This window comes from Rana temporaria, chromosome 3, assembly GCF_905171775.1.
Source record: "Rana temporaria chromosome 3, aRanTem1.1, whole genome shotgun sequence".
Classification (NCBI taxonomy): domain Eukaryota; kingdom Metazoa; phylum Chordata; class Amphibia; order Anura; family Ranidae; genus Rana; species Rana temporaria.
Window position 1 is genome coordinate 148,105,653 of NC_053491.1, and position 1,153,433 is coordinate 149,259,085.

The window sequence follows — 1,153,433 nt, forward strand, 5'->3', positions numbered from 1 at the left end:
AAAAATGTTTTTTGGCATGACACTATAAAAGCAATCTTGTAACGGGTAGCATTTGTATCCTTTGCTTATTGATACATTGTGTTCTTTTATTGTACACTTTCACTTATTGTTATTTCGTACAGTCATAAAATGCCCACAGCAAATATTTACCATGTTTGCAGTAAATATTTTACTTTAATGAACCAGCTCTGTTATTATCAAATGCAGTATTTCAAAGAAACACGAATATCGCATGCAATAATCATTAGTGAATTGATCCCAGGGTGATGCTGATTTACTAAAGGAGTTGAGAATCTTCACATAAAAAATGTGTGAATATTCACTTTAATTATTCAATCTTGTGAAAAGCAAATTCCTGTTTACTTACAACGTATTTTATCAGCACAAAATTCAATAATCGCCCAATTTCTTTAGTGAAGATTTCAAACTCTTTTAGTAAATCAGCCTTATTACTTGCCAAGTAAACTCAGAGGTGTCAATGTCTCCACCACACAATCCTCAGTTTTCATTAAGGGCTTATTTACACTTGTTTCAGCTTCAACACACATTAAAGCACCTGTTGCCTCAACATGCTTTTTTGATTTGTTTTTGATACTTCAGTGGTGCTTCGATGATGCTTCCAGTGGTGCTTCGATGATGCTTCCAGTGGTGCTTCGATGATGCTTCGGTGGTGCTTTTTTGAAGCTTTAATGAAACTTGGCAGATGCCCTGTGTGTGTGCTGATATCTCATACCTGCAATTTCCCCAAAACATAGCAAATTAAATCCTCTCAAAAGCTGCAGGTGCTTCAAGTGAGCATTGTCATACAGTTCTATGGAGGCTTTGAAGACGCTTTGAAGCACCACTAAAGCAACATAACATTTTTGAAGCAAATCAAAGCAAATGCAAGGTGTTAACAGGACTGTAAGTTAACCATTTTATTTTGTGACAGGAGCTTTGACTGGCATTCAGAGAGCTTTAACAAAGCGTGTCTGAAGCCTTGTTTTGAAGAAGGTGTAAACTAGCCCTAATGCTGCATACACATGATCGGAAAATCCGACAACAAATGTTCGATGTGAGCTTTTTGTCGGAAATTCCGATTGTGTGTAGGCTCCATCGGACATTTGTGTCAGAATTTCAGAGAAGAAAAATTTGAGAGCTGTTTCTCAATTTTTCCGACAGCAAAAGTTCTTGTCAGAAATTCTGATCATCTGTAATTCCGACACACAAAAATCCTACGCATGCTCTGAATCAATTCGAATCATTGAAGTGAATTTTTCTCGGCTCATCGTAATGTTGTAAGTCACCGCGTTCTTGACGTTCTGAATTTCCGACAACATTTGTGTGACCGTGTGCATGCAACATAAGTATGAGCCAAAATTCCATCTGAAAAAAATGCACGGTTTTGTTGTCGGAATTTCCGATCGTGTGTACGCGGCACAAGAGTGACATAAATACGCTTTAGAAATCTGTCTCACAGTAGTGTGACAAATGGCAGAACTTGCAACAGATTTATATACATGTACTTTTCAGTAAGGTTTACAGATATGTCATGTGCATCTCTTCTGCAAAGTGGTAGTATTTTACAGGCTGAGAAGCTATTTGGAAAAGTTGGGAGAGTAATGGAAATGCATCTAATATAAGTAACTTAAAGCCTGTGTCCATCTTTGCACATGTAGGGGCAGATCCACAAAGAAAGTACGCCGGCGTATCTACTGGTACGCCGGCGTATCTACTGATACGCCGGCGTACTTTCAAATTTCCCGCGTCGTATCTTTGTTTTGAATCCTCAAAACAAGATACAACGGCATCTGGGTTAGATCCGACAGGCGTACGTCTTCTTGCGCCTTCGGATCTTAGATGCAATTCTTCGGCGTCCGCTGGGTGGCGTTCCCGTCGTATTTCGCGTCGAGTATGCAAATAAGCTATTTCCGACGATCCACGAACGTACGAGCGGCCGTCGCATTCGTTTACGTCGTTTCCGTTCGGCTTTTTTCGGCGTATAGTTAAAGCTGCTATTTGGTGGCGTACACAATGTTAAGTATGGCCGTCGTTCCCGAGTCGAATTTGAAAATATTTTATTTTGTTTGCGTAAGTCGTCCGTGAATGGGGCTGGACGTAATTTTTACGACCACGTCAAAACAATGACGTCCTTGCGACGTCATTTAGCGCAATGCACGGCGGGAAATTTAGGGACGGCGCATGCGCAGTTCTTTCAGCGCGGGGACGCGTTTCATTTAAATGAAACACGCCCCCTACTCGCCGATTTGAATTATACACTACGCCGCCGTAACTTACGGCGCAAATTCTTTCTGGATTCAAAGCTTTGAAAAGTAAGTTACAGCGGCGTAGCGTATCTCACATACGCTGCGCCCATGCAATTGTACGTGAATCTGCCCCAATATGTATGTTTTCAATGTAACGTGTGTGTATGACAGAGGGTCAGTGTTTGTCCACTTACCTTTAGACACATTTCTGCTGCTGGTCACACATTTTCTGCCAGTCCAATAAATTTGAATTTGATGGTTCAAACAGTCCCTGCCTTTACACTGAAGATGAATAGCCTTGGTGATGCCAATAGGCTTGCACTATTTAATGAAAAAATCTTGCAAAATATCTTGTGAGATTTTAGGCATTAGGGCAAAGAATGGGGGAGTGCACCCTCAGTTTTCCCTTTTACCAGTGTCCACAAGGTCTCATGCTTTGCCCAGTCGGTGCCTGGGATTGTGGAAAATGTACATAGAACTACAATGTAGTGCCATGTAAAAGCCTTCAGGGGAAGCCTGCAGAGAAGCAACACATTTTTATTTCAACAAAACAGAAGAGGAGCCACAGAGTACACATAAAAAGGTAACATTCACAATCTTTTTTTTTTAAACATATGTATGGTATAAATACGCTATTTAAATATATATATATATATATATATATATACAGACGTGTTTTTTTAAACAAAGATGGACAAATTTTGTCACATTGGCTCAGTTATGCCACACAATAGTTTCACGCGTGACTATTTACTCCAACATGGAGGTCTTATTTACCTCCACTTTTCTTGCAACCAAAACTGCCTTTTTTCTTTATTTATTGGAACAAATACATACAGTACAGTAAAAGTGTTTACAAACAATAACTACTTGAATTTGCTGCACACATCAGTACTAACCATGAAAATATTGCAGAGCTTTAATAAAGTTGTGCAAGTCTCCTGACTACATCCAAATGCCATATTAATTTGACTGCATTCAAATGACTTTTAGAATCAACCGGATTGTTCCTTTAACTGTATGCTTAGTGTTGTACTGCTTTCCTCAGTGTCTGTGGTAACTTCAATGGCATTTCCTCCACCCTGTCTTCAATAGCCCCACTGATAGTGCTATGTTCTCTGACAGCTCTTCCCCCCGCTGTTTGCAGTACATTCTCTGGCAACTTCTCTCTCCTGACAGCACTATGGGGGGAAGTTATCAAAACTGCAGCAACTGTGCATGGCAACTAATCAGGTTCTATATTATTATTATTATTATTATACAGGATTTATATAGCGCCAACAGTTTACGCAGCGCTTTACAACATCAGGGAAGACATTATAGTTACAATACAATTTAATACAGGAATGATCAGAGGGCCCTGCTCGTTAGAGCTCACAATCTAGAAGATTTAGTTTGTTCAGTGAAGCTTCGAAAAAGAAAGATAGAAGACGATTATTTGCTATGCACAACTGCTCCACATTCTGGCTGCTCCAGTTTAGATAAATTATTTAGCCAACTTATCCTCAAATCTATACCAAATCCTATGAAGCCTATCCTCACTGTCCAGACTACATTCTCTGGCTGCTTTCCCCAACTTTGTTTTTAGGCAGCTGCCCTCCTTCACCATACATCCTTAATTTCTTTACCCTGTTGCCTGTATTATATCCTCTGAAGCTCTCCCCTCACAGTCCACAGTATCTTCTCACCCCACTTTCCTCACTAAAGGCCTGTGCCTGGTGCCCAGTCAGTCTTCGCTGGACTGCTGGCCAGCCAGTCTCCTAAAATACCCCAAAAATATATAAGGCATGCCAAGACCCAATAAACTTGTGAGATGTCTTCAAACTATAACCATGTTCCAAGAAACAAAAGCGGATATGACACCAACTGTTGGCTAATATAAATTACATTTATTCAATATATAAAAAAACTTTTTCCAATCCTCAAGATTTTTGTAGTCCCCCTCCTTCCCTCCCAATTCGAATGAAAGTGTACCCCCCCCCCCCAGGACCCTACTCACACACCTACAAATCCCCTCCCCAAATCCCCTCTCTCCAAAAATGTCCCCCAAGATGGATATAGGGTCCAGACAACCTACTTAGGCCCCGTACACACGGTCGGACAAAACCGATGAGAATGGACCGAGGTTCAGTTTCATCGGTCCAAACCGACAGTGTGTATAGCCCATCGGTCTGTTTTCCTTCGGTCCAAAATTTTAAAACATGCTTCAAAACCGAACCGATGGACCGCTGCCCGATCGCTCCAAACCGATGGTTAGTACAGAAAAGCATCGGTTCAAAACCCGCGCATGCTCAGAATCAAGTCGACACATGCTTGGAAGCATTGAAATTCGTTTTATTCAGCACGTCGTGTGTTTGACGTCACCGCGTTCTGACCCGATCGGTTTTTGGAACGATGGTGTGTACACACATCAGGCCACTTCAGCGGTGAACCGATGAAAATGGTCCGTCGGACCATTCTCAACGGTTTTGTCCGACCGTGTGTACGGGGCCTTAGATACAGTTTTTCCAATATGCACAGTACTTGCAGGTGTGAAAATGAGCAAGGTAATCCTCCTAAGGAAAAGACACTGATGCATGTATTGTCAAAATATGTATAGCTTCTGTACTGTGGACCGCTAAATGGAATGGAAAGTCCTTAGTGTAATCCAAATGTCTCTGTGTATAGTGCTCAGCACTCTGTAGGCAGTAGCGGTGCATACATAGATGGCGCAGGAGCGCCGCCCCCTCTCGCTCCTGCACCGCCACTGAATACAATACATAGATTCATGCATTGCATGATTCTATGTTTTGACGCTGCCGCCCACTATTCAGATGGCCGGCCCCCTGGTGAGCGCGGGCCATCTGAATAATGGCAGCTGTTTGGCTTTGGAAGTGCCTATCAGAGCCAGCAGCAACAATTAATGGCACAGTGGCTGTGTTTGATGGCATGGCACAGTGGCTGCGTTTGATGGCACAGTGGCTGCGTTTGGCATGGCACAGTGGTGACAATTGATGGGCACAGTGGTGACAATTGATGGGCACAGTGGTGACAATTGATGGCACGGTGGCAACAATTGATGGCGCAGTGGTGACAATGGGCACAGTGGCGATAAATGATGGCACAGTGGCTGCGTTTGATGGCATGGCACAGTGGCTGCATTTGATGGCATGGCACAGTGGCAACAATTGATGGCACAGTGGCGACAATTGATGACATGGCACAGTGGTGACAATTGATGGCACAGTGGCTGCATTTGATGGGCACGGTGGCTGCCTTTGATGGGCACAGTAGCTGCCTTTGGGCACAGTGACTGCGTTTGATGGGCACAGTGGCTGCGTTTGATGGGCACAGTAGCTTCGTTTGATGGGCACATTGAGGCTGCAAATTTTTTTTTTCGTTTGTTTGCGCCCCCCCAAAGATTTTGAGCACCAGCCGCCACTGTCTGTAGGTAATAGGTCCAGTCTAGGTATCAGTGGCAGATAATATTTTCTGTAATGCCAGGTATGCCTTAAAGGAAGCTTTCACTAGGAGAAATAAAAAGGTTACCGTTGTGGTCTGCCTTTAGAAAATGTTAAATGGCTGGCTTTCTGTGGTTTCAATACTTTTTGAGAAACTGACCTGGAACAAATGAGCAGATCAGAAAAATATGAATGAAGTCATAACTCCTGCTCTGCATACTTTTTCAGGTCAGTGAACTAAAAAGTATTCCAGGCATTAAATCAGAATGACAGCAAGAGATCAAAAGGTGGGGTCATCAATGGTAGCCTCTAAATCCCCTTACTATAAGTTTCCTTTAATACCTACTTAATTGTCCAGAATCGCAAGTTCAGGCTTGTTTGAATACTAGTCCGAACCGATCTGAGATATCTTACCAGAAAGCTGTCACTGAGGACCGCCAATCAAAGTGACGGAGGCATTCTTCACCCTGCAGCCACATGTATACAAGGGTCATGAACAGAAGATACAAAGTTATTCACGCCACAAGTTTATGAAGTCATTTTGACATATTGCATAATGTCAATCACTAAGCCTCTCATCATGACAGAGAGCGGAGCGTGTGTGTCTCACAGCAGTCCAGCTACACTATCAGAATTTATAAAGCTGTCAGCCAGATGAGCCTTGTGTGGTGAACTGTTGGAAAAGCACACTCTAAATTTGTTCACAGAGAAGGCTACATTGTTTGATTTTAATGTAAGTGCAGATTTTAATAAATATTTATTGTTTTTTGAGAAGCAGTGCGCACTATGTGTATTTTATATCTTTTAATGTATGGTAATGAGGTATTTGGTCCTCCAGTGGATCCGTATGAGTAGATTTTCAACCATCCAGTGCAGTTGATCCTAATTGTTTAAAGGGGAACCAGCCTGATTTGACCTTTTATAATTTAAAGGTCTAGCAAAGGAGGTGGTAATCTGTCCTTTTACATCCAGTTTGGAGGAAAATTACATATTTTTTCACAGGTTGGTTGTTCACGGTTTTTTGGAAAAATTTACTCAGTATTGAATCTTGTTTGATTTTATTTGGCACCAATTATTGACTTCGTTTTCTGCATCTTTAGGTGTTTTATTACATCATATTTTACGTTATATACTGCAATTTGTTTCATTTTTGTATGCAATATTTATTGTGATTTGTTAACCCCTGGTAACATGGTTATTAGTCTCAGAGCTATACCAGATTTAAACATTGATTTAAAACTGAAAATACTTGGCACGCCTAGTTGTTTGGTGCTAGCAGGGCCGGAATTACCATTGGGCTTGACTGGGCCCAATAGGGGGCCCCTTACATTTACATTTTTTTCAATAATATGCCAGTCAATAAAGTGGATGTAATATAAACCCTCAGACACAACATTGTCTTAAAAAATAGCCCATAACACAGGCAGCTGATCATTTGCATGATGTCGCCGCGCTTGCGCACATTAGCCCCTCTAAACTGGCATTTAAAGCTTGCCGTAATGCAGTCTGTGAGAACTTTCTCTCTGTCCGGCACAGAGAAGTCTTGCAGTGTTTAGCTTCTTCCACTCTTCCTGATACTCCCCCGTGTGACTAAAGAAGACGTCACGAAAGGGGAGTAAAAGAAAACAGCAGCCGCAGACACAGCAACAAATGGTTATGGCGCAACGGCGCATGCACAAGATTACCGACAGGGACACAATAAGGGCGGAAGCGACGTCATCATTTGAATGACATAACAGCAGTACGAATGGCGCTTGAGATACCAAAAAATACAGAGAACAAAACTATCCTAAAAAAGGTATTTGCAGGCCTTGTTTTTTGGGTATATATATATATATATATATATATATATATATATATATATATATATATATATATATATATATATATATTGTAACGGAATGGCCGTGATACCCATAGACTTTTGAAGGATGCGGGGTACTCCTGTGTCAGCTTCACCAATGACTCTTGGGTCTAGGGTCATCCTATGTCCAATAGGGGCATAAGATGACTGAGAAATGATATCTCGGATTACATGAGATGGGACAGTAATGATAATTCATGTATTGCAGAATATCTTGAAATATTACAGGTGGTTAATTCTGACCCCAACAGGTCAATAGGACAGTATTCATTCATGTGGGGACACATACTGTTGAGGTGTTAATTGAGTCTGGCTCCTAAGATATTTCATTGTGTGAAAGTTTATTGATGATAGATGTGTTGGAGGTTGGCAGTCTGAAAGGTCAGATGGCTGACTTTTCAGCTGTAGTGGATTAGCATGTCAATTACGTCTACAAAGGAATGTGTATTGTGTATCAGGTGAGAATAGCTTATCGTGGAGTCAGAACGTCTGGGTAAATGACTAGTAATTAGTTCATGTAGATTATCTGAATGTCATTATCTAAAGGAATGTGTATTGAGCACCCATTGTGTCATGTTGTGGGTGGAGTTAAGCCATTGTTTCTTGGGGCTTCTAACTGTATATAACAAGCCTGAATTTACCATTAAAGTATTGAATGGCTGTGCAGTGGGGGTGTGTCAGGACAAGTCTGATGTTTGGAGGAGAGCACACTGAGTTCCCAGCATACCTAGAGTACTGACCACAGTGTGCTCTCCTGCTTAATGTGGTCTGTTTTTAATAGGAAAGCAAAGGGACTGCCAGGAACACCAGTGATTTCACACAAAGGAAGCAATACAAAGAGCAGAGGATACTGTTTCATACAAGTACATGGCACAGCAGGCACACTTCAGGAATATGAAATGCTGGGGTAACAAACGCTTGAAGCAATACAACAATTGTGGCAGGGCTAAAACTTAAAAAAAAAAAAAAAACAGTGGGCCAGATTCAGATAGAGATACGACGGCGTATCTCCTGATACGCCGTCGTATCTCTGAGTTCCGTCGGTCGGATCTATGCGCCTGATTCATAGAATCAGGTTCCGCATTGATCTCCCTAAGATCCGACAGGTGTAAGTGACTTACACCGTCGGATCTTAGGCTGCAATCTCACGCTGGCCGCTAGGTGGCGCTTCCGTTTGTATACGCGAGGAATATGCAAATGAGGAGTTACGCCGATTCAAAAATGAACGACCGCCCAGCGCTTTTTTTTTACGTCGTTTGCGTTCGGCTTTTTCCGGCGTATAGTTACCCCTGCTATATGCGGCGTATCCTATGTTAAGTATGGCCATTGTTCCCGGGTCGAATTTTGAATTTTTTACGTCGTTTGCGTAAGTCGTTCGCGAATACGGATGGACGTAATTTACGTTCACGTCGAAACCAATGACGTCCTAGCGACGTCATTTAGAGCAATGCAAGCTGGGAAATTTAGCGGACGGCGCATGCGCAGTTCGTTCGTCGCGGGGACGCCCTTGATTTAAATGTTACACACCCCCTAGCCACGGAATTTAAATTCCGCCGGAGGATTTACGATACGCTGCCGCAACTTTTGAGGCAAGTGCTTTCTGAATAAAGCACTTGCCTCAAAAACTTGCGCCAGCGTAACGTAAATCAGATAGGTTACGCGGATCTAAAGATCCGCTGACCTATCTGAATCTGGCCCAGTGCATTCATAAAGCAAAGACGTCACAATCAGCTATTCTCAGCACAAGCCTATTTTCTAATATTGTATTTTGCCTACTCTTGTCCATTAGAATATTAAAAATCTACATTGTGGATTTTGTGTGTGCTATTTTTTATTTGTTTTAATTTGTGTTATCTGAAATGATACTTTTGCCATTTCTATTAAGTGAACAGTGACAAATACTCCTACTAAGCTTTAAATCATAATAGCTGTGCTATATGTGGAAAGGTCACATGTTGTTTTCAGGGGATTTTTTAATCTGCATAAAGCACAGATATACCGCTGGAGACTTCTTTATTAAAAGTCAAACGTAAGCTAAATTTCCACCTAAATGTGTGCGTTTAGCTTCTAGACGCCTTTTCTATAACTTGATAAATAGCCCCCAAAGTGTCATAATATTCAGCATTATGAATTCACAAGCAGCCCAAGCTCAGCTGCTGTGTGTAAGTCGGAATCAGGTGGCAGGCAGTCTCTCAGCTGCACTGGGGACTTTCTGCTGAATACTAAACAACAAGCGCACTCTAAAAACCTGCACAGCCTCGCAGGATCTAGACAGCACTTGATGATTTTGCTCAGCTTCTTTCAAAATTTCTCTTTTCTCTGAAGAATTTACTGTTAAGCAGTCCTGAATATTTGTAGGAAACAATGTGCAATAAATTTGTCTCTTCTGGCAAACTCTAGCATTTATATTGCACGCTGTGATAATATTACATCTTCTCAGTTTGTCACTAGAGAAATTAAAGAACTTAAGAAACTGTGACTATCTAAATGTTTTTAAATCCATCTTGCAAAACCTCCCGTGGCTCTATTTTCATATTCCAAATACTTTTCTCACTGAACGTGAATTTAGGGCCCAAAGCAAATGTCAACATCTAACAAGTGAAGAATCTAATTATTAATATAAAACAGAGCTGCCAAAAAATTGATGAAGGATTAGAAATACAAAGAGAACTGAAAAGGCTAAACTTTGGGTATTGTGTAGAAACAAGTTTAGGGCAGCCAAGACAAGTTTGACCATTAAATTTCATTTGAACTAATTAGGCATCCTTCACATTCTACAAAAACCTTCAAACTTGTAGTACATCACTGGCATTACTTAGTTTAAGGCAGTACTTTCTACAGTTTTCAGTTTTCCAAAAAAAAAAAAAAAAAACCCACTAAGGGCAAAGCTGCTGAGTGATTTCATGCCTGTTATGCTTTCTGAAGATCTTCTACAAAATTCCTGTATGTATGTCAGGACGAGAGTTGTTTCACATTGACTTGACATACCACTGTTTGCAGTTGGATGCTTCTTCTGATATCTTAAAGCGCCCAAGCGGAATGTAACAATTTTAAAAGTAGTTTCTAGCAGTTTTAAGACTTGGTGCATGGATGTAGGAATGGTTGGTATTGGATTAAACATATTTGTTTGTAATAGATAATTTGTTGTAAAATGCAAAAGCCGGAAGAAGGATGCTGGGCGTTGTTCATCAGTCCATAATAGCACTTAAAGTGGTTGTAAACCCTTAGGACTCTTTCACACGGGCAGACCGTTCAGGTCCGCCTGCCAGTTTTATAGGCGGACCTGAACGGGCACTCCGTGCTCCTCTATGGAGCCACGGATGTCAGCGGTGACATGCCCGCTGACATTCGACTCGCTCCGATCCGCCAAAGTGTGACGGAGGAAAAGTCTACTTTTCCGTCCGTCTGACGGATCAGGTAAACACGGACAGATGGTCCGTGTTCATCCGATCCCCCCATAGGGGAGAGCGGAGAAAATACAGGGCGGTCCCTGCACAGTGTGCGGGGACCGCCCTGTCATCCGCTGGCTCAGCGGGGATCAACGGAGCGATCCCCGCTGAGCAAGCGGAGGTTCACGGGGCGGATCATTACTGATCCGCCACGTGTGAAAGGGGCCATAAAACACACTTTTTTTCTATAGGTGAGCCTATAATAAGGCCTGGATATCTCCTAAACCTCAATGGTTTAGGAGATATCCCCTGTATTTGCATATGTCGACGTAATCGGCACATGCGCACTGAAGCAATGGTGCGTACGTGCCATTGCTTCAGTTAGTGTGCCGTTACCAGCGGCTCGAGCGCATGCACGGGAGTGACATCATCGCGGCTCCAGCCAATCACAGTGCTGGAGCTGCGATACCCGGAAGTAACCACCGGGAATGATGGCGCTGGCCAGTGTTGGCTACAGGCAACGCAGCGAGGGCTTCAATCTCAGGTAAGCATTACATAATGAGCTAGTATGCTATTTATACTAGCTCATTATGCCTTTGTCTTGCAGGTGTTCGTTTTTCTAAGTTTATTTACAACCACTTTAAACCAAGCCAAAGTTGCTGATCAAAATTTTTTTTTTTTACTATATGTTTATGACTAAATTTTGTGTCTTGCAATAAGTGCTTTATCAAATTACCTTAGGTTTTATTTATTTTTTTCATAAAAACTGTATAAAACAAATGCCTTATTAGTGATGAAAAAGTCAAATGTAAAAGTCCTGAGTCAGGTATTTTCAAATTCCTTTATTTTTAAGGCTCAGATGTTCATTAAATGTGCACTTTTTTTTGGTCCTAACAGCTCCAAAATTGTGTATACAGTGGGACTGTCAAGGGATAGCTATGACAGTCAAATGATAATTCATACCAGGAGGTCACCACCCCAAAAAATCCTACAAATTGGAAATATATGTATAAAACATTGAAAGCTTTTTTTATACAAGTTAAATAGAACTAAAAACAAAAAAAATTGCTTTCATTTTCTGCTATTTTTTCAGTGCAATGGAGAGATAGAAATAAATAGCTTAGATACTTAGCAAAGCTTAAAAACAACTTGCTGCCTACCAGTGCTGCAGGGAAGAAGTAGTCTCTTATCGCCAGTACAGCACACATAGAATGCATGAAGGTAAACAAACCTGCAGCCTTTAGAACCACTTTAAACTGAGAAAATTTACCATTTTAAGAAGAAAAAAATATATATATGTGTGTATATATATATTGTTTAAGGGGTTAGCTCGGTAGTGGGGGTGTGTGACCCCCTGGATGGGTTCACTACACACAGAATGATACAGAGAAACAGCCGAAGACTGTTGAAAACAAAGAATTTGGTTTATTCTTCCATCTTGCTGGAAACAAGTACAAGCATCCAAACAGCATAAACAAAATCAAACATAAAATAAACCCTGGCCACTTGGGGCATCTACCTTCACCACACAGGAACCTATCTATGGAGTCTGGCACAGCCTACTGCTGAGCAGACACTGCTGGTCATACAGCAGAAAAACAAATAGTCTTTTTGATTTTTATCACACAGAAAAATCAACAGCACCTCACCTCTTCAGAAGTATTTCTGTTCACTGCTCTCCTTCACTCAAAAAGCCTCAGGATGCAGCAATCAGTAGTAATCCTCTGGATTACTTATAGTGGCCTTAATTGCCTCATTCTGAACAGCTGTAGTTTTCCAACGCCCTTAAACCTTTCTGGCTACTTCTGCAGCTGACGCCTGATAATAATTGGTGTATTGTCTAAACAAGGCATAAATGTATCTCCCATCTGTGACAACACCCACAGATTTACCTGACTTCCTGTCACAATATATATATATATATATATATATATATATATATATATATATATATATTCAGAGGTCAAGTCCTGCGGGAACGTGTGGGAACGGAGTTCCTGCACTTTTTTCACAGCAGGAACGCAGTTCCCTTTGCAGGACTAGAGCAGCCGAGAGCAGCCGAGCCGACCGAGCCAATCCTTCACTAAGCGGCGATGCCCAGCTCGAGTCACTGTCAGGGGCAGGCGAACCTTAGTAATCCTTTGTTACTGGCCGCTTCCTGTATATGGATTCATCGGTAGTGTGCGGGTATTTCTTCACTTCCTCAATGCCGCAATGTCTCCTGGGAGCTTTTGTCATTGTTCCCAGGAGACTTTGCAGAGGTCTGCCGCAAGTTATCGTTGGATTTAGAAAGAACTTGCTTTAAAAAAAAAAACACATGCGGTTTAGTAATTATGCATATGAGGGTATAATTTCTTATTTTTTTTTGGTGGGGGAGTGGATCTTGGGTGGGAGTTCCCACACTTTTTTCCCCAGGACTTGACCCCTGTATATATTCACGAATATATTTACATTTTTGCTTTTTCTGAAGCATTTTGCACACCCATGTGTAAATCAAAGATTTAAAGTAATGCAAAGAAACATATTGAACATTCAAAATGTCCACTATTTCTTGGCTCTTTTTGGCAGTTTAGTTGGGTGAAGAAAAGGTAGAGGATGGCCTACCTTTTTCAGCATCACACAGCACAGTGCAAAGAAAGTGCCAGGACGTGATGACAGAAAGGCTGCTTCAAATTGTATGCTGGAAAGAACAGTGTGCTGAACCGTGTGCAGGTGAACAGCAAGCATGACATCAAGGGAGTGGCTGGATGTGGATGTTCTAATAAATATATAAATATCTAATAACCCTCGTGTAGAATCACCCTGAGCTATATGATCCGATCATTTCCCAGATAGCAAGCAATTGTGCTGCAAGTTTGAAAATTACTTTCTAAGCTATTGCTCTTTGCAAACATTCTGCAAGTCTACTTCAAGTTCTAGTTCAGTTATGTTGTACAATAGTCATTCCACCACAGGGGTCACTGTGGTTGAATTTATATGTTGTAGGCTTGCAGCGCTCTTGCTGTAGACTCACCACTGCAACTTTGCTCTTGGTAGAGACTCGGCATGCAAATTTGCTACAAATTGGAAAAGTGTCAACCAGAACTTGTGCTTCAAGTTCTCTGCAAGTGTACAACTTTCCAGTAAAAATGTGCAGCAAGTTAACAGACTTACAATTCAACACTGCCACAAGTTTTTGGCAAGTTATCCTTTCTTTCTGGGTTATATATGGAAAACAAGAGGAAAACTTAAATCTGGCAGCAAATAGCTGCCCAGCTATACCCAGACTGGGAGAACCTTACGAAGAATAATTAAGCTGCTACCTGTGAGTGATTATATGTTTATTTACTCACTTTTGGTGTGAGCCACACCCCCAATGCAATTTTTTTTAAAGTGATGAAAAAATATATTTTCCCTAGAAATGCTTTTAAATAAACAACAAATCATGGTATAACATAATGAACATCCTAACCTATTATAATTTTTCACACTCATTAATGTAGGCAGCAATGCAAATGATTTTCAGCAATGCAGTACTATGAGGAAAATCTTTCCTGCCTCGGATCCTGCCCCACAGGTAACTTAAAATATTCAGCTATCTGATTAGAAGGGTAAGGGTGCTCACATTTCCCCTGGCAATGCTCCATGAAACATGGTCAAGGTTATCGTTTAAGGTCTCATCAAAGATATAGCCATCCCTCTCCCTCTCATGGTTATGGAGCACACAGGTGGTCTTTATGACATTTGTCACATTCTTTGGGGTTATTTTGCAAGACTTTGTGTAGTATACACCATTTTTTTGCTAGTATACTCAGCCATCCTACTAGTGTGAGTATGCCAATAGGTAAGTATTCACCTTGCAAGTGTTAGACCCCTCTGCGAATATGGCCACATAAGTTGTTCTCCTAGGCCAAATGCCTCATTACTCTCATTAGAATTCTTAAAGATTGCTGAGTCACTACTGCTTTCAAAAGCCAGAACATCATTATAAGTGAAGTAATAATCTACATCTACAACTGCTAGAAGAACCACAGAAAAAACATTTCTTATACAGTAGTTTAAAAATCCGTTTTCAGTACCTGTTGGCTTTTGGATTAGGATATGCTTCCCATCAATTGCACCAGGACAATTAGTAAAATTGCATTGTGGTCAAGTTAATTCCACAATATCCTTCCACATTGCCACTGTAGGTGTTAGCATGACTCTTTACTTCGAGTTTCACTAGATTACATTGCAGGTAGAATGTACTATGTAATAGATGGTAGATTTTCCTAAACAAAACTCCAAATGGATGGAAGTAAATAAATTGCCAGTTGCAAGAAACCTGAAAAAAATACTAATCAATCCCCCTGTTCTTTTTTTGCAGTGCAATCATTGAAACACAGATAGCAAACAACACATGACAATTTTCAGAGAGAGCTACGTAAACAACAGACTGAAAATCATGATGGTTCGAACTCCGCAACCCCTATGCTTATTTTGCACAGCTTGAATTTCGGCGCTCTGCCAGGGAGCTTTGTCCTTAAAGCGGTGGTTCCCCTAAAAATAAAATGTTGACATCGCATTTAGCAAATAAATTACAGTTAGAATCGGGTTGTTTTATTTAAAAAATACCTCCGTACGTATCGTTTCCATTATTCGTTCCCACCGCCACTTCCGGGTACGATGCAGGCGGTGGGCGTTCCTAATTGATTGGCAGGCATCCGAACGACGCATCCATCGCGTCACGAGATGCCGGAAAAAGCCGAACGTCGGTGCGCATGCGCCGTATAGAGCCGCACCGACGTTCGGCTTTTTTCGGCATCTCGTGACGCGATGGATGCGTCGTTCGGATGCCTGTCAATCAATTAGGAACGCCCACCACCTGCATCGTACCCGGAAGTGGCGGTGGGACCGAATAATGGAAACGATACGTACGGAGGTATTTTTTAAATAAAACAACCCGATTCTAACTGTAATTTATTTGCTAAATGCGATGTCAACATTTTATTTTTAGGGGAACCACCGCTTTAAGTACACATAGCTACATAACTGTGATCCATATGTTATCATTTAAAGTTTTTCATCTTTCTTTTCTATCTCTTTGTTACACCGAACTGACAGAAACTTTAATAAAGATGATGATGAGGAGGTGCTGGAGAGGGATGTTGACGAGGACAAGGAGAATGCTGAGGTGGAAGGGGCTCCAGTAGTCATGTTTGGTTCAACCACTGCCACTAATATTGAGGAAGGAACAAAATTTAAGGGGTTTGGTATACTGACGTGGAGGATTGCTGATGGAAGCGTTATAAACAAGCAACGTCTTCCACTGAGTGCGTGTGACCTCTTTATGTATATGTGGTCTCATCTTTTAGTGAGCAGTTTTTTGTAATGCGTGTGGAGCTGGACAGGGTGGATTGCAAATCTTGGAGGTAGCTAATCTATTGGTAATTTTATTTGGACCTTATACATATTATAGTGTATTTTTTACATGTTTATATGGTTTTTCATTAGGTATAAGAGCATAGTTTATTATTCACAATTGTAGTGGAGCTCTGCATATATATATTTTCTATATAATATTGAGGGAGGGCTGGGACCTTTGAGTCAGGCAAAAGGTGCAGTTCTCTCACCAGTTTTCAGTACATTCCCAAGGCAAGCCACAAGCAGTACAGTGGCTTCTAGTCGCAGATCTTGATAAACTCATGGATGCACTGACAGAGTTTTTCATAGAGCAATGCAATGACCTTTACCCCCTTATGGAGGAAGTGCCCCGTCACAGGTGGGTGGATATGTGTAACATGATAAACCTACTTTGGTCTTACAGAGGGGACTCCCTGCAAAGGTTCAGTGGATCATGTCTAGCCCTCCCCCCACCAGCACCACCAACAACAACAACTTCTCATTACCATCCACAGCTTGGATGCCCACCCTACCCACATGCCTACTCACAGCTTTCAATCTCATCTTCTGTCGGTCCCCCACCAACTCAGTCATCAATGGGAAGCCAAGCCTATGAACAGTAGAGTAGCTTGCAGCAGGCCCAGGAAAACAATGCACCCAACCTATTTTTATCTTTACTCTTATACTGGTTTATTGCTGTTGTTATTGATCTAGGTGATCTTTACCAATCATTTTATACAAATATTTTTTGCAAGAATAAAATGTAACCTTACAAAAAATTAAAGACAACAAAAAAGGGCTAATTAAAATATAACCTGTGACACAATGAGTTTTTGCTTAAAATAAGTTGTTGCCTTGTTCAGTTTTTTGTATTTTATTATTTTTCTCACTGAGTTTTTTCCAGCGGATTCATTCAACAGAAGCTGATTGGTTTCCATCGAACAGGGAGGGCTATACACACAGATCAAAATCTGCTGATTTAACCAATTTTCAATCCCTGTGTACCCAGCTTTAACAAACCAGATGATATTTGCTCAGTGTTGGGGCAGCATTACAAAATGAAAAAATAAGGTATAAATTAATAGAAACTTACCAGAGATAAAGTATTACAAACTTACCAGAGATAATGTATTTGACTCTTAGGCCCCCTACACACGACCGGATCTATCCGCTGGGATTTATCCGCGGATCAATTCCAGCGGATAGATCCGGTCGTGTGTAGGCCCGAGTGTGTTGGCATGCTAAGAAATCTATCCGCTGGAATCCTGTCCCTCGGACTTATCCGGTCGTCTGTACAGACTCACCAGATAAGTCCGTCCGATCCCCATCCCTCGCATGCGTCGGAATGATTCGATGCATGCATGGAAAAATTTACCTTCCAGCGTCGCGCACGTCACCATGTCATTGTCGCAGCGACGGCGCGGACACATCGCGACACGTGACCGCGGATGTTTTCCGCGTGGATTTTGATCTGATGGTGTGTACAAGCCATCAGATCAAAAACCGGAGGAGGAATCCTCTCATCTGTACGAGGCCTTAGTTGGATTGAAGGGAAAAAAATTGCTTCATTCCCCCATAAACATAGTTAGTGTTGATGAGGGAATCCCTCCCGCTGTGCCATTGTATTTTGACAGTGGGAGGTTTCCCCGCTGTCAGAATACAATGATCACTGCTATAGCCGCCGTCAGTGACCATCCGAAAAAACCAGACAGGCTGGATGCACTGAAGTCGACCAATAGCTGGAAACCGGCTGAATTTCGATCTTTCTATGGATGACTTTACCTTAGTGTTACCAGAAGATATTCAGTGGGTGACACAGCCCACCTGTAATTTGTGTCCTGCGGTTGAAGATCAAGTGTCGGAATTTCAAGAAGACAGTCAAAGCTATCATGGAAAGGAAGTAGTAAATGATAATAATTGCTCAGTAGGAATCATACCCACACACACCACATTAGATGATACATGTTATATGAAATTACATTGATATTGCTTACTATTAAAATATATTTCAAGCATTATCTTACCTTTCAATTGACATGCAAGTAAATTCATTCAAATTTTCTAGATGTGACTGCAGATAATGGTAAAAGGTCCAAAACTGACCCCTCTTTCCTCTCTCTATCAAAGGATGATGGACCTAAAAATGCTGTCTTTGATGTCTACATCATAGGATGGTGATCATTTTGACTGCAATTATGTTTGTCAGAGGTGACATTGGCCAAACAATTGAACTTATGCACTAGGAATGCACTCAGGTACAGACTCCAAGATGCATTCCTATGAGGATTATTGAGAATTCTGAGCAACAAGAAAGAACTATCAACGCACCTGCATTTATGTGAGCTCTGACAGACAAAGTGTTGCGTGAATGGACCTTTTATTATATTTTAATCCAATTTCCATGTTTTTATTGTATTTTATTGTTGTGTTTTCAACCTCATACGTATCTGTTGTAGTAATATGGCTTAGACGTTAAATGGAATAAGTGGGAGAGTGAGGAGTTTCTGCTTTATAGATGCTATACGAAGAGTGAACTTTAAAAACATACACTCACATATTGAATTGTTACAGTAATGGAAATACTTCAAGAGTTCCCCTTGATCTTGTTTTTGCCGTTTATGCACTATCCTCTTTTAAAATCATATTTTTATCTGATATGCTTTATCTTCTTTTTAACCTTCACATGCCTTTCCTCTTTCATTTAAGGTTCTTGACATTTTAAAGATAATACAATTTAATCCTCCAAATTGTTAAAAAGAAGCAATTGTGTGTGAATACATCCCACCTTTTTATTGAGTTTGCTAAATTTAACATGTAATTTTTCAACAATAAATGCTATTGTTCCAAGAACACGCTGATTGAAATATTTATCTCATTTGTTATATACATTTTCTCCATTATTCTCATTATTCAACTGTAAATTCTACCTTAAGCAGGGAGTTATCAAACATAGCAATATAGAGAAGCGACAGAAGAAAAAAGTTCTGACGAAGTTCCTAGTTCTAAAGGAACGAAACATGTAAACTCTTGGGGTACAGGGACCCCCCGATGCACATTTTGAAACTCAGTGCTTTTTTTTTTCTTTTGAAGCTCGGTAACATAGTTACCTTGAGCCACTAAGCAGCTTAAGGAAAAGTATCACATGGAGACATGAACAGTGCAATCTGAACATTACTTGCACGCTCAAATTGGAGAGACTGACCCCATGGAGACCTAATACATTCTTTATTCTCAACTTTGGAGATTGGTATTTGCCTAACATCATTGAAGACACTGTATAATTGCAGTTTTATACTGGACATTACTATATCATTCACCTATCATTACTGCACTGATGAGGAGTGCTTCAGGCTCTGTGTGCTACACATGGATGGATGGCTCGGCTGCAAATCTCTCTGGCAGCATGTGAGTACAGATTTGATGTGGTAGCTACAACTCTGAGCTACACATAACAGCCCAACAGTGAGTACAACTTCAACCGTTTATTTTCTGTGGAATGCTGATCAATTATCTGCTCACCAACAGTGTATATATCAACACATCCAATATTCGTGTAAGCCTAATTGCCATTAGCAGTTCAACAAGATTTCAATATCTGATGGACATATCTACTTGATATATTAGAATGGACACTACCCATAAGTAATGGGAACCCGTCAATCAACTGTGGCTACATTGTTGCATAGTCCTCTCAAGTGCAGCATAGGTGAACTCTGATACTTAATGATCACTACTACAGTGTCTCAAATATATATTTTTGTTGAATGCCTCCTTATCAGTTACTATCTGATGGAAATTGAATAACTGTTTACGCCAGATGCGGCGACCCATCTGAAGAGCAGAGACATATATATATATACCACTTTTTTTCTCCAGCCTAGTAGAATTGTCTGTGGTCCCTGGGACTATATCTCTCTCATCTGATTTATCACTTGCCATTTATCTCCAATTGAGCAGTATTACTATACCACTATATAGTGGATCCCTCTCATGTCCCCATTTTTGAGCTTTTTCTTTTTTGCAACTTTTCCCACTTAGACGGTGGTATTTTCACCTGTAGTTACAGGGAACCACCGCATGGTGTGGAAATCTTTAGGATTATTGATAGCAGTGGGGGTTTTATATGTGCTTGGGGTGGGGGGTCTCTTTGTGTTGTGTGGAGGGTGAATGGGTGAGTTATGGACTTAGATCTCCTTATTGGATGATCAAGCTCCAGTTTTCAATTTGTCACTGATTTTTGCCGTCTCGCTTTTGTGAGTGTATTCTCAGGTCACTTCTAGGGTACTATACCATTATTGGTTACCTGTGTGTTTTTAATGCCTTTTATGCTCTATTTTCTGATATTTAATAAAACGTAGTAATAACTCTTAAGGGTGTGCAGCAGTCATTTTTCTTTTTTGTTTTTTTTCTCTCTTAGAAGAAAAAAGGCGGAGTGGTCCAGTGAGTCTGCCTGGGTTTTTTTTTTATATACACGTTTGGTATTTTTTTCATTAACTTTTTTGTCTGAGTATAGATCTATGTTTGTCCCAAGCATGTTTGAAGCCATTACCAAAGCCATTACTCTGAAAGTGCACTTTTGCAGACTAAATTATTTTTCTTATATGATATTGATCTAGAATTACTATCCTATGGGGTTATATCAAGTATAATAACTTGGTTTACAAAAATGCACTTGCCCAAAGTTTGCTGCTTTAATATCAACCCACAACTGCCAGCTCAAATGTGTGCTGCAAATTTAAATGTTTGTTTGTTTTTGTAGCAAGTGGAAAAATTTCTTTGAGAATTTGAAAATCTCAATTACAGTGGACCTAAATTCTCAGAATGAACCTTGATCATTTTAAACCCATTCCACAAGCTAAATTCTAAGCTACAGTACAAACCTATCTAAATTTCAGTTTATCTGTGGGTCCTCTCTGTGGCTAGAGGTAGTAACATAAGCACCAACCAGTGGTTCTTCCTTAACACAATTTTTGGTTAATTTTTGATTAATGGCATTGCTCCAGCCCAAATCAACAACTGGACTGAGGCAGGATCAAGTAAATTATGGAACTTGATTTTTTTCAATTTACATATTACCAGGAGTTGTTAAAGAGGAACTTACCCTAACTATCTAAAATTAAATTGCCTACATCTAGTAACTTTCCTTGAATGAGAATAAAAAAAAAAAAAGCATATTTACCAATCCATGAAGTTGTCTACTTTGTAGCTGAAGTTTACCTTGTGCCTTTATACTCCCATGCCGCCAGTTTGGGACTCCTCTTAGTCAAGGCTTGCTTGAATATGCATGCTGCTAGATTCTATGAATGTGCAGATGTGCTGCAAGTCTCCAAGTATTTTGGACCTTACCGGGACCTGTAGTATATAAACGCATGTGGAGGTGGAAAGAAAAAAACAGTACACTAAAGCACAGGCAAGTAATGGTTCTTGGTTAGGTCCAGAATCCTTGAATGTGATCTGTGGTATGTCTGTGCATATACAGACTCTCGTGGCATGCATGTGACACTCACTAAAACACTATCTTATGGGATGTGTGATGTGGACATCCCAACATACAGGGGTGGAGAGCCTTTGCTATCCTCAGCTAGGTGAGAACTCAGGAAGTGGTGGGCAGCACCACCACTCAAAAAGGTCCTTTAAAAAAAAAATCAACAATCAATGGTTATGGGAAAAGGTCCTTTCTTGATCACACATCACGGGACACAGAGCCTTAATTACTTAATGGGTTGTGTAGTCAACACAGGTGATTTGACACTGGAAAACCCAATTAAAATTGAGTTCCTCCCCTATATAACCCCTCTCAAATGGAGAGTACCTCAGTTTTTTTTGCCAGTGTTTAAGGTGGTTGGTCACGTTCAACATGTGCTAAGAAGAAAAATGCTCTTTTGATGGTCTGGCTGCGGAGACCTAGGATCTATAACCAGGTCCATTCCTTACGCCGATATCAAAAGCCTAAGATGGTTGGTACCCGGGCCTTGTGTAAAGAATAAACAAGGTTTGCCTGTAATGTCTCTATGCAGAGGTCTGGGCTCTGGGATCCAGACTTTGGTGTACTAATGCATCTGTGGCACAAAAAGTTTCTGGCAGAGTCTTCTACAGGTCTAGGTATGAGGTTTTCTCTAATAAAACCCTTGATAAACCTGAAGGTTGGCACAACTTGCCCGCCGTGATGGGTGAAAGCTGGAACTACTTTTAGTATCTTTCCTGCGGCGTGGATAAGGTAAGAAGAGGATCATTTTATTTGTGTATTATCTTCTTTGAGTAGGATGTCTTTCCTGGTTCTCACCACTGGAGGGAGTAAGTACAAACCTGGTGTTTTCTTACATAGCCATACAGGATACATGGTCAGTGAAGTCGGTCAAATTTAACACTACTCACCTCCTTCCGCTGCAGGTTCTGCCACAATACGCATACATGGGTCCATAATGATGCCCCCCAGTAATCTATCCCCCCTCTTCCTCTTCTCCTGGGCGCCGCGTGCGGGAGCGCGCTTTTTGCTGTCAGAATGAGACATGGATAGGGGAGGGCCAAGTGGTTGCTAGTGATCTATGCGCAACGCGGGACACCTGTGTGCAGGAGCGAAGAGGCTGGTTCAAAAGCCCAGCATACCAGAGCCTTCTGTAAGCTGGATGGACAGCTGTGGGCTGTAAGTATCCCTGTGGATTCAAACAGGCAAACCTAAGACTCCTACTTATCAGGTTGTGCAGTGAGCTGATATTTTGTGTATTGTAAGACTATGGCACAACAGTGATTGCATTTCTATTTGTAGATAGTACCTTTGCTTTGCAGTAAGGACTATATGTCCACGAGAAGAGGGTCAAGGGCTAGTAAAAGGGGCACCAGAAAATCCCTGCATACAGCTAAGGATTCTGAGCTTGCCTGCAGTTTACCATCCCCTCTGTCAGCCTGATAGCAGCCTCACAATATGAGCCCCTGTCTGGTTTTGCAACTTTTCCTATGGCAGCTCCTCTATACGTCACTGAGGACGCCTTAAAAGTTGCTTTAGATGGCTTAGAAGGAAGGATTGCTAATAGTCTGAGGACTCCTGCAACTTCTCAGTCGCTAAAGAGGCAGGTGCAATATTATGCAGAGATGGTGCATGCCACTTACAAATTGCCTCCTGTTGAAGCTTCTAGGCCCTCTGTTTCCTCTTTGGGATCTCGGAAATCCCTGCAGGTTGCATGCGCATTTCTAGTTCATCCCTTGCTGGATAAACTGATGTATGATGACTGTGTACACCCAGATAAACAGTTTTCTCCTCCTAGGCACTAGGCAGTTTTCCCTCCTTTATCCTATGGAGGAAGGTTTCACTAAGAAATGCGATTGATGCGATTATGAGTCTCCTGCAGGTACACATGCGCAGGTCCCTTTGGTTAAAACATTGGGATGCCGAGGTTTCTTGCAAGAAATACTTGGCAGCGTTCCCCTTTGGGGGAGAACACCTGTTTGGGGATGAGCTGGATAAATACAACCAAAAGATTACTGGAGGCAAGTCTACTCTATTGCCGGTTAAAAAGAAGAGTAAGTGTCCCTCATTTAAACGTACTCTTTCTCCAGCCCCTGGAAACTCAGTCTCCAGGCAGTTGCGACGGCCTCCCCAGTCTAACGCTAGAGGAAAAGCCCAGAGCCAAGGGCAGAAAATAACTAAACAGACCCCCAAATCTTCGATATGAAGGGATGCCCCCGCTCGACCGAGTGGGGGGAAGGCTGCTGCATTTTGCAAACGCCTGGCGGAACGAAGTTCAGGACAAGTGTGTCATTGCCACAGTGTCCTCAGGCTACAAGCTAGAATTCAGAGAACCTCCGCCACCCCATTTTCTGAGATCAAGACTGCTGGCCTTGGAACACCTGTTGTCCCAAGGGGTAATCTTGGAGTTAGCCCTAGAGGATCAGGGGTCAGGATTCTATTCAAACCTGTTTACGGTTCCAAAACCAAACGGAGATGTGAGACCTATCCTAGATCTAAAAAATGTCTGAATCAGTTCCTGAACATTCGCTCCTTCCGCATGGAGTCTGTCCGTTCAGTTGTGTCCACCCTTCAGGGAGGGGAATTCCTGGCATCAATAGACATCAGAGATGCATATCTACATAAAGTGAAAATATCTACATGTGCCAATATTTCCCGCTCACCAAAGGTTTCTGAGGTTTGCGGTGGATCAGCGCCACTTTCAGTTTGTGGCCCTTCCTTTCGGTCTGGCTACAGCACCTCGAGTGTTCACAAAAATACTGACCCCGGCCCTAGCAAGGCTAAGGGCACGAGGCATAGCAGTAACAGCCAACCTGGACGATCTGTTGATCATAGATCAGTCCGCCGCACGCTTGGGCCACAATGTGCACAGCACAGTGGAATATTTAGAGTACCTAGGCTGGGTCCTCAATCTGAAGAAATCTTTATTGCAGCCTCAAAAAAGTCTAGAGTACTTGGGCATGATTATAGACATGTCCCTAAGCAAGGTATTACTTCCCAAGCCGAAGGCAAAAGCCATAGGAGACTTGGTCCGAGTGGTAAAGGCAAAAATAAGGCCTTCCATCTGTCTATGCATGAGATTATTGGGAAAGATGGTAGCCTCATCTGTCATAGTAGCCTCATCTGTCCTTTACACCCAGTTCCACTCAAGACAGGGTGGAATTCTGTCCGCTTGGAACAAAGATGTTCTGGCCCTGGATCTTCCCATCATTTTAGCTCCAGGGGTTCGCCAGAGGCTCAATTGGTGGTTGCTCCCCCAAAATCTGTCAGAAGGAAAATCCTTCACTCCAGTTACCTGAAAAGTGGTGACCACAGACACCAGCCTTCTGGGCTGGGGGGCAGTGCTAGAAGAAACATCTGCCCAGGGGAAGTGGTCCTGGGCCGAAAAGCTCCTACCCATCAACATTCTTGAGATTCGGGCAGATCATTTGGCCCTCAAAGTTTGGTCTTACAGACTGCAAGGCTGGCCTGTTCCGGTTCAGTCTTACAACGCTATGGCCATGGCCTATATCAATCACCAAGGAGACACCAGAAATTTGGATGCCCAATAATAGCTGAATCACATCTTGGCCTGGGCAGAATAGTATATTCCTCGCCTATCTGCGGTCTTCATTCCAGGGGTAGAAAATTGCCAGGCGGATTTTTTAAGTCGCCAGCAACTGAGTCCAGGAAAATGGTCTCTACACCCTGACATGTTTCAAATCATATGTCAGAAAGGGGAAACCCCAGATGTGGACCTGTTGGCTTCCAGGTTCAATGCAAAGCTGGACAGCTTTGTGTCAAGAACAAGAGATCCCTGTGCTCAAGGGTGATATGCCCTGACAATCTCATGGGATCAGTATTCCCTGACTTATGCGTTCCCTCCAGTTCCACTTCTCCCACAATTCCTTTAGAGAGTCAAGAAGGAAGGAAAGTCTGTGATTTTGGTTGCCCCGGCTTGGCCCAGGAGACCCTGGTACGCAAAAGTCGTAAGGATGGCAGTAGGAAGACCTTGGGTTTTTCCATTACGCCCAGACCTACTATCGCAGGGTCCAATATTCCATCTATTATAACACAATATTCCATCCTGCCTTACAAAGTCTAAATTTGACGGTTTGGCTGTTGAGACCCACGTTCTGAGGAAACGTGGGCTCTCAGGGCCAGTCCTATCCACTCTGGTTAATGCTAGGTAGCCAGCCTCCAGGTTCATCTACTACAGAATCTGGAAGGCATATGTTTCCTGGTGTGAGCCCACAAAGTGGCATACTAGGAAATTTGCCATTAATAGAATTCTTGGTCTTTCTTGATAAATATATAAAGTGAAAAGGGAAATAATTGTGCGCTCTTTTTGCTTTTGGTCATACTGAATATAACAAACCAATGTTCTGTCCCAGAATTTTGGATTTCCAAAAGACTTCTAGCCTATACATAATGGCCCGGATTCACAGACAGCGGCGTACATTTATGCCGCCGTAGCACATCTCCTGTACGCTACGCCAATGCAGCGAAGAGAGGCAAGCACTGAATTCACAAAGCCATTGCCCCTAAAACTGCGCTGGGTTTCCTAGGCGTAAGCCGGCGTAGGTGGAAGTGGGCGTGAGCCATTCAAATAAGGCGTGACCCCATGCAAATGATGGGCCGAGCGCCAGACAGATATGTATAACGAACGGCGCATGCGCCGTCCCGTGGACGCATCCCAGTGCGCATGCTCTGAATCTCATCGGAACTACTCCCTAAGATACGTTGGATCACTGCCTACGGCGTGAACGTAACCTACGCTCAGCCATATTCACGTCCAACGTAAACTATGTAAAATACGCCGGCTTGTGTTCCCTGGTGCAGCCCTTTGCATGGATGCTGCTGAGTTACACCTCCTTTATGGGGCATAACTTTACGACGTACGACGCACGTACGTTCGTGAATCGCCATATCTCCCTCATTTGCATGGAAAATCAATGGGAGCGCCAAATGCGTCCAGCGGAAATATGCGCCCATTCTACCCCGGCGTAGGCAAGTTACGTCGGTGGGATGAAGCCTGTTTTTAGGCGTATCTTAGTATGTGGGTCCGGTGCACAGATACGACGGCGCATATTTGCACTTACGCGGAGTATCTGGAGATACGTCGGCGCAAGTGCTTTGTGAATCCGGGCCTATGGGTATTGATCCAGGGAAAAACTTTTCCTATGACAGATAGAAAAATACCCTCAAAAGATCATGCCAAATATATCGATTGTGGCCTTCAGTATACAGATACTGCACTGTAAAAATAAAAAAATAAAATATGCTTTGCCTGACATTAGATTTTTTTGTTTTTTGGAAATTCTAATGGAGTGGGGGGTAGGGTACTCCGTGGGGTTCATATTTTCCTGAATAAACTAAGTCAAAATGTTTAAATTTGTGTATATTTTGTTGCAACTAGAAATCTACTAGATATAAATTACTTCACAGCTTTATTCCAAACTTTTAAAATAGCATATCCAGTTACACACACCCACATCCTATTTTTGATGTCGTCATTTACTGTATGTTTTCAACGATGGTTAGAAGGTTTAGTTGTAACCTTTATAACAATGCACAATACAATTTCTAAGGAATAATAAGTAAAATAGTTGTCACAGTTTCCATTTCCTTCCAGGTCCATAGTGAGCATAGCACATGCACGTTATCAGAAATACCTAGTTGGTGCCCTATTGAGCAGATAAAACAGCAGAATTTCAGTGCTGTTGAAATGATCATATATTTATGGCTCATTATAAGATTCTGATGTCCTACTGTTCTTTCTTTCTCTTGAAGCCAAGAGTGTAATAAATTATTCCTATTTGCGGTGCAATATATCATGTGGAGATGCAGGCACATAGTACTGGAATGGAAAATGGATCTGTTTAATTAATATTTCAACTTACAACAATATTTTTTATAATGTCCTTACAGTGTACGCATCTGTATATAGAAAGACAATGCTGACACTGGGATGCAAAGAGAACAAATGTGTCCCAAATTTATGTACTGATATACAGTATGTTTATAGCATATGTCATCCATATAAATACACAATCTGTTATGTTAGCATGGATAAGGATTTAAGAAAAGCCTTTACAGCAAAAACATAATGTTGGGTTATTTATTAGGGTATGTGAGTGATTTATACCTGGTCACATTTTCTTCTCACAAATTGCAGATACAGACATACATGTAGCTATGTTTAATATTAGGGAAAAAAAATAGTTTGCTGACTAAGTACTTATATTGAAAAGAATACAATATGAGTAAGTCATTACCGCCATTACAAAAACATATCTATTTGTATCTTATTGACTTTTTAACCAAAATTGTAATTCCAGGTTCTTTATCAGTTATTACTTCAACCTTATTAAGAGTTAGCCTAAAGCCTCATACACACGATCGGCCGTCATACAAACTTTTCAGTGGATTTTTGCTCAAAGGGCGTTGGCCGTGAACTTGGTATGCATACACACGGCAGGACTTTTTCAACAAACTTTCCCAAAAAATCACATGGTTTTTCAGCTCTTTTCTGCTCTTTACCGCCACCATTTGGTCAACTTCTGCTATTGTTGGTTGATTTTAACATTGGTTCTAAGCATGCGTGTTTGTACTTTGGACTAAAGTCCAATGGACTTCTGTACTCACTATAGGACTTTGCACCATAGGACTTTTTTTGTCGAAAAATTTGTCCATTTGCAGAGCGAACTTTTGTCCGATAAAAGCCGAAAAAGTTTGTCCGATGGAGCGTATACACCAGGGATATGCAATTAGCAGACCTCCAGCTGTTGCAAAACTACAAGTCCCATCATGCTTCTGCCTCTGAGTGTTATGCTTGTGGCTGTCAGAGTCTTGCTATGCCTAATGGGATTTGTAGTTCTGCAACATCTGGAGGTCCGCTAATTGCATATCCCTGGTATACACGGTCATATTTTTTTGAAAATCTGCTCATTTTGAAGTTTGTTGTCAAAAAGTCAGATCGTGTGTATGGGCCTTTAGATGGCCATGTGAAACATCTCAAGCTTTGCCTCACCCACCAGCAATCCATACACTGTTTTCTATATTGAGTGGTTGGCCTGAGGTGTTTTTGTCACTAGGCAATGGTGGATTGTAATCTAGAATCCCTACAAATGGTTGTAATGTATTTTTTCGTGTGTAGTATGCAGTATTCTGTAAGCCTATTAGTTCTAGTTTTAAATATAATTGGACTTTTTGATTTAGTGGCACTATTCACATATCTACATTTTTACACAGTGTGTTTTTTTAAATCCTGCAGGCAGTATTTTTGCCTAATTTGGATAAAATCACATCTGTCATATAATCATTGAAATAAAACATCCACATACAACACACATATACTGTACATGCATTTAAATAAAGCCGGCATAGCAAAAGGTCAGCATTACGGACTCCTTTTATAAAATGGCAGCTTTATTATCTTCTTCAAATAAAAGCATCAAGCTGCTTAGTCCATTTCAAACAACAAGTTCTTCTTCAAAGTAATAAAATGAGGCTACAGAAATTCTTACATACAACATATGTCTAGTGAACATCTGATAATGCAAAATTGATAAAGGGAATTTTGCTACCTAAAAATCTAGACCGACCATAAGAAAACAATGTGGCTAAACTGTATAATAGACAATATGACTGGGCTTTATGAATGTTCGTAATGAAATGTTTTTGAAATACAATCAAAGCTATAATAGTATAACTAAAATAATAATAAAAATGAATACCTAAGTACATAAGGCTCAGTTTTACACTGATGTGACATGGGATCCGTCTTGTGAGACCCCAAGTAGGATGACATGTGAAATTCAATGTTTCCCTATGAGAGTTGTCTTAACTAATACTACACAAGTCTGTCTGACTTTAGAAAAGGTTCCTGCACTACTTTGGTTCGACTTTGATAAGAGTTCGATGCCACAGTGTGTAAAAAGTCACATAAAAGTCGTATCAAAGTCAGACTCCAAAGTTGCCCTAAAATCGCGACTTTGGATTTGAGCTAGTCTGAACCGAGCCTAATACATGTAATCTAAATAGCAAAAATGTAATTTGTAAAATTACTCAAATTCTACATGTAATTATCATCCAATGTTTCTAGGTGAAATCATTAAATAAATCAGGTAACAAGTATATGGACCATTCTTTTATGGCTAGATCTTTTAAACACTATGTTAAAAATTTGAAATAAACCATCAACCCTTTTCTGTCATATAAAGAACCTTTTCAGTTCCTGCAAACATTGGAAGGATGACCAGCAACTTGATTATTAGAATCCAACAAATGTTTTGAAAATCCATTTTTTCATGAAATGATAGTGCACCCAGCATTCTACAAATGACCATTAAGAGAAAAAGAGGTATAGAATATTGTTGGTTTTGCAATTAATATGCTTCTTAATCCGTCTCTACCAACATACATGTGGCCTCACGGAAGTGGGTCTTTATCCGTAAGGCCGCATATATGTATACCTTTCTTTGTGCAGTGCACCCCCACCCCCGAGACCTGTGTCTTGTACCAACTAGGACCCAGGACTCCCAGTTTCTGGTCATCTGATTGCTGTGATAGCCTCTGATTGGCTACCACAGTGATCAGTTACTAAGCAGCCTGTCCTTGTGTTTTTTATTTTCTCTTCTGAATGGTGAGAAAGATAGATTGTATATTTCTCTCCTTGTAAGGGAAAATATGTAAACAAACAGAAGTGTGTAAAAATAAAATAAAATAAATAAATAGCTAGATCAAGGTTTGCTCAAAATCAGTGCCAGGGTTAGCGTCAAGGTCAATGCAAGGGTCAAAGGTAAGATCAGGATATTTTGTGTAGAAATGTTTTAATTAGTATCGGTGTCATTTACTGTCAGTGTGTTTTAGGTGGAATAAAAAAAAAGCAAAATGCACACTATTGTTTCTGGGCCCTACTACGGGTATAAACAACAAATAACATACACATATGTGGTATCGCTGCGATCATCAGGAGAATTTATTTTGGGTTGTTCTTTGGTATTACGTTTTTGTAAAAGTAAAAAATATACAGCTACATTTTTTTTTTTACTATTTTGGGTCCTGAAAAATACAAGGTATAATCCACCTGGATACACTAATGCCTTGTACGCACGATTGGAATTTCCGATGGAAAAAGTCAGATGGACTTTTTCCATCGGATATTGCGATCGTGTGTAGCCCCATCTGAGTATTTTCATCGGAGTTTAGATATAGATGTTCTAATTTTCTCCAATGGAATTCTATCGCAATTCCAATGTGATTTGGCCGGGCAAAAGCCTGATAGTGTGTACAAGGCATTAGTGTTTGCAATGATATGTACAGTTTTATTAACACATGTCAAAGTGTTAGTGCAAAACCTGGTGCAGCTGTGCATGGTAGCCAATCAGCTTCTAACGTCAGTTTGTTCAATTAAGCTTTGACATAAAAAAACTGGAAGCTGATTGGTTTCTATGCACAGCTGCACCAGATTTTGCATGCTCCAGTTTTAGTAATTCAACCCCACAGTGCTAGTGGTTGAAGTTTGTTGTTGTAGCCCAATGCAATTTTTACATTTTAACTACGGGCCCACTTAATGACAATAAGTTTGTTGTCGCTTATGATACCAAGGTACCATATATACTCGAGTATAAGCCGACCCGAGTATAAGCCGAGGCACCTAATTTTACCACAAAAAACTAGGAAAACGTATTGGCTCGAGTATAAGTCTAGGGTGAGAAATGCAGAAGCTACTGTAAGTGGAAAGGAGGGTCAACAATGCCCATTTGCACACCTCACTGTGCCCACTGCAATCTCACCTCACTGTGCCAATTGCAATCTCACCTCACTGTGCCCATTGCAATCTCACCTCAATGTGCCCATTGCAATCTCACCTCAATGTGCCCATTGCAGCCTTGCCGATTGCCAGACATCATTCTATACTCCTGTATACCTGTGTACCTGATTATGGTGCAGAGTCAGACGGCGGGCGACCATTGTGGAAAAGTCACACCTCCTCCTCATTCTGTTTATCTGATTATGGTGCACTGCAGAGTCAGACGGCGGGTGGCCACTCTTGAAAAGTCACGCCTCCTCCTCGTTCTGTTCCGTCAGACGGTGGAACACGCAGTTTCCCAGCAGACACTGTGTTTAGTGTTCCGCCTATCACGGACATTCTTTCATCCTCTTGTCCGAAACTTGCATGTTCTGCCTATCACAGAACAGAACGAAGAGGAGGCGCGACTTTTCAAGAATGGCCGCCCGCTGTCTGACTATGCAGTGCACCGTAATGAGATAAACAGAACGAGGAGGAGGCACGACTTTTCCACAATGGCCGTCCGCCATCTGACCAGGGCCAATACTAGGCGGGTGTGGGGGGGGCGCTGAGGTGTCAGAGTGCTGCTCCTTTCCTTGTTCTATGCACTCAGAAAAAAAATGTAAGTGGGCGGCCGCGGCTCCAGGCGCCGCCCCCCCTGTGACGTTCCTTTTTGTCGACATGTGTTCACTGGCGAACTGCACCGCCCAACAATAGCGTCGCTTCTGAGTCTCAGTCCCAGAGGTCCACAGCCAGCTCCCAGCAGGACCAACAGATCCGGCAGCCAGCTCCCAGCAGGACCAACAGATCCGCAGCCAGCTCCCAGCAAGACCCACAGGTCCGGCAGCCAGCTCCTAGCAGGACCAACAGACCTGCAGCCAGCTCCCAGCAGGACCCACAGGTCCAGCAGCCAGCTCCCAGCAGGACCAACAGGTCTGCAGCCAGCTTCCAGCAGGACCAACAGGTCCGGCAGCCAGCTCCCAGCAGGACCAACAGCTCTGGCAGCCAGCTCCCAGCAGGACCAACAGATCCGCAGCCAACTCCCAGCAGGACCCACAGGTCCGACAGCCAGCTCCCAGCAGGACCAACAGGTCCCTCAGCCAGCTCCCAGCAGGACCCACAGGTCCGGCAGCCAGCTCCCAGCAGGACCCACAGGTCCGGCAGCCAGCTCCCAGCAGGACCCACAGGTCCGGCAGCCAGCTCCCAGCAGGACCCAGAGGTCCAGCAGCCAGCTCCCAGCAGGACCCAGAGGTCCGCAGCCAGCTCCCAGCAGGACCAACAGATCCTCAGCCAGCTCCCAGCAGGACCCACAGGTCCGGCAGCCAGCTCCCAGCAGGACCAACAGATCCGCAGCCAGCTCCCAGCAGGACCCACAGGTCCAGCAGCCAGCTCCCAGCAGGACCAACAGGTCCGCAGCCAGCTCCCAGCAGGACCAACAGATCCGCAGCCAACTCCCAGCAGGACCCACAGGTCCGACAGCCAGCTCCCAGCAGGACCAACAGGTCCCTCAGCCAGCTCCCAGCAGGACCCACAGGTCCGGCAGCCAGCTCCCAGCAGGACCCACAGGTCCGGCAGCCAGCTCCCAGCAGGACCCACAGGTCCGGCAGCCAGCTCCCAGCAGGACCCAGAGGTCCAGCAGCCAGCTCCCAGCAGGACCCAGAGGTCCGCAGCCAGCTCCCAGCAGGACCAACAGATCCTCAGCCAGCTCCCAGCAGGACCCACAGGTCCGGCAGCCAGCTCCCAGCAGGACCAACAGATCCGCAGCCAGCTCCCAGCAGGACCCACAGGTCCAGCAGCCAGCTCCCAGCAGGACCAACAGGTCCGCAGCCAGCTCCCAGCAGGACCAACAGGTCCGGCAGCCAGCTCCCAGCAGGACCAACAGCTCTGGCAGCCAGCTCCCAGCAAGACCAACAGATCCGCAGTCAGCTCCCAGCAGGACCCACAGGTCCGGCAGCCAGCTCCGAGCAGGACCAACAGGTCCCGCAGCCAGCTCCCAGCAGGACCCACAGGTCCAGCAGCCAGCTCCCAGCAGGACCCACAGGTCTGGCAGCCAGCTCCCAGCAGGACCCACACGTCCGGCAGCCAGCTCCCAGCAGGACCCAGAGGTCCGCAGCCAGCTCCCAGCAGGACCCAGAGGTCCGGCAGCCAGCTCCCAGCAGGACCCAGAGGTCCGCAGCCAGCTCCCAGCAGGATATACAAGCTGTAGGTCCTGCTGGGAACTGGCCACGGACCTATGGATCCTGCTGGCTACTGAAGTGGGCACTAGTAGGCTGCATTTGGTGGGCACTGGTAGGCTGCATTTGATGCATTGATATCTTTATAATATTAATATTAGTATAATTCCCGCTGTCTCTGACCATCTCTTGTATCATGTCTGCAGTCTCTGACCATCTCTGGTATCATGTCTGCAGTCTCTGATCAACCTTTATTGTATTATGTCTACAGGCATTGACCATCTCCTGTAGTATGTTTGCAGTCTCTGGACATCTCCTGTAGTATGTTTGCATTTTTTGGCCATCTCCTGTAGTATGTTTGCAGTCTCTGGCCATCTCCTGTAGTATGTTTGCAGTCTCTGACCATCTCTTGTATCATGTCTGTAGTCGTTGACCATCTCCTGTATCATGTCCACAGTCTCTTACCATCTCTTTTATCATGCCTGCAGTCTCTGACCATCTCCTTGTTTCATGTCTGCAGTCTCTGACCATCTCTGGTATCATGTCTGCAGTCTCTGACCTTCTGACCTTCTCCTGTCTGTAGTATGTCTGGGGGCTCTTTCTACCAGACTCTCTAACAGAAACCCTCTCTGTGTCCATTAGAGACCCCCTCCAGGCTCCATTAGTGTACTCTCTTCCTGTAGTTTGTTTATTGTTAAGAGATCATGGGAGGATCCCAGGGTAATGAAGACTCCTTAGGGGAGCATCTCTATGTTTGAGTTGTTGCCATAGAAAAGTTTGTAATGGGGAGGAGTTAGTAAGATGACCACGCCCATGTGGGGACGCCAGAAATATTTCTGCACCCAGGCGTATACATATTACGTTTAAGGGGGGGGGGGGAGGGGGGGCAAATTGCTTTCTTTTGATTATATTTTCTATATTTAAAAGACAAAAATAAGCATTAAACTGGTGGTAACAACTCATAGATAACTATAGATAAAAAGTGCACATTTTTATTTGTTCCATTATCTGCACTGCTCCACTGGTATATATTATTCCAATTATTTTTTTTTATTATTATATTAGATGAACATTATAGCAATATATTGTGCTTGTGAAGAAGTTTAAAAAGTAAAAGAAAAACATTCTTCTGTTGGCAGCAAAATCTTAGCTCTACTGCTATTCATATTAATGACCAGTTAAAGCCCCTCACTGAGATACTTCCCTCTTTCTCAGCAAATCTTTTGCATTCTCATTAATTAATAATACTCTGAAGAGCCAAGAACCCTCAAGCCCCAAGATCAAACAGGGAAGAGGTGGGAGTTGGTTTAGGAACACTGCCAACTTCAGTCATTATGACATTGCAGCTGTTTGGTCACAGATCAAAATGCATGTAGGTAGGTTTATTTTGTTCAAATAGAGGGCATGTGTAAGGCAAATTTGTGCATTATATTTTTAATATTCTAGTAAATATAATAGTAAATAAAGACAAAAAAGACAGAAAAAATGCTTAAATTGATATTTGTTTAAATGATCTCAGCTCAGCTACCAGCAATCAGCCACATGGGAAACAGATAAAAAAAACAGCATATAATTGCATTTATAAGTATTTACTTTTTTTCAGCTTCAATAAGGATATGTTTTAGGTGAACTCCAGAAATGTATTTGTTTTAGATAGGGCAGTGAAGGAGTAGCACCTTTATCATTTTTTTTTATTGCTGTCTATGTTCCCACTAGGAAGATTTCCCCCTACTTCTTATCCTGACTTCCTATCCCAGTGGACACATTGGAACACAGACGGTGGTAAATACTTGGTAGAGCTTCTAATCCTTTTCATCATGATCTCCTGTACATCTACCATGGTGACAGGCGGTCATCAGTTTAAGATGCAAGACAAAAATCTTCTTAAGAACAATATAAAAAGCAATAGAAACTTGGCTACTGTTCTGTTATGTTAGGCTTATGTAAACCTTGATTTGGACAAAAAAAATTGCTTTTCATTCACTTCAATTTTAACTTGTTATTAAACTAAATCAAACATTGACATTTAAGGGCACATTTATTACTATAGCCATATCACTGCTCTAAAAATGTGCAGCCCATTTCAAAGCACAGCAATTTGCTTAAAGTGTTTGTTACCCCCCCAAAAAATTGGATCCTGTTCCTTTAAAGCGTGTTATACAGCACAGTGCTTGTGCTGTGTAATTTGGCCCCCTGTGTCATCTCAAATACCTGGCTGATCCTGCCTGGTTCTGCCCTCCCCCTGTAAACGGACCACAGTTTATCATGGATGCTGAACCCTGACATTGTGGTCAGTTTACTTGTCTCCGTCATCCTCAGCTCTCTTGTCCTCCTCTGTCCTCCTCTCCCTCCTCCCTCCATGGCTGCTTGTGACCGTGCCCATCCCCTTCTGCTGCTGAAATGACTTTTAATGTGTCATATAATCCTGTGTGTTTCCTAATCCTGTGTGCCCCTGTCTCTGTGTTTTATAAAAAATAGTCGTCCATACCTCATTTCTGAGCGCCTCTCTGCGCTCACATGACCAGCCGCCTCTCTCCTCCCCTCCTCCCGACTGCTGTAAGTGGGGGATTGTTGGACCCTCCTGCTCTAGCTGTCAGATCGAGAGAGGGGAGAGATGGCCGGTCTTACTGCCCTGCGGCCCAGTCTCCAAAGGGAGGGGATCATGCTCTGCTTCAGTATGTCACAGTACATGTTGGCATTTATGGTTCCCTAAAATGAACTGTAGCCCAGTGCTGGCAGCACTCATGCAGCCCCAGACCATGAAATTCCCACCACCATGCTTGTACTCCTTACCTGGTTGCCGCCACACACGCTTGGCACCATCTGAACCTAATGCGTTTTTGTGCTTTTTGGAAATATCCAATTTAACCAACTTCAGCATCAAAATGCATCCAAAAATATAATGTGTTTGGTCTTTTAAGAAGGAATACATGGCCTATATTAGATCATGTTCAATCTAAATACACTTGCTTCTGTATTACCCTGAGTTTTACCTAGGTTCCAAAATGCAGCCTAACACAACCAGTGTAAGAAAACCTTTAGCATAATATCAGAACCACAAAGAAATAGACAGTTGTGCTCTAATGCCCTGTACACACGATCTTCTGATGAAAACTACCCGATGGATTTTTTCATCAGATATCCGATGAAGCTGACTTTCATCAGTCTTGCCTACACACCATCGGTTAAAAATCCGATCGTGTCCAACGCGGTGACGTAAAACACTACGACGTGCTGAGAAAAATTAAAAATTAAGTTCAATGCTTCCGAGCATGCGTCGACTTGATTCTGAGCATGCGTGGATTTTTGACCGATGGATTTCCCCACAGACGATCGGTTTCTTAACCATAAGAACATTTTAAAACAGGTTCTATTTTTTTTCACCGATGGGAAAAAAAACGATGGGGCCCACACATGATCTGTTCGTCCGATGAAAACGGTCCATCGGTCCATTTTCATCAGACAAACTGATCGTGTGTACAGGGCATAAAGAGAATCTGTGCTGCAAGACTGCAAGATGGTTGACCTCTCCTTCTAAAAATGCTAGTTGCCTGGCATTTATGTTGACATTCTGGCTTCAACGAATCTTTTAATCCCCAACAAGTGTGGAGATTTGGGGCCAGATCCACAAAAAGCGGGCGCAACTTAACTTTTCCAAATTAAGTTACACCGCCGCAAATTTCCCAAGTTAGTGCCCGATCCACAAAGCACTTACCTGGAAATTTGCAGCGGTGTAACTTAAATTCGTCCGACGCAAGGCGGGCCCAATCGAATGGGGCGAGTCCCATTTAAATTAGGCGCGCTCCCGCGCCGGACGTACTGCGCATGCTCTGTCGGGTAAATTACCCGACGTGCATTGCGCTAACTGACGTCGCACCGACGTCATTTTCTTAGACGTTAACGTAAATGGCGTCCAGCGCCATTCACGGACGTCTTACGCAAACGACGTTGATTTTTAAATTTCGGCGCGGGAACGACGGCCATACTTAACATGGCTTAAGAGAACTAGGGATCAGCCCTAGTTTTACGCGGCGTAACCCGACGGAAACTACGTAGATTTAGATCGACGGGCCGTTCGGGACGTTCGGGGATCGCCGTAAGTCTTCATTTGCATATTCTACGCCGGCCGCAATGGCCTCGCCACCTAGCGGCCGGCCTAGAATTGCATCCTTAAGATCCGACAGTGTAATTCAATTACACCTGTCGGATCTTCGGGCTAGCTATGTGTAACTGATTCTATGAATCAGTCGCATAGTTAGAAACAGAGATACGATGGCGTATCAGTAGATACGCCGTCGTATCTCGTTTGTGGATCTGGCCCTTGGAGTCCTGACTTTATTGTGACGTTACTTGCTGCATTCTTGTTCCGGGTCAGTGACTTGAAAATGATTAAGTCTACAGGGTCGCTGTGACCACCAAACAACGATTCACTTCATAGGGAGGTCAGAAATGGCAGCCTGAATATTTCTTTCATGACAGCTTTCCTTTAACAATCCAGTTACTAAATGTTTCACTAATGGTTTGAGTTCATCTTGAATGTCAAATGTCTGGATCGGTGTCTATTAATCAGATTGCCCTCCACATACAAAATCTGGACAGCGTGATCTGTGCTAAGACAGTCATCTCTAGACAGTTCTGGATTGCTCAAGTCTCAGCTGCAAAACTAGAGCAATAGCCTAGAATCCGATTAATAATATAAAGGAAGAGGTGTCTGTGAGGAATAGTCTATTTTCTCTTGATAAATCGTTAGCCATTTTTTAACCACGATCTTTCCCTAGTTTGAAGTCTGTAGCTTGATTAATAGTGATCTAGAATTCTTGGGGTAACGTCTTGTGGATCCTGAAGTAGTTCATTTTCTGAGCAGCTTGTTAGCTTATCAGCCTGACAAGTAAGTAAATATGCCTGTCTTTGGGACCTGACAATAGCTTTTTGCTGAGTAGGCAGTCCTGCTTGATCATTAGCTCAATAAATATTGCTTTCAAAGCCTTACATTAACTATGTGTAACACTTTTCTCATCTCTAAGGGTTGGCTTTCTACAGCCATGGGAACCAGCAATGTAAATGTAGAAAAATCTGCTGTAAAATTAATCATTTGAGGATTAAAGTTGCCAGGCTTCAGGCTCATTACAATGTGATGTTTATAAAGTTATGCGCCATTATGCAGATGCTGTTTCCATGCATTTGAAAGGTGGCATGTCTGTCGGGGCAAATTTACTTTCTATATACCACTTGAATAATCAGGGAAGTTTAGAAAGGGGGTGAAGTGAAAAGGAGACAGAGCAGAAGAAGGTCAGATGTGGCATCCAAATACTTTAGTGTTATACATAGAAAATAGAATATATTTTAGCATTCAGCAGGTAACTGAATGCTGATCGCCTTATTGATTTTCACTAAGACTATAATGACATGACTGACATAACCCAGATACCTCAGGCTAAAGTCATAAAACTATTGACGATAGCATCAGTTTGGCCGTTTGCGTCTTTGTTCATATCAGTAGATATGTTTTATGCTTTATCTTATTCAGGATAGATGTTCTCATGGCTTTTTAATTGCTGTTTTAAGGCTGTGACCTCAGATATAGAATAAATACCATAGAAATACAACAGTGTTTTGAGATGATAAAGTTTTCTTACACATTATCTAATTAAATACAGACGTATTACAAGTTTATTTAATGCCTCACTCCAGGCTGCTGTTAAATTTATGCAGTGGGGCCCCCCTTGCACTGCATGGGTTAAATGCTTGGCTAGGGGTAAAATGGTTAAGTAAAAAAAACAAAAAAAAAACTTTACTGATTCTTAGTTCATGGAGGCGTCCTCCTCTCAGTGCAACCTGTTCTCTGAAGCCATCTCACTTTACTGCCCGACCAGATACAGCTCTCTGACATCATACTGTACAATGAAGGACCAACAGTCCTGCAAGGCACATCCTGGGAGCATTAGACAACAGGTGAGAGTGCCAACTGCCAGGGGAACAAGGTATATGGTAGGCACTATATTTGAACTTACAGTAAAACATTGGCTTGAGAGTAACTTGGTTTGAGAGCATTTTGCAAGACAAGCTACATTTTTTATACATTTTGACTTGATATACAAGCAATGTCTTGATATTAGAGTAGCATCATGTCACAACTGAGTATAAAAGATAAGAGAGGTCTATGTGGATCGCTTTACTGTGGATTCCTGCCTCTTTTATTTATCAACCATGTGAGTTGCTAAATGTTGTACCTTCATCAAATGTAACCATATTGCTACACTTAGGCCCCTTACACACGATCGGACCAAACCGATGAGACTGGCCCGTCGGACTGTTTTCATCGGTTCACCTCTGAAGTGGCCGTACGGCCTGATATGTGTACACACCATCAGTCCAAAATCTGATCGGGTCAGAACGCGGTGACGTCAAACACACGGCGTGCTGAATAAAACGAAGTTCAATGCTTCCAAGCATGCGTCGACTTAATTCTGAGCATGCGCGGGTTTTGAACCGATGCTTTTCTGTACTAACCTTTGGTTTGGTCCGATGGCACAGCGGTCCATCGGTTCAGTTTTGAAGCATGTTTAGAAATTTTGGACCGAAGGAAACCAGACCGATAGCCTATACACACGGTCGGTTTGGTCCGATGTAAATGAACTTTCGGTTCATTCTCATCGGACCAAACCAACGGTGTGTACGGGGCCTTAGAGGTCCCTCTGTTTTCTTTTATACTCTGTAGCTCCTGATGGATTTTGCTTCTAATCCCCTTGTTGAGGCTTCAATTTTATGGTTACACAACATTGCTATAATCTTTTTATATGGACTATAAACTGTAATACCTTTGAATAAATGGTTGTGGAACTAATCATCTGAGTTTCCATTATTCCTTATGGGGAAATTTGCTTTGATATGCGCTTTTGTCATTAACGGTTTTCCATATACATTTTTAAGTATTTTGTAGTTTACTGTTCTTACCCAACTATATTGAATTATTTTTAAAATGTAGTCCCAGACAGATATACAATGTACTAAAGCCTTTTGTAAAAAACACATAAAAAAAACATAGTAAAACCTTAGTTTGCATACCTGAATCAGCTGCATCTCTTCCGGGGAAAGAAAGGCTAGCACAAGCTGATTTTCTGTGCAGCCAACCAGTCTTGTTTGCTGCCCCTTACATCGAGATGTCATACCACCAGCACTGTAACCATAGACGACCATGTGATTGACCCTTCTGACCACCAATGTACAGTTTTCATGTCATACGAATGTGACATGTGAGCTTCAAGAAGTACCCTACCAGACTATGGTCAAGAAGAGAGAACAATTGAGATGTAGTGTCATGTACCTGGTAGGAGACTGAATTGACAAGGTTGGCCCCTCTTGTATCTCCAGCCCAGGTCCTCACTATGGGGGCTGAGAGTCCTACTAAAAATCCACTCATGGGACACAGAGCTCTAAAAAGGGATTCATTTTGTCAAAGACTATTGCTATTCCAGAGGAAATACAGTCAAATATCTGATGTTTGCAGTGTGCTAGAGAAGGACGTTGTCCTGATTTTGTTATTTTGGGCATTCCATAACCCCTTTACCCTTACCAATTTGAATTCCCCAATAAATCCTATAAAACCAATGCGTGTTGCCTGGCTGTGCATGGATAGGGAGACCTTAAAATCCAGCGGCCCTAAAGAGGGTAGTGCTACATTTATATAAACTTAAAGAAGAACAAGGGGGTTTGCCCCCTCCCCCCACATAGCCCTAATCTTAACATCATCAAGTCTGTCTGGAATGACATGAAAAGACAGAAGGATCTGAGGCAGTCTCCAACCACAGAAGATCTGTGGTTAGTTCTTTAAGATGTTTGGAACAACCTACCTGCCGAGTTCCTTCAAAAACTGTGTATGTATATCTGAAAAAATGTATGCTGTTTTGAAGGCAAAGGGTGGTCACACCAAATATTCTCTTCTCCTCATTTACTTTCTATTTTGTTAATTGACAAAAATAAACCATTAATACTTCAATTACTGAAAGAATTCTTACTATTACTATTAATTCTTCAATTACTGAAAGAATTTACAGCATTTTTTTCACACTTGCCTAAAACTTTTGCACAGCAATGTATATATATTGTAAGGGATCAGAGGGGTGAAAAGGCCGGCTCAGAGACAGTCCAGTAAAGTAAAAATGCTTTATTTAGCAAACATGGCAAAGTAAACAGCAGAAACACCAGGCTTGTCTTGTAACACAGTTGCACACTCAGGTACAGTTCAAGTTCTGCAGCAGGCAGGCTTATATGCAAAGTCCACAGCTTCAGCCAGAGCTACAGTTCTATATATAGTTTATCTATATATAGTTTATCTCACCCAGCAGGTCACAATCCACAAAATGGAGCCTTCCACAGAGCACACTGATAACTAGGTCTGAAGGAAAGGTACCTGCCCTCCCCAGTTAACCCTTGTAACGGCTACCCAAGTAGTGTGAGGGTCTCAGCCGTTGGAGACGTCCTTTTCCCTGGCAAGCTGCGATATGCAGGTACCGCCGGTATATCCCATCGAACGCCCTTCCAAGAAACGAGACGGGCTACGTTTGCAGAGTCAAGCAGGACTGACTTTTAATGCCACATTTTTCTTCCTTATATCTGGTTACAAACTGTACAGAAACAAATGACACTCCCCCCCCAGGGGGGGACTTCAATACACATACTTTGAAACAATGACATTTCCTTGAGCCAATCAGCCGCTAGACATTTTGGCTCCTACTTAGCTCGATCAGACAATAGAATTCAATTAACCTTTAAAACAATTATCACTCACACATAATCCCCATCAGCATACACCTCACAGGGGGCTGTTAACTACACAAAAGAGAGTTCATTAGCTATGCGAAGGGTACATTAGCATTCAGCCGTGATTCGTGAAAGAGACCATTGTCCAATTAACCCTTTGAGCTCAGAATACAATGTGGTACATCCAATTGTGACAAGCCATGCAGTTCCTTGTAGTCCTCCCTGCATGAAGATTATCGATGTCCCGGCAGCATGCATATGTCCGTTACACTACTCCCCTTTTGTGGAACACTCCGGCAGACCCGGATTGATCCTTTTCTGATCAACTTGGGGATGTCCGGTCTGCTGTTAGGGTAAAAGTTCCGTTTGCCTGGACAGTCCGTCGGCCTTCCCATTGGCTTACCAGGTCGGTAGCTGATGGTGACGGTGAATAATATAATTCAATTCTGGAACAGTCACTTGCATTGCTCTCTCAATGGCTCCCAAAACCTGTTGCTGATGCTCTTGGGACAGATACGGCACCACCTGGATGCAAATCCCATTTAATCTTTTGACAATTTCCGCCTGTTTGTGTATTTCAATGTTCAAGCCACGGGACATCTCATAATACATGACATAGTGTCGGTGCATCTCTGATTTCTCACTGGCCAACTTGTCACATTCCCATTTTAGACTGTGATATTGTGCCGGATCTACAGTACATGTCGGGGAAGGTAGTCTTACCCGGTTCTCAGCAGCAAGTGGGTTGATTCCAGCAACGCGGGTGGTCACGGGACAAGCAGCAGCAGGTGTAGGTAAATAAGCCGAAGTCAGAGGGCCAATGTCGTTGCCCAGCACCACTTTGGCAGGTAGGTTGTCCATGATACCAACTGTGGTCTTTCCTGACCCGGCTCCCCAGTCTAAGTGCACCCGGGCGGTGGGTACGCGAAATACAGCACCCCCTGCGACCCGGACGGCAACTGTGCGAGTGGACACGTTCTCTGGCTTTACCAGATGTTTTTGAATCAGAGTGATAGTAGTCCCGGAATCTCTTAGGCCTTGTGCTACTTGTCCATTCACTCGTACCTCCTGACGGTGATGCTGACGGTTATCCGGAGAGGCCGCTTGTATTGGGTCTGCCTCATACCAAATTCCCAGACATTCCTCCGGGCCCCCCTCGGTCTCCAGGCAGTGGGCCGCAGAGGGACGTGATGGAGTGACCTCTGTGTTGGGTGTTGTGCGTCTCCAATTGTTATTTGTAGCTCTCAAAGGGCAATAACGAGCAATATGTCCCGTGTCGCTGCAGTGATGGCACGTCACCCTAGGCGAATCCCGGGGGTAGTTGCTAGGCCCCTGAGGACGTGGTGGGACTGGAGCCCGAAACTCTGGGCGCGGGGTGACGGTTGGAGTACGCGGTTCTACCTTCTGAGCCAGCCGCATAGTACCCTGGCTTACTTTCCTTGTCTCCGCGTACTCATCTGCTAGCCGAGCCGCCTCGTTTAAGTTAGCGGGACGGCGATCTCGTACCCAGTCTTGTATGTCTGCGGCCAGGTCTTGGAAGAAATGTTCCATTAGGAACAGCTGCAATACTTCCTCCCCGGTGTTGGCCTTGCACCCTTGGACCCAAAGGGATGCCACCCTTTGTAACTGGTTGGCCCATTCCATGTGGGAGTCCACAGCCATCTTCTTGGACTCCCGGAAGCGCCGGCGGTAGGCTTCTGGCGTTACGGCGTATCGGGTTAGCAGCGCCTTTTTAACTTGCTGGTATTGTAAAATATCCTCTGGAGCGAGAGCCCGAAAGGCTTCATTGGCTTTGCCTGACAATTTCCCCGACAAAATAGTGACCCATTGGTCTGGTGGTACCTGGTGTAGTGAGCACTGCCTCTCAAAATCCGCCAAATATCCATCGATTTCCTCCTCACTTTCTACAAAAGCTTTAAATGCAGTGAACGGTATTTTCTTTCCTGTAGCAGCAGGTGGGGGGGGGGGTAGGAACTGCAGGTGTAATGGGCTGTCTCGCTCTTACCAGTTCCAGTTCTTGTCCCCTCTTCGTTTGTATCTCTTCCCTTGCTTCCCGGAACAGCTGGTTTATTAGTTCCACGGACGTTTCTGGATACAAGGATAATCTCCGCTGTACAATCACAGTAATTACATCTTCTTTGCTGACCGGTGCAAGGGGCTCAGTTCCTTCCATGGATCCATCCATTTCGTCCAGCCCCAGCAGTTCAGCTATCAGCTCCCTCCGTGGTCTGTTGCTGGCGCTCCTACCACGATTCTCCAATAGATCTTTTAGTGTGGATCTTTTCAGCCTGGCGTACTGCGACTCCATTCAGCACTTGTTCTTTGGATAAAAGGACCATCCCACCGCTGCCAACCAATGTAACGGCTACCCAAGTAGTGTGAGGGTCTCAGCCGTTGGAGACGTCCTTTTCCTTGGCAAGCTGCGATATGCAGGTACCGCCGGTATATCCCATTGAACGCCCTTCCAAGAAACGAGACGGGCTACGTTTGCAGAGTCAAGCAGGACTGACTTTTAATGCCACATTTTTCTTCCTTATATCTGGTTACAAACTGTACAGAAACAAATGACACTCCCCCCCCCCAGGGGGGGACTTCAATACACATACTTTGAAACAATGACATTTCCTTGAGCCAATCAGCCGCTAGACGTTTTGGCCCCTACTTAGCTCGATCAGACAATATAATTCAATTAACCTTTAAAACAATTATCACTCACACATAATCCCCATCAGCATACACCTCACAGGGGGCTGTTACCTACACAAAAGAGAGTTCATTAGCTATGCGAAGGGTACATTAGCATTCAGCCGTGAAAGAGACCATTGTCCAATTAACCCTTTGAGCTCAGAATACAATGTGGTACATCCAATTGTGACAAGCCATGCAGTTCCTTGTAGTCCTCCCTGCATGAAGATTATCGATGTCCCGGCAGCATGCATATGTCCGTTACAACCCTCTATTCACCTACTCCAGGCTGACTCTCTACAATATATATTTGTTTGTTTTAAATACTGTCACCAGAGCAAGTTCAGTGTCGCAGACAATGGCTTGCTACACTAGCATACAGTGTCAACAGAGTAGCCAACCATTGTACCAGGGACATGCAGTTAGGGCAGGCAGGTGAGGCAGAGCTTCAAGGTTTGTAGCTTAGCGACCTGAGGTCACAGAGTAATAGTGCAGCCAGTCACATTGTGCCCAATCACCTCACCACCAGTCCAAGTTTCACCAAAAGGCCTTGCAGTGCATTTGACAGGCGTGAGGAGGCATTGTATCACCTTCTTACCGACTGCTTTAACATCTTGGAATCCGCACAAGTGCCCCCATTCACTTGAAGTGTGTGGCAGTTGGGTGCGGTAAAACCGTGGCTCCATAGCAGATTTTTACCACTTTTACCTTGTGAACAAGTGTGTTATTGTTGCCCCTAAAATGCCTGAAGGGCCTTTCTATGTAGATATGCTGTAAAAAAAAAGTCTTAAACATGTGGTATCTCTATACTCAGGAGGAGTAGCATAATGTATTGAGAGGTGTAATTCTAAGTTAACCTATGCTGTGTGTAGAAATATCCTATTAATTGACAACTTGTGTAAAAAAAATACATTTTCATTTTCTTTCCTGCATTTTCCCAAAATAGTGTGGCAAAAAATGACATATTCAAAGACTCACTATGCCTTTCATAAAAGACCTTTGGATGTTGGATGCTTCTCCTGTCCTGGCACTTCAGGGACTCAAGATATTTGGTGGGAAGTCAGGAAATTTGATGCTTAATTTATGCTTCTTGAAAACGCAAAGGTGTTCCTTGAATTTTGAACCCCTCTATGTGTCTAGGTTGTGAAAAAAGGCTCACACATGTGGTATACCCATACTTGGAAGAAGTAACAGAATGTTTTTTGGTGTGTAATTGTCAGTATGCTTGTGCTGTGTGAGAGAAATAACTTTTTTTTAAATCAGAAAAGTTTTTATTGCTCACAAAACATACAGGAAAAAAAACAACAATATGACATACCAGTCATAGCATATATAGTACACTTTACACACATCTCTCCATCCAACATCTAGCATATACTAGCAATAACCAATAGCATGCCCTCCAATCCCGCCTCCCCATAACTGGCAAGTCTAATTACCGCCCAGTAGCCTCCCCTGAACAAGTTCCATAGGGCTCAAGCCAGGCGTGGCAAGCCATGCATCCCAAAGCCTGTCAAATTTGCCCGCATTCCCCCTGTGCTGATATATGTACTTCTCCATAACAAGCATCTTGCCCATGTGCATCAACCAAAACTTAAGTGTGGGAGGAGCCTCCAGTTTCCATTTCAGGAGAATGGCCCTCCTGGCCTGGAACAATGCTCTGTTAAAAGCCATTCGAGTCAACTCCCCTGTTACCACTCCCTCCAATACTCCAAGCAGGCATACCGGCTCCAGGGGAACGGTTACCTGGAACACAGAGTTAAGTGTATCCAAGACTCCCCTCCAGAACCTGTGGAGCTTGGGGCAGCGCCAGAGTAGGTGAATCAAATCACCAGACATTACCTTACACCTCTTACACATTGGGTCGGTGACCCCACCCATTTTAAAGAGTTTTACCGGGGTAAAGTGGACCCTCAGCAAAATGTATAGTTGAGATACCTTCTGTGCTACATTAAGTGAACAGCTGTTGACTGCCAGCAGCGCCTCCTCCCACATGTCCCCTGTCATCGGGCCCACATCTGCCTCCCACTGGTCCGCCAGTTTCATGGGATGTGCTTCTAAAAAGGAGTCTAGCAACATGTTGTAACATTGCGAAATAATACCTTTGGTCTCTAATGCGGCCTTTAAGACGCGGAATACTGGAGTGGGGGACTGAGCCCACTCCACCGCGTCCCCTTGGGCTCTAATTGCATGTTGCAGTTGTAAGTAGTAAAAGAACATGGACTGGGGGAGTGCAAACCTGGACCGTAGAGTGTCAAACGGGAGCAGTGCACCACCACGGAATACCTGTTTAAGAAGCATTATGCCTTGAAGGCGCCATCTAGGACCCTGATCTAGTTTGGCCAGTTCAGTGTAAGAATTATTCTCCCAAATCGGACTAAATTCAGTGAACCCTGTGACCCCCTGAAGCTGCCTCGCCTTATTCCAAACCTTCTGGATGAGCGCAAAAGTGGGCATTTTCTTATTAGGTTTCTGAAACCGCTGGGCCTCAAGTCCCTCTGGTATCGACGCAGCCCCCGAGCCAAGCAGTAATGGCCTAGCCGAGGAGCCGACCGGGGACATGGCACCGATCAGGTGCTGTAGCTGAGCAGCCAAGTAGTAGATCCACGGGTTAGGAAGAGCCAGCCCCCCACCCTCCTTGGGGCGTTACAGTTGTTCCAGCTTTATCCTGGGAGCTTTAATGTGCCAGAGCAGTTGTCTAAAAAGCGAGTTGACTACTCTAAAAGTTTTGAGGGTTATGACTACTGGGGAGTTGTGGAGCAGGTACAGTAACTGCGGCATCAGGATCATCTTGATGAGATTGGTCTTACCCGCTAGGGACATTTTTAGCCTATTCCATATGTGGATCTTGTCTCTAAACTGGGTCAGTAAGGGAAAGACGTTCAAGCTGCAGTAGTCGGTCACCTTAGGGGAGACGTGTACCCCCAAGTACTTGAAGGAAGTTACTACGGGGACAGGGCACGTGGGACCCCCAATAAATGGAGGAGGCCCGTCCAGAAACATTAGGGCTGACTTAGTCCAATTGATGGTGAGGCCCGAAAAATGGCCAAACCCCGCCACCAGGGACATTACCCGACTCAAGGAGTTCTCCGCATCCTCCAAAAATAGGAGCATGTCGTCGGCGTAAAGCATGATTTTTTCATGCATGTCACCATACCGGAAGCCCCTGACTGCAGGGCAATCCCGCACCAGGGCCGCCAGTGGCTCAATTGCCAGAGCAAAGAGCAGAGGGGACAGGGGACAACCCTGCCTGGTCCCCCCGCCCAGAGAAAAGGCCTGAGACATCCTGTCCGACAAACGCATGGCCGCTTGTGGTGCGTCATATAGTAGTCTCACCCATCTGAGGAAGTTGGGGCGAAAGCCAAACTTGGCCAACACAGCCCACAGATACCGCCAGCCGACACTGTCGAAAGCCTTGTTGGCATCAAGTGACAACAGTGCCCTACGGCCGGCAGAATCCGAGGGAGTCTGCATGTTGCGGTATAGGCGCCTGAGGTTGGTCGCGGTGGAACTGCGAGGCATAAACCCTGCCTGGTCGGGATGTATTATGGATAGGATGACCTTGTTCACTCTCATGGCTAGCGCTTTCGCAAGGATTTTAACATCGCTTTGCAGCAGGGAAATGGGCCTGTAAGAGCCCGGATCCAGGGGGTCCTTGCCTGGTTACAACAAGAGGATAATATTGGCCCTTGTCATAGATGTAGGGAGCTTCCCCTGGTCAAACGAGGCGTTAAATACCCTCAGTAACCTGGGAAGGATCTCCCCCCCATACTGGGTGTAAACTTCCATGGGAATCCCATCATCTCCCGGGGCCTTGCAGGTAGGGAAGGAGACGGCCACCTCCATTAGCTCAGTAAGGGTTAGAGGAGCGTTAATCTCCGCCCGGGCCCTCCCGCTTAGAGTCGGGAGAGCCACAGCATCCATGTACGCCTGAAACTCACTATCAGAATAATCGTCCCGGGACTTATACAAATCTGAGTAGAAGGTTGCCAGGACGGCAACGATCTGCTCGGGGTCATTCACTAACCGTCCCTGAGAGTCACGGATTGCTCCGATGGCCGGGGACGCCTGTTGGGACCTAGCGATCCTAGCCAAAAGTCGGCCTGTCTTCTCCCCCTCCTCATAGTAGGCCTGCTTCGTAAAAAAAGCGCTTCTTTTCCGCGGTGGAGGCCCCCAACCGGTCCAGAGAGTCCTGGCCCGATATCCACGCCTCCCTCGCGGAGTCCGAGGGGTCTGTCACAAATTGCAGCTCCAGCCTCTGTACCTGGTCCTCCACCTGTTCTAAAAGGGCAGCAGAATTGCGCTTGATAGAGGTGATTTCAGCTATGAAGGTGCCCCTCAGGCACGCCTTAAACGCATCCCATCCCACTACTGTAACACCACCTTGACCATTTTCTGCGAAATATTGCTCTATCTGTAGACCTACCCGTTCATGAGAAGTGAAGAGCTTTAGCCAAAAGGCATTCATTTTCCAGGGAGCCCTGGGCAAGGAGGAGGCTGGGCCGGTGATTAAGTGCGCTGCCAGGGGGGAATGGTCAGACACCCCTCTGGGTAGATATTCTGACTTGGACACCATATGCAGCATTTGAGGGGACCCTACGCACAAGTCAATGCGGGACAGCGACCTGTGGGTCTTAGAGAAACAGGAGAATTGTTTGGTCGTCGGGGTTCTGGCTCTCCACACATCTATCCAGCCCACCTCTGCCAACAGGCGGCTCAAAATGGTACCTCTTCCCCCTAACGGTGGTAAGACCGGTGGGTGCCTATCTAGTCTGGGATCAAGGCAGCCGTTGAAGTCTCCCATGATCATAACAGGCACCTCTGGCTAATTAACTAGGTACGACAAAAGACATTGAACAACCTCTCTAGAAAACGGGGGAGGGATATAAACAAATGCAAGTATCATTGTTACAGTGAAAATTTTGCAGTATAGAAAAACATATCTCCCGTGGGAGTCCACTGCCGAGTCAATTTCCTGGTAAGCCAAGGATTTGTGTACCAGAACACTCACCCCCCGAGAGTAGGAGGTGTGAGTGGAGTGGTAGGCCTTGCCCGCCCAGGAAAAACCCAGGCAGCTTGATGTGTCTTTTGTAAGGTGCGTTTCCTGAAGGCCCACAATGGCCGGGTGAAACTTTTTCAGGCAAGAGCCGATCATAGTGCGTTTCAAAGGATCATGGACTCCACGAACATTCCATGTCACTATTGGTGTGGTAGCCATGGCAAGTTGAAAAAAGCGGCAACGCCGCAGGCTATGTGCCCTGGCGGCATAGTCCTGAGCCAAGTTAATGGTATGGGGCGCCTAGTTTGGGCACAGAAGTCAAAAGTGGGACGTGCAAGCCTGCACGGATCCATCCACACGTGGGGTGGGTGAGGGAACAAAAACATGGGGGGAGGGAGGAGAGAGGCAGCAAAACGTGTACTGAGGTGAGCAAAAAAAATAACAAAAATAAACGAACACAGTCTCTGGGACTCCATGCCAACTGGGCACCGAACAGTCCACCCCTTCAAACGGGATTGATCTCGAACTTGCGCGACACAGTGGGGGAGCCTCCTCCACAGCCGCTCAGAGTACATCATAGGGAAATAATAACTTTCAAAGCTCTGAGCCCGCGCTAACCAAAGAAAAAAAAGGAAGAAAAAATGAACATGTCCCGCTTCACAGGTGGTGAATAAAGACTCCCCCGAGAGAAATAACTTGTTTAAAAAAAAATAGTATTTAATTTCTTCATCCTGCAAAAAATAGTGACAAAAAATACAACTTAAAAAAACTCACCATGCCTCTTACTAAATAAACTGGACCGTCTACTTTGCAAAAAAGGGGTTGTGTTGGGGTTATTTGTACTGTCATGGCATTCTAGGGCCTTACAAAATGAGATAGGCATCCAGTACTTCAGGTTTAAAGGAGTTGTAAAAAAATTTTTTGTTCACCTTAATGCAATCTATGCATTAAGGTGAAAAAACATCTGATGATGCCGCCCCCCCTCTCCAGCCCCTGTTTTACTTACCTTACCCCTCAAAAGTCCCGCGCTCGGTTCCCGAGATCCTCTTCGCCGCTCAGCCTGGCACTGATTGGCTACAGCGGATGGATTGAGAGCAGCGCAGCCATTGGCTGGCGCTGCTGTCAATCACATCCAGTGACGTGGCGCACCGAGGGGCGGGGCCAAGTGATACAGTGAGCCGCTATGGCCGCTCGCTGTATCACGGGAGCGCGCCCGCAAGGACTCATGCGAGCTCTCTCGCATGACTGTGGTGAGTTCTTGCAGGGAGGACCAGAGACAGCTGCCGGGGGACCCCAGAAGACGTGGATCGGGGCCACTCTGTGCAAAACAAATTGCACAGTGGAGGTAAGTATAACATGTTTGTTATTTTAAAGAAAACATTTTTTTTCCTATAGTAACCCTTTAATCAATTTTCAAATGTATACCAGATTTTGTAAACTCTACACTAAAAATATACACCTATTTATTTATTTTCACCAAAGAAATTCGGGCTGAAATCGGACCTGAACCGGTGAACCAGCACGCATCGGACCCCTGCTGTGAGCCACTTGCGGCGCCGGTGTGAACCCGGCCTTAGTGCACATCACCTCACTTCACAGTTTTGCACACTTGTGTATCCTAGACTCAGCATCTAAAGTTTTCTGTAGAGGACTGTTGAACTTAGGTGGATATGATAGAAGAAGCAGCTCTTGCTAAAAAGAAAATTAAGAATGATATTGAAAATGGAAAATGATCTATCTGACATAAGCTATAAAAATATATATTACTTTCAAATAGCATATCATTTTTACAATTATGATTAAGGTTTCCATTTTCATTATTTTTCCGACGACTTTCAAATCTTAAAAATATACTTAGACTGTGCCCTGGGGATTTTCCTTAGACTTTTTAAATATTTGATAAAGTTATAAAAGTGCCTGTGATCTTGTTTGCATCAATGTAGCAAATGTTCTCATCCCCTTTTAGCCTTGTGTGTCACTTTTGATTTAGTAAGTCTCACGCAGGAGGATTTAGGGAGGAGTTAAGAATAATAAAGTATGGTGAAATCTGTCAAATTCACAATCTGTAAAATGAGAACAAAGTCTGTCAACCAAGGATTTCTCAAAATAAGTATTTTGTCTTGCAAAATATTATGTAGGTCAGAACACTTTTTTAATGTAGTAAGATATAAATGCTTTTGCTTTTACATTCATTTACCAAATCAAAGGAAGAGCTGGACTTGCAGCTCAGTAATTCTGGCATTTATTTTTATAGCGATGTATGTGTATTAGTGGGCTTATATTAGCCGTAAACTATATACTCTATATTATGCAAACACTCTATTTAAATATCATTTAACCACTTGCCGTCGCCGCACCGTCGAAATACGTCCACAAGGTGGCTCTCCTAGGCGAGAGCACGTAATATGACGTCCTGCCTATTAGCCGCCACTAGGGGCGCACGCGCGCCGCCGGAGGCGCGCGTGTGCCCCCCGCTCGCCCCCGACTCCCGTGCGTGTGCCCGGCGGGCACGATCGCCGCCGGGCACACGCAATCGCTCGGTACAGAGCGGGGAACGGGAGCTGTGTGTGTAAACACACAGCTCTCGTTCCTGTCAGCAGGGGAAATGCTGATTTTCTGTTCATACAATGTATGAACAGAAGATCAGTGTTTCCCCTAGTGAGGCCACCCCCCCCCCACAGTAAGAACACACCCAGGCATACTTAACCCCTTCCCCGCCCCCTAGTGTTAACCCCTTCACTGCCAGTGGCATTTTTATAGTAATCTAATGCATTTTTATAGCACTAATCGCTATAAAAATGCCAATGGTCCCAAAAATGTGTCAAAAATGTCCGAAGTGTCCGCCATAATGTCGCAATACCGGAAAAAAAATCGCTGATCGCCGCCATTACTAGTAAAAAAAAATATTAATAAAAATGCCATAAAAATACCCCCTATTTTGTAAACGCTATAACTTTTGCGCAAACCAATCAATAAACGCTTATTGCGATTTTTTTTACGAAAAATATGTAGAAGAATACGTATCGGCCTAAACTGAGGAAAAAAAATGTTTTTTTATATATTTTTGGGGGATATTTATTACAGCAAAAAGTAAAAAATATTCATTTTTTTCTAAATTGTCGTTCTATTTTTGTTTATAGCGCAAAAAATAAAAAACGCAGAGGTGATCAAATACCACCAAAAGAAAGCTCTATTTGTGGGAAAAAAAGGACGCCAATTTTGTTTGGGAGCCACGTCGCACGACCGCGCAATTGTCTGTTAAAGCGACGCAGTCCCGAATCGCAAAAAGTACTCTGGTCTTTGGGCAGCAATATGGTCCGGGGGGTAAGTGGTTAAAGCAGTAGTACTAGAGAATTACTGTTTTTGCCCTGTACACACGATTGGTTTTCCCATTGGAAAAAAGTCAGATGAGAGCTTTTGGTCGGGAATCCCAACTGTGTGTATGCTCCATCAGAAAAAAGATAGAGAGCAGGTTCTCTTTTTTCCCGTCAGGAAAAAATCCGATCGGAATTTCCTATTGTGCGTACAGATTCCGATGCGCAAAATTCTGACACATGCTTGGAAACAAAATCGAAGCATGCTCAGAAGCATAGATATTCATTTTGTCGTAGTCTTTTACATCACTGCGTTCTTGGCAGTCAAAAGTTCACCAAACTTTTGTGTGACTATGTATATGCAAGGCAGGGTTGAGCGGAAAAAAACAACCAACCAACTTTGTTCCGACGGGAAAACCGCTCGTGTGTACGGGGCATTAGATTTGGTTTATAACAGATGAAATTGATTGTTGAGATTATTAGTTATACTGCTAGAACACATGTAGCACTTCTCTTCCTAGGGTGGTGTAGAGTAACCCCCAAAGCAGTCTACCAGGCAGACAACTCTGAATGGCCCTGTCGTCTTACTCTCCTGTAGTCCCCTGGCACATCTACTCCCAGGGCAAGGAGCCTTGGTATGTAGTGTGTTGAATATATTCAATGCCAGTCACTTTAGTAGATTTTAATGTTTTTTTTGTTGGGAACCCTTTGGGGTGAGGTTAAAAAAAACAGTATACCCAGCAAATTCCTGATTTTCCAGATAATACAGCAACTTTCATTTCTAGGCCTTAGGCACACACATTGGTTGAATCGCAGTTTACAAACCCAGGATTCTTCTGTCTGCTTCATTCTGTGGACAACTCAATGTCTCTGTGTGAGCAACCACATATGCCTTTATTTATCTGGATAGTGCAGGTCCTTTGACCCTGTATGGGCAGCCACAGGTACCTTACCTAGGATGCAGTGGGTAATTGTTGTCTCTAATCGAGCTGCAGCATCAGTATTGCTCCCTCAGGATAGGATCTCAGCAGACAAAATCTTTTAGCAATAGTCTAGCACATTTTCTCCCAGAGCAAGGGACACAGATCTTGCTGGGCAAAGCCCAGAGGTAGGAAAAATACTCTGGAAGGTTGTTTAAAAACTGTATGACCTTCCCTCTCCTCGTGCCAATGAGTGATTGGCTGGGGAAGAAAACATTTACAACTTGTTTATTAGATTTTCCCACTCACAATACAGGAGTTTCTTCAATACTGATGAGCTTGTGTTTGGATTAAGTTTGAAGCCAAAGTTAGCTGTCATTGCGGGGCCAGTAAGCTGTGGGTGACAGATTACCCCCCTGCATCTGACATTCACAAGGTTGGCCCTATTAGGACAATGATGTCACAAGCATCCCTGTCACTTTGTATGCTTGCAGCAATGGGGTTGCGAATCTCTGGCCTGCAGCTCATTGCCAATAATGGTGGCTTCCAGGTTCAGACCAAATCCAAGCTCATCCATACTACTGAACAGCAGATGGGAGAAGTAACCAATAATAGAAAAAAGGAAATATTGTTGCGCAGACCCAACATATAGTGCAAAAATGTGTTATCAGCCGCGTCTTAAGTGTGCCATACAGCACAAACAAACATAATAAAAAAAGGGAAGTCGCGCTAATTAAATTAATATGAATATAGTGAAGCACCAGTGACTAATGAAATAGAAACAATTCAATATATGGTGGTAAACACCATCAATAAAGTAAGTGCAAATTGTGGATGTCTACTGAATATCATAAATGTCTCTGCAGTTGATATGGACGAATTGACAGTCTAGACAAGCCAAGAGATTATGAAGCAGTCCACAGGTGTAGTGATGAAAGGAATCTTAGGTAGCAGTGATGACAACCACGCTGTGTTCAGAACAAACAGGAGACCTCCACCACAGATAATACTGACTCTTACCAGAATTCAGTGAATAATAAGCATAAAATCAAATCCAGCAGCAGCCCAAATAATTATCTTCAACCAGCGATATCCATACATTAGTAATCACCATTAAAATCCAAGCTCCATAGATATATAAGGAAACACCTCTTTGCAGCAGATCCTCTCACTCAGGCCGTGCGTGTTCTATTGAGCTGCAGCGCTGAGGTCACTTCCTGTGCTTGGAGACTGTGCCAGAAGTAATCAATAACCTGAGCTTTTTTTTCTTATATATTCCCTTGCAGATTAAATTCTAACCAATTAAACACAATGGTGCTAATATTGATTATTTTTCTTTTCTCGTATAGTGTCAACACCATATGCATTTACAAAGCAGATAGCACCAAACACATCATTCCATGGCCATCAAGGAGCTACCAGTCAAATGTCATATCCATACTTATGCATATTCTAGTGACAATTTTATGAAGTGCCTATAAACTTACCAGTATGTTTCTGAAAGAAAACTAGAGCAGCCAAAAGAAACTCAGATAGTTCATGAACAGAACACAACAATTTCATGCAATAGCACCATTGAATTTTATGTTGATACCAAATTATAGGATTTTGGTAGCAGGTGAAAGAAAGTAATGCAGACAGAGTGTGTACCTATACTGTATGTCCCAATGGTTCCTAAATGCAAAATAAAACAGGCGGTAAGCGTCACAAGCAAATCCTCTTTTTATTACTAGTAGAAGCACGTAAACAATAATGAATTATGTTTGCTCTGCTCTGTTCTGTCTTCAGTTTGATGCTCCACAAATTTTAAACTTTATTATAAAATCCTTATAGTCCCAATGCAATTAAAACAACCCATTGTTTTACACTTATACAACACATTGTAAAATAGTCACACCACAGGAAAAATTGTTAACCATAAAATGGTATGCAGACATTTTGCCCAAAGTGGCAATAGTTAGGCCCGTTTCACACTGGGGCGGGAGGTGCGGTGGCGGTAAAGCGCCGCTATTTTTAGCAGCGCTTTACCGTTGGAATTGCGGTGGTATTCGGCCGCTAGCGGTTTTAACCCCCGCTAGCAGCCAAAAAAGGTTAATACTGCCTGCAATGTGCCTCTGCATAGCCGCGGTGTCCAATTGCTTTCAATGGGAAGGAGCAGTGAAGGAGAAGTAAACACACCGCTCCTTCACCGCACCAAAGATGCAGCTAGCAGGACTTTTGGAGCAGTCTTGCTAGCGCACCGTTTCAGTGTGAAAGCCCTTGGGCTTTCACACTGGAGAAACAGCAGCTGCTGTTTTAGGTCGGTTTGCAGGAGCTATTTTTAGCACAATATCACCTGCAAACTGCCCCAGTGTGAAAGGGGTCTTAGTGTTTAAAGCTTGGTAAGGCATATTGTATTATTTTGCCAGGCATGGCATGAATTTCAGCTGATTCCTGCTAAATTAGACAATTCTGAGCCATGGACTGACACTACCCAGCTCGCCACACTTAAATTGAAAAATCTAAGGAGTGAGGTGGAAAATGTTGGCTGTAGTCACTCTACATGCAATCAGATATTCAAGCAGCTGCAAGCATCATGGATGCTTTCATACAATAGCCAGTAGTGGGGATCCCCACATTATTATTGTTTAGTGTATATGGAGAAATCTATGACGTTTTAGATATCTATGCATGCATGTCTAGCCTTAGAACCATATTGATGTAACAGTAAAATGTTAATTACTGTATTTATTGGCGTATAACACTCACATTTTACCCGGAAAATAGAGGGTAAACTGTGCCTGCGTGTTATACGCAGGGGGGCTGTGGAAAGTTTTTTTCCTGAATCTTCCCTCTTAAATTTAGGGGGTGTGTTATACGTGTTATAAGCCAATAAATACGGTAATCAATAGCAATATTGTTCCTAAATATATTTATTAATAGATCATCTATAAAACAATGCTCTAGCCTTGTACTAAGCACAGAAGTTTTTGGTATACCAGTTCATAAACAAATAGTTGTGAGACATTGTAGAATGTACAGTTTAGCAATAAAACAAATATTAATGATGAAGCACCTTACAAAGGAGGAAATTAATGCAGGATATTAAGTAATTCAGCTTTACTGCCTTTAAATTTGACGTGAAGAGCAAATGAAGTGACTTTCTTAGCTCAGACCCCATGGCGAATCTTACATTCTATGGCAAAATGATAAAAAGATAATATATGATATATTTATGTATGAGTATTGAGGAAATGGGAACCAAGTGAACTATTTAAATGGAACATTTGTATCTAGCCGCTTACTAGCTAGTTTGTTAAATGGAGTTTAGCTTCATTTATGCTGTAGAAAAGTATATTGAAATACAAATGACTTGAATGAAGATTAAACTGATGCTAAACTCTGGATTTAAAAAAATATATATTTTCTAGTACCGTAAGTATTCCTAATTTAAAAAAATGATTTATTTGCTCTCATGCCGCATGCCGGTCATTTTATGCGATGTAAAAAAACGACGTTTTTAAAAACGTCAATTTCATTGACCGTGTGTGGGGGAAAACGTCGCTTTATGTCTTGTAAAAAACGACAAAAAAAAATTGAAGCATGCTTCAATTTTATGTGTCGTTTTTCAAAACGTCGTTTTTTGTGTCACAGAAATTGACCGTGTGTAGCAAAAAACGACGTTTAAAACATTTTGCATGCCCAGAAGCTAGTTATGAAGTGAGCTTCAATGGAAAAAATGTGGTGAACGTAACCTCGCTTTGCGAAAAAACGCATTGTGAAAAAACGATGGTGTGTAGGCAACGTCGTTTTTGAAAATTGAAGTTTCAAAAACATCATTAATTCACAGAAAACGTCGTTTTTTTACATCGCATAAAACGACCGTCTGTACGCGGCATCAGTGTTCTTTAAATCTCAGAATTGCATTTCTTTTTTCTTTTTTTCTGCCCTGATCCAACTTCCTGTTAGAAAGTAGCCATGTACAGTTCTTTGGCTCACTTCTGAGATGGACTAGGGTCTATGGACTATAAACTATTGGATTTGAAGTGTGCATAGAGCAATGCATATGCAAATAACATGCACTGTTTGTTCCAAACAATCGAAACTGAGGAATAAACTGATGATAAAAGGAAAGGTTCAGAAGCTCCTGGAGGATATGACAAGGCAGAAAATCCTGCAACATTGGGTGCTGTTTTTTTCTCCCATGCATGTGCACAGCTGGTACAACAGAGCCATCATTACCCAGGTTTGGAACCCCCAAGTCCAATTGAAGATATTCTTGGAGTTTGAATTCACTTATACTGACTGCTTGTTACCAGATACACCCATACTTTAACCTTCTGTTGGTCTGGCTTGTGACACTGATTGTTTAGCGTACAGACTCTTTTGGGCACTCCTTGTATGTGTTCTCAGTCCCCTTGCGTGGAAGAGGTGTCAGATCTTTATGGGAGTCAACAATCTTTGTCTTCTCATGTCAACCTGTCATTTATTAAACATGTTTCATTATATGATGTTTAAATAAAATTAGGATGTATTGAAAAAAGCTTTAATAATATTGTGTATGGGCATTGGTATATTTTCTTGTCAATATAGCCCCTCCCACGTAACTTAATTTTTGTTCTTTGATCTTTAACCTCTTAGCGCTGGTGCCTCACGGCTCTTTAAGAGGTTTATGATGGTTCACGTGACCACCATGATTGCCTGTCGCAACGGTCACGTAGGCTGAAAACTCCAAATCGCAAGGAGCAAGTGGGAGCTTTCGGTAAAGTGGCATTAACTGTGCCAGGAGCATGCAGTGCATGCACTCTTAGCACAGGTGTATTGGGGCAATAATACAAATATTTGGCCCCTCAGTGCTAAGGTCCAGGCACCGCGAGGACGCATATTTGCAAACGGTCGGCACCAAGGGGTTAATGGGATTTTGACACACCTGAATAATGAATGATCCCTCAACTATTTGATAGGCAGAAAAACACAGTGAGAAATTATTTATTAGAAAATAGATTACAGGGCCATTATGAGTAGCAGGGCCAGATTAATGGGGGGCTATTGGAGCTGCAGATCCAGACCCTTACCATAATATAGGCCAGGCTGCCCAAAAAGAACAGGCTGCACATGAAAAGCAATGGGCATATGAGGAGAGATTTGTTCCAGAAACATACTTGTAATCCAAAGTACTTGTATATCAAAGCAAATTTCCCCATAAGAAATAATGAAGACTCAAATCATTCGTTCCACAACCATTTATTCATAGGTCCTTCAGTTTATAGTCCATATAAAAAGATTATAGCAATGTGACCCGGTCATGTAACCATAAAATGTCCATTCACAAATGGCCACCTCCACAAGGTGATTAGAAGCAAAATCCAGCAGGAGCTACAGAGTATAAAAGAGAAGAGAAGAGAGGCGCCTCTAAGTGTAGCAATATGGTTACATTTAATGAAGGTACAACATTTAGCAACTGACATAGTTGATAATTAAAAGAGGCACATCTAAGTATGCAGGCATCCGGGGTAAAGCTGTCCACATAGACCATCTTCCGCACTCCTGGCTCTCACCACTGTCAGTCTGCAATGGTGACTGGGAAGACTACCCTGCAGTAAAGCGATCTGAAAGCGAGGCTTGAAAAGCTTGTGGAGTGCAGTGTGGAAGGGATGACGTCAATGGCGGTGCGGAGGATGGTCTATTTGGACATCTTTACCCCGGATGCCTGCATACTTCGATGCGCCTGTTTTAACCATCAACCACGTGAGTTTGCTAGATGTTGGGTACCTTCATTAAATGTAATATTGCTACAGTTAGAGGCGCATCTCTTTTCTATTATACTCAGTTGTCCCATGAAGCTACTCTTATATCAAGACATTGCTTGTATATCAAGTCGCAATTTATTAACAAATTTTGCTTGTCTTGCAAAACATTCTCAAACCATGTTACTCTCAAACCAAGGTTTTACTGTATAACAGTGATCACTATACACATAATACTATTAACTATATATAACACTGATATTTGTATGCTGAGTGCTTTTACCTATATATAACACTGTATCTGTACACTAGGTACTATCATTAATATAACACTGATCTATATGACACCATTGACCATTACTAGTCCACTTACTGCATGGGATCCTGCACTGATGGTCATAGAATTGTTCTTGCTTACAGTAATGTATTGTCAGTATCTGCAACTATATTTACTGCACACCTTGTTTATTCAACCAGAGACCATCATAGCTTTTAATATATTCACAGGCTTTTGATTATGCCAATTAAACTTGTTTATTATGGTTCTTTTAATATGCCAAAAGTTGCTAGATTATTCTTATTGGCGGTAATAAATGCTGCTCTCTTTTCTGTAACTTCCCTTACCACTTGTCTACCAAGGTGTATTTATAAACAGCATTGGAGACGAGTGGTTAAATCAAGCTCACAGCTGCTGCAGTGAAGTGCTTTCTGATAAAAGTGATCGATTGGATCACTTTTATGGCACTGTCAAAGGGCGCCTCTTCCCACCAGCGGCACCCACAGTGGTTCCCAGGCTCTCCTGATCCACTGAGGAACCCAGGACCACGGAAAACAGATTTGCCAGTGAGAGCAGGAGGAACTCTGGAAATTTATATTCTCTGATCCCTCCTATGATTAATGTCCCCAGAAGCGATACGTATTATGTCACAGTCACAGCAATCATTTATCTGCTACTGTAGCAGAGGATGCAGCTATTCAAACACGATCTGTGTTTACATAGCTGCATTAGAGGGCAGGGGAGATATTAGGGGTCTAAAAGTACCTGTCACCTGCCCATGCTGTCACATAATGGATAACTTGATAAACTTTAAAAAAGTCCATCAAAATCCTCAGCCCCAGGCCTATGATGCTCGTAATCTGGCCCTGAGGAGTGGATGTGTATGGATTCCGACCATGACACTACCTGTCTGGAGTTTTCATGTTCTCCCTGTGCCTGCGTGGGTTTCCTCCGGGTACTTCGGTTTCCACCCACACTTCAAAGACATTCTGGTAGGTTAATTGGCTTCTGCCTAATTGCCTAAATTAGCCCTAGTATATGAATGTGAGTTAGGGACCTTGCATACAGGCAACTTATCCATGGGTTACACTATATCATATACCGGATCTGAACCTGCCAACTCTGCCGTGTCTCGCGATGTCTCTTCTTGCTTAGCCTCCTGGGATGCAAGACAGCTCCCTGGATGCTTCTGCTCACCCAAACCTGCTATATCTGCTACTGGAGCCCAGCTTGTTCACCTCTTGGTGTGGCGATCCCAAAGGACCTTGACTAGGTACTAACACACAGCAAAAAAACATCTCCAACTTCTGGAGCTCTGGTAAGCAACAGTTAGTACTTAGACTGCATACCTCAAGTGAGCCTATGTCATCCGCCAGGGTGACCTACTTCTGAACGTATTCATTGGTCGGTGGGTGCCTCTCTACTACTATACCTACTGGCCTCTGAGCCTGACTCCAAACCATGACAATCCCTCTTACCAAAATTCTTCATCATAACCTTTTTTTTGTCTTTCCTCTTCTTCCTCTCTTTTTCTTGTGCTTCCCAGTTCTCCAACCCAGTCCATTTAACCTACCTTCTGAAGGGATAAGCTTTAGGTTTGGGTAAAATGTGAACCAAGCCTGTTTGTGTTTCCCCAAGTTATCCAAACTAAGTGACCAAATAAGGCCAGGTTGTTTGCCCGAACTGAAATCATTTTGTATTAATCATCTATTCATATATGACCAGAATTGTGGAGATCAGAGTTAGGATTGAAAAAAATGTTGCCTTAAAAAAAAAAGCTCAGTGGCAAAGGTATAGTGGGCTCTTCTATACCTTAAGGGTTCTGGTAATATATATATATATATATATATATATATATAATATATATATATATATATTGGAATAGGTAGTCTGTGTAAAGTGAATGTCATCCTGGTAAATAAAAGTTGATCTTTTATGTAACTTAATGTCTTTCTTTCTACTGTAATAAATCATTTGCTACAGTATCTTGATTAATAGAAAGCTTTGATTGACAAAAATAATCATACCTTAACCTTTCCAAAGTGCTAGATTGCAAGTCCCTTTGCTCTTATGCCCCATACACACAATCGGAAATTTCCAATGGAAAAAGTCAGACAGACATTTTCCATTGGAAATTCCGACCGTGTGTATGCCCCATCGGATTATTTCCATCGGAAATTCCGATGAATTCCATCAGAGTTTAGATAGAGAACATGTTCTCTTTTACTCTGATAGAATTCACTCGGAAGAGTCTACTGGAAAATTACCATATAGGTAACCCCAGTATAAAATTTGGCATTACATACAAAACCATGCCACTTGTGTCCTGGCCCCAATAACAGACAAGGTTGGACATTTTGTACGATTCTGGTCTGCTGGCTCCTTAATAGTTCCACTACTCCTTAGTCCACAACAGCAGGGACTATGGATATTCATGCAAATCAGAAAGGGTATTCTACCCTCTCTCATAAACACATAGCAGTCATTGACCAACAACTTTATTATTTATTAGCTTTGGATATGGTAGAAATAGTTTAACCCCTCTTTTTTTTCCCCCTGTGTTTCCCATTGGGAAGTTTTGTTTAACGCTTGCTGTTCTAGAGACACAAATGTACAGTAAGTGAGAGTAAATCTCTGAAAAGTGAGGGAACAGTTGTCAATAGAATTAGGGTTTGCATTGGATAACTTCCCTCCCCTAATGTTCCAGAAAAATAATATTTTATTTCCTATCACTTTCTTCCCCACTGTCCCGGGGACATAAAAAGAGGGTGAAACTTACCTGTGGGGATAAAAGTAAAAAACTACAGAGATTGTAAAACTTTCCCACAAAATCAAAAACAAAAAAAAAAAGTTTCGAAATCACATATACTTGAAATATTGTAATTTAGTACACCGGCATATGATGGTTATGTTTATATTTTCCATGTAAGCGTTGTAGTGTATATTCCACTTTAGCTCTTTGCATCACGGTCTTTGCATTTCTTTTATCCCCTATTTATTTAGTGTACTGCTTATCCTCTATCCATAGGAAGACTTATGTACAGTGTCCTGCAAGAGAACTAATAGCTAGGCATACGAAGACAAAAGAAGATAAAGAGATGCTGTGTTTAAGCTTGAAGTTCCATAATACAATTTCATGCCCAAAGGGAGTTTTGAAAACTTACATAAGGGAGCGTATTTCATGAGAGAGACAAGTAGCGTGTAGCAGAACTTTCCCCTTGGGAATTATCTGCTATGAGAAAGTCTTTCGTCTTTGACATTGGCATTTCTGCACTACAATGAAACACATTTTTTTCAATCCCCCAAGCCGGTTGCCTGGATACGGCGCTCTTTTGTGAGATTTTAGCTGAAAGAACTACTGCAGCAACTTAGCAACTTGAGTTTAACTAATTAGATATTGCTGGAGTAAGTCATAACTCCTTCTGTCCACTAAAATGTATCTTTTTGAGCTCATAAAAGGTGACATATTAAATTATATCCCTGCAATCTGTCACTCTCTTCCTGTGCCTTAGGCTTATTTTGAAGCTGCTTGGCTGCTTTGTGCCAAATTAGAAGACTATGCTTTAACAAAGTCTAAAGCATACAGATAAAACTAAAGTGTATGTACTCTTCAGCCTTTATGTGAGCTTCTTGCAGTCGTACAAACATGTAACAAAAGCTTTGCTAAATTACTGCAAAGTATTTAATGCCACAAAATCCCGCTTATTGATCTACTGTGCATGTGCATCAAGTTTGCTAACTTTAAATTATGTGTAAAGGCAAATCTCAGCTCCAGGGATGCCACATAAGACTCATGAATATGCATTAGGAGGTTTTTACATTTTTGTCTCTGAACCTGCTTGTTATAATAATATGCTTTTGCATAGGCAAAGCAGTTTAGTTAGACTTTTGCATCAGTGCATGTAGAATACAATAAGGTGAGAGCCCAAACACTTTATAGTTAGCCATCGGCACATCAGTTAGGCTGGCCATACATTATACCATTTTCTTATTCAATTTCCTTTAGATTTACCTTCAACTATGTAGTGAAAGGGCCTGCCTGATTGCATACGAATTGAAAGTTTTTAGATTTGACCTCATATTATATAGTTTTGGTAAATCTAAAGGAAAACTGTAGAAGAAAGTTGTTTAACCGCTTCCCGCCCAGCATATAGCAGAATGACGGCCGGGCAGTGGTTTAGTTCTCCTGACTGGGCATCATATGACGTCCAGCAGGAGAACCTCTGTTCCTCCTGTGTCTACCTGTCCCGCCCACTCTGCTATCCCCAGCGTGCAGCAGTGCCATCTTTCTCCCTCCCCCTCCTGTTCTTTCAAGACCATCAAACTTTCAGTTCCAGTTAGGCTGGCCATAGATAGTACAAATTTCTTTCCTGCCAGCACAGATTGCAGGAAAGAAATTTGGGCCAGATCCACAAAGAGCCGGCGTAACGTAAAATTTCCCATTTAAGTTACACTGCCTTAAAATTTCTACCTAAGTGCCCGATCCACAAAGCACTTACCTAGAAATTTTTGGCTGTGTAACTTAAATTCCGCCGGCGCAAGGCGTTCCTCTTCAAATGGGGGCGATTCCCATTTAAATTAGGCGCGCTCCCGCGCCGGCCATACTGCACATGCTTGTGACGTCATTTTCCCGACGTGCATAGCGCGAAATTACGTTACGCCGAGCTTTGTGGATCGCGTCGGGTCAATAAAGTTGCGTCGGGGAAAAAAAAAGATACGGCGGGAAAAAGAAAATTTAAAACAAAAAAAAAACCGCGTCGCTGGACAGAAGGGTCTAATTTTACAAGGTGTAAACAGTTTACACTTTGTAAAAGCAGCCCTAATTTTACACATGCAACTTAATACTTACGGAGAAAAAACGAAGCGTAAAAGCTTTGTGGATCTCCGTAAGTGCTAATTTGCATACCCGAAGTGGCATTTCGACGCAAAATGCCCCAGCGGCGGATGCGGTACTGCATCCTAAGATCCGGCAGTGTAAGTCTCTTACACATGCCGGATCTTCTGTCTATCTCTTGGAAACTGATTCTGTGGATCAGTTCCAAAGATAGAAACAGGGATACGACGGCGTATCAGTAGATACGCCGGCGTATCCCTTTTGTGGATTACCCCCTTTGATTCCCCCATCAACACAGTCAGTGCTGATAGGGGAGCCCCTTTCGCTGAGCAATTGTATTCTCCCAACAAACAGTGATTATCACTAGCAGCTATAGCAACCACTAGCGATAATCGTAAGAGTATCCAGCAGGCTGGTTGTACCCAAGTTGATCAATCAACTTGGTACATTCAGCATGCCCATTAATGGTTCAAAATCAGCCAGTTCCTGCTGCTGAAATGGTCAAGATTTAAACTGTCTATGGCTGGTCTTAGCTCTTAGGCAGCCCATACATTGATCACTTTTTTCATTCAACTATAAGGACGATGTTCTGCTTTAACTTGCCTAAGATGACCATTATTTCCCTGGGTTGTTTATAGCCCAGCTGGTTTATAGCCCATCTAGTCTTGGGCAGCCAGAACATCTCTTATAGATCTGAATGGTGCATTGCTCTTTTAGTACTTCTATACCCCATTTAAATCTACATGACATTATAGCACACTAGATTTTTACTCATCAGAATATAGACAACAGGAGAGGCTATTGCTGTTAGAGGGGATAAGCAAGTACCTTGGGGGGAAATGGTAAAACTTAGGCTAGTTAAGGGGTTAGAAAGGGGCTGGGGGCTGTAGGGGTTTTATAGAATTAACAAACTTGTCTTTTAATTACATGATCTATTTAATTGTTACCTCTAGTGTTGCTCAAGAATATTCGTATTGCGAATATTCGTTACAAATATTGCATATTCGAGTATTCGCGAATAACTCGAATATCGCGGCCAAAATTCGCTATTACGAATATTCGTATTTTTTCAAATGTATTTTTAAAACAGATCACATCCTAGTGATCTCCATCGACGTCTAAAAGCATTGCTGGTATGATTAGAGACCCTGGGCCGAGTAGCTGAGGCGATCCTTTTATGTTGACGAATATTCGCTTTCGCGAATATTCGCGAATACTTTCTCCGCCCTTCTTTTGCATCAGAGCCAATCAGAGTTCTCCTACGTCAGTTGTCAGAGGTTAGCAACCTCCATAGCAACCAATAGGAACCTGCCTGCACGACCAGTATATAAGATCACTCCCAGCAGTATTTCAGTGCAGATTCACAAGGTGGCTAGAGAGAGTGGAGTGTTTCTGTGCGTTTTTCCAGTGTATTGCGATCTTAGAGCTTAGAGCATTGTACTTCCTATAGTGCTTTCAGTTCTGAGTTTCCTGCTTCTATAACCAACAGTGGCGGCTGGTGCTCCATTTTTTTGGGGGGGTGCAAACAATACCACAACCAACCCCCCCCCCCCGATCACTCGCCCGCAATAGGGCCTACAGACAGACAGGTAGATATATAGATAGATAGATAGATGGATATAGATAGATAAAGACATGTAGATAGAAAAATAGATAACCAGAAATGCAGATAGATAGATAGATAAATAGATATGTAGATAGATAGATAGATAGATAGATAGATAGATAGATAGATAGATAGATAGATAGATAGATAACTAGAGAGACATACATGTAGATAGATAGATATCTATCAATCTATCTATATATCTATCTATCTACATGTATGTCTCTCTAGTTATCTATCAATCTATCTATATATCTATCTATCTACATGTATGTCTATCTAGTTATCTATCTATCTATCTATCTATCTATCTATCTATCTATCTATCTATCTATCTATCTATCTATCTATCTATCTATCTGTATGTCTCTCTAGTTAGATAGATAGATAGATAGATAGATAGATAGATAGATAGATAGATAGATAGATAGATAGATAGATAGATAGAGAGACACACATGTAGATAGATAGATAGATAGATAGATAGATAGATAGATAGATAGATAACTAGAGAGACATACATGTAGATGGATAGATAGATAGATAGATAGATAGATAGATAGATAGATAGATAGATAGATAGATAGATAGATAGATAGATAGATACATAGATAGATGGAGAGACACACATGTAGATAGATAGATAGATAGATAGATAGATAGATAGATAGATAGAGAGACATACATGTAGATAGATAGATAGATAGATAACTAGAGAGACATACATATAGATAGATAGATAGATAGATAGATAGATAGATAGATAGATAGATAGATAGATAGATAGAGAGACATACATGTAGATAGATAGATAGATAGATAGATAGATAGATAGATAGATAGATAGATAGATAGATAGATAGATAGATAGATAGATAGATAGATAGATAGAGAGACATACATGTAGATAGATAGATAGATAGATAGATAGATAGATAGATAGATAGATAGATAGATAGATAGATAGATAACTAGAGAGACATACATATAGATAGATAGATAGATAGATAGATAGATAGATAGATAGATAGATAGATAGATAGATAGATAGATAGATAGATAGATAACTAGAGAGACATACATATAGATAGATAGATAGATAGATAGATAGATAGATAGATAGATAGATAGATAGATAGATAGATAGATAGATAGATAGATAGATAGATAGATAGATAGATAACTAGAGAGACATACATGTAGATAGATGGATAGATGGATAGATAGATAGATAGATAGATAGATAGATAGATAGATAGATAGATAGATAGATAGATAGATAGATAGATAGATAGATAGATAGATAGATAGATGAGAGAAAGAGGGAGATGTATCACTGTCCTTCACCAGGGATTTAGTAATGAATAAGAGAAGCATTAGATCAGTCCCCCATGCCCCCCCCTTCTCTCCCCTCTCCTGCCTGACACATGTCTCTCTGACACAGCAGCACACTGTCAGGTGAATGGCTGATTTTAGGGCAGAGTTGATTCCCGGGACACAGAAGCAGATCTCCCTCCACCTGCAGTCCGATCATCACAGATCACAGTACAAGATGCTGCTGTATGACACTGACAGGATAACACACACTCTGCTAATCACAGATCACAGTACCTCCATCATCCCGCATACCAACCCCCACACTTTCCACTGCACATGATCCTCACCCTTTCCTCTTGCTATGACCCCTCTGGTTGCATGTCACCATTTAATTTATCACTGCACTGATTCCTTCACTAGTACCCTTCTGTATTCAACAAACAGGGACACTTTTGCTAATTACTGAGCCTGCTTCTGTACCTTGTAGAACGGCTGGCTCACGGGGATTTGTTGCTCACGGGGATGTGTGGCTGACGGGGATGCGTCCCTCTGAGATGCAGAGTGCCGACGTCACTTCCTGATGTCGGCACTATGCACAGCAATATACTGGGTACAGTGCACGCGCCCGGCCACAATATAGTTCAATTCGCCGGAAGCAAGTGGCGCGATCGGCTCCGCCACAAATGCATTTTTTTTCTGCCAATGTAGCGCCTCGTCTGCAATCTTGTGATTGCACAGACGTGGCGCTACTCGTACTGAACTGCACCCGGCGCCCGACACAGTGCACATAAGGACCTTTTTTTGCATTTTTTTTTAAAAGGGACATGTTTAAAAAAATTTTTTTTTTTTTTTAATTATTATAATTTTTTAACTGACTTGGGGAGGGGGGGCGGCGCCCGGGCGCCCCCTATGGACGGGCCGCCACTGATAACCAACTGCTTTTTTCAAAGCAAAAGACCCAACAGCTTTTTCTAAAAGCTCAGATTTGTGTTGTTTTGTCCAGGTTAGTGTAGCTTAGTGTTAGATAGATTTCTGTGTAGTTAGTGTAAGTGTACATTTCTTTAAGGTAGCTTAGTTTAGTGTGTGTTTAGTCTCTGTGTTTTGTGTATAAAAAAAAAAAAAATTAGCTTTAGTTTAGTCATATAAGTTTGTGTAAGTAGAGTTAGTGTTTAGTGCATATTAGTTTAGTATTTGTAGTCCTCGTCTTTGTCCTTGTCAGTCAGTGTAAAAAAATTAATAAAAATTTAGCTTTAGTTTGGTCATATACGTTTGTGCAAGTAGAGTTAGTGTTTAGTGCATATTAGTTTAGTATTTGTAGTCCTCGTCCTTGTCTGCATCCTTCAGTCTAAAAAAAAAAAAAAACCCCAAAAAAGTTTTAGCTGTAGTATTTTAGTTCCTGTTTAGTAGCTGTCCGTGTCGTAGTCTACGTCTTTGTCCGTGTAAAAAAAAAAAAAAAAAAGTAGTAGTAGTTTTATTCTAGTTTAGTAGCTGTCTGCGTCTTTGTCTGCGTCTTTGTCTGCGTGCCTGTCTTGCTAAAAAAACAAAAAACACTCCTTTCTCACATTTCCCCCCCCAATAAAGTTTACCCCCCCCCCCACATCAGCAAGTATGAGCAGCATACGTGGCCGTGGCAGCAGGGGTAGGGGAGTTACTCCCAGTGCTGGGTCGCTGCCAACACGGGTACCTCTCGCGCCCCACTAGTGGTAGTGGATCAGGTGGAATGGGAGTCCGCCTCATCCGCGAGTTTTTTCCCTCGGGCAGCCGCCCGATATTGCCTTCTCAGGCTCCAGTAGTGTTGGAGTATATGGGGCACAGTAGTGCCACTGAGTCGTCAGTCCCAACTCCCAGTAGCACCACCAGTACACCGGTGCCTTTAGGACCCGCCCCCAGCCCCCAAGAGTCCAGCCTCTTACTGTTTGACAGCGACAGTGAGAGGGATATCTTGGGGGAGGCCCTGCATCAGGCAGACATCCAGTTCTGTCCTGATGGTCAGGACCTTTTGGAAGGGATGATGGAGGAGGAGGATGGGGTACCTGCTGTCAGTATCCCAGAGACATCCCTTCCAAGTGGTGCTGGTGTTTTTGGGCAGGAAACACCCGCACCTAGTCAGACCCAGGCGTCGGTGAGGAGACAGCGGAGCCAGGCTAGCGGCTCCATGTCAGCTGTTTCCCTCAGACCACCACATTTCAGCCCTGGGTCTGACATATCTGGGGGCGAAGAGGAGGGTGACCCAACATGGGTGCCACCTGCCTTGTCGGTTCACAGCAGCAGTGACGACGAGGAAGGTAGGCACCCTGGGGAAACGGTGCGCCAGGTCACCAGGGAGACCAGCGTCAGGGTCTCCACTGGTGATGGCAGCAGGAGGTGTCAGCAGCAGCAGCAGGCAGCTCCACCTGTGCGCACCGAGTCCCAGCAGGTGCAAGTCAGCGTCACCCCATCTGACAGGAGGGCGGCGCTGAAGTCACCTGTCTGGGCCTACTTCACCCTGGTAGCAGATAACCAGACCATAGCCATCTGCCATATCTGTCGTGCCAGGGTGAAGAGAGGGAAGTGCTTGGCTCGGGTGGGTACCACAGCTCTGAACCAGCATCTGCGAGCCAACCACTGGCGGGAGTATGACCAGATGAAGCGTGGTGGTGGTAGCAGCGCCACCACCACAAGTGTGCAGGGTACAGCAGCCCCTGCCACAGCTTCATCTGTTCCCAGCAGGTCATTCCCCCCCGCTCCCTCTAGTAGAGGTACTGATACCGGCAGCCAGACCTCTACTTCCACAGCACCCTCCTCTTCTGTGTCCTGCACTGCCGTCCGGCGCCAGGCGTCGCTTTCCGACGCCTTCAAATGCACCACTCTCTTCCCCCCTGGAGACCGACGTGTGCATTCCCTCAATGGGCTCCTGGCAAGGGTTATTGCCCAACATCTGCTTCCCTTCAACATTGTTGACTGCAACCCCTTCAGGCAGATGTTGGAGCAGGCCCAACCCCAATGGCGTGTCCCCAGCCGCCATTTCTTTGCCAGGACTGGTGTCCCTGCCCTACACCAGCACATTGTGCAGAATGTAACCCTGTCGCTGGATCACGCTGTCAGCGACAGGGTGCATCTCACAATGGATGGCTGGACCAGCAGGCATGGGCAGGGCCGGTACATCAGCTTCACGGCCCATTGGGTTTCCCTCCGAGGCGCCGGGGAGGGATCGGCGGCATCAGATTTTGTGGTGCCGCCCCGGGGTGTCCAGGGGAGAACTGCTGGTCTCCCTCAGGCCACTGGCTCCGCAGCTGCTGAGCCTCACAGCAAGCGCCCCCGTAGCTACTCAAGTGTGGGGCACGTGCGCTGTCAGGCCGTGCTCCAGCTTGTTAGTTTAGGGGACCGGAGACACACTGGACAAGAAGTGCTGACCGCACTTCAGGCTCAGGTCCAGAAGTGGCTGACACCCCGAAGGCTCCAGGCAGGTATGGTTGTCTGTGACAACGGAAGCAACCTACTCTCCGCCCTCCAGGCTGGCAGTCTGACCCACGTGCCCTGTCTGGCACATGTCCTCAACCTCGTGGTGCAGAAGTTCCTGCGCACCTATCCCGGGTTGAGTGACATTGTGCTAAGGGTACGTAGGATTGCCAGCCACTTCAGGCGCTCCCCAACCGCTACCGCGTCCCTGTCCAAGTTGCAGCGGGACAACAGCCTGCCCCTTCACAGGCTGATTGTGGACAGTGTGACGCGGTGGAACTCCACCCTCCACATGCTGGAGAGGTTGTGGGAGCAGCGAAGGGCGGTGAAGGAATACCTGCTGGAGCAAGGCACTGCCGGGCCATCACAAACACTCCCGTACATCACCAGTGCGGAGTGGGGGCAGATACACCAGGTCTGCCATGTGTTGACCCCTTTCGAGCAGGCGACCAAGATGGTCAGCAGGGAGCATGTCAGCCTCAATGGCGTGCTCCCTATAGTGTTCCTGCTGGACAGGGCACTAGATCGCCTGCTCGAAGCTGGGGAGAGTGCCTTGGTGGAGCAGGAGGAGGCAACACTGCTCCACCAAGACCAGGCCCAGGACGAGGAGGAGGAGGATGATGATGAGGAGGTTACTGGTGACGTCCTGGAGTCAGGGCATGGTCAGGAGGGAGAGCCGGTGTTGGGGGCACCGATAGTCCGGGGGTTGGGCATCTCTGAGCGCGAGCAGCAGCGCCTCCAGCATGAAGAGTCAGACGTCATGGACCCGGGCAGCCATGAGGAGTCACAGCGGGCTGTGCTCTTCCCCATGGCTGCCCACATGCTGAGATGCCTCAGGAGGGACCCCCGGGTTAAGACTATCAAGGAGAGGGATGAATTTTGGATGGCCACCCTTTTAGATCCAAGATGCAAGGGGAAACTGGAGCAGTTCCTCCCAGCCAGCCGGAGGCAGCACCGGATGGAGGAACTGCAGGCACGCATAGTCAGCCGGTTGGAGCAGGCAACTCCCCGGCCTCCAGTTGTCCCCCCTCATCTTACCCAGCAGGTGGCTGCACCCAGCAGCAGCAGCCGAGCAGGGGACCTAATGGGTGAGATGAGGATGTTCTTCCAATCTGAGCGACCCAGTACCAGCAGCAGCAGCAGCAGTCACCACCAGCGGCTGGCCCGCATGGTGGCAGACTACATGGGGTCCGTCGCTGCTTCTGACAGTATGAGCACCGACGACCCCATGGAGTACTGGGTTGCCAGATTGGACACCTGCCGCGAGCTCGCTCAGTATGCGCTGGAGTTATTGTCTTGCCCCCCCTCCAGCATACTATCTGAGCGGACATTCAGCACGGCAGGTGGGGTGGTCACGGACAAGAGGACCCGTCTGTCCACAGACTCCGTGGACAGACTCACATTCATCAAGATGAATGAGTCCTGGATCGGCGGTGACTTTCTGGCACCTGCCGTCGGTTCAGGGCGCTGAAGGGTCCCTTGTCATTCATTCCCTCTCCTTGGCTCTCCCTCCACTCTTGCCCGAGTGATTTGACACTATATTGTCTACTATTACTACTACTGCTGCTGCTCACGACACCTATGTCACAAGTTATTTGCCACTATATACTACTATTACCACTGCTGCTGCTGCTGTTCATGGCACCTCGTGCCCGAGTGATTTGACACTATATTGTCTACTATTACTACTACTGCTGCTGCTCACGACACCTATGTCACGAGTTATTTGCCACTATATACTACTATTACCACTACTGCTGCTGTCAAGTCTTGCCCAAGTGTTTAGATGCTATCTAGTACTATTACCACTACTGCTTGTAAATGTTGCCTGTGTGATAATTACATTATATTTTAATACTACTGCTGCTGCCTTCATGCTGAGTAATGCTTCATGACCTCTCTGGCACAGCGGATCCACCAACAGCCTCCGCTACAAGCTACCAGACCGGATCGTAACAGCAAGTGTGACTAAAACACTGAACTTTATGTTAAACCCTGGTTTGCGGCCTTTATACTGCAACCATTAGTCTGTCTGCAAGAGCAAATCACCACTCTCTCTCTCTCTTTCTCGCTCTCTCTCTCTATATCTATATATATATTGTAGCTTTTGTTATAGTACTTTTTCAACAGTTTAGTTTGTGTTAGTAGTGTCTGTGTCCATGTATTTTAGTTTGTCTTAGGTTTGTGTTAAATAAAATAATAGTATAAAATGTTTTTGGTTATTATGAAGTTAGATGTGTTGATGTTGATGTTGATGTTGATGTGTTAGATGTGAAGTTAGATGTGTTGAAAAACCTAACAATCTCAATAAGAAAGGAAACATTTTAAAAGAATAACATTTTTTATAACAAGAAAAAAAAAATTACATATATTTTTGCATGAGCTTGTCAAGCTCAGCCATCGCGTCCAAATTCTTCCTCTGCTGTTGCTCCAGCTGTTGGTTTTGGAGGTCTAATATCCGCATTTTCCGGCGATTTGAGCGGATTTTGTCATTGGTCCTCTGGATGAGACTGTGGTTTTCTTTCATCTTTTTGAAAACTGTTAGGATATAAGAAAAAAAATTAGGATTAAATGCTGTCCATTTTTATATCTACATCTTATTCTTGAAATGTTATTAATCTTTGTGCACATATTTACCCTCCTGCCTGGGGCTCACAGGAACCGTCTCATCCTCCTGCTCCTCTTCTCCATCACCCGATTCACCAGGAGTTGGGGGGGGGACCAGATTCACCAGGAGTTTGGGGGGGGGTTGCAGCTCCTCCTCTTGCTCCTCAACAGGAGCTGGGGGTGGTAAACACTGGGAGGGCCCTGGCTGCTCCTCATCCCTCTCCTCCTGTGCATCCTCCTCCTGCTCCTCCTGTGCATCCTCCTCCTGCTCCTCCTCTTCATCCTCCTCCTCCTCCTCCTCCTCTGCGGCCTGTCGCCTTGTGCGCTTGGGGCGCACAGATGGTAGAGGAGCTCCTATAATAACACAATGTTCATATATGTAAAAATGATTTCTAATAGCGTATGCAAATTCTGTGTACTCTGCTGTATTGTATATGAATACAAATGTATTTATATAGACAGTTAACCAATGGGATAATGTTATATTAAAGGGTCTTGCTGGCACTACAGGGGACTGAGTGTGAGCTGGGCTGCTACCATGGTAAAATGAGCTGTTTGTGTTTCCTTTGTATTATTCTGACGATCTCATGTTAAAAAAAGGGCCTGATGGAGTACACGGGATTACTATGATAACCCCACGCCTAGCACAGGAATTTAGTGGTAATTGAGTTATAAAATACCACCCCTTCCCCTTTAACCCACCACACCACCACTTTAATTCCATGGTTTAACTTGATGGAATAATGTCTTTTTTCTACAGTACTATGAATACCTTGGGTGGTGATATATGTTACCACAACATGGCGTCTGGGATAACAACATCTGCCCTAAGGTTAATTACATATGACCTTACATAACTGTCACCAATAACTTACCTGGATGAAATTCATCTCGGATCTGTCTGACCCGGGCCATGTGGCGCCTCTTTAGGTCAGACCACTTTTTTAGGATGGCCATGTGGTCATGTGTGCGGCCATGAACTTTACGTAACTCCCGCAATAGGGAGCGGACAATTTTTTTTTGTCCTGTTGGCTCCGGGTTTGATCATATCCCTGTTGCAGGAACCTCTGCAAGATGAAGAACAAAGTATATTATAATACTTTTGTTTAAACCCTTATGGATATATGACGTAAATGTATGGTATTCAACAATTGGAAGCATTCTCGCCTTATTAATCACTGACAGGGGTAACATGACAGATTTTATATCTTGCCATTTTGGTCGCCACCTTTTTTGCATAAATATAGCAGCCATTATCATTTGCATAATTATGTATATATGAGTAACATCACAGGATACACGTATAGGGGAGAAATTAGTTGCTATTCCTCTGACCGCTATAATTATTTTTTGACCCTTATACTGGGCCTGTACAATAGATTATTTTTTTTCATCCCTATCTTTATATATGAACAATAATATGTTTGTTTCTTTTGACTTTTTGATGAATTAATTTTGAATAAATAATGGAGTTGATGTTATTTAAAAACTACAACTACCAGCATGCTCTGATACACCATGTTGCTCACCGTCACCAGCTGTACCACAATTATACTTTAACTCCCAGCATGCCTGGACAGTCAATGGCTGTCCGGTAATACTGGGGAGTTGTTTTGCAACAGCTGTAGGCTCCGTTTAGGAAACAGTGCCGTACCAGACGTTTTTCTTTTTTATTGTGGAGGGGAGGGGGGCTATGTAGGGGTATGTGTATATGTTGTGTTTTTTAATTTTTATTTAGTGTGGTGTAGTGTTTTTAGGGTACAGTCAGAGGGGCGTGGGGTTCACAGTAGTTTCCCGCTGAGGGTTTGAGCTGCAGCGCCAAATTTGCTTCAGCTAGAAGCACACTGTAAGCCCCAGCCCATGTGAATGTACCCTGTACATTCACATTGGGGGAGAGGGGGGGGTTATTGCAGCCAGTTGCATGCAGGGAGTTGTAGTTTTGCAACAGCTGGAGGCACAATGGTTGCAAAACACTGCGAGTTTGTTACCTAACTCAGGGTTTCAAGACCAGTGCGCCTCCAGCTGTTGCAAAACTACTACTCCCATCAGGCATGGTCTGTCAGTGCATGCTAAGAATTTTACTTTTGCTGCATCTAGAGTGCCACAGTTTAGAGACCCGTGTATAGTGGTCTGAAAAATGTGGGCCTGCAGAACTTGCAAAACTAGAAGTCCCAGCATGCCCAGGCATGCTGGAAGTTGTAGTTCTGCAACATCTAGAGGGCAATATGTATTCGAATGTCCTTGGGCCTTAAAGGGTCACTAAAGGAAAAAAAAATTTTAGCTGAAATGACTGTTTACAGGGCATAGAGACATAATAGTTAACTGATTCCTTTTAAAAATGATTAAAAATAGATAAAAAAACAATCATATAATGTGCCTGCAGTGTAGTTTCGTTTTTGCTGTTGTTTGCTGGTTCTCTGATGTACAGAGAGCCACTAGAGGGCAGTCAGCCAATATAGAGCAGTGATACTTTGTCTAAAACTCCTCAGCACCAATCCAGTTTCGTTTTACACACAGCTCCTTGATTAGTGACCACCGTGAGAAATCTCCCAGTACTGTGGTTATCAGGAAAAAGGCAACCAGGAAGTGTCCAGAACAGAGAGGATTTACAGCAACATCAAAGCAAAAACGAGCAATGAGCACATGAAACCAGGACTGCAGCAAGGTAAAGGAAGCTATTTAGCTAAAAAAAAAAATTCCTTTAGTGACCCTTTAAGGACCCTGAAGTCAGGACGTTCGCATACGTCCTATGTCCACAACATGTTAATTATGCTAAATAGCAAGGAAAGTGCCTAAATACACATTTACCAACCAGGGTGTCTGCAGCTGTCCAGGCATGCTGGGAGTTGTAGTTTTGCAACAGCTGGAGACACACTGTTTGGGAAATACTAATATCTGATCTTATATCCTAACTTTTAAACTAGTCTAAAATGCAGTTAAAGATAATGAAATAACAGTGGTGAAATTACTTACACTAATCAGCAGTTTTTCCTCACTGGATGAAAAGTTACTCCCCACCATCTTCGCTTCGCTGGGCAGCACAAAATAGCGATCCGAAAATCGACTGGCAAAGATCCAGGAAATGATCTCCGTTTTCGCGTGTTCTTCGCGCGCATGTGCGGACGAGAATTTCGCAATCAATTTCGCATTCGCATGAGCGAAATTTCGCAAACATTTTTTTTTTTTGATAAAATATCACGAATATTCGATTTTAACGAATATTTCACGAATATTCGTCTATATATTCGTGAAATATTGCGAAATCGAATATGGCGTATTCCGCTTAACACTAGTTACCTCCAGAAATTCTGTAGAAGTCTCACCTTTAAGGCCCCGTACACACGAGAGGATCCATCCGCTGGAATTGATCCGCGGACTGGCTCCAGCGGATAGATCCCCTGGTGTGTACAATCCAGCGGATCTCGTTCCGCGGATTTTTATCCCCTGGGATGGATTTCAAGCGGATAAAAATTTGAAGACATGCTTTCAAATCTATCCGCTTGAATCCATCCCAACGGATTGATCCGCTGGTCTGTACAGACTCACCGGATCAATCCATCCGAATGGATCCCCCGCATGCGTCGTAATGATTCGACGCATGAGTGGAATTCCTTATATGACAGCATCGCACACGTCGCCGCGTCATCATCGCGACGACGGCGCGACACGTCATCGCGAGGGGATTTTGGCGCGGATTTCGATTCGATGGTGAGTACACTCCATCGGATCCAAATCCGTGAAAATCCTCGAGAGGATTTATCCGCGGAAACGGTCCGCGGATAAATCCTCTCGTGTGTACTAGGCCTCAGTGTTGCAAAGGTTCCCATCATATATTCTAGTATAGGTGGTACAGTAGCTATATAAAGAGCATAACATTGGCTAGATTACTGTTGTCAGCAAAAGCATCAGTTAACACAGTTACAGTGCCTTGAAAAAGTATTCACACCCCTTGAATTTTTTCACATATTGTCATGTTACAACCAAAAACGTAAATGTATTTTATTGGGATGTTATCTGATAAACCGACACAAAGTGGCACATAAATGTTAAGTGGAAGGAAAATGATAAATGGTTTTCAATTTTTTTTTTACAAATCAATATCTGAAAAGTGGGGCGTGCATTTGTATTCAGTCCCCTTTACTCTGATACCCCTAACTAAAATCTAGTGGAACCAATTGCCTTCAGAAGTCACCTAGGGCCAGATTCTCGTACCTGCGGCGCAGCGTAACGTAACCCGTTTACGTTACACCGCCGCAAGTTTTCAGTCTAAGTGCCCGATCCACAAAGCACTTACCTGTAAGCTTGCGGCGGTGTATCGTGTATCGTAAACACGTCCGGCGCAAGGCGGCCCAATTCAAATGGGGCGGGTACCATTTAAATTAGGCGCGCTCCCGCGCCGGACGTACTGCGCATGCTCCGTTCGCAAATTTCCCGATGTGCTTTGCGCAAAATTACGACGCTCCGATGTGTTGAGAATCGCGACGTGCGTAACGTACTTACGCCGGGAAAACAAAAAAATTCAAAAGCGACGCGGGAAAGACGGGCATACTTTAACATGGTGGAGTAATTTTACACCATGTTAAAGTACCCCTAACTTTGCGACGGGAAACTAAGTATTCAAGTGGAACTCTTGAATGATTTTTTTTCTAGTTTTGGATAATATGTAGTAGAATCTAAGGGCCAGATTCACAAAGCAGATGCACCGACTTAACTCGAGATGCGCGGCGTAATTTTGCGCCTGATCCTCAAAACGAGTTACGCCTGAAAACCATTTTTTTTCGTCCTACCTAAAAAAATTACACCGGCGCTTCTTCGAGTGCAAAATACGCTAGACACGCCGCTGTTTTGATAGGCAAAGATGCAAATGAGGGAGATAAGGCGATCCACAAAATTAAGTGTGTGCGGCGTAGATTGCGCCTTGTGCGCTTCTGTTAGTTTCATGGTGTAAAATTACACTTTATAAAAGCAGCCCTAACTTTACACCTGCCGTGTAAAGGTCAGCTAAAGCAACACCATTAAGAGCTGAGCACACACACTTGCAGGACAACAATCTGTATGCCAACATGCCAGGGGCATCCATGCGCATAGCTAGACTAGTGACTTTAGTAACCGAGGGTACCCCCTCTTCTGAGGGAACAGCAGTCAGGAGACGCCTCGCAGAATGCATCTTTGCACAGTAAACACACACATTAATTATGTCACATTGAGAATGCATGAATGCACACCCACTGTGGTCCCTAGCACAGACACACCACATGCACATCTAATTGGATTAGATCCAAGTACCCCCCCAATGGTACTTGGGAGCAGTAACGCCTCGCCACGGCTCTAATTATGTCACTGAGCATTCATACACCATTCACATGGACTTGGGATCACTTCTCCCTGGTCCTGGGGATCCCTACTCCACCAAAACTGAGGGTGACACCCTTATTTAATCAGGAATGCCCACCCCCACATTCATACATTATTCACACACATAAAACAAATCATAAGTACAGTATACCAAAAACAACAATAAAAATCAAAAATCAAAAGTACCCTGCAAAATTAACGGCGGTGGCGTGAGCTACGCCTGAGGCGCCCACGGGCACGGGCACGGCCACGGCCAACCAGAGGAGCCTCCTGGGGGGGTGAGCAGGGGAAGGAGGATCATCCTGGGGGGGTGGGTGAGCAGGGGAAGGAGGATCATCCTGGGGGGGTGTGAGCAGGGGAAGGAGGATCATCCTGGGGGGGGGGTTTGAGCAGGGGAAGGAGGAGCCTCCCCTGGTCACTGTCCTCTTGCTGGCCTGCCCTCCAAGGCCACTGCTATCCTGGTCAGACAGATTGTGAGGGCAGCCGTATTGGCCTGGCCAGCCCGGGTATTGTCCTGGACAGCCTGGGTCAGGGCATTCACCTCCTGGGCCACGCCTGTTGTGGCGGTCTGCAGGTCACACAAGCATGTGATGACCGCCAAGGAGTTTGTGGCCACATCAGTGATTGACTCCTTAATTGTCCCCAGGCTGGCCTCCATCTGGCTCAGAGTCACTTTGATCTGAGATAGATTGCGGGTCTGCCGGGCATTGTCCCTCTGCAGATTGCCCGGCAGACGCTCGGCCACCCCCCTGGTCTCATGGGTCGCCATCCTGCCTGCCGCTGAGGTTTGTGGCCTGGGAGGAAGGGAGAGAGAGACCCTTGTGGGTTGAGGCCTGTTGGGGGAGGAGTGGGAGGGGCTACCCCTGATGGTGGCCTGACTGCTGCCAGCCTCAGGGGTAGCCTCAAGGGTCAACATATCCGATGCCAAAAGGACTTGCCTGGCAATGTCCATATCTTCAGCCTCCACCCCCTCATCCTCCTCCTCCTCAACCTCCTCATGAGGGGAGGTGTGGCCACTCCCCTCCCCTGGGGACTTCTGCCCTTCTTGGGACTCCTCAGCAGCCTCTTGTCCTGGGGATGGTGCAGCAGCCTGGCCTGATGGCCCAGCAACCTCCTGGCCTGATGGCCCAGCAATCTCCTGGCCATCTTTGGAGGACACAAAACAATCACAGGTTGGAGGATCCACACACTTGGCACATCTTCCCTTCCCCCACCCACACATGCTAATCACCAGATAGAAAAACCCAAAACGTACCTGTCCTCACAGGAGAATCTGATTGATAGCAAGGCAGGCCCACCACCTGCTGTGGGTGGAAACACCGGGCCACTGCCCATTCCTCTTCACTCAGCCTGATGGGGCAGGGTGCGCCTCCTCCAGTGCCCCTGGAATGGGCATTGATCTTGGCCATCTTCTCACGGACCAGGCTCTTAAGATCGTTGATCTTCTTTTGTATGCCACCGGGGGTCCTCGTCTCCCCCCCCGCCGCATTGATCTGATCCGTAATTTTTTGGATGATCGCCTTCCTCCTGGCCGGGGTTTTTTTTTCCATCTCTCAGGGCCATGTAAAAAACGCCCATATTGGGCGATGCCCCTAGCAAGAATCTGCTTCTCGGTGCTCGAAAAATTGAGCTTCCGGCGCTTCGGTGCCATGATACACACCACTCAGCACCAACAAAAAACAAACACAACAAACAAACACAAATACTCACACAACAAACAAACAAAAATACTCACACAACAAACAAACAAAAATACTCACACAACAAACAAACACAAAAATCAAACCACACAAGCAGACAGCTACTACAAATTCAAAAACAAACTCCCAAAAAACAAACAGAAAAAACACTGAGAAAAAAAACAATCAGCAAAAAACAAACAGAAAATACAATCAGAAAAAACACACAACTACTACACTCTACTACTCCTCCAAATCTTTTAACTAACACGAAACTCACCAACACACACCAACAGACGACAGAGCAGAAGCAACTTGCTCTAGGAAAGGGGAACACAGGGATGTACTTTTGCAAGGGAAGTGTGTTTGTCTGGGGCTTTTTATACACAGGGCGATTCTCAAACTAAGTACACTTGGCCTTTTTCCTATCTCACTGATTGCGCCGAGCCAAGTTCTGCACATGCCTAGTGAGGTGCTGATTTGTGCGCGCATGCGCAGTACGGCCGGCCCTTCATTTGCATGGGGTCACAGCTCATTACAATGGAGCACGCCCACTTCCTTCCCACTTGCAATAACCCCGCCTTACGCCTCGGGATTTAAGTTACGCTTGCGCAATTTGGGCCGCAAATGCGCTGTGGATACGGCACTTACGACAAAAAATTAACAGCGCCGCTGTTTGTGAATCTGGCCCTAATATCTTATGCATTTATTGCTGTCTGTGTCTGGCTTGCAAACTTTCCACACCCTCCTTGTCTCAGTGACCACATAGGAAATTAAGGAAATCTTCCCAAATGGGGACAAATACAGCAATAAAATGTTGACATAATCTCCAAATATTTCCTTCTTTATCCAAACCTACAAAAAGCAAGGCATTTCAAGTTCATCTCTTCAACATTAAAAAAAAATGCAATTTACTGCAATTTTAAATAACTTCTGTGGATATTGCTTAACTATTGCTTAACTATAGACTTTTCTTATTAAAAAACAGCTTACTTCATGAAAATCATTGATGCATGAATATTTAAACACAGCCTGTAGCACTTGCAAGCAGTGACTGTAAGATATTTGTTGAAAATTAGCACAAAATTGCATCTTGTTAGTTTCTAGCTTATTTTAAGAGAAAGGAAAATTTCTTAAATGTGTAAGTGAGCCATAGACGTTTTCTTTTTTGTTAATAAAATCCTTCTAAATTACACTTACATAGCTTATCCTTCAAAATGTAAGCGCTCTTGTATCCTATTAAAGGGGTTGTAAAGGTTTGTTTCTTATTTCTAAGTAGGTTCCTTTAAACTAGTGCATTGTTGGTTCACTTACCCTTTCCTTCGATTTCCCTTATAAATGTTTTTTTTTCTATGTCTGAATTTTTCACTTTCTATTTCAATATTGTGAGAAATTCAGACAAAGAAAAAAAATATTTAAAAGGGAAATCGAAGAAAAAGGTAAGTGAACCAACAATGCACTTGTTTAAAGGATGTTGCTGTAAATCCTCTCTGTTCTGGACACTTCCTGGTTGTCTGTTTCCTGATCACCACAGTACTGGGAGATTTCTCACTGTGGTGACTAATCAAGGAGGTGTGATTACTGTGTCTAAAACTCCTCAGCACCAATCCAGTTTCGTTTTACAAAGCATCACTGCCCTCTATTGGCTCTTTGTCTCTGTACATCAGAGAACCAGGAAACAACAGCAAAAACGAAACTAAACTGTAGGTACATTATATGATTGTTTTTTATCTATTTCAATCATTTTTAAAAGTAATCAGTTAACTATTATGTCTCTATACCCTGTAAACAGTCATTTCAGCTAAAAAAATGTTTTCCTTTAGTGACCCTTTAAGGTTGAGCTTTAGGTTTGGGGGAAACTCATAGTAAAGATTACTTTTTGCAGTTTACTTGAACAGGCAAAATAAATGGCCAGATTTGACTGGTTTGCCCACCCACCTCCTCAAACCTCAGGCTGCTTCAGCCAACGGTCATTCATTTAGTGCTGGTGTTACTTCCAACACTAAATGACAGCTTCCCATGCCAGGCAACATCAAAACCGGGTGGTTTGTTGATATTTTGCAGCTGGCCAGGCACTGTCATTTGAAAATGTAGTACTGATTGGAGAGGGTTTTCACAGCACAGGTCGACAATCAATAATGTACTGCTCACTGTGATTGACCTTGGATCCACATCACTGAAAAATGTGATTGACGTTGGATTTACATTGTGGGGGGCCCTTTTTTTAGATTCTGATAAGTCTGGAATGGATTTTGTGGGGATTCGAGACCCCAGTCAATATTTTGTTTATTTGCATGGGCCACCCTCAAAATCTATACATAGCTACATAGGGCCAGATCCACATAGAAATGGATAGGAGCAGCGTATCAGAGACACGCTACGCCGCCGTACCTGGCGTTCTTTCAAATCCTCAAAGATTTTGCGCCGTAAGTTACGGCGCCGTAGTGTATTTCTGTCGGCGGAATTCAAATCGGCGATTAGGGGGCGTGATTCATTTAAATGAAGCACGTCCCTGCGCCGAATGAACTGCGTATGCTCCGTTTCGAAATTTCCCGCCGTGCATTGCGTGAAATGACGTCGCAACAACGTCATTTTTTAAAATTAGACGTGACTTACGTCCATCCCTATTCACGGACGACTTACGCAAAAAAAATAATTTCAAATTTCGACGCGGGAATGACGGCCATACTTAACATGGCAAGTCTAACTATACGCCGCAAAATACCATCTTTAACTATACGCCGGAAAAAGCCGACTAGAGACGACGTAAGAGAATGCAACGGCCGCGCGTACGTTCGTGGATCGTCGGAAAAAGCTAATTTGCATACCCGACGCGGAAAACTACGCAAACTCCACCCAGCGGACGCCAAAGTATTGCATCTACGATCCGAAGGCGTACGAAGCCGTACGCCTGTCGGATCGAACCCAGATGCCGTCGTATCTTGGTTTGAGGATTCAAACTAAAGATACGACGCGGGAAATTTGAAAGTACGCCGGCGTATCAGTAGATACGCCGGCGTACTCTCTCTCTGGATCTGGCCCATAGTTTATAAGGTTCAAAAAAGACAAAGGTCCACCCAGTTCAACCTGTGTGTGTGTGTGCGGTATGTGTGCAGTATTTGTTCTCTAACAATTCCCATAGCCCTATATATTCTGCTTTCTGTTTCAATGGTTTTTATTAAACATTTCCATAAAGTGTTTAAGAACCGTCAAATAGAGCAGCGAACAATCCTTACGTGCTCTGCACATATTAAGTCGTAAAATAAGGAAAAAATAAATAAAAATAATACGAAGTAAAATAAAAATAGTGAAATTATACTGGTTAACAAGAAAATAAGCATCCAAGCATGGAAGAAGTACAACAATGCAACAAATGAATACTTATGCCAAATATAAAACAAATATGGACCCAACTCAAGGGTTAGGTCCTGAATTGCGGCCCCGCTACATAATATTTCAAATGCTGGAAGCCGAGCAATGTCCAATGTCAAGATATTAGAATACCACGGAATCTAAAGCCTCTTACACACGATAGGTTAAACCTATGAAAACGGTCTGATGGACCATTTTCATCAGTCCAAACCGATCTTGCTTTAAAATTTAACCTATGGATTGGTAACCGATAGGTCAAAACCGATTGTTAGTATGCAAAAGCATCGGTTAAAAACCCGCGCATTCTCAGAATCAAGTCGACGCATGCTTGAAAGCATTGAACTTCGGTTTTTTCAGCACGTCGTTGTGTTTTACGTCACCGCGTTCTGACACGATCGTTTTTTTAACTGATGGTGTGTACGCACGGCGGACCATCAGTCAGCTTCATCGGTTAACCTAGGACAACTGTCCTTTAGACCGTTTTCATCGGATGGACTGATCATGTGTACGAGGCTTAACTGTACTCTTATAGAAAAGTCATTCCAATAGACATCACACATGTTTCAGATATTTAGGATAGCTAGGTCATTACGTAGTGTTCCGGTTCAAGTAACCTCACAGCGAGATAATCTGGGCAGCTTGAATCCATAACAAGTAAAATACTATCAACGATTAATCAACCTAGTTGCCCCCTGTAGGGGAACCTATAATCAACAACATTTCGGAAGAGGTCTAGGTTAACCAAAAAAAAAAAAGGGGGGGGGGATTTAGAAAAATTCTGAGGGCGAGCTACTAGAGGGAGAAAAAAGAAGAAGTAGAAGAGAGAAGAGGGAAAGGTTCTTCTAACCTTAAAATGTCCTCTTCAAAGACCTTAGAGTAAATAGTTAGTTTATGTTACTAAAGTCACCTTTAATATATTTGTACATTGTAATCATACCCCCCACACACACACCCCTAAACACCTGTTTTCCAGTGTGAATCATTTATCTAATCCATGACAGTATTTTGCTAGCGTTAGTAGCTGCAACTTGGCATTTCATACTATAGCTAGATCTGTGACCCCCAAGTACCATTGCACAGAGCAGGTAAGTATGATAAAAATACCTTTACAATTACTTTAAATGTAACTTCTAATCTAAACCCGATAACTTAGACACCTTTCACACTGGTGCCGCCCATAGTGTCAGTGGTAAAATAGCAGTAAAGCACTGCAATTGTCAAGAGTATTTAAGATGTGACCACCCCCTGCCAGCCCAGTTGCTGGGGATTGGTTGGGGCCCTCCTCAATACTCCACCCTCTCCAGGGTTCCATAAAGCAGGGGAAGTTACTAGAGGCACTACTTGATGAATCACCAAGCCTCCCTGAGTCACCAATCCCTGACCCAGACTCAACCCAGGCCTGGCTCTCAGGCAGACCAATTTACCTACTCTAAAAACTATGTACACCTAGCACACTAGAGGGTGCTACATATGTATTAGTATTTACATCTTTTTGATGCGTTATATGTAACACAGTTAAATTGCATATATGAATATTCAACAATTATTTCTGGCTGATTGGGAAAAAGAGAAGCATTAGAACTGTACCAATTCGGTCAGGAATTCAATTAGGAATAATAAATACTGAGGGCCAGATTCAGGTAGAATCGGCTTACTCTGCGGCGGCGTAACGTATTACATTTACGTTACACCGCCGCAAGTTTTACGGGCAAGTGCTTGATTCACAAAGCACTTGCCTGTAAAGTTGCGGCAGCGTAGTGTAAAATCGCCTGGCGCAAGCCCGCCTAATTCAGATGGGGCAGGGACCATTTACATTAGGCGCGTTCCCGCGCCAAACGTACTGCGCATGCTCCGTCCCTAAAATTTCCCGACGTGCATTGCGCTAAATGACGTCGCAAGGACGTCATTGGTTTCGACGTTAACGTAAATGGCGTCCAGCGCCATTCACGGACGACTTACGCAAACGACGTGAAATTTCAAATTTCGACGCAGGAACGACGGCCATACTTAACATTGGCTAGACCACCTAGAGGGCAGGTTTAGTTTTACGCCGCGTATCTCTACGGAAACAACGTAAATTTACAGCGACGGGCAAATCGTACGTTCGTGAATCGGCGTAACTAGTCATTTGCATATTCTACGCCGACCACAATGGAATCGCCACCTAGCGGCCGGCCTAGAATTGCAGCCTAAGATCCGACGGTGTAAGTCACTTACACCTGTCGGATCTTAGGCAGATCTATGCGTAACCTGATTCAATGAATCAGGCGCAAAAATACGACAGTCGTATCTCAGAGATACAACGGCGTATCAGGAGATACACCGTCGTATCTCTTTTATGAATCTGGCCCTTAAAGTCTTATAGGTCTCATTACCAAGTTCAAAATAGATTATGTAGTGTTTTACCTACACCAAATAAACCTTTTTGTTAAAATCTTATAACAAAACTGAAAGATGTTGTTCCAGACTGTAATGCTCGAATGGAGTTTACCAAGCCTTTATAGTAGTTTTCAGTCAAAGACCGTATCATAGCGCCCATAGGACCAAAACATTTAATCATCTATGAACCATGGCTATTTCCCACAGCAGAGTGAAGGCAGCTGTGTTCAATGAGTTTTGAAACCATGGGGGCTATGGTGCAGTATTTGATCTGTAAATCCAAATCTATATGTGCTCAGTGCACAGAGATTAATAGGAGTTGGCTATCAGAGATATTGATATTGCCATATATAAAACTGTAGGGCAGCCACTTTTATTGTTACTACTGTTTTGGAACTTCTGTACAAAAAAAATCTTATTTTTAACCATTTTGATAGTCATTAGTTCACTTGTGGCACTTAATTTATACTTTATATATATATAAAAAAAAGATAAGGACATTTCTGCGCTACTATGTGTAATCTAACGTATATGCATATATAAACCTAAAATTATAAGAGGTTGCTGCTCAACACTAACTGTGAATAACTGTGAATAATAAATAAGTGAAGCGCAGCCTCACGCCCACAGCGTATATAATATCAATAACACGTATAGACATGTGCACTAATTAAATGGACTGGATAGTTTATTGTTTAATATTTATTATCACTTTTCATTGCAAAATGGTTACTATGGACACTTTGGCCCAGATTCACATAGAATCGCGGCGGCGTAACGTATCGTAGATACGTTACACCGCCACAAGTTTTCATCGCAAGTGCCTGATTCTCAAAGCACTTGCATTAAAAATTAAGCTGGCGGCCTCCGGCGTAAGCCCGCGTAATTCAAAGGGGCATGTGCCATTTAAATTAGGCGCGCTCCCGCGCCGGACCTACTGCGCATGCTTCGTTTTGAAATTCCTGTCGGTCTTTGCGCGAAGTGATGTTATTTTTTCTAACGGCGACATGCGTAGCGTACTTTCGTATTCCCGGACGTCTTATGCAAGAACAAAAAAATTTCAAATTTCGACGCGGGAACGAAGGCCATATATTATACAGCACATACGTGGGCTGTGTAAAGTTAGGGCAGCAAAAACGACGACTAACGTTGCGATGGGAAACTAGACTAGCAGCGATGTAGCGAACGCAAAAAAACGCCGTGGATCGCCGTAACTACTAATTTGCATACCCGACGCTGGTTTACGACGCAAACTCCCCCCAGCGGCGGCCGAGGTATTGCATCCTAAGATACGACAGTGTAATTCAATTACACCTGTCGGATCTTAGGGCTAACTATGCGTAACTGATTCTATGAATCAGTCGCATAGTTAGGAAGACCCTAAAACAGAGATACGACGGCGTATCAGGAGATACGCCGTCGTATCTCTTTTGTGAATCTGGGCCCTATGATTGTTAAATTGTTTTGAAAGCATATGTTATCATTTTGATTTACACAGTCATCTGAGAATCCTTCTGGGTCAACATTTATATTGTCACTTATATGTGGGGGTTTAGGCTCCATTAAGCAGCCACTGATTAGTGTGATTTTGATAGTATATACCCTGTGGGGTCAGGACACTTGGTGAGGTAGCGCTTTACTTATTTATTATACACTTATTATACACACAATCAGAAATTCCGACAGCAAAAGTCCGATGTGAGCTTTTGAACGGAAATTCCGACCGTGTGTATGCTCCATCGGATTTTTGCTGTCAAAATTTCCGCCAACAAAAGATTGAGAGCTGGTTCTCAAATTTTCCGACAGAAAAAAATCCTATTGGAAAAAGGGTTGTGGAGCCCATATAATCACCCACCAAACAGGCAGAGATGGTTTTCTACATAAAAGGCTGAACTACATGCTTTAATGTGTTGTATTTGTCTATAAGTACAGAAGTACTTTAATTTTCAAAACCTGGAAAGGCTGGAGACATAATCCTGCTCACCACTGTTTCTCTAGAAATCTTTTGGGACTTAATCATTTGGTTGGTAAAGTTCAGCAACAATGTTTTCCTGTCTTGTTCTACTGTATATGTTTGTTTTTTGTTTGGTTTTATTAAAATGTTAATACTGAGTTTCTGCATATTTCCAGTTTCTCGTATGACAGCAAACAACTTTGGAAGTGATGTAATGGGTTGAATAGTTTTGTAATGTATTCTTTTGTTTCCGAGCATGCATAGTTTTGCTCTTACTTTTATTTTATTTATTTTTTAGATGAAAACTTTACTAATTAAATGACAATCGGACATTCTGTTCACTTACGATAAAAAAAATTCTAGCATGCACCTTCAGGTTTTGGCCTCCGAAAAATTTGGAATCAGCTGTCGAAAGCCCTATACTAATGATCAGCTAACCAGCTGATCATTTGTCGTACTAAATTTTTCTTCTAATCGTGTGTATGGGCCTTAAAGAGGTTGTAAACCCCATTCATGAAATCTAACCTATGCACATATACCTGTAGTGTTTACATATCTCTCTCCAAAGCTCCGAGTCCCGTTTCTTTCTGCTGCTCCATTCCTCTGTTATCAGAATAACTTCTGACAAGTTCTCAGACACAGGAGATAAAAGCAGCTGGAAATTTGTGTCGGGGAGGGCAAAGAGCTTGTCTATTCATAATACAGCTCTGAACGTTTCTTCGTTCCTCTGCCTATGTGGAGGGGGGTGTGCCTTTCCTCCAATCAGCTCTCACACAGTGTATTCCTAGACTCCCCTCCCACTGCTGAAACACAATTTGTAACACAATGTGCACTTTCTAAAGAGTGTAAAAAGCTTAAGACAACAGATATACAGTGGGGCAAAAAAGTATTTAGTTAGCCACCAATTGTGCATATTCTCCCACTTAAAAAGATGAGAGAGGCCTGTAATTGTCATCATAGGTTTACCTCAACTATGAGAGCCAAAATTTGGAAACAAGTCCAGACAATCACATTGTCTGATTTGGAAAGGATTTTTCATCTATTTCTCTAAACCCTTTAATTAAGACACTTCACTAGCAAGCTTTCCACTGCACACTCTAATTCCCCTCTAAGGGACAAAATAATAAAATAAAATAAACTTGTGTTGTGTTGCGTTGATGTGCATTTACACGCATTGCATTAAAATTCATACATATAGCATTTTAATGCAACACACTGCACTGCATATACGACACCAGCATTGTGGTGTGAACAGGACACATAGAAAACAATTGTTTTCTATGTGTCCTTGCGGTGACCTGCATTCTTCCACTGCGGTAAAATGCAGGTCACTGCAGTATGTGTGAACAGGGCCTGAAGAAAGTCTGTGTACAGGTCCAATGCTGCTGATGATTTGTTAAATGTAGTAGGCTGTCGATGAGAGGGATACCTGTTAATATCCTGTTCTTCGACTGCGCCAATCACATGTCTCTGCCTAGTAAACACATTAGAACAGTGATCATCAACCCTGTCCTCAGGACCCACTTACAGGCCAGGTTTTATGTATTACCTTGGGGAGATGCAGACTACAATACTGCAATCACTGAGCAGCAAAGGATATCACTTGTGATATTCATCAGTTATCTTGCAAACCTGGCCTGTTAGTTGGCCCTGATGACAGGGTTGATGACCACTGCATTAGAGTACCATGAGGGTGTTGAGGTGGAGCAATTAGCAGAGGAGCATTTGTACAGTCTCACTGAGGAAAAGATCAGCCCCACTACTTCACACAGCTAGGCAGTTCCTGAAATGTCGAAGTTCCTAGAGGCCAAGCTCAAACCATGAGCTGAATTATAGGAATAGGATGAAAAAAAAACAATTTGTGCACCACTGCTTTCAGGAGTTGAAATCTGGTAATGCAATAAAAAAAATGTCTGAACTTAAAAAAAATGTTGGGAGGAAAGCCCAGTGACATGTCCTGTAATGCCGCGTACACACGGTCGGAATTTCCTATGAAAAAGTCAGACGGAATTTTTTCATCAGATATTCCGATCGTGTGTATGCCTCATTGGACTTTTTCCGTTGGAAATTCCGACGGACTTAGAAAGAGAACATGTTCCGTTCGTCTGTATGGAATTCCAACGGAGAAAAAACATGCATACTTGGAAACAATTCGACACATGCTCGGAAGCATTGAACTTAATTTTTTCTAGGCTCGTCGAAGTGTTGTACATCACTGCGTTTTTGACGGTCGGAATTTGGTGTGACGGTGTGTATGCAAGACAGCTTGGCCCAGATTCACAAAGCACTTACGCCGACGTATCTCGAGATACGCGGCGTAAGTGTAAATATGCACCATCGTATCTGTGCACCGTGCCCACAAAACTACATATGCCTGAAAATAGGCTTCCTACGACCGACGTAACTTGTCTACGCCGGCGTATCGTGGGCGCATATTTACGCTGGGCGCATTTGCCGCTCCCATTGATTTTCTATTCACATATGCAAATGAGGGAGATACGCCGATTCACGAAGGTACGTCCGTCCGTCCGTCCGACGCAGGCTACGACTTGTGCGCGTAAGTCGTAAGTCCAGCGTAAAGTTATTCCCCATATAGGAGGCGCAACTCATGCAAAGGTATGGACCAGGGAACACAGCCGTCGTATTTTACGTCGTTTACGTAGTACGTGAATATGGCTAGGCGTAGGTTACGTTCACGTCGTAGGCAGTGATCCGTCGTATCTTAGGCATCTTAGGTATCTTAGGCATTCGTTCCGACATGATTCTGAGCATGCGCACTGGGATGCGTCCTCGTATCTATCTGGCGCTCGGCCGATCATTTGCATGGGGTCACGCCTCATTAGCATGGCGCACGCCTACTTCCACTTACGACGACTTATGACTAAGAAACCCAGCGCAGATTTGGCAGCACTGGCTTTGTGAATCCAGTGCTTGCCTCTCTGCGCTGCGTCGGCGTAGCGTAAAAAAGATACGCTACGCCGGCATAAATATGCGCCGATGTATGTGAATCTGGGCCCTTGAGCGGAATTCTGTCGGAAAAACACGATCTACTTTCCACATAGATAAAGCATGTAAAAACAATTTGATTGCCTTTTTGGAGCAATGGGGATATTCCACACACACCATCTTTACTGATAAGGCATCTACAAACATTTGATGCAAACTGTTGCTGCACGTGTGAGAATTCAGAGAATTCCATTAATAATTAGCTGGTGTCTCAACACTAGCAGTTATGTGCACTTGTATAGTTTAACAACACAGGCAATTTTTTTTTTTTTTACTTCTATGGTAAATCAGGGCCATTGTTTTGTTGAGAACAGGCGCTTTGGCATTAATGTATTATGCAGTTTGTCTATGTTACAAATTGATTTGAATTGCATATGGTTTGAATAAGCTCTAGGGATCGTCAAGCCACAGAGGCTACTAGTCAACCAATAACATCTTATTTTGAATTCAAATATTGTATTATCTCCTTGTATAAGTAAAGAATGTTTATGTGTCATCAGGGGACACTTCCGCTCTTGCAGAGCATTTGATTGCTGGATATGAACTTACTGTAATAAACCTCTTGTACAAAAAGCTACATTTATTGTCTTTAATGCTCTATGCCACTAATACATTCTGAATTATATTTTATTGCTAAAGGATTTTCACAAAATGAAATATCAGGCTTTTGAACATATTGTCAAGGTCTTCAGCGATTTTAACTATCATTTTTGTAGTTTGCACCCTGACACCTCTCTTTCATTTAAAGAACATAACCGCCAGGTGATCTTCAACAGTTGAGTCATGAATGCCAAACTAAACAAAAAAGTAATAGAATTTGTAGACAATACTGTCACCTATGAGGAGGTAGATTTAGAAGTCTCTAAAACACCAAAAGGCATATGTTTCAGGCCTTAATGGCTATGGGTTACCAACTTCCTACAGTTTTTTTGTCCCTGCATTTTTATGCTTTCAATTCTTTAACTTCAAATGATAATCCTCAGAAGCTGCCTACCAAGGTCCACAAGGCACTTATCTCTGTTATCTCTAAAAGCAGGCAAAAATCTACTTTCCATTATTAGTTACAGGCAAATTTCCCTCCTAAATGAAATGTAAAATTGCTAATATCACCCAACCAGTCTTTTCCTTGTATGCTATCAGATAAAAGGTCATTTTGTATTGAGGAATAAAAGATGGAACTATCAGAATATTAATTTTGCATATAAAATACAGGTCATTGTATGTAAAGAATTGTGACTTTAGATATAAAATTATGTAAATGATCTAAGGTTAAAAGTGTTGTAACCCAGGTTCAGATCTGGGATGGCCACTCTTCAAACCTGAACTCTGGCCATATGTTCAGTCTTGCATAGTTACACTGGCTCCTTTCCTGTACTAAATATTGCCTACTGGTTTTATTGCATGCTGTGAACTGAGTGAACTAACTCACGTTGTGTGTTTGAATTCGCTCATAAATGTTTGTAAGCTCATAAATGAAGTCTAAACAAAAGGGAAAAGTAAATTATCATAAAACCTACATGTACATGAACGTATCTTTTCGTATTTAAATGCATCTATACGTCAGTGTTTTCTTGATCATGAAGCAGGAACTTTTCTCCTAGAAAACACATGAATTAACATTGGTAACTTTTTACAACCATGTAAATGAGGCCTTAGGCAAAGCAATCACTTTATGGTGACCAACCACAGCAGTAAATTAAAAACATGGTGCATTGAAGCCATTATATTATATAATGTATACTTTTGCTCTCAGGGTTATTGTACCATGCATAGGAAAAGAAACCAGCCCTAAATCTGATATCTCCATCTAGTTCTGCTCACTCGAAGACTCTGGGGCAGATCCACAAAAGAATTACGCCGGCGTATCTATTGATACGCCGCGTAATTTTAAATTTCCCGCGTCGTATCTTTGTTTTGTATCTACAAAACAAGATATGACTGCATCTCAGATCGATCCGACAGGTGTACGTCTTAGTACGCCGTCGGATCGTAGATACATTTTTCCGCCGGCCGCTAGGTGGTGCTTCCGTCGAATTCCGCGTAGAGTATGCAAATTAGCTAGTTACAGCGATCCACGAACATACGTCCGGCCGGTGCATTTTTTTACGTCGTTTGTGTTCGGCTTTTTCCGGCGTATAGTTACCCCTGCTATTATGAGGCATACTCAATGTTAAGTATGGCCGTCGTTCCTGCGTCAAATTTTAAATTTTTTACGTCGTTTGCGTAAGTCGTTCGCGAATAGGGATTTGCGTAGAATGACGTCACCGTCGGAAGCATTGGCTTGTTCCGGTTTATTTTCGAGCATGCGCACTGGTATACCCCCACGGACGGCGCATGTGCCTTTAAAAAAAAACTTTGTTTACGTCGGGTCACGACGTATTTACATAAAACACGCCCCCATCACATCTATTTGAATTCCGCGCCCTTATGCCGCCAAAGATACACTACGCCGCTGTAACTTACGGCGCAAATTCTTTGAGGATTCGAAAACAATTTAATAAGTTACGGCGGCGTAGCGTATCTTAGATATGCTACGCCCGGCGGATATATGCGGCGATCTACGTGAATCTGCCCCTCTCATTGTTGGCCAATTCAAAGAGCCTAAAACTGACCCTACCTAAAGCTTACTAACCTGCATGTGTGTGACAGTTGTGATATCAACAAGAAGTAAGAAGACATACAAATTAGCTGTAATGAGAATAGACAGCTAGCAGATGCACTCTGAGTGTGATTAATGATGAGATCATTTATGGCACTTACTGAGAACTATGATAAGTTACTGACAGGACAGCTGTACTGATCACTGCAATTTAACATATGAACCTTAACTGTGATATGGGTATGATAATGAGCGAGAGCATTTCCCCAGTGCACGTTGCAACTATGAAGCATTGTACCATTAGACACTAAGCACCTTTAAGAAGTATTGCATATTTCCACTTTTCAATTCAAATTGGAGAAATCTCCACTATGGCCCGGATTCACAAAGCACTTACGCCGACGTATCTCGAGATACGCCGCGTACGTGCAACTATGCGCCGTCGTATCTGTGCGCCGTACCCACAATCTGAGATATGCCTGAAAATAGGCTTCATCAGACCGACGTAACTTTCCTACGCCGGCGTATCGTGGGCGCATATTTTCGCTGGCCGCAAGTGGCGCTCCCATTGATTTTCTATGCACATAAGCAAATGAGGGAGATACGCTGATTCACGAACGTAGTTGCGCCCGGCGCATAATATACGCGGTCCTGCGTAAAGTTATTCCCCATATAGGAGGCGCACCTCATGCAAAGGTATGGACCAGGGAACACAGCCGTCGTATTTTACGTCGTTTACGTAGTACGTGAATATGGCTAGGCGTAGGTTACGTTCACGTCGTAGGCAGTGATTCGACGTATCTTAGGCAGTTGTTTCAACGTGATTCTGAGCATGCGCACTGGGATGCGGCCACAGGAAGGCGCGTGGGCCGTTCGTTTTAAGTACTTCTATGACGCTTGGCCTATCATTTGCATGGTGTCACGCCTCATTAGCATGACTCACGCCCACTTCCACCTACGACTGCTTACGCCGAGGGAACCCAGCGCAGTTTGGGAGGCAAGTGCTTTGAGAATTCGGTGCTTGCCTCTCTGCGCGACGTCGGCGTAGCGTATATTAGATACGCTACGCCGGCATAAATATGTGCTGATGTATGTGAATCCGGGCCTATATGTTTATGTGTTCCCATTCACACAACATACCTAAAAAATGTTTTTAACTATTTTGTCTTACCTTTAAGATGTTTCTCAGGAGAAGGCCTCATTACAGATTGTTAGTATTTCTAAGGGCCAGCTTTAAATTCTTTAGCTCTTTTGGTAAGACAAACAGTGTTCAGATCTAGTTTACAACTGATAATGAGATCTGTCAACACATTAAAGACAGAAATAATTATGGCAAACACAGCTCCCTGGCCCCTTATAAACAAAGAGACTTAGGTAGGATTTTTCAGTGCTGGAATTATGAGACAAGAGCATCTAAAATGGTGAGCAGCAAGTTATGCTATATGAATAGAAACATAACAAATACAAAAGTAGGGGTTATTCTAATTTGGCTGCAAAAGTGCAAATATACCTAAAGAGTTTCTAAACCCACAACAGTAAAATCAGTCCGTATATGCAGTAAAGCATACCTTTTATACTCAATGTGGAACCTAAGGGGTTATTCCTGCTCATTGTGTAAAAAGGCTTTTTGATTTTGTGTCCTCTTATCCTCCCCTTCTTCCATTGTCCCCAATGAATCTCCTGATAGCACAGAGCCTTGGGGGGCACTCTGCACATGCTCAGTTTGGTGTGTATTGCTAGAGAGTTTTTTTCTTCTTGGGAGGGTGCATGTGATCAGCACATGGCCAATCATTACTGTCCAGACAGAGGATAAGGGGTCCTGCAGCCTCATAAGACAGTCAGAGGAGAATGGAAACTCCTCCTACAAGCTTTAATCAGACCCTGATAGAATTTTCAAGACTGAGAAAAGTTATATAGCAGTTTATATTTACTAAAATAATTGCATTTCTATGTTCTCTGTACTGTGGGAGACCAGATATAGTGAATGCAGGGTCCTGGGTTTAGTAACACTTTAACTGTGCTCAGAGATGGTACCTGCTGTTCTCTTTAATGCTTTTATTGGTTGTGTGCCTAATATTATAACTCCCCTTCTAATAGGCTGTGGTACAGAACCATAGGTGTGCGCAGCCTTTGGCATTAGGGTGTGCACCCCAAAGCTCAAACACACTCTACCTAACGATGTTCATTTAGAAAAGGAAGGGGCCAGTAAATGGCACATTTACTGGCCCCTTCCCCCACTCATCCTAAAACATCCACAGCAACAACAGGTGGGAGAGGAGGGAAGCCGGCAGTGCTGTGGGGGGAAGGTGGGGTAGCCAGGTCAGTAGGGGGATTCTTTTTTGCACAGGGTGATTAGGGTGTGCCTGGGCACACCTGGCACACCCTGTGCGCACGCCTATGTACAGAACACAAGTGGAGGGTATCAAAGACTGCATGGGGTAGGCTGCAGATTATAAAATTGCTATGAACCTTTATAAGGTTTAGACCAGGGGTCTTGAATTAAAATTCAAGGAGGTCCGGTCACTAAAATTTTCTTTGGGCCGAGGTCCGAATCTCAAGTCCCCATCACAGCGCCTTTACATAAGGTGTCCCCATCACAGCGCTCCTTTACATCAGGTGTCCCCATCACAGCGCTCCTTTACATCAGGTGTCCCCATCACAGCACCCCTTTACATCAGGTGTCCCCATCACAGCGCTCCTTTACATCAGGTGTCCCCATCACAGCGCTCCTTTACATCAGGTGTCCCCATCACAGCACCCCTTTACATCAGGTGTCCCCATCACAGCGCTCCTTTACATCAGGTGTCCCCATCACAGCACCCCTTTACATCAGGTGTCCCCATCACAGCGCTCCTTTACATCAGGTGTCCCCATCACAGCACCCCTTTACATCAGGTGTCCCCATCACAGCGCTCCTTTACATCAGGTGTCCCCATCACAGCGCTCCTTTACATCAGGTGTCCCCATCACAGCGCTCCTTTACATCAGGTGTCCCCATCCCAGCGCTTCTTTACTTTAGGTGTCCCCATCACAGCGCTTCTTTACTTTAGGTGTCCCCATCACAGCGCTTCTTTACTTTAGGTGTCCCCATCACAGCGCTTCTTTAAATCAGGGGTCCCCATCACAGTGCTCATTTACATCAGGCATTCCCGTCAGAGTGCCTCCTTACATCAGATGTCCCTATCAGAGTCCCTCTTAACAAAAAATAAGGGTCACGCTGATGGGAAAATTTTATGTTAAGGGGCACCCTGATGGGCACATTTCAGATTAAGTGCCCCTAATTCAAAATGTGCCCATCAGTGTTGCTCTTAAAATAAAATATGCCAATCAGAGTGCCCCTTAACATAAAATGTGCCCATCAGCGTGTCCCTTAACATAAAATGTGCCCATCAGAGTGCCCCTTAACATAAAATGTGCCCATCAGCGTGCCCCTTAACATAAAATAAGGGTCACGCTAATGGGCATCTGTTATTTTAAGGGGCACACTGATGGGCACATTTTATTTTAAGAGGCACGCTGATGGGTATATTTTTAATATGCACGCTGATGGGCACATTTTATGTTAAGGGAAACTCTGATGGGCACAACAAAATGTGTCCATCAGTGTGCCCCTTAACAAAATATGCCCATCAGTGTGCACATTAAAAATATGTCCATCAAAGTGCACCTTAACATAATAAAAAAATGCCCAGCAGTGTGCACAATATAAATATGCCCATTAGTGATCACTAGCTAACATGTGTCCCACATACCTTGAATGTGGGCGTGCAAGCTTTTTAAACTCTGAGACCTGCAGTGCGGCGTCACTGGTTGCTGGGGAAACCCGCGGTCCCAGCAAACAACTGGTTGAGGACATTTATCATTATACTGGCGGCCTGGCGGTCCGGGCAGAAGCTTCACTTGGTCCGGACTCGGACCGCGGGCCGCCATTTAGTGAGGGCTGGTTTAGACCATATTCACCTAATCAAACCTCAAACGAACCATTTAATATCACATTTAGCTTGGGTTCACACATATGTGAGCACAGACATTGCATGTGATTCGCACCCGCATTGCTGTGCCAATCACATGTGATGTCTGTGCAATGCAACAGTTTGTATGGCTGAACTCACATTGGATTCACACAAAAAAGGTGCAGGAACCTTTTTTTCCCACACTGGAATCAGATTGCATGGGTGTTCTCCTCATGCAATCTGATTCCTGTACAAATTCACAGTTTTCACTGCGATCTGTGAACTGATCTTGGGGTGACATTAACTTTGTATTGACACCCGCAGCTGTTTGCAGAGGACAGTGTGAACTGCATGTGAGGGAGATGTGATGCAGGAACCGGCACTGAAATGGCGCTGGTTACCACAACGCATATGTGTTAACCTAAGCTTACTGAGAGTCCTTTGACTTTACAGTGAATCTAGCAGATGTAGCTGCATGGTTTTGGCCTACAGACTTGCAAGGGTCTCATCTCAATTTATCCATCTATCGATCCAGTTACTGTGAACAAATGTTTTTAATTGGGCATTGGTTAAAGGGTTAGTAAAGGTTATTTTTTTCTTTTTTTTTAAGTAACAAACATGTCATACTTACCTCCACTGTGTAGTTTGTTTTTCACAGAGTGGCCCCGATCCTCGTCTTCTGGGATCCCTCGGCGAGCCAATGACTGCGCTGCTATTAAGCATCCAGTGAAGAGCCGAGAACAGCCGAGAAGACCAGGCCGAGAAGCCAGCGTGTTCACGACGCGGGACTTTCGAGGGCTCAGGTAAGTAAACGGGGGGGGGGGGGGCGGGGTCTTGTAAGCATCGGATGCATTAAAGGGTTTGTAAAGTAAATTTTTTTTAAATAACAAACATGTTATACTTACCTCCACTGTGCAGCTCGTTTTGCACAGTGTTCCCGAATCTGGTCTTCTGGGGTCCCTCGACGGCTGTCTCGGCTCCTCCCAGCAAGAACTCAACACCGGGCGCGCTCCTGTGATACAGCCGGCGGCTATTCCAGCTTACTGTATCACTCAGCCCCGCCCCCAGATGCGCCACTTCATTGGATGTGATTGACAGCAGCACGAGCCTATGGCTGCGCTGCTTTCAATCCATCCAATGTAGCCAATCAACTGGCAGGTTTAGAAACGAGGAGGATGACGGGGCGAGCGCAGGACTTTCGAGGGCTCAGGTAAGTTAAATGGGGGCTCGGGGGGGGGCGTTATTGTATAGGATAATAGCATAGAATGCATTAAGGTGAAAAAACATTTACCTTTACAACCCCTTTAGGCTGCATTCACACCTGAGCGTTTTGTCGCCTGAAGCGCGACGCTCAAATACACTAGAGGGGAAAAAATACATTATACCCTATGAAGATGGTTCACATCTGCATGCCGATACGCCTGATGCCGAACGACTGAAGCTCAAACAAGTTCCGGACCCTTTTTCGTCGTGCGTATCGGGCGGTTTGGGCGCATTTGAACATTTCCATTTCCCATAGAAAGTAATGGAAACGCTCGATTCAAGCGACTTGCGCGACAACGAGCGTTTGCTATGGGCGTTTCGTCGCTTTAATCAATAGAACTTTTCACCCAGGCAGAAGATTAAAAAAATCTACCAACATAGCAACAAGTGATGAAAAGATGATCCTTTTTCCTATTGGCTAAAATAAAAAACGTCGATGTACAAAAACGCCGGACGACGCTGTATGCAAACGCGCAAATAAGCATGAAAACGCTGGAAAAAACGACCGACGCTCAGGTGTGAATGCAGCCTAAAGGTGAAAAAACAGGAAGCTTTACAACCTCTTTAAATGAGGGGCCCAAAAAATGTTCCTGCATAGGGCCCATTTGGTAATTTTTAAACCAATTCTGACTTCCTTATTTTTTAAGGCACTGACCCAAAGCTAGCATGCAGTTCACAAAATATGAATTCCTAATCTGCGCACTCACTCTATATCAGTGACAAAAAAGGTTCTGATGCCAATGCATCAGCATGACAGTCATAGAATTAGGATTTTCAAAATGGAAGGTCAGTAATGGCAGCTTTGATGCTAAATAAAGTACTGACTTATTTTAAACAGCGCCTTTGTGTATCTAGATACAGAAAAAAAAATGCGTAACTTTCTTTACCCTTACAATATTTTCTTGTTTTGGCAAAGGGTATGTAATATGTTAGATATGGACAACATAATTCTACACACTGCTATGAATGAGGTCAGGATACATCTATAAATACCATTTTGGTCAACAGAATAGAATGACAGAGTAAACAGGCTTTCTGTAATAAGACTACCAGTACTGTATTTATGGAGAAAATATCAAGATAAATGGATGTCATAAAGGGACCCTTTCAAAGAAAGAATTCATGTATTTTCTCTGGACACAAATTTGATATCTAGGATTTATTTCTATCTTTTGTTGCTCAGAATAATCCACAGATTTTCCAAATGGTCCATACCTCCCTCCAGTGTCCTGTACTTTGTTCAAAATAAATCCCCCCATAGAAAGCCCCCTTTGAAACAGGTGTTTGCAGAATAAAAAGATATTATGGCAACATACTTATGGTGTAACAGACTGCAACGTATATCTACAGAAAACTCTAGCATTTTAAAATACCAAAGCAGTTCGTTAGGAAGAATATATTAACTACTTAAGCCCTGGACCATTTGGCTGGCCAAAGACCAGAGCACTTTTCGCGATTCGGCACTGCGTTGCTTTAACTGACAATTGCGCGGTTCTGCGACATGGCTCCAAAATAAAATTGACGTCCTTTTTTCCCCACAAATAGAGCTTTATTTTGGTGGTATTTGATCCCCTCTGCGGTTTTTATTTTTTGCGCTATAAACAAAAATTGAGCGACAATTTTGAAAAAAAAGCAATATTTTTTACTTTTTGCTATAATAAATATCCCCCCAAAATATACTGTATTTGCTGGCGTATAAGACTACATTTTACACTTAAAAAAACTGGCCAAAAAGCAGGGGTCGTCTTATACGCCGGGTCAGCTGCTCAGATGCCTGCTGGATGTGCGGTAATACTGTATGTAGCTTCGGATACATACAGTATATACCGCTTAGCCAATCCTGGTGAGCGTTGTGTTCAAATGAATACAGAGCCTGCTTGGATTGGCTTTGAGAGTCAGAGAGGCGTGGGATGATAATGTTACAGCCTCTGCCAATCCAAGCAGGCTTTGTATTCATTAATAGAATACATCGCTCGCCGTGATTGGCTCCAGCAAGAATGAAGAAGAATATGGCTTCAAGAAGGAAGAAATATGAAGCGTCGGAAGCCTCGGAAGGAGGGTCGTCTTATACAATGAGTACAGGCAAAAAATCTTAAAAACAATGTAAAATTAGGGGGTCGTCTTATACGCCCGGTCGTCTTATACACCGGCAAATACGGTATATATATATTTTTTTTTTCACAGTTTAGGTTAATACGTATTCTTCTACATATTTTTGGTTCAAAAAATCGCAATAAGCGTTTATAGGGGATAGTTTTATGGCATTTTTATAAAAAAAAATTTATACTAGTAATGGCGGCGATCAGCGATTTTTATCGTAACTGCGACATTATGGCAGACACATCGGACACTTTTGACGCCATTTTGGGACCATTGTCATGCTAAAAAAATGCACCGATTATTGTAAAAATTACACTGGTAGTGAAGGGGTTAACCAGGAGGGGGCGCTTAACCTCCCTGGCAGTATGATTCTTTCAGAAAAAAGGTGCTGAAAGCGGTACCATTATTTGCAAGGAAATTTGGCGTTTTATACTGTAGGCCTGTAATTTTAAGGAATAACTCTTAAATCTGACCAAACAAGAGTATTGTAGGGATCCCGGGTATGAAATTGTTTTAAAAACAAAATTATAAATTATAATATAATACATAATTATAAATAATTATAACAAATAATAATTTAATTCAAATAAAAATTATTCAATAATGTAAGAATTGCAGAATTGTTGCTGTCATTATTATTATTTTTTTTATGACGAATTTCCCCACAAATCGCTATCGCACAATTCTGCAAGTGATTATAATTTATTATCGCTGTTTTCTAGCTGCTCTAAAACCATTTTTGACATAAAAAGACACTTTTGGTTGCTATGGACAATCTACAGTTTGCAGGGAGAAAGAAACGTTTTTATTATATAAAATGACATGTAGGGCACTGGGCAGACCACTAGGGACAAGGGGGTGTGTAATTTTTACATACAGTACTGTAATCTATAAGATTACAGTATACTGTATGTAATGTGTTTGTTTATGTTTTTGAATTTGGCACCATTCTCCGCTCCCGTGCGTCGTAACGTCGCAGGGAACAGAGATCGGCGGCACAGGAGGATGCTGTGTGAATTGAACGAGGTCCCGCTCGCTCACACAGCGCGGTGGCATTGCTGGATCCAGGGACAAGGTAAGAAAACAGTGCCTGTGGATCCAGCGAGGCGAGCCCAAGTCTGACTCGGGGTTACCGATCGCAGCACAGAAATCTAACCCTGAGTCAGACTCGGGAATACCGCCAGGGGTGTTAAGGGTTTAAGTGTGTCCTAGGGAGTGCTTCTAACTGTAGGGAGGATGGGCGGTGTGTGACATGACACTGATCACCGCTCCCCAATACAGGGAGCGGTGATCAGTGTCCTGTCACTGGGAAGAATGGGGAAATGCTTGTTTACATCAGCATTTCTCCATTCTTCCTCTCCGTGAGACGATCGCAGGTATCCACGGTCGGACTCACAGAGCTTACGGCGTCTTAAAGGGGACGTACAGGTACGTCCATCTGTCCACAGGAGCCACTGTGTCAATGTAAATAGTCATACACTGGTCCTTAAGTGGTTAAAGAGAATATTAAAGAAGGGATGTATAGGTAATGAATATGATAAAATATGGATACCAACATCCCATATGACTTAGAAATGAAACAATTTTTCATCTATATATTAAAATAACGCAACATTTTATTTTTTACAATCTGAAGCCAAAGTATAAAAAAAAATGTTATACAAAAGAAAGATCATCTAAGAACAATAAACAGCCAAACCCGTTTTTTCTTTACTTAGGGGCTGAAAATTATGAAGATAAGTGGTGCAAAAGTAGAATTCATGCTAAAAAAAGACAATCAGACTTTATAATCCCAGCTAAACACTTCTATGAGCAACAGTTCCAATGTTTGTTCCAAACGTGACAGTTTCACACCCTCCCACCACTCCAGCCTTTATCTATTGTTTGTATGTGCTTAGAATTACAGGGAGGTGAAGCCTCCATCAGGCTGGGTTCACACTACTACACTACTTTCATCCTACTTTGCTCTGTGTTTAATGTTTCCCTATGAGAGCGTCTTGTAGCGTCCTACACAAGTCGGTCCGACTTTGAAAATGCTCCCTGTACTACTTTTGGTCCTACATTGATCCTACTTCAGGCCCATTGAATATCATTGAAGTCGGACCAAAGTAGTATCCTGTTCATGAAAGTAGGATGGATGTAGGACCAATGTAGGATAAATGTAGGACCAATGTAGCAGAGCAAAGTAGGATGAAAGTAGTGTAGTAGTGTGAACCCAGCCTCAATCAGCATGTAATATCCCACCCTCTTTGCGCTTAGCTATTTAGTGGGCATGTAGGAGGAGGGAGGGAGTGGGTTGTCATTTATCTGGAGTGTATATGCCTGCTTTTGTCAATCTATAATTACATGGGCTGCACAGATAAGAATAAGAATGAAATGAACAGCTTCGAAGGGAACTGAAACTGAAGCATGCTCAGTAGATGTGGCAACAGCAGGTCTCTACAATCTCAGGTTTCAGTGGGGAGACAGACAATGAGGAAGGGACAGTGAACAGTAGGATTAACCAGGTTTTTTTGCAGAATACAGAAAAATGAATCCCATAGTGACGATGAACAGCAAGTAATACAGCATGTACTGACAGTTCTTAATCATAGGGGTTTAATGATACTTTAATCAATGAAATGTTGCCTCTTTTTCACAAGTCTAGATCATGCATTAGGTATTATTAAATAAAAATGTATTATGAATGTATGTTAAGTGAAATTTAAGTACTTATCAATTTAATAATAGTTTTATTTTCTCTGTTTTACATGGATTAAAGCAAACACACTTACCCAAATTGAAATTCATTGAACTAAAAGGCTTGTGTAGCAATTATACTTATATTTATTTACACACGTGGATTTACACTTTAACTATCATATTAACTACTTTCCCTGATTCTCAACGTAGAGTTTAATTTTGCAGGATATACTGTATATTACTTTTACAATTAAATCTTCTTGCACAGATCTTTAAAGTGTAACACTTTTTTTTAAAATTTTGGACAGAGTGGATGGGGATTCGAGTGTTTGTCATGTTTTTATTGCCATCTGTGTTGGACAGAGTACTCTTTGTCCTGTTTACTGTTATCACTGAAATGGGAACACTAGCTCTGGAAAGCCGGGTAATAACCATGGATTCCCTCACTTTGGAGGGATTTCCTCTCACTTCTTGTTTTAACTATGGGGCCAGAAGTAAAGAGAAATCTTCCCCAATTGGACACACGGCAAAAATTCTTGACAAGGGTTATAGCCACCCCTTACTCTTTCAAAAATGAAAAAAAAAAAAAGTTTTGCTATTAGTTCTACCATTGGGCTTCATGCCCACTTGGAATTTGCCTAGCTCTTCTGAATGTCTTTTTTCCTGGCAGCCTAAAGCAGAGCATTTAGGCAAATCAAACATTTGAGTGTTCATTCTTTCCATTGGCCAGAATAGTATTTTATTATGGCCATTGAAATGAAACGCACAAGCACTTGACACGCCCAGTGTTTAGAAACATTTAGTTGCATTAGGAATTTTTCCGGCTCCTCTCCTGAACACCCAAACTATGTTTCTTTTTTTCTTTGTTTTTTGTCTCTAAACAGAACTGGAGAAAGTGCAGAGAAGAGCAACCAAACGTATAAGAGGCATTGAGGAGCTCAGCTATGAGGAAAGATTAGAGGAACTGAATTTATTCTCTCTTGAGAAAAGGAGAATAAGGGGGGATATGATCAACATGTACAAATACATAAGTGGTCCATATAGTGAATTTGGTGTTGAGTTATTTACTTTAACCACTTAAGGACCGGACCAATATGCTGCCTAAAGACCCAAGGTGTTTTTACAATTTGGCACTGCGCTGCTTTAACTGGTAATTGCGCGGTCATGCAATGTTGTACTGAAACGAAATTTGCGTCCTTTTCCTTCCCACAAATAGAGCTTTCTTTTGATGGTATTTGATTGCCTCTGCGATTTTTATTTTTTGCGATATAAACGGAAAAAGATCGAAAATTTTGAAAAAAAATGATTTTTCTTATAACAAAAAGTAAAAAATATCGAGTTAACAAAATTTTAGTCAAACATTTAGGCCAAAATGTATTCAGCCACATCTTTAGTAAAAAAAATCGCAATAAGCGTATATTTATTGGTTTTCGCAAAAATTATAGCGTCTACAAACTAGGGTACATTTTCTGGAATTTACACAGCTTTTATTTTATGACTGCCTATCTCATTTCTTGAGGTGCTAAAATGGCAGGGCAGTACAAAACCCCCCCAAATGACCCCATTTTGAAAAGTAGACACCCCAAGGAAACTGCTGAGAGGCATGTTGAGTCCATTGAATATTTTTTTTTGTCCCAAGTGATTAAATAATGACAAAAAAAAATTTTTTTACAAAAAGTTGTCACTAAATGATATATTGCTCACACATGCCATGGTTATATGTGGAATTGCACCCCAAAATACATTCTGCTGCTTCTTCTGAGTACGGGGATACCACATGTGTGGGACTTTTTGGGAGCCTAGCCACGTACGGGACCCCGAAAACCAAGCACCGCCTTCAGCATTTCTAAGGGCGCAAATTTTTGATTTCACTCCTCACTACCTATCACAGTTTTGAAGGCCATAAAATGCCAAAATAGCACAAAACCCCCCCAAATGACCCCATTTTGGAAAGTAGACACCCCAAGCTATTTGCTGAGAGGCATGTCGAGTCCATGGAATATTTTATATTTTGACACAAGTTGCGGGAATATGACAAACTGATTTTTTTTGCACAAAGTTGTCACTAAATGATATATTTCTCACACATGCCATGGTTATATGTGGAATTGCACCCCAAAATACATTCTGCTGCTTCTCCTGAGTACGGGGATACCACATGTGTGTGACTTTTTGGGAGCCTAGCCGCGTACGGGGCCCCAAAAAGCCTTCAAGATTTCTAAGGGCATACATTTTTGATTTCACTCCTCACTACCTATCATAGTTTTGAAGGCCATAAAATGCCAAGATGGCACACAACCCCCCCAAATGACCAAAAAAAATTCACAGATCTCATTCTTACTAGCCGCAATTGCGGTTTGTTTACTTACGGGTACCCGGGCGTGACGTCATCACATCGCGCCCGGGCCTCTGACGGTCATAGAGATGACCAGTCATCTCTATGCCTCCCATCCGGCACGCGACAATCATCTTTTCGGGCCCCCGATGGCACGGAAGAGCCTGGAGAAGCACCGGATGGCGGCGGGAGGGGACATCCCCCGCCTATAAGAACAATCAATCGGTGGAACCGCCACTATGATCATTCTTATGGTGCGCAGGATCGCCGCCGGAACAAAATGATATCTGAATGATGCCTCTAGGTGCAGGCATCATTCAGATATCACCGCACAAAGTACAGGACGTCATATGACATCCACCCGGGATAAGAGATCCCCTTTTTGGACGTCATATGACGGCGTGCGGTTTTGAAGTGGTTAATGTGAAAGATTTTGTTACACCTAGTAAGCAGATACCTAACATGTCACACTTTAAAATCGCACACGCTTGTAGAATGGCGACAAACTACGGTACTTAAAAGTTTCCATAGGCGATGCTTTAAACGTCTTTACAGGTTACCCATTTAGAGTTACAGAGAGGCCTAGCACTACAAATGTTGCTCTCGCTCTAATGTTCATGGCAATACTTCACACGTGTCGTTCGAATACTGTTTACATATGCGTGTGTGACTTACGTATGCGTTCGCTTCTGTGCACAAGCACGGAGGGATGGGGGGCCCTTTACATTTTTATTTTATTATTATTATTTTACATTTTATTTTTTATTTTTACAATGTCCCGTAATTGTTTTATTTTTTGAACACTTTTACTCCTATTACAAGGAGTGTAAACTTCCCTTATGCCTTGTACACACTATAGGAATTTCTGATGAAAAAAGTCTGATGGAATTTTTTCATCAGAAATTCCTATAGTATGTGGGCCCCATATGATTTTTTTCCATTGGAGTTTGGAAATAGAACATGTTTTATTTTTTCTGATGGAAAAAATCCCATGGGAAATTCCGATCGTCTGTGTGGAACGCCGACGGAGAAAGAACCACGCATGCTCACAATCAAGTTGACGCATGCTCGGAAGCATTGAACTTTTTCTCGGCTCATCATAGTGTTTTTTTGCCACTGCGTTTTGGATGGTCGGAATTTAGTCTGACGGTGTGTATGCAAGACTGATGGAAGACAGCTTGAACGAAATTCTGACAGAAAATTCCATCAGATTTTAGCCCATAGGAAATTCCTATCATGTGTACAGGGCATAAGAAACAACGATGAGTGGTCCTCTTTATGGAGAGATCTGGGGTCAAAAAGACCCCAAATATCTTCTTTACCATTAATAGCAAATGATCAAATAAGTCTGTTTTTCTTCAGCACAGCAATAAATCAAAGCAAAGGCACATACAGTTTTAGGCAGGTCTTCACCCCAGAACTTCCAGTCCTTGCTGACCCTTTATCAGCTTCTCAGAGATACACAGCTTCTTCAGACAGGTGCACTCCCATACTCCTCCACACCCTCTATCAGCACTTCCTGTCTTTTAAGCTGTTTTTCTGGAAGTTCTTAACCCCCTGTGTGCTTGACTGCCAGTGGTCAGGAGAGGAGGCTCTTTCCCTCCCAAACGTTACTTTAGAGCCTTCCGAAATTCCGGTCCTCAAATGACATTCTAACAAGGACAGAGAGGACTGTAGGCCCGTTCTCTCTGGATTAACTTTTATTGCCTGGAATTTCTCGCCCCCTCTGGGTGACCTCCTGAACACTATACCATTGCCTTAAAGGGACCACACTCCAAATATTGGTGCAACATAGCGTCCGTCCAGGGCCCAACCCTGGCATCCTGTACAATATATACAGTATATATGTGTGTGTGTGTGTATTCTGGACCAGCCTGGATAGGAAGTGACTTCATGACAGCGCTCCGGTTCTCCAAGGCCATAAAGTTGATCAAAGAGTGTTACTCGTTGATCACCTATGGGAGCAGCTGGCAGCACCGCTGGATCATTTCTCTGGGAAACCGGAGAAAGGTAAGCCAGAGAAACACAAGTGAGCAGCAGAAGAGGTGGGGCCGTTCCCTCTCACTGCTTCAAAAAACATGAGCCACTGAGACCAGTTTCATAAGAAAGCTGGCCTTCTGCTGAAAAAATGGTACTGGGGTTAGGCTTGATATCTTCAGCCATAATCCTGGTAAACCACTTGCAGACCTTAATACGTATTGCGGTAATCAAGTGGTTATAGATTCATACTAAGAGTCAGCTTTTTTAAACATTATATTATGCATATTTTATTATGCATGTTTTAGGGCAGCCGTCACTAAATGGCGGCCCGCGGTCCGAGTCCGGGCCGAGAGACACTTCTGCCCGAACCGCCAGTATAATTACAAATTGCAGCGCTGGTTTGCTGGGACCACAGGTTTCCCCAGCAACCAGTGACGCTGCCAGTGACTGTGCGCCCGCCTCCTGCTCCTCACCACAGGTCTTGAAAGTTTACAAGCCGTACGGCTGTGAGTAGGGGCATGACGTCACGTTCCTTCCCCCGCCCCCTGCAGCTCGCAGTCCACTCCTTGCACACATTGCGAGTAGGGGCCACGCCTGGCTCTCACGTCACTTGCGTGCCCCGCCCCTGCTGCTCCTGGTTCCCGGGTCCTCTCCTTGCGAGGAGGGGTGTGCTGTCACGTGCGCACCCCGCCCCCTGCTACTCGTTCCCGTCTCCTTATCTTGCAGCATGAGCATCCGCCCCTCCTACATTCTAGGTATGTGGCACGTTCATATAGTTTGCGATCACTATTAATGTCCATGGGCACATTTTATGTTAAGGGGCACGCTGTTGGACATATTTTATGTTAAGGGGCACTGTGATGGGGAAATTTTATGTTAAGGATCAGGTTTTGTTGTGCCCATCAGGGTGCCCCTTAATATAAAATGTGTCCATCAGGGTGCCCCTTATTTTATGTTAAGGGGCACAATGATGAGCACATTTTATGTTAAGGGGCACTGTGATGGGGACAGCTGATGTAAAGGGGCACTGCGATGGGGACATCTGATGTAAAGGGGCACTGTGATGGGGACATCTGATGTAAATGGGCACTGTGATGGGGACACCTGATGTAAAGGGGCACTGTGATGGGGACACCTGATGTAAAGGGGTACTGTGATGGGGACACCTGATGTACAGGGGCACTGTGATGGGGACACCTGATGTAAAGGGGCACTGTGATGGGGACACCTGATGTAAAGGGGTACTGTGATGGGGACACCTGATGTACAGGGGCACTGTGATGGGGACACCTGATGTAAAGGGGTACTGTGATGGGGACACCTGATGTACAGGGGCACTGTGATGGGGACACTTGATTTAAAGGGGAACTGTGATGGAGACATCTGTTGTAAAGGGGCACTGTGATGGGGACACCTGATGTAAAGGGGCACTGTGATGGGGACACCTGATGAAAATTAGTGCTGTGATGAGGACCCCTGATTTAAATGAGCGCTGTGATAAGGACACCTGATGTAAAGGGGCACTGTGATGAGGACACCTGATGTAAAGGGGCGCTGTGATGGGGACACCTGTTGTAAAGGGGCGCTGTGATGGGGACAAATGGGTACTTGAGATTCGGACCTCGGCCCAAAGAAAATTTTAGTGACCGGACCTCCTCGAATTTTAATTCAAGACCCCTGTTTTAGGGTGTATCTACATACTTTCAAGTGTACATTTATCACCCTTTTCCATAGAGAACTTGTAAGCACTGGAAAGATGTCCAATTAAATATGTGCCATATGGACAAATAAGTATACCTTCTTCGAGTCCATATTTTATTACAGAAGGAGTAATAGTTCAACAATGCATAATATTTTCGAATAGATAAAAAATAGCCATTCTATCAAATACAAAACAGAGTCCAGATGGTGATGTTTGGATTATGTGAGAACAGGAAGAAATGTGAAAGCGCCTAAATAAAAAGGAAACAACTGCGGAGGAAGAATAGTAAAACAGCACGCATCAAATTGAATGCAAGAGCAAATGTGTACCAGCAAAAGGAGCACAACAGGAAAGTGGAAATAGTAAAATCAGCTGACAGTGAAAAAAGGGCAACAAAAAGAAATTAATAGTAAAAGACATGGGGATGTCTACACAAACTAATGAGCTGTGTTCAGACAGAAAGCAATGTGTGATATAAAGTGAAGGGGCTGATAAGGAAAGGTAATACAAAGCACCAGTAGCTGAACGCGCACACAAGAGTATTGGATAATTCAAGCTTTCGTTGTTCTTGCTAGGAATAAATCTTTCTGCATCCACATGCTTATATAATGAATTTCCTGCCAGCAGTTAGGTGCTGGTCCAGCTGGATCCTTTACATCAAAAAGGAAAAGTTGACAATACAGAAGGGAAACACTGGGCGCTATAACTTATGAGATCAGTACAGACTATTTCTTGCTTAAAAGAGAGATCAAACAGAGGTAATTCTTATTCTTCACGCTGACACCTAAACTATTAAATGACCGCTTTTATTCATATTCTTATGTTAAGCAAATCTGCTGCACAAATTTGATGTTTTTTTTTTATATCACTTTGAACTATTTTATTCACTTACTACATAAATTATGCTGGGAATTTGTTAGCGACTTTTGTGCTCATAACATATATTTGTGATACTAATGCATCTATTTGCATTTCCCTTCGCTTGAATGTGGTTTTGAACTTCCCTTAGTAAAAAATATGTGACTGTAGCAAAAAAAAATGTCATTGGAATGAAGCATGCCAGACTCATTTCATGCTATGCTATATAGGCACTGAAATGAAAATAGTTTTTTTTATGAGGCACTAGTTCTCAATTTCTGTTGATGAAACTTGAAAATTGAAACTTCAAAGTATAGCAAGCTTATATTATTTTCTTCAGTCTGTATAGCTTTGTCCCTCAAAACATTGGAGAACCATGGTAAAAATCCAATACCTGTAGGAACTAATAGACTGTAAGCTCTTGTACACAAGGTGTTCTTTCCATGCCTTTTGTGTTTTACTGCATATGTGTTTACTTATTTTTCAACATATGCTGGCAAGTTGTAAAAAGGTAATAATATATATAAAAAACTTGTTGTATTATTGCTCAGGGTCGGTTCTCTGTGGGTAAGTTTCTTCTATCCAATTTTGACACTTGTATGGGGAATTCTATGATAGACTGTATGATTTTTGATTGATTTTTTTTACTTGATTCACCGCTGTGGCAGACAGACTGTGGTTCTATATTTTGTCTAAAATCTTTCCAATTATGATCCCTGTATATACAGTATTTGCTCTATTTCACTGTGTTGAAGTGTATTTATTTATATTTATATGCTTATTCATTATAGATATATCCATACATATAAACTTTGAAAATATATTCCTGAAGAAGCGGCCTCACTGCGAAACATGTAGAGCTGCAACTGTCAAGGGACGAACACCTAATTCCCCCTCTACATGGATAATTCCACGTCTGTGTTTACAGTTCCTATTTTAAAAAATATATAATTATGTGTTCTGTATCCTCGCTTTCATAGGTGTGCGCAGCCTATTGCATTAAGGTGTGCACCCCAAAGCTCAAACACACACTACCAATCACTCACAATCTTCATTTAGAAAGGGAAGTGGCCAGTAAATTACATACTTACCGGCTCCTTCCCCCACTCATTTTAAAACATCAGCACAGCAACAGCTGGTGGGAGATGAGGGAAGCCAGAAGGGCTATAGGGAGAAGGGGAGGGGCTTGGGCAGTAGAGGGAATTTGTGCTGCACAGGGTGATTAGGGTGTGCCTGGGCACACCTAGCACACCCTGTGTGCACGCCTATGCTCGCTTTATAGGACTATCTTTTAACTCTGTTTCTTCTTAATATATTTATATATTTTTATACATACTGTTTATGTGAGTCTTTACGGTGCCATGAAAGTCCAAAGTTGCCTCAAAACCTCTGTGTTTTTTTAAATTGAACTTGCTAGGAGTCATGGCCATGTTCCCTTTTTGCTGCTTTACCTAATACATGCTTTGATTTAAAGATACCCTGTCACCACGGATGACTTGTTAGAATGATATCAGTATAATTTTTTTTTAAAGTATGAAAAAACTATAACTATTTACTATTTATGCTGTTACTTTGCCAAAATTGTGTTTCTTAAAGCGGAGTTCCACCCAAAAATTTAACTTCTGCTTTTCGGAACCCTCCACCCCCTCCGGTGTCACATTTGGCACCTTTCAGGGGGGTACAGATACCTGTATAAGGCCCCTTTCACACTGGGGCGGGAGGCGCGGTGGCGGTATAGCGCCGCTAAAAATAGTGGCGCTATACAGTCGGAATTGCCGCGGGATTCGAGCCGCTAGCGGTGCGGGATCAACCTGCGCTAGCGGCTGATAAAGTGTTAATACCGCCCGCAATGCACCTCTGCAGAGGCGCATTGCGGGCGGTATTACCGCGGTTTCCCATTGTTTTAAATGGGAAGGAGCGGTGAAGGAGCTGTATACATACCACTCCTCTCACCGCTCCAAAGATGCTGCTTACAGGAGATTTTTTTCTCTCCTGCCAGCGCATCGCCATAGTGTGAAAGCCCTCGGGCTTTCACATTGAGAAGGCTGGGTCAGGAGTTTTTCAGGCGGTATAGCAGCGCTATTTTTAGCGCTGTAACGCCTGAAAAACTCCTCAGTGTGAAAGGGGCCTTATACGGGTATTTGCACCCACTTCCGGGGAGAGACTCTCACGGGAGTCACTCCACTTCCTGTTCCCCTGGCTGCCTTCTGGGAAACACACTGGTTCCAGGAGACAGCAGGGACCACTGGGAACGTGCCGCGCTACTCGCGCATGCACAGTAGGGAACCGGGCAGTGAAGCCTCAAGGATTCACTTCCTGATTCCCTCACTGAGGATGGCGGTGGGGGCAGCCGAGAGACGAGCGATTGCTCATCTTCTGCTTCCGACATCGCGGGCACCCTGGACAGGTAAGTGTCCATTTATTAAAAGTCAACAGCTGCAGTATTTGTAGCTGCTGGCTTTTAATATATTTTTTTACGCTGGACCTCCACTTTAAAACAGCTAGAGCCTCAGTTTATGCAGAATAAGCACTTCTAGGGATTTTAGAACAAACAGGCTACTTGTGATCACACACCACTCTCTGACATCATGGCTCTCTACTAGAGCTTCAGCGCTGTGAGTTCAAGTCTCTCCATTATCCCTATATAGATTTTTTTTCTTCCCGCTTCCCTAGTATTTTGTATTGTGTATTGTGATTTGCCTGCCATTTTTAGCCTGGATGAATTTTGAATACACAATATGATCCTGGCTGAGAATCATAGAACAAAGAACACATTCCCACGCTGTATTCATCCTAAAATATCTGCAGTAGTGACAAGGTTCCTTTAAATAATTTTTTTAGATAGTATCATAGTACCATAGGTGTGCGCAGCCTGTTGCATTAGGGTGTGCACCTGAAAGCTGAAAAACATGGTACAGATCTCTCACTGTGTTCATTTATAAAGGGAAGGGGCCGGTAAATTACATTACCTCTTCCCCCACTCATCCTGAAATGTCATCTGTGTGCCCACTGCAGTAGCCAATGGGAGAGGAGGCAAGCCAGCCATGATGTGGGAGGGGACACCGGGCAGCAGGGGGAATCTGCACTGCAGGGAGTGATTAGGGTGTGCCTGGGCACACCTGGCACACCCTGTGTGCACGCCTATGCATAGTACTAATACCTGTATGTACCATTTTTCAGACAATAATAACTATTGACATCAGTCCCTTTGAAAAAAAAAAAAATATTCACAATCCAAAGTCTTTGTGACATTTATGCAAGAAATGACACATTAGGAACCACAAGACATTTAGGTAACTTACCATTATAATCAGATAGTGAGAGAAAACAAGAGCAATCCGAGAATATCTACATAAAAGCTATCCTGTCATTAATTTTCTCTTCACGTGCCTGTTACCACATTTCACAGTGCTTAGATGTTTGATACAAAAGAAGAACTACCTTATTATGTAGAGAAAATGGAAGAAAGTCATGTAACTGTACAACGGTTTGGCCTCATTATTAGAAATTAGGTTTAAAACAGGAAAAGTCTTACGAGTAATGGTAAATAGGTACGTAAATGCAAGAGGATTACACATAATCTGCAACACCTCTGCCACTGTGACATCAAAACAGGATGGAGCATTCATAAAGGCTGTAGACTACTAGCTAGCCAAAAGAAAACGTTTTTTGTTTTTTTTACACAAACTGTATTTTATTCCACAAGTTTGAACATGTTTTTTTTTTTTTTTTTAAGGCTTCATGTACACTGCTGCTTGTAAACGGACGTTTAGGAGCAGTTGGGCATTTTTTTTCAGCTGAACTCTCCTCTGTTATCTTATCAGTACATGGACGTTTACAGTAGTTTCTAGGCAGTTGAGTTTAGTAGCATTTTTTGAAACGCAAAATAATGTTTAGGACGGATGTTCAGAGGCATTTGAACCACCAAATGCCTGTAACACTGATCGCTATAAAAATGCCAATGGTCCCAAAAATATGTCAAAAGTGTCCGAAGTGTCCGCCATAAGGTCGCAGTACTGATAAAAATCACTGATCGCCGCCATTACTAGTAAAAAAAAACACATATTACCGTATTTATCGGGGTATTGAGCGCACCCCTAATGTGGACCCGCATTCCTGTAAAAAAAACATTTTAGTACTTACAGTTTTGGTGTCTTGCGCGGCGTCCATCGGCAGCCTCGTCGGGTCCGGCGTCCGTCTGCGGCTTCAGTGGTGTCCTACTCGTCGGGTCCGGCGTCCTTCTGCGGCCATCGTGGTGTCCTCCCCACTCGATCCCCGCTTCCCGCGCCGAGTTTGAACCACTGCGCCAGCATATACCGAGCGCAGTACACTCGGGTATAGTCGGGCAGGCTCGGCTCCTCTCGCGGTCACGTCCTGTGCGTCCTGTACGTCCAGGACGTGACCGCGAGAGGAGCCGAGCCTGCCCGACTATACCCGAGTGTACTGCGCTCGGTATATGCCGGCGCAGTGGTCCAAACTCGGTGCGGGAAGCGGGTATCGGCGTATATCGCGCACTCACGATTTTGCCCTGATTTTCAGGGCAAAAAAGTGCGTGGTATACGCCGATAAATACGGTAATAAAAATGCCATAAAACTATCCCCTATTTTGTAGACGCTATAACTTTTGCGCAAACCAATCAATAAACACTTATTGCGATTTTTTTTACGAAAAATATGTAGAACAATACGTATCGGCCTTAACTGAGGAAAAAAATTATTTTTTTATATATTTTTGGGGGATATTTATTACAGCAAAAAGTAAAAAATATATATATTTTTTTTAAATTGTCGCAATATTTTTGTTTATAGCGCAAAAAATAAAAACCGCAGAGGTGATCAAATACCACAAAAGGAAAGCTATATTTGTGGGAAAAAAAGGACACCAATTTTGTTTGAGGGCCACGTCGCACGACCGCGCAATTGTCAGTTTAAAGCGACACAGTGCCGAATCGCAAAAAGTGGCCTGGTCATTGACCAGCAAAATGATCCGGGGCTGAAGTGATTAAAACGGATCTTAACTGATCGGACGTTGACAGACATTGTCAGTTAACGTCAGTTAACATCAGTTTTCACGGATCTCAACGTAGCCTTGTACATAAAAAAAAACTGATAAAATCAGAAGCGGAGGTTAACGGATGGTAACCGATGCTGATGTGTTTGCCCATAGGAATGCATTGACGTCCGTTGACGGATGGAAGAAAAACAGATAGCCGTCCAAGTTTAATTCCCCTAATAAAAACAAAAGAAAACAAAGTGCAAGAACTTCTTCTTGACTCTGTGTGTTTGGAAATTCGTGTGACTGGCCACCCAGCGATCCCTACCTAGCGTTACATGTATATACAAAGGCACTGTAGATGCGCATAGAAACTATAATAATTAATAAGAGTCCAAAATAAATAAAGGCCACAGTGAAAATCCAAGGATCAAATAGAGAGTAGCAATCCATGAACCATAACATCACTTTATGATTCACCCCAATATGAAAACCATGCACGCTTACGATAGCAAGTGTACTCTCATACACTAGGTTTAGAGTCAAACGGGCTTGTGTGATTCCAAACCACCATCCATTTGGCTAAACTTCAACTCATAAGGTCAGACCCTCGAATGCAGTGTCCAATGATGTATACAGTCAGCATCCCCTTTGATTGTCATATGCGTAGCAAGGTATCACTTTCTATGTGGTTAAAAGACTACCGTTTGCACATATAGAAGGAACTCAGCTCCCTCCGGTGGCCAATTATTGGATAGCCACCTTCTATTTGGTTTTCCACTGGTGCAGTGAGGAATTGTGGGAATCAAAGTACAGGGAGATAAAGACTCCATTGCCCTGGTTTATTGATAGACTACAATACCCAGAGTGCAACTGTGCAATCCCAGAGTACTTTGCACCCCGCACAGCCTGCTGGGGGAAGGAATTTAGAGAGAGAGAGAGAGAGAGACTTGTAAAGCGCAACACATGCGAACTGAATCGCCTCTGGGCGCTGTATCCATTTCATGGGTAAGGAACCCCTTGACCTCAGAAGAGATGGGTTTTAATCTTTTTCCTGAAGGCCAAGTGGTCCGACTCCAGTCGGATGGTGGTTGGTAGTGCATTCCACAGGCGAGGTCCCTGGACTGCAAATCTTCGATCTCCTTTGGACTTGTATCTGGCCTTGGGTATCTGGAGGAGGTTTTGATTGGTGGATCGCAGAATGCGATTGGGGTTATGGGCTTTTATTTTTTCGCATAGATATTGGGGGGCGTTGCCTTGAATACACTTATGTATTAGACAGAGTGCCTTGAAAGTGATTCTGTCTTTTACTGGCAACCAATGAAGGGATCTCAGTGAAGGTGAGATTGATTCCCATGTTTTTTTCCTAGTCACTAGTCGAGCGTCCGTATTTTGAACGACTTGCAGACGACTGATTTGGTACTTGGGGAGTCCTAGATAGAGGGCATTTGCGTAGTCGAGTCTGGAATTGGTGATAGTTCCCACCACGACTGCAATGTCCTCTTTCGGGATAAAGGGCGTGAGTCTGCGTAGTAGGCGCAGCAGATGGTGGGATCCGCTGACTACTGACCCTATTTGTGCATCCATTGTCATGTAGGTATCGAAAATGACTCCGAGACTTTTGACTTTGGTGCTAGGGGTGATAGTTTTACCCAGAATGGGTGGGGGAGTCCATGTTGACGCGGGGTGATTTTTCCGGTTAGCGTGAAACAGGAGAAGTTCTGTTTTCGAACCATTGAGTTTAAGATAACTGTTTGTCATCCAGTTATCTATTAGAGTGAGGCATTTCTCTAGTCCAAGAGAATGATCCTTTTTGTTGCAGATGCGGAAATACAGTTGTGTGTCGTCTGCATAGGAGTGGTAAAGTAACTTCTGGTTACTGATGATTTCAAAGAGAGGGCGAAGATAGATATTAAACAATACGGGCGATAAGGGAGATCCCTGAGGGACTCCGCATGACACCGTACGTTTTTCAGAAGTGAAAGACCCCAGTTTCACTATTTGTGATCGGTTTTCCAAGAAGGAGGAGAACCAGGGTAAAACACATTCAGCGACTCCGGCTACTTCAGCTAGCCTAGCCAGTAGTAGTCCGTGGTCTACAGTGTCAAAAGCCGCGCTTAGGTCCAGCAGTATCAGGAGACAAGATTCTCCTTCGTCTGCGGCCTCTAGAGCGTCATCCCATATTTTAAGCAGCGCCGTTTCTGTTCCGTGACCCGGACGGAAGCCTGATTGAAACGGATCGAGTAATTTATGGGTGTCTAAATGCAGTTGCAGCTGTTGTACAACTATTTTCTCCATTACCTTGGAGAAGACATTTAGAGCTGTTATGGGCCTCCGGTTGTTTGGGTCTTTGGGATCGAGGGTAGTTTTTTTTAGAATTGGTTTTATTGTACCTTGTTTTAGCAAGGTGGGCACCATGCCCTCCTTGAATGATTGGTTAATGAGCTGCGTGATAGCTAGTGCCAGTATATCGGCACTTTCTTTCAGCAGTTTAGTGGGGATGATATCATTGGGTGCTGTGCTATTACGCAGAGTCCCGATGATGTTTTTAGTGGCATCGATGGAAATGGGTTTTAGAGTGAACTTTGGTGGTTGCGACGGATTTATGTGGGTATTAGGTTTGTGATTTGGGGGGGAGTTGGTGACGGTTCCATTTTGCTGAATACTTTCACGGATTTTTTCAATTTTATTAATGAAATAATCCGATAATTCGTTGCAAAATTCTTGTGAATCAGAATTGGGGGCCTCTAAACAAGCTGGATTCATAGTCTGAGTGACCAGCTTGAAGAGTTCTCGGGGGCGGTTAAGGGCATTTGCGATGATGTTGGAGAAATGATTTGTTTTGGCCGTGAAGATTTCTTTGTGATATTTCTTTGTTATTATCTTGTAAATGGTGTGGTTTTTATCTGAAGAGCACCTTTTCCACGCAGCTTCTGCTCTTCTACGCTCTTGCTTTAGCAACGTCAGCTGGTCATTAAATCAGCTGGAGTTGTTTTTCCGGATGCAAGTTTTGCGTTTTGGTGCTACTAAGTCAGCTGACTGTAGTAGCGCCTTGTTGATGGCGTCAAGTGTTTCTGTGGCTGTTTGTTTTTGTTGGGTTGTTTTTATTTTGTTCCCTAGTGTTGTTTTGAAGAGTTCCGAGTGGAGCTTCTTCTGAGATCTAGTGAGTTGTCACCGGTTTTGTCGTTTTTTTTGGGCTGGCGTTTTTGGTGATTGTGAATTTGATGGCATGGTGATCGGTCCATGGTTGCGGCTCATTTCCCAGGACGTCAATTTCCAAATCTTGTTTGAAAATGAGATCGAGCGTATGGCCTGAGGCATGAGTGGGGCCTTGTATTAGTTGCTGCAGACCTAATCCTTCCAGATGGTCGATGTAGGCGTCGGCTACGGGGTCCAGCGTGGAGTTGGCCCAGAGGTTGAAATCCCCAAGCACCAAAAGGTGTTTGATGTTTAGGGTATATGTGGAGATGAATTCAGTCAATGACGTGAGAAGGTGCGTTTTTGGGCCTGGTGGTCTAAAGCAAAGTAGCATATGGACCGTATCTTGGGGATTTGTTTGCAGCTGCAGAGTGAGGGTTTCCATGAATGGAAGCGAGTTTTGAAGGACTGGTTTGGTGATCGAGAGGTGAGTCTTGTGGATCACCGCCAGGCCCCCCCCCCTCTTTGCCCCACTCTGTTTTGCATTTGAATGTGATAATTTGCTGGCACCAATTCTGCTAGAATGGTGTTGCAGTCGGCTGTCAGCCAGCTTTCTGTGATGAAGAGGCAGTCTAGATCGTGTTGAAGGATGAAATCATAGATTTCTTGTCGGTGTTTTACTGCTGATCTTGTGTTGACCAAAGCGCATATTATGCGCTTGGGCTGGGGTACCTGCGCGTAGTTTTTGACTGTTGATCGTCGATTGATTCTCAACAGTCGCTCATTCCTTAGAGCTTTTTTGGTGACAACTGGGAGTATAGAGGCAAATGGTTTTAGTTCCCGGATGGTTTCTGCAGAGTATTTTAGGTAACCCATGGTCGCAGAAAAAAACGCAGGGAAGTAATGTTGATTGGGGGGGTCTTATATGGTGATGGGTGGAAGACTGTCCAAGTGAGCCGTCACTCGTTGATTTAAGGGGGAGAACGTCTTTAGCGTGCTCTCTCTGGACTGCCTCTTCAACCAAGGAGGACGCCTGTGTGAGGCGCCTCTCTGGAAGCCTAGGCTGGAGTCTCGAGGCCTATCCACGCCTGTGCAGATCGTCCATCAGGAAAGAGAGGATCCCTGTAACGGAATGACCCGTGACACCAAGAGACTTTTGAAGGATGGGGGGTACTCCTGTGCCAGCGTCACTAATGACTGTTGGGTCTAGGGTCACCCTGTGCCCCTTTTGGGCATAAGGTGACTGATAACTGATAATTTGTGTATTGCAGGAGATCTGCACATATTACAGGTGATTTCATGCTGGCCCACAACAGGTCAATAGGCTCCTGAAAGACATTCCATTGTCCATTGTGTGATGCTAATACTGTGTTGTGTCTATTGTACTGATTAAGTCTGAAAGGTCAGATGTCTCCTTTCAGGGGTAGGGAATTAGCATGTCAATTATGTTTAGTAAAGAAATGTGTTTTGTGAATAACAGTTGAGAGTCATAACATCTGACTTCTCAGGTGTAGTAATTATGTCATGTTAATTATGTCAGACCGGTGCCAAAAAGTCTGAGGGATGTGTATTGGAGACTCGTTAGCCCCCCATTGTGTGATGTGTGGGTGGAGTGTGTCTTTGTCCCTGTGATTAACTCTAACATGCCTGTAACTGCATAAAAAGCTGAGAGTGTACCATTAAAGATTCATTCATACATTTTGAAACCAGAAAACAGAGCGTATGTTTCGTTTATTCTGGGAAAAGAAATGGGTCGTGTCTGATGTCTGTCGGACTGTCGGGTTAAGCTGTCGTGGGGCGATAGAATGGGAATATCGTAAACGGTGGTGACCGTTACAGTGGTGGCAGCGGTGGGATAATTCCATCGCCGTAGGAACAGCTACAAGGGCACAGGACAATGGAGACACAGTATGAACGGCTGAAGCTCTCTTCCCTCATGGACTTACTGGAGAGCCGGGGCAGACCGGCCAGCAACCGTAAGAAAAGGGACATTATTGCAGAACTTGTCAAAATGGATAGAGCTCAAAGGCCCAGCGTAACAGACAGGACACCCGAGGAAGAAAGTTTTGATCGGGCTGTTAAAAGAGGACTGGCACAGTATGGTCCTAATCCTCCACCGGAGATCATAGACCTGGTTATAGTGGCTGTGGATGCCACTTGGCTATATCAAAAAGGTGCTGCAGCAGCAGAAGTCACAGCAGCACCAACTGAAGAGAGAGGAGAGGTACAGATACCAGTCTCCATGGAAGAGGAATTCAAAAGGAGGTTACAAGAGATGCGGATACAGCACAGAGGACCAGTATTCGAGGAGGCCCTGCTGGGATGGTCGGATGTGATTAGTTGCCAACTCTGGAAGGAAGCGCTAGCTCTTGAGCAGCAACACCAGGGGAAGTTCCTCCCCTCCATCCATGTAAGGTACTGGCCGCAGTATGACGTACGAATGCAGTTATTGGGGGAACAACCGAAGCAGGAGTGGACAGCTGAGTTAAGCAGGCTGTTCCGGGCAGAGATGCGGTTGGACGAAAGTTACAGAGCCCTCCGGTGGTGTGTAGCCCAAGAGTGCCCGTGTAATATATCTTACTGTCATGGTCTTACCTCTCTCCTGTCTCCTTCGTTTGACATGTGCTGGCGGCCATCTTGGTTTCTGGGTCTCTTGTAGCCTCCCACCCTGCGGCTCCTCCTTCCCACTGGGAGGAGCTGGATGCCTGGCTCATATATATAGGAGGTCTGTGGCTTTTGTTCCTTGCTTGGTCCTCCTGTGTTCACATGCTTCTAAGACTGCTGCTGCTTCTGGTTCCGATCCTGGATTCGTCTGACTTCCCTGCTGGTTCCTGATCCTGGCTTCGTCTGACTTCCCTGCTGGTTCCTGATCCTGGCTTCGTCTGACTACCCTTCTGGTTCCTGACCTCTGGCTTCGCAAGACTCTGCTTCGGGTTCACCATCCGTTTGGACTTTTGCTTTAATGCTTGAGATTCAATAAAGCCTTCTTATTTTCACTTATCTCTTGTTGTACGTCTGGTTCATGGTTCCGTAACACTTACTGAAGGATTCCTTTGCTGTGCACTTACACAGGTCCGTATAGTCATTATAATTCAACCTGTATTTATTCATGTACAGTATTTTTGACTCTTGCAGGGCCCTGTAAGTAGTCCACTATCTGTTTTACCTTGGTTCTTTTACTTCTATGTTCCAGCGCCGAACGTACTGCGCATGCTCCGTTTTGAAATTTCCTGCCGTGCTTTGTGCGAAATGACGTCGCACCGACATAATTTTTTGAACGTCGACGTGAGTTACGTCCTTTCCTATTCACGGACGACTTACGCAAAAAAAAAAAATTAAAATTCGACACGGGAACGACGGCCATACTCTAACATGGCAAGTCTAAATGTAGGCCAAGAAATAGCAGCTTTAACTATACGCCGGGAAAAGCCGACTAGCGACGACGTAAGAGAATGCGACGGCCGCGCGTACCTTCGTGGATCGCCGGAAAAAGCTAATTAGCATACCCGACGCGGAAAACGACGCAAACTCCACCCAGCGGGCGCCAAAGTATTGCACCTACGATCCAAAGGCGTACGAAGCCGTACGCCTGTCGGATCGAAGTCAGAAGCCGTCGTATCTTGGTTTGAGGATTCAAACTAAAGATACGACGCGGCAAATTTGAAAGTACGCCGGAGTATCAGTAGATACTCCGGCGTACTTCTTCTGCGAATCTGGCCCTTAGAGCCCATTTAGGGCGGGCAGGCGGGGGAAACCGTCCCCGCCAGGGTAAGACAGTAATTATTGCTAGCGGCTATCGAAAGAGAAATCAGCAGGCTGGTTTCTGCTGAACCAGTCTAGTTTTGAACCATGTATAGCCGGAAAAAAAAAGAAAACTGCGCTGCAACACAATGATCTTAAGGCAGCAGCTAACGTGCGAAGTACACAGTAAACATAAAAAACAAACAAAAAGCTGCGCCAAACTAAAATAAGTAATAAACCCCTACTTAAAAAAAGCAGAGATTAGCAGAAAGTCCAAAAGAGTCCTTATGCTCATAAGCAGAAGCTACTGATGTAATTTTCAAAACATTCAAAGACAATGGTTCCTTAGGGAGTTGCTAGTGCTGAAAAAGTGGATCTTTCAATCACCCGGTGACATGTATACATATCGTGAAGTCCCTCCACCGAGAATAATGAGCCTCTTACCAGATGGCAAGTAACCAGAGCAGTTGGCTATAGCCCAGCCACGGCCTTTGGGTTCCCCAGGGATCACAGGAAAAAAACCAACAGCGTCACGACCGTTTTTGAATCAATCGCTCCAGTGCAGGGAATTATATAAAAGAAAAGGATGCATATAGCGTAATACCGCTGGGTAACAAGTTTTAATAAAAAAGTATTGTACTTACAGCAAGTTGAAATAAAAACAGCATGTGTTTAAAATGTAAATGCCGGCCGGCATACAGGAGCCCTCCTCCCGAGCGTGGTGACGTCACTGGCGTAGCCTCCCGTAGCCGGCCTTAGACTATAATAACATTTACAGCTCTTTTTGTAAGTTAGAAACACAATTACTGGAAAGTTTCTAAGGATAAGATTTGTAACCTTTGTTATATTTCCACTGTTATCTGTATACAGTCCCAGTTGTGATTTTATGGGACAGAACCTGTCCTTGTGTCTTTTAGCTTTAGACCTGCCCAGTGCCGATCCTGACCTCCCTGGGGCCCTAAGCAAAATGACATGTCACATTAAAGTTGAGAAGCTGGGGGGGGCTTTGGGGGGACTGTCGAAAATTACATGTCACATTAAGGTTGAGAAGCAAGGGGGGTGTTCTGCTGTCGGAAATGACATCTTACATTAAAGTGAGAAGCAGGGGGGTGCTGACCTCTTCCCTCTTCTCCCATGAAGCCAGCGAGTTGAGGAGCGGGGTGAGGGGCCGAAAATGACTTCTCACCAGACGGGGCCTCTAGTAATTTGGGGGGTCCTCCGCAGCTTTGCGGGGCCCTAAGAGCCCTCCGGTGGTGTGTAGCCCAAGAGTGCCAATGGAATATATCTTACTGAAGGGATTCCTTTGCTGTGCACTTACACAGGTCCGTATAGTCATTGTAATTCAACCTGTATTTATTCATGTACAGTATTTTTGACTCTTGCAGGGCCCTGTAAGTAGTCCACTATCTGTTTTACCTTGGTTCTTTTACTTCTATGTTTTACCAAGTAAAGTTTCCTTGGTTAAGTGCAAAATCTGTGTCCAGTCTATATATTATCCCGTGTGACCAGTACAACACAAGGTAACCATTTATTTACATATTTACTGTGGTGTGATAAAATCTTGTGCATCCCCAGCAGCCAGTGGGGTCCCCAATTCTCACTGATACCAGTTGTGCCAAGGGAGGGTTCGAGCCAGTTTCAGGGGTTGATAGCCAGAGCGTAGACCCAAAATAAACCAGCAGCTCCTTCGGGGGTATTGCTACATACGTAAGGGAACATCAGACAAGAATAAATAGTGTAAAACCGTCAAATATTATTTATTGAAAGAAGAGATGCTAAGCTGAAGAGTAACAGCTCTTATCAAAAACATCTGTTCCGGGAATCGTGAAGGCTACTTCCTAGGTTTAGGTACGCAATGATGACACGAGCACACGCTCCATGCAAGGGGACCCTGATTAAGTCACGTGTTGGATGCAGTCGTGGACTGGAAGTGATATAAGAGAGTGTTTTGTCCTGGTTTCTTCTACTTTTGTGCCGTAAGTTTGTATATTGTAGGTACAATTTTTATTGAATAAAATTAGCACATAATTATATACTGTGCCATGGGAGGCTTTTTATTTGCTCTTTTCTAACATGCATATGATCGCATGAGTGATCCGGAGTCGCACTGATAGGTGGCACTGATGAGGCGGCACTGGTGGGCACTGATAGGTGGCACTGATGGGCACTGATAGGCGGCAATGATGGGCAATGGTAGGCAGCGGTGATGAGAAGGTACTGATGGGCACAGTTGGGACTGCACTGAAAATCAGGACACCGATAATCAGTGCCCTGGTTATCAGTGCAGATGTCCCTTTAACACAAGCCAGTTATTGGCTCTCTCGCTCTTCCGATAACCAGGTTGTTTTAACACCCATGATCAGCTGTCATTGGACACAGCTGATCACATGGTAAAGGGCTGCTGTGATTGGCCCTTTTACCGATCTGTGATCAGCGAAATCTGAAGGACTCATCGAGCGCGCTACCCGTACACTGCAGGGGGTGAATGGACAGCACATTCAGAGGAGGAAAGCCATGAACACCCTCCCAGGAGAGCCCGCACTGGAGCTGTCTTTCGGCTGTAGTGTGGGCAAAAAGGGGTTAACAGAACTGAATTGCATTTACTTGAAAAAGTATATAAAGGCAGTCCTAATTTGCTATAACAGTCTCAGTTTTTTTTGCAAACTGGCCAGTGAATAATGAAAGAAAAAAAGAAGTTAGCTGACAAAGTTGGAGCCCTTGAAGTAAGCCCAACAATTCCCAGCGGACAACAGATTAACTTACTAGACCCAAGGCACCCTCTTCGCATGCACGATAGAACGGCCCACCGGCGTATTCGGGTGCGCGATATAGCAGACCGGTGAAGGCACATGCGAATTGAAGCGCACATAATGTAATGTCCCTTTGCTGGCCTATAAAAGGCTGCTAAGCCCTATGGTTAATTGCTGGTTTGTCTCTCAGCTACCTGTGTTCCTGCTTCAGTACTTTGCTATCTTGTGATTATCTGTTGTGACCCGGATTGACCCTGTCCTGGTCTGATCCTCTCCAGTACTTTGACCCCGGCTTGCCTAAGGACTTCTCTATGCTGCCTGCCTCCTGTGTTTGACCCCCGGCCTGTTTAAGGACTTTCTCTCATCTCTTCTTCCTGACACCATGTGTGTGATCCTGGCTATCTCCAAGGACTTGCTTTTACTTGATCATCAGTGTTTGACCCCCGGCTTCCCTCAAGGACTTCTCTACAGTCTCTTCTTCCAGATCTGCTGGGTTTGAGCCCCAGCCAGGCTTCTTACTCCAGACTGGTGTCAAGCCAACCACAGCATGGTGTACTAGCTTTCTTAGTGATCGTCACTCAAGTCCTACCTAGCCTGCTGGTGACTCATGCCTCTTTGTGCCCTTTACCCTCTGTATCACCTCCAGGGGAGCCACTCTCAGCATCTCAGCCTTGGTGAGTACCTCCGATACATTTTCACACTGCATAAGGATAATGCAGCAACAACAAAGTACAATTTTCCACAGCAGTTACCACCTACAGTCCAGATTACATAAGAATCAGAGCTTGAACTGGTGTCGGGAGTGTCTAGCATTCTGCCTTTCTCTCTGTCCACCTGCAAGCTGATTAATGTGGTCAGTCTCTGGGTGGACACCACACTGTTATACCAGCCAAACCTTCAGTCTCATGCATGTGGTAGAGAGTGATAATGTGTGTAATATCTGATCAAGCCCCCTGTCTGTGAAAGCAAGAGATATACGCCGCTCCAGCGAGTGAATCCAGGTGAAGTGAATTCAATAATGAGGACTCCTCTTGTGGGTGCATTCCTCGGCTCGCCTGCCATAGATATACATGTGAGAAACGGAATGGCTGCATGCGGAAATATCGAAAGTCCTTTTATTGCATCTTCCCATAAAAGTACAAGACAAACATCTCGTACGTGTGAAACGTGTCAACCTGACCTGCTATTATCTTGTACTGTTTGTCTTGTACTTTTATGGGAAGATGCAATAAAAGGACTTTCAATATTTTCGTGTGCAGCCATTCCTTTTCTCACAGGCCCCATGTATGTCTGCCCTGATAGATTTTTTTTCCCTGTGTATTACCTCCACCAGATAAAGATTATTCTCTGAACACTGCCTGCCTTTTGACTGAACTCTGCCTGTCTACCAGCTGCAAATGCCTGTTTACTTTGCTCAATTCACGCCTGCACTGGCATGGAAGCCAGACACTATAGCATTGTGTATAAGACCTGGGGACAACCGAGTACTGGTAGGCCTACTTGCCTTATGGGAAAGAGGGCTGCTATAGGTGAAGAACACAGTAGCCAGCTATAGTGTCTGACCACCTGCGTTAGGGGTAAGCGTGACACCTGATATTAGCCTTTTGTAATTTTCTGTACAATAGAACTCAGAAAAGGTCAGGGAAGGGCAGTACTATGAGCTAATCAACTGCAAGAAGGTGAAGGCAGAATGAGCCTCATAATTATATTTCTTCCCTTTCACTTTCCAGGCAGTGGGATGGGGGTGGAGAGATGACACCACTCTATTCCTTAAAGCGTTTTTTTTTTGTACTTATCATTTTAGCGATCTTTCTTCTCCGGCACCGAACGGCGTATCCTTCCGGGTATAGGCGTTCCTAAATCAAGCGCAGTTGATTGACGGGCTTGGATAGCGCGTCACGCCTTCCGAAAATAGCCGACGTGACACTCTGCAACTTACGGCGCCTGCGCAGTTAGCTCTACACGGCAGGCGCAGGTGTCGTATAGCGCCGTAAGCAGCCGAGAGTCACTTCGGCTATTTTCGGATGGCGTGACGCGCTATCCAAGCCCATCGATCAACTGCGCTTGATTTAGGAATGCCTACTCCCCGCAGGATTTCCTGCTCGGAGCCGGAGAAGAAAGACCGCTAAAACGATAAGTACAAAAAAAAAATCCAGCATACTGCAGATGTCAGCAGTATGCTGGATCTAGTGACAGAAAGTTGATTTTTGGGTGAACCTCCGCTTTAACTATCATAGATAGTGGTGTCATAAAAGTGGTGTCATCTGCTGGCTGTGCCATGTGATAAGGCTATGTAAATCTCAGAACTGAATAGACAGAAATACAAATAATTTTGTAGGTAAAACAGCTACTAATATGCATTTCATCTTTGTAATTAGATGCTTGCCTGGAGTTCAGCTCAAAAACATATACAGTATGTAATCAGAAAATTTAAGGTTAAATATTGTTTTTAATCCAGTTATTCTAGGTGCTCAACATGTGTCACTATATCAGCATCTCACAGTTCCTACTCTGATAGATGGAGTGCTAGCTGAACTAGTCAGGTTATATTTCAATGCTGTCAGTCTAATATATTTCCAATCACTGGGAGCTTACTTAGAGAAGGTGAGAATACAGGGAGCACCCAATCATTGTCATGATACTTCACTGTTCAGTCATCAGACTAGAGGAAAGTGAGGTCATCCCTATGGCTATGCAGTGTGGTATAGGTGTATGAATTACATGAGTGCCTAATCAAGAATATAAATATTTTGGCAGGTAAAACGATCAAATATTCTGCACTTTTTTTAACTTAAATAAAATATTTTAAAAAAGTGTGGAAATCTTAAAGACCCCTCGTGCATATAAACATTTGGGGCCAGATTCACATAGAATTGCCCTGGTGCAGCGTATCAGAGATACGCTATGCCGCCGTATCTTACCTGGCTCTAAGTCGAATCCAGGAAGATTTTGCACAGTAAGTTACGGCGGCGTAGTGTATCTCTCCGCGCGTATTTCAAATTGGGCGGGTAGGGGGCGTGATTCATTTAAATGAACCGCGTCCCCACACCGAAATTTCCTGCTGTGCTTTGAGCGAAATGACGTCGCACCAACGTCATTTTTTGAACTTAGACGTGAGTTACGTCCTTTCCTATTCACGGACGACTTACGCAAAAAAAAAAAAAAATTTAAATTCGACGCTGGAACGACGGCCATACTTTAACATGGCAAGTCTATCTATCTATACGCCACAAAAAAGCAGCTTTAACTATACGCCGAGAAAAGCTGACTAGCGACGACGTAAGAGAATGCGACGGCCGCGCGTACCTTCGTGGATCGACGGAAAAAGCTAATTAGCATACCCGACGCGGAAAACAACGCGAACTCCACCCAGCGGGCGCCGAAGTATTGCACCTACGATCCGAAGGCGTACGAAGCCGTACGCCTGTCGGATCGAAGCCAAAAGCCGTCGTATCTTGGTTTGAGGATTCAAACTAAAGATACGATGCTACAAATTTGAAAGTACGCCGGTGTATCAGTAGATACTCCGGCGTACTTCTTCTGAGAATCTGGCCCTTAGAGCCCATTTACACCAGATGCAGTACGATGTGATTTTTGAATGCATTCCTACACCATTGAAAGTCCAAAACATGTATGAAGAAAACACAACACAATGCAATGGAACACATTACTAAATATGCAAACACATACAAACTTGCATTAAAATGTAGGGACTGTGGTGTGAACATTCTGTTAATCTAGATATTAAAGTGTAAAATAAAATGTCCAGAGAAATTAGAATATAAAAACATTCTAAATTACAGCTCTTTTTTAATTTAAATCAAATCTTTCTAGGAATGTTTTTCCCGGGAATCTGCAATTGTCTTCTCCCGGTGGGGGGGGGGGGGGGCAGGGGCAGGCAGGGGAAACCATCCCCGCCAGGGTAAGACAGTAATTATTGCTAGCGGCTATAGCAGCCCCTAGTGATAATCGCAAGAGAAATCAGCAGGCTGGTTTCTGCTGAACCAGTCTAGTTTTGAACCATGTATAGCCGGCCTTAGACTATAATAACATTTACAGCTCTTTTTGTAGGTTATAAACACAATTACTGGAAAGTTTCTAAGGATAAGATTTGTAACCTTTGTTATATTTCCACTGTTATCTGTATACAGTCCCAGTTGTGATTTTATGGGACAGAACCCATCTTTGTGTCTTTTAGCTTTAGACCTGCCCAGTGCCGATCCTGACCTCCCTGGGGCCCTAAGCAAAATAACATGTCACATTAAAGTTGAGAAGCTGGGGGGGCTTTGGGGGGACTGTCGAAAATTACATGTCACATTAAGGTTGAGAAGCAAGGGGGGTGTTCTGCTGTCGGAAATGATATCTTACATTAAAGTGAGAAGCAGGGGGGTGCTGACTTCTTCCCTCTTCTCCCATGCAGCCAGCGAGTTGAGGAGCGGGGTGAGGGGGCGAAAATGACTTCTCACCAGATGGGGCCTCTAGTAATTTAGGGGGCCCTCCGCAGCTTTGCGGGGCCCTAAGCGGCTTGCATAGTGAGCCTATGGGGCAGACCTGCCAGTGAACTTGGCCACCCTTTAGTTCTGCATACATACATTCATAAAAGCAAAAAGGACAAACCCTAAAGCTGACATGTCATCACAGAAGATTCCAGAGGTAAAAGCCTGCAGTGTTTATCGGCATAATGCATTTTGCCAGCCACTAAATTTTCTCTTTTACAGTTTTTCAGCATAAAAATAAAAGTTGAATTGTTAAATTGTACATTGGTGCATGACTAACTTTATCTTTCAGAAACTGTTTTATAGCACAATATATACATAAGAAAACAACAAGATGATGTATATATGCATCAGTAAACTGTTTCTGTGTTTTGTAAGTGATATTGTTACTCATTGGAGCTGAAGCGACTGGTTAAGCTGGCTATACATGGATTGAAATTCGAATAGTTTGCCAGGGACCGACCGAATTTCAGTCAATGTTTGGCCATTGTGGTTGAACAAAAGTCAATCTGATCAACTTCATTAGGCAATAGGCTGACATTTTAAACCATGTATTCTGACGACAGGGAAGTCTCTCCACTGTCAGAATACGACAAAGTGTGGATGTGTGGATGGAGGAATGTGTGGATGTGTGGATGTAGGAATTGGGTCCGTTTAGTTCATTCAACCTACTGGTTGAATGAAAGAAACTGACCCATGTATGAAGAGGGTTTAGTGTAGGTAATAGGATGGGGGTGGGTATAACAAGTAGTGGGGCACTTTGACCTAAACCGTTTAAAACCACTTTAATATACTGAGGGCACATGTTTATGACATGTGCCTAAGCATGCAGTCTAAACAATAAAGGGCCAGATTCTGAAAGGACTTACGATGGCGCAGCGCCATGTACGCCGTCGTAAGTCCTAATCCGACCCGTCGTATCTATGCGCCTGATTTTTAGAATCAGTTACGCATAGATATCCATTAGATCCGACAGGCGTAAGTCTCTTACGCCGTCGGATCGTAACTGCATTTTTCCGCTGACCGCTAGGGGCGTGTAAGCTGATTTACGCGTCGAAATATGTAAATCAGCTAGATACGCGAATTCACGAACGTACGCCCGACCGACGCAGTAAAGTTACGAAGTGTACGTTAGGCTTTTCCCGGCATATAGTTGCACCTGCTATATGAGGCATAAGGGCGGCGTACCAATGTTAAGTATGGCCGTCGTTCCCGCGCCGAAATTTTGAAAAAGTTACGTTGTTTGCGTAAGTCGTCTGTGAATGGGGCTGGACGTCATTTACGTTCACGTCGAAACCAATGACGTCCTTGCGGCGTACTTTGGAGCAATGCACACTGGGAAATTCCATGGACGGCGCATGCACCGTTCGGGAAAAACGTCAATCACGTCGGGTCACAGTAGATTTACATAAAACACGCCCCCCTGATCCAAATTTGAATTCGGCGAGCTTACGCCGGCCGATTTACGCTACGCCGCCGCAACTTACGGAGCAAGTGCTTTGAAAATACAGCACTTGCCCGTCTAAGTTGCGAAGGCGTAACGTAAATCAGATACGTTACGCCCGCACAAAATTTCGCGGATGTACGAGAATCTGGCCCAAAGTGTTTAAAACGTGTTTTTTTTTTTATTGATGTCTTTGTCTGAAAAAATGTCCCTCCTTTATTGGTCCAGGTTACCATTGTCTCCAGTACAGATATGGGTAATACAAACTTGTTGGTATGGGAAGGAGAAGGGAAGGGAAGGGAAGGGAAGGGAAGGAGAAATCTTCCAAAAGGGCAAACAGTTCTGGTGATAACTGTCTATGAGGGGATACCCACTCACTTTGAAGAAATCTCCTCTTACTTCGTGCCGTGTCTCTTGGAGATGAAAGGAAGGGAAATTTTCCAGATGGGACACAAATGGTAAAAAAGCTTGACAGGGTTCAGGGATCCCTACAAAAAAAATGGCTTTTCATACAAATTAATGGCATGCACCTGATCATTCATTGCCGTCCATTATATATAAGCATCCTCCTTGTGATCATTAGTTACACATGCATACAGACTTGATGATACTTGATGCCAGCAGGCAGACACTAGTAAATATCAGCATGTACACTGAAAGACAAGAGGTCAGGTAATTCAGATAATGAGAGAAGAAAATCATGAGTGTTTTATAAGAGATCTCTTTAGTACTCTTTAATTAATGTAAAGGAAGAGGAAACATGGAGAGAAAAGCGCTTTTATATAAGCCAGGTCCAACGCACACACAAAGAATGGAGTGCCAATTACCTGTACGCCTTAAGGTAAACTAATAATCCAAGGTAAATATTAGCCAGCATCATATTTTCCTATCGCTGGATTAAAATTTAATTTCCATTGAGGTTTTGAACAATTAATATATTGCTTTATAAGAAAAAATGAATACAAGGAGTATCATGCATCCACTATGCTTTAGAAATCTTAAGATTCTGTGATGTGCTACAAAGTCAGCTTTGTGAAATTGGGGTTTAAACCATTGTGAAAAAATCATTATATTTCAATGTAGTTAGCCAAAAATAAGATGAGTAAATCAGTTTTCAAACAAGGCAAATCAGAGCAGTGTGTTTTTTTCCCTCTCCTGGATATATGCATACAATTTTGTTCACTCTGTACAACGTATATAATCATACAATTCATGCATGCATCATAATTACTTGGATTACTTGGGTGATTGTCTGCCATTATACTTGAGGAACATTAAAAGAATCAAATTCTTTATCTCTCAAAGCCATGTGTTGAGGGCATGTGGCAAGAAGCCAACCATTGAATGAATTTTGCCAGCAATTTTAAACTCCTTTTCCTTTATAAATGTCAGTGCTTCTGTAGCACTTTCTGTACACAGAGGTGTGCCCCTTCACCCCTTCGCAGGCAGGATTAGGGCACCCCCCAGGCATATTATGTAAGGGAATTGGGCATTTTTGATGCATTTTTTTTTAAGCGATTCAAAACCACTGTTTCTGGCTGAATGGAATTTTTAAAAACATTTTTTTTGCAATGGTGCAATTTCCTCAGGGCAGTGACCCCCCAATCCCTCTCCCCATTATTATTTTTTTACATAACTTTGCCTATTAGGCCTCGTACACACGACCTAGGAACTCGTCGTAAATGAAACATCGTTTTCCTCGACGAGTTCCTTGTTAGGCTTGTCGGGAATCTAGACAAGCTTTCTTTGCGTACACACTGTCAAGACAAAATCTCGACATTCTCAAACATTCTCAAACGTAAAACACGTACAACGGCACAATAAAGGGGAAGTTTGATTCCACTGGCGCCACCCTTCTGAGCATGTGCGGGTTTCTAAGCATACACACGAACGTGTTTCTCGTTGAAAACCAGCCCGACAAGGAACACGACGAGGAAATTGAGACTCCCGACGAGGAAAAAGAGAACTTGTTCTCTTTTTTTCTCATCGAGTTCCACGACAGTTTTCTCGATGAAAAAACATACACACGACCATTTTCCTCGGCAGAAAAGCTCTGCCACCAAGTTTCTTGATGGATTCTGTCGAGGAAAACGGTCGCGTGTACAAGGCCGTAGCCCAGAAAATGGATTAAGCTCCCATTGATTTCAATTAGGTTTAGGTTTGGCATCCAAACTTGCTTTAACCACTTAAGACCTGGACCATTATGCAGATTAAGGACCTTGCCGTTTTTTGTGATTCGGCACTGCGTCGCTTTAACTGACAATTGTGCGGTCGTGCGACGTGGCTCCCAAACAAAATTGGCGTCCTTTTTTTTCCCACAAATAGAGCTTTCTTTTGGTGGTATTTGATCACCTCTCCTATTTTTGAGGTGAGGAGAACTGGTACTACAGACAGTAGCAATAATGCAGAGTCATGCAGGTGATCAGGAATCAAGATAGCAAACAGGAGCATAGTCAGACAGACCCATGGGTCAATAACATGTGGGTAACACGAACAAACTCAGAAGGTAGAAGCATAGTTCAGGAATCAAGCTGAGTTTGGCAGTAGGATATCAAAGTAGAAGCATAAATAATCCAGCGTAAGTTAGGAATGAATTGGTTTCTATAGCACTTAGCCATAGATGCACAGGTCAGGTAAGCACAGGTAAGTACAGGTAAAACTGATGATCACCAAGGAATTGTGAGTCTGCAACAGGAAGTATTGTTACTGGTAGGTAAGAAACTTTGCAAGAGATAAAAAAAAAATTGCTTAAAAATACAGTGAAGTTTGATAGCAAGCATACTCTAAAATAGATTTAGAGCTGTGGGCCCTTGAAATCAGTAAAGAATCCCCTACAAATCTGTGGTTTGCTCTACCAAGGGGACCAGGTAAGTGAAGCCTGATATCCAAGTGCAGATGTCTGAATACGTGGCCCGGATTCAGAAAGGACTTACGACGGCGTATCTTCAGATACGCCGTTGTAAGTCCAAATGAGCGCCGTCGTATCTATGCGCTGATTCATAAAGGCAGTTACGCCTGAATCTGGCCAAGATACGACCAACATAAGTCTCCTATGCCATTGTATCTTTGTGCATATTTACGCTGGCCGCTAGGGGCGCTTCCGTAGATTTATGCATCGAATATGCAAATGACCTAGATACGCCGATTCAGAAACGTACTTGCGCCCGTCGGATTCAGCTACACCGTTTACGTAAGGCGTCGGTCCGGTGTAAGTTTACCCCTCATAAAGCAGGGGTAAGTCATGTTAAGGTATGGACGTCGGAAACGTCGGAACAGCGTGGTATTTTACGTTGTTTGCGTAAGTCGTACGTGAATGGGGCTGGGCGTATGTTACGTTCACGTCGACAAAGCATTGAGCCGACGTATCTTAGGGAGTATTTGCGACGTTCGATCGGCCATGCATTTACATGGGGTCACCCCCCGCTCAAAGATGCGACAATGTATCTGAATCGCGGCCAGGGTATATAAGTGAAACAAAAAATACCACCATAGTGATAGAGTCCAAAGAGTCTATGAGACCAAAAATAAAAATGGAATTAAAAAAAAAGTGCCACAAAAATGTGTATAGAAATTCCACAGAAAGGATATTTTTGTATAGAAAGTCTGATCCTCAAATGATCCAGGTAAACTATACAAGTCTTGAATGTTCAAAGGAAGGAGATAACTTAGTGTGGTGTGTGATAGTATGCTATGCTGCTCCATCACCCAGCAGAAAGACTGATAACTGCAAATAAATAAATAGAAAGACAGAGCGCACCGGCTCCTAGTGCAATTGAATAAAGATAAGAAGTAACAAAGTATCACTAAACACTCACATTGTATTCATGTAAACAAGCGCATCAGGCTGGATCCAGGGCAAGCTGACAGTCTGTGTTCCCGATAGATCAGCGTGTAGCCTCCAACAAGATGCACGTGAGCCGCCCGCTCATAGCGAGGATCATAAGAGGACAGGGAGACTCCACACGGATACACGTGCATGTGATCTTCAAGCAAAGCCAGCTGGTGGATGACGCAAAAGGTAGCTATGACAACGCATTTCAGAGGGTGTAGCCTCCTTCTTCAGGTCTACCATGTGTTCTCAAAGGGACCCTTAAGTAGTGTCATTCATGAGGAAGGAACACTTGGCTGATAATTAGCAGGGCAACTTTAATGTATAATCGTAATGCACATTTGATGTTATTAACCCCTTCCACTTTATGTGCTAAAGACGATCATCATGCCATCGACCTAGCCTCTCCATTGACTATATTAAAACAAAACATTAACATAAAATACAGTAAGACCCCTTTTTACACTGAGGGCATTTTGCAGGTGCTATAGCGTTAAAAATAGCACCTGAAATCCGCCCTTAAACAGCTGCTCTATTTATTCCAGTGTGAAAGCCCAAGGGCTTTCACACTGGAGTGGTGCGCTGGCAGGGCGTCATTAAAAGTCCTGCCAGCAGCATCTTTGAAGCGCATTAGGAGCGGTGAACTCAACGCTCCTAATGCACTCCTGCCCATTGAAATCAATGGGCAGCACCGCCAGCAATATGGCGCTATAACGCCGCATTGCGGGCGGTTTTAACACTTTCTCGGCCACTAGCGGGGGTTAAAAGCACCCCGCTAGCAGCCCTAAATGCGCCGCAAATCCGACGGTAAAATAGTGGCGTTTTACCGTCGACGCTATGGGCGGCACTAGTGTGAAAGGGGTCTAAAGAGCATCACTTTATAACCATATTTTAAAAGTATATATCTGTTTTAGAAGGTATCTGTTAAATAATCTGTTTAAAAAAACAAATGCGTTTAAAAACATCTGTTTAAAAACAACAAATGTTGTTAAAACTGTTTAGAAGATGTTTAAAAAAAAAAACTCTTATAAAAAAAAGCATTTTTGAACACCAAACTATATTTTTCTAAAAGGTTTTAATGGAATGTAATTAATGAGCTATATAATAGTAAATATATGTTAGAAAGATATTGGAAAAATATTATTTGAAAAAAAAATATTAAAAAAATTTGTATTTCAAAAGATTAATACTTAAAAAATGAATATGTGACCACATTATTATTACTTAAAAAAATAAATGAATACTTAAAAAAATTATATATAATTGTAATACCCTTTGTAGCCTCTACATTTGAAGTTAAAGCATTACTAGCTAAAATGTTCTAATTTAATTAATTATAAGTAGTTTGAATTCCAACCAGTGAACAACAATTTTATTACGATAAAGGTTATTTCTTAAACAGTAATTAAATTAAACAAATCTCTGTTTAAATATACTCCCAACAAGAAAAATCAAGGTTAGGTTATTAAGCTCTTTCAAATTACTGGGCTTGCAAGCACTGAGCAGCTGATCTCTGCTGAAAACCCAACAGAGAAAGTGGAATGCATTATGCAGCAAGTGCATCCAGCACAGTGCTGTTAATTACTTATTAAAAAAGGATAAGCTATTGCATTTAGCATGTTGTGAATGTGAGTAATAGATTTCATGAACTCATAAAAGTCCACTGACTGCGAAAAAACATAAATGAGCAAGTAAAATCTAAGCCAAAAACCTTGACCTTAAAATGTAAAATTGTAGTGTTGACATTCTGCTCGCTGACTAGATCAGAATATTTTTCGTTTTTAGTTTGGCATTCAAATGAACTCTGCAACACAATTTAGTAGCAAGTGCCAAAATTCCTGAAATAAAACACAAAAACTACCGCTCTGAACAAAATAGGTAAGTAAACTTTTGCCTGTAGCTTTTCATTAAATCTTGCTGAAAAAAAATTAGATTCACACCATTAACATTGTATATTGCAATAAATCAGTTTATCTAATTAACGGTCTTATTGTGTCTCACTTCAGCATTCATTAACCTGCTTTAAAATCAAGATCATGCTTACGTTTTACTCTGGTAAATTTTCACACTATTACCTAACTTTTCTGCAAAATTACCTGTAATTACCTAGTTTATTGCAAAGCTGTGATGAATATTTTGTTCTAATTATAAAATAAAGGTAGATTCTGTTCCTGATGACTTTTGTTGAGCCAGAATCATTTAGTCTAGGTCAGTGATGGCGAACCTTGGCACCCCAGATGTTTTGGAACTACATTTCCCATTATGCTCAACTACACTGCAGAATGCAAGAGCATCATGGGAAATGTAGTTCCAAAACATCTGGGGTGCCAAGGTTCACCATCACTGGTCTAGGTTCACACCTATGCTTTTTTAGTGCATTCTGTGGTTTGCAGAAACACACTACAGTCCATTTAATATGGTTTCCTATGGGACACGTTCACATCTATGCGTTTTTCAGATGCTGTGTTTTTGGAAAGGGTCAGGGACTTTTACTCCCGCAGCAGATTGTGTTTTGCGTGTAATAGACTTTAACCACTTGCCGACCGCCTCCTGTATGAATACGTCGGCAGAATGGCACAGCTGTGCAAAGTAACGTATATTTATGTTACTTTAAATATTGCGCCGTGCGGGTGCGCACACACCCCTGCCGTGAGCTCCGAGACCGTGCCCGTGAGACCCGCGGACTCGATTGTCCGCTGGTCTCCTGCGATTGTGTCACAAAAAAAACAGAATTCTGATACCGGTGGCCTATCTCATTTCTTGAGGTCCTTAAAATACCAGGACAGTACCTATACTGTACCCCCAATATTATACCCCTTTCCCGAAATTAGAAAGTCTGGGGTATTCAGTAAAGAGGCATGGCAAGTTTTTTGAAATTTTAACTTTTTGGGAAAATGAAAAAATTAAAGAACAATGTTATTTTTTCACAGTTTCCCATGATAAGTGAGACAGCTGCTAGCTCATTACATTGAAAAATGTTGGAAAGCCGAAAACTTCCAAATCAGGGGTCTCAAACTGGCAGCCCCCCTGCTGTTGTGAAACTACAAGTCCTATGAGGCATTGCAAGGCTGACAGTTACAAGCATGACTCCCTCAGGCAGAGGCATAATGGGACTTGTAGTTGGTCTCTAACTGGTGGCCCTCCAACAACTGGAAGGCCACCAGTTAGAGACCCCTGCCTTAAACAGCAGTTTCACAGCAGCAACCAATAAAGGTGTAGACATTTTTAGACACATGTGCAGTAGTATAGTTTATGAGCTAAAAATGCCTATAGGTTCTAACCCTTGCCCACGCTATACAAAATGAGGAACAAATGTTTGCTAGAATTCCACTTTAATGGTGTATAAATGGTAAGTGTGAGCTCGCCTGAATCATAGAGTTAAAAGCGGTCTTGGCAAGGGACCCTGTAAAAAGACGGCTGGCTGCATGACACTCACAGCACTCTTTGGGGTTGATTTACTAAGGCCAAATAGGCTGCTCACAGGGAATTTTCACCAGAACATGGTGAATGAGGTGATGCTCTGCTTCCATCATCCAATCATAAGCAAGCAAAAAATGTTTTTCTATTCCCTCACATTATTGGGTATTCATATGCGAGGTGTGTCTAAAAAGTTTGGTGAATGGTCCGATATCTCAACAGCCACATGGGCCAGATGCGGGCACATGCACATGGCTATTCAGAGACACGTTGAGAAGCACCACCTAGCGTGGAGTATACATGACCATCAGGGTAAACACGCTGCGGGCAGTCAAACATAGTCAGTCTGACAGGTAGGGTCACAGTGCAATGGAGCAACGAGTAAATGTCAATTCCTGCTATAAATTGGAAAAATATGCGACAGAGTCGCATGAAATGTTGGTGCAAGTGTATGAGACGTAAGCAGAAAATGCATTTACGACTGGTTTAAGCGCTTTCGCGGCGGGAAGGAAACAACTGAAGATGAGCCATGTTCGGGTTGGCTGCCGACAAGCAGAACCCCAGACGTGATTGAACGAGTGCGACAAATGCTGGCACAAGATCGGTGACTGACTCTACAATTGATCGTGGAGGAATTGGCCATTAGCAAGAACACAGTGCTCACCATCGTCTGTGAAGATATGCGTAAGCGGAAGATCTATTCCTGGTTTGTGCTGCACAAGCTGACAGAAGAACAGAAAGCAAAACAGATGGAAACCTCTGTAAAATTCATTACCATGTGTGGCCAGGATCCATCCTTTCTGCGAACCATCATCACAGAGGATGAGACCTGGTGCTACCACTTCGATCCAAAATCTAAGCGGCATCCACCGTACTCCCCTGGACTGCTTTCTGCTTCCCAGCCTGGAACGCATCATGAAAGGCGCACGTTTTCCAGACCTGGCAGCAATCCAAGGATGAGTGACATGGATCTGTGATCACTTACTAAAGAGGCCTTTGCTGACAGTTTCTAGAAGCTTTATGAACGTTGCCAAAAGTACATTGTGAAGGATGACAATTATTTTGAAGGTAATTTGTTTGTATCTTCTGTTATACCGTTCACCAAAAAATTTTCAACACACCTCGTAAAGGCCTAGACTTGCACCAAGTCCACTGGACTTAAAGTGGACCACATCTCTAGATTCTTTTTTCTGCCAATATAGCTTTTTAGGTTATGGTTGTGCATTTTAGCAACCAACTATTTTATATGACAAAAAAAACATTATGACTTTATATTTTATAGCAGCAGCTCTACTACTATCACTGTAAATAAACGATGGTACTGATACTCAGTAACATGTAAAGGTTCCTTTACAATATGCTTTATATATATTTATGCCTCTTGTGTATTTATTTGCATTTCCTACATGATTTCTTATAATAAGTGTTTTTCTCTAACAGAACTGTTTGTCTGACATATTATAACATCTTTGTTTTTCTTAGGACAAGCTGTTTTGGGCTCTCAAGAAGCTGTGTTTGCTGAATTATTTATGACAAAATCATGGTTCATATGTTGTAAAGTACTGAAAAATTCAACTGGCTGTGTTGGTTCAGAAGAAAACTGGATTACAAGCAAGCTGTTTTCCATTCTTTCAGAGCAGCCAGGGTCCCTTCAATATATGCTGTAATGCTGGCTTGCTGTTTTATTGCTAAGAAACAGATTTGGGGAAGATAAGACAAATGTCACCAAATATTTCTGGACTTCAAAATATTTGCTTGCTTGTATATCTTATAAAAGGATGGGGGAATCCTTAGGAGGTCCTACTTAAACTCCACGAAACCTAATCTTGGCATCGAACCCCACTGAAATCTATAGGGGCAAATCTTGTTAATAAATTCTGGCCATTTTCAGAGCTAAGCCCTCAAGCATGTCAATGTTTACATGCTGACAACACTTAAAGGCTAAATTCACCTTTTCGGGCAGAATTTCACTTTTCATAATAAATAGAAGTGTTTTCTATTTTTATTTCTGACAATGTGCTTACCTCTTACTTACCTTGTTTATTTCAGTGTTTGGAAAATGTTTTTTGCTTCCATCACTTCTTGTAGATCCAGGAAACTTTGAATCCCACAATGCATCACAGAAAAGGGCGTGATAGGGCGTGTTTACCACTCTGGAGCACAACTTCCTCATTACTATACTGTACCACCTTCCACCCATTTTCTGTACAATCTGATTGAACAATCTCCTTTAGATCTATCATCAGCTATGTAGTGCAAGGTCCTGTATAATTTGATACACATTGAATAGATTGTTGAGGTGGGTCCTCCTATTCCATAGTTCTGGTAAATCTAAAGGAAATAAATACAGATTATAATTATGCGTTTGGTTTGCCATTAACAATTAATGGCACCAAAAGCACAACTAGTTAATTTTAGGCGTATTAAGGTGGCCATACACTATACAATTTTTTTGTACAATCACCTTTAGTTTTACCAAAATGATATAATAGGAGTTCATCTATCCAATCAGGCAGGCCCTTGCACTACATAGTTGATGGTAGATTTAAAGTACATTGTACAATCTGATTTTATAGTGCAGCTTTTTTAAACCAGGGTGCCCAGGCACTCTGGGGTGCCTTGAGGCTTCTTCAGAGGGGCCTTGGCAACATGCCTAACAATTGATCAAAAAATGTATACAAGCCAGCAAGTGGATCAAGCCTTCCTTTTAGTTAAACAAAGCCACAGGTTTTCATTATACACCATTACCACTTTCTAGACACTGGCATCCTAACAACCAATGATGTCATCAGTTGAAAAGGAAGATGTCTGTCGCCTCCACAGCATCCTTACAAAAAACAAATGTCACTGCCCCTACCTATGACTGGTCTATACAGTAAGGAGCACCAGAATATCCAAGCTCAAACTTACCGACCAATCAGCAACCAACCATCACAGCCTTGACGGGCCTGCAGCTTACACATGCATGTGCAAATGCGTGCAACTAAACCTCTGTTTTTAACACATACTGTTAGACAGGTGAATTTGGTTGGTTGCTGATTGGTCGGTAAGTTTGAGCTTGGATATTCTATGTTGTTTTCCACAGCATCCTTGTTTGACCCGCCTCTGCCTCTCTCCCTCAGCACTGGGGTCCCATTAGCATACAGATGCAGAGAAATTGAGGTGAAGGGAAAACATTGGAATACTAGTCAGTACCAGTGCGAAAAAGCGTCTTAGCCTCGGAAGAAAAAAAATCATCTCAAACGTTGGGTGTCCTATGTGTGAATGTTGCTGCATTATGCAAAACTATTACAATCGTTTTTTAGATGTTAAAATGGGGTGCCTCAAGACTGTCCATAATTTTAAAAGGTGCCTTGACTGAAAAAAAAAGTTTGAGAAACACTGGTATAGTGTATGGTGAGCTTTACAGAACCCAGGACACATTTCTCCCATTTTCAATACTATAGCTCTGATGCATATAGGCTGTTATCTGATTGCTCAGCTCCTGCACACTCTGCCAAGTAAACGATCTATGCAAGATGAAACTAAGTTAGGAAAAAAAATCAATGGCTGTATGTTTAGTAAAAGCAGTGATCATGTCTGTATTCGAAAACCATGCACCTTAGAAGGTGGGTGGGAGCGATCTCCTGAAAGGGGAAGGGAGCTGCAGGGTGTGTGCTAATAAGGGCAGCTGGTGAACTCCTTCTTGTATCTAAGACCCCTTTCACACTGAGGCAGTTTTCAGGCGTTTTAGTGCTAGAAATAGCGCCATTAAAGCGCCTGAAAACTGCCTCCCATTCATTGCAATAGGTACTTTCACACCCGAGCAGTGCGCTTGCGGGATGTTAAAAAATGTCCTGCAAGCAGCATCTTTGGGGTGGTTTGGGCACTCCCAAATGACCCTATCTATTGCAATACATGGGCAGCCTGAAAAGCGATTCAGAAGCGCCACAGCATGGGAGATTTTGCAGCCTAAAGCATTGCTGAAGCATCACTTAAACAGTGGTAAATCGATGCTAAAACGAGTGCCAACTTTACTGCTTACAGCCAACGCTTTCAGTGAGAAAGCAGCTTTAACATTTTTCACGTCATAAGGTCTGTCCAGGAAGTAATGGAGCCTTTTTTTTTTACAAAAAGCTAGACACTAATGCCTTGTACACACGATCGGTTCGTCTGATGAAAACGGACCGTTTTCATTGGACGAACCAATCGTGTGTGGGCCCCATCAGTTTTTTTTTCCCATCGGTGAAAATAAATAGAACCTGTTAAAAAAACGATAGAAAAAAAACGTATCGTCTGTGGGGAAATCCATCGGTTAAAAATCCACGCATGCTCAGAATCAAGTCGACGCATTCTCGGAAGCATTGAACATTTTTCTCTGCACGTCGTTGTGTTTTACGTCACCGTGTTGGACACAATCGGATTTTTAACCTGGGGTGTTTTGGCAAGACTGATGAAAGTCAGCTTTATCGGATATCTGATGAAAAAATCCATCGGTTCGTTTTCATCAGACGAACCGATTGTGTGTACAGGGCATAAGGGCTGTGTAGGATAAATAGAAAGCTTTTTTATTTTCTGCAAAAAGTACAGAAATGCTTTATTGGTACATAGAATAGCTGGAATCTAGAACAAAAAAGGTGAACTAAAAAATTAAGTTTTTTTTTAATGTCATTAAAAACGATTGTGTGTGGGCTTCAGAGCATTTTTCGGGTTCTAAAAAATGGGCAAATCTTTTTTCGAACATGCTCTGTTTTTTCACAACGTTTTTAACAGTGTCGTTTTTAAGGTTGTAAAAAATGGTCGTGTGTGGGCTTTAACGATGTGAAAAAACTGCGCATGCTCAGAAGCAAGTTATAAGACGGGAGCGCTCATTCTGGTAAAACTACCGTTCGTAATGGAGTAAGCACATTCATCACGCTGTAACAGACAGAAAAGCGCAAATCGTCTTTTACTAACACAAAATCAGCTAAAGCAGCCCAAAGGGTGGCGTCATCCGAATGGAACTTCCCCTTGATAGTGCCGTCATACGTGTTGTATGTCACCACGCTTTGCTAGAGCATTTTTTTTCACCATCGTGTGTAGGCAAGGCAGTTTTAATGATCGGGTTGAAAAAAACTTTGTTTTTTCTAGACCCTTCAAAACTAAATTTTTTAGAACCCGAAAAACGGTCGTGTGTACGTGGCATTAGACTTAGACAAGCGCTTTTCTAAGCCTAGGGAGACACAGGTGCCGGGTACAGCTGCCAATACAAGTGAATGACTGTACATATCTGCATTGGTTGTTACCAGCACAAGTCTGTATGGGAAAGAGGCAGATTTGGGGATTTCGCCATATGAACATGTGGTCATGTACAGCCATTCCAAGTATGGCCGTCCCAAGTATGTGCAAACCAGCTCCATTGAAAGCCGATCCAGTTCAAATGTTACGCGACTTGCATATATCTGAATCAAGCCTAACAGTGGGTAAGTCTTCACCCTGTCAGAATACAAAGATGCAGCAGTGAGGATTCCCCATCCACCTCGAACGTACGGTTGGGGAAATCGAGCATTTTTTTGTTCAGTTGCCGAACAAAAAAAACCTGACTTGTCTATGGCCAGCCTTAGCCTCTGTTTGATCATGTCATCATGTCATGCTGCACATGTCATCATTTATGAGTCCAGCCACTTGGGGGCTTGAAATCAAAAGCAATTGGGACAGCTGTCATTCAGGGAATTCCTCGAATTTGAATGTTTTTGGAAACAGTTAAATCAATGTTTTTTTTTTCAAGCCCCCAAGTGGCTGGACTCATAAATGATGACATGTGCAGCATCATGGGTGGCAACTACAGATCAAACAGAGACTAAGGCTGGCCATAGACAAGTCAGGTTTTTTTTGTTCGGCAACTGAACAAAAAAAATGCTCAATTCCCCCAACTGTACGTTCGAGGTGGATGGGGAATCCCTTACTGCTGCATCTTTGTATTCTGACAGGGTGAAGACTTACCCACTGTTAGGATTGATTCAGATATATGCAAGTCGCGTAACATTTGAACTGGATCGGCTTTCAATGGAGCTGGTTTGCACATACTTGGGACGGCCACGGCCCATTTTTGAAAAGGGTCCTGTACAATTTTAGGTCCAGTTTAAATTGCACCTGAACCAGTGAACAAAGCTATACCAGACTCGGGATTGCAAACCGCAGCAGGACATGTGTGAACCTAGCTTAGAATGCACTGATCAGTGCTATTGCCAGCGGTGCTGATCAAGTGGAAAAATACAGACGGGCGGTTGAACAGAGCTCGATCGTTAGATCAACTTCTGTTCAACAACAGTGGCCACTGTGACAGAGAGAGGCTCTGTCACTATAAGTTTATAGGAAAAGGTGACTCAGGAGTCTAATTAAGGGTTAATGCAAGGTTCAGAACTAGCATCTATCCAGATTCTGTAGTTCTGAATCGGAACATTTAATCCTGGGTCCAGGTTTTGCTGGATGCCTGCAACCTGACTCACTACATAGGTGTGCAGGGTCATTATAAAGTCAGGTCTGAGAATTGGTTATGGCTCTCGTTTTGGAGACAGCTTCCAGTTTGGTGTCTGGAAAGTCTCACCTGGGGTCAGGGGGCCCCAGCCAGAAGCTACGGGACAGAGGTCTCATGAAGGGGTCAGAGGACCTAGCCCCAAGGCAGCGGATCTTGGTCCCAGGAGTCAGGTTGGCTCCTATCAGGGGTGTCAGGAGAACCCCCAATTCCTAGGCCAGGGGTGGGCCATGCAGCAGGGCGCTGCAACTGAAGGCTAGAGAGCCAAGTGTGTAAAAGAGGTGAATGACACAGTCAAGGGACTGGTAAGAGGAGCAGCAGTGCTGCCAACGCGTAAGCCAGGTGGCTTGGTATTTTCATTCATTCTTGTTTTGTGGAAGAAACCCCTACGTGAGCAACTGGTGTATAAGTGAACTTTTCTTTTACTCAATAAAAGTGGGCTGCCACGCCCTAAAACTACAGTTTGGACTGGTGTTGCTCATTGTGAATTCACCTGCTACTTGAGTTTAATTCCCCCAATCTTACACTACACATGGATCGAAATTTGTCCAGTCACTGCTGAGCCGACTGAATTTCAATCCATGTATTGCCAGCCGAAAATGGCAGCTTCCTTGCCTGTAAAATATAGTTCTGCTTTAATAGGTAAAGCTAAATAAAGGGGTCCATGTAACTTTTTATAAACAAGGCTGTGCTTCTAAAATAATTAAACATTGAAGATTAAGATACTTGCATTAGTTCAGTCATGACTGGTTCTCATTACATTGCTTTGTAAATACATTCAGGGTGAACTAAGCACTGAACGAGTAATATGTTGTTAGGCATCATAGGTGTGCGCAGCCTATTGCATTAAGGTGTACACCCCAAAATGCAAACAAACTTGCGTGTGTATAAATATATAGGACAGTAGGGCAATAGACAGCATCGATAGAGCCGTAGACGATGTCAGTGGGGCAGAGGTTGGTGTTAGTTGCTTATTTTTCAATTACATTTTTACAATTGTATTATTTTTTATAATAATATTTTTATACAATAATTTTTATAAAAAAAATAATAATAATTCTTAGGTGTTCCTATGGGGGGCTTTGGTGAAATACCAGGGGTCTAAACAGGCCCCTGATGTCTCACTTTTGAGACAAAGAAAGGGACCGGGGACAGAGATTCCCCGGTCCCTTTTTCTGCAGCCAAGCAGCAGGGCGAATCTTCCCAGCACAGGGTAGGCATGATGCTTGAGCAAACATGTTGTGCTTCATTTTGAAATGTGGTGTGGATATTGAAGTGTGGTTTATGAGAACAGTTAGCAGACTATTAATGCAGACATTTAAACACTCTGAAATTGCAAGTTAAATATAATACATGCAAGCATACTTGCAAAGCTTGTGCCTTGTGACTGTCTCAATGGGATCCCCAGCTACTGTGCAGGCTAGAGGCAGGACCCAGCATCCCCAATGACCTCTTGGACCTGATCTCTGCTGGCTTCCCAGCTCAGAGATCACAACCTTTCCACATCTTCCTCCTCGTATGTGCTTTAAAACCTGGTTAACATGTAATAGCATTTGTGTCCAGCTATGAATGGGTGGGAGATATCAGCTTTAACCTTTAGCAATGGTACAGGCAAAATCAAAAATCACAGTTGCCAATGCCAGCAAAATGTGGGATGGTGGAAAAAAGATTTCAAAGGGAAAAGCAGCATTTTCACTTATTCTGACATCCCTTTAACACATTTCTATTCTTTTCCATCTGAATCCTGGATGAACAACTCACAGTTTGCACTAAATGAATTCCCAGCAGCTTGCTTTGAAACATTTCAATTAAACTATCGGACTGGATACTGGTCAATTCTGGCAGTTTCGACTTCTAAGTCATTTACAGCAGTGAAGTTATATGCATATGGAAGTAGGAAAATTTAACAGGGGTAACCCATCTGCACATAGCAAAGTCTGTACAAATGTAGAGACATAATGAAATTACTAATGGATTTTCATATCCAAGATGCCTAGTTTCAAAAAAAGCCTTAACTTTCCCAATTTAAAAAATAAAGCTGCCGTGACTGCCTTAGGGTGTCTCATTATGACTCCTGCTTCCTCATTTTAATGAATATCTTATATGTAATGAATATTTAATCTTAATTTAGATACTAATTGTAAAGTAAGCCACTGAGGTAAGAACTTTAGCAACCTCATAAATGTTATAGGGAAATGATTTGTTATGTACAGTATGTGCATTATAGTTTTGCATTCATTCATGAATCAAGTTAATAAAGTAATGTCTATCTACAAACTACTTATCCAAAAAGTGGACTCTAGAGTGTAGTAATTACCGGTATAGGCAAAACTCCACAAAATTTACTTGAAAGAAGCATAGCAAAACATAGCATATCAGCTTCCTTAACATAATATATATATACTGTGTGTGTATATATATATATATATATATATATATATATATTGTAAGGGGTTAGCTCGGTAGCGGGGTGTGTGACCCCCTGGATGGGTTCACTACACACTGAATTTATACAGACAGGCAGTCGAAGACGGCTGAAAACAACAATTTTGGTTTATTCTTCCATCTTACTGGAAACAAGTGCAAGCATCCAAACAGCATAAACAAAATCAAACATAAAATAAACCCTGGCCACTTGGGGTGTCTACCTTCACCACACAGGAACCTATCTAGAGAGTCTGGCACAGCCTAGTGCTGGGCAGACACTGCTGGTCATACAGCAGAAAAACAATAGTCTTTTCATTTTTAACACACAGAAAAATCAATCTCCTCCTCACCTCCTCAGAAGACTTTCAGTACACTGCTCTCCTTCTCACAAAGCCTCAGGATGCAACAATTCAGTGGTGATCCTCTGGATTACTTATAGAGGCCTTAATTGCCTCATTCAGAACAGCTTAAGTTTTCTAACGCACTTAGACCGTTTCTGGCTATGTTTGGAGCCGACCCCTAATAACAATTGGTGTATTGTCTAAACAAGGCAGAAATGTATGTCCCACTGTGACAACACCCACAGATTTACCTGACTTCCTGTCACATACCCCCCCTCTTGTTTCAACCCTAGGGTTGTGACACAGGTTGCCAGGCAGGCATGCACTCGGGACAACCCATCTGCATTCCCCATTTTAGCACCGGGGCGATGCGTTACCACAAAACTATATTCCTGGAGGGCCAGGAACCCCCTATTTATTCTCCTATTGGTCTCTTTGTTATGTTCCATCCACTTCAATGGGGCATGATCCATCACCAGTTCAAACTGTCTACCCACGAGGTAGTACCGGAGAGAATCCAAAGCCCATTTCACCGCCAAACATTCTTTCTCAATGGTAGCATAATTCTCCTCATGGGCCTTCAACTTTCGGCTGAGGAACATAACAGGGTGTTCCTCCCCCTTGATAATCTGAGACAGTACAGCTCCTAAGAGACTGGGTGAAACTCCTGCGCTGTCTTGGATAGGTGAATGGGGGAGAGGGGAATGTGGGACGTTAATGGGAACACTGCAGCAGACAAAGAAAGTCTATCCTAATTAGACAATAAAAGATAATTTGCAAAAGGTGATGATGTCTGCGCTGTGAATGATTACCACTGTGGGCAGGGGAGAGAGGAAGGTGAGGGGAAGGTGAGGGGGGGAGAGGGGGGGGAGAATTAAGGTTAAAGGGGGAGGGGGGGTTGAAGTCAAGTGGGTCTCTGGAGCAGTAATGAAATCACAAAAATGGTAGAGGTGCAGTTGCAAAGTGGTGATTAAATCAACATAAACTAGACAAAACTGTGCATATCACTGAAGAGGACTGAGAAAAAACTACAGTACATATATCTGACAGTCCCAAGTTAGATGAAAAAAAGAACCAAAATCAAATTCCAAAAAGTGCTGTTGCAAGAAAGCATACTGAGTAAATAATCAAAAATAAAGTTCCAAAGCCAATGATGAATGAAGATGTGCGGGAAAATCAAATCCAAATGAATGAAGATGTGCGGGAAAATCAAATCCAAACAAGTGCGCCCACACCGTTAGTGATCCAAGCAGCTTACCTCCTGGTTATCATTCAACAACCCCAAAAATGGGTGCTCTGGCCTTTCATTTGGTGGGGATCTTCCTGGTGAGTCTCAGTAGTTGGTCATGTATGGAAAATATATAATAATAAAGATAATGTGGCGTGATGCTGGTATCACATAGATAAAACAAAGGGGGAGCTCTGTATAAGGTGGATGGAAACTCACACAACTTACACGCTGTGTAGAAATGGAGTGCTTGTCTCCACGAGCGCCGAGCTCGTCTCCCTAAATTCTCCTGCACAACTTTTCTTCCCTAGATGTCCGCGGAGCAGATGGCTCATGCGAAGGCAGAGGGGGTGGAGGAAGGAGAAGAAAGGGGCACATCGCGTGATTCCGTATAAAAACAATTTAATTAAAGCATAAAACAATCTTAAAAGACTCACATGTAGCAGTCTGGTATCGGTTACATATCCTACGAGCGCCGCGCTCGTTTACCGTCCGTCAGGTGCTGCTGCCAGGTTTTTTAACCGATACCAGACTGCTACATGTGAGTCTTTTAAGATTGTTTTATGCTTTAATTAAATTGTTTTTATATGGAATCACGCGATGTGCCCCCTTTCTTCTCCTTCCTCCACCCCCTCTGCCTTCGCATGAGCCATCTGCTCCGCGGACATCTAGGGAAGAAAAGTTGTGCAGGAGAATTTAGGGAGACGAGCTCGGCGCTCGTGGAGACAAGCACTCCATTTCTACACAGCGTGTAAGTTGTGTGAGTTTCCATCCACCTTATACAGAGCTCCCCCTTTGTTTTATTTATGTGATACCAGCATCACGCCACATTATCTTTATTATTATATATTTTCCATACATGACCAACTACTGAGACTCACCAGGAAGATCCCCACCAAATGAAAGGCCAGAGCACCCATTTTTGGGGTTGTTGAATGATAACCAGGAGGTAAGCTGCTTGGATCACTAACGGTGTGGGCACACTTGTTTGGATTTGATTTTTCCGCACATCTTCATTCATTTGGATTTCATTTTCCCGCACATCTTCATTCATCATTGGCTTTGGAACTTTATTTTTGATTATTTACTCAGTATGCTTTCTTGCAACAGCACTTTTTGGAATTTGATTTTGGTTCTTTTTTTCATCTAACTTGGGACTGTCAGATATATGTACTGTAGTTTTTTCTCAGTCCTCTTCAGTGATATGCACAGTTTTGTCTAGTTTATGTTGATTTAATCACCACTTTGCAACTGCACCTCTACCATTTTTGTGATTTTATTACTGCTCCAGAGACCCACCTGACTTCAACCCCCCCTCCCTCCTTTAACCTTAATCCTCCCCCCCTCTCTCCCCCCCCCCCTCACCTTCCCCTCACCTTCCTCTCTCCCCTGCCCACAGTGGTAATCATTCACAGCGCAGACATCATCACCTTTTGCAAAGTACAGCTCCTAAGCCCACATTTGACGCATCTGTCTGAACCACAAAGTCCCGTGAAAAATCAGGCGAATTTAAAACTGGCTGACTACATAAGGCCTGTTTTAAAGCCTGAAAAGCTGTTTCTGCTTCCTGAGTCCATTTGGTCATGACAGACTCCTTCCCTTTGGTCAAATTGGTCAAGGGAGCAGCCTGTGAGGCAAAATGGGGGATAAAGCGGCGATAATAGCCCGTGATCCCCAAAAATGCACAAACCTGTTTCTTGTTGGTGGGACATGGCCAATCCTAAATAGCCTCAACTTTGTTTATTTGGGGCTTGATTAGACCTCTTCCAATGGTATACCCCAGATACTTCGCCTCTTCTAGCCCAAGGGTACATTTTTTTGGATTGGCTGTAAACCCGGCTTTCCAGATGGAATCCAACACAGCCTGAACTTTTGGCAAGTGTGATTCCCAATCCTCACTGTGGATGACAACGTCATCGAGGTATGCAGCAACATAGGCTCGATGAGGCCGAAGGGTCTTATCCATGGTGCGTTGAAATGTGGCGGGAGCATTCTGTAACCCAAAAGGCATCCTCCGATATTGGAAAGATCCGTCTGGAGTTACAAATGCTGTTTTTTCGCTGGCCGACTCCGAGAGAGGAATTTGCCAATAACCCTTGGTCAGGTCTAACGTTGTCATAAACCGGGCAGTGCCAAGGAGATCAATCAGTTCATCTATGCGGGGCATAGGATAGGTGTCAAACTTAGTGATTTTATTCAGGCGGCGAAAGTCATTACAAAACCGCCAACTTCCATCTGGTTTGGGCACTAAGACAATGGGACTGGACCAATCACTATTTGACTCTTCTATCACCCCCAGCTCAAGCATTTTTTTTACTTCCTGGCGAATTGCCTCTCGCCGGACTTCTGGAATTCTATAAGGCTTCAACTTGACCTTATCCCCTGGTGTGGTGATAATGTCATGTTCAACTCCGGAGACCCAACCTGGCAGGTCTGAAAACTTCTCCTTATTACGGAGCACAAATTCTTTAACCTCCTGTTTCTGAGTTTTGGATAGAGTCTCCGCTATCCCAACTTCAGGGACAGCCAGGTTAAATGGAGCAGAAAATCGGGTAGTCTAAGTGACCAAGGACTCTCTATCCTTTCATGGTTTCAGCAAGTTCACGTGATAGAGCTACTCAGGTTTTCGTCTTCCCGGTTGGCTAATTTTATAATTCACCACTCCCATTTTTTCCAACACTTCATATGGACCCTGCTATTTGGCTAGGAATTTACTTTCGACCGTGGGGACCAGCACCAACACCCTATCACCAGGTGCAAAGGAACGGACCTGGGCCCCACGATTGTAAATCCTTTGTTAAGCCAATTGGGCTTGGGCTAAATGTTCCTTCACAATCGGCATCACTTGGGCAATTCTATCTTGCATTTGGGCCACATGTTCAATCACACTTCGATGAGGGGAACTCTCACTCTCCCATGTTTCCCTGGCAATGTCCAGTAGGCCCCGGGGTGCCTCCCATACAGTAGCTCAAACGGAGAGAACCCTGTGGAAGATTGGGGAACCTCTCTTATTGCAAACATCAGATAAGGGAGCAGATAATCCCAATTCTTTCCGTCTTTATCCACCATCTTCCTCTACATTTGTTTTAAGGTTTTATTAAACCTTTCCACTAACCCGTCTGTTTGAGGGTGATATACTGATGTACGTAATTGGGTCACTTTCAGGAGTTTACAAAGTTCTTTGGTCACCCTAGACATAAACGGGGTGCCCTTGTCAGTTAGGACTTCCTTAGGAAGACCCACACAACTGAAATTACTCTTTGGCAATGGTTTTAGCAGAGGTGTTTCAGAGAGGAATCGCTTCTGGGTACCGGGTGGCATAGTCCATTATTACCAAGATGTGCTGGTGCCCTCTAGTGGACTTCAGTAAGGGGCCAACCAAGTCCATGGCGATCCTCTCAAAAGGGACCTCGATAATGGGCAGGGGTACCAATGGACTGCGGAAATGTGGCATGGGTGCAGTAATCTGACACACTGGACAGAAAGAGCAGTACAATTCCACTTCTTTAGTGATCCCAGGCCAATAAAACCTCTGGGTGATCCTCTCCCGGGTTTTTTCCGCTCCCAAATGTCCCCCAAGAATGTGCCCATGGGCCAGTTCCAAAACCATCTTGCGGTACGGTTTAGTCCCTATTAGTTGCTCAATGGTGTCCTCTATCCTCTGTGACACTCAATATAACAGGTCCCTTTCAATAATGAAGTGAGGGAGGGCAACCCTCTTGTCAGGGTTATCTAACTCCCCATCTATCTTCACTACATTCTCCCGGGCTCTTAGCAATGTGGGGTCCCTCAATTGCTCAGTGACAACATTTTCTCTGTGCACCTCGAGGTCATCAAACCCTATCGGCCGCTGTTCCTCTTCTGAGATAGCAGGCTCCTCCCTAGGGACTGGTGTTTCCCCTGCTAATACTGAGAATAAAAACTCAGGAGAATCCTCACAGTTATAGGTTTCTGGAGTAGATGGTTCAGACTCAGAAGTACCACCTACTGGAGAATCTGGGCAGTCCCAGAGTTCCCAGAATTTTGGGAAATCCCTTCCCACAATGGCGTCATGTGGCAGTTTGGGTACTAAACCCACCTGGTGACACAAGTTACCGAGGGAGGTTTCAAAGGAAACCGTAGTCACCGGATATTCTCGAGTGTCCCCATGTACATAAACTACAGCCATTTTCCTCGGATGTAAGGTTTTTCCCACCACTAGATCACTTTTCACTAAGGTGACCAGGCTACCTGAATCCAACAATACCACAACATTTTTACCATCTAAGCACATTCTATTTAAAGGTTTCTCATTTTCCTTTACTGCAGTGCATGTGGTTGCAAAAAGGGACTGTCGTCTCTCGGTCAGAAAGTCACACTGCATGGGTTCATCACCCGCTGGGCAAACCGCTGCTACATGTCCCTCTTCCCAGCAACGGTAACAAATCAACCTTCTGGTCCTCTCCTGTGGGATGGGTCTTCCAGGCCGCTCTCGCCAAACATTAGCGGTAGTCCTGATAATTCCTCTAGTTGCTCCTTGGTCCCTCTCTCCACCCCCATCCCTTGATGCAGTCTTACCTATAGGTGGGGAGGGTCTGGTCTTAGGGTGGAAAGTCTGTGCGTCTCTAGTGGAAGAGGACAAATTCTCTGTTGTTAGGTACCTTTCGACCAGGTCTACAAGTTTGTCTGCGGTTTCTGGACCACCATGGTTCACCCATTTCTGCAGGGTGTTAGGAAGAGACCTAAGATATTTGTCCATGACTACTCGCTTCAAAATTTTTGGTTCGGACAGAGTTTCTGGCTGCAGCCATTTCCTAGCCAAATGGATGAGGTCATACATCTGTGATCGAGGTGGCTTCCTCTGCTGATAACTCCAATTGTGGACCCGCTGAGCAAGGACATCCAGGGTTACACCGAAATGTGCTAATATTTCCTCTTTTAATCGATCATAGTTTTTTGCGTCTACAAGCTCCAAATCAAAATATGCCTTTTGAGCTTCTCCAGATAATAGGGGGGCCACTAGTCCAGCCCACTGTTCTTTAGGCCAACTCTCTCTTTCCGCTGCTCTCTCAAACGTGGTCAGAAACATCTCAGGGTCCTCATCTGCAATCATCTTTGGCAATAAGTGTCGTACCCGAAAAGTCGGTATGTTACTGGCCTGACTCCCAGCCTCGGTCTGCTGTCTCTGAAGCTGCTTCACGATGGCCTCCATTTGCTGCTGGTGTCTCTGTTCCAAGCCTGCAATGCTCTCTTGGTGAGCCTGTTGTTGAGCTACAATGCTCCGCTGCAAACCTGCATTCGTCTGCTGTTGATTTGCATTTGCTATAGCCAGCTGTTTCAGTATCTCCTCAATTTTGGGTTTACTTTAATTGCCCGCGGCACTCCACTATATGTAAGGGGTTAGCTCGGTAGCGGGGTGTGTGACCTCTTGGATGGGTTCACCACACACTGAATTTATACAGACTGGCAGTCGAAGACGGTTGAAGACAAAGTTTTTAGTTTATCTTGCTGGAAAACAATTGCAAGCATCCAAACAGCATAAACAAAATCAAAACATAAAATAAACTCTGACCACCGTGGGCGTCTACCTTCCACACAGGAACCTATCTATGGAGTCTGGCTCAGCCTAGTGCCGGCCAGACAGTGCTGGACATATAGCAGAAAATAATAGTCTTTTGATTTTTATAACACAGAAAAGTCCATCCTCTCCTTACCTCCTCAGAAAAACTTTCAATGCTGCTCTCCTTACTCACAAAGCCTCAGGAATGATCCAGCAACCAAGTGGTAATCCTCTGGGCTACTTATAGAGGCCTTAATTGCCTCATTCTGAACAGCTGAAGTTTTTCAATGGCCTTTAGCCTTTCTCTGGCTACGTTTGTAGCCGACGCCCGATAACAATCTGTGTATCGTCTAAACAAGGCAGAAATGTATGTCCCATCAGTGACAACACCCAGAGATTTACCTGACTTCCTGTCACAATATATATATATATATATATATATATATATATATATATATATATATATATATATTGATAGATATATATATATATATATATATATATATATATATATATATATATATATATTTTAAACTGTATTGCTATCACAAGAGGGTAAAACAAAAAAAACTATCCGATAGCATTGTGGATGTCACGGGTCCTTTTTATGGACCCATCGGAATTCCATTAGACCCCAATGTCTCCCCTGCCCTCCACTGCAGCTGATCTAGCACAGATTGTGGTTGATTAGCTGCTACGAAATCCGTGTTGCTTTTGGGTTCATTCATCACAGAGGGGATTGGGGAATGGATGTTTTAAGCCCTCGGTAGACAAGGGCTTAAAACAAGCTGCAATATTTGTAGTGTGACTGGAAAGTAAAACAAGAGGCAGCAGACAAATAAGTTCAGAAATGCGTTGTGGTGCTGTACAGTGCCATGCAAATCTGTACGAATGGAGTTGCAGTATAAATAGGACACACAGGAGAAAAAAAATTCTGTGCATCCTTGTGGTGATAGGTATTTTACAATGCAGTAATACGTCTGTTACCAAACAGTGTGCGAATTAGCCCTTACATTGTGTCACTGTGTAAGAGAGTAAATAACAGTACCATATGTGGTATTCAAGATAAAAATGGTCTCTCGAATTCTAAGGCATGGTCTTTTTAGGAGCGTAGTGGAAGCGGCAGGTGGTAGTGGGGGAGGGGGGTGCAGGTAAACCTTTGCATCCGGGGCCACAAGCTTTTAGCTACAAACGTTTCAGTTAGAGAGTTGAGATAACCACACTGCTGGTAAAGGATTCAATAATGCACATACAGGACATACACAGAGGAAAGAGGCAGTAAAGAGGATAATGTTCAGATGTGCAGGACAAGGGAGGTGAAAAGGTATATGCAAACAGGTCACTAGGGACAGTATTGGAGATAGTATGTGTTGGGGGGAGGAAAATGCAGGAAAGGGTTAGACATGAAGATTTTTGTGTCACAACAACATGATGAATCCATGATCCATTCATTCTGTGCCTATTCACAATTACAGGACCTCTCTTTTTCCCCTTTTGTAAAAAAGAAGGGGAGGGACCAGCACTGTAAATAACACCATACCATCTCTGTGATAACCAGTCATAGCATCCACATGGTACCCAGCCACTCAGAACAGCTTGGTATAGCGTCTCTGTGTACCCAGACATCTAATGATGCAGGCATCTACCAGAGGATCACCTGCCCAAGGGATATTTATTATTCAGTGCCATTTATTAACGGCACTGTGCTCCGCGACTGGTCCCAAAGTCTTCTAGGAACTGTCATATGTCCCAGAAGACTTTGGGAGGGAGAACTTCTGCTTCTGAATGCCTAAGGAGTCTGGAACAGAAGTGGGAGCAGGTACCTTTTAAAAGCAGGTACCTGACCCCCCCCCCCCCAAGCTTAGTTTCCCAAACAGGAGTGGGGGAGGAGGCCTTAAACTGCTTTAATACTACCCTCTTCTCAGATTGACAACACTACTGTCCAAGGGTGACTCTGCTGCTCCTCTGTAGAGTGAAGCCACCCTGGGACAGGAATTGTTAACTGACCGAATCACTATCATCTCTGTAAATTTGATGCGGATTTCAGAACACATGGTGCTGTGGATAATTTACCTGGCCTAAAAGGTGGTGGATCCATTATCAAGGACATTTTTGTGTGGTGAATGAAACACATAAAAAGACTGCAACATTGTATATTATTTGTAGCACATATTTGTTATTTTGTGCTGGTTGTATATGTGGATATGGCATTTTTTGCTATTACAATATTGTTAAGCAGAACAAGTTCATCTGTACTGTGTTTAGTACTTGGTTTCAAGGATTATCATCAACACCACTTGGATATATGGTTTATGTATTGCATTACTGTCAAGGATGATGAACAAGATAGGGGTGACAAAACTAGCAACCTTAAAAAACATATCCATCTATGGTTAAAGAAAAAGTGGCAATGTTGTACAGGATGCCAGGGATGGGTCCTGGGCGGTTGGCATATTTCCCTGTTATTTATGTTGTGGTCCCCTTTTGGGGGAAGAGAAGAGACATTTTGCGTACTCTGGGGTTCTCACCCATGCACTATGAGGGAATTTGTGGATAGTCCAGTTGGAGAGGAGAAGACTGATTGGTAGTTTTCTCAGTATTGGTAAGTCCTTATTTAGGACCTGGAATTTGGAAGTTCAGAGAGACTTTAGGTGGGAGCGAGCCTTTAACCCCTGATTACAGGGACTTTGGTTCCAAATGGGTTAACTTGCCTGCAAGGGAGGCTTGAAGAGGAGCAGGGAGTAGTCAGTACCTATCTGTGAATTTGAGTGGAGTTTCACAAAGCTGTGAGAAAGTGTTAAGCCTCGTACACATGCACGGTTTTCTCAGCAAGAACCAGCAAGAAAACTGCTGGCAGAGTAAACCGTGCATGTGTAAGAGGCTTTGAGGGTTCTCATCAAGAAAACTGCCCAGAATCTAGACGAGAAAAATAGAGAACCTGCTCTCTATTTTCTTGTCGTGATTCTCGGCCGAGAAACCCGAGCATCTGTATACTTGTCGCCGTGGAAACCCGCTCATGCTCGAAATGACTTTGACGCATTGCGCGGTAGCTTCCAAGGCATAGGTAGGGTGAAGCAAGATGGCGGCGACGGCATTGAATGTGACGAGCGCATGCTCGTCATAGTCGATGACGTCACCATGTTCGTGTCATTCAAAAGAACAGCGTTTCTTTTGAATGGAGTGTGTGTACACTCGGCCGGCAAGAGATTCTTGCCAAGAATCTCGTCAGGAAAAACAAAGTTTTTTTTTCCTGACGAGATTCTGGGCCGTGTGTACAGGGCTTAAATGTCTGGCAACTAAGGAAATGTTTTGCTGAGCTTGTCCATACTTTTTGTTACCCTGAAGCCGATAGAACCCCAACCCCTAGTATGGGATTGGTATACTGGTGGTGAGCCAATCTATTGGATTCTTTATACCAGAATGATGGATTGTTTATACTCGTTTTGCTTGTTTTTTAAATAATAAAGCCTAGTAGCTTTTACAAGAGGTTGTTTGGTGATATCGGTCTCTCCATATTAAAATATATATTTGACCCCTTCACACCGACTGTACGCAAATATGCATTCTCGGCTTGAAAGGGTTATAAGGTCCGTGATGCCTGCAGCTGGACGCATCACCCCGGTACGTTTTTTTTTTAAAGCCAGGCTTTTTAGTGATAACAAGCCACATGGCTGTTATCCCAAGGAGCTGGAGGGGACGCTGCCCCCCCCCCCCAGCTTCTGCGGCTCTCCCATCCCACCGGGAGACCCAAACGACCAGCCGTCACATCCACCGGCTGGCCAAAGACTCGAATGAAGCTGAGAACAGCTCCGATCTCCTATCTAGTAACCCGGAAGCGACATCATGGCATCACTTCCGGTTTACTCGGCTGCCAATGGTGCCAATTATAAAAAAAAAAAAACGAATATTCCAAAACGCAGATTTTGGAGTTTTGAATGCTTTTAAGTACAAAGGAGGGATTTGAGGTCTTATAGAAAACCAGATCCCTCTATAAAGAGTACCTGTCACCACCTATTACTGTCACAAGGGATGTTTACATTCCTTGTGACAGCAATACAAATGATAGAAAAATTTGCTTATGCGTGCGAGGGAAAATTATTATTTTTTAAACAACATTTTCTTAAAATTTAAAGCACCCCGTTCCTCCATGAAGGGAACGCATACATAATTCGCGCCCGCAAATGTAAACCACACATGTGAGGTATTGCAGCGATCGTTAGAGCAAGAGCAATAATTCCAGAACTAGACCTTCTCTGTAACTCTAACCTGTAGAAATATTTAAAGCATGGCCTATGGTGATTTTTAAGTAACGTAGTTTGTCACCATTCTACAAGTGTGCGCAATTTCAAAGCATGACATGTTAAGTATCTATTTACTTGGCAAAACATCATCTTTCACATTTTACTGTTTTTTTTTTTAATTCATGAAAGTGTCTTTTTTTCCCCAATAAAATTGCGTTTGAAAGACCACTGCGCAAATACTGTGTGACATAAAAGAATTGCAATAATCGCCATTTTATTCTCTATGGTCTCTGCTAAATATATGTATATGTATGTATATATATATATATATATATATATATATATATATATATATATATATATATATATATATATATATATATATATATATATATATATATATATATATAAAAAAAATGGGGGTTCTAAGTAATTTTCTAGCAAAAAATACAGATTTTAACTTGGAAGAAACAAGTGTCAGAAATAGGCTTAGACATGAAAGGGTTTTATATATATATAAAACTGTGTGTGTGTGTGTGTGTGTGCATATATATATATATATATATATATATATATATATATATATATATATAAATAATATTATTATTATTTCATTTTTATAGATAGATACAGAAGCATTATAAGGAATGCATTTAAAGATAACTCCAAGGAACTTCTTTAGTCCTTCCAGGTTATTATTTTTAAAAATAGTAGTATGGCTTGGGAATACAACAGCATATGGATTAGTGTTTTGAGAACATTTGCAAAAGAAATTGCCACTAGAAACTCAAGGATTTCAATGGCCAAACAAATTGAAGGCTCTTATTTAGTTAAAGCAGATCAAGCACATCCATCTATAGCCTGTATTAGGATGGCAAGAGATACATATTGTACTCTGCTGAGGATTCTATGGCACCATTTCTATTTTCTTCCACATTATACAGCATGTATAGAGTATATACCTCACAAGTACGGTATATAAATATAGAACTAAACATTTATATAAACTTTCTTTCTTTAGATGTCTCAAAGCATTAAAATCACATTTGACAGAAAAAAGCTATCCATGGCACTTAGTAAATTCTCAAAACACAAAATGCCAGAGTTAGATGATTTCCCAGTAGAATGGTAATGTAGATTCTCTGAACTCCTTCTCTGAACTCCTCACGCCTTTTGAAAGGTTTTGAAAGAATAGGATCTTCTCACCTATTATGATAGAGGCCCTAATAGTCAATATTCTAAAACCTAATAGGGACCCATCCCTAGGCATGTTCTATAGGCATATATATACAGACATACTATGGGCTGAAGTTGTGTTCTTAAAATTCAGAAAATTTGCATCTCCTTATACCAGACTAACAATAAAACACAGTGAGCTAAGCTGTATTTTGTAAAATACTTTATCATCATGAAATGTGCATGGGCTATATACAATTTAAATAAACTTTAAGTACGACATTTGTAATGAATTATCTTTCTGTTTTTGGATTCACTGACTGTACAGGTTGACCAAAGTTTGTTGGCTTGTATAAAAAAAAAAAAAAATCTGAAATACAACAAAATGAATTAAAATTATTTTATATAGACGTGAGTGTAAAGGTAACTGAACAGCATAACACATAACAGACAAGTTAATGGTCTAAATGTACAGTTTGCACAGATCTTTGTATTATGTCAAGCATGGACAACCCCTCCAAGCATACAGTATCTCACAAAAGTGAGTACACCCCTCACATTTGTAATTTTTTTTATATATTTTCCTGTTTCAACACTGAAGAAATTACACTTTGCTACAATGTAAAGTAGTGAGTGTACAGCTTGTATAACAGCGTAAATCTGCTGTTGCCTCAAAATAACTCCACACAGTCATTAATGTCTAAACCGCTGGCAACAAAAGTTAGTACATTCCCAAGTGAAAATGTTCAAATTGGGCCCAATTAGCCATTTTCCCTTCCCGGTGTCATGTGACTTGTTAGTGTTACAAGGTCTCAGGAGTGAATGGACGGCAGGTGTGTTAAATTTGGTGTTATCGCTCTCTCTCTCTCATACTGGTCACTGGAAGTTCAACATGGCACCTCATGGCAAAGAACTCTCTGAGGATCTGAAAAAAAGAATTGTTGCTCTACATAAAGATGGCCTAGGCTGTAAGAAGCTTGCCAAGACCCTGAAATTGAGCTGCAGCATGGTGACCAAGACCAGCGGTTTAAAAGGACAGGTTATACTCAGAACAGGCCTCTGCATCAAATTGGTCTATATGGCTGTCGTCCCAGAAGGAAGTCTCTTCTAAAGCTGATGCTCAAGAAAGCCCGGAAACATTTTACTGAAGACAAACAGACTAAGAACATGGATTACTGAATCATGTTCTGTGGTCTGATGAGACAAATATAAACTTATTTGGTTCAGATGGTGTCAAGCGTGTGTGGCAGAAACCGGGTGAGGAGTACAAAGACAAGTGTGTCTTGCCTACAGTCAAGCATGGTGGTGGGAGTGTCATGGTCTGGGGCTGCATGAGTGCTGCCGACACTGGGGAGCTACAGTTCATTGAGGGAACCATGAATGCCAACATGTACTGTGACATATTGAAACAGAGCATGATTCCCTCCTTTCGGAGACTGGGCTGCAGGACAGTATTTCAACATGATACTGACCCCAAACACACCTCCAAGAGGACCACTACCTTGCTAAAGAAGCTGAGGGTAAAAGTGATGGACTGGCCAAGCATGTCTTCAGACCTAAACCCTATTGAGCATCTGTGGGATATCCTCAAACGGAAGGTGGAGGAGCACAAGGTCTCTAACATCCGCCAGCTCCGTGATGTCGACACGGAGGAGTGGAAAAGGAGTCCAGTGGCAACCTGTGAAACTCTGGTGAACTCCATGCCCAGGTGGGTTAAGGCAGTGCTGGAGAATAATGGTGGCCACACAAAATATTGACATTTTGGGTCCAATTTGGACATTTTCACCTAGGTGTGTACTCACTTTTGTTGCCAACGATTTAGACATTAATGGCTGTGTGTTGAGTTATTTTGAGGAGAGAGCAAATTTACACTGTTATACAAGCTGTATACTCACTACTTTACATTGTAGAAAAGTGTAATTTCTTCAGTGTTGTCACATGAAAAAAATATATAATAAAATATTTACAAAAATTTGAGGGGTGTACTTACTTTTGTGAGATACAGTATCTCTGGGGCAGATCCACGTACCTGCACGCAAGAATCCGCCGGGCGCAGCATATCTAAGATACACTACGCCACCGCAACTTATTTTTTTTTCGAATCCTCAACAAATTTGCGCCGTAAGTTACGGCGGCGTAGTGTATCTTTGGCGGCGTAAGGGCGCGGAATTCAAATGGATGTAATGGGGCCGTGTTTTATGTAAATACGTCGTGACCCGACGTAAAAAACATTTTTTTTAACTGCGCATGCGCCGTCCATGGGGGTATCCCAGTGCGCATGCTCCAAATTAAACCGGGAACCAGCCAATGCTTACGACAGTGACGTCATTCTACGCAAATCCCTATTCGCAAACGACTTACGCAAACGACATAAAAAATTCAAAATTGGATGCGGGAATGACGGCCATACTTAACATTGAGTACGCCACCATAAAGCAGCTTTAACTATACGCCGGAAAAAGCCAAACGAAAACAAAGTAAAAAAATGCGCCGGCCGGACGTACGTTCGTGGATCGCCGTAAATAGCTAATTTGCATACTTGACGCGGAATTCTACGGAAACGCCACCTAGCGGTCGCCAAAATATTGCACCTTAAGATCCGACGGCATACTAAGACGCCTGTCGGATCCCCCCGAGATGCCGTCGTATCTTGTTTTGTAGATACAAAACAAAGATACGACGCAGGAATTTTAAAATTACGCCGGCGTATCAATAGATACGCCGGCGTAATCCTTTTGTGGATCTGCCCCTCTGTGTGTAGAGGTTTCTGGCTTCAGTGATACTATTGTGATAGTGACAAATCGGATGTACCCCTGCCCAGGTCTGTTTAGTCCGTGCCAAATAAAATGAAGGGTAGAAACAGGAGTCAGACATTATAATTAAAATAGAGAAAATAATGGGTCAAAATGTCATCGATGATGACGTCATCACGGGTGCGACGAGTTACGCCGATCCAGCTGATCCAACTTATCAACAACCAGGTAGGGGGACATATAAAACGGACACAACACACTTTACAATGTATCGGCGTCATCGCTTTCCTGGGGACACATGCGGTTTTCACCTTGCTGATCAGGCTGCAGGTACACTGAATCGTTGCAGACTCTAATATTAGGGCTGCAATAATACTTTTTACCCATGGTATCTTCCTCTTTGTTTAGGACTTACCCTGGTGTTATTTGTTTCCTTATAGGAACTAGCTCTGGGAATCCTATACAATACCTCTGGGTTTATATACCCAGGATTTTCTGGATTGCCCTATGATATGTTAATATATATCCTGTTCAGCCCAGCTCTGTGAAATTTTGAAATAACCGCATGCTAGCGATCCCTGGATCCGAATTTCTAGTGCCTACCAGCACTTGACTGTCCGAACACTTGTATGCTTACAAATCAGTGTTTTTGGTGAGTAAGCTTTTATCCATGCTGGTGGTGGCTGCTCTTTATCAATTTCTTTCCCTCCCCCCCCCCCCTACTTTTTGGTCAAAACCCTCCCCCTCCTCCCTTCCCCCTCCCTTTCCCCTATTGTGTCCCAGAGAAACAATATACTTATTTATATTTAAAGCACAATTCTTTATCATTTACAGATTATCTCCCCACGTTTGGCTGGCTTGATATAGCTTGTCCGCCCAGCCACTGTGGGGCTAACACGCTATTATCGCTTGGTTACCCCCAATGCGACCTATTTTTGTAAGTCATATCTTGCTGCTACATATTCAATATATTTATATCTCTTCCTTTTTTCTTTTTCCCTTCCCCATTCAATTACAAAATTTCCTATGACACTGCCCCCCTTTTTCCTTTTCTCCCGTTCTCCTCCTGATCTACGTGGGCTTTGGGTGATGCACCACTACTCCCCCTGCTGTACCGCACTCGTACTGATAGACATAAATAATCTTTTTAGTTTTATAAACTGTTTTTGGTTTTCCTTTATTTACTGTATTATGTATATTTTTACTGTATATAAGAAACTCCTTTTTATATATGTATACTTGTGAACTCATTGTTTTCTTGTATATATGTTTCAGTAGATGCAATATCTTATGCTCCTGAGGAAGCGCTAACGCGCGTAACATGTAGAGCAAGCTCTTCACCAAATCTTGGAATACTACACTGGATATGCAACTCAACATTGTACCTGTAACTGTGCTTTCTAAATGAAGCCTATATATGATATGATTGTATAGTGTTGTAATCACAGCTGTGGTATTAGTTGCTGACCTATTCTCTTTTGATTTTATGTCATTCCACTTTTATGATATTTCATACTAAATAAATCTCTAGTTTTCTACATCTTTTGGTACTGTGTGCCCTTAAAGCCCAATTTATTAGTCCTTTCTTCAAGTATCGTTATTTCGGGGCGTTGGCACATTACTCACTAGTGCATTCGCGGTGTCACCACGCGTTGTATGCACATTAAAATAGGTCCCTCTCTTATCAAAATGTCATTTGAACTTTATTCACAATGCAACTGAAGTCACAGTAGAATGAAAAAGACATATGTTGTTTTATCTTCAATCAATTAAACACAGAAAAAAACGATCAATACAAATTGGAAGTGCCTTATATAAACTGCATATTGTATTATAATAGTTACCCTCAGGATTTTCTGTTTGTTCTCCACTGTATTGTCAGGAGCTAAGCCATATGCTTCATCAGTCGCTGTCAGCTCATGCAAGTGGAACTTTAAAAGTCTGTAAGATCAGTGACACTAGAAGGGTATCTGCCAGTGCAGATATTGTTTCCACTGAGTGTAAGTACACTCCCGCATTTTCAGCTTTCAGTCTTTCATGAAGAATCATACAGGTGCCAGTTTGTGATGGCAGATCGTGCCACATACATAGAAATAGTATAGAAAATAGAAAATCGTGCTGTTCTTTTCATGGCAAGGCTGATCTCAGAAGCTTAAAAAAAGACACGTTTCACACAGATTGCTTCTGCACATCTTCTGCAGTAGAGGTGCATTTGCAGTGTACCCACGGTTTTCATGCTGATTAGGTGCACTTTGCCATAGACTTCTATTATGTCATGCAGTTTTGGTGCGCTTTCAGAAAGCACTACAAAATTCCTGCATACAGTCTTAAATTCTATTCCGTTCAGCAGCTGTGGATTCATTTATAAATATTAGATTTTTTTTGCTTGCGAATATTTGTAAAATATACAATGCGGCTTTCAAAGTGAAAAGGTTGGAGAACTACAAGGTACAAAATATTTAGAAAACATTTTTTAGCAATACTTTGTGAATGGGAATGAATAACAAACCTAAAGTGGGGTTTTCTCAAATTAAACTTCAATAGTGGAAATACGCAATTTAAAGTAAAACTAAATAGCAATATGGACTACAATTGCAATGAACATCCTTGCCCTGTCTGTATATCATATTGTCCCTATAGTGCCCAGCGTTACTAGACTGACATCATATTTGTGAGCCCATCCAAAGGGATTGTGGGACTAGTAGTTATTTGCCTGCATGACTATACACCTGGACTACATATCCCAAGGATCCTTACTATCACCAGAGAGATTGCAGGGAGGAAATATAAAAGAGACCAGAGACTAGCCCCACACTTTCTTCCATCTGACCCCCGTGTGTGAAGGATCTCTCCGTGCAAGGGGAGTGAGGACACGGTCTAACGCGCAGTCCACAGTCATCCGACCTGACAAAGAAGGGGTCCAGTGTTGCCTGCTGTTCAGCAGACATCTGATCAGCACCACCTCTACAGTGCAGCAACCCATGCTTCGTGCTCTGCAACTGGTGATCGTCACCATCGGGTCTGCATCCATTCAGGATTCGCTAGCTGGAAGGCATCAAATTGGCCTGGTCACTGGTCAGAGGGCCACAGCCCATCTTTGCAAATTTTTCCTTTGTTGTTTCACTGAGACACTGTGCACAGACAGCTTTACTGTGGGAACACTTCACTGCACCTTTATTTGAACACCGTACATAAGCATCTTTAGCTAAAGTCATCACCAGATATACTACCACTCTGTTACTACAAGTTTTTGGAAACAATTAATGAGCTCCGACTGCCAATGAAGACCATCAGATCTGCAACGGAAACATTCTGTCATAGCTACTTAAAGGGCCCTCATACCACCCATGTTTAGCATTATCTCTCATTAGGATCAAAGGTTAAACAGGTCGGGTTTCTCTTTCTAGAAGTATTGTCAGAATTGATACTTAAAGAAGTTGTAAAGGAACAATTTGTTTTTGCTGAAATGACTGTTTACAGGGTATATAGACATAATAGTTAACTGATTCCTTTTAAAAACGATTAAAAATAGATAAAAATCAATCATATAATGTACCTGTAGTTTTTTAGTTTTGTTTTTGCATCTAGTTTCATTTTTGCATGTTATCCTGCCTCTGTGCTATACAGAGCCATAGAGCAGTGATGGTTTGGAACATGAAACTAGAAACTCCCAGTACTGTGGTCATCAGGAAACAGACACCCAGGAAGTGTCCAGAACAGAGAAGAATTACAGCAACATCAGAGCAAAAACGAACAATGAGGACATGAAACCAGGACTGCAGTAAGGTAAAGGAAGCTATTCAGCCTTTAGTGAACCTTTAACCTCTGCTTATCCTTTCAGGTTATGTTCAAGTGGTACTCCATTGTACATATGTGTATATAATAATCTGTTGTGGCCAACTTTCTTAACTGACATTTTATTAAGGAGTCATTCAACTGGAATTGTGCTGTTATCCCAAGCTCAGTTGAACCATTATTTCCTTTGTGCAACCATATCTTAACAGAAGTATTCCAGTAAACATTAACAGAATATAAACGTATTAAGTGTTGCCTTATTACTTAAAGGTGTTGCAATGATGTCTGAACCCAAAGTCTCAGGTGGGTTGGAAGGTTCACAGGGTCATGGCGATGCAGATAAGCAGGTAAATCTATGCAGTTGCCAATGGGGGCCGTGCTACAATTAGAACACCTGTCTGTTTTTCTGTTTACCATTATCATTGAAAGTGAAAGTAAAAGAAAATCCCACATTTTGAGTTGTCCCTAGTAAAGTAATAGTAAAGTAATAGAGGGGAAATCTTCCCATGGAGACACTAGCTCTGGTGACCTGGGGGTTCGCAAGAGATTCCCTTAATTTACAGGGATTTCGTCACTTCCTGTTTGGCTATGGGACAGGAAGTGAAGGGAAATCAACTTACCGTAATTTTATTTTCCTGGTGCCTATCCATGGCAGCATATGTGTGATAGTAGACCCGCTGATTTCTACCCACAGGACCAGTGCATAGCTATAAAAAGTTAACACCCACAGAACAGCCCAATCCCTGTACATCAATAGGAACGAACTGGGTAGGTTTGTTATGCTACCATGGATAGGCACCAGGAAAATAAAATTACTGTAGGTAGTGTGGCAGAGCGAGGCTCTGTCCCAATAAAAATAGTCTCAAAATGGACACAGGGTATGCACATTGGCTGGGTGCAACTCTACAGAGCGTAGATGTGGACTGGAGAAGACTGCTGGTGCAGCTTTCTCCAGGTTTTTGGTACTTTGTAATGGGGCTCTGTAGTTTGGAGATTCCACAGTGTCTGGGGTGGGACGGAATCTCCAACCCTGTATCCAGACTTTGTGATTACCAGCAGGGTGTGTGCTCAGGTGAGCACAGCCCTTATAATGAGAGTGTGCTAAGACCTCATGGCTCCCAGTTGGAGACAGCTCCTGTAAGAGACAGGAGGTCTGCAGAAATCAGAGAGGCTGTAGGAGACAGCCAGAAAATTGGTAACTGCAAGAGGAAGAGCTATAGACGCTCTAGGGAAGCCGTGTATGTTGAGGAATCTGCTGGTCTGGGTGACCAGGATAACGTGCAGAAGTACTGCTACAGAGAGCCAGGTGGGCTAGCATTTTCTGTTTGCATTTGATGGAGAAGAACCCCCTGCGTGGGAAACCTTTGATTGAACTTTTTATTTTTGCCGTTTTAATAAAAATGGGCTACCATGCCCTTAAAACATAGTTCCTGACTGGTGTGAATCACTGAAAAAACGCATACCACGAGAGTTAACAACCCCCAATCTTACAGTAGGATACAATTTTATGTTTTCCTGGTGCCTCCAGGACAGCATACGTATGATAGACCGATAATTAGCTATCAGGGTGAGAAGCTTCAGCAAATTATATCATACGAAAGCGAGAAAGCTACTGGCTTCCTGCCAAAGACAGTTGTAGTAAGGACTACTAAGCCCATCAGTAATGCTAAAAGAATGTGCCATAATAGAACCGGATTGGCTTCCCTGCCTGCTATGTTGGCTGACATCTCACTATGAGATAGGCAAGCAAATGCCCACAGGTTCTTGATGCCATGATACCATGACAACAGCAATGCTGTCAACTTCCTGCAGCTTGAAGAGCTTCCTCAATAATTCTTATACGAGAAGCTGGCTTCAGACAAGGGTGAATGTCTGTCTGGTAGAAAAAACAAAATTGAGCACCATCTGCGATACCCTCCCCATCTGCACCAACATTCAAATCCCCAGGACAGCCCCCCAGAGCGCACCCCTTCTCAAGGGGACACAACCCCAAAAGACTGCCCCAAAAATTACAGAGCAGATGGAAATAGGACAACAGACAGCACCCAAAGTGCATTAATCCGGCTACCAGGGTATGCACAAGAAGAAGCATGTATTGGCGCATGTGTGAGCGAGCAGGCGCACACATGTGCACGCACTGGCGCCAGTCAGCCTCTTTAAACCAAGCGATGACACACACACAGTGGTCTTTCAGTTTGTTCCTGTTAACCTGTGCCTTGATCTGTTCCAGTTACCTGTGTTTGACCTGGCTTCCCTTGTACATTCCTTTGGACTTCTGCCTGCCTACTTCTGACCTTGGCTTGTGTTTGACTCTGCTCCTGTCTCATGCTCCTGTACCTCACTGCCCGATTGTGTACCGAACCCATCCTGTATCCTTGTCTCTGCTTCAGCCTCATGTTCCTGTACCTGATCTGCCTGGCTGTAGATGACCCCCTGGTTTATGTTCCGGCAACACTTCTACCTGATGATCTAGTGACACAGTGTTCTAGTTTCCAGTACCTGTCCGGTGATCTACGGCCATCGGTTTCCTGCCAAGCCTCAGCTGGTGTCCCCTCCTAAACCCGCCCTCATGTCACTTTGTGCCCTTCACTCCTTGTCATCTCTATCAGGGGCATCGGACAGGAGATGAAAGAGAGGCTTGATCTTCACCAGGTACATGACAGGACCACTGTACCTGAGCCAAAACTGCCTAGCCTTTAGCTTGACCTCAGGGGTCCCGTAGTCAACCTCTGAAGTTGCCTACCTGGGACACAGCTCCAGGAATAACTCCAGGGGAAGAAATCAATCTCACAGGTTTAGGCACTCCTTTCAGATGCAGTCTGCCTACCAAGATGTATACCCATGCCTGACAAGGCTGGAGCCTGACCTTTTTGTCAAGGATACCAATCTAGCTCTTTGCTACTGCAAAACTTTGAATCCACCTGAAAATTGTGGCATTTATGGAATTGTCTGCTTGGACCCAGGATGATGTAAAACAGTCCAGAACTTCTGGATGTTACCTTGGAAAACAAGACACCAAAGACAACCCATCCCCTTGATATCAAGGGTGAATATGCCTCTTCCCCAGAATGGTCCACTGTCTGAGCTGTCTTTCCATTGCGATTCATTAAAACAAGAAGAGAAGACTTCCTTGCTCTAGAGTCAGACCCCTAAGTCTCAGCAATAAGAAAATCACCTGACTAAAGGCTGAGTCCACTTGTCCCTTGAAAAACATAGGCCTGTAAAAGCCTGGGGTGAAACCAGACCAAAATAATTACTTCACTTGAGGTTACCCTCAGTTCTAGGTTTCTCCTACAAAAGTGGAGATCCAGATTGCTCCTGGTACAGACAGCTTGAATCTGAGACTAGAGTGTGTAAAGTTATCAATGAGAAAAGCACTCTGTCCTGAGCCATCCAGACATTCTCCAAGGTGAATCGGTTCCAGCGACGATCTCCGAACCTATCCAAATTACTGGACTATCTGGAGGACCATGTCAGGTTGCTTGATAGAGCCTTCACCAATATATCTCCATCTAAGGATCTCTATATGAAAATATTTCCTAGAAGGCATTGATGCTAGTACTAGGTCCAGCATCCTAATACATAAAGGGCTGACCAAGAGACAAGGAGTAGGATCACAAAATGGTAGTGCATGGGTCCAAAAGCAAGGCACATATATTGGTTAAGGGATGGGAACAAAATAATTGTCTTTGATGCCTACCAAGCCAGAAGGTGTCCCAGGCGAAGGGAGGCAATGCAAAGTATGCATTTTCTATGGAAAACTTGCATCTGAACCCAGCCCCTTAGGGCTACGTTTCCACTATTGTGACCCCAATATCATGCCATTCAGCGTGCAAACCTCAAGTGCAGCCCGATCCAACTTTACAGTCTCTAGATCAAAGTTGAATCAAAGTAGTGCAGGACCCTTTTCAAAGTCGCTGCAACTTTAAATCACATAGATTGGAACGGGTCCCATTGAAATCAATGGACTGTGACTTGTCATGCGACTTTATGTGTCCAAAGTTGCACTACTGGAAATGGAGCCTAAAGGTTTAAGATGCATACCAGATAATGCCACATGGGCTTTTGGATAGTAAACTGTTTGCCACCACAATTGGGACAAAAAAACCTAGACCCAGAAAACCTTCATAGGATATGCAGAGACCACAAGTGTAGAAAAGATGCTTATTAACAATTAGAATGAGAAAAAGACCTTGAAATCTGCACTCTAGCTTTCTTCCACTAGTAATGACAAGTGTTCAACTTCAGCCACATCTCTAATGCTGTTGACCTGGACTGTCTCAAAGATAACCTGTCCCTGGAAGGCCATGCAGGCTACTTCTTCCGACTGAGGAAATGCTGTAGCAAATTTCTTACCTAGAGCCTGCTCTGGTTTATTACCTTGAGCCTGCTCTGGTTTCTTACCTTGTCCCTCTGGTTCTTCTCCACTCATGGTAAACTTACCTACCTTAAATAAAATGGCCAACAGAGGCAAAGCCTTAGGCTGAACATAAAGTACCAGCTTAGACTCTCGTTTTTTCTTTGCCAGCAGTTGGTCTGCTCTCTGCTAAGGGAGGCTTAATGCAGTTGGTAGCAACAGTATTGGAATGCAACTTGAGGTATTCTCAATAACTTGGATATGGCAACTTCACCCAGGCCCACAGATATCCTTTGCAGCTATGATCAGTGGGCATGAGAGCTTCTGTCTACCCCTTTATGGCAATCTTGCCTTTTTAAAGGCGGTCCTGACACACTCTTCTGGCCATAGTGTTGGCGTGAGGGAACACATTTAACTCCTTGATCGCCCCCTAGTGTTAACCCCTTCCCTGCCAGTGACATTTGCACAGTAATCAGTTAATTGTTATAGCACTGATCGCTGTATAAATGTCAGTGGTCCCAAAAAAGTGTCAAAAGTGTCCGATCTGTCCACAGCAATGTCGCAGTCCCACTAAAAATCGCAGATCGCCACCATTACTAGTAAAAAAAATAACAATAATAAATGCCATAAATCTATCCCCTGTTTTGTAGATGCAATAACTTTTGCACAAACCAATCAATATACGATTTTTGCTAATTTTTTTACACAAACATTTGTAGAAGAATATATATCGGCCTAAGCACCAAAATAAAGCTCTATTTGTGGGGAAAAAAGGACATCAATTTTGTTTGGGTACAGCGTCGCACAAAATGGCCTGGCACAAAAAAATGGCCTGGTCATTAACCACTTAATACCCGCACGCCGTCATATGACGTCCAAAACGGGGACCTGTTATCCCGGGTGGACGTCATATGACGTCCTGGGCTTTGCAGGGGGATATTTCAATGATGCCTGCACCCAGAGGCATCATTGAGATATAATTTTTTAGCGGCAGCGATCCTGCGCACCGTAAGAATGATCATAGCGGCGATTCCGCCGCTAGATCGTTCTTACAGACGGCTGGAGGGGACACCCCCCCCTCCCGCCGCCATCCGGTGCTTCTCCGGGCTCTCCCGTGCCATCGGGGGCCCGGAGAGATGATCGCCGTCCGCCGGATGTTTGCCATAGAGATGACTGGTGACCATCTGGTCACCAGTCATCTCTATGACCGTCGGAGGCCCGGGTCCCCGTAAGTAAACAAACCGCAATTGCGGCTAGTTTGAATGAGATCTGTGACTTTTTTTCACGATCTCATTCTTTCCAGCCTGGAGGAGAGATGTGGGGTCTTATTGACCCCGCATCTCTCCTTAAAGAGGACCTGTCACACACATTTCCTATTACAAGGGATGTTTACATTCCTTGTAATAAGAATAAAAACGATTGAAAAAAAAATGTAAAAAAAAAAGTGTAAAAAATAAATAAATAATTAAGTAAAATAAAAAATAAATAATAATAATAAAAAAATTAAAATGCCCCTGTCCTGGTAGCTCACGCTCAGAAGCGTACGCACACGTAAGTCCCACCCACGTATGTAAACGTCGTTTAAACCACACATGTGAGGTGTCGCCGCGTGCGTTAGAGCGTGTGCAACAATTCTAGCACTAGACCTCCTCTGTAACTCTAAACTGGTAACCTGTAAAAATTTTATAGTGTCGCCTATGGAGATTTTCAAGTAACAAAGTTTGGCGCCATTCCATGAGTGTACGCAATGTTAAAGCATGACATGTTAGGTATCTATTTACTTGGCGTAACCTCATCTTTTATATTTTACCAAAAAATTGGGCTAACGTTACTGTTTTGTTATTTTTTTAATTTATGAAACCATTTTTTTACTAAAAAAAGCCGTTTGAAAAATTATTGCGCAAATACGGTGAAAGATAAAAAGTTGCAATGACCACCATTTTATTGCCTAGGGTGTCTGCTAAAAAAAACATATATAATGTTTGGGGGTTCTGAGTAATTTTCTAGCAAAAGAATGATTATTTGTACATGTAGGAAAGAAGTGCCAGAATAGGCCCGGGAAGGAGGTGGGTTTTAAAGCCTGGTATTGAAGTGGTTAAGGGGGGAAATCTTCCGGTCTGTAAGTGGTTAATGTGTACTGTTTTTGTACGAGAAAAATTGGATACGAATGGCTGTGCATGATCAGAAACAATAAACAACAAAAAAAAGCTTTTGTTGTACAAGAATTTTTATACAATTAGCATCATCCTCAGGTTCGACTTGCTGTGAAACATCAGGGAAAACTGGACAATCGTTCATCTGATTTTCATATAGTGTGTACTGGGCTTTGGGAGGAAAAGGTTACTTCCTGATCCCTCAAGGGTAGTCTGATCAATTTTCAGGATCAATATAGTGTATTGCACCACTAGTCATTAGTAATGATAAAAGGATAATGTCCTTTTTTTAAACTCCAGTATTGTATTGCCATCACGACATCATGCAGCAAAGCATTTCACTGCTTAACCACTCATTGCTAAACAAGCCTTCCTAAACATATGTTGCAGAACTGGTTCTTACTTTTAGTGGAATGCTTTTGTTAGCATCCAAACACCCATAAATGCAATGTCTCACTGTCACCATCTAGTTAAACAGCTTGTGCACAGGGCCATATACTGTAGAAACAGACTATTGTTGTTATTTTGTTTTACAGCACCATCCATTTTGCAGCTCTTTTTGAAACACCTAGAAAAAAAAGAGCATATACTGTATGGTGAAGAATAGGGGCTGGGGTGGACAATAGGGGTGGATCGCCCCTATGCCACAGATTGCCATAAAAAAAGTTGTTTTATTGAGTTAATGTTTTATTGATACTGTAAATTTATCGTTAACCATTGTTTGCTTTGCAGGTACAAGGGTTAATTTCGTCAACGAAAACGTTTTTGTCATAATTTTCATCAGCTGCATTTTTACAGTGATAAAAACGAAACGAAAAGTACACCACATTTTTGTCCACTGACAAAAACTATGACAAAAATCAATTCTGTTTTCATTAATGAACGGATACTAAATGAAAATGTCAGGCAGGAACGTGCACCCTCAGAACTTCCAGTTTCCACAAAGCTCCTGATAGAGCCCAACATTTTCTGGAATTCACGTGGCTTTTAGTTTATGACTGCCTATCTTGGCCAAGATTTTCAAAGGGCCTACGACGGCGCAACGCAATCTGGGCCATCGTATCTATGCGACTGATTCTTAGAATCAGTTACGCATAGATATCCATTAAACCTGACAGGCGTAAGGCGTAAGGTGTCGCCTCCGTTGTTTTCCCCGTCGAGTATGCAAATTAGCTAAATACGCAAATTCCCGAACGTACGCGCGGTCGACGCAGTGAAGTTACGACGTTTACGTTAGGTTTGCGCGGCATAAAGTTGCCCCTGCTATATGAGGGGCAACCAATGTTAAGTATGGCCGTCGTTCCCGCGTCGAAATTTTAAAATTAACGTCGTTTGCGTAAGTCGTCCGTGAATGGGGCTGGACGCCATTTACGTTCACGTCGAAACCAATGACGTCCAAACGACGTCATTTGGAGCAATGCACCCTGGGATATTTTCCGGACGGCGCATGCGCAGTACGTTCGGCGCAGGAACGCGCTTAATTTAAATGCTCCACGCCCCCTACCCAGCTAATTTGAATTAGATTTACGCTACGCCGCCGCAACTTTACAGGCAAGTTCTTTGTGAATAAAGCACTTGACTGTTAAACTTGCGGTGGCGTAACGTAAATCAGATACGTTACGCCCGCACCGTTTTACGCCCATCTACGAGAATCTGGGCCCTTATTTCTTGCAATAATGGAAAGGCAGTACAACCCCCCCCAAATGACCCCATTTTGGAAAGTAGACACGCCAAGCTATTTGCTGAGGCATGTTGAGTACATCTAATATTTTTTTATTTTGTCACAAGTTTTGGTAAAATTACAAAAAAATCAAGTTGTCACTAAATGATATATTGCTCAAACATGCCATGAGTATATGAGTATATGTGAAATTACACCCCCAAAATTGTGATTCTCCTAAGTACGGGGATACCACATGTGTGTCTAGCCATGTACAGGACCCCAAAAACCAATCATCGCCTTCAGGGTTTCTAAGGGCGTAAATTGTTGATTTTAATACTCACTACCTATCATAGTTTTGGAGGCAATGAAAACCCCTCCAAATGACCCCTTTTTGGAAAGTAGACACCCCAAGGTATTTGCTAAGAGGCATAGTGAGCACTTGACAGGAGGAAGGGATAAGGAGCAGCAAAGAGGGACCCAAGAAGAGGAGGATCCCGGCTGCCATGTGTAAAACCAATTGCACAGAACAGGTAAATATAACATTTGTTATAAAAAAAATATATAAATAAAGACTTTACCATCACTTTAAGATTGTCAGCTTGTGTCAATTTGTCATGATGTGTCAATTTTCCAGATTGAGGTATTAAAAAAAAATGCATCACAGCCACAAGTTGGAGCTGATAATCATAGGAAATCACCGTAATAAGCAAAAAATGGTGCAAACGTATGATAACTAGGCAAATCCTCGTGACATTCATTCAGCTATTTTGTTTGATAAATAGAACCCTTAGTAAATTCTAATAAAGTCTTTCCTCCCACTTACCCCTTTGCTATTATTTTTCTGTTGCTTTTCTTTTTTCATTTACATTTATAGGGCCAGATTCACTTAGCTCAGCGGATCTATAGATCCGCTCGATCTACGTGAATTAAGATCCGCTCCCGCAAGTTTAGGAGGCAAGTGGCTAATTCACAAACCACTTACCTCCAAACTTGCGACGGCGGATCCTAAATCCCCCAGCGGAATTCAAATTCCGCGGCTAGGGGAGTGTCATATTTAAATCAGGCGCGTTCCCGCGCCGATTTAAATGCGCATGCGTTGTCCGGGGAATTTCCCGGCGTGCATTGCTCCCACTGACATCACTAGGACGTCAGTGGTTGCGACGTGAGCGGGACTTGCGACGCGCGTGTTCGTGAATCGGCGTACGCAAACGACGTAGGAAAATTCAAATTCGACGCGGGAACGCCGGCTATACTTAACATTGGCTGCGCCTGATGAAAGCAGGGGTAAGTATAGGACGGAAAACCGCTACGGAAACGACGTAAGAACACTGCGACGGGTCTGCGTACGTTCGTGAATTTGCGTATCTCGCTGATTTACATATTATTTATCGTAAATCAGCGGGAACGCCCCCGGCGCCATTTTTAAATTGAAAAAAAGATCCGACAGTGTAACACATTGTAACACTGTCGGATCTAGCCCTATCTATGCGTAACTGATTCTATGAATCAGGCGCATAGATAGGACCAGTGTAAGTCAGAGATACGATGGTGTATCTGTAGATACACCGTCGTATCTCTTTGTGAATCTGGCCCTTAAACTGTTAGGCCCGGATTCAGATACATTGGCGCATATTTATGCCGGCGTAGCGTATCTAATATACGCTATGCCGACGTCGCGCAGAGAGGCAAGCACTCAAACCACTTGCCTCCCAAACTGCACTGGGTTCCCTTGGCGTAAGTCGTTGTAGGTGGAAGTGGGCGTGAGCCATACTAATGAGGCGTGACCCCATGCAAATGATGGGCCGAGTGCCATACAAGTACTTAAAACGAACGGCGCATGCACCGTCCCGTGGACGTATCCCAGTGCGCATGCTCAGAATCACATCGGAACTACTCCCTAAGATACGACGGATCACTGCCTACGACGTGAACGTAACCTACGCCGAGCCTTATTCACGTACTATGTAAACTACGTAAAATACGACGGCCGTGTTCCCTGGTCCATACCTTTGCATGGGTTGCGCCTCATATATGGGGAATAACTTTACGCCGGACGTACGACTTACGCAAACCGCGTATATTATGCGCCGGGCGCAAGTACATTCGTGAATCGGTGTATCTCCCTCATTTGCATATGTGCATAGCAAATCAATAGGAGCGGCAAATGCGCCCAGCGTAAATATGCGCCCATGATACGACGACGTAGGCAAGTTACGTCGGTTGTAGGAAGCCTGGGGCAGATCCACAGAGCAAGTACGCCGGCGTATCTACTGATACGCCGGCGTACTTTCAAATTTCCCGCGTCGTATCTTTAGTTTGAATCCTCAAACCAATATACGACGGCATCTGGGTTCGATCCGACAGGCGTACGGCTTTGTACGCCTTCGGATCGCAGATGCAATACTTCGGCGTCCGCTGGGTGGAGTTTGCGTCGTTTTCCGCGTCGGGTATGCAAATGAGCTTTTTCCGACGATCCACGAACGTACGTGCGGCCGTCGCATTCTCTTACGTCGTCTCTAGTCGGCTTTTTCCGGCGTATAGTTAAAGCTGCTATTTTGCAGCGTATAGATAGACTTGCCATGTTAAAGTATGGCCGTCGTTCCCGCGTCGAAATTTGAATTTTCATTTAAATGAAACCCAACCCGCCCAATTTCAAATCCGCTGACAGAAATACACTACGCCGCCGTAACTTACAGCGCGAACTTGCTGAGGATTCGAAAATGCGCCAGGTAAGGTACGGCGGCGTAGTGTATCTCTGATATATTTTAGATTGTGGGCACGGCGCATAGATACGACGGCGCATAGTTACACTTACGCGCCGTATCTCGAGATACGTCGGCGTAAGTGCTTTGTGAATCTGGGCCTTAAGGTCTAATTTTTTTGTCATTCGTTTTGTTATTTTTATTTGTCCTATCAATTGTTCCTTTACCCCCCTCTCAAAACACTTACCTTAGTCCTTTCTCAGTTTAGCACTGTGCCAGTCTGCATCAGTGCTGCTCTTTCTTCTTCTCACAGATGACATAGTCAGCAGTGGGAGTCACTGGCTTCTGGGCACATAAATCCTACCAAATCCTGAGAGGGGGGAGTGCGGAGCATGGCTGAGCAGCGTTGTGTGTATCTATGGACGCACACAACCCGGCTCAAGAGCATGCCCAGGAGAGGCTCCCCTCAGCAATTGAGAAGGGGAAGAGGAGGATTGGAGAGTGCCAGCAGGGGACCCCAAAAGAAGATGCAAGGGACTACTCTGTGCAATACGATTGCACAGAGCAGGTAAGTGTAACATGTTTAATATATAAAAAAAAAACAATTAGCCTTCAGAACCACTTTAACATCATTTAAACTAAAATATTTTTTTTTTTGTATAATTTTAAATTAAACACAATTTAGAATGAAACGTGAGCCTTTTACAAAGTAAAACAACTTTTATTGCCCCTGCCCCCTGCCCCCCCCCCCCCATAGAAAAACAATGTATGTATTACTTTTTTACTTTGTTAAGTAATTACAAAGTTATTGCCAAATAAACAGGCTCATGGTGGAATTATAAAACATTGCTCTGGTCCATAATGGGTATGAAGGTATGAGAAGTGAAGTGGTTAAGCAAATTAAAAGGTTTCCCTACTGCTGATTCATAAGATAGACTAATTGCTTGCTTGACCCTGTGAGATAAATTTCTTTAATTTCCATTGTAAATCACTGGTAAGAATCTGGCAAGAAAGTCAGAAATATTTCTAATCCTTATGGAATTTCAAAATAATCTTGCGAAAAGGGAGGGTAGAAAACGAAAGAATGGCCTGTCTTCCAGGATTCTTTTATATAGAGCTTTAGTAGAAAGGGCTTGCAATTCTCCTGGCTGATGCTATGGCAGAAAGGCCGTGTTTAGAGTAGAACATTTCAGACTAAATTTCAATCAGGGCTCAGAGGCTTTGTTAAAGCTTCAGACAGTTTAAAGGATAACTGTACTTTTACTTGAGTTATCTTTAAAATCCAATTGAACTTTCAGTTTAAGGGCTCCTCCACACAGGCTCAGAGACTGTACAGAGTGGGCTAGATTAATGTACGGCGGCGTATTTTTCTGCCGGCGTAGCGCATACCATTTGCACTACGCCGACGTAAGATAGTGAGGCAAGTACTGTATTCACAAAGCACTTGCCTCCTAAGTTACGTCGGCGTAGCGTAAATGGGACGGCGTAAGCGCGCCTAATTCAAATGAGGAACAGGGGGGCGTGTTTTATGTTAATAAATCGTGACTCGACGTGATTGACGTTTTTAACGAACGGCGCATGCGCCGTCCGTGGACATATCCCAGTGTACATTGCTCCAAAGTACGCCGCAAGGACTTATTGGTTTCGACGTGAACGTAAATTACATCCAGCCCCATTCACGGACGACTTACGCAAACGACGTAAAATTTTCAAAATTCTACGCGGGAACGACGTCCATACTTAACATAGGATACGCCTCATATAGCAGGGGTAACTGTAAGCCTAACGGAAACAACGTAAAAAAATGCGCTGGGCGGACGTACGTTTCTGAATCGGCGTATCTACCTAATTTGCATATTACTCACATAAATCGACGGAAGCGCCACCTAGCGGCCAGCGTAAATATGCAACTAAGATACGACGGCGTAAGAGACTCACGCCAGTCGGATCTTATCTAAATTCCGGCGTATCTTGTTTTCTGAATACAGAAAAAAAGATACGCCGGAGCATCCTAGAAGTTACGCGGCGTATCAATAGATACGCCAGCGTAACTTCTTTCTGAATCTACCCCAGTGTGTTTATGTGCAGAGAAGAGACAGATGTTCCATGCAGCTGCAGTCTGTTAAAGATCAAAGACTGCTGAAAATGCAGTTACTGTATGGATTTTCCCACACATCTTATCTGTCTGTGTCCAGAGCCGTTATCTGTCCCAGTACAGGTGTAAACGATCGGATGCGTGGAAACAAAATCCATACAGCCACTGTGTTTGTCAGCCTGTCTTTGATTTTTAACAGACTGCAGCTGCATGGGTCACTATGACGCTAATGGTGCTGGAACTGCCTTGAGTGGTGTGCCCCACATTAACACAGTAGACAGATCTGTTTTAGGTCTATCTGCTTCTACCATGCCAGTTTCCACTTCAGGGTGGCCTGGTGTATGGAATGTGAACTGTCTGCAAGTAACCTGGTTGACAGTTCACATATTTAGCTCTGCTCGTGCAAGCAACACACTACACGGCAGTGGTGTATTTAGGTTTTGTGCTGCCCTAGGCCTGATTAAACTCCTGCACCCCCAAATTTATATATGACCCACCCACTCCTGTGAAGACTACACCCCTTTCTTTTTAAGACCCGCCCTTTCATCTTCATGGGAGGAGGACAGAGGGACACTGTGGGATGAGGACAGAGGGACGGCGTGGGATGAGGACAGAGGGACACAGTGGGATGAGGACAGAGGGACGCAGTGGGATGAGAACAGAGGGACAAAGTGGGGAGGGGACAGATGGATGCCATTGGGAGGAGACAGAGGGACACAGGGGGGAGGGGACATAGGGACACAGTGGGATGAGGACAGGGGGACACCATGGGAAGGGGACAGAGGCATGCCATGGGGAGGGGACAGAGGGACACAGTGGGGAGGGGACAGAGTGACACAGTGGGATGAGGACAGGGGGATGCCGTGGGGAGGGGACAGAGTGACGCCGTGGGATGAAGACAGAGGGATGCCAAGGGGAGGGGACAGAGGGACGCCATGGGGAGGAGACAGAGGGACACAGTGGGATAAGGACAGAGGGACGCCATGGGGAGGGGACAAAGGGACGCCATAGGGAGAGGACAGGGGGGTGCCATGGGGAGGGGACAGGGGGACACAGTGGGATGAGAAAAGGGGGACGCCATGCTGAGGGGACAGAGGGACGCCATGGGGAAGGGACAGAGGGACACAGTGGGATGAGGACATGGGAACGCCATTTGGAGGGGACAGAGGGATGCCATGGGATGAGGACAGGGGGACGCCATGGGGAGGGGACAGAGGGACACAGTGGGATGTGGACAGGGGGATGCTGTGGGGAGGTAACAGAGGGACGCCGTGGGATGAGGACAGGGGAACGCTATGGGGAGTGGACAGAGGTACACCGTGGGATGGGGACATGGGGATGCCGTGGGGAGGGGACAGAGGGAGACAGTGGGATGAGGACAGGGGAACGCCATTGGGAGGAGACAGAGGGACACAGTGGGATAAGGACAGGGGAACGCCATGGGGAGGGGACAGAGGGACACAGAGGAATGAGGACAGAGAGACAGAGTGGGATGAGGACATAGGGACAGAGTGGGATGAGGACAGAGGGACAGAGTGGGATCAGGATAGAGTGGGATAAGGACAGAGGGACAGAGTGGAATGAGGACAGAGTAGGATGAGGACACAGTGGGTTGAGGACAGCGGGACAGAGTGGGATGAGAACAGAGGGACAGAGTGGGGAGGAGACAGAGGGAAGCTGTGGGGAGGGGACGCGGCATCTTTTAATTTGGGGGGAGAGGGGGGTATGGAGATATGTGCTGGGGAGTGATTTGAGAAAGGAGAGGATATGTGCTAGTGGGGGGTTATCAGACTCTCCCACTAACAGATATTTTCTTCCCCCCCAAATCACTCCCCAGCACATATCCCCATACCCACCACTATCCTCCGATCACTCCATGTGTGCACCTCATATCTGCCCCCCCCCCCTCCTGGTTAATGTGTTCTCTATGACTGTATACAGTGCACATACCAGCAGCACAGCTCTCTCGCTGAAGTTGTGTCTCTCCTCGGCTCCTCCTCCTGGCTGTGTACACAAGAACATTGAAGCCGAGGGGGAGGAGGAGCCGAAGAGTGTGTGCGGATGTCTGTGGAGAGAAAGGGATGGCTACTCTGGAAAGCCGTTCGACACTGCGGGACCCCGGGCTGCGGATGTCTCGGGTGACCACGCTAGCGCATCCTAGACTGGCCAATTACCGAAGCTCAGTGCCAAAACTTGTCGTGGCACTGAGCTCTGGGATTCAGCTGTGCAGGAGGAGGGGGGTTCGCGGGGTGGGGGGGCAGCTTTTTTGCCGCCCCCTGCAAAGTGCCGCCCTAGGCCTTGTTGGCCTACGCCATAATACGGTACTGCTACACGGGCAGAGCCTGCAAAAAAGCAGGGAATACAAATGCAGAACTAGCACTCCTTCTCCTTCTCACTCTCAGCTGACAAGTGGAAGCAGAGGACAACCCCATCTTCTCTAGTCTCAATGCATGTCTGGCTCATAAACAAGATAGAAAACATAGTAGATTGTGACTAATTAGGGTCGAGCTTGGATTTTGGTCTGTTAGGATCTGGAAGGAAGCTGTCAGTGCAAAGTCAGATTTTGCTCAACAGTAAAAGGGCCTAAAAACATTGGCCCAGATTCACGTAGATTGGCGGATCTTTGTGCCGGCGTAGCGCATCTCATATGCGCTACACCGACGTAACTCTGAGAGGCAAGAGCAGTATTCACAAAGCACTCGCTTCTAAACGCGCCGGCGTAACGTAAACGGGCCGGCGTAAGCCCGCCTAATTCAAATTAGGCAGGTAGTGGGCGTGATGTATTACAATGAAGCGTGACCCCATGTAAATGAAGGGCCGAATGAACGGTGCATGCGCGCGCATGCTCAAAATCACGTCGCATATACGCCCTAAGATACAACGGCTCAATGCCTTCGACGTGAACATAACCTACTCCCAGCCCCATTCTTGTAGAACTTACGCAAACGACGTAAAATCCGACGGCTGTTCCCTGGTCCATACCCTAACATGACTTACCCCTGCTTTATGAGGCTTAACTTTATGCCGGACGTACGCCTTACGTAAACGGCGTAGATTACAGCGACGGGCGCAAGTACGTTCGTGAATCGGCGTATCTCGGTCATTTGCATATTTGACGCGTAAATCAATGGAAGCGCCCCTTGCGGCCAGCGTAAATATGAGCCCAAGATACGACAGCGTAGGAGACTTACGTCGGTCGGATGGAGCCAAAATTCAGGCGTATCTAGCTTTAAGAATCAGGCGCATAGATACAACGGCGCATCTGTGCACTTACGCAGCGTATATAAAGATACGTCGGCATAAGTGCTTTCTGAATCCGGGCCATTAAGTACACAGAAGATGGGCCAGATTCACGTACCTGGGCGCATCTTTGTGCGGGCGTAGCGTATCCTATTTACGCTACGCCGCCGCAACTTAGACAGGCAAGTGCGGTATTCACAAAGCACTTGCTGCGTAAGTTGCCGCGGCGTAGCGTAAATTGGCCGGCGTAAGCCCGCCTATCTCAAAGTAGGCTGGTAGGGGGCGTGTTGTATGGAAATGAATCGTGACCCCACGTAAATGACGAGCCTAACGAACGGCACATGCACGCTCATGCTCAGTATCACGTTGAATTTTCTCCCTAAGTTACGCCGGCTCAATGCTTAGTCGACGTGAACGTAACCTACGCCCATGTCCATTCACGTACGACTTACGCAAACGACGTAAAATACGACGCTGTTTCGACGTTTCCGACGTCCATACCTTAACATGACTTACCCCTGCTTTATGAGGGGTAAAGTTACGCCGGTCGTACGACTTATGTAAACAGCGTATTTTAATACGCCGGGCGCAAGTACGTTCTTGAATCGGCGTATCTAGCTCATTTGCATATTCAACACGGAAATATACGGAAGCGCCCCTAGCGGCCAGCGTAAATATGCACCCAAGATACGACAGCGTAGGAGACTTACGTCAGTCGTATCTTGGGGCGAATTCAAGCGTAACTGATTCTAAGAATCAGGAGCATAAATACGACGGCGCTCATTCGGACATACGACGGCGTATCAGTAGATACGCCATCGTAAGTCCTTTGTGAATCTGGCCCTATGTGCCTACAGTAGTTGCTGTATATACTGCACACATATGCCACAGTCATTGTACCCACCAAATGCTGTTCCACAAGTCACAGACACACATAAACCTAGGGAAAAATAATCATTTAATTCTAACTGAGCTTAGCACCAATTTCTCTCCTACATGTAAAAATCTTCTTTTTTTTTTTTGCTAGAAAATTATATAGAACCCCCAAACATTATATGTTTTTTTAGCAGAGAACCTAGAGAATACAATGGCGGTCATTGTAACTTTTTATCTTGCAAGGTATATGACCCTGCGCCCAAGCTGTTTCATGCTTAAAAAAGAAAAACAGTAAAGTTAGCCCAATTTTTTTGCATACTGTGAAATATGATGTTATGCCGAGTAAATAGATACCTAACATGTCATGCTTTAAAATTGCACACGCTCGTGGAAGTAACTTCGGTACTTAAAAATCCCTATAGGCAACGCTTATTTTATTTTTTTACTGGTTACATGTTTTGAGTTACAAAGAAGGTGTAGGAATAGGATTATTACTCTTTAAGTAGCGTTCGTGGCGATACCGCACATGTGTGGTTTTAACACTTTTTTTATATGTGGGCGGGATTTACATATGCGTTCGCTTCTGCGTACGAGCATATGGGGACAGGGGCACTTTTAATGGCTTTTTTTTTTATTGTTAATTTAACTTTTATTTTTGTTTGACACTTTAAAAATATAAATTAAACATCCCTTGTAATAGGAATATGGCAAGACTGGTCCTCTTTACAGTGAGATATGGGGTCAATAAGACCCTGCATTACACCTCTAGACTGGGAAGTCTGAAATAAAAAATATAAAAAGATCTTGGCTCCTCAGCCAAGGCAGCACCATTTGTTTGAATGCAGAGGCCGGGCGTGATGTCATAACATCGCGCCCGGCCCCTGAACGATCATAGAGACTCCAGAGACCATCTGGTCCACCAGAAATCTCTATGGCAAACATCCGGGGCCGGCGGATCCTGTCTACGACTCACCGATGGAAGCGGTGAATCGGTAGAAGCACCAGAGGGCAGCTGGAGAGGGGGAGTCCCCTCTTGCTGCCTGTAAGAGCAATCAAGCACCTGAACAGCCGCTATGATTGTTGTTATGGTGCAGGGAATCGCCGGCTGAAAAAGACGATATCTGAATGATGCCTATACCCCTAAGACATGTGCACACTGAAAATTTCGTTTTCGTCCGAAAAATAAATGTATTTAGTTACTCCCGAAATTCGTTTTTATTCATTTTGTTTTTTGTTAAAAAAATGCATTCGTCCGAAAATCCAAATTAAGGTCGAATCTGTCATTGAAGGCTTATGGTGTCTGTCGAATGTTCTAAGAAAAAAAAATCGACTTTTCATGTCTCTCTATGTCGAATCTTCATGTCTCTCTATGTCGAATCTTTTCTCTCTATGTCAAATTTTTTCTCTCTATGTCGACTCTTCTTCATGTCTCTATAATGTCGAATCTTTTCTCTCTATGTCGAATCTTTTCTCTCTATGTCGACTCTTCTTCATGTCTCTATAATGTCGAATCTTTTCTCTTTATGTAGAATAATATTGGACTAATATAGTTAAGGTTAGGCACATTCGACTGCTACGAAAACGAAAATAAAGCATTTGTTTATGTCGGATCTTTCGGTTTTCGTTTTCTGTGCTTCCATTATCGTTTGTTAAAACGATAACGAAAATACCTGAAATTCGGACGAAAATGCATTCGGACGAAAACGAATGCACATGTCTAATACCCGCACAAAATCAAGGCCGTCATATGACATCGTATGAAGTCATATGACAAACATATGTGTCCATCCGAGCACTAATACACTGCCCAACAAGAAATATCTTGCCTTTGTGGCTGTGTGTGGTGAAGAGAGAAGCTTGTGCGTGTTTTATTTGGATATACCGCATTTATCTTTCACTTTAGATTGAATGCAGCAGCCCCACCATTGCCATGAATGCAGCAGCCCCACCATTGCCATGAATTCAGCAGCCCCACCATTGCCTTGAATGACCCTATTTTGGAAAGCAAACAACCCTTTGAGGCATAATGAGTGTTTTGGACATGTCATTTTTTTCAATACAAGTTTCTGTAAAATTATTTTTATTTTTACACAAAGTTGTCAATTTATAAGCTATTTCTAAAACACAGCAAGAATTACACCTCAAAATACATTCTGCTACCACTACGGCGATACCACGTGTCAGGACCTGGGCTTTAACCTGGGTCCTGTTCTGTGTCTAGCATTGACTCTTCCTACTGAGCTATCTGAGATGCTGGACAGCTCCCTGCCTGATCTGCTGGACAATCCTATCTGATCCATTGGACAACCCTGCCTTTTGATTGCTTGCTTTGATTGCTGTTGAACCTTGAACGCCTTGCTCCTCCCATGAACTTCCTATATAAGCCTTGTCTCAGCACTTCCTCTTTGCCAGGTTATTGTGCCTTCTCAACCAGTGCCTTGCTCTTGTCTTCCCTGCTGCCATCTGTATTGCTACCACCCGTGATTGACCTTTGGCTTGTTCCCCTGACTACTCTACTGCCTGATCCCAACCTGCAACTATTCATTATTGACCTTTTGGCTTGTTTACTGAACACACTGACGTTTGATCCTTAGCTGCTCATCCGCTACTGGACCACGGCTTGCTCACACCTTTGTGGGGCAAACCTGAGGACTGTGACCTGGTACTAGCACGCAGCTAAATCCATCTCCACCATCAGAAGCTCTGGTGAACACCGGCTAGTACATAGACTCTGCACCTCAAGAGAGCCTGTTTCATCTGCCAGAGTGACTGCCTTCGCACCTATCCTGCTGGTAGGTGGTAGTCCTGCAACTGCAATAGCAACTGGTCTTCAAGCCTGATGCCTGATCGTGACACCACGTGTGTGAGACTTTTTCACAGCCTAGCCACATATAGAGACCCAACATCCAGGGAGCACCATCAGGTGTTCTAGGGACATAAATTACACATGTAAATTCCTGAAAAACCTAACACAGGGGTCTCCAAACTTTTCAAACAAAGGGCCACTTTTATTCCCTTTAGACTTTACGAGGGCCAGATTTTGGCCAGCAGGGGAAGAAAATGTCACGGGCCCGGCACCAGTGAGGACAAATATGGCCTCAGGGTTGGTGGTCAATAGGAGGAGGAGTATTCCCCCTATTAGTAGGAGGAATAGTATCCCATCATTGGTATCGGTGGATGATAGAGTGCCCCATTGTTGGTGTCAGTGGGAGGAATAGAGCCTTATATCAGTGGGAGGAATTTTGCCCCAAGGGCCTGATAAAGGCTAGCAAAGGGCCACATGTGGCCCTCGGGCCGCAGTTTGGAGACCCCTGTTCTAACACATAGCATGTCCCTTCCAATTACACACCAAAATACATTCTGCTGAGCAAAGGGTAAACAAAAGATTACCTGTGGTTTAAGTAGTCCACAGAGGAGAGCATTTGTCCAGGCAGGAATGCTGTCCATAGTACAGGCAGAGATATGGTCAGTACAGCCAAAGTATAGGTCCAGGCAACAGGCATATGGTCCATAAAAATCCTGGGTCAAGCAGGCAGAGATATGGTCAGCACAGCCAAAGTATGGATCCAGGCAGCAGGCAGGACCATAAAGCTTAGGGCCTCAGTCAGGAAAGAATGGAGACAGGGGTAGAGGCTTCTCCCACCTAAATCGCTTTGATGCCTCCGGTCTCCAGATCCTGTCCTGGGAATTACAAACCCAGAGAAAACTGTTTTTCTCTACTCAGAACACTATTCTGAAGCCCCTCACATATGTGAGACCCCTGTGTCATCTTGAATCCCACTACTACAGTAGCAGGGCGAAACATCAGTTTAAGTAACAGGCAAAAAACATGGCCGATTAAAAAGGCAGAGGTCAGTGCAGGTAAAAGGCAGAAATGTGGTTGATAATCCAGACGGCAGGCAGAGGCATAGTTGACAAACAGTCTAGGGTAAGTTCAGGTGAAAGGCAGAAACGTAGTGGAAAAACAATGCAGACGGCAGACAGGTAGAGGCATAGTCGATAAACAATAAAAAAGAAAAAGTGCAGCGCTAAATATTCAGTGAAATGAATCAAAAAATATGGTAAATAATCAAAGTTCAGTGAAAAATCAAAGAAATTTAAAAAAACACAAAAGAGGGGGACACACCCCCAAGTAATGTGACAGGTAAATAACCTAAAAGGCAGCTAGAAAGTGAGATCTAGCTGGATAATGTGTAATGTGAACACACCGTGATAAGTGAGGGAACACAAAAATAAATGATAATAAGAACCTCAAATGAAGTCCATGTAATTTAAACGTTTAACTTCAAAATGTAAATGTGATAGTCCAAGGTCAGAATGGCCTATACAGTCCAAAGAAATATATATATGCAATGTATTTCCTTTTTTGGAGTTGGTCAGAAGTTCTTTGTGGAAAAGACCAAATGACTGTAGAGGAATGGAAGATGTTGTGATCTTCTCAGGTATGGAACTCAGATGTTCTTAATAAGCAATTGGAACCTCATCGGCAATCCATAATAGTATCCAAATAAACAAGTATAAAGATGGGTACTCTTACCGGAAAGTGTGGACATACACGTCAGCGACGGTATGTCAAACACGCATGTACGAGCTCCTAGGCAGCCGTGATGTCAGTGGGGAAGCTGTTTGATGTGCCAGCCTTTAATCCGCCAGGACGGGTCCAATCCAATGAGAGGAGACAGCTCGTGCAGGTGTGGTTCTCAGATGAAAGAGTGTAATATGCAGGCCAAACGTAGAAACCATGTAAGGGAAAACGTACTCACATAGTGCGGTTAATCCCAAAACAAGCCTTTATTAGGCATAGAAAATAAAAGCCAAAATAGACAAAAAACTGGATAAAAATATAAAAAATAGATAAAAAAGTACAAGCCCAGTGAAAGACGAGTACAAGTGATCACAAGTAAAATATGGCGTAATGAGCAAGTAGCATATGAGCTATGTACCCGACATGTTTCGAGCGGTAGAGCTCTTCAACTGGGGCATAACCCATACAAGTGCCCAACGCCATCTATTTATAACATAAGAATAAGCAATGATGACAGCGTGCCTGCAAACAGCTGAGGGAAGCCAGAGGAATTAGCCAATCACAATCACTGACTTCAGGTGCCGCCCACTACTGTCAGCAAAGGACGTAGGATAAGCAATGATGTCAGCGTGCCTGCAAACAGCTGAAAGAAGCCAGGGGAATTAACCAATCACAATCACTGACTTCAGGTGCCGCCCACTACTATCAGCAAAGGACGTAGTAAGTGAACAGCCACCTGTTGACTGTGGAACATCCGAGTGTCCATTGGTCCCCAGAGCGTGTCCAGGCGGGGCATACGCAACGTCATAGCCGTCCTCAATACTGCAGCCGGTGCGTCGGTCTACGGCACCTACAACTGCTGCCAATCTGGGGGCTGGGGGCGGTCAGGCTCTTGACATATGCGCAAGCGCAGCCACGGTGGACACGAGGGTCCCTACGGGAGCCGCAGGGACACTGACGTGTAATATACGCGGCGCGCGTGCGTCCCACCCTGGAACGCAAAAGGGCCAATCACAGGGAAGAGTCAGTGTATTGTGAACCCAGGTCAGCGTCATGATGTCATCACGCTGCGCCCTCACAATGCGTTCCAAGTATTCTAATGACTCGCACATACGAATCAGTGAGGAATATGGACACTGACCTGGAATGCAAGGGGAGTAACATTTAGGAATACCCAATGATGGTGTGGACAGTGTATACAGGGCTGTGTGGCATCATTGCTATTGTAAACAAAAAATATACATTGATACATATACAATCAATAAACAAAATACCTGAAAAATAATAATGAATATGCCTGCATATAAAAATAACAATGCTATACTTTGAATACATGTGAGAAATGGAGAAAATGGCCATAATGATATGCTTATAAGAATGCCTAACAAAAATCCCAAATTAAGGAAAGCACAATAAGAGAAGGACATAAACGTCATACAATCGCTAGGATTTGTTAATAAAGGCGTTAATATCCCACTCTATATTGAGTCCATGAGGGAAAAAACAGCGAAGCTGGTATATCCAGAACATCTCAAGTTGGGACACGCCTCTGATCTTGGACTCGCCCCTCCAATGGGGGGTAAATTTGCCAATGATCTGGAAACTTGTCCCCTCTGGATTTTTGTGATGATGTTCCAGGTAGTGTTTGGGCACACTGTGATTAGTTTTACCCAATCTGATCCGAGCTATGTGTTCATTTACCCTGATTGAGAACGTACGTATGGTCCTGCCAACGTATTGTTTTTTGCACGGACAAGTAAGCAAATAGACAACATAACGGGTGTCGCAGGTTACAAAATCCCTCACATGGTAAATACTGGATGTCACTGTAGATGTAAAACTGGTAATCTTTCTGTTGGTAAGCGCGTTTAAAAGACAGACATTACATCTCCTGCATGCATGGAATCCCTTCATCTCAGGAAAGAAAGACGGTTTGGTAGGAGGGTCTGATACGTTAGGGGCAAGCTTATTCCTGAGTGCCATGGCCCCCCTAAATACAACTCCAGGTCTATCAGGGAGTACCGGGCCCAAAAGGGAGTCACTTTTCAAAACGTTCCAATGCTGATTGAGTATGCTTTTGATACGTTTATGCTGGACAGAATACTGAGTAGTAAATGCCCATTTGAATTTTGTATCAGGGGGACGTTTTGGTTTCTCTACAGTAAGGGAATCTCTATCGATCTTGCGAACACGCTCAATATCCTCATCCACTTTTCCCGGTGAGTACCCCTTCTCAACAAATTTGGCCTTGAGGGATTCCGCTTGTATGACAAAATCAGAGGCGTTTGTACAATTCCTTCTAATGCGGAGCAACTGGCTGAAAGGTATAGATTTCAGCCAAGAACTGTAATGACAGCTGTCCGTGGGAATGTACCCGTTTCTGTCTGTTGGCTTAAAAAATGTTCTAGTAACCAACTGATTATTGTCCACTGAAATCTCAAGGTCGAGAAAATGTATAAGGGTGTGGCTGAGATCATAAGTGAGGATAATGCCCATCTCGTTGTCATTCAAAGTGACCATAAAGTCATGGAGAGATTCTTCATCCCCATGCCACAGGAGGAGGATGTCGTCTATGTACCTGGCCCACAGCAAGATCTCTGGACGATGGAGGGCATAGACGACATCCTCCTCCCAATGGGCCATGTAAAGGTTCGCCAGGCTGGGGGCAAACTTGGCCCCCATCGCGACACCCTTTGTTTGAAGAAAAAAACGTTGGTCATACCAAAAATAATTGCCCTGTGTGGCAAATTTGAGCAAGTCCATGATGAATCTCTGTTGTGCAATGGGGAGTGTGCCGTCCCTAGAAAGGGACAGTTCCACAGATTTGAACCCCAATTTGTGTGGTATGCACGTATACAGAGATGTAACATCGGCGGTTACCAATAGACATCCCTCAGGAAGATCCACTGCTTGTAATTTGCGTATCGTGTCACCAGTGTCTTTTAAGAAAGACGGAACAGCCCGCACCAGGGGTTGTAGGAAGAAATCGATGTACCTCCCAATACGAGAGGTCACCGAGTCTATCCCGCTCACGATGGGTCTGCCCGGGGGATTGGTGACACTTTTGTGGATCTTAGGGAGGAAGTACATAACTGGAATGCGAGGGACGGTAGGTATAAGATAATCCTTTTCTTTTTTATCCAGAATTCCGTCAGAAAAACCCCTATTGATCAAACCCAAAAGAGACTTCTTTAGCGTCTTTGTTGGATCAGACGTCAATGGGGCATAGGTGCTTGTGTCATCAAGGATGCGGCACATCTCTAAATGATAATCCGCCTTATCCATGATGACCAAACCACCTCCCTTATCGGCTGGCCGAATTATTAGGTCTTTTCTCTCACACAAAGATTTAAGACCCAATTTGATGTCAGGATGGTCGTAGGTACGTTTTTTGGGTATGGCTTCAAGATCTTTGAGTACCAAGTCTCGAAAGACCTTGATGGATGATGCTGTGGCGGTAGGAGGGTTGAACAATGATGGATTGGACATCCCTGAATGGATTACATCTCCTAAGGAGGCATAAGAAGTTTTGGACTGATAAGGGTTAGACAAAAAATATCTCTGAATATTTAATTTTCGGGTAAACTTATGAATATCGACAAAAGTGTCGAATTTATTCAATTGTTTCGATGGAACGAATTTTAAACCCTTGTCTAAGGTGGTAATCTCAGCCTTGGAAAATTCAACCTTGCTCAGATTGAAAATGCCACTACCTTTTACAGTCTGCCTCTTTTTCCTTGCCCTCCTCCCCCCTCGGGTGCCCCGTTTTGTTCTATGCCCCTTTTGGAACCCGTGCGAGCCCTGGGAAAATCCCCTTCATGGGGGGGCTCATGATGTGAGCGATTATAAGAATAAGGAGACCTATTGTAAGAATCCTGATCACCCTCCGTATAGGGATAGTAACCCCTAGTGTCCCTCAATGGAAGAAACCTATTGTGGGTATGTACCGGGGTATGATCTCCACGAGGTCGATCATAGTGACCACCTCCTCGACTGTCATAAAATTCATGAGGAGATCTATCTCTACCATGAGAGTAGTGGGGTGATCTATCCCTGGTGTATGAATCCCGGGGGGATCTATCCCGACTATGGTAATAGACAGTACTATGGTCATTAGAAACCTGGTGGTTACCCCTTCCTTTACCTCGTCCCCCCCTCCCCCTGGGTTGCCCCTTAATGTGGTTATTGGGGATGGGGAATTTACTTGGAGGATCTGTTGTTTTCATTGAAGGAACTTGGGGGGTGGTCGCGGGAACCAAAATTCTCGAGACATTGGCCAAGGGAGCCGTAGTATCCATTTGTGTGGGAATTACCTCACTGGATGGTATAAGTGACTCTTTTTTTTGCCATTTGTAAACCAGACCCGTTTGATAGTCATTAGTGTCTCGGATATATTTTTTTTGTTTTTTAAAACGTTGGTCTCTTTCTTCCTTTTCCAGTATGCCCTGGAGATTAGAGGAAAGGGAGATATATTCTGGAGATGTTTTATGTGGGAGAAGTTGCTCTCGAAGGGTTTTAATCTCTGAGTCAATAGCCTTTAATTTAGACTTTTTTCTCCCTGTAAGGAATTCGAGAAGACTTAAGCCTGCTTCGTTAAAGTAACGAGACCAAGCCTGTAAATCATCATCCCCTTGTTGTGGGTGGATATCCCACCTTAATCCTCTCGGGACCAGTTTTTCCTTCTGGTATTGTTCCAAAAAGGCTATGTCCCATTGTAGATGGATTTCTGTGGTCATGAGATTTTTCAATCTCATGAAAACACCGCTGATTTCCACGCTGGTACCAGTGACCGTGAAAATACCTTCAGTGTTTAAAGAGCGAGAGGACCTATAGTCAAATACATCCATAATTGATAATGTATAGTAAATGATGAAGGACTATTTAGTGAGCTGCAACAATGGTGTCACGTGGAAAAAGATAAAATGAGGAAAAAAAGTTGCGCTAACTATAAATATTGTAAACCAGTAGCAGCTAGCACCAACAAAAGACAATATTGTGTACAAAGAATAAAAAAGAAAAAGTGCAGCGCTAAATATTCAGTGAAATGAATCAAAAAATATGGTAAATAATCAAAGTTCAGTGAAAAATCAAAGAAATTTAAAAAAACACAAAAGAGGGGGACACACCCCCAAGTAATGTGACAGGTAAATAACCTAAAAGGCAGCTAGAAAGTGAGATCTAGCTGGATAATGTGTAATGTGAACACACCGTGATAAGTGAGGGAACACAAAAATAAATGATAATAAGAACCTCAAATGAAGTCCATGTAATTTAAACGTTTAACTTCAAAATGTAAATGTGATAGTCCAAGGTCAGAATGGCCTATACAGTCCAAAGAAATATATATATGCAATGTATTTCCTTTTTTGGAGTTGGTCAGAAGTTCTTTGTGGAAAAGACCAAATGACTGTAGAGGAATGGAAGATGTTGTGATCTTCTCAGGTATGGAACTCAGATGTTCTTAATAAGCAATTGGAACCTCATCGGCAATCCATAATAGTATCCAAATAAACAAGTATAAAGATGGGTACTCTTACCGGAAAGTGTGGACATACACGTCAGCGACGGTATGTCAAACACGCATGTACGAGCTCCTAGGCAGCCGTGATGTCAGTGGGGAAGCTGTTTGATGTGCCAGCCTTTAATCCGCCAGGACGGGTCCAATCCAATGAGAGGAGACAGCTCGTGCAGGTGTGGTTCTCAGATGAAAGAGTGTAATATGCAGGCCAAACGTAGAAACCATGTAAGGGAAAACGTACTCACATAGTGCGGTTAATCCCAAAACAAGCCTTTATTAGGCATAGAAAATAAAAGCCAAAATAGACAAAAAACTGGATAAAAATATAAAAAATAGATAAAAAAGTACAAGCCCAGTGAAAGACGAGTACAAGTGATCACAAGTAAAATATGGCGTAATGAGCAAGTAGCATATGAGCTATGTACCCGACATGTTTCGAGCGGTAGAGCTCTTCAACTGGGGCATAACCCATACAAGTGCCCAACGCCATCTATTTATAACATAAGAATAAGCAATGATGACAGCGTGCCTGCAAACAGCTGAGGGAAGCCAGAGGAATTAGCCAATCACAATCACTGACTTCAGGTGCCGCCCACTACTGTCAGCAAAGGACGTAGGATAAGCAATGATGTCAGCGTGCCTGCAAACAGCTGAAAGAAGCCAGGGGAATTAACCAATCACAATCACTGACTTCAGGTGCCGCCCACTACTATCAGCAAAGGACGTAGTAAGTGAACAGCCACCTGTTGACTGTGGAACATCCGAGTGTCCATTGGTCCCCAGAGCGTGTCCAGGCGGGGCATACGCAACGTCATAGCCGTCCTCAATACTGCAGCCGGTGCGTCGGTCTACGGCACCTACAACTGCTGCCAATCTGGGGGCTGGGGGCGGTCAGGCTCTTGACATATGCGCAAGCGCAGCCACGGTGGACACGAGGGTCCCTACGGGAGCCGCAGGGACACTGACGTGTAATATACGCGGCGCGCGTGCGTCCCACCCTGGAACGCAAAAGGGCCAATCACAGGGAAGAGTCAGTGTATTGTGAACCCAGGTCAGCGTCATGATGTCATCACGCTGCGCCCTCACAATGCGTTCCAAGTATTCTAATGACTCGCACATACGAATCAGTGAGGAATATGGACACTGACCTGGAATGCAAGGGGAGTAACATTTAGGAATACCCAATGATGGTGTGGACAGTGTATACAGGGCTGTGTGGCATCATTGCTATTGTAAACAAAAAATATACATTGATACATATACAATCAATAAACAAAATACCTGAAAAATAATAATGAATATGCCTGCATATAAAAATAACAATGCTATACTTTGAATACATGTGAGAAATGGAGAAAATGGCCATAATGATATGCTTATAAGAATGCCTAACAAAAATCCCAAATTAAGGAAAGCACAATAAGAGAAGGACATAAACGTCATACAATCGCTAGGATTTGTTAATAAAGGCGTTAATATCCCACTCTATATTGAGTCCATGAGGGAAAAAACAGCGAAGCTGGTATATCCAGAACATCTCAAGTTGGGACACGCCTCTGATCTTGGACTCGCCCCTCCAATGGGGGGTAAATTTGCCAATGATCTGGAAACTTGTCCCCTCTGGATTTTTGTGATGATGTTCCAGGTAGTGTTTGGGCACACTGTGATTAGTTTTACCCAATCTGATCCGAGCTATGTGTTCATTTACCCTGATTGAGAACGTACGTATGGTCCTGCCAACGTATTGTTTTTTGCACGGACAAGTAAGCAAATAGACAACATAACGGGTGTCGCAGGTTAGAAAATCCCTCACATGGTAAATACTGGATGTCACTGTAGATGTAAAACTGGTAATCTTTCTGTTGGTAAGCGCGTTTAAAAGACAGACATTACATCTCCTGCATGCATGGAATCCCTTCATCTCAGGAAAGAAAGACGGTTTGGTAGGAGGGTCTGATACGTTAGGGGCAAGCTTATTCCTGAGTGCCATGGCCCCCCTAAATACAACTCCAGGTCTATCAGGGAGTACCGGGCCCAAAAGGGAGTCACTTTTCAAAACGTTCCAATGCTGATTGAGTATGCTTTTGATACGTTTATGCTGGACAGAATACTGAGTAGTAAATGCCCATTTGAATTTTGTATCAGGGGGACGTTTTGGTTTCTCTACAGTAAGGGAATCTCTATCGATCTTGCGAACACGCTCAATATCCTCATCCACTTTTCCCGGTGAGTACCCCTTCTCAACAAATTTGGCCTTGAGGGATTCCGCTTGTATGACAAAATCAGAGGCGTTTGTACAATTCCTTCTAATGCGGAGCAACTGGCTGAAAGGTATAGATTTCAGCCAAGAACTGTAATGACAGCTGTCCGTGGGAATGTACCCGTTTCTGTCTGTTGGCTTAAAAAATGTTCTAGTAACCAACTGATTATTGTCCACTGAAATCTCAAGGTCGAGAAAATGTATAAGGGTGTGGCTGAGATCATAAGTGAGGATAATGCCCATCTCGTTGTCATTCAAAGTGACCATAAAGTCATGGAGAGATTCTTCATCCCCATGCCACAGGAGGAGGATGTCGTCTATGTACCTGGCCCACAGCAAGATCTCTGGACGATGGAGGGCATAGACGACATCCTCCTCCCAATGGGCCATGTAAAGGTTCGCCAGGCTGGGGGCAAACTTGGCCCCCATCGCGACACCCTTTGTTTGAAGAAAAAAACGTTGGTCATACCAAAAATAATTGCCCTGTGTGGCAAATTTGAGCAAGTCCATGATGAATCTCTGTTGTGCAATGGGGAGTGTGCCGTCCCTAGAAAGGGACAGTTCCACAGATTTGAACCCCAATTTGTGTGGTATGCACGTATACAGAGATGTAACATCGGCGGTTACCAATAGACATCCCTCAGGAAGATCCACTGCTTGTAATTTGCGTATCGTGTCACCAGTGTCTTTTAAGAAAGACGGAACAGCCCGCACCAGGGGTTGTAGGAAGAAATCGATGTACCTCCCAATACGAGAGGTCACCGAGTCTATCCCGCTCACGATGGGTCTGCCCGGGGGATTGGTGACACTTTTGTGGATCTTAGGGAGGAAGTACATAACTGGAATGCGAGGGACGGTAGGTATAAGATAATCCTTTTCTTTTTTATCCAGAATTCCGTCAGAAAAACCCCTATTGATCAAACCCAAAAGAGACTTCTTTAGCGTCTTTGTTGGATCAGACGTCAATGGGGCATAGGTGCTTGTGTCATCAAGGATGCGGCACATCTCTAAATGATAATCCGCCTTATCCATGATGACCAAACCACCTCCCTTATCGGCTGGCCGAATTATTAGGTCTTTTCTCTCACACAAAGATTTAAGACCCAATTTGATGTCAGGATGGTCGTAGGTACGTTTTTTGGGTATGGCTTCAAGATCTTTGAGTACCAAGTCTCGAAAGACCTTGATGGATGATGCTGTGGCGGTAGGAGGGTTGAACAATGATGGATTGGACATCCCTGAATGGATTACATCTCCTAAGGAGGCATAAGAAGTTTTGGACTGATAAGGGTTAGACAAAAAATATCTCTGAATATTTAATTTTCGGGTAAACTTATGAATATCGACAAAAGTGTCGAATTTATTCAATTGTTTCGATGGAACGAATTTTAAACCCTTGTCTAAGGTGGTAATCTCAGCCTTGGAAAATTCAACCTTGCTCAGATTGAAAATGCCACTACCTTTTACAGTCTGCCTCTTTTTCCTTGCCCTCCTCCCCCCTCGGGTGCCCCGTTTTGTTCTATGCCCCTTTTGGAACCCGTGCGAGCCCTGGGAAAATCCCCTTCATGGGGGGGCTCATGATGTGAGCGATTATAAGAATAAGGAGACCTATTGTAAGAATCCTGATCACCCTCCGTATAGGGATAGTAACCCCTAGTGTCCCTCAATGGAAGAAACCTATTGTGGGTATGTACCGGGGTATGATCTCCACGAGGTCGATCATAGTGACCACCTCCTCGACTGTCATAAAATTCATGAGGAGATCTATCTCTACCATGAGAGTAGTGGGGTGATCTATCCCTGGTGTATGAATCCCGGGGGGATCTATCCCGACTATGGTAATAGACAGTACTATGGTCATTAGAAACCTGGTGGTTACCCCTTCCTTTACCTCGTCCCCCCCTCCCCCTGGGTTGCCCCTTAATGTGGTTATTGGGGATGGGGAATTTACTTGGAGGATCTGTTGTTTTCATTGAAGGAACTTGGGGGGTGGTCGCGGGAACCAAAATTCTCGAGACATTGGCCAAGGGAGCCGTAGTATCCATTTGTGTGGGAATTACCTCACTGGATGGTATAAGTGACTCTTTTTTTTGCCATTTGTAAACCAGACCCGTTTGATAGTCATTAGTGTCTCGGATATATTTTTTTTGTTTTTTAAAACGTTGGTCTCTTTCTTCCTTTTCCAGTATGCCCTGGAGATTAGAGGAAAGGGAGATATATTCTGGAGATGTTTTATGTGGGAGAAGTTGCTCTCGAAGGGTTTTAATCTCTGAGTCAATAGCCTTTAATTTAGACTTTTTTCTCCCTGTAAGGAATTCGAGAAGACTTAAGCCTGCTTCGTTAAAGTAACGAGACCAAGCCTGTAAATCATCATCCCCTTGTTGTGGGTGGATATCCCACCTTAATCCTCTCGGGACCAGTTTTTCCTTCTGGTATTGTTCCAAAAAGGCTATGTCCCATTGTAGATGGATTTCTGTGGTCATGAGATTTTTCAATCTCATGAAAACACCGCTGATTTCCACGCTGGTACCAGTGACCGTGAAAATACCTTCAGTGTTTAAAGAGCGAGAGGACCTATAGTCAAATACATCCATAATTGATAATGTATAGTAAATGATGAAGGACTATTTTCAGGTATTTTGTTTATTGATTGTATATGTATCAATGTATATTTTTTGTTTACAATAGCAATGATGCCACACAGCCCTGTATACACTGTCCACACCATCATTGGGTATTCCTAAATGTTACTCCCCTTGCATTCCAGGTCAGTGTCCATATTCCTCACTGATTCGTATGTGCGAGTCATTAGAATACTTGGAACGCATTGTGAGGGCGCAGCGTGATGACATCATGACGCTGACCTGGGTTCACAATACACTGACTCTTCCCTGTGATTGGCCCTTTTGCGTTCCAGGGTGGGACGCACGCGCGCCGCGTATATTACACGTCAGTGTCCCTGCGGCTCCCGTAGGGACCCTCGTGTCCACCGTGGCTGCGCTTGCGCATATGTCAAGAGCCTGACCGCCCCCAGCCCCCAGATTGGCAGCAGTTGTAGGTGCCGTAGACCGACGCACCGGCTGCAGTATTGAGGACGGCTATGACGTTGCGTATGCCCCGCCTGGACACGCTCTGGGGACCAATGGACACTCGGATGTTCCACAGTCAACAGGTGGCTGTTCACTTACTACGTCCTTTGCTGATAGTAGTGGGCGGCACCTGAAGTCAGTGATTGTGATTGGTTAATTCCCCTGGCTTCTTTCAGCTGTTTGCAGGCACGCTGACATCATTGCTTATCCTACGTCCTTTGCTGACAGTAGTGGGCGGCACCTGAAGTCAGTGATTGTGATTGGCTAATTCCTCTGGCTTCCCTCAGCTGTTTGCAGGCACGCTGTCATCATTGCTTATTCTTATGTTATAAATAGATGGCGTTGGGCACTTGTATGGGTTATGCCCCAGTTGAAGAGCTCTACCGCTCGAAACATGTCGGGTACATAGCTCATATGCTACTTGCTCATTACGCCATATTTTACTTGTGATCACTTGTACTCGTCTTTCACTGGGCTTGTACTTTTTTATCTATTTTTTATATTTTTATCCAGTTTTTTGTCTATTTTGGCTTTTATTTTCTATGCCTAATAAAGGCTTGTTTTGGGATTAACCGCACTATGTGAGTACGTTTTCCCTTACATGGTTTCTACGTTTGGCCTGCATATTACACTCTTTCATCTGAGAACCACACCTGCACGAGCTGTCTCCTCTCATTGGATTGGACCCGTCCTGGCGGATTAAAGGCTGGCACATCAAACAGCTTCCCCACTGACATCACGGCTGCCTAGGAGCTCGTACATGCGTGTTTGACATACCGTCGCTGACGTGTATGTCCACACTTTCCGGTAAGAGTACCCATCTTTATACTTGTTTATTTGGATACTATTATGGATTGCCGATGAGGTTCCAATTGCTTATTAAGAACATCTGAGTTCCATACCTGAGAAGATCACAACATCTTCCATTCCTCTACAGTCATTTGGTCTTTTCCACAAAGAACTTCTGACCAACTCCAAAAAAGGAAATACATTGCATATATATATTTCTTTGGACTGTATAGGCCATTCTGACCTTGGACTATCACATTTACATTTTGAAGTTAAACGTTTAAATTACATGGACTTCATTTGAGGTTCTTATTATCATTTATTTTTGTGTTCCCTCACTTATCACGGTGTGTTCACATTACACATTATCCAGCTAGATCTCACTTTCTAGCTGCCTTTTAGGTTATTTACCTGTCACATTACTTGGGGGTGTGTCCCCCTCTTTTGTGTTTTTTTAAATTTCTTTGATTTTTCACTGAACTTTGATTATTTACCATATTTTTTGATTCATTTCACTGAATATTTAGCGCTGCACTTTTTCTTTTTTATTCTTTGTACACAATATTGTCTTTTGTTGGTGCTAGCTGCTACTGGTTTACAATATTTATAGTTAGCGCAACTTTTTTTCCTCATTTTATCTTTTTCCACGTGACACCATTGTTGCAGCTCACTAAATAGTCCTTCATCATTTACTATACATTATCAATTATGGATGTATTTGACTATAGGTCCTCTCGCTCTTTAAACACTGAAGGTATTTTCACGGTCACTGGTACCAGCGTGGAAATCAGCGGTGTTTTCATGAGATTGAAAAATCTCATGACCACAGAAATCCATCTACAATGGGACATAGCCTTTTTGGAACAATACCAGAAGGAAAAACTGGTCCCGAGAGGATTAAGGTGGGATATCCACCCACAACAAGGGGATGATGATTTACAGGCTTGGTCTCGTTACTTTAACGAAGCAGGCTTAAGTCTTCTCGAATTCCTTACAGGGAGAAAAAAGTCTAAATTAAAGGCTATTGACTCAGAGATTAAAACCCTTCGAGAGCAACTTCTCCCACATAAAACATCTCCAGAATATATCTCCCTTTCCTCTAATCTCCAGGGCATACTGGAAAAGGAAGAAAGAGACCAACGTTTTAAAAAACAAAAAAAATATATCCGAGACACTAATGACTATCAAACGGGTCTGGTTTACAAATGGCAAAAAAAAGAGTCACTTATACCATCCAGTGAGGTAATTCCCACACAAATGGATACTACGGCTCCCTTGGCCAATGTCTCGAGAATTTTGGTTCCCGCGACCACCCCCCAAGTTCCTTCAATGAAAACAACAGATCCTCCAAGTAAATTCCCCATCCCCAATAACCACATTAAGGGGCAACCCAGGGGGAGGGGGGGACGAGGTAAAGGAAGGGGTAACCACCAGGTTTCTAATGACCATAGTACTGTCTATTACCATAGTCGGGATAGATCCCCCCGGGATTCATACACCAGGGATAGATCACCCCACTACTCTCATGGTAGAGATAGATCTCCTCATGAATTTTATGACAGTCGAGGAGGTGGTCACTATGATCGACCTCGTGGAGATCATACCCCGGTACATACCCACAATAGGTTTCTTCCATTGAGGGACACTAGGGGTTACTATCCCTATACGGAGGGTGATCAGGATTCTTACAATAGGTCTCCTTATTCTTATAATCGCTCACATCATGAGCCCCCCCATGAAGGGGATTTTCCCAGGGCTCGCACGGGTTCCAAAAGGGGCATAGAACAAAACGGGGCACCCGAGGGGGGAGGAGGGCAAGGAAAAAGAGGCAGACTGTAAAAGGTAGTGGCATTTTCAATCTGAGCAAGGTTGAATTTTCCAAGGCTGAGATTACCACCTTAGACAAGGGTTTAAAATTCGTTCCATCGAAACAATTGAATAAATTCGACACTTTTGTCGATATTCATAAGTTTACCCGAAAATTAAATATTCAGAGATATTTTTTGTCTAACCCTTATCAGTCCAAAACTTCTTATGCCTCCTTAGGAGATGTAATCCATTCAGGGATGTCCAATCCATCATTGTTCAACCCTCCTACCGCCACAGCATCATCCATCAAGGTCTTTCGAGACTTGGTACTCAAAGATCTTGAAGCCATACCCAAAAAACGTACCTACGACCATCCTGACATCAAATTGGGTCTTAAATCTTTGTGTGAGAGAAAAGACCTAATAATTCGGCCAGCCGATAAGGGAGGTGGTTTGGTCATCATGGATAAGGCGGATTATCATTTAGAGATGTGCCGCATCCTTGATGACACAAGCACCTATGCCCCATTGACGTCTGATCCAACAAAGACGCTAAAGAAGTCTCTTTTGGGTTTGATCAATAGGGGTTTTTCTGACGGAATTCTGGATAAAAAAGAAAAGGATTATCTTATACCTACCGTCCCTCGCATTCCAGTTATGTACTTCCTCCCTAAGATCCACAAAAGTGTCACCAATCCCCCGGGCAGACCCATCGTGAGCGGGATAGACTCGGTGACCTCTCGTATTGGGAGGTACATCGATTTCTTCCTACAACCCCTGGTGCGGGCTGTTCCGTCTTTCTTAAAAGACACTGGTGACACGATACGCAAATTACAAGCAGTGGATCTTCCTGAGGGATGTCTATTGGTAACCGCCGATGTTACATCTCTGTATACGTGCATACCACACAAATTGGGGTTCAAATCTGTGGAACTGTCCCTTTCTAGGGACGGCACACTCCCCATTGCACAACAGAGATTCATCATGGACTTGCTCAAATTTGCCACACAGGGCAATTATTTTTGGTATGACCAACGTTTTTTTCTTCAAACAAAGGGTGTCGCGATGGGGGCCAAGTTTGCCCCCAGCCTGGCGAACCTTTACATGGCCCATTGGGAGGAGGATGTCGTCTATGCCCTCCATCGTCCAGAGATCTTGCTGTGGGCCAGGTACATAGACGACATCCTCCTCCTGTGGCATGGGGATGAAGAATCTCTCCATGACTTTATGGTCACTTTGAATGACAACGAGATGGGCATTATCCTCACTTATGATCTCAGCCACACCCTTATACATTTTCTCGACCTTGAGATTTCAGTGGACAATAATCAGTTGGTTACTAGAACATTTTTTAAGCCAACAGACAGAAACGGGTACATTCCCACGGACAGCTGTCATTACAGTTCTTGGCTGAAATCTATACCTTTCAGCCAGTTGCTCCGCATTAGAAGGAATTGTACAAACGCCTCTGATTTTGTCATACAAGCGGAATCCCTCAAGGCCAAATTTGTTGAGAAGGGGTACTCACCGGGAAAAGTGGATGAGGATATTGAGCGTGTTCGCAAGATCGATAGAGATTCCCTTACTGTAGAGAAACCAAAACGTCCCCCTGATACAAAATTCAAATGGGCATTTACTACTCAGTATTCTGTCCAGCATAAACGTATCAAAAGCATACTCAATCAGCATTGGAACGTTTTGAAAAGTGACTCCCTTTTGGGCCCGGTACTCCCTGATAGACCTGGAGTTGTATTTAGGGGGGCCATGGCACTCAGGAATAAGCTTGCCCCTAACGTATCAGACCCTCCTACCAAACCGTCTTTCTTTCCTGAGATGAAGGGATTCCATGCATGCAGGAGATGTAATGTCTGTCTTTTAAACGCGCTTACCAACAGAAAGATTACCAGTTTTACATCTACAGTGACATCCAGTATTTACCATGTGAGGGATTTTGTAACCTGCGACACCCGTTATGTTGTCTATTTGCTTACTTGTCCGTGCAAAAAACAATACGTTGGCAGGACCATACGTACGTTCTCAATCAGGGTAAATGAACACATAGCTCGGATCAGATTGGGTAAAACTAATCACAGTGTGCCCAAACACTACCTGGAACATCATCACAAAAATCCAGAGGGGACAAGTTTCCAGATCATTGGCAAATTTACCCCCCATTGGAGGGGCGAGTCCAAGATCAGAGGCGTGTCCCAACTTGAGATGTTCTGGATATACCAGCTTCGCTGTTTTTTCCCTCATGGACTCAATATAGAGTGGGATATTAACGCCTTTATTAACAAATCCTAGCGATTGTATGACGTTTATGTCCTTCTCTTATTGTGCTTTCCTTAATTTGGGATTTTTGTTAGGCATTCTTATAAGCATATCATTATGGCCATTTTCTCCATTTCTCACATGTATTCAAAGTATAGCATTGTTATTTTTATATGCAGGCATATTCATTATTATTTTTCAGGTATTTTGTTTATTGATTGTATATGTATCAATGTATATTTTTTGTTTACAATAGCAATGATGCCACACAGCCCTGTATACACTGTCCACACCATCATTGGGTATTCCTAAATGTTACTCCCCTTGCATTCCAGGTCAGTGTCCATATTCCTCACTGATTCGTATGTGCGAGTCATTAGAATACTTGGAACGCATTGTGAGGGCGCAGCGTGATGACATCATGACGCTGACCTGGGTTCACAATACACTGACTCTTCCCTGTGATTGGCCCTTTTGCGTTCCAGGGTGGGACGCACGCGCGCCGCGTATATTACACGTCAGTGTCCCTGCGGCTCCCGTAGGGACCCTCGTGTCCACCGTGGCTGCGCTTGCGCATATGTCAAGAGCCTGACCGCCCCCAGCCCCCAGATTGGCAGCAGTTGTAGGTGCCGTAGACCGACGCACCGGCTGCAGTATTGAGGACGGCTATGACGTTGCGTATGCCCCGCCTGGACACGCTCTGGGGACCAATGGACACTCGGATGTTCCACAGTCAACAGGTGGCTGTTCACTTACTACGTCCTTTGCTGATAGTAGTGGGCGGCACCTGAAGTCAGTGATTGTGATTGGTTAATTCCCCTGGCTTCTTTCAGCTGTTTGCAGGCACGCTGACATCATTGCTTATCCTACGTCCTTTGCTGACAGTAGTGGGCGGCACCTGAAGTCAGTGATTGTGATTGGCTAATTCCTCTGGCTTCCCTCAGCTGTTTGCAGGCACGCTGTCATCATTGCTTATTCTTATGTTATAAATAGATGGCGTTGGGCACTTGTATGGGTTATGCCCCAGTTGAAGAGCTCTACCGCTCGAAACATGTCGGGTACATAGCTCATATGCTACTTGCTCATTACGCCATATTTTACTTGTGATCACTTGTACTCGTCTTTCACTGGGCTTGTACTTTTTTATCTATTTTTTATATTTTTATCCAGTTTTTTGTCTATTTTGGCTTTTATTTTCTATGCCTAATAAAGGCTTGTTTTGGGATTAACCGCACTATGTGAGTACGTTTTCCCTTACATGGTTTCTACGTTTGGCCTGCATATTACACTCTTTCATCTGAGAACCACACCTGCACGAGCTGTCTCCTCTCATTGGATTGGACCCGTCCTGGCGGATTAAAGGCTGGCACATCAAACAGCTTCCCCACTGACATCACGGCTGCCTAGGAGCTCGTACATGCGTGTTTGACATACCGTCGCTGACGTGTATGTCCACACTTTCCGGTAAGAGTACCCATCTTTATACTTGTTTATTTGGATACTATTATGGATTGCCGATGAGGTTCCAATTGCTTATTAAGAACATCTGAGTTCCATACCTGAGAAGATCACAACATCTTCCATTCCTCTACAGTCATTTGGTCTTTTCCACAAAGAACTTCTGACCAACTCCAAAAAAGGAAATACATTGCATATATATATTTCTTTGGACTGTATAGGCCATTCTGACCTTGGACTATCACATTTACATTTTGAAGTTAAACGTTTAAATTACATGGACTTCATTTGAGGTTCTTATTATCATTTATTTTTGTGTTCCCTCACTTATCACGGTGTGTTCACATTACACATTATCCAGCTAGATCTCACTTTCTAGCTGCCTTTTAGGTTATTTACCTGTCACATTACTTGGGGGTGTGTCCCCCTCTTTTGTGTTTTTTTAAATTTCTTTGATTTTTCACTGAACTTTGATTATTTACCATATTTTTTGATTCATTTCACTGAATATTTAGCGCTGCACTTTTTCTTTTTTATTCTTTGTACACAATATTGTCTTTTGTTGGTGCTAGCTGCTACTGGTTTACAATATTTATAGTTAGCGCAACTTTTTTTCCTCATTTTATAGTCGATAAACAGGCCAGGGTCAGTTTATATGGAAGGAAGTGGTATGGTTGGTTGAGGCAGCAGGTAAATAATCAGTATAGAAATTTTAAATGGGGAAATGGCAGGCTGTTAGAAATATGGGATAATATTTTAGGGAAGTGTGATAACGTCTAAAGCATTCTTCGATGCCTATTTTGGGATGGACATTGGGGACAATGAAAATTGGTGTCTTTCCTAACCTCCTTTGCCGCACACCCAATTTATTTTAATTTTAAATGTTTTGCGTCTTCTTTCGGTTTCTGATGGTGGAATATTTTCAGGAAAATGGCACTCATCAGGGCAGTAACAATTTATTTGATGAATCTGAGGAAGGTGTTGGGTCTTTCCATTGACTTGTGATTGGTGACATATGTGTTAAAAATCGCTAAATGGAAAAAATAAATAGCAACCTTTGTGTTAATAAATAGGGCTGTAGCATTTGATCGTTTAGTGCATTGCTGTATGATGATTGGCCAAAGCTGGGATTGGCCTGCATGCTTTGGCCAATCCCAGCGCCCTTTGCTAAGAGAGCCATAACTGGCCAAAGTCAGGGTGCTTTTTGGCCAATCATGGCTTAGGCCGCATGGGTGCTCAACCTGTGGCCCTCCAGCTGTTGCGGAACTACAAGTCCCATCATGCCTCTGCCTTTGGGGAACATGATTGTAACTGTCAGCGGCTTGCAATGCCTCATAGGACTTGTAGTTTCACAACAGCTGGAGGGCCACAGGTTGAGCACCCCATGGCTTAGGGGGACTAAGTCCACACCCCACACTATATAAATCTGCCTGCATGGCGGCCCTGTGTAGTGTGTTGTTGGTGTGGATGGAGAGAGAGTGTGATTTAGATTGAGCAGGCAGGTTATTCAGTTAGCTGCAGTGTATTTTATATATATATATATTTACACTCTGCATCCAGTGTAGCCTATATCTACAGTGCATTCCTGGTGTACTTTTTTCTACTACACTTCTGGTGGTGTACACAATACAGTGCACCCGTAGTGCAGTTGCTACTACTTTTGTGTTGGTGTACACAGTAACAATACAGTGCAGCCGTAGTACAGTTGCTACTACATTTCTGGTGATGTACACAGTACACAATACAGTGCAGCTGTAGTGCACTTGCTACTACACTTCTGGTGGTGTACACAGTATCTAATACAGTGTAGTGTGGTGTTGCAAAACAAAATATACATTATGGGACAGATTCTCAAAAGAGTTACGACGGTGTATCTCAGGAAACACCGTCGTATCTCTGTTTTTGGCCCCGGGTATCTATGCGAGTGATTCCTAGAATCATTTTCGCATAGATACGGCCTAGATCCGACAGGTGTAAGTCACTTACACCGTCGGATCTTAGATGTAATTCGACGCTGGCCGCTAGGTGGCGTTTACGGTCAGTTTTCATTTGACTATGCAAATGAGCCTGATACGCCGATTCCCGAACAAATTTGCGCCACGTAGTTGTCATTTACGTCGTTTCCGTAAGCGTAAGGTTACCCCTGCTATATGAGGGGTAACCTTACGCCAGTCCGCCGTATGCCATGTTAAGTATGGCGTCGGGTCAGCGTCGTCTTTTTCCGTCGGTTACGTCGTTTTACTAAGTGGTCCGCGAATACAACTTTACGTCAATGACGCTCACGTCGGCGTCATTGACGTTTTCCGTTGTGAGCTGGAGCATGCACACTGGGCTCTTTTTCCCGCCCGGCGCATGCGCAGTTCGATCGGCGCGGGGGCCGCGCTTAATTTGAATACAAGCCGCCCCCTTTGAATTACGTGGCCATCCCCAGGGCCATTTACACTACGCCGCCGCAAATTACGGAGCAAGTGCTTGGAGAATACGGCACTTGCTCCAGTAAGTTGCGGTGGCGTGTTGTAAATGGCTTACACTACGCCAACGCCGTTTGTTTGAGAATCTGGCCCTTTGTCCGGAAGGCCACCAAGTAGAGGCAGGTGTTCACAGGCCACTAAAAGAGGGCTGGTCGTGGGCATGGTGCATCCTCTGGCTGTGGGGCACGCAGTGCACGCTTCTCTTATTTTTCTGCTGCTGGCCATGTTATTGAGCCACAACATGCAGAAGAGTTGGTGGAGTAGATAACAAACCCGTCCTTATCCTCCTCATCCTCTGTCACCCATGCTCAGGGTAGTTAGCCTTTCAGTGCAGCTGCCAAAGCCTATTCCAACGGCTCCTTCTCCACAGTCAGTCCTTCCGTAGCCCCACCGGAGGAGTCCCCCATGCTGCTGGAGAATGCACAGCGATTTGAAGGCTATGATGTTGGTACCCAGGTTGAGGAAAGGAGTAACGTGAGCCTAGAGAGAGGGGGTTCCCAAGAAGGACAAGAAACTGGCAGTCATGTTCCCCCAGCTGCAGCATACTGCAAAGTTTGCTCCAGTGACGAGCAGGGAGGCGATGATGAGGTCACTGACTCTACTTGGGTGCCTGATAGAAGAAAGGAGGAAGAGGCACATCTCCAAAGAGGCAGGATGCCATTGATTTTGAAAAGTTCTTTGGTGTGGGCCTTTTTGACACATGGGCAGCAGATCGCACCGTTGCTGTTTGCAACGGATCAAGCGTGGCCAAAACAGCAGCCGCATGGGCACCACATGCTTGACCAGACATATGACGACCTCCCATGCAGTCCTATGGCAACAGCACTTGAAAGACCCACATCAAAGAACAAGGTGGACTTCTCCTTGCTCCTCATCTGGGATCTCCAACCCCACTATACCTCCAGTCCTCTCAGAAACCTGCATGGAGAGGAATGAAGGTATAGCCATAGGTGTCCCAAGTATTTGCAACCAATCTGCTAGCGGTACACCACCATCTGATTTTAGCAGGCAACTTTCCCTACCCAAGTTGCTAAACCGTTGAAGGAAATTCGGTCCCAGCCATCCACATGCTCAGTGTCTGATAGCTAGCTTGGCCAAATGTCTAGCACTGTAACTGCTGCCTTTTCAGCTGGTAGACTCTGCACCCCTTTTGTGAACTTGTGGAATGTGCTGTACCTCAGTGGCAGATTGCAAAACACTATTTCTTTTCACAGAAGGCCATTCCGGCTCTCTACCTGCATGTGGAAGGCAATGTCTTGGTCTCGTTGGACAGGGCAGTCAGCAGTAAGGTGCATATTACTGCTGATTCATGGTCCAGCAGGAATGGACAGGGACGTTACCTTTCTTTCACAGCGCACTGGGTAACTCTGCTGGCAGCTGGGAAGGAGGCAGGACAGGGTTCAGTATTGTTGGAGCTTGTTCCGCCACCACGCCTCGAAAATGCTAGTGGTGATTCTGCCACAGCTCTCTCCTCCAACCCCCCCTCTTATTCCTCTATGGCCTCTTCCTCTGCAGATTTGTCCTCTGAACCAGCGGTGCTCCATAGTCGTTCAAGATGCCATGCAGTGCTTGAGTTGGTCTGCTTAGGAGACAGGAGCCACACCGGGGCAGAGACTGTCAGCACTGCAGGGGCAGGCTCAGAGGTGGTTAACGCCATGCCAGCTTCAGCCAGGAATGGTTGTATGCGACAATGGCACCAACCTCCTCTCTGCCCTCTGACAGGACACTTGATCCATGTTCCCTGTTTGGCTCAAGTCCTGAATTTGGTGGTGCAGCGGTTCTCGAGCAGGTACCCAGGGTTACAGGATCTCCTGAGGCAGGCTAGAAAAGTCTGTGGTCATTTCCGCCGGTCATATAATGCCAGTGCTCGGCTGGCTGACATTCAAAGGGAATGCAACCTGCCCACCAACCGGCCTTATTTTTTAAATGCCCACCAGGTGGAACTCAACGTTGGCAATGCGGCAGTGGCTGCACACGCAGCAGAGGGCCATCAATGAGTACCTATGTGAGTATGGCACAAGGACAAGGTCAGGGGAGCTTGGCTTTTCTTTTGCCACGCTAGTGGCTACTGATCAAGGATGCATGCACTGTCCTGTCACCATTTGAGGAGGCCACGAGAATGCCTCTTGTCTTCCTGTTGGAGCACACGCTTCATGGAACAATGGACAGGGCACTTGAGGCAGAACAGCGGGGGGAAGAGGACTTCCTTACCTCTCAAGGCCCCCTTTATCCAGATATTATTCCTGCGTGCCAGCCAAACACACAGAAAGAAGAAGAGGAGGAGGATTGTGTCAGCATGGACGTGGAGAATAACACTCAGCAGCAGTCTTCAAGGGATCATTTTTAGTCCCCAGAAACCCAAGGATATGTACGTGGCTGGGAGGAGGTAGTTGCAGATCATATGATCCTTAGTGACCGAGAGGACTCAGAATCGAATGCCTCTGCAAACTTACGCTCCATGGCCTCCCTGATTCTGCAAAGCCTGCAAAAGGACCCTAGGATTCGTGGTATCAAGGAGAGGGGTCATTACTGGCTGGCAACCCTTCTTGATCGACGTTACAAGGGTAAGGTTGCAGAACTCATCCTGTCTTCGCAGAGGGAGCAGAGGATGAAACATCTTCAGGAGGCCTTGAAGAAAAGTTTGTGCAATGTATTTCCAGACCCTGGGAGGTTACAATTTCCTGGTGCTGGACAACATGTTGCTGAGGCTTCGTTCAGTCAGAGAAAGAACGGTGGAGAAGGTGGCCGGCTGACCGATGCCTTCAAACAATTTTTTAGTCCTCAGCACCAAGGTCTAATCGGTTCAAGCAACCATCGCCAGCGTCTGCATTACATGGTGCAGAAATATCTAGGGGCAGAAGCAGACCTGGAGACCTTTCCAACAGAGCATCTACTGGGTTACTGGGTCTTGAGGATGGACCAAAGGCTCACATTCATAAAAATCAATCAGTCTTGGATCAGCAGCTACCAAGCACCTGATGCTGATATAACTGATTGAATTTCCTATGGATGTGGGATCCCTTGAAGACTGCCTATGCTGAGTGACTATCCAATTCCTCTTCAGTCTTGATGATGCTAACTTCTTAAAATATTTTGGGTTTAGACCACCACCACCACTGCATAAGGCCCAATTTTTCTGACCCTGTTTAACAGGGGCATGTAATTACAATTCTTATCCTGTATCCTGGCCTAGGCCAACAAGGCCCAGGCCAGGATATGCTGTATCCTGGCCTAGGCCAACAAGGCTGTATCCTGGCCTAGGCCAACAAGGCCCAGGCCTAGGGCAGCTCTTTGCAGGGGGGCAGCACGGACAGTGCTTGCGCTACACTGTTAGGCAAATTAGTTTAGCGCCCCCATAAATCCGCCGCACTGCTTCCAGTATGTGGGCGGTTGGCATTCTGCAACTGTGGGGGGGGGGGGGGGGGCGTTGCTTCTAATTTTTTACCATCCCTTTCCCATTGCAGAGATTTCCCTTCACTTCATGTCCCATAGCCAAACAGGAAGTGAGAGTAAATCTATGCAAAATAAGGGAATCCTTTGCCCCCCCCCCCAGGCCATCAGAACTAGTGTCCCAACTTGAAAATTTCAGGGTGGGTCTTAAACCGCAAGGGGTGTGGCCTTGACAGGAAGGGGTGGGTCATATTTAAATTAGGGGGTGCATGAGTTTAGTCAGGCCTAGGGCAGCACAAAACCTAAATACACCCCTGTCTGGCGCCACCAAAACCAAAGGCCCAATTTTTCTGCCCCTGTTTAACAGAGCCACGTAATTACAATTTTTGATCTAATATTTCACGGCAGGGCACGTTCCTGCACTCAATAAGAGTATCTGTGAGGGATTACAGTGTTCTGGTACCACCAACACCTAAGGCTCAATTTTCCGCAGAGTATATAGGGCAGGCCGTATAGTATATATACTGCTGTTCAGAGTATATAGGGCCTGGGGGACCCCCACATCTTTTTTTTAAATTGGGTGCCCAAAGGGCCTGGTAATGGACTGGGGGACAGGGTGACCCATGCTGTTTTTTTCAATGAGTTTTATTTGTATTGTCGAGACCCGACAATTCATTACAGCCGCGATCAGTTTTAAATTATTTTTTTTCCTTTAGAAATGTCATTTTGCTGCGGGACTGTTCTAAACACGGGAAAAACGTGCCACTTTAAAGGCATGCTATAGACACCCCCAGGCATGAAATTTAAAGGAATATTTAATTGTTATTGTTTCACTTTAAGCATTATTAAAATCACTGCTCCCGGAAAAACAGACGTTTTTAAAACTTTTTTTTTGCATTGGCATATGTCCCCTGGGGCAGGACCCGGGTCCCCAAACACTTTTTATGGCAATAACTTGCATATTAGCCTTTAAAATTAGCACTTTTGATTTTTAACGTTCGTGTCCTATATAATTTAACTGTGTTCGCGTGTTCGAACAAACTTTTTTCTGTTCCCATGTTCTGCTGCGAACCGAACTGGGGGGGCGGGGGTGTTCGGCTCATCGCTAACCATGAATGGCGCGCAGGGCCGGTGCTACCACTAGGCAAACTAGGCAGCCACCTAGGGCGCCCTGCTGCCTAGGGCGCCTGGCCTCTGATGTTTCTACTTTCTTCTCTCTGCAGCAAGCAATTAAGTCTCAGCATCAGCAGGCAGCCACCACTCCGTTCGCACATAGTGTCAGGCTCAGTGGCGGTGGAGGACTATGTCTGTGTCCCGACTCCTCAATGAATGGAAGCAAGCAAACATTAATTGATGGCCACTGGCAGGCTGCATTTGATGGGCGCTGGTGAGGCTGCATTTGATGGACGCTGGTGAGGGTGCATTTGATGGGCGCTGGTGAGGCTGCATCTGATGGGCGCTGGTGAGGCTGCATCTGATGGGCACTGGTGAGGCTGCATTTGATTGGCGCTGATAAGGCTGCATCTGATGCGCGCTGGTGAGGCTGCATCTGATGGGCACTGGTGAGGCTGCATTGATGGGCGCTGGTGAGGCTGCACTTGATGGGTGCTGGTAAGGCTGCATTTGATGGGCGCTTCATTAAAAAGGTGGGGTTTACATGGGCAGAGAAAGGGTGGTGGAGTCAAGGGTGGAGCCAATGGGGGGTGGCAAAATTAGATTTTGCCTAGTCTGTCAAAAATCCTTGCACAGCCAATCCGAAGATCAGCTGGGGTGCCGACATAGCGGGAACCCTGGACGGGTACGTGTCCATAAATTAAAAGTCAGCAGCTACAGAATTTGTAGCTGCTGACTTTTAATTTTTTCGTAAGGGGGTGGAACATCAGTTATGAGGTGGTGACAAATTCTCTTTAAGATAAAAAAATAAAAATAATAGTTGTGTACTCATGAAAAGACATTATCACAGAACACCAGAGTCTGAGATCTCATCTGCTGCGCGAATGGAACTATGATCTCTTCATGGAACGTTTGCTTCTTTGCATTCCGTTACATTATAGAACGTGTGTCCCTGCGTCTATCCCTAGGAGATAACCATAAACATGGCGGCGTCCTGCGAGGAGACACATTTGTTACGTAGCTGTCATGCTCATATGACGTGGGTGGGCGGAACACCGGGCTACGAAACGTCAGTACTACATTACAGGGACCTTTAAGTGCTGGCAAAAGTTTGTTGACTTCCGCGATGCTAAGCATCGCCACTTCTGATTGGACGACATCCCTCAGGTTGTCAGCTCGACCAATGGCGGGATTGGTTGTTGCCCGTCCAAACATGGCGACTTCCAGTCACAGTGGATAGGAGGGTTTGGGGAAAAAAATTGAGTAGCCGGGTGCGATCCGTCTATTTCTCCCGGGAGATCGGTGATGTGGAGGGGAAATGGCGAGCGATACGGGGAGAAAGCAGTTCTGGAAGAGGAATGTCTCTAAAGTACCGGGGAGGTAGGTACAGTGGGGACAAATGGCTCATCTCCTGACACTTGTGTCACCAGGACTTCCTTGTCACCATCCACACAGTCTGGGGGGCCCCTAGGAGTCTTTACAGCCGGGGGGGGGCCCTAAAGATCCGTGCTCTGGGGGCATCATGCCTGTGTGATGATTGATGCCATCCTCTGGAGTCAGAAGAAGCAGAATAGAATGTGCATGATATGTATAGGGATCCTCACTGAGTGTTATGTAGATGGCTGCACCATGGGGTGTCATAGGGTTCCCTCCAATAGGAAGCGTTTCTTTATCCTTCCCCTCCCCCACCTACAATGGGGACTCCCATGGTTTGTGATTTATTTCTCTTCTGATATTACACCCATATTTCTGTGAGATCGATAGAGAGAGATATATATATATATATAATAATTTGTAGCTGCTTCTCTTTAGTTACCGCTGCTGAGCGCGTGTACACACAAGTGCCTGCTCAGCGGGGGGCTTTGGTCAGGGGACCCCCCCACCTGTGTGCACACTCCGTGCCAGCGCTGTACACGTCTGTCATCTGTATGGAGAAGAGATGAGCGTGGGCATCCCCTTAACTCCTCTCCAGCTCAACACCAAACTCTTCTCTCAGCCCAATGAGTTATCATTCCGTCACTGCAGACCACCTGTGTTTATATGAGCTGCTGAGTGGGAAAGACCCCACACACAGCTGATTGGATTAAATAAAAGAGAGCAAGTTTAGCGTACGGCTAGAGATGAGCTTAGAGCAGTGGTTCTCAACCATCTAGTGCCGTGACCCCTTGATAACATTCCCCAAGCTGTGGGGACCCCTAACAGTAAAATTATTTTTGTAGCGTAGGTTGTCGGCACCCAAGGCAAGACAAGTAATTTGCGCTCCCTGAGTCCCTTACACTCATACAGTATTCAACCCCCTTATGGTACATTTTAGGATGTACCACTCTCTCTTTGTTCTCCTTTCTTTTCCCTTTATCTCTCTCTGTCCTAATTTCTTTTTTCCCTCTCTCTTACTGTCTTTCTTGTTCTTTCTCCCCTTTTTTCCTCTCCCTTCCATGTATTCTCTATTTTTATTCCTTCTCTTACTCCTTGTTGGGGGGGATGGGATGAGTGGCAGTGCTGGCGGGGAGTTGGGATCACTGGTAGTGCTGGCGGGGAGTTGGGATCACTGGTAGTGCTGGCGGGGAGTTGGGATCACTGGTAGTGCTGGCGGGGAGTTGGGATCAGTGGCAGTGCTGGCGGGGAGTTGGGATCAGTGGCAGTGCTGGCGGGGAGTTGGGATCAGTGGCAGTGCTGGCGGGGAGTATGGGATCAGTGGCAGTGCTGGTGGGGAGTATGGGATCAGTGGCAGTGCTGGTGGGGAGTTGGGATCAGTGGCAGTGCTGGTGGGGAGTATGGGATCAGTGGCAGTGCTGGTGGGGAGTATGGGATCAGTGGCAGTGCTGGTGGGGAGTATGGGATCAGTGGCAGTGCTGGTGGGGAGTTGGGATCAGTGGAAATGCTTGGGGGGAGTTCTGATCAGCCAACTTAGGTGCTCTTGATCAAGGTCATCTGCTGATCTGAGAACTGTAGTGGCGCCTTTTAATGGCAACTCTAATCACAAGTAGTGTTACTCGCTGTGTATCTGACTTTGTGAGTGAGTGAGAAACTTATATAGCGCAACACATGCAAACTGAATTGCCTCTGGGCGCTTGGTATCCGTTCCCTGGGCCCTCAGAAGAGATGGGTCTTGATCTTTCTCCTGAAGGCCAGGTGGTTTACCTCCAATCGGATGGTGGTTGGTAGAGCATTCCATAGTCTAGGTCCTTGGACTGCAAATCTTCGTTCTCCTTTGGACTTGTATCTGGCTTTGGGTATCTGGAGTAGATTTTGGTTGGTGGATCGCAGAATGCAATTGGTGTTGTGAGCTTTTAGTTTCTCGCATAGATATAGGGGGGCATTTCCCAGAATACACTTATGCGTTAGGCAGAGTGCTTTGAAAGTGATTCTGTCTTTCACGGGCAGCCAATGAAGGCATCTCAGCGAAGGTGAGATGGATTCCCGTGTTTTTTTTCCAGTCACAAGTCGAGCGGCCGTATTTTGAACGACTTGCAGACAAGTGATTTGGATTTTGGGAGTCCAAGATAGAGGGCATTTGCGTAGTCAAGTCTGGAGTTGATAAGTGTCCCCACCACGACTGCTATGTGGTGGGGACACTTGTGTCTCGTAGCAGTGACACCTATGTGGAAATCATGATAGGGTCTCCTCCAGCCCCTCCCACCTCACATTCCTCACCAGTCAGCTGATCTTTAGTCTCCGCCCCCCAACCATGCCGTGAACTGAATAGGTGGCTGCGGGCTCCAGGGACAACCCTGCTGGGCGCCCGCAAAAATGCTGGGAGAGCCAGGAACAGCCCAGGATTTGGTGACCCCTGGCAAAAAATCATTTGACTTCCAGGTTGAGAACCACTGGTTTAGAGGATTCCCGAGGTCACCTCCAATCCATGTACAGCAGGGCTAGGCAAACTGGGGCCCTTCAGCTGTTGCAGAACTAAATGTCCCATCATGCCTCTGTGAGTAATTGTAACTGCCAGCCTTGCAAGGCCTCATGGGAAATGTAGTTCCACAACAGCTGGAGGGCCCCAGGTTGCCTACCCCTGATATACAGAAGCTGTGCCCCTACTCACTCCTTCCAGTAATTTGACTGAGGGCAGCAGTCGCTTCTATCTAGGGTTGCCACCCCATCCCTTTAAAAAACGAACACATATTAATTACACAGGTTCTGTAGCTGATTACGGTAGTAATTAAACTTAATTGGTGCCTCATCTGCAGTAAATTGGCCTCAGAACCTGTGTGATTCATATGTGTTTGGGTTTAAACGGACAAGGTGGCAACCCTACTTCTATCACTACCTGCCTCCGGAACCTAGAAGGTTGGGGAAGTGATGAAGATCAGTGGGAACCACCGCTGGTGACTACAGACCGCAGGTAAGTGTGAGGGGCGGGGCACAGAAAGGTACTGGGGCATTTTTATCTTAAAGTGTGAGTAAACTTCCATGCATGATTTTTACCTATAGGTGAGCTTTAAATAAGACCTACCTATAGGTACTATAAAAATATCCTAAATCAGGGGTCGACAATATCCGGGCGCCAGGTCGCAATTGCGACAAGAAATTCTGACCTGGCGCCCGCACCTGCCGGTAATTGAGGCCGCTCTCAGCGGGCTTTAGTCTGCTCTCGGCTATATCTGGGTCACAGAAGTGCAGAAAAAGGGGACCCATCCTGTGACCTAGAAGACAAGTATGGCCCAAAAAGCTTTGGTCATACTCCTAATTCAAAGTTGTTAAGATGGTGCATCCCAGTGCTGCTGATTTTATACAGCCTCATTGCAGCCATTTCCTGTCTATATGCATGTACTCCAGTGATGGCTACATGGCATTTCTCAGAGCAGGTTCACTGATAGTGAGAAATGCTTGTGTAGAAACGCTACTGGTAGTCTCCATTCAAAGTCTGTGTGGCAGGATGACCGCATAGGAGCACAACTGTGTGACGGGCAGAGAGTCGCCATATAACAGGAGGTGCCTTAAAGCAGAGTTCCTTCTAAAAGTGCAACTTCTGCTTTAAGGCTCCCCTGACTCCTGTTTGTGAAACTGAACTTTTGGGGAGCGGGGGGGGAGAGAGAGTGCTTGATTTTGACAGGTACCTACTCCCACTTACGTTCTGGTCGCCTTAGGCGAAAGGGAAGCCCCCCCCCCCCCGAAGTCTTCTGGGACACATGACAGGTCCTAGAAAACTTTGAGACCAGTCACAGAGAGCAGCGCCACATGCGCAGTGCGCACCCGGCGGTAAAGCCGCAAGCTGTCACAGCTGGGTGCCCATAGTAGAGATACCGGCGCCACCATGGGAGGACACGGAGAGAACAAAGTGTGGGTGAATGCACCGCTGGATCGTAAGACAGGTGAGTGGCTGTTTATTAAAAGTCAGCAGCTACACTTTTTGTAGCTGCTGACTTTTAGTAAACTAAAATATGACTGGAACTTCACTTTAAAGAATCATTCCAGGAATCGGCACAATCTACATGATTACACTGGTCCAGCTTGGACCAATGAAATTATGTATATACCATACCTGGCTGATGCCACTGGAGATGGACTCCCTCCAGTGATCTCCACTTGCTTCTGGGTCCTGTGCTGAGCGGCCAACTTGATACATTGTTAATATAGGAGATAAGACATGCAGCAGGGGTGCCAGAAAATGCTTTGTATTTTGTGAATGAACGCAAAGCATTCTCTGATTGGAGGAGGTGGAAGAGTGACATCACCACCCCATCTCTCCACCTTGTTTAGTCAGAAAACACTATTAATTCAGAATATGAAAAGTATTCTCTGATTGGCGCCTGTGTCGAGCAGCCGACCACCTTTTGTTCATGATGCAGATGACCAGCCATTTGGCGTGGAGATCAGTAGAGTAACGGTTCCTACTTCAGGGATTTCCAACTCCCAGCAGTATCGACCCGGAATGGTAAATACATACATAGTTATATTGGTCCAGGGTGGATTGGTTTTATGTCAACATTTTTAAAGAGCAACTGTCATCTCCGTCCGCAGCAGCTCCTCCTCTGTCCCGCAGCAGCTCCTCCTCTGTCCCGCAGCAGCTCCTCCTCTGTCCCGCAGCAGCTCCTCCTCTGTCCCGCAGCAGCTCCTCCTCTGTCCCGCAGCAGCTCCTCCTCTGTCCCTCAGCAGCTCCTCCTCTGTCCCTCAGCAGCTCCTCCTCTGTCCCTCAGCAGCTCCTCCTCTGTCCCTCAGCAGCTCCTCCTCTGTCCCTCAGCAGCTCCTCCTCTGTCCCTCAGCAGCTCCTCCTCTGTCCCTCAGCAGCTCCTCCTCTGTCCCTCAGCAGCTCCTCCTCTGTCCCGCAGCAGCTCCTCCTCTGTCCCTCAGCAGCTCCTCCTCTGTCCCGCAGCAGTGGATCTGAAATGACAGGTGCTCTTTAAATGTAAGGACTTATTCTTGCTGGTAGTGTGAAATTGTGTGAATGCATCAATGCAGTGCATGTTCTCTCAGCTTGCAGAGCTTGGATTCATTGAATGAGTTTATCAAAAATGTAAATGTTGCAGAATATACAGCCTCATGCTCCATTTCATGCTGAATAAACTAAATTATTAATGTATCTTAAATAGAAAACTATCTTTAGATAGATTTTTACTCCAAAAGCATCTTATTAAAATAAATCAGATTTTTAAAATAAAAAAAATCTCTGATTTTATATCAATGTTTTTTTTTTCTTATCCACATTAGGTGATGAGAGTCCAGCGTGTTCCTGCGGCTGGATTCACAGGTGGATGTAGATAGTTGCAGCCACTCAGCCTGTACAAAGCAATGACAGGCTGACAGTGTCTGCAGGTGTTCCAACCAACAAATACCTGCGGTTAGGGACAGATGACTGGCCTTGGACACAAACGGCTAGCATTCAGGGGTGATTATCTGTCTCTAATGACAGGTAATCGCTCCTTGTGCAATTACTTTGTTTTTTTTAGCCGACAGTTGTGGCCGCTATCGGCCTGTCATTGATTTGTACAGGCTCAGCAGTCCCAACTGTCCACTTCCACCCGTGAATCCACAGTAATACGCTGGGTTCTTTCCGCAGCTGGCACTAAAATGCTGTGTGAATGATGCCTAAGGGGTTGTTGGTGGGATTTGCAAATCTCAACCGACTACTCAGGATCCCTCTGATTTTATCAGTCCATTATACACTTTGTTCAACCTTACTAGGCCCTAATAAATGGGGGGGGCCTTTAACCACTTAAGCCCTGGACCATTTTGCAGCTAAATGCCCAGGCCAGGTTTTGTGATTCGGCGCTGCGTCGCTTTAACAGACAATTGCGCGGTCGTGCGACGTGGCTCCCAAACAAAATTGGCGTCCTTTTTTCCCCACAAATAGAGCTTTCTTTTGGTGGTATTTGATCACCTCTGCGGTTTTTATTTTTTGCGCTATAAACAAAAATAGAGCGACAATTTTGAAAAAAATGCAATATTTTTTACTTTTTGCTGTAATAAATATCCCCCAAAAACATATATAACAATTTTTTTTCCTCAGTTTAGGCCGATACGTATTCTTCTACTTATTTTTGGTAAAAAAATCGCAATAAGCGTTTATCGATTGGTTTGCGCAAAATTTATAGCGTTTACAAAATAGGGGATAGTTGTATTGCATTTTTATAAAAAAATTTTTTTTTTACTACTATTGGCGGCGATCAGCGTTTTTTTTTTTTTTTCGTGACTGCGACATTATGGCGGACACTTCGGACAATTTTGACACATTTTTGGGACCATTGTCATTTTCACAGCAAAAAATGCATTTAAATTGCATTGTTTATTGTGAAAATGACAGTTGCAGTTTGGGAGTTAACCACAGGGGGCGCTGTAGGAGTTAGGGTTCACCTAGTGTGTGTTTACAACTGTAGGGGGGTGTGGCTGTAGGACTGACGTCATCGATCGAGTCTCCCTTATAAAAAGGATCACTCGATCGATACGCCGCCACAGTGAAGCACGGGGAAGCCGTGTTTACATACGGCTCTCCCCGTTCTTCAGCTCAGAGGAGCGATCGCGATGGAGCGGCTATAAACGAATAGCCGCGCCGTCGTCCCGGATCGCTCCCCGAGGGAATCCGCATGCAGCGGAGGGGGTCCCGATCGGACCCCCCACCCGCTAGAAGGCAAGGACGTATATATACGCCCATCTGCCTGTCCGTGCCATTTTGCGGACGTAAATAGTCGTGCGGCGGGCGTTAAGGGGTTAAAGTCCAAAAGGCGTTAACCCTTTTCTATACTGTACTTGCTATTATTTCTCTACAGCTCCGATCCTCTTTTCGAGGCCCCCGCTGGTACTCCTCGCTCCTCCCTCTCGATCGGTGCCCCCAAAGAAAGCCACTTGCCTTTGGGGCACCACTGCATGCTCGTTCCCGAGCTGCTGCTCTATGCATCCATAAGACACATAGGGGGTTATTTATAAAAGTTAAATACACTTTGCACTACAAGTGCACTTGGAAGTGCAGTCTCTGTAAATCTGAGGGGAAGTTCTGAAATGAGGGGAAGCTCTGCTGATTTTATCATCCAATCATGTGCAAGATAAAATTATGTTTTTTATTTTACTTGCATGTGCCCCTCAGATTTACAGCTACTGCACTTGAAAGTGTATTTGTAGTGCAAGTATATTTGCCTTTTGTAAATAACCCCCATTGAGCCATGGCTCACCCCCCCCCCTCCCACTCTTTCCTCTTTGGCTCACTGGCTGTGCTTGACAGCAGTGGGAGCCAATGGACTCCTGCTACTGTCTCAGTCAATGAGGTGTGAGAGTCCTGGGACAGCCGAGACTATCGTGAACATCGCTGGATTGGAGGGAGCTCAGGTGAGGATTGGGGGGATTAAAAACCTTCAGTCTGGGACGATGTACAGAGGATTTTATTCATCTTAGATGGTTTTATTATTGCTTTTTGTAAAATTTCTTATTTTGTAATAACATTTATATTTTTTTATATATTCCCGTCTTGCCTCCAAATTTCGACCATCAATTGCCATCTCTTTGAGTAATTGCCCCTTTTTTTTGTCTTCTAAATTTACGCATGTGGAAAATGTGAGTGCCCCCCCCCCCCTTCCCTTTTTTTCGTTTTTTTTTTTTTATCTGGGACTTAACAGGGTTCTGTGAATAGAAAGACTACAAGTTCCATCTGCCACGCGGCAGTGGAACTCATTCAGTTGCGTGCAAGTAGATCATCACCACCCCTGTAGTCCTTTGTTTACTTCTTCTAGTTCAATAGCCACAAATCCATAGAGGAGGACTCGGCAGGAGCCTATGCATTGCACCCATGCACCTTGTTTTCTCCTTTTAGTGAATTTTATTACCTTTTTATGAAAGGTGTAATATGCCTTTAATAATAAGTGTGACGGATCTCCAATACCCCAGGTGGGCACATGCGCCAGACCTGTGTCTCCTGTCCTCCAAACGCACCCGCAGCCTGCAGATTCGCCATAACCAGCCCTTAACCCCTCAATCACGAGACAATCCACACAGGTGTTGAGGGTTAAACATGCAGAGCATAAACTGTTTATTAAATACAAGACATACACTTTTACACACAGTTAGGGACACTCCCCTTAGCTTTGTCATAGAGGGGAGGGGGCAAGGAACAACCAATGGGAACTGAACATTTGTTCATTGAGACTACAGATAAACATAAAGGGATTATGGTAAGCAGGCAGCCCCTTAATACACATCCCCTGCGGAGAGATGTCTCCAGTCAAGAGCCACCACACACAGACGGATCCTTGACATGGGCTTCAAGTGTCGTATTCCTCTTGTCAAGCCACTCCTGAACAACAAACAACGCCAGAAGCATCTTACCTGGGCTAAAGAAAAAAAACATTTGGTCTGTTGCTCAGTGGTCCAAAGTCCTCTTTTCTGATGAGAGCAAATTTTGCATCTCATTTGGAAACCAAGGAGCCGGAGTATGGAGGAAGAATGGAGAGGCACCCTGCAAGATGCTTGAAGTCCAGTGTGAAGTTTCCACAGTCTGTGTTGATTTGGGGAGCCATGTCATCTGCTGGTGTTGGTCCATTGTGCTTCATTAAGTCCAGGGTCACCGCAGCCGTCTACCAGGAGATTTTGGAGCACTTCATGCTTCCTTCTGCAGACGAGCTCTTGCAGCAGGACTTGGCACCTGCCCACACTGCCAAAAGTGCCAAAACCTGGTTCAATGACCACGGGATTACTGTGCTTGATTGGCCAGCAAACTCGCCTGACCTGAACACCATGGAGAATCTATGGGGCATTGCCAAGAGAAAGATGAGAAACATGAAACCGAACAAAGCATAAGAGCTGAAGGCCACTATTGAAACATCGTGGTCTTCTATAACTTCTCAGCAGTGCCACAGGCGATGGCTTCCTTGCCGTATTGAGGCAGTAATTGCTGCAAAAGGGGCCCAAACCAAGTACTGAGTACATATACATGCTTATACTTTTCAGAGGTCCGATATTGTTCTATCTACAATCCTTGTTTTATTGATTGCATGTAATATTCTGAGATTGTGGATTTTCCTGAGCTGTAAGCCCTAATCATCACAATTATGACAAATCATGGCTTGAACTATCTTGCTTTGCATGTAATGAGTCTATCTCGTATATTAGTTTCACCTTTTAAGTTGCATTAGTGAAATAAATGAACTTTTGCACAATGTTAAATTTTTCGAGCTTCACCTGTATTGTCAAATCCTAATTGAACAAGCTAAAGTTGGAAGCTGGTTGGCTACCATGCACAGCTGCACCAGATTTGACACTTTTCAGTTTTAGGCTCAGTTCACACCTAAACCGGCCGCAGATCACACAGGAACGCTGTGCGTCCCTTTTCTCCGTTTCAGGGATGAATCTTTGCCTGAATACGGCCCTAAAATAAAGCGTTTCTGTGCTGTGCGCTCCGCAGCTGCCCCAGAGATATGTGAACCGGATCTATAGAGAGTCAGTCACATTCTCCTGCTATGCGAAGAAAATTTGCATAGGTGTGAACCCAGCCTGAGTAAATGAACCCCTGTGTGTTTACGTGCATTCAATTGAGCTATATTTAGAGAAATTTTAATTTTGTGCATCCAGGGGCAGATTACATCCTGTAAATGTGTTGGCGCAGTTTTATTTTTTTTCAAATAATTCCTTCTTTGTTTAACCACAGTACAGACCAAAAGTTTGGACACACCTTCTCATTCAAAGAGTTTTCTTTATTTTCATGACTATGAAAATTGTAGATTCACACTGAAGGCATCAAAACTATGAATTAACACGTGAAATTATACATAACAAAAAAGTGTGAAACAACTGAAAATATATTTCATATTCTAGGTTCTTCAAAGTAGCCACCTTTTGCTTTGCTTACTGCTTGGCACACTCTTGGCATTCTCTTGATGAGCTTCAAGAGGTAGTCACCTGACGCAGCACCCCATCACTCTCCTTCTTGGTTGAATAGCCCTTACACAGCCTGGAGGTGTGTTTGGGGTCACTGTCCTGTTGAAAAATAAATGATGGTCCAACTAAACGCAAACCGGATGGAATAGCATGCCGCTGCAAGATGCTGTGGTAGCCATGCTGGTTCAGTATGCCTTCAATTTTGAATAAATCCCCAACAGTGTCACCAGCAAAGCACCCCCACACCATCACACCACCTCCTCCATGCTTCACGGTGGGAACCAGGCATGTAGAGTCCATCCGTTCACCTTTTCTGCGTCGCACTAAGACACAGGGGTTGGAACCAAAGATCTCAAGTTTGGACTCATCAGACCAAAGCACAGATTTCCACTGGTCTAATGTCCATTCCTTGTGTTCTTTAGCCCTAACAAGTCTCTTCTGCTTGTTGCCTTTCTTTAGCAGTGGTTTCCTAGCAGATATTCTACCATGAAGGCCTGATTCACACAGTCTCCTCTTAACAGTTCTAGAGATGTGTCTGCTGCAAAAGGTGGCTACTTTGAAGAACCTAGAATATGAAATATATTTTCAGTTGTTTCACACTTTTTTGTTATGTATAATTCCACATGTGTTAATTCATAGTTTTGACGCCTTCAGTGTGAATCTACAATTTTCATAGTCATGAAAATAAAGAATACTCTTTGAATGAGAAGGTGTGTCCAAACTTTTGGTCTGTACTGTCGATATATCATTAACCGGTTAAGCCCTGTACCTTTTGGCAGCTAAATGCCCAAGCCAGGTTTTGCGTTTCGGCACTGCGTCGCTTTAATAGACAATTGCGCGGTCGTGCGACGTGGCTCCCAAACAAAATTGCCGTCCTTTTTTCCCCACAAATAGAGCTTTCTTTTGGTGGTATTTGATCACCTCTGCGGTTTTTATTTTTTGCACTATAAACAAAAATAGAGCGACAATTTTGAAAAAAAATCAATATTTTTTACTTTTTGCTATAATAAATATCCCCCAAAAACATATATAAAACATTTTTTTTCCCTCAGTTTAGGCTGATACGTATTCTTCTATTTTTGGTAAAAAAAAATCGCAATAAGCGTCTATCGATTGGTTTGCGCAAAATTTATAGCGTTTACAAAATAGGGGATATTTTTATTGCATTTCTATTAATTATTTTTTAACTACTAATGGCGGCGATCAGCGATTTTTTTTTTTTTTTTTTTTTTTTTTTTTTTTTTTTTTTTTTTTCTCGTGACTGCGACATTATGGCGGACACTTCGGACGATTTTGACACATTTTTGGGACCATTGTCATTTTCACAGCAAAAAATGCATTTCAATTGCATTCTTTATTGTGAAAATGACAGTTGCAGTTTGGGAGTTAACCACAGGGGGCGCTGAAGGAGTTAGGCTTCACCTAGTGTGTGTTTACAACTGTAGGGGGGTGTGGCTGTAGGTCTGACATCATCGATCGAGTCTCCCTATAAAAGGGATGACTCGATCGATGCAGCTGCCACAGTGAAGCACGGGGAAGCCGTGTTTACATACGGCTCTCCCCGTTATCCAGCTCCGGGGAGCGATCGCGAGGGGGCGGCTAGTAACGAATAGCCGTGCCCTCATCCCGGATCGCTCCCTGCAGGTTTCCGACCGCTGCATGTTACGGGGGGGGGGGGGTCCCGATCGGACCCCCGACCCGCGGAAAGGCAGGGACGTACATGTACGCCCATATGCCTGTACGTGCCATTCTGTGGACGTACATATACATGCGGCAGTCGGCAACCGTTTTTTTTTTTTTTTTACTTTCTGCTGTAAAAAATATCCCATAAAGTAAAAAAAACAACACATTTGGTCATAAATTTAGGCCTTATGGTATTTGACATGTCTTTAGTAAAAACTTGATTAAATGTATATTTAATTGGTTTGCGTAAAAGTTATAGCGTCTACAAGTTAATGTATAGATGCAGGTTTTTTTTATACTACTAATGCCGATGATCAGCAACTTATAGTGGGACTGTGATAGTGTGGTGAGCAATCTGACATGAACTGGCACTGCCGTCTCCCATGACACTAATGCAGTGATCAGTGCTAATAATATACACTGTCACTGTACTAATTACACTGGCTGGGAAGTGGTTAATATTTAGGTACAGTCAAAGAGTTAACTGTGTGCCTAACCATGTGTAATGTGTGCTGTTTTTTACTGGCATATCGCTGCTGTATGTAGAGAGCCCTGTGTTGTTTACCATCATTGGACTCTTTTTCTGTCATTCGCTCAGCTGATCAATGTTTCCCATACATAAATCATTGGTCAGGACCTGCTGATTGGCATGTGCTGGAGCGCATATCCTCACAGCTGGGGTGTGGGGCACGTGTGTGCGTCCCGTACCTGGGGGGAAAAGCCGAATCGTGTACATGTGATCCAGCTCAGTGGGGCCGCTCTGCCGCAGTATAAAGTAGAATTTCAGCTGTCTTCTGATTTTTAGTTTGTTTGGACCTAGTTTGCCCAAACAAACAACTTCCAAGTAGCCACTGTGTGTGCTGTAATACAGAACTTCCCATCTGCTGTCTGCAACGAAAGTCGGGCTGGGCGCTCCTCCACTTTTCAGGAAAAGCCTTTGATATATATTTTTTTTTATTAGTGAATATATGGCTTCCACTGACTGGCCAATTGGGAAATCGTGACATCATCCTCCCACCTCTTCATAAAATATGCAAGGTTCTCCCGAATGTTGACAAAGCACTCAGCCTGACTGTATTTTGTCCTGGCATAAGATGGAAAAGTCGCCCATTCTGCTGAGAAAGACTAGACTACTAAAGTATATGACTGTGACAGTACTTTTTAACCACTTCCATACAGGGCACTTACGCACCTTCCCGCCCAAGCCAATATTCAGCTTTCAGCACTGTCGCACTTTGAATGGCAATTGCGCGGTCATGCTACACTGTACCCAAACAAAATTGGCGTCCTTTTTTCCCCACAAATAGAGCTTTCTTTTGGTGGTATTTGATCACCTCTGCAATTTTTTTTTTTTTTTTTTTTTTTTTTGCGCAACAACTAAAAAAGACTGAAATTTTGAAAAACAATTACGTTTTAATTTTTTTATGTAAATTTTTTTGTAAATAAGTAAGTTTTCTCTTTCAATTACGGGCACTGATATGGCGGCACTGATGGGCACCGATGAGATGGCACTGATGGACATCGATGAAGTAGTACTGACGGGCACAGATGAGGTGGCGCTGGTATGCGCCACTGATGGGCACTCATGGGCGGCACTGATGGGCACTCATGGGCGGCACTGGGCACTCATGGGCGGCACTTATGGGTGGCACTGATGGATACTTATGGGTGGCACAGATGGGCACTGATAGGTGGGCACTGGGCATGGATGGACACTGTGGGGTGGCACTGATGGACACTGTGGGGTTGCACTGATGGACACTGTGGTGGCACTGATTTACCCATGTTGCCAATCAGTGCCCATTTGTGGGCACTGATTGGCATCATTTTTTTTTTTTTTTTTTAATGCTTTTTTTTTTGCCCCTTTTTTTTGCCCTTCCCTGGCAAAAGGGTGGTCCAGGGTGGGCTTCCCTGGTCGTCCAGTGTGGCCATCCGAGGGGGGGCTGCGCTGATAAACAATCAGCGCGAACCCCCCCTGTCAGGAGAGCCGCCGAACGGCTCTCCTCTACTCACGTCTGTCAGACGCGAGTGAGGAAGAGCCATCAACGGCTCTTCCTCTTTACATCGTGATCAGCCGTGGTTGGACACGGCTGATCACGTGGTAAAGAGTCTCCGTGAGAGACTCTTTACCGAGATCGGTGTTGCGGGGTGTCAAACTGACACCCTGCAACAACGATCGCCGCGATGCGCGCCCCCGGGGGCGCGCAGCGGCTCAGTATCCTGAGGACGTCATATGACGTCCAGTCAGGATTCTACAACCACTTTGCCGACGTCAATATGTCATTGGCGGGCGGCAAGTGGTTAAAGTATATGTGAACCCTCACCTTGTAAAATGTGTGTATACATACTGTATTAATAAAAAAAAAAAAAAGTAGCGCAGGAACCTTTTCTAAAGTCGGAGCGATTTGTGTGGCATCAGTTAAGACGACTTGGGTTCTCACAAGTCAGATCCTATGTCGCGGCAGTGTGAACTGAACCTTGGGCATAACCCTGGAACAAGCAAGCAGACGAGGCATTCTGACTTCATTTGTTTCATACATATGTTGAGTCCATGATTTGGGAAATATTCATGCCAGAGGATTAGCATGACGTCTAGAAAACCACACATTTCATAGGGGGTCACCAACGGCAGTCCGTGTTTTTCTAATGGCGCACATGATTTTAGAATGTCGTAAACAGAGCTAGTAGGAATGAAGCTGGAGTTGTCTTGTGATGTGTAGGGAAATAGTTTTGCAGAAGTAAACTGAAATGGATTTCACAATTTCTTCAGAATATGGGCAGATAACGGTAAACTTATATAGCCAGGCATAGACTAAAAGAGGAAGAGGAGATTCCTGGGAAAAATGAAGAGGCAGAATACACTGGAAAAATGTGATTCTGAAAAAAAACATTTTTTTAACTCTCAGACCAAACCTACAGAGATGAACGGATTGCAAAGCCTGAATGTACAAAGCTTCATAATGATCCGATTCCCCCAGAGGTGTTTGTATGTGGGCAACAAATCCTGAATGCATATGGCTCTAAATGTGAGCATGCTCTGTACAGCGTCCAGCTGCTGTGTATATCAGACAGTCATAGATTCCGATAGGCTGTTGGCAGCAGGGCTGGGCACTGCTTCTGTTCCTTCCAGGGAATTGAAAATGCCAGGATATGATGCACATGGGTCACTTGCTCAAATAGACTAAACCTTGTAATGTAACCTGACTAAGGCCATATTCACGCTATTGAGGGGTGGTGCAGCTTGTGTTTGCACCGGTTCAGCAGCCCATTCAAATGACTTGTGGAAAATGGATGGGAAAGGTCCCGGACCCTTTTTGAAAAATGTGGCTATAGGAACATCATGGTGCCTTGTCACCATGCGGTTTTACCCACTAGAAAACCTGCTGCATTTTCCAAAGCATTGGGGTGTCTGCAGGTCTGCTCAAGAGCACCATGTTTTGTCTGCCAGTGCACGCGGGTGTGGCAAATTCATAGCGATTTGTGATATACAGTATGTGATTTATAATAGTGTGAACCTAGCCCGACGAATGGTTTGGATAGGAGGCTTAGGGTGTATGTGTTTATAGATTAGTTTGCCTTAACCCTTATAGGAGAAGTAGAGCCAATGCTTTTTTGGCTACACTTCTCCTATGGATCACAGGCGTGCATTTTAGTTTTGCACTCCTGTGACCTGTTTTCAGCCGACAGCGGGCTAAAGCCTGCTGTCGACTGACATCAGACCTGGTCTAGTCGCTGAAAAGATCCTGACCATATGGTCAGGCTCTGCCCAGAATCCTGGATCAGAAGTGAGCTGCTGAGAGCCTGAGCCAGCTGCTCCCACCCCCTGCACAGCTCAGCGCTCTGCAGGCTGTAGATCAAGAACTGAGCAATCAATGGTGTTTGATCACTCTGTTCTTTGTCTTAGAGGTGAGGATAGCTGCAGATAAGATCAGTGCTGCAGCCGTCTAGGAAGGTATGATTGTTTGTTTGTTTTCTAATCTCGTACTTCTCTTTTAAGGAAATCTAATTGGAGATCATAAGCTCTCAGGCAATGATATAGAGATATATATATATATATATATATATATATATATATATATATATATATATATATATATATCTCACACACACACACACACACACACACATATTATATATATATATATATATATATATATATATATATATATATATATATATATATATATATATATATATATATATACACATATACATATACATTTTTGTTTATGATATTGGTGGCACAATTGTTATGGAAGCACAAAGACTTCTACAGAAAATTATATTATGTGAGTTTAGGAAAAGATCTTTGATGTTTTTAAGTCTTTAAAGCGGGGGTTCACCCTGTTAAAAAAAAAAAAAATGTTTTTTTTTATTAGACCATTACATTCGGCATCGTAGCGCGAGCTACGGTATGCCGGTCTTACATTTTTTATCCCCGTACTCATTGTGCTATCGATGATTGAAGAATCCGGGGAATGGGCGTTCCTATGGTGAGAGAAGGTGATTGACGGCCGGCCCTGGCACGTCACGCTTCTCCGGAAATAGCCGAAATAGGCTTGGCTATTCACGGCGCCTGCGCATAGCCTGTGCGCAGGCGCCGTGAATAGCCGAGACCTACTCCGGCTGTCTTCGGGGAGCGTCAATCATCCTCCCTCTCCATAGGCACGCCCATTCCCCGCGGGAGTCAGAATCTTCAATCATCGATAGCACAGTGAGTACGGGGATTAAAAATTTAAGACCGGCATACCGTAGCTCGCGCTACGCTGCCGAAAGTAATGGTCTAATGCTGTGAAGGAGGGTGAACTACCGCTTTAAATTAGTTTTTGTTTTTGTAGGACAGTGTATTGACAGTGTTTTTGTGTTTTTATTCCCTCTTAAATTAGCATTCAACATGTATATGGTGCCCAGCATCCTCCTTTTGATCCACTGCTTCATGGAGCGTAAGTCAAGTTTTTATCTTTTAGTGCTTTCATCTTCTTTTATATTAAAAATAGAATAAAGCATATGAACAGTCTTTTAGCTTGGTTTTATGCCTTGTGGACAGTTAACCTGTTTGTTTGCTTTTCCCTGTCATAAATATATAGATTGTTGCTTGCCAAGGTTCAACAATTGGTATGAACAGTGTGAAAGTTCGTTCTTTGTGTACTTCTGAGAACTGTACAATAAATTATTCCAATTTATTTACACAGTCCTGAAACATGCTTTGTTTTATAATAGTTTTTTTTGTAATCTATAATGCAAAGAGCACAACCCAAAGGCAAGTGCATTCATATGAGACATACAGTACTTCAATCAAGTAGTAAAGAGGCACTTTAATCAAAAATAAATACATGCCAATTTTTTTTATTTATTTTTTTGCCAAATTTTAATTGTAATTTTGTTTGCGTTTTATGATCCACAATCCTTACCACACAGTGTATGCAGTATTGTGACTCTAATTCTTGCTGCTCTAATGCAGGTTAGTTGCTATCCACAGTTAAGAGGGTTTATTAGACCACTTGCTCTATTTATTTTTGCATAAAGGGGTTGTAAAGGTTTGTTTTTTATTTTCTAAATGGGTTCCTTTAAGCTAGTGCATTGCTGGTTCACTTACCTTTTCCTTCGATTTCCCTTCTAAATGTTTTTTTTTCTTTGTCTGAATGTCTGACCATCGCTCGGATGATGGGGGCAAGTTTACTGAGGAGAAACAGGAAGTGAGAAATTCAGACAAAGAAAAAAAAACATTTAGAAGGGAAATCGAAGGAAAAGGTAAGTGAACCAAACAATGCACTAGCTAAACCGCTTCCCGACCGCTGCATGTAGATATACGTCGGCAGAATGGCACGTACAGGCACATCAACGTACATGTACGTCCCTGCCTTTCCGCGGGTCGGGGGTCCAAACGGGACCCCCCCTCCCGCTACATGCGGCGGTCGGATTCCCTCGGGGAGCGATCCGGGACGAGGGCGCGGCTATTTGTTTATAGCCGCTCCGTCGCGATCGCTCCCCGGAGCTGAAGAACGGGGAGAGCCGTATGTAAACACGGCTTCCCCGTGCTTCACTGTGGCACTGCATCGATCGTGTCATCCCTTTTATAGGGAGACTCGATCGATGACGTCAGTCCTACAGCCACACCACCCTACAGTTGTAAACACACACTAGGTGAACACTAAATCCTACAGCGCCCCCTGTGGTTAACTCCCAAACTGCAACTGTCATTTTCACAATAAACAATGCAATTTAAATGCATTTTTTGCTGTGAAAATGACAATGGTCCCAAAAATGTGTCAAAATTGTCCGAAGTGTCCGCCGTTATTGTCGCAGTCACGAAAAAATCACGAAAAAATCGCTGATCGCCGCCATTAGTAGTAAAAAAAAAAAAAAAAATTCATAAGAATGCAATAAAACTATCCCCTATTTTGTAAACGCTATAAATTTTGCGCAAACCAATCGATAAACGCTTATTGCGATTTTTTTTTTTTTTAGTTTTTTTACCAAAAATAGGTAGAAGAATACGTATCGGCCTAAACTGAGGAAAACATTTTTTATATATGTTTTTGGGGGATATTTATTATAGCAAAAAGTAAAAAATATTGCATTTTTTTCAAAATTGTCGCTCTATTTTTGTTTATAGCGCAAAAAATAAAAACCGCAGAGGTGATCAAATACCACCAAAAGAAAGCTCTATTTGTGGGAAAAAAAGGATGCCAATTTTGTTTGGGAGCCACGTCGCACGACCGCGCAATTGTCTGTTAAAGCAACGCAGTGCCGAATTGTAAAAACCCCTTGGGTCATGTAGCAGCATATTGGTCCGGTCCTTAAGTGGTTAAAGGAACCTATTTCGAAAATAAAAAAACGAACCTTTACAACCCCTTAAGGTAAAGTAAGAACAAAGACAGTCTGCATTATTTTTAACAACTTGAATTCCAGGCACATTTAATTCTCTTCCTGCCCAGGCCATTTTTCAGCACTGTCACAATTTTAATGACAATTGTGCAGTCATGCAACATCTTTCTTTTGCTGGTATTTAATCACCACTGGGTTTTTCTATTGTTTGCTAAATGAAAACGACGTAAAATAAAAATTAAATGTTTTTTTCTTTGTTTCTCTCATAAATGTTTGCAAATAAATATTTTTCCATTAATTTAGGTCAAAATGTATTCTGCTACATTTCTTTGCTAAAAATAACACAAATCAGTGTATATTATTTTGGTCTATAGGAAAGTTTTTATAGAGTCCACCAACTAGTGTGTGTGTGTGTGTGTGTGTGTGTGTGTGTGTGTGTGTGTTAAATATTATATTTTCTACCACACTGTGACCATAGTAACACTGTACTACCCTGGGAAAGTGATCATGGTTTATTAATTTAATTTAGTTGGTTTACGTTAGCATTTTTACAGAATGAAACTAGTGCATTCAGTGTCTCCTTCTTCCTTTTTTTTTTTTTTTTTTTTTAAAGCAGGGGTCCGCCCACCACACAAAAAAAGTTACATTTTTCAGCTCCATAAACGGCAGCTGCTGACTCTTAATATATGGACACTTAACATATCCAGGGAGCCCACGATGTCGGCACACGCCACCATTGCCAGTAAGGGAACCCGACAGTGTTGCCCTAATGCGCGAAGCACGCTGTGCTTTTTTAAATTGGGGTGGCGTAAGGAGGAGGAGGGGGGGCCCGGCCTCGCCGCAGCACCGTCTCCGAAAGTGGGCCTTTCAAAATACGGGTCACCCCACCCCCCAAAAGGTGTCAAATGTGGCACTGGAGGGGGGAGGAGACAAATGAGCAGAAGTTCCACTTTTGGATGGAACTCCGCTTTAATGTGATTTATTGTGATTGGTCAAAGCTAAACACATGGTACAGATGGGCTGTGATTGGCATGTGTTCACTGTGGCCAATCAATTTGTTTGCAACTGTCATGTGATCTGTTGTGACTGATCACATACAGATCAATCATATCTTATCTGCATGTACTGGCCCTCTGTACCAGCGGGTCGGTACAGTGATCAGTCATGACAGATTGCAATTGCTCAGCGGCCCGGCAAGAGGCACATTTTGGTAAGACGTTATGACTTCCTCCCAGAACAACAGTGCTCCTACCCGGAGGGAAGGTATTTAAAGCTGAGTTCCACCTAAAAATGGAACTTCCGCTTAACCTCCCTGGCGGTATGATTCTTTCTGAAAAAAGGTGCTGAAAGCGGTACCATTATTTTGCATGGAAATTTGGCGTTTTAGATTGCAGGCCTGCAATTCTTAGGAATAACTCACCTAAATCTGTCCAAACCAGAGTCTCTAATAGACTATGACAAAGTTTGAAACACAAAATCATAAATTATAATATAATAAATAATAACAAATAATAATTTAATAATAACAATAGTTTTTATTCAATACATTTTAACAAATAATATATTCAGATACTCAGATTTTTTGGGTGGTCAAACAGGGGTGCAAAATCATAATTCAATAAATGTCTCGGGTGTGAAATTCTTTAAAGCACGGTATGGCGCAAAGTCCAACATCACAATCGAGACAACAGTAGCGCGTTTCTTTGCCAATTTTCCTTCCGCTGGCGTCGCGCTTGGAGCAGCAAACCACACACATCCGTGTGGGTGCTGTTTTTTTTGGAGTGGGTGGTACGTGGTCCAAAAAATGACGACCAGTTAGTCGCTCTGGATTTACAACCCCAGAAGCCCGTCGTCCAGAACGGTTTACCGCCGTTGGAGTTTGGTGTTTGAGGAAAATTTGTTCAGCCACCTTCCAAATAAAGTCTGCATGGACCATAGACCTGACATTTTTTTTTTGAGCAGGATGAAAGAGTTCTAAAGACATTGCTCCAAAAGATGTCGGAAAATCTTTTTATAATATTTTTTTTGCTGCTTTCTCATTGCAGGGTAAAAAGTCATGGCCTGGTCAGCCCTGTCCACACCTCCCATCGTGTGGTTGTAGTCCAACACCACCTGTGGCTTTCGAACGTCTTTTCCACCTTTGGTATGGACCATGGCGGTGGAGGTATTATGGACCGTGCTCAAATGGGAAACGTCCTTTTTGTCCCGGCACTTCAGAGCCAACATTTTCCCCTTTTGCCATGCAGCTACTTGTCCTTTCCCGAGCTTTTTATTTGGAAATCCTGACGGCATGTCACGCCGGTTAGGCCTCACAGTCCCAAAAGCGTCTGTCCTATTCAGAAGTAGGAACTCGTATAGTTCTGGGGACGTATAGAAATTGTCCGTAGTGATACAGTAGCCCTGGTTGAGCAAGGGCTCTATCAATGAAAGGACTGAAGCGGTTGACATTCCATAGTCACTGAATCTCCGTGAGAATTTGGTCCCTTTGCCAGTATAAAGTACTGAGTTCCAAATATATCCAGAGCTGGACTCACAAAGCATAAAGGATTTTATCCCAAAGCGAGCGCGCTTAGACGCAATGAATTGAATCCAGCTTAGGCGACCTTTGTAGGCCATGAGACTTTCGTCTATTGTAATGTCCCTCTCAGGTATGTAGGTCTGCTGGAAGTTCTGCAGGACCATTTGGTAAATATCCCAAATTTTTTTAAGCTTTGGAGCTGGATGAGAACGTTCGTCAAATTCCTCGTTATTTGCAAAGTGCAAATATTTCATTATAAGTGAAAACCGATATTCGGACATTACTGTTCCAAAAAAAGGTGTGGCCAATAATTTATTTGTGGTCCAGTACCACTTTTGGAGTGGTTTTCCCACCACTCCCTGTAAAATTAGGAGGCTAAGGAATTTCCATATATCCTCGCTGGTCACAGGCTCCCATTTTCTGCGTCTTGAAAATAACTGCTGGGTAGCAGATTGCTGTTCTTCATACCGATTTGTCTCCAAAACAATTTTGTCGATCATCGGTCAAAAAAAGTCGGAGGTATTCTAAGGGATTTTCATCTTCCATGTCCACTTTTATTCCAGGTGATCCTGTGAACGGAAACCTAGGGGGCGCTACGTGCAACCACATCGCTTTCTGCATCCGACGACGAACTTTCCCACACGTCGCTGTCGCTCAGCTCCTCCGCAATGGATTCGGCATCGCTGTCGCTGTTTGGCAGCAGGTCGCATAATGAGTTTGATGTAGAGGCGCTCTTTGCCATTATTGCTGTGCAGTATACAGACACTGGTACAGTAATTCTGCAGACAGGGCACTGTAAAGCACTGGGGGGGGGCAATCAAAGGTCACTGTATTTTTTTTTTTTTTTTATGTTATCCAATAATATCAGTGTGTTTTACTGTGTTTTACATTGTTGCTACTTTATAGGATTTGAATTTTGCGCCGCCCCCCCTCCTTCCGCCCCCCTGCGTCGCGACGCTCGCAGGGAAGGGAATCAGGGGAACACACAGCATCAGGCGGACATCCGCCCGCCGTACACTGCGAGGATTCAACGCTGGATCGCGGAGAAAAGGTAAGAAAACCTTCTTTCTGCATCCAGCGAGGCAAGCCCGAGTGTGACTCGGGGTTACCGTTCGCAGCCTGAAAATCTCACCCCGAGTCACACTCGGGAATACCGCCAGGCAGGTTAATCCACTCCTCCCCCCCCCCTTTTACATGTAATTTTTTTTGGGGGGGGGGGGGGTCAGGAGGAGTGGGACTTCCTGTCCCACTTCCTCCTTCCGCCAAGGGGCTGGTAAGGCGAATAGCTTAATCGCCTTATTGCAGCCCCTCCTGTAGGTGAGCGCCTGTCCAATCGGACGGCGGCGCTCACGCATGCGCAGTGCCGCTCGCGCATGCGCAGTGGGTGCCCGGCCGTGAAGCCGAAAGCTGTCACTGCCGGGTGCCCACACTAGGAATGAAGAGGGGGAGGAGCGGAGCCCCGGCCGGCGCGTCGCTGGAACCGTGGAGCAGGTAAGTGTCTGTTTATTAAAAGCCAGCAGCTACACTTTTTGTGTAGGAACACCCCTTTAAATATGTTTTTAAAGCGGTTGTTTAACCCACTTGCACCTTTTTAATAAGGCTTACCTGTAGGTAAAATCTTATCTTCTAAACTTGTATGGTTTAGGAGATATTCACCTTGCATGCAGCCGCTGATGTCAGTGGCGCATGAGATCTGAAGGTCCGGCAGATGCTGCCCGACCTTGCCGGAAAGAGGACTCCCGTGCAGGAGTAACGTCATTGCGGATTCGGCCACTCACAGCTGAAGTAACGCAGAGGGAACATGTCGGCTCCCTTAGCAGTGACCGGGAGGCAGTACAGGCGCTTGATTCCAAGGTAAGTATTTCATAATGAGCTAGTATGCGGCGCATACTAGCTCATTATGCCTTATGCTTTACAGGTTTTTTTTTTTCATGGCATACTGCTTTAGGTGCAAAAATGTTTCTTGCATAGTTAGTCTGGCTCAAAAAAAGATGCAAGTCCATCTATCCATCTAGTTCAATTTTTGTTTCAGATACTGAATTCATTTATATATAAAATGCTCCTTCCAGTTTTCCTTTCTGTTGATGTCACAGGTTTTTTTCTCTTGTGGAGAGAGCTTGTCACTCTCTAGAGTTGTTATTCATTCTTTAATATCCCTCCCTGACGTTTTGCTTAAGGCCCCTTTTAACACTGTCACTTACCGCCAGCGGACCTGCCTGCTTAGCGGGCATATCCCTGCTGATCAGGCGGATGGCGGGTCCATGTTGTCTCTGCTTATGCAGAGGGGACACAGACACGGCCTGCTTTCCTGTATGGACCGTCGGATGTTAACGGACCGACTGTCATCCGATGCACCAGATGGATGAACACATCCCATCCCATGTCCATTGACACCCGCAACTCCAAAGAGGGCAATGGATTGTTCTATCGGGTCCACCTAGAAAACTGACAGACCCGATCAGACATACAGTATACCAGCATTTTTCAAACAGTAATTCTTTAACCCCTTAACGCCCGCCGCACGACTATTTACGTCCGCAGAATGGCACAGACAGGCAGAAGGACGTATATATACGTCCTTGCCTTCTATTGGGTGGGGGGTCCGATCGGGACCCCCCCGCTGCATGCGGCGGGCGGGTTCTCTCGGGGAGCGATCCGGGACGACGGCGCGGCTATATTCGTTTATAGCCGCTCCGTCGCGATCGCTCCCCGAGGCTGAAGCACGGGGGGAGCCGTATGTAAACACGCCTTCCCCGTGCTTCACTGTGGCGGCGTATCGATCGAGTGATCCCTTTTATAAGGGAGACTCGATCGATGACGTCAGTCCTACAGCCACACCCCCCTACAGTTGTAAACACACACTAAGTGAACACTAACTCCTACAGCGCCCCCTGTGGTTAACTCCCAAACTGCAACTGTCATTTTCACAATAAACAATGCAATTTAAAAGCATTTTTTGCTGTGAAAATGACAATGGTCCCAAAAATGTGTCAAAATTGTCCGAAGTGTCCGCCATAATGTCGCAATCACGAAAAAAATCGATGATCGCCGCTATTAGTAGTAAAAAAAAAAAAAATTAATAAAAATGCAATAAAACTATCCCCTATTTTGTAAACGCTATAAATTTTGCGCAAACCAATCGATAAACGCTTATTGCGATTTTTTTTTTTTTTTACCAAAAATAGGTAAACGAATACGTATCAGCCTAAACTGAGGAAAAAATTTTTTTTTAGATATGTTTTTGGGGGATATTTATTATAGCAAAAAGTAAAAAATATTGAATTTTTTTCAAAATTGTCGCTCTATTTTTGTTTATAGCGCAAAAAATAAACCGCAGAGGTGATCAAATACCACCAAAAGAAAGCTCTATTTGTGGGGGAAAAAGGACGCCAATTTTGTTTGGGAGCCACTTTGCACGACCGCGCAATTGTCTGTTAAAGCGACGCAGTGCCGAATTGTAAAAACCCCTTGGGTCATTTAGCTGCATATTGGTCTGGTCCTTAAGTGGTTAAAGCCCAACTCCGTAAAAAAAAAAAAATCCATCCTTGCAATGCACCCCCCAGCACTGAGAGTTAATTGCTTGTTTAGTCCTTGGGAAAATGCATGCCTTTATCCTCGCTCCAGCAGGGCACCTTCAAGGCTGCGACTGATCCCCTGCAGCTCCTCTGAGCTGCAACTGGCTTTGGTAGCACTCCAGTCTCCAATACATAGAGTTACAGGGTTAATGTCCCTGCAGTGTAAGCAATGACATTGAGGCTTGAGGATGAGTGGAAATTTGTCCAGAAGTGAGGAGGATTCCCATTTCATCAGAGCATGTCTCCATTTGGATTCATTACCCTCGCATCACCCGGCACATTGGACGCCAGGATCCATTGTAAGGGCAAGTCTCCACAGTGGGGTGCAAACCTGACATTTCAAATTGGAATTGCCTGTAATGTCTGTTCCCAATAAAGAAACTTCACTGTGTTTTTTTTTTTTTTTTTTAATTTAATAACATTTCAAGCTTACATCAGCCATTGACCATCCTGTAATTACAGTAGTTGATGGCTCCTTGAGGGCTTCCTAACAGCGGTTGTTGTACAGTAGAGCTATCCTGACCAGGTATTTGTAGGTTTACAGCAACTATGTTTGGAAATCTGTACGTTCAATAAAGTGAAATCTGTCGTGCTGTTTTCCAAATGTTCTCTCTGTGAAGTCTACCTTCAACACAGCAGTTTTCTGAGCATACAGAGTTCATTTGTTTACAGTATAGCAATTTAATATTGATAAATTGGAATGCACAAGCTTATTCTCCTTTATGGCTCTAGCTAAATAGAAGCGCCAGTGTAAAATGTTTTGTAAACAACGCTTCTGCTTTTTTTAAGAACACTGTGCTAAAATCAATCATTGTACATGGTTTGTCAATTTCCAAACATGTTTTTCAGACTCTTCTGATGCTTTAATCCAGAGGAAAAAAAAAAACCTTAAAGGAGTTGTAAAGTAAAAAATGTTTTCACCTTAATGCAATCTATGCATTAAGGTGAAAAAACATCTGCTACTGCCGCCCCCCGTTATACTTGCCTGACCCCTCGAAAGTCCTGTGCTCGGTCCCGAGATCCTCTTCGCCGCTCAGCCTGGCGCTGCTGTCAATCACATCCAGTGATGCGGCGTGCCGAGGGGCGGGGCCGAGTAATAAAGTGAGCTGATATGGCCGCTCGCTGTATCACGGGAGTGCGCCCGCAATTACTCACCACCATGCGAGCTCTCGCATTAATGTGGTCAGTACTTGCGGGGAAGACCAGAGACAGCCGCCGAGGGACCCCAGAAGACATGGGTCGGGGCCACTCTGTGCAAAACGAACTGCACAATGGAGGTAAGTATAACATGTTTGTTATTTTAAAGGATTTTTTTTTTCCTTTTACTAACCCTTTAAAGTGATTGTAAAGGCAGGCGTTGTATCTTAATGCATTAGGATAAAAAGCAATCTGTGTGCAGCAGCCCCCCCCCCCCCCCCGAAAACTTGGGGCCCTTTCACATGGGCGGATCATTTTTAGACATCAGCTTGCCCAGCGGCGATCGCTTTGTTGATCCCTGCTGAGCAGGTGATGACTAGTCTGTCTCTGCACACTGTACAGAAACAAACCTGTCAGATCTCCGCTTTCCTCTATGGGGGGATCAGATGAAAATGGTCCGTCTGTCTGTTGTTGTTTTTTTTTTTTTTTTCATCCGATCCGCCAGACGGATGGAATCCGTCTGGATTTAGCGGGTCGGATCAGGATGTATTGAGCGTCTGTTCAGGTCCGCCTGAAAAACTGAAGGGCAAATCTAAACGGTCCCATGTGAAAGGGCCCTTACCTGACGTCCTGCTATGTCCACGAGTGTCTCTGCCGTCCTAGATTCTCCCTCCTGATTGGCTGAGACACAGCAGCAGTGCCATTGGCTGCCACTGCTGTCAGTCAGCTGGCCAATCATGGAAGAGATGGACAGGGCTGGGTTGGGGCTCTGTGTCTGAAAAGACGCAGGGAGCTGTGACTCAGCTCAGGGGGGGCCCCCATAGCAAGCTGCTTGCTGTGGGGAAACTGAACAGGATGGAGGGGCCAGGATCACAGAAGAGGGACCTGAGAAGTGAAGAATCCAGGCTGCTGTGTGCAAATCCACTGCAACCGAGCGGGTATGTATAACATGTTTATTTTGGGGGGGAAAAAAGAGACTTTACAATCACTTTAAGCTTTTTACTTGGCAAAATACCAGTATTTTTGGCTGGTAGACCAGATTAGCACATGCCAGATCTTTGTTGAATTCAATGCCGCGTACACACGATCATTTTTCGGCATAAAAAAAAATTCATTTAAAATGATCGTGTGTGGGCTTCACATAATTTTTCGGCTTCTGAAAAACGACAAACATTATTTTCCAGCATGCTGCATTTTGTTTTTCGGGTTGTAAAAAATGATCGTGTGTGGGATATAACGACGTAAAAAAAACCCTGCGCATGCTCAGAAGCAAGAGACGGGAGCGCTTGTTCTGGTAAAACTACGGTTCATAATGGAGTAAGCACATTCATCACGCTGTAACAGACGGAAAAGCGCAAATCGTCTTATTAACACGGAATCAGCTAAAGCAGCCCCAAGGGTGGCGTCATCCGAATGTAACTTCCCCTTTATAGTGCCGTCGTACGTGTTGTACGTCACCGCGCTTTGCTAGAGCATTTTAAAAAAAACGATGGTGTGTGGGCAACGTCGTTTTAATGATGAAGTTGGAAAAACTTTGGCCCAGATTCACAAAGCACTTACGCCGTCGTAAATCACGTTACGCCGACGTAAGGGCAAATGTGCTCCGGCGTATGTGTGCGCCAGAGTCACAAACCAATATACGCATTAAAAACTGGCCACCCTACGCCGGCTTAGCGTGGGCGCAAATATGGGCTGGACGCATGTTGCTTCTCCCAGTGATTAGGCATTCAAATATGCAAATCAGGGGAAATACGGCGATTCACGAACGTGCGTGCGCCCGGCGCATGCTACGCGGAGCGCGCGTAAGTTGTACGTCCGGCGCAAAGTTATTCCCCATAAAGGAGGTGCAACCCGGCAACAGACGTACACAGGTCAGCTGGAGAGCAGCTTCAGCAGCACCGTTACGGACGAGCTGAGCAACCACACTTGCAGGACAACACATCTGTATGCCAACATGCCAGGGGCAGCCATGGTCATAGCACTATTGCGTCCACAGGCACGGAGGAGGGCACAGGAGAGGATATACCGAACGCGCATGAACGTCTTTGGCATGGGGGAATCGGGTGTATCGCATCTTCCGATTCAGCTTTAAAGCCATCATGGAATTAGCCCTGCATGATGAAATCACCAGCCAGACAGAACGCTCACAGTGCAGTCACTAGTCAAGGTACTGGCAACACTGCATTTCCTCGCCAGTGGATCTTTGTGGCACCGTCCACCGTCTCGGAGGGACTGGCAAAAATGGTATCCTCTTCCAGGTAAACGCACTCCTCCTGATGGATGTCCACCTGCTCCTCCTCAACGACCTCAAGACCAGATGTTACGCGGCTTCCCAGGGGGTCAGACTCAGGAAGATGTTTCCCTGGATGGCGTGGGTCGTCCAGCAGCAGAGGATGGCCCAGCTTTCTCCAGCACATCTGTGGATGACACAAAGCATTCACATGTTGGTGAACCCACACACTTGTCACCGGATGGGGGATGAAACACACTTACCTCTCGTCAAGTCCTGTTCGCTGGAGTCAAAACCCTCCAGGCCCTCCACCTGCTCCTGCTCCAGGCAGCTGGCGATCACCTCCTCCTCAGCTGTCAGCTTGACAGTAGTAGCTGGTCCGCCTCCCGTGCCCCTGAGGTGCCTTCTTACCTTGGCCAGCTTCTCCCTGACATATTGTTTATCTTTTTTTGGACCTCCTTCCAGGTCCTGGTTTCATGGCCAAGGGTATTGATCTCTAGGGTCACCTTCTGCGGGATCTCTACCTTCTTGGCCTGGCTGGTACTCCTGCTCTGTGCACCATGGAGGAAGGAATCATATTTGGAGATGGCAGAGGTCAGGATCACCCTCTCTTCAGCAGAAACCTTTTTCATCCTCCTCCTCCCTCTCCCTGTCAAACTCAGCATCTGACATCTTGGCACAGATCACAAAAGTACGTCTGCACCACAGAACAAGCAGGCGTACTTTTGCGCTGGATGGGCGTATGGCTGGGCGTACTTATGTTCTCGGCGTACGCCGATGGGCAGGCGTATCTTAGGCAGTTGCGTCCGGCGTGGTTGTAAGCATGCGCATAGGGGTGCTGTGCATGTGTCCACATCACGGCGCATGCGCTGTTCATGATACGCCGGGCGTAAAACACTGCACCACGCTCGGACCATCATTTGCATGGGGTCACACGCACTTCCACCTACGCCGGCCTGCTCCATTAAAACCTACGCCACGCCAACGCAGTGTTGGGAGCAAGAGCTTGCTAAATGCAGTGCTTGCCTCTCCGCGCTGCGTCGGCATGGCGTTTGCGCTATGGCGGCGCAATGTGCGCCCACACTCTGTGAATCTGGGCCTTTGTTTTTTTTCATGCCGAAAAATGATCGTGTGTACGTGGCATAAGAGTTAATTTGGTTAAAAAAAAAAAAATGCCCATTAGGGTTTACTTCTTCTAGCCACCTTCTCTGTCAAGGGCTTCCTGCCCCTGTTTATTTGATCAGCAAATAAGGCTTCCTGCACAGGGGTAGAAAACATGGTCCAAAAGCAAGTTCCATGAAAAGATTATAAGCCTTCTGGCTAACTGATAGACCTCTCACTGGGTCTGCTCTAGTCCCTCTCTCAGCACCACACTGATTAACCCCAGGTAAGGCAAAATTATACCCCAGATGGCGAGCAAGGCATGGCCAGTGCTTAACCCCTTGCCTACAGACCTCTCACTGCCACTCATTTATTTTAAGAATCTCAAGATTCTATGGGGCAGATATACATCAATAACTGACGGGATAGATTGCTAGACAGATTTAAAACCTCAAAAAGTTCAGGCTAATACAGATCACACCCTTCTTCAAAACCTCATACAATCTTTTATTTTCTGTGCCGTCTCCCCCCACATAGAGATGACCACAAGGGCTTTTGATGTATATGACATGGGAGGATTGGCAGGTATAATGGTATTTTATTGATATATCATAACCTTTTTGGGGATGTGAAAAACTATTGCCTTTAATCATACTAGTACATTGTATACAGCAAAGGCAAGGGAAAGATCCCTTGTTTTTGGGTCCTAAAAGGGTCACACGAGGAGTAGGTGCAAAATATTGGTCAGATTTTACTAATTTATCATAAATAGTCTTCCCATGATGGTAGAGGGGGGTGGTAAAACTATGGGACCGAAGGGTAACTGCTTTTCAGAATTGACCAGTGTTTTTTAATGATATTTATTTTATTAGAAAATGGGTGGAATTGAGACAATTGAGTAATTCTGCGACCTGAAGCATACATTTTAGTAGTATTATGTAAATTGAATCAAGCTTACATACCCATATGGCAAAGGCGTCATCAATGAAACTGTACCAGACTGTACAGTTATCATTGAACAATTTGCAATTATAGATAAATGCCCGTTCCAGCATGTCCATAAACACATTGACATATGGGGGTGCCACATTTGAGCCCATTGCATCTCCGGCGAGCTATAAATAGTGAATATCCTTTAAATGGGGAATAAATTCTCTAGCACTATAACCGTTCCAAAAGGAAAGAAATCTGGGCAGGATTGTAGATTTTGGAATTTGTTTTAATAATCATTGACATGCTTCTATACAAGAGTGTGTGGAATGGCGTATACAGATTGACTATGTCCCATGTGACCAGCACTGCGCCAGGTGGAAATGTCAGATTTTGAATTTTATTCAAAAAGTCCTGAATATATATGAGTGTGGACAGTTAATAGTGTTATACACTTGTCCAGATATTTGGCTAATGACAGTCACTGAATCAGTGCTGGACACGATAGGACGACCAGGGATATTCTTTGGATCTTTGTGTATTTTAGTTAATTCATAAATTATCGGGGTAACAGGATGTTCAGAAATCAAATACGTTTGTGTATTAATGTCAATGTTTTGTCGTACTGCCTGTCCTACAATGTTTTTTTTTTTTTTTTCTTTTTAAAACTCGCAATGTGGCATTAGTCTCCAAACGTGTGTATACATTGGTATCTGCCAATTGTTTGTAAATATATCTCTCAAATTGGTCTGTATTCATTTTCACTATCGAGCTCACCTTATCGGTGGGCTTGACAATGATTTCCTTCCGTGTAGACAAGGCAGCAAGAACTGTAGTTTCCTCCCAACTTACATTGTTTGGTATATGGTCCCTCCTGCATCGATTATGCAAGAAAATATTAATATCCTCCTCGACTTTGCCAATGAACAATTCAGTCGCTAAACAAGATGTAGGTGGAACTAAGCTAAGTTTCGTTTTTTAACTCCTAAACTAGAGATAGATACAGCTAGAGGGCTGGCATTACTCACAGCAGGTCTGGAGGAATAAAACGACTTAAAACGAACATGTCTAAAAAAAAAAAAAAAAAAGATCCAAATCCTGCCTCGGTACCAATGTATCCATCTTAGCTTTAGGACAGAAATTAAGACCTCTGCTCAAAACCTGCAATTCTGTATCACTTAAAGAAATAGACAAAATATTATGTACCACACATGTAGTAGAGTCCTCTATCTGTTCCTGGTCGCAATAGCTCTTGTTACGCTTTCGGTCCTACTTGCTTCCTCTCCTATGTTTGAACTTTTGGGGAGGGGGGCACATTCCAAAAAAAATACCCTCTAGGAGCATTGGTGGAAGACCCTGTAGACACCATAGATGATTTTGAGGTGGATAATTGTTGGTTCTGTCGTGGATTTCTAAATCTGGCTCGGAAGCCCAATTATTCACCCGAATGGTTAATATAATCATCACGGTCCCGATCCATCTTGGCTCGTTTGAGTGCCTCAATGTTCTTCTTATGTAGGAGTAATTTATCAAGAGTTGTTTTGGTTTTAAGAAACTCCTCTTGTCCTGTTAAATCAGATAACTGTGTATAAAAAAAAATATAATGCCTATCCACAGAATCTTTCTTCCATTTAAACCCATCATAATGGGCAAGACCAAAGAGCTGCCAAAAGACATCAGGGACAAGATTGTAGACCTGCACATGGGCTCCAAGACCATCGGCAAGAAGCTTGGTGAGAGAGTCAACTGTTGGAGTGATTATTTGCAAAATGGAAGAAATGCAAAATAACCATCAATCTCCCTCGGTCTGGAGCTCCATGCAATATTTCGCCACATGGGTTAAGGATGATCATGAGAAAAGTGAGGGATCAACCCACAACTACATGGGATGAGCTTGTGAATGACATCAAGGCAGTTGGGACCATAGTCCCCAAACAAACCATTGGTAACGTAATATGCCGCCATGGATTGAAATCCTGCAGCATCTGCAAGGTCCCCCTCCTCAAGGAGGCACATATGTACAGGCCCTGTCTGAAGTTTGCCAGTGGACATCTAAATGATTTATAGAAGTATTGGGAGAAAATGCTGTGGTCAGATGAGACCAAAATTTAGTTTTTTTTTGGCATTCACTCGACTCGCCGTCTTTGGAGGAAGAAACATTCTTACTATGACCCTAAGAACACCATCCCTACAGTTAAGCATGGAGGTGGAAACATTAAGCTTTGGGACTTTTCTCTGCTAAATATACAGGCTAACTTTGCTACATTGAGGGGCGAAAGGATGGGGCCATGTATTGTAAAGTCTTGGACGAGAACTTTTTTTTCCCTCAGTCTCCCTTCACTGAAGATGGGTCATGGATGGGTCTTCAAGCATGACAATGACCAAAAACATGCCGCTAAGGCAACAAAGGAGTGGCTCAAGAAGAAACACATTAAGGTCCTGGAGTGGCCTAGCCAGTTGCCAGACCTTAATCCTATAAAACATTTAGAGGAAGCTAAAACTTTGAGTTGCCAAGTGGCAGCCAAGAAACCTTGAAAATTTGGGGAAGATCTGTAAGGAAGAGTGGACCAAAATCCCTCCTGAGATGTGTGTAAATCTGGTAACCAACTACAAGAAACGTCTTACCTCACTTGTTTCCCGATTTCAACATACTGGAATTTGGTGATATTATTTATCCTTTGAAATGCTAGACCATCTTGCCTGCAAGGTCACCTGACCAGAATACAGTTGGACAGTGCCACAGCATTGACTGAAATCAACCACCGGGGGGGGGGGGGGGGATCAGAAGTCTTTGAAACTCATAGAGGCTAGCTTAGGTGCATGTGCTTGTCCTGGACTCTGAAGAATGGTCTCTTCAACCCAAGGTGTTTCATGACAAAGAAGATATCTCCCTATATTTGCATGTGGCAAAGTCATCGGCACATGCGCACTGAAGCAATGGCATGTCTGATGGCAGTTTCTTCAGTACCGTTGTCCATGGAAAATTTTAAAGGCTGCCATCCAACATTTGTCCGGAAAATCCAACAACAATTGTCCGATGTATCATACATACGCTCGGCTTTTAGGCCATCGGGCTGTCATCACAATTCCCATCGGAAAATCCAATCGTTTATGAGGCTTTAAAATTAAAATTTTAATTAAAATTAAAACTTGGACAGGTATCACAACAGGACAAACCAGAAGAGCCAAGTCAACTGAAGGACGGACATTCCTTACACAGAAGGAACAAAAACTTAGAATGGTTCTCTTTTAAAATTGTTCTAGTCTAGCTTCATTTTAATCATAGACAGCCAGCGATTTCATTACTCTGATCCATTGTGTGCGTTACAATGTAAAATCGAGGTATGTATCCATCTCATTTTCGCTATTTACAATTGTTGTTTCACAGGTGACTCTATTAGGATATGTTTCATGTTGTTCAGGACCGGAAATCATTTCTTTTATGCAGTTGACTTAACTCTGTTTCTCAACTATAAATAAAACATTTTTCTCAAATATCATTGATCCAGGAAATGCTTGTATATACTTTTTAACACATCGCTGTTCATTTTGAGGTTTCCTACAGAGCAATAAGTGCTTTGAGAATTCATTGTACAAACTGCATGGAGTTCAATTAACTTAGTAATGCCCTCCAGGTTATTGATCAGAAGCCAGAAAAATGTAACTTTCTTGAAATTTAAAATTTTAGCAGGCTTTATGCACGAGTAGTAATGATGTTATTGACCAATATGCAGTAGTTCTATGGATTCTTACAAACTCCATGACTTTGTGGCTAATGCGACTGGAAGTGGTTAAATCAGCACTCTTTCCCTATATAGTGACCCTACTAAGTGGCTTATTTTTATAGCATTCATCGAAAAATTGGTTGTATAGACATGTTTTTCAGCATTAGTGTTGCTTTTCATTTATGAAAGCTATTACTTCCTGAATTGCAGTGTGTAAAAAATAAAATAAACACAGGTAAAGTGACTTCTCATTTATTGCTAAATGCTAGGGATTTCTCTTCAGTTATTTATGTTAACTGTATTTGTTTCACTTTTTAAATATCTTCCATCAGACGGCAGAAAGAAAGCAAAGGACTAATCGCCAATATAGCCTGTGGACTTCCAGCAGCTTATCTTTCCCCTTTATGACTTGCAATGCCTTTTTGCACTGTTTTTCTGTGTGGAAGTGGCCATCTTGGTGGAGAGTTTTTTTCCTTCCCCCATGCCAAAGCCTCCAGCAAGTAGAAAAATGAGCATCACAGCAGTGACATACCAAATCTCATGGGGGTAGCAGTAAAAGGCACAGTACAGATACACTATATTACCAAAGGTATTGGGATGTGTGCCTTTAAATGCACATGAACTATAATGGCATCCCAGTCTTGGTCCTTAGGGTTGAAGCTTTAACAAGGTTTAGGAGTGTGTCTATGGTCAAAAATTCCCATTCTTCCAGAAGTGAATTTGTGAGGTCAGGCACGCATGTGGACGAAAAGACCTGGCTCGCAGTCTCTGCTCTTATTCATCCCAAAGGTGTAATACCCAGTTGAGGACAGGCCAGTCAAGTCCCTCCACACCAAACTAGCGCATCCATGTCTTTATGGACTTGTCTTTCCCATAGACACACTCCTGAACCTTGTGGATAGCCTTTTCAGAAGAGTTGAAGCTGTTCTAGCTGCAAAGGGTGGGCCAACTCAATATTGAACCCTACGGACTAAGACTGGGATGCCATTAAAGTGTGTGTGCAAAGGCAGGCTTCCTAATACTTTTGGTAATATAGAATATATACAGTATGAGGTTGTATGCAGAGGAGTGTCTAGGAAGCCTCACATGCACTTTTTTTTTCCAGGAGGAATGCAAGATGAAAGGTACTTTTTTTTCAGGCTACAGCATAGGCACAATTAACTTTTTTTTTTAAAGTCAGGCTTGTATGCATTTTGTTGAAACCATCCTTAAGGCTTATTCACGAGATCCAAAAATCATTAAAAAAATACTGCTTTCGAGGCGATTTGTATGATAATTGGATCGTTGGTACAGAGCATTTGAGAGCTGATCTGTTCCGATTTATTATCCGATCGAACAAGCATGAAAATTATTCTTGTACGATACCAGATCATACAATTTTTGTTTAATCAGTACAGTTGTCGTCCGAAAAAACAATGCAAATACACTGCAACACATGATATCACTTCCTTCTCTCTTTTTTTTTTTTTATCCTGTCGTACAAGAATTTTTGTAAACTCTTCATGTTCGATATGCGACTAGCATGCAAAAAAATAAAATAACGAATGATCTTTTATCCCGTTTTTAGATTGTGTTTTTGTGTGTGTGTGTGTGTGTGTGTGTGTGTGTGTGTGTGTACAGGGCTTTAGTCTGTTCATCCAATATTTGTGTATCCTTATAGGGGTGAAGCATGCTGATCAGTGTATTGCTGACCCATATCTTATGTTTTATCAGGACTCAGTAGTGTTTGGCTAATAAGTACAATGTAATTCGCGCTAAGGTGAGGTATTGGCAGCTGCCCCCTAAAAGGGGTATTGAAACAAACATAGTGTATATATATATATATATATATATATGAGGGGTGGTGGCACTGCCCGATAAGCTGATATATTGTTGAAATCCAATCCAAACTGGGTAAGTTAGCCTGGAACAACTAAATTTGTGTACACAGTGCTGTTAGTGCAGTGAATATATGTCGGGTAACCCCTGGTAGTTATGCTCATATATAAGGAAAGAGCTGCCCTATATGCCGTCAAGAGGTAAACCCTATATCTGGTCAGCCAAAAAAGGTTTCTGTGTTCCCTGTGCTGTGAATAGTAATGGTATAGATGGTGAATGAGTGTTTCACCATAGGAATGTGTGAGAATTGTTTATGGTGAGTGTACTATCCCTCTTGCAAATTTGTTGCCTATGAACTGCCCAAAGTGAGGCTGTGCTCAAGTGATGAGAGATATAGTGCCGTGTCCAAAAAGTGGTTCATGTTCCACTGGGGAATGATAATAGTGTGTAAATAAAATAAATTAAACCAAAATACCCAAAAAAGTCTAAATAAAATGAATGTGCATTTTTCAATTCTGAAAAATGGACGCTTAATAGCCTGAATCTTGTGGTGAAAAATATTGATAACAAAATAACAGTGAGTCCATACACAAATCAATTGAAATGTGGGATGATCTGATGGTATGCCTCGGCTTGTCTCCACTCCACTGTCAATCAGCATCCAACAGGGGTATAATCCTAGAGCAGGACTCAAACTCACATGTGACCAATCAAAAAGACAACGGAGGCCCGCATAGTGTATTAAATTAATACAAACTCTTTAATTGTAAAAATGGGGTTACAAATTAAAGCAAGGTACAATTAAAACAATAAAATAACTGAATAGTGCGTTCCGCATGGGGATTGTGTGTGCCGGCTGTTTGCGTTCCACGGTCACACTCCCCTTACCCGGATATCACTTAAGACTGACGCGTTTCGTCCAATGACGTTCTCACCTTTTGAGAACGTCATTGGACAAAATGCGTCAGACTTCTTACGGCATATACGGGTAAGGGGAGTGTGACCGTGGAACGCAAACAGCTGGCACACACAATCCCCAATGCGCAACGCACTATTCAGTTCCTACCAGGGGCTACCCAACATATTTTCACGGCACTTCCAGCACTGTGTACACTAATTTAGTTGTTCCAGGGTTACACAGTTTGGATTGGATTTCAGTAGTGTTTGGCTGGCCCGACATTTTATAGATGTGTTTTTTTTTTTTGTAAAAATGCGAGAATGGGTTGTATTGTAATGCTTGTAATTAGAGTTGCCACCTCATCCCTTTAAAAAGGAACACATTTGAATTACACAGGTTCTGAGGTTAATTTAATGCAGGTAAGGCACCAAATTAGTCTAATTACCACCTTAATTAGCCACAGAACCTGTGTAATTAATATGTGTTCCTTTTTAAGGCTGGGTTCACACTACTACACTACTTTCATCCTACTTTGCTCTGTGTTCAATGTTTCCCTATGAGAGCGTCTTGTAGCGTCCTACACAAGTCGGTCCGACTTTGAAAATGCTCCCTGTACTACTTTTGGTCCTACATTGATCCTACTTCAGGCCCATTGAATATCATTGAAGTCGGACAAAAGTAGTATCCTGTTCATGAAAGTAGTATGGATGTAGGACCAATGTAGGATAAATGTAGGACCAATGTAGGATAAATGTAGGACCAATGTAGCAGAGCAAAGTAGGATGAAAGTAGTGTAGTAGTGTGAACCCAGCCTTAAGGGATGAGGTGGCAACCCTACTTGTAATTCATGTGCACATTAAAGGTATTCACAGGTCTATTAAAACAATTGACTGCATTTATATCAGTAAAAAATAATAAACTAAAACGCTTAAAAATATGGCGCTTTTTTGTGGGATGCCTGTGTGCAAGAGCCCTCTTTTGAGCTTGTCGTAGCTCAAAACCGAAATAACTTTTTTATTTTTTTTATACAAGTGTATCTTTTAGTTGTTTAAACTGACACAATACACAGAAAAATATGCAGACATACATCCTTGTTTCAATTTCATGCATGCATATTGTGATCTTTACAATGGGGGGGGAAAAAGGCCAGTGGGAGCAGCTTGTTCTTCCTAAAACCCAGCTCTCCTGACATCTTGAAGGTGTTGACTTTTAGCGTGGCATCATTAAGGAGATTTACATTTTGGGCATAAAACTTTATGGTTTTGGTAGATCATAATTTTTTATTTTTATGTTTGTAGATTGCTTAGTTTCATGAACACATAATATAGGTGAATGAAATTTCTGCCCTATTTACTAAAACTGGTAATGTATCACAAAATTTACGTCTTCCAGATTATAGTTTACAATCTTTTAAGCTGCATGTCAGCTTATTTGTTATCTGAAAACTTAAACTAAAATACTTTTACTATTTTCTGGTTAAAAGACATATTTCTTCCCAGAGGCTGTAAATGACCTCTTCTTAAACTCTAATGCTTTTAAAGCTGATTTGTGCTGCTCTAAGCCCTCAAAGGTTAAAGCTTGCAACTTTTTTTTTTTAGTAATGTGCAAGTTGGCAGCGGATGTTGATTTGACTTTTTAGCATCCTGTGTAAAATGTTATTCACGCAGGCCCCCTGCGTTTTTTTTATTAAATGCAGGCAAAATTGATCTGGGAGGTATAGTGTGTGCAGTTTACATGCATTTTAAGCGTTTTATATAGATTTTTCTCTGTAAACTTACCTTTTATTTGCATTTAAATGCATTTTTAACTGTGTTCAGAGTATCTTATCTGCCACTGAATGTACAGATTTAAATTTTTTTTTCTTAAACTAAATGCACCTGAACACAAGTAAACACATACAGTAGCTCACAAAAGTGAGTAAACCCCTCATATTTTTGTGAATATTTTATTATATCTTATCTTTTCATGTGACAACACTGAAGAAATTACACTTTGCTACAATGTAAAGTAGCGAGTGTACAGCTGGTATAACCGTATACATTTGCTGTCCCCTCAAAATAATCAACACACAGCCATTAATGTCTAAACTGCTGGCAACAAAATTGAGCACACCCCTAAGTGAAAATGTCCAAATTAGGCCCAATTAGCCATTTCCCGTCCCCGGTGTCATGTGACTAAGGCCCCGTACAGACGACCGAACATGTCTGCTGAAACTGGTCCGCGGACCAGTTTCAGCATACATGTTCGGTCGTGTGTCGGCCCGAGCGGGCAGGATTCCAGCAAACATTTGCCCGCCGGGCCTTTTCCCAGCGGGCAAGTATTTCCAGGCTTGTTTTAAAACAGCCCGCTGGAATCCTGTCCCCTCGGACATGTTCGGTCGTCTGTACAGACCTACCGTACATGTCCGAGCGCCCGCCATCCCTCGCATGCGTCGAATGACTGACTTCGACGCATGCGTGGAAGCATTTAACTGGCAGGCCCGCCCACGTCGCCGCGGACACGCCCCGCGTATTGTTTACGCGCGGATTTCTGTATGATGGTGAGTACAGCCACCATACAGAAATCCCCGGGCAGACATGTACGGTGAAAACGGTCCGACGGACCTGTTTCATCGTACATGTTTGCTCGTCAGTACCCGGCATTATTGGTGTTACAAGGTCTCAGGTGTAAATGGGGAGAAGGTGTGTTAAATTTGGTGTTCTCGCTCTCACTCTCTCATACTGGTCACTGGAAGTTCAACATGGCACCTAATGGCAAAAAACTCTCTAAGGATCTGAAAAAAATAATGTTGCTCTACATGAAGATGGCCTAGGCTATAAGACGATTGCCAAGACCCTGTAACTGAGCTGCAGCACAGTGGCCAAGACCATACAGCGGTTTAACAGGGTAGGTTCCACTCAGAACAGGCCTCGCCATGGTCGACCAAAAAAAGTTGAGTGCACGTGTTTAGCGTCATATCTGCAGAGGTTGAAGGGGTGGGGGTTGTGGGGGCTCAGCCTGTCAGTGCTCAGCCCATACGCCGCACACTGCATCAAATTGGTCTGCATGGCTGTCATCCCAGAAGGAAGCCTCTTCTAAAGATGATGCACAAGAAAGCCTGCAAACAGTTTGCTGAAGACAAGCAGACTTAGGACATGGATTACTGGAACCATGTCCTGTTTTGATGAGACCAAGATAAACTTCTTTGGTTCAGATGGTGTCAAGTGTGTGTGTGTGTGGCGACAAACAGGTGAGGAGTAAGAAGACAAGCGTGTCTTGCCTACAGTCAAGCATGGTGGTGGGAGTGTCATGGTCTGGGGCTGTATGAGTGCTGCGGGCATTGGGGAGCTACAGTTCATTGAAGGAACCACAAATGCCAACATGTACTGTGACATACTGAAGCAGAGCAAGATCCCCTTTCTTCAGATTATTCCAACATGATAATGACCCCTAATGCACCTACAAAATGACCACTGCCTTGCTAAAGCAGCTGAGAGTAAAGTTGATGGACTGGCCAATAGGGCTGCAACGGATCACAGGTGATCCGTGATCCGACCGCCCCCCCCCCCCCCATTGGATCGGCACACACTGTGATCCACAGATTGCCGCGGCTCCGGAGCTAGGCACAAGCCGCGGTCTTTCCTAATGTTATGGCCGCGGCTCCGGAGCTAGGTCGAAGCCACTAGCCTTTACTAACGTTATGGCCGCGGCTTCGGCCTACCTCCGGAGCCGTGGCCATAACTTATTTTACTCACTGAATTGCAACTCAATTTGTGACATTTGCATCGTGTGTGTGTTTGTTTTTTGTTTTTCTGGATTTTGGTTCATATTCTGCCTTTATCATTTAAAATACACCTATGATAGACCCTTTATTTCTTTGTATTTGGGCAAGCTTACAAAATGGGCAGGAGATCAAATAATTATTTTCCCCACTGTATACTTTAACCTCATTCCTTCTTGCTTATTTAGTGGTCTGAGCAGTTCTATTCTTTACCTTCAGGACCCTTTCACGTGGCCATTCTGATCAGGTGTACCCGTTCAGAAGCTGCATTTATCCCTGTGGATAGGCGGATGCCAACAAACTCATGTTTGTTTACACTCCCCTACCTCTGGGTCCAATCGCGTTCACAAAAGTGTAAAGGGGATCTGCCCTCTTCCGCTTAGGCGGAGTGGATTGGAGGTAGTCGGCTGTATACAGGCAGTGCAGTCCTGGCTGCCCATAGATTAGAGTGTGCTCTGTCCATGTTCGCTCTGCAGAAACTGAGTGGACACAAATGTGTGATCCGATCAGCAGAGGACCTGTGAGCCGAGTCCCTGCTGATCAGAACGGAATCCACCCCATATGAAAGGGGCCATATGCTGCCTACACCCTTTCATCTTTTGCCAGTCGGAGATCTCTTTATTACCATAGTGTTTGCTGGGCACTTGTGGTCACTGTGTGGTGCATCTCACACAGAGTTTTTTTCTTATTGCAGTTTTTGTTTTCTCTAACTTAAAGGGGTTGTAAAGGTACAATTTTTTTTTCTTTCCTAAATAGCTTCCTTTACCTTAGTGCAGTCCTCCTTCACTTACCTCATCCTTCAATTTTGCTTTTAAACGTCCTTATTTCTTCTGAGAAATCCTCACTTCCTGTTCTTCTGTCTGTAACTACACACAGTAATGCAAGGCTTTCTCCCTGGTGTGGAGTGTCGTGCTCGCCCCCTCCCTTGGATTACAGGAGAGTTAGGACGCCCACTAACACACAGCTCCTTTCTCCATCTGCAATGTAGAGAGCGTCCTGACTCTCCTGTAGTTCAAGGGTGGGCGTGAGCACGACACTCCACACCAGGGAGAAAGCATCCCATTACTGTGTGGAGTTACAGACAGAATAACAGGAAGTGATTATTTCTCAGAAGAAATGAGGACATTTAAAAGAAAAATCGAAGGATGAGGTAAGTGGAGGAGGACTGCAATGAGGTAAAGGAAGCTATTTAGGGAAACAAATTGTACCTTTTACAACCCCTTTAACACTCAAACTTAGGGCCTGATCCACAAAAGGGATACGCCGGCGTATCTACTGATACGCCGTCGTATCCCTGTTTCTATCTATGGAACTGATCCACAGAATCAGTTTCTCATAGATAGGCAGAAGATCCGACATGTGTAAGGGACTTACACTGTCGGATCTTAGGATGCAGTACCGCAGCCGCCGCTGGGGGCATTTCTCGTCGAAATCCAGCGTCGGGTATGCAAATTAGCACTTACGGAGATCCACGAAGCTTTTACGCTTCGTTTTTTCTCCGTAAGTATTAGTTTGCCGTCGCAAAATTAGGGCTGCTTTTACAAAGTGTAAAGGTAGTACACCATGTAAAAGTAGACCCTTCTTTCCCGCGACGCTGTCAATTTTTTTTTTTTTACATTTTTTTTTTTTTCCTGCCGCGATTCACAAAACTCGGCGTAACGTAATTTCGCGCAATGCACGTCGGGAAAATCGCGTCGGGAGCATGCGCAGTACGTCCGGCGCGGGAGCGTGCCTAATTTAAATGGGACTCGCCCCATTAGATTAGGAACGCCTTGCGCCGGACGGATTTAAGTTACACCGCTCAAAATTTCTAGGTAAGTGCTTTGTGGATCGGGCACTTAGGTAGAGATTTTGCGGCGGTGTAACTTAAATCCGAATATTTAAGTTAAGCCCGCTCGTTGTGGATCAGGCCCATAATTATTACGATACTGATTATAACATAAGCACCCAAAATGTCCTATTTTATTTCTGTCTGTGGTCATTATTACAAAACTCAGTTGTAGTGTTTTAGCTGTAGGTTATTTGAATTCTTATAAATACATTCACATTTTGTTTTTTTTCATTTCTATTTTGATAGCTTGACGAAAACGATCCAAAAGCCTCCAACAACACCTATAAAGCTAAAAAAGATCACCACTTTCCAAGAGTTTGAAAGCAACACAAGCGATGCATGGGATGTTGGGGAGGACGATGATGAACTGCTAGCCATGGCAGCAGAAAATTTAAATACTGAGGTTGTACTAGAAACTGCAAACAAAGTCATCCAAAACCATACGAAATTACAAGAGCAGAACAAATTCCAAGAGATTAAACAGCTGGGAGACAGACCTGTGGCACCTGAAGAGCTTTCCTCAAATGTGACCAGCGATAACAAGATTGTGAAATCAGCCAGTGAAAGCCAGATACCCAAATCATCTGGTATGTACTCAAATGTGTCATGTTATGTTATTTTCGATTATTACGTAGGGGTGTGACATTGTGGAAACAAATCTCTCTTTCTATTGAGGACTGCTTTCTTTTTCTTTTTATTCTTCTTTTTTTTTTTTTTTCTTTCAAATGAAAAGCCAGACAGATATGTTACATATGCAACTGTAGAGCTGCTGGGTTATTGCTCAGTAACCGTTTGTGTTACATTGTGACAATTCTTATTTAGTAAAGATGAATCCTACACTGGTTTAGGTGCAGAGTATGTAAAATACCTATTAGTGATCATGGTAGTAATATGCTCAGGGTGGACAGTATTATACACACTGCTGAAATGCGTACTTGTGATGCAAACGATGCTAAAATGTTTTTCACGTTTTTAGGAACCCTATTTTCCTATGCTGAGCAGACACAGACCCAGCCCACTGTTCCCTATGGGGCAGTCGGATGGAAACGGACCACTTGTCCATTTCCATCCTACTGTCATGCGATCTGCCGGACGGATGGGGAACATCTGTTTTTATTTAATCGGGTTGGATCAGATGCCAGCGGGTGTCGGCAGACACATGTCCACTGCTCCATAGAGAACAATTCGGAAGTAGTATCATATGTTGTAATGTATTTGTATTGTATTTTCAGGTGACAACTGTACTAATTAACCACTTCAATACAGGGCATTTGCACCCCCTTCCTGCCCAGGCCGATTTTCAGTTTTCAGCGCTTAACACTTTGAATGACAATTGCGCGGTCATGCAACACTGTACCCAAATAAGTTTTTCCCCCACAAATAGAGGTTTGTTTTGGTGGTATTTGATCACATCTGCAGTTTTTAGTTATTGCACTATAAACAAAAGAAGAGTTACACGTTTGGGGAAAAAAACAACATTTTTTATTTTTTGCTATAATAAATATCTTTTTTTTTTTTCTTTTACACGTTTTCTCCTCAGTTTAGGCTGATATGTATTCTTCTGCATATTTTTGGTTAAAAAAATCACAATAAGGCCCCTTTTACACTTTCTTTGAAGCGGTGAGAGGGTCGGTGTGTATACCGCTCCTTCCCATTTAAAACAATGGTAAACCGCGGTAATACCGCCCGCAATGCGCCTCTGAAGAGGCCTGCTGTCACACTGAGGTGCAGTGGGGGGTGAGGAGGGGGACAAAAAACATGTTTCATGTTGCAATATACATACTGGTTTAACATGTTCTAAAAGGTGAACTTATTAAAATTCATTATTTTTTATCATATTAACCTTTTGTTAATATGTCCATTTTCTGTTTTTTGGAAGTGTAATTGTTCTGTGGGAGCTAATGGCATTCATATCTACCAACAAATTGTATAGTGTAGTGCAACTTTAAATTATACATATACAATTCCCTAATGCGCATTTACTTCTGCAAAATAAATGCCCCAAAAGTTGATGCGTTTATGTACTGTTGATTGTATATTTTAAAATTGCACTACACTGTAGTTGTTTTGATATTGATGCCGGGTTCACACTGGTACAACAAACGCTCTGACATTTAGGAGCTCATGTCACATGACGTGTGAAAAACAAATGTTTCCCTATGGGAGTCGTCTTAACTGGTCCGACACATGTCGGTCCGACTTTGAAAATGCTCCCTGTACTACTTTGGTCCGACTTTGATCCTACTTCAGCCCATTGAATATCATTGAAGTCGGACCAAAGTAGGACCCTTGTCCTTACCATCCGACTTGTGACATCCGACATGATGATTACAGCAGGAGTAAAAATAATTTTTTCCCCTAATCGTCTTTCAGGACAGCCACCTGAGAGACCTTGGCTCCTCCCCTCTGTTGGAAACACCGCGCCAGCCCATAAATTTCCTCCTCCCCTGCTGGTCCTCAGTTATTTGTGTTTCCTCCAGAGGGGAGACACCATAGGAACAAGCCAGGAGAGCCAAGGGAGGCTCAGGCAAGACGGTCCTGAAAGGGAGCAGGGGCTCTCTGGACAAAAGAGACAGGTACTAACCTGAAAGACAGCCACCCTCACATCCCTGAGCGCAGGTGTAAGTCGGGGGGGCTCCGGTTTTTGTATGCACCGAGTGCGGTGTGAGGAGGTACAGCCAGCGTCCTAGACCAGCGTGTGTGGCTGCCGGAGGAATGGGGATTCCAGACGCGCAAGCCACCCTGTGTACTAGGACCGCTCGGAGCCGATGGCGGGTGACGTCATTTAGGCACGGGGGCGGGTACTTCCGGGTTCGCGGCTTCCGGTTCCGGGCGCGAAACTCAAAAACGGAGCCAGGCAATGGCTGGAGGGAGCTGCATAGACGCTGTAGAGACAGCACACGCGGCGCTGGTGACACAGACATGTCGGAAGCAGAGGGGAAAGATGTTGCTCCAGCAGAGACCAGCTCCAGCCACAGCAAGGTAAGGGGAACCTAGGGTGGATTTCCCCTCTCCTAAAAAATAGCCTACCATCCCTCTACACCCCCCAGGGTAATAGGGAGGGGGAGGTGGGTTAACCCCTCAGTGTCAGAGGGTGATTCATAGGGCCCCTAGCATGGTAAGCCCATATGAAGACACTGCGCACCTGCCGTGAGCAGGGGGAAGGCTACGGTACTAATCATGGGGTATATATTTTCGCTTGTGTCTTTCAGAAAACTGACAAAGACAAGAATACCCACAGTACAAAGAAAAGATGTCCATCCTGTAAAGTCACACTTAGGGAGTCATGGAAAAAGGCTATTTGTAGCGACTGTATTGATAAGTTAGTACAGGAGCACACTGCGGAACAAAGTGATTTGGCATCATCAGTGAAAGAACTTTCTAATACCTTTGGGTCATTCAAAACATTTTTTGAAAACTTCCAGATCCCGCAGCTTCAGTCAGCTCCTCCTGTACAGGCAACAACATTAGTCCCGGGAGTAAGACCTTCCACTAGTGCAGGCCCTTCAAGAGTTCCTAGTGAGGAGCTAGAAGAGGAACCTGACAGCGCAGTGTCCGGTTCACAGGAATCAGAGGAGGAGGCTCGGGAAGGTGATTCCAGGAAGCCCTCCCGCTACAAGCTCTCTTTGGAGGATGTAGACCACTTATTGGAAGCTATTTATGCCACTCTGGGTATTCAAACAGAGAAAAAACCATTATCATTGCATGACCAAATGTATGAGGGTTTAGGCGACCAGGAAAGTAAAAATTTCCCAGTCCATGATGTCTTGATCGAAGCAATTAAAAAAGAATGGCAGGAACCAGAAAGGAAACCATTCTTTTCCAAAGCTTTGAAAAGACGATTTCCATTTTCGGATGACCCATCCTCAATTTGGAATAAAACGCCAAAGCTGGATGCTGCCTTTTCTCAAGTTTCAAGGCACACAGACCTAGCTTTTGAGGACATGGGCATTCTATCCGAACCAATGGATAAGAAAATGGATTCATTACTAAAAAAGTCCTGGGACTCCACGCTGGGTAGTTTAAAACCAGCAATGGCAGTCACCGTGGTAGCCAGGAACATGGAATTTTGGCTGAACCAGATTCAGGAGCACATTGAGGAGGAGACGGCAAAAGACCAAATCCTAGCCTCATTTCCCACATTGTTGAGAGGCATAGCTTATATTGCAGACGCTTCAGCTGAACTGGTACGGATGGCAGCTAGATCGTCTGCATTAGCTAACTCAACCAGGAGGGCCTTATGGTTAAAGACGTGGCAGGGGGACTGCGCGTCTAAAACCAAATTATGCGGCATCCCATTCACAGGGGACCTGCTCTTTGGGCCGGGATTAGAAAAAGTGCTGGACCGTACAGCGGACAAGAAAAAAGCGTTTCCGCTGAAACGCAAAGCACCCTGGAGTCAGCCACAGCAGACCAAAAAGAGACAGAACAAATTTAATTGGGTCCCTAAGGGCCCCCGCTTCACACCCAAGGTAGACAATCAGAAAAGACCCTGGGCCCAGAGAGGGAAAGGCAAAGCAGGAGCTATTTTTCGTGCTCCTGAACAAGCCTATGATAAGAAATGACAGATTGCTCACAGTGGGAGGAAGACTGGGGGACTTCCTCCCTCAGTGGGAAAAGGTGACTTCCAATCGATTCATATTGAGGATCATAAAGGAAGGTTATCATCTAGAATTCTCCAGAACACCCCCAAAAAAGTTTTATTTAACAAAACTTCCGAAGGACAGAAGAAAGGCCGAAGGGTTAATGAGAGCCCTGGAGGATCTCAAGAAACAAGAGGTAGTAGTGGAGGTCCCCAAAAAAGAAAGGGGACTTGGGTTCTACTCCCACATTTTTGGAGTACTAAAACCCACGGGGAAGGTCAGACCAATCTTAAACCTAAAACCCCTCAACCTATCCATAACCTACAAGAGGTTCAGAATGGACTCAATTTACTCAGTGAAAGCCCTACTACCTCCAAACTGTTTCCTGGTCTCCTTAGATCTAAAGGACGCCTACTTACACGTCCAATACACAGGGACCACCAACAGTTCCTGAGATTGGCGATAGAGACGGGAAACAGAACCTTACATTTACAATTCCAGGCTTTACCCTTCGGCCTCTCTTCCTCACCCAGAATCTTCACCAAGATTCTGGCGGAAGCCCTGGCACCCTTGCGAGTCCAAGGCATTTCCATCATTGCATATCTGGACGATCTGCTGCTGTTCACAGAAACCCCAGAGAGGTTGCAAAAGAACCTCGAGACCACACAGATCTTTTTGAAGGATCTAGGGTGGTTAATAAATGTGGAAAAATCAAATCTAAAGCCCACACAACAGATAACATACTTGGGGTACGTGATAGACTCTGTACAGCAAAGGATTTTTCTACCCAAAGAGAAGATAGAAAAGATCCAAAAAGAAACAAAGGCAATTCAGGTGAATTCACCATGTACCATCAGACAGATCATGTCAACACTGGGACTGCTAACATCGGCAATCCCAGCTGTTCAATGGGCAGCCTTACATTTCCGACCACTGCAAATGTTCCTTCTAGAGGTTTGGGACCGCAGGCAGGAGTCCTTAGACACCCAGGTTCGAATACCGACACAGGTAAAAAGAACCCTTTGGTGGTGGAGGACGGTGGAAAACTTGACCATAGGTCGGCTGTGGACACTTCCCATTTCCCAAATCCTTACCACGGACGCAAGTGGGATAGGATGGGGAGCACATCTAGGCTCCCAAGTAACCCAAGGAATTTGGAAAGGGGAAGAGAGGAGGAGATCCTCCAATTGGAAAGAGTTGAAGGCAGTGGGGCTTGCACTTCAATTCTTCCAGGGACAACTGAAGGGACATCATGTTCAAATAAGATCCGACAATGCTTCAGTTATTGCCTATGTAAACAAGCAGGGTGGAACAAGGAGCGGAACCCTGTGGGTATTAGCGAAAGAAATCCTGACATGGGGAGAAAGGAATATTCTCTCGCTATCAGCAATCCACCTAAAAGGGGATTTAAACACAGTAGCGGATTTCCTCAGCAGAACTCAGCTGAACTAAAGCGACTGGGAACTAAATCAGGAAGTGTTCAGGCAGATCACACTAAAATGGGGAACACCTCAAGTGGATTTATTCGCATCCAAGAAGAACAAAAAGGTCAAGACCTTCTTCTCACTAAACAGAGAGGACGGAGCAATAGGAGTGGATGCTTTAGCACAAAGGTGGACTTTCAGGACATGTTATGCCTTTCCTCCACCCGTATTAATTCCACAAGTGTTACGGAAACTGCGTGCAGAGAACACCAACCTGATTCTCATAGCACCTCACTGGCCCAGGAGACCATGGTTCTCTTTACTGAAAGAGCTAGCTATAGAACCCCCCTGGTTGTTGCCAGTCCAGGAGGATCTACTCTCCCAAGGCCCAGTATACTGCCCCCAAGTGGAAAAGTGGAACTTGGCCGCGTGGTTTCTGAGGAGCAACTGCTGAAAGCAAAGGGTTTCTCAAACCACTTAATTGCGACTCTACTGAAAAGTAGAAAGTTGGAGACACGCAAAATTTATGAAAAGGTATGGAAGTGCTTTGGCAAATGGTGCACAGAAAACTCCTTTAATACACAGAGTTCAGTGGCCGTCCTAGAGTTTTTACAAAAGGGAGTAGAAAAAGGACTAAGCCTTAGTACGCTAAAAGGTCAAGTATCCGCACTGTCAGTGCTCCTAGAGGAAAGGCTAGCATCTGACCCATGGATAGTCAGATTCTTCAGATCCTTGAGCCGACAGAGACCTATTCAAACCTCGGTCTTCCCGAAATGGGACCTGTCCTTGGTACTACAAGCTTTGACAGCCAAACCTTTTGAGCCTTTGGAAGATTGCAATCTAAAGACGCTGACACTAAAAGCAGTCTTTTTGGTGGCAATCACCACTGCAAGACGGGTCTGTGAGTTGGAGGCCCTATCGATCAGACCCCCCTTTTTTCAGATCTTCGCAGATCGTATAATTTTTAGATTGGATCCGGGATTCCTGCCTAAAGTAATCTCAAGGTTCCATAGAGAACAAGAAATTATATTACCTTCATTTTGTCCGAACCCTTCCAGAGAACAGGAAGTGAAATTCCATAGCTTAGACGTCAGGAGATGCGTCTTGCATTATTTAGAAGTGACTAAAACTTTAAGGAAAACGGACTCTTTATTTATTTTGCATTCTGGAGCTAGACAAGGACATAGAGCTACCAGGCGCACTATAGCTAGATGGTTAAAAGAAGCCATTGAAAAAGCTTACAGTTTAGGAGGCATACCGATCCCAGAGGGTATCAAAGCGCACTCCACAAGGTCTATGGTAGCCTCACAGGCAGAGAGAGCTGGAGCAACGCCGGAGCAGATCTGTAAAGCGGCGACATGGTCCAGTTTTGCCACCTTCGTAAGACACTATAGGGTGGATCTTTGGTCAGCTAAGGATCAGACCTTTGGACGTAAGGTCTTACAAGCTGTGGTCCCGCCCTAGGGTAAGTGCTCGGTTATCCTCTCAGGTGGCTGTCCTGAAAGACGATTAGGGGAAAAACGAAGTTACTTACTGGTAACGTTCTTTCCCGTAGTCTTTCAGGACAGCCGGGTAACCCACCCAAAGGTATGTATAAGATTTCCTTACAGGAATTGTGATATGGTTAACGATGTGTATCATGTTTTCTTGTGTCTCCCCAGCAACTGGAGGTGCTCTAAAAGAACTGAGGACCAGCAGGGGAGGAGGAAATTTATGGGCTGGCGCGGTGTTTCCAACAGAGGGGAGGAGCCAAGGTCTCTCAGGTGGCTGTCCTGAAAGACTACGGGAAAGAACGTTACCAGTAAGTAACTTCGTTTATCTCACTCTGGGATTGTTTTGATTGGTCAGACTATTACAAAATCGGATCAAACTAGTATCCTGTTCATGAAAGTCAGATGGATGTAGGACCAATGTACGACTGATGTGGCAGAGCAAAGTAGGATGAAAGTCGTACTACTGTCATGTAGTATAGTGTGAACCCATCCTTAAAGGGTGTGGTGCAATCACCTAATTATTGTTTAGCTGGCAACTTGATTGTTTTATATGGTTGTTAGACATTTGAGGACTGTGCATGTTTTTTATACTTTTTTATTTTGGGCGTTGTATGTCTATTTCATCAGTGGCGGACTGGGACCTGCTGGAGAAAGTCCAGTTTGGAGGCCCACCTCTCCACCTTGTCAACATTTTTAACAGAACTACAGTCTTCATGCAACAATATTGTCTATTTCTGATGACACAATTTAACAAAAAAAAATAGAAAATACTTAAAGCGGATGTGCCACAGGGAAAAAATATTAAAAGCCAGCAGCTACAAATACTGCAGCTGCTGACTTTTAATATTAGGACACTTACCTGTCCTGGAGTCCAGCGCTGATCGCAGCAGAGCACGAGCGATCGCTCGTCTCTCTGCTGCTCCCCCCGCCATCCACGCTGAGGGAACCAGGAAGTGAAGCGCTGCGGCTTCACTGCCCGGTTCCCTACGGCGCATGCGCGAGTCGCGCTGCGCCCGCCGATTGGCTCACGCTGTGTGCTGGGAGCCGAGTGTTCCCAGCACACAACGGTCGACAGACGGGAAGTCAGAAAAACCCGTCTTTTGCCCGTAGCGTGTGGCCGGAAGTGGGTGCAAATACCTGTCTTTAGACAGGTATCTGCACCCCCCTCCCCCCTGAAAGGTGTCAAATGTGACACCGGAGGGGCGAGGGTTCCGATCAGCGGGACTCCACTTTAGGGTGGAGAACCGCTTTAATTTGCTTTGTATTTTTAACACTTTCATGCAATTCTAATCACACAACCGATACATTTTTGCTCAGTGAGCAACCTCTAAATAAAAGTGTAGAAACTATATACAATACTATAACACATACATTATAATTGGTGACACTTGCTTCACCTTTTAATGAGGATGACCAATAATTGGTCACAGTGTCACTAGTAGGATTTTTTTTACAGAGCTGAAATCATTGTTTTAGCAGTCCTGGAGATGTTGACAGTGTGGTATTTTTAACACAATTGTGCGAATATGATAACACAGATGATTCCATCTGATTTCTACATATTTGTGCTCATTGAACAACATCCAAGATCCACGTAACAGCGAAGAAATTGCTGTCAGGAAAGTTAGTTGCACAGTAATTGGTCATGCAAGTGCCAATTAGTATGATGAGGATGACTAGTAATTAATAGCTCAAATAAATGTTGCTAATGCACATATTTTTTTATTTTTTCTATAAAACAGTCCTTTGAATGCTAATGTTATATGCTGATAGTTATATAAACTTTAGAGAATGAGAACTTTAAGAGGGATGGCATCATAAACTAATATTTAGCTGATGTCCCTCTCAGTGTTAATTTCATAAGGAATTCAGACTTTACCTCCTTGACCTCCGGAAGATTTGCCCCCCTCCCTGACCAGGCAATTTTTTTTGCGATACGGCACTGCATTACTTAACTGACAATTGCGCGTCATGCAATGCTGTACCCAAATAAAATGTGTGTCCTTCTTTTTTTCTTCCCACAAGTAGAGCTTTCTTTTGATGGCATTTTGATCACTCCTGCGGTTTTTATTATTTGTGTTCTAATCAAAAAAAAAAGGGGGGAATGCATGGTCTTTTTGTTACTGTTCTATGCTTTATTTTGAAACCTTTAATTGAGACTTTGAAGGTTCATTTTTTAGACACTGGCATACCTGTTTGAAGTATAAATCTGAGCAATAAGAAGTAGCAAATACCTTGATTAGAATCACAAACCGCGGGTTTGACAACCAAGGGGAAATTTAATGTAATGTTTGTTACACCTTTGATATAAACTAGATTATACCTAATCTGAGGGGTTCACAGATTAGCACCTATCTCAGTAGAGAAATCACTAGCACAGAGCACTTTAATTGTTTGATGTTTGAAATCATATTTATTTTATATTGAAATTATTATTTTTACTAAGCATTAGTAACTATACATATGTCTGACGCTGATACAGACAGGAGTCACAAACCACGGATAGTGACATACCACTTCAATAGGGTTGTACGTTGTTGTGTCACATACACACACAATTTTTATGGTTTACTTTCTTTTTTCTTTTTATTTTGAGTGATCATATCTAATGGTTCACATAAGTGGTGAATTTAGGTCTTTAACCAGGCACAGGGCGGACACCTAGAGGCCCAACTGAAATTGACACTTTGATTTGTTTTATCATACACCGTTACTAGGGTACCCAAATATTGACTACCCTTCTTCCACTGCTCTTCTAACATTTTTTATTTTCCACAAACACTTTTTTCATTGCTTTTGTGGAGGACACATAGGGACATCACACTAACATAGGACCAAGCGGTTACATACTGCACATCAATAAAAAGGGGGACCTCATATCCTAATGGTGGCTGTACATATGAGCTAACCACAGGAAGGAACCCAACACTATTTATCGGATCACATACTTGCCCACAACCCAGCGAAATATAGTCTAGTACCAGGCTAGCAGCGCCATTTTTCCTTGAGTATTAATATTATTTACAAAGGGTTAGCTGTGTTCCCTATGTGTGCTTTCTAACTGTATAGGGAGTACTTTGACTAAAGAAAAACAAAGATCCAGATGCCACACTTGGTTCCCTCATGTTATTTCCAGTCCCCCCATAAAGGAAGAACTAATAGTGCCGTTTGACACAAACCATTTATTAAAAGTACTCGCTCAAAAAGGAAGGCGTATATGCACATGTAATCCTCAGACAAAATGGAGTCCTCTCCCCTGCCCAGCATGATGACGTCAACGTTCGTCTGCCTGTTCATCCCTTGTGATGGCAAAAGGTTGCTAAAAAAAAATATTAAGTGGAAACGAATAAATAATAAAAAAAAAAAAGTAAATCACGCTCATCCATTGGTACTCGCATGCAAATGTGAATATAGCTTATAGTGGGTTATAGCAAGAATACCAGTGATGAATAATGCAGGCTGCAGTATCATTATGCCATGACCATATCAAAAAGAAAATGCTCCATGTAGCGTAAAGTATAAACTTCTCGCTTTTATTAATAAATAAATAAATAACAATCTACTAACAAAGCTGGTTATAAGCCCGCCGTGCGTGTGTTGTGACAGCAGATCGTTTTCTCCACTCAATGCTTTTCATCACAAACGCTGTCATCGGAGGCACTTCCATGCTTGGAACTCTCTATCTCTCTATCTTTTTGTATTATTTTTAGGAATAAAACTGAGGAGTTTTTACTTCTTACAGTATGTGGAGCCTTTTCTTTTTGATATGGTCAGGATAACCTGATACTGCGGCTTCCATCTGAACATCAGAGGAGTGTGGCTGGGGGAGTTTTTTCTACGTTGCCATGCTGATTGTCCCATTGTGATTGGGATGCACAGTTGACCTCCTATAGTTAAGGGGTCTTGGCATCTAGTAAGAAGCCTGTGGTCTATGTCGGTGGAGGAGAGTGTCACTGACTGCCCTAAATAACATGGCTTTTGGATTTTGCACAAAAAAAAAAATCACATCAACAGTTGCTGGATTTCTTTTTATTAACTTTTTATTTATATATTTATTTATATATATATATATATATATATATATATATATATATATATATATATATATATATATATATATATATATATATATATATATATATATATATATATATATATATATATATATATATATATAATCTCTCTTATTTTTGAAATTGCAATATTTATTTTTGGACATGTCACTTTTGCACAAATTGGTACTTATTTAAAGGATAAGTTTACCTTTAATAAACAAAACAATAAATGCACATATTATTGCAAGTAAAAATTAAATGTACATTTTTATTTTTTACACTGGAACCTGTAAAAAATTGCACCCACGATCAGCAGATTTCGGGTGCAATGCCAGGATCCTGCAGACTTTTACTACACGGTGTACCCGTACCTCCTATACGGGCAGGCAGTTATTGAATTGCAGGAAAATCAATGAACTATGAGAATGCTCACCAGCGCGCCCTCACAGTTCATTGAGAACTACAACCTGCTGCGGGTATGTGTGGTTGGTTCATACACAGAAATCTGTAAATAAATGACGCAGCCATGCGGGGCTATTTTTAAATTGTGACAGTGGGTGCAGGGAGAAAATTCCCCTGCCCACTGTCACAGGAGTTGGGGGGGGGGGGGGGGGAGAAGTAGCAGCTGGAACATGTAAGGCTTTATGTACACTGTACCTGAACTCTCCTCGGATATCTTACCAGCACATGTACACAGGGTCATTAATAGTCTTTTCTAGGCAGTTGAGTTTAGAGGCATTTTTTGGAACGCAAAAAAAAATGCGTTCAGGACGGATCTCTGAGACACCAAATGCCTGTAACAGCTTGTAAACATGGTAACTCGCATTTAGCCGCATTTCGTGTACAGGCTTTTTTTATTTTTGACTACAGTACTTTGAAAAAAGAAAAGCTTCTAAACGCAAATACGGCATGTAACGTGTTTTGTAAACGGTCGTTTTTAAACATCGGTTGCTATTTTGTCAAGTTAAATCGTTCAGGAGAGGTTGTAAAACTACCCGTGTACATTAAGCCTTAAATGTTCCAACCTAAAGGGCCTGCACAACACTCTCCTTTTTTAATACAATTGTAATAGCTGTGTGTAGATGTTTATTCTTCCTTTATGGTTTTGAATTAAGTATTTACAAAGCACTGGGATCACTATAGTTATTTGAAGTTCCAGTCTGATTTTTATAGGGGAATTTGAGGCCGTGTGTAGCTCTTTTCAGTGAATCATGCATTTAGTTCCCTTGAAGATTTACAGTGTCCCAGATGAGTTGGACCTCTTCCCTAATAGATGTAATAAATAGTAAGCTATGGTAGAGCATTGTAGAGTTAGTACTCTGAAGTTCATAGGAATAAATGGAATTTCAGAGTGCATGCATTATCAGAAAGATTTTTGGCAAGTGACAAGCATTCTAGTGAAGGATTGCACCACTGGATTAGTTACAGTTGAAGTAGAACTGCAGGCAGAACTTTTTATTTTTTTTATTTTGGATAGTGCAAGGAAGGGTTATATAACACCTTTTTTTTTCATCTTTGTCCAGTTGTTGAGATTTACTTTCACTTCCTGTCCCATACCCAAACAGGAAGTGAGAGGATATCCCTGCAAATTAGGGAAATCTCTTGGGACCCCCAGGTCACCAGAATTAGTGTCTCTATTGAAAGATTTCCCCTGTATTACTTTTCTGGGGACATTCTTTTAGGCCCCTTTCACATTTGTGCAACATGAAAGTTGTGCGTTTTTAATTTTTTTTGCATAGTTTTTTTGCAGCGATTTTGACGCGACTTGAAGCAATGCATGTGTAATGTGAAGGTCTATGAACCTCAAGTCGTATCAAAGTCAAACCAAAGTAGTGCAGGGACTGTAAGGTTGGTGGTTCTGTAAGGAGGGGTGGCTTCCCTTCAGTTCACCTGCCCCTGTCTATCCATTAAAATGCATGTGCCTCCACTGTGGGGACGCTTATTGTTTAGTGTTAGGACCACAGATATTACAGGGTGCCTTGGCGCGGCTCTGTGGCTCACGCATGCGTTTGCAAATGCGTGCGGACCGAACCCCTGTTTTTAACGCATACTGTAGACAGGTTAATTGGTTTTCTGCAAGCTGGTCGGTAAGTAGGCTTGGTTTTTCCCTGGGCATTCCCCAGGTTTTTGTTGTTATGGTGGTTCTATTGGACCCGGGCTTTCAGAACTTCTGGATGTATGGAGCTCTCTGATGCATCGGCAAGTCAAAACACCCACACGGAGATATGGGGCCAGATCCACAGACGAAGTACGCCGGCGTATCTACTGATACGCCGGCGTACTTTCAAATTTTCCGGGTAGTATCGTTGTTTTGAATCCTCAAAACAAGATACGACGGCTTCTGGGTTAGATCCGACAGGTGTACGTCTTCGTACGCCTTCGGATCTAAGATGCAATACTTCAGCATCCACTGGGTGGCGTTTTCAGTGTCGGGTATGCAAATTAGCGATTTACGACGATCCACAAACGTACGCGCGGCCGTCGCATTTTCTAACGTCGTCTGTAGTCGGCTTTTTCCGGCGTATAGTTAAAGCTGGTATTTTGCGGCGTATAAATAGAATTGCCATGTTAAGTATGGCCGTCGTTCCCGCGTCGAAATTTGAATTAATTTTTTTGCGTAAGTCGTCCATGAATAGGGATGGACGTAACTCACGTCTAAGTTAAAAAAAATGACGTTGTTGCGACGTCATATAGCGCAATGCACGGCGGGAAATTTAGGAAGGACGCATGCGCATTTCATTTGGCGCGGGGACGCGCTTCATTTAAATGAAACCCGCCCCCAACCTGCCCAATTTGAAATACACCGCCAGAAATACACTACGCCGCCGTAACTTACGGCGCAAACTCGCTGAGGATTCGAAAATGCTCCAGGTAAGGTACGGCGGAGTAGTGTATCTCTGATACGCTGCGCCAATGTATTTCTTTCTGGATCTGGCCCACGGTGTGTAAAAACTAGACTTTATTTCTTGTGCGTACTTGCACTTAATCAAATCATACAATAAAGGAACACCCTTGTCTCAACCAATCATATTTAAGTTATTAGGTTATGCAAGTAACACTTGTCACAATTTGTACAGAGTGTGCAAAATATAGCAATCTATTCTCTGTGTGACCGACTAAACCTTGTTTCCAAAGCACGCCTTATCTTTTGCTATTGTTCTTTGCTCAGTACATAATAATATTTGGCAAGAGAGAGAGAGAGAGAGAGACTTGTAAAGCGCAACACATGCGAACTGAATCGCCTCTGGGCGCTGTATCCATTTCATGGGTAAAGAACCCCTTGACCTCAGAAGAGATGGGTTTTAATCTTTCTCCTGAAGGCCAAGTGGTCCGACTCCAGTCGGATGGTGGTTGGTAGTGCATTCCACAGGCGAGGTCCCTGGACTGCAAATCTTCGATCTCCTTTGGACTTGTATCTGGCCTTGGGTATCTGGAGGAGGTTTTGATTGGTGGATCGCAGAATGCGATTGGGGTTATGGGCTTTTATTTTTTCGCATAGATATTGGGGGGCGTTGCCTTGAATACACTTATGTATTAGACAGAGTGCCTTGAAAGTGATTCTGTCTTTTACTGGCAACCAATGAAGGGATCTCGGTGAAGGTGAGATTGATTCCCATGTTTTTTTCCCAGTCACTAGTCGAGCGGCCGTATTTTGAACGACTTGCAGACGAGTGATTTGGTATTTGGGGAGTCCTAGATAGAGGGCATTTGCGTAGTCGAGTCTGGAATTGATGATTGTTCCCACCACGACTGCAATGTCCTCTTTCGGGAAAAAGGGCGTGAGTCTGCGTAGTAGGCGCAGCAGATGGTGGGATCCGCTGACTACTGACCCTATTTGTGCATCCATTGTCATGTAGGTATCGAAAATGACTCCGAGACTTTTGACTTTGGTGCTAGGGGTGATAGTTTTACCCAGAATGGGTGGGGGAGTCCATGTTGACGCGGGGTGATTTTTCCGGTTAGCGTGAAACAGGAGAAGTTCTGTTTTCGAACCATTGAGTTTAAGATAACTGTTTGTCATCCAGTTATCTATTAGAGTGAGGCATTTCTCTAGTCCAAGAGAATGATCCTTTTTGTTGCAGATGCGGAAATAGTTGTGTGTCGTCTGCATAGGAGTGGTAAAGTAACTTCTGGTTACTGATGATTTCAAAGAGAGGGCGAAGATGGATATTAAACAATACGGGCGATAAAGGAGATCCCTGAGGGACTCCGCATGACACCGTACGTTTTTCAGAAGTGAAAGACCCCAGTTTCACTATTTGTGATCGGTGATCCAAGAAGGAGGAGAACCAGGGTAAAACGCATTCAGCGACTCCGGCTACTTCAGCTAGCCTAGCCAGTAGTAGTCCGTGGTCTACAGTGTCAAAAGCCGCGCTTAGGTCCAGCAGTATCAGGAGACAAGATTCTCCTTTGTCTGCGGCCTCTAGAGCGTCATTCCATATTTTAAGCAGCGCCGTTTCTGTTCCGTGACCCGAACGGAAGCCTGATTGAAACGGATCGAGTAATTTATGGGTGTCTAAATGCAGTTGCAGCTGTTGTACAACTACTTTCTCCATTACCTTGGAGAAGACATTTAGAGCTGTTATGGGCCTTCGGTTGTTTGGGTCTTTGGGGTCAAGGGTAGTTTTTTTTAGAATTGGTTTTATTGTACCTTGTTTTAGCAAGGTGGGCACCATGCCCTCCTTGAATGATTGGTTAATGAGCTGCGTGATAGCTGGTGCCAGTATATCGGCACTTTCTTTCAGCAGTTTAGTGGGGATGATATCATTGGGTGCTGTGCTATTACGCAGAGTCCCGATGATGTTTTTAGTGGCATCGATGGAAATGGGTTTTAGAGTGAACTTTGGTGGTTGCGACGGATTTATGTGGGTATTAGGTTTGTGATTTGGGGGGGAGTTGGTGACGGTTCCATTTTGCTGAATACTTTCACGGATTTTTTCAATTTTATTAATGAAATAATCCGATAATTCGTTGCAAAATTCTTGTGAATCAGAATTGGGGGCCTCTAAACAAGCTGGATTCATAGTCTGAGTGACCAGCTTGAAGAGTTCTCGGGGGCGGTTAAGGGCATTTGGGATGATGTTGGAGAAATTATTATTTTTTTTGGCCGTGAAGATTTCTTTGTGATATTTCTTTGTTATTATTTTGTAAATGGTGTGGTTTTTATCTGAAGAGCACCTTTTCCACGCAGCTTCTGCTCTTCTACGCTCTTGCTTTAGCAACGTCAGCTGGTCATTAAACCAGCTGGAGTTGTTTTTCCGGATGCAAGTTTTGCGTTTTGGTGCTACTAAGTCAGCTGACTGTAGTAGCGCCTTGTTGATGGCGTCAAGTGTTTCTGTGGCTGTTTGTTTTTGTTGGGTTGTTTTTATTTTGTTCCCTAGTGTTGTTTTGAAGAGTTTCGAGTGGAGCTTCTTCTGAGATCTAGTCCAGTGAGTTGTCACCGGTTTTGTCGTTTTTTTTTGGGCTGGCATTTTTGGTGATTGTGAATTTGATGGCATGGTGATCGGTCCATGGTTGCGGCTCATTTCCCAGGACGTCAATTTCCAAATCTTGTTTGAAAATGAGATCGAGCGTATGGCCTGAGGCATGAGTGGGGCCTTGTATTAGTTGCTGCAGACCTAATCCTTCCAGATGGTCGATGCAGGCGTCGGCTACGGGGTCCAGCGAGGAGTTGGCCCAGAGGTTGAAATCCCCAAGCACCAAAAGGTGTTTGTTTAGGGTATATGTGGAGATGAATTCAGTCAATGACGTGAGTAGGTGCGTTTTTGGGCCTGGTGGTCTATAGCAAAGTAGCATATGGACCGTATCTTGGGGATTTGTTTGCAGCTGCAGAGTGAGGGTTTCCATGAATGGAAGCGAGTTTTGAAGGACTGGTTTGGTGATCGAGAGGTGAGTCTTGTGGATCACCGCCAGGCCCCCCCCCTCTTTGCCCCACTCTGTTTTGCATTTGAATGCGATAATTTGCTGGCACCAATTCTGCTAGAATTGTGTTGCAGTCGGCTGTCAGCCAGCTTTCTGTGATGAAGAGGCAGTCTAGATCGTGTTGAAGGATGAAATCATAGATTTCTTGTCAGTGTTTTACTGCCGATCTTGTGTTGACCAAAGCGCAAATTATGCGCTTGGGCAGGGGTACCTGCGCGTAGTTTTTGACTGTTGATCGTCGATTGATTCTCAACAGTCGCTCATTCCTTAGAGCTTTTTTGGTGACAACTGGGAGTATAGAGGCAAATGGTTTTAGTTCCCGGATGGTTTCTGCAGAGTATTTTAGGTAACCCATGGTCGCAGAAAAAAATGCAGGGAAGTAATGTTGATTGGGGGGGTCTTATATGGTGATGGGTGGAAGACTGTCCAAGTGAGCCGTCACTCGTTGAGTCTTCTCTCCCTGATTGGTCCAGAGGTTGTTCTTGGCTTCTATGTAGTTAATCCTAGAGGCTCTGGGTTAAAGGATACATCTCTTATACAAGCATTGATATTATGGGGGAACTCTAGACTTACAGGGACTACCTTGAAGTCGCACAGAATTTTGTTAACGAAGATAAAGACCGCAATAAAAGCTGACAGAGGTTCTAATCCATCTCTACTCTATTGAAAAAGAAAGTTTTTGCATTTAGTTATACTTTAAGTATAAGACTTGGAAGTGAGAAATAAGCACCCCTCTAGTCTCAAGTTACAATTAAGGGATGGGAAGAGAAGGAAACTCTCCCAAATTTAAAAAAAAAAGTATGATAGGGGTTACACCACTCCCTTACTCTAAAATCATAAAATGTTGTGCCTTTAGTACTACCTGAAAAGAGTGCATAACAAAAAACAGAAATTCTTACTCGCCTAGATGGCTGCAACATCGATCTGAGCTGCAGCTGTCCCCCACCAACTCTTCACTGAGAGCTGATCTAAAACCGCGGATTGCTCGGCTCTCCAATCTGCTCTTAGCAGAGAGCAGTCACTGTTGGTGCTCTGCCCTCCGACGTTCACTAAAGCTCCAAAGTATGGAGTGGGCGGGAGCGACTGGCGGTGCACCGAGAGGCTGAGCCAAACGCTGGTCAGGCATTTGAGAGGATTTTAACATTATTGTCTGGATCCATGCAGTGTGGCATGTAGGCTGAATCTGGGTCACAGGAGTACAGAATCAAGTGCACCCCTGTGACCCACAGAAGTATGACCAAAAGACCTTCGGCCATACTTCTCCTTTTTAAAGTGGTTGTTGACCCACTTTCACATTTTATTACAGTGGAACCTTGGTTAACGAGTAACACGGTTAATGAGCGTTTAGAAAGGCAAGCATTTTTTTAAAATCCTGACTTTGTTTGCGAGTGTTGTCTCGTAAAACGTGCAGGATTCAAGCCAATGGGGTGTGCAGTAACGCATTTGGCCAGAGGTGCGGGGGTGCCGGTGACACTCAGAATGGTTTAGAGCTGTTCGGAAATACTCAGAATCACTTGGAATTACTCAGTTTCCGAGCCTTTCCGGGGGTTCCCGAGTTCAACCGAGCTGTCCCTGAATATTTCCGTGGCTCTCGGGCACCCCCCCCACGTCTGGTCACATGAGATATTGCATACAATAGAAGTCAATGCGGAAACAATTATTTCTTTAGCTTTGATATGCGAGTGCTTTGGATTACAAGCCTTCTCCTGGAACGGATTATACTCGTAATCCAAGGTTCCACTGTACTATCTGTTTGTTTCCTAATACTGTGCCACTGTTTGTTTTATTTTAAAAAAAATCAGACACGACCGGTTAGGTGAGCAAAGGGAGCTGCTGTAAGATGCAGTAAGGCATCTTTCACACTGGGGTGTTTTTCAAGCGTTTTTCGAGCGAAGCCTCATCTGCAATCCCAATGTGAAAGCCAGAGTGCTTTCAGAGTCCTTTCACACTGGTAAAGCACCGCTAAGACCCTAAAGTTTTAGGGCATTTTTGCAGTGCCTCCGTGTGAAAGGGCAAGGCGTTTTTACAGCGCTTTCAATTCATATCAATGGAGGGGGCGTTTTTGGAGCATTTTTTTTCAGTGCCCAAAAGCTGCTCCAAAGATGCTGCTTGCAGAACTTGGTGTGAAAGGGTCCATTGAGATGCATGGAGAGCGTTTTATGAGTGTTTTAATAGCGCTATTTTTAACGCTAAAACGCTGTAAAAACGCTTCAGTGTGAAAGGGGTCTAAAGGAGGATTTTTTTTTTTTTTTAAATGGACAGCAGGGCACAGTATTTGGAAACAAAACTGACAGTATTCAAATTATAATGTATATTCCTGCAGTAGGAGACTGCGGCGACGCTGCGCGCAGAGAGGGGAGACAGAGGAGACAGACACAGGAGAGCAGGCTGCGGGTGACGGAGGAACGCAAACGGACCACAGTGTCAAGGGCTCGGCAGCCATGATTATTGTGTGGTCAATTTGCAGGGGAGGAGAGAAATTGGCAGGATTAGTCAGGTTTTTTAGGTGTTGCAGGGTCCAAATTACACGGCACAGGCACTGTGCTGTATAACATGCTTTAAGGGAGCAGGATACATTTTATTTTTTTGGGTTAACAAACGCTTTAAGGCTTGGTGCACCATACTTACATTATGGCTTGGTGAATATGAGGAGCTGACATTGGAACACATAACCATCAGTGAAGGAGCACATCATACTGATGAGATCATCACTTTACTTCATCTTGCTTTGCTCTCTCCTTCTCTCGGCATGCTCTCATCAGATATATACAGTGGCAGATTCTGATTAGCTACAGTATAATTGCTGGTCTACCTTCTCCCATTCAGATTGTGACTATGCTGGAGATTACAGGTTATTCTTATAATTTTATTATTTTTATCAAGGTAAATTGCACTAATTGCATGACCAATGTATTAGTTCTTAATGAATACTTACCTTCTGTCTGGAGTTCAGCTGTAATAATTGATTAATATATCTCAAAATAGTTCAATATTTTAGTGTATAATATACATACTGTATTTACATGGCCATGCTCTTCATTATATGTACCGTATTTACTCAAGTATAAGCCGAGGACCTAATTTTACCCCAAAAAAAGCCAAGGACCTAATTTTACCCCAAAAAACTGGGAAAACATATTGACTCGTGTATAAGCCGAGGACCTAATTTTACCCCAAAAAACTGGGAAAACGTATTGACTCGAATATAAGGCTCAGAATGCAGCAGCCACTGTAAGCGGAAAAGAGGGTCAACCATGCCCATTTACATGTCTCAATGTGCTTATTGCCACCTCACTGTGCCCATTGCCACCTCACTGTGCCCATTGCCACCTTCCTGTGCCCGAGTCAGTGTACCTGACATTTTTGACAGGCTGCAGGCGTCCATTCATTGTTTAAAAGTTGCGGTCTGCTCCTGGTCCCGTTCCGTATATAGGTGTTTCCCAGCAGCCTATTATGGACGTCTTCTCATCCTCTGACTCGTTTTCCCAGCCGACACGGCGTTCAGTGTTCAGCCTATCGCGGACGTTCTCTTGTCCGAGGATGAAAAGATGTCCGTGATTGGCTGAACACACTGCTGGGAAACGCCTATCACGGAAGGTACCAGGGGGAAGCCGCGACTTTTACACAATGGGCGCTCGCAACCCTTCAGGTACACTGACTCGAGTATAAGCCGAGGGGGGTATTTTCTGCCCTAAAAAAAGGGCTGAAAAACTCGGCTTATACGCGAGTATATACGGTATATTGTGTTTATTGCTTAGTCGTACCTTTACAAAGATTGTGCTTAGCATTCACTCGCTCACATATCCTACAGTATTAGTGAGGCCGGGCTGATTAATATTACACCCGAGTAGATAATTGCGCATTCGATTTTTATCTGGGCAATTTTTTTTTTTTTTGGCAAGATTCCTATGTTTTATAGCAGCCATAAAGAACATAAAGGAAACATTGGCGGATCTCTCCTAGAAAAAAAAAAAAGTATTAGAAACCTTATCAAACTGTACAAATATGGAACACTAGCAATTGCTTTTACACGTTCCTTCCAATAATGTAGGATGTGTAATCTAGTTTCCCTTTAGCACATTTTTTTTATAGTTTCTCACATTTTCCTGTTCATGTCAATTTATCATGAATGTCTAGACATTAGCAGAGGGCAGATTAACACGTCTTCAATGGTTCCCAAGTTGAGTCATAAACATGTACAATATGTCTGCAATCTGAAGATCCTTCAATGTTTCTATCAAAACCTATTTTTCTGTTCAGTGCCATGAGACATTCAGCCACATGAACATTTAACATTTGGCTTGTTACTATACTGTATATGGAACTCGCCCCACTCTAGTATGATTAAAAAAAAAATTGCAGACCCTTTTTTAGTTTTAACCACTTGCCTACTGGGCACCTTCACCCCCTTCCTGCCCAGGCCAATTTTCAGCTTTTAGCGCTGTCGCACTTATGACAATTACGCAGTCATACAACACTGTACCCAAATGACATTTTTGTCATTTTTATTTTTCCGCGTAAATAATTTTTTAATGATATTTAACCACTTCCTTACAGAGTCATTGTGAAATGACGACGGCGGGAACCCTGCCTCCCTCTTGGGTGGACGTCATATGACGTCCTGGGCTTCCCGGGCGGCTAGGGGGCACACGTGCTGCAATGTCCGTCGTGATTGCCTGTAAACACACAGATCCATGTTCTGTCGGAGGATAGGAGACAGATGTGTGTTCCCAGTACAGAGAAACACAGATCGGTCTCCTCCCCTTGTGAGTCCCCTCCCCCTACAGTTAGAATCACTCACTAGGGATCATATTAACCCCTTGATCGCCCCCTAGTGTTAACCCCTTCCCTGCCAGTCACATTTACACAGTAATCAGTGCGGTTTTATAGCACTAATCGCTGTATACATGTGAATGGTCCCAAAAATGTGTCAAAAGTGTTCGTCGCAATGTCACGGTCACAATAAAAATCTCAGATCGCTGCCATTACTAGTAAAAAAAGTAGAAATGACATAAATCTATCCCTTTTTTTGTAGATGCTATAACATTTGCGCAAACCAATCAATTGCGATTTTTATTTACCAAAAGTATGTAGAAGAATACGTATCGGTCTAAACTGTAGGGAATTTTATTTTATTATTTTTTATCAAAAAGTAAAAAATATTGTGTTTTTTTTTTTTTTTTTTTTTTTTAAATGTTTCGCTCTTTTTTTTGTTTATATCGCAAAAAATAAAACCCGCAGAGATGATCATATACCACCAAACGAAAGGTTTGTTTGTGGGGAAAAAAACGTAAAGATTTCATTTGGGTACAGTGTTGCATGACCGCGCAATTGTCATTCAAAATGCGACGGCTCTGAAAACTAAAAATTGGTCTGGGCAGGAAGGGGGTGAAAATGCCCTGTATGGATGTGGTTAATCACCACTGGGTTTTTTATTTTTTGCTAAACAAATAAAAAAAGGGCGAAAATTTTGAAATGGTTTGTTATAACATTTTGAAAAACGCGAATTTTTCTGCTGCACTGTTTGGCAGCACTGGTGGCGTGCGGGCAGTGTAAGCACGGGAGGACGCTCTCCCGACATTTTTAAGCCTGCGCTGCAGCCGTCTTTTTAACTATGGTACGGGCACCAAAAGGGTTAAAGCAGAGTTCCAGGCTATTTTTAGTTTATACAAAGTCAGCAGCTACAAAAAGTATAGCTGTTGCTCCGTGTCCCCCCACAGGTTACGATGTTTCAGTTGTATGAATGAACAGAGTCAGTGATAACTGACTGTTCATTCGGAAAAGGTAGGAGCCGGGTTTATTGGCTTCTACCGTCGCTCTCCATCCTGACAGGGGGCGGAGGAGGATATGGAGGGGGGACACGGAGCATGGAGGGGTAGAGCAGAACGGAGGAGGACAGCAGCAGAATGGAGGAGGACAGCAGCGGCACAGAGGGGGGACACGGAGCATGGAGGGGGAGAGCAGAATGGTTGAGGACAGCAGCGGGCACGGAGGGGGGACACAAAGCGCGTAGGGGTAGAGCAGCACTGATGGAACTGGAGGAGGATACAGGGACAGTCGGGTATCTGGTGAAGCATCGGAGCATTTTCCCCGAGTACAAGTACTCGGGGAAATGCTTGGTATCGGTATTCCTTGTAGTAGGAATGAAAGTGATCAAAAAATAATTAACAGTGTAAAAATAGTACAATAAAGACATTTTTTTTTTTTTTAAGCGTCCCCATCCCTCCATACGTAATAAGTCACGCATATGTAAACGGTATTCGAACCGAACATGCAAGGTATCATCGCGAATGTTGGAGTGAGAGCAATAATTCTAGCACTAGACCTCCTCTGTAACTCTAAACTGGTAACCTGTAAACGCGTTTAAAGCATCGCCTATGGAGATTTTTAAGCATTGTAGTTTGTCACCATTCCATGCAATTTTAAGGAGTGAGACATGTTGGGTATGTATTTACTAGGCGTAACATAATTTTTCACATTATACCCAAAAATTGGGGTAACATTTTTTTTTTTATTCATTAGAATGTATTTGTTTCATAAAAATTGTGTTTGCAAAAACGATGCACAAATACCGTGCGTCATATAAATTTGCAACGGTCGCCATTTTATTCCATAGGGTCTCTGCTATAAAAAATGTATAATGTTTGGGGGTTAGAAGTCATTTTCTAGTGATACTGATTTAAACCTGTAAGAATAAGAAGAAATGCCTTGTTGTCGGCAAGTGGTAATGCTAAAATAATGAAATTTTGACTTTGTTTTGTGCTTCAGGTGAGAAGCATTCTTTACAGCGGCAGCAATCTGTGCCTCAGCAGACATCTGGCGCAGTGGTGAACAAAGCGGCAGACCAAGTCCTCTTGAGCACTGCTGGGTTATCGGAAAGAGAAGCATTTCGGCTAGAAAAATTCAGACAGCTTCTTGCTGGTCCAAGCACTGATCTTGGTAAGTGTGTTCTGCTCTGGTAAGCTAAGATTTTCGAAGTATTATGCTAATGAGAACAGCCCAAACTTTTTATTTTTGGCAAAGCTTCACTTTTGTACTTGAGCTGGTTAATATATACTTTAGGAAAACATTTTGGTTTGCTAAAAGTTCATCTGGAGCCAAAAACCTTTTAATTTTGGAATGAATAAGGAATAGTTAAAACGGCTGTAAGGTTTTTGTCATCTGTGTCCTTTTAAGGAGATGTCCCTTCACTCCCTGTCTCATAGACACAAAAGAAAGGGACTCCATGGGAAGATTTTCATGCCCCCTGTGTTTTTCTGTCTTAATTTAACCATTTCAGCTCCGTAAGATTTTACTCCTTTTATTGCCAGGCCATTGTTTGCTATTTGGCACTCTGCTACTTTAACTGGCGATTGCCTGGTCATGCAATGCTGTACCCAAATGAAATGTATATAATTTTTTCACAAAAATAGCTTTCTTTTGGTGGTAACTGTGTAATAAATGCAAAAAATACAGAAAATAAACAACAAACAATGGGGTTGATTTACTAAAAGCAAATAGTCTTTCCAACTGCAAGTGCAATGTAAGTGTACTGCAATTGCAGTTACTCTAGATCTGAGGGGAAGCTCTGCTGATTCCCATCAATCAATCTTGCATGTTTCCCTCACATCTAGAACAACTGCACTTTCGGTGCACAGACTATTTTCTGCTTCTAGGAGTTTAAAAAATGCTAGTGTGCATAGAGCCTCATATAGCCTCTATCTGCTGTAATCCTCCTTCCTGCAGTGTTTACAAACTTTCATCATTCCCCTTATCCTCCTTAATCCGCTGTGAATGGCCTGTAACTGCACAAAGCCACTCTAATAGGCTCTGTACATATTGCCCATAATCTGTGCTAATGACAGCTTGGTCAGACATTCAAAAGGCACACTAGTTGCCCTTGTGTGTTTCCTGCAGCAGTGATTATAAACTGCCTTTTTTTGATTGATAAATCCAAGACGCAATAATAGCTGTTCACCATCCCTGAAGCTCGAGAAGCCATATGATTTGTCCTTCTATTCAAACTGGAGGCGAAATGGAAAGGACCACTTATATTTAATAGATTTCTGCAGAAGGACCCCTAGAAGGGGCTTCAGGGACCTCCTCTTCTGGATAGTGGCTGGTGAGATGTCAGCAAATAACTGTATCTTGTTCCCCTGAACCTTGAGATCATCAATATTACGGGATCTCCTCATGACCTCCTCCTTTACACTATAGTAGTGGGGCTTGACCACCACATCCCTCGGGAGCCCGTCTTGGCGAGGAGGTTGTAGAGCTCTGTGGGCCCTGTCCAGCTCAAGCTTATGATCAGGAATGTCAGGGATAACAGTTTTAATAAATAATTTCACTGTCTCAGGGATATTGACACCCCCTCAGGGATACCTCTTATGCGAAAGTTATATCTCCTGCTGCGATTCTCCAAATCATCAATTTTGGCGAGTGCAATTTCAAGTTGGTCCTGCAGCGACTGTATGCAGTTAGTATTTTGGTTGGTACGGGCTGCGGTGTTGTCTACCGCCTGTTCAATGGCTTCCATGCAGGCCCCTATATTCTGCAGATCAGCCTTAATGGAGGATGTAATCTGTGTTGCAGTCTGTGTTAACCCCGCTGCCAGCATGTCCAGAAAAGCAATTAAGAAGCTGTGCCATATCAGTGTGAGAAGGCTGAGGCATGGAAGATGGTAACTGGAAGCCAGCCTGACTCAAAGGGGATTGCAGCATGGGGGTGCCCATAATGTCTGCCAAAGTGCGTTTTATATACGACTCCGTGGAAGCTGGGGATACTATGATGGGAGGTTCATTACTCACAGAAGTTGCCAGCCGAATACACAGGACATCCGGCTCTGTGTATCTCGGCGGCACTAACATGTAGATTGTGCTGGATCGGGGACGATGGGTCTGCAATAGACTCTGTGTCTGCCGCGTCTCCACGAGGAGACGCCGCGGCCGCCATCTTAGGGCCTGAAGGAGCCGCTAGGCCGAAGTCCAGCTGACGGCTAAAACTCCTCCGTTCGCTGCTGCCTGACATCCAGGGTAATGCACCGCGATCCCCGCTGCCCACACGGACCTTCCTCGGGACAAAATTCCCAGCAACTCGGGTGCTGTGAGCCTCGATGTGCTGGGGCGGTCCGGAGCTCCCGTTCAGCACTTCTTCCCGGAAGTCCCGCGCATGCGCACTCAAACTGCCTTTTTTTTTAATCACATTTACGTGATAGATTAAGTTTTTGTGTGGTTGTATTCAAGATGTACAAAGAGAGATAACACGAACGCTTGTAGGTAAAACATTTAATGACGGATGTAATAACAAATGTGATAATATTAATAGATATAACAAGCATACTTAACTAAAAATGTATTTTCCGCCTTGGCACCCTCCATCTTATATGGCATGTCACAAATGACCGGATCAGATGCATGCATATCACAGCTCTGAGACAAGACAATTATTACAAGTTTTAGCTATATTATATTTAGGACTTGAATGTAAGAAATGGCCAACCCACCCCGTTAGAGCAACATGACCTTTTAAGAACTTGGTCAGTTTACAATGACATTCCTTTGATATGAAGTCGACTAAGGTAATGAGGATATTGGAGGCTTTCTTAGATATTGAGACAATTTTAATAAGTACCATATATTTATCGGTGTATAACGTGCACTTTTTTCCCCCTTAAAATCGTGGTTGTGTGTTGTACGCCGATCCCCGCTGTCTCTGAGGGGGAAGAGGCGCGAGCGCCGCCAAAATAGACCGAGCCGAGTGTATTGTGTAATCGGCTTAGCTCCACTCGCAGTCTCGCCCTGTCCTGCCTCCTAGCCTTTACGTCCCTCCATTGGATCAGTGTTGTGTCCATCATAGGAGCCGGGCCAAGGGGCGGGATTACGAGACAAGCCAAGAGGAGCCGAATACACAGGACATCCGGCTCTGTGTATCTCAGCGGCACTAACATTTAAAAACCCATCATGCTGAAATTTTGGGCAAGGCTTGCAGATAGACATTGGGCAAGGCTGCATTGATGGGCATTTAAAATGTACGTTTTTTTTTTTTCTCCCCTTAAACTTCCCTCCTAAACTAGGGGTGCGGTAATACCCCCGCACGTTTTATACGCTGATTAATACGGTAAATCTGAAACATGCAATTTCCCCATCAGGCATTCTTGAAAATGGCAACCTACCCATATGGTGATAGTAGGGTGGAGAAAGCAACTTTTTGAGGGCAAAGCATTGGTTTGCTTTAACCCCCCCCCCCCACCCCCACCCCCAGCAGCAAATGGTTAACCTTTCCATATCCCTGTGTAGGCTACAATTCTGGTGACTTGCCTTACCCAGGGTTTTCCTTTTACTCTTGGCATCTGAACAGAGCAGCATTGGAGCAAAAGGAAGGTACCGTATTTGCCGGCGTATAAGACGACCCACAGCTAAAATTTTGGTTTTAGGATATACTCGCCGTATAAGACAACCCGCTTCCTACTAGTAATGAGAGGGCAAACCTGGACACTGCCCAGGGGCCCCAGCTGCATGAGGGGCCCCTGCACTTTCCCCAAAGCAGCTGGTCTTTGAGCCCATACTGCCCCGAAATTGGAGGGCCCATGATGGCACTGAGAGTGATAGATACACAGGGGAGGCAATCTGCTTCCTATTTACTTGATGTCTGTTTACCTGTGCTGTCATCATTGTAGGGGCCCCTGAGCATTACTTTGGCTAGGGGCCCATGATGCTATTAAGACGGCCCTGAAGCTGAGGGGTAGCCGGAACAACCACTGACAGGAAAAAATGCTTAGAGGAACATGCTTTATTCAGCTTTTTTTCAAATCTCACTGTGCCCATTACATGCCTCACTGTGCCATCGACATGCCTCACTGTGCCATACCTTTATCCCTGTACTGTGGGCGTCCATTATTCTAAAGCCGCGCCTCCTCCTCGTGCTGTTCTGTGATAGGTGTTCGGTGTTCCGTCTATCACGGAGGTCCTCTCTTCCGAAGCTGGGGATGAGAAGACATCCGTGATAGGCAGAACACCGAACAGAGGCTCTGCAGGGAAACCAAGTGTTCCGCCTATCACGGAACAGCACAAGGAGGAGGCGCGGCTTTTGAAAAATGACGACCCCCAAGTTTTGAGGCAAGTTTTTAAGCCCAAAAGGTCGTCTTATACGCCGGAAAATACAGTAAGTATAATATATGCTGCTGGATAGGGAGTAAATAACGTTAGCCTGATACTTTTCCCTGTATGAACAAAGCACAGGTTCACTTTAAGTTTTAGCTTTTCAAACCGGCATTTAAAGCATCAAGGTGTTTTGCAATTTTTATAGCCTTGTTTAAATTTATTCGCCATTTTTAGACCAACAAAAGATGTGTTTTTAAAGTTGGCTGTGTATTAGCTTTTGAGCAGACTTTTTCTGTTGCTTTTTTTTTTTTTTTTTTTTAACTATCTTCTTTTTTATATGAAAGCACTTGACATTAACATTTCTACTGATTGAAGGAACAGTCTTTTTGTATTTTGGATACCTTCAATAGAAATATAGCACATACAAATGATTAGAAATACAGGCCTATTTAAATGCAACAAGCCATCAGGAACCCATTATGAGCTGTCTTTTTACAGAGAATCCCAATTTGAATGTAAAAGAACATCTTGCTTTCACTGTATTGAGATATATGTAAAATACAAACTTTTACGTTGCGCTTTGAAATTATTTGTTAAGGCCTATATAGTTGGCTAGCTTTTTTCTTTCAGTAGGTTATATATTATTGTAATACTTGCGCGTACCCCATTTGGCTGCTAAACATTGTGGAAGATTACAGAAACGAAAGGTCTGATTATTTTTTTATGTAGCACAGTCATCTACTAAACCATTGCAGAATCCATTTGGATAAGAGTTGCAAGTAACAAGAAAAAAAAAAAATTCTCGCCCTGAAGACATTTTATAGTAGCGATTATACTTTCTTTGTGTTTCTTGATAAATATGCCCGGTTGGGTATACAAAGGAACACATAGGCTTAAAATTGGTTTTGTAGTGTGCCAGTTAAAAGGATAGTGTACATACTGTATATCCCAACTTTTCTGATATAAAATAGATATTCAGAACTTCTACATGTATATATTTTAGAAGCTTATTGGTACTGACATTTATGCAGTGCACCTCTAAAGCCCCATTCCGTCATGCAGCGATAGCGCAGTTTGGGAGGGTTGGGATCTGGGTACAAAATACGGGACTGGAAAAGGGTTTGATTGATCCGAATCCCACTAAACGGATCTCTAGATACTATAGGGCAATTGGCCCTGGGGACATGGGCTCCACTTCTAGGGCCAGGGCTCGGTGGGTGGCAGATGTCCCAAAGTTGTCAGAGGAGCAGTGGCAGGAGGTCCTTGATACTGGTGTCTGCTATCTCTTCCATGGATACAATGATTCAATTTTGTTACCTTCACCAGTTTTATTATATGGCAACTAGACTTCGCTGAATGCATAGGAGGGAATCTGCGATCTGCCATAAATGTAGATAGTGAATGCGGATGTGCTGTTGTATAGGATGACCTATGAGGCTAGAGGGGCTCCCAAAAAGTTTAGGAGGGTATAGTTTAGATGGGTGGATTCTAAGAGTACGCTGGAGGGAGAGGGGTCATAGACTATTGGACATGACTAATTCTGCGTACACACGGTCGGAATTTCCGACAACAAATGTTCGATGTGAGCTTGTTGTCGGAAAATCCAACCGTGTGTATGCCCCATCGGAGATTTGCTGTCAGAATTTTTGACAACAAATGTTTAAGAGCTGATTCTCAATTTTTCCGACAACAAAAGTTCTTGTCGGAAATTCTGATCGTCTGTAGCCAATTCCGATACACAACAATCTTATGCATGCTTGGAATCATTGAACTTAATTTTTCTCGGCTCGTCATAGTGTTGTACGTGACCGCGTTCTTGATGATCTGAATTACCGACAACATTTGTGTGACCGCGTGTATGCAAGACAAGTTTGAGCGAGCAATCTGTTGGAAAAAAATCCACGGTTTTGGTGTCGGAATGTCCGATCGGGTGTACGCGGCTTTAGAGTGTTTTTACTTTGCTGCAAGATTTTCAGTCTGGACAGAAGAGCGTGGGCATGATATTCTTAATAAGGATGGGTTTGGTTTTCTTATCCTACTACTCGCAAAACTGAATGTTGAAATCCATAGGGGGGAGGGGGCTCTGTTATTTGTTTTTTTTTTCCCTATTTCTGATGTTTTTGTATGTTTTTTTTTTTTTTTTTTTATTGTTTCTTTAAAAAAACACAAAAACAAAAGCCCTATTCCCCTGATGTGTTTTTTTACTGTTTGTTTGCATTTATACTGTATGTACAAAGTTCATTTAATGTTTTGCCTATTATTATGAATGGGGCAACTAGCAAGTATGCAATTAGTCCTTGATGCTTAGTGCTTTGGTAGAAAGGAAAGAAATGTCAAGGGACTGGGTACTATATTTAATTAGGGAGAAGGTTAGTTCATTTATGGCTTTGAGTTGTGAGCCAAGGTTTATCTGATAATGGAAAAATCCAACACAATAAAAATGCATAAATACATTTCATGAAATGTGTGTTTCCAACCCATAATGTGCTTTTCACTGAATTTTATTGTATTTTTTTTTTTTTCCTTTTGGCCTTGCATGCTTATCCCTGATGACCTCTAAGTACTCTTGCAAACTTGATCAGGAAACATATTACTTAATGTGACTAATGCACTTTGATGCACATTTTGTATTGATTTAAACCAAAATGGTTAAATATTTGATTTTGAATTGGGTAATGTTGCCATAAACTAAAATATAATACCTGTAAATTTAGTTAAAAACAATAGTGCAGAACTTGGAAAGTTACTTGAATGAGTGGTGCAACTTCTTCAACATTACAGAACAAATCCAGTTGAATGTGACTAAGGATGCATTCACACGCTCTACGATTATCCAACTTAAACCTGTTATGGGTGTTATTTTCCTATGTACTTATAATGGATGTATGCTCTCATTGGTACTCACTTTGTGGTTATTGATGGTATTAACTTTGCCTGTTTTATGCATACCATGCAAAATATGTGGTTGCCTATGTTGATTTGGTTTGTGTGTAATCAATAAAAGTACTCTTTTGGATAAAAAGATGCATTCACACTTCCAAATGTACCCGCTCAGCCATTAGATGCGGGAACCTGCCCATGACGGATCACTCTTGTGTGATCGCTGTATGAGCGTTTACATGCAAGTGGGTGTGATTTAGCTGCAGAAGCTGACAGCCCTACATTGCTAAATGGGGCTGCCTCTCACTGCTAATTGCAGGAAACTGCTCTGGGGTTCTTGCATCCAATCGCCGACCGGATGCATTCGCAAGAGTGAATGCAGCTTAATGCTAGCTATACCATGACTTGGATAACCTTTACAGACATGGTACTAAATGCCTAATCCTATTTTCGACACTATATATTTGTTTATAGCTAGTTAAAAAACATGTGAGCAAAAGCTTGTGATGCAATATCAGACTTACTTGAAGATTACGCAAAAAATCATATTAAGAGTGAAATGATACTGTGCCAAGATCAAGGCTCTACTGTTGCTGCTCATGATACTTGATTGGTCTCAATGGTACCTGCAATCCTCGGTGCACCACTTTCAACCCCAATGTCTGACACTTAACCCCTATGTCTTTACTACACTTTTCTCTTTACAAACTGCATTTTGCGGTGTGCTCAGCCTCTATATATTGTAGTTATTTTCTGCTCCTTTCATCCACTCCATTTTTTGCTAATTCAACTTGTAAGGGCATCTCCTATGCACAGCCCTGTTCAGGCACCCCGCAGATTTTCAATTGGATTTAGGTCTGGTGTCTGGCTGGGCCATTCCAACACTTTACTCTTCTTCTGGTGAAGCCATTCCTTTGTTTATTTGGATGTATGCTTTGGGTTGTTATGCTGAAAGATGAAGTTCCTTTTCATGTTCAGCATTCTAGCAGAAGCCTGAAGGTTTTGTGGCAATATTGACTGGTATTTGCAACGGTTCATAACTCCCTCTACCTTGACTAAGGCCCCTGTTGAAGAAAAACGACCCCAAAGCATGATGCTGCCACCACCATGCTTCACCGTGGGTATGGCATTATTTTGGTGATGTGCAGTGTTGTTTTTGCGTCAAACATATATCTTTTGGAATTCTTGCCAAAAAGTTCAACCTTGGTTTCATCAGATCATAACACCATTTCCCCACATGCTTTTTGGAGACTTCAAATGTGTTTTTGCGAAATGTAGCCAGACTTGGATGTTTTCTTTTGTAAGAAAAGGCTTCTGTCTTGCCACTCTACCCCATAACCCAGACATATGAAGAATACTGGAGATTGTTGTCACATGTACCACACAGCCAGTACTTGCCAGATATTCCTACAGCTCTGTAAGACCCCTTTTAACACTAGGTCGCGGGCGGCGTTGGTGGTAAAGCGGCACTAAAAACCTTTACCGTAATTTTTGTGGAGGTATTCGGCAGCAGCGATTTGCGTATGGTTTTTAACTTTTTTCGGCCGCTAGTGTGGGTTAAAAGCGCCCCGCTAGCGGTCAAAATGGTTAAAACTACCCGCAAAGCCACAGCTGCAGCGTCGCTTTGCCTGCGGTTCAGCCACGCTGCCCATTCATTTTAATGGGCAAGAGTGGTGGAGGAGCGTGGTACATTACCCCTCCTTCACTACTCCAAAGATGCTGCTTGCAGGACATTTTTTAACGTCCTGCCTGTGTATCGCCTCAGTGTGAAAGCCCTCAGCCTTTCACACTGACACTGCAGGGGAGCTGTTTTTCAGGCGCTTTACAGGCACTATTTTTAACCCAAAAGAGCATGAAAAAAGCTCCAGTGTAAAAGGGGTCTTAACGTTGTTGTAGGCTTCCTGGCAGTATCCCTGAAAAGGTTTTATTCTCGTTTTTTCATCAATTTTGGAGGGAAGTTCAGTTCTCGTTAATGTCACTGTTGTGAATTATTTTCTCCATTTGATGACTCTCTTCACTGTGTTTCATGGTATATCTAATGGCTTGGAATTTTTTTGTAGCCTTCTCCTGACTGATCCCTTTTTAATGAGATCACCCTGATGCTTTGCAAGCTCTCTGCAGACCATGGCTTTTGCTGTAGTCTGAAACTAAGAAAAAGTCAAAAAATACCTACTAAAACAGCTGAACTTTTTTTAGGGTTAATCGGAGGCACTTTAAATGATGGCAGGTGTGTACTGACTCCTATTTAACATGAGTTGGCATGTGATTGCTTAATTCTGAACACGGCTACATCCCCAGTTAGAGGAGGGTGTGCACACTTATGCAACCTCATTATTTTAGTTTTTTTATTTGTATCCAGCCCCCCCCAAAAGATTTCAGTTTGTTTTTTCAATTGAGTTGTACAGTTTATAGGTCACATTGAAGGTGGGAAGAGTTCTGAAATGATTTATCTTTGTCTAATTTTTTCACATCACAGAAACCTGACATTTTAACAGGGGTGCGTAGATCCACTGTATGTTACTCTTGCAAGAAAACAAATGATTGCAATATGTGAGTAATTGTGATCTGAAAATGGACTAATCTCTTTTTATTGGTTCCACTGTGTACCAAAAAAGTATGAAGGTATCCTGTAGTCCTTGAGCTGTGGCCTAGCATGTAAAACATATGTGGGAGACGGATCTCCTTATTCAGTAGTGTCTGAGCAGCCTAACATTACTCGGGCAACAGAATAATGAGCATATCAAATCAAAAGCAGGGAATGAAATTTGTGAGACTGCAAATTTCCCAACTCTGCTGAGTAGCCAATTGGTACAAAAAGTGAAGGTTTTAGCCAATAGAGAAGTGTAAAGCTTTCACGCTTACTTGTACACCCTAACCAAGGGAGCAGTGCATGACTTACAATTGAAGAACAGCTGCGTTTAGTGGATTATTCTAAAGAATATGGGGAGTATTCCCAGAGGCCTATAAAGCCTTAGATGGCAGAAAATAAAAATGTACAGCTATCGAACCTAATCACCTTCCACCCAAAGCAGATAAGTATGTTTTTGATGACTTTGCTTGATGGAAGTCACCTAATCTACATCTTCCTTTTACAATGCTCGGTGTAAAGATTGGGATACCATGAATATTCATCTCCTGACTCCTAAGGTATTGACAGTGGAAATTTGGGTGGTACATAGCAGAGATTTACCCAGAGCTACCTATACAAAGCCAAGAAATAATGCCTGTTCACAATTTTATTTCTGTTATGGTTTGTTATTTTATTGTTCTGTTATTTGTACTATTTTTAATATCCAGTAGCCCAGAGAAGTGTTGGAGTGAATGTAAAAATACCCTTTTTTAAGAAAAAAAAATTGTAACGTTATTGCACTACCAATATATTCTGCAAAATGAGCATGTGAGTACTTGAGAAGATCATTTACAATATTCTGTATGCAAAGATTAGGTCAGCCTTACATTCTTCTTCTGTAATTGGCTTGCTCAAGTGCCTTCAATGCATGATCTCAGCCATTGAAGTACCATCTACTAACACATTTTCAATCATTGGTGAAATGTTCAGGAATCCTAATCGAGTACTTGGTTAGTGTTTTCTAGCTAATTTTTATTACTATAGCTACAAAGGAATAAATAACTCTGAAGTATTTTGAATGTAGCTTGTTAAAGACTATATGTACTAATGCAAACAAGGATAAAGCAAATCCGTAGTTTACCTTTTACAAAAAAGGTACTTTTTACATAATGTAGCCTAATATAATCTGTACTCATACTTTTGAATATGAATTGGTGAATAGAAGTGTTCCTAAGAAATCAGAAAGTCCTATTTAAAAAAACAAATGTGTATTTGTTTCCAAAGTTTTTATTGAAAAGTTGCATAACATAACATGTCAGATGACCGTGAAATCGTGGACGCAGCTGCTATGTAAAAAACAAACAAAACCGTATCTTTTAATCAGAGGGATAAACAAATCCAGTAGAATATAGCACGGCTTGTGTTGTAGGGCATCAGATGCCTTTAAGATAAGGAAACATCGTGTTGATATTCTGTGAGCTGACGTTTATAGGGGATCAGTGAGAGCGTTGGGATGATGGCTCTTATAGGCAAGTATTGAAGTGAGGACCCTACATTAAGGAGTATCGCATTAAGAATGATTGGAGGTAAGACAGGAGAAAATATCGATAGTGGGTGTTGGGGGCTTAAGGGAGGTTGAATAGGAGGTGCTATTTTGGGTGGGGAGGAAGTGAGCCAAACTAGGTAGGGGGGAGAAATAAGGGGGTGGGTTTCTCAAATTGCTAGATTCTCTACCACGGCTTTCAATGGTCATTTATGCTACAGATAGTTTATAATTATCTGTCGTGGTAAAGTTTACCCAGCAAGACCAGGATTTACAAAACTTAGAGGACATGTCGCGTGCCTGATGTATCAGTTCCTCCATCTCCGAGTTTTTTTCTATGCGTTTGAACAGTCAGTCTTGGATGGTGGACCTGGGGAGCACCATTTGGCTGGGATGCACATCTTTGCCGCTTTGACAATATGCATGGCCAGAGAGCGTAGGTAGGCCTGTTTCGGTAGTGTGGAGTGGTGTAACCGAAACTGTGCAGGTGAGAAGTCTAGTTGGTAAGTGGTTACTTGACTAATAAGTTGGTGGACCTCTTGCCAGAAAGGTTGTAGCTTAGGACATGTCCACTAAATATGTAAAAGTGAGCCAATTTCTGACCCACAACTCCCAGCAATGTGGGGGGAGAGAGGGGTCGATGTGGTGCAGTCTAAGGGGGGTTCTGTACCATCTCGAAAATATTTTTAAGGCATTTTCCTGTGAATGTATGTTTAACGTTCCCTTGTGGATACAAGTGTATATGCTTTCCCAATCTTGGTCTGTTGGAGAGTTCCTGTTCCCATTTATGGCTGGCCCAATTCAGTTTGGGTTTCTGGTCTGAGAATAGTAATGAGTGTGTGCATGAGTTCAGGTGGTTTAGGGGTTCAGGTGGTTGATCTTGACCCTTCAGGTTTTGGCTTGGTTTTATCAAAAACAATTCTGAGTTGGATGTATGTCCAGAAGGGGAATGTTACGGTTGTCGTTTTAGCGGCTAAAGTGGGGGATGAATTGATTCTCGTCAAATGTTCTGCTCCAACTGTTGTGCGAGGCCATACTTCTGCTAAGAAGGAAGGGGAAGTTCCAGGTGTAAAGTCTGGCTTCTGCCTAAGCAGGGTCATTGGGCCTAGAATCGATAATATTTTATACTTGCTACAAGTATCACGGAAGGAAGTTGGCGTTGGGTGAATGAGCCGGTGTGTTTTACATGCGAGAGGGGTTCTATCCAGGGATTTTGGGAGAGTGGAATGGGCGACATAGAATGTTCAAGTTGGGACAAATGTGTATTACTTCTATTAAATACAATGTAAAAAAGGTTGTATATTTGGTTCATTATTTCTCAAGATGTGCACATGTTGCCAAAATGTTCCCTAGCCAGTGACCGTCTCCCTTCAGTACTTGCTTGTTTCTCTCTATTTAAAGCAGCCTTGTGATTGTTTAACAAAATACAATGCCAGTGCTGCTTGCAAGGGTCAATCAAAGCGGGGGGGGGGAATTTGTGTGTGTGTGTGTGTGGCATGCCATGTCCCTATGGAAAGGGATTGAATACGGACACAGAGTTTGCATGTCTGCTGACTAAAACTACAGAGAGTAGATTTTAAATGGAGAAAACATGCTTTATCAATTTTCTACAGATTTTGCTATTGCCGGATGGGACTTTGTAGTTTGGAGATTCCCCAAGTCTTGGGTGGGACAGGATCTCTAACCCTGTGTTCAGGTTTTTTAGATGACCAGCAGGGTGTGTGTTCAGGTGAGCACACTCCTTATAATGAAGATATGGGAATACCTCATCCACCCTACAGACAGGAGGTCAATGCATGGGGGAGTCAGGAGGACCCCATTCCCCTCAAGGAGTCAGAAGGCCTGCAGGAGGCAGCCAGAGCATGATTATCGACAAGTGACAATAAGTGGCCTGAGGATTAAGGTCTGATGAGCTATGTGTTAGAGTGTACCCATCAGTACCGAAGAACCTATGGTCTGAGGACATAGACGAAAAAAACTCTGGATAGCCGCACTCCAAAATGACTTTAAAATAAAGTTGGTCTTTTATTGTCAAAAGCACATGCAGACACTGCAAGCAACAAGTACAGAATGGCCATTCTGTACTTGTTGCTTGCAGTGTCTGCATGTGCTTTTGACAATAAAAGACCAACTTTATTTTAAAGTAATTTTGGAGTGCGGCTATCCAGAGTTTTTTTCGTCTATGTGCTATAATCAGCTTTGCCGGCACCCTGGTGGTTCAACAACCCTTGATGATCTACGAGGCTCACCTGGAGCGGTGAAAGAATTGTCTATGGTCTGAGGACCAGCGTAACGAGCAGAGGTACTGCTAAAGAGAGAGCCAGCATTTTTGGTTGTGTGTATTTGCTGGAGAAGAACCCCTGCATGGGAAACCTTTATGTTATGTATTTTCTTTTTAATAAAAATTGACTACTATGCCCTAAAATGTAGTTCCTGACTGTCTGGAATCACTGACAAATGCATCTACCATGAGCGCTAATGGTCCCCCATGTTGGGGTGTGTGTGTGTGTGTATAATATATATATATATATATATATATATATATATATATATATAATTATAAATATACACAGCACTTGCCCATTATGATGGCCTCCTTTGACAGTAAGAATGTGTTTGAGGCAAGAGGAGGTGGGTAAGCTCAGTCACTGCTAGGAGACCAGCATTTGGCTGTACCAGAAGGGAAGGAGGACTGCTACAGTTAGCAGCTTTGTTTTTTAAAGTAACTGAATCAATTTAAGAATGCCATTGAAAAAGTACATTTGGAAATTATGTTGTACATGTAAGGTACCTGTTGTGAGGTAGAGTCTGAAGTGGAGCTTAGGCTTAGCGCTGAAGTGTTAGCGAACTCAGGCAGGCTGGGTCAGAAACATATCTAGCAGAAAGGCACAAAATCAGGAGCCAAAAAATATGTCGAGGGCAAGCAGAGGTCATACAGTCTGGCAGAGGAAAGAAGTCCAAAACTGGTAATTCAGGAACTCGCACAGGAAGAACAAAAAGACACTTGGGGAACAAATCCACACAAATAGGCACAGAGCACAGGACGTACTGCTATTTAAATACTGAGCTGAGTGCCGATTGACTGCAGCTGGAAGGCAGGTGGGGCTAAAGATTCCCAGGGGTAGAAGTACTAAGCAGAGTAGAGTGTACGCTGCAAAGACTCAGATCTTCCCATGGTAGAGTAAGTAGAGCTGCAGGAACAGAACCAGAAGGATCCAGGTTCACAAGCACCCAGATACTTGACAGTACCATTCATTAGAACACCCACTCTGTTCTTCTGTTGGTCAGTTCCATGTAAAACATACTGTACCAATTATATACCGTATTTTAGGACTATAAGGCGCACTGGGTTATAAGGCGCACTATCGTTGAGCGCCTAATAACAGGTTTTTTTCCATACATAAGGCGCACCGGGTTAAAAGGCGCACGCGGGTATAGAAAATTAATGAATGAATGCACACACTTCTGTCACACGCAAGCGCCAGCTCCGAAATGCCGTCGCATTCCAGTGACGTCACCGTGGCTCACGCTGCGCCCCATGCCTCGCTTTCAACAGTGTCACCGTACCAGCTAGTTTCACTAATATACGGACGGTTCGACATAGAGGGGCATAGGAGCATTTTACAGCTTACATCTGGTGCGGAAGGACGTTACAGTAGAGACTATTTCCATGATCTACATGCCGGATCTCTACTATTTACATGTAAGTGGATGCTGTAAACCTATCATGTATGTCTGTAATGCTCAATACAACCATACATAAGGCGCACCGCATTATAAGGTGCACTGTCGATTTTTTAGAAAATTAAAGGATTTTAAGTGCGCCTTATAGTCCGAAAAATACGGTACCTTTTTAAAAGAGTATCCGATCTCTGGAATGTGTGCTAAAAAAAAAAATGGAGCAGGTAGAAAAATAAATAGTCCCCAGTTTTTTACTTTGTTCTCCCTGCTGCTAATCTTTTCTTTATTCCTGACTCCATACCTTGTTCAGCACAGTGTCCCTGTATAGAAGCTGCCATCTTTGTAGAGATGCCAGCGCCTAAAGCAAAGGTTAACAGTAGAAACCGATCTCCTGGGACTAGCAGTTGGAGGCGGCAGGGCCTTAGATTTCACACTGTAGTTTTACACGTTTTGAGGCTTTGCAGGGGTGCCTAGGCACCCTCACATATCAGGAGGTGCACTATTCTTTTTCATCTGGAATTCTGCTTAGGTGGAATTTCTAAAGTTTCCGTGTATTGTAGCAAATACTTTTTATTAAATTCAGTTCTGCATTAAGATAAGTTTAGCATGTGATTCCATGGAAAGTGAAGATGCTCTCATGCTAATATTAGCAAACTAGGGTTGTAAAGGGTAGGGATGCTAATCAAGAGAACAATTTCTTTTAAAAATCTAATTAGTGAGCAGTATTAAGCTAAGTATTACAGATGTGAATACACTAATATGACCTACCAATGGTCTTACTGTTTCCCATTTTTGAAGGTGTCAGAATTAATTCTCTATTACTAATTAAGCTACATAGATTAGGCAACAGAGACAGGCTTGCCATATGCGCTGTCAGAAGCCATAATTTTGCTTGTTCTAATGGACATTAAAATGACCATACTAAGATGTTAAAATTAGATAATTTAAGTAAAGCTAATTAACGTTCTTACTGTACATGAAGCATGGGTGCAGCTGCTTTCTCCCATCTTTGCTTCAAAGCCGTATGTGATGTCTTCTGTCATGTTGTGGAAGTCACTGGAGAATTAACAGTTACAGTCAAATGCACTTTGTGAAGGTACAAAATACAGCTTGACAAGGCACATCGTTTTGAAATATTCATTGTAAGAAGTGTGTCAATTGGTTAGGATGCAGTTTCTGTTCAGCAAATATATATAAAAAATTATAATATTCGAATTTAATGCTTCTGTATTGCACTAGAGTAAATAAATGAATACACAAAAGCTCTCATTTCCATGTAAAATGAAAGTCATTTTGCTTTTTCTGAAGTCTGATGAGTAAATAACGGTATTCCCACAACGGCTGTAGCTTTTACATTTGTTGGGTAGCGTTCTGTAAAATTAAGTAGCTGTATTTAATCGCTACTTGTCCAGCTTTAATGAACTATGCTGTTGGAACTGGGTAATGCAATTGGACACAGCGAACCACAGAATTGTCGATTTTTATACTGTTACTAAATGCAGTGATTTAAAGCCCTTTAGGCTATAGTAGAAGCAGGTTGAGAAGATTAGTTAAGGTGCTTTGATAAGGCTTGGCATTGTTAGAGGCTTTTCATTGGTTTTAGTTTGTAGCCAAGATTCACACACTTTGCTATGAAGAGTCCTAGCTTTAGCATTTGTTTATTGAAGGATTGTGGCAGTGTGCGAACTACAATTTTTTTTGTTGTGTCGTTCTTTTGAAGGTAGAGTGAATTTATTTAGCACCAGAAAAATAAGTACACTAATTGCATTCAGTCATTTTATATTCTTTTGTAAAAAACAAAACCTGCCTCACCTCTTCATTAGATGATATAGATGATTCATCAGTACAAGTACACACCTGATATGCACTCTCAGGCTGGGTTCACACTTGTCCGACAAACGGTCGTACATTGGGAGCCTCATGTAGCATGACGTGTGAAAATCAATGTTTCCCTATGAGAGCTGTCTTAACTGGTCCTACACTAGTCGGTCCGACTTTGAAAATGCTCCCTGTACTACTTTTGGTCCTACAGCCTAAGGCTGGGTTCACACTACTACACTACTTTCATCCTACTTTGCTCTGCTACATTGGTCCTACATTTATCCTACATTGGTCCTACATCCATCCTACTTTCATGAACAGGATACTACTTTGGTCCGACTTCAATGATATTCAATGGGCCTGAAGTAGGATCAATGTAGGACCAAAAGTAGTACAGGGAGCATTTTCAAAGTCGGACCGACTTGTGTAGGACGCTACAAGACGCTCTCATAGGGAAACATTGAACACCGAGCAAAGTAGGATGAAAGTAGTGTAGTAGTGTGAACCCAGCCTTAAGCCTCGTTCACATGATCCGATTGTTGGCACAAGATTATCTGTTGACACACTGTTGTCCTAAAATCTGACTGTTAGTACGCGCCTTCAGACAATTGTTGTCCAAATTTTGGCCAACAAATGTTGCATGGCAGGCTAGTAAATGTTCAGATTTTTCATATCGCCAGTAGACAAGTCCGTCACACAAAAGTCAAAAGTACAAACACGCATGCTCAGAATCAATGCTCACCAAACATGAAATTAGCAGAAGGGGCCCAAAGGGTGGCGCCCAAGAGCTGAAATGCCTCGTAGTACATCACTACATTCTTGTTTGTTGGCCGACAATTGTGTGCCGTTGGTATGCAAGAGAAGATCCAGGCACATGCCCTTTGGACACAAATCTGACACTCAGTTGCCCGACAATGGCTCCATTCCCATCTGACCATTTGGAATCGTGGTTGAAATAATTCTAAATGGCAAACGCAGGGAGTCTTGCTGTGGGCGATAGCCATTGGGCTGACTCTCTACCACTACCTATTTATGACTGTACCCTAATTGTGACACCTCATGCTGTTCATGTATAACATGTTAAAATTCTAATAAACATATTTTCAACTCTAAATGGCAAACGCAGTGTGATTTTGCTGCGATTGTTGCACAACAGAATTGCAGTGCAATTGCAGCAAAAAATAAAACAAATTGCGTGAAGCTTGTCAACCAAAAAGGGACAGGAGTTGCTTTTTGGGTTGACAAATGTGCACAGGGCTGCTCTATGTGTGACATGTGGAATCGCGTGAAAATTGGCCATACAAAATCGCAAGTTCCCCCTATGTGAAGTGTGAATGGGTCCTGGCCATAGGTGAATCCCTTTTTTTTCTTTTTTTCTTTTTAATCAGCAACATATTTTCCCTATCCACACAAGCGAGTGGATGGGGGAACCTGCTGCTCTATTTTATTGTACCTCAGGTACTCTTTCACCATCAGCAGAATACACTTATAAATGCTGCAGCCAATATTCCCATTCAAGAGAAGCAGATCATTCGATTAACTTTTTTAACCGGGAACGGCCATAAATGTTTCAAAATTTTGGGTGGTCCCTGCTGAACCAGTCAAATTTTGGTCCATCTTTGACCAGCTCAAAGTGGAACTTTAGGCCATAAACAAAAATGTGTGAACATAAAGGATTTGTAATGCAGAACAAACATGCTTTGTTTTCTCATTATATTACCTAACTTGTCTTTTTGCCCCTTTACACGTGCAGCTCACTGTAGAAATTTGGCAATGCTGAAGCTAACAGAACTTCCACACATGTGTGGGGAGTAATGTCAAACTTGCCCGAAATAGCCAATTCATCAAGATTTTCCGGTATTGAACCCCAGCCGCTTTAATTGGCTGTGTTCTGTCAAAAGAGACAATTCATCGAGATCTCCAAGCATGTCACTTCCCGTTACTGTAAAGCATCAGTAATTGCAGATTTAGAACTTTCTGTTTTTTGACACAACACCGGCAAGCGTGTACACTCCGGTACGCAAAGAGTTTGCTGTTTTGACAGAACAGCGGCTAAGGAGGAAACAAGCTGTTGCCGCCTTGGAGGAGGCCATGTTGTTAGTATTGGGCAGACTAACAATGTCCGCTCATTATATCGTGTACCAAATTGTATACGGTTGTCGGTGTTGTGTCAAAATAGCAAGTCGTCTAAATCTCCAATTACTGATGCTTTACAGAAATGGTCTCCAAACCGCGGCATGGGGGCCCGATGTGGCTCTTTGCTTCCTTTTATCTGGCCTTCTGGGAAATATTTTGTTCCCTCACACCAATTAAGGGCACAATTCCTACCAATGACATCAACAATGGGGCACAGTTCCTCTCAATAACGCCAACAATGGGGCCCCAATGACACCAATGATGGGCCACAGTTCCTCCCACTGACACCAATGATGGGGGATTGTTTACAAATGCGAGGACATTTTGTACTCCTGGGGGCCACAGTACGGCCCCTCTGAGTCTGAAGGACAGTAAACTGGCCCTTTGTTTAGAAAGTTTGGAGATCCCTGCTTTACAGTAACCTGAAGTGACGTGATTGGAGATCTTGATGAATTGGCTCTTTTGACAATGAAAACGACTGGGGTACAATACTGGAAGCTGACCGCTTTAAGATGTCAGCGGCTGGCAGGCAGCTCTAGGACGTTGCATTGCTGGTACCAAGGTGAGTATAGTTTCACATTAAAACAAGTATCTATCTATCTAGCCCAGGGCTGCATAGTTGTTTAGGCTGCCCAAGGCTGACACATTGGCAACCTTTGAAATGGTGTGCTTGTACCATCCCTGGCAGCATAGAATAATGTTCATTGCAAATTCAGGCACAGATCTCAGAAAGGATTAGTTTATGGTCCATTATTCTTTATGGTGTGGCTAGAACAAATGCTTTATTTCAGAGGTTGCTGCAGGTTAGGCAGTGAAAAAATAGCATTTGTCTGTATCCGAGGTTGTATAACCGACTAATTTGATGATGAGGAGGAATGGGATAGTGGTTTGTAACCCTTTGATGTCTGCTTATAGGAAAAAGATGATTTAGCATAAAGTAGATAGAAGTGTGCAATTAGTGTTTGTTGTCATTATTATTTAGTGGTGATAGAGTGCCAACAATTTGCACAGTGCTTTGACTAAGAGTTGTGATCTTGGCTGTTAACCTGCAATCATGGTATGCAGTAGAAGTGCTGGATACCTGCTGGCAATCGCAGTGTTCCAGGAGGCCTATTATATCGTTTTACTACTTGGCCCACCATAGCAATTATTATGGCTCCTGTAACAATACAAGCATTATCTGTATGCTTCTGTAAGACTCTGGAACATGCAGCGTGTATAGCTGATCGGGCTCTAGATTGGCAAGTGATTGATCGGGTTCTCCTGTGCATGTCCACCTTTTGCTCACATGAGTCAGTATGCAAACAACGAAATTAAAACACTAATAATATGTTTACCCAGTCCACAAATGTGTGTTCTCAGAGTGTGATAACCTAGTATAATTTATATTGACGTTCGCATGTTTGGCCTGTATATTGGCATACCATTTCTGTGCGTCTTTACAGAGTCTTCAGTTCCTTGCAGGGAATGCTTTTGACCTTTTGGAGGCTTCTTTCACACCAGGTTTTCTAATAAAACATATAGCCTGTGTGCATTAAATTTCATCTGACGCTTTCTCACACTTAAAGTAGCAGCTAAGGAAGCAATAAGCATCTGTTTTTTCCTGTGTAATCTCCAAAGCAGCATGAGCTTTTGAATATTTAATGGACTTTAATTAATGCTGCTGGTGCCTTGTACTACTCTATCATGAAGTTCTCTGAAAGGCAGAACCTTTACATTTGTATATTTAATGATGTATTTATGTGTACTTGAGCTTATAAATGATTATTTGCAAACTGCTATGTACAAGACCACATTGAACAGTACTTTAATGCTTATGCTGTCAATCATATTGTGTATACATACTGTATTTATGTTGGGGTGTGTGTACACGATTATACCAAAAGTATTGGGACATCTGCCTCCACAAGCACATGAACTTTAATGGCATCCCAGTCTTCGTCTGTAGGGTTCAATATAGAGTTGGCCCATGCAAAAGAAGGAAAATATGGACAGCCGCACTCCAAAGTCTTAAAAAGACATGCCCATTATTGGGTGAAGGAAAAATGCACTACAGGTACCAGCATACAGTGGGAAAAACAGCTGACGCGTTTCGCATTGGAATATCAATGCTTAGTCATAGCTACTGATACATAGTCATAGAGTTGGCCCACCCTTTGCAGCTATAACGGCTTCAACTCTTGTGGTGTGCCTATTGAAATGTTTGACCATTCTTCCAGAAGCGCATTTGTGAGGTCAGGCACTGATGTGGACAAGAAGGCCTGGCTCGCAGTCTTCGCTGTAATTCATCCCAAATGTTTTCCATGGGGTTCAGGTTAGGACTCTGTCCAGTCAAGTTCCTCCACCCCAAACTCGCTCATTCATATCTTTATGGACCTTGCTTTGTGCACTGGTGCACAGTCATTTTGGAATAGGAAGGGACCCTCCCCTAAATGTTCTCACAAAGTTGAAAGCGTGAAATTGTTCAAAATTTACTGGTTTGCTGGGGCCAAGCACAACCCCTGACAAACAACCCCACACCATAATTTCCCCCCTCCACCAAATGATTTGGACCAGTTCACAAAGCAAGGTCCATAAAGACATGGATAAAATGGAAGGAGTGCCCCAGGGATAATGCGGGCAAGGGAACATAACGGGATATGGAGAATGATAGTACTAAAAGTATATAAAAGTTTAAATTTTATTCTATATAGAAAAGTGTACAAAATGACATCTGAAAACATTAGATAGGACAAAACAAAAATATGAATATACAGCTGCTAAATGTTGGAACACACAATAATTCTAGACGTCAAGTCGAATGTAGATTGTGGTCGCAACAGAACCCAACATGTTTCTGGAAAAACTGCATGGCCAGGACTAGAGGTCGACCGATATGGGTTTTTCTCTGACCGATTCCGATATTTGGAAATCGGGGCGGCCGATGGCCGATATGTGTTGCCGATTTTTGCGGCCGATATGTGTTGCCGATTTTTGCGGCCGATATTTTAGGCTGATTTTTTTTTCCCCTTATCTCAAAAAACCTAGGGTGGAGAGGTGGGGAGGAGATAATTGTTTAGGGTGGAGAGGTGAGGTGCAGCCTGTCAGTGCCACATCAGTGCCCACCAGTGCAGCCCATCGGTGCCACCTCATCAATGTGCACCAGTGCATCCCATCATTGCCCACCAGTGCATCCCATCATTGCCCACCAGTGCATCCCATCATTGCCCACCAGTGCATCACCTCATCAGTGCCAACCAGTGCATCACCTCATCAGTCCCAACCAGTGCATCACCTCATCAGTGCCAACCGGTGCATCATCTCACCAGTGCCAACCGGTGCAGCACCACATCAGTGCCCACCAGTACAGCCCAATGTCCTTCACTGCCACCTCATCAATGCCCACCAGCGGAGCGCTCCAGGCTCCGTTCCATCTCCTAGCCTAGCACAAGAAAGCTCCATTTGTCCCTGGCCCTGACGTGCTTCCCCGCCTCTGCCTAAAATCCCCAGAATGCAGAGCGGGCCAGTAACAGCCAATCGGCCGCTGCTGATATCCTCCACTGTAAAAAAAGTAAAAAAAAAGGCTGTGGCTTCAGCCTAGCTCCGGAGCCGTGGCACAGCTAGCGGCCATGTTAAATATTGGCCTAATTTGGATGAAAATCGGCCGATGCCGATTTCTCCAAAACGGCCATATCGGCCTGCCGATATATCGGTCGACCTCTAGCCAGGACATCCACTTTCATTGTATCAATGAGAGGAATGATGTTTAAAGATCGGCGCCCCCTGTAAATATTGATGGTCCTTGCGAGCTTTGATTTGCCGCTTTGTTTCTGGGACAGAACCTGCCCCAGCCATCCATATAACCTCAGATTATATGATGCTTGCTTGAAAACACGGAATCTACCAAGATTTAATTGACTTACAAGGATTTCCCGGTCTTTCCTCATATGACCTTCTGAGTGTCACTCTGCGATTCAGCGGACTCCAAGACATGGTGTCCCACCTGCCTTCAATGGTGCTGTGCAATATCTTGTTTTAAAAAGGACACATGATCTAAATATATCAGCATGCTTCCACGTAACCCCTGAGGAAGGAAGTGAATACGCTATAAATAAAAATAAAACCACTTTTTCCGATACATGTTGGGTTCTGTTGCGACCACAATGTACGTTCGACTTGACGTCTAGAATTATTGTGTGTTCCAACATTTAGCAGCTATATATTCATATTTTTGTTTTGTCTTATCATGTTTTTAGATGTCATTTTGTACACTTTTCTATATAAAATAAAAATGTATATTTGTATATACTTCTAGTATTATCATTCTCCCCATCAGGTTATGTTCCCTTACCCGCATTACCCTGGGGCACTCCTTCCATTTTCTCCAATCAATTTTGGGATGTGGTAAGGGTTTTAGGGATCAATCTGTAGGTAGTTTTCTTCTCTTCTAACCATAAAGACATGGATGAGCCAGTTTGGGGTGCAGGAACTTGTCTGTCTTGCACAGAGTCTTGACCTAAACCTGATCGAACACATTTGGGATGATTTAGAGCGGAGACTGCGAGCCAGGCCTTCGCGTCCCACATCAGTGCCTGATCTCACCATTGCGCTTCTGGAAGAATGGTCAAACATTCCCATAGACTCGCTCCTAAACCTTGTGGACAGCCTTCCTAGAAGAGTTGAAGCTGTTATAGCGGCAAAGGGGGGGCCAACTCAATATTCAGCACTACAGATTAAGACTGGGATGCCATTAAAATTCACATATGTGTAAAGGCAGGCGTCCCAATACTTTTGACAATATAGTGTGTGTGTGTTGCCTGCTCTGTGCAAAAGTATTGCACGGCGCAACTTTGATCCTGTTTTAGAGTCCCCCACCGATGCTGTTCACTTCCCCCTCCCCCTTTTTTTGTTGTGTGGCTACCATTATTTGCTAGTACTGCCTAAACCCTCTTGGGCATTTAGTTCACCAGAGCTTTACAGGTTGCCACTTAAGTCCTTTTCCACTCCTCCATGACGACATCATGAGCTGGTGGATGTTAGAAATCTTGCGCTCCTCCACCTTTGGTTTGAGGATGCCCCACAGATGCTCAATAGGGTTTAGGTCTTGAGACATGCTTAACCAGTTCATCACCTCTACCCTCAGCTTTTTTAGCAAGTCAGTGGTCATCTTGGAGGTTTGTTTGGGGTCGTTATGTTAGAATACTGCCCTGCGGCCCTGTGGCTTAGTCTCCGAAGGGAGGGGATCATGCTCTGCTTCAGTATGTCACAGTACATGTTGGCATTCATGGTTTCCTCAATGAACTGTAGCTCTCCAGTGCTGGTAGCACTCATGCAGCCCCAGACCATGACACTCCCACCACCATGCTTCACTGTAGGCAAAACACACTTGTCTTTGTACTCCTCACCTGGTTGCGGCCACACGCTCTTGACACCATCTGAACCAAATAAGTTTATATTGGTCTCATCAGACCACAGGACATGGTTCCAGTAATCCATGTGCTTGTCTTCAGCAAACTGCTTGTTTTTCTTGTGCATCATCTTTAGAAGAGTCTTCCTTCTGGGAGTATGGTCTGAGCACTGACAGGCTGACTCTCTTCAAACTCTGCAGCAATGCTGTCAGCACTCATATGTCTATTTCCCAAAGACAACCTCTGCATATGACGCTGAGCATGTGCGCACAACTTCTTTGGTCGACCATGGTGAGGCCTGTTCTGAGTGGAACCGGTCCTATTAAACCGCTGTATGGTCTTGGCCACTGTGCTGCTGCTCAGTTTCAGGGTCTTGGTAATCTTCTTGCAGCCTATGCATCTTTATGAAGAGCAACAATTCTTTTTTTTTCAAATCCTCAGATTTCTTTGCCATGAGGTGCCATGTTGAACTTCCAGTGACCAGTATGAGAGAGTGAGAGCGATAAAACACCAAATTTAACACACCTGCTCCCTATTCACACCTGAGATTTTGTAACACTAACAAGTCACGTGACATTGGGGAGGGGAAATGGCTAATTGGGCCCAATTTGGACATTTTTACTTAGGGGTCTACTCACTTTTGTTGCCAGTGGTTTAGACATTAATGGCTGTGTGTTGTTATTTTGAGGGGGACAGCAAATTGATACTGTAATACAAGCTGTACACCCACTACTTTACCTTGTAGCAAAGTGTAATTTCTTCAGTGTTGTCACATGAAAAGATATAATATTTACAAAAATGTGAGGGGTGTACTCACTTTTGTGAGAAACTGTGTGTGTGTGTGTGTGTGTATAGATAGATAGATGGATATATTAGTGGTGCAACAAATCGTCATTGAGATTTATTTACACACACACACACACACACACACACACACACACACACACACACACACACACACACACACACACACACACACACATATATATATATATAAAATGCCGCCCTCGGCTTATATTCGAGTCACCTTTTTGCACATGATCTCCTGGACTTTGGGGACCCCCACTCTTCCTCTACAAGTGTGCAAAGTTTGTTGTCTGGGGGACCTATGGCTGGGGAGCACCAATTTTATTTAATTTTTTTCATAGACTCCCATGTTAAACGTTGGTCTAGTCATGGGCACAGTGAGGCATTCAGATGCACACCCTAGGCTTATACTCGAGGCAATATGTTTTCCCATTTGTGTGTAATTTTATATATATATATATATATATATATATATATATATATATATATATATATATATATATATATATATATATATATATATATATATTCATACTTTTTTTTTTTTTTTTTTTCTTTTTTTTTTTTTATAAATGATCACATACACTTTGTTCTCAGCAACAAAAGGGGATTAGAGAGCTAGGGTGGAGAGGCAGCAGTACACTGATCTTCCCAGTGAATGGTGTGCAGAGAGTCATGTCGGCACAAATCTGACCATTGGAGGGCAGGTAGGCTGTTCTCCAAGCACAGTCAGAAGACTGACCATGCTTAGAGGAATGTGCTGTCATGCCTAGCATGGTCGGTTTATAATAGGAAAGCAGGGGGACTGGCAGGATCACCAGGTATTTCACACAAAGGAAGAAATACAAAGATAATAGAACAAATTATAACACAAGTACAACAGGCACATATGGAATATGAAATGTTGGCGTGACATACTCTAACTTCAGACATGAACAAAGATTCAGAAAGCCACGTCTTAGCGATTGTCTTGTCTTGTTTGCGGTCACCAGAACATGAATCCTAGCAATTTTTTATTTTATTTAGTTCCACTTTGATATCACACATGTGGTTTTTAAATCGTTTTTTTTTTTTTTTTTTTTTTTTACCTAATGGCATTGCTAGCATTCATCATAGCAGTATTTCTGCTGATCCAGGCTTTTTATGTTGTATATCTCTGATGTAGTAAGTAGTGCCTATAGACTTGTGGAAGCCACCTGATCAGCAGATTCATTTAGCTTAGTTATCACCAGCAAACCATTTGCATAAACACTAATGTGAGCGTTTTGAGTCCAGCTTTTCCCTGGTGGGCTTTTCTTGGCTAAATAACAACGTGTTAGGTCTTCGTTTTGCCAAAGGATACCTGGACATGAATGTAAGGGAAAATTATTAATTAGCATAGTGTTTTACCAAGGTCACGTACACCGCGTTCTCTGCATCTCTTCTCTGTTTCCGTTCTCATCTGAAGGGGGAGCTGGTGGTCCGTTCAGCTTCTATTCAATGCTATCCTTTTTGCCTTGTGCTGCTAAATTGCTCAAGAAATTTGCTATAAGAACATAAAGCTAAATCTAGTTTATCGTTTCCATCGTTTAATTGTTCATGCAAGCCATCTCCTCATGTAGCGATTTACAGTAATCTTACTGAAATAACAATTTTGTGCCAAAGAATGAATAATGAATGTGATGAAAGAGTTGAGCTGATGATTTTTTTTTTTTTCTTGTACTTTTGGAAAATGTGTGTGTGCGTGTGTGTGTGTGTGGGCAAGACATGGCATTTTACTAAGTGTTAAATAGTTACCAGCGACAGCTGAACGTGCCCTTGTTTATCCATTAATCCTAATGTAATGAGGAATTGTTGCGATAAAAATTAGGAGGATGAATTTTATTAGTGAACTTTCAGTTGGATAACCTGACTATGTAATAAGTGTAAATATTTAGAAGTGTTAAATGGGGGAAGAAATAATTGAAGCCATTTTTTCTAATTTTTGTTGCTAGAGTTTTATATGTAAATACATTGGTTTTGATTTAGAGATTTAAAATGTCCTTAACTGAAAAGCTTTTAAAGAATTGCAGTATACAGAATTCGTTTTTACGTTTTTTTTGTTTATCTGATTACGGTCAGTAGGTTGGCCAGATTTAAAAAGATGATAAAATAAGCAGTGTTGAAAAGCAGGATGTTGTGTGTGTGTGTGTGTGTGTTTTTTTTTTTTTGTGGAGAATATTTGTTTGTATGTACTTAAAGCGGGAGTTCACCCAAAAATCAACTTTCTGCAATTAGATCCAGCATACTGCTGACATCTGCAGTATGCTGGTCCTTTTTTATTTATTTTGGTACTTATCGTTATAGCAGTATTTCTTCTATGGCTCCGAGCGGGGACTACTTCCTGGTATAGGCGTTCCCGAAGACAAGCAAGTTGATTGACAGCCTTCGATAGCGCGTCACGGCTTCCGAAAATCCACACGAGTGACACTCGGCAATTTACGGCGCCTGCGCAGTCAGCTCTACACGGCAGGCGCAGGTACCGTAAACAGCCAAGTGTCACCTCGGCTGTTTTCGGAAGCCGTGACGCACTATCGAAGGCCGTCAATCAACTTGCTTGCCTTCGGGAACGCCCATTCCCCACAGGATTCCCCGCTCGAAACCATAGGAGAAATACTGCTATAACGATAAGTACCAAAATAAAAAAAAAGACCAGCATACTGCAGATGTCAGCAGTATGGTGGATCTAACTGCAGAAAGTTGATTTTTGGGTGAACTCCCGCTTTAAGAATTGAATTGAATGAACACAAAGTTACTTTAAGGCCCCTTTCACACCTGCGGAACGTATGTCCACTTTTTTATCCATCCGTTTACGGATGAAAACGGGACATACATTGATCCCTATGAGATAGCGGGTTACACCCGATCTCATCCGTGTCCGCAATGCTCCGATTCTGCAGACGGAGGAAAATCCTATTTTTCCATCCTATTTTTCCATTCGTCATCGGATCGGGTGAACACGGACAGACATCCGTGTTCATCCGATCCCCCCCATAGGGGAGAGCGGAGATCTGACAGGGCGGTCCCTGCGCGGGGACCGCTCTGTCATCCGCCGGCTCAGCGGGGAGCAGCGGCGCGATGCCCGCTGAGCAAGCGGAGGTTCACGGGGCGGATCATCACTGATCTGTCCCATGTGAAAGGGCCCTAAAGGGTAAGTTCGCCTTCTGTACACTTCTTCTTTTTTTATTTTTTTTACTTCTAAATTCCAGCACCACTATGTACCAATAGTATTCATGTTTTTTTTTGTTTCCATTAAATCTACAGCCTCTTTCTTGTCCTAATCCACATTTCCAGATGTTTCCATTAGTAATGTCTTCTTCCTGATCAGACTAGAGGTCACGACACAGGAAGGAGTTGACCATTGCATACCCTGCATCATCCACCTTCCCATTCTCAGGTGCACATTTTTTAAATGAAATGCAATCAATCAGTAATCACCCTGCTCACTAAATACACTTTATACAAGTACATAGGAGGGAGTGGACAGAAACACTTAACTGTCAAACCCTGTTCACATCTTCATAGCAGGATTTTGCATTCGTTTTTTAATTTTTTTGTGTTTTTTTAGTGAGGGAGAGGAATTTTGGAGCATTTTCACTCATCACACATAGGGCAGCCCATCCACCTGAATGGGCTGTCCTACACACAGCAATCGCCCCTAAGCGTCAGAACTTTTTTTTTCTAGAGTGGAGCTTGGTGTGTTTTTTTTACTGCGAGTTTTGGTGCAGCGCATTTCTGAAATGCAAGGAAATGCACAGATGTGAATGGAGCCTCATTGTTGTGTTATCGCACCAATTTCACTTTCAGGCCCCATTCACATCCCGCATAATGGGAGCGCACATGTCAAATTGCATGCCAAATCTGCGGCAATGGCACCATCTGAATCGGTGCATTTGCGGCACCGCGCCAATTTCCAAAAGTAGTTTCTTTACTACTTTGGTGATTTCAGGGGGCAATGTCCATTGACATCTGTGCAGCAACCCGCACAGATGACGCTGAAATCGCCCCCGAAGTCGGGAATGACATGCGGGAATGAAATCGTGTGAGTTTATCTGAACTCACACAATTTCATACGCACCATCAGTGTGAACTTGGGCTCTGTGTCTCGTTTTTCCTCTGACACGCATAGGGCAGCCTGTGGATTTGAATTGGCTTAAGATCTAGATAGAACCTGGGCATCTTTATTGTATGTTAATAATGGTAAGCTGATCCTGTCCTAAGCCTTTCTATTGGGACAGATTTACTCTGAATTTGTTTAGAAATGCTTGCAGCCAACTATGATGCCTTCTCCTAAGTAATGGAAAATGTAAAAAAACTAGACAATGAGAAATATTTTTTTAAAGAATGAGTTCACCTTATAAAAAAAATTAAGGCCCCCTTTTTTTCTGCTGGAAACAAATGTGCAATTTATTATTATTTTATTTTTTAGGAGCCTGTAAAACATTACACCTGCAATCATCGGATCGTGAGCACAATGTCGGTTTCCTGCTGTGTAGTTGTCTGCCTGTACTTCTGATATGGACAGACAGTTACTGAATGACAGGAAGATTAATGAACTACCTAGAGTGCTGATCAGCGCCCTGGTAGTTTATTAAGAACTACAAGCCGTCAGAAGCAAAAGGCTGGTGGTACTGGTAGTTTATTAATTCACTGAACTCCGTCAATGAATAATGTGGCTGTATGGGTGGAGTGCCACATGCCCGTGCTCTTTTTTGAATACTGACAGCTGGTTTGGGGGTGGGGGGGGGGTTCTGGGGGAGAGCAGGCACATGTTCACAACAAAGGTGAACTTATCCTTCAAAAGTTGGAAAATAAGAAGTACACTTTAGGTTTCTTTCACATGGGGCCAACTGCTGATCAGAACAGAGTGAGAGAATGACAGGTCTGTGTCCGCTCAGTTTCAGCAGAGCAGACAAGGACAGAGCCCACTCTGCTCGTTTGGCGGCCGGGTGTAAACGGAATGGCGGAGTACTGGACTAACTCTGATTTGATCCGCCTAAATGGAGGAAGATGGATCCCCTTCCATTTGTTTGCGGTTTGAAAGCAGGCGTGTGTAAACAGACATTAGTTAGTTTACAGCCGCAGATACATAGGGGTGATTGCACCATCCAATCATATCTGCCTAACAGGCAGACCTGATTGGAACAGTAGTGTGAATAGGGCCACTTGCTTACTGGGCAGTTAAACCCCCCTCCTGCCTTGACCAATTTTCAACTTTCAGTGCTCTCACTCTTTGAATGACAATTGCGCAGTCATACAACACTGTACCCAAATAATTTTTCCTCCACAAATAGAGCTTTCTTTTGGTGGTATTTGATCACCTCTGCGGTTTATATTTGTTGTTAAAACAATTTAAAAAGACAGATTAAAAAAAAAAAGAAAATTCAAAACCGTTTTAATTTTTTTTATAAAATTTTACAAACCGGTATTTTTTCTCCTTTGTTGATGTATGCTGATGAGGCTGCACTGATAAGGCGGCACTAGTGGGCACTGAGAGGTGAGGTGACACTAGTGGGCACTGATGGGTAGCACTGAAGGGCATTGATGGGTGGCACTGGTGGGCACTGAGAATTGGCACTAATAGGTGGCAGTAATGGGTGTCAATGATGGGCACTGATCAGCACTGGTAGGCGACACTGATAAACATCACTGATGAGGCACTGATTGGCACCACTGGCAGGCGATACTGGTGGGCACTGATGAAGCGGATGTGCCTCTTCCACTTGGGACCTATGACCCTTACACAGAAGCTGATGATTGGCTTTTTTTCTCCTCTCGCTGAGGAAAAAAAAAAAGATTACTGAGCTTTTATTTACATCACGTGATCAGCTGTCTTTGGCTGACAGCTGATCACGTGGTAAGGGGCCGTTATTATCCGAGTCTCAGTGACTCTGTGATCACGCCCTGCAGGGGGAGCGTGCAAAGGTGAGGACGTCTATTAAAGGCCTCCTGGCAAAGTAGATCCACGCTGTCGCCGTCATTCGGCTATAGCGCGTATGGGAAGTGGTTAAAGTGTGTGTGAATTCGGGATCTTTTTTGTAATTTTGGATTAAAAAGAGAGAGGGTTATAACTACAGGATTTTAGTGCTGTCTGTGTCCCAGGTCTTTTTAGCCCTGATGACCATCTAACAGTCATCTAATGTCCAAATAAGAATTTCTTCTCCCTTCTTGGTTTGTAAGAATCAAATGAAGAGAAGGGAAAAGAGCAGAAAAAGACTTACCAAGAATTTAAAGCTGAACTCCAGCCATACCTTTTAGTGCATATTCACACTGGCGCAGAGTCCTGTACAGCATGCAAGAACTGTTTTTTATTCAGCTGAAGGAGCGTGGAGCTGCATGCAGGCAGATTTTGTTAGCCAGTGGAGAGACAACAGCGTATGGACTCACCCTCCCATTGTGCTGTGGCATGCAAGGATGGATGCACGGACTCAATCGCATGTCCCGTGTTCAGGGCTTTGAACCTATCCCTGCTATCTGTTGAACTTGGATGTGTCTTCTATGTCTATGTGAATGAGCCCATAGTCCATGTACTGTTTTTTACAGGCAACTATCCTGTACTGAAATTGCTCACACTTCTTAAACTGAAAATGGTGAGTATTAAAAGCTGCAGCAATCAGATAGAGCCCACTTCATTTCTTGAGTAGAGAACATCAGCATCTTCCAAATTTTTGCTCTTTGGCCTTGCTGTCACTGGTCTGCTTATTATTGACTTGCATCATTTTTAGTCATAGAGGCTTAATGTCATGTGTGTATTACCTAGTGTGATCGTTATGCAATCGGAAGCCTGCCTAGGACTGTCACCCTGTCCAGACTGACCCATTTTGATACTTTTTCACAGCATTGTATATAATTATTTGCCCCCTTCCTGATTTTTTTTTTGCATATTTCTCACACTTAAATGATTAAGATCATCACACAAATTTTAATATTACACAAAGATAACCTGAGTAAATCCAAGATGCAGTTTTTCAATTATTATTTAATTTATTAAGGGAAAAAAGCTGTTCAAATCTGACTGGCCCTATGTGAAAAAGTAATTGCCCCCTCCCATCCTGAATCAGGAACGAACTGTGATTAACCACAATTTTTTGGAAAGCTGGGTTAACGTTCACTTGCCACACCCAGGCCTGATTACTGTCAGACCTGTTGAATCAAAAAATCACATAAATAGAAGCTGTCTGGCAAAGTGAAGCACGCTAACGGCTCACAAAAAGCCACACATCACGCCACTATCTAAAAAAAAACAAGAACAGATTAGAAATGAACATGTATCGGTCTAGGCAGGGTTTCAAAGCCATTTCTAAGGCTTTGGAATTCCAGTGAACCACAGGCAGAGCCATTATCCACAAATGGAGATAACTTGAGACAGTGGTGATCCTTCCCAGGAGTGGCCGGCCTACAAAAATTACTCCAAGAGCATAATAATGACTGATCCAGGAGGTCATAAAAGAACCCAGAACAACATCTAAAGAACTGCAGGCCTCACTAGCCTCATGTAAGATCAGTGTTCATTATTCAACAATAAGAAAGAGACTGGGCAAAAATGGCATCCATGGCAGAGTTCCAGGGCTAAAGCCACTGCTGACCAAAAAGAACACAAAGGCTCATCTCACATTTACCAAAAAACATCTTGATTATCGCCAAGACTTTTAGGCAAATATTCTGTGTACTGACAAGACAAAAAATGTATTTTTTGGACGGTGTGCTTCCCGTTGCATACGGCATAAAACGAATACAGCATTCCATAACAAGAACATCATACCAACAGTCAGACATGGTGGTGGTAGCGCAATCGTCTGGGGCTGCTTTGCAGCTTCATGACCTGGACGACTTACCATAAATGATGAGACCATGAATTCTAAGCTCTACCAGAAAATGTCCAACCATCAGTTTGTGACCTCAAGCGCACTTTTCGGTTATGCAGCAGTGCAATGATTTGAAACACAACAGCAAGTCCACCTTCAAATGGTTCAAACAAAGAAAAATGTAGGTTTTGGAGTGGCCTAGTCAAAGACTGGACTTAAATCCAATTAAGATGCTGTATCATGACCTTACACAGGCCATTCCTGCTGGAAAGCCCTCCAATGTGGCGGAATTAAAACAATTCTGCAAAGAAGAGTGGGCCAAAATTGCTCCACAGCAATGTGAAAGATTATTGCCAGTTATTGCAAATGCTTGATTGCAGTTGTTGCTGCCAATGTGGCACAACCAGTTATTAGGTTTAGGGGGCAATTACCTTTTCACATAAAGCCAGGCAGGTTTGGACAGTTTTTTTGCCTTAATAAATGAAACCATTTCAAAAACAAAATGTTGTATTTTACTCGGATTATCTTTGTGTAGTAATAAAATTTGTTGGATGATTTGAGTCATTTAAGTGTGACAAATATGCCAAAAATATAAAAAATCGGAAAGGGGCATATATTTTTTCACAGCATTGTTACTCTGCCCACTGCTTGCATCAGGGCTATGGGCGCTAGAAAGCAGTACAAAGACAGGATACTGTGATAATTTCTGAAAGCTATGTATAGCACTTTCCCAGAAGGTAAAGGGAAGAGGGTTCTTTAAAAAAAAAGTAATTAGCTTGTTTGATATGGAAAAAAGAAAAAGGCAAATATGAGCAGACTAAACTTCAGCTTTAAAGCGGTAGTAAAAACCTTTTTGTTTTGTATGATTGTAATTATAATTTGTAAGCCTATAATAAGGGTTACCTGTAGGTACAGTAAATATTTCCTAAACAAGCACAGTTTAGGAGATAGTTACTTTAGCAGTACTGGTGATTGGCCACTCATACGGCCACAGCCTGTGAAACCTGGAAGTAAGAACAGATGAAGATGGAAGCCTTGTCATATAGACTGCAGTGCACATCTGTAGTATCGTCCTAATTTTTTCTTTTAATGCATGTTTTACTTTATAGTTGGTGGCAGTAGATCTAACGGTAAAAAATTATAGGTTTTAACGTTGCCAAATATAATTCATAATGCTTACCCAAATATTGACACGTGGCACTCTATTGAGATTGATTTCCAATCTTGATTACTAGGCTCTTAAATATTTTGCGCCGAGAGTGATTCTTTGCAGGACGCCACATTGGCTTGTTAAATTCAAATAAAGCTTACATTTTGGGCAACACTATGAATAGTATTGCCTTTATCTGTGTTTCAGGTTTTTGTTTGAACTATTTGTTTCTTCGAATATATTGTTTCTTGATTTTTGCTTGAAATAATGTTGTGTTTTTTTTTTTGTTGTTTAAACATGTTTTAATTCAACGTTTTCAAAAGATAGGTTTAAACTGTTTGGCATTCAATATCAAGTAACATAGTGAGAATACAGACAGTACAGATTAGAGGTGCCCATTTCTCCAAAATAACCAAATATTGGTGAGATATATCGGCCAATATTTGGTAATTTTGGAGAAATCGTTATCGGCCGATTTATTATCCAAATTAGGCCGATATTTAACACTGACCGCACGCGCCCACGTTCCTTCTTCACACTCTGTTTGTCAGAGCAGTGCGGCGCTGTGTGAAACTGACATGTAAAAGAATGCAGAGAGAAAGGGGCGCTGTCAAAATTGAGCATTGATGTCGGGGTGGGTGGGACCCAGCAGCTATCCAACACCAGCCATTGGGATGATATCTGGGCGGGCCACTACATGTATGTGGCCCCGTCCCCTTCTTAAACAGCCCATTCATTGGCTGGTGTTAGATAGCTGCCGTGTCCCATTCACCCCGACTCCCGCCCACCCCCGACATCACCGATGCATTTGATAGCCCCTCTCTCTCTGCATTTAGTTGCATGTCAGTTTCACACACCGTTACACTATCGGCTCAGTGTGAAACTTGTCAGTGCCACTTGCCAGCGCCATCTGTCAATCAGTGCCAGCCAGTGCCACCTGCCAGTGCCTGCCAATTGGTGCCACCTACAAGTGCCAATCAGTGCCACCTGCCAATTGGTGCCTGCCAGTGCCATCTGCCAATCGGTGCCAAACCGTTCCACCTGCCAGAACTGTACTGAGGACATCAAGTGTGTGGTAAAGTGACAGGAGCAAGCAGGGGGGAGTGGAGTGGCTGAGTTTATCTGATAAAGGAAAAATAAATAAAAAATAGGCCTAAAATATCGTCCGCAAAAATTGGCATCATATATCGGCCAGAGAAAAACCCATATCAGTCGACCTTTAGTACAGATACTGTCCATAAAGGGGATTTTCCAGGAAAAATGGAAAGCCAAATGCAAAGACAATCTGTACAGCTGAAGAGGGTTAACATGAGGCTTCAAGGACTCCCAGTGAGGTATTGAAGAATGAAAAATAAACAAAGTACTAGCAAACACAACCATATCGATAACGGGAAAACAAAGAGGGGGAGTGAACCATGAGGGCATTCCTAAAATAATTGTGCATTTAACTTTTTGATTTGTCATTGGAAAACAAATGTGCCTATTCTTTGGGCAGTGTCACTACCACCGGAGTGTAACTTAATTTGTCTTATTCTAATTTGGGATTTTAGGTAGTGTATGTACTACTACATTGAAAATATACCTATTTGGGTTTAGTATTTACAAACTGACAAATGTTTATCTTTATTTTGTGTATTTTATTAGTGAAACTCAAACTACTTCAGTGTATAAGAAAGATTGTGATGGACACTGAAAAACATCACCATTTATCTTAATTAATATTTTATACATCAGATGGTTAACACCCAGCTTTTGGTATTTGTGATTGTATTTGTGAACGTTAATGACCTTTTTGGGTGAAACACATTACAGTGGGTAGTTGAAAGGCAGGAATTGACTAGCTGCGATGTCATTGGTGTAGGGCTAATTCATTGACATGTGGTTGCCGAGTGGAGACGCACTTTTGGATGGGCACAATATAATCACCATAGGATCAAGGAGCAGTGAGCGTTTGTAAGCGTGATGCAGATTGTTACTGGCTCTACTAACATGCATTTTAATTGTTTGACATTTATAACATGTATAAATTGTCATGGATTGAGTTGGTTAAAACAAGCTCATGGCTGCAAAAAAAAAAAAAAAAATTCGGTATAGTAGCTTATTGCTTTTTGAGTCTTGACATGTTTGGTATTTATTTACTTGACACAACCCCATCTGTTATATTTTATGAAAAAAAAAAAAAAGAGTATAGTTTTGTGTATTTTTTTTTCTTGTAAAATTGTAGTTTAAATTGGCTGTGCAAATACTATGTGACAAAAAAGAATTGCAAAATGACCACCATTATAATCTTCAGTCCTTTTTCCAGCAAAAAAAATCAGATTTTTTACCTGTGTATGATGTAATGTATTAAAATTGGCCCAGACAGCAAGTAGTTAAAGCGGAGGTTCACCCTTTAAAACATTTTTTGACATCACACAAAGTTGCGCCATCCTACCGACACAATGCCAGTGTTTTTTTTTTGTCAGCACATACCTCTTAATCCCGATTTTCACCTCACGGCGATCCCGCAGGAGTGGGCGTTCCCAAGCACTGCCTGTGATTGACAGGCTTCCGAACGGCGCATACTGCGCGTCACAGGTTGCCGACAGAACCCGAACGTCGGTGCGCAGGCGCCGTATAGAGCCGCACCGGCGTTTGGGTTTTTTCGGCAACCTGTGACGCGCAGTATGCGCTGTTCGAAAGCCTGTCAATCACAGGCAGTGCTTGGGAACGCCCACTCCCGCGGGATCGCCGTGAGGTGAAAATCGGGATTAAGAGTTATGTGCTGACAAAAAAAAAAACACCGGCATTGTGTCGGTAGGATGGCGCGACTTTTGTGTGATGTCAAAAAATGTTTTAAAGGGTGAACCTCCGCTTTAATGATGTAGGACAATCTCTGCCTAACTTTTTTGTTTGTTTTATATGCCATTGAAGCAGGTACACAACCACACACAACCACACACACACACACACACACACATATATATATAAAACACTGGTGTTGGTTTAATAAACCAGGAGAATTCAAAATATGGCGCAGCTGTGCATGGTAGCCAATCAACTTCAGCTTGTTCAATTAAGCTTTGACAAAAAAATTTAATCTGATTGGTTTCTAGTAAGTTTTAGTAAATAAACTCCTATACCTCTCAGGCTTATCTGTCTTCTCAGCTTTGAAGTATTGTATCTGTCTAAAAAGCAGTACTTGTATTGAAAGTAACAACCTCTGAGTTTATAATTTTCTTTTTCTTCTATGTTTCTATTTTTCTTATTTTGTTTCTTTTTAATTGTATTCTTTTTTTATTGGCGTTTTTTTCACCTAGAGATAACTTATGGGGGAAGGAAGCATTGAAGCAGTGTTCAGGTCTCCCCATTGGACTGGATGTAGCATACAGGCAGCCCCCAGGTTACAAACATCTGACTTGCATACGATTCATGCCTACAAATGGAGGGAGTCAACAGGAAGTGAGAGGAAATCTACTCATAGGAAGGGAAATTCATTCCTCTAAGGCCCCGAACAGACGAGGGGACATGTCCGATGAAAACGGTCCGCGGACCGTTTTCATTGGACATGTCCGCTCGGAGATTTCGGTCTGATGGCTGTACACACCATCAAACCAAAATCCCCGCGGACAGAGAACACGGTGGCGTAGACGACACCGACGTTCTTTATCGCGCGAGTTCAATGCTTCCACGCATGCGTCGAATCAATTCGACGCATGCGCTGGATTTCGGTCCGCTGGTTGGATGTACTAACCAGCGGACATGTCCGACGGACAGCTCTCCAGCGGACAAGTTTCTTAGCATGCTAAGAAACTTTAGTCCGCTGGAAATCTGTCTGCTAGCCTGTACACACGATCGGATTGTCCGGTCGTGTGTACGAGGCCTAAGAGTTATCATGGGAAAAAAGTGTCTCCACTGAAGCTTCATCATCAAGCCTTGTTCCCACAACAACTCAAAATTTGTCACAGGTACAGAAATGGCGGTGAAATCTTCTGAACAGGGGCACAGACGGCAAAACAAACGTTACAGGGTTGTTAATCCTACCTTATGTTATCTAAAAAACGTAAAAATATTTTTTTTTTTGGAGTTGCAGTTAAAAAAAAATGTACCTGTTCAACTTAAGAACCGTTCTACAGAATCGCATTTGTAACCCAGGGACTGCCTGTACTATTCTTACAGTTTACCAATTAGATTTTCCTGTGTCTTTTTACTGCAAGTACTAATGACTACATTGTTTTACAGTTCAGCCTTACAAAATACAGCATGTCCAGAAGAATAGTGAAGTTGGCAAATTAAATGTGATGTGTTGTGTCCGAGAATTAAATATAGCCAGTTAGCTGCTGCTTGTTCTGTATGTATGTTAGGCTTAGAGTTCATTTATGTCACATGTCATTTCATGCAGGTTCCTCCAGTCTAAACTGTAGGAAAACTTCAGAATACTTTAAAGATTATTTTGTGTCCACGAAGGCCTGCTTTTTTTCTTGGGTGGTGTTTCAAGTGGGTTTTGAAAACATCTTGCATGTTATAGGGTGTGTTGACTTAGAAGTCAACTATTGAAGATGTATAAGGTTGCCCGACAATACCTATTTAGCTTCATGTGGAAACGGTCTGGTTTTATGGAGCCCCTTTAGGTTAGTTTATTTAGAAAACTCAAATTTTATGTTGAGAATAGACATTAGAATGTCAGAATTGACCCTACACCAGTCTGAAACATGGCTAATCCAAGTTTAACATTTTAGAAGAAACCATTTTTTAAATATAACTCATAAACAGTGGCTACCTACAAAAATGAATTGCCTGGTTTCTAGGCCTTGGGCCATATGAGATGGTCCAAAACAAAAGGAGTTATGTATTTTAGATGACTTTCAGTCATTGTTTTAATTTACTTGGCACCTACTTCACTCTGAAAAATCTCTACTGTTTTTTTATTTATTTTTATTTCAATCATTTATTTAAAGCGGTGGTTCACCCTCCATAGCAACATTTTAGCATAAATTAAGGCATAGTAGCGCGAGCTACAGTATGCCTGTCTTGATTTTTTTAGCGCGGTACTCACAGTGCAATCGTACATTGAAGATTCCGACTCCCCGCGGGGAATGGGCGTTCCTATCCAGACGGAGAATGATTGACGGCCGGCTCTGGCACGTCACGCTCCCCGAAGACAGCCGGAGTAGGTCTCGGCTCTTCACGGCGCTATGCGGCGCCTGCGCACAGACTATGCGCAGGCTCGGTGAAGAGCCAAGCCTATTTAGGCTATTTCCGGAGAAGCGTGACGTGCCAAAGCCGGCCGTCAATCATCCTCCGTCTGGATAGGAACACCCATTCCCCGCGGGGAGTCGGTATCTTCAATGTACGATTGCACTGTGAGTACCGCGCTAAAAAAAAATCAAGACAGACATACTGTAGCTCGCGCTACTATGCCTAATTTTATGCTAGAAGAAATATTTTTTTTTTGGTTTATAGGGTGAACCCCTGCTTTAAATGAAAGCTATTTTTGAACATTTATTTAACCACTTAAGGAGCGCCTAACGCCGATATACGTCGGCAGAATGGCACGGCTGGGCACAATCACGTACTTGTACGTGATTGTTTGCCCAGCCGCGCTCATGCGACCTGGTCCGAAGCTCCGTGACCCGCGGACCCAATCGCCGCCTGAGATTGAAGAACGGGGAGAGGTGTGTGTGTGTGTGTGTGTGTGTGTGTAAACACACCTTCCCTGTTCTTCGTTGTGGCCCTGTCATTGATCGTCTGTTCCCTGATATAGGGAAAGGCGATCAATGATGTTACACGTCCAGCCCTGCCCCCCCTACAGTTAAAAAACACATGAGGTCACACTTAACCCCTTCAGCGCCCCCTAGTGGTTTACTCCCAAACTGCAATTGTAATTTTCACAGTAAACAATGCATTTTTATAGAATTTTTTTGCTGTGAAAATGACAATGGTCCCAAAAATGTGTCAAAATTGTCCTATGTGTCCGCTATAATGTCGCAGTCACGAAAAAAATCGCTAATCGCCGCCATTAGTAGTAAAAAATTAAATAAAAATAAAAATGCAATAAAACTATCCCCTATTTTGTAAACGCTATACATTTTGCGCAAACCAATCGATAAACGCTTATTGCGTTTTTTTTGTTTTTTTTTTACCAAAAATATGTAGAAGAATTTGTATCGGCCTAAACTGAGGGAAAAAAAAAGTGTTTTTATATATTTTTGGGGGATATTTATTTTAGCAAAAAGTAAAAAATATTGCATTTTTTTCAAAATTGTCGCTCTATTTTTGTTTATAGCGCAAAAAATAAAAACCACAGAGGTGATCAAATACCACCAAAAGAAAGCTCTATTTGTGGGAAAAAAAGGAAGCCAATTTTGTTTGGGAGCCACGTCGCACGACCGCGCAATTGTCAGTTAAAACGACACAGTGCCGAATCGCAAAAAGGGGCCTGGTCCTTTACCTGCATTTTTGTCCAGGTCTTAAGTGGTTAAATGGACGGTGTTATGGGGTACCATCAAACAATTTCAGTTTGGTTTAAAAACTTTTAGCTGCAGATTATTTCCCTACCCCCGAGTATCTTTTTCTAGAGATGATTCTTTTCCAAATTTACACTCTTGGCAAGATGTTACCAGGTTTCTTCCTTGACTTCATGCTGATTGGCCCAATGTTCAACCATTTGGAGGTGACATGGGCATTTGGGTTCCTCTAGTCATATTTTCTCTTAATCAGGAATTCAGGAAAATTAACCATTTATTGTATACGTGTTTATGCCAAAACATCTTCATATGACTCATGCATTTCCTTTTTTTCTTTCTGGCAAACAGGCGGTATTGCTGATTGATGCCCAGGGTCAATTATTGACACTGTAGAAAATAGAATGTGTTGCTCAATGTATCTGTCTAATTTAGTTTTTATTAGTAGCAACAGACCATGAATCATTTATTTTGAGTGAAGATAATTATAAATGTAGGATATCTACTTAACCATGCTGTAAACACTGCATTTATTTTTCATCCTTTGATGCACACAGGAATTTCGAAACTGTTGGGTTATACTGCCGCCTTCAGGATTATTAAATACCGACAAAAAAATAAATAAAATGTGGGCCAGCTCCGGATAAGCCCTCCTACTGCGACCATGTCTCAGCCTTTAGCTAGTATGTCCTAGGAGATCAGACACCTTTTCTCCACTCGCCTGAGATTCCTGCTAAATCACTGCTTGGCTGGTCTCTATAGTCGGCTTTCCGTATTGGCCTTTCTTTAGCATGACTTTGCCGTGATATACCTGGCTTTTGCTGGTCTGGACATGTGGGGCTAGATTGGACTGTGACCTTTGGGCACTGGTCTTTATATAACGGTGCTTTGGAGATCTGACTGTAAAATAAGGTGTGGAGCGCTCTCTAGTTCCAAAGCCGTGGTACCACCCCATATGTGACCCCATCTCTGAACACTCGAGAGTAGGCCATGGGCTAAACACCAGAAGCTACCCCATTGCTGTTGCTGGGTAAACTTTCAAGCATGTGCTCCCTTTCCCACCATTTGGCATTGAGAAAGCACCTTCCTGCTGGTGCTGTAAGTGAGGCATGGAACTTGGCTTGGTTACTTTCAGCCACCTGACCATCTCCTGTCACCAGCTGCTGAGTTCCATGTATAAAGCAGCTGTTGCCTAAGCATCCAATTGGTGAGATTTATGTGACATTAAAAGTGCTTTAAATAAATATTAAAAAGCGTGGAATATAAAGTACATAAAATATAGTGAAAATAATGTGCAGAAATACCAAGTTGTTAACCTTACAGTTAACTTCCACACAACCTCATACATGCAACGTATAAACAATTTTTAAATAGTAAATTTAGAAATTCATAGTGCATACAGTGAACTTGTAGATAAAAAAAAGTGCTGTGTGTGTGTGGAAAATAAATAAATAAAATGACATGAAAATCTTATATACAGATTCTATCATAAAGATGCTAGATTTTTGTCACACCCCAGTCCCCCTATTGTCTGCTCACCTACATCGGATGTCTGTGACCTTTTGAGTGATTTTGAGCAGGGGAAACACAGAGAAGTTACATTGCATTGTTTTTTTGTTATTATAGTATTATGCTATCACATGTAAATATAGTATCAAAGCACTTGCAGTATAGTCTGGATCAAGTTGTTCCTGGCTTTGTGGCCTAAGAATACATTTCTGTAGTTGCAGAAAGTCTTTCCTTTCATTATCTTGGAAAATCCTCATAATGGACATGAGTCGTTCAGGCTGGGGAGTCCTATGCACCCTGCAGGGAACATGGATCTCATTATTTGATCCACAATACAGAACTTCAGCCAGCCATACTGTTTTTGCAATTCTGGAGGGTCATCTGATCCAGATCCAGTCAGACATTGCCACAGAAGTGGCATCCATCAACCATCAGGAAGGAACCAGAAATCTTGCCATGTCAAGAGATAAAGCCAATCCTGTCCTGGGCAGAACTTCACACTCCAGGCTTGTTCACTGTTTACATCCCAGGCTTGGATGGTTGGAACGTAGAATTTCTCAGTCACCAATGCCTGGGCTAGTAGATGTTGCCGGATTTAGACCTCCTGGCTTCCAGACTCACCAACAAACCTAACGGATTTGTTTCCAGGTAAAGTGATCCTCTATCGGAAGGGGTGGTTGCCCTGGTTTTCGTTGTGGGATTAGCACAACTGAAAGTTTTTCCTTGCCTGTGGTGATGTTATGGCAGGTTTCATTTGAAGAACATTCTGATGATCCTCGGTGGACTTTTTCTAGATCGCCTGAATCATCTGTCCCAAGGAGTGGTTTACCACCCTGATTTACAGTCCTTTTAAAGGCGTCACTATTGAAGCCTAAGTTCTGACCGAAAAGGGCATCTTTAAATCTATGATCCTCATGATGCTAAACGCTAGTAAGACTTCTTCCTGAAAAGCTTAATGCTTGGTGTGAGGCAAGTAACTTTCATCCCAGGTAAGTCTCCTTAGGACAAACCTTGGCCTTTTTGCAAATAGCCCTGGACCAGGATTATGCTTCCCTGTGATTCTGTTGGATCTGAATCTTCTTCAGTTTTTGTTTTGCTCTTAGCACACCAAAAACCACCATTTGGACTGATTAATTCTCACACAATGTTTCATTCCTCGTTAGAATCACCCTTATGAAATAAGTCTCCTTATCTCGTATAGAATCCTTTCTGGTCTTGCACAGGGACACTGTGTTGGTGAAGCCCAGAATGTACTTCCTTCCTAAGGTAGTTTTTGGCCTTCATCTCCACCGATGCATTTTCTTCCGTCACTCTGACTTTAGTTCATCAGAAGGAGATCTTCCTCCTTTATTTGCATGTAATGTGTGTGGGGTGGTGTGTAATTGAAAGGGGGGGGGGGGTGTTTGGGGGGTTATGCCCAATTACCACTATAAGGAAATTAAGAAACATGAGGGGCTTTAAGTGTCACTGAACTGCACTGATGAAATTCGCAGGTGCTGGTAGGTTTATTCACAGGTTTTCACTGAAGTGGTTGTAAACCTTTAGTCATGGAATCTGAGCAAAGCACATATATCTAGTGTTTACTTCTCTTTCTCCAAATCTCTATGTGTCCTATGTGTCATTTCTCTCTGGTGCTTGTTATCAGCATGAATCGTTTTTAAGAAGTTTTCCAGACATATGAGATAAATTTGTGTTGGGGGGGGAGCTCAGAACTGAGCTTGTCTATTCACAACACAGTTCTTCTGCTGCGTGTTTTAGGGGAATGGGGGGGGGGGGGTGTTATGTTCCTCCAATTGGCTCTCACACACTGTAACTGCAGTCTCTCTGCCCCCTCCTCTGTGCTCCTGATTTTTTAATACATCTGTAATTTTGAAGGGGTGTAGGGAAGAGAAGACTACAGATTAGACTTGCAAAACCTATGTAGAGGGATTTGTTTCATCCCTGTGTATTATCTGAGGCTATTCTCTTCATTGGGTACATGTGAGGCTTTACAACCACTTTAATATCATGTTTGTACACTGCATTGAAATATTTATTACTGAACATCAATCAAAATAAGTTTCAGCTTAGATAGCTGCTTATTATTATTATACACACACCCTTTCCATTGCTTAAAACTTGAAATTAATTATGTTTTATGTTCTTTCTTGGAAAAAGGCGTTATTTGTTGAACTGTAAAACGAACATCTTTAGTATTTCAGCTATTTTGGTTTTGTTTGAAACAATAGATCGGCTTTTAACACAAAAGAAAGCTTCCCTTAATTAAATCCCACACAGTATTGGCTGCTTAATCAATTGTATTGAAGAAAACAGAGTGTGTAATTAGACCTTCTGAAGTGTTTTAAGAAAAACTGACAGGGTCTCTTGTCTAGTTTTTGTAGGTGGTAGAGACGGAGGAAGATTATGCTATGAATAATGGTTCTTTATTGTTAAGACTACATGTGTCTACCAAAATATTTTCCACAGTTTTTCACCTGAAAGTTCTTTTTAATCAGCAGCATAATCACACTGTAATTGTTATTGTTGATGCCAGCGAGTCTGTCAATTCTACAAAATTACTAAAGGGAAAATTATTATAGTTTTAAAATCTCAGCTGCTCATTTAGAGCCAATTCACACTGACTTGTTCTAAAATGCACGTACATTTCCATTAATTTTAGTTGCTTTTTAATGCCCACTGATGTCCGTTGACATACATTCTCATGTCCGTTGACAAATATTTTGGGAAATTATTGTTTTTCAGATATCCTTCCGTTGATCTGCGTTTTACAGCTGTGCTAAAATGCACTGGATTGGCCCTTAAAAAGCAATGGTATTGTTGCATCACAATAGAAAAAGGCCTCACACATTTCTAACGCACTAAAATGCTTTTCTTTATTTTTTATGCTTTAGGCCGGGTTCAAACTAGCTGCAGTTTGCAGAAGTGGGTCCAGTGCGTCCCTGTTATCCATTTCAGATGCAAATCTGAAATTCGGTCCTGAAACAGAGCCCCCGTGGCGTGTGTATTACTATTATATTGTCTGCAATTGGGGTGGGGGGTTATTAAAAGAAAGGCGAGTTTTGCACTGTTGATGGGGGAGTTTGTGCCATCTGCCCCTTACACGATATAATTGTAATACACCCGCCCCCCTTGCTGAGTGGCGCGAGCTTCGGGAGCATGCGTCAGCTTGTGGCACAATGCCCTGTTCATTGCGCAGGTGCAGTCTACAGCTCATGCACAGCTCTTAATGTTTGGTAATTTTCGGAGCTAGAGCGCTGCGCCTGCGCAGTCCAGGGCGGGCATTATGCGCCGTGGGGGACATATGTCGACAGAACACTGGCAGAGTGCAACTGGACTGAATGATGGTTCTAGAAATGGAAAAAAAAAATGTAAGGAGATCTTAGTCATGTGGTCTGTCAAAATCCATATTATGACCTGCGCTCCTCCAATCGCACAGGTGGATTTGTATGAATGAAATGGGTCATGCCTAGTGCAGTGGTGCATAATGGAGAGCGGAAAGCAGAATCCACTCCCTGGTAAAAAAAACGAGCACCTTAGTTTTATAAATGAACATATAATTTGATGTACACGGTTCCCATAGCATTATGGGCTTTCTGTAGACATATTGCTGCTCCATTAAAGGAGAACTAAAGGCAAAACGTATTTTATTTTGGATAGAGTATGGAAGGGTTATAGCCCTGATCAGTTTATTTTTTGGGGAGATTTCCCTTCACTTGCTGTCCCGAAGCCGAAACAGGTCACTGGTTTTGGCCTGTATCCCCATTGGAAGATGTCCCCTCTATTCCTGTTCTGATGACAACCCAAGGTTTGGAAAATACCTGAAACTGGCAATGCCCAGGATTATTTCTGAAGATTTTTATCATATATTCATAAGTAAACAACTAATAGGAACTCATTTCATATAGCTTTGGGTTGCTTGTTTACGTTTTGTAATATTTTTTGCCTTACGCATGCTTTAAACAGTCACCTAGATGATGCTTGATTAATTGTATTGACCGTATTCTCAAAAATGTTTAACTCCAGAAAATATTTTCCAACAAGTTGCAAAATTAGTTTTGACTATTTTATATTTTTCTTCTGTGTCTAAGTGTTTTTTTTTTTATAATAATTTTATGATCGGCATCAAAAAAAAATGTATTTTTGTGCATTGTTCTCAGCAGTGTCATATTATTCACACATGTCTTTTTCATTTACAATAACATGCTGTTGGTAAATCGCCTGAGAAATATTTATAGAATATATTAGATGCTATCGTTCTCTGTACACAGGCAATAAAACTATACATTTTACAACTGATCGGAGATTTAGAACTGTGAAAATAAACTGCAGCAAGCAGTTATGCGTACAATATTAAATGTGGATATTGTTACATATGAAAGATCCTGTCATAAACTACAGTGAGGGGAAAAAAGTATTTGATCCCCTGCTGATTTTGTACTTTGCCCACTGACAAATTAATTTTCAGTCTATAATTTTAATGGTAGGTTTTTAACAGTGAGAGACACAATAACAACAAAGTAATCTAGAAAAAACACATTTCAAAAAAGTTATTGATTTGCATTTTAATGAGTGAAATGATTATTTGACCCCTTCGCAAAACATGATTTAGTACTTGGTGGCAAAACCCTTTTTGCCAGACGTTTCTTGTAGTTGGCCACCAGGTTTGCACACATCTCAGGAGGCATTTTGTCCCACTCCTCTTTGCAGATCCTCTCCAAGTCATTAGGTTTCGAGGCTGACGTTGCATAGTTACATAGTAGATGAGGTTGAAAAAGACATAAGTCCCCTATGTGTGTGATTATATGTCAATAGTACCTTGTATATCCCTGTATGTTGTGGTCATTGAGGTGCTTATCTAATAGTTTCTTGAAACTATCAATGTCCCCTTCTGAGACCACCGCCTGTGGAAGGGAATTTCACATCTTTGCCGCTCTTGCAGTAAAGAACCCTCTACGTAGTTTAAGGTTAAGCCTCTCTTCTAATTTTAATGAGTGGCCACGTGTCTTGTTAAACTCCCTTCTGGGAAAACGTTTTATCCCTATTGTGGGGTCATTAGTATGGTATTTGTAAATTGAAATCATATCCCGTCTCAAGCGTCTCTTTTCCAGGGAGAATAAGTTCAGTGCTCGCAACCTTTCCTCATAACTAATATCCTCCCGACCCTTTATTAGCGTTGTTGCTCTTCGCTCCATTTCCAGTACATCCTTCCTGAGGACTGGTATCCAGAACTGGACAGCATACTCTAGGTGCGGCAGGACCAGAGTCTTGTAGAGCGGGAGAATTATTGTTTTATCTCTGGAGTTAATTCCCTTTTTAATGCATGCCAATATTCTGTTTGCTTTGTTAGCAGCAGCTTGGCATTGCATGCCATTGCTGAGCCTATCTACTAGGACCCCCAGGTCCTTTTCCATCCTAGATTCTCCCAGTTTGTTAAGTCGAACCTTCAGCTACCTCCACATATTTTCGATGGAATTAAGGTCTGGAGACTGGCTAGGCCACTCCAGGGCCTTAATGTGCTTCTTTTTGAGACACTCCTTTGTTGTCTTGGCTGTGTGTTTTGGGTCATTGTCATGCTGGAATAGCCATCCATGAAACATTTTCAATTCCCCTGAGGGAAGGAGGTTCTCACCCAAGATTTGATGGTACATGGCCTAGTCCATCTTCCTTTTTGATGCAGTGAAGTTGTCTGGTCCCCTTGTCAGAAAAACACCCCCTAAGCATAATGTTTCCACCTCGTTTGATGGTGGGGATGGTGTTCTTGGGGTCATAGGCCACATTCCAACTCCTCCAAACATGGGGAGTTGAGTTGATGCCAAAGAGCTAAATTTTGGCTTGAATGTTTGTTTACTTGCCTGTGGACCTTCTACAAGCAGTTCAGAATAGAGAATTTTCTCTTGTTATGTTGACCAGCAGTAACAGTCCAAGGTTCTATACCGGTAAACATCTGAGAAAAAAAATACATTTTCCTTCATGCTGAGTTTTTATTTGAAGACTCTATTAATGTATATTTTTTTTAGTTTTGGATTGAGTGCGGAATATATAGTTGCTCTGTCAACATTTTATTGCTGTTGGTGTCACTGTTTGGGAGATTTCTCTTTTCCTGTTTATTCGATGCGTACCAGACTGGACAGGAAGATGGGAGAAATCTCCCCAAGAGGAGAATAGACAGCAAATACAATTTTTTTCTAGAATGATTCATTGTTGACAGGGGACTGTATGCATGTAGTGTATTGTGTGCATTACTTAACTAATGTGTAAGGCAAGTAAGGGTGACATTCAAAATGAGTTGCAATGCATTGCACCAACATGGATGTTACCACAATGCCATATGAACAGGTCCTTGGTATATTGGGTAACACAGAGTGAACTACCTCAAGTGTGGGGTGCATCATTTCGGGATAGGAACAGGCTAGGTAGCCGCTTCATTGGATATCATTGACAGCAGTGCGAGCCTATGGCTGCGCTGCTTTCAATCCATCCAGTGTAGCCAATTAACGGCCAGGCTGAGCAGCGAAGAGGACGTCGGGGGCGAGCGTGGAACTTTCGAGGGGTCAGGTAAGTATAACGGGGGGGGGGGGGGGGGCGCGGTTATGTCAGATGTTTTTTCACCTTAATGCATTAAGGTGAAAAAACATTTACCTTTACAACCCCTTTAAGGACCAAGCCTTTTTCTAACATTAGTTGGTTTCAAGTTAAAAAAAAAAAAATTTGGGCTAGAAAATTACTTAGAACCCACAAACATTTATTTATTTATTTATTTATATATATATATATATATATATGTATGTATGTGTATATATATATATATATATATATATATGTATGTATTGGCGTATACCGCGCACTATTTTGCCCTGAAAATCAGGGCAAAATCGTGGGTGCGCGGTATACGCCGATACCCGCTTTCCTGCGCTGAATTTGAATACTGCGCCGGCATATACCGAGTGCAGGAACGAGCGGGGAGGACGCGAGGACGCCGCAGAAGGACGCCGGACCCGACGAAGAGGACACCCAAAGCCGCAGACGGACGCCTGACCCGACGAGGCCGCCGATGGACGCCGCGGAAGACACCAAAACTGTAAGTACAAAAAATCTTTTTTTCACAGGAATCCGGGTCAAGTTTAGGGGTGCGCGCTATACGCGGGAGCGCGCTATACCCCGGTAAATACGGTATATATATAGTAGAGACCCTAGAGAATAAAATAGTGGCTGTTGCAATATTTTATGCCACACTGTATTTACGCAGCGGTCTTTCCAATGCAATTTTTTTACTTCATTGAATATTGAAAAAAGCTAACCGGTAAAGATAGCCCAATTTATTTATTTTTTGTATAATGTGAAAGATTTTACGCTGCAAGAATCGTGATCTTTATACTAAGCAAAAAAATTGTGATTCTCATTTTAGCCAGAATCGTGCAGCTCTAGCATCAAGGTAAAACATGTTTAGGCTTTACAACCACTTTAAGGCTTGTCGAATATACAGTAGATTACGTACAAATGCACTGAATTGTTGGAACAAGATGGCAGTGCCCTAGAATTAAAGGAAAGCCTCTGCATCCTATTCCATCCTATTTTGCTTTCTTATGACTATAAATGTAAGTCACTTGGAACTTTCTCCCACACAGGTTTAATGCGCGGACGGCCCTGATTAAGATAACAAATGACAGCTTGATCATCCTATGCCCCTGATCACATTAGCTGCTACAGAGCTTGGGCTGGTTAAATATGCCTCTGTTAACTATGTGCGATCTAAAAAATGACTTATCACATTTCATGTGTGTTTTATAACAGTCAGCAATAATGTTAAGCATAATGTATGAGGCCTTCAGTCTATCAAAACCTTTGTCATGCTTAATATAGTTTATAGAATATTATATTTGACATGCTTTCTTAGCCAGTGTGTAATGTCCTGTGATAGTGAACGGTTCACAGTACAGCTACAGATAGCTTTGCATACAATATACCAGTACAATGAAATTGGGAAAATAACCGTCATCTACATCATATCGTTCCTTCACCCATGACACTTGATATCTCTGATTTAAATTTTAATAGAATACTTTGTATGATTCATATGATATTATAAAATATTTTTTTCTTCAAACTGTACTGTTAATCTTTCCAAACGATTGTAACCTTGTTTGGTTCCTTCTCAGCAAGTTGTTGATGATGCATGTGCTTCAGGTAGTGTAATCCATTTCTGCAGATGTTCTACTTGAACTGAACGCAGCTCTGCCATGCTTGGAATAAAACCAGACTTCTGTAACACCATCTAATGTACGCTACTTCATTCTTATATGCAAAAACTATCAAGTGTTTAATGTAGCTTCTGATAGGATAAAAACATATTAGATCTCATAAATATGCAAGCTAATTAACTCTAATAACTATTGTGTGTTTTTCTTTTTGTGGACTGAACAAAAAAGATGTCCAGGCTCCGGAAACCTGCAGCTCATCTGGAGTTAGTTTAGTGATATTAATGTATAGCTGTCCTGGGAGGAATATATTGGTCTCCATTGCTGGCCTTTCCTGAAAATTGTACACTTCTGGCTGTCATATGATTCTTTTACTTTTTCCAATGGCTTTGAATATGTATAGAGAATTTTGACATTTCTCTGGCAAACATTTGTATATTTGTTTAGGGTCAGTGATAATGAATTGGTTGAAATCTGTAACAGCCAGGCAACTAGCATTTTCAGACGAAAATGATAGCCACGTTATCCCATTTCAGGTTTTCTTTAAAAACCCAAGATTATTCACAAAGCATTATATGAGCCACTTTGCATAGGCACCCGAAAAGATAATTGGTAAAAATAGAACTGCTTCATATTAAAATGAACACTTATGAATGTATTTATGGGTACTGACACTGAAATCCCCATTAAACCTGCACTGACAGCAGTGAGAATGTGGGGTATGGACCATAGATATATTTTCTTTAACCACTTCATTACTGGGCACTTAAACCCCCTTTGTGCCCAGACTAATTTTCAGCTTTCAGCCTGACGCATTTTGAATGACAATTGCGCGGTCATACAACACTGTACCCAAATACCCATTAGATTTTTATAATTTTTTTCCCACAGAGAGCTTTCTTTTGGTGGTATTTGATCATCTCTACGATTTATATTTTTTGCACTATAAACATAAAAAGACAGAAAATTTTGAAAAAAACCCACTATTTTTTGCTTTTTGTTATAATAATATCCCATTTAAAAAAAAAAATGTTTACACACAGAGCTCCACGTCCCTGCTGTCACCTCCGATCGCGGGTACCTGGCGGACATCGCGGCCACCAGGCACACGCATCGGCTTCCCAGCGATGCGCCGGGCGCGTTGTTTCCCCGCACGGGGAATGACAACAACAGGACGTCCAAAGACGTCCACTCTGCACTTGAGAGCCGCGCTGTGGACGTCTTTCGTCCATAGCGCGGATCCCAAGTGGTTAATGTATGGTTTTAGCTTTCAATATTTGCCTACAGTATTTGAAATGTTGAATGATTCTGCTCTTGTTTGGCTGTAACAATAAAAGAGAGAGCAAATCCTGTGTAGACATTTATTGCAGTATCCTAATTGGGTATGAGCTCCGGTGTGTTCGCACTCTATACGTGCAAAAGCCCGCCAGGAAGTTGGCACTGCGCTAATCACAGGCAGTGAGACATTTCCCGATCTCTGCAGCTGTGCATCAGGACAACGTCTCACTGCCTGTGATTAGCGTAGTGCTGTGCCGACTTCCTGGCGGGCTCTGTATGTGGAGTGTGCGAACACACCGGAGCTCATCCCTAATCCTAATCGTGTGGGTCACAATGTGGCTAAATTATCCACTGTTTTGCCTTTCTGCTCTAGATCCTGTGCTCGGCAGGGAAACTATCAGTATTGGCTGAGCCTCAGCCAACCGAAGCTATGCATTTGTTCTTGGAATACAAATCTACCCATGAATGACGATGCTATCTTGTTATGGAAGTTGAGAGAGAAGTTCCCACGCCACTGCCGGAACACAGAGCTGTAGACTGTATGTAGTAGCTGTTTACCGTATGTAGGCTACATACATTTTATACACCCCAACCAACAAGTGCACCTGTTAGTACAGTAAAACAAAAAATTGGGTCACCTTAGCCTAAACTTACTAAAGTACAGTACACAGAGTTAGGCTTTCAGCAGGGAAACTATCATGAAGGTGTCGATGTCCTGTGCTCAGAAGGGAAAATAGCAGTATGATGTTTGAATCCTGTGTTCAGCAGGGAAACTATCAGTATGTTGGATCCTGTGTTCAAATCTAACTCCACATTTATGTAGTCATAAATTTTCTTCAACATCCCAAAAATCAGTTGTGTTTTAACGTGTCATACATTTTGTTTTATTCCTGTAGTACATACCAACGAACCCACGTCTTCACAGTTCATCAGTAATGACTAGCAACTAATAAAAGTGTAGAAATGTCCAAAAGTTCAAGTGTTCTGGTGACAAAGAGATAACATCCACAGGGTTAACATCTACAAGTCACACAGGCCATGTACTGTAGCTCTTGTAACTTGCCTGAAGAGATCACGGTCTTTCATTCTGAGAAAGGAGTGAGGTCCTGCAAAGTTAGTACAGGGACATCCAAGTACTGTTGGAAGGCAACCTAGAAATCGGTGTTTTAGTTTACACCATCCTTGTTATCAAGTAGTTGCAGTCATTTCTCTCTGAGACAATTGCCCCGTTTCAGGTTTTTAATACACATTTGCCCAGTTTCTCTGAACGCCTTTGCTCCTGGAAGGAAAAAAATCAGATACAAATAATGCACCTAAAGCTATGTTTTGCACATGCATCTAGGAGCATTTAAGCATTTGGACAAACATGTATTCCATTGCCCAATATATTAAGGGATAAGTTCACCTTTCTGAAACCCCCCCCCCTTTTTTTTTTAAGGAAAAAAAAATTGCATTTTTTTCCAACATGAGCCCCCATGATCAGTAGATCACATATGTTCTCTGGCTTTTTAGCCTGTACCTCTGTACAAGATTGCTTTGTAATCCGTAAGTACATGTCAATAGACTACGAGAAGGCACATCAGTGCACTCACAGCCCATTAAATCTACAAGTCCGTCTACCGCGGTGGCAGATGATACTTGCTGTTTGTTCATTCACAGGATACAGTGAATGAATGACCCTGCTGTGTGGGTGGTAGGGGTGCAACGGATCAAAAAACTCACGGATCGGATCGATCCTCGGATCAGGAGTCACGGATCGGATCATTTTCGGATCAGCAAAAAAAAAAAAAGTCCCCTTTCATCGGTCCAAAAAAAAAAAATGATATTATATATATTCACACACACAGTTTATAGTCATTGTCAGAACTGGGGGGAAATAACATGCAGTAGTAGTAAATAATCTTGCTGTAAAAACAGCAAGATTGTACTTTTAACCACTTGACAACTGGGCACTTAAACACCCTTAATAACCAGACCAATTTTCAGCTTTTGGTGCTCTCACGTTTTGAATGACAATAACTCAGTCATACAACATTGTAACCAAATGAAATTTTTGTCCTTTTTTTCCCACAAATAGAGCTTTCTTTTGGTGGTATTTGATCACCTCTGCGGTTTTTATTTTTTTTGCTATTAATGAAAAAAGAACGAAAATTTTGTAAAAAAATGAATTTTTCTTCATTTCTATCATATCATTTTGTAAAAAAGTAATTTTTCCTCATACATTTGGCCTAAAATGCATACTGCTACATATTTTTGGTAAAAAAAAAAAAAAAATTTGGATATTATTTAGTCTGGGTGAAAGTTATAGGGTCTACAAGCTATGGTACCAATTTCTGAAAATTGAACAATTTGATCACACCTGAATTACTGACAGCTTCTCTCATTTCTTGAGACCCTAACAAGCCAATAAAGTACAAATACCCCCCAAATGACCCCTTTTTGGAAAGTAGACATTCCAAGGTAGTTAGTAAGAGTCATAGTTAGTTTTTTGAAGTTGTCATTTGTTCCCACAATTCTTTGCAAAATTAAGATTTTTTTTTTTTCATACCAATATTGTCATTATAACAGGTTATTTCTCTCACATGGCATGTATATTCCACAAATGACACCCCAAAATATATTCTGCTGCTCCTCCTGAGTATGGCGATACCACATGCGTGAGACTTTTACACAGCGTGGCCACATACAGAGGCCCAACACCGAAGCAGCAACTTCAAGCATTCTAGGAGCATAAATTACACATCTAATCTCTCACCCACCTATTACACTTTTGAAGGCCCTGGAGCACCAGGACAATGGAAACGCCCACAAAGTGACCCCATTTTGGAAAGCTAACACCCCAACGTATAATCTATGAGGCATAATGAGTCTTTTGAACAGTTCATTTTTTTCCAGATGTTCTTGGAAAATGTGGAAAAAAATAAAAACGCATTTTTTTTTACAGAAAGTTGTCCATTTATAGGATATTTCCAACACATAGCATGTACATAGAAAAAATTACACCCCAAAATATATTCTGCTGCTCCTCCTGAGTATGGCGATACCACATGTGTGAGACTTTTACACAGCGTGGCCACATACAGAGGCCCAACACCGAAGTAGCAACTTCAAGCATTCTAGGAGCATAAATTACACATCTAATCTCTCAACCACCTATTACACTTTTGAAGGCCCTGGAGCACCAGGACAATGGAAACGCCCACAAAGTGACCCCATTTTGGAAAGCTAACACCCCAACGTATAATCTATGAGGCATAATGAGTCTTTTGAACAGTTCATTTTTTTCCAGATGTTCTTGGAAAATGTGGAAAAAAATAAAAACGCATTTTTTTTACAGAAAGTTGTCCATTTATAGGATATTTCCAACACATAGCATGTACATAGAAAAAATTACACCCCAAAATATATTCTGCTGCTCCTCCTGAGTATGGCGATACCACATGTGTGAGACTTTTACACAGCGTGGCCACATACAGAGGCCCAACATCCAAGAAGCACCATCAGGTGTTCTAGGGACATAAATTACACATCCAATTTCCTTACAATCTATCACATTTTTGAAGGGCCTTCATATTTCTAACACAGCATGTACATACCAAGAATTACACCCTAAAATACATTCTGCTGAGTAATGGGTAAAAAAAAAAGAAGATTACCTGTGGTTTTAGTAGTGCAATTGTCCACAGAAGGAGAGCCCCGATCCAGGCAGCAGGCAGGGACGTGGTCACTGGTCAGCGACAGTGAATGGAATTGTCCAGGCAGCAGGCAGCAGGCAGGAATATTGTCCATAGTCAGTACAGTGCCAGCAGTGGCAAAATATTTGTCCTGGTAGGAACATGGTCCAAGTAGCGGGCCATGGGTAGGGGAATGGGGACAGGGGTAGAGGCTTCTCCCACCCAAATCTCTTTGAAGCCTCCGGGCAACCAGACCCTAATCCGGGAATGAGAAAACTAAAAAATCCTTTTTTTCATCCAGAAAAACAATTCTGGAGCCCCTCACATATGTGAGACCCCTGTGTTCCCACTAGTATAGCAGGGTAAAAGATCAATCCAAGGGGCAGGCAAAAAACGTGGTCAAACAGTCCAGGGTCAGTTCCAGAGCAGGCAGAGGTAGGTACAGTTTAGGGTTAGGCAAAAGAGTGGTCGTATAACAAGCCAGGGTCAGTTCCAGAGAAGGCAGAGGTATGTTTAGGGTTAGGCAAAAGAGTGGTCGTATAACAGGCCATGGTCGGTTCCGGAGAAGGCAGAAGTATGTTTAGGGTTAGGCAAAAGAGTGGTTGTATAACAGGCCATGGTCGGTTCCGGAGAAGGCAGAGGTATGAGTGCAGTGGCATAAGGGGTGTGGGGGGGGGGAAAGTACAGGAAATTAGAATTGCGTTTACCATACGTCCCTAATAATGAAGAAACGTATGGTAACGGCGGAAACATGTTCCAATACAGAGGCCTGGTTGGGAAGGACAATCGGGACAGTAATATGTGGTGTCTTTTCGAATTCCTCTTCTGGAGCACACCCGGCACCTCTTCTGATGTCTGTTGCCTGTTTCACGGGAGGGAGTTTGCTCAGGAAAGTGACGCTCGTGCAGTCTGCTCACAGAATCAGAGCGAATATTTTCCGGTGGGTTTTCAGGGTACAAAAGGGCGGTGATGACTTCTTCTTGATAGTCCAGATATGATACGGGGTTCTCGGATGATTTTTTGTAAATTACATAGGAATTGTAGAAGGCCAAACTAAAAAAATAAATGGACACTTTCTTGTACCAGTGGCGGGATTTTCTTGTGGGCAGGTAGGGTTCTAACATCTGGTCGTTGAAGTCCACTCCCCCCATGAACAAATTATAGTCATATATGCATTTTGGTTTTTGGATTGGGCCGGTTCTTTTGGGGACTACCACGTGGGTGTCATTGTGGATTGATGAAAGCATGTGGACGTTCCGTTTGTCCCTCCACCTGACAGCCAATATCTCCTGGTTCCTCAATGCTGCAGACTCCCCTCGTCTGAGCTTTTGATCCACCAGTTTTTGCGGGAAGCCTTTCCTGTTGGGTCTTATTGTGCCACATGCTGGGGTATTCTGAAGGTAAAGACAGCGAAACAGGGGCAAGCTGGTGTAGAAATTATCCACATAAAGGTGGTATCCCTTTCCAAAGAGTGGATACATCAGATCCCAGACCACTTTTCCGCTGACTCCCATATACTCTGGACATTCAGGGGGATGCAGTTGGGAGTCCTTTCCTTCATACACCATGAATGAGTAGAGGTACCCTGTGGCTCTGTCGCAAAGCTTGTACATTTTGACCCCATATCGGGCCCTTTTGCTGGGGATGAACTGCTTGATGCCCAGCCTGCCTGAGAATTTGACAAGGGACTCGTCCACAGATATGTTCTGGTCAGGGGTATATAATTGGGGAAATTGAGCGAAAAAATTTAGAAGTGGCCGAATTTTATATAGCTTGTCAAAAGCAGGGTCATTTCGGGGAGGGCACTGGGCGTTGTCGTTAAAGTGGAGGAACCGCATAATTATTAAATATCGGGATCTTGGCATAAGGGAGGAGAAGAGTGGCATGTGGTGAATGGGTTTGGTGGACCAGTAGGAGTACAATTGTTTTTTTTTTTAAAGTGCCATAGTAAAGGTTAGGCCTAAGAACATTTTAAATTCGTCCACGGTTAGTTCTCTCCACTCAAAGGGGCGGGCATATCTGGAACCAGGGTTACTTCTTACGTACTGTTGTGCGTAGAGATTGCACTGGGCCACAATGGAGGAAAGGAAATCTTCGGTGAAAACTAAATTAAAAAAATTTATCATAGAAAAGTTTTCTGTGTTCACCTGGACACCTGGCTGGGCAGTGAAGGGGGGGATATTTGCTGCTCCGGAATTGGGGGGAAGCCACAGGGGGTTTTGAAGGCCATAGGGAAGGCTGGCATGGCCCCTATCCCTTTGGGGCTGAGATGACACCCTACTGGTGCCTGGGCTTTGTTGCAGTGGCACATCGCTTGAGGTGGACGGCACAGCTCTTGAGGTGGACGGCACATCGCTTGGGGTGGACGGCACATCGCTTGGGGTGGACGGCACATCGCTTGGGGTGGACGGCACATCGCTTGGGGTGGACGGCACATCGCTTGGGGTGGACGGCACATCGCTTGGGGTGGACGGCACATCGCTTGGGGTGGACGGCACAGCGCTTGGGGTGGACGGCACAGCGCTTGGGGTGGACGGCACATCGCTTGGGGTTGTAGGCACAGCGCTTGAGGTGGACGGCCCTGCGCGTCTGGGAGTAGGCCGCTTCTCCACGCCAGCACCCCTTTTTTTCCTGGGCACATGTTCTTCTTCAGACTCTGAATCGGACCCACTGTCTATAACGGGTTCATAGGCCGAATCAGAATCGGACAGAGACTCCTCGCTGCTCTCATCGCTCATGGCAAGTAGAAGATGTACGGCCTGCTCGCCGGTAAAGAATTTTTTTGCCATACTGGTGGCTGGTGAGGCTGTACTGCAGAGTACTGTGGTGGCACTGGTGGACACAGGTGGGCACAGGCGGCACTTATGTGCACTGTAGTGGCACGGGTGTGGCTCTGGTGGGCACAGGCGGCACTGGTGGGCACAGGCGGCACAGGTGGCTCTGGTGGGCACAGGTGGCTCTGGTGTGCACCGATTAGCAGCACTGGTGGACACAGGCAGCACTGGTGGGCACAGGCAGCACTGGTGGGCACAGGCGGCACTGGAGGGCACAGGTGGCCGTGGTGGCACAGGCGGCACTGGCGGGCGCAGGCGGCACTGGCGGGCGCAGGCGGCACTGGCGGGCGCAGGCGGCACTGGCGGGCGCAGGCGGCACTGGCGGGCGCAGGCGGCACTGGCGGGCACAGGCGGCACTGGTACGGCACTGTTGTGGCAATATTATAGGACTCTGGTGACTGGTGCGGCTCTGGTGACACTGGTGCGGCTCTGGTGACACTGATGCGGCACAGATGTGGCACTACTGGGCACAGATGTGGCACTACTGGGCACAGATGTGGCACTGTTGGGCACAGATGTGGCACTGGGCACCGATGGGCACAGATTGGGCACTTTAGGCACAGATTGGGCAATTTAGGCACAGATTGGGCACTTTAGGGCACAGATTGGGCACTTTAGGGCACAGATTGGGCACTTTAGGGCACTTTAGGGCACAGATTGGGCACTGATGTGACACTATTTGCAATAGAAAACTCACAGTTTATCTCCTCTTCTCTCCCGCTGATACTGTGTGAGGAGAGGAGAGGAGGTAAACTTTCCCTGACCTCCTGTGTTTACATTGTGATCGCGCCGTCATTGGACGGCGCGATCACAAGGTAAATGACCGTTGTTGCTGGTCATTTACCTAGATCTGTGTAGCGCCGGGTCTCATAGACCCGGCGCGCACAGAAATTTCTGTGTGCGCGCCCGAGGCGGCGCGCATTGCTGCTTCTGCGGGGCGCCGTTTCAGAACGGCGACCCCCAGTTAAGCAACCACCTTGCCGCCGTTTCCAGACGGCGGCTGGTGGCGAAGTGGTTAACAAGCCCTGTCCAAACAGCCTCTTTAATCCACTTTTCTGAATTGCTACTGTGCTCTTCCCCCCCCCCTCTCAACCAGTGCTTCACTAACATTCCCTCTCCAAGTCGGGAGGCGTGTCACGCTGGGCTCTGGGAAGCAGACTGGGTGGAGCAAGATGGCCGCCGCTCCGGAGCTAGGCTGAAGCTGGGGACTTTCCTAGGCCTAGGCTCCAGAGCGCTCCGCGGATCGCGGGGTGTGCCGATCCGAACGGGCTGACGATCCGTTGCACCCCTAGTGGGTGGAGCTCCGCACAGCTGTGCCTTTCTTAAAAAGTGACAGCAAGTGTGGGGAGAAGAATCCCCGCCCGCTGTCATGTGGGGGAAGGCAGCAGGAGCTGGAACATGTTGCATGTACTACACTAAATCCTGATGGAATGTTTAACATGTTCCGAAGGTGAACTTCTCCTTTAATTTATTCTGGCCATTGGAATGAATGAATGCATGTACAAAACATGGCTTTAGGCATGTTTTTTTTGGATGCTTTTTTCTGCCAGAAGCAAAGGTGCTCAGAATAGCTGGGCAAATGCCCAGTGCCCAGCGTGCACGAGGAGTTATTTTTTAAACACTTTTCTAGGTGTTTAGATGCGCTTTTTTTTTTTTCAGTCTCTAAATTATTCTTTTTTTAATATGCCTGTAAATGCCTATGTATTCGTGGCCACATAGGCTAACAAAGAGGTGCATTTAGAGACTGATAAAGTCGAATGCCTGTAAAAGCGGAATTTTTTACATCCTGAGGCCTAACTGTGAAAATATCTTATGATAGGGCAGTTTTTTGTTTATAGTTTTATCTGTTGCTAGTCCTATTGAAAAGCACACAATAAATGTATTTTCAGTAAGGCGAGTTTAGGATGTGTGTTAAAATGCAGTGCAAAAAAAAAAAAAAGAACATTTTAAAAGCCTTTCAGTTCTGTCATCAGAGCTCAGTGAAGAGCTATGGAGTTCATGGTAGATGTCTTGGAATCTTTGATGTTTACCTAAAATAAGCCACTTTAGTAGCACTTTCCAGTATAAAGTAATAGAATAGAACGACCAAAAACAAGAAGAAAAACATGTGCAAGGAAAACATAGTGTTGACTCAATATAACAGAGTGCCACAAATGTTAAATGTTTCTTTTACTATATTCTAGCAGAGGCAGGTGGGGAGTGAAATGCCCATTACACACATATAGAATAACTATAATTTATCTGTTAATTAAACATTTTCATCTGGTAGTTATCCTAAGACCCCTTTCACACTGGGGCGTTTTTCAGGCACTTTTGGGCTAAAAATAACGCCTGTAAAGCGGCTCCCCTGCAGTCTGTGTGAAATCCTGAGTGCTTTCACACTGATGCGATTCCCTGGCAGGGCATTAAAAGTCCTGCAAGCAGCATCTGTGGAGCCGGTGAAGCACTGCTGCCGAAGTGCCTGCAAATTGCTTTGGCAGCAGCGCTACAAGGACGGTATTAATAATTTCATTGGCTGATAGTGGGTTTAAAACAGCTGCTGGCAGCCAAATAGCACCGCTAAAATGACGGTAAAGCGCCGCTAAAACTAGCAGCGTTTTACCGTCAATGCCTGCCCGCTCCATTATGAAAGCAGCTTTCACACTGAGGCGATATAACGCTAAAAATAGCGCCTTGAAAGAGCCTCTCCTCTCACTCCATTGTAAAAGTCTGAGGGCTTTCACAGTGGAGCTGGAACGACTGTAAAAAAAAAAGTCCTGCAAGCTGCATCTTTGCAGTGCTGTGGAAGCGGTGTATACTGCCGAACCCCTGGCAAGGCGGCGATTTGCGGGCCGTTTTAACCCTTTTTCATTCGCTAGTGGGGGTTAAAAGCAATTAATGGCAAATGCCGTAATAATGACTGCAACCTGTTTTTTTTTTTTTATCCTGATGACTGAACAACAACTGTGTGACACATTTATCTTTTTTGTCATAATATATGTTGACAAAATGACCTTGTCCTATAATCTGAATTAATGCTGTATATATGAACCTACACCAAGTACAGTAAAATATAGGTCTGATCCTATAATGGGATAAGCTCCACTAATTCAAATATCTAGACACTATTTATGGTATTCGTCCCTTCACAGCGTCAATGTCTTTGGCATTATAATGGAACCCCATATATATCCCACCTACGTGTTGTAAAAGAGGGGGGGCTGTCCACTGCTTGAAATTCAGCCAGTTTGTTCTGGAATGGCTGAATTTCGGTTGGTGTAGGGCCAGCTTAGCTGACAGATGGCACAGGGAACATACTGTACATGCATTTTAAATGCTAGGCCAAAACGGATACAAGCATATATCGCTATTTCTCCAGGCTTCAGGTAGGTTTTTCAACGTGAAAAAAATCCTTGAGCAATGGTAAAGTGACATTTCACTTTACCAAGAATAATCTTCCACTAACAAGAATTCAAGTGGTGCCCCGAGCGAAAACGGGCATTACAAGGGGACGTATGCCAAATGGCTTGCTGGTACCTGACATTCCCACAAGATGGGGGTGATTTAAAGCCAATAAGATTTTTTGCCCTGGATAGATGGAAAATGGTTAATAGCTTGTGTCCAAGGGAAAGGAGAAATCATTTTACTTACTGGATTTTCCGCTCACCCAGCATACTGTGCTCTCCAGCAATCTTCACATCCATAGTAGGGATATGGACCCTGCTCTGTTCTTGATGATGTCAGGATCCTACACCGCTAGAACGTTGGGGTGCAGAAGTTGCGGGTAGGTGCTGAAGATTGGGTAAGTACAGTATATTTCCTTTTATTTATCCCATAAACCTACATATCAACTCTTGCAGTGCAGGCACAGCTCCATTGCAAGGGATACGTTTCGATCCACCTGCAGTTGGGCTTTAAATTAATATTATTTATATATTAAAAGTGTTCCTTTAGAACAAATTCTTATGATGAATTTTATTCATTGCTTTGCTGGAATCAAGCCTCAACGTAAACTTGCCAAAAAGCTGGGCAGTTCAGACTGAGCTTATGATTAAAAAATCAATATACATTCTCCCTGCCGTGATTGTTTTTTTATTTTGCAACTGCATGGGGCATATTCTATAAATTATTTTACAGTTACACTTCTTGTTGATGCATTATTAAGAAGATTTGGACCTTGAAACTTGCTGAATAATTAAATACTTGGCTATAGTTTTATGGAGGATCTCTTGCTTTATTTGGAATCCTGGAGCCACTGCCATGGGGTTAATGCATGTGTTCAATCTACATGAAGAATTTTATGTTGTGTATTTACATTAAGATTATATCTGCTTTTTCATAAACTATATTATTGGATGGATTAGAATTTAAGAACTGTTTGGTTAATATTGTAACGTTATTGTCAGATTTTTAATATTTGGGATCTGATTTGTCATCCTGTATTTTTAATTCCTAGTCGCATGAATAAAATCCGTTCTAGTTTGTTAGAGCCCACCATTTACACACATTCTACTTTTGTTTTTAATGGATTGACTTTGAATTTGGCACCCACTATTAAATAAAATGGTGAGCTATTTAGGCTATTATTTTTATTCTGAATTTGAAGGGAATCTGAAAAACTCCTTGCGAAAGGAGCATACTACTTCTACTCCAAAAGGCATCAAGTCCTAACTTTACTCTCAGTTGAGAGCTTTAAGAATCTTTAGCATGCAACACATTTTTGATTCTATCTGATGCCCAGTGGCTGTGTCTCCTTCCTTTGCCTTCAATTGATTGGCAAATGGAACCAATGTGCAAGCCGGAGGATGCTAGCATTCGACATGTATGGAGGTATCGGAGGATAAATATAACTCTTGAAGACCGCAAAGTTAGGATTCTCCCATCAGAAAGTAAAGTAGTCATAGTTTATCTTTTGCAGAAAGTTATTATTTTTTTGTAATGTTTTTATCTTGATAATATGTTTCACCAACTGGGGTACCACATACAACAAAGCTTTAAAAATGTTTTGTGTCTCACATGGTAAGCAGCAGGACTCCCAGTGTCTCTGTCTCAGGCTGCCTATATTTAGAGATTGGCCTTTTCTCTTGAGAAAGCGGCTATTCTGCACCAGGTGGGAGAAGGAGAAGGGGTAAACCCCCACTGTTTATTACTAAACAGCCTGGAAGTCTGTCTTCCAAATCATGGGGACAGAAACCATTCACTTGATAAATCCGTAAACTCTGGCTGACAAGTGAACCTCATCCCACATCATGCACTGAACTAACGGGGGCTCTCTGTCACAGTGGCCTTTATACATGCCAGTATTGGTGTCACTAAAGGCATTTTTTATTTTGGATAGATTGGAGAGAGGCTAGAACTCTTTTATTAATGTTTTTGCCTTCATTAGGGCGATTATCCCCCCTCTATTTGCCCTGTTTACCAATATCCCTCAATGCTAAAGTAAAAGAAAATCCCACATTTTGGGTTTGACATCAGAACAGTAATAGAGGGAAAATCCATCACTAGTTCTGGTGACCTTATTGACACCTAGGACTTACCTCTTTTTGGAAGGACTTCATCCTACTTCCCATTTTGACAACGGGACAGAAAGTAAAGGGAAATCTCCCCAATGCGGCAATAAAAAAAACTGACAGGTTATAACCCTCCCTTAGACCCCTTTCACATTGGGGCAGTTTGCAAAAATAGCGCCTGCAAACCGACCTGAAACAGCGGCTGCTGTTTCTCCAGTGTGAAAGCTTGAGGGCTTTCACACTGGAGCAGTGCGCTGGCAGGACCACTCCAAAAGTCCTGCTAGCCGCATCATTGTAGCGGTGAAGGAGCGGTGTGTTTACTGCTCCTCCACTGCTCCGTCCCATTGAAAGCAATGGTAAACCGCGGCTATACCGCCGGCAATGCGCCTCTGCAGAGGTGCATTGCCGGCGTTATTAACCCTTTTTCGCTCGCTAGCGGGGGTAATACCGCAACGATAGCAGCCGAATACCGCCGCAATTACGACGTTAATGCGCTGCTAAAAAGAGCGCCGCTTTACCACCACCGTACCTCCCGCCCCAGTGTGAAAGGGGCCCTAGTCTTTTTAAAAATGAAATGTTTTGCCTTTGGTGACACTTTAGGTTTTTTAGAGTAAATGTTTGCGTGGGAGGGGAGGTAGATTTCCAAAAGTGTGAACTAACAAGAAAGTTTCAGTATATGTATTATAGGAATATCATAAAAGCCCTGTGTATTGGTATAACTTTTAATTCAGTTAGCAGAGCTATTAAGATGACTACATTATAGATGTTCAAATGAAAAGGATGCAGCAAAGTGAAGAAACGTGTTTGACAGTTTCAAATAGGAATGATGAAAAGCTCTGTCTTTTGACAGAGATATTTGTTAGCACAGTTTGGTGAAGTCAGAGATACTTCCATCATCTGTACGCTTCCACTGAAATCAATAAAGTACATCAGAACCAAGGGAATAAAACAAGTAGGTTTCATAGTCATTTTTGATGTGTACAAGCTTTGAAACAAATTAAACAAGCTGTAGCATGTAGTGCGCAAGAAGACATTATATTAACCCCTTTGGTGCAGAGAGTATACTACTTGGGATTGCACTGCTTTCCATTAGTCATGTTGCAGTCCTCAAGGAGTTAAGACCCAAATATTTACTGGAAGATGAACGTGACCTGAAATTGTGTGATAAGTTAATAGGTTTTGGAATATCTGTCTGTGAGCATTACAGTATATGTTATTTGGAATGACTTGAGTGTTAGAAATGCTAAGGCAACTTTCACCTTACTTGTACAAGGTGATATCTCTTATAATAGCAAGGGAAAGGTTTTCCTCTAGCTATTAACGCATTAAAAATAACATGGCTAGTTTTCTTTGGCTGCCTTTTCTTCATATTAGTAGTTTGAAAGCAACTACTGATAAATGTCTTACACATTTAAAACCAAAACATTTAAAAAAAAGTATGTATGTATGTATGTATGTATGTATATATGTTTATATATATATATATATATATATATATATATATATATATATATATATATATATATACAGTGATACCTCGGTTCACGAACTTAATTCGTGAACTGACTCTGGTCGCGAACCGAATTGGTCGTGAACCGAGGCACATTTTCCCATAGGGTTCAATGTAAATCCGATTTAATCCGTGCTGACCTTTTTTTGGGGGTTTTTGAAGCACAAAAATATGAAACAAATTACAATACACATTAGTACAGTATAGTAATGTATATTTTCTTCACAACCTTGCTGTCACCTTTACTACTGCTCTGCACTTTCTTTTTGCCACCATGCTTGCGCTGCACATTCTTGTCACCTGCATTTCCACTTTGCACATTATCACTTGCATTTCCACTTTGCACATTGTCACCTGCATTGCTGTTCTTGTCACCTCCATTGCTGCTCCGCACTTACAGTACTGTAGTACAGTACAGTACTGTATGTGCTAAAAAGCACACCAAAAATCCAAACATCACTTAAAATGTTTGCAGAGTACTCACAGTACTTCTTTCTGTGTGTCTTCTTCTCTCCACGGTCTTCCTACAGGAAGTCACGACCATGTGAGAGCCTGGAAATAGCATTAAAATGGCCGCGGCTCCTGTTCGTGAACCGAGGCGGAGTTCGTGAACCGGAGCATATTTTTATGAACTTTTGTGTTCGTGAACCGAGTTGTTCGTGAACAGAAGCGTTCGTGAACCGAGGTATCACTGTATATATAGTAAAATATTAGGGAAACGTGGAAATGATTGTCCAGAAAATGAACATAGTCTTGGTATGCATGCTTTGCATTGATAAAAACCTCTAACCATAGGATTTTAGACAAACTGAGACTTGCATATCAACATGATCACAAAATCTTGACTTGTCTTAAAGGAAAAATTTTTTTTTGCTGAAATGACTGTTAACTTTTATGTCTCTATACCCTGTAAACTGATTCCTTTTAAAAATGATTAAAAATAGATACAAATCAATCATATAATGTACCTGCAGTTTCTAGTTTAGTTTTTGCATGTTGTTTCCTGCTTCTATGATGTACAGAGCCACAGAGCCAATACAGGGCAGTGATGGTTTGGAAAACGAAACTGATTGGTGCTGGGGGGTTTTAGACACACAGGGCTAGATCCACAAAGAAATTACGCCGGCGTATCTATTGATACGCCGCGTAATTTCAAAATTCCCGCGTCGTATCTTTGTTTTAAATCCTCAAAACAGGATACGACGGCTTCTGGGTTAGATCCGATAGGTGTACGTCTTCGTACGCCATCGGATCTAAGATGCAATACTTCGGCGTCCACTGGGTGGTGTTCTCCGTGTCGGGTATGAAAATTAGCGATTTAAGACGATCCACGAACGTACGCGCGGCCGTCGCATTTTCTAACGTCGTCTGTAGTCGGCTTTTTCCGGCGTATAGTTAAAGCTGGTATTTTGCAGTGTATAGATAGAATTGCCATGTTAAGTATGGCCGTCGTTCCCACATCGAAATTAGAATTTTTTTTTTTTGGCGTAAGTCGTCCGTGAATAGGGATGGACGTAACTCACGTCCAAGTTCAAAAAATGACATCGTTGGTAGTTTCTGGACGACGCATGTGCATTTCATTCGGCGCGGGGACGCGCTTCATTTAAATTAAACCAGCCCCCAACCCGCCCAATTTGAAATCCGCCGCCAGAAATACACTATGCCGCCGTAACTTACGGCGCAAAATCGCTGAGGATTCGAAAATGCGCCAGGTAAATGCGCCGTTCTACATGTATGTGAATCTGCCCACAGTAATCAAACCTCCTTGATTAGTGACCACAAAGAGAAAGCACCCAGTACTGTGGTTATCAGGAAACGGACAACTAGGAAGTGTGGAGATCAGAGAAGAATTACAGCAACTTGAGAGCAAAAACGAACAATGAGGACATGAAAACAGCACTGCATTAAGGTGAAGAAAGCTATTAAGATAAAATAAATTGCTTTACAAACCCTTTAAAGACCAGTTCCACTTAAATGTGATGGTTCCGTTTAAGATTTTGCTGGTCTTACCTCAGGGATGTATTTGCCCTTGAAATGTCTATCCTTCCTATCACAGATACTTCTGCCTTCTTTGGCAGAAGTATCTGGCTCTAGGCGGTAAAAGCATGTAGCAGGTTGCCCTGTTGAAGTAATTTCACATGGACACAAATTACTCATAAATATTCAGATCTGTGTGCCTGATAAAGCTTTGGTGTGGGCATATGTGGCATGGTCTGTGGCATATTTACTCTTATATCATTGATACAGGCATTTGGCACTCGCATATAAATTCAGTTCTGGGCTTCTATATTGAAGTCTGCTGGTTGGTGATGAGACTTTTTCTATCAACAGTTTTTTATTGCAGCAGTCTAATCTTGCCAATAATTAGCATCTTTAGCTTTTAACATATTGTGATCCTGTCAAGAGCCATCTTTGCTTCTGGTACTTTTAATTACTATTAAAAGCTAGCTTCTACTTAAGAAATGGAATTCAGTGCCTGAATAACAAGTTTAATACTTACAAACATTGGCGGACGGTGTTTAGTGTTTGTGTGTGTGCACCCCAGATAAAAATTTGTATTAATGTGCATAACGAAGCCAAGGAAAGATGGAAAAATCTCCAAAAGGCATCAAGATACAGATTAGACATTCTTGTAATACGTCTAAAAAAGTATGATTTTATTTCCATCATTTAGCCCTGGTTCACACTGGGTACGATTTGAGATGCGATTTGACATGTCAAATCGCATCTCAAATCGGCAGCAATTGTCGGCAATGGCACTGTCCTAATCAGTGCGACGCCGCATCTACGATTTCAAAAATTAGTTCCTGTACTACTTTTTGCGATTTCGGGCCGCGATTTACATTAAATTGCGGCCGAAATCGCGGCAAAATCGCGGCTGCGAAATCGCGGTAAAATCGCGCATTTTACCGCGATTTTGAATTCGCAGCAGTGTGAACCTAGGCTTACACTTTCAAAATTACAGAAAACAAAACAATGGCGTCTGCAAAAGTTTGGGCACCCTGCAGAATTTATAGCATGCACTGCCCCCTTTGCAAAGCTGAGACCTGCCAGTGTCATGGATTGTTCTCAATTATCGTCTGGGAAGACCAGGTGATGTCAATCTCAAAGGTTTTAAGTGCCCTGACTCATCTGACCTTGCCCCAACAATCGGCACCATGGGTTCTTCTAAGCAGTTGTCTAGAAAACTGAAACTGAAAATAGTTGACGCTCACAAAGCTGGAAAAGGCTAGAAGAATCAGGAACAGTGGAAGTTAAAGCAAGATCTGGAAGACCAAGAAAAATATCAGACATAAAAGCTTGCAGGATTGTGAGAAAAGCAATTCAAAACCCACGTTTGACTGCAAGATCCCTCCAGAAAGATCTGGCAGACACTGGAGTTGTGGTACACTATTCCACTATAAAGAGATACTTGTACAAATATGGTCTTCATGGAAGAGTCATCAGAAGAAAACCTCTTCTACGTCCTCACCACAAAAATCAGTGTTTGAACTTTGCAAATGAACATATAGACAAGCCTGATGCATTTTGGAAACAAGTGCTGTGTACCGATGAGGTTAAAATATAACTTTTTGACCAGAATGAGCAAAGGTACGTTTGGAGAAGAAAGGGCACAGAATTTAATGAAAAGAACCTCTGTCCAACTGTTTAGCATGGGGGTGGATCAATCATGCTTTGGGGTTGTATTGCAGCCAATGGCACAGGGAACTTTTCACAAGTAGAAGGAAAAATGGATTCAATAAAATGTCAGCAAATTTTGGATGGCAACTTGATGCCATCTGTAAAAAAGCTGAAGTTAAAGAGAGGATGGCTTCTACAAATGGATAATGATCCTAAACACACCTCAAAATCCACGCAGGATTACATCAAGAGGCGTAAACTGAAGGTTTTGCCATTGCCTTTACAATCTCCTGACCGCAACATAATTGAAAATCTATGGATAGACCTTAAAAAAAGAGCAGTGCGTGACAGACAGCCCAGAGATCTCAAAGAACTGGAAGACTTTTGTAAGGAAGAATAGGCAAAGATACCTCAAACAATAATTGAAATACTCTTGGCTGGCTACAAAAAGCGTTTACATGCTGTGATACTTGCCAAAGGGGGCAGTACAAGATATTAACTCTGCAGGTTGCCCAAACTTTTGCAGATGCCATTTTTTTTTGGTTTTCTGTAATTTTGATATTGTAAATTATGGAAATAAAATCCTAACTTTTTTTTGACATATTATAAGAATGTCTAATCTGGAATTTGATGCCCGTTGGAGATTTTTCCATCTTTCCTTGGCTTCGTTATGCACATTAATACAAATTTTTACCTGGGGTGCCCAAACTTTTGACCCCCACTGTGTATGTGTATAACACACACACAGTATCTCACAAAAGTGAGTTCACCCCTCACATTTTTGTAAATATTTAATTATATCTTTTCATGTGACAACACTGAAGAAATTAACCACTTCCAGACCGCAGCATGTATATGTACGTCGGCAGAATGGCACATACAGGCACATTGGCGTACCTGTACGTCCCTGCCTAGACATGGGTCGGGGGTCCGATCGGGACCCCCCCCCCGCTACATGCGGCGGTCGGATTCCCGCGGGGAGCGATCCGGGACGACGGCGCGGCTATTCATTTATAGCCGCTCCGTCGCGATCGCTCCCCGGAGCTGAAGAACGGGGAGAGCCGTATGTAAACACGGCTTCCCCGTGCTTCACTGTGGCGGCGGCATCGATCGAGTGATCCCTTTTATAGGGAGACTCAATCGATGACGTCAGTCCTACAGCCACACCCCCCTACAGTTGTAAACACACACTAGGTGAACCCTAACTCCTACAGCGCCCCCTGTGGTTAACTCCCAAACTGCAACTGTCATTTTTACAATAAACAATGCAATTTAAATGCATTTTTTGCTGTGAAAATGACAATGGTCCCAAAAATGTCAAAATTGTCCGAAGTGTCTGCCATTATGTCACAGTCACAAAAAAAATCGCTGATTGCCGCCATTCGTAGTAAAACAATTTTTTTTTTATAAAAATGCAATAAAAATATCCCCTATTGTGTAAACGCTATAAATTTTTTGCGCAAACCAACCGATAAACGCTTATTGCGATTTTTTTTTTTTTTTTTTTACCAAAAATATGTAGAAGAATACGTATCGGCCTAAACTGAGAAAAAAAACGTTTTTTATATATATTTTTGGGGGATATTTATTATAGCAAAAAGTAAAAAATATTGTATTTTTTTCAAAAGTGTCGCTCTATTTTTGTTTATAGCGCAAAAAATAAAAACCGCAGAGGTGATCAAATACCACCAAAAGAAAGCTCTATTTGTGGGGAAAAAAGGATGCCAATTTTGGGAGCCACGTCGCACAACCGCGCAATTGTCTGTTAAAGCGACGCAGTGCCGAATTGTAAAAACCCCTTGGGTCATTTAGCAGCATATTGGTCCGGTCCTTAAGTGGTTAAACTTTGCTATAATGTAAAGTAGTGACTGAATAAGCTTGTAATAACAGTGTAAATTTGCTGTCCCCTCAAAATAACTCAACACACAGCCATTAATGTCTAAACCGCTGGCAACAGAAGTGAGTATACACCCAAGTGATAATGTCCAAATTGGGCCCAAAGTGTCAATATATTACAGTGGGGCAAAAGAGTATTTAGTCAGCCCTGGGTATCCCCCCTCTGACGTCAGCCAAGAGGAGGAGACCAGTGGGCAGTCACGTGAGCACCAAGCGACGCTTGGAAATAAGTTATTAGGAAGCATATATTTATAAATTACATACAATGGGGAGCATCATGTTATCTAACAGAGGGAACTATGTAAAAACAGTTATTTTTACAGGGGGGGGGGGGGGTTCTAGGAGCAGACAGAGTGACAGGCAGGGAGGAGGAGAGAGAACAGATGGGTGAGCATATGATGGCCAGCACGTAAACTGACCATGGTGTCAGGGCTCAGCAGCCAGGATTAACCGTGGTCAGTTTATAAATGGGAAGGGCAGAACCAGGAATTTCAGGTGATACAGGGGGGTCAAATGACACAGCACAAGCACTGTGCTGTATAACCTGCTTTAAAGGACCAGGATCCAATTATTATTTTTTAGGGTAACAAAACACTTTAACTGTAATGTGGTATGCCCCATGTTATACAGATAGCGGGGACCCAGAAAAATCTTGACTGCAGGGATTCCTGTCTTTTTCCTGGCTCTGAACTTCCACTGCTGCAATGGTTAACCACTTCAGATCTTAAGAAAGATTAGCAGTAAAAAAAGTTTGTGGCAAGAACAAGCCCCTCACTACTCCAATAAGATCAGTTCTTTGATTGGAGGAGGGGGTGGTTTCCCACTAGACCGGGGATCCTCAAACTACGGCCCTCCAGCTGTTGCGGAACTACACATCCCATGAGGCATTGTAAAACTCTGACATTCACAGACATGACTAGTCATGATGGGAATTATAGTTCCTTAACAACTGGAGGGCCAGTGGGCAATCACCTGAGTGGTGATTGGAAATAAGGTTTTAGGCAGCATATTTTTTTTGTCAATTTTGTTTATTGAATATTAAATAATAAAGACAGTTACAATTAGTAATACATAGTTACAACAAATAGTAATATTAAGGAACGATAACTGCTCAGTTGTAGTCAGAGAACCTCCTCACTGAATCCAAACCATGGGTGCCGGCAATGCAATAGTAATGCAAAAATACGAAGGGAACTTGGACAGCCGCACTCCAAAAATGTTCCTTTTACTAAAATAGATCACAAAATGAACATGCCACAGCAAAAATTGGAACAAAAGCGTTAGCTTTTGTTAATTAGGGAACCAATTATATTATTCAGCCGAAATGCCATAACTTTCGCTAGTAGTTTTATGTCTAAATTTAATAAAACTATTGGCCTATAATTTGCACAGTCATCTGACTGAGGTTTAGGGATCATTGTTTTTATTGCTGTAAGGGTTTCTGATCTAAAAGATTGATTGTTGAGAAGGGAGTTGAATGCTTCTGTCAGCATGGGAGTTAATGCATGGGAGAATTTTTTGTAGTAGAGGGCTGAGAACCCGTCAGGTCCTGGATGTTTGTTTGGTTTGAGGGATTTGATTGCCAGTTCAATTTCACTAGGGGTAATGGGATTTTCAAGACTGTCATATTGTGTCTGAGTTGGAGTTGGGAGATTTTAATTGTGAAAAAAATGATTCTGCGTTGGATTGGTCAAAAGATCCTTCTTTTTTATAGAGAGAGGTGAGATGTTGGAGATGGAAGGTGTGTAATATTTTTACAGGATTACTTGTGTATCTATTTTGAGAGATTTTTAGTCGAATTGGTTTAAAAGAGTTATTTGTTATTTTGAGTGCTCAGGCAAGGAGGGTACCTGGTTTATTTGCTTTAAAATATTTTTTTTGTTTAGATTTACATGGTGTCTTGTCTACTGATTCTGATAAGAAGAGGTTAAGTTTTAAGCTAGCTTTATCTAGTTTTAACTTTGTGGTTGGAGTAGGGTTAGATTGAAAAATGTTATGGCGTTTATTAAACTCATTTTCTAGTTCTTGCTGCAATTTTTTGTTTCTCTTTTTTAATATATGATGCTTGGCATATACAATAACCTCTAAGAACAGGCTTGTGTGCTTCCCATAATGTTATTGGACATGTGTCTGGAGATTTATTGTTGCCAATGTATTCTTTTATAGCGATTTCTAATTCAACAGAATTTGACGGGTGAGACCGCAATGAGTCATTAATATGCCAGGTGGGGTCATGTTTTTTGGACGTTAGTGAGGTTAAAGTAGATATAATAGCACAATGGTCAGTCCAAGTATATGGTTTAATAGATGAGACTATTAATTCTGGGGACATACTCATAGAAATAATATATGGTCAATGCGTCAGAATGATCTATGCGGGTGGGAGTAAAATGAGAATTGACGTCTGGTTGGGTTAATTTCACGCCATGAGTCTATTAATGAATATTGTAGGAGGAGTCTTTGGAAAGATTTGGATTGAGAATTAGACATAGCTGGAGTTGGGGATTTATCAAGGTAAGGGTATAGGATTTGGTTTGAATCTCCACATATCAAGAGTGTACCTTGTTTGTGAGTGTCTATTACTTGAAGTAAATGGGAGAACAATTATGTTGGTCTCTTATTTGGAGCGTAGTAAGAGACTACTGTAATTGGGATGTCACATAGATGACCCGTGAGTATAAGGTAACGGCCTTCTGGATCCTTGATTTCTGCTAAGAAGAAAAAAGGTGTAGATCGATGGAAAGCTATTAATACACCTCGGTGTTTAGGCAGCATATTTTTATAAATTTATATAGATCGCATACACTGGGGAGCATCTTGTTATCTAACAGAGGGAACTAAAAAACACTTTAACTGATGTTACTAAAGCTGTAGCGCTTTTTTTTTTTTTTATTTAAATTCCAACTTCAGCTGAATTGGTTTGAACTGTCCTTGGAAGGCAAAACCACTACTTTTGCATTAATCAATTGTTTCCATCATTTGTTCTCCTGAGTTGAATCAGTATTTATTAAAATTGGAGATGTTACACAAAGCAGCACATCAGGCATCATCTGTCTTCTAAAACAAGGACACTGGCTGCCATGAGCAACAAAACTACTTTGTCTTTTTTATGCAGTTTAAAATCTGTTAATAAATGGTCTTGTAAAGAAAGCGGCTTCTTAGGGTTCTGTCGCAGATTGTTCTTTTTCATTCCTCTAGATTAGTAGTGTCCTGGGGGCCCTTGGTGACTTTTCAAGTTTACCCCTCAAGGAACAAACAAAGCCTTATCTTGCTGTTTTTGAGTTAGTCGACGGAGGAACTTTGCATCTGTGCAAGAAATCATTCCCAAATGGCAAATACTGAAAGCTTTACCAAATGGCAGAATAGTTCAGGAAACAATGCGGAGGGCTTGTTGTGCCAACTGCTAGGTGTCTGTGCCAAAACAGACTTATTGGAAATACTTTAAAGATTATGGTTACAAAGGGAAATAACACTGCTTTGCGAAAAGGTGGCAGGCAACAAGAAATGAAAAAAGCTATTTGACTTTTACATGTTTTCAAGGATGTGTAATACATTCTTTTATTGCACCCTGCTTAATGGAGCTATACTATTGGAAAGCAGTGAGAACGGATCTGGGGATCGTTGAAAGTTCACCTTTTGTAGACCGTTATTTCTCTGCTGTCTGTTACAAGTGCACTGTAATTTGTACATGTGGGTTGCATATTAGTATTTTTTCATATATATATATATACCTTTTCCAGCCATTGCCTTTAACAGGTGTAAAGAGACCTATTGTAGCACATGAGTTTTCTGAAATTGAATGCAGTCTTTTCAAAACATTTGGATGGTAAATTATTGTTGCTGAGAAACATTGCATTAATCAGAATTATACAGAATAAAAACAGGTAGTTGAAAGCAATAGACAGATAGCTAGTCTGTGTTCATTCACACTTATCACTAAACCCTCAAGCTAAAACAAGTTTCAAATCCAGCATGATAAATAAAGATAAGCCTGTCTTTAAAGTGATTGTAAAGTCTAGTTTTTTTTCTAATAAAATAACAAACATGTTGTATTTACCTGCTCTGTGCTGTTGGTTTTGCACAGAGCAGCACGGATCTTCCTCTTCTTGGGTCCCTGGCTTCAGCGCCTGGTTCCTTTCTCCTGTTGAGTGCCCTCACAGCAAGCAGCTTGCTATGGGGGCCTCCGAGCCGAGCTGCAGCTCCATGTATCCATTCAGACACTGAGCTGCGGCCCGGCCCCACCCCCCTCTCTGCTGATTGGCTAACTAAGTTTGCTGGACAGCAGCAGGATCCAATGGCATCACTGCTGTGTCTCAGTCCATCAGGAGGGTGCGTTCCGGAGGGCGGAGGGGCTCGTGGACATTGCTGGATAGAGATGGGGCTCAGGCAAGTATTAGGTGGGCTGCGGGGGCTTCTCCACACAGAAGGCTTTATATCTTAAAGTGGTTGTAATAAGGCTTTCCTGTAGCTACCACGGATATCTCCTAAACCTGCATTTTAGGAGATGTCCTTCTGTATCGGCATGTGCCGACGTCCTCTGCACATGCGCACTGAAGCAACAGCTTGTTCGTGCCATTGCTTCTGCTGACGTGCCGTAACCAGCCACTCACAGCACCGAAGCCCTCGATTCACAGGAGATAACTCCGGGAGACATGTCGCTGGGCAGAGCAATGTGCCGGGACCGCTGCGGGGGCTTCGATCTAAGGTGAGTATTTCATAATGAGCTAGTATGCTTTGCTCAGTATGCCTTTGCCTTGCAGGGGTTGTTTTTTTTGTGGGTTTACAACCACTTTAATGCATAGAATGCAATGAGATAAAAAAACTTCTGCCTTTACAACCCCTTTTTAAATTTGCATACAATGTTTAGTTACCCAATTTGCTGTATAATGATTCTCCCCTCACCATCATGCCAGTGGAAAAGTTTTACCCCCAGCTTCCAGCCACAGTTTTAAAGCCACATGCACTGCTCTACATAGATTACAAGCCCTCGATTCACTGTGTATTCTTCAACCAATGTGCACGTGTACCAATTATCATTAATTTGCTATGCTGGTCCTGCTGTTATTTCAAGTGTTAATAAACCCAGGACCACCGCTTTGCCTCTCCTGAGAACGATCGCAGGGTGACGGCGAACATTGGATCCGCCGGACCCACTTTGTGTACAACCACAGTGGGAGCAGGTCGCCCGCAGCGCTTGTAAGCACTCCAGACCCAGTGCACAAAATCATGTACAGGTACGTGACTTTGCACAGGAGGGCCGCCCTGGCACAGTAAATCTGCATGGGGTGGTCAAGAAGGGGTTAAACTTATTTGAAATGTATTAACCGCTTGAGGACCATCCACTGTGGTTATACTGTGGCAGGTTGGTTCCTCTGGGTGAGCCGTCGTAGCTGTACGTTAGGGACATGCATGGTGCGTGTCCACCGGCACTTGCGATGTCCGCATTGGGTTCTATGCAGAGCTGACCCAGATTTTGCAATCTCCAATTTTAGTAAACCCCCCCCCCTCCTATGTGTGAGCAGAGCAAGAAAATTCCATCCATAGTTAAATGCAACTGCATTTACATGCAATCTCAGCCTTTTTTATTGTAGAGGACTACCTTGTTACCAGTTTATTGCCTCTCAAGTATCACTGTTGCTGAGTGAAGCTTGCACTCACATTAGGAAGGCCTATGAGGTGTGAGCTTTCATTTATACAGGGAACCTTTTTTATGTATAACTTTATCTGCCTATAGCTCTGGATTTGCTTATTTAAATAGTGTTTTTTTCTCTGCATATCCAATTTTCCTGCTACTAATTGCTGATCTGAATACATCAGTGTAGTGATTGGGACAGAAAATATATTTCTGAGATAAATGGGCTCAGCCAGTATTTTCCATGTCCTAAACTTATGGGCCCATTATGTTACTGCAGAAATCAGAACTTGATTGACTTTTGCTAGTGATTTTGTTCATTGCATCCTGAAATCGAAGAGACCAAATACTTAAAGCAGAGATCCACCCAAAAGTGGAACTTCCACTTATCTGATTCCCCCCTCCGGTGCCACAAGGCTAGAATGCTGGGTTCCCTTACCCGCAATGGTGGTGGCATCAGCCAATGGAAACGTTGGCTTTGGTGCCCGACATCGCTGCACTCCAGGACAGGTAAGTGTCCTAATGTTAAGGCTACTTTCACGTAGAGGCAGTTGTCAGGCGTTTTAGCGCTAAAAATAATGCCTGTAAAGTGCTTGAAAAATGCCTCTCATGCCTCCCCAGTGTGAAAGCCAGAGTGCGTTGTGGGACAGGAAAAAAACTCCTGCAAGCAGCATCTTTGGAGCAGTTTGAGAGTGCTGTATATAGCGCTCCTACACCGCCCCTGCCCATTGGGCAGCGCTTCCAAAGTGCCTGAAAAACGCTTTGGAAGCTCCGCAACACAGGCGCTTTTAATCCCCTCTTAACCCCTTCTTGGGGGTTAAAAGCAACCCGCTAGCGGTTGAAAAGTGCAGCTTAAACAGCGATAAAGCGCCGCTAAATCTGGTGATGCTTTACTGCTAACAGACCTGCCGCCCCAGTGTGAAAGCAGCCTAAAAGTCAGAAACCACAGTATGTGTAGCTGCTGGCTTTTAATTTTTAAAAGGGCAGGTGGAACTCTGCTTACATTTTTTTTTGTTGGGCAGTTAAACTGAAGTCTGCTGTCTTCTGTATGTTTATTTTCCAGCTAAGTCTCCCGCACCTCGGGAAGCTTTGGGATTGAAGACCGCAGAATTTGAAATCGCCACCTACCTGGAGTTGATTTTTTAAAACTAGAGAGTGCAAAATCTGGTGCATGGTAGCCAATCAGATTCTAACTCCAGATTGTTTAATTAAGATTGACCAAAAAAAAACCTGGAAGCTGATTGGTTTCTATGCAGAGGTGCACCAGATTTTGCACTCTCCAGTTTTAGGAAATCAACTCCAATATCGTTTATTGCAGGAATATCGCTATGCTAGTATGTTACGATAGTTTTGTATGTAAATATATCATCTCATATGAGTGTACAATATAAATACGATTTTTGTGATATGTGTGTGTATATATTTACCATATATCAACATTTGCACAGACTTTTCATAAATCTTTTCTTTGAAGATAACTTTTTGTTCGGGAACATTTTAACCTAATAGCCAATGATAATTGAGTTTGATTTTTCCAACCGTGTGATTAATATAGCATTAGAGGTTATCATGGATAGTTTAATTATACTGGAAGAACAAAATTCATTGTCTAATTTTTGGAGCTGACAGCACAGGGGAGGGATCACGAGAGTGAGCTGAGCAGATACGGGCACTAATAAATGAGCTGGAATACACTGTGCTTCAGATTTTTTTAACATATTTTAAGTTTGTCTCTCCAGAAATGTTACAATATAAAAATATAATCCATGGAAATGTGATTGACGGCTCAAAATATGTATAAAACATATAGAGTTTCTTAAAGTGGTTGTAAACCCTTACACACCACTTTTACCAACAAATAATCCTATAATAAGGCTTACCTGTAGGTACCATGAATATCTCTTAAACTTGCACTGTTTTGGAGATATTTACTGTATCATCTGCTCATGCGCACTGAAGAAATGAGTTGCTCGTGCAATTTTTTAGCTGCTGTGCCATTACTGGCGGCTCTCGCGCAATGAAGTCATTGCTGCTCCGGCTAATCGGATCGCCGGACCTGCAATACCCGGAAATTACTCCGGGAGACATGTTGCTGGCCACATTGGTGTGCTGGGACCACTGCGGGGACTTCGATTTTCTCGATAGCAGATGACTAAGCACTAGTTTCAGTGTGAAACGCGTCAGCAGTTGGGTTTTATTTTACTTTGCTGTGACTTGTAGTGCTGTCCTTCTTTTAATAAAAGCTACAATTTGTTCAGAGTGCGGCTGTCCAGAGACAATTTTTGTTCCTGCTTAGCTGGACAGAGGAGATATAAGTGGGCAAGGGGTCGCCATACTTAGAGGTAGGTTAAAGTAGATGTATTGTTTTTAACCTTCAGAATTTCACACAATGGCAAATGTGATCAAAGGAACATGCATGCATAACTTGCCCATTCTCTGGAAGTCTATAGCAGACAGACATTTTTCAGATTTTCTATCTTTTTCTAAACTCTTCTGTAGAAGCAAAAAGTGACAGTTAAGGAACAGTATTTTTTTTTACCTTGGGCATGGCAAGCCCCAACAGATAAGAAATACACTGGACAGTTTTGTTCAGTATTCATATATTGGACAGTTTGCCTTGGTATTTATGTAGTGAACTTTTAATTCTCAAAGCATTGTAGAGAAAAGGGAGGCTTGTGGTGGACTATAATGGCATCATATGTGCAACTGATAAACAGTCAATATTATAATTAAAAGGTTTTTATTACAAAAATAGAAACATTCCATAACATTTACAGTAAAATATCAGTTGTGACAACCATGAAACAACTTATCGTTGGCACATATTACCAACGATATATACAAAGTACCAATATTTGCGCAGTGTATGTAAACTCTACATGTCTCATGTTTTGAGGTTACTTGATGTCCTCTTCCTCAGGAGTCATACATAGGCGCATAATTTGTTGAAAGGTATGTACACGGAATATGTCACGAAACTTAAAATAAACAAATGAACATTAATATCTTTATATATACATCGTGGAAAATATATTGTTAAAATTCTATAGAAAAAAGTGCAACCATCTGCCGGTATATAACCATCACTAAAAGAACATCTCACGTGGATGCTGTGTCAGGTAGGTGGCCAAGAGCCCAAACCATAAATGGCAACCCACCCCGGAGGGCACAGAAAGTCACAGGATGGCCCAAAACATAGGTATAACCTAGATAAAATATTTGAATTTAGACATATGTCAGTATATTCACATTCTCCTCAGGCCCATAAACGTGGTCAGGTGGCAAATTATAAGCATTATCCATATATATATTATACAAAATATATACCTTCTATAAAGAGAACGTCTGTTCTATCCCAGTCAATGTCACTTGGTATATTATTTATATATATATATATATATATATATATATATATATATATATATATATGTATATATATAAGTAGCCCCTCTGGCTACAGCAGTGTTTCTCAATTCCAGTCCTCAGGCCCCCCCAACAGGTCAGGTTTTCAGGATTTCCCTCAGATGAAAAGGCTGTGGTGATTACTAAGGCAGTGAAACTGATCAAATCACCTGTGCAAAATAATGGAAATCCTGAAAACCTGACCTGTTGGGGGGGCCTGAGGACTGGAATTGAGAAACACTGGGCTACAGGGAGGTCTGAAAAAAACAGTTAGTGGTATTTTTAGTAATTTATATTAGTTAGTTATTTTTATCAACTGAATCAGAGGTGTTATATTATTATAGTTTTTGTTTTTACCTGAGTTTATATATATAAATAGTGGCCAAGGGTGGATATTCCTTTGGAAAATATTAGTGAACTGTGTGGGTGTGCACTTGTGTGTATTAAAAGAAAAAATATATCTTATATATTTTTTTCATGGAATCACTTTTTAAGTGTTCCTCCCTATACAATTTTTTTTCAGACTAATAACATCCATAGCAAATTACTATGGCCTAGATTCACGTAGGGCGGCGTAAGTGTGGGCGTAGCGTATCGTATTTACGCTACGCCGCCGCAACTTAGAGAGGCAAGTGCTGTATTCACAAAGCACTTGCGTCCTAATTTACGGCGGCGTAGCGTAAATGTGCCGGCGTAAGCACGCCTAATTCAAATTGTGAAGAGATGGGCGTGTTTTATGTAAATAAAGCATGACCCCACGTAAATGATGTTTTAAACGAGCGGCGCATGCGCCGTCCGTGGACGTATCCCAGTGCGCATGCGTCGGATAGAATGCATAAGATACGTCCAACACTGCCAACGACGTGAACGTAACTTACGCACAGCCCTATTCTCGTACGACTTGCGCAAACAACGTAAAAAGATACACTTGTTCCGACGTCCATACATTGCATGGGCTGCGCCACCTAGAGACCTGCTTTATCGTTACGCCGGCGTATGTCTTTCGTAAACGGCATAACTAAATGCGACAGGCGCACGTACGTTCGTGAATCGGCGTATCTAGCTCATTTGCATATTGTTATGTCCCCTGGACACTCTGTGTCTCTCAGGTGCTGCTGGCAATGCTGCCAGTATCTGCTCAGCAAGTTACACACACAGGCCGATGTACTACTTAACCAGAGCAAGGTTTATTACTCAGAACATTATGGCATTCTTACATGGAGGAGTCTTATTCCAAACAGCTTCTGTCCTTATCAGATGTAATCCCTTCTCAGCCTCATGTGTCTGCTTCCAGTTCCCCTCACACACTGTCTGACTTCCTGGTACAGCTCCTCCTCCCCCATCATGCATCAGGAGAAAGAGGGTAAAGGTCACAGTGATCTATCACAAACATCACACCTATTCAACAGAAGCGCCACCTAGCGGCCAGCATAAATATGCACCCAAGATACGATGGCGTAGGAGACTTGCGCCGCTCGTATCTTGGCTAAATTTAAGCGTGTCTGGTTTCCAGAATACGCTTTAAATATACGCTGGCGCAAATTCAGACTTACGACGGCGTATCTACTGATACGAGGAAAGGTGTCTCTAAATGGAAACACTAAGGCCCTAGTACACACGAGAGGATTTATCCGCGGAAACGATCCGGAGGTCCGTTTCCGCGGATAAATCCTCTGGCGGATTTTGATCTCATGGTTGTACTAACCATGAGATCAAAATCCCAGCGGAATTCCGTCCGCGGTGACGTGTCGCGCCGTCGCTGCGATGATGACGCGGCGACGTGCGCAACGCTGTGATATAAGGACTTCCACGCATGCGTCGAATCATTACGACGCATGCGAGGGATGGATTCGGACGGATTGATCCGGTTAGTCTGTACAGACCAGCGGATCAATCCGTTGGACTGGATTCCAGCGGATCGATTTCTTAGCATGTTAAGAAATTTTGATCCGCTGGAAATCCATCCCCGGGGACAAAAATCTGCGGAAAAATATCCGCTGGATCGTACACACCAGGGGATCTATCCGCTGAAACCGGTCCGCGGATCAATTCCAGCGGATCGATCCTCTCGTGTGTACGGGGCCTATCAGCGCTCTGGTAAAAAATTTTAATAAATCTAAAATTACCCCTCTGCTTATGGTGATAAATAATCACCCTTGGTGAGAGCAAGTGTTAATCTGAATCAATCATAAGCCATGAGTGAAAAAAGAAAACAAAACCTCACTGCAATGATAATGGTTAAAATTGAAAAAGAATCAATGATGCAAAGTCCATTCACAAAAAACTCATTCGCATAAAAAAAGTCTCTAAAATCATTGTGATTCCTGTGCGTTGATATTCCTGAAGTGTCCAAACAAAGATCTTCACCTACAGGTCTCCCTTAGGAGTTCTACTCACCAGATGCCTATGGTGTAATCAGCCTTGAGAACTCCTGTAATCCTGCTGGGATCCTTCAAATGGAATGCCTAGGATGTATCCTGGATAAGGGCTCTTTCACACGGAGCGGACCATTTCTGGGTCCGCTCCGTGTGTCCGCCAAAGCTCAGCGGGGATCCCCGCTGAGCTGTCGGCGGATAGGGCGGTCCCCGCACACAGTGCAGGGACCGCCCTGTCTCTGCTCTGCTGTCCCCTATGGGGGACCAGATGCAGACGGACCGTTTCCGTTCGGAAAAGCGGATCCCGGACCGTTTCCGTTCGGAAAAGCGGATCCCGACTGACGCGGACGCTCCATCCGCTAACGGACGCGTTCCCATAGGGATTCATTACAAGTCCGTTAACGGACTTGTAATGAACGGACGAACAGTCCGCTGGTGTGAAAGGACCCTAACTCTAAGAATCTTTCCTCCTGTTATCAGCGTCTCTCAGTGGAGTGGATGGATGATCATGGGCAGGGTTTAATCATGGAAAAATAAGCATAGGAAAGGAACATAGTGTGGTATTGCCTTTTTATTGAACAAAGCCCCACACAAAATGTAATGCTTACAATGTAATAGATACAAACAGGCACATCATATGTAAGGACTTTTAGCTCACGTAGCTATGTTGCTTGTCAGCTCAGCTCCAGCTGACAAGTTGCTCGTTCTATACAACTGCTGTCTGTGTGAGTGTAAACTCGTCGTGTAGCCACGCCCTTCTACTGATACGCCATCGTAAATCTTTAAGAATCTGGCCCTATATATTCACTTAAAACTAGATCAATGCTTTGGAACGATTGGTGAGACAAATATATCCCATGAGGACTATGTTAAAAAAAAATATTTTGGTTGAATTGCTTCTATTTTATTTTATGGACATTCATATCTGTCATACCTCATATTTTGACTAAATGGTACCCTTCATTCCTTGTTGTTTTTTTTTTTAAATCCATTGTTACTCGATTATTATAACAGTAGCAGGACTTGAAATTTTGGTCTGGTTATGCACCGCCTTTCCCTTTCCACCACTTTATTCGCTAACATTGCCACTGTAATTTTTAACAGAGGGGATTTTGAATTGGTTTGGGGGAGGTTAAACATTATACTTTTTATAGTATGCCAAAACCACTTGCAATGTCCAACTTTTTTTGAGAAGAATATACACATTAAGGTAACAAATGCACTTTAATTTGTATGGGTTGTTTTTCTTTATTAATGTTGCACCTTGTGTTCTCAAGTGTAACATGTTTCAGTTACGCAAAACATTTTCCTACATTTATTTTAGAGAGCAAAGTCCGTTGCAAAAAACATTGAGCACTTTAGCTGGATGTCTCGGAGATGGAAAGCAATCATAAGTCTTGGGCTATCAGTGATTTATCTTCATAAAACCTGTTCAACATATTCAGCAACTTAACATTGCATATACACAGCAGTTTGCTCCAAATTCATTCAGTGATTGATTTGGAAGGTATGTCCTTGACGTGGCCAAAGCTATCCTTATATTTTGACCTTGCTTTAGAGCTACAAGCATAAGGGCTTGTGTGTGTGCATCTATAAACACACACACACACACACACGTGTGTGTGTGTGTGTGTGTGTGTGTGTGTGTATATATGTATATATATATATATATATAATCATTTCAGTTTTCATCAAAGTCATTCTGAGAGTACTCATTAGGTCACATAATATTTTTATAAACTTAAAAATGTATTCAGAAGCTGTGCATGCAGACCTGTATTATTAAAAAGGATTAGAGTGTAGTGGAACAGGGTGATTTTTTTTTTTTTTTAGATAGAGATAAATGGTGTTTAGCCTTTTTCACGCTCTATTACACACCTTTCTTTGTTTAATGTAGTGTGGCGAAATCTATGAATATTGATGCGACTATAGTTTTGCAGAAGGATAATCAGATGGGCTGTCCAAGCTCAAAAAATGACATATTTAAAACATAATGTACCACTATGTGCTTTTTGATTGGTCTAAAACTAGGCTTGTGGTGAACTACAGCTCCTTTTTTATTTATTAATTTTGAAGTTTAAACATAAGAGGAGAGTCAACAGTACTCAAAACTTGCATGTTTTTACCTATATTTTTATATATGTTTCTTACTAAGATGTTCTGATTTTTTTTTTTTAATAGTTATTTTTTTTTGCGCCTTGCTACTTGCACCTGGAAGATTGCAAACTTGAGTCAACAGAGCCAACTCTATAGCAGATTAATGTATTTTTGTTTACTTCTGTGCTGTGAATAGCTCGTATTGTAATCCAAAAAGCAAAATATCAAATTACACACTCAGCTGAATTAGCCAGTAGATTGACATTTACCCCACACCTCTCCTAAAAAACCTGGTACTTCTCTTAATTTCTGTCTGCTGGAACAGTCAACAAGTGCAAAGCAAGCGTTGGGTTTCTTATTAGAACAGATGCCGATGACACCCAGATCTATATCTCTCTACTCCCCAGCTCACCCCCTTTTAACTCCTCATAAATCACACATTTACTGAGCGACATATCAGTATGGATGTAACGCCACTTCCTCCAACTCAATCTTTTAAACTGAGGGCGTAATATTTCCTCCTCCCCAATCTCCCCTCATGACTTTACCGTTGAGATTAGCAGCACAACAATTGGCCCCTTCCTACTTTCCAGGGTGCTGGGTGTAATCCTAGACTCTGAGCTCTCCTTTGACTCCTCCACATTCAATCACTGGCTAAATCCTGCCGCCTCAACCTCTGCAACATTTCCAGAATATGCCTCTTCCTGACTAACAACGTCACAAAACAACTTATTCACACCTTGGTTATATCCCGCCATGATTGCTGCAACCCCCTCCTCACTGGCCTCCCTTTAAACAGGCTGTCCCCCTTTAGTCTATTATGAATGCTGCTGCTGGACTTGTACACCTAACTAACAAATCTGTGACTGCTGCCTCTCTCTGCCGATCCCTTCACTGGCTTTCACTAGCCCGATGCATAAAACATTAAAAACCATCCACTACACTACCCCCAGCTACATCACTAACCTCATCTGCGGATATCGTCCAAATTGTCCTCTTCATTCCTCCCAAGACATCTTGTCTCTAGCTTCCTTGTCACCTCCTCCCATGCTCGCCTGTAGGACTTCTCTAGAACCTTTCCCATCCTCTGGAACTCCCTGCCCCAGTATGTCCAGTCAACTCCCAACCTGTCTGTCTTTAGGCAATCTTTGAAAACTAATTTATTCAGGGAAGCCTCCCCCCCTCCACCTAAGAAACTATACCTGAGTCACCTCCATCAGATCATCCCCCACAGCTATTTCCTTTTATACTACCATTCCCTTCCTTTAGTTTTGTTAGCTTCTTTAGTAGGACCCTCCTATTCCTTCGTTATCAAACAGTATTGTATTTGTACTGTCACCTTTATATTGTGAAGTGCTGTGCAAACTGTGGGTGCTATATAATTACTATATTATATTAATAATATTAATAGAACAGCACTATTTTCCTATGATCTTAGGCCCCTTTCTCGCGATCGGCCCACAAAGATTCGCCTGTCCATTTTTTCAGGCAGATCCGAGCGGACCACCCATTGCCTTGTATGGGCAGGCGAATGTCAGCGGAAATGTGTCCACTGACAGCCGCCTGCCATCCTATCCGACAAGATCCACTCAAAACAAACAGATGGCGATACGTTAACCATCCGTTCAGCGGATCAGATGAAAACGAACATGCTGTTCGTTTTTACCCGTTCTTCCCTTAGAGAGCAATGGGGCTCTGACAGGTCTGTACCTGCACAGTGAGCAGATACAGACCTGTCATCAGCTTGCTCAGCGGGTATCAACAGAGCAATCTTTCGCTGAGCTAGGGGGTGCAGAGAACAGAAAGCTGGCTTAATAAAATGGTGGTCAAAACAACTGGCCTCCTCCTACAGCAGGGAGCCACTCACATGGAAGAGGTTGACCGATTATGTGTTTCACAATGTATATTGGTTTCCTAAAAGACTGTCACATTCCCATACCAATTACAAAAGGTATGTCAAATTATATTGCATACAATTTAGTACCTCTAAAACGGCAGATCCTCTGCATTCAAGGCACATGCAACTGGACTTTCGCCCCAGCCCTGATGTAGGTTCTTGTAGGTACTTGGGAAGTCTCACACAATCTGTAGCACTGTAACAGATATTTCCTGGCCCCTGTCAGGACCATGACTGACACGTGCCAACCAGCAGATACTTTTACCTCCCGTTTTAAACCATTAATAAACATATTTTTCAATTAGGGCCCAGTTCTACATACACATATAGTTAATGAGGCCCTGAGGATGAGTGGCTGCATCCAACCCCAGAAACACGTTGGCTATATCATACCTCCCAACTTTTCAACTTCAGAATGAGGGACAAATGAGCATACCCCCCAAATGAAGTTGAGTGGGGGGGGGGGGAGCCCGGATCAAAGTTGTTGAGCGGGATTTACCGTGAATGGCGGTAAGGGGGGGTGCAGCGAAATCGCGGGACAATAGCGTTGATCGCGGGACCGCTGCAATCGTCGCGCATCGCGACACATCGACGATTGTGAGGTATGGCTATATTGTCATCTTGTATCATCTTGTTTAAGAACTAAGATCATGAGTTTGGACATTAGAACTAGTGGTGTGGCAGTATCATTACGTTTGTGGTAGTACCAAGACTGACTGTAGGGCTAGGAGCAATTCTGTGTGTTTAGTATAGGAACCCATGTTAAAAAAAATGTCCTGTCATTGGTGTGAATAGAGCCTTAGCGTTATCTATACTGTGTATTTGGGGACACATCTGTTCTAAATATATCTTGCTTTTTGCATGAAATTTATAGCAGTTATGAACATAATAAAAAAAACAGACTCAAGTCGTTTTGGTTCATGGTTCATTAGTGCAGCATTGACTGCGTTCATATAAATTCATCAGACTGTTTCTACTAATAAAGATTTGTGCAAAGTTTTTGATCTAACGGCCTTCTACGTTTCATAAGACGGCTCAGTAGAGATGTGCTTGTTTATTTTGAGAATAAGCTTTTTGTTCTAAAGTTGGCAGAACCGCTGAGATGACAGAAGTGTGAAAATGTTTTCACAGCAGGGTAGCTTTCTGAATCTTTCTTTAAATGTAAACAAATCTAATTGTATATCTGATACGCAAATCAAGTTAAGGAGAAAATCGTACAATCAAACTACAAACAACCTATAAAATGGGTAGTAATTTGCCCGTAAGTTTTAAGGACCTCTGTTTACTTGAGAATTGATATATTGTGCTCATGTAGAAACCTAAACTAGGTTAACCACTTCAAAACCAGGCACTTTCACCCCTTCCTGCCCAGGACCATTTTCATCTCTGTTACACTTTGAATGACAATTGCGTGGTCATGCTACACTGTACCCAAACATTTTTTTTTTTATAATTTTCTTCCCACAAATAGAGCTTTCCTTGGGTGGTATTTGATCACCTCTGGGGTTTTTATTTTTTGCTAAAAAAGACCAACATTTTTTGAATTTTTTTTTTTTTTAGTTTGTCATAAAATTTAGTTTTCCCATTTACTGACGGGCACTGATGAGGCGGTACTAATATGTGGAATAGATGGGCACTGATGGGCACCAATAGGCGGCACTGATGGGCACCAATAGGCGGCACTGATGGGCACCAATAGGCGGCACTGATGGGCACCAATAGGCGGCACTGATGGGCACCACTGATATGCGGCACTGATGGGCACCACTGATATGCGGCACTGATGGGCACCACTGATATGCGGCACTGATGGGCACCACTGATATGCGGCACTGATGGGCACCACTGATATGCGGCACTGATGGGCACCACTGATATGCGGCACTGATGGGCACCACTGATATGCGGCACTGATGGGCACCACTGATATGCGGCACTGATGTGCACTCACAGGAGCCACTGATGGGCAGCACTGATGAGGTATTCATGTTACTGACATGTGTTACTAATGGGCACTGATTGGCACTGTGGTGGGCTCTGATTGGCACTGTGGTGGGCACTGCTGGTGCACCAGCTGGAAGGTCCCTCTCCTTTTTATTCCAGAAGACATGGTGCCCATGGTTGCCAAAAAGAATATCAAATTTAGATTTGTCTGATCACAGAACAGTTTTCCTCTTTGCAACAGACCGTTTTAGATGAGCTTTGGCCCAGAGAAGACGGCAGCATTTCTGGATTATATTCCGATATGGCTTCTTCTTGGCATGGTCGAGTTTTACCTTGCATTTTTCGATGACCCTGCGAACTATGTTGGCAGACAGTGATTTTTGGAGGTTTTCTTGAGCTCATGCAGTGATGTCCTTCAGAAAATCATGCCTGATCACACCAAAAAGTAGTAATACTGTAAAATCTCTCCATTTCCATTATTTTAAAATTATAACTAAAGGCCAAACTTTTTTTTACTTTTTTTGCAGAGGATTTAGAACACCTTTCATGTTTTTATTGCTGTCTGTCCCCCTCATTAGGGAAAGTCACCTTCTCTGTTTGTCCCGTTTACTATTATCATTGAGAGTGAAAGTAAATCCCAACTTTTGGGTTGTCATCTGAACACGTGTAGAGTCAACATCTTTTAATGGGGACGCTAGTTTTGGTGATTCTGGTGACTACCAGGGATTCCCTCACTTTGGAGGAAGTGAAGGGAAATCACCCCAATGAGACACAGATGGCAAAAGAGTAAAACAACATGTTAAACTTTTCTTTACTCTATACAAATAAAAAAAAAAGTTGTACCCCTAGTTCTACAGTAATCATAGTGAACAGGAAAACTCCATAACTTCATCTCATTCTATAATAGAAAATACATATGTCCCAATGCATGCCGCTGCGTGTCCCCAAATGTAGATAACAACAAAACCTGGGGAATGCCCAGCAAAACACCAAGCCTCCTTACCGACCAGCCTGCAGAACAACCAATTAACCTGTCTAACAGTATGCGTTTGCGATTATAGCCGCGCCAAGGCACCCTGTAATCTGTGGTCCTAACACTAAACAATGAGAGTCCCCAGAGTGGAGGCACATGCATTCTAATGGATAGATCGGGGCAGGTGGACTGACGGGGAGACACCCCTCAAAGGTACAGGAGCACACCAAGCACCCAGCATATAGCACAATGGCTGCAAAGGTATTGGTGCGCTGCTGGACCAATATAAGCACCACAGGTGAAACATAAACATGTCCACCGCCCCCATCTATAGCTGGCAATCGCAGTAAGTGGCATTGGAAGGCTAAAGCAGATAACAACAAAACCTGGGGAATGCCCAGGGAAAAACCATGCCTCCTTACCGACCAGCCTGCAGAACAACCAATTAACCTGTCTAACAGTGTGTCCCCAAATGTAGACTGTCTGTGTTGAGGTATATGCACCTGCACCCACACAAATGTTTCATTGGGAGCAGCGACTGTTTCCTTGCAACTTACATAAATGTGGCTGCCTGCACGAGGATGTACAGAACACCTCTGCATCCTGTGCAGGCAAACATGAGGCCATATAGAGTGTTTACAGAGTTGCATTCGACATATACCGTATATACTCGAGTATAAGCCGACCGGAATATAAGCCGAGGCACCTAATTTTGCCACAAAAAATAAAATAAAATGGGAAAATGTATTGACTCGGGTATAGGCCTAGGGTGGGAAATGCAGCTACTGTAATTGAAAATAAGGGTCAACAATGCCCATCTATGCCTCACTGTGCCCATCTGCATGTCTTATGTACCTGATCTCCCACTGTGTTGTGCAGTCTTAACTGCAGTCGGCGGCCATCCAGTGTGACAAAGCCCCGCTTCCTCCTCGTCCATGATAGTCGGAACACTGATTCAGTTTACCAGCAGTGAGTTAGTGTTCAGTCTATCACAGATGACGAGACCGGGCAACGCCGGGTATTCAGCTAGTTATACTATAAAAAAGGATTTCAATCTTAATGTTTCATTAAGGCCTAAAATGTTGCTTTAACCACTTGAGACCCGCGCTATTGACAAAAGACGTCAACAGCGCGGCTCTCAAGTGCCAACTGGACGTCTTTGGGTGTCATTTAAAAGCATTACCCGCGTGCGCCACTGGGGGGCGCGCAGAGGGTAAACACTGTCCCGGCGCATAGCTGGGAAGCCGATGCGTGTACCTGGCGGCCGTGATGTCCGCCGGGTACACGCGATCGTCGGTAAGACAGCAGGGACTTGGAGCTCTGTGTGTAAACACAGAGCTCCACGTGCTGTCAGAGGAGAGGAGACCGATCTGTGTCTCTTGTACATAGAGACACAGCATCGGTCACCTCCCCCAATCACCCCCCTCCCCCCACACAGTTAGAACACACCCAGGATACACATTTAACCCCTTTCTCACCCCCTAGTGTTAACCCCTTCACTGCCAGTCACATTTATACAGTAATTAGTGCATTTTTATAGCACTAATCGCTGTATAAATGTGAATGGCGCCAAATTTGTGTCAAAAGTGTCCGATACGTCCGTCGCAATATCGCAGTCCCAATAATAAATTGCAGATCGCCGCCATTACTAGTAAAAAAAAAAATCATAATTCTGTCCCCTATTTTGTAGGCGCTATAACTTTTGCGCAAACCAGTCGCTTATTGTAATTTTTTTTTTTTTAACAAAAATACGTCGAAAAATACGTATCGGCCTTAACTGAGAAAAAAAAATATAAAAAAAAAAAAAAAAAAAATGGGATATTTATTATAGCAACAAGTAAAAAAAAAAAAAATATATATATATATATATATATATATATATATATATATATATATATATATATATATATATATATATATATATATATATATATATATATATATATATATATATATATATATATATATATATATTTTTTTTTTAAATTGTCGCTCTTTTTTTTGTTTATAGCGCAAAAAATAAAAACCACAGAGGTGATCAAATACCACCAAAATAAAGCTCTATTTGTGGGGAAAAAATACGTCAATTTTGTTTAGGAGCCACGTCGCACGACCACGCAAATGTCAGTTAAAGCGACGCAGTGCCGTAAGCTGAAATTTCGCCTGGGAACGAAGGGGGTTTATGTGCCCAGTAAGCAAGTGGTTAAGATAATGTATTCATCTTGGTTCTGATATCAGAAGGGATTTTTTAATATTCCCTCCACTATTATGGCTATTACAGATGCAGAAAAATAACAACATAAAAAAAAGAACAGCTAAAAGAAATGGCTAAAATATAAGGGGGTTAAAGGGCCCTGCTCATCTTACAATCTAATAGGGTGGGGCAAGTGGTACAAAGGTTGTAACTGTGGAATATGAGCTGATGGAAGTACTGTAATAAAACATTAGTTGGTGCCGTAAAAGGCTTCCCTGAAGAGATAGGTTTTCAGGGATCGCCTAAAGCAGGGATATGCAATTAGCGGACCTCCAGCTGTTGCAAAACTACAAGTCCCATCATGCTTCTGACTCTGGTGTCATGCTTGTGGCTGTCAGAGTCTTGCTATGCCTCATGGGAATTGTAGTTCTGCAACAGCTGGAGGTCCGCTAATTGCTTATCCCCAGCCTAAAGGCTGCCAGAGTAGTAGATATCCGGACAGATTGAGGTATAGAGTTCCAGAGGACGGGAGAGGCTCTGGAGAAGTCCTGAAGACAAGCATCTGAGGAGGAGACAAGGGAGCTTGAGGGCAGGAGGTCTTGGGAGGAGCAGAGAAGATGGTTTGGGTGGTATTTAGAGACTAGATTGGAGCTGTAGCTTGGGGCAGAGTTGTGAATGGCTTTGTATGTTAGTATTTTGACTTTAATTCGCTCGGTGAACGGAAACCAGTGTAGGGATTGGCGGAGAGGAGCCGCAGTCACTGAGCTGTTGGTAAGGTAGATGAGTCTGGCAGCAGCATTCATGATGGACTGAGGAGGGGATAGCCTAAGAAGAGGTAGGCCTATGCGAAGGAAGTTGCAATAGTCAAGACGAGAGTTAACAAGGGAATGAATGAGGAGCTTGGTGGTTTCATTCGTCAAAAAGGCGCAAATTTTTGAGATGTTATAGAGTTGACGTCTACAAGCTTTTGACTATTGGCTTTGGGGTAGAAAGGACAGGTCAGAGTCTAGGATTACATTTAGTACCCTGAGGGGAGGAATTGATGGTTGCATTATTGATGGGAAAAGTCATGGAGAGGGGCACAGGCCGGGGGTGGGAGAATATTATCAGCTTGGTTTTCAGTTTTAGGAAGTGCTGTAACATCCATGCTCATATGTCAGGTATGTAAGTTAGTAATGCGATGTACATGTCATTAACTATACAACTCCTGTTGTCTGGCAATTTGCATAGTGTTTTCGTATCTGTAAACATCCACTGGGGAGTCACGTGTTTCTTCTTCTTTTTTAACCCATTGACTTTAATTGCATGACCCACAGGGTATCACTTTTTGCACAGGGATCTCCCTTTTTCCCCTCTGTATAATGGCTCTGTGTTATCAGATCTTCGACTGAGGTTGCCTGTTTGAAAACTTGCTCTGGTTTCTCTCTGATATATTTCTTTACAATGTCATTGCTTATCAGGAGACACTAGTATATTGTGAACCTGTCCTTGTTGTAAGATTCTAGTGATAACTTTAGTTGTTTGTGACTCACCTTTAGCTAATCGATGATTCTCTTGTATGAGTTTTAGCTCTCTGATGAGCTTTTTTGAGGATATTTTTACTCTATCCTTTCTCTATTAGGGTCTATGCACACTGGCTTAAAAAAACGCTGCTTCTACAGGAGTTTAAAGTTTTTGCTGTAGACGCAACTGAATGTTTTCTTTTGTGTCCATGTACATTAGGATATTTAGAAGCATATTTTAAGATCAGTGTTGAGAGGCAGGGAAAAAAAACTCTGCATTCTTGATTGGAGCTTTCTGGGAGAAACAACGCTAAACACACTTAAAATGTGTACAAAAGTCCAGTGTGCATGGAGACTGAGGGGGAGATTTACAAAACCTAGAAGGTATACGGTGCCTCTGATTTAGTCCTTAATTCTCACCATATCTGCTTGGTTAATTCCAGACAATCGCTGGAACAAATTGCTCTTTGATAATAGGAAACAGTATTTGAAGCATTACACTTTTATTGTTGTCCGCATGGGAATAATGGTCACCAAGCAGTCACATACCAAATGTGTAATTGAGCACTTAGGTCTCATCGGATTACTTAATATTTCTATGACAGGGTATTTTTTGACAATTGCAGATATTGCACAGAACGGTTTTGCAGTCATATAAGTTTAACTACTTATACTATTTCATGTTGTGTATTGTGACATTGTTGTCTTAGTTATTCTCTGAATATCTATCACACCCTGTACTTGACACTTTACCTGTATGCCACTTTATATTTTTTAAATAAAATAAATTGTGGTATAAAAATAGCAAATTTGGAAGGATCCAAAATAAATACGTCACTTTCACCAACTTGTAGTTATTTGCAGGTCTCCTGCTATGGTGTAGTGCAGAGGTCCTCAAACTACGGCCCGCGGGCCGTATGCGGCCCACAAGTGTGATTTACCCGGCCCGCGGACTGCCCCTTTAATATCGCAGCATTTTCCCTCCCCTCTGCTACCCTTTCATCACACAAGATGAAAACCATGACAGGTCCGGACAAAAGGCAGGTTTGGACTTTATGATGGGGAGGATCTATTATGGGGGCTTTTTGATGGAGAGGTGTTTGTGGTGGGGGGTCTGTTATTGGGGACTTTGTGATATAGAGGAGTTTGTGTTGGGGGGCTTTGTGATGGGGATCAGTTATTGGGGTCTTTGTGATGGAGAGACGTTTGTGATGGGGGGGCCTAATGTGGGGGGAATCTTTGGGGGGGGGATCTGTGATGGAGAGGAATCTGTGAGGGGGGGGGGGGAGGGTTCTGTGTCGCGGAGAGTCTGTGAAATGCAAATTGTATGTTGATTAAAATTGTTCTTTATTTTAAATATTGTATTGTTTTTTTCCTGTTTTTTAAAGTTCTGGGTGCCATGATAGTCCTGGCACCCAGCGTATGTAGCGGGCGATTATATAAAGTCCCTTGTTGGCGTCCTGGTGCACGATTCCCGGGGGTATTTTGGTTGGGCGGAAGTAACGCAATGATGCGATATTACCTCTCATTAATTTAGTTGCTCTTCTCTGGACGGAATTCTCCAGATGCGTCCATACCATAGTTTTATAAAGTGGCAGAATAATCGCTTTATCTTTGGAGTAAATCCCCCTCCCCTTTTTTGTTCCTTTTTTTATCTTTAGCTAATTTAGAGCCCTTTCACACTGCCAGCGCCCGAAAAATGCTGGTAAAGCGTCGCTAAAACTACCTTTTAACGCCCACTAGTGGCCGAATAAAGGGTTAAAGGCGCCCACAAAGCGCCGCTGCAGAGGGCATTCCAGTATAAGATTACTTTTATGTGTGAGTGCTTCCTGTCTGCTGGTCATCTCTTTCCACAACTGTCTTGCATGCTTTGCAGCTTCTCCTCTACTGTATATTTTCAATGTCTAAGGACTACATATCCCATGGTACCTAGCCTGCAAGCAATGATTCCTGAACTGGCTTAGACTCTTGAAACCCCGCTGCTTAGCACACGTGTAGGTCAGAGGGCAGGCTCTGTGAATTTTGTGACACAGCAGTTCCTACATGCAAGGCATTACAATCACGTCACAGAATTCCAGGAAGAAAATGTGTGGGGATCCCCCCAAAGTAAGAACACCAATTTATTGATCATTCAGATTAATATAAGTAGGCTAACAATAATTGAAATATTGTGTAAATGAATATATTACTTTACATTTTGACTGTCGACGAACTTTAAATCATTTCTGATATTTCTAACACTTGGGTGGATTAGACTTATTTTATAGCAAAAATGTCAGTTGATGGCAATCGTTTTTTTCCAGGTTGTTATGTTGAATGTTGGCTATTTATTTTTGAGTAGCTGACTAGTATGTCATGTTTATAATCCTTTATTTTCCTCTAGAGTAGTTTCCACGTAAATATCTACATATCACTATGACATCCATGCTGGCTTTGTGAGACAGGATAATTCATGGGTGCTTTTGGCATATAAGGGAAGAGATCACCATAGGTAATTGCAGTGATTTTTTCCATCAATACTCTATCACATATCTGGGAATCAATTTACTTAACTGGGGTTATAACATCTACAGTACCATGCAGAAGTCTCAGGCACATTAAATATTTAACAAAAATGTTTGTTTTATATGGTTGTTTTAGGTCTTATAGATTAGTATGTCAACAGAAACAAATGTATTAGAAGATACAATCATTACTTTTTGCAGAAAATGTTCATTAAAGTTGTAAATTAGTAATAGACCATTTGAGATTTTTGTAGGCATACAATTTAGTGATTAACTAAAGCAGTATTAAACCCAAAAACAAAAATGTATTAAATTGCAGTTTATAATGTCTTAGATGTGGTGGCTTCATTCGTTTACCTTTTTGTAGGCTTTTTCCTTTATTTTCACCTGGTGATCCTGCTAGTAAGTCTGCTATTTTTTCAACTTACTTTAAGCCCAGGTTCACATTGAGGGCAGGTTTGAAATCGTGCAAGTTCAGCTGAAGATTTCAAACCGGCAATGCAGTTTGACTTTGGGGATGATTTGACAGACATCTGTGTGGGTTCATGTACAGATGTCTATTTAAATCACCCCCAAAGTCACCAAAAGTAGTACAGGAACTACTTTGTTATCGGTGTGGCTCTGCAAAGTTGGAGACATTGCCGGCAACTTAGCATCTCAAAGCGTACCAATGTGATCGTGGGCCAACAGACCAAGCTGTTCAGACTAAGTAGCAGTTGGAGATTGGGACAAACTTCTTAAAGTGGAGGTTCATCCGAAAATGAGAATTTTTAACATTAGGTTCATGCTCATTTTGTCAAGGGGAATCGAGTAGTATTTTTAAAATCAAAGCCGTACTTACCGTTTTAGAGATACATCTTCTCCGCTGCTTCCGGCTATGGGCTGCAGGACTGGGCGTTCCTATTTGATTGACAGTCTTTTGACAGGCTTCCGACGGTCGCATCTATCGCGTCACGATTTTCCGAAAGTAGCCGAACGTCGGTGCGCAGGCGCTGTATAGAGCCGCGCCGACGTTTGGCTTCTTTCGGCTACTCGTGACGCGATAGATGCGACCGTCGGAAGCCTGTCGGAAGACTGTCAATCAAATAGGAACGCCCAGTCCCAAAGACCATACCTGGAAGCGGCGGAGAAGATCGCTTTCTAAAACGGTAAGTACTCGTTCGTTTTTAAAAAAACTACCCAATTCCCCTTGACAAAATGAGCATGAATCTAATGTTGCATTTTTTTTTAGGGTGAACTCCCGCTTTAACACTGACAATGGTACTTACAATGATCAGAGTTTATTCATTTATGTAAAGCGTTTATGCCAAAAAAACAAAACTGTTTTGTTTGCTGTAACTGCTTATAAGGTTTTAGCAGGAATTTGTTTATATTTGGTATTCAAGTCCATCTAAATCTGCTAATCTTTCAGTACCCTCTCCCCAGACTGGCAGCGCTGCTTTCCAAAGGTGTCTGCATTACTAAGGGCTCTTTCAGACAGGTGGACTCCGCCAACAGATCCACCTGTTTAGCGGGAGTTTTGTCTGCTGATCCCCACAGAGCAGGCCGGTGACTGGTCCATGTCTGCTCTGCATAAGTCAGAGCCCGCCCATTTGTTTACATCCAATTGCTATCCGATCCCCCATCCATCTGTTTTTGGCTTGGATGTCAACGGTTGCAAACAGACAGATGTCTGCAATGGAAGGGCCGATCAGGCCCTTAAAAAAAATGACAGGCGGACCTGATTGGTCCACCTGTCTGAAAAGAGCCCAAGTCATTCAGAATGATAACTTCTTAAGATAGGAATTGTGTCACTGGCTAGAGCACCAGGTAAAATAAAGAAAACAAGGTCTAAATAACGAATTCAACTGCTACATCTAAGTATCGAAAAACAGCAGTAGATTACATTTTTGTTTTTGGGTTTTATACCACTTTAAACTTGACTAAATGTTCTTGTAAACAATAATGTAATGGGATTAATTTACTAAAGGCAAATTGTCTTTTCATTTTGAATGGAAATTTTACCTTCGCTTAGTGAATGTGATGAAAATTCACTTTGCAAAGAATACCCAATCAAATACAGTACATAAGTATTTTTTCTTGCATATGATTGGATAATAGATGTCAGCAGAGCTTTGCCTCATTAACTAAATGCAAACATTTCCTTGCAAAGTGTAAAGCCTGTTTGCCTTTAGTAAATTATCCCCCGGTGTGTAGTGTCAACCAAATTGGTTTGCTGAAATAGAAACAGCTTTGTATAGAAAATAAAACTGTGAATGTGACGACCATACAACAAAATTGAGTTTGCCAAAATGTGCTACATTTTGCACCATGGCAATAATAAGTACAGCAGTAAGAGACAACTTGTTATTAAAATCACTGCTCCCGAAAAAATCTGCCATTTTTAAAACTTTTTTTTTTGCATTGATGCTTGTCCCCTGGGGCAGGACCTGGGTCTCCAAACACTTTTTATGACAATAACTTGCATATTAACCTTTCAAATTAGCACACTTGAATTTTCATGTTCGTGTCCCATAGACGTTAATGGTGGTCGCGTGTTCGAACACATTTTTTGCCTTTTTCTGGTGCAAACCGAACCCGGGGGGTGTTCGGCTCATCCCTAGTGGTGACTTGAAAAGTTAAAGTGGAGGTTCCACCTATCTAACAACTTAACCTTAAACACAAGGGCACAGTGAGCCTAAAAACCGTTCGCCAAACAATTTTTTTTAAAATGTTTGTTTACCTTTCTTTATGGTCTGTGAAGCAGGCACTTCCTGGTCTGTCTGAGTGGGGCTGGGCGTGTCTATTTCTTTCCAGCATAGGGCTTCAGAATGCCAGGAGCTAAGATGGAAACGTCCATCGCTGTATTTTATAAAGTTTACTTTCTGATGAATTAAGAATGCTGGTGCCTAGATTCCTGGGACGGGTGAGTACATTATTGTACATGTACTAAGCGGTAGAAAGGATTTTTAAAAAAAAAATGAATTTCGGGGGAACCACCCCTTTAAGAGGTGATCCAGTACAGTGCTCCAGAATCATCTACTGCACCCCTGTGAAATGGACACTCGCCGGAAAGCTGGCTGGCGTTACAGCAGCAAATACGCACTCAGTGTAGATCCACCATCTGTTGTGGGGAATGCTGTTCAGCAACTCCCACCATTGATCCAGACGTAGCTGCAGTAAATAAAGCTCACCGGGAGCCAGATGAGGTCTCCATAGTGCAATATTTATTAGAATTGTATGTTAAAAGCCAACATTAATCCTAAAACGTTGACAAAGGGTGCCACTGCTGACCCATATCGGACAGTGGCCTGACGATTTATCATCTCATCACTGTTCATTTACTTTTGCCACTGCACACTTTTTTCTTAAAACTGAGGTCCGGTTAGAAAAAAAAATAATTAAAAGTCAGCAGCTACTAACACTGTAGCTGCTGACTTGCGATAACGGCAGCCGAAGCTGAGCAAACGCTCGGGTCTCGGCTGCCCCGCTGCCATCCTTGGTGAGGGAATCAGGAAGTAAAACCTTGCGGCTTCACCGCCCGATTCCCTACTGTGAATGCGCGAGCTGGGCGGCACAACGTGAATGGAGGATGTCTCCTGGGACACACACAAGGTCCCAGAAGACACCCCTCCACCATTCCACAGGAGGCAGCCAAGGAACAGAAGAAAGAAGACGGACCGCGGATCAGGAAGTGACAGATTAGGACGATCTGCCTAGCAACAGGCACTTCAGGTATGTATAAAAAAACAAACAATTTTTGTTGCAGCATTTAAAAAAATAAAATAAAAAATTCTTGGTGGAGCTCCGCTTTAAGGTTATTTATATTTGGTATATTACTTATGTGTGTCAGCTGCCGCCCCACCACAGCATAGAGATGCATCTTTTGTATTTACATTATTGGTGAAAGCATTCCTTAGAGCATTTTTTTGTAAGTGGCTGAGTTTTACCAGTAAAATCTGGTGATGTACTGTATTTTCCAAAACCATTAAATATTTTTAGATTTTAAGATTTGTTTTTACATCGGGGCAGTGCATCCAAATTATAAAATAATTGAAAAAGGAAAAATTGCTATGTTGGTTATAACAACCAATCAGATTACAGCTGTCTTTTTTGCATGTCACAATGAAAATGTATATCTGAATACTTTGGGCATCGCACATTTTTTTTTTTTTTTAAGCTTATATTTATATATACTGTATTTGATACTATGGTAAATGCAAATAATAAATCAATTTCTTGAACATGTTATTTCAAAATTTTATTTATTCTTGCACCTTTGGTTAAGGCTGTTCATTCCTGTGCTAAGGAAATAGTCATTTAGTACATGCAGCATGGGAATGAGGCCTGACTGAGTTGTTTATTGTAACATTAGCGTGTTCTTGAACCTAAGTTCCTTGGTTCAAAGCCCACGAGGTGGTGATCAGAATTGTGCATTCTTTAGAGCTATTTGAGTATAAGGGCATTATTGACCCAGTATAAAATTCTTTGCAAGACAAAATGACTATATAATTGCCTATTTTACAGCATAATGCTCGCTCTTAAAGTCCTGCAGTTAGTTGATAAGGAGTTGTTGCCGATGACTAGGGTTCTCAATTAATGCAAATAATTTGAACTGTAAATATGGGAACTTTATTTATAGAAGCATGCAGGTAGATGTAGTAAAAGTCATACTGCTGCTGAATGAGAATCATAGAACATAAATAAGAGCAGTTTGCACAATGCACTATAAAATATGTTGCCTTCTAGCGGCTATGAAAAATATAAATAAGGCCTGCAATGCCGTTTAGGATATAGCTGAGCATAGAGCTTTTTTTTTTTCTGCCTGCTATTAAACTGCTTTAGCATATTGAGCTCGGCTCTTTCTCTTCTACATCCATTTTGCAGCATTTTCATGAAATTTTATATCTTTGGAAACTCTTACGGAGATATGATTGCAAATATTTTTTTCCTGTAATTGTAGCCCTTTTTGAATCGTTGGGCAGTTGTATTAGGATTTCTGTAGACTCTAAAATCGTTGCCAGGAAATGAAAAGCATTTAGGAATTAAGCTGTCAGATAAACTTCTGGATATAAACATACATTTGTAATTTAAAAGGAAGCATCTCTCAAAAATATTTGATATATACTGTATGTATATAAATTATACTGCAGGTATGCAACTTGCTTATCAAATTGGCTTAACAATAAGTTTGTGGGTACCCAGATTTTTTTAAACCATATTTTCTTTCATTGTTGATTTGATTTTTTTTATTTTTTTATTCATTTTGCTGTTTTTGTCCCAAAAAGGAAATTACCCCTCACTTTGATAGATATGATAATCCTTCAGTGCACCTCCATTAATGTTTACTCTTTTAAATTATGTTTGTTTTGTGCAGTCCACAATACACTGGGGTTTATATTTTTCTAATGAATAGAGACTGTTTACTTATCAAAGTGAATGTTCCCTTTGAAGAATGAAAGGGGGTAAATAATGTGAGCCCGTGTTAAATTGTTAAAACTCATTGTGCCAGGAAAATTAGATGCCAAGCCTTAAAACTTTTAAAGTAATAACATAAAGTATAATTCAAACAAATAATTCAGTATACATGGGCATGGAGTAAAAGAGAGATAATCCGGCGCACCGAGATTATATGGTCCAAAGGGGTAGTCCAAGGTAGGTCTCTAATCCTGTAGAACAAAATGTAAAGGCAGAGGGAGGAGGTTTGGGGTGCCACCTGCGGCTGCTATCCTCAGAGTTGTGTACGACTCTGTGTTATTCAATGGGAGAAAAGAACAAAGGGAAAGAAGCGCCGGCTGAGTAGTATCCCGGTTAAAATGCTTTAATACAAAACAAGCACTGCTCAGACCATCGAGGTGCAATATCTCTCCAGGTGCTTCCCCCGGGTTACCACCATTGCTGAAATATGTAGAAAGAAGAAAGTGGCAGCACACAGGAACGAGAAGTTTGCTTAGAAAAAGTATTTTTTGTCGCATGCCAGACAGACCATGCAGGACCAAGGTTAACGTTTCACAACAAGCACGGTATACCCGATTGAAACGTTAACCTTGGTTCTATATTGTCTGTCTGGCATGTGACAATAATACTTTTTCTAAGCAAACCTCTTGTTCCTGTGTGCTGCCACTTTCTTCTTCCTACATAAAATGCTTTAATAACAATGGATTAATAACACTCACAAGGTTTAAAAGGATAAAAACGCTTATCTGGTGCCGATATTGTAGAGGCCTCCAGAAGAAGCTGGGCGCTCCGAGCATGTAGTCTTGTCTTCTCATCTGGTCCGCTATCCTTCCTGAGACGTCGCTTCCATAAGCATGGCTTCCCGGGGCTCCTCCAGGCTCCCTAACGAGCCAACAGCGACTTATAGTGGGACTTCGATATTGTGGTGGACAAATCGGACACTGACACTTTTTGAGGACCAGTGTGTCAACGGCGCTGTTTGCCGTATTGAGTTCCACGTTGGAGCGCATACGGCGACCGCATGATGACATCTTCGCCCGGCGCCGCGTACATTCCAGCTTGGAACGTGGAAGTGCCGAGCGCAATCAGCGCTGTATTCCGCACATATGCCTCTCAGGTATAAACAGAACAGCGTGTATTACACACGCCATTCTATTATTGTCAGCCATAGCCGGCCACGCTACAACTACTGGACACCTTAAAGATAGCTTCCTTCCTGCCACCCTACACTACGGAAACCTACGACTGCTAACATACAGCAAGACTCAAGTCCTGCAAACGGATAAGTAGCAGTTGTTTCATGTGTAGTGCCTAGTATTACTTACTACATATATAACTTTTAATCAATTGCGTTAATTGACTCTGGCTTACTTAGAATTAACATACTACTTGGGATTGTCTGTTGTGTCCTCAGTTTCTTGCTGTGAAGTATCTTCAAGGAACCTATACTTTCTATTTAGCTGAGCTATATTTTCCTCTTACGCAACTATCAGTTGCCCACACTATTCTTATTTACTACGTGCTCGACATAAGTTATTGTTTTTGGGCCCATGCCCTAAGTTACTGAACATGTTCACCTTAAATTTTCTATACTAAGAATTGAAGGTATTTCATACCTGCACCCTTAGTGGCCTAATGCATTCCTTTATGTTAAAGTGATATGATGTAGGGAACCCCTAAACTCCTGTTCTCTGATTGGAGTGATGCCTGGGGTCCGGTACTGATAATCACTTGCATATAGAAGTGCATTGGAATCTTTATGTGCATTATAATCTTTTAACGCTAAGCATTGGACGCATGTTGTTATTACGTCCTCCCTTAGTAGCTCAACGCATTCCTTTGTGTGAGAGAGTTGATGTAGAGAACCCCCAAACTTCTGTGCTCTGATTGGAGTGACGCCTGGGGTCCAATACTGAAATCCCACATAACATGAGAGAGCTGCATTGAAATCTTTTGCTAACCGCAGTTGTGGTTCACTCCCGTTCACCATAGTTTGTGACACGCAAAATTGAAGAGAAAAAGCTGGGACAGCCGGACTCCAAAAACGTTCCTTTTAATAAAATTTGGTCAATAAAATAACATGCCACAGCAAAAAATCAAGACAAAAACTGACGTGTTTCGCACTGTGCTTCAGTGCTTATTCATAGCTTGTTCTCTGGTTCATCTGAGCGGTTATCTCTCTTCTCATAGTTTGTGACACTAATACAGTGATCAGTGCTAAAAAATATGCTTCTCTTATCGTCAATGGATGGACACCACCTTTATCAAGTCTTGACAAGTGGGTTATGTTCCTGTTCACAAAAGAGGACTAGGCAGAAACATGTTAGATATTTAAACACATGTTACTTTAACAGAGTTGTACAACCCCACCCAGGCGGCGGCCCCTGCGGACATAACCCTCCTCCCTGCAGCATGCAGCCTCAGTTTCTTTCTGCCTAGCAAAGGAGAAGGACATATCCCTTTTGGGCCCAGCGCCCTGAGGACATTTTTATTTTATTTATTTTTTTCTTAAAAGAATCTTCTATCAACCTTCGGCTGAGAGACAGGCTGAATATATAGATCCTTGTAGTCTCCTCAGTCTGGCCAGCAAGCGGTGAGCACACCTTTGCAAAGAGGCTGGGTCTGCCACGACATACCCCATGACTCTTGGGGTGGCGGGTGAGCTTTCTGCTCCAAAGTCTACATATGACTGGGCTGTGGTGTTGTCTCACTCACAGTGGACATGGCTGACCGCTACTTCCAACGCGGTTGTATGCCTGTCAGGAATGCGTCAGTGGGTCCTCGCGTGGACGGGTAAGTACAGTGCCTCCCGCCTAGGCGGGTTGGTACAGCTAAGCATTGCTGGGGTTTGGGGGTCCTCCTATCCTCCCTTCCCTGCTCCTTTTTCCCTCTACTGCATTAATATTGCTGCTGTCGGGGGGGGGGGGGGGGGGGGGGACACCTCACCAGGGGATTGTGGTTTGTCTGGCCTTCACTTATTTGCTGTGTGTTTTTTTTTTTTTTAAAGAGAGCTTTTTGCCACTGTATAGGCCATAATGGGCTTTCTCTTCTTAGTTACAGCGTTTCGCCTCCATTTGGCTGCGCCGGTGTTGTTAAAAAAACCTCGGACCTATGAAAAAATCGGACCGCGTCACTTCCGGTGCTCGTACGTCATGAGCACAGCTGATCGCTGGTCCACGGCGCATGCGCCAACGCTTTTTTTGTCCGGGAAAATCATAGACTCGGGTGGGTGGGTTTGAGGAGGAGCAAGATTCTTAATGATATTATCGGCCGCACCGCCTCCAGCCCCGTCCCTAACACACTATCCTGCTGCTGAGATCGGAGGATCCGCGGAGGAGGGGAGGATGTTGTATATAGAGTAAGAGATCTTAGTGTATACATTGTATCCTCTATGGGAGGATCTGCACCATCAGCCAATCAGATTCTATCTTCAGATTTTCAGTAAAAATTTGAAAATGAAATCTAGAATCTGATTGGTTGCCGTGCAGAGCGGCTCCACATTCCGTCTTCTCCAGTCTTAGTAAATCTTCCCCCCAATATATCACACATTGTAGGGATTGTGCTAGGTATTTGATCCGGTGCAGCCATGCCACTTTGCTGCCGTATATCTAAGTTATACGGCCCGGCAAGAGGCTAAGCGCTCCTCTGCTGAGTTTCAGAAGAGAACTACTATCAAGATGGTGTCAACTACTTGTGTGTAAAGATAAAGTTTGCAGATCATATTCAACAATATTTTGTCTTGATACACAAGTAGAAATTGGGCAATCAATTGTTTTTTAAATGGTACAAGACCACAGGACACAGCCATAAATAAATGTCCAGTCAGAATGACACGGTTATGTGGTTCTTTTTTTTTTTTTTTGAGAACCGATGATCTGGGCGAGTGGTTTGTACCTATTGGCAAGGTTTGTAGGTTTCTGCTGGGTAATGATACGAATTTTTGAGGGTGCTTTTCCCATGCTCAAGTACTTATATGCAAGCTATTTGTTAACCAAAAGAAGTATGTGGTTAATTTCTCCTTGTTTATACAATAACATATTTTAGTGATCGATTAGTAATGTAAACCTTTGTTGATTTATGTTTCAGTTTAAACTTGTACATGATTCTGTAGGAACATAGTCTGATGCATGTATGAAACCATACTAAATATGTATTTATTTTCTTCTAGATGAGTTGCGAAAATTAAGTTGGTCGGGAATTCCAAAACCTGTCAGATCTATAACATGGAAGCTTCTTTCGGTAAGTTAACCGCTTCGGCCCCAGAAGATTTGGCTGCCCAATGTTGTTCTCTTCTCAGACGGCACGGGGATTTGTGTGTTTACACACACAAACCCCTGTGCTCACGCTCGTGTCTGCGATTGCGCATGGTCGGCGGCGATGGCGCCCGCCGGCCACGCACATCTGTTCCCTGCCGTGCAGGGGGCGCGCTTATGCGCCCTCTGGTGGCTCTCCTGGGCGAAGCTATATATATATATATATATATATATATATATATATATATATATATATATATATATATATATATATATATATATATATATATACATATACATACATACATACATACATACATACACACACACACACACACACACACACACACACACACACACACACACACACACACACACACACACAGAATTTCACCCAGGAGAGGCGTGAGGCGGTCGGGAACCAATTTCTGTGCCCTGCTGTTGTGAACTTCTTTTGAGAAGCACCAAAAAAAAGACCTATTTTACTGCCATCGTCCTGCTTGCATAACTAACTGCAACATACAATTATTCTCCTTTTTCCATTTTTCAATATTTCATTCTATTAAAATATAATTATAGCTATTCATGTCATTATGTTGTAATGTAATTGTTCATTTATATTTGACTATCATCTCTTTTGCCATTGTACAAAGTATTTGTTGCAATAGGTCTAAGTTTGTCTTGAATAAATTATTTTATTAGAAGACATGCAGGAGAATGTGCCGGAGACAGTTGGCAAAATGTATTAATTGTCAGTTTTCATCTTCTTTAATAGTAATGGTTTCTAACTAGTGCATGTTTTATCTGCCAGTTTCAACAGCTGTAGAACTCTGGACTGATTCACTTAGACTGCTTTCTCCAGAGAATGTTAAAGAGACTTTATCAGTGGATCTCGATGCACTTAACCTCTGTTTAACATTCTATGTTGTGCACATCAGTGTTTAGCTTGTTTTTTTTTTTTTTTTTTTGGGCTTTTTTCCCTCTTTCCCTAGAAAGATGCTTTAGACGGCTTTTCTTCTTTGGCATAAAATCAAGTGGGAAAACAAAGTGTTTACATCAGATGGAGTTTAATTTCCAATTTTTTCTCACTAATGAGTGCTAATATGTTTGCAGCTTAGTGGATTTTCAAATTGAGAAAAAAACATAGATGTTAACTAAGAGTAAAGAGGAGCCCAGCATAAACAGCTTGCTGCTCTGGTCTCATTGCTAAATAACTTGCCATCCAATTTAAAGCCAATACTTTATTTAACATTTCTGAAATGCCAAATGCGTTTAGCTTTGCATTTTCTTAGAGCCGTGGCATTTTTGGTGGTCTGTGTTGCCTTACATATGCCTTACATATGATTTTACCTACATCATTTGTATTTATCATTTTGTTTTAGATCGCTGACTCATGCTCCCATGCTTTACATATGTTTTGCTTTGTATCTTTTAGGGTTACTTGCTCAAAAGCAACTGAGCATAAACCTCAGTAGTATATTAATAAGCTTTACTAAACAAGAATGCAGTATATACAAACAACTTACAATTGAACTTAAACATTATTACATATATACATTCACCACATGCACACACTACAAAACCTTCCTAGTGAATGAGCATGAACAATGGTCTGTGTACAATTGGGATGCACTAAAAGTCACTTTGGCTATACTCCATAAGTGTTTGCAGGAAGTCGGCACTAGCATCATCCCCAGGTGAAGTTCCTTCTGGCACAGACTTTCCTACTTAGTTCTTGTGTTGTAATGGAGTCCTCTGGCACAGACCATGTGAGTTCTATTTTGGTGTATTTATCCTGATTGGATAATGCACTCATCTGAGGATAGCAGCTTTCTAAAATTCACAACATCCATTAAAGGGGTTGTAAACCCTCATGTTTTTTCACCTTAATGCATCCTATGCGTTAAGGTGAAAATACTTCTGACACTGTCCGGCCCCCCGTTTTACTCACCTGAGCCCTCCGTTCCCTTGGCGGAGACGCGCTCTTCCTCTCTGCCTGGGGTTCTCGGCTGTTGATTAGATAGATTGATATCAGCGCAGCCATTGGCTCCCGCTGCTGTCAATCAAATTCAATGACGATGTCAAGTTGGCATTCTGTGTCTATGGACGCAAATTCTGGACTTGAGAGCGCACCTGCAAGGTAACCCCCAGGGAGAGCGCTTCTCCCAGGGGGTTTACCAATGCGAGGAGAAGCCGCGAGCGCCGCCGGGGGACCCCAGGTGACGGTGATTGGGCCGCACTGTGCAAAACTAACTGCACTGTGGAGGCAAGTACGATATGTTTTTTTATTTTTTTTTAAAGAACACAAAGGTTTACAATCACTTTAATAATGACCAATGTTGGTGTATTTAAGGACTGGAAGAATTTGTCCCCTTAATGACCAGGCCTTTTTTTGTGATACGGCACTGCGTCACTTTAACTGTCAGTGGCGCGGTCGTGTAACGATGTACCCAAACAAAATTTACGTCCTTTTTTCACCACAAATAGAGCTTTCTTTTGGTGGTATTTGACCTCTGTGTTTTTTTTTTTTTGCGATATAAACAAACAAATGGCGACAACTTTTGCCATAATACATATCCAAAAAAAAATATATGATAAAACATGTATTCATCATTTAAAAAATATGCCTGGATTAAAATCTAAACATAACAGAGTTTTATTGTGAATATCTATGAATATTCAATGGTATATTTCATATATTGCAGTATTAAAAAGCTACCATGCCTCACCCAAACTCCTATGAAGCATAAGTTATAGCACAACCACTATTAACAATCAATGTGCTGTGTGTTTAGCATTAAAGGGTCACTAAAGGAATTTTTTTTTTTTTTGCTGAAATGACTGTTTACAGGGTATAGACATAAAAGTTAAAGTGGAGTTCCACCCATAAATATAACATTACATCAGTAGTTTTAAAAAAATGTCATTAGTCCTTTACGATTTTTTATTTTATTTTTTATTTTAGATGCATTCAAAGTGTTGTTGCTAGGCAGAATAGTTAATCTTCCCACTTCCTGCACCTAGGTGCTTAATGCTTCCTAACCTACACCGCACAGACTCCTGGGAATGTAGTGGGTGTAACTTTCCAGGAGTCTGTGCATTCCCCAGTCTCAAAGAATCATGTGACTTGGACAGCACAGGTGCTGAAACCTGATATGACACTGCTTGTGCAGCACCAATCATGTGCTAGATTTGCAAGGCTGAAATCCAGGAAGTCATACAGTCTGGCTTCATCATGCACACACTTAAGATGGCCCCAGTCAATTTCTATTTTATAAAGTGTCTAAATGCTGTAACAACCTAACAAAACGGACCTTAGTTTACAGACTAACTTTACTAGAATACATTAAGCTTGTGTATTACAGGGGTATTTATATTTAAAAAGTGAAATTGTGGCCGGAGCTCCGCTTTAACTGATTCCTTTTAAAAATGATGACAAATAGATAAAAATCAATCATATAATGTGCCTCTAGTTTCACTTTCGGTTTTAAACTGGTTTCATGTTTCTGTGAAGTAGAGAGAGACACAGAACAAAAACAAACAAATCCAGGGCAGTGTTTTGTTTTTAAAATGAATCTGATTGGTTCTGTTAAGTTTTAGACACATAGTAATGACAGCTTAGACCACCGTGAAAAGCTCCCAGTACTGTGGTATAAGGAAACGGGCAACCAGGAAGTGTGGAGATCACAGCAGAATTACAGCCACTTCAAAGCAAAAATGAACAATGAGGACATGAAACCAGGACTGCAGTAAGGTAAAGGAAGCTATTTAGCTAAAAAAAAAAAATTACTTTAGTGAACCTTTAAGTGTAGTATGCAATACCACACATATTCACAGCTTTTTTAATACGGCAATATATGAAATATTATACCATTGAATATTCACAATAAGCGCTGTTAATGTTTAGATTTTAATCCAGGCATAATTTCTTTATCGTACACCATGGGACACAGAGCCTCTATTCATTACATAGTGGGTTGTGTGGTCACCAGAGGTGATTGGACACTGGCACAACCAATGAAGACAAGTTCCCCTCCATATAACCCCTCCCCTAAGGGAAGTACCTCAGGTTTTATGCCAGTGTCTAAGGTATTGGACGCGAGTAAGATTTGCCGAAGGAAGCTCTGCCGAAGAAACCCTGGGAGGATAAAAGCTACACTTTCGGGTTCATCCAAGACGCATAAAATTTTACGCCAAAACTGGATGGTATCTGGGCCTCATGGACGAGGTGTCGTCTGGAATTTCTTTCTTTGGAGGACTCTGCTCTAGGGTCCAGCACTTTCGCTCTTTACGATAAAAGTCCTGGCAGAGTCTTTTTCAAGACCCAGGGAAGAGGCCTCCTTAAAGTAGGAACCCATATTCCTGAAGGTTGGCACACACACCCCGCCGTGATGGGGGAAGATTGGTTCTGCAGCGGGGAAAAGATAAGCCAGGAAAGAGTCCTAAGTTTTTAAACTTCTAATTTTGGAGTAGTTATAATTTCGGCCACCACTGGGGGCAGTAGAGGGGTTAGTTTCACTCACCATGCTCCAGAACAGTGTCAGTTCTCCAGACAAGCACACTCCTTCCGCTGCTAAGTTCTGCCATGGACGGATGCCTATCCCTCCTTTTCAGGGAAGTGTCAGGAGGACTTTTCCTTGTGTCTGAGCACCGCCATTACCCCTAGGTCATGGGGGCGCGCTTTATGCTATTTGGCAATGTGAGGGGGTGGGCCGTGAGCAAGATCATACAGGATGTAAGTAAAGGAGCCTCTCTGGCTTGGAGCTTTCTTGATGGGACACAGCAGTGTAAGAGCACGTAAGATCTCCATGTGGTTGGCTGAGCACTCATAGATAGACACCTACTCTAGCATGAACCTGTGTGTTATTAGTTGCATTCTTCTATGAAGATTGCTAAACTAGCACAGTACATTTTTTTGTGGTACCTCAGCTTTGCTTAGTAAAATGTCTACCCAGAGAAAAAATTCATGGACTAAGAGACAAAAAAGCACCGCCGCCTGAGACAGGAGGCTCTAGCTGCGCCTGCTCGGTACCTTCCTCTCCGGTAATACCTGATGCACCTAGACAGGATGAGCTATTACCTCTATCAGGAGTAGCAGCCACTCCTCTGGTGCTGGTGCCTGCATAAGTCACTGAGGACACTTTGGCAACAGCCCTGAACAACTTAGAAAGGAGAGTCGCTGCGTTGATCACAAAGTCCTCAGAAAAGGACAAAAAGCGAAGCAGATCTTCTGTTGTTTTGGATCTCCTTTCAGAGAAATCTGAGGATGATGGGGCCCCATCAGGGGATGAGGACCCAAAGGGATCAGTAATATCAGAGTAACCTTTTTCTGCTTCCCAAGTTCTGAAGTTACAGGTGCAATGTTATGCTGAAGCGGTACGCACTACATTCAGATTACCTTCTGCTGAATTAACTGAATCCTCTCTGGGTTCATTAAAATCCCTGCAGGCTGCTTGTGCCTTTCCGATCCATTTTTTATTGGAGAATCTGATTTACGCAGACTGGAAACACCCAGATAAGCGTTTTTTTCCTCCTAGGAAGTTTGAAGTTCTTTATCCTATGGAGTAGAAGTTTACCAAGAAGTCAAGTCTGCCTTCTGTGGATGCAGCTATTTCTTGTGTAAATAATAGCCTAACTTGTCCGGTGGACAATGCCCAGGTATTTAAAGATCATTCTGAGAAAAAGTTGTAATCATTAACGACTTCCTTTTCCCTTGGCGGGTGCAGTAACCCAACCTGCTGTGGCGACGGCTGGTATGTGTCAGGTCATAAAGGACCAGGTGAAACAGGGGCTGAAAGATCTGCCTCTGGCACAGATCAAATTTTGGGAGAATATGCCTAGAGCCTTATGTTTCACAGTGGATGCCATTAGAGATTCTATCCAACAGGCATCTCACACGACACTCCAGCTGGTGCATATGCGCAGGATTCTTTGGCTAAAGCATTAGTCAGCAGAAGCCCCATGCAAAAAAACTTTTGGCCAGTTTCCCCTTCAAAGTTGGAGACACAGTGAAGCTGGAGACACAGTGAGTAACACGACCTGTGATTATAGTTGCCATTAAAAGTCCCCACTACAGTTCTCAGATCAGCAGATGACCTTGATGAAGAGCACCTAGGTTGGCGGATTCCCAACTCCCCGCCAGCACTGCCACTGATCCAAACTCCCTGCTGAATCGAAGAGCTGGCTGGCTCGATTGCATTTTATATGCCTTATCTTACTTCTTCGATTTAAGTGTGCATTTTTATGTGACTTATTAAAATATTTGAGGGTTTTACGCTATGACAGTCCCTTCCTTTTTTTATGTGGTGCATCCTGAATTGCTGCATTGTTTGTTTGAGCAATATTGAACTACACTGAGGGATTTTTTGCTACCAATAGAGACCCCAGGCTGGGATATTGACCATATGCGCATATTGATCTCCTATAATCAGAGATCACATCCATCTGGTAAGCTGCAGTGTTATTGTTTGGAGGCACTATCCTGTCGGCACTTTTTCCTGGACTATTGGATTCATTGAACACTGGGGATATTTAAGTTTATATGGACACTATATTAGTATTTTTTTTTATATATTCATATTTTTTTTTACCTCTGACGCTATTGTTATTGGTATTCCTAAGGATTTTTTTGGTTTGTTCAAACGGACTGCTATTCACTTGATAATTTTCAGGTTTCTACCTAATTTAGGAATTAACCCCTTCTTGTTATCTTATTGAGGTCTCACAGACCTTTTTAGAGATCTATTTTTTCACTCAGTCGGTGTTTCATCATTTTAATTGCCAATTATCTAGCACTTCATTGTCACTAGTGTCACATTTTAGCTTGCAACAGCGCAGCTCTTCCTTTGACCATTATTTTCAGTTGCCGCTTTACTATTTATTGAATTAGCGCAGTACACCCCTCTTTTTCATATTGTCTTCCAGGAATCTCAGATTTCTGGTCTCCTTATGTTTAGTGATTCGATTATCTGCTGGCCCCTATGTCTCTATGTACCCTTCCGGAAATGTTATGCCGTGTACACACAACCGTTTTTCGGGATGTAAAAATTTTTTTTTTTTTTAAATGTCATTAAAACAATCGTGTGTGGGCTCCAGAGCATTTTTCACGACATAAAAAAATGGGCATTAAAAATTTTGAAAAATGCTCAAAATTTTCACTTAGTTTTTGACGTTGTCGTGTGTGGGCTTTAACGACGATGAAAAAAACGCGCATGCTCAGAAGCAAGTTATGAGACGGGAGAGCTTGTTCTGGTAAAACTAGCGTTCGTAATGGAGATAGCACATTAATCCCACTGTAACAGACTGAAAAGCGTGAATCGTCTTTTACTAACACAAAATCGGCAAAAGCAGCCCCAAGGGTTGGCACAATCCGAATGGAACTTCCCCTTTTATAGTGCCGTCGTACGTGTTGTACGTCACCGCGCTTTGCTAGAGCATTTTTTTTCACGATTGTGTGTAGGCAAGGCCGGTTTAACAATAATCGGGTTGAAAAAAAACTTGTTTTTTCTAGACCATTAAAAATGGTCATGTGTACGCGGCATTAGAATCTTCAAGATTTCAGCTTACGGTTTCTCTTCATTACTGAAGAGATGGACAGCGCGGGCAGCAAGAGATGTTGAGTATTCAATGCCAAGCTTTGTTTTAATGGTAGAGTTGCTTTATGGTGGATGTTCCATTGGGCTCTTTCCATTTCTACACAAGACCTGAAGTAGTGCTCTGTTTTGTCTTGTTAAGTAGGTGTAAGTTGGCATATCTGTACCATTAACGTAAGGTTTGGGGCAGAGATGAATATAAATGTCTTTATTCTCTTCCTTTAATTTGTTGTGGATCTCTCTTTTCTCTTTTAAATGCATGTCTAGTTTAGATAGAACAAATTGAACATAAAATCAGGAAGTTATCCATCTTGCATGACTCGGCAACAATTAAAATACGTTTCTGTGATGACTCCTGATATAAATGAGCATTTTTTCGGGGCAAGTAGATCAATGAGGGCTGAAATTAAATAAAGTTCTGATAGATTATTTTCTGAATAGAACAGTGAAAAAAAGAAATAAAATACATTTTACTGATAAAACTGGCCTTTTTTTGACATTTTCTAACATTTTAAGGGATCTGAAATGTTACATTTAAGCGATCCATGACATACCCCATAATGATACCATCTTAAACCTGTGCCATCTGCTGATTTAATTTGAATAAGTGCTTGTCATTTTATGTGCTATCATTTAAATTACAACTCCTTTCATGCTTTCTGGACAAGCAAAGATCACTGTGAGTGTAAGAAAACCTTGTAGCTCATAAACTTAAGGACAGACTAAAACCTGCATAAGCATTACATCATAAAATTTTAAATATCTCTACATTGACACATGACTTCATTTAATAATGATCAGCAAGCCATTACTTTGATTATGTTGAGTATAAAAGCAATCCTCCCATGGCAGTAAAAAAAAAAAAAAAAAAAGACACAATAGACAAAAAATATATATATATATATATATATATATATATATATATATATATATATATATATATATATATATATATATATATATATATATATATATATATATATATATATATATATATATATATATATATATATATATATATATATATATATATATATATATATATATATATATATATATTTTGTCTTTTTTTTTTTTTTCCACCTACATAAGATGAAAAATACAAAATCGAAAGAAGTCAGCATTCTGGGAAAGTGACGTAATTCTTGAAAATGAGTGTGTAAGGCGAGATCTGATATTTTTATATGTCCTACTTGTTGAGCTTTTTCCCCCCAACTTCTTTTCCCGTTGACCACAGTAAATGACAGGGATCTCCCTATGGACATATATCACAAAGCTTGAACCCCTTATCATTCTGAAAAAAAGTGCAGTAACTGCTGTCTTTATTCACATTGGGGAAGCATTCCCCTCCTTTGCCAAGTAAACACACAACTATCTCCCCAGAGAACTTATAGATGAAAGTAAAAACCCTACATAAGGTATAAGCCTGCTACACTCTACAAGTTAACCACTTACCCCCCGGACCATATTGCTGCCCAAAGACCAGAGTACTTTTTGCGATTCGGGACTGCGTCGCTTTAACAGACAATTGCGCGGTCGTGCGACATGGCTCCCAAACAAAATTGGTGTCCTTTTTTTCCCACAAATAGAGCTTACTTTTGGTGGTATTTGATCACCTCTGCGGTTTTTAGTTTTTGCGCTATAAACAAAAATAGAGAGCCAATTTTGAAAAAAATTAATATTTTTTACATTTTGCTATAAGTATCCCCCAAAAATATATAAAAAAACATTTTTTTTCCTCAGTTTAGGCCGATACGTTTTCTTCTACATATTTTTCGTAAAAAAAAATCGCAATAAGCATTTATTGATTGGTTTGCGCAAAAGTTATAGCGTTTACAAAATAGGGGGTATTTTTATGTAATTTTTATTATATTTTTTTTACTAGTAATGGCGGCGATCAGCGATTTTTTTTTTCGGTTTTGCGACATTATGGCGGACACTTCGGACACTTTTGACACATTTTTGGGACCATTGGCATTTTTATAGCGATCAGTGCTATAAAAATGCATTGGATTACTATAAAAATGCCACTGGCAGTGAAGGGGTTAACACTAGGGGGCGGAGAAGGGGTTAAGTATGCCTGGGTGTGTTCTTGCTGTGGGGGGGGGGGGGGGGTGGCCTCACTAGGGGTAACACTGATCCTCGGTTCATACATTGTATGAACCGAAGATCAGCATTTCCCCTGCTGACAGGACCGGGAGCTGTGTGTTTACACACACAGCTCCCGGTCCCCGCTCTGTAACGAGCGATCGCGTGTGCCCGGCGGCGATCGCGCCCGCCGGGCACACGCACGGGAGTCGGGGGCGAGCCCCTAGTGGCGGCTGGGAGAGAGGACGTCATATTACGTGCTCTCGCCCAGCAGAGCCACCTTGTGGACGTATAACGACGGTGCGCGGTCGGCAAGTGGTTAAAGCGGTTGTAAACCCGCATGAAAAAAAAAAATTTTTTCCTCCTGTAAGGGAAAAGTCATAATGAGCTAATATGCACCACATATTAGCTCATTATGAAATACTTACCTCGGAACGAGGTGCGTATCACTTACCTGGTTCACGCCGAGCGAGATTTAATCTTGCCTCGGCGTGTCTTCCGGGTATCGCCGCTCCAGTGCTGTAATTGGCTGGAGCGGCGATGACGGCACTCCCGCGCATACGCGCCGAAGATTTGAAACTCGGCAAGGTCCGGCGGCTGCCGGTCCTTTCGCCGTAGATCCCCCCTGCGCATGCGCAGCGGCGCATTGCGAGGGGAATATCTCCTAAACCGTGCAGGTTTAGGAGATATTCTCCTTACCTACAGGTAAGCCTTGTTCTAGGCTTACCTGTAGGTAAAAGTACAAAAAGTGGGTTTACAACCACTTTACAGCAAACCTATGTTAAAGTTGACCTCTGGGAAAACAAAAAGACTGCCTGTGAAGTGGGGCTGTGCCCACCCCACATTGCAGGGGACCTCTGCATGTTTATGTATGTGGGGACTGGGTAAATCTCTTACCTCTGCTACTGTAAACACATGTGCTGCTAAACCAGTCACTGAAGCTGTTTCTTCCCTACACTGTCGTGGTTTAACCCCTTCAGATCTGCACTATAGCCGAATGACAGCTACAGCGTGGACCTACTTTGCCGGTCAATAGATGTCCTGCCCTTTGCACTTTCCCAGAGACTTGGGTGATCACAGATCGGAGTAAGGGGCAAATCCTGTCCCCTTACCATGTGATGAGCTGTCAGCCAATGACAGCTGATCACGTAATGTAAACAGAAGATCGGTAATCGTTTTTTTTTCTCCTCACCCTGACAGCGTGAAGAGAAAAAAAAGCCGATCACAGGCTTCTGTGCAAGGGACATCGGTCCCAAAGAGGACGAGGCACAGCCGGCTCATCTGTGCCCACCAGTGCCGCCTGCCAGTGCCTACAGTGCCAGCAATCGGTGGCACCTATCAATGCCCATGAGTGCCACCTATCGATGCCCACCAGTAGTGCCAATCCATGGCACTTAGCATTGTCACCTACCAGTCCTGTTCAGTGCTCATCACTGCCACCTCTCAGTGCCCATCAGTGCAACCTCATCAGCGTACATCAATGAAGTTGAAAAATTATCTGTTTGCAAAATTTTATAACAAAATATAAAACGGTTTTGTTTTTTTGTTTTAACAAAAAATAAAAAACCCAGAGGTGATCAAATACCACCAAATACCACTTTGGGTACAGTGTTGTATGACCACGCAATTATCGTTCAAAGAGTGACAGCACTGAAAGCTGAAAATTGGTCTGGGCAGGAGGGGGGTTTAAGTGCCCAGTAAGCAAGTGGTTAAGGTCCAATAATGTCATCAAGGCTAATACACAGCCCATAGCCCTGCATTGGATATGGGGACACCAAGGGACAGCCCAGTGCTGGAGTTTATGGGAGCGCTGGCTGCCGAAAAAGTGCAGGATCAGGTGGAGACAACACCGGAGAGCAGAAGAAGAGAGTGGAGAAGTCCGAAGAAGACCCCCGAAGTCGAAAGAAGACCCCCGGAGCTGCCTAATGACTTTAAAAACATGTGTAGTGTGTTTTTTTTCTTGGCACTTTTCCTCCAGGTGAATGGGTTGGGGTACGATGTACCCCATACTCATTCACATAGGGTGGGGGGCTGGGATCTGGGGGCCCCCTTATTAAAGGGGGCTCCCAGATTCCGATAAGCTCTGCACCCGCAGTCCCCGACAACCAATGGCCAGGGTTGTCGGGAAGAGGCCCTTGTCCTCATCAACATGGGGACAAGGTGCTTTGGGGTGGGGGGGGGGCGCCCCCCTGCCCCAAAGCACCCACCCCCAATGTTGAGGGCATGCGGTCTGGTACGGTTCGGGGGGGTGTTCGCTCGCTTGTCCCCACCCCCTTTCCTGGGGGTGGGGTGAGAAGGGTCTGGTATGGATTTTGGGGGGAGCCCCACAACATTTATTTGGGCGAAGGGGGGTTCCCCTTAAAATCCATACCAGACCTAAGGAACTGGTATGCTCCTGGAGGGGAACCCATACCGTTTTTTATTTAAAATTTTACATGGAGTCCCCCTTCATGATTCATACAAAACACAGTGCCTGGTATTGGCGGGAATCCAAGTCGAATCCCCGTCGCTTCTTTCTCGCGCTCGCTGTATTGTGTTTTTCCTATTTCAGCCAGAGCGAGATGTACAGTACTCTGTTGCCGAAAACCAGCGCGATGCGATCGCGCTGGAAACACATTCTCGCGGGCAGGTATTGTACATTCAGACATGTTTTATATACTGTCAGATCCAAAAATTGTATAATATTACAATTCAAAGAAAAATTGTACACATTAGTTTCTAAATGAGCCCCCTGTCAACATTTACAACAAATAGGCACTTCCATCTGGTAGCACTAGGGACGTTGGTTCCAATCCCAGCCATGGAGTTTGCATGTTCTCCCTGTGCCTGTATGGGTTTCCCCTGGGTATTCCGGTTTTCTCCCTCACTTCAAAGACTTGCCGTTAGGTTAATTGGATCCTACCTAAATTGACCCTAGTATGTGTATGTATGAATGTGCACTAGGGAACTTAGATTGTAGGCTCCTTGTCGGCAGAGACTGATGTAAATATTACACACACACTATATCAGGGTTCGACAAATCCCGGGCGCCAGGTCGCCATGGCGACTAGAAATGGTGTCCTGGCTACTTGGCTTGGAAGGTGGGCAAAAAAAAAAAATTGTTTTTGTGCGCTGGCGCCATCTGGTGGTGAGCAGTTGGTATTACAAGTTTTTACCACCAGATGTGTGAGCTGGTGCCATCTAGTGGTGGCCGTTGGTATTACAAGTTAAGCATTACAAGTTAAACAGCAATTCTAATGTAATTTTTCACTATTTTTCACTGCCATCTTCTTCCCTCTAATTGGAACCCCCAAACATTATATATATTTTTTATCCTAACACCCTAGAGAATAAGATGGCGATCGTTGCAATACTTTCTGTCACGCCGTATTTGCGCAGCGGTCTTACAAGCGCACTTTTTTGGGAAAAAAATTACACTTTTTTTAATAAAAAAAATAAGACAACAGTAAAGTTATCCCCATTTTTTTTTATATTATGAAAGATAATGTTACGCCGGGTAAATTCATACCCAACATGTCACGCTTCAAAATTGCGCCCGTTTGTGGAATGCCGACAAACTTTTAGCCTTTAAAATCTTCATAGGCGACGTTAAAAAAAAATCTACAGATTGCATGTTTTGAGTTACAGAGGAGGTCTAGGGCTAGAATTATTGCTCTCGCTCTACCAATCGAGGCGATACCTCACATGTTAGGTTTGAACACCGTTTACATATGTGGGCGCTGCTCACGTATGTGTTCGCTTCTGCGCGCAAGCTCGTCGGGACGGGGTGCGTTTTCTGGCTCCTAACTTTTTTAGCTGGCTCCTAGATTCCAAGCAAATTTGTGTGTGTAAAATTGACGGCACTATATAAGTACCTGTAATAAATAGCCATTGAGTAGTCTTATTAATGGTGCAAACCAATGTATTTCTTCCACCGTGCTAAATTAACCTTTTCAAGCCACCTGTTTTAATTTTATCCGCTTCCTCCTGAATAATATATGTAAAAAGGTGGTATTATTTTTGTTAAATATTTACATGCATGGCGGGTATTCTTTCAGACTGGAAACATTTTTTTTTGTGCTTTTAGAAAATGTCACTGACACAGTCTGCTGACGGCCGTACTTAACCAAACTCCAAGCGTAAATGACATGTTAAGTAGAATCAAACATACTCGGCTACAGAAAAAAGTACCCCAAGAAATATAGATAAAGGTCACAAGAAAGTATAATGAATGCACTCATCAAGCAGTAGTTTCTTGCTGTCTTGTGTTATTTATTGTAAAATTGGTTTTATACAGCAAACATCTGTTCAACATTTTTAAAGGCTAATTAAGTTTAACATAGGAACAATATGCCTTAAATATGCTCAGCTACAGCAAATATAAAAATGCATTTTTGGAGCTGGTGCATCCACTTCATTTACTAAAACAATGTCCCATGTCGGAGCTTTGCTGCTTTTTATATGAGCCATAGAAAATGTTCCTTTGCAATTTAAACAAGGCAGGCTTATAATAAATGAGGGCTGCTACATGTCTAGATTGGAGTGTGTTGATATCTACTCTCTGCAGTGTTGTCATTAAAGAAATGTTTTCCTCCGAAGAAAATACCGTCTTTCAAAAGAGATGTGATCAGAATATCTTTCTTTCTGGAGAACCCACATCATCATACTACTTCAAGCAAACATTTCCTTCTGCCTAGCTTGGCGAAGCTTTTGCACAATTAATTATGACGGGTTACAAAGCCCGATGAGTGGTAATGGTATTTCGGCTTACATATTCAAGCCAAACATTATGACATGCCTCTTAAAGTACAGGAGTTGCAGCTGTGTATGTCCTGCAGAGAGTCTTTGCTTGCTGAAAGAGAATTTTACCATCATTGTAACAAAACATGCTGAGCACCTCTAAATTTTGTATTCCTTAAATGGTTAATAATGCAAAGAGCGTGAATACAAAATGAAACATTTACTCAAACTGTAAACTAAATCACAGCACATCCATTAAATTTGCTTCTCCTTTTTCTGAGTTATCCAAGTCATAGGTCGGCACAGCTACAAAATCCTGAGTTTTTTTTTTTTCACACAGCCTTTTTATGTATTTTGACGTAATGCCAGTACTTCCACTGAATGCATTTGGAATCCAAACAACACATTAGTAATCTGTGGTGGAAAATAGATGGCACACTAAATTTTAATATGTCTATAGCTTTTTGAGTTTTTATTTCCTATGGATTTTTTCCTAACAGGAAATTTTAAAGTATATGTAAATCACAAACACAATTGCTGTTTCTGGGTGGCTACGTCACTGCTCCACTGTATCTATGAAGGGACAAGGGTTTGCTCTCCTGATATGGGCCACATACGTGTCTGGATCTATTCATCTCCATTACCGTGGACTGATGAACAGCAAGGCTTTTTGGAGAAACTCTTATAACCCTTTCCAGCTTTATGCAAGTTAACAATTCTTAATAGTAGGTCTTCTGAGAGCTCTTTTGTGCGAGGCATCATTCACATCAGGCAATGCTTCTTGTGAAAAGCAAACCCAGAACTGGTGTGTGTGTTTTATAGGAGAGAGCAGCTGTAACCAACACCTCCCATCTCATTGATTGGAGCGAGGTGTCAGCCAACAGGAGTCCAATTAGCTTTTGGAGATGTCATTAGTCTAGGGGTTCATATACTTTTTACACATGCACTGTGAATGTTTACATGGTGTGTTCAATAAAAACATGGCAACATTTAATTTTTTGTGTGTTATTAGTTTACGCAGACTGTGATTGTCTATTGTTGTGGCTTAGATGAAGATCAGATCACATTTATTTATTTTTTTGTTTGTTCAATAAGTTTTTTATTAAGTATACAGAATATACAAATACAAAAGGGAATGAAACAGAAGACCATTCCAAGACAAAAACAAATATCAAATCAAGGACATTAAATCAAAGTAAAATGAGGTACAAGGAGGAAGGGGCAAAGAGTACGGTCTGACTATGACCAGATACCATTCGGCAAGACCGAAAAAAAGCCCCTACTCAGTATCATTATTAAAATGTCCCTGAGCCAAAGTGCTTACAATAAAGTGAGGAACATTGGATGGTAAGAAAGTATGAGGAAGGTTGAAGAAAGAGATGAGAAAAGAAAAAGGAGAAGCAGAGAATAAAGAGAAGGGTGAGGGGGAGGGAGGGAGGGAGGGTAGGTCGCCACAGGTGAATACCAGTCATATGTAAATAAAACAAACATATTAATTAAGAGAATAGTGTCTCATAGCTTAGGATACAATATTAGCATACGCAGTAGTAAACTTGAAGGCAAACCAGTCGGCCCATATTTTGATCGCCAGATCGGATTTATTCCTGCTAAAAAGTGTGAGATCCTCCATATGATATGTATGATCAACTTCCTCTAACCATTGACGCAGAGTTGGAACTATAGCCAACTTCCAATACCTAGGAATTAAAGATTTCGCCGCATTTAAAAAATGCGGTGTCAAGGATTTCTTATATGGGCCAACTGGTCTGTCCGTACAGTGTAACAAAACGACCCCAGGGTCACTGGGGGTCTCAAATCCCTGAATTTCCTTCATACAATCAAGAACAGCATTTCAAAATGGGCGTATATTTGGGCAGTCCCACCAAAGGTGAGCATGTGTTGCTCTGTTTCCGCAGCCCCTCCAGCAAAGAGGGGAAGTCAGGGGAAAAATCCCATGAAGTGCCGCAGGGGTGAGGTGCCACCTGGTGAGAACTTTGTAGTTTACTTCTGCGATCCTGGAGGAGATTGAGGAGGTATGGGCCAAACTAAGGATCTTGGACTTTTGGGCCTCTGTAAAAGTTATATTGAGGTCTCGTTCCCAGTTACGAAGAAATATGGGTTGGCCCTTGGTTGCTAAGGACATCAACGTCTTGTAGAAATATGAGAGGGGTCTCTCTGGGGGATGGTCCTCAGCAAAGTCTAGTTCAATTAGGGACAGATCCGTGAGAGATCAAAGCGGTTGTGGAAGGGAGCGTACAAAGGTTGAAAGTTGGTGGTATTTCCAATGATCCATGTAACAAACGGGGGAGGGACCCATAAGGTCGGACAAAGAGGCCATCCCAGTGGGAGTAATCGCTTGATGTAACGTTGTTGCATTACCGAGAGACCAAGGCTTTCCAGAAATGAACATATTCCCAGGGGGGAAGTAGTTGTGTCCAGCAAGAGGCATCAGTGGGAAGTTGTGCAGCCACCCATGGGATCTGCACAGTGAGTCCCAGATCGTTAAAGTGGAGTGCGTGAGAGGAGAAGTGGATATAGCCAGGGACCTGCATCTTTTGGGGATCCATAGCTGTGTAAACAAGTCAGTGGAGCACATGGACTCCTCCAGGGACACCCACAGTTTAGAACGCTTATGGTACTTCCAATCTAATATCCTAGTGAGTACTGCAGCTGTAAAATAACCTTTAGCATCCGGTAAGGCGAGGCCTCCATCGGATTTAGACCTGGTAAGTGTGGATCTAGCTAATCTGGGTCGCCTCCCATGCCAAATGTATTTACCGAAAAGGGACCGAAGGAGAGTGAAAAAACCTACTGGGATCTTAAAGGGAATCATTTGAAACAAAAATAGTAGCCTGGGCAGTATGTTCATCTTCACAATGCTGATCCTCCCCAGCCAAGAATGGGCAAGTTGGGACCACCTCTGCAAATCAGCTCTAATAGTGTTTAATAAGGGGATATAATTAGTTCGGAACAAAGAGGAGGGGTTGGGGGTCAGAAAGATGCCAAGATATTTAAGGGACTGGGGCTGCCAATTAAAAGGGAAGGATTCTTTCAGACGGGTGGCGAGTTTATTTGGGACAGTGAGGTTTAAGATTTCGGATTTAGACATATTGATTTTAAAATTAGAAATGGCACTAAATTTTGAGAAAGTGGACATCAAATTAGGGAGGGAGATAAGGGGGCGTTGTATATAGAAGAGAATATCATCCGCGTATGCGGCATATTTATGTTCAACAGAGCCTACCGTGATCCCCCGAATGTTCGGGTCTAGCCTGATCGTCGAAAGGAAGGGTTCGAGGGAGAGAGCGAATAAGATAGGAGAGAGGGGACATCCCTGCCGGGTGCCATTATATAACGTAAATGATTCACTCAGGGTACCGTTTATGAGGAGTTGGGCGGTGGGAGAAGAGTAAAGGGCTGAAATACGGGACAGTAGAGATGGACCGATGCCGAGATGGGAGAGGGTCGCCATAAGGTACTCCCAGTCCACCCTGTCAAAAGCTTTCTCAGCATCTGTAGATAAAAGAAGGGTAGGCTGGGAGAACCGGCGGACATATGACATCAGTGAGAGGGTGCGAAGGGAGTTATCCCGTGCCTCCCTCCCGGGAATAAAGCCTGTCTGATCCATAGAGACCCATTGGGGGAGGAGCGGGAGAAGCCTGTTCGCAATAACCTTAGCGTAAAGCTTGGTGTCAATGTTGAACAAAGAAATGAGGTAGTGATCTCCCCTTCTAAGGCGGCCAACTTGTCCACTGACAGTTTGGGCAAGTTGGCTTGGGACAGGTAATCATTGATAAGTCTGGATTTGGCCTCTGTGTCTTCAACCGCGCTACGTACGTGGTATAAAGCCTGGTAGAATGAACGGAATTCCCTAGCAATGGCCGTCGTATCGTGCACTAAAGAGTCCCGCGAGGTCTTAATCCGAGCCACTAAAGTGGCTGTCTTTTTTTGTTGCAACGAACGGGCCAGCAGGCGCCCAGGCCTATTGCCCCATTCGTGCAGGCGTTGGGCAACAATACGATAGGATTGTTTCTGGTCCAAATGATAGAGGGCCCGTAGCTCCTCCCTTCTCTGGGTCAGAACATGGAAGATCGCTTGGGATCGAGTAGATTTGTGTTGGCATTCTAAAGTCTCAATGTCCCTGATCAGTTCCTGTTGTTTAAAGGTGCGTTCCCTCTTCCTCCTCGTACCCAGTTCAATAAATTTACCTCGGATAAAGGCCTTATGGGCCTCCCACAGAGTGCCAGGGGCGACGCCAGTGGGTTGATTGTCAGCGAAATATTGAGATAAGTCACTCAGAAGCACCTTCCTATCTACTTCTTCCGAAAGGAGGTTGTCATTAAGCTTCCAATTCGTGGATCTACAGGGGATGGAGGGGATAGCTAAAGTGAGGACGATCGGAACATGGTCTGAGATGGTAGTGGCGGCGATTGAAGAAGCCGTCGGGAGGGAGAGATGGTGGTGACTAATGAAGAAAAGGTCTATTCTAGAATGAGTCTGGTGTAGATGGGAGTAATGGGTATAGTCTTTCACCCGGGGATGCATGATCCGCCAAATGTCCATCAATTGGGCATTATGTAAACATTTACGTAAAAACGCAAGGCGTCTCTGCGAGATACAGGACTGACCTAAGGATGTATCCAGAGATGGTTCTAGGGACACATTAAAGTCTCCGGCAAGGAGAACACAGCCCCAGGCGAAATCCCCCAATTTTTTAAGGGTAGAAGCTATAAAGGAAACCTGATCACGGTTGGGAGCATATAAAGTGGCTTTTGTGCACGGCATACTACCCAGGCTACCTCGAAGGAATAGGAAGCGACCCAGATCATCACTAAGCATGGCATCAAGCGTAAAAGGAGTCCCCCTGCGAAACCCAATGGCCACACCCTTAGATTTGTGGACATCTGAAAGGCTATAATACCATAATGGGTATTGAGGGGAGGTGAGTTTCACAGAGGTGGTGTGTGTGAGGTGGGTTTCCTGCAAGAGCACAACGTCCCCATGCAGGCGACCCAGCTCTCTGTAGAGGTTATGTCTCTTACCTGGGGAGTGTAGACCCCGGACGTTCAGGGAGACCAAATTCAGCGTAGCCATAGGGTTTCAGAGTAGGGACACGTATCCTCATCACTAGCAAGGTGGCACCTGCGGCGGGGACAGAGAATAAGGGACAGGGGAGGGAAGGGCAAGGGGGGAGAGCACCATAGAGGCAGAAAGAGAGAAAGAAGAAATAGACAGAGAAAAGTAACATCAAAAACAACATTGGCCCCAAAAGGGGCGCATCTCGTAAATGCACGCAATTGAATGCGGTGCAAAGGAGGGTAGTGCGAGCGGGCCAACACCCCCATGCCCACAGCCCCCGAAGAGGCCAGGACACAGGAGTGCAGGGTCGCGCCGCACACCCTCAGGAGGGGGGTGGAACCACGCCAGGAGCTGGCGGCGAGCATCGAAAGAGCCATGATCGCCGTCAGGGAATCCCAGCGCTGACACCAATCACATCAGAAGTACAATAAAACTTAAACTTAAATCTAGTATTGAAGATTACACTGAACATTAGTTTAGAACCTGCTATGTATACCACAAAATTGCACATAGGACCCATTGGGCGAGGTGAGCAGTACCCAAAACATAGTTAACTAAAGAGAACCCCTCTCAAGTCACTCCAGCAAGAGTAATGGATCAACCGAACCTCCGGGAGAGAAAGTGACAAACAGGGCCCATGGGTATCATGAAAGTCAGGAGACACCCATGAGATAGAGTGGTCAGGCCGAATTAGCCAGACAGGCCTGAGACAATATCATGGAGAGCTTCCATCTGGCGGTACAGGCCTCACTCCAGAGGCGGGGAGATCTCTGCGGTGGCGGAGCGACGTCCGCGGCCTACATTCTTCCATTGAGGGGTAGATGCTGCAGGAAGAGGATGGAGAGTTTCTTGCCAGCCGGGTAGCTCCGGAGGGGAAATATCGACATCCGAACAAAATTTCTCCAAATCCTCCGAGAAGCGGAGCACTGTTGTCTTACCTCCTTGATGGGCAATGAGAGCCGTCGGGAAGCCCCTGCGGTAGGAGATCGATGCGGCCCTGAGTTTCTCCGTCAAGGGTTTCAGGGCTCTACGGCGGTCCAAGGTTTCCCTAGCAAGATCAGGGAAGAAGGACAGGGTGGCCCCATCAAAGTCCAGGGAGGTAGAGTCTCAGGCCTTGCGCATTATTTGCTCCTTTTCCTCATAGTAGTGGAGCCTACAGATCACGTCCCTTGGAGTGTCTGATGAGAAATTGCGGGGACGTAGGGCTCTATGAACCCTGTCCAACTTGAGCGGGTGGTCTGCAGGGAGGCCTAACATTCCGTTAAAGATGCCACGGACCGAGTGAAGAAGGTCATCATCTCCCGTCGCCTCGGGGAGGCCTCTAATACTAATCTTGTTCCTCCTGGCACGGTTCTCCTGGTCCTCGATCTTGTAGAGGGCCATCCTGTGCGCAATAGTGAGGGACCTTGTGGAGGATTGCAGATCTCTAATGGCGGCCGCGTGGCGATCCAAACGGAGTTCCGATTCCTCTACACGCTCTAACACCAGCGCCAAGTCCCCACGCACTGCGGAGAGATCTTTGTTAATTGAGCGCTACAGTCCTCGAAACATTGATGCGAATTCAGCTTTGGTCGGGAAGCCCTCTACAAGTGCCGCAACACTAGATTGGCCAAGGGAGCTCTCCTCGCCTTCCGAGCAGGCAGACGAGGCTGGAGAGTGATGCCTGTGCTCCGGCTTACGGCGGGGGGTGGAACTCACCCCGGAGCTTGTGCCACGTGTAGTGCGGCCTAGGCCGTCCGCGTCCTCCACGTCTCCCGATTCCATAGAAAGGAATCTCTTGATGGAGCCCGAGGATGCCCCCGGTTTAGGAAGAGTCTTGCCCGACTTTTTTCTCATGTTGAGCGGATGAGAGGCAGCAATATAGCAGGTTTTTACGGTGTCAGCGCCAGAACTCCTGAGAAACACGTCTTCACCTCTGCATGTCCAGGCCACGCCCCCAGATCACATTTATTGACCAATTTATGCAGAAATCCATATCCTTCCAAAAGGGTTCACATACTTTTTATTGCAACTGTATTTGCTGAAAATTGTATTTTCCTGAAAAAAACATGAAAGGCAGCCACCACATCTGAGCTACAATATATAACATGTTTGTTATGGGTTAAGTTTTCCTTTAAAAAAAGAAATTCACCCAAATGTTTATATACCAATGGTGCATCTCTCATGATACACCATTGTAAATGCCCCATGCCTCATTGCATGTCATGCAGTTTCTGACTACACTGTGCTTATATGTTGGGAGATACTGCAAGATGCACTATATTGTCAAAAGTGAATGAGAGGGAATGTCTGGACAGCCGCATTCCGAAAATGTTGCTATGATTAAGCACTAAGTAATAGTGTGAAACGCGTCAGGAGGTATCCTGTCTGCTGTGGCATATATTTTGTGATCCTGTTTTATTAATAAAGGCAACATTTTCGGAGTGCGGCTGTCCAGACATTCCCTTTCATTCGCATTGCTATATGCATTGCCAGCACCTGTGGCTTCAGATCCGGTGAAGAGGTTCATCATTAAAATCTTCTGCCATGAGCTTTCTCCCTTTCTCTATATTATCAAAAGTATTAGGATGCCTTCCTTACCGTTGTAGAGATAGATGTTCTCCCGACGCTTCCGGGTATGGCCTGCGGGACTGGGCGTTCCTATTTGATTGACAGCATTTCCGACCGTCGCATACAGCGCGTCACGAGTTTCCGAAAGTAGCCGAACGTCGGTGCGCAGGCGCTGTATAGAGCCGCACCGACGTTCGGCTTCTTTCGGCAACTGGTGACGCGATGTATGCCACCGTCGGAAAGGCTGTCAATCAAATAGGAACGCCCAGTCCCGAAGATCATACCCGGAAGCGGCGGGAGAACATCTATCTCTAAAACGGTAAGTACGGCATTGATTTAAAAAAAAAATACCCGTTTCTGCTCCCCTTAATTAGCCTAAATCTAATGTTACAATTTTTTTTTGGGTGAACTCTCTCTTTAAAGTTCATGTGCTTTTAAAGGCAGACATCTCAATACTTTTGGTAATAAAGTGTATGTGGAAATGCTTTACTTGGACATATAAATGGAAATGGATTTGGAGTTCAGTAGATTTTTATTAAAGTGGAACTTTATGCTCTCTAGTTCCCCATTTTTTTTTTACCCCCCACTTACCTGGTTGCTGGTCCTGCACATTTAAGGTACTCTCCCATCCAGTTGATCCAGCGTTTTCCTGCTAAATTCTGCTGCTTCTCTGCACCCCCCACGGTCCCGTGCCAAAATATTCTGTGACGTAATCACTAAGCTGCCGACTCTTTTTGGATCAAGCCAATGGCTTGACCTATAACGCACCACCTGGTTCCACCCTTCCTCCTTTCCCAATGAAGGACTATGCCTCCTGGAATATGAGACATATCCCAGGAGGCGTTGTGGGCAAAGTGCACATTATTCATCTAGAAGAATGACATCCACGGGGCAGGGATTTCAGGGGAAAAAAAAACTGTTGCTTTTATTAGGAGTACATTGTCCATAGCTTCTAATCCGTAGAGGTAAAAATAAGATGATTTCTTACAGAACACATTCCCAACTGTTCGGTCTGCACTATATCAAGATCATGCAAATAAAATGTCAATAATATAAAGATTATTTACATACACTTTTATGCAATATAACGTAATTTAAATGTCAATACGATAAATATAATTTACATACAAGGGTTAGTAATCGCACTGTTTTCTTTTCAGTGTGAGTAATTCATTAAATCCATAGAAAACCATTTCTTGATTAAGACCTTGCCAGACGATATGATGACATAAATAAAACAACTTAATTTTGGTCCTTGTCTGTTTAGCAGTTTTATATGGCTGGAAATGTAGAAATAATTCTACTGGGTTCTAGTTTTGACTAGGATCACTGCAATTAATGTCTTGCATGAATCTGCTATAAACTGTATGCTGTAGCATTTTCTTCCCCTGTCAGAACTTTCAGTATTTACAATTATCTTGGTGGCATCCTATCAATTGTGCAGACTGTTCCCACCAATACAATAGTGCTGCAGTTATTTAGACCTTCAGTTATGGTAAAAGCTTTTCATGCCCTTAGCTAATACAAACTAGAAATTTCCTCAATAACAGTCCCCCAAAATATTGTGGGAAATTCCTGGGGAACACTGAGGGAGAGTGATATGGAATTTAAAGTGGTTGTTAAGGCTCAAGTTTTTGCATTTCTATTTTGTTAAACCTTTTCTATGCAGCAGCCCCCCTAATACTTACCTGAGCCCTATCTCAATCCGGCGATGTGGGTTTCTTCCTCATGAGCCAATGAGGAAAAAGCAGGAGAGTGGCCGAGCCACACTCCATGTGTGAATAGACACACAGAGAAGTGGCTTGGGAGCAAGCTGCTTGCTGTGGGGGGCACTAGGCAAGATGAAGGGGCCAGGAGCACCGGTGAGGGGCCAGAGAAGAGGAGGATTGGGGCTGCTCTGTGCAAAACCACTACACAGCGCAGGTATGATACGTCTGTTATTTAAAAAGAAAAATCTGCCTTTATTATCACTTTGAGGGTAAGTTGCCGTGCTTACCCTATTGGAGTGGTGTGGCTGTCTTGTCCTTTAGACTACTGTCACAATGCCTTAAAGCAAGTGTGTTGTAAAGGTCAAACCTCTGACACTTCCTGCTAATATCAAAGCTTGATACCCCCTCCTGACCTCCACATATGCCTATTGATACATTACTATTATGAGCTGCCCTGCTGTCCAATAGGATTACGAATAAAGAATAGGGGGGGTGGGGGGATGATTGTCTTGTGCTGAAGTATCCTCCTCCTATTTTCTAGGCACCCCTTCTGATATAGCTGAAAGGATAATGACTATGTATCACTCTAGCAAATGGGGTGCTTCTTGCTATAGGGCAGGGGTGTCAAACTCTATTTCATTGTGGGCAGCATCAGCATTATGATTGCCCTCAAAAGGGCCGGTTGTATCTGTAAGATTAGATGTCCAGCGCATCCTCTCCCCTTACATTAGATGTGAAGAGCCACCCCACCATCAGAAGTTGAGTCCCCCACCCTCCCTTACATCACAGTGCACCCCCTTTCCTTATGCTGCTGTTGGGAAGAAGCTGGATGCATTGCTTGAAAGCAGAAAGTGTAGGGGTCTGGAGGAGGACCAGAGGAGAGCTAGAGGTGCGAGGGCCACATGAAATGGCCTGGAGGGCCGGATTTGGCCCGCAGGCCTTGTGTTTGACACCTGTGCTATAAGGTTATTCATTTGAACACACGGACAGCTTTTATCAGTGGAGAAATTTTTAATTTTTTATTTTTTTATACTAAAATAAAGAGAAGTTGGTTTCTGGGAGCAGATTGATGACTTGTTGGCATAAATTATTTAAAATGATTTGCTCATCTGTGCTGATAACCTGCTTATATGTCTTTCTATAATTTTTCTTTGTGAATTCACATTTTCCTTTTCCCTCCTTTCTTTTTTTAATGTAGGGTTATCTACCAGCAAATGTGGAAAGAAGAGATGGGACACTAAAGAGAAAGCAAAAAGAGTACTTTGCCTTTATAGAACAGTACTACAATTCCAGAAATGATGAAACAAATCAAAGCACATACAGACAGGTATTGCTAAGTTCCCCATTAAAGCACTTTCTACTTCCGTTCCTTCATATTTTATTAATGAAATTAGATGCTACTATGGGAGTTTGTCATAAGCAGTTTATTTTCCTGGAGCTCCATTTTAGAGGTGTGCAAAATGTTGGTTTGAATAATGTGAATAATTGTGGTTCAGTTAAAAAATATCTTGTTTAACAAACAGTAGCAGTCTTCTTTCAACAATGTTAATATGTTTTATTGTACTGAGCTGGTATGAGAACTACAAATAAACCTCCTCAGACCCTCAAAATGCCCAAGAGGCAAACATCTTTATTCATAAGTATTTAAAGTCATTTTAAAAGTCTGCATGCATAAATTCCTAACATATTGCTATATGCAGCAACAGTACTATCTTTCTGAAAAGTGACACCTTTTATCATTAACCACTTTAGCCCTGGAAGGTTAAAGTGGTAGTAAAGTCTTTACTACCACTTTTACTTACAGGTAAGCCTATAATAAGGCTTGCCTGTAGGTATAAAGAATATCTCCTAAACCTGTACGGTTTAGGAGATATTCCCCTCGCAATGCGCCACTGATTGCAGCGGCGCATGCACAGGGGGGATCCTCGACTAAAGGGCTGGCAGCCGCCGAACCTTGCCGGAATGAAATCTCGCATGCGCGGGAGTGACGACATCGCCGCTCCAGCCAATCACAGCGCTGGAGCGGCGATACCCAGGAGACATGCCAGGCAAGATGACATCTCGCTCGGCGTGGACCAGGTAAGTTCTCTACACCTCGTTTTAAGGTAAGTATTTCATAATGAGCGGTGCATACTAGCTCATTATGGCTTTTGCCTTGCAGGTGTAAAAAAGAAAAAAAATGCGGGTATACAACCGCTTTAACCCCCATTTTTTGTGATACGTCACTACATTACTTTGACTGACAATTGCGTGGTCATGTGACAATGTACACAATATATTTTACTTTCTGCTATAACAACATATCCAATAAAAAAATCAAATTTCTTCATCAATTTAGTATTCTACTACAAATTTTTGGTAACAAATATCCCAATAAGCGTATATTGATTGATTTTGTGCAAAGTTATAGCATCTACAAACTTGGGGATAATTTTATGGAATTTTTATTTATTATTTAATTTTTTTTACTAGTAATGGTGGCTATCAGCCATTTTTAGCAGGACTGCGAAATTGCGGCGGGCAAATCGGACACCTAACTGACATTTTTGACACTTTTTGGGGACTAAAGACACTAATACAGTGATCAGTGCTAAATGATATGCACTGTACCTGTACTAATGACACTGGCAGGGAAGGGGTTAACATGAGGGGCGATCAAAAGGTTAAGTGTGCTCCTAGGGAGTGCTTTCTAACTGTGGGGGGAATGCTGTGATTGGAGGAAGACAGAGATCCGTATTCTGCTTATCAGAAACGCAAGATCTTCATCTTCCTCCCTCACAGAAAGGCGGTCTGCCTTGTTTACATAGGCAGACCGCAGTTCTGCCACTCCTGTGAACGATCGATGGTCCAATGATTGAGTCCAATTATAGCAGGAGTAGGTCGCCCCAGATCCACTGCGCAAAATCATACATTGATTTCGCGCGGAAGGGCTACCCCGCTGCAGTATATCTGCATGGGGCGGTCCTTAAGTGGTTAAAAAGCTGTCCTAGAGCTCCAGTCAGTGACCTTGCTTAGATTGAGAGGCCTATTTTTGGTTCTGCTCGGCTCCTGCGCCTCTGTACCTCAGGCAAAATGAGGTACTGCAGGCCTATTTAGCTTGAATTCTGCTTGTCTTGCGAGTCAACACTCGCAAACCGAGTCAGAATAAAAAAAAAAAGTTGCTCTCAAACCAAGTTACTCTTAAACCAAGGTTCCACTGTATTTATGTGCAAGGAAGCAGAATAGTGATCCTAATACTAAGATGTTTCACATTATTCCAAATTGCTGAAGATTGCAATTTACATAAATTTAAAGAAACTCTCCTGATAAATTGGCAGTAAAAATGCTCACCAACCTTAATTTGTACAGTGAATGCACAGTACGGCATGTTTACATCAGAATCGCCAAGGAATGCGGTCAACGTTCCTTTGGGATTCCTGTGCATTCTCTAAAGTGGGCTTTGGCAGCAAATGAATGGGCTGCAAATCGCACAGGATCTCACAAAGAGAAGTGTATGTTCTTCTTTTGAAATACGGTACGTTCTTTACCAAATCGCATACTGCTGCAGTATGGTGGCCGCAAAGACACCGTATGTGTGATCTACATTTTGGGTGCCGTTACCCATGTATTGCCACCCATTTAAATACTGTACAGGAAATGCGCACAGGGGCACGCCTTTCCTAAACCATGTTCTGGTAAGAACCAGCCCTAAATATTTTGTTGCAAATTTAGCATAAACTATGTTTATTGTTTATTCTAATTATTTTAATCACAGAACTTCAGTTGCCCTTCAAATCATTCTCCTCTTTGAATCACCAGCTAGCAGAGAACTCGTAAATATGCAAATATATTACAGTGACATTAGAGGAAAGCAGCAATGTTTCACATTGTCTAAATAAATCGTTCATAGAATATGCAAGGCAGAATACGATTAAGAGCATATCAGTTCGTCGCATAGCCAAGCTGAAAAAAAATGTTTGACAAACTTGTAGCTTGAGAGTGAGATAACGTTTAAAATATATTTATTTTTTCATTACAGATTCAGATAGATCTTCCTAGAATGAGTCCTGAGACATTAATTCTTCAACCGGTAGTTACAGAGGTAAGTGTGTATCTTTGAGTTAAGAGGTCTGGCAACCTATACTGTTCCACTTCATACATTTATAACTGACACCTGCCATGGACATGTTCATCGGGCGTAAATATCACCCAGGAACCGCCACAGGTGGAAGTATCATTTTCCCCTCTCCTGACAACACTAGACCAATTATTAATGCTTTCGAAACATGTTGAAACAAATTCAGATAGGACTAGTGTGATTTACTATCATATTTATCCGTTTATTAGAGAGCTTTTTTAGTTTAATTGACATGTGTTTTGTAGATATGTCTCTTTTTTTATCATTTTGGAATAAAAAAGTTTTTATAATCAATTACTGGTGTCCTAAGCAGTACCGTTAAAATCAATACAAGCCTCTACAAAAATCCTAAATATAGGACTTCTGGACGTAGGTACTTATAACAATCTTTATAGTAAATAGCACAATCTTCCAATAATAACATGGTGTGGGCAGATTTCTGCCAGTCCTACAGAGGCCCCTCCAGCCTGTGCCTTAGAATAAGAGGGAAGTGAAGCCACCATCAGTTTACATGTATTATTCCACCCCCATTGCTTAGCTGGAATAATACTGAGGAGGGAGGGCGTGTGTGCTATCATTTACCACTGTGTATACTCCCACATGTGTGACTCTATAGTCACATGGGCTGCTCAGATGTGATAGGTAGGAAATGTATAGCATAGAAACTCAATGAAAACCGAGCATGTGCAGAGTTGTCAACACTGCTCTGCAAAATCCCCAACTGCATTGGGTACATGGACAAAAGGTGGAGATGGAACAGCAGGATTAACCAGCTTTTTTGGAGAATACAGATAACAAAATCTTATGGCAACTGAATGAGTATGAACAACATATAATACAGCATCTCTTGATGGTTGTTTATGATGTTATTTTAGTGACACTACGAGTAAAAGTATGTGACACTTTGGGAACATAGCAACACCTTGTGGCTGGAGATTTGTACTACAGTCCATGTGTTTGCATATTCCAATAGGGTGTGGCAGGCAGCCTGGTAGGATGGAAGCTGCTGCTTGATTTTTGAGAACCAAGAGTATGATTTTTGGGGGAATGAAAGAGTATGCATTTTTATTAAAAATGTAAGTAATTATATCAAAGTGACATATACTGACATCTCTATGGTGTTTAACCACTTGCCTACTGGGCACTTTAACCTCCTTCCTGTCCAGGCACTAATGTGCGCTGATAGGCTGCACTGAATGGCACTGATGAGGAGGCACCAATATGCCGCACTGATGGGCACTAATCGGTAGCACTGATTGGTATCATTGATGGGCATTGCTGTGGCTGTACTTTAATCAGGGCACTGATGATCATTGCTCTGATTACCTGTACTGGTCTCCCCTGCGAGAAGATGCCACTGCTCTCCTCGCCACACACTCTGTCAGTGTGAGCCAGGGAGGGCCAATAAAAGGCACTTCCTTGTTTACACATGGCCGGCTGTGATTGGGCACATCTGATCACATGGGTAAAGATCTGCGTCATCGGCTCTTTATTGAGATAGTGGTCGCACCTAGGAACATGGCGCTGCCCCAATCACTGTGCTGCACACCCGAACGTCATATGACGTCATCCCAGAATGAGAGTGCATCCTACCTGCCATAATTTTACTCTACGGCAATTAACCACTTCCCTATTAGGCAGGTTTACCTCCTTCCTGCCCAGGCCGATTTTAGTGGTGTCACACTTTGCATGTACACATATGGCATTTTTATTTATTTTTTCCACACAAATAAAACCTTCTTTTGGTGTTTAATCACTACTGGGTTTTGTATTTTTTTGCTAAATTAACAAACTATTAATTAGTTTGTTTGGTCTATTTTTGTTTATTTTTTTTTGCAAACAGGTGATTTTCTCCTAAACTGGTGTGCACTGATGAGGAGGCATTTATAGGTTGCACTGATAGGGGGTACTGATAGGTGGCACTGCTAAGGCACTATTGATCGGAATTGATAGGATGCACTGGTATGTGACACTGATGAGGAGGCACTGATTGGCAGCAATGATGGGCACTGATTGGCAGCACTGGTGGGATTGCACTAATAATCAGGACACTGATAATCAGTGTAAATGTTCGTTTCAAACAAGAAAGTTAACAGCTCTCCTCTCCTCAAGCTGTCAGCCTTAGAAAAGGAATGGCAATAAGTGGCTTGCATTTTCATCTTGATCAGCTGTGATTGGACACAACTCATCACGTACTAAAGGGCCACTGTTATTGGCCCTTTACCCCGATCTGTGATCAGATGTGTCCTAAGCCGTCATTCGGCTATAGCGTGGTCAGCAAGTGGTTAAAATGGGATTTCAGTCGAATTCTAACTAGGCCTACGCCTAATCCCACCCCTGTGCTAAGCCTATTCTATTTACCCTGTAACCTGTAAAGGAAAGAAGTCTATACTTGCCAATTCTGAAGATGCTGCGGTCCAGTCACATGATCGTCTCTCAGTGGCGTCAGTGTAGAGGAGGGACAGCTGACAACGGATGCCCCATAGTAAACCTATGGATGCCATCATCACTTAGACTCTGCATCTGTTGGCGATCTCTCCTCTACACTGAAGCCGACTGCTGGAGAGATCATGTGACCGGACCAGATTGCCCTCAGCATAGGTAAGTATATACTTCTTTTCTTTACGTGCTAGATAGAATAGACTTGGAGTGGGAGTAGGCTTAGTCTTTGACTATACCTCCACTTATATGAGCAAAACAGTTTTTGTAGAGGCTAGCATGATGCATACTGTAAATATGAATTTATATAGCTTTTCAAATGAGTGAGGACTTCCCTTTAAGATATAATATAGCAGTTTTATGTATTTCTGTCAGTTTACCAGTTACCAAGTTAACTTCTTCAGTTCCAGTTTGACCATCAAACAAGAAAAGTGAAAAATTGTAATCCTCCTCGGGTGTTAATAGATGCATGAGGGAAGTAATTATCAGAATTTGCACTTCACACAAGAGAGCTCTCATTCAAAATATTTATCATTGCAAAGGAATATAAATATTATCTTTTCGGCTGATGATTGACAGATACATCAGCTTTTGTCATGGTTGATCAAAACCCTAACCAATCTCTTTATTGAAATGTGCATGTATTTTATTATCCAGCGCTTCATTCCTTGGGAAACAATGGGCTTCTCTTTTACCTAATAATCTGGGTCTTGGACTTTTTTGTGAGTTGCATTTTTCACTTGTCAATTTTAGTTTGTGGCACAGACAACGTAAGGATACAATTTTACTGAAAGGTTTTAAACTGTATCTAACCATAGAATGTGAAGCCATCTAGAATAATGTGCTTTTCAGGTATTATCTGCTGTAATATAAGAATATGACCAATGGATCAGCAGAGTCTCTGCCATGTTTAAATAAAACAATCTATGATCTCAGGTAGTATCTCTTGCTTGTACATACAAGTCAAATTATTAACAAGTATTAGTACTTTGGTACCATGCGATCTGGTGCCCACAAATGCACTGCATTTGTGATCTGTGTCTGGGGTGTCATTAACAATGTATTGGCAAAAGCCATGGAACGTGCCTTTCCTACACCACGCTCCAGTGTAAACCCGACCAAAAACCCTATAAGCAGTGGTAATGAATAATACAGTGGTGGGTGAAGGTGTTGTAAATGTAGTTGGGAACGTGATCCTGATCACTAGTGTGGGCATTCTTTCACAGAGACTGTAGTCTTCATTTCTCTCTCAATCCGCTCAGTGACACAGGAATTCAGAGACTGTTCGGTTATACTGATGCCTACCAGAGGGTTTGGACACTGGCAAAAAAAAAGAAAAGGGGGGGGGCATCCTGGTACAATCCTTTTTATTCCCAGCACCTGATTTGTTTGCTAGCTTTCTAGAAGGATGAGTGCTATAAAAATGCACAAACTGTGAAAATGACAATTGCAGTTTTATAGTTAACCACTAGGGGACATTGTAGGGGTTAAGTGTGACCTCATATGTGTTTCTAACTGTAGGGGGCGGGGCTGGATGTGTGACGTCAGTGATCGTCTTTCTCAATATCAGGGAACAGACGATCACTGACATTGCCATAATGAAGAACGGGGAAGGTGTGTTTACACTCACCTCTCCCCGTTCTTCAGCTCCTGTGACGGATCGCGGGACACCGGCGGCGATCGGATCCCGCGGTCCCGGAGCTTCATACCGGGTCGCGAGCGCACCACCCACGACCCCACGGCTGGGCTCTTAAAGAGGACGTACAGGTACGTGCTTGTGCCCAGCCGTGCCATTCTGCCAACGTATATATGCGTGAAGGGGTCCTTAAGTGGTTAAGCTCTGTCAGATTGGATGGAGAGCATCCGTGAACAGCAATTTTCAAGTCTTGCCTCAGATTCGTAATTGGATTTAGGTCTGGACTTTGACCGGGCCATTCTAACACATGAATATGCTTTAAACTAAACCAGCTCTGGCTTTATGTTTAGGGACTCCACACCAGTCTCAAGTCTTTTGTAGACTCCAACAGGTTTTCTTCTAAGATTGCCCTGTATTTTGCTCCATCCATCTTCCCATCAACTCTGACCAGCTTCCCTGTCTAAAAAAAACATGATGCTGCCAACACCATATTTCACGGTAGGAATGGTGTGTTCAGGGTGATGTGCAAAGTTAGTTTTCTGCCACACATAGCGTTTTGCTTTTAGGCCAAAAAGTTCAATTTTGCTCTGATCTGACAAGAGCACCTTCTTCTTCTACATGTTTTCTGTGTCCCCCACATGGCTTCTCACATAATGCAAACATAACTTCTTATGGCTTGCTTCTTTGCACTCTTTCATAAAGTGACCGACTAATATTTGTCCTGTGGAAAGATTCTCCCACCTGAGCCGTGGATCTCTGCAGCTCACACCGAGTTACCATGGGCCTCTTGGCTGCTTCTCTGATTAATCTTGTCCTTACCTGGCCATGTCTTGGTAGGTTTGCACTTGTGCCATACTCTTTACATTTTCAGATGATGGATTGAGCAGTGCTCTGTGAGATGTTCAAAGCTTGGGATATTTTTTTATAACCTAACCCTGCTTTAAACTTCTCCATCTTTATCCCTGACCTGTCTGGTGTGTTCCTTGGCCTTCATGAGGGTGTATGTTCACTAAGGTTATCTAGCAAACCTCTGAGGGCTTAACAGAACAGCTGTATTTATACTTAGATTAAATTACACACAGGTGGACTCTGTTTACTAATTAGGTGTCTTCTGAAGAAAATTGGTTTCACTAGATTTTAGTTGGGGGTAACACAGTAAAGGGGGCTGAATACAAATGCACGCCACACTCTTCGGATATTTATTTGTAAAATAAATTGAAAATAATTGATCATTTCCCTTTCACATCACAATTATATGCCACTTTGTTTTGTTCATTAAAAATCCCAATACAATATATTTAGGTTTTTAATTGTAACATGACAAAATGTGGAAAAGTTCAAGGGGGTATGAATACTTTTTCAAAGCACTATATATTGAACTAGCCCAAAATCCTTCTGTAGGTGGCAGTATAACTTGACTGCCTCTAATTTCCTTTGTTCGTCAATGAACTCCAATAGCTATTTTGGCTATATGTCTCCTGTAGGTAACAGAAGTGCAGTTCGTTCTGCACTCCTGTGACCCGTGGGAATCACGGCTCTCTGGTAAAGTGTAGGAGAGAACTGAGCAATCTATTCCTCCTACAGAGCCATCAGTGGACAAACCTTTATACTCACCTAGATGGATGCTGGTGAGTCTAGGTGAGTATAAGGCCCCGTACACACGACCGAGTTTCTCGGCAGAATTCAGCCAGAAACTCGGTTCAGAGCTGAATTCTGCCGAGAAACCCGGCCGTGTGTACATTTTCGGCCGAGGAAGCCGACGAGGACCTCGGCGAGGAAATAGAGAACATGTTCTCTATTTCCTCGTTGTTCAATGGCAAAAGTCGGCCCGCCGAGTTCCTCGGCGGCTTCCACACTGAACTCGACGAGGAACTCGATGTGTTTGGCACGTCGAGTTCCTCGGTCGTGTGTACACGGGGCCTCAGTGTTTGTTTTTTTGTAAGTTCCTAGTTTTTAAGTACCAACATTATTGGTTTGTAGCTACCTTTTCTAGAGATCTGGTACCTTGCTCATGGTTTGAGAAGTGCCTGTAGCCTAATCCACTAGGATTGAAATGTTTGGTTGTCAATTATAATACTATATCTGCTGTTCAAAATAAGCTAGTTGCTTCAGTTTAATTTACTTTTGTGGAAAACATAGTTCTAGAAACTGAACTGGCCTAAAAGCAAAGATACAGGTAACAGTGGTTTGAATTAGAGGTAGATCGATATGGGTTTTTCTCTGGCCGATGCTGATATTTAGAAATCGGCGAGTGGCACAGATTGGCAGGTGGCACTAATTGGCACTGGCAGGTTGCATTGGATGGAACTAATTGGCACTGGAAGATGGCACTAGCAGATGGCACTGATTGGCAGGTGGCACTGGCAGGCACTAACATGTGACACTGGCAAGTGGTACTGGTTGGCACTGATTGTCAGGTGGCACTAATTGACACTGGCAGGTGGCACTGGATGGTACTGGCAGGTGGCACTAACAGGTGACACTGGCAAGTGGCACTGATTGGCACTGGCAGGTGGCACTAATTGGCACTGGCAGGTGGCACTGGATGGCAATAGTTAGCATTGGCAGGTGGCACTGGATGGCACGTGGCACTGGTTGACACTAGCAGGTGGCACTGATTGGCAGGTGGCACTAATTGGCACTGGCAGTTGGCACTAATTGTCACTGGATGGCAATAGTTAGCACTGGCATGTGACACTAATTGGCACTGGATGGCAATAGCTAGCACTGGCAGATGGCACTGGTTTGCATTGTCAGGTAGCACTGGTTTGCATTGTCAGGTGGCACTGGATGGCATTGTCAAATGGAACGGGATGGCGTTGTCAGGTGGCACTGGCAGATGGCACTGGTTGGTACTGATTGGCAGGTGGCGCTGGATGGCAATAGTTAGCACTGGCAGATGGCACTCGGCGGCACTGGCAGATGGCACTGGTTGGCGCTGGCAGGTGGCACTATTTTGACACTGGCAGGTGGCACTGAATGGCAAGTTGGCACTGGCAGGTGGCACTGGATGGCACTAGTTGGCACTGACAGGTGGCACTGGATGGCATTGGTAGGGCACACTGGATGACACTGGTTGGCATTGGCAGATGGCACTGGTTGGCATTGGCAGGTGGCACTGGATGGCACTAGTTGGCACTGGCAGGTGGCACTGGATGGCACTGGCAGGTGGCAGTAGTTAGCACTGGCAGGTTGCACTAGTTGGCACTGGCAGGTGGCACTGGATGGCACTGGCAGGTGGCAGTAGTTAGCACTGGCAGGTTGCACTAGTTGGCACTGGATGGCATTGGTAGGTGGCACTGGTTGGCATTAGCAGATGGCACTGACAGGTTTCACAGCCGATTAATGTAGCTGTGTGAAACTGCTCTCTGCAGCACCATGTGAAACTGTATGGAGAGAAAGAGGAGCTCAGATTCAGCGTGATGTCAGAGGTGGGTGGGACCTGGGGGGCGGGCCCCAGCAGCTGTCCAGCCAATGATCGGGCCATTAAAGAAGGGGTGGGGCCACATACATGTACACATACATGTAACTGTTGGATAGCTGGGTCCCGCCCACCCCGAGTCCCGCCCACCCCAACATCAGACCTCGCTAATGACGGCTCCCTTCTCTCTCTCCTGAATGTTTCACACACGCAGCGCTCTTCTGCAGACAGTGTGTTCCTCCTCCCTTCTCCACACTCTGCTGACACAGATGCAGATGTGTTAAATATCGGCCACATTTGGATAATCGGACAATGTTGATTTCTCCAAAATGGCCAAATATCCGCCGATATATCGGTCGACCTCTAGTTTGAATGACTCTTGACATTCAGTAAAGACAGTATGGGAGTCACAAGCCTACCGATCTCACACTTAGGTATCCACTTGTCATTTCATCAGCAGCTAAGAAATGATTCTGCTGTCGCTGTGATTTTTCACTGATTTCTTTTCAGCATTTCCCTTTCCAATTAAAACTTTGTAAAATACTTTTAATATGCCATTTTAAGGATCAATCATGTATAGTACAGGATGTCTGATTTGTTCTATTCAATGTTCCATAAGCTGAAACCTTGTGACCATTCAAATGTAATTACCTCTACGTTGCGTCATGTTCTGCGATTCTTGTAGAATTCATGTACCACAGACTGCTTTAATGGGATAGCTCATTCTTATTACATTTACCTAACCTTTTTCTAGACATGCCAATTTGTCTTTGCTTCCATCTGCCCTCTTCCTTTTCTCATCACTCAGTAGTGTGACACTTTTTATGTAACATAAGCTTTAGGAATTGAAATGGAATGTATCCTTCTGTTCTGTGTTCAACTCCAGTGCTTTGTCCAACTCAGCGGAGTTTGCTGACTATTGGGATGACCTTTGGGTTGCCCCGAGTGTAAAAGAGGTATTTTATGTTGCAGCTCCTTTTGTAACATGACATCTATCGCTTTTTATATCAAACACACGTGGAATGAATGCATTTGAAACATCTCATTTCTCTTTTATGTTTCATGTCCTCTGAACTCCAAACCTGTTACACCTCCATCTAGTCCTGGCTTCCTTATATCATAGTCTGCTTTTCTCTCCTGTTCTAGTCTTTTATTGTTCGCTCAGTGTTGGGTAACATGTAGTTGGCAGGCTGATATTAAAAATAGTGACTGGTGCTAAACTCCTGTTTTTTTTTGGCACAGGAGGAGACAGTTATTTATCACATTCCTAATTTTATAATTACTTGCTGGCTATCATATGCATATATATTTTATCTATTTATTAACGATAATGTTACAAAATGGTTCTTAAAGCGGTTGTAAACCCGCATCAAAAAACATTTTTTTCTCCTGCAAGGCAAAAGTCATAATGAGCTAATATGCACCGCATATTAGCTCATTATGAAATACTTGCCTCGGAACGAGGTGTGTAGAACTTATCTGGTCCACGCCGAGCGAGATATCATCTCGACTCGGCGTGTCTTCCGGGTATCGCCGCTCCAGCGCTGTGATTGGCTGGAGCGGCGATGACGTCACTCCCGCGCATGCGCGTGGGAGATTTAAATTCGTCAAGGTCCGGCGGATGCCGGTCCTTTCGCCGTAGATCCCCCTCCTGCGCATGCGCCGCTGCAATCAGCGGCGCATTGCGAGGGGGAATATCTCCTAAACCGTGCAGGTTTAGGAGATATTCTCCTTACCTACAGGTAAGCCTTATTATAGGCTTACCTGTAGGTAAAAGTCAAAAAAGTGGGTTTACAACCACTTTAATACAAATAATGTATTAAAATAATTATAAAATAGATTAATTTGTTACAATCAAACCAGCTAAAGAGTTTGTAAATCCAATCACTAAAATGTAGTACACGTTGTTCTTTTTTGAAAAGTAAAGGTGAACCCCAGAATTGCTTGTTTAGTTTAGGAATGCAGGTTTAAAGTGTATTAGTTACCCTATCATTTGGTCCAGCAGGCTCCAGTGCTGTCCTCAAACTCTGGACTGTGGATAGTCCTTTGGTGTCATCTCATCACACACGGTGCAGGGCTATTAAAACAGTAGTAAATATGGTAAAAAATTAAATAAAACTTCTGCAAGGCAATGTTATAATATGCTAGCCTGCATTGCATACTAGCACATTATGTGAAACTTGTCTTAAAACGAAGCCCTCCAGCGGCACACTGTCGCTTACAGGGCTGCCGTCTTCACTAGGGAAAAGAGACCGCCACTCCAGATGAGTGTACTTTGGTGGTGTGTCTGAACTCAGAGAGATCCAATGGGTGCAGGCAATGCACAAAGCATAAATGGAAGCAAAAAGGTATGGACAGCCGCACTCCGATAAGTGTAAAAAACAATAAAAGCCTTTAATCCAGTAAAAAAACACTGCACAAACAGAGAAACAGCAAACGGTGATATAATATAGCTGACGCGTTTCACATTGTTATACAATGCTTAGTCATAGCTATGACTAGGCATTGTATAACAATGTGAAACGCGTCAGAGATATTATCCCACCGTTTGCTGTTTCTCTGTTTGTGCAGTGTTTTTTTTCACTGGATTAAAGGCTTTTATTGTTTTTTACACTTATCGGAGTGCGGCTGTTCATACCTTTTTGCTTCCATTTATGCTTCCGTCTTCACCCTGTCTTCCTTCCGGGTTCGCAGACTTCAGTCCTTTCAATAAACAAGCCACGATGACGGCACTTCCACGCAGATGTGGGAGTTGCTGTTTACAGCACAGGGCTCTGAAGCAACTGCACAGGTATGCCATTCCTTCAGAGTGCGTGAGCAGGTGAAGTCACCCTTGGCTTCACAAGTAAGTATCTCCTAAATAGTGCACAGGAGATATTTACTGTACCTATAGGTAAGCCTTATTATAGGCTTACCTATAGGTAAAAATCAACCAACGGAGTTTACTCCCACTTTAACCTTTTGTTTTCTGTGAGGAGCTGATCATGTGACCAAAGCTGCTTGGAAAGCATGCTCCCAGGGGCCAGTTGCATGGATTGAGGATGCTTTCCAGAGCTAAGAATAAGATAAGTAAGACACCTTATCCCTGCACCCCTGCTATAGGAGCATTTAACCACTTCAGTGTGAGGAGGGTACACGTCCGAGGTAGATTTTGTCTTGTTTCCAGAGACACAGCTGCAGAAACTCAGTTGGCAGTTGGGTTATTGCAGTTTCTTCATCTGGGACATGCTGAACCTACTCAGTCCACATCCATTCTGTGAGTACCCTGCAGGGGGCAGATCTAAATTTTAGCAATGCCAGCTTATAGGCACTTGGGAGCGGGAACACATGGGACAAACAGCGGGGATTCTGCTGCAAGCCCTGAGGAAAATGTCCTCGCAGGTTGATATCTGTTATCTGGAGCAAGGCCTTACATTGCCACCACTCCACCCCTCTCATTGGGCTCCCCCGTAGACACTGGCTTCAAGTATTGCGTTTCAGCCTTTTTTCTTGCACACACAGATTTCTGCACATTCTCAGAATCTCTTGATGGTATTTTGTACTTTAATTGATAATATATATTTAAAGTCTCTGCAATTTTCCGAGAAACATTATGTTGACCCAACTTTTTTGAAGGTGTTGCTGCAAACCGTTCCAAAATGGCCTTATTTTTTCTCTTAAAATGGTTAATTTTCTCAGTCTAAACATCTGATATGTTTTCTATTTTATATTATGAAAAGGATATGGATTTTTGAGATTTACAAATCTCCTGTGGCATCACCACACTTCCCACACACATATCTGTAGTCTGTGGGAACATTTTGTGTTCTGCGGGGAGTGTGGTACTACCTCTTTCTAGTACACATAGACAATTTATGAGCAGAAAATTGTTTTTTATATGTTCATTTGAAAATAGGATTTCGAGGTCCTTTTCCAATTTAGAGAGGTAAGGCAAGTCAAGAAGTTATTAACATTTCGATTCCCTAAGGTGTTAGCTGAAATGAAAATGATTCTATGTGAGTACGTTTCGTAGAGATAGTTGGGTACATAATGAAGAATAAAAGATTGGCAGCTGCTGTTTATGGGTTTAAACTGCTGATATTAACTGCTTGCCGACCAGCCGCCACAGTTATACGGCGGCAGGTCGGCTCTGCTGGGCGAGAGCACGTTGATCTACGTCACCTCTCCCAGCAGCCAATAGGGGCACGCACAACCCCCCTGCTCGCTCCTGACTCACGAGCGCGTACCCGGCGGTCGCGATCACCACTGGGCACCCGCGATCGCTGGTTACAGAGCGAGAACCGGGAGCTGTGTGTGTGTGTGTGTGTGTGTGTAAACACACAGCTCCCGGTCCCGTCAGGGGAGAAATGCCTGACCGTCTGTTCATACAATGTATGAACAGCGATCAGTCATTTCCCCTAGTGAGTCCACCCCTCCCTACAGTTAGAACACACCCAGCGAACATACTTAACCCCTTCCCCGCCCCCCCTAGTGTTAACCCCTTCCCTGCCAGTGGCATTTGTATAGTAATCAATGCATTTTTATAGCACTGATCGCTATAAAAATGCCAATGGTCCCAAAAATGAGTCAAAAGTGTCCGCCATAATGTCGCAGTACCGAAAACAGATTGCTGCCATTACTAGTAAAAAAAAAATATTAATAAAAATGCCATAAAACTACCCCCTATTTTTTAAGCGCTATAACTTTTACGCAAACCAATCAATAAACGCTTATTTTTTTTTTTTTTACGAAAAATATGTTGAAGAATACATATCGGCCTAAACTGGAGAATTTTTTTTTTTTTATATATTTTTGGGGGGATGTTTATTATAGCAACAAGTAAAAATTTTTTTTCTAAATTGTCGCTCTATTTTTGTTTATATCGCAAAAAATAAAAAACCGCAGATGTGATCAAATACCACCAAAAGAAAGCTCTATTTGTAGGAAAAAAAGGACGCCAATTTTGTTTGGGAGCCACGTCGCATGACCGCGCAATTGTCCGTTAAAGTGACGCAGTGCCGAATCGCAAAAAGTGCTCTGGTCTTTCACCAGCAATATGGTGCTTAAGTGGTTAAGGTTCACTCTTACCTTTCAAAGAAGTGGCTCCAGATTTAGGATGAACATTTTGGGGAATAATGGGCATCCCTGGTGCATACCATTTGACAGTGGAGAAGTGAGTTGACAGTTCTCCATTGATTTTCACTTGAGCTGAAGGTTGGAAGTAAATTGCATTTATCCATTCTCTTTCTCAGACCCATATGGCACAGTGTCTTATCTTAAATGAATAAACAAATGGTGATAAGTGCTAAGAGAATCCCTGTGTGGATCTCATACATGTAAAAAATGGACAAATGTGAAAATGACACAAAAACACTATTATAATAAATCGTGAAGTGACATAGTCACTGAAAAGTGTCTATATAACAAACTCAAAATATGATGGAAGAACAAAAAAGTCCTAAAAATGGAGATGTCCTCCTGAGGGATGTGTAATACTGGAAGGATAAAATCGACTTCTTCCCTAGAGTGGGTAACCTGATGAGAAGTGTGATATACAACTAAATCCGTACCCGGTCTCCCAGAACTCTCACCTTGGTACCACAGTGCAGTGCGTGTAGTATGAGTGCAAAAGGGATCACGTGAGACTGATGCAGACCGGAAGCAGCCGGAGGAGATGTAAGATGGTGCTGTAAACGCTGCGTCTTGTTTACATTTCTTGCTGTTTTTGGCACTTTTAAATGTAAGAGTCCACACGCTACACAAAGATTTACGGTTTTTAGACAGTATTTCACTATTGGAGGCATTTTTTTCTCCTTTCCTCCCTACCTCGCATGTTATTTCGAGCATCACAATAGGAATTCCTGGGACCAGAGAGACCAATATAGTCGAGCTGCCGACTTGCATAACATTGGAGAGGTGTTGGAGAAAAGAGATACGCCATCCGTCGAGGCTCTTTGCACTCATACTATACGCACTGCATTGTGGTACCAAGGTGAGAGTTCTGGGAGACCGGGTACGGATTTAGTTATATATCACACTTCTCATCAGGTTACCCACTCTAGGGAAGAAGTCGATTTTATCCTTCCAGTATTACACATCCCTCAGGAGGACATCTCCATTTTTAGGACTTTTTTGTTCTTCCATCATATTTTGAGTTTGTTATATAGACACTTTTCAGTGACTCTGTCACTTCACGATTTATCATAATAGTGTTTTTGTGTCATTTTCACATTTGTCCATTTTGTACATGTATGAGATCCACACAGGGATTCTCTTAGCGCTTATCACCATTTGTTTTATTCATTTATATTGTTGTGTTTAGTGAACACTATTAGATACTGCTGCTTTGATACATATTTACATTCACTTCTATTTTATTCTATATTTTTTCTTTACTCACTAGTAGCGCAAAAGTTTTCATATATATTAGTCTTATCTTAAATGCTCGATATACTGAATCAAAAGCCTTTTTTGGCATCAGTGGACTGTAACACAGTGATTTTACTGGCTTCCCTAGAGGGAACAAAGCTCACCTGGTCTGAATGATGTGTGGAATATACTTCATCACCTGAATGTCAAGTCTTTTTGTGAACAATTTACGAACTGTGTTCAATAGAGAAACAGGTCTGTAATTTGGGTAGAACAGATGGTCCTTGTCCTATTTAGGATAAACTATAATGTGCTCACTAAGGGAATTCAGTGGCAATGATAAGCCAGTGTCAACAGCATTATAGGCTTTTTCAAAATAGGGGAACCAGATCTGTGTGTGCATTTTATATGGTAAGTTAAACAGGTCATGGGGCCTTTTCAGAGCTAATAATTCTTGATGTCTGCAATGTCTGATGTCTGATAATCGGAAGAACTTGTGTTATTCGTAATTTACAAGTTCAGGGATATAAGATCATTTTGTTATCATGTTTGTTGAATGTGCGTTTTAATTTTGCGAGTATTGCTTTTGCCTTGTGTAGGCAGAGGGATCACAGGCATTCCCTAAGGTTTGTGAAATCTGCCAATACTGAACTAGCTAACTTTTTTTTTTTTTTGTTTTGTTTTTAATGAGCTGGGTCTGGGTCTATCTTATGTATATCCTACCAAAGTTTTTCAATTTGTGCCTTTTTGGCTTTTTAAATTCTCCTTCCTATTATTAAAATTCCTCTAATATACCTTTTCTGTGATTCTCAGAGGCTCGTGGGATCACAGTCCGAGGTGTCATTGATACTAAAGAAGGTCTGGAGTTCCTTCTTTATTTCCACATGGGCAAGGGGATCTTGTAGAATCGGGTCATTTAATCGTCAATGCCAAAATATGTCCACGGTATAGGACAGGTTGATCTCCAAGGAGATTGGGCATGACCGGACAAGGCAATGGAGTCTATGGAAGTATCATAAATCCTTTGTAGCGTGGTTTGTGTTAAGAAAAATAGAAATCTATACTTTAAGACACATGGGGATGGGATTGGCATGTATTGTCTTTCTGTTTAGGGTGGAGGATATGCCAAACATCCAAAAAAGACAGGTATAAGGTCAGCAAAGGAAATGTGTGATGCAGTTTGAGGCTTCCAAAGCTACCCCTTATTATAATCACGCTATTGAAGAAGGTCCTATAGCTTCTCTATAACCAATTCTTGGAAGGTGACTTGATTTAAGTTAGGCAGTTACAGGTTCGCTTGAGTACAGGTTTGGCTAGTTGTACCTCTGATAAATATAATTCTGTCCTCTGGATGATACCAGGTATCCTGACAATGCCATGGGTTGAGTTATGAATCAGTATGCTCACCCTTTGGATTTGAAGTCAGGTGAACCTCCATAGTAAACATTTTTACAGTATCATTTTTACCCATTTTTAGATGTTTTTCTTGAATGAAGCAGACACATAATTCCAAATGTTTGACATCTGCCAAGACGGTAGATAACTTTTCTGGTGTATTCAATATTTAAGGAACCTGACAAAGAGGAGAGGAAGATGTGTGGGGATGGGGTAAGAAGGTACATGTTAAGGTAGTGTTAAGGGGATAGGATAATAGGGAGCCTGGTAGAGTAATGAACAATTAAACAAAAAAATCCAATCAGTCAGTCAAAGATAGACTTGGTGGAAGGGTGGTGAGAAAAAGTATGTCAGGAGATAGTGTAGTGTAAAGGGATATTGCTAATGGGTAAAACAGTTGATTTAAATAGAGGGAAGGGAAACATAAAACAAAGAAGAAAAATGCAAAAAAGTTATGAACCCTATATGGCTTCAACAACATTCAAGGAGAATCTTCCTACAGTAGTGTAGCAGAAGACATACAGGAATAATGTAATATTTAACTGGACAATTTAAAATGGTAGTGCTGGTATTTGCAATAACATAAAATGAACCAGTGAAATGTGCAGCCCTTGGCCTCAAACTCAGGATCACACTCGCAACTTCCAATCAAAGCAGCTATTTTTTTTACAGTGCTTGTAGTGGCAGACTAGGGTACTGTAAGGGAAGGGAATGCCATAAGTCAAGATAACAGATGTTGTAAATGTATGCCAGGTTTGGTCCCTTGGGAGAATATAGGCTTGTAATGCTGCTATCCCGTGGAAATGTAGGCTGCAGTGAGTAACAGTTTGTCCCTTCTAAACAGCTTAGGTATATTGTGTGATGGTCCCGAGCAAGGGACGTCCTAAATGTCTGATCAGACCATACTGAGGAATAACATCATCGATAACAATAACAATTTGGTGTGAACAAGCATCATCAAAACAACACCTAATAATGCTCAGGAAACGCTACCCTCTTTTTCATAATATCAGTTACTTGGGGAGAGAACAAAAATCTGAATAACAACTCATTTTTCTGTTTCATGTATAATTAATCTTTTGCAATAAAACTTTTATGAAACATCATAGCCATTCTGTGTCGAATTACATAACAGATTTCCTTTGTGAAGTAGGTATGAGCTTGAGATCTATTTTCACAGAAAATATATGATGTATTGCAGTGCACAGCATATACATGATATTCACCTGGGCAGAAATTACTTGATATGTCCTGAACTAATAGCAGATTACCTTGGAGGTGGAAAGTCATCTGGTTTGAATCTCCAATAAGATATTCCTCGTGTACATTCTCTAAACAGGCTTTGAGGAAATGTGTCTATAAAGTCTTGAAGGGCTTAAATGCATAAAAAAATCATGATAAAGGGAATGTTGTCTGGTTGATGCCTGGGGTGCCAGGGCATGAACAACATATTAATGCAGCATTTGATTCTGGAAATCTCACTGGATTGTTTCTTGGGAGAATGATATAAAATCATCCCAATGGATGTGAGAACAGACAGAAGGGAGAGGCAATGGATTTATTCACTATGGTTGGGCTGCAATGGCATCTAAAAGGTTAATAAGGATATGCTCAAAGCAGCAGAAGGAAAGTTATCAGAGGCTAGAATTGTCAGCCGGTCCATCACATATTTCAATCCATAATTCAAAATTAGGGGACATAGGAGAAAGAACAGCTGTGATAGTAGCGATTTACAGTGTTCTCCAAGGAAGCTCATTGTTCATTAGATAATTAAAACTGCTGAATATTAGTACCACATCCCTATCCGAATAGTACTCTATCCAAATGTCTAAAGAATTTCAAACTGGAACTTTTGAGGCACAACATGTTTCAGTTAAAACATTGTACATCTTTTATAAATAACCACTTTGTAAGCAAATATATGTATATATAGACGTATCTATAACAATATTGGTCATAGGTTAACACAGTAGTAGGTCATTTCCCTTGCATAGTTGTATTGCTGAACGTGTTTCTTGGATATAGTCTACTTCTTCAGGAGCCAGATGATCTCTGTATTTTTCTAAACAAAATAGCCCAAACTACAAACATATCAAAAGTAACTAGTGATCTCATTTGTAACCCCATACATATTCTAACCAAAAAGAGTAGTGTCTCCCAAAGCGCACAAAAGGCAAAGGACGACACAGGATGAAAATCCATGCAGGAAACGTACCAACAGGCCCTACCCACCATAACCCCAGCTCCCCAAGTACCCCCCGTCAAGAAGCCGCTAAGTATTTATACATATCTGCATATACATATGTGCTACGAGCCATTAGGTTTATGAATAATAAAGTTGTTTTCCAATGTAATTCCATTTTTAATATATTTCATCCAGTGTGCCCGGACCATATATCTAGAACCATATTACCATATCATTATCCATAATAAGAGCTGATCCCCCCCCCCCCCCCCCCCTAGGCAACAAGAATATATGTAAAGATTATTTAATAGTTTTTATAGATTACCTTAACCATATGGCCCTCTCTAATGCCCTGTACACGCGATCGGTTCATCCGATGAAAATGGTCTGATGGATTTTTTCATCAGATATCCGATGAAGCGGACTTTCATCAGTCTTGCCTACACACCATCAGTTAAAAAAAAACGTTTGTGTCAGAACGCGGTGACGTAAAACACAACGACGTGCTGAGAAAAATGAAGTTCAATGCTTCCAAGCATGTGTCGACTTGATTCTGAGCATGCGTGGATTTTTAACCGATGGACGTACCCACAGACGATAGTTTTTTTTCTATCGTTTTTTTTTTTAACCATCAGATAATTTTAAAACAAGTTCCTAGTTTTTTCACCGATGGATAAAAAAACGATGGGGCCCACACACAATGGGTTCGTCTGATGAAAACGGTCCATCAGATCGTTTTCATCAGACGAACCGATCATGTGTACGCGGCATTGGAATAAAAAAAAAGCAGTGTGATATACAAGTTCCAAACAAAACGGGCAATTCTGACCCATAAGGGAATATAGTAGCTTGCTTATCACATATAATAATGATCTTTCCATTCAAGATACATGATTTGGAAGCATAAAGGCACAAGGTATCTAACATAAGAACCATGCATAACACGCCTCCCCCTTTCTAATGCCCTAGAAGTCCACCAGTGTTATAAATAAATAAATAAATATATATATATATATATATATATATATATATATATATATATATATATATATATATATTATATTGAATCAGGGTAAACAAATATCTGTGCTAACTAAAAATATTAAATATATTCAAAGTCACCAGCACTCTGTCAGTCTGTCAGTCAATCAGTCTGTTGATTCATCAAACACAAATATGAAGTCCAAAATGCAGCGCTTCAGTGAAAAAAAATAAGCAAATATGTGTATATGATAGTCCATGTGAAATGAATGTAGGATAAAGATGATGTAGACAAAAAATGAAAAAAGGTGCGCTTATCTATAGCAATAAAAAACAGCTGCAAACTCAAAATGTTTATACAAACAAAAAATGCTATGAAAAGAAGGAATGGAGTTGCGCAAAAAAAACGTGACTTATCAAAAAAACGTGACTTATCAAAAAATAGTGAACACTATAAAGTCCCAAGAAAAGAAGAAGAAAAATCTTCTTTAATCAAATATAAACTCTGTGAAAGTTCTGTGCATAATCAAATATTCATTTGGAATCACAACGTGTGGAAATATCTTTTCAAAGATGATGTAGAACCTCCACCAAACTTCAGTGCGAAAAAGAAAATCACACCACACCCTTGTGCAATCAATCTGCAAGTCTATACGCCGCAAAATACCAGCTTTAACTATACGCCGAAAAAGAGAATGCGACGGCCGCGCGTATGTTCGTAGATCGTCGGAAATAGCTAATTTGCATACCCGACGCGGAAAACAACGTGAACGCCACCCAGCGGACGCCGAAGTATTGCATCTTAGATCCAAAAGGCGTACGAGGACGTATACCTGTCGGATCTAACCCAGATGCCGTTGTATCTTGGTTTGAGGATTCAAACCAAAGATACAACGCGGGTAATTTGAAAGTACGCCGGCGTATCAGTAGATACGCCGGCGTACTCTGTCTGTGGATCTGCCCCACAATGTTTATTGTAGTCTACTTACAGGTAAAAAGAACATCATGACATAAAAATCTTCGGCTCTCAGCGTGCTTGCATCGGCCAGCCTGACATGTTTCATCCTAAGTGGATATCATCACGCCTAATTTTTACCCTAATTTTTAGAAAAAATCTGTATTTATTGGCGTATACCGCACACTTTTTTCCCCTTAAAAAAGGGGAAAATTGTGGGTGCGCCATATACGCTAATACCCGCTTCCCGCGCTGTTTTTGAACCTTGCCACCGACATATACTGAGCGCAGTACACTCGGGTACATTCGGCTCCCCTCGCCCTGTGCCGCCTTCTATGCGAGAGGAGACGAGCGTGGCCGAGTGTACTTTGTTTTTGCTGAAATGACTGTTTACAGGGTATAGAGACATAGGCCCGGATTCACAAAGCACTTACGCCGACGTATCTCGAGATACGCCGCTTAAGTGTAACTATGCGCCGTTGCATCTGTGATACGCCTAAAAATAGGCTTCCTACGACCAACGTAACTTGCCTACGCCATTGTATCGTGGGTGCATATTTATGCTGGGCGCATTTGCCGCTCCCATTGATTCTCTATGCACATATGTAAATGAGGGAGATACGCCGATTCACGAACGTACTTGCGCCCGGCGCAAAATAGACACGGTCTGCTTAAGTCGTACGTCCGGCGTAAAGTTATTCCCCATATATGAGGCGCAACTCATGCTAAGGTATGGACCAGGGAACACAGTCGTCGTATTTTACGTTGTTTACGTAGTACGTGAATAGGGCTGGGCATAGGTTACGTTCACGTTGTAGGCAGTGATCCGTCGTATCTTAGGGAGTAGTTCCAACGTGATTCTGATCATGCGCAAAGGGATGCAGCCACAGGACGGTGCATGCATCGTTCATTTTAAGTACTTCTATGGTGCTTGCGCCATCATTTGCATGGGGTCTCGCCTCATTAGCATGGCTCACGCCCACTTCCACCTACGCTGGCTTACGCCGAGGAAACCCAGCGTATCTTTAAGAGCGAGTGGAAGCAAGTGCTTTGTGAATCCTGTGCTTGCCTCTGTGCGTTGTGTCGGCGTAGCGTATATTAGATGCGCTACGCCAGCATAAATATGCGCCGATGTATGTGAATCCGATCCATAATAGTTAACTGATTCCTTTTAAAAATGATTAAAAAATAGATATCAATCATATAATGTATCTGTAGTTTCAGTTTCGTTTTTCATGCTTCTGTGAAGTACAGAGACACAGAGCCAATAGAGGGCAGTGATGGTTTGTAAAACGAAAGTGATTTGTTCTGAGGGGGTTTAAGACGCACAGTAATCACACCTCTTTGATTAGTGCCACAGAGAGAAAGCTCCCATGACTTTTTTCATCAGGAAACAGACTATTCAGAACAGAGAAGGATTACAGCAACATCATAGCAAAAACTAACAATGATGACATGAAAACAGGACTGCAGTAAGGTAAAGGAAGCTATTTAGCTAAAAAAAAAATCCTTTAGTGACCCTTTAAGGTCTGGAGATTGGCTAGGCCACTCCAGGGCCTTAATGTGCTTCATCTTGAGCCACTTTTTTGTTGCCTTGGCCTTGTGTTTTGGGTCATTGTCATGCTGTAATACCTATCCACGACCCATTTTCAATGCCCTGACTGAGAGAAGGAGGTTCTTACCCAAGATTTGATGGTGCATGGCCCGCCCATCGTTCCTTTGATGTGGTGAAATTGTCTGGTCCCCTTAGCAGCAAAACACCTCCAAAGCATAATGTTTCCACCTTCATGTTTGATGGTGGGGGATGGTGTTCTTGGGGTAATAAGCAGCATTCCTCCTCCTCCAAACACGGCGAGTTGAGTTGATGCCAAAAAACTTGATTTTGGTCTCATATGACCACAGCATTTTCACCCAGTTCTCCTTTGAATCATTCAGATGTTCATCAGCATGCTTCAAACAGGCCTGTACATATGCTTTCTTGAGCAGGGGGACCTTGCGGGCACTACATAATTTCAGCCCTTCACGGCTTAGTGTGTTACCAATTGTTTTCTTGGTGACTGTGGTCATAGCTGCCTTGAGATTATTGACAAGATTCTCCCGTGTAGTTCTGGGCTGATTCCTCACTGTTCTCTTGATCATTGAAATTCCACAAGGTGAGTTCTTGCATGGAGCCCCAGACCGAGGGAGATTGACAGTTATTTTGTGTTTCTTCCATTAGTAAATAATCGCACCAACTGTTGTCTTGGCTGCTTGGTGATGGTCTTGTAGCCCATTCCAGTCTTATGTAGGTCTACAATCTTGTCCCTGACATCCTTGGACAGCTCTTTGGTCTTGGCCATGGAGGAGAGATTGGAATCTGATTGCTTCTGTGGACAGGTGTCTTTTATACAGGTAACAAGCTGAGATTAGGAGCGCTCCCTTTGAGAGTGCTCCTAATCTCAGCCTCCTACCTGTATAGAAGACACCTGGGAGCCAGAAATCTTCTTGATTGGTAAGGGATCAAATGCTTATTTCACTCATTAAAATGAAACTCGGTTTATACATTTTTTTGAAATGCGTTTTTCTGGATATTTTTGTTATTCTGTCTTTCACTCTTGAAATAAACCTACTATTACAATTATAGATTGATCATGTCTTTGTCAGTGGCCAAACATACAAAATCAGCAGGGGGTCAAATACCTTTTTTTATTATGCCATATGTGTAACGATGGTGTTTTAGAGTTTTTTTTTTTTGAGTGCAGAGTAATGTATGCCATATTATCTTGTACCTGTTAAAGCGGAGTTCCAACCACAATTAGCATTTTTTAAATGTATGTCCTTTCATCCTGCGTTTTTATAATATAAATCCGGTCACTTACTATTTTACAATCCGCCGCCGATCCGCATAGATATTTAAAAAAGATAGTTTATAAAACTATGTCTACACCGTTGTCATTTTGCTTGTGGGCATTGTGAATCCTACAAGCACTTACTTCCTGGAAGTCTTGGATGGTGAGTGATAATTGGACAGCGCACTGCATCCTGGAAAATGATGACACACATTTCCCAGGAGCATTAGAGGGAGATGATGTCAGAATCCTAGGTGGATTCAAAGGCAGATTTCGTGGTACTGCATAGCAACAGGCATTTTCAGATGATGAGTAACATTTTTTTATTTTTTTTACTTTTTTAGGTCTGAGCACAATAATGAAAAAAAAAATTGGGATTGAAACTCCACTTTAAATGTGAAGATGTCATGTTTGTAGTAAATACTATATAGGCATAATTATTTAAACACCATGTTTGATTACTAATAGAATATCAGCATAAGTAATGCTGTTTTATACATTATGACTTGCATAAAAAAAAAAAAGATCATCACAATTTGGCAAAATCACTTTACAATATGTGTATGTAGCCATTCATTTGTTCACATTTTTCTGGATAAGTGTTGAACTGACCTGACATTTCAAACAGAATGCTAATGCAAATCAGTCTGAGTGGTTCATTACAGTATCATTCACCTAAGAAATGCCCATGTAAGTCACAGGACACTTTCAAAAATGTAATACAGAAAGAAAGTGTTATCTCCTGTTCACACACCACAGGAAACTAGACATAAAAAACATAAATATATTTCTATGAATAATGCATGAATATATGCAGTTTATACTGAAATCATTGTGACTTAGCATATTTAGCTCAATAATACATTTGAAGGTGAGAAATCATTTTAGATGCCTATTATGATTCTTCAAGTGTAAAATACTAAGTTAAATGATACAGCTTGAGTATTGTGTGAGCTGTGGCTGAACTGCAGTGTCAGTTTATGTAGAACATTACAAGTGTCTACACTGTTGGGGTTTATATGTATTTAGCTATTGCACTCTTTCCCCTATTCATTTCTGGTTATCATTCTGAATAACAAATGCATTCTGACACAGAAGAAATATTTTCTTGTTATTGTAACAAAAAAACTATGATGCTTAGAAATAAAACTAATATCAGGTAGCTTGAAGAAGAACTCCATATCGCAAAAAAAAAAAAAAAATACTGGTTAAAGTGAATTTACCTACATCCAATTTCCCCTCTACTACTGGAAACATGTTGATAGATGCTGGTACAGCACCTTGACCATTCAGGAAGTGCCTTGAGTTTTTATCTTTGAATGCAAGGGATTCTCAGATTGATCAAAGTGGAAATTATCTGGCCTGCTAATCCACCTTGCCCAAACAGAGCACACTTTATATTCACGGATAAAACAACATGGTTCTTCCACTACTGGAAACATGATCATAGATGCCGGTACAGCACCTTGACCATTCAGAAAGTGCCTTGTATTTGTATCTTTGAATGCAAGCTATACTTGCATTGATCAAGGTGGAGGTTATCTGGCCAAGGTAGAGAAGTGGGCCAATCGGAGGACACCTTATATTCACAGATAATAATACATGGTTCTTCCTGAATTGCCAAGGTGCTGTTTAAGCAACTTGCATATTACATGTGGCAGAGTGTTGGCAACATCCCCAGAGACCATACTGGCTTGTGGAAAAATCACTTTATCCAAGCTGGCCCACAGTAAGTTTTAAAAGTGATATGATTCTGCAGTTTTGGTGCTGGTCTTTAGCTTATTGGCTATTGGTAATATTTTGGTTGTTGTGTAAAAGTTCTCCTTGTATTCATTTGGAAATGCAACATTTGTGTATTGAAAAAGTTTGTATTGCTGTTCCCCTTTTAATGATACCAATATCCAACTCAAATAAACACTGCTTTAAAACTTTTATTGCAGTACCGTGGAACCTTGGTTTAAGAGTAAATTGGTTTAAGAGCGTTTTAATTTGCAAGCAACTTTTTTTTCTTTAATTCTGACTCGGTTTGCGAGTGTTGACTTGGACGACGAGCAGAATTCAAGCTAAATAGGCCTGCTGTACGTTATTTGGCCTGAGGTACGGGGGCGCAGGAACCGAGAAAAGCCGAACATTGGCTTGCAGTACCTCATTTGGCCTAAGGTACGGGGGTGCAGGAAAGGAAGCAAGACAAGGTGTCCTCTGGCCTTTTTGGCGCTCTCTGGCGCCCCTCCCCCACCTCTGGCCGCATTCGGTATTGCATCCTATTGAAGTCAATGCGGAACTAATTATTTTAGTTTCCATTGACTTTAATGGGAAAACTTGCTTTGAAATGCGAGTACTTTGTATTACGAGCATACTCCTGGAACGGATTATGCTCGTAATCCGAAGTTCAACTGTATTTATTTTGAGAACCATAGCTTTTATTTGTTTAGTTAGATGGCTTTTCAGAAGTACCGTATTTATCGCCCTATAGCGCGCACCGGCGTATAGCGCGCACCACAAACCTAGAGGAGAATCCTAAAAAAAAAATACTGACAATTTACAGATACAGTTACTTACAGTTGCCCGGCGTCCATCGTCTGCCTTGTCCGGTCCGACGCCCGTCTGTGGCATTCGTGGTGTCCTCCCCGCTTCTTCCTGCTTCTCCTGCGCTGTTTTTGAACAGTATATGTCGGCGGCGGCGCTCAGTAAGCCGACATATACCGAGTGCAGTACACTCGGCTGGGCTCGGCCACGCTCGGCTCCTCTCGCGGAGCCAGCGTGGCCGAGCCCAGCCGAGTGTACTGCACTCGGTGTATGTCGGCGCTCAGAAAGTGGTGATCGGTGTATAACGCGCACCCACAATTTTTCCCTGATTTTTAAGGGGAAAAAAGTGTGCGTTATACGCCGATAAATATGGTAGTATTTACCTCTTAGGCCCCTTTCACACGGGCAAACCGATCGGTTCTGTCTGTCAGTTTTTTAGACAGACCTGATTGGACCATCTATCGCCCTCTATGGAGTGGTGGCATCCAATCTGCTAATCTGTTTTCCATCTATCTAGCAGATTGGATTGGATGGCCGTTGGGTGTATACGGACAGGCGTTCTGTTTAAATCTGACTACGCATAGAGGACAGCGGGCTGTGTCTGTTTCTGCTCTGCATAAGCAGAGCAGACATGGACAAGCATCCTGATGCTCAGCGGGGTCAGCAGACAGATTCCCCACTAAGCAGGCAGACTCCTGGTGGAGTCCGCCTCATGTGAAAGGGGCCTTGGACATAAAAGAGCCCACTTTGTGTCTTTAACCACTTACCCCCCAGACCATATTGCTGCCCAAAGACCAGAGTACTTTTTGCGATTCGGGACTGCGTCGCTTTAACAGACAATTGCGCGGTCGTGCGACGTGGCTCCCAAACAAAATTGGCGTCCTTTTTTTCCCACAAATAGAACTTTCTTTTGGTGGTATTTGATCACCTCTGTGTTTTTTATTTTTTGCGCTATAAACAAAAATAGAGCGACAATTTTGAAAAAAAATGAATATTTTTTACTTTTTGCTGTAATAAATATCCCCCAAAAATATATAAAAAAACATTTTTTTCTTTATCGTACATCACGGGACACAGAGCGGCATATTCATTACTATATGGGTTATATGGAGTACCTTCAGGTGTTGACACTGGCAATCTCAAACAGGAAATGCCCCTCCCTATATAACCCCCTCCCATAGGAGGAGTACCTCAGTTTTTACGCCAGTGTCTTAGGTGTTAGTCATGGTTTAGCTTGCCTCCGCATCCTTGGGATTAGGTGAGCTACCGGTTCTGTCCAAAAAAGCCTCAGCGCTAAAGTGGTCAGTAACCGGACCCCAAACCCTTGGGGTATAGCCCATAATGCTTTTCTTTTTAGAGAGCTGGACCCTGGGCCCAGAACTTAGAAACCTTTGGGTGCTTAATGTTTCTGTTGCCAGAGTGCTATATGGGCCCAGGACAGTGGATCCTTCATAGGAACCCAGGGCCTGAAGGTCTAGACATCCCCACGGAGATGGGGGAAGATTGGGCCTCTTGCTTGGCAAAGTCCTGCGTCATGGAGCAGGTAAGTGAGGGGAAAACTTGCGGAACTTGGTTCTTAGCAGGTTTTTTCTGGGGGGTCACAGGGGACATGCCTAAAGTTATGCACTGCATCTGGCAAACTAGTCACATATCATAAAGATAGGATGGCTCTATATGTATTATTCCCCATAAGATGTGACCTCCCTTGTAGTGTTGGAAAAGCATTGAGTGGGGCCTGTGTGATATAAAAGTATATGTGTGTGTCAGAGAGCTGTGCTTACCTGCAAGCCTCCAGGCGATGCTCCATTCAGTCTTCCTCCTCAGAGCCTGCAAAGCAGGAAAAACGCTGACCTCCTCGTGGTTCCAGGCTGCAGTTTGCTGGAGCAGAGAGGTCCCTTCCTCCCAAACCCCCCCCCCTGTCGGGAGGGGCATTTCCTGTTTGAGATTGCTGGGGGGGGAAGGGCGGGTCAGTGGCTTAAGGAAGGGGCGGCCCTTCCTTGTTTGTTCCACAGCTCATTCAATACTTTGGAACTGGGGAGGAAAGACCAGAGCGGCAGCACGGGGCGCCAAGGACACACAGTGGCCAGAAAGGATATTGCAGTCTTCAGAAGACTGTTTTTCAAGCCTAGAAATAGGCTGTTTCTTTTCCATCTCATAGTTTTTCTTTGCAATACTACTCAGGGGGACAGAATGTTTTTTCTTTCCTGGATTTGAAACAAAAACGAAAAAAAAAAAAAAAAAAAGAAAAGTCATCTAGGGGAGAGGAAGCATTTTTTATCCCCCAAACAGGTGTTTGGGCAATTAACTTTTATAGTTCCAAATACCAATAGGTAGCAGGTGTACCTCGGTATTGTACCATGGCCGCTGCTTTCCCCACAGGGAGCCTTGGGGCCATCGGGATCTGGGGCTGGAGCTGGCGCGGGTCAGTCCAACCCTAAGATGGTCACGGACGAGGTATTACTCACCTCTTTAAGAGAGATGGAGAAAAGAATGGGCTCCGTCGCCCGAGCGCGGACCCTCAGAAGAGGAGGTCCTTTCCTCAGGGGAATTGGACGACCTCTTAGACAAGGACCAAGTAGGTTCAGGGATCGAAGATCCGGATACAGAGGAGTCTGGAGCAGTCTCCCAAGGGGAGAGCTGGTGGATTCAAGCCTTAACGGACTTGGTCCATAATGCATTCAACTTGCCAGTACCAGATCTCCAGGTATCTACGGTTTCAGCTTTGGGCTCACTGAGGGCGCCTCAAAGCAATGCAGTATTTCCGATCCACCCTCTACTAGAGGGAGTTTTGTTCCAAGATTGGAACAAGCCAGATAAAATCTTCTTACCACCTAAAAGATTCTCTGCCCTATATCCTATGGAAGATAAATTTTCCAAGAAATGGGCTACTCCTGCAGTGGACGCAGCCATCTCATGTATTAACAAATCATTAACATGCCCTGTAGAAAACATACAGGTATTCAAGGATCCAGTTGATAAACGCTTGGAAGCACTACTTAAGAACTCCTTCACTACTGCAGGGGCAGTAGTACAGCCAGCTGTGGCTGCGATTGGGGTTGCTCAAGCATTATCGGATCAAGTTAAGCAGATGCTTAAACTTATTCCTGCCCAGCAGGCAGAAGAATTTTCGGATGTCCCTAGGGCCATATGTTTTACAGTAGACGCAATTAAGGATTCTATCCAGCAAGCGTCACGTTTATCGTTATCCCTTATCCATATGAGAAGACTCTTATGGTTAAAAAGCTGGGAGGCCGAGCCCCCATGCAAGAAGCTCCTGGTAGGGTTCCCCTTCCATGGAGGACGACTCTTCGGAGAAGACCTAGATAAATACATTCAAACCATTTCAAATGGCAAAAGTACTCTCTTGCCAACTAAGAGGAAGTTTCAGGGGCCTGCGTTTAAACGACAGTACTCCCCTGGGCAGGGGCCCTCTAATGCCAAACAGTATCGACGGCCTCCTGCGAAAGCAAACTTCGGCTTCAACAGCAAATCACAAGGACAGGCTGCTAGAGGCAGAAAGCAGTGGGTTCGCAAACCAGCAAACCCAGCCCCCAAGCCGACCTTATGAAGGGGCGCCCCCACCCACGAAGGTGGGGGGAAGGCTGCGACTCTTTTCAGAGGTTTGGGAAGCCAGCATTCCCGACGAGTGGGTACGGTCTTCCGTGGCCACGGGCTACAAATTAGATTTCCTAAGGTTTCCTCCTCTTCATTTCCAGGAGTCTAGGATTCCAAACGATCCGGAGAAAGGAGCCGCATTAATGTCGGCATTAAATCATCTACTTTCCCAGGAAGTAATAGTAGAGGTACCAGTCCTGGAACAGGGGCTAGGTTTCTACTCCAACCTATTCATCATCCCGAAGTCCAATGGAGATGTCAGGCCAATTTTGGACCTAAAGATGGTAAATACATACCTAAAGATCCGCTCATTTCGGATGGAATCCGTGCGGTCAGCAGCTGCCACACTCCAAAAGGACGACTTCATGGCGTCCATAGACATAAAGGATGCCTACCTTCATCTTCCAATTTATCAGCCACATCAAAAATATCTACGCTTCATGGTGGCTTCGCGTCACTTCCAATTCGTGGTGCTTCCCTTCGGGTTGGCTACGGCCCCCCGGGTGTTCACGAAGGTCCTAGCTCCAATCCTAGCCAAACTAAGGATCCAAGGGGTCACGATCCTAGCATACCTGGACGACCTCCTAGTCATAGATCACTCGTCTCCCGGCTTGGAGCGAGCAGTGGCCCTCACGGTCCAATACCTCGAGAAGTTCGGCTGGGTCCTAAATCGAGAAAAGTCAGCTTTCCTGCCCACAAGGCAGTTGGAATATCTCGGCATGAGATTAGACACAGAACAACAAAGAGTGTTTCTACCTCTGAGGAAGGTCAAAGCCATCAAGGAATTAATCCTACTGGTTCTAAGCAAGAAGGAACCGACTATTCGCCTATGTATGAGGTTACTAGGCAAGATGGTGGCCACATTCAAGGCGGTACCATACGCCCAGAGCCACACTCGCATCCTGCAGGCAGCCATCCTGTCAGCAGGGAGCAGAAGGCCACAGGCCTTGGATATCCCGTTGCCGCTCTCATCAAGAGTCCGACAAAGTCTGTGTTGGTGGTTAGACCCTCAGAATCTACTGAAGGGGAAGTCTTTCAGCCCAGTGGCTTGGAAGATAGTGACCACAGACGCCAGCCTGACGGGCTGGGGAGCAATTTTGGATGGTTGCACTCGCCAAGGTACTTGGGCAACGCCAGAGAAGCAGTTGCCCATCAACATCTTGGAGCTCAGAGCTGCTCGACTAGCCCTCAGGGCTTGGACGTCAAAATTGCAGGGGTTCCCGGTGAGAATTCAATCAGACAATGCCACGGCCGTGGCATACATAAATCACCAAGGGGGAACCAGGAGTCAAGCCGCTCAGAGAGAGGTGAGCTTGATTCTCCTATGGGCAGAGGCTCATGTGCCCTGCATATCGGCAATATTCATTCCAGGAGTGGACAACTTTCAGGCGGACTTCTTAAGCCGCCAGACTCTTTTGCCGGGGGAATGGTCTCTGCATCCACAAATCTTTCAAGCACTCTGCCAAAGATGGGGAGTGCTGGACGTGGATATCATGGCATCGAGACTCAACAAGAAGCTAGACAGGTTCATGTCCCGCTCAAGGGATCCGATGGCCTGCGGAACCGATGCGTTGGTTTGCCCTTGGCATCAGTTCAAACTTCTTTATGCATTTCCCCCGCTCCAGTTACTACCCCGCCTGCTGCGCAGGATCCGGGTGGAGCACATACCAGTCATCCTGGTAGCTCCAGCATGGCCCAGAAGGGCATGGTACTCACTAATCTTAAGGATGGTAGTGGGAGACCCTTGGACTCTTCCTCTACGGCCAGACCTGCTATCGCAAGGTCCGATCCTCCACCCTGCCTTACGGCATCTAAATTTGACGGCCTGGAAGCTGAATCCCTGATTCTCAGGGGTAGAGGTCTGTCTCAGAAAGTAATCTCTACCCTAATCAGAGCCAGGAAACCGGTCTCTAGGGTGATTTATTACAGGGTCTGGAAGGCCTATGTAGGCTGGTGTGAGTCCAAGCGATGGCTTTCTCGCAAATTTACCATCGATAGAGTATTAAGTTTTCTCCAGCTAGGAGTGGATAAAGGATTGGCATTAAGCACAATCAAAGGACAGATTTCTGCTCTGTCAGTGTGGTTTCAGCGGCCGCTGGCCACCCACTCGCTGGTTAAGACCTTCCTTCAAGGGGTCTTACGTATTAAACCTCCAGTTAAATCCCCGCTTTGCCCGTGGGATTTAAACCTTGTTCTGTCAAGTTTACAGAAACAACCGTTTGAGCCGTTGGCTGAAATTCCTTTGGTTTTACTGACAAGGAAGTTAGTATTTTTGGTCGCCATAGTTTCCGCAAGAAGAGTATCGGAACTGGCGGCCTTATCCTGTAAGGAACCATATCTTATTTTTCATAAGGACAGGGTCGTTCTCCGCCCTCATCCTTCCTTCCTACCGAAGGTTGTATCCAGTTTTCATTTGAACCAGGATTTGGTATTACCATATCCTTCTTCCCTAAACCTACTTCCAGAAAGGAAGGGTTGCTGCATACCTTGGATATCGTCAGGGCCATGAAGGCCTATCTTAAAGCTACAAAGAAGATCCGGAAGACAGATGTGCTGTTCATATTACCGGATGGGCCCAAGAAGGGGCAGGCAGCTGCAAAGTCCACCATTTCTAGGTGGATTAAGCAATTAATCACTCAGGCCTACGGCTTGATGGGTTGCCTCCTCCAGTATCATTAAAGGCTCATTCTACTAGGGCCATGGGCGCCTCCTGGGCAGCACACCACCAGATCTCTATGGCTCAAGTTTGCAAGGCGGCAACCTGGTCTTCTGTCCACACGTTTACAAAATTCTACCAGTTGGACGTAAGAAGGAAGTCTGATACAGCCTTTGGGCAGGCAGTGCTGCAGGCTGCAGTTTGAGACCCTCGGATTCCGGGGGCTCCTCTTTTTTGAGTTAAATTTAAAATTTAAGATTATTTTTCTCAACTAAGTTGGATTTATTATGATTTGAGTATTTCTCTAAATTAAATCCTTTTGTCTTGGAGATGTTCTCCCTCCCCTCATTGTGAGCATTGCTTTGGGACATCCCATATAGTAATGAATATGCCGTTCTGTGTCCCGTGATGTACGATAAAGAAAAAGGGATTTTTAATACAGCTTACCTGTAAAATCCTTTTCTTGGAGTACATCACGGGACACAGAGCTCCCACCCCTCTTTTTGGGGACCATTTTGGGAGGCATACTGCTTGCTACAAAACTGAGGTACTCCTCCTATGGGAGGGGGTTATATAGGGAGGGGCATTTCCTGTTTGAGATTGCCAGTGTCAACACCTGAAGGTACTCCATATAACCCATATAGTAATGAATATGCCGCTCTGTGTCCCGTGATGTACTCCAAGAAAAGGATTTTACAGGTAAGCTGTATTAAAAATCCTCATTTCCTCAGTTTAGGCCGATACGTATTCTTCTACATATTTTTCATTTAAAAAAAATCGCAATAAGCGTTTATTGATTGGTTTGCGCAAAAGTTATAGCGTTTACAAAATAGGGGGTATTTTTATGTCATTTTTATTAATATATATTTTTTACTAGTAATGGCGGCAGTCAGCGATTTTTTTTCGGTATTGCGACATTATGGCGGACACTTCGGACACTTTTGACACATTTTTGGGACCATTGGCATTTTTATAGCGATCAGTGCTATAAAAATGCATTGGATTACTATAAAAATGCCACTGGCAGTGAAGGGGTTAACACTAGGGGGCGGGGAAGGGGTTAAGTATGCCTGGGTGTGTTCTTACTGTGGGGGGGGGGTGGCCTCACTAGGGGAAACACTGATCCTCTGTTCATACATCGTATGAACAGAAGATCAGCATTTCCCCTGCTGACAGGACCGAGAGCTGTGTGTTTACACACACAGCTCCCGGTCCCCGCTCTGTACCGAGCGATCGCGTGTGCCTGGCGGCGATCGCGCCCGCCGGGCACACGCACGGGAGTCGGGGGCGCGCGCGTGCCCCTAGTGGCGGCTGAGAGAGAGGACGTTATACTACGTGCTCTCGCCCAGCCGAGCCGACCTGCCGACGTAGAACGGCGGTGCACGGTCGGCTAGTGGTTAAAATGAATGAGCTTGTCTCTTCACCAATGGTCTGGAGCTCAGGTCGGTTTGTTTAATCTCTCCAATGCTGAAACTCTCGCCTGTGCGGTAGTCCAACCAGGATTCAGTCAGAAGAGTGCCTTACATAGACCATCAGGCAGTCTTTCAGCTCAAAGAGTAGGATTGAATTCTTGCTTGGGCATTCACATCCCAGGCACTGAAACTTGGCAGACCTTCTTAGTCATCAACAATTAGACTATAGAGAATGTTTTCTATATCTCTCAATATCAATTCCTCTGTCACAGATGAGGAATGCTAGATTTGGACTTCTGGCTTTAGATTTAACAGCAATGTGAGCAGGTTTCTCTTCGAGTCCAGGGGACCTGTAGCCTTTGATGTTTGTGTGGCATCAGATAAGCCTGATCTATGCCTTTCTGCCTCTGAAATTACTTCCTCACCTGCTCCAGAGGACCAAGATGAAGGGCATGCCAGTGACACTCACTTCACCGAACTGGCTCAGAAGTTTGTGGTACCATGTCAGATTCCTGGCAGACTCTCCATGGACTATCCCAGATCTTCTGTCCCAAGGTCTGGTTAATCACCCTTCTTCTTGGGTGTTGGCTTTAATAGAATGGCTGTTTAAGCCAAGCTCCTGATGGACAGGGGTCTGTTGAATTTAGACATCTCTATGTTCTTAAAAACTAGGGAATGAACTTGTTTTAATATCTCCCTTAGAAGGCATATCTCTCCTGGTGCAAGATGATTTCTTCCACAGAAAATTCTCCATTATACGATTCTTGACTTTTCCCCAGTCTGGTCTGGATCAACGGTTGGTCTTGAGTAGCATACAGGTTAACATCTGGGACTTATGTGTTCTGTTTCAAAGACTGCTTTCCTCTTACTCCTTTATGGAAGCCTTCATACAGGGTATAGTTCACAACATCCCTCCTGTATCTTCCCAAGTGAGTCCATTGGATTTTAACCTGGTTATTTTGATTCTTCAGAAACTGTCTTTTTGAACCTGTACAAGATATTCCTCTGAGATCTGAAAAAAAAAATGTTGCTCTACATAAAGGTTACATAGGCTATGAGAAGATTGCAGTGGGTAGCAGTTACCTTACATGATTTCATTTAATGTTGGCTGTAAGCAACGAACACATACGTGTAAGATAAAAACACTTAACTTTAAGAGAGCACATTTTTCAAGGATGGGATTGGGCTGCTTTCCTAGTTTTTATTTTTTGCGCTATAAACAAAGTGTCAATTTTGAAAAAAAAAATCAATAGTTTTTTACTTTTTGCTACAATAACTATCCCCCAAAAATATATAAAAAAACATTTTTCCCTCAGTTTAGGCCAATATGTATTCTTCTATATATTGGTAAAAAAAATCGCAATGAGCATATATTTATTGGTTTGCGCAAAAGTTATAGCGTCTACAAAATAGGGGATAATTGTATGGCATTGTTATTTTTTTTACTAGTAATGGCGGTGATCAGCAATTTTTATCATGACTGCGATATTGTGGCGGACACATCAAACACTTTTGACACTATTTTGGGACCATTGTCATTTATACAGCGATTAGTGCTATAAAAATGCACTGATTACTGTGTAAATGACACTGAGAGTTAAAGGGTTAACCAGTAGGGGGTGAGGAAGGGGTTAAGTCCTAGGGAGTCCAGAGGAAGGCAAAAAAAAGCAAGGCCTGCTCCAATTGTGGTAAGAAAAAGCATTGAGCTCTGTTAATTCAGGGCCATTGTTTCTAATATTTAGGGACTCATTAATAACTGGAATGGTACCACTGAATTGGTGCAGGGCCAATGTGGTGCCCATATTTAAAAAAAGGGATCAAAGTCTTTACCAAGTAACTCCTGTTAGTTTAAATTTGGGAAGTTGGGAAGATACTGGAGAGTTAATTAAAAGACCACATAGACAAGTTCTTGCTGGGGGAAAAAAAAATATTTTATGCAACAGACAGCGTGGGTTCATGAAAGACAGAAGTTGTCAAACAAACCTGATTTATTTTTATGTGAAGCCTTGGACAGAGGGGTGGCTGTAGACGTGGTATTCTTGGAGTTTGACACCATTATCAACACACTGCTCATGTGTAAGGTATAGTCTACAGGCTTGGAAATATCAGTTTGTAAATGGATAGAAAACTGGCTAAAAGACAGAATTCAGAGAGTCATGGTTAATGACTCTTACTGAATGGTCTAAGGTTATCAGTGGTGTACCCCAAGGTTCGGTGTTGGGACCCTTACTTTTTTAATATCTTTATAAATGATATTGGGTCTGGGATTAAAAGTACCATTTCTGTCTGTGTAGATGACACTAAGCTATGCAGTGGAATAATGTCCTTACAGGATGTCTCCAATATACAAGCCAATTTTAATGCTCTGTCTAATTTTGCAACTACGTGGCAAATTAGGTTTAATATTAATAAATGTAAAGTTATGCACTTGGGAGCTAAGACTATGCATGCATCATACATACTAGGGGGAGTACAACTGGGGAAATCAATGGTGGGGTAGGATCTGGGGGTTTTGGTAGATCATAAGCTTAATAATAGCATGCAATGCCAAGCTGTAGTTTTCCTTTCTTGTATTATAATGGAATATGCGGCTCAATTTTGGCTACCAGTTCTCAAAAAAGGATATTGGGGAACTGGAGAAAGTGCAGAGAAGGGCAACCAAACTGATAAGAGGTATGGAGGAGCTCAGCTATGAGGAAAGATTAGAGGAATTTTATTTATTCTCTCTTAAAAAAAAAAGAGGAGATTAAGGGGGATATGATCAACATGTACACATATATGAGTGGTCCTTATAGTGAACTTGGTGTTGTAGTCATCAGAGGACAAATGCAGAAAGGTTTATTCACAGTAAGAGCTGTGAAAATGTGTAATAGACTCCCTCCAGAGGTGGTTCTGGCAAACTCAGTAGATAGCTTTAAAAAAAGGCCTGGATTCTTTCCTAAATGTACATAATATAAACTGGGTACTAACATTCATAGGTAAAGTTTATCCAGGGAAAATCTGATTGCCTTTTGGGGGATCCAGAAGGAATTCTTACCACAATTGGAGCAGGCCTTGCTTTTTTTTGCCTTCCTCTGGATCAACTGTGGGCGAAGGATTGTGTATATGGAATTGTATTTTTTATTACTTTTTGGTTGAACTAGATGCACTTGTGTCTTTTTTCAACCTGCCTAACTATGTAACTTTGTATATGTATATTTGTATACATTGAAATAAAGATTATACAAACAATAAAAAAAAAGGGGCTAGAACATGCAGTTCCCTTTACGATTAACTGCAGTTTGAACAAAATGGCAACTTCAAAAACAGAATCAAAGAAGTCATTATGGTATCTGACCTGCAGGTTGCTTGTATAACTCTTGTTCTGGACAGCTGCCATAATAAGTTGTTGCAATAATAAAACAAAGGCTTTCATTTTCTAAGGCTTCTGACCAGCGGGTTGCACAGCTTTGTTGTGGAAAGCTGCCATAATAAGTTGTAGCGATAATAAAAGAGTTTCCATTTTTTCGAACACTGGCTTACATCAATTAAAGGGTTTTTATAGGAAAAAAAATGGCTTAAGGGATTTTTCACTTTGAGTACTGATAGGCAGAAGTTTCTGCTCAGACACCCCGCTGTGTAAGGGATAAAAGAGCAGCTTAGAGAATGCTAGTATGCTCTAAGGTGCTTGACCATTTTTGCCTGCAACTTCAGCTTTCAATCTTCAGCTGTGTGTTACTGAAAAGGTTGTGTATTCCTGAGCATTCCTGCAACTTTGGGGCTAACATTTTTGTTGCTGCCAACAGCTAGCCATTTGAGTTATTGATGAGGAGGCCAGTGTAATTCTGCATTAGCCTGCCAGACTATTAGTTTTCCCCATTGTTGTTGAAATGTAAATGTAAAATCCTTTTAATGAACTTTAACAATCATTAAAATCCTGTTGGGCATTGTTTTGCTCTAAGTATGTGTATATTTTGTTTTGCAGATATTTGAAAGAATTTTGTTTATATGGGCAATTCGACATCCAGCAAGTGGATACGTACAAGGAATAAATGACCTAGTCACACCTTTCTTTGTTGTATTCATTAGTGACTACGCGGGTAAGTTTTGACATCAATAAAATATCATAACAAGCGTTAATCATTTCTTTTTCATAAAGTGTTGATTTTTTCCAGTCAGTTCTGCTTGCATATACTTAAATACGATTCATATATACAGTATCTCACAAAAGTGAGTACACCCCTCACATTTTTATAAATATTTTATTATATATTTTCATGTGACAACACTCAAGAAATGACACATTGCTATGTAAAATGGTGAGTGGTACAGCTTGTATACCTGTATACATTTGCTGTCACCTCAAAATAACTCAATACACAGCCATTAATGTCTAAACCGCTGGCAACAAACGTGAGTATACCCCTAAGTGAAAACGTCCAAATTGGGCCCAGTGTCAATATTTTGTGTTGCCACCATTTTTTTCCAGCACTGCCTTTATCCTCTTGGGCATGAAGTTAACCAAAGCTTCACAGGCTGCCACTGGAGTCCTCTTCCACTCCTCCATGACGACATCACAGAGCTGGTGGTTGTTGGAGACTTTGTGCTTCTCCACCTAACATTTGAGGATGCCCCACAGATGCTCAATAGGGTTTAGCTTTGAATTGAACTTTATACCACTGGTTAGACAGATTAAAGCAGACTTTCAACGATGGGACAGGGAGATCTTTACATGGTTTGGGAGAATCAATATCATTAAAATGAACATAATGCTGAGACTGATTTATTTATTCCAGACCCTACCTGTAAAGATCCCCCTGGGCTTTTTGAGAGAATTGAGATCGAGATTTGTTAAATTTATCTGGGCAGGAAAACCAGCGAGGATAAGGAGAGATGTTTTGACTTTGCCGAAAGAAAGGGGGGGAGTGGGCCTTCCAGACCCAATGAGTTACCATGATGCATCCCATTTGGCTCGGATTGCAGAGTGGTGCCTTCATCAGAAGGAAAACCATGGATACAAATAGAACAGAAAATAACGAATATACCATTAGAAGGTATGGCATGGATTTTGGATTCGGACATACCACAAGAAGTGAAGAAACATCCCACAGTAGGTCCTACGATACGAGCAATAAAAAGGATATTTGAAAAAACGAAAATTTCTAAATATCCAAGCCCACTAATACGAGTCCTTGAAAATCCAAGGTTTGGGTTAGGTCTTACAGATCGCTACTTTAATAACTTAAGGCGCCTGGGACTGAGCAGGCTGATACATTTCAAGAGTGATACTCAAATAGGGAACAGCAGAAAAAATGAAGAGATAATCCACAGGGAATTAGACCCAATGAGACAACTACAATTGAAAGCCGCAATTCGAGCATGGACATCACAAGGCGAAACTACTCGAGACATATCAGAGTTTGAGGAAGTCTGTTGTAAGGGAGAACCTGTGAGACATGGCTTATCATATATGTACAGCCTACTAGTTAAGTCAGGAGCACCACAAGACTTAGCATTTGTGCAAGCATGGGAGAGAGAGTTAGGAACAACATTTTCGGAGACCCAGAAAATAAAAATCTTTAGGTTTACCCATAAGGCATCGCTAGCTAGCAAATATCAAGAGGGCGGATACAAAATCTTAACCAGATGGTATAGAACTCCTGTAGCGTTAAAACGCATGTTCCCCCAGGTCTCAGACCAATGTTGGGGATGTAATGAGGCAGAGGGCACCATGATACACCTATTCTGGGATTGCTCGAAATTAAAAGAATTTTGGAGTATGGTATCCGACACAGTAAAAGAAATTACGGAGGTGGATTTGGGGGATAACCCTGCAGCATTTTTACTAAACGATTTTCCAATCTCGATGGTAAAGTACAAAAACTCTTTACTCAGACACCTACTTACAGCAGCAAAGGCTTGCATTCCAATTCTTTGGAAGAGCATAGCAGCGCCGACAAGACAACAATGGTTGGGCAGAGTAACGGAGATACAGCAGATGGAAAACCTGACTATGGGTATGAGAGAACAGGAGGAGAAATATAGACATGTGTGGTCGCCATATATAGAGTATAGAGAGCAGAATCCCTGAGAGGGTGGGGAGGGGCAGAGGTGGATGGAGGGGGAAGAGAGACGGCCGAGTATATAATTATTTTAGACTTTTTTTTTGGACTATTTTTTTTTTAATGTGTGTGTGTGTGTGTGTATATATATATATATATATATATATATATATATATATATATATATATATATATATATATTGTTTAATTGTTTTTTTTTTAATGGGTTGGAAAGGGGGGTTAGGGGAAAAGGTAATCATGTTGGTACAGCTTTAATAATATACAGGGGGAGGAGATTGTGGAGTAATCTTAAACTGTATATGAATAGAAATGCTTGTATGATAATACTGCAGACGTTTATGTATGAACTATGATATAAAATAAAAAACAGAGAATAAAAAAAAAAATAGGGTTTAGGTTTGGAGATATCCTTGGCCAGTCCATCACCTTTACCCTTGGCTTCTTTAGTAAGGCAGTGGTCATTGTGGAGGTGTGTTTGGGTTCATTATCATGTTGGAATACTGCCCTGCGACCCAGTCTCTTAAGGGAGGGGATCATGCTCTGCTTAAGTATGTCACAGTACATGTTGGCATTTGTGATTCCTTCAATGAACTGTAGCTCACCAATGCCCGCAGCACTCATGCAGGCCCAGACTATGACTCTCCCACCACCATGCTTGACTGTAGGCAAGACGCACTTGTCTTCATACGGTTGCTGCCACACACACACTTGACACCATCTGAACCAAATAAGTTTATCTTGACCACTCTCATCAGACCACAGGACATGGTTCCAGTAATCCATGTCCTTAGTCTCCTTGTCTTCAGAAAACTGCAGGCTGTCTTGTGCATCATCTTTAGAAGACGCTTTTTTCTGGGACGACAGCCAAGCAGACCAATTTGATGCAGTGTGCGTCTGAGCACTGACAGGCTGACCCCCCCCCCCCCCCCCCCCATCCCATCAACCTCTGCAGCAATGCTGGCAGCACTCGTACATCTATTTCCCAAAGACATCCTCTGAATATGACACTGAGCATGTGCACTTAAATTCTTTGGTGGACCATGGTGAGGCCTGTTCTGAGTCAAACCTGTCCTGTTAAACCGCTGTATGGTCTTGACCACCATGCTGCAGCTCAGTTTCAGGGTCTTGGCAATCTTCTTATAGCCTAGGTCATCTTTATGTAGAACAACAATTCTTTTTTTCAGATCCTCAGAGTTCTTTGCCATGAGGTGCCATGGTGAACTTCCAGTGACCAGTATAAGAGAGTGAGAGCGATAACATCAAATTTAACATGTGATGTATATAGTTTAACAAGTGTTGCCGCTAAACAAATGAATATTTAACAAAATTCAAAAGAAGCTGCCCCTTTTTCAAGTGATCTGATCACCCATAAACACATACAACAAAATATAAAGGACGGTACTAATTCATCAAACAAATCGAAAACATATATGATTACATCACACATATATAATGTGCATAATTGGGTGATATCATATCTGAAAGAAAGGCTCCGCACACCAAAAAAATGTAAAATGTGTAGTAGGTGATCTTAATTGTCCGTGCTCCACCAACACTTGTGTGAGAAGAAACAAACTCACCAAATAGCTAGGAGACAATAGCTAAGACTCAGATCCTTGGAAGAGTAAGCCACATGAAAGAGAGATGATCCTTGGCTTATTTGGTGAGTTCATTTCTTCCCACGCGAGTGTTGGTGGAGTACGGACAATTAATATCACCTACTACACATTTTTAATTTTTTTAGTGCGTAGACTCTTTCTTTCAGGAATGTTATTACCCAATTATGCACATTATGATTTAATCATATATGTTTTCACATTGTTTTGATGAATTAGCACCATCCTTTATATTTTGCTGTATACCAAATGCAACACACCTTCTCCCCTATTCGCACTTGAGACGTTGTAACACTAACAAGTCACATGACACTGGGGAGGGAAAATGTTTAAGTTGCCCCAATTTGAAAATTTTCACTTAGGGGTGTACTCACTTTTGTTACCAGTGATTTAGACATTAATGGTTGTGTGTTGTTATTTTGAGGGGGCAGCAAATTTACACTGTTATACAAGCTGTACACTCACTACTTTACACTGTAGCAAAGTGTAACTACATGAAAAGATATAATAATATATTTACAAAAATGTGAGGGATATACTAACTTTTTTGAAATGTTGTAGTTCCTTAAAGGACAAATGTGCCTACCCTTTTCCATCCAATTTTTCTCCCTTTAGCTGTTTAAGAATCAAATATGCTTTGTTTTATCAGTCCTTAAAATGTATGTAAAGACAAAAAAAATTGCAATACATGCAGATTTCCCCATTCTTTAAAGGATAGACCTTTACCAATATGTTACATATTGTACCCGGATTTAGGATGGAACATGTTAATAATCATGTACAAAATAAAAGTCAAAACATTAGATTGAGCAAATTAAACTAAAACACTACTTAAAAATATTGTTTTTTATTTTAGCAATATAATGGTTAAAATCTCCAGATAAAAAAAAAAAAAAATGGAACCATTCTTGTGTGTAGCACTGCTAGTACCCTCAAGCGGTCAACCCCAAACCACTACTAAATGTACTCAATTGTATTGTTAGTTATGTGATGTATGTGAGTTATGTGACAGTTTACATTTCTGGGCTAGTATTCAAGATGTGCAAAGAGAGCTCACACAAACGCATGTAGGTAGAACATTAAATAAAGTCATGCTATATACAGATAACAAGTTTAATCGTTTTTAGAAAATATAAAAAAAAAACTTAACTAAAGATGTTGTTCCACCACGGAGCCCTGTTAGCTTTCTTACGGTGTGTCACAGATGATCAAGTTATAGCTGTAATACCTAGGACTTGTGTTTAAGGAAATGGCCAGCTCCCCTTGCGAGTAATATGACCTTTTTAGGACTTGGTTAGTTTGCAATCGCATTACTTTGGTATGAAGTCAGCCAACCATAATATTGGAGGCTTTAGATATTTTGAGACAACTTCAATAAGGACATTTTTTATTTCCCTATCGTTATGTTCCAAACCCAACAAATTAGGATCCAGTGTAGACATACAGTCGTCAATATATTGGTTGGAGATGTGGCTAATATTTTACTTGTGTAACTCAATGCTTCTTCAGGAATTGATAAAAATCTTTAATGATTTTGCTACCTTGCTATATGCATAATACTATGTATACTTGCATTGTTCCAAGCTTGATCAAAGTGACTATGAAAGAACAAAAAAAACAAAAAATAATTAAAAAAACGAAAACAATCCTAATGAAATTCAGCTTTAGAGTGTTACTAAAACTGCAACAGTAAAATCAGTCTGTATATGCAGTAAAGCATGCTTGTTATACTTGCTGTGGAACCTAAGGGGTTAATTCTCCACATTGTGCAAAAGGGCTGCTTTGATCTATCTTCTCTGATAGTCATTTTTTTCCCACTGTCCATATTATATCTCTTGATAAGACATAGCCTTTGAGATCACTCTGAAAATTCTCAGTTTGGTGTGTATTGCTAGAGTTTTTTTTCTTTGGCCTGTGCCATTCACATGCACACTCCTATCAGCATTGTCCAGACAAAGGGTCAGGGTAGCCTCATAGGACAGTCAGAGTGGAATGAAAACCCCTCCTACCATCTTTAACCAGACACTGATAGGAGTCATAAGACTGCTTTATACTGCTGAGTAGAAAAGGTATTCAGCAGTTTATATTTACTAAAATAATTGCATTTGCATGTTCTGTGCACTGTGGGAGATCAGATTTAGTGAATATAGGGTTCTGGGTTTAGTAACACTTTAAGGTCTCATGTACACAAGGCAGTTTTTACAGACGTTTGACATTTTTTTTCCAGCCTTTAAACTCGCCTCTCTTGGCCTATGTGGCCATGCACACATAGGAATTTATAGGTGTATTAGGAGAGGAGCGTTTAGTGACTGAGTAAAAAAAAAATGCACAACCAGCGCATTTAGGAAAAGAGATTTTGGACAGAAAAAAAAAACGATTAACATGTTTAAAAGTGCTAAACATTAATCACATTTAGTGGTTGAACGTTCAATCCAATGGCCTTGAATAATTATTTATTTGCACCACATACAAAATATTTTTCAGTGAAACATGTAGGGGCTTCATATGGCTTATTTGGGAGGGGGTTTTGATGAATCTTAGCTATATGGTGAACTTTTTAAATTAGTCCAAGTGTTCCGCATGGAGGGAGCACAGTGACTAGGGAGTGTGGACATTTAGTCACTGAGCTGTCTGATTCTATGTCAGATACCTCCATTGCAAAGTGTGTTTTTTTTTTTGTTTTTTTTATAAAAGGTGTTACATTGTGCCATATATCTACTAGGGTAAATGAAGATTATTTACCATCCTGAATGCATTGGGCTTGAATGTACCTCCTAGCTTATGGCTTTGAAATACAGGGACCTCCATTTGGGTATGAGGCTGCCTACAAATTCCCCAAATCTGCATAAAGTAATTTTGTAGTATTGCAGTGGGGAGTTGTTTTCTTGGACAACTATTGACCACCAATATCATTACAATTTGTAATTTTGTTTGGAGTCTGGGATTACCCCTCTCGTAAACTAAAGTACACACGTTTACCAATTTACTTTAAGTTCGTAATAAAGGTTACGTTTTATACTGATGCCTACACACTAGAGGAAATGGATCAGAACAATTAATAAGCACCCCACAGCAAAAGATCAATAGGACTCAGTCCCTACCATTTGAAATGTTCAACGGAACAAGGCAGGGGTGTCCCCTTTCACCCCTATTTGTTCTGTCATTAGAACAACTATTGGCAACCATCTGAAATAGTATGGACATAGGAGGTTAAGATAAGATTGAAGATGAGGAGTGTAATGGTCACCACCGTTTACGATCTTCCATTCCATCGCCCCACAACAGCTTATCCGACAATCCAGCCGACAGGCACGACCCATTCCATTTCCCAGAATAACAAGACAACACACAGCTCTGTTACTGGTTCCAAAATGAATGACTACTTTTAATGGTACACTCAGCTTGTTATATACAGTTTTAGAAACCAAGTGAACAATGAATCAACTCCACCCACAAGGCACTTCAATACACACTCTCTTAGACAATGACATTCAGTTGAGTTAATTATTAGTCATCCCCCAGACGTCTCGACTCGATTCTTTTGTAGACGTAATTGACATGCTAATCCATTACACCTAAAAAGAGACGTCTGACCTTTAGACTGCTTACTCGCAACACCTCTATCGTCAATAGACTTTTCACACAAAACAATATTAGCATTGAAGGAGACACTCTTATTGACCGGTTGGAGGTCAGAATGATATCACCTCTGGAGCTGCGGTGGCTCAACGCGATTGGCACTGCGCTGACAAGCCATTCACCTCTGCAGCCAGGGGTTCGGATACCGGTCTCGGCTACATGTGAATTGAGTTTGGTGGTCTCAGCCTGGCTCCCGGTGGGTGTGCTATGCGAGGTAAGCCTGCGCTTAGTACGACCACCCCCCTCCCACAAAAAACCACCACACTTACACGCACTCGAAATTGAGTTTACATGCACGCACTTTGACCATGCGGTCTCTAAAAGAGAGGCGAAGGACTAACGGGGCTGGTTGAGTGGGCTAGATCCTCTCACTCCCTTGTAGGGAGTCCCTCTGCCCTGTTGGGCTTCAAAGCGGAGCAGGTAGGGTGGGCTGTGTGGGAGGACCCCCTCACACACCCGCCATTGCCACCCGGGGCATGGAGAAAGGTGGCAGATTGCCTCTGGGGGAGGCCTGCCTACTCCCAACTCCTGCAGTCCGGCTCCTCTCTCGAGTACATGCACAAAATACACAAAAAAAAAAAAAAAAAAAAAGAATGATATCACCTGTATCAAAGGTGTCAAATGAGGGGAAAAAAAGTCCTGTGTGAATGATGCTTAAGTGTACAGCCACTGCACAGCCTCTATAAAAATCTTTGAAAATAATCCATGCAGATATGGAGTCTGTGCACTGCAGTCATCATTTACCTCAAAGCTTGTTTGCAAGGATAACTACACTTAAAAAAAAATAAAGATACTCTACTGTAGTTAGGAATTAATATAATATAAATGTTAATTAACCAGTTCAGCTCTTTGGACGTATGTAGTATATCTGCAGTAGCAGCCATCGACTTGTGATCAATTTGTTCAACAGGCTGTGGGCTTGAGAGTGACGTGGCGGCTCCCTAGATGCCAAACACTTTGACACAGCGGGAGCCTAGGGCCTACAACATATCCATGCCTCACTTTTACATGTAAACAATGAAACTGTGGCAGGTACTCTTTTTAAAGACAGGGGTCTAAAAGACCCCAATATCGCCACAACATCTATCTAACCAAGCACAGATCTTCTTGGTTAGATGTGTTCCCTTGGCTGTACCAGTCAAGAAATGGTGGATCTGAATCTAGAAGTGATGGAAGCATCCACCATTTCTTGACTGGTACAGCCAAGGGGACACATCTAACCAAGAAGATCTGTGCTTGGTTAGATAGATGCTGTGGAGATATTGGGGTCTATTAGACCCCTAATGTCTTCAACAAGAGTACCTGCTACCTGCCCAATGCTATCACATAGTGGTTTATTAACCCCTAGTTATAGCAATCAAGTAAAAATGAATAAATACATATACAAAAAGTTAAAAGAAAGCAAACATTACAATACAATGCATTTAAAAAAAATTGTCGTAACCCATGTTGTCCCACACGTGCGCAAGTGTAAACGCACACCCAGGGTGCGCACGTGTATATTAGCTGCGGTCACACCACATGTGACACATTGCTGTGAATGTCATACTCGGAACAATCATTTTAGCAAAAGAACCCCTGTTTAACTCCTAAATGATGAGCTGTAAAAGCTTTTAAAGCCTCTATGGAGATTTTTGGAATATGCACGCAATTTTAAGACTTGACATTTTTGGTATCTATTTATTCGCCGCCACCTTATCTTTTATATTTTAAGAAACAATTGTGTGGTATATTGTGTGTGCTTGCATTAATATATATATTCTTTAGGTCACATGATATTTGCACAACTGCTTATCAAATGCAAACTATCAGGAATATATATATATATATATATATATATATATATATATATATATATATATATATATATATATAATTTTTTTTTTTTTTTTTTTCCTGATAGTTTGCATTTGATAAACAGTTGTGCAAATATCATGTGACCTAAAGAATTGCAACTATCATCTTTATATTCTACAGGGCCTGTGCTTTTAGAAAATATATAATGTTCTGCGGATTTAAGTAATCTTGTTTGCCAAAAATTAAGATTTATACATGTGTGCAAAAATTAGCTTTGAGCCAAACTGGTTAATGCTTTTTGTTATTTAGAGTTATGAGAAATTGGCTTTCTATACTAGTCTGCAGCCAGCCGTGTTTTACTCGTATTTCCAGCTGTTCTTCGATTTACTGAAGTGGTAATTTAATATTTGGTTACACCTCTAAAGGGATACCATGAAAGGGCAGTGTTTCCTATTACACGGGGCAGTTTATATTTGCTATTTTTTTTTTTTAAATGTTTGCAATGCATACAATATATTTGGTGAGGATTATTTTCTCAACAGAGATGGAGTTCCCTTTTAAGACAGTGTGGTAAAGCCAGCATAGCGTCTTTTTACAAGCGTGTATGTCTGGTAATCAGAGTGCCCCTAAATCCCCCCCCCTTTTTTTTTTACTGCACTACTGTATAATATATAAATATGCTTTGGTTATCCTTTTCTTGTTTCTCTGTGTATACAATTAGATTTTTTAGATTTCAATAAAGCGTTACTGTGTGAATGCTTTTTCTTTTTTCGGATTCACCTTTCTCTGACTTGTGGTGATTACACTCTGTGTCCTAATGTCACATTTAGCGTTAATTGAAAAGGGCACGCTGCCCTTGAGTTTGGATTTGCATGGAAACACCTTTTTTCTTTGTTTCCAATTCTTTTTTCATTGGAGGTCTTTTCATTGCTTAGCAACTAATGAGAACTACTGCTGCTTACTCCCTAATCATCTCTTAAGTAGGGTAGATGCCTACTCCTGAGAGTGCTTGCAGTTTTTGCCTTTTACTCCCTCATTTGACAGGTAATGAAAATGCTCTTAATGATCCTAGAGCAGTTGGATCTCTGTTGGAAGACTTTAGAGTTGTTAATTGAAATAAGAAGTTCAGCTGAGATGTGATTAGAGAATTGATATTCCACGTTAAATAGACCATTTAATTAATGTAGTAAATAAGTTTGTCTTAACTACTTTGCCAGCAACTTGCATTGTAGGACCCGAGTGGCTGTTAATGTAGTAGCATCTGTGTCAGGATCATAGGTGAACACAAATACTTATTTATCTTCTTGGCAAATACAAGAGGGGTTTGTTTACACCGATATGTACGTCTTGGTGTCTTTCTCTCTCTTGGCCCATCTCCCCTCAAAACGTTTTGCAGTGACAATTTCTTTTACCGAGACTACTTTTGAGTCCATGACTAAAACACAGCTTTTGCAATGGTGTAACCGCTTCAACACTGGGCACTTTTACCCCCTTCTTGCCCAGGGCAATTTTCAGCTTTCAGCACTGTCACACTTTAGGCCCGTACACACGATCAGATTTGTGTGTGATGGCAGGGCTTTGTCGGACACTCCGACCGTTTGTACGCTCCATCGGACAATTGTTGTCTGAATTTCCGACAACAAATGTGGGATGACATGCTTTAAAATTTTCCGACAACAAATGTGTTCTTGTCGGATTAGCCGATCGTGTGTACACAAGTCCATCGGAGCAAAATCCAAAGTGGAAACATGCATGCTCCGAACCAATGCTAACCATAAGACAACATTAGCAGAAGTTGCCCAAAGGGTGGCGCTAAAGAGCTGAAAAGACGTTGTTTCATGTATGTTGGCCAACAATGTTTTGCCGTCTGTATGCAGAACAAGTGCACGGCCAACGCCCTCTGCACAAAATTCCACGGATTTGTCCGTTTGAAATATGATCGTGTGTACGAGGCTTTAGAATGGCAATTGCGCAACACTGTACCCAAATGACATTTTTATCATTTTCTTTCACATAAAAAGTTTTCTTTTTGTGATATTTAATCACCACTGGGTTTTTAATTTTTTTCTTAAAAAAATAAAATAAAAAAAATAAGACCTAAAAAAAAAAAGTTTTCTTAGTTTGTCAGAAAATGTTGTAAATAAACAACTTTTATCCCTCTAATGAGGCTGCACTGATATGCGACACTGATGGGCACTGATAGGTGGCACTTATGGGCAGCACTGATGGGCATCACTAATGGGCATACATTTCCATCACTTCTGGGCACTGATAGGCATCACTGTTGCGGCTGTAGTGATAATCAGGGCACTGATGGTCAGTGCCCTGATTATCTGTACAGTTTCCCCTTTGTGGAGATGCCACAAATTGTCTCTCCTCACGCTCTGTCAGTGTGAGGGGAGCCGATTACCGGCACTTCTGTGTTTACGTGTGATCGCCTGTGATTGGACACAGCCAATCACATGGGTAAAGAGCCACATCATTGGCTTTTTACAGAGCTTGGGGTCGCACCGTGTCCCAAGGACATGGTGCGCCCCTGATGTGAGACTGGTGAATGGATCCCCATCCGTCCGTTTTAGTGGACCAGATCTGAGCAGATGCCGGGCGCGTGTCTGCTGACATCCACCGCTTCATATAGAACAATGGGTGGTCCGATCAGCTCTGCCTGGAAAGCGGACAGGCGGATCCGATCGGTCCACTGGTGTTAAAGGGGCCTAAAAATATATTTTCTCAATTTTTTATTCACTTTGTTCCATTGAATAATCTTATCATATTTCTTGATCTCTGTGATTAGATAACATTTTCTCTTTGGTTCCACATATTTCTTTTTGGAACATTTTTTGTATTATAACCGTTTCCCATCTGTGCTATTGTGAAATGACGCCTGAGTGGGAGCTCTCTTGTTCTGGGTGGACGTTATATGACGCCATCCCCAGAATTTGCCTTGCATGAGCCTGGTGGGCCATGCCCCAGTGTGATCTGTCGCCCACTGTGTCCTCTGGACACAACAGATGACTGATCAGTGTACTGGCCTGCTGCCGGTACCATTTGATTGCTGTGACCAATCGCATCACATCAGATCACATGACAATTGTAAAACAATGAATGGCTCTGATTCATGCGATTCATTGTGTACAGTTGTATTGCTAATAAGGATGAGCCGAACACCCCCCTGTTCGGTTCGCACCAGAACTTGCGAACACACCAAATGTTCGTGTGAACTTTAGAACCCTATTAAAGTCTATGGGACTCAAACGTTTGAAATCTAAAGTGCTAATTTTAAAGGCTAATATGCAAGTTATTGTCCTAAAAAGTGTTTGGGAACCTGGGTCCTGTCCCAGGGGACATGTATTAATGCAAAACAAAGTTTTAAAAACGGCTGTTTTTTCGGGAGCAGTGAATTTAATAATGCTAAAAGTTAAACAATAAAAGTGAAATATTCCTTTAAATTTCGTGCCTGGGGGGGTGTAAAGTTAGCATGTGAAATAGCTCATGTTTCCCGTACTTAGAACTGTCTCTGCACAAAATGTCATTTCTGAAAGAAAAAGACATTTAAAGCTGACTTGCGGCTATAATGAATTGTCGGCTCTGGTAATTCAGAGGGAATTCATTCATAAAAAAATAAATAAATAGTGTGGGGGTCCCCCCAAATTCAATTACCAGGCCCTTCAGGCCTGGAATGGATATTCAGGGGAACCCCGCCGTCAATTTAAAAAAAAAATATGACGTGGGGTTCCCCCCAAATATCCATTCCAGACCCTTCAGGTCTGGTGTGGATTTTAAAGGGAACTCCACCCCAAATTTAAAAAAAAAATGGCGTGGAGTTCCCCCAAAAATCCACACCGGACCCCTTATCCGAGCACGTTAACCTGGCCGGCCGCAGTAAAGAGGGGGGACAGAGTGCGGTCCCCCCTCTCCTGAACCGTACCAGGCCACATGCCCTCAACATGGGGAGGATGTCCCCATATTGATTGGGACAAGGGCCTCATCCCCACAACCCTTGCCCGGTGGTTGTGGGGGTCTGCGGGCGGGGGGCTTATAAGAATCTGAAAGACCCCTTTAACAAAGGGGACCCCCAGAACCTTCCCCCCCTATGTGAATTGGTAATGGGGTACATTGTACCCCTACCATTTCACGAAGGAAGTGTAAATGGTTAAAAAAAAAACACACACCGTAGAAAAAAGTCCTTTATTAATAAAGAAAAAAATCCAGCGGTGGTAATCCACTCGGTCCCGGCTTCCTGCTCCAACGTTGTCTGTATCCAGCAACGGGTGATCTCTGGTCCAGCGATGGGAAGATCCATCTATCCAGAGCGCAGCATCGCCGACCTCCTCTCTCCGCTGGACACAGCCCAGCAGAATGACGCGCCTGAAGCTTTGACATTTCTTATATAGGGGAGGCGGGGCCACCCGTCACGTGACCCGCCCCCTCTGATGCAAGGGGGAAGACCGGCTTCCCCAGTGACGTAGCAGAGGGTGCGTCAGATGGTGCGGTGTCACGTGACAGGTGGTCCACCTCCCCTATATAAGAAATGTTAAAGCTTCAGCCGCGTCATTCCGCTGGGCAGTAGGAGAGCATATTCATGTAAAGGAACATGGAAAAAAATAAAAAGAGGCTCCACATAGTGTAGTTAATCCCAATGGGAGATAAAAAAAGCCTTTATTGGCATAGGTAAAATTAAGGTAAAAACAGTAAAAGTACAAGCCCTGTGAAGAGGCAAGTACACATGATCACAAAAAGATAGTAGAGCGTGGTGAACAAGTAGCTGTAGCAGGCTATGTACCCAACATGTTTTGAGCGATGGCTCTTCAACTGGGGCATGCCTCTTTTTATTTTTTTCCATGTTCCTTCACATGAATATGCTCTCCTACTGCCCTCTATGAGGAGTTTCCATTGCCGTTAACCTTATCCCGGACACACAAGACTCAAAGACGTGGGACCACAACGATATCCCTGAAGCTCCATCGCTTTCTCCGTGGATTCCATCATCCTGAGTATTTCATTTATGCCTGTCTGACATACCGCTACTGGCGAGTGTGTCCAACACGTCTAGTAAGAGTATCCATTCCTTACATGTCTTGGCTATCTCTGGATTTTATGGTGGACCCACCAGTGAGCTTTCAAACTTCTGATGTGATGTGACTCACCTCACATGCTTCAACATAGAAGCATAACAGGACTTTTCTGCTCATTGGCCATACAGGATGTTATCCTACTGTTGTGTGTTGAATTATTTCACATATATCTGTGGCTAATCTGGACTTGTACCACCCTGTTCGGTCCATTGTGATATACTTATATGCACATAATTACATAGCAATAGTTGTATTTCCACTAATTATTGCTGTTATTAGTTGATTCAGTTCATCTATACATATAAGGTGATATTCACTACCGATAGGGGCATTTTTTTGTTCTCACTCATTTTCGTTTCTTGATTATAGGTCATACTATATCTTATTTAGCACCACACTTTTTTCCTTTATAATATCAGCATATGCAGAGGTATATTAAAAGGCAAACCAGCCGGACTATATTTTCCGTGACAAATCAGATTTGTTCCGAAGAGAGTAAGTAAGGTCCTCCATATAGTAAATATCACTGTATATTTTATAATATAAAATGTGTCTCTTGACGGAAAACGTGAAATACTGCATATTCCACACATTCCAAAGGATCACAACCTTCTTATACCCTGAGTTGGTCTTATAGTTTCATTGGCAAACAGCGTGTCTCTGTTCAGCATACCTACTTATCTCATACTTATTTGGGGTTAGGTATCCTCGCTGGTGTGTGTGCCTGCATGTGATTGATGGCTGCCATCTGATACATCTCATCAATTAGACTTTTTGTTTTATTACGTTCACCTTTTTGGAACCAGCACTCAGAATCTCAATATTCTTTAAGACTTTGCTATTAGTCTGATTACTTAGACTTTGTGACAGATTTTATTTTATTGCTGGCTTGGTAAATGTTTCGGGCTTCTTCTTTGTCTGGTGTCAGGTATTTTTTAGATTGTGATGTTGTTTGTTTAAACTCAGACATATGGTCTCCTGTCTAATGTATTTGCTTTGAAGCTGGGCATGATTCTTAGCTTATGAAATGAATCATTTTCAGCATTCACTTAATTATTGTTTCACTTTGACACATGATCTTATGAATGCCCAGAATTCTAAGTAGCAAATTAAATGGCTTCAGTAAGTGCATTCTATATTCCCATTAACTTTTAAATTAAGCTGTAAGTAACCGTTCATGTTTTTAAAGGAACTGTCATATTATCCTACTATAGCTTTTCCATATTTTTTAGCTGGTTAATCTAATTCACAAGCTGATTTGGTCAGACAATTCATTCTTCGCAGTCACTTACAGGAAAAGTTTGTCAGCCTCCAGGAACTATCTAGACTTAATAATTTATTGCTCTTGATCTAATCTTTACCCTAGTGATCAGTCCTGTGTGGTGATATAGAGGCAAGATGGCCCATTCTTATGAAGGAGTATTTTCAGTTTAATTTATATTTTTTAGGATGTTTTGTGTGAACAACCTTTTTTAGATCTTGCTAAAGGATTTTAATATAAATAGAGTGTTGCACTGTCCCGTAGAAGAACATTGATATAATGCAGTGCCACAAAAAGAACACCAGTCATAAAAAAATTAAAATAGGTGCTCAAACAAATCCATTCCACAGGTGCAAACTGTGATCTTAACATTAAATGTGTTTCCTTTTTCCACCACAAAAGTGTTGAAAAGCATCTTACCCCAATGACAATGAGGTCTGAATGTGGCCAATAAGGATCTCTATTCACTCAGGCAATATTACATTTCAAAAGGCAGATTACACAAACTCCAATCCAACAATGGCGAGCATTAGAGAGAAATAGAGATTAAACTCCACGTGTAAATACCAAAATACTCACATTTATTAGTTTCAATAGTTTTTATTAGTTTTAACAGTATTAAACACAAATTACATGCACAAAGATACACAGAGATCATATTGGCGGTTTGGATCACCAGGTGAGGAGGCATCTTATCCATACAGTACTAAGAAGGTGTATACACCAGATGAGAGTAGTTGGATTCCCGTAACCCATCATGTCTGACGGGCTAGTTGTCATGTAAACCCGAGGTACTGGTTCAGCACCAAACTCAACATGACTAAAATGGGATAGTGCAATTGAGATAACAAAAAATAAGAAGAAACAAGAAAAACAAAACAAAAACAAACAGAGAAGCAGTCTAAAACTAGAGCATTGTAAACAGTATTGGGCAGTATACCAGCCTTGTGTCAGGCAAGGGCTAACTTACTACAGGCCATGACCAGGTTGAACCCTATACCAGTCGTTCCACGGTTCCCATACCTTATTAATCTCTGCATAGGTACCTACCCCTGAGGCAAATAGTTGTTCATATGAGCCATGGGTATTGATTATTTGAATAACTTCCGACAGAGGAGGTCTAGCAGTGGTCCTCCAATGCCTGACCAACGCTAGCCTAGCAGCTAGAAGGACGTGGGATAAAAGCGTCCTCGAATGGTAAGGGATCTGATCTATACCCAAGGAAAGTAGCGCCAGCCCCGGGGACAGGGTCACATTAAGTTTAAGGACTTGTGCTACCAGGTGTTGGATTAGCTGCCAGTATTGTATTGTCACGGGGCAGGACCATAGAATATGGAACAACGTCCCCGTTCCCCCACATTCCCTCCAGCACCCGGGGGATATACCATTGCCGATCTTAGACAGTCTGAATGGGGTGAGATACCATCTCAACAAGATTTTTTGGAATAGTTCCCACAGATTAACACATTTGGTGGATGAGTATGTTACCCTTAGGGCCGTCTGCCACTGATCAACAGAGTATACTGTGTCAAATTCTCTCTCCCAGGCTTGCATATCAGAGGATTTGATAAGTGTTAGCTTATCCTGTAGGTAAGAATAGAACACTGATATGCCCTTGACTTTCGTACTCTTCGCTGTATAATATAAAGCTATATGCCACGGGAGGAGGGTGTGGAGGTCAGTCTGTCGTTTCAGAAGGTGTGAAATTTGCACATACCGAAAGTATTCAGTTGTGGGTATAGAGTACTCCAGTTGGAGAGCTCTAAATGTTTTGAGTGCAGGTCCCACATACAAGTCATTTATATCTAGTACCCCCCCCGGAACTCCAGCCCTCTACAGAGATATCGGGGATAAGATAGGATAGGGCAGTCAGTGGAAATTTCATTGGTATGAGTTTATACTGTGGGGAAACTTGCGAAGTCAGTATTCGCCATGCATCAATAGATGCTCTTATAGTCGGTCCAATGTTCGGGGATCGGCCTGGGCGGAGGTTGCTAGTGATGAGGTAGTCATAGAGATTTTGGCCCGGGATCTGCTGTTGCTCTAGAGCAACCCAGAGGGACGGAGTGGAGCAAGGAAACCAGCTCTTCAGCTGGGCTAAGATCGAGGCTGTATAGTAATCCTTGATGTGGGTGTGACCTATACCTCCCGCCCTCCTATGTTTGATAATTTTGTGGAATGCACAACGTGACCGCTTGCCCCCCCCAAAGAAACTTATTAAGAGTAGATTGTGCTGAGATGAAGAATGAGGGTGGTACCGGGATGGGCAGGGTTCTAAAGACATATAGTAGTTGTGGGAGGACCTGCATCTTGAAGGCGGCCAGACGTCCCGACCAGGATAGTTCGAATTTTGCTAGAGCCTCTAATTTAGTATGTAACCGTTGCAGAAATGGGGTATAGTTTTCTCTCACTAACTCAGATGGTGAAGACGTAAGAGTTATACCCAGGTATGATATACCTTTCTCCTTCCATGGAAAGGGAAACCTTGTGCTAAGGGCGTGCCTAGTTCGGGCAGGAATGCCCACCCCTAAAATATGCGACTTGGTTTCATTAACCTTATAGTATGACACTGTCGTGAACAATTGCAATACCTGGTGAGCCGAAGCCAGAGAGGTCTCAACATTGGTGAGCATCAAAATTATGTCGTCCGCAAAGAGGCTTATGGTGTGTTGTACGCCTCCAACCATAAAACCACTTATTTGGGGGTGAGAGCGAATATAGGTTGCCAGGGGTTCCATAAGGAGATTAAATATAAGAGGGGATAGTGGACACCCCTGGCGGGTTCCGTTAGAAATATTGAGTGCCTTGGAGAGCATCCCCGATATATACACTTGGGCCGATGGAGTCGTGTATAGTGCCATAATAGCTGAATGTATTCTGCCCTCGAACCCAAATTTGGAAAGCACTTTGGCTAAATAATCCCAGTGGACTCTGTCAAACGCCTTCTCCGCATCCAAAGCGAGGAGCAGAGAAGGCGTTTCTGTTCGATTGGCCAGATGCACTATATTAATTAAGCGCCTAGTGGCATCCGACGTCTGTCGGCCCTTTGTGAACCCCGATTGGTCCATATGTATCAATGACGGCAAGAGGTCTACCAATCTATTGGCGAGGAGCTTGGCATATAACTTCAGGTCCGTATTGAGCAATGAAATGGGCCTAAAATTCTGGGGTGTGTCGGGATCCTTCCCGGGCTTCGGCAGCGCCACAATCATAGCCCTTAGCATCTCAGAAGGAAAAAAGGACGAGGAGGCAGCTTGATTGAAAATACCTGCTAAATATGGGACCAGTTCCAGTTTAAAGGCTTTATAATACTCTCCGGTGAAGCCGTCAGGCCCGGGGGCTTTGTTGTTGGGAAGGGAGTCTATTGTTTTGGCGATTTCAATTTCTGAAAAGGGAGAATTTAAATCCTCCAGTTGATTAGATGATATTCGGGGGAGTTTAATTTTGCTCAGGAAGTCTGAGATAATGGGTCCCGTGGGTTGGATTGTGGAGGGGTCATCTTTTAAATTATAGAGTGAGCTATAATAGCAACTGAACGCGTCAGCTATCGCTTGGGGGTGGAACAATTTATTATGGGTGAAGGGGTGGCGAACAAAGGGGATAGTGGTCTTATGCCGTACTCCTCTGAGGCGATTGGCCAAGAGTTTCCCAGCCCTATTGCCACTGACTTAGTATGTCATCTTAAGGCGCTTGGAAGACTTTTCAAAGTTGTCAAGCAGAATCGAGCGGAGCTCGCTCCTAAGTTGTGTCAATTGACTAGAGACTAGTGGAGAGGCCCTTTGTTTATTCTGGGATTCTAGATTGTGTATCTTAGAAATGAGAGTTTGTATCTGCTGCCCCCTCATCCTCTTAGCCCTCGCCCCCATCTGAATCAAAACCCCTCTCATAAACGCCTTGTGGGAATTCCATAATACCATAGGGTCCGATACAGAGCCATCATTGCAAGAGAAGAAATCGGTCAGTTCCTTCTGCAAGGTCTTTTTGGAGTGGTCAGCTTGAAACAACCTCGGGCTGGAACGCCAGACGAATGTGGTACCCACGCCGGGCGCATCAGCAACCGAGAGTGTCACAGAGGCATGATCCGACCAAGTAATATCATTAATTTTAGTGTCCACAATTTTAGGTAGCAGCCATTTGTCCGTAAGGAAAAGATCTAATCTTGTGTACACTCCATGGCTCGTTGAGAAGAAAGAGTAGTCCCTCTCAGTGCTATGGAGACATCTCCAAGCGTCATAGAGATCCTGTGAGTGTAGTGTTGATTGCAGAGAATGATGATGTCTGCGTGAACACGATGTGGAGTCCACCTCAGGGTCAGGGGGGAGATTGAAGTCTCCACATAAGAGAAGGAAGCCCTTTTGTATCGGTCTAACACTTCTGAGGACTTGTTTCAAAAAATGAATTTGGTGGTCGTTAGGCGCATAAACATTGACCACTGTGTAAGTGGTGGAGTTAATGTCGCACACAAGGATGTGGTAGCGACCCTGGGAATCAGCAATTTCATTGTGCAACTTGAACGCAACAGAGTCCCTAATTGCTGTCATCACTCCCCGCTTTTTTGCCGAGGCACTGGCTTTGAAGATGTGTGGATATTTTGGATGAGTGCAGTTAGGCGTTTTGTCGCCCTGAAAGTGAGTCTCTTGAGTGCAGAGGACATCGCAGTTAAATCTAATCGCCTCAGCCCACAGTGATTTTCTTTTGGCTGGATGGTTGAGGCCTTTAGCGTTAATAGTTAAGAAAGTAATAGTCATCCTGGGACAACGGTCTTAATTGATAAGCAGTATGAAGAATAAGTAACACTTACATCAGGTGGCTTAGCATACCACACCGGTGAGCCAAGAAGAATCGCCCTCAAGGTCAGACGGTCACGAGTGGGTCCATTCAATAACTCTTCAGTGAATCTGTGGACTCTTCCGAGACCAACTGCAGAGTGGGGTGTTAGACTGCTATGTAAAAAATGAGAAACCAACGGAAAAAATAAAAAACAAACACATAAACAGAGAAAAAAGCGCCAAAACAGGTGAACATAGGTCATTATGACCTGAGTGCAGCTCATGGCTGCAAGTAACCAAAAGGGTGTGAGGCAAGTTCAGCAAGGTGCCTCCAGAACAGGGCAATTAGGAGTAGTAAGACAATTTTGGCAGCCCATTATAACTTCAGCGGTGTGAGCGAGCATTTCTGGAGTTGACCACATTCCAATCACTGCCAACCTGATCCGGACTGCGGTTGTTAGGCCCACCGGGGGGATCCTCCGGGATGATATTCCATGTTTTAAGCAAGGCCAAGCCTTTAGCCAAGGAATCTACTGTATGCTCTTTTCCATCATTGGTGATAATGAGTTTGGTTGGAAACCCCCATTTGTAGACTATTTTGTTGTTGCGCAATGCCTTGGAAATGGTGTTGAGATTTCGCCGCTTCTGCAACGTAAATTGAGACAAATCGGAGAAGAACTGAAGATCTTTGTATTGCGGGGGGATGAGATCCCTATTACGCACCTTGGACATCAGGCGTTCCTTTACGTGAAAAAAATGCAGGCGTAGGATGACATCCCTCGGTATTTTATCTGGAAGGTAGGAGGGTTTTGGTAGCCTGTGAATTCTGTCCATTGTGATGTCCATTTCAGTGAGGTCTGGTAGGATTGAGATAAAGATCTTGGATACAAAGTCGCGCAATTCTGATTGTTGAACGGATTCGGGGACCCCGCGTATTTTGAGATTGTTCCTCCTGGAACGGTCTTCTATATCTGCCATTTTAGCTTTGACTGCTTCCATTTCCTCGTCCCTAGCGTCATGGGCATCTACAAGGCTGTTGATCGTGGTGGCAAATTCCCCCATCCTGTTTTCGACGTGGTCTACCCGTGATGTCACAGCTTGTAGCTCACTCCCAAATTTTTGGACGCACGCCATCATGTCGCTGTGGAGGGAGCTCCTCAGGGATACCAGCATATCTTTAAGCGTGGTATCCAACACTGGTTGATTGCTCGTGGGGAAACGGTCGATGGAATCTGGGAGCTCCCTGGTGTCGTCTCCAGATTCAAGACTAGCACTCACCTCATGGGAAGGCCCCGTAGCATCCAATTTAGGCCTGGCTTTCTCAGGGCTTCCAGATGCAGAGGAAGAGGCAGGAGATTGTCTGTTGCTAGCTGGAGACATTCGTTTAAAGGGTTTATCCCTTCTCTGCGGTAGATGGGGGGTGCTGGCAGCAGAGGGCCCAGGTGTGCCAGTGCTCTCCTGCCTCTGCTCTAGGGCGAAGTATTCTGTCAGTTTTTGCGGCTTCTGAGGCCCCTTGTGCTTTTTAGTCATGTTGCAGAAATGAGGGGTAGTTATAAAGGCGGGTTGTCTCAATCTTTTCTGTGTGGGCTGCTATGCATTAAATATTCCCTGTGGGGCCTGGAGCACCGTTCTTATGCTGCCATCTTGGAGCTAAGCAGGTCTGGCTTCATGTAACTCAGTGCAGTAGTAGTGTAGAGAGCAGGCCATCTCCACCCCCTCCAATCATATACAAAAAAAAAAACCCTATCCAGCCTCCTACTGGGGTGCAGTGCCGTTGGGTCTGGAAGGCTAGGCAGGATTTGGCTCGATTTGCAGGTGAACAGCAGGCCCTGGGTGTGCCAAGATGGCCGCTGTGGGTCTGCTACACAGCCCCTGCACAATAGGGTCAGCACCAAGTCCAGGTCGTGGAGGGGCTCAGGATAGCAGGGAGGGTGGATGGTAGTGGGCGATCGTATCGCCGAGGGCTCACCTCCGCGGTGTATCGCGTCAGGAAAGTCCGGGGATCCAAGGCCTAACTAGGCCGCACCAGACCGCGGCCGCGGCGGACAATTCCGGGACCAGGCGAGTCCTTCAGACAGCACCGGGTAGGTGGAGAGGAGCTGGGTAAGGGCTGGATGTGATCCCCTACCTCCAGAAGCTGTGGGATCCGGCTCCTCTGGCAGGCCTCGAGCAGGCAATATGGCGGCTGCCTCGCAGTTTGTTGTGGGGATATCTCCGGCGCGGATCGTCCAAATTTCACCAGAGTACGGTCCTCAGACTCCGAGGGGACCAGGGCTCAGTGATGCTGTGAATTGCAGCATAGGATGGTGAACAAACACCCGGATGGCTGCGGATTACAGTCGTGGGACTCGGAGCTCCCCTCAGAGACGTCCGCCGCCGTCCACGCTTGGCCACGCCCTAATACTCACATTTATTGCATCAGAGCAAAATGTACTCAAAAGAAGCAAAAGCAAACAGGACAGTGATTCATTCTGACTGATGAGCGAGTGTGAAAATGTCACTTCTGTAGGTCCACTCAATGCATGTTTCATCGAAACAGATGTCGTCCAGGAGCACAGGCAACATTGTTACATCACATAATTGTATTTTGATACTCATCCATATACTGTATTACTGAGCTCAGATATTTTTTGGTTTTCTAAAAAAATTTAATATGATCTCTTACTTTGCCATCACAAAGCTCAGGAGTAGTCAAGTTCTTCTTTGTTTGGGATTGATTTCATATTGTATACAAATAGTCATTTATTTTCACCAAGCATAATACGGTGCTCAATACCTAAAAGTCTCAGTTTTTATCTAACTTATCCAAAAGATGATTGTTTGAAGGGATATTAAAGTCTTGTTTGTTATTTTAGAAAAAAAAAAAAAAAAAAAAAAAAAACATGTTCTACTTGTCTACTCTGTGCAATGGTTTTGCACGTAGCAGCCCAGATCCACCTCTTCTCGGTCTCGGGTCCCTCGCCGGTGCTACTGGCCCCTCCCTTTGGCAGTCACTCTCCCAAGCTGCGGCTCTGTGTGTCCATTAAATGAGTGGTGGTGTCTGCGCTGTGTGACACAAAGGGAACGTGGGAAAGGGGTGTGACTGATAAACACCCTGAGTGAGTGTGAACTGGAGATATAAATCACAGTGAGTAAGCAATGTGTAATAAACCGTGAAATAACATCAAATCTTCAGTAGTCTGAAAAAATGCATTAAAATACATAAAAACACACAGAGTACATTCACACACAGAGCCGTGACTTGGCCCTGCCCCCTCCATCTCCTGATTGTCTCTCTGGCTGTGATTGAAAGCAGCGGGAGCCAGTGGCAAAATATCATTGCATACTAGGGCATTATGAAATACTGTAAATGCTGTAACAGGAGTGACTTTTGGGCACAAATTGAGCCAGGAGATGGGGTGGCAAGTGAATCATAATTCATGTATTACATGAGATGGGACATTAATAATAATTCATGGTTGTAGGATGTCTTGAGATATAACAAGTTGTTGGCTTATTCAATGTGGGGACACATTCTTTTGAAAGGTGTTAATTGCATCTACTCCTAGACATTTCATTGTCCATTGTGTAAAGGTGTTAATTTAGGTCTGCTCCTAGACCTTTCCATTGTGTGATAACACGGTTTAAAGCCTATTGATGCCCAGGTGTGATTACCTGTCTGTCGGAGACAGGCCGTCTGTCTGAGGATGTGGATTGAAGGGAACTCATTGTGTGATGATATTTTGTGTGAATTCTATTGATAAAAGTATGTGATTGAAGCCCCATGGTGTGAAGGGGGGTGGAGATTTCAGTGTCCCTTTGATTACGGTCACCTGCTTGTAACTGCATAAAAAGCTGAGAAGAAACCATTAAAGCAGTCTTCATTTTGAAACCAGTACCAGAGCTGTGTGAGTCTCGTCTTATTCTGGGGAATAGAATGGATTGGGTCCTGTTGGTTGGAATGTCGATAAGCTGTCTTGGATGGAATGGAATATCGTGAACGGATTTAACCCCTGTCCCATTTGGGGTTCCGTTACGCTTGCATTGGAACAAAGCCCTCCAGGGCTGACCATGCTCCTCCTATCTTTCCTCTGGGTTTGCACACTCTGGTTATGTGATTTGCTTAAGCCGCGATGACGCGTTGGAGCCCTCGGTTCCGGCATGCAGCTCTGAAGTTCTGGCAAGGTATGCCGGACTTTCAGAGCGCATGCGCCAGTGATGTCACTGGCTGCATGCAGGTTGAATATCTCCTAAATACAGGTAATATCCTATCTATCTATCTATCTATCTATCTATCTATCTATCTATCTATCTATCTATCTATCTATCTATCTATCTATCTATCTATCTACAGTTGTGTTCAAAATTATTCAACCCCCCAATGCTGTAAAGGGTTTTAGGGAATTTAGTGTACATTTGTAATTGTATTCAGAATGAAATCCTACAAGGACTTCTTAAAGTACCATATGCAACTAAAATGACATCAATTGGTTTTGTAATACAGTAGTAAATGTTTATTTTGTGAATTCTTCATTTACACAATTATTCAACCCCTTAAAGACTACCACTCTGAAGAACAGAGGTTCATTGAAGTGTTTTCAATCATGTATTGAAAACACCTGTGGATGTCAGGGAGCAGCAATAAAGCCTAATAAGCACCAATCAGGCAGCTTTAAAATGACTGTGATACTCGGCTCCTTCTAGACATTTACTGGTGTGGTTACAAACATGGTGAAGTCAAGAGAATGGTCCGGGAAGACAAGAGAAGAGGTGATTACTCTTCACAGGAAGGGCAATGGCTATAAGAAGATTGCAAAGATGTTAAACATACCAAGAGACACCATAGGAAGCATCATTCGCAAATTCAAGCCAAAGGGCACTGTTGAAACGCTACCTGGTCGTGGCAGAAAGAAGATGCTGACTTCGACTGCTGAGCACTACCTGAAGCGTAGAGTGGAGAAAAGTCCCCTTGTGACTGCTGAGGAACTGACAAAATATTTGTCAGATGTGGGTACTGAAGTTTCTGCTCAGACAATACGGCGCACACTGCGTAATGAAGGCCTCCATGCCAGAACTCCCAGGCGCACCCCCTTGCTGTCTCCAAAGAATAAGAAGAGTCGACTGCAGTATGCAAAAATCATGTGGACAAACCACAGAAGTTTTGGGATTGTGTTCTGTGGACTGATGAAACAAAATTAGAAGTGTTTAGGGCCCATGGATCAACGCTATGTTTGGAGGAGGAAGAACAAGGCCTATGATGAAAAGAACACCTTGCCTACTGTGAAGCATGGCGGGGGGTCAATCATGCTTTGGGGCTGTTTTGCTTCTGCAGGTACAGGGAAGCTTCAGCGTGTGCAAGGTACCATGAATTCTCTTCAGTACCAGGAGATAGTGGATAACAATGTGATGCAGTCTGTCACAAACCTGAGGCTTGGGAGACGTTGGACCTTTCAACAGGACAATGATCCCAAGCATACCTCCAAGTCCACTAGAGCATGGTTGCAGATTAAAGGCTGGAACATTTTGGAGTGGCTATCGCAGTCACCAGACTTAAATCCGATTGAGAACCTCTGGTGGGACTTAAAGAAAGCAGTTGCAGTGCGCAAGCCTAAGAATGTGACTGAACTGGAGGCTTTTGCCCATGACGAATGGGCGAAGATACCCGCAGATCGCTGCAAGACACTTGTGTCAAGCTATGCTTCAAGTTTAAAAGCTGTTATAACTGTAAAAGGATGTTGTACTAAGTACTAAGATTGAATGTCAATTGGAGGTTGAATAAAACTGATAATGATGTGAGCACAGAAAAGACATTTGTGGTTATTTCATTATAAATGTTATGTTATATTTGTCTGACCTACACGTGCCTCTTTGATTTAATTGTAAGCAGGATGAAAGGATGATCAAAATCAATGTCAAACTGGGCAAAACAATCAATTTCAGTGGGGGTTGAATAATTTTGAATACAACTTTATCTATCTATCTATCTATCTATCTATCTATCTATCTATCTATCTATCTATCTATCTATCTATCTATCTATCTATCTATCTATCTATTATTATAATCTTATCTGTAGGTAAAAATCACCAAGTGGGGTATACAACTGCTTTTAAGTAGTTCAGTAGAATGTCCAGGTAGTTTCTGCCACACTAGACACAATTCTTCAAGTTTCCTAAAGTTAGCGCTTTCTAGAGTTCAAAAATATCTCCAGATAACAAAGCATTCCATCAACCAATGAAAAGTAACAGGATGTTAATACGATACTCCAGTGGTGGTCAACTGGAACTTTATAGAGGGCCTCAATTGCTGCCCCAGACACTTCCAGAGGGCTGCCAGTAGCAGTGCATTTTTGCACCTCAAGGCTTAACATTTTCAGTCCTACCTCATTTTTTTGCAGCGTATCACAATGCACACTGAAAATATTAAAGTACGATAACCCCCAGCATTGGTTTTAACAGCCTCAATAATAATCCTCAGCATTGGTGTCCATGACTGCAACAATAACCCCCAACATTGTTTTCAGTACTGTTATCATTACCACACATTTGGTGGTCATGGCAGTGAAAGCTATCCAACCCTCTCTGAACTGATGGTCAGTGGCAGCAAAAGTTTACCCTGCAATCCCCCCCTTCCCCCATTAGTAGCCATGACAGTGAAAGTTAACCCCTATACTGGAAGTCAAAACTGTAAAAAATAGACCCTTTTTACTCCTCATTGGTGGTCATGGTAGTGGAAGTGTTAACCCCCCATCTTCCCCCTGTATCTGTGGTCATGGCAGTAAATGTGTTGACCCCCCTGTTTTGAATGGTGGTTATGGCAGTGAAAGTGTCAACCCTAGCTCTATTGTTCATTACCTACCCATCAAACCCTACCACATCGCTCTTTCTCCCCAGGACTTTACTTGTACTGTTGGTGGCAATAACACCCACAGTTTGGTCTCTTTTAGTGTCCTGCTGCCACTCTGCAGTTTGACTGGAACCCAATAGCTTGCAAGAAGCATGTAGAGTGCCAATAAGTTACATGCAGCCCGCAATCTGTATGTTGGGCACTAGGGCCATAAACATTAGATAATGGTTGGGTGTATAGGGCACAATCCAACTTTCTTTGGTCATTTTTTGTTACCTTAATGCATTTTCTGCATTAACCAAATGCCGACTTTTACAGCATGTACAGCATGGCATGTGCAGACAAATAGACATACCCATACGTCATTCTGCCTAAAACAGGCGTGGGGGGAATGGGCGTGCCCCTCCCCTTGGCTGCTAAGTCAACCTTGATCACAGAATGTGGATCCCAATACTTGGGCCTGGTGATAATGTCATCACTATGCAATAATTTTTTTTATATTTTTTTCAAAATTCAAAAAAACACCATTTTATTTGCATACATTGTTCTATGACCGCACAGTTGGACAACATAAATCAAATAACAGTGACAAATTAATCAATAAATATGTGATTAAAAAAATATTATAATAGTCCAAAAATAATCCATAAACGGAAGAAATGCCGCATACACACGACCATTTTTAATGGTCTAGAAAAAACAACGTTTTTTTTCAACCCGATTCTTGTCAAGCCTGCCTAAACCCCTGGACTTAATAGATACTCAGCTGATTGGTACAGCATCTATAAAGAGTTTTTGGCATCAAAACTATTGGAGATACATAGTGACGCACTGGAGAGGGGGGGGTGCTCCCAGATTCTCTGAGGGAAGCACTTGTTGTACCGATTCACAAGCCACACAAAGACCATGACTTCTGCAAATCATATAGGCCCATATTATTGATTAACGTGATGCAAAAACTTTTTCTAAAATTCTAGCCAAACGATTAAACAAAGTGATAGCGTCTGTTATTCATTAAGACCAGACGGGATTCATCCCAATGAGATCTACGGCTATACATTTGAGAAAACTTTTCACAGTATTACAATCTGAAGGACCTACCCCAGATACCCAAGTTGTAGTGTCATTGGACCCCCATAAGGCCTTTGACTCTCTTTAATGGCCCTATTTATGGGCAGTCCTTGAACGGATGGGCTTCGGTCCCAATTTCATAGCCTGGGTAAAATTATTATATGCTAAACCTCTGGCACGGTTGAGGGTTAATTATACTGTTACAGATGCCTTTGAAATAGCTAGGGGCACTCGGCAGGGGTGCCCATTGTCACCCCTGTTTGCCCTCGCTATAGAGCCACTGGCGGCACAATTGAGGGAGAATAGGGAGGTGAGAGGTTGCTGGATAAATACTAAGGAAGAAAAGACCTTTGTATGCCAATGATATGTTTCTATACCTGGCGGAGGGCTCATTGCCTGCAGCTTTGAGTAGAATCACAGGATTTGGAGGGTACTCGGGTTTAAAGTTAATTGGAAAAAAATATTGTTCTTCCCCATCTGTCCAGAATATTCCCCAAGTCGGCCTTCTGATGTCCCACTAAAACAGTTTCTTCGTTCCGATAACCTCAGGGTTGAGATCCAGCTATCGGCGAACACCTATATTAAAAACAATCTACATCCTCTTATGGTACGTCTAAAGGATAACTTGCAGACTTGGTCTAAATTACCCCTCAACCTCCTTGGCCGAATCAACATATTTAAGATGATATAGCTCCCTAGGTTTCTATATTTGTTATGGCATGCACGAACTTATGTCCCAAAACTATTAAGAGAAATTAACACGTTGCTCTTCTCATTCTAGTATCCTAGACACATTGTTTTTACCAGTTCAGGCCGGTGGGATGGCTCTGCCAGACTTACAGTGATATTAGTTGACAGCTCAGCTGATGCATATCCATTGGTGCTTCAGGGCAGACTCAGGATTAAAGTACTGTACAGGAATGGCCCTTACCCTTCCCAGGGGGCGGGCATTCTTAAATTTTCATATAGGATCTTCCAGATCTGTAATAAACAAACAGGAGGTAGTCCTTTGACTTTGTCTTCTAATGTTCCTTTGTGGTACAACCCCCAGCTAGAAGAAATACACAAAATCCCTGGTGGGGTGTGTTGGGCTCAATATGGTATCAAATATGCTCACCAATTGTTCAAGAACCAAACTTTTAGAATCTTCAGGGATATTCAAGTCGAATATAAGTGCCTCATCACTTATTTTTATCGGTATCTGCAGCTGCACCATGCTGTGGCAGCCCAGTTTGGTCTTTAGGAGGTCCAGCTCGCCCATTCTGGGCTGGAAACATTACTATTAGAGGAAGACCATTCAAAACGTATCTCAAGATATTATTTTGCCCTGCTGACCTCTTCTTCCCCTAGAATGGACAGAGTGCAGGCGGAGATCTGATAACCCATCCCTTACAAAGGAAACTTATCCAGTTTAATTATCTCCACCAAGTGTATTATACTCCTGCAGGTCTTCACAAGATGGGAAGGGTGGAAACACCAGAATGCCATAGGTGTAGGGCTGAGGTAGGGGATTATTTTAATATGGTATGGCTCTGCCCTCAGGTGTGTATGTCTTGGACGGCAAACATGGAATTCTTAGAGGAAAAAATTAGCCCGTGCGCCAGCCAGATGCCTATTGGGTGACTTTGGGGAAGAGGAATTGCCCGCTTTCAAAAAATCGCTCTTAAGTATAGTCTTTTTTTTATGCTAAAAATGCATTAGCTCTGAAATGGAAGGATCCAAGACCTCCGTCCCTTTTCTATTGGATAGACCTGGTTAATGGAGCTCTACCGAAATATAAACTGACCTACAACTCCAGGGGTTGCTCTAAAAAGTTAACAAAGTATGGGGTGGATGGATTAAATCGGTGACCGGAGGTATAGAGGTGTAAACACAGTATAGATGGGACCATGATTGGTTTAGATCTTAATCTGCAAAAAAAAAAAAAATACTTGTGCTTGACAAAGATACTGGCTTTATAAGTATGTTTCCAAAAAGTGGATTACTACATTTATTTACAATGTTGAGTTTTGTTTGCTTTCTTGTTTTGTATTACACATTTAGGGGTACTTCCCTTGAAATACAGGAGGCTGAAATTAAACATACCTGAATATACAGGATGCTAGTAATATATACACTGATGCATAGAATCTAATCCTTTGGAACCTGTGTATTACTGTTACGGTTTCTTCATTTGTTGGATGTCATCCTCTGTATGTGCTCTTCCAGTCTAATATGCAGCATATGGGTAGCACGCTCAATGTATTCTAAGCCACAGGGACACCTAAGGAGGTAAACCACATGCTTGGTCAATCATTTAATAAAAGATCTAATCGAGTAGGTGGCACCTGTACCAACAGGTGTGAATTCCATAACCCTTTTGCCTCTAATTTTGTTAATCCTACAGGCTTTACATTTCCCACAATGATAATAACTCTTAAAGTTACCAAAGAAAGTGGGTCTGGTTGGGGATCTAAGGCATATTGGGTGCCGCCATAGTACTCAAACTAGGTGCCCCCCTAATTATGACCCGTGGCTGATTTGGTAACTGGGGACCCAAAATGTGGTATTTTTTTAAGACTGACCAGTGCTTTTTGATTACTCTTTTAATTAACGAATGATGGCTTAAATAGGTGGTGAAGAAGGCCTAGCCAAATTTGCCAGATGTTCCCTTCTCATGGGGTCTGTTGGTAATTAATTGCTGGCAGTCCCGGATACCCACTTCCCACATGAGGGTATTTACCTTCAATAGTTTTTATTAGAAGATTTGAAAGAAGTATAACAGTCTTTACATACATCAAATGCATAATACCATAATGTGCGACCGAGAATACATAACACAGTACATCAACCACATGCTGTATATTCTTACAGTTAGATATGGTATCTCGAGTCTAAATACAATTCAAGTCGATAAACTTATAAACCTGTATATTGATATCCATGGCTTCGGTGCAGCACAGTGCTACAGGATTCACATAGACCACCGGCCCGGCCAATGCCCAGCCCGGGCGGGGCGGGCCCCCACACCACCGGCGCCCCGGTCGGGAACAAACTGCGCCAACAGCAGGGAGCCCCCCCCCTAGACCACAACACAGCCCCGGCCAGCGGCCAACATAGCAATCTCCAAGCATTTTGTGTGTCAGTAATACAATAAGAGAGGCTATACGTGCGTATGTAAATACAACATAGAACAGATATAACAGGGGGTTAGAGGGGGAAAGGGGAATTGTAGGGGTAGGGAGAGAAAGGGGAAGGGAAGGAGAGAAGGAGGGGGAGAAGGGAAGAGGGAGGACTGGGTGCATCTCTATCTCATCTTACCAGAAGTGACAGGTGTGAGCAAGAAAAAGACAAAGCATACTTAAAATTTGCATTCGTTAGTCTCATACCAAACTACCCAAGGCTTCCAGGACTTGGCCCCATGACCATGAGCACAATATGACGTTTCAAACATAATTTCGTAGTTAATGTGGAGGTTTGTAGATCTCACCACTCCCTGTAGGGTAGGAACTTCTATATTTCTCCATTTTCTCATTATCTCTAGTCTGGCACTCAAAAGTATATGTGTAACTACCGCTCTATGTGTTGCAGGTATTGAGTCTATGCCTAAGGACAGGATAGCCATGTCTAGTCGAGGGGGATAGTTGCAATTGGTAACCTCACTTATGAGTGCAAACACTTTGTTCCAAAATGTCGATATTTTGGGGCAATTTCCCAAAATATGCATCAGCGAACCTCTATGACCACATGTTCGCCAGCATAGCGGGGAAGAATGGGTCTGGAAACTTGCCAACCTCGTGGGGGTCAAGTACCACCTCAGTAATATCTTCTGGGAAAGTTCCCAGAGGTTAGCGCATCTGGTGGCTTTATACACCGACGCGATAGCCGACTGCCATTGGGATATGTCATATTTGCTAGCGAGATCCCATTCCCAAGACCTCATAGAGGGCGATTTGGTCATAAGGTTCTTTTGGCTTAGTAAACCGTAGAATAGGGATATACCTTTGATGGAGGTCACTGGGTTAGTGAGGTACAGGAACACTCTCCAGGGAACGTCTACAGACAGTTCTGGGGAGTTGTTAAGGAGGTGTGTTACTTGCATGGTAGCATACTGATCTCTGGGGGTTAAACCATATTCTATTTGAAGAGATCTGAACGATTTAGTTGCAGGTCCAACTTGGATATCTGCGGCAGATTTGATGCCTCTGTCCCCCCAATGTCCAATATTGACATCGGGGATCAGTAGCTGCAGGCCGTTTATAGGGAACGGTATGTTACGGAGGTTAGGATCGCCTGTCGATTCCTTCCTGAAGTTCCCCCAAGCTTTAAGCGTTGCTTTGATGGTTGTGGATATGTTTGGGTGTAGGTTACCTAGATGTGTGCTGGCTAAAAGTAGGGCAGGCAAATCTGAGTTTGGGCATTGGGCGGTTTCTAACGATGGCCATCTCGACTGGCTTCCACTTTGGAACCAGCTCCTTAATTGTGCCAGGATTGCGGCTAAGTAGTAGTCCTTAAGGAGCACATGTCCTACTCCCCCGGTTTTCCTAGATTTTACCAACTTGTGAGAAGCACATCTTGCCCTCTGGCCCCGCCACATGAACTTATTTATTAGGGATTGGGCTGAGGAAAAGAATTTTTCAGGGACCATTATAGGGAGGTTTCTGAATAAGTAGATGAATTGGGGTAGTAATATCATTTTAAAGGCCGCTAGGCGCCCCGCCCATGAGGATTCAGTCCATGAAAGCTCCTTGAGCTTAGAGGGAAGGGAGTGTAGAAAAACGTTGTAATTGGCGTCTACTAATCGGTCCGTATTATCCGTTAGTGTAATGCCAAGGTACTTAATACCCCTGGCACTCCAAGTATAGGGGTACTGATGTTTGATTTTAGCAGTTGATTCGTCATCTAGACCTAGGCCCAGAATATATGACTTACTTTCATTTATTTTATAATACGAAACCTTATTGAATAGATTCAGTATTTCCTGAGTAGCTGCCAATGATGTGTCTATGTTGGTCAAAATCATGATTATATCGTCAGCGAAGAGACTGATAGAGTGTTCCTCTTTACCAACCTTAAACCCAGCTATCTTGGGATGTGATCTAACTGATATGGCTAGGGGTTCCATCAGTAAATTAAAGATCAGAGGGGACAGGGGGCACCCCTGTCTCGTGCCGTTAGTTATACCAAAGGGCGCAGATAAAACTCCGGACATATATACTTTAGCTGATGGCCTAGAGTACAGTGCTTGGATAGCTGTTAGTATATTACCATTGAAACCAAACTCTTCCAAAGTTCTGGACAGATACGTCCAGTGAATCCTGTCAAAGGCCTTCTCTGCATCCAAAGATAGGAGCAGAGAAGGCCTCTGTTGCACTTTCGCCAAGTGGACTATGTTGACCATGCGTCTGGTGGCATCTGACGTTTGTCTATTTTTTGTGAAGCCAGACTGGTCTGGATGGATGAGTGTGGGCATAATATCTATTAATCGTGTGGCAATTAATTTAGCGTAGATTTTAATATCTAAGTTGAGAAGTGATATCGGTCTGAAATTTGCTGGTGAGGTAGGTTCCTTGCCGGGTTTGGGTAGAGCCACTATGAGGGCTTCTAGCATTTCTGGTGGGAAAGAGGCAGAGACAGCAGCCGACTGAAACAGTTGCAGCATGGATGGTGATAGCAAAGATTTAAATTCCTTATAATATTCGCTGCTAAAGCCATCGGGTCCAGGTGACTTATTGAGAGGTAAGGAATCTATGACCCTAGAGAGTTCAATGTCGTTAAAGGGAAGGTTAAGGGAGTCGAGCTGGGCCCTAGATAGCTTAGGGATGTTTATGTTGTCTAAGAATTGAGAGATAAGCTCAGGAGTGGGCTGGGTGGTGGACGGGTCGTCTTTGAGATTATACAATTTGCCGTAGTAGCAGCTAAAAGCGTCTGCGATTTGCTGGGGGTGGAATATTTTCTGAGCGGTGTCGGGGTGTAGCACAAAAGGGATTTTCGTTTTATATCTATGGCCTTTAAGGGTCTTTGATAATAATTTCCCTGCCTTGTTACCTGTAGTGTAGTAGGTCATCCTTAGACGTTTGGAGGTTCGCTCGAAGCTCTCCAGTAGGAGGAGTCTGAGGTTATATCTAAGTTTTGTGAGTTGCTCAGATAAGTTCCTAGATGGGTTCTGTTTATTTTTGTTATCTAGGTCTGTGATTTGACTCAACAATTCTGTAACTCGGCTCTGTCTCTGCCTCTTGGACCTTGCGCCAGCCTGAATAAATATGCCTCGTATAAATGCCTTATGGGCATTCCACAGTGTGTAGGGGCTTTGGACAGAATCTTGGTTATTTTTAAAGAATTCAACTAACTGGGTTCTGATTTTGTCTTTAACCTCCCCGTTTTGCAGAAGAAAGGTATTCAGTCTCCAAACCGGGGTTCGTTTACAAGAAGCAGAATCAGTTAAGGATAACACCACAGAAGCATGGTCACTCCACGAAATTTCATTGATCTTAATCGTTTCAACCTGAAATAATACATTTTGTTCAACCAGAAAAAGATCAATCCTTGTATAAACACCGTGAGGTATAGAAAAAAAAGTGAAGTCCTTTTCATTATCATGTAGGCATCGCCAGGCATCGTACAGATTGTGCTTAATAAGTGATGGAGATAGTGCCGGTAGGTGACGGGCAGAGGAAGTGGTGGAGTCTATAGTTGGGTCAGGGGTTATGTTGAAGTCGCCACATAGAACAAGTGAACCCTTCTTGACTTTCGATACTACTTTCATGAATTTATTAAAGAAATGGACTTGGCGTTTGTTAGGGGAGTAGACGTTGGCTATAGTGTATGTAACATTGTCTATGTCACAGATCAGTATTAGGTATCTTCCCAAGGGGTCTTTGAGGATATCCTGTAGTTTAAACGCCACAGTGTCTCTAATAGCAATCAGGACTCCCTTGGTTTTCGAGTCAGCGTTGGCTGTGAACACATATGGGAAACTTCCGTGTGTACATTTCGGTGGGGCTTTAGCACAAAAGTGCGTTTCCTGGGCACAGATAATATCACAGTGGTGGGTAAGACCCTCTTTCCACAGGGATTTCCTTTTGACTGGGTGGTTGAGCCCCTTAGTGTTTATGGATAAAATGTTAAGCGGCATGATGCATGAGAGTAAGGAACGTTGTCTGTGGGTAGCGAGATTCAGTTAACCTGCTCAGTGATGTGGATGATGAGGACATAGTACTCACATGCCCAGATGGTTGGGACAAACCTGGCGTCTTATTGGACCAAGGGACAGCCGTCGAGGTTTCTGATGGAGGCAGCTTGCGGCGTAGTAGATGGCATCCAGTATGGGGATGAAGGGGAGGTCTGGACAACATACCAAAGAAAGTGGGAAAAAACATAAAAAAACAAAGAGAAAAGGGCAACATAGTTATAGCAATCGTAACAATGCTACTGCGGTGACAACAGTAGCTAGGACCGAAGGGTAACTCCCTTCAGCAGCGACACGCTGCTAACTGCAACTTGCACGGGGGGAAAAAGTTAGAATAGACTGAGTCGGTTCCGGGTGTGGGGAACCTAAATATATATAGAGCCCTGGCCCTTCTCAGGTATGGGATTTGGCGTTTTTTGCTGTGACTTGTCTCCATTCCGGCTCTATCCGGCGAGGATTGCGTGCCTCGGAGGACCCTTCACTGTTGTCGGGCAGAATGCCCCACTCCCTAAGCAGGTCAAGGCCTTTGTCTAATGACGTAATCGTGAAAGTGCGATTGTCCTTAGTGACCGAAAGCTTGGTGGGATATCCCCAGCGATATATGATTCTGTGGTTGCGGAGTACTTTGGTCACAGTGTTCAAATTTCGCCTTTTCATCAGGGTATATTGGGACAAATCTGCATAGAATTGCAGGTCCTGGTACTGCCGAGGGATGGAGTCATGCCTCCTCATTACCGACATGAGTTGTTCCTTGACGTGGAAAAAATGTAGTCTTAGGAGCACGTCTCTGGGAATTTGCTCTGGGAGATGGGGCGGTTTGGGCAGGCGGTGGATCCTATCCACTGTTACGTCGAGATCGACAAGACCTGGAATGAGGGCCTTAAACATGTCAGCGGCGTATCGATTCAGGTCTGGCTGCAACACTGACTCAGGGATGCCTCTAATTTTCAGGTTGTTCCTCCTGGACCTGTCTTCTAAGTCTGCTAATTTGGCTTTAATCCACTCTGAGTCACCATCCCTGTCTTCACTGGCATCAATCAGGTCATTAATTGTTGTTGCATACTCCTCCATTTTGGTCTCTATGTGATCCACCCTCCTGCCCACTTCTTGTATGTCTTTGCTGAAACGGTGCATGCAGGAGGCCATATCTGACTGTAATGTGCTTCTCAGTGAGATCAACATGTCCTTAAGAACGGTATCCATCACTGGCTGGTTTAGTGTGGGGTAGGATACTATAGAGTCGGGCAAATCCCGCGTGTCATCCCCAGAGTCTGAGGCCTGGCTGCCCTCGAGGCCTGCGGCCCTATCGAATCCCCCATCATCAAGCCTAGGCTTGGATTTAGCTGGGCTGCGGGAGGTTGGGGTTGAGGGAGCGGATGCCATGTCATCAGGGGATAATAGTATTTTAACCCGAGTACCTGATGGAGATGGTCTCCCCTGGGTGGAGGAACGTGCAGGCCTCAGCGCCATCTTGCTTCTCGGCTCTTCCATGCGGGACGAAAAAGTCAGTGAGCCGTTGTGGTTTCTGCGCTGCATGTCGCTTCCCGGTCATGGCAGCTGGGTCCTCGGGTAGATCCTCCAGGTATTTGGGGTAGAATCGGGCTTGATAAGGGCTGCTCAGTGTCGCTTTGGTTCCCGCTTGTCCGGAGCTCCGGTCTCACGCGTCCATCCGGCTCGCGCTCCAAGCCACGCCCCCTCCCACATGAGGGTATTTAGATTTCCCTCATTCTATCCTTTTGTCTCAAATCTTGCCTTAAGAATAGCAGCTTCCCTAATGTAATTGTTTGAATGTGTACTATTCTGTCCTAATCTTAAAAAAAATGGTCTTTAGGCACTGCTGATAGCCATGATGGATGGAATCCATTTGAATTTAACCATTTCTTTCTGTCTGCTTTAAAAAGGTAGATGTTTCTATAGTGGCATTCTGAATGAAAATGTTTAAATCCAAAAAAAAGTGGATCTCAGTGGGGCTAGCATCATGACTGAGGACAATTCCCCTGTTGGTAACATTCAGATACCTTGGGAAAGAATCCACTGGCTGAAGATCTCCTTTCTACACAAAGAGGATATTGTCGATTAATCTTTTTCATAGGATCAGTTCAGGGCGTTTATTACCAAGTATTGCATCCTCTTCTGATTTTGACACAAGAAGGTTTGCCATACTGAGAGCAAATTTGGCTCCCATGGCCACACCTTTCTGCTGAAGAAAAAAGCAACCATCATGGCAGAAATAATTACTTAACATTTGTGATAAGCTCAGTAATTCTAAAATGAAATGTGTATGTACGTGTGATAGATTGGGGTCCCGAGATAGAAAACAGTTAACCGCTCCATATCCCAATTCATGTGATATAGTGTGAAGGGATGCTACATCAACCGTCACCAATACACATGTTGACTTCCACTCAATTTCATTTAAAACATTGATCACATGCTTTGTATCCTTCACATAAGAGGAAGTGCCCATTACCAGTGGCTGCAAGTAATGATCAATATACTTGCCAGCTTGCAAGATCTTTTATGTGTAAGTGGCATTATCCGACAGAAGCCTAGCCATCTCTTCCATATACATCTCATTATCCAATATTATAATGGCCCCTCCCTTATCTGCTGGATGGATAACTATATCTTTTAGCACATAGAGTATCCAAACCAATCATAATAGCTCTTTGGGGTTTTGCAGATTTTAATATAATATTTTCTAGGTCATTAATGACCAAGTCACGAAATACATTGATGTTTGGGGAATTATTGGGTGGAATGAAGAGGGAGGTGTTGGATAAACCTGCATGAATTAACTGTAGGGAACCTGTGATGATTTGTCTCGTGGGATTACTCATAAGATATTTCTTAATATTCAATCTACGGGTATATTTTTGTATATCAATAAATGTTTGAAATTATTTAAGCTCTGAGGGGGGGGGTGTTCAAACTTCAACCCTGTATTCAGAGTAGCTACCTCCTCCTTAGAAAGTTCCTTGATACTTAAGTTAATAATTCCACAGTCGCCTAGGTTTGCCTTCTTTTTGGGGTGAATATGCCTGCCCCCTCTGGTCCCTCTCTTGCGTCACCATTTTTATTGTGGGTGTCACTGTAGGTCTATCAGGATTTATTCCCAGTAGAGAGAACCCAAAAAAGCAGGTTCATGGTGGCGCTCTGCAATAATGTTGCACAAAGCAGGTAAGTATAAACCTGTTTATTATTTACATTTAAAAAAGACTGTACAATTACTTTCGAGTATAACTATCCATTTTAAACAGAAAAGACTGTTACTTGAAAGAATGTTACCTCAACAGTTCATATTCTTAATATGTGTCTTGTACCCATGTACTATAAAAGGTATCCTGTTATCTTTGTATTGCTTATTTTGTGTGACATACCTGGTGAGTCTCCCTGCTTTCCTAATTCAAATTGACCACACTAGGTATGAGATCACTTCCACGGTGGACAACGGAGGGTGACAGATTGCATCGGAGCATGGCCGATCTTGGGAGGACGCTATATGATTTCCTCCCAAAACAACAGTGCTCTTGTCCAGCCTTAATTTTACAATGGGCTGGGTGGGAAGAGGTTAAACAATCAAGACAAAAGTGGTAGACTTTTTCTTAATGCTAATAGGAATTCCATGATATGTTTTAGCATGCAGTGTAGAAATATTGAAGTGATCCAAGAGTCATAATTAGTGTAACATTGGCAAGGGAAGCAAGAGCTAAGGCTCCTGAGGGACCAAGAGGAGCAATAATGCATACAATTTACTATTGGATGGATCTCAGCGATGCAGTTTTTTTTTTTAACATGTTCCAATTATCAGAGTGTGAATTAAAGTTTGAATGACAGTAAAGGAAAGAAAACACTATAGTTTATTATGTTGATAAATTAGAGCCCTGTAAAGCTATTTTAGTCCCTTACATTGTTTGCATTTAATTTGAACTTGATTGCTTTTTTGTTTTCCATGTATTTAGAGCAAAATACTATTTCAAATATGTTTTTTTTTATTACTTCAGTAAATGAAGTGAATATTAAATATTTCTGTAAAAAGTAGAACATTTCTAGATTAGTTACATCTTATTGGGCTTTTTTGACAGTAAGCAGTCTTATTAATTTACTTTTGGGGTAATTGCCTGTTGTACTATATAGGAAGTGCTTTTTAAATAGTTTTACATTTTGTAATTGAGACTGTGGTGTCATGCAGTGACTGTATTAACGAGGACTGTATTAACAAGGTACCAGTTGTGTTAAAATGACTCTAAAAAAAGTAAATAAAAAACAACTTGAAAATATTTGCAATGCTTACCTGTCCTGCTACCCATGTCTCCAATCTGCACTCTTTTGCAGAGTTAGGCCCCATACACACCATAGAATCCATCCGCAGATAAATCCCAGCAAATGGGTTTCAGCGGATAGATCCTATGGTGTGTACACGCCAGCGGATCTTTTTCCGCGGATATATCTCCTCTGGGATGGATTCCAGCAGATCGGATATTTGCTGACATGCAGAACATATCTATCTGCTGGAGTCCATCCCAACAGATGGATCCGCTGGTCTGTACAGACTCACCGGATCCATCCGTCCGAAGGGATCCCCCGCATGCGTCGTAATGATTCGACGCATGCGTGGAATTCCTTATACGACAGCGTCGCGCACGTCTCCGCCGCGTCATAATCGCGGCGACGGCGCGACACGTCATCGCCAGAGGATTTCGGCGCGGATTTCAATGCGATGGTGAGTACACTCCATCGCAGAGAAATCTGCTGAAATCCTCGAGAGGATTTATCCGCGGAAACGGTCCGCTGGACCGTATCCGCGGATAAATCCTCCCGTGTGTATGGGGCCTAAGGTTTGAATCTCGGCCGGTTTGATAAACTTTGGTACAACCAGCCTGTCGGGAATTCACTTCTGATGATCTCTAGTCGATGCTGTAGCTGCTAGCAATCACTGGTTTCCCCTGCCAGGAGCAGACAATTGCTCAGCTGAAGGGATTTCCCTGTCAGCACTGTTTGTGTTGATTGGGAAATCGTGATTTTTTTTTCCTGCAACCCGTGTTTGCAGGAAACAATTTTGGACAGTCTATCGTCTGCCTTACACTGGCCAAAGAAACGTTAACCCACGTGGCAGCAAGAGGGCAATGCAAGTGTGCGTTTGGACATAATTCTCTGCCTGGTAGTAACAGGTACAGCAAAAAACCCTGTCTGCTTTCAAGACTGTACACACAGGGGTGTACACAAGCACTGCTAAGGTGTGTGTATACAGTACCCTAAAAAAAGTATTCCTACCCCTTGACATTTTGCTCATTTTTTTGTCATGTTACAAGCTTCAAGCCCTGTACACATGGCCCAAATTCTCGTCAGAAAAAAAAACATTGTTTTTCCTGACGAGATTCCTGGCAAGATTCTCTTGCCGGCCAAGTGTACACACACACCATTCAAAAGAACCGCCATTCTTTTGAATGGCACGGACGCAGTGATGTCATCGACTACGACGAGCATGCGCTCGTCACACTCAATGCCGTCACCGCCATCTCGCTTCACCCTACCTATTCCTTGGAAGCTACCGCGTATGCGTCCAAGTCATTTCGTGGGTTTCCATGGAGAGGTAAGAATATACACGCTCGGGTTTCTCGGCAGGTAAACACTGCTGATAATCTCACAACGAGAAAATGGAGAGCAGGTTTTCTATTTTTCTAGTCTAGATTCTGGGCAGTTTTCTTGATGAGAAACCTCCAAAGCCTCATACACACGCACAGTTTACTCAGCAAGAAAGCTCTGCCAGCAGTTTTCTTGCTGTTTCTTGCTGAGAAAACCGTGTCTGGAATAAAGACAAGACGTTCCATGAGGCAGGAAAGAGGAGACATTGCTGGAAGTAACAGCAGAGGAGTGTATGTCGCAGAGTCACGCTATGTGCGCTTCTCTTTTTTCATCTTATATTTAAACGGTGGTGCTGAGCACATCACGGTCAGGGGACGGAGAACTTCCTGGTAGAAACATCCAAGGATTAAAGGCCTAGGCTGGGTTATAGCCATCCGCCCTAAACCGCTTGCCTTCCGGTAAGCGGCTTTCCATTTTCCGGTGGAGGGTCACTTCATGCATATGTGTCACTGGGTGGTGTGGAACGTAGGAGTTGCCATTACAAAGACTGTATCAGAATACCTGTGACCGTATATGTGCCATTTGATCAACCACGGACTTATTACATCTTAAGTGAATGTGACCTAATAGACTTTTGTGGCGCGGCTTTTCTTTTGTATATATTTGTTTTGTGTTTTCGCACGCCAGCTGCTGCCGGGGATTGGAGGGTTGGGGGGGGGGGGGGGACACTAGTGCGGTTTTTTGTTGTTTTTAAAACCGTGCATGTGTACAAAGCTTCAATGTATTTTATTGTGAAAGTGGAAGGAAAATGTTATTTTTTTACAAATATGTGAAAAGTGTGGTGTACATTTGTATTCATCCCCCCAGTCAATACTTTTTAGAATCACCTTTCACTGCAATAACATTAAACATTGCATATTACTGAACAGCTTCCATGTCTTCAGCTCACAGACTAACTCAGCTGTATATGCGTTACTCCATAACTGTGCTAGCTGTCTCTCCTCCCACCTTGAGTAGTCTCTGTGCAGCTGCTTTGTTACTACTGTTTTCGGAATCACACTTTGTACATCATTGTCTTTTACCTGCTTTCATTCTTGCTGTTCTTTCCCCATCTCATCCGCATTTTGTGTTCTTGTTCTGCCATTCTTCAGTCTCTGACTCTGTGTCCCTTTTATGCTTCTCAAACCGTGGTGTATTTTCAATACCAATTTTAACTAGACTAGCAACCTTTTTCATTTTTTAATTTCTCATTTTTTCAGTTCACTTAACCACTTGCTTTTTCTGGGCACATATACCCTTTCCTATCCAGGCCAATTTTAAGCTTTCAGTGCTGTCACTCTTTAAATGACAATTGCACGGTCGTGCTACACTGTACTCATATAAAATGTTTATCATTTTTTTTCTCACAAAGAAAGCTTTCTTTTAGTGGTATTTAATCACCACTGGGGTTTTTTACCGGTCATTGACTGACAGCTGATCACACAGTAAAGGGCTGGTATCAGCCCTTTACTACGATCTGTGATCAACCGAGTCCCAAGAACTCAGTGATCACAAAACGCGCCACCAGTACACCGTGAGCACATTAAAACATACATGGGCATCCCTCCTGGCAAACCAAGACGCGCTGTAGCCGTCTTTCAGCTATAGTGCAGGCGTAAAGTGATTGAAGTGGACCCCCAACTCTTAATTTACAGTGGAAAGAAAAAGAATGTGAACCCCTTGAAATGAACTTTGTTTTCTGCAGTAATTTTGCCATAAAATGTGATCTGATCCTCATCTAAGTCAATAATCAATAGACAAATACCATGTGCTTAAGCTGATAACCCAAAAAACAATAACAATTTCTGGTGGCTTTATTCACAGGGTTGGAGGAAAAATGTATTGAACCCTTGGCATTAATAGCTGGTCAAATCTCCTTTGGCAGCAATGAATTCAAGCTTGCAGTTTTGATAGCTTTGCATCAGACCTGCACAGCGTTCAGGGGAAAAAAAAATGTGACCATTCCTCCTTACAAATCTACCTCAGCTCAGATATATTTCCATGGCATCTTTTATGAGTTAAGGTCTTGGCTCTGACTGGGCCGTTCCAAAAGGTGTATTTTCTTTTTATGAAGCCTGTCTGTGGTGGATTAACTTCAATGCCTAGGACGCCTGCATCTCCCAACTTCTTTAAAGGTTCAGCTTGCAGACAGCCACCCTAACATTATCCTATAGGATATTTTTATTTTTATTTTTCTTTGGAGAGCAACAGCTTTCTCTGTAGTTTTCTGCCACGGACCCTCTGCCTATTCAAACAGTATGGGCTCTTTCACACAGGCGGCCAGTTCAGGTCCGCCTGACAGTTTTTTTGTTTTTTTTTGGCGGACCTGAACGGGCGATCCGTGCTCCTCTATGGAGCCACGGATGTCAGCGGTGACATGCCCGCTGAAATCTGACCCGCTCCGATCCGCCAAAGTGTGACGGAGGAAAAACCTACTTTTCCATCCGTCTGGCGGATCAGAATCGGCTGAACACGAACAGGCGGTCCGTGTTCATCCGATCCCCCCATAGAGGAGAGCGGAGAAAAGACAGGGCGGTCCCTACACAGTGTGCGGGGACCGCCCTGTCATCCGCCGGCTTAGCAGGGATCAACGGAGCGATCCCCGCTGAGCGGAGGTGTGAAAGGGGCCTTAGTGTGTTACACTCTTGAGCAGGGATTACTGGTGTGAAAACTACTACTATTAGGTGTGTTCAATAAAGGCACAACAAATTACAATAGTTTGTGTGTTATCAGCTTAAGCACATTGGGGTAGATTCACGTAGATCTGCGTATCTTTGCGGCGGCGTAACGTATCCGATTTACGTTACGCCTCCGCAACTTAGACGGGCAAGTGCTGTATTCTTAAAGCACTTGCTCTGTAAGTTGCGGCGGCATATCGTAAATCGGCCGGCGTAAGCCCGCCTAATTCAAATGTGGGGCAGGGGGGCGTGTTTTATGTTAATGTTCTGTGACCCGACGTGATTGACGTTTTTCCCGAACGGCGCATGCGCCGTCCGTGGAATTTCCCAGTGTGCATTGCTCCTAATATGCGGCAAGGACGTCATTGGTTTCAACGTGAACGTAAATGACGTCCAGCCCCATTCACGGACGACTTACGCAAACAACGTAACTTTTTCAAATTTCGACGCGGGAACGACGGCCATACTTAACATTGGTACGCCACACTTACGCCACCATATAGCAGGGGTAACTATACGCCGGGAAAAGCCTAACGTAAACGGCGTAACTGTACTGCGTCGGCCGGGCTTACGTTCGTGAATTGGCGTATCTAGCTGATTTACATATTTTGACGTGTAAATCAGCGTACACGCCCCTAGCGGCCAGCGTAAATATGCAGTTACGATCCGACGGCGTAAGAGACTTAAGCCTGTCGGATCTAAGGGAAATCTATGCGTAACTGATTCTATGAATCGGGCGTATAGATACGACGGCGCAACTCAGAGATGCGACGGCGTATCTGGAGATACGCCTTCACATCTCCACTGAGAATCTGGCCCATTGTTCTTATCTATTGTTGTGACTTTGATGGCAGATTACTGCAGAAAACAAGTTATTTCCAAGGGAGTTGCATCATTGTTCTTGCCACTGTGTAATTTAAATAAATGTAATAAACTTTTGAAACATAGTAAAGTAACAATTATTTATCTCTCTTTTTTTTGCTCTGAGATGAATGTTTTTTATTTTTTAACAGATTCATGTAAAGTCATATGGCACATGTGTGAGATGAGACCCAAATGTTGTGTACTTGATCTTGTGCATGTGAAGTGAGACATGACTTTTTTTTTTTTTTTTGAGATGTGTAATTTTAAGGCAAGATAATTTGGGAAGGCACTGATAATGTAACCTCATGGGGTACACCTGTAACCAGTTCCTCAAGAAAAACAGGAAGGAGGGTAGGTTTTAAAGTGTTCACCTTTATAGAAAACAAATGACATATCTTCCCCACCCTTCTGGTCCTCGCTTTACTAACTTTCCATCGTGCCCACCCAACCCGTATCCAGTGTTGTAAGTAACGGCGTTTAAATAAACACCGTTATCTAACACAGCCCCTTTTGAGGGTAACAAGTAATCTACCAGATTACTCTTCCCCTCACGGCAACGCCGTTCCCATTACTTGGGCGGCGTTACCGTAATTACACCTACCTGTCGGAGGAAAACGGATGGACGTACCTGACACGGGGGGGTGTGGAAGTCCATGAGGTCCTTGAGCTTTGTGCCGGCCGTCCGGGGGTTTCCCCGGGGTTCCCATGGCCTTATTCATGGCCATGAATAAGCACTAACTAAGTGTGAAACGCGTCGTCTGTTTTTTATTTTTGCTGTGTTTGCTCATGTTCCTTCAATAAAGACAACTCAAGAGTTCTTTGGTGTGCGGCCGTCCATCCGTCCTTTGCTTCTTTCCATTGCCTAGTGCATTGCCAGCACCCACATCTACCTGAACTTATCCACAATTGCACTTGGGATTTCCCTGGAGCGGTGAACCCCACCTCGCCCAGGTCTGTGGAGGTCCGGCGGCGGAGGTCGGGCTGCAGATCCGAGATCTGAGTCCGTGATTGGAGAGCGGCGGTCAGCTGGCTGGACCACGTGATTTGACCAGCGAATCCCGGTGTCCCATAGCCGCGCCCGGAGGAAAAGGTGTTAGAGGTAACAGGGGGGTCTCCCGGAGGTTCCCCCAACTGCAGGAGGTGTCAGGCAGGCACCCCCCGCGAATGAAGATCATCACGGGGGGTGATCAGCGTGAGTGTCTTTGGGGCAGGCAGAAGGAGCCGCTCCGCCAGAGAGTCCTGCACCAATCCAGAGGCGACATGAGGAGACTTGCAGAAGTGGAGGTGGGGTCTGTATGAGCGGGAATTTCGGGCATTGCGAGCAGAGCAGATGAGGATGTTGTACGAGTCGGGCGGCGGGAGGCACAGTTTCTGGCTGTTTGTGCGATGGCCGGGGGAGATCATCTGAAGGAGAGGAAGATGTTGAGAGGAGTGGTCGGGGAGATCTCAGCGCAAAAACATATGGCACCAGGTGAGGCTGACAAGACTGCACTCTGCACAGAGAGGTGACAGGCATGCTCTGTATCCTGTTGCATGCAGTCTACCATTGCTTGATAATAGCTGTCTCTGGGTATAACAAGGGAGCTACTGGTTGCTGGTGACATGGTGGTGATCTGGTGTTGCTAGTGACATGGTGGTGCCCTGGTGTTGCTGGTGACGTGCTGTTGCTGGTGACATGGTGATGATCTGGTGTTGCTGGTGACATAGTGGTGCCCTGGTGTTGCTGGTGACATGGTGGTGCCCTGGTGTTGCTGGTGCCCTGGTGTTGCTGGTGACATGGTGGTGCCCTGGTGTTGCTGGTGACCTGGTGGTGATCTGGTGTTGCTGGTGACATGGTGGTGCCCTGGTGTTGCTGGTGACATGGTGGTGCCCTTGTGTTGCTGGTGACATGGTGGTGCCCTGGTGTTGATGGTGATGTGTGTATGTACATTACTCTTGCCCCTAATCCTGTAAAACTGCATTTTTTTTATGCTTGTTCACAATGTCAGTAAGGACTGACATGCCTCTAAAAAGCAATCCATGCTCGGATCTCTTTTCAGAGGAATTTGACATGCAGTGAACAGCCAAAAATGCCTGTTTTAACGCCTCAAATGCAGTATCACAGTGCTGCAACTGCGTGTAATGCACATGGTTGCAGGTTGGTTGGCCCAATTCACACTTCATGCCTTGTGTCCTGCCCACAGTCTCTGACCATGCCTTGTGCCCTGCCTGCAGTTTCTGACCGTCCCTTGTGCCCTGCCCGCAGTCTCTGACCGTCCCTTGTGCCCTACCCGCAGTCTCTGACCATGCCCTGCCCGCAGTCTCTGACTGTCCCTTGTGCCCTGCCCGCAGTCTCTGACCATGCCTTGTGCCCTGTCAGGGGTAGTGACGCCCATCATACATGCCTCACTGTGCCATCATACATGCCTCACTGTGCCATCATACATGCCTCACTGTGCCATCATACATGCCTCACTGTGCCATCATACATGCCTCACTGTGCCATCATACATGCCTCACTTTTAGTGAGGCATGTTACAGATGGCACAGTGAGGCATGTTACAGATGGCACAGTGAGGGGTCGTCTTATACAGTTAGTATATCCCAAAACCACAATTTTTGCTGGAAAATTAGGGGGTCGTCATACGCCGGCAAAAATAAAGTCAGTTACTTTGCTGAGTAACTAATTACTTTGCCAATGTAGTAACTGAGTCACTAACTCAATTACTTTTTCGGACAAGTAATTTGTAACTGTAACTAATTACTTTTTTAAAGGAAGATGAGCAACACTGCCCGTATCGCTGTCTGGGGATTTAGAATTCCTGCTCATCCCCCTCTTCTTTATGCATGACTTATTAGAAGAGCTCAAAGCTCTTTTGATTGGTCAGTGCCGACATGTGTAAGGTTGGGGGGGCTGTTTGTTTCCTTTTTGTTTTGTTTTTTGTAAAGGTGAACAAACAAATTCATACCCCTGTACATCACCTTTAACAACAATATTATTTAAGTAATGGTGTAGAATTATAGGTAAGATACACTGCAAAAAAAAATCTACCGCTTTACTAAAATGTTTAAACAAATATTGCACTGCAGACTTTTAGGAAAAATAAAGTTGTTCTTCAATATCTCAGTTATATAGCCAGCACCTAAGGTAATATATTTGCCAAGTTGTAGAAGCCTTATAAACTACATCTAAAAATAATTATATTGCGTTGTTGATTGTGTGGTTAAATTAATTGGTAAGAATTTTTTTGTCATCGTCATCTTTGCCTCAGATTTTAACAGTAGCAAACCTAATTTGTTTCTAAAGATTAGCACTAGATAGTGGAATGTAGTGGGAGTTTATCATCAGGAACATTAACTGAAACAGCAAGTTGGAAAAATATTGTATCAGGGGAACACAAAGAAAATAAGATTTTGAATAATGATGGCAGGAAAGAAAATGGAGTTGAACTGTAGCCAAAAATGTCTGCAGGTGTCAACATTAAAGAATTATTAAGGAGTGGAAAGCTAATTGCAACTAATGCAATTGTGAACAGAGAAATGTACTTCAATGGAGCAGCATACTTTCATGCTTGCACTTGCACATCTCAAAGCTTCCCTGTGGTATCTATCTAGTTATTTTTAATTTTTCTTGCTCCTGATATTGAACGTAGTAAAATACAGTTTGCTCTTTCAAGTTGGAATTATTCTGAAAGATGCTCCCATGAGTAGCAAAGATGTGCAATTGCCTTTGGCATGTATACAACATAACACTCCTCATTTCTAATAAAGGAAATTAGATCAAAATAAAAAGAAAAAAATCCAATTTTTTCATAGGAAATGCCAAAGAGCAGTGTGTGTGTGTATAAAAGCAAAGGTCACACCATGTAATAATTCTATCTGGTTATGCTGAATACTGTATATTTTCTTACACTTTGGAAATTGGTACCTTACATTTTGTTAGTGATGTGAGGCAAGCCAATACTCAATGGAGAATATTTTTTATTTTATTTTGTAATATTTCTCTTACTTTGTTAATTAGCAGGACATTGTATATGAAGCTTAACGGTGAAAAAAAAACAACCTAAAAACAAACCTCTGTGACTTTAATATGGGTTTCCAACTTCCACACAGTGCATTATATTCTGCTACAGTGGTGACCATTGTACAATATGTACACAAATTTCATATGACATTTTCACTATAGGCTCCAACTCACTTTTATGTTATATTGTTGTATTGATTTCAAAATGGATGTACTCATTTAAAGTATACATGCTGAGAATGAGAAGTAAAATGTCAGTGTAATAATCATATAGGCCAGTGTAGGTGTCATATATGAAGTCAGTGTCTGTTTGAAGAACAATATGTCTTTCTCTGCTAGTAACTTATCAGTAGTGTTTATATACTCGACCCAGCCCAAGTAACCATATAAACAGAGAATTTGGTTTCTCTGATTAATTTGAGACAGTCAGACACCCCATTCATTTGGCCCAGTAAAGCATTCTTGTGGTTGTGACTCTGTAATTATTGAAAAAAACAGGTTTTTAAAATGTAATTATAATTCAATTAACATTATGCTTACTTTAATAAATGGTTAAAATATATATATATATATATATATATATATATATATATATATATATATATATATATATATATATATATATATATATATATATATATATATATATATATATATATATATATATATATATATATATATATAAGCATTATTGTCTTTGCTAATGTGTATACGTGAATTTTTTTTACTATTCTATTGATCTTCCCATACAACAAATGCATTTTAGGCATGTTATTTAATTCTAAAAGCATCCCACGTGTCGACATCCAAAAACCCTGACACTGTTGTAGGGTTCAGCCAACTAAACGTGATGTCAGCAACCTCAGAGCTGTCTCTCAAGTGAAATTTTAGAGTTTTCCCCTTCCCTCCTCCCCTGGCAGCTACATAAAGGCAAACACTGTATTTGTTGAATCGCAACAGAAAGTGTTTGAACACTCCCAGAAAAGGAGACCACTTTCATATGCAAGGATAGAGGCGGCTTTGCTAGGGAATTGTCTCTCAAATTTGATAAGTTCAGAGGCACATTACAAGTGAATAAAAATAATTGATAGAAAAGAAGCATGCTGCAAGTAGACCTTTAAAATATTTTTTTCTATACTTTTACTGACAATTGTTAGGTGGATGACAGGGTCGCTTTAAGTTTATGGTCATATGATCTATGATCATTTGCCTGCTATAGTGTAATTGGATGACCTTTTACAGTGTGGGAAAGTGAATGCAATCAATTTGATGATAAAACTTACATTAATTCAAATTTATCCAGTTGTAGATAAATATAATATGTATTAATGGTTAAGTTCACCTTTAAAGAAAAATATACGACAATGCACATATTTTTTGCAGAAAAAAAAAATGTGCATTTATTTTTTTCTGATGAGCTTGCAGAGCAGGATCAGTAGATCCCAGGTGCATTTTAAAGCTACAGACACTGCCTCCAGCTTGCCTGCCCATAGCTCATTGAGAACTACAAGCTATCTGCTATGGTGGCAGACAGATTGCTGTGAATGAATGACGTGGCTGTGGGGGCAGAGCCGAGCACAGCCACATTGTTTTGAAAAAGTGACAGTGGGGGTAAAGAGAGGATCCCTCTGTTATGGGGAGTGAATGGGGGGGGCTGCGAGAAGACAGACCTGGAGCACGTTACATGATACACCCTAAATATGGTTGTAATTACTATCATTTTGCTAAGAGTGAACTTATCCTTTATCAGAAATAATAATAATGATAAATAAAGGGTGCAAAGACCAAAATGAAGCTTTACTTAATAAACTCACGAGACTCAGCTGATCACAGATCGGAGTTGGGGGACGATCCCGGCCCCTTACCACGTAATCAGCTGTCGGTCAAAGACAGCTGATCATGTGATGTAAACGGAGCTGGTAATCGGCATTTTTTCCCCCTCATGCTAGCGTGGGGAGAAAAAAAAAGCTGATTACCATCTGGAGACAGATAGGACATAAGTCCTGCACACTCCAGACACACTGCTGCTAATCAATGCACACCAGTGCCACCTATCAGTGCTGCCAATCGATACCCATCAGTGCCACCTATTAGTGCCCATCAGTGCAGCTTCATCAACGCACATCAATGAAGGAGACAAATTACCTTTTTGCAAAATGTTATAACAAACTACTTTGTTTAGCAAAAAAAATAAAAACATCAGTAGTGATTAAATACCACCAAAATATTTGTGTGAAAAAAATTATTTCATATGTGTACAGTATAGCATGACCTTGCAATTGTGATTCAATGAGTGACAGTGCTAAAAAGTGTAAAACTGGCATGGGCAGGAAGGGGGTTTAAGTGCCCATTAAGCAAGTGGTTAAGTAAGATCGGAACAGAAAGCTGAATGAGAACACGGGAGAGATGCACAGCAGCCCTGATAACTCCAGAAGCTGCCGCTGTCTTAACTTTCCAGGTGATTGGTTGCTAGGTGGTCCTAGAAACCAATCACCAGCGTGTTAATATGAAAAATTAACTCCCGCTTTCTTATCAGCACTGCTGTGTGTCTCTCATGTGTTCTCATGCAGCTTCCTGCTCCCCTCTGCTCTGTCTCCCTCTCTGCATGGGGAGGTAGGAAAAGGCAGAGCTGTGGGGGAGAGGTGGGGGGCTGTGTGTGTGTAGGGGGCCTGTGCAATGTAGCTGCAAGTGATTAATGTTTCTGTAGGCCTCTTGGAAGCCTCCCTGACCAGTTTTATTATCGTCTTTTCATAAATTTTTGAGTGACGTCTAGTTCTTGTCCAGTCACTGTTGTGCCATATTTTCTCCACTTGATGACTGTCTTCACTGTGTTCCATGGTATATCTAATGCCTGATTCTTTTATACCCTTCTCCTGACTGATACCTCTTAACACTAAGATCCATCTGATGCTTTGAAATCTCCCTGTGGACCATGGCTTTTGCTGTAGGATGCGACTAAGAAAATGTCAGGAGAGTCCTACTAGAACAGCTGAACTTTATTTCGGGCTAATCGGGGCACTTTAAATTAGGGCTGGGGAAATTGAAGATTAATTCCTCGATTAATCGTTAATTTTTTTGATCGATCAAAATTTTTTTGATTGGTACTAGTGGTGCAACGTATCATAAATGATCCGTGATCCGAAAGGGTCAACATATGCGGATCAGCACACCCTATGATCTGCAGAGCTCCACTGCTGCCTCAGCCATAGGCAAGGCCGCGGCTTCCTATACAGTGGGGGAGATGTCTGTGGATATTACAGTGGGGGTGATTGTGGATATTACAGTGGGGGAGATGTCTGTGGATATTACAGTGGGGACTATATATGGTGTTGATCCGAAAAATGTATGTGCGTTATAATCAAAATTAGTTGATTAATCGATTTAATAAAAATGATTAATCGAACACGAAAATTGTAATCAGTAACAGCCCTACTTTAAATAATGGCAGGTGTTTACTGACTCCTAAATTACATTAGTTTGAACCAGGTATAAGAGTGTGTGCACACTTATGCAACCACATTATTTTTACATGCACCCCCCCCTACACACACACACACACACACACACACACACACACACACACACACACACAGTTTATAGGTCACATTAAAAGTGGAAAAAGTTCTGAAATGTATGTATCTGTCAAATTTTTTCACATCACATAAACCTGAAATTTTAGCAGACTTTTTATATCCATTGTATTTTATTACTCTCATTGACAACTTATCATCCCATCCACATCAACTCTTCTCTACCTTGAACTCTCTACTTCATCCTCCACTGCATCCACCCACTAGCTCACTCACTGCCCAGGAAATCGCCAATCACATTAAACATAAGATTGATGCCATTTGGAGGAAATTTCCATTGTACATAACCTCTCCACTCAACACTCCATGTCCACAGGTACAATCATTGCTTCCCTCTTTCAACCCTGCCACTATAGGCAAGGTTGCTATACTTCTTTTTAGCATCCAGCTAACCACCTGCCCTGGACCCCGTTCCTTCAAAATGCTACGTTCACTCCCTGTCTCTGTTCTACACTCTCTTAACACATATCTTCAATTTCTCCCTCTCTTCTGGCTTCTTCTCCAATTCTCAAAAAAATGGACTGGTCACCCTCATACATAAAAAGCCCTCACTGGACCCCACCAACCTTAACAACCTATGCCCCAGCTCCTTGCTCCCCTTTTTATTCAAACTTTTTGAACATCTGGTTTACCACCAACTTTGCGACTGCCTCACTGTTAATTACTTTCTTGACTACCTTCAGTCAGAATTTTGCCCTCAACACTCCACAGAAACTAACAAACAATCAACCAATGGCCTAAACCAGGGGTAGGCAACCTTGGCACTTCAGATGTGGTGAGACTACAAATCCCCAAATGCCTCTGCCTCTAGGAGTCATGCCTGTGATTGTATGGTTCTTGCAATGTCTCATGGGATTTGTAGTTTCACCACAGTTGGAGGGCCAAGGTTGCCTACCCCTGGTCTAAACCAATGGACGCTATTCTGTAATCCTACTCCTGGACCTTTCTGCTGCCTATGATACAGTTGACCACCCCCTCAAAAAAACTCCATGTCTTTGGTCTCCGTGACTGTACTCTTCGCTGGTTCTACTTATCCAACCACACCGTTGGCGTTACTTACAATTCTACTTCTTCCTCTCGTTTTCCCTTCTCTGTCGGGGTTCCCCAAGGTTCTGTTCTTGGACCTGTCCTATTCTCCATTTACACCTCCTCCCTAGGTCAGCTGATAGCATCCCATGGCTTCCAATGCCATCACTTCACCAACAACACCCACTTTTATCTCTCTACCCCTCAGCTCACTCCATCAGTCTCTTGACACATCACTAATTTACTAACAAACCTATAAACCTGGTTGTCACACCACTTCCTCAAACTCAATGTATCCAAACCCGAGCTCATAATTTTTCCTCCCCCACGTGCCACTTCCCCTGATCTCTCTGTCAAGATCGATGACACAACTAACAGCCCATCACCCCATGCCAAGGTTATATCCTTTTGGCCCCACATCCAATTACTATCCAAATTTTCCCGCCTTAACCTCTGCAACATCTCCAAACTATGTCCCTTTCTAACCAATGACACCACTAAGCTAATTTACTCCCTGGTCCTCTCTCTCATCAACTACTGCAACTCCTTTGGCTTATTGGCTTACCTATACATAGGCTACCCCCCCTTCAGTCTGTTATGAATGCTGCTGCCAGGCTCATCCACCTTACCAGCCACTGAGTGTCTGCTACTTCTCTCTGCCAATCCCTCCATGGGTTCCTGCTCACCCAACAAATTAAATTCAAAGTACTAACAACAACTTTACAAAGCCATCCACAACTCTGCTAACAGCTACATCACTAACCTAGTCTCAAAATACCAACCTAATGGTTCTCTTCATTTCTCCCAAGACCTGCTCTCTAGCTCCTTTGTCACCTACTCCCATTCTCGCCTCCAGGACTTTTCCCAAGCCTCTCCAATCCTTCAGAACTCCCTACCCTAATCTGTCCAATTATCTCCTACTCTGTATTGCTTTTAGACCATCCCTAAAAACCCATCTCTTTAGAAAGGCCTATCCTGCATTCACCTAACAACTGTACTTGAATTTTCTCTATCACCTCCTCTCCCACAGCTATTACATTTTTGTATCATTTGACCCTCCCTCCTAGATTGTAAGCTCTAACGAGCATGGCCCTATGATTCATCATGTATTGAATTGTATTGTAACTGCACTGTCTGACCTCATGATATAAAGCGCTATATAAATCCTGTATAATATTTATACTGTGTTTTTTTATCACAAAAGTAATTCTCGCTTATTTTTATTAACATTTTGTATCCATTAGATCTATTATTAAAATGTGAAACTGGTAAATTCAGATTTTGTAATCAAATTAATTAACACAATATTATGCAAATGCTTATTGCAAAGAAGAAAATACTGTTCTGTATTAGGAGCACATTTAATTGTAGGGCATGTCGCCTGACCTTTCTCTAACTGTTAAAATTGTATTCTATGCTATTTAATGAACATTAAGTAAACACTGCTTACAGAGTTGGGTAGAAAGGCATGTTTCAATATTTATACAGTAATTAACTGTGTTTCTTTAATGATTTTTCATGCAAACATTTGTAGAAAAGTTCTCGGCAGGAAAATGCTATATCTGGTAGTTAAAGCAGAACTCCAGTCAAAAATATTGAAAACAAATAATTAGCCCATCAAATTATAAAATAAATAAATAAAAAAGCTTTTTCTGCAATACTTGTCGTTAGTCTGGAGCTGCACCCTACAATATTTTTGTTCTTTTTACTAGATAGGCTCATTCCTCAGGGTAAAATAATGGCTGGCATCATTCAACCCACTTCATCTAAACCCAAGGCTGTCATAGACAATGACGCAATAATAAGCTTATCTTTTTGTTACTCTGCTTTCAACTCTTATGAGCATGTTTATTGTCAGCACATGCACTATTTGGCTCTTTGTGCTGTTTCTTTCTCTCCCAATCTTGCCTCTGTTATAGAGGGACTGCAAAAGACTGATACTAATCAAATTCAAGTATGCAAATAAAGACATATAACAATTTGTGTTATTTATGTTGGCATAAAGTGTAGGTTTAAATAGGTATGTGTGGGATTACAAGCTCTCCTCAGTTTACTTAGGCAGTGCCACTGCTACTGGCATATGGCTATCAGGAGCTAGGAGGCCACCACTGCTCTGTTTATATTTGAGAATAACGTTTGTGGGCATAGAAAGCTTAGTAAAATGAAGCCCTTTGGCTTACAGTACTATATTTAGTGGATAGCCATTTACTAAACCTATCAAGACTGGAAAAGCAATAAAAGTCTGTTTTCCTGTCTTTATACAAATCTGTGTTGCTCAGTATTTAGTCCTCTTTCACACGAGCAGACCGATTGGGTTAGCCTGTCCATTTTTCAGACGGACCCAATCGGACCACCCATTGCTCTTTATGGAGTAGCAGATGCCAGTGGGCATGTGTCCGCTGACACCCACCGACATCCAATCCTGTCCACTAAAAACAGATGGATTAGGTCTGATCAGATCTGGTGACAGTCAAATGGGAAAGAACAGTCCGTTAATTTCTATCCAACCAACCCATAGAGAACAGTGGGCTGATGCAGAGCGGACACGGACCAGTCACCCGCCTGTTGAGTGATGATTAGCGTCGTCCTCATGTGAAAGGGGCCTTATCCTGAAATTAAAAGATAATATTAGTAACGTGGTTCACTTTCCAGAGCTAAATCCCAAATAAATTAATTTGTGTGCATTTTTGTAGGTGTTTTTTTTTTTTTCTTCCATACAGATTTTATTGAGAAAAAGTAAAATAGTTTAACAGCCATCTTCAAAACATCAGCAGAAATAACAACAAAGTATAGAAACCAAGGGGTTTCCGGTAATACACGAGATACAGTAACATATGACATAATCTTAATGAGGCCTAAACAACACTTCAAGCAAATATAAGATCGTCATCAGCCTAAGTAAAAAGGAAACTATGTACCCAGCTCTCGCAGAAGGCTCATGCTAGCATAGGTACACTTCAGTGCTTCTAGATTCTCCAACCAACAAGAGGGAGTACATATGTACATGGAAAAAAAAACAACCCCCAGAAAAGGGGATACTAATTCAGTGCACCTGCTACAGCAGGCCTGAGCCTTTGTTTCACTTTCGCCTCATTCCTAAAAAGATCCGTTTCCTCTAGTATGGATGGGTGGAGAGGTCCGTCAAATGCAGACCCATCTCATCTCGTTGAGATCACTAATATCAAGAGACTAAGTAAAGAAGAAGAAGGAAGCAAGGGGGGAGGGAGAGAGAAAAAAAGGGGGGGGAGAGGGCGTCTGAACTCAAATGTCCAAAGAGGGGGTGGGGAGCCCACCAGCTACCCCCTCCATCTACTATATTGGTAAAGAATTAGGTCAACAGTATCATACACTGGGTGTAGTGCCCGCTCACATTGTAAATTTCCATTCATCACACCTTCTGGATAAGGTCATGGTATGCAGCCGTGTTCCGAAATTTAAACCAGTCTTCCCAGACATAGGAAAAGCTTGAGATTCTATCTTGTGCAGTATGTATCAGCTCCTCTATCGCTAAAATATGGTTAATCCATGCCGCCCATTCTTTAAGAGGTGGGGGTGTCATGTCTCTCCAGTGAACAGGCAAACACAGTCTGGCTGCATTGATCATATGAATAGCCACTGATTTGCAATACCGTTATTGGGAATTTTTGAGAGATGAAGAAGATACTGTGCTGGTGAAAACTCCAGGAGAAGCGAGGATACTGCCGTCGTCACATCATGGACATAATTTGTGGATCAGGTCCTGTGTCCTATACCATCGTGTTCTAAGCTTGTACCCATTCTCCTGGGTGTTCACGTTAAGTGATCCTTTATGTATACACCAGTGGACTCGCTCCTAACTCTTTGCCTCAATCGGTTTCCCCAAGCGGGCCTCCCAAAAGACCTGTTACGTCTGCATTGAGGCACAAGGTTTCGCAAACATGGATGCATACAACACCGAGATCACATGTCTCTGAGGGGCCGGGCTAGAACACAGTGACTCAAACACTGTGGCCAGCTTCGAAAAACCTCCTCTGGTTTTGGGGTTGTCAAAGTGCTTTATCTGAAGGTATGCCAGTGAGGGGAAGGCCTTGGTCAGGGACAATGACGACACCTCTCCTAGAGTAAGAAATCTGTTCCCGGAGAAGAAATGTTTTGCTAGCACGTCCGAATGTGGCCATAGTCTTGTTGGGTAAGCACTCTCTAATCCCGGTAGAAAGTCAGGGTTCCCTCTGAGGGGTGTTATGCCACAGATCGTATCCGAAACGGCATGAGTACCACAGGCCCTTGCGTATGCTAACAAGGTTGCCCCTACCAGGGGGTGCGCTTGAACGCTATGCGTCCAGTGTTTCCTAAAGAACCAGGGCACTTTACAGGGGGTAGTTCCAGTAATCAAACTTTCCAGATGAACCCATCCTTTATGGCGAGCGTGCACCTGCCAGTCTACTACCCGCGTCAGATGTGTAGCCCAGTAGTACCTCTGTATGTCGTAGGTGTTTTATGTGGTGATTGTTATGAAAGGTTGTATGTTTGAATCAGCGCTGTACTTTTCTCCTTAAATGTTCATTAAAGGCCTATAGTGTATTTTCTAAACGCAATGTTACCAGTTTCATTAGCAATTCAGACTATCGTATATAGCTGTAGCATTCAAGTACCTCAATACCTCAATCAGGTTATGGTCACTAGATGGAGTTGATGATCATAAGAAATCAAAGTATTATGCAAAATATGGCCGGATTTCCTAAAGGCTAGGCAAATGTTTGTTACACTTGTCTAACATATTTTTTATACATAGCCCCCTAAATGTGTAGGGAATGCCCTGTAAGTGCAAGTTAATGCATATGTAATTGTCTAAGGACTAATTCACACCATATGCAGTGACAGACATTTTACCGCATTGTGACACCTCTGAAAACTGCAATGCAGACTAGTGCACCGCAGTGTGCTGCAGTTAAATTCAGACATGCTGCATTTTATCACAGTGTGCCATGCCAAATTGCACTGCAATGTAAGGCATTGCTCTTTGTTACAGTGACTGAAGTGTATGTTTTGTACACTTCACACAACGTTTATTAAAAAAAATAAAAAGGGAGCCATGCACTTAATCACACACCACATTGCATCCTACCATAGCCACACAGAGCAGTGAAGCACTCCCGCTGCTCTGCGTTACAATGTGAATACAGCCCTACTGCTTTTATCAGCGGTTGTTTCCTTTATTACAATAAGATCAGCATCTGCATAAAAGTTTACTGAAGTCGTTGCAATGGACTGTATATTTCTTGACATGGTATTTTGTAGAACAAATATATCTGTTTTACATGGTGAAAACATTTCATGGATTGGACAATAAAATTAGATGATACATCTTAAGACAATAATACCTAAAATGTTTCCATCTTTGAAAAATCATGACAATATACATATACACATACTGTAAATATGATTTGGTCGTCCATTTTTAGTATGTAGTTATATCACAATTTGGTAAATCTTTTTTTTCCATTCTCACACTGTTGTGATTGATGTTTTTTTGTGACACTAAATTGTGTTTATGCAGCATGTTCATTTTGATGACTTAAATCAGAAAGGTTAACTTTTCATCATTTTAATTACAGTTGTAAATATAAAGTTTGTCTTGCATCACTTGTATTTACAAGTGTTAAACTTCCATTTCTTGTACTTATTAAAGAAGTGAGTCATGCCCTTGTTTAACTTATGGTGTAATAATTCAACCGTTTTGTGTCATTGTTTTTTTTTTTTTTAGTTTTTATTGAGTCATCATGCATTCGGTGTTCATTCAACCAAAGAGACCTGTAATGTTAGTGATAGATCATGTACTATGACAGTTTGATGCCATTTCATCAATAAATTTTCCCTCTAGTCTATTATTTGTTATGAATTGTCCAGTAAAAGCAAGAATGTATGAATCCACAAAGAACTATTAGGCAAATAGATGATATTCCGTTCATGATTTACTCCCTATTTTATTGTTTCAAGCCATAATTTTCACAAAATGCACATGGTGTACAGTCAGTTTAGTTTTTTGGAGAGTTACCATAGGAAGAAGACTGCTTTGATCTATTTTGTTTTAGTTGGCCTGTTCTGAATATATCATCCATATCACACCCAGAGTTTTTTTTAACTACAAAACGTTTCTGTAATTGAGCTGGATAGGTACTCAATCCTGGGAGAAGACAGGTGACTTTGATATCAAAGCTAGAAAGTAGTCTTAAACGGCTTGGTTTTGAAGAAGTCCAGAACCTTCTGCAGATATGATAGATAACTGGGAGCCATGGTGGGTCAAGGTTAAATGGAATGCAAACTAAATTTTTTAGGAATCCATTTTGGTCCCTCAGCACAACATTTCTGTAAGATTTTTCAACAATTTAAATTTGGATCATGTTTTCAAATTTATGTTTTTCAATATATATATATTTTTTTCGAAAATATACCATGTAACAAGGAGTGCATGGTTTATATATACTCACTTGTCACTCTATTTATGAACACTGATATTGGGATTTTTGTGATTAAATGTGAGATAAGAAGTCGACAATATTGTATATTTTTTATATTTTTTATTTATTTGTTTTGTTATTTGCACACACACAGATTAATTACATGATCATTCAATGTAAAATGTGCATTATAACGTTATATTAGTATCTCTTTAGAAGGAGGTTTTAAGGTTGGTTTAGAAATGCAGCACATTGATTTGATTGTACTTCTCCAAGTAAAGATGCTATTAAAGGTGTAAGTTTAAAAAAAAAGGAAATTCCATTTAGGTGATCTAAATGCAGAAGATTTCAGCAAACTGTGTTGCCGATTTGTACCTTTCCGCGTCATAAAAGATTGTTTGTCCTTTCTCCAACTGTTTTTTTGAATAGCAAAATCTACAGTAGATTTAATATAAACACTTAAACATATCTTGGTATTTTAATGATTTAAGCAGCAGTGTATGCATTTCTTTAGAAGAGCACAAGCCTAGGGAGTGTCTCATGAAAAATGAAACTACTACTGCAGGTTATGCCTAAAATTTGACTTATGTTCCAGTGACATTTATGAAGGCATTGTGTACACAGTTATGTATGAAACCCTCACCAAGCTGTCATATTGGAAAAAAAAATATTTTTTTTGTGACCATTTTGAAAACTACAGTGCTTTAATAACAGAATTTCAAATAACTTTTGCAGCAATATATATATATATATATATATATATATATATATATATATATATATATATATATATATATATATATGTTTACACAATTTGGGGCACCTAGAGTAGGTGCTTTTGGTATTTTGTATAGGTCTGCTCAGCACATGTGCATTTTAGCACAAAGCTGCCTCCTCCAGCAATGCAACTCCCACAATCTACTTTGTTTCTTCCTTCTGAGTTTTGGCTGTCTTGATTGGTAGAATGCAGTAACTGAAAGGCAAAGTGTGGCAGAGGACAAATATAGTAATTTCTGTAATACAAATACTTTTACTGCCAGTACTTTTTTTTAAAACGCCACTCAAAACTGAAAAAAGTTCCATTGCATAGGAAAAAGAAAAGTAATTCTTCTAAAAAACAAAACAAAAAAAAAACATACTTGCGTTGAATCAACTCTTTTGTTGAGATCAAGGTTGGGGGCTTAAGGCCAAGGACACATTGGACCACTGGGCTATGGCAGTGAAGACATAAATGTTATTTTTTTATGGAATCTATGACACCTCTATTAAGTTATTTTGCCACTCTTTCACACATGCCCATGTCAGAAGTCTGCATAGTTAAAACTTTAATGAACTACTTTTGTGTGGTGACTGGTACCACCTTGAAGCAATCGGCAGAGTGCAAAACATTGTTCAGCCTTAGTATGCTTGGTATGGAAGATTGTTTTCATTTGGTTTGGCATGGTACATAAGATATCCACTATTGGAGCTTCTAGTTCTTAGCTGAATGGTACAGACAACAAGCTCCTAATTGAGAAAGACATGGACCTCACAACAAGTGCTCTGAACTGACTGTCGGCATCAGTTTTTGATGCTCCTGTGTCTCCAAGCCTTCTCATTTGATGCCAGTGGAAATGTTTTGCCTTAAATTTCCTGCTCATGTTTTCATTTTTATGTATGTACTGAATGTGACAATTTTAAATTATCTGTTTCTTTACAGTAGATTAGTTGCCTATATCCCAATTTTATTGTGTTTGTGTTAGGAACTATAAAAGCTCAGTGTACTTGGTTTGACTTAGTTCTCTGCTAGACATTTATGTAGACCATTTCCTATGTACTTATGTGTTTGTTTGCTAGAATTTATCAGCTTGGCTTTAGAAATGCTTGCAGTGGCTATTTTTCTTGCTGCTTTGTTGTACCCTTTTACTATCAAAATTGTATGAACGCGTTTGTTACTGAAATATCTTTATGTTTTTATGTTGATGGATCAGTCTGTCAACTATTCATGTATGACTTTACCTGTCAAAGCCAAAATGGAGTCAGTCTTGGTGGTGTGAATAGTACTTAAAGTGCTGACAATGATTTTTGGTGAATAAATGTAAATAGTATTTTTGCTCCCTATATTCGCTGTGTAGTTATAATGTAGACATTTTTTTTTATATAATACAATATACAAGCAATTCCTTTTTCAAAAAGCTGTTCCAAGTGATATGGCAGTTGGTAAAATACATGTTCAGTGTTAATAATGTATAAATCAGAATACGTGTATGTGGAGCCAATAGGGTGAAACCAAGGAGCAGGGCTACAATGGTTCTACAGCTTGAGTCTGGGCTTACACCTATTCAAATTGATTTTGGTTTCCCCACATCCAATTTTCATAGAAGTAGATTGTGACCATTAATTGAGTGTGTACCACTGACACAAAACAAATTCCAAATATTTTGTAGTGTGGGCTATGCTGCAGCTAATATTCACCACTGAGTCAGTGAAAAAAATGTGTAAAAACCTATTGTTTGTGTAGCTGCGCTGGCCCTTTAAATCAAAACAGTGCAATGTTTAAGCTAACAGTTTACCATCACAAATGCTAAGCCACCTGGCTCTCCTGGTAACAGCGCCTCTGCTCTTTGGTCTCAGACTCCGATTTTTCAAGACTGACATTCATGCAGACCTGGTTAATTAACATCTCAAACTTAACTACTGTCTTGAGATGTTAGTCCTCCACCATGTGATCAATACATCAGTATCAAAACCAGGTATGGAAAAAACATTGGTGTCAATCAAACTTCAGGTTAGTTTAGACAAATCAATGAAACAAGAAATGGAAGATTTCTTGTCTTATTCATTAAGATGGTGCAAAGAGCAATAATATGTACTTAATTGTGCTTATGGAATGTACAAAGTAAACCGGTTTTCCGACGACCAGTTTTGCCCATTGTGGCATACATACTTTTTTGTGTTTTGATGTACTTTTCCTTTGCAGAATTTTGTGAAGTATTCAAAGATGTATGCCAACTTTCCGTTGCATCAATAAATCATTGCCTATAACGATAGGAAGCCAATGTCCTCCAGTTTAAAATAACAATTTATGCTTTGGCAATCAGACAAATAAGGATGAACATCAATAAGTGTTTGGGTAATAATTTAAATTGCATTTAGAGCTAAAGAATATGTTCTTGAATAAAAGAACAGATGTGTATTTCATAGTAGTTGAAATGTTTCTCTTGGATAAGATGTTAGATGGCAGAACTGTATAAGCTATGAGACATACTTAATATAGAACAAGATTATAAATAATCCATAATTTGTCTACAGTCTAAATGATTAACTGTTCTTTGTTGTACTAGCATACTTTTTTATAGTCTGTGGAAATATTTGTGTGAAGCTTTGTTGTCTAGGGATGAGCTTTAGATTCAGGCTGACCATGAGTTCCACCCAAACCCAAGTCATTCATAGTTTGGAAAAATGGTAAACTAATGTGGCCGTCTGGACACCCTCCCCCCAGGTTAAAAAATGCAGCTTGGCAGTCACAAATTCACCCCTTTGTGGTTAAGACCCTCTGACACAGGCAACAGTCCTGGTACATCAAGCACATATTGGGCCACCCACCTTCAGCCAGTGGTCTAGAATTGACACCCAGTAGATTATTATTATGATCACCTGTAAGTGGGATTGCCCACTGTGTTTGCTTAAAGCAGTATTAAACCTAGAAGCAGACATTTATTATCACATCCTTCCAATTCTTGGATGTGGCAACTGCATTCCTTTGCTTTTTTAAACTTTTGTTTTCACCTGGTGATCAGACCAGAAAGTCCTTTGTTTTCAACAGAACATACAGTCTTGCAGGTGTAGCAGTTGAAAGATCACAACTGTTTAACCACTTAAGGACCTTGGGTGTTTTTCAGATTTGGTGTTTACAAGACTAAAACATTTTTTTTCGCTAGAAAATTACTTAAAACCCCCAAACATTATATATTTATTTTCTAACACCCTAGAGAATAAAATGGCGGTCATTGCAATACTTTTTGTCACACCGTATTTGCGCAGCGGTCTTACAAGCGCACTTTTTTTGGAAAAAAAATCATTTTTTTTAATTAAATAAGACAACAATAAACTTGGCCCAATTTTTTTTTATATATTGTGAAAGATAATGTTACGCCGAGTAAAATGATACCCAACATGTCACGCTTAAAAATTGCACCCGCTCGTGGAATGGTGTCAAACTTTTACCCTTGAAAATCTCGATAGGCGACGTTTAAAAAATTCTATAGGTTGCATCTTTTGAGCTACAGAGGAGGTCTAGGGCTAGAATTATTGCTCTCGCTCGAACGATCGTAGTGATACCTCACTTGTGTGGTTTGAACACCGTTTTCATATGCGGGCGCTACTCACGTATGCGTTCGCTTCTGCATGCGAGCTCATTGGGACGGGGCGCTTTAAAATTTTTGTTTGTGTTTTCTTATTTATTTTTATTTATTTTATAATTTTTTCCATGAAAAAAAAAATGGATCACTTTTATTCATTTTACAAGGAATGTAAACATCCTTTGTAATAGAAAAAAGCATGACAGGTCCTCTTAAATATGAGATCTGGGGTCAAAAAGACCTCAGATCTCATATTTAGACTTAAATGCAAAAAAAAAAAAAAAATTGTCATTTGAAAAAATGACATTTAAAAAAATGTTGCTTTAAGAAGCATGGGCGGAACTGACGTTTTGACGTCACTTCCGCCCTGCTATGCTATGGGGACGGGTGGGGGCCATCTTGCCCTCACTCGCATCCCCGCACAGCACGAGAAAGGACACGATAGCTGCCTCCGCCGCTACCGACAGCTCCGGTAAGCGGCGGAGGGCGCGGGAGAGCGGCAGCAGCTGCTGCCATTACCGAGATATCCATCTTTAAAAAAAGGACGTATATCTGCGTGAGGGAAAGTGATTGTCACCGGCGCAAAAATAAGTTCTAAATAATACTATATTGACCTGCTGCAGTGCTGTATAAACCTTCTATGAGGTTTAGGTGAAACAATTAAAAAGGTGTTGGTATTGCGCTGGTATAATAATGTGATATCAAAAAAATTTTTATTATTTTTTAGAAATTTTTTTTTTTTTTTTTTTTTAGTTTACCCAAAATTTTTTTTTCTATTTGACCCCTATAGTGATATAGTGCTAGATCCAGTACAGTGATGTACGTGATGGGTCACTATAGAAACAGCTCTTGTGAACATATGTACTAGCGTGATGCTATGTGCATATGCTGTGCCATCAAAAATAAATAAATATGGCTACCCCAAATGATGTGCTTGTGAAACAATATTCCAAAGTGCTATAAGTGAGTCTATAAACTATTATGAATATACATGCACAAGTGTGCGAACATATAAATAATGAATAATATTATTAATATATAAAAATGTAAAAATAATAATAAGGTGCGTTGGTGCCAAAAATTAGTTTTTCACAATTCATGTGCATTCATGCTGCAACACGTCCCCAATTATGGATATGCGCCAGTTCACAAATTCCAGTCCAAACAGAAAGTGTTGCTGAGTTTAAATCCTGGTGCTATATTTCATGCATACAGGGTGCTGTCACTTCTTCCACCCGACAAAGATAAGTGCTACCACCACCAACTGCTGAAATGCAAACTCACCAGACCCCAGCTGGTAATGTGCCTCAAAAACGTATTCCGTTAAAGTTGGTGAGTCCTCTCAGGATGTTCCTCAATGCCTTATTTTTATATATTAATAATATTATTCATTATTTATATGTTCGCACACTTGTGCATGTATATTCATAATAGTTTATAGACTCACTTATAGCACTTTGGAATATTGTTTCACAAGCACATCATTTGGGGTAGCCATATTTATTTATTTATTTATTTATTTATTTATTTATTTATTTTTGATGGCACAGCATATGCACATAGCATCACGCTAGTACATATGTTCACAAGAGCTGTTTCTATAGTGACCCATCACGTACATCACTGTACTGGATCTAACACTATATCACTATAGGGGTCAAATAGAAAAAAAAATTTTGGGTAAACTAAAAAAAAAAAAAAAAAAAATTTTCTAAAAAATAATATATTTTTTTTTTTTGATATCACATTATTATACCAGCGCAGTACCAACACCTTTTTAGTATATCTGCGTGAGCAGGTCCTTAAGTGGTTAACAATGATAGATGTGCTTACAGTGGTCAAGTTTTATACATTTTTGACCCCTTTACCAAATGAAATAAAAAATGTTGCTGTAACTGCTAAAAGCGGAGTTCCAACCAACAGTGGAACTTCCGCTTTAACCGATTGCTGACCATATGACGGCAGCAGAATGTCTCCCCTGTGCAAATCACCGTAGCTGAATGGCGGACGCTTTATGGGGTAGTAGGGGATGCCACGGTACTGAAGAGGCGATGCGCATGCCTGGCAAACAGAGAAGTGCATCGGGCACCTGCGATCGCTCCTTACAGAGCCAGAATGAGGATGTGTGTGTAAACACACACATCCACGTTCTAACAAGGGAGAGGAGACAGATTGTGTGTTCCTAGTATATAGGAATTTTTTATTTATTTTTTAATTTGGGGATATTCTAGCCAAAAGTAAAAAAAAAAAATGTTTTCAAAATTGGTGTTTTTTTTGTTTATAGAGCAAAAAATAAAAAACAGAGGTGATCAAATCCCACCAAAAGAAAGCTCTATGGGGGAAAAAAATACATCAGTTTTGTTTGGGTACAGCGTCGCAGGACCGCACAATTGTCAGTTTGGCTGCTGGTTTATCTAACACTTCCCAGCCTGACAATGCTGCTGTTCAAAGGTGCCTCTGTTACATCCTCATCCAGAGTGTATGCATTCTAGTACAATAATGCTACGTACATGGTCGGAATTTCCGACAACAAATGTTCTATGTGAGCTTGTTGTTGCAAAATCCGACCGTGCATATGCTCCATCGGACATTTGCTGTTGGAATTTCCTACAACAAATGTTTGAAAGCTGCTAATGAATTTTTCCGACAACAAAAGTTTTGGACGGAGATTCCGATCGTGTGTAGCCAATTCTGACGCACAAAAACCCACGCATGTTCGTAATCAAGCAGTGCACTGCCTATTGAACCTCATTTTTTTCCAGCTTGTCGTACGTGTTGTACGTCACTGCGTTCTTGACGTTCAGAATTTTCGACAAAATGTGTGTGTCCGTGTGTATGCAAGACAAGTTTGAGCCAACATCCGTCGAAAAAAAATCCACGGTTTTGTTGTCGGAATGGCTGATCGTGTGTACAGGGGGGAAAGCAGGGGGGAAAGCCTTAAGAAGAAAACAAATGCAGCCACCACATCCAGTGAAGCTGCAATATACATTTTGGGGTTTAACCACTTCAAAACTGGGCCAATTCTGATGTTTCTTACACACGTTAAAATCTGTATTTTTTTTATTTTTTTGCTAGAAAACTGCCCAGAACCCTTGCATTATTTATATTTTGAATGCAGAGATTCTTTAGAATAAACAAATGGTTGTTAAAATGATATGTCACAATATTTGTGCAGCCAGTTTTAAAACACATTTTCTGGAAAAAAAAATACGCTTTAAATGCATTTTGGTGCACACAAACAATATAATACCCAAGTGTTGATCCTGTGACGTCACACGCCGATCCACGTGAGCGGCGTGTATGAACGGCGAGATTGGGGAATCATATTTAAGAGATCATGGAGGAAGCACACAGCGTGAGCTCCTCTGTGACTCTCCATGGGCTGAACACTGGAACGCTGCCTGGCCGGTAAGTTTTGGCTTGTGCTAACCGTTAGTCTGACATTGTTTAATCTCCTTATGCCTTCCTCACTGAATGTTGTTGTTGACTTTTCAGTGTGGTATGCCATCTCCCTGGCTCCCTTACCTCCACTGTTTCTCAGTGCGTTGGGGGTCTCTCTATGGTCTTCAGCTGATTACCCTCAGCTGCCTTGCCCTATCTGAATTGCTTCAATACTTGCCTGAGCCCCAGCCGCCCTTAATCTAATGCTATTATCAAGCATTGGTAAGATATCTTAATTTTGACTTAATATTCGCAATCCTTTTGCCCTCACTACCTGGTGTTACCTACTTATGCTGCTTTGCCTGGGGTGTCAGATTTGCAACCTCCCCCATTTTTTCCTCTTCCCCCTCCCCCTCCCCCATGTTTGCCTCTTCCCCCTCCCCCTCCCCCATTTTTGCCTCTTCTTCCTTCCCCCCCCCTCCCTCCCCCTTTTCCCCCTTCACTTCCCTCCCTCTCTCTTTCTTATCTTTTTTCTTCTCTCCCCTTTCCCGCTTGTTCCCCCCTCCCCCACCTATGTTACCTTCCCCCCCCCTTTCCCCCTTTCCCCTCCCCTCTTACCTTCCCCCCGTACCAACCTTATAACCTTCCCCCCCCCCCTTCTCCCCCTTTCTTTTCATTCTTCTCTATTAATTTTCTGGTGATCCTTCACATCCTTTTCCATGCACACGGTGTCCTATCACTGTTGCATTGGTTTACTACTTATTCTAAAATATTGCCATTATCATTCCATCAGAGTATTACTCGTTTTTTTTCCCCCTTGTTTGCCACAGGGGCCTTAGTCAGCGAGCTCCACCACAGTCCTTGACCCCTGGTAAGCAGATCTTTGTTCATTTGCACATCTTGACCTCCTAAAGTTTATTATTTTTATTGTGATGTTTTTTATGCCTTGCTAGTTTTTGATGTCATCTATTGTACAGACTACCTCCTGAACAAGCGGTTATCCGCGAAACCGGTCAAGGTCTTTCTATGACTCCACCTCACACTCCTAGATACGCCACGGCTATCCGTTGTTAATTCCATCACTGTATCTTAAGTGAGGTTGATTGTCCTAGTTATGTTTTTTTAAACTGTATAATTTTATGTAAAATAAATTTAATTTTTTACCACATTGATTTGTGTTATCAGTACCGAGAAAGTCCATTCATTTTTGCGGTACTAGCAGCTGCCATCTCTCCACTCCCCGTTCCCCCCTTTTCCTCTAACCAATCCTGGATGATGGTACATCTAAAAATTATATCTGAGGCTATACTCAAAATGTATACAATTGTTGGTTAACTATAAAAAAATATATATGTTGCGTCGCGTAAATACATATTTAACATGTCATGCTTTAAAATTGTGGACGCTCATGGAATAGCTACAAACTATGGTATATTAAATTGTCTATATGTGGCACTTTAATTTTTTTTTATAGGATACCAAGTCAGAGTTAAACATGAGGTTTGGCATTAAAATTACCAGTAATGCTCTTTTACTTTCGCCGTGATACTTCACGTTTGGTGCTATCACCGTTTACATATGCAGGACCTATGCATTTGTTTGCATTTGGCATGAACATGGTGGAGGATGGGGTACCCTAATTTTTATTTATTTTTTACATTTTTTTTTACACTGTCCCTTAAATTTTTGGGATCAACTTTATTGCTATCACAACAGCTGCCGGTTGGCAGGGTTTACTTGCCTTCTGTGCCATGTAGGAATTACTAGGCAGCTGTAGGGCTGCTTTAATCGGTTCTACAGGAAAGCCCATTACCGGCTGAAATTTTGGATACCAGGATCATGACTGCAGACACAAATGAAAAAGTTAGCTTGGTCTCCGTTCTGGAAGCGCACGATCAAGCGTGCTTCCAACACAAACACAGGAACTCATATGCAGTGCCCGGGAATAAAGCACACTTTCTGTATGCTGCATGAAACTGTTGTGTAAAGGTTATATATAACTAAAGGCCACACTTTTTTCATGTTGGATAGAGTATTGAAAGAGAAATACCTGTCATATTTTGTTTTGCCATCTGTGTCCCTTTGGGGAGATTTCTTTCCACTTCCTGTTCCATAGCTAAAACAGGAAATGAAAAGAAAAATCCCTCCAAAATAAGGGAAGCTCTGGTTTCAACCATGGTCACCAGAACTAGTGTATCTATTGGAAGATGTGCTCTCTATTTCTGTTTCAGTGACCATTCAAAACTTGAGATTTTCTTTCACGTTCAGAAACGACCTTAAGCAGGATGAAAAGAATGTGGTCTCTGCGTGGAAATGTGAAGTCGAGTTGCGACTGAGATCCTGGGCCAGGTACCTTCTACAGCCTTAAGTCTAGTACACAGGAGTCGAATGTCGGGCGACATCACCCAGTTCAGTAAGAACTGGCTGACATTTGGCCTCTGTGTATGGCAGAAGCGTTCTGTTGGACAAGCATGCTGGATAACCAGCAGCCGGTCGACTCCCAATCAGCACGCTCCGCCAATATGTTCTGGTGGGTGCACCATCCCCCTGTTGAAACACAACCGCTCCAGTCGGAGCTGACAGTTTTTTTTTGGCGGTTGAAAAAAAAATAACTTGATAGTGTGTACTAGGCTTTACAGCGATCATCTGCCCTAGGGGATTACAAATGGAAAAAGGTCCTTACAGATTCACCCTTTAGCTGCCATGGACACATATCTCAAACAACTTTTGTGGACAATCTAAAATTTGGGATTTTCTTTTAGTTTTGACAAATGACATGACAAATAAAGGGTGTGAATCTCCCTAACGGGGGCACAGACTACATTGAGAACGTAACGTGTTTTAATCCTATTCTGACCTATGAAAACACATGAAAATAGTGTTTCCTTTTAGTTATCCTTTTAAATCTTCTACAGCTATGTATGAATTGGGGGCTTACAGCATGATGGCATTCCAAGGGTTGATTACCTACAATATCTAAACTAAAGGACACAGGAAATGCAGATATATATAATAAAGACAGTCTTTTAATTACTGATTTATGATTTTCTAAAGGTTAACTTATCATTAATCAGTTAACCAGTTGATTTCAAAGAATTATTTGTGTGTGTGTGCACATTTTTTAAGTGCACTCTCTTGTACATCAGTAAAACTTTGATAAAAAGACAATTGTTTAATTTGTTTATTGTTACTGGTCTGATTTGACATGTATCCTTCCTTAATGCAAACTTATGCTGGTGGTGTTTATAATTTTTTGTGCATTATGTGTCAGAGCAAAGAGAGACTGTTTGCTCATACTCTGTATAATGGAGCCATTTACTGCAGCCTATTTTCTTTTAGCTGATTGTGCATTGCCCAGTTGCTTTGAAGAACCTAGCAGATAAAAAGAAAACATAAAAGGAAGGAACACTTCAGGAAAGCATCCTTTCTTTGATGCTGGCCTAGTTTACAATGTTTCAAAAGCAGTCATCTGAAAAGAGATGCATATCTGACTCATCATGCATCTTTAAAAAAAAAAAAAAAAAAAAATGGTGACACAGATAGAGTAGCTCAGTCATATAGACATCTGACCATCAAACATTCTAAGCTCACCAGCACTTCATACTGTATAATACATTGTCCATTGTATGTCACTGTGCCAGTGGGCATACTTAAGCATGTAAAAGGGAATGAATGCTGTCATTTATATGCCTTTTCTGTAACCTTAAATGAGAATGCACTTTCACATTCTGCTTTGCCTTTTTTACATATAGCTCTTAATGTAATGCTAAGTAAATGGCTGTATTGTTGATTCCATATTGTATGCATAGAAAAGCACATTCAATGCTTAAGAGAAAAGCCAGATCCTCTTATGTGACATAGTGCGATTTGAATAAAGTAAAGTATACTGCTAGCAAATTGGCATATCTGTATTAGATGTTTTTTTTTTTTTTTTTGTACATACAATATTTGATATGTTTTCACTGCCGTGTTTGCCTTTTGGCAGTTGCTTTATGTAGTGTATAATAAAATAATTAATAAGTCAATTCTAGGCCCTAAAACCTGTTTTCAATGTTTGTTTTTTTTCCCATGAGGAGTGCAAATTGCATAGTTTGAGCAAGTTTCCCTTGCGTTCTTGTGAAGATTATCATACAATTTGCAAATCCGGGATTCTTTTAAGTACTCTAGCGAGTTCCTATCCTCACACCTTCCCCCTACTCCCTGTAATGGGCAACCCACTCTTCCCATTAGGACTTGAAGCACCTGCAGCCTTCACTTGGTAAAAATTACATGGGCCATTCACTTTTTGAGAACAATTCAATCCTCCCATTGCCCACTATCAAAGAAGGGTTGAAAGCTCCCTCCATGAATTCTTTAGATATATGCAGATTGGGCATTATTACAAGATTAAAGGATCACTAAAGGTTCGTTTTTTATTAGATCAATTGATTGCTGTAAGCTAGAAAATTTAAGTCTCACTTACAGTAGGTGAACCCGATTTTGTGTCAATCTCGCTCTCTTTCTCAGCGAGATTGAGCACCTACGAGCCCCATCGCGGGAGCCAGCGCCGAGCTGGCTTGCCGCGATGGATACAGAGCCGTCATAGAAGCGACGGGAGATCCGACTTGGATTCCCGCCAATTCTACACGTGTGCGGCGTTTGTTATGAATCCTGAAGGGGAAGTCCCCGCCGGATTTTAAATAAAAATCCGGCATGGGTCCCCCCTCAGGAGCATACCGGTCCCTTAGGTCTGTTATGGGTTGTAAGGAGAGCCCCCCTACGCCGAAAAAAACGGCGTAGGGGGTCCCCCTACAATCCATACCAGACCCGTATCCAAAGCACGCTACCCGGCCAGCCAGGAAGGGAGTGGGGACGAGCGAGCGCCCCCCCCCCCTCCTGAGCCGTACCAGGCTGCATGCCCTCAACATGGGGGGGTTGGGTGCTCTGGGGCAGGGGGGCGCACTGCGGCCCCCCCCACCTCAGAGCACCCTGTCCCCATGTTGATGAGGACAGGGCCCCTTCCCGACAACCCTGGCCGTTGGTTGTCGGGGTATGCGGGCGGGAGGCTTATCGGAATCTGGGAGCCCCCTTTAATAAGGGGGCCCCCAGATACCGGCCCCCCACCCTAAGTGAATGAGTATGGGGTACATCGTACCCCTACCCATTCACCTGCAAGAAAAGTGGTAAAAACACAAATAAACCACACAGTGTATTAAAATATTTTATTTTTCTGCTCCGGAGGCCGCCCCCTGTCTTCTTTATTAGCTCTTTTACCAGGGGGGGCTTCTTCTTTGACGTCTTCGGGTGGGTGGGGGCCGCCGTCTGGTTCTCTTCCACCGCCGGGGGGGGGGTGGCTTTTAAAAAAGCCCCCACCCCCCCGGCGGGTTTCCTCCGGCGTCTTCGGCGGGGCTCTTCTTCTTCCGCTATCCCGACGGGTCTTCTCAACTCTCCGGGGTTCTCCTTCTGTCTTCGCCGCTCTCCGTTGTTGACTCGTCGCACCCCGGTTCTTCGTCTCGCTGTCCGGTGTCTTCTTCCGTGATGTACGTCTTCTCCTTCCGTGCTGTGATGAGTTCTTCTTCCGTGCTGTGACGTCATGTTCTTCACTTCTCTCCTTCTCCCGATGTTGCCACGCCGGTCCTCCTCGCTGAAATGACGGATGCGCGCCTTGCATCGGACCTATATAGGCCTCACAGTCCCATCATGCTCTGTACCTACCCATGTGATACCTACCACGTGGGTAGGTATCACATGGGTAGGTACAGAGCATGATGGGACTGTGAGGCCTATATAGGTCCGATGCAAGGCGCGCATCCGTCATTTCAGCGAGGAGGACCGGCGTGGCAACATCGGGAGAAGGAGAGAAGTGAAGAACATGACGTCACAGCACGGAAGAAGAACTCATCACAGCACGGAAGGAGAAGACGTACATCACGGAAGAAGACACCGGACAGCGAGACGAAGAACCGGGGTGCGACGAGTCAACAACGGAGAGCGGCGAAGACAGAAGGAGAACCCCGGAGAGTTGAGAAGACCCGTCGGGATAGCGGAAGAAGAAGAGCCCCGCCGAAGACGCCGGAGGAAACCCACCGGGGGGTGGGGGCTTTTTTAAAAGCCACCCCCCCCCCGGCGGTGGAAGAGAACCAGACGGCGGCCCCCACCCACCCGAAGACGTCAAAGAAGAAGCCCACCCTGGTAAAAGAGCTAATAAAGAAGACAGGGGGCGGCCTCCGGAGCAGAAAAATAAAATATTTTAATACACTGTGTGGTTTATTTGTGTTTTTACCACTTTTCTTGCAGGTGAATGGGTAGGGGTACGATGTACCCCATACTCATTCACTTAGGGTGGGGGGCCGGTATCTGGGGGCCCCCTTATTAAAGGGGGCTCCCAGATTCCGATAAGCCTCCCGCCCGCATACCCCGACAACCAACGGCCAGGGTTGTCGGGAAGGGGCCCTGTCCTCATCAACATGGGGACAGGGTGCTCTGAGGTGGGGGGGCCGCAGTGCGCCCCCCTGCCCCAGAGCACCCAACCCCCCCATGTTGAGGGCATGCAGCCTGGTACGGCTCAGGAGGGGGGGGGGGCGCTCGCTCGTCCCCACTCCCTTCCTGGCTGGCCGGGTAGCGTGCTTTGGATACGGGTCTGGTATGGATTGTAGGGGGACCCCCTACGCCGTTTTTTCCGGCGTAGGGGGGCTCTCCTTACAACCCATAACAGACCTAAGGGCCCGGTATGCTCCTGAGGGGGGACCCATGCCGGATTTTTATTTAAAATCCGGCGGGGACTTCCCCTTCAGGATTCATAACAAACGCCGCACACGTGTAGAATTGGCGGGAATCCAAGTCGGATCTCCCGTCGCTTCTATGACGCGCTTGCTGGAATGTGCTGTCACTATTCCAGTGAGTGTGAGATGTCGGCGAGATCTCGGCACCCTGTCGCCGAGTATCAGCGCGACGCTGTCGTGCTAAAAGCACAATATCACAAACACCTACTGTACCTCATTTTTCCTTTTGACCTCCAAAATACAGTAATCCAGGTTTGAAAATGCCATTTCCTGTCACTCCTCTTCTTGCTTTCCACCAGCATCTGAGCCGTTTTGCATGGTGGAAAGCAGAATGTGCTCACCCCCTCCCTATGACTACAGCCCTGCGTGAAGATGCTCTCTTATCCCTCACAGGCATGGAGGCTAAGCCTAATGGGAACTGTAGTTCCCATTAGGCCGTGATGTAGCAAGAATGAATGCGCACCTCAAACCAGGAAGTCAGTGAGAATAATGTTTTAGGACTGACGGAGGTGAATACAATAGCTAGATTTCAACAGGTATCAAACTAGTTATAATGCAAAACATTACTTTTTACTTTATCAGCTACTGTCGGACTTTAATTTAAGAGGAAAATATTTTTGTCTTTACAACCCCTTTAAAGAAATTTCTACCACTGTAACATCTTTGGAACACATTTGCAATTACACTCTCTTAATACCCAAGTTATTTTCTAAAGTTTACTCACATCTTAACCGCTTCCATACAGGGCCTTTTCACCCCCTTCCTGCCCAGACCAATTTTTAGTTTTCAGCGCTGTTGCACTTTGACAATTGCGTGGTCATGCAACACTGAACCCAAACTAAATCTTTGTTTTTTTCCCCCCACAAATAGAGCTTTCATTTGGTGGTATTTGATCACCTCTGCGGTTTTTATTTTTTGCGCTATAAACAAAAGAACAGTGACAATTAAAAAAAAAAAACACTTTTTTACTTTTTTATTTAATAAATATCACAATTTAAAAAAAAAAAAACGTATTTTTCCTCAGTTTAGGCCAATACGTATTCTTCTACATATTTTTGGTAAAAAATTCGCAATAATCATATATTGATTGGTTTGCGCAAAAGTTATAGCGTCTACAAAATAGGTGATAGATTTATGGCATTTTTATTTTATTAATTTTTTTACTAGTATTGGCGGCGATTTGCGATTTTTTTTATTGTGACCGTGACATTGCAGCGAACACATCGGACACTTTTGACACGTTTTTGGGACCATTCACATTTATACAGCGATTGGTTCTATAAATATGCATTGATTACTGTGTAAATGTGACTGGCAGGGAAGGGGTTAACCACTAGGGGGCGCTGAAGGGGTTATATGTTCCCTAAGGTGTGTTCTAACTGTAGGGGGAGGGGACTCACAAGGGGAGGAGACCAATGTGTGTTCCTCTGGACTGGGAACACACATTGGTCTCCTCACCGCTGACAGGAGGTGGATCTGTGAGTTTACACACACAGATCCACACTCCTACCGTGATCACCGACAATCGTGGGTGCCAGGCGCCGGGTCACGAGCGTTGCCGGGGGCGCCCTAGATGGCCAGGAACACAGAACGTCATATGACGTCCACCCGGATCGAGAGAGGGTTCCTGCCAGCGTCATTTTACAATGCGCCGTTAGGGAAGTGGTTAATCACCTACCATCTCCCACCATGCACACTTAAGTAGCAAAAATGGCAAGAGGATCTAAAAGCTAAAAAGTTTCAGAATTGACATAAAACATGGATTATATTGTAGATTGCTCAATCATTGTCACCACTCCTGGTTTTAATCAAATGGTACCTGGTGCCTTCCGGTGTTACTCGCATATACCCTGGCAATACATGATTTTTGCTTTAGAAACTGCCAGCCTGTAGGTGATGCTCTCCATACTTTGTGGCCCTGTCCAATGTTAAGTCCATTGTTTCTGGACAAGAGTATTGCACAAATGTGCCGTCCAGTTCTCCAAAGTTTCTTGGCTAGCTCTCGCTCTTGTAACATTTTAAACTTCCAAACATCATAAAAACCCTATTTAGATTAATCAACTTAATTGTTAGTCTCCAAATTGACTATAGCTAGAACATGGGAAAACAGTTTACATTCTTCTCCGAAGTTGAAAATCGAACTAACACTTTTTTTATGAATAAAAAGCTGACAAGTAATCTCATGGATACACATGTCAAATTTCTCAATCTGGAACCCATGGATCACTCACTATCACCCAACCCTTTCCTTGAGGAGGGAATCCCCTTCACACTTTCCCCCTACCCCATCTCCCTTACTATTCTACCCAAAAGCCTTCTTCCTCTCAACTGTCAACTTTGAAATCTTTCCATCTCTATTTTTTACTCCTAACCACACAGCCGGAGTACAAGTTACAATAACAGTAATTGAGTCTTGCGTGCGTTTTAGCACATGAAGTGACACCTTTTTTTATCCTAAGTACCAGACATCCGAATACATAACACTGTTTATTTTCACTATTGTTCTGTTTAATATTGTTTCGCATTTTGTATAATTGATTGGAAACCTTGTCCTTAAAACAATTGCTGGATTATTTTGGTAAAATTAAAACTATTGAAATGAAAATGTGCACTTTTAATGAGGCAAAATGACATGTTTGAGAATCTATAATGGAGATAGAAAATTTTAATTGTTCCAGTGCAACAGACAACTTTCTGAATTTATAAGGACATGTGCTTACACTGGCACACAGTTAAAGTAAGGCACAATTCATCACAGGGAGTCATACAATTCTAAACAAACTACTAAGCATAACTTGCGTTATTCAAAAATATAATTTGTATTCTGTGTCTCTGTTTTTTTTCTTTGGGTGGTGGAGGGGCTTAAACATCCTTTTTGTGTAACTTTGTGTTCTGAAACCTGTCAAAGGTAAAAAGTAAGGAGAAGCATTCCAGTTAGGATAGTGATGTTAAAATGGGTGTCATAGCTATGGACAGGCTGCTCATCAAGTGGTGGATGGGGCAGAGCATCCTGATCCTGTAAAATAATATATATGTGTATAAATACACATATACCCACACTAATGGGCGTAGTGCATCAACAAACTTTGTAAATTGGTTGTGACAATATATATATTAAATGTAAACATGAGAATTTTGCTCCTTCAAAGGTGTAGTGCCCTTAAATCATACATGCATATAATAAAGGGCACTCTCACTGTGAATATTTAAATCAATATATCACTTAAACTCACAAATATACATACATTTAAATGTCCAAGACATGATTAGAATAAAATAAAATAAAAATCCATCAAATAGTGATTTTCTCAATCACGTATAAAGTGCTCTTGTGCCAAATGCTGTAAACCAAACTGGTCTCAAACCGGTTGCCCTACAGCTGTTGCAGAACTACAAGTCCCATGAGGCATTGCAAAGCCGACAGTTACTAGCATGACTCCCACAGGCAGAGGCATGACAGGACTTGTAGTTTTGCAACAGCTGGAGAGCCGCCACATTGAGAACCCTGCTGTAAACATATTGGTGCAGTCTGTGCTCCCCTCCTGTGTGCCCACTCACTCACTAGCTGCTATGGACTCCAATAACAGAAGTCATATGCGCCTTGCTAATCAACTGAAAATGCTGGGATTAGTAGTTCTCCAACCAGGCTGCTTCTTAGTAGACCCACATTTTCCTCATAAATGGTATAATGGCAAAGAAAGAGGAAGTATATTGTGCAAGTCCATTTATTAAAATTGATGAAAACACTGTAGTCCATTCACATTGTACAGGATAAAAAAAGGCTTAAAATCAGCTTTAACTGGAAGTCTAGATCTGACCTCACCACCCACGGTCAACTGATGTGTTTCGTCCCACCCACAGGACGTTATCAAAGGTGATCCAGTATTTTCACATTCAAATTTATTAACTGTATACCTCAACTAATTCAAAGTGCACCAAGCATATGTGCAAGATTCTTCACTTCAGAATAACTGCACAGGGAAGCTGCTGAACAGATTGAGTGACTCTTCACTATATATCTCTTCTGCTTGGCCATTTTCGCAAGAGATCTCAAAATGGCATCACATAGAGATCCACCCCCTGAGCCTTACACCAGTCCTTCATCTTCACTGCACAGCTACACAGTGGGAGATGCACCCAATGTGCTCTGTAAATTCACAATGGGACAGTAAGGTGGTGTTATGGGGGTTCCCAGTAAGGGGAAATGATGGTGATATGGGGGTTCCCAGTAAGGGGAAAGGATGGTGTTACAGGGGCCTCCTGCCTTTGATTTTTGTAAGCTGTTAACTCTGTATCTATCTCACTGGGTGATGATGACACAAATGTGTCTGTCTCTGCAAGAAGCCATCTGTACTGAAGGTCAACCCTAAAAGACCCAGCACATGCATATATGAGGCTGAATGTAGCCTAATTGTTCACACCAATTTATATTTCACTGCGTAACATTGTAATAATACAATTTGAAAAACCTCTGATTCTATAGAAGTATAGAAATTTTCATGCAACTCCAATATGTAAGGTAAATTGTTCTGATTTACTGTGTCAACTATTTTAGTTTTATTTTAACATTGCAAAACATCAGTTGGTAGTCTTTTATTTTCTGTGATTGTTAGCTGGTGTTACAGAGCATTGTGCAATAAAAAACACAGGGAGAAATATATATATATATATATATATATATATATATATATATATATATATATATATATATATATATATATATATACATTTTTTTAACAGCTGTGGTAAATATGGTGCATATTACTTATGCTTTGCTATATTATTTACAATGTAAATGTATCTGTTGGATACATTTTTTGCAGAAATGAGGCAATATGTTGTATAGAGGTAACAACATTTATTAAGACAGGGCCTGCATCAATTATTTGGTATATTTATTTGATGCGTGGGTTGAGGGCATTTCCAAGGAGTGTGGATCTCAGTGGGTTCTGGAACATGTGCATGGCTAAATACAGATCATCATATATACAAGAGGGGCATTTTCTTCCATGTTTTTTTATTTTTAGGATAGTATAATTAGGTGAAGAAGTGTCTACATTTTTGTCATTGTAGGGATTTCCCATCTACTTCCTAACTAGCTTAGAACTGTGCCTCTGTGTGGCTATCTTATTTCAACTAAGTCTTTAGAAAGTTCAGGTTTGTAAAAATACACAGCCTTGTTTTATGAATTTCTGCACACTTTGCTTACAACCCTGTCTCTTCTGTGCATTTTAGCTGAAGAAGAAGAAGTGGAAAATGTTGATGTTTCCAGTCTGCCTGAAGAGGTGCTGCGGAACATTGAAGCTGACAGCTACTGGTGCATGAGCAAGTTGCTTGATGGCATTCAGGTAAATTGATTCCCCCTGTCCTCATGCATTCCCTATAACTGATTTATTTCATGAATTTGAGCTACTGCTGTGGCCCTAAGTGGAAGAAAAGTGTAAGCCGAGAAATAAACACTTAGGGGAAAAGACTGCTCCATTGAGGAAATCTGTCTACTTTTTGTTATTATTTCCTGGCTTGGAAAATGACAAATGTGCTCACTTTGCAGCATTGCTGTAGAGTGTAAGTGAGGGTTTGGGTTCAGGCCCCAGGGACATTGACTTAAGTCTCATGATATTAGTAAAGACTGCAATCACTTGCATTGTATCAGATGGATTGCTTGAAGTCTGTAGGTAATTTGAGGTTACATTTTTGAGATCTGTCCCTTGATACATTACATCTGACACAATTGGAAAACACTGCATGGATTTCGACTACAAAGGATGATAAACTGTCTGCATTTCAAGTATGTATAAATAACAACTTTACAGTAACTAAAGGATTTTATCTGTCAAAGTTTTACTGAGGTATAATTTAATAGATTGTTTTTAACAACATAAATGCAAATACACAAACAAATGTAATAAATGAACACTATCTTAAAGAATGTACTAATTAAAATTTGTATTCAAAACAAGGAAGTTGCTTTTTGCTAATAATCTAGTATTAGCTAAATTAGACCTACAATCAAACCGTACTATAAAGCTATAATAGATACCAATCTAGCAAACTTGCAAAGTCATTAATATAATCATGGTTTTAGCCCTCGTTCACACCTGGCCAATTTGACATGTCAAATCTTTTGCCAAATCAGCGCCTATTGCCGGCAACCGCACCGTCCGCATCGGTGCAACGCCGACTTTGCAGCACGGCTCCAATTCCCAAAAATACTTCAGCTGAACTCGCACAATTTCAAACCTAACGGTCTATATAGACATGTGTGTTGCATTATTGCACAATTGAGCCACTTCAGCTCTGGAAAGTTTTTTCACTACTTAGCACTGTGTAATTTAACTGGTAATTGCACGGTCATGCAATGCTGTACCCAAATTAATTTGAAGTAATTCCTCACACAAATGGAGCTTTATTTTGGTACTATTTGATCACCACTTTCTCAGTGGTAAATTAAATCATAGAGTGTGATGATAACCGAATAACTAATTCATCAATGACAATTGAAGTGCTAAGTGCAAATAATCCTCAATCCGGAAATAGATCAAAAACCTTCACAGTGTAAATGAATATAATGATACAATAATAATATTGCATATAATGTAACTTAACCACTTAAGCCCTGGACCAAAATGCAGCTAAAGGCCCAGGCCAGGTTTTGCGATTCGGCACTGCGTCACTTTAACAGACAATTGCGCGGTCGTGCGACGTGGCTCCCAAACAGAATTGACGTCCTTTTTTTCCCACAAATAGAGCTTTCTTTTGGTGGTATTTGATCACCTCTGCGGTTTTTATTTTTTGCGCTATAAACATAAATAGAGCGACAATTTTGAAATAAAATGCAATATTTTTTACTTTTTGCTATAATAAATATCCCTCGAAAACATAAATAATTTTTTTTTTCCTCAGTTTAGGCTGATACGTATTTTTCTACCTATTTTTGGTAAAAAAAATCGCAATAAGTATATATCGATTGGTTTGCTATTGGTAGGATAACAAGGAGAGAACCTGTTAATTTGGATCTATATGAGAGATTTGTTATTGGTGCCACTAGACCCCTGGGGGTCTTCTTTTGAGGAGAGAAGCTGGGCACACTGTACACATGTATGGTGAAGCACAATTGAGGCATTTGCAATATGGGTCTGCACTGTGATTGCGGACACTCTTTATGAGATATTTCTGTCCACTGAAGACTGATTGCACCAAACACTTTATGGACTTTTTGTTGCACTTTAAGTTACATTATATGCAATATTGATTATTGTATCATTATATTCATTTACACTGTGGAGGTTTTTGATATATTTCCAGATAGAGGATTATTTGCACTTAGCACTTCAATTGTCATTGGTGCATTCGTTATTTGGTTATCATCCCACTCTATGATTTAATTTGCCATAATTTTGATCACTGAGAAAGCGCCACATATATTTATTTTTATTTATCACTGTGTGGGAACATATTTCATGTTGGCAGCTACTCACTATTTATTTAGCAGTTATTGGTTTGCGCATTAGTATATTCTTTTACTATTTGATCAACACTGGGTTTTACATTTTTTTGTGATATAAACTATAAAAGACCGAAAATGTTGGGGGGAAAATATTTTGAACTTTCTGTTATAAAACATACAATGCCGTGAAAAAATATTTGCCCCCTTTCATTTTTTTTTTGCATATTTGTCACATTTAACCACTTAAGTCCTGGACCATTATGCAGGTAAAGGACCTGGCCATTTTTTGCGATTCAGCACTGCGTCGCTTTAACTGACAATTGCACGGTTGTGCGATGTGGCTCCCAAACAAAATTGGCACCCTTTTTTTTCAACGAATAGAGCTTTCTTTTGGTGGCATTTGATTACCTCTGCGTTTTTTATTTTTTGTGCTATAACCAAAAATAGAGCGACAATTTTGAAAAAAAAATCTATATTTTTTTTACTTTTTGCTATAATAAATACCCCCAAAAAATATTTAAAATAACATAACATTGTTTTTCTCAGTTTAGGCCGATACGTATTCTTCTACCTATTTTTGGTAAAAAAAATCTCAATAAGCGTTTATCGATTGGTTTGCGCTAAATTTATAGCGTTTACAAAATAGGGGATAGTTGTATTGCATTTTTATTAATATTTTTTTTTACTACTAATGGTGGCAATCAGCGATTTTTTTTTTTCGTGACCGCGACATTATGGTAGACACATCGGACAATTTTGACACATTTTTGGGACCATTGTCATTTTCACAGCAAAAATTGCTATAAAAATGCATTGTTTACTGTGAAAATGACAATTGCAGTTTGGGAGTTAACCACTAGGGGGCGCTGAAGGGGTTAAGTGTGACCTCATATGTGTTTCTAACTGTAGGGGGCGGGCTGGACTTGTGACATCATTGATCGTGTTTCCCTATATCAGGGAACAGACGATCAATGACAACACCACTGTGAAGAACGGGGAAGGTGTGTTTACACACCTCTCCCTGTTCTTCAGCTCCGGAGGACCGATCGCGGGAAACCGGCGGTGATCGGGTCCGCGGGTGCGGTCACGGAGCTTCAAACGCGTGTGCGTGCCGGCGACCCTGTGGCTGGGCTCAAAGGGCCACGTACAGGTACGTGGATGTGCCCAGCCGTGCCATTCTGCCGACGTATATCGGTGTGAAAGGGTCAAAGATAACCCGTGTAAATACAAAATGCAGTTTTTAAATGATGGTTTCATTTATTAAGGTAAAACCTCTGTCCAAACCTGCCTGGCTTCATGTGAAAAAGTAATTGCCCGCTAAACCTAATAACTGGTTGTGCCACCCCTGGCGGCAACAACTACAATCAAGCATTTGCGATAACTAGCAATAAGTCTTTCACATTGCTGTGGAGCAATTTTTACCCACTCTTCTTTGCAGAATTGTTTTAATTCAACCACATTGGAGGGTTTTCAGGCATGAACGACCTATGATACAGCATCTCAATTGGATTTAAGTCCGGGCGTTCACTAGGCCATTTCAAAACCAAAATTTTGCTTTGTTTGGACCATTTGGAGGTGAACTTGCTGTTGTGTTTTAAACCATTGTCCTGCTGCATAACCTATAGGAACTTGAGCTTGAGGTCACAAACTGATGGCCGGACATTCTCCTTGAGGATTTTCTGGTAGAGCTCAGAATTTATGGTTCCATCAATTATGGTTAGTCATCCAGGTCCTGAAGCTGCAAAGCAGCCCTAGACCATCACACTGCCACCACCATGTCTGACTGTTGGTATGATGTTCTTGTTATGAAATGCTGTATTAGTTTTATGCCATATGCACTGGGACACACACCTTCCATAAAGTTAAATTTTTGTCTCATCCGTCTATAAAATATTTGCCTTAAAGTCTTGGGAATAATCAAAATGTATTTTTTTTGGTAAATGTGAGATGAGCCTTTGTGATCTTATTTGGTCAGCAGTGGCTTTGGCCTTGGAACTCTCCCATTGATGCAATTTTTGCCCAGTCTCTTTCTTATTGAATCATGAACACTGATCTTACCTGAGGCAAGTGAGGCCTGCAGTTCTTTTGATGTTCTGGGTTCTCTTATGACCTCCTGGATGAGTCGTCGTCCTGCTCTTGGGGTAATTTTTGTAGGCCGGCCACTCCTGGGAAGGTTCACCACTGTTCCAAGTTATCTCCATTTGTGGATATTGGCTCTCCCTGTGGTTCACTGGAGTTCCCAAAGCCTTAGCAATGGCTGATTCATGTTTTGTTAATAATATGTTCTTTTTTTTTTTATTGTGGCATGATATGCGTCTTTTTGTGATCTGTTGGCATGCTTCACTTTAACAGACAACTTCTATTTATGTGATTTCTTGATTCAAGAGGTCTGGCAGTAATCGGGCCTGGGTGTGGCATGTGAAATTTAACTTGGCTTTCCAAAATAATTTCGTTAATCACATTTCATTCCTGATTCAGTATGGGAGGGGGCAATTACTTTTTCACATAGGGCCAGGCAGGTTTGAACAGCTTCTTTCTCTTAACAAATTAAATAATTAAAAAACTGCATCTTGGATTTACTTGCATTATCTTTGTGTAATATTAAAATTAGTTTGATCTGAATCATTTAAGTGTGAGAAATATGCAAAAATAAAAGGAAAACAATCAGGAAGGGGGCAGATACTTTTTTTACAGCACTGAATTTATACATGTTGTCCACAAAAAAAACAAAAAAAAAAACAATAAGTATATTGATTGGTTTGCATGAAACTTATAGCGTCTACAAACTATTGTGTATATATACTGGAATGTTTGTTTATTTTTATACTACTAATGGTGGTGATCAGCGACTTTTATAATGGAACTGCAATAGTGTGGCAGGTAATCTGACACTAACTCCCACTGACTAACTACCAGTGACATTAATACAGTGAGCAGTGCTAATAATATGCAATCTTTACCCCTCCTCCATTTACTACAGCTTAACACATCTGACCACATCCCTCTTATTTTAAGCCCACAATACCTATCCCTTTCTCCCTTTTGCTTCCCCTTCCCACTCACCCCCCCTTTCGTTTTTGTCTACCTCTTTTTTCTCTTTCTCTTGTTCCTTCCTCCTTTCACCATTTTGCTAGGCGGGCTTCCTATACGACAATCCTGTATACTCTAAATGCAAGGTTGGGTGAACACATGGCAACTAAGGTGAATTCTCCTCAACCAGATTGTATTTATGCCTGCAATATACATGCTGATTGATATATTTTGTTAATAAAATCATGAAACCAAATACAATTCTTGAATAAAGAATGCAGTATTTTGTGATGCATATTGTAAATATGTTAGGCATTTATGAGCAAGTGATGTCCTTGAACTTTTATTTGAAGGGTTTTTATTTTTTGCTATACTGCTTATAATGCCTTTCTATATAATGCTGGATTTCTTAAATTTTTCACTTATTAGTGGGAAATCTTTACTGAGAGAAGTATTTCGGCTATCTTCATTATATATTGTAGCACTTTACAAAATGGTCACCGAACTGCTTTTTCTGCCATAATAAGTTAAGTTGTTTACAGTAGTCATCCCTGTTAGCTGCATCTTGTTTTGTGTTTTTTTTTAATTATGTAGGCAATCAAGATTGAGGGTTAACACTGGTTTGTATAAAGCTAGGGCAGATCTGCTGTAACAGTTTAATATTAAAATGAGATTAGAAGCAGGTTTGTTTGCATTTGAATTCCAAATTCCAAAGTATATTTGTTAATGGAAATATTGGATATGCATTTATGGACAAAAAAAAAAAGATAATTGTTCGATCTGGATGTCATTTTATTTATATAACACTGAAACAACCAAAAAGAGAATATATATATATATATATATATATATATATATATATATATATATATATATATATATATATATATATATATATATATATATATATATATATATATATATATATATATATATATATATATATATATATATATATATAATTTTTTTTTTTTTTTTTTGCTAACCAAAATTTATGCTAATGTGCTAGTTGAAATGTATGTGTGTTATTTATATATATGTATGTATGTATTATATATATATATATATATATATATAATCTATCTCTCTATGTCTCGCATAAAATAAGTAATGAACACATCACTATTAGTCTAGGTAAATATATTTCTAAAGGTGCTATTAACATGAAATTCATGAAATTTTCACCACATGCCAATAACAATCCATGCATACAAAGAAACCAAAACAAATACATTCAGGAAATAAGTTATGTGTGATAACATGGAATGACGCAGGGAAAAGTATTGAACACATGAAGAAAGGGAAAGGCAAAACACATGGAAAGCCAAGGCACCAGCTGAAATCTGTCAATAATTAGAACACAATTTTTCCTTTTGTTAGTGCAAATTAATACCAGCTGGTTCAGTCTCAACTGATGGCCTCCATAAATGGGTCTCATTACCAAAGTGTCACACAAGAAGCATCTCATGATGGGTCAAAGCAAAGGGCTCTCTCAAGAAAAAATGTATTGTTGCAAAACATACGGATGGCAAGGATTTCAACATGAATGTTCCAATGAGCACTGTTGGGGCCATAATCCAGAAGTGGAATGAACATAATTTCACCATAAACTGGCCATGACCAGGTGCTCCTCGCATTATTTCTGACAGAGGAATGAAAGTAATTATCAGAAGAGTTGTCCAAGGGCCACTTGTGAAGAGTTTCAGAAAGACCTGGAATTAGCAGGTACAATTGTTTAAAAGAAAACAGTAAGAAATGCACTAAACCACAATAGCCTGTATGCACACACACCACTTAAGACTCCATTGCTGAATAAAAAGCATGTTGAAGCTTGTTTAAAGTTTGCTTCACAACATTTAGACAAGCCTGTAAAATACTGGGAGTATATAGTCTGGTCAGATGAGACCAAATATGAATTCTTTGGATGCCATAATACACACCATATTTGGAGGTCTCATGGCTTCAAATCACCCCAAAAACACCATACCAACATTGAAGTTTAGTGGAAACATCATGGTGTGGGGCTGTTTTTCAGCATACTGTACTGGAAAACATTATATTATTGAGGGAAGGATGAATGGAAAAATGTACCAAGACATTCTTGATAAAAATCTGCCGCCATCTACCAGGAAGATGACGCTGAAACAAGGGTGGACATTTCAGCAAGCCAATGATCCCAAACACAAAGCCAAGGAAACTCTCAATTTGTTTCAAAGAAAGAAAATAAAACTGCTAGAATTGCCCAGCCAATCACCTGACTTGAATCCAATAGAAATTCTATGGAAAGAACTGAAGGTAATATAAGAGGCCCACAGAAACTTCAAGATTTGAAGACCGTGTGGAAGAATGGGACAACATCACACATGAGCAATGCATGCAACTAGTTTCTCTTGAAGCTGTCATTAGCAACAAAAGATTTTGTACAAAGTATTAAATACATTTCAGTTCACATTCAATACTTTTTCCATGTGTCATTCCTGTGTCAGATGCTCTGACCCAGTCATCTAGCCCAGGGGTGTCAAACTCAAATTCATCGGGGGCCACATCAACAGTTTGGTTTCCCTCAAATGGCCAGTTGTATCTGCACTCCACCATAGTATTCAGTCTGAGCAGTCTCCAATAAAGTTTTCTTGCGCTGCATAGGGACTCAGCACAAAGTTCAGGAGTGCGCTGCATAGGGAGCGCAGGCTTTAGGAGTGCGCTGCGTAGGGAGCACAGGGTTCAGGAGTGCGCTGCGTAGGGAGCACAGGGTTCAGGAGTGCACTGTGTATGGAGTGCAGGGTTCAGGAGTGCACTGCATAGGGAGTGCAAGGTTCAGAAGTATGCTATGCACAGTGTGCAACAACTGATTTCATCCCTCCTCCTGGGTTCTGACCTCACCACTCCCCCTCCAAAAAAAAATAAAAAATACCTCTGACATCTATGCTCTCTTTCCTACTATTAGGAGTGGGATTTTATAATATTTCAGTTAATGGAAGCTTCATATGTCATATTCACACTATAATACTTGTTGCAGCACCGTGTAGTTGGGATCAATACCCAGTAGGGTTTTGTATTTAACCTTTTTGAAAATGTTGTATATATATTTTGGTATATCTATATATAAACCAAAATATATATAGAAACAATTCAAAAAGGTTAAAAAAATAAACCCTACTGGGTATTGATCCCAACTACAACAAGTATTATAGTGTGAATATGACATATGAAGCTTCCATTAACTGAAATATTATAAAATATCCCTACTGGGTAGTGAGTCCCAATCACCAGTGCTGCAAGAAACCTCAACCTCATTGTGCAAATAAATAAAGTACAGAACATTTCATAAAACAATTACCGTATTTATCAGCGTATAACACACACTTTTTTCCCCTTAAAATCCGCGAGAAATTCTGGGTGCGTGTTATACGCTGATCCCTGCTGTCTGTGAGGGGAAGAGGAGCGAGCGCCGCCGATATACACATAGCCGAGTGTACTGTGTACTCGGCTAGGCTCAGCTCCACTCGCAGTCACGCCCAGTCCCGCCATTGGACCTGTGTTATGTCCATCATAGGAGGCAAGGGGCGGGACTGCGAGAGGAGCCGAGTACAGCCGCGTACACATGACATTCGGTTCGGTCTATCTCTGCGCTGCAGCGGTAATTTTAAACGTTCAAGGACACTGGGCAAGGCTGCATGGACACTGGGCAAGGCTGCATGGACACTGGGCAAGGCTGCATGGACACTGGGCAAGGCTGCATGGACACTGGGCAAGGCTGCATGGACACTGAGCAAGGCTGCATGGACACTGGGCAAGGCTGCATGGACTCTGGGAAAGGCTCCAATGACACTGGGCAGGGCTGCAGATGGACACTGATCATTCTGCAACAATGGACACTGATAAGGCTGCATTGATGGGCATTTAAATTTAAGTTTTTATCCTTAAACTTCCCTCCTAAAAGTATTTTTTTCCTTAAAATTCCCTCCTAAACTTGGGGTGCATGTTATACGCCGACGCGTGATATACACCGATAAATATGGTAATCAAATACAATAGTTCTAAGATAGCCCTAATCCAAATCACCAGTGCTGCAAGAACACACAATTGTGCAAATATATACATATACAAACTATTGTATTAATCGGCATATAACACACACTTTTTTCCCCTTAAAATCAGGGGGAAATCGTGGGTGTGTGTTATACGCCAATATCATTTTCTTTTACCAATGCGGGGGGGGATGTCATGCCGGCCGTCCCACCTCTCCTGGTCCTGGGACAGCCCGCCGGCGTACTATTAAAAAAAATCGCTGCAAGTCCCTTCACATAGATCCTTTGAGGTATTTGCGGGCTAGGACACTTACTACAACACTTCATTCACCCCATTATTTCTGGCCGCTCTCCTCTTCTCGGTCACATGAAAACATCAGATCATGTGACCAGCCGGAAAGAACACAGTATGTATGAGAAGGGACTGGCAGTGCTTTTTTTTTACTTTACAGTACGCTGGCAGTGCTGTCCCAGGAGACTGGGGGATCTCCTGGGAGTGCAAGGGGGCTGTGTAATGTAAAGGAGGTGTGTACTGTGCAGGGGGAAAATGCTGTGTAGTGTATAGGGGGGGCTACGTAATGTGCTGAGATCTGTGTGATGTGCTGAGATCTGTGTAATGTGCAGGAGGGGGGGGGGTGCTTTGGTCTGTGTAATGTGCAGGGGGGCTTTGGAATATAAAAGGGGCTGTTGAAAGTTTTTTTTTTTCTGAAACTTCCCTCTTAAAATTAGGGTGCATGTCATACGCTGGTGTGTGTTATACGCCAATAAATATGGTAATTTCAGATAACAATTAATAAAAAGCATCCAAAAAACATGGCTATGAATTAACATTGTATTAATAATTATTGAAAATGTGTTTGTTTATATATATATATATATATAATTTGTACAGTTCGGTGTTTTGGATTCACTGAGAGAGACATTGGGATCAGAGAGACAGGGGAGCTGAGGGAAAGGGGGTGGAGGGGGAGTCTGAGAGATAACGATAGAGACTGCTAGCCCTACCTTCCATGGCAGTGTGTCAACCTTTGATCCTTCCAGCGGCTCCCTGGCAGCGTGCCTGTCCTCTGGGATCCATGCTCTGGAGGCACAGGAGATGCAGAATCAACACTTCTGTCCTGATGAGATGTTTAAAGTGGTTCTAATGGCAGGACATTTTTTACCTTAACCACTTCAGCCCCAGACCATATTGCTGGTCAAAGACCAGAACACTTTTTGCGATTCGGCACTGCGTCACTTTAACTGACAATTCCGCGGTCGTGCAACGTGGCTCCCAAACAAAATTGGCGTTCTTTTTTTCCCACAAATAGATATTTCTTTTGGTGGTATTTGATCACCTCTGCGGTTTTTAGTTTTTGCGCTATAAACAAAAATAGAGCGACAATTTTGAAAGAAATTAATATTTTTTACTTTTTACCATAATAAATATCCCCCAAAAACATATAAACATTTTTTTTCCCTCAGTTTAGGCCGATACGTATTCTTCTACATATTTTTCGTAAAGGAGAATCGCAATAAGTGTTTGGTTTGCGCAAAAGTTATAACGTTTACAAAATAGGGGATAGTTTTATGGCATTTTTATTAATGTTTTTTTTTTTACTAGTAATGGCGGCAATCAGCGATTTTTTCCGGTACTGCGACATTATGGTGGACACTTTTGACACATTTTTGGGACCATTGGCATTTTTATAGCGATCAGTGCTATACAAATGCATTGATTACTATAAAAATGCCACTGGCAGGGAATGGTGTTAACACTAGGGGGCGAGGAAGGGGTTAAGTATGTTCCCTGGGTGTGTTCTAACTGTGAGGGGGTGGACTCACTAGGGGAAATGACTGATCGCTGTTCATACATTGTATGAACAGACAATCAGGCATTTCTCCCCTGACAGGACAGGAAGCTGTGTGTTCACACACACAGCTCCCGGTTCTCGCTCTATAACGAGCGATCGTTCCTGCCAGGCACACGCGCGGGAGCCTATTGGCTGCACGGCGAGATGAGGTATAGCTATGTGATCTCGCCCAGCAGAGCCGACCTGCCGCCGGCGGCAGGTTGGCAAGCAGTTAATGCATTCCCTGCATTAGGGTAAGACAAGTCGTATTGGTTGTATTGCCCCCTCTCACCTCCCAAAACACTTCCCTAAGACCTTGTACACACGAGCAGACATGTCCGATGAAAACGGTCAGACCAAAATCCCAGCGGACAGAGAACGCAGTGACGTAGAAGACACCGACGTTCTCTAACATGCAAGTTCAATGCTTCCACGCATGCGTCAAATCAATTTGACGCATGCGCAGGATTTCGGGCCAGCGGACATGTCCGATGAGTCGTACTAACCATCGGACATGTCCGACGGACAGGCTTCCAGCGGACAAGTTTCTTAGCATGCTAAGAATCTTTTGTCCGCTGGAAACCTGTCCGCTAGGCAGGAAAAATGTCCGGTAGGCCCTACACACGGTCGGACATGTCCGCGGAAACTGGTCCATGGACCAGTTTCAGCAGACATGTTCGGTCGTGTGTACAAGGCCTGAGTCCTATCTCTATCCAGCGTTGTGCCTAAGTGAAGCAGTGCTGCTCTTTCGTCTTCTCCTCACAAGTCTCAGTGAGAGCAGTGGGAGCCATTGGCTCCTGCTGCTGTCAGTAAAATCCTGTAAGGAGGGTGTGGGGTCGAGCTGCACTGTGTATGTCTATAGACAAGCGCAGCCGGCAGAGGACCCCGGGAGAGGATGGTCGGAGCCGGTAAGGTAAGTATAACGTGTTTGTAATTTTTACAAAACAAATAAAAGAAAAAGCTATTCGATCACTTCAATCTCTTGGTGGGATGCACAAGCTCTAGAATGTAGTACTAATACATCTTGAAAAAAACAAAAATAATGCTCTATGACTTAAAGGGGGCTTTTTTTTTTACATAAACAAAAAAAATGGGATGCATCTTGTAAAATAAGATAATTAATACCTAGCTTTCCAGTAGGTGGTGTGTTCCGTCTGGTAGCCAACACACCCTGCTGTCAGATACTGAAGACAGTGGTTCTCAACCTCAGTCCACAAGTACCCCGATGGGCCATGTTTTAGGAACTTAGATAAAATAACTCTTATCAATACCGTGTCATTAATATTGATTTAAGGCACCTGTGCAATGTAAAGGAAAACCTGAAAGCATGGCCCATTGGGGGGTACTTGAGGACTGAGGTTGAGAACCACTGACCTAACGGACTAAGACTGTATTCTGTTTATCTATCATTTTGGCATCCACCAGGAGTAAATTAATGTAGTGGTGGCCATATGCAAGGTCTTTTTGTTCTGTTATTTTAAAAAGTTTATGGCTTGGTGATCTGGCTTTTACTTGCTTAGTTTTTTTTTGTAAGCATGACAGTTAGCGATTAAATTTTTCTCTATTTTGGTAGATTCACACCAGATGTGGTGGGACTTTGCTGGGTGGCTATTCCAGCTCAGTCCCACCCCAATGTTCAGAACTGTACAGTACATAATTCCCCAGCATTCAGCCCCGGAAATTAAAAAAAAAAGATAATGTTTCTGTGAAATTTTGAACTGTAAATAAGATATATAAGGAAAAAATATGAACATGTGAAAGCTAAACTTGATGGAAACATCAACCATTGAAGTTGAAACAGAGTGCTTTCTTCAAGTTATTTCTAATTCTATTCATATTGGTAAATATTACATTTTTCTTCTGGTTCAACTCTGAGTATTATTTACATGGAAATTCATCAAGATTTTATATGGTATTCTCTTTGTTCTGAATTGTAAGTCCAGCCATGTCTGCTCTTGGCTCCACAATGCTATTCCAATCTTCTAAGCATCACGCAATGATTAAACTGCAGACATCAAGATTCTGGGTGTAAAGTGTGTGCACATAAAAGTGTGCCTTTGCTTTACATAGATTGCCCTAAAGCTATTGTCGGTTGCAATAAGTGGCTTCTAAAGAGCCAGTAACTCATTCTGTCTGGCTTGCAACCTGCTGCCAACTCTACAATATAGGAAAAGAGATATCCGCACGAAGTAATATACCATGTCACGTACTAATGGTATCTGTGATTGAATCTATCACAGACTGTAGCATAATGGTGAATACACAATGTTTACTACTGTGCTCACACTGCCATTCTAAAAATATTATATACTGTGTGTGTATGTGTAATATATATATATATATATATATATATATATATATATATATATATATATATATATATATATATATAATTATGGATTTGAGTATCATTACACAAAAGGGAAATTTTAAATATTCCTCTGCAGCTGTAAAAGCAGTCACAGTGATATTTATTTGTTTTAATTTACTGCCCTATTAGTTTTACAGATTACAAAAACGTATTTGGTGTGGCATATCAGCTCCCCAATCTTTTTTTTAACATTGCCCATCTCTTTGTATATTGTCAGTGACTACATAACTTTAAAGTGATTGTAAATGATCACCTTCAGTTTGAAGGGGTTGTAAAGCTTTTTAAATAGGTTCCTTTTAGCTAGTGCATTGTTGGTTCACTAACCTTTTCCTTCTATTTTTTTTTCCTTCATGTTCCTCCTCAGTAAGCTGTTCTTGCTGACTAACCCCCAGCCAGAACAGCTCGGATGATGGTGGAAAGCTTACTGAGGAGAAACAGGAAGTGAGAAATTCAGACAAAGAAAAAAAAAACATTTAGAAAGCAAATCGAAGGAAAAGGTAAGTGAGCCAACAATGCACTAGCTTAAAGGAACCTATTTAGAAAAAAAAAAACCTTTACAACCCCTTTAAAATTTAAATGAAAGGCAAACATTTGTGTGTAGATAAAACATTAATTAATATCTAAATACCTTTTTTCACTTTTTTATAAGTCATCCAATTCCTTATGTTTCCTCTGTTCTCAGCTGCATAAGAGCTGAAGGGAAGAGAAGCAACAGCACATAAACATAACATGACCAAAAATGTTGAAAGCAAAACAGATTTTTCTTTTTTATTTATTTGCAAATAAATATATCTTTCTTCATAAATTTAGGCCATAGTGTACTGTGCTACATCTGTGGTAAAAATAACCCAAATCAGTGTTTATTATTTAGTCTGTAGGAACGTTCTATAGTCTACAAACTATGGTATGTACAGTTGTGCACATAAGTTTACATACCCTGGCAGAATTTATGATTTTTTTGGCCATTTTTCAGAGAATATGAATGATAACACAAAAATGTTTCTTTCACTTGTGGTTAATGTTTGGCTGAAGCCATTTATTATCAATCAACTGTGTTTACTCATTTTAAATCATAATGGCAACATAAACTACCCAAATGACCCTGATCAAAAGTTTATGTACCCTGGGGATTTTAGCCTAATAACATGCACACAAGTTGACACAAATGGGTTTGAATCTCTAGTAAAGGTAACCATCCTCACCTGTGATCTGTTTGCTTGTAATTAGTGTGTCTGTATAAAGGTCAATGCATTTCTGGACTCCTTACAGACCCTTGCATCTTTCATCCAGTGCTGCACTGACGTTTATGGATTCTGAGTCATGGGGAAAGCAAAAGAATTATCAAAGGATCTGCGGGGAAAGGTAATTGAACTGTATAAAACAGGAAAGGGATATAAAAAGATTTCCAAAGGATTGAGAATGCCAATCAACAATGTTCAAACTCTAATCAAGAAGTGGAAAATGAGGGGTTCGGTTGAAACCAAACCATGGGCAGGTAGACCAACTAAAGTTTCATCCACAATTGCCAGGAACATTGTTGAGAATGCAAAGAAAAACCCACAAATAACTTTAGGTGAAATATATGATTCTCTGAAAACATGTGCTGTTTCAAGATGCACAATAAGGAGGCACTTGAAGAAAGATGGGCTTCATGGTCCAGTCACCAGAATAAAGCCATTACAAAGCAAATGCCATAAAGTATCCCACTTACAATACACCAAACAGCACAGAGACAAGCCTCAAACCTTCTGGCACAAAGTCATTTGGAGTGATGAGACCAACATTTAGCTTTTTGGCCACAACTATAAGTGCTACATCTGGAGAGGAGTCAACAAAGCCTATTATGAATGGTACACTATTCCTACTGTGAAACACGGAGGTGGATTGTGATGTTTTTTTTGGGATGGGTGAGCTACAAAGGCACAGGGAATTTGGTCAAAATTTATGACAAAATGAATGCAGTATGTTCTCAAAAAATACTGGAGGAACATTTGCATTCATCAGCCAGGAAGCTGCGCATGGGACATACTTGGACATTCCAACATGACAATGATCCAAAACACAAGGCCAAGTCGACCTGTCATTGGCTAGAGCAGAAGGAAGGTTCTGGAGTGGCCATCTCAGTCTTCTGACCTCAATATCATTGAGCCACTCTGGGAAGATCTCAAACATGCAGTTCATGCAAGACAGCCCAAGAATTTACAGGAACTGGAGTTTTTTTGCCAAGAGGGAATGGGCAGCTTTATCATCTGAGAAGATAAAGAGCCTCATCCACAAATACCACAAAAGACTTCAAGCTGTCATTGATGTTAAAAGGGACACTACATGGTAAGAACTGGGGTATGTGAACTTTTGATCAGGGTCATTTGGGTTGTTTATGTTGCCATTATGATTTAAAGAGTAAACACAGTTGATTGATAATAAATGTTTTCAGCCGAACACTAACCAAACAGTTAAAGAAACATTTTTGATATACTCTGAAAAATGGCCAATGAATCATAAGTTCTGCCAGGTATGTAAACTTATGAGCACAATTGTATATTTGAAAATCAATCAATGATGTAATGGCTGCCTATCTCATTCATTTCTTGAGGCCCTAAAATGCCAGGACAGTGCAAATACCCCATAAATGACATTTTTTGGCACTATTTTGGGGAAAATTAAGACCTTAAATAAAATTAGTGATCATGGACAATGACTGCTGACAGTATGTAAAATAAATAAATATATATAATATATATATATTTTTTCCAAGGGTTCCTCTGCATTAAAACGGTGGATACATGCTGCTCTAGAATTTCTGTATGTACCGGTTTTCTTTCTATCATGTTTGTGAAGCTAGTAAATGGAAAAAAAAAAAAAATCTCACCAATACTTTAGCTCCAATAGTTTTGCAAGACCTGCAGTTTTGTGCAGACATTTTTATGGTGATTGTCAGTCAAGGTCCTTGTGTTAATGGAAGATTGACATCTATCTATATTTTTAACAAAATAAAATAAACCACTAGAATCATAACAAACTGATTCAATACCATATCGACAGCACCTAGAAGGTGAAATTATAATGACATTGAGATCTTAATTTTGCTACACTTTAAAGAAAAACAGTCATCCATCTTTTTACACTGCCATCATTGATCCAGGATTGTATTGAATGACAAGAGACTATGTACGCAAATTGATATTGTCCTTGGTGAAGCCATGTAGCCTAATATTTTCATAGGATCAGTTCAGAAGAACTTTTGTTTGTCTTAAAGGGATGTGAATTCCAAACTGCAACTTGGACACAAGAAAGAGACAATTAAAATTGTCATAACTTTAAAGGTATTTTATGTTAAGATTATTAGATCTAAAATGCATTGTGCATACATAGGCATTTCTGTTATATGCATCTTATAGAACACTACATATTGGAAGTTATCTCATTTTTATTTCAAACTGATCTCTATGTATTATGAAGGCATTTCCTGCACAGCTGCAGGTAGCTTGTTGTAAGTTTTTGTCCCTTAACCCCTTGCCGACCACTGCACAACAATGTACACGGCACAATGGCACGGCTGGGCAAATGGGCATACCTGTACGTCTCCTTTAAATCGTGGCGTAGTGGGCACGTGTGAGTGTGTCCGCGGGTCCTAGGACTCTATGTACACTGGGGCCCCACGATCGTGGCAAGGAGCAAAGGGATTTCACTGTTCTGCCTAGCAATATGGCAGGGATCTACTGCTCCCTGTCATCGTGAGCAGTGATCTCTGTCATGTTCTAGTGAGACAATCCCCCCTACTGTTAAAACACAGTGAGGGAACACGGTTAACCCCTTGATCGCTTTAAGTCCCCAACCCCCCCCCTTACATGTGGCAGGACATGCTTTTCAGCGCAAGCAGGAACCTAGTTTTGACACAAGGCAGTCTTTTACTTTGCTGTCACCTCCAGGCTGGGGATTTCTGAGTTTGCGACCTTATCCTGTTAACCACTAAACTCCAGTCCTTAAGGTGCCCCAACAGGTCATGTTTTCAGGCTTACCATTATTTTGCACAGGTGATTTGATCAGTTTCACTGCTTTAGTAATTACCACAACTGTTTCATCTGCGGAAAATCCTGAAAACATGACCTGTTGGGGCACCTTGGGGAATGACGTTGAGCAACACTGGTCTACACAGATAGGAAAAGGTCAAAATGAAGAGCTTGTAAGGGAACTGAAACTGGAGCATGCTCAGTAGATAAGCTAGTCTACACAATCTCATGCTGCAATGGGGACACAGAGGAGACGGGAGAGACAGCTAAAGCGAGGATCAACAAGGTATATTTCACTCTATACAAAACATTTTTTTTCATAATCTTGGTTTAATCACACCTTTAACCACTTAAGACCCGGACCAAAATGCAGGTAAAGGACCCGGACAGTTTTTGCGATTCTGCACTGCGTCACTTTAATAACTGACAATTGCGCGGTCGTGCAACGTTGCTTCCAAACAAAATTGGCGTCCTTTTGTGGAAAACAAATAGAGCTTTTTTTTGGTGGTATTTTATTTTTTGCGCTTTAAACAAAAATAGAGCGACAATTTTGAAAAAAAATTCAATATTTTTTTCCTTTTTGCTATAATAAATATCCCCCAAAAATATATAAAAAAAAACATTTATTTTCCTCAGTTTAGGCCGATACGTATTCTTCTACCTATTTTTGGTAAAAAAAATCGCAATAAGCGTTGATCGATTGGTTTGTGCAAAATTTATAGTGTTTACAAAATAGAGGATAGTTTTATTGCATTTTTATTAATAATTTTTTTTTTTTTACTACTAATGGAGGCGATCAGCGTTTTTTCTTGACTGCGACATTATGGCGGACACATCAGACAGTTTTGACACATTTTTGGGACAATTGTCATTTTCACAGCAAAAAATGCTATAACAATGCATTGTTTACTGTGAAAATGACAATTGCAGTTTGAGAGTTAACCACTAGGGGGCGCTGACGGGGTTAAGTGTGACCTTATATGTGTTTCTAACTGTAGGGGGCGGGGCTGGACGTGTGACATCATTGATCGTGTTTCCCTATATCAGGGAACACACGATCAATGACGGCGCCACAGTAAAGAACGGGGAAGCTGTGTTTACACACAACTCTCCTCGTTCTTCAGCTCCAGGGACCGATCGCGGGACTCCATCGGCGATCGGGTCCCACGGCCGCGGTCACGGAGCTTCGGACCGGGTCGCGGGCGCTCACCCGTGACCCACGGCTGGGCACTTAAAGAGGACGTACAGGTACGTGGTTGTGCCCAGCTGTGCCATTCTGCCGACGTAAATGTGCAGGAGGCGGTCCCTAAGTGGTTAATGAGCCATCCTTAGTGTTGCACACAGACAAGGTTGTCTTTTCTCCCTAATGTAAATGTCCTCGTCTACCTCAACCAGGATTTTTTCCTTATATATAATGGTGATCTCTAGTGCTCCAAATAAAGAAAAAAATACAACCAATGCTGCTACTTGCAACCATAAATATCAAAACCAGTAAAAAATGAAATATACCAAAGTCCATACATAGAAAAATTCACAGTAGTGCAACAATAACCTCTTAATCGTTAAGTGTTCAATGCAAAAATGTAATAAAAATATAAAAAAATAAATATATATATATATTAAATTGCCATAAAAAGAAAAACAAAAAAAAAAGTCCAATAGCAGTCCTCTTTAAACAATAAAAAACATGTATTGTTGTTCCCAGTGAAGTCCCAATTAAGATAAAAACACTGTAAAATATCCACCACTGTATGCATCACATCTGACCCACTTCCATCAGGTGGAAACTCACCAAATTTATTTGCCTACCACTCTCATGGTTAGGCTAGTAAGCCATAAGAATCAGTTCAAAGATTCATTAATGAGCCTTTTTAATGGGTACAAGAAAAAGAAAGGCTCCACTAGTGTAATATTGGAAAGTTCCGTCTTTAATCTAAAAACAATACCCAGTCCACTTGCATTTAAAACATTTTGTATCAAACATTGTATAGCTCATGGCATGATGCTGGCTGACGACTATCCAGGGCAACACCAATTGCATTCACAATGTTAATGAGATGATGCCAGTTGCTGTCCAGTCATACGCCAACATATGTTTTGTTCCTTCCGACTTTGTCACAGGGGGTGATTGCACGGCCCAGCAACCAGACTTATCAACCCTCTGCATCTGAGCCCTTAGCCCCTTCCAAGGTCAGCAATCACTAGCCAGCTCTGCTAAGCTCAAACGTCCCTTGTATTCCCATCTCGGGGAGATACAAACAATAATGGGACTTTCTTCTTCCATCATTATATCTTGCGCTGAAATTTCTCTTCACTGTATTAATGTGGTACATGCTATGCAAGTCTACTGCTCGATTACAGTCTTTTACGCAAACAGATTTTCTTTTGGCCTTCCAGATAGTTCCCTCCTTCTCACTCCAACAATGCTATGTTTAATGGACAAATCATCATTCCAGTCTATTTTCTGAAGAGGATAGTATTTCTCTCTTTTCTGTTAAGAGGCACTCTACCAGATCTGTTGGTCTCCTGGGCTTGTCAGAATCACTCATCTGTTTGTCAGATTTTCAAGGCTGCCATCCAGTTATTGTTTTTTCTTGTTTGTTTTACCAAGTTGATGCTCGAGTCTACTCTAATGCCAGTTTTGGGTGTAAGATGCTACAAGTGGCTTTCTGAGTTTTGTAGAGCTTTTCTTGCCCCCTTTATTACATGGGCCTGTCAACATTTGTTTGTGGTGTTTCCCACCACACAGCTGGACTACTTTTTGCTATCCCATGGTTAAAGACTAATGAGCCTGTGTCCCTTTTTGTAGGACTAAGAAAATTGGATTTTTATCTTACCAGTATAAACTATTTATGGCGTGCAGTACAAGACACAAGTCTCTTCCTTCTGTTCTTTTTCTCTCCCTGTTGCTTACTACAAAGCTGATTCTAGCTTACAGTGGACAAACTTTTATATAGGGAATTTCCCTGTAGTTCTTTTTTTTTTTTTTTTTTGCCAGTATCTAATTACCTGAGGAAACAAAAGGAAATACGAGTGCACAGGCTCATGGTGCAATAACTTATTTTATTGGATATAAAATAATAAAATCAATACACTCACAAGTGAAGGTGAATTAACCACGTCAAACAGTTCCTCCAATAGAGAACCTTAGCGAGGGACTCATCCGTGCTTCTGAGTGGATGAAAAGACCACTGGATGAGCTGGCTCCACAGACACAGGCTCATCAAGCAGTTGCCGATGGGCCTCAAGTGAGTGGCTCACTGACTGAAGAAACAGCCAGTCAGGAGAGGGCTGTGGGACGCTTACAACACTTTCCCAGGGAGAAATCTGGTAAAGCCAACTGATAGAGGATGCTGTAGTTGTCAGGATAACATGTTTTCGGAGGACGTGGCCTCCTTCCTCAGATCCGCCCTCTGTTATTCAGAGGGTTGCCTATAACACTTGTCCCTTGGACAAGTGTTATAGGCGCCCCACAGCCCTCTCCTGACTAGCTGTTTCTTCAGTCGGTGAGCCGCTCACTTGCAGCCTGTCGGCAGCTGCTTGATGAGCCTGTGTCTGTGAAGCCAGCCCATCCAGCGGTCTTCTCGTCCTCGCTGAAGCACGGATGTGTCCCTCGCTAAGGCTCTCTATTGGAGAAACTGTTTGAAGCGGCTTATTTACCTTCACTTGTGAGTGTATTGATTTTATTCTTTTATATCCAATAAAATACGTTATTGCACCATGAGCCTGTGCACCCGTTTTCACAGCTATACATTTCCTGTTGTTCACTGAGCTGCAAGGAGTATGGTGCTGGCCAGCTTGCTTCACATTAAGCATCCTCATTAAGCGATTCCTTGGTCAGTGTGTTATCAGTTTGGATTGGACATTTCGAGCGCAAAGACAATTTGTGTTGTATTTTTTGTTTTTCACCTGAGGGTAGTTTAATATAACCCACGGTTAAAGACTAAGGATCCTTTGTCCTGTACTGTACTCTGAGCAACAGATTTTACTGGCAGGTCAAAAACCGATGTTTTTAATTAATTTTTTTTACTAAAATACATTTTTTGTTTGATATACCTGGTATTTGGCCTATTCATAACATATATATATATAAAAAAATTTTTTTTTTAACCTAGTGGATATAATCTCCATATCAATTTTCCTAACTTGTTTATGATACCTTTATGCTTTATTTTTTTTTAATGACTAAATGATGCTGATAATTAGCATGTACCATCTGTGTACCTGCTCTAGCAGAAATTATCATGGTTTTCACACTTTTGATCAGGTTAAACTAGGTTCCATGTAGCCTTATTACAATCCCGTATTGATTTTTGTTTAGAGCTGTAAAGTAACCAAATCCACATTATTAAATGTTGTTCCATTTACTTGTCCTAATGAGCTCAATACTTTTTTTTTTTTAAATGCAAACATTAGTAGATTGGTAGGAACACAGGTCAAGTATAAAGACTTTTTCTTGGACTTGTGTAAACATCTTTTGTTCTATATAACTTGTAGTTTACAATGAAATCTTTCTGTTTTGCTGTCCTTATGGATTCTTCCTAATTGGTACCCTTTCCTGCAATAAGACCAGATCAATGAAATGTGGATTTTTTTGTTGATGAAGTCTGAACAGTGTGCCTTGGGCAGGATGTTTTAAATACAGTATTTGGACACTATTAGCTGAAAAAAATATATATTTTTTTGTAGAATACAAACATTTATGTCTGATGATATAAAAAAAAAAAAAAAGTGTAAACTGCACATTTGACATACTGGGCCAGATCCGCAAAGAAATTACGCCGGCGTATCTAATGATACGCCGCATAATTTCAAAGTTCCCGCGTCGTATCTTTGTTTTGTATCCACAAAACAAGATACGACGGAATGAGGGATCGATCCGACAGGCGTACGTCTTAGTACGCCGTCGGATCGTAGGTGTATATTTACGCTGGCCGCTAGGTGGCGTTTCCCTCGAATTCCGCATCAAGTATGCAAATTAGCTAGATACAGCGATCCACCACCCTACGTCCGGGCGGCGCATTTTTTTACGTCGTTTGCGTTCGGCTTTTTCCGGCATATAGTTAAAGCTGCTATATGGTGGCGTACTCAATGTTAAGTATGGCCGTCGTTCCCGCGTCAAAATTTGAATTTTTTACGTTGTTTGCGTAAGTCGTTCGCGAATAGGGATTTGCGTAGAATGACGTCACCGTCGTAAGCATTGGCTTGTTCCGGTTTAATTTCGAGCATGCGCACTTGGATACCCCCACGGACGGCGCATGCACCGTTAAAAAAAAACGTTGTTTATGTCGGGTCACAACGTATTTACATAAAACACACCCCCATCACATCGATTTGAATTGCGCGCCCTTACGCCGCCAAAGATACACTACGCCGCTGTAACTTACGGCGCGCATTCTTTGAGGATTAAAAAAAAAAGTAAGTTGCGGCGGCGGAGTGTATCTTGGATACGCTACGCCCGCCGGAAATATGCGACGATGTACATGGATCTGCCCCACTATATTTAAATAGAAATGTAACCTTAGAATGAATATTAACTTCTTTAGCCCCAAGCCTGTCATAGCAATAGTTTTTGTCACACCATATTGTTTTTAAATTGTGAAAGATAATGTTATGCCGACTAAATTGATACCAAACATGTCACGCTTCCAAATTTTGTGCGTTTTGTGGAATGGCATCAAACTTGTACCCCTAAAAATCTCCATAGGCGACGTTTAAAAAATTCTACAGGTTGCATGTTTTGTATTTCAATGTTTTTATTGAAGTTTTATATGTATACAGATATAATACATCATATCTGATATCACAACAAAACAAAAATACAATCATATATTTTTAAATTTCCTCGGTTATATCATGAAGTCGTTATATTCGGCTGTAACTCAGACTAAAAATATAGCCTTAACTCTATATATGGTCTAAAGGACCAATTTGGTAATAACATGTCTAATTCTGAAGTGAGAGAGCCATATTCACGTATATTTTAGGCGGGCGGCACGTAAGCCATTTACACTACGCCGCCCCAACCTACAGGAGCAAGTGCCATATTCCTCAAACACTTGCTCCGTAGTTTTGGGCGGCGTAGTGTAATTGGCCCGGCGTATCCCCGCGTAAATCCAAGGGGGCGGCTTGTATTTAAGTTAAGCGCGCCCCCCGATTCGAACGAACTGCGCATGCGCCGGGCTTAAAATAGCCCAGTGCGCATGCTCCAGTTCTCGGCGTAAAACGTCAATGACGCCGACGTGTGCGTCATTGACGTAAAGTCGTATTCAAGAACGACTTAGTAAAACGACGTACCCGATGGGAAAACACGACGTGGACCCGACGCCATACTTAACATGGCCTACGTGGGACTGGCGTAAGGTTACCCCTCATATAGCAGGGGTAACCTTACGTAAGCGACGGTTACGCGACGCAATTTAGTTTGTGAATCGGCGTATCAGGCTCATTTGCATAAACAAATGAGACCTGAACGTAAACGCCACCTAGCGGCCGGCGGAGAATTACATTTAGGATCCGACAGTGTAAGTGTCTTACACTAGTCGGATCCTAGCCTAAATCCGGCGTATATTGTTTTGTGAATACAAAACAATGATACGCCGGCGGGAATTTCGAATTACGCCGGTGTATCAGTAGATACACCGGCGTAACTTGTTTAAGAATATGGCCCAGAATAAATAAATAAACAAATAAAAATAAATTAAAAGAAAAATAGGAAACAAAAGGGGGGGGGTACTCTCCTATGTAAAAGAGGAATTTTCAGAATGATAACAAAATATTAAGTAGTCAAAAGATAATTAATCCAGGGTTCCCAGACTGTATTAAACCAATCTAGTTTATCGTCTTTAAGAGCCAATAAACGTTCATTAACCATTATCCAAGACAGCTTGGTTTTTAATAGGTAAAATTGAATAACAGGGGATTTCCAGGATTTAGCAATAGTAACTCTTGCAGCAATAAATATGAAAATAATTAATCTTTTCATTTGTGTTGATGTTCCCTCTACTTGGCGGCCTAGGAGTGCATTAATTGGCGATTTGATGAGATTCACTAGTGTTCGAGAATATATAAAAATTATAGGTCCGTCTCCAGAATTTCCTTACTTTCTGGCAAGTCCACCAAATATGGTACATGGTTACTTCAGTGTTACATCACCTAAATCAGTTTGGGGATGCACCTTGGACAAATGAAGCTACACGTGTTGGAACCAAGTACCATCTCAATAAGACTTTATAGTTTGCTTCAATTAAGGAAGTGTTTATAATCGATTTCGAAGCATTACAAGCTAGTTTACTCCATTCTTCAATTTCCATTGAGGTATCAATCTCCTGTTCCCATTTTTGCATATAAAATCGTTTTTGAGAGTTCAGGGAGAGGACACCATAAATCAAAGACATATAGCTTGAGTATCTATCAGAAATCAGAAATGTGGTCTAGTTTCACTAAAAAAACTTTTTATAAGAGTGTAGCGATGAAATTCTGAATCAGGTAGGTCAAATCGTTTTTTTAAGGTAGATTTGGACAAAGCACCTTTATGGTCACATAGGTCTACAATTCTTAGTAAACCCTTATTAGTCCACCATGAAAAATCCTGTGAATGTAAACCAGGGGTGAATGAGGGATTATTGAGTAATGGTGCCATAGGTGTATATAAAGATTTAAGTTTATAGGATGTTGCTAGTCCATCCCATAGTTGAAGGGAAAACGATAATGATGGGCATAAAATAGTTGGCCTATCTCTCCCTTTTAGCCTCATTAAGGGACTTGTGTCTGGATATAAAGAGGATTCTAAAGTCATCCATAACGGTTTGGGTTGCTTTGTATGGAAACAAAGTAATTGGGATAGTTGCGTTGCTTAAAAATATTTTAGTAAATTAGGCATACCTAAACCACCTCTAATTTTAGGAGTATATTTGTCTGTTTACTCTCGATTTCTTGTTACCCCATATGTAAGTAACTAATTTGGTTTGAAATTTTTGCAAATCTTTGCTAATAATTGATATTGGAAGGCATCCGAATAAGTATAATATTTTCGGTAGGACTATCATTTTGAATGAGTACAGTCTACCAAACCATGACGGGGGGTTATTATACCAACATTGAAGATTTTCTAGTAATTTACTATAAAGGGGAGGATAATTATGTTCGTATAGTGTGGTAAGAGTAGGTGTCAAATGGACACCTAAGTAGTGTAATACTTCATTTTTCCAATTGAAGGGGAAAGAATTACGTAAAGTTTGAATAACTGTTTGTTGTAAAGAGATGTTAAGAGCTTGCGTTTTAGAATGGTTTACCTGCAGTCCAGTAAAAGACATGAAATGGTGTAGTACTACATTTAGATTTGGTAAAGATGTGACCGAGGAGGAAAGGAGTAGCAGAATATCATCGGTGAATAATGCGCCTTTATGTTCGCCATCTCCACAAATAACTCTCATTATATCTGGGTGTTCTCTAATTTTGATGGCTAATGGTTCTAATGCTAATATAAACAACAATGGAAAACGGGGGCAGCCCTGACAGGTGCCTCTGTCTATAGTAATGTTAGGGGATTTATAACCTTTCACTACTACTTTAGCAGTTGGGGTATTATATATCATTATAAGTGTCGAAATTAAGTTTGAGCCAAATCCGTATTTTTCTAATATGAAGAATAGATAATCCCAGGATAGGGAATCAAATGCTTTATGTAAGTCCAAGGACATCAATAACACTCCCCTTCGTCCACCCCCGTCCCAACCGGAGTTCAAAGCAGAAATAATATCGATGATGCGTCTGGTCTGGTCCGGGGCCTGTCGATTGGGTACAAAACCAGCTTGATCTGGTTGAATATATTTAGATATGAATAAGTTCATACGGGTGGCCAAGATTTTCGTCAATCGTTTAAGGTCAACATTGATTAGTGATATCGGACAATAATTTGTGCAGTCACTATGGTCTTTATTCGGTTTAGGAATTACATGAATAAAGGCTGTATTTTAAAGGTTGCATGTTTTGATTTACAGAGGAGGTCCAGGGCTAGAATTATTGCACTTGCTCTAACGATCGCGGCAATACCTCACATGTGTGGTTTGAACACCGTTTTCATATGCAGGCACTACTCATGTATGCGTTCGCTTCTGCACGCGAGCTCATCTGGATGGGTCGCTTTCATTTTTTTTATTATTTATTTTACTCGATTTTTATTTATTTGTCATTTTTAAGTTTAAAAGAAAAAAATGGGTAATTTTTATTCCTATTACAAGGAATGTAAACATCCCTTGTAATAGAAAAAAGAATGACAGGTCCTCTTAAATATGAGATCTGGGGTCAAAAACACCTCAGATCTCATATTTAGACTACAATGCAATAAAAAAAAAAAAATGTTTATCTTCCCTCGGTGGTTTAGCCAGTAAGCCTGTCATTTTGTAAAATAGATCAAGCTCTCTTGCAGTTGTAGGTTTGAGACAAACCATTTACCACTGAGGGGTGCCCTGTCATTTTTCAACAGAACAAGCTCGTTTGCAGTTGTAGCAGTTGCAGGGTTGAGACAACCCCTCTCAATAGTAAATGGTTTATTTCAAAAGTAAAAACAAAATACAGTTACTGCTTATAAATTGTTTGCTGGAGTTCATCTTCTATTTGTTGGTGTATCTAAATCTGCTAATGCACCCCTCCCCCCGACTGGCAATTCTGCAAGCCAACGGTTCCCTGCTGCTCCTTCACCCAGAGTGGGGGCACTCTAATACAGAAGGTGTGTTACTGGCCAGATCACCAGGTGAAAACTGAGACAAAAAGGACCACAAAAAAGAAAACAAATGCACCCACCATATCAAAAGATTGGTAAGCTACAATATATTACATATCTGGTTCAGAGTTTATACTGATTTAATAATCTATCATTAACTTGTTATGAAACACATTTTAAAAATAGCAAACCATCTGCACACCTGGATTACATCATTTTCTACCCACATTTCTTTTAGTCATTAGTAGAAATGTCAGGACCGGTTTAAACAAATAGTCCCTTCACTTCCTTTCCTGCGGTGTTCTCTTTCTGTTGTGGTGTCTTTGTGTTGACATCACATTGGGCATGCTCCTGAACAGAAGCCTACTGCTGTATCCCACTGTGGATTTCAGAAGAACGTATATCAACCCCATCTATGTCATCAAGACCTGCACAAACCATTGATCGATTCCTGTATAGGTCGCAATCCCCAGCCCCGAATACGCCCACAGAACCGGCTGATGCCGCTGACCTCCTGACCTCTGCACCAGGGATTTTCCACGAAGGTAACACATCACAACTGACGAGTGCTGCTGACGTAGTTATGTTAACAGTTCTAGATCTGAAACTACAGGCACTGCTACAAGATCTGACACGCAACATAACTAAAGAAGTTGGAAAGCTTGCTCAGGAGCTCAGTGTCATGGTTATGCAATAAAGTCTGGCAGCTTATCTGTCTCATGTGTCCATTAGAGGCCTGACCCTCTTTCTGGCTGTCTTTTTTCACCTTCCTCCCTGTATGGCCCCACCCAGGCCATCACAGGAAGTCTATATTAACTGTTGTATATACATATTCGCCAGCACACCAGGGATTATTTAAAAAAACGTCCAAAAATTTAATGCATATCTATTGATCCAAAAGAGCAACGTTTCGAGGCCACGCAGGACCTCTTCATCAGGCAAAAGATACGATCTTTTGCCTGACGAAGAGGTCCTGCGTGGCCTCGAAACATTGCTCTTTTGGATCAATAGATATGCATTAAATTTTTGGACGTTTTTTTTTAAATGATCCCTGGTGTGCTGGCGAATATGTATATATGATTTGCTTTCCGGTTCCCAGCCGGTGATCATTTCAGCACCCTTTTACTTATTGGCCATTTCTCCAGAAGGTGTGCAATCGGAATATTTTTGAGATTATATTAACTGTTGCACTACAGGTCTGCAGTGCTGTTCAACCTTTGTTTGTAGCATGTTTCTGTCTGCAGTGTGTTACGTTTACCTTCCTGTGTACCGACCTTGGCTCGTCTCTGACTTCTCCTGTTTGCATGTTTCCCTGACCCTTGGCCTGTTCCTTGTTTACCCTTGTCTGGCAGTTGCCCCGACCTCTGCTTACCCATCACTATAGCTTGTCCTGGTTGCTGCTTCCCCTCTCTCCCTGCGGAGCGTGACCTTGGGGAATCTTAGGCTCACACTTCCTCTCTGATCGCAGCAGTCGGCCATTGGGTTCACTACCACATGGTGCATCCCTGACCCCAACGGGGTGCACTTGTCACCTGGCCACAGGTGACCTGACACTCAGGGGGAGATCGGCTAGCTTGGAGAGCGCACAGCCACTTTGGAGACTAAATTCGACGAGACTGTACAATACACGCATGCTTTGGAAGACGAAAATGCCTATCTTAAGCACACAATCTCCCAAATTCAACTTCAAGAAGATTTGGAGAACAGAGAATGTCGTTCCAAGGTAAGGATACGTGGAGTCCCTGAAACGGTTAATGACAAGGAGCTACGGGTATATCTACTAGATCTTTTTGTCATGTTGGCTCCTCACATACCCGATATAGATTGGCTCCTAGATAGGGCCCATAGATCCCTGGCCCCCAAACCCCCTCCTGGATCCAATCCAAGAGACATAATAGTCCGTTTTCACTATTATGACAGCAAAGAAGCCTCAACAGCTACACGTAACAAGAATCATATTGATTTCAAGGGCTCTAAAATCCAGATCTTTAGTGATCTTTCTCCCATTACCCTGGCTAAAAGACGCAACCTTCGCCCAATTACAGCACACCTCTAACAACATCAAGTTCCCTACAGATGGGGATTCCCATTCCGGCTCTCAGCTTCCAAAGATGGCACACAATACTCCATCAGAGATCTTCACGAATGCAAAAATGTAATTCGCAACTTGGGCTTCCCACCTGTCCCAGAGGAAGAACTTCAGCTCCCCCGCCTGCTCTGGTTGCCAAGCCCCTTCAGGCCCCCGGTGCTATTTGGACCCCAGTACGTCGAAGACAACAGAAGGCTTTCTCTACACCGCAACGCTCCAATTTGCCTAGACCCCCCACCTAATGTCAGACACTTCCATGATTTACATCTTCTTGTTTCTCGGATGCCTAGGACCTAGACTGTCTTCTGGTATCTGCAGGGAGTGTTCTCCCCTAAATCCATGCCCATATATCCTTCTTTTTCTTTATTAAGCTCTGTTACGAATATCTGCCCATGTTCCACACATTTCTGAAGGCTACTGTTCTCTTGCTAGCCCCTATTACAGTTCCAGTTTGTTCTGCACATTAACTGTCAATGCGTCCGAGGATAATACCTCCCTACAGGAGCAGGCCACAGCTCGCCGTCCTTGTTGACTGTCATGTTCCTCTACACGTCCAAGGTGTTCCGCCTTGGTCCCCTGAAGGACTTTTTTCCTTCAGGCTTTCAAAATATGTGTATTATTATTATTATTATTATTATTATTATTTTTTTGTATGTATCCTATTCTCCTTGTTTGTTTTTGCTAAACCATTTGAATTTTTATCAGGTCCTTTTTTGACCTGTTTTTCCATTCTATCACAGGTTGTGAACTCACCATACATTGTTTTATTGCTCAGAAATGCTAATGTGTTTATATTTCTTTCAGATTTCCTTGGGTTGGTCTATCGCCTACCCATGAGTAGAGTTAAATTGTCTTCTGCCTCTTCCCCCTTGTATGTAATATGGCTTTAAAGATATTTTCTTGTAATGTCAAGGGCTTGAATTCCTAACGAAAACGCTGGCTAGCCTTAAAGGTATTCAAATCCTCTGGAGCTGATGTTGATGGTTCAGGAGACGCATTTCCGCCATGGGGGTTCCTTTTAAAGATTGTTTCCCACAGTGTATATGGCATCAGATCCGTCTGGGAAGGCTGGAGTGGCCATATTGATTAAGCGTTCATGCCCCATATGGATTATTGCTTCGACTCTAGACCCCCGGGGCTGGTATGTCCTCCTGAGCTGCTCCCACCTGAACACCTCCTTTACCTTAGCTAATATTTATGCACCCAACATGGGTCAGATTGTGTTTTTCATCTACGTTCTTGATCGGTTGCGATCCTTCTCTCAGGCTTTCACGATCATAGGTGGGGATTTTAATATGTGCATGTCTCCTGGTAGAGCTAGACATGTTCTTTTTCACAAGGACCCCATCTCTTCAGGTTCTTAAATTATCCACCACCTTCTGTAAATTGATCAGACCCCATAATCTTTTTGACACATGGAGAGTGAAGCACCCTACTCAACATCAGTATACTTTTTTCTCACCTCCACATAAATTATATTCTCGCCTAGACCATTTTCTTGTATCCGACCCTTTGCTACCTAACATATTTTTCTCTGAAATAGATCCTATAACGTGGTCTGATCATGCCCCCATTACCTTGAGCTTGGCGCTTCAAGCTACATCACCTAAGACTTGTCATTGGAGGCTCAATGAGTCTTTTTTGAGACCCGCTGAAACTAAGGATAGGCTTCTCCGGAATTTGGAGGAATTTTTGGATTTAAATGTAGGCTCTGTCCCTGATATTTCTACTGTATGGGAAGCTCATAAAGCTTGTTTTAGGGGCGAGTGCATCTCAGCTGGCTCATGCCTGAAACAAGACTCTATTAAGCTGAGGTCAGAGCTGGTGGCCCGGCTGCAGACGGCGGAGACGCAGTTACTCCGCTCTCCTACGGTAGGTCGCCTGCGTAAGGTGATTGCTATCCGTAATAGCATTAAATCAGTGGATACAAACAAAATTTCGAAGTCAATACTGTGGTCTAAGCAAAAGTTTTATGAGTATGCAGACACGCCACATAGGATGCTAGTCCATAAGCTTAAACCCCGGCCTTTTCTAAACATCCCTGATCATATAGTACAGCCAGATGGATCACCTACATATTGTCCCCAGACAATGTCCAGAGTTTTTGGAGAGTATTACAATTAATTTTACAACTGCCTGAGCACTGACCCACAGACCCAGTTCTCACAAGACAGACTAGATGCCTTCTTGTCATCTGTACATCTACCTAGATTGTCCCTAGATCAACAAGCCTCATTGAATCAACCTATTTCCATTGAGCCAACTGAAGTAATTAAACACCTTCCCTCACATAAAGCCCCGGGTCCAGACGGTCTTCCTTACTCCTATTATACAACATTTTTACTGACCCTAACTCTGCCTATGTTAGCCCTGTTCACTTTGCTACTTCAGGGCACTTTGCCACACTCTTCGTTTTTCGCACTTTTTTTATCCCTAAACCGGGTAAAGATCCATCCCTTCCCGATAATTATCGTCCCATCGTCCTATTAAATTCTGAATACAATTTGTTTACCAAAATTTTAGCGAATAGACTCTCTTTACTTCTACCAGCTCTAATTCATAGAGACCAAGTTGGATTCGTCCCTATGAGACATGCGGGTGACAACACACGGCGCACAATTGACCTTATACATCTACTTACTAAAACTAAAAATCCTGCTTTGATTCTTAGTTTAGACACCCAAAAAGCTTTCGATCGCCTTAGTTGGCCATTCGTGTTTGCAATCCTAACCCGTTACGGATTCTCAGGCCCCTTTGTCCAAGCTCTCTGAGCCTTGTATTCGAACCCCACATTGCAAGTACAACTTTCCTCACATTTTTCACGCCCATTTTCTCTTAGCATTGTTATGAGACAGGGTTGTACATTATCGCCACTACTCTTTATCCTTAGTTTAGAACCCCTGGCTGCGGTTATACAGAAATGTCCGGATATTAGAGGCGTGAGACTCCGTCACATGGAATATAAATTATCCTTATTTGCAGATGACGTTCTCCTCACTCTCACGCACCCACACTCCTCCCTGCCATACCTGCATAACATATTATCTGTCTTTGGATCTCTTTCAGGATTTAAAATGTTGCTAAAACAGAAGCACTACCCATAAACATTCCCTTGTGTCTCCTGTACTCCCTCCAAAGCCAGTATAACTACCATTGGTGTACTCGGTCACTTAAATATTTAAGGGTTCAGCTCACTGCCTCTTATGACACACTATATCGGGTCAACTTTCCTCCCTTGTTTTTGAAAATTAACGGTTTACTGGAGCGCCCTTCCCCTATCCCTCTTGGGGAGAATTAATGTTCTCAAAATTGAGTGTCACTGTCCCGGTCCATCCATGTTATATGTTATGGCCTTCTACTGCCCTTCATATGCTCCAATTGCGAAAAATGTTTAGCCCCATGCTGTTCACGTTGTTTATTTGGAAGCGCTGCTCTGAGCGATACTCTGCGAACCCTCCACTCTTGAATATTTTATTCAACCCAGACATCCCAGATAGTCTCTCCTATGATCGTATGCTACCTTGGATCCAAGCTGAACTTTTCCAATTACAACATTTCGTCAATCCAGTGACCCAACATTTCCTAACCTTCCCCGAGCTGCAAAAACAGCATCAGATTCCCCAAAAGCTCTTGCACTCATACCTACAGATTAGACATTTTTTATCTACCAGGTCCCCTTCTTTGACTTTAGAGAGGCCAACCGACTTTGAGGCCTTATGCGCTAGAGGCCCTCACGAGCCTCAAATGATCTCTACCATTTATAAAATATTGCATGAGGCAGTCCCCATGGCGGGGAATGCCCACCTTTACATGAGAAAGTGGACTCGGACCTTATGACACAATATCTCCTTGTTAGATTGGGAGAGAGTTTGGAGGCACACTTCCAAGATCTCTGTGTGTGGCCCATAAAGAAACTGCATACAAAGTCCTAATGCATTGGTATAGGACCCCAGATATCTTGCATGCCTGCAACCGCAAAATCTCAAAACAATGCTGGAGATCTAATAGTGCTGTGGGCTCTCACTTCCACATTTTGTGGGAATGTCCCCCTGTTCACCATTTTTGGCTTCAAGTTCAGAAATTGTTAGACAATTTGATGGGTATTCCCGTCCCTCTGACGCTCATGCACTGCTTGTTAGGTCTCCCTTTCCCTGGTATCTCTCTGGCCTTGCGCCAATTGATATCTTTTATCTTATTGGCTGCTAAGCGGGTCATCCCTAGACTGTGGTTGACCACATCAGCCCCAACAATCCCACAGCTGCTCACTACTGTGGCTGACATACGCATAATGGAGCGTTTGACAGCTACAGTGGAAGGTACGGAAAATACATTTTCTGAAACGTGGTCAATATGGGACAATACAGCATATGGTTCTGAGGGAAGTAAGCCAAGTTAGTTAATGTTAACTGCCTAAGTATTCCTCTAGTGTGTTTGCAATTGCAATTGCGGTTCTCTTTGTGTACAGATCTTTATGCAGGTTTGTGTGACCTCTATGACACCTGGACGAGTGGGTGTCTCAAATTTTACTCAAATGTTGTATTTGTTTTGGTGTTTTACCTAACTTTTTATTGATCTATGTTTCCCATTATTACTTAATGGGATTGTCTTTTTTTATTTTCTTCTCTCTCCCACTCAAGGCGATTGTTTGTTCACATCGCCATTCCTATATTTGTACAAGTTTTATATGCTCTGGAGTTCACTAAGACAGTGTATACCTGTGTTTCTTTAAACTGTTAATGATTCATATATGTTCTCTTTTGTATGATTTGCAAAATTTATAAATAAACAATAAAAAAAGTACATTTTTCATGGTCAGCTCTACCCCATCCCCCAAATAGTTATCTGAGCCTTATCTTAATCCAGCGCTGTGCAGTGGGTAGCTCCTGCTGATGCCAATCAAATCCTGTGAGGAGGGAGCACAGGAGTGTTGGTGGGCGTGGGCCAGTCTGTGTGTGTCAATTGACATGCATGCCTGATGAGTGCCCCCATAGCAAATGGCTTGCTATGGGGGCACTCAGAAGGGGGGGAAGAGCCGAGAGATCCAGCGAGGGACCCAAGAAGAGGAGGTTTGGGATTGCTCTCTTCTGGGATCCTCTATTCCATTGCACAGAGCAGGTCACTATACTATGTTTGCCATTATAATAATAATAATAATAATAATAATAATTAAAAAAAAAAAAAAACTTTACATTATAATGGAGATTAGACGGCAATAGATGCTCTCCTTTATCAATGAGCCACTGACCACAAGTCTGTTACATGTAGTTGTTTCCAGTCAGTTACTTAGGAGAAAGAATATCCCAAGACTTTGCATCTTTAAATTAAAACAAAAAAAAAATCCAAAATTCTAGATCTTTGGCATTTGTGTGATTTTTATTTATTTATTTAGTTCGTTTTTGTCCTTTTTAATCCTCTTTTATGCCTCATTAGAATGAGTGAACTTCAGGTTTGTTAGACTGAGCATCTCATTTATATAGTATATCATTATGAGCACTTTCTCTGTTCATGCATTATGTTGCCTCTGCAAAGTGGCTGAAAGAACATTTCTAGAAATTAGCGATTCGTAGGTCAAAACGAGGCAATGAAGTAATAAGTTGATGAATATTCAGATGTTGTTCTATAAATGCAGACTGTCTTCACCATGATGCTTGAAATAAAAGATGTCGACAGATAATGAAGCTTTGTATGTATTATCAACATGGCGCCAGTAGATTTGGGGCACCCACTGTAAACATTGACAGATTTTGCATTTCTGTCTTGCTGAGAAATCTGGACCGAGGCACTAAGAGCTTAATGATGGGGAAAGGAGTTGGGGCTCTGCAGGGGGCTAAGTCTGCAGTATTAACTGCAATTAGGTATACAGTCCCTAATGCTTACAGATAGCTGTAGGGCAGGAAATAATGTCCTGCAAGTTGTTTCATTTTATAAACTGCCACAGGGAACAGGACAAATAGAGTGAAAATTTAAAAATGAATAGTAGCAGAATTGAGCTTTAAAGTAATGACACTGAGAGCAAAAGCAGACTAGCTGAAGAATGATATTATAGTGGGTGTGCTACCTTACATTGCATTATAAAAGGTGAAGTCCGTAAACATTGATTTTACAAGGTATTGTTCTGCACAAATAATTACATTTACGGGCATTGGTAATTTTTTTTGTCAGCATAAATAATGTTATTTTGTTATCAATGTGTGTAAAAGGTTTTCAGAACTTGTGCTTGATAAATAAATATGTGCATTGGGGAGCCATATTTGTTTCTGAATAATACAGTTAGTATTAGTGGTTGTGCTTTTTTCTCCCTGTGGTAGTCTGCAATTATCAGCCTATATGAAAACAATAGATTTGTATAGAATGCTACCTAAATATATCACTTTTATGTGTTTTTTATAGTACACATGCTCCAAGGTTATAGGGTTTTCGACTCTTTTTTACTGGATCAATATTCTAAGCTGATCTAATATGGTTTTAATGTTCTTATGCCTCAAATTATACATGTATGTGTTACATCTGCATAATTTTAAAATGTGGAATGTATTCACATTTTTTATCATTTGAACATCATGACATCTTTTGAAATGTCTGAGAAAAATCTATCATCTATTTATTATCATTTTACAAATATGCGTCATGAAGTCATGTTTAAATATCACACACAAACAAAAAATGAGACTGCACAGTTTCCCTTTAGAATGAGGCAGAGGCTCACCTTCCCTCACTAACATTAACCACTTCAGCCCCGGACCATTTTGCTGGTCAATGACCAGGCCACTTTTTGCAATTCGGCACTGCGTCGCTTTAACTGACAATTGCGCGGTCGTGCGACGTGGCTCCCAAAAAAAATTGGTGTCCTATTTTTCCCACAAATAGAGCTTTCTTTTGGTGGTATTTGATCACCTCTGCGGTTTTTATTTTTTGCGCTATAAACAAAAATAGAGTGACAATTTTGAAAAAATTCAATCTTTTTTACTTTTTTCTATAATAAATATCCCCCAAAAATATATACGTATTCTTCTACTTATTTTTCGTTAAAAAAATAGCAATAAGCGTTTATTGATTGGTTTGCACAAAAGTTATAGCGTCTACAAAATAGGGGATAGTTTTATGGCATTTGTATTATTTTTTATTTTTTTTACTAGTAATGGCGGCAATCAGTGATTTTTTATCGGTACTGCGACCTTATGGCGGACACTTCGGACACTTTTGACACATGTTTGGGACCATTGGCATTTTTATAGCCATCAGTGCTATAAAAATGCATTGATTACTGTAAAAATGTCACTGACAGTGAATGGGTTAACACTAGGGGGCGAGGAAGGGGATAATTATGTTTCCTAGGTGTGTTCTAACTGAAGGGGGGGTGGGACTGATTATGGGAAATGACAGATCGCTGTTCATACATTGTATGAACAGACAATCGGTCATTTCTCCCCCTGACAGGACCGGGAGCTGTATGTTTACACACACAGCTCCCGATTCTCGCTCTGTAACGAGCGATCACGGGTGATCGCGCCTGCCGGGGCACGCGTGTCGGCACCAGGGGCGCCCACGCTCCCCTAATGGCTGAAATGCGAAATTACGTAATATTGCATCTTTTCGCGCAGGCGAGCCGACCTGCCGCCGTAAAACGTCGGCTAGTGGTTAAACACTTAAGTACAAAACTCTTCTGGCCATACTTATCCTGTGAAAGCCTAAAACCTGTTGGCTGGCATCACAGAGCCTGTCCAGGTTCTGTAGAGATCCCACAAATAATACACCGCTAAGAGCCTGAGCCAGCCATTTTCTGCCCCCTCCCCAGCCGGGTGCTCCAGTAAGCACTGGAGGGGTAGAGCAGAGAGCCGGCAACTAACATTCACCACTGTCTGCTCACTGAAAATTGAGAACTGAACGATCAGAGGTCATGTGATTGCTCAGTTCTTGGTCTTAGAGCCTGCAGGGGGCAGCTGCAGTATTGGATCAATTTTGTGAGCCACAAAGGTGTGTATGAATATTTGTTTTTCCTTTAATCCCACACTTCCCTTTGGAATCAAATTGCTTGCTGAGGTTTCTTAAGTTTTATAGTTAAATTTCATCTGACTGGAATACTGTATATTGGAAATGGTTGAAAAAGGTTGTCATAGACCGTCACTCGCTCTACTCCTCATGCATTAAGTATTGCATTCTTTTCACACAATGCAAGGTATTCTGTGATTAGGGGAGAAAAAGATGTTCATCTGCAAGGAGCTGAGCAAGCAACCCACTGTGATCAGTGTATTCCTTCACAACATGATTTAGTGCTGCACATTTGGCACTTACTATACTGTACTTTACTATACGTAAGGGCTATAAAAAAGAAAGGAAAAAAAAAAACAGCAGCACACACAAATGGCAAACAGTTCATTAGTTGAAGTTTAGCACTAGAGAAGGGACTCTTTTTCTTTTAGTAAATTAGTGCTGGAAGGAGTGCAGTTCTAATTTCTAATAAATACATTTTTAACCTGAGCATTCATTTTTTTTTCTGATGCCAGATTAAAAACCCTCTCCCGCTAGGGGAACTGTGGATGACCAGGACAACTGAAGGGATGGTGGTGAAATCCAGAGAGGACTTGGCTGGCTGCATCTTTTTTCAATGATTAAATTCCAGAGAAGGGCTAAGGCACACAGTCTAAGATACTACTTGGTCTTCACAAGAGCTCCTAGGGGTGGAGATATTGTGATGCAGGGGATATTCAAGTTTCAATCCTCTTACTCAAGCAGGTCACAACTGATAGTAGAAAAAGTTCTGGAGTTTTACTGAGGATTAGGTAACACAGGAGTGCACAAACCCATCCAAAGGCACGGAGTATAATATTAACTGGAAGTGCACAGGATCTGATAACCTCAGGGGGGGGGGGGTATTCACTGAGAGACACAAGTAAGCACATTGGTGTAGACAAGCAGAAACTCACTAAAGTGCAGAGAGTGAAGGAAGACTGTATGCTGAAAGGAATGCATGGATCACTGGAGTTGCAAACAGGCTGGCTGGTTTTCACAAAAACAACACTGGGTAGAACCTGGTAACACTATTGGGACTAATCCATGTGGAACATAGAGAGTCCGGTTGACGCTGCTTTGCTTGAACCTTAAGCAAAGTGCACACCAGTGCCCCCTCTATATAACCACTTAAGCCCCAGGCCATTTGGCTAACAGGCCACTTTTTGCGATTCGGCACTACGTCACTTTAATTGACAATTGTGTGGTCGTGCGACGTGGCTCCCAAACAAAATCGTCCTTTTTTCCCCCACAAATATAGCTTTTTTTTGGTGATATTTGATCACCTCTGCGGTTTTTATTTGTTGTGCTATAAACAAAAATAGAGCGCCAATTTTGAAAAAAATTCTATATTTTTTACTTTTTGCTATAATAAATATCCCCCAAAAATATATAAAACACATGTATTCCTCAGTTTTGGCCGATACATAGTTACATAGTTAGTCAGGTTGAAAAAAGACACAAGTCCATCCAGTTCAACCACAAAAAAATAAAAAATAAAAAAATAAACACAGTAAAATCCTATACACCCAACTCCATACCCACACTTGATCCAGATACGTATTCTTCTACATATTTTTGGTAAAAAAAAAATAGCAATAAGTGTTTATTGATTGGTTTTCTCAAAAGTTATAGCGTCTGCACAATAGGTGATAGTTTTATGGCATTTGTATTAATTAATAAATATATATATAATATATTTTTTACTAGTAATGGCGGCGATCAGCCATTTTTATCGTGGCTGTGACATTATGGTGGACACATTGGACACTTTTGACACCTTTTTGGGACATTGTAATTTTTGCAGCAATCAGTGCTATAAAAATGACAGGAAACAGACAATCAGTGACATGTCACTAGGAAGAACAGGGAGATGCGTTTACACTGACATCTCCCTGTTCTTCAGCTCTGTGACCTTATCACAGGACATCGGCAGACATTGAGTCCGCGGGCATGGTCACGGAGCTCGCGCCAGGGTCGAGCTGCCGGCGGCAAATTAAAGTGGACGTACCTGGACGCCCATTTGCCCAGCCGTGCCATTCTGTTGACGTAAAAAGTTGTGCGGTCCTTAATCGGTTAAGTTGCTGGAAGCCATTGGCTGTACACAGAGGGAATTGGCCAGCACTGGAGCATAGAACAGGTAACTGTGATAGCAGGTATTAAGTCAAATGGGGGGAAAAGGTGTTAAAGTAAGCATGGGGAAGGGGAACTTTTATGTGTAAAAAGGTGCAATCATTTGTGTAGGTTATGTTAAAAGTACATGCAAGACATAACCATAGAAAATTCCCAGCTCAACTTACCAACCAAATTAACCTGTCTAACATTTTCAAATGCATGCATAAGCTACAAGACCACTTCATGGCATCCTATAATATTTATAATCCTAACTTGTAAATTTATGAGCGTCTCCAACAGTGTAAGAACAAGCATTCTAATGGATAGATAAGGTGCAGTTTGGTCTTGAGGTAGCCCAATTTTCCTTAAAGGCACAGGGGCACAATAGACACCCAGCATATAACACAATGGCACCAAAGATGTGCAGTGTGTGCCCTCATCAATATTACATCAGTAACAAACAAATAAATGAGCCATACCCCTAAGTATAACTGACATTTAAAGCAAGGAGCACATGAAAGGGCAACACATGCAAGACAAAATCAGAGAAAATTCCCAGCTCAACTCACCAACCAGTCTGCTTACCAACCAAATTAACCTGTATGATGCGTTGGTAAAAGTACATAAAACATGAGCAAAATAGGCCATTGGTATTATATACAGACAGATTGATGAACTGAAACACAACATTAGAACAAATGTTATTTACATTTACTTTAAAGTGGTTGTAAACTTATGAAAAAAAATGAACAAAGCATATCTGTCTATGGTATGTACTAGCCTCAATCAAAAGCACCCAGTTTGATTTCTGTCGCCTCTCTCTTCCCACTGCAATCTGCATTAGTCACTTTTAACAGGTTATTATGAGACTGTGTAGAGGGGTGGGGGTATCCATTTCCTCCACTCAGATCTCAAATTACACAGAGCTCTCCTTTGTTTTATGTGCTTTGGAAGGCTGTAGAGAAGAAAGTGAGCAGATAAACAGGTACAACATAGGTAACATGAGTTGTTTAATCTCTGTGTATCACCTTGTTTGAGGCTTGGCACTTGACCCGTTAAGGGTTTACAACCTCTTTAAACAAAGGTTACAAAACTGGAAGGAATTTAACATATCTCTCTCTAATATATAAAAACAAATGTACTAGCTTAAGAATGTGGCTTGATGTGACATTGTATCTACGTGTACGTTATTCTCATGTGTGAAGGTTTTTTTTTTTTTTTTATCTTAATGAATACTATACACTAAGATAAACAACCTTCTGTCTGCAGTAGCCCCTCTTGTCCCCCCTAATATTTGAGACCCGACTCGGTCCAGCGATGTTACATTAAAGACTCAGCTGTACGGGACTCTCCCTCCTGATTGGGAAGTCAGAAGTGGGGTGCCATTGGCTCCCACTGCTCTCAATCAAACTCATGGAGCCAATAAGAAAAGGAAAGGAAAGGCCGTGCCACAGCTTCTAGTCTGGATGGAGACTTGGAGCCTCGGCTGAGGTACCCACATAGCAAGCTGCTAGCTGTAGGGACACTCAGCAGGGAAGAGAAGCGGATGATTGGGGGCTACTCGGTGCAAAACCACTGCACATGGAAGGTAAGTATAACATGTTTGTTTAAAAAAAAAAAAAAACTTAAGTATCACTTTAAATATTACTTTTGGCATATTATTGAAATTGTGATAAGAAATTGCCAGGCAACTTTATTATGATAGTCTAATTATCTATTTTCTTTATTTAAAATGTTCTGATGCTATAATGGGAATCCTGCCAGTTTTATTTTGTTCTATTGAAGTTTCGCTTGACAAAAAGCTTAAAGTGGAGTTCCACCCGAAAGTGGAACTTCCTCTTATCTGATCCCCCCCCTCTGGTGCCACATTTGCCACCTTTCGAGGGGAGGTACCTGTTTTTTTTACAATTACCCTGTCCCCACTTCCGGGAGACTGGGCTGTGGCAAATTATGTCAGCAACTCGGCCCTCCTCCTCCTTCCCCTTCTGCTGGGCCATTGAGCACAGCGAGCTTCGCACATGCACAGTAGGGACCCGGCCGTGAAGCTTGAAAGGCTACACTGCCGGGTTCCCTTACCTGCAGTGGTGGCGGCAGCACTCGACCAGTGCCAAAATCGCTGGACTCCAGGACAGGTAAGTGTCCTAATGTTAAAAGTCAGCAGCTACAATATGTGTAACTGCTGACTTTTAATTTTTAAAAGGAGTGGGCGGAACTCTGCTTTAAGCGTAACACCAAATATATATATATATATATATATATTAGGGCTGCGGAAATTAACGATTAATTGGTCGATTAATCGTTAATTTCTTTGGTCGATTAAAATTATTTTGATCGATTGACGATCCGCGGAGTGAGCTCCGCGGTCTCGCCCATAGGAAAGGCCGCGGCTTCGGCCTAGCTCCGGAGCCGCGGCGCGCTGACGTCATCATCACCTGCCCGCCTGCTTGTATCTTCTTCCCTTGCGCACGTGTGTCCATCAGCTACTCTGCAGATGGGTCTGCCTGCCTGATAGTCAGGTAAGAAAGGACAACCATCTGTGTGTGGTAACATTATGGGGCAGATGTATATATTCCTGGAGTATGGGGACAGATGTGTATATTAAAGCATGGGGGCAGATGCTGTAATGTACACATCTGCCCCCATGCTGTAATGTACACATCTGCCCCATGCTGTAATGTAAACATCTGCCCCCATGCTGTAATATACACATCTGCCCCCATACTGCAAGAATATACACATCTGCCCCCATGCTGTAATGTACACATCTGCCCCCATGCTGTAATGTACACATCTGCCCCCATGCTGTAATGTACACATGTGACCCCATGCTGCAAGAATATACACATATGCCCCCATACTGCAAGAATATACACATCTGCCCCCATGCTGTAATGTACACATGGGGCAGATGTGTATATTCTTGCAGTATGGGGGCAGATGTGTATATTACAGCATGGGGTCAGATGTGTACATTACAGCATGGGGGCAGATGTGTATATTACAGCATGGGGGCAGATGCTGTAATGTACACATCTGCCCCCATGCTGTAATGTACACATCTGCCCCCATTCTGTAATATACACATCTGCCCCCATACTGCAAGAATATACACATCTGCCCCCATGCTGTAATGTACACATGGGGGCAGATGTGTATATTCTTGCAGTATGGGAGGCAGATGTGTATATTAAAGCATGGGGGCAGATGTGTATATTACAGCATGGAGGCAGATGTGTATATTAAAGCATGGGGGCAGATGTGTATATTACAGCATGGAGGCAGATGCTGTAATGTACACATCTGCCCCCATGCTGTAATGTACACATCTGCCCCCATGCTGTAATATACACATCTGCCCCCATGCTGTAATATACACATCTGCCCCCATACTGCAAGAATATACACATCTGCCCCCATGCTGTAATGTACACATCTGCCCCCATGCTGTAATGTACACATCTGACCCCATGCTGCAAGAATATACACATATGCCCCCATACTGCAAGAATATACACATCTGCCCCCATGCTGTAATGTACACATGGGGGCAGATGTGTATATTCTTGCAGTATGGGGGCAGATGTGTATATTACAGCATGGGGTCAGATGTGTACATTACAGCATGGGGGCAGATGTGTATATTACAGCATGGGGGCAGATGCTGTAATATACACATCTGCCCCCATACTGCAAGAATATACACATCTGCCCCCATACTGCCCCCACCACATTTACCAGTGGCTAATGCAGAGTTGCAATGCAAGGAGATCAGCTAAAAGTAGTTGTATATGTATGTGCGTTAATTAATCGAAATTAGTCGATTAATCGATTAAAAAAAAAAACGATTAATCGAACACAAAAATTTTAATCAGTCACAGCCCTAATATATATATATATATATATATATATATATATATATATATATATATATATATATATATGTATGTAATATATTTTTTTTTTTAACTGGGTCAGCTTGCTCTCTGATGTGTAAACGCATTTTGGATACCTATATTGGTGTGGCTGTGAACAACAGCATTTTATTTATTTTTTAATGGGGGGGGGGGCAGTTGCCATGAAACCTTACCTGTAGTTTATCATTACACAACTGAGACCATGTTGACAACAAAAAACACTTTATTTTGTCAGCCAGCTGACAAATCGGTATTCAGTCTAATCGGATGCAAAGTCACTGTCTCTGTAGTTTAATTTCCTGTAAGGATAAAAAGCTAAAATACATTCCTATTAAATCTGACTTGCTTGTCTTTGTCATCTCAAAGTAAATACATTGTATTATGACATTCTTTTTACAGTGTATTGCATTTTCTATTATAATTTTTTTATGAGGTTAATGGCTCTTTTAAACGCAGAAAAATGTTTCATTGCAGAAACTGCAGTTTTTCAGTTTTGGAACTACAGGTACATTTTGTAATTAATGATCCTATGTATTGATCTTGATAAATTGACTAATTGAATGTTCAGCAATCTTAAAATTATGTTAATTTAAGATATTGCTTTAAACATTAAACTTAAAAAAAAAAAAAAAAAAAAAAAAAAAAAAAAACAGCACTTTGCTTGTTAATGTCATAGATTTCTTTCAAAATGTTTTTAATATATTTTCATTAGGATAGGTAGAATAATACATAATAGAAACGTGGGTATCCAATCAGGTGGCACAATATAGCTGAGAAAGTCTGGATAAATAACTTGTGCTTTATATACATATTTTTTGAGTTGATAAGTAAGGGTTTAGTGCAAGCGATGGAGATTAAAGGTAGGAGGGGGAGGGGAAAAATGGTAGGTGAGCATTTGATATACTTGTATTGATTCAGATTGTCAGGGGAGAGAGAGGGTATCCGCTTCATGTTAGAACCAAAATTGAGGGCTGATAGATCTAAGGGCAATGACACCTGTCAGTAGCCTGCAAACGGCAAGAATCAAGAATATTGTCATATTAAAGTGAAATTCCACCCAGGCAAAAAAAAAATTCACAAAAAAATAAATAAATAAAAAAAAACTAGAAAAAAAAATTATACTCACCCAAAATACCTGTTGCTATGCGGAAGTCCATTATCTGCCTCTTCCGTAACCGCGGTCTGTCTTCTTCTACATCCTCTTCTAGTGAAATGGGGCGTGCTGCTTTCTGGGATCTGTGTGTAATCCCAGTGAGCAGCCACCCATTCACAAGTCAGTGCGAGACTCGCGCATGCACAGTAGGAAACGGTCAGTGAAGCCATAAGTCTTCACTGCCTGTTTCCTTAGTGTGGATGGCGGTGCAGGACCTGCACCGATCAAGAGATCGGCATCGGGGGGCCATCAGTGCTGGCCAGTAGGACAGGTAAGTGTTCTTATTAAAAGTCAGCAGCTAGGCGTTAGTAGATAGAAATTGTGGGTGGAATCCCGCTTTAACAGGTTACCGTATTTATTGGGGTATAGCGCGCTCCCGCGTATAGCGCGCACCCCTAAAGTTGCCCCGAATTCCTGTGGAAATAAAGTTTTTTGTACTTACAGTTTTGGTGTCTTGCGCGGCGTCCATCGGCGGCCTCGTCGGGTCCGGCGTCCGTCTGTGGCTTCGGGTGTCCTCTTCGTCGGGTCCGGCGTCCTTCTGCGGCGTCCTCACGTCCTCCCCGCTCGTTTCCCGCACTGAGTTTGAATACTGCGCTGACATATACAGAGCGCAGTACACTTGTGTATTGTCGGGCAGGCTCGGCTACTTTTGCGCTGACGTCCTGTACGTGAGCACGAGAGGAGCCGAGACTGCGCGGGTACTCGGCGCGGGTATCGGCGTATACCGCGCACCCACGATTTTGGCCTGATTTTCAGGGCAAAAAAGTGTGCGGTATACGCCGATTAATACGGTAATTCTCACACACAGCATATGCATACCACAAATTACACCCTCAAAATACATTCTTCTACTCCTGAGTATGGCAATACCACATGTTTGAGACTTTTACACAGCATGGCCACATAGAGAGGCCCAACATACAGGGAGCACATTCAGGTGTTCTAGGAGCATAAATTACACATATATTTTCTTGACTACCACTTGCACTTTTGAAGGCCCTGGAGCACCAGGACAATGGAGATGCCCAAACAATGACCCCATTTTGGAAAGCAAACACCCCAACATATATTCTATGAGGCATAAGGAGTCTTTTAAACATGTATTTTTTTTCCCACAAGTTTTTATGGAAAATGTGGAAAGAAAATTAAAACACATTTTTTTTCCACAAAGTTGTCCACTTATACAATATTTTTTAGCACGTAACGTCTACCTAGCAAAAATTCCACCCCAAAATATATTCTGCTACTCTTCCCGAGTATGGCAATACCACATATCAGAGATTTTTACACAGCCTGGCCAAATACAGAGGCCCAACATGCAGGGAGCACCATCAGATGTTCTAGGGGCATAAATCTCATCTCTATTGCACTTTTGTGAGGCACTGTAGTGGCACTGATGAGAACTGATGTGGCATGGATGAGTCAAAGATGGGAATGGCTGAACATGGATGGATGAGGCAGGAATGGGCATAGATCTGTGGGCAATACAAATCTAGCCCACATCACTGTTGCACCCGATCCCTTCCCCTCTCATCTGTACCGATCGGTATGGAGAGTGAAGAGCTAAACTGGGCATGCATCGGCTTGTTTGCAACTGATCGCTCCGTCAGAGCGATCACGTGGTAACTTGGTTGATGTCATCGGCCATTTACCGTGATTCATGATATTCCTGGGTGCACACAATTCTTTTTTTTTGAATCAAAAAGCAAGTTTATTGTATACAGATAGGAATACAATCATATAATTGTACACAGACAGATCAACATTATTTGCAGTTTACAGGGAAGAATCAGGATATAATCCTATATCCAACATATCCATAAACAGTACAATCATGAGAAAATGTTATGCTTTACAGTACTGCATGTCATATGTAGCATCACCCTGGGAAACGTAATCTGACTGTGTGCAGATGCATCCGACTGCAATCTCAGGAGGTAAAAGAAAGTGAAACAAACTAAAGTTGGAAGGAAAGGGAGGAGGGTAAATAAGAGAGAAGGAGGAAAAGAAAAGAGAAGGAGAGGAAAGAAAAAGAAAGAGAAAGAAAGAAAAAGAAAGAAAGAAAGAGAGAAAGAGAAAGAAAGAAAGCTGTGGACCTCTATCATATTCCCCGTGCCTTTTTAGGTTCTCCAATAAATGATGTAGCATGTTCCTCTCTCTCTCCCCACCCGCAGCACCATCACACTCCCTTTCACTAGAGTAAGCTACTCTATCCCTGTAGCAATCTGTCTCTCACCAATTGCAAGGGACCCAGTCCCGGTACATCCAGCCATGGCTGCCACATAGAGTAAAACTTTTTTAAGGCACCCCGGTGTTGATATGTTAGTTTCTCACGCATTAAAATACTGTTAGCCTGTTTCACCCATTGTGCACCCGTTGGTACCCTAGGGGTGATCCATAGTTTAGCAATCTCCTTGCGGGCAAGATAAAGCAGTCGTAGCACTGCAGTATGGCCATTTGGTGACAGGTCAGGTAGTTCCAAGGCACCAAGGAGGCAGACCATTGGGTCAGTAAGAACTGGTATCTGAAACACCTGAGCTATAGTATCCAGAACAAATTTCCAATACCGAAATAGTTTGGGGCACTTCCACATCATATGCAGCAGATCTCCATTTTGTGCGGTGCATTTAGGGCACAAGGGGGTGTCTCTAAAGCCCCACTTGTGTAGCCTAGCCGGGGTCCTGTACACCCTGTGTAGTAGATATAAGTGGGACAGTCTCTGGGAAGCAGAGACTGAGACTAAGGGGGCAGATGTCAGACACAACTCCCAGGTTTCCCCGTCTATAGGTCCCAAGTCACGCTCCCACCCACGTCTACAAGGAAGTTTACTGGCATCATGTGTATGTTGAAGTAGCCTTGCATAGACCCGTGAAATCATGCCATTTCTATCCTCCGTGGAGAGCACATCTCTCATCAACGGGTGTGCTGTCACAACTAACGGGGAGAGTCTACTCTCGCACTGTACTGCGTGTCTCAACTGTAGATATTGATAGAATTGAGTGTTATGTAAGCCAAAGTCCTCTTTCATGGCAGCAAAAGTTTTAAAGACATTACCAGAGAACAACTGGGTGACGTAATGTATCCCAAGCATTTCCCATGAGCCGAAGCCCTTCAGAATAAAGAGTTCCCCCAGGTATTTATTTCTCCAGATTGGAGTGAACTGGCAGATTGATTTAAGTTTAAAAATACTTCTCACATACTTCCATAGTTTGTTCAACAGGCCTATTGTGGGAAAAGTATCAGGGAACTGGGTAAGACCAGCCTCCAGATACACCAGAGCCGGGAGAGCCGAATCCACTGGGACCATCAGTGACCTAATCGGGTCAGAGCTATCTACCACTCCCCAGTTACCAAGATGTTGGAGTTGCGAGGCTATAAAATAGAATCTAGAGTGTGGGACTGCTAAACCCCCCTGGTCTTTTGTGAGCTGCAGTGAGTGTAGACTAATACGAGGTGATTTACCCCCCCAAATTAATTCCCTAAACTGAGAGTCTATCCAAGTAAACCATCTATGAGTGATCCAGATTGGGAAATTGTGAAAGATGTATAGGAGCTGAGGCGCCCATACCATCTTAATGAGGTTGACCCTACCAGTCACAGATAGTGGCAACTTCCTCCAGGCTGAACATTTTAGGCGGAGTTTCTGTAGCAATGGGGACAGATTTTTGTCTAGGTAGTTAAGCGGGAATGGCGTGACTTGTATGCCCAAATATCGAAATTCATCCACCACAGCGATGTCCCTTGCGCACTCAGGCAATGGACCCGGCAGGGGATCTAAGGGCATAAGAACAGATTTGTTCCAATTGATAGTGAAACCCGAGAGCTGACCGAAGCCAGCAATCAGGTTCATGACATTTTGTAGAGAGTTGTCTGTGTCTCCCAGGTATATCAGAGTGTCATCAGCGTAAAGGGAAACCACATCTTTCCTAGGCCCTCTCTGAAACCCCACTATGTCCTGCATGTGCCTGATATGTATGGCCAATGGTTCGAGAGCCAGGGCAAACAGCAGGGGCGACAAAGGGCACCCCTGCCGAGTGCCCCTAGCGAGATGAAAGGGTTCTGATACTTCCCCATTGACGCGCATTCTCGCCGTCGGGGAGCTATACAGGAGCTGAACCCATTTCAAAAATGTGGGCCCCACCCCAAACCGAGCCAGGACCTCCCAAAGATAGGGCCATTCTACGCTGTCGAACACCTTGGCGGCGTCCAACGATAGAACCGCCCTGTTACCCACATTATCTGGGGGGATTTGTAAGTTCAGGAAGAGTCTGCGCAGATTCTGTGAGGTAGACCTCGTTGGAATAAACCCAGACTGATCCCTGTGAATCACCTTTTGTATACATTTCGCCAACCTGCTAGCCAGAGCCCTAGCCAACAGCTTGACATCACATGTCAGAAGCGAAATTGGCCTATAGGAGTCCGGTGACAAGGGTTCCTTACCGGGCTTCAGCAGAACCACCACAAGGGCTTCATTCATGGATGGGGGGAGGAAACCTGTGTCAAGTGCATGGTTATAGACCTTGAGTAAAGCAGGGAGGAGTTGGGTAGCATATCTTTTGTATACCTCAGATGGTAACCCGTCCGCCCCTGGGGCTCGGCCGTTTTTCGAGTGTGCCAGTGCTTCTAGTAATTCCTCCTCAGTCAGAGGGGCATTAAGTAGAGCAACATCTGAGGCAGACAAAGACGGAATGGGGTATTTGTCTAGGAACGAGTGGATTTCGTCCTGAGTGGGATTAACTTTGGAGGAATAGACATCCTGAAAAAAAAGTTTAAAGGCCTCTATAACTTCTTTAGTTGAGTGGCAAGGGGACCCCGCGTGATTCGTAATCGACGCAATGTAAGATGATGACTGTTGTGATCTAGCAAGTAATGCTAACATATGGCCTGTGTTTTCACCTTCTTCAAAGTGACTCTGTTGTAGGAAAAAGCGTTTATTTTCAGCTAACTGCATGGACAGGTCTTTAAGTAAGGTTTGAGTCGCTAACCACGATCTTCTATTATCGTCTGTGGGGTCTGCAATATACTTGGCTTCAGAGGATCGCACCTCCTCTAACACTGACATTTCCCATTGCTTTGTAGACGTTTTAACCTTGGAGATTTCCCTAATAAATTGGCCTCTTAAGAAGGCTTTGGTCGTATCCCATACCACGTCTAATGCTGCAGTGTTCAAGTTTCGTTCAAGAAAATTTGTGAGGAGTTCCGGGATAGGGTCAGGATCTGGGATAAGTGATAGCCAAAAGGGGTTGAGCTTCCAGAGGGTATTACCCCTGCGGGCCCCACACCTGATGTCTATTGAAAGTGGGGAGTGGTCCGATACCTGTCTGGGGTGATATTGGGAGGACTCCAACATTGGTAAAAGCAGATCATTCCCCAAACCTAGGTCAATTCTGGATAGACATCCAATAGAGGCAGACTGGCAGGAGTAAACTTTGGCCTCTGGATTATAGACCCTCCAAACATCTGTGAGACCCATTTCCGCCAGTAAACGGGCAAACGGAGTAGGCCCACTCCCTCCCTGCCCCCCCACCCCTCCCTGCGCAGACATCCTATCCCTAGCAGTATCTAGACAATTATTAAAATCCCCGATCACTAATACAGGTATACCCGTAAAGCGGGCCATGAAGTCAGTCAATATCTTCAATATGCTAGATGAAAAAGGAGGGGGAATATAAATTCCAGCCAAAATGCATTTGGTACCGTGTATACAACATAAGATAAAAATATACCTTCCATCCGGATCAATTTGCGTTTTCAGGGCAGTGAACTGTGTGCCCTGCTTGACCAGGATACTCACCCCCCTCGAGTACACTGAAAAAGTGGAATGAAATTGGTGGCTAAATTGCCTTACCGCAAATTGGGGCGTGGAGGTCGGGGGGAGGTGAGTCTCCTGCAGACAAATAATATCAGCAGCTATCCGCCTGATCGTGCGAAGCACGGCCAGGCGTTTAACCGGGTTGTTTAATCCCCTTACATTCCAGGACATAAATCTAGTCAGTGCAGCCATTGTAGTATAGGAACAGGTAAAACATGTATGGGAATGATAGTACTACAGTGCTGAGTAGCAGGACAGTAGTGCAGACCGGCCAGGAGAACATGGACCCGGACAGTGCATGCGATACATGCGACATTGGTAGCAGGAATAAGGCAGAGGACATCATATAATAGGTACTTGAGGTAGTCACAAGAGAGAGGACAAATTCAGGGTGTGATCGGAACATGACGGGTAGAGATGGTCCCACAGCAAGGGTGTCCAGTAGGTGGAAAGATAGTAACAGGGAGAACAAGGTCATATAACCATAGGCCAACATGGCCAAACTTATGTGCCCGTAGGCGAGGTGGGGCCTAAGCCAGATCCACATGGGGGCAACAGTGGAAGTGCACCAAAGCGTTCAAACTTCTCAACAGCTAAAACGAATAGCCCAATTAGTGGAGTGTGGATTAAGCATCAGCAGCTTCTCCGCCTTGGAACAAGAACAAACAGGTATTTATCAGTGGCAATTGAATCGGTGTATCACCCATCCTGTTGAGCGCGGCGTTGGATACGACCATCCCGGAGTGAGCGTTCCTCTCTGTCTAGCCATTGTGCGGCTGAAGACGGAAGGTCAAAGAAGTGAACGGAGCCCAGCGCTTCTACCCTTAGTTTGGAGGGATATAGCATAGCATACTTTATGTCCAGAGCCCTGAGACGGCGTTTAATGTCTATAAACTTAGCACGTTGCTTTTGTAGCTCAGCAGAGAAGTCAGGGAAACAGGAGATTTTTGCATTATCTATCTTCATGGCTTCAGGTTTGAGCCTGGCATTGCGTAGTATAGCATCTCTATCTTTATAATGGAGCAGTTTGAACAGAAAGGGTCTTGGAGGGGCCCCCGGTGGCAGAGGCCGGGAAGGCACTCTATGTGCTCTCTCAACTGAGAATAATGGAGTGAAAGCCTCTTTGCCAAAAGCAGTCACCAGCCAATTTTCAATAAACTCGACAGGGTTCTTTCCTTCAGCTCTTTCAGGCAAACCCACCAGCCTCACGTTATTCCTTCTCATTCTGTTCTCTAATTCCTCTAAACGGGATGAATGCTGAGTAAGGAGATGGTTGTTGTATGAGAGATCCCTTTGCATGGGGGCCATGTCATCCTCTATGGAGCTTATCCTGCCTTCTACAGCAGAGGTTCTTTCCCTCAATTTTTGTGCATCTTGCCTCAGAAATGTTATTTCAGCCTTAACCCCTTTGATGTCAGCAGTCAGGGCAGTTAGGGATGTATTGCATGTGTTAATAGCTGCAAAAATGTCTCTGAGTGAGGGCTCACTATCAGAAGCAGGACTGGGGAGAGACTGCGGCCTAGTGGGGTTGCCATTAGGTGTACTCACGTCACTCCATGTGAATTCCGGGCCTCCGCCATCCTCCAGGGGGACAGTATCGTCCGCATCGGATGAACCCCCGGATCTCTCGTTCTGCCTCTCTGGGTAAGTGCCGGGATCTGTAGCCAGTACTCTGGAAAAGAGCCTCTCCGCTCCATCCCTGTGCTTTTCTTTGGCTGTGCGGGAGGCCTGCGCGCCATCTTGGATCGCCATGCTGTCTGCGGTCCGGGACGTAGTTTGCTTCCTATTCGCCGACATCCTCCTCGGATCTAGGAGCGGAGGGCACCGGGGTGATCAGGGCTCTGTTCTGAAGCGATCGGGCTTCAAAACCAGGCAAGACGGGTGTTGGTAAGGATGGATGTCAGGAGATTCGGCGGAGCGAGCTGAAAGTGCGTCCGGTTACATCAGCTGCCTGGCCACGCCCCCCGGGTGCACACAATTCTGAGATGATGTCGTAGTCCGCTCCCAAGAGTTATCGAGCCGTGCTATAGCTGTCATTTGGCTATGGCACAGTTTTTAACTGGTTAAGGTCAGTGTTCATGACTCAACAAAAAGAAAGAGACTGGGTAAAAATGGCTTCCATGGGAGCATTCCAAGGCTAACACAGCTGCTGTTTAAAAAGAACACAAAGGCTTGTCTCTTGAGTATCTCCAGCACTTTTGGGCAAATATTCTGTGGACAAATTAGACAAAAGTTTAACTTTTTGGAAGGTTTGAATCCTGTTACATCTGGTGTAAAACTATCATAGCATTTCATAAAAAGAACATCATACCAACAGTCAGACATGGTGGTGGTAGTGTGATGGTCTGGGGCTGCTTTGCATCTTCAGGACCTGGACGACTTGCCATAATTGATGGAACCGTGAATTCTGTGCTCTACCAAAAAATTCTGAAGGAGACCATATAAACAAATCGCAAAACCCAATTCAACATTTAGAATTAACTTTAACATAATCAGAATTCATCAGCCACACTGCTGTCCAGTCATGTTTCATACTGGCATAAGCCCCAATTTGTTGTTGGCCCAAGACCGCAATTATATATTAATGAGTACAAATTTCACAGTTAATCTAAAAAATGAAATGGAAGATCTAAATATTAAAACAATAACCATCTCCATCCTACTTATATAGTAACAATCATTTCAAAATCAAATACTGATCATAATACTGTGTTAGGACCCTGAGGTTACAGTGTTCCTAGTCTATTAATATACCAGGCCTTTTTTTCTTTTTACCTTATTCTGTGAAATGTCTTGGCACTTGAAGTTCAGGCTGTCTGTTCAAAACACAATCTGCTACTGGAAAAGTCCCTCACCCTTTCCGAAAAAATGCATAGATGTGAATGTGTACCATAGGAAACCATGTTAAATGGACTGTAGTACGTTTCTGCACACCGCACAACACACTAGAAACACATTGGTTTGAAAAAAAACAAAATTGTATACAGCAACATCATTATAATGATCCCCCTGACTTTTTTTTTTTTTTTTAATTGTACCTCAATCTTTATGACTGTATTTAATTTGTAATGATATAATGCACTAGTCTGCTTTGTGATAAAGGAAGCCTGGTTCTTGTGTTCTGTTGGTGGTTTCACGGTGTTTATAATTATTAGAGTTTAACATTGATCTGTTTTAGTTCTCTGCCTAAGGCATCTAAAGCACCTCTGAAAGGCTTGTAACTGTTCAATACTATCTGTTCATTTGTGTGATTGCTTTTATTTGTTGCAAAAAGCTGAAATATTGAATGTTCTTGAAACATAATAAAATTAAGATGGGATCAGATGTTAGAGCATGCAGTTGGGAGTATTATTTTACAAGTCTATTATCTAATGTGCAAAACCTAACAAAATTATGCTTTTATGAATCTAGAATTGATTTAAGCAAGCTAACCCTTTCATTATTTTTTTTTTTTCTTTCTTTCTTTTAAAAAGGCATAGAGTAAACGTGTAAACTTGGTTACATAAGTACTATTACTGTGCCATATACAAAAGGAATTGTGCCTAAAGGTCTTCACAATATATGAAAGATTTGCAATGTGCTTGTTGTTAATGAAGATTTCCAATCTAGCAGATTTATAATAATATTTTAATAAGGTTAAACAACTGCAAGTGGTCCCAAGTTTTAGCCCCCTGCTTCAAAAAATTAAAAGTGAGCAGCTATTACTGTAGCTGCTGACTTTTAATATTAGGACACTTACCTGTCCAGGGATCCCGCAATTTCAGCACCCCAGCCAATTTTCTGATCGGCTCTCGGGTTCTGGTGCCGCCATTTGTGTTGAGGGAAACCTTCACAGACGTTTCCCTACTGCGCATGCATGAAGCACACTGCACTTTCTAACTGGCCTGACGGTGGAGGAAGGAGGAGGGGGGCAGACTTATGTGGGACTTTGCCGCATCTTGCCGTAGCCAGGTCTCCCGAAAGTGGGGACATGCACCTGTCAAAAACGGGTTCCCGCTCCCCCTCACCCCAAACGGTTCTAAATGTGGCACCGGAGGGGGGGGGAAGCAAACAAGTGGAGCTGTCACTTCTGAGTGGAACACTACTTTAATAAGAATATATATACATTTTTTTTTTTTGAGGTATGGAAATTCTTAAGCCTCTGTCAGCCTTTTGCAGTTGTCTATTTCTCTGTTACAGATTTCCCCTACTATCTTGTATGATAATAGGTTGTCCTCTGAACAGAAAGTGAGGGAAAATCTCTTTAACAGAGCCCCAGATAGCAGTAAAACCTGACAGGGTGTCTAACCTTTTCCCATTTCCTTAAAAAAAAAAATGTATTCATAGGTATGTTTTTAAATAGATGTTTTCCAATATATTAAAAATAAAATATGTTTCCAGTGCTATAAGATACAATAATTGGCAGGTAACATATTCAAAGGAGCATTGATGACCACACTCTCTATCCATCCCCTTTAAATTGCTCATATGAGTCACACTTTACAGTAGATTACCTATCCACACAGCAGACTCAAAAATATTGAGCAGGTCTTTGCTGGATTACAACTGTCCTGTTTTGGAAATACAGTAGGGGGAAGTATTGTTTGTATTGGCTGGTCACAATGGTAGCATGACCGCTTACTGTGGTAAGGGTGAGCCAGGATTTTCAGTAAATGCAGCTGTCTGTAGAGGGCAAATACTTTGCCAATCATGTCAAAATGTCACACCACTTTGAAACTGCATGCTTATTAAGTCTGTTGTTTTGGGCGATAATGCCTAGCAGTCTGTCTGACCTTAGAAGTTGTGTTTCGGTCCACAGCTGCAGCCAGTAAGCAAAGATAAAGTGCATAGGCTCTAAAACACAAACAATGGTAGATCCAAAGGAACTTGGTGCCTTTAGCATGTTGTAGAAGTCTAGTGGGAGAAAGTTGTTCTGTCAAAAGACCTGGTTAACATTTGTATTACCTTGCTCTGGGGGGCCTGTGTGTGGCTGCATTTTGTAGACATTGGGCCAGATACGCCGTCATAAGTCTGAATCCCCGCCGTTGTATATTTAAGCGTATTCTCAAGCTGAGATACGCTTAAATATTGCTAAGATACGACCGGCGTAAGTCTCCTACGCCGTCGTATCTTAACTGCATATTTACGCTGGCCGCTAGGGGCGTGTACGCTGATTTACGCCTAGAATATGTAAATCAGCTTGATACGCCTATTCACGAACGTACACCCGGCCGTCGCAGTACAGATACGCCGTTTACGTAAGGCTTTTTCCGGCATAAAGTTACCCCTGCTATATGAGGCGCAGCCAATGTTAAGTATGGACGTCGGGCCAGCGTCAAATTTTCCGTCGATTACGTCGCTTGCGTAAGTCGTTCGCGAATAGGGCTGGACGTAATTTACGTTCACGTCTAAAGCATCGACTATTTGCGGGTTAATTTGGAGCATGCGCACTGGGATACGTTCACGGACGTCGCATGCGCCGTTCGTAAAAAGCGTCATTTACGTGGGGTCACAATGATTTTACATAAAACATGTCCACATCTTACACATTTGATTTAGGCGGGCTTACGCCGGCCAATTTACGCTACGCTGCAGCAACTTAAGGAGCAAGTGGTTTGTGAATAATGCACTTGCCTGTCAAAGTTGCGGAGACGTAGCGTAAATAGGATACGCTACACCCGCACAGAGTTACGCGATCCCTACCTGAATCTGCCCCATCGAGTTAAAAGTTTTTATGACACTGAAACTTGAGCCCTGGTGCCTAATCTGCTATTCACCACTGCGTTACTTTAACTGGCAATTGTGTGGTCATGCAACAGTATACCCAAATACATTTTTTTCCACACAAATAGAGCTTTCTTTTGGTGGCATTTTTTAATGTGTGTGTGTGTGTGTGTATATATATATATATATATATATATATATATATATATATATATATATATATATAATATATATATACCGACTATTTTGAAAAAATAAATAAAAAAAATACTTTCTGCCATAAAACATATCCAATTAAAAAAAAAATGTCTTAAAACATTTAGGCCAAAATGTGTTCTGCTACATGTCCTTGGTAAAAAAAAAAAAAAAATCCAATAAGTGTATATTGATTGTATTTCATGAGAGTTATAGTGTCTACATTTTGTTATTGTTTATACTATTAATGGCGGTGATCAGCAACTTATATTGGGACTCTGATAGTGCAGCAGGAACTCTGACACTGGGTGGGAACTAACATCACCAGCAACACTAATCCAGTGATCAGCGCTAATACTATACACTTTGACTGTACTAATGACACTGGCTGGAAAGGGGTTAACATCTATGGGTGATGAAAGGGTTAACTGTGTGCCTAACAATGTGTGCTTCATTTACTAATAGATGTGGCTACATCACTGCTCTGTGTACAGAACCTTGTGTTGTTATTAAACACATGACTCTGTAGTGTGATTCGCTAAGCCGATAAGCAGGTCCAAGCCATATATTATTGTCTTGGTAAAGCTGACCGACTTGTGCTGTAGGGAAAAACAGCACAGACTGGACCGTGGGTGCACACCCCCTACCTGGAAATACTGTCTCATGTACATGCACGTGATTCAGGGCGACAGGGCCACCCTGCCACAGTAAAAAAGGTGGTGGATGGTCTGCTAGTGGTTAATAAGCGTTGCTTCATTTTTCAAAATCAACACATGTTTGGGACAATATTTTTTACTGCAAATGCCATGCCCTTCTATTCACACAACACTGTGCATTTTAGTTTCATAAAAGTTTTATAAACTTCACATAAAAGTGAAGTGTTTTAGAAACATACAATATACATAAAAAGCAAGGAAAAAAGGCAAGAATGCTTTATTTCCAAAGTTTCGATAATGCACTGTAGAAAAGCTGCGGGTAGGCATCCAACTGTTTAGAGAGAACTACTCCAGAAAGTCTAATCTTAACATACGGTAGATTGTAGTAGTTGATAGCAAAATAACAAACCCTGACTAAAAAAGCATAGTCCTCTAGTTGGGATCGATCATCTTCCAGGGTTTCATAAGGGAGGTAGCAGTACAGGCACAGTATGTGTGTGTCAATAGACATGCTTGAACCCGCACAAGTGCTCCCATAGCATGCATGGGAGAGGATGAGCCAGAAGCACTGGCGGGGACCCAGAAGAGGAGGTTTGAGGCTACTTTCTGCAAAGCCAATGCACAAAGCAAGCAAATACCTATATTTATTTCAGAAAAAAAATATTGGATCTTTATAGCCACTGTAAGTTCCCCCACCCCCCCCCCCCCCCCCCCTGGTATCTAGGTCCTCCAGTTGTCGCTGCCCTGAAAACTGAGTTGTATGGCCTCATCATAGCAGCTAGTTTTACACTCTACTGCTACGCCTCTGTGTTCATCCTTGAAGTCAGATACAGATACCGAAAGAGCATCTTTGATGTCAGCAGCAATGGAATGCAAGTCTGAAATGCGTGGCATCTGCTGAATCAGGTTTAGGATGGCATCTGTATTTTTCCAAGCCTTGCATCTTACTGCCAAGCCCTGAAAAGTGTGGTTAGCAAGGGATGGAGACAAAGCGGGTCTCGGGGACACGGTGTCATCCATCTTTGCTGGTTATGTTCTGAATATTTTGGGAAAATTGCAGCCCAGTTGTGAACACGAGAAGTATTTAGGTCTGCCAAATTTGCTCATTCTTGTGAAACAGTGTGAGGCATAAATGTTCCTCTGGTAACTGGGGAGCTTCTTGATTAAGTGTCCATCATCATCATCACAAGCCACACTATGCGCGCGCACGCACACTCTCGCACACACAGTGCATTTTAAACTGGGGCTCCTTGTCAGCATGGACCAGTTTATATATATATAAAAAAAAAAAAGTCAAACTTAGTCTTTAACTATTTATATTCTAATATATTTGCTTGGTGTTATGTTACATTTTAAGCCCGGATTCACACTTGTGCGGTGCAAATTTCAGCTCTCTTATTTTTGCAGAGAGATAAGAGAACTGTTCAGCAGATCATCTCCATTTTAGCTGCAAATTTGGATACCTGACAGAGGGGAGGGGGGAAGTGTATTGAGGTGAATGAGAGAAATCCTGAAGAGAAATGAACACATCTGCGAATCAGAAGCATGCCCATAGAAGATAATGGGCCTGAATTCGCACCGCAATGCCAAGAAAACACACACGTTTTTTCGGTAATGCGCAGTGTGAATGCATCGCACATATGTGAACCAGCCTCATTGAAATCAATGTATTTTATAATGTTGTGCGAATTGAATGTGGTTTAAGCCGCAACCAATTCACATAGGTGTGAACCCGGCTTAAAGGTCAAGTCTTTTACTGTTCATAATTGCTGCAACAAATGTCTGATTCACTGTGTTTCCTGCTTTAACCTCTGCAGGATAACTACACCTTTGCACAGCCAGGAATTCAGAAGAAAGTGAAAATGCTGGAGGAGCTGGTTAGTCGTATTGATGGTAAGTTGCTTGGAACTGCTTCAGCTGCCACAATATAGAGTTAAAACACAGCAAAGTGATGTCCTATCAGTACAGTTATTTGCCCTGCCAGTCTACCTCAGTATGACCCATACAAGATGTCATCCTCAATCAACATGGGAAAGAATGCTGTTTGAAAGATTTCTACTGTGCTTTATTTTTCAATATACCACAACATAAACTTTTTTTTTTTTTTTGCATTAAGCCGACATAATAATAAACATTCAGTGACAATCTCCTTACAGCACAGCAGTCAGTGACCAGTCAAAAAAAAAAAAAACATCTATCTCACAGGGTGATCTGTGATTGTCCAAATGTGGAAGTACCTACTTATGTTCTTTTTTTTTTTCTCTCTTGGCTTTAATCTGATGTTAAAGAAAACTTTTGAATAGCAATGCTTGCAAAATCAATAATTATTTTTCTTGACAACTTGTCAATGCTTATATACTTTTCCCCATGAAGTATGGCTGGTGTACCCTGAGGTGTCAGACCCTCCATTCTAGTCCCAAAATTATTCCCTGGGGAGTGTCAGCTTTTTCTCTTGAAATAAGCTGACCTGCTGAGTAAGTACGCGCTGAACCCTTAAAGAGTAATGCTGCGTACACACAGTCGTTTTTCGGCATGAAAAAAAACTTTGTTTTTCCAACTTCATCATTAAAAACAATGTTGCCCACACACAATCATATAATAATAATAATAATAGTGCAGCGCACAACAAGAAATTTTAAATAAAGTGACACACACAAAAATATATAATTTAAATAAAGTCCATATAAAGTGCTCAAGTGCAAATAAGATCCAAATCGGAATAAACCGGTGCAAAATCCAAAGGGTGATATCCAGAAGAACCTCCACCAGATAGCAGGAATGGCCTCTCACCTTATTGCTTCTACCTACAATAGGTCACAAAGCATGATCAGAGAACCTCATGTTCTCAAAGGACAGCAACCAAATGCAGCAGTTGAACCACGATAATATCAGACTCAGGAACGGGCCATGGCAATCGGGGCATAAAAAACACAAAAGAGAGAAAATCTAGTGCTCTCTGAAGCCAAAACCAAGTACATTTATTAGGATAACAAGAGTACACTCACTGTAAAAGCACTCTCAGGCGAGTGCAACGAAAAGGCATAGCAAAATATCCATACCAGCATGGATTTCACTGTAGGTCGGCGATCGCGGGTGACGTCACACCAAAACTCATGGTTGTTCCTCTCCACAGAATTCTTTAATAAAAGTCAAAAGATTTATTTTTACTTGCCCACACACAATCATTTTTGAAAAATGATGAACAAAGTGCGGTGACGTACAACACAGACGACGGCACTCTGAAAGAGAAGTTCTATTCGCCTTTGGGCTGCTTTTAGCTGATTCCTTGTTAGTAAAAGACGATTTGTGCTTTTTTGTCTGTTACAGCGTGATGAATGTGCTTACTCCATTATGAATGGTAGTTTTACCTGAACGAGCGCTCCCGTCTCATAACTCGCTTCTGTGCATGCGTGGGTTTAAAACGTTGTTTTAGCCCACACACGACCATTTTTTCCAACCCGAAAAACAACATTTTAACATTTTTTTTTTGTCGTTTTTCAGAAGCCGAAAAACAATGTTAAGCCCACACACGATCATTTTAAATGAAGTTTTTAAAAACTGTTCTTTTTCATGACGAAAAACGACCGCGTGTACGTGCAAAACTGAAGTGCACTTCTTGGACTTTAGCCCCATCAGCCATTGCAGCAGTTTTGTAAACCTGAATACTAAAACTCAGTTTACATTGTTCTGCTAGCTCAGTGCTAGCCATTTTTTTTTTTAAACTATTAGAGCTCCCACTAAAATTAGGTCAGTGCATAAGGAGATGATAAGATAGTCTAGGGCAGTGATGGCGAACGTCGGCACCCCAGATGTTTTGGAACTACATTTCCCATGATGCTCAATTACAATGCAGAGTGCTTGAGCATCATGGGAAATGTAGTTCCAAAACATCTGGGGTGCCAACGTTCGCCATCACTGGTCTAGGGGGTGTCCAGAGGTTATCGATGATCGGAGGAATAGATCATATCTGTAGAATAGAGACAGACTGCAGGAACATAATGTGTACATCCTTGACAAATGAAGGGAAATTGGGATTTGATTGTAACCTTTTATTACAGTAAATTAAAGGTTTGGATAAGGTTTGGGAGGGCAGTGTTTTTAGTATGAAGCTGGAATTAGGAAAACTGGGGCATGGCCACAAACTTTCAGCAGGCAAGTTTATACCTAACCTTAAGCCTTGAATACACTAACCATTTGTTGTGTGTGCAAAAAAACAAAGACCGTTCCGGTCGGAGCCCCTGTACTAACTATCTGACATTAGTACATGGATCTTCCCTGCTTGAGCTCTTGTGTTCTGACAGGGGGGCAACCCCCCACCAGAACACTCTGATCAGCGCTCTCCGCCACTGATCTGGAGTCTGTCAGTTTCCAGTATGCTCATCCGCCAGAAGCCAGCCAAATGGCCTGGCTTTTATCGGACAGACTAACATACATACATACGGGCCGAATGGCGGTCGGCCTTTTTGAACCGGCAGATGACTTTCGGCCCATGTGTACCCGGCTTTAAGCTGGTCATACACTGATTTAAATTTGGTTCAGTAGGAACCTAACAAATTTTGATTAGTGTCTTAATGTCCCTTACTCAAAGGAAGTCGATCACTTTCTGTTGACAAGACATTTTTCTCTATCAGAATACAATGTCCTGGTAGGGTTTTTTCCTCCTTCTAAACTGTCTTTTTCTTTCAGCCCACTGGCTGAACAAAAAGGACAAACTGTGAATGGCCAGCTTTAGGAAGTGTTATTTGATGGAAAGCGTGGTAGACACTTGGAAAATCTTCAGTAAATGATTTTAACCACTTCAATACCAGGCACTTCCCCCTTTCCCGCCCATGACAATTTTCAGCTTTCAGCGCTCTCACAATTTGAATGCCAATTGTGCGGTCATGAAACACTGCACCCAAACTACATTTTTATCATTTTCTTCCCACAAATAAAGCTTTATTTTGGTGGTATTTGATCACCTCTGGGGTTTTTATTTTTTGCTAAACAAACTAAAAAATGTTTTTCTGAAAAAAAAATAAGTTTATCTTTGTTTCTGTTATACAATTTTGTTTTCTCCTTCATTGACGGGCACTGATGAGTTGGCACTGATATGTAGAATTGATGGGCACTGACAGGTGGCACTGATGGACACTAATATTTGGCACCGATGGGCAGCACTGATTGGGCAGGTACTGACAGATGTTAATGCTGGGCACTGATTGGCACTGTGATGGGCACTGATGGGAGTTAATGATGGGGCACTGACTGGCAGCTGCTGGACACTAATTGGCAGCTGATAGGTACATTTGATGGGGGCTGTGCTGATAATCAATGTGCCGCCAATCGGCTCTTTGTCAGCGCAAACCAAGGAATGTCATTTACCGGAACTTTCTGGTTTACACAATGATAAAATGTGATTGGTCACAGCTGTTCACATGGTAAGAAACCTCTGTCAGAGGTTTCTTATGATCGGAGATGCAGTGTGTCAGACTGACACACCACACTCACGATTGCCGTGTTGTGTGCCCCCGCAGGCGCGCTTCGGCATGTTATCCTTCTGGACATCATATGACACCCAGTCAGGATAACAGAACCACTTCCCAGTCGTCAGTCTGCTATATGCCAGGCGGGAAGTGGTTAAGCATGCTTGGGATAAAGATAGGTCTATACCCAGTCAAGAAAGTGGGAAAAATAAATAATTAAAGGGTGACTTGGTCTTTTTCTGCCGCCATTTGCCTCTGTAGCTAAGTGCATACGGAAGGCAAGGCCATAGGCCATAGTACTTTCTGCCATGTTTAAGTGCCTACATCAGATTTCCAAAACTGGTTAAAAGCACAGATCTCCTAAAGACTAAGTACTGTAAATTATGTTTGATGATCATTCAAGGTATGATCAAAAATGTACACATTTTCTGTGCTGGGCAGGTGTTCTTTAATGCAGAAAGTGCACTTATCCTTGAAATATAACACTTTACCAGCAAAACATGCACAATATTTGACATTTTAATTCACAAATATTAGTGACAAGATAGTTTTATTGAAATTTGCTTCCTACAAATGGGATCTACTTTAATGAGGACAAAAGGCTAATCTTAAACTGTAATATTATTTGCAGATATAACTGACTGCAGACCAGGAGCTACCGTACTGCTTTAATTCTTGGTTGCTCTCTTTTTGTCAGTTCTGCAGCGATAGATGGTACTGTTCTATACAATTACAGTAAGATATGTAGGCCAACATACTTTTTTTACTTTTGTGTAGTGTTTTTTTTTTATTTCACTAAATACAAGCAAGTAGAATATCAGAGAAATTGACATTTGCTCAAATATGATTTGTGTGTGGTTAGGCCTCCAAGCTTTTAAAATAATTCCCTTTGAGAAAGGCTAACTGTCACCGTGCCACTGCAAAATTTAATTAAAATAAATTTGACAGATAAAGCAGGCCCATTCTTTAATATTCTCTTGATAGTTTGCTAAATTAATGAACAAGGCATTAACAAAGTTATGCCAAGCAGAACTAAGCTTTTTGTGACACTAACTTGTCAATGATGGCATTGGAAAAAATATATATATATATATATATATATATATATATATATATATATATATATATATATATATATATATATATATATATATATATATATATATATATATATATATATATATATATATATATTATTTTTTATTTACAGAAATTGCTTAATAGAATGTTGTAAAAAGATTGTTTTTGTTTTATTTCAATCTACAAAATCAGATTGTGCACATTGATAGTTTTCCTATTTTCAAACATATGTGAATGTAAGTAAACATAACTAACATATGTTCTAGAAACTGAATTGAACATATAGAAAATAGACCTAGCATAAAGTATGAAGTTTTCACAGCAATTCCATGTATATTTAAAATATATGTAAATTCTATTTATTGACTTTAGTGATTTGCGGGATCCTTTGGGATCATTAAAATATACCATTATAAGTATTCTGTTTATATATGATCGATAAGTGTTAAAAAAAAAAAAAAAAAAAATACCTGTTGATTTTCTCAGAAATTCAGATGTCCTTTGTATGCTTCCTGTGTTATCCCAATGAGCCCTTCAGGTTCCCATCTTGGACCACAGAATAATTGCTTTAATGCCTAGTACACACAATGAGAAAATCAGATGAAAAATACCACTTTTGTAGCGATTACACGATAAGCTGATTATTAGTGCACAGCTTTCAAGAGCCAATCACGACAGTTCATGCAAAATTATCGGTAGGAACAAGCACAAAGATTTATTTTTTGTACGATACTAGACCACACGTGCCCCAAAACGAAAGAATACATTAAAATACAATACAAATTATTACATCACTTCCAAAGTTGTGTTTTGTGATATAATAATTTTCCTAATTTTAGTAACCTCTTCATTTCTAATGAGACTAGCATTAGAAAAAAAAAGATACATTTTAAGATATTATTATTTTGTGTACAAGGCTTTAGGGTTGTGAAGATAATGAGTGGTTGTGATGTAGTACTTTACCTAAAACAGCTGGACATGGTTCACACAATTTTTTGCTATTTCAGTCCAGAAAAAGGTGTGTTTCAGTCCACAACTTGAAATTAGGAGCTTAGTGCATTTCTGGCACATAAGCAAGTATTTTTCTATACTTGCAGAGAGTTTAAAAGCTTTTGATACTGGTTCCAAAGAAATACTTTTTTTTTTTTTTTTTATCTCTTAATTATCTCCATGCAAAAAAAATAAAACTTTTGTATGGCATTTAGCCTCCTCCCAAAGCCTTCCTTAACACCTACTTGAGCCTGATCTTGATGCAGCTCTGTGCCCGAGAGCAGTGGCTCTCCACTTAATCCCCCCTCCCCCTAATCACTGGACATGGCAGCAGCAGTGGAAGCTGTTGGAGAAATTTTGAGCGTGCTGAATTGTGTGTCAATGGAGCAGGTAAATATAACATGTTTGTTATTTTAAAAATAAATGTTTCCCTTTGCAATCACTTCAACATAAATAACAAGGGCAACAATTAGTACAGAATCCCCCATAAAATATATATATATATATATATATATATATATATATATATATATATATGTATGTATGTATGTATGTATATATATATGTATGTATATATGTATGTGTGTGTGTGTGTGTATATATATATATATATATATATATATATATATATATATATATATATATATATATATATATATATATATATATATATATATATATATATATATATATATATATATATTTTTTTATTGAACCTTGCATATGGGGACAACAACCATGATTTAAAACCATATAATTTTGTTTCCACATATTTATGAAAACCATCTTTATCATTAAAGACCCGAAAATGAATATGCAACTTGTATAGATCCAGTGATCAACAAAAGTGTGGTCATGCTACACTGTAATTATGTGACTTTTGTATAATTTTCTTCACACAAATAGAGCTTTCTTTTGGTGGTATTTAATCACTGTTTTTTTTTTTTTTTGTTTTTTTTTACAAAAAAAAAGGTCAACATTTTTGAAAATAATGTTTTTCTTAGTTTGTCAGTAAATTTTGTAAATTAGTAAATGTTCTCCTTCACTGATGTGCACTAATGAGGCTGCACTGGTGGGCACTGGTGAGGAGGCACTAATATATGCCACACTTATGGGCACTGATAAGTGGCACTGGTGAGCACTGATAGGCGGCATGGATAGGCAGCACTGATTGGCATTGATGTGTGACACTGATGGGCATTGATGAGCAGCAGTGATGAGCATTGCTGGGCAGCACTAATGGCACAGATTACCAGCACTGACTGGCATCACTAATGGGCACTGATTGCTGGCACTGGTGGGCACTGATTTCTAGTGCTATATTGTAACCAAGGCACTGATGATCAGTGCCCTGATTACATGTGTAGATGTCCCCCTGCAAGGAGATGCTACTGATTGGCTCTCCTTGCCACACACTCTGTCAGTGTGTACGTGTGGCCGGCTGTGATTGGTAGGGATGAACTCTGGTGTGTTTACACCCTCCATGTGCAGAGCGTGCCAGGAAGTTGGCGCTGCGCTAATCACAGGCAGGGAGACATTGCCCGATGCTCGGCTGCATAGATTAGGAAATGTCTCACTACCTGTGATTAGCACAGCACTGTGCCGACTTCCTGGTGGGCTCTGCACGTCGAGTGTGCGGACACACCAGAGCTCATCCCTAGTGATTGGCTGTGTTCAATCTCTTTACAGAGATCGGGGTCGCGCTGTGTCCTAGCATTTGTATAGAATTATAATTATCTAGGAGAGATCTGTTGCATCTTGCGGGGGTTTCCTTCCTGCCACCAGGGGAATAGCTGTGCCATTGCTTTATTGCTATGCTGTTCTGGACAAATTTAATATTTCCAAGTATGTAATATATTTGAAAAGTTGTAATTTATAATTTATGATCATAATGATTCCCAAGTTGTTTTCTGTTATGTATAGGACACTATTGTGTTTCCTTTCTGTCCTGAAGAAGCAGATTCTGCCTGTGAAATGTGTTAAAACAGAGAGGGCACCTTGCCAACGGCCTTAGTCAACATTCTGTAGGCCACACTAAGCAATTACTAAAAAAGTGGTTACCATAAAGATGTAGACCATCTGTGGGGTGTATATGTCCATTCTCTTTTGAACAGTCATTTGTGAAATTTTTATTTGTTGCATAAATATTTTATTAAACAAACAAGAACGTACAACAGAGAAGTTTCAAATATAGAACAAAGTAATGAAGTAAATACAGAATGTAACCTCAGCATTTCCGGTAAGGAAATTGGGGTGGATAAACAGGATCACCAAAAAGGAAAAGAAAACAACAAATATCTGCATCATGTAATATCACATAAATTGGGAATGCGTACTTGAGTATCACATAATAGAGCAGACCTATAGGTTTAGGAATCACCAAAACAGAGTACAAAGGAGCAGATATTTAGGTCTCAAATTCTCCCAAAAGCAATTTTAAGATCTTTAATGACAGATTTTTTTTTTTTTTGTTTTGATAAATTATGTCTTGTGTCTCCATTTTTACATGTAAAGTCTGATTATTAGAAAACATTTTTTTTTCTTTGTGTGGAATTAAAATAAACCAGACTGGTAGGGACCTGAACAGTTGATGGGTAATGTGATCTATTGTTAACAACACCAAGGAGTCAAGTCTACAGAGTAGTTTACCGCTTTACCACTTGAGAACGCAGTGTCTCACAGCAGGGGTCCGGTGCATCTCCATTCACCCTTTCAGGTCCGATTTCGGCCCAAATTTTAGGCTGAATTTGGACCTGAAATGGACCAAAAGACTCACAGGGCTCCTGTGCAATTCACACCAGAGCCGCTGCAGAGATGTGTAAACTGTCTCCATAGAGAGCTGGTCACAATCTCCTGCTATGCAAATTAGATGCAGGGAAACACACGGACCATGATGGGACTGTGACGTCATAAGAGGCCTATATAAATCGGTGCGAGACGCGTACTCAGCATTACAGCGGGAGGAAGCGACGTGTCAACATCTGAAGATAAGAAGGCGGAAGACGGCAACGAAGAGCGGGCTGCGCCGTTGCTAGTAATTGAGCTAAAAAGAAGATAGCAGCGGCCAGCTTCGAAGAAGGCACCGGAGAGCGAGAAGAACTGGGGAGCACCAAGGCCTCAGCGGAGAAGATGAAGTCCCCCCGAGAGTGGAGAAGACCCCCCGGAGAGCGGAGAAAACCCCCGGAGCTGACTAATAAATTATTTTAAAACCCTGTGTTGTGTGTTTATTTTCCTTTACACTTTTCCTCCAGGTGGAATGGGTAGGGGTACAATGTACCCCATATTCATTCACCTAGGGTGGGGGGCCGGTATCTGGGGCCCCCTTATTAAAGGGGCTCCCTGCAGACCCCGACAACCTACGGCCAGGGTTGTCGGGAAGAGGCCCCGTCCTTAACATGGGGACAGGGTGCTTTGGGGTGGGGGGGCCGCCCCCTCTCCCAGAGCACCCAACCCCCCCATGTTGAGGGCATGCTGCCTGATACGACTCAGGAGGGGGGGGGGCGCTCGCTCGTCCCCACTCCTTTCCTGACTGGCCGGGCGGCGTGCTTGGATATGGGTCTGGTATGGATTGTGGGGGAACCCCCACGCCGTTTTTTTGGCGTAGGGGGTTCTCCTTACAATCCATACCAGACCTAAGGGCCTAGTATGCCCCTGGGGGGAACCCATGTCGTTTTTTTATTTAAAATTTGGCATGGAGTTCCCCCTCATGATTTATACCAAACGCCGCGGCTAGAATTGGCGGGAATCCAAGTCGGATCCCTGTCGCTTCTATGACGGCTTTTTCCCATCACGGCGAGCTGGCTCCCACGACGGGGCTCGTAGGTGGTCAATCTCGCCGAGAAAGGGAGCGAGATTGACACAATATCGCGGTCACCTACTGTACCTAGTTTGAGGTTGTGGGCCACATTGGAGGATGGCTCCATGAACCATGGGTTGAGTACCCCTGCATTAGTAGAACCTATTTCAGTAGTCGTGTTCCCATGAGTTCTACTCTGACCCAACTATTTGTCTACCTAATAGTTAGACTTTGTCACAACTCCTGTAGACCAATGCCTAGATCTCGCTATGTCAATTTTCTTTTCTATTGAATGCAGTGTGATGGGTTATACTCCCCTTCTGTCCATGCATCCATGTAAACTTTTTCTTACTAACAATATTGGAATTTGCTCTGCAACTTTCTGCTGAAGAAGTCTCTTGTCATCCTTATAAAAGTGGAGCCACCTACTTTCTGTTCCCACAAGCAGCAGTAATTTTGCAGTGGATTTTCCCTTCTTTTTCCACTTGTGGACAGGTTTGCCTGGAAGCTGGTTCTCACCTTGCTTATGTGATGCTTCTCTTTCAGGTAGTTCTCTTCTTTTCCTTGCCATATCCAGTTGGACGGTGCAACAATTATTTTTTTTTTGCTCCCCTTAGGGCCTAGGGGTCAGGCATAACATATAAGGCTATGCGCCATATCTCCATTGGTTGACATTGGTCATTTACACAAAATGATGGTCATGTGTTTTGATATGAAAGCACCTTTTGATGGCCAACAAGAGTCCAGTTCTTATTAAATTTTAAATATGAAAAGGTAACAGATACAGTAAGCTCATGTTGTACATAGTTGACTATCAATAATTTAAAGACTGTTTTAATATCATTCTGTGAGATGACAGTGCTCTAGACATAAATATTTAATGTGGAAGACCGTGAAAGGAAAGGGAAAGAAAAAAAAAGGTTGCAGAAAGGAAAAATGAAAGAAGGAAGGAATTTGGTGTTCCGTTAAAGTGGATGGAAGAGTTACAAATATGAGAGGATTAATCAGGAAAACAACTGGACATTAGCATTTTTGATCCCATATTCTCTCAAATTGGTTCTCTTTATCATTAATGATGCTGAATGGTTTTTCCTTGTCAAGAATATCTTTATTAAATGCAAGAATAAATTGTACATGAAGCATACATTTGTTACAGTAATCAGGTGGTTATTATAACATAAGATTGACTAACAGTATCATCTTTCTTAAACAACAATAAACGGGAATATTTTAGCCATGTTCTGTGTATTATCGCAGGAAGAGTTTAAGTAGTTAACATAGCCAAATATGTAATCCTTACAACTTGTCCTAGTGGCTAGTGGATAATATATCAAAGATAATACGTCCTTATTTAATGTAACCTTACTACCTATCAACTTTAAATTTCTAAAATGTGCTACCTTTTCAAAGTTAACGGTAGATACACGAGGGTACTACCTTATGCAGTATCAGATCAGGAAAAGGAAGAAGGGAAGAAGAGGAAGGAAAATGGGGGGGGGGGTCAGGTAAGGAAGTCTGCAGGGATGGGCTAGGATCCGTCGTCAAAGCATGAAATGTACAACGGTTATATTTGTATAGGAAAGCTACCATGGCATCATTACACCTTTATTAAAATTTTCTGGTATAGCATATTGTATCCAAGGGTTCCATATTTTTTCAAAGTTGGCGATCGTGTCCGTTTCTAACGCTTCCATTTTGCCGTGTGTCATAGCAATATTCATTCTATTTTTTGTTTCCGTCGTTGATAAAATTGGAGTTTTCCAAGCTTTTGCTATGGTTTGTTTGGCTGCCGTAAAGAGTTGTGTTAGTAGCTTGAAGTGCGTGTGTGTTAGATTGATGGGCTTTAAATTCAGTAGTGCCAATTTAGGGTCTGGAAGTATTCTCAATTTAGTCACCGCATTTACCATCTTGAAAATCTTATCCCAGAATTTATGTACTATTGGACACGTCCACCAAGTATGAAAATATGTACCTTCGGTGATGCAACCCCTATAGCAATGTCCGGTGCAGTTTGGTGCATATTTAGCTATTCTGCTTGGCACCAGGTACCATCTCATTAATACCTTATAGCCCGCTTCCAATGCTATTATATTCGAGGAAGCCGATTTAGTGTTTCGCCATATTTGATTCCAATCCGAGGTATTAAGTTCTATACCCAGGTCACTCTCCCATTTCTGAACATAAGGAAGCTTTGTTGTGTTATTGTGGGATAGTGACTGCAAGTACAGAACCGAAATTGTACCTCTTACATGTGGATTATCTTTACATATACTTTCAAAAGGTGACATCTGGTTTTTCAGAGCCGAAGAGGTCAGATGTGTTTCCACTAAATTTTTTATTTGGAGGTATCGAAACAATTCTGATTGAGGTATACCGTATTTTTTACATACTGTCGGGAAGGGCATGATACCCGATGAATCCAAAAATTTATAGACATATATACAGTCTTTCCTTACCCATTCCTTGAATGTGTTAGGGAAGATCCATGCCGGATAAAATGTTGGGTTTTTATAAAATGAAAGCAGTGGGTTGAGAGGGGACACCAGTGAATACTTGGATTTATAGCTATCCCATAGTGAGAGAGAATGTTTAATAATTGGATTGCAGATTTTCCCGCGTAGCTTGGGAAGAATCCATAGTAAGTTAGCTGGAGTGATGGGATCACACTCGGTTGCCTCAATCGCTACCCAGAGAGGTGTTTCCTTTTTTGCATGATATTTGGCCAAGGTTGAAATTTGCGCTGCCCTATAGTAGTTTGTAAAATTTGGATATCCTAACCCTCCTTGAGTTTTGGGGAGATGCAAGATTTTCGCCTTTATTCTGGGCCTAGATGTGCCCCATATAAAGGTCGTCATTCTGTTTTGTATTATCCTCAGAAAGTAAGCCGGTATTGGACTCGGGAGCACTCTAAAAAGATACAACAATTTTGGTAATATTGTCATCTTAACTGCGTTGATCCTACCTAACCAGGATAATGGGAGCTGGGACCAGGATTTGAGTAAGTTTGTTATCTGTGTAAGAATAGGGGGATAATTGTAAGAGAATAAATCAGATGCATCAGCCGTTACGTGTGTTCCTAAGTACGGGATGCTCTTATCCGACCATGTAAATGGAAGACCTACTGTGGCTGCACTTAATTCTAGTCTTGAGAGGGATATGTTTAGTGCTACACATTTCTTGGGATTAATGGCTAGACCTGAGAACGTCGCGAATCTATCAAGTATTGGGATGAGATTAGGGCCAGTTACTTGCGGGGAAGAAATAAATAAAAGAATGTCATCCGCAAATAGGCATAATTTATGTTTATGACCTCCTAATTCTATACCTAGGATAGTGGGGTCTGATCTGATTTTCTGAGCAAGCGGTTCGATAAGGAGGGCAAATAATAACGGGGATAACGGGCAGCCCTGACGTGTTCCTCTTCTGATATCAAATGTGTCAGACTTATATCCTGCGTATTTAACATAAGCTTTAGGGTTATTATAAAGTTCCATAATCCAATTAGTGAAATTAGGGCCAAAGCCCCATTTCTGTAGAGTATATTTTAAATACGCCCAGGAAACAGAATCAAAAGCTGAATGGTTTTTCATGTTCCAGGAAATTTTTGTTTTGTTTTAAAGATAATAAAACAGATGGGGTTTTACATGCCTTGCTATTGTGATTTTAATCACTAAGAGTATAAATAAAATTGGTGTTTGAGAGTGGATATATCCCAAATGGAATCACTAAGCAGTGTAGATTGAAATTGTCTAGGAATCTGTATCCCAGGATCTGTCCAGATTGTTTTCTGTATCATATTCTAGTATTTAAGACATTTCCCACAACATACAAATCATAGCTCCCTGACTATCACAACCCTTGAAACACAAGGAAGAGGTTCCTAGGAACATTTTTTTTTATGTCTGTTGGGAACTAAATAACACCTTGACATAACCTTGAAGTTAGCTTCAATGGGTGAAACATTCAAATGCTATGATAGACTCTATTTAAAGTCTTGTGTATCTGTATTTTCTGTATTACTTGACTAAGCGGCTTTTGTCTTTTGGCACTAACATACAGCTTCAAGCAAAGACTTCTAATACACACTTTGTGAGTTTTCTACAAAGTACAACGCTCAGTGTCTTTTAGCTAAAGGAAATGGGGAAAAAAGGTCCATGCAATATGTTTGCAGAGTATTGCGGTTTTAAAAGTAAATAAGTAGTTAACCACTTGCGGTCCTCAGACCATATGTACAGAATGTGGCCTGGGGAGCATGTGGTTATATCAGAATCACTTCTGATAATCACAATCTCCTCTGTGACAAATAAAGCTGAAAGCAATAAGGATTTCATCAACTCTGGTTTCAGTGCTGGTATAGCCAGAGAAACAGCTGATCAAACAAATCACTGTTTGATCAGTTGCTACAGAGGGCAGTGGAGGGATCAGGGATCTAATAGACCTTTAGGCTGGGTTCACACTTATTCAAATTGGATGTGGATTTCCCTGCATCAAATTTGCATATGAGATTGTGACTGGCTCTCTATGGAGCCAGTTTACACATCTTTGCGAATTGCACAAGAGTCATGTGTGTCTTTTGGTCCATTTTCCATTTCCGGTCCTTCTCCATTCACCTAAAACCGTGAATGGGAAAGGACCGGACTCCTGCTGTGAGACACTGTTTTTTCTAGTGTGAACCTTAATCTCTCCATAAAGAATACCTGTAACTGCCCAAATAGAACAAACCCTCAAGGGGTGGGATTTTTAAGGCAACACATTTTAAACTCAAAACTATATAATAAAAACATATACATTTATTCCGAAATATAAATACAAATCAATAATATCATGATGTACAGAATAAAATATGAGTAAGATTCAACATTAAGATGTAATAATGAATACTGTCTGTCATCAAATGCACGTCACCAGACCAACTGATGACAAGTAAGGGTGGATAATCCGACGCGTTTCAAATGTAGAACAGTCTTCTTCAGGGAATATTACAGTATCGAATCTAAAGTGATTTAAAATACAAATTGATATTAAACATCTGAAGACCAAGCGATCACCATCCCACATCCTTAAAATGTGATTGAAATAGTGACTCACTTTTCCTTTAAATCATATGTCTCAAATCTAAGGCTGCATCTCCCATGATGCCCCCAAGTGGAAGGGTTCTCTTTTCATCCCCTGCATTAAAAAATCCTCATCTCTCCATCCCATAGGTGGGCCGGATAAATTAATCCAAATAATGGTGTTTAATTAAATGACCCTCACTGTGTCAAAAAACAGAAAAAGAGCAAAAAGTCAGATAAAGAGGGGGGGGGGGGGGGTATATTAACTCTCAAAATTTCCAGGGATTAGGTGCCCATAAATGGTCACTTATCAACAAATGGAAGGAGAGAATCCCCCAAATATGCTCCAGGATATGGCCTACAAGCCCAACAATAACTAGAATGACCACCCTGAGACTGTGACTGAGACTGAGAATGTTGCACAACCACCTCCTAATGGAGCAAAATGAATACCTCCTAGACCTCCTAATAGCCGAGGGGGAATGACGCCACATGCTTACCTTGGTGTTTCTTATGTACTTACCGGTCCTCGTTCCAGGCGATGACGCACCTTCTCCATGCCGCTGTGTCCATACGGCATGATGTGCAGCATGCCTGGGATGGAGAAAGGCGTGCCGCGTCATCAAGATGCGACGGACGTACAGCCGTCAAACGACGGCATACTTAGACATCATCTCCGGCGATCAGGTGATTGCGGGAAATTCGTCCGTGGCCATTTTGATGAAGGGCTATCTTGGGCTGAGAAGCTGGCAAACCTTCCCTAGGTTGAAAAACCAAGGGGACTTACTCAAAGGAGCCCCGATGGAACCAGAAGCCCATCCGGAGGTTAGGTGGAACTTAACCAGCTCTTCAGGATGAAAGAGCTGAGTAAGCCATGTCCTGGAAGGGGTTCCATGGAGAAGTAAAAATACGCTCTAAGTATAATGTCATGCCCCCAGGTGAAAAAATATGGGGCAAAAACAAACAAAAATAAACAAATACCACCACTGTCATGGATTATCCTACTGAATGTATATAACATCCAAATGGGCATGGAGAGAACAGGTAACCTATATCTCTCCCCCCGGCGGCGGATGGGAGGGGGATATGAGGAAAACATGAAACACACAGAGGAAATGAATATCTCCCTCTCCCAATAGATGGGGAAGGAAGAACCCCCTGTGGGATAGTGGCACCTACATACCACAACTGATCCCATCACGGGAAGTGCACACCAACTATAAGAATTGGAACATAGTTTATCCAAAAACATGAAAATCTAAATGATAATCATTAAATTAACATAACAGTAATAATGACAAAGAATTGTGACAGCACTTACATAGAACTACTAGTGCCTAAACCAAAACCTTGTCTAAAAAATATATAGTAGAAATACAGAAAAACCCCATCTATATATCTCCAGTGGTTTAATAATTTTTGGGTCCCCCCACACACATCTATCCATGGGGTATATCAAAGAAAGGAAAAGGGGAAATTGTGAGTATGGGCCCCCCATATGCCCACGAACCTCCAAAACTGGACAAGGTGGTATCCACCAGATAATGGAGAAAAACAATAAGGCTAAAAAAGCCAACAGTCCAACAAAGAGGCAACAGAGAGTCCGAATAATGTTGGCTCTAAAATCTCAGGGGAACTCATCCATCAGTCTGTTTTCCTTGAGCTGTATCCCTCTAAAAATGGTCTGTAGCTTTCCGCCTCATTTAGGCCAGGGGGTGTCGTGGACTTCAGGTACCTGATCCAGTGCATCTCCCGCTGGAGCAGGACCTTATTCCAACCCCCCCCCCCCCCAAGTGGAATATGAATTCTATCCAACACAGTGAAATTAACTATGGGCATTCGATAGTTGTGACATTTAGCCACATGTCTTCCCAGAGGAAGATATAAGTTACCAACATGCATAGAATTTACATGTTTCTCCACCCGTTTCCATAATTCTTGTTTTGTTTTTCCTATGTAAAAAGAACCACACTGGCACTGCATGAGATATACAATGCCCCAAGTTTTCTGCAATTTGCAAAGTGTCTCAGTGCGAAGGTCTCTCCATTTGGCAGTGCCAGTGTGGTTCTCCTACCTATTACTGTGCTTTGTGCACAGGACCCACATGAATAGGTACCATGGGTCCCACATGGGTCTTTTCTAGAGCTACCTTTATATTCGCTCTGGACCAACTATACAATAGTATGTATTTTCCTGAATGAAAAGGAAGTAATAGTAAAGTAGTTTGGTACAAAAGTGCTACGTGCATTACTAACTGAAGTGGTGATGGCTTGGCAAATGGTTACCCTGTTAGTAACTCATCTACAACAGTCCAATAGGACATGACTAGCAATTGTTTTAGTATTTTGTTTTGTTAGTAAGGTTAATGCACAAGTTTAATTTAAAAGCAGCGTAATTTCAGTAAAGCTTTTTTCTGTATGTGTGTTAGTAAAATGGGTGAAGGACAGATCAGAATCGGGTTACTGTAAATGTTGAATTTGTCTGTTTATTGATCTTCTGAAATTTGATGGGTCTATGTTTTTGGTAATCCTTCTTGTAACTCACATATTGTAATAGATAATCTAGAATTATGATTAATGACTCCACTTGTCTGTGATGTAAAAATTACAAAGTACAACCAGTACTATATATCTGTTTTCCTATTGTAAAGCATACTCGGAACAATAGGACAGTATTGCGTACTTGTATTCTGGCAAAACAGGTCAGATAAACTGTTGCCAATCATATATTCGATTAAGTGGCCAACAAGCAATTCACTCAAATATTTCAAGTACTTGTTAGCGGCAGCCAAATGTGCTTTCAGTCTAGAAATGGCCTGCATCATTTTTATTACACCAATAGCTAAGTGTCTTTGTAAACGCCCTGTTTTATGTAATCCCTTGAAGTCCGCATTGGGAAAATACACCAAGGACAGATAAGATGGTTAGTTTATGTGCTTTAAGTGGTTATTTCTTTCTGTTAATGTCCTGATAACTATTCTGGCAGTGCCATATACACATTATTTTTCCTTGTATTCCTAGCATGTGTGTGGCTTAGAAAGGTTAAGTAATGTTTTAACCTTCCACTTTCTGTCCTCTACCCTTCTAAATATGTTACACTCTGCACAGGCTCAGTATAGAGAGCTGGCTCTTGTGGAAATTGGAATAAATTGAGGTCTCATGTATCCAAGTTCTGCAGATGTTAGACATTTGGCAGTTCTGTTGTTTGGCTCCATCTGTACATTTGTCAGCTGATTGAAGCATATCTGGTAATTATGTTAACATTCCAGCTTTGTGACATAAATGGTTTTTGAGCAGGAATTTTCTGAGATTTACAAAATCAAATGTAAGTCATACCTGTAATGCTCTTTATCTGTTTGAAGTCATATCTGCAATACTTTGAGATACTGTGAGATTTAAACAGGTTGGATTATGTAGGAGAAATGTTAAAAAAAAAATTAAAAAAAATAACACAGGCCAACACACAATTTGGTGCCTTTTTCTGGGTATATTGTACCCATTGATTCCAAAAATAGCAAATAAAAAAAATCCATCCACTCTCTTGTTTTTGAGATGCATTATAAATGTCATTTACAGCTCTTCACTTGGGTTGCCCATCAAAAATCAGGATATTGATATAGCAAAATGATTCAGGCACCACTATCGTGAAGTAGCCATAACCCCTATGTTGCTCAAAATATATAGATTCAACCATATCTAGGAAACTAGAGCTGATGCAGTCTAACCTATGCAATTTTCAGAATCTGCATCATAAATAAACCCAAAAATAGGTCTAAAATGCAAGTTTTCTTATTTTTTTTTTTTTTTTTTTTGGTGTGCTGTCTAATTGTTTGCTTATTGACTTTTAAAACCCCATTTTATAGTCAGTTATACATTTTTCCATTGTTCTCTAAGCCCATCTATACCATAGATCCTAATTTTCAGGTCCTACCACACAAGTGCTGGTAAAATTGGTCCTTTCACTTAAAGCAGGGGTCTCCCAACTTACTAAACCAAGGGGCTGGTTTACTGTACTTCAGACTTTGGAGGGGCTGGATTCTGGCCATTCGGAGAAGAGTACATAAGGCTCCCGTCTTGGGTATTAAGGGGAGAAATAGTGCCCCATTGTTGGTGTCAATGAGAGGAATATTGCCCCATCATTGGTGTCAGTGGGAGGAATACTGGTCCATTGTCAGTGGGGGGGGGGGGGGATTGTGCCTTGTATCAGAGGGAAGAATAGTGCTTCAACTATCTCAGTTCCTTGCTACCTCTGTGTTTTTTTTTTTTTTTATTTGTTTTAAAATTTGACTTAATTCCACAGTGTGTAATATTTAACCACTTCAGCCCCGGACCATTTTGCTGGTCAATGACCGGGCCACTTTTTGGGATTCGGCACTGCGTCGCTTTAACTGACAATTGCGCGGTTGTGCGACATTGCTCCCAAACAAAATTGGCATTCTTTTTTTTCCCCACAAATTGAGCTTTCTTTTGGTGGTATTTGATCACCTATGCGGTTTTTATTTTTTGCGCTATAAACAAAAATAGTGCGACAATTTAAAAAAAAAAATGAATATTTTTTACTTTTTGCTATAATAAATATCCCCCAAAATATATAATTTTTTTTTTCCTCAGTTTTGGCCGATACATATTCTTATACATATTTTTCGTAAAAAACAAAACACAATAAGCGTTTATTGATTGGTTTGCGCAAAAGTTCTAGTGTCTACAACATAGATAGTTGTATGCCATTTTTTTTTTTTATATATTTTTTTTTTTACTAGTAATGGTAATCTGCGATTTTTATCGGTACTTCGACCTTATGGTGGAAACTTTTGACACATTTTTGAGACCATTGGCATTTTTATAGCGATCAGTGCTATAAAAATGCATTGATTACTGTAAAAATTTCACTGGCAGGGAAGGGGGTTAACACTAGGGGGCGATCAAGGGTTTAAAAATGTTCCCTCATTGTGTTCTAGCTGAAGGGGGGGTGGGACTGACTAGGGGAAATGACAGATCGCTGTTCATACATTGTATGAACAGACGATCAGTCATTTCTCCCCCTGAAAGAACCGGGAGCTGTGTGTTTACACGCAGCAGCTCCCGGTTTTCGCTCTGTAATGAGCGATCGCGGGTGCCCGGCGGTGATCGCGCCAGCCGAGCACTCGCATCGGCACAGGGGGCGCGCTCGCTGCCCTAGTGGCTGCATTGCAAAAATCACATAATATTACATGATTTTGCGAAGCCGAGCCGACCTGTGGGCAGTCGGTAAGCGCTTAAGGAGGAAAATAGCAGATCCCCCAACTAACTAATGGGTTACATACATATTTACATGGTTAGTCTGGTTGAAAAAAAGTCCATTCAGTTTGATCCAAAGCAAGGCAAAAACCCCTATACAGCATGATCCAATTTTCTCCAGCAGGGTGAAAATATTTCTTCCAGATCCCTCAAGAGGCAATTGGATGTTCCCTTAATCAAATTTACCTATACATATTAATATCCAGTTATATTATGTGTATCTAGGAAAGAATCCAAGCCTTTCTTAAAACAATCTAGTTATAGTTATTTATAAAAATAAATGACACAATAGTCCCCTTCATGCGTAGTCAGTGGTCCTCTGGGTCTTTTGTCATCTTCCCTGCAGAGGAGAAGGGCCTGTTTTTAGATGTATGTATCACTGCATGGCTTATGTGAACACTTCCTACTGGCTGTCTAGTGGCAAAGTTCTGTTCTGATTCGGAAAACTGCAGCAACATTATGATGTCACACGGTGATTTACCATCAGCTGTGTCTATTTGTTGTCCTTCCTGTAATGAGGCCAATGAGGAACACAGGCAGTGGAGTTGGGTGAGGAATAAAAGAAGTGGATAGAGATGTTCAGTCATTGTAATGAAACCACATATGTTACTTTCCCAAGCTGGTAAGAGTTTGACCTTAAAATGACATGTAGAGGATATTGTATATATTTTAGGAATGTTGTTAAGAGATGATTAATTTGCTAGTTAGCTGGCTAGAAATGTCACACTGGGGACCAAGAAAACACACCAATGAGTAAATAAATATATTTGGTAATTCAATGTATTGTCCAATTTGTGCATATGTCTTATATCTGTGCATACTCTAATCTTGACATAACACTTTAAATGGTGTGCAGTGCAATTTCTTCTTTGTTGCAGGTCAGCATGTAGTTTTAGGCAGAGCCCTATATTGATAGTTTGAGAATCTGTTGAGTGATACTGATACCTAATCTAAAATCTTAACTTGAAGATACTGTAGGATATATCAGTTTGTAAATGGATAGAAAACTGGCTGAAAGACAGAATTCAGAGAGTCGTGGTTAATGATTCTTACTCTGAATGGTCCAATGTTATCAGTGGTGTACCCCAAGGTTCATTGCTGGGACCCTTACTTTTCAATATATTTATAAATGATATTTAGGTCTGAGATCAAAAGTAACATTTCTGTCTTTGCAGATGACACCAAGCTATGCAGTGGAATAACGTCCTCACAGGATGTCTCCAATTTACAAGCCGACCTCAATGCTCTGTCTAATTGGGCGACTAAGTGGCAGATGAGGTTTAATGTAGATAAATGTAAAGTTATGCACTTGGGGACTAAGAATATGCATGCATCATACATACTAGGGGGAGTACAACTGGGGGGATCTGTAGTGGAGAAGGATCTGGGGGTTTTAGTTGATCATAAGCTCAATAATGGCATGCAATGCCAAGCTGCGGTTTCCAAAGCGAGCAAAGTCCTTTCTTGTATTAAGAGAGGTATGGACTCCAGAGACAGAGATATAATTTTGCCCCTGTACAAATCATTAGTAAGACCTCATCTGGAATATGCAGTTCAGTTTTGGGCACCAGTTCTCAAAAAGGACATCGGAGAACTGGAGAAAGTGCAGAGAAGGGCAACCAAACTGATAAAAGTTATGTGGACAGCGCAAGGGGGAGTGTAATTTTAACCAGTGAGACCACAGGTACAGCAGGAGCCAGGAACGCACCCGTACGATAAGCTGGTCAGCGGCTGTCTAAAAGACTGACACTGCCAAAGACACCAGGTGCTGGTTTTAAAGCACCTCTCTTGCATTGAGGAACATCCTGAGAGGACTCACCAACTTTAACGGAATAAGTTTTTGAGGCACATTACCAGCTGGGGTCTGGTGAGTTTGCATTTCAGCAGTTGGTGGTGGTAGCACTTATCTTTGTCGGGTGGAAGAAGTGACGGCACCCTGTATGCATGAAATATAGCACCAGGATTTAAACTCAGCAACACTTTCTGTTTGGACTGGAATTTGTGAACTGGCACGTGTTGCAGCATGAATGCACATGAATTGTGAAAAACTAATTTTAGGCACCAATGCACCTTATTATTATTTTTATATATTAATAATATTATTCATTATTTATATGTTCGCACACTTGTGCATGTATATTCATAATAGTTTATAGACTCACTTATAGCACTTTGGAATATTGTTTCACAAGCACATCATTTGGGGTAGCCATATTTATTTATTTATTTATTTATTTATTTATTTATTTATTTTTGATGGCACAGCATATGCACATAGCATCACGCTAGTACATATGTTCACAAGAGCTGTTTCTATAGTGACCCATCACGTACATCACTGTACTGGATCTAGCACTATATCACTATAGGGGTCAAATAGAAAAGAAAGAAAAAAAAAATGTTTTGGGTAAACTAAAAAAAAAAAAAAATTCTAAAAAATAATAAAAAAAAAAAATATTTTTTTTTTTTTTTTTTTGATATCACATTATTATACCAGCGCAGTACCAACACCTTTTTAAACTGATAAAAGGCATGGAGGAGCTCAGCTATGAGGAAAGATTAGAAGAACTAAATGTATTCACTCTTGAGAAGAGGAGAATAAGGGGGGATATGATCAACATGTACAAATATATAAGAGGTCCATACAGTGAACTTGGTGTTGAGTTATTCACTTTACGGTCAACACTGAGGACAAGAGGGCACTCTTTACGTCTAGAGGAAAAGAGATTTCACCTCCAAATACGGAAAGGTTTTTTCACAGTAAGAGCTGTGAAAATGTGGAACAGACACCCTCCAGAGGTGGTTCTGGCCAGCTCAGTAGATTGCTTTAAGAAAGGCCTGGATTCTTTCCTAAATGTACAGAATATAACGGAGTACTAAGATTTGTAGGTAAAGTTGATCCAGGGTAAATCCGATTGCCTCTCGGGGGATCAGTAAAAATTAAAAAATAAATCTGCGCTATCAGGGTGACAAGCGGCTACATACAATCCAGTGAAAACAAGGAAAGAAATACAAACAAAAATCTAAAAAATGCAGCGCTGGGAAATGAATAGTGAAAAAGACAGTGATGTCTATGTTAAGCATACACAAGTGTGAATGTGAATAAGTGAATCCATAAATATATACATTAGTCATATAATTGAAAATGATAATGAATGATGTGGTGGAGACACTATAGACCTTGATATAAAAGTCAATATCTGTGAAAATATGAGTCCGTAAAAATAAACGTGGAAATGTGAGTCCATAAAAATAAACGTGGATTCAAGAGTTGAAATAATCAATCAAAATTGCAGTGACAAGACACCCACGGTGATTCTAGTTGAAATATAATAATGGTGATAACGCCCGCCACCAGAAGGGGAGGCTTACCAGATGCGATGGACCCAAGTGAGCTTATACCCAAAGGGTCGGTAAGGCCTGAAGATTCAATTCTCATGAGCCATCTCCCAGCTGAGGTTATCCCTTCCACCCGATACTAAGCGAAGACTTCACCGTTATTTGCTGGTCGTTTGTTTTGGTGTGTTCCTGTATACCATCTCATCTTTACCATTTACAAGCCTTACCGACCCTTTGGGTATAAGCTCACTTGGGTCCATCGCATCTGGTAAGCCTCCCCTTCTGGTGGCGGGCGTTATCACCATTATTATATTCCTCTCGGGGGATCAGGAAGGAATTTTTTCCCCTGCTGTAGCAAATTGGATCATGCTCTGCTGTTTTTTTTTGCCTTCCTCTGGATCAACTGTGGGTATGGAGTTGGGTGTATAGGATTTTACTGTGTTTTTTATTTTGTTTTTTTTTTATTTTTTGTGGTTGAACTGGATGGACTTGTGTCTTTTTTCAACCTGACTAACTATGTAGGAGCAACAGAGTAGTGCAGATTCCATTATGTTGTTGGTTTAGTATTTACACTAATGTTGGTCATAAGGAAAAAGGATGACAGTTCTGGGGTATCACTAAAAGCACTATGACCAACCACCATAACCTGTCGAGGAATGTGTTCAAGGTATGCTGTGGTATCTGGCACCCAGCTGTCAGTAGCAGATCCTTAAGTTCTCTAAGTTGCAAGGTGGGACTTCCATGGATTTGACTTATTTTTTCAGCACCTCCCACAGATGCTTGATGGGATTAAAATCTGGAGAATGTGGAGACAAAGTCAACACATTGAATGTGTTGTGTTCCTCAACTTATTCTTGAATTCCACCCAGACCACCACCTTCCATTGCTCTGTGGCCCAGTTCTGATGCTCACATGTCCATTTTAGGCTACGGACACAGGTCAGCATGGGTACCCTGACTGGTCTGCGGTTATGCAGCCTCATACTGTGATGCTCTGTGTGTTCTGAAACACTTTTTATTGTAACCAGCGTTAACTTTTTCAGCAATTTCACCTACATTAGCTTTTCTATTGGATCGGAATACACAGACTTGCCTATGCTCCCCACATGCATCAGTGAGCCTTGACCACCCAGGACCCTGTCACCGGTTCACCGATTCACTTGAACAATTTTTGGTAGGTCTTGACCCAGTGGTGTATTTAGGTTTTATGCTGCCCCTAGGCCTGAATAAACTCATGCACACCTAATTTAAATATGACCCACCCCTTTCTGTTTAAGGCCCACCTGTCATCTCTCAACCACATCCCTTCCGCTTTAGGCTCCACCTCTTCCTCTCTGTAAATTAAAATATGGTACCAAGTGCTGTAAGCGCCTTGAGGGCAGGGACCAATATGAATGTACAATGCAGGCCTCAAAATTTTAAGTTTCGAGCCACTATCCAGGCCTTAAGAGTTATTCTCCACCGCTTGCCCCACCTAACCCCTACCCTGCCCCTAAATATGCTTGCGTAAATGATCTCATGAGACAACACTGTAAGGCCCCTTTTACACTGGGTAGATCTGTTTTGACGGACTCCGCTAGCAGGGCTTGCACCATTGATCCCCACCGATCAGGCAGATGACAAGTCTGTTTCCGCTCACTGCTGAGACAGACCTGTCAGAGCCCCGCTCTGAAATTGGATGTCACCTGTTGTGGTAAAACATGGTGTCACCCCCCACCTCAGTCCCTATGATCAGTAATGCATAAGGCCCGACAGGCCCACTTACCAGACCCAGCGAAACAGCAGCAGTGATCCTTTTGGCTGGATGTTCGCTCACCCCGTGTTGTGTGGGGCTTTCTCTGGTGGTGCTGGGAAGTGTGGCGTTCTCTGGTGGTGCTGGAAAGTGTGGTATTCTCTCTGGCTTCCCCCAGCACAGTCTTTTCTTTTGTTTTCCTGTCTCCTGTAACTGGCTGCTCTCACTCCCTCATCTTGTTCCCTGGATCTATCTCTCTTCCTCAAGCAAAGTGCATGATGGGGGATGTAGTCGGCTCCCTCTGGAGAACAATAGGGCTGCCAATCTTTTGGGACTACATGTCCCATGATGCTTCCCTAGTCTCTTTTTTTTTAATTGGCCTTTGTTGTGGCCAATGGGGAGGGGGAAAACCGAGCAGGAAGATGGGTGAGGAATCTGAAAAGAACCCTCTCGTATCCTGTGCGGCTGACATGAAGAGAGGAGGGTGGGGTGAGTGAGGGAAACCCAACAGCCCTTCCACTCCTGGGCACAGTGCCAGTACCTGTCTGCAGCTGAGAAGCAGCTGAGGGGGCGGGAACACAACAGTACTCGCCACTACAGCTGCTTCCTGGAGGGGGTCACTGGGAGCGGTCCACCCCCCTAACCACCATAGCAACACCACTGCCAAGGGTTCCCCACATCGTTCTTGCTCTCCTCCCCTGGACACAGACAGACCATGCCCTGGGGAGGAGTTTGAAGCATGGAAGGATGCCAGTGGAGGGTAGATGGACAATTGAGCTCTGCCTCTGCCAGTCACCGGCCGCTCTATGGGGGGGACTAGTCCCTCTCCTCTACCTGGCCAAGTACACTCCATACACACATACTGCCCATAACAAGTGCCACGCTACAGCAAAGCCGGGCACTGTATATGTGTGGGAGGATGGGTCGGGTGAGCTTTTTTCATGCGGCCCCCGCAAAGTGCCACCCTAGGCCTGGGCCTTGTCGGCTTAGGCAAAGAGACAGCACTGTCTTGACTACTGCAGACTGGGAACATCCCACAAGAGCTACAGTTTTGGAGTTGTTCTGATCCAGTCCTCTTTCCAATTTAGCCCTGGTCAAAATCACACAAATCCTTACACTTGTCCGTTTTTCTGCTTTCAACAAAATAAATTTGGGGGAAACATGTCCACTTGCTGTCTAATATATCTCACCAATTTTCAGATGTTGTTGTAAAGAGATAAAATACACACAAAAGAAAACACGAGCAGGTACGCTGATCAAAAGTTTGGTATAGCCCTCCAGCTGGCTATTAGTGATAATTAGACACATCAAAGGGTGCTGCTGCTCCATATGGATCCTCTGGGTGGCAGGAACACATCTAGACAAAACACAAGAGAAGAGCGCACAAAGCCGCCCTAGTGTAACTCTGCTTTATTATGGTAAAGTTAAAAACACTGCAATGGTCAAACTCACATTGTGTGGCGATAGATACAGCATAAGGATTCCACTGTGGCAGCACTCCTATAACCACCTCAAGATCCCGGCAGGGAAAGGTGGAGCCGTGGACGTTCAACCTAGCTGCCTGGATCCTTGCAGCATATCCAAAGCCTATCCACCACCACGCTTGACGTGCAGATCCTAATGCGATTGAAACTGGTGAAACTGCTCTAACAGGACACGCAAACCCACACAAGCAGGATACAGGGGGGAAGAGAGTGAGGATGTTGTAAGAGATAAACAGTGTTATTCACTTTAACTCGTCACTGGTCATAATGCTTTGGACGATTGATGCAAATTATCATTTGGCAATAACCAACAGAGAAGTCAGTTTTGCCTGCTTGATGGTGAAAATATATATGTTCCCCCCTACAGAGATCGTGGCAGACAACTAAATTGTACCTTGAAATTTTGTAACCTTGTTTAAAAATATGACATGACAAAAATATAGTCTGACCCCAACGGCGTAAATGATCCCCAGGTATGATGGACAAAAACATATTTTTTTTAGAACTACATATTGTAACATTATACAGCTAGTTCAGCCTCTGGGTTCTTTCATTCTATTTATTTGCTAACTGGGAAATACTTGTACATTGTTGGATCTAATTTCACTTCCATTTCATTGCAATGAAATCATCTAATAATGTTTTATTAAGAAAGAAAATAGCCTCACTGAACAACTAAAGTGCCTAGCTGAATGAAGATTTAAATTTGTGTTTTCTTTGTTCAGTCACTGTTGCTTCCAGGGACCTTTACTGCTGTCAGTTTCCTAGTTGTCACAGGCATTTTCAGTAAGATATCCCCAGAAGTTCTATTGGATCTGTCACCTTTTTACATGCTTTAAATGACAAGCAAAAGGCATCTTCACTGCTTACTTTGTTTAGAATTCTGTTTCAAAATGCTATCGATGTTTATGTTCCTTGCTGAGAAACTGTCTACTGTTGTGTTATGCCTTCTGTGTAGTTAGGAATTAGCACTTGAACATTTTTTTGTAGTTTGGATGCAATGCAGACATAGCCTGTCTTTTGCTCTTACAATTGCTATATAAAACAAAATCATTTTTTTTTTTTTGTGAAGGATTTCGTGTGAACAAATAAATAGAATTGTGAGGTTCCTACCACACAAAACAATTGTTACAATGACAACATTTGTATTCAGTGTTTACAAGTTAAAAACTAGATAAAATCATAGCAGCATAAACTGTTAATTTGCCCATAGCACAACTTTCATTAACCACTTCCGGATCGCCTTACACACATTTACTGGGACAAGGTGGCACGGCTGTGCGAAATGATGTACCTGTATGTCACTTTGTGCAGTAGCCTTTGGGGGGCGCACACACTGATTGGACAGGTGGGGGAGCCTGCAATTGTTCCCCAGAGAGGCAGAACGGTCATCTGCCTATGTAAACAAGTCAATATTGCCATTCTGACAGGGGAGAACATAGAGATCTTGTGTTACTGCTAAGCACAAACACAGATCTGTGTGTTTTCCCCTTCAGAGCAACCCCTACACAGTAAGTAAGCACCCCCTAGGTGCACGCTTAACCCTTTGATCACCTATGGTGTCAATCCCTTCCCTGCCAATGCCATTAGTACAGTAACAGTGCATATTTTTTTAGCACTGATCCTTTGTATTCGTTTCATTGGTCCGCCAAAAAAGTGGTATTTAGGTGTCCGATTTGTCTGTTTCAATGTTGCAGTGCGGCTAAAAATAGCTGATCACCACCATTACTAGTAAAAAAAAAAAGAAATCCATAAAAACATACCATCATTTGTAGACGCTTTAACTTTTGCATAAAACAAACAATATACACTTTTTTTTTTTTACCAAAAATGTATATCAGAATACATATTGGCCTAAATTATTAAAGAAATATGTATTTTTTTTTTGTTTTTTCCACTTTTTTTATTGGATAGGTTTTATACCATAAAGTAAAAAAAAAAAAAAAAAAATATATATATATATATATATATATATATATATATATATATATATATATTTATTTTTTTCAAAATTGTCACACTTTCTTTGTGCTTAGTGCAAAAAGTAAAACCCGTAGAGGTGATCAAATACCACCAGAAGTAAGCTCTATTTGTGGGGGGGGGGAGGACATCACTTTTATATGGCTATAGTATACAAATTAGACAGTGCCATGACATATACTGTATGTATGCCTCAGCTATATAAATACAATAGGACAGTGTAAGTATCTGCAAACATACATACAGTTGTAAGTAAAATATATATGTACAGATTCAATATGCAAAAATAAATGCTGCTTATATACAGTAGATCTGTATATAAGGATATGTGCATAATGCATATAAACTTGATAGTTATTCCAATCCTCAAGCTGCCAAAAATCACAAAAGCAAGTACAGCAGCACACCAGGAGAGATTAACCACTTTAGCCCTGGAAGATTTTACCCCCTTTCCTGACCCACTTGTTACAATTTGGCACTGTGTTGCTTTAACTGACGATTGCTTTACTTAACCACTTCCCGCCCGGTCAATAGCATATTGACGTCCGGGAAGTGGTTGTATTATCCTGACTGGACATCTATTGACGTCCTGCAGGATAGCAGCCGCCACATGCCCGTGGGGGTGCGCATCGCGGCAATCGGTGGTGTGGTGTGTCAGTCTGACACACCACAACACCGATCTCAGTAAAGAGCCTCCGGCGGAGGCTCTTTACCACGTGATCAGCCGTGTCCAATCACGGCTGATCACCATGTAAACAGAAAGAGCCGTTGATCGGCTCTTCCTCACTCGCGTCTGACAGACGCGAGTAGAGGAGAGCCGATTGGTGGCTCTCCTGGCAGGGGGGGTTTGTGCTGATTGTTTATCAGTGCAGCCCCCCCCCATTCGGATGCCCACACTGGACCACCAGGATGCCGCCCAGGACCACCAGGGAAGCACCCAACATGTGGATGGCCAGGTAAGTCCACATGTAAAAATATATACATATATGCCAATCAGTGCCCACAAATGGGCACTGACTGGCACCATCATGGCACAAACAAAACATGTGATGCCCAGCAATGCCACCCACCAATGTCTATCAGTGCCACCTATAAGTGCTCATTCGTGCCCATCAGTGCCCACCTATTAGTGCCTGTCCATGCAACCTATCAGTGCTACCCATCAGTTCCGCCTTTCAGTGCCCATCAGTGCCACCTATGAGTGCCCATCAGTGCCACCTATGAGTGCCCATCAGTGCCGCCTCATCGGTGCCCGTCAGTGCCACCTTATCAGTGCCCGTCATTGAGGAAGAAAAGGTACTTATTTACAAAATAAATTAACAAAAACAAAGAAAAACATAGTCAAGATATTCGCTCTTTTTTTTTACAAAAAGTAAACATCGCAGAGGTGATCAAATACAACCAAAAGAAAGCTATATTTGTGGGAACAAAATGATAAAAAAATTGTTTGGGTACAGTGTAGCATGACCGCACAATTGTCATTCAAATTACGACAGCGCTAAACGCTGAAAATTGGCTTAGGCAGTAAGGTGTATAAGTGCCTGGTATGGAAGTGGTTAAGCAAAATTTGTCATATTTTTTTTTTTACCACAAATAGAGCTTTATTTTTGGTGGTATTTGATCACCTCTGCGATGTTTACTTTTTGAAAAAAACAAAAAACAATATTGTTTACTTTTTGCTATAATAAATATCCCTCATTTTAAAAAAAATAAATACATTTCTATTTCAGTTTAGGCCAATATGTATTCTTCTACATATTTTTGGTAAAAAATCGCAATAAGTGTATATTGATTGGTTTGCACAGAAGTTATAGCGTCTACAAAATGGGAAAGATGTATTCAGTTTTTATGGCATTTTTATTATTATTTTTTTACTATTAATGGCAATGATCTGTGATTTTTAGCGGTACTGTGACATTGCGACGGACAGATCGGACACTTTAGACCAGTGATGGGGAACCTCGGCACCCCATATGTTTTGAAACTACATTTCCCATGATGCTCTTGCACTGTGCAGTGTAGTTGAGCATCATGGGAAATGTAGTTCCAAAACATCTGGGGTGCCAAGGTTCCCCATCACTGCTTTAGACACATTTTTGGCACCATTGACATGTATACAGCGATCAGTGCTATAAATATGCACTGATTACAGTATAAATGTCAGTGGCAGAGTAGGAGTTAACTGGGGGGGATAGAATTGACTAGAGGAGGAAACATATTGTTGTCCCTACTTAGTAGGAACAAGCGATATGTCTCCTCTTCCCCGACAGAACAGGGATTTGTTTACACACACAAATCCCTGTGCTAGCTCTTGTGCACGCGATCGTCGGCCACGCACATTGTGTCCCCCGCCATGCAGCATGTGCGTGCGCCCTCTGGCGGCTCTTAAAGGTAACCCCCCCGTACCTGTTTGGGGTTTCACGCAGGGGTAACAGTCTGCCCCCATAAAAAAGACGTGCACTCCTGTTACCACAGTAGAAGTATGGTCAAAAAAAATTTGGCCTACTAATTGTCTAGGTAAGACCTATATGACATGGCTAGCATTCATTAAAATCCCCTCTACTGTTAACTATGGCTAGAGAAAAATGTATTTTGCTTACAGTGTATGAGTTTACATATTTGTCTCGGTTATTCAGTTCTGCTTTTTGGCTCAATTTAGTGATTTAGCATTGATAGCTTCCTGAAAGACTTTGACATACAGTATAAAACCCCCAAAACATTATAGTGTGTAAAGACTTAAGTACAATTATCCATTGTAGTTTATTTCTGCTAGTGTTTTGTATGAGGACATTTTAATAACGTCGATTCACTCGAGTGCTCCTCTAAAGGGAATCACTGATGTAGTATATCGGAATTTCCAGCATAGCATTGCATCTGTTCAACTTTGCATTATGTTTAAAACTTTTCTAGCAAGATTTCCAGTGAGTGTTTTAATATGTTCTATTAAAAGCTGCCGCAAATCATGGAAGTGTAATTATGTATTTAAGATATACACAGTTCATTGATGCAGAGAACTCTCTTAAGATGCTGTAATCAAAAGTTAAATCCCCTCAATAGAAGTAGGAAAGCTCGTAATGCATGGGTGCTTTGATTGTCATTTACTGATATAGTGATTTTCAGTGTAAGCCTTATTTATCTGAATTTCACTTGGGAGAATAAAATTATTATCAGTTGCATTACATTTATTTCAAGTTTGTGATTAAAAGATTACATAATAATTGCATAAATTCCAAATTGCCTATTTATTTGCTTATTTTACAAAAAAATATGTTTGCTAAATAATGAGTACAGTGTTCTGAATGGTGCTCTCCCTATATTTCCAAAGTAGCAGCTTTTATTTCTATTTGGTATTTGCGTTCTTCTCACTCTATTTGACATACCCATGCAAATATCATTCTACAAACCTTGCATGAGTTTGAATTCTAATTATAAGGAAATTCAACAAACAAATGTGATATCTGCTTAAAAAATAATAATAATAATTATACTAATAATCACTGTAACTGTTGGGATACATTTTTACAAATTGTGTGCACACTCTCTGCTTGCTTAGCTGCTTCCCACCCAGGCCATTGTAAAATGACATTCTGGGGGAATGGGAACCCTATTGTTCATTAGATGTCGTCCTGAGAATGCTCTTCCATGTTACATAAAGGATGATTGATCAGTGTACCGGCCCGCTGTCAGTACCATATGATCACTGTGACCAATCACAACAGATCACATGATAGTTGTAAGCAAGGCTTAATTTCATGCCATTCATTGTATACAATTGTGTTGCTAGCTGTGATTGGTCACAGTGATCACATGGTACAGACGGGGGCCAATTACAGTCCATTTGTACCATGGGATTAGCTGTGGCCAATCTCCAGGTAATCACAACAATACACAGTCTACACACTGTCATTCAGTAAAAATGTGTGCCTGTAGCAGTGAAACTCACAGTATGTGAATACATGCTCATAGTATGTTAAAAAAAAAAAAAAAAAAAATCATGTTCAACTCCCCAGAGTGGTACAGTGTTACTATGATAACAGTTGCAAAAATTTTTTTGGGGGGACTTTAAATGAGCAGGGACCTTTCGGATCCCAACCTTCATCCCGGTTCAGTATTTAAAAGAGGGGCAAGAGGCAGGACTGTGTATGAAGCACACAGGAGCAGATAAATATGTTGGATAAAAGATGGCCTTTAATTGGTTCAAATTGTCATATTGTATCCAAATTTTATGCATTTTGCTATTAATGAATATTTATTTTTTATATTTCATTCAAACCAAATAATGCACAGTAATTAACATTCCAACAAAGGAATTTCATATATTTACAGATACATGGAATAGTTGATGCCTATTCCATGTATCTAAAAATGTATGATTTTTTTTTTTTTTTTTTCACTGTATGCAAGACTACATTTTTTTTTTAAATATTAAAAAAAATATACATTTTTACATACTGTCACCAGTCGGTGTCGCTGGTCACCACCACACCTGTTATATGATGATGCTGTACTGCACTGGTGACGGTATGTAAAATAAATTGTGACAACATTTTAAAATGAACATGTATTCACACATGTTTAATTTAAAGTCCCACAAAGTTTTCCCCTCCCCTGTTTCATATCGTGTGACCACCGTGATTGCCTGTCACGACGGTCACATGATTGGAAAGCTCCCGATTGCAAGTATCAATCAAGCAATTTGCGTTGGCCACCTGTAACTGTGCCAGGAAGACGCACTCTCAGCACCGCTGTATACACACTAATTTATACAAATATGCGGCCGCTCATCACCTAGGCCCACCCACCGAATATTTCTGGTGGGTGGGCTTCAACTCAATTCCCTGTCTATTGGTCATTCCCCTCTCGGCAGCTGTCCAGCTCAATTTAAAATCAGCCAAATTGGCCGCCTTTGCAATGTTTGGCCTCCCATGTACTCAACAAATACCTCTGAGTTGCTTGAAGTTGCGGCAGTCTAGTTATTTTGTTTATATATTTTTTATTTGTGCCAACTAGCTGGGAAGTGTTGTGAGGCCTGCCTGTACTGCTTTGGAGAGCCGAATGTGCTGCATTAAAGTAAACTTTTAGGGCCTACAGTACACATTGCCGAGAATGTGTTTCTAGCACGACAGCATCGCGCTGATTCTCGGCAACATGGTGCAGACATCTCGCACTCGCTGGAATAGACAAAGCACATTCCAGCGAGCGTGTCATAGAAGCGACGAGTATCCGACTTGGATTCCCGCCAATTCTAGCTGCGGCATTTGGTATGCATTCCTGAGAGGGAGAACTCCACGCCAATTTTTAAATAAAAAAACTACATGGGTTCCCCTCCAGGAGCATACCAGGCCCTTAGGTCTGGTATGGGTTGTAAGGAGACCCCCCCCCCACGCCAAAAAAACGACGTAGGGGGGTCCCCCTACAATCCATACCGGACCCGTATACAAAGCACGCTACCCGGCCGGCCAGGAAAGGAATTTGACTAGATCACCATGGGATGATCATAGTCCCTGTTTACAAACAGGTGTTGGGTAATCTGGATCAGGGGTAGATCCAATAACGTGGATCCCCTTTGGTGTAACACACAAAGTGAAGTGTGGAGGCCTACAGGTTACCCGTTAATAATGCCAATAAAAATTTGCTGTCAAGTAGATGGCTGTTAACAGTCTGTCACAGTGTATCGAGAGCCTGATGAAGAGGCACGCATGCCTCGAACGCGTGCACCGCCCTGTGACCTAACCCGGAAGTGACACTCCGCCGCTTGCGCTCCACGGCTGCGTTCCACCACGCTGTCACACGGCGTCTTTGCATCTCCCTGTCGCACCAGCGCTGGATGACCATCCAGGGATCCTCAGACGCTGAAGCTTGTACCAGCTCATGGATCGCCTACCGTGTCTCCCTGCATAGTGAGTTCAGAGCATGTGTAGATCCACTGACTTTAACATCAGCGGAGTCCATGTACCCGGAAGCCAGCCACGGATGACATCTTATCTTGATATGCCTGTACCCCCTGCAGTCTTGTGAGTAGTATCCTCATAAGAATTGATGTTTATGTTGTTTTTCTAATAAATCCTATACTACGATTAGGGGGCGCCGCTTTTTGTTCTCTTGTTTTGTTTCCAGAATTGCTTCTTCTCGGCAGCTGGCAGCCTCCTTAGCAAGAGTATATTTTCGTCTACTGATATATGAACTTGATCCTATGGACTGAACTTTTTCATATCAATTATTTTTATAAGGCAGCTGTAACTGTTTTTCTTTTTCCCCTCTTGCTCCTACATCCAGTTTTCTGTTACTACAATTTCAATTTTTTTTTATTTTTAACATTCACACTTCATTTGGAGAGCGCTTGATTCTACTGTTCGTTTTTTTCATAGCCCAAATAGTGGTGCTGTATAGCACCCGTCCAGGACCCAACCCTGGCGTCCTGTACAATATATATATATATATATATATATATATATATATATATATATATATATATATATATATATATATATATATATATATATATATATATATATATATATATATATATATATTACATTTTACATTGTATGGCAGTACACATCAAAAAGTATCAGTATGTAACATAGGGACTGATACAGAGGTGGATTGCGATATATGAACACAATTACTTTAGGGCTAAGAATTTTTTTTTTCCTTCATAAAAAAGCTAAAATTAGTTTAGCCTCTAGCTTCCTGTTAATGAATGATGGCCAATTAACATATGAAGTTAATAATTTGTAGCAGGTAAAAACTGACAACAGAAAAATTAGATTTTTTTAATGAAATGCTGCAGCTGTATCTACAGTGCTTGTAATTTTGTTGATCCATGTATTAAACTAAATGTTGTTAACTTGTGTATTAATAAAATCATTATGTCTTTACTTGCTGAATGTGCTTTCTGATTGATCAAAAAAGACTGCTGTAGCATCGTGCTGTGTCTAACCAGAAGATTAATGTGAAGCTTTCATTTGTGTTTAACAAGATGTTTAATAAATGAGCATCTTTAGTAAAGCATACTGTATATAATGTTTGTAAACCTTGTAATAAAATTATATATATATATATATATATATATATATATATTTTTTTTTTTTTTTTTTTATTATGCAAGGATACTTTTTGTCTGTGTTCTAGATTTGATTTTGGTTGGTCAGTTTTGGAAACTAAATTAATTAATAATAGGCCCATCCTATGCAATCTATTTGATTTGTTTTCATTGGGATGTATTTCATATTACATGGCTCAGGGTCAAAGTTGAATTCCTGGGATTAAGTGCCTTTGTAAAAAGTGAAGGCACACTATGAGTTAAGTCTGAAGAGATGCATGACCTCTTCTGAATTTATCTCCATTATATCTGCCAGGTTTTAGTACTCCTGGAAGACAGCTTTTGCTATAGTTCCAGGACCCTGATGCTGATCCTTCAGGTCTCATTATTTTCATCAGTGGAATCCTTATAGCTGCTATGCCCACCCCTCCTGCCCAATCACAGAAGCTTTTGCATTATGTAAACTCATTCACAAAATAAAAAGGTTTCTCCAAATGAGCAGAAGAAAGATAAGGAAAGGGCCCTGAGGTTAGTGGGATTAAACGAACACCATTTTATTAAAAGTGGCACATTTAAAACTTAAACTAGGAACAGCCCGACTGGGACTCGCGGTGTGTAGGGCATTAAGCAGCTAAAATGTTCAGGAAGCAGCCTGCAATGCAACAGTGATGGAAGAAAGAGCATCAAGCAGAGTCACAAAAGAGTGCTGGAGAAGGGGTGTCTATGGCAGCAAGCAGGAACATCCAGCTCCTGAGTATCATTGCAGCATGTGTTAACGTGGGGCTCACACTGCCTTTTCCTGCCAAGCACCGCCCTCCCATTCTGTAAGGCTTTACGCTTGTCTCCAGCCTCCTGACACCATGTTCTTACTTGCTCTAAAGCCTCGTACACACGGCCGGTTTTCCCAGCAAGAAAACTGCCAGGAGAGCATTTGGCCAGGAATCCCGGCCATGTGTAATGCTCCCTAGTAAGGATGAGCTCCAGCGTGTTCGCATAGTACACGTGCAGAGCTCAACAGGAAGCCTGCACGGCGCTGCACTAATCACAGCCAGGGAGACATTGTCCTGATGCTCGGCTGCAGAGATCGGGAAATGTCTCCCTGGCTGTGATTAGCACAACGCCGTGCAGACTTCCTGGCGGGCTCTGCACGTGTACTATGCAAACACGCTGGAGCTCATCCTTACTCCCTAGCAGTTTTCCCGTCAGGAAAACAGCCGAGAATCACAACGGGAAAATAGAGAACCATTTTCTCGTCGTGTTTCCCAGCAGATTGTTTCCTGCCGAGAAAACCAGTCGTATGTATGCTTACCTGTCCCAGGTAAACCCGCGGATGCTCGATAAGAGTTCGACACATGCGCTGTAGCATACCAGTGTGTGGTGTAGCAAGATGGCCGTGACGGCATTAAATGTGACGAGCGCCGGCTCGTCATAGTCGATGACGTTACCATGTTCTTGCCATTCAAAAGAATGGTGGTTCTTTTGAATGGCCGTCTGTATGCACGGCTTTGCAAGAAAAGCTTGCCAGGAATCCTGTCGGGAAAACCAACGTATTTTTCTTTTTTCTGACGGGATTCCCGGCCGTGTGTACAGGGCCTCAGTTTAATGTGGCTGGAAAGCAGTGTCAGGAAAGCAGTGTCAGCGGGAGTGCGGTACTTGCAATGCTAGGGCATTGACAGTGAGACAACTTTGGTTTTTCAGTGTCTAGAACCATCTTGTAGATCTTTGCTCCCTTGTCCTTGACTGTGCAGCCATCTACATACCCACCCACTGATCCCTTAGGCCCCTTTCACACTGGGGCGGGAGGTGCGCTGATGGTATAGCAGCGCTATTTTTAGCTGCACTATACCGTCGAAATTGCGGCTGTATTCGGCCGCTAGTGGTGGGGTTTTAACCCCCGCTAGCGGCCGGAAAGGGATTAATGACGCTCGCAGTGTGCCTCTGCAATGGTTCATTCCCGTCAGTATAGCCATGGTGTCCCATTGTTTTCAATAGGGATTAGCGGTAAACACACCGCTCATTCAACGCTCCAAAGATGCGTCTAGCAAGACTTTTAAAACGGTCCTGCTAGCGCAGTGCCTCAGTGTGAAAGAACTTGGGCTTTCACACTGAGTCTGCAGGGGAGGAGTTTTTTAGTCCCAAACCGCCTGAAAAACTCCTCAGTGTGAAAGGGGCCTTACTCTTTCAATCTAGCTGTTTTTAAACAGGGACAGGTTAGCAGAGAACTCCTGCGTTTTCTGCAGGGTTATTCTGGGCAGTAAATAAAGCAGCGTTTTTTGTTTTTCTTGTTTTGTTGTATTTTTTTTTGTCAGCATTGAAACTGCAATTTATTAAGTTTATAGACTTGGAGAAAGGACACGGGACTGTAGACCGATTAAGTGAACCTGGGAATTTTGAAGAACACTAATACCCTGCAGCCCAGATCTCTTAGGGCAGGGGTCTCAAACTGGCGGACCTTCAGCTGTTGTGAAGCTACAAGTCCCATGAGACATTGCAAGGCTGACAGTTACAATCATGACTCCCACAGTTAGAGGCACAACGGGACTTGCAGTTTTGCAACAGCTGGAGGGCCACCAGTTTAAGACCCCTGTCTTAGAGGGCTGTGTAGGTGAATGTGCAGGCAAATAATAAAGCTGTGCTAATACACTGTTGGCATTGTTAAACTGACAGAGATATTCACTTAAATTAGTAAGTCATCAAGTGACTGTGCAAGGGGATGACAGAAGAGAGGTAGGGAATGTTTTGGAGCATGATGTTTCTCTCCTACTGCCTTGCTCAGAGCTGGCAGATTCCTGAATTTCCAGGCAACAGGCACCTACAGCCTGGATCAGGACAGTGGGTGGGGAGATGCTTTGTTGAGTCAGGCCTCGTACACACGACCGATGAACTCGTCGGGCGAAACACATCGTTTTCCTCATCGAGTTCCTTGTTAGGCTTGTCAAGGAACTCGACAAGCTTGCTTTGCGTTCACACGTAACAGACCAAATCTCCTTGTTCTCAAACACGGTGATGTACAACACATACAACTGCAGGGGAAGTTCGATTCCATTTGCACAACTCCTGGGGCTGCTTTTGCTAATCTCATGTTACTGCGTGTTAAGTAAAAGTTTGATAAGAGACGATTTGCACTTTACAGTCTGTTACAGCTTGAAAAATGTGTTATCTCCATTACAAATGCAACTTTTACTCCCGTCTTATTCTGAGCAAGCGCGGGTTCCTTAGCATACACACGCTCGAGTTTCTCGTCGGAAACCAGCCCGACGAGGAACTCGACGAGCAAATTTGAGACTCCCGTCGAGGAAAAAGAGAACTTGCCATCTTTTTGGCTCGTCGAGTTCCTCGACCGTTTCCTCGATGAAAAAATGTACTCACAACCGGTTTCCTCGGCAAAAAAGCTCTCCCACCAAGTTTCTTGATGGATTCTGCCGAGGAAACTGGTCGTGTGTATGAGGCCTAATAGGCAGGTCATGATCATGCAGGAAGCTATGTATGGCATCCTATTAACTCCTCCCACCAGCCTGATATCAGAAATTTTGACTGTGTGATCACGTCACAGGGATTGGAAATGGTAATATTTTCACAAAGGAGCAAAATAAGCAGAAAATGTTGTTTGATTCATGGGGGGGGGGGGCTTAGAAAGTTGTTTACTATTTTAGGAAATTCACTTTTATGTTTGTATTTTAATTTTTGGGCATTTAAGTTGTTGGGTGGATTTTCATGGGTTACATCTGTCACAGGGCCAGACTGGGGATAAAAACCAGCCCTGGAAATAATTTCATAACAGCCCCATAACATTATTATACCAGCCCAACATCATTACATCATAATTTACTTGTTCATAAATGGGAAAACCATGCATTTTTAAGCATATTTGAAGAGTGTATTATGTTCACCAGTGCCCATCTTTGCAGCCTCACCAGTGCCCATCTTTGCAGCCTCACCATAGCACATCTATGCAGCCTCACCAGTGCCCATCTATGTAGCCTGACCAGTGCAGCCTCACCAGTGCCCATCTATACAGCCTCACCAGTCCAGGCTCACCAGTGTGCAGCCTCAACGGTGCGCATCTATGCAGCCTGACATTTGCAGCCTCACCAGTGTGCATTTATGCAGCCTGACTGGTGCAGCCTCACCAGTGCACATTTATGCAGCCTGACCAGTGCGCATTTATGCAGCCTGACCAGTGCAGCCTCACCAGTGTGCATCTATGCAGCCTGACCAGTGCAGCCTCACCAGTGCGCATCTATGCAGCCTGACCAGTGCAGCCTCACCATTGCGCATCTGTGCAGCCTCAACAGTGTGTGTCAATGCAGCCTGACCAGTGTGCAGCCTCAACAGTGTGCATCAATGCAGCCTCAACAGTGTGCATCAATGCAGCCTTAACAGTGTGTGTCAATGCAGTGACCAGTGTGCAGCCTCAACAGTGTGTGTCAATGCAGCCTGACTAGTGTGCAGCCTCAACAGTGTGCATCAATGCAGTGACCAGTGTGCAGCCTCAACAGTGTGCATCAATGCAGCCTCAACAGTGTGCATCAATGCAGTGACCTGTGCCCATCAGAGAGAGAAACAAAATCCAGCACCCTAATTCTTCTGCTGTTCTACCTCCGCATGTCACTCCATACTGGCTGCAGGCAGGATTTTAGTGGGCAGTGCCATGCCGGATCAAAAGAGGAATCCAGCAACTGTTCTCCCACTGCCGCATATAGGCTTCTTTTCAGGTGACAGCAGCCAGCGTCTAGATCAAAGTGGCCCCACAACACTGAGGGCAGGCAGCCTACCAGGATGTTTCCCGCTATCCCGGTGGGCCAGTCCGGCCCTGATCTCTCAGGGATTCTTACAATGAGATCTGTAGTCTCGGGTCCTAGGGCTGACCATCTTCTGAATTCATTTCAAGAGGGTCTTGTTTATTTACATTCATTTTACATTACAAAGATTGTTTGACTGTTAAAAGAAGGTTTTGGGTTAAAGGTCTCAGTGCTGACAAACCTAAGTAGATTTGAGAAGCAAGAGATGTGATTCACTAGGATCTACCCATAACATACATATATTGTACATTTTGGGGAATTGACACTCAAAGGATAACTGTACTTTCTTACAATTATCCTTTAAATAACTACCCCTCAAATGTGTTATACAGTACTGGATCTTTGTTGATCTACACTGTCTGGCCAGAACGAATGTAGCCTGGGGCAGCGTGTATTAGATCCCCATGGTCTCTTAAACATCTAGAGCAATTTAAGTCTGGTCTAACTCCCATCCTGAACAATTTAGCAGGTGTAAAGTGTACTCTGAGGACTATGTATAACTGAGACAGGCGTTTAGCCACATTCAGAGAGCACATCTGTACCACCTGCAGTGCCTCCTTCCACAGTTTTTCCGCAAAAGTACCTACATCCATCTGCCACTTACACATCACTCCCAGAGGGAATCCCTGTAGGTATATGTGCAGAATCATGGAGTAGCATCTGGATATAAATCCCTTGAACTGAGACATCTCAGCCATATAGTGGAATATGGGGGTCGGAGAAAAATCCCACAAAGTCCCGCTTGACATTGCCACGATCGCGTGTTGCAGCTGCATATAGTAAAAAAGCACTGACTGCAAGAGACAGAAAAAGGGCACAGTTTATCGGTGGCAAATATTTGCCGCAGGTGAGTGACCCCATGCCTCCTCTACTGAGCCCCGCAATCCAATGACTGCAGCTCCTCATAATAGCCATTGACCGCCTGTAGCTGTCTGTGCTTGTTCCTCATTTTTTTGCATAAGGACCTCTGTCGGGAATCGTTTATTGGCTTTAGCATAGGCCAAGGCCTCCAATCACATTGCTACATTGGTAGTCCCAGTGGCATGACACATAAGGCCCCTAATGGGGTCTAGGTCTACACTCCCCCCTCCCATTCCTGGCTGGACTGACATCAGGCAGAAGTTTGTTGATGCCTGCGCACACATGCCCATACAGCTTATGCTGTTATTTTTTATTGGCAAGATGCCAGCTGGCATAACTTGGCACAAGTCCCTAATCATACCCTCTTTCGAAAGACACAGGGTACATGATCACCTAATAATTTACACACATACCTGCATATCTGAACATCTTAATATTGCTTCCTATTTCTTTTCATTTAGTGAAATCAAATATTCCACAATAATTAATATTGCTGTAATTTTAAAACATTTCAGGATTCAACTGTTGATATATATATTTATTTTTTCCTCACTGGGATTGCCCTTATTAGTTCATGGATGAAGATGTCACACATTTGTTTTATTATAGAATAATTTATTTTGTCCCAGCATTCATCTAAATGGGAAATTCTTCAAAACATTCACATCTCACAATTCCCTACAGTTGCTGGTCTGACTCTTGGCGCGTAACTTCTCTTTTCACCACAGTGCTTCAGTGCACTCTTACATGCTTTAAGATGCAGGTCTGACTTCCATCTAAAATGTGTGCTTATAGAAACCGTATGGATGGATTAACCCTAGCATGCATGTGTCTTTGTGTACATGTGTGCATTTACAGTTCAGATATTTATGCACATCTATTCTCCTGGCCGTTCTTTTTTATGTTTTGCCATTTTTAAGCTGTTAATGTAGTCTAATTTGTTAATGTATTTGACATTGTTGCATATTTGTTTACTTTTATTATTAATACTGTTCTTTTTTTTTTTTCTGTTTTTATAAAAAAATTGGAAGCATAACAGTATTGCCGAATTTTTAAACTTGTTCATATTGTGGTAGTTATTTGAAAATATTGTTTTTGAATAATATGTTTAGTTCTATGTCCTTGAACACCCATTATTAGTATACATACAATGGCCCAGATTCACGTAACACTTACGCCGACGTATCTACAGATACGCCGCGTAAGTGTCAATGTGCGCCGTCGTATCTATGCCCCGTGCCCATAGAACTAGATACGCCTGAAAATAGGCTTCCTCCGACCGACGTAACTTTCCTACGCCGGCGTACCTTGGGCGCATATTTACGCTGGCCACCTCATTGCAAATATGCAAATGAGGGAGATACAGCGATTCACAAACGTAGTTGCGCCCGGCGCATAATATACGCGGTTTACGTAAGGCTTACGTCCGGCGTAGTTATTCCACCTAAAGGAAGCGCATCTAATGCAAAGGTATGGACGGGGGAACAGCTGTTGTATTTTATGTTATTTACGTAGTACTACGTGAATAGGGCTGGGCGTAGGTTACGTTCAGTGATTCGACGTATCTTAGGCGTTCGTTCCAACGTGATTCTGGGCATGCGCACTGGGAAGCGTCCACGGGACGGTGCATGCGCCGTTCGTTCGGCCCATCATTTGCATGGGGTCACGGTTCATTTAAATGGATCACGCCCACCTTCCACCTACTTTGAATTAGGCGGGCTTACGCCGAGGATTTTACGTTACGCTGGCACAACATTGGGAGCGAGTGCTTTGTGAATACTGTGCTCGCCGCTCTGCGTGACGTCGGCGTAGCGTATATTCGGTATGCTACGCCGGCATAACTATGGGCCGATCTACCTGAATCCCGCCCATAGTATTTTAGTTTAGTTTGCTTTAATAGGGTTCCTACATTTTTTTTTTTCATTTTTTTATTTAGGGTGCCTTTTTTCATAGGTAGTATTAAAGAACTTCTTTCAAAAATAATCACATATTTTAGGTGTAAGTTGCTCAGTCTATAAGCACTGTAAATGTTGACACTCAGCTACTCTATGTTGGATTTTGGTAGACATCACATTTAGGAGATTTTACTGAAAACTTGCAGTTGGGAAATCTATTGTTAAAGGTTTTGAGAGGGCATGACTCTCTTTTGTTCATCTCGGATAACATTCTGGTACAAGTTGTGATTCATATTTGTATTATGATGATTTTACTGGCATACTGTATTCAAGCACAATGAAAGTCTTGTTGGGCTTTATTCTTTTCACTACTGAAATGAACCTTTTGCCCGATGCCTGATATTGCCGTCAATACTGCAGAGCCATGGTAAACGTTCTATTTTACAAGGTAAAATGCCTGTCTCAGACACCTAAAAAGAACAAGAAGTAATTGTTGACTAACATATTTGCTTTCTGCAGGGTAGTGGGTTTGAGCCCATATAGTCATTGCTCTCGAACCCCCCCTCTTTTACATGATACAAGTGTTAAAAGGTCTAACTACCAAATTAGTAAATCCTCAATAGAGATAATTATGTGGAACAGCCATGATTGTGCCCTGGCACAGTTGCCCTCAACCTTGCCATGGGTGAAGGTGGCAGCAATTTCTAGGAAAATTATTTTGGATAATTTATTCTTTCCTGGTTCAGGATTTACTGTATTTTAATGGTTGTATCAGGCCCTGACAAATGGTCAGCATCTTGTGTATTACGTATAGATAGAGGGAAATTGGGTACCTGAGGACCCTGGGACTATTATACGGTGCAGATAAATTGTGCGAGACACAATGGTTTTAGAAAAATAGAAAAGATTTTTTAAAACATTTTTATAGTACAAAAATATATATAAATAATTACAAGACCAGCTGAAGTGTATAACATAGAAACTTCAGTTCCATATAACAACTTGTTGCAGTTCTCTCAACATGTTCCGCTCGTGAGAGCTTCTTCAGGAGTGATTTTAGAACTGAACTGTAATGATCAAAAAAAGGAATCAATATACAGTTCAGTTCTAAAATCACTCCTGAAGAAGCTCTCGCGAGCGAAACATGTTGAGAGAACTGCAACAAGTTGTTATATGGAACTGAAGTTTCTATGTTATACACTTCAGCTGGTCTTGTAATTATTTATATATATTTTTGTACTATAAAAATGTATTAAAAATTGTTTCAATTTTTCTAAAACCATTGTGTCTCGCACAATTTATCTGCACCGTATAATAGTCCCAGGGTCCTCAGGTACCCAATTTCCCTCTATCTATACACATTACTAATGGGATGAGGTGCTTTTTCAATCTGAGGATCTGTCTGTCCATACAAATCTTGTGTATTACGTTTATATGTCTCCCAAACTAGTATACTACATCCTATTAGTGAAGTGGCAGCTTTTAGTCTTCTAAACCAGATGTACTGCTAACTCAAATCTGCAAAACAGCAAACATTTCCTGTAGCTCTGTCTGAACTCTGTGCTAAAGCAGAATCTCGAGGTAAATATCTAAATGTTTCTATGCATTTATATGTGTGTCTAACAATAAAATAACTTGAAAAACCCAATAAATGACTGAGTAGTACTGTGATTAGGAAACACACTTGTTTTCTTTGGCATGCTAAAAATCCTAGACAACAAATCAGGAATATCTGTATGGAAACAGAAAAATACCCTTTCATTGTACATGTCATATTTAATTGGATATCCCTAGAGGGAAAGACATTGGAGTATGGGTTTTTGGTGATCATATAATAAAGGAAGAATTGCTAACCTTTATATATATATATATATATATATATATATATATATATATATATATATATATATATATATATATATATATATATATATATATATATATATATATATATATATCCAGTTTAATACATTATGTTTTACTTTCTGTGATGGATTGAATATGCAAGCCAGCGTTCCGCAGAATGAAATATGCATTATTTTTATGAGAACTTAGGTTTCCTCCTTTTATTGCATTTGTTGGCCTCCTGCCAGTTTGAGTCATTGCAGTGAATGAAAAAAAAAAAATTAATAAAAGCCTAAAAAAAAAAAAAAAAAAATCTGTCAACCTATAGAAAGAAATGGAAGTATTTTGAATGTATGATAAAGCGTGACACCAAGCAAATGTGACTCTAGCCTTCCTTGCCAGGTGTTGTCATTTGTTGTATATTTATACGACAGTTCTGGTATCATGCTTGGGTGCACCCAAATGAACAGTACCTGCAGGTGTAATTTGTATTTTTCTACAAGTGACAGCATGACAACTGATGCAGATTACTATTTCTAATAATTTAAAAAGTGACAAAAAGGACAGATTCTGATTCTAGAAGCCAAGATAATCAAAATCCCCCACAAAATGTAATGTATGTGAAAATAATGTTTCACTTTGAAGGATTTAAAGTAGAATTGAAGGCAGATACAAGATACCCTAATTTGTCTTGGTGATTTATTCATAAAAAAAAAACAAAAAAACAACAAATCCTTAAATGTATTTTAAATGTCTTTTGGTATCTTGGTCTCCTGTAGTTTTCTGCACAGCAAGCTTTACATTGGGAAAAGGGGCAAGCACTGAAAAGCAGTGAATCATTACCACATTGCACAATGCACATGGGGTTATCTGATAGAAGGGGAGAGCTCACAGTTGACCTCATTAATTTGTTAAGGTTCTCCACAATCCAATCACATCTGGTCTAAGCATTGATCAAGCTGTAAAGCTTTAACGTCCGTGAGGAGAAATGAAGCAAGATCTTGGCAGGACTTTCTGACAGGGTTTTCTGGTTTTGGTAAAATGTCAGGTTTCTATTTTTGAGACACTTCACACTTAACTTATTTCAACTATGAATTTATGTGTTTTCCTGTATTTCCATTTTATCAAATGTTACCTGCTATATATAAAAATGCTGCTTTTCAACCACTGATCATTAAATGCAAATAGTGCCTCTTTTTATCTCTGGCATTTTCTGCTGCTGTGTTTCTCACTACAGATCCCAATAAACCAACTGTACATTGTTATTACATGTCAGCATTTAGGGCCAGATTCTGGTAAAATTGCGCCTGTGTAACGTAAGCCGTTTACGTTACACCGCCGCAAGTTTTCAGTTTTAGTGCCCGATCCACAAAGCACTTACCTGGAAACTTGCGGCGGTGTATCGTAAATACGTCCGGCGCAAGGCGGTCCAAATCGAATGGGCGGGTACAATTTAAATTAGGCGCGCTCCCGCGCCGGACCTACTGCGCATGCTCCGTTTCGAAATTCCCGCCGTGCTTTGCGCGAACTGACGTCATTTTTGCTATCGGCCACGTGCGTAGCGTACTTCCGTATTCCCGGACGTGTTACGCAAACAACGTGAAATTTTAAATTTCCACGCTGGAAAGACGGCCATACTTTAGAGAGCAATACGTTTGCTGACTAAAGTTAAGGCACCCAAAACGACGACTAACTTTGCAACGGGAAACTAGACTAGCGGCGACATAGCAAACGCGAAAAACCGTCGTGGATCGCCGTAACTCCTAATTTGCACACCCGACGCTGGTTTACGACGCGAACTCCCCCCAGCGGCGGCCGCGGTACTGCATCCTAAGATCCGACAGTGTAAAACAATTACACCTGTCGGATCTTAGGGATATCTATGCGTAACTGGTTCTATGAATCGGTCGCATAGATACTCTGAGAGATACGACGGAGTATCTGAGATACTCCGTCGTATATCCTTTGTGAATCTGGGCCTTACAGTCCAACTCGAGAATTTTTGTTTATCTTTTGGTTTTGATCAGACGATTTGGAACCTTTATCTATAGAGCCTCTGTTCTGTAAGTAGAGGGAAGACATTGATTAGGAACAGCCATTGGTCTCCTCCTCCAGGCAGTCCCATCACCCCACAGTTAGAATCACTCACTAGGTAATACATTTAACCCCATTGATTGTCCCCTAGTGTTAACCCTTTCCCTGCCAGTAACATTTTTACAGTAATCCGTGGCTATTTTCAGCTTTGATCGCTGTATAAATGTCAACGGTCCCAACAAAATCTCAAGTGTCTCATCTGTCCGCCGCAGTCGTAGTCCCTCTAAATATCCCCTATTTTGTAGACAAGGTAACTTTTGCACAAACCAATCAATATACACTTATTTATTTTTTTACCAAAAATATGTAGAAGAATACATATTGGCTTAAACTGATGAAAACAAAAATTGGATATGTATTATAGCAAAAAGTAAAAAAATATATTATTTTATTTTCCAAATTGTCAGTCTTTTTTTTTTGTTTGTTTATAGTGCAAACAATAAAAATCAGAGAGGTGATAAAATACCACCAAAAGAAAGCTATGTTTGTGGGGGGGGGAAAGGAAATCTACTTTAATTGTCAGATAAAACGACGTAGTGCCATATCGCAAAAAAATGGCCTGGTCATTAACGGGGCAAGTCTTTCTGTTCATTAAGTAGTTAAAAATCCTACTTCACTTTCCCCTTTCATGTAATGTCAAGGAGGGTGCTGTGGAGTTGTGTTAACTGTAATTAAGCTGCCTGTACTGTCTTGTCAGGTTTCAATATTGGTTCTAAAATTTGGTGCGCACACTGTCCTTCCTAACAAAGGGTTACAAATACAAAGGCTTGGGTAACATACTCCTGATTTTGCTGGTTGGACAACAACACACAGAGGTTATTTTTTTCAATGAGCTGCTGCTCCTTCTCTATCCAATAGCAGCCTTGACCAAGCTGTACTGCTTTGACTGCAGTGGTATACATAAGCGGTCAGGGTGTTATATAATGTCTGACAGAAGTGTCTGTAATAGAAAAATTGGCTTATTTTTGGAAATAATGCCCTTTTTACACCAGCGGACTGATTGGCTTTGTCCATTTTTCAGGAGAACCTAATCTGACCACCCATTGTATGGAGCATTGGATGTCAACGGACATGTGTCTGCTGACGCCCGCTGGCATCTGATCCTGTCAGCTAAAAACAGATTGGGATCTTTTCCCCATCTGTCCATCTGTTCAGCAGATCAGATCAGATGACATTTGGCTGGAAACGAACAGGCAGTCCATATCCATCTGACCTCCCTATAAAGAAAAGTGTGATGTGTCTGTGTCCGCTCTGTATAGCGGAGCTGACACAGACCTGTCATCCGCCTGCTCAGCAGGGATCGGCAAATAAATTGCTCATAGAGCAGGCAGACTGCATGATGGGAGTCTGCCCCGTCTGAAAAGGGCCTAAAACAGTTCACAACTCTGTATTTCAACAGTGTAATAAGCAGTTTGCCTACACTGTAAAGCCCATTCCACTATGTGTGTTTAAGCAAAAGAGGCTAAAATTAAAAAGCATATCTTCTACTTTCTCTCACCCATTTTTTTTTTTTTCACAATAATGTTTTATTAAAAAACAGTGCCAAGCAAATTACAAAGATAGGAATACAGCATGTTACATTTCTATTAACCATCAATTAGTTTGTACAGTATACCTGTAGCTCTCACCCATTTTTTCATCATCCTGCAGACTCCATTGATCTAGGTCCTCTTCCAGTTTAAATGACACCCATGGTCATTTAACCACTTGCTTACTGGGCACATGTACCCCTTTCCTGACCAGAGGACTTTTTGCGATTCGCCACTGCGTCGCTTTAACTGACAATTGCGCGGTCGTGCGACGTGGCTCCCAAACAAAATTGACGTCCTTTTTTTCCCACAAATAGAGCTTTCTTTTGGTGGTATTTGATCACCTCTGCGGTTTTTATTTTTTGCGCTATAAACAAAAATAGAGCGACAATTTTGAAAAAAAATAATTATATTCTTTACTTGTTGCTGTAATAAATAGCTCAATTTATGAGCCAATACGTATTCTACATATTTTTGGTAAAAAAAAAAAAAAAAACGCAATAAGCGACTGGTTTGCGCAAAAGTTATAGCGCCTACAAAATAGGGGACAGAATTATTTTTTTTTTATTTTTTTTACTAGTAATGGCGGTGATCTGTGATTTTTATCGGTACTGCGACATTATGGCGGACACTTTTGACACTTTTTTAGCAACATTCACATTTATACTGCGATCAGTGCTATAAATATGCACTAATTACTGTATAAATGTGACTGGCATTGAAGGGGTTAACACTAGGGGGTGAGGGAGCGGTTAAATGTGTACCTTAGTGAGTGTTACTAACTGTGGGGGAAGGGGACTGACTGGGGGAGGTGACCGATCTGTGTCCCTATGTACAAGAGACACAGATCGGTCTCCTCTCTCCCTGACAGGACGTGGATCTGTGTGTTTACACACACAGATCCACATCCTTGTCTCTGTAACCGCCGATCGCGGGAGCCTGGCGGACATCGCGGCCGCCAGGCACGCGCATCGGCATCCCAGTGATGCAGCGCGCCCCCCAGTGGCCAGGAGGAGCGGAGGCCGTAAAAACACGGCGGCTCAGAGAAATAGAACCACCCTGCGGCCGTATAAAGTCGTACGGCTGTCGGGAAGTGGTTAAGCCACTTTCTGTAAGAGCCGACCTTCAGAGCTCCACAGTGATGCAGAAGGTTGCATGGCTGTATTTTTTTGAGTGTGTGGAGTGAAAGCTAGGAATGAGGCACCCAAGACCTCGGCTGGGCTTTAGATTTTTAAAAAGGAGACATAAGCACTGTAGAGAGAAAACGTCACCGACCCATTTACACAAACATTAATTTTGGTAATTATTTTGGACGTTTTATTTTTTAAATTGATAAACCAGTACAAGTTTTATATGATGTGGTTATTTGTCTTGTATTAATGTTTATAGAAGTGTTCATGAAACATTTTTCTGTCCTAGGCCTATGAAAACATTAATATCTTCAATCCTACTAAAACAGCAGTGATATTATAACTGCATATCCAGACATCAAAGCTTGATAGTAAATAAATGGAAACTTTCCTAGTGATTTTAATGTATAATGTAATTTTAATGCTCTAGTCAATAATTATTTATTTGCAATGAAAATTATGCAAATTAAAGATTGTTGGCAGACTGTCAAGTCACAAACTCACCAATGTTAAAAGTATTTGTTTTAGAAGTACTGCTTCACTGTGAGTATATATTCATGAAGACACATATTATTAATCAGAGTTTTTTCTCCAATGTTTTTTCTTGTTGTGTTGATTGAAGAGGAGGGGTAGCTTAAAGTTCACCTTTAGAGAAACTTCACCTTTGGAACATGTTGCATGTTTCCCCATCCCTCCTTCCTGTCACCCTCCATAACCAATGACTTGTAGTTCTCAATGGGAAGGTACTGGTGAGCGTCATCATAGTTTGATTCGTCCTGCCATTCAGTAACTGTCTGCCAGTACAGCAGCTTTTTTTTACCTGCAAAAACATGTAAATGTATTTATCTATTTTTGTAAAAGGTGAATTTTGCCTTTAAAATTTACTCTGAGACCCTCAGATCTGAGATGCAGAAAAACTGCTGTGCTAAAAAGGATAGAAGGACAGAGTGTTTATCTGGGAAATTATTGTTTAAATGTTGATTTTACTTACGCCCCTCTTGCTGACAACTTTTTCACACAATACTGGTTCAAAGTTTGACTCTGCTGGAAGCTCTCCCTCTATCTATCCTTGACTTAGACATACTTTATAATAGCACCAATGACAGTAGGCAGGTTGCTGGGGCCCCATGCGCTATAGAATATACTTGTTTCTGTTTTCTATATTTTTTAAGCTAGGACATTTAGTAAAACGGGTCTGTTGGTCCCCTCTGTGATTAAGCACCCAGTCGGCGGGGGTTAAACCCATTAGTGGACATGGTAAGCGTGGAAGTGCTGGGTGAGGCTGCATAACCACACACTCTGTATGCACACTCCATATGGGTCGAACAAGAGATCTGCATTCCGGATGCATATACCGACATTTCTGAATGAAACTGAAACAATTTGAACACCGCTACCCCTACACCCGAGGACCAAGTGGCAGAGATAACACCTGCCTAGAACAAAAAGCTTGTTTGGGTCCCAGTAAACAGTTGTGTTCTATATATGTTAGAACCTAAAAAAAAGTGTGTAGTTTTTTAGTAGGGTAAATAATATAATTGAATAGTTTAAATATGAATATAGCCAGTGCTTTTAACTTATATCTCTTTTTGGCATGTCTACACATCACATCTGTTCACATCATCATCTTCTGGTGAAGGATTCCTGAAAGTTTTACTGTTGATGCTTTGTTTTACTTCATCTGCTTCTGTACTCACAGTTAAAAAACAGTGGTGTCTACCCTAGTGAATGCTAGAAAAACTGTCACTAGGAAAATCTAACATAAGGTCTGGAAGACTTGTATTACTTGGTGTGAAGCCAAAAAATTGCATCCTCGGAAATATGTGATTGGGAGAATTCCAGCTGTGGATATTAGATTGGCTTTGAGTACAATGGGAGGTCAGATTTTGGCACTGTCAGTATTCTTCCAAAGGCCTTTAGCCTCCCATTGCTGGTCCGAACATTTATGCAGGGGACAACTTGTTTGCTTCCCCCCATTAGGTCACCTATGTGTCCTTGGGACTTGAACTTGATGTTGTCTGTGTTACAGAAACAACCATTTGAGCTTATCAGAGAAATCCCATTAGACTTGTTGTCAAGCAAGCTACCCTTTCTGATGAAAATGCAACTATCCTGTGAGCCACTACTCCAATCAGCTAAGGTATAAAAATAAAGCTGCTAGTGTGAAACATGTCTCATAAATTGTGCCAAAGACTAAATAAAATGAACAAAATGCAGCGCTAAGGAAATGATAGTGCACACACCACTATACACAGTAAGGGGGATATGTGTCCAGTAAGTGATGTAGATATGTACAAATAGTACAAGTGTGTGTGTGTGTGTGTGTGTATATATGTATATATATATATATATATATATATATATATATATATATATATATATATATATATATTTCAAAAAAATATATAAATTGCATCAAACAAATTGCATGATTAAAAAATTGCATAAAAAAGTTGCATGTGAAGGTGCATAAGTGCATAAACACGCATGATAAATAATAGTGGTAAACAGTCCAATCCTTAAAAATGACACACAAGTACACAAAGTATTCTAAGATGCTTCAGTGTGGATAAAAAATGAATGAAAAATTCCACAGTGCTTTAGTGCATGTAATCGGTAGCAGCAATCCAAGGGTGATGTATAATACAGTTCATACAACAACACAGCCCAGTGGGTGATCCAAAAGTCATGCCAAGGTGTAGTCACACAGGTGCTCCCCTATGGTAATGGACGCTCACCTTAGATCGTGCGACCTTGCAACTAAGCTTGGTCTGTGCACGCTTATGAACCACACCTGGGTTCTAATGGATAATCCTGGGTTTCTGGTTCCTTGGCAGGCAGCTCCAGATCATAGAATATATAAGAAAAAAACCTGGATGGTGCAAGTAACGTTTTAACAATTTCTTTTTAAATAAAAAGAGAGATCCCCTGCCAAAAGTGGTGTCAGCCTTTCATTTAAATCAGGACATTATTTTGCCTTCTTTTTTCTCTTAGCCTTGTTCGGCAGAAGAGAAACGACTGCATTCTTTGGACGTTGTCCGGGCAGTCAAGGTTTGTCTAGATCTGCGGAGATCCGAAAATCAGACTACTTTTTTTGTTTTACCAAAAGGACCCAAGAAGGGGCAGGCTGCTTCCAAAGCTTCCATTGCCAATTTGGTTCATCAATTGGTCATTCAGGCCTGTGGTCTGAAACGTGAAGCTCCTTCCTTTAAGGTGAGAGCTCATTTAACCAGGGGTGTAGGAAGCTCCTGGGCTTTTTGCAATCGGGTATCTGTGGCTCAGATTTGTAAGGCTGCTACCTGGCCTTCAGTGCACTGCGGGCTGCCGTATATAAGGTCTGATGGCTATTGTTTGTCAGGGTGTCTCCCTCCCCTCAAGGCTATTGCTCTGGGACGTCCCAGTAGGTAATGAATATTAGCTCAACTGTGTCCCATGATATATGAAAAAGAAAATAAGATTTTTTTACCTGTAAAATCCTTTTTCTTTGAGTACATCATGGGACACAAAGATCTCCCCTCTTTTTTGAGGATTCAGTGCTTGCTACAAAACTGAAATACTTCCTGTATGGAAGGGGTTATAATAGGGATCACTTCCTGTCTAAGACTTTGTCTACCAGTGTCCATTCACCTAGAGATGGTGTATAACCCAGTAGGTAATGAATGTTAGCCTAAATCTGTGTCCCATGATGTACTCAAAGAAAAAGATTTTACAGGTAAGTATGACTAAAAAATCCTATTGTTTACAGAGTCGGGGGAATTTATCAAGACTGGAGCAAACAGAATTTGGAGCAGCTATGCATGGCAACCAGTCAGTATCCATCTTTTATTTTCAAAACTTGGCTAAACAGACCTCTCCCCCATAAATGTTTTTCTTTATTATGCACAGCTGCTCCAGATACTGTCTGCTCGAGTTTTGATAAATTCCCCCCTTTAATCGCATATGTCTAAATTACACATCTGAGTCAGAGATGTGTCCCTCTGTCCTTGTCCGCTGTATTCATAGAGGACTTTTTTGGCAATTCAGTTGGACAAAGACCGCTACTGCTCACTGTATCTTATGTTTAATTAGCACAAAATATATTTAGCATCAGTTTAAACATGTTCCCTTTGAAGTGTGCTTTCTAACAAAGTATGCCAACCATATATTGAGTGATGATGTACATAAATTGATTGCAACCAAAACTAATTGTTCCCTGATTTTACAAAATTGGAAAAGGAATTATCCATATTATACTGGCTATGTTTATAAGCTGTTAGTGCTGTATCCTGCATAGTTTTATTCACTGTACTATGCACCTTACTTTTTGATTATTCCTTTGATATTACCTTTAATAGTTTTTAATGCATTGTAATAACATAAACCGAGAATCTAGAGACCATTCTAGCTTATTTTTTGCTGATTGAGTCCAAACTACTCTTATTTTGCTGTCTTTTGATCTTCAGTAATTTCTTTACAAATGATGTTATAACTCAAGCCATTTTGCCCTTTTTTTGCTAATGCTTCTCAAAGGTGATTTGCCAGTAGAGGTAAGAAAACTCTTAAAGCAAATATGTGTCTGCATTTTCAGACAGCAATGCCATCATCTAGATTCGTACAGTAAAAGTTTTCTTTAAATACAACCTGCCTCTTTAAACAGCCACACATTGTAAAAAAAAAAGTACTATATCATTAGATGTGGTGACTACATTTGTTTTCTTCTTTAGGCTTTTTTTTAACCGGGCGATCCAGACAGTAATACACGTCCTTCCGTCTTATGGCCCGTGCACACGATCAGAAAATTGTAAGAAGAAGGGGGCGTGGCTACCGGGCTTTCTGCATGGACGTGTAGGCAGAGAGCTCCGCGCCAATCGTAGGGAAATCAACTTACCGAGGCTCCGTCTACGGCTCTATCCCCTCCAGATCGCTCCACCAGATCGCCCAGCATCCCGGGATGGCTCGCAAGAGGAAAACAGCTCCGCAGGTACAGAAGCTGTCCCACTTCTTCTCCCCGGCGTGCCGCGGCCTAGTCCAAGATGGCGCCGGCGGCGCCTCGCCGTCCTCCTCCAGCGGCTCCGGTTCGGCCCCAACGAGTCCTAACCCACTTCCAGGTGAGGCACATAGGTCCCCCGAGATCTCCTCACCCCTGGTGCGCAGCCCAGCGAAATCCAAGCCGCGGCTTTCCCCTGAAAGCTCCGGTGGGAGGGCGGACATACTGCAGGACTCATTGAATGACACCAGGGAGCTGGCGGCACCCATTAACTCTTTCCCCACTGCTGACAAGCCGCTCTCAGACACCATGTTGAAAGACATGCTGGTGTCCCTCCGCAGCTCCCTCCATGCGGACATGATGGAGTGCATGAGGGGTTTTAAAGCTGATGTGCAGGAGTTGGGGGGCAGAGTGGATCATGTGGAACAGAAGATGGGGGAATTTGCCTCATCTTTCAACTCACTGGTGGATGCCCATAACGACCAGGAGGATGAACTGGCTTGGCTCAAAACAAAGGTCTCGGACCTGGAGGACAGATCCAGGAGGAACAATGTTAAGATCCGTGGTGTCCCTGAATCTGTCCTCCCCCACCAACTGCAACAGTATGCACAGGACCTTATGAGGTTGCTGGTCCCCGACCTGTCAGACGCTGATCTGGCTATTGACAGAATACACCGCTTGCCTAAGCCGTCCTACCTCCCCGAGAACATACCCAGAGACGTCTTAATGCGGGTACATTTTTTCCAAATAAAGGAGCGCTTCATGATGTCCTTCAGGAAGAACAAAAACCCGCTTCCCCAATATGATTCTGTTCAATTGTTCGCCGACCTCTCACAATACACAATGCAAAGACGCAGGGCTCTTCTTCCGGTCACCAAAGCTCTACGCAACCATGACATCGTCTACAGATGGGGCTATCCAGCCAAACTCACCGTCACGAGAGACAACCACTCATCTGTGGTCAACAACCTCACAGAGGGCTTGGCCCTCCTACGCTCTTGGGATATCGTGCCGGCGCAGGTTGATGGAGACCAGCCCTCTGCCTCAAAGGTTTCTACCCAGGACTCATGGCACAAGGTGACCCACAAGAAGAAGAACAAGAAACGTCTCTCTTAAGTGCCTCGGTTACTTCAACAGTTTGATACTACATGCTTCCCTACTAACTTTGTTATTTTCCCCCCCGTGTTAAATGAGCAGACCCCCTGCTCTCAGATTCTCAAAAGAATCCCCCTTTTTACCGTTTGACTTGGTTCTGATCGAACTTCTTTGCTGTTTAAAGACCACTAACCCATGTGGCATTGTTTTGTTTTTCTTTTCTCTTTTCTTTTTTGTTCTTCCCCACCCCCTACCTAGAGATGGACTTCACCCCATGGACCAGGACTTGTCGAGATCCTCGCCTCCGAAAACAACACCTTGGCTTTCATCCCTGCTACACCAGCTTCTTCAACCAGAGGTACTGTTACATCTTTACCCCACGTTGCTATGGTTCTTAACGTAATATCCTTTAATGTGCATGGGCTGAACCACCCTGCTAAAAGAACTGCTCTGTGGAAAGAGGCTCAGAAATTACAGGCGGACATCTTGTGCATACAGGAATCCCACTTTTTATCCTCCAACCCCCCTTGCCTCAAACACAAAAACTTTCCCCATGTGTTTTGCGCCTCAGCCCCCAATAAGAAGCATAGAGGAGTCGTCACGGCCATAAGGGACTCTGTTTTGTTTAAACTAGAAGAGGTGGTCTCCGACCCAGCGGGCCGGTTTGTGATTCTTGTGGGGGAGTTTAACAACCACATGTACACTATTGCTAATCTTTACGCCCCCAATGCCAATCAGGTCAGGTTTGTCAACAAGGTCTTTAAGAAAATAAGTGATGTTAAAAAAGGTAATGTTATTGTATGTGGTGACTATAATATGACGGTTGACTACAGTGTTGACACCACATCTAAATCCAAACGCCCTCTTCCCTCCCTACACCCTGCTCTTCTCAAAGAAGACTACTACGATGTTTGGAGGTGTCAGCACTCTAGTGAACGGGACTATTCCTTCCACTCGACCAGACACAATACCTACTCCCGTATTGACATGGTCCTCGTCGACAAAACTCTTCTCAGGGCGGTCACCTCCTCCGCCATCCACGACATCTCGTGGTCTGACCACGCACCTGTCTCCATTTCGCTGGCGGAGGGGATGACCCCTAGTCCTGCTTACATCTGGAGAGCAAACGCAGGGGTATTCCAAACTCAGGCCCAGGTGAATGCTATCACCAAGCAACTGAAAGAGTTCTTTGAGGTGAATGAGGGGTCAGTATCTGACCCGTCAGTCTTGTGGTGCGCCCACAAGGCCTTCATCAGAGGGATTCTCCTCCAAATTAGCGCTAGACTAAAACGCCAGAGAAATCTGAAGATAGACCTTCTTTTGAAGGATATCAGATCTTTGGAGGTGCAAAATAGGGCCTCGCCAACTCTAGCCCTGTCAAACAAACTGGTCGGCCTTAGGTGCGACCTTCGGCGATCACTCCTAGAATCTCATAACAAATTTGTTAACGCCCTGAAACTAACGTGCTACTCCTCTGGGAATAAGGCTGGCAAATTTCTGGCACGTCGCCTGAAGGACCAGAGAACTCGTACGAAAATTCCTTACATCCGCAGCCCACTTAACAATAGCAAACTGTATGACCCGAGAGATATTGCCAACTCTTTCGCAGACTACTACTCCGCCCTGTATAACATTAAAGAGGATAGCTCCACCCCACAACCCTCAGATCAAGACATACAGAACTTTCTAGCTGACATATCCCTCCCCGCCCTGTCACCTACACAACTCAATGCACTTAATGCTCCCATCACATCTGCAGAGATCCAGAAAATCATATCCAAGATGCCCCTAGGTAAATCCCCTGGCCCTGATGGCCTATCTAATGACTACTATAGAACGTTTGGTGAGATCCTGGCACCCTCACTGTGTTCAGTCTTTTCACAAGCCATGGTTTCTGCTAGTCTCCCTCCTGAGATGCTTTCCGCTTATATTGTCACAATCCCCAAACCTGGTAAGCCTCCCGATGTTCCCTCAAACTTCCGCCCCATTTCATTATTGAACACAGACGTTAAGATATATGCCAAAATTCTAGCCCAGAGACTTCTGACTGTCATCCCTTCCCTAGTTAATCCTGACCAGTCTGGCTTTACTGCGGGAAGACAGGCTTCAGATGCCACCCGCAGGATCATAGGGGTTGTACAGTGTGCTTGGACCTCTCGGACGCCTTCTCTGCTCCTCTCTCTGGACGCGGAGAAGGCGTTCGACAGGGTCCATTGGAACTATATGTCCCATACCCTAACTAAATTCGGGTTCCAAGGCCCCATTATGTCTGCTATTCTGGCCCTCTACTCACACCCTTCAGCCCAGGTTTTCACATCCAATTGCCTCTCAAGACCCTTCCACATATCCAACGGGACGCGACAGGGATGCCCTCTTTCTCCCTCCATTTTTAACCTCCTAATCGAACCTTTAGCAGAAAAAATTAGGGCCCATCCCCATATCACTGGGTTCTCTATCCAAGGTATGTCCCATAAAATTAATTTGTTTGCTGATGATATCATCCTGTCCATAACATCTCCGTCATCATCACTCCCCCATGTTCAGGAGGTTTTGCACTCCTTCAGCAATATTTCTTACTATAAGGTGAACGCCTCCAAATCAACTATCTTACCTATGCACCTACCAACCCCCACCCAAGCGTATCTGGAAAAAACCTTCCCCTACTCGTGGGCCAAGAAGAGCATATCATACCTAGGTCTTCAGATCACAGCAGACCCCTACGGACTGGCAGATGCTAACTACCCAGCGCTAATAGCGAAACTCAATAGGGAGTCGATGCGCCTTTCCAAAATAGAACTCTCCTGGGTTGGGCGTCTTGCCTCCTTTAAGATGTTGCTACTTCCCCAGATCCTGTACATTTTTCGCACACTCCCTATTCCCTTAAAAGCCCACCATCTCCGTTCATTAAACTCTATCCTTAGGTCCCATGTCTGGGGTTCACATAAGCCCAGATGCTCTAAGACACTCTTAACCAGACACAGGTCAGTCGGGGGTATGGGCCTAACGGACATAAGAGACTACTACCGTGCCTCCCTTCTAAACCAGCTCAAGGTGTGGTTCACAAACCCCCAGGCGACCCCCTGGTGCAGTATTGAGAGATCCTTGAGTCCCACCAAGGACTTGGTCTCCTTGCTGTATCTGGACAGGTGGAAACCTTTTCCTCTACATAGGTTGCCCTTGTCTCTTCGGGCCTCACTGGAGGCCTGGAGGGACCTTGGGAACAGGACCGATCCCCGCGACGCGTTGGTGGAGGTTCCGGTCCCTATTGACGTCTTAGAAAGCGCAATCCCCAATGTTAGTCTTAGAGGGTGGAAAGACAAGGGTATCACGCAGATTTCTCACCTCTTCAGTGCTAACCGCATTTCCACATTTCAGTCCCTTCAGGCAACATACCACCTTACCCAATCAGATCTGTACAGGTTTCGCCAAGTATCACATTTCCTTAGCTCTCTCAGTGAACACAGAATACTCCTCCCAGATCAGATATGGAAGTTCTACGTATCCACATCCCCCTCCACCAAGGGGATTCCCCTCTTCTACGGTCTTCTCCAGCACAGGCACTCCTTTGTCAAGTCCCCCCCATTCCTGAAATGGGAGGAAGACTTGGGCACTGTCTTCACAGACATTCAATGGCGAGTGGCCCTCAATTCGGTGTATAAAGCATCCAAATGCACTAACCACTGGGAACTTGCCCAAAAAATTGCCCTAAGGTGGTACCTTACGCCATACAGAATGTCTAAGTTCTCCCAAGACAACTCCCCCCTGTGCTGGAGAGATTGTGGAGAGGTGGGTAATATTATACATGTCTTTTGGAAATGTAAATATTTAACAAGCTTCTGGAGGAGTCTGTTTAAATGCATATCATCTATTACCGGGATTCTCACCCGACCAGGGCCTGCGCTGGCCCTACTTGGACTGAACATTGATTCCTTCCCCCCTCAGTTCCGTACAGTAGTGACACACCTGTTACTAGCTGCGAGATCGTTGATTACCCGGAACTGGAAGTCTTCCACAGTCCCAAATCTCTCAGATGTCATCAACTTCACTCGTAACAACTATATATACGAATCTCAACTAGCCTCTAGAATGGGCCAGAGGAGAAGCTTTGACAAAAAATGGCAGATCTGGAGAGAAGTGTTTGGTGAGTGAACTTACCTCTGGTACACGGCCTTCTTGATGACAATGTAAAGCGAGCGGTGGCTCTTGTCACGTCCTGGTACGACTACTTTTCCTTATCGTAACCAGACCTTGTGATCCATCTCACCCCTGTTCTTGTCCTCCCCCCATTTCATTTTGTCTCAGTTCATTTTATGTTATGTTTTTTTTTTTTTTTATGCTTATGTTTACTATTGATATAATCATACTCACCTTTCTCGACTACATTCCATTCCGGTACTGGGTCCTTCCTCTCCCCCTCCAACGGGTGGTCGTTTGACATTGGTCCCTTTTATGACCTCGAGGGGAGGGAGTATGCGGGGCTGACTGCTGTGAGTGGTTGCACTTTCCCAATATGTATAATATGTCTCTCAGATGTAACAGTTCCTGCCTGTACTGTAGTGGAAATGTGCTCCTATGATTGTGATATTTGCCTTTATTGCGTCCCTATTCTCACTGTAGTCCGGTGTCTCATGTCTTTTTGACGCATTTGTTTATATGTTTGTAAACTGAAAATTTTTCCAATAAAAACCTAATTGAAAAAAAAAAAAGAAAATTGTAAGAAAAACATTGCTTTAGAAGAAGCATTTGTACGATAATCTGATCGTTAGTTAACAGCTTTCGAGAGCTGATCATGACACTGCATCAGATATTATCAGATGGGACAAATACGAAAAAAAAAAATCAGACAATACCAGATTGTGTGATTTTCGTTTAACCAGTACAGAGTTTTTGTTCTGTCATTCGAGAATGCTTGTTACTTTAGTAACCTCTTCATTTTCGATATATAAAATTAGTATGCAAATATAAAAAAAGGTGATCATCCAATAATCTCATTGTGTGTATCAGGCATTACGGTGTCTTCTTCCTAGATGAAGCAGTAAAGCAGACATGTGTATTTGTGAAGTGTATTGCGCTAACTTATATTTATGTAAACATTTTGCCACAACTGATCCTGTGAACTTGTTACTCAAAAAACAAAAATTATGTACATGTGTCTAGAAACGCAGACATGTTTGGACAGCAGCATTATCAGTCTGAGGGGAGGGTAGTGTTAAGCCTCATACACACAATCGGATTTTTCAACGGGAATTGTGTGATGACAGGCTGTAGGCGGAAAATCTGACTGTTTTGTATGCTCCATCAGACAATTTGACTGATTTTTTGCAGACAAATGTTGGATGGCAGGCTTTAAAATTTTCTGTGGACAGCGGTCTGTTGTCGGATTTTCCAAGCGTGTGTACACAAGTCCATCAGACAGAACAACAAATGCTCATACTCGGAATCAATGCTCACCAAACACAACATTAGCAGAAGGTGTCTAAAGGGTGTCGCTCAAGAGCTGAAACTTCATGTGTTACGTAACTACGTTTGTGTTTGGTCGACAATTGTGTGCCATTTGTATGCAAGACATTCCTGGCCAACGCCCTTCGGACAAAAGTCTGAGGCTTTGTCTGTGGAAAATATGATTGCGTGTATGAGGCTTAAGACTAGCAGAAGGATTTAGATGGACTTGACTAACATGGTGAAGCTGAGCTCCACCTAACATTTCATGAGCAGCAAACCGTTTTTTCCTTTTTGTGAAACATGTTTTACATAAATTAAAGAAAACCATTATAATCACCCCTGTGAGTGTTAAATTGTGTGTCTCCCTCTAACTGCTACTTTGTCTATAAAGCTTGATCTGTTAAAGTAAATTAAGACTTACTGAATGGATTACCAGATGAAAATAAAGGAAAATGAATGCAGCCACCACATCTAAGCATTGGTGAGCTGCACTTTTAATATTTATTTTTTTTGCTTTTGGGTTTAATACCACTTTAAATGCAGCACTTACTGTAACAGTGTTGTCTGTGCCAAAAGTTCTAAATACTTTTAAGAGTTTTTTTTTTGCATGCATTGGTTATACTGTTCGGTGAGTTTAACATATGTGCAACCAGTCATACTTGAGATTTGTATTTTAAGGAATAGTTAATTGTTTGACAATTATTTGTTTGTCTTTAGCTTTCATAATTCTTTTGCCTTTGAGCATGTGCACATATGTTCTCAGTGCCTAAGCATTCTTAATTTATTTCCAGTTGGATGCTTTACATTATTTCTCTTTCCATTGCACAAATTGGTGATATAATAATGTTATAAAAAGCTGTGCGATTAAGACCCTTTGTACATTGCACATTTTAATATAAACCAATAAAGAAATTATATTCAGTAATCCCTTTGTGTTAGCTTTTCATTTATGTAAGCCACCAGCTTCTGTGATCATATTACTTTGGAATTAACACATACTAATTTCAAACTGGGAAACTGGAAGGAAAGGTTTCCATTTACTTGGATATAATAATACCATTTCAACTCTTTGGAACAATCTGTAAATGGTTATGCATTTCTACAAATGCAGCATATATTTTGCAAATATGTCTACCCATTGAAACAGTGTTAGCGACATACAAGAACATGATGTTAGTTTTGAAAAGGCTTTTTTTTTCTTTATCGTTACATCACGGGACACAGAGCGGCATTCATTACTATATGGGTTATATGGAGTACCTTCAGGTGTAGACACTGGCAATCTTCAAACAGGAAATGCCCCTCCCTATATAACCCCCTCCCATAGGAGGAGTACCTCAGTTTTTACGCCAGTGTCTTAGGTGTTAGTCATGGTTTAGCTTGCCTCCGCATCCTTGGGATTAGGTGAGCTACCGGTTCTGTCCAAAAAAGCCTGCGCGCTAAAGTGGTCAGTAACCGGACCCCAAACCCTTGGGGTATAGCCCATAATGCTTTCTTTTTAAGAGAGCTGGACCCTGGGCCCAGAACTTAGAAAACCTTTGGGGCGCCTAATGTTTTCTGTTTGCCAGGGTGCTGTATGGGCCCAGGACAGTGGATCCTTCATGGAAGAAGAAGGTTCCCAGGGCCTGAAGGTCTAGACATCCCCACGGAGATGGGGGAAGATTGGACCTCTTGCTTGGCAAAGTCCTGCGGCATGGAGCAGGTAAGTAAGGGGAAAAACCTGCGGGGCTTGGCTCTTAGCAAGTTTTTTCTGGGAGGTCACAGGGGACATGCCTAAGGTTATGCATTGCATCTGGCAAACCAGTCACATATCATGAAGATAGGATGGCTCTATATGTTATATTTCCCCATAAAAAGTGACCTCCCTGGTAGTGTTGGAAAAGCTGTGAGTGGGGCCTTTTATGTACAAGTGTATGTGTGTGTCAGAGAGCTATGCTTACCTGCAAGCCTCCAGGCGATGCTCTATCCAGTCCTCTCCCTCATGCCTGCAAGGCAGGCAAAACGCTGACCTCCTCGTGTGTTCCAGGCCTGCGGCTGCAGGAACAGAGAGGCCCTTCCTCCCAACCCCCCCCCCGTCGGCGGGCGCGCGCGCGGTGCGCGTGCACGTGTTATAGACGCATTTGGCGCCGTTTTAGCTGGGGGGGAAGGGCGGGTCAGTGGTTTAAAGGAAGGGGCGGCCCTTCCTTAGATGCCACAGCTCATTCATTTCTCTGGCTTAAGGGAGGAAGGACTGGAGTGAAGCACGGGGCGCTGAGGACACACAGTGGCCAGAAAGAATACTACAGTCTTCAGAAGATTGTGGTTTAGCCTAGGAATAGGCTGGGTTTCTTTTCCATCTCATAGTCTTTTCTTTGGCAATACTACTCAGGGGGATAGAATGTTTTTTCTTGCCTAGATTGAAAAAAAAAAAAAAAAAAAAGAAGAAAAGTTTTTCTTTGAAAAAAAAAAAAAAAAAAAAAAAAAAAAGTGTCATCTAGGGTAGAGGAAACATTTTTTATTCCCCAAACAGGTGTTTGGGCATTTGACTATTATAAGTCCCAGGTACCAATAAGTAGCAGGTGTACCTCGGTATTGTACCATGGCATCAAGATCAGAGGGTACAAAAGGTGGGGATTCCCCCGCAGAATCTGAGGTCTCGGATAGAGCTATGCCGCTGCTTTCCCCACAGGGAGCCTTTGGGCCATCGGGGTCTGGGGCTAGAGCTGACGCGAGTCAACCCAACCCTAAGGTGGTCACGGAGGAGGTGTTACTCGCCTCTTTAAATGAGATGCGGAGAAGCATGGGAGAAATGATAGCCGCAGCCATGCGGGGTAGTAAGCGGAATAGATCTCCGTCACCCGTGCGCGGACCCTCGGAAGAGGAGGTCCTTTCCTCTGGGGAATTGGACCTCTTGGACAGAGACCAAGTAGGTTCAGGGATCGAAGATCCGGATACAGAGGAGTCTGGGGCAGTCTCCCTGAGGGAGAGCTGGTGGATTCAGGGCTTGACGGACTTGGTCCATAAGGCATTCAACCTGCCTGTACCAGATCTCCAGGTATCGACGGTTTCAGCTTTGGGCTCACTGAGGGCGCCTCAAAGCAGTGCTGTGTTTCCGATCCATCCTCTATTGGAGGAAGTCTTGTTCCAAGAGTGGAACAAACCAGACAAGGTTTTCTTTCCACCTAAGAAATTTTCTGTCTTATATCCTATGGAAGAAAAGTTTTCCAAGAGATGGGCTTCTCCTGCAGTAGACGCAGCCATCTCATGTGTTAACAAATCGTTAACATGTCCTGTAGAAAACGTACAGGTTTTCAAAGATCCAGTTGATAGACGCTTGGAAGCCCTACTTAAGAACTCCTTCACTTCTGCAGGGGCAGTAGTACAGCCAGCCGTGGCTGCGATTGGAGTCGCTCAAGCTTTATCGGATCAATTTAAGCAAATGCTTGAACTTATTCCTGCCGAGCAGGCAGAAGAATTTTCGGATGTCCCTAAGGCCATATGTTTTACGGTAGACGCAATCAAGGATTCTATCCAACAAGCGTCACGTTTATCATTATCCCTTATCCATATGAGAAGACTCTTATGGTTAAAAAGCTGGGAGGCTGAGCCCCCATGCAAGAAGCTCCTGGCAGGGTTTCCCTTCCATGGAGGACGGCTCTTCGGAGAGGACTTAGATAAATACATTCAGACCATTTCAAGCGGCAAGAGTACTCTCTTGCCAACTAAGAAGAGGGTTCAGGGACCTGCGTTTAAACGACAGTCCTCCCCTGGGCAGGGGCCCTCTAATGCCAAGCAGTATCGACGGCCTCCTGCAAGAACAAACTTCGGCTTCAACAGCAGATCACGAGGACAGGCTGTTAGGGGCAAGAGGCAGTGGTTTCGCAAGCCAGCAAAACCAGCCCCCAAGTCTACCTCATGAAGGGGCGCCCCCACCCACGAAGGTGGGGGGAAGGCTGCGACTCTTTTCGGAGATTTGGGAAGCCAGCATTCCCGACGAGTGGGTACGGTCTTCCGTGGCCACAGGCTACAAGCTAGAATTCCTAAGGTTTCCTCCTCCTCATTTCCAGGAGTCGAGGATTCCAAACGATCTGGAGAAAAGAGCCGCATTAAGGTCGGCTCTAGATCATCTACTTTCCCAGGAAGTAATAGTAGAGGTACCAGTCCTGGAACAGGGGCTGGGTTTCTACTCCAACCTATTCATCATCCTAAAGCCCAATGGAGATGTCAGGCCAATTTTGGACCTAAAGATGGTAAATGCATACTTAAAGGTCCGCTCATTTCGGATGGAATCCGTGCGGTCAGCAGCTGCCACACTCCAAAAAGACGACTTCATGGCGTCCTTAGACATAAAGGATGCCTACCTTCATGTTCCAATTTATCAGCCACATCAAAGATATCTACGCTTTATGGTGGCTTCGCGTCATTTCCAATTCGTGGCGCTTCCCTTCGGGTTGGCTACGGCCCCCCGGGTGTTCACGAAGGTTCTAGCTCCAATCCTAGCCAAGCTAAGGATCCAAGGGGTCACGATCCTAGCATACCTGGACGACCTCCTAGTCATAGACCACTCGTCTCCCGGCTTGGAACGAGCAGTGGCCCTCACGGTCCAATACCTCGAGAGGTTCGGCTGGGTCCTAAATCGAGAAAAGTCAGCATTCCAGCCCACAAGGCAGTTGGAATATCTCGGCATGAGATTAGATACGGAACAACAAGGGGTGTTCCTACCTCTGAGGAAGGTCAAAGCCATCAAGGAATTAATCCTACTGGTTCTAAGCAAGAAAGAACCGACTATTCGCCTATGTATGAGATTACTAGGCAAGATGGTGGCTACTTTCGAGGCGGTGCCATACGCCCAGAGCCACACTCGCATCCTGCAGGCAGCCATCCTGTCAGCATGGAGCAGAAGGCCACAGGCCTTGGATATCCCGTTGCCTCTCTCATCAAGAGTCCGGCAAAGTCTGTGTTGGTGGTTAGACCCTCAGAATCTACTGAAGGGAAAATCTTTCAGCCCAGTGGCTTGGAAGATAGTGACCACAGACGCCAGCCTGACGGGCTGGGGAGCGATTGTGGATGGTTCCACTCGCCAAGGTATTTGGGCAAAGCCAGAGAAGCTTTTACCCATCAACATCTTGGAGCTCAGAGCTGTTCGACTAGCCCTCAGGGCTTGGACGTCGAAATTGCAGGGGCTCCCGGTGAGAATTCAATCAGACAATGCCACGGCAGTGGCATACATAAATCACCAAGGGGGGACCAGGAGTCAGGCCGCTCAGAGAGAAGTGAGCTTGATTCTCCTATGGGCAGAGGCTCATGTGCCCTGCATATCGGCAATATTCATTCCCGGAGTGGACAACTTTCAGGCGGACTTCTTAAGCCGCCAGACTCTATGGCCGGGGGAATGGTCTCTGCATCCACAAGTCTTTCAAGCACTCTGCCAAAGATGGGGAGTGCCGGACGTGGATATCATGGCATCGAGACTCAACAAGAAGCTAGACAGGTTCATGTCCCGCTCAAGGGATCCGATGGCCTGCGGAACCGATGCTCTGGTTTGCCCTTGGCATCAGTTCAAGCTTCTTTATGCGTTTCCCCCGCTCCAGTTACTACCCCGCCTGCTGCGCAGGATCCGGGTGGAGCACATACCAGTTATCCTGGTAGCTCCAGCATGGCCCAGAAGGGCTTGGTACTCACTAATCCTAAGGATGGTAGTGGGAAACCCTTGGACTCTGCCTCTAAGGCCAGACCTGCTATCGCAAGGTCCGATCCTCCACCCTGCCTTACGGCATCTAAATTTGACGGCCTGGAAGCTGAATCCTTGATTCTCAGGGGTAGAGGTCTGTCTCAGAAAGTAATCTCTACCCTAATCAGAGCCAGGAAACCGGTCTCTAGGGTGATTTATCACAGGGTCTGGAAGGCCTATATAGGCTGGTGCGAGTCCAAGCTATGGCTTCCTCGCAAGTTCACCATAGATAGAGTTTTAAGTTTTCTCCAGCTAGGAGTGGATAAAGGATTGGCATTAAGCACAATCAAAGGACAGATTTCTGCCCTGTCAGTGTGGTTTCAGCGGCCTCTGGCCACCCACTCGCTGGTTAAGACCTTCCTTCAAGGGGTCTTACGTATTAAACCTCCAGTTAAATCCCCGCTTTGTCCGTGGGATTTAAATCTTGTTCTGTCGAGTTTACAGAAACAACCGTTTGAGCCGTTGGCTGAAGTTCCTTTGGTTCTACTGACAAGGAAGTTGGTGTTTTTGGTTGCCATAGTTTCCGCAAGAAGAGTTTCGGAACTGGCAGCCTTATCCTGTAAGGAACCATATCTTGTATTTCATAAGGACAAGGTCGTTCTCCGCCCTCATCCTTCCTTCTTACCGAAGGTCATATCCAGTTTTCATTTGAACCAGGATTTGGTATTACCATCCTTCTTCCCTAAACCTACTTCCAGAAAGGAAGGGTTGCTGCATACCTTGGATATTGTCAGGGCCATGAAGGCCTATCTTAAAGCTACAGAGAAGATCCGGAAAACAGATGTGCTGTTTATTCTACCGCATGGGCCCAAGAAGGGGCAGGCAGCTGCAAAGTCCACCATTTCTAGGTGGATTAAGCAATTGATCACTCAGGCCTACGGCTTGAAAGGGTTGCCTCCTCCAGTATCATTAAGGGCTCATTCTACTAGAGCCATGGGCGCCTCCTGGGCAGCACACCACCAGATCTCTATGGCTCAAGTTTGCAAGGCGGCAACCTGGTCTTCTGTCCACACATTTACAAAATTCTACAGGTTGGACGTAAGAAGGAATACTGATACTGCCTTCGGGCAGGCAGTGCTGCAGGCTGCAGTTTGAGACCCTCGGATTCCGGGGGCTCCTCTTTTTTTGAGTTAAATTTAAAATTTAAGATTATTTTTCTCAAATAAGTTGGATTTATTATGATTTGAGTATATCTCTAAATTAAATCCTTTTGTCTTGGAGATGTTCTCCCTCCCCTCATTGTAAGCATTGCTTTGGGACATCCCATATAGTAATGAATGCCGCTCTGTGTCCCGTGATGTAACGATAAAGAAAAAGAGATTTTTAATACAGCTTACCTGTAAAATCTTTTTCTTGGAGTACATCACGGGACACAGAGCTCCCACCCCTCTTTTGAGGACCATTTTGGGAGGCATACTGCTTGCTACAAAACTGAGGTACTCCTCCTATGGGAGGGGGTTATATAGGGAGGGGCATTTCCTGTTTGAAGATTGCCAGTGTCTACACCTGAAGGTACTCCATATAACCCATATAGTAATGAATGCCGCTCTGTGTCCCGTGATGTACTCCAAGAAAAAGATTTTACAGGTAAGCTGTATTAAAAATCTCTTTTTTAAAAGTAGACATGTGAGCTATAATATACACATCTATTGGTATGATAATATTGGTATACAATTGGTAAAGTACTATTCACATGCATTGAAGCCATTCCAAATTTGAAGCTTTTTCTTTAGTAGTTTTCTTTCTGAATACAAAGTAAGTTCAGGTGAACATTGTGTTATGCATGCTTTTTTAGAAATTAGATTCTGTAAAAGAGGAAGAAGTGGTACTGTTACCCATAGTGTCCAAACTTTACGCCTGGTTTACACCGTTGCAAGTTGCATATTCCAGGTGTATTTTGTGTTTTTCAATACATGTTTTTGATCCATTGAAGTCTATGGAACCAAAAACACAACCTGCTGGTGCCTGGTCCTTTCCATAAAATGCACAAATGGGATGTGATCCATAGGAAACTATGTTAAATGGACTGTAGTGTGTTTCTGAAAAACTGAAAAGCACACAAAAATGCATGTGAATCAGGCCTTAACCACTTAACCCCTGGATCATATTGCTGCCCAAAGACCAGAGTACTTTTTGCGATTCGGGACTGCGTCGCTTTAACAGACAATTGCGCGGTCGTGCGACGTGGCTCCCAAACAAAATTGGCGTCCTTTTTTTCCCACAAATAGAGCTTTCTCTTGGTGGTATTTGATCACCTCTGCGGTTTTTAGTTTTTGCGCTATAAACAAAAATAGAGAGATAATTAAAAAAAAATGAATATTTTTTACATTTTGCTATAATAAATATCCCCCAAAAATATATAAAAAAACATTTTTTTTCCTCAGTTTAGGCCGATACGTTTTATTCTACATATTTTTCGTAAAAAAAAATTGCAATAAGCGTTTATTGATTGGTTTGCGCAAAAGTTATAGCGTTTACAAAATAGGGGGTATTTTTATGTCATTTTTATTAAATTTTTTTACTAGTAATGGCGGCGATCAGCGATTTTTTTTTCGGTATTGCGACATTATGGCGGACACTTCGGACACTTTTGACACATTTTTGGGACCATTGGCATTTTTATAGCGATCAGTGCTATAAAAATGCATTGGATTACTATAAAAATGCCACTGGCAGTGAAGGGGTTAACACTAGGGGGCGGGGAAGGGGTTAAGTATGCCTGGGTGTGTTCTTACTGTGGGGGGGGTTGGCCTCACTAGGGGAAACACTGATCCTCGGTTCATACATTGTATGAACCGAAGATCAGCATTTCCCCTGCTGACAGGACCGGGAGCTGTGTGTTTACACACACAGCTCCCGGTCCCCGCTCTGTAACGAGCAATCGCGGGTGCCCGGCGGCGATCGCGCCCGCCGGGCACACGCACGGGAGTCGGGGGCGAGCGCGCGCGCGCCCCTAGTGGCGGCTGGGAGAGAGGACGTCATACTACGTGCTCTCGCCCAGCCGAGCCAACTTGCCGACGTATAACGGCGGTGGGCGGTCGGCTAGTGGTTAAGGAATATTCTCAGCAGTGTTTTGAGACAAGACTGTATTTCTCATCCTCATAATTTTGGCAGTCCAAGTTTTTGCTTACAGAATGACTGCTTTATTTTAGGATTTCAGGACAATATAATTTAGGCCTCGACATTCTGCCCGTGTGTATGTTGGACGTGCATGCTGGCCAGCACCCGACCAACTCCCGGTCAGCACTCTCAGCTAATGGCAGAGAGTACTGATCAGAGTGTTCTGGCGGGGGAGCCGCCCCCTGTCAGAAACCAACAGCTGAACAGTAGAGATTGCTGGACTAACCTTGCATGGTTGGTACCGCGGATTCTGACCAGAGCCGCCAGTTTTGTTTTTCACAACCCATGGGTTGCACAAAAAAAATGTAGTTTGTACCCGGCTTTAGGGAGGAGTTTTTTCCCTCCAAGAAAAATTGAGTACTGTCTGTGATACTCCTTTTTTTTTTTTTGCCTTAACATACAATTTTTCAGGACAAACGTTTGGGGTATGTCCCAGCAGTACTAATTCACATTTTTTTTTAGCAGACAGTCATGTCGCAAGTGCACTATTTTGGCTACATCACCTCAATTATGTTCTCTCCCACAAATGTTACTGGATATAAAAAAGGAAAATTAGGTAAAGCATTTCTTTGTGATATTGATTATGTATGTCTGAGCTTTGTGTGAGTATTGTTCCTGCAGGGAGTCTGTTTAGAGAAACTGTTATGTCTAGGATGTTAACCCTGTAAACAGTGCATAATGTACTGTATGATTAGGTATTCTCCTGTTTGACAAGCTCTAATCCTTCTCTATAAACCTGCTGGAGTACTTTTAAGCCATTTGTACACACTTGTATGATCTGGGCAAGTGTTATTGTATTTATATGGTGAGACCTTTGGTCTGTATGCAATTGCTGGATATATACACTTTTTGATGGCTAATTGTCATGTCAAATACCGGGAGATTGGCACCTTGCTGCTGTTTTAGGGAAACCGGTTTACCACATAAACACATTTGAATTAAGGGTCTGTAGTTTGTCAGAAAATGATGGCTACTTTAAAATGGCCTTGCTGGAAATGTAGAATAGTTATTCAGAACCCTATTAGCAAAGCTTAGGTTACCCTGCTATGTGAAGGACACTGAGCAAAGCTACTTATGACAGATGTGAGAAAAAGGATGATTTGTCTTCTTCTGAGTTTGAGTGATTCAGGTGCTGTGGAATACACTAACTAAGCAAGAGGTGTTGAAAGGAAGACATAATTAACATTTAAGAGTACCTAGGGGACCTATACATGCTTTGACATCAGTATTTATTTTATAAAGAAAGTCATGTTGGAGGGTAGTGCTTGCAAATAATTAAGTACCGGGCAGTCATAAATCAAGACAATTATTTTTTCCAAGTGAAATGTGTGAAGCTATGGCGTGGGCTGTAGAGGTCATAGAAACTGCATATTTTGCATATACTTTATATGAATGTGGCACACTTGGAAAGATATGTGGAAGGTACGTTGCCCTGTCTTGTGAAACTAGGCTTTAAATAATGGCAAAAGAATATGTTAATCAAAATATTATGAGCTGTTCTATCAGATAGAGAGTGTTCTGACTGGGCCAGATGGATCGTTGATCGGTTATGTATAAACATGACAGGAAGTACAGATATGCACATATACTTGGCCTTGAAAATAGGAGGCTTGTATCATTTTTGTAGACTCCAGATAGAGTGACAGGAAATGTAATAACCTTTTTTTATTTTATTTTTTATATATATATATATATATATATATATATATATATATATATATATATATATAGCTATATACTTTGGTCACCTTCATTCATTCATGTACTTTTGTTGAATACAGCAAGTTTATCAAAAAAGATTTGTGAAAGTTTTTGGCCTATGCCAATAAAATTGCTTGTTTGTATTGTGGATGCATTATATGTTGCACACAGTTGAATTGTTTGACATACTTGTCACTTTTAAAAATGCAGTTTGTTTTTATATCGGCCTAAAGATTGTTTTGCTAGTGTTTGGGCTTTTTTTTAATATGTCCAAAATAGTGACTTTGCCCTTCATGATCATCGCTAGAGATAATGCATGCTTCGGAAATGCTGCATTTCTCAATATCAGAAAAGTTTAAAACTGAATAACAATTAAAACTGAAAAAATGCCAAATGTAAAGTATTTTGGATTATATAGTGTCCAGGCAAGGTACAGTGCCTTGCAAAAGTATTCACCCCCCTTGGCATTTTTATTGTTTTGCTGTAATTAACGTGGATTGTTTGAGGATTTGCATAATTTAATTTACAGAACATGTCTACAACTTAAAAGATGCTTTTTTTTTTTTATTATTATTGTGAAGCAAACAACAAATAGGACAAAATAACAGAAGAAGTCAATGTGACGGGAGGGCCTGTGGAACCCAGAATCCCTTGGAAAATATGGGATACCCTTGTTTAAGCTCCCTATGCACCTCTTGTGTCTAGGTCTCCCTGTGTCTATTAGGGACACAGGGTGAGCAAGAAAATAATGGACATTAAGAATATGGCTTGGGTTACTTTAAATGGAACCCTGTATATGCCATATTAGAAAGACTGACTGATTCATACTGTTAGGAGGTGCTGATGTCAACTCCAGACACTTGTCTGTCTGTTATAATGTAAATGAGTGTAGTATGGCTTCTCTTTCAGCCATTGTAGTCTGGGCTAATTAACCCTGCAATTGTGTGAAGGAGTTCTGTGTTGATTTATGATAATGTTGATTGTGTCTTCTGAGCTATAAGATGGCAAGTCTGGCCTAAAGGTCATGTCTCTGAGTCATCTAGGCTATCAAAAAGGATTATTTAATGAGCTCATGTTAATTAGGTTTCTGGTCACAGGTGCATTTCCAGGGTAAATGAGCAGGAGGTATGCACCTCCTCTGTTGACTGTGTATAAAACTTGTATTACTTTCAATAAAGATTCATTCCTGCTTGAACCTCAAGAACTTTTTCTCGTATTTGGGGGATAATTATTTGTATGGGTTTCTTGATCGACTAGTTGGAGTGTTCGATAGCTGCCTTTGTGTTCGGGAATGGTATGTCCTAAACAACTTTAATCCCTTTCATACTCAGGGTCTCGTTACAATTGGTGGCAGCAGTGGGATCTGAACCCACCGTCAGTCAATGTGCATAACTATTTACCCCCCTAAAGTCAATACTTAGTAGAGCCAAACGGAAGTAGCCGGAGTCGCTGAAGGTGTTTTACCCTGGTTCTCCTCCTTCTTGGAAAACCGATCACAAATAGTGAAACTGGGGTCTTTCACTTCTGAAAAACATACGGTATCATGCAGAGTCCCTCAGGGATCTCCCTTATCGCCTGTATTGTTTAATATCTATCTTCGCCCTCTCTTTGAAATAATCAGTAACCAGAAGTTACTTTACCACTCCTATGCAGACGACACACAACTGTATTTCCGCATCTGCAACAAAAAGGATCATTCTCTTGGACTAGAGAAATGCCTTACTATAATAGATAACTGGATGACAAACAGTTATCTTAAACTCAACGGTTCGAAAACAGAACTTCTCCTGTTTCACGCTAACCGGAAAAATCACCCCACGTCAACATGGACTCCCCCGCCCATTCTGGGTAAAACTATCACCCCTAGCACCAAAGTCAAAAGTCTCGGAGTCATTTTCGATACCTACATGACAATGGATGCACAAATAGGGTCAGTAGTCAGTGGATCCCACCATCTGCTGCGCCTACTACGCAGACTCACGCCCTTTATCCCGAAAGAGGACATTGCAGTCGTGGTGGGAACAATCATCAATTCCAGACTCGACTACGCAAATGCCCTCTATCTAGGACTCCCCAAATACCAAATCACTTGTCTGCAAGTCGTTCAAAATACGGCCGCTCGACTAGTGACTGGAAAAAAAACATGGGAATCAATCTCACCTTCGCTGAGATCCTTTCATTGGTTGCCAGTAAAAGACAGAATCACTTTCAAGGCACTCTGTATAATACATAAGTATATTCAAGGCAACGCCCCCCAATATCTATGCGAAAAAATAAAAGCGCATAACCCCAATCGCATTCTGCGATCCACCAATCAAAACCTACTCCAGATACCCAAAGCCAGATACAAGTCCAAAGGAGATCGAAGATTTGCAGTCCAGGGGCCTTGCCTGTGGAATGCACTACCAACCACAATCCGACTGGAGTCGGACCACTTGGCCTTCAGGAGAAAGATTAAAACCCATCTCTTCTGAGGTCAAGGGGTTCCTTACCCATGAAATGGATACAGTGCCCAGAGGCCATTCAGTTTGCATGTGTTGTGCTTCACAAGTCACTCACTCACTCACTCAGCCACCCTTTGCGTCTATCACAGCTCTAAGTCACTTTGGATAAATCTCTATGAGCTTGCCACATCTTACCACGGATTTTTTTCCCATTCCTTTTTGCAAAACTGCTCCAGCTACTTCAAATTGGATAGTTTGCGCTTGTGAACAGCAATCTTTTAAGTATATTCACAGATTGTCTATTGGATTGAGGTCTGGGCTTTGACTAGGCCATTAGGTATATAGTGATGGGATAGTGGCGCTGCAATAGTAACTAGATCACCACGTGGTGGTCTGTATCCCCTGTTAAAAAAACAGGTGTTGGGTAATCCGTATGGGGGTAAATCCACTGGGATGGATTCCCTTTGCTATGGCACACCCCTAGGATGAAATGGGTGCCTTAGCAGATTGCCCTTTGATGATGCCAATAGTGATGCGCTGCCCCAAAATTGATGACAGTCTATCACAGTGAAGATGCGTACCTGAGACGTGAATGTGCTTAAACACAGTAGGTTAAAATATTACCAGTGTGAAAAATATAAAAATAGAACTAAAGAGAAACCAGCATACGTGTAGGTCAGGACCCTGTGCAGGCGTTAATGATCCCTGGGCTGGGTGCTCATTAGGGTGGGTGGGGGAAAAAGTCAGTGTGCTCCTAGGCACTAGTGATAGGTGAAATACCCTATAGGTTAGTGTGAATTATTTGCATGAAATAATTAGTAAGTGTAGTCAATATATTGAAATAAAATAAACCAAAAAATCAAGAGATATATCAATTGGATATATATAGCCGTCCCCAATACCGTGATAACTATAGTGGGAGTGTTAAGTCCCAGCAAATGAAAAAATGTGCAATTTGCAAAAACAGGATACTGTGCAGACAAGTACGTAGCTCCAATATGATCTTGCCTAAAATTATGAATGGATACGGCAATCTTTAGGATGGGTACACAGTTCAACATTCACAATTCTATCTAAAAAAGACCAGCATTCCTAAACAATATGGATAATGTGAGGTATATTAGTCCCAGTGTCTCCACTAGAAAAAATAAAAAGTTTTTTTTATAAAGACAGGTTCCTTAAACAATTCCTGGATGCAAGTTAACAGCTTGGAAAAGATGGTGACTTTGGTGACGGTCTGCTAGGCTCCAGCAATGGTGACAATTGTGCTCCCCCTTGGGTATCCCCACTCACCACATGTCGTCACCCCCCAGGGGGCAAAAAGCGATTCAGGTGGTGGTACCTTGGCGTCTGATAGATCGCGATCCTCTATTGTTGGCTTTCAACGGATCCTTAGATATCAGGAACAAGGGGTCTCTGGATATAGCTTTCAGGCTCCAGCACTGGTGTCACTCAATGAGTGAAAATCATGAAAAAAGGGAAATCCACATAGTGTAGTATATAATATTTTTGGATGAACCAAAAAATTAAATAAATTATATAATTTTTTTTAAAAAAAGGTTGTTTTGTACACTCCACAGGAAGTCCCACAGAGTGAGACGCTTCCGTACAATACAGATTAAAAACAAAAAACTATCAAATTCATACCAAGCATGGAAAAAAGGAAATGCTAATTGTGGCTGCCTGTCCTACACTGGCTGTGTAAAGGAGGAGCTGCCCACACCGCCGCGTGTGTGATCCTACGGCTTTTGTGTCAGAGCTAGCCGCTCACAATCTGCTAAGGCACCCATTTCATCCTAGGGGTGTGCCATAGCAAAGGGAATCCATCCCGGTGGATTTACCCCCATACGATTACCCAACACCACTGTCACCAATACTCCCTCTAGTGGCCAAAAATAGAAAAACGGGGAAACAACGGATATAGGGAGAAATAAATAAATAAATAAATATATATATAAAAATAGATGGCTGCGGCTACAAAAATAATTCATTTTTTTGTAGTCGCAGCTATCTATTGTTTATATATATTTTTCTCCCCATATCCGTTGTTTCCCTGTTTTTCTATTTTTGGCCACTAGAGGGAGTATTGGTGACAGTGGTGAGCCTAGATCACTGATCCCATTGAGGAGGCAGATCTTTGCTTCCCTTTAAGGGACTTATTTAGGGCGGGATTTGCTAACTCTGTCCAGGTGCCTGTCTATACACACATCCACACACGCATATATATATATATTGTGGAGGGCTTTCTGGAGAGAGCCATAACAGACCTCTCAGGCTCTGAGGAAAGGGGTGCGCCCCAGAAATGTTAGCCGTTCCGTCGCTAAAGGGTACCATTGAGTCCTTGGTATCATCAAGTCTTGCTGGCAGGGACCAAGAAGACTGGTCTGATTAATTGAGAAAGCTGTATTCAAACTCTCGTTTGTGAGTATAAATCACTAGTTTTTACTAAAATAAAAATCTCTCATGATAATGCACTAGGTTGTTTTTTCTTTTCTCTCAGTCTGTGAACACCCATTTTTCAGAGGAGTGCTTGCAAGACCTGCCATTTTATCTTACAATTGGACTGCAATACCCCATAACAAAAACACCAGAGCGCAGGAGAATTTTTTGTCTAGTCTCAAATCACTTGGAGTGGTACAAGATTTGCTCAAGAATATCCCTGTATTTTGCATCATCCATCTTTTCCTCAACTTTGGCCAGTTTCCCAGTCCTGACTGCTGAAAAACATCCCCACAACATGATGCTGCCACCACGTTTCACTGTGGGGATGGTGTTCTTTGGGTGATGTGATGTGTTGGGTTTGTGCCAGACATAGTGTTTTCTTTGATGGCCAGTGAAATTTTAGTCTCATCAGATTAGATCACCTTTCTCCATACATTGTGGGAGTCTCCCACATGCCTTTTTGCAAACTAAAAACGTGTCATCTTGTTTTTTTGCTGAAAGTAATGGCTTCTGGCCACTCTGCCATAAAGCCCAACTCTATGGAGCATACGGCTTATTGTTCTATGTACAGATACTCCAGTCTCTGCTGTGGAACTCCGCAGCTCCTCCAGGGTTACCTTAGGTCTCTGTGCTGCCTCTCTGATTAATGCCCTCCTTGCCCGGTCCGTGAGTTTTGGTGTGCAGCCGTCTCTTGGCAGGTTTGCTGCTGTTCCATGTTCTTTCTATTTGGTTATGATAGATTTGATAGTGCTCCTAGGGATCATCAAAGATTTGGATATTTTTTTTTATTTTCTATAACCTAACCTTGACTTGTACTTCTCAACAACATTGTCCCTTACTTGTTTGGCGAGTTCCTTAGTCTTCATGGTAGTGTTTGGTTAGTGGTGCCTCTTTCTTAGGTGTTGCAGCCTATGGGGCCTTTCAAAGAGATGTGTATATGTAATGACAGATCATGTGACACTTAGATTGCACACAGGTGGACATCATTTCACTAATTATGTGACTTCTAAAGGTAATTGGTTGCACCAGAGATTTTTATGGGCTTCATAACAAAGGGAGTGAATGCACACATGCCAATTATAATTTTTTTTTTTCTGAAAAATAGTTTTATGTATTTATTTTTCTAATTTTACTTCACAATTTTAGACTTTTGTGTTCTGATCCATCACACATAATTCAGATTCAAACAACATTGAACTAAAGGGATGAAAGAAAAATCCTGGATCGCCACACTCCTCAAAAAACGTCTTTATTCAAAACATGAAAAAAAAAAAAAAATCAAATGGAAAAAACACGATGCAAAACATGTTGGCTCTTTTTTTGTTTTTTGAGGCGTGCGGTGATCCAGGATTTTTCTTTCATCCCATGCTAATTGAGCACAGCCAGCACCCTCTTGGTTTGTTGGGACGGAAGCAACAGGGATTAATAGTTTTATAGAGTGGTATACTTTTCTTCAACATTGAACTAAAGGCTGTAAAGTAACACAATAGGTAAAAAGCCAAGGGGGGTGAATATTTTTTGCAAGGCACTGTAGGACCTTACTATCGCTGGAAACCAAGCTACAGAAATAAGAAGCCATGACGGTGCCTTCCACCTAAAACTGAACTATCCTTATATGTTAGTTCATTGCAATACTAATTCATTTTCTTGTTGTTTTTACAAAATTCCTCAGATAATCTCTCTGGACCTGAGTGTAAATTGGCTGCAGAGCTCACGTTCAAATATTAAATGCTTAGTTTACCTCTTGCACAATATTTCTACCGTATTTAGGATGTACCATTGTGCAAATGCATCCTACCCCACCCTCATACCGCCTAGTTCTTCTCCCCTGAAGCCGTTGTCACATTTAAAATTGGTGTGGCTGTGCAGTTTTCTGTGAATGAATAAACTACAAGTCCTGTTGCCCACTGTGGCAGATGGATTTGTAGTTCTCAATAGACTACCAGTGTGGTAATCGGGTGCACTTCCATTGAATCATCCTCTGGCTCTCCAACTGACAGCCTATACAAAAGTACTTGCAGAGAGTTGAAAGAAGTGTTTGCAGGAACCTGGAGTTGTACCCCTGATCCGCTGATCACAGGAGCTTTGCAGGCTCCTATAAAAAAAAAAACTAAAGTAAATTAAGTAAATGTTTGGGAGGAATCAAATAGTGATACATCTTTTATTTGTGTTTGGTAATTTTTTACCTGTACCATATATGCCTGCTACAAGTTATTGTTGCACATCATCCTGGATCCTTGGGGCATTTTATTATTTTAATGGCCTGATAATGATACTTTGACTGCTATCCTTGTTTACCAAGCAGCTATATTTGCATATCCAACTCTATACATATACCATTTAAAAGCTCAGTAACAAATAGCTGTCCTGTTTATGCAACTGGTTTGTTTGATATACAGTGATAATTAGTCTTCTTAACAGCATTGGTAGGCATCATTTATCCCCATGGAAACAAGGTGACATGTTGCAGATGGAAAATATGACTGCAAAATGTTCAAAGTGCTGAGAAATGTATTTAATGGCACTTGCCTAAGCCGTGTACATTTCAGTATTAGAACTATCATTGCCTTTCTCTCTTGTATAATGTTATTATCATAAACTGCTGCATAAGTATTCTATGCAAAATATTTTTTTGCTTGATAGATGACAATAATTACATTTGCCTGATCATTCATTATGTGCAAATGCTTATTTCTAGTGAGTTGGAAAATTTAAATTTAGAATTATTGCTAACCAAATTGCCTTTATCTGCGAAAGTGCATCTGCTCACAATTACTTACAAGAAGGAAGAATGAATTCATTCAGCACTTGCCATTGCTTTTCTTGATCAATATAACTGGCGAGTGATGCTCATAGTTTAGTGGACCATTATTCATTATTGTTTAAATGCTAGTGAATCTTACAGTGCGTACATTTGAAATGATAATACTTAAACCCAACAATCAAATTTCAATGTGACTTTCATTGGGTCTTTTAAAGTAAGAAAAGTAATTTATCCTTTTTTATAAAAAGCACTTTTGGGGCATGAATAAATACCATTTGTTATAGCCACAAATGTCTTCCAGTTACAAGTGCAATCCTTCTCTATAGAGTACCCTTCATCTTGCATCTTACATATACAGCATTGTGCTCATTCCAAAGACCTACTGTTGGGCCAATATTTAAAGGGCCTTTTAACTTTTATAGTAGCTTTATGTACAGTTGAAACATATTTATTTGCATAGTTCTTGTGGTGTTCACATTAAAATAAGCTTTTCAAAACATGGATGCCGCCTTCGCTAACCACCTTATGAAAATGCTAGCTGCCTAAATATTTTGTTCGATACATTCTAATACAGTAACGCAAGTATGTATGTAAGGAAAGTTACAGAAAAGTCAGACATCTTTATTTGTGAATTTGTTTTGGATTAGTGATTCAGAATATTGAAGCCAGAAAGTCGGCATGGCAGCCCGAAAATCAGAACTTGCAGAATGAGATGTTAATAATAGAAGCTCCCACTTTTTCATCTGCAACCTTTTCCTTTTAATTTTCTTGTTTAACATTTTATTGAAGTTTTATAAGGTTTACAGAAAGAATACGTTTAACTTACAATCAGTAAAAGCCAGTAATAGGTAGTGCATTGAAAGGTATAGGTGCAGAGTATTGTCTAGCACCCTTAGACTACCCAACTGGGAGCAGACTGTGCCATAAGGGGAAAGCAATATGTTTAGCAGTTATTGGAGCAAATGAGATAAAAGTAACAAAATATTTCTGCATAGAAGTGAGAGTGACACTTCCAGGGTCTTTGGGATAAAACAGGTATAATATATCAATTTCTTTAGAAAATTATCACAGAGGGACAAATAAGTGAAAGCAAGGTTACATCAAGGTGAGTAAGTATGATATGGTCTTAGAACACGTTACCTGCAGGGGTGTGGAATTTGGGAGGAAGAGGGGTTCAACCTTAAACCTTGGTGTTATCCCCAATCATTAAATTTGGGGACAGCAATGAGGCTCCCTGATAGAGGAGAGTAGTAACGAATGTGTGATATCTGGGAGACTGTAGGCTATGGTAGAAAATGCGGGCACATATGGGGTTTGCTTAATGAAGAAGGGGTGCAGGAAAAAAAGGGGGCAGAGATTGAGAGTGGAGGGTGGGGAAATGTAATAGGGTATTGGAGAAAGAAGAGAGGGAAGGGGAGGAGGAAGGATGGGGTGTGTTGGCAGACCTCAGGGGATAGGTGAAGAGAGCATGGTACTAAGGCTATGGGCGTAACATGGTTTTTTCGAAACCCGGGGGTAAGAAATGGGTCACCCAAGGGCTCCAGAGCTTCTCGTATTTGGGAACTTTAATAGAGTTGTTTCAATTTTAGTATGGATCATCACCTTGGTGATTCTATGCTTGGTTGTGAGTACACATAGGGAGAGGGGATTTCCAAGCTTTTGCTATGGTCTGTTTGGCAGCTGTTGTGATGTATACTAGTCGCTTAAATTGGCGATGGGTCAAGGCCTCAGGTTTGTTGTTCAGGAGAGCAACAGTGGCATCAGGCACTATCTTTGATAGGATTGAGAAAATCTCCGACCAGAAGGCTTGTGCTATATGTTAAGGTGTTTTCCATTCATACTGCAGCCTCAGAAGCACTGTGGTGGGTATTGAGGGAGGAATTTTTGTATCCTGGAAGGGACCAAGTACAAACTGGTTAGCACCTTTATAGTTTGCTTCCAAGGCGGTAATGTTGGGGGGGGGAGATTTTGTTTCCTGCTAAATAGAGGACCACTCTGCGTGGTCAAGTGTAAGGTTAAGATCTCTTTCCCATCTGCTAACATAGTCTGGGGGGTTTTGTTGTATCGGGGGCCACTAGGAAGGTGTAAAGCTCCAAGATTAATCCACGCCTATGTGGGTCAGATTTACACACACGTTGAAAGGGAGTAAAACTTGAGTTTGAGGGATCAGAGGGGGAATATGGCCTAAACAAATGCTTGATTTGTAGAAATTAGAAGAGTTCTGTGGAGGGAAAGATGTGTGTTTCATAGAGTGGAAGGGCTTAAAGGGGATTGATGCAAAGAATTGACGTGCTCTAAGGAGGCTCCAGACCAGACTGAAAAGGAGACAGAGAGGACCAAGCTGGGTAAAATGGGGGGTTGCATAGAAAAGAGTAAGGGGTTATGGGGAGATTGGAGGCCAAATTGACTCTTAAAGGAAACATTTTTTTTGCCGAAATGACTGTTTACAGGGTATAGAGACATAATAGGTAACCGATTCCTTTTAAAAATGATAAAAAATAGATAGAAATCTATCATATAATGTACATAGAGTTTCAGTTTCATTGTTGCACTTTTTCTGCTTCTCTGCTGCACAGAGCCAATACAAGGCAGTGATGGTTTGGAAAACAAAACTGATTGGTGTTGAGGGGTTTTAGACACACAGTAATCACACCTCCTTGATTAGTGACCACAGAGAGAAAGCTCCCATGACTTTTTTCATCAGGAAACAGACAACCAGGAAGTGTAAAGAACAGAGAAGGATTAGAGCAAAAACGAACAATGCGGACATGAAACCAGGACTGCAGTAAGGTAAAGGAAGCTATTTAGCTAAAAAAAATTGTTTCCTTTAGTGACCCTTTAAGTCTGTCCCAGGTGACGAGGGGACTGGTGTCCGCGGACCAGACATACAGAATAGCCGCACCACATAGTAGTGGCTCGGCTCGGGTCTACTTTCATCAGATAGGAGGTACATAAGGAAAACATAAATATAGAAAAAACAGCCAGCACAATATTAATAACCCTGTTAAAGCTGCTGAACACTCAGGGTCAGTTATTCAAATCCCATGCAGTAAAATGTAAATGGCTAGTACAGCGCTGATAATAAGTCCATTAATCAAAAAACACCAATGTGTGATGTCTTCAGTGGTGCAAGATATAATAAACATGCAGGTGACTCTGTGGGTAAACCTCAACCAATGGAAAAAATGCCCGCTCACCTCCCAGTGTAGACCCTTGATTACAGAGGGTCACACACACTTTCCCTTATAGGGTATATTGATGTATCATCAGTCAGCCAAGGAAGCTACAAATCCTGATAGATACCTCCTGATAAGCGGAACAGGTGCCCAGACATCGGATAAAAGAAGGGGGACCAAACTTCGGAGCCACAGTAGACATATAAATAAAAAAATATATAGTGCTCTCTGCAAGCATAGTCTGTTATTTAAAATTAGGAAGGAAGACAACCTAACTTGATTTGCACGGATCAGTCATTGATGGCTTATTTTCCCTCATGGACTTCAGCATGAGAACGGTAATGTACCCTTTACAGGAACGGTGCATTGATGCAACCATAGGAAACACGTTACAATGCCCGGGCTATACTTACTATGTATCCCCATATACCTTTTGCAGTAGCAAGTATTAACAATTGTCCTACATAACTTTGCTGACCCATTGCGGTTTTAACTATAGTATCTATTCATATGGATTGTCACCCAAGAAGAACTGTATTTGATGGTTTACAATACAGTCATAGAGTATACCATACTTGAATAACAGGATCTCTATCAGAGTAAGCCGTGGGTGGAGTATAGAGACTTCTTCATGCATCAATGTCTACAGCATATAGGACTGACTGGTTCACTTGCCATACTCATAGCTTGATCATCCTTGCTTTCAATCCATCTAGTTTAAGCACACCAGTCCCAGTGTCTAAGTTCCACTCAGCCAGCTATTACATAGCGTGATTACGCCAGGCTTACCTCCCGTGTTTTACATGGCATCTGGACGCATCTATATGTTTTATGTTATATGTCATGTTTATGTCTGATGTTATTTGATAATCAACACTTTTGTCACCATACATTGCAGTGACGGCCTTTGTTTATGTGAGGTTGTCATTATTTTTGTCTGATACTCAAATTGTAGCCAATTGTGTTACAATAAGTTAATGTTTTCAGAAATACTCTATTATGATCCATCTGTTACCATAATAACCCCTTCTGATGTTCTATAACAAGTCTTGCAGTTTGTATATGGTTTTAGTTATGATAACTACACCATACATGGTAAGTCTATTTTTTTCCAATACACTTGGCACCCTCCTTTTTGTTCATTTAGGTACTATACCTCATGAAGCCTGACTGGAAAACTCCCAGGATGTTGATAGGACATTTCTAAGAGAGGCCCAACTATTACAGTTCACCTTCACCATTATAGGAGTAAGCTCTTTCTCTGATTCAAACCCAGACTCAAAAAGTGCAAGAAATGCGCTTTCTCTGTTCTTATGCAGTAGCTTTAAGCTCGCTCCTGGGATGGCAAAGATGAGTAGTTTTCCAGTCAGGCTTCATGCGATAAGTAAATGGCTCATACCTATAGCAAGATCGTTTTTCATCTTTAGTCAAAGGTGTACATACACTCCTTACTGGCAGTTTTTTGGTAAAGGTGAACTAACCCTTTTATCCTTCAAAAGGGCATAGTGCCCCAATGATGTGCAACCTTGTCTTTCAAATGTGGAGCTTATTTGTCACCACAGATACTCTCTCCTTTTTTTTCTATTGTCTTCCTGTGTTTGCATTGGACCCCAACTTTCTTCTAGGGAGATTGCATGGGACCCCAACCCTAAAACGTTCTTCTGTTTACTTTTTTTTTTTTGTGTGTGGATGTTCTGTATTAATATTAGTAATACATATAATCAGAGTAGTAGTAGTTCTCATTACATGGTAAGTGCCAGGTAGAAAAGAAGATGATCCATGCAAAGCCTTATACATGTAGTACAAATAGTGACAATAGTGGAATTTTACTAATCATTATTTTGGAACAGTTGGAAAATGTGAGCAGGCATCTGACTGGCTATGATATGTATAAAACCATTATTTTTCTTTTGCATTGCATGTTTTTTTTTTTTTTTTTTTAACACAAACCCAATTTAAGTGGTGTATTGTTTAGTTAACAAATGGTTATTTTTATGTAACCTTGAACATTGTACTGATTTGTTTCACACATAGCTGTGTTGATCCTAGCATTAAATATCTATTATTTCTTGTGTTGGAGAATATTATTTAATTTGAGTTGGCTTGAATATTTTGCAAGTTAATGTGAGCCTGACTTGAATTATATTATGCATTCCCAGCACTGAAAATAAATGCTTGTACCACAGTCTTGAGGATTTAAAAGCATATGCAGAGAATATTGTTTGTGATTGGCTTGAAGGTCCTTTTTTCAATATATTAGTGTGTAGTAATGTGAAGTATCTTGAGATTTAACAAGTGGCTTTCTTCTTTTCAGAACAAGTACATAGACACTTACATCAGTATGAGGTTGAATACCTGCAATTTGCTTTCCGTTGGATGAATAATCTTCTGATGAGAGAGATCCCCCTGCGGTGTACCATCAGGCTGTGGGATACATACCAGGTGAGTCCAAGCAGCAGGTGACCCATTGCTATTAATTTCAGGTGTACAAACAATCTTCTCTAGAGTTTGTCTTTCCTTTGTTACATGCTGTCCTGATATGAAAACAACACATAGCATTTCATCCAAAACAATACAGATATGTTATGAAAAACGATAAAATATTGATGTTTTACGCAGCGTTAATTATTGCCATTCCTTTGCTATTCTTTTATTGTTTTTTTTTTTCTTTTTTTAATTAGCATGTCTTAGGCACATGTCAAAGTTGTCATTCATTCATTGGAAGTTTTGAATGAAAATATTATGAGTTCCATCTGTGGGACTCCGTTTTCAATAGAACACAAGGCTGTAGATCATTGACACTTTTTGTAGCCCCGTAACTGAAGGTTCGTACCTTGATATGGACCAGTAAGATTCTGCAGAAGCTTGTGCATTATGACCCATGATTTCTTTATCGTACATCACGGGACACAGAGCGGCATTCATTACTATATGGGTTATATGGAGTACCTTCAGGTGTAGACACTGGCAATCTCAAACAGGAAATGCCCCTCCCTATATAACCCCCTCCCATAGGAGGAGTACCTCAGTTTTTACGCCAGTGTCTTAGGTGTTAGTCATGGTTTAGCTTGCCTCCGCATCCTTGGGATTAGGTGAGCTACCGGTTCTGTCCAAAAAAGCCTCAGCGCTAAAGTGGTCAGTAACCGGACCCCAAACCCTTGGGGTATAGCCCATAATGCTTTTCTTTTTAGAGAGCTGGACCCTGGGCCCAGAACTTAGAAACCTTTGCGTACCTAAAGTTTTCTGTTGCCAGGGTGCTATATGGGCCCAGGACAGTGGATCCTTCATAGGAACCCAGGGCCTGAAGGTCTAGACATCCCCACGGAGATGGGGGAAGATTGGGCCTCTTGCTTGGCAAAGTCCTGCGGCATGGAGCAGGTAAGTGAGGGGAAAACTTGCGGAACTTGGTTCTTAGCAGGTTTTTTTCTGGGGGGTCACAGGGGACATGCCTAAAGTTATGCACTGCATCTGGCAAACTAGTCACATATCATAAAGATAGGATGGCTCTCTATGTATTATTCCCCATAAGATGTGACCTCCCTTGTAGTGTTGGAAAAGCATTGAGTGGGGCCTGTGTTATATAAAAATATATGTGTGTGTCAGAGAGCTTTGCTTACCTGCAGGCCTCCAGGCGATGCTCCATTCAGTCTTCCTCCTCAGAGCCTGCAAGCAGGCAAAACACTGACCTCCTCATGGTTCCAAGCTGCAGGCTGCAGTTTGCTGGAACAGAGAGGTCCCTTCCTCCCAAAATCCCCCCCCCCTCCCCCTGTCGGGAGGGGCATTTCCTGTTTGAGATGGCTGGGGGGGAAGGGCGGGTCAGTGGCTTAAAGGAAGGGGCGGCCCTTCCTTGTTTGTTTGTTCCATTCAATACTTTGGAACTGAGGAGAAAGATCAGAGCGGCAGCACGGGGCGCCGAGGACACACAGTGGCCAGAAAGGATATTGCAGTCTTCAGAGGACTGTTTTTTCAAGCCTAGAAATAGGCTGTTTCTTTTCCATCTCATAGTTTTTCTTTGCAATACTACTCAGGGGGACAGAATGTTTTTTCTTTCCTGGATTTGAAACAAAAAACGAAAAAAAAGAAAAAAAAAGTCATCTAGGGGAGAGGAAGCATTTTTTTATCCCCCAAACAGGTGTTTGGACAATTAACTTTTATAGTTCCAAATACCAATAGGTAGCAGGTGTACCTCGGTATTGTACCATGGTATGCCGCTGTTTTCCCTACAGGGAGCCTTGGGGCCATCGGGATCTGGGGCTGGAGCTGACGCGGGTCAGTCCAACCCTAAGATGGTCACGGAGGAGCGGACCCTCAGAAGAGGAGGTCCTTTCCTCAGGGGAATTGGACGACCTCTTGGACAAGGACCAAGTAGGTTCAGGGATCGAAGACCCGGATACAGAGGAGTCTGGGGCAGTCTCCCTGAGGGAGAGCTGGTGGATTCAAGGATTGTCGGACTTGGTCCATAGGGCATTCAACTTGCCAGTACCAGATCTCCAGGTATCGACGGTTTCAGCTTTGGGCTCACTGAGGGCGCCTCAAAGCAATGCTGTGTTTCCGATCCATCCTCTATTAGAGGGAATTTTGTTCCAAGATTGGAACAAGCCAGATAAGATCTTCTTACCACCTAAAAGGTTCTCTGTCCTATATCCTATGGAAGAAAAATTTTCCAAAAGATGGGCTACTCCTGCAGTGGACGCAGCCATCTCATGTGTTAACAGATCGTTAACATGCCCTGTAGAAAACATACAGGTGTTCAAGGATCCAGTTGATAAGCGCTTGGAAGCACTACTTAAGAACTCCTTCACTACTGCAGGGGCAGTAGTACAGCCAGCTGTGGCTGCGATTGGGGTCGCTCAAGCATTATCGGATCAATTTAAGCAGATGCTTAAACTTATTCCGGCCCAGCAGGCAGAAAAATTTTCGGATGTCCCTAAGGCCATATGTTTTACGGTAGACGCAATCAAGGATTCTATCCAGCAAGCGTCACGTTTATCGTTATCCCTTATCCATATGAGAAGACTCTTATGGTTAAAAAGCTGGGAGGCTGAGCCCCCATGCAAGAAGCTCCTGGTAGGGTTCCCCTTCCATGGAGGACGACTCTTCGGAGAAGACCTAGATAAATACATTCAGACCATTTCAAACGGCAAGAGTACTCTCTTGCCAACTAAGAAGAAGGTTCAGGGACCTGCGTTTAAACGACAGTATTCCCCTGGGCAGGGGCCCTCTAATGCCAAGCAGTATCGACGGCCTCCTGCAAAAGCAAACTTCGGCTTCAACAGCAGATCACAAGGACAGGCTGTTAGAGGCAAAAGGCAGTGGTTTCGCAAACCAGCAAAACCAGCCCCCAAGCCAACCTTATGAAGGGGCGCCCCCACCCACGAAGGTGGGGGGAAGGCTGCGACTCTTTTCAGAGATTTGGGAAGCCAGCATTCCCGACGAGTGGGTACGGTCTTCCGTGGCCACAGGCTACAAATTAGATTTCCTAAGGTTTCCTCCTCCTCATTTCCAGAAGTCGAGGATTCCAAACGATCCGGAAAAGGGAGCCGCATTAAGATCGGCATTAGATCATCTACTTTCCCAGGAAGTAATAGTAGAGGTACCAGTCCTGGAACAGGGGCTGGGTTTCTACTCCAACCTATTCATCATCCCAAAATCCAATGGAGATGTCAGGCCAATTTTGGACCTAAAGATGGTAAATGCATATCTAAAGATCCGCTCATTTCGGATGGAATCCGTGCGGTCAGCAGCTGCCACACTCCAGAAGGACGACTTCATGGCGTCCATAGACATAAAGGATGCCTACCTTCATGTTCCAATTTATCAGCCACATCAAAGATATCTACGCTTCATGGTGGCTTCGCGTCACTTCCAATTCGTGGCGCTTCCCTTCGGGTTGGCTACGGCCCCCCGGGTGTTCACGAAGGTCCTAGCCCCAATCCTAGCCAAACTAAGGATCCAAGGGGTCACGATCCTAGCATACCTGGACGACCTCCTAGTCATAGATCACTCGTCTCCCGGCTTGGAGCGAGCAGTGGCCCTCACGGTCCAATACCTCGAGAGGTTCGGCTGGGTCCTAAATCGAGAAAAGTCAGCTTTCCAGCCCACAAAGCAGTTGGAATATCTCGGCATGAGATTAGACACAGAACAACAAGGAGTGTTCCTACCTCTAAGGAAGGTAAAAGCCATCAAGGAATTAATCCTACTGGTTCTAAGCAAGAAAGAACCGACTATTCGCCTATGTATGAGGTTACTAGGCAAGATGGTGGCCACATTCGAGGCGGTACCATACGCCCAGAGCCACACTCGCATCCTACAGGCAGCCATCCTGTCAGCATGGAGCAGAAGGCCACAGGCCTTGGATATCCCGTTGCCGCTCTCATCAAGAGTCCGACAAAGTCTGTGTTGGTGGTTAGACCCTCAGAATCTACTGAAGGGGAGGTCTTTCAGCCCAGTGGCTTGGAAGATAGTGACCACAGACGCCAGCCTGACGGGCTGGGGAGCAATTTTGGATGGTTGCACTCGCCAAGGTACTTGGGCAAAGCCAGAGAAGCAGTTGCCCATCAACATCTTGGAGCTCAGAGCTGCTCGACTAGCCCTCAGGGCTTGGACGTCAAAATTGCAGGGGTTCCCGGTGAGAATTCAATCAGACAATGCCACGGCCGTGGCATACATAAATCACCAAGGGGGAACCAGGAGTCAAGCCGCTCAGAGAGAGGTGAGCTTGATTCTTCTATGGGCAGAGGCTCATGTGCCCTGCATATCGGCAATATTCATTCCAGGAGTGGACAACTTTCAGGCGGACTTCTTAAGCCGCCAGACTCTATGGCCGGGGGAATGGTCTCTGCATCCACTAGTCTTTCAAGCACTCTGCCAAAGATGGGGAGTGCCGGACGTGGATATCATGGCATCGAGACTCAACAAGAAACTAGACAGGTTCATGTCCCGCTCAAGGGATCCGATGGCCTGCGGAACCGATGCGTTGGTTTGCCCTTGGCATCAGTTCAAACTTCTTTATGCGTTTCCCCCGCTCCAGTTACTACCCCGCCTGCTGCGCAGGATCCGGGTGGAGCACATACCAGTCATCCTGGTAGCTCCAGCATGGCCCAGAAGGGCATGGTACTCACTAATCTTAAGGATGGTAGTGGGAGACCCTTGGACTCTTCCTCTACGGCCAGACCTGCTATCGCAAGGTCCGATCCTCCACCCTGCCTTACGGCATCTAAAATTGACGGCCTGGAAGCTGAATCCCTGATTCTCAGGGGTAGAGGTCTGTCTCAGAAAGTAATCTCTACCCTAATCAGAGCCAGGAAACCGGTCTCTAGGGTGATTTATTACAGGGTCTGGAAGGCCTATGTAGGCTGGTGTGAGTCCAAGCGATGGCTTTCTCGCAAATTTACCATCGATAGAGTATTAAGTTTTCTCCAGCTAGGAGTGGATAAAGGATTGGCATTAAGCACAATCAAAGGACAGATTTCTGCTCTGTCAGTGTGGTTTCAGCGGCCGCTGGCCACCCACTCGCTGGTTAAGACCTTCCTTCAAGGGGTCTTACGTATTAGACCTCCAGTTAAATCCCCGCTTTGTCCGTGGGATTTAAATCTTGTTCTGTCAAGTTTACAGAAACAACCGTTTGAGCCGTTGGCTGATATTCCTTTGGTTCTACTGACAAGGAAGTTAGTATTTTTGGTTGCCATAGTTTCCGCAAGAAGAGTTTCGGAGCTGGCAGCCTTATCCTGTAAGGAACCATATCTTGTTTTTCATAAGGACAGGGTCGTTCTCCGCCCTCATCCTTCCTTCCTTCCGAAGGTCATATCCAGTTTTCATTTGAACCAGGATTTGGTATTACCATCCTTCTTCCCTAAACCTACTTCCAGAAAGGAAGGGTTGCTGCATACCTTGGATATTGTCAGGGCCATGAAGGCCTATCTTAAAGCTACAAAGAAGATCTGGAAGACAGATGTGCTGTTCATTCTACCGGATGGGCCCAAGAAGGGGCAGGCAGCTGCAAAGTCCACCATTTCTAGGTGGATTAAGCAATTAATCACTCAGGCCTACGGCTTGAAAGGGTTGCCTCCTCCAGTATCATTAAAGGCTCATTCTACTAGAGCCATGGGCGCCTCCTGGGCAGCACACCACCAGATCTCTATGGCTCAAGTTTGCAAGGCGGCAACCTGGTCTTCTGTCCACACGTTTACAAAATTCTACAAGTTGGACGTAAGAAGGAATACTGATACTGCCTTCGGGCAGGCAGTGCTGCAGGCTGCAGTTTGAGACCCTCGGATTCCGGGGGCTCCTCTTGTTCGAGTTAAATTTAAAAATTTTATTTTTCTCAACTAAGTTGGATTTATTATGATTTGAGTATATCTCTAAATTAAATCCTTTTGTCTTGGAGATGTTCTCCCTCCCCTCATTGTAAGCATTGCTTTGGGACATCCCATATAGTAATGAATGCCGCTCTGTGTCCCGTGATGTACGATAAAGAAAAAGAGATTTTTAATACAGCTTACCTGTAAAATCTTTTTCTTGGAGTACATCACGGGACACAGAGCTCCCACCCCTCTTTTTTGAGGACCATTTTGGGAGGCATACTGCTTGCTACAAAACTGAGGTACTCCTCCTATGGGAGGGGGTTATATAGGGAGGGGCATTTCCTGTTTGAGATTGCCAGTGTCTACACCTGAAGGTACTCCATATAACCCATATAGTAATGAATGCCGCTCTGTGTCCCGTGATGTACTCCAAGAAAAAGATTTTACAGGTAAGCTGTATTAAACATCTCTTTTTTGTTGGGAGGGAAGCTTTTCAAGCTCCTATGTAAAAAAATATATATATATTCCTGTTTTTATTTATTTATTTTTTTGAATATGGGTGCTTGCTAGGTTGACATTATGTAAAAAATTTGTAAAATGTCACTAGAACGCTAAAGTTATTATGTTTAGCCATTGTAAAAAAAAAAATTTTTTTTAAAGATATATAATAATTTTTGTAGACCATCAAGCACATTTTGAAAACATAACATTTTATTATTTTCTTCACCTTAAGAAAGTTGTTGTTGGTAAAACAATTGCCTAAATCAAAAAATAAACTTTCATATACATTTTATGTAATCAGATTGAGATTGTGTCCACATGTTGTTAAAAGCATGTTGTTTATACACACCAAGTTAAAACTTAAACCTTTTCTTTTTAGGCCACGTGAACACTGCAGCTGTCAAGCATTCATTTTACAAGTGTTTGACATTTTTTTTCTACCCCTTAAAATTAGAAGCTGATTGGCTACCATGCAAATCTGCACTAAATCAATTTCTATGTGTGCACATTGGCGCTTTACAGGCAGTGACATTTAGGGGCAGAAATTTGAATGCACCAAAATCACGTTTGGAAGAAGAGCGTCTGACCAGAAAAAAAAAAGGGTGATGCTTCTGAAAGTATGTTATCACTAGGCGTGTTTAATGCTTGAGAGTTAATTTCAGTGGCCAGAATAAATTAATGTTCTGGCCAATGAAATGAATGTCCAAATGCTTGATGTGCCTGAATTCACAGCTTTATTACACGTTCTCAATGCTGATTGTATCCTTTCAGGGGAAAGGCATATAGAAGAGCCTAGTATGCATGAGGCCTTAGATGGCACAGTCTGAAGATTTAGACATAGAGTGCCTGAAAGGGAGTTACACTTGCTGTGCTGTCTGTTGCAATCATTTACAATGTTTGGGGACATTTTCTCATGTATTAAATTTAAAATAAATACAACCCATCAGTTTAAAAATGCGTAGGTGTTTTAAAAAAAATACAATACAATTGACTCTGAACTATTGTATTTTCATTTTAAAGATTATCCACAAAAAATATCTTTATTTAAAAGACTAAATCTGCATGTAACCTTGTATTATATATATATAATGCAACAGTCTGCTTCCTTAATTGTTTGGAAATCATGCATTTTTTGTTAATATAATAATGAATATTTTAATTCTCAGATGCCCATCTAACTTGGCATGTTTGTATTTTTCTAACAATGTTTTTTTTTATATGTTGCTATAGGCACTGTTTGCAGGGATACTCTGGAAAAATGAGATAACATAGCTTGGCAAATTGCACATAATATATTATGCCTCCCAAGGAAGGTATTCTTAGCCTGTTGTGAGGGTGGTGCTAATATATTTTCATGGATGATCATTATGTTTTCTTTGGCTCTAGCTTGAAAGTGAAATGGAACTTATGATTGGTAGTGGGGTGTGAACGTGTATTATATTTATATTCACTTAGTTTTTGTTTTCTGTGAATTTTTTAATGCATGTTAGTTATGTTAGTTATTGTAGTTTACATTTTAGATAAAACGGGTCCTATTGTAAGTGAGAGGAAAAGCATTAAAGAAGGGATTCCCTACTCTTAGCATCTCTCGCTTTATTAAAAGCAGGAACTGCTGTGTCAAAATTCATGTGCAATTAATTTCCTGGTGAAATGGATGTTGTACGGTTTTTAGTCTCAGTTCACACTGTCACGACCTGAAAGTCACGCAACTTACAGTGTGACTTTGCCAGGCGACTTCAGTGCAACTTGAAGCAACTACAGGTAATGCCTGGGTAATCTTCCTGTAATGTCGGATCTAAATCACATCAATTAAGATGAGGATCCGACTTGAAGGTGACTTCTATTCAAGTCGGATAGAAGTCGCCTTGAAGTAGTTAATTAAGTAGCTAATTAAGACCACACTCATTGACTAAAATAGGATTTTAAATGTCACATGACTTTGGGTCTCACAAGTTGGATCCCAAGTCACGGTAGTGTAAAATGCCTTTTGGAGAGATGTTACCACACTTGGAGAAGAATGTATCAATTTGTGTTTGAATTTGTTGTGTATCTAGCTGGTTTAGCTTCCAACAAAGATTTGCACAGAACTGCATCTGTGGTACAATTGACTATACTCATGTAAGGTTGTATGGTGGGAATGTTGTAATGTAGGGAGTATATATATATATATATATATATATATATATATATATATATATATATATATATATATATATCTATCCAAACAGATTGTTATTTTTTTTCTGAGTAACACAGTGCTTACAGTGGGCACAATTAATACTTGATCTGCTGCAGATTTTTCACGTTTGCCCACTTACAAAGAAATTAAGGGTCTACAATTTTTTATCATAGGTGTATTATAGAGACAGAATATCAACCAAAAATCCAGAATAAAACATATGATACAAATGTTATAAATTGAGTTGCACTTCAGTGAGTAAAAATAAGTATTTGATCCCCAAGCATTTAATCCCCAAAATAGGATTAAGGTCTGGAGACTGACTAGGCCTCTCCATGACCCTAGTGTGCTTCTTCTTGAGACACCTCTTTTGTTGCCTTGGTGTTATGTGTTGGATCATTGGCATGCTGGAAACCTATTCACCACCCATATTCAGTGTTCTGGCTGAGGAGAGAAGGTTCTCATCCAAGATTTTACAATACATGGCCTGTCCATTGCCCCTCAATGTGACAACATTTGGCCTGTACCTTTAGCAGAGAAACAGCCCAAAGGCAAAATGTTTCCACCTCCATGCTTTACTATAGGGCTGGTATTCTTTTTTTTTTTTTTAATGGTTTATTTTATTTAGATTGTGTTCTGCAAGAAACAGAACATGTGGAAAAAATGAAAAACAAAACAAGGATGGTTGCAAGATTTGATTAACTCCAGAGACAGTCCAGGACTGAAGAATTCTGAAGCAGATTTGAAAGGAATGCTTGTGATGTTAAGACTGCAAGTTCCATTAAATCTGGCCACAGTCAAGTTTCTTGCTGGGCTTGTGAAAAAACAGTGTAGCGCTGGACAACAAATACCCTATAAATAAATAAATATATAAGGTAGCAAATATAGCCAATGTTAGACTAAAAGTGATGTGAGTCAATTAAAACATTAAATGAGATGTGCATAAAAGAAATTACTGTGCAAAACAATATAGCACTGTACAGCAGGTATCCAATAAATTAATATATGAATCAACTTATATTGTGAACAAATCAAATGAACAATAAAAAATGATAATAATGTGACTGATTCAGCACATAAAGTGCAAATCAAACAAATAAAGTCTACAGAAGAGGCTAGGAGTTATCAACCCTTTCCAATTCAGGTGATGAAAAGATGAAAGCAGTGAAAGTCCAATGTAGAAGTCCACAGGTGAAGAAAAGAGAAAATCAATCATCAGTGGCCCAACACCAGTGAGAGTAAAGGCTTACCGGAAAGCCTGTGACTTTTACCTTTCAGGATTAGTCTAAACAGGCATAGTAGGAGATTATGATCCCTTGAGGTGTCAGAAATAAGCCGGCGTGTCTCCACAGATCAGATGGTGAAATCCTCAGCTCCTCATAGAGTTAATCCGCTCCCAGGTGGGATTCGCATAGGTGTATATTGGCGTGTATCAACAAACACCACATAGGGAGAAAAAAAAGGAACAATCCCATAGTGTAGCCATATAAAAAAGGGGGATTTATTTAAAAGATAAAAGTAACATAAAATGGCTCTCATTCATAGAGAGTGATACAAAATCCTTGCAAGGATAGAAGCTCCGTATGAAATCAGACCGCCTTGGGCCGTTAGCGCATGCTTAATGCGTGTGTATTTGCCCGACGATCGTTTCGTCGTAATGACGTCAGGGGCACCGTGAATTGGAAGGGGTTGATAACTCCTAGCCTCTTCTGTGGACTTTATTTGTTTGATTTGCACTTTATGTGCTGAATCAGTCACATTATTATCATTTTTTATTGTTCATTTGATTTGTTCACAATATAGGTTGATTCATATATTAATTTATTGGATAAAAGAGAGGAGATGTTGCACTAGTTAATTAATATGATCTAAACACAGATGGATAAGAAATAAAAAATTGAAGCCAGTAAGTCCAAATTAAATGGGAAACTGTGAAAAAAAAATGAGAAATAGTCCCAGTATGTCCACAATAAATATAATTCATATAGGGGTGAACAAATGTTGAAGAACAAATGAGACAGCCACCACCACAAATCAATAAAGAATGGAGGCTTACCACATGGCAAGCAATAAATGCTTGCCGCTGCAAACCCCAGCCAGGGCCTTTAGGCGATCCTCACGGATCCTCACCGATGTACAGTGCTATATTGTTTTGCACATAGTCATAGTAATTTCTTTTATGCACATCTCATTTAATGTTTTAATTGACTCACATCACTTTTAGTCTAACATTGGCTATATTTGCTGCCTTATATATTTATTTATAGGGTATTTGTTGTCCAGCACTACACTGTTTTTTCACATATTTCTTCACTCTTTGTATCTAAGTTGTAGTGTTTAGCAGCAGGACGTCCTTCTCAGGACCTATTTTTAATTGTTTTATTAGTATCACTGTTTTTTTCTCACTAAGCGCAGATTTCCCCTTACCCCATTTTCCCTTCTTACACACTTCTTGCTGGGCTTCCCTGACTGAGAACCATAGCTTTCCATTTTTTTCACAACATTCATGCCTTTCATAACTGAGACAAACACAACATGCTTTTTATCTAGCCAACTGGTTAAGGTAGTACAGATGAAAAACTGGGAACCATTTGTGTTAGGGCCAGCATTGGCCATAGACAGAATTCCTGATCCAGTGTGCCTCAGAGTAAAGTTCTCATCTGCAAGCTTGTTTCCATAGATAGATTTTCCACCAGTTCCATTGTGATGGGTAAAGTCTCTACCCTGGCACATAAAGTCGGGGATGATTCTGTGGAAGCCAGAGCCTTTGTAACCAAATCCTGGTTGTCCAGTGCACAACTGAAAGAAGTTTTCACAGGTCTTTGGAACAACATTAAATCTCAGCTCAATAATAATTTGGCCTAGAGGGCAGCCGTCAGCTGTGATGTCGAAGAAAACCCGCTTATTTGCCATGGTGACAACCCGGCAAACGGACTGTACAGCGAAATAAATTTTTCTGAGATCACCGCTCCTTTCGGCGAGAAAGAACAACCGAAAAAAGATGGGATGGTATTCTTAGGGTCATAGTTAGCATTTTTCTTCCTCTACACAGAGTTGAGTTAATGTCAAAGAGCTCAATTGTGTTCTTATCTGACCAAAGCACTTTATCCCAACCTTCTCTGCATTATTTAGATATTCATTGACAAACTTCAAATGGGCCTATAAATGTGTCTTGTTGAGGAGTGGGACCTTGTGGGTGCTGCAAGGTTTCAATCCATGGCAGTGTTTTGGGTTGTTTGGTGACTGTGGTCCCAACAGCCTTGAGATCATTCACAAGCTCCTCCCATGTAGTTCTGGGCTGATGCCCCACTTTTCTCATGATCATCCTTACCCCATGAGGTGAAATCTTGCATAGAGCGCCAGACCAAGAGCAATTGATAGTTATTTTGTATTTCTTCCATTTGCAAATATTCGCTCCAACAGTTGTCTCCTCACCAAGCTTCTTGCTGCTGATCTTGTAGCCCATTCCAGCCTTGTGCAGGTCTATAATCTTGTCCATGATGTCCTTTGACAGCTCTTTGGTCTTGCCCATGATGGTGAGTTTTGAATATAAGAAAGAGATTCTGTGGACAGGTGTCTTTTATACACATAACAAGTTGTTAGAAGCACCTTCTTAATTTGACAAGACTAATCTGTGTACCACATGAGCACATATTGTAGCCAGTCTGTGGGAGCCAGAATTATTGTTGGTTGGTAGGAGATCAAATACTTATTTACTCACTGAACTGCAACTCAATTTATAAAATTTGTGTCATATGTTTTTGTTCGGGATTTTTTGTTGATTTTCTGTCTCTGTCATTTAAATACACCTATAATAACAATTATAGACCTTTTTTTTCTTTGTAAGTGGGCAAACTTACAAAATTTGCAGGGGATCAAATAATTATTTCCCCCGCTGTATATATAATAAATGTATTAAGTTCAATTGTGAGCAAAATATATACATTTCAAAGAAAATGCATATACCCTTATCGGAATATAAAATTCCCTTATTCATAAGTGCATTGTTGGAGGTATTGCCAACTGAAGATGTCATCATGATGAAGCATACATTAAGGCGGGGCTACAGGAAGCAACATCATTCTACCTGACATGGAAGCAGTGAAAATCACCCGAGTTGTATGGGCAGGCAGCTGAGTTCGCACTAGCGACAGTGGAGCCGAGATTGCTACATGTTAAAATGTATGTGCCTGGGAGGAATGCATATTTTAATGTAAGCATTTACATTGTTGGTTTAGTGATGCAAAAGGTTTTACACTGTTGGAGATTTCTTGTTTTTTCTGGTTTCCATCTGGTCCATATATATAGCTGGATGTATTGGAGAAAAGGAGCTCTGAATGGTTGATCTCTGAGAGGAGAAGGCTCATATTGACTTGCTCGTCACAATTGCACTTTATATATTTATTGTATATAATTGCTGTGTATTAGATAAATTAATAAGTAAATCACATATAGGGTTTATAGAGCAGGTGATAGAAGTGGTTATATTAAGCTTTTTGGAAAGGCAGTGGTTGGGCAGACCGCACCTGGACAAACAAGTTTGACTTATAAACGCATACCGATTTGCGCCATAGTGATGGTGCCATAGTTCAAAACAAATAAGTAAATCTTGTAGTGGTGAAACTTGCAACATATTTAATGATAATATGGCAGTTGGGATAATGGAGTCCACATCAGGGGATGAGGAGTACAGTGATACAGAAAAGGAGGAGAGAGGTATAATACCTTTTTGATTTTCCTACTGGATTCTGTTAGCAATGACATTATTTATCATGCTTTTGCATTTGTCTGGTGCACAGCACCATTGTTGCTGTCATGCCACTCAGCTGCAGGATTCAGCAAACTGCCAATTTTGCTACATTGTTTTTTTTATAGTTTATTAATTACAATAGAAATACATATATTTTGTTTTGGAGTAATATCCACTGTTGTCAATTATCTGTACAATGTTTTATTCATGCACAACCCTCTTCCAAAAAAACAAATCAAGTGCGTTCTTTTTCCTTGGCTCTGAAACAGGTGAACTTTAAGCAATTGTGCGACAAATATGTTGCTTATGTTTGCAGCACGGGAGGCCCTAAGTTTACAACAGCACAGTGTCTTTGTCTGAAAATTGTATATTTTCAGTATAGTACCAATATGATTTTCCCCAGTACTGAATATTGCATGCATGTTTTTGATTAGTCAATGTTTCTAGCCTTTCTCTGTGAACTGCATGCATTGTTTGGATTCTGAAAAGAAAAAGGCAGTGTTCAGTATCTGAACGAAAATGGCTTTGTGGCATTACTTTACTGGACCACAACAGGTTTATAGAAATAACCCTGCGGTTTTGTCAGCTTTGCCTCTAGAGAGTGGTATTAGAGATCGCTCAACCAAATCCATGGCAGCTAACCCTGGTCAAGCCTTTTGAGACTTGTTGTGTAAACAGTGATAATGCATCATGTCTCTGAAACTGTTTTCTGTGTCTGGAACTAGTGTAGCATTATTTTAACCCCTCCTGTTTTCTTCCTAATTATGTATTTATGAATTTGCACAGTGTGGCCTTGTTTTAAGCGATTGTTAATTGCATAAATCATTTTCTGAAATTGATTTCTACATGCAATGTCTTTATAAGTTTCTTATATTTTCGTTTCTGTCATTATTTTTTTTTTATTATTATTTATTTAGGGCATGGAAAGCTTTATTTTTCTGTAAAATCCTTAAAGACCCAGCATTACCTTTATAATGCATTGTAATCTGCAGGTTCACACCCCTTTTCTTCCTCCTATGGGAAATGGCATGCTTACTTTCCTGATCTATGGATGAGGATTGGGAGGAGGTTACTGAAACTTTCTTACAGTATATTATTAGTATGGCCAATAGGATCGCACATTTCAAATTTAAACACCAACTGTATTATATTCCTGTTGAATGGAATCTAATGGGGTTGATGGAACAAACCTACTGTCCTAGATGTGGGAACGTTTCTGCTATATCTTATCCAAACTTGTCCTCTTTTTTTGGCTAAATTGTTTGATATGCTAACAACCTATTTTAGTCTGCAAGCTCCAAAAAACCTTGAAGGTTTGCCTACTTGGTGTACTGGATACTTGGTGTACTGGATAACCATGTTTCACTTGTAATCGTAATATGTTTTGTTTTGTTATTTGTTATGTTGTGCCCACACTGCCAAATGTCTGTCGTCTAATAAACCTGGCATTGCCTTTTGTATATCTTTTTATAAGGAAAGTGACTGTTCGAAAAAGTTTTCTAAAGTATGGCAACCTTGGCTAGACATTTTGGCTTCCCAAGTGGGGTCTGGAGAAAACAGTGTGTGTATGATAGCATTGTGCGATTGATGTCGCTTTGCATGTCCTTTTTTTTTTTCACAAATGGGACACAGATGACAACAAATGTGCCACAATATGCCCAAGTTACCTTTATGACGGCTTCATAAGTGAGAGTCACTGCTTAATAGGTCAAAGTATGTGTATATACATGTACAGTACATCTGATACTGAAGTCCTTGTAGAAATTGACAATGCGCAACATTTTTATCTTTGCAAATTAAGAGACTACATGAACAGTTTAAGTAAATATAAAAATAATGCATACCACAAAGCAAACCACTAATGGAGAAAGTCTAGTAGTGCAAACTCTTAACCGATAAGTTTGTTTTTGTTTTAAATAATAATGCACATTTTTTGCAAACTCTTAACCGATGAATTCACCCTTTAAAAATAAACAAATGCACCTTTTTTGAAGGTAAAAAAAAAGTGAATTTTTTTTTTTTAAGGAGCTTGCAGAGCATTGTACCCACGATCAGCAGATTGCAGGTGCAATCTCAGGTTTCTGAAAACTCTCAGTATAGCTGTTTGCTCGTACCTCTAAGGCCCGGTACACACGAGCAAACGTACGGTGAAAGCGGTCCGTCGGACCGTTTTCACCGTACATGCCTGCCAGAGGGCTTCCATCGTACAGAAGTCCGCGCGTAAACAATACGCGGGGCGTGTCCGCGTCGATGACGCGGAGACGTGGGCGGGCCTGCCATTTAAAGGCTTTCACGCATGCGTCGAAGTCATTCGACGCATGCGAGGGACAGCGGGCGCTCGGACATGTACGGTAGGTCTGTACTGACGACCGTACATGTCCGAGCGGGCAGGATTCCAGCGGACGGTTTTAAAACACGTCCATGAATATTTGCCCGCTGGGAAAAGGCCCGGCGGGCAAATGTTTGCTGGAATTCGGCCCGCTCGCGCCTACACACGACCAAACATGTATGCTGAAACTGGCCCGCGGACCAGTTTCAGCATACATGTTTGGTCGTGTGTACGGGGCCTTATAGGCAGGCAGTTACCTGAGAGCCGGAAGATCAATAAACTAGGAGGACGCTGACCAGCACCCTCCTAGTTCATTAAGAAAGCCAAAATGGCTGACGGTACCTGTAAGAACTAATTCACAGGAAACTGAATGAATAATGTAGACCTGTAGGCGGAGCCCCACACAGACACACTGTTTTCAAATTGTGACAGTGGTTGTGGGGGGAGGATCCCCCACCTGCTGTCACAAGGAGGGGAGACAAATATTGGTTTATCATAGAGTATTTGCATAACATCTACTGTATATATGCAAATACAGTCAGTCTTGCACTGCCAAGAGCCACAGTGCCAAGCCCACCCCTCAGTCAGAATCGTCACCACTTCAAAATTTCTCAATACAGTGGTTATCTAAAGTCGCCCATTCCTAGGTTGTTCAATCTTGATGGACACTGGTTGTGCAGTAACCTAGTAATTTGAAATGCATGTTTGACATACTTTCAGTGCTGTATGGTGGTGCAAAATACAAACATTTATTGACATGTGTAAGACCTGTGCAGCTGCGAGGTTAAACTGTACTTGATTGACAACTAAAGACTATGGCATAAGAAGTGTGCTGGCAGCATAGATTCATGGTAAACAACGCAATCTAGAACTCTGCTCCTCAGGCACCCTTTCTTTAGTGAGCCGAGTAGCCCCTGCCCTCCATAAATGCAGAGATTTAGTTGCATGTCTCCTTTATACTGTAAGTGACTAAATTTGTCTCCATGCCCTGCTAATAAACTTAGACAGAAATGCCTTGTTGGAAGTTATGCAACATAAAAGTGCAGTCTATTACTCATTAGTTTCTATAGGATCATGCTGTTTGCAGCTTTAATTTTATGTTTTCTCAGACCCTAAATCCTTTGCAAAGTCTGAAGGATAAAACATAACTTTTTTTAGTTTTACTTTAAAATCCTCTGCAGAAGAGAAAAAAGATCAAGGGCTTACTATGATGCCGCTGAGGTTTCATAACTGGATTTTGACACCTTGCAATAAATTTCAAAAGGAGCTTGCCAACAAAGAAAGGTTAAGGTAGTGAGAGGAAATTTGTACATAACATTCAGGCATTCCACGGTAACTCTGCTTACCACACACCTGTCAACTGCCTATAACTATCTGTCGGCCTCAAACTTGCTGAGCAAATTTTGAGAGACACCAGAGAGAGCTCTGCCTTCTGAGTGCCACTTTCACAGGCTCTCTGCTGTTGCATAGCAGCAACTCCTGATTACCTAGTTATGGAACTAACTGCAGTCTAGCTGGTATGTTGATATTGTGACATGCAGTCTGTGACTTTGCAGAAGTGCAAACATCTTTTACTCATGTCAAATGTTTTTTTCTGCCTTTGTGAAGCATGGTGGTCCAAAAGACTTATATTGCTATTTCATTGTAAGAAGGTATTGTTGAACCCACGGACAAGCTGAGCTGCAAACATATAAGTAGTAACAGTCACATGACAGAGACCTTAAAGTGGAGCTCCAGTCTCCTTCAGAAAAACATTTTAAAGTCAGCAACTACAAATACTGTAGCTGCTGAATTTTAATATTAAGACACTTACCTGTTCATGAATCCTGCGGTGTCCTCACACGAGCCAATTTTTATCGGCAATCAGGTCCTGCCGCCACCATCTCCACTAAGGGAAACTGGTTCTTTACTGCGCATCTGTGAAGAGTGCGGTGCTCTGTGAATTGTCCAGTTGTGGGGGAAGGGGAGGGGGCCAACTTTCAGCTGAGTCAGCCGCGGCCTGTCAAAACCAGGTACCCGCCTCCACCCCCCAAAAGGTGCCAAATGTGGCAGCGGAGGGTGGGATGGCCAAGTGGAGCTTCCCCTTTTGGGTGGAGCTCTGCCTTAATTGCTCTGGCAGTGGCAGAACTAAAGGATGTGCATCAATGATACTGGACCTATTGGCACAATGTCAGCCCTATGAACAATTCGTAGCACCATAACAATCACTTATTTCCCATTTACTGCCCCAATATTATGTGTAGGTTAGTTTACATCCTTTGTCATAGTCAATAAACACTTGCTGAGGGGGTCGGTATTCCTATACATGTTTTGTAACACATCACTTCTTTAGGAGGATATGAAAGAAACGTCTGTATAGGAAAACTATACAATACACAGTAACTCACAAAAGTAAGTACACCCCTCACATTTTTGTAAATATTTTATTGTATATTTTCCTGCAACAACACTGAAGAAATTACACTTTGCTACAATGTAAAGTAGTGAGTATACAGCTTGTATAATAGTGTACATTTCCCCCCTAAGTGAAAATGTCCAAATTGGGTTCAAAGTGTCAATATTTTGTGTGGCCACCATTATTTCCAGCACTGCCTTAACCCTCCTGGGAATGGAGTCCACCAAAGATTCAAAGGTTGCCACTGGAGTCCTCTTCCACTCCTCCATGACGACATCACAGAGCTGGTGGATGTTGGAGACCCTGCGCACCTTCGGCTTGAGGATGTCCCACAGATGCTGAATAGGGTTTAGGTCTGGAGACTTGCTTTGCCATGCTTGGGGTCATTATGCCCTGTGTCCCAGTCTCCGAATGGAGGGATCATGCTCTGCTTCAGTATCACAGTACATGTTGGCATTCATGGTTCCCTCAATGAACTGTAGCTCCCCATTGCCAGCCTCACTCATGCAGCCTCAGACCATGATGACACTCCCACCACCGTGCTTGACTGTAGGCAAGACACACTTGCCTTTGTACTTGTCACCTGGTTGCTGTCACACATGTGTGACACCATCTGAACCAAATAAGTTTATGTTGGTCTCATGAGACCACAGGACACGGTTCCAGTAATCCATATCCTTAGTCTGCTTGTCTTAAGCAAACTCTTTGCTGGGTTTCTTGTGCATCATCTTTAGCAGAGGCTTCCTTCTGGGACGACAGCATTCCAGATCATTTTGATGCAGTATGCGGCATATGGTCTGAGCCCTGATATGCTCACTGCCCACCCCTTCAACCTCTGTGGCAATGCTGGCAGCACTCATACATTTATTTCCAAAGACTAACTCTTGGTATGACGCTAAACACGTGCACTCAACTTATTTGGTCGGCCATGGTAAGGCCTGTTTTGAGTGGAACCTGTCCTGTTAAACCGCTGTATGGTCTTGACCACTGTGCTGTAGCTCCAGTTTCAGGGTCTTGGCAATCTTCTTATAGCCTAGGCCATCTTTATGTAGAGCAACAATATTTTTTTTTCAGATCCTCAGAGTTCTTTGCCTTGGGGTGCCATGTTGAACGTCCAGTGACCAGTATAGGAGAGTGAGAGAGCGATAACACCAAATTTAACACACCTGCTCACCCTTTACACCTGAGATCTTGTAACACTAACGAGTCACATGACACCGGGGAGGTAAATGGCTAATTGGGCCCAATTTAGACATTTTCACTTAGGGGTGTACTCACTTTTGTTGCCAGCGGTTTAGATATTAATGGCTGTGTTAAGTTATTTTGAGGGGACAGCAGATTTACACTGTTATACAAGCTGTACACTCACTACTTTACATTGTAGCAAAGTGACATTTTTGTCACATGAAAAGATATAATAAAATATTTACAAAAAATGAGAGGGGTGTACTCACTTTTGTGAGATGCTGTATATCAAATAATATATAATTACATTTATATCTTATTTTTTTAACTTTTTTTTTTTAAATCAAATACTTTTTCATTGTGTTCCTTTTTTTTTTTTGTTTACCTCAATTTAAACTCTGTTATATATAACTTATAAGTGTGTTGTATTGTGCTTGGGCCAAAACTTCACTTTAAAACCATTTTCCAATGTGGCTGGTTCAAGAGGTTTGTGCCATCCCCGAGTGTTTGTTCTGGGTAGTGAAGACGCAGGGGGAACAAGGCTAAACAGTAAACCAGTCCTAGCAGTACATGTGGGCTGAAAAAAGTTAAAAAAAATAGCTTATATTAAATATATGAGGGTTCTCATGCAGCCTTACTCAGAAATGTGGCTGCTGGACTAAAGATGGAACATATCCTCAACTCGTTCCTACCTATATCATCTCAGGTTCTCCTGGAAGGTATTTTCTCAGTGCATACCTCTCATGGAAAGGAAAATATTGGAGTAAAGCCTGTTATAAAAAATTTTAAGTTGGTAATCCAAACATTCCTATATTATTTCTAATAAAATTGTTCTACCTCCTTTTAAAAAGCTACAAATGTGGGAAGTTACACAGTTAATTCTGTGCTTGACAATGTGTTAATGAGCAATAATTAAGGGTTCTTGGAGTAATATACAGTGCCTTGAGAAAGTATTCGGTCCCCTTGAACTTTGCCACCTTTTGCCACATGGTTCAAACATAAAGATATAAAACTGTAATTTTTTTGAAGAATCAACAACAAGTGGGACACAATCATGAAGTGGAACGAAATTTATTGGATATTTCAAACTTTTTTAACAAATAAAAAACTAAAAAATTGGGTGTGCAAAATTATTAAGCCCCTTTACTTTCAGTGCAGCAAACTCTCTCCAGAAGTTCAGTGAGGATCTCTGAATGATCCAATGTTGACCTAAATGACTAATGATGATAAATAGAATCCACATGTGTGTAATCAAGTCTCCGTATAATTGCACCTGCACTGTTATAGAGGTCCGTTTAAAGTGCAGAGAGCATCATGAAGAACAAGGAACACACCAGGCAGGTCCGAGATACTGTTGTGGAGAAGTTTAAAGCCGGATTTGGATACAAAAAAAATTTCCCTAGCTTTAAACATCCCAAGAAGCACTGTACAAGCGATAATATTGAAATGGAAGGAGTATCAGACCACTGCAAATCTACGAAGACCTGGCCGTCCCTCTAAACTTTCAGCTCATACAAGGAGAAGACTGATCAGAGATGCAGCCAAGAGGCCCATAATCACTCTGGATGAACTGCAGAGATCTACAGTTGAGGTGGGAGACTCTGTCCATAGAACAACAATCAGTCGTATACTGCACAAATCTGGCCTTTATGGAAGAGTGGCAAGAAGAAAGCCATTTCTTAAAGATATCCATAAAAAGTGTTGTTTAAAGTTTGCCACAAGGGAGACACACCAAACATGTGGAAGAATGTGCTCTGGTCAGATGAAACCAAAATCGAACTTTTTGGCAACAATGCAAAACGTTGTTTGGCGTAAAAGCAACACAGCTCATCACCATGAACACACCATCCCCACTGTCAAACATCGTGGTGGCAGCATCATGGTTTGGGTCTGCTTTTTTCAGCAGGGACAGGGATGATGGTTAAAATTGATGGGAAGATGGATGGAGCCAAACACAGGACCATTCTGGAAGAAAACCTGATGGAGTCTGCAAAAGACCTGAGACTGGGACGGAGATTTGTCTTCCAACAAGATAATGATCCAAAACATAAAGCAAAATCTACAATGGAATGGTTCACAAATAAACATATCCAGGTGTTAGAATGGCCAAGTCAAAGTCCAGACCTGAATCCAATCGAGAATCTGTGGAAAGAACTGAAAACTGCTGTTCACAAACGCTCTCCATCCAACCTCACTGAGCTCAAGCTGTTTTGCAAGGAGGAATGGGCAAAAATGTCAGTCTCTCGATGTGCAAAACTGATAGAGACATACCCCAAGCGACTTACAGCTGCAATCGCAGCAAAAGGTGGCGCTACAAAGTATTAACTTAAGGGGGCTGAATAATTTTGCACGTCCAATTTTTCAGTTTTGTATTTGTTAAAAAAGTTTGAAATGTCCATTAAATTTCGTTCCACTCCATGATTGTGTCCCACTTGTTGTTGATTCTTCAAAAAAAAAATAGTTTTATATCTTTGTTTGAAGCCTGAAATGTGGCAAAAGGTCGCAAAGTTTAAGGGGGCCAAATACTTTAGCAAGGCACTGTAGGTTCTCCAGTGAGGTAATATGTATTTAACTTTGTTGCTTGTCTGAGGTTCACGTATATATCCATGACTCCTAAAATATGTAAACATAAAGCCCTTCTGAGAACTAGTAATCGCCCAACTTGTCTAGATTTGTACTTCCCACATGATAGTGACTAAGTAGCTAGTTTAATCCATAATATCAAGGTCATTAGCAGCTTCCAATTGAGGTCAGCAATAGCAGCTGATGTATTTCAAGACAGTTTCATTTGTTTTTATTGTGATCAGTCCTTTATGTTGTGTTTTTTTTTTTCTTGATTATCAAAAAGTGATTAGAGCACTTGTTTTCTGGAGGGTAAATTATTGTATCTGACTACCTCCACTACTTAACCACTTCCATACATGGCATTTTCACCCCCTTCCTGCCCAGACCGATTTTTAGTTTTCAGCGCTGTTGCACTTTAAATGACAATTGCGTGATCATGCAACACTGTACCCAAATAAAATCTTTGTTTTTCCCCTCACAAATAGAGCTTTTGTTTGGGGGTATTTGATCATCTCTGCGGTTTTTATTCTTTGCGCTATAAACAAAAGAAGAGCAACAATTTAGAAAAAACACCATATTTTTTACTTTTTGATTTAATAAATATAAATAAATTATATATATATATATATATATATATATATATATATATATATATATATATATATATATATATATATATATTTAAAAAAATTCCTCAGTTTAGACCGATACGTATTCTTCTACATATTTTTGGTAAAAATAAAATCGCAATAAGCGTATATTGATTGGTTTGCACAAAAATTATAGCGTCCACAAAATAGGGCATAGATTTATGGCATTTTTTATATATTTGTTTTACTAGTAATGGCATGGATCTGCGATTTTTATTGTGACTGTGACATTGCGGCAGACATATCGGACACTTTTGACACGTTTTTGGGACCATTCACATTTATACAGCGATTAGTGCTATAAAACTGCACTGATTACTGTGTAAAAGTGACTGGCAGGGAAGGTGTTAACACTAGGGGGCACTGAAGGTGTTAATATGTTCCCTAAAGTGTGTTCTAATTGTAGGGGGAGGGGGACTCACAAGGGGAGGAGACTGATTTGTGTTCCTCTGTACTGGGAACACACATCGGTCTCCTCACCTCTGACAGGAAGTGGATCTGTGTGTTTACACACACAGATCCACACTCCTGCCGTGATTGTGTGGATCTGTGTTTACACACACGGATCCACACTCCGCCCTCTAGCGGCCGCTATGCAAATGACATCATATGACGTCCACTCTGAGGGACAGACAGTTCCTGCCGACGTCATATTACTATGGCTCGGTAGGGAACTGGTTAAGTTTGCTTTCAGTTCAAAATGTCCTCATTTGTTAACTTGGTATGCAGATTGTGTTTATCCAGTCCTGTGTGTGATTATATTTGCTTGGATGGAAATGATTGTTATGCTTTAGTAAACTTCTTCATGCTTGTAGTGCACCTTATCTGATCTAATAAAGCCAAGTCTCAGGTGGCAAGAACCAAAATGCTTGTTGAGCTTTTGTAACTCACATTATGAAATTTAATCTACTTGATGTGGTTTATTGTAATGCAGAGCTGCATTTAATCTCATTATGTCTGCTTCTTTTTATTGTATACAAAGGTTTGTAGACAGGTTTAATACTACAAATGTATGTATGTGTTTTTTTTTTTGTTTTTTTTTTATTTGAGGGAAATTTATTGTTAATTCACAGTAAGTCCCTTTCTCCTATGGGATTATAGTAATTCTTTTATTTTTTTTTCATTATTTAAAATGGGTTGTTTAGCTTTGGAGTCTTACCTGTACCATTAAAAGCTGTTTTCTATAACATAATATTCACATAGACCTTAATGTCTGGCTGCAAGATCCCATAATACAATATTTAGTAGCAGATTATGCTTACTGATCCAGGAAAACCAATACCCGTTGTTTCCTTTTTTAGGTAATTTTCAAGTACTCACTTTTATTTTGGGTAAGGTTGGAAAAATGAATAAATAAATTAAAACTAAAATAGCATGTAAGAACATGCCTTTACTTAATTGGTGCTTAAGTAGACAGATGCATTTTCCCCGCTTCTGATGCTTCCAAATGGTTGCCTAATAAACTGCCGAAATATGCCCATCATTATTGAAGTAGAGAAATCACTGAGAACATGTGAAACTTTACTGTGAACTTATGCTTGAAACATAAGGCCTATGTTATAGAAACAGGTTCTGACGAAGAAAGCCCTATTTCATTATTTAAATTTGTGCGGTCTCTAATTTAAAATTGGGTTTCTAGATTACATAACTGTTGCATATTGTCTGGGACATATATCAGCACCAGGTACATGTGTTTGTGTTTAAATCCCCTGTGCTGTTGAATTCAAAGGTTGCATAAAGAAAAAAGTAAACAAGTCCCATAGGAGTTGGTTTACTAAAACCGCAGAGTTCCCAATCTGCTGTAGCAGTGCAAGGTAGCCAATCAGCTTCTAACTTCAGCTTGTTCAATAAGCTTTGACAAAAAAAAAAAAAAAAATCTGGAAGCTGATTTGTTTCTCCCAAGAGCTGCACCAGATTTTGCACTCTTGAGCCCAGGTTCACACTGGGTACTATTTCCTTCGATTTGAGATGTGATTTCACATGTGAAATCGCATCTCAAATCGGCGGCATTTGCCGCCAATTGTCGGCAATGACACTGTCCTAATCGGTGCGACGCCGCACCGATTTCAAAAAGTAGTTCCTGTACTACTTTTTGCGATTTCGGGCCGTGATTTACATAGACATCTGTGCAGAAACCTGCACAGATGTCCCTTAAATCGCGGCCAAAATCGGGACTGCCGGCGGGAGTGAAATCGTGCGAGTTCAGCTGAACTCGCACGGCTTCACTCCCGCAGCCCAGTGTGAACCAGGGCTGAGTTTTAGTAAATCAACCCCACAGTGTCAGACCAAAATGAATTTCTTGAAGTTCAGTTCAGGGAGTCTTCACTGGATGCAGGCTTGTATGACAAACATTTTCCTTTCAGGTCTTTTAGTCACCTTTTTTTATAATACCAACAGTGACACCTCCATTCACAAGCTGACTGCTGTCAAACATTTAAACATACTACAGCACTGGAAATTGGTAATTACCTCTGTACATGTTGCTGCAATGAGATTAAGTTAATTCCAGGAGCCTACCAAAGCATTGTCAGTTTTTGTTCTACTTTAAATATGCGGTTTTAAGCTTTACTGGCATTAGGTTTAGCATCGATTTTGCTCTGTATTTGACAGATGTGCTTTTTAGATTGTTTGTTTGAGCATGTTATCATGGACAATTGATTGGCAAGGCTCACATTGATAATCTAAAGATATTCTTCACCGCCTGAATATTGATTACTTGTTTCAAGTGCACTATAAGAAAGAAAAACATAGATGCTTTAATTAATTACAGCTTCTGTTAAAAAAAAAAAAAAAAAAAAAAAAACTTTTTTTTTATCTGGTTGCAATTGTGGCCATGTTTTACAGAGTATTTGTTTCTTTTCAGGCACAGTCTATTTTGTTTTATGTTTATTGTTTAAATAGTTAACATATTTAGATTTTGTCATTAAATATGTCATCGGTTGTATCAAGTTAGCCTCTTGAATTGCCAAAATTCATTTTGGCTGCTTTTTTGACAGATTTCAACAGATGGATGTTTATAAACAGAGAATACCAATACCTTGCCAACTTTTTTGCTTTTCACATATTTCGTTTTGATGGGGTCTGGTTTTTATTTTAACTGTTAATCAGGGATTCAGTATTCATTTTATTGACTGCTGCTTATGTAGTCCACATCCATATCAGTTTATTCTAATATCTGATATACCATAAATAAGAGTCAAGTTAAAGCTATGTATCCCCATCCAGGAATTTTTATGCTGGTATCCTGTTAAAAAAAAAAATGAAACTTGGCTTAAGGGATGCAATCTGTAGTTTCTCTTAAGGTCTTACAGTTATGAGCAGATTGTGCAAGAAATTTATGTATAGAGAGGGTAACACAAAAATAGAATGATAGAACTGCTACAAAAGACATTTTTAAATGTAATATTGCTAATAATGATCATGCCATTTCAATCTTCAGCCAACTATAGTTTTGTAAAACTGACAAAAAAATTAGATATTGTTACTTGGAACTATGGGAAGCATGACAGCAGTGAGGTTAATCTATATACTGCTTGTATACGGAACCCCTCCTGAAATGTCATTTCACTGCTCATCTGGTTGACTAGTTTTTTTTTTCCTGCTCATCTATCTGGTTGACTAGATTTTATTACAATATTGGGACTTATTTGTCAGTAGCAGCTGAACCCTTCCACTCAGCATGCAGGAACTAGGAAGGAACTGCAGGAGGTTGGAAGTAGGTGATATCCGTGTCTGCAAAGAAGTATGCTAAAATAATCTTTGTATTGCTTATAACCGACTAAGATTGTGTTTTTTTTACTTTTTTTCCAAGTGATAATAGCCACATGCAAGCTGGTAATATTGGTTAATAAATGGTTAATGAATCTAGCTTCTCATGCACCCTGATAAACATGGGGGGGTGTCTATGGGGGTAAGGGTGCTTGGAGAGACTGAGCAGAGATTTTTATATAACCCTAAACCCCTGCAGATAAGGCAGTGTGCTGTCAATTTGTAGGGACATGAGTGGAGCTAGACACGACTGGTCACTAATATGGATAGCAGTGGTAGCAAGCAATGGCTGATCTACTATGTATTTTGGGGAAACTCTGGGGTTTGCATGTCCTTTTTTTTTTTTTCTTTAAAAAAAAAAGAATCAGAGGGACAGTGTTTGCCGACAATAAAAAAAAATTGTCTTTGTAAATGCCAGTGATTTAAAAAAAAAATCACTGCCCACATGGATTTTTTTTATAAAGAAAATGTTTTGCGATGGTACATGTTCTCCTGAGCAGTACCCACTCACTATGCTATTTTAGACATTAGCCCAGAAACTGGCTTTTTATTTGTGCAAATTTGGTTCCCATTGACTTTAATTAGATTTGGGTTCAGCATCCAAACTCATTTGAAGTTTGTTGAACCCTCCTCGACCGAAGCCAAGGCAGATTGTCCTCACATTGAAAAGTGAGAGCTCTGCACTTGAGTGGCTCACTTTCATTCTTGGAAGGAAATACCCTTCACTTTCTTTGGTCTATCTTCACCTGGATGGTCAGCAGGCAAGGAAAGCTGGGACTGTATTGAAGATTCCCTCTAAGAGGGATAGTTGTTAGGTCAACTGTGGTCAGGTGACAAGTGCACCCTGTTCGGGTCAGGGATGCACCACAGGGTAGTGAACCCTATAGCTGACTGCTGCAATCAGAGAGGAAGCGTGAACCCAAGATTCCCCAGATCACAGAGTCTAAGACCCAGCTTTGTGTTCACCAGAGCCTCTAGTGGTGAGGATGGCCTTTGCTGCAGCTGGATCCAGGTTGTGACCCCTTGGATCCCCTTGGTCACACTCCGCAGGGAGAGAGGGGAAGCAGCAACCAGGACAAGCGATAGTTATGGGTAAGCCGAGGTCAGGGCAACAGGCAGACAAGGGTAACCAAGAGACAGGCAAAAGGTCAGGGTCACAGGCAAACATAAGAAGTCAGGGACCAGCCAAAAACGGGACACAGGAAGGTAAACATAGCACACTGCAGACAGGAACTTAAGCTGACAACAAGGTTGAACAGCAAAGCAGACCTGCAGTGCAACAGTTAATATAGACTTCCTGGGATGGCCTGGGGTGTGGCCATACAGGAAGGAGAGGTGATAAAAAGGCAGCCAGAAGAGAGTCAGGCCTCTAATGGAGACATGAGGAGAAGGTAAACTGCCAGACATTATTGCATGTCCATGACAATAGTGTAGTCCTGGAGGTCTTTGTGAGACCTATAATGAACAGGAGAGAGGTTTTCTTTCAGTGACCAAACTGTTGTCTTCTGGGGAACTCTTCTTACATTATTTTCTCTTTTCTATTCTCTGTCCGGAGAATGTTCCTAATAATAGCAGTAGGATTACTACTCCTCGCACGTCAACAGAGAATGTTCCACTTTTCAGGGTTAACCTCTGTGATTATTGAACCATATAGTCGGTAAGTGGTTGGGCAAGTTGCAATGTGAATGTCGCACCACAGGAAAACCTCTGGGTGTTGGGGGAGGCTTTCTCCTCCTGTGTTCTTCAATACCAGTTTGGATTACAATATAATATTGTTCCTGCAGCTCCCTTTTTTGCAGGTGTTGTTGATTGCCCTGCCTTCTCCTTTATAAGCTTACAGGGTTATGACCCTGTCATTTTCCAGCTTTGAGTTTTGTTTTATCTATACATTTAGATTTTATGCTGTGTGGGCTCATAGACTCAATACAATATTCGTTGTCTAATCAAGTAACATTCTTCCTTATTATAGACCTAATTTTCCCTAAAGTTAAGGGTTAGGAGTTGTAAGCTTAAACCCTATATTTTTACCATCTGGTCTTTGTTTTGGACATATTCTGAACTTTTGTTCCCTGAAGTCAAAAGTTAGATATGCTAGGCATAAGTTTTTTTTCTGCAGATCACCAAATGTACTTTTTGTTTAACTAGGTATGTGTATTCAAACTTACCCTTGGGGATCTGTTTTTATTTTTGACTTAGCCCAGCAAACATTTCTTTTTTTTTTACCATATTAGTTGTTGGTCTGGTTTTGTCCTATTCAGGTAGCATTTGTTTCCACCTGTTTGTGATGGATAGTTGGTTGGTAGTCAACTTTCGCTGATTGATGCTCATTGTCCTCATTGCTCTCTCAGGTAGTAATTTCTCCTTGATGACAATCTCTCTTGGTCTGGAGCACCTGGTTGATCTTTGGTTCCATCCCCTTGGTCATATCAATTTACCTATTTTACTTGGCCCTTTCTTCATCTAGTCACGATTTAGACTTAGGTTGTTTAGATACACTTTTGTGGAACAATCTCCACATCTGTTGGACCTCTCAGTGGCTGTTGTCCATCCATCAGCTGCTTTTGGATACCTGACTGTTTAAGATATGTGTTACTGTGTCCCTCAATTGGAGATATAGAAAATACAACTTTCATACTTACCATAAAATCTTTGTTGTTTGATTTGTTTTATGCCAATTGAGAGACACAGGTTCTGCCCCTCTGTCATTGGCACTATGTACAGGTTGCTCATAAAATTGAGACATGGTGGTTAGATGTAGAATTATATGGGGCTGCCTTCAATATATTTTACTTACCAGTGTCCCAACCTCTTGTAGGGGGCAGTATAACCGGTCTGTTTAAGAATTCCTGAAGTAAAATTTGATTTATAGTATGTACAAACATCTTATTTTTTACTATATATTTGTTTTGAACACAATTTTTTTTTCTTTTGGCACTAGCTTAAAACATATATATATTTTTGTTAGTGTGATATATGTGCCATTCCTTCACTTTTTAAGATGGTGACATATTGTGATATTGTTATATGGAGGAGCACCTTTTTTAGCAAGAGAGTGGCATAGGAAAAAAGGATGACATACATCTTTCATGCCTTTTAGATCAGTGTATCTTCAAAGCGCTGAGCTTTTGTAAGCATCACATTGAGAAGCAGAGTTTGTTACTGTATGCAATGTTTTCTTAAATTCATATTTTTTTTTCTTATTTTAAAGCGGGGGTTCACCCCAAAAACATGTTTTAACATTACATCCAGCATACTAAGGACATTTACTGTATGCAGGTATTTTTTTTTTCTCAGTACATACCGTTATATTGTCTTTTTGTCCAGGGCTTCCGGGTTCTGATGACTGCGGGACTGGGCGTTCCTATCCTTGGATTACATGATTGACGGCTTGTGAAACAGTTCCCCTGTCACACAACGAGCGTCACCAGATTTCCGGACATAGCCGAGCTGCGAGTCGGCACTATACGGCGCCTGCGCCCGCCGTGTAGAGCTGACTGCGCAGGCGCCGTATAGTGCCGACTCGCAGCTCGGCTATTTCCGGAAATCTGGTGACGTGCGTTGTGTGACAGGGGAACTGTTTCACAAGCCGTCAATCATTGGTAGTAAAAAATTTCCCTACATTGGTGATAAGTGGCAGAAAAGCATGCCACTGCATCAATGGTAAGTGGGAATAAAAAAAAGAGGGACCCGAGAAGCTGGGGATCCAGGTTGCCCTGTGCAAATCCACCACACAGAGCAGGTAAGAATAACATGTTTGTTATATATATATATAAAAAAAGGACTTTACAAATCACTTTAAGTGCCCCCTGGAGTGGCCTCGTGGTGGGAAATGGCTTTTGGCCACAATGCCATGGCTTTTTCCTGCACAGTGCCTCATACGCTAGGCCTTTGACTGAGAAACAGGGCCATCTTTGTTACCAGGTTGCAGCCAATTTCTTGCACATCAGCACTTTTCTTTTCTTTTTGTGTGTCACCTTTTCACTCATGATTGTGAGGATGTGTATCTTCAGGCCTTCCTTGAAGTCTAGAGGAAGGATTTATGGGCATTAGGTTCCCCTCTCTACCTTTTAGGGGATTTTTCCTAGGTAGAGCCTTCCACTCAGTACTTGAGTGGGGGTACTCGGTGCATTTTGACTTGCTAAACCTGAGCGTTCCTTACCCCTTCAGGTGTCTTGGGGGTGTGGGACAACAAAGGGGTGCCTCAACTTTAGGGGGGGGGGGGGCGCTCAACACATCCTTGTGCACTTTTTTTGTGTGTTCTCAAGCACTTCTTTGCTTCACTTTTTTTTTTTTTTTTGTTTGGCTTGAAAAGGAAACAAAAAATAAATAAATGTGTGTTTAAATGTTTGTGTGTGTGTATATATATATATATATATATATATATATATATATATATATATAATGTGTGTGTATGTATATAAAAGATGCATAGCACAACACTGTTTTGATTTTACAGGAATGTAATTTGTTAATATTTTTCTTTGCTGTCACCATAGATTCCTATTATTTTTTAAGATCATCCTTGGTGGTAAAAGCCTTTGAGGTTACACATTATCAGTTGTTCTCCAGCCCAGTGTTATGCTATGAATAAATTTCCATTCCATTTTTAAATTGCATGTTACTTAACATTCACTTGTCCCCTGATGCTCATGCCGATGCAGTGTGCTTGTATACAGGTGCATGCATGTGAGAGCTAGATGTGAAACAATTCTGCCTTGGAATCTTTTTTTAGTACTCTCCTGATAAACTTACAATGCGGAAGGTTCACGGTTTATAATCACACTGGGAGAAATAAAAGCTTGCCAAAAGACCTTGTGTAAATGAGTAAATCTGGTATGTGTATTTCTTCTAGAAGTTACAAAGAAGAAAGATGAATCCAGCCTTTACCTGATTTATGAGCCTTTTCATCAGCGCTGTGTCTCTGTGCAGAGTGACACCCAGGAGCATGGCCATACATTCACAATTATGCCGTGCACATGGTTTGGTTCTGTTCTTAAACACGATTCAGCTGTTACCAGAGGCATTAATCATTAGTGTTGCAATAACATTTAATACAATGTATGCTATTAATGAATATTTTAGGTTCACTCAAATATATTAATGGTGCTGTTTTAATATTTGGCCAGATATAAAATATCCAGTGTTCTTGTATTGGTCACTTTGGGCTTATGCTTTTAACCACTTAAGCCCCGGACCATATTGCTGGTCAAAGACCAGGGCACTTTTTGCGATTCGGCACTGCGTCGCTTTAACTGATAATTGCGCGGTCGTGCAACGTGGCTCCCAAACAAAATTGCCATCCTTTTTTTCCCACAAAAAATCGCAATAAGCGTTTATTGATTGGTTTGCGCAAAAGTTATAGCGTTTACAAAATAGGGGGTAGTTTTATGGCATTTTTATTAATATTTTTTTTTTTTTTTTACTAGTAATGGCGGCGATCATTATGGCGGACACTTCGGACACTTTTGACAAATTTTTGGGACAATTGACATTTATATAGCGATCAGTGCTATAAAAATGCATTGATTACTATAAAAATGCCACTGGCAGGGAAGGGGTTAACACTAGGGGGTGGGGAAGGGGTTAAGTATGTTCCCTGGGTGTGTTCTAACTGTAGGGGGGGTGGACTCACTAAGGGAAATGACTGATCGCTGTTCATACATTGTATGAACAGATGGTCAGGCATTTCTCCCCTGACAGGACCGGGAGCTGTGTGTTTACACGCACAGCTCCCGGTTCTCGCTCTGTAACGAGCGATCGCGGGTGATCGAGACCTGCCGCCGTAAAACTGTGGCGGCCGGTTCGGCAAGCAGTTAAACAATATGCCAAGTAACAACGAGATCTGTATGAGCAATAAGAATTTTTTTTGCAGGCATACATAACGTGTTACGTAGACTTGCAGAAGCCTAAGAATGAGGCCATTCAGAAATGTTTCTGTAGGATGGGGAAAGATATCTCAGTGGTACTGGAGTTTGATTCTCAGTGATATTGTGTGTGTGTCAGGGCCCTAGCTCCGTGGATCCCCGTGTGGCGCGCATGCGCGGTAGATCAGCGCCTTAGCACTTGCCTGGGCACTTCAGGCATGTGCGCATGCACGTGCGCGGTGCTCCGGCGCGTGCACTAGTGCGCGCACGGGCGCGCACCTGCTCAGGACCATTCACAGACTTGACCGCCTTATTTAAACCAGCTCCTGTCTGAAGACAGGTTGCTGGTTTATCGTCAGCTAGTGCATCCTGTTACCTGTTTCCTTGGAACCTTTACCTGGAATTCCTTCCGACTCATCTCTCTCCCGGAACCTGACCTTGGCTTGCTGACCATTCTATTGAACTCTCCTGACCCCGACCTTTTGGCTTGTGACTTGGACTTTGCTGTTTTCTCCTGCCCTTTGAACCACTGGCTTGTGACCCGGATCTGCTGCTGTCTCCGCTCCTCGTACCCTGGCTTGAACCTCGGACTTACCTTGTCTGTTTCCTGAAACCTGATCAATACCTGCATCCTGGTCCTGTCACCGCTTGTCTCCTGTTTCGGCTGCCGCTACTCAGAGCCTACCGCTATCTACTACAGCCACCATCAAGCATCACTTCACCGCTGGCACCGGTACCTCCTTGTGCTTCTGCCTCCTGTCTCAACTCCAGGGGCGGGCGCGCTTGGTCGTAAAGGTGAGCCACCCTCTGCATTTTGGTCTCAGTGAGTACTTTATCCCTGACAGTGTGAAAATTCTAAGTGCAATGTGGTAATTGGGAAATAGTCATAAGAAAGTGAATGAAAATATATTTTTTCTGTTGTTCTGTGCCACTATAGTAGTCCAAAAGTCTTCAAAAATGCTATTGGACCAAAGTCCAGCTTTTTTTTCTCATGCGTCTTTCTTGAGCATAAACGGCAGGTTGTACTTTCAGCTCAGATTGTACCAATCATGTTTCCTACTGTAGCGCTACGACTGTTGAGGAGCTTAGAGGGGTTTTCTCCCTGTTTCCTGTAAATTGCTGATTGATATGAATCCCCATTCTGTACCGTGTTTTATAATTCAAATTTCATTAAGAGCATTTTAGCCTATATGGTGCTAGCCTGCTTACTGTTACATGGCTGCCCCCCATGAGTCTTGCCTTGTCTGTTCTGTTGCTATTTCACAGCATGCAAATCACTATTACAATGTTCTTCTATAAAAGGATGTCTACTATATGTTTGTCCAGGATAAACTCACCACATTTTTACTGTTCCTTGGACCAAAATAATGTGCATGTGAATGAGCATGTACACATTTACATGTGCATAGGATTTTTTTTTTGATCGTGGAGGACTAAGTTTGTGCCCCCATCTGACCTACCTACCTACCTTTTTCCAATAGCTTATGAAAGCTCTTATACTTTCTCTAAGCAAACTAGAACCTTGTATTGATAGAGCCCACATGATCTCAAGCCTAAATTCTTGCTGGATACAGCACCCCATGTGCTAGTCCGTATTTACTCTTATCATATTAAAGAGGGTATCATGGTGGGAGCCAAACAAAGCCCAGTTTTACCAATTACATTGGCAAATAATTCTTTACACACTAACCTGTCACAACAAACTGTTCTCAATAGAAAAAAAAAACTGCCCCCAAAAGTAAGGCTTTCCTACAAAACTGCTTGTGAACTGGAATAGTAAACACATTCCTATTTACAGTGGCAGCTTATTCTGACAGATATCCATGTGCTTTCCCCACTGCAACCAACACATCTGGACCCTGAATGGTCTACCCCTAAATGAGGCCTGATTTTTCAATTTAAGTTGGCTACCCTCTCTCCCTTCGAGAGCTATTATATCTTTTAAAGCAAGGAGCATCTGCTCTTTACACATCAGTTACCACGGTTGGCTTATTTTTTTTTTTTTTTTCAATTTAAATTTTTATTGGGATTTTAGTACATACAAAAGAATGTCATACATCATTGAAACAAGTAAACATACAAGAGTATAGGGCGACATCACCTGGTTGGCTTAGTATTACAGCTTGAAGATAACTTAGATTATAGTAAGATACAGCAAATTAGTTGACATCCTCAAACAAGTCTAACAGCTAATTTTTATATGTCCCCAGATGGACATTTAGCGTTGGTAGACGATGCATAACGGAAGTACAATTGCAACAAGCAAAGGTGAGGCATCGAACAGTGAGATGAATACAGATATGGAAACAAATGGAGAAATAAATGGAGAAATAAATAAAAGAAAAAGGGAAATGAAGGGGGGTGGGAAGGGAATGGTGAAGGAGAAGAGAGTGGGAAAGGGAGTGGGAGTGAGAGTGAGATGGACCTGGTAGTTAGGACCAGTACAAAGCGTATTAATACCAGGGCTGGAGGAAGCCTCCGCTGAAACGTAAGTAATCATTAATAGCTCGTAAGCAATCGGTTAACTAAGGTAAAACAAGGTAGGGTCACTCCTTATACCATTCAGTCCAAATCAGCCATCTCCTATCAAAGCACCTCCTCTGTCCAGCCCTAGAGGCGATCAGGGACTCATAAATGTAATTATCTCGAGTGAGGGAGATTACGTTTGAGAGATTGGGGACTACGTTGGATTTCCAGTTCCGAGTGATGAGGGATCTGGAAGCTAGCAAGAGGTGTGTAACCACAGTTCGGAACTGAGGGGGGAACTTGTCAATGTGTAAACTCAGCAGGGCCAGGTCAGGTCCCGGCCGCGTGATCATACCTGTCATAGAGGATATACATCTGAACACACTGTTCCAAAAGCTAGTCAAGTGTTTGCATTTCCAAAAGACATGCATAATGTTACCCACCTCTCCACATCCCCTCCAGCACAGAGGCGAGTTAGCCAGCGAGAATTTGGACATTCTGTACGGTGTAAGATACCACCGTAGAGAGATCTTCTGGGCAAGTTCCCAGTGGTTTGAGCATTTAGAGGCCTTGAAGACCGAATTAAGAGCGACCTGCCACTGTGAGTCTGTGTAGGTCTTGCCAAGATCCGCCTCCCATTTCAAGAACGGGGGGGACTTGACGAAGGTGCGTCTATGCTGGAGAAGAGTGTAGAAAAGTGGTATCCCTTTGACAATGGGAGTGGGGGAGGTAAAGAATTTCCACACTTGGACCGGGAGGAGAATTTTGTGGCTGTTAATTGATTGAAGGAAATGGGATACTTGGCGAAACCTGTACATGTCTTTCAAGGGGAGGTTGTACATGGACTGGAGGAGCTGAAAGGAGGCGAGGCGGCCCTCGCGGAAAAGATCCGAGATATGGGTAATGCCCCTGCTTTTCCAGTCTCCAAGAGTGATATTAGGGATAGCACTCATTAAAGTCTCAATGGGGATAGGTACTTCCACCATTTCATCCCGAGGATCGGAGATGAGTCCGAGGTCCCTCCAGGCCCCCAAGGAGGCCCGAATGGACAGGGGAAGCCGGTGAAGGGAGAAGGGTCTCAGCCTGTCAAGGAATAGTAGGGAGGGTAGGTCCTTAGTGGGGCTTAGTGACCGTTCGATGCTGCACCAAGGGACCACCGGAGGGTCAGTAAACCATGACTTTAGTTGGTTGAGGAGGGTTGCGCGATAGTAGTCCCTTATATCCGTAAGACCCATGCCACCAGCAGCTCTATGTCTAGTTAGTATTGTTTTAGAGCATCTGGGTCTTCGTGCGCTCCACACGTATGTCCGCAGTATAGAGTTCAAGGATCTCAGGTGGGGGGGTTTTATGGGGACAGGAAGTGTGCGAAAGACGTACAGGATCTGGGGTAGCAATAACATCTTAAAGGAAGCAAGACGCCCAGACCAGGAGAGTTCTGTCTTAGCCAGCCGGATGGACTCCTTCAAGAGTTTCCCAATTAGAGCCGGGTAGTTGGCATCTGCTAGTCCCGAAGGGTCTGCCGTGATCTGAAGGCCTAGGTATGAGATGCTATTGGTAGACCACGCATATGGGAAGGCACCTTCCAAATATGCCCGGTCAGAGGGAGGGAGATGGATAGGCAGTATGACCGACTTGGAGCAATTAACCTTGTAGTAGGAGATGTTACTGAAGGACCGAAGAACATTTTGGACGTGGGGGAGTGATTTAGCCGGGGATGTTATGGATAGGATGATGTCATCGGCGAATAAGTTAATCTTATGGAGTGTATCTTGGATAGAGAAACCTAGGATTAGGGGATGGGATCTAATTTTTTCGGCCAATGGTTCGATCAAGAGATTAAAAATTGATGGGGAAAGGGGGCACCCCTGACGCGTCCCATTAGTTATTTGAAAAGGGCGGGAAAGGCAATTAGAAGTGTAGACCTGGGCCATGGGATGAGAATAGAGGGCTAGGATAGCTGATACGATAGGACCCCGAAACCCAAACTTAGTTAAGGTCTGGGACATATAGCCCCAATGGACCCTGTCGAACGCCTTCTCCGCATCCAAAGAGAGGAGCAGAGAAGGCGTTCGAGAGGCCCAAGCATGCTGCACCACCCCAATAATCCTGCGGGTGGCGTCAGACGCTTGTCTGCCGACCGTTAAACCGGACTGGTCAGAGTTGATTAATGATGGCAGAACAGTTAAAAGTCTGTGGGCGAGGATTTTGGCATAGAGCTTAACATCAGTATTTAATAATGAGATGGGGCGAAAGTTGGTAGGGACATCAGGGGGCTTGCCGGGTTTGGGTATGGTCACAACATAGGCATTTAACATCTCAGGGGGGAAGTTGGCGGAGGACATAGCCTGTGAGAACACCGAGCGCAATGAGGGAGCAAGGAGTTTGCCGAACGTTCTGTAATAGTCGTTCGGCAACCCATCTGGACCAGGAGATTTACCTAGGGGCATTTTGGCTATCGTTTTCAGAATTTCCTCCACTGTAATTGGGGCATTTAGGTCTTCAAGTTGGGAGGGGGACAGGGTGGGTAGAGAGAGATCGGCCAGAAACGTTTGTATGTCTTGATCCGTGGGCTGTGGGGTGTCACCGTCATTTTTTAGGTTATATAGGGACGAGTAATAGTCAGCGAATGAGTTGGCAATGTCATTCGGGTCATATAGTTTGCTATCATCCTTCAGGTTGCGGATAAAGGGGATTTTCGCACGAGTCCTCTGGTCCTTAAGGTGACGAGCTAAGAATTTGCCAGCTTTGTTACCAGAGGAGTAGTGCGTCATCTTCAAGGCTTTAACAAACTTATTGTGGGATTCTAGGAGAACGCGTCTAAGGTCACATCTGAGTTTAACCAGTTTGGCCGACAGATCTGGGTTAGGCGAGGTCCTGTTTTGTGTCTCAATGGATCTGATCTCCCGAAGGAGAAGGTCAACCTTCAAGGTCCGTTGGCGTTTCAACCTCAAGCTAATTTGGAGTAGAACGCCCCTGATGAAGGCTTTGTGGGCACGCCATAGGACAGCCGGATCAGAAACCGAACCCTCATTAATCTCAAAAAATTCAGTCAGCTGTTTAGTAATATTATTTACCTGATCTTGCATTTGAAACAGTCCTGCATTGGCCCTCCACACACGAGCAGGGCTGGGGGTCAACTCCTCCTCCAACACCACAGAGACAGGTGCATGGTCTGACCACGAGATGTCGTGAACGGAGGAGGAGGAGATCACCCCAAGCAGGGACCTATCCACCAAAATCATATCAATACGGGAGTAAGAATTGTGCCTTGCTGAATGGAAAGTGAAGTCGCGTTCATTGGAGTGTTGACACCTCCAGACATCATAGTAGTCCTCTCTCAGAAGCGTGGGGAATAGTGTTGGAAGGGGACGTTTAGATTTTGAGGTTGTGTCAACACCGCAATCAACCGTCATGTTAAAGTCACCGCATATAATAACCTCTCCTTTTTTAACAGAGGAAAGAATCTTGAACACCTTATTGACAAACCTAGTCTGGTGAACATTAGGGGCATAGAGATTAACAATAGTATAGGAACGATTATTGAATTCACCTATAACAATCAAATATCTACCAGCAGGATCAGAAATCACCTCTCCAAGTTTGAATGTCACAGAGTCTCTGATGATGGTGATGACCCCTCTATGCTTCCTATTGGGGGCAGAGGCGAAGAACAAATGGGGGTAGTTCTTGTTTGTAAGGGAAGGGGGCTTAGAGGAGAGAAAATGGGATTCCTGTACGCAAAGAATGTCCGCCCACAGTTTCTGGGCTTCCTTCCATAGAGCCGATCTTTTAACGGGGTGGTTCAGACCGTGAACATTAAAAGAGACTATTTTAATCACCATGGTGTAGTGGGGGAATAGAGAAACAGTACCTTAGGCTGAAGCAGCACTCTAAGTTCAGATGAAATCCAAGGTGTTGTTGGTCGTAGGCAGAGGGCTTGCTGCATCCTGGCATGTGGGAGGAGGTCCATCTCTTGGCAAGGGGAGGAAGTTGGCAAAAAAAAAAAAAGAGAGAACAAAGAAAATAGAAGAAAAAAAATTGACAAAGTCATAAGAAAGCAAACAGTCAGATAACATATCAGCTCGAACAGAGCAATTCTGAGAGGTAAAAAGGGAGATTCATTTATGAATCTGAGGGCAGCCATGCTGCTCAGTTATCACGGAGGGTAAAGTGTCATAGTCAGTAGGTATAGAGTAGTATAGTGATGTTTTCGAAGCCGGAGCACCTAGGAGGATCGCTTCTTGCCCTTCTTTTTGTGGGTCACCTTCTGCCAGGAATCATGGGTGGCAATTTTAGAGGTCGAGGGAGGGTCCTCGTCCGCCTTTTCAGGGACGATATTCCAAGACCGCAAGAGATCGAGGCCTTCAGAGAGGGTGTTAATCACGGATGTGTGGTTGTCTCTTGTGATGGTGAGTTTGGCTGGGTAGCCCCATCTGTACACAATTTCGTGATTGCGTAACGCTTTGGTAACTGGGAGAAGGGACCTGCGTCTCTGCATAGTAAATTGGGAGAGATCCGCGAACAATTGGATGGACGAGTATGGAGCTGGCGGGTCCTTGTTTTTCCTGAAGGACATCATAAAGCGCTCCTTTATTTGAAAGAAATGCACCCGCATCAGAACGTCCCTGGGTATGGTGTCAGGTAGGTGTGACGGCTTAGGCAGGCGATGTATCCTATCAATTGCTAAGTCTGCAGCAGACAGATCAGGGACAATTAGCTTCATAAAGTCCTGAGCATATTGCAACAGTTGTTGAGGGAGGACAGATTCAGGGACGCCACGGATTTTGACGTTATTCCTCCTGGATCTGTCCTCCAGGTCCGAGATCTTAGCTTTGAGCCATGCTATTTCATCAGCCTGATCGTTGTGGGCATCTACTAAGGAGTTGTGAGAAGAGGCAAACTCCCCCATCTTCTGTTCCACATGCTCCACTCTTCCCCCCAGCTCCTGTACGTCTGCCTTGAACCCCCTCATACAGTCCATCATGTCAGCGTGGAGGGAACTGCGGAGGGACACTAGCATATCCCTCAACATGGTGTCAGACAGGGGTTTGTCAGTGGTGGGGAATGAATTGATCGCCTCCGCCAGCTCCCTGGTATCATTAAGGGAATCCTGAGCACTGACCTGCTTGTTGTCTGAGCACTCGGGGGACAGCCGCGGCTTTGACTTAGCTGGGCTGCGTGTCAGTGGTGTGGAGGCCTCCGGGGATCCGTGCGCTGTTCCCAGCAGTGGATTCGGGCTGTTAGGGGATGAGCTGGAGCCGCTGGAGGAGGACGGCGAGGCGCCGCCGGCGCCATCTTGGATTAGGCCTCGAGGAGTCGGCGGGAAGAAGTGTGAAAGCTTCTGGACCTGGGGTGCTGTCTTCCGTTTGCGGGCCATCTCGGGGGTCCAGGCAGTCCGGAGGAGCGATCCAGGCAAGTTTGAGTGGCTGAGGGTGCTTCGGCACGTTGTTACTCCTACTGCTGGCACGGAGCTCACTGCTCAGGCATCCATGCAGGAGCTCGGTAGCCACGCCCCCTCCGTTGGCTTATTTATTGATCCGCCTAGTTAACATAGCAGCTTTGGCTGCCCATTCTACCTGCCTTTTAGTGGGATGTTCTTAGCCCTGTTTTTTGTTTATACCTCTGTTGCCGTTGCTCTTTCTATTCCAGATCTTTTCTCCACCATAGATCACTACCCTGCCTTGATCACACTCTTCCTTAAATAATTCTGCTTATTCTATCAGAAAAAAAGCCTGCCAGCGACCTCAGAATGCTGATGAAGAAGACAGTCCAACATCTGCAGCAGTTTTTCAGAATGGACTTATATGGACGGTATATTTTTTTTCACCTGCACCATCAGTCATAAATTCACATCAGCCACACAACAGTGCTATGTTATTTCCTATGACTTTGAAGTGTATCTCTGTGAATACCAAAGGGCTCAAGAGCCCCTACAAATGTGCCTCATTGATAAAAGGATATCTATTTCCTTAAAGAAGACGTCATCTTTGTGCAAGATCCTCACTTCACTTCTTCTAAATGCCCTTGCTTATACTTTAGTTCTCACACTATATGGTCAGACTATTTGTCTGAAAAAGAAATGTGGTGTCTTCATTGCTATTAAAGACTCTACAGTCTTTAACTGTATTAATATAAATTGCTAACCCACACGGTGAACCTTTATGCCCCTAATACCAGCCAAAATCACATTCTTGCCTCTTTAAAATAATTTCAGAAACCAAACAAGGGATGCTTATTATTAAAGGAGACTTAAACACGGGCCATGATCCTGTACTAGACTCTTATTCTACCAAGAGGAATTTGCCTCATTACCAATTTACTAGATAAACACAACCTATATGTCATATGGTGTGTCAGAAAATATATGGTGGGGGGGCGTGTCCTGGCTATGGAGGAGTAGGGACGCATGTGTCTGCCGCTCCGACTCACCGCCGCACCTAACCTGAGCTACAAGGGAGTATTGCCTGCCGTTTGTCCCCTGACATGTCGCAGAAGATCCGGGCACCCCCGCAGACCCCTCGGGTAGACCGCTCGAGACAGGGACAGCTCGATTCTTTCCTCGTGGAGCCGACCAGAGGCGGCCGCGAGGCATCCAAGATGGCGCCGGCCGGGAGATCACAGAGCGCTGCCCCAGCCTCGCGGGCCCCGACGACCCGATCCCAGCTGCAACCGAGCTCCCCCGGGCCCTCTCCGTCGCTGGTGAGTGACTCGATGGCCCCGATCTCCCCGCACTCGCCCTCCTCTCTCCTGGGCCTCTCTGAGGAGCCTGACCCCCTGGAGGACGCAGACATCAGGCGCCATATTTGGGCCCTCCCCACCAAAGCAGACCTAGAGCGCTTTGCAGACCGGGTTGAGAAGGCCCTGAAAGAGGATGTGGCCCAATTAAAGACGGACACTACCCATCTGGGCAATAGGGTAGAAGCCCTGGAGCAGAAGCTGGAAGATGTGCTCCCAGTCATCTCGCAGCTACAGGAGAAATGTTCGGCTCAGAGCCATCAAATTGAGGCCTTGCTGTGTCATTTAGATGACATGGAGAACCACAGCAGAAGGGCGAATATCAGGATAAGGGGCTTGCCTGAAGCGACCGGAGCGAGGGATATAACCCCTACATTAGAAGACATATTTAAGGACATTTTAGGCCTGCCTGCTACAGCTGTGGTGGAGATTGACCGCGCACACAGAGCACTTAAACCACCGTCGCAAGACGTGAACAACCCACGTGATGTCATCTGCAAACTCCATAAATACACACTTAAGGACCGTATAATGCAGAAGATGAGAGGTAAAACCCACTACGATTTTGATGGTGCCCATCTGACATTTTACCAGGACATCTCAAGGCACACCCTTATGCAGAGGAGGCTGCTGTGACCCCTTTTGGCGGCCTTACAAGACGCAGGCCTGACATACCACTGGGGTTTCCCCTTCTATCTTCAGGCTACCAAAGATGGCAGAACTGTGACTCTACGCACGAAGGATGATTTGCCACACTTCCTTTCGTCTCTTGACCTGGACCCGGTGGACTTCCCGGACTGGCGGACGTCGTCGGAGGTCCCTAACCTCGCCCTCGGGCCCCTGGCAAATGGCTAAACGCAGGAACCGCAGACGGAGACGGAGTCAACGCCTTTCCGAGTCCTCGCAAGGACCTGCTCCAGTTGGAGATTGATCCTCCTTCACTTCATCTCCGGCCGGAGATGCTTGATGATTCCTATACCAATGTGCCCATTCCTAACTGTTTGGGCTCCCTGTTGCCTATACCCCTTGGGACTGCCACCTTTGACACTTAGCTCCCTTTCCTCCCACACATACCGCTCCACGCCTGGTGCGGTGGTCGGTGGCGGACGCCCCCTCCTTTCCCTCTTGTTGTGTTAGCCACGTTCCCCCAGTAGGCTACCCTTTTTTGTTTTTTGGGTACTGATCCCCTTTGGGATCCTGGACTAGGGTCCGGGCCCCCCCTCCGTTAAGGATCGAGGTCCCGGACAGGGTCCATAGTGACTTGGCTAGACTGTTTGGTCTCGGCCTTTACCCCCCTCTCCCTTTATTTTTATTTTTCCTATATTTTTTACTGTTTTTTGCCATGCTTATTATGCATTTCCTGACTATTGATGCTTGTCATTTTGTCTCCCCTCTTCCCACTCTTTCATCTGTCCTTTTCTCCCTTTTCCTTCTCTCCTCCCCTTGCCTTTCTCCTACTCCTCTCTCTCCTAGGTGCGTCTTGCTGTTCCGCCTTCCACACCGTGCGCCCCGTATCTATCAGCGACTCCATCCTCTCCGGACACACCTATGGCCACCCTACAGGTAAGCTCCTACAATGTTAGAGGCTTATGCTCCCCCCACAAGCGCAGCAAGCTCTGGTGGGAGTTGAAGAGGCTCAAAACGCAGGTGGTCTTCCTGCAAGAGACCCACTTTACGCCACAGTCGCTACCCAGGCTCCCTAAACACCTCTTTAGCCAGTGGTTTATTAGTACATCTCCAACCCCTAAATCCAGGGGTACCGCAATAGCTATACACAGGTCATGCCCCTTTCAGCCCACTGACACCCGAATAGACCCCCTAGGCCGCTACGTATTTCTGAAGGGCTCCCTGGCAGGGCACACCTACACGTTCGCATCTATCTATGCCCCTAATGTTAATCAGCTGGGGTTCCTCGACACTATGTTGGAACGTTTGGGCGAGTTCAGGGAGGGCTCCCTGATCCTGGGGGGGACTTCAATGTCAGCCCTGACCCCTTACTTGACACTTCTCATGCTAGACCCACACATTCCTACGCGTTCCTTAAACACTTCCGTAAGTCCCTCCAATCCCTCCTCCTGACGGATAGCTGGCGAATACTACACCCGTCTGACCGCGACTTTAGCTACTATTCTAAGGTACATGACGTCTACACCCGCATAGACCACCTGTATGTGGACCGGAACACCCTGGAGCTTTTGAGATCTGCCTCCATAGGACAGATCACCATCTCGGACCATGCGCCGGTGTCGGCGGTCTTTGCTTTACCCTCCGGTTCACGTCGATCCTGGACATGGCGACTGAATGACAACCTATTAGACGACGCGGGGGTGGTGGGAGAAATCGCAGACACCCTGTCCCACTATTTTTCCGAGAATTCCACGGCTGACGTGAGTGAGGGCACGTTGTGGGAGGCCCATAAGGCCGTGATCAGGGGGGCATTGATTTCTCAAGGCTCCCGTCTGAAGCGAGAACGCATGGCGGACTTTCACAGGGTGTACACCGCCCTCCAGAAAGCTGAACTCGACCATAAAACGACGGGGGGCCCAGAGGCACTGCATACCCTGACGGAACTGCGGGAGTTGTTCCTGCGGCTTCTGGACAGGCAGACACACAAACGTTTCCGCCACATGTCCCATAGGTTCTACGAACATGGGAACAAGTGCGGTCGCATGCTAGCACGGGCGCTCCGGACACGAACGGCGCAGATGCATGTTCACAAATTAAATTCCCCTTCGGGGGCACCGACGGTGCTGTCCTCTAAAATCGCAGCGGGCTTTCGGGAGTACTACGCCGCTTTGTATGATTTGAACCCTGATCTCTACTCCCCAGCGCGGGCCGCGAAATGTCAGGCGATTCGTGACTACCTGACCTCGTCGGCATTCCCCTCACTCACGGACGACCAGTCCTCAGCTTTAGAACAACCAATCACCCTGACAGAACTTAGATCGACGATTGGGTCTCTACCCGCTGGGAAGAGTCCCACCCAGACAGGTTTACCAAGGCATACTTTGCGACCTTTCTCTCCCACTTGGAAAACCCACTACTGCGCTACTAATTCTATAGCGGGGGGTACGGCAATTCCGTCGGAAGCTTTACTAGCCCATATTACCGTGATCCCGAAGGAGGGCAAGGATCCCGCCGCCCCCACAGAGTTACCGCCCTATCTCGCTCCTTAACTTAGACGTGAAGATCCTAGCGAAAATATTGGCCAATAGGCTCAAACATCTGTTGCCTGGACTCGTGCACCTTGATCAGACAGGCTTCATCCCGGGCAGGGAGGCGCGGGACAACTCCATACGGGCGGTCCAGCTCATTCACTGGGCCCGCTCTTGTGCAGACCCCCAGCCCTACCTCATCATCTCCACAGATGCCGAAAAGGCATTTGACCGGGTGGACTGGTCGTACCTGCAGGAGGTACTTAAACACTTGGGCTTGGGCCCCCGTATGTTGGCGTCCGTCTTGGCTCTGTACTCTGATCCATGTGCACAGGTGAAGGTGAATGGTACCCTCTCCTCCCACTTTCCCATCAGGAACGGCACGAGGCAGGGGTGCCCACTTTCACCCCTCCTCTTTGCTCTGGTACTGGAGCCCCTGCTCCGTACAGTTCGGGCTAATGGTGATATCAGGGGCTTGCAGGTTGGAAATGCGGAACATAAACTCTCAGCTTACGCTGACGATGTTCTTTTCCATCTCGCGAACCCGCTGCTCTTGCTGCCGGTCCTGCTGAAGGAACTTAACCACTTTGGCACCCTATCCAATTTCAAAATAAATTTTGACAAATCGGAGATCCTCCCCATTAACCTGACCCCAGACTTAACAAACAGACTCAAGGCTGCCTTTCCCTTCTCGTGGGCCAACACATCATTACGCTACCTGGGAGTACGACTCACGGATAGGTATGAAGCCTTGTACAAGACAAACTTCCCCCCTTTGCTAGCTGCGATTAAAGATGATCTCACTAAGTGGACTCGCACTGCCTTCACCTGGTTTGGCCGGGTGAACGTGGTGAAGATGAACATTCTACCGCGTATCCTTTTCTATTTCCAGATGCTCCCGATTAGATTGCCTAGACTGTTCTTTGATCGCCTCTCTAGCATGCTGACTGAATTTATCTGGAGCGCGCTTAAGCCCCGAATAGCTCTCAAGACGTTAAAGCGCTCTAAGACAGAGGGTGGGCTGGGACTTCCTGACCTTAGACGATATTATAGGGCAGTCGCTCTCCAAAGGATACTGAACTGGCGTTTCCACTCTCAATCGAAGCTCTGGGTATCTCTGGAGAAATGCCTTGCGGGGCGGAACCTATCGTACGCACCGTGGTTACAGCGGGAACACAGAGGTCTATCAGAGACAACCTCCCCATTGACGACCCATGTGCTCGCGCTCTGGGATAGATTAAACGCTTCGCTTAAATTGTCTCCCCCTGTGTCGCCGCTGGCCCCATTAGGTGGCTTCCTTTGGTTCCCTCCGGGGGAGCAAATGGCCTTTTTTGGGCCATGGGTGGAGGACGGGAACGCCAGCTGCGGGAACCTCATGAAAGATGGTAAGCTTCTGGATTATGAGACCCTTCCGACGGGAAGACAGGGGCCACAAATGAATTTCTGGCGGTACAGGCAACTACACCACTTTTTTGAAAAACAGGGTCACAGGATAAGAGATCCCTCTTCTGTCACCCCGTTTGAGAGTCTGTTCATTGCTGATGAACCTACCCCACACCTGGTGTCTGAACTCTACCGTTTGCTGGGTTCTGCTGCCCCTCTGCCCGTGCCCGCCTACATACGGAAATGGGAGAGAGATTTGGATCAGGTCCTTACGGACGCACAACTGACCCATCTATACCGCCTCACTCACTCTTCCTCTGTGGACTCTAAAACACAAGAGACAAATTTTAAACTATTGTCTCGCTGGTACCGTGTGCCGGCGGACTTGGCGTGTATTTACCCAACCCAACTCCGGGCTGTGTTGGCCTGGGTGCGGGCACAGGGGCACACTCATCCACGTATGGTGGAGCTGCCCTCTGATTGAGCCCTTCTGGGCGGACGTTAGAGACCAGATACTGACGATCACCGGGGTTGACATACCCTTCTCTCCGGTGCACTTTCTTCTCCATGTCCCAACAATTCCTCTTAGTCACTATAAGAAAAGTGTAATTCCACACTTACTCAATTCGGCCAGAAGGTTGCTTCCGGTGCACTGGAGGCAGACTAGAGTACCTGGTCGCGAGGATTGAATACGAGCGGTAAGTGACATCGGAGAGGCTGAGAGATGGGTGGCGACCTGTCGCGACCGACAGGACCGACATATGACCGTGTGGGCACCGTGGACAGACTATGTCTCGGACCCTGCTTTTGTCCCCTCTAGTCTAGACGTGGCTTTGCTGGAACTGGCGGAGCCCTCCCTTAAGACTCGCAGGCTGCAAGCTCTCGCTGGGGAGCAACTGGATCCACCAGCACTTGGTTAAGGAGATGGCTGTCCGGCACTGATGTTTGTTGTTGAAGTGGAGCGCGCGGTGTGGAGGCGGACAGGTTTTATTCTTTCTCACTGCCAAGGTACGCACCCTTCCTTTCTCTACTTTTCCCTTTTTTCTCTTCCCCCCCCTCTTCCCCTCTCCTCCCCTTTCTCCCTACATGTCTTACCTATGCTCCTTCTTCTTCCCAGACCCTTATCTCCCTCTCACCCTCTCCCCTCCCTAAAGTCTGCCCCTCCCCTTTTTAATGATACGGCTTGTGACCAGTGATGGAATGTTACTCTTTGAGAATGTTGAGTGTGGTGATGGGCTAGTTCAAGCAAATTGTTAGACCTTGGTATACCCCATAGCCCGCCTGGGGGCCTTTGCCGATCCCTGGCCCTGACCCGGAGCTCACCTGGGCGTGGTGGGCGGTTAGTTGGAGGTCTCAGTACCCCCCCTCCGCCCCGGACGTGGGCTTCTGGTTCGGTTTTGAGCCCTATGGCTCGCCTGGGTTGGTAGGGCTCTCGCGCGGACCTCCCTCCTGGCTCATACCCGGGCTTGGGCGGTCCAGCGGAAAGTTCTGCTCCTCCCCCTCCGAGATATCACACCTTAGACGCTCGTTCCCACACCATCTCTGATTGTGGCCCATGTGGCCCCCATGTTGCAGGGGGGGCCGGGCCGGCCGCGGACGACCTTAGGGCGTTGGCTGCTGAACCAGCCCCCATGGCTGAGTTTACGTCTGACACTGGCAGCCCATACCTGCTTACACAATGTGCATTGTTTGATACATAGCTCCACTGTTTGGCGGCCCTGTGTGGCCAGATCTTTATGCAACAATAACCTGTTGGGTGTATCTGACTTTTGGCTTATACGCTCTTCCCCCTCCCCCTTTTATGTTTCTGTTTTCCTTTTAATTTTTCAATAAATACTGATTATACAAAAAGAAAATATATGGTTTGGGGGGTCTTTTACAAACTCTGAAAGCTGCAAGTAAAACATTAACATATCCAGATCTTTACAGGAATTTGGTTATTTACAGTTTTGTGTACGTTCAATTTTCACCATTTCGCAAAAAGGTCCAATTTAAACTTTACAAATATTTGTTATTTATTAATGTAATACAGGTTAACCTTTCATATTTAGTGGGAATTATAGCAAGGTTTTTGTAAAATTTGCTGGGTTTGCATCTGCTAATTTTGATTTTAGTGTATTTTTAGTCAAAATATTGTTTTGATAAACATTTGCACAAATATCACAGGACCTTAAAAATCAGTAGTACCTAATTTTTATTCTACTGGTCATGTGCTTTCATAAAAAAAAAATGGGGGGTAGGGGGGGGGGGTTATTTTACAAACTCTGAAAGCTGTAAAGAAAAATGACAAATTGCAGGGCCTGGCAGCGAAAGGGTTGTTTTTCTTCTCGAAAATATATATATTTTTTTTAACTCGGTAGTGGTATCTCATGATGTCACAGCTGATTTTATCCAGTGGTAATGTTTTATAAACATAATGTTGGAAAAAATGTTTTCCATTTTGTATTCTTGGTAGGGTTATTAAAACATAATACATATTTTAAGACCCGACCCTTACAAATGTAATGCACTACAATCATACCTTAAAATCACAGTGAACTGTGCTATTGTGTAATAACTGCCACTATAACAATGATAATAGCAGTATGAATTTAATTTAGCTTCTAGACAATGAATGATTCCTGTTTTTTAACTGTGGTGACAGGAAAACTGTAAATACAGTTCATGAAAACTTCTCCTTAACCAAAGAGTACAAACCCAATTTATTTCATGTTGCCAGGCAGTTCAGATTTACATAGTCATAACTCAAATTACTTCTCAGCCAGTACCAGAATTGTGTTTGTTGGGAAGATGGAAAATGGTTTTAATAACATTTATGTAAGTATATTTCCCACTGTGATGGTCATTTTGTGCTTTTAATGTCCTCTAATGTTATAATTTCCATTGGATTTAGCATTTCTAAGATGACATTTTTTCATAGTATGTACTTAATTCACTTTTAGGCTCAAAATAAGTAGGAGCCACTAAGCTAGATTCAAGGGTAATTTATTTATGTCTGTCAGTGATGCATAGGTACCATTTTATAACATATTCTTAGTAGGAGGTTGTAATAAGGCAGAGCAATTGTCTCAGGATCTTCAAGTGGAGGCTTTTCTTTTTATCTAGAACCTGAAAACTAACTTTGAGGTAGAGAAGGAAATTGAGTCCGATTTAAGGTTGGAACACCCAGAGAATTAGCACCTCATCCCAAAATCATAGTATATGGAATTGGGGGGCAAGGGGACTTTTACGGTGCTGTACAAATAATGATGAGAAACAAACGTATAGGAATACAATTTTAACAAGCTTTAATAAAGTTCAAGATTAAAACAACCCTTAAGTGGCAACAATAGCAAAATGGCTGAAACAGCAGCTGGATGGTCATAACAAACAGGTCCCTGGCTAGATCGAATAGGTTTGGAAATTCACGTATAATCCCAACATGTTTTGCGTATTTGCTTTGTCAGGGAACATACATGCAGAACCCAGTAGTTCAAGATACTATACAAAAATAAAAAAGACTGATTAAAGGGGTTGTAAAGGTTCATCTTTTATTTTCTAAATTGCTTTGTTTAAGCTAGTGCATTGTTGGTTCACTTACCTTTTCCTTCAATTTCGCTACTAAATGTTTTTTTTCTGAATTTCTCACTTCATGTTTCTTCTCAGTAAACTTTCCACCATCATCCGAGCGGTCTTACAAGCGCAATTTTTTTGGAAAAAATTCACTTTTTTGAATTAAAAAATAAGACCACAATAAATTTGGCCCAATTGTTTGATATATTGTGAAAGATAATGTTACGCCGAGTAAAATGATACCCAACATGTCACGCTTAAAAATTGCGCCTGCTCGTGTATAATTATTGCTCTCGCTTTAACGATTGTGGCGATACCTCAGTTGTGTGATTTGAACACCGTTTTCATATGCGGGCGCTACACGCGTATGCGTTAGCTTCTGCGCGCAAGCTCGTCGGGACGGGGCACTTTAATTTTTTATTTTTTTTTGTTTCCTTATTTATTTTTATTGATTTTATAATTTTTTACACTGAAATAACAAATAAATAAAAAATGTATCACTTTTATTCCTATTACAAGGAATGTAAACATCCTTTGTAATAGAAAAAAAGCATGACAGGTCCTCTTAAATATGAGAGCTGGGGTCAAAAAGACCTCAGATCTCATATTTAGACTTAAATGCAAAAAAAAAAAAAAATGGAAATTTTGTCATTTAAAAAAATGACAACAAAAAAATGTCTCTTTAAGACGCTGGGCGGGACTGATGTTTTGACGTCACTTCCGCCCAGCAATGCTATGAGGACGGGTGGTGGCCATCTTGCCCTCACTCGCATCCTCACACAGTAGGCAGCAGGACCCGATCGCCTCCGCCGCTACTGATGGCTCCGGTAAGCAGCGGAGGGCACAGGAGAGCGGCGGGAGGGGGGGAGCCTCTCCCGCCACCGATAACGGCGATCTCGCAACAAATCCGCCGCGGAGACCGCCGTTATCGTTTACAGAACCGCTCACTGAAAAGATGGATATCTCGGTTGTGGCAGCAGCTGCTGCCGTTAACGAAATCTTTAAAAACAGGACGTATATATACAGTGGGCGGTCGTTAACCGGTTAAGTAACACACACAAAAAATATAAACAAAATTATGCTTGTGTTTATATTTTTGTGTTTGTTACTTAATTGGTCTTTTTCATTTTTGTATAGTATCTTGAAATACTGGGTTCTGCTCATATGTCCCCTAACTGTGAGGTAGTTAAGCCAATCCTATTTAATTCTTTAAAACCGATACAAAACATGTTTATTATAAAGGAACATCTATTTTGAAATGTTAAACTAGTGTCTTGACCATACAGTGGCATTATATACTTTCAGGTCTGATTAATACCCAATTATATCATGTAATATTAAACTTACCCAATATAGGAATTCCCCCTCCTTCCACCAAACTATTCTGGGATGGGGCTGTTTTCTCCCTCCACCCCCATACTAGTTAGTCTAATATCCCTGACAGCTGCATGTGACACGTTATAGATAGGAGCAGTCACTCAATTGCTTTTGGGAGCTGCGAGGCATATGGCGGGTGATCCCCCCCCCAATATAGGGGGGGGACGGCCCTGTACTATGCTACGACATCACGCCTTATGCAACGGAACTGTTGTGCCACGCTTATGGTTACGCTGCTTTCTATCGGCTTTTACATCTAGCAGCCAGGTGGAGGGACATTTTGGGATTGTTTTGTTTGGGGGGCAGTTCTGCCCAGCTGCAGTTGCCTACTCTCCATAGTGCACGCCCACGTGACGTACGCCATTCTGGGGCAGTTTGACTCACATGGTGGTTCCAGCTTTTTTGCCTGCACACCTTGTGGATCACTCAGAATTGGAGTGTTTATTAGGTAATTTGACCTCATTTATTTCATCAATTATTCATGCTGCACTTTCATTTGATCTTGTCTTACTCCTCTGGGCAACATGGTTTCTTAATTTTTCATGTACTTCACCTCTTCATCAGCTTTAATTTCTGCTCTCACTAACTTTACCTTACCTATACACTCATTAGCATCTCATTACCCTATCATTTAACAAGTTTAGGACGGATGATCCATTATATATCATAATATGAGTTCCCAGTCTATTTTACAATTTCACCTTTGTTTCCAGCACTTGTGGTCATTTATGACCATTATTTTTTAGAATTTCCTAACTTGGAAACCATCCTTGTTGAGTCCCAGTCTGTCATAACCACCTCAGCTCCCACCAGTGATACCCCTAATTCATATTGGCACATTGTTACTGCATAGATACAGACAATGTAAGTACTGTTAGTGTGTTTTTTGGGGGGTTTATCCTAAGGCAATATTACCTCTAATTATCTCATTTTAATCTCCTTCCCGTGACAGGGTCAGACCTTACAGATATTTGTGTTGCTATTATTATACTACAGCATTCAGTTTTCCAAGTGCATGCTCCTGAAGAGTGAATGAATCCACAAAATGCATAGCGCTATTATATGCCATGTTTTTATGCCAACGATATGTTTTACCTATTTAGTGATCACTTGTATTATGTGATTTGTATTAAGTGGTACATTGTTTTTACTGTATGTTTATCCACTGAATGAATTATATTTGTTTTCCTTGTGCAACCCTCATGCAACTTATCATTGACTTCCAATACATTTAAACTGCTTACACCTGCCTGCTTCAGTGAAAGTCCCAACCCTTAGTCCTCCTGTTTGTTCCATACAGTGGCATTACTGAGAGTCTGTCGGGGAAAAAAAAAACAAGGAACCTACAGGTGCCTACACAATGCTGCTGCAGCAGCCTCCAAAATCCTACACTTACAGCTGAATATGGGCTGCTCTCATAGCAAAGTGCCAGAGATTTTTGATGCCAAGGAATGCTCACCCCTTTCTGCTTTCTAATTGGACAGCAAGATGGCTTATAGAAGCAATCTCCTCCTACAATGTTTACAGGGTTTTTTCCCCCTATTAATGGATTTTTTAAGTTGTTCTGTTATTTTTTTTTATTTTTATTCTGTCTAATTTTGCATTGTGACATATTCCTGTTTATGAAATAAACAAACAAGCATGCATCCCATAATATTGACTACTATGTGACAAAAAAATAACTAATGTATTTCATAAAGTCCTTAAAACAAAAAAAATTATTATATTGATAAGAATGCAAAAGAGATTCAGCAAATAATGTGAACATGTATAAAAAAATATAAATACCGTGCATAAACCAAACAAAAGTCCACGTAAATATCATAAAGTGACCACGATGTGGGACCTCGAAAATCTTCCAATACTTTGATAATCTGATGTTCTACAGCCAGAAGAATAATATCAATGGTGCTTACCAGATATGTAGGATCTCAAATTATAGAAACCACAAACGCATGTGCATTAGCCTGTCGGCAGGTATACAATCCACATGTAGTTTAATCCAGGAATGTACGCGTGCAAAAACACATTCATATCAACATTTAACTTTATATTTATAGTGTATCCCACTATTTGCCTATCGTAACTGTCCTCTAATGGAGAACTTAGAATTTGTTAAGGGAAAACAATCATCTCAAAGTAAGTTAAATACAGAACTTCCCTGGCCTATAGCACAAAGATAGCCAAGAGCACTGTTGTTCTGGGAGGACACCGTCTTCCACCGGACACAGTTGATGATTGATCACTGTACTGACTTGTTGCCAGTACCATGTGATCGCTGTGACCACAGCGGATCATATGACAATTGTAAACAATGCATGGTTTCCATTCATGCCATCCATTGTATACAATTGTGTTGCTAGCTGTGATTGGTCACAGTGATCAAATGATACAGACAGGGACAATCACATCCCAACTGTACCATGTGATTAGCTTTGACCAATCACAGCTAATTACAACAAAAAAACACTGAACCAGTTTCATTCAGTAAACATGGTTGCTTACACCTATGAAATTCACTGGTATTGGCAATCATGATGTGTAAAAAAAAAAAACAATGTTATTTTTATTTTACATATTGTCACCAGCCAGTGTCCCTGATCACCGCCATACCAGTTATGATGACGCTGTAGTGCACTGGCGACAGTATGTAAAAAAATAATTGTCAAAATATTACAACTTCAAAAAACCTACTATGCCTCTTACTAAATACCTTAGACTGTCTACATTTCAAAGGGGGTAATTTTGAAGGTACAATATTTGTACTGTCCTGGCATTTTCGGGCCTCAAGAAATTAGATAGGGTGTCAGTACATCATGATTAATTATTTTCCAGATATACAGTATACCATAGTTTGTGGTATCTATAACTTTCCTACAGACTAAATAATAAACACTACTTATTTTCACCAAAGAAATGTAGGAGAATACATTTTTACCTAAATTTATGAAGAAAGATTATTTGCAAACAAATGAAGAAAAACATTTTTTTTTTTTTAATGTTGGGTCGTTTGTTTCTTTTGCAAACAAAACAGTGGTGATTAACCTCCCTGGCGGTATGATTATGTCCGATTTTTGATGCTGAAAGCGGTACAATTATTCTGCATGGAAATTATATTGTAGGCCTGTAATTCTTAGGAATAACTCACTTAAATCTGTCCAAACCAGAGTCTGGTAGACATCTCGGGTATGATAAAGTATGAAACACAACATCTTAAATTATAATAGAATAAATAACTATAAATAATAAATAATAATAATAATACTTTTTATTCTATACATTTTAGTCAATAATATAATCAAAAAAGGAACAAAAATTGTTTCTGGACAGCCACACTCTGAACAAGTTGTAGCCTTTATTAAAGGCTACAACTTGTTCAGAGTGCGGCTGTCCAGAAACAATTTTTGTTCCTGCATTGCTAAGTGCATTGCCTGCACCTGAGTTGTCTGCAACGGAGGATATTAATCTGGGTTCCCACCTGGAGCAACTACTCCCTTTTCCCCCAATATAATCAAAAACACAGATTTTATTTGGCCTAACAAGGGTGCAATCTTAGTAGTCATATTGCTTCAGTAAACATCCCGAGTATGGTAAATTTTGAAGGACAATAGAACCAGTTTTTTTCTGATTTTTCTTGCTTAGAGCAACAAACCCCACACATCCTTGTGGGTGCTGACTTATTTTCCGTTGGCGGTATGTGGTCCATAAAGTGACGACCAGTCATGTGTTCCGGGTTGACAATGCCAGCAACACGACGACCAGATTTATTTACAGCCGTTGGCGTTTGGTGCTTCAGAAATATCAGTTTGGCAACTTTCCAAACAAAGTCTGCATGAACCACAGGCTTGTCGCACTTTTTTTTTTCTTAGCAGAATGAAGGCATTCCATAAGCACTGTTCAAGAAGATGCCTGATGATTTTCTTGTAACATGTATTTGTTATTTTCTCATCGCTGGATAAAATGTCATCGCCTGGTCAGCTCTGTCAACACCTCATGGTTGTGTTGTAGTCTATCACGACTTGTGGTTTCATTATGTTATTTCCACCTTTTGTGTGTACCATGACAGTGGAAGTGTTATGAATAGTACTAATTTGGCACACATCTTTTTTGTTGCGCCATCTCAGTGCCATCATTTTGCCCTTTTGCCAGGCAACCATTTCTCCTGCTTTTGATTGCCTAAGAATGGCGGCATGTCACGCTGGTTAGCCCTAACGGTCCCATAGGCATCGTCTTGTTCTGTAGAAGGAACTCTGAGTTCAGGAGAAGTGTAAAAATTGTCTGTAGTTACACAATAGCCCTGATTTAGGAATGGCTCAATCAAAGTAAGAACTGAAGAGGTTGCCATTCCATAATTACTGAATCTTCCTTTGAATTTGGTTCCTTTCCCGGTGTATAGGACCAAATTTCATATGTAACCAGTGCTCGATTCACATAGCATAAATGATTTTATGCCAAATCGTGCTCGCTTTGATGCTATATATTGTACCCATTTAAGCCTTCCTTTGAAGGCCATTAGAATTTTGTCGATACTGATGAGAATTTGATTTACCTCCCAAATCTTTTTGCGTTTTGGTGCTGGATGAGTAGTCTCCCCAAACTCTTCATTATTTTCAAAGTGCAAATACTTCATTATCAGGGAAAATTTGTACTCTGACAAGACCGTGCCAAAGAATGGAGTGGCTAGTAATTTATTGGTTGTCCAATACCACTTCTGCAGGGGTTTCCAATTTGTTTATTTTGGTAGTTGGTTGTACAGACAGTTTTTTTCTCACCTGTATAATTTTTTTCTGTTTGAAAAATATGTTTTGTTTTTTGTTTTTTTTTTATTTACATTTTGCATAGTAAGCACAAACTGTGCCTATAGATACAGAACAATGAACTACAAAAATATGTAAAACACATTAAAGGGGTTGTGAAGGAAAAACAATGTTTTCATAATAAGCATCCTTTACCTGCAGAAATTCCTCTTTTCACCTCCTCATTGTTGGTTTTCGTTTAGAAGTTGCTCTATTTCGTTTCCGTTCTGCTTGTCTAATTGTAACTCACCGCCGTGAAGGGAGGCTTTACTGCGGTGTTCAGTGACGTGCTCGCCCCCTCCTGGGAACTACATCTGTGCGGCGGGACGCTATCTACGTGTTAGAGACTTCAAGGAGGTGTGAATTACTGGGTGTGCCGCAATGCATACTGGGAAAAATGTAGTTCTTACATGAATGAGCACCGCAAACCAGGAAGTGAACGCCAGAGGTGATATAGATGAAGGAATTTAACCACGTAAGACCCGGACCAAAATGCAGGTAAAGAACCCGGACAGTTTTTGTGATTCAGCACTGCGTCGCTTTAACTGACAATTGCGCGGCCGTGCGACGTGACTCCCAAACACAATTGGTGTCCTTTTTTCCCACAAATAGAGCTTTCTTTTATTGGCATTTGATTATCTCGGCGGTTTTTATTTTTTGTGCTACAAACAAAAATAGAGCGACAATTTTGAAAAAAATTCAATATTTTTTCCTTTTTGCTATCATAAATATCCCCCAAAAATATATAAAAACTTTTATTTTTTCCTCAGTTTAGGCCGATACGTATTCTTCTACGTATTTTTGGTAAAAAAAATCGCAGTAAGCGTTTATCGATTGGTTTGCGCAAAATGTATAGTGTTTACAATATAGGGGATAGTTTTATTGCATTTTTATTAAAAAAAAAGTTTTACTACTAATGGCGGCGATCAGCGATTTTTTTTTTTGTGACTGCGACATTATGGCGGACACATCGGACAATTTTGACACATTTTTGGGACAATTGTCATTTTCACAGCAAAAAATGCTATAACAATGCATTGTTTACTGTTAAAATGACAATTGCAGTTTGGGAGTTAACCACTAGGGGGCGCTGAAGGGGTTAAGTGTGACCTCATATGTGTTTCTAACTGTAGGGGGCAGGGCTGGACGCGTGACATCATTGATCGTGTTTCCCTATATCAGGGAACACACGATCAATGACAGCGCCACAGTGAAGAACTGGGAAGCTGTGTTCACACACAGCTCTCCTCGTTCTTCAGCTCCGGGGACCAATCGCGGGACTCAATCGGCGATCGGGTCACGGAGCTTCGGCTGGGCACTTAAAGAGGACGTAGAGGAGGGGCGTGGCCAGGCAGCAGATGTAGACGGACGTGTATTCAGAGAGCTCCGCCGAATCTCCGTTACATTATCCTGGGAACTCATTTATTTTGCGCTGAACTTTGCTCCATGATCGCTAGAAGGTCCCTCGCCACTACTCTGATCTTGTCTTCATCGATCTGCCCCACGATGTCGGCTCCGAGGAAGCAAAACCAGCCCCGGCCTACAGACCTCGTGGCGCAAGATGGCGCCGCGGAACAGCGTACGGCCCGAGACAGACACAGAGCAGGGGCGGAAAAATTATTCTCCAGGGTACTTACCTCGGATGCAGTCCCTTCGGTCAGCACTCCTGAACGTATGCCCCAGGATGGCTTGGAGGCGGATGACACCGTCCCGCTGGAGGATCCGGCCGGACCTACCTTCTCCTGGGACGCAGTGAGTACTCCAGAAGGGGCCCCTGATAGGCCTAAGGCCCGAACGAGTCCTAATGCTGATGCAGAGCCCACGCTAAGGGACATTTTTGCGGTGGTCACCTCAAACAACCTGTCTATAACAGCACTCTCTGCTGAGCTTAAGGGACTTAAGACAGAGATCACATTTTTGCGACATGATAACCAGAAGCTTAGGGAGAGGACAGCAGCCATAGAGGGGCGGGTGAGTTCTATAGAAGACGATATGGTGCCCATGCAACGTGACCTTACCTACAACGGCCATCTCCTAGCTCAACACTCCTCACGCTTAGAAGATTTAGAAAACAGAATGAGGAGGTCTAACGTGAGGGCTATAGGGTTCCCTGAGAAGATCGAGGGCAAGAACCCGGTGGACTTTATTGAGCAGTGGTTATGTCAGGCCTTTGGCAAAGAGGCCTTCTCCCCCATGTTTACTGTGGAACGGGCTCATAGGGTCCCCACTAGACCTCCCGCCCCAGGGGCCCCCCCTCGGCCTTTTCTCTTCAAGCTCCTTAATTACAAGGACAGGGATGCGGTGCTGCGCCTGGCCAGGCTGAATCCGGATGCACTAAAATTCGACAACACCAAAGTTTCGATGTTCCCGGATTTTTCGGCTGATCTGCAGAAACAACGGGCTAAATTTATGGATAGCAAGCGCAGGCTCCGTGACCTGGACCTGAAGTATGCAATGCTATACCCTGCCCGTCTACGGCTGGAAGTCCATGGAGCCGTTCAATTCTTTGATTCCCCCTCGGCGGCTGCACAGTGGCTAGATAGGGAAGAACACTCGCTACGTGAGGCCCGCAATAGGCGACAGGCTCATATGTGAAGCTGAGCTCATTTGATACATAATATGGATATATGTTCCACGGTACTCTCCCACGGTGGGACACTCTGTTGCCATGTTGGCATCTTTGGATTTACTACAGTCTATTTACCGCTGTTGCACGAGAAGTATTTAAGACACTAAGGTGCGCTTCCACTGTTGCCCCCAAGATGGCCCAGTATTGGCCTAGAGCATGTTATTGCTCTGCTAGTTTGACCATGTTGGTCAGTCCTTGCTACCACGACTTTGATAAAGCTACCACCTGTCCGATAATGCCTGCATCTCTTCCTCTTTATTATCATCATTTTTTTGCCCTACTGTCCTTTTTTGTTTTTGTCTCTAATGCCACCTCATCTCACCGAACATATCAGAAGATTTGAACTACTACATGTCCGTCGTCGAGAGTTGTGGTCCATTGGAACTCTTTGCCCGCTGAACCCTCAAGATCTACCTCCTCGAACTGCCTACTTGCTGCTCCTATTATTTGGGTATATATGCTCTGTAATATTCTGGTTTAGTTTCAGATTTGTTTTCTTATTATGGCTAGGATAACTAGATTCATGTCCTGGAACGTTAGGGGATTGGGGAGCCCAGTTAAACGTTTAGCGGTGACACGTACGATTAAACGGCTCGGGGTAGCCGTGGTCTGCCTGCAGGAGACTCACTTCTCCCCGACCTCTACACCACAGTTTGTGGCTCGACAGTTCTGTCACCAGTATCACGCCACCGGTTCAGTGTACTCGAGGGGAGTGAGCATCCTTATCAAGCGGGATACACAGTTTTCGCCTTTGGATGTTAAAACTGACCCGGAGGGCCGTTTTGTATTTATTCTGTGTTCCCTTTACGGGACTAAGTGTATATTAGCTGGGTTGTATATTCCCCCACCGTACTCGTCTAGTCTACTTAAGGTGCTAGCTGACTATGTGGCCAAATATCCAGGGGTACCTACAATGGTCCTGGGGGACTTTAACAATTACTTAGATTACACGAAGGATAAGCTGATCTCACGTCTTACTGGGCTGGGGGGGGGGCCTACAGGCCCTACTCCCTTTGCCCGCCTTTTGATAGAGATGGGCCTCACTGACGTCTGGAGGGTGCGTAACCCGGAGGCAAGGGTATACTCATGCCAATCGGCATCGGTGGGGGGCTTGTCGAGAATTGATATGGTACTAGGTACTGATATGCTGTTGCCCCTGGTCCTGTCCTCCCAATATCATCCTAGGCAAATCTCTGATCATTCCCCGATCACAGTAGACGTTAAATTGGGGGCCGCCAGGGGAAATTGTCTATGGAAGCTTAATCCCTTTTGGCTGTCTCTCATACCAGACCCTGATCCAATCCCAGCATTGTTGAATTAGTTCTTTATTCATAATATGGATTCAGCGGGACTGGGTACGGTGTGGGAGACAGCCAAGGCATTTTTACGTGGCCAGTTTATTAGGGTTATATCTCAGATTAAAACTAAAACCAAAGAATGGGAAACGTTTGTGTTAACTGAAGCCCAAAGGCTGGAAGCCGCTTATATAGAGGACCCTAATGATTCTACTAAGAGATCCTGGCTGGCTTCCCAGTCATTATTAGAGCAGCTCTCCCTACAACTAGCAGAAAACAAAAGGTTCTTTTTACAGCAATCACACTTTGAAGAAGGGGACAATACAAGGCACATGCTGGCGATGCTGGCCAGGTCTCAGCAGCCCACCTCACACATATTGGCACTTCGGGATGCTAGGGGGGCCACTTGTTACTCCACCCGATCTATCCTAGACACGTTTTCTAATTTTTTTCAGGATGTATATACTTCTAAAGTCCAGCCTACCCGGGAGGAGCTTTTCTCCTTTCTGGATAGGTACCCCATTCCTAAGTTGTCTCCATCCGACGCAGCGCTCTTGAACGCCCCGTTGACTGAGGATGAACTGTTAGAAGCCCTGGCACATGCACAAAACGGGAAGGCACCGGGGGCGGATGGTTTACCTGCTGAGGTCTTTAAGAGGTACTCAGAACAGCTCCTATCAATGCTCCTGAAAGTCTATAATTATGCCCTTGAAACTGGTGTGCTCCCCCCCTTTATGAGTGAAGCTATCATAGTGGTGATATTGAAACCTGGTAAGGATGCAATCTCACCGGACTCATATAGGCCGATCTCCTTATAAACATTCAATATTAAATTACACGCAAGGGTTCTTGCTAACAGATTGTCCAAGTGCATCCAACAGGTGGTGCACAGGGATCAATCGGGATTTATCCCAACCAGGTCTACTGCCCAGAATCTGCGCAGACTGTTTCTCAACTTGCAGGTACCGGTTGACAATCCCGGAGATTGGGCCATTTTTTCGCTGGACGCCGCCAAAGCGTTTTGATAGCGTTGAATGGCCCTATCTCTGGGAGGTCCTTGAGAGATTTGGGGTGGGTAGTACATTTATTAAATGGGTTCAACTATTGTATAGCGCCCCAATGGCCAGGATGCGGGTAAATGGCGAGCTCTCCGAGCCATTTAGACTTTTCCGAGGCACCCGGCAGGGGTGCCCTCTTTCACCCCTGCTGTTTGCCTTGGCCCTAGAACCTCTGGCCATACATATTAGAGCTACACAGGATATTGTAGGTTTTTGTAGAGGACCCAGGCAGGATGTAGTCTCCTTATACGCGGATGATACCCTAATATATCTTGGGGACATGGATGCCTCCCTGCGCAATGTGATGTCCCTGATTGCTAACTTTGGGCAGTTGTCAGGGTTTAGTATAAACTGGAATAAGTCGGTGCTTCTACCGCTTGACCCCCTGGCACATCGGTTGCCTGAGTGTGCTAGAGATATACAACTAGTGGAGGAATTCAAATACCTAGGCATCCAGATTACGGCTGACCCAAACCAATATCTCCAGCTTAATTTGGCCCCACTGTTACGAAAGTTTCGGGCAAAGTGTTCAGCCTGGCTTAAGTTACCCCTCTCGGTCACAGGGAGGACTAACTTGGTCAAGATGATTTGGGCCCCACAGCTGCTCTACATATTTCACAATGCCCCGATATGGATTCCCCATATGTGGTTTACTCAAATAGATGCCCAATTCAGGACTCTGATATGGGGCAATAAAGTGGCTCGTATCAGTCTCTCCTCTTTACAGCTAGCCAAGGATCAGGGTGGCATGGCGGTTCCACACGCTAGATACTACTTCGTGGCCTCGCAGCTTCAGCACCTTGGGGGCTGGGGTGGGGAGGACACAGAAGATCCTATTCGCTTGTTAGTGACACCTTATGGCTCGGAGTTGTCTGCGCTTTCCCATCTAGAGGCGGGACTCACGCACATTTCGAGCTCACTGCCTACTGTTAAGCTGTTGAACTCGATATGGAAGTACACCAGAACGTTGCTGCGCATAACAGGCATATGCTCATTCACACCAATTCTATCGTTACCTACAACTGAGGCATGCGATACAAGCTGAAACTAGGCTTTCACAACTTAGACTTTCAACTCATCCATTAATGGCAGAGGTATTTATGAACGAGGACAGGAAGGGTATGATTTCTAATGTATATAAGATACTGCTTAGCTGCACACATGATGCCTCCTCCCTACCGTGTAGGAGGGGCTGGGAGAGGGATTTAGGTCCAATAGACGGAGAAACTTGGGAGCTGCGTCTCACTTCAGCTCCGCTGGTATCTGTGTCGGCGTCTCGCAGACTTTCTCATTTGTTTATGCTCCACAGGGTATACAGAACCCCAGTACGCTTGCATAGATGGGGGTGTCGGGACTCTCCACTATGCCCAAAATGTAGTGCACAAGAAGGGGATTTGTTACATATGCTGTGGAAATGCCCGAAATTGTTCCGTTATTGGAACTTTGTTGTAACCACCATTTCCCAGGCATACCAAGTGCCAATCCCGCAAGATCCGATTGTATGTCTACTCGGTGCTCTGGAGATTCCATCGCACTCGCCCAATGGCCATACTGCAATACTCTGCCTGCTATACATAGCTAGAACGGCGATTGCGAGGCTCTGGATATCTCCTAGGGTACCGACAAACAAGCAATGGACGGATGTTAATAGATTGCTGATCAGGGAAAAAATCACCTACCAACACAGAAATGCGTCACGAAAATGTTATTCTATGTGGCAACCCTGGCTCAATGTTCCGGGACTAGGGCCCCCACAACTTATCATGGATAGATTGTTGATGGGATAATGCCTTAACGCATTGAAACTATGGAAATCCATGGTTGTTTAGGGACAACTGAGATCTGGGTTTCTGCCCCCCCCCCTTCCTTCATTCGTTACCCCTTCTCCCGACATCCTCCCTTCTTTGGCCTTTACCTTTTGCAGCCAGGCCTTATTGTATACTTTTTAGGTGGTAGTGTTAATTGATCTTGGGAAGAAGTGAGAGAAAAAGGAAAAAAAAAAAAAGGGGGAGACGGACAATTTTGTATTTGTATCACCCAGGCCGTGCTTAGTTCTCGCCCCAGAAGGGCACTGTTTATATATGTTTCGTACTTTTATGTATGTTGTTGTGAAAAAATCAGTACAAAATGTTTAAATACAATTTTTGTTTTGCACGAGTGGCAGGTTGTCTGCCGGGTGGAATTCTCCATGCATCACTTTTGATGGGAAATGTCATTTTCTTTTCTGTTGGCAATGTCAAAATGTTTATACTGGTATCCAGAAATATGTATAACAGTGTATTGTGTAGTTTGTGATTTACATTGTCTATACCAATAAACATCTTTTGATTTAAAAAAAAAAAAAGAGGACGTAGAGGTACGTGCTTGTGCCCAGCAGTGCCATTCTGCCGACGTATATGTGCAGGAGGCGGTCCTTAAGTGGTTAATAGGTATTTACTCGTTTTATTAACATAATTGTTACACTATTCTGTCTGTCTACCTTGACAGACATTCATTTTAGGCATTTTTTTTTTCCTTTACAACTCATTTAAAGTACAGCACATGAGGATGGCTAAATTACAATAATATGACTGTCCATCTTTTTCTGTCAACAAAATCCAAGATTTCCAGGCTTTTTCAAATATTGAACATCTGTTTTGTCTGATAGTTATCAGTTTTTCATAAACAAAATAGTTTTTGAGCAACTCGTTTCTGAAGAATTGAGTTTAAAAAACATTGCATTTCTATTTTGACACACCAATCGGACCAAGGTTGCACCACCTTTATTTGCCCCAATGAAGTAGAATTTCTGCTGTTATAATGCACATCAGGTTATGGTTGTGTAGTGTTTCTTTTGAGACAACATCTGTGGGGCAGAGGAGGATAATGGTTCGCCAACTTTGGATGCTGGCAGCTTTGTGACTTGCTTCAAACTGTGGATTAGTAGGAACCTTTTCAGACATACTGGAGTTCTGTCTTATAATCCAGAGTCCTTTAGTGCCACTGTTTGGGCTTGAGGGTAAACCTGGCTCAGGGGTGTCCTCTGGCTCTGCCAAAGAAACTGTAGTGTGTTTTTTTCCTTTTATTTACTTTTAACATCCTGTTAGAATAAACAGAAGAGAGTGGAGACACTTTTGAATTCATGGATGAAGAGAAGGTTGCCACAACAAGCTAATTTTCTAAACCACCATCCCAGTGAAAGTATAACACAAAGGTTGCAGAGGTATGAGATTCCGCCCCGCCCCCCTGCTGTAACAATTGCCAGGTGCCAGCCTTGGTTCCCAACCAGAGCATGTATGAACAAATAGAAGAATGGGGTGGTGGTACTTTTTTTATTATTTATTGGAAATCCATTAAAATCGAGGACACACTATGCACACACATCTCCTGTGGCTTCAGCAAACGGGGTTCACACACCTGTCGCACCAGTCATTTCTCATAGCAAGGTGAGAATGCTTTAAAAATATATATTTGAATTGTTTATTTTTATCAATTTGCAAGATGAGCAAACAGAAGGACAATCTAAATCAAATCAGTATTTGATGTGACTACCCTTTGACTTCAAACCAGCATACATCTTTACACTTGTAACAATCATTAACTAAAACAGAAAATCACACATGAAGCTTAAAACTGGGAGAGGAACAGCCAAACTCTGCTGCTAAGGTGAGGTTGTGGAAGATGGTTTCATATTACAGGTCATACACCATTGCAAGACTGGGCTTTGCAACAAGACACAAAAAGGTTTCTCCCAGCCAAAGATTTCAAAGCAGACTAGGGTTTGAAGGTGTGTCGTTCTAGACCTTTGGAAGAAGTGCAAAGTAGCGGGCAATGCTGAGGACTGAAGACAGTGGTCGCCCAAGGAAACTTAATGCAGCAGATGAAAGGCACATCATGCTTCCATTCAACATCCAAAGATGTCCAGCAGTGCCACCAGCACAGAACTGGCAGAAACATAACACAAAAACTTTTTTTTTTCATTTGTGGTTAGTGTTTTTGCACTTTTGAGATCTCCTCAGAGTGGCTCAATGATAGTGTGGTCAGGAGACTGAGGTGGCCACTACAGAACATTCACTTTATTCTGTTGTAGCCAATGACAGGTCGACTTGCCCTTGTGTTTTGAATCAATGTCAAGTTGGAATGTCCCATGTGCAGCTTCCTGGCTGATGAATTCAAATGTTCCTCCAGTATTTTTGGATAACACACTGCATTTATCTTGCCATCAAATTTGACCAAGTTTTCTGTGCCTTTGTTGCTCACCCATCCCCAAAACATCAATGATCCACCTCCGTGTTTCACAGTAGGAATGTTGTACCTTTCATCATAGGCCTTGTTGACGCCTAATTTAGTGTTTATGGTTGTGGCCAAAAAGCTCAATTTTGGGCTCCTCACTCCAAATGACTTTGTGCCAGAAGGTTTGAGGCTTGTCTGTGCTGTTTGGCGTATTGTAAGCAGGATACTTTGTGGCATTTGCATAGTGATGGCTTTCTTCTGGCAACTCGACCATATAGCCCATTTTTCTTCAAGTGTCTCCTTATTTTGTGCATCTTGAAACCTCCACACCACATGTTTTCAGAGCGTTTTGTATTTCACCTGAAGTTATGTGTGGGTTTTTCTTTGCATCCCAAACAATTTTCCTGGCAGTTGTGGCTGAAATTTTCGTTGGTATATCTGACCATAGTTTGGTTTCAAAGGAGCCCCTCATTTTCCACTTCTTGATTAGAGATTGAACACTGCTGATTGGCATTCTCAATTACTTGGATATCTTTTTATATTGCTTTCCTTTTTATACTGTTCAACTACCTTTTCCTGCAGATCCTTTGACAATTCTTTCGCTTTTCCCATGACTCCAGAAATGTCAGTGCAGTGCTGGATGAAAGATGCAAGGGTCTGTCAGGAGTCTAGAAACCCATTAACCTTTTATATGCACACACACACTAATTACAAGCTAACAGATCACAGGTGTGGGTGTTTTCAGAATAATATTTATTTTTTACTAAGCAGTTCCTTGTTGTATCAAGTTACATAGTTCTGTTCAGTAAGACATTTGAAACTATGTGTTGAAAAATTGAAAAAATATGCTTACCTTTAAAAATCCCACCAAGTAAGTCCTCACAATGGAGTGATAAATATTTTGCAACCACATTTCTTCCCCACTATTCACAATAGAAAACAGCTAAGGGATCACATGACAACTAAAAATATTGTCTTATGTAACCCCCAAGAGCACCACATCTGCCCGTGGAAGCTACAGTTGTGTGTGTGCTGTGCAGCCTATGTGTTTTTGTATAACGTAATAACAATTATTGTAATTAAAAATGTCATAACATGTAATTGATGAGGGCAGTACATATTTAGGTGAGGCTTGTAACAATGAATCTTTGCTAAACTCTTTATCAGATTCTGGTTCTAACATGCTGCTGGAATATAATTGCATTTTTACTTTTTTTTATGTATATTTTTTGTTTCCTCTAAAAATACATTGACTATTTGAGTCATAAGTTCCTACAGTGCACATTTTCTTTATTGAACCATAAGGGCCCTTTCACATGGAGCGGATCAGTAATGATCCGCTCCGTGTGTCCGCAAAGCTCAGCGGGGATCCTCTGTAAAATCCCCGCTGAGCTGGCAGCTGACAGGGCGGTCCCCGCACACTGTCCAGGGACCGCCCTGTGTTTCCTCCGCTCTCCCCTATGGGGGATCGGACGAACACGGACCGTATGTCCATGTTCATCCGATCCGGCAGACGGAAGAAAAATAGGATTTCTTCCGACTGCAAATGTGGATCTTTGCGGAGGCGGACAAATTACGGGTGTCAGCGGATGGTCATCCACGGACACCCGTAATCACATAGGGACCCATGTATGTCCCGTTTTCATCCGCAACGGACGGATGAAAATGCAGACATATGGTCCGTACGTGTGAAAGGGCCCTTAGTATGGTTTGTTATTTAGAAATTTGTTTACATCAAATGGTGTTTTTTTTTTTTTTGCGTGTCAAGAGCATATTGCTTACTGAATTTATCGGTATACCTAATCACTGCATCATAATTGCTTTGCAAACAAAAGGGAGATCGAAACTATCAATTCTCCTAGAACCTTCTGAACTATCTCACTTTGAGACGTCAGGTTGTAAACACTTTAAAAAGCACAAGTAGAAGCGGTCTAGAAACATTTTATCTATCAATTGTTAATAAAGACAATGATCAGCAATATTTACTCTAAGCACACCACCAGTGCTAATTTAAAACCTGATTACTCAGATGTTGCAATTAAAATAAATTAGTTATTTTACTGTATACTTGGTTTAGATTGACATGTTCTTTCAATTATCTTTGTCCAACAGCTGCAGGAGTGCACAAGTTTATAGATCTATAATTATGCTAAATATGTCAGAGAATTGTAATATGATCATTAGTGTGGGTTTTGTTTTACTTTGGGCTGTAATCGTTTGTTTAGAATCTTTTGGAAACGTGTTAATTGCCTCCTTTGCACGGGAATGTGATCACCCAAAAATGATAATGGGTGAACACCTTATGTTCCAGCTTACTGAAGAGTAAATAAGTAATAGGAAAAAGCAGAGTGAAAGTAGACAACTGGGAATTGATTTCTACTTTAATTGGTACCTGAGTAAGTAGGTCATAGGAGAGTAACTCAGATTTGTTTGAATACTTTATAGGTTGTCATATATTACTTGGAGTAATGTAGAGGTTTTGAAGTGATATGTTAAATTTTTAAATCCTGTTTGGTATTAATAAAATTGCATTATTCTGTTTTATTTTTCTTTTGATTTTAGAAGGAAAACACGATTAAAGGTTGTATAGTAAACATAAATATGAATGGATGTAGTAAACTGCCAACCTCCTTTGTTTACTGGATGTGCAGAATAAAACAGAATTCTTTTTCCTACACATGCCTTTAATCATCCTGCTGTCAGAGCTTGTGGATGGCTTACATCTACTGTCAGATATATATAGATTTATATATATATATATATATATATATATATATATATATATATATATATATAGGGATTATGGTGTGGGGTTGTGCTTGGTCCCTTAGTTCCAGTGAAGGGAACCCTTAGGCCGCGTACACACGATTGGTCCATCCGATGAGAACGGTCCGAAGAACGATAACCGATGAAGCTAACTGATGGTCTGATGTGCCTACACACCATCGGTTAAAAAAAAAACGATCGTGTCAGAACGCGGTGACGTAAAACACAACGATGTGCTGAAAGAAATGAAGTTCAATGCTTCCAAGCATGTGTCGACTTGATTCTGAGCATGCGTGGATTTTTAACCGATGCTTTTGCATACTAACCATCGGTTTTGACCTATCGGTTATCAGTCCATCGGTTCAATTTTAAAGCAAGTTCTAAATTTTTTGATCGAAGGTTAACTGACCGATGGGGCCCACACACGATCGGTTTGGACCGATGAAAAGGTCCTTCAGTCCGTTTTCATCGGTTTTGACCGATCGTGTGTACGTGGCCTTAAAGTGGTTGTAGACCCACTTTTGTAAGTTACACCTACAGGTAAGCCTGTAGGCGCACTGAGAATAGCCGGTCTAAATTTGGCAATGCTGAATTTGACGGCTTTCGCGCGGAGTGACATTATCGCCGCTCCGGCCAATCACAGCGCTGGAGCGGTGATACCCGGAAGTAACCTCTGGGTATCATGGATGCGGCAGAGGGGTACACTAGGACGGCTTCTGGTGCTTCGTTCTAAGGTAAGTACATGCATAATGAGCTAGTATGCTAGTCATACTAGCTCATTATGGCTTTGTCTTGCAGTTTTTTTTTTCCAGGGTTTACTTCTGCTTTAAGGTGTCCGCATACCAAGACATTTTGGATAATTTCATGCTCCCAACTTTGTGGGAAAAGTTTGGAGATGGTCCCTTCCCTTTCCAACATGACTGCGCAGCAGTGCACAAAGCAAGGTCCATAAAGACTGGCCTAGGCAGAGTAGTAACCTCAACCCGATAGAACATCTTTGGGATGAATTAGAGTGAAGACTGAAAGCCAGGCCTTCCTGTCCACATCAGTGCCGGCCCTCACAAATGTGCTGCTTGAAGAATGGTCAAACATTCCCATGGACACACTCCTACACCTTGTGGACAGCCTTCCCAGAAGAGTTGAAGCTTAGCTGCAAAGGGTGGGCCAACTCAATATTGAACCCTACGGACTAAGACTGGGATGCCATCAAAGTTCATGTGTGTGTAAACCCAGGTGTCTCAATAGTTTTGGTAATAGTGTGTGTATATGTGTGTGTGTGTGTGTATATATATATATATATATATATATATAACAATTTTTTTTTAATTGCAAGCAAAAAGATCAAGTATACCTAAGTTGTGTGCAGCTCAGTGGTTAGCATTTCTACTTTGCAGCACTGAGGTACCTGGTTCTAATCCAGGTTTGGCCAGGACAATTTTTGCTTGCATGGGTTTCCTTTGGGTACTTTGGTTTCCTCCCACACTCCAAAGTCATGCTGGTAGTTTCTTTGGCTCTTGTATGAAGTGTCAGTTTGTATGTATGTGTGCATATTAGATAGAAACCTTTGTCTGTAAATTTGTTGAGTGGATTAATGTAAGTAAATAGTACAGCATAAGTAAAGTACTCTGTAAATTGGCATTGCTATATAAATGCCTGTAATAAATAATATCTTTTATATAAAATGTAATCATAAAATTTTGGCATTGTTACCCAGTGCTGTATCTGTCTTACCTTGTTTGTGCACAACGTATACATTTTAATATGTGGTATATCTGAAACCGCTTTTTTTTATTTTTTATCGCACATTCTAATGTTTAAACACCCCTTGCACTGACCTAAACAATGGGTAATAACTATATGGTGGAAAATTAAACTTCAAACTAACATTTAGGTGTACGTTTATCAAACAGAGAAGAGCCGAGATCCTGATGATCAAGGCTGATCTCTCAAGTTTGCCAGTTAATGAAGCGGAGATGAGGAGTGGAGATCACGTTCTTCACTTCTCATCCCAGGACTCACCCTTCTGTCATTCATAAAGAAATGGTTTTGGACGGCTGTACTTCCAAAAATCCTTTTATTGAAGCTTCATGTGACAAGTGGTTGACAGATGAAGCAGGGGACAAAGAGGTAGACGCGCAAATGTTAGTGCTTAGTAATTACCTTCTGTCATTGACTTTTAGCCCTTGTTCACAATGGTGCGATTTGACATGTCAAATCGCATTTCAAATCGGCGGCAATTACCAGCAATGGCATCGCTCTCAAGTTTCTGTACTACCCGCACGAATGTCTGTGAAATCGGGACTGACATGCGGGAGTGAAATTGTGTGAGTTCAGCTGAGTGTGAACCTGGGCTTACACAGATGACCAGTTTATGAAGGTGAGATCTGAAGATCTCACTGGCCATCTCTGTAAAATATCTCCTTCCCAGATTCTCCAGCTCAGAGGTGGAGAATAAGGGTGAGAAGCTGCTATGATGTGAGGAAGGAGGCTTCTTTCTTCCTAATATCAGCAATAGCAAGCGTAAAGATTGATATAAATAATAACTATATATAAATATAGTAGTTCAACAGTCCACAAATGGTATAAGTAGTAGTGGATTTTAGATTGGTTCTCCAGCAGAGACAGAATCACTGTATTGATCAGAGGCTGATTTGCATGTAGAGATGTTAGCTTTTCAATGCACCAGGTGACATGCATACAGTGTGTGAGATCCCACCACCGAAATTGTATATCAGCTTACCAGATAGCAAGCCTTTAGTGCAGTTGGCTATAGCCCAGCCACGGCCTTTGAATCCCCTGGGCTAGGATGTTTCAAAATTCCCAATCAAATGGCAGCCTTGAAGTTGAAGTTGGTGCGTGTTTCCGATTTAGGACGCCCCGCAACTCATCAATAACCACAGTAAAACGACAAGCGTAACCCAATCCGGCTCACATATAGGCAGGAAGATAGAAAGGGACGCAATAGCGTGATATCGTAGGTATAACAGATTTATTAAAAAAGTAATGTACTTACACTTAGGCAGTATAAACCCAGCATGTAAATAGGTAAAAAAAGCCGGCCGGCTTACGGAGCCCTCCTCCTAGGCGTGGTGACGTCACTGACGCTGCCTCCAGACGCGTTTCGTCCTATTGGACATTCTCAATGGGGGTGAATGTCCAATAGGACGAAACGCGTCTGGAGGCAGCGTCAGTGACGTCACCACGCCTAGGAGGAGGGCTCCGTAAGCCGGCTGGCTTTTTTTACCTATTTACATGCTGGGTTTATACTGCCTAAGTGTAAGTACATTACTTTTTTAATAAATCTGTTATACCTACGATATCACGCTATTGCCTCCCTTTCTATCTTCCTGCCTATATGTGAGCCGGATTGGGTTACGCTTGTCGTTTTACTGTGGTTATTGATGAGTTGCGGGGCGTCCTAAATCGGAAACACGCACCAACTTCAACTTCAAGGCTGCCATTTGATTGGGAATTTTGAAACATCCTAGCCCAGGGGATTCAAAGGCCGTGGCTGGGCTATAGCCAACTGCACTAAAGGCTTGCTATCTGGTAAGCTGATATACAATTTCGGTGGTGGGATCTCACACACTGTATGCATGTCACCTGGTGCATTGAAAAGCTAACATCTCTACATGCAAATCAGCCTCTGATCAATACAGTGATTCTGTCTCTGCTGGAGAACCAATCTAAAATCCACTACTACTTATACCATTTGTGGACTGTTGAACTACTATATTTATTTTGTTTTTGATATCTGGCGCGGCTTTTTATATTGTTTTATTTTCTTGTCATCACACGCTAGCCGCTGCCTGAATTTACGGTGTTGTGATAGCGCGGTTTTTTAGTGTATATAATAACTATATATGTTTGTGTGTGTGATATATAGATATATAAAACACACACAATATAGTTATAATGTATTTTCTTTTAGGATCCATTCTCATCCGAGCAATGCAGAATTGCGCAATTCTTGCTGCGATTCCAAATTGCTGTAAAATTCTGTCAAAATACACAATGCGCTTTTGGGTGCCATTCATTGTTAATGGCACCCCAAATGCAGTTAGCAGACATGCATTTTGCCACACGTTTTGTCATTTGACAAATACACTACCAGCGTGCGAAAATGTGCATTGTAAAAATGCAAAAAAAAAAATTATTTGGCTTTATGAGCCTTTTTTGTGTGCATTTTTGTACAGCTTTTTTCAACACACATGTTGGCTTGGTTTTTGTCTCATTTTTTACCTGTGTTTTTATGTGCATTCCAGAAACACGTGCAAAATGCATGACATGCTTGTGGTCTCATTAATTGTTTGGCTAGCAAATGTGTTTGCCAAAAAGCAAATCAAAATTCACATATTAAAAAGTGTCAAACTATATGCTAAAAGAAGCGCTAAAATGTGCGTTACAAACCACACCAAAAGTGTTAAAATAACCTGTGCCAAAATGTGCACTAAAGGGCCAAAATGTATGTTTAAAAAAGTGCCAAAATGCGCAATAAAAAAACCTATGGCCAGATGCATGTTAAAAAAAATATGGCGTGTTAAAAACCGTCAAAATGCACGTAAATAATGCCAAAATTAGCAATAAAAAGGGACCAAAACACACATTTTAAGAATGTGCTAAAATGTCTGTTAAATAAACTGTGAGTTAAAAAAAGGTGCCAGTTGTCAGTGCTTATTATTTTCATGTAATCACATGTAGGTAGATTCACATACATTGCCGCAACTTTGTGGCGGCATAGCTTAAGGCATTTAAGCTACGCCGCCGTAACTTAGCGAGGCAAGTACATGATTCACAATGTACTTGCCTGCGAAGTTACGGCGGCGTAGCCTAAAGCGGGCGGGCGTAAGGGCGCCTAATTCAAATGTGTAAGGGGGCGTGTTTTATGTCAATATGCTTTGACCTTACGTTTTTTTACGTATTTTTTTAACTGTGCATACGCCGGGCGCCTACATTTCCCAGTGTGCATTGCGGCTAAGTACGCCGCACGGGCCTATTGATTTTGACGTGGACGTAAACGACGTAAATCCCTATTCACGGACGACTTACGCAAACAACGTAAAAATTTCGAATTTCGACGCGGGAACGGCAGCCATACTTGAACATTGGCAACGCCACCTAGGGCCCAGCTCTAACTTTAGGCGGCCTATCTCTTACGTAAACGGCATAAATGTACTGCGTCGGCCGGGCGTCCGTTCGTGAATCGGCGTATCTACTAATTTACATATTCTACGCCGACCGCAATGGAAGCGCCACCTAGCGGCCAGCCTCAATATTGCAACCTTAGATAGGACGGCGCAAGATATGTTTAAGCGTATCTCTGTTTGAGAATACACTTAAACATAAGTCGGCGTAGATCCTGAGTTAGGTCGGCTTATCTACTGATAAGCCGGCCTAACTCTTTCTGAATCTACCTAATGGTCTTTTATAACTTTTGGTTTCACTTTTAAAATGCAGTTGTAATGTAATCACACAGAAGTCTCAGGAGATCACAGGCAATCCTCCCTTGTCTACACAGATCCTCAGGTGTTCTCAGAGGCAACACTTCTCCTCTCTTCTCCTTCTGAGAAAAAATGTTCTCTGCTTCATAAACAGGGTGCCAGGGGAGAAGAACTGAAATGAGATAAATTATCTCTGTTTGATAAACATACACCTTAGTCAGCTTCAAGGTATCTAATCATAACTGAAAGTACGATTGAATATTGACTAGTCTGGCCAACGGTCATTCAGTGTCTATGGCTACTTTATAGAATTACAGAAACCCAGGCTTATAGTGAATATTTGATGTTTGGGTACGATAATTAAGTAACTGCTACTCACAGAGTATCAATTTTGTTAGATTTGCTTTACAACTTGCTGAAAAAATGAACAGTACATCTGTTTTCTTTGCATGCTTGTACAGCATGGAGAAAATGGAGGGTTGCCAACTTTTGGTTGCCATATTTATGTGATCTTCATTTTGGTATGGCTCTAAGTGGAAACATTTTAATTGGTAGTGGCTGCCCAGTATAAGCAGTGTAGATAGGGGATGTTTTTCCTCAGTCCTTTTGTCTATACTGCTTAAGGTGCCTTCTTGCAAAGATAAAAAATGGACATTCAAAAATGTTGTTATAAAAAGTATTATTGCAAGCATGGCATATAGTAAAAGAGCAAATGTTTACAAATACAAGATGCAGCCATCATTATCTATCATAGTTATACAAGTTGTGAACATATACAGTATAATGCTTCCACCATTGTATTACACTTTTCCAAAATGTTTTTTTTTTTCTTTAAATGTTTTTTGAAGGATTTAAAATCTCTTAAAACAGTGAATCACCTCAACAGGAGTATGATGGGAAATCCTGTTGCTAAAGGGGAACAATAGTCAGGGGGCTTACAACTAAAACATTGAGACCAGGTTCACACAGGGGCGGCATGACTTTGGGGGCAACTCGGCAAGGCGATCTCAAGACGACTTCAGAGGCGACTTGCAAAATGATTTCTGTATTGAAGTCAATGCAATTCGCCTGAGTCGCCCCCGAAGTGGTACAATAACCTTTTTCTAATTCGGAGCGACCTGAGTCGCTCATATTAAAACGGTTCCATTGAACAGAGCGGAGCACAAATTGTCAGGTGGTTGAGTCGCCTGACGAGTTGCCCCTGTGTGAACTGGCTCTTAATCCTACTGACCAGGGCACAATGGGGAAGCGATTTATTTTAATGGAGAAGGAGTCTATAGATGTTCTAATAGCCATAGTCTCAAGCCCAGACTCATGCCGCATACACACGACCGTTTTTCATGAAGAGATAAAATGCATTTTTTTTAATTGGTCATTAAAAACGACCGTGTGTAGGCTCCAGAGCATTTTTTTGTCGTGAAAGATGGCCATTAAAAATTTAGAACATGCTCTAATTATTCTCGTTGTTTTTCACATCGTCGTTTTTCTCGTCGTGAAAAACTGTCGTGTGTAAGCTTTAACGACGGCAAAAAAACACTCATGCTCAGAAGCAAGTTATGAGACAGGAGCACTTGTTCTGGTAAAACTAGCGTTTGTAATGGAGATAGCACATTTGTCACGCTGTAACAGACTGAAAAGCACGAAGACTGAAAAGTGCAAATCGTCTCTCACCAAACTTTTACTAACACTAAATCAGCAAAAGCAGCCCAAAGGGTGGCACCATCTGAATGGAACTTCCCCTTTATAGTGCCGTCGTACGTGTTGTACGTCACCACGCTTTGCTCGAGCATTTGTTTTTCACGATCGTGTGTATGCAAGGCAGACTTGACAAGGCAGACATGACATGAAAAATGGTCGTGTGCACGTGGCTTTAAAGTCTAAGGCAGGCAATAGATTATACAATTTTATTTCCTTTCACTGTGGGAATTCCTCACGCAATGCTATTGTGTTCTGGTGGGGAGCGAGTGGAGCCTTCCCTGCCAGCAGAACCCAATTAGTGTTGCAAGCTATAGCGTTGCGCCAATAATCATTCAGGAAAAACACGACGGGCTAGTTGTACACAAGCCAAACTTGTGTACAATCAGGGTGCCCATCCAAGGATCTGAGTTCGGGCGGAATGATTTTAATCAATGTATGGCCAACTTAAGTGTCCTTAGACCATCACAGGATCTCTCCCAAACACCCCATAGTAGTGTCCTCTGCCTCCCTTCAAATCACCCCCCCCCCCCCACAATAGTGTTCTTAAGTACCATCAACAGGCAAAACTTGACCTTGACCATTATGTTTCAAAAGGCTATTGGCTGAATGTATGTAAGTAGAGGGGCATTGTGTACATCTGTTCCCATGTGTGTTCCTCTTGGACTTCGAGGGACATGGCTTGTTTGGCTGTATTTCTCTTGTGGATTACAGGCGTGCAGTCCATTCTGCACTCATGTGACATCACATAGCCAGTCCAGGCTTGAGAAAGATCATGACCATATGGTCGGGATTCGCCCACATGCCCGGACCGGCACCCGGCTCAGCCTTTAAGCTATTTCCTTTTGTAGCGTATCACAAGGCCAATGGGTTGATTTGTTTTCATGCCCTTGAAAATACTATAATATTTCCACATCAGTTATAAATGTCTAACGCATCTGTCATGTTGTTGTTGTTGTCATGCATACATTTTTCTAAAATATGGAATGTATATGAGTAGAGGGAGGAGATCATTGCTATTTGTGAAGAGTATCACATACATTTTATTTCCCCTTGTACATTCCCCTTTGACTTTGTGGAACCTTCACCTGGTTCTTTGGTCTATAAAAAGGCTGACCGTTAATCATAATAGGGATATTCCCTTGTCTGACCTTACTCGCAGCTAACTGACTTTCACAGAAATCTGCACTAAGGTAAAACATATTTGTGTTGTTGTTGAGATCCTACTAAAGGGTTAATTACTTCTAAAGTGATATACAGACCATGCAGCTTTCCTGATTGGAGCACAAAAAGTGCACCTGCTGATTATTAATGAAAATGTTACTCCCATTCAGAATCCGTACCCAAAAGACATAGAGCAACAGCAACAAAAACAGGCAGGGACCTGCAACAAAGTTGTTTAAATGTAGGGGGGGGGGGGGGAAACAAGAATGTATTCAAGCAAGACATGTATGCCTTTTCTCTCTCTAAAAAAAACAAACAAAAAAACATTGATTCCAGATAATAACGTTAAAAGTGGAAAAGTCCAAGGAAGTGAATGCCTCTCTAAAGCACTGTGTAGGTCTTAGCCTGTTTGTATTGCCGTTATACCCTCAAAGATTCAGTGGTTTTCACTGTAGTGTGTGACATGGCCTGTAGCTTGATTTGTGATCATATGTGAATGCCTTTAGAAATACTATAGTTTCTCCACATCAGTTATGTGTCCCGCACACCTATCTATGATTTACCTGACTGTGTTGTATTTGTTGTCATGCATACATTTATCCACAAGATAGAATATATGTGAGTAGAGGGGAGGCTCATTGCTATTCTAATAGTGTGATAGAACTTCCTCAGGAAGACTATTGAATCTTTGGCATTCATTCCCAATGCTGATGTGATAACAGAATAAAAGAAGCTTTGCAACTGATTGAAGTCAAGTAGCTCGGTCATTGTGGAAGCTCACTTGAAAATCACTTCTAAATACTGTTTTTGTTGGAAGGCTGGGTCAATAATCTGTATGCACAGGACTCACTTTGCAAGGAGCAGGGTAGCATGAATGAAATAGTGTTTTGTTTTGTTTTTTTATGAGGAATAAACAGCTTCTACCAGTGCCATTTTCTTTGCATAGTTTAGCCCAAATATAGCTATATATATATATATATATATATATATATATATATATATATATATATATATATATATATATATATATATATGGTTTAAAATTGGATTTCTGAATATGGTGTTTATTCTCTTGTCTGTCATGATCAGCTAGTTTATGTAAGCCAGGTGCTTCAGTAGTTCTTCAGTAAATATAAGTAATGCCTACACTAACTTGTTTTAAATATTTTAAGCACAGAAGGCATACATACCTTATGCCTAATAAGAGGCTTGGAGGAGGTGGAAAGATTAGTTGAACTGAATTCATTCTCTCTTGATAAGAGGACATTAAGGGGGTATATGATTACCATGTTTAACCACTTCAGCCCTGGGCCATTTTGCTGGCCAAAGACAAGAACATTTTTTGCGATTCGGCACTGCGTCACTTTAACTGACATATGCGTGGTCATGGGACGTGGCTCCCAAACAAAATTGACGTCCTTTTTTTTCCCCTACAAATAGAGTTTTTATTTTTTGCACTATAAACAAAAATTTAGGCCTATTCATATTTTTCTTCGTATTTTTGGTAAAAGAAAATTGCAATAAGTGTCCATTAATTTGGTTCTCGCAAAAGTTATAGCGTCTACAAAATAGGGGATAGTTTTATGATATGTTTATTCATATAAATAAATATTTTACTAGTAATGGCGGTGCTCATCGATTTTTATCGTGACTGCGACATTATGGCACTGAATACTGTAAAAATGACACTGACAGTGAAGGGGTTAACCACTATGTGGCTCTGAAGGGGTTAAGTGTGCCCTAGGGAATGATTCTTACTGTTAGGGGGCGTGGCTACATGTGGCACGTTATTTATTGCTGTTCCCAATCACAGGGAACAGACAATCATTGACAGTGTCACTAGGCAGAATGGGGAGATGCATATTTACACTTGCCTCTCCCCGTTCTGCAGCTCTGTGATCCGATCGCGGGACACCGGCGGACATTGAGTCCGCGGGTCCCGCGGTCACGGAGCTTGCGGCAGGGGTGCGCCCAGCCATGCCATTCTGCTGACGGCAATCTACAAGAGTCGGTCGGGAACCGGTTAAATACATAAATGGTCCATATAGTGAACCTGGTGTACAGTTATTCACTTTAACCACTTCAATACTGGGCACCCCCGCCTGCCCAGGCCAATTTCCAGCTTTCAGCGCTGTCACAATTAGTTACCATTTGAATGACAATTGCTCGGTCATGTGACACTTTAACCACATTACATTTTTATATATTTTTTCCCCCATAAATAGAGCTTTCTTTTGGTGGTATTTGATCACCACAGTTTATTGTTTGCTCTACAATAACAAAAGAACTAGTATTTTGAAAAAATATATATATATTATTTGTCTCTGTTCTAAAATGTTGTAAATAGGTATGTTTCTACGTCATTGATGGGCACTGATGAGGCAGCACAGATGAGGTGGCACTGATGAGGAGGCACTAACATGCAGCACTGATGGGCATTGATAGGTGGCACTGATAGGCGGCAATGGTGGGCGCCTCACACATGTGTTTACGTTCGTACATATGTATATGTGGGGATGGGTGGCCTCAAAAATTGCAAGGGGTGTTTTATGTGCTTGGGTGTAAGTTTAATGTTACCCGGGGCGTGTGAAAGCAATTGGGCAGCAGAATCGCTGCAAGTCCCTTCACATAGATCCTTTGAGGTATTTGCTGGCTAGGACACTTACTACAACACTTCATTCATCCCATTATTTCTGGCCGCTCTCCTCTTCTCGCTCCTCCTCCCCCTCCGAGTGTAGCTTTAGATTGGAGGAGGAGATCGGTCACATGAAAACATCAGAGGATAGCGATCATGTGACCAGCCGGATATAACACAGTATGTATGAGAAGGGACTGGCAGTGCTTTTTTTTAAACCTTACAGTACGCTGGCAGTGCTGTCCCAGGAGACTGGGGGATCTCCTGGGAGTTCAAGGGGGCTGTGTAATGTAAAGGAGGTGTGTACTGTGCAGGGGGGAAATGCTGTGTAGTGTATAGGGGGGGCTACGTAATGTGCTGAGATCTGTGTAATGTGCTGGGATCTGTGTAATGTGCTGGGATCTGTGTAATGTGCTGGGATCTGTGTAATGTGCTGGGATCTGTGTAATGTGCTGAGATCTGTGTAATGTGCTGGGATCTGTGTAATGTGCTGAGATCTGTGTTATATGCAGGGGGGGCTTTGGTCTGTGTAATGTGCAGGGGGGGCTTTGGTCTGTGTAATGTGCAGGGGGACTTTGGAATATAAAAGGGTCTGTTGAAAGTTTTTTTTTCCTGAAACTTCCCTCTCAAAATAAGGGTGCATGTTATATGCCGGTGCGTGTTATACGCCGATAAATATGGTAAGTATTTTAAACACTTGTGGACCGCCGCACGCATTTATACGTCGACATAATGGCATTCTTGGGCAGAAGGATGTGTCTATATATATGTCCCCTTTAAGTAAGCGGCATTGTGGACGGGACGTGCGCGCTGCCACGAGCCCGACCGCGGACTCGATTGCTGTGGGATCGATACCCGCAATCGTCTCGCGGTGAGGAAGAACGTGGAGATTAAGAACGTGTAAAAAAGCATCTCCCTGCTCTGCCTAGTGACAATGTAATCGGAAGCGGTGATCACTGTCTTGTCACACACAGCCCAACCCAACTACAGTTAGAACACATCGCTAGGCACACTTAACCCCTACAATGCCACCTAGTGGTTAACCCCTTCACTGCCAGTGTAATTTTCACAGTAATCAGTGCATTTTTATAGCACTGATCGCTGTAAAAATGACAATGGTCCCAAAAATGTGTCCGTTGTGTTTGCCATTATGTCACAGTCACAATAAAAATCACTGATCGCCACCATTACTAGTAAAAAAAAAATATTAATAAAAATGCCATAAAACTATCCCTTAATTTGTGGACGCTATAACTTTTTGTGCAAACCAAACAATAAACGCTTATTGAGATTTTTTTTTTTTTTTTTTTTTTTTATCAAAAATATGTATAAGTATACTTATCTGCCTAAAGTGAGGGGGAAATTTTTTTTTTTTTTTTTTTTTTTAAATTGTTGCTCTATTTTTGTTTATAGCGCAAAAAAAAAAAAAAAAAACAGAGGTGATCATATACCACTGAATGAAAGCTTCATTTGTGGGGAAAAAAGTATGTAAATTTTGTTTGGGAGTCACGTCGCACAACCACGCCATAGGCAGTTAAAGCGACGCAGTGCCGAATCGCAAAAAGTGGCCCAGTCTTTGACCAGCAAAATGGTCCGGGGCTTAAGTGGTTAATAATAGTTGTGCAAAACAAAGTCTTTGTTCTGTGAAAAAAAGCGCTGTCGTGCTCCGTTCCCAAACAGATATCTGAGCATCCACCACTCTGCACCGCTCTGGACTCCCTTACTTTATAGTATAGAAAGTAAGAAAGAAAGTCTGAGTTTGTAGGTCTTTTTTCTGGGAGACCTATCCCACTGCGATGTCCTATCCCACTGGTACAGAATACCTCCAAATGGTTCCAATAATACCAATAATAAACATAGCAAAGAGGCAGTTTTTAAACAGTGACATTCCTATGTTTATTTATTATTGGTTTTATAATATCAACTTTTCAATGTAAAATGCCTTATAAGCAATAGATTACTTAAGGATTTTACACCATAGGGAGCTTTCTCTCCATTCATTGTAGACTAGAATAATCTGACTTTGGAGGAGGCCTGGGAGCATTTGGTGGTAATCTGTACCAGTGGGAGCCACCAAAGGACATCGCAGTGGGATAGTTCTTCCAGAAAAAGACCTACAAGCTCAGCAGACTTCCCTTAATATAAGGTAGAAAAGTCCATATTATCCGGTGAGTGCAGGGTGTCTACAGCCTCATGTGGTGGATGCACAGATCACTATTTGGGAATGGAGCGCAACATCACTTTTTTTCACAGAACAAAGTCTTTGTTTTGCACAACTATTATTCTTGCACTATAATTGTCACTTCAAAATACTTATATCATATAATTCTTTATACATTTTTGATAAACGGTCACAATGCAATAATTTTCAGTATAGATTAAAAAAATAAATTCTTAAATTAAATTTTTCTTTATTGTTTTCCAATGTTCAATATTATCATATTTGCTCACAGGCCAGCCAAGTGTACACAATACATATAACAAAATAAGCAAATGCTAACATTACCTCTAGTGAATAAACAATAAATTAGCCCACCCCTTCCCACCCCCCCTCCTCCCTCCCCCCTACTGCCTCCCCCCACCCTTACCCTGTCTCTCCCCCCCTGGTATACCTCTTGTATCTTAATTTTACCATATCATATATACTAATCTAGGTTGTTGTTAGGGGCATAGATTAAAGGAAAAGGAGGAGTCAACAGAGGGAGCAGAAGGAGGCAGACTCTTCCAAGCATCCAGCGCAAAAATCACTTATAGGGAGGGGTCAAAGTTTGGTCCGTCCTGTTTTGAGTGTCTAAGTGTTAAGGAATTTCTATCTTCTATAGTTGGAGGCAGTTACTAGTCATATCGGTTTGTTTAAAGCAGTGGTACTATTATTTAGCTTAAGGTGAATCAGGCGATGTGTATATTTACTCATAAACATTGGTTCACTTGAGGGGACAGCATAGATGGCAGCGACTCACCCATATCATTTATAAATTTAGATTATATATCTAGGCTCTGATGTTTATTATACATTCTTTTTGTTATGCTTCTGTAATGTGACTTTTTTTGTTAGAGGGTGGTTTCATTCGTTCTTCATGGTGCCATTGCATGAAGGAACATAGCCATCCTATCTTGTTGGTTCCCAAGAGAGGTGGTGAACTATGGGATTTGTAGAGGGCATGGAGAAATGCACTTGATTGCAACTAACTTGCACTTTTTGTTATAATCAAATATATAATGTGATAAAAGTTCAAATTTTCCTTCCACATGTGCAATATGATTGTATCTTGCAGTACTATTATATAAAGAAAAATTACTTACTTGTGCCGACTTCATCACTATCAATTCAGACATGTTCTTGATACATATTTTTAGAATATTGGGGGGTATGGTAATCTTTGCAAACAAGACATATGGATATGCTCCAAGATACAAGACCTATTAGATGTCCACATAATAATAGTGCAACTATTGTTTAGATACTCTGGTAGTTTGACTAGTTGTTTTTAGAATCAAAATATATTTTCAGTAAGTATACGAAGGGAGAAACTGTAATTATAATATTGTGATGATAAGTGGCTATTTATTGGCAATAAAGTATATGAAAGACTATTGTCTTCTGAAGCATCTCATTACATCAAAGAGCTCAGTTGATGTATTTAATCATTAACAATTACACAGGGTGCTATTCATTACTATGCTCTTTCAGGGTTATTTTGCTTAAATGAGTTAGAATTTTCCCAATGGTGTTATTGTTTGCCCTTCTCCATGATTGCTATTAAGTTTGAAGTGATGAGTAGTTTAATATTCAATATGTAAACATCTCCTGGTTGCTAATCATTATTGGCACAGTGTGCCTGAAATGTAAATTTTATTGTAAATGTTACGTGACATTATAACTGAATAGGACCATACTAGATTGTAAGCTTGTACAGACTGACCTGTTTTTCCTGGTGTATATTTTCAATGAATGCTTTTGCTGCTTTTAGAATATTGCAGAGCATCCCACCTAGTTGAAAATATTTTCTGAGAAGAACACTGGTAACAATAGAAATAAGATGAAAAGTACCACCTACTGAAATGTTTTTCTTCTGCTGTGCTATCTGCACTGTCCTTACAGATGACTATGTCCAATAAAGTCTTTAGGGGAAAATCCAAGCTAGTTTTTTTTTTTTCCAGAACAGCAGATGATTCCCACCCTTTGTTGTTTTTTATACCTATAGTATGATTATCATGTTACACATGCATTGTCGTCAGTTTGCCTTTGAATAATTTTGTCACTGCCTCACTTCATAGCCAGAAGATGCTCTGTATAACTAGCCCCACCCTCTTTTCAGTGCATCTTATTCACTTGCTGACTACCCACAGTACATTTACGTAATTTATTTGATGTTAAATACCGTTGTTATGGCAGCAGGTAGCCACCATAACCCCAGTATCCTTTTATACTGTGGGTGATTCTCTACAAGTTATACCAGCTGCAGAATTTTTATTTATTTATTTAATTTTAGGTACTTGTATAGTGCCTTCAATTTACGCAGAACTTTACATATACATTGTACATTCACATCAGTCCTTGCCCTCAAGGAGCTTACAATCTAATGTATACATAGTAGGGCCACTTTAGACAGGATCCAATTAACCTACCAGCATGTCTTTGGAGTGTTTGAGGAAACCAGAGTAGCCAGAGGAAGCCCACGCGGGCACAGGGAGAACATGCAAACTCCAGGCAAGTAGTGTCATATTTGGGATTTGCCAAGGGATCACTTACCAGAGACATCGGTAAGACCGGAGCCCATCTAATCCCACTGATGCCTGGGCAGGAAGTCGAGTAAGAGCAGGATGGATCCCACTCGGCTCTATGCCCTTGGAAAACCAGAGCAACATCTAACGTCACTTCCACCTGTCGCGCTTAAAGGGAAGATTTTTGTTGTTAACATCAAAGTGTATTTTTTTTTCCGGTGTAAATGAGAGATCTGGGGTCTTTTTGTGGTCATGATTATTTTTATTACAAGGGATGTTTATATTCCTTGTAATAGGAATAAAAGTAATAAATAAAGGGACAATATAAAAATGTAAAATAAATGAGATTTTGTTTTAAGTGCCCTGTCCCCCCATGCTTGCTGCACAGAAGCAAATGCATACGCAAGCCACACCCCCATATGTAAACGGTGTCTAAAGCACACATGTGAGGTAGCAACTCAATCGTTGGTAGTGAGAGCAATAATTCTCACACTAGACCTCCTCTGTAACGCTAAACAGGCTACCTGTAAAAAAACAAAGCTTTGCATATGGAGATTTTCCAATACAGTAGTTTGTCGATATTCCACAAGCGTGTACAGTTTTAAAGCATGACATGTTAGATATCTATGTACTCAGAGTAACATCATCTTTCACATTCTACAATGCCATCAGCGATTTTTTTCGTGACTGCGACATTATGGCGGACACTTCGGACAATTTTGACACATTTTTGGGACCTTTGTCATTTTCACAGCAAAAAATTCACTAAAAATGCATTGTTTACTGTGAAAATGACAATTGCAGTTTGGGAGTTAACCACAAGGGGGCGCTGAAGGGGTTATGTGTGACCTCATTTGTGTTTCAAACTGTAGGGGGGTGTGGCTGTAGGTGTGACGTCATCGATTGTGTTTCCATATAAAAGGGAACACAGTCGATGACAGCGCCACAGTGAAGAACGGGGAAGCTGTGTTTACACACAGCTCTCCCGTTCTTCAGCTCCGGGGACTGATCGCGGGACTCCAGCGGCAATCGGGTCCGCGAGTGCCGCGCCCGCAGTCACGGAGCTTCGGACGCGCCCGCGACCCCACGGCTGGGCTTAAAGAGCCACGTACATCTACGTGGATGTGCCCAGCCATGCCATTCTGCCGACGTATATTGGCGTGAAGGGGTCCTTAAGTGGTTCATTTTTTTGAGCAGTGTGTGTGTATGTATGTATATGTATGTATGTATATATATTTATATATATATATATATATATATATATATATATAGAGAGAGAGAGAGAGGGGGGGGCTATAGATAAATACAGATATTACTAGTTTCCTAGTTCTTTTTATCATGATGATTAAACTTTGTGTTGAAAGGATTTGCATCAAGGAATAGGCTGTGGATGGTTACCTTAACACAGGTGCATTTATTCAATAATGCCCTTTATTTTGTTTCATAGTTTTCCTTCAGTGTTTTAGAGTCATAAAACATAACACTGAACAGGCAAACATCTTAAAAGATACAATTTGTTCCAAACTTTGATTCTAATTATAAAAGTTAAAGCAAGGTAGAGGTAATGCTAATTATTTTCTATCTTGCACATTAATCAGATTTAAGACTGATAGATCTGTTCTTTAATTAGCTTTATTGAGATTGTTAGTAACATAACAGGAATGGTCTGAGCAATATCTTGGAGAACCTGCACTCGTACCAAAAAGCTTTGTATTTTGGCAGGAATATAGAGGCTTCTTTATTTTGTTGCTAAATGAAATATGTTATATTTCATTCTGACCTATGTCTGGGTGGATGTCCATGTTAATGTATTTTTTAGGTTTGTGTACTTCATGTTTTTTTTTTTTTTTTTTTTTTATTAGAGATTGCTTTAAAACATTATTTAATCTGTACTAAAGGCTCAAAAAGCATCTGTAAATGTACTATCCAGGCTTGCTCAAATTTGCAGCTTCTTTAGGAGGTGCTGCATTGCATTTTTATTTTTTTACTGTATATTAACAATATTTGCTGTAATGTGTTGTGACACTTTATAGTATGTTAAGACATGCTGCGAAAAAAACAGTGTGTTGGTGTGAACCAAAACCATAGGACATAAGACAAATTGCCTATTCTTGGGACTGCGTTCACTAACGTAAATCAATGCTGCTGGTGTGAGCAAGCTTCCATGTTTGCCACCTCCTAGTATATTATATATTATATACAGTATGTAGATTGGGTTGTGTAAAGTCTATCTTGTTTGAATTATTGATAATTAAATGTTTTTACAAATGTGCAACAGATTAGGAGCTTGATGCATATACAGATGCACTTCACCTTCCTTTATGGCTTGTTTGCAATTTAACTGCAGTGTGAACACTCTAGAAACAAGGTTTGTTAAAATGACAGGTGGCATTTTGAGTGCGGATTCACCCCTAAGTTTAGGCATCTTGCAAATTCTAACCTTTAGAACCCTGAACCAAGACGCACAGCATTTGTAATAATTGGATACAAGTGTAGCATAAATAATATTGTTTCTACTTTCCAATTGTACATATAGTAGTAACTGAACATCAGATTATACACAACACCAGTTTATTATAAGGTTGTTAACCTCACAATTTTTTTAGCTAGAATAAGACTTATGCGGGTAAAAAACAAAACAAAAGCAACTTTGGTATTGCACCTATAAATAGATAATTATAGTGGAAATCACTGCAAACGTTAATGTTTTTTCTTTAACAGTGAAAGTTAATTTAACTATTAGTAAGCTGCAGTATATTACACTTTTGTTTTTAGGTTTAATACCATTGTTTTTAGGTTTAATACCATTTGCACAATCTAGTCTTATTCCAGCTTTAGAACGTGAAACAGGCTCACTTTGTTTAATTTCTACTTGCTGGGACACCAATAAATTAGCTTGTGTTCGATTAATCATCTGTGTGCCAGTTTTTGCCAGCATTCATCCAGTTTGAACATTTCTGATGTTAAGTAGGTCATGTATAGGAGACTCCACAGCTGGACCAGATTTGTGACTCAGTCCAGATTTCAGCCTTGACAGTTTCATCTGTAAAGGAAATAATTATTTCGTTGGGCACATACTGCATGTTACTTTGCAGTGCATGATGGGAGATTGTCCCAGTGCAGTGTACAATGATAATTTTGAAGAGAAACCCTGTTGCCGTTAACCACCCCCAGCCAAGCACCATCACTGTAATTATTGTTCACAAAGAGTGAAAAATATGTTTAGAGAGGCGCTCTAGTTTCCCCCCCCTCCAAAAAAAAACTATAAATACTGTAGCTTCTGTCTGACTTTTATTATATTGACACTTACCATATTTGCCAGTGTATAAGACGACCCCCTAATTTTCCAGCCAAAATATTGGTTTTGGGATATACTCGCCGTATACCCCCTTCCTACTAGTCATGCCTCGCCTCACGGTGCCACCATTACATGCCAGACTGTGTCCCATTACATGCCAGACTGCGCCCCATTACATGCCAGACTGCGCCCCATTACATGCCAGACTGCGCCCCATTACATGCCAGACTGCGCCCCATTACATGCCAGACTGCGCCCCATTACATGCCAGACTGCGCCCCATTACATGCCAGACTGCGCCCCATTACATGCCAGACTGCGCCCCATTACATGCCAGACTGTGCCCCATTACATGCCAGACTCGCTGTGCCCTTACCTTATCCTAAGACATGCAGAATCGCTGCCGTACGTTTTTTCAAAAGCCGCGCCTCCTACATCTTCTGTTCTGTGATAGCTGGAACAGTCAGCTTCCCAGGAGGCACTGTGTTCAGTGTTCGCCTATCACGGAGGCCCTCTCGTCCGAGGACGAGAGGGCCTCCGTGAGAGGCGGACACTAAACACAGGACGAGAGGGCCTCTGTGATAGGCGAACACTGAACACAGTGCCTCCTGGGAAGCTGAGTGTTCCGCCTATCACGGAACAGAACACGTAGGAGGTGCGGCTTTTGAAAAACCGTACGGCCGCGATTCTGCATGTCTTAGGAAAAGGTAAGGATGTTAGGTTACCGGCGTATAAGACGACCCCAGACTTTTAAGAAGATTTTAAGGGGTTAGAAAGTCGTCTTATACGCTGGAAAATATGGTACCTGCCAATGGATCCAGCGCTGTCCTCACCCAAGCCAATTCTCCAATCGTCTTCGAGTGCATTTGCCAAAATATTCACTAAGGGAAACCGTCAGTGAAGCCTTGCTGTGCTTTTTTATTGGTCCCGCAGTCTTCTGGGACCTGTCATGTGTCCCAGAGGGCTGCAGGAGAAGGAGGAGGGCTGAACTTCCTCTCAGATCGCTGCAGTGATCTAACAAGATGCGGGGGGAGCTGGTATCTGTCAAAATCAGAACCCACTCCCCCCCCCCAAAAAAAAGGCCAAATGTAAAGGAGGAGTAGGAAAGGAAAGAGCCAAACTTCCACTTCTGGGTGAAGTTTTGCTTTATTGATGTATATCAAACGAAGTATGAACCTCATTGATATAACTTGTGGAAAATATATTGACCTGTTCAATGGTAAATAATTTATATACTTTAATTTCAATTTGCAAAGTTTAAAAGTGGATTATTTTGGTACATGTGACGGTTTTAATGCTCAGCTTTCTTGGATAAAATGAGAAATTGCACAGAGAAGAAAATTAAGGTGTCATTAAACCTAGAAAAAAAAAAGCCACCATAGTCTCTGTAATGTATATACAGTTTCAGTCTCTGCCTTTTTTTTTGTTTTTACTAAATTAATTTTGGCTAAAAATACCTGTTGATTCTGCCAGTGATCTCTTGTGGCTGTTAGTGGTGGCAATTATTTCTGGGGTCATCTATCCTCTGCAGTGTTGTCATCTCATGTGGTACCACATGCTCTGAAAGCCATGTATACAGTTTACTCTTCCTTTTTGTTTTCAAATCCAAACGGCCCAAGCAGTGGGAGGGACCAGACTGCCCTGTCCTGAGTGGCTATTGCAAGAGGATCTGCTACCTATAAAACGCTCCTACCCCCCATCATGTGGTGATGTTAGCAGCTGGGAGCCTGATGGGAGGGGTAAGAGTGATTGGCACTCCTGTCATTGTTTCTCTAGATGGGGCAGACTGGTCCCGTCCACCACTTGAATTGTTTGGCTCCAAATAGAAGCAGTGGTGTGACCCTGAACCAAAAGTAAGAATAAAAGGTATCGTGGAAACTACTTTTTAATACATTGCTTTATCACTTGATTTGGGAGTCCATTTTCAACCTCTATACTTATAAATATAGTTTAGGTTTAGAATAACTTTAACTTTTTGCATTACTTCTTTGAAGAAATATTTCTTTAAGTCTGCTTGTTTGTTTCTTCAACAGATCATTGCTTTGCATGCAAGTGTTTTGCCATACATTTACTATGTAATGCACAGTAACCTCCAATGCTATTATCATGCAAAATGCATAATATAATAAAAATGTGACCCCTTAGATCAATGCTCAAGAGACAATACAATAAAACAGTGCTTGTTGCAGTAAAATATGGTAATAGATGAATATCTGTGGGAATGGATATGATTGTGTTTTGTTTAATGGACTTAAAATGTAATGCAGTCTCAGTGGTGCTATTGTTTAATATAAAAGGTAGAAAAAAATGGAGCCATGCAAATGAGCCTGGTTCACAGAAAGAATTGAAACAATACTGGCAGTTTCTTTATTGTGTCCATTAATTAATGCCATATTATTCTGCTTCTCTGGGAAACAAGTAAAAAAGTAATTAAGATGATACATGAGGTAAGTAGTTTGGACATCAAAATGTAAAATATGTAATAATTATATTGTTAGATTGGGGTGTAAGTTGTTTGTGATGGTGATAATTAATCATCTCCTTTGTGGAATTGCATATTATTCAACCAGCTGGACAACTCTTTGAGGGATATGGGACTTAAACACTTATTAGTGCCTGGGAGCTCCAGATAGTGGGATCCAGGAATCATAAGGAGACATGTTGCATTTAGGTGATAAAAATTCACCTGACTGTGCCGATTGTAACCATGTAATTATATTTGCCAAAAGCTTTAACTTTATTGTTTCATTGATTCTCCTTCCCTAATTTTTCTTAAATTGGTTTAACCACTTAAGCCCTGGACCATTTTGCTAGTCAAAGACCAGGCCACTTTTTGCAATTTGGCACTGTGTCTCTTTAACTGACAATTACGCGGTCGTGCGACATGGCTCCCAAACAAAATTTACGTCCTTTTTTTCCCACAAATAGAGCTTTCTTTTGATGGTATTTGGTTACCTCTGCGGTTTTTATTTTTTGTGCTATAAACAAAAATATATAAAAAAAGAAAGTTTTTGCTCAGTTTAGGCTGATATGTATTCTTCTAAAAATTAAAATAACCGTTTATTTATCGGTTTGCACAAAAGTTATAGGCCCGGATTCAGATACAAGATACGACGGCGTATCTCCTGATACTCCGTCGTATCTCCTGATACTCCGTCGTATCTCCTGATACTCCGTCGTATCTCCTGATACTCCGTCGTATCTCTGAGTGCGGGCCGTCGTATCTATGCGCCTGATTCAGAGAATCAGTTACGCATAGATTTCCCTAAGATCCGACCGGCGTAAGTGTCTTACACTGTCGTATTTTAGGCTGCATATTTACGCTGGCCGCTAGGTGGCGCTTCAGTATAGTTCTGCGAGGAATATGCTAATTAGGTACTTACGCCGATTCAGAAACGTACGTCCGGCCGATGCATTTTTTTACGTTAGGCTTTTTCCGGCGTAAAGTTACCACTGCTATATGAGGTGTAGCTAATGTTAATTATGGACGTCGTTCCCGCGCCAAGTTTTGAAATCGTTTGCGTAAGTCATTTGCGAATAGGGCTTTGCGTAAGTTACGTTCACGTCGAAACCAATGAGGCTTTGCGGCGTAGTTTCGAGCATGCGCACTGGGATTTTTTCCCATGCGCCTTTCGTAAAAAACGTCAAATACGTGGGGTCACAGTGTATTTGCATAAAACATGCCCACATCATCCCCATTTGAATTAGGCGGGCTTACGCCGACACACATACGTTACGGCGCCGTAACTAAGGGCGCAAGTTCTTTCTGCATACGGAACTTGCGCCCTAAGTTACGGCGGCGTACCGTATGTGAGCTACGTTACGCCGCGCCGGCAGATACTGCAATGTATCTGAATCCGGCCCATAGTGTCTACAAAATAGGGGATAGTCTTATGGCATTTTTATTTATATATTTTTTACTAGTAATGGCGGTGATCAGCGATTTTTATCATTACTGTGATATTATTGCGGACACATCGAAAACTTTTGACAAATTTTTGGGACCATTGTCCTTTTTACAGCAAACAGTGCTATAAAAATGGCACTGGCAGTGAAGGGGTTAACCACTAGGTGGCGCTGTAGGGGTCAAGTGTGTCCTAGGGAGTGCTTCTAACTTTAGGGGGGGTGGACTGTGTGTGACAGGACAGTGATCACCGCTTCTTAAAGGGGACGTATATATACGTCCTTTTGCCTCCCTGTGCCATTCTGCTGATGTATATCTGTGTGCGGTGGTCGGCATGTGGTTAGTAAATGATACTGGTACTGCTTCAAATATCTCCTATATCTGTAGTGTGTTAACCAGATCAATGTTACAGTGCAATGCTAAAGTCATTTTGATGTGGCCATTCCCTTTTTAATTGTCATAAACTCCAAGCACTCACCCTTCTCCCCCTATCTGCTCAACAAGGGATTATTGGAGGCTTATAAGAAGATACTTTTAATTACTTGCGCTAACTAAAAAAATCTGCACTAAACTTCAAATAATATGACACATGCAAAGAATATTCACAAGAAATCAACTGCCATGAGAAAAAAGGCTGATTTATACAGGAAGTCCTTATGATAACATATGTGAAACACTGCAGCGCCTTTAGTAAGACTCCTTCAGTGGAGTCCCCATAAGTAAATCTCAAGCACTATGTTGTGAATGAACTGTGCAGTGACACCACCACACCGACAAAAGATGCTCCTCAGTATCAGTGAAGCTTCTGTAGCCATGCAGACAGATACCTCCATCACAATTACATCCAAAAAGCTTACTAAATAGTAGGACTTCAAAGCCTAGAGGTCAGTATGCACATTTATATAGTACCATGAATGAATGAATGAATGAAAAACTTATATAGCGCGGCACATGCGAACTGAATCGCCTCTGGGCGCTTGTTGTTAGTGTCTCATGCCTTTCAGAAAAGCAGGGTTTTGATCTGCCTTCTGAAAGACAGGTGGTTTTGCTCCAACCGAATGCTGGTTGGTAAAGCATTCCAAAGCCTGGGGCCCTGGAAAGCAAACCTTCTTTCTCCTTTGGACTTGTATTTGGTTATAGGAACCTTGACCAGATTTTGGTCGGTGGAACGCAGAATGCGGCTGCAATTGTGCGGTTTGATCTTGTCGCATAGATATCTAGGAGCCTTCCCATGGATGCACTTATGTGTCAGGCAGAGTGCTTTAAATGCAATTCTGTCTTTCACTGGCAGCCAGTGAAGGGATCTCAGTGAAGGTGAGATTGATTCCCAAGATTTTTTCCCAGTCACCAGTCTAGCGGCCGTATTCTGTACGACTTGGAGACGAGCGATTTGGTACTTGGGTAGCCCGAGGTAAAGGGCATTTGCATAGTCCAGTCTGGAATTCACGATAGATCCCACCACGACTGCTACGTCTTCTTTGGGAATAAATGGAATCAGTCTGCGTAGTAGGCGCATCAAATGGTGCGCCCCGCTGACTACTGACCCTATTTGTGCGTCCATTGTCATGAAGGTGTCAAACGTGACTCCCAGACTTTTGACTTTGGAGCTAGGGGCGATGATTTGTCCCAGGATGGGAGATGGTGTCCAGTTTGTTGTCGGTGATTTCTTCCGACTGGCATCGAAGATAAAGAGTTCTGTTTTAGCACTATTGAGTTTGAGATAACTCTTAGTCATCCAGTTTTCTATTGAAGAGAGACAGTTCTCTAAACTTAGATGATGATCCTTTTGTGGCAGATGCGAAAATACAACTGCGTGTCGTCTGCATAAGAGTGATAAAGTAGTTCATGGCTACTGATAATATCAAAGAGAGGACGAAGATAGATATTAAACAGCACTGGTGATAAGGGGGATCCTTGGGGGACCCCACATGTCACCGTGCGTTTTTCTGACGTGAAGGATCCCAGTTTCACTGTTTGTGATCGGTTTCCTAGAAAAGAGGAGAACTCAGGCATCTTCTGAGACTCCGGCGACTTCTGTTAGTCGTCTCAGTAGCAGTCCATGGTCTACTGTGTCAAAAGCAGCGCTTAGGTCCAGCAGAACCAGGAGAGATGATTCTCCTTCGTCTGCGGCCTCGAGCGCATCGTCCCATATTTTCAGTAAGGCCGTTTCTGTCCCGTGTCCGGGACGGAACCCGGATTGAAATGGATCGAGTAGGTTGTGGGTGTCCAGATGCTGTTGCAGCTGATTTACCACCACTTTCTCCATTATCTTGGACAGAGCATTTAGACTTGTTATGGGACGGCGGTGAGTTGGGTCCATAGGATCCAAATTAGTTTTTTTCAAGATCGGCAGGATTGTGCCCTCTTTCAGCAGGGAAGGCACTATGCCTTCCTTAAATGACTGATTTATAAGCTGCGTGATCGGAGGCGCCAGGATGTCGGCACATTCCTTCAGTAGCTTGGTGGGAATGATGTCATTCGGTGCTGTGCTGTCGCGCAGCAGGCCAATGAATTTTTTTGTTGTATCGATGGAGATGGGTTCCAAAGTGAACTTAGTTGATTGTAGAGGCGTTCGGTCGTTGTTTTGATTGAAGACGGGGCTGAGTGGAGTATTGTTTTGCCGAATACTTACCCGAATTTTCTCAATTTTGTCGATGAAGAAATCCGATAGTTCATTGCAGAACTCTTGGGTGTCTGAAGTGGGGACTTCTAGACATCCAGGATTCATGGTCTGGGTGACCATCCTGAAGAGTTCGCGAGGGCGATTCAGTGCGCTGTTAATCACCCTGGAGAAGTGAAGTTTTTTGGCTTTGAAAATTTCCTTGTGATAGCGCGTAGTTACTGCTTTGTAGATGTTGAGGTGGTCTTCTGACGGACTTCTTTTCCAGGAGGCTTCCGCCCTTCTGCGCTCTTGCTTCAATAGCGACAGTTGGTTATTGAACCAGCTGGACTTATTTTCCCGGCTGCGAAGTTTGCGCTTTGGTGCTGCTAAGTCGGCTGACTGTAGCAGAGCTGCATTAATGGCATCCAAAGTATCTGAGGCTGCTAACTGAGGAGGAATAGCCCCAATTCGGTTTCCCAGGGTAGATCTGTACACATACTGTAGGATGTTTAGAATGGAACACAGCCTCTCTCACCAGTACCACATCATGGCTCTAGTATTCATAGAATGCAAAGGAAAAGCCTCCCGTAGTGCAGTAAATCAGACTTTTTTTTTTTTTAATGCTATTAAAATGTTTCCAGCATAACAATTTGATACCGCCACTACCTGTATGGTTCACGGTGGGCGTAATTAAGTCATTGTCCCTAAGTTCCGCCCTACAAGTTGATGGAAAATCATCAGGGGCTATGGACATTGGGCTATGATTGCTCAATATAACAGACAGTAAGCCCATTCTAAAGAAAGAAAAGGTACACAGCCAGTGAAAATCTCAGCACTAAAACCTAAGGACTTCAGATTAGTGTATATAGGCCATAAATATTGCTGATTAATTGTGAAAAATCAGTCTAAGTGGTAATTAAAAAAAAATTCTAGTAGAAGTCTTTTTGAGGGTCAGGTCAGTTTAAAAGTCTATTATGTTTAACTGCTACTGGTGGCGAGGCTGCTTTAGGCGCAGGCTGGGGACCCGAATACTGTAGAATCAAAAGGGTAGGGAAAAGAGAGAGAGGTGCCAAGCCACTTCTAGTGCGGTATTGTTTTATTAATAGGTAGCAAAGTTTTAAAACAAATAAAATCCTCTCACATGGTGCTCAATAGGTGAAGACATGTCAGGTGAAGCTATGGAAGAAGCCAAGGAAGCCATTGATGACCGCAGCAAGCGCCGTGTGTCAGCGGGAGCTGAAGCTTTGGGAGGACGCCAGCAGGTTCTCTCGGCTTGGAGATGTTCCAGAGCTGTCAAACCTTGGTACCGCCTACCACTATGCTGGCCAATCGGAAAATGTTTCAGAGGCAAGGCCACGCCTCCTTCATCAGCTGGTTAGACGCAGACCTCGTGTTTAAATAAAGTATACAGGTAACCCAGCCTGTGCCGCAAGACCTAAACACGGCGTCAGCTGGATTAGTCCACAATGTACGGATAACAAGTGAAGTCAGAGCATTTATAAAAAGCATTCCTAAATCATCAAAATTGCTGCTGTCTGGCAAGATGGATGCTTGAGCAGATGGCTCCTCACACCCCCCGGAATATATCGACTGTGGCCGCTCACCTACAGGTCCTCTGCGCCAGCACTGTCCCCTCTCCCTGTGCTCCTGACACAATCAAGCATGCCCCATTGCAAACGGGATCACCCACAGCCCCAGAAACTAACAGGATTCTTCCCCCTGTCGGTCCGGCAGCCACAACAAAATGGCGGCAGAGCCCACAGCTCTCGGTCTGCCGCTGGAACTCTAGCGCCGGCTCCTCCAGGACACAGCACGACAGACATAGGGAGAGAATGCAAACTCCCTGCTTCAGGTTCATACCTATATTCTTGAGCCCTGTGATATCCAAACCTTGCCAAGAGGATGCAGAGAAGGATGCCACCACCTATTTGCCTGATCCAATGACCTATTTCCTCACAAGTGGACAGCCTGTCTCAGATACTGTGTTGAAAGGCATGCTCTTGTCCCTTAGAGCATCCTTCTAGAAAGATATGCTGGCCTGCATTTAGCAAACAAAATGAGAAATTCAAGAATTGGTGATAAGGTAAGGTGGATCATGTTGAGCGCTCCATGTGTGACTTCACTGAAAATTACAACATGCTGGTTGACGCTCACACCGCCCAAGCTGAGGACATCTCCCGGATTAAAGAAAAGCTTGCAGATCTTGAGGGTAGATGCAAGAGAAACAACTTAAAAATGAGGGGAATCCTAATCGCAACTTCCTCATTTCGCACAAGATCTGTTTCAGGCAGTCATCCCATCACCCCAGGAGATCTCACTATAGAAATAATTCACTGTGTTCCTAAACCCTCCTTCTTACCAAAGGAGGTCCCCAGAGATGTTATTTTGAGAATATTTTTGTAGCACAAGCTACAAAAGTGCAATTACTCCCTGACCTCTTTCAATTTACCCTGCAGAGACTCCACTACTCTATATGAATAACCAAGGCGCTGAGGAGTCACAACATTCAGTACAAGTGGAGGTCACTCACAATGGCTCCACCTCTTGCATCACCTCTCTGGAATATGGCCCCATTTTATTGCATAAATGGGAGATTATTCATGACCTTTTTCCATCAGATAACAGGTGTCCAAATCCAACCCGGAATGGAGGAATGTACCAGCAAAGCAACGTACCCATCCGACCTAAGGTATGCTTAGCCTTTACTTCTCTTTTGCAGATAATGCACCATTTTCTCTGCGGACAGGGAATTACGTTGTTCGAATTTCCCATTGTTCCTACATGTTTGGCAATGTGGTTTGCCCGAGATCCTCTGTGTTTATCGAGGACTCACCTTTTTATACAGTTTTCTTTTTTCTGTTTGTTTATTACTGTTATTTATCACTACCTGTTGCCTACCAACCATCTCACCTGGTTCAATCGTTCTTCCCCATCAAGCAAGCACTGCCTATATCTTATCTATAATCTTACTTTTAATTTGTATCACTTACTGTGAAGGGCCATAACCTCCAGGCCAAATATTGATCTATGTAGAATGAAGCTTGTCAATAAAGTGCAGACATTCTGAACATACAGGAGACTAATTTTCAAGCTGATGCTACCCCCAAATGTGCACATCCATCCTACCCCCATGTCTTCATGGCCAGCGCCCCTGAAAAGAAAAAATGAGTCGTTGTAGCTATTAGATATATAGTTTCATTTGTCTTAGAAAAGTGCATTTCTGATCCTGAAGGCAGATTCCTTATCCTGGTTTGCACCCTCAATTCTATCCCATACACTTTGGTGAATGCTAATGTACCAAATTCACATCAACTCAAATTCCTCAAGGAAGAATCTGGGCATCTTCTTTTATGTGGAGACTTCAATATGGTTGCTAACCCTAAAATTGGATACAACTTCATCCACCAGAATCCATCGCCTATCCCTAGGGAACTTTATCCATAATGAGGAACTTTGACGCTTGAAACTGCCTCCATGGTGAAGAGAAAGACTATACATTTTTTTCTTCTAGATTCTGTTCCTACGCTTGGATTGATAATTGGTTGTTTGACAGATGGTTGCTACAACTCTTCCTCTATATATGATACTACATGGTCAGACCACGCTGCAATTTCACTCATTGTGGTTTATCTTGCACTGTAATAATTCGATTGTTCAAAAACCTGAAAAAAAAGCTGAGGCTAACACAACATCTCTGTGACTATTTCACCACCAATGATGTTTCCAACACAGGCATTTTTACTCTATGGAATGCCCATAACGCATATATACGAGAGATTATCCTGAAAATGAGTGCTAGAGCACAGCGGTAGTACAATAACAAACTTACGGCCCTTGTAAAATGTATACGTAATCTAGAAAACAAAAATAAACTATCACCCTCTGAATCCTACTCGACAAATCTAGTCTGTCTACATTATGAGCTGAGGTCACTCCTAAGTTCCCAACATGATCAATACCTAAGATGCCTCAAACTGCATTACAATGCCAACAATAACAAGGCTGGGAAGTTGCTAGCAAACGGAAAACAAAAAACCTGCAGTGCTAAGTCTAGATTACCGTTTACATCTGTTTATGAAACAAAAGATTAGTGATCCTCAGCACATAGCTGATGCCTTTGCTGACTATTACAAGGCTACAATCTAAAAGTTGATCCAACAACCCCCCCAGCCTAATAAAAATATATTGTTGGAAAAAAAATGCAAAATTCTTGCTGGAGATGGACTAGCTTAAAGCAATGTTCCGCCCCCCAAAAAAATATACACATACTGCAGCTGCTGGCTTTTCTTATTAGGACACTTGCCTGTCCTGGAGTCCAGCGATGTTGGCATCCGCAGCTGTTACCATCAACTGTCTCTCAAATGATCTCCCTGCGCGATTCAGACCTCCACCGCAAGTTGGTATGTCCAGCCTGAGAGAGGGGGATCCCAGGTGAATATGGAAGCGCATCTCCACCAACGGTGTACCGTTCGAGTGTGAGGGGACCGGTCGGGTTGTCATGAAAGCCTGCCTGTTCCAGTACATGTGTTTGGGCCCTGGTTACAGGATTTGGTGAGAGAGCATTTCTGCCCATCTGCAGGAACAGACACTGCACTACAGAAAGAGTCATTTGAACACTGTATACAAACATCATTGCCGGTAGTCATCTTGCTGACACCTGTACTACAGGGATAAAGGATAAGGATATCCATTTCTGAGACATTGTATACAGAAACCATTGTTCTCTCACCTTGTTGAACAACATCCTGACTGTTTTACTTTGCTGACTTGAATGAGTGTGTAAAGTTGGACCTGTGGTGTCAGGGACAGTAGAGAGAGGCCTGACACAAATGTCATTCCTCTGCTCTTTTCCTGCCTGGACTCATAGAGCCAATCTGAGTAGAGGTAACCAATCTAATTTGAAGTGCCATATTGTGCTCTATTTACCATTTAAAGTGTGCCTTTGCGCTTGGGGATATTCTCAGGTTTGGAATCTCCTGAAAGCAGCTTGAATATAAGATTGAGGGCTATATTGCTCTTACGTCTCCGTTATTGATCTCTAGTTGATTACTTGATTATATATTGTTACTGTCTGTTATCCTTCTACTGAAATATTGTAGTGGACAATTTCTGTGTTTTATCATAAAGTGTGTGTTTTTCATTGGTCATTTCACTTATACTATTATTAGGTGTGCCAGAGGGGGCTGAGGCTGTTATTTGGGTTGATACGAGGCAGAGTAACGGACTGAACAACCTTAAGCAGCTTCTTTGGGGGTATCGACACACACACACACATATATATTGTGTGGAAGAAATAGAAATATATTGAAAATTAAATGGAAAAAGTAAAAAAAGTAATGTCGGTAAATGTTTTCAAAGTTAAAAATAGAAAAATAGTAATAAAAATAAAATTATGTCAAATAAGAAAGGTGTTTTACTTTTCTCCCCCCCCACCCCTTTTTTAAATGTGGTGTAAAAGGAGGGGGTATTTTAGAATATATGAAACCGTATAAGTAAAACTTATGTATGTGAAATTGCATACTTATATAAGTAAATGTAGGAGTATGAAAACAATAGACGAAAATCATGCTCTAAACCTACAAACGATGAAATTGAATTGTAATAATAGTAATGGGAATCATGAACTTAAATTTGAGGCTGACATATAGGCATTCCACATTATATAAACAAAGTACGAAACATTTGATGTTTGAATAATATATATAAAAAACACTGGAATAGAATGTGTTTCTAATGTTGTGTGTGGAATGGATTGAAACGTATCATGGGGAGTAGGAGTAAGGGGGACATGGGGAAGGATACCATGGGCTAAAGGGAATTGGAGAATAGTACGGACTTCCAACTCTTCATTCAAGCCTTCAGGTGAGAGACTATTACGTTTGAAGATCCAGCAAGTCTCTTGTACGCACAACCTTTACTCATCAGGTAGGGAGTGGGAGATGGAATAGGATAGTTGTTACTTTAAGCAGTGCAGGGATCCTATCATGATGGGCTAAACAAATTGTGGAATGCTACATTTTGGGTGAATTTATTTCAGACTCCTCCTGTGTTCCCCAAATATGGTACAAAGCAGTCTGATGGTGTGACCCACAAAACACATTTTGCAGGGGCAAGTGATGAGGTAGATAAAGCTAGTGGAACATGTTCGAGATTCATCAATAGCGGAAGAGCTTCCCTTTGAGTCGCATAATTTCTTTTGGCCATGTGTCAGGTGTGCAAAACTGAGGCATTTTTTCTTGTGACATTTGTACATAGCAGTGAGGGAGAACATTTTAGGGATGGAATCCAGGAGGGTTTTTTGGCTACTGCGCAATTTGCTGGGGTCTATGAGACGTTTACTGTTGTTTCCTCGTTTGAACACCCGTTTAGGCTGAAGGGGGGATGAATGTCAATTTGTGGTCATCACAAAGAATCCCCCCAGTATTTAGGGAACGTCTAATAACCCAGTGCCTTTTACTGTATTTGTAATAAACATGTGGCCTTTATGGGTAAAAGATTGAGTCTATTTGGTTGTTTTTGCTTATTGGCTTTATCCTCATGGTGGTGCTCTTCAAGGTATTTTGGGAAAGCCTGTTTGATATTTTCTTCATGGTGGCCTTTCTCCAAGAATTGTTGTATCAAGACTCGACTCTGTGTTTTATAGTCCTCAATGGAACTACAATTCCATTTTAAATGAAAAAATTGACTTTACAGGATGTACTTTTCCTATGCAGGTAGGACTTTCCTGCTGTTGGTTTAAAATTGGTCCGTGAGAATATTTTAAATCCTTGATCATGAAATTGTTTAAGGTCAAGGAATATGAGGTAATTGGGACCAGAAACAGAGGTAAAATATATGCCAAATGTGTTATGGTTACAGTACTGAAGGAAATCTTTGATTAGGTTAGTGTCCCCTTGCCAGATGATGATTACATTGTCAATATACCTTCAGTAATGGACCAGGTGACATGAATAGGGATTCTCAACCCACATGTAAAGGTCCTCCCAGTATGCATTGATGAGATTTTGGCGAAGCTGGCGCCATTGCGGTGCCCCTGGTCTGTAGGAAGAATTCCTGTTCAAATTTTAAATAGTTGTGGTGTAGGATGAACTCGATAACTTGAACAATGAGAGTTACTCGTATGGGATCCATGGTTTCTTCTTTGCATAGGAAGTACCGGGCAGCTTGTAGACCTATATCATGTAGGATTGAGGTATAGAGGGAAGTATTGTCTAATAAATGACTAGAATCCCATATATAGGCTGGGATACATAGGATCTACATAGTCTGATAGATGGCTGGTGGGGACATCTATAGCTGCTATAATGGGTCTACCCGGTGGATGGATGGATGGATCCTTGTAAATTTTTCGGTAGATAATAATAAAAGTATGGCGTTGTAAAATGTCTGGGCAAAGAAAATACCTTTTGTTAGTATAAGCCAGTGTATGCCCTTTTTCTCATCTCCGGAATTATTGTTTCCATTTTATATGTGTGACATTCAGAAAATAATAATGATAACAAATACAGTATGTGTCAAAAGAGGAGAGGAGTATACAGACATGTGAAGGAAGAACTTTGCAAATGCATTTGTGGGGATAGAAGTATTCCAGTTATCCCTCCTTTTCCTTTACTGGGTCTGGGTAAGTGAGTCTAGTGGGGACCACCATGGGAGAGGGCACAAGGAGAGGCAGTATCCGGTTCAATAATCCAGGTTTTAGTTAACAGCAAGCAAGTTGAGAGTTGGAGATATAAACTTTTTTGTGCTTGCACGTGACTGGAAGATAAAGTTGAACAGAGCTTCATGTCCTTCAACAAGATCTGGGGTAAGTTTCCTTGCAAAGTGTACAGTCTATTTTGCCCTTAGTAAATAAACTCCCTTTTACACCATTTACACAAATTAAGTACACAACATTTTATAACACGATATAATGAACCTTAAAAAATATATTTTATTTTTCGTGCATGTGATTAGATATTATTTGCAAAGTGAAATTTCACCATATTCCATTAATTTTGAGTGAATATTCCCTTTCTAAGTGAGTAGCTTATTTGCCTTACGAAAATTAACCCCAGTATTTCAACTATTGAGAGAATACATGTCATGATGTTGTTTTTTTCACACTTTTGGCTTATCACTTGGGTTTTTATTAAGGATTGTTAATGTGTGTGAGCTTCACATAAAGCTTGAAAGTTCTTTCATGGCATCTTGATGTTTGTAATTGTAAAAATATAAATGATCTTTATTGACAGTGACAGATGGTTCAGTATAAACACGCTTCAAGTCATAAGTAATATGTTCAGAATAAGTCTTCTGGAAGGCTGTACATCTGTCTAGAGATCTTGTGTAGAGATACTAAAATGAAGGTCATTGTGGATTTTTACACCAACTTTAAGCTTGTCTGATGGTGGCCATTGTAAAGAGAGGTAAGGTTAAAGTGAGGTGAACATGTGAGATCTTTTTAAAAAGAAAAAACGTACATCATTAACAAATACAATATCAACAACAGTTATAGATTACTTTAGCTGTACATTTGATCCAAAAAAGGTTGTATATACAGCAGTGCTCAAAAGTTTGCATACCCTGTCAGAAATTGTGAAATTTTGGTATTTAAGGATAGCATAACATGAAGCCATTTATTATCATCTTTTTTGTTTTTTATCCTTTTTAAATCATAATAACAAAAATCACCCAAATGGCCCTGAACAAAGGATTACATACCCTGGAATGTTTGGCCTTGGAACAGACACAAAAGGTGGCACACAGGTTAAAATGGCAATGAAAGGTTAATTTCCCACATGTGTGGGTTTTTTTAAATCACAATTAGTGTCAATGAGTTTGTTAGCTCTCACATGGATGCGCTAAGCAGGCTAGACACTGAGCCATGAGGAGGTAGAAAATAACAGCCAAAAGACCTGTGTAACAATAAAACTTTACAAAGATGGAAAAGGATATAAAAAAAGTTATCCAAAGCCTTGAATATGTCAGTCAGTACTGTTTAATCACTTATTAAGAAGTGGAAAATTAGGGACTCTTTTGTACCAAGCCAAGGCCAGGTAGACCAAGAAAGATTGCAGCTACAATTGGTGGATGAATTGCTCAGGATACAAAGAAAAACCCACAGGTAACTGTAGGAGAAATGCAGACTGTGCTCTAAAAAGACGGTGTGTTTTTTTTTAAGGAGCACAATTTAACGATACTTGAACAAAAAAAAAACTGCTTGGTTAAGCTGCCAGAAGGAAGCCTTTACTGCACCACAAAATGCCACAAAAGGGCCAATGAGGCATGCCAAGGTGTTGGGCATATTGTAACCATTTGTTTTCTGAAACCTGTACAGTAAAGGCTACTTTCTAGGAAGATTGACCATGCAGCTCTTTTTTGTTCAAGATTCATCGTATTGTGCGCCTTAAAAACAACCACACCATCTTTTTCCAGAGCAGCCTGTATTTCTCTTGAGGTATGTAAACTTTTTATCAAGGCCATTTGGGTGATTTCTGTTATGATTTAAAAAATAATAAAAAAAACTATATGATAATATAAATGGCTTCATGTGATTACTATCCTTAAATAAAAGACAGTTTTTGGCATGATCAGTCATATTTCAATATTAATGCCAAAACGTAACAATTTTCTGCCAGGTATGCAAACTTTTGAGCATGATTGCAATATATATATATATATATATATATATATACACAATTAATGTATACTGTATTTCACAAAAGTGAGTACACCCCTCACATTTTTGTAAATATTTTTGTATATCTTTTTGTGTAACAACACTGGAGAAATTACACTTTTCTGCAATGTAAAGTAGTGAGTGTACTGTATTGTATGACAGTGTAAATGAGCTCTCCCTCAAATAACTAAGCACTACAGTCATTTAATTTATAAACCGCTGGCAACAAAAGTGAGTACACCCCTGAGTGAAAATATCCAAATTGAGCCCAATCAGCCATTTTCCCTCTGCGGTGTCATGTGACTCGTTAGTGTTACAAGGTCTCAGATGTGAATGTGGAGCATGTGTGTTCAATTTGTTGTTATGGCTCTCACTCTCTCATATTAGTCACTGGATAGTTCATCATGGCACCTCATGGCAAAGAACTCTGAGGATCTAAAAAAACTAATGTTGCTCTACATAAAGATGACCTAGCTTTATAAAGATTGGCAAGACCGTGAAACTGAGCTCCAGCACAGTGGCCAAGACCATACAGAGGTTTAATAGGACAGGTTCAACTCAGAAACAGGCCTTGTCATGGTCTGACCATAGAAGTTGTGAGTGCACAAGCTCAGCGTCATATCCAGAGGTTGTCTTTGGGAATTAGATGTATGAGTGCTGCCAGCATTGCTGCAGAGGTTACAAGGGGTAGGGAGTCAGCCTTTCAGTGCTCAGAATATACGCCGCACACTGCATCAAAGACAAGCAGACTAAGGACATGGAGTACTGAACCATGTCCTGTTGTGGTCTGAGGAGACCAAGTTAAACGTATTTTGGTTCAGATGGTGTCAAGCGTGTGGGGCTGCAACGAGGTGAGGAGTACAAAGACAAGTGTGTTTTGCCTACAGTCAAGCATGGTGTGGGAGTGTACTGGTCTGGGCTGCATGAGTTACTGCCACCACTGGGGAGCTACAAGTTCATTGAGGGAACCATGAATGCCAACATGTACTGTGACATACTGAAGCAGAGCATGATCCCCTCCCTTCGGAGACTGGGCCGCAGGGCGTATTCCAACATAACGACTCCATACGCACCTCCATGATGACCACTGCATTGCTAAAGTAGCTAAGGGTGATGGTGATGGACTGACCAAGCATGTCTCTAGACCCTTAACCCTATTGAGCATCTGTGGGGCATCCTCAAAAAGAAGGTGGAGGAGTGCAAGGTCTCTCGAATATCCACCAGTTCTGTGATGACGTCATGGAGGAGTGGAAGTGGCAACCTGTGAAGCTCTGGTGAACTCCATGCCCAAGAGGGTAGGACAGTGCTGGAAAAAAAATGGTGGTCAACAAAATATTGCACTTAGGGTGCACTCACTTTTCTTTCCAGTGGATTAGACATTTAATGGCTGTTGTGTTGAGTTATTTTGAGGGGACAGAAAATGTACACTGCTATACAAGCTGTACACTCTACTTTTACATTGTAGAAAAGTGTAATTGTCATCAGTGTAGAGCACATGAATATATATAATATTTACACAAATTTGAGGGGTAGTGCTCACTTTTGAGCTGATGTGCATGTATGTATATATACAGTATATGTAATTATATACACACATACTATTAGTCAGATTTATTAACACTTCCCATTGTTACTGTTTTTTATTTGAAATTAATGCAGTTTATTGTCTCAATGTACTCTGGAAATTCAGAGCACAACTAATAATTGGAGATAAAATGAAATTGATGTGTTTTACAAAGTTTATTCTACTTTTTTAACTCTTCAACATAGCCATCCTTTGCAGATCTCTGCTTCCAGCAAATTAGCCCCAGACCATCACACCTCTACATTTGACATTTATGCTGCGTACACACGATCAGTTTGTCTTATAAAAACGGTCTGATGGACCTATCGTGTGTGGACCCCATCGTTTTTCGATAATAAACCTATAGAAAAAAACGATTGTCTGTGGGTACGTCCATCGGTTAAAAATCCACACATGCTCAGAATCAAGTCGACGCATGCTTGGAAGCATTGAACTTCATTTTTTTTCAGCACGTCGATGTGTTTTACTTCACCGCGTTTCTGACACGATCGGTTTTTTTAACTGATGGTGTGTAGGCACGACTGATCATCAGTCAGCTTCATCGAATAACTGATGGAAAAATCCATCAGACCGTTTTCATCAGACGAACTGATCGTGTGTACAGGGCATTAGGGGTTGATTTACTAAAACTCTGCATGATAGCCAATCAGCTTTTAACTTCAACTTGTTCACTTAAGCTTTGACAATAAAACCTGAAAGCTGCACCAGATTTTGCACTCTCCCGTTTTAGTAAATCAACCCCTTTGTGTCATAAACTGAAGAATGATTATTTCACTTTCTTGATGGTGTGCAAAAACCCTGCTTAATGAACCAAAGATTTAAAGATCTGATCCTTCAGTCCACCGATCTGTGTCCAGCTAGAGATTTATTTGTGGATCAATAAACTTTTTTTTTTTAGCTGTGGTACAGCTTAGTGGTTTAAATTGTATTGCACATAGATTTGGGGTGGATGATGTGAGGCGTGTGCACCCACCCTGTTTTTCCCATATTAGACACAGGCTTGAAACAATATCTAAGGCATATTGCTATTACAATATTATGTATGCACTCAGCAACCCATATAACATTTGACTATTGTCCTTTTGTGCCATGGTAACCTCACTGGTAAGCTTGTAACAAAAACGTATAGCTAAAGGCATTTTATTTATTTTTTGTTTTGGATAGAGTGGGAGAACAGTTAGGCCCCGTACACACGACCGGATCTGTCCGTTGGGATTTATCCGCGGATCAGTTCAGCAGACAAATCCGGTCGTGTGTACGGCGTAGCGGACATTTTTTCGGCGGACATTTCTCCAAGCCGACGGTTTTCAAGCGGATATTAAATATTTCTTAGCATGCTAAGAAATCTATCCGCTGGAAACCTGTCCGTCGGACTGATCCGGTCGTCTGTACAGACCTCACCGGATAAGTCCAAGCGATCCCCATCCCTTGCATGCGTCGAAGTGATTTGACGCATGCGTGGAAGTATTTACCTTCCAGGGTCGCGCACGTCGCCGCGTCATCGGTGCGGCGACGGCGCGGCCACATCACCCGCGTATGTTTCCCGCGGGGATTTTTGATCTGATGTGTGTACAGCCCATCAGATCAAAATCAGGAGCAGAAATGTCCGCTGGAAACGGTCCGGCGGACCGTTTTCAACGGATATCCTCTCGTGTGTACAGGGCCTAAGAATACCTGTCTTTTGAAGAATGCCTCTCTATGTGTCCGGTTTGCTGTTATCACCAATAATAATAGAGAAATTAATCCCAAATGCGATTTGTAACTAGAAAGGAATAGAGACGAAATCTTCACTGAGGGTGCTGGTTCTGGTGATAATCAGGGATTCCTTCACTTTGGAGAGATGTCCTGTATTGGCTAGTGACTGTATGTGAAGGAAAATCTTCTCAATGGAACACTTATGGCAAAAAAAAACACCTGGGCAGGGTTATAACGCTCTCTCGCCCTGTCCAAAAATAAAAATACTTTTTTTGCATTTAGTTCTCCTTTAGCCCCCCTTTTTTAATGTTCCTGGTACAAGTCTGATAATTTCATATACAGTATAAGGCCCCTTTCACATTGAGGAGTTTTTCAGGCGGTACAGCGCTAAAAATAGCGCTGCTATCCCGCCTGAAAAACTCCTGCACTGCAGACTCAATGTGAAAGCCCGAGGGCTTTCAACTATGGCGATGCGCTGGCGGGAGACAAAAAAATCTCCTGTCAGCAGCATCTTTGGAGCGGTGAGAGGTGCGCATGTATACCGCTCCTTCCCATTGAAAACAATGGGAACCGCGGCAATACCGCCCGCAACTGCGCCTCTATAGAGGCGCATTGCGGGCGGTATTAACTCTTTATCGGCCGCTAGCGGGGGTTAATACCGCACCGCTAGCGGCCGAATCCAGTGGTAATCCCGGCGGTATAGCGCCGCTATATTTAGCGGCGTTTTATACCGCAAACCGCAGCTCCTGCCTCAGTCTGAAAGGGGCCTTACTGTCTGTCTTTCCATATCTATAAATAGACAGATTTATATTTAAGCTTTGTTTTAGCTTTAAATGCTTTTTCCAACATACTTTCTCTGTATATTTAAAAGAAGACTCCCTGTGGGTTATAAGATTAAAACTTGATTTAAAAAAAAAAAATGGAAAATGAATGTTAGTCACAGGTGTTTGAAAAGATAATGCTGAGAATGTTCGGCACTTTCCTTATTTCATTGCACCTTGATCAAACATGCTTTTTATCTTCTTAGATATGAATTTTGTAAGTCAAAGTGTGTGTCAGAAAGCTAAGAACACAAGCAGGTTTAATTTAATTGTGCTGTACAATCTAGAAGGGACAAACCAATTCAGTGTCCTGCTATTTAGATGACTCTTATCAACATCATATTATTTCACCTTCTTAAATGTCTCTTGACATTGTGGGCAAGAAAGTGAATTGCATATTTACATCTCTTGAGATGACAGGTTGTTAGGTCAGTGTATAGAACAATCACACTCATACCAATCCTCACCATATTATTTTAATTAATGCAATAAAGGTCACAGAATGATATTAACCAAAGATGTACTGTGATTTATTTGTTCTTTCTTTTTTTTTTAAATAACAAAACCTTGACTCGGCTTCCAAGTCTATAGATGAGAATGCAGGTCTTAACACCATGCTTTAACTATTCTACAGTTGCTTGCTATAGTGCACTGACACTTCTGAGCTGACACCACCATCATCATACATTGATTCGTCTTCAAGTGTGGAACCACTAATTTAGAGACACTGACATTCATAGCAGTACGTTATCTATTTTTAGAGCTTTTTGAATATTTCTCAATGTTCTAAAAGAGAAATTTATCAGACATGAAGCCTGTCTGTTGAAGAGGCAGGCATAATTCCTTTAATTTCATTAACCAAGTATCGATAAAGTCTTTAATTTAGTACTTAAATTTATATAGGCTAAATACAATACCAAACAGTTCTCTACATGTTGATTTTGTAATCGAACTGTAGTTTGTTTTGTGTTAAAAACTATTGATGAGCATCTCTTTGTCCATACTAGTTGATAAGTCTTTTTCTGGTGTTTTATTTGAGTCGATAAACTCAAATATCTGTTTATTAGGAATCAGACTTGTGTGTTTAATAAATGTCATTTTGAATATGTTTTTTAACCCTATTACCCCACCCTCATCCACACTTTTCTTGTACATCTCATCTGCATACTATATGTGATCAATTTTGTGCTGTCCTGGCATTTTTTATATATGTTTTATAACAGAAAGTAAGGGAATCGTGTTTGTTTTTTTTTTATTTATTTATTTCTTTGTACAGTCAAATGTAAATGAACCCAATGGTTAATAAATGGCACAAAAAAAAGCTATATTTGTCTAAAAAAAATATTTTGGCTACAGAGTTGCATGGCCAAATAATTGTCAGTCAAACTATTTCAGCACTGAAAACTTAAAAATGGCACGTAGTTTTATCAAGTAGTTAAAAGAGAAGTTTGGGTATTTTTTTTTAAAGAATCATACTTACCTAGGTCTTCACCAGCTGGCTGTAAGACTGAGAACAGAGCAACCAAACACTGCTGATAGTTCAGTTCTCAGAGCTCCATGAGCAGAGAGTCGGCAACTGCCAGTCATTGTTGTCTGCTCTCCTCCCCATGCTCACTGCAGCTCTGTGCTGTAGAGGGGGCGGGAGAGGTTGGCCCAGTCTCTGTGTGGGGGCTGTATAGTAATAAGGGGGCGCTAATAATAGGTGATAAATAAACTCCAAATTCTGGTGTGAAAAAATATGTTAACTAGAAGGTCAACAGTACAATAGTGATTTAAGTGCAAGTGCTTAAATGATAACAATATCAAAAAATAAGTGCAAACAGGTCCAAAAAAATGCAGCAATGGTCACTAAGTGATAAGCAATTTGGCTTTTGTTTTTAATCTGTTTTATTATCACGGAACTTCACTGTGGCCTGTTATAAATTTTATCCATGGTAGGTTCTTCTGTTGGAGTCCATTTCTGGCCAGTCTCATCCAGGTACCAGTACAGACCTTAGGCCACCAACTGTACTAAAGCCTCCACCTGATGCTTTTTTTTAAAACGAAGGATCATGGTGGTCTGGTAAGTAGGCACCTCTACCTCTCACCGTAAAAAGAAAGACAGGAAAAAAAGCGCCTCTGAGTCATCTGATTTAATTACATTGATTAGTGTAAATATCCAACACTTACATGAAGTATTGCAGGAACAGGAGTGCAAGTGAGGAAGTATGACGTGGAGCCAGCTCGTGTCTCAATCCTGATGAGGAGCGAACAAATCAGCTGGAAGAGAAGCCGGGTCTGATGGCTGTGTAAGAGCGGTGCTGAAGCACAGCGCTCAATCCAATGAGGTTAGCAGGACGGTGGCCGATAAGGGCCAAAGCAGTACAGTTCAGAGCAAATGCAAGTGCACGGCGCTCGTTCCGGAGGTAGTGACATCAGCGGGACGGTGGCCGACAAGGACCAATGTAACACACAACGCGTTTCAGTGCCTAGCGTCAGTCAATGACAAGACCGCGCTCTCCTTTTTCAAGTGTCTACCTCTCACCGGGTTTTGCCAGTTTGATATCTGTTCCGTGGTGATGGTGTCTACTCTCAAGTTAACCATTTGATGCATGGACTTACCAATTGCTTATCACTTAGTGACCATTTCTGCATTTTTTGGACCTGTTTGCACTTATTTTTTTGATGTTGTTATCATTTAAGCACTTGCACTTTACATCACTATTGTATTGTTAACCTTCTAGTTAACATATTGTTTCACGCTAGAATTTGGAATTTATTTATCACCCCCCACATTGCTAAAGTTGTTTTCACACCACTTTAGGGGAGCAGCTTCCTTAATATATTTTACATTACCATAGCGCAGAGTTCTCTATTTACCCAGGCTCTCAGTGGCTCGCTAAGAGACTGAGCTAGGTGGTGGTTCTAGGCAGATTCTGACCATATTTCCCCAGCCTGGATTGGCTCTGTAACATCAGCTGACAACGGGCTTCAGCCCACTGTCTGTTGAAAATGGATCACAGGAGTGCAGAACAAACTGCATTCCTGTGATCCACTGGAGAAGTACAACCAAATGAGCTTTGGCTGTACTTCTCCTTTAAGGAAGCTAACTTTATGGTAGATGCAGTCTTTTGAGAACTCTCTGATATCTGTAATGTAGTTTATGATGGTCCTGTTTCAAAGAAGGATTTCAGATGTTTGTAAGCAGTCATTTTCCAGTTCTTGGATTGATTTTTGATAAACACACACACACACACAGCAGCATGTGCTTTGTGAATCATAATAAATCTACTTTCTTCCAAAAAGTGAAAATGACTTCTAGCTGCTCAAAGGAGATCTTCAGTTTGAGATGCAGCAAGTGTAACTGTGTATATGCTGCCATGAAAATAGAAATAAAGTAGAATATAAAAAGGAAAAATTACCAGTAAATGTAATTTATTTTTGTTTTACTATAATCTAATTTACAGATTAAAATCTCATTGTTAACAGTAAATACTTAAATAATGTTAAGCAGTTGTCTTTCAAATGTTAGAAGATCAGACACATTGCACATTGAAGATGAACTTGTTAGTTAAAGATGTGACGTATCAGGGATACAAGAACAATTACAGTTTCCCCCCCACCCAGGTGCTTATTTACCTTGTTTGACAGTGGTGGCCTCCAGACTTTGTGCAGAAATGTATGTTCTTATGAATTGAAATGGCTTGTATCTAAACCATTGAAGTAAGGCCCCATTTAAGTCTAATTGAGGTTACTGTGCAGGCAACATTGGACAAATTGTTTGCACCAATGTTGTCAATTTTGCAGTCATGGGTAAGTAACGAAAGGGGGATGTAGGTTAGAGGACTAGGGTTGGGCGAACGGGAGGTGAACTGAAGAGTTTTATATCCTAAAAGAAACATGTCCTTTAATTCTCTCCTTTTTTTTCACAGTTTAGTAGTGCCATCTTTTTTTCCAGGGATATGGCAGTGGGGTCAATTGTACCACTTTTCTGTTCAACATAGCACAATAAAAAAAAAAAATCCAGTTTTATTTATGATGGCAAGCTGAAATGTTAGGTTAATCAAATATTGTCTAAAAATTGGCCCTAGTATATGTATGAATGTAGGTTAGGGACCTTGGGATGTAAGCTTCTTGAGGGGTAGAGACTGGTGTGAATGTACAATGTATATGCAAAGCACTGCATAAATTGACAGCGCTATATAAGTACCTGAAATAAAATAAAATAAATAATACCCTTAAGAAAGTGCATAGGTCCTTGGAGGCCGTATATATTCTACCTCTGAGTATTTATTTTTTCTGTCAACATCTCCTCAAAGGTTAAAAATTATGAAGCAAAATGTTCCATGTGTTGTAACTGTCACACAGGTTTTCTCCAAAACATGCTATAGAGTGAACACTCCCCACTGCAGCCCTTCTTTACTGTACTTAAAAAAAAAAGTGTTTTTACTTGGGTAGTCTACGTCATGAAATTGAAAACAGTTTTTGTCATTTTGATTTATTGCTGAATTGTATATGTTGGATTATGTTTTTGTGTATTTGGAATAACATATCTTATAATTTTATTTATTTTTCTTTTAGTCTGAACCTGAAGGATTTTCACACTTTCATTTATATGTCTGTGCTGCCTTTCTAGTAAGATGGAGGAAAGAAATACTTGAAGAGAAAGATTTCCATGTAAGTGGTCATATTTTACTTTTACTTGCTGTAGCATATGGATTCAAATGAGGCCTGTGTTATGTGCCTATGGTGACTGTGCAATAAATCCCCTCAACAAAGTGAAATAAGTACAGACAGCACGCTTAAACAATGTCACCTTTGGCTTTGCAGCCTCTTCCAAGCTTGGTGATTTGTAGAGAACCACAATTTCCAAAGTTGTTTCACAGATTTAGAGGCAATAGCTTTGAAAGTTTAGTGACACATTTCTTCATTGAAGGTTTTATGCGAACGTGTTTTAAACAAGATTGTATGTACAGTATATTACAAATGTATGTGTCTTAAGTCTGTGTACCAGTACAAACATTGAGATTACTGACTTTAAGGAGACAATTCAATTTTCAGTATCTAGTCAAATGTTTCTGCTAACAATTGTGGTACAGGATTTTGATGTACCGGTATTTAAAGTTTATTAATATGTCCTATAATCACATGCATTATTTCCCAAGCTGACTCTGCTGTACACTACTGATTTGCACTAAATAGATTTTAGCTAAAGTGCCTGGTCTATATGTCATCCTCCTACAGGTAATAAAGGAAACCTATACTGAGAAATATGGAGTTTGTCATGTTTAACCTAGATTATGGTATATGCTTGTTTGGGGTTGACTGACTGTATTTTTTGTCAGTACTTTCTAAGTAGCTCATGTGGAAAAAGCATCAACAGCCCCCAAGATGTATGCTTGTTTTTGGTCAATGACTAACAAATTTAAGCCTTTGGATTAAGAGTTGCAAACTAACCGATTTAAAGGGGATAGTTCAACAATTTTATTCTCTACATTTTGTAAGTACAGTTTTTTTCTTTTAGGCTTAACCACTTAACCCCCGGACCATATTGCTGCCCAAAGACCAGAGCACTTTTTGCGATTCGGGACTGCGCCGCTTTAACTGACAATTGCGCGGTCATGCGACGTGGCTCCCAAACAAAATTGGCGTCCTTTTTTTTCCCACGAATAGAGCTTTCTTTTGGTGGTATTTGATCACCTCTGCGGTTTTTATTTTTTGCGCTATAAACAAAAATAGAGCGACAATTTTGAAAAAAAATGAATATTTTTTACTTTTTGCTGTAATAAATATCCCCCAAAAATATATAAAAAAAAAATTTTTCCTCAGTTTAGGCCGATACGTATTCTTCTACACATTTTTTGTAAAAAAAAAATCGCAATAAGCGTTTATTGATTGGTTTGCGCAAAAGTTATAGCGTTTACAAAATAGGGGGTATTTTTATGGCATTTTTATTAATATATTTTTTTTACTAGTAATGGCGGCGATCAGCGATTTTTTTCGGTACTGCGACATTATGGCGGACACCTCGGACACTTTTGACACATTTTTGGGACCATTGTCATTTTTATAGCGATCAGTGCTATAAAAATGTATTGGATTACTATGAAAATGTCACTGGCAGTGAAGGGGTTAACACTAGGGGGCGGGGAAGGGGTTAAGTATGTCCCTGGGTGTGTTCTTACTGTGGGGGGGGGGGTGGCCTCACTAGGGCAAACACTGATCCTCTGTTCATACATTGTATGAACAGAAGATCAGCATTTCCCCCCCTGACAGGACCGGGAGCTGTGTGTTTACACACACAGCTCCCGTTCCCCGCTCTGAAACGAGCTATCGCGGGTTCCCTGGTGGCGATCGAGCCCGCCAGGCACACGCACGGGAGTCGGGGGCGAGCGGAGGGGCTCACGCGCCCCTAGTGGCCGCTCAAAGAGCCATCGTATAGCTACGGGCTCTCGCCCAGGAGAGCCGACCTGCCGCCGTATAATGACGGTGCACGGTCGGCAAGTAGTTAAACTAATCCAAAGCCTAACTTAATGTTTTATATTATTTTTAAAAGTTAATTTACTGCAATAACAGGTGTGCATGCTAGGCATGCTGTATTAACTGTATATAGCTTCAGCTACATACAGTTTACAGTGCTGTGTTTCACAAGGTAAATGAGAGCTTCCCGTCCCACTTCTAGAAGAAAATAGTCGGGCTACAGAGCAGCACTCAGCCCAACTCTATTTTGCTTTGGGAGTGGGATGTGAAGTTCTTGTTTAACTGTCAGGAGACATCACTGTATACAGCTGAAGTTATATTCAGTTAATATGATGCACACAGCAAGCGCACCTACCTGCCAATGTCATAAATAGCTTGGCCCAAATTAACTATTTGAAGGGACATTAAATTACAGGTCATATTTCTCTCCATTTAGATTCAAAATGTATTATGTGTGCTATTGGTAAATGCAGTAACCCGGTGTAACCATTCAGAAGTGTGTGTTTGCCATTAGTGGAGTTACCTATATTAAATAAGATTGTAAATCTTTTTTGAATGCTGGTCTACTACTGCTGTTCTACCATTATGTAAGGCAGACCATTGGCTTTTTTCTTTATTGAAATGTCCCCCAACTATGCAGCTCTGACTGCCATACTCGACTGCTCTTCAGTAATGTCCACCACAGCACATTTTTTACGCCACAGGATATCCTCAATCTGGGAGTTTATCAACATGGAAGACTGAGGATGTACTGTGAATGCACAGTGTCATGGACCTATCCCCTAAGGGGGCATCAACATTGCTCCCTACACTCACGGTGTAATGACACATTGTAATAGCATCATTATGTCAGTGCTGTTCTCTGCCTCACTGAGGACCACCCAGCCCGGTAGAGGTGAATAGAAAGAAAACCCTGCATGTGACATGGCTAGCCTCAAGACACCTGGAAAAGAAAAGTATAAAAATAAAAACAGCACATAACATACAAGTACAGAGTTCTCCAGGGAAATTTGAAGAGAGTAGTGGCTTTAAGAGAAGCTGAGTAACTTTGTACCTGCAGGGGTGAAGATCCCAGGATTTTTTGCCTGAGTGTTTGCCTCAACAAATACTGCCTTTTTCTATTAGCCTAAACGTATTTGTGCAAACTTGTACCTTCTGTAAACAATTGTTTTCTTAGTCACAACTGTCTGTATTCTGAATTGCTTGACTCAACCTAATCTGCATAAAGCCTTATGCACACCGGACGTTAAAAAATGTTGTTAGAGTTAGCTGTAAGAAGGTAGCCGTAGAATAAGTTTTGCCCCTTTTTTCTAGCTGTTGTGTTTTTTTTTTTTAGTAAAACGATACCCCTGCAAAAGCGTATGGCTCAAAAACGCTAGAAACACATATTTGTCTGTGTTCTTAAGGCTTTTATCAGAGTTAGTGTTTTTTACAGCTGAAAAAACTCTTCTTAAAACCCACTAGTTGTGGAGGTTTTTTTCCAGCAAAAAAAAAACGCCCTTGCCAAAAAATGCTGATAACATGTTATGTTATGTTATGCTGTGTCCATGGACACAGGATAACATGCTGGGGAGTTTACTGGCTGCAAATAAAAAAAGTCTGAAGCCAAAAACATCAGCTGTAAAAACGCCCAGTGTGCATGAGGCCTAATTATGGTCAGGTGATCCAAAAATGTGTGATTCAAAGTTTCCCCAATTCTTCAGGAGAGTAAGTAAATCACAAACTATTGGTTTGTGTTTCCATGCTGATGTAGGTAGTTTAACAATTCAGGATCCACAAACTATGATGATTCTCCATAGAAGGAAAGAAGACATCATAAGAGTATATTAGGCAAATTGCAAATTTTCTGTTCACCTTGTTTGCAAATCAATTAACTCATTCCTACTTGGATTCCTGTACTTTGCCAGTAGGATTGTTGTATATACTTTGACTTTAAAAGTCCATGTCAAATACATTACATGGTAAATTATTATGTCTATCTAGCTAGCTTTAAATTGACTCACATCTTTGGCTTTATATAAATAGCCTACAAAACTTGCACATTGGTGTGTAGTGGTGTAATTTTTTTTTATTTTTTTTTTAAACAAAATTATAAGTGCATTAACTTTTATGCATTTTAGAGTACATTTGTTGTTGGCAGAGTTGTATTTATTTTAACTGGTACCGTTTAAAGATGGTTGTAATTTCATAACCGAAAACGTATAGCCTGTTCTGCTTTTTACATATCTCTTCCTTTAGTTTCTGCAGTAGTTACTGCTTATTTTGCATACAGGTTATATCGTTTATAGAAGTGTATATGGACTCAAAATTTATTCCAGAGGTAGTTGTGCTTTAGTGTTTCACTTAACCATGTAGCCAATGTAGTAAGTTTATTTTATGGAGCATTAGTTCAGCATCTGTTGTCAGAACAGGCTTGAGATCTTTCTGTACAATAAGATGCTGCTATGGCTTTATCCTTGTTCTAGTTTGTGGGAAACTGGAATATGCTTGCATGCTTTTGCAGTTCTTTATGGCTAGGCTTACAGCTCTAGTTAGTATATGTATATATTATTTGGTGTTCAAAAATAAATTTGAAAAAAAATATCTAATGTTTGTGGGAATTTTTTATGAGGCTTGTTTAGCCTGCACAAAGGGGCCTCTTTCCTGTGTGGACTGGTGCCTAGTTTTCTGTGTTCCATAGATGCACAAGAACTGACTCTTTAGAGGAGTTCTGGAGAAGTTCAAAAAAAGTGCAAACATGCTGCTTTTTTTGCACTTCACTCCATTGTAAAGTGAACAGGGCACATAAAAAACAATGGTTTCTGGGAGTTCCAGACCTAGCTAAATATTTTGATGTTGCTCAACTGGCAAACCTGATTCAATTTAATACTAAAGGGCCATATGCTCTTTGGCTGCAAGCTGAATCCTGTTCATGTCCAGATAGATCAATATCGCACTTGATGTGAACTACTATTTTATGCCCATCCTTTTAATTTTCCCTTGGAATGTGGGATAGTTTAGCCAGGTCTTACAACTTCAAATCCTCTTGCATTCCCTGTGTGCCACTTTTTGGGAACTCGGACTTCGCCTAGGGGCCTCATCCCCTGAGCCTTTCGTGGCTTAACAAAGGGTTTATAAGAATAGCAGACTTCCACTATGCTCAAATAATCCAATAACTAAACTGCTTAAAGCGAAGGTCCCACTAAAAAAATAAAATATTAAAAGCCAGCAGCTACAAATTCAGCAGCTGCTGACTTTTAATAAATGAATACTTGCCTGTCCCAGGGTGCCCGCGATGTCGGCAGCCGATCTGTCGCGCGAGGATCGGCGGCTCCTGCCGCCACCCTTGGAAAGGGAATCAGGAAGTGAAGCCTTGAGGACGCTGCGTGTCCTAACTGGTCCCTGATATCTTCTGGGACCTGTGTGTCTCCCAGAAGACAGCGGGGGAGGACAGAATAGGTGCCGGAAGTGGAATAGATCACTGAGGTGATCTATGCCAGGAAGTGGGAGCAAATGCCTATATTACAGGTATCTGCTCCTTCCTCCCCCCTGAAAGGAGCCAAATGTGACACCGAAGGGGAGGGGGGGATTCCAAAAAGTGGAAGTTAGATTTGTGGGTGGAATTCCACTTTAAAGCATCCCTTGGATATTGTGACAATGACATCTATGAAATACTGGTGTTACAAATATGATAGTCAAAAGTAAGGTGCTAACATGTGCTCAATAATAAAATTTGAACAAACCATAAAAACCCCATCAAATTGTATCAAAAAGTTCTTCAAAAGAGATCCAGTCACTTTGATGAAAGTTTTTGTGTGCTATATATCAACTCCTTCTTATAGTGTTCAATGAAACAAAAAAAGCTGCTCCATGTGAGTGAGTCTCTGGTTAATTCCCACACACACACACTAGTCAGGTGCTAGCCCAGCTTGCATGCTGTTCAACATAAGGAAATGATTCTGGATGGCTGCACTTCCAAAATTCCTTTTTATTGAAGCTTAATATGACCAGTGGTTGACAGATGGAGCAGGGAACAAAGATGCAGACGTGTTTCAAGCAAATATTGGCGCTTAGACATTACCTCATTCCTTCTTATAGTGCTTCACCAACTATGTGTATAGAATGGGCACTCGCCAACCATCCATGTAAAACCAGCCTTTAGATTATATCAACTCCTGCTTCTCCAACAATGGACTGGGACTAGGGGATCTTATAGTGGCATAAGCAGGTTCACCAACCCGGTCTCTCCAGATAGCTCACTCTCCTAATATCACAGAAGAACACCCAGAGAAGATGAAGCATGTCATGGTTTAGTCATTTAATATAGCTTTGGCTTATTACAATAGGTAAGAAAATTTGCACTTACATTTATTGGTGCTAAAGTCAGCACCAACAGAGACGGCCTTCAGTGTAAACCCCACTGCTGACTTTGAGCCGGCGTACGTTCCAAATTGACCGGAAGCTAAGCCCACGGACAAATCGAATATTAATTTACTACACTATGATACTTTTCATCTTCTCGTTTAATTTGCAATTTACAGGCAGACTTTATTTTGCCACTGCTGCCTTTATTTAATTTATAACGTTAATTGAATTTACAGGCCTTAGGTGTTATAGGTGTTAAAGTTTATCTCGAGGTTAAAATGTTTCTAATTTTGTACCTTTTAATCCTTTATCCTCACATAAAATATTTGTTTCTGCATTGTTCAGTTGTCCTCTACCAAAGCAATGCTTTAGATGTGATTCTCCAGCATTTCTTACTTAAGGGGACTAGGCACTTGTGCCTGCTTTATGTGCAGAAGGTCCCCTCAATGTTCCTACAAGCTCTAATCAGGCAGAGTTGGCTCATTATGCTTACACTGCCTGCAGTAGTAGGATCATTCCCACCCAACCTCATCTCCCCCCTCTGATCTAGCATTGCTATGTCTGCTATTGTAAACTACAGCCTCTCTCTGCCCGCAATGCTAGCCCTGCTGATCTGTGTACTGCAGTTCAGGACATTGACAGTGTCCTGAGTGTCAGGAAGGACGCAATATACCTTGCGAGACTGCTGACATCTACGGAACCACGCGCTGATCGTGAGATAGGCGTAGGGGGAATACGAGAGGAACGGCTTTTATCCTTCACCTGTTTTGCATACACGGCTGGAGAAGCTTGGTGCCGGCATACGGGCACAACCAAAGTGAGTGCAATACTTACCTGTTTTTAAGAAACCAATACATTTTTTATGTACTACACCATGAGGGGCACTCCTCTTATTTTGTGAGCCTTTGTAGGAAAAAAAGAGACCCCACTAGTATATCCAAGGTACCTGGCAGTTGGTGGAAATACGTATAAGTGGAGTGGTTATCCTGGGAATGAACCAAAGGCATTCATTAAATGAGATCTGGTGAGTGGCCATTTCTAACGGTGACGGGAATATCACTGAAGTGGTGAAATTTCGTTGTGTTTTAACATCTCACGTGAGAAGCATTCATATAAGCACTTGATTAGCATATTGGGACTTTAATGAGAGGATGACCAATCTAGAAATCCTCTATCAAATTGTCACATGTTTTTTTTTTTTTTTTTCCATATATACATTTTAAATTTCTTTGTGGTTACTATAATATTTGTTTGTTTCTGTGGTAGTGATTCTTTTGAATCTGGCATAGGGGAACACATGCTTTAAAGAGCACTATTTAATAAGTGTAGAGCATATATATGTATGTTTTTTTGCATTTTTTTAGAAGAATATCTGTATATAAGCACGTGGCACACATTTATACATATTTATATTTATTCGGTGCATTGTCAAATGGAGGTGATATGTATTGGGGTTAATAATTAAAACTATTGCCCAGAAGTAGGTGGCGATGGATGAACCACCAGGGGAGCGCAATTCACATACCACATTAATTTTGTAAGGACTAGACACCATTGGTTGTCTTGCCCCTTTTCTTCTGATTGCAGCACACCTACTATTATAGAATAATATTAATTTCACTTGCGCCAGCAACACTTGTATCGCTTATATTTGACTGTGTCTGTCTTTTTGCTACAATACTTTTAGTCCATTAATAAATATATATTTTTATAGCATACTGTCTGGGGTCATGTTGTATATACCAACTTTCTGGGAATCTTACCCAACCTTTTGCAGTATTGTGTTTCTGGTATGTTGATCCAGACAAATGTAATTTAAGTCCTCTGGAGATTCTCCTTGATTAGGGTTGATTCCCCTTGATTAGGGTAAGTCACCATATCTGTGCAGCAAGAAAATGCATTACTCTTTGGATTGGTTTATTGAATTTTTAAGCAGTAGACAGAATAAAAATAAATAAAAATGTTTTTGTTACTGTTTTTCATTGTGTTCTATTTTTACAGCATTTATTTTCTAGTTAACATAATGTATATTTACAAAAGTGTTGACAACATTATATAACTCAATTTTCTTTCTGAACAAGTGCCTGCTTTCTTTAACATTAACTGTCAGTATTGCAATGTGTTTTATCATAGTTATTACTTTCTTGAAATACCTGATGCTTCATATTCCCATTTCCTTGACCTTCTTGGTTAGTCTAGGACCACCTTGCCTCTTCTAATAGTATTTTTTTAGTTTGATGATCCTGTCTGAGGAATTGTTAAGCTGACAGTGTGATACCTTCATGATTTGTGTCACAGCATTAATAAAATGGCTACAGTGTCATCCTAAAACTCCAGATATAGATAGACATATTGTTTTAAGATTTTGTGCTGGCTTTGTTCTGTTGCCTCTATGTTCCAAATATGGATACATTTTTAGGACTCTTATTGCCTGTTTGCAGCAATTAACATTGATGCAGAAACAAACATTTTTACTTTTATGCATATGTATAAGTACATACACACTATATCTATAAGCTTTGCCCAAATTAACATTAAGGTACAGAAGATGTAGTTTAACTTCTTTCATACGGCCAACCCTCTGCAGTGTCACAATGTCGTTGTGCTAGGTATATCTAAGCATCTACACTATGTCAATACTTATCACTTCCACCACAAATAAGCACATGAAATTAAGACTGTCAGTTCAAAAGTGTGTCCTCATGCTAACTTAATATGATTTCCCATTCACCGTCAGCAATGTCTCTCTGTCTCTCCCTATTGGTGAAAAATGTCCTTTAATATGAACAAAAAATACCATTAATCACATATACATGACAAATTGAAATGATTATAAAATAAGTCCCAATCTTCCTGTGCTATGTGCACGATATTAAAATATAGTCCACCAGTACAGTGTCTTTTTAACAGTGTACTGGTCCAGTGCAGTGATTTGTGACCCCGATGGTCCCATACTCACCAGAGATTATTGACCAGCTGCCATTTAGCAGAAGGGGTCTGCCTTGCTTTTGGATATACCCCTCTGGGGTCTTTCATTGTAATTTATGCTCCTTTGCTATTCTCCTCCACACTAAGGCTGACTTTGTGGCATTGTTTCTTCAGCCCGGCCACCGAAATGCTGTCCTCAGTGTGTGATGGGAAGGGGAGCCCGGACTCTGTGTATGGCAATATGCTGCTGACTGGAACGCTGAGGCAAAGCAGATGTCTGGAGAGGCACCAGCTATGCCCCCTGTGTGTGCTAGGCCAATCGTGCATAGGGGATAGGACTGGTGCTGTATATGTGATTTATGGTATTTTTATGTTTGTTAGGGGAACATTTTTACCGATGGGGGAGACAGAGAGACAGCGCTGTGGGTGAATGGTAACAAGGTATTTCTAAGTAACTTGTGATGGACCATGTATTTACATAGAATGGTTGACTAATGATACTTGGGGGTTTTGAGACAGTTTGGGATTGTTTGCAATAATCTAGTTGTCTAGAGGTCCCACTGTGTTAAACTTGTGTGAATATAGAAGGATTATTCACTTTCAAAATGGAGGATTTGTTTTGTGCTAGGTGCTGCTAAGCTCAACGTTGCCTAATTTAGGAAAAATGTTTTGGTAGCATTCAAGGGAAGATCACATCATCTCCCATAGGTACAAGTGACAGGCCTGTCAATCTGTAGACAGCCTTTCATGTCATGTATACATAAAAACGATTGTGATTATAGTTTTCCTATTTGTTTTGTATGGATTTGTAATTTCAATGTATTCTAGCTACATAAGACAGCGCTGACTGCCATTTAGCTTGCTTAATAAGCTTTTTTTTTTATAGATAGAAGATATTTAAAACCTAATTCAGTATTCATGACTAACTGCTCTTCCCTGGCTTTAGTGCCAGCAGAATATTGGGAACTGTGGGTTGTAAAATCTGTCCCATAAATTATTTTCTGTAGTCTGACTATTTAAATTTCTGAAGACTGTAAGTGCGTCTGTAATAATTATAATAATGAAGTTATCCTTACAGCTACAGGTAGGTGTCAAAGCAGATAAACTTCTCTAAGTTTATGTACTAAATCACTAAGAAGATGTAATTACATGTATGGTCTTATTTAAATGACTCAGCTAAATTCTATCCATTGCTTATACTTCAATTTGGCACAGCTACTTAGAGAAGGCCCAGTACAAATGTAGTGTAAAATTAAATTATCTCTCACTCTTGAGAAAGTGGGGCTGCAGTCCTGTGCTAAATTCATTTGCTAGGCGTTTTATCAGAAATTATATGGCAGCCCAGTGTAAAGTGAGAGACAAGTTGCTACTAAAATCCCCAGTATACTTTCTTCTTACAATCTGTAAAATGTAATTAAGATGAGTCGTGAAGATACAACTAATGATTGTAATTAGTGTAATTTTGCTTTTAGCGCTAATTGTAAAAACGGTTCTTTACAAAGCTGCACAAAGCTAAGACAATATAGTCTTTGCATATCACGTAGTCAAAAATCTTAGAACTGAAACCTATTTGCACATGAATAAGAGTGACCCAAGACACTTTTGTTCCACTGGTACTCTAGGGAAGACACGCATTCACTCTTTAGGACTACTATTATTCTTCTTGGTTAAGACTGCTACATTTTACATTGTAATAAATTGTTAGTTTGGATGCAAGCAAAGAGTGTAGTTGTAAAAACCTTGGACTGAATTTTTATTTGTTTTATTTAGTTTGTGCATAGAAATGTAATGCATACATTATAGTAAGTGTGGCACCATCTGTGTTACAATGCAATGTTAAAGGATAGGTTTAACAGTTTCTTATTTAATAAGGCAGTGCGAAGAGTGGAGACAATGTACAAGGTGTAGAAATCTATAACTGACAATTAAAAATCCTTTTTTGTAACTGAACTGGCACTAATAAAGTAAAATCTGGTTTGTTCATATGAGTTATTTTGCATATATTTGTTTTTCGTCATTGATCTAACTCCAAATCATGCCTGCAGTCCCTTATTATAAACAATACTGCATTTTTTTTTTTTTTACTTTTTTTTTGTAAACTCTACATAATACATATATTGTCATTCTAAAATGAACTCACTCATTGTGTGCATGAACATCAAGTATGATGTTAAAAATCTGATATTAAAATATCATATTTAATTTGTTACTGGAAATATTTAGGCTGTTCCAGCTAAAACATCTTACCAGGTCATGATTTGGTTGGCATTGACATCTATGTTTAATTGATATTTAAACTAATGTCCTGTGCCCCTTTGGCTGAAAGGGGTCAATGGACAGAAGTGTTAAGTTCAATTGACTGGTCTTGGTTATTGCTTGCCTTGCTAAATATGAGGTTTTTAGACTAATTTGTACATTTGTTGGAGACTTATATGCTAGCTTTTATGTTAAACATGCTAAACTTTAGTCATACTGTTGAGTCTTTCTGCAACTTCAGACTTATTTCATTCAGGTTATGTGTTAAGTATATAGTTTGTTGTAACATGTACATACATAATGCTCACATATGGACATGCTACATATGCAATAAAGGCCTTTCTTACTGCAATTCATAATCAAATGGGTGGATGGGGGATTCGATTGAAAAAAAATCATGTAGTGCTTGAGTTAAGCTTGCCATAGATGGATCAAATCTCAGCCGGTTCAGCAGAGGCCCACTGATATTTGATCCAGCTATGGGCAGGCTTATTGTACCTAAATAAATACAACCAGTGTGTCAGATTTTTTGCATGCGATTATTGCCAGTGGCAGCTGGCAGGGACAGCTCCTTGCAGCCCCCTCCCAGCTGAGAAAGCACAATAGCTCCATTGAAGGTATTTCTGAAGGTAAGGTAAAACTAACTGTGTTGATGGGGAAATTGAACATGGTTGCAGGAAAGAAAATCACATAATATATGGACTGTGTTTAGTCACTTGTTTATAAATTGTAATATTGTTCTACCCTGTCTCTTATTCTGTGAAGACTGAGCAATTTCATCACTGGAACAGCTAGTTTCAATGCAGAGAAATGGGTGCAGGTAATGTTCAGTACGGGACTGCATACATTTAAGGAAATTAGTTGAGGCCATTTCCTTGAGCTGTACTTTTGTTGCATGAATACAGTGAAATCCATCTGGATTGTATTGCTGCTGCATTGAAGAACCCAGGGATTTGTTGCTAACCATTAAATTCTGGAATAGTTTTTTCTTACTTACTATTCTGTATTCATTTCTTTTATCATTTATTGACAAAATGTATGTGGTTGCTTAACCAAGTATGAATTTACTGCTGGTCAAAAAAAAAAGCTTAATTTCGCTAGAGAGGAATTGTAGCGCTCATAGTAATTGAAGTAGAGGATGAAATGTTTATAGAAGAGAAACATATGAATACAAAAATACCTGGATTAATGGATTAACTTTGTGGTAGCCACTTAGAGCAGACTAAGCTGGCAGAACTGAAAGTGTAAAAAAGAGAAAGCACTTTTTGTTCCCAATTTTTAATGAAATAATCCCCTATTTGCAGTAAACTAAACATTCACTTTGACTAAGCAGTGAACAGTGTTAAGATTGAGCAAATACCACTGTTTGTAGTGCAGAAGCACAACACTACTTGTTCATTTGCATTATTTCTTCTCCTCGCCTACACCCAGGGCCTTAAAGTGATTCTAAAGGCTGTTGCTTTAAAAAAAATTGTAAAAAAGATGTTCTACTTAACTTTTCCGATATCTAAATGCTATTGCACAGAGCTGGCCCTTACCTCCCCTTCTGGGGTCCCCCGCTGGCACTCCACTACTCCTCTTTTCTGTGTGCCCTGTAGTGAGCTGTGTGCTATGGTGGCACACAGACAATACAGGCTTGCCACCAAGTCAGGATGTGTGCATCCATAGACACACACAGTGCTGCTCAGCCACGCCTCCTACTTCCTCATTTGATTTGACTGAAAAGCAGTAGGAGTCCAGTGACACTGCCATCAGAGCCTCCAGTGAATACAGGAAGAAGAGAGAAGAGCTACAGAAGACAGACACAGTAAATGGACTTAGGTAAATGTTTAAGTGGGGGCTGCTATTGAAAGGACATTTACCTTAATGCGAAAATGCATTTAAAGTAAAAAGCTTTTGAATTTCGAACCACTTTAAAGGTGTCGTATTGACTGAATGTCATCTCATGTTTGTGGGTAGCTTTTTTCAGTATGTCATCAATCGCAAGCTAAAATAATATGCCTAGGATTACATAATATGACACAATCAAATGAACCAACTCAGACTAAATTAATGTGTTTAACCATTTTTTCATGTAATGGGTATCTATTACAATGAATACCCTAAATCTTAGCAATCTGCCATTAATAAGAAATAGATGTATGCACAGCCTCTATGAGTAGATGGTGGAGTAAATACGCTTTTGTTTTAAGTTTGCCCCATTATTGTATCACTGCTGCTTTGTGTAGCTCTTCCTCAGCAGGAGCCGCTGGATAGGATAGAGCCTCTGTTCTCAACCCCTTTAAGAAATTCAGCCCCTATGACACACTAGGTTGATTGTGCAAAACATGAAATATCACAGAAAATCACTGAAAATAATACTCGATACCCAGTAGTCCTACATCAAACATAACCTGCTATGGTTAATAATGGAGTAAGCCTAGAAATGGATAAAAATGGTAATAACACAATTTAACATAGGACTAGGCATAAGATGATATTTTGCATCCAGATTAGCATGAATTGTAGCAATGCCACCTTACGTGCAGCAGTGAGCAGTAGTAAAGTTTAATCTACCGTTTGCTTGTACTATACTGCCAAAGTGCAATTATGGTGACGATGCTGTTCCTAGACTGACTGGGCATGCACTGTCTGGACAAAAAGAGAATGGTAGATGAGGGGGCAGGGTAACACAGAGGACTTGCAAAATAAATATTACAGGAGGGACATTTCTTCTGCCACCTAATTTCGGGGCCTTTTGAGAGCATTGATGCACTTAGCACAGTCCCAGTTAACCTGCATGCAGTATAGGTATGGTATAGTCTCAGCACAGGTGCAAGATAAATCTGGTTCAGATGTGGTAAAGGTTTGGCATAATGTGGCATAGGGTTGATATAGAGTGCCATATGGGTGCGGCATTGATTGGTTATACTCCATGTCATGCTCTCAGTGGCTCAGTCCCTGCTAGCAGTATCAATAATGATCGAATAGCCATCTTACCAGTTCCCAGGATACTGTGATGACTTCTCTCTGTAGAAAATTGGGGCTTCCTCGGTTTCTCCCAAAAGCCTCCAGTGTTAATGGTGGAAAGCAGAGGATCAGTGAGCACTCTATTCTCCCTGCTGCATCAGTGCAGGTACTGTGATGTGGGTGGTGCTGCATTGCCCTCGGGTATCCTCACTCCCAGTCTCAAGCTCAGATTGCCACTGCTATGATCTCCTGCTTGGAGGCGAATATCCAGACACAAGTGTTCTCTCTTTCCTAACTCCCTAAGCCCCAATAACTTGTGCGGGCAGTAATGTCTCCACTACTCCTACTGCTCAGTGCATATTGGGATCTGTAGTGTAAGAAGTCCTTTGGACCCATTATATGGCTGCCATTCACACTACAACTCCCAGGATTATCAGTGCTCTGTATCTAAGTCTATGGGCTTGGTTGACTTTAGCTTTCCCCCTGCTGGCCAGAGGAAGAATGATGCAGCATAACATCAGTATCTCAGGGAGAGAAAAATAAAAGGCAGTGGGGTTGCAAAATCCAGTGCTGCTGTGCCTTGGTAGCCAGTCGACTTCTAACTTTGGCGTGTTCAATTAAGCTTTGACAAACAAAAAAAAAAAAAAAAACAGGAAGCTGATTCGTTTCTGTGCAGAGCTGCACCAGATTTTGCATGCTCCAGTTTTAGTAAATGATCCCCAATGTCTCCTCCATATTGCTGTAGCTAAGCACCTGCCTACAATTGTATCATTGATGTGGTCTTTATCACCTTGTACAGCTGTGCAGCACCTCATGTTTACTTTAAGAAAAGATGACTCAAAACAAGGTACCAACTTAAAGGGGTTGTACAGGTTTGTTTTTTATTTTCTAAATAGGTTCCTTTAAGCTAGTGCATTGTTGGTTCACCTACCTTTTCCTTCAATTTCCCTTCTAATTTTTTTTTTCTTTATTTGAAATTCTCACTTCCTGGTCCTCCTCAGTAAGCTTTCCCCCATCATCCGAGACAATCTGGCTGGGGGTTAGTTGGCATGCTCGCCCCCTCCCTTGGGACTTCATCCCTGCGGCGAGACGTCGTAAACAACAATGAACCAACAATGCACTAGCTTAAAGGAACCTATTTAGAAAATGAAAAATTAACCTTTACAACCCCTTTAATCAGTATGCAAAGGGAAAAGTGCAGTCATCTGTAGCCAACTGCATTTATCTTTTGGTTATTTGATTTCAGTGAAAACAAAAACGGTTGCTCCGAATTAATAAATTATGACACCAGAGACACAAAGGAGGTCTAGTAGACTGTCTATTTTTGACCTTAGACTTTCAGGAGTAATTTTGTTGAAATAATACATTACCAGGATAGCGATGCATGTCTGAAGCTTTGCATTGTGTCAGTATAATCTGTTGGATGATCCAAATTTGGCATGAAACTTTTAAATTGTTATTGTGTTAACATTTGTTGGAAAAAATCCTTTATGGTCTTTTCAGTCACTGGAGAATTTTACCTGCTTTTTTCTGTATTTAGAGAGGTAAAATTATACCAATACTTAAAGCGGTGGTTCACCCTCCTTCACATCATTATACCATTACATTCGGCATCGTAGCGCGAGCTACGGTATGCCGGTCTTAAATTTTTAATCCCCGTACTCACTGTGCTATCGATGATTGAAGAATCCGACTCCCGCGGGGAATGGGCGTGCCTATGGAGAGGGAGGATGATTGACGGCTGGCACGTCACGCTCCCCGAAGACAGCCGGAGTAGGTCTCGGCTATTCACGGCGCCTGCGCACAGGCTATGCGCAGGCGCCGTGAATAGCCAAGCCTATTTCGGCTATTTCCGGAGAAGCGTGACGTGCCAGGGCCGGCCGTCAATCACCTTCTCTCACCATAGGAACGCCCATTCCCCGGATTCTTCAATCATCGATAGCACAGTGAGTACGGGGATAAAAAATGTAAGACCGGCATACCGTAGCTCGCGCTACGATGCCGAATGTAATGGTCTAATAAAAAAAAACATTTATTTTTTTTAACAGGGTGAACCCCCGCTTTAACTGAGCCCCATCTCAATCCAGTGATGTGCACCAGAACAGCAGCTTAACCAGGGGGAGGGCAGCCTGCAGTTGGGAGTTAACATATATATACATATATATATATATATATATATGTGTGTTATTAGCTCATTTTTAAATTTCTGTAAATATTTTTATTATATCTTTTCATGTGACAAGACTGAATAAATTACACTTTGCTACAATGTAAAGTAGTTAGTGTACAGCTCGTATAACCCAGTAAACAGCTGTCCCCTCAAAATAACTCGACACACAGCCACTAATGTCTAATTGTGCCCTAAGGTCACCAGCATGGAGTTCCATTTTTTGCTCAAATCCACTAAGACCTTCTCAGTCAACCCAGTCATAGAACCCATCCTATAAAGTGATTGGCCTTAAAGTGATTATAAAGTATTTTTTCCCTATACAAATAAACCTGTCATACTTAACTGCTCTGTTGCAGTGGATTTGCACAGAGCAGCCCAGATCCTCTTCTCATGTTCCTCTTCTGGGATCCTGGCCCTCCCTCCTTTCCATTGCCCTCACAGTAAACAGCTTGCTATGAGGGCACCCAAGCCCCAACAGCCCCGCCCCCTCTCTTGCCTGATTGGTAGCCAATGGTACCACTGCTGTGATTCAGCCAATCAGGAGGGAGACTCCCGGACAGCTGAGACATTTGTGGACATCGCTGGACAGAGAGGGGTCTCAGGTAAGGTAAGGTAATCACCGCAGCTGTACATCGGCCGCTTTAATAGCTCTAGGGGGTGCGACGCTGGAGCCGATGCATGTGGCTGGCGACCGCAATGTCCGCCGGCAACCTGTGATCGTTCTAGAGACACACAATGGGGATCTGGCAATGTAAATAGACAGATGCTTGTTCTGTCAGGGAAGTAGAGCGAGATCTGCTGTTCCTAGTGATCAGGAACAGCGATCTCTCTCTACTCCCTGTCAGTACACTGCCCCCACAGTTAGAAAAACCTCCCTAGGGAACACTGCACCCCCTGATCGCCCCCAATGTTAACCCCTTTTTTGCCAGTGACATTTATACAGTAATCAGTGGCTATTTTTAGCTCTGATCGCTGTATAAATGTCCATGGTCCCTCAAATCTGTCCACAGCAATGTCACAGCCCCACTAAAAATCACAGATCTCCTCCATTAACCACTTGCCGACCGCATTATAGTCGAATGGCGGCTACAGTGCGGCTCGATAACTCTGGGAGGGCGTACATTGCTATGTGTTAGAAATATTGTATAAATGGACAACTTTGCGTAAAAAAAAAAATGCGTTTTTATTCATTTTCTTTCCACATTTTCCAAAAACTTTTAGAAAAACTGACATGTTCAAAAGACTCATTATGCCTCATAGATTATACGTTGGGGTGTTTTCCCTGCATGATGGGCCTCTGTATGTGGACACACCTCACATGTGGTATCGCAGAAGTAATGGCAGAATGTGTTTTGGGGTGTAATCTGTGGTATGCATATGCTGTGTGTGAGAAATAACCTGCCAATATGACAATTTTGTGAAATTTTGTATTAAAAAAAACTCACCATGCCTCTTTCTAAATACCTTGGAATGTCTAATTTCCAAAAAGGGGTCATTTGGGGGTATGTGTTTTGTCCTGGCACGTTAGGGTCTCAAGAAATGAGGTAGGCTGTCAGGTGTGATCAATTTTCAGAGATTGGCACCATAGCTTGTAGACTCTACAACTTTCACAAAGACCAAATAATATACACCAATTTGGGTTATTTTTTACCAAATATATGTAGCAGCATAAATTTTGGTCAAAATGTATGAAGAACAATTAATAGTTTGTAACATTTTATAACTTTTTATTTTATAATTTTTTTTTACAGAATTTTCAGTCTTTTTTTATTTTATAGTGCAAAAAATGAAAAACCCAACAATGATTAAATACCACCAAAAGAAACCTCTGTCTGTGGGGAAAAAAATGACACAAAATTAATATGGGTACAATGTTGCATTTGAATTGACATTCAAATTGTGAGAGCACCGAAAGCTGAAAATTGGTCTGGTTAGGAAGGGGGTTTAAGTCGCCAGTGGTTAATAGTAAATAAAAATATCAGCTTATTGCAATTTTTTATTTTTTTTAACCAAAAATATGTAGAAGAATGCATATTGGCCTAAACTGATAAAGATTTAGAAGATTTTTTTTTATTTATATATATATATATATATATATATATATATATATATATATATATATATATATATATATATAGCAAATATTGTTTTTGTTCAAAAGTTTCAGTCTTTTTCTGTTCATACTATAGCGTCAAAAATAAAAACCGCAGAGGTGATTAAATACCACCAAAAGAAAGCTCTATTAGTGGGGAAAATATTACCTCAATTTTGTTTGGGTACAATGTTGTATGACCGTTCAATCGTCGGTTAAAGTGATGCAGTGCCGTATTACAAAAAATGGCCTGGTCATTAAGGGGGAAAATACTTCCGGTCCTTAAGTGGTTAAATATAAGTGGATTTTACCTTATATCTCTCTCTTCCTTTCTTTCATCTCTCAAATGCAAGCCTTTTTCTGCTATTCTCAGACTTCCTATTCTAGGGTGGCTATGTTTATTCACCCTCTCTGGCACTACCCATCAATATGCAGACACATTCAGCTCTATGGCGCCAGAAATAACAGCAAAGTGTGCTCTACACTAGTAGCTGTGAGGTGTATCAGTGGAGGATAGGGAGTGCGCACAGGACAAAAAAAGCCTGAAAACAGCAGTAAGTGACTTTTAAAACAAAAAGTTGTGGTATACTTGACATTTTAATGCAGTCGATGTAGACATTTTTTTTTTCACTTTAACAGGACACTAGTGGTCTTTTTAGAGCAGGGGTCTCCAAACGATGGCCCTCCAGTTGTTTAGTAACTATAATTCCCAGCATGCCTAGTCATGTCTGTGAATGTCAGAGTTTTGCAATGCCTCAAGGGACGTGTAGTTCCACAACAGCTGTAGGGCCGTAGTTTGAAGATCCCTGCTTTAGAGGATAATCCAACAACTCAGTAAACAAGAGGTTATAGTCCCTTTTTTTTTCTTTAGACCTTGCTATTCATCCTAAAGTTGCTTCCATTGCTGTTTGTCAGACCCTTGTTATCTCGACTAAGCACATGGAACAAGACCCTAGCTCCATCATGACGAATCCCTTCTATTCACCACCAGCTAGAGCTTTTACCTGTGGCTTTACACTGCTGTGTGAATGGCTTGGCTAATAAGCTTCTCCAGGATGGAACCTTCTGTCCATCTATATGCTTAGGATTCTTTGAATCAGATGCTTGTCAGAGAAACACCCATGTAAGAAACGCCTCAACCACCTTTGAGAGCAAAAAACTGTTTGGTATGGCTTGGATAAGTACATAAAAAAATAAGAGTACCCTCCCCCATTTAAAAAAGCTCCATGGCTAGACCACCTTCTCTAAATGCTTTAAAATGTTGTGTCATTTCTTTAGGCTCTTAAATTTCCCTCTGTTCTTGCCAAGAAAGGCAAATCTTTTGCTGCTGTTTCTCAGCTCACACAACCGTTTTTCGGGTTGTAAAAAATGTAATTTTTAATGGTCTAGAAAAAACAACGTTTTTTTCAACCCGATCGTTGAAACAGCCTTGCCTACACACGATCGTGAAAAAAAATGCTCTAGCAAAGCGTAGTGACGTACAACACGTACGGCGGCATTATAAAGGGGAAGATCCATTCGGATGGCGCCACCCTTTGTGCTGCTTTTGCTGATTTAGTGTTAGTAAAAGACGATTTGCGCTTTTCAGTCTGTTACAGCGTGATGAATGTGCTTACTCTATTACGAACGCTAGTTTTTTCATAACTTGCTTCTGAGCATGCGCGTTTTTTTCACATTGTTAAAGCCCACACACGACCATTTTTTACGACGTTAAAAACTATGTGAAAAATTAGAGCATGTTCTAAATTTTTAATGCCCATTTTTTACATCGTGAAAAATGTTCTGGAGCCCACACACAATCGCTTTTAATGACATTAAAAAAAACATCATTTTTTACAACCCGAAAAATGGTTGTGTGTACGCAGCATTAGACCCCTTTCACATGTACGGACCCAGTAAGGATCTGTCTCATCCGCTTGCTCAGCAGGGATCTCTCCTTTGATCCCCGCTGAGCCGGCAGATGACAGGGCGGTCCCTGCACACTGTGCAGGGACCACCCTGTCAGATCTCCGCTCTCCTCTGAGATAAGATGAGCACGATCGCCTCTGCAGACGGATCAAAAAATAGGATTTTCCTCCGTCTGCAGAATCGGAGCATAGCGGACACCGATGAGATCGGATGTCAGCGGATGTTCATACGGACGGTCCGCATGTGTGAAAGGGGACTTAAACACTTGCATGATTTCTACTCAAAACCGTTTACAGCTATCAAACCAAATAGAGGAGTATGGCCCATTCTGTATATGAAAACTCCCAACTTGTTCCTGAGGGCTCAAAAGTTATATGTGGAATTGGCTAGATGGGCGATTCCTCCCTTCTTTCTGAGGATTTTCTGGTATCAGTGGCCACCCAGGATGCTTACATGCAAGTTCTAATTTTTCATCTTTATCAAAGCTATCTGTGATTTGCAGTGTGTAATCAGCATTGCCAATTTGTCGCCCTTCCCTTTGGTTTGTCTATGGCTCCCTGGGTTTTCACCAAGGTGCTTGCTTGGGTCCTAACTCTTCTCCATTCTCAGGGTATACACATTGTGATTTACCTGGATAGTCTCTTGCAAAAGGATTGGTACAAAAAAGGAGAAGGTGGTGAGGTTGACCAAAAGGCTGAGCCTACATCCCAAATAGAACTGAAAAGTGGAGAGAACTCCCCCTTACGAGAGGGATTTTAATGGCCCAAATAACAGTATATCAGAGAAGGTTCATAACAAAATGTATTGAAGTATAAAAGCTTCAGTCAAAAATGGCTATTACCATAATTAATCAAACATAGACATGTGGGGAACATAGAAACATGTGGCTCTAAAATGGTCCAAGAACTACCGGGATGACAACCAACATGGCAGAATAATAGACCACACCAATGCGTTTCAGATTCTTCATAGGTGTACAGGTGATTTGAGCAGGTTATTTCTATATTTAAAAAACTAAAATAAAAAACACAAAAAAGGATCAGTTCTCCCTATCCCTGTCACAGTGGCCAGCGAACAGTGCAGACTTGGTTAGATCCTCAACCTTCAGAAGTCATTGTTTACCTGGGGTCTGGATCTGGGCGAATGGGTTTTCTATCCAGAGGTGTTCCAAGCCATATGACATGGCTGTGGGATGTCGGATTTAGATCTTCTGGTGTTCAAATTTGGTAACAAATTTCAGACTTGATCTTTCTGTTGCTAGTTTACTGTTGCTTAAGTCCAAACAGCCTTGTCTGTCATGCTTATTCCAGGCTTCTTTAAAGCTTCTTCCATGCCTGCTCCTCAGGTTCAAGATGGATACCAATCCAATGCTTCTCATTGCACTAAACTGGACCAGGAGGATGTGGTACTCAGACTTTGTCAGGTTCCTGGCAAATTCTCCATGGTCCCTTCTGTCCCCAGAACCAGTTTAACTCCCACTTTTTTGGTCAGTGGCTTGATGGCCTGGCTTTTGGATCCCAGGTCCTAAGAGATGGGAGATCTGGCCATCTCTACATATTTGAATACAAGAAATTTACCCAGCCTACCGTTGCACTTGTCTGGCCTATTTCTTCTGATGCAAGGCAAGAAAGTTCAATCTTGGGATGTTCTGCATGGGACAAATCCTTTTCCCCTTTTCTCTTTTCTCTGGTCTGATCTGGATCTACGATTGCCTTTGCTTTTCAAGGGTCAAATTTTGGCCTTGGTTAATTTCTAGGGATGGCCTCCTCTCTCGCCAGATTAAAGGGCTTCAAACAAGGTTTTGTGCATATTGTTCCTCCTGTGTGTTCTCCAGTGACTTTGTGAGATCTCAATACAGTGCTGTCTGATAGAGATAAATATTTCACAGTGAATTCTAACTTGCAAGGTTGCTTTTCTCTACACAACCATTTTTACAAGGTTATTTTCTGAGTTGGTGGTTTAACCTGTAAATAATCCTTTCTTATGTTACTCAAGGAAAAGGTTGTTTTTAAGCCCAAGTCCAGGGCTTTTTTTCTTTCCAAAGTGGTTTCTTCCTTTCACCCTAACAAGGACATTGCGCAACCATCTTCTCTTCCTGTGTCTTAAGCCCCACACGGGCCAAATGTCGGGCGGCATCAGTCATTAGAAACCAGCCAATATTCGGCCTGTGTGTACTGTATCTGGTAGTTCAGCCGCCTTCTGTTGAAGGGGCCTATATATATATATATATATATATATATATATATATATATATATATATATATATATATATATATCCAAAAAAACTATATATTTTTTGTACTTTTTCACTTTATCCTGGTTTGGCTTCCTGCCTGCATTATCCCTTGGTGTTCTCTCTGTTTTCTCTGTTGAAGGGGCATGACCAAAAAAGGTCTGTTGCTTTTAGCCAATGGTTGAAAGTGCTGACTTGAGTGTACTAGTGGGTTGGCCATCGTCCTGTCAGAAAACAATACAACAGCAGGGGAGATCGGAGTACTAACATCAGATTGTTAGTACAGCGGCCTTGACCTGAGCTGTACACTCCACTAGTGCATGGTGTTTCCGCATCAGACCCCTGTCTTTTTTCAAATTTGAAAAGCTGCCACCTGGTCTTTTGTTCACATGATCAATAAGTTATTCCAGGTGATGTTGGCTTCAGTCTTCTTGCGGCATTGTATGCTTCCCTAAGCCACCCTGTCATTCGTCTTTCATTTTGTTGTTGCTAACCCATCAGTTGGACTGGTTTTGGATATCCCATTGTAAACCTGTAAAATCCATTTCTTGGAAGATATGTTGGCACACAAAACACCCTCTTCTCTGTTCTTGTGATCCACTCCTACCATTGCTTGCTACTAAACTGTGGCATGCTGGAAGAAAGAGGGTTATCCTGGGATGTCCTTACAGTTTGTTTAGGCATTGCCCAGTTCTTCTGAAGGTGGCAATATAACCCAGTGTTCCAGAATGCTACCCTATTTACATACTTTAATCTAAGTAAAGGATTAAGGAACAGGTATGATAAAAACCCTAATTTATTAAATAACCATTCAAGAAATATAATGAAAGAAAGACGCATTTTATTTTTGTATTAAAATTGACATTTTGTACTTTATGATAATAGTAATAAAAAAGCCACAGTTAGGTAATATACTGTAGTAGAGCAAGTGTGCATATTGTATATATAGGAGGGAAACATTGCATGCACATTGTGCTTAGTAAGCAGTCTTAATTGACCTTAGTATGTGATATTGAAACCATTGCTTAAAGAAAGCTCGAGTAATTTTGGGATATTGCAAACACATGATCTGTCATACATCAAGCTCATTATGATGTAGTGTATGCAGGAGCATCACTTACATAAGCAACTTGATCAATATTTCTGTTCACATGATGATACTTTGAGCTATTGAAAAAACATGTTTATTCTGTTTCTATAATCAATACAAAGCTTTATTTTCCTGTTAACAATTCCATCTTTTCCCCCTGTGTGGCTTCAACGATAATTTTATCTTTTACGTTTTGGAGGTAAACTCCTGTCCCTCACCTTGACAAGATGTGATTGAATGGATTTCATCGATTTGCTGAAAATGTTAACATTACTATTCAGTTCATACATCAAGCAATTAGATAATGACTATTACGTACTTTCCCTTAAAGGTATTGAAACACACCACTCACTTTATTCTTTAATAACAGCAATTATGGCATCTCCAGGGTCATAGGTTTCCTCAAGAAGAATCTGTCATTTTTCTAATATGGGGGATTTAGAAGAACTTCAAAGCAAATGCTTGATAATTCTTACAAAACTTATAGGAGTTCTGTTTCAAAGGTTAATGTTATACATTTCATATACTTGTTACTAACTTCTCTATGTCATTGTTTTATATACTTTTTGTGACTTTATGTAAATTTTAGATACGGCTGTTTAAAATTGATTGTGTATATTTTATTTTATGGTATGTTAAGGATAAGCGTAACTAATTCATCAAAATGTATAAACAATACCGTAAAGTTGTATGTTTATATGCTGCTTTTATTTTTTTTCATTCATTTTTATTAAGTTTATAAAATAGTACATTATAATGTGAAATGTCCGAAACTTTTTAAAATTAGGATTTAAGTACACTATGCTTCTTAATGTTGCTATAAAACAAGGAATAGTAATATTTGGATCAAAGTTATTACCGTAGATATAAAAACAGTATATAAAGGGTAGGGGGTGGAGGAAGAGCGCATACAAGGCAGGGTAAACAGATTCAAAGTAATTTCAATTATGTATTCAACTAACGAGTCCATTGTACCAGTGTTTCCAGGGGTGCCATAATTTGAGAAATTTCGAATATGCATTTTTTTCCTGCAACATTAAATGTTTGTAGGAGTAATGCGTATGCACTAATGCTATCACATCTAGGGCGTGATGTTTGTCTTTCAGTGTCTTGTAATAAGCAGTCTGGCTGCTAAGAGTATGTAAGTAATTACCATTCTGAAGTCAAATGGGATTAAATCAATGCCAAATTTTAAAATGGCTAATTGAGGAGTGATTGTGCACTGTATATGTGTGATGTCAGTTATTATATTCGATATGTCTGTCCAAAGATCCTTCGGGTATGGACATGACCAAAGGATATGGTAAAGGGTGCTGTGATGTTTGCGGTTACTCCAGCATAAGGGTGAGGACTTTTTTTGGAATTTTGCAAGTCTTTGGGGTGTCGGATACCACCGCACAGCTATTTTCTGGGTCAATCCCCATAGTGATGTGCCACTTGTGGCTTTGTAGTTTGAACGCAAGGCTGCTTGCCATTGTTGTTCAGTAAATTGTTGTTGTAGCTCTTTCTCCCAGCTCCTGAAAGGCATGGATTTAGTGCATATTCCTTTTTCATGTTGTATTGAGTATATTAAGGAGATGCCTTTATATCTTCGGTAACGTAGAAGTTCCAAAGTTCAGTATGTATAACACCTTTAAGGTGGGGGTAGGAAGAGAGACCATGTTGACACCTTTAGTAATTAAGGAAGTCTTTGTCAGGGACATTGTATGCTGTTTGGATTTGTGAAAATGTTTTGTTTACTAGTCTGACTCGAAGTTCAGAAGTATGTTCCACATGCCTTGTTAACCAGGCAGGTAGTGCTATGTCTGGGGGGATAACAATTGCAAAGATTTAAGAGGTATTGGGAGGGATTTGATGGGAAGGTGTAACCATTTAGAGGACAGTAGTGATTTCCAAGCATTAACTGCCTGAATAGTCGGGAGAGAGATTTAAGGCCAGGAGGATTGATAGCTGTGCTGAATAGACAAGTTTTAAAATTACTTCCTGGTATCATGGTGGCTTCTATGTTGCCCAATAGTGTTTTGGGGGGAGCGGACATCCAGTCTTCCAGTTGTGACAGTATGGTGGCGGTATAGTAGTCTTTTATGTCTGTATTGCCTGTTTCACGTGCCAGTCTGTTTTATGAGCCTAGCATGGCTACATCTGGCTTTCATCCCCTGCCAAACGTATATATGTATGATAGACTGAAGAGATTTGAGGTATGTGTGAGGTAGTGGTATGGGAAGTGTTCGGAAGAGATATAGAAGCTTGGAAAGGAGCATCATTTTAGGTAGCTAGCCTTCCAGACCAAGAAGATTCAAATTTAGATAGTTTTTTAATTTCTTGGGTTAGTATGTGTTTTATTTCTGCATAATTATTGTCATCAAAATGTTTTTTGGACTTAGCAAGTCCCTAGGTAAAAAAAATAACTGTATCTGCCCATGAGTACATGTTGCGAAGTAGGTTACTGGTGATGCCATCTAGGCCCAGATCTAGATGGTAGGACTTGCTTCATTCACCTTGTAATAAGAAATATTACGAAATCATTGCAGGACAGATTGTACGGAAGCCAGGGAAGTGATTGGTTCTGTAATCATTAGTATCACATCACCGGCGAACAAATTAATTTTATGTTCTTTGGGGACAATTTGGAAACCAAAGATGTTTGTGTATAACCTGATATGCTTTTCAAGAGGTCCCATCACTAGATTAAATATAAGTGGTGATAAAGGGCATCCCTGACGGGTTCCATTGGTTCATTGAATGGTTTGGACAGCATCTCTGGTGAGTAAACTTGAGCTGATGGGGATGTATAGAAGGCCATGATGGCAGAGAGAATATTGCCCTGGAATCCAAACTGGCAGAGAGTGGCCTGGAGGTATCTCCAGTGTACTCTATTGAACGCCTTCTCTGCATCCAAAGATAGGAGCAAAGAAGGTGTTAGAGTACTTTCAGCATTGTAAATATTGTTAATAATCCTTTGTGGAGGATTGACATCCTGTTGTTAAACCGGATTGGTCGGGTGTATTAAGGAGGACATAATATTTACCAATCTAGTGGCTTGCCATACATTTTTGTGTCAATATTAAGAAGTGATATGGGCCTGAAGTTCTGCAGTGACATGAGATCTTTCCCTGGCTTTGGTAGGGTAATTGTAATAGTTTGAAGCATTTCTGGAGGAAGAGAAAGCAGCGTTGTGTAATTGAGCTACAGTAGGTGTTTGTGATATTGTGTTTTTAGCACGACATCATCGCGCTGATTCTCGCCGACGTGGTGCCGAGATCTCGCCGACATCTCGCACTCACTGGAATAGTGACAGCACATCCCAGCAAGCGCGTCATAGAAGCGACGGGAGATCCGACTTGGATTCCCGCCAATTCTACACGTGTGCGGCGTTTGTTATGAATCCTGAGGGGGAAGTCCCCGCCGGATTTTAAATAAAAATCCGGCATGGGTTCCCCCCTCAGGAGCATACCGGGCCCTTGGGTCTGTTATGGGTTGTAAGGAGAGCCCCCCTACGCCGAAAAAAACGGCGTAGGGGGTCCCCCTACAATCCATACCAGACCCGTATCCAAAGCACGCTACCCGGCCGGCCAGGAAGGGAGTGGGGATGAGCGAGCGCCCCCCCCCCTCCTGAGCCGTACCAGGCTGCATGCCCTCAACATGGGGGGGTTGGGTGCTTAGGGGTACGATGTACCCCATATCCATTCACTTAGGGTGGGGGGCCGGTATCTGGGGGCCCCCTTATTAAAGGGGGCTCCCAGATTCCGATAAGCCTCCCGCCCGCATACCCCGACAACCAACGGCCAGGGTTGTCGGGAAGGGGCCCTGTCCTCATCAACATGGGGACAGGGTGCTCTGAGGTGGGGGGGCCGCAGTGCGCCTCCCTGCCCCAGAGCACCCAACCCCCCCATGTTGAGGGCATGCAGCCTGGTACGGCTCAGGAGGGGGGGGGCGCTCGCTCGTCCCCACTCCCTTCCTGGCCGGCCGGGTAGCGTGCTTTGGATACGGGTCTGGTATGGATTGTAGGGGGACCCCCTACGCCGTTTTTTCGGCGTAGGGGGGCTCTCCTTACAACCCATAACAGACCCAAGGGCCCGGTATGCTCCTGAGGGGGGAACCCATGCCGGATTTTAATTTAAAATCCGGCGGGGACTTCCCCCTCAGGATTCATAACAAACGCCGCACACGTGTAGAATTGGCGGGAATCCAAGTGGGATCTCCCGTCGCTTCTATGACGGCTCTGTCTCCATCGCGGCAAGCCAGCTCGGCGCTGGCTCCCGCGATGGGGCTCGTAGGTGCTCAATCTCGCCGAGAAAGGGAGCGAGATTGACACAATATCGAGTTCACCTACTGTAGGAAGGGTGCCAAGGTTATCTTAAATTGCTTATAATATTCTTCAGTGAGCCCATCTGGACCAGGGGATTTATTTGAGGGTAAGCCTGAGATATTGATTGGAGATTAATTTCCCCAAGGAAAGCATCAATTTTGCTTTTGGATGGTTGGAGAATCAAGGTGTCCTCTTTTAGATTGTATAATGTATTGTAGTAGTGACTGAAAGCATGGGTTATAGCCTGAAGGTCAATCAGTTTATCTTTAGTGGCGGGGTGATACATATGTGATATTTTGGTTTTATTGTGATTGTCTTTAATTTTTAGGCCATGGCTTTTCCTGCCCTGTTGCCCATAGTGTGGTGCCTTTAAAAAAAAATCTGGGATTTTTCAAATGAATTTAACAGGTATGCTCCTAGCTATTGTCTAAGAAGCACAAGTTTTAAATTGAATAATGGGATCAGGGTTGGTTTGTTTTGTTTTTTCCAAGTCCTTAATGGACGATGTGAGGGAATCTAGATTCTGCGTTTTCTTCCTCTTTTCTCTAGCACTTAGTTGTATAAGAATCCCCCTAATGAACGCTTTATGGGCATTCCATAGGGTGGCATTATCAGATGTAGATCCCTTATTGAAGGCAAAGTACTCTTCCAGTTGGTCTTGCAGGTATGTGGCATAAGTAGGCAATTGCAGAATCAATGTGTTGGCTCTTCAAATTCTCGTTGTGGAAACAGATGGCAAAGTGTCAGTGATTACGGTGGTTGGTGCATGGTCAAACCCAGGTTATTGTGGATATAGATATTGGGTAGCAACCATTTGTGAACCAGGAAGTAGTCAATTTTGGTTTATGAATTATGGAGGTGGAAAAAAAAAGGTGTAATGGCGACATCTCCATACATCGTATAAGTCATTGTTCTTAATAAAAGTTCCCATTGAAGTGTCAAGTAGGTTGCCTGTTACTCTGTTTAAAATTTCCACACATAACTAAATGACCATGCCAAAATTTGTGGAGGCGTTTTAATAGTTTTGTCAGAAACTTAATTAGTTGGGAATTGGGCGCATATACATTCACTAGAGTATACCTGGTGTTATCCAATGTACAGTCCAGAACTATGTATCTGCCCTCCATGTCCATCAGACTGTCGTGTAGTGTGAAGGAAGTTGTGCTTTTGATCGCAATTGATACTCCATTTTACTTTGATGGGCCAGAAGCCCTAAAGATGTGAGGGAAGTTTTTGTTAGTACAACGGGGTTCCTCATTAATTTTAAAGTGGGTCTCTTGTATGCATTAGACATCACAATGTGACTCATAAGCTGTACGCCATAGAGGGGTTCTCTTTGCTTGATGGGACAAATTGTTTGGCATCTTAGCAAATGGAGTGAAGTGTGTGGGTTAGTTAGTTAGTTAGTTAGTTAGTTAGTTACTCACAGTTAGATGAGGGCAGGTGTGGGTTTCCCTCAGATCCCTAGTTTGATGTTGGATGAGACTTGGTACCTCCGGAGTGATGTCAGTCATAGCTTGTGTCCAGGGCCTCTGATTGCTCTCAGGGGTAGTGATCAGGTGAACGAGATGTAATACAAAGGTTACCTGAGTATACAGTAGAACCAAAACAGATAAAATGTAGGAAACAAAGAGTAAACAAAGGAAAACAACAGAAATCAGTAGGGTTTATTTCCCAAGCTGCTGAGATATGTCGGGGTGAAAGTTTGCAGAAGTGGTTGCAACAAGCAGAGCACTGAACCGGAATGTAGAACTGTATTTTGCATATTGGTGTGGAAGCTTTGTTGTTTGCGTAGTAAGGACCAGATGGGGATGAGTTTTTACCCCTGTAGTTAGCTTGTGCAGGTGCTGGGATGTCGGGGATGATGTTTGGAGTAGTTTGAGCCCTTCCTCGACTGTTTGGATGTTATGCTTCATCCCATTTTTAGTAACAATTATTTTAGTGGGGAAACACCAATGGTAGCGAATTTTGTGGTTGAGAGAGGCTCGGTAATAGTATTCAGCTAGCGGGTATATTGTGACAGGTCTGCATACAGTTGTAGCTTAGAGTACGGGGACCGGAGCTGACCAATGTGCCTTGCTTTTGCCAGAAGTTTCTCTTTTGTATGGTAAAAATGTGTTTGCATTAATACATCACAAGGGACTTCCTCCGAAGTGTGGGGAGGTTTGGGGAGGTTTAGTTAGGTGGTGGATTCGGTCTATAATGGTTTCCATGGGAGAAATCTCTGGAAGTAGTGAGAAGATTAGATGTTTAGCGAAGGCATTGAGATCAGATGGGAAATGTCTATTTGATTTTCCATTTGTACCACTCTTTTCCCTATTAAGTGCATCTCTGACAAGAATTTTGTGCAAATGGAGGTTATATATTGTGTAGGGAGCTATGAAGTGAAATGAGCATCTCCTTCATTGTGGTGTCGAGCACCGGTTGGTTTGATGTAGGGAAATATGCTATGGGTGATGCTTGTGTGAATTGTATTGGTGTGAGATCAAATGGAGGGCTCACCTCAGGGTCATGGAGATCAGAATCCAAGCGCATGCGCAAATTTACCAGGCTATTGTTGGCAGAGGAGGTTGGTGATGAAAGAAGGACAACTGTTTTGTCTTTGGGGATGATTATTTCTGAGGGATCAGTGTCCAGGAGGTCTGAAGGAGCCTGCTGAAGCATGTGCATGGCCGTGGACCCATCTTGGTTTTCCTCGACTGTGTAAATAAAGCTGTCAGCTTTTGGGCCTGGCGATACTCTTTCTGCTTGCGGGCATGTTGTGGTTTCCCTGCATGTAGGTATCCCCGGGAGATATTGGGTGCCTGTCTGTGGAGCGGTGTTTCTGTTGTATTTCTTCGATCAGCACGGGAGCTATCCGTTCAGACATCCATACTGCTTGGCGGTTAGCCACGCCCCTGCATTATTTTTTTTAAAGACTGAAAAGGTACACCTGGTTTATTGCCTTTTAATATAGATCTTAATAAAAGGGAAAAGTAGCTACTGGTAAATATTTTTTTTTCTCTTTGTGGCATCTCAATAGTACATCAGGTACTTATCAGTCTCTGGCTAATAATATTTTACCTATATTAACCAGGTGCTTTCTTTGTTGTTTTACATGGCAGATATGTTTAGCAAGGCTGACTAGTCTAACCGACAAGACACAAAAAAATGAGATAAACGTAGGCGGTCACTCTTTGCTAAGCAGTTCAAAACATTCCTCTAATAAACACTGATATTTATATTTGTTTATCCTAGTATAGGATCACAATAAAAACAGTTTAGCACATGTACAGTTCCCTATGCTGCAAGTACAGATAATACCTGCTGAATTTGCCAGAAATTCAAGGATCCTAAAGTGGTTGTAACCCTGTGATCCTTTAAAGTATGATATGCAGCAAAGTGATTGTGCTGTGTCATTTACCCCTCTCTATGTTTTAAAAAACCTGGTTGATCCCGCCAGTTTCTGTGTCCCCCTGTCTGTGCTGACCGCAGTAATCATGGCTGCTGATCCCATGTTTTACATGTCTACATTAGCCCTCTGGTCTCCTCTCTCCCACTCTCCCCCTGCCTGTCAGCTCGGGAGTCTGTAACATTAATATTAAGAAATCCTGTAATCCTGTTACAGTATAATATAATGTGCAGTGTGTTTGTTAAAACTATTGTGCTTATTTACAGCGCCGCTAGATGCTCGTGTGACCTCCCGCTGCTCTCCTCCTCTCCTACCAGCTGACATCAGCAGGGAATCTCTGCCCCTCCCACTTTAGTGCTCAGAGCAGGGAAGGAGAACTCCAGCGGGTCATGTGAGCGCCCAGCAACACTGTAATAAGGGTATTTTGCACAATAATTTTAAACAAACACACATACTGCACATTATATTATCCTGTAACAGAGCCGATTTCAAGATTTCTATGCTGACTTTACAACCACCTTAACTTCAGCTCCTTCATTCTTGGCTTCATGTTGTGAGTGAACAATACAATGTTTTTGCTCCACTGAAATTCCAAGCAGTGTTTGTCTGCCCTGTCTGATTTTTCACCCACTGCACTACAAAGCATTCCCGCTTCATCTATATGATATAAGGGTGAGGTGTTATGTATTTTAGCAGAAAAGGACTCAAACTGGTCCTTAAAGATTGTTTGGGATTTCAGTGCAGCTTGAGCAGAGTTGTTAACACAGAACAACAAACATTAGAAGCTCACTGGATTTCTGGCATGATCAGCAGGTATTTCTCCATAGGTGAGGAGGCGCACTGGACACCTTTGCTGCCATTGCGCTATTTGCTGGGTGTCCAGTGCACCCATGGGCTCCCCCCAGGCATACCTGCCATCAATCTATCCATTATTATATATGTGCTCCTACTATGGAGGCTCTCAAAATGTATAGAGTTAGAACAGCAGATAATACTGGGCTTCTTTGTTGTGGCTTCTGTAGCTTACATATGTATTTGAAAATGTGTGCAAACTAAACAAGTTTTTAATGTGGACTGTTAGACAGGACAATTTGGTTTGTTGCAGGCTGGCTGGTAAGTTGCGCTGGGAATTTTTCCATATGTTGCATCATGTTAAAGATACAAAATGTGGGGAAAAAAGCATATATTACGCAGATGTACTGCATGTGTTTTGTATTTTTCTTTTTGCCATGACCTGTAGTTTAAGCTCACACAAAGAAGGCGATTTGCTAAGGGCAAGGTGACAATTCACTTAGAAAAGTGAAAGCTCACTGAATGAGGTGAAGCTGTGTATCCCAATCAAGTGCCAACAAAAATCCTGTTTGTTTCATGCACATGATTAGGTATTCAAAGTAAACATAGCTTCATCTTAGTTACTAAGCTAAGTGAAAATTTTTATTGAAATTTTAATATGTGAACAGTCCTTTTCCCATTAGTAAATCAATTCTGTAGAGATGTATTATTTAATTTCCGTTTTCCAGCTTTTGTGATTTTATTGAATATCGGTAGATTTAATACCCAAACTTTGTCTTTTTGCAGTCCATTCACTGCTGCTCTTTCTTCTGACTGGTATTGTATGTGCCCCCCTCTTCTGACCTAGTCCATAAGGTTTTTTTGCTTATAAAAAACTTGTTTGGGAATGCAAAACTTTCTTGAGGCTGGGTTCACTCTATTGCGAAATTGGATGAGGGTTTCACCACATCTAATTTGCATAACATGGTAGTGTACAGAGATGGAAGCACAAATAGAAAGTGCAGCAGGAGTGAACTTTGTGGATCTTTACTTTTAAAATTGTCCATCAATCCTAGTTCTGCCCAAATGCCACCAATATTACAAAGCCAAATTATAATGTCACAGTCTCTTGGGGTCGTTCACACTGATGCACTTTTGATGCATTCTCATTAACGTACAAAGGAAGGTGCCTTTTTGGTGTGCTTTTGAAAAACTGTACCAAAGATGCAGATTGCAGGACTTTTTAAAGTGTAACACACCTCTAGTGTAATCAGTTACATAGGATTTAATGGAGAATCATTTTTATGTGCTTTTGTCGCTCTGGAAAAGCTCATTAAAAGTGCACCCGTGTGAAAATGGCCTTAATGGAGAGTGCACAAAACAAACACCAATGCACTGTTGAGTCTAATTGCAAGAAAGTGATACCTCTGTATTTTTGTATAGAATAAATGGTACTCAACCTGTCATCAGTAGAGGGAGGCTGAATTCATGAATGGTGTTAGTCTGCTTAGGTTTAGAGGCCTCTTCGTCAGACTTTTCACGCATTCACTTGTATTGAGTTGTGAATATAAAAATGACTGCAATTGTGGATTCCAGCAGCCATGTTCTAAGAGTTTGTGCCCTAACTGTAATACTCTTACCAGACAAAGGTTGGCTAGTTTGAGCTATGATGCAATGATACATTACCTGGTTACAAGTTGATTATCTGTGATTTCATTATTGATCATGTCTGGACCCTCAACCTCTCGTAATGCAGGTTTTCTGCTTGCTGCTTCTTTATAGTAAAGTGTTGAATAAAAAGTTTATTTATATACACATACATACACCTTTCTTATTACTACTTTTTAAATATTGTCAGACTTTAAAGTGGCATATAATAAAGTTGTATTCCTTAAAAATAAAAGTAGAACAGCCCCACAGCAATTATTGTATTAGGATAATGTGTTTTACTTTTGACTTAAATTTGTCGCTAATATACATTACAAGTCCTTTAGTGTCCACTTTTTGTATTCCCAAACTCAGAGTGCATTCTTTACTTAGCAACATATTGCCTGTGACAGAGATTAATTTGATTGAACCATACAATCACTCTCTGGCATATTGTTTGTGACAAACAGTGACTTATTTGATTACCCAGTAAACCAGCTGTCTAGCCTACACAATAGAAACCGGAAAATGTGGCAACAAATTATTTACACACTTAGTTCAAGTATTTAGTCAGAAGTCTACTTATGGGATGAATAGATGTTGTAATTGTAATCCAGCTAGAGAATAAATTGTGGAGTAGTTTATCTTAGGGCTCATGATTTCAAATCCCCCCTGTATACTACTTACTTAGCACTCATTTAGATAACCTGGCATAGCAGCTGGAGTACCTGGCATACACAATATTCATTGTTCTTATAAGTATCTGGTAAATCAAATACTTTGCTACTGTAAGTGCTCCTGTCTATTTAGCCGCATGTATGAAGTGTGTATGTTGGTGGATTGAATAAATATATTTCAAAATAAGAATTCACAAATTTGATCCCATTCTTTGAACTGGAAAATGCAGAATAGAGGTCTGCCCATATGAATATTAAGTTTGTGTGTGTGTGTTTGTTTATTTTTTACAGTGATGTGTCTTTATAAATGTATTTTGTGGAGATACATTAGTTGATATGGGAACCCCTACTTATGGCAGTGCTACATTTCATTGTCCTTAAGGGAAACATGGATTTCCAAGAACTACTCCAGATACTACTAAACTTTGTCCTTTGGATTTTGTTTACCAATTATACTAAATTATAGGTACACAGGGATTAATTTTTAAACCCTGCAAAAAAATTTATAGATGTAATATCCTTTTTTTTATTTGTACTTCTTGTATTGCATTGTTTTTCCCTGTCTTATTTTGGTTCTTTTTACAAACACCCAGTGCCTATCAAGGTAGCATGTTCCCACACAGCTTTTTGTCTGTACTATGCAGAATGTTTACAGACAAGAGATGTCTTCCCTACCAGCAAGTATACCTTGCTTTCAGGCTCCGCTGTATTTGGAATGTCCCACACTGCATACAAACACATACATGATACACCCAGCCCACACTTTAGCACTGTCCTAGGATATAATGTTTTTGTATATGCTGATGTACAGGTAAAGGGCACTGTGTGTGAAAAAGGATTATTATACACTGTGTACAATAGAAAGGTATAAGGCAGTCTGTGTAGTGCAGATGTATGTACTGCTTGTAATAAAGAACTGTATGGTGTCCATAGATATGTCACTGTATGTACTACACAGGTTTGGGATATTGTGTGTAATGCAGAGGTGTAAGGTTCTTTGCATTATACAGAGTATTACACACAGATGTTAATGGGAGTGCTGTATGTCACTTTAAACAAGCTGCTAGCAAGCTTCAAACAAGCTTTAATTGCTGAAGCCTGCTAGCAGCTTGTTTAGGTCTTTTTTTGATTTGCTTTACAGCCCAAAGCCGGATCTGTGTTTGGATCGCACTCCCTTCAGCAATAGACAGGATGTGAGGAGAAGTGGAATCACCTCCTCACCGTCTGTTTTAAACCGCCTAACTACCAAACAATGGTTGTATTGTGTGTGGTTGCGGGAGGCCGCCCATTTACCGCCTGCTGAGCACAATGGGATATGATTCCTGCTAAACATCACAACCGTGGCATGTGTTGACCCCTGGCCAATGCCTCAGCAGCAACAGGAGGAGCAATTGAGGTTTTTCTTCTCCTTCCTCCTCAACCAAGTCTAAACAAGGCCTAAAAGTGACAATTGGCACTCATATAGGATCTGTGTTCAACATTTACAAACTGAAGCTAAATGGTACTTTAAAAGCTTTAACAAAGGTTGCTGAAACTCTGCAAATGCATTGAAGATGATTGCTGCTCACACTGCTTTTACACAAGTTGAAACCTTTATGAAAAATGCAAAAGAGTATCTAAGGCATTATTTAGAAAAACAACGTCCCTCTGAACAACAAATGTCAGCGCGGGCAACAGATCCATGTACCTATTAATGCTCCTCTTTTCTTAGCATGCTATTGGCTGAATTGATGGGGGACTTAAATTTTAGCTTCCCCATCTGGCTCCGTGTGCTGTCATTGTCACTAGTTGCTAGGAGGCTGACGGCTTTGTAGTCAACAGCGTGTTTAAAAAACTGGAGATAAATGTTTTTTAATTTGGTGCAGTAATAGTGCCACTTTGTAAACATAACACTATAAAGAACTACCTGAATCTGCTGTTATTTTCTGAATTCCCCTGAATGCCTCCACACAGAATATACTCTATTTTAGTCATATTATTTAAATTTGCATGTCGGAATGGTCCTTGTGGTTTTGTGGTGACATAATAACTTTTCTAGATGTAGGTCTGAATGTAAATTTTTAACATACAGGGCACTGTTTTAAATACAGAGATAGTTTCTCTGCCCAGTCTAGCTAATTCCATTTCATTTATAATAAATGATACATTTTTGTTCTTCTTTTGTGAACATTCAATCGTTGATTGGAGCCTTACAGGTTTATTCTCTTGTGGTGACCTCCAAATATCAGTGTGCAAGTCCTGATAACCTCTCTTCCATAGTATTGTTCTGCTTATGATGCTCACTGCTGTGCCTCCAAAATTTTTTTTTTTTTTTTAATCTCTAGTGCAAGACATTTGTTAGGATTTGTGTCCTCATCCTGCTTAAAGAAAATTATCTGAAAAAAGGTTTGACAATGCAATCCTATAAGACTTGGTTGGCTGCTTCATCTGCTATGGCATTGCATTCAGACTCTATTGACCAATTTATCTATCAAGGGGCCATGGAGTATTGAAGACCCTTCAAAGTTAACATAATCACAATTGAATTTAACCTAGCTCTACTACTTAGTTATTTAGAGACCTTGAAACTAAAGTATGTCTTTAACTCTTTGAACCCCTGCAGTATTTCTCTGAGGAGAATTTTTCACCATTCTAAATGATTTGCCTTAAGTGAGTCACCTTGGTCTGTCAAAACTAACGTCTTGATTTGCAGTATTCACTTTCTGGCCCTTTTCTGCTAAGTGTGTGGTTCACTGTCTTGAAAGTGATTATTACTAGAAGAAAATCATCAATATTGTATCAGAATTTTCTTCAAGGGAAGATTTGCAAAGTTCATTTGATTTGCTCTATTTTACATACACCATGCTAGGACTTTCACAATAGACCTGGGGAAGGAATATGTGTACTGGAGAATCTTGAATGTGAGGGCAAATAGATATTGTGAGTCAGAGTATAGAAGTATGCTAAGAATGTTGCAGTAAGATCACCTCTCCGCAGCATTCGACACTGTCGACTATGATATACTGTTGGACAGATTAAAAAATCTTTTTGGTCTTAACGGGGTGGTCCTGAGCTGGATACGCTTGTTTCTCCATGAGAGAACACAATGTGTCATGATGGGAACACACCGGTCTACCCCAAGACCTTTGACATGCGGAGTTCCACAGGGGAGTGCTCTATCGCCACTCCTCTTTAACTGCTATGTTCGTCCTCTTGCTGATATCATCCAGAACAATAACTTGGAGTGCCAGCTTTATGCCGATGACACACAAATTCTGGTTGATTCAGCAAGAGGACCTCAGCAGCCAGTTCAGTTGGCGAAATGCCTGGTAGAAATACAGGACTGGATGGCTGGCAATAGGCTTGGACTGAACGCAGCTAAAACTGAAGTTCTATTAATTGGTCCTACTAGCCCCCTTGCCAGGTAAAAAACCTAGGAGTCATAATTGATGACACCCTCTCGTTTGTGCCCCACTTTAGAAACATCCTGCGGAATGCCAATTACCATCTAAGGCTCCTCAGAAAAGTAAAACATCTATTCACGCAAAATAACAGGTCACTACTTGCCCAGGCTTTTATCCATTCCCGGTTAGACGGGGCAAACGTATTCCTATTGGGTGCCCCGCAGAAATGGGCCCATAAGCTCCAGGTGGTTCAGAACCACACTGCTCGCTTTGTACTTGGTCTAGTGAGACGAGACCATATTAGCCTGGCCAGGAGATCACTTCATTGGCTCCCTATCGAGCAGAGAGTGATCTTTAAAACGCTCTGTATCTTCTTTCGTGCATACTGGGGACAGGGTCCCAAGTACTTGCACAGCTTGGCGGTGCACTATGAACCCTCGCGCCTATTAAGATCCAAGACCCAACATTTAGCCACAGTTATTCCATCTAAACTTTCTTCCATGGGAGGCAAACGACTCCAGAGTAGGGGTGCCATGCTGTGGAATGCCCTCTCCTTGGAACTTAAGATGACACCTAACCTGCTCCTCTTCAGAAAAAAACTAAAGACGGAACTGTTCATCCAGGCCTATGGATAAATTTATATTCTTTTCTCTCTCACAGTCCGCCCCCTCATTGAAGGGGCCACTTGCCTCTCTAATAACTATGATGTCTTCTACCCCATCCTCTAGTATCCCCACTGTTCCTTTTTTCTTTTATATTTTTTCTCATACACTTCACGGCTCTTTCCTCTTGCTCCCCTAAGGGCTGTATACCCTTTCCTTTCACCGCCCTCTCTTCTCTTTTCTCTCTCTTCCTCACCACGGATTGATTCAAAGTTACATCTAACCAGCGGCGCTTAGACGCTCACTTCACAGTGGGCATTTGGCGCCTAATTAAGCTCAAAAATCAATCAATCAATCAATCAAGGAGGGAAATATAAGTGGCTTCTGGTATTGCGGACACTATTTTTAGCTGGGTTAGGGAAAATCGGGAATCCAGCTTGAACCAAACGTTGCTCTGTCTAAACTACAGTATATATGCCAAACCTAAAACAGTGTTCTTAATTTAGTAAAATTAAATACACAATGTTCACTAAGCACTGCGTAGTGTTATGGTGTTTTAAGGTGACCTTGAATCACTTACCTTATTTAATGAGAAATTGAATGAACATGGTGTGGGAATACAATTCAGTCTGGTTATTGACGTAAAGCAAGTGGTATTTTTTAATACAATAGTGTATGTGGAAGATGGGCATTTAAATACAGAACCATCAGATAAGAATTAATTACTACAATTTGACAGTTTAAATCCACCACATTGTTTAAATTGTTCGTCAGAACTCTATTTTGCAGGATGATGAGGATAGTTAATGATGCCAAGAGATGTGAGCAAAGGTTGGTTGAGCAGACACACTAATTATTATTGTCCAGATGATTTATTAAATACAGAGTTGTAGCATGTAGTAGGTAGAAATGTTCTTACGGTAACTACAGAGAAGAATAATCCGGAGGATTGCCATTGCAACACAATTCCACTCACATAGTGGAAATATCTAGTGAGTAATGTGGATATGCAGGCATTTATTGTCACAGGCTTACCCAAACATTTCAGTATTACAATAGTTACCCATACATGTTTTTTGTTTTGCCTGTATTGGTTAATTGCCTGGTTGGACTGAAATCTGCAACCTCAGAGCTTGCTGCTCCACATGTATCTTTGGATCCCAAACACATAGGCTCGTATCCAGCCTATCGTTCACACAATGTTCATTGCTGTGTAGGGAGGCATTTTTATTCATCCCAAGACAGGTAGAGCTTTTTCAATATAAAAAAAGCATTACAAATGTCATTCTTCATTTCTAGTCTACATGTTGGCATATCCCTGCAAATGTATTTAAGTAGGTGAGGTAACTAAGAAAATAAGATGTACATAGAAACCAATCAGATTCTGGGATTTATTTTCAAAGCTTAATTGAACAAGCGGACTTTAGACGCTGATTGGCTACTATGCACAGCTGCAACAGATTCGAAATGCTCCAATTTTATTAAATCTCTCCCATTCTGTATAATATTTATGGTTGAAAATGGCTTCCACACAATTGCAATGTGTGTATGTATTTAAACTGAATGTCTTTGCAACACACTTCTCTTTAACAATCTATTTTTTCCTATTAGCAAGGTTTTTTTTTAAGTAATACTTTATGTGGCAGTAACTTAATATTATGTTTTTAGAAGACACTCTTAACCATGTTGTTCAGTAGCACAAAATAAAGTGTGTATTGAGTTTAAAAGAAAGCAAATAGAGGTTTTACACTAGGGAAAATTGGTAATGGAGAGGGAAGTAATAAGCATATAAAATTGTACCTCTCTTGGGATACTTGAAATTGAAATGCATAAACTTGTAAAATATTTTACATGCCTCTCTAAGTACTGGTTAATGCTAGAGGCTTTTATGGCGAGCCAGAGCCATAGCTCATTGAAAGAAGCTCTGCAGATAAAGCAGAGTTTACAGCTTATAAACCAGAAAAAAAGGAAATTGCAGATGAATATTGTACATGCATTGTGAGATACACAATATTATGGTTTTTACCTAGTTAATGATGAGCTTCTTTTAGACCTTATATAATATGCTACTTAATATTTCAGGGAAAGTTTAAAAGTAGTCACTTGGCATCCCCATTGACATATATTGCCCTTTGGCTTATGTTTACAGCACTCTTGGCTTTGTCTTGTGATTTAGGATTAGACAAAGGCTTATGATAAGGAAGATTTATATAACAGTTTTGTTTTTTGTTTTGTTTGATTTTAATCAATTTCTGCAAGGGTAATGAGAAAAAATATATCAGGCGTGTTAAGGGTGCATAAAATACAATTTTCCATAATTTATTATTATATTATTAATAGCATCTTTTTTTTAAAGTCTCCCTTCACACTGTTACCGCTTTCCCAGGCTTTCCCATCCCATTGGGGACCACTCCAACTGGTGGTTTCCGGTGCACCTAACAAAGAGAGAGGAACTAAAGTTGTTCTTCCATCTGTGTGAGATGAGGAAAGTGACAAAGATTTAGTCACTTCTGGTTTCAGTTTGATCAGATGTTTTGGAGGCCAGAGAAGAGATACTAGACCCCAGATCTCGCCTTAAAGAGGACCTGTCAAGGTCCATGCTATCACAAGGACTGTTTCATCTCTTATGATGGCAACAAACCTGAAAAAAAAGTCGTAGGTAAAATTATATAAAAAAATATATATATATATATATATATATATATATATATATATATATATAAACTGCAAGCAATCCACTATAATTCAGTTTATGCACTGTATCGGAGCCAGAACTGGAAGTTTTAGTGCTTACACTAGTGATGGGATAAATGAAGCTAAGAATTTTATAGAACGCAACAGCATCCCCACATGTGGAGGGATACACATCAATGTGATTATTTTTTTTTTAAACCGCTGATGGCTAAAAAAAAATGTTTTTTTCTTTAACTGACAAGAAAATCACTAAATTACAAGCTCTGGTGCTTGTCGGGTGTTTCATATGTTTGCAATATGGGTAATATTATAAACTGGCATGCTGCTGATGCAAAACTATTTTTTCTTTTTTTTATTAATTTGAACATTGAACTGGTAAATATTCCCAATTCAGCTGAAATTGTCAGAACTGCATCAGCTCAAATTATATACATACCTAATAAAAGTGACCATAATATATTTTATTAATTATTTCGGCCTAAAATCTAAAGGTAAATTATAGATTACAAAAGATATATAAGAAAAAGCACTGCTCTAAATGCCGCCATACATTGACCTACCATCCCAGATTACTGCTGCCAGGTGCTGGTCCCCTGACTTCGAAAGCATAATTTCAAATGTAAGGAGCACGCTATTGAAATTAACCACAGTGACACAGAACTATGACTCTACGACTAATTCCTCATACACACGCTCCGGATTTTCGATAGGAAAACGTCAATCGAAATCCCGACGGGAAAAAAGAGAGCTGGTTCTCTTTTTTTTGCCGGCGGATTTTGGCAGTTTTCCAGTCGGAAAAACTGCGAGGGAGCATACACACGCCCGGGATTCCCGGCCAAAAGCTCTACTCGCAGTTTTCCCATCGGAAAACCCGGTCATGTGTACAAGGCATCAGTGTGTGCTATGGAAGGAGATTGACCTGAAGCCAGCCTGTGGATCTCTTCAACAGCCTTTAACTTTGAAACGTTTTTAAACATTTTTAACTTTATTTTTTATTGAAAACTTTTAGTTAAAATACAAGAAACAAAACAAAAAAAACACACTGTTTAGAATACACAGTTAAGAAAGCAGTATGTCATAATATAAGCCATAAAACCGCGACCAACAGGACACAACATACTATAAACAATGACTCATCAAATATGTATTGGATTGTAGGAAGCAAAATACAAGGTATTGACAGAAAGATAAAATTGTAGGCTATAGTATACATGGGAAGTAAAGAAGAAGGATCTAAAAAAGTCTAGTTGCATAGGACTACCCAGCATGGATCAGTTTCATTGTTATGCAGTGTCTTGAGTAAATCTTTCAATAGGGTGGGAACCATTTTTAAGATCTCCAGGGCCTCTAGAATGAATAATCCAAGGGCGCCAGTTAAGAAGGATTGCATCTGTAAGTTTGCCTTGGCAAAGGCATATTCAAGCAAACAATGACCATCAAGTATGCATACTACTTCCTCTAAAGTGAGGGGGATGAGCACTTCTCCATTTCCTAGCTGTTCCTAGGCGAAAAGCTATGAAGAAATGTGTGATTATAGCTTTAATGTTAGAGGGCCATAGGTGGAAACCATGCTGAGTACGACCGTTTGAGGAGTAGGAGTGAAGGTAAGTCCTGTTACAGAGGAGATAAAAGTCACCACATCTGTCCAGAAATTTCTAACAGCCTTGAACTTTGTCCCCCTACTTCCACTAATGACTATACTGAAAGGTGTAAGTAAGAGAGAATTCAGCACACCTCTTGCTATGGTCCTATGAGGGTTTACTTTAAGTGGTATAAACCCCAAACCAAAAATGTATTATATTGCAGCTCCATCGGTTTTCTTTGTCTTTTTCCTCTCTGTTTTCACTTGGTGATCTGACCAATAACACACCTGTATGAGTGAGACACAACTCTGAAAGAATGAGAAGAAGAGGCACAGCAGAATTCTTAGTCTGCGAGGAGGGCAGTGTTAAGGCTCATACGCACGATCTGACCTTTTGACAACAAATGTCCGATGGACCTGTTTGATCGGACAATCCGACCGTGTGTATGCTCCATCGGACAATAGTTTTCGCTTTTTCATTGGACATATGTTCGCTGTGAATGCTCTCAAACTTTTCAACAACAAATGTTCGGTGGAGGATAATCCTATCAGGTGTACACAAGTCCACCGGACTAAAGTTCAAAGTACAAACACGCATGCTCAGAACCAATGCTAAAGATCAGACAACAATAGAAGAAGTTGCCCGAAGGGTGGCGGCAAAGAGCTGAAAAAAAACGTGATTTGGTTAAAGTTGGCTGAAAAAGTCCTGCCGTGTGTATGCATACCAAGTTTACGGCCAACGCCCATTCGGAGCAAAATTCACGGAAAAGTCTGATGGAAGTCCGATTGTGTGTATGAGGCTTTAGATGTACTAGCAGATTTAGAGCCACAAACAAGTTGAAGCCAAACTCCAGCTCACACTTTATGATCAGTTATGCTGTGTGCACACTACATTCCGAAAACAAAACCGTGGACATTTTTCTGATGGATTGTTCGCTCAAACTTGTCTTGCATACACACGGTCACACAAATGTTGTCGGAAATTCCGAACGTTAAGAATGCGGTGACGTACAACACGTACGACGTGCCGAGAAAAATTAAGTTAAATTGGCAGTGCGTCACAGAATCTGCTTGATTCCGAGCATGCGTGGATTTTTGCTGCACACGATGGTAATTTCCGACAAGAACTTTTGCTGTCGAAAAAATTGAGAACCAGCTTTCAAACATTTGTTGTCGGAGATTCCGACAGCAAATGTCCGATGGAGCATACATGCGGTCGGATGTTCCAACAACAAGCTCACATCGAACATTTGTTGTCGGAAATTCCGATCGTGTGTACGTGGCATTAGAGCAAACCGTTATTTTTCTTTTTGGGATGAAAGTTTTGCAAGAATAAATATCTGATCATTTGAATCACCCCTGTCAGTGTCAAATGGGTTGTCTCATCCGTGTAAACTGATATATTCTGCTGAAGAGTTTGTGTTGTGAAAAACAACAAACTTGCTGTCTGGATTACCAGATGAAAGCCTAAAAATGGAAACTAATACAGCCATCACATCTAATAATTGATAGGTTGCAATATGATGTTTGCTTTTGGGTTTAATACTACTTTATAGTGCACGAAAAACATTTACTGTACATCATATCAATAATAATATTTCATTAAAGCGGTTCTCCACCCTAAAGTGGAGTCCCGCTGATCGGAACCCTCCCCCCCTCCGGTGTCACATTTGACACCTTTCAGGGGGGTGGGGGGTGCAGATACCTGTCTAAAGACAGGTATTTGCACCCACTTCCGGGCCAGGCATTCACGGGCAAAAGATGGGCATTCCGTCACATCCCGTCACCCCCCCCCCCCCCGTTGTGTGCTGGGAACACTCGGCTCCCAGCACACAGCAGGAGCCAATCGGCGGGCGCGGCGCGACTCGCGCATGCGCCGTAGGGAACCGGGCAGGGAAGCCGCAGCGCTTCACTTCATGGTTCCCTCAGCGTGGATGGCGGGGGGAGCAGCAGAGAGACGAGCGATCGGCGCTGGACTCCAGGACAGGTAAGTGTCCTAATATTAAAAGTCAGCAGCTGCAGTATTTGTAGCTGCTGGCTTTTAATATATTTTTCCCATGGCACATCCGCTTTAACCTCACCATTAGCATTACTCAAGCACTTAACCGTAATCCTTTACAATCAGCGTGCACAGCTTTTACACTTTCATCTGTTATGCAGCAACATTCTTATTGCTTGGCTATGGTTGTTCGACTATATAGGTTGTATGTATTCAAGGTGCCTCCATACTAGTTGTCCATAGCAGATCTTCCCCTGTGCATATGTCTAGCTGTTGTTATTACACACTGGAATGGGGAAATCTATGGTAACTTTGTCAAATCTGCTGCCTTAGGCTGAGGAAAATGCAAGTTACTAATTGTATTAGCTGGCAATTTATACGGTCTGTAATAAGTGCCACTGGCCATTCCCTATACTTAGGCATCATGTTTATGCAATAACAGTCATGTTTTAGGTAGAAGGCTTTGTGGTCTCATGCCACAGGTATGGCTGGCTTCTATTTCTCCAGGGTACAATATTTTGATATGTACTTTTTCATTATTATGCAACTTGGGAAAAAAAGAGTAGCATCAAATGCTTAAAGTGGAAGTAAACCCTCCCATCATTTACAGCCAAGGAAGCGGCCATATTGGCCTCGGTTTGATCTACAACTGCCATGATGCTGCACATGTGATCAGTTATGACACCAGCCATTGGATGATTTAACAGTTTGGTTGAGAGCGCAGCCAATGGGAGTGTTACATTCCCGGCATGTGCCGGAAATGTAACTGTTTTTTGAAACTGTTAAAAGAATGGGTTTACTTCCGCTTTAACACTCATGATTCTTGATGACCACAAAAAAAAAACATGCTGTAAGTGAAATCTCATTGCAAATTAAATTATACTGCTCTGTGAAATCCTACGTAAATAGCTTCTGCTCCAAACCATGTACAGTTTATGATGCACTGTGATAACTAGAACATAAATTCAAAGAAAGAGGAGCAATGTTACCATCACTAATAAACTACTTGTGTATCTCATTAACCACTTCCATACAGGGCAGTTATACACACTTCCATACCAGGCCTATTCTGGCACTTCTCTCCTACATGTACAAATCATAATTTTTTTGCTAGAAAATTACGCAGAACCCCCAAACATTATATATGTTTTTTTTAGCAGACACCCTAGGGAATAAAACGACGGTCATTGAAACCTTTTATCTTGCACGGTATTTGCGCAATAATTTTTCAAACGCCTTTTTTTGGGAAAAAAATAGTTTCATGAATTAAAAAAATAAAAAAACAATAAAGTTAGCCCAATTTTTGGGGAAAATATGAAATATGATGTTACACCGAGTAAATAGATACCTAACATGTCACGCTTTAAAATTGCGCACACTCATGGAATGGCGCCAAACTTCGGTACTTAAAAATCTCCATAGGCAACGATTTGAAATTTTTTACAGGTTACCAGTTTAGATTTACAGAGGAGATCTAGTGCTAGAATTGTTGCTGGTACTCTAACGCACGCGGCGATACCTCACATATGTGGTTTAAACGGCGTTTACATATGTCGGCGGGACTTGCGAGTGCGTTCGCTTCTGCGCGCAAGCTACCGGGGACAGGGGCGTTAAAAAAATAAATGTTATTTCTTTTTTTTTATATATATATTTATTTCTTTTTTTACACTTTTTTTTTTCATTTTTTTTTTATTTTTATCACTTTTATTCCTATTACAAGGAATGTAAACATCCCTTGTAATAGGAATGTGTGTGACAGGTACTCTTTATTGAGAGATGCGGGGTCAATAAGACCCCACATCTCTCCTCCAGGCTGGAAACCATGAGATCGGTGAAAAAAAATTCACCAATCTCATGCTTGTGGTTGCTTAGCAGCCGCAATCGCGGCTTTGTTTACTTACGGGGACCCGGGCGTGACGTCATCACATCGCGCCCGGGTCCTCCGACGGTCATAGAGATGACTGGTGACCATCTGGTCACCAGTCATCTCTATGCTTCCTGCGAGCGCCGGACGATTCGTTCTCCGGGCCCCCGATGGCACGGGAGAGCCCGGAGAAGCACCGGATGGCGGGAGGGGGGGGATGTCCCCTCCCGCCGCCTGTAAGAACGATCTAGCGGCGGAACCGCCGCTATGATCGTTCTTACGTTGTGCAGAATCGCCGGCACAAGAGAAGGATATCTGAATGATGCCTCTAGCTGCAGGCATCATTCAGATATCCCCCCCACAAAGCCCAGGACGTCATATGACGTCCACTCTGAACGGCAGAGGTTCTTTGTGGACGTCATTTTACTATGGGCCGGTAGGGAAGTGGTTAAAGAGATTGTAAACCCTTGTGTTTTTTCACCTTAATGCATCCTATGCATTAAAGTAAAAGACGACGTGCTGTCCCTCTCTGCACGGGGTCCCGGCTCTTGATTGGATAGATTGATAGCAGCGCAGCCATCGACTCCCGCTGCTGTCAATAAAATCCTATGATGTGGGTGTCAGGGGATGGGTACGAGTCCGGCATTTATGTCTATGGATGCAAGTGCTGGACTAGGGAGCGCGCCCGCAAGGTAACCCCCTGGAAGAGCGCTTCTCCTAGGGGGGGTTATCTGATGCGGGGAGGAGCCAATAGCCACCAAGGGACCCCAGAAGTCGAGGAGCAGTCTGTGGAAAGTGAGCTGCACAGTGGAGGCAAGTATGACATGTTTGTTGTTAAAAAAAAAAAAAAAAAAAGCTTTACAATCACTTTATATGCCATAGGTCACAAAAGTTCAAACCCTTTGCACTTTGTTGACTTATAGCATTTAGTGAGATTCACAGGAAGTTTACCAGTGATGGTAACGGTGCTGATCTTTTTTGAATTTATGTTATACTCATATTTTTCCACCCACATGTAACTTTACTAACTATACAAATTAGTGTTGTGATTTAAGCCCATACAAAATGAATGGGTTCAAATCGCACTGCAAACAATTGCATGTGATTTGAACAGGTATGTAGTGCAATTTCTGTCTGAATCATATGCAGTTTCCCCCACCGCCCTTGTGGACCCCAAGCTTGTCATAGCGATTTCAGCCTGTGTTCATGCAGTAGCGGTGCCGGAATCCATTTGCAATTCAGACAAGAATCGCATGCATGCCTGTTCAAAGCGCATGTGATTATTTGCAGTGTGATTTTGTATCGACTCAAATCGCGCCGTAAAGCTATCGGTACTCGTTATCGGTGAGTACTTGTCTGAAAGTTTGGTTCCAGTGAGGAGGTTCTTTGAAGACTACTGAGCGGTTATTTTCTCTCTCTACTTGTCTGAAAGTATTGGTACTCGTACTTGCAGATAAAAATGGTATTGGTGCAACCCTAATATAAATGTCTAGACAAGACTATAGGTTCACTCTACCTTGTTTTTTGTAAGTCTTCTAATATTAAAAATTGCAGAGTTTCCATAAAAAAAGTACATATTGTTTAAAGATTTTTACGTTCTTTATTCCTCTTTCTTTGTCTATTCTTTTCTACCTTACTCACTTTATTCCAATCCTCCTTGGGGGCAAGGAACTTGAATTGGTCCCTCCCCCTCTGAGAGTCATTACTAGGTATTGTATAGTCCAGAACAATGATGTTAGCTTTATATTACTCCTGATGCCATGGACCACATTTCATATTAACCTTGATGGAAAGTAAAGGTATGCACCCATTTAAGATATATGGTATCATATGCCTATGTTCTTTGCACTCGTCAATGGGGCTTACATATAAACATTCTGCTTGTCTTGATATCCTCAATTTGTGTCACAAACTATGTTTTCTAGTTTTATATTGATAAAAAAAAAATCAATAAACTTACAGATAGATCAACTGTTTAAGTAATTATGTTGGGGCAGTACCGTGATGCAGCTCCACAGTAAGCAGTTCTTAGTGGAAGTGCTTTCTTAAAGTGATTGTAAAGTCTCATTTTTTTTCAATAAAAATAACAAACATGTTATACTTACCTTCTCTGTGCAGTGGATTTGCAAAGAGCAATCCAGATCCTCTTCTTCTCGGGTCCCTCTTCTGTGCTTCTGGTCGCTCCCTTCTGTTGAGTGCCCCCACATCGAGCAGCTTGCTATGGGGGCACTCAAGCCGAGTCACAGCTCCCTGGATCCATTTAGACATGGAGCTGCATCCCAGCCCCACCCCATTTTTCTCCTGATTTGCTGACTGACTTTGACAGCAGCGGGAGCCAATAGCACCACTGCTCTATCTCGGATGGTCCAGACACTTGTGGACATCGCTAGGTAGAGATGAGACTCAGGTAAGTATTAGGGGGTGCTGGGGTGGCTGCTGCTGCATACAGAATGATTTTTATCTTAATGTATAGAATGCATTAAGATAAAAAACCTTCTGCTTTAACAAATCCTGTAATACTGCACACTACATAAAATGAATAATGATGTACAATGTGTAGTAAGCCATGGCAACAAATCAGTTTACATTTCAGAGCTGTAATACGGACAAGACAAGAAGAGATGTGTTTTTTGCTTCTAGGGGGTTAATACACTGTTTATTGCTCTTTGTCCTATTAAAAAAGCATGAAAGTATTATGTAGTGTTAGGTGAAGTAAAAAAAAAAGCAACAAAGTAATCGATAGAACCTCAATGTATATATGGTTATTTGGAAACAAGTGTACGGCAGCTATATTTTCTGTTTCTGCTTCGATGACAATGGGTTTAGGAGAATTACATTCTTATATTGTTTTAATAGACACACAGCTTGAGAGGGTGGCTTTCAATACTTAATGTGAACATTCGTCTTAAATGTAGACCATATTGTAATTTCACAGTTGCTTAGCTGTTTTGTTTCAAGGGGAAGTGATATTCCTGTCCTTATGATTATATCCTGTATTGTGTTGCTGTCAGGTTCTAATTTTGAAAATGATTTAGAAGTAGAAAGTATTTGGTCTATCATAGAGGAATGGATTGAAACTAGTAGTGATACAGATACTATGAATAGTAAATAGAGTTGAAGAGAGAGAATAAATATAATTCTCATATATATGTTGATGTATAGGACTATGCTCAGTCCTCTTCTTATGTTTCCTGTATCACTTTCTTGCTTTTTGTTTTCTTGGAAAAGAAACGAAATAAAAAAAAAGGAAAATTTTAAAAAAAAAAGAAAATGATTTAGAATGAAGTAATTATTTTTCCCATCTACAGGTTTCATAGATGACGCTTGTTACAATGATAAGGGAACAAATCATTGCTGACAGCTGCAAAGGATTTTGATGTACAACTAAATAGGAATAAAATATATACCGTATTTAGCGGGGTAAAGCGCTCACCGCCGTATAGTGCTCACCCCAAGCCTAGAAGGGAATTTTAAGGAAAAAAAATACTTAGTTTGAATGCCCCTTTTCGGTGTCTTGCCCGGCATCCATCGGTGGCCTTGTCCGGTCCAGCGTCCGTCTGCGGCCTTGGTGGTGTCCTCCCCACTTCTCCTGCGTTGTCTCTGTGCGCCGCTCCCGACATATACCGAGCACAGTACACTCGGCTAGGCTTCTCTCGCATAAAGGCTAGACGGAACAGGCCATGACCGCTAGCGTGGCCGAGTGTACTGTGCTCGGTATATGGCGGCGGCGGCGCTCAGACAGCACGGATCGGCGTATACCGCGCACCCACGATTTTCCCCTGATTTTAAGGGGAAAAAAGTGCACGTTATACGCCGATAAATACGGTATTACTTCTACTAAATTCTTAGCCCTGTTTGAATTATCTAAGTAAATACACTGCCCTTGGTCTTTATAGGCCCAATGAAGACTATATGATGGGGACCTGGGAATTTGGAATGACAGATAATAAATTATGTTATTAAGTATCAGGTTAAAATAAAGCAAGTGTGTTGGAGAATTGCAGATTTAGAAAATGATATAAAGTACTTATTAAACTATCACTAGTTATTTGTACACAGAGAACGCAGCAGTATGTCTGACGCCTATATAATTAGCATTTTCTCTTTTTGCTCATTGCAGTGATTGTTAAAAGTCCTGGGTGGGCTTTGTTCTTAATTAGTATTAATTTCTCCTAAAAATAATCAAATTTGAAAAAATGTATTGAAAATGGCAACAATTTAACCTGTTGACCTGTTCTAAAATGTTTAGCAGTTAGTTTTATCTAGAAAACTTTAAGTTGACTCAAAGTTGGTAAATTATTTGGAAAACTCCTAATGCTACTCAGTTTGAGATCATATTATAGTGCAACGCTACTTAAATTGGAACTAAACCCTCCTGTCTTCAGTTTTTTTCATGTTTTCAGCCATGGAAGCTGCCATCTTGGTTTCTGTTTGATCTGCAACTGCCATGGTGCTGCGCATGTGATCAGTTACTAGAACAGTAATTTGATGGTTTGACAGATTAGTTGAGAGCACAACCAATGTGACAATTGCATTTCCGGCACGTGCCAGGAATGGAAATGTTTTTTGAAACTGTTAAATCAATGGGTTTAGTTCTGCTTTTAAAGGGGTTGTAAAGGTTTGTGTAAAGGCACCTGGCAATGACGGCCCCTCATCCACCCCGTTTTACTTACCTGAGCCCATTCACCTGCTGTGCGTGTCCCCCGGCATCCTCTTCTCCACTGCTTCTGGGCGTTGATTGGATAGATTGATAGCAGCGCAGCCATTGGCTCACGCTGCTGTCAATCAAATCCAATGTCGCAGCGGGCGGGACTGAGACATATACTCTGTTTTTATGGACGCAGAGTGTATGAGACGGGAGCGCACCCGCAAGGTAACCCCCTTGGGAGAGAGCTTCCTGAGGGGCTTAGCTATTGCTTAGCAAAACTAACTGCACAGTGGAGGTAAGAATGATATGTTTGTTATTTAAAAAAAAAAAATAAGCTTTACAACCCCTAGAAGTTTCCTATGAATCTAGTATGTTTTTTTTAAGTTCTAAATGTGTATCCGGTTTCTAACCGTTTGACCTTGCCAGTGTTGTTGTGAATCTTTTATCTCCTGTGAAGGGGTGATGATGATATGATGATGTTGCTGAATTTTTCCACAGTTCTATCTGCTCTCTAAGTCAGAACTCTTAGGGTACTTTCACACTGGTGCGGTGCCGGCATAAGCAGTAAAGCACCACTAGCTTTAGCGGTGCTTTTCGTCCGCTAGTGAGGCAGTTTTAACCCCCGCTAGTAGCTGGAGAAAGGTTTAAAATCACCTGCGTTGCGGTCAAAGCGCTTTGCAGGTGCTTCGGCAGTGCTGTTTTGGGAGCGGTGTATACACCACTCCCACACCGCCCCAAAGATGCTGCTTGCATGACTTTTTTTTCCCCATCCTGCAAGCATGCTGCCCCAGTGTAAAAGCAATGGGGCTTTCACACTGGGGAGGTATGCAAGGTGCTTTTCAGGCACTTTACAGGCACTCTATTTAGGGCTAAAATGCCTGAAAAGCGCCCCAGTGTGAAAGGGGTAAAACTGCTTTTGGTAGAAATGTTAACACATTGCTCTTTAGCACCGTTATTGGCCAGTAGATAGTGCTTCTGAGACATCCATCAGCCTGAACTCCACAAGCTGCCAAAAAAAAGAGACGAGCCAGAGGGTTTGACTGCACATAGACTAAACGTAAAAGTGTTTCTATATTATTTTATTATAAATGTATACAGAAAATTGTCAGAGCAATGGGAGAAGTGTGATTTTAAGAGTTTGTTTGGCCTTTCAACCTACTTTAAGACCCCTTATTACTGAGATTTGGCTATGACCCATGCTTAACGGTACATCTGTATGAAGAAGAGGTACTGGATAGATGCTCAGGTAGCCAGTCAACATGTTTCTAATGTGGATTTTTCTCTGTGTGTGGCCATAACCAGGGGGGAGCTAGCAGCTCAGTAATGAAACAAGCCTGATCCCAGTTATAGGTAAGGTTTTTGAGGGATCTTGTTAATATTAAAGTGGTTGTAAACCTCAGAAATGGAGAGTGGGGAAAATAATGATTTGATCCCCTGCAGATTTTGTAAGTTTGCCCACTTACAAAGAAATTTAGGGTCTATAATGTTCATCATATGTGTATTTTAAATGACAGAGACCGTATTTCAACCAAAAATCCATAAATAAATTATACAAATGTTATAAATTGAGTTGCAGTTCAGTGAGTAAATTAAGTATTTGATCTTGCTAAGTTTGAAGGAAGAAAGAAGCTGACTATGACCCTAAGAACACCATCCCTACAGTCAAGCATGGAGATGGAAACATGATGCTTTGTGGCTGTTTCTCTGCTAAAAGTACAGGCCGACTATGCTGCATTGTGGGGCCAAAGGACGGGCCATGTATTGTAAAACCTTGGATGAGAACCTTCTCTCCTCAGCGAGAACACTGAAGATGGGTCGTGGATGGGTCTTCCAGTATGACAATGACCCAAAACATACTGCCAAGGCAACAAAGGAGTGGCTCAAGAAGAAGCACATTAAGGTCATTGAGTGGCCTAGCCATTCTCCAGACCTTAATCCTATACAAAATGTATGGAGGGAGCTAAAACTAATTGACAACCTCAGCTCTGTTCCTGTGTGCTGTGTGACGGGGGGGGTGGGGTGGGGTGGGGTGGGGTATGTCCTTCTCTCCAATAAGCTGTCAGAGCTCTCCTCCTTGAGAGGTGCAGCATGTAACTTCAGCTCTCCACTCCCTGTTTTGTGACAGCTCAGACAAGCTTTATACATTTTTGATTTGAACAGATGTAGAGAACAGAAGACTGCAGATAAACAAGTACATGATTTTTTTCATCTCTGTGTATCACCTGAGGCAAGTCACCTCACTGGGTATATGTAAGGGTTTACAACCACTTTAATGTAAAGGTGTACATTCATTAAAAAATTCTTACCCACCATACCCGACCCCCCTACATAAGTTTACTCTGAAAACCCCCAAACCCAGCTGCTTATTTACTTGAGTTAGGATGGTCACAGCCACCCTCTCCTTGTTTTCTTCCTCTCCTAGCTTAAAAAAACATAATTCATCAGACCAGTCCCAATGCTCACGCACCCGTTGCAGGCACTTTTGGTTGTTGACACAGGTCAGCATGGGCACCCTGATTGGCTATATAGCCCAATACACAACAAACTGGAGTGCACTATGTGACGTGACACCTTGCTATCACTACCAGCCTTTGCTCCTTCAGCGAGCCTTGGTCGCTCGTGACCCTGTTGCCGGTTCACCGTTTTTCCTTCCTTGGACCAGTTTGGTTGGTCATGACCACTGTAGGCTGGGAACATCCCATGAGAGCTGCAATTTGTTCTGACCCTGTTGTCTAGCCATTATAATTTAGCCCCTGCCAAAGTTGCTCAAATCCTTACACTTGCCCATTTTTTTTTGCTTTTAACACATCAACTTCAGGGACAACATGCTCACTTACTGCCTAACCTTAAAGGAAGGTTTGAGAATAAGAACAACTATAATCAAAAAACATAACAGGACACAAATCCATATCCTGGAGGAGAAGAAAAAAAATGCAACCAGATCACCTAAGTTTGGAGATGATGCAATAGTAGCAGGACATAGGATAAGTGAGGACATTTATTGAATCAGTATGTGGGGAGGCAGAAGGTCCAACTTATTCTCAACCGTATGAGATGGTCCTAGTATATTATTTCCATTTGGACATAAAGCAAGATTATAATAGATGAGAACATAATTCAACATCAAGTCTGAATAGCAGGTTTTAACATCGGTGATGGTTGGAGGGTTAGTTGAGTTCCATTTTTTGATAATGGAACGTGTAGCAGCTAGCAGGCATATGTATAGCCAAGTTGATTTGGTTTGATGAGGGATGAAGCATCGGTGTGCAAGACCATCCTTAAAACCAAATAAAAGAATAAAGATGTTGCATGGTGGTAGAGTGGGTGATGATTATGATATCCACACTTACCTGGTTCCAGAAGCTTTTTATGGGCTGGCAGGTTCATAAGCAGTAAGTTTTAATCCACTGCAAAAATGCATTTGAGTTCCATGGGTTCTACACTAGGAAAGTTTATAAATTTCAGTGACTAGTGAATACAACTGAGGATCTTTATTTGGTGGCATTAGAAGCTTGCAACAAGTCTAGTATGCACTGGACCACTGCAAAGAAGCTGACCATCTGGAGCAGCTTGTTCAAAAAGTGTGCTTGTGAAGTTTACTTGGCTTACTTTCATTGAACATGCTTCTAAGACCCCTTTCACACTGGTGCCAACCATAGCGTCGGAAGTAAAATAGTGGTAAAACGCAATATTTTACCGTTAAATTTGCGGCGCTTCTCAGCCACTAGCGGGGATCTTTTAATCCCCTGCTAGCGGCCGAGAAAGGGTTAATACAGCCGGCAATGCACCGCTACATCGGAGTATTGCCGGTGGTACAGCAGCGCTGCTCATTGATTTCAAGGGGCAGGAGCGTATTGGCAGCGGTAAGTTCACCGCTGCTAATGCGTTTCAAAGAAGCTGCTGACAGGACTTTTTCTGACGCCCTGCCAGCGCAGGGCTTTCACACTGGAGTGTGAGGAGCAGCTGTTTAAGGGCAGATTGCAGGCGCTATTTTTAACGCTATAGCGCCTGCGAATGCCCTCAGCATGAAAGGGGTTTTAAAAGGTTGTAAACCCACGAAAAAAAAAAAAAAAACCTGCAAGACAAAGGCATAATGAGCTAGTATGCATAGCATACTTATGAATTACTTACCTTAGATCAAAGCCCCCTCAGATGTCCTCGTACCCTGCTCTGGCCGGCAACATCGCTCCCGCAGTAACGCCGGGTATCGCGTGCTCCAGCACTGTGATTGGCCGAAGCGACATCTCTCCTGCACATGCGTGCGGGAGCCGTCGGTAACTGCACACTCACTGAAGAAACGTGCCGTTGCTTCAGTGCGCAGATACAGGGGATATCTCCTAAATCGTGCAGGTTTAGGAGATATCTGGGGTAGCTACAGGTAAGCTTTATTATAGACTTACCTGTAGCAAAAAGTGGTAGTAAAGGGTTTACAAGCACTTACATTTTCAGATTTGACCATAGTGTACCATTATTGGCAACAATACATGCAGGTTTGCTAATCAACCAAGCTTGACCAAAGCTAAATTATTAATATTTGATGTTAATACTAGTTTACCCTGGCACTAGCATAGAAAGTCTTGCTACGTTAGATGCATGTTTCAAAAAATATACTCTGAATAGGTTTGGGTGACACTTTACCTAGAAGAAATAGCCCATATGCACCTTTTAAATATGTTGGAAAAATTTACCCTACTCAGTTGTTTACTAATAAATGAACTTATCGAACAAATGGTAAAGCTATTCTGCTTTGTCAGTTCCATGTTATACTAGGCAAATCTATTCTTCAGAAACCATATTAACACAAGCTGCGATGCTGGCCTCTTAAATATGTGAATGAAGACTTGTCAAAACTAATAGCCATCAAGAATTCCAGCATGACTAACTTTCTTTGTGAGCAACCTAGTTGTAAACTAGAGGTGCTGGAATGAAGATTGAAATTATAGCACACATTTTATGGTAGCTGCAGTCTTTCTGTGGCACATAGCAATATTGTATAAATATGTTTGTTTTTGTAGGTATTTGTGAACTGTGAAGATATGGTCACTGCAATATAATTTTAAATCACAGAAAAGACAATGTGAATGTTGCTAATAAAACTGTTTCATTATCTGGTTTTACTTTCTGTCTGCTTGACAGAAGACAACTGTAAAGTTGAAAAGATGCCTTACCGAGCGGCAGCTTTTTACAACGTGACGAAAAATTTCTTGACCAGATTGGCCAAGTAACTTTTATATGCCATTATTTTTAGTTTCAAGTCGAAACACTGTTTACTTTTTGTCAGCTAGTTTGTATGGCTACCTTTTCTAGCTATCCTGTTTTATTTTTATTTATGTATTTTGCATTTGTTTTTACCTATTTAAACCTTTTCATGTTATTGGAATATTGATTCATTATTTAAAACATGATTTTGTTTAAAAAAGCAAACCATCTAAGTGCTGGTTCATACTACCGTGACTTGGGATCCGACTTGTGTCGCCCCAATTTGCGTGACATGAGAAATTCCATTGAAGTGAATGAGAGATGTCTTAATGTACACTACTGAAGTTTCTCCGACTTCAGAAAAGGTTCCAGGTGACTTCTAGGTAACTTATACCCCTTGATTTCAATGGAAGTCGCCTCCAAACTCAGATCACTGTCTTAACTGAAGCAACTTTACAGGAAAAGAAAATAGTTTACTCAGGCAAATTTCCTCCCTCCCACAGAGCTGATTATTCTGTGATTGGCCAAAGTCGCATGTCGTGGAGGCAACTTTAAGTCGTGCTGTAAGTTTCTCCAAGTCGCGCTAAAGTCGCCTTGCAAAGTCGCGCTAAAGTCGCCTTGCAAAGTCGCGCTGTAAGTCAGGTTGCCCCTGTGTGAACGGCACTAATATACATTGTTATACAAAGATACTGTATTTCTTCTGGTTTTTGTATACCTCACCTTTTAATTTTCCTCCATTTTTCTTTGTTGAATAAACTTTGCTTTGGGGGGGGGGGGGTGGGACTAGCATGTGTTTATTGAATTAATTTTAAATGTTTGTAAATGTAATGCTCAAAGAGTGGTGTGACTTCTTTGGTGTAAATGAAGAGTAAAGTCTTTCACAGAGTTTTTGTTATAGCAAGTGTACGGGGTTAGCTCGGTAGCGGGGTGTGTGACCCCTTGGATGGGTTCACCACACACTGAATTTATACAGTCTGGCAGTCGAAGACGGTTGAAAACAAAGTTCTTGGTTTATTTTTCCATCTTGCTGGAAAACAATTGCAAGCATCCAAACAGCATAAACAAAATCAAACATAAAATAAACCCTAGCCACTCTGGGCATCTACCTTCCACACAGGAACCTATCTATGGAGTCTGACTCAGCCTAGCACTGGGCAGACAGTGCTGGTCATACAGCACAAAACAATAGTCTTTTGATTTTTATCACACAGAAAAATCAATCCTCTCCTCACCTCCTCACAAGACTTTCAGTACTGCTCTCCTTCCTCACAAAGCTTCAGGATGCAGCAAATTAGTGGTAATCCTCTGGGCTACTTATAGAGGCCTTAATTGCCTCATTCTGAACAGCTGAAGTTTTTCAACGACCTTTAGCCTTTCTCTGGCTACGTTTGTAGCCGACGCCTGATAATGATTGGTGTACTGTATTGTCCAAACAAGGCAGAAATGTATCTCCCGTCCGTGACAACACCCACAGATTTACCTGACTTGCTGTCACACAAGTTATACATTTTGCACAGTTAAGGACATATAAGTTGAAATAGCTGGTCAAGATTTCCCCAATTGTTATGCATTTTCCATAACATAAGTCATTACACTAGTGTACAAAGCAGTCTTTTACATTCTAGTCTTTGAAATGTTTCATGAATACCACTGATAATAAGCCACTTAACTTCAGATACTAGCAGGATGCAAGGTCAGGTTAATCTCATAAACAGTATGTAAGCACTAAAACAACATTTTTTAAATAATCTGATGATACACAGGATTAAATATAAATTACCCACGGTAGCGCAATCCTTACAGAGCTTCTTATAGCTATATTGTGTAGGTTAGTGGGAAGGAGAGGTTCCTAGTATGAGGATTCCCATGTGGAAGTAAAATATATTTTAAATATATTTTAAAAAAACATTCTTAATATATGTTTCTCAAATATATTGCCATATATTTGAAATTCTACAATTTTGGCCAGATTCAATATATTTCAAAAATATATTTCAATATATTTGTGAATATATTTTGGAATGCATTGTGAAATATGTTGCAAATATATTCATAAATATATGTTAAATGTACTTCTGAATGCATTTATCAATATATTTATGCAACCATAAATATATTGCAATGTGCATTTTGGAATGCATTGTGAATATATTCAGAAATATATTGCTAAATGCATTCAGAAGTACATTTCGCATATATTTATGAATATATTCACAATGCATTCCAAAATGCCCTTTGCAATATATTTATGGCTGCAAAAATATATTGCCAAATGCATTCAGAAGTACATTTAACATATATTTATGAATATATTTGCAACATATTTCACAATGCATTCCGAAATATATGCACAAATATATTGAAATATATTTTTGAAATATATTGAATCTGGCCAAAATTGTAGCATTTCAAATATATGGCAATATATTTCGGAAAAATAGATTAAGAATGTTTTTTTAAAATATATTTTAAATATAAATGTAAATGTACTTCTGAATGCAACATTTTAAAAAAAATACATTCCTATTACATTTTGAAATGCTGTGTATTTATATATTGTATTTTATATATTGTAGGCCTATAAAACTAGCAAACATTTGGAAAAAAAACAATAACGCAGTACAATACATACAACTTTATTATCATGTAAATATACAAAAACTACAACACAGGGAATAGAAAGTGGTGTTAACTGTGGTAAATGACATTAATGACATACAAGTTTGTGGTATTCTGCTGAGGTTCCTGATGTTTCCCTTCAGGTGATATTTCAACGCCGCAATTTTTCTCGTAACAGCGTCACTGATCACAGCTTATGAAGTCCCAGGAAACTTTGCCAAAGTAGCAGCTTTAAAAAGTAAATGGAAAATATTAGACTTATTAGATTTTCCCTGTGAATCAAAAGCCATATAAGACCCTTTTCACACTGCAGCGCTGCTAAAGCTCCGGCGGTTTTGCAGTGTTTTTGTAGCACTTTTTAGGCGTTTTTTTTTTAAAGGGAAAAAGTCCAGTTTTTAATGCGCTTTTAGGGTGCTTTGGAAGCACTGCCCATTAATTTCAATAGGCAGGTGCGTTTTAGGAGCGCTATTTATAGCGCTCCCAACCCGCCCCAGATGCTGCTTGCAGGACTTTTTCTAATGTTGCGCAAGAGCATCGCCCCAGTGTGAAATTACTCATTGCACTGTAAGGGATGCAGTTTTATGAGCTTTTTAGAGGCTATTTCTAGCGCTAAAACGCCTGAAAACTGCCTCAGTGTGAAAGGGGTCTAACAGATGCAGCTGAGTAAATAAAACTAACAAAATTAAGCATGTATAAAAACATCAAAATATTGTAGACTTTTCAAAAATCTGTATAAAAATCAACATCTTGCCTACAACTTGCCTTATTAGTTCAGACTGAGCAAGATATCTCATTTTGACACAACAGTCAAATTGGCTTACAGTCTACATGTCAAAGCTGATGTTTTCATAGGGTCTAACTGTACCTGCTTCTCTCCATCTGTCAGCCGCTTGGAGGCACCGCCTTAAAGGTTACTTTTTATTGAAGTGGTTGTAAAGACACAAGGGTTTTTACCTTCATGTATTCTATGCATGAAGGTAAAAAAAAAAAAACTTCTGTGTGCAGCAGCCCCCCTATACTTACATGAGTCCTCTCTCGATCCAGCGATGCCCACGAGAGCCTTGTCTCTCCAGGGACTTGCACTGCTGATTGGCTTTCTGTAGCGGTGGGAGCTATTGGCTCCCGATGCTATCAATCACAGCCAGTGAGCTAATTAGGAGATGGGGCCAAGGCAAGGCTTAGTGTGTGATTGGACACACAGAGCTCTGGTTCAGGAGCACTGGCATGGGACCTGAGAAAAGAAGGATCTGAGCTGCTCTGTGCAAAAATGGTAACAGAGCAGGTAAATAGGAGTAGGACATGTTTGATATTTAAAAAAAATACGTTTTAATGTTTCGGTACCAAAAGAAAACCTACCTGTTTAGGCCTTGAGTACGACACTTGACAAGGAGATGAGTTCAACTCTTCAGACGGGACAGAAGGTGATGCACACGATACACCCACACAGGATGAACTTCCACCATCATTCTTCAGTACTATTAGCTGCGCTCTTGTGGTTTTCAAAGTATCCATTACGCCAGGCAAATCTATGGAAATGCATAAAAACTTTTTAAGTAACATAATGGCCTATTTTCTCACTATATGCATTCATTTCATTTGTTAGAAATTGATGACATGGAAAAATGTACTTTTACATGATTAGAGGGCTTCCTCCAGTCTGCTGCTGACCCCCCCACTAGATCAAAAATATTCCAGGAGGGTTTCTCCCAAGGTAAAAGTAAAGATGTTCCACAAAACAAAAATCCTACTTGTGTATATAGTATGTAGTTACCTCACTGATACTATAATGAATGTAGTACAGTAAACTCCCAGTTACCCAACGATCCCCATTGGTACTGTTGTTTCTGGTTGCTTGAGAGCTAATAGTAACTCTCAAGCATCCACCTCCTATGGCACCCTGACCCCCACTTAGAAGCTAAAGGGGGTAGGGATTGGGGGCAGGGTTTTACCACCCCCAAATTCACATGTGAATGAGCCTTAAAAGTGCTATTGCCAAATGCAACTAAGGGCTCATTCACAAGTGCGGTATGCAATGCTCCTCTGAGAAATTCTGCAAGGTGGTGAGGAGGCAAAATGTTAACACCCATAATTGCAGTGAAAGGCACGTGATTGCAGCGCGGTAGTACGGCAATTATAGGTTTTAGTCAGGTGTGAGGAGGCAATATTGGAGGACACTGTGCCCAGTGATCTTTGATTTCTCCCATGTTGTTCAGGTAGATCTCCACCTCTCTAAGGCCCCGTACACACGAGGGGATATCCGCTGGAAACGGTCTGCCGGACCGTTTCCAGCGGAGATTCCTCCTCCGGATTTTGATCCGATGGCTTGTACACACCATCGGATCAAAATCCGCGCGGAATACATCCGCGGTGACGTGTCGCCGCGACGATGACGCGGCGACGTGCGCGACGCTGGAAGGTAAGTACTTCCACGCATGCGTCGAATCATTACGACGCATGCGAGGGAGGGGAGCGGGCGGATTGATCCGGTGAGTCTGTACAGACGACCGGATTAATCCGCTGGACACGATTCAAGCGGATAGATTTCTTAGCATGCTAAGAAATTTCTATCCGCTTGAAATCGATCGGCCGGAGGAATCTCCGCGGATAAATATCCGCTATGCCGTACAGACGACCGGATTTGTCCGCTGGAACTGATCCGCGGATCAATCCCAGCGGATAGATCCGGTCGTGTGTACGAAGCCTAAGGTTGCCTAACTCTGCCATAAAACACTGTAGAATGAAAGGGAAAATGATTGGTCAAATAGAAAATAAAGATAAAAAAAATCAGTACTGGTGGAATAACACACAATAAATAGATAAAAAATGAAAAGACTGCGCCAATATAAAAAATTCGATTAAAATACAAAAATTTCACCAATACCAATTCACATTGAAATATTGGCATCCAGGGGCTGATATGCCAAAAACGGTGCACAATAATTAACCAAAACAAAAAATCAGAGTGCACGGAAAAATTAGTATATAAATTCACAAAATTAATGTCCAATTATATGTATAAACATTGAGAGGTTAATACACCAAATTGGTGACAGCGGCTGGCGGCCCATCTGTCATAATCCCTCAAAAAAAAAAAAAAAAAATTAGCTTTCCACCTCCACACCCCATCCACCCCCCCTCACACACACACACCCCATCCACCACCCCCCCCCCCCCCACACCGCTAACCTCTTTCTGCACACTTTATTTGATGGCAGCTGAATGTAAACCGCAGGTAGTGGGGGAACCATAGCCAGACTGCCATTGGCTGTTTAAATTTTAAAATTAGGCTGATTATTGCGCCCCCTTCCCACTGCCTGCTGTCAATCAGCAGAGGAAGACCTGAAGAAGAATGTTCTTCAAATCCTCTCCTTTGCTGATTGACAACAGGCAGTGGGCGGGTGTAATAGCCCACTAGCTATTGGCTACTGCAATTTAAAATAGTCAATAGCAACCTGGCTATTGATTCCCCTGCTATCTGCTCTTTTTTCCTGTATTCTGACAGTGGCCAGTGGCTGTTAGAATACAAAAAAGGCCTAGGTGTCAACTGATATCAGGCTACTTCTGGGGCAGCTAGATGTAAACAGAATATCAGTACCTCATATTGTTATCGGCCTGAAAGGTGGCCCATAATTGGTATCTGTATGGAAAAATCCATATCTGTTGGCACCTAGTAGCAGGGCAGATAATAATATGCAAAAAGGAGGGAGACATAAAACATTGGTAGCACTGTGCCCTGACATTATAATGGGGTATATTTACTAAAGGCAAATCCACTTTGCACTACAAGTCACTTGGAAGTGCAGTCGCTGTAGATCTGAAGGGGACATGGAAAAAAAAAAAGCATTTTTGCTTGTACATGATTGGATGATAAAATCAGCAGAGCTTCCCCTCATTTCAGATCTTCCCCTCCGATCTATAGCGACTGCATTTTCAAGTGCACTTGTAGTGCAAAATGGATTTGCCTTCAGTAAATCAACCCCTATGCTGCATGATGAGTGGATATAGAATGGAAGCCGTATAATATTATATGCAGCAATGTGCACTGAAAGTATGCTACACAGTTACTGGATATAAGCCACACATATTATATGAAGCAGAGTGACATGCTGTGGAAGAGGAGCTCTATAATATTACATTACTGTGCACATGCTGCATGGTAACTGGGAAGGTGAATGCACACAGAATGAGAACTATTCAGCAGGAAATAGACAAATACAACTTAACTCATGCACCAAACTGTCACAATTCTAATATTATTTGATAGAAGACATACCTTTAATCCAGGAGAATCCATCCAGGAGAATCCATCCAGGAGAATACAGAGTATCTCCACCATGCCATGCTTTCTTTTTCAGACTAGGCCTTACAGGAAGTGAGAGGTGGAAGTTCACCACCCCTCTGGTTCCCACCCAGCTCACTTCCTGTCTTCCTGTATTATGATAGAAGTCTGTCTGTTTGAATAGTTTTTCCCAGGGCAGGATTTACATATTAGAAGATTGAAGGCACAGAAATCACAGACCCACATCCCAATAAAAGGAATGAAAAAAAAGAAATGAGAAAAATATTTATACATGTAAGTAAGTGATGGGAGAGGCATTCTATATATATATATATATATATATATATATATATATATATATATATATATATACACACACATACATACATACACACTGTATATTCATTCTGCTATGTGTGTGTGTATATATATATATATATATATATATATATATATATATATATATATATATATATATATATATATATATATATATAATCAGATATACTCTATGTGTGTGTGTGTGTGTGTGTGTGTATGTATGTATGTATGTATATATATATATATTATATACACACACATATATACTGTGTATACACACACACACACAAGAATGCAGCTCTCATCACTTCCATATTTATCTTCCAGCCCAGCCTAGTATTGGCACATGACAACAGTGCAGCTTGGGCAGGGATATGAGGCCGCGTACACACGACCGAGGAACTCGACGGGCAAAACACATCGTTTTGTCCGTCGAGTTCCTTGTGAAGCCGCCGAGGATCTCGGCGAGCTGAAATTTCCCATTGAACAACGAGGAAATAGAGAACATGTTCTCTATTTCCTCGCCGAGGTCCTCGTCGGCTTCCTCGGCCGAAAGTGTACACACGGCCGGGTTTCTCGGCAGAATTCAGCTCTGAACCGAGTTTCTGGCTGAATTCTGCCGAGAAACTCGGTCGTGTGTACGGGGCCTGACACTTAAAGCGAAGTTCCACCCAAAAGTGGAAGCTCCACTTATTTGCCCCCCCCCCCTAATTTGCCACATTTGCCACCTTTCGGGGGAGGGGAGCAGGTTCCTGTTTTTGATAGGTACCTGTCCCCACTTCCGAGAGATCTCGCTGCGGCTGATGCTTTTCTGCATGCATGTTTTTGATGCATTCCAGGGCATGTTTGGTGTGTTTTTAAAGCATTCCAGTGCATTTTCCTCCTTTTTTTCTTAACCTTAGATAAGGACATGTGCGTTCAGGTGTATTCTAAGTGCGTTTTTGATGTGCTTTACAGTGTTCCATTACAGTCCAGTGCAGGAAAAATGCAGCATGCTCTACTTTTTTTCTGGAACTGCAAGCACTGATGTGAATTATGCCATTAAAAACCATATAACCTACTTTCCATGCAGAAAAAAAACGCACTGGACTGCATGTGGTGTGAATTGGCCCCTATAGGGAATGGCGGCAGCAGCAACCGAGAGCCAATGGAAACATTGGCTGGGGTACCAACATCGCCGGATTCCAGGACAGGTAAGTGTCCTAATATTAAGTCAGCAGCTGTGGTATGTGTACAGTATGGGGGTTATTTACTAAAGGCAAATTCACTTTGCACTACAAGTGCAAAGTGCACTTGAAATTGCACTGAAAGTGCACATGTAAGTGCAGGCGCTGTAAATCTGAGGGGTAGATCTGAAATGAGGGGAAGCTCTGCTGATTTTATCATCCAATCATGTGCAAGCTAAAATGCTGTTTTTTTATTTTCCTTTCTCCCCTCGGTTCTACAGCGACTGCACTTCCAAGTGCACTTTCCTTGCAATTTCAAGTGCACTTTGCATTTGTAGTTTGCACTTGTAGTGCAAAGTGGATTTGCCTTTAGTAAATAACCCCCTTTGTGTAGCTGCTGAGTTTTAATTTTGTGCTGGGGAGAACTTTAATATCCCAATTCCTTTTATTTGGCTGCTGGAATTACCCTTCGGCAGGTACTAAGTCCAAACAATGGACTGGACTTAGTATAAAAAGAATATACAGTATATATACTATATATACTATATTGCCAAAAGTATTAGGACACCTGCCTTTACACACACATGAACTTTAATGGCATCCCAGTCTATAACAGATTCAATTCCTCTGGGAAGGCTGTCCTATTCTTCCAGAAGCACATTCATCCCAAAGGTGTTCTATCAGGTTGAGGTCAGGACTCTGTGCAGGCCAGTCAAGTTCCTCCACCCCAAACTCGCTCATCCATGTCTTTATGGACCTTGCTTTGTGCTCTGGTCCAAATCATTTGGTGGAGGGGGGATTATGGTGTGGGGGGTTGTTTTTCAGGGGTTGGGCTTGGCTCCTTAGTTCCAGTGAAGGGAACTCTTAAAGCGTCAGCATACCCAGACATTTTGGACAATTTCATGCCCCCAACTTTGTGCGAACAGTTTGGGGACAGCCCCTTCCTGTTCCAACATGACTGCACACCAGTGCACAAAGCAAGGTCCATAAAGACACTGATGAGGGAGTTTGGTAATAATAGTGCAACTACTGATTCATGGATTAACCACTTCCCGACCTCCTCATGTACATATACGTCAGCAGAATGGCACGGACAGGCACATGTACGTACCTGTACGTCCTCTGATAGACGTGGGTGGGGGTTCCGATCGGGACCCCCCCCCCCGTACATGCGGAGGTCGGGTCCGCTCGGGGAGCGATCCGGGACGACGGCGCGGCTATTTGTTTATAGCCGCTCCGTCGCAATCGCTCCCCGGAGCTGAAGAACGGGGAGAGCCGTGTGTAAACACGGCTTCCCCGTGCTTCACTGTGTCGGCGCATCGATCACGTCATTCCCTTTATAGGGAAGACACGATCGATGACGTCATTCCTACAGCCACACACCCCTACACTAGTAAACACACACAAAGTAAACCCTAACTCCTACAGCGCCCCCTGTGGTTAACTCCCAAACTGCAACTGTCATTTTCACAATAAAGAATTCAATTTAAATGCATTTTTTGCTGTGAAAATGACAATTGTCTCAAAAATGTGTCAAAATTGTCCGAAGTGTCCGCCATAATGTCGCAGTCACGAAAAAAATCGCTGATCGCCGCCATTAGTAGTAAAAAAAATAAAAATGCAAAAAAACTATCCCCTATTTTGTAAACGCTATAAATTTTGCGCAAACCAACCGATAAACGATTATTGCGATTTTTTTTACCAAAAATAGGTAGAAGAATACGTATCGGCCTAAACTGAGGAAATTTTTTTTTATATATATATGTTTTTGGGGGATATTTATTACAGCAAAAAGTAAAAAATATTGCATTTTTTTCAAAATTGTCGCTCTATTTTTGTTTATAGCGCAAAAAATAAAAACCGCAGAGGTGATCAAATACCACCAAAAGAAAGCTCTATTTGTGGGGGAAAAAAGGACGCCAATTTTGTTTGGGAGCCACGTCGCACGACCGCGCAATTGTCTGTTAAAGCGACGCAGTCCTGAACTGTAAAAACCCCTTGGGTCTTTAGGCAGCAATATGGTCCGGGGCTTAAGTGGTTAAACAGAACATTGATGATTTATATCCGGAGTTTCTCTCGGTACCCTGTAAGCAGACAAGATCCTTGGACTATGGATGTGGATGTCTGTGAAGGTTCTCATTCATTCAGGTCAATCAATAAATCAAACTAACTGGACTTGCTGTATTTTAAGACATTTTGCTGGTCCGCCGACAAGTGTTCTCAATTCAGAATGACATTCTTTGGGAATGGAAAGTGGATGCGAGAGGTTTATCTGCTTTGTATTAAATGGATTATGTGCTCAAAATCTTATAAAAAAAATGTAATATTTTATTTGAATCTTTTGGTTTTTATTTTATTTATTTTTTTTAAAAGGAGTAAAACAAACCATTTTAAAATGGGAGTGGCTCTCTTATAAATGTATTCAGAATGTTATCTATGTCATAGTTACAAAAATGTCAGAAAAAATATATGTTGAAATGTCTTTATTAGGCCCCGTACACACGAGAGGATCCATCCGCTGAAAAATCTCAGCGGATCGGTTTCAGCGGATAGATCCCCTGGTGTGTACGTTCCAGCGGATATTTATCCGCGGATATTTCCGATTTCCAGCAGATAAAAATTTGTAGACATGCTTACAAATCTATCCGCTGGAATCGGCTCCAGCGGATCGATCCGGTGGTCTGTACAGACTCACCGGATCGATCTGTCCGAACCCGTCCCTCGCATGCGTCGTAATGATTTGACGCATGCGTGGAATTGCTTATATGACAGCGTCGCGCACGTCGCCGCGTCATCATCGCGGCGACGGCGCGACACGTCACCGTGGAGTAAATTCGGCGCGGATTTCGATCCGATGGTGAGTACACTCCATTGGATCAAAATCCTCAGAGGATTTATCCGCGGATACGGTCCGGCGGACCGTATCCGCGGATCAATCCTATCGTGTGTACCAGGCCTCAGACATTAAGGGGCAGATCCACAAAGATCTGCCCGGCGCATCGTATCTGAGATACGCTACGCCGCCGTACCTTACCTGGCTTTGGTTCGAATCCTTAAAGATTTTGCGCCGTAAGTTACGGCGGCGTAGAGTATCTCAAGCGGCGTAACGGCGTGGAATTCAAATGCGGCGAGTAGGGGGCGTGTTTCATTTAAATGAAGCGCGTCCCCATGCCAAACGAACATGCTCCGTTCCTAAATTTCCCGCCGTGCATTGCGCTAAATGACATCGCAAGGATGTCATTGTTTTGACGTGGACGTAAATTACGTCCATCCCGATTCACGGACGACTTACGCGAACGTAAAAAATTCAATTCAATTCAAATTAAACGCGGGAACGACGGCCATACTTAACATAGCAGCTTTAACTATACGCCGAAAAAAGCTGACTAGAGACGACGTAAAAGAATGCGATGGCCGCTCGTACGTTCGTGGATTGTCGGAAATAGCTAATTTGCATACTCGACGCAGAAAACGACTTGAACGCTACCCAGCGGACGCCGAAGAATTGCATCTTAGATCCGAAGGCGTACGAAGACGTACGCCTGTCGGATCTAACCCAGATGCCGTCGTATCTTGTTTTGAGGATTCAAAACAAAGATACGACGCGGGAAATTTGAAAGTACGCCGGCGTATCAGTAGATACGCCGGCGTACTCGCTTTGTGAATCTGCCCCTAAATATTTTCAGAAAAACATATTTTAAAAATATATTTTCTAATATATATCTTTGGAAAATACATTTAAATTATATTTTTGGAATGCATTTACAAGTATATTTAAAGATATATGTTCAAATGCATTTTTTTTATATGTTCAAAAATATCTGAAACATATATTTACAAACATATATTTTCACATATATGCCTTTGGAAAATATATTAAAATTATATTTTTGGAACACATTTACAAATATATGTAAAAATATATGTTAAAATTACTTTTTTCATGTGTTAAAAAAATCTGAAGAATATATTTTAAAAATATATTTTCCAATATATGTCTTTGGAAAATGCATTTAAATTATATTTTGGAATGCCTTTACAAGTATATTTAAAAATATATGGTTAAATGCATTTTTTTAGATGCTCAAAAATAGCTGGCAAATATATTAAAAAAAATATATTTTCAAATATATGCCTTTGGAAAATATATTTTAATTTACATTTTTGGAATAGATGTAAAAATATATTTGCGTACGCCAATATATTGTAAATATATTTAAAATATATAATTGTTTTTAATAAATATATTGGAAATATATTTTTCTTCCATATGGGTTTAGCTGTACCAATGTAGTGTCAAATCCAGTGGGGCTCTTGAAGCAGCCACTATATACAGGGAGTGCAGAATTATTAGGCAAATGAGTATTTTGACCACATCATCCTCTTTATGCATGTTGTCTTACTCCAAGCTGTATAGGCTCGAAAGCCTACTACCAATTAAGCATATTAGGTGATGTGCATCTCTGTAATGAGAAGGTGTGTGGTCTAATGACATCAACACCCTATATCAGGTGTGCATAATTATTAGGCAACTTCCTTTCCTTTGGCAAAATGGGTCAAAAGAAGGACTTGACAGGCTCAGAAAAGTCAAAAATAGTGAGATATCTTGCAGAGGGATGCAGCACTCTTAAAATTGCAAAGCTTCTGAAGCGTGATCATCGAACAATCAAGCGTTTCATTCAAAATAGTCAACAGGGTCGCAAGAAGCGTGTGGAAAAACCAAGGCGCAAAATAACTGCCCATGAACTGAGAAAAGTCAAGCGTGCAGTTGCCAAGATGCCACTTGCCACCAGTTTGGCCATATTTCAGAGCTGCAACATCACTGGAGTGCCCAAAAGCACAAGGTGTGCAATACTCAGAGACATGGCCAAGGTAAGAAAGGCTGAAAGACGACCACCACTGAACAAGACACACAAGCTGAAACGTCAAGACTGGGCCAAGAAATATCTCAAGACTGATTTTTCTAAGGTTTTATGGACTGATAAAATGAGAGTGAGTCTTGATGGGCCAGATGGATGGGCCCGTGGCTGGATTGGTAAAGGGCAGAGAGCTCCAGTCCGACTCAGACGCCAGCAAGGTGGAGGTGGAGTACTGGTTTGGGCTGGTATCATCAAAGATGAGCTTGTGGGGCCTTTTCGGGTTGAGGATGGAGTCGAGCTCAACTCCCAGTCCTACTGCCAGTTTCTGGAAGACACCTTCTTCAAGCAGTGGTACAGGAAGAAGTCTGCATCCTTCAAGAAAAACATGATTTTCATGCAGGACAATGCTCCATCACACGCGTCCAAGTACTCCACAGCGTGGCTGGCAAGAAAGGGTATGAAAGAAGAAAAACTAATGACATGGCCTCCTTGTTCACCTGATCTGAACCCCATTGAGAACCTACGGTCCATCATCAAATGTGAGATTTACAAGGAGGGAAAACAGTACACCTCTCTGAACAGTGTCTGGGAGGCTGCGGTTGCTGCTGCACGCAATGTTGATGGTGAACAGATCAAAACACTGACAGAATCCATGGATGGCAGGCTTTTGAGTGTCCTTGCAAAGAAAGGTGGCTATATTGGTCACTGATTTGTTTTTGTTTTGTTTTTGAATGTCAGAAATGTATATTTGTGAATGTTGAGATGTTATATTGGTTTCACTGGTAAAAATAAATAATTGAAATGGGTATATATTTTTTTTTTGTTAAGTTGCCTAATAATTATGCACAGTAATAGTCACCTGCACACACAGATATCCCCCTAAAATAGCTAAAACTAAAAACAAAACAAAAACTACTTCCAAAAATATTCAGCTTTGATATTAATGAGTTTTTTGGGTTCATTGAGAACATGGTTGTTGTTCAATAATAAAATTAATCCTCAAAAATACAACTTGCCTAATAATTCTGCACTCCCTGTACAGTGAGGAGAACACATATTTTATACACTGACGATTTTGCAGGTTTTCCTACTTACAAAGCATGTAGAGGTCTGTATTTATTATCATATGTGTACTATTCAACTGTGAGAGATGGAATCTAAAGCAAATATTCAGAAAATAACATTGTATGATTTTTAAATTATTAATTTGCATTTTATTCCATAATCACCTACCAACCAGTAAGAATTCCGTCTCTCACAGACCTGTTATTTTTTCTTTAGGAAGCCCTCCTGTTCTCCGCTCATTACCTGTATTAACTGCACCTGTTTGAACTTGTTACCTGTATAGGAGCCCTTTCACACTGTGGCGCCCATAGTGTCGGCGGTAAAACGCCGCTATTTTGCGGATTTGCGGCGCATAGCAGCCGAGGAAGGGTTAAAACCGACCCACAATGCAGCGCTGCCTATTGATTTCAATGGGCAGGAGCGTATTTGGAGCGGTGAATTCACCGCTCCTAATGCGCTCCAAAGAAGCTGCTGGTAGGACTTTTTCTGATGCCCTGCCAGCTAACTGCTCCAGTGTGAAAGCCCTCGAGGTGGATTGCACAGACTATTTTTAACGCTATAGCGCCTGCAAAACGCCCTCAGTGTGAAAGGGGTCCAAAAGACTCCTGTCCAGACACTCAATAAAACAGACTCCAACCTCTCCACAATGGCCAAGACCAGAGAGCTGTGTAAGGACATCAGGGATACAATTGTAGACCTGCAGAAGGCTGGGATGGGCAACAGGACAATAGGCAAGCAGCTTGGTGAGAAGGCAACAACTGTTAGAAAATGGAAGCAGTTCAAGATGACGGTCAATCTCCCTCGGTCTGGGTCTCCATGCACGATCTCACCTCGTGGGGCATCAATGATCACGAGGAAGGTGAGGGATCAGCCCAGAACTACACAGTAGGACCTGGTCAATGACCTGAAGAGAGCTGGGACCACAGTCTCAAAGAAAACCATTAGTAACATAATATGCGTCATGGATTAAGATCCTGCAGCGCACGCAAGGTCCCCCTGCCAGCGCTTGTTCAAGCCCGTCTGAGGTTTGCCAATGACCATCTGGATAATCCGGAGGAGGAATGGGAGAAGGTCATGTGGTCTGATGAGACAAAAATGTAGCTTTTTGGTCTAAACTCCACTCGCCTTATTTGGAGGAAGAAGGATGATTACAACCGCAAGAACACCATCCCAACCGTGAAGCATGGAGGTGGAAACTTAATTCTTTGGGGATGCTTTTCTGCAAAGGAGACATGACGACTGCACAGTATTGAGGGGAGGATAAATGGGGCGACCTTGGCCAACAACCTCCTTCCCTCAGTAAGAGCATTGAAGATGGATCGTGGCTGGGTCTTCAAGCATGACAACGACCCGAAACACACAGACCTGAACCCAATTGAAAATCTTTGGAGGAAGCTGAAAGTCCATATTGCCTAGCGAAAGGCCCAAAACCTGAAGGATCTGGAGAAGCTCTGTATGGAGGAGTGGGCCAAAATCCCTGCTGCAGTGTGTGCGAACCTGGTCAAGAACCACAGGAAACGTATGATCTCTGTAATTGCAAACACAGGTTTCTGTACCAAATATTAAGTTCTGCTTTTCTGATGTATCAAATACTTATGTTATGCAATAAAATAAAAAATTATTATACAATGTGATTTTCTGGATTTGTTTTAGATTCCATCTCTCACAGTTGAAGAGTACCTATGATAAAAATTACAGACCTCTATATGCTTTGTAAGCAGGAAAACCTGCAAAATCGTCAGTGTATCAAATACTTGTATAATATAATACTGTATGATAAAGTTCTGAACACTAATTTACAATAATGAACCATTAAAAGATTGTTAAATATTTATTTTATGTTTTCTGTAGCAGACAATATAGACTATTTTTAAATAGTGTATGTTTCTAATAAACTTCCCTGCTTAAAGCGGAGGTCCACCTCAACAAAAAAAATATTAAAAGCCAGCAGCTACAAATACTGCAGCTGCTGACTTTTAATAAATGGACACTTACCTGTCCAGGGTGCCCGCGATGTTGGCAGCCGCAGATGAGCAATCGCTCATCTCTCGGCTACCCCCGCCATCATCCTCGGTGAGGGAACCAGGAAATGAAGGATTGCGGCTTCACTGCCCGGTTCCCTACTGCGCATGCACGAGTTGCGCTGCGCATTTTCGCTGGTCCTTGCTGTGTTCAGGGGGAACTGTGTTTCCCAGAACACCACTGGGGGGTTGGATTCTGTGGATATCTCTCCCCGGAAGTGGGTGCAAATACCTGGATTATACAGGTATCTGCGCCCCCTCCCCCCTGAAAGGTGCCTATTGTGGAACCGGAGGGGGGGATCCGATGAGCAGAAGTTCCACTTTAGGGTGGAACTCTGCTTTAACAAGACAAAGCCCACTGTGTGAAATACTACCATATCTTGGAAATCCAAATTCGTGAGAATGAAAAAAATACTTGATCCAGCAGTCTCCCTTATCGCTTAAACGTACAGTACAGGGTTGATGATGCTGCTAGCTTTGGCAGGAAGAGGAGAGCACTGAAGCAAGGTATATGGTAAGTAAAGCTGCTTGTAAAGTAACCCCCAGGCATAACTATCATTTTCTCCACTACAAGGGCATTTTTTTTTATTTTCATCAAGTGGGGCTTTAACAAATTGTACAAAATTACGGGTTTACAATTTGTTAGCTTTTCCATATTAAAAAAGTTTTAAGTATGCCGGTAATCTTTATTAGATTGTATTAATGAGCTCAAACATGTTCAGGGCTTTGTCCAAACACGTCTGAGTGAACCCTACAAAAAAATATTAAAGAAACCCTGTTCCCACATTATTATTTCTATCTACAATTTTCACCTAGTATTAGTGTCCTACAAACCTCCTCCCCCTTCCCCTATCCCTCTCTCCCTTCTGTAGGGCACACCCAGAAGTGTTTGATCTTTGTCACTTTCCCATCACCTGTAATTTTGCATAGAAAGTCAAGATTATACAACAACGGGACTAAATCGTAAGTAGGCCTGTTGCCTCATCTAAGGAAGTGTTTACAGTTGATTCTAAATTGTGATGACAAGGTCTCTTTAAAGCATGGTGTTTTTGAAACATTTGGCAATTTAGCAATTTTTACATTTGTGTATTTAAATGATACTTCCTAATCATAAGCATTTTGTTACTTTAAATGTTAAATTCTTAGATTTTTTTATTTCTCTAGCGTGTTTGCTTTGGATGTCTTCAATAACTGACAATGCATTTCTAGCTTTTTCCGCCCATCACTCACTTTTCATTATTTGAAGGATGTCTTGGATTTAAGTAATCCTCTTTGTAAGTGGTTTTATATCAACCATACACTTTACGGATTCACAGATCTTCTTTTGATATTGATTGGCATTACGAAACGCTGCCACAGTATAACAAAATAAATGCATAAATAAGAACCATGAAATCGCAGGACTTGTTTTAATTCATTTGAAGAAGCATGTGATTGCCAAGGTTGAAGGTCAGCAAGGTTAAAATGCATAACTCATGAACATTTTATTTTACGGTCTTGAAAATTATATAACAGATTTTTACTTCTTCATCCTCTCACATGTTAACCCTTGACTTCATCTAGATAGCCACTGAAAAACTACTGCCTGGAACCTATTTTTAAGAAGTGCAATTTAACAAATCTTAACATAAATACTTTACTGAGAGGTTTGTGTTTGTATGATCTTCCCATTTGTACAAAGTTTATGCTTGTATGATCTTCCCATTTGTACAAAATGGGTCAGGTTTGTTACCCTGAAACTGAGGTATTGGGGTATATTTTCTACCTGGGTTTGTATTCATATGTCTTTCTTTATGACATGAGTATTATACTTAATTTAATCTGCCTTGGCCAGTAACAATGGTGAAATCATCTTGTTGGGCTTGACACCTCCTCAAGTTGAGATGAAGCTCCATGGTTCCCTTATGTTATGACACCCCTGTTGTAGAACTAATGTTTGCAAAATTTCTGGCTTTTAACAATTGAATACCGAGGGGCAGAGCATAGCACATAGATCGAAGGACTAGTATCGACTTGTATGGAGTAGATATCGTGACTCCATGCCCAGTAGCAAAACAGCCATTTGCTTGATGCCTTGTAAAGTAGTATGTTGACTGATATACCTGTAACTGCCCAGTGGAAAAAGTGAAATAAGGGCAATTATAAACGTGGATCATCTTTGTGTAATAGGGACAACATTTCCTTAGTTTGTATTATGTCTTTCACATGGTGACAGGGTATTAAACAAATCACAGAAAACACAAATGTAGACCTAGCATCAGACATATTTTTATATCAGTGTTTTTTATTGGTTTGGCTAAAGTAATTATGACACTCCATATGTAAAATAGAGACATAATGTGAGTATTTTGAACAAATGTAAGATGAAAAGCCATTCAATATAGCTGAGCTACAAAAGGTAGGGTCTGTCTCTGAACATATTGGTTTGTTGCATAGAAAGTCAAGCAAAGGCCTGTATCTGTCTGTTTAGCTGATGGCATCATCAGAAACCCAGAACCCCATCCAAAGCAGGTTGTATATTATTGCTTCCAATGGTTAGTCTATCATAAAAACAATACAGCGAGTAAAAGTTCCAAGGTACAGTAGGCAGAAGAGAAAGTAAAGATGAAGCTGATAGCGAGAGAAAAGCAAAGGAAAGATAAAGTAAATCCTCCTCCCAGCCTATGGATCCATACCATCCAAACCCCCTAGAGTTGAGCTTACGTAAAGGAATTGTCATATCCATAGGTTCTAGTTTCTCTCAAACCATTCCTGTTTGTCCTGTAAAATGCTTTCTAGATTTAAATGCATCATACCTCAGTAGATCTTGTTTTTAGTCCCAGTAGTATCAACCACAAATATGTGGTCAACAATATGTTGAAGATGGTCTCTGGGAATATCAGTAACTAGTTTGTTTAAGTGGCCTGTGTAGCCAGACTTTGAGATTTTGATATTGGTAGAAGAATATACCATTGTATACTGTATATTATTGTGCAGTAATGTCTAATTTTAGGTCAGGTCCACCACATTTGGAACATCATGCCCATTTGCTCGCACCCTCTGAAGCATATCGAAGAGGTATTGGAATAGATCTTAGCAATTCTGTTGATGACTAAATAGCAGCTAAGAGAGAACCTTGTAATTAGCTTCCAAGAGTCCTGTTGAAGAGGAGCTATAGTTTTTAGTATAAAAATTAAGTCAGCAGCTTCAACTACCAAAACTTCTGACTTTTAATTAACAGACTCTTAACGGTCCAGGATTCTAGCACTGCCATCTGAGCCAATACCCGTTTCCAGGGGGAAATAATGTGTGGGGGGAGTGGAACGTTTAATTTCAGGTGAAGTGCCACGCTAAGTATTCCCCTGTGTATTTGGGTAATCCATGAGTTTTAGTCTCCTTTGCTGGTCTCGTTTTAAATCAATTTCCTAAGCTATCCTCTGGGATAAACTGGTATTACAGATATAACCTCTTTGCGTGATATCCTGCATGCATATATTATTTGTTTCTTTTTTTATTAACCTTGTAGTGGTGTCAGCCATTTTTAAAAATTCAGAATGGGTTACCCGAGTTATTCCATAGGCATAGTGAATGTGAAAGTTTAGGTCATAAAATGACACTATATTTTTTCTGCAGCAGCCACATAAGAATGCATATAGAATGAGGCATGCCAACCTGAGATTTGATATTTAACCAGGCTGGTTTATAAGCTGTAGTGTTTCAGGAGTGTTTCCTAGAAGGTACATTTTATGATGTCAGATTATATATTTCTTACAGATCAGAGGAGGGTAGGTTGATGGGTAAGGTTCTAAAATAATACAGAACTTAGGTAACAATCATAGAGACTCTACCTATTGATGAAAGAGAGTAAGTAGACCACTCATCCATCTTTTACATCAACTTTGTAAAAAGAGGGGCATAATTTGATTTGTAAAGTGTGGTTATTTCTGAGGTAAGCTCAAATGATCCTTTAGGTTGGTGACCATAGAATCCAGTAAAGTGGTTTTAGGGCTCCTGACTTGTGATTAACTTTAAGTCCTGATATATTCCCAAATTCTCTCAAGGGTTTGAAGAGATTAGGCAGTGATGATTGGAAAAGGGATGAATAGTAGTAAGTTGTCTGCAAAAAAGATGGATGTGTGCTTAGTAACTCTGGTGGTAACACCCTGGAAGTCATACTTTGTGCAGAAGAAGCATTGACAAGGGGCATTCCTGTCTAGTGCCCAACTGGATGTGAATAACAACAGGTTTGTGTCCTTTCAATCTGATATTTGTGGTAGGGGTGGATAAGGAGAGTCTAATATGGTAATAAGTTCATTTGTGAAGTTTAATTTAGTCAGTGTGTAAAAAATGTGTTGCCATGATATTGTTTTTAAAGCTTTTGGTAGTTTTAAGAGAGAGTAGCATGCCTTTCCTGTCCTCCTTGCTGTCCCAATTGAATCTTAATAGGGAGTCAAGATCTCCCTTCTAATTTGGTTCAATGCCTGTCAATTAGGAATAAAAAAACTGTTGATCCATATGGATATATTGTTTTAAAATTTGCAATTAACAATGTTTGTCTGGTGATATTGTATTTTCAACTTTAATTTAAAGGGTAACTCCACTTTCATGGGAGAAACATTTTGCAAATTAAAAAGAATATATATAGTGTATACAATTGTGGCACAAGCCATATTGTAACTTGTTTTTAAAAATATTTACTTTTCATCTGCTGTGCTGTAATTCTCTGTTAAACCTAATGCAAGATTGTATACGGACCACCCCCAGAGATGTAATTTCTTGCCTGTGTGATTGGTTCACTGATTTTCCCAGAAGCCTGCACTAAGATAAGTCAGATTTTAGGAATCTTCTCCAATGGAAATTTCCATTTTGGAGAGATTTTGCTAAAGGGTCAATCACTTCTAAGGGAATGCATATTCCACCACTCTCCTCATTAGAGACCCGCAAGTGCAGCAGCTGATCAATAATGAAAACGTCACTCCCATTCAGAATCAGTCCTGTGCAAGACATGATCTAATTAACAGCTATTCCTTCAGGGGCAGAAACAGGTAGGAAAAGGTTTGTTGAAGTCCCTGCAATGTATAATGATGACCTGGAGAGGATTGTTGTTTTTTTTAACAAAAAAAGTTGCCTTTTCCAAGTCTTTATTGTGTTCAAGGTTCATGCAAATACGGGCCCTGATAGAGTCTTTGTATAGAGGAGTGTCCTATTATGGTGTATTAAAATATATTTAATCAAGTGTGACATCAGAGCAAATGTTGTGGTATGACACCTTAACGTGGGCCTTTTTAGAAGATTTAGATTGCTTAATATCAAATAGGACTTTCTCTGTTGTGATCTCTAATTCTATAATTTTCCTATGGGTCTGTAATAAGGACGGAATGTGTGCATGCTGTGAGGCTTGGTCTGACTTTAGGGGAGTGTAGGGTTGATCACTCTTCAAGCTAATTTCCCTTATATATACCCATGGTAATCATGTTTTTAATAATTGCATTGTACAGCTAATGAATAGAAGTCCAGTCTGCTCTGGTGACACTGTACTGTAAAACAAAAAACAGTCCCTGTGATCACTGGTGTGGTGTCAATCAGGAACAGTGTTGTTGGCTGTATTTGTGTGAGTTACTGGCACTGGGAGGTGGTGATCTGAAATACTGTTGCTGGCTGCTATTGTGGCAGAAGTCAGGAGCACTGTTGCTGGTTTACACTGAACTGGTGATGCCAGGACTGGTATGGGGGTGATCAGGAACACTGTTGCTGATTTACACTTTTCTGGTGATGCTGGCAGTGATCGGGAACACTGGGCCAAATCCACAGCCCCGCAGCGCAACGTAACTTAAGTGATTTAAGTTACACTGCCGCAAATTTCCTAAGTTAGGTATCGATCCACAACACACTTACCTGGAAATTTGCGGCGGTGTAACTCAAATCCGTCCGGCGCAAGGCGTGCCGAATCTAATGGGGCGAGTCCCATTTAAATTAGGCGCGCTCCCACGCCGGACGTACTGCGCATGCTCCGTCGGGTAACTTACCCGACGTGCATTGCGCTAACTGACGTCGCTCCGACGTCATTTGCTTAGACGGTAACGTAAATGGCGTCCAGCGCCATTCACGGACGCCTTACGCAAACAACGTAGAGTTTGAATTTTCGACGCGGGAACGACGGCCATACTTAATAGGGCTTAGTCAAATAGGACTCAGCCCTATTTTTACATGGCGTAACTCGACGTAAACGACGTAGCATTAGAGCGACGGGCCCGTCGGAGCGTTCGTGGATCGCCGTAAAGTGTTCATTTGCATATTCTAGGCCGGCCGCAATGGCCTCGCCACCTAGCGGCCGGCCTAGAATTGCATCCTTAAGATCCGACAGTGTAATTCAATTACACATGTCGGATCTTCTGTCTATCTCTTGGAAACTGATTCTGTGGATCAGTTCCAAAGATAGAAACAGGGATACGACGGCGTATCAGTAGATACGCCGGCGTATCCCTTTTGTGGATTACCCCCACTGTTACTGGCTTCACTGGTGTGGTAATACTAGAACAGGTGTGGTGGCAATCAGGATCAATGTTGCTTGCTTACACTGATCTGGAGACACTGGGACTTGTATGGTGGCAATGGGGAACACTGTTGCTGGTTGTACTGGTCTGGTGACACTAAAAATGGTGTGGCAGTAGTGATCAGGAACACTGTTGCTGTCTTGCAGTAGTCTGGTGGCACTGTGACTTATGTGGCGGGAATCAGGAATACAGTTGCTGGCAGCACTGATCTGATGACACTGGGACTGGTCTGGGGGAAAGCAGGAACCACTGTTACTGACTTACACCAGGCTGGTGACAGAGTGTGGATATATTTTATAACAAGAACATAGGATTCATAGAACTCTGTGCATTACTAACAAAAAAATAAATTATTAACATGAATACTTGTTCATTTGTGAAGTAAATTGCGCTAACTTATATTTATATAAACATTTTACCACGACTGATCCTGTGAACTTGTTACTCAAACAACAAAAAGTATGTACATGTGTCTATGGTTATTAATTTATGTGCAAACAATCAACAAATAGTGTGCAATAAATACCAATACAGTGCCCTGTGCCAAACTATAACATATGAATTTCTCAATCCATCAAAAAATGTGAAATAAATACAAAAAGATTTCAAATATGCTACTATTACAATCCACAGATTGAATGTGCCCCAAGAAAGCAAGACAAATGCAAAAATATATATATATATGTATATGTGCTAAGAAAGTCCTTAATAGATAATTTCTTGCAGTGATGCCCAGCTATGTTTCCACCTTCACCGCAAATAGTGCCTACACCATCACCGGCTAAAATGGCCACTCACCAGATGGACCCAGAAATCTGCCTTTGGTTCATATGGATAACCACTCTCTCTCTCAGGTTTATCAACAATCACTCCCAATGCTTTGGCTGTAGTCTCGTTCTATATCCACTCATGTAACATAAGACTATCATGGTGTAGTATATCAGGGAATTTATTATAATTAAAACATATATAGTTATTCCACTCACATGTAAAAGTGTCTGAGAGCCGGCACTGAGCTAATCCAGCCGTAAATAGGAGTATAAAAATGTATGAGTAGGTCCTGGTCTGCACGTGTGATGCCTCACTTTGTCGCCTGTGTTCCTAGCCTAGTTATACTCAGACTGGACACGACGAGCTGGCAATGGTCCCACAGCCTCTATGCATTTCGCAACTTAATGCGTCATCGGGAAGCTGCCTCATTGGTGCTCGTCAGTCTTTTTATACCTCCCTGTGCTACTTGTTATCCTATCATCTGCTTCATACAACAGGAAGCACCACATCTGCCATTTTGACTACTGGTAATTCTTTGACTACTGCAACTTCCGGCCGGAAGTCCAAACTCCATTTTACCGGAAGTGGACTGGCCGCCATTTTAGTTACTGGCTATTTTTCACTGCCGCTGGTGCGAACCTGCTGGCAACATTTTATTTTATTTTTTTTTTATTAATTTTTTTAACACACAACTTTTTCTAAATACTTGTTCATTGTTTACAGATTTTAAGATTTTGTCACGTTTTGTGTTGCCGCCTAAAAATTTAGTTCTTGTATAAATAAATATCAGTGGCATGATATTCTAATGCTCCTGTATTATTAATAATCTTTTAATCCAGTGCCGTGATACTGTCACACGGTCATTCGAAATTGAAGATTTTTTTTATGCATAGCACTCAAAGGCAGCTAGAAGATTTGCTTAATGTGTTTTAGAAGCTCAGTGTTAAATTAATTGCTGATCATATAGAAAAAGTGTTGCTGACAGAGTTTGAGCTCTCATTGCATATTTCTGTTTTGATCCATAACAAAGCTTCCAGCACAAAGCAAGTTTTGAGCAACATAAATATAGGAAAGTAACAGCATGACCTACCAGCATGAGCCTCCAACTGTATGGTTTTAATTGATGCCTCCATTGATTTGCCCTATAGTCCTGCTGGCTCAACAAAACAAGTCTTGGATAGTTGAGCTGTCATATTATTCTCAGTATTATAAATACATAAAGAATGCACTGTAAGGATCTCCATAACATGTTGATGTTTTTATGGCTTAAACACTTGGAATAATCCTTTGTATTAAACTTGAACTCATAGCAAAATGCTAAATATGCAGTTGAGTAGAACTATGTTGCAAAGGCTTTGTTATTCTGTTCCGCTAGTATTGTGACTCACGCCTCTCTTCCATGCTGCACGATCACCACAATTTCAAGGTTTAGATTTGAAGCCTCGGATCGGCTCTCTCTGCCTCTTTTATGCTGAATGGACAATAATAGTATCGCAATATTGGTTCATTGGAAGTTGTACATTTGTATTTCACCTGTGTATTCAGCTGTTTGCTTGTAGTTTCAGGAGGTGACCGATCGGTGTCCATATGTACAAGGGACCCACCATCGGTCTCCTCTCCCTGACAGGACGTGTATCCACCTGTGTATTCAGCTTTTTTTCTTGTAGTTTTGGGAGGTGACTGATCGGTGTCCATATGTACAAGGGACACACCATCAGTCTCCTCTCCCTGACAGGACATGTATCCACGGTCCTGCTGAGTGCCCGGCGGACATCGCGGTCGCCGGGCACGCACATCGGGTCCCCAGTGACGTGGTGGCGCGCACGCCCCCTAGTGGCCTGGGAAGGAGAAGACGTCAGGATAAAGGATTCATCGTCCCGCTGTCATATGACGGTGGGCGGTAGGCAAGTAGTTAATAATATAACTTGGATTACAAAATCTTCAGTTTTACTAAAATTAGTTTAAGCAAAAATGAATACACCCCACAACAAAAACTACTACATATAGTATTTTGTATGACCTCCATGATTTGTAAGGACAACACCAAGTTTTCTAGGCATGAAATGAACAAGTTGGCGACGCATTGCAACATCTATATTTTTTCATTCTTCAAGAACCTGGATACTGGATGATGGAGAGTGATGCCCAACTTCAGAATTCCCCATAGGTGTTCGATTGGGTTCAGATCAGGAGACATACTTGGCCACTGAATTACTTTCACCCTGTTCCTTTTCAGAAATGCAATAATGGCCTTAGATGTGTGTTTTGGATCATTGCCATGTTGGAAAAGTGCACAGCGACCAAGGGCATGGAGTGATGGTAGCATATTTTCTTTTAATATAGAGCATCTGTGAATTCATGTTGCTATTAATTAAATGCAGCTCTCCAACAGCACTCATGCAACACCACAGAAGGACATTGCCACCACTATGTTTCACTGGAGGCACCATGCATTTTTCATTGTGACACCATACAGTTTCGAAGCCATCAGTTCCAAAAATATTTATCTTGGTCTCATCACTGCAGAGTACAGAGTCCCAGTAGTCGTCTTCTTTAGCTAACTGCAGTGACCTTGCATGGTGATTTTCTTCAGCCCTTCTCATCAAAAGACGCTCCTGTTGAGGTGTTAACTTCCGTTGACAGCCCGGACGTCTCTGTGAGATGGTCGCAGTTCCATCTTTGTTAAATTTTCATATCACTTTTGCTACAGTATTCTGACTGATAAGTAAAGCTTTGCTGATCTTCTTGTAGCCTTGACCTTTCTTGTGTAGGAAATGTATTTTCTTTCTCAGGCCGGCCTTGTGACATTTCTCTTGCATATGGTGCCATTGCTGACAGCATAAAATTTGAAGGAGTTTTCTTTGTTAAAGTTTCCATCCCAATTTTTTTTTTTCATTATTGTGTTCATTAGACCTAAAAAAAGAAAAAAAAGAAAACATTTTTTTTTTTGGGCTTCACAATGCCCACAAGCAAAATGACAACGGTGTGGACAAAGTTTTATAAACTATCTTTGAATAACATATGCGGAGCGGCAGCAGATTGTAAAATAGTAAGTGACCGGATTTATATTATAAAAACGCATGATGAAAGGACATACATTTAAAAAATGCTAATTGTGGTTGGAACCCCGCTTTAAGTAACACCCTTTTTAATCAACTGTCTGCTGGACACCTGTTTATAGAATAATTAGAAATACCCGTATTTGAATACTTGTTAATTAGAATTTTGTCTAAAATTTAGCTTTGCTCTTAAGACTTTCATTGGGGTGTAATCATTTTTGCAACACAGTCTTTGAATTAACTTTTTAGGAAAAATACTTTTTTGTATGTGCAAATTAATAAATATTGGTTGTAATCAATGGGCCACATTTGTGGGAGTATTTTGTGGTATAGAAAATGTTGATTCTGAAAGGAAAGTAAAGGTCTTCTGACAAATCTGTGGTGTACTCATTTAATACCGAGCACTGTATGTGCAGCTCTTCAATTTGGGTGTTGAACCTTAAAATAAAAAAAAGTAGACAAAAAATTGTTCTTAAAGAGGATCTTCATTCTCACCCCCTTTTTTAACCCCTGGTTACCTGATGCTGTGTTCTTCACATTTCAGATACTCGTCTACCCAACAAATCTAGCATTGTCCCACCTGAGATCCTCTTTTCTTTTGCCTATGCTTGCTCCTGCACTGCCATTTTCTTGTGTGACGTCATTAGGAAGCTGCCAGGTTCAGCCAGCGGTCCTTCTGGTGATGTGCAACTAGGCCTGCCTCCTACCCTTACATCAGTAAAGGACTATGCTTCCTGGGATATGTGAGGTACATATCCCAGGAGGCACAGTGAGCGTAGTGCACACTAGTGCAGTGCATGGGGGGGGGGGGGGGGTGTATCAGAAGTCTTTTAGTGAAAGATAAAAAAAGTTAAACAAAAATTCCTATTTGTGTAGCAGTGGGGAAGATGGATGGATGGATAAGAGGGAAATTTCATTTCAGGATGAAGATCTGCTTTAACAAGTTTGGAGAAGTTGTCAATAGACCACCAATGTTTCAACTTTTGTTCTCTTGTAAAGAAAACAATAAGGGGTATTGGAAATTAAGGATGTTGATGTTTTATTTGCGCTGTTAGTGAGCAAATATTGTCTGCACAAAATGTTATAAAATAAGTTCTATGTAGACTTGAGCTTGTGACAGACTTTGTGTGTTCTCCTTAAGCCATGAACATAAAACATAACCTCCTTATCTCCTTGCCTATTTGAATTGATATATGTCTTCCTGTGGAGATTTATTCCATTTATAGCAAAAGAGCATCATTTGTTTTGCACTGTTTGTGAAGAATTTGTGAAGGTCAGTGTAGAGGAGAATTGTAGACCCTCAGCCTTACTGCAGGCACTAAAATGTTATAGAATTGTTTCATTCAAAATCTACTCTTACAATATATTCCAAAGAGAGAATACTTTCATATCATAGCTCTAGTTGGTTGCCCAACCTTCATCTCCTTGAAAAACGCACACTCTACTGTTAAGCTCATATGATGGAATCTAGCTGTAGCACTACATGCAAAATCACGTGAAAAAAGCGACACCGCTTGGCTAACTTTGCAAAATTCCCATGATAATCATTGGCATTCAGTTTACATGTAGTAGTTCAGTGTCACTCAGAGCTGCATTAACCCTTTTTTGTGACCAATGGCACCTAAGTGCTCAAACCAATTGTCATTCTTATATAGAAAAGTATGCATTTCTATGTGAACAGCTAGTACACACAACACTGTTATGACAGCTGTTTACAAACCTGGTCATATCACTCTGTCATACCTGATGGTGAGTGTAACCGCACTGATTGGTTCTCAGTTGCTATTCTGCTCAGGCAGCAGTCCGTGACAAAACTTGTTTGTGCTGTTGATTCCAAAACTGGACATGACTGGACATTTTTTTTTTCCTGCAAGTGGCACGCTGCAAGGAAATGTTAAATTATATGTGAACCCTTGTAAAATAACCCATTCAGTTTCAAATTGAAATGCAAGGCAAAATATGTGTGTATATACAGTAATATATATATATATATATATATATATATATATATATATATATATATATATATATATATATACACACATACATACACTTTTTCTCTTTTTTTTTTTTTTAAATAAGTGATCACATGACCTCTTTCAGTTGCATAGGGGGCTTAGAGAGTTGGGGGACTGGGAGACTGCAGGGGGCATGTCAGCTAGAGGCAGAGGGAGAGCAGTACACTACCGTATTTTTTGCTCCAAAAGACGCACCTGACCATAGGACGCACCTAGATTTTAGAAGGGGAAAATATGAAAAAAAGAATGGTGTACTAAAATATAACAGAATAATATTTCTACACTGACACCAATGTAAATGGGACATTTACATGACCACAACAGGAGTATTTGCATCAAGCACCAATGTATTGAGACATTTACACTGACCAGTGACGTAACAGGTGTATTTACAGTACCCCCCCATCTCTCTACTAATCTCTGTATTCTTATCTCTCTCTCAGTTCAACTCTGCCCCTCTAACTTATCTGCTAACCTCTGTCCCCCAAACACATCATCTTCTAATTTCTGCACTCCAACCCCTCCTTCCCATTCAACTCTGCACCTCTGCTCACCTCAAACCACTTTGATCACTTCTACATGCCCCATATGCGCACCTGCATGATGTTTACATCTTCTTGGTGGGCGGTATGCAGAGGTGTGAGCGTAACTTGCATATGAATTGCGGTGGCCGGTCTCATTAACATAACAATGCACGCACGATTTACATATTAATGCTGATCCTGTGGGGGTTAAATAAAGTACAATAACCTTTTGTTTCTCTCCCTGTAGCAGCTGAAGGCAGGGGAGAAACAGGATTTAGCTGGGGCAGAGAGATGCATAGGGCATCGTTCTGCCATCCAAAAGGTCCCCTTATCAGTGGCTCTCCTGGTCAGTATTCACTCCATAAGACGCACACACATTTCCCCCCATTTTTTTGGGGGGGGGAGTGAGTCTTATGGAGCGAAAAATACGGTAATCTTTTCAATGATGAGCTGTACAGAAGGGTGTGTCAGCACAAATCTGACATTTTCAATTACAGGCAGACTGTGGTCCCTAGGAGAATTAACCACTTGCTTACTGGGCACATATACCCCCTTCCAGCCCAGGCGAAATTTCAGCTTTCTGCACTATCACACTTTGAATGACAATTGCGTGGACGTGCGACGTGACTCCCAAACAAAATTTACGTCCTTTTTTTCCCACAAATTGAGCTTTATTTTGGTGGTATTTGATCACCTCTGTGGTTTTTATTTTTTGTGCTATAAACAAAAAAAGACTGACAATTTTGAAGAAAACACAATTTTTTACTTTTTGCTATAATAAATATCCCAATTTAAAAAAAATATATAAAAAAATGTTTTCCTCAGTTTAGGCCAATACGTATTTTTCTACATATTTTTGGTAAAAAAAAAAAAACGCAATAAGCGTATAGTGATTGGTTTGCGCAAAAGTTATAGTGTCTACAAAATAGGGGATATAATTATGACTCTTTTTTTTTTTTTTACTAGTAATGGCGGCAATCTGCGATTTTTGTCAGGACTGCGATATTGCGGCGGACACATCGGACACTTTTGACACTATTTTGGGACCATTCAGATTTATACAGCGAACAGTGCTATAAATATGCATTGATTACTGTATAAATGTGACTGGCAGAGAAGGGGTTAACACTAGGGGGTGATTGGGACAGACTCACCCGGGATAGGGCCTTTTGGAGGGGACTGAATGCTAGCCTCTTGCCTTGCGATCATCGGCCCTGGCATTTGGGGGAACGGTGCTTTTTGTGAGCTGTTTGCCTGTGGACCCTGTATATGCCATTAGAGTGACTGATTCATACTGTTGGGACATACAGTGTAAGGAGATGCTAATGCCATCCCCTCCAGCCATCTGTCTGTTCTCTGTGCTAATTGACCCTGCTATTGTGTGAAGATGTCCCGTGTTTACACTTATTATAATGTGTATTGTATAGCAGGTGAGCAAGGAGACGTGATGTCTACCATGAAAGGTCATATCTATGAGTCACCTCGGCTGTCTAAATTATTTAGTTAATTAGCTCATGTTAATTTATGTTCTGGTTACCTCCTCTTTAACTATTTTGGTTCTAATAAACACCCCGTGTTCAGCAGACAAACAAGTCTCGTCTCGTGTGCTTGAGAGCAGCTGGAATATCTGATATCTATATCCAGACTGATAGGAAGCGGTATATGACGGAAGCACTCAAGCGGAGTGTGGGATATTCTGTTACAGCGATCAAGGGGTTAAATGTGTTCCCTGGGAGTGATTCTTACTGGGGGAGGATACCGATCTGTGTACCTATGTACAAGGGACACACCATTGGTCTCGTCTCCCTGACAGGATGTAGATCTGTGTGTGTTTACACACACAGATCCATGTCCCTGGGTCTGTGACTACTTATGGCGGGGACCTGGCGGACATCGCGGCCGCCAGGCACGCGCATCGGCACCCGCGTGACACGGCAGGCACAGCTTTTCCCCGATGCGCGCCCGCGGCGGTGCGCATCGCAGAAGTAAACAGGAGGACATCCATGGACGTCCACCCAGCAGGAAGGCGCCGCACTGTAGACGTCTTGCCATTCTGCGATGAATGTGCTTCTGTACCATGCAGGGTCGGTTTGAAATAGGCAACCAGTGGGACTGATGGGATCGTCGGGTATTTCACACAAGGAAGAAATAGAAAGAGAACAGGATACTTTTTCATACGAGTACATGCTACCACAGACACGTGTGGGGTAGCGTACACTTTAATTTATGGCTTTAAGACACAAAGGGGTTAAATATAAGCCTAAAAATAAAGACGTTTAGGCTGTATGCATGTAAATGTTGGGATTGAGTTCCCAATATGGTTAAGCTATAATGCAAAGCTTGGCTTTCTTATGTACTTGCTGTCATTACTGGCACGATCACAAGGTAATATTTGGGAGGAGTCTGATGCTAGGCTACTTGTGTAATTGTAATGCTCTGTATATGCTGTCTTGCCCTTCTTCTGGATCTGTGCTGGGACACAGATGTTAAACTTGTTTGCCTAGAAATAGCTACTAATACCATAATAAAGACAATAGAGTACAATCGTGAAAGTGATTGTAAACGCTGTTTTTTCTTTTTTTCTAAAAATCACTAACATGTCATACGTACCTGCCCTGTGCAATGGTTTTACACATAAAAGCCCTGATTCTCCTATTCACTGGTCCCTATTCGGTCCTTCTGGCCCCTCCCTCCTGTTGAGTGCCCCCACAGCAAGCAGCTTGCTATAGGGGCACCCAAGCTAACAGCTCCTTGTGTCAACTCAGACATGGAAACCCTAGTCTTCCCCCGACCCTCTCTCTCCTGATTGGCTGATTTTCGGTTGATGGCAGTGGGAGCCAATGGCCCTGCTTCTGTGTTTCAGTCAATCATGAGGAGAGTCCCAGATGGCCGTGGCACTCATGGACATCAATGGAGAGAGATAGGGCTCAGGTAAGTATTAGGGGTGCCGAGCGGCTGCTGTACACAGAATGTTTTTTATCTCAATGTATAGAACACATTAAGGTAAAAAACCTTCTGAATTTACAACCACTTTAATAGTTATCAGTGAAAAAGGCATGAGCTCAATTGAAAAACACCACCATATCCCCAATATTAGTAAAGAATTGTTTTATTAATGCTATCACCCTTGGAGCATGTTATATGTTCCACCCGTATTTTGGGTGGACCATGTAACATGTTCCAGCTCCTGCCTCCTTTCCCCCAATCCCTCCCTTTCTGTGACAGTGGGTGGGAGATCCTCTCCCCACATCCGCTCTCAAAATTTAAAAACAGTGCGGCTGTGTGAGGCTTTGCCCACATGGGCACATTATAAATTAACATAGTTCTGTGAATGAGTGAACTACAACCATCATTGGCCACTGTGCCTGATAACTTGTTGTTCTCAATGTACTGAGAGAGTGCTGGTGAGCGTTCTCATAGTCAATTGATTATTCCTACAATTCATTAACTGCCTGGCTGTATTGGAGGTATGTACAGACAGTGTACTGAGAGTCTGCAGGATCCTGGCATTGCACCCGCGATCTGCTAATTGCAAGTGCAATACTTTACAGCAGGGGTGCCCAGCCTTTTGAAGCGTGAGGGCCACTTAAGCAACTTGGTGGGCAGATGGCAGGTCTGCATATGCAGAGTGGACACGGACACAGCCTGATTGAAGGTAGGACACAATATCGGTTAACATCTGCCACTCCTTAGAGGTGAATGGAGGGTCCAATTTGGTCGGACTGACCGTGTTTACCCGCACCGCCTGTGCAACGCGCAGTGCACCTTTCGCTTTTCTGCACTTTGCAATAGACTTCTATTATATTCTGCGGGTTTAGTGCACTTTCAGAAAGCTCACCAAACTTGCAGGTAATAACAGAAGTCTATGGCTCAGTGTAGGTAACCTGCAGGTGCACTGCTCTGCATCTGAAGATTAGTTTGAAAGCAGTTTTCTAGTTTTCATACTACAGTAGTTAAATGGACTAATTAACCTACTGTACAGTTGAGTAAAGACATGCAAGGTCCAGTTACAAGTTAACTTTTCTTTCTGTATGTATAATTTGTTGTGTAAAATTCGTTTTTAAGGATTGAAACAATATGGTGTTTAAAGTGTGCAGAAATTTCATTATTATAACAAATCTTTATTTAACTAAGCCCTACAACAGGGAATTATGCATCTAGGCCTTATTCTTTCAGGCTAGGTTCACACCTATGTGCTTGGTTTGCGGGGGCAGAAATCACAGCAACTCCCCCACCCGCAGTGAAAACGTGCTGTTCTTAGACGTGTGGTGCTCCCAAATTATTCTGAATGGCACCCCTACACATCTCAGCCTGCAGCCTATTTGTAAAAAAGTTCATGCGATTTCCCTGCATTTTTTAAAAGGTTTATGCACCTTTTTTTTTGCATTTCAGTGGGCTGCCATGCCCGCTTAAATGCTGAGGTGTGAACCTAGGGTCACACAGGAGCCCACTACACACATCACAAATGGGTTTTAGGCACATTGTTAATATGCCAAGCACCCCATCTAGGGCCTAAAGCATATGTTGCTCTAAATTCTAAATGCACATAAGTTAATAATTTGCTCCAGAATGCTTTGCAGAGTGTTGACAGAGTTGTGGTCTGAATAAACCACGCCTTTCAGTGCTCGTCCCCTTATAACATTGCTTCTGTGCGGCAGCACTAGTATTATCCATAATTAGTTAACATTGTGGAACATTTTTATCTGATATTATTGATGATAATGACATTTAAGTGATAAACGTTTAGTTTTATAAAACATTTTTGATGGATATGGCAGGGAGCAAAAATTGTTCCCTTTCTTTTAAAAGCATATGCAAAATGTTTCTAAACATTTTTGATCTGCATTTTCTGCACAATTATTATGTAATCAGAGTGGTTAGCGTTTAAAAGCATTTTAGCATGTTTTCTCTGCAATGCACTTCCGATTGCAAAGGTCAGGGTGTAATTTGTGACTACACATCTTTATCTCGGCTAGGGATAAAGGCTCATTAATAATAAAGGGCCTGCTGAATTGGAATAGGCTGCACATGTACTAGACGAGAGGGTGTTTTATTGTCTCTTTTCGACAAGTGTAATTTCATTATTACACCTTTTTTTTGTCTTAATATATTTTAAAATATACCTTTTACAACATTGTGTATGGAGAGTATTCAGTGGGTTTAATAAGCAATTGTATTCCCTGCACAGATTATATGTTCTTGTATTTTGTGACACTAAAGCTAAAATGTTTTTTCCTTAATGCATTCCTTCCCTGTGTGAAGGGGAAGAGAGGTGAGAATAGATCCAGTGCTGTGCACGGCAGCATCTATTCTCCCCTCTCTTCCTCACCATTGGCTCCTGCTGCTGTCAAACAAATGCAGTAAGGAGGAAGTGGGGCAAAGTCTTGCTGTGTAAGTCTATAGATCGCGGCTCCATAAATGCACAGCTTGGGAGCGCACAGACACTGTGTACCTCCATAGCAAGCGGCTTGCCATGGGGGTACACAAAAAGAGGAGGAGCCAGGATTGCCGCCGGGGGCCCGAGAAGAGGAGAGCAATATCACTGCATAGAGCATGTGAGTATAAAATCTTTATAACATTTTTTTACTTAACCACTTCCATACCCCCTTCCTGCCCAGGCCAATTTTCAGCTTTCAGCACTGTCACACTTTGAATGAGAATTGTGCGGTCATGCGACATTGTACCCAAATTAATTTTAAACATTCTTTTGCCCACAAATAGAGCTTTCTTTTGGTGGTATCTGATCACCTCTGCATCTTTTTTTGCGCTATAATAAATATCCTCCGTTTAGGCCGATATGTATTCTTCTACATATTTTTGGTTAAAAAAAATGCAATAAGCGTTTACTGATTGGTTTGCACAAAAGTTATAGTATCGATCTGCGATTTTTGCCAGGACTGTAATATTGCGGCGGACAGATCGGACACTTTTGACACTGTTTTCGGACTGTTCACATGTATACAGCTGACAGTTCTATAAATATGCACTGATTACTGTATAAATGTGACTGGCAGGGAAGGGGTTAACACTAGTGGGCGATCAAGGGGTTAAATGTGTTCCCTAGGGAGTGATTCTAACTGTGGGAGGAGGAGACTGACTGGGGGAGGTGACCGATCGGTGTCCCTATGTACAAGGGACACACCATCAGTCTCCTCTCCCTGACAGGGGACGTGGATCTCTGTCACCAGGCACGCGCATCCGGGTCCCCAGTGATGCGGCGAGTGCACGCTTGCGCCTCATTGCAGGGAATCCCAGGACGTCATATGACGGCCGCCCAGAGGGACAAAGGGTTCCTGCAGCCATCATTTGACTATGCGCCGAGCAGTAAGTGGTTAAGTAACACTTTAATGCAGAGCTTCAGGTTCCTTCAGAAACATTAAAAGTCAGCAGCTAGAAATACTTTTAATATTAGGACACTTACTTGTCCATGAATACAGCGGTGTCTTAACCCAAGCCGATTTTTCAATTGGCTTGTGGGTGCTGCTGCCGCCATCTTGTTTAAGGGAAACTGGCAGTGAGGCCTTGCTGCTTCCCTACTGTGCATGCTCTTTGTGAATGGCCCAATGGAGGGGGAAGGAAGAGGGGGGCCAAACCTGTCAAAACTTGGTACCCACTTCCCCCTGAAAGGTGCCAAATGTGGCAGCGGGGGGGGAGAGGAGACAGACAAGCGGGGCTTCCCTTTTTGGGTGGAGCTCCACTTTAAGGTAACGGTACTCGTGTTTCAGAATGGCTTAAGGTTGAACTCCAGTCAGATATAAAAAAAATACTGTCAGGGACATTCCTAAAGAGTGTATATGGCATTTTGTAGAATTTTATCATGTGTCCACACGACACATGATGATCTGAGTGAGACATTAATTTACCTGTTGCAAATTTGGGAGAAGAACCAGGTGTGGAGGGGCAATGAGACTGCAGTATCCATATGGACATTCAGTGCAGTGGAGCTCCCTCCCAGAGCCTGAATAGGATTCGGAGACACTAGTGCCTCACCAGGTCTGCTTGCATTGTAATTGACAGCAGGTAGTGGACAGATTCATATGCAATAGACAGCCTTCTGTTGACTATAGAATCCACCGCTTCCTGTTAATCACAAAATGTGAGCTGACCTGATGGGGAACTAGCGTCTCAGTTTGCCCATCAGGTTTCCCCCGCTGTCACTGCCACTGGTTGCTCGGCTGTTACTTTTGCTGTTACAGTGATGATCACTGTAACAGCAAAAGTTTGAACTGTCATGATTGGCTTTTATTCATGACTACAGGGTGCCGTGATTGGCCCAGGTACCATGTGATCACTGGTGACTAATCACAGATCACACACAGAAGTAAGCAGTGATGTCATGAAGGGATTCCATTCATGACTGTTGTTAACTCTGTGACATGTGATCACACTGTGATCAAGTGTATCTGGGCCGATCAGAGTGTGTTGATACTGAGCACTGCAATCTGCTGTGTCCAGTGGACACAGCGGTCACAGATATCGATGTTGCACGCTCCAAGGGACATGAGCAGAGTGTATTTAAAAGCAAAAATTTAATATATCCCACTTTTTGTTGCCTTTTTTTTGTCTTTATATTTAACTGGTGATCGTGTTAGTAACATGCTTGCTGTCCAAGTTGACAATGCTCACTTACAATATTGTACCTACAGGGAAGCAGCATTTATCATCCTAGAACAGAAAGTGCTATATGACTACAGAATCCCTCCTCCTCTCCTTCATAAGGGGATAATTCTCATCGAGAATTGGGAACAGAACAGTGCTGCAGAGACAGAGCACAGAAATCTATTGGCTCACTAGATTTCTGGCAAGACCCACAAGTATTTTTGGATTTATCAAAAATGCTTTCAATTGTATAATTAGCGGACCAAAAGGGAACCAGTTTAGAGACCTTTATTGTTAGGGTTTACATAAACGTTGCCATCAGGGGTGTACATGGCACTGAGTACATTTTTTTACTTTGAGACTCGTGTCCATTTCACGGGTATTATTTCTCATGAAGCATTTAAACTTGACGTGTGCCATGATTGTGGTAAGGAGATGCACATTCTCCTGTGTTGTTTCTAGTAAGGTGCCAGCTGAACAGAATTTCTTGCCTTGCCTCATAATTTTGTCAGCCTTATTTTTTTGTGTTCGAACACTCTCTTGTTATATCTTGTTAATTGCTTCCGCTTGGCTGCCTCTTGTACAGAGCGTGGCAAGGACAAAGACATGGGAGGAAGCTGCTTTTGCTTTGATTGATCTGGTTTTGAACATTTCCTATCCAGGGTTGGCAGCATCTTGTTAACCATCTGAACATTGTCTTACATCTGTTCTAAAACCCTTTTTCTCTAGGAAGCCATACAGGTTCAGTACAGCAATGAGTTAACTTCAGAGTTACATATATCCAATCTGATGTGTGTTTCCTGAAGTATATTCTTACATAGTTCCCTCTGCATTCAGGCAAAATTAGAATAGACTATTCTCTACTTGATAAGATGTCAAGGACATTACAGCACTCAAACACAGATGTCTGGCCTGTTTTCAGAATGAAGGTTGTTATTCAGATGTCACCCCATACTAAATCAATTACACTTACGATGGAATAAATCCATTTGATGAATCCACAAGTACAAGTTAGAGATCTTCATTACCAAAGTTATTTTATGTATCGCATATAGTTTGTATTCATTTGCCAAGCATGACAGTCACTCCAACAAGCTCCACAAGCAAAGAAGTTCCCTTTTACATTAAATATGCCCCTTCTTTGCCTGGCAATTTAGGTGCCCCATTCAGCAGAAATGTAGCAGCAGTTCTTTCATTTACTTAGTAATTCACTACTGTCACTGGGGACATTTCTCTCTAAAGAAATCCATTTTCTTAGAGTGTTTATTTCTCTGGTAGAATATGCTGAATAACAATGTCAGTTATTGGCCTTATCAGTGTATAACCCCAGAGATGAGAGAAATCACAGGAGCTTGCACACTTGACTACCAAATTCAATCAGCATGGCTGATAACGAAACAAATAGAAACTAGAAGTGTTTGGAGTATGAGCTCTATAATAGGATGAAGTGACACATGCCGCTCATTGATGACATCTGATTTAGGATAAGCTTTCTTTTCATTTTATCTAATCCTTTCTATTTATTTCCTTGCATCCTCTTTATGCAGAATTCAGTAATTCCTATTTGCAAAATTGTTATGCTGTTCCCAGCATATTATATTTCTTGGGTCTTGTTCCTTTTTACCAGATTGGTTTAAATGTAAAATATAAGATGTGAACAATCACTCTGTGAAAGAAGCAGCTTAACACCCACCTTTACAGCAGGTGGTATGTTCAAACTTTGTGCTCTTGCAGACCTCCAGATGCTGGTTCTAGCAAACATTTCTGATTGGGTCAAGTAGCCCTGCTTGGTGCTGCAATTCTTCCTGCTGACCCCTACTACTGTGTCCAAGTTGCTCTTTAATTTATCACTAAAAAAAATGTATGGCCTTGCTTGTCTATCTTAGGGTGACTTGAGATTAAGAAGAGCCTGACCTTTTCCAGCCCTCACACCTAACACATGTCAAGCTAGATACTGATTACCATAGGGGTGTTATAGGAAAACTAGTTTTGTGAAGTGAAACATTTAATTAAACTTCCATTTCTTTATTGTATATTGTAATAACATAGTCTTGTATGTTAAGGCTGGCCATAGACTGAGCAAATGACTTTCCTGCAGCCATTCCTGATCCTCCCATCAACACAGACTGTGTTGACAGGAGAGACCCCCCTGCCAAGCTATTGTGTTCTCCTGGCAGGGGGCAAGTGCGCCGTCCATTCAAAGAGCTGTGCCGCATGCGCACTTTTGTGATGACATCATGGCTCAGCCAATCAGATGACAGCAGCCCTTGAACCCAGAAGCACGACCAGGTGAAGATTTGAAACCCAACCAATCAGCTTCTATCTTTTATTGTCAAAGTTTAACTGAACTAGGTGAAGATGGAAGCTGATTGGTTTCTATGCACATCTACTCCAGTTTTGTCTCACTTCCCTCGTCGTGTCTTTGAAATGAATCGTGTGTGAGGAAACGTGTACTGCTGAATACTACTTTGAAATTACAGGTAGGTGTGTTCAGGGAGCCAAAGAGGGTAAAGTAAACTACACTTGATGGAGGAGGAGGGAGAGACATTAACCACTTGTGGACCAGCCCATGTAGATATACGTCGGCAGAATGGCACGGACAGGCATAATCGCGTACCTGTACGTGGCCCTTTAAATGCCGTGACCCTGCCGCCTTCCCCGTGAGTTGGACTGCGGGTCCCGCAGACTCAATCGCCGCTGGGATCCCCACGATTGTCTCACGGAGGTATAGAGCGGGGAGATGCTCTGACTAGTGACAATGACACTGATCTCGGCTCCATGTACTCGGAGCAGAGATCAGTGTCATGTGACACAGAGCCCACCCCCCCTACAGTAAGAAACACGCTGTAAAAATGACAATGGTCCCAAAAATGTGCCAAAAGGGTCCGATGTGTCCGCCATAATCTGGCAGTCATGATAAAAACCGCTGATCGCCGCCATTACTAGTAAAAAAAAAAAATATTTCTAAATTGTCGATCTATTTTTGTTTATAGCGCAAAAAATAAAAACCGTAGAGGTGATCAAATACGATCCAAAATAAAGTTCTATTTGTGGGGAAAAAAGGATGTCAATTTTGTTTGGGAGCCACGTCGCACGACAATTGACAATTGTCAGTTAAAGCGACGCAGTGCCGAATGCAAAAAGTGGCCTGGTCTTTGACCACCCAAATGGTCCGGGGCTGAAGTGGTTAAATATATATATATATATAGATGTATGCCAGTAGTTGTGCAGTGTTCTGAAATGGGATATATTTGAATGCTTATTTATACATGATGTATTAATCATACATTTATTCCAAGCTGAGACATGAGAGGTATTTAAAAATGGTCTAGACCGCATTTTAAGTACCTTATTAGAATTATTGTGTCTTCATTTAAATAAAACAGAACTGTTAAAATCAACGTTTTTTATTTTTCTGGACATAAAGTGGCATTCATTTTATTATAGTTGAATATTGCAAGTGTGTTTTATTTAAATGATTTATTCCTTGATTATTGCAATAAGAATTCCAATTCACAAAGGCAATTTATTGTGACAATTTAATGGAACATTTATACTCCTGACTTGTCTTTATTCTCTTGAAATGAACCTTAAATTTATTAAATTACAGAAATCCCAGACATGACAATATTGTGAAATTAGGCATCTAGGAATTTATTAAATATAAATGACAGCTTATCCTAACGTTATCAAGAAGCTATGCATTTTTATAGATTAATTTGTGTTCCACCTTAAAAGCACTTAGTTTTTCTTATGAGTTTCTAAATAGGACATCAAATTGTTTTGTACATTGAGGTAATATTGCATGACTTATGGGCTGTAAATATTGTAATGCCCTCTTTATGGGATTTTTATACAAACTAACTGATTAACCGATGATAAGAATCTTCGATGTGATAAATTTGCAATGGGGCACAGCCAAGCAGTCATTTCGGATTATTAGAATAGGTAGGGTGAAACATAACCATTACACATAAGACCCCCAGGTCTCAATTGGCTAAAAGGCAGGGATGCGCAGAAGACCCTCTATAACCCAGGGAAGATGGGGTTTCCCCACCTTCTGGCAAATAAGGAAATCCCATTTTCAGTATTCACACACAAAAAATGGATTGGAATAGTAGACAAAAATGTAGTCACTATCTGTCTATTTAATATTTTTATGTACTTTTAACTTGTCAATTACATTGTAATTATTTATTCTGGCTTGGCAACACGTACCTGTAAAATTGTCTTTTACAAATCCATCCGTTTTCTATTTTAATTAGTTTTCAGTTATGCTACTAAGATTTCTAATTATCATGTGTAATCTATATTGCTTTAGCTTAAACTTCGTAATTTCTTAAATGACTGAAGCATTGGCAAGAAGACTATCCTGAAATGATCAGAGCAATGCATACACTTTTCTTCATACTTTTTTCACGAGTAAATGTCATTTTGCAGAAATAGCACATTGTCCTGTGCTGGGTTCATTCTGTGATAAGTGTAAATGTTTTCTTTTTTTTCTGTATGTAGCTCCATTTGACACAACCAATTCTACTACTGTATTTGCTGTGAATACCTGTCAGTCAAAAGATGATCAGAGGGAAGGGTGTTTAACCACTTTCTACAGACTATGCATATCGGGGTTTTTCTTTTTTCAGTATTCCTGTAATTACATTTGTCATATTCTTATGACTGTAGTAAGCAGCTTTGCTAATCTATTTAGTCACAGTTACTTATCTCTAGCCTTAGCTATACTTAAACCCTTTACTATCCTACAAAATTAAGGGTAAAAACACAGAAAACTAAGTATTCTATGTTTACTTGAAGCAGTTTTCCTTTTCCAAATTACTTCTTATTCACATGCAATGTGACTTTGAAACTTGCTGGGCATTTCAACCACTTCAGGAGGAGTCAAAACCCTTAGCACCGTCAAAATTATCCCTTCTGCCACATCCTAGCCCTCTCCAGGATGGTGGGGCCCAGCAGCAAATCAGTTTAGAGCGCACCATTGATAAAAAAAAAAATGTTTTTATGTTTACCTGTTTTTTCTCACTGTCAGTCACCACTCACTGTTCTCAATTGGCAAGAGATGTGACAGGAGCAGCTGTTCAGGCTCTCAGCAATGTGCCGAGACACTGAGCCAGCTGACAGTCAGGCTTCTGGGTGGATCCCGACATTCTTGTCTTGGAGCTTTCCATAGCTTTGAGCAGCTCTGTGGCTTCAGCCAACGGCAGGTTTTATCCCTTTTTTGGCTGATTCTGGGTCGCAGGAAAGCACAAGTAAGGCCCCTTTCACACTTGCGGACCATATGTCCGCTTTTTTATCCATCCGTGTACGGATGAAAAAGGGACATACATTGGTGTCCCTATGAGATCGCGGGTGTCAGCGGATGAACATCCGCTGACACCCGATCTCGCCCGCTTCCGCATTCCTCCAATTCTGCAGACGGAGGAAAACCCTATTTTTCCTTCCGTCTGCGGATCGGATGAACACGGACAGACGGTCCGTGTTCATCCGATCCCCCCTTAGGGGAGAGCGGAGAAACAACAGGGCGGTCCCTGCACAGTGTGCGGGGACCGCCCTGTCATCCGCCTACTCAGCAGGGATCAACGGAGCGATCCCTGCTGAGCAAACAGAGGTTCATGGGGCAGATCATTACTGATCCGCCCTGTTTGAAAGGGCCCTAAATGAGCTTTCTTTGACACAGCAGAAGAGAAGTATGGCCATGCTTCTCTTTTAACCACTTGCCATCCTGCGGCCGACTATTTACGGCCGCAAGGTGGCTCTGATCTGCCGGGAGGCCATCAATATACGGCCTCCGGCCGCGTGCGATTGAGGGGCACGCGCGTCGCATTACACAGGTGCTAATGCGCGTGCCTGGCGGCCGCGATCGGCAGTCACTGAGCCAGGGACGTGGAGCTCTGTGTGTAACTACAGAGCTCCACGTACTGTTAGGGAGAGGAGACCAATGGTGTGTCCCTTGTACATAGGGACAACCATCAGTCACCTCCCCCCACAGTGAGAATCACTCCCAGGGTACATATTTAACCCCTTGATGCCCCCTAGTGTTAACCCCTTCCCTGCCAGTCACATTTATACAGTAATCAGTGCATTTTTATAGCACTGTTCGCTGTATAAATGTGAATGGTCCCAAAAATGTGTCAAAAGTGTCCGATGTGTCCGCCATAATATCGCAGATCGCCGCCATTACTAGTAAAAAAATAATAATAAAAAAAGTATTAATTCTATCCCCTATTTTGTAGCCGTTATAACGTTTGCGCAAACCAATCACTATACACTTATTGAGATTTTTTTTTACCAAAAATATGTAGAAGAATACGTATCGGACTTAACTGAAATGTTTTATTTTTTTTAAATGGGATATTTAGTATAGCAAAAAGTAATATTGTGTTTTTTTTTTCAAAATTGTCGCTCTATTTCTGTTTATAGCGCAAAAAATAAAAAACAGGTGATAATATACCACCAAAAGAAAGTTCTATTTGTGATAAAAAAAAGGACGTAAATTTTGTTTGGGAGCCACGTTGCACGACCGCGCAATTGTCATTCAAAGTGTGACAGTGCCGAAAGCTGAAATTTCGCCTGGGCAGGAAGGGGGTATTTGTGCCCAGTAAGCAAGTGGTTAATATCGTGGTTTTTTTTTTTAGATGTATTTCGGCCTAAAAGTAGTAACCTATTCTTTGTTGTGCTAATAATCTGCATAATTAGCCATCACAACATAACAGAGAACATAAAAATTATCCTAATCTGTAATTTTGAGATTTCCTACAATTACTTTAAAACATAGCTCTTCTGTCCTTTCTGTTAATCAGTGTTGTGTTGCTTTTGCTCTTCATTGATAAAAAAAACAATATTTATATTATAAATATGATTCTGGAACAAGTGAATGTGTGTTAAATGCTGCAAGTGATCAGACTTTAGTGATACAAGTTTGCAAATTGGTTGGTTTTGGATAGAAGTGGAAGTGTTAAAACCTCTGTTGCTGAATGTGTACAGCTGGTCAGTTTGTCCAAGTGAGTACAATGGGTACTGGAAGTGATGGGAAGTTCAAAATGTTATGGTTTTTGTTTGAACGGTAGGTGAGGACACCCCTTCCTCTAGAATCTCTTGTTCCCGTTACAAATGCTTAAGACAGGAATTTAGCTGTATTTGGAGAAATGTTCTCTCCCTTCTTTGGGTGTCTTGGACAAGAAGTTATGGGCAATCTCCCTAAGGCAAGTCATAAATGAATTGATTTCCCCTTCAACTCAGTCATTGTTGATGGGAGAATGCCTCCCGCAGCGCTATTGTATTGTCCCAGGGAGGGGGTGCAGGGAGCATTCCCAGCCACAGAATACAATGATTACTGCTAGAGGCTATAGCTGTATTGAGTAATCAATAGATTGACTTGGGTGCGATCAGCCTGCCCATACATGGATTGAAATTCAGCCGGTTCAGCGGGCATCTGAACAATTATAACCATTAGACTTGAGCCATCAAAGTACAAAAATACAGCCTGGTGTTAGAATTATTTTGTTGAGAAACTGCCTCTAACCAATAAGAGCAAGGGACGAATTAACGCTGCTGGAGTGGCTATGTGTAACAGCAAGAAAGGACATATCTCGGATATATAAAATATTAATAGCAATGGAAGAACTGGAGGTCCTGCCATACATTAAAAAAATTGAAAAGGAACTGGGGTCACAGGGAGAGAAACATATTATCAGTAAGATTTTGAAATTAACACACAGCTCTGCTGTAGATGTAAAGACGACCAAAATTAAATATAAATGTTTGACTAGGTGGTACGCAACCCCAGATAAAACAAGTACGGTAAATATAAACCAGGGCAATTCACGGAGTGTTGGCGGTGATGTAAGGCAGTAGGAACGATGGCCCATCTTTGGTGGGATTGTCCCACAATTAAAAAATATTGGAAAAAGGTTTTACAATTAATAAAGATAATTACCAATATTATAATACCCCAAGAACAGTGGACATGCTTGTTCCACGGAGCGGAAGGTTCAGTAAAGCAACATAAAGCTTCAGTAATTGCTCATATGATTAATGCGGCCAAAAATCTTATACCCAAAAAGTGGCAGGAAATGGAAAGCCCCAAAATTCGGGATTGGATAAACGGGGTAGAAGAAACATATAATATGGAGTGTCTAAAGTACAGCGGAGAGGAAGAAAGGGAGGCGATAACATACAAATGGGAAAGTTGGAAGGTGTTTAAAAAGACGTGAACATATGCCGAGGCAATAAGGTGACAGAGAAGGGTGAAATCAGTCGTGATGGGTAAAAATAATAGATTGTAGGGTAAGATGTGGGGGGTAGGGGGCACGGGGGGGGGAGGGAAGGGTGAGGGGAAAATCTAAATGTTAATGTAATATTGCATGTTATATTTTACGGTGACCCGCCTTTTGATATTTTTGTATGTTGGCATTCTGATAAAATGAATAATACAAAAATAATTATTTCATGGTAGCCGCCATGTTTTTTGTGCTATATATTCTATATGTTCTATATTCCCTTTGTTTAGTTAAAACAAGACCATATTTCTTTGTTATTGGATGATAACTTTTTTTTAAGGTTTGTTGACTTTGGAACACAATATGCTTAGTGGCAGCAAACCTGTATTGATTAAGATACATGCACCTTTTACCACACCATCACATTTTATACAAGCAAGTATTTTACATTTTTGGACGAGTGTTGAAGGAAATGGGAGCAGCAACTGCTCCTTCATTTAATTTAATAGTTTTCTCATTAAAGACAGTATTGCCTTTCCGTGTTTCTTTAAAGCAAATCTATTTAATGTGTGCTCCCATTTCTGATATGAATGGTATTGTTTGTTAAATGATTTGGCCAAAGGAGTTTTTGTAATGAGTAATATACTGTATGTTCTATTATTAGTGAACAGATCATTCCATTCTTTGAAGCTGTGATATTTTGTTGTAGTAGTTTTCATTTCTTTGTATGTACTGGGTATCTTAAACTTCAGAGTTATATAAATCTTATTTGACTTTTTATATATAGGAGCTGATATTGCATCTTGTTAAATACCTGAATGTGGCAACATATATATTACAGACTGCGGAATCCTAGATGATAACATTTCCCATTTAATGTGGCATGGCAAAACAAACTTACCATAACTTGTTTCTGGAGGGAAGCAAACGCTATTTTTCGCTTCAGTTCATTTATGACTTTAATCTCGCCTGTCTCCCTCTACCTTTAATTCTGTTTAACTTTATGCAAGCTTTGGGATTTGCTGGCTATAAGAGTTTTAAATCTCTCCCACACGGTTGGGACTGGTTTTACAAAAGTCAGATTTGGGGAGCTTTTAAAAATTAAGAGGTGACATAATTTGACAGCATTTCTCTTGTGTTGTCGTAACTTTTTATTTTTATTTTAGATGTAGTTAGGACAGTTTATTTACTTATTTGCCATCAGATGTCAAAAATGTATGTCAACCAACATACAGTGCCTTGCAAAAGTATTCACCCCCTTGGCTTTTTACCTATTTTGTTACATTACAGCCTTTAGTTTAATGTTCTTTTAATTAGAATTATATGTGATGGATCAGAATACAATAGTCTAAGTTGGTGAAGTCAAATTAGAAAAATATATACATAAAACTAGAGACGGCCGCACACCAAAACTCACTGACCGGGCAGGGAGGGCATTAATCAGAAAGGCAGCACAGAGAACCCTGGAGGAGCTGCAGAGTAGCACAACAGAGACTGGAGTATATGTACATAGGATGACAATAAGCCGTACGCTCCATAGAGTTGGGCTCTGTGGCAGAGTGGCCAGAAGAAATCCATTACTTTCAGCAAAAAAACAAATTGGCACATTTTGAGTTTGCGAGAATACATGTGGGAGATTCCCAAAATGAATGGAGGAAGGTGCTCTGGTCTGATGAGACTAAAATGTTACTTTCTGGCCATCAAAGAAAACGCTATGTCTGGCGCAAATCCAATACATCATATCACCAAAAGAACACCATATTCACAGTTAAACATGGTGGTGGCAGCATCATGCACTGGGGATGTTTTTTAGCAGACTGGACTAGAAAAGTGGGCAGAGTTGAGGGAAAGATGTATGGTGCTAAATACAGGGATATTCTTGAGCAAAACCTGTACTACTCTGTGTGTGATTTGATGCTAGGATGGAGGTCCACCTTCCAGCAGGACAATGACCCCAAACACACTGCTAAAGCAACACTTGAGTGGTTTAAGGGGAAACATGTAAATGTGTTGGAATGGCCTAGTCAAAGCCCAGACCTTGATCCAATAGAAAATCTGTGGTCAAAATTAAATATTGCTGTTCACAAGCGCAAACCATCCAACTTGAAGGAGCTGGAGCAGTTCTGCAAGGAGAAATGGACAAAAATCCCAGTGGTAAGATGTGGCAAGCTCATAGAGACATATCCAAAGCAACTTGGAGCTGTGATAGCCGCAAAAGGTGGCTCTACAAAGTATTGACTTTAGAGGGTGAATAGTTATGCACATTGACGTTTTCTGTTATTTTGTCCTATTTGTTTGCTTCAAAATAAAAAATCTTCAAAGTTGTGGGCAATGTCTGTAAATTAAAACAATCCATGTTAATTCCAGCTTGTGAGGCAACAAAACATGGAAAATGCAGTGTGTGTGAATACTTTTGCAAGGCACTGTAGTTTCCTAAAAATAAATAGTTGGTAATAAAAGGGAAATTAACTTACTCTTAAAATAAATTCTGTGCAACAGTATGTACATCAAAAGTTGACCTGAGTTTTGAAAAAAAAAAAAAAAAAAGTTGACCTGAGTTTCTATAATTTTTGTATTTCATGTCTCTAGTACTAGCAACAATCTTTGAGACAGCGGGCCAATATCCTACTTGGTATTTGAACCATAAAGCTGGCTATAGAAAGGTTTTCATTGCAAAATATGATCATTATTGTATTTACATTGCCTTGAAAAAGTATTCACACCCCTTGAAATTTTCCAAATGTTGTCATGTTCCAACCAAAGACGTAAATGTATTTTATTGGAATTTTATGTGATAGAAACACGAAGTGGCACATAATTGTGAAGTAAAAGGAAAATGATAAATGGTTTTCAAAAATATCTAAGCCCCCTTTACTCTTATACCGCTAACTAAAGTCTAGTGGAGCCAATTGCCTTCAGAAGTCACCTAATTAGTGAATAGAGTCCATCTGTGTGTAATTTAATGTCGGGTGTGACATCATCCCGACTTGCCCCGCCCCTCCTGGGAAATCGCTCCAAGCGCAGCTGTTAAAATATATATATTTTTTATAAATGCAGTTGAAATCCATTAAGTGCCCACTGTTGTATGTGCTTTATTAAATATATGTAACTCCATACCTCATTTAGCCTGTGTAACAGTGTATATGCCGCTCATGTGACTCCCTGGCCTGGCCCGCCTCTTTCCTCATACAGTACGTTTCCCCTGATGTCAGAAGAGACATGAGACGCAAAACTTGAGAGGAGAGAGGCGGGCTGGACCATGCAGTCACATGAGCAGGATATACAGTTATATACACAGGCTAAATAAGGTATGAAACACCATATATTTTAAAAAGCACATACAGCGGTGGACACTTAATGGATTTGTACTGCATTTATTACAGCACAGTTATGTTAACAGCAGTAATTAGAGTACAAATGTGTTTGTACTCTTACACCAGCTCCTAGCCTCCTACATGTGCTCTGTACTGACCTTTCCCCAGCTTACTGTTTGCACATTCCATTGTGTTAACTCCTAGTGTGCTGGAAGGTGCAAACAGGGAAGCCCAGGGGAACTGACTGTCAGCACAGAGATAGTAGTGCAAGGAACTTCACAGGGCTGTTTGCTCTGAATTCTAATCCCTCCTGACCTCCCAGCAGCCATGAGCAATGAGTTCCTGTACCCTGTAGTGCACCGGATTAGTGCACTACTTAAAGCGGAGTTCCACCGTTTTTTCATTTATTAAAAGTCAGCAGCTACAAAAAGTTTAGCTGCTGAATTTTAATAAACAGACATTCACCTGTCCCACGGTCCATCGATGCAGGCGCACAGAGCCCCGTTCCTCTCCCCCTCTCCTCGGCACCGTCATATCGACTGTGGACACCCAACCGTGACAGCTTCACGGCCGGGCATGCAGTGCCCGAGCATTGCTACTCTGCCATTGGCCAGCCAAACTTCTGGGACATGTAATTTGTCCCAGAAGATTGCAGCGAGGAAGGGCCGCCTAGGTGGCCCAAGCGGAAGTGGGAGCACGTCTGTAATCGTGATGCATCACGGAATCGAATTGTTGACCTGGTAATTGTAATCGAATCGCGAGACCAGTGAAGTTGCGCACCCCTAATAACCAGCGTTTGCTTTAAAATTCACCTTCAATCCCAAAATTTCCCTTACAGTGCTTTTTTTTTCTGCTGCTAGATACTCTTAATCTGATGGCCAACATCATTCAACCCACCTCCTGTGAGCTCAGGTTGTGCTGGACCCATCCTTAGCCTGTATCTGGACAAGAGAAGCAGCAGAGTAATGAGCTCATCCCTGAGCCAGTCTTCCCTCTCTTGCTATCAGCATGCTTCCTATACGTTTTTTCTTTTCACACTTTAGCCCCGCTGCACATAAACTGCAAGAGGATGGTACCGCTGAGCCACGCTGTGTGTGTCAATGATGCACACAGACTGGCTTGGGAGCAAGCTTGCACATGTGCCACCATATAAAGCAGCTTCCTATGGTGGCACACGGAGAAGATGAGAAGCCTAGAGCGCCCGCAGGGGCCAATAAAAAGAGGTTTGGGGCCACTGTGTACAGTACAATTATAATGCATCTTTTTCATTTTAGTAACAAAATGTGACCTTCCAACCGCATAAAAATGCAGCCACTATATTTAAGGATTACTAAACTGCAATATACAGTACAGACCAAAAGTTTGGACACACCTTCTCATTCAAAGAGTTTTCTTTATTTTCATGACTATGAAAATTGTAGATTCACACTGAAGGCATCAAAACTAAGAATTAACACGTGGAATTATACATAACAAAAAAGTGTGAAACAACTGAAAATATATTTCATATTCTATGTTCTTCAAAGTAGCCACCTTTTGCAGCAGACACATCTCTAGAACTGTTAAGAGGAGACTGTGTGAATCAGGCCTTCATGGTAGAATATCTGCTAGGAAACCACTGCTAAAGAAAGGCAACAAGCAGAATAGACTTGTTTGGGCTAAAGAACACAAGGAATGGACATTAGACCAGTGGAAATCTGTGCTTTGGTCTGGTGAGTCCAAACTTAAGATCTTTGGTTCCAACCCCAGTGTCTTTGTGCGATGCAGAAAAGGTGAACGGATGGACTCTACATGCCTGGTTTCCACAGTGAAGCATGGAGGAGGAGGTGTGATGGTGTGGGGGTGCTTTGCTGGTGACACTGTTGGGGATTTAAACAAAATTGAAGGCATACTGAACCAGCATGGCTACCACAGCATCTTGCAGCGGCATGCTATTCCATCCGGTTTGCGTTTAGTTGGACATTCATTTAATTTCAACAGGACAATGACCCCAAACACACCTCCAGGCTGTGTAAGGGCTATTTGACCAAGAAGGAGAGTGATGGGGTGCTGCGCCAGGTGACTACCTCTTGAAGCTCATCAAGAGAATGCCAAGAGTGTGCAAAGCAGTAATCAAAGCAAAAGGTGGCTACTTTGAAGATCCTAGAATATGAAATATATTTTCAGTTGTTTCACACTTTTTTGTTATGTATAATTCCACATGTGTTAATTCATAGTTTTGATGCCTTCAGTGTGAATCTACAATTTTCATAGTCATGAAAATAAAGAAAACTCTTTGAATGAGAAGGTGTGTCCAAACTTTTGGTCTGTACTGTATATATAAAAATAATTGTGCTTATTACAGCTTTAAAGTATAACTAAAGGTGTGCCAGACCTAGCCAGGAGAGAGGCTTTTGGAGAGGACTGAATGCTAGCCTCTTGCCTTCTGATTGTGGGCCCTTTATTTTAAGGGAACAATACTCTTTGCGAGGTATATGCCTGGGGACCTTGAAGTAATGTTACTTTGGATTCAAGTCCATGTCTCCCCAAGACACACAGAATCTGGGAACCCTGTATATGCCATATTATAGTGATGGCTTCATAATATTGGGGCTCATAGAAGATGCCGATGCCATCAACTCCAGCAACCTGTCTGTTGTCTGCTCTAATGTGTTTATTGTAAATAAGGCTAGTGTGGGGTATAAGTCTTTCACCTATTGCTGTTTGTGTTAACTACTTTAGGACCGCCGCCTGAAAATATACATCGGCAGAATGGCACGGCTGGGCAGATGGACGTACCGGCATGTCCTGTACATCTACCCAGCCATGGGTCGCAGGCGGGCGCGACCCAGTCCGGGACCCACGGACCCGATCGGCGCTGGTGTCCCGCGATCGGTCCCCGGAACTGAAGATGGGGGAGAGCCGCGTGTAAAAACGGCTTCCCCGTGCTTCACTGTGGCGGCTGCATCGATCGTGTCATCCCCTTTATAGGGAGACACAATCGATGACATCACTCCTATAACCACACCCCCCTACAGTTGTAAACACACACTAGGTGAAACATAACCCCTTCAGCGCCCCCTGTGGTTAACTCCCAAACTGCAACTGTCATTTCCACAATAAACAATGCATTTAAAATGCATTTTTTGCTGTGAAAATGACAATGGTCCCAAACATGTGTCAAAATTGTCCAAAGTGTCCGCCATAATGTAGCAGTCACGAAAAAAAACCGCTGATCGCCGCCATTAGTAGTAAAAAAATTAATAATTAACAAAAATGCAATAAAACTATCCCCTATTTTGTAAACGCTATACATTTTGCGCAAACCAACCGATAAACGCTTATTGCAGGTTTTTTTTTACCAAAAATATGTAGAAGAATACGTATCGGCCTAAACTGATGAAAAAATATGTTTTTATATATTTTTGGGGGATATTTATTATAGTAAAAAATATTGAATTTTTTTCAAAATTGTCGCTCTATTTTTGTTTATAGCACAAAAAATAAAAACCGCAGAGGTGATCAAAAACCACCAAAAGAAAGCTCTAATTGTGGAAAAAAAAGGACGCTAATTTTGTTTGGGAGCCACGTCGCACGACCGCGCAATTGTCAGTTAAACGACGCAGTGCCGAATCGCAAAAAGGGGCCTGGTCCTTTACCTGCATTTTGGTCCGGGGCTTAAGTGGTTAATTAACTCTGATATTGTGTGAAGGAGTTCTGTGTTGATTTATGATAATTTGTATTGTAGTTAGGGAGCTAGGAGACATCAAGGCTAGGAACTGAGAGGTCAAGCCTCTGAGTCACCTAGTCTGTCTAAAGGATTACATAATTAGCTCATGTTAATTAGGTTTCTGGTTACAGTTTGTATTGTCATCCTTGTGTATATATTTGTGTGAGATCTCAAATAAAAGGCTATTCCTGATGTACTCCAAGACTGGTGGGGTCTGGTGACTGGGTGGGCTAAAGAGTTTTGGATAGTGCTGGTTCTGGACAGAGGAAGCATTAACGGCAGACATAGTCCTGTTTGAGGATGAGGGTTCGTCACAAAAGGCAAAACTTTTTTTTTCTGGTTTTGGACGGGGTGGAGAGGGATTAGAACACTTGCCAGTTTTTGCTTATTGTGTCCCCGTTAATAAGATTCACCATCTCTAATTGTACTGTCTGCCATTATCATCAAATATTAGGGTAAAAGAAAATCCTAAAATCCTGGGTTGTCTGCAGAAAAGTAGTAGAGGTGGAAATCTTCTAATAGGGTGACCTGGAGGTCCTCAAGGAATTCCTTTAATTTGCAAGGATTATCTCTCACTTCCTGTTTGGCTATGGGACAGGATGTGAAAGAAAAACTCCACAATGTCACACAGATGGCAAAACAAATAAATCTGAATACGGTTATAACCCTCCCTTGCGCCATCCAAAATGAAAAAGAAGTGTTGTCAGTAGTTCTATTTTAACTGTACCAGTGTTACTAGTTCTTATTCAGTATAGACAGAAGTGTGCACTGGTAGTTCAACATGGCTTTTAATATAATTGACTTTCTTAAACTGTTCAATAACTCTTACAGTAAATTTGTATTGATTTTTTTTTCCTTGCATAATTTGGTGTGTGATCCCTGTGGGTCTGGTTTATTGTAATTTAATCCAATAATTGTACATCTTTTCAAATGTCATATACACAAAATCATAGGTACCATTAAAGCAAAATTAAAACCGCAAATAAGATAAGATATGGATCTCTAATCGATCTCTATATTCAAACAGTTACAGTGGACAATACAATGGAAAATTTTAACACAGCTTTCAATGCACCCAAGCCTTTGTTAGTTCTTTTTTTTTTCTTAGTACAAATGTGAAAATATAGTGATAAAAATAACCTGAAAATGCAAAATATTAGTTGGATACATACTAACTGGTATATTGGAAGATCTTTATTTAAAGTGGTTCTTAAGTCACATTGTTTTTTTGTATTCTACTGTAATGTATTACCGGCATTAAAGTAAAAATCCTTTCTGTAATTGCAGTAGCAGCCATCAGCTTGTGTGGGTTTTTTTTAATCGGTGTTCGGGTGCAAAGTGAAAGTGATGCGGCAGCTCCATAGCTGCCTATCACTTTCACAGAGCTGGCAGCATAGCGCCCCCCTTCCTCCCATGGTTCCTGGGGTCTGGTAAGAGCCCAGGCTAGGGGAGGGAGAGGGCTGTGAGACTGAGGCAAATCCATGCCCAATGAAACCGGAAGTGATGTCACTTCCGAGTTCAGATGCACCATTTCCTGGCCAGTACAGCCAGGGGACACATCTAACCAAGCCGATCTGTGCTTAGTTAGATGGTGTGAAAGGCAGGGGAGAAATTGGGGTCTATTCAAGAAGTTCAAAGATATAGGGCCAGATTCACAAAAGGGATACAACGGCGTATCTGCTGATACGCCGTCGTATCCCTGTTTCTATCTATGCGACTGATTCATAGAATCAGTTACGCATAGATATCCCTAAGATCCGACAGGTGTAATAGTTTTACACTGTCGGATCTTAGGATGCAGTACTGCGGCCGCCGCTGGGGGGATTTCGCGTCGTAAACCAGCGTCAGGTATGCAAATTAGCAGTTACGGCGATCCTCAAACGTTTTCCCGTTGTTACGTCGCCGCAAGTGTTAGTTTGCCGTCGCAAAGATAGGGCACCTTTTACAAAGTGTAAAATTACTACACCATGTAAAAGTATACCCGTCTTTCCTGCGTCGCTTTTGAATTTTTTTTTTTAAAAAAATTTTCCCGGCGCAAGTATTTTTTTCACATCGCGATTCACAAAACGTTGGCGCGTCGTAATTTTTCGCAAAGCACGTCGGGAAATTTGCGTCGGGAGCATGCGCAGTACGTCCGGCGCGGGAGCACGCCTAATTTAAATGGTACCCGCCCCATTTGAATTGGCCCGCCGTGCGCCGGACGGATTTAGGATACACCGCCGCAAATTTCCAGGTAAGTGCTTTGTGGATCGGGCACTTAGACAGAAAATTTGCGGCGGTGTAACCTAAATCGGTTACGTTACGCTGCGCCCGGGCTACGTGAATCTGGCCCATAGTTTTTGCAAGATGGTGCTCTAGCTGGAACTTAAAGGGGTTGTAAAGGTTCATTTTTTATTTTCTAAATGGTTCCTTTAGGCTAGTGCATTGTTGGTTCACTTACCTTTTCCTTTGAATTCCCTTCTAAATGTTTTTTTTTGTCTGAATTTCTCACTTCCAGTTCCTCCTCAGTAAGCTGTTTAGTAAGCTGTTCTGGCTGACTAACCACCGCTCAGATGATAGGGGCAAGTTTACTGAGGAGAAACAGGAAGTGAGAAATTCGGGCAAAGAAAAAAAAACATTTAGAATGGAAATCGAAGGAAAAGGTAAATGAACCAACAATGCACTAGCTTAACCCCTTCAATACAGGGCTTTTATACCCACCTCCATACCGGGCCTATTCTAACCATCTGGTCACCAGTCATCTCTATGCTTCCTATCCGGCGCTGGGCGATTTTTTTCTCCGGGCCCCCGATGGCGGCAGGAGGGGGGGTGTCCCCTCCCGCCGCCTATAAGAATGATCAAGCGGCGGAACCGCTGCTATGATCGTTTCTTATGGTGCGCAGGATCGCCGCCGGAACACAAGATGGAGATTTTTAAAGGAAAAAGTGTGTTGCCATTCCACGAGCGGGCGCAACTTTGAATCGTGATTTGTTGGGTAACCATTTATTTAGCGTAACGTTGGAGCCAATGGTCTTAGAGAGCAGGGGCGCTGCTGAGAGGAGAGCCAGGTGGCTTAGCATTTTTAGTTTAACACTGTTTTGTGTGAAACTGAAACCCCTTGTGTGCAAGGTTTTATGTTATAAAGACCTTCTTTTTCCTTTTTAATAAAAGTAGACTACCAGGCCCTTAACCACTTAAGCCCCGACCATTTGGCTGGCCATAGACCATAGCACTTTTTATGATTCAGCACTGCGTCGCTTTAACTGACAATTGCGTGGTGGTGTGACAAAATTGACGTCCTTTTTTCCCCACAAATAGAGATTTATTTTGGTGGTATTTGATCACCTCTGCGGTTTTTATTTTTTGCGCTATAAACAAAAATAGAGCGACAATTTTGAAATAAATGCAATATTTTTTTCTTTTTGCTATAATAAATATCCCCAAAAAAACTATAAAAAAAGAAAATAATTTCCACAGTTTAGGCCGATATGTATTCTTCTACATATTTTTGGTAAAAAAATTGCAATAAGCGTATATTGATTGGTTTGCGCAAAAGTTATAGCGTCTACAAAATAGGAAATTTTTATTATTGTTTTTTTTCTACTTGTTATGGCGGCGATCTGCAATTTTTATCCTGACTGCGACATTATGGTGGACACATCGGACACTTTTGGCGCTGTTTTGGGACCATTCACGTTTATACAGTGCCATCATGTGCCCCTTTGGATCTACAGTGACTGCAATTTCAAGTGGATTTGCCTTTAGTAATTAGCCCACACTGTATATCTGTTTTATTTTTGCTATAATAAAAGAAACAGACTGTATACTAAGTAGTAAAACATGATGTTAATAATTAAGCTGATTCTGTTTGCACATTTAGTGTAATAAAATTCTAATTATATTAGCTATTAATGTTGCTGTTAATATAGTTTATGTCCTTCGATGATTCAAGTTTGATTTGAATTGTCTGTATACCTTATACAGTATGTCTTGTACATAATGTTGTAATCTAGAAAGTTAATCATAAACAATCTGAACACACAACTTGGATAATAGACAAAACAAACCATTTCTCTAAGTACGGTAAGTTACATTCTTAAACCTGGTACACACTATCAATTTTTTTTAATGCAACCCAGTAGACAAGCTCCCCACTCAGCTATTGTGCTCTGACAGGGGAACTGCCCCCCCCACCCTCCCCCCGCCATTGGCTGATGGGATGCTGGTTTTCAAGCATGTCTATTCGACAGAAGTCATCCAGGCTGATGTATACACAGGCCCAATGTCAGTCGGTTTCTGTTAAACTGGACGATATTCAGCCTATGTGTACCAGGCTTTAGGTCATGTAGGTCAATCTACAGTATTTAGTTTTTATACAAATCTCTCTCTATGATTTAAACCGCTTCCAGACCGCCCACCGCACATTTACTGCAGCAGGGCGGCCTGGCTCCCCGAAACAACTTGCCTGTACGTTGTTTCCTCTTCTGGGTCTGGGGGGGTGCATGTGCCAACGGTAACCCTCTCCCGCTGTGATTGGACACAGTGGGAGACAATCAGCGGGTCCGATGGCCACCGGGACCCACCAATCATTTGCTGGAGAGGCAGAACAGCGGTCTTTCTATGTACACAAGGTAGACCGCTGTTCTGTCAGAGAGGAAGAGAGAGATCTTGTCTTCTGGCTTATTAGGAACACAGATCTTTCTTCCTCCAGTTAAACCACCCCCACACAGTTAGAAATCACTCCCTAGGAGCACACTTAACCCTTTGATCGCCCCTGATGTTAACCCCTTCCCTGCCAGTGTAATTTTTACTGTGACAGTAATTTTTTTTTTTAGCGCTGATCACTATATTCGGGTCACTGGTCCCCAAAAAGTGTCACTTAGTGTCCAATGTGTTTGCGGCAATGTCACAGTCCCGCTAAGAATCGCTGATCGCCGCCATTACTAGTGAAAATAAAAATGCCATAAAAGTATCCCATAGTTTGTAGACATGATAACTTTTGCACAAACCAACCAATATACTGTACGCTTATTGGGATTTTTTTTTTTTTTCTACCAAAAATATGTAGAAGAATACATATTGGCCTAAATTGAGGAAGAAATTCGATTTTTTTCATTATTATTTATTAGATGAGTTTTATAACAGAAAGTAAAACAAATTCTCTTTTCAAAATTGTCGGCCTTTTTTGTTGATGGCACGAAAAATAAAAGAAACAGAGGTGATCAAATACCACCAAAAGTTATATTTGTTGTTTAAATACAACGTTGCATGAACGCACAGTTGTGAGTTAAAGCAGCACAGTGCCGTATTGCAAAAAATGGCCCGGTCATGAAGGGGATGAAACCTTCTGGGGCTGAAGTGGTTAAAAAAGTCCAGTCATAGAAAAGGCAGAAACTCAAATTAAATAGTGCTTGAATGAGTTGAAAAAAGTTAACTGATCCCACATGGTTTTTTTCTTTGTGACACAATTTTGTATAGGTTGTGCTATATTTTATACAACAGGGCCATATCAACATGCAATAATTAATGTTCTTATTAGGAGAGATAATACATAAAAGGTTGTAAGATGATTATGATTATCAAACACACACACACACAGGTTCTGATTGTACAAACTTTCTGACCGTCATAAAGAGGATCAAAAACACACTGTGATTTTGCCGGGCTTGTAGCACCGCTCAAAGCTGGTGGATGAAAGTTTCCCAAGCCAGTATTAGGATGTGGGAGCAGGCATCTATTCACTGACTGAGACATCTAGAAGCAAGATTCCACTCAAGCCGACCCAGTGCTCTAGAAATGTTTGTGATAGTTTGTGACCTCTGTGAATAAGTCCTAGTGGGTGAGACGAAAAACATCAGATGGTGCTGGTTGAGGCCACATACCATCGCAAACATTTCTAGAGCACTGAGTCGGCTTAAATGGCATCTTACATCTATAAGATCATAAACACAGTTGCAATACATTTTGATTACATAATATTAGGCCCCTTTCACACAAGCGGACCAATCGGGTCCACCTGTTGGTTTTTCAGGAGGACCCGATCGGACCCTCCATTTTCCCTTTATAGAGCGGTAGGTGTAAACGGACATGTGGCGATTTATACACGCTGACATCCAATCCACTTAAAACAGATGATTAGGGGCCCTTCCCTCTAGCAGATCGTATCGAATGGCAATCAGGTGTAAACGGACAGACTGTCTGTTTATATCTGACCACCCATAGAGGAGAGCAGACTGTCTGCTTTGCATATGCAACACGGACGAAGATGTGCTCCGTTATGAATTAATGTGGACCAGTCGCACATTTTTTAGGCGTTGGTCCACCCAAACGTGATAGTTGCTGAAAAGATAGTGTTTGCGAATTCTGGTAGTGAGATAATTTTTCTTAAAGGATATGTATAGCTGTACAACAAATGTGTGTTGTCGGATTATCCGATCATGTGTACACAAATCCTTCGGACAAAACTCCAAAGTACACGCTTTGCCTGCGGAAAATCCGATTGTGTGTACCAGGCTTTACTCATCAATGCCAACAAAGAACACTAGTGGGAGAGCAGAAAGCTACTGCCATCAAGAGAAATTGATATTTTAAGGCGTCTTCAAGTAAAAATTTGTTACAAATCATAACATATAGATGTACAGGACTGTACTTTAAGAAGTCTTTAGTTTGGCTTCATTTTTTTTTTTTTTATTGAGCATGCAAAAGGTGGAGTGGTATCACCATGGGGTGGACAAAAAGGGAATATGTTTGTTTCTAACCCATTATGGAGCTTCCAGTGCTTGAAAACAAGTGTGAAACCAAGAATACACACCCATACCCCCAAATATCAACTGTCATTATCACCAGTTACCTTATAACTTTTCCTTCCCTCCAAATAAAACCTTTAAAATAACCTACACAGTAGCACTTTATATTAGCCCTTCTGCCAAGCCAATAAGTAAACCCATTCAGAGCCCTTTCACACTGAGTCGCCTACCGCCTTAGCGGTAAAGCGGTTGTCACGTACCTTAAGGATGAGCCCGACGTGCAGGAAGTGGCTGCTGTTGCTCCTCTGATCCCGGACCCCTGGTAGAGTAGACAGGGGGAGCGGGAATGCAGAGTCGCACAAGCGCCAGGGATGACGCTGGTGCAGGGGCCGGATGGAGCTTCTGCGGAGTCCGAGGAAGTCTCTGAAAGGCAGGTGCAGGCTGGTAAGTAGCAGCCTGGATGCAGGAGCACTGGAACAGCAGGCAAGCCGGAAAGGAAGGTATTCTGAAAGTCTGGCCGCAGCAGGTCCCAGAAGACTGGACAGGCAGGAGCAGCCGGACTGGTAACAGGAGAGGCCCAGGTAACAGAGAGGTCGACTAGCCGGGTCGGCAACAGACGGTCAGCGGAGTACCAGGGGTCAGGCAGAAGGATGGTCAGAGCAAGCCGAGGTCAGGGCAGGCGGAAGACAGGAACAACGGAGACAAGCCGGGTATCAGGATCTGGATCAAGCAGGAGTAGTGGGTACAGGTACAGGTACAGGTGGTCTCAGGAAACGCTGCAGACCGGACAGCAAGGGGCCAGGCTTCCAGGACACTTTAAGTAGGTTGTTTTGGCGCCAAATAGACGCATGCACGTGCCCGCGCGCCGTTACCGCCGATGCGCGCTCCCGTGCGCCGTTACCGCCGGTGCGCGCGTGCACGAGCGCGATGCCGTGGTTGCGCGCGCATTGCGCGTGCCGATGCGCCGCTAGCGCCCTCTGGTGGCCGAGATAATTCATGACATTGCCCCCCCCCAAGGGGCAGCCTCCGGATGCCCAACTGAGTCATCTTCAGCGGGTGAGAGTCTTTAAACAACTGAATTAGTCTTTCGGCGTGTATGTTGTCCTCCGGTTCCCATGAATTTTCCTCTGGCCCATACCCCTTCCATTTAACGAGGAACTGAATTTGGTTGCGTCTCTTCCTGCAATCCAGGATAGATTCCACCTCAAATTCCTCCTCACCGTCGACTAATACTGGTTCTGGGGGATCGGTATCCCGTCCAGGGAAGGAGTTGGGGACGTCCGGTTTGAGCAGGGCCACGTGAAACACCGGGTGGATTCGAAAGGACTCTGGTAAGTCAAGTTCGTAGGCCACCTCGTTTATCCTTCTCTTGACAGCAAAGGGACCCACGAATTTAGGACCCAGCTTCTTCGTAGGGCATGCAAGCCTTAAGTTCAAAGTGGACAAGTAAACTTTAGTTCCGGGTACTAAGTTGAGTTCCCCCCTTCTTCTCCTGTCAAAGATTTCCTTATTACGTTCCTGTGTTTGGGTCATGGTTTCCTGCAGGATCCTGTTATTTGAGTTAAAGAAATCCAAGGTGTCTTGAACGGCGGGTACCGTACTTTCCGGAACAGAATTAGAGAGGAACAGTGGGTGGAAGCCATAGTTGGCAAAAAAAGGAGACTGTTTGGTGGCCGAATGGATGGAATTATTATAGGCGAACTCCGCCAAGGGCAGCAGAGAAACCCAGTCTTCTTGCGAAAAGGACGAGAAGCAGCGGAGATACTGTTCAAGGGTCTGATTCGTCCTCTCCGTCTGCCCATTTGACTGTGGGTGGTATGCTGAGGAAAACGATAGGCCGATCTCGAGACTGCTGCAAAGTGCCCTCCAAAACCTAGATGTGAACTGTACTCCACGGTCGGACACAATATCCGCAGGAACACCGTGGAGTCTGACAATTTCTCTGATGAAGGCTTTAGCCGTCTCTGGAGCCGAGGGTGTGCCCTTTAAGGGGACAAAGTGTGCCATCTTAGACAGCCTGTCCACTACCACAAAGATAGTGGTGAAGCCCTCCGATGGGGGAAGTTCCACGATGAAGTCCATGGAGATCCTTCTCCAAGGCCTTTCCGGTACGGGTAATGGTTTAAGGAGTCCCCAGGCTCTGAGTTTACTCCCCTTGTTTCGAATGCACGTAGTGCACGATTCCACATAATCTTTGCAGTCCTTTAGAAGTTGGGGCCACCAAAAGGTGCGTTGCAGAAGTTCAGCGGTCTTTTGTATCCCAAAGTGCCCAGCCAGCTTGTGGTCATGACAGGAGCCCAGAACATTAACTCGCAGCCCCTCGGGTACGAAGATCTTATCCCGGTACCATAGCAGACCGTCCCTGGATTGTAGCTCCGGATCAGGTGGAGAAGAAATGTCAGCGGATGCCTGCCTGATCTGGGGTACCAAGTCTCTTTGTAGTAGCAAAAAGTTCCCTGAAGACAGAATAGTATCCGGAGGGTTGGGAGGCTCCGAACTGGCGTACATGCGGGAAAGAGCATCCGGTTTGACATTTTTCGACCCTGGCCTGTACGTGATGTGGAATGAAAACCTTGTAAAAAAAAGTGCCCACCTGGCCTGGCGTGGTCTAAGTCTCTTGGCTACTTTTAGGTACTCCAGGTTTTTGTGATCTGTAAAAATCAAAATCGGGTGCGCTGCTCCTTCCAGGAGGTACCGCCACTCCTCCAAGGCGGCTTTTATCGCCAACAGCTCTCGGTCTCCAACATCGTAATTTTTTTCTGCTTCAGATAGTTTACGAGAAAAGTAAGCGACGGGATATAGCAATGCCTTGGGACCCTGCCTCTGAGAGAGGACTGCTCCAACCGCGGTTTCAGATGCATCCACTTCAAGGATGTAGGGCAGGCTTGCGTCGGGATGTCTCAGAATGGATGCCGAGGTGAACAAGCCTTTCAGGGTTTCGAAGGCTGCTTGGGCCTCCGGTGTCCAGCAAAACCGAGCAGACAGTTTAGTCAAGTCCGTTATAGGAGAAATGATGTTGGAAAAGGCTTTGATGAACTTCCTATAAAAATTCGCAAACCCGACGAATCGCTGAACACCTTTTCTGTCAGTCGGAGCTGGCCAGTCAAGTATTGCGGAAACTTTCTGAGGATCCATCTCAACGCCCCTTACAGAGATGATAAGTCCCAGAAACTGTATACTGGAGCGCTCGAACTCGCATTTGCTGGGTTTTGCGTACAGTCCGTGGATACGGAGACGTTCAAGCACCTTCCTCACATGTACACGGTGTTTCTCTAGGGAAGGGGAGAAGATTAGGATATCATCCAGATAGACAATCACAAAGAGGTCCAGATAATCTCTAAAAATGTCATTGACAAAATGTTGGAATGTTGCCGGAGCATTACAGAGCCCAAAGGGCATGACTAGATATTCAAAGTGCCCGAAACGGGTACGGAAGGCGGTCTTCCACTCGTCGCCTTCGCGTATGCGGACAAGGTTGTAGGCCCCTCGGAGGTCCAATTTAGTAAAAATGACCGCGGACCCCAGACGCTGAAATAGTTCGGGTACCAAGGGAAGAGGGTATCTGTTTTTAATAGTTATTTTGTTGAGTTCCCGGTAGTCCACACAGGGGCGAAGGGAATGGTCTTTCTTTTCAACAAAAAAGATGCCTGCACCCGCGGGTGACGTGGAGGCACGGATGAACCCCCTCCTCAAGCTGTCATCGATATAGGTTTTCAGGGTCTCAAGTTCAAGTCCGGTTAAGGGGAAGATCCTTCCGAAGGGGACTTCGGCACCAGGAAGGAGTTCGATGGGGCAATCATAGGCCCTGTGGGGTGGGAGGGTCTCGGCCCCCTTTTTGCTGAAAACATCCAGATAGTCATGATAAATTTCTGGGACGGATTGACGAGTCTCAATGTCAGAGTCCGAACAGAGTAATGGCAGGGGTGGAGACGGTAGTTGCAGGCAATGCTGTCGGCAGAATGGAGAGTTGAAGTCAATTTTACCAGTGGCCCAGTCAATCTGGGGGTTGTGGACTTGGAGCCATGGTACTCCCAGTATGACAGGGAACAGAGGGGAGTTGATCACATCCAAGCATAAGAGTTCGTGGTGGTTATCGGCAATGGTGGTGGCAAGAGGCTGGGTCTCCTGGGTGACGGGACCAGATTTTAACACCGAGCCGTCTGCTAAGTACACAGAAAGTCCAGTAGACCTGGGGCGGAGAGGAATCTGATATCTGAAGGCAAATGATTGATCCAAAAAGCAGCTACAGGCTCCTGAATCAATAATGGCGCTGGTTTGTATAGTTCTTCCTGGAAGCTGAAATAAAACAAGGATAGCCAGATGAGTGGAATTGCTTGGACGGACAGGTAGGGATACAGACGACAAGGATTGACACTTACGCAGCTTGGCAGGACAGGTCCTCACGTAGTGTCCGGACTCCCCGCAGTACAGGCACAGGTTGTTGGCCCTACGGCGTTGTCGTTCCTCCGGAGTAAGTGAAGGGCGAAGGAGGCCTAGCTGCATAGGCTCTGAATTATCAGGGGTAGAAGAGGCTGTGGGCGCTGGTAGAGGTGGATTGAACGTGGAAGGTACCCGTGGCATCATCCAGACCGGACGGGATGGGGCAGTGGTCCTTTCAGTCCTGCGCTCCCTCAGGCGCCGATCGATCTGGATGGTCAAGTTGATTAAAGCGTCCAGGGTCCCAGGAACTCCTACCCGGGCCAGCTCATCCTTTAGCGGTTCGGACAGGCCAAGGCGAAACTGGTAGCAGAGAGCCGAGTCGTTCCAGGTTGTGTCAGAACACCATTTGCGGAATTCGGACACATAGTCTTCGGCGGGTCTACGACCCTGTTGTAGAGCATGTAATGCGGCTTCTGCAGTGGCGGTCTGATGCGGGTCCTCATAAAGCAGAGACATAGCCTGGAAAAAGGCGGTTAAGTTGTCAAGTGATTCATCCTTGATCTCCATGAGGCGATGAGCCCAGGTTTGCGGTTCGCCAGACAGTAGCGAAACGACGAAGCCCACCTTAGTAGCTTCCAGAGAGAAAGTCCGGGGTTGGAGGGCGAAGTATAATTCGCAAGCGTTGCGGAAGGCTCGGAATTTGTTACGTTCTCCCGCAAACCTCTCGGGCATGGGAACTTTAGGTTCAGGTGGCAGCATTATTACTGATGGCGAAGCGGATGCCCCTGAAGTCGCAGAGGCTGTGGCAGGAGTGGACAAGGCTTGGACCCGATTTTCCAGACGTGTGTAACCTTCTTGCAGGGTTCGGACGGCCTGGGTTAGTCCTTCCAAATGGCGGCAGAGTTCCTGCATCGGATCCACTCCCTGCGCGGGCTCGGACATGGCTGTCCGGTACTGTCACGTACCTTAAGGATGAGCCCGACGTGCAGGAAGTGGCTGCTGTTGCTCCTCTGATCCCGGACCCCTGGTAGAGTAGACAGGGGGAGCGGGAATGCAGAGTCGCACAAGCGCCAGGGATGACGCTGGTGCAGGGGCCGGATGGAGCTTCTGCGGAGTCCGAGGAAGTCTCTGAAAGGCAGGTGCAGGCTGGTAAGTAGCAGCCTGGATGCAGGAGCACTGGAACAGCAGGCAAGCCGGAAAGGAAGGTATTCTGAAAGTCTGGCCGCAGCAGGTCCCAGAAGACTGGACAGGCAGGAGCAGCCGGACTGGTAACAGGAGAGGCCCAGGTAACAGAGAGGTCGACTAGCCGGGTCGGCAACAGACGGTCAGCGGAGTACCAGGGGTCAGGCAGAAGGATGGTCAGAGCAAGCCGAGGTCAGGGCAGGCGGAAGACAGGAACAACGGAGACAAGCCGGGTATCAGGATCTGGATCAAGCAGGAGTAGTGGGTACAGGTACAGGTACAGGTGGTCTCAGGAAACGCTGCAGACCGGACAGCAAGGGGCCAGGCTTCCAGGACACTTTAAGTAGGTTGTTTTGGCGCCAAATAGACGCATGCACGTGCCCGCGCGCCGTTACCGCCGATGCGCGCTCCCGTGCGCCGTTACCGCCGGTGCGCGCGTGCACGAGCGCGATGCCGTGGTTGCGCGCGCATTGCGCGTGCCGATGCGCCGCTAGCGCCCTCTGGTGGCCGAGATAATTCATGACAGCGGTGTTAGTTTTAGCAGGATTTACCGTTGTTTTAGCTGCTGCTAGCGGAGCGCTTTTAACCCCTGCTAGCGGTTGAAGAAAGGGTTAATAGCGCCCATGTAGTGCCACTGCCGAATCACTTTGCAGGCGCTTTGGCCGTGGTGCCCATTCATTTCAATGAGCAGGGGCATTGGAGGAGCGGTGTATACTTTTTTTAAAGTCCTGCCACCACAGCATCCCAGTGTGAAACTCTGGCTTTCACACTGGGGAGCATTGATAGATGTTTTTCAGGCACTTTACAGGCACTATTTTTAGCGTTAAAATGCCTGAAAAGCTCCTCCAGTGTGAAAGGGGTCTCAATGTACTTGGCAGAAAAAAAAATCAAACAGGCCACACTCCTTATCCTAAGTACATTTTGCTCCCCTACCACTTGGATTCCCCTCCCCTGCTACTGCAAAATCGCCAGCAGTCACACTAAGGGGAAAGGCCCCTGCCCCATGTGACAGCGCTAGGTTCTGATGATTGTTTGCTCATGCCCCAGGTGCTGTATTTTTGGGGTAAACTAGCCATTGAACTTAATCACCTAATCCTAAATCATACTTCAACTAAACCCATAACCTCCCTACTAATGCTGACCCTGAAAACTAATGTATTTTTGAAACTATTGCCACAATGAGCCGCATTTCAGCACCAAAACATGCAGTCCCATGCCAAAAAGCATCTGGACCGAAACAATAACGCCAAAAATAGACATGGATACAATCAACAGTGGGTTGCAGCATAATGCATTTGTTATTTCTGATGTCAATCATGATGTTTTTGCCTAGTGCCAATTATTTTCAGCTTATACTGTTTCTAAGCAATCTCCCTAGCTGAATGATATGTGTTAAAGCGGAGCTCCACCCAAAAGGGGAAGCTCCGCTTGTTTGTCTCCTCCCCCTCTGCTGTCATATTTGGGGGGGGGGGGGTACCTGGTTTTGATGGATTCCCACTCCCACTTCCAGCTGAGCTTACCGCGGAAAACGTAGTCAGAAGTTCGGCCTCCTACCCTGCCGCTGAGCCATTCACGAAGTGCAGCGTGCTTCGCGCGTGCGCAGTAGGGAATCGCCTATGCAGCCACAAGGCTTCACTGCTGGTTTCCCTTAGCTGAGATTGCAATAGCAGCACCCAAGAGCCAAATGAAAAATTGTCTAGGGGGCGGGGGAGGGGGGAGACATCGCTGAATTTGTGGACAGGTAAGTGTCCTAATATTAAAAGTCAGCAGCTACAGTATTTGTAGCTGCTGACTTAAAAAAAAATTCTAAAGGAGCCTGGAGCTCTGCTTTAATAAGAACGATATTAGTTAATAGAGGATGACTTGCCTCAAGACACCTATATCTAAATTATAACTTTTGGGTAGTCTGATCCATTTAATTTAATTCTTGGTACAATGATGATCTGTGACGGTGAATTATGCTGTAGCAACTAACGATACTTTTCAGCAATTCCGAGCAGTCAGTGCAATTAAATATGATTCCTGATTGGTTGTTGGGTATTAAAACACTTTTTACATTACATTTTCTAATTCTTTATTTTAATAACCTGTGCATTTAAAGAAAGACACAATAGCAATATGATGATTGTTTTCTAAATGTCGGCAATATATATTTTAGACAAAGCAGAGAAAAATAGCAAAAATCTCTAAAGACAAGACAAGCACAGTTTATTCTCACCGCCATCTCATGTTTCATGTTCGCTGCTTCAAATAAAAGCACTGCAGAGACCCGAATCTCATTTCAGTGCTAAACGACTGGCCAATTCTGTATTTATGAAGTAAAAATTGTAAGAAAAATGTATGAGGGATTTAATTGCTGCCTTAAGTGGGTCATGTAGTGATCATAAAAAATATGCCCCAGCGTGTGATAAAAGAAATATGAACAGCAAAGACCATCAATGTGTCATAAGCTTTTATTTTCAGGACATAAAGGTACATTTCTCCATGGAATTTCACCTTCTCAAAAATATGAAATTAATTACACAAGCAATATACCTCCCTATGTTATCAGAAGATTAACAGAAGATTGCTCTGTCAAAGTGTCACCTTCCATTTTTCACTTTGTTGAGAGCTGTCAGCCCAAGTTGTTGACCAATTTCAGAAGCTGGCAGTTGTGTCCTATTGAGCTATCAATGTCTCTCTATTTTTAGCAGTGGATTCTTCCACAACTTGACAAGATATTCAAACTAATAACAAGCTGTCAAAGCAATAAACTTTGAGAAGCCGCTTTCACTGATGCCTCAAGATCACAGCTTAGAAGATCTCCACCTGCACTTATAAGATCAGGGTTTGTTTGGCATTAGGGTGAGTAAAAAAGTCAAATTGCAGATTACTAGATACGCAGGATAAAACCAGTTCAAATCCCTAGTTCAAACCATGGCTTTTCTATAGCTGATCTAAAAGAAGATGTTGAACAGTCGCTCCATCCTGATCTTATTGGGTTTGATAACATAGCAGCAAAGATTGACTTTTATCCTATTTAGTATCAAAAATGAGTGTCCAGCATCGGATCCAAGGCAGTGCCGCATGACCTTTTTTGTCTGTAGCTAGTTTCATCTTTCTAGTGTATCAGGTTGTGTTCTCTGTTTTTTGATCCATTGACGAAAAGGTCATAGAGTGTTGCTAAAGGTTAAAAATAAGATAAATAAGGATGATCTTTTCATGAGCAATTTTCTTACAAGAAACTTTTAGACAATGGAACGCTTACCTGCTATATTAAATAAAGATCTTAAAGTGAAAACACAGAAGCAGAACACATTTTCTAGTATTGCTTTAGATGAGTGTTTAATATATTAATATATAAACCTGTATTAAAAGCCTGAAATTGTACTTTTTAAAAGGGAACCTCACGAAAACAGATAAATACGCAGTTAGTTGAAATACTTGTATCTGAACTGGGATTTATCTCACAAAATGAATGAATTCTGGTTTAGTCATTCTTGCGATTCACATTCCCCTGCCCTACTGCATAATCAGGCAGGTGGTTACCCTATTTCTGCACCCAGTCTGCTCATTGAACAATACTTCTGTCTATTGAGCATGTAGTTGACATGGGCAGCTGTAAACAAGGAAAACAGTGGCATGCTCCCAGCTGTATTGACTAGCCTTGGTCAATAGAATATACCCTGTGCTCAGTAAAACACTTCACAGTTATAGTGGATATAGAAAAGAATCACCCCCTTTAAAATAATCACATTTTGTTTGTGAAATGAAGGCACACAGTTTTTGTTTTATCCAGCTGTATTTACTCGATGTGGAACATCCAAGTGAAAGATATAACACCAACATGTCTTACATTTTTTTTTAAATCTAGAGTAGAATCACTGAGTTGCAAAAAGGATCACCCCCTCCTAAAAACGACTTTTAAACTCAATCAGGTGTAGCTAATCACCTTCTCAATGGCACACAAAGCCAATCAACTTTAATCAGCTGTGGTCATTTTGATTAGCTCAGCATGAAAAGTTGAGCTTTTATAGAGCATTTCAGCCCCTGGTAGTGCAACTGAAGCAAACAATCAAATATGGTTGGGAAGGTACTGTCAAAAGATCTCCCTGGGAGAAAGTTGTGGACAGGCACAAGTCAGGAGCTAGATGCAAAACATTTCAAAGCCTTTATAAATGCTTAGAAGCGCAGTGAAGTTTATTATTAGGAATTATAAGGTATTTGGTATAACATAGACCCTCCCTGGATCAGGATGAAAGAGTCAGGAGGGAACTGGTCAGACACTACCAAGAGGCCTACAGGAACTCTGAAACAGTTGCAGGAATTTATGACAGAGTGGTCATTGTGTGCCAATGATATCACAAATTCTCTACAAATGTAGCTTGTATGGGAGGGTTGCAGGATAAAAGCCACTCCTCAAGAAAGTCCACATGTAGTCGTGACTGAGCCTTGACAAAATGCACCTTGAAGGTTCGTAAGACACATCGACAAAAGGTGTTAGGGTCAGATGAGACTAAAATTACATTTTTTTGGCCTCAACACCAAACGATATGTCTGGTGTAAATCCAATACAACTCACCAGCCAAATAACACTATTCCTACAGTAAAGCATTTAGTACTATCCTGTTGGGGGGGGGGGGGGCTTCTCTGCAACAGAGACTGGAGCACTTGTCCGGATAGAAGGAAAAATGGATTAGGGAAAAATACAGTCAAATTCTTGAGAGAAATCTGCTGCTCTCTGCCAGAAAGTTGTCAATGGGAAGGCAGTATACCTTCCAATATGACAATGACCCAAAGCACACAGCAACAATGACAACACAGTGGTTAACTCCTAGCCGACCAGCTGCTGCAGTTATAATTGCCGTAGGTATATGTCACTCCTTTAAGACGATCTAGCAGGCACGTACCCGCTGCGTGTCCCTGGCGAGTGCGATGTTCGCCGGTCATCCATGATCGCTCGTGACAGAGCAGAAATGTGGATCTGTGTGTGTGTAAACACACAGATCTACATCCTGTCAGGGGAGTAGAGACAGTGTGTTCCTAGTATATAGGAACACCGATCGGTCTTCTCCCCTAGTCAGTCCCATCCCCCCCCCACAGTTAGAACACACCTAGGGAACACAGTTAACCCCTTGTTCGCCCCCTAGAGTCAACCACTTACCTGCCAGTGACATTTATACAGTAATCAGTGGCTATTTTTAGCTCTGATCGCTGTATAAATGTCAATAGTCCCAAAAAAGTGTCAAGTGTCCAATCTGTCCTCCGCAATGTCGCAGTTCTGATAAAAATCACAGATCGCCGCCATTACTAGTAAAAAAAAGAATAACATTGCCATAAATCTATACACTATTTTGTATATGCTATAACTTTTGAGAAAACCAATCAATATACGCTTATTGCAAAATTTTTTTTTTTAACAAAAAATATGTAGAAGAATACATATCGGCCTAAACTGATGAAGACTTTTTTTGGAATATTTATTATAGCAAAAAGTACAACATATTGTGTTTTTTATTTTTTTTTAATTGTGTCTCTTTTTTTTTTTTTATAGCGCAATCAATAAAAACCGCAGAGGTGATCAAATACCACCAAAATAAAGCTCTATTTGTGGGGAAAAGGACATACATTTTGTTTGGTTACAACATCGCTTGACCGTGCAATTTTTAAAGCGACGCAGTGCCTTATCACAAAATATGGCCTGTCAGCAAGGGGGCAAATTCTTCCGGGGCTGTAGTGGTTAAAGAGAAAAAGCTGTATGTCCTTGCATGACTTAGTCAGAGCCCAAACTTAAAGCGGGAGTTCACCCGAAAAACATTTTTTAACAGTAGACTGGACATAATTATGGGAAGCGGAATTGAGTGTTTTGATTAAAATCAATGCAGTACTTACCTTTTTTGAGATAGATGTTCTCCTGCCGCTTCCGGGTATGTTCTTCGGGACTGGGCGTTTGATTGACAGCCTTCCGACGTTCGCATACAGAGCGTCACGAGTTGCCGAACGTCGGTGCGGCGCTATACGGCGCCTGCGCACCGACGTTCGGCTACTTTCGGAAACTGGTGATGCGCTGGTCGGAAGGCTGTCAATCAAATAGGAACGCCCAGTCCCGCAGCCCATACCCGGAAGCAGCGGGAGAACATCTATCTCAAAAAAGGTAAGTACTGCATTGATTTTAATCAAAACACCTGATTCTGCTTCCCGTAATTAGGCCCAATCTAATGTTAATTTTTTTTTTATTTTGGGTGAACCTCCACTTTAAACTCCACTAAAAGTCTGTGGAATGACTTGAAGACAGGAGTCCACAAACGGTCATCATCAAATTGAACTGAACTTGAGCAGTTCTGCAAAGAAGAGTGGGCAAACATTGTCTAAGTCTAGATGTGCAAAGCTAGTAAAGACATAGGCTGTAATTAAAGAAAAAGGTGGTTCAACAAAAATACCGATGCAAGAGGGTGATCCTTTTTCCAACTCAATGATTCTGTTTTTGATTTTTGAATGTCTTCATCTCAGACTGCAAAGCAACAAAATATCCTCATTTTAAAGGGGGTGGTTATTTTCTATACCCACTGTGTATATATATATATATTATATATACCAGATGTATGTTATAGCCTAGCACTCCAAGAGTGTAATTGTACTGTAAAATATAATCCCATATGAATTTTAGAGCTTTCAAAAAATGCTTACATTTTCCTTATTGCCATTGGTGAGTTATTGTGTATGAAGTTATCTGTGATTGTTCATAAAATGTTCACATAGAAACGCATTTTCCGAACAAGCAAATTTGCCATAAAGCACAATAGATACTTCAAGAGCTTTTTCAAGTGTTGCAAAACTGTTGACCAGTTTTACTCTGGTGTATATGCAATGTGCTACCCAAGTGGAGTTGCTCTTTAAATGCTGAGAATAAAAATTAGAAGTCATGATAATCTGACAAAAATAAATACAATTTGAATATTTTATGTACCACAGCTGTCATAAATAAATTAATTACATAGTTATTCATGACTCAGTAGACCTGAGTATTGAGACTTGCGGCTGGTTGATTTGGGGAATAATATTTCGTTCAGGAACAAAATCCGTAAAAAATGTATTTCTTCCTTACTAGACGGTTGCTTAAGTGCTCAGTAGGGATGTGCAAACTAGATGAGTACAAATGTGCTTTGGAAATAGGAATAATGTAATTTTTCTTTCCAAGCACCTCTGCAGCAGCGTAGATCAGACGGTCAGTATTTATCAAGATGTTTATGCTAATTAGCAAAGATAGTTGTTTTTCTTCTGTAGCAAGTGCCTCATGCAGATAGTCTGTCAGCAAATGATACTAGATTTATTTAAATATATCTTTGTCGATGCACTTCCTAGGGGGAAAAAAATGCAAACTAGAAATGTGATTTTCCTCCCATTACCATTAGATTTACTTATGGGATGAAATTTGAATACTGTACTGTTTATTTTACATTACAACACTATCGATTATCAATACTTTACATAGTTCGCAGCAAAGGTTTTTGTTTTTATTCTGCATACTTTGTCATTAAACACAAATGTTTTTCATTGAGATAAATAGGATAATCCATTTTCAATCTATCATATTTAAACCCAAGAAAAATGTAATATACTGCAGCTTACCAATCCTTAGATGTTGCTGTTTTATTTTCACCTGATAATCCTTTCACCAGTGCAGGGAGGAGGGGGTTAATTGACCACTGCCACTGACCACAAATGTGTGTGTTTTAACCACTTAAGCCCTGGACCATTTTGCTGGCCAAAGACCAGGCCACTTTTTGCGATTCGGCACTGTGTCGCATTAACTGACAATTGCGCGATCATGCGATGTGGCTCCCAAACAAAATTGATGTCCTTTTTTCCCACAAATAGAGCTTTTTTTGGTGGTATTTGATCACCTCTGCGGTTTTTATTTTTTGTGCTCTAAACAAAAATAGAGCAACAATTTTGAAAAAAATGAAATATTTTTTAACTTTTTGCTATAATAAATATCCCCAAAAATATATATGAAAAACATATTTTTTCCTCAGTTTAGGCCGATGCATATTCTTCTACATATTTTTGATTAAAAAAATCGCAATAAGCGTTTATTTTTCAGTTTGCACAAAAGTTAGAGCGTCTACAAAATAGGGGATTTTGGCATTTCTATTAATATTTTTTTTTTACTAGTAATGGTGTCGATCAGCGATTTTTATTGTGACTGCGACATTATGGCGGACACATCAAACACTTTTAACACCCTTTTAGGACCCTTGTCATTTTTACAGCGATCGGTGCTATAAAAATGCACTGATTACTGTAAAATAGACAGTGAAGGGGTTAACCTGTAGGGGGGCGCTGAAGGGGTTGAGTGAGACCTAGGGAGTGCTTCTAACTGTTAGGGGGCATGGCTTGCTGTGACACATCACTAATTGCTTTTCCAGATGATGGGGAACAGACAATCAGTGACATGGGAGATATTGTGTTTACACTGACATCTCCCCGTTCTTCAGCTCTGTCCCCCGATCGCTGGACACTGACGGACATCGAGTCCACGGTTCCCGCGGGCACTGTCACAGAGCTTGCACGCAACCATACGGCTTGCATTGATTAGCAATGAAGGGGGGTTTAAATAACATCGCCACTTGCCACCAATGCTGTGTTTATTATGGTGGTCTCTGACACCAATGCTGGGTTTATTATTGCTATCATTGACACCAATGCCCAGTGTTATTGAATATTAGAGGTCACTGACATAAATGCACATTTTATTATTATATCCACTTACATCTGTTGTGGAAATTCCACTATACGCTATGCGTCATCTATATATTTTGCGCTTTCAGCGCCCTTTCAGCCTAATGGTATAATGCATCTTAGTATCACTTTGTTTCCTGCTTATCCCCAAGTAAACAGACATGACCACCATGCTTACATGCTTACATCCTCCGCTCGACCAAACTGCCCTGAACCTGGGAGTAATATTTATTTATATAATAATAGAGCTTGATAATTTTATAATCGACCAATCAGGCACAGGCATTCCTTCAAACAGTAGGGGTTATACAATGAACAATGACTAGGGGAGTCTTATGGGCGTGTCTGGGCAGAGGCAGTGTGTACGATTTCCCGCCCCCTGTACCTGGAAGCCATGCTCTCCAGTAAACAGGAAGCCACATTGCTTGAAATCATGGACGCTCTCCCTGACCATAACAATTCAAAGGCTCCTGTTTTACGTGAATCCTTATTCTGCATTGTTCAGAGAATGATTATACTACCGTTCCTGTGGATGGGAGATTATTTGCAGGGGCAAGCCTTGGCCCCCCATGTGTTGATCAGGCACACAGGGGTGACATGAGCGTACATCCCCATATAACCAATAGTGGCTTTGCAGAGTGAACACATCCGCCTCAGACAATCGTTCTGTGCATCGCACAGGGGCCCTTCGCTGGCAGACATATCCCCACTCTGCAAACACTTCTCTGCATCCTCAAGAAGCTTTTCACTACCAGAAGGATCTTAACCAGCGTCAGTCTGCCCCAGTCAGCTCTTTAGAGTGGGTTGCGGGAGAACTAACCCTGGGAGACACTATGACAATACATATTAAATACATCTTCATAACATTTCCACAACACATCCTTGCAGAATGTGTTTTATTTTTTCATGCAGAAATTATGTCCACTGGAACCAATTCTGGAGGTTGTTATTGCATACACTAACGCAGGAGGTCACTATTACAGGCAATCACACCAGTGTTGAGAATTGCGATTACTGCTACTGACCCCACAGATGGGACTAAATTTACTCCCACTTTGTATTTAGTTTGCATTGGAACACAGCAGAATGGACATTTTTAGGCAATGAGGTACTTTACAGCCAATCAGCAATCTGCTTTAACTCCATGCAATGCACTTCAACGTATGACAACAAGATGCTATCTTGTAGCCCTCAGGAATTGTCAGGGGCTGTACATGAGGACCTCTATAATTTTTACGTTGACCAACACTGCTGTATATGCTGAGCCACAGGGTATCAGATATCTACTGTACATTATGCTTGTATGGAAGGCTTCATAGGAACATACATGTAGATCAGTTACAATGCCTTGAAAAAGTATATATACCCCTTTGGATTTTTCACTTTTTGTCATCTTACAACCAAAAATTTAAATTATGGTATTTTATTGGGGATTTTATGTGATGGACCATAGAATTGTGAAGTGGAAGGAAAATTATAACTATTAGTCGTGCACTCCACAAATCTGGCCTTTATGGAAGCATGGCAAGAAGAAAGACATTATTGAAAAAGTCATAAGTTCCATTTGCAGTTTGCAAGAAGCCATGTTGGGGACACAGCAAACATGTGGATAAAGCTGCTCTGGTCAGATGAGACCAAAATTGAACATTTTTGCCTAAAAGCAAAACGCTATGTGTGGCGGAAAACTAACACATTGAACATCACCCTGAACACACCATCCCCACTGTGAAACATGATGGGGCCGCATTATGTTGTGAGGATGCTTTTCTTCAGCAGGGACAGGGAAGCTGGTCAGAGTTGATGGGAAGATGGATGGAGGTAAATACAGGGCAATCTTAGAAGAAGACCTGTTAGTCTGCAAAAGACTTGAGACTGGGGCTGAGCTTCACCTTTCAGCCGGACAACAACCCTTAACATACAGCCAGAGCTACAATAAAATGGTTTAGATCAAAGCATATTCATGTGTTAGAATGGCCCAGTTAAAGTCCAGACCTAAATCCAATTGAGAATATGTGGCAAGACTTGAAAATTGTGCTTTTCACAAAGGCTCTTAAACCAATCTGACAGAGTTTGAGCTATTTTGCAAAGAATGAGCAACAATTTCACTCTCTAGATGTGCAAAGCTGGTAGGGACATACCCGAAGAGAATTGAAGCTGTAATTGCAGCGAATGCTGGTTCTACAAAGTACTGACTCAGGGAGGCTGAATACAAATGCACGCCACACTTTTCCCATATAAAAAAAAAATGTAAAACCGTTTATCGTTTTCCTATCACTTCATAATTATGTGCCACTTTGTGTTGGTCTATTATATAAAAATACATTTACATTTTTGGCTGTAACATGACAAAATGTGGAAAATTTTAAGGTATAGGAATATTTTTTCAAGACACTGTATATTGTCATTTCACTGAATGGCTTAATAAACAGATTATCTGTGTTTGAATTAAGTTCTAAACTTTGAAAGTAGTTGTTGGATGTTTTGTACTCAAACCATGGTACATTTACATGTATTAATCAGTGGGAAATCGGTGTGAAATTTGCTATTTTATTTTACAAAAAAGGTCTTTTTTTTCGAAGGGTATTGCAGCCTGAATTGGCAATGTGTTGGTATGATGTTTGGTGGTATGAAGGCTTAACCTCTTGGTCCTGCTTCCCAGTGGCGTATTCAGTGCAGCAGGCATTTGTTAAATAGGTCTTGGGGTAGAGGGTATATGGGCAGGGTGTCATACTTAATAAAAGACATTTTCCAGTCACTAGGAATTACTGTTAATTCTAGGCTAGCAGTGAATCGGCAACCTAGTAAATAAAACAAAACAGTCCTGTATTTTAGTTATGGTACTTTGGCACAAATAGTATTTTTGCTTCAAATTGTGATTCAAATTGTTCTAGATGACCAAGTTAGTGTGAGTATGCGGAAATCTGATGAAAGCATAATAATTAAAACTGTTATGTTAAACTAGTTGGACATTTTTGTTGTTTCACTGTCATATGTGGAGATGTCTTATGATATTGTCCAACTTCACGGTAAAAAGGGTATGTTTATAGGATAATTAAGTAAAAATGTAATTGGTTTCATTTCTCTTTTTAAGTAACAGTGATCATAAATGCTGCTGTTGCTGAGTGATATTGAACATTTGGCCTGATATTGAAGCACGCCACCTGCAACTCTACCATGTGCTATAATTATAACATACAAATCAATGAGGAAACTGCCAGACATGTTGGTAAATGCGGTCATTAAATGGCTGCTGACATTAAGAATTGATGTGCAGTCTTTCTGCAGACATACAAACAGACCTTTATCAAACAAACGCTTGGCCTACATCACAAAAAAATTCTATTAATTGAAAATATATATATCCTGTGTGTATATTTGTATATATACATACTGTACATACACATATATATATATATATATATATATATATATATATATATACACATACACACGCTATGTTGTCAAAAGTATTGTGACGCCAGCCTTTACTTGCACCTGAACTTTAATGGCATCCCAGTCTTAGTCCGTATGGTTCAATATTAAGTTGGCCCACCCTTTGCAGCAGTTTTAGAAGTGTGTCTATAGGAATGTTTGACCATTCTTCCAAAAGCACATTTGTAAGGTCAGGCACTAATGTTGGATGAGAAGGCCTGGCTTGCAGTCTCCGCTCTAAGTCAAAGGTGTTCTATTGGGTTGAGGCCAGTCAAGTTCCTCCACCCCAAACTCACTCATTCATGTCTTTATGGACCTTGTTTGTGCACTGGTGTGCAGTCATGTTTGATGGGGTCATCCTCAAAGTTGGAAGCATGACATTTTCCAAAATGTCTTGGTATGCTGATGCCTTATGAGTTTCCTTCACTGAAACTAAGGGGCCGATGCCCAACCCCTGAAAAACAACCCCATGCAATAATTCCCCCCACCAAATGATTTGGACCAGTGCACAAAGCAAGGTCCATAAAGACATGAGTGAGTGAGTTTGAGGTGGAGGAACTTGACTGGCCTGCACAGAGTCCTGACCCCCAACCCGATAGAACACCTTTGGGATGAATTAGTGTGGAGACTACGAGCCAGGCCTTCTTGTCCACATTAGTACCTGACCTCACAAATGCACTTCTGGAAGAATGGTCAAACATTTCCATAGACACGCTTATAAAACTTTTGGACTACCTTCCTAGAAGAGTTGAAGCCATTATAGCTGCAAAGGATTGAACCTTACTGACTAAGACTGTGATGCCATTAACCATTTTAGCCCTTGGAAAGATTTTACGGCTTCCTGACCAGAGCACTTTTTTTGCGATACGGCACTGCGTCACTTTAACTGACAATTGCGCAGTCGTGTGACGTTGCACTCACTAATTGGACTTTCTTTTGGTGGTATTTGATCACCTCTGCGGTTTTTATTTTTTGGGCTATAAACAAAAAAAGAGCAAACATTTTGAAAAAAAATCAATATTTTTTACTTTTTGCTATAACAAATATCCCCCAAAATATATATATATGTGTATGTATATATATATATATATATATATATATATATATATATATATATATATATAATAAATGTGTATATTGATTGGTTTGCGCAAAGGTTATAGCGTATACAAAATAGGGGATAGATTTATGGCGTTTTTATTATAAAAATGTTTTCATTAGTAATTGCGCCGATCTGCGATTTGTGACTGCAACATTGCGACGGACACTTTTGACACTATTTTGGGACCATTGTCATTTATACAGTGATCAGAGATATAAAAATGCACTGATTACTGTGTAAATGACACTGGCAGGGAAGGAGTTAAACACTAGGTGACAATCAAGGGGTTAAGTGTGTCCTAGGGAGTTATTCTAACTGTAGGGGGGTGGTTTCACAACAACATGACAGAGATCACTGCTGCCGATGACAGAACAGGGAAATTCCCTGCTTACATAAGTATCTCCCCGTTCTGCCACTCCATGACACGATCGAGGGCCCCCTGGCGGACATCGAGTCTGTGGGACCAGGCACGCTCACGGAGCACGCAGTGGGCGTGCGCATGCCCAAAATGCTGCAAATTAAAGGGGACGTACCGTTAGGCCAATTTGCCCGCCGCTGCCATTGTGCAGACGTATATCGGCGTGCAACAGACGGCAAGTGGTTAAAGTCTGTGTGTGTGTGTAAAGGCAGGCGTCACAATAATTTTGACAATATAGTGTGTGTGTGTGTGTGTGTGTGTGTGTATATATATATATATATATATATATATATATATATATATATATATATACACACACACACACAGTATATTTATATTTTATGTGTTTCTTCATCAAAGAGGATTAAGGGTGCTAAGTGTACCATGGTTCTATCATTACAACTATTCAAGTACCCTTTTAAGCTTTTGGCTAGCTTGAAAAAGCTTGTACACCTAGTAATTAGTGTTTGTTGAGTGGGAATAAATGATAACGTTTACCTTTTTATGTTAGACAGCATTAACATCTCTTTTGCGCATGGTTTGCATATAAGAAATACATTTTAGGCTTTACTGTGGGAAAGAAACTACAAAAAGGTTATTATGTAAATATTATCTATACACATTTTTATTTCAGCTTTACAATACCACTATTCATCTTTTTAATAGCAATTCCTTTAATCCACAGTGGGGGTGATATTGTTTCTAATCAATATCTCCCCAGCATCAGATGTCAGAACAGTTCCCGGTATGCACAAATTTGTATTCTGAGGCACAAAGCTCACTAATGGCATAGATAAGAGTCTCATTTATTCACAATTATTCATTCTCCTCTCTCATAACTGAATACAGAAGAGATAAAACAATAGCCGTTAAGATGTACATGCAAACAAGGGAGATTCAGGTTAATTGGCCTAATACTCTTTCCAATCACATCTGCACAAATTAGTTTGTGTCTTCACATTTAGCAATGTAATGAGTCATGATGGCAATCAAGTGAGAAGGATGTTTTAGTAATTAATAGGTTTTTGATGGTAAGCTGTCTGGACAGGTTTCAGAGGAATTGGACTTGTCTTTTAGAAGGCTGAAGCTAGCTGTCTATATCAGACTGTAAGTAAAAGATCTCTACATAGATGTAAGAGCTGTCGGAGATCTCTAAAGATATGTACATATATCTTGCTTAGACCACAAGAGCTCTTGTTTTTATGACTGTTGAAGTGCCATCATTAAGAGCAGTAAGACATCCCAGACATCATCTTAAACTTAGTAATATAATGATGAACTTCAGAAAAAAAAGCTGACACATCTAGGCATTGTTAAAGCGGAGGTCCACCTAAAAAAATATATTAAAAGCCAGCAGCTACAAATACTGCAGCTGCTGACTTTTAATAAATGGACACTTACCTGTCCCGGGCGCCAGCGATGTTGGCAGCAGAAGCTGAGCAATCGCTCGTCTCTCGGCTGACCCCACTGCCATACTCAGGGAATCAGTAAGTGAAGCGTTGCGGCTTCACTGCCCGGTTCCCTACTGCGCGACTGGCGCGGCACGTCCTCACTGGTCCCTGCTGTCTCCTAGGACCAGTCTGTTTCCCAAAAGACAGCAGGGGGCAGGAAGGGGCGTGACTCCTGCGGGAGTCTATTCCCGGAAAGGGGTGCAAATACCTGTATTATACAGGTATCTGCACCCCCATCCCCCCTGAAAGGTGCCAAATGTGACACCAGAGGGGGGAGGGTTTTCCGAAAAGCAGAGGTTCACTTTTTGTGTGGACCTCCGCTTTAACTCTGAAGTTAATTGGTGGGAAATGTGCGTGGTAATCTGCTATTTAGTATTTTTAAGGTTGATGTTTTGTTTTAAAGGGGTTGTAAACCCTCATCCTATGCATTAAGATGGAAAAACCTCTGCCTGTCACTGCCCCCCAAGTCCCGTTTTATTTACCTGAGCCCTCAAACTTGACCCGGCGGGCATGTGCTCTCTTCCTCATCTTGGGGTCCTCGGCTCTTGATTGAATAGATTGATAGCAGCACAGCCATTGGCTCCCACTGTTGTCAATCAAATCCAATGACGCGGGCGCCAAGGGTGGGGCAGTGTCATACATTCGGCGGCTATGGACGCTGAATGAATGACTCGGGAGCGCACCTGCAAGGTAACCCACTGGGAAGAGCGTTTCTTCTAGGGGGTTACCTGATGAGAGGAGGAGCCGAGAGAGCCGCCGAGGAACCCCAGAAGTCGCGTATTGGGCCACACTGTGCAAAACAAACTGCACAGTGGAGGCAAGTATGACATGTTTGTTATTTAAAGCGGAGGTTCACCCAAATAACATCTATATCAGACTAAATTCTTTATACTTCTAACATGTACAATTGGCATTTTTTTTTTTTTTGGCTGCACATACCTTATAATCTATATTTGCAATCCGGCTTCCGGGTACTTCTCCCGCGGGAGTAGGCGTTTCCAAGCTGAGCCGCAATGTAATCTGGGAGTTCGCCAAGATGATTGATGTCTATTAGAAAATGTTCCCCCTGGCGGATAAGGCCCTGCCCCCCCCCCCCCGTATTGCATAGTTGCGTCACGAGTGTCACAGAGTTTCCGAAATAACCTGAACATGCAGAGCTGCGAGTCAGCTCTACACGGCGCCTGCGCACCGACTAGGAGCCATGTAGTCAGCAATGACCAAGCACTGAATTAGTGTGAAACATGTAGGCTACTTCTTTTTCCGATTCTTTGGCTGTATCCTGTGATGAATTTATGTTCATTTTACCAATAAAGACAACTTTACAAGTTCCTTTGGAGTGCGGCTATCCATCTGTTTTGAAATTTCTACATAGGAGCCGTCTAGAGCTGACGCGCAGCTCTGCATGTTCGTGTTATTTCGGAAACTCTGTGACACTCGTCAAATACTTGTCAAATACCGTGCAAGATAAAAAGTTGCAATGACCGCCATTTTATTCCCTAGGGTGTCTGCTAAAAAATATAATGTTTGAGGGTTCTGAGTAATTTTCTAGCAAAATAATGATGATTTGTACATGTAGGAGAGAAGTGCCAGAATAGGCCCGGTATGGAGGTGGGTATAAAAGCCCTGTATTGAAGGGGTTAAAAGAAAAGGAAGATTGAATCTAGTTTAGGAAACCCACTGAAGTGCTATACAACTGAGGAATGGAGTCTTTTGAATTATTTACTTGTAAAAGAGATCAGTTGACAAAAATAATGTTTTCAATGTAGTAACATTTCAAGAACATTGTTACTTGTACACTATACCAGTGGTCATCAACCCTGTCCTCCAGGCCCATTAACAGGCCAGGTTTGCAAGATAACTGAAATACACAGGTGATCTCATTTGCTGCTCAGTGATTGCAGTATTCTAGTCTGCATCTCCCCAAGGTAAGGGCTCTTTCACACGGGACGGATCCGTGATGATCCACCCCGTGAACCTCCACTTGCTCAGTGGGTATCGCTCCGCTGAGCCTGCAGATGACAGGGCGGTCCCCGCACACTGTGCAGGGACCGCCCTGTCAAATCTCTGCTTTCACCTATGGGGGATCGGATGAACACGGACCGTCTGTCCGTGTTCACCCGATTCGATCCGCAGACGGATTGAAAAATAGGGTTTTCCTCTGTCTGGAGAATCGGAGGATTGCAGACCCGGATGAGATCGGGTGTCAGCAGATGTTCATCCGCTGACACCCGCAATCTCATAGGGAATCCATGTATGTCCCTTTTTCATCTGTTAACGGATGGATGAAAAAGCGGTCATACGGTCCGCATGTGTGAAAGAGCCCTTATACAGAAAAATCTGGCCTGTTAGTGGGCCCTGAGGGACACTGCACTACAGGACACAGAGCTTGTATACGTTGACCGTGGGTTTTGTGCAGTAACCTTTAGGTAACTGGCAGGGCATCAAAAAAAAGTCCTTTCAGCAGCTTCTTTGCAGCGCTTTAAGAGCAGTGAATACACCGCTCCTAAATCAATGGGCAGCGCTGCCGAACTGCCAGCAAAGCGGCACTTTGTGGGCTCTCGACCCTTTTTCGCCCACTAGCGGGTGTTAAAAGCGCCGCAAAAACTATGATAAAGCGCCGCTAAAAATAGTGGCACTTTACCGCCGATGCCCGGGCGCTGTGAGTGTGAAAGCAATCTCAAGTCTGTAAGTTTTAAAGTGTTTTTTTTTTTCCCATATATGTATAATCTTTCACTATTTAATACCTTATGGAATACTTTGGATTAGAGCGGCACATACAGATTTCCTTAAGACGTTGCTTTCTCTGGTTGAAACTTCTTGGGCATCTAATAAGGGATGAGTAATTGTGGCAAGTCATTTAGTTGTGTGTAAATATCCCTTGGAGCTGCTGATCTTTTTACTGCAGATAATAAAGTGAAAACCACATGAGAAGGAGCCTAAAACAACAACTTGCTGGCTTTGTGAAAGACTTCATCATATTCAAATGCAATATTAAATGATTACTTGACTATTAAAAAAAAAACTATTTTTAAGTCCTGATCATAATAATGAATAATAAAAAATAAAAAAAAACATGTACCAATCTACTAAATATTACTTTTAAGAAAAAGATGATTGACAGCAAAATGAATGTTTGATCATTCTAGTGGCTTATTTACTAATAATTATATTTAGGACTCCTTTAACACTGGAGGTTTTTTTCAGGCGCTAAAGGGATAAAAGTAGCACCTGAAAAATGCCTCCCCTGCAGCCCCAGTGTGAGAGCCCGAGTGCTTTCACACTGGAGTGGTGCACTTGCAGAACATTAGAAAGTCATGCAAGCAGCATCTTTGGCGGGGGTTATACACCGCTACGCCACCGCACCTGCCGAAGTGCTGCAGCGGCACTTTTCAGGTGCATTTAACCCTTTCTTCGGCTGAGAAGCGCAGCTAGAACTACGGTTATAGTGGCGCTTTACTGCTAAGTGTGAAAGGGGTCGAATTCAAATAAAAAAATTAAATATGTCAAAGTCAAATAAAAAAAATACCACTGAAAAGTACCCAAGAAAAGGCCCGCAATCATTTTAAATACGTGCTCATGAAAAATACTAACTAAAAATGTGTATAGCGGTTTTCAGAACATTAATGTGTACAATGGTTTTGAAACAAAATAAAATGTTCCTTTAGCAGGCAGTCTGATTGGGTATATATTTTGTATCATATTTCTAAGTACCTGGGTGCTTTTATTGTCTTTCTAAATAGCATGTTAACATAGCCTCTGAATGTGTTGTTCTTCATTAGGTTACCTAGGTCACTAAAGCTCTTGCAAGTTCTTGAAGCCATCCTAAACATTCATTAACTAATAGACCTGTTCAGCATTTTTCCGTGTATCTTAGCACACTGAGATGCTGTTTTATAATGATATTGCCGTCACTGGAAATCCTTGTTTAAAATATAGTTGAATATGCAATTGTTTCTCATGTTATCTTTCAAATCTAAAAAATACACCCTTACAGAAATGAAACGGGATGTAATGTAATTATAAATACGCTATTGGTAGTTCTTGTTCTATTTCTTTCATTAGCACCAGCAACCCTAAAGAAATTCCTTTTAGTTGACTGAATGTTTTATATTTAATTTGTTAACCCTATATTCCAGCTACCATAACTTGCCCTCCAGTAATTTTTTGTCTTCCCACTTTCAGCTAACGGCTATAGCCTTTCACACATAGATAATAGAATGAGAATAGAGATTGCCTATGATAAACCTTTGCATCAATAACTTATTTGTGGTAAGAACAGGGTTGTGTGGTTTTTCTTTTAGGGCCGGTTCAGACCAGACGCAGTTCCATGTGCTTTTTTTTCTGCATAAAATGCATGCACAGTGTGTTCCATGTATTCCAATGGCTCTAGTTCGCACCATGCTGTCAGTTTCCGGTCAGTTTCTGCTGCGGAAACTGACTGCATGGTGTGAACTAGAGCCATTGGAATACATGGATAACACTGTGCATGCATTTTTAGTGCAGAAAAAAGGCACACTGAACTGCATCTGACCCTTAGGCTGCATTCACACCTGAGCGTTTTGTCGCCTGAAGCGAGACGCTCAAACGCTAGAGGGGAAAAAATACATTATTCCCTATGGAGATGGTTCACATCTCCACTCAAAAACGCCCGACGACGAACGCTTGAAGCTCAAATAAGTTCCGGACCCTTTTTTGTTGCGCGAATCGGGCGGTTTGGGCATTTTTGAGCGTTTTCTATTTCCCATAGAAAGTAATGGAAACGCTCGATTCAAGCGACTAGCGCGACTAAGAGCATTTGCTACGGGCGTTTTGTCGCTTTAATCAATAGAATATTTCACCCAGGCAGAAGATAAAAAAAATCTACCAACATAGCAACAAGTGATGAAAAGATGATCATTTTTCCTATTGGCTAAAATAAAAAACGTAGTACAAAGTACAAAAACGTCGAACGACGCTGTATGCAAACGCGCAAATAAGCATGAATACGCGACCGAACGACCTACGATCAGGTGTGAATGCAGCCTTAATGATGAATAGTTGTTTGTGATTTCCAAAATTACAGTGACATTAGGGTGTTTTTATGGAGGGGAGCAGGGTGAAGGGAGTCATATGTCCATCACCAATTCTTTATAACAAGCATAGGAATGTATCAATCTTTTAGGCAACTAGAGGTGTAGCAGTATATTGTACTTCCATATTGTCATCCCTAAAGTCATTGTTTTCAATGACGGTCGTTCACATACATGCGTTACGATTCCCCTACGAATGTAATGCGATTACAAAAAATGGTCTTGTCCGACTTTACGGTGTTGCAAATTTAGTCTCCATAGACATCAGTGTAAATCGTTCTGGAATCGCAATGATGGTTCACATACGATGCAGTTCAGTGTGCGACTTCTACCACGTGATTCTCCACAAAAAACAGGAAGTTAACATCTTTTTGTTTTTTACACTATGATTTCATTGGCTAATACATTAATCACAGCTATGTCCCAGTCCTGAAATTTGCGTTAAAATCGCGGTAAATTCACTGTAAAATTTGCACCTCAGAATGGACAAAAAACGGACCAAATTCACAGCGCATCAGTGTGAACCGGGCCTAAAGAAGAGAAACATATAATAACCATTTTTTAAACAACCAGCCAGACATTCTATTTCCAATTCCCTACTGAAAACTTTGGTTTGGTGCACTTCTGGGGCCAAATTCTCAAAAACTCTGCGTAACTTAAATTTCAGCAGTTAAGTTACACTGACTTAAAATTTCTACCTAAGTGCCTGATCGTCAAAGCACTTAGGTAGAAATTACACGCTGTGTAACTTAAGTGCCGCCGTCGTAAGGCGGTCCTCCTCTCCTGGGGGCGTTTAAAATTTAAATGAGGCGCGCTCCCGCGCTGGCCGTACTGCGCATGCGTGTGACGTCATTTTCCCGACGTGCAGCGCGCGAACGTAATTAACGCCGGTCGGCTTTGAGAATTTCGACGGGACACTAAAGTTGCGACGGGTGAAAAAAAAAGACGCGCCGGGAAAACAAATAATTATAAAAAAAATGACAGCGTCGCTCAGCATGCATTCCTGAGAGGGAGAACTCCATGCCAATTTTCAAAGAAAAAAACGGCATGGGTTCCCCCCCCAGGAGCATACCAGGCCCTTAGGTCTGGTATGGGTTGTAAGGAGACCCCCCCACGCCGAAAAATTGACGTAGGGGGTCCCCCTACAATCCATACCAGACCCGTATCCAAAGCACGCTACCCGGCCGGCCAGGAATGGGAGTGGGGACGAGCGAGCGCCCCCCCCCCCCTCCTGAGCCGTGCCAGGCCGCATGCCCTCAACATGGGGGGGTTGGGTGCTCTGGGGCAGGGGGGCGCACTGCGGGCCCCCCCACCCCAGAGCACCCTGTCCCCATGTCGATGAGGACAGGACCTCTTCCCGACAACCCTTGCCATTGGTTGTCGGGGTCTGCGTGCGGGGCTTATCGAAATCTGGGAGTCCCCTTTAATAAGGGGGCCCCCAGATACCGGCCCCCCATCCTAAGTGAATGGATATGGGGTACATCGTACCCCTATCCATTCACCTGGAGGCAAAAAGTAAAATGTAGTAAACACACAACACAAGGCTTTTTAAAATATTTTATCATGCTCCGGTAGGTACCCACGTGGTGGGTGCACGTGGGTAGGCACCCACCACGTGGGTACCTACCGGAGCATGATGGGACGGTGATGCCTATATAAATGGGATGCAAGGCGCGCTTCCATCATTACAGCGACAACAGGCGACGAGGCAACATCGGAAGAACAGAAGACCAGAAGACCCTGGCGTCACAGAAGACCGCGCCGGCTGCCTGTTTGAAATCGAGCTAACACACAAACATAGCAGGCAGCCAGCGCTGAAGAAGAAGGCACCGGAGAGCTGCAGAAGAACCGGGGTTCGCCGAGTCAACAGCGGAAGAGGGGAGAAGATGGAAGAAGCCCCCCGGAGTCCGGAGAAGCCCCCCCCCGGAGTCCGGAGAAGACCCCCGGAGAGCGGAAGACCCCCGGAGAGCGGAAGAAGAAGCCCCCCCTGGTAATTGAGCTAATAACGAAGACAGGGGGGGCATCCGGAGCAGAATAATAAAATATTTTAAAAAGCCTTGTGTTGTGTGTTTACTACATTTTACTTTTTGCCTCCAGGTGAATGGATAGGGGTACGATGTACCCCATATCCATTCACTTAGGGTGGGGGGCCGGTATCTGGGGGCCCCCTTATTTGAGGGGACTCCCAGATTCCGATAAGCCTCCGCCCGCAGACCCCGACAACCAATGGCAAGGGTTGTCGGGAAGAGGTCCTGTCCTCATCGACATGGGGACAGGGTGCTCTGGGGTGGGGGGGCCCGCAGTGCGCCCCCCTGCCCCAGAGCACCCAACCCCCCCATGTTGAGGGCATGCGGCCTGGCACGGCTCAGGAGGGGGGGGCGCTCGCTCGTCCCCACTCCCATTCCTGGCCGGCCGGGTAGCGTGCTTTGGATACGGGTCTGGTATGGATTGTAGGGGGACCCCCTACGTCAATTTTTCGGCGTGGGGGGGTCTCCTTACAACCCATACCAGACCTAAGGGCCTGGTATGCTCCTGGGGGGGAACCCATGCCGGTTTTGAATTTAAAAATTGCCGTGGAGTTCTCCCTCAGGAATGCATACCAAATGCCGTCGCTGGAATGGGCCTTTACAAGGTTTGGCTAACTTTCCACATTGTAAAACCAGCCCTAATTTTGCGCCGGCAAATTCGGAACTTAGGCAGAAATCAAAGTGCTGAAATGCTTTGAAAATCTGCTTAAGTCCTCATTTGCATACGCAAAGCTGGATTTCAATGAGAAATGCCCCCAGTGGCGGATGCGGTACTGCATCCTAAAATCTGACCGTGTAAGTGTCTTACACATGTCAGATTTTCTGCCTAACTTTGGAAAAATCCTTTTGAGAATCGTTTCCAAAGTTAGGCACAGGGATACGCAGGCTGAACAGCAGTTAAGTCTGCGTATCTCTTTTGAGAATTTGGCCCCTGCTGCTCATTACCATATCAGCAAACAACCTTCATGGTGTTGGGTAATTGTATTTATCTAAAATGTTTAAAATTACCAACATATATACCACTTTTTCTATTTTTTCCATCAAATGCAACATAATTTTCAAAGAAAACATATCCAGATCTGAATTCAGAGGTTCTTCTGTGTCTGCCAATAAGCTCATCAGATACTAGTTAACTCCCTGTCAGCCCCCTGGGTCAGCCTTCATGAATTCCTCTTTTTTGCCCTACTGTGCATTGCTTGAAATAAAATCTGTTGAACTATTGTTTTTTAAAACATTGGCCTGGCACCCAAATTGAGTCATGAAGATTTTTTGTGATGGGTCCCCACAGGACTGTGTAGTAAAGTAGCCTGTTTTTTTTATTTTTTGTTGGGCAAATAAAAAAATCGTGCTAAAAACACACTACATGCTTTTCAGCAGATTTTCCATTTAAGTCTGTTGAACCAAAAAAAGCACCGTTTTGCATTTCCAAAAATGCACACACACAAAAATGCATTGATGTAAATGTGTTCCATACAGTAGGAATGTTAAAAATGTCCTGCATTTCTGCAAAAAGCGTGAAAAAATGCATTGGTGTGAATGGAGCCTTACTATTAGTCACAGCGTGCAATCTGGACCCGTAGCAGTACCAGAATCTGGAGTGCAAGAATGAGACTACATGATAGGAACCAACATGGAACAGGACATAGACAGAAAGTGTACAGACAAGGAATAAGGCTGGATTCACACCTATGCATTTTTAGTGCTTTTTTGCAGATTTGCACTACAGAACATGTTCCATAGGAAACCATGTTAAATGGACTGTAGTGCTAATCTGCAAAAAGCACTAAAACTGCATAGGTGTAAATCCAGCCTGACTGATAGACACCAGGCTGGAAACACTAAGGGAAAACTGGAACTAGGAGGGATAAACAGGTACAGGTCAGGAACAGTGAAATGGGGTGAAAGCAGTTGTGGGAGAGGAACCTGGCTTAACCACTTAGGGTCCGGCTAACGCCGATATACTTCGGCAGAATGGCACGGCTGGGCTTAATGAATCACATACGGTTACGTGATTGTGCCCAGCCGTGCCATTCTGCTGAAGTATATCGGCGTTAGCCGGACCTTAAGTGGTTAAGCCAGGTTCCTCTCCCACTGGCGGCACGCTCGCGACCCCGGTCCGAAGCTCCGTGACCGCGCCCGTGGGACACCTTCCCTGTTCTTCGTTGTGGCAGTGTCATTGATCGTCTGTTTCCTAATATAGGGAAGGACGGTCAATGATGTAACACATCCAGCCCCGCCCCCCTACAGTTAGAAACACATATGAGGTCACACTTAACCCCTACAGTGCCCCCTAGTGGTTAACTCCTAAACTGCAATTGTCATTTTCACAATAAACAATGCATTTTTATAGCACTTTTTGCTGTGAAAATGACAATGGTCCCAAAAATGTGTCAAAATTGTCCGATGTGTCCGCAATAATGTCGCAGTCATGAAAAAAATCGCTGATCACCGCCATTAGTAGTAAAAACAAAATTATTAATAAAAATGCAATAAAACTATCCCCTATTTTGTAAACACTATAAATTTTGCGCAAATCAATCGATAAACACTTATTGCAATTTTTTTTACCAAAAATAGGTAGAAGAATACGTATCGGCCTAAACTAAGGGGGAAAAAGTTTTTTTTTATATATTTTTGGGGGATATTTATTATAGCAAAAAGGAAAAAATATTATATTTTTTTCAAAATTGTCGCTTTATTTTTGTTTATAGAGCCATGTTGCACGACCGTGCAATTGTCAGTTAAAGCGACACAGTGCCGAATCGCAACAAGGGGCCTGGTCCTTTACCTGCATATTGGTCCGGGTCTTAAAGGAGTTGTAAATTTAAAAAAAATGTATGCTGAAATGACTGTTTACAGGGTATAGAGACATAATAGTTAACTGATTCCTTTTAAAAACGATTAAAAATAGATACATTTCGTTTTTGCATGTTGTTTCCTGCCTCTCTGCTACACAGAGCAGTGATGGTTTGGAAAACGAAACTGATCCAAAGGGGAGGTGCTGTGGGGTTTTAGACACACCGTAATCACACCTCCTTGAAGTTAGTGACCACAGAGAGGAAGCTCCCAGCACTGTGGTTATCAGGAAACAGACAACCAGGAAGTGTGGAGATCAGAGAAGAATTACAGCAACTTGAGAGCAAAAACGAACAATGAGGACATGAAAACAGCACTGCATTTAAGGTAAAGGAAGCTATTAAGATAAAAAAAAAATTCCTTTACAAACCCTTTAAGTGGTTAAAGGGCTTGTGCGTGTTTTTTCACCTTAATGCATCCTATACATTAAGGTGAAAAAACACCTTGCAGTGTCTGGCTGAATTATATCCTTCTTTTCTGATGGCGATTCTGCGCACCATAAGAATGATCATAGCAGTTCCACCGCTTGATCGTTCTTATAGGCGACAGGAGTGGACATCGTCGCCCCCCCCCCCCCCTCCCGCCACCATCCGGTGCTTCTCCGGGCTCTCCCGTGCCATCGGGGGCCCGGAGAATGAATTCGGCTGGTACCCGGAAGTAAACAAAGCCACGATCATGGCTGTCAGCATGAGATTGTTAGGGAAATGGTTAAGCTGACTTCTCAACAAACCCAGAAGCGCAAATAACACGCTTCTATAGCTAAACTGAGTTTCCCAGAGCTTTTCTTGCAATGATGATTGGTAAGTTTTAGTGATCCATCAGAGCAAATATAATCTAAATGTAACTGGTTTGTGGCAAATCGAGGATTATGAAAGGCTGCAGCATAGATTGGTGGCTAGATGTACTGGCATAAGCCGATCACATCTCTGCTGGCCATGAGTTACTTAAAGAAGGAGCAGATAACGCACACTGCAAATACGCTTTTACACAGAGCTCCATTCCCCAGATGGAAGGAGAAATCCTTATAAATTATTATAGGCATTTATATAGCATTGTCATTTTACACAGCATATATATATATATATATATATATATATATATATATATATATATATATATATATATATATATATATATATATAAATAATATGTTATTCATGTCAGTTCCTGTCCTCAAAAAGTGTGGGAGGTAATCTGGACAACTTTGGAAAACCCATGCAAGCACAAGGTGAACATGCAAACTTTATGTAGATAAAATCCTGGCCAATTCTCAAACCAAGAATCCCAGTACTGCAAGCCACTGTGCTGCCCATCACTTTAGGAATTGATCAGTGCAGTATATATGTACCTTTTAAATCAGTGTAGTAGGAAAAAAGTGTGAATAAAGATCCACACCCACCCAAGCTGGCCATTGCAATCTGGAGATTTTCAGATATGCATGCATGAGATGACCATGCTACACTGTCTTTTGGCTCAGTGTCTGTCCTAAAATGCAATTTTCTGGTTGCATAAGCATTCTTGTTTAGGCAATACAGGAAGAACGAGAGTAGGTTTAGCATTTTTTTGTGTGAGTTTGCATGATCACTGATGTGTCTCCTGTGCTAAAGTTTCTTAACCTGCCTGACAACTTTATTTGCTTAGAACATCCATTTGGTTACTCCAATCGGTATTCGATTGATGCCCTTTGTATATACATACTGTATCTCCGCTTTGTATCATAGGCTCACAGTGACTGGCTAGGGAACAAACATACTGTGTGATTGTTTCTTTCCCAGTTTTCGGTCAGCCTTTATAGTGTTTTCAGTCTTCAGCTGGCTGTAGACGTAAATTGATTTTCAAATCCCTTATCAGTTGGTTTTGTCAATGGTTATCTTGCGAGTATGGTCTATTGTTGTTGAAGCAGCTACAAAAACAACATTAAAGCCAACAACTTTCACAATGGAATAGTTGTGTTGGAATGGCATATACGATTCTGCTGCAAATGTTAAAAAATGTAACGTATATAGCATGGACAGTTGCGACAAGTAGATGAATTATTTTCAAGTTACAAAAAAAAGCCTTGGACCATATCCTCAGCCTGTGGTCAGTGCCTACAATTGATCTATGACTATGTCTAGTTTACACTGGATGTATATTAATAAGCTTTCAAGAAAATGCAGAAACAAGATTTCAAGAAACCTGGGGTAAATGGACGAACTTTAAGCAATCCCCGACTTATTTGAAGATCATGGGGAGCGAAGAAGACCTTTGAGTAGGTGTTGGGGGGGGGGATGGGGGAGAGAGAGGAGCCTCTTTTTTTTTTTTTCACATAATATGAAGTGATAGGGGGAGGACAGAAAGTCCCCCACCGCACTTCCTTAAAAATAAGGACACACACATATGGGCACTGGGATGGAAATAGGATACACTATAAAAGGGGATATCCCCCCCCCCCTTTTTTTGTTGTTGTGTTGTTTGTTGATGTCTGATGACAAGAGACACGTAGGTGTATACATAAGGTGATGGGTTGAATGCGGGGGGCGACCTGGTACGGACTATATGAAAGTACCCGGATGGTCCTACCCCGCTCCCGCTTTTCTCCCCCCTCTTTTTTTTTTTTTTTCTCTTTCTCTCTCTTTCTCCCTCCCTCCTCTCTTTCCTCTTCCCCTCCCTCTCTTTTCCCTGTGATAGACAGGTATGGGTGTGTAAGCCAATATGTATATGTTGGCTCAGATCTTCATGGGGGGAAGGGTGGGAGGTTGGTGGATATGACCACTCTACCACCAAGAGGTCTTTTAATAATGAGAGGTAGGGTAGGAAAGGAAAAGGTGCTAAGGTATAATAGAAGTATTATTATAGATCTAGGATTATAAGGACGGACCTAGCTCTGTACCCACACAAATATATATATATTTTTTTTATATGTATGTATTATGTTGTATGTATATGTTAATGTATATGTTCTATGTATGAATAATTTATGAACTATATATTGGATGCTGATTTTAAAAACATTTTTAAGAAAGTTTGTAAAGATTTTTCTATGTGAAAATAATAAAAACAATTTAAATACACTGGATGTATAAATGTCAGTTGGTTTCTTAGCAAATGGCTGTTTTATGTGGTAAGTTGTTATACATTTACAGTTTTTTTTGTGTGTTTGGTATGAACTTGTCATTATACTTTAGCCTCAGAACTATATTGCAAACTACTACTTTAGGGCAATATAGCCTCTGTATACTTTGTGGGTCAGGGCACTTGTTAGAAGGTCTATGTACTTGTTATAACAGTATGAAGTTATGCTGTTACTAATTAGCTGTCAGCATTACAATTCTAATTTACTGAATTAAACTGCATATATCAACAGGCAGCAGCATGTAATTAGTATGTTTTATGGGAATGAACCAGCAATAGGAGCTGACAGATTTTGAAAACATTTATTCGTGTCAGGATTTGCAAATCTTAAAAAGAATGAAAAATTGTGGCCTAATAAATATCCTAGAATAAATCAGAGACCAATGCAATTGCAAATGTAGGAAGGAACTAGTTTACCCTAATGTTATATTGCAGACAGTTTGTTCCAGTTTCTGCCAAAACCTGCTTTTCTCTTTGTTTAAGGCCAGGTTCACACCTATGCGAATTGAGTGCGGTTTAAACCGCATCTAATTCGCAGGACATTTCAAAATACATTGTTTTCAATGAGGCTGGTTCACATATGTGCGATGCATCCGCACTGCATATTGCCTCCAAACCGCATGCGGTTTTTATGTCTTGCGGTGCGGCTCAGGTGCAAATTCAGTCCCATTATCTTCTATGGGTACGCATCTAATTCGCACATGTGTTCAGTTCTCTGCAGGAATTTCTCTCATTCAGCTCAATACAATTCTCCCCCACTCTCCTCTCACCCGGAACTTCTCCCAGGTCTCCAAATTCGCACCTGATCTGCAGCTAAACCGCAGTTGATCTGCAGAACACCCTCTAGAGAAATTCGCAATGAGAACGCAGCTCCAAAACGCAACGCACTAGTGTGATTCCGGGCCTCAAAGCTTTAGGATCAGTTCACACCTATGCGTTTTTTTAATGCTTTTTGCAGAAACGCATTACAGTTAATTTAGCATGGTTTGCGATGGGACACTTTCACATCCATTCTTTTTACAGCCGCTGTGTTTTTGGAAAGGGTCAGGGACATTTTTAAAAGCAAAACAGTGTGGTTTTGCTTCAATAGACTTCAATGGAGAAGCTACAGAAAAGCTTGGTGTGCGTTTTTTCAGCAATTTTACCAGAATTTTACTGTGATTTGTGTCTTTTAATAAACCAAACTACAAATTGGTAAAAAAAAATGCCAAATGCGCAAAAAATGCATCATAAACCCCTGTGCAAAAAATGCAAAATGCATTGCAAAAGCAAACTACACAGGTATGAACCAAGCCTTACCTACGTTTGCTTGACTTATCTACAATTGGTCATTCATTTGCACCACACATTTGAGACCACTGTACATTTCTCCAGTGGCGAAAGCAAGCGGTAAATCTTGACCAACACTATGGCCCGGATTCACAAAGACTTACGCTGACGTATTTACAGTTCCAGGGACTTTTTTGCACTGGCGGAGATTGATTGTCGATTGGACTTTCAGATGCCTTCACACAGTAACTATTAAGTGAGTGCTTTGATGCCTTTTAATATTAAAGTGATACCGTTTTTACTAAGTGGCGCCTGTCTTTCTGTTTACATGTGCTGGAGTCCGGCTTCGGCTCCCCCTGCAAGGCTGCCCAGTTAAAGGACTGCCATTTCACATAGAGCTTTTCATAGCTCAAAGGTCTTTATGGAGAATTCTGTTTGATCTTATGTTTCAGTATGCGCCATTATTGTATTTATTTTTCTATACAAGGCTGTGGTTTAGGTATTTGGAGACAGAGATTTTTGTAGGGGATTGGCACACCTCATTTATCTTTACGCACAAATCTTCAAACTCCCGCTGGTATAAAGACCTAGTCTGTATCAACCGAATATTCCTGACCTCCTTCGATACATGTTGATGCTGTCACGGAGAGAGAGGAACATATTTACATGTTTAGTGGGAATGTGCCTGACTACATCCCTTTTGGAAACAGATTTTTCAGATTTACAATGAGATTTAGGCTGCTTTCACACTGAAAGCGCCCGGGCGTCAGCGGTAAAATGTCGCTATTTTTAACGGCGCTTTATCGCCGTCTTTTCAGCGCTTTTAACCCCCGCTAGCACCTGAAAAAGGGTTATAAGTGCTGCTACAATGACGCTTTGGCGGTGCTGCCCATTCATTTCAATGGACACGGGCGCTTTAGGAGCAGTGAGTTCACCGCTCCTAATGCTCTCTAATGAAGCTGCTGGCAGGATTTTTTCTGATGTCCTGCCAACGCACCGCTCAGCTTTTACACTGGAGTGAATGGAGTTAATGTTTGAGGGCGCTTTGCAGGCACTATTTTTAGCGCTATAGCGCCTGCAAATCGCCTCAGTGTGAAAGGGGTCTAATGATGAATCTCTCATCCCCCTCCTTGCCCTTTTATCTATCCTCCTGGGCTCAGCCAAATCCCCAAAAAAATCTCCTCAGATTTTTTCTTACGGCTGCATGTCATCTTATTACTACATTTTGGAAAAACGATGTTACCACCCCTTCTAAACATGTTGGTAGATACCCTTAACAACGTCATGCTTATGGAAGAGGTGCAGGCAAGGTAAATGGACACATGGAAAAAACATAAGTTGTGGTATGTGTGTCTTCAGTATTCCTCTTCTAAAGAAATTTAGGAGATTTCTTGCATGAACTGGCAATGTTTTGATACAATGCTTCTATGGACCCCTCTATGTGATATGGACCCATATTCTACAGAAATACATCAGTGGGGACTGTATTTTACTGTGATGCTGCAGTCTGTACATACTTTATGGTTTGATAATAATGGATGCTGTATCTAACGTTCCATTCCTTTTTTCTTTCTACTCTTTCCTCCTTCTACTCTGTGCTCTTTCTCTTCCTTTATTATTTGGGTTTACTCACCTGCCATTACATTGACTTGTTATGTTGTCAATTATGGCGCTTATGCCACCATTTTGACATTTGTTGCCCCCTTTTTTCCTTCTCTTTTTCTATTGTTTGTATGTGACGATTTTGCAAAACTTGAAAATACGTGAATAAAAATATATTCAATCTAACGGTGTGCCTAACAATGTGTAATGTGTGCTGCTTTAACCACTTAAGGACCCCTTCACGCCGATATACGTTGGCAGAATGGCACGGCTGGGCACAATCACGTACCTGTACGTGTCTCAGCTCAGCCGTAGGGGCGCGAGCGCGCCGGCGGCACGTTCGCAAAGCTTTGTGACCACCCTAGCGGGACCCGCAGACCCGATCGCCGCCTGTGTCCCATGATCGGTCACCGGAGCTGAAGAACGGGGAGAGGTGTGTGTGTGTGTGTGTAAACACACCTTCCCCGTTCTTCATTGTGGCAGTGTCCGTGATCGTCTCTTCCCTGATATAGGGAAAGACGATCACTGACGTCACACGTCCAGCCCCCCTACAGTTAGAAACACATATGAGGTAACACTTAACCCCTACAGTGTCCCCTAGTGGTTAACTCCTAAACTGCAATTGTCATTTTCACAGTAAAAAGTGCATTTTTATAGCACTTTTTGCTGTGAAAATGGTCCCAAAAATGTGTCAAAATTGTCCGATTGCATAATGTCGCAGTCACAAAACAAATCGCTGATTGCCGCCATTAGTAGTTAAAAAAATATTAATAAAAATGCAATAAAACTATCCCCTATTTTGTAAACGCTATACATTTTGCGCAAAACAATCGATAAACGCTTATTGCGATTTTTTTTTACCAAAAATAGGTAGAAGAATAAGTATCGGCCTAAACTACGGAAAAAATATGTTTCTTATATCTTTTTTGTGGATATTTATTATAGCAAAAAGTAAAAAATATTTTTTTCAAAATTGTTGCTCTATTTTTGTTTATAGCACAAAAAATAAAAACCACAGAGGTGATCAAATACCACCAAAAGAAAGCTCTATTTGTGGGGAAAAAAGAACGCCAATTTTCAGTTAAAGCGACGCAGTGCCGAATTGCAAATAGGGGCAAGGTCCTTAACCTGCATAATGGTCCGGGCATTAAGTGGTTAACAGACCTGGCTGTTATTTCTCCCTGAAACAGACAGATCTCTGTGTATATAGAGCCCTATGTGTATGTAAACACAGGACTCTGTGCTGTGTTGGCTACAGCCAATAAATAGGTCATAAATCATTGGCCGAGACCTGTTGACAAAATTCCACTGTAGCCAGTGACAGTGTGGATTAGTAGGGGGTGTGCACATGCGCACCCCTAACCCAGAGCATGCTGATGGACGCACATGTACATGATCCAGCCTGCCCACAGTAATGTACTGTGGGGAGACAGGAAGTAGTTAAAAAATAATTTCTAATAATGTTTTTATTATCTTTTTATATATCAAGGGGCATTTGTATACATTGGTGTAACTTTTTGGTTTGAATATTTATGCATCAGTGACATCTGCTCATGGAGGCGACCTAACTCAAAATGCTAGACAATTTATGATGTTTTTCTGCATCTCTGGGGTCCTATGAAGGAGATGAGTGCATTACGTACAACTTGCCTGCATCTTTTAGGTAGGGGTCAGGTTAGTTAGCCATACCCCTGCCATGCTAAATGTATAATCAAGTCCATTGCATGCTTCTGTACCAGCTTGAAATGAATCAAACATCCATAAGTAGAGGACCCACTGTTAGGGGGTGGTTATAACTTAGGATTTGATGTTACCATGAAGAATTTGCACCAAAATATCTTTTATTTTTTTAGTTAGAGGAAGGTAATTTTAATTATATACTAAAAATCTTGTTAGCAACCTGTACAGAATGCCAAGAATTGTCCAAATATTAGTTTAAAATGATTTAATAAAATGAACATATGTGAATATATGCATAATCTGTCAGATATTGCCATCGCAGTGGAAGTCCAAATCTGTTGCTGAACAACCGCAAGAATACTGAGGGCCCAGTATATCTACAGACAGTCAGTGTTGCTACATTGTTATGCCATAATATTAAATACACTTGCATTCTATTCACATCTTCTCATTCTGTAAATGTGGAAAAGTCAGATGAAGATGGGTCTCACTTTTTTCTAAGCCAGTAAACTGGGGGGTTTGAGTTATGGAGGAAAGCATTTGGTAGTATATATTCTACATTTGTGAGCCTTCTAAAGCATGCAGAGATGAGTAAAACTGTTAACATCATCAGATGGCTCAATGATCAAAGCACACAAGAGTCACTCTACTGTTACTGTTTTTGAATCACAAGTATGTGAAGTCCAGAGAATGCTAACATTTCAATCTGATTGTTGCTTTACTAAGGTTAGTAGGTCCTGCCAAAGAGATTTCTTTGTCTTTTGTCTTGTCTATAATTGTGGTGGCTGTAAAAGCAGACCTAAATGTACTTAGCGGATTTTATTTTCAGGCTACAGCCTTACTATCTGTGGAGGTCAAACAAATAGAATTTTCATCTCTTTAACATTTTATAAGACAGGGGTCTGGACAGTTTCATTCACCCTTTATCTACTGAACTTGGATCCCTAAATTAGATTTTGAAATTGAGTGTGTAGCTTAGTCAGTAAGTTACCATAATGCTGGAGCACTGCATTCAACCCTAGAACTATAGAGGTCATAGTAATATAAAGCGAAATGAATTGAAAAAGAAACTCTGAAAAGGAGAAAAGTTATTTCTTTTTAGGTTTTAGCAAAGTAAGCATACATCTTAGAAATCATTCAACCACACCACTGATTTATACTTTAAATTAAAGCCCTAACAGCATGTTGCATAAAGGTAATATATTTGGTAGATAGGTGTTATAACATTTTATATTTAAACAGTATTATTATGGCATTTGACAATGTTCCCTTTTAAAAAATAATTCTATGTATTATGAAATATATTTCATTTATAGACATTCTATTAATGTTGTTAATTATAATGTTGAGGAGGGTACATCTATGGGGGTTAAGCTGTGAGAGCTTGGTGTTACTTTTTAGTTAACTGTAGATCTTCGTTGACAGTTGGATGTACTGGCACAATTCAACTAATGGTTAGTAGTGTTTTTGTTGTGATGCATGATTTCTGCTTGTAGAAGAAGGGGCAGGAACAGATACTTTGACAGCTTTTAGGGAACAGTAGCAATTCAGAATTACAAACCAATGTGATACTGCGTAAATGACAAAATTCAATCAACATAAACAAGGTGTGGCAAATATCTGTATAAGATAATATATGTATATGTTTAGGATAATATACATCAAAATTAAATCAATATATCACATGCCTTGCTAGAAAAATTATGAATACAACAAATATAAAATGGTTATAAAGTAAAATACAAACTGGTGATAAATAAATAAAAGTTAATGCAACATGATCTAAAAGTCCAACACGGTATGAGGAATCCAAGCTGTATGATAAAAGATCTCTGTGCCATAGTACCACTTATTGAAGAAAACCACACCACAGCGGGCCCCCGATGATGTAATTTATGACAAAACATGCATAGGGCGGATCTGAAAGCTGTGACGTCACCATGTCCTGCACGTTGCCACCACGTCCCACACATTGCCACCTTGCATTATGAGGTTTGGGGAGTTCTGGTTGAGGCAGATTGCCTACATTGTTTCTAAGTGTTTTTTATTGGAATAAAACATCCTCAAAGGATTTTATACTATGCAAGCCTGGTGCTCTGTCCTTTCTAAATTCCTGGGGACCATCAGCGGTGGAAAACCTGAATTAGGTGGTCCGAGAGCAGACTGTTGATTCCAGTAATAAGAGTTTACTCACATAAGCGTGTTTTGACTTCTCTTTGACAGTGTGTCACACATCTTCTTGTGGGTTGAAATCCTTACTAGATGTGTGGTAAAGATGGGTGTGTGGTGTGTTTTTCTTCAATAAGTGGACCTATGACGCATCTTTTACGATACAGCTTGGAATCTTCATATGGTTTTGGACTTTTATATTACTTTGTACTTTTATTAATTTATTTAATTTATTTATCACAAATTTATTTATCACTAGTTTGTATTTTACTTTTTTTCCTTGTTTGTACTTGCTGTATTCGGTGCAATTCAAAATTATTTTTGGCCATAAAATTTAAGGAAAAGGTCAGCTTGGCAGAAATATTTTTCAATTTTTTGCTATAAAACAAAAAAAAAAAACAATAAAAAGTTTAGGCTAATTTGTATTCTGCTATGTATTTTTGATAAAACAAAAAACAAAATAAAACACAATAAGCATATATTGATTGGGGTGCGCCAAAGTTTACCCATGCAAACATGACCCTTCCAAAGTATGCTGAACTTGTATAGTAAACTTTGATTTTATAAGTATTGCTATCACTGTTGCTCTGGCTGCAGCCACTACCTGCAGACTAGTGTGAGACAATAATGTAGTTATATAATGCCATTGCTTTTTTGCTCATAACCTGGGGTGAATTCTCTAGTTCACAGATTAATATAAGCAAAAAGTGAATAGAATGCGACATCTGATCACTGTAATACATAAATCAATGTAAATTAATCATGCTTACAGTTAAAAAAAAAAACTACAAGTATAACAGCCTGAAGCAAGTTACAGATGTTTTTATGTCTTGCCATGTCTGCCAGCTCACATTCGTGTTTTGGAGGTTTTTTTTCATTATTCATTCATTTCTTGTCTCGTCAAAATTACAGTTTTTAAGCAAGTGCAACTTCTTTGGTATTAGAAACAAAAGTTTATATAACCACTTCAGCCCCGGAAGATTTTCCCCTTTTAATGACCAGCCCATTTTTTTTGCGATGTGGCACTATGTTGCTTTAACTGACAATTGCGTGGTTGTGCGACACGGTACCCAAATAAAATTGATGTCCTTTTTTTTCCCCACAAATAGAGCTGTCTTTTGGTGGTATTTGATCACCTCTGCGTTTTTTTTTTTTTTTTACTATAAACAAAAAAATAAGATTTTGAAAAAAAATGATGTTTTTTTTAATTTTTGCTATAATATCCCCAATGTAACAAACAAAAACAAATTCAGTTTAGGCCTATATGCATTCTTTTACATATTTTTGGTAAGCGTATATTGATTGGTTTGCGCAAAAGTTATAGTGTCTACAAAATAGGGGATGGATTTATGGCTTTTTTTATTATTTTTTTTTACTAATAACGGTGATTAATTTGAATGAGCCACTTTGCCACCAGAAATGTGCGTAAATTAGTCGGTAAGTGGTTAAAATATTTTACAGCAGAAAGTGATTTTGGCTGCCTTTCCAGTGACAATTCTATTTTAAAGGAAACATGTCATGAACAAATAATCAAGACAATCATTGCTACCCTTTTTCTGGAAATACTAGTTTCTTGGCTTTCAGAATTACTCTTTAAGTATTTCCTAATTTACACATTTGCTCTGGGTAACTTGTGGAAGTAACTCTTGTGAATGTGAAAAGTGAGAGAGTAAAAAAAAAAGGAAATGAAGGAGAGGGTCCAGGAAATCCCTGTATAGTGCTGTAGTTTAAGGTGATAGCTCTCAATAAACAATTCGGGTGAAATAATCTACTTACATTTGGTGGAAATGTGGTCAACCAAATTAATGCTCCAAATTCAAAAACTGCTTGTATAGCATATATTTGTCTCCCTGCAAACTTTAGTCAAGGTCTGTTGCTCTCAATGTTGTGGGGTAATCCAAGCATTGGTGCCTCAAGTTTTTTGTTTGGATGGGAGGAAAAAAAAGCCTCAGACAGAATTTAAATGCAGAATCGCTTGATTAGAAAAGGATATCCAAAATTTGAACCTGCAATTAAAAGGTTTCTTTATTAACTTATTCTGTCACTAATGCTCTGCTAGCCAGCTCCAATTGGAGTTGTGACTTATCAACTCTGAAGTGACCATTCATTTGCTATGAAGTACATAGCGATTGATTTACTAAAACTGGAGAGAGCAAAATCTGGTGCAGCTGTGCATGGTAGACAACCAGCTTCTTTAATTAGGCTTTGACAAAAAAACAGAAGCTGGTTTCTACACAAAGCTGCACCAGATTTTGTGCTTTCCAGTTTTAGTAGGTCAACCCCACCATGTAACAAACAATTTTAACCAGTCTGAGACCCCTTTCACACAAAGGCAGTTTTCAGGCATTTTAGTGCTAGAAATAGCCTCTAAAAAGTCTCCCATTCTGTGCAATGAGTGCTTTCATACTCGGGCGGTACGCTTGCGGGACGTTAGGCAAAGTCCTGCAAGGAGCATCTTGGGAGCGCTTTAAATAGCACTCCCAAAACACCCCTGGCCATTGAAATTAATGGGCAGCACTTCCAACGATCCTTAAAAGCGTTTTTAAAGTGCTGCAAAATGGGAAATTTTCCTTTTTTTTTTTTTTTTTTTTTTAAGGTCATTTCACCATGCTTTGTAATAGAAACATAATTTTAGTGTAATTTTAAACAGGACAAATTATATAGTAAAATATGTTTATTTTTATTGACTGTTAAATTAAGGCTGGGTTCACACTGATGTGAATTGGATGTGGGTTTCCCCTGCATCCAATTCCCATGACAGGAGAGTGTGACCATATCTCAATGGAGCCAGTTCACACATCTCCAGGGTGGGCGTGGAGCGCATTGCATAGGGTTCCTGTGTGTCTTTGGTCCGTTTCAGGTCCGTATTCTTGCCTGAATCATCCATGAAACAGAGAACAGAGACACACCGGACCCCTGCTGTGAGTCACGTCCACACACAACGTGAACCTATAGATCAGTGGTTCTCAGCCTGGGGGTCGAATGGTTGATTTGCCAGGGGTCACCGAATCCTGGGCTGTTCCTGAAGTCCGCACTGCTCTCCCAAACTTTTCGTGGCCACCCAGCAGGGCTGTCCCTTGAGACTGTGGCCGCCCAGCAGGGCTGTTCCTGGAGCCCGCGGCCACCCACTCAGCCTCTTTGCAGACGCTCAGTTAGTTCATTGCATGGCTATCCCTATCTCCTGATTTTGACATATTTGCAGACTCGGTGAAGCTGGAGACTCAGTGAGTAACACTACCTGTGATTATAGTTGCCATTAAAAGTTCCCACTACAGTTCTCAGATCAGCAGATGACCTTGATAAAGAGCACCTAAGTTGGCTGATCAGAACTACCCCAGCACTGCCACTGATCCCACCCCCCACCAGCACTGCCACTGATCCCACCCCCCGCACCAGCACTGCCACTCATCCCACCAGCACTGCCACTCATCCCAACTCCCCACCAGCACTGCCACTCACCCCATTCTCTCCAGCCCCCACCAAGGAGTAAGAGAAGGAATAAAAATGGAGACTACATTGAATGGAGAGGAAAAGAGGGGGAGGAACAAAGAAAAAGGGAGAGAAAGAAAAAGAACAAAAAAGATGGCTAGAGAGAGGAATGGGGGAAAAAAAACAAGAAATAAGAATAGAGAAGAGATAAAAGGGAAAGAAAAGAGAAGAAAGTTTTAATACTGTATGAGTGGAAGGGACGGGAGCGCTAAATGTCCGTGGGTTAGGGGCGCAAATTAATTGATTGTCTTGTCTTGCCTTGGGTGCTGACAACACACACTACGAAAATAATTTTACTGTTAGGGGACCCCACAACTTGGGAAATGTTATCAAGGGGTCACGGCAGTAGTAAGGTTGAGAACCACTGCTATAGATTGTATAGAAAATAAACCATTAAAAAAAATATATTGCCAAGACAAAGCTGGGCATTAGCAAACTGACATCAATAGTGTAGTGATGTCGCTGTTGGGGCACTTCCTTGATGACAACTGAGCCAGGAAATATGGATCTTTCTATGGGAGTCCTCAATAGAATACGCTATAGGATTACCCAGATCACTAGGCTTCACTTATGGTAAAACATATCACTTTTAGATGAGGTGTAAAAGAAATATAATTGTTACCCGATTAGCACCACTGTCTTGCAGCTCTTTGACCTTAGTTCCCACTAAGAACTGTGTGGAGCTTGCTTGATCTCCAGTTTCCTCCCGCAATTCAAAAAGACATACTGGTGACTTATTTGCTTTCCACCCAAATAGGTCTCGGTGTGTGTGTGCATTTGTATGTGAATTGTGGAAACTAGTACGGTAACTTGTTCCAAAATATGTGCTGCAGCCAAAAGAATCGGTGCTATGTAATTTATTGATTTAAAATCTGTTGTCTAACCTAGTGTCCTATGCTACTTGCCTGTTATGATGATTGGCTTCAAGAGTTTGTCGCTGACCCAGAAAAATAATTGCAGATCAGAAGTTCTGATTTTCTTAATTGTTCAGTGTTGGTTATTTCTACCTAAAGTGACACTGGAGAAATGAAAAGGATTTCTCTATTTTGCCAGTGATGTTTATTTTTCTTACCACTGAATGGTAATCATTTACGAAGATGTTGGCCTAACAAAATATATGCATCTGAATGGCCAAAACTTACTAGGTTATCACTAGCAATAAATGATTTTCCAAGGCTGTAGCTCTGGCTGATGACATATTGTAAAATGAAATACATACACACGCAGAGGGGATTAATTGTTAGAGTTTCAGGGTTGATGTATCGCATAATATTTATTCCCACACGTCTATTTCTGCATCTATAGTGTTACAAGTGGATGATATTTAATATTTATTATAGAATCTCTTATGTAAAGGAAATATTATTAAGATGTTTAAATATTATTATTATTTTATTTTTAGACAGGGCTTCTTTTTTTATGTCTTGTGTTTGTCATGTTTTTTTTTATTGCAAAGCAATAATATATTTTATACATACAGAAATATGATGGAATATTTTCAGATCGTTGCTATGACAAATTTCACTTCCATATGAACAAATTATTTCTTGGAGTTTTCAGGATAATCTATTAAGCTATAATGTTGTAAATTCAATAAAAGATCATTACACTGCAGTAGTTTTTTTTTTTTTTTTTGCTTAGGATGCTTTTGAAGGTTTATCCAATTTTAGAGCATTGGCATGTTTGAGTTTATGTACGAACTAAAAATTAGGCATATATCAACACAAATGCTAGCTGTGCTCATCCAACAAGGCACTACCTGCACATATGAAATATTTTTAATATGTATTCTTCATTTGTTTTCCAGGGATTATTGATCCTATTGCAGAATTTGCCAACCGCACACTGGGGGAATGAAGATATCAGCGTCCTCCTGGCTGAAGCCTACAGACTAAAGTTTGCTTTTGCAGATGCCCCCAATCACTACAAGAAATGACTGGATTCATAGCAGGCAACAATTGAAAAACTCCCTCCTTATTAGTGATTTATATGAATATGTACAATATAAATACTTTTTGTGCTTTTTTATTGCAGTGATATTGTTTTCACAAAATAACATGGAATCATATCTACAGAGGCTTAGGTGTAAATTCTGATAGACCAGGCCCATTGTATACATGCCACATACCAAAGAAAATTATTTTTCAGTGAATTTACAGGGTAGAAGTATAGGAAAATGGCATCCCCCCATTTCTGGTCCAATTTATCATGGCAGGTGTTCTGAAAGTTATCTACATAAGTGCATCAAATTTGAATTACTAGTCAGGATTATTCAGATCTTTGTATTTCAAAAATTAGTCATTTGAAATTGTAAAATGTAAATATAGTAAGCATTAAAATCCTTCTAATATATTACTGACAATGCTGCTTGGAAGTTTCTTTCAGTTACTTTGCCCCAGAACTGCTAAATACTAAGTAAATACGGTGTATTTCACTTCTACCCATTTACCCTTGGTTCTGTTTGTTAATGTATTTATGATAGAAAGGGAGCTTGTTTCTGTATATGTGGCAACTTACTATTTGGTATATAAAACTGAAGTCACCATGACATAAAAAATTGCTTTTATTCTTCCCCTGCAATTTTCCACTGACATTTGATTTTAAACTTTAATACATTTAGCACAGATATAACATTTTATTCAGTGGTTTAAATTCAGTTTATCATTTTTTTTTGTTTGTAATAGTTGACAATTTAGACATATTTAATGCTCCCCTCTTTCCTTTTTCCTTTTAACTCATGGCAGTGGATTAAAACCTATAAAATACAACCATGATATGTTTTTCTCTGCTATTGTCATATGGGTTGATTTAATAAAAGCAAATAGGCTGTTCACTTTGCAGGAAAATATTCCTTTTACTTGGCGAATGTAATGAATTTTGATATTCCGAAAAATATCCAATCATGTGCAAGGAAAATATAAACTTCTTGCTTGTACACGATTGGATGATGGAAGTCAGCAGAGCTTTGCCACATTCACTAAGGGAAAATCTCCTTGAAAAATGATCTGTCTATTTTACTGTAGTAAATCAACCCCAGTAGGTATGATGATGCCAAGCAACCAAGCAAGATCACGAAGCAAGAAAAGTTATAAAATAGGTTTCTAAAAGAATTACCCCCTTTAAAATAAGCACCTTTTGTTGCTTTGCCGCCTGAAATGAAGATGGACACAGTTTTTGTTTTATCCAGTTGTATTTATGCAGTGCAACTTCCAACATCCAAGTGAAAGATATAACACCAACATGTCAGAAAAAAAAACCAAGACACTGAGTTGAAAAAAGGACCACCCCCTTCTGGCAGTATTTTGTTGAACCACCTTTTGCTTTAATTACACCCTTTAGTCTGTTGGGATATGTTTCTGCTAACTTTGCACATCTAGACTTTGCAGTATTTGCCCACTCTTCTATGGACTACAGTCTAAAAGTCATTCTACAGGATTTCAGTGGGGTTTAAGTCTGGGCTCTGACTAGGCCATGCAAGGACATTCACCCTTTTCTCCTTCAACAACTGTGCGGTAATCTTTGCTGTGTGCTTTGGGTCATTGTCCTGTTGGAAGATAAATCACCTTCCTATTGACAACTTTCTGGCCTAGGGCAACAGATCTTCTAAAGAATTTGGCGGTAATTTTCCCCTATAAATTTTTCCTCCTATCCTAACAAGTGCCCCAGTCCTTGCTGCAGAGAAACACCCCCATAACAGGATATTACCACCTCCATGCTTTGCTGTAGGAATTGTGTTATTTAGATGGTGAGCTGTATTGGATTTCTGTCAGACATATCATTTGGTGTTGAGGCCAAATAATTTAATGTCTCATCTGACCCTAACCTTTCCAAGTGGCCTCAGAATCTTCAAGGAGCGTTTTTTGGAAAACTCAGTCATGACTACATGTGACCTTTCTTGAGTGGCTTTTTTTCTTGCAACCCTCCGATACAAGCCACATTTGTGGGGAATTTGTAATATTGTTGTCACTTGCACAGAATGACCACTCTTTGTCATAAATTCCTGGGACTACATCAGAGTTGCTGTAGGCCTCTAGCTTCTCTGACCAGTTTCATTCTGGCTCTTTCATCCAGTTTGGAGCGATGACCTGATCCAGGGGGGGGGGGTGTTGTACCAAATAGTTTCCACTTCTTAATAATAGATTTCACTGTGCTTCTAGGCATTGATAAAACCTTTTGAATTTTTTTTGTATCCATCTCCTGAAATGTGCCTATCAACAACTTTATCCCGGAGTTCTTTTAACAGTGCCTTGCCACCCATAGTTGGTTGATTGCTTCAGTTGCACTAGCAGGGACTGAACTGCTCCAGGACAGCTCTTTTCATGCTGAGCTAATCAAAATGACCGCAGCTGATCATAGTTGAAAGTCAAATGGCTTTGTGTGCCATTGAGAAGTTCATTAGCTTTACCTGATTGAGTTTACAAGTCATTTTCAGGAGGGGGGTTATCCTATTTCCAACTGAGTTTTAGAATTTTATTTTTTTCCGACATGTTGTTGGTATATCTTTGACTTGGATGTTATAAGTAAATACAGCTGGATAAAACACAAACTGTGTCTTCATTTCAGGCTGCAAAGCAACAGAACGTGATTATTTTGCGGCTCGGTTCACACCTATACGAATTGGATGTGGGTCTTACCGCATCCAGTTCACATGAAAGGAAGTTGTGACCGGCTCTCTATGGAGCTGATTCACATATCTCAATTGCGGCTGCGGAGCGGCTTGCACAGGAGTTTTGTGTGTGTCTTTGGCTCAGTTTCAGGGCTGAATTCAGGCCCTAATTCTTCCCTGAAATAAAGAACAGGGATGCCCCGGGCCCCCTGCTTAGAGTCGCATATGTCAGAGGTGTGAACCCAGCCTCAATGGGGGTGATTTTTTTTTCTATACCCACTGTATGTAAACTTTAGCTATTTACACCAATATAGAGGTGTAATATATCAAATGAGTTGCTTACAAACTAGACATTGTAATGCTAGAGTTTGTTTGCTAAAGACCAGAGCTTGTTTACTCAATATTGCACATACCTTTTGCCACGTAGAAACAGAAAATGTTTTTATTAACTTGTTGTTTTTTTTCATATGTTTTAGGTGGTTTAAACAAATATTTCTGTTAACTGAAAATCCAAACTATTTTGAAATGATGTCCTTAACACTATTATGTCTGTAATTTACTTTTATAATTGCAGTATTGAAAACTAAAATGATTTGGGGAATCATGGAAAATTGGTATTTGTTATATTTTTGTTGATTTATTTTGTCTTTAAATAGAGCGAAACATTCTTTAGTGGAATACCATGCATGCAGTATCGGAAAGGAGTTGTCACTAAAGCCAAAACAGTTTCTGGCATTTTCACATATTATCAGCATCTGTTTTTATATTCAGGATTCATCAGAATTCTATCTATCCTAGTTCCTTGTTAGTAAAGAAGGCACTGGGGCTTGAAGCAATGTCAATGAACTTTTAGGCCACCTGCTGAAAAATGTCAGTTCCAACCTCTAAAGGGTTGGCTCAGCTGTGTATTCTCTACAAGAACATAGTCACAGTACGGGCCATTTCATTATGGCCTGAACTTGACAAAGGTCTTATGTGTACCTTGAAACATAAATAGATATAGGTATTGTTATAAGTCTGCATGACATGTAACAAATAAATTGTAAGCAGGTAGTCCATCTGGTAGCCTACAGGTTGAGCAAAACCTTTTTACATTATCCCTGACAACCTCCACAAGCCGTGTGATATTATATAATTGAATGCATTGTTTATAACACCAGCACAAATCTCTAACATTTATTTGATTCATTCATTTCACTTTGCAACTGAACTAAAAGCCTCTATAGTATACTTACAGTATATTGAGCCAGATTACAGTGACCATTTTCAATAATTATTTCCACTGATGAGCATGACAAAAATGAAATCCAATTATCCCTGCATGTGTCTTAAGCAGTTGTATAGAAACACTTCTATTTTTTGTACTAGTATTATTGTTTATTTAAAATGTAATTATAACTCGTTTGAACATTTTAAATATGATTTATAGTTAGGGACTTGTACAAAATATAAATGAATTCTAAATAAAAAATATTTGTTAGTAAAGACAATATGACTTTGACCAAGCAAAGTTGATGTATCTACGCTCTTAAAAAACAAAAATGCAAGAGGCTAAGTCAGTTGTGTTAGATCTGCAGTATTTAAGTGTGGCTGATTTATGAAAAGTGGAGCACAGAAAAAGGTGGTAGTTCCCAAAACATTTACCCTGCTTCCATATTTAACTTTCTAATGTACTTTACAGAATGTTAACACCAGTTGCATTTGTAAGGGCAGCAAACCTATTATCTTTTCCCTTTATTATTTTTAAACATGAATTCGCTCCAGGATACCGAGAATTAAATCAAGGCAAATGTTTTGCACTGCCTTCCGAGTAGTGTTTTATATTTGAAGTACTTTGTGTGCATGTAAGACATTGATGTTTGCAAAATGAGGACATTTTGTAAAAAAGTGTGTTTCGACCATTAACATTCTGATTACAAAAAAATAGTCATTGCTAATGTGCGCATTCTTAATAAAAATATAGAAATGAGCAAACAACTGTGATGCCTTCATGTTTTTGATTCTAAAATCTTCTAAGTAATATTCACACATTTCCATTAGGCTATTCTGTAAGTCTTCCACGTTACATTCAAATGTGCCAAAAAAAACACCATGATTACTTATTGTGCCCCCCTTTTAGCCTGTTAAATATATCAAACATTCTAAATCATTACAATTTTTGTTCACATATTCGATAAGTAAAAAAAAATATTGTTGATTCTGCCAGAAATCTTGTGATCTCCATAATTTAGTTTGCCTCACTTCACTGAAATCTCAAGCAGTGTCTGCCTAGTTCAGCTCTTTGAACTGCAGAATAACCCCAAATTAAAGAGATGAGTAGAGGTGGGGTGCTCTTTAGTGCTAACACCCTTTCTGTCCTATAATTGACAATGCTGTCCCCAGTTGCAGGATCACTAGATGAAAATAAAGGAAAAAGGGCTGAGAAAAAGAAACTTTAGGCAGCATATCTACCCTGTTGGCTGCAGTGTACACCCGATCTCACCCAGTTCCGCAATCCTCCGATTGTGCAGACGGAGGAAAACCCTCTTTTTCCATCTGTCATTGGATCGGGTGAACACAAACGGTCCGTGTTCATCCGATCCCCCCATAGGGGAGAGCGGAGAAAAGAGTGTGCGGAGGTTCGCGGGGCAGATCATCACTGATCCGTCCCGTGTGAAAGAGGCCTAAGTAACAACATTGGAACAAGGCTGGACATTGGAATGTGAGAGTGACCGTACAGGAGAATAACTGAGTGACAGGGACAGAATGTTGTTACCCTGTAACAGGAAGTGCCTGCACAACGACCTTTATTGTAGGTGTTATTTTAATCAAAGATGCAAATTTTAGATTAGGTCCCAGTTCACAGCAGATGCAGTGCTTTTTTTTCTGCATTAAAAATGCATGCACAGTGTTTTCCATGTATTCCAATGGCCCTAGTTTACACCAGTGCAGTCAGTTTCTGGTGCAGAAAAAAAGTAGAACACGCTGCATTTTTTCTGCACAGAATTGTACTGGAACACAGCAAAACTAATCAAAAACGCAACAGTGCATTTTTGTGGTGTGAACTGGCCCCTGAAAATGTATTTAAAGTCAAAAGGCCCTTTCACACATGGGAACAGTATGTCCGTATTTCATCCATCTGTTTTTCAATGAAATACGGACATACGTGTATCCCTATGGGATAGCGGGTGTCAGCGGATGAACATCCGCTGACACCCGATCTCATCGGTCACCGCTATGGTCTAAATTCTGCAGAGGGGACCGCCCTGTCATCGGCCGACTCACCAAGGATCAACAGAGCGATCCCCGTTGAGCATGTGGATGAGAAAGGTACGGATCCTCACGGGATCCGTACCTGTGAAAGGGCCCTAACTCTGGCTCAGCTCCTTGCCCCTTGCACAGACACGCCTTCCCCCACCATGTTACCTTTTCTCCAAGGTTTTTAAGCTGATCAAGTGACTCGCTGGATTCTCTTTTGCTTCTTCAGTCTTCTCCTGGCTGTGGGTTATCCTTCATTGTGCAAAACGTTGTGCTGGCATGGTGATGTCAATGCCGCTCTCACTGCATCATTATACAGTGAATGAGAGGTGATATGGTTATGGTTTGTATGCACCATAGAATCCCCAGTCTTCTGAATTAAGTGACCCTGAACATTATTCAGTCCAGAAGATCAAAGGACATCTTGTGTTGAAGAGGTACGGAAGGGGAGATGCTCCAGATTAAAGCTAAATGTTGTGCTCTTGTCTGTTTTTTTTTTTTTTTTTTACACTTCAAAAGCCTCAAGAGACTTCATTTAATAAAAAAAATAATTGCCCAGAAGTGTTCTTTTCACATTCATGAATTTAAAGGATGAGTGTACCTTTCTAAGTCCACCACAAAGTCCATTGCCAAGGCCTCAGAATGTATACCTTCTATAGAAAGTAATTGCATAACCTTTACCTTTTGGCTGCATGGCCTGTTCACAACTACCACAACATGAATTAAAGCTTCATTGTGAATATAACCACAGAGCCCATCACATATGCCAAATGTAAAGCAGGGACTTGGCATAAATAGCACAATCCAAAAATAAATAAATTCTTGGTGCCTTGCTTTTTAGACCTGTTCTTGATGATGACTCCTCAGAAAATTGCATTGGTTAGACTGCATAAGCTCTAGTTTCTTAGATATGGTCAAATCTATTCATATTTTAGTCAGTTGTTGGAAACATCTTCCAAATCAACTTGTTCTTTTGTTACCTACGTAGTTTGTGGGTTTTTTTTGTGTACAAGGTAGCAGATATAAAGAAAGGATTATAGTTATGATCGTATAGGTGGTGTGTGTTTATTGCCACTCATATTATTTCATTGTTGCAGACTGAGCACCATAGAGGTTATTGCTATTTCACAATGGTGCTGCCTAAATCGTCCGCATGTATTTTGCTATATTTATATCCTGATTTATGATAAGGATCAAAGTGAAGAATTTTATATCACATGAATGCTGCATCTCAAAAACTAGAGCCGATAGTGAAAAAATTGTGCCATTTTTGGAATCAATGGGTCAAATCTACCCAGTAACAGGTCTATCATTCGAGACACTAAAATGCGTGTTAGCTTGTGTAATCATAGCAGTCCACCACTTCATGCCCTAGCATGCTTACCAGCATTTCCATTTTTTTATCGCAAGTCTACAGCTCAATCTACAACATGCACCTTACTTTGTGGGCAGGCTGCACTGCTATAAGCAAAATGTTATCAAGAATAACGTTCTTACATATCATGTTTTTGCTGGGACAAATTTCTCTTGCCTTTTAACACAATAGATATCTCTCTACTCCTATTACTGTTCTGAAAAGTTGACAGCCCAATCTTCAATAGATTTGACTATTCAAGGTGGCAACCAAAGCTGACACACATGGATAATGCCAACAGATGTTAGCATTAATGAATGGAGAATGAGTTTTTTTTTCAAGAAATGTATAAACTAATACAGTTTCTTCCAATTTGGCAGCATAGCTGACTGGTGGGAGAGTTAGTGACCACCAATAAGGTGCCAATTGTAAGCAAAGGAGGCTTAAAACAAGCCTTCACTGCAGACAATTTGCAACTGTATGAGTTCCCTAAAGGTTTGGATTATTTGTAAATCCACACCGTGCATCAGCTCCTAAGTTGGGACATACAGCAAAATATCATTTAGAGCAGGCTTAACTACAGGTAGCCTTATTCAACTTAATGATACAGCAAAGAACCAGACCCCTAGTGTGTGTCTGTACCAAATCCAATATACCACAAGACTTTATATACAATCTCACAAAAGTGAGTACACCCCTCACAATTTTGAAAATATTTTATTATATCTTTTTCATGTGAAAACACTGAAGAAATTACACTTTGTTACAATGTAAAGCAGTTAGTGTACATCTTGTATAACTGTGAAATTGCTGTCCCCTCAAAATAACTCAATACACAGCCAAAAATGTCTAAACTGCTGGCAACAAAGGTGACTACACCCCTAAGTGAAAAAGAGCTTCACAGGTTGCCACTGGAGTCCTATTCCACTCATCCATGAGGACATCACAGAGCTGGTGAATGTTAGAGACCTTGCGCTCTTCCACCTTCCATTTGAGGATGCCCCACAGATGCTCAATAGGGTTTAGGTCTGGAGACATGCTTGATCTTTACCCTCAGCTTCTTTAGCAAGGCAGTGGTCGTCTTGGAGGTGTGTTTGGGGTCGTTATCATGTTAGAATACTGCCCTGCGGCCCAGTCTCCGAATGAAGGGGATCATGCTCGGGCTTCAGTATGTAACAGTACATGTTGGCATTCATGGTTCCCTCAATGAACTGTAGCTCCCCAGTGTCAGCAGCACTCATGCAGCCCCAGACCATGACACTCCCACCACCATGCTTAACTGTAGGCAAGATAGATACACTTGTCTTTTTACTCCTCACCTGGTTGCATCTGAACCAAATACATTCATCTTGGTCTCATCAGACCACAGGGCATGGTTCCAGTACTCCATGTCCTTAGTCTGCTTGTCTTCCGCACACTGTTTGTGGGCTTTCTTGTGCATCATCTTTAGAAGAGGCTTCCTTTTGGGATGACAGCCATGCAGATCAATTTGATGCAGTGTGTAGCGTATGGTCTGAGCGCTGACAGGCTGACCCCCACTCCTTCAACCTCTCTAGCAATGCTGGCAGCACTCGTATGTCCATTTCCCAAAGACAACCTCTGGATATGATGCTGAGCATGTACACTCAACTTATTTGGACGACCATGACGAGGCCTGTTTTGAGTGGAACCTGTCCTGTTAAACCGCTGAACGGTCCTGGCCATCGTGCTGCAGCTCAGTTTCAGGGTCTTGGCAATCTTCTTATAGCCTAGGCCATATTTGTGCAGAGCAACAATTCTTTTTTCAGATCCGCAGAAAGTTCTTTGCCATGAGGTGCAATGTTGAACTTCCAGCGACCAGTATGAGAGAGTGAGAGCGATAACACCAAATTTAACATGCCTGCTCCCCATTCACACCTAAGACCTTGTAACACTAACGAGTCGCATGACACCAGGGAGGAAAATGACTAATTGGGCTCAATTTGGATATTTTTATTTAGGGGTGTACTCACTTTTGTTGCTAGTGGTTTATACATTAGTGGCTGTTTGTTATTTTGAGGGGAGAGCAAATTTACACTGTTATACAAGCTGTTACACACACCCCTGTTAAAATGTCAGGTTTCTGTGATGTAAAAAAATAAGACAAACATAAAATATTTTCAGAAGGTTTTCCACCTTTTAATGTGACCTATAAACTCTACAACTCAATTAAAACACAGACTGAAATCTTTTAGGGGGGTATGTAGCTGTGTTCAGACTTAAGTAATCACATTCACAACTGCCATCATTTAGTCAGTACACACCTGCCATCATTTAAAGTGCCTCTGATTTACCCCAAATAAAGTTCAGCTGTTCTAGTAGGTCTTTCCTGAAATTTGATTAGTAGCAACCTACAGCAAAAGCCATGGTCTGCAGAGAACTTCCAAAGCATCAGAGGGATCTTGTTAAAAGGTATCAGTCAGGAGAAGGGTACAAAAGAATATCCAAGGCATTAGATATACCATTAAATATACCATGGAACACAGTGAAGACATCATCAAGTGGATAAAATATAACCCAAGAACTGCATGTCCCTCCAAATGTGATAAAAAGACGAGAAGAAAACTGGTCAGGGAGGCTGCCAAGAGGCCTACAGCAACATTCAAGGAGCTGCAGGAATATCTGGCAAGTACTGGATGTGTGGTATATGTGACAACTATCTCCCGTATTCTTCACAGGTCTAGGCTATGGGGTAGAGTGGCAAGTCGGAAGCCTTTTCTTACCAAGAAACACATCAAAGCTGGGTAAATTTTGCAAAAACACATCTGAAGTCTCCCAAAAGCATGTGGAAAAATGTGTTATGGTCTGATGAAACCAAGGTTGAACTTTTTGGCCATAATTCCAAAAGGTGTTTGGTGCAAAAATAACACTGCACAACACTAAAATAACACCATACCCACAGTGAAGCATGGTGGTGACAGCATCATGCTTTGGGGCTGTTTTTCTTCAGCTAGAACAGGGGCCTTAGTCAAGGTAGAGGGAATTATGAACAGTTCCAAATACCAGTCAATATTGGCACAAAACCTTCAGTCTTCTACTAGAAAGCTGAACATGAAGAAGGAACTTCATCTTTCAGCATGACAACCATCCAAATCAACAAAGAAATTGCTTCACCAGAAAAAGATAAAAGTTTTGGAATGGCCCAGCCAGACCTAAATCCAATTAAAAATATGTGAGGTGATCTGAAGGGGTGTGCACACTCATTTTATTTATTTTTACTTCCTTCCACCTAAAAGATTTCAGTTTGTTGTTCAACTGAGTTGTACAGTTTATAGGTCACATTAAAGATGGAAACAGTTCTGAACTCATTTATCTTTGTCTCTTTTTTTTACATCACAAAAACCTGGTATTTTAACAGGGGTGTGTAGACTTTTTATTTCACTGTATACGCTATATTACCAAAAGTATTGGGACATCTTCTTTTACACGCACATGAACTTTAATGGCAATCCCAGTCTTGGTCCAAGGTTTCAATATTGAGCTGGCCCACACTTTGCAGCTATAACAGCCTCAACTCTTCTGGTAAGGCTGTCCACAATATTTAGGAGTGTGTTTAACTGTTCTTCCAGAATCCCATTTGTGAAGTCAGACACTGATGTGGACAAGAAGGCCTGGCTCACTGTCTCCGTTTTAATTCATCCCAAAGGTGTTCGGGTTGAGGTCTGGACTCTCTGCAGGCCAGTTAAGTTCCTCCACCCCAAACTCACTCATCCATGTCCTTATGGACCTTGATTTGTGCACTGGTGCGCAGTCATTTTGGAACAGGAAGGGGCCATCTCCAAACTGTTCCCACAAAGTTGGGAGCATGAAATTTGTCCAGAATGTCTTGGTATGCTGATGCCTTAAGAGCTCCCTTCACTGGAAGCCCAACCTCTGAAAACAACCCCACACCATAATCTACCCTCTGCCAAATGATTTGGACCCGTGCATAAAACAAGATTCATAAAGACATGGATGAGCAAGTTTGGGGTGAAGGAACTTGACTGGCCTGCACAGAGTCTTGACCTCAACCCAATAGAACACCTTTGGGATGAATTAGAGCGGAGACTGCGAGCCAGGCCTTCTCATTCACATTAGTACCTGACCTCTCAATTGCGCTTCTGGAAAAATGGTCAAACATTCCCATAGACACACTGCTAAACCTTGTGGACAGCCTTCCCAGAAGTGTTGACTGTTATAGCTGCAGTGGGTGGACCAACTCAATATTGAACCCTACAAATTAAGACTAGGATGCCATTCAAAAACAGAACTCCTTATGTTTCACGCCAGCCGAAAGAGTCAACTGGCAACAACCTGGACACCCCCGCCCATTCTGGGCCAAATCATCACCCCTAGCTCCAAAGTCAAAAGTCTTGGGGTCATCTTCGACACCTTCATGACAATGGACGCACAAATAGGGTCAGTAGTCAGCGGAGCGCACCATCTGTTGCGCCTACTACGCAGACTTATTCCATTTATCCCAAAAGAAGACGTAGCAGTCGTGGTGGGAACAATCGTGAATTCCAGACTGGACTATGCTAACGCCCTGTACCTCGGACTCCCAAAGTACCAAATCTCCCGTCTGCAAGTCGTTCAGAATACGGCCGCCAGACTGGTGACTGGGAAAAAAAAATGGGAATCAATCTCACCTTCGTTGAGAACCCTTCACTGGCTGCCAGTAAAAGACAGAATTGCATTTAAAGCACTCTGCCTGACACATAAGTGCATCCATGGGAAGGCTCCGCAATATCTTTGCGACAAGATAGAACCTCACAATTCGAATCGCGTTCTGCGATCCACCGACCAAAATCTGGTCAGGGTACCAAAAACCAAATACAAGTCCAAAGGAGAAAGAAGGTTTGCTTTTCAGGGTCCTAGACCAGGGTTTCTCAACTCCAGTCCTCGTGGCGCCCCAACAGGTCATGTTTTCAGACTTTCCATTATTTTGCACAGGTGATTTGATCAGTTTCACTGCCTTGTAATTACCACAGCTGTTTCATCTGAGGGAAATCCTGAAAACATGACCTGTTGGGGCGCCTTGAGGACTGGAGTTGAGAAACACTGTCCTAGACTATGGAACGCATTTACCAACCAGCATTCGGTTGGAGGAAAACCACCTGACTTTCAGAAGACGGATCAAAACTCTGCTCTTTTGATGTCATGAGACACGAACAACTAGCGCCCAGAAGCGATTCAGTTCGCATGCGCCGCGCTTTATAAGTTTTTCATTCATTCATTCATTCATTCATTCATTAAAGTTTGTGTGAATAGGCAAGGCAGGCATCACAATACTTTTGGTAATATGGTGTGTGTGTGCGCATATATATATGTATATATATACACACACACATAAGTTTACAATTGACCCCATACAAGTATTATAAAAAAATGAATTATTGTTTTTTAATTTATTGTGAAGGGAAAAATATGTGCGCTACCCAAAAACTAAAATAAATGTATCAAAGAATGAACCCTGAACGGGAGTGAAGCAGCTACACAAGAATATGACAAAATTCAGACAAATGTGGATGGTAATGTAGTGCTACGTGTGAGCCCAATGGCAATGACTATATGCACCTAGTGAGGTGTGACCATAAAATGTGACACAAAAGATGTAATGACAAAAATTGCACAACAAAAAAATGTAAAATACGAATCAAAGTGAACAATATAAACAAAAATGTAATATAGCGTCCATAACAAAATATGAAACAATGAAGATGTCATGAGATGGTAAGGAACTTCCCAACAGAAATCTTCAAATATAAGGAATACATATGCGCTTACCGCAACCATTGGACCCAAATGTCGTACGACAGTGGATCGATCGAGCTTGGGATGTCCCACAAAGATGTCACCGGAAGTCCAGAAGAAAATGGAGTCTGCCTCATAGGCAGTCAGATGTCGTCAACCCAGGAAGGGGCAGGAAGACCAGATGTTCATCGGCCACCGACTACTCCAATACTGAAGATCCTGGTAAACCGTGGGTATGGCAATCATAAGGATCCTCCAAACATCCAAACAAAATCTGGTTCAGGTAAGTGAGAACCCTGGCATGGGTACTAGAAACCAACTGAAGAGGGCTCAAAAAAACGTATCTTTCACAAATACATGTAAAGAGAAAAAAAAATGGGGGCTCCAATGGTGTAGGTCATAAAGAGGTTTTAATGATAAAAAACAATATACATAATAAAATACAAAAAAGGTGATCACAATTAATGAATATTAAAAGCAATATAGGGAGCAAAATTCATAGGGATATGCATTTTGCTCCCCATATTGCTTTTAATATTCATGAATTGTGATCACCTTTTTTATATTTTATTATGAACCCCTAGTGGCTCTGCAAGACGAGGGCGTCGTATGACATCCTCTCAGAACAGCAGAGCTATCGTGCCGCCGTCAATTGACGGTGGCCGGTAGTAAAGAGGTTAAGCATTATTCTCATTGATAGCACTGTATATGTTTATGGGGTAAAAGTGTTCATTGTATCTAGGCTATGCTTCCTGATTAATAACATTGGACAATAACTGCACTTTACAGTGGGTCTTGGGGGGGTTGTTAGCCTAACTAAGCTTATCTAAGCAATAATTATGCCGAGAAACTTATCGCTTGACCAGATGGAGCACTTACAAATGTGCATATGAAATAAAAATGCTAAATGTGGAACAAGAAGCAAAAATACATTTTCAGGAAAAAAATATAACGATAATATTTTTTTTGTTCGATAGGTTTTTATTAGAAGCAATATGACACATTACAAGAATAGAAAAATCCCACAAAATTGTAATGAGGCACAGTATCCCCATATGACACTTTAAACAAAAGAACATCACCATACATACGTAGCAAAGGCAATTCAAGAAAACCATCATAACCATTGTAGACAGCTATCAGAGCTATAGGCTGGTCATTACATCAAAGCCTTCAAAAGTCAGTGGCCTGAGATGGATGCCACTACTAGCCGTGTATGTATCATCTGGGTATTACCCGTCCCAGAACGGGAAAAAATCTAGACCGCATTCTAATAAAAATTGGTCATGAAACCTTAAAGAGAAAGGAGAAAAGGAAAGACAGAGGAGAAAATAGAGAGGGAGGGGAGGGAAAATAACCAGCCTGCACAGCTAATCGTACTTGTATATCTATATACATTTCCCAACTATCCCTGTTGAGTCATAATGCTTGCATATGCCGCTGTATATTTAAAATCGAGCCAACAGGGCCACACCTTATTTGCTAAATCAGATTTGTTTCGTAGTGTGAGCGTGCTTGTTTCCATATGATAGAAATAATCCACCACTACTACTGTAACCAATTGCGAATAGTGGGAATTGTTTGTTGCTTCCAAAATTTAGGAATAAGTGACTTAGCCGCGTTCAAGAGGTGGGGTGTAATAGATTTTTTGTACGTTCCTATTGGCTGGCTCGTGCAATGAAGCAATATCGCCCAAGGATCATCAGGGACAGAACTGCCTTGAATCTCTTTGATCCAATGATATACATCATTCCAATATGGCCTAATGAGAGGACAAGACCACCATATGTGGGCATGAGACCCCTGAATCCCACATCCCCTCCAGCAGAGATCCGACATGTCAGGGAAAGTTTTGTGAAGCGATACTGGTGTATAATGCCATCTAGACAACAATTTGTAGTTTACTTCCGCTGCTTTCGAAGATATAGCCGAAACATGTAATAATTGTAGGATAGTAGACCATTGAACATCCGTTAAAGAGCTTTGGAGCTCTTGTTTCCATTTAGATAGGAATGTCTGCTGATCCACAGGAGGCAAAGACAACAGAGCTTTATAGAAAAACAAAATGGGTTTATCAGAGGGTTGACCCCAGCAAGTAAGTTTTCTATTGGAGTCAGTTCCGACTCCAACCGTAGAGGTTGAGGAAGAGACTTGACAAATTTCAAAAGTTGGTGATGTTTCCACTGGTCCATAAACGAGACAGGTTTAGTTGGTAACAGGTCAGAGATAGGTTGGATGCCATTGGACAAAGTCACTTGATGTAGTAGAAAAGGTGTGTCTGAGATCCAATTACTGTATTTGGGATCCATGTTCCCAGGTGGGAAGTAATCATGGCCAGTCAGTTGCATAGCTGGAGGCGCCATTTCCGTTGTTTGCATAACAAGTCCCACATTGCAAAAGTTGATGACAATAATCATTTAAAATGTGCAATGTCAATTAAATACCAAGTTATTACATGGCTTAGCTAAATTGTTGTTGTTAGCTAAGTTGTTCCTAAGTGCTCTAGGGCAGATTTTGAGAGAGGCTGAATTTCTGTCACCCTTTTACCTTTGCAAAAATGAGAGTAGAGTGCCTTAGACCTCATGTACACTGCTGCTGGTAAATGGATGTTTAGGCCCAATGTACACTGCTGCTGCTAAACGGATGTTCAGAGGCAGTTGAACACTGAACTAATTTAGTGTTATCTTATGTGTACATGTACTCAGGTTTGTTTACTGTCGTTTTTAGGCAGTTGCGTTTATAGGCCTTTTTTGAAGGCAAAAAAATGTGTTCAGATGCCACAGTTCCAGATGCTAAACACGGTAAGGCGTTTTTCATTTTTGGTCATTTAAAAAAAAAATATAATTTTTTTTCCAATGCTTCTAGACCTAAACGCTGCACGTAAACGTGGCTAAACGGCAGTTTTTAGATGCCGGTTTCTAGCTGTCAAGTTAAATCGCTCAGGAGAAGTTGAACAATGTTCTGTGTACATGAAGTCTTAGGAACAGTTGGGCATTTTTTTCAACTGCTCCTGAACTCTCCTCTGTTATCTTATTTGTACATGTACATGGGGTCGTTTACAGTCGTTTCTAGGCAGTTGAGTTTAGAGGCTTTTTCTGGAACCCCAAGAAATGCGTTTAGAGGCATTTCGAGTGGTTAGTGCGGTAACTCGCATTTCGTTTACAGACGTTTTTCATTTTAACCAAAAAAAACGCAGCATGTAAACGCGGCTAAATGGACATTTTTAGACACTGGTTTTTAGCTGTCAAGTTAAATTGTTCAGGAAAGGTTTAACAACGTGTAGATAAAGCTTTTTTCTTCTGTTATATGCATGAGTCATCTCTGTGTGTTGTAGATGGCTGACAATATGCAGATACAACTTATGTAGGAGGATTTTTTCATCTCTGTGTATCACCTGAGGCTAGTCATGTCACTTGTTATACAGTATGTAAGGGTTTTCAACTACTTTAAAGTAAACCTCTGCCCAGACTATGAGAATTCTAGTGCATGCATATTCAGTAAGAAAGCTTTAGAAACATGATGTAATCTGTTTCTCTGAAACTTTAATAGTGAATTGGCAGCCTTCTAAGAAAGGGAGCAAGGTGGCTAAAACTGCTGAGAAACCAACCAGGTTCCAGCCACACTGGCTTTTCGCCTAAGGCCTCGTACACACGACCGAACATGTCTGCTGAAACTGGTCCGCAGACCAGTTTCAGCAGACATGTTCGGTCGTGTGTACGGCCGACCGGACAGGTTTCAGCGTACATTTGTCCAGCCGACTGTTTTGCAGCGTGGAAGCTTTGAACTTCCAGGGCCGTGCACGTCGCCGCGGCCACGTCACTGCGGATCGTGTACGCGCGGATTTCTGTCTGATGGTGTGTACAACCATCAGACAGAAATCTCCGGCCGGACATGTCTGCTGAAAACAGTCCAGCGGACTGTCCGGTCGTCTGTACGAGGCCTAAGAAGTAACAAACTATTACATTTCAGTTCAGTTGTCATGGCATGGTGGAACTGTGTAATGCACTCTGTGTATATAGCATTTTTAAAAAATTGCTGTCAAATGTAATGCTATCCAATGGTCCAGTAATACTAGGTAGGCATATCACAGTGTGTGTTTTTGATAAAGTGTAGAATTGTATTTTAATTATGTTTAGTAGCCCTGACCTAAAGAGGTGTAATGTTCCTGAGCTGGATATGATATTTCACATTCAGCAGAGAAAATATAAACTGCCAAACTGAATCATATTCCCTTGAAAATACTACAGCTATGCTGTTTTATTTTACCTTTCTTTAAATGTACACAGATGGCTAAAGAAGCAATTTTCTATATAAAACAACATGATTTCACTTAAAACATAGCACTGGAGAAAAACACCAACTGGTCATTGCTGAGATTATTATTCAATTAGTAGGTTAAGCACCTTTCAAGTCAAAGACCAATATTGCTAGATTGTATGTGCATTAACCCATGTGGAAGGATATTGATTCCTAGAAAGGAAAAACCCTGACTCTTCAATACAACTATGACTACATGAACATATACAATAGCAATTTGAGGCCACAGGTACAGGAATCAAGGCATACTTTGACAAATAATTGCTCACATTTTTTTGGACAAAGAACCTGTAATAGGTTTCAAATTGCTTACCACACACTGTTATTAAATTATTTATCCAACATACCCTATCTTCCGAGATCAATGAAACTAGGTCTCCTTTCAAAAATTAAAAAAAAAATGTTTTAAACATTAAAAAATGCAAACTTTGCAAATAAAACACCATTAAAACAATGTTTTAAGCCATTAAATTCTAGTTTCTATGGTTACAAACACATTTATGGATCTGTGTGTTCATTGTGAAAAGCAGTGACCACTGCCTAATTATTGGCTAATACATTTGTTGAAGATTGTTTACATTTATGAGATAACAATTTTTTTTTCACAAATTAATACTTGGGCATAATCTTTGCCTTTGGTGATCCTATAGTGCTTTCATGAAATGGTGAGCCTCAGGCACACATTAGGCCTAGGTGTGATTTTTAGTGTAGTTTTTCTCATTACAACCTTTTTTGCCTGTTAAACGCATAATACTAATATGGGATACTCAAAAAAATTGTTATTGTATGCAACAGTAAAGTATAGGACCAATAAGTGTTTAATGTCAGCTTTTATGTCAGTAAATCTACAGTATATCACATTCCAATGCTTATAATATGTCGGTCCTGTCTCTGGTATTAGTGACTATATATATAGCCAGCCTGCACATGCATTGACGTTGCATTACAAAGTTTAATATCTCATTAATACAACAACATTTTTGGGCCCACAAGACTTTTAATGAGTCACAGCTCAGACCTTTATATAACAAATTGTAAGAAAATGTATTAACATACATTTCAAAATAAATAAGATGGGGAACCGCGCTTAGGAAACCACTAGGTGGAAATATGTAGCAGTAGTGAGGATACGGAATGAATGCGATGTGATAAATAAATAAACCAAATCAAATAATAATAGTAATAATAATAGTAGTAATAGGACTGCAGCCCCCCCGATATGTGATCCCCTAGAGGACACAAAAAGAGAGAATATTGGAGGTGTGGGGGTGGTGGCGCTGTCTCAACTAGAGGCTTGAAGTACCGGGAAGTTAGTACATAGGTGACTGTTATCTGACCCAATTCAAGCTAATAGCTAGTGAGTGTCAAATTAAATACAATAAAAGTGCCTCAATAGACTGCTCATAAATAAAGCAGTGTGGGATTGGTGTGTACCAGTGATGGTATAAAATAGATGTGACAAGTGGTTCAGTATAGTTCCAGGTGCATTACATGAGTACCAGTGCAATATATAATGTAAAAGACCAAACGTTGAGTGGAAATAAACAAACAATAAGTGACGGCTTCCACCTATCAGCAGCACTGCTATAGGTCAGAGCCGGCAGTTTGGAAGTGACAAATCCAAAAATGAAAAATAAATAAAAATTGTATGCAAACAATGCTAAATAGATAGTCCAGTTAGTGGGAATATAGGATCAATAGTCCATGTAAAATAAATCAGAAAATGTTCGTGACCAGGTGCATCCAATCAGAGTGAGTAATCACAATATCCAATTATGTGAGTTCACGCAGTGGTTCCGGTGCTCCCCCTCCTGGGTCCCCACTCACCAGAGGCACTCACCCCTGCAGGGGTAAAGCGCATGTAAATGAATGATATCCAAACGACTCGGCTCCTCGTCTTTCCGGATTCTCCAGGTGAGTCCTCTGATCCAGGTAATACCGGTCCTCTTAGATATCCGGGTTCCTCCAGGAGGAAAAAAAACTCTCATAGGGTAGTATGTTCAATAGCAGGGGTTCATTTTATTATTAGTACCGCCTCAAATGCTGGCGTGTACTCAAAGCAGATATTACAAAAACACGGGGATAAATATAAAAATATATGTACTAAAAATAAAATATAAAAATGAACTAGGAACAAGTTCCAATAAAAATGTTAAAAACAAAAACAGAAACAGGTAAGCAGCTATCCAGTGGTAGCGAGCCTCCCAGCACAACACTCGTAGCCGGTATAGGAAGTCAGCGCCAGCCTGGGAACGGCGTGCGTTCCACCGTGTGATCAGCTGGTTGACCCGGAAGTGCGTGCCGGCGTGCATGTATCCGCTTTACGCACGTTTCGTTCTAATTACGTCTTCTGAAGCGGGTACACGCATACCGCTGCTAGTGGTTTATATAGCCAGCGTCATCATGGAAACGACCCTCCCGCTTTACGGCGATAGCCAATCAGGGATTTTGCTGGGGAATCCCCATCCAATCGGATCAGTTTAGTGAGTATCCCAGGACGTCCCTGGTTTCCATGTTAAGCGCTTACTTCCACAAGCTTAATTAAACAGTTCAAACAGTGAATTTCTAATAGAACAGCATACTAGTTTACTGGTAAGGGAGGTATGAGCCATATGTCCGTGTATGTCCCGTGAAGGCAGCGAATTATTCCAAGCAGTGCGGTCACGGCTACAATTAATAAAATGAAAGGAAGATGGTATGCAGTGTGAAAGAATAATATACCAATTGTACTACTGTATGGTGTGGCCAAAACTATGTGCATATATGTACAAAGTTAAACTACACATCAGCAATAGTTAACCTAATAAGTGGGCAGAGGGTGGGTTAAATGGTACCCCGAAGATGCCACTACCCATGGTGAAGTGTACATGGTGCACATACTACCAAATCGGGAAAGGGACATTAATGACTTGTCCCATAATGTTCGACCTAAAAATAGGTAGGTGCACTCAGATATAGGAGTGACTTGGTAAAGAGGGCATGGATCTTCGTGGGTACGTATATAATGAAGTGAATACTATCATATACTAGGCAGAGACAACCGTGACTACCCCCGTAGGGATAATGCCCAAGGGAGTGTGAGCACTAGATGTAAGGTGACTCAAGGGACAACTGTGTCAGTGATTTATCATATAAAGAAGCATAAAGGGGCAAGATGGGTACGGTAGCCTGTTGCTGGGATCATAGGAGAGATCAGAAGGCTGTATGGTATGGCGTACCCGACCCTTGAAAATAAGAATCCGGGGGCACATCAATAGGATTAAAGCAGGTTTCCCCAAACACCACCTCTCACGCCACTTTAAAGAATTCCATCAGCAAGATCCTACTGGCCTGATTTTTTATGGCATTGACACAATCAAGGATAACTGGAGGGGTGGGAATAAGACCACTGCTATATCCCAAAACGAGACCAGCTGGATATACCGTCTGGGGTCTCTGGTGCCCTATGGGCTGAACAAGGATATTGATTTAAACTGTTTCCTTGCCAACCCCTAATCTAAGGGCACTCCAGATACACATGTAAAACTCTGTCCTATCCAGGCGTTATGTGAGGGCACTATATAGATACCTCTTGACTCAGTATCTATTTATGTTGGCCCTCCTTTGGCCTATCACTCTTACCAGCTCTTTGTACTTTACATAGATGGAGAGGAATACTATAATAGGGTAGCCTTTTTCTTTTTCTCACTTCTACCTACCTCCACTAGTAACCACCTCCCAGAGCATATCAACTGCTTAGGCCACCCACCATACCCCTCATCATTTTAGACCTGTGTGCCTATATTTATTACACCTTTATGGGAATTATGTTGCCCCTACTGATGAGAAATATACTCTGGTAACAACTTATATACTCCATGACCTTTACCTGCATATGCCATACCATACAGCCTTCTGATCTCTCCTATGATCCCAGCAACAGGCTACCGTACCCATCTTGCCCCCTTATGCTTCTTTATATGATAAATCACTGACACAGTTGTCCCTCGAGTCACCTTACATCTAGTGCTCACACTCCCTTGGGCGTTATCCCTACGGGGGTAGTCATGGTTGTCTCTGCCTAGTATATGATAGTATTCACTTCATTATATACGTACCCACGAAGATCCATGCCCTCTTTACCAAGTCACTCCTATATCTGAGTGCACCTACCTATTTTTAGGTCGAACATTATGGGACAAGTCATTAATGTCCCTTTCCCGATTTGGCAGTATGTGCACCATGTACAGTTCACCATGGGTAGTGGCATCTTCGGGGTACCATTTAACCCACCCTCTGCCCACTTATTAGGTTAACTATTGCTGATGTGTAGTTTACCTTTGTACATATATACATATATGGCCACACCATACAGTAGTACAATTGGTATATTATTCTTTCACACTGCATACCATCTTCCTTTCATTTTATTAATTGTAGCCGTGACCGCACTGCTTGGAATAATTTGCTGCCTTCACGGGACATACACGGACATATGGCTCACACCTACCTCCCTTATCAGTAAACTAGTATGCTGTTCTATTAGAAATTCACTGTTTGAACTGTTTAATTAAGCTTGTGGAAGTAAGCGCTTAACATGGAAACCAGGGACGTCCTGGGATACTCACTAAACTGATCCGATTGGATGGGGATTCCCCAGCAAAATCCCTGATTGGCTATCGCCGTAAAGCGGGAGTGTCGTTTCCATGATGACGCTGGCTATATAAACCACTAGCAGCGGTATGCGTGTACCCGCTTCAGAAGACGTAATTAGAACGAAACGTGCGTAAAGCGGATACACGCACGCCGGCACGCACTTCCGGGTCAACCAGCTGATCACACGGTGGAACGCACGCCGTTCCCAGGCTGGCGCTGACTTCCTATACCGGCTACGAGTGTTGTGCTGGGAGGCTCGCTACCACTGGATAGCTGCTTACCTGTTTCTGTTTTTGTTTTTAACATTTTTATTGGAACTTGTTCCTAGTTCATTTTTATATTTTATTTTTAGTACATATATTTTTATATTTATCCCCGTGTTTTTGTAATATCTGCTTTGAGTACACGCCAGCATTTGCGGCGGTACTAATAATAAAATGAACCCCTGCTATTGAACATACTACCCTATGAGAGTTTTTTTTCCTCCTGGAGGAACCCGGATATCTAAGAGGACCGGTATTAACTGGATCAGAGGACTCACCTGGAGAATCCGGAAAGACGAGGAGCCGAGTCGTTTGGATATCATTCATTTACATGCGCTTTGCCCCTACAGGGGTGAGTGCCTCTGGTGAGTGGGGACCCAGGAGGGGGAGCACCGGAACCACTGCGTGAACTCACATAATTGCATATTGTGATTACTCACTCTGATTGGATGCACCTGGTCACGAACATTTTCTGATTTATTTTACATGGACTATTGATCCTATATTCCCACTAACTGGACTATCTATTTAGCATTGTTTGCATACAATTTTTATTTATTTTTCATTTTTGGATTTGTCACTTCCAAACTGCCGGCTCTGACCTATAGCAGTGCTGCTGATAGGTGGAAGCCGTCACTTATTGTTTATTGTTTATTTCCACTCAACGTTTGGTCTTTTACATTATATATTGCACTGGTACTCATGTAATGCACCTGGAACTATACTGAACCACTTGTGACTGCGAGTCACATCTATTTTATACCATCACTGGTACACACCAATCCCACACTGCTTTATTTATGAGCAGTCTACTGAGGCACTTTTATTGTATTTACTTTGAGACTCACTAGCTATTAGCTTTAATTGGGTCAGATAACAGTCACCTATGTACTAACTTCCCGGTACTTCTAGCCTCTAGTTGAGACAGCGCCACCACCCCCACACCTCCAATATACATTTAAAAATAACACACATATAAATAGAATACCAAAACTACATATGTAATGTCAGTGTGAAATAGGACTGCACTCTGTGTGAAACCCCGCAGGTAGGTTTTGGACTGCTGGATCTCTCAGTCCTTCATGTATAGGCTTTGGGGTGATTTCTTGGTCCACATTGGATCTGACACCTACCTTTTGGGTTTTCACACTGAGAGTGGAGTCATCTTTCTATTATCTCCCTGTCCCTCCTCAGCTCCTGGTTGGAGAACAGTGGACCTTCTGGCTATTCCATTCTGGCCTTTGTTACTACATATATTTGGAATATAATGGAAAAACATTTGTTTTAATCCATCTTATGGCTATACCACCATTGAGGTGAAAGCTGGGCACTACCTTCTACAAATTATACTCTTCTGTGCTTCTCCCAAAGAAGTGACGTTTTCATTGTGAAATGCATTCAGAATGTCAGCACAGATCTTCCAGATTGATGGTTGATATTAAACACTTCAGCCCCGAACCATATTGCTGCTCAATGACCACTTTTTGCGATTTGGCACTGCGTCGCTTTAACTGACAATTGCGCGGTCGTGCGACGTGGCTCCCAAACAAAATTGGTGTCTTTTTTTTCCCACAAATAGAGCTTTCTTTTGGTGGTATTTGATCACCTCTGTGGTTTTTAGTTTTTGCGCTATAAACAAAAATAGAGCGACAATTTTGAAAAAAATGAATATTTTTTGCTATAATAAATATCCCCCAAAAATATATTAAAAAAAAAAATTCCTCAGTTTAGGCCGATACGTATTCTTCTACATATTTTTTGTAAAAAAAATCGCAATAAGTGTTTATTGATTGGTTTGCGCAAAAGTTATAGCGTTTACAAAATAGGGGATAGTTTTATGGCATTTTTATTAATGTTTTTTTTTTACTAGTAATGGCGGCGATCAGTGATTTTTATCGGTACTGCGACATTATGGCGGACAGTTCGGACACTTTTGACACATTTTTGGGACCAATGGCATTTTTATAGCGATCAGTGCTATAAAAATACCACTAGCAGGGAAGGGGTTAACACTAGGAGCGAGGAAGGGGTTAAGTGTGTTCTAACTGAAGGGGGGGTGGGACTGACTTGGGGAAATTACAAATCGCTGTTCATACATTGTATGAACAGGCGATAGGTAATTTCCCCCGTGACAGGAACGGGAGCTGTGTGCCCCCTATTGGCTGAAAGGCGAGATGACGTATAACTACGTGATCTCGCCCAGCCGTGCCAACCTGCCGCCATATAACTGCGGCGGCTGGTCGGCAAGTAGTTAATATGAACTGTAAATTTTTTTGCTTTATTACTGTATTACATATGTAATTTTGGGTATCTATGTATTATGTGTTCTTTTTAAATGTATGATAATAAATTTTCTCACTTTTTTTTTATATATACATATTGTGATATTGGGGTGTTTAGCTCAAGTGGATGATGCGTTTTTCCAGAGAATCCACAGCAGTCAGTTATCAGGTTTGAGGCTGTGGCAGCCCATTTTTATTAAAAGGAACAAAATAATTGTTTATATACAGGATTTACCACACAGGGGTTCTTCTCCAGTAAATTCACACAACAGAAAATGCAAAACCTCCTCCTGGCTCCTAGGCTTATTTTGCCTTGCAGTTCCCTGCTGAACTGTCATACTTCCGGTCTCAACAGGATTCTCCACCCCTCTGGGTTTGCTCACTGTCTCCCAGACTTCAGGACTTCCTTCAACCCCCTTGGACTTGCCAGCCGTCCCAGCCTCCCAGACCCTCCTCTGGTCTCACAGGCCCTTGTAGCCGTCCCAACCTCCCCAGTCCTTCAAAAACGAAGTCCCCCCTCACCAGGGGTGCAGAGCATTTTTCTCTATTTAAACTCTACACTCTGTAGTCTTGCAGTCTGCAGATATGCAAACTCTGTGTCCTTTTTACTTCCAATTTCATAGGAACAGAGCCTCATTCTGCCACAATATTGATATATATATATATATATATATATATATATATATATGATATCTATACCATCCCATCATTACCAGGCCATTTTCAGCTTTTAGTGTTGATAGTTGACCTGACGACTCGGCCATGCACCACTGTACCCAAATAATTTTATATCTTTTTTTCTGAGACAGACAAAGCTTTTTTTTTGGTATTTATTGTGTTTGTAAATGATCACGTTGTTAAACAACAATAACCTGAAATTAATGGCAAAACAGTTATGTATACATATAAAAAAACATTATAAGTACCTTTTTTTCCCCCTTTTTTTATAAGTCACATTCCCTCTGTTCTCAACTGCATAAGTGCTGGGGGGAGGAGAAGCCGCAGAACACTGAGCTTCCCAGTGATAGGCTGTGCAGGGGAGGTGTGTCATCACAAGTCTGATCATTGGAGGAGAGCAGCCTGAGTTCCCAGTATAGCTGGAGAACTGTCTACAGTATGTTCTCCTGCTTAGTATGGTCCATTTTTAAGAGGAAAGCAGAGGGAGTAGCCGGATCACTGGTGATTTCAAACAAAGCAAGCAATACAAAGAGAACAGGATACTTTCTCATTTAAGTATACAGTACAGTAGCCACATAATTAGGAATAGGAAATACTGGGGTAACAAACACTATAACCATTGCTTTTTTATTTCTTTCTTTATAAAGAAATTTTCCTTTATTCAACCATGAAAATGAACCACCCCAAGATCAAATTTTTTGTCACATTTTCTAGGAAATTAAGAAAAATGTATATCTGCTGCTATACATCTTAGAATGGTAATGTGGTGAACCTGTATTACTGCACTGATGATTATAAACCGCATTGCATTGCAGAAAAAAAACCTGTTGCAGTGATGAAAAAATCACGGCAATCGTAGTTGTAAACACTATGGGCCAGATCCACAAAGCAGTTACCCTGGCGTATCTATTGATATGCCGCGTAACTGCTAGGTTGCTCTGGCGTATCTTTGTTTTGTATCCACAAAACAAGATACGCCTGAAGCTGGGCTAAATCCAACTGGCGTACGTCTTAGTACGCCGTCGGATCTAAGGTGCATATTTACGCTGGCCGCTAGGTGGCGCTTCCGTCGATTTCCGCGCTGAGTATGCAAATTAGCTAGATACGGCAATCCACAAACGTACGTCCGTCCGGCGCATTTTTTTACGTAGTTTCCGTAAGGCTTTTTTCGGCGTAAGGTTACCCCTGCTATATGAGGCGCAGCCAATGTTAAGTATGGACGTTGGGCCAGCGTAGACTTTTCCGTTGTGTACGTCGTTTGCGTAAAACGTTCGCGAATAGGGCTTTGCGTAGAATGACGTTCACGTTGAAAGCCTTGGCTTGTTGTGGGTTAATTTGGAGCATGCGCACTGGCATACCCCCACGGACGGCGCATGCGCCGTTCAGAAAAAACGTCATTTACGTCGGGTCAAGACGTATTAACATAAAACGCCCCCATCTCATCCATTTGAATTGCGCGCCTTACGCCGACACAGTTACACTACGCCGCCGTAACTTACGGCGCAAATTCTTTGTGGATACGGGAAATACGCTGTAAGTTACGGCGGCGTAGTGTATCTGAGATTCACTACGCCGGACGTAAAGAAGCGCAGAGGTACGTGGATCTGGCCCTATGGTACTAACATCTATTGACCCCTTCCTGTTTTCCCTTCCTCTTTCTATCGATGAAAGGGAAAGTAATGAAATAATTCATTTGTTTCCAATTACAGCTCGGCAGATCAGTGGCAGCAGCATATTTTACCAACATTGTTTAAAGCGGACCTTCAGACTTTCCATCTATTAAATCTTCTGACCTTGTTATTTTAATCTTATACAGCCCACTTCCTGTTTCTTGTCTGGTCATTAGCCTAGGCCAACTACAAGAAGCGTCTGACCTCTGTAATTGCCAACAAGAGTTTTGCCACCAAGTACTAAGTCATGTTTTGCGAAGGGGTCAAATGATTATTTCCCTCATCAACCACTTGACCACCGCCCCATGTCAAAAAGACGTCCTGTTTTTAAAGTTGAATATCTCGGTAACGGCAGCAGCTGCTGCCACAACCAAGATATTCATCTTTTCAGGGGGCGGTGGTGTACACGATAACGGCGGTCACCACGGCGGATTTGCCGCGAGATCGCCGTTATCGGTGGCGGGAGAGGGCCCCCCCCCCTCCCGCCGCTCTCCCGTGCCCTCCGCCGCTTACCGGAGCCGTCGGTAGCGGCGGAGGGGATCGGATGTGTCCGGCAGCTGAGCGGGGACGGGACTGAAGGAGAAATCTCCTTCACCCGTCCTCATAGCTCTGCTGGGCGGAAGTGACGTCAAAACGTCAGTCCCGCCCAGCCTCTTAAAGAAACATTTTTTTTTTGTCATTTGAAAAAATGACTTTTTTTTTTTATTTTATTTTTTGCATTTAAGTCTAAATATGAGATCTGAGGTCTTTTTGACCCCAGATCTCATATTTAAGAGGACCTGTCATGCTTTTTTCTATTACAAGGGATGTTTACATTCCTTGTAATAGGAATAAAAGTGATAAATTTTTTTTTTATTTCAGTGTAAAAAATTATAAAACTAAATAAAACTAAATAAGAAAACAAAAATTTTTTTTTTAAAGCGCCCCATCCCAATGAGCTCGCGCGCAGAAGCGAACGCATACGCGAGTAGCGCCCGCATATGAAAACGGTATTCAAACCACACAAGTGAGGTATCGCCGCGATCGTGAGCGAGAGCAATAATTCTACCCCTAGACCTACTCTGCAACTCAAAAAATGCAACCTGTAGAATTTTTTAAACGTCGCCTATCGAGATTTTTAAGGGTACAAGTTTGACGCCATGCCACGAGCGGGCGCAATTTTTAAGCGTGACATGTTGGGTATCATTTTACTCGGCGTAACATTATCTTTCACAATATATAAAAAAATTGGGCAAAAAGTATTGTTGTCTTATTTTTTAATTCAAAAAAGTGATTTTTATCCAAAAAAAGTGCGCTTGTAAGACCACTGCGCAAATACGGTGTGACAAAAAGTTTTGCAGTGACTGCCATTTTATTCTCTAGGGTGTTAGAAAAAATATATATATAATGTTTGGGGGTTTTAAGTAATTATATAGCAAAAAAAACTGTTTTAGTCTCGTAAACACCGAATCTGAAAAATTAGCCCGGTGGGAAAGAGGTTAAAATGCTAATCAATTTATAACTTTTTTTAAATGCGTTTTTCTGGATTTATGTTGTTGTTATTCTGCCTCTAATGCCGCGTACACACCATCACTTTATGTGATGACAAAAAAACGACATTTTCTGTGAAGTAAAAAATGACGTTTTTGAAACTTCAATTTTCAAAGACGAAGTTGCCTACACACCATCGTTTTTCTCACAATGTTCTAGCAAAGCGAGGTTACGTTCTCACCACTGTTTCCATTGAAGATTGCTTCATAAGTAGCTTCTGGGCATGCGCGGGTGAAAAAACGTCGTTTTAAACGACGTTTTTTACTACACATGGTCAATTTCTGTGAAGTAAAAGTTGACGTTTTGAAAAACGACACATAAAATTGAAGCATGCTTCAATTTTTTTTGGTCGTTTTTTTAGAAGACATAAAACGACGTTTTCCCCCACACACGGTCAATTAAAGTGACGTTTTTAAAAACGTCATTTTTTTTTCATCACATAAAGTGATGGTGTGTACGCGGCATCACTGTTAAAATAAGCCTACCATTAAAATGATAGACTGATCATTTCTTTGTCAGAGGGCAAACGTACAAAATCAGCAGGGGGTCAAATACTTGTTTTCCTCGCTGTATCGAGTGAGCCATTACCAAGCTCCATGTTTTAAGGATATCTTCTTACTTGTTGTCCCATTACCTGCCCATCTATGAATCGTATTAGACCTAACTCTGATGCCGCGTACACACCATCACTTTATGTGATGAAAAAAAACGACACTTTCTGTGAAGTAAAAAATGACGTTTTTGAAACTTCAATTTTCAAAGACGAAGTTGCCTACACACCATCGTTTTCTCACAATGATCTTGCAAAGTGAGGTTACGTTCCACCACGTTTTACCATTGAAGCTTGCTTCATAAGTAGCTTCTGGGCATGCGTGGATGAAAAAACGTCTTAGAAAACGACGTTTTTTGCTACACACGGTCAATTTCTGTGAAGTAAAAAGTGCACTTTTGAAAAACGACACATAAAATTGAAGCATGCTTCAATTTTTTTTGGTCGTTTTTTACAAGACATAAAACGACGTTTTCCCCCACACACAGTCAATTAAAGTGACGTTTTTAAAAACGTCATTTTTTTTCATCACATAAAGTGATGGTGTGTACGCGGCATGATGGTTAGTTGTTCTGCTGTCTTTCTTTGATAGTGTTACATTGTTATGGTAACCCTTGTTGATAAGGAGATGGCTAGCAGCTCATGTGATATAGTAGGTCAGAACTGGGGGGAAAAGATCTGACACCACAAGGAAAGCAGATCAGGATTTCATGTTATTTCCTGCCTGCTCTGCTTTCAACAAAGTGCTGAAATGACAACGGTGTAGCTGGCTCTATAAAGCAAGCGGAATCATTACATTTTTATTGATCGAGAAAGAAATGCTGTCTAAATATTTGACATGGTAAATGTGGCTTAGTGATTAACAAAGTTTTTAATGTGATGTTTTACATTTTTCATGAACAATCTGCATTAAATGGTTACTTAAAATGGTTTGGAAAGGTTTTAATCCCAGGGAGAAATATGCCAACCAAGAAAAAAAGCAACATGAAGCAAAATATAAACTAGTTTAATGCCGCTTGTCACCATGAAATTCTGTTTTGCAAATCAAAACGGTAAATAAGAAATAAAGTATTTTTTTTTTGGTCATCAAGCTGTTTGCTAAGTCCTCCAAGTGTACATGTTTAATTTGATCTTGCTTTTCTACCTGCTGACTGAATAGAAAGTAGTGTTTGTGTATAAGCAGATTTTGCCAATTATATATGTGCATAAACAATAAGCTCTGAAGGGGATTCCATCTGTACATTCCTGCTTCATTTATATAGTGTGATATAATACTGACAGGAGGAAGCTAGGAAGGTCAGTTAAAGAAAGTCACTGCAATGTTTATGTACTAATTGAATCATTTACAGGCCCCAGATACGTACAGCCAACATACAATTTTAACAGCAGTGACTATACATATGTAAAACGGTATGCAATTAAATGTTATATATATAGATAGATAGATATATTCATATTTTTTTTTTAAATGTAGTTTCTAGGCAAATACTGTTTTTTAGAATGATATCACACATTTTTTTCTACTATTTGTTTATATATATATATATATATATATATATATATATATATATATATATCGTCGTAAGTCTTTATGAATCTGGCCCAATATATATATATATATATATATATATATATATATATATATATATATACATATAATATATATATATATATAGGGCCAGATTCATAAAGACTTACGACGGGCGTATCAGTAGATCTGCTACGCCGTCGTATCTTAACTGCATATTTACGCTGGCCGCTAGGGGCATGTACGCTGAGTTACGCCTAGAATTTGTAAATCAGATAGATACGCCTATTCACGAACGTACGCCCGGCGGTCGCAGTAAAGATACACCATTTACGTAAGGGGTTTTGAGGCGTAAAGATAAACCACCAAAAACATGGCGCAGCCAATGTTAAGTATGGACGTCGGAACCACGTAAAATTTTTCAAATTTTACGTCGTTTTCGTAACTCGTCTGTAAATGGGGCTGGCCGTAATTTACGTTCACGTCGAAAGCATGACGATTTGCCGACGTCATTTGGAGCATGCGCACTGGGATACGTCCACAGACGGCGCATGCGCCGTTCGATCGAAACATCATTTACGTGGGGTCACAGTTAATATACATAAAACACGCCCACAGCTTCAACATTTGAATTAGGCGGGCTTACGCCGGCCCTAATACACTATGCCGCCGTAACTTCGGCGGCAAAATCTTTGAAAATACCATACTCGCCTCTCAAAGTTACGGCGGCGTAGCGTATAGGAGATACGCTACGCCTGCCTAAAGGCATGTGAATCTACCCCATTGTGTATAAAAAAACACACCTTGCATTCACTGAATCCTAAATACAGTAAAGAAAATAATTATCTGATCCCTTGCAGATTCTGTAAGTTTGCCCACTCGCAAAGAAGTTAATGGTCTATACATTTTATCATAGGTGTATTTTAAATGATAAAGACAAAATAGGAACCAAAAATACAATAAAAAAAAAACATAAAACAAATGTTAGGAGTGTGAAAGGAAAATGCGGACTATGACCCTAAAAACACCATCCCTACAGTCAAGCACAGGGGTGCAAACATCATTATGCTTGGGGCTGTTTCTCTGCTAAAGGTACAGATTGACTTTGCCGCATTGAGGGGCCAATGGACGGGGCCATGTATTGTAACATCTTGGATGAGAACCTTCTTCCCTTAACCAGAACACTGAAGATGGGTCATGGATGGGTCTTTCAGCATGACAATGACCCAAAACATAACGCCAAGGCGTGGCTCAAGAAGAAGCATGTTAAGGTCATGGAGTGGCCTAGCCAGTGTCCAGACCTTAATCTTATAGAAAATTTATAGAGGAAGCTGAAAGTTACCAAGCAACAGCCAAGAAACCTTAAAGATTTAAAGAAGATCTGTAAAGAAAAATGGACCAAAATCCCTTCTGAAATGTGTGCAAACCTGGTAACCAACTATAAGAAATGCCTTGCCTCTGTGCTAGCCAACAAGGGTTTCTCCACCAAGTACTAAGTCATGTTTTGCTTGGGGATCAAGTACTTATTTTACTCACTGAACTGCAACTGAATTTATAACATTTGTATTGTGTGTTTTTTTTCTAGATTTTTGGTTGATATTCTGTCTCTATCATTTAAAATACATCTATGAAAAAACTTATAGACCCTTCATTTTTTTGTAAGTGGGCAAACTTACAAAATCTGCAGGGGATCAAATAACTATTTTACCCACTGTGTATACAATAGTTTATAAAATTGTTTTGCAATTATCAAGAAAATATTGTGTAATGAGAAATTCCTCCTGCCAAACTGTCTGAATGAAGAGCGGTAATACCGGCACCAGTCAGGGGTATACAGTTCAAGAGAACATGCTTTTCCTCTCTCACCCACTATATCGGGCTTGTAAATGTAATATTGAGAGATGGATACTTTTCAGTGGTGGAACTGATCCAACTCACAGGTGGCTCTGCACACAGTGGTGACACATTCTGTCTCGGCCTGTCCTGGCTTGCAAGGGCTGTCCATGGGGAGATGCTGAAATTAGTTTGATACAAACCCTTGGAATTGACATGTAATACATAAATTTCACAATAAAAAGCGGGCATCGGAATATACTGTAAATATTGCTTTAGTGGAGTGGCTTCAGATCAACTTTTTTTAAGAAGTTATGTCTTTTATTTATGCTTTTAAAAGATTAGAACAGAAAGAACTGCGTGACAGCATCCTAAATTAAAACACATTTGCATCATGACTTAATAACATGTATAATTAAAGGAATAAAATGTTGTAGTGCAAACTTTTCTTTAAAAAGAACTTCCATAGTTTATCCACAGTGATTAATACAGAATTTTTTTTTTTTCATCTACAATACTTTTTTTTTTACTTACATTAACCCTGTCACTTCATCTTTTTTGTTTGAAGAATAACTCATAATGTAGAGTATATGTAATTTTACTATTATATGTGTAATTTCTTTTTATAAAGATTTTATTTTCATGATTTTCATTTTCTATCTCCCTCCAGTCTGCTCTACACTGGGTACTTAACTACAGCTAATATTAAAACTGTACTATCTCTACCTCATATTCACATCATGATTGAACATGAAAACAAAAGCCTTCAGCCCACGTGTGTTTAAGAAATTTAGATTTATTGTACAGTATACTAAGACACACTAAAGCAAAAAAAGAAAACTCAATTTAGGTTTATAATAGCCGTGTATTTAAAAAAAAACAATGCGGTTGATTTACCTAAATTTACCTAAAAGTATTTCCTAGTTTTTCAGTCAAATTTGAGAAGGTCAGACTATATGTTTGTGTTACTAACGGGGTGAACAGATATCTGCGCTAACGAGAAACACAAATAGTATTAGTACAAAGCGGCTAGCACAGTTTGTAGATAAAGCAAACAAAAATAAGAGTCCAATAGTGCAGCGCTCCTGTGAATAAAAAAAAAATAATAATAATATGAATTTAAAAGTCCAAATAAGTATGATCATCAATGAATTTGAAATAAAGGACCTCCACCAAAGCTTCAGTGTGCAGACACCACACCATTGTGCAATCAGTCTGCTTACCAGAAAGACATCATTATGGGCATGGAAATCAAATGATGCATAGGTCAGTGGCAGTCTCACTCCAGACAGGATGTATGGATAAAAATGATGGTCCACAAACAGCGTCAAAGGTAAAGGACGTCCAGAACTCACGAGGACCCAAAAGTGTACATTGCGTTCATCAGCAGGAGTGTAACCAAAAATGCAGAGAGGAAACAGCAATAGTGAAGCCCGTAGGTAAAAGCAACACGCAGTTTATTGTATGGTACTTACAGAAACAAACAGGCAAACAGGCATCAAAACATATAACAACTCCACGGCTCATAGCGAACTTGTATCGGCCAGCCTAACATGTTTCATCCTATGTGGATATCATCAGAGGCGTGGCCAAAGATACAAGCGTGGCCAAAGATACAAGCATGCCCAAATAAATACAAATGTTCAAAAGCCATCCAAGCCCATGATAGGCCCGCATGGCAGCAAAAGCAGCTTTGCACAATTGCCATCCCCCATACAGTTAGATAACACCTGCAGGGAAGACATTTAACCCCTTGATTGCCCCTGATGTTAACCCCTTCCCTACCAGTGTCATTAGTTCAATAACCATGCATATTTTTTGCACTGATTACTGTGATAATGTCACTGGTTCCCAAAAATGTCAGGTGTCAGATCCATCCACTGTAATGTCGCAGTCCTTCTAAAAATGACAGATCACTGCCATTACCAATAAAAAATAATAGAATAAATATCTAACTCTTTAAACCAAAGTGTCAGCATGGCCACGCCCCGACATGTTTCATCACTTCCGACTTAATTATGGGATTGTTCCCATGATTAAGTCGGAAGTGACGAAACATGTCGGGTGTGGCCATACAGCTAATTTTTAAACCTACGTGAGGATGAACAGCGCTTTCAGCTATCTGGCTATCAGGGCAAGCAGTTTATTCGAGTGGGGTGCAGTGCCAAGTTGTGGTGAGAACTTTCTTGTTGATCGCAGGTTCTCCGTGACCACCATTTACTAGCTAAGGAATTTAAGGAAAAACAAATGTTGCTGTGATTCACTGCCTGCATTTTTATTGCGTTTGTGAGTGTAACTTTTGGAGTTTGTGCAGAGTGTTTTTATTAAACTGGTTAAACAATATCACATTATTGTGCACTTTCCTTTCTTTTTTATTTTATTTGTGTGGAAACATTTTGGATCACATCATTGGATAATGCAATCTGTGTAACATATCGGAGAGATTTGTTTTGAAGCTCATTAGCCAAGCACGTGAGTGTAAGGCATTTTGTTGTGGTGAGTGGCCATTCTGATGGGTGATTGAAGCACTGAACACTTGAGGTGTGGTGGAAGACCTGGAAGATCTGAGGATCACTTACTTTATGAACTTTTTTGCTTTTCACGTTATTTAGTTGTTTCACGGGGTTAATTTATTTATATGAAACTGCATGTTTGTGATATTTTTTGTACATTTATTTGCATGCTTGTGATATTTTTGTACATCACTCTCATCTATTTGATTCATTTAGTAGAATATTCACTTATTCTTCAGCGCTGTTAATATTTGCTGACACTTTGGTTTAAAGAGTTAGATATTTATTTATTTTTCACTTATTTCACGTTTAAACAGCAGCTAGGTTTATCCAGATATCCTTTTCCAATCAGCGCAGTGGTGGGTTATCAGGAGGGCGCATTCATCTAGATTACCCATTTTTTTACAATAAAAAATAATAATAATAATAAAAATGACATAAATCTATTCCCTATTTTGTAGATGCTTTAACTTTTGCGCAAACCAATCAATATACGCTTATTGTGATTTTCTTTACCGAAAACATGTAGAAGAATATATATCTGACTAAAGTTACGATTTTTTTATATATATATATATATATTATATATATATATATATATATATATATATATATATATATATATATATATATATATATATATATATTTTTTTTTGGTGGGATATTTATTATAGCAAAAAAATAAAAAATATTGCTTTTTTTTCCAAAATGTACGTTTTTTTTGTTTATAGGGCAAAGAATAAAAACCGCAGAGGTGATCAAATACCACCAAAAGAAAGCTCTATTTGTGGGAAAAAAATACATACATTTTGTTTGGTCACATCATCGCACCACCGCCCAATTGTCAGTTAAAGTGTTGCAGTGCCGTATAGCAAAAAATGGCCTGGTCATTAAGGGGGTAAATCCTTCTGGTCCTTAAGTGGTTAAATAGCGCTAAAATGAGCGGCTCTTTAGCGCTTACGTGGCTGCAGCTTTAGTGTGAAGGGGTCTAATCATTTGTTTGCAGGACTGTTTATTTTTATTTCTTTAAACGGGGACAGAGTCTGTTTAAGGCAGAATCCCCCAGTTAGCACTCATTTTTTAAATGGAACTAACATAAAAGAACATAAACACAAAGAGAAAAAAAAATGTGAACCAATGTTCGCTATCCAGATTTAGAGAAGAAAAAAAAATATTTTTAGTTTCTACCAGAGCTGTTGCAGTGAAGCAATTGCCAATTTATAATTAGTGCAATGAAGCAGTATGCAACAAAGCATAGTTACACTGGTACATACAATGTTACCATTGAGTGCCATTTCCACATCTTCTTTTTTGCCCTTTTATGTGTGTACCTTGTGTTATGCATCGTTTCTGAAGAAATGGTATTGAAATATTGTGTACACAATCTAGTAACAATACTTTGCTGTGGTTGGCAGCAAAGCAGAATTTTATGCTGTCTGATTGTACTCCATCTATATCTGTCTGTATCGTGTAAAAAAGAAAAAGTGTTTTCACTGAAGATACAGTAATAGTACTTTGAAAAAATCATTTTATCTGAAACCAATGCAAACAGCCTTGCTGCACTGTGCACTTTGTCAAAATAAAATATATCCACATGCCACTTGTGTTTATGGCTTGCTTCAGCCAGCAGTTGTGTGTGCTTTCAACTAAGTTTTATGATAGAAACATTGACATTAATATAGAGAGATACAAACCAAGTAAACAGAGAACTTAAGTTGTTGAAAATACTTTGTTATTAAATATATATATATATATATATATATATATATATATATATATATATATATATATACATACACAGAAATAGGGCATATATGTGGATACATATGGTTTAAATGATGGGAAATCATTTCAGCTGCACCTTGAATGTGTCAGGTCTTAGAACCGGTAAATCTATATATTTTCACTGACCTAGAAAACCTACATAAATATGCCAAATCCTGACAGTGGATGGCATTTATTATGTTTTACACATCAATAAAATGGTTTTCTGTCAATGAAGCATTGTTTCTTGTTGTCAGATTTGTTTATTATTGCAGACATTGCTGCATTATACATTGGAACCATCATAGCATGATACAAATACAACTGGCATGCTTCCTGGGGCTGGTTTCCCCTATTTTTTCAGCTATATAATTTTCAAGGTGTTTTCATGAGATCAATTTTTTGCACTAATCATCTACTTACAATTTATGTATATAATACTAATAACAAAAATAATCTTATCATAAACAGTTTTGATGTGAAAGCCCCTGGCTTGATGATGTCACTGTACACACATTGGGAGTGTCTATGTGTTATGAGGTAAATGGCGAACATTTCCCTTCCTATCATTTCAACTGTGTATGATGGATTTTCAAAAGAATCTACACGCATTAAGGTTGATGAACAATCTTTTAATAACTTGTGGTTTAATCTGAGAAGTGCTCTAACCTGGGGAAAAAAAGAATTAGACCCCTTTCACATTGAGGAGTTTTTCAGGCGGTACAGCGCTAAAAATAGCGCTGCTATACCGCCTGAAAAACTCCTGCCCAGCTACCTCAATGTGAAAGCCAGAAGGCTTTCACACTGAGGCGATGCGCTGGCGGGAGACAAAAAAAATCTCCTGTCAGCAGCATCTTTGGAGCGGTGAGAGGAGCGGCGTGTATACCGCTCCTTCACCGCTCCTTCCCATTGAAAACAATGGGAAACCGCGGCAATACCGCCCGCAATGCGCCTCTGTAGAGGCGCATTGCGGGTGGTATTAACCCTTTATTGGCCGCTAGCGGGGGTCAATACCGTACCGCTAGCGGGCGATTCCCGCGGCAATCCCGGCGGTATAGCGCCGCTATTTTTAGAGGCGATATACCGCCACCGCGGCTACAGGTCCAATGTGAAAGGGGCCTTAAAGTGTTTTTAAACCTCAGCCATGAAAATTTAACAAACTACATCACAGGATAGTGCATACTAACCTGAACGCAAAGCCCTAAGTTTGGATCCTCTTTTACAGTGAGGCCTTGTACACACGACCGAACATGTCTGCTGAAACTGGTCCGCAGACCAGTTTCAGCGGAAAGATCCGACCATGTGTACAGCCTAGCAGACAGGTTTCCAGCAGACAAAAGTTTTAAAGCATGCTCTAAAACTTGTCTGCTGGAAACCCGTCCGTCCGACATGTCCGCTGGTTAGTACACCTAACCAGCGGACAGAAATCTCCTGCATGCGTCGAATGGATTCGACGCATGCGTGGAAGTATTTTACTTCCGGGTTTGGTGACGTGGCGGTGTCAACGTCACCGCGCTGTCTGTCTGCGGGGATTTCGGTTTGATGGTGTGTACAGCCGTCAGACCAAAATCTCCCAGTGGACATGTCCGATGAAAACGATCCGCGGACCGTTTTCATCGGACATGTTCTATCGTGTGTACAGGGCCTAAAGCATGCTTTAAAACTTGTCAGCTGGAAACCCGTCCGTCCGACATGTCCGCTGGTTAGTACACCTAACCAGCAGACAGAAATCTCCCGCATGCGTCGAATGGATTCGACGCATGCGTGGAAGTATTTTACTTCCTGGTTTGGTGACGTGGCGGCGTCAACGTCACCGCCACTTCACCGCGCTGTCTGTCCGCGGGGATTTCGGTTTGATGGTGTGTACAGCCATCAGACCAAAATCTGCCAGCGGACATGTCCGATGAAAACGGTCCACGGACCGTTTTCATCGGACATGTTCTATCGTGTGTACAAGGCCTTAGGGGGAAAAGTATTTGATCCCCTGCTGATTTTGTACATTTGCCCAATGACAAAGAAATTATCACTCTATTATTTTAATGGTAGGTTTATTTTAACAGTGAGAGAATAACAACATAAATATCCAGAAAAATGCATTACAAAAAGGTTATAAATTGATTTGCATTTTAATGAGTGAAATAAGTATTTGCCCCCTTTCACAAAACATGACTCAGTACTTGGTGGCAAAACTCTTGTTGGCAATCGGAGAGGTCAGACATTTCTTGTAATTGGCCACCAGCTTTGCACACATCTCAGGAGGCATTTTGTCCCACTCCTCTTTGCAGATCCTCTCCAAGTCATTTAGGTTTCCAGGCTGACGTTTGAAAACTCGAACCTTCAGCTCCCTCCACATATTTTCTATGGGATTAAGGTCTGGAGACTGGCTAGGCCATGCAGGACCGTAATGTGCTTTTTCTTGAGCCAATCCTTTGTTGCATTGACCGTGTGTTTTGTGTCATTGTCCTGCTGGACTACCCATCCACGACCCATTTTCAATACCCTGGCTGAGGGAAGGAGGTTCTCACCCAAGATTTGACGGTACATGGCCCCGTCGATCGTCCCTCTAATGCGGTGAAGTTGTCCTGGCCCCTTAGCAGAAAAACACCCCCAAACATAATGTTTCTACCTCCATGTTTGACAGTGGGGATGGTGTTCTTGAGGTCATAGGCAGCATTCCCTCTCCTCCAAAAATGGCGAGTTCAGTTGATGCCAAAGAGCTCAATTTTGAGCTCATCTGACCACAACAGTTTCACCCAGTTCTCCTCTGAATCATTCAGATGTTCAATAGCAAATTTCAGATGGGATTGTACATGTGCTTTCTTGAGCAGTGGGACCTTGCCGGTGCTGCAGGATTTCAGTCCTTCATAGCGTAGTGTGTTACCAATTGATTTCTTAGTAACTATGGTCCCAGCTGCCTTGAGATCATTGACAAGATTCTCCCGTGTAGTTCTGGGCTGATTCCTCACCATTCTCAAGATTATTGAAACTCCTCAAGGTAAGATCTTGCATGGAGCCCCAGACGAAGGGAGATTGATAGTTATTTTGTGTTACTTCCATTTGCAAATAAGCACACCAACTGTTGTCACCCTCTCACCAAACTGCTTGTAGCCCATTCCAGCCTTGTGTAGGTCTACAATCGTGTCCCTGACCTCCTTGTACAGCTCTTTGGTCTTGGCCATGGTGGAGAGATTGGAATCTGATTGATTGCTTGCTTCTGTGGACAGGTGTCTTTTATACAGGTAACAAATAATATTAGGAGCACTCCCTTTAGAAGAGTGCTCCTAATCTCAGCTCATTAACTGTACGGACACCTGGGAGACAAAAATCTTGCTGATAGGGGATCAAATACTTATTTCACTCATTAAAATGCCAATCAATTTATAACTTTTGAAATGCGTCTTTCTGGATATTTTTGTTATTATTCTGTCTCTCGCTGTTAAAATAAACCTACCATTACAATTATAGACTGATCATGTCTTTGTCAGTGGGCAAACGTACAAAATCAGCAGGGGATCAAATACTTTTTTCCCTCACTGTATCTCTCCCCTCTTTGCTATCTGTCTGAGACTGTCCTAATAGTTTAACCACTTAAGGACAGTCCACCGCATATATACTGCGGCAAGGCGACCCTATTGCGCGAAACTATGTACCTGTACATCGTTTTATGCACGAGACACTGTGCACGCGTGCGCTGCACAGCGGGGGACCGATGCGTAGGTCCAGCTGGCCGCGATGTCTGCTGGCCACCCACAATTGCTCCTCAGAGAGACAGAACAGGGATCTGCCAATGTAAACAAAGCAGATCCCCATTCTGACAGGAGAATACAGTGACATTGTCTGTTCCTAGAGATCACGAACAGTGATCTCTCTGTACTCCCGCCAGTCCACTCGCCCCGCAGTTAAAGCCCATACACACGATAGGACTTTTTGACAACAATTGTCCGACTGACGTGTTTGATCGAACAATCCGACCGTGTGTATGCTCCATCGAACAAATGTTTTCGGTTTGAATGCTCTCAAACTTTTCGACAACAAATGTCCGATGGAGGATAATCCTATCGTGTGTGTACACAAGTCCATTGGAATCAGATGGAGTCAGATGGAAGTCTGATCGTGTGTATGAGGCTTTAGCACCTCCCTAAGACATACTTAAAGGGGTTGTAAAGGTTTGTTTTTTATTTTCTAAATAGGTTACTTTAAGCTAGTGCATTGTTAGTTCACTTACCTTTTCCTTCCATTTCCCTTCTAAATGTTTTTTTTTCTTTGTTTTCTTTGTCTGAATTTCTCACTTCCTGTTCCTCCTCAGTAATGTGTTAAGTAAGCTGTTCTAAATGAGGAGGAACAGGAAGTGAGAAATTCAAAGAAAAAAAAACATTTATAAGGGAAATCGAAGGAAAAGGTAAGTGAACCAACAATGCACTAGCTTAACCACTTCAATACAGGGCTTTTATAACCCTTCCTTACCAGACCAATTTTTAGCTTTCAGCGCTCTCACACTTTGAATGACAATTACTCAGTCATGCTACAATGTACCCAAACCAAATTGTTATCATTTTTTTCTCACAAACAGAGCTTACTTTTGGTGGTTAATCACTGCTGGAATTTTTTTTTTTTGCAATATAAGCAAAAAAAGAGAGAAATTTTTGGGGAAAAAAACACTTTTTTAGTTTGTATTGTAAAATTTTGCAAATAAGTCATTTTTTCTTCATAAAATTGGGACACAATGTATACTATTACATATGTTTAGTAAAAATAACCCAAAAAGTGTATATTATTTGGTCTCTGTGAAAGTTGTAGAGTCTACAAGCTATGGTGCAAATCATTGAAAAATTTTCACATCTGATCACGCCTGATGTACTGAAGGCCTATCTCATTTCTTGAGACCCTAACAAGCCAGGAAAGTACAAATACCCCCCAAATTACCCCTTTTTGGAAAGCAGACATTCTAATGTATTTAGTAAGAGGCATGGTGAGTTTTTTGAAGTTGTATTTTTTTCCCATAATTCTTGGAGGAAATTTTTTTATTTTTTTTACACACAATTGTCATAACAAGTTATTTCTCTCACACAGCACATGCATACTTGCAATGACACCACAAAATACATTCTGCTACTCCTCCTGAGTATAGTGATACCACATATGTGAGACTTTTACACAGCCTGGCTACATAGAGGCCCAACATTGAAGTAGCACCGTCAGGCGTTATAATCTCATTGCTCAACCACCTATTAGTTTTGAAAATGGGTTCTCTGGTGGAAGGTACTCTGGTGAGGTGGCGGGTACTCTGGTGGCAGGTACTCCTGATGGACTGGTGGCGGGTACTCCTGATGGACAGGTACTCTGGTGATGTGGCGGGTACACTGGTGAGGTGGCGGGTACTCTGGTGAGGTGGCAGGTACTCTGGTGAGATGGCAGGTACTCTGGTGGAAGGTACTCTGGTGAGGTGGCGGGTACTCTGGTGAGGTGGCGGGTACTCTGGTGAGGTGGTTGGTACTCTGGTGGCAGGTACTCCTGATGGACTGGTGGCTGGTACTCTGGTGGAAGGTACTCTGGTGAGGTGGTGGGTACTCTGGTGGCAGGTACTCCTGATGGACTGGTGGCGCGTACTCCTGATGGACAGGTACTCTGGTGAGGTGGAGGGTACTCTAGTGAGGTGGCAGGTACTCTGGTGGAAGGTACTCTGGTGAGGTGGCGGGTACTCTGGTAAGGTGGCGTGTACTCTGGTGGTGGGTACTCCTGATGGACTGGTGGCGGGTACTCTGGTGGTGGGTACTCTTGATGGACAGGTGCTCCTGATGGACAGGTGGCGGGTGCTCTGGTGGTGGGTACTCCTGATGGACTGGTGACGGGTACTCTGGTGAGGTGGCAGGTACTCCTGATGGACAGGTACTCCTGATGTACTCCTCGAATATCCTCTAGATATATTTCTTGCTGTGATACAAAAACCGTCTCCAGTAGGGTTAAGCGAACCCGAACTGTAAAGTTCGGGTTCGTACCGGACTTTTGGGTTTTTGGTACCCGAACCCAAACGATTTGCTGTAAGTTTGGGTTCGGTGTTCGGCAATGTAATGGCGTGCTGCAGGGCAGCCATAGAAGCCATCACAGCCATGCCTACTAATGGCATGGCTGTGATTGACCAGTGCAGCATGTGACCCAGTCTCTATATAAGCTAGAGGCACATAGCACAGCTCGTCACTCTACTTTAGTTAGGGTAGGGAAAGGCTGCTGCTGCTGCTGCTTGTAGGGAGAGAAATATATAGGAGTCAGACTGTCCTGCTTCAGAAATCAAATTACACCAGTGCTGCATATGTTCCTGTGAGATACTCTGCATTAGATACTTTAGGGAAAGGTTCCTGATTGTGCTTTTTATAGGGACAGAAATATATAGGAGTCAGTCCTGCTTCAGAAATCAAATTACACCAGCACTGCATATGTTACTGTGAGATACACCCTTTAGATACTTTTCTTCTATTGTGCTATTCAAAAAACATACATTTAGGGCAAAAAAAAGAAAACTTGCAGTGTTTCCTCCAGTGTTTGCAGTTTTCCCTCCATATCTGTACGTGTGACATAAACTTTAGCTAGTGTTCTTCTATTATTCTATTCAACAAACACCCATTTAGGGCAACAAAATCTATTTTGCAGTGTTTCCTCCAGTGTTTTTTTGTATGTTACTTTAAGTTATTTCCCTATCCACATTTATTTGCAGAGTACTTGCCATGCTCTTACCAACATTTTGCTGCCATTTGCATCCCTCTAGCCCTTTCCATTAGTGTTTTAGAGACATTTTAGTACTGAAAAGTTTGGGTCCCCATTGACTTCAATGGGGTTCAGGTTCGGGGTCAAGTTCGGGTCCTGAACCCAGACTTTTTTCCGAAGTTCGGCCGAACCCGAACATCCAGGTGTCCACTCAACTCTAGTCTCTGGTCATGCAAACTTATTAATCTTCCACCTCGATAATTAGTACGACACCCAATGTGCACAAGTGGTGAATTGTGCTTACCAGACCTGGTTGACCTCTTTAATGAAAAAGACAGTCAGATGCGCTTGAGCAGGATAATGCCTGCAGACATATAAATGGACTGGAGCATGTACGATACCTCACCCTTCGGAATGTTGAGATTTTAGAACATGGAATACAAACAGAGAGCTTCCTGAACTGATGAAGGCTGATATACTGCTGACTCACCTCTCATGTTATAGATATTGATTGTCGAGTTTGTACGACTGTTCTTTTTTGTGTGCTATGTTCTGTTTTTTTGTTCTATTTAAAATAAATAAACTTTATGTTAAAAAAAAATACTACCAAAAGAAAGTTCTATTTGTGGGAAAAAAGTTCTTTAATTTTTTTGGGGTACAATGTCGCACGGCTGATGGTCAGTTAATGCGACGCAGTGCCATATCGCAAAAAAATGGCCTGGTCATTAAGGAGGTAAAGCTTCTGGGGCTGATGTTGTTAAATACCACCAAAAGATATCTCTATTTTTGTGAAAAAAATTATAAAAATGTAATTTGGGTACAGTGTTCCATGACCGCGCAAATGTCATTCAAAGAGCGACAACACTGTAAGCTTAAAATTGGCCTGGGCAGGAAGGGGGTTTAAATGCCTAGTAAGCAAGTGGTTAAAAATCAACATTTAAATACTGTAGCTTGTTGTGATTTTATTTTTGTTGCATGACCGCTACCGATCATTTTTGGTCCTGTGCTTTACTAGCAGTGTGCGGAGCTTCTCCAATTTAGCAACATCAGTGCAGTAAAATAGGTGAGCAGAAACTGTAATTGCTCTTCACTAGGAGGTATAAGCGCATTGGCAAGGAGTGTATGTTCAATACACAAAACGTCGGACAGCCTTATGTGTATGAATGGATAATGAAGCACCAAAATGTCCCAACAACACTGGGAGGATCAGCTATTAAAAAAAAGCAACTATATAGCATTGTCAGACTGGCACTGAAAATAATGGCGTTCACAGGAAACCGACAGGATCAACAGGTAATTGCTTTCCAATCCCATAAGCTGTGAAAATGAATTTATGTTATGTGCATATTTTATTTGAAACTTGCAATGGCTTTTTTTTTTTTTTTTTTTTTTACTTTTGCTTGGAGAAGCACTTTAACATTTAGGCTTAATGTACAAGGAACGTTTTTACAATCTCTCCTGAATGATTTAACGTGACAGATAGTAACCCACGTTTAAAATGTCAGTTTTGCCACATTTACATGCCACGTTTAGCAATGTTATTTTGCGTTTTTTTTAATCCATTTTTATTTATTTGTTTTTCTTATTTCATACATAAATATGCCTATTCGGCATCCGTTGCATTTCAATTGACATAGATTATACAACATTTTTACATTCCTATTATGGTCCACTGTGCGTTTCTATATTTTTATCTCCCACCCCCTCCCCGCCACCCCCCCTATCCTCTGCACTCTACATAGAGAATCTATCCATCACCAATTTTGGTGGTGCGACACTCTCATCTCTCAACCAGGAATACCAAATCTCCTCAAATTTACCTTCGGTCTTCCTTCTTTTGTCTTCCTTTATTTTGCGTTTTTGTTTAGAAGCGATTACGCTTGAAATGCCTCTAAACATTCAGCATCTGAACTCATTTTTTTTCTTTCCAAAAAAAGCCTCACGAGAGCGCGCCCACAATAACTCAACACCATGCAAGCTCCCTCGCATGAAGGTGTTGAGTCCTTGCGGGGGGGGGGGAGCGGAGACAGCAGCCGAGGGACCCCAGAAGAGCAGGTTCTGGGCCACTCTTTGCAAAACAAGCTGCACAGTGGAAGTAAGTATAACATGTTTGTTATTTAAAAACATTTTTTTTATCTTTAGTGATCCTTTAACCACTTACCCCCCGGACCATATTGCTGCCCAAAGACCAGAGTACTTTTTGCGATTCGGGACTGCGTCGCTTTAACAGACAATTGCGCGGTCGTGCGACGTGGCTCCCAAACAAAATTGGCGTCCTTTTTTTCCCACAAATAGAGCTTTCTTTTGGTGGTATTTGATCACCTCTGCGTTTTTTTTTTTTTGCGCTATAAACAAAAATAGAACGACAATTTTGAAAAAAATGAATATTTTTTACTTTTTGCTGTAATAAATATCCCCCAAAAATATATAAAAAAACATTTTTTTTCCTCAGTTTAGGCCGATACGTATTCTTCTACATATTTTTCGTAAAAAAAATCGCAATAAGCATTTATTGATTGGTTTGCGCAAAAGTTATAGCGTTTACAAAATAGGGGGTATTTTTATGGCATTTTTATTAATATTTTTTTTACTAGTAATGGCGGCGATCGGCGATTTTTTTTTCGGTATTGCGACATTATGGCGGACACTTCGGACATTTTTGACACATTTTTGGGACCATTGGCATTTTTATAGCGATCAGTGCTATAAAAATGCATTAGATTACTATAAAAATGCCACTGGCAGTGAAGGGGTTAACACTAGGGGGCGGGGAAGGGGTTAAGTATGCCTGGGTGTGTTCTTACTGTGGGGGGGGGGTGGCCTCACTTGGGGAAACACTGATTTTCTGTTCATACATTGTATGAACAGAAAATCAGCATTTCCCCTGCTGACAGGAACGAGAGCTGTGTGTTTACACACACAGCTCCCGTTCCCCGCTCTGTACCGAGCGATCGCGTGTGCCCGGCGGCGATCGCGCCCGCCGGGCACACGCACGGGAGTCGGGGGCGAGCGGGGGGCGCGCGCGCGCGCCTCCGGCGGCGCGCGTGCGCCCCTAGTGGCGGCTAAAGGGTAGGACGTCCATTTACGTGGTCTCGCCTAGGAGAGCCACCTTGTGGACGTAAAATGACGGTGCGGCGACGGCAAGTGGTTAAATGACTCAGATCATCCAACAAATTGTATTACACAAAGATAACCAGAGTTAACACAAAATGCCGTTTTTAAATGATGGCTTCATTTATTAGGACCAAAAAGCTGTCCAAACCTGCCTTGCTTTATGTGAAAAGGTAATTTCCCCCTAAACCTAATAACTGGTTGTGCCACCCTTGGCAGCAACAACTGCAATTAAGCATTTGCTGTGGAGCAACAGCTGAAATTAAGCATTTGCTGTGGAGCAATTTTGACCCACTCTTCTTTGCAGAATTGTTTTAATTCAGCCACATTGGGTGGTTTTCCAGCATGAACGACCGGTGTAGGTCATGATACAGCATCTCAATTGGATATAAATCCCGGGTTTGACTAGGCCACTCCAAAACCTAAATTTTGCTTTGTTTGAACCATTTGGAGGTTGACTTGCTGTTGTGTTTTGGATCATTGTCCTGCTGCATAATAATGATTTTTTGATTCAACAGGTCTGGCAGTAATCAGGCCTGGGTTTGGCAAGTGAAATTTAACTCTGCTTTCCAAAAAATTGTGGTTAATCACAGTTCATTCATGATTCAGCATGGTAGGGGCAATTACTTTTTCACATAGGGCCAGGCAGGTTTGAACAGCTTTTTTCCCTTAATAAATTAAATAATAATTTAAAAACTGCATCTTACTTGTGTTATCTTTGTGTAATATTGAAATATGTTTGATGATCTGAATAATTTAAGTGTGATAAATATGCAAAAAATCAGGAAGGGGCAAATACTAGTATATTTATTTATTTTTACAAAATTACACACATGTAATGTTATTAAATACTCATTATTCCAGTTTTGGTAGATAACATCTCAGCAGAACCACATATATTTTAGAGTTTATATCATTATTATTAATCATATGGTTAATCTAATTTATATAAAGAAGAGTATTTTATAGAACTGGAAAGTATATTGTTTTAAATAGAATAAAAACCTTTCTGTAAGTAAAATTAAATACTTTGATGTGTTAGAGTACAGAGTTGTCATGAAGTGTTCATCTATAAACTGAATGTTATTGTTCTGCCAGGCAAAATCTATGATGTATTGATTGCTAGGGTGCTCAATACACTATTTTAAAGATACTGATAAAATCCAAAAATGTCTTTGCGTGTCCAAAATGTCCACCACTTCTCTGATAGTATACATATAAGAAGAATTGTTTTTGGTATAACTTTTGTTGTACTATCAATATTTTACATTAGGTCCTTAACTTGTATAGTACTTAAAAGTCTAAAGTCTATAAAATCAGTTATAGCTCTATGGTCTGAAAATTAGGTTGTATAGAATAAAGCAGGATATGTGAAGGGAAGTATTAAGAGATGATAGTTAGAGAGCATTAGTGTTGCAAGTACACTGTGATCTCTGCAAAAAAAAATAAAAAATATTTGGACAACCACAACATTTAAGGCACTTAAGGGTGATTTTAGTAAAATAAATAAATGTATTACATAATACAAAATCTTTACACATTAATAATGTTATATTGTGCCTTCATGCTATAAAGTCAAAGCCATACATTTGTTCTATGTATACCATTATTAAGGTACCAATAAAATAAATATAACATTTAACATGGTAATCTGTAGTTGTGTTTTGTAGATGTTTATGCTTTCAAAGATTTGAATTTATAACCCATATTTAGGAGAAAAACTAATAACAAGATGAAAATTCCCATCTTATCTATTGGAAATTGGTATAGTGGAAAGTCTCCCAAGCCAACATTTATGTTGTGTAATTTTTGTCTGAACTACATACTTTTTGACATTTGACCCCCCCCCCTTCTCTATTTAAGGGTATTTTTTTTATTCTGCTTTATTATACTCATGTACAGGATCTGTCTGAGCAACATCTCTAGACTACCTACTACTAAAATTCATAAACCCCAAAAACCTTAGTATTTCACACTTGTGCTTAGTTAGCTATGTTTAGTTGTCACTGGCAAAAATGTTCCAGTCTGTAATTGTGTTTATTCTAGTGGATATTCACAAAGTTTTGCCTTTACATTCAGAAAGCTCAAGGAGTTTTTGAAGAGGAAGGTTTACCCTAGCAATTATGGTCTATTAACATTTGAGTTAAGCGTTCAGTCTTTCTTAAAACACATTATTTCTTAAATATGTTCTAAAAAGCATTTTTTTAATGGAAAATTACTAACAACTTACTTTAAAACCTTTTTTTGTGAATACAATTTGTTACATAATGAAATCTTAACTTTAAAAACTTTTATTTTTAAAACAAGTTTATTTTATGCTTTGATGAAGCAGTTCTTGCTGCCAGTTTTCCATATTTATTTTACTAGCACACTGATGTTCTCTATGGCCAGAATGCATTTCTATACAAACTGACTGTTTTAAAATGTAATGGAATTTGTATCACTTTATCTTACCTCAGACACCCTGGTGCAGCCCTGATGAAGGGGATGCTGTAAATGCCCTAAAACGTGTGGTGGTTAAAAAAAAACAAGATTGTTCTGCCTGTATAAAATTTTACACTAAAGTGGAGGTTCACCCGTAAATGACAATTTTTAAGATTAGATTCATGCTCATTTTGTCAAGGGGAATCGGGTAGTTTTTTTTAAATCAAAGCCGTACTTACCGTTTTAGAGATACATCTTCTCCGCCGCTTCCGGGTATGGGCTGCGGGATTGGGCGTTCCTTCTTGATTGACAGGCTTCCGACGGTCGCATTTATCGCGTCACGATTTTCCGAAAGTAGCCGAACGTCGGTGCGCAGGCGCCATATAGAGCCGCACCGACGTTCGGCTTCTTTCGGCTACTCGTGACGCGATAGATGCGACCGTCGGAAGCCTGTCGGAATACTGTCAATCAAGAAGGAACGCCCAGTCCCGAAGACCATACCCGGAAGCGGTGGAGAAGATCGCTCTCTAAAACGGTAAGTACTGCTTCGTTTTTAAAAAAAATACCCGATTCCCCTTGACAAAATGAGCATGAATCTAATCTTAAATTTTTTTTTAGGGTGAACTCCCGCTTTAAGGTTTTTTTTATGGCATTACATATGGCTGTGTTGCAGTTCCATTTTTACTTAGCTTTTACAATAATTTCCCCCTACCAGCATCTCTATTACTTAGAAACATTAGTAACAATGGCTGGCCTGCCCAGTATCAATACAGCAGAAGACAATTCATGCCCATAAAAGATGAAGAATTGACAGGGAGATGACCTTTTCAGGCAAAAACATTAGTCAAGCTGCAATAAATGGCTTATTGGCTTATTCATGATGGCTGCAGTTCAGTTTTAACTGATTTTAATTGACAAAATTAACATTAAGTACCTACAAGATGTTAATACACAATTGTTAATGATTATTTATTATAACACTATAATATCTGTTTTGATAAGAATAAAAGTAATACTAATGTTATTTTCTTTGAGAATCATATTTACAAGTTGTAAGCCCTGTACACACGGCCGGGAATCCCGTCAGAAAAAACAGTTATGCGTACGAGGCTTTACAAAAAAATAGAAAAAAAGGATATATGCCATATATTTAAAATATAGAGCTTACGTATTCTTCTACATATTTTTGGTAAAAAAATCGCAATAAGTGTTTATTGATTGGTTTGCGCAAAAGTTATAGCATCTACAAAATAGTTATATGGCATTTTTAATAATATATTTTTTTTTACTAGTAATGGCGGCGATTAGCGATTTTTATCATGACTGCAACATTATGGTGGACACATCGAACACTTTTGAGACCATTTTGGGTCCATTGTCATTTTTTCAGCGATAAGTGCTATAAAAATGCACTGATTACTGTAAAAATTACACTGGCAGTGAATTGGTTAACCTGTAGGGGGCACTTAAGGGGTTAAGTGTGACCTAGGGAGTGCTTCTACGTCACTGATCGCTGTTCTCGATGACAGGGAACAGACGATCAGTGACATGTCACTAGCTCTGTGACCCGATCGTGGAACACCGGTGGACATTGAGTCCGAGGGTCCCGCGAGCATGGTCGGCGGCGCGCGCTACCACACGGGCGGCAAACTTAAGTGGTTAATTGATCTCCATGTGAAGTTGTAAATCCCCAAAAAAGTGTGCATATTTCATGGCGGGTTAAGAACTAACCATTTCCATTTTGTTCCCTGATGATATGTTCATTGCAGCTATATCACCCCCCAAATCCCTGGAGCCCTAAGATCTTACACCATCTTCTCTGCCAGACTGCTGCTCAAAAACAAGAATAGGACTCAGGAACAGGTTATACTATGCACACATGGGCCCAGATTCTCGTAGATGGGCGTAAAACTGCGGCGGCGTAACGTATGTCATTTACGTTACGCCGCCGCAAGTTTTACAGGCAAGTGCTTTATTCACAAAGAACTTGCCTGTAAAGTTGCGGCGGCGTAGCGTAAATCCCCCGGCGCAAGCCAGCCTAATTCAAATGAGCCGGGTAGGGGGTGTAGAGCATTTTAATTAGGTGCGTTCCCACGCCGAACGTACTGCGCATGCGCCGTCCCTAAAATTTCGTGACGTGCATTGCGCTAAATGACGTCGCAAGGACGTCATTGGTTTCGATGTGAAGGTAAATGGCGTCCAGCCCCATTCACGGACGACTTACGCAAACAACGTAAATTTTTAAATTTTGACGCATTAACGACGGCCATACTTAACATTGGTTGCCCCTCATATAGCAGGGGCAACTTTAAGCGTCGCAAATCTAACGTAAATGTTGTAACTTCACTGCGTCGATCGCGTGTACGTTCGGGAATTCGCATATTTTGCTAATTTGCATACTCGACAGGGAAAACGACGGAGGCGACACCTAGCGGCAAAAAAAAAATTGCATTTAAGATCCGACAGCGTAAGAGCCTTATGCCTGTCGGATCTAATGGATATATATGCGTAACTGATTCTAAGAATCAGTCGCATAGATACGACGGCCCAGATTAGGACTTACGACGGCGTACATTGCGTTGCGCCGTCGTAAGACCTTTGAGAATCTGGGCCACGGAGTCTAAAAGAAACAAACTGCTGTTTTACAGTCTGCTTCACTCAGCACCTCTATTAAAAAACTAAGACAACAGTGTGCATACCTGGAATTAACTTGTCTGCTGGTCGCACAAAAAGGAACAACAAGGAGGTCTGATTTGTGCTTGCAGTCCTGAGATTAAAGTGAATTTAATTACAGAGCTTGTTTTGTTTTTGGTTGAATGTGACAAAAATCCAGTCCAGTTGTACAGCTATTGAAGGCTCTGTTAGGCTCCATTTACACTTGTGTGACTTGTCATGCAACTTTGGACATCAAAGTTGCATGACAAGTCGTTCCCCATGTTTTCCAATGATACCCATTCAACTTAAAGTTGCAGCAACTTCAGAGTAGTTCATGCATTACTTGGTCCGACTTTCGTGCAACTTGAGGGCCCTAGACTTCAATGTTAATCCTCATAAGTTGCATGAAAGTTGTACCTGAATTTTATACATTGCAACTTGTGTGCAACAGTTGTCCATTATCAAAGGGCAAAGCCATATCCAAGTTGCACCCATCCAAAGCTGTGTCAAAGTTAGACTCCAAAGTCGGCACAACTTTGGAGTCATACAAGTGTGAATGGAGCCTTAAGGAGATTTTCCCCCACCTTCTGTTCTGAGGACTACCTTTTACCAGACAGGAAGTAAAGGAAAATCTGCAACAGAGAGTCTCCAATGGCAGTAACACCTGACGGGAGTTCTAAGCTTTCCCCAACCATGACAAAAAAGTTTTGGTTATAGATACCTTTTTAATAAGAATAGAAGCATATCTTATTCAAATATAATGTTTCTTGACCACAATTTTGGTTTGGTTTTTAAGTTAGATTGTGGTGCAGGTGCAGTGCCTACGTGGAAATATACTGTAAATGTAATAAATAAAATGTATTTATTGATGCTTTTCTGAACGAATGAGTTGAACAATGTCTGAACACCTTTTCAAGCATACAGTATTTATGACTTACTATACACAATGTAGTTATATCTTGATTGTGTACATGTAAAAATAAGTCTTTAAAAAATACAATAGACATAATAGCTCTTGGGGATGCCATTTACTACTAGTTTTTGGTATACATCCTTGATTCTTTTCAAGGTTTGTTACCAAATAAAATTCTGGACATGCTAAATCTACAAACTGCTGAATAATACAAATAATTATATTTTTTACTTCATCGCATTAGCAAACTCTTCGAAACTTTATTTCACTTCATCTGTCAATAAATTCCTAGGCAGTCTATCCAAATTTTATAGCAGCGTCTTGTAGCTGTCCCTCAAAAGACAATGTCAGCTTGCATATTTCATGAGCTCTGGATCCGGGGCATCATAAAGATGTAGATATCAGGCTCTGGGCAATATAATATGAAGTAATGAAGCAATGAATCTTGGAGCAGCCATAGATGAAATATGTGGTAATATAAGAAACATAATACGATGCTGCAATTAAAATGCTGTTCCTTTTTGAGTGAAATATATGTGACCAAAACTTACATTGCATCAGTTAAGGACTGAACTCTGGTGAAACAAGAATATAATTATACAGTTCATAAAGTTAAAAAGATTGCATCATAGGTTTGACAACACATAACTGTACACTATATCAAGCAGATATTTTTTTTTCTTATACAATGACCTAATGGAGAAATGTACAAAGTTGATTGATTTTTTTCATAAAAATAAAATCCAGTCTTAAAATATATTAATAATATCAAGTTTTAATAAGTTGATATTTATTTTTATTTTTACAATACCAAGTTGCTTTTTCCTCAGTATGAAAATGTATTCATATTGTTGCTTCTAGTTTACATGTACATTTTGGCTTTTCCTAAATTTTTATATTGGAGGAGTCGCGCTACTACAGCTTGCAAAGAGAAATTCTTTTTTTTCTATATTTTCTAGTTTCACAAATAATTTCATTAGTAAGGCTTTTGGTACAATGCATGTCACTTTGGAAAACCAATTAAAGTAGAAATATGGTCAAAATTTAAAATCACATATGTGTTGTACCATACCAGTAAGTTTGGGCACTCATTTTTTTTAAGTATCCTAAAAAATGTGATAATTATCTGGTGATTGTGCCAGCAAAACCATTGGCTAGAAACATCCTTTGATATAGTGAAAACGCTCCTTTTGTGGTGAAATCACTGCAGCATTGTCACCCTTGTTGCTTCTGTAGCTGCTTAGATACTGATACCACTGACAGCCCTATCAGTAAATAGCTCCCCCTCAAGATTGACAACACATTGCTGTATCCCCAGGAGCCTAGAGAAATGATTTAAAACTACTCCTTAGTAATTTAAACACCCTTTCCAGCACTATCTGGCAAGGTTAATTAAAAAATCCTGTTCACTCTAAGGCTGTCCATACATTATACAATTTTCTTCTACAATCTTTCTTTAGATTTACCAAAACCATATAATATGAGGTCAAACCTAAACACTTTTAATTTGTATGCAATCAGGCAGGCTATTGCACTACATAGTTGAAGGTAAATCTAAAGGAAATAGATTGAGATTACTGTATAAGGTATGGCCAGCTTAAGAGGAAAAACTAAAGGGATTAGATTGGTAGAGGTAGGTTTTAGAGGCTGAAGTTGATTGCAGTGATTAAGCCCAAGTTCACACTGGGCTGCGGGAATGAAGCCGTGCGAGTTCAGCTGAACTCGCACGATTTCACTCCCGCTTGTCAGTCCCGATTTTGGCCTGCGATTTCAGAGACATCTGTGCAGATTTCTGCACAGATGTCAATGTAAATCACAGACTGAAAGCGCAAAAAGTAGTACAGAAACTGCTTTTTGAAATCGGTGCAGCGCCGCAGATGCTGTGTCACACCAATTAGGACGGTGCCATTGCCGTCAAGTGCCATTGCATGTCAAATCATACCAATGTGAACCAGGGCTAAGACTGGGTAACTCGGTGTGCTCCAAAAAATGTTATATACAGTAATGGGTTTCTTTGCCATATTAGTGGAAGTGGGAAATATAATTCATGTGAAAACTTTAGATTTTTCTTGCAGATCATCTGTGAGACACACAGTCTGGACAATGATAGACAACTGACTATGACATGTCCACTCTACCAGTCTGCTGTTATTTTTGGAAAAACAATCGGAGCCTTTGGGATGATCTAAAAGTATTGCATTATCTTGTCAATTCTGTAAACACAATAAAGCACACGGCTAAGGTGACCTTTGATAACATTACTAACATGTAGTAATATTATACATCTTGCATTATGTGAGGAGACACATAGTGTATGCCCTCCAGATTGTTAATGCAACAATTTCATATTTGCACATTATTTCTGGTATTTAACTCAAACTTGTCCATGTTATATGTTAACAGTTACATTATGCGTCTGTCTACTGAGCTTTCATTTAGAGAGAATATGAGACCTTTACTCATGGAGCAACATTCCAGTTTTATACCAGTTTATACCTAACGTTGCCTTTTTTGTTAGGATTTAGCAAAGTCTTACCCCAGATATGGAGTAGTGTTGTGTGAAATGATATCATAACACTAGTTTTTCGCTTCATGATCACTAGTTTTTAATCTATGCAAATGTCAGTCTTTTTTTCTTTAAAGCAAACTTTAGTAGGGATATTAAAGGAAACATGTACTGAAAGCATTTGGAGATTGTATTTAATGACCTGTGCTTCTGAAAATGGTAGTTGCTTTGTTGTGATTTAATAACTTTAATACTTTTTAATGCTTTCTGGGGCAACTGGATCAGCACTATAATGATCCATTGCAAGCTGATTGTAGCCATCAATAGATCACTACCGGTATTAGAAGTGATCTACTGCTGCACAGCTGCATGGGGGACTGACTCTGGCCTCCACTGGCCAGATCCAGACCCCCCATTTAAAGTGAAGCCAAAAAGGAAAATATACATATAGAAATATAATTATGTAATACAAGTAAATAAAAATATTCTCTCCCCAAACTGACCTCCAGGTCACAATAATAATGTCAAATGATGTGATCAATGTGCTTGCATAAGATGCTCTCTTAAATAAAACACAGAACCTCGCTTGCTTTGGAGTTCTCACCAGCGCAGTACCTACTCCATCTCTCAAAAATTCCCTGTAAGAAATACTACAGATCACTAGCTATGCATCAATGCTGCCAGGCTCTGCCTACCAGTTCACTGGAGGTCCAAGTCGCCCCCTTCCACCAAAGAATGGGTGATGCGGGCTAACCAGATAGCAACAATGGAGGAGTTGATGTGTACTGCCCATGACAGAATATCGCATTTTTTCGGTAACATGGGCACCTTGGCTAGAATACCAAAGCTCGCAGCGGTTTCAAGACCTTTTCCGAGACAATCCTTGAAAGGCGTACTAGGGGTCACTAAACCTCTCACATCACTGGGGGTTTCCTGGGAGGGCAGTTGGTGGCGATTCCACCCCCTCCTCACATATTCCCCCTGCAGTGCCTCCCTCATCTTCTATTCTCCCCTCTCCCTCAACCTGCTCTTTCTCTTTCCCCTACTTTTCTCTCCGGTTCCCCCCCTCCTCTTTCTTTTTCCTTTTTTTTTTGTCTTGTTTTATGTTGCAAAATATAGGTGGTCAAGTCCCCACATAGTCAGGCACTATTCCTACTCTTTGCATGTTCCTTAGTACTCACAAAAGCCGTATTGAGTTCCTTGACTGGTAATCTACCATCCTCACATGAGTCCAACGGGCCTGTAGTGCACTGCACTGTACCCTCCTTCAATAGATGATTCCCTGACACTTTTAGGTTCCTTATGTGGCCCCTTTTTACTGATGAGGCCTGGAGGTAGTATCTTTGGGCTCATTCTTTCATGAATACTGAACCTTATGCCTTCCTTTTTGTTGGAACCGTTTACTCACACCTTTTGCTGTATGTTTTGTAGTACTATGTATACAATCTATAAAAAAAAAAAAAAAAACACAGAATCCTTCAAATGTTAAGTAAAATGCTAATTTCTGCCTTCATCAGCCTGATGTAATCTTATCTTATTGTTAACAATATATGCAAACCATTTTTTTCAAGCTTTCCTAAAGCAGCACACATAAATGTGCTTTACCATACATTACATAAAAAGTTGCACTAAAGTGATTATTTTAATCAGCAGACTTTGTTGATTATATATGGGGCAAGTATGCACAGGGTTGAAAATTATGCAAAGGTTGGATTCAATTTTTTTACCAGAAGATGTATTTTTTCTTACCATTTATTACCCCTAAAAACAAGGAAGTAATAATATATGTATCCAAATTAAATCCCTATCTGTTCAGAAAAAGATAATATGTTGGAGTAGACTACACAATGTAAAAGATATAGGCCCAGATTCACATACAAACGCCTATCTTTAGGCGGGCGTAGCGTATCTCAGATACACTACGCCGCCGTAACTTAGAGCGCCATGTCCTGTATTCAGAAACAACTTGCGCTCTAAGTTACAGCGGCGTAGTGTATCTGACACGGAGTAAGCCCGCCTAATTCAAACTAGTCTGTTAGGGGGCGTGTTGTATGTAAATGTGTTGTGACCCCACGTAAATTACGCTTTTTACGAACGGTGCATGCGCGCACATGCTCAGTATCACGTCAAATTTCAAAGTAAATTACGCCCGCTCAATGCTAAGTCGACGCGAACTTAACCTATGCACAGCCCCATTCACGGACGACTTACGCAAACGACGTAAAATACGACGCTGTTCGTACGTTTCCGACATCCATACCTAACATGACTTACCCCTGCTTTATGAGGGATAACTTTACGCCGGCGTATGTCTTATGTAAACAACGTATCTTGATACGCCGGGGGCACGAACGTTCATGAATCGGCGTATCTAGCTAATTAGCATATTCAACACGGAAATATACGGAAGCGCCACCTAGCGGCCAGCGTAAATATGCACCCTAAGATACGACGGCGTAGGAGACTTACTGTGAGGCGTATCTGATTCTATGTATCGGGCACCGAGTTGCGACGGGCCGCCTGATTCTGGAGATACGCCGTCATAACTCCTTTGTGAATCCGGGCCATAATGTGCAGAACCAGAATAATAAAAAATAAAATAAAAAATACTCTGGACCTTAAGTAATAAAAGTAAAATTGAAGTGGAAGTTCAGCCAAACCTATCTAATGCTAAAACTATTTTAAAGCGGATCTCCGCTGAAAAAATATATTAAAAGCCAGCAGCTACAAATACTGCAGCTGCTGACTTTTAATATTAGGACACTTACATGTCCTGGAGTCCAGTGCCGTCGGCAGCGAGTCGCGCTACGCCATGCTCACTGGTCCCTGCTGTGTTCTGGGAGCCGTGTGTTTCCCAAAACACAATGGGGGGGACGGGATCTGACGTCCTGCCCGCAGTCTACCCGCACACTGTGTGGCCAGAAGTGGGTGCAAATACCTGTCCTTAGACAGGTATCTGCACCCCCTCCCCCCTGAAAAGGTATCGAATCTGACACCGGGGGGTTCCGATGAGCGGAAGTTCCACTTTAGGGTGGAGCTCCGCTTTAAGCCACATTCTGAACATAATCTATCTTACCCTGTAAGGAAAAAAATCACTATACTTCTTAACATCGGAGCACTTTGTTGCATTCAACATAGCTATACTATCACATATTTCAGCTATCTTGCTGCTACCACACACTCTTTTTACCCACATTCACTTGTCACCCTTTCACTGGGTTCTTCCCTTTTCAGTAAACCAATACGATGGTTTATTTTTTGCATTTCACATTTAGTTTCAGATGGTCCAGGATTCATTTTGCATGTGCCACTTGACCCTGGTGGAGATCTCGTGTCGATGCCTCCAAGCTGTGTCACCTGCCATGCCGCCTCAGCTTCCATGTCGGACAGTGTCCCCGGCCACTTACATGCCCTTTGCCGTGTCCACACTATCACCCGACCTGTAAGTAGGGGCTATTGGTTTAAGTGCATATTTTTCTCCCCTCCCTTTTTCCTTATAATAAGCATAATTCATTGTTTTTTTTTTCATGTTTTTATTGTTTTAAAATTGCATTCATTCATTCACCAGCAACAGTGCATTTTGATGTTTTTTAGTTTTTTAATAAAGGAATTTTCAAGAACTGCCTCCTGTCTTTATTTTTGACACTTTTTGGTGAATGGGAAGAGGTACAATGTACCCCATACTCATTCACATAGGGACAGGGCCAGACCCCGCTGCCTTAATGCACCCCCCCCCCATGTTGAGCTCATGTGGCCTGTTATGGTTCAGGAAGGGGGGTGCTCGCTCACCCCCCTTTTCTGACCTGACGGGCTGCATGCTCAGATAAAGGCCTGGTATGGATTGGTGGGCAGGGATGGACTGGCCATTGGGACTACAGGGAGTTTCCCGGTGGGCCGATGGCTCAGTGGGCCGGCTTCAGTGACAGTGGACTGCCGCCCTTCTCCGCTCCTCTGTCTCTCCCTTCCCGCAGCGCTCACCTCCTCTCCCTCCCCGCAGCGCTGACCTGGGGGGAACAAAGAAGCAGGGGGAGGACCAGAGGAGCAGGGGGGATGACAGAGGAGCATGGGGGAGGGGACAGACAGCTGACTCAACAGCTATGGCCTGGCAGTTTCTCACTTCTGCCTAATCTTTTCCCATAAGGGGGGCACCAATCTTATTCTTTCCCCCGGGTGAAATAATGTCTAGCTTCCCCACTGGTACTGCCTATAAGAGTACCAGTACCAGCTATTCTACTCTTATAAAGTAAAACGGCTAGTGGCTAGTGAAGGGGAGAGGGGGCTTGGGTGGCCGGGGGTGTGCAGGAGTTGTCCGGCCGCTGTGGGAGGGACCTGTCAAAGTGGGCCAGTCTGGATGAAGTCCGGGCCAAATTTTTGTCCCAGTCCAGCCCTGTTGGTGAGGGAACCCCCACACCATTTTTTTTATATTTTTCTATTGCGGCAATGGTATTGTATTGCCAGCAATTATATTACTGCACTGCCTAAGTGTAAGTGACAAAAGAAGCTGCTGACACAAACAAAAAGATTATTTGTATATGCAAATGTGTAGACAAATTTGCAAAAGTGAATAGGGAAGGTTAAGTGGATACCAATCAATAAAACATATGAGATGAACCTAAGAAATCATCTAGGTGATATCACTCTAACGTATAATAAAATACTGATTATACATAAACCACAAGATAATAGCATGTGACATATATAAAACAACTATCTTTTTTTTTAATCAAATCATTTTTTTATTTCTTTTATATACAAACAACTACGCCAGAGAAAAAACATAACAGGAACAGCATACAACCCTAGCCCATATTGTGAGGGAGAAAAGGAAAGGAAGAAAAAACAAAAACAAAATATAAAATATATATAAAAGAAATACACTCCCTTGATCCCCGTGCTCCCCCTTCCCCACCCCTCTCTCGATCCTCTCAAAAAATATCTAAGGGGTATCACCAAAACATGATATGAAAATTAATAGTGCGCAAAAACAAATCAAATGAAATCACGGTACTTAGAAACCCTGAACATTATAAAAAAAACACCCTAGAGAATAAAATGGCGATCATTACAATACTTTCTGTCACACCGTATTTGTGCAGCGGTCCTTTTGGGAAAAATACCCTTTTTTGAAATAAAAAATAAGACAAGAGTAAAGTTAGCCCAATTTTTTTTTATATTGTGAAAGATACTGTTACGCCGAGTAAATTTGATACCCAACATGTCACGCTTCAAAATTGTGCCCACTCGTGGAATGGCGACAAACTATTACCCTTAAAAAATCACCATAGGCGACGTTCAAAAAATTCTACATGTTGCATGTTTTGAGTTACAGAGCAGGTGTAGGTCTAGAATTATTGCTCTCACTCTACCCATCGCGACAATACACGTGTGGTTTTTCATATGTGGGCACTGCTCACGTATGCGTTCGCTTCTGCACGTAAGCTTGGCGGGACGGGACACGTTTAAATATTTTTTTATTTATTTTACCTTTTATTTTTACACTGTTCTTTTAAAAAAAAAATGGTGTCACTTTTTTTCCTATTACAAGGAATGTAAACATCCCTAATAGAAAAAAAGCATGACAGGCTATCTTAAATATGAGATCTGGGGTCAAAAAGACCTCAGATCTCATATTTACACAAAAATGCAATAAAAAATTTAGGGCCAGATCCTCAGAGCGAGTACGCCGGTGTATCTACTGATACGCCGGCGTACTTTCAAATTACCCGCGTCGTATCTTTAGTTTGAATCCTCAAACCAAGATACGACGGCATGCTACGACAGCTAAGATGCAATACTTCGGCATCCGCTGGGTGGCGTTCACATCGTTTTCTGCGTTGGGTATGCAAATTAGCTATTTCCGATGATCCACGAATGTACGAGCGGCCGGAGCATTCCTTTACGTTGTCTCTAGTCGGCTTTTTCCGGCGTATAGTTAAAGCTGGTATTTTGCGGCGTATAGTTAGACTTGCCATGTTAAGTATGGCCGTCGTTCCCGCATCAAAATTTGAATTTTTTTTTTTCGTAAGTCGTCCGTGAATCGCAATGTACGCAAGTCCCGTCTAAGTTAAAAAAAATGACGTCCTAGCGACGTCATTTAGCGAAGTGCACACCGGGAAATTTCAGGACGGCGCATGCGCAGTTCATTCGGCGCGGGGAAATGAAACCCGCCCCCTAATCGCCGATTTGAATTCCGCTGCCAGAGATACACTACGCTGCTGTAACTTACGATGCAAATTCTTTGAGGATTCAAAGCAGCCAAAAGTAAGTTAAAGCGGCGTAGCGTATCTCACATACGCTGCGCCGATCTATTTCTATGTGGATCTGGCCCGTAATTGTCATTTGAAAATATGGCCCTTTAAGAGTTATGGACAGAAGTGACGTTTAGACATTGCTTCTGCCCTGCAATGGTATGGAAAAGGGTGGGGGCCATCTTCCCCTCACTCGTCTACATACCAAGCAGCAGAGAGGACCTGATCGCCTCTGGGCCTCTCTTGCCTCCGATAAAAGTGACCTTGCGGTGAATCCTCTGCAGAGACCACTTTTATCTAAAAGAGGACCACTCACTGAAGAAGAGGATATTTGGGTTATGGCAGCTAGAGGGGTGTCTACTTTCCAAAATTGGGACATTTGGGGGTGGGGGGGTTTGTGCTATCTGGGCATTTCATGGCCTCCGAAACTGTGGTATGTAGTGAGGAGTGAAATCAAAAATTCACGCTCTTAGAAAGGCTGAAGGCGGTGATTGGTTTTCGGGGTTCAAAAAAAGTCTCACACATGTGGTATCCCCAAGCATAAGAATGTATTTTGGGGTGTAATTTTACATATGCCCATGGCATATTTGAGCAATATATCATTTAGTGACAACTTTCTGTAAAAGAAAAAAAAAAGAAACTTGTGGCAAAATATAAAATATTCCATGGACTCAAAATGCCTCTCAGCAAATCAGCTTTAAGTGTCTTATTTCCAAAATTGTGTCATTTGGGGGGGGGGGGGGGTTGTGCTATCTTGACATTTCATGGCCTCCGGAACTGTGGTAAGTAGTGAGGAAGTGAAATCACCGTTCTACACCCTTAGAAAGCCCGAAGGCGGTGTTCGGTTTTCTCACACATGTGGTATCCTGTACTCAGGAGAAGCAGCAGAATGTATTTCGGGGTGTAATTTCACGCATGCCCATAGCATGTTTGAGCAATATATAATTTAGTGACAATTTTGTGCAAATACAAAAAGCCAACAAAAAAATTATTTTCCCGCAACTTGTGGCAAAATATAAAATGTTCCATGGACTCAAATTGCCTATCAGTAAATAGCTTGGAGTATCTACTTCCCAAAATGGGGTCAACTGCCCTGGCATTTTATTCACAACATTTAGCACCTTATGCCACACATCACCCACTCTTCTAACCACTTGAAGACACTTTTTTTTACATGAAAAAATATATATTTTTTGCAATAAAATTACTTTTAACCCCAAACATTATATATATTTTTTAAAGCAAAGGCCCTACGGATTATATTGGTGGGTGTTGCAATTTTTTTTCCACAGTATTTGAGCAGCGATTTTTCAAACACATTTTTTTGGGGAAAAAAACATACATTTTTTTAATTGTAATGCACTAAAACCTACTATATTGCCCAAATGTTTGAGGAAATAAAAAAGATGATCTTATGCCGAGTACATGGATACCAAACACAACATGCTTAAAATGTTGCACAAACGTGCAGCGGCGACAAACTACATACATTTTTAAAAGCCTTTAAAAGCTCATAGCTTCTGGTGTCTTAGGCCATAGAGATGCTTGTAAAAGCATTCTAGAGGCTAATTACCCCCTAGGATTGCTTTTACATGAAGGCCAACTGCTGGCTGAAAATAATTATACCAAGATGATACCTAAACCTGCAGACAACATTCTGGTATAACGACTCAAAGTCCAGCAACATACCAGCACGTTGCTGGTCCTTGTTGGGCATATATTGTAATCTTCTTTTTTCATGCAGCCTGTGTGCTGAATGGAAAAAAGAGATTAATTGGTGGGTATACCCACCATTAGAATACCACCCTTCATCCACCCACTTCTAATGATGGGCATACATGCATCTTTTTTTTAACTGTGGTGGTGAAATCACCTCGTGAGAGCAAACGCTGCTGCTGTCAAGATAAATAAATCAGTGCTGCAGCTGAATGGCATACCTGCTAAGAAAATGATGGTTAACAATAAAACAAAGTAATATTACTGTATAACAGTAAGACATACCATACCTGCAAAGCAAATACAAAAAAATATGTAAAAACAACTTTTTTTTTAATGCAATCTGTGCCTAAAAAAATATATGCCGAAGCAAATACAGTAATAAAGGAGAGAGAATGATAGATATAGAACAATATAGAGTGAACAATATAGCAGACAATAGAGAGCAAGCATAAGAGAGAGAACAATGGAGAGAAGAAAGATAAAACCACAACAATTTTTGGCTTTTTTTGTGTTTTTGTGTTTTTTTTTTCACTTTTATATAAACTTCAAACATTCCAGATTAGGGTCTCTCAAAATGTGATGGCCCTCTCATCTTTCGAGATCCTGTGTAAGTATGCCTAGGACTGTACCCTACGCTAATACTCCACTAGTGTGTGGTAGCATTCGAAACAGTCACCAATACAAAGACCAGGTTGGTCAGGACAGGAGGGACAATAAAAACGAGTGTCATGCCTAAATCCGCGCTTTCTACAGACACAACATATTATTTGGGGATTTCTTTGGATAGGGGTACCAGGGAGGACATGCGGAAAGTGCCTCCCATGCAGACGGCTTATTGCATTTGGATTGGGAAGTTCGGCCACAGCACCATCTGGAAACAGAAGGGCTGTGATAATCTCTTCCTGGAATTTAAGGAAGGATCCAGTTTGTCCTGAAGCTTTGTATAGCACATAAGCATTCAGCAGAGCCAATTAGAATAAGTATACAGACACTTTTTTATATCAGCGTCTAGCCTTACGGGTAATTAGGTACAGCGCCAACAACTGGTCTTTGAGGTCCATCCCTCCCATATTAAAGTTATATTCGTGGACACAGAGGGGTTTCTCCTCAACACCAGTGGCCGTAGGAATTTGGACCAGCGTGTCTGCTTGAAGGGAGGACAGAACGAAAACATTCTTATTATGTCGCCACTTCACAGCGAGCAAATGATTACACTTCAAGCAGGCTCTCTCCCCCAGCCTAAGACGGAAAATCAACAAGCCGCTGGGGTAAGCTCAGGGGATTAGATTGCATGGTGTTACATGCCCCAATTCCATGATCAAACAAGTGACTAAAAAGTGGCACGCTTTTTAATAATTGTCCACATATAAGTGGTACCCCTTTCCGAATAAGGATGACACCAAGTCCCACACAATCTTACCAGCACTCCCTATGTTGTCTGGGCAATTCTCCGTCTCTATGTAACTTTCTCTTCCGTCATAAACCATAAAACTACATGTATAGCCTGTTGCCCTGTCACAGAGCTTATACATCTTGACCCCATATCTGGCACGCTTGCTGGGAAGATACTGTTTGAATGACAAGCGGCCAGAAAGCTTAATCAGGGACTCATCAATGCAGACAATAAACATAATAAATGTATAATACATTTTTTTAAAGCGCCCCTGTCCCCCCATGCATGCGTGCAAATGACGATCGCATCACACATGTGAGGTATTGCCATCAAAGAAAAAGCAATAATTCTAGCTCCTCTATAACTGTAAACTATTAACCTGTTAAGTCCTTTAAAGCATCACCTATGGGGATGTAGTCACCATTCCACGAGCGTGCACCATTGTAAAGCCTGACATGGTTGGTATCTATTTACTCAGTGTAACACCATCTTTTATATTTTACAAAAAATTGGGTATTATATTGTGTTTGTGTGCATTAAAATTCAATAAAGTGTATTCTTTCCAAAAAATTGGCTTTTAAAGGACTGCTGCGCAAATACCATGTGACATAAAAAATAGCAAAACCCACCATTTTAATCTCTAGGGCCTCTGCTAAAAAATATATAAGATTTGGGTGATCAAAGTAATTTTCTAGCAAAACATGCAGATTTTTACTTGTAAACAAAAGACGTGAGAAAGGGGTCTGGTCTTTGATCATGACACAAGGGAGGGCTGAAGGGGTATACATTACTTGACAAATCATAGGGGGACCACTAAATTGGAAGGAAATTTGAGCGCTTACTTGGTTGAAGAATTAAATAGGGTCTTTACCTGTTTTGAGGTCACGTTACCCAGGCAGGATATGAGGTGCCCACTAGGCCCAGAAAATTGCCCCTTCATTATACAGGAACATTAAGCGAGGCTGGCATTTAGTGTAATAAACAAAAGGAAACTACCAGGCCCAGATGCAATCCTGGGGAGTGTTGTCAAGGCCTGTGCAGATCAATTAGCTGGAGTTTTTGCTAACATCTCTAATTGATCATTATCAATTCTGAAAACATATCATTGACAATGAATGTCAGAGCTATTATTAAAAAAATCTCTTCTTCTGCTATTGAGAGTATAACATATTGTATTCTCATTTGGTACCTTAATTGTACGCCACCAGACAGAAATGCTTTAAAGAGAATGGTTCATACAGTGCAGAAAAAGTGGGTTGGGACCTTGTTTCTCTTGATAAAATCTATGAGACTCTTTGTCTTAGAAGAGCAGAAAAGATAGTAAGGGACCAGGCCCACCCTGGCTGTTATTTCTAAGAACTGTTGCAATCTGGGAGACATTTTAGAACAATAATGGCGAGGACAAATAGATTCAAAGAGAGTTTCTTTCCCAGGGCTATTAAGGCTATTAATGCAGGAATGGAATGAAAGCAGCCACATAGATCTGTATTATTGTTTGTTGATCTGCTTAAAATGGGGAAGGTTTTATATTATGGCTCATTTCAACTGTCATGGTAAATGTGTAGGTGATGATTGTTTTTATATGTAAAATGTGTGGAATAATGTCATTTCATTGTGAATTCGCTTAGACAATGACAATGAATCTTCTTATCTTACCCTCCTATCGTATTGGAATTTGCTAGAGATCTATTATAGTGATAACACCAATTTGTAATATACATGGAGTACCTAGGTCAATTCCAACACTTTGGTATATCAAGACTGGAGGTCTGCTTTCATCATCCTATTGTGCCTAAAAGCATTAATCTCAGTGTTCTAAAATTATAATAATATATTTATTTTTTCTGTTGCAAACATTAATGTTGTATAACATTATACATTGTTCTATAGAAACTTCAACTCAAGGAAGGCCTATGACAACCATCTTCTTCCCTGCAAAACCTTTAGTACTAGAGCGGTTATCGCAGCTTGACAGTGGGTTTGATTTGCTAAAAGTGGAGAGTGCAAAATCTGGCGTAAAAAAATATACTAACAATTTTTTTTCCTCAGTTTAAGCCGATACGTATTATTCTACATATTTTTGGTAAAAATAGCAATAGGCTTATATTGATTGGTTTGAGCAAAAGTTATAGCGTCTACAAAATAGGGGATAGAATTGTGGCATTTTTATTATAATTTTTTTTTTACTAATAATGGTGGGGATTTTTATCGTGACCGCGACTTTATGGCGGACACATAGGACACATTTTTGGGATTATTGTAATTTTTACAGTGAACAGTGCTATAAAAATGCACTGTTTGCTGTGAAAATGACACTGGCAGTGAAGGGGTTAACCACTAGGTGGCACTGAAGGGGTTAAGTGTGCCCTAGGGAGTGCTTCTAACTGTAGGTGGGATGGGCTGTGTGTGACACAACAGTGATCACCTCTTCCGATTACAGGAAGCTGTGATCACTGCACTGTCACTAGGAAGACTGGGGAAATGCTTGTTAACATCATCATTTCCCCATTCTTCCTCACAATGACACAATCGTGGGTATGCCGCAGACATCGAGCCCCGGCGCGCGTGCATCCACAATGCCGCTTCTTAAAGGGGACGTATATAGACTTCCTTTTGCCTGCCCGTGCCATGCTGCAGAGCAGAAAATAGAAAATGATTGGCTACCATGTACAGCTACATTAGATTTTACAGTCTCTGGTTTTAGTAAATCAACCCAGTGGTTTAATTTCTCAACCCCAGAGCTGTGTGAACAGCAATATACTCCTCTAACTGACCAGACCCTGAATACTGGAAAGGCAATAAAACCTGTGCCTAGGGAGTTACAGTATTTCAGAAGGTGGTTGTTGTCATCTTTAATTGTTTTATTAACGTATCACATTTTCCCCATGAAACACTGAAAGAACAAAACACTAAAAACATAACACAGTTACATCTAAAGCACACACAGTTATTTTATGTAATATTGCACTATTTGAAACAGGAGTAGATAGAATGATCTTAGGTCTTAATCATTTATGATAACATTCTGTGATGAATAGGTCCCTGCTCCCAAAATAACATGTTTTTAGCCACATGCAGTATAAAACATGAAGGCCCATGATGAATCTGCCTTTTATACACATCAATTAATGAAGTTGGAAAATCAGTGACTCAGTTCTTGACTTCTCATGCATTGTCTACATAAAATATGTGTCCTTACATGTATATGAGTACTGTATATATTTTATTGTCTCTCCATTTACATCAAGGAAAATAATTTTGGGAAAAAAGGAATTTTGCCATGTAAAAATGTCCAATCCTGCCAACAGAACATACAGATACCAAGTTTTGCATTGTCGATGCAGACAGGAACTTACGTCTACTCCTCCAAAGAAAACGGCAAAGGAGTCGATTTACTAGAAGCATATAGGCTTTTCACTTTGCTAGAGGATTTGCCCCATAGCTTAGTTAATGAGGTGAAGCCCTGCTGACTTTCATCATCCAATCATGGGCAAGGAAAAATTTAGTTTTTTTCCCGCACATGAATGTGTATAAGTTGCAAAGTCATACTTCACCAGATTCACTAAGTTTTGGGAAAATGCCCAAAGGTGCAACTTCCTTTGCAAAGTGATCAGCCTTTTTTCCTTTAGTAAATTAGCTCCATTGGCTCCAGTCGAGAGCCATAGCACAGTAAAAGGTAAGATTTAGCATCTTAGGGTACCTGCTTTACCTCCAGACTGTTAGTTGACATTTTCCTACTACAAATCCACTATATGTAATATGTTAATTAAACTTAGGCATGCTTTCTTCCTGCAGGCTGTTCTATTATACAGAGGTTCATGAATTCCAATAGACTTCTATGTTCTTTAGCTAGCTTCCTCTGCAATTGCTCAGTTCGAGGCTTAATATATTATTCATTAAGCCATTCTTTCAACTTGGTTTTCTATAATCCTGGAATGACTGATCATTTGGGGCACTGTTGTTATTTGTAACCTTTGTTGGTATGTAAGAACACATCACAGTTTGATCCATTGGTAAACCAACATGTTTGTTTAAACGTCAGACAGCTGTAATTCAGCATCTCATTTTGCTGACCAGAAACTTACTTCAGAGAAGCAGAAGGTGAAGAACAAATAATTGCAAATAAGCTGTGAGGCAGCCAGTTTAAATTTTTAGCTTTTTTTAACCACTGTGGAAAAGGTTCAAACCAAAGTCTACAGGGTTCTAAAAGGGACAACTCAACACAAAACACTATTTAGTCTTTAATAAGCTATTACAATAGTTCCTAGATCTTGCCTGTATTTTGTTTCTATATGATTTTTGTGCTGGGAGTCATACTATTTATCTAAAAAGCCCCTCTGTCATTTAGTTTTACTGTATTGAAAGTTGGTTAGGTGAGCAGTTGCTGAGATTACATAGACCTGAAGTATTGTTTGTTGTCTTTTGAAGGCATTCTTCTGGAAGACCTAACTATTCTTCCCATTTGTATTGTCTGCAGCTTCCTGCATAGCCAGTACTAAGGCCTACAAAATGTTCATAATATTAAGTGACATTTAAAGCCAAATTAAACCCCAAAACAAAAATGTAATATGTAGCAATTTACCAGTCCTTAGATGTGGGGAGGCATATTTTTATTTTTCAGGCTTCTTTTCCTTTTATTTTCACCTTGTAATCCGGTGAATAACAAACTTTCTGTCCTACATTGCCAAGATCACACAATACATTTATCTATGGAAGGAGCTATGGTTGTAACTAGGTTGCTCTCTTAGTTGGGATACACACACATCTACCTCTCCTCTAGGTTGCTCTCCTTATTGAGATACAAACACATCTACCTCTCCTTATCTCCATTACATTGGGAACATGAAAATTTGTAGTTTACAGAAGATATGGTAGAGGAAGCAAACACTATTCTTCTGTTGAATTCTCTGTAAGTGACAAAGACACTGGATTTCATACAAGATAAACAGGAATTTTCTGTAAGTGCTGAAAATGTTCTTAGCTCCCCGGAAAAAAAATGCAGCCATGGCATCTATTGACCTAAGCTGCAATATTTGAAATTGTTGTTATTTTGAGTAGACATTCTTTAAAGTGGAGGTCCTCCCACACCTAGAAAAATTTAAAGTCAGCAGCTACAAATACTGCAGCTACTGACTTTTAATACATGGACACTTACCTGTCCATGGAGATTGACTGTCAGGTGCAGCCTTCGCTATTTCTGGTAAGGGAAGCCGGTGTTCTATCAAAAAATGCCCCTATTGAAAAACGCCCCTGATGGCATTATCACAGCGCATGAGCGGATCGTTGGAGGCAACATCTGACGCTATACAAACCGCGGGGGAACGTCGTTTTAAGACTGAGCCTCATTGCTGCGGGGCGGGTTGTGGGTGCATTGAAGGATGGGTTTTGTGTGTGTTGCAACCTGCCCTTAGACACAGAAAAAACCCAACGTTCAACACACCAAACTCGGGCTACAACACAGACAAAACCGGCCGTTCAGCACATGTAAAATACACCCTGCAAAAGCGAGGCACAATCTGACAAGTATGTTCTCACTCTGCTGTTTGCATAGCTTTGAATACTGCCCGTTGAATACTGTCTTCCATCGAAAAATGCCTCTGACGATCTGCGCACACGCTGTGTTGACATCATACCAGCTGATCAACATATCAGCTGGAGTGACATTTGGTACTGCGCATGCACATATCCATTGAGGGCATTTTTTGACGGGAGGCATTTGTCGATAGAACACCGGGTTCCCTTACCAGCAATGGCAATGGCTGCACCCTACAGTCTATCTGAAGATCGGCTGCAGTGCCTTTCGCCTCTACAGCCAGTTCCCTACTGCGCATGCACAAAGCTCCCTGAGCTTTCCAATTGGGCGACGGCGGAGGAGGGGACTTAACTTTCGAGAGATGGTGTCATGGGGGTAAAGAGGATTTTCTGACACCTTAAGATATAATAAATGACAGAGATCATTGGTTTACAAAGGATGCTTTTCACTACTGTACACCTGTATAGATGGGGCCAGGAGAGTTGTGATATATGTAATATGAGATATGGGGTACGAAAGCATAAATGCAAGAAATATGTTTCCCAAACTGATAAATAGGTGAGGTCCAAGAGGTGCCAATCCCACTAAAAGATTTATACCTAACAGCCATAAATGTCTGTTCCTACATGTTACTATAGTATTACATTCCAATAATAATAAAACTTTTTTTTCTACATTGCAGACCATACAAGAGGGTGTGTCGGCAATGGGCTTGCAGCAGCGGTGTCATTAGTTCAAATCCCAACCATGACGCTATCTGCATGGAGCTTGTATGTTCTCCCTTTGCTTGTGTGGGTTTCCGCCTAAATTTCAAAGACATTCTACTATGGTAACTGTCTCCTGTCTAACTTGGCCTAGTATATATGAATGCAAGTTAGGCCTCGTACACACGACCAGTTTCCTCTGCAGAATCCATCAAGAAACTTGGTGGGAGAGTTTTTTTGCAGAGGAAACTGGCCATGTGTACATTTTTCATCAAGGAAACTGTCGAGGAACTCGTCGAGCCAAAAAGAGAGCATGTTCTCTTTTTCCTTGACGGGAATAGTGAAAAATTGGCTCGTCGAGTTCCTCGACAAGCCGAACAAGAACTCGACAGGGAAAACAATGTGTTTCCCCCGATGAGTTCCTCAGTCGTGTGTACGAGGCCTTAGAGTAAGCTTCTTGAGGGCAGGGATTGATGTGAATGTACAATACATGTAGAATGCTGCATACATTATCAGCACTAAATAAATACATGCAATAAATAAATGAACAATTACCTAAATAAATATTTAAAGTAACTTGTTTAATGCTGGCCAAATACTAGGTGAATCTTGTTTTAATTTTTTAATTTTCAGAACATTCATTTGATTTTGTAATTGCTCACAGGATAAAATTGATGATTGTTTTTGACAGTTGCAATGAGAAAATTCAAAGGACCAGTTTGGAAGGTTTTTGAGACACTGGTTGTTTATTTTGACAGGGATGTGAATCATAAAACTGGTTGTATAGAATTACTTATACAAGTAGAGTCCCCAATTATTTATTTAAACTGTGTATTTAGCTGCTTAAAGTTCAGCTTTACCACCAGTATGCACCCTCAACCAAAACATCAGATTCACATGGATTGAGCCTTTAACCTCTTTTATTATGAACAGTTCCTTATTACTGATAATGTCTTAAGTATATTAGTTCTCAGCCTTGATAGGTTTGAAACATTTTTGCTTTGAATGAACTAATGTACTCCAGAGAGCATCACTATAAGTAACCATTAGAATTCTACAGTCATTATTGAATATTAAGTCTGTCTCTGGCTCAATAAAGCAGCCGGCTTCTTTTTTTATGTGGATGCATAATATTCTAGGAAAATTGGTTGTCCACATCTTTTAAGCATTGATTCCAGTCCAATTTACAATTACAATTAGTGCAACTAAATTAGCAAGTTTCTTTAATGTGAGTCTCCAATCAATGAGGTCATGAGCTTTACTGTAATCAAGTAGCAGAGTGAGAAAAACATCTCTATTTCATTAATTATGTAAAAACATTCCTAGGAGCATAAAGTTAGTTATATTAATAAATGTCTCTTTTTTTCCTATAAAAAAAGTAAAGCAAGAACAAGCCATGTGTAAGCAGTTGAAGCAAATTGAGTTTTGTGCTGTTCCTTGCAAATCAAATGTGGTATGCCAAAACACAGCACTGCATCATGTGAAATGTGACAAGCATTGGCCACACTAGGAGTGAAAATCTCTCTAGGCTTCACAACGGCAATCCATGCCATCTGTACTACATAAATTTTAATTTTCTTTCAAGGTAACATAAAATCTATCAGATGTATGCAGCCAGTTTGATGTGAGCTGAACTGCAAAGCCGTACAATTGCCAAATATTATCACACCGTACAATTAAAGTGAACATTTTTTTAATCACACTTGAAATGTTCATAAAACTCTTTGTTTTTCTTATTTTTTTTTTTAGATAAATTGGTGTGTATCCTATATCTTAACAGCTGGACAATTAACAGTATTTTTCATAATGGTAAGTTATGATGTTCAGTCTACTTACACACACAGATACAGCAAATCACCCCCTTTAAAATAAGCACATTTTGTCGCTTTGCAGTCTGAAATGAAGACAGACACAGTTTGTTTTATCCAGCTGTATTTATTCAAGTGAAAGATAAATCACCAACATGTCATAAAAAAATCTAAATCAGAATCACTAGGCTGGAATGAAATGATCACCCCCATGTGTCAGTATTTTGTTGAACCACCTTTTTCTTTAATTACAGCCTTTAGTCTGTTGGAATATGTCTCTACTAACTTTGTATGTCTAGACTTTGCAATAAGTTCAGTTAAATTTAATTGTGACCATTTGTGAACTGCAGTCTTCAGGTAATTCCACAGATTTTCATTAGGGTTTAAAAGTCTAGGCTCTGACTAGGCCATGCAAGGACATTCACCTTTTTCTATTTTAACCACCGTGTGGTTATTGTTGCTGTGAGCTTTGGCTCATTGTCATGTTGGAAGATAAACCTTCTTTCCATTGACAACTTTCTGGCAGAGGGCAACAGTCTCTGCTGAAGAGAAACACCCCATAACAGGATAATACCACCTCCATGCTTTACTATAGCAATGGCGTTATTTAGATGGTTAGCTGTATTGGATTTTCGCCAGACATATCATTTGATGTCGAGGCCAAAAAATAAAATTTTTGTCTCATCTGACCATAACACCTTTTTCCATGTGGCCTCAGAAGCTTCAAGGTGTGTTTTGGCTAAGCTCAGTCATGACTGCATGTGGCCTTTCTTGGATCTTTTCTTGCATCCCTCCCATACAAGCCACATTTATGGAGAATTTGTGATATTGTGTGATATTGTTGTCACTTGCACACAATGACCACTCTTTGTCATAAATTCCATAGTTGATGTAGGCCTCCTGGTAGCCTCTCTGATCAGTTTCCTCCTGGCTCTTTTATCAAGTTTGGAGCGACGTCCTGGTCCAGGGAGGGTCTGTGTTGTACCAAATACTTTCCACTTTCTATTAATAGACTTCACTGTGCTTCTAGGCATTGATAAGTCCTTTGCATTTTTTTGTATCCATCGCCTGACTTGTGCCTGTTCTTTTGACAGTGCCATGCCACCCATAGATGATTATTTGCTTCAGTTGCACTACCAGGGACTGCTCCAGGAAAGCTATTTTAATGCTGAGCTAATCAAAATGACCACAGCTGATCACAGTTGAAAGTCAAATGGTTTTGTGTGTCATTGAGAAGGCGATTAGCTATTCCTGATTGAGCTTTTTTAAATTATGTCATTTTTAAGAGGGGTGATTTATTTTCTAAGGGCCCTTTAACACCTGCGGACCATATGTCCGTATTTCATCCATCCATTTTTGGATGAAATATGGACATACATGTATCCCTATGGGATTGCGGATGTCAGCAGATGAACCGCTGACATCCAATCTCATTGGTCCCCGCTATGGTCCGTTTCTGCAGACAAAGGAAAATCCTATTTTTCCATTTGTCTGTGGACCGGATGAACACGCACAGATGGTCTGTGTTAACCGATCCCCCATATAGGGGAGAGGAGATCTGACAGGGTGGTCCCTGCACAATGTGCAGGGGCCGCCCTGTAATCTCAAGGCTCAGTGGGGATCAACGGAGCGATCCCCGCTGAGCAAGCGGATGATAAATGTAAGGATCCTCACGGGATCTGTACATGTGAAAGGGCCCTAACTCTGTGATTCTGTTTTTTTTTTCCATTTTTTCTAACATGTTATTATATCTTTCACTTGAATGTTATATGTTGCACTGTGTAAATACAGCAGGATAAAACAAAAACCGTGTCTGTCTTGATTCCAGGCTGCAAAGCAACAGAATGATAATTTTTAAAGGAGCTGTAAAGGAAAAAAATTGCCTAAAATTAATGTCTGCAAGGTAGACAGACAGAATAGTGTAATGATTCTGTTAAAAAACGAGTAAATACCTTTTAAATTCCTTCATCTATATCACCTCCGGCATTCTAGTTTCTGTTCTATCATTTACTTCCTGGTTTGCAGCGCTCGTTCATATAAGAACTACATTTCCCAGTATGAATTGCGGCACGCCCAGTAATTCACACCTCCTTGAAGTCTCTAACACGTAGAGAGCGTCCTGCCGCACAGATATAGTTCCCAGGAGGGGGTCGAGCACATCACTGACCACCGCAGTAAAGCCTCCCTTCAAGGTGGTGAGTAACAATCAGACAAGCATGAAATGAACAGAACAGAGAAGAAATAGAGCAACTTCTGAGCAAAAACGAACATTGAGGAAGTGAAAAGAGGAATGTCTGCAGGTAAAGGATGCTTATTATGAAAAAACATTTTTTCTTTTACAACCCCTTTAAGGGAGGGAGTGCGATTCTTTTCTATACCCACTGTATACACACTCATGTGTGCATATATTGCGTTTCATGGAATATTATTATTTTTTGTACATTTGTGAAGGTAATACATTTTTAGTATCCATTCAAGACATGTTTAATTTTCATCTAATGTCTTTTTTGCAGTCATAAGTAAACATTAATTCCTAAAGCCATGAGTCTCCTGCTGGGTGCCACCATCTTGGAAGTGATGTCAGCTGACCCAGAGGTGTCACTCAAGTTGCACTATATACCATTACCCCTCCCCCAACAGCTACATAAAAGCACGGAAAGTAATAAGACACTCCCAGAAAACGAGAGGGCTATGACATGCAAAGAGGAAAGGGCATGTGCTAGGGGATTGACTAGTCAATTTCTCTAGCAAGGTCGTTTGCACATTGGGCTTATTATTTATAGAAAGGCAAAGAAAACACTGAAAATAAGCATTTAAAATACTTGATTTCGCTGTGATTTTGCTTGCATTTTTTGGTGATGAGGACCATTTAAACTGTATGAATGACAGTAAAGGAGCTATGAAATTCATGTGTCTTTTTTGGTTAAATGTCTATGGAAAATCTGTCTGTATTCAAGATAGTGATTTAGTGCCTCTGCCATCCTTTCCACATTTTAACGTGACTGACAGCAGATCAGTGAAGCATAAACGAGGGTAGAGAAACTGATATTTTGTCAAATTAGATATCACAAGTGAGTTTTATTACACATAGCATATCTGATAATGAACTGTCTAACAGGTAAAACGTTATTGCAGTAACTATAAATTAAAGCATATTTAAAGCCCAAGCTTTTTTTTCCCCAAGAAAGTTGTCAGTGGAAAACATGTCCCCATGTAAAGATTTCACCTCCGTTCCTATTTTGGTGACACTGTCCATTTTGTATTTGCCCTCACTTCCTGTCCCCCTGAAAATTGTCACCACCATTAATAGAGAGGTTGATCCCTTCTTTAAAACGGCAAAACAATTACAGTAGGTGCACGCGATATTGTGTCAATCTCGCTCCCTTTCTCGGCGAGATTGAGCACCTACGAGCCAGCGCCGAGCTGGCCAGCTGCGATGGAGACAAAGCCGTCATAGAAGCGATGGGAGATCCGACTTGGATTCCCGCCAATTCTACACGTGTGCGGCGTTTGTTATGAATTATGAAAAATTCGGCATGGGTTCCCCCCTCAGGAGCATACCGGGCCCTTAGGTCTGTTATGGGTTGTAAGGAGAGCACCCCCTACGCCGAAAAAACGGCGTAGGGGAGGTTCCCCTACAATCCATACCAGACCCTTATCCAAAGCACGCTACCCGGCCGGTCAGGAAGGGAGTGGGGACGAGCGAGCGCCCCCCCTCCTGAGCCGTACCGGGTTGCATGCCCTCAACATGGGGGGGTTGGGTGCTCTGGGGCAGGGGGGCGCACTGCGGCCCCCCCACCCCAGAGCACCCTGTCCCCATGTTGATGAGGACAGGGCCCCTTCCCGACAACCCTGGCCGTTGGTTGTCGGGGGATGCGGGCGGGAGGCTTATTGGAATCTGGGAGCCCCCTTTAATAGGGGGGCCCCCAGATACCGACCCCCCACCCTAAGTGAATGAGTATGGGGTACATCGTACCCCTACCCATTCACCTGCAAGAAAAGTGGTAAAAACACAAATAAACCACACAGGGTATTAAAATATTTTATTAGTCTGCTCCGGAGGCCTCCCCTGTCTTCTTTAGCTCTTTTACCAGGGGAGGCTTCTTCTTCCGATTTCCGGGGGTCTTCTCCTGCTCTCCGGGGTCTTCACCGCTCTTCTGTGACGTCTTCTCCGCTCCGGGGGTCTTCTCAGCTCTTCTGTGACGTCTTCTCCGCTCCGGGGGTCTTCTCAGCTCTTCTGTGACGTCTTCTCCGCTTTGGGGGTCTTCTCAGCTCTGGGGGGGGTCTTCTTCTATGTTCGCCGCTCTCCGCTCTTGACTCGGCGCACCCCGGTTCTTCCTCCCGCTGTCCGGTTCCTTCTCCTTCAGGGCTGGCCGCCGCTATACTGGCGGCGGGCAGTCCGCTCTTCTGCAACGTCATCTTCTTCTTTTTTCATCTTCCGTCTTCTCCAGATGTTGACACGCCGGTCGGCTCTTCTCGCTGCAATGACGTGTGCCCGGCTTGCGTCGGATTTATATAGGCCTCACAGTCCCATCATGCTCCGGTAGGTACCACGTGGGTAGGTATCACATGGGTAGGTACCAGAGCATGATGGGACTGTGAGGCCTATATAAATCCGACGCAAGCCGGGCACACGTCATTGCAGCGAGAAGAGCCGACCGGCGTGTCAACATCTGGAGAAGACGGAAGACGAGAAGAGAAGAAGATGACGTTACAGAAGAGCGGACTGACCGCCGCCAGTATAGCGCGCGGCCAGCCCTGAAGGAGAAGGAACCGGACAGCGGGAGGAAGAACCGGGGTGCGCCGAGTCAAGAGCGGCGAATATAGAAGAAGACCCCCCCAGAGCTGAGAAGACCCCCGGAGCGGAGAAGATGTCACAGAAGAGCTGAGAAGACCCCCGGAGCGGAGAAGACGTCACAGAAGAGCTGAGAAGACCCCCGGAGCGGAGAAGACGTCACAGAAGAGCGGTGAAGACCCCGGAGAGCAGGAGAAGACCCCCGGAAATCGGAAGAAGAAGCCTCCCCTGGTAAAAGAGCTAAAGAAGACAGGGGAGGCCTCCGGAGCAGACTAATAAAATATTTTAATACCCTGTGTGGTTTATTTGTGTTTTTACCACTTTTCTTGCAGGTGAATGGGTAGGGGTACGATGTACCCCATACTCATTCCCTTAGGGTGGGGGGCCGGTATCTGGGGGCCCCCTTATTAAAGGGGGCTCCCAGATTCCGATAAGCCTCCCGCCCGCATACCCCGACAACCAACGGCCAGGGTTGTCGGGAAGGGAGCACCCAACCCCCCCATGTTGAGGGCATGCAGCCCGGTACGGCTCAGGAGGGGGGGCCGCTCGCTCGTCCCCACTCCCTTCCTGACCGGCCGGGTAGCGTGCTTTGGATAAGGGTCTGGTATGGATTGTAGGGGGACCCCCCTATGCCGTTTTTTCGGCATAGGGGGTGCTCTCCTTACAACCCATAACAGACCTAAGGGCCGGTATGCTCCTGAGGGGGGAACCCATGCCAAATTTTTATTTAAAATCCGGCAGGGACTTCCCCCTCAGGATTCATAACAAACGCCGCACACGTGTAGAATTGGCGGGAATCCAAGTCGGATCTCCCGTCGCTTCTATGACGCGCTTGCTGGAATGTGCTGTCACTATTCCAGTGAGTGCGAGATGTCGGCGAGATCTCGGCACCATGTCGCCGAGAATCAGCGCAATGCTGTCGTGCTAAAAACACAATATCACAAACACCTACTGTATGAAGAAAATGAAGACTTTACCTTGAGAAATATATGAGACTTAAATGATGTACTGTTCTGTGACAAACACATGGGCCCAGATTCTTGTACACTGGGCGTATCTCTGCGGCGGCATAACGTATCCGATTTACGTTAGGCCGCCACAAGTTTTTCAGGCAAGTGCTTTATTCACAAAGCACTTGCCTGTAAAGTTGCGGCGGCGTAGCGCAAATCACCCGGCGGAATTCAAATTCGGCGTGTATCACTTAAATGAAGCGTGTCCCCGCACCGAACGAACTGCGCATGCACCATCTGTAAAATATCCCAGTGTACATTGCTTCAAATGATGTCGCAAGGACCTCATTGGTTTCGACGTGAACGTAAATGACGTCCAGCCCCATTCACGGACGACTTACGCAAACAACGTAACTTTTTAAAATTTTGACGCGGGAACGACGGCCATACTTAACATTGGCTACGCCTCATATAGCAGGGGCAACTTTACACCGGGAAAAGCCTAACGTAAACGTCATAACTTTACTGCGTCGGCCGCGCGTACGTTTGGGAATTTGCATATCTAGCTAATTTGCATACTCAACGCGGAATTCGATGGAAAAGCCACTTAGCGGGCAAAAAAAAAATTGCAGTTTAGATCGGACGGCGTAAGAGAGCCTGTCGGATCTAATGGATATCTATGCGTAACTGATTCTAAGAATCAGTCACATAGATACGACGGGTCAGATTAGGACTTACGACGGCGTACATGGCGCTGCGCCGTCGTAAGTCCTTTAAGAATCTGGGCCACGGTGCTGTATTTTACAGACTACCAGGAACCTTGATATATTATTTTTATAGATGTATATAAAGACTAGAGGTATATTTAAAAAACCTCCGCACCACATCCCTTAAAGCAAGAAATATTAAAAAACATGGATAAATGGGACTTCAATGGTGCTAAGCCTTTAACTCTCAGAAATATACACACACGTATCCTAAAAACATATTTTTTTTATTAGAGAGTATTAGTAAAAAAGAAATACAATTAGTGAACATAAAAACATGTTAAATGGATATGGAAGAAGTGATCATAACAACTACCTCATACACCTTGCCATATACATATTCTGTCATAAACATACAGTAATCATTACTGAGTCAAGAAAGAAAATGACTACTGGCAATTAATAGGATAGTGAAAGGTGTAATATGATGATGCTTTTCACTGACTGAGCTTCTTTGGGGATTCAGAGGGTACAGAGCATAGTTTTCCATCCACAATATAATAATCGTGTTAATATGAGTGAAGACCCACAAGTAGCAAGTATTGGAGCAAAGACAGACCATGCAACAAGACTGTTTGGAAGAAACCCTCAACAGATCCAATATGACAACCTGGAAATGACAGATAGGGAGGTTGCAAGCCATCCGAAAAAAAACAGCACAAATTTAAAGTGACAAGCCACACATGAGTATCAAGCCACACTGTTACCTTTGGTCTAGGTGCTGTGAGGACTACTGGTGCTGCTCTTCCCTTCCCCAGACCTTCTGTGAAATGTCTTAGGTGGACTGCATATACCCTGACCGATGATAACTACCTCTATCTCGCTTGAATTCTGGAACACAGAAACTGTGTGGATTGTCACTCATATTGGATCTGTTGGGGGTTTCCTCCACCCCATATTGTCTAAAGAAGATATTTTCTTTAGGCTCATTGGCAAAAACCCACACATCCTTCCACTCCAGAAATCAATTATAATAGTTTATTTTAATATTACTGCCTCCATCTCTTCAATTCGTACACACGACCGAGGAACTCGACAGGCGAAACACACCGTTTTCCTCGTCGAGTTCCTTGTTAGGCTGTCGAGGAACTCGACAAGGCAAGTTTCTCCATTCCCCTTGAGGAAAAAGAAGACATGCTCTTTTTTTGGCTCGACGGGATCCTCGACAGTTTCCTCGTCGAAAAATGTACACACGACCGGTTTCCTCTGCAACAAAAAATACCAGCAAGTTTCTTGCTGGTTTTTGCCGAGAAACTTGGTCGTGTGTACGAGGCCTAAGGACTTCTATAGGCTTGTCAACTGATGCTGAACTGATTCTACTGCAAAACAAAAAAATAATATATAAATAATATTATATTTAAGAGCCTGTGGTTTTTGTCAGAGATACTACAGGTAAAAAACAGGGTAAGGATACTTTGTTTAAAATAGTTATTTTTTAAAACTAAAAATTCCATTTCCAAAGCTACAATAAAGTTTTTTTTTTTACTGTTTTAGACTCAGAGAGGGTTAAACATTTAACAGGACATTTTCTGGATGCCTACAGCAACCAGTGACCATTCTGACTTAATTTACAAATCTGCAGAAATAACAATTTGAAGCTAGCTGGTCATAAGGAAACGTATTTTTTTTTTTTTAGCACACTTTGCACACGCAAGCCTCTTAAGTCGGCCACACATGGATCGAAATTGGGCAGGTTAAGCGGGGAACCAGATGAGTTTAGATCCATGTATGAGCAGGCTGATTCTACGCAAGTCAATCCATTGATCCATCAGCCTGTCAGATTTTTTTTAGTAAGTAGTGAGCACATTTGGTCTCCTGTATCCTGTCTGTAGCCTCTGATCGTCTCCTGTATCTTTTCAACAGCCTCTGATTGTCCTCCTGTATCATGTCCTCAGCCTCTGATTGTGTCCTGTATCCTGCCCACAGCCTCTGATCATCTCCCATATCCTGTCCACAGCCTCTGATCATCTCCTGTATCCTGTCCGTAGCCGCTGATCGTCTTCTGTATCCTGTTCACAGCCTCTGACCATGTCCTGTAGTATAAAACCCAGAGCCCCCAAACTGGAGCCATTTGACTGAGGCCTGCATGTTGCAGCTGAGAGGATATCAGTGACAGCGCCACTAGGCCAGTCTGAGGGGGGGGTTACTGATTTAAGGGGGAAGTAAACACATAACTAAAGGGGCACTGATATAAAGGTTTCTCCCCTATATTAGTAACCTCCCTTAATTTAGTGGATTCACTCTATGGAAGATGGTTTCTGGCCACCAGACCCCCCCCCACATCAGAGTTCCTGCCATTCCCCTTCGGGTCTGCAAGATTGCCACTTACATCAAGGTCCTCAGATTGAGTTCCCCCTTGCACTGTAATTGGAAACTCTGATGTAAAGGGAGCACAGTGATATAAGGTGGTCTCTGGTCACCAGAACCCCCCTCTACATCAGAATTCTACCTTAGATCATGATTTGAAGTGTTCCCCTTTACATAAGAGTTTCCTTTCAGGCCCCGTACACACGTCTGAGAAACTCGACGAGCAAAACACAGTTTTGCTCGTCGAGTTCCTTGTGAAGCCGCCAAGGATCTCGGCGAGCCAAGTTTCCCCATTGACTAACGAGGAAATAGAGAACATGTAAAGGAAATCCTGCAGACTCTGATGTAAGGGAGAACTCTATGCTGGCTGGGTTATAGTAACCTGACATTCATGTCAATGCAGAAATATGTTTTTTTTTTACTTTTGCTTAACTTAAACACATTGCTAATAGCATTATATGTTTATAGTTTAAATATTGATAATGCACTGTTTAGCACTGAAAACTGTCATTTTAGGTCCTTTTTTTACAGTGGTAGTAAAAAATGTGGTTCTGCCAGTAAATTTCATGATTTTTTTGGCAGTAAAAAATTGGTGCTGTTCGTAAATTTTGCTGTCCTGCCAGTCAATTTCGCTTTGGAGGGTTAGCAACTCTGTGTGGGAGGCATTCAGTGATTTTCTTTCCTTCCACCTGTGGTGGAAGGAAAGAAAATCAAATAATCTATGGGCTGTCCTCATGGCACTTCTCTTTAACTGGAATTTGCATTCACACACAAAAAATAATGAATACAAAAATATCAAATGCTAACCTATTAAGAGGATCCCAAAAATAATAAAAAATGTTGAAGCCATTGCTGAATGTACTGCCAGCACAGGTGTTTACCAAAGACAAAATGAAAATTAGTATTTTTCTTGATAATAGTATAAGTGTCTGCTATGATCTATAAGTTTCATATTGATCAAACTGCAATGAGCAACATCGTGCTAAGTATTTTTATTGATCTTTGGGATAGAGTTCTAAGTCTATTATTACCCCAGAGGGAAAGTTCATGTAAACGTTTAACATTGGTTATGATGGCAGCTGCCTGTGAGATAGATAGCCAATAATTTTTAATCAAGACACAATCCCAGAGGCTATGATAAATTGTTGCTTTTAAATAGTTCAATTTGGCAATAAAAATAGAAGAATACTTTATTCTATAGAAAACAGGGTGAAACACCAACATATAAAGCACAGCATAAAATAAAGCAATTGTTTTTTTCAGCTGAGGTCTTAAAATGGGAGATTGGACATCTATAATATCACATTATATAGCTGTCCATATATTTTATTGCAACACTTAATAACAAATCAGTATTAAATCAGATGTGCTGCATTTATTTTCTTAATTTACTTACTTATTGTGAACAAAACAGACAGAAAAAATATTTTTGCTATGGAGGTTTAAAGTAGTATTAAATGCAGATTTTTTTTTAATCAACACCTTTTCAGTGCATTTTTCAATTATAGACTTTGGCCAATACTGAATTACTTACTTTACTTACAACACTTACTGCACCTTAGCTTCATACTGTAGTATGTCACTTCCCTGATCTTCTGGGTAGGGAAACACATGCCCTGAGCATGTTACAGGGCACCAGTTGCTTGGACATCCTCATATTGCTGTAAATCAAGTTGAGGGAGGAGCAGGGGGGGGGGTGGCTTGCCGCTGTAGGCTTTTATTAAAATAGAATGTGTGGATGCATACAGTATACTAGGGACATACAGCTGAAGTTCCTGCCTGGAGCAAGCATGCAGGAGTAGCTCCATGGAACTCTGCAGGGAGAGCCACCATAATGCAGGTACTGGACTTTACAACATTAGGGTTCAGAGGATGTATGGAACAGAAGGAAAACCTACTATTTTGAAAGCCTGGGAAACACGCAAAACCTAATTTTGCTTCAAGTGTGGCAAATGTATATAGCACAATACATAGAATACAACTGTAATAAGAAGTGCGTGGCCAGCTACAGTTTTCAAACTCAAAGGAATGTCTTACACTTGTATTGGTGGGGCAGAGAGTGGGTTCTAGTTTTAGGTAGCGCATTATTATGCACACCCATTAAAATATGCTAATCACCAAAGAACAGGGTAACTTAAGTGGACAGTTTGGACAATGCTCTAAATCTTAATTTTCATCATGTAGCCACATTCTAGAGAGCTCAGGGCTAATGGGAGGCAAACAGATTTACATTGTCTCAATGCATTAGTCTCCTTCTCTGAACTCTATTATAGTGTGTGGGTGTATGTAGCAGTCTAATGACTTATTCTTTCTCTCCCTCTTTTGATGTATTTCCTAATTAAAGTGGAGGTCCACCCAAAAAAAAAATACACCAAAATCCTGCAAAAAAATTGAAAATAATATTTTTTTTTACTTACCAGAAATGGCGGTTGCTATGCGGATCTTCCTAATCTGCTGCTTCCCATACCGCGGCAGGTCTTCTTCCTCGTCCTCCCCGCGTTGTCTCCTGGGGAATGGTGCGCGCTGCCCCCTGGGAACTGTGTGTAACCCAGAAAGCAGCCGCCCATTCACAAAGCGCTGTGAGACTCGCGCATGCGCAGTAGGAAACAGGCAGTGAAGCCGCAAGGCTCCACTGCCTGTTTCGCTCAGTGAGGATAGCGGCGCCGGCAACTGCCATGATCAATGGATCGGCCTCGGTGGGTCGACATCGTGGGCGCCTAGGTCAGGTAAGTGTCCTTATTAAAAGTCAGCAGCTACAGTGTTTGTAGCTGCTGATTTAAAATAAAACAATCGCGGGTGGAACCCCGCTTTAATTTCCAGTTCTTATTTTGAGATTAGAATCAAAATAAGCACACAGATGACATACCATACATTTTTATTTTGGCAGTGCAATTGATCTCATACTCCACTCTAGTGGAAATTGTTTCAGTTTTGTTGTCAGGAATTGTCTAATTTTGCCCAAGAGAACACAGCAAACATTATTGTCCATGTAGGGGAATACAAAATATTTTTTTAAAAGGTGTGATAGGATAGATCTCTCTCTTCCATTTAGAACATGACATCTCCTACCCACCGGCTCTCAAGCTGTACTGACCACATGGTTCAAAATACTGATCTGCTCAGGCTAAAACAGATCAAAACAATGCAAAATAAAACCTTACTTGAAAGTATATCTAAAACATTTTCTGGTCTTGAATAGAGTAGGGATGTGTTAAAACCAATGTCAGTTTTTTATTTGTCTTCTGTATCCTTTTGGGGAGATGTTTCTTAACTCCCAGTACCATAGATGCATCAGTTAGTGGAAAGAGATGTCCCGAAAATTCCCCTCTATACCTGTTATGGGGAACTCAAAAGAAAAGGAAAAAAGCTGATGGGGTTTAAAATCTTTTCACAGAAACTGAAATATCTACTTACATGCTCCCCTTCACTGCTAATTGGTTGAGGTCTCCCCTGCTTGGTACTTCTACCAATCAACTGATTTATCTGTTGCCAAGAAGATCTAAGATTAATAATGTTTGGATTCTTTATTTCATTGTGATGCAGCCCAACAAAAAAATATTGTATTATAAACTCTACTAAGAGAATTTTTGAGCTCCTTTACAGAAGAAGTATTTTAGAGGTGGCTCTAGGCTTTGTGAGGCCTTAGGTAAAACTTGACATGGGGCCGCTCTCATGCCCATGATGGGAAAAATAATTCAAGGACAAGAGCCTCTTCCCCACAACCCTGGCTGGTGGTTGTGTGGGTCTGTGGACAGGGGGCTTATCAGAATCTGGAAGCTTCCTTTAACAAGGCAGACCCTATATCCTGCTCTTTAATAACTAAGGGGCGGGGTCACCCAGTGATGTAATTGACTGAGGGCATTGACGTCACAAGGGGTGGTGTCACCGATATTCACTGGTTGTTAGGGACGCTGGTGGCACCCGCTCCTGGGGTAATGCATTGGGCAAGTTAGGTGGCTGTGAGGCCCCTGTGAGTGCAAGGCCTTAGGCGACTGCCTAATTAAAGAGCCGTCTCTGAAGTCTGTCCAACTCTGAGTGGAGGCATGGGGACAGTCTTGGCAGCAGGGCTAAAACAGTTGGTACTAAATCCTACTACTGATTAGAGGCCATGGTTCCAGTCTTTTAATTTTATGTTTGAGAGTGGAATTCCTTTTCAGAAGTATTAGTTCTTGAAGAAAGTTGCTCTAATTCCACATTTTTGCTAACATGATATTTTGCTTGTAAAAATTACAACTTAGGGTGCAGGGTACATTAGCCTAATGTTGGCCATGTGTGGCTAACAGGACAAATAGCATGAGAACTTTAGCAGGCTGGTGACTTAAATCAGCTAACTAGCTATTCCATTGTCTGCTTGCTCTCCAAGGTCCAGTTGTTTTCTCCTAATGTGGTTGGAGGCTGTGATACTTAGCAGCTGTTTTCTGACTCTTTGATATGTTATTCTGTTTAAAAGTGTGGCAGCCCTGGGATCTGTTTGTGCTTTGTTGTCAATCTACACTAGACAACTGGCAGACAGTTTGTCAAAAACATGTGTTCTAAAAGGACAAAAAAACAATAGAAATAAATTGCTCACCATTAGACACATCACATGTAAAAGGTGAAATTCCTTTTCCTGTTTTATTTGCAGCACACACCAAATTTTAAAGCATTCTTTACTGTTTGAGATTATTAGAATAATAGTTATGGTTATTCATTTTTACATCAAAAAGTTAAATAAAAATTCACTATGCTTTGGCAATTTATGATTTTCAAATTATAGTTTTGCAAAAGCAATCTTCCACCTGTTTTGACATCACACAACTGTTTCCCTAATTACTGCCTATGGTTTTACATGAAAACAGTTGTGCTTTTCTGCAATGAGCCAGCTGGTCAAAACTACAACACATTGACAGACTGTCAGTGATGCCAAAGTAGTACATTCATGTAGGGATGGTTGATGCAAACAGAGACAACATAAGTCAAAATAACAAGTCTAACCTGAACACAAAAGCTGTTCTTTCAGCTTACTGCCTTTGATAAGACAGGGACATTCTATATATCATAACTGTATAAATTCTGGAGTACTGTTAGATAAGCAGAGGAAAGTGTTTTCCTTCTCTTTTTACATAACTAATTGCAAGGAACATACACTGTATTCCTTATGCCGCATACACACGATCGGAATTTACGATGAAAAGAGTCAGACATAATTTTTTCATCGTAAATTCCGCCCGGGGCGGGGGTCATCTGACTTTTTCATCAGAGTTTAGAAATAGAACATTCCAATGGAAAAAAAAATCAAATCGGAAATTCCTATCGTTTGTGTGGAACTCCGACAGAGAAAAAACCCACGAATGCTCAGAATCAAGATGAGGCATGCTCGGAAGCATTGAACTTAATTTTTCTCGGCTCATCGTAGTGTTATATGTCACCGCGTTTTGAATTTAGTCTGACAGTGTGTATGCAAGACTGAAAAGAAGACAGCTTGAATGGAATTCTGACAGAAAATTCCATCAGATTTTAGCTCATAGGAAATTCCTATCGTGGGTACAGAGCATTTGTCTGCCCCAAAGAAAGAAGGGTGTTACCCAATTATCTTGTTCTGTGTGCATCTAATATTGTTTAAACCTCCATCTCGTGTATTAAAAGACATATTCACTATTCAAAAGATAACTTTTATTTAGAGAAAAGCTGATGTCAAATGACCCATCATACATTAGTCTTGAGTGTGTATATACTGTATAGGTAAAACATTGAAAAAAAAAATGTTTTAATTAACATTAAATGTATTCTCGCTGGAGATGCGACTCTTGAGGAGGGGACATGATAGCGATCTGAAAATACCTCAATGGGCATCCCAGCAAAGGAAAAAAACAAACGATTCAGTCCCAGGGAGTGTATGAGGACAGGGGGCCACACATTGAGACTGGAGGAGAAGCGGTTTAACCTTAAACTGCGTAGGGGTTCTTCACTGTCAGGACAATAAAGATATGGAAGTCTCTTCCACAATTGGTGGCTTCGGGAAGTATGGGTATTTTTAAAAGACTCTTGGATGTACATCTTAAAAAACACAACATACAGAGATATAGGGAAATTATAGACACTAACACACGTACACCTACACCTACACAGAATTAACTGGATGCACTATTGTCTTTCTTCAGCCTTACCTACTTTGTAACTATGTAAAAAAAAAACTCTAAGGCCCAGATTCACAAAGCACTTACGCCGACGTATAACAAGTTACGCTGTCGTAAGTGCAAATGTGCGCCATCATATCTGTGCGCCAGACCCACAAACTAATATGCGCCTAAAAAGAGGCTACACCCCGCCGACGTATCTTTCTTACGCCGGCGTAGCGTGGGCACACATATGGGCTGGACGCACGGTGTTGCTCCCATTGATTAGCCATTCAGACATGCAAATGAGGGAAATACGGCGATTCACGAACGTGCGTGCGCCCGGCGCATGCTACGCGAGGTGCGCGTAAGTTGTATGTCCGGCGTAAAGTTATTCCCCATAAATAAGGTGCAACCCGGCAACGGACGTGCACAGGTCAGCTGGAGAGCAGCTGCAGCAGCACCGTTATGGACGAGCTGAGCAACCACACTTGCAGGACAACACATCCGTATGCCAACATGCCAGGGGCAGCCATGGTCATAGCACTACTGCGTCAGGCACGAAGGAGGGCACAGGAGAGGATATACAGAACGCGCATGAACGTCTTTGGCATGGGGGAATTGGAGGTGTACCGCATCTTCAGATTCAGCCCTGATGCCATCCTGGAATTAGCCACAGCCCTGCATGATGAAATCACCAGCCAGACAGAACGCTCACATGCAGTGCAGCCACTGGTCAAGGTACTGGCAACACTCCATTTCCTCGCCAGTGGATGCATGTCCCACCACATCATCAAACCGACCCATGAGCACCTGCGGCAGAAGGCAATGCAGGATTTCTACAGAATTGCTGGATTCTCAGGGCCATTGATTGCACACATGTGGCACTACGGCCCCCCGTGCCACAGTGCGCATATACCACAATCGTAAGCAGTGGCATTCTATCAACGTACAGGTGATAGCCGATGCCCAATGCCTCATATGGCACATCCGTGCCAAACACCCAGGGGCCAGCCACGACAGCTACATATATCGTCAAAGCACCATCCCAACCGAATTAGAACAGAACGTGTACAGGGACAGCTGGCTGGTTGGTGGGTGACATGATGCAGACATCACAAGGGGCACATGCACGACTAACATCCTCCTGTCTTTTCCCTTCCAGGTGACTCGGCATATGCACTAGGCCCCATCTTCTGACTCCATACCGGAATCCCCAAACCAGAGGCGAGAGAAGATACAATGCTGCACACATACGGACCAGTGCAGTGGTGGAGCGCACATTTGGCATCCTGAAGTCCCATTTCCGATGCCTGGATAAGTCCGGGGGGGCTCTGTTGTATTCCCCAAACTTTGTGTGCCAGATCATCGGTGCATGTTGCGTGCCTCACAACTACGCCATGAGAAAGGGCCTGGAGATTGACATATGTGATGACCTGACCCCCGAACCACACAGTCCTCCCCTGCCTGAGGCTACCCCGTCTGCTGAAGGAACATAAGTCAGGAGTTGCCTCGTGGAACGCATCTTTGCACGTTAAACACACACATTCATCATGGCACACGGACAATGCACGCATGCACACCACTGTGGTCCCTAGCTCACACACACCACATCTACCTCACATTGGTTTAGCCCAAGTCGATCACGCGGGACTTGGGAGCAGCAACGCCACACCAAGGCCCCAATGTTGCTGTACATTCATACCACATCCACACGGTCGTGGGGATAACCTCTCCCTGACGAGCCAAGGTGACCCCTGCCAGTTGACACGCCTTGCTGGCAGAAATGGCCTTGTGCCAGTCTGAACACATTGGCCACACACATACACACACTCAAACACCAGTCACACACCAGTCACACCGTAGCACTGACAGCACTGGGCAAAACCTGCCCCTGCACTCCTGACCGTGTGCAGTCCAATGGTGCTGTGACGTCAGTGAAAAAAGAAAAAAAAAATGGGATCATGCCATTGTCTGCCATGGCATGCCCTTACAGGTGCACGGCACATGCATCTGTGCACGTCACCCAAATAAAAAAAAAAAGCTCAGACTCTGAGCTGCACTCGTTGTCCTCAGGACAGTCATTTGCCCTCTCGCGGACCAGGCCTCGTGCCCAGGGTTCTGCTCCACAGTTGTCGTGGAGACGACTCGGGTTCAGGTGGTGGGTCATCACGTGGCGGATCATCACCTGGGCTGACGCTCCTGCAGCTGGTTGCAGATGTTGACTGCATCCCCTCCAAGGCAATGGCAATGTGGGTCAGCACGCCATTTGTCTCAGCCTGCAAATGCCTCTACCTGGCATTGTGCTGGTGCTGTAGGCGCCTGTTCCCGCGCCCCTCGGACTGGATGGCGGCAGTGTTGGTCTGCACTATCACGCCCAGGCTCATAACCTCCGCCATGATCCCTGCCGCTGTTGCCTCAGATCCCCAATAGCCGTGGTGTGACGTTCCTGGGTCACCTGCACGTCTGATCCCTGGTCCCCAGATGTTGATGGACCCCCTGTTACCATGTGTTGATGCATGGCATCCAGGGTCTGTGACTGGTCACAGAGGCATGTGGCCATGGCAGCACAATTGGCATTCACCTCCTGCAGGCAGTCAGAGATGGCCATGGTATGTTCAGCCTGTTGGTTGAGGCACTGCTGCATTGTGGCTGCGGTGCCCTGCACAGCCACTGTGCACTCAGCCTGTGTCTTTGCCGAGGACCCGACAAAGGAGGCCAGGCTGTCACCCACACGGTGGAGATCGCTGGCAATGTCTGCCATGTGGCATGTCTGGCGTGCCTGTTCCCTCTCCAGCCCTTCTTGGACGGATTGGGCTACACCCCTGGTCTTGCTCAGAGCCTTCCTGGGAGATGTAGACGGTTGTGTCCGTCTGGACGGGGTGGCCCTTGAAGGCGTTCCTCTGGACGGGGTGGCCCTTGAAGGCATTCCTCTGGACGGGGTGGCCCTCGGGGGAGTTCCCCTGATGGGCATGGAGGTCGTTAGGAGGTCCACCGTCTCGGAGGGTCCAGCACAGATGGTATCCTCATCGAGGTACAGGCATTCCTCTTGATGTATGTCCACCTGCTCCTCCACAACGACCTTAGGATCACATGTGTGGGCACTCCCCTCCACCGTGGCTTCTCAGCGGGTCAGACTGAGGAAGATGTTCCTTGGATGGCGTGGCTCGTCCACAGGCAGAAGATGTCCCAACTCCCTCCAGCACATCTGTGGATGACACACAGCATTCACATGTTGGTGGACCCACACACTTGTCACATGTTCCCTTGCACCCCCTCACATGCTCCACACCGGATGGGGGATGAAACACACTTACCTCTCCTCAAGTCCTGTTCGCTGGAGTCAATTCCCTCCAGGCCCTCCACCTGCTCCTGCTCCAGGCAGCTGGCTATCACCTCCTCTTCAGCTGTCAGCTTTACAGTCATAGCTGAGCCGCCTCCCGTGCCCCTGAGGTGCCTTTTCATCTTGGCCAGCTTCTCTCTGACACAACGACGCATGGACCTTTTCTGGACCTCCTTCCGGGTCCTGGTTTCATGGCCGAGGGTGTTTAGCTTCAGGGTCACCTTCTGAAGGATCTCCAACTTCCTGGCCTTGATGGTACTCCCGCTCTGTGCGCCATGGAGGTAGGCGTCATATTTTGATATGGCCGAGGTCAGGATCGCCCTCTCAGCCACAGAGATGTTCCTTTTTCTCTTCTCTTTTTCTATCTCACTCTGACATGTTGGCTCAGATTACAAAAGCACGTCTGCACCAGGGAACACAAGCTGGCGTACTTTTGCGCTGGACGGGCATCTGGCTGGGCGTACTTATGCTCTTGGCGTACGCGGTGGGCCGGCATATCTTAGGCGGTTATGCCGGCGTGGTTGTGAGCAGGCGCAGAGGGGTGCTGTGCATGCGTCCACGTCACGGCGCATGCGCAGGTCGTGATACGGCGCCACGCCGGCCTACCTGTCCAGCGCTCGCCCTATCATTTGCATGGGGTCACGCCCACTTCCACTCACTCCGGCGTGCGCCCTCAAAACCTACGCCACGCTGACGCAGCGTTGGGAGCAATAGCTTGCTGAATGCAATGCTTGCCTCTCCATGCTACGTTGGCGTGGCGTACGGTGTTTGCGCTACGGCGGCGTAACATGCGCCCACACTCTGTAAATCTGGGCCTAAATGTATAACTAATGTTCTGGTTAAGGTTGAGAATAAAAAAGTGAGAAGCAAAAATAAGGAAAGAAAAAACAATACAATATACACTGGTTTACATAAGGTGCCATTGCACTGAAAAATGAACGCCAATCAAATTGGGAATAAAAAAGTGAGAAACAAAAATAAGGAAAGAAAAAAAAAAATACAATGTACACTAGTTTACATAGGGTGCCATTGCACTGAAACATAAACGTCAATCAAATAGAAAACAGGATTTCTATTTACAGGAAAACTCAATCTTCATCAAAATGTATTTGTATAACTAGCATACAAGCCATTTTGAAACTAAATGGTATAATAGTTATATTTCTATTTGAAGCCAGTCATGATTTTTACTGCCAAACAAATCAGCTGGCAATGATAGATTATATACAGGGCTTATTATACTCACCCTTTTCTAAAAGTTGTTCATTCTCCTACCAGAAGTCTGTATAAAGATTCAGATCCGAAATCCCAAATATTTTCCTTGGCTTGCTGTGGTTGAAGTTTTATTCTTTTTTAGGATACTTGCACACTATACTGATGTATGAACTTCATATATTGGCAGTAAAACTGTGATAATGAGATGCATAGTATTTGAGCATATTCGTACACATGTATAAAAAAAATCTTCTGTTTTTTTTTTTAATCAAAGGAGTGTGGTGAAAGCACATATTTGTGCAATAATGCACGTTTGTACGTATCCATGTAAAAATACTGACCGGTAATGTCGATTTTTGTATTTTTATTTTTGCTGATCTATATGCAGCACAAGTTTACACGCCTGTGTGTACAAGCCCATTAAAAACAGCAGGCTGCATTTAGATCAGTAAAAATAATAATAATAAAAAAAAACAAGAGAATCACAATGCAACGAATTAGGAATTTATTAAGAATAAAAAAGATGCACTCACAAACATGTTCGATGGAGAGGCAAGTGCTGTATTTGGAGTTGATTTCCTAAAGGCAAATAGACTTTTCACTTTGCAGGAGAAGTTGAACTTTGCAAGGGAAGAGGAAAAGAAAAAAGTTCTGCTCACTTCCATCATCCAATCATGTGCAAGCAAAAATGCATTTTTTTTTATATTTTCCTTGCATATGACTGGGTGTACTTTCAAAGTTAAGCTTCACCACATTCACAAGGCTCTAGGGCAAGTTTCTTTGCAAAGTGAAACTTCCCTTGTAAAGTGAGCAGCCTTCATGCCATGCCACTGAACCAGACAAATTCCAATCCGACTATGGGTAGGATAGTTGTATTGAAGTCGATTGACTTCAGTACAACCAGCCTGTCAGGTTCCTTTTGTGTGATCACTGCCGCAGGCAGTGGTTGAAGGAATAAAAATTGCTAAATGTATGGCCAGCCTAAGAACCAACCTGATTGGATAGAAAATGTAATGGATCGCTTAGGTTGTCCCTCTACTACATACAGTAGCCGTTTGTACAACCCTATTACATCTGTTTTGGGTTTACTATCTATTTTTTTTACTTTTGGCCAGCTTTATTGTGCTACTTTTTATCACCACACACCATTGTTGAGCCATCTCTGTACATCTGATATAATCTAAATATGTGTAATCTACATTTGATAAAATGTTGATTAACCACTTAAGGACTGGCCCATGTAGATATACGTCGGCAGAATGGCACGGACAGGCACATCACCGTACCTGTATGTCCCCTTTAAATGCCTGTCTGTGTGGTTACACGCACGCGACATCCCCCGTGAGTCCCCGAGATCGTCTCACGGAGGTATAGAGCGGGGAGATGCTTGTGTAAACAAGCATCTCCCCGCTCTGACTAGTGACAATGACACTGATCTCGGCTCCGTGTACTCGGAGCGGAGATCAGTGTCATGTGACACAGAGCCCATCCCCCCTACAGTAAGAAACACTATGCAGGGAACACTTAACCCCTACAGCGCCACCTAGTGGTTAACCCCTTCACTGCCAGTGTCATTTTCACAGAAAACTGTGCATTTTTATAGCACTAATCGCTGTGAAAATGACAATGGTCCCAAAAATGTGTCAAAAGTGTCCGATGTGTCCGCCATAATGTCGCAGTCATGAAAAAAATCACTGATCGCCGCCATTACTAATAACAAAAAAATAATTAATAAAAATGCCATACAACTATCCTTTTGTGCAAACCAATCAATAAACGCTTACCAAAAATATGTAGAAGAATACGTTTTGGCCTAAACTGAGGGAAAAAATTAATATATTTTTTGGGGATATTTATTATAGCAAAAATTTAAAAATATTGAATTTTTTTCAAAATTGTCGCTCTATTTTTGTTTATAGCGCAAAAAATAAAAACCGCAGAGGTGATCAAATACCACCAAAAGAAAGCTTTATTTGTGGGAAAAAAGGACATCAATTTTGTGTGGGAGCCACGTCACATGACCGCACAATTGTCAGTTAAAGCGACGCAGTGCCGAATCACAAAAAGGGGCCTGGTCCTTTAGCTGCAAAATGGTTCGGGGCTTAAGTGGTTAAATTATATTTTTCTCTCTGCTGATATATAAATGACTGCATAAAAAAAGCTAAAACAAAGGTTTTGCCAGCCCCTTGGTTTTGTTATCCCTTTCCTATGCTGGCTATATACAGTCTGATGCTGGATAGGGTCTTTAGGCATAGATACTTCAATTAGGGAAAAATATTGTTTATATTAGTTGAAACAGTTCCAATAGCTTATGTTTATTTGCTTAAACCATGACACCATATATAAAAATTCAAAACTTTCACTTTTCTGCTACTAAGTTCATAAGTGGGTGAATTTATAGACTGCTGCAGCACTGGTCAGGAAACCCTAGTCTGAAATATCTAGAGTTGGCCAGGCCAAGAAAATAAATCACAAAAACAGAAAAAACAGTAGTATAACCCACAGTAAAAAAATCAGACTTTCACTTTATAGCGCGTTAGCATGGGCAGGCATGAGAAAGCAGATGTCTGATTAATAAAGGCTACTTTATACAGCTGTTTTATGACAAATAATCATTCATACCTCCAGGTCTCTAGAACTGTATTTACAAATAACATAATTTCTAATTCCTACTCATAATACACTGTCGCAAATTCAAAATGTATGTTGCTTCTAATTGGCATGCTGTAAGCAATTTCTCTATTTCAATATTAGTAAAATGCTTAATTTGTGGTTATTTTTCACATTTTGTTACAATTTGTTGTTCTAATAAGCAATTTTTATCAACAGTAGATTGTTTGTATATTATAATTACTGAATTGCCTTTGAAACAAAATAAATAACCTGGAAACTATAACATCTTGAATGGGAAGCTTGCATACATCTTTGTAATGGCCCCATGCAATTCTGTATAGGGGAGGAAAATAATATTGTGTGTTAACCACCTCAGCCCCAGAAGGTCTTAGGCCTCGTACACACGGACGGACAGTCCGCTGAAAACGGTCCGCCGGACCGTTTTCAGCAGACATGTCCGCCCGGAGATTTCTGTCTGATGGCTGTACACACCATCAGACAGAAATCTGCGCGTAAACAATACGCGGGGACGTGGCCGCGCCGTCGCCGCGACGATGACGCGGCAACGTGGGCGGCCCTGGAAGTTCATAGCTTCCACGCATGCATCGAATCAGTACGACGCATGCGAGGGATGGCGGTTGGTCGGACGTGTCCAGTGAGTCTGTACAGACGACGAACACGTCCGACGGACAGGTTTCCAGCAGACAGATTTCTTAGCAGGCTAAGAAATTTGTCCGCTGGAAACTGTCCGATCCGCCCGACAATTGTCTGGTCGGGCCTACACACGACCGGATCTGTCCGCTGAAACTGGTCCGTCGTGTGTCGTGTGTCCGGGGCCTTAACCTCCCTGGCGGTATGATTCTTTCAGATTTTAGGTGCTGAAAGCACACACATCCTTGTGGGTGCTGTCTTCTTTTCATTGGGTGAAATGTGGTCCATAAAGTTCAGGGTTCACAACACCAGCAACTCGACGTCCGGATTGGTTTACAGCCGTTGGCGTCTGGTGCTTTAGAAAGATGAGTTTGGCAACCTTCCACACAAAGTCCGCATGGACCATCATAGGCCTGTAACTCTTTTTTTTTTTTTTCAGAAGAATGAAGGCATTCCAGAGGCACTGTTCCAGAAGATGCCTGACGATTTTTTTATAATATTTTTTTTGTTGCTTCCTCATGGCTGGATAAAAGGTCATTGCCTGGTCAGCTCTGTCCACACCTCCCATGGTGGTGTTGTAGTCCAACACAACCTGTGGCTTCATCACATCCTTTCCATCTTTGGTGTGTACCATTAAGGTCGAGGTGTTATGAATGGTACTCATAAGGCATACATCTTTTTTGTCCCGCCACCTCAGTGCCATCATTTTTCCTTTCTGCCAGGCAATTATTTCTCCTGCCCCGAGGTTTTTATTGGCAAAGGTTGGTGGCATGTCACGCCGGTTAGGTCTTACGGTCCCATATGCGTCTGTCTTGTTCAGGATAAGGAACTCTTATGCCGCGTATAAACGATCATTTTTCAGCATGAAAAAAACATTGTTTTTAAAAAAACGTCATTTAAAATGATCGTGTGTGGGCTGCACATCGTTTTTCAGTTTCTGAACATGCTGCATTTTTTAGCGTCATTTTCAAAAATTTAGTTTTTCGGGTTGTAAAAAATGATCGTGTGTGGGCTAAAAATGTTTTAAACCCACGCATGCTCAGAAGCAAGTTTTGAGATGGGAGCGCTCGTTCTGGTAAAACTACCATTCGTAATGAAGTAAGCACATTCATCACGCTGTAACTGACAAAAAAGCGCAATTCGTCTTTTACCAACAAGGAATCAGCTAAAGCAGCCCAAAGGCGAATAGAACTTCCCCTTTAGAGTGCAGTTGTATGTGTTTTGTACGTCACCGTGCTTTGTTCATAATTTTTTTTAAACGATGGTGTGTGGGCAACGTCGTTTTTAATGATGAAGTTGGAAAAACTTTGTTTTTTGGACATGCTGAAAAACAACGTTTTCTTTCATGCTGAAAAATGATCATGTGTACGCGGCAATAGAGTTCTGGGGACATATAAAAATTGTCTGTGGTGACACAGTAGCCCTGGTTCAGCAATGGCTCAATCAAAGAAGGAACCAAAGCGGTTGCCATTCCAAAACTGCTCAATCGATGGCAGAATTTGGTCCCTTTCCCGGTGTACAGGACCGAATGTACCCAGAGCTGGATTCATATAGCATAAATTACTTTTTGCCAAATTGAGCGCGCTTTGATGCAATAAACTGTATTCAGCTAAAGTCTACCTTTGTAGGCCATAAGACTTTTGTCAATAGTGTCTCTCTCTGGAACATAGGTCTGCTGAAAATTATTCAAAATAAGTTGGTAAATCTCCCAATTTTTTTTCAGTTTTGGAGCTGGATGAGAACTCTCATCAAAGTCGTCATTATTTGCAAAGTGCATATATTTCATTATGAGCGAAAATTTATATTCCGACATAACTGTGCCAAAAAAAGGAGTGGCCAATAAATTCTTGGTTGTCCAGTACCATTTCTGCAGGGGTTTCTCCACCACTCCCTGTAAAATTACTCCAAGAATCTTCCAGATGTCCTCTCTGCTTACCGGTTCCCACTTTCTGCTCCTTGAAAAGCGCTGATGGGTAGCAGCTTGTTGCTCCTGGTAGCGATTCGTCTCCAAAACAATTTTGGCGATAATTTCATCAGTCAAAAAGAGCTCGAGGTATGCCAAGGGGTTGTCATCCTCAACATCCACTTTGATCCCAGGTTCTCCTGTAAACGGAAATCTTGGGAGAGATACGTGCTCCGTACCGCAATCAATCGAGCACTAAGTTCGCACATCGCTGGGCACAGTCGCAGGATCATCGCTGAAATCGATTTCTGCGTCTGATGATGAACTTCCCCACGAGTCGCTATCACTCCACTCCTCTGCAAGTGATTCTGTATCGCTGTCGCTGTTTTCCAGCAGGTCATATAGCGATTTTGAGGTGGAGACGCACTTTTTTGATGCCATGGTCGCTGTGCAGTTTACAGTTACAAAGTACAGTAACACTGCAGACAAGGGCACTGGAGAAAGAACTGGGGGGCAATCTAAGGTGACTTTATTTTATTTTTTATTGTAATCCAATAGGATTACATTGTATCAGTGTGTTTTCACTTTATACGTTTTGAATTTGCTGCGGTTCCGCCCCCCTGCATTGCGACGCTCGCAGGGACGGGAATCAGGGGAATACCGCCAGGCAGGTTAATGACAAGGCCATTTTTTTGCAATTTGGAACTGCATTATTTTAACTGACAATTGCGTGGTCGTGCAACATTGTACCCAAATAAAATGTATGTCCTTTTCCCCACAAATAGAGCTTTCTTTTGGTGGTATTTGATTTTTTGAGTTAAACAAAAACAATTTTGAAAAAACAAACCAAAGTTTTTTTTTACTTTCTGCTATAAAACATACAATAAAAAAATTGAAAACATCAAATATCTTCATCAATTTAGGCCAATATGTCTTCTGCTACATATTTTTGGTAAAAAATCCCAATAAGCGTATATTGATTGGTTTGCACGAAGGTTATTGCGTTTACAAACTATGGGATATTTTTATGGCATTTTTATTAAAAAAAATATATTTGCTAGTAATCATTGGTAATCAGCGATTTTTAGTGGGATTGCGACGGACAAATCAGACAACTGACACTTTTGACACTTTTTGGGAACCAGTGACATTACTACTGTGATCAGTGCTAAAAATATGCACTGTTACTGTACTAATGCCACTGGCAGGGGGACCAAAGGGTTAAGTGTGTCCCTAGATGTTGCTTGCTAACTGTGTAAAAAGAAAATTGTGAAAAAAATTTTTTTTACATTTATTAATTTTCCCGAAAAATTGTGGCAAAAAATAACTTAAAAAATGTTGCCATGCCACCTACTAAATACATTGGACTGTTTACTTTCCAAACATGGGTAATTGTAATTGGGGGATATTTGTACTGTCCTGGTTATTTAGAGCCTAAAGAAATTAGGTTTTCAGTACATCAGGATTGATACATTTTCAGATGTATATACAGTATATCACAAAAGTTAGTACACCCCTCATTTATGTAAATATTTTATTATCTCTTTTCATGTGACAACACTGAAGAAATAACATATTGTAATGTAAAGTAGTGCATGTACAGCCCAATTAGCCATTTTCCCTCCCCAGTGTCATGTGACTCGTTAGTGTTACAAGGTCTTAGGTGTTAATGGAGAGCAGGTGTGTTAAATTTACTGTTATCGCATTCACGCTCTCGTACTGGTCACTGGAAGTTCAAAATGGCACCTCATGGCAAAGAACTCTGAGCATCTAAAAAAATAATTGTTTCTCTACATAAAGATGGCATAGGCTATAAGAAGATTGCCAAGACCCTAAAACTGAACTGCAGCACGGTGGCCAAGACCATGCAGCAGTTTAACAGGACAGGTTTCACTCAGAACAGGCCTCGCCATGGTTGACCAAAGAAGTTGGGGGGGCACATGCTCAGCATCATATCCAGAGGTTGCCTTTGGGATATAGACATATGAGTGCTGCCAGCATTGATGCAGAGGTTGAAGGGGTGGGGGGTTAGTCTGTCAGTGCTCAGAACATATGCTGCACTGCATCAAATTGATTTGCATTGCTGTCACCCAGAAGGAAGCCTCTTCTAAAGATGATGCACAAGAAAGCCTGAAAACAGTTTGCTGAAGACAAGCAGTCTAAAGACATAGATTACTGGAACCATGAGACTGATGAGACTAAGATAAACGTAATTGGTTCAGATGGTGTCAAGCGTCTGTGGTGAAGAGTACAAAGACAAGTATGTCTTGCCTGCAGTTAAGCATGGTGGTAGGAGTGTCATGGTCTGGGGCTGCACGAGTGCTGCCAACACTGGGGAGTTACAGTTCATTGAGGAAACCATGAATGCCAACATGTACTGTGACATACTGAAGCAGAGCATGACCCCCTTCCCTTCTGAGACTGGGCCGCAGGGCAGTATTCCAACATAACGACCCCAAACACACGTCCAAGATGATGGACTGGGCAAGCATGTCTCCAGACCTAAGCCCTATTAAGCATCTGTGGGGCATCCTCAAATGGAAGGTGGGGGAGCGCAAGGTCTCTAACATCCACCATGTCGTCATGGAGGAGTGGAAGTGGACTCCAGTCACAACCTGTAAAGCTCTGGTGAACTCCATTTTTATAAATAGTTCTTTGGTGTTTATATGGACAGTATTCACACTTGTTGCGCCCTTGTGTACTTTTCTTTCACAGTTGTATTAGTTACTCATAAATTTTATTGTTATTGGTACCATTTTCCACATTTCTCTATATTCTCTGGTGAACTCCATGCCCAAGAGGGTTAAGGCAGTGCTGAAAAATAATGGTGGCCACACAAAATATTGACACTTTGGGCCCAATTTTGACATTTTCACTTAGGTGTGTACTCATCTTTGTTGCCAGTGGTTTAAACATGAATAGGTGTTATTTTGAGGGGAAGCAAATTTACACTGTTATACAAGCTGTACACTCACTACTTTACATTGTAGCAAAGTGTAATTTCTTCAGTGTCTCATGAAAAGATATAATAAAATATTTAAAAAAATGTGAGGGGTGTACTCACCTTTGTGAGATACTGTATGTATCATAGTTTATGGACTCTTATAGGTGGATTCAGAAAGACTTAGGCTGGCGTATCAGTAGATACGCCAGCCTAAGTCTGAATGTGCGCCGGCGCTAATTTAAGCGTATTCTGGTAACCAGATACGCCTAAATTAGGCTCAGATACGAGCGGCGTAAGTGTCTTACACGTCGTATCCTAAAGTGTAATTTTTAGGCTGACCGCTAGTTGGCGCTTCCATTGCGGTCGGCGTAGAATATGTAAATCACTAGATACGCCTATTCACGAACGTACGCCGGGCCGACGCAGTACAGATACGCTGTTTACGTAACGCATTATCAGGCCTAAAGTTATTCCATCAAATAGCTGGAATAGTAATGTTAAGTATGGCCGTCGTTCCCGCGTCGAAATTTGAAAATGTTACGTTGTTTGCGTAAGTCGTCCGTGAATAGGGATTTACGTCATTTACGTCCACGTCAAAACCAATAGGACCGTGCGGCGTACTTAGCCGCAATGCACACTGGGATATGTACACGGACGGCGCATGAGCCGTTCCAAAAAAGCGTCAATCACGTTAGGTCAACCCAAATTAACATAAAACACGCCCCCTCAGCCTTTTTTGAATTAGGCGCGCTTACGCCCGCCGAATTTACGCTACGCCGCCGTAACTTAGCAGGCAAGTACTTTATGAATCATGTACTTGCCTCGCTAACTTACGGCGGCATAGTGTAAACACGATACACTACGCCGCCGCAAGGATAAGCCTGCCTACCTGAATCTAGCTATATAGCTTTTCCACAGACTAAATAATAAACACTGATTTGGATTATTTTCACCAAACAAATGGAGCAAAATACATGTTGGCCTAAATTTATGAAGAAAGATTAGTTATCGCATTTATCGGCGTATAACATGCACCTTATTTTTAAGAGGGAAGTTTCAGGAAAAAAGCATACATTTGAACTTTGAAGCTTCATCAATGCCGCCTCACCATTGCACATCAATGCAGCGTGATCTGTGCCCATCTGTAGCCTAACCATTGTCAATCAATGCAGCCTGACCTGTGCCCATCTGCAGCCTCACTCTTGTCCATTAATGCAGCCTCACTATTGCCCATCAATGCAGCCTGATCAGTTCCCATCTGCATCCTTACTATTGCCTATCAAGGCAGCCAGGTCAGTGCCCATTTTCAGCCTCAATATTGCCCACCAATGTAGCCTGATCAGTGACCATGTGCAGCTTTACTAGTGATTATCAATGCAGCCTCACCATTGCCCATCAATGCAGCCTGATCAGTGCCCATCTGCAGCTTTACTAGTAATCACCAATGGAGCCTCACCATTGCCCATCAATGCAACCTGATCAATGCCCATCAGCAAAGCCTTAGCAGTACATGGAGATTAGATCCGCCGGATTACACAGAGCGAGAGCTCTTGCTTACTCAGTCACCACTGTTATATGAAGTCTTGTCCTCTGGACCAACTCCTATGATAGACGTAACATTTCCCAGCATTGCACCAGTGTGTTGTCTATCATAGGAGCCAGTCCAGGAGGCAGGACTTTGTATAACAGCGGCTGCTGTGTTTGTGGGAGATCCCTGCTCTGTGTAATTTGGCGGCGCTCGCCTCCCCTTCCTCTCCAAGGCAGCCTAATGGAAAACATGCATACATTATTTGCAGTCTGATTTCAGGGGGGAAGAGTGCGTGTTATGCACCGATAAATATGGTATTTGCTCAATTTTATAACTTAGGTTTTTAGGTTAAATTACAAATCGGCTTATGTAAGTATTATGTCAATCCTGTAGCAAAAGGTGCGTTTTCCTTTAATCATTTTCCTTGAAAAAGGAATACAAAAAAAGGGTATATATTTTTTTTATTCAGTCATATAGTATCAAGTGGAAGTTTTATTTATAACAAGTAACCAATCTCTTTATCCTGTCCTGTTTTCCATTAGTGTAGCAGAAAGTAATGCTAAAAGTTTCTTGACTTGATGTAATAAAGTTTGCAGGAAAGTCAGTGAGTGGTTGGAAATTACAGGGTGTCCTATAGGGTGCCAGCCTAGCACAATACAAGAATCTGAGTGCTTTTTATGCTTTCAAAACCATGGTAATGGCTGCAGAGTTGAAGGAATAGAGAAACATTATATGCTATATTTTAGAAACACAATTTTTGGAAGGAAAAGTACTTCTTATACATACAGTATACTGTATATATTTAGCTTATGTAATTATTCTTGTTAATTTAGTGATTTTTTTTATTAACTGTACAGTTTTGTTTGGAGTATTCAAAATATTTTAATAATTATACCAATCAGACAGCTCACCTTGCTTAAACAAAAAATAAATATACATATCAATTTTTATACATAGAGACATCTAAAGAATAATTCCCTCCAGTGTAACATCCATATAAGTGATAAAAGATGGCAACATTTGTAAAAATATGTTAATAAAATAAATCTGCAGCATCCTAAATTAATCATATATACAATTTACATAAAGAAGCAAAATGATAAAACTGCATTCAATGTTGATTTTAAGTGTTTTTTTTAGTACTGTATTATTGAATACAACAAAACAATTTCTTCCTCTCTCCTACTCCACAATGGCTAGGTACCAGGTGGATTACAAATGCCTATGACCTCCCAACTATTTTTTGCCTATGCACATTATAGTGCACTTGAGAGCAACTTAAAAATTAGAAGACACAACCAAATGTTGAGGGGTTTTGCCTTTTCAAGCTAAAATGTACAACTTATCTGGAAAGGAAAAATATCAAATTGAAACACCATACAATTTTGGATCTCTGTTATTATAATAAAAAAAAATTATGGTAAGTTATTTCAAAAAAGCCCACGTGTCACGGTCAGGCTCAGAGACCAGTAGCTATAGCAATAGAGGGACTCCCAGCCACCAGCAGGATTGGTATACAAGCAGGTCACCTTGGCAATAAACACAGGCTCATCTGATGTGCAGAGTCTAAGTACTAACCGGTGTTCACCAGAGCTCCTGATCGAGATGCATAGAATGCATTAAGATAAAAACCGTGGGCTAGATTCAGGTAGCATTTACAGCGGAGTATCTCCAGATACGCCGCCGTAATTTCAAATCTGTGCCGGCGTATCTTTACGCCGATTCTCCAAGGCAGATACGTCGAAAAAATAGGCTTCCTCCGCCGACGTAACTTGAATGCGGCGGCGTATAATTGTGTGCATTTTTACGCTGGGCGCTAGGGGCGCTTCTGTTGTTTTCGGCGTAGAGTATGCAAATTACCTAGTTACGCTGATTCACAAACGTACGTGTGCCCGGCGGTAGTTTTTTACGTCGTTTGCGTAAGGCTTTTTCGGCGTAACGTTGCTCCTGCTTCTATGAGGCGCACGCAATGTTAAGTATGGACGTCGTTTCCGCTTCGATTTTGGAATTTTTTACGTAGTTTGCGCAAGTCATTCGCGAATAGGGCTGGACGTAATGTACGTTCACGTCGAAACCAATACGCCGTCGTGACGTACTTGGGAGCAATGCACACTGGGATATGTACACGGACGGTGCATGCGCCGTTCGTAAAAAACGTCAATCACGTCAGGTCATCACACATTAACACAAAACACGCCCCCCTTCCACATTTGAATTACGCACGCTTACGCTGGCCCCATTTACGCTACGCCGCCGCAACTTACGGAGCAAGTGCTTTGTGAATACTGCACTTGCTCCTGTAAGTTGCGGCGGCGTAGCGTAAATACGATATGCTGCGCCGCCGTTAAAATGCGCGCCCCTACCTGAATCTAGCCCCTTGTCTAGATGTCCTACTCCTTATGCAAATAAAAAACAGTCATAGGCAGGGTGTTGATTTTTTTTTCTGTGGATGTACATCACCCTGCTGGACCATTGCACCAGCAGTAATCTTCCTTCGTTACATAGAGAAGCCTAAAGTGCTAGTGTGAGTCTCGCAAGAACTACAGTTGGGCATGTTTAATAAGCATAATGAATTGTCCCAAAGAGAGCATAAACAGCAGTCCCAACCAGGGTTGCCAACTTTCAGTAAATTTACAAACAGTTTATAAAATCCAGAATTGTTGCATCTGTCCAGAAATACCTGTTAAGGACATGCAGCCTACATGTCCATAATGGACATTCAAGGACAGTTGCAAAAAGTAAGATTTTGAAAAATTTTCGTAAATGTACTGAAAGTTGGCAACCCTGGTCCCAACCTTATTATTTTTTTTGCACATTTAAAACAAAAAGGCAGAATAAAAATAGTGTTTCACTCTTGGTTCAAATTGGCAAGTCAATAGTGTGCTGGTCTTTATCTTTTTGTGTGAAAGAAAAGTATATTGGGAAAAAATGGTTTATTCTGCAAACACTCCTACCTCCACCATGCTAGGTTAGTGCCGATTTAGTGTCAGTCTGTCGATCTCCACGTGATATTACACCGAACGCTAAAGAGCAAACACACAGCCATGTTAAATAAAGTGCTGCATTAGTTTATGCTTCTTATGAACTATGAAAGCTTATTTTTTGGATGATTTTCAGGTATGTGTTCACTTAGAGGTTAAGTTGAATACTGCTCTTAAGTACTGAGACATTTGCATCTGTCATCTAGTTACCTTATCTCCAGATATTTAAACTTGAATAGTATACACTTTTTGGATACAAATAGCTCTTTGATTGTGTTTAAGTTTGGCTTTATAGTAATTATTTAAAATTGCTTCTCCTAAAGGTAAACTCCTATTGTTAGAAAAAGTATTGCTTGCATCTGTTTCTGTGGGAGGGCCTGTTCCTTACATTATTTTTTGCACCCACAATTTACGCTCAGCTAATCTCGGCAATTCCTTAGTGAAAACTACAGTAGAATCTAATGTTACAGAGCTACAGTATGTACATGAATATATAGACTTCTAATTTTGCTTCCAGAGAACCATTTAACCCTCCTCTTATGTTAGCTTTCTGTTACTATCCATGATGTTAACGGGTCGGTTTTGACCCGTGTCTTAAATCAGCCATAAAATACCCTCTGAACAATTATTTATCATCCAATTTGTTTCTTACCTCTTGGTTACCTTGTTAGGCTTTTTTATCCTTGAAAAGATTGGTTTTAATATTTTTTGTGTGACCCCTAAGGCCCCGTACACACGACCGAGTTTCTCGGCAGAATTCAGCCAGAAACTCGGTTCAGAGCTGAATTCTGCCGAGAAACCCGGCCGTGTGTACACTTTCGGCCGAGGAAGCCGACGAGGACCTCGGCGAGGAAATAGAGAACATGTTCTCTATTTCCTCGTTGTTCTATGGGAGAACTCGGCCCGCCGAGCTCCTCGGCGGCTCCAGGACTGAACACGCCGAGGAACTCAATGTGTTTGGCACGTGGAGTTCCTCGGCCGTGTGTACGGGGCCTTAGACCTTTCTTTTGATAGCATACCTCTCATTTTCAAATAAAAAAAATGGTAAAATTAACCTCAATAGAATATTATAAATTGGTCCTATGTTTCTTAACTTTATTTAGAGAAGCAGACAAGCAGGCAAAGAGATAGGCCCCTCCCTAACTACAGCTCACAGGGTTGAGAGATGATTGGCTGTCAGTGTTACTAAGCAGAGAGAGTGTTTATGATTTCAGTTTTGGCACTTATTAGTGTCCTATAATCCTATATTATAACTGGGTCAGAATTGACCCTAACACCATAAACGTCTTAATTTTCACCACAGTATTTTATAATTTAGTGAAAAGGATTCTTTTTCTATTACAGTCTTTAAATAGAGGTTCCTGACAAAGTAAAAAAATCTTGATGCAATAAACAAATTTATGTGATACTTATAGACATTCAAAACCTGAAAACGGGTCGGTTCTGACCCTAACACAATAGGAGGGTTAATGATGATTAACATACATAATGGACTGATTTAGATTTTTCTTTCTTTAATTATTTAAAAAATGTGTACTATGAATGTTTGTATTGTTGTTGTTATTATTATTTTAAATACTGGAAAGTCTAGTTATGCATTTCAGCTGCCGACTGTTTTTCCAGGAATCTTTTTGGGACCTAACAACTTAATTTTCTTCTTAACCACTTAAAGGGTCACTAAAGGAAACATTTTTTTTTTTGCTGAAATTACTGTTTACAGGGTATAGAGACATAATAGTTAACTGATTCCTTTTAAAAATGATTACAAATAGAAAAAAAACAATCATATAATGTACCTGCAGTTTAGTTTAGTTTTTGCTGTTGTTTCCTGGTTCTCTGATGTACAGAGCCAGAGAGACAATAGAGGGCAGTGAAGGTTTTGCAAAACGAAACTGGATTGGTGCTGAGGGGTTTTAGACACACCTCCTTGATTAGTCACCACAGTGAGAAATCTCCCAGTACTGTGGCCGATACGTATTCTTCTACATATTTTTTGTAAAAAAAAAAAAAAAAAAAAACGCAATAAGAATTTATTGATTGGTTTGCGCAAAAGTTATAGTGTTTACAAAATATGGGGTATTTTTATGGCATTTTTATTAATATTTTTTTTTACTAGTAATGGCGGCGATCAGCATTTTTTTCGGTACTGCGAAATTATGGCGGACACTTTTGACACATTTTTGGGACCATTGGCATTTTTATAGCGATCAGTGCTATAAAAATGCATTGGATTACTATAAAAATGCCACTGGCAGGGGGGTTAACACTCGGGGGCGTGGAAGGGGTTAAGTATGTTCCCTGGGTGTGTTCTAACTGTAGGGGGGTGGCCTCACTAGGGGGAATGACCGATCTTCTGTTCATACATTGTATGAACAGAAGATCAGCATTTCTCTCCCTGACAGGACCGGGAACTGTGTGTTTACACACACAGCTCCCGGTCCCCGCTCTGTAATGAGCGATCGCATGTGCCCGGCGGCGATCGTGCCCGACGTATAGCTATGGGCTCTCGCGCAGGGGAGCCGACCTGCCGCCGTAAAATGACGGTGGCTGGTCGGCAAGTAGTTAATGTTTCACTGTTTTTAATGAATACAATTCTTGCATAAAAAAGTGAGGATTAATTACTAAAGTGTTTTGTCTGTATTTTTTATTATGACGTGATGTATATACTTTTGATACTTGGTTTCTGAAGTACTTTTCTTCGAACAGTTCCCACATACACTTTATTCTCAAAAGTATTGTGACACCTGCCTTCCATGCACATTAACTTAAATGGTATCCCAGTCTTAGTCTGTAGGGTTCAATATTAAATTGGCCCACCCTTTGCAGCTGTAACAGCTTCAACTCTTCTGGGAAGACTGTCCACAAGGTACCATTCTGCCAGAAGCGCATTTGTGAGGTCAGGCTCTGAAGTTGGACAAAAAGGCCTGACTCCCAGTTTTCACTCCAATTCACCCCAAAGGTGTTCTATTGGGTTGAGGTCAGGACTTTGTGCAGGCCAATCAAGTTCCTCCACCCCAAAATCACTCATCCATGTCTTTATGGACCTTGCTTTGTGCACTGGTGTTCAGTCATGTTGGAACAGGAAGGGGCCATCCCCAAACTATTCCCACAAAGTTGGAAGCATGAAATTTGTCCAAAATGTCTTGGTATGCTGATGCCTTAAGAGTTCCCTTCACTGTAACTAAGAGGCGGATGCCCAACCCTTGAAAAACAACCCCACATCATAATATTCCCTCCACCAAATGATTTGAACCAGTGCACAAAGCCAGTATAAAGAAGCACAGACACTTTACATAAGTCCTTGAATGGAAAGAAAAAAACATCAAGAATAATAATGTCCCATTGTAATCCAGGGGCCATTTACGAAGTCCACAAATGTAAACCACATCAGTCACAAAGTTCTACTGCACGCCATTCTGTACTCAACTAATCACCATTATTAAATGACATGTTGCTAGCGCTACAGAAATTAAACACAGCATAGGTCATTCACAGTGATGTATTTTCATTGATTTTTTTTGTTTTGTTTTAGAATTCAATTGGGATAATGTTTTGCCAATTGGGTTCAATGGAGGCTAATTTGAACAGAGATGCATCAGATAGGGTTGCTATTCACATGGAACACCAGTCACATGATCTGTGAAAGTCATTTGACAAACTCTACACTAGTCATCAAGTTTGTTTTAATCTGCCAATAAAAGAAATGTTGTGAAAGCGTATGTAAAAAACAGCCACTTTGAAAACACAATGCAAAGCATGCAAGAAATTCACTTCAATTAGCCAAAATTTATAGAGCACAACAAGGTTATTAGGACATGCATCCTTTGTGCTGCAAGTGCAATTAGATAAACTTCCACATATACTGTAATTGTTCAGTATAATTATCTTAACCACTTGCTTACTGGGCACTTAAACCCTCCTCCTGCCCAGACCAATTTTCAGCTTTCAGCGCTGATGCATTTTGAATGACTCGGTCATACAACTCTGTACCCAAATTACATTTTTATATTTTTTCCCCACAAATAGAGCTTTCTTTGGGTGGTATTTGATCACCTCTGGGGTTTTGATTTTTTGCTAAACTAACAAAAAAGATGGAAAATTTGGAAACAAAGATCATGTTTTATATTTTGTTAATTTTTTTGCAAACAGGTAATTTGTCTCCTTCATTGATGTGTGCTGATGAGGTGGCACTGATGGGCACTGGTAGGCTGCACTGGTGGGCACTAATAGGCACAGATAAGTCGGCACTGATGGGGACAGATAATGTGGCACTGATAGGGACAGATAATGCAGCACTAATGGGGACAGATAAGGCGGCACTGATGGGTTGCACTGATGGGTGGCACTTATGGGGGCACTGACTAGATGGTGTACTGTGACATTAATAGGCACTGATAGGTGGCACTGTGGGCACTGATAGGTGGCACTGTGGGCATTGATATGCGGCGCTGCTGGGCACTGGTAGGTGGCACTGACAGATGGCACACATTTACACATTTGAGCTGTCTGCAGCTCTCCGTGATCGGGACCGATGTCCCACTGTCCTGCTGTCTTTTGCCGGTGTTCAGCTTTTTTTCCTCCTCACGCTATCAGTGTGAGGAGAAAAAATTGCCGATTACCGGCTCTGTTTACATCACATGATCAGCTGTCATTGGCTCACAGCTGATCATGTGGTAAGGGGTTGGGATCGACCCCTTACTCCGATCGGTAATCCAGCGAGTCTCATAGACTCACTGATCGCAGAGAGAGCCGCGCGCGCCCTGCAGGGGATGCGCAGGCCGCCTGAGCATGGGAGGACATCTATTGACGGCCTCCTGGCAATTCAGGTCCGCGCTGTAGCATTCATTAAGCTATAGCGTGGATGGGAAGTGGTTAGTTTGTGCAAGGATTTTGGCATTGCCATGGATTGTCTCTTGCTATTTTACTTTAGGAGTGTTCACTTTTGCACCAGTGGGAAAACATTTTTTAATCGGTCCGATAGTAAATTAGGTCCCATGCTTTTGAGAGGGGAATCTCACAGAGGATACCAAGTGGAATTCACACAAACCCCATATCTGTGGATGTTATAATGAGGGTCAAAAAAAAATTTATGCCGTTGTCCCCTTATACAATATGTTAGTACTGTATCTACTGTATATTTATCAATGCTTTGGATAGAGTGGAGATAATTTGAACACCTGTAAGGTTTGTATTACTGTCTGTTCCCCCTATAGGGAGATTCCCCCTCTCTACTTGTCATGTTTACTATTTTCACCAAGAGCAAAAGTAAAAGAAAATATCAAAGTTTTCATCTGAACTGAAATAGTTGGAAAATCTCTCAATGGGGACAATAGTTTTAGTGGCCCTGGTGACAACCATAAATTCTCTCACTTTAGAGGGTTTTCCTCTCATTTCCTGTTTTGGGTATGGGACAGGAAGTAAAGGGAAATCCTCCTAATGGGGCACACATAGCAAAAAAATAAGGTTTTGCCTTTAGTTCTACATAATGCATCCAAAGGGAACACCACATCATAATCACCACCACATATACAGCATATACACCTAAAAATAAAGTCCATTTAATCTTTATTTTTTCAGATGTGTCCTGAATTCCAGATATATCTTTTAATGCACAGGATGCCTTGCATTTTTTTCAATGCCTACAAAACATTATCTGATTGGATGAGGTTCAGTGGTGGGGCAGTGATGTCTCAATCTCCACTGTATTCCTTTTTTTATTCAGACCAGGTTTTTATTACAGAAATTACAAAACATTTACAAACTTTCAGTGGCGGCTGGTGCTCAAAATTTTTGGGGGGGGCGCAAACGAAAAAAGAAAAAAATTGCAGCCTCACTGTGCCCATCAAATTCAGCCACTGTGCCATCAATTGTCACCACTGTGCCATGCCATCAAACGCAGCCACTGTGCCATCAATTGTCACCACTGTGCCATGCCAACAAATGCAGTCACTGTGCCATGCCATCAAACGCAGCCACTGTGCCATCAATTCGCACCACTGTGCCATGCCATCAAACGCAGCCACTGTGCCATGCAATCAAACGCAGCCACTGTGCCATGCCATCAAACGCAGCCACTGTGCCATGCCATCAAACGCAGCCACTGTGCCATGCCATCAAACGCAGCCACTGTGCCATCAATTGTCACCACTGTGCCATGCCATCAAATGCAGTCACTATGCCATACCATCAAACGCAGCCACTGTGCCATCAATTCGCACCACTGTGCCATGCCATCAAACGCAGTCACTGTGCCATGCCAACAAATGCAGCCACTGTGCCATCAGTTGTCACCACTGTGCCATTCCATCAAATGCATTCACTGTGCCATGCCATCAAACACAGCCACTGTGCCATCAATTGTCACCACTGTGCCATGCCATCAAACGCAGCCACTGTGCTCATCAATTGTCGCCACTGTGCCAATTGATGCCACTGTGCCCTTTAATTGTCGCCACTGTGCCCATTGTCGCCACTGTGCTCATTGATGTCACTGTGCCCTTTAATTGTCGCCACTGTGCCCATTGTCGCCACTGTGCCCATTGATGCCACTGTGCCCATTGTCGCCACTGTGCCCTTTAATTGTCACCACTGTGCCCTTTAATTATCGCCACTGTGCCCATTGTCGCCGCTGTGCATTGTAAAATTCCCCTCCCCCCCCGCCCGGCACTTACCTTTCTGGGGGTCAGCCATCCTCCTTCCACGTCCCTCGATGTCTTCTCCCACCCTCGATGACGTTTCAGCCAATCAAGTTACCGGTAACCAGAACCGGTGAACCTGATTGGCTGAGACGCCTGTCAGTCTTATCCAAGGAACGCACCCCCCGTACGTCCCCTGGATAAGCATCCGGAAGGCTGAGGGCTGTATTCGGAAAGCCTATCGGAGCCGCTGGCTCTTATAGGCACTTCCGCACAGCCAATCAGCTGCCGTTATTCAGGTGGCCGGCGCTCAACCTCCGGCCATCTCAATAGTAGCGGCAGCGGCCAGCAACAATAACATAGATTCATGCAATGCATCAATCTATGTTATTGTAATCAGTGGCGGTGTGAGAGCCAGAGGGGGCAGCGCTCCAGCGCCCTCTATAGACGCACCACCACTGTGGCCGGCGCTCACCCGACGGCCATCTGAATAGTAGCGGTCGGCAACAATAACATAGATTCATGCAATGCATGAATCTATGTTATTGTAATCAGTGTAATCAGTGCAAACTTTACTCCTTTCCAAAGTTATCACCATTCCAGAGCATATATTTATCCAAACAACATTATCATATACAATACAGTAAAACCTTTGTTTGAGAGTAACTTAGTTTGAGAGCGTTTTTCAAGACAAGCAAAATGTTTTAATAAATGTTGCCTTGATATACAAGCGATGTCTTGATATAAGAGTAGCGCCATGTCACAACTGAGTATAAAAAAGAAGAGAGGAGCCTCTAAGTGTAGCAACATGGTTACATTTAATGAAGGTTCAACATTTAGCAACTTATTGCTACACTTATGCCGCGTACACACGATAATTTTTCGGGTTGTAAAAAACGTTGTTTTTTAAAAATGTCATTTAAAATGATCGTGTGTGGGCTTCAGAGCATTTTTCGGGTTCTGAAAAACAAAACAAAAATTCGAACATGCTCTATTTTTTAACGACGTTTTAAACGATGTCGTTTTTCGGGTTGTAAAAAATGATTGTGTGTGGGCTTTAACGACGTGAAAAACCCACGCATGCTCAGAAGCAAGTTATGAGATGGGAGCGTGGGTCCGAAGTGGAGTCCCGCGATTGGTCCCCGGAGCTGAAGAATGGGGAGAGCTGTGTGTAAACACAGCTTCCCCGTTCTACACTGTGGCGGCGTCATCGATCGTGTGATCCCTTTTATAGGGATACACAATTGATGATGTCACACCTACAGCCACACCCCCCTACAGTTGTAAACACACATGAGGTCACACATAATGCCCATCAGCGCCCCCTTGTGGTTAACTCCCAAACGGCAATTGTTATTTTCACAGTAAACAATGTATTTTAAATGCATTTTTTGCTGTGAAAATGACAATGGTCCCAAACAAAATCAAGCAGCCACGAAAAAAATCGCTGATCGCCGCCATTAGTAGTAACATTTTTTTTTTATAAAAATGCAATAAAAACGATCCTCTATTTTGTAAACGCTATACATTTTGCGCAAACCAACCGATAAACGCTTATTGCGATTTTTTTTTACCAAAAATAGGTAGAAGAATATGTATCGACCTAAACTTTTTTTATATATTTTTGGGGAATACCACCAAAAGAAAGCTCAATTTGTGGGAAAAAAAGGACGCCAATTTTGTTTGGGAGCCACGTCGCACGACCGCGCAATTGTCTGTTAAAGCAACGCAGTGCCAAATCGCAAAACCTGGCCGGGTTCTTAAGCTGCCTAAAGGCCCGGGTCTTAAGTGCTTAATTTAAAAAAGGTGTATTTTTTACAAAATATTAGTATTTTTTCCCCAAATTATTTTTTTTCCCCAAAATTTGTATTTTCTCCAAAAAAAGTGCGCTCGTAAGACCGCTGCGCAAATACGGTGTGACATAAAGTATTGCAATGACTGCCATTTTATTCTCTAGGGTGTTAGAAAAAAATGTGTGAGGTTCTAAGTAGTTTTCTAGCAAAAAAAAGTTTTTAACCCACAAATCTCAGAAAGAGGCTCGGTCCTTAAGTGGTTAAAAAGCAATAAGAACCTTCATGCATATTTATTCTTTTTGTATGTATTCTTTTTAAATTAGAATTAGTAGAGATGCCTATAAAAAACATATTAGCTTGCAGAAATGCTTTGAAACTTATGGATTAATTCAGGCTGTACGGGAGCGTGAATCCATCTTGTCTCCAGTAGCAATAAATGTCTATCTCAATCACCACCACTAAGATCAATGTGTAATCTATCTATATCATGTACCTACTAGTGACTGGAATGTTGTGGAGGCCTCTCTTGCACCTCCTGCCCAACACTCTTGAAGGTGACGACAGAGAGTGTGAGAGCACAGTGTGGCACGGGTGCTGGAGTAGCTGACTGGCCACTGTTTAGGTGGATAAAGCTAGGGGTCGCAGTCCTCAGGACAGGATGCTGAAGCAGCTTGGCACCAGACCAGAAGATGGTAGCAGAGCAGGTATGATAAAAAAAACCTTCTGTGTGTAGCAGGGTAAGTATTGGGGGGGGGGGTGCTGGGGGGGGGGGCTGCTACACACAGAAGGTTTTTTTTATCCTAATGCATAGAATGCATTAGGAAAAAAAACCTTTTGCCTTTACAACTAGTTCTTGAGGGAGTTTATTTCACATTTTTACTGTGGGGAAGCCATTTCATATGCTCAGATTAAACGTCCATCAAGTTCACTGTATGAACCAGTTACAGTATGCATATGTAATAATTGTTCTGGGTGGATTAAAAAGACAATAACTTTCTCAAATGAAAAAATAAATAATAATATAAGTGATTGTTTTTGCCAAGTTAAACCAAGGCACAGTAGATTAGGCTCAACTAAAGTGTAGGTAAGTACCTTAATGCAACATGGGCATCATTTTGTACACTACAGAAAGCAGAGCAGGGAACACTTCCAGCTAAAAAGATAATACATAACAGGAGGAGTTGGTTTCTAAAACCATAATAGAAAATACGGTGTTTGGAGCCTGCTGGACTATGGCAATGGTGTTTCTACTTTGTTGAAATTCCCATGGCATTTGACAATGGACACGCTTTAAGGTGCCACCAAGATGAAGTGCAATAATCCTGTTGTAGCTTATAGAATTTTTTTACAATTTCTTATCCCGTATGACCATTGCTTCTAATTTGTACAGCAATACGTTTGACAATGCAGAAAATGTGGAAAAATATATCTAATTCATGCAATATTAGTTCTATGCTATTAAACTTAAATGTTCATGCCATGCATAACATTGAGGGTCTCATGTACTTCAAAAATACCTTTTATATAAAATATTTGGGATGTACTTTAACCACTTAAGGACCCCTTCACGCCGATATACGTCGGCAGAAGGGCATGGCTGGGCACAAGCACGTACCTGTACGTCCTCATTAAGAGCCTAGCCGTGGGGTCGCAAGCGCACGAAGATCTGTGACCACGTCCGCGGGACCCATGGACCCGACCGCCGCCGGTGTCCTGCGATTGATCACAGGAGCTGAAGAACGGATAGAGGTGTGTGTAAACACACCTTCCTGTTCTTCATTGTGGCTATGTCAGTGATCGTCTGTTCCCTGATATAGGGAAAGACGATCACTGACATCACACATCAAGCCCCGCCCTCCTACAGTTAGAAACACATATGAGGTCACACTTAACCCCTACAGGGCCCCCTAGTGGTTAACTCCTTCACTGCATTGTCATTTTCACAGTAATCAGTGCATTTTTATCGCACTTTTCGCTGTAAAAATTACAATGGTCCCAATGTGTCAAAATTGTCTGATGTGTCTCCCATAATGTCACAGTCACGAAAAAAAAACGCTGATCATTGTCATTAGTAGTAAAAAAAATTATTAATAAAAATGCCATAAAAATATCCCCTATTTTGTAAACGCTATACATTTTGCGCAAACCAATCAATAAACGCTTATTGCGATTTTTTTACCAAAAATAGGTAGAAGAAAATGTATCGGCCTAAACTGAGGGAAAAAAAAAATTTATTACTTTTTTGGGGATATTTATTTTAGCAAAAAGTTAATAATATGGTATTTTTTTCAAAATTGTCACTATATTTTTGTTTATAGCGCAAAAAATAAAAACCGCAGAGGTGATAAAATACCACCAAAAGAAAGCTCTATTTGTGGGAAAAAAAGGACGCCAATTTTGTTTGGGAGCAATTGTCAGTTAAAGCGACGCAGTGCCGAATCGCAAAAAGGGCAAGGTCCTTAACCTGCATAATGGTCCGGGTCTTAAGTGGTTAAAAGTTCATAGATACCTTACTTCGTATTTATGGTCGTCTTGACAAAAAAATTAAACTAACATACATATATGGATTATGACAGAGACAAATTCGACTACTTTAATTGTAAATCAATTCAGTTATTTATAGACTAAAAAAAGGTTTGCCTTTAAAAGAGCTATATTGTAGAACCTTGCAGCATTTAATGGCATTGCCCAGCCTGTCAGCACAATGCTTTATTATTCTGGTACTTCATCTGCTTCAGAAAGTGACTGGAACCTATGCTATAAGGAATATGAATTGGAGACAATTGATTTTTTTGGGGAAATTTTAAATTGAAATTTGAAAATTGGTTTTCACTCTTAGTTATCCCTTTAACAGAGCTATCAGAAGAGAAAAGTTCTGCCACTGTTTCCTTAACCACTTCCTTACTGGGCACTTAAACCCCTTCCTGACCAGAGGACTTTTTGCGATTCGGCTCCCAAACAAAATTAACGTCCTTTTTTCCCCACAAATAGAGCTTTCTTTTGGTGGTATTTTATCACCTCTGCGGTTTTTATTTTTTGCGCTATAAACAAAAATAGAGCGACAATTTTGAAAAAAAAAAAATTTTTTTACTTGTTGCTATAATAAATAGCTCAATATTTTTTTTACGTTTTTTTTTTATCCTCAGTCTAGGCCGATACGTATTCTACATATTTTTAGTAAAAAAAAAAAAAAATCGCAATAAGCGACTGGTTTGCACAAAAGTTATAGCGCCTACAAAATAAGGGACAGAATTATTATTAGTTTTTTTTTTTTACTAGTAATGGCGGCGATCTGCGATTTTTATTGGGACTGCGACGTTATGGCGGACACATCGGACACTTTTGACACATTTTTGGCGCCATTCACATTTATACTGCAATCAGTGCTATAAATATGCACTAATTACTGTATAAATGTGACTGGCAGGGAAGGGGTTAACACTAGGGGGTGAGGAAGGGGTTAAATGTGTACCCTAATTAGTGTTCTAACTGTGGGGGAAGGGGGGTGACTGGTGGGGGGTGACCGATTTGTGTCTCTATGTACAAGAGACACAGATCCGTCTCCTCTCTCCCCTGACAGCACCGCTGTCTGCGAGAGCCGGGAATGAGAGATGATCTCATATGTAAACATATGAGATCATCTCTCATTGGCCGCACAGATCGCCTAGGAAACGGCCGCTCCGATTGGCTGTTCACGGCGATCTGTGACTGGCTGTGTCCAAGGGACACGGCCAGCACAGCAGTTCCCCGCTGCGCGCTCAGGAGCGTGCAAAGGGGCGGCCGTAAAAAGACGGCCTGTTAGAGATTGGGAGCCGCGCTGAGGCCGTACAAAGTCGTACGGCCGTCAGCAAGTGGTTAAAGTCCACTAACAATGTCCTGCTATGACGAGGTTGTCTTAAAACATAATGTATGTTGTATCCCTTATTGGTAATATAATATTCCATGGGGACATTTACCTTCTTTTATTGGAATATATATCACAATAGTTAGAACTAGTACAAACCTTAAGAAAATGAATCTAAATTACAGAACATATTGGATTTACTTCTTTACTTCTAACAGTTGCTACTGTACCACGGCTGGTCCCAAGCATCTGCTGAGAAATGAGGAAGGAAAAAACATTACTTAGGAAACAACATGATATTGCTGCCTGATGTGCTGTGTTGGGTACTGCTATTAATAGAACATTGTAGCTAAACAACTTCTAAAAATACAATTGTAATATGCAAGATAAATTAGATAAAATGTAAGTCTGAATTTATTTTAGATTGTATTTCCTTTGGTACAAGAACAAAGAAAAATTAAATGGTACATATACACAATGGTGCATGGGGTAGTTTAAAGTAAAAAAAAAAAAAGAAATTGTATAATGAGTGATCAATACATACATCCGTATGTATGATCAAAGGAGGGATTGTAAGGTTCTGTAAGAGTACCCCTTTATGTTTTACTAGGATAAATGAGAAGTAACATATTCTGTATGCTAGAAGCAGAAGTATGGCATTGACATTTAGCTTAGCATGATAAGGATGTAGCCTGCGGTTAGCCCAAGCTAATAAACATACAATGTGTCTCTGGACAGGGACAAACAAGAACCTTGACTGAGCGCCTACCTTTTTGTGTTGCATATCCTTATCATATTCTTGGAATTGTCTCCAAGCAGAATATGTGTTGTTTAACCCTAACATACTATTGCATTGTATAGCTACAGTGTCCTGCTATAATTGGCTGACCCGAGGGGGGGTTCCCTAATGATTAATGTATAAATATTATCTGTAACCAACAAACCATTGTAATCTTGAGTCACCATAATCCTGTGTGGGTCTCGGTTATCTGATGCGCATCAAAGGTTTTTCCACACACCCAATAGTCCAACCCGGGTACAGAGGAACTCCACCATCCTTACAGATGGTACCAGAAGTGGGGTCTTTCGCTTGGCAGGTAGGTGGGGGCTTTGTGAATTATTTTTCTTTGCAAAGCACTCTCACTTACTCTGTCTCGGTTGACCTTACTGTATTGTTTAATTTTTTTTTAAATATATCTCGAGGACCTGCTAGGTTGGCCGTCCTGGGCTATGAAGGTTGGATTGGATAAAGGATAAGTGTTGTCCGGCTGGTTTGGCTGGACTAAAAGGCTTTAGAAGCCTATTTTTTTTTAAAATAAATCAGGAGGATCTGCTAGGTTGGCTGTCCTGGGCTTTGTGTTGTCCAGCTGGTGTGGCTGGACTAAAAGGCTTTAGAAGCATAAGGTATTTTCTGCTATGAGAGCAACCTAGCTGCCTCTCATAGGAAATGACGAGTGTGCGGAACCCTGCTATTTTATTGATAAGAATAACTGCATTGTATATTATATATATATATATACACGTAGCTCGGCGTATAGTTGTGCCGGCGTAGCGCATCTCATATGCGCTACACCGACGTAAAATAGGGTGCCCAGACCATTATTCACAAAGGTCGTATTCGTAAGCCCGCCTAATTCAAATGCGGAAGATAGTGGGCGTGTTGTATTCAAAGTAGCCGTGACCCCATGTAAATTTTTGCACTAACGATCCGCGCATGCTCAGAGTCACGTTGCATATACTCCCTAAGTTACGTCAGCTCAATGCTTTCGACGTGAATGTAACCTATGCACAGCCCCATTCACGTACCACTTACGTAAACAATGTAAAATTAGACGGCTGTTCCGACGTCCATACTTTAACATTGGCTGCGCCTCATATAACAGGGGTAACGTTCCGCCGGACGTAAGCCTTACGTAAACGGCGTAGCAGGCACAAGTACGTTCGTGAATCGGCGTATTTAGGTCATTAATATATCTACGGAAGCGCCTCTAGCGGCCAGTGTAAATAGACAGCTAAGATACGACGGCGTAGGAGACTTACGCTGCTCGTATCTTAGCAACATTTAAGCGTATCTCAGTTTGAGCATACGCTTAAATATACAACGGCGCGGATTCGGAGTTACAACGGCGTATCTACTGATACGCCCGTCGTAACTGTACCTGAATGTAGCTCATAGTGTTTTGGAAACACATAAAGCATTTTTGGAAAGGCATACAGATAGATCCTAGACCGATCTCATAGTCCTAGGTGGCTATTTCCACGTTGTTCCGATATCTCAGTTTGCTTTTGATTATCTTTCTATCGCATAGAAGTATAAGTATAATCTTGTATAGAGGTATAAGAATATTGTTGGTGCCTGGTAAGTGCCCAGAATGTGTGAGTGGACTGTTGGTTTGCTATTACAGTAATCAGACATATTTTAGAGTATAAGAACATTATTAATGTCTCATAGATGTTCTGAATGTGTTGTGGGTGTACTTTTTTTTTATTACGGTAGTCACACATATGTAGTAGCAAGTAACGGTACCAGCTAAGCTCTCACATCAAGGTTTTTTGGCTGCAGCAGTTTATCAGACCCAACCCTGTAACAAGGAGACCCCCAGCCCAATCAGCACAAGCTCCGACTGCACAGTCATCAACTGTACAGCAAGAGAGTGTCCAGAGTGACACTGTGGGGGCTCTAATACAGACACCAGTTAGGCCCCTCGTAGCAGAAAGGGATATTCCTGGAGTAGTCAGTATGGACATGGGATCGTTGAGGGGGGCAGAAGGGGGGGGTCTGACTTACAAGTTACACCCCCTACTGCATCTTAAAAGGTATATACATCAGCTAGAAGTAGAAGACATACATTTTGAATAAATTGTCTGTTAAAAGATGATTTAAGGGTCAACCTGGTCAGGGACAAGTCTACCCTAGAAGGGGCTAATTTGCGACCATCTGTACAACTTTGTTGGTCATAAACTGTGTCATATATATATATATATATATATATATATATATATATATATACACACACACACACACATAGATTTATGGTGCTTTGGAAGCGCATAGTAAAAGACTCTGGGAGTTTTGTAAAGGTTTTGAGAAACCTAATTAAGACAGTACTGTATTTTTAGCTGACTGTTCTAAGAAGCAGTAGTAGGTACAAACTGAAGGACAGATTGAGCTCGTAACTGAAAATATATTTTTCTTCATTCTTTGTTGCATGAAGTGGTTAAAATATTATAAATATCATTCACATGTCCTGGTTGTGCACTGGATTTTTTGTTTTATTATAGAAACCACAGGAAATACTTGGTGAGTATTCCTAGTGTTTAGTCAATTGGTAGAGGTAATATAGGATATGTAGAGGTTATTTGTTTAAGGAAGTAAAAACCTTCCTCCCCACAGCCATAGCCTGCAGATAGAAAACAGGGGAAACTGGACACGGTTCAAAAATGTATGGACTCATGAGGCGGGTCTGAGACTGATCCATTTTTATGTAGGATCTGTAATTTTTGTTAGACCTCAACAATTTAACTGTTCTAAAAAGTAGTAGTAAAAAAACTCTGGGCGAGGGAGAAAAAAACTCAGACCTCTGTCGTTGTCGTTCCTGTCGCGTGACAAATATAAAATAATCTGTTTGTTTGTATGGAGTTGTCTAGAAGCTAAGGGTGATATTGATTTGAAGTGAATGAAGTGATTATGATTTGTGATTATGTGAAGGTACAGGAAAATCCTGTACCTCTATGAGCCAAGGTGTTCTATAAGTTATTGTGAAAACTTACAAATGCTGACAGTAAAGCCTCGTACACACGATAGGTTGAACCGATGAAAACGGTCTGATGGACCGTTTTCATCAGTCCAAACCCATCGTGTTTAGGCCCCATAGGTTATTTAACCTTAGGTTAAAAAAAATTAGAACTTGCTTTAAAATTTAACCTATGGATTGGTAACCGATAGGTCAAAACCGATCGTTAGTATGCAAATGCATCGGTTAAAAACCTGCGCATGCTCAGAATCAAGTCGACGCATGCTTGGAAGCATTGAACTTCGTTTTTTTCAGCACGTCGTTGTGTTTTACGTCACCACATTCTGACACAATCAGTTTTTTAACTGATGGTGTGTACGCACGACGGACCATCAGTCAGCTTCATCTGTTAACCTAGGACAACAGTCCTTCAGACCGTTTTCATCGGATGGACTGATCGTGTGTACGAGGCTTAAGGGTCAATGGACACCCCGGACCAAAAAGATACGTCAACCTCACTTTTAACAAAAGAGTGGCCACAATGACGAATGATTATTCTCATTAATTCTGTTATCAGTGGCTAATAATTAGTCGGTGTCTGGAGTCCATTGGCTAATACAGAAATAAAGCATTTAACATTTTTTCTAATGCTACGTGTGAGTGAAGAGGGAGAGGAGCTCCTCCACAGAAGCCCCCACACTCGGGGTTCTCTGTGAGGAAATTGCCCCTCCTTTCTCACTTGTGAAGGAAAAGAGCAGTTTTTCCTCTGGGAATGAATGAAAAATATTCTGTGTGACCGGGTTGGTTTAGCATGCCGGGAATATTAACCACTTCCTGCCGGCCTGACGACTTTGTATGGCCGCAGTGTGGATCCCAATTGCCGAGAGGCCGTCTATATACGGCCTCCAGCCACTGGGGGGCGCGCGCACCCACCGCATCACTGAGATGCCGATGTGCGTGCCTGGCGGCCGTGATATCCGCCAGGCACCCGTGATCGGCTGTTACACAGACAAGGACGTCGATCTCTGTGTGTAAACACACAGATCCACGTCCTGTCAGGGAGAGAGGAGACCGATGCTTTGTCCCTTGTACATAGGGACACAGATCGGTCACCTCCCCCAGTCAGTCCCCTCCCCCTACAGTTCGAACACTCACTAGGCTACACATTTAACCCCTTTCTTGCCCCCTAGTGTTAACCCCTTTCCTGCCAGTCACATTTATACAGTAATTAGTGCATATTTATAGCACTGATCGCTGTATAATTGTGAATGGTGCCAAAAATGTGTCAAAAGTGTCCGATATGTCCGCCATAATGTCACAGTCCCAATAAAAATCGCAGATCGCCGCCATTACTAGTAAAAAAAAAATAATAATAATAATTCTGTCCCCTATTTTGTAGGCGCTATAACTTTACCAAAGATATGTAGAAGAATACGTATCGGCCTAAACTGATATATATATATTTTTTTTAATTAGGATATTTATTATAGCAACAAGTAAAAAATATTGTATTTTTTTTCAAATTTGACACTCTTTTTGTTTATAGCGCAATAAATAAAAACCGCAGAGGTGATCAAATACCACCAAAAAAGAGCTCTATTTGTGGGGAAAAAAAGGACGTCAATTTTGTTTGGAAGCCACGTCGCACGACTGCGCAATTGTCAGTTAAAGCTAAAATTTCTCCTGGGCAGGAGGGGTATATGTGCCCAGTAGGCAAGTGGTTAAAGGAACTTGTGCACTTATTATTTGTTTGCACTTATTATTAGCGTTCCGTTTTATGGAAAGAGATGGGTTGGAAATGGCAGAGCAATGACTTGAACACGCTAGGGTCAGAGCAGATGGGAGAGGAAGAATGCCATGTCCAAACTTCTCCTAGTCCTCAGGTGCAAGCCACAGCCCAGTAGAATCACCCACCACCCCCCCTGTTCCTGACAGAAACAGGACACCCAAGTGAGATAGGGGACAAGGAAAAAGAGACAGGATGAGCCGAGACCTGACTGTATGTAGGACTCATCCAATGTACACCCTATAAAAGCCACACTGGTATCAGGGGTGGGTCCAATAAAAATAGTTGGCAGGATGCCAAATAGGTATATCTCTTAACAGGAATTGTATTTTGAAAAACTGATTTTTGCACATTAACAGCCACATATTAGGGTATCTCTGTGCAAAATATTGCCATTTGGCCAAACATTTCGGAGGTTTTTATAAACACTGCATCTTAAAGGAACATAACACTTTAAATGCTTATTTAGCTTAATCTGTGTATTAGTGAGCGATTGTAGTGATGCTGACACCCTGTTCTGAGGCATAGTCAAAAAAAAATGTATAGTTTGCAAATTTCTAGAAGAGGGGATACTGGATATCACATTACAACACCTCTATAAAACCCTGTAAAGAAAGCCGATGGTTCTTACCGCTTTATACAGGACTTGAGGGAAATTAATAGTTTAATTATACCTAGAGCACCAGTCCTACCTGATGTGCCATGCCACACCATCTAATGCTACCCATTTCACTTCATAGTGATTGGTTTAGCGAATATGTTTTAGCGTCCTGGTGGACGAGGAGTGGGCATCCCCTTGTGGATGCAGCCCATATTTTAGAAATGTATCCTTCACGGCCGGTGACTAAACTAATGGATGATATCCTCAGGGTTATGTACCTTTGTTGTCTAAGCAATTATGCTCCAGACCACATTGCGAGCCCACCTGCGAGACCACACCTACATATAGGTCCTGCTACAGTATGTAGTTACTCTTTGGAGGCTGGTTGAAAGGATGGGTTGAATTTGCACCCAGAAGGACACTCTGTATTCGGGATCGGTGGATATATTTATATACAGTACAGACCAAAAGTTTGGACACACCTTCTCATTCAAAGAGTTACTACTATGAAAATTGTAGATTCACACTGAAGGCATCAAAACTATGAATTAACACATGTGGAATTATACAAAAAAAGTGTGAAACAACTGAAAATATATTTCATATTCTAGGTTCTTCAAAGTAGCCACCTTTTGCAGCAGACACATCTCTAGAACTGTTAAGAGGAGACTGTGTGAATCAGGCCTTCATGGTAGAATATCTGCTAGGAAACCACTGCTAAAGAAAGGCAACAAGCAGAAGAGACTTGTTTGGGCTAAAGAACACAAGGAATGGACATTAGACCAGTGGAAATCTGTGCTTTGGTCTTATGAGTCCAAACTTGAGATCTTTGGTTCCAACCCCCGTGTCTTTGTGCGATGCAGAAAAGGTGAACAGATGGACTCTACATGCCTGGTTCCACACCGTGAAGCATGGAGGAGGAGGTGTGATGGTGTGGGGGTGCTTTGCTGGTGACACCTTTGGGGATTTATTCAAAATTGAAGGCATACTGAACCAGCATGGCTACCACAGCATCTTGCAGCGGCATGCTATTTCATCCGGTTTGCGTTTAGTTGGACCATCATTTATTTTTCAACAGGACAATGACCCCAAACACACCTCCAGGCTGTGTAAGGGCTATTTGACCAAGAAGGAGAGTGATGGGGTGCTGCGCCAGGTGACTACCTCTTGAAGCTCATCAAGAGAATGCCAAGAGTGTGCAAAGCAGTAATCAAAGCAAAAGGTGGCTACTTTGAAGAACCTAGAATATGAAATATATTTTCAGTTGTTTCACACTTTTTTGTTATGTATAATTCCACATGTGTTACTTCATAGTTTTGATGCCTTTAGTGTGAATCTACAATTTTCATAGTCATGAAAATAAAGAAAACTCTTTGAATGAGAAGGTGTGTCCAAACCTTTGGTCTGTACTGTAGAGAGACAGAGGTTTTTTTTGGTTTCATTCAAAGGGCCAGAAGTTTGTTTTACTTCGGCAGGTAAATCAATCAAGCAATACGTTAGATTGATTGGCTGTTTTCAGCTTTCCAAGTTCTTGCTGAGGTAGCCATCCTAGCATTTGAGGCTCTCATATGGAAGCAGACCAGGCGGCTAAAGATGCTGCATTACAGCCCCGGACACTTGATGGGTCTGTGCAACTCACAGATTCCACCTAGTTCTGGCCCAGTATAGCTGGGATAAATAATTCAACGTTAAGGACCCCAGAACGAGAAGAACCAGACCGAGTGGTCCACAGGGGGCAACTTTGGAATCAATGTGATCTTTTATGTCTGCCATTCTTACCCCTCCACAACCCTACAGCCTGACACATAAAACGTGTCTTCAGTCAAAAGAAGTTATGGCTGCCCTAGTAAAAGAACATGGGATAGAGACAGGGTTCACCACAGTTGTTTTTTTTTTAATATACCACTTCTTGTTTTACCTGTTACCAAAGGTGTTACCAAGGGCTGAACCTCCCTTCCGAAATATAAAAGATATATCCGGGTGCCCAAGTAAAGGTATCTAAAAAGTGCTGTGGTAGTAGCACCCAGACTTGGCCTCCTCGCTATGTTTGTATGCAAGGGACAATTGTAAGACTATGACAGGTGTCCTCACCAAAAAGAAAAAAACATGGTGGAGAGCTTTGTCCTGTGTTTTTTCTTTCCCAAAGGTGGTCCCAGTTCAGGTTCAGGGTATGCCTCCTGAGCGATGGTGGTAAGGGATGGCAACATCATTTACCCTGAGCAGACCAACTACAATGTTACTTAAAATATTCACACCCAACACATGTCTGCTCAAAGTTTGGGCGGATATGGAGTTAATCCAAAAGCAAGGATTTTAATGCCTTTTTGGGATTAAATAGGAGAACAGGGTGAGGTAGTGTCACAACATGGCTGTATACGCTATGACTAAGCATTGCATAACAATGTGAAACGCGTCAGCTATATCATCCCACCGGTTGCTGTTTTTCTGTTTGTGCAGTGATTTTTTACTGGATTAAAGGCTTTTATTGTTTTTTACATTTATCGGAGTGCGGCTGTCCATATCTTTCTGCTTCCATTTATGCTTCGTGCATTGCCTGCACCCATTGGATTTTCCTGAGTTAACACTCACCACCGAGGTGCACTCATCTGGAGCGTCGGTCTCTTTTTTCTATGGCTGTATACACATTGCTCAACAGGACACTTCTCCCAGGTCATTTATGATTTCCACTGTTTTATCTGATGTACACAAGGGTTTTGTAGATTCTGCTGTTTTTAGAGTGCATTTGCAGAGTCAGCTACTAGAGCAGCCAGCACATACCCAAATGCCAGTACTAACACCTGAAATAGCACTGCTAGATCATTCATTATTAGATCTCCAGACACATGCCACAGAGAGAGATTTGAAGGTTTTGGCGGGGATGACTCGGAAAAGACCATGAATGGACTTTTCCTCAAAGTGCGGAAGACATGACATGATGCATCCCCGCAGGTAGTGCATCTTTGTTTATGGCCCAATACCATGGGGTAGGTCATAGAGGTTGGCAGAACACATTTTACTGAAGGATTTCTTTATCGCAAATCTACCCAAGCTTATTAAAACCTATGTGTCATGGTGCATCACATGTATCAGGAATAGTCCAAACATACCACACAAGGTGAAACATAAACACCTCCCGTATCCTACTACACCTTTCACTCATCGGCAAATAGATTTCACCCACATGCCAAAGAAAGGAACAGAGCAAGAATACCTTTTGGTGGATGTATTCTCATGATGGGTGGAAGCATTCAACCACAAGAGAAGACACACAGACAGTAGTGCACATACTCATGCAGAAAATTATTCCTAGGTGGGGATGTCCATTGCAAATAGGAAAGCCACAGGGGGATATTTCCATAAATGGGATAAAATGTTACCAGTGGTTCTTGCCGAGATCAAAATGACCCCCGGTAAAGCCACAGGGTAGTTTCCATTTGAGATGCTTATGGGTAGACCCTTTCCCACCCCTTGGACTAGAACACCCCTTATCTTAGAAGCAGGAGATCTTGATCAGATAAGGGAGGAAAAATGTCAGAAAGTTAATTGAAACTTTAGACCAAGTTGAAATAAATGTTGCTCGCACATCTCTTCTTTTTGTTCACAGAAGCCAACACATCCCTTTGGACCTCCTACCACTAGAAGTCGCGGTGACCCGGACAGCCATCCTAGTGGAGAATTCCCAAGCCTGGATCCGTGTCGATTAAAAAAGGTCAAGATGGATTGTGCGAAGCAAGACAAGACACAGATAAAGCTTCAGTTCCAGACCAAGGAGGTGAAGCAGGTGTTGTAAATCCTCGAAAAGCCAATACAGCAAAATGACTTTGTTTACTGCTCAGGATTCTGAGAAACTTTGGACACTCCTGGGGGTGACCACACTTTCAGTGTTTCCCCCAACATGGATCATAACTAACTGTATATACCACCGAGAAGATTTAGGTGTCATAAAAGACATCTGTGGAAAAGGAACTTACCCTAGCCACGTTGAAAGACATGCTAGAATGAAAAGAGAAAATCCGTTAAAGTTTTACAGACGTTGGGCCAGATTCAGAGAGAGATATGATGGTATATCTCCCGATACACCGTCGTATCTCAGAGTTAGGCTGGTCGTATCTATGCGCCTGATTCATAGAATCAGTTACGCATAGATATGCCTAAGATCCGACAGGTGTAACTGTATTACACCGTCGGATCTTACCTGCAATTAAAAAATGGCGCGGGGGGCATTCTCGCTGATTTACGCTGAGAAATATGTAAATCAGCGAGATACGCAAATTCATGAACGTACGCGGACCCGACGCAGTGTTGTTACGACGTTTCTGTAGCGGTTTTCCCGGCGTATACTTACCCCTGCTTCTATGAGGCGCAGCCAATGTTAAGTATAGCCGTCGTTCCCGCGTTGATTTTTAATTTTTTTTACGTCGTTTGCGTAAGTCGTTCTCGAATACGGATGGACATCATTTACGTAAGCGTCGAAACCACTGACGTCCTAGCGACGTCAGTGGGAGCAATGCACGCCAAGAAATTTTGCGGACGGCGCATGCACATTTAAATCTGCGCGGGCACTAGCTCAGTGAGAAACGCGTCGGCTGTTCCCCTGTTCCTTTGCTGTAACAATGTGAAGTGATGTATTTGCTGTTCGTTTGAATAAAAAGACAACCTGGAGAGCCAGGAGGCGGGGTCTAGCTGCACAGTCATGCTGCACTAGAGCTCCGCTCTGTGGGGAAAGAAAACCGCAAATAATTGATTTTAATAGAGCTGCAAACGTACAGAAAACGACGGGTCGAGTTCCCAGGAGGTGAGGAGAACCATTTTATTGAAATATGGTGCTGGGGGGTGCCAGAAATAAGGGTAAATCCAACCCTAATAGCACGGCCCAGCAGATGAAGGGCTCTGTAAAAAAGGCGGCATTCTCCTCAGCCACCTCAGCTACCTCAGAGTCTAATACTGAGGGGAAAGGCAAGCAATGCTTGTTAAAGGGAATGAAATCCGCAGCTTCTCTGAGGAACATGGACACGGACAGTGAGGAGGAGGACTTGTCTAATACCCCACAAATAGCTACATTAAGTAAGACAGTCCCCTCAGAGCTCTTAAGTCAATTCGAGAAAATGCTGAATAAAGCGCTAAAGCGCACCTCAGAGCAAATCACCACTAGTCTAACTAAGGAAATAAGAGACTTGGGCTGCCGCACAGAGACTTTAGAGGCAAAAATGGACGAAATTGAAATTTATACTCAAGATTGCCAATCAGAACTAGATGCGCTTAAAGAGGAGAACTTGGTACTTCATAGCAAACTAGAAGATTTTGAGAACCGCGCCAGGAGATCGAATTTGAGATTCAGGGGAATTCCTGAGACGGTCCTGGATCTTTCAGGTACCATTCTAGCACTGTGTCAGGAGCTAGTGCCGGGACTGCCTGTAGAACGCCTGGAATTTGATAGAATACATAGGGCATTAGCCCCCAAAAAATCTGAGGGACCCCCCAGGGATATCATTGCAAAATTCCACTACTACAGAACAAAAGAGCAGGTTCTGGAAGCAGCCAGAGAGAAGAGCAGTTTAACATTCCAGGGAAACAATTTCCAGATATTCGCCGATCTATCGCAACTGACAATTACCAAACGGCGTGCAATGAAACCCCTTTTAGTGGAATTACAACAGCGAAACATAAAGTACCAATGGGGATTTCCCTTCTCCCTCAGATTTACATTCCAGGGCTCAAAGATAGTGTGCAGATCACCTGATCAATTACACCAAGCTTTAATTGATCTGAAGCTCATTGATCACAGTATCACACACAACTCCTCCCGCAGAAGATCAGCATCAACATCTTCCCGCAATGGCATCATTCAACCTGAAAAGAACAATGGAACTCATCACACAAACAAACGAGGAAGATTTGTGTCTCAACCTCAAGACCAAGAGGATACCATGGACTGACCACCTTCCAGAGGACCTCATGAATTTCTTCTTCCCCTGGTCACAAGAACACTTCACAAGAAAAGATGTACAGATTGCATGGATTGAGAACTTGATGTTTTTTATTTTTATTTTTATTTTTTTTACTCTTATTTTTTATTTCTACATTTAAATTTTTCTCTTTTGACCCAATTTTATTCTCATTTTCACCGCTTATTGCGATTCTTATTTTTCACCTTGCACTCCTACCTTTATCACATTCTTACTTCTTTCAATTTTTTTCCACTTTCCCCCCCACTTTTTATTTCCTCACCTCCTCCTCACCTCAGGGTGGGGAGGAGGGGGGGGGGAAACGACAAGGCCTGCCCCTTCATTCGCAGGGTCCCTCAGACTTATGACATCCCACACCATTTAATTACACCCCGGGGACCTAAGAGACACCTCTAAAACCCATTCTCTTATCCTCCTCTAGTTATAATATCCAAAGTTGCTTCACCACATTACACCACCTCGTGCACTAGTAGCCCAGTCAGCGTCCAGGCACAAGGCGAGTTTTGGTGTGTAGAATCTGCATTGTTTTAATGGTCAATAGGTAGATACCCAATCTGACATATATCTGATCAATAGAAGCCTAATCTTACCCAAACTATTGGACCTACTTGAGGAATTTTTTCCTAAAATTCCAATGGAACACATGATCCAATTAAAACATCTTTGGTATAGGCTAATGAATTCTACAATCTCTTTATTTAATTAAGGATAGTTAACCCCCTCTCATATCTCTCGCCTAAACAACAGAAGGCGAGTAGTTAGTGTTATCCTGTTCGAAATGTTATTAACAGCTTAGTTGAGAAAAAACACCTCAGACGGTGTTTACTTGAACATATTTACAGCGGTTTTCCACCGCACGGAACCAACCTGTGCTCCACCATGATCTCCTCAGTTCCCCGCAAGATTAAGCGGGGGATTGATGGGATCCCCTTTTTCCCTGGCGGGGGTAGTCCATCCCCGCCACGGGTAAACCTAACAAACTTTATTGGTTTATTGTTGACTGTTTATTTACAAATTTTTTCTGTGTTTACCTTCCTTTTCAAGGTTGAATACCCCATAGACCCCTTTTCCTTTTCTTTCCCCAAGTCTGCAGGGATTGGGCTGGCCAGATGTCCTCCGGTTTATCACGGTAAGATGGACAGAGAAGTAAAGCTACCGTGGCACCATTGAATATATTGTCGTTAAATGTACAGGGATTGAATGTGCCACAGAAAAGAACCAAGGCCTTCAGAACATTTCAGGCCAAAAAAGCCCATATTGTTTGCCTACAGGAAACTCACTTTACTACGAACACGACTCCTAGATTTTTTAACCCCTCCTATCCACAAGTCTATTCAGCCTCTGCTTCAGTCAAAAAAAGGGGAACCCTTATCGCTTTTCATCGCACCACACCATTCACTCTAAAAACGGAAATTAAAGATCCAGAGGGCAGATACATACTATTAACAGGCCAAGTATTAGATACGGAGATCACGATAGTATCTTATTATGCTCCTAATCTAAACCCGTTACCCTTCTTATCGCATCTTTTCCAAATAATTAATTCACATAAAATAGGGACTCTCCTCATCTGCGGAGACTCCAACCAAGTCCTTCTTCCATTCTTAGATAAAACCCCATATGTCACACCTAAACACCAAGCTAAATGGACCCTTCCCAACTTATTAGCCAAATACAATTTAGTAGACACGTGGAGAGAACACAATCCCACAAAACGTAACTACACATACTTTTCAAACCCACACCAATCCTTCAGCCGAATTGATCATATTTTTGTGACAATCGGTATGGTCCCTGAAATACTATATTCAAATATAATACCCATCCCTTGGTCAGATCACAATGCGGTGTACACCACAATGGCATCAACCATTCCGAAAAACCATGATCCCACTTGGTATCTTCCTGAAATTATACTCAAACACCCTGCCCATTGCCAATTGATTGAACAAGCTCTAAAAGACTATCTAGAACTCAATGCAAGCCCTGAAATATCCCCACTTACATTATGGGAAGCACATAAGCCAGTCCTCAGAGGAGCATTCCAGCGGCAAATAGGGATCTTAAAAAAGGAGCGAGCACTGATGGCAAGAAAATTGGAAACAGAATTCAACTTAGCATTTCTGGCCCTACAAAACTGCCAAACTCAAACTAATAGAACTCGGCTGGACAAAACACGTCTGGAATACGACTTGTTCTTAACCGATTCGGCAAATAGAACACTTAATAGATCTAGACATGCTTTCTACAAGCAAGCTAATAAACCAGGGACATATTTAGCTAGAGCACTAAACACACTCAATAAGACTTTTAAACCCATAAAGTTAAAAATTGCCAACAGGGTTCTCTCCAGCAACCCACTTAAAATAGTTCAAAAGTTTAGCTCACATCTAAAACAACTCTACTCAGAAACTACTGTATTTGACGAATCTAAAGCTGACTCCTTTTTTGCACAAATTAATCTTCCACAAATAAGTCAATCACAGAAAGAACAGTTGGAAGAACCAATTACGCAAGAGGATGTAGCTTTAGCCATTCGGGAACTCAAAATTAACAAAAGACCGGGACCTGACGGGTTCTCGGCAAACTACCTCAAAACTTTTACTGAGTTACTTTCACCCAGACTGGCAGAGGCATTTAACAACTTACTAGAGCAAAAAACCTTCAGACCTGAAACGTTGCTAGCAACGGTTTGTATGATTCCCAAACCACATTCGGATGACACACTTTGTAGCAATTATCGTCCCATATCTATGCTTAACATAGATATAAAACTATTAGGTAAAATACTAGCTACCCGCCTTAACAATTTTATCGGTACTCTAATCAATCGAGATCAAGTAGGTTTCATGCCATCCAGACAAGCGGGCGATAATATACGCAGGGCATGCCTCTTGGCCAACATAGCAAAGAAAAGGGGTATACCGGCGTGTTTTCTCTCTCTGGACATCAAACAAGCTTTTGATTCTGTTTCCTGGGCGTATTTAAAATATACTCTACAGAAATGGGGCTTTGGCCCTAATTTCACTAATTGGATTATGGAACTTTATAATAACCCTAAAGCTTATGTTAAATACGCAGGATATAAGTCTGACACATTTGATGTCAGAAGAGGAACACGTCAGGGCTGCCCGTTATCCCCGTTATTATTTGCCCTCCTTATCGAACCGCTTGCTCAGAAAATCAGATCAGACCCCACTATCCTAGGTATAGAATTAGGAGGTCATAAACATAAATTATGCCTATTTGCGGATGACATTCTTTTATTTCTTTCTTCCCCGCAAGTAACTGGCCCTAATCTCATCCCAATACTTGATAGATTCGCGACGTTCTCAGGTCTAGCCATTAATCCCAAGAAATGTGTAGCACTAAACATATCCCTCTCAAGACTAGAATTAAGTGCAGCCAAAGTAGGTCTTCCATTTACATGGTCGGATAAGAGCATCCCGTACTTAGGAACACACGTAACGGCTGATACATCTGATTTATTCTCTTATAATTATCCCCCTCTTCTTAAACAGATAACAAACTTACTCAAATCCTGGTCCCAGCTCCCATTATCCTGGTTAGGTAGGATCAACGCAGTTAAGATGACAATATTACCAAAATTGTTGTATCTTTTTAGAGTGCTCCCGAGTCCAATACCGGCTTACTTTCTGAGGATAATACAAAACAGAATGACGACCTTTATATGGGGCACATCTAGGCCCAGAATAAAGGCGAAAATCTTGCATCTCCCCAAAACTCAAGGAGGGTTAGGATATCCGAATTTTACAAACTACTATAGGGCAGCGCAAATTTCAACCTTGGCCAAATATCATGCAAAAAAGGAAACACCTCTCTGGGTAGCGATTGAGGCAACCGAGTGTGATCCCATCCCTCCAGCTAACTTACTATGGATTCTTCCCAAGCTACGCGGGAAAATCTGCAATCCAATTATTAAACATTCTCTCTCACTATGGGATAGCTATAAATCCAAGTATTCACTGGTGTCCCCTCTCAACCCACTGCTTTCATTTTATAAAAACCCAACATTTTATCCGGCATGGATCTTCCCTAACACATTCAAGGAATGGGTAAGGAAAGACTGTATATATGTCTATAAATTTTTGGATTCATCGGGTGTCATGCCCTTCCCGACAGTATGTAAAAAATACGGTATACCTCAATCAGAATTGTTTCGATACCTCCAAATAAAAAATTTTGTGGAAACACATCTGACCTCTTCGGCTCTGAAAAACCAGATGTCACCTTTTGAAAGTATATGTAAAGATAATCCACATGTAAGAGGTACAATTTCGGTTCTGTACTTGCAGTCACTATCCCACAATAACACAACAAAGCTTCCTTATGTTCAGAAATGGGAGAGTGACCTGGGTATAGAACTTAATACCTCGGATTGGAATCAAATATGGCGAAACACTAAATCGGCTTCCTCGAATATAATAGCATTGGAAGCGGGCTATAAGGTATTAATGAGATGGTACCTGGTGCCAAGCAGAATAGCTAAATATGCACCAAACTGCACCGGACATTGCTATAGGGGTTGCATCACCGAAGGTACATATTTTCATACTTGGTGGACGTGTCCAATAGTACAGAAATTCTGGGATAAGATTTTCAAGATGGTAAATGCGGTGACTAAATTGAGAATACTTCCAGACCCTAAATTGGCACTACTGAATTTAAAGCCCATCAATCTAACACACACGCACTTCAAGCTACTAACACAACTCTTTACGGCAGCCAAACAAACCATAGCAAAAGCTTGGAAAACTCCAATTTTATCAACGACGGAAACAAAAAATAGAATGAATATTGCTATGACGCACGCCAAAATGGAAGCGTTAGAAACGGACACGATCGCCAACTTTGAAAAAATATGGAACCCTTGGATACAATATGCTATACCAGAAAATTTTAATAAAGGTGTAATGATGCCATGGTAGCTTTCCTATACAAAAATAACCGTTGTACATTTCATGCTTTGACGACGGATCCTAGCCCATCCCTGCAGACTTCCTTACCTGACCCCCCCCCATTTTCCTTCCTTTTCTTCCCTTCTTCCTTTTCCTGATCTGATACTGCATAAGGTAGTACCCTCGTGTATCTACCGTTAACTTTGAAAAGGTAGCACATTTTAGAAATTTAAAGTTGATAGGTAGTAAGGTTACATTAAATAAGGACGTATTATCTTTGATATATTATCCACTAGCCACTAGGACAAGTTGTAAGGATTACATATTTGGCTATGTTAACTACTTAAACTCTTCCTGCGATAGTACACAGAACATGGCTAAAATATTCCCGTTTATTGTTGTTTAAGAAAGATGATACTGTTAGTCAATCTTATGTTATAATAACCACCTGATTACTGTAACGAATGTATGCTTCATGTACAATTTATTCTTGCATTTAATAAAGATATTCTTGACAAGGAATAAAAAGACAACCTTTTTTCTTTATTGGAGTGCGGCTATCCATTTCCTCTCTTCGTATCTTATGCAGGATAAATGAGAAGTAACATATTCTGTATGCTAGAAGCAGAAGTATGGCATTGACATTTGGCTTAGCATGATAAAAGTCGCACCGCCCAAGGAATATTTTATATTACAATATATGGTTGGAACACACACCAGTTGGAACCCTTGGTTCATGTTTTAGCCATCAGGTTATGGGGATGAGAGAGAAGATCACTGCTCAAGGTAGGTCTATTGTAGGGTCGTTTCAAAAATATAGGACTCCAAGGGTGCAGGCAATGCACTAAGGCAAATATTGGTAAAAAGATGAGGGATGGACAGCCGCACTCCAAACCAAACAGGTTGTCTTTATTCAAATCAACAGCAAGAACACAGCAGATCACAGCAATAGGAACAGGAGAATACCGACGTTTCGCACTGGCTTCAGTGCTTATTCATGGCTTTGGGGGATGGGGATGGGGATGGGTTAGATTAATTTTTAAAGGAACACAGTGCTTCCCCAATTGGTCACATCCGTGCGATTTCATCCTCCTTTACATAAGTCAATGTAAGTCGCAATTATATCTCAAAAAGAAGTGCAGGAAACTTTTACAAAGTCAGGGTGACTTTAGTCAAAATAATTTGAATGATTCTATCGCTGGCAATGGGGTGTGACTTGTAATGCGATTCTGAACTGTCGAAACACATGACAAATCGCACTGGTGTGAACCAGGGCTTATTGTAAGTATAAGTAGTTTGCTTTGGTATATTTCATTGTGTAATGTAAAAATAACAAGGGTAGCAGTAACTTTAAATAGTTTGTGAAGGATTTACATGATTGTCAATAACACAGAAAATATGTCAGGGAGCAGACGAAAACCCCTAAAATTTCTATCAGGTGGCACCACAAGTCCTGTTTGGTTATATTGCTGAATCTAAACCAGAATAGGAGCTTTTGCTGATGGAATCAAAAAGTCTCCCGCTCGCATGCGCGGGAGTGACGACATTGCGGCTCCAGCCACTCACAGCGCTGGAGCCGCGATATCCGGAAGACATGCCAAGGCAACATGTCAGCTACCTCGATGTAGACCAGGTGAGTTACCGACACCTCGTTCTAAGGTAAGTATTTCATAATGAGCTAGTATGCGGTGCATACTAGCTCATTATAGATTTTGCTTTACAGGGTTCTAAAAAAAAAGAAAAAAAGTTCAGTGGGTATACAACAGCTTTAAGAACTATTATCACCCCTGCTATTCTTGTGTGACATGACATCACATTTGCAGCAAAGTTATACAATGCATATATAACTGATAACAATAAGAACAAGTGGTGCAAAGATTTTAGACAGGTGTGAAGAAATGCTGTAAAGTAAGAATGCTTTTAGAAATATATATTTTAATTGTTTATTGTTATCAATTTACAAAATGCAAAGTGAGCGAACAGAAGAAACATCTAAATCAAATCAATACTTGGTGTGGCTACCCTTTGTCTTCAAACCAGCATCAATTGTTCTAGGTACACACAGTGCTTGTGCACACAATTTTCGAAAGAACTTGGCAGGTAAGTTGTTCCAACCCTCTTACAGAATTAACTACAAATCTTCTGTGTATGGTAGGGTTCCTCAAATTCTTCTGTCTATTCATTAATCCCAGACAGACTTGATGATGTTGAGATCAGGGCTCTGTGGAGGCCAAACCATAACTTCCAGGAATCCTTGCTCTTCTTCACACTGAAGATAGTTCTTAATGACATTAGTTGTATGTTTGGGGTCATTGTCTTGCTGCAGATTACAGTTGGGACCTTAATTTTTCAAAATTGAGGACACCATTGATTGGGCAACATCCAGTAGTGCCATCAGCAGAGGACTGGCGGAAACCAGTAGGACCTAGGTACACCCATCTACTGTCTGGGGGGTGTTTGGCCAGAAGTAATCTTTGTGGAAGAATTGTGGCCAAAAATACCTCTGACCAGTGACTCAACTATGCACAAAATCATAGGAACTGGAGTGCAGAAAAATGGCAGAGAGAGGGGAAGGTAGGGAGACTGTGCGACCACTCTGGTGTAGTAAGTTCCAACATGGTTTAAATACAAAGATCATTTTTAAATGAATACATACAAAGTATAAAAAACACATATATACAGTATCTCCCAAAGTGAGTACACCCCTCACATTTTTGTAAATATTTTCTTCCATGTTTCATGTGACAACAATGAAGAAATTACACTTTGCTACAATGTAATGTAGCGAGTGTACAGCTTGTATAACAGTGTCAATTTGCTGTCCCCTCAAAATATCCCAACACACAGCCATTAATGTCTAAACTGCTGGCAACAAAAGTGAGTACACCCCTAAGTTAAAATGTCCAAATTGGGCCCAAAGTGTCAATATATTGTGTGGCCACCATTATTTCCCAGCACTGCCTTAACCCTCTTGGGCATGGAGTTCACCAGAGCTTCACAGGTTGCAACTGGAGTCCTCTTCCACTCTCAATGATGACATCACAGAGCTGGTGGATGTTAGAGGCCTTGCGCTCCTCCACCTTCCGTTTGAGGATGCCCCACCGATGCTCAATAGGGTTTAGGTCCAGAGACATGCTTGGCCAGTCCATCACCTTTACCCTCAGCTTCTTTAGCAAGGCAGTGGTCACCTTGAAGGTGTGTTTGGGTTCGTTATCATGTTGGAATGCTGCCCTGCGGCCCAGTCTCTGAAGGGAGGGATCATGCTCTGCTTCAGTATGTAACAGTACATGTTGGCATTCATGGTTCCCTCAATGAACTGTAGCTCCCCAGTGCTGGCAACACTCATGCAGCCCCAGACCATGACACTCCCACCACCATGCTTGACTGTAGGCAAGACACATTTGTCTTTGTACTTCTCACCTGGTTGCTGCCATACATGCTTCACACCATCTGAACCAAACAAGTTTATTTTGGTCTCATCAAATCACAGGACATGGTTCCAGTAATCCATGTCCCTAGTCTGCTTGTCCTCAGCAAACTGTTTGCAGTGCTTCTTGGGGATCATCTTTAGAAGAGTATTCCTTTCGGCATGACAACCATGCAGACCAATTTGATGCAGTGCGGCCTATGGTCTGAGCACTGACAGGCTGACCCCCCACCCCTTTAACCTCTGCAGCAATGCTGGCAGAACTCATACGTCTATTTCCCAAAGACAACCGCTTGATATGACGCTGAGCATGTGCACTCAACTTCTTTAATCAACCATGGCGAGGCCTGTTCTGAGTGGAACCTGTCCTTTTATACCACTGTATGGTCTTGGCCACCATACTGCAGCTCAGTTTCAGGGTTTTGGCAATCTTCTTATAGTCTATGCCATCTTTATGTAGAGCAACAATTCTTTTTTTCAGATCCTCAGAGAGTTCTTATATATATATATATATATATATATATATATATATATATATATATATATATATATATATATATGTCAATGGAAGAGGGTGAGAATGTGGTGTAGGCACAGTCCTTAAAAAGGTGCAGCTGTATGAGTGGATGATGAGCTGCAACAGGCACAAAGGGCCAAATTCTCAAAAGAGATACGCAGGCGGAACTGCTGTTCAGCCTGCGTATCTCTGTGCCTAACTTTGGAAACGATCCTCAAAAGGCTTTTTCCAAAGTTAGGCAGAAGATCTGACATCTGTAAGACACGTACACTGTCAGATCTTAGGATGCAGTACCGCATCCGCCGCTGGGGGCATTTCTCATTGAAATGCCGCTTTGAGTATGCAAATGAGGACTTAAGCAGATCCACAAAGCTTTTAAGCATTGTGATTTCTGCGTAAGTTCCGATTTGCTTGCGCAAAACTAGGGCTGGTTTTACAATGTGGAAAGTTAGTAACACCATGTAAAAGCCCATTCAAGCGACGGCATTTGGTATGCATTCCTGAGGGAGAACTCCACGGCAATTTGTAAAATCAAAACCGGCATGGGTTCCCCCCCCAGGAGCATACCAGGCCCTTAGGTCTGGTATGGGTTGAAAGGAGACCCCCCCTACGCCGAAAAATCAACGTAGGGGGTCCCCCTACAATCCATACCAGACCCGTATCCAAAGCACGCTACCCTGCCGGCCAGGAATGGGAACGAGCGAGCGCCCCCCCCACTCCTGAGCCGTACCAGGCCGCATGCCCTTAACATGGGGGGGTTGGGTGCTCTGGGGCAGGGGGGCGCACTTCGGGCCCCCCCCACCCCAGAGCACCCAGTCCCCATGTTGATGAGGACAGGACCTCTTCCCGACAACCCTGGCCGTTGGTTGTCAGGGTCTGCGGGCGGGGGCTTATCGGAATCTGGGAGTCCCCTCAAATAAGGGGGCCCCCAGATACCGGCCCCCCACCCTAAGTGAATGGATATGGGGTACATCGTACCCCTACCCATTCACCTGGAGGCAAAGTGATAGTTATTAAACACACAACACAAGGGTTTTTAAAATCATTAGTCTGCTCCGGAGGCCCCCCTGTCTTCTTTAGCTCCAATACCAGGGGGGGCTTCTTCTTCCACTCTCCGGGGGTCTTCTCCGCTCTCCGGGGGGGTCTTCTCCGCTCTCCGGGGGGGTCTTCTCCGCTCTCCGGGGGGGTCTTCTTCTATCTTCGCCGCTCTCCGCTGTTGACTCGGCGCACCCCGGTTCTTCTCCAGCTGTCCGGTGCCTTCTTCTTCAGCGCTGGCTGCCTGCTATCTTCGTGTGTTAGCTCAATTACTAGCAGGCAGCCAGCGCAGTCTTCTGTGACGTCATCTTCTTCTCTTCTCTTCGTCTCCCTTCTTCCGATGTTGACACGACGCCTCTTGTCACTGCAATGATGGAAGCGCGCCTTGCATCCCATTTATATAGGCATCACCGTCCCATCATGCTCCGGTAGGTACCCACGTGGTGGGTGCCTACCCACGTGGGTACCTACCGGAGCATGATGGGACGGTGATGCCTATATAAATGGGATGCAAGGCGCGCTTCCATCATTGCAGTGACAAGAGGCGTCGTGTCAACATCGGAAGAAGGGAGACGAAGAGAAGATAAGAAGATGACGTCACAGAAGACCGTGCTGGCTGCCTGCTAGTAATTGAGCTAACACACGAAGATAGCAGGCAGCCAGCGCTGAAGAAGGCACCGGACAGCTGGAGAAGAACCGGGGTGCACCGAGTCAACAGCGGAGAGCGGCGAAGATAGAAGAAGACCCCCGGAGAGCGGAGAAGACCCCCCCGGAGAGCGGAGAAGACCCCCGGAGAGCGGAGAAGACCCCCGGAGAGTGGAAGAAGAAGCCCCCCCTGGTATTAGAGCTAAAGAAGACAGGGGGGCCTCCGGAGCAGACTAATAAATGATTTTAAAAACCCTTGTGTTGTGTGTTTAAAAACTATCACTTTGCCTCCAGGTGAATGGGTAGGGGTACGATGTACCCCATATCCATTCACTTAGGGTGGGGGGCCGGTATCTGGGGGCCCCCTTATTTGAGGGGACTCCCAGATTCCGATAAGCCCCCGCCCGCAGACCCCGACAACCAACGGCCAGGGTTGTCGGGAAGAGGTCCTGTCCTCATCAACATGGGGACAGGGTGCTCTGGGGTGGGGGGGCCCGCAGTGCGCCCCCCTGCCCCAGAGCACCCAACCCCCCCATGTTGAGGGCATGCGGCCTGGTACGGCTCAGGAGTGGGGGGCGCTCGCTTGTCCCCACTCCCATTCCTGGCCGGCCGGGTAGCGTGCTTTGGATACGGGTCTGGTATGGATTGTAGGGGGACCCCCTACGTCGATTTTTCGGCGTAGGGGGGGTCTCCTTACAACCCATACCAGACCCAAGGGCCTGGTATGCTCCTGGGGGGGGAACCCATGCCGGTTTTTTATTTGAAAATTGGCATGGAGTTCTCCCTCTCAGGAATGCATGCCGAGCGACGCTGTCAAATTTTTTTTTTTTATTTGTTTTCCCGGCGCGTACTTTTTTTTTCACCCGTCGCAACTTTATTGTCCCGTCGCAATCCACAAAGCCCGGCGTAAATTACGTTCGCGCGCTGCACGTCGGGAAAATTACGTCACACGCATGCGCAGTACGGCCGGCGCGGGAGCGCGCCTCATTTAAATTGTAATCGCCCCCCGGAGAGGAGGACCGCCTTGCGACGGAGGCACTTAAGTTACACGGCCTGAAATTTCTAGGTAAGTGCTTTGTGGATCGGGCACTTAGGTAGAAAATTTAAGGCCGTGTAACTTAACTGCTGAAAGTTAAGTTAGGCAGCTTTTTTGAGAATTTGGCCCAAAGTCCGGATCTCTGTACCACTGATTGTTAATAGGAAATGGTTCTGACAGCTCAGCAATCACGTGTAGTGCCTAGGCTTCCTCAATCCTGGTAACAAAGGTCGATGGATCGTATTGACCACCTGGAGTCTAGGGTCTCAGGGTGTGTTTTCCCAAGGATCTTCCTCTTCTTCAGCTGACTCCAGGTGAACATTACCATTCATCTGCTATTGACACTGGGAACAAGGAAGCCGTGGCACTTCCCATGCTTGCTGGGCTGTCAGAGCCAGAGCAGTACAATAAAGATTGTCTTACAGGCAACAGTAAAATTATGGTGGCAGTTTCTTGCAATTTTGGGGCTACATTTCTGCAAATGAAGTTGGAGACTTGGTCAGAATCAATGGAGTCCTCAATGCAGAGAAAAAAAGGCATCATCTTATACCATCAGATATGAATGTTTGGCCCCAATTTTTTTCTGCAGCAGAACAACAACCCCAAACTTACAGCCAAGGTCACTAAGGCTGCATTCACATCTCTGTGTTTTGAATCGCAGGCAGATTTCCTGCATTTCTTCCCATGATTTCAAAGTGCAGAGGTGTGAATGACAAATTGCAAAAAGCACATTTGAGATGGCATTCATCTGAATGGCATCTAAAATTGCGGTGCTGTTATGCTGCGATTTTCGCATGATAAATCGTGGCAACCTGCATTGCGTTAAGCTTGTCCGCCAAAAAAGTTCAGGAGCTACTTTTTGGGCGACATGCTTCACGCGATGCGGGTTGCTGCAATTGCAGTGCGATTTTTCGCGTGACAATCACGGCAGAACCCCACCGTGATTTTAGGTGCCATTCAAATGAATGGAATCTCACATGTGCTTTCTATGATTTGTCATACACACCTCTGCGCTTTTAAATCATGGGCAAAATTGTGGCAAATCGGCCCATGATTCAAAATGCAGAGATGTGAATGCAGCCTAAGGCCTCGTACACACGACAGAGAAACTCGACGTGCTTGGCACGTCGAGTTCCTCGTCTCGTTTTGGGATGAAGCCGCCGAAGAGCTCGGCGGGCCGCCTTCTCCTATAGAACAACGCGGCCAACGAGAAAATAGAGAACATGTTCTCTATTTTCTCGTCGAGCTCCTCGGCGGCTCCATCGAGCCAAAACTGTACAGACGACAGAGATTCTCGGCAGAATCCGGGTTTTGACCGAGTTTCTCGGCGAATTCTGCCGAGAATCTCTGTCGTGTGTACGAGGCCTTAGAACTATATTCAGGGTAAAGAACGAGGAGTCCTGGAAGTGATGGTACGGCCTGTTCAGAGCACTGATCTCAACATCGAGCCTGTCTGGGATTACATGAAGAGACAGAAGGATTCAAGGCAGCCTACATCTACAGAAGATGTTAGTTCTAGTGTACCTAGGAGAATTGATGCTGGTTTAAAGCCAAAAGGTTGTCAGACAAAATATTGATGTGATTTGGATTTCTCTTCTGTTCATTTACTTTCTGTTTTGTGAATTGATAAAAGTTAAATAATAAGACTTCTATTTCTGAAAGCATTCTTAATTTACAGCATTTTTTTTTACACCTGTCTAAAACTTCTGCACAGTACTGTATGTATGCATTTCCCTTATGCATAGCATACAGTAAATACATGTAGTATTTTTATACATACAGTAAAACCTTGGTTTGCAAGCGTTATTTGTTCCAGAAACATGCTTGTAATTCAAAGCACTTGTATATCAAAGCATTTATTTTACAGGGTATAAAAGAGAAGAGAGGCACCTCTAAGTGTAGCAATAAGTTGCTAAATGTTGTATCTTCATAAGGGCTCTTTCACACGGGCGGACCATATGTCCGCTTTTTCATCCATCCGTGTACGGATGAAAAAGGGACATACATTGGTCCCTATGAGATCGCGGGTGACCCGATCTCGCCCGGTTCCGCCATCCTCCGTTTCTGCAGACGGAGGAAAACCCTATTTTCCCATCCGTCTGCAGATCGGATCGGGTGAACATGGACAGACGGTCCGTGTTCACCCGATCCCCCCATAGAGGACAGCAGAGAAAAGACAGGGCGGTCCCTGCACAGTGTGCGGGGACCGCCCTGTCATCCGCCGGCTCAGCGGAGCGATCCCCGCTGAGCAAGTGGAGGTTCACAGGGCGGATCATCACTGATCCACCCCGTGTGAAAGAGCCCTTAAATGTAACCATATTGCTACACTTATGCCCTGTACACACGATCGGTTCGTCTGAGGAAAACGGTCCGATGGACCGTTTTCATCGGATGAACCGATCGTGTGTGGGCCCCATCGTTTTTTTTCCCCATCGGTGAAAAAACTTAGAACCTGTTTTAAAATTATCTGATGGTTAAAAAACGATCGTCTGTGGGCAGGTCTATCGGTTAAAAATCCACGCATGCTAAGAATCAAGTCGACGCATGCTCGGAAGCATTGAACTTAATTTTTCTCAGCACGTCGTAGTGTTTTACGTCACCGCCTTCTGGCAAGAACGGATTTTTAACTGGTGTGTAGGCAAGACTGATGAAAGTCAGCTTCATCGGATATCTGATGAAAAAAATCCATCGGTCCATTTTCATCGGATGAACCGATTGTGTGTACGTGGCAAAAGAGGCTCCTCTCTTCTTTATTATACTCAGTTGTGACATGACGCTACTCTTATATCAAGACATCGCTATCAAGACAGCGTATATCAAGGCAAGCATGGTGGTGGGAGTGTCTACAGACAAGCATGGTGGTGGGAGTGTCATGGTCTGGGGCTGCATGAGTGCTGCCGGCACTGGGCAGCTACAGTTCATTGAGGGAACCATGAATGCCAATGTACTTTGACATACTAAAGCAAAGCTTGATCCCCTCCCTTCAGAGACTGAAAAGCATGTCTCCAGACCTAAACCCTATTGAGCATCTATGGAGTATCCTCGAACGGAAGGTGGAGGAGCGCAAGGTCTCTAACATCCACCAGCTCTGTGATGTCATCATGGAGGAAATTAAGAGGATTCCAGTGGCAACCCGTGAATCTCTGGTGAACTGATGCATAAATAACCATCGTTTTCCTGTCCTAAGCAGTTTTGTGCAGACAATTCTTTGTGTATCGGCAACATCTGTTCCATGCGAAAGACTATTCAGTTCTTCAGGGTATATTGTCAATAAAATGTGATCATGTCTGTTTCCAGAAAATGTAAACACTCTGGTATGTCTGTGTGACTGGCTAAAGTGATGCCTTCTTGCCTACTATAAAGTGACTGACAGTGAATATACTAGATAATTAATTAAAGTTAAATTTACTTTACGTTTTTCTTAAAGTTTAATAAGAAAAAATTACTTACGTCAGTGCTACAGTTAGAATTTAAGACGTATTTGTGTGAACAGTGAAGTTAAAGGGGTTGTAAAGATTTGTTTTTTAGTTTCTAAATAGGTTACTTTAAGCTAGTGCATTGTTGGTTCACTTACTAAATTCTAAATTGTATTTGTCTTTGTTTTCTTTGTCTGGATTTCTCACTTCCTGTTCCTCCTCAGTAAGGGGTTCAGTAAGCTGTTCTAAATGACTTTCCACCACTCGGATGATGGTGGAAAGCTTACTGAGGAGAAACAGGAAGTGAGAAATTCAAACAAAGAAAAAAAAACATTTAGAAGGGAAATTGAAGGAAAAGGTAAGTCAACCAACAATGCACTAGCTTAAAGGAAACAATTTAGAAAATAAAAGACGAACCTTTACAACCCCTTTAATTCATGGATTGTGGAAACTAACTAGTGTTGGGTGATTGTATATAGTGTATACCACATTTACCACCGACTAATGCAGAGTTGCAATGCAAGGAGATCAGCTAAAAGTAGTTGGATCTGTAAGTGCGTTATAATTAATCGAAAATAAAACAAATCGATTAACCGAACACAACAATTTTAATCAGTAACAGCCCTAATATATATATATATATATATATATATATATATATATATATATATATATATATATATATATATATATATAATTTTTTTTTAACATATAGTGTGAGGCACTGTCTGGCAGGATTGTGGATTTGAAACCACTAGGTTTCTCAAATACATTTTGTGAAGGACTCCAGGGTTTATGGTTTAAAGGATAATGCACCTTTAGTAGCATGTTGCAACTGTATTCAGGGTGTAACATGTTACTAAAGCAGCAGAGCACATCCCAAAAAAATCACCCTAGGGATCTTCTTCCTGCATTTACTGTGCCAATTTAAAAACAGTGTGGCTGTGTAGAGCTCCACCCACACAGCCGCATCATTCATTGACAGAGTTCTATAAACTACAACCCAGATGCAAGCTTGAAAATGACTTCCTAAGTTATTTCTAGACTTGCCAGGCTTTCACAAGTTTGTTTCACAATTCCAGCAAGTCTGCATTGCATTAAACAAGTAAAAAAAGCACAAAAGCACAGGTACCTCAAGTAGTGGTACCCAATAGTCCAGGGGCAAAGGTAAGAAGGTGTGTATATACACATATATATATGCACACATAGAACTATATGGCAGGGTATCAGTCAGGGCAGCCACCAAGAAAACCAAAAGCCGGTTCCGGTATACTAGGAAAAAAACAAGAAGAGGGGCGCTGAGTATGTCATAAGAATAATTTAACCAGTTCCCGACCCCCGCATGTACATATACGTCCACAATATGGCACGTACAGGCACATGGGCGTACACGTACGTCCTCGCCTATTAGCGGGTGGGGGGTCCGATCGGGACCCCCCCCGCTACATGCGGAGGTCGGGTCCGCTCGGGGAGCGATCCGGGACCACGGCGCGGCTATTTGTTTATAGCCGCTCCGTCGCGATCGCTCCCCGGAGCTGAAGAACGGGGAGAGCCGTATGTAAACACGGCTTCCCCGTCCTTCACTATGGCGGCGCATCGATCGCGTCATTCCCTTTATAGGGAAGACACGATCGATGACGTCATTCCTACAGCCACACCCCCCTACAGTTGTAAACACATACTAGGTGCACCCTAACTCCTACAGCGCCCCCTGTGGTTAACTCCCAAACTGCAACTGTCATTTTCACAATAAAGAATGCAATTTAAATGCATTTTTTGCTGTGAAAATGACAATGGTCCCAAAAATGTGTCAACATTGTCCGAAGTGTCCGCCATAATGTCGCAGTCACGAAAAAAATTGCTGATCGCCGCCATTAGTAGTAAAAAAAAAAAAATTTATAAAAATGCAATAAAACTATCCCCTATTTTGTAAACACTATAAATTTTGCGCAAACCAATCGATAAACGCTTATTGCGATTTTTTTTACTAAAAATAGGTAGAAGAATACGTATCGGGCTAAACTGAGGAAAAAAATGTTTTTATATATGTTTTTGGGGGATATTTATTACAGCAAAAAGTAAAAAAATATTGCATTTTTTTCAAAATTGTCGCTCTATTTTTGTTTATAGCGCAAAAACTAAAAACCGCAGATGTGATCAAATACCACCAAAAGAAAGCTCTATTTGTGGGGGGAAAAAGGACGCCAATTTTGTTTGGGAGCCACGTCGCACGACCGCGCAATTGTCTGTTAAAGCGACGCAGTCCCGAACTGTAAAAACACCTTGGGTCTTTAGGCTGCCTAAAGGTCCGGGGCTTAACTGGTTAATAAACAACAACATCCACTCACATGGAGAACAGGTAAGTTGCATTCAAATCCGGTTGCTGGGCTGAAGAGATGAAAGTGGGACTGCAAGTCACAGCAAGTCCTGTAAAGCTGGCACCACTAGGGTTGCCACCTCATCCCTTTAAAACAGAACACATATGAATTACATAGGTTCTGTGGCTGATTTAATGCAGGTAAGGCACCAAATGAGTCTAATTACCACCTTAATTAGCCACAGAACCTGTGTAATTCATATGTGTTCTGTTTTAAAGGGATGAGGTGGCAACCCTAGGCACCACATCAGATCTGTGCAGGATGGAGTGGGATGGCTGAGCACAGCATGGTTTTCTTCAGTGATCCAGGTTTGGGCATATCTTAGTCTATCAGGAAAAGTCCATCTGATAAGAATATGGGTTCCAGGTAAAAGGTGTAGTGGAGAGTGACAAAAGTCAGTGGTTATGGCAAGCCGCGCTGTGGCTTTGGTGTGCACTCTGTCTCTGTAGATTGAAAAGTAAACACGGCCGTGTATTAAGAGTGAGACTAGAGGCGCATCACAGCAAGGCGCCCGGCAATGACATCACACACATGCGATATGTTTCGAAGCTAGCAAGCCATTGATGGAAAAAAAAAAAAAGGCAGCACCTCTTTTTCAAGCATAGAGTGTGTGAGAGCTGGGTGGGACATTTATAGGCTGACAGGGGGCGTGGCCATATGGAGATTTGAAAAAAAAAAAAAAAAAGGGTCAGCAAAGCTAGGGGAAAAATAATGAATACAAATTCAGGAGGAAGTTAACATTTAGAAGACACAGTGCAAATGAAGCAAATAAATATGATTAAAAATTGCTGGGTAAAAGGGTTCATCTAAAATTTAAGTTGTATGACGGAAAAAAAATGCAGGGAAAACTAGATGGTGGGAATGGGATTAAATGATAAAAAATACTATATATTATGAAGGATAGTGATACGATATAAATCAGTATCATTGTGAGGTAAGGTATTAGTGATGATAATGCATCTCAAGTAAACCAATGACATATTAAATCCATTAATTAATTAATTAGTTACCGTATTTATCGGCGTATATTGCGCACTATTTTCCCCTTAAAATAAGGGGGAAATCGTGGGTGCGCGATATACGCCGATGGCCGCTTCCCGCTCTCAGTTTGAAATCCTGCGCCGACATATACCGAGTGCAGTACACTCGGGTACATTCGGCCAGGCTCGGCTTCGCTTGTGCTCACGCATAAACGTCACAGAGCGTGAGTGCAAACGACGCCGAGCCTTGCCGAATGTACCCGAGTGTACTGCACTCGGTATATGTCGGCGGAGGCGTTCGAACTGAGCGCGGGAAGCGGGGACTCGACTTGAGGCACGCACTGGAGAAGCCGGGAGGACACCATCGAGGCCGCAGACGGACGCCGGACCGGACGATGGACGCTGGGAAGACACCAAAACTGTAAGTAATGAAATCATATAACATTTTTTTTTTTTGGAATTTCGGGGGCAACTTTAGGGGTGCACGGTATACGCGGGAGCGCGTTATACCGCGATAAATATGGTAATCAACTAGATTAATACTATGTAGGTGAACTATAAATTCACCTCCAAAAAAAAAAAAAAATTAGAGAAAAAAACGCAGGGATACAATTATATATATTTATCTCTTGTTTTTTATAATGGAGTATATGGTAACCTTAGAGGTAGTATGATCTTATGCCCAGCCCCTCCAACCCCACCATCTCCTTTTTTTTTCTTTTTCTATTTTTATCCCTGCGTTTTTTCTCTATTTTTTTATTTTATTTATTATTAGTTTTTTCTATTTTCATCGTTTTTTTCTCTAATTATTATTTTTTTTTTTTTTTTGTAGGTGAATTTATAGTTCATCTACATAGTATTAATCTAGTTGATTAATTAATTAATTAATGGATGTAATATGTCATTAGTTTACTTGAGATGCATTATCATCACTAATAACCTACCTCACAATGATACTGATTTATATCGTATCACTATCCTTCATAATATATAGTATTTTTTATCATTTAATCCCATTCCCACCATCTAGTTTTCCCTGCATTTTTTTTCCTTCATACAACTTTAATTTTAGATGAACCCTTTTACCCAGCAATTTTTCATCATATTTATTTGCTTCATTTGCATTGTGTCTTCTAAATGTTAACTTCCCCCTGAATTTTTATTCATTATTTTTCATTCTATGTTATATTTATTCCACTTGCATTGTGTCTGCTTAATGTTATTTTTTCCCCCCTAGCTTGCTGATCCCTTTTTTCAAATCTCCATAATGGCCACGCCCCCTGTCAGCCTATAAATGTCCCACCCAGCTCTCACACACTCTATGCTTGAAAAAGAGGTGCAGCCTTTTTTCCATCAATGGCTTGCTAGCTTTGAAACATGTCGCATGTATGTGATGTCATTGCTGGGCGCCGTGCTGTGATGCTCCTCTAGTCTCACTCTTAATACACGGCCGTGTTTACTTTTCAATCTACAGAGACAGAGTGCACACCAAAGCCACAGTGCGGCTTGCCATAACCACTGACTTTTGTCACTCTCCACTACACCTTTTACCTGGAACCCATATTCTTATCAGATGGACTTTTCCTGATAGACTAACATATGCCCAAACCTGGATCACTGAAGAAAACCATGCTGTGCTCAGCCATCCCACTCCATCCTGCACGGATCTGATGTGCCAACTTTAAAGGACTTGCTGTGACTTGCAGTCCCACTTTCATCTCTTCAGCCCAGCAACCGGATTTGAATGCAACTTACCTGTTCTCCATGTGAGTGGATGTTGTTGTTTATTAAATTATTCTTATGATACATACTCAGAGGCGCCCCTCTTCTTGTTTTAGTCTGCATTGCATGACTGTGATTGGTGACACATTGTGGTTCTGCTGTTTCCTCGCACGGGATTTCTATTTGCTCACAGTTGCTGCACTGTGTATCTTACTATATGACTATCATATCGATTCATCAGTGATTGGATATTCTTTTTTTCCTTTTTTGTTGGTTCACATATGGACTATATATGCTCTTTGATTTATTTATATATATATATATATATATATTCAGGGCTTTTTTTCAGGGGGAACTTGGGGGAACTCAGTTCCACCACCTTTGGCTCAGACCCTTTTTGTGCCTGCTCACCACAATCACTTGTAAACACAGATGTCTGGTTTCTGTGTTTACAAGAGACAACTCTGCATTCTGTGTGTAACCCCCCTGAACTCTGCACTCTGTATGTAATGCAATCCTGGTATTTGATGCACCTCTAAGACCCTTCTACTGTTTGAAATCTGAACGGGGTCGTGGTTGAGTTCCTGCACCTATTTTCTGAGAAAAAAAGCTCTGTATATATTATGTTTTTTTTTTTCTTTGTTTCACATTACATTGGTTATTGATTTGTCAGCTTTGGCACTCATGGTAATTCACTTTATCGTCTTTTGTGTTGCGCAGCTCTACTTTTTTTTTTTTTTTTTTTTTTAACGTTATTTTAACATCCAGTGTGCATGAGGCCTTAAGGATAGATTAAACAATAACATTGTATTAAGTAGCTGAATCATTTGACAGGGGTACCTGTGTTGGCAAACTTGACCAGTAGTTTGAGAAGATAATATTATGTATTAAGCACCACCACTGTACCCTTGTGAGGTGGGCAGGGATGGTGAAGATTATGGGAACTGTGCCAACCCTGCAATGTATTGTTTAGTATAATGCTGCTGTGCAAACTATAGTGCTATTAGAACAACAGTGCTATTAAAACAATATATTTGTTGAACAAAACTTTAGAGCAAATAACAATCTCTGTGTGCACATTCACATGTACACAGGGAAATAAATCACACAAAACCAATACAAAATTGCTGAAAAAATATATACAAAAAAAATTAAAATAGGTGTTAACATATATAAATCATGTGTACAATCCGTGCTATAAAGAAGTAGCTGCTAATCCACTCATTTGTGCTACCACCATCAACTTCTGAAGTGGGTGCTCACCAGAGCTAGGATGAAAAAACACCTTTGGTTTATCTTAGGCTGCATTCACACCTGAGCGTTTTGTCGCCTGAAGCATGAAGCTCCAAAACGCTAGGGGGGAAAAAAACATTATTCTCAATGGAGATGGTTCACATCTCCACTCCAAAACGCCTGACGCCGAACGCCTGAAGCTCAAACAAGTTCTGGACCCTTTTTTGTTGCTCGAATTGAGCGTATTTGGGCGTTTTTCTGTTTTTAACATTGGTGACCCTAGACCTGTCCAAAATCGCGGCAAAAAATGCTGCGACAAATCGCGGTAAAAAACGCTGCAAATATAGTGGAAAAACGCTGCAAGATCGCGGCAAAACGCTACGCTCAGGTGTGAATGCAGCCTTAGGGTTAACCACTCCACACCTAGTAAAAACGCCTTTCGTTTATCTTAGGCCCCATACACACGAGAGGATTTATCCGCGGATACGGTCCAGCGGACCGTATCCGCGGATAAATCCTCTCGAGGATTTCAGAAGATTTCTATGCGATGGCGTGTACACACCATCGCATTGAAATCTGCGCCGAAATCCTCTGGCGATGACGTGACGTGTCGCGCCGTCGCCGCGATTATGACGCGGCGACGGGCGCGACGCTGTCATATAAGGAATTCCACGCATGCAAATCATTACGACGCGTGCGGGGAATCCCTTTGGACGGATGGATCCGGTGAGTCTGTACAGACGAGCGGATCCATCCTTTGGGATGGACTTCAGCAGATGGATTTGTTGAGCATGTCAGCAAATATTCATCTGCTGAAAATCCATCCCAGGGGAGATTTATCCGCGGATAAATATCCGCCGGAGTGTACACACCATAGAATCTATCCGCTGAAACCCATTCGATGGGATTTATCTGCGGATAGATTCTATGGTGTGTACGGGGCCTTAGGGTTCCTAGATGTGGAGTGGTTAACCCTAAGATAAACCAAAGGCGTTTTTAAATTCTAGCTTATTTGTATATATTTTTTTCAGCAATTTTGTATTGGTTTCTGCCGTTTGTTCAACCGATGTGCCAATATTCTTCTCATGAATTTCCTTATTTGTGATTCTCAGGCTCTCATGAAAAGCAAAGAACCGATCATTGCACAATATATTGAGCTCTTTATTATAAAAGTATAGATAAAGCAATGGTAACAATGCTCACTCACATTTTCTAGTGCCTCCAGACCGGCACCAAGTCTTTACAGCAGTGCTGTGTAAGGACGCTCTGTGTCAGGGTACTAGCTCCATCTCTGACAGATTCCCGCACATGCCCAGTAGAATGACATTTCGGCGCATGCCTGTGCGTGGTTTGCGCGCACGCATGCGCAGTACGGCAGCGCGCCGTGTGCGTGGAAGCGTGCACGTATGCGGCAACCCTGGGGCCAATCAGAGGCCGGACATTCCTATTTAAACCAGCAGCCTTCCCTGAACAGGTTGCTGGTTTGTCTTCAGCTCCTATGTGTTTACCTGTTGCCGTACCTGCCTGTTTTGACCCGGAATTCCTGACGACTCTCCTCTCACCTGGAACCTCTGACCCTTTGGCTAACGTTACCTGGATTGCTGTTGTCTCCTGCCCCTTGACCTTGGCTTGCTCTCATGGACTCCCTCTGAACTCTCCTGCCCTTGACCCTCGGCTTGTGACTCGGATTTGCCCTCATCTCCTGTGGACCCTACCAGACTCACCTACCAGTCCCTGCCTGACCAACGCTTGTCTCCAGTCTTCTGCACCTGCCCTGCTTCTGTCAGCTGCACCAAGTCTTCCTGCCAGCGCCCGGCGCCGGTGCCTCCTTGTGCCGTCCCTCCTCTGTCCCAACTCCAGGGAGTGGTCTGCACAGGGTCGCAAAGGTGAGCCGCCCTCAGCATCTCGGTCTCGGTGAGTACAGGTTCTGACACTCTGCAGCGTGTGTATCCCCGTGGCTGGCGTGCGCTCCAAGCCTCGGTTTATACAGTTGCAATAAAAAGTTTGTGAACCCCTTTGGAATGATATAGATTTCTGCACAAATTGGTCATAAAATGTGATCTGATCTTCATCTAAGTCACAACAATGGACAATCAGTCTGCTTAAACTAATAACACACAAATAATTAAATGTTACCATGTTTTTTTTAACACACCATGTAAACATTCACAGTGCAGGTGGAAAAAGTATGTGAACCCTTGGATGTAATAACTGGTTGAACCTCCTTTGGCAGCAATAACTTCAACCAAACGTTTCCTGTAGTTGCGGATCAGACGTACACAATGGTCAGGAGTAATTCTTAACCATTCCTCTTTACAGAACTGTTTCAGTTCAGCAATATTCTTGGGATGTCTGGTGTGAATCGCTTTCTTGAGGTCATGCCACAGCATCTCAATCTGGTTGAGGTCAGGACTCTGACTGGGCCACTCCAGTATTTTCTTCTGTTTAAGGCATTCTGTTGTTGATTTACTTCTATGCTTTGGGTCGTTGTCCTGTTGCAACACCCATCTTCTGTTGAGCTTCAGCTGGTGGACAGATGGCCTTATGTTTTCTTGCAAAATGTCTTGATAATCTTGGGAATTCATTTTTCCATCGATGATAGCAATCAATCCAGGCCCTGATGCAGCAAAGCAGCCCCAAACCATGATGCCCACACCACCACACTTCACAGTTGGGATGAGGTTTTGATGTTGGTGTGCTGTGCCTTTTTCTCCACACATAGTGTTGTGTGTTTCTTCCAATCAACTCAACTTTGGTTTCATTTGTCCACAAAATATTTTGCTAGTACTGCTGTGGAACATCCAGGTGCTCTTGTGCAAACTGTAAACATGCAGAAATGTTTTTTTTGGACAGCAGTGGCTTCCTCTGTGGTATCCTCCCATGAAATCCATTCTTGTTTAGCGTTTTACGTATCGTAGATTCGCTAACAGGGATGTTCGCATATGCCAGAGATGTTTGTAAGTCTTTAGCTGACACTCTAGGATTCTTCTTCACCTCATTGAGCAGTCTGCGCTGTGCTTTTGCAGTCATCTTTACAGGACGGCCACTCCTAGGGAGAGTAGCAGCAGTGCTGAACTTTCTCCATTTATAGACAATTTGTCTTACTGTGGACTGATAAACAGCAAAGCTTTTGGAGATACTTTTATAATCCTTTCCAGCTTTATGCAAGTCAACAATTCTTAATCGTAGGTCTTCTAAGAGCTCTTTTGTGCGAGGCATCATTCACATCAGGCAATGCTTCTTGTGAAAAGCAAACCCAGAATGGTGTGTGTTTTTATAGGGCAGGGCAGCTGTAACCAACACTTCCAATCACATTTCATTGATTGGACACCAGTTGACTGACACCTCACTCCAATTAGCTCTTGGAGATGTCATTAGTCTAGGGGTTCACATACTTTTTCCACCTGCACTTTGAATGTTTACATGGTGTGTTCGACTGTAATTGTCTATTGTTACTTGGATAAAGAGCAGATCACATTTTATGACCAATTTGTGCAGAAATCCATATCATTCCAAAAGGTCTCACATACTTTTTATTGCAACTGTATATGTTAACACCTATTTTTATTTATATATATATATATATTTTTCAGCAATTTTGTATTGGTTTTGTGTGATTTATTTCCCTGGGTACATGTGAATGTGCACACCTAGGGGCAGATCCTCAAAGAAATTACGCCGGCGTATCTGTTGATACGCCGCGTAATTTCAAATTTCGCGCGTCGTACCTTTTGTTTTGGTATCCACAAAACAAGATACGACGGCATCTGTGTTAGATCCGACAGGCGTACACCTTAGTACGCCGTCGGATCTTAGATGCAATTTTTCTGCGGCCGCTAGGTGGCGTTCCCGTCGTATTCCGCGTCGAGTATGCAAATTAGCTATTTTCGACGATCCACGAAAGTACGAGCGGCCGTCGCATTTTTTTACGTCGTTTCCGTTCGGCTTTTTCCGGCGTATAGTTAAAGCTGCTATATGGTGGCGTACTCAATGTTAAGTATGGCCGTCGTTCCCACGTATAATTTTGAAAATGTTACTTAATTTGCGCAAGTCGTCCGTGAATGGGGCTGTACGTAATTTCCATCCACGTCAAAACCAATGACGTCCTTGCGACGTCATTTAGAGCAATGTCGGGAAATTTTAGGGACGGCGCATGCGCAGTTCGTTCGGCGCGGGGACGCGCTTCATTTAAATTAAACACGCCCCCTACCCGCCCAATTTGAATTCCGCGCCCTTATGCCGTGAGAGATACACTACGCCGCCGTAAATTATGGTGCAAATTCGTTGAGGATTCAAACCAACTCAAAGTAAGTTACAGCAGCGTAGCGTATCTGACATCTGCGCCGGGCGCAGCGTAGGTATGTGAATCTACCCCAGAGATTTTTATTTGCTCTAATGTTTTGTTCACCAAATATATTGTTTTAATAGGACTATTTTTCTAATAGCACTATAGTTTGCACAGCAGCACTATACTAACAATACATTGCAGGGTTGGTGCAGTTACCATTTCCATTTTTTCACAATTTTAATACCACCCAGTATTGGAGGTGTACACTGTACAGCAGCAGACCCATAAAAATTAACAACTAGAGGGATAAGATTGTATTTGCACCGGTGACACATATATATGTTTATATACATGGTGAAGATTATGGAAGGAAATAGTAGTACTCTTGCGCTATCTGTACTGGACACCGGGGGGCACTGCTGCAATCACCTTAAAGTTTGCCTTACACAGAAAAAAATTCAAATATGGAGTGATGGTGAAGCGCTGTGAACTAATAATAGAAGGGGATCTCAATGCCTAACAAGTAGGTAACCCTAAAGTGAAATACATAAATAAATAAATAAATAGATACTAGGTGAATAAACAACATATAATGTGAACATAAAGTGACACGAATGTACCAGGCTGGATGAACCAGAAACACAGTGGTAAAGGTGCACGGATGTGAACCAAATGGTAGCTTACACAAACTAAAATAACAGTGTACAGAAACAGTGTATAACAGAAATACGTGAAAAATGGTCTATTTAAAAAAGTGACATCCCAGAAGACAGTCCAGTGTGGCACGAATGTACCAGGCTGGATAAACCAGAGACACAATAGTGAAGGTGCACGGATGTGAACCAAAATAACTGTGTACAAAAACAATGTATAACAAAAATGCGTGAAAAAAAGTCTATTTAAAATAGTGACGTCCCAGAAGACAGTCCAGTGTAAAAGTAGGCAAACTTCGGTGCGCACACCTCTTGTGGTACTAGATGCTCACCTCAGAGCCATAGCACGGATGGCTCAAAGTACCAAACAATGTCTCCCTAGGGGGTGCAGTCACACGGATTGAGGTTGAGATGAAGGGGGCTCCTCATCAAATATTCATACAAACATGGAAGCAAAAATAAATGGATAATAGCATAATCCTGTGGGAAACCTTGGAAATGATATATCGCATATACACGCACTCACATTGAGGCTGTGGATAGTGGACCTATCTCCACGAACACCGCGTTCGTATCCGGAGCTGGTATGCTGGAGGATCACTGACAGACAAAACAACTCTCACTTCCACCTTCTCTGTATCTTCCACCTCCTGTCCGTAGTATCAGCCAGTGCTCAGGGAGTACAAGATGGAAGAAAAGAGAGGAAGGCCCATGGTGCAGTATCTTGTGAAATGTATTAGAGTACAAGTAGCAGCAAAGTAAAAACTCACATTTAAAATTGGGGCAGAAGCAAAACACCTATGAGCGGCGAGCTCGTCTCATCGCCGTCGGTCTGTGTCGGCTCTGTAACTCCTATTCCCTTACGCGTATTCGTCACATCACATGACTTCTTCAGGGGATAACGCAGGGTGTAAGCAATAGGCTTAAATAGGCTGTAAAAACGTCTATTAAACTGGACATACGTCGGCCATTTTGTTGTAGCTCAATGTAGTATACCTATGTGTTACTAACGTTGGACAGGACGCCATGATACCTAGGTCTTAAACAGAAAAACAAACCAGGCAGCAATGTACACATAGGAAATGTATACATGGGCCACATACCAAAAAACAAGCCATAATAAGTGCATTGCATCTTATTGCAGACGGAAAAAACGATATATATGGGGGACAGTAATGACTGGTAAAAATACTATAATTAGACAAGTATAAAAGCATGGGTGAACGATACAGGAGGCTGTGTATAAAGCAATTAGGTGGCTGCCAAATTCAATTGAACATAGCTGTTTTTATATTTACAATATATTTTTATATATATTTTATGTGTTTTTATTCATGCCTGACTACCTACCTCCAGGTGTCTTGGCTTTTAAATTTGGTATCCTCTCTGTGTCCCATTTATATACTTTTTTACAAACAGTCTCCTAAGCTGTAGCGCTGTGAGAGGTGTGTTGGTTTCAATTTGGCAGCCACCTAATTGCTTTATACACATCCTCCTGTATCGTTCACCCATGCTTTTATACTTGTCTAATTATAGTATTTTTACCAGTCATTACTGTCCCCCATATATATCGTTTTTTCCGTCTGCAATAAGATGCAATGCACTTATTATGGCTTGTTTTTTGGTATGTGGCCCATGTATACATTTCCTATGTGTACATTGCTGCCTGGTTTGTTTTTCTGTTTAAGACCTAGGTATCATGGCGTCCTGTCCAACGTTAGTAACACATAGGTATACTACATTGAGCTACAACAAAATGGCAGACGTATGTCCAGTTTAATAGACGTTTTTACAGCCTATTTAAGCTTACACCCTGCGTTATCCCCTGAAGAAGTCATGTGATGTGACGAATACGCGTAAGGGAATAGGAGTTACAGAGCCGACGGCGATGAGACGAGCTCGCTGCTCGTAGGTGTTTTGCTTCTGCCCCAATTTTAAATGTGAGTTTTTACTTTGCTGCTACTTGTACTCTAATAAATTTCACAAGATACTGCACCATGTGCCTTCCTCTCTTTTCTTCCATCTTGTACTCCCTGAGCACTGGCTGATACTACGGACAGGAGGTGGAAGATACAGAGAAGGTGGAAGTGAGAGTTGTTTTGTCTGTCAGTGATCCTCCAGCATACCAGCTCCGGATACGAACGCGGTGTTCGTGGAGATAGGTCCACTATCCACAGCCTCAATGTGAGTGCGTGTATATGCGATATATCATTTGCAAGGTTTCCCACAGGATTATGCTATTATCCATTTATTTTTGCTTCCATGTTTGTATAAGTATTTGATGAGGAGCCCCCTTCATCTCAACCTCAATCCGTGTGACTGCACCCCCTAGGTAGACATTGTTTGGTACTTTGAGCCATCCGTGCTATGGCTCTGAGGTGAGCATCTAGTACCACAAGAGGTGTGCGCACCGAAGTTTGCCTACTTTTACACTGGACTGTCTTCTGGGACCTCACTATTTTAAATATACTTTTTTTCACACACTTTTGTTATACATTGTTTTTGTACACAGTTATTTTGGTTCACATCCGTGCACCTTCACTATTGTGTTTCTGGTTTATCCAGCCTGGTACAATTGTGCCACACTGGACTGTCTTCTGGGATGTCACTTTTTTAAATAGACCATTTTTCACGTATTTCTGTTATACACTGTTTCTGTACACAGTTATTTTAGTTTGTGTAAGCTACCATTTGGTTCACATCCGTGCACCTTTACCACTGTGTTTCTGGTTCATCCAGCCTGGTACATTCGTGTCACTTTATGTTCACATTATATGTTGTTTATTCACCTTTCTTTTCCTGTAATAGTCACCTAGTATCTATTTATTTATGTATTTCACTTTAGGGTTACCTACTTGTTAGGCATTGAGATCCCCTTCTATTATTAGTTCACAGCGCTTCACCATCACTTTCCATGGTGAAGATTATATTTATTTTTCTTTACTTGACATGACACTTTATGCACGGATGATCTAGTGTCTGATTCATTAGCACATTGTTGCTTGAAGTCTGAAAGCACAATATTGATGTTTTCACAGCCAAAACATCAAAAAAAAATATTTTCAGTGATCAGGGTTGATCAACTCCAAAGAAAACTATCAAGGAATAAACCTCAAATCTGCTTACTTTAATGCTAACCCTCAGTCACTAACAGACCTTGCAATATCCCTGGCTAATTCTTGCTAGCTTGATGAATATTACAGTTCCTTCTACCGCAAAAAAATAAAAACATTATATGTTGAATAATGTAATCTAGCAACAGAACTTTGATGTCTACAATGCATCTAATGACTGTCAAGGGACAAAAAATTCGGACTAATGCTAATGAGATCTGTTTAGCTTCGATTGTTCCCAAAAACATTGTGAGTGCTGAGCTGTACAATACTGTTGATATGGCTGTGTCTAATAAAAGCCCTCTAAATGCCAGCGGGAAAAGGTGAACAGGTACAAGGGTGGATAGGAAGGCATGCAAGGCAATGTTGGGTATTGTACTGTGTGTTACCTGGAACTTAATAAAATGCAATGTTTGTGTTGTTGGCCAAATGGGGCACAATTCAGGTCCATTTCCGATTCACCTACTGTATTTATTATTTTACCTACAATATCTTTGAAGCACAGGCTTTAGACATTTAAGTATTAGTGGCATCCAAAGGAATTTATCTTCTTTGTATTAGTGGGCAATTTTAAGTATATCTATGGAGCATAAAGACTGACTTAATATTTGTTCTGTTCTAATTATATCTTCATGTTTAGCAGGTTGAAAAAATCAGAAGCTTTTATGCAGATTACATTCAGTCTTGTTTGTTAAATTTCTGTTATGTTTCTGTGGTAACAAGACAATTTTGTGCTGTGCATTGTTCAGTACAATAATTTTTATATAATTTCTAATGGAAAATAACTAGTGCAGCAGTATCGTTTATCCCATTCTAAATAATAATACAGTATACAAATTTCAGCAAAATAGGTAAATAGTTTACTTGTATTAAAGGGAGCTTGTATTGAGAGAAATACACGAACAGCCAATGCTGAGTTTCTTCTAAAACTATTTCCCTGTCTGCCTCTGGCTTTAATATTTCTGACACTGACCTGGAACAAGTATGCAGATTGGAAAGTCATAACTTCTGATTAACACATGTATTTCGAGTCTGTGATTTGAAAAGTACAAAAGCCATTGTATCAACATGGCAGACTGGAAGTAGTGGCCAGCGATCACAGGTGTAGGAATAAGATGCTCTCCACTACTAGCTGCTAATATCACAGTGTTTTGTATAATTAAGTATTCGAAAATCCCATCTCTAGAAGGTGGTCTTTAAAACCCCAGAAAGAGAAACTGGTAGAGAAATTCTCTGTCCTGTCCATGGTTCTAAAACCAGGCCAGAAGGAACTATTATGCAAGTAATCCTATGTTCTGATAGTTATACTGCAGCTGTTCTTAGCTTCTTGAGTGTGTATCTGAATCCTTGTGACAGACAAAGTATCCCTGTGCTAATGTTATTATCTCACATGCTCAGTGCCAGATAGCTAGGTCTGTGCTACTATGTGTGTAGTGGTCACCTTCCAGTATATTGCAATAGTTTATATACACCTTGTTTTTTATTAACCCTGTCCCTTCTGGTCTGGGATTCTGTCACTAGTTTTAACTCAGGGCTCAATAACCAGCATTGACTAGAGAAAGGTTAGTCATCTGAAGGACAATTCTGGTAGTTAGAGGTCCGGTTGCATGTCAGATTAAATCTCTGCTGCTGAGAGATGCTTTGTTAAAATGTGTGTTTTGGAAGACTGTAGAGGTCACTTCACTAGGTATAGATAAGGGTTCAACCACTTTAATGTTGTATGCCGGATGCAGTAGTTTCTGTGCTCCCAAGAACTTTGATTAGATTACAATCGCGTGTGCCCGGTGGAAATTGCGGCCACTGAGCATGCGCATCGTCTCTGGAGTGACACGATGGACATCCCCTAAAGGCTCAGGAAGCCGAGGACGTCATATGTCTATAGCTGGGTAGGGAAGTGGTTAAGCATAGCGACCAAGTTACCTGAATTTGGTTTTTAACTAGGAAAAAACGCCTTTCCAGTCATATTTCTCAAATTTTCTTTTTTTTTAACATGAACATAATGTTCTTTTATTGAGAAAGATATAAAAAAAAGGCAGTACAAGATATTGATCAAAACATGTAATTCATGACATGCACATGCAGGAAGTCCGACAATGATACCCAGGCAAAACATATATTATTACAAATGAAATCTTTGAAAAGGCCTTTTGAACCTCATCTAACCCTATGTCCTGCTCCAAGTCAGGGCGAGTCTTGTCCTCAAGTCTAGGAAAATTAACTCTGTCTAGATAGGCATGCAAGTCTGAAACCGTGTATGAAACCTTAGTGGAATATAACTGCTTGTAGCAAAGGAGAAAGCAGTCATTAATTTCAGAGGGTGTACGCAGTATCATGCCAGAATGATCCCTAACACCACTAATGGTAGTCACTGCAAACTGCCCCTTAACCAACCACGCCAATAACTTGCCGTTTTTATTCCCAAACTCAGATTTGTTGCGCCTGGTGCAAGCGGGATTTATGTGTCATATCTATCCGCAACAGGGACAACTGCTGCAGCACAAACTGCCAGGCCCCATATGCAGTGGGATTAGGATTGGTCACATAAGCAGACTCCTTCTGAGCAACCTCCCTCTCCAGCTCAGTCAGTGAATGCACCAAGGCCTTGCGTGCAGCAGTTATGCGGGATATATAGGCCCCCCGAGTCTAGGCCTTAAAGGCATCCCATGTAATCTCAGGGGCGGCAGAGCTCTCATTGGTAAGCCAATAGTGACAGACGCCCTGCTGCACACTTTCCTGAATGTCAGGATTCTCAATCCAGTATCTGGACAAACGCCATATCCGCTCCCCCGGTGGCCTGGCTGCCAACCCGATCCACAACGGAGCATGATCCGAGACCCCCCTTGGGAGCATGCTGGTCTCGGAGATCCGACGCATCATGGATCGGGAGGCCAAGGCCAAGTCAATGCGCGAGAATTCCCGGAAGGATGCAGAGTGACAGGTAAAGCCCCTGTCGTTCGGATGAAAGTGACGCCAGACATCCACCAGGTTGAATGCGCCCATCCACTGGGCCAGCCCGGGGGGCCCACCGAGAGGCGGAGGGGAATCTATCCAGATCCGGGGTCATATTGAAGTCTCCCATAAGCAAAATATCGTCCATACCATATACCAAGGCTTTCCTCATAAACTCAGCAAGCACTGACACATCAGCCGGGGGGAGGGGGGGGTGGTACAGACCCACCAGCACTAAGGGATTATTGGAATTGAGAACATGCAGGATTACATAACGACCCTCTGGGTCCGTCTTTAAATCAAGAAGTTGGAAAGGGAGTCCCCTATGCACCAGAACACTGACCCCCTGGAATAGCTGGAGTACGTAGCATGGTAATGCGCTCCAACCCATGCCCTCTTCAGGCCTAGGCTCCGAGACCCCACCAAGTGAGTCTCCCGAAGCACAACCAGTTGGGGTGAGTATTTTTTAAGAAGCGTTTCGTGGAGGAGTTAAGACCCCAAACATTCCAAGAGATTATGGAGTGCATAGACATGGTGACAATAATAAAAAGTTGCAGGTCAGGAGAACAAGGCGGGGCAGCGCTCCAACCCCCCCAGAGACATCAGGCACAGGGGCACCCCCACCAGAGGGTACACCACTCTCATCATTAATCAAGGCTTCCAAACATTCCACATGTAGTACATCACAGAAAAGCACTGCATTTCTTAAAAGAACACTGTTTAACAAAACAAAAACATAAAAAAGGAAACTTAAACACTCTAACCATCCATTGGTGGTCGACAACTGCCGTCAGTCCCATCCCTCCTTCCCACAGGTCCTCCAAATGAAGGTCTGCTTAGTACCCAAAACCAGCCCTAAGGCAACAGAAAAGACGTGAAAAATTTAACAGAAGCTGCAGCATATAGTTTTCTGGAGGAGTTGCTGGAATCAGGATAAACCGTACCTGAGGCAGGAAAATCACCTGGTGCAACCAGGGGCACAGTTCTTAAATCGCCTCCAGAGCGGGCAAGCCAGTTCAACCGGAAATTACCCCCAAACCCCCCCAAAAGTTAGTCCATTGCAGACCAGGGTATCTGTCCATTTCCATATAGAAAAGAGAACAATTCAAAGTTCCAGCTGCAGAAACCAAGTGTGGTAGCCGGGAAATAACAAGCCCAATGGGGGCATAAACAACTGAAAGGCCGGAGGCGGATTAACATTACTGTCAGGAACATATTATCCATGTAGCGGCAGAGATTCCAGCCAGGTAGTAGCCTCCCGTGGGGAGGTAAAGAAACGTACAGTCTCTCCATCCACCACCCGTAGTTTAGCCGGGAAGAGCACACTATACACAACCTCGCTCTGAGAGCAGGCTTGATGGCCTCAAAGGATCTGCAGAGTTTCTTGTTTTTTCACAGAATAGTCAGGGAACAGCATGAGCTGATTATTCTGATATTGAATATCCCCAGCCTGCCGAGCGGCCCTAAGCAGTTCATGCCTGTCCCGAAAATTCAGCAATTGTAAAATAAACATGCAGGGGGGGGTGCTCCGACGGCATGCAATGGGCCCTCTCCACCATGAAATGTGGAGACAGTTGAGCCGCAGGCAGGATGGTGCGCAGTAGCACTTCAGTAAATACTGTGGGATTCATCCCCTCAGCCCCCTCCACCAGGCCGATGATGGGTATGTTGTTGCAACGGCAACGATTTTCGGCATCTTCTACAAGGTTTTTGCGTGGGTTGTGTGAGCAGGCCACGGCCGGAGCTCAGGGCTGGCAAGGACCGGAATATCGGGGGGAAAGTGCAGCTTCTTACCACCATTGCCTCTGCCCGACAATCTGGGCGGCATCCGCTGGGTACAGGCACTGATTTTAACGACAGGGCCTCAGGCACAGAGAAACTAAGGGAAATTCTCCAGCAGAGCTCCAGGATGTGCGTCTGGTCACTCTGCCATCTTAGACATACTACCCCTTCTCTAATTTTCTAATTGGATACAAAACAAGTGACATGACTTTTTTTTTTTTAAATAAATAAATATTATAGCTGTCCGGGGGGCAGCCACATGTTCATGCTGTTCAGGCCATATTCTTTAGCCCTCTCAGTCCATTCTTTGAGAACCCTTGAATAAGCAAACACAAAGGGCCAAAAGCAGGTTAACAGAAATGCATTTCTTGTAGTTTGTGCCATGCAACTTCCAGTCGCTCTTCTTCCTGCATTGCCTTCAGACATACAAAGGTTTCAGTCTGATGGGTGCTGGCCGAGAAAGCTTAGTGCTGGTATTTTTACAATATGCTTTCTGTATTTAACCTCTTAAGCCCGGACCATTTTATTGCTAAAGGACCAGGCCCCTTTTTTGCGATTCGGCACTTCATCAATTTAACTGACAATTGCGCAGTCGTGGGGCGTGACTCTCAAACAAAATTGACGTCCTTTTTTCCCCACAAATAGAGCTTTCTTTTGTTGATATTTGATCACCTTTGCGGTTTTTATTTTTTGCGCTATAAACAAAAATATAACGACAATTTTGAAAAAAAATCAATATTTTTTTTAAATCTTTGCTATAATAAATATCCCCCAAAAATATATAAAAAAAAAAGTTATAGCGTCTATAAAATAGGGGAGAGTTTTATGGCATTTTGGACCATTGTCATTTTTACAGCGATCAGTGCTATAAAAATGCACTAATTACTGTGAAAATGACACTGGCAGTGAAGGGATTAACCTGTAGGAGGTGCTGAAGGGGTTAAGTGTGCCCTAAGGGAGTGATTCTTACTGTGTGGGGGCATGACTTGGCGTGTGATGTCACTGATCGTCGTTACCTGTGACAGGGAACAGACGATCAGTGACAGTCTGACTAGGAAGCACAGGAAGTGGTTTGTTTACACTTACCTCTCCCCGTTCTTCTCTGTGACCCCAGCGGCGTTCGGGTCCGTGGGTCCCGCAGGCGCGATCACGGAGTACCGGACCAGGTTGCAAAAGCGCCGCCGGCAGCACGCGCGACCCACGGCTGTGCATATCAAAGGGGACATACCTGTACGCCAATATTCGCAGCCGTGCCATTCTACTGACGTACATCAGCGTGCGGCGGTCGGCAAGCGGTTAAATGGCAAAGATGGTGTTCCAGCATCACCAGCAGGTTTGATCCCCTCCTTTTTCCAATACATTTCTTTTGCTTTAATTTGTTTTCAAGGATGTGTAATTGGAAAATGATATATCAAATAGTCTTCCTGGATGAAGAAATCGTATTTAAAATAATATTATGCCATTGTACTGGCACGCGTTATTTACATGAAAAGAAGACTGATTACGTTTAGCACTATTTCTTTTATTATCTTTTTGTCAGCTAATAGTTTCTGGATCACAACCAAGCACACATAATTCTGTTTGATTACAGCGATGCAGTTTTTTTTTTTTTGCCATGTCACAGAACCTTTACAAATATATCCAAATTGGCCATTTTGCTCTTTTGCTGTCAGTGTGTGTAGTAACAGCGCAGCACTGGCGCTGGCTCTCAATGATTTCATTGTAGAATTCTCCTGTGAAAACATGTACGTTTTACAAAGCTTAGCTGAGGGGATTCCCACTGCTTGCTACAGCCCTCCTCTTTTTCCTCCCACTTCCCATCTTTTATCTTGTACTTACTGAAAAATCCAATTTTTATGCTCTCCATCAGGTATGTTTTCACAGCAACAGACCTCAGAGGAATGAAAAATGTATTATAAGCTGCTGTAAAGAAACAACTCCAGACTATGCTCTGTCTTGACCGGGTTCTTTTGTCCTTATTTTTATCTGGCAATATTTCTGTCTAAAATTATTTAACAGCATAATCACATTTATTTGAATGTCACCTATTCAGGTAAATTTTTAGATGACCTTTATTTGCTTAAATCCACAGAGTAAAGTGTGTCTATTTTTCCCTACTGGAACTCTAAAGGTATATTCTAGAAAACAAAAACACAGTATGTCCTATCTTAACCGATTAAGGACCATGTCACGCCGATATACGTCGGCAGAATGGCACGGCTGGGCAGATCAACGTGTATATATACACATTGGCCCCTCAGGAGTGGCAGCGTGGGCGCGAGCGGCTTTTATTTACCGGTTCCCTACTGCGCATGTGCAAGTCGTGCTGCGCGATCCCACTGGTCCCTGCTGTCTCCCAGAAGACAGCGGGGGGGGGGGTGGAGTAAACGTCGGATGTGGCGTAGATCATGCCCGGAAGTTGGAGAAAATACCTTGATTACTCAGGTATCTGCTCCCTCCTTCCCCTGAAAGGTGCCAAATGTGACACCAGAGGGGGGGAGGATTCCAAAAAGCGGTAGTTCTATTTTTGGGTGGAACTCCACTTTAAAGACATTTGGGGTTGTGAATAGAATTTGCTGTTTTTCTACAGAAATTACTTAGCTAGTGCCCTAAAGGCTCTTTGCTACCCACACATAAATATGCTACCACCACTCTCATACCTTTTGGTTTGATAAAGCTGAACTTCAGGAAATCGGCTAAAAACACAGATGAAAAACGTATATGGTAGCTACCAAAGAATTTGTATTCTGTTTATCCAATTTGTTTACACACAGCTCTGCCTGACATGGAGGAGACCTGAGTTCTGTCTACTGCAGTTTAATAATAATTGCAGGCCTTGTAAATAATTGGGCTATGACTGGACAGTGAATGAAGAAGCAGCACACCAATGAGCTCATCTATCTGCCTTTCTGATTTTTCTCCCTATAAGCATGTCATTTATCAACACTTTTGCAGTCATGTCACCCGAGTCCTTAAAGTGGTAAAGTCCTTTCTCTTTATTTATAACTACAGATAAGCCTATAATAAGGTTTACCTGTAGGTACAGTGAACACCCCCTAAATGTGCACTGTTTGGGAAAGATTTACTTTAGCAGTGCCAGTGATGTCACTGGCGCATGCGCACTGCGCTCTCAATGAAGGGCGTGCTGCGGCTCAGCCATTCAAACGACCACAGCCTGCGAACCTGGAAGTAAGACTGAGTGAGGATGGAAGCTGTGTCAGCGGTGCCTTGGAGAGCTTTGTTTTCAGGTAAGTCTTTCATATTGTGCTAGTATGCGATGCATATTGGCACATTATGCTCTAACTTAAAGGGAGAAGATTTTTTGCGGTTTACTACTGCTTTAAAATGAGTATTTTTATATTTCACAAGTTTATGTTATATAAGCTAAATTGTACATGAAAGAGGCTGAGGCTGCCAAAGACTGAAATATACACTATGGCCTGGATTCAGATATAATTGTGTATCTTTCGGCGGGCGTAACGTATCTCAGATACGTTACGCCGCTGTTACTTAGGGCGCAAGTTCCGTATTCAGAAAGAACTTGCGCCCTAAGTTAAGGCAGCGCAGCGTATGTGGTCCGGCGTAAGCCCGCCTAATTCAAATGTGGATGATGTGGGCGTGTTTTATTTAAATTCATTGCGACCCCACGTATTTGACGTTTTTTTACAAAGGGCGCATGCGCCGTCCGTGAACGTTTCCAAGTGCGCATGCTCTAAATTACGCCGCAAACTGTCAATGCTTTCGACGTGAGCGTAACTTACGTACAGCCCTATTCGCGAACGTCTCTTACGTAAACGACGTAAAATACGACGCTGTTCGTGTGTTTCCGACGTCCATACTTAACATGACTTACCCCTGTTTTATGAGGGGTAACTTTACGCCGAAAAAAGCCTTACGCAAACAACGTAAAAAAATGCACCGGGGCGGACGGACGTTTCTGAATCAGCGTATCTACCTAATTTGCATATTCCTCGCGTAAATCTACGTAAGCGCCACCTAGCGGCCAGCATAAATATGCAGCCTAAGATACGACGGTGTAAGACGTACGCCGGTTGGATCTTAGGGAAATCTATGCGTAACTGATTCTACGAATCAGGCGCATTGATACGACCCCGCCACTCAGAGTTACGACGGCGTATCCGGAGATACGCCGTTGTAACTCGTCTCTGAATCCGGGCCTATATTATCAAAAGTATCAGGACACCTATCTTTACATGCACACTAACTTTAAACCCAGTCTTAGTCCATAGGATTCAATATTGAGTTGGCCCACCTTTTGCAGCTAGAACAGCTTAAACTCTTCTGGGAAGGCTGTCCACAAGGTTTAGGAGTGTGTCTATGGGAATGTTTGACCATTCCTCTAGAAGCGCATGGTGAGGTCAGGCACTGATGTTGGATGAGAAGGCCTGGCTCGCAGTCTCCACTCTAATTCATCCCAAAGGTTTTCTATTGGGTTCAAGATCAGGACAGGCCAGTCAAGTTCCTCCACCCCCAACTTGCTCATCCATGTCTTTATGGACCTTGCTCTGTGCACTGGTCCAAATCATTTGGTGGAGGGGGGATTATGGTGTGGGGTTGTTTTTCAGGGGCTGGGCTTGGCCCCTTAGTTCCAGTGAAGGGAACTCTAAAGGTGTCAGCATACCAAGACATTTTTGACAATTTCATGCTCCCAACTTTGTGGGAACAGTTTGGGGATGGTACCTTCCTGTTCCAACATAACTGCGCACCAGTTTGTGGTGGAGGAACTTAACTGGCCTGACCACAACCTAATAGAACAACTTTGGGATGAATTAGAGTGGAGATTATGGACTAAGACTGGGGTGCTAAAAAAAATTCATGTGTGTGTAAAGGCAGGTGTCACAATACTTTTGACAATATAGTGTATATGCCTTAAAGTTTTATATAGCTTATTAAATTCGAATTAACCATGTAGTTAATCAGCATATCTATATTTAATACGCCAAGTAAATAAATAATGATCTGGAAAATATACTGTATAATGTATTTTAAATACTTTGTAAATGCAGGTAAGTAGCAAAGTGCCGTAGGCAGTGGCAAATTAAATGTACCTTTTTTCAATTTAGGGACTCCTTCCTCGGGAATACTGCTTATATGGCTCAATGAACTCTAAAAGTGTGAACAGTTCTCTTGAATAAAAGATTGCAACAGTCAACAAGCAAGGAATGAAAGAGGCTCTGTCACTGGTTACAGCACCACTATCCTCTGTTTTGTCACTGGGTGGGGGAGGGGCTTATGAAGTGCTGGGACAGGGGAGCAAATGGAAGCTGCTCAAATCTTCCGCCCATGGACTAATCTCAGGTTGTTTTGTCAAGCAAAGCTATAACACTGCCGAGTAGTTGTGGAGCTTGCCAATAAGTCCCTCACTGACCAATACAAATGCCTGGGTAGGGGCGGGGGGGGGGGGGGGGAAATGGTCAGGCAACCTTTACAAATTTTAGGAAATTACAAAGCTTTGCCTGTTAGAATGGCCAAGGCAGTAAGGTTTTGAACGCTGTAGCTGGTATGTGTAAGCACCTCCTATATTTCCCCACTTCAAACCTGTAGCTATTCCCTTAAGTGATAGTCTAATTGAACTTGAAAATGTGTGACTGCAGAAAAAATGTCATGCTACCAAATTAATTAGCATTCATAATTATACTAAATGATATTCCCAGTACAAAGAATTGCAAAGTTATTTACAAGGTTAATGAAGACAAATGCAAGTGATGCTAAAAAAAAACTGATGAACAAAATGAATGAAAACACGATTGGTAAAAGAGTAATGAAGTCATTATTGGTCCATTCACACTTTGCCTAACACAGTCCCAGCACATAGATTAGATAGTTTGCCTTATTTTCTATTAGTATGGTTTAGCACACATTACATTGCAATGCACGTTGTGTAAATATGAATGAAACATCATTTTGTGACAATTCTAAAAAGTTACAAAGAAAATTAAGTAATGTGTTATACCCCATTATACTGCATTGAAACTGCTTCTTCACAATGTAAACCAGTGGCCACTCCCATCTATAAGGCTGTTTTACCTGCTATTAGGCATACAATTATTGCTGTATAACATTGTTACCTCATATTTATCAGTGAAAATATCAAAAGCTGTGTAAATTCAGCATTAAACACCTTTTCCTTTTTAACAGATGAGCCACTATTCAACTATACATAACTAGAGGTCATTAATAGGTAACGGGAAGCTGAAACATTCTGCTCACAAGCCTTAACATAATTGAAGGTTTTGCTGGATTAATTTATTAGAGCTGACTAATTGATTAGTTGATTGGCCTACCACCATTAAATAAAGCTTCCCACTGCTGGCTTGTTTTATATAGATTGCAGATCATCATGTTCATGTTGGTGGGTTGTCAGGATTGAGGATGGATCTACATTGTTGGACCACGTGATTGAAAATGGATAACGCCATGTTATTAAAAAAAAAAAACACAATTGTAATACTTTGTCAGCAGTGTTTGTGTGTTTATTTACACAATACTTTCTTTGTAAATTAGAAACAAGGGTTACTCTATGTTCCCCTTACGCACTAATGTAAGAGAGGCTACAAACCTGGGGTCTCCTTATTCTAAATGGGGCTTCCAGATTCCAATAAGCCTATTGGGCTCATGAATGTGGAGATTAGGCCCCGGTCCCCATCAACATGGCCCTGGCAAAGTACCTAATACACTTCAGAATGTGGTAGGATGCACACTTCTTGACCCGTATTTCCCTGTCTATCCAGACTGCAGTGTAGAAACTGGTATTCATTTTGAGGGGCCCTATGTATTTTTTTTTTTTTTGCATTGGGTTTCCCTTAAATCTTAGAATAGACCCATATTTAGTAGATGTTTATTTTTCTCATGCAGGACATGGTGTCTGGCATATTTCACACACTTTCTGCTCCTTCCTTTTCTGGGATCCCAGGCTACATGCCTGGATAAAGGTCTAGTTTAGATTCATACAAAAAATATTGTGGGGTTTGGATTGGGAGGGGGTTCCAATAATCCCATTAAACACACAGACAGCATTAAAGGGGTTGTAAAGGTATTTTTTTAAAATAACGAACATGTTATACGTACCTCCACTGTGCAGCTTGTTTTGCACAGAGTGGCCCTGAACCTGGTCTTCTGGGGTCCCTCTGCGGCTGTCTCGGCTCCTCCCAGCAAGAACTAACCCCCTTCATGTGAGCTCATGTAAGCTCTCTCCCATGGGGGTTAGTTCTTGCGGGCTCGCTCCCGTGATACAGCCTGCGGTCATAGCCTGGTACGCCGCATCATTGGATGTGATTGACAGCAGCGCGAGCCAATGGCTGCACTGCTTTCAATCAACCAATGAATGACCCGAGAAGCCAAGCACATTCACGAGACAAGACTTTTGAGGGGTCAGGTAAGTAAACGGGGGGGCTGGGGGGCCGCTAATCCTCAGATGTTTTTTCACCTTAATGCATAGAATGCATTAAGGTGAAAAAATGTGTAGCTTTACAACCCCTTTAATGGATTCTCACGCAATTCACACTCAGGACACACTTTGTTCATCACAACATATAGCTTACTGACTATATTTTTTGGTATCGTGTTTAAAACATGTAAGTGTCAAATCCCTCTTTCTCTAATCATAATCATATACCTGAAAATATAAAACTCTCAAATTTTTTCAAAGCGCTACACAAACTCTTGGCTTTGTAAAAATCCTGTAAGAAAAGGAAGCCTGTATTATAATTATAATAAAAGATTCAAATCAACTACTGTAAAAGTTAATTTCATGAGAGAAAAGTCTGTATTATTCATCAATCACCTTAGCACCAAATATAATCTGAAGAAAGAGGTGAACAAAAAAGTTAAGTTAGACCTTTTAAAAGCATGGAAATAAAATAGAGGTAAAACAACAACATTCCATTGCAAAGTGAATAGCTACCATACTAACATTAGAAAATTATGACCATTGAGATTTCACATATAAACATATATGAGTCTATATACATCATTCATTTAGAACTACACACAATTCAATTTCTGCATGAACAGGAGTCAAAAATGTCTGGATGTTTAGAAAGTTAATACGTTTGAAGTGCCTGACCAAAAAAAAAAAAAAAAGATTTAGTAGTAAATCTAAATAAACTCTGTAAAAAAAAACATACAAAATGCAATATCCAGTAAATATAGACAGAAAACTCTTCCTATCACTTACTATATATTATTATTTTTCAATTGGGTGTTAAACTGTAGTTATTTCTGAAAATAAAAAAAATAATCAGTAGAGTTAAAGTGTAGCTTTGGGCAAAAAAAAATTAATAATTTGATATAAAATTAATACATTAATTATTTTTCAAGATTTTGTATTTATTTGCAGAAACGTTTAATTTTGTATACTTGAAGATTTCACATGGAAAATTGGGTTTAAAGTACCCCTATACCCAAAGCAGAAATAATATATTACAGCTTACCAGTCTTTGGATGTGGTGGTTAGGATGTGAAGTTAAGTTACATTTTTTTCAGGCTTTTTTCCTTTGTTTTCACCTGGTAATCCTACAAAAGAATCTCACCTAAATAACACTGGGGCTGATTTACTAAAGCTGAAGAGTGAAAAATCTGGTGCCGCTGTACAAGGTAGCCAATCAGCTTCTAACTTCAGCTTGTTCAATTAATTTTTGACCAAAAAAAGTGGAAAGCTGATTGGTTTCTATGCAGAGCTTCACCAGATTTTGCACCCTCTAGTGTTTGTTAGTAATCAACTCCACATTTCCTGTTCTTGGACGAAGAAGCTCACTGCTCCACTGTATCTATGAAGGGAACAATAATGCCACCCAGACTTTACTTCAAACATATCTGCCTTTGTTAACTTCTATTACATGGGGGTTATAGGATTAGAATTTTGTTATCCTCCCTGGCGGTATGATTATGTGAGATTTTTGGTGCTGAAAGCGGTACCATTATTTTGAATGGAAATTCGGCATTTTATATTGTAGACCTATAATTCTAAGAAATAACTCACTTAAATCTGTGCAACAAAGAGTCTAGTAGACATCCCGGGTATGATAACGTTTGAAACACAAAATCATAAATTATAATATAATGAATAACTATAAATAATTATAACAAATAATAATATAATAATAATTAAAATGATTCAATAATGTAATCAAATCAAAAACACTGAAATTTGCTCAGTTGCAGAATTGTCACTGTCATTACTTTTAGTGTTTGATAACGAATTTCCTCACAAATCTCTGCAAGTGATTCTAATTTATTATCACTGTTTTCTAGCTGGTCTAAAACAACTTTTGACATAAAGGGACAATCTCCAGTTTCCAGGCAGAAAAAAATGTTTTTATAATATAAAAGTGCATGCAGGACACTGGACAGACCACTAGGGACAAAGGGGATGTGCAATTATTGTATACAGTACTGTTATCTGTAAGGTTACAGTATACTGTATGTGTACTGTGTTTTTACTTTTTTGAATTTGGCGCTGATCTCCGCCCCCATGCGTCGTAACGTCGCAGGGAAAGGAGCTCGGCGGCACTTGGGGCACTGTGTAAATCGAGCGAGATGACAGCTCGCTCACACAGCGGGGAGACATCGCAGGATCCAGGGGACAAGGTAAGTTACTTTGCCTGGATACTGCGATGCGATCCCGAGTCTGGCTCGGGGTTACCGCTAATGGTACTTAAATCTTACCTCGAGCCAGACTCTGGAATACCGCCAGGGAGGTTAATAACATTATTTAATGCTTTAAGGTTTCTCTCAGTAGTTAGTAAATGTGGTGCCATTTTACTTTGCAAAGAATATCTAATCATGTGCAAAAAAATGCATTTTTGCTTGCACATGATTGGATGATGGAAGTCAGCAGAGCTTCACTTCATTCACTAAGCTCTGGGGATAATTCCCTTAGGGCCCTTTCACACTAGCGGACCGTATGTCCGCATTTTCATCCATCCGTTTGCGGATGAAAACGGGACATACATGGGTCCCTATGTGATTACGGGTGTCAGCGGATAAATATCAGCTGACACCCATAATTTGTCCGCCTCCGCAAAGATCCGCATTTGCAGACGGAAGAAATCCTATTTTTCTTCCGTCTGCCGGATCGGATGAACACGGACATACGGTCCGTGTTCGTCCGATCCCCCATAGGGGAGAGCGGAGGAAACACAGGGCGGTCCCTGCACAGTGTGCGGGGACCGCCCTGTCAGCTGCCAGCTCAGCGGGGATTTTACGGAGGATCCCCGCTGAGCAAAGCGGACACACGAAGCGGATCATTACTGTTCCGCTCCGTGTGAAAGGGCCCTTACAACTTCCCTTGTATTGTGAACAGTCTATTTGCCTTTAGTAAATCAATCCCTTTGAGTGTTATGGTTTACTAAGCCTTTGTCCTTCTTCTTGGTATTTCTGTAGCCTAACAACCTTTTTAACTAACCTGTAATGACGTACATCACAATGACATCTATTTTATATACATTACGCTTATGGTTTTAAACCAATAGCAGAATGTAACGCAAGTACAAAAAAACCTTTAGAAAATGTTTGTTTAGGAGCATCTATAAATAATGCATACACACAGACTAATTGCAAACAAAGACCAGCATTACTAGTGTAAATTAAAGTCTTTTGACAGTACAACCCTTTTCAATTCCGACCACTCTAATTGGAATGCTATCAGGAGAACATGAAAGGAACAAGCCGATCTAAGTGTTTCTCACATATTTATTTATACTCTAAAACAAACTATTACCTTGCAAAACATCAGACCACCTGTTTCTGAACCTGAGAAGCAGAGCATATTCAAGATGAAAGCACTTTGTGTTGTGCGAGGCTTTGAGAACTACATCCTATACAGTGGACTAAATATATACTTTTCTGTTAATAGAGAATATTCTGCAAGCATTTATGTTATTATTGTGCTGTATAAAAGAGACTATATTACTGTACTGAATACATTAGCAAAGGAAAATTGATCTTTTCATACCTTAAAGAGCAATTAAGTGGAACACCATACGTAGTAACTGTTCACATAGAGAGATCTTATGTAAGGAACAATGTGTAATGGATTGTTAATGGATTAATGAAGTCACTCTTAAAATCAATAAAGAAGTAGGTGATTCATTAACCAAACTCAGTATCAAGCTATACACCTGTTTTATAATACTTAATCAGTTGTTCTCAAAGTAACCAAACGTAATATTTTTTCTAAGAAAAGATAAAAAGTGATTGGTTGAAATGAGTTCCCTTAAACAAATTGTTTAGGTTTTCACACTTGTACTTTCCTATTAATAACTATAGACACAAAAAACTATCCAGGTACGGTCAATTCCTAGGGACAGTTTTCTTTTTTAAATTTACTGTATATACTCGAGTATAAGCCGACCCGAGTACAAGCCGACCCGAGTATAAGCCGAGGTACCTAATTTTACCAAAAAAAATGGGAACACTTATTGACTCGAGTATTAGCCTAGGGCAGCGTTTCTCAATTCCAGTCCTCAGGCCCCCCCAACAGGTCAGGTTTTCAGGATTTCCATTATTTTGCACAGGTGATTTGATCAGTTTCACTGCCTTAGTAATCACCACAGCCTTTTCATCTGAGGGAAATTCTGAAAACCTGACCTGTTGGGGGGGCCTGAGGACTGGAATTGAGAAACACTGGCCTAGGGTGAGAAATGCAGCAGCTACTGTAAGCGGAAAAGAGGGTCAACAATGCCCATTTGCAGCTTCACTGTGCCCATTGCAACCTCACTGTGCCCAACCTTACTGTGCCCATTGCAACCTCACTGTGCCCAACCCCAACTGTGCCCATCCTCACTGTGCCCATTGCAGCCTCACTGTGCCCGAGTCATTGTACCGCCAATCCCGGACGTCCTCTTGTCCGTGGATGAAAGGACGTCTGTGATTGGCGGAACACTGAACACAGTGGGGGAGATTCAGAAAGAGATACGACGGCGTTCCTCCTGATACGCCATCGTATCTCTGAGATCCGGCGGTCGGATCTATGCGACTGATTCATAAGAATCAGTTACGCATAGATCTCCCTTAGATCCGACAGGTGTAAGTGACTTACACCGTCGGATCTTAGGCTGCAATATCCCGCCGGCCCCTAGGTGGCGCTTTTTTTTTACGTCGTTTGCGTTCGGCTTTTTCCGGCGTATACTTACCCCTGCTATATGCGGCGTATCCAATGTTAAGTATGGCCGTCGTTCCCGCGGCGAGTTTTGAATTTTTACGTCGTTTGCGTAAGTCGGTCGCGAATACGGATGGCCGTAATTTACGTTGACGCCGAAACCAATGACGTCCTAGCGACGTCATTTGGAGCATGCGCACTGGGAAATTTCGCCGGCGGCGCATGTGCAGTTAAATCGACGCTGTGACGCGCCTGATTTAAATTGTACACTCCCCCTAGCCGCTGAATTTGAATTCCGCCAGGGGAGTTACGATCCGCCGGCGCAAGTTTGGAGGTAAGTGCTTTCTGAATACTGCACTAGCCTCGCAAAATTGCGCCGGCGGATCGTAAATCAGATAGATTACGCGGATCTAAATATCCGCTAATCTATCTGAATCTACCCCAGTGTCTGCTGGGAAACTGAGTCCGTGATAGGCGGAACTGTGTCTGCTGAGAAACGCCTATCACGGAAGGGACCAGGAGGAGATGGCGACTTTTAAACAATGGACGCCCGAAACCTGTCAATAATTTCAGGTACACTGACTCGAGTATAAGCCAAGTTTTTTTTTCTCAGCCTTAAAAAAAGGGCTGAAAAACTTGGCTTATATTTGAGTATATACGGTAGTTATTTCTTGATACTACATTCCTAATACATGAAAAACATTTTCAGAATAGGTTGTAAAGCACTGTTCTCTGGACATGCAATGATGAACTAGCCAAAATATTTGCTGCTATAAATTGTATGACATGAACTATGAAAACATGACCCAACTTGGGATGAACCGAATGCATACATTTGCACACTTGCACCGATTTCCTAAAAGGAAGTATACAGGCACAGCCAGAGAATGTGAATCTTAACGTATGTGCTGATGTGTTCACTGATGTTCAGTACATATGTTTCTTTTCATGATTTCTTCACTGAAGATTGAAATAATACTATTTTTGTACCTTATATGCAATTAAACTGAACTGTCACATATGTGTTAAAGAAAAACACCACAATATTATAGGGTGACAGGCATCACATTTGCTCAGTAAAGTGTAAGAGATGCATCAAACAAAAGATTCTCTTGGAGCAAATGAAACATACAGTTATTTGCAATTAGTTGTGTACGCACACTTTGATACCACACTCCGTAAGACATGGACTTATGCTTGTTTACTTTTGGTGTTTCTTTTTACATTTTAAGTCACCTTTAGTGATATTAGTTCACACTTAATTCAATATTTTTTACTGCATTACATTTTCCTGTAAAATAACTAACATATATTCTTGTTGACAAATAAAGTAGTGGACTTTTAGTCTTTGATCAACTGAATTAGCCTTCCTCATCTAGCGCAAACTTTCTGAATGGAAGGATGGAAAACATTTAAATTTTATATCGGGCATCAAGATTTGAGATACAGTATCTATAGTATTCATTATTGTAAAAAATGAGTACACCCCTCACATTTTTGTAAATATTTTATTATATCTTTTCATGTGATAACACTGAAAAAATTTCACTTTCCTACAATGTAAAGTAGTGCGTGTACAGCTTGTATAGCAGTGTACATTTTCTGTCCCCTCAAAATAACTCAACACACAGCCATTAATGTCTAAACCACTGAAAAAAAAAGTAAGTACACCCTTTAATGAAAATGTACAAATTGGGCCCAATTAGTGTTACACGGTCTCAGGTGTGAATAGGGAGAAGGTGTGTTAAATTTGGTGTTATTGCTCTCACTCTCTCATACTGGTCACTGGTAGTTCAACATGGCACATCATGGCAAAGAACTCTCTGAGGGTCTGAAAAAAAGAATTGTTGCTCTACATAAAGATGGCCTAGGCTATAAGAAGATTGCCAAGACCCTGAAAAAGAGCTGCAGAATGGTGGCCAAAACCGTACAGCGGTTTAACAGGTAGGTTCCACTCAGAACAGGCCTCACCATGGTCAAAGAAGTTGAGTGCACATGCTCAACGTCCTATCCAGAGGTTGTCTTTGGGAAATAGATGAATGAGTGCTGCCAGCATTGCTGCAGAGGTTGAAGGAATGAGGGGTCAGCCTGTCAGTGCTCAGACCATACGCCGCACACTGCATCAAATTGGTCTGCAAGGCTGTAGTCTCAGAAGGAAGAAAACTTCTAAACATAATGCACAAGAAAGCCTGTAAACTGTTTGCTGAAGACAAGCAGACTAAGGACATATTGTAACCCTGTCCTGTGGTCTGATGAGACCAATATAAACTTAATTGGTTCAGCGTGTGTGGTGGCAACCAGGTGAGCAGTACAAAGACAAGTGTGTCTTGCCTACAGTCAAGCATGGTGGTGGGAGTTTCATGGCCTGAGTCTGTATGAGTGCTGCCGGAACTGGGCCACAGGGCAGTATTCCAACATGATAACGACCCCAAACACACCTCCAAGATGACCACTGCCTTGCTACAGAAGCTGAGGTTAAAGGTGATAGACTGGCCAAGCAGGTCTCCAGACCTAAATCCTATTGAGTATTTGTGGGGCATCCTCAAACGGAAGGTGGAAGAGTGTCTTTAACATCCACCAGCTCTGTGATGTCATCATAGAGGAGTGGAAGAGGACTCCAGTGGCAACCTGTGAACCTCTGGTAAACTCCATGCCCAAGAGGGTTAGGGCAATGCTGGAAAATAATGGTGGCCAAACAAAATATTAACACTTTGGGCCCAATTTGGATAGTTACACTTAGGGGTGTACTCGCTTTTGTTGCCAGCGGATTAGACATTAATGGCTGTGTGTTGCGTTATTTTGAGGGGATGGCAAATTTACACTGTTATACAAGCTGTACACTCTTTAGTGTTGTGACATTAAAAGATATAATAAAATATTTACACAAATGTGAGGGGTGTACTCACTACTGTGAGATAATGTAGATATAGTAGGAAAGTATTAGAACAGTCAAAATGTTACTGCTCTCTATGCTCTTTTGCAGAGATTTTCCCACATTTTCTGTCCCAGTACCAATGGTTTTAACAGACAGTAAGTAAGAGAAATTCTGCAACAGTGAAACAGACAGAAATATACAGGTACTGTAAATATGATAAAAAAAATGAATGTAAACCTACATGTAAATATAAAGAAATATAAACGGGGCGTGGCCTGGACGGAGACCGAGATGGCAGCTTAAGCCCTGTGCTCCTGCGACCCAGGGATCGATCCTAGCCTTTTGGGGAACCTACACCATGATTTGCCATGAGCAGAGCCACTCGAAGCTCGTCTACTTCCCGGGCATCGGGTGAGTCCGGTTCTCAGCTAAATAGAAACATCCCGGAGATATTCCGATCTCAGCGCATAGCGGCCTCGCAGGCCCAAACCCGAGCCCGCTTAGTCTGGAGCCCGACTCGCAGCCTCTGGAGCCTGTTTCGGCCGTGGGGAGAACTCATCCCCCAGCTTGTTTGATCTGGAAACTATGACTGCGGACATTAAGAACGCTGTTATGGCAGCAGTCGCTAATCTCAAAACGGAGATCCGTGCGGTGGCTCACTGGATCGGTGAGGTGGAACAAACTACCCAGACGCACACGGCCGCAATACGTCAGGTCCTGAATACCTACAACTCTCAGCTTCTTCACCTTTTAGAGCTCCATAGACACGTCGAGGACCTCGACAATCGTGGTCGGAGGCACAATATTCGTGCACGGGGGTCCCTGAAAGTGTGGAACCGGGGACCCTACAACAGACGCTCTGTACGATCTTTAATGACTTGATGGAGCGCCCGGCGGACTCGCCCGTCAAGATGGAAAGGGCCCACCGAGCTCTGTGCCCCCACACCCCGGGACAACAAACCCCCCAGAGACGTGATTTGTTGTGTGATCAACTTTCAACTTAAAGAGGAAATCCTCCGCAAAGCAAGAGCGAGAGGACAAATTCTCCATAATGGCGCAGAGGTGAAACTTTTCCAGGACTTGTCCCAGATTACGCTTCAGAACAGGCGTGCCCTACGCCCCCTGCTGGAGGCCTTGCATGCCAGAAACATACAGTATCGCTGGAAATTCCCCTTCACATTGTCGGCGTCCACCAGGGGACGCTCCGCTCTCCTTCGCCTGCCGGAGGACCTTCATAGCTTCTGCGAGCAACTCGATCTCCCGCTCGTGTATCTCCCGGAGTGGTACGCATTCTATTTCCCCTCGGAACCTTGTCTTCCGGTATCCATGAATCCGTCCCCGAAGGCTCAACGTCACAGATCCCGCAGACACCGGGCCGGTCCAGCCTCCCCAGGTAACCACGCATCCCGCCGCGACCTGTATCAACACAACCCAGGCTCCCCCTCAAAACCACCCAAGGGTAGAGACCGGGCAGAGGCCTAACGCTGCTGATTATTTTCCTTCTCTACCAAGTGTCGCCACCCGCCCTCTTGTTACTTCCAGGGCCCCGGCCTCCCTCATTGCTGCGCAGAGTTCACGATCATCTAGCAAGCTGCCGAAGTTGACTTGATGTGCCCATGCCCACTGGATGACGACATTCGTTCGGTGCTACTGCTTCAAGTCGGACGACCGGGTTGTTTGCTTTGATACCCATTTCCCCTTGTTTCATTTTTTTTTCTCGCCTTTCTTGAGAAGATCAAGGTGAGGAATGGTGAGACAATTAAAAGAACATTTTCTGCTGGCCTTCAGCCCTGTTTTTGGACATGAACTCATATCGGGAGCGGAGTCTTTCAGTATCATGACTCTCTCTCCTTCAGGCTTGCTTGAAATTGCTCAGTCTTGTGTAAGCGAGTTCCCCTGAGATTTTTTCAATGCTAATCCGCATCTCCTTATTTGCATGGGAAACCAGGGGGTATTGCCAATGCTCTGAAACCTGCCCTCACCCATTAGACATGGCCTACTTACCTGCTTAGCCTCCCCCCTCCCTCCCCTTCCCCCTCCTCTTTTTGCTGACCCTCCAGACTCCTCCCTTTTTAGGTGATTTAGCAGGCCTAATATCACCTCTGGTTTAAATCTTCCTTTTATCTCGTGTTTTCTTTTCTTTACTCTGGTTTTCTTTCTACCCCCTTCTTTCCTTCCTCTGTTCCTCTCTCCCCGCTCTCCCTCTTTTCCTCCCCTCTTTTTTCTTTTTGACTCTCATCCTAAGCTTCTACTGGTTCTTTTGTTTGGATCCGCGACGGCCCTTCTGGTGGGTTTGCTCACAGTCTCCCCCCTTCTTGCTCTTCGCCCCTTAAGCTCAGCTTCCTCATTCTCCCTTTCTTATACCGAATTCTGCAGCACTGACCACAGGCCATGCCTCCCTTGTGGTCCTATCTCTTAACGTAAAGGGCCTTAACTTGCCAGAGAAGAGATCTCAAGTTTCATCTTCCCTCACTAAACATAGAGCCCATTTTATTTTACTTCAGGAGACCCATTTCCGTTCGGATGCCATTCCTAAGCTTTCTAACCATATCTATCGGTCTGATTTTCATGCCACTAACCCTGCCTCCAAAACGAAGGGTGTCTCTATCCTAGTATCTAAACATGCGAACTTCCATCTGTCTGACTCTCTCATTGACCCGGAGGGTAGGTACATTTTTCTTAAGGGCTCATACGAATCTAAACCGATCACGCTTGCTAATATTTACTGCCCCAACGAACGTCAAGTGGCTTCCTTCCAGTCAGGTATTTTGCTTCTAGGGGGGATTTCAATGTCCCCTTGAACCCTCTTTTGGACTCCTCTATGGGAGCTTCGACCTTGACCTACAAAGCGTTGCGGCAGATCAACCTACACCTTCAGTCTCTATCCCTGCATGACGCCTGGTGCACACTTTTCCCCTCGGATAAGGACTACACTTTCTTTTCGGCCCCATATCAAAAGTACTCCAGGATCGATTATTTTTTCCTCTCCCAATCAGATCTTACCCTTCTCCAGCAGTCCACAATAAAACCGATGTTTCTGTCGGATCACCATCCGATCGGTGTCACCTTAGCTTTCCCTGAAACGTCCTCTAGAACGAAGACTTGGCGTCTGAATTCCTCCTTGCTTAAGGACCCCTCTGTGACTGACCAAATATGCACGCGCATTCAGCAATACTTTGCAGAGAATTCAAACCCGGAGATCTCGCCGGTTTCCCTATGGGAGGCGCATAAATGCGTGATCAGTGGGGAATTGATCGCCCTGGCCGCAAAAGCCAAGAAACAACATCAGGACTATATAAACTCCCTTATTGAGATGATTAAAACCCTTGAAACATCCCACAAAATGTCCCGTGCGCAGGGCACCCTACAAGACTTGGCGCAAACCCGAGCATCTCTTATGGAGGAGCTGGGCAAACGTTCTAAGAGGCGATACATTCTTGGGCAGAGGATTTTTTATGAACAGGGTAACAAGTGCGGGCGTCTTTTGGCACGCACAGTACAAAACTCAAAACCATTCACCATTTACATAGTCCTGGTGGCGATCGTCTGGTCAGGAATGAGAACATTGCCAAAGAGTTTGAGGACTTTTATTTTAAATTGTATAATCTCAACCCCCAAGACCTCTCCCAGTCAAGACTAACTTGCGGATTTCACAAATTAAAGAATTCCTCTCCCGATATAGCCCCAAACCGATTTCCCCCCAACAATCACTTGACTTGGAAGGCCCTATATTGGCGACGGAAGTGGATTTGGCTATTAAACAAATGAAGATTGGGAAAGCCCCGGGCCCGGATGGCTTTTCCGTTCAGTACTACAAATCTTTTAGCGATACGCTTGCCACTAGACTCCTGGCCATATTCAATGCCTTATCTCACCCCCAGAACAAACCTGGCAACATGCTGGCAGCCCACATAGCGGTGATCCCTAAGGAGGGTAAAGATCCCTCTTTGGTGGCTAACTACCGTCCGATATGACAACTGTAGGGGGGTGTGGCTGTAGGAGTGACGTCATCGATTGTGTCTCCCTATAAAGGGGATGACACGATCGATGCAGCCGCCACAGTGAAGCAAGGGGAAGCTGTGTTTACACATGGCTCTCCCCGTTCTTCAGTTCCGGGGACCGATCGCGGGACCCCAGCCAGCGATCGGGTCCGCGGGTCCCACGGTCCCGATGCTTCGGACCGGGTCGCAGGTGTGCGACCGCGACCCACGGCTGGGTAGATGTACAGGACGTGCCGTTACGTACGTCCGTCCATCTGCCCAGGCGTGCCATTCTGTGGACGTATATCTACAGGCGGCGGTCGTTAAGTGGTTAAAGATCTAGACCACTTCGGCACCCTCTCGAACCTGAAAATTAACCGCGCAAAATCGCAAGCGCTGAACGTTTCCCTCCCCCAGGAGTCTTTCCCTTTTCGGTGGGTGCAGGACTCACTCACTTATCTTGGTATTCGCATCCCCTCCAGCCTAGCAGATTTGTATTAAAAAAACTTCCATCCTGCTCTTCTCCAGGCCCAAAAATGCCTTAAAGACTGGATGGGCCTGAATGTCTCCTGGTTAGGCCGATCGGCCCTGATTAAAATGGTAATTCTGCCCCGCTTACTCTATCTTCTGCAATCAATCCCTATTTCCTTGCCCTCAGGATTCTTTACATCATATAAGGCTTGTTCCGCCTTTCTTTGGAGGGGTTCTCAACCTCGTATAAAGTACTCTTGACTCACCTTCCCTAAATCTGGTGGCGGTATTGGTCTTCCGGACCTTCAAAAGTACCATAGCGCTTGTCATCTTGCAAGGATCGCGGATTGGAATATCCACGCTTCTAAAAAGCTATGGGTCCTCCTGGAGAAAAGCTTCTCGCCAGGCCCCTTGCATCTACTCCCATGGTTACCCTCTAGAAACTGGCCCCAATCCGTATCAGCCCAGCCACTTATCTATCCCTCACTTCTAGCTTTCAAGAAGGCCTCGATACTAGGGCCCTCGTCCTCTCACCCGAACCCTTTGACATCCCTACGGGGGAACCCAGATTTCCCACCAGGCCTGTCAGGGGAATTTTTGAGTCAGGAATGGCCCTTTGAAGATGTCCTGGCCCTCCAGTTTTATTCTGCTGGGAGGCCTTTATCCTTTGAAGCCATGAAATCCATCACTAAGACGTCCTCTCTATCATTTTGGACTTACAGACAAATCTGGCACTTCCTCGCGACTACGGCTAGTCAATCGCTCTGGTCGCGACAACTTACACCCTTTGAATCCCTGTGTCATCGTAAAACGCCACAAAGACATCTGATTTCCCTCTTGTACACCCTCCTAGTGGAAGGCCCGCCACAGTCCCCCACCCCGCCGCAGCTTTCATGGAACAGAGATCTCCAGACGTCCTTGTCGGTGAATGATTGGAGCACTATATATGAATACGCTCACAAAGGTGTGGCCATTCAAGAGCATGGTTACAAAGTAATCACTAAGTGGTACAGGACCCCGTCACGCCTTTACAAATTTTCCCCTAACATTCCTGACACTTGCTGGAGGTGTGGTTCGGGGGTGGGAACTATGCTTCATGTGTGGTGGGAGTGTGGAGCCCTTCAAGTTTCAGGTTCATGATCTCATCTCACATATCACTACTTGCACCCTGGATTACACCCCATCCCAATTCCTCTTGCATCATACTTTGTTTCCCAAAAAGTACTATTTCAAGTCGCTGGCCATGCATATGGTCAATGCTGCTAGAGTTTGCGTTCCTAGACATTGGCGTTCTACCGCCGTCCCGACAGTTAGAGAGTGGCTTGCACAGATCTCCTCAATAAAAGAAATGGAGGAACTGATTCACATTTCCCAAGATAGAGTACATCAATTTTCCTTCATTTGGGCTTGCTGGAACCACTTTGTTACCACTGATCGCTACAGTCAGTGTGTCTCCTAAGTCGCCTGAGGTATTGGGCATTCCTCCTTTTACATTGTGGGGGGTGGGCGGGCGCGGATCCACTCTCCTCCACTCTGTTTTTCCCCCCTACTGTGTCTTTGTTCTTTCTTATCCCTTCTCCTCCCCCTCCCCTGTGCCCCTTTTCCTCCTCCTCCTTCTTTTTTCTCTCTTTCTCTCGCTTTCTTTTTCTCTCTTTCCTGCCTCTCTTTTATCTCCTTCTGGGCACTTGACCCTGGTGCTGTCATGATACATGACACTACTCCCTCAGTATTGGCCATGAATGGTGCCTTGCACCACTTTCCCCCCTCTGCTCTTGGCGAGGGGGGGGGTTTGGGGGGAGGGGAAGATTGAATTTACGATCCTCCGCCCTTTTCCACTTCATTACACCTTTTGTACCTCGTTTATGGTCTGAAAATGTAAATTGATGCCTTTCTGTTGTATCATGTAGCGTGTTCTTTTCATGACCTTGTGTTATTTTCTGTTATGTGATTATTACCTTGTCCTGTATTTTACGCTACATTCTGAATAAATAAAAACTTTTATAAAAAACAAATATATATATAAACATTGGTTGAAGCCCACACCAACTCTACAATAAAAAAAAAATGAATTCTTAGTTGCTGTAGATGTTTTTCCTTTACTTCCTGTCCAGTATACCTTCAACAGACAGAAAGTAAGGAGAAATCTATATAGGGGAGCTCCTGATACCAGCTCAATGGGGATTTTTCTTTCCCTTCTTTATTCAAAACGAAAAGAAAAAAATTTGACATGACATACACCTGTGGTATTCAAATGACACAGCGGGTATTATATATTCACTTCTAACTATTTATATTCATTTATTTTTCTGCTTTTCCGGAGTTTTAAAATGATCCACAAGTACTAGTTTAGCAGCTATTGTTTGCTACAAAATGTTTTTTTTTTTTCTTTTTAGTAGCTTTCATCTATCGATGTTGATGCACTAAAACTAGAGCAAGTGCAACCCTTTTCTCTCACTCATGAACAAAGGCAGCATCTGATCAGCTTGAAAGAAGGCAGAATTTAAAATTGCAATTTCTACAGTATGACTGTGGTGTGGTCTTTAAAATCCCATCCTGAAATCAAAACGCCCACGTTAGTCCTTTTGACCATGACCTGTTGATTTGCTTTCAGTATTATGGTTGACAGAAAAACTTCAGTCATTTGCAGTGTTGATGCAATGGTCTATATTTGTGTATATGGTCTATTGTTTTTTTTTTTTTTTTTTTTATATTATTTTCCAAGAAATTACAAAGTAATCTAAGCAAACAGAAAATATAACATTTATATATAAAATCAGTTTACAGCAAATGATTATAGTCCCATATCTTTGTTCACCTTAACCACTTGATGCCTGCACTATAGCCGAAAGACGGCTACAGCCCCTTCGGCGTGTGAGCGGCACGCTCTGTGATCACTGAATCCTTGGGACTCGGCTGATCAAAGACTGTGGCCCTTTACCACGTGATCAGCTGTCAGCCAATGACAGCTGATCACATGATGTGAAAAGAAGCTGGTAATCGGCTTTTTTTACCAGTGCCCATCAGTGCTACTAAGCAGTGCCCACCAGTGCCACCTATCAGTGCAGCCTCATCAGTGCCTCTTGATCAGTGCCCACCAGCGCTGCCTCATCAGTGGCCATTAGTGCAGCCTGTCAGTGCCCATTAGTGCAGCCTATTCAGCGCACATGAATGAAGGAGGAAAATTAACTATTTGCAACATTTTAAAACAAACTATGAAAACATTTTTTTTTCATTATTTTCAGTATTTTTTTGTTTGTTTAGCAACAAATAAAAAACCCAGTAGTTTCATACCACCAAAAGAAAGCTCTATTTCATATGGGTACAGTGTCACATATGATCCTTACTGGGATCTGGTGCAAATTGACAGAAATAGAATGAAGGAATGAATGAATAAATAAATATAGCTAAACAAATAAAGATGAGAACACTGCATGCAACAGAAAGTCCTGAAAAAAATCCTGCAAGTGTTCAATAAAGTGCTATAAAAAACGTGCAAAAAATGAGGAACACTACATGCAATTGAATCCTGCAAGTATCAATAAAGTGCAAATGAGAAAACGTGCAAACTTAAAAATTGTATACAGTGAATGTCCATAAGTATAGATCAAAAAGATCTTGTGGTCTCAGGTGCTAGGTGCCTAGTTAAATGTCCATTTATTGCATTCCAGAATGGTGACCACTGCAGCCCGTGCTCTAATAAAGCCTGCACTCACCAGATGTTCACCCCCTCTTGGGGTAAAAAGCGATCACAGTGTATGCCACTGTGTAGCACTCTGGCGTTATCCCGTCTCACTGGTCTCCTGGTAGTATTTCCAAGTTTAGCTCATAGGTAAGAGAAAGGAATCCCAAACAGTGTAATTCCATTTTAAAAATGTTTTCCTTTATTTACACTAAAAATAAGTTATCGCATTTGAGCCAGATCAAATAAACCATGTCATGTAGTCAAATCAGGAAGTGTTGCAACATTCTGCCTGTCCGCTCTACCGGTTTCGTCTGTCTGATGTCATCTGGCTCCAGATGACATCAGACAGACAAAATCGGTAGAGCAGACAGGCAGAACGTCGCAACACTTCCTGATTTGACTACATGATATGTTTGATCTGGCTCAAATGTGAGTACTTATTTTTAGTGTAAATAAAGGAAAACATTTTTTAAAATGGAATTGCACTATTTGGGACTCATTTCTCTTACCTATGGGCAAAACTTGAAACTACTACCAGGAGACCAGTGAGGCCCCGTACACACGACAGAGGAACTCGACGTGCTTGGCACGTCGAGTTCCTCGTCTCGTTTTGGGATGAAGCCGCCGAGGAGCTCGGCGGGCCGCCTTCTCCTATAGAACAACGCGGCCAACGAGAAAATAGAGAACATGTTCTCTATTTTCTCGTCGAGCTCCTCGGCGGCTCCATCGAGCCAAAACTGTACAGACGACAGAGATTCTCGGCAGAATCCGGGTTTTGACCGAGTTTCTCGGCGAATTCTGCCGAGAATCTCTGTCGTGTGTACGAGGCCTGAGACAGGATAAAGCCAGAGTGCTACACAGTGGCATACGCTGTGATTGCTTTTTACCCCAAGAGGGGGTGAACATCTGGTGAGTGCGGGCTTTATCAGAGCACGGGCTACAGTGGTCACCATTCTGGAATGCAATAAACGGACATACAGTATCACCAGGCACCTAGCACCTGAGACCACAAGATCTTTTTGATCTATACTTATGGACATTCACTTTGTACAATTTTTAAGTTTGCACGTTTTCTCATTTGCACTTTATTGATACTTGCAGGATTCAATTGCATGTAGTGTTCCTCATTTTTTGCTAATTTTTTAAAGCACTTTATTGAACACTTACAGGATTTTTTGCAGGACTTTTTGTTGCATGCAGTGTTCTCATCTTTATTTATTTAGCTATATTTATTTATTTATTTATTCATTCATTCTATCTTTGCCAATTTGCACCAGATCCCAGTAAGGATCATATTATTATTGCACTTTTTGCACAGGCACCAATGCTGAGCATTTATGTATTTAATTATATATTTATTTGCGTTCACTATTGCACTTTCAGATAGTGATTGGGAAGGTCCATGAATTTTAATTAGCACCAATTCTACTCTTTCAATCAATTCATTCATTTACTCCACTTAGGTGGAATAATTAAGTAGAGGCAGCTTCTAAAGCCTCGTACACACGATCAGTCCATCCAATGAGAACGGTCCGAAGGACCGTTCTGATCGGTTAACCGATGAAGCTGACTGATGGTCCGTCGCGCCTACACACCATCAGTTAAAAAAACGATCGTGTCAGAACGTGGTGACGTAAAACACAACGACGTGCTGAAAAAAACGAAGTTCAATGCTTCCAAGCATGCGTCGACTTGATTCTGAGCATGTGCGGGTTTTTAACCGATGATTTTGCATACTAACGATCGGTTTTGACCTATCGGTTAGGCGTCCATCGTTTTTTTTTTTTAAGCAAGTTCCTATTTTTTTAACCGAAGTTTAAATAACCTATGGGGCCTACACACGATCGGTTTGGACTGATGAAAACGGTCCTTCAGACCGTTGTCCTCTGGCTATCCTATCGTGTGTCCTTATCTATTCATTTTAGGACTTTAATCGCCCCTGGCTGTAGGATTTCATTTTCTTTTTAGGTCCATTGCGCGGGCTCACAACTTATATTTTACAGTGTAACATAACCACGCAATTGTCATTCAAAGAGTGACAGCCTTGAAAGCTGAAAATTGGCCTGGGCAGGAAGGGGGTATTAGTGCCCAGTAAGCAAGTGGTTAAAGTATATATACAGGGGCAGATCCACATACATCGGCGCATTGTTGCGGCCGGCGTAGCGTATCTCTGATACACTACGTCGCCGTAACTTACAGCGTATTTTCCTTATCCTCAAAGAAGTGTAGTGTAATTTTGGCGGCGTAAGGGCGCGCAATTCAAATCGATGTGATGGGGGCGGTTTTTATGTAAATACGTTGTGACACAATGTAAATTACGTTTTTTTTATGGCGCATGCGCCGTCCGTGGTGGTATCCCAGTGCGCATGCTCGAAATTAAACCGGAACAAGCCAATGCTTACGACGGGTGACGTCATTCTACGCAAATCCCTATTCACGAACAACTTACGCAAACAACGTAAAAAATTCAAAATTTGACGCGGGACTGACGGCCATACTTAACATTGAGTACGCCTCATTTAGCAGGGGTAACTATATGCCGGAAAAAGCCGAATGCAAACGACGTAAAAAACTGCGCCGGCCGGACGTACGTTCGCGGATCGCCGTATCTAGCTAATTTGCATACTCAACGCGGAATTCGACGGAAACGCCACCTAGCGCCCGCCAGAAAAATGCACCTACGATCCGACGGCGTACTAAGACGAACGCCAGTCGGATCGAGCCCAGATGCAGTCGTATCTTGTTTTGTAGATACAAAACAAAGATATGACGCGGGAACTTTGAAATTACGCGGCGTATCAATAGATACGCCGGCGTAATTCTTCTGTGGATCTGGCCCACAGTGTATGTGTGTATGTGTGTATGTGTGTATGTGTGTGTGTGTGTGTGTGTGTATGTGTGTGTGTGTGTGTGTGTGTGTGTATATATATATGTGTGTATATATATATATATATATATATATATATATATATATATATATATATATATATATATATATATATATATATATATATATATATATATATACACTTAATGCCACTCTATTCTTAATTATGTCATTTTGATTTCTAGAAAATGTATTCCTTCTCTCTACTTTGTTAATAAGATTGCACATATCTGAGCTCACGAAAATCCCAAGTAATAATTTAAATATGAGAATCATGATTTATGCTTTACATGCACTTTCTGGCCTTCTTTCATCTGTTTTTATTAACTTGTACTTTATGACATTGATATCCTCATACCATTTAAAATGTGTGCTATAACTAATAACATGGTCAGTCTTAAACTATGAACTTAATAGCTTCATCCCTGAACTATATTAACTGTAATTATATTAAGTTGGCTGTTAGACACTGATTGGCATTTCATTTTCTCTAAACCAACAGCCAGTTTGCCAACCCTAAAGCCTAATACACACCACAAGTTTTTTTTTTTGTTCAACCAAAAAAATGACAGCTCCGGTTAGATCCACTGTACTAAAAATACAATGTTAGTACAGTGATCACCCCTGCTAAGCTATTGTGTCAGGGACGGCCCCCTGCCAGAACACACCAGTCAGCAATCTCAGCCATTGGCTGAGAGAGCTGATCAGGAGCAGGTTGGCAGACCTTTTTTGGTCATGAGCCTTTGACATAAGCCAGCTGGACCGCCTCCCATACACATGGGCCGAATGCCGGGTGACATTCGGCCCATGTGTACTAGGCTTAGGCCTCATGAAACCCTTGTACCCTAGTGGCCCTAACCCAAACATCTTTGAGCCATAATCCTACCCCTCCAACCTCATCTAGCCTCTAATCAACTGTTTATGTGAATCTCTGCAAGGTTTTTACCACAATCCTGCCTATATTAGCACTTCTTGTTGCAGGCTGACAGTGTTCAGCTGCTGCCTTGCCATTAACGGCAGTGTTGCCAGCCATCCAGTAACGCTCTTTCAGTTGTCTGTTAGGCTGTCTACCTGATCTGTGTATGCCTCCTACAGACCTTATAGACTGCCCAACATCTAACTGAAAGAATGAGAAGTTAATTGCCAGCTGGCAATGTGATTTTTCTGACTATGATTTTTATGTCATACATATATGCCATGTTCAGCTGGAACATTTACAGTTTTTTGTGTTGAACTATTACTATTTTAAATGTTACTAAGGGTGTCAAACTTTTGTTTTGACAAATGGGTGTGATTTGGTGCATGAGTGATTGTTTGTTTTACTTTAAATTGAAACTATGGGCAAAAATATAAATGTCATATATAATGCAGTCTGTGAAAAGCTTTTACACAGCAGTGTTTATTACAGTGTCCCCTGTAACATAATTGTATTACCCATTGATCTTTAAATTGATCTTTAAATTGATCTTCCCATTGATTGTACCATTAAATGTGTGTGTTTAGGTAAAACTGTGCATGTATGTGGGGGTAGGGGCCTTAAAGGGGTTGTAAAGGTTTGTTTTTTATTTTCTAAATAGGTTCCTTTAAGCTAGTGCATTGTTGGTTCACTTACCTTTTTCTTCGATTTCCCTTCTAAATGTTTTTTTTCTTAGTTTTCTTTGTCTGAATTTCTCACTTCCTGTTCCTCCTCAGTAAGCTGTTCTGGCTGACTAACCACCGCTCGGATGATGGTGAAAGCTTACTGAGGAGAAACAGAAAGTGAGAAATTCAGACAAAGAAAAAAAACATTTAGAAGGGAAATCGAATGAAAAGGTAAGTGAACCAACAATGCACTAGCTTAAAGGAACCTATTTTGAAAATAAAAATAAAACCTTTACAACCCCTTTAATCTTTTCTTTGTGTTTTTGTTATGTTTTTTTTTTTGTTTTCTTTACCTTTACTGCTATTACTTAGGAGGCTGATGCATGCCCCTATATAACAGAATTCATGGAGTGACAAGTTCTCTTTAAAGAGACATCAAGGGTCTATTAGGTCCTTAACCATTTCAGCCCTGGACCATTGGGCTGCCAAATGACCAGGCCACTTTTTGTGATTCGGCACTGCGCCGCTATAACTGACAATTCATGCGACGTGGCTCCCAAACAAAATTGATGTCCTTTTTTCCCACAAATAGAGCTTTCTTTTGGTGGTATTTGATCACCTCTGCAGTTTTTATTTTTTTGCGCTATAAACAAAAATAATAAAAGCAATATTTTGTACTTTTTGCTATAATAAATATCCCCATTTTTTTTTTTTTGAAAAAAGCGTTTTTTTTCCTCAGTTTAAGCCGATACGTATTCTTCTACATATTTTTGGTAAAAAATCACAATAAGCGTATATTGATTGATTTGCGCAAAAGTTATAGCGTCTACGAAAATAGGGGGTAGTTTTATAGCATTTTTATTATAATTTTTTTTACGTGTTATGGCAGCGATCTGCAATTTTTTTTCGTGACTGTGACATTATGGTGGACGCATCGGATACTTTTGACACCATTTTGGGACCATTCACATTTATACAGCGATCAGTGCTATTAAAATGCACTGTTTACTGTGTAAATGTGACTGGTAGTGAAGGGGGTTAACCACTAGGATGGGAAGGGGTTAAGTGTGTCATAGGGAGTGATTCTAACTGTTAGGGGCGTGGCTTACTGTGACACGGCACTGATCACTGCTTCCGATGAGAGGAAGCAGACGATCAGTGACATGTCACCAGGCAGAACAGAGAGATACCTTGTTTAAAAAAAGCATCCCCGTGATGCCATTCCGTGACCCGATCGCGGGACACTGGCGCACATAGAGTCCGCGGGTCCCGCAGGCACGGTCACGGAGACCGCGGCAGATGCGCCCGCCCCCCGCTAGGGGGCAGGATTCAAAGCAACGTATATATACAAGTTGTCTTGCCTGCCCGTGCCATTTTACCGACGTATATCTGCGTTAGGCAGTTAGGCAAGCTGTTAATATTTCCCCTGCACTTCCCTGCAGCGAAGATTGTGCCACATTAGTTTTGTCCTAGGCCAGCATTGTCGGTGAATGACAGTGCTGAACCTGGACATAGTACACATTGCTTCTGGTTTCATTCACCAATGATACATATGATAAAAATAAAGAAATACGGCTAAAAAAAGAAAATGAATGCTGCCATCACATTTAAAGATTGGTAAGCTGCAATATATTATACTTTTTTCTTTTGGGTTTATATAAGCTTTAAGTTTTACCATATGAGACTGAATTTATCTAAAAAAATGAAACACGTGAATCTGCTTGGTCTTCTATCACGTGTTTCATTTTTTTAGAGATAGTTAAAGAAGATTTTAATACAATTACAATTCAGGTAGAACACATAAGAATGTTATTATATTCTCATTAATCTTTCTGTAAGAAGTAAAAATCAAACTCTTGAAAAAGCTCCTTTTTATAGTAGCAGAGCAGCTATGGCATTAAATTATAGTACATAGAGTACATGTTTAAAGGAGATATTACATCTATGTTATGTTAAAAGAGATTTGCAGCTGTAATATAATATAAATGGACACACATTTTCACACCAAACCAGCAAGGGAGAGAACGAAATGAACACAATCTATCATTACCTAGTTGTTTGAGCTAAAATTTGTTTTCACTTAAGAGTTTAGAAAGCTTAAATAATGGGGAATATCACGGGGGACAGTCCCCTGCTGATAAGGAAATGAGTTGCCAAGATCTGACAAATTACCTTCAAAGTCTGTCATTGAAGATACCTTTTTCCATGTCAAATTTTAACTTCTGCTGAATTTTTCTTCCAGCTGCTTGCTGGGATCGGTTAAGTCGATTGCATGACTCTTTTGCTGTGAATATCTAATGTATATATTTTCACCATCTTGTGAACCAAAGGTGATAGAATGAATTTAAATCAGATAACAAACTCCCTGCAATTTTCATCAAATCACCAGGAGGGGACTCTATCCTCATATCCCTGTGGGTTACATCCACAGCATGCTCTCATATTCTCTGCTATAATGTCGTTATCATGTTAAGATAAGCTATTGCTCTTTCTGAAATGAATCCCAATTAGATTAAATAGGAAACAGACTGAGATAAAATCTATTTTTCTCATTCTACATGATTGAGCGGATACTTCTGACAAGGAACAGTATGTTTATTAGAAGCATTTAAAGATTTTATTGTTTAATGGTTTATGCATCTGAATATTTATATGGTAAATTTACAAGTGTTGCTCCATTACTACAGAAAAATCTAGCTAATATTGCAAAACTGTATTTTTGGTATTTTGGTGTATGACAAATAAGTGATATTTATGATTATCTAATTTTCCGATTGGCATCCATTGTTAATTTCTGTGATAAATACACTATGATTTCAAGTTAATTTCTATTATTTGAAACAATCCACAGAATTTATTATATTACTGTAACATTACTACTTGTTTTTGCAGTTTAAAAGATGCCCATTGCCCAATTCTTTAAATTCAGGTTCTATTTTCTTATACTGTTCGGGCCAATTCAGGTTCTATTTTCTTATACTGATCGGGCCAATTCCGGCACTCTTATCCTACAAGTAAAAACCATCTTTTTTTTTTTTTTGCTATAAAATTACTCAGAACTGTTTACATATGTCAGTGGTTCTCAACCTTCTAGTGCCGTGACCCCTTGATAAAATTTCCCAAGCTGTGGGGACCCCTAACAGTAAAATTAGTTTCATAGCGTGGGTTGAAAGCACCCAAGGCAAGACAAATAATTTGCGCCCCTAACCCGCAGACTTTTAGCACTCCCTGAGTGCCTTCCACTCGTACAGTATTAAACCCCTGAGGCCCCGTACACACGAGAGGATTTGGCGGATTTTGATCTGATGGTTGTACTAACCATCAGATCGAAATCCGCGTGGAATCCATCCGCGGTGACGTGTCGCGGCGGCGACGCGATGATGACGCGGCGACGTGCGCGACGCTGGAAGATAAAGACTTACACGCATGCGTCGAATCATTACGACGCATGCGAGGGAGAGGAGCGGACGGATTGATCTGGTGAGCATGCTAAGAAATTTTTATCCGCTGGAAATCCGTCGGCTGGAATTTTTTCCGCAGATAAATGTCCGCTCGGACGTACACACCACCGGATCTATCCGCTGGAACTGATCCGCGGATCAATTCCAGCGGATAGATCCGGTGGTGTGTACGAGGCCTGATAGTAAATTTTAGGATGTACCACTCTTTCTCTTTGTTCTCCTTTCTTTCCCTTTCATCGCTCTCTATCCTAATTCCTTGTTTTTTTCCCCCATCCCTCTAACTGTCTTTCTTGCTCTCTCTTTTTTTCTTTTCTCTCCCTTTTTCTATGTTCCTCTCCCTCTTATCTCCCTCCCTGGGAGAACAGTGTTGGCTTCAGGAACAGCCCATGATTTGGTGACCCCTGGCAAATAATCATTTGACCCCTGAGGGGGTCCCGACCCCAGGTTGAGAACCACTGACATATGTGGTAGCGACGTATGTATGTGTTTGCTTCTACATGCGAGCATGCAGGGGCGGGGGCACTATAAACATTTTTTATTTTTTTATTTTATTTTATTTTTTTACATTTTCCCTTAAATGTTTTATTTGTGATCATTCCTTGTAATAGGAATAGGACATGACAGGTCCTCTTTACAGAGAAATGTGGGTCTATAAGACCCCACATCTCTCCTCTAGCCTGGAAAGACTGAGATAAAAAAATAATGTCAGTCTTTCCAGCCGAATACACAGCAGTGTTAGCAACTGCTGGGGCCGTAAGTGACATCATAACACCACACTCGGCCTCCAAAGGTCATAGAGACTGCCGGGGGACAATCTGGTCCGTGGTATTTTCTATGATGAACTTCTGGTGCTGGTGGATTCCTTTTCCGGCTCGCCTGTAAAAGCAATCAAGTGGTTGAACAGCCGCTATGATTGTTTTTACAGTGCAGGGAATCGCTGGTGGAAAATAATACAGTGCAGGGAATCGCTGGTGGAAAATAATACTATCTGAAGCTGCAGGCATCATTCAGATATCTCCACTCAAAGCCCAGGATATAAAATGATGTACTGTTGGCGAGAAGTGGTTAAATCATTCCAGAGACACACTTGTTTGCCCCAGCTCCATTTTGAACTGGTGTTCATTCTCTGTGGCTGTGATTAATGTATATTTGAGCTGTAACTGGTGGCTGTATATAACAGCTGTGGTCCTACTCTAAGCTCAGTGGTTGAATAAATCAGCTCTTGGACCTGTGATCTTGCTCAAGAGTGCTAAAAGTGACACTATTTGATTTATTTTTCAGAAATAATGCATACACATCCAATGCTTAATGGCCCTGTGATCTATTTTCACTTAATAATTTCTTACTGTTTTTTCTGCCTCCTTGTCACATCCTCTGTGAGCTACTGATGATTTCCTTTTCCCCTCACTTCCATTTGTTTCAAATAAGCAATGCACATTGATTGCAGTCATATGCACTGCTCTATGCACATTACACATCCAATCGAACATACAGTGCCTTGAAAAAGTATTCAAACCCCTTGAAATTTTCCACATTTTGTCATGTTACAACCAAAAATGTAAATCTATTTTATTGGGATTTTATGTGATAGACCAACACAAAGTGGCACATAATTTTATGGAAAATCATAAATGGTTTTCAATTTTTTTTACAAATACATTTCTAAAAAGTGTGGCGTGCATTTGTATTAAGCCCCTTTTACTCTGATACCCCTAACTAAAATTAAGTCCAACCAATTGTTTTCAGAAGTCACCTAAATAGTAAATAGAGTCCACATGTGTGTAATTTAATATTGGTATAAATGCAGCTGTTCTGTGAAGCCCTCATAGGTTTGTTAGAGAACCATATTGAACAAACTGCATCGTGAAGGCCAAGGAACACACTAGACAGGTCAGGGATAAAGTTGTGGAGAAGTTTAAAGCAGGGTTAGGTTATAAAGAAATATCCCAAGCTTTGAACATCTCACAGAGCACTGCTCAATCCATCATCCGAAAATGGATAGAGTATGGCACAACTGCAAACTTACCAAGGCATGGCCATCCACCTAGGAGAGCATTGATCAGAGAAGCAGCCAAGAGGCCCAAGGTAACCCTGTAGAGACTGCAGAGATCCACAGCTCAGGTGGGAGAATCTGTCCACAGGACAACTTGGTTCTGCACTTCACAAGTCTGGTCCATATAAATTCCATGGAAGAGTGGCAAGAAGAAAGCAATTAAAATAATTTTAAAGAATGTCATAAGAAGTCCTGTTTGCAGTTTGTGAGAAGCCATGTGGGGGACACAGCAAACATGTGGAAGAAGGTGCACTGGTCAAATGAGACCAAATTTAACTTTTTGGCCTAAAAGCAAAATGCTACGTGTGGGGGAAAGCTAACACTGCACAACACCATGAACACACCATACCCACCGTGAAACATGGTGGTGGCAGGATCATGTTGTGGGGATGCTTTTCTTCAGCAGGGACAGGCAAGCTGAGTTGATGGGAAGATGGATAAAGCCAAATACAGGGCAAAGAAAACCTGTAAGGCCCCGTACACACGACCGAACATGTCCGCTGAAACTGGTCCGCGGACCAGTTTCAGCGGACATGTTCGGTCATGTGTATGGCCGATCGGACAGGTTTCCAGCGGACATTTGTCCAGCCGACCGTTTTCCAGCGGACAAAAATTTCTTAGCATGCTAAGAAACATGTCCGCTGGAAGCCTGTCAGTCGGACATGTTCGGTCGTCTGTACAGACTCACCGTACATGTCCGCTCGGCCGAAAGCCCTCGCATGCGTCGAAGTGAATCGACGCATGCGTGGAAGCATTGACCTTCCAGGGCCGCGCACGTCGCCGCGTATTGTGTCCGCGCGGATTTCTGTTTGATGGTGTTTTTAGCGGCTAGTTCGTCCGTGTGTACGAGGCCTTAGAGTCTGCAAAAGACTTGATACTGGGGCGGAGGTTCACCTTACATCAGGACAACAACCCTAAACATACAGCCAGAGCTACAATAGAATGTTTAACATCAAAGCATATTTATGTGTTAGAATGGCCCAGTCAAAGTCCAGACCTAAATCCAATTGAGAATCTGTGGCAAGACTTGAAAATTAATGTTCACAGGCACTCTATACAATTTGGCAGAGCTTGAGCTATTTTGCAAAGAAGAATGGGCAAAAATGTCACTCTCTAGATGTGCAAATCTAGTAGAGACATCCCCAAGAAGACTTTCAGCTGTAATTGCAGCAAAAGGTGGTTCTACAAAGTATTGACTCAGGGGGGCTGCACAAATGCACATCACACTTTTCACATATTTATTTGTAAGAAATGTTGAAAAGCATTTTTTTTTCTTCCACTTCACAATTATGTGCCACTTTGTGTTGGTCTATCACATAAAATCCCAATTGAATACATTTAAGTTTTTGGTTCTAACATGACAAAATGTGGAACATTTCAAAAGGTATGGATACTTTTTCAAGGCACTGTAGTCCCTAGTCCAACTCACTATTGAGAAAAAGAGTGTGGTTTGCTTGGCTTTGCTTTGACAATAGGACCATGAAGACCAAACAAAACCACCCTCTATCAGGAAGTCAGACTACAGAAGCAAAAGAAAAGAAATTTGGAGATTCGAAGGAGGCTTAGATCAGGTACTTTTCTGAGTAAGAATGCATACTTGAACAGACTCTCTTTCTTTAAACTGGAGTTTAGTGTCACTGTAATAACAATCTGCAGCAATGTAAAACAATAACTCTATGCTTAAAAAAATAAATGCTTTTTTGTCATCTTTGACATTATCAGCACCAGCAGCCCAGCCGTGGTTCAATGGGGCACAGCTGAACTAGTTCTGTCCTGCCCCCCCTTATCCACTGCAGCAAAAAAAATCGCTACAGTTGAAATTAGTTCCTTTTTGATATCACTGATACGCGAAGTGTTCAGCTAAATTGCATGGAGGGAAGGTCACCCTGACCTTATTCAACATGAGGAAAAAAAAAATTAAAAAGTTTAAAAAAGACTAGTGATTTTAGAGGTTATATACCTTCATATATTATTTTTACCTATAGGTAAGCCTAGAATAAGTTTGTAAGTGTGCCGAGTGTGCTCCTGCACCCAGCACAACAAGCCTTTCAACTCCCTTATGTTCTGTGCCGGCCCGGCTCTAAAAATAAAAATATATTCTTGGCAGGGATAGAGCCCTGGAATGTGGTACAGGGAATATACTATAGGTGAAAAGGTAAAAGTACCTGAGTAAGAAGACTAAAGGGGGATCTATTCTAAGGGGGACCTGCCCTGGCCTGCTCTAAAGGTATTTTTACTTGTACTTGTAGAACAAGGCCATTACTAGTATAAAAACAATCCAGTATATCCCATTATTTGTAGGCATTTTAGCTTTCACACAAACCAATTAATATACACTTATTTTTTTTTCCAACGACAGTAGAATACATTTTGGCCTAAATTTATGAAGATATTTTATTTTTATTTATTTTTTTATTGGATGTTTTATAACTGAAAGTAAAAATATATATTTTTTCTAAATGTTTTCTTTTTTTTTTCATTCATACAATAAAAGCTAACACAACACAATGGTGTGCAAATACCACCAAAATAAAGCTTTATTTGTGTGAATTTTTTTATATACATTTTGTTTGGGTACAGTGTTGCATGACCGCGCAATTGCCAGTTAAAGTAACACAGTTCTAAATAGCAAAAAATGGACTGGTCACTGGTTTATTATTTTCCTTCTACTTCACAATTGTGTGCCACTTTGTGTTGGTCTATCACATAAAAGGAGCGTTGGATGTTTTGATGTTTATAGGTATGCAGATTTATGCCTGAGATTCCAGAGTGTGTTTGTCAATTATACCTATAAAATGTAGATTGATTAATAGCTTCTTGGCTTTCACAGCATGTCTGGTTATTTAAATCGTCTTTGATTTTAATTATTGATTTTATTATTTAATTGTTTTTCTAATATTTCTTCAAAATAGTTAAAAATGTCTATAACTTTAAACGTAGAATGCAACTAAATGTAATATCTTGAATCTGAGTGATAATGATTGGTCAGAGGCAGCACAGAGCATTTCCCTAATCTGTCCCAGAATGGCTGCACACAGTGGAGGGAGAAAAGCAGGGATTGAAATCCCTGGTCCACTACACAGCCTGCATAGGCACTGACAGCTCAGCATCCACAGAGGTACAGTTTTGTAGATACAGGTGGCACTGAAGGGGTGGGTGGGGAAGGTGTGTGGTGTTAATTCCAGGGATGCTCAGATGGGAATAGTGCACCCTAGTCATCTCAGTCTCCCCCTACAAGTATGTGACACTGTGGTTCATTGTTGACACCCAGTAGTCCATAGATATGTTCATGGTAAGCATTTTAGTTTGTGTAAGATGGGATGTGCCCAGGCAATGAACTAGACGGAAGTACCTGTCTTCACAAGCTGGTATGGACGCATGCCATACAGGCGCTTGGGCCTGTGGAGGGATTTTGGACCATTTCTTTCTTCTACTCCTGCAAAAACAATCATGGGAACATTGTTTCTTGAGATGGTGGGGTGAGTGTTGGTGGATGCAGCCTTCTTGTTTCCAGGCTTTGTTCTGAAGAACTGCAGGCAGCCTATGATGGACCGTTTTCATCGGTTAACCGATGAAGCTGACTGATGGTCAGTCGTGCCTACACACCATCGGTTAAAAAAACGATTGTGTCAGAATGCGGTGACGTAAAACACAATGACGTGCTGAAAAAAACGAAGTTCAATGCTTCCAAGCATGCGTCCACTTGATTCTGAGCATGCGTGGATTTTTAACCGATGGTTGTGCCTACTAACGATCGTTTTTTTTTCTATCGGTTAGGAATCCATCGGTTAAATTTAAAACAAGTTGGCTTTTTTTTAACCGATGGATAAATAACCAATGGCGCCCACATACGATTGGTTTGGACCGATGAAAACGATCCATCAGAACGTTCTCATCGGTTTAACCGATCGTGTGTACGCGGCCTTAGGATTCTATGGGTATTTTTGCTGCTGCTTGTCCTTACCCTCTTTTTCTTGGAGAATTATTTTATTTATTTGCTTGACTTGGGCAGGGACAGCCTTAGGAGGAAAAAAAATATTTCAAAAAATATTAAAAAAAGTATATTTGTAAATAGTATATTTGGCCCCAGGACAATACGACAGAAAGTTTATCTGCCTTGGAGGAAGCATACACCATTCCAAAACCAGCTGCTGTAATATTTCATTCCATACACAGAGTGGTGCACTGATGCACCTGGTACATGTGAGTACCCCATCGGGAGGTTGTTCTTATTTGTTTAATAAAACGTTTAAAGCAGTATCACACTATCGAGGCTTTTTATTCCCCATTATTCCCAAGATACTGAGTGGGAAGCCCAGGATCCTGTTACCATTATAGAACCCAGGGGTGGTTCACAAGCGTGTACTGACAGAGCGTGATTGCTGTCACATGTTTCAAGGTGAGCATTTAATACCTAGGGGGTCACTGGAATAAGAGCACCAATGCATGATCTGCAACATCTGTCAATCATTTTCAGACGCATGGATTTATAAGCATGTCAGCAGTGCTATTACTGGATACCACGCATATGCACTTTTTTCAATAGAATTGTCACAGCATTGTTTTATAAAAAAACTTTTTTTTTGCACAATAGCACTTTTTGCTATTTAAAGTGGGACTAGTTGTCAGGAGAGTATAGTAGACCAGTACTGTGTGACTGCACAGAGGAGACCCACAATGTATGCGGTGAAGTTAAAAGGTGTTTATTAACAAATAAATGAAGACAACCAGTGCGTAACAAAATAGCATATACAATCAGGGGAAATACCGTATTCATAAACAAAGCCAGGCCGAGGTCATACACAGGGGAAGTCAGCAGATGGGTGAGGATGGGAACACAGCGGATCAGGGAGCGGATGGATGGACAGGCTGCGGGGCAGGAATCCAAGAGGGAACAGGAATCAGGACACAGGGAGGACAAGTCCAGGCAGGGATCAGGGATCAGGTCCAGAGATCAGGGTCAAATACAAGCTCAGGTCCAGGAGGTATGACGATACCAGGGCGAGGAGTGATTACACACGCCGGGTATTTATAGAGGCGTGCTGATTGCATTCAGGTCACACCTGAACGCAGGAAGGGCTGTGTGCTCCACACTGTTAAGAATGCCCCGCTGGTGGACGCCAGTACTGCAGCCCAAGGATAACATAGCAGTAACACCAGCAGGGGGAACCTTCCCTGACAGTACCCCCCCCCAAAGGAGCGGCCTCCGGACGCTCCAATTAGATGTTGCTGGGGAAAGTCCGTGGTGTCAAGCTGGGCAGCAGATAAAGTCACATCAGGTTGGGCCGGATGAAAGTCCATGACTTTTAACAGGGCAAAGTGCAGCTCAAGCTGGGCAGCGGGTACAGAAATCTTAAGTTGGGCAGAAAGTACATCAAGCTGGGATGCAGATAGGGGCAAATCAAGCTGGGCAGCAAGCTCCGGGTCGTCGAGCTGGGCAGCAAACTCCGGGTCGTCGAGCTGGGCAGCAAACTCCGGGTCGTCGGGCTGGGCAGCAAACTCCGGGTCGTCGGGCTGGGCAGCAAACTCCGGGTCGTCGGGCTGGGCAGCAAACTCCGGGTCGTCGGGCTGGGCAGCAAACTCCGGGTCGTCGGGCTGGGCAGCAGGCTCCGGGTCGTCGAGCTGGGCAGCAGGCTCCGGGTCGTCGAGCTGGGCAGCAGGCTCCGGGACGTCGAGCTGGGCAGCAGGCTCCGGGACGTCGAGCTGGGCAGCAGGCTCCGGGTCGTCGAGCTGGGCAGCAGGCTCCGGGACGTCGAGCTGGGCAGCAGGCTCCGGGACGTCGAGCTGGGCAGCAGGCTCCGGGTCGTCGAGCTGGGCAGCAAACTCCGGGTCGTCAAGCTGGGCAGCGGGCAGGGACACCTCAGACTGGGCAGCGGATGGCACTGAAACAGGCAGGGCAGATGGCACTGAAACAGGCAGGGCAGATGGCACTGAAACAGGCAGGGCAGATGGCACTGAAACAGCAACTTCAGGCTGGCAAACTGGCACAGCAACTTCAGGCTGGCAAACTGGCACAGCAACTTCAGGCTGGCAAACTGGCACAGCAACTTCAGGCTGGCAAACTGGCACAGCAACTTCAGGCTGGCAAACTGGCACAGCAACTTCAGGCTGGCAAACTGGCACAGGAACTTCAGGCTGGCATACAGGATCAGGCTGGCAAACTGGCCGCATAGCAGGTAGAGGTTTGGCAGAATCAGGTTCAGCTGGCATGCAAGCAGACTGGAGCAGGTTGGTTGGTGTGGAGACAGGTTGGGTTACTGGCAGGATCATCTTGGTTGGGAAAAACTTTTGTTTTTTCTTGGGCTTAGCCACAGAAGCTCTGTAGGTAAGGGGTGCAGCGGACTGGAAAGGAGGATTGGGATATGGCAGAGTAGAGGGAACAGTAGCTGGAGGAAGTTTTTGTGGGTTAGTAGGCGGCTGAGAAGAGACAGGTGAGTTGTATGCAGGATAGGTACAGGGAGCAGAGACTGGATATTGGTATCTGGTGGGAAGCAGTGTATACTGAGCTTCAACTGGGGTTGCCATTGGTGATGGACAGATGGATCTTTGGGAAGGTGAGTGGTTAATGGCAGGGCTGGAAACAGGTGGATTTGCTGGAATCAGGAGATCTGACCAGGCCTGCAGCACAGGCTGAACAAAAGCAGATTCACACACACCTTGTCTAATCAGAGACTGCACTGAACTAATGCACTCAGACAACTTCTGCTGGGAACAAGAGGAATAATGTTCATCAAAAGAAACTGGATCATCCTCTAATAACCATATCAAGGATTCAACTTGGTCACGACTGAAGGGAGGAGAGAAATCATCACTACCATCTGGAATGAACGACAGGGCCGGTTTAACACATAACTGGATTAATGCCTGAACATCATCATAAGACATATAACCATGATCCACCATGGAATGGGCTGATCGGATGGTTTCCATCAGCTGGTCACTTGTCCATCCCTCAAAAACCTGGCGACAATACTCCTCATCCTCCTCTGCCAGCAGAGAAAAGTAAGTGATTTCATTGAAATCCATCTTCAAAAAACGCACCGCAACAGAATGGTTCCTCAATGCAGGCACGTCTGGTCAGGGATGGCCCTGGTATACTGTCAGGAGAGTATAGTAGACCAGTACTGTGTGACTGCACAGAGGAGACCCACAATGTATGCGGTGAAGTTAAAAGGTGTTTATTAACAAATAAATGAAGACAACCAGTGCGTAACAAAATAGCATATACAATCAGGGGAAATACCGTATTCATAAACAAAGCCAGGCCGAGGTCATACACAGGGGAAGTCAGCAGATGGGTGAGGATGGGAACACAGCGGATCAGGGAGCGGATGGATGGACAGGCTGCGGGGCAGGAATCCAAGAGGGAACAGGAATCAGGACACAGGGAGGACAAGTCCAGGCAGGGATCAGGGATCAGGTCCAGAGATCAGGGTCAAATACAAGCTCAGGTCCAGGAGGTATGACGATACCAGGGCGAGGAGTGATTACACACGCCGGGTATTTATAGAGGCGTGCTGATTGCATTCAGGTCACACCTGAACGCAGGAAGGGCTGTGTGCTCCACACTGCTAAGAATGCCCCGCTGGTGGACGCCAGTACTGCAGCCCAAGGATAACATAGCAGTAACACCAGCAGGGGGAACCTTCCCTGACACTAGTGTTGTTCCCTATATACAACCGGACACTTATATCTGTGTTACAAAGCACTTGGATGCACATGAGCACTTTATTATTAATGTTTTAATTGACATATTTATTGTTTTTCTTTTGGTTATATCACATTTATGTCACATATGTCACTTACGTCACATTAACACTACATGTGTTTGTTTTAATCTTTAGCACGCATGGAATTAGTCCTTAGATCAGATTATACCAGGCAGAGAGGTCAGGGATCAAGACAGGATGTAGGCAGGTGCGGACTAATCATTCGGACACTGCTCGGGGTTCCCTTTCCCACTGGAGTCTCAGAGCCCTTGGCTCCACTAATTCACCTCCTACTGCAGGGGTGAATGCACTGCAAGGGATTACTTTGGGGGATTTATATAGGGGTGTTTACAATGAAGGGATTATACTGCGTGGAGTACACAGGAGAGAGTACACTGTGAGGATTACACTGGGGGTACACTCTGGTATGAGGAAATACACTGGGGGGGTCACAGTGACCTTGGGGGAGGGGTGGACCAATATTTGAGCTGGGAGGAGCACACCTTCATCTGGTGCGCTGGTGATTGACTTTGGCACTGGGGCACTGACCTGTGTTGTGATTGGTCACCTGCTGCTGTTCCGCTTTTCTTGTAGTAATTGTGTATATCTGTTGCAGAGGAAATAGAAGAAAACAAGGCAGCTACTGGTGTCCTTGTATAAGTTCAGTGACAAGTCAGAGTCAGACAGCCACTCTGGTGTTCTTTGACCATTGGCTTTGCTGCTTCTGTGATGGTGGTCATGTATGTACAATGCAACATGTGTGTGGGCCAGTCTGGGTCTGAGACATTGTATGACTGCTAGGGTCAGCAGAAGTTCATCACACATATTTTTAAGATGGTACACTATAAAAACAAAAACAAAAACATAAATAGGTTGCCCTATTTAACCACTTCAATACCGGGCTTTTATACACACCTCATTAACAGGCCTATTCTGGCACTTCTCTCCTACATGTAAAAATCATCATTCTTTTGCTAGAAAATTATGCAGAACCCCCAAATATTATATATATTTTTTTAGCAGACACCCTAGGGAATAAAACGACGGTCATTGCAACGTTTTATCTTGCACGGTACTCGCGCAATAATTTTTCAAACGCCCATGAATTAAAAAAATAACAAAACAGTAAAGTTAGCCCAATTTTTTTGTATAATGTGAAAGATTATGTTACACCGAGTAAATAGATACCTAACATGTCACGCTTTAAAATTGCGCATACTCATTAAATGGTGCCAAACTTCGGTATTTAAAAATCTCCATAGGCAACGCTTTAATTTTTTTTACAGGTTACCAGTTTAGGTTTACAGAGGAGTTCTAGATTTGTTGCTGGCACTCTAACGCACGCGGCGATACCTCACATATGTGGTTTAAACGGCGTTCAAATATGTCGGCGGGACTTACGTGTGCGTTCGCTTCTGCACGCGAGCAACCGGGGACAGGGGCGTTTTAATTTAATTTTTTATTCTTTTATTTATTTATTTTTTTACTTATTTTTTTTCTTTTTTTACACTTCTTTTCTAATTTTTTTTTTCACTTTTATTCCTATTACAAGGAATGTAAACATCCCTTGTAATAGGAATGGTGTGTGAGAGGTCCTCTTTATGGAGAGATGCGGGGTTAATAAGACCCCGCATCTCTCCTCCAGGCTGGAAACCGGTGAAAAAAAATTCACAGATCTCATGAATACTGTTGCTTACTAGCCGCGGTTTTGTTTACTTACGGGGACCCGGGCGTGACGTCATCACATCGCGCCCGGGTCCTCCGACAGTCATAGAGATGACTGGTGACCATCTGGTCACCAGTCATCTCTATGCTTCCTGCCTACGCCAGACGATTCTTTCCCGATGGCACGGGAGAGCCCGGAGAAGCACCGGATGGCGGCGGGAGGGGGATCTCCCCTCCCGCCGCCTGTAAGAATGATCAAGCGGTGGAACCGCCGCTATGATCGTTCTTAAGATTGCGCAGAATCGCCGGCAGAACAAAAGGATATCTGGATGATGTCTCTAGCTGCGGGCATCATTCAGATATCCACCCGCAAAGCCCAGGACGTCATTTGACGTCCACCCAGGATGGGAGATCCCATCTGTGGACGTCAAATGACAATGGGCGGGTATTGAAGTGGTTAAAAATGTTGCCGTTTTATTTTTTGGGGGGGTGCAAGTACCTGATCTTGCCTAGGGTGCAAAATAGTCTAGCACCGGCCCTGCCCACCGTGTAGACATCAGGCTATGCCAACAGGTACATAACAAAGCCTACTTCTATTAGCCTGAACAATCTTAAAGTTTGAAAACTTACTTTGTAAAAAATGTCATACATTTACCTCCTTGAATTCTAATTAATCCCTTGAATTCTTTGACACCTACAGCATTCAATGTGCCCTGTGAATATGCACTGCTGTCACATAATCCACAGAACCTGCCCTCTGAATCACAAAGGTGCTGATTGAAGGAGTTTCAAGAGACACCGTCAGTACAGGAATTAGTGCCTGCAAGGCAGTAAGGTAACATGGGAAATGTCGTCCTGGGAAAACCAAAGGAATGAGCAGAGAAAATGTCACAATGCATTCAGAAATTTCAGAAAGTTGGGGAAAAGGATGGCCAGCAGATAAGCAGCTCTTACAGCATGAAAAGGACATTTTTCAAGTAATTGTATGTTGGACAGTGGCGGCTGGTGCTCAAAATTATTGGCAAACGAAAAACAAATGAAAAATAAAAAAAACAATTGCAGCCTTACTATGCCCATCAAATGCAGCTACTGTACCCATCAAGGGCATCTACTGTGCCCATCAAAGGCAGCCACTGTGCCCATCAAAGGCAGCCACTGTGCCCATCAAAGGCAGCCACTGTGCACATCAAATGCAGCCACTGTGCCCATCAATTGTCACCACTCTGCCATGCCATCAATTGTCGCCACTGTGCCATGCCATCAAATGCAGCCACTGTGCCATGCCATCAAACGCAGCCACTGTGCCATCATTTATCGCCACTGTGCCCATCAATTGTCACCACTGTGCCATGCCATCAAACGCAGCCACTGTGCTATCAATTGTCGCCACTGTGCCCATCAATTGTCACCACTGTGCCCATCAATTGTCACCACTTTGCCATGCCAAATGCAGCCACTGTGCCATCAATTGTTACCACTGTGCCATCAATTGTTGTCACCACCGTGCCCATCAATTGTCACCACCGTGCCCATCAATTGTCACCACCGTGCCCATCAATTGTCACCACTGTGCCCATCAATTAGCGCCACTGTGCCCTGTAACATGCTGCCACTGTGCCCTGTAAAATGCCCCCCCCAGCCGGAACTTACTTTTCTGGGGTCAGCCATCCTGCTTCCACCATCCCTCGATGTCTTCTCCCGCCAATCAGGTTACTGGTAACCAGAACTGGTGAATCTGATTGGCTGAGACACCTGTCAGTCTTATCCAAGGAACGCACCCCCCGTGCATCCCCTGGATAACTATTTGGAAGCCGCTGGCTCTGATAGGCACTTCCAAAGCCAACCAGCTGCCGTTATTCAGATGGCCGGCGCTCACCAGGGGGCCGGCCATCTGAATAGTTGGTGGCAGCAACAATACATAGATTCATGCAATGCATGAATCTATGTATTGTATTCAGTGGTGGTGCAGGAGCGAGAGGGGTCCGCGCTCCTGCGCCCTCTATGGACGCACTGCCACTGATATTGGATTGTCAAAAAAGCTATTGTTCTGTATATCTTTTTTTGCATCTTTGCATCTTTCAGATATGCAAATGTTTTATGCACATTTGAGTTTATTTATGTATAATGTCTTGAGGTATGTTTATGTATTTATTTTTTTAATGTACTGCCATTTTACACATGGCTTGCTATGTAGTAGAAGTGGGCTATCCATTATAAGACTGCCGTTTTTTTGCAGTTTCTTTATATTTCATTTTATAGTTATAATCACAAAAACAGCTAAGCACTTGGGCTTTTAAGGCATCAGGTATCAAACAAATGACAACCACATATCAAAATACATATTTTTTTTTTTGCATTGTATAAAAAAAAATGTATACATAAACCACATCTTAAAAAAAGGGGGACAAAGGATTCTGATCATTAGTGTACCCAAAACAAATATCCAGCCCTCTATTACAGTTGTAAGTCATGATAACCAACTGCTGAGTCCCAAAATGGACCATATATAATACTATAAAAAAATAAATTTTTCACAAATAGGAAGGAAAAGAGGGTCACTGATAAGCTCTATGTGTTTTGTGGCCAAAGCAGCTTAATCAGGATCAGTACATATCAGAATCTGGATAATCCTGGAATAATGCAGAATCCCCAAAAGAGACCACTAGAGCAAATTGTGACAGACCGGACCATCACCTCACCAGCCTCCAACATTTGCAGCATGTCAGGATGAAATGGACTGTTAATCCCTTAGCATATCGGACCCAATCCAAGTATACTGGCCCAGATTCAAGAAGCAATTGCGTCTGCGTAACCATAGTTACGCAGCGCAATTGCTTACTTGCGCCGGCGTAACGACTTCTCCTGATTCAGAGAGCTCGTTACGCCGACTGCAGCCTAAGATATGCGTGGCATAAGGCTCTTATACCCTCATATCTTAGGCTGCATTCTTACGCAGGCCGTTAGGTGGCGTTCCCGTTGTGGTCAGCGTATAGTATGCAAATTGCATACTAACGCCGATTCACAACGTTGCGCGAGCCCTGCGTACGCAGTTTACGTCGTTTCCGTACGTCGGGTTTCGCGTAAGGCTGCACATGCTAAAAGCAGGGGAAGCCAATGCTAAGGATACCCGTCGTTCCCACATTGCGAGGTTTAAATT

The 1,153,433-nt window shown here is 42.2% G+C and overlaps 2 protein-coding genes and 1 long non-coding RNA gene across 3 annotated transcripts; 1 reads left to right on the top strand and 2 right to left on the bottom strand.

The window, feature by feature from the left end:
• The first annotated feature begins 214,126 nt into the window (after positions 1–214,126).
• Positions 214,127–949,603, top strand: TBC1D22A (TBC1 domain family member 22A). The gene is made up of 13 exons (XM_040343645.1): positions 214,127–214,372; positions 230,863–230,919; positions 256,574–256,914; positions 280,573–280,743; positions 385,253–385,323; positions 410,273–410,401; positions 413,093–413,155; positions 449,553–449,667; positions 528,812–528,924; positions 587,480–587,555; positions 672,233–672,360; positions 783,615–783,710; positions 944,831–949,603. Exons 1-13 carry the CDS (start codon positions 214,311–214,313, stop codon positions 944,957–944,959), a joined length of 1,551 nt encoding a protein of 516 aa, XP_040199579.1. The 5' UTR covers positions 214,127–214,310; the 3' UTR covers positions 944,960–949,603.
• Positions 681,526–683,881, bottom strand: LOC120930243 (peptidyl-prolyl cis-trans isomerase-like). The gene is made up of 2 exons (XM_040341467.1): positions 683,329–683,881; positions 681,526–681,537 (listed from the first exon to the last, which is right to left on the bottom strand). The coding sequence occupies exons 1-2, from the start codon at positions 683,812–683,814 to the stop codon at positions 681,526–681,528; spliced, it is 498 nt and encodes a 165-aa protein (XP_040197401.1). The 5' UTR covers positions 683,815–683,881.
• On the bottom strand, positions 843,057–847,160 carry LOC120931807. Its single transcript, XR_005747898.1, has 3 exons — positions 847,142–847,160; positions 844,225–844,394; positions 843,057–843,097 (listed from the first exon to the last, which is right to left on the bottom strand). It is a non-coding gene; the product is annotated as an uncharacterized LOC120931807 (long non-coding RNA).
• Positions 949,604–1,153,433: the final 203,830 nt, after the last annotated feature.

Coding starts and splice junctions, on each gene's coding strand:
- TBC1D22A (XM_040343645.1), top strand. CDS start 214,311: ATGGCGAGCGATACGGGGAGAAAGCAGTTCTGGAAGAGGAATGTCTCT. Junction 256,915..280,572: donor CCAGATACCCAAATCATCTG/GTATGTACTCAA, acceptor TTTGTGCTTCAG/GTGAGAAGCATTCTTTACAG. Junction 528,925..587,479: donor AGTTGCTTGATGGCATTCAG/GTAAATTGATTC, acceptor TAACCTCTGCAG/GATAACTACACCTTTGCACA.
- LOC120930243 (XM_040341467.1), bottom strand. CDS start 683,814: ATGGCAAATAAGCGGGTTTTCTTCGACATCACAGCTGACGGCTGCCCT.